This window comes from Hyla sarda, chromosome 4, assembly GCF_029499605.1.
Source record: "Hyla sarda isolate aHylSar1 chromosome 4, aHylSar1.hap1, whole genome shotgun sequence".
NCBI classification, from domain to species: domain Eukaryota; kingdom Metazoa; phylum Chordata; class Amphibia; order Anura; family Hylidae; genus Hyla; species Hyla sarda.
Genome location: NC_079192.1, coordinates 136438431 through 137549770, shown reverse-complemented (window position 1 = coordinate 137549770; position 1111340 = coordinate 136438431). Strand labels below are relative to the sequence as shown.

The 1111340-nt window shown below is 43.8% G+C and overlaps 4 protein-coding genes across 18 annotated transcripts; 1 reads left to right on the top strand and 3 right to left on the bottom strand.

Annotated features, from left to right (window-relative positions):
• Window positions 1–13067: 13067 nt before the first annotated feature.
• On the bottom strand, window positions 13068–111959 carry SHC4 (SHC adaptor protein 4). Of its 3 annotated transcripts, XM_056572260.1 has the most exons (12): window positions 110938–111959; window positions 63701–63771; window positions 56117–56180; window positions 50216–50335; window positions 44461–44514; window positions 37874–37925; window positions 33516–33633; window positions 21176–21344; window positions 19209–19269; window positions 16838–16978; window positions 14201–14433; window positions 13068–13430 (listed from the first exon to the last, which is right to left on the bottom strand). In XM_056572260.1, exons 1-12 carry the CDS (start codon window positions 111484–111486, stop codon window positions 13284–13286), a joined length of 1779 nt encoding a protein of 592 aa, XP_056428235.1. In that variant the 5' UTR covers window positions 111487–111959; the 3' UTR covers window positions 13068–13283. The 3 variants fall into 3 exon arrangements, with proteins under 3 accessions (XP_056428235.1, XP_056428236.1, XP_056428238.1); XM_056572261.1 differs by lacking the exon at window positions 16838–16978; XM_056572263.1 differs by lacking the exon at window positions 13068–13430 and having other exon boundaries at window positions 14209–14433; window positions 16827–16978.
• A 29754-nt stretch (window positions 111960–141713) lies between these two features.
• Window positions 141714–226884, bottom strand: SECISBP2L (SECIS binding protein 2 like). 2 transcript variants are annotated; one of them, XM_056572259.1, is made up of 18 exons: window positions 226660–226884; window positions 195589–195767; window positions 192793–193117; window positions 188855–188990; window positions 188544–188773; window positions 188283–188307; window positions 181510–181625; window positions 180473–180607; window positions 179681–179761; window positions 161487–161654; window positions 155177–155318; window positions 151458–151627; window positions 148287–148419; window positions 148008–148170; window positions 147401–147621; window positions 146733–146887; window positions 145854–146073; window positions 141714–145690 (listed from the first exon to the last, which is right to left on the bottom strand). In XM_056572259.1, exons 1-18 carry the CDS (start codon window positions 226675–226677, stop codon window positions 145179–145181), a joined length of 3129 nt encoding a protein of 1042 aa, XP_056428234.1. In that variant the 5' UTR covers window positions 226678–226884; the 3' UTR covers window positions 141714–145178. The 2 variants fall into 2 exon arrangements, with proteins under 2 accessions (XP_056428234.1, XP_056428233.1); XM_056572258.1 differs by having other exon boundaries at window positions 188855–188993; window positions 226660–226883.
• A 58883-nt stretch (window positions 226885–285767) lies between these two features.
• On the bottom strand, window positions 285768–344076 carry COPS2 (COP9 signalosome subunit 2). 5 transcript variants are annotated; one of them, XM_056572236.1, is made up of 14 exons: window positions 343875–344076; window positions 328298–328411; window positions 326406–326483; window positions 321444–321569; window positions 317674–317718; window positions 317437–317526; window positions 317264–317341; window positions 316547–316721; window positions 312293–312471; window positions 312161–312213; window positions 308011–308108; window positions 307560–307642; window positions 288328–288386; window positions 285768–286752 (listed from the first exon to the last, which is right to left on the bottom strand). In XM_056572236.1, the coding sequence occupies exons 1-14, from the start codon at window positions 343926–343928 to the stop codon at window positions 286608–286610; spliced, it is 1377 nt and encodes a 458-aa protein (XP_056428211.1). In that variant the 5' UTR covers window positions 343929–344076; the 3' UTR covers window positions 285768–286607. The 5 variants fall into 5 exon arrangements, with proteins under 5 accessions (XP_056428211.1, XP_056428213.1, XP_056428212.1 ...); XM_056572238.1 differs by having other exon boundaries at window positions 317437–317511; XM_056572237.1 differs by lacking the exon at window positions 343875–344076 and adding an exon at window positions 343168–343224.
• On the top strand, window positions 344047–970410 carry GALK2 (galactokinase 2). 8 transcript variants are annotated; one of them, XM_056572229.1, is made up of 12 exons: window positions 387917–388038; window positions 388189–388352; window positions 460022–460110; window positions 474088–474211; window positions 524016–524106; window positions 570426–570572; window positions 727126–727224; window positions 769667–769819; window positions 844563–844773; window positions 911592–911793; window positions 957844–957917; window positions 969988–970167. In XM_056572229.1, the coding sequence occupies exons 1-12, from the start codon at window positions 388000–388002 to the stop codon at window positions 970014–970016; spliced, it is 1422 nt and encodes a 473-aa protein (XP_056428204.1). In that variant the 5' UTR covers window positions 387917–387999; the 3' UTR covers window positions 970017–970167. The 8 variants fall into 8 exon arrangements, with proteins under 8 accessions (XP_056428209.1, XP_056428206.1, XP_056428204.1 ...); XM_056572234.1 differs by lacking the exons at window positions 387917–388038; window positions 388189–388352; window positions 957844–957917 and adding exons at window positions 344047–344088; window positions 348755–348843 and having other exon boundaries at window positions 969988–970410; XM_056572231.1 differs by lacking the exons at window positions 387917–388038; window positions 957844–957917 and adding an exon at window positions 348768–348843 and having other exon boundaries at window positions 969988–970410.
• The last annotated feature ends 140930 nt before the right edge of the window (window positions 970411–1111340 follow it).

Below are 1111340 nucleotides of genomic sequence, written 5' to 3'. Positions count from 1 at the left end.
TGATATTTGCATCCTTTCTTGGTAAAAAATCTAAAAATTTCATGAAAATTTTGAAAATTTAGCATTTTTCTAACTTTGAAAGTCTCTGCTTGAAAGGAAAATGGATATTCCACATAAATTACATATTGATTAACATATACAATATGTCTACTTTGTGTTTGCATTAAAAAATTGACAAGTTTTTTACTTTTGGAAGACACCAGAGGGCTTCAAAGTTCCGCAGCAATTTTCAAATTTTTCTCAAGATTTTCAAAATCGTAATTTTTCAGGGCCCAGTTCAGGTTGGAAGTGGATTTTAAGGATCTTCATATTAGAAATACCCCATAAATGACCCCATTATAAAAACTGCACCCCCCAAAGTATTCAAAATGACATTCAGTAAGTGTTTTAACCCTTTAGGTGTTTCACAGGAATAGCAGCAAAGTGAAGGAGAAAATTCTAAATCTTCATTTTTTACACTCGCATTTTCTTGTAGACCCAATTTTTTAATTTTTACAAGGGGTAAAAGGAGAGAAATCACCCTAAAATTTGTAACCCAATTTCTCTCGAGTAAGTAAACACCTCATATGCGTATGTAAAATGTTCGGTGGGCGCAGTAGAGGGCTCAGAAGGGAAGGAGCGACAATGGGATTTTGGAGAGTGAGTTTTTCTGAAAGGGTTTTTGGGGGGCATGTCCCATTTAGGAAGCCCCTATGGTGCCAGAACAGTGGACCCCCCCACATGTGACCCCATTTTGGAAACTATACCCCTCATGGAATTTAATAAGGGGTGCAGTGAGTATTTACACCCCACTGGCGTTTGACAGATATTTGAAACGGTGGACTGTGCAAATCAAAAATTTTATTTTTCATTTTCACAGACCACTGTTCCAAAAATCTGTCATACACCAGTGGGGTGTAAATGCTCACTGCACCCCTTATTACATTCCGTGAGGGGTGTAGTTTCCAAAATGGGGTCACATATGGATATTTATTGTTTTGCGTTTGTCAGAACTGCTGTAACAATCAGCCACCCCTGTGCAAATCGCCTCAAATGTACATGGGGCACTCTCCCTTCTGGGCCTTGTTGTGCGCCCTCAGAGCACTTTGCACCCACATATGGGGTATCTCCGTACTCAGGAGAAATTGCGTTACAAATTTAGAGGGTCTTTTTTCCCTTTTACCTCTTGTGAAAATGAAAAGTATAGGGCAACACCAGCATGTCAGTGTAAAAAATTTATTTTTTTACACTAACATGCTGGTGTAGACCCCAACTTCACCTTTTCATAAGGGGTTAAAGAAGAAAAAGCCCCCCAAAATTTGTAAGGCAATTTCTCCCGAGTACGGCGATACCCCATATGTGTCCCAAAACTGTTGCCTTGAAATACGACAGGGCTCCAAAGTGAGAGAGCGCCATGCGCATTTGAGGCCTGAATTAGGGATTTGCATAGGGGTGGACATAGGGGTATTCTACGCCAGTGATTCCCAAACAGGGTGCCTCCAGCTGTTGCAAAACTCCCAGCATGCCTGGACAGTCAATGGCTGTCCGGCAATACTGGGAGTTATTATTTTGCAACAGCTGGAGGCTCCGTTTTGGAAACAGTAGCGTACCAGACGTTTTTCATTTTTTGGGGGGAGGGGGGCTGTGTAGGGGTATGTGTATATGTAGTGTTTTTTACTTTTTATTTTAGGTTAGTGTCAGTGTAGTGTAGTGTTTTTAGGGTACAGTCACATGGGCAGAGGTTCACAGCAAGTTTGCCGCTGGAAGTTTGAGCTGCAGCGCAAAATTTGCGCCATCTCAAACTTCCAGCACTCACTGTAAACCTCCGCCCATGTGAGTGTACCCTGTACATTCACATTGGGGGGAGGGGGCAAACATCCAGCTGTTGCAAACTCCGAGCATGCCCTTTGGCTGTCCGTGCATGCTGGGAGTTGTAGTTTTGCAACAGCTGGAGGAACACTGGTTTGGAAACACTAAGTTAAGTAATAAACTTTCAAGTGTTTTGCAACCAAACTTAGTGTTTCCAAACCAGTGTGCCTCCAGCTGTTGCAAAACTACAACTCCCAGCATGCATGGTCTGTCAGTGCATGCTGGGAGTTATAGTTTTGCAACAATTGCAACAGCTGGAGGCACTGAGGTAGGAAACGGACAATGTTTCCCAACTAGTGTGCCTCCAGATGTTGCAAAACTACAACTCCCAGCATGCCCAGACTGCCAAGGCATGCTGGAAGTTGTAGTTCGGCAATATCTGAAGGATCAGATGTTGCCGAACTACAACTTCCAGCATGCTTAGGCAGTCTGGGCATGCTGGGAGTTGTAGTTTTGCAACATCTGGAGGTCCACAGTTTGGAGACCACTGTATAATGGTCTCCAATCTGTGCTCTTCCAGATGTTAGAGAACTACAACTCCCAGCATGCCTGGACAGACTGAGCATGCTGAGATTTGTAGTTTTGCAACATCTGGAAGAGCACAGATTGGAGACCATTATACAGTGGTCTCCAAACTGTGGACCTCCAGATGTTGCAAAACTACAACTCCCAGCATGCCCAGAAAGCCAAAGGCTGTCTGGGCATGCTGGGAGTTGCAGTTTTGAAACTCTCAGAGGCAGCAGTGAGATCGCTTTACGGCGATCTCACTGCTGCCAATGAAGATGCCGCACTGCTGCCGGAAACTCACCTCCGGGACGCAGCGCAGCCGGGACCGCCTGGAGGACGTCGGGACCGCACGGAGGACGCCGGGTCCGCTCGGGACACCGCTCCGACGGGTAAGTGACGCCGGGGGACGGGTAAGGGACACTTAGCAGAGCGGTGACACACCGCACTGCTAAGTATTCTGATAGCGAAACGCTGCTATCAGCTAGTCAGATTTGACCAGCTGATAGCAGCGATCGCTGGGGGGGGTGGGGGACGAAACCCCCCGTGGTCGCACGGTAAGATGGCTGGCTATCAGTGATAGCCACCATCTTTCCGGGCGCTGCGGGATGCCGCGAGTAGCGGCAGTAATGTCCATGACGTACCTGTATGTCATGGGTCGGGAACACCTTGCCACCCATGACGTACAGGTATGTCATAGGTCGGGAAGGGGTTAATAACACTTAGGACTTTGATCTGTCTAATAGGAGACTTGTGTATCTTTCCAACGGTTTAAACTTAAGCAGTTTCTCTTTGTCCTCCCTACAGGGTCCATGATAAATTCATGGATAACTTACTGCCCCCCTTGTTTCCTTCGCCTCATCCACACACTGGAAAATTCAGTTGCAGCAAAGTCCCATTGTTTTCTACGAGATAGTTCGGCGCTGTGCACGTGGCGGAATTTCACTGCAAAAACATCTACCGCCGGAATTCCTATTCAAGCCTCCTTAGAAAAAATTGCCATGTCATTTCTTTATGTGGAATCTGCTCGTACGGTGTCCATATTAGGACATCATCAGGCGTCAGACAAACCTCAGACAAACCTCCCTCAGCTCTCAGCCAAACCTCCGTCACACCTCAGACAAACCTCCATCACACATCAGCCAAACCTCCGTCACACCTCAGACGAACCTCCATCACACCTCAGACAAACCTCTGTCACACCTCAGAGAAACCACTGTCACACCTCAGACAAACCTCCGTCACACCTCAGACAAACCTCCATCACACTTCAGACAAACATCCGTCACACCTCAGACAAACCTCCGTCACACTTCAGACAAACATCCGTCACACCTCAGACAAACATCCGTCACACCTCAGACAAACCTCCATCACACTTCAGACAAACCTCCGTCACACCTCAGACAAACCTCCGTCAGACCTCCATCAAAAGTTTACCTCCATTCGTAGAAAACTGAGAGCGCATGTGCAGCACTCCGCTGACAGTGTAGGCCTAAAGTAGGCAGCGTTAGGAGCGTAGCGATAGTGTAGCCCTGCACATGCGCAGTTGTCTGTACCGCTCAGAGCACATGGTCTGCTTTCCTCCACTACGCAGTTAGCATAGGGAGGCTGTAAAACTTAAACGGACGTTCTATTGACGTCTGAGGCATGACAGAGGTTTGGCTAAGAGAGGCTTGTCTGAGGCATGACCAATGTTTGTCTGAGGCATGACGGAGGTTTGGCTGAGGGCTGAGGTAGATTTATCTGAGGTGTGACGGAGGTTTGGCTGAGGTAGGTTTGTCTGAGGTGTGACGGAGTTTTGGCTGAGGTAGGATTGTCTGAGGAGTGACAGGTTTGTCTGACGCCTGATGATATCCTAATATGGACACTGTATGCTTGGAAATGTATTGCTGTCTATGGAGACAACGCATTTCCGAGCAGTCCTAGCGCAGGCGCTGTCGGTGCCTGAGACCTGCATAATGTCCTCCTGGAAATGTTCTGCTGTGTCAACATATCTTAAGGCTGTGAAAAAGCTACCTGCGAGTAGCGAAACAATTGTTGCTGAGCATTTCCACCTGCAAATAATCCGCTTGTCCGGAACCTGTGTGCCGAGTGCTCTTTTCGTCTTTATTCGAATTGTTGCAAGCTGTCCTGTTTCCACTGTGAGCACCGGGGGGTCAGTGCCATGAACATCCGGAGGTTTTTTGCTGTGAGTCCTTGGGGGATGAAGTGTTAAGCAGTGGCGGCTGCGTTTTTTTTACTGGGGTCAACATATCTTAAGGTTACGTTCAGTTGGTCAGGATTTGCACTAGGAAAATTAATTGTGGACTTTGAAGGTTATCCATAGGTGGTGCTCAATGTGCCGTTACCAGGTTAGATGTGGGTACAAAGAGTGGTATATATTGCGCTAACTTTAGAAAGTTGGGTAGTTGTGCTGGCCATAACAAAGATAAACCCATACCAGACAGTGGAAATAATAAAATGGAATATAAATAATAAGCGCAGACAATGCATTTCACAGCTACAGTGGGGATCAAAAGTTTGGGCATCCCAGGTAAAAATTTGTATTAATGTGCATGAAGAAGCCAAGGAAAGATGGAAAAATCTCCAAAAGGCATCAAATTACAGATTAGACATTTCTATAATATGTCAACAAAAGTTAGATTTTATTTCCATCATTTACACTTTCAAAATAACAGAAAACAAAAAAATGGCGTCTGCAAACGTTTGGGCACCCTGCAGAGTTAATATCTTGTACTGCCCCCTTTGGCAAGTATCACAGCCTGTAAACGCTTTTTGTAGCCATCCAAGAGTCTTTCAATTCTTGTTTGAGGTATCTTTGCCCATTCTTCCTCATAAAAGTCTTCCAGTTATTTGAGATTTCTGGGCTGTCTGTCATGCTCTTACGCTATGCGCTCCTGCCTCACATGCTGGCCGTGAGTGCATGGTCCCCTTACCTTCTGCTGCCGACGGGGCTGGAACTCGCATTGCGGGACACACCCGCATGCGAGCCCCAGTCCGTCACTCTCCGGGTGTTTCCCCTGCCTCTGCTTCCGCCTCTCTGCTCCGGCGCGAGTGACCCCGTCCCTTAGGGCGTGCGCCCGCTGGAGCTTTAAGATTTAAAGGGCCAGTAAGCTCATTAGTGTAACCACCTGTGTCTTGTTGATAAATTCCTCCACCCTCCTCAGTTCTCTGCCGGATCTTTGTTGCCTTGTGCGCTAGAGAAAGCGTTCCTTTGTATTGCCTTGCCATGTACCAGATCTCCTGCTCTTGTGACCTTGACCTTGCTTCTCTGCCGCCTGCCTACTGAACTTCTGCTAAGTCCCGACTACGCTACTGTGCCACCTGCCCTGACCTACAGCTATCCTGACTACGAGTTGTCTCATCCCTTCTGTGCTTTGCATCTCCTCAGCCGCCTGTGTGGTCGAGCCGTTGCCGGGGGTTACGACCTGGGTGTCGCCTGCAGCAGCAAGCCCATCCTGCTTTGCGGCGGGCTCTGGTGAAGACCAGCGGCACCTTAGACTCCGTTCCCTGGCACGGTCCGAGTCATCTGCCACACGGGTCCAGCGGATCCACATCCACCGGAGTTCCTGTCTTCAGAAACGTGAGTGTTACACACGCACTGCTCTTTTAAGGTCTATCCATAGATTTTCAATTATGTTGAGGTCAGGAGATTGTGAAGGCCATGGCAAAACCTTCAGTTTACGCCTCTTGATGTAATCACCCATGGATTTCGAGGTGTGTTTAGGATCATTATCCATTTGTAGAAGCCATCCTCTCTTTAAGTTCAGCTTTTTCACAGATGGCATCAAGTAAGCATCCAAAATTTGCTGAAATTTTATTGAATCCATTTTTCCTTCTACTCGTGAGATCTTCCCTGTGCCATTGGCTGCAATACAACACCAAAGCATGATTGATCCACCCCAATGCTTAACAGTTGGACAGAGGTTCTTTTCATTAAATTCTGTTCCCCTTCTTCTCCAAACGTACCTTTGCTCATTCCGGCCAAAAAGTTACATTTTAACCTCATCGGTCCACAGAACTTGTTTCCAAAATGTATCAGGCTTATCTATATGTTCATTTGCAAAGTTCAAACGCCGATTTTTGTGGTGAGGACGTAGAAGAGGTTTTCTTCAGATGACTCTTCCATGAAGAACATATTTTTCAAGTATCTCTTTACAGTGGAATAGTGTACCACAACTCCAGTGTCTGCCAGATCTTTCTGGAGGGATAGTGCAATCAAAAGTGGGTTTTGAATTGTTTTTCTCACAATCCTGCGAGCTGTTCTGTCTGATATTTTCTTGGTCTTCCAGATCTTGCTTTAACTTCCACTGTTCCTGATGACTGCCATTTCTTAATTACATTCCGAACAGAGGATATTGACATATGAAAAAGTTTTGCTATCTTCTTATAGCCTTCTCCAGCTTTGTGAGCGTCAACTATTTTCAGTTTCAGATTTCCAGACAACTGCTTAGAAGAACCCATGGTGCTGATTGTTGTGGCAAGGTCAGATGAGTCTGGGCATTTAAAACCTTTGAGATTGACATCACCTGGTCTTCCCAGGTGATGATTGAGAACAATCCATGACACTGGCAGGTCTCAGCTTTGCAAAGGGGGCAGTGCATGTTATAAATTCTGCAGGTTGCCCAAACTTTTGCAGATGCCATTTTTTTGTTTTTTGTTATTTTGAAAGTGTAAATGATGGAAATAAATCTAACTTTTGTTGACATATTACAAACATGTCTAATCTGTAATTTGATGCCTTTTGGAGATTTTTCCATCTTTCCTTGGCTTCTTTATGCACATTAATACAAATTTTTACCTGGGGTGCCCAAACTTTTGATCCCCACTGTATTCTTCCCTCTTTGCCAGGGCCTACTGAAGAGGTGATAATCCCTGTAAAATGCATTGTATGTGCTTACGGAAAAGAAAATGTATGCTCTTTTCTGTGAATTCTGTGGGTGCCCTCCAGCTTTATTAAAGTTCAGTAGAGCACATCTGTGGCTTTTCAGAATGGCCTCTGTGCAATATTAACCTGCTTTGGTTGAAAAGAAAACTGTGCACAATCACTGTTCCACTCATGAGAACGAGGCACACTACACACTGTTCATGTGCATTGTCAAAAAAGTGCTCGTGGACCAGATTTAGACTGGTGCAGTAAAATCTCCCTTAGGGGACACCTCCCAATAGCAGACAGTTTTTAAATCCCCGGCAGAGTCCCATAAGACCTAATGTGTTTGCACCCTCCGAATAGGGGACATTCAATAGCAGACAGTTTTTAATTCCCCGGCAGAGTCCCATAAGACCTAATGTGTTTGCACCCTCCGAATAGGGGACATTCCCAATAGTGGTCTTGGACACTCCACCCCCCCCCCCCCCCCCGCAGAAGCCACAGCACAGAAGCAGAAGACCACTGTTTAAACAGTGGTCTCCTGCTTTTGTATGTCCACCGGCCACATCATTCATTGAGTTTACACAGAAGGTAATAAAGGGGAAATTAAATGGCACAGGGGATCAAGGGGAAATGATGTGGCACAGGGGGTAAGGGGGGTAATTTGGCACAAGCACGGGGGGAATAAGGTGGCACAGGGTATAAAGGGGGGATGAAATTATACCGGGGAGGGATAAGGGGTGATTAAACGGCACTGGGAGATTCTACTGTAATACTGCTTTTTATCATGTTTTATAGGTAATTCCACTCTGGAATGAGTACAGGACAGTATTCTATCATTAAGAAAGATTTTTGAGCCTTTTTCCCCAATAGGGGACACTTTTTTATTCCCTGTAAATGGCCGCTATTGGGAGATTCTACTGTATCTGGAATCTACACCTACATCCTGACAGAGCCCACAACACTTTCCACTTCTTCTGTTTTACCAAAACTTTCATTGTACTCATTTTTACTGATTTCACCATGTGTCTGCTCTCTTAGAAGTGATCTGCATTATTTTGCACTACACCTATTTTAAAACATATATAATAATAATAATAATTTTATTTATATAGCGCCTACAGATTCTGCAGAGCTTACAATTATGGGGTACAAACAAAGACAAGTATCAGACATAATATTACACAATAACTATTCAAACAAGAGGTGTGGGGATATGTTGAGGATATGTTGAGGCCAATTAGAGACTGTTGTAGGCCTGTCTGAAGAGATGTGTTTTCAGGCCACGTTTGAAACTATGGATGTTGTTGTTGAGTCTGAGGGATTGAGGTATAGCATTCCAGAGAATCGGTGCAGCACGAGTGAAGTCTTGGAGACGGGAGTGAGAAGTTCGGATTATAGAAGATGTTAGTGTGAGATCATTAGCAGATCGGAGAGAACGTGTAGGATGGTAGACAGAGATGAGAGAGGAGATGTAGGGAGGTGCAGCATTGTGGAGAGCTTTGTGTGTGAGACTGAGGATTTTGTTCTGTATTCTGGACTGAATTGGTAACCAGTGTAGTGACTGGCACAGGGAGGAGGCGTCGGTGTAGCGGCTGGAGAGGAAGATGAGTCTGGAGGAGAGAGGAGAGAGTTTGGAGAAAGGAAGGCCTATTAGTAAAGAGTTACAGTAGTTGAGGCGGGAGTGAATCAAAGCAATAATGAGAGTTTTAGCAGTTTCAGTAGTGAGAAACGGGCGGATTCTGGAAATGTTTTTGAGATGCAGGTGACAAGAACGTGAAAGGGACTGAATATGGGGAGTGAAAGACAGATCAGAGTCAAGTATAACTCCAAGACAGCGAGCCTGCTGCCCGGGAGTTATGGTAGTACCACATACCGAGATGGAAATGTCAGGGTTAGGTACAGTATCAGTTGATGGAGAAAAAACAAGAAGTTCTGTTTTCGAAAGATTTAGTTTCAGATATAAAGAGGACGTGATGTCTGAAACAGCAGAGAGACAGTCACTGGTATTCTGTAGGAGTGCAGGGGTGATGTTGGAGGAAGAGGTATAGAGTTGGGTGTCATCAGCATAGAGGTGGTACTGGAAACCAAATCTACTGATTGTTTTTCCAATGGGGGATGTGTAGAGTGAAAAGAGTAAAGGACCCAGGACCGATCCCTGGGGAACCCAGACAGTGCTGATTTGTTTTCTATATGTCATCAAGTAAAATATAAAAAGACAAGTTTTAAGTAGAGAAATTTAATATTTATTTAAAATAATTATGTTTTATGAAACAAGAAAGAGTACAGTTTTTTCACATTGTTATTTCTTATATGGAATGTATTAGATGGAACAGACAAAAATAATTTCTTTAAAAAAAAACCTATTTATATTGTTTGAAAAAAATAAAATAAACATCCTGTTTTCTATACTACAATGGCTTGCTATCAGATATTAGTTTAAAAAATTTGAAGGAGAACTCCAGAATATAAAAATTGTCCTCCATACTGCCGTCAGAAAAGAAAATGAAGATGTACATACCTTCCTTCGCTCCCCCGGGGCCTCCGGTAACAAGCTCCAGTCTCCGCTGCGATCCTCTTCCTGGTTGCCGGTGTCATACTAAACTCAGCCAATCACCGAAAAGGAGACACAGGGCCGAAAACGTGACACTGCCGCTCAGGCTATCGCCGGCCGAGTCAGGACTTTGCTGCAGCCGGTGATTGGCAGTGCAGTATCACTCGCCGACCACCCGCAACCAGGAAGAGGATCACGGCGGACACCGGAGACGGTTACCGGAGGCCCTGGGGGAGCGAAGGAAGGTATGTACATCTTTATTTTTTTACTGCCGGCAGTATGTAGGACAATTTTTATATTCTGGAGTTCTCCTTTAAAGGGTATTCCAGTCTTACCGAGTGATGTCATACCTGTGTGTGTGTGTGTGTATGTGTGTGTGTGTGTATATATATATATATATATATATATATATATACACATATATATCATCACTTTCTGATAAGTGCGGTCAAACCACAGCGATCACTACCGATCACAAGAATTAAGAGGTGTGCATTTAAGTGAATGCATCTGAGGATCTGTCAAATTTAAATCACTGCCTAGGGCCTGTGCTGCACAACGTCAAATCGCATCATAGCCTACCACTGTTTTTGGTCCGGGTGAAAAACCGTATATGGTTTTTCTAACATGGGAGTCAGTGGGAACCGTAGAGAACCATATGTGTGTATGGTTCCATTCGGTTTTCACCATACGGTTTTTGACTTTGCACAGTTTTTTTCGTGGAATTTTAATCAAACAACTAAAACTTTATTCATAATGGAGTGAAAAGTTAAAAACGTATACTTTTTTTCTTAGAAAAATGGATGCAACTGGACATCATTTTTAAACCGTATATACGGTTTTCAACCGTATACTGGTTCAACTGTATTGCAAAAACGTGGTGTGAACCCAGCCTAAGAAGCGCAACCAAAATATTAGTGTCACTTACTGTCAAAAGACTTTATTACAGTTGGGATTAGGCTGTAAAAGAAAAAAAAAAACATGGAATTTGTATTGAGGTCAATGGTGGCAAAGCCCATCAGAGATGGATTTTTTACAGCTGTCGCGTTGAAGTTGCGATATGTTGCACAGCAGCCCTATTCACTTATATTAAGTGCAATATTGCAGTGAGACACTGTAATCTAAGTATAGTGTGACCAAAGTAGCTTCATAGCCTTGACGTATCTGCAGGCAGCATCTCATACAGTATGTAGGGTATTTGTATCTAAGATACATCATGACTTCATATTAAAGGAGTAGTGCAGCAAAAAATAACTTATCCCCTATCCAAAGATAGGGGATAATTTATAGATCGCGGGGGGTCAGAGCACTGGGACCCCCCGCAATCTCCTGAATGGGGCCCGGCAATCTGCCAGAAGTGGCCATTCCGACCCTTGCAGGAAGCTGCGGCTGACACACCCCATGTCAGCCAGCGCTTCGTGTGAGGGTTGGCACGCCCCCTTCCAGAAAACTGCCGGGGCCTTGTTAAGGAGATTGCGGGGTGTCCCAGAGCTCGGATCCCTCGCGATCTATAACTTATCCCCTAAGTTATAAGTTATTTTTTGCCGCACTACTCCTTTAAGATCTGTTAATACTTGCATTGCTTGTAAGTGCATGTAGTTATTATAATTGAGCATTTATAGAGTTGGCACTTTCCTTTTTCCTGTTCTGAGAATACGTGTCTTGGGTACCCTCAAACTATAGGCAATTTCATAGAAACCCAGTTAGCATATGACCTTATTCCGACTTGGATATGTAGGTCAGTATTTAGCATCAGTCGTTAAAAGCCAATGCAAAATATTTATAATCTGATACAAATCAGTGACCAAAATAGGCAAGCAATAAGGCTCCCTATGGAAGTCTACATAGATATCCATGGTGAAAATGCTACTGCGGTTTAATTCATACCTGTAATCCTATTGCATATAAAAATATGTGATATCAGTTATTGAACGTATGTTTTATGCATAGAATCCAGACTGCTAAAATTACTTAATATACTTGCAATGTAAATGTTATTATTACTCTAATATTACATCATCCTTTATCACAGATGCTATTAATATACTGTATTTCCCTTAAAAAAAAAAAGTCGAAGAGAAACAAAGGAAGTTTTATAATGATCCATATAGGTGTCTATTTACAGTAGAAAAGAAAGATTTTACTGTTAGTAAAAATATAATGTTACTAAAATTTCATGTTGAACTCATTAGATGTATATACATGCCAACTTAATTGTTTTTCCATTATTTCAATTTAATATGAGCCATATTATACAACTTCCTATAGTATCATAAAGCTTTGCACAGTATACTGAGATTTGTAGAGATGATTGTAATATATACAAAAAAATATACCCTGCTAAGAATATTCCTTCCAAGGCACATACCGCTTGTTTTGGCTGGCTCTGATGTACTATGTGGGGGTTTGTGCTTTCAAGTATTATTTGCCTGTATATTTTTATACAGAAATTTGCTATTTCTACAGCAGTTGTAGAAAAAAAAACTCTTCCTGAATGTATTTCACATCTACATTAAAAAGAGTGGCCTATAGAGACCTAATGTATTATTAACTGTGTCTCCTTGTAATTGATTTACCGTATTTTTTGCCGTATAAGACGCACTTTTTCTTCCCCAAAACTGGGGGGGAAAAGTTGGTGCGTCTTATACGGCAAATACACATTAAAACCCTATCCTATCGCGGCGATCCTTGCGGTCATCAACGGCCGGGACCCGCGGCTAATACAGGACATCACCAATCGCGGTGATGCCCTGTATTAACCCTTCAGACGCGGCGATCAAAGCTAACCGCCGCGTCTGAAGCGAAAGTGACACTAACCCGGCTGCTCAGTCGGGGTGTCCGGGACTGCCGCGGTGAAATCACAGCGTCCCAAAAAGCTTACAGGACACCGGGAGGGACCTTACCTGCCTCTTTGGTGTCTGCTCCGTGCCAGGATCCCCTGCATGGCCAGCACTCTCCTTCGTCGTCATCACGTCGTTGCGCACCCTGTCCCTTCATCCAATAGGAGCGGCGTGCATAGCAACGTGATGGCGGCGACGGAGAGCGAGGATATCGGGCAGCAGAGACGTTCCGGAGCGACGGGGACACCCCGGGGACGCGGCAACAGCGATGGAGGGCGACATCCAGGGCAGTGGTGATGGGTCCGGAGCGGCGGGGACACGTGAGTATTACCTCCTATACCAGTGGTCTTCAACCTGCGGACCTCCAGATGTTGCAAAACTACAACTCCTGGCATGCCCGGACAGCCAACGGCTGTCCGGGCATGCTGGGAGTTGTAGTTTTGCAACATCTGGATGTCCGCAGGTTGAAGATCACTGTCTTATACTTTACATTGTATTTGGTTCAGAATCTTTTTTTTCTATACTTTCCTCCTTTAAAAGTGGGTGCGTCTTATATACCGGAGCGTCTTATATGGCGAAAAATACAGTAGGTCCTTAAGTTGTGTTTACATGTGAAAAAATGTGTTCAAATAGTTCATTTGCAGGCAATATAAATGCAGTCCATTTAATCCTGAAGAGTATCAACTTCTTGCCTCCTCACTGGCTGCCTCAGACTGAGCTCACTTCCAGATGAAGTTATAGGTAACTCATTCTCCACATGGTATTTTATTAGGTGGCTCACATTGTCAAAAGCACGATCTTTAGTTCTCACCTGTTGAAGAAAGAAAATGTTTCAATTACATGATAAATTTACAGATATTAATACTGTCTATATATGGTTAAGAATATGAAGCAGGCAATACCACTGCGTAAGCCACAATTTCTGGCAATACGTGTCGAGCCTACTAACCTCCCCTCTTGCCTATGGAACGTTTAAAAGGAGATAACTATCATGCTTCGATCACACTGACATTTTGTCAGAAATAACAATATTTCTAAACATCTACTTATTTACTTGAGGTCATTGTTAAAGGGGTACTGTGCTGCTCACCGTTCCGAACGCTGGAGTCGGGAGCTCGTGATGTCATAGCCCCGCCCCTCATGATGTCACGCCCCACCCCCTCAATGCAAGTCTATGGGAGGGGGCGTGACAGCCATCACACCCCCTCCCATAGACTTGCATTGAGGGGGCTGGTTTTCCTATCCTTACTGTTCAGTCTTTTTAGCCAAAAGTGGGTCCAAAACACAACAACAGGTGAATATTTATTCATTACGGTTTTTGTCTGTGTTGGTTTTACTGACCAAAAAATGAGAACCAAATACTGACCAAAATATTAGATGGAAACCCAGCCTTTTACTGTAAATGGAGCGTTTTGCTGATCACAGCAGGGGGCAGCCATGTTAAATTCAGCATGCATTATCTTTGCAAGAGCAGAAACTAGTGCAGGACACATTTTAAAAGAATTCTGTTTGACATAATGTCCACTGTCCCTTTATGGAAACAGAATAAAAGATTGAAAACAAAACCAAGCGAACACCTACTTTTCCCTCTGGATCCACCAGCAGGAGATGTTTTGGGTGTCCACCATGAAGTCCGCTCAGTACATATTGACCAATTGATGTTGTGCTTTCTCGGACTAAAAAGTCTCCGTCATGAATAAGTAAGCTTTCTGCAAGCTTTCGATTCATCTTGCCGTGATACCATACTTCTCTCTGCATGGAGCTGCTGATGAGCATTTTGCTAGTCTGACAAAGCTCCCCAGGATTTTGAATTTCTATCAAAATGGAAAAAAAAAAAACAATTTGTATATTTCTAATATTGATGCATAAACTTACATTGGAGTTTAACTTAATCAGTATAATCAGCCCAATTGCTCTATATGTGTGACATGAGATGCTCAACCATTGAAAAAAATTATAATTGGGTATTAATCAATTTAAAGCATCCCCCCCCCCCAAAAAAAAAATGTTGCTCAGGAAGTAATCCCATCAGGAAAAGGATCTGACACTCCAACTAAGATTTAAAAAAATCTATTTAATCCATAACATATAAAAGTTATCCTTGCGGATTTCAATATTAAAAACACTGACACGTTTTGTTAACCTTTTTCAAGGTGCTTTGTTGCTTTTACCTAAAGCTATGAATAAATACACTTTCTGGGGGGGGGAACTACTTCTGATCATTAAAGGGGTATTCCAGGAAAAAACTTTTTTTATATATATCAACTGGCTCCGGAAAGTTAAACAGATTTGTAAATTACTTCTATTAAAAAATCTTCATCCTTTCAGTACTTATTAGCTTCTGAAGTTAAGGTTGTTCTTTTCTGTCTAAGTGCTCTCTGATGACACGTGTCTCGGGAAACGCCTGGTTTAGAAGCAAATCCCCATAGCAAACCTCTTCTAAACTGGGCGTTTCCTGAGACAGGTGTCATCAGCTAGCACTTAGACAGAAAAGAACAACCTTAACTTCAGTACTGAAAGGATTAAGATTTATTTAATAGAAGTAATTTACAAATCTGTTTAACTTTCTGAAGCCAGTTGATATATAAAAAAAAGTTTTTTCCTGGAATACCCCTTTAAACCACCTGCGTGAACACATAAACCCTGTTTAACCCTAAATGATCAGTAACCTAATGCATGACATAGAACCACATACAAAGTCAAAAGATATGTACATAAATATAAATAAATAACCTAATAGGTATCATGATCATGGACTTATAGCATGATACCTATTAATTAGGTTATTTATTCATATTTATATATTATGCATCCAAAATATTCAGAACATTTTACAACAAATTTTACAAAGAAAATAGGTGTTTGCCCGCACATTTATTGAGAAAATTTATATTTTCTTCCAAGTTTTTTTCAAACCTGAATAGAAATACATAAAATCACTGCAATAATTAAGACCTTCGGGAATTCGTGTCTGTAATTTTAGGATCCAGTATGCCTCCCTTGCATGGAGTTTTTTTTATTTTTTAATCAAGTCCCCACCTCGCTTTGGTTTATATACTCGCTCTATTACCACTACTTGCATGGAGGCAACCTCCCTAAAGTGTTTCAATGCACCTTGAAAAAGGTTAACGAAACGCGTCAGTGTTTTTAATATTGACATCCGCGTGGATAACTTTTGTATGTTATGGACTAAATAGATTTTTACCTCAGTTGGTGTGCTGGATCCTTTTCCTGACAGTATTACTTTCTTCCGGCCCGCTTGTGTTTATCATTCAGCATGGGGGGCTGTGTTTGGTTGTTCCATGCACCTACAAACATTAGACCTGCCTGGGATGAACGATTCCTTAAACAAACAGTGAGCTGTATCAGACACTTTTTACTCATTCTGACCCTGTATGTCTAATTTTTATGCCTCTATCACCTATATTTATACCTCTTTTCATTAGCTCATAATGTTAGAAATCCTCTCAGTGGAGGGGGCATGTCCCTCCCTTGTGGTGGGTGGAGGCGATTGGTGTGTCTGCTGATGCAGGACTGGTTTGTGTCCCAGTAGGTATGGGGACCCCTAGTGGCGGTATTTTCAGGTGCTGTTTTCTATATTAAATATTTAAAAATATTATCAAAAGGTCTTACAAAAGGTCTTCAATTTTCATCAGTGACAACATTTAATTTTTTTGGTGATCTGACAGTGACCATTTAAAGTTGAACTCCCACCAGGTCTACAGATAAAGCATTGAGTGGTGCAGTCCAAGCTAGGCAGTACAGTCACCGAGGCCGTCGTACAACGCTCAGTGAGTTCCATGCACAAGTCCTAATAATAAGCTCATGCACACAGCTCATAAATATGAAGCTAGGCTACACAGTGACTTTGGTTGTTTGACCTTTTAACTTTATGCAATAATATCACAATATAATGTAGCACTGACTAGTATCTTCTTTGAGATGAGCAACCAATAGAAGTTCTGCTATTCTCTGATGCTGCAATGGCTGGTAGGAGGCATGTTGTACATTACACGATGTAGCTTGCATTATTTAACTACTGAATAACAGGCAGAAAAAAGAGTATGTAACCTTTCTGAAATACCTTGTAAGCTATGATTAAAGGTCAGTTAGTGTTATAGGTAATAAAACCTCACTAAATATTTATATAAGGCATGACACAATGTAAAAAAAAAAAAATCAGAAATAGAAAAGCAAACTTAAGCACTTTTTGCATACTTGATTTTACACAAGTTTTCCCGGAAATCTGAATTTTATCTTGATTTTCAGTTTTTGGCACTGTGTTCATATAACATGGATCATCCAAAATGTCTCTGTCACACAGAATATCTTGCATGTGTTCGTTCTGAGCAGTTAGACCTGAACATACAAGATTTTGGTTTTATTTCATTAGTAACTAAAATAAGGTAATTGCATACCTTTATGTGAAATACTATCATATAAAGACTATATGAAACATATGGAAGCATATAGAGGAAGTCGGTGCAGCTGATCTGGTGCCATGCTCCTTCCCAATGAAAGATTATAAATGTACATTATTAGCAGGAAAAAAAAGGGAGGTTATTGACTAAACTGTTATTTTGCCTATTATTCTTCTAGAGGTTGGATAAGGAGAATAGTGCCAGATCATTCTGAAAATCTACATACAATCTTCATTAGGATTTTTAGTTTCTAATTTGGTAAATGTAAGGCTCTGTTTACCAAACTGTCTCTATTTCAATGTTTTTGATAGGAGATTACAAGGAGTGTAACTATAGGGGGTGCAGAGGCAGCAGTCGCACCACGGCCCTGGTACCTAAGAGAGTCCAAAGCACATTTTCCTTTTAGAGACCAGTATTATCAATGGCACATTGTTAGGCTAAGTTCACATCAGTGTTTTTCTCCACTTAACTCAAAACAACGGAGACGGAAACCAGACAGACCACATTCAAAGTCAATGGGACCAGTTGGTGCCTGTTTTGCGACGGATGATCCAGCTCCATACTTTGACTCTGTAATGAACTCCCCAACGGAGCTTTGACTCAGATGTGAACTTATCCTTACACTTTAAAGTAAAACTGATCTTAAAGGGAAACTGACAGGCTGTTCACCTGCACTAAACCCAATATAATGGGTTATAGTGCGGTTAAACAGTATTAAAGGGGTTATCCAGGAATAGAAAAACAGAGCTTATTTCTTTTAAAAACGCTCCCTGTCTGTCTCTAGGTTGAGTGTGGTTCTGCAGCTCAGTTCCATTAAAGTGAATAGAGCCAAGTTGTAATACCTGACACAACCTGGGGACAGACGTGGAGCTGTTTATGAAAGAAATTACCTCTGTTTTTTTATTCCTAGATAACCCCTTTAAAAAGCGTTGTCACTTACTTTAGTTTTTGAATATTTGCAGAGTTAGGCCTGTTTCATCTCCCCCTTACTATTTCGCTGCTGTGTGAATGGAGGCGGGGAGCCGGCTTGCTTGCCTCCTCAATATTCCCCGCTCTGCCCACCCCTGTGATGTATATGCAAATATCTCTCTCTCACGTCACTAGGATGTGAGAGCCTGCCTGCTAGTGAGCGCAGGGCTGCCTAGCTACATCGGACACATGCATTACAAAGGCTAGGCAGAACGCTGGATTCTGAGGAGGCAGGGGAGCATAACATTGCGCACAGCAGCACTCCACCATTTAAAGAAAGTGACCACTCTTTTTAATGCTGGTCACACATACTATAACCCAGTATATTGGGCTTAGTGCAGGTGAACAGCCTGTCAGTTACCCTTTAAATTCCATTGTCTTAGGGTCGTTTACACATACCAGCTGTAGCAGCTGTATGCTCACATATGTATTATTTTTAAGTTCCTAATTTGAACCTTTTTTTCTGGCGTTTATGGGCAAAAACCTTATATAACTTGTATTTTTGTTTGAATTTTTGGCCCATAAATAGCCAATGAAAATGGCAGCCCAAAAATCGGTTGCAAATAGTGGCTGTTTTTCAGCCTCAAAATGAAGTTCAAACAATGATGTCCAAACATAGATTTAATGTATTTTTTAGGTTCATAGGTTAAAAAATGCAACATGATTTAGGCATTTTTAAAGACATTAAAGGTGTACTCCAGTGAAAAACTATTTTTTCATATTAACTGGCTCCAGAAATTTTAACAGATTTGTAAATTACTTCTATAATTTTTTATACTATCAGTACTTATCAGCTGCTGAAGTTGAGTTGTTCTTTTCGGTCTGACAACAGTTCTCTCTTCTGACACCTCTGTCTGTCTCAGGAACTGTCCAGAGTAGGAGCAAATCTCCATAGCAAGCCTCTCCTGCTCTGGACAGTTCCTGAGACATACAGAGGTGTCAGCAGAGAACACTGTTGTCAGAAAGAAAAGAACAACTCAACTTCAGCAGCTGATAAATACTGGTAGGGTTAAGATTTTTTAATAGAAGTAATTTACAAATCTGTTTAACTTTCTGGAGCCAGTTCTGAAAGAAAAAATGTTTTTTAATCTATAGGCTTCTCAAAAAGAAAAAAATAAGAAAACAAGAAATCTTATATATTGGACAAGTAGGGCCAGAGAGTGAGCAATATAGTATAAAATATAATAAACACCTCATACCTACTGTCTTCTGGTTCTCTAAGCAGTTTTCATATATGTTGGCACTTTTGGGACAACCCACCTATGATTAAAAAAAACACACACCAAATATACATAAATGAAGACATAAAATTTATGGCAGACATTATTTCATTAAGCTTGTCACCCGTCCGCACATCTTCCGCCGGCCCTGCACCACTACAACTCCCAGCATGTCCTTACTGCAAGGGCATGCTGGGAGTTGTAGTCGTGTGACACAGGCGGCAGGAGATGTGTGAGCGGGTAAAAGGCTTCCCTGACTTGCCTGACCAGCCTGCAGACTACAACTCCCAGCTTGCCCTTACAGTGAGGACATGCTGGGAGTTGTAAAAGGTGCAGGCGAGTGACAATAAATGTACTAACCTATTTTCAGTGTTTTTTTCCTCTCATTTCAGATCCATGTATCCGTGGACTTCTTCAGATTCGGTGGACTACTACAATGACCATTTATTTTTTATTTTTATGTTAATAAAATGGTTAACAATGGCTTGTGGGGGGTGTTTTTTTTTTTTTTTTAAATAAAAGTTGTTTTAAATGTGTTGTGTTTTTTAAATTTTTTTAATTTAATTGATAGGCTTAGTAGTGAAAGCTGTCGTATAGACGGAATCCATTACTAAGCCGGGACTTATCGTTAGCCACAAAAACAGTTAGCGCTAACCCCCAATTATTACCCCGGTACCCACCACCCCAGGGGTGCCGGGAACAGCCGGTACCAACAGGGCGGAGTGTCAAATATGGCGCTCCTGGGCCTAGGTGGTAACAGGCTGGCATTATTTAGGCTGGGGAGGGCCTTTAACAATGGTCCTCACCCACCCTGGTAACATCAGGCTGTTACTGCTTAGTTGGTATCTGGCTGAGAATGAAAATAGGGGGAACCCTATGCGTTTTTTTGTTTTTTAAAATATTTTATTATTTATGAAAAAACTTGTGAGGTCCCCCCTATTTTTGTTCTCAGCCAGATACCAACCAAGCAGCAACAGCCTGATGTTTCCAGGGTGGGCGAGGACCATTGTTACTGACCCTCCCCACCTTAAATAATGCCAGCCTGTTACCGCCAAGGCCCAGGAGCACCATTTTTGATGCTACAGGCCTGTTGGTACCGACTCTTCCCAGCACCCTTGTGGTGGTGGGTACCGGGGAAATAATTGGGGGTTAGCGCTAGCTGTTTTTGGGGCTAACGCCAAGCCCGGATTAGTAATGGATTCCATCAATAAGACGGCTTCCACTACTAAGCCTGTAAATTAAAAAAAAACACATTTATAAAACTTTTATTTAAAAAAAAAAAAAACATTCCCCCACAAGCCCTCGGTAACCATTTTATTAATATTAAACAAAAAAATGCTGGTCATCGTAGTCCACCGAATCTGAAGTAGTCCACAGGATACACGGATCTGAAATGAAAAGAAAAAAAATGGGTTAGTACATTTAGGGGTGAAAGTGGTAAAAAAAATATTTTATAAACACAGACATTTTATAAATAAATATATATATATATATATATATATATATTCACACATTTTTTTCACAGCTGCGACTTGAGGTGGGATTACAAATTGTTGTTCTAAAGTCATTTATTGATTTTTGCTTATGTGTGCTAAAAAAATGCTATTTAAAAGTGATTTATTGTCTTTTGCTTATGTAAGACAAATTTAAGAACCTCCTTTGATAGTTAAATATGTTACACATAAGCAAAACCAAAGCAAGAAAAAAATGCCTACAGAACTCGCTTACCAAAGCAACGATGACAAATGTGAATGTGAATTCATGTTTCCACTTAGAGAACTGGAAAACGTGCTGCTGGTAGATACTTAGGGCCGATATATGCAGAGGTACATGTATATATGCATTTTAATCCTGGACAACCCTGTTAACAGCATCATAGAACCTATATATACATACAAACAAGTAAAATATAAATTAAAACTTTGCTTAAATTTTATTGGACCTACTTTAGGGTCATTCTTATCACCACCAGGTCTTGAGCTTGTGATTTCCACTTTTATTCTTCTGTCAAGTAAACCACCAACAGGGGGCTCTTTTCCTGGCACCTCATTATAGTATCCATGGCCTTCTTTTCTTTCTGTTTTCTCCACTACATTATTAGTGCTTAATACTTCACTAAACATAAAATATACACACAACCATATCAGTATTCCTATACAGTAATGCATGACAAAAAGGCAACATCCATATACACTTTGCAAAAGGTTAATTATAAAACATTGTATACCTAAATTATGCAATAAAGCTTCATACATGCAGTTACACACATGATGACATCCTCCAAGGCTACTCCTCTCAATGATCCAGGAGCAATTTAGTGAAGAACAATGCTATTTCCAGCATGACATAAGGTAAAAGTGGTAACTACAAGGTTCAGTAAGCAAAACATTGAAGTTCTGGGTCCATGTCCAGGAAACTCCCCAGATCTCAATCCCATTGGGAACGTTTGCTTAATCCTCAAAAAGCAAAAAACAAAGAAATTTCTATAAACTCCAAGCACTGAATAGGTAAGAATGGGTTATTATCAGTCAGGATTTGGCCCAGAAGCTGATATACAGCATACCAGGGTACATTGCTAAAGTCTTAAAAAAGAAGGGTCAACAGAGTAAATATTGAGTCTTTGCACAACCCCTTAATGGGGTACTCTGCCCCTAGACATCTTATCCCCTATCCAAAGGATAGGGAATAAGATGTCTGATCGTGGGGGTCCCGCCGCTGGGACCTCCGTGATCTCTGTTGTGGCACCCCAGTCATCCGGTGCATGGAGCGAACTTTGCTCAGTGCCGGATAACTAGCAATGCAGCGCCTGAGGCTCGTGACGTCAGTACCATGTGCCTCCCATATACTTGTGTGGTGTCTGGGGTGTTGCAACGGTGTAACAGGGTCCGGTGGTATTTACCCTGTGGGGAAAGTGTTATTAACCCTTTATTTGTCGTGATGCCAGGGTGCGGTTGTTTTCTGTAGAAGGCCCTGCGGACAACCGGCCCAAAAACGGCAGGAAATAATGGAATGTCCACAGCAGGAATTACGAGATAACTGGAACTTTTACTTAAACTCCTTATGGAACAGTCTTTACAATTATGCAGTTTCTCTAGAGGCAACAGGGATGCAGGATACCTCGCAGGCTTGCTTGGACTTGTAGTACTGAGATTGATGCAGGCCACTGTGCTACTAATTATATGCTTGAGTTGAATAGTAGTCACTAGGAATTGTAGATAGAGCTTGGTAACTTTTTAGTGGCTGCAGGTTCCTTAGGCTTTGGCCTAGTTACAATTGTGCAGTATATGCTGTTATGTACATGATGAGGAGCAGGAACCAAGAGAGAAGTGAGCGAATTTAGAGACTACAGCCCCTTATATACTAAGGAGGCTGGACTACAGCCCATTGGTTGCCAAGCCTGTAGGGCCTGAACCCAGGGAACTCTGGGTACATCACATGACAGTATTACATGACCCAGGAAGGTCCTATACATTTGTACAACTTTATATAGAATAGACAATATGTACAATACATTTACAATGCATTCATATAAGGTGTAGCTGATAAGAAAGGGGGGGGGGGGAGTCCTGCAGGAGAGCCCTATGGACTGTAGGGACTCTTCCTGAGGGGACTTAGGATAGGAACAAGACAAGGTCCTGTACCGGGACACCACATTTGCATTGAGGGGGTGTGACTTGACATCATGAGGGGGTGTGGCTGTGACCCTGAACAGTGTTATCTGTGATCCATTTGTATTAGTGCTGGGCGGTATGACCAAAAATGCATTACATGGTATTTTTGTAAGTTTTGGCGGTTCCACGGTATTTAATGGTATTCCCCCCCCCCCTCCGAACTAATCTGATTCTCTACCCCCCCCTCATTCATTTAAAGGCCGCGGCACTTTAAATGAACGAGTTGCAGACCACCGTGCTTTAAATGAACAAGTTGCGGGCCGCTGTCGCTTTAAATGATTAAGTTGCAGGCCGCGGCGCTTTAAATGAACAAGTTGCAGGCCGCTGGCGCTTTAAATGATTACGTCGCGGGACGCGGCACTTTAAATGAACGAGTTGCGGGCCGCCAGCGCTGGAAATGACTAAGTTGTGAGCCGGAATCTGTCACCTCCCCCTGCAAGCGCTAAAAGCCAGGCTTTTAGCGCTTGCAGAGGGATGTGACAGCTTCCGGCTCGCAACGTAATCATTTCCAGTGCCGCGGCCCGCAACTTAATCATTTAAAGTGTCGGTGGCCCACAACTCGTTCATTTAAAGCGCCGCGGCCCGAAACCTAATCCTTTAAAGCGCCGCAGCCCACAACTTAATAATTTAAAGCGCCGGCGGCCAGCATGTCATTCATTTAAAGCGCCGGCATCCCGCATCTCATTCATTTAAAGCACCAGCGACTCACAGGAGGACGGGGAGAACATATTATTAGTTCCCCGATGTGGGGACAGCCGCTGCGGCTGTCGAGGGGGTACAAGGTCACAGTGACGTACATGTACATGGCATGTCCTCTAGGGGATAAACTTGATGTATTTGTCAACAAAAGTTTATAATGTACTTCAGTATACCATCAAAAAATCTGACTAAAAGATCTAAAAACATTGAAGCAGCACAATTTGTGTAAGTCTCAAAATTTGTGGCCACAACTGTAGGTAAGGCTCTGTTCACACTGCATTTGCAAGGCGTGGTATATATCAAGAGATATGCTTTACATGGAAGCCTCCAATGTATTTCACTGTACAGGCATAAAATAGCAAATATCACCCATTGGCTCCTATTATTATCTTGGTACCAAAAGTATACAAAATTATAGGGCATTATGGATATGTACTGCAAGTTTATCCAGACCATACAGTTAATGTAGTGAAAAAACTCTTTGTGAACTTATCCTAAGAGAGCATTACATGTCTCAACATTCTGCAGTGTATTAGCAATGCTCCATGCAGATTTAAGGAACTTTGCTTTTGCTGTGTTCTATAAAATGTCCACAAGCTAGTAATGCATACACATGGGACCAGAAGAACGTGTCTCTGCATCATTGGAATTCATTGTAGTTAAACTACTAAATGCTAAAGATAGCTAAACAGATAGTTGAGGTTTAATAGTCAGTTTACAACAGAACAATTCCTGAAATTTTGATGGAAAGCATCTAGATAAAATAGTTTTCTTTTACAACGGATAAGATAGTGGCCTACAACAAAGAGGTTGAAGACCTGTCTAGAAAGACGTTGGGAGGTAAATGGATTTCAGTGACGTTGGGAGAAAGTATGAAAAATATTGTTATAGAGAATGCATTTGATCAGCGGAGATCACTGCTGGCGGTTTGCTCTTTTACCATTACATTTATATATTATTTTATCACATATTTTCTTCCCGGGTTACGATGTCAATGTCATTTTTTTGTTAATTGCCACATCTGGAATGTTTCATGTAAACCTCTTATCATCTTCCATTACAGCATACTGTAGTCTCCGAGGATTTCTCAGTTTCTCCACTATTCTCCTTGGAAGATAAAGTCTTTTTTATGTGATAAAATGAAAACATGGCTTATTTTAATTGGCAAAGGCTCTGAAACCTCTCAGAGAAGCACTCAGCGGAAACGTCTGTACTTCATTTCCTAGAACCGCAAGGGGAGAAAGACCATTTCCTTTCTCTTAACTTGTGGATGTTTTCAATTTGTTACAATACTGATATAGGTTATACTGTTAATTTGCTTTCATGAAATATGTGAAAAATGTAACAGTCATACATGAAAACTATGGTATAATGTTATTTTTTCCCCAAACTTTAAAAATATTGTTTTTAACCTTGGGAAAAAAATGGTGATCTGCACCTAAATGCTTGTAAATACAATTTATTTCTAAAGAATTTATAGATTTTCTTGAAATGAAAAACATAAGTTCAAGGCATGGACTCTACAAGATCTCTGAAGGAGTCATGGGGTATCTGGCACGAAGACATTACTAAAAGATCTGTATGTTATGAGGTGCAGTCTCCATAGATCAGATTTGATTTTCAAGCACATTCCACATATCTTTAATTGGTTTGAGATCTGAAGGTTTCGTGGCCAAGTCAACACCACTGCCATGTAGGGGTGTAATTGAAGGGGTGTAATCATATAGGTAAGTACCGTAGTACATGTCACAGTAAAATCCACATGAATGCCAGGATTCAAGATTTCCCAGCAGAACATTGCCTCAAGCAGCTTCCCTTTCTCCCATACTGCATGCTGGTGCCATCTCTTCCCAGGTAAGTGTCACAACCAGCCACGATGTTAAAAAAGTGATTAATCAGATCACTTTTTTCTATTGCCTCAGTCCAGTTATGATGCTCACATGCCCATTAAACACCCTTATGGCATATGACCAGCTCTGCAGCCCCATACATAGTAATCTATGGTGCAATATGTGTTCGGACACCTTCTGTCATAGCAAGCATTAACTTTTTCAGCAATTTGTTCAATAGTTGCTAATAGTATATTGGACCACACATGCTAGCTGTCTATACCCACATGTATAAATAAGTCTTGGGTGCTCATGAATCTGTTGCCGGCTCACTGTCTGTCCTTTAATGGATCACTTTTGGTAGGCATGAATCACCGTATACCAGGAACATCGAACAAAACTATACATTTTGTAGATGCTCTGACTCTCTTTGTTCTTTGTCAGAGTCTTTCAGATTTTTCCGGATTTCAGCATATCAGCTTCAGGAACTGACGACTCCCGTGCTCGGTATGTCCCCACCACTACTAAGGGGGAGAATTTCTCTTGTAACTGACTACACAATATATACAGTAATAACTTTACAAATGGAGTGGGGGGGGGGGGTGTTAAAGAGTGCCTGTCACCAAACTAAACTCTTAACATATTATTCCTTATGTAATTATAAGACAGTTTGCTCTTTACTTGCTATTAAAATTCTCAACCTTTATATTTTTAATGTGATTGAAAAAACGGCAACTAGGTGGCTCTGTTCTATTCCCTGTGCAAGTTAAACAGTTTGGTCTCCTTCCGGCCTGGCAGGAGACCAAATTCAAGAAGTACGTGAAGTGCATGGCGAGCCACAGCTCTCACAGGCTTCAGTGATGTCACACCTGCTGGGGAACGCCCACTTTCTCCTACTGAGAGCTCACACAATGTGAGCAAGGGGAAAGATATGATACAGAGTTTTTTAAAGCTGAGAAAAAAGGGCAGGAGGGGTGTTAGGAGTAGTTAGGGAATATAATCTGAGTTAGTTTAGAAAATATGGTTTGATGACAGGTACTCTTTAAACACTGAAATGGCTATTTCACTATCTCTCTTGAGAAGGGTGTTATGGGCCAGGGAACATCTATTTGGATGGGTACGAATTCCAATTGATCAGTTTGTTAAGGACTGACTTTTTTTATGGCTCTTTGTTGCCATGTTACAGGAGAAAGTAGTTTTATTGTAGCTGTCTAATATAGCTTATATTAGAGGGGGTCATTTAGGTGTGCTGTGGCTGCAACGCATGTATATGGTCGTGGCCATCCATGGGGAATAAAAAAAAAAGAAAAAGAAAAAAATAAAGATGACAAACCAATTATATTATTTTATATTTTTCCCCATAACATAACCACTCATGGAATAAGAAAACCCCTACACTACACTACACAAAATAAAAAGTAAAACAGTACATATACCCTAACACAGTCCGTCCGTCCCCCCCCCCCCCCCAATAAAAAAAAAAAAGTCTTGTACGGCCCTGTTTTCAAAACGGAGCCTCCAGCTGTTGAAAAACAACAACTCCCAGTATTGTCGGACAGCCACTGACTGTTAAGGCATGCTGGGAGTTTTGCAACAGCTGTAGACACTCCATTTGGGGAACACTGCCGTAGGGTATTTTGGTAACAGATGCAAATCCCCAAAACAGGCCTCAAATGCGCATGGCGCTCTCTCGCTTTGGAGCCCTGTCATATTTCAAGGCAACAGTTTAGTGCCATATATGGGGTATTTTCGTACTCGGGAGAAATTGTGTTACAAATTTTGGGGGTATTTTTCTCCTATTACCCCTTATGAAAAGGTAAAGTTGGGGTCTACACCAGCATGTTATTTTTTTTAATTTTTTACCCTAACATGCTGGTGTTGCCCCATACTTTTAATTTTCACAAGCGGTAAAAGGAAAAAAAGTTGTACCGCAATTTCTCCTGATTACGGAACTACCCCATGTGTGGGTGTAAAGTGATCTGCAGGCACACAGCATGGCTCAGAAGTGAGAGCACATCATGTATATTTTAGGTCTAAATTGGTGATTTGCACAGAGGTGGCTGATTTTACAGTGGTTCCCACATGTGACCCCATATTGGAAACTACACCCCTCACGGAATGTAAAAAGTTGTATAGTGAGCCTTAACACCCCACAGGTGTTTGACGAATTTTGGATGTGAAAATGAAAAAAAAAAAATTTTCACAAAAATGCTGGTGTTACCCTACATTTTTCATTTTCACAAGGGATAATAGGAAAAAAGCCCCACATAATTTGTAGCCCCTTCTGAGTAAGAACATACCCCATATGTGGATGTAAAGTGCTCTGCGGGTGAACTACAATGCTTAGAAGAGAAGGAGCGCCATTGGACTTTTGGAGAGAGAATGTGTCCGAAATTGAAGGCCATGTGTGTTTACAAAGCCTCCATAGTGCCAGAACAATGGAAACCCCCCCCCCACATGTGACCCCATTTTGGAAAATACACCCCTCACAGAATTTAATAAGGGGTGCAGTGAGCATTTACACCCCACAGGTGTCTGACAGATTTTTGGAACAGTGGTTCATGAAAATGAAAAATTACATTTTTAATTTGCACAGCCCACTGATCCAATGACCTGTAAAACGCCAGTGGGGTGTAAATTCTCACTGCACCCCTTATTAAATTCTGTGAAGGGTGTAGTTTCCAAAATGGGGTCACATGTGGGGAGGTCCACTGTTCTGGCACCACGGGGGGGCTTTGTAAACGCACATGGCCCCTGACTTCTATTTCAACCAAATTCTCTCTCCAAAAGCTCAATGGCGCTCCTTCTCTTCTGAGCATTGTAGTTCACCTGCAGAGCACTTTACATCCACATATTTTGGGAGGCTTTTTCTACTATTACCCCTTGTGAAAATGAAAAATTTGGGGTAACATCAGCATTTTAGTGAAAAAAAAAACTAATTTTTCATTTTCACATACAACTTTAGCGGAAATTTGTCAAGGTTAAGATTAAGGTTCACTGTACCCCTTGTTACATTCCTTGAGGGGTTTAGTTTACAAAATAGTATGCCATGTGGTTTGCTGTTCTGGCACCATTAGGGCTTCCTAAAAGCGACATGCCCCCTAAAAACCATTTCAGTTAAATTTGCTTTCCAAAAGCCAAATGTGACTTTCTCTTCTGAGCATTGTAGTTCGCCCGCAGTGGACTTGACGTCCACACATGGGGTATTTCTATACTCAGAAGAGATGGGGGTTACAAATTTTGGGGGGCATTTTCTCCTATTAGCCCTTGTAAAAATGTAAAATTTGGGGGAAAATTCATTTACACATCCGACTTTAACGAAAAGTCGTCAAACACCTGTGGGGTGTTAAAGGGGTTGTGCGCTGCCCTGCAGTTCGGAGCTCCGCTCACAGCATCCGGAAGTTCATTACTCCGAACGCTGTGTGCGGGCCTCCGTGTTCGCGGCCGCCGGGCGTGACGTCACGCCCGGCCCCTCGTGATGTCACACCCGCCCCCTCTACCAAAGTCTATGGGAAGAGGGCGTGGCAGAGGTCGCACCCCCTTCGCATAGACTTTCGTTGAGGGGGCGGGCGAGACATCACGAGGGGGCAGGCGAGACGTCGCGAGGGGCGGGGCGTGACGTCACGCCCGGCGGCTGCGAACACGGAAGCCCGCACACAGCGTTCGGAGTAATGAACTTCCGGACGCTGTGAGCGGAGCTCTAAACTGCAGGGCAGTGCACAACCCCTTTAAGGCTCACTGTACCCCTTGTTACATTCCTTAAAGGGGTACTCCACCCCTAGACATCTTATCCCCTATCCAAAGGATAGGGGATAAGATGTCAGATCGCCGGGGTCCCGCTACTGGGGACCCCGTGGATCGCTGCTGCAGCACCCCGCTATCATTACTGCGCAGAGCGAGATCGCTCTGCACGTAATGACGGGCAATTCAGGGGCCAGAGCATCGTTACATCACGGCTCCGCCCCTCAGGATGTCACGGCCCGCCCCATCAATACAAGTCTATGGGAGGGGGCGTGGCCCCCTGCCATAGACTTGCATTAAGGGGGCAGGCCGTGATGTCATGAGGGGCGGAGCCATGACGTCACGCTGCTCCGGCCCCTGTATCGCCCGTCATTACGTGCAGAGCGAACTCGCTCTGTGCAGTAATGATAGCGTGGTGCTGCAGCAGCGATCCCCGGGGTCCCCAGCAGCGAGACCGCGGCGATCTAACGTCTTATCCCCTATCCTTTGGATAGGGGATAAGATGCCAGGGGCGGAGTACCCCTTTAAGGGGTGTAGTTTCCAAAATAGTATGTCATCTTGTTTTTTTTGTTTTTTTTGCTGCTCTGGCACCATGGGAGCTTCCTAAATGTGACATGCCTCCCAAAAACCATTTCAGAAAAACTCTCCAAAATCCCATTGTCGCTCCTTCCCTTCTGAGCCATCTACTGCGCCCGCCGAACACTTTACATACACATGATTTATTTCCTTACTCAAGAGACATTGAGTTACACATTTCTTTTGGGGGGGGTTCCTCCCTTTACCCCTTGTAAAATTTCAAAAACTGGGTCTACAAGAACATTCGAGTGTAAAAATTAAGATTTTGAATTTTCTCCTTCATTTTGCTGCTATTCCTGTGAAACACCAAAAGGGTTAACACACTTTCTGAATGTCATATTGAATACTTTGAGGGGTGACACTTTTTTTTATAATGGGGTCATTTATGGGGTATTTCTAATATTAAGGCCCTTCAAATCCACTTCAAAACTATACTGGTCCCTGAAAAATTCAGATTTAGAAAATGTTATGAAAAATTTGAAAATTGCTGCTGAACTTTGAAGCCCTCTGATGTCTTCCAAAAGTAAAAACATGTCAACTTTATGATGGAAATATAAAGTAGACATATTGTATATGTGAATCAATATATCATTTATTTGGAATGTCTATTTTCCTTATAAGCAGAGAGTTTCAAAGTTAAAAATGTTTTCAAATTTTTCATAAAATTTTGGAATTTTTCACCAAGAAATGATGCAAGTATCGATGAAATTTTACCACTAACATAAAGTAGAATATGTCACGCAAAAACAGTCTCAGAATGAAAAGTAAAAGCATCCCAGAGTTATTAGAGTGACAGTGGTCAGATGTGCACAAAATGTCTGGGTCCTTAAGGTAAAAAATGCCTGGGTCCTTAAGGTAAAAAAAGGGGTTAAGAATTATGCTCTGTATGTTTATTAAGTGGTAAAAGCGTATGCAATGTGCTAGTATGAAGAATACTACATTGACATTGCTGAATGTGTTATAATATTACAAATAATTACAAAAAATAACAAATGGAGCAACCAGACCCTGGTGACATGATTGATGCTATACATAATCCCGGATGATACTAATAACTATAGTATCTGCAGTTGCTAATGTGGTCTCCCGGTACCGTACGTTGTACTGTACCTAGTGTGGTAAGTCCCCAAAGTCAGAGTCCCTGCGTACCGGTAGGATCCTTCTAGTGGGATAACCCCTTGTCGCCTTTTCCTTCTTTAATTTTATGTGTTTGGTGTATATTACTTGTATATAATTTATATATATGTATAGCACTTCCAGGACCTTAGGTTACATGACTACTAAGCCTACTGTTAGGCAGTGGCGTTGCGACCCGGGTGCGGCCCGCACCGGGTGACACCAACCTAATGGGGTGACACCAAGACGCTCCGCAGCAACCACCATCCCTCCCCATCTGTGCCCGACCGGCCCCCCATCCGTCAGCACCCCCGCCTTCACCTGCGCTGTGTGTGTGGTGCGCCCGTCCGTTTGTGGTAGTATTATATTCAGAGGGCGCAGTTTGTGGTAGTATTATATTCAGAGGGCGCAGTGGGTGGTAATATTATATTCAGAGGGTACAGTATGTGGTAGTATTATATTCAGTGGGTACAGTGTGGGGTGGTATTATATTCAGGGGTACAGTATGTGGCAGATTTATATTCAGAGGGTACAGTATGTGGCAGATTTATGTTCAGAGGGCACAGTGTGTGGTAGTATTATATTCAGAGGGCGCAGTGGGTGGTAGTATTATATTCAGAGGGTACAGTATGTGGTAGTATTATATTCAGAGGGTACAGTATGTGGTAGTATTATATTCAGTGGGTACAGTGTGTGGTGGTATTATATTCAGGGGTACAGTATGTGGCAGATTTATATTCAGAGTGTACAGTATGTGTTGGTATTATATTCAGAATGTACAGTGTGTGGTAGTATTATATTCAGTGGGTACGGTGTATGGAAGGTTTATAATCAAAGAGTATAGTGTATAGTAGTATTATATTTAGAGGATACAGTGTCTGGCAGGTTTATAATAATAATTGTTTTCATATAGAGGATGAGAATGCGCTGACATAGTGAGGAGCTATCTGGGCGTCACATTCTGCAGAGAGAAGTTTTAGCTAGAACAAGTCCTGGCGGTATGTACCATCTGAATTGGATAAGGAAAGACTATAGAGAAGACGTCACCGTAGTAACTGATATCATTGTACATTCTCCTCTCTATGTCCTATCAGAGCTGTAGTCGCTTGTCAGTTCTACAGTTAGGTCAGTGAAACTACAACTCCCAGCATAACCTCATCACTGCTCAAAGGGGTACTCTACTGGAAAACATTTTTTTTAATCAACTGGTGCTACAAAGTTAAACAGATTTGTAAATTACTTCTATTTAAAAATCTTAATCCTTCCAGTACTTATTAGCTGCTGTATAAGCGATTCACAGGAAGTTATTTTCTTTTTTAATTTATTTTCTGTCTGACCACAGTGCTCTGTGCTGACACCTCTGTCCATGTCAAGAACTGTCCATAGTAGGAGCAAATCCCCATAGCAAACCTATCCTGCTCTGGACAGTTCCTGACATGGACAGAGGTGTCAGCAAATAGCACTGTGGTCAGACTGGAAAGAACTACACAACTTCCTGTGGAGCATACACCAGCTAATAAGTACTGTAAGGATTAAGATTTTAAATAGAAGTAATTTAAAAATCTGTTTAACTTTCTGGCACCAGTTGATATAAAAGTAAATGTTTTCCAGTGGAGTACCCCTTTAAGTAATTCTGGGAGCTGTATATTTAAATGGTGAAAACTTCTTTAACACTTTCCCATTCTGTGGCAACTGGTATATCTGATTATTATACTGGAATTTCTCACAATGCGCTACAACAGTGGTGTCTGTCACAACAGGCTAAAAACTTACTGGGGGGAGGGGGTAGGTATGGGGGTGACATCATTTTCTACCACACCGAGTGACACCAACCCTAGCAACACCACTGCTGTTAGGTCAAGCTTAAGGACCTTTCAGGTCACGTGAGTGGGTCACATGATGTACCACAATGCTTTGTGAAAGGACTGACAGTTGGTGGAACCAATAAGCTATGAGTCTGCCCCTTGCCATATAAGGGCGCTGTTATCCAATCTTTGCTCTCTTGTATCCTGGATCTGAAAGCGAGCAGACCTGCTAATATAGCTACAAGACAAATCTAGGCCTGAAGCCTGCTAACTTCAGCTGAATACAAAACCGTGAGTTCAGCTAAACTCAATCCTAAATTTACGTGACTACTGAACCTAAAACCAAACCCTAAATTCAGCGGAAGAGCGTAAAGCAAGCGTCAGAGCTTATTCCCTACAAGGTCCCAACCAACTGTGAGAAACTTTAAGTCTGGTCCTCTGTAAAGACTGTTACTACTGTTACTACTGTTAACCTGCATAAGAAGTTGCAGTAAAGTTATTCCCAGTTTACTAAACCTCCGGTTGTGGACAATCCTTTATTCCTCCCTATCGTTCCTTGGACGGGTGGCGGTAGGATATACATATATAGAGGAAGAACCCGCACCCTGGCGTCACAACAGTTAAGGGTTAATTCAACACCCTTTCATCACTGCACAGCTACACCCTTCCTACCCTACATCCCCACAAGCTCACCACACTAACAGCTGGTAGGATGGATGGATGGATAGATGGATGGATGGATAGATGGATGGATGGAAGAGCCACACGTGGTTCCTGAGCCATGCACTGTAAAGCTTTAACCTACATACCACAAAAAAAGGTTTGATATTATTGTAACTTGCATATTACCTCTCTTCTATGAGGGATGGACTCTTCAAAAACTGTTTGAAACGGAGTTCAAATGCCTGTCCTATTGTATTGATGACCTCTTGAGCTTTGCTGTTTGGACATTCCAAAATGTGACAAGCTACAAAAAATGTAACACAAATAGTTATAAATTACCTCAGCATTACATTTCTCTTGCTAATAGTTTTATTTAATACCTAAATTATTTTTCGTGTGTAATATAAAATAATATATAAAAGATAGTTTATCAAAAATAGACAAGCCACAGAGCCCCAATTAACAGTGCCAGACATATAGCCCCTATTATGGTGTCAGCCACAGGGCCCCAATTAACAGTGCCAGAAATATAGCCCCTATTATGGTGTCAGCCACAGGGCCCCAAATAACACTGCCAGACACAGAGCCCCATATAACAGTGCCAGACATAGAGCCCCCATAACAGTGCCAGCCACAGAACCCACATAACAGTGCCAAACATAGAGCCCCCATAACAGTACCAGTCACAGAACCCACATAACAGTGCCAAACATAGAGCCCCCATAACAGTGCCAGCCACAGAACCCTCATAACAGTACCAGCCACAGAACCCCCATAACAGTGCCAGACATAGAGCCCCCTTAACAGTGCCAGACATAGAGCCCCTTAACAGTGCCAGCCACAGAACCCCCATAACAGTGCCAGACATAGAGCCCCTTAACAGTGCCAGACATAGAGCCCCCTTAACAGTGCCAGGAACACAACCCCAATAACAGTGCCAGCCACAGAAACCCCATAACAGTGCCAGACATAGAGCTCCTATTATAGAGTCAGCCACAGGGCACCACATAACTGTGCAAGTTTTAGAGCTACATATAACTAGTACCAGCCATAGAACCCACCATAATAGTGCCAACCAAAGATCTCTCATTACAATGCCTGTCATAGACCTCCATAACTAGACATAGTCTGCAATAATAGTGACAGCCATAATAGTGACAGCCATAATAGTGACAGCCAGAGAGCTCCTCACAACTGACAACCACAACAATCCCCATACAGTGCCAGAGCCACAGCAATACACTTTATACAAAAACATTAGAGTTATTCCCCTGTCCGTGGACACTTATAAAACTGTCAAGAAAGAAGTAATATTGCGGATATTTATCAAAACCTGTGTAGAGGAAAACTGGAGCAGTTTCCCATAGCAACCAACCGGATTGCTTATTTCAGTCCTTTTAAAAAGTTAAAGGAGCAATTTGTTTAGTTGTTGTGGGCAACTGCACCATTCTTCCTTTACTAAGGTTTTGATTAATCTCCCCCATATGTGCCCAAAACAAACAATACATTTGTCTCATACCATGTACTCTACTCTTTGGTACAATTTCCAGTAGAATTTGAGAGTATTTTGTTAATGAATCTTTTCATTTGTGTCTGAATATTTTTTTTTATGGAAAACTTTCTATTTTTTTATAACTGTGAATCTGCTGTTACACCTTTGACCATTAGATGTCAGTGTTTCTCAAGTTTTCTTTCTATGTTTCAGGGCACTGGCGCACACACCCATATGCATGGAGCCTGTACTGCAGAGCACAAAGTCTGTACAGCTGCATAATACAATGTCATGTGGCCTCTGTCATAGATAGATACATTACATTGCTGTGTTGCTACAGAAACACCAACTCGTCCATTTGGTCAATTTTTTTTCTTTTTACCTTAGAGTGTGTTTGTGTTTATCCCAGGCATGCTTACATTCACTTACTGTGGATTCATCAACCACAACTGCTAAAAGTTTGTTCTAAGCACATACTACTCTATCTGATCTTCCCCTATCTAATGTAAGATTGTTCCTCCTTGTTTGTGTTTAGTTGCTTTTTATACTCTATATTGCTTTTATACTGTTTTATACTCTCTTTTCTGTCTGTCCGCGGTCCTCTCTGTTGACACCTCTGTCCATGTCAGGAACTGTCCAAGAAGGATATGTTTTCTATGGGGATTTGCTCCTACTCTGGACAGTTCCTAAAATACACAGAGGTGTCAGCAGAGAGCACCGTGGACAGACAGAAAAGAAATTCAAAAAGAAAAGAACTTTCTCTGTACTATACAGCAGTTGATAAGTACTGGAAGGATTAAGATTTTTATATAGAAGTAATTTACAAATCTGCATAACTTTCTTGCACCAGTTGATTTAAATCTATAACACCAACATTGATAAATGCACCCCCCCCCATGTGCAGAGGCCACTTCTAACAACAACCTCTTAGTTGTACTGCTATTGTATTTATATCAGAAAACAAACATACCACGTATGAGGTTACGCTTGTTTCACACTAAGCAGAGTATATTTATCGTAAGCACAAGAATGGGTCCCGATGTGTGTCATATTGGCATAGGTTGTATCTGTCAAGGTTTTCTGGAAGGAATAGCACAGACATTCACACTAATCCATTAAAGGAATACGCCAGTGGAGAAAAGGTTATTTACTTATTTATTTTTAAATCAACTGGTGCCAAAAAGTTTTATAAATTACTTCTATATAAAAAAATGTATCCTTCCAGTACTTATTAGCTGCTGTATGCTACAGGAAGTTGTATTTCTTTCTGGAGTTTTTTTCAGTCTGACCACAGTGCTCTCTGCTGACACCTCTGTCCATGTCAGGAACTGTCCAGATTACAGACAAATCCCCATAGCAAACCTCTCCTGCTCTGAACAGTTCCTGATACAGACAAAGGTGTCAGCAGAGAGCACTGCGGTGAGACTGAAAAGAAATTCAAAAATAAAAGAACTTCCCGTGGAGAATACAGCAGCTGATAAGTACCGGAAGGATTAAGGTTTTTTTTTTTTAATAGAAGTAATTTACAAATCTGTTTAACTTTCTGGCACCAGTTGATTTGAAAAAAAAATCTTTTACTGGAGTACCCCTTTAAGCTGGCATCCATTGTTACATAGGAGGTCTGCACCAGGGACTTCCCTTGATGTATACATCCAACAGACACTGCTAATGCAGTGTAAAACCAGCCGTACTTTATAATACCTATTTGTCTGGATAGACAACATAATGTTCCTTATAAAGGAACCACGGCTGTTGGTAACTGAACAATAAAACAACTCTTATTCTCTTTTCCTGTATCACTGTGTCTCTGCAAAATCAGATTTCCTGTAGGATATTGGATACTCTGTCTTAGCTTCATTGTGACTTATCCATGACTAATGCAGGCCATATAATCACAGAGAAATGTCCTGTATTCATCATTTCTGCCAAAGACTGTACCGCACATGGAATGGAATACCACATAACAATATCACATCATGTTAGGCCAATGAACAATTCATTCAGTTGCACCAGTCTGTAGGTAAATTGAATTAGAGGGGTTATCCCGGAAAAACCACATTGATATATATATATATATATATATATATATATATATAAATCAACTGGCTCCAGAAAGTTAAACAGATTTGTAAATTACTTCTATTAAAAAACCTTAATCCTTTCATTACTTATGAGCTGCTGGAGTTCAGTTGTTCTTTGCTGTCTAAGTGCTCTCTGATGACACGTGTCTCGGGAACTGTCCAGAGTAGAAGCAAATCCCCATTCAAACCTCTTCTACTCTGTGCAGTTCCCGAGGCAAGCAGAGATGTCAGCAGAGAGCACTATGGCCAGACAGAAAAGAACAACTCAACTTCGGCAGCTGATAATTATTGGAAGGATTAAGATTTTTAATAGAAGTAATTTACAAATCTGTTTAACTTTCTGGAGCCAGTTGATATAAAAAAAATTAAAAAATAAGTATTTTCCTGGAATACTCCTTTAAATGTGTTTTGCATGCTCAGTCCTTGCCTAATGCTCATCTATTCCAGCCATTGCATCACTGAGTCATTTATCCGGTGTGGTACTATCGAAGGGGTACACCACAGAATTTTTTTTTTTTATATATTTCCATTAACGAAAATAAAATGAACAAATTTCAATTCACCTTCTGATGCTCCCCTGGTGTGCCAATATCGCTCTCCTGTCTGAAACATTAGGCCCCAGAATACGGAAGGGTGGGGCCCAGAAGACAGGAGTGGGATATCGGCACACCGGGCTAGCGTTGGGAGGTGAGTTAAAGTCTATTATTTTTATTTTTGCAGCCGAACAGAATGAAAAAATAAAATTCAGTGGAGTATCCCTTTAAGGGATGTATGCAAGGGGTGCGGAGTTGCATGGATATGGTTGGATACTGTAGTAGAGAAAAGAGCAGTGCCCTGCAGTACACATTTACCAAGGACACAAAAGTAAAGAAAGTCAATACAACTTGCTGACACATGTTCATTGTGAAGACCTAAGACACTGTGACTGTTTAAAAAAGAAAGAACCTGAAGACACATAATGTAGGTCATACCTCTTTGGTTTACTGGATCCTTAGCTACATATGCAACATAATCAGTTGTGTCCTGAAAAAATGAGAACATTTTCACCATTAAAAATCCATAGACATATAAGTGTAATTGTGAATTCACACATGGAAGATTTGTTGCAGAACTACCTGTGACTGTCTTATTTATCTGATTGGGGCTGGCAAAAATACATGTGCTTGCTGCCAAAACATCCCTATTGATATGAATGGAATTGGTTTTCGGTTGCAGAAATTTCTGCTGTATGTAAATTCACCTTTAGGCTAGGTTTCCACTGCCACGGCTTTTTCCTGCGTTTTGGCAGTTTTTCTGGCATTTTTCCTGGTGTGTAGAAACAGACAGTTTTGTCCCCTGTGGCAGTTTTCTCACTGTCTTCAGGTACCACTCAGTGGGTCGGATGCTGAGCGCCCGATCCACAGAGTGTAAGGAGATGAGGAGTGATGTATAGCATCAATACTCACCTCCCCCGGCAGTATAGTATACAGGGGGCATAGTGTACCCGTGTATACTGTACAGGAGCCGGGAATCCCATCACTATACTGACAGGACTCCCTGCTCCCATAGCCCCTTTGGGCGGTATTCAGGATATACAGCTATCTATAGTGTATACAGAAGACATCCACTTACCTCCCTTGCTCCTATCCCGGCCGGGTCTGTTTAGATCCGCCCCTTAGTGAACCTCCAATTAGTGCAAAACTACAACTTCCAGTATGCCCAGAAAGCCTTTTCCTGTCTTGGCATGCTGGGAGTTGTAGTTTAGCAACAGCTGGAGTCTCCTTGGCAGAAGGGTCTGTTCACATTATACAAAACGGACAATGTGAACAGAGCCTCAGACCCTTACCAGCCTGGCTCCCGTCTGTAGCTCTGCCCCTAATGACATCATCACTAGGGGGCGGAGCCACACAGGCCCAGCCGGGACTGGAGAGAAGTAAGACTTCCGTCTTCTGTATACACTATATACAGCCATCTATAGATATCTGTATATATTATATACTGCCCAAAGGGTTAACCTACACTGTCCAGCAGTGTAAGTTAACACTTTCCTTGCTGGGCTGGCACATAGTGTACAGCTCAGAAAGGGGTTAAGTGAGCCAGCAATGTGTATACTTTAAACACATTGCAGGCTCACTGTAAGTTCTTGCTGGGCAGTAGATATAGGACGTATATCTACTGCTCAGCATCAGCTGTTCTCCCGACTCTGTAGCCATGAGCACAGCTGAGTCCCGACATTCACATCAGGGGGATCGCAGTGGGTGTCAGGAGGAGTGACATCCGCTGTGATCTGTCGCTTACTGCAGGTACTACTGCTCCCAACATGGAACACACTCTGCACACTCTGCTCCATGTTGGGAGCTGTAGTACCTGCATTAATAGACAGATCGCAGCGAGTGTCACTCCTGACACCCACTGCGATCCTCCTGTATAATGTATAGATGGCTGCTCTTCTATGGTCCCCTGGGTATATATACACCTATTCATATTTCCCTCAGAGAGCTGTTAGTGACTGGAACCATCTGGCCAATCACAGCTCTCTGCCGGAAATATGAATAGGTGTATATATACGGCAGTGCAGGGGACCATAGAAGAGTGGCTGCCACATCTATACATTATACAGAAGGATCGCAATGGACCTGGGGCGATCTTTCAATTAGTAGATGTACTACTACTCCCATCATGGAACAGTGTGTTCCATGCTTGGAGTAGTAGTACTACCTTAAAAATGTAAAAAAAGAAAGTAAAAAACACACACACACACACACTACATTTTTATTATTGTCGGCTACATTTTTAGTGTCTTGCCCACCCACATAAATTGATCCCTGTTTAAAAATGTATTAAAATTTTGTTATAAAAAGAAAAATTTTGTTAAATACAATTTTTCCATCACTACTGTATCTTTTTTATTATTTTTTAATGGTACCTCACGAAATTTTTATAAAAAAGGTATCTCCATCATTTTTTTGGATTGCTAAAGTCCAAAAGAGAATAAAAACCGCCTGCAAAAACGAAATAAATAAATGAAACCCAGATGTCGTTTTTCTTGGCATTTTTATTCACTCCCATAGACTTCTATGGGAGGAAAACACTAAGATTTTCCCGAAAAAACGTCAGTCACAACAAGAGGTCGTTTTTTAAAAACTGCCAAGGAGCCCAAAAACACCAAAAGGATTAAAAAAAATAAAACCCACATGTCGTTTTTCTTGGCATTTTTTTTCACTCCCATAGACTTCTATGGGAGGAAAACACCAAGATTTTCACGAAAAAACGTCAGTCACAACAAGAGGTCGTTTTTTCAAAACTCCCAAGGAGCCCAAAAACGCCAAAAGGATTTAAAAAAAAAAAAAACAAACTGAAAAATGTGGATATGTTATTTTGCAGTTTCCTATTGACTTGCAGCTAACATCTGGCTGCAGCGTTTTTTCACAAAAAAAAAACGCCATGCGGCAGAATGGGCGTTTTTATTGGCGTGGAAGAAGTGGAAACCTAGCCTTAGAGGGCCACTAACCCTATAGCACAGAGAATAAGATTGCTAATGTCTTTCCCTTACATGCATATAGATCTATCAGGAGGTTACCAAAATATTGTGATCATTGGGGCAGGTGCCATTCTGGACACTTCGGGGGGGAATTCATCTAGAGTACTGTAGGTCAATGTCTTTTTACCCTATTAATTTGTGTGGAGGAAACTGTGTACCTGCGCCAAATGTATTACATGGGACAGGACATGTGATCAATATGGTGCTGATCACTTTTCTTCAGTACTCTACTTTGTATGAGACTTTAATAATACTGTCCATAGACAGTTTTGTAAGTCAGTGCTTGTGTACATTTGCACCTCAGTTAGCGCAGTTGTTCTAAAATATGCGCCAAATTGAAAAGTCATACATCATAAATTCCTGCATTATATCATCTGAAGTCACAACTTGGGATGTTCTCTTGGAGAAACCCGCCAAGTGAAAAGTCCCAAAATTTGGCACCAAAAATTAGCAAAAAAAAAATGGGGAAAAACGATTCATAAATTTCCCCCTATAAGCAGGAATTTATCTTTCTTTGCCCCAGTGTTGAGTTGCAAAAATGTGCAATTTTGCACAGCTTGCACATGTATTTTACAACTCTGCACTGGCGCAGAAATGATACATTTCCCCCATGTTAGAATAATTACCACTGATTTCTGACGCATAGAGTGATTAAATAACATTTCGTTTTGGAATGAAAATGGAAGGTTGAAATACTTTTACCAACCTTTCTATAACAGATTTTTACCTGAATAAGTAAAATATTATAATATAATAAATTATACATTAATGGGGTTTATTAAAGTGAAATAATGTATTAAATTCTGATAATACACAAAGGAGGGAATTTATCAAGATCTGCATCTGGCGTATGTCTGTAAAAAGGTACAAAAAATGTTCTTTTTTACCAGTCTGTACCACCCCGCTCGCTGAATTTACTACAGCATACAAATGTCTTATAGAAGAAAGTATTCAGCACAACACAGCTAGAAACATCTATATGGGACTTGTAAGGGTTAAGCCATGACTCTCAGATGAAGCAGTACACTTGTATAGTCATCTCTGTATATAACAGAGGTGCTTTTTCCACAATAATGTAGTAGCGAGTCAGCAGGATCCCAAGTAAATAGAGAGTAATGGGCAGTGCTCACCAGACTTCTGCAGATACACAAGTGCAATTATAGAAACAACAACAATGTGATAAACGTATATAAACATACTTCAGTACAAGTTACAGCCATTGGCCCTCATTTACTATTGCAAACCCGACATGTTTTGTCGCGTTGTGCGCCAGATTCTGTCGCAGTGAGCCAAATTTGCGCCAGAATTGAAAAACCCCAGACTAACTCTCCATTTTGCTAAGAAAACCCGGAAAAGGGGCGTGGTCGCTGGGAAAGGGGCGTGGTCTCCAAAAAGGGGTGTGTTCATGACATTTTCACAAAAAGCCAACATATTTACTAAGGTTTCCACATAAAATGTGGTGGATTTGAGCTGAGGAAAACCAGACAGATCAGAGCATGTGTAAAAAAAGCAAAGTGTAGGGAAAGTGGAAAATGTAGGGAAACCTTAGTAAATACTGTGGAAAATAAATTGTAGGGAATTAAAACCCACAAAGAAACCTACACTCCACTCTTAGTAAATGAGGGCCATTGTGTGCAATCCTTGCACTTCATCAGACCATCCCATATTGCACACCTCACCAGGTATGAACTGTGACACATGCAGTGGTGGGCGCATATGTTTCTAAATACACATAAAACACAGGGATTATTAACAAACTGAAGACATACCGTTACCCAATTATAGAAAAACTCTATAGTCTAACCTTTCTTAAGACTTAAGTTACCTTATGCATTAGATCTTAATGGGGTACTGAAGGGAAGTTAAGAAAAATAAAAATGTGGTTTTGGCAGCTCCTTAGGCCCCTGATGTCTCCTAAATACCTTTTTCTTGTTTGCAGCACAGACTACTACTCCCAGAAGTCAGTGCAACTCTGTGTAATAGCTGCCAGACAACTGCTTTCACTATCTATGTGCATGCTTACACTGCAGCTCACACACACACTGTACATGTCTTTTCTTTCAGACTATCCCTCCTCCAGCAATAAATCTTGCTGTGCTCTGAATAGCAGAAGTCAGTGATTAGATATTCAGCAGAAAAACAGCAGCTATGTGCTCAGTTGTGACTAAGAATCTTCACTGCTTTTCTCTCACAGCTCACAAGCTCCTCACACAGGGAGGGGAGGCGTGACTGTACAGCTAGAGCTCTAAACCAGACAGAAATCAGGTGGTGTTGTCCTGAAGGGTGGGGGCTAGTCTAAGTGAGGGGTTTACACCAAGACAAGGTGGATTTGAGAATTATATTTTTCTCTAATTTCCTGCCTGTAAGTGACAGCTGAAAGAGGGAAACTGCTGTATATAGCTAATGAATGATATTTAGAGAAATACATGTTGGTGAGGGGGAAAGGATGGGCTATGGGTTTAGTTCCCTGGAGTTCCCCTTTAAAATCCACCATGCTTTAGCTTGCAGGCGTTGAGATTGAAAGTGTATACAAGCATTCCCCACCAGAAGGGAGTATACAGTATCAGAAATCTCTTGATGTCTACCAACAAAAGTAGGAGCTATATTGAAATCATAGGCGATTCTCTGACCTTCATGCGTGGGGTATAATCATACTATGTTCCTGCCCTGGTTAATCGTTTCTGTTGGCATCCCGCTGTAAACGAGATGCCGACATATAATGTTAGGGTGCATTCACACGGGCGTATTTGTCAGCGGATCTGCAGCTGTGGATCCGCTGACAAAGGCCCCTAAAGTGCTGCCCTCTTTGTTCCTGCTAATAGCGGCAATCCGCCGCTACCAGCAGACACACTGCGATGTGCGAGTTACCCTGCAGTGTACTCGCACACGGCCGCTCTCTGTGTAGCTCAGGGAGCCCGGGGAGCGGCCGCAATGTGTGGGATGTGCGGATACACTGCGACTCGCACTTCACAGTGTGTCTGCTGATAGCGGCGGATTTCCGCTATTAGCAGGCACAAAGAGGGCAGCACTTTAGGGGCCTTTGTCAGCGCATCCGCAGCTGCGGATCCGCTGACAAATACGCCCGTGTGAATGCACCCTTTTTGCTGCAGATCTGCTCAGATTTGCTGCTGCAGATTTTGCTGCCCATTGAAGTCAATAGCCAGCAAAATATGCTGAAGCAGATCAGCAGCAGAAAATACGCAAGTGTAGGAGCAGCAGACCCCCTTAATTTCTATGGCTGAATGAAGTCACCTAGTGACTCCAATCGGGATGTATGCACTATTTAAAAAATGCAACAGCTCCCGCTTAAAATACTGGATATGCCCCGAACGGAGTCACTAGGGGTGACTCCATCTAGCTATACAAGTGAATGGGGTCTGCTGCTCCCATTAATAATATACGATTAAGGACAGGAATGTAGTGTGATTATACCCTTAATAGCAATATTTTCCAGTTCAATAAAGTTTCGAGGCTTGAGCTTGTATTTTTACCAACTTTTTAGTAGTCACAGTGGGACTGCAGTGTGAGCTTCCAGCTGCAGCCGGGTAGCTCTGTGTGTCTGCTCGTGGTGGCGGATTTCCCGCCATAGAAATCTGTCACAACATGCGGACACGCAGAGCTACCCGGCCGCAGCCAGGAGCTCATTCTGCATTCCCTCTGTGACTGCTGATGCGTAACATGCACTGAAGCTGTGTGTATATACGTTTACCACGTTGTTGCTGTATCTTTGATTACACCTTTAAAAAAAAAAGTGTTTTATCTGCAGAAGTCTGGAGCCCATTTCTTTCTTACTTTGGACAATTACTACAGTTTACACCTACTAGATTTCTGAGGTTGTCGTGCTGGGTAGCCTCAAATGATCCTAAATTTATCAAGAGGCATGTGATCTTACACTGGTGGGCGTGATTGGTAAATTTCCTGCATATTATATAAACAGCCTTAGAAATACATTTTCAGCTGAGTAGCAGTCGTCATACATTGAAGTTACTGTAGTAATAATTGAAACTCATATAAGTTGAGGAAGAAGTAAATACTTACTGGATCTCCACCAGAAGCAAATGATATTGACTGCATGTGGTGATTTGCAACTACCTAGGAAATAAATAAAATTTACACAGAAAAAGTGATAAACTACAGCTATAAGCTTAGTATTTTACAATAGCACATGTACTACACAGGTCCAAATTTAACAACAGCACAAATGGGGACAAACACTTTTTGTTGAACTATTCTGTATCTTGAATCTTCTCAACATGTTTTCCGCTGTACATATACTAAATATTTGAAGACCTAATCCAGGGCATTAGACTTTCCCTTTTAATGCCAACACTAATTGTGGATTTAAGGTGTTGTCTGGTGAAAGCTATCTGACCAATGGGACCCCCCATGATCTCTGCATCTATCTGCACCAATGGGACCCCCCATGATCTCTGCATCTATCTGCACCAATGGGACCCCCCATGATTAGCGAGACCCCAACTCTCAGTAATAGCGCGTGATATAAATGACATGCATCTCTGGTGCTCCCATACAAATGAAAAGAGCCCATGTCATTTACATCACGTGCTATTACTGAGAGCCGGGGTCCCACTACTGAGATCGCGGAGGGTCCTAGTGGTCAGATCCGATCAGATATTTAACCCCTATCCTGTTGATAGGGATAAGATAGTTTTTACCAGACAACCTCTTTAAGTAAGTGAAAAGTCACCTTCCTTTATAAGTAATCCATGCTTTGGCTTAAAGGGGTATTCCAGTGCAAAAAATTTTTTTCATATCAACTGGCTCCAGAAAGTTAAACAGATTTGTAAATTACTTCTATTAAAAAATCTTTATCCTTCCACTACTTAACAGCTGCTGAAGTTGAGTTGTTCTTTTCTGTTGGACCACAGCGCTCTCTGCGGACACCTCTGTCTGTCTCAGGAACTGTCCAGAGTAGGAGCAAATCCCCATACAGACAGAGGTGTCAGCAGAGAGCACTGTTGTCAGACATAAAAGAACAACTCAACTTCAGCAGCTGATAAGTACTGGAATCATTAAGATTTTTTAATAGTAGTAATTTACACATCTGTTTAACTTTCTGGAGCCAGTTGATATGAAAAAAAATGTTTTCCACTGGAATATTCCTTAAAAAAAAAAAAAAAAATACAAAATAAAAATTACACAAGTAAAAGTGCTTTGAGGTGGGTTTTACAGATGGCATTTTTCTGAAAGATTTTTCCACAAAAATAACATGCGTGGAATTTTTTCTGAAAAAAATCAGCATTGAGATGTTAGCAAAATATTTGTTATCGAAAGATTTTTGTTTATGGTTTTTTCCCTCCATTTTTTGTCATTTTTTGTCAGTAGCAGCTTTACAAAAAGGATCATGCTCTATCTTGTGTTTTTTCACCTAGTTTATGGTGTTTTTTTTCTCTCATAACTTAACACGACAACCCAGGGCCTTAGCCCGGGGCACAAAATCCCTTATTAAAATATAACTTTTATTAATTTATAATAATAAATGTGACTTCTGATCTTAAAAGAACACAATACAGCTCCAGATATCAAAGATCAATTTGGATACACCCACTAATATAACAGTATTGGGGTCTGCAGTCCCCCTTATTAGGATGTCTGTTTTGTTGATTAAAACCAATGATTTGCCCCCTCTACTAGTTTGGGGGCAAATCATATGGGGACAAAAACTGCATCATGCGGCACAAAAATGCATTTTTGTGGTTTTAAGCCCAAAAAATACGTTGCAAAAATTTAAGTCTTAGGGTATGTTCACACAACAGAATGTCCCTGCAGAATTTCTCAGGAATATTCTGCACAGACATTCTGCTGTAGCCATTGAATTCAATGGGATGTTGCTGCACTATTCACATGGTGGAATTTCTGCAGCAGATGTTTCTTCTGCCAAAAACCTATTTCCGGTGTCCACAAAAAGAATAGACTTATCTATTCCTTTTGCGGATTTTGCTCAGAAATGCATTACCTTTTATAAGATTATTTAAATGTGCAGAATCCATGGAATTATCTTCAAATGTACACCATCATTGGGCTGGCTTAAAAAAAAATACTTTCAACAACGTTTTGCATGTCAACTGCGAACTTGTGGCTAATTTCTTATATTGTGAGCACCTTTTTTGACAAATTAGGCGCAAGGACACAAAAAAAAAAGTGAATGAAATCACCAAACCATGTATAAAAGCAGCCACACCAGCGTTGATAAATTCCCCCCTAAAAACTGGAGTGATTTGTCCATAACAACCAATCATAGCTCAGCTTTCATATCTTATCAAACTCTAGTAAAATAAAAGCTGAGCTGTGATTAGTTGGCATAGGCACAATGTCCCAGTTTTTTTCTTTCTTCCGACAGATTGATGGGGTCATTGACCAGTGTTTTAGTACGTGTATCTTTTTTGTTCTTATTTTATTTGTATTTTTTTTTCCATTTTAAATGGATAATTCTTTGAGCATGTGTTCAAGGACTTCCATTGAAGAATGTAAAAAGGCACAAAAATACAACTCTCATTTGCTAATATATTTTTAGTCAGGAAAAAAAACTCCACTAAGAGAAAAGTATTGTAGATATAGCATTTTAGATTTTCCTAGAGACTCCCAGCCAACATTTAGCCACAGAATTTTTTTTGTAAAATACTGTTTTTACGAAATGTGTGAAACCACTCTTAGGGTGCATTCACACGGGCAGATTTATTTTTCAAACCTGCAGTGGATCTCCCGCTGCGAGTTTGAAAAGGGGCAGGGCCTTCGTGCGCTACCCACAGCAGATATTCGCCAGCGGAATCTCCGCTGTTGAAAATCCACTGCAGACCCTATTGACTTCAATGGGGTCTTTGGCAGATTTTCAACAGCTAAGATTCCGCTGGCGTAAATCTGCTGCAGGTAGCGCACAAACCCCGCCCCTTTCCAAACTCACAGCGGGAGATCAGCTAAGGGTTCGGGAAAAAAATCTGCGTGTGTGAAAGAGCCCTTAGCATGACTTCTAAATAAATTTCTCTAAGGAGCCCTGTGTTGCATAACAATAGTGTGTTGTGTTTCTCTTTTTGTGTTACATAATAGTCCAAAGCCTATAACACAGCTGACCTGTAGGGGGAGTTTTTCCAGTGGGAATGTACCCTTAGGGCAGGGTCACACAGGGAGCATCTGCAGTGTGAAATACGCTGCAGATGCTCCCCTAATCTATCAATCCTTGTGCAGAGCAACAGCGAAGCAGATGCCAATAACAACCAATCAGATCCCAGCTTTCATTTGCAAAATCTGAAATCTGATTGGTTGCTTTGGGCATCTGCTCTTCTGTTATCTACAAATGGTTTGATAAATCTCCCCCTTAGTATTTTTAGAATATATACAGAGGCAGACTGACCAGCCAGTCTGATCGGACATCGTCTGAGGGCCCGGCCGGGTTAAGGGCCTGTCGCCACTACTGAGGATCCTGAGCAGACAGTGCTGCCCTCTCCTGTATGCGCGATACACGCACATACTGGAGAAGGCGTCCCCCTCTGTCTGAGCCGCATCTGCAGCTTACACAGAGGAGACGTGACCTCCGCCCCCACGCAGCACGCATTACAGGTGCAGATGACATCACTCATCGGAGTCTGTGGAGGGGAGAAGGTGTGGGATATCAGGTGTGGGATATCAGGTGAGCATCACTTTTTTTTATTTTGTAACCCTGCCTATACCTATGGGAAAGGCAGGGGGGGGGGGGAACTCTGCCTATACTTATAGGGAAAGGGGGGAAACTCTGCCTATACTTATAACTTATGAGGAAAGGGGGGGGAACTCTGCATATACTTATGGGGAAAGGGGGGGGACTCTGCCTATACTTATGGGGAAAGGGGGGGACTCTGCCTATACCTATGGAGAAAGTGGGGGGACTCTGCCTATACTTATGGGGAAAGGGGGGGACTCTGCCTATACCTATGGGGAAAGGGGGGGAACTCTGCCTATACCTATGGGGAAGAGGGGTGGGTGGGTAACTCTGCCTATACTTATGAGGAAAGGGGGAGGGGGGGTAACTCTACCTATACCTATGGGGAAAGGGGGGGAACTCTGCTTATACCTATGGGGAAGGGGGAGGTAACTCTGCCTATACTTATGGGGAAGAGGGGGGTGGGTAACTCTGCCTATACTTATGGGGAAAGGGGGAGGGTGGGGGTAACTCTGCCTATACCTATGGGGAAAGGGGGGGACTCTGCCTATACCTATGGGGAAGGGGGGGTAACTCTGCCTATACTTATGGGGAAAGGGGAGGGGATAACTCTGCCTATACCTCTGAGGAAAGGGGGGTAACTCTGCCTATACTTATGGGGAAAGGGGGAGGAGGGTAACTGCCTATACCTCTGAGGAAAGGGGAGGGGAGTCTGCCTATACCTATAGGGAAGGGGGGGGAGGAACTCTGCCCATACCTATGAGAAGGGGGGGGGTAACTCTGCCTATACTTATGGGGAAAGGGGGAGAGGGGTTAACTCTGCCTATACCTATGGGGAACGGGTAACCCTGTCTATAACTATGGGGAAAGGGGGTGTAACTCTGCCTATAGCTACGGGGAAAGGGGAGGGGCTCTGCTGCCGATACCTAAGGAGAAAGGGGGGTTAACTCTGTTCCTATACCTATGGGGAAGGGGGTTTAATTCTGCTGCCTATACCTATGGGGAAAGGTGGGGGGCTAACTCTGCTGCCTATACCTACATGGAATGGGAGGGGTAAACTCTGCTGTCTATACCTACAGGGAAGGGGGAGTTAACTCTGTTGCCTATACCTACAGGGAAGGGGGGTTAACTCTGCTGCCTATAGCTACGGGGAAGGGGGGGGCTACCTAACTTTATACCTGGATGCCTAACTACTTACCTATATACCAGGCTATCTAACTACCTACATTGCCAGATACCTAACATACCTGGCCTTCATACATGGCTGCCTTGCGAACCCCCCTACCTACCTGGCTTGTCACCTACCTACATATCTGGCTTCCTGATCTACCTACCTCGCTACCTGTTTACCTGGCTACCTACCTACCTGCCCTTTTACTGTGCAGGACACTAAGGAGGGCATTATTACAGTTTGTGGGCATATAAATGGAAAGATTATGTAGAGGAGGGGAGGGCACTGGAAAAATGCAGAGTCTGACGTGTTTGTCCTGCAGATGTTAAGAGATCCACATGGTGGTCTTATCAGGACGGAGAAGGAAAGGAAAGAGGACGCCGCTGATCAGAAAAGATGTAATTGTGAGTCCCAAAACTTAACTGTAATCACTTATATGGTATCCACATCCTGTGTGCAGCTGATATCTACCGCCATATGGTCCTGTATATAATCACTTATATTGTATACAGATCCTTTATAGTATACTGGTCTGTGTATAGTGGTTTTATTCAGTACAGTATGGCGGTATTATCCAGTTATTGAGTGGTGGTATATATTTACTCCTTGTATACCAGTATTATTGGGCATGGAAATTTACCTACGTTAAAGTGTTTCTCACATATATACATTTTAGTTTATTGTGTGTGTGGGATTTGGGAGGAATAGGGGCGTGGCAGAAAATTGACGAGCTGCAGAGCCTTGCAAGGGCCCTTGCCTTTTTTGGTACGGGGGCCCCGAGTGTTGTCAGTCCGCCCCTGAACATATATGGTATCGAAAATCTGCTGCCGAGAGCCTGTCGCAGTTCAAACTCACATCAGGAAACACACTGCTTTTTTTGCAAATAAATCTGCTCATGTGAACAGACCCTAATACTATAACTGCATGTATTTTTGCACATATTCATATGCTGTGTCTTCCATACATACCTGCTGGGTGTCAATATCTGTTAGCATAAGGCTGTTGGTGGAGATGGTCAACTTGACGTTTATCCCAGAAAATTGTAGATTGCTCTTACCCAATATGGAGGAAAGCAATTTTACCGGAGGCTGAAGATAAAAGAAAGGAAGTCATTCATATGCATGTCATATTACAGTAACACGGACCATAAGCTGCCTATAGGTAAGCTTAATATTAAGCATTTTATCTTGGAGAGAAACTTCCTGCCTTATTTGTCATAACTAAAAAATCAAGTATTAAAAAAAAAAAAAATTATATATATATATATATATATATATATATATATAGCTAGAATTAAAAAAAGTACTGCAGCCTAACATAACCTATCCCCTATACACAGGATAGAGAATAAGTGTCTGATAGTGGGGGATTCGAATGCTGGGACCTCCCGCAACCTCCTGTAAAAGGCCACGGCTCTCCCCGAGCAGAAGGCATGTCGGCCACAACATGACGTTGGGGCCAACATGCCCCCTCCATATATCTCTATGGGAGAGGCAAAGATGCAGTGTACATGCATCCCCACCTCTCCCATGAATGGAGAGGACGTGTTTGTCGACCTCTTAGTGAGGTCGACGACATGAGCATTGGCAGTGCAGAGCAGAGCCGCGGCAATGCCGGATCCTCGTACGGGAAATCCTGCAAAAAGGGAATAAGTGTCTAGGGCTGCAATACTCCTTTAAATAATTGATTTTCAAAAATAAAATAATTAGATGTTCTTGGCTTTCCACAGCTAAATCCCTATGGGAAAGACCAGACAATTAGGGTTTCAGGCTGATTGATAAATATGGACCATTATGTCAGTATATAGTAATCTGTGATAGTAAACTGTATGTTACAAAGTTTGTTTACAGCTTTCTTATTTAACCACTTCCACACTATGGGGGAGATTTATCAAAACCTTTGCAGAAAAAAAGTTGACCAGTTGCCCATAGCAACCAATCAGATCGCTTCTTACATTTATCAGAGGCCTTTTCACAAATGAAAGAATCGATCCGATTGGTTGCTATGCACAACTGATCAACTTTGCCTCTGCACAGGTCTTAATAAATCTCCCCCTGATTCTTTATAATCCTACCTGACCAGATATGATTTCTGCTTTTTAGTACATGCAGATTTGTAAGCTATAAAGCGCCTCCGCGTGTTAGGTTATTCAAAGATGCATCAGGCTTTATTTTTATTTTATACATGTTTTTTTGTGAGATTGTGGGAATTTGTAAAGAATAAAACATAAGTCTTTATATTTATCTTTTTATTTTTTATTATTGTTATTATTATTATTATTAATATTATTAAAAGCACAAAGTGATGCTAAAATAATGTTTTAAATTGCATCCCTTTTCTATTATGCTCACCATTACTATATGGAAGTGTGGTGTCCCAGCACCAATGGCTGTCCTGTGGCTTCGGACTGCTTCAGGCAGCTTGGCAGCACAAGGTGTTGGGCCCACCATAGACTCACTGTTACACTAATTAAGTTGTCACTTTATTGAAGAATAATATATTTTTATGATTAATTCCCTTATTATTTGTATATATTATTAATGTGTTACTGTACCCTGTGAGAGAGTAGTGAACCCCATGTGACCCTGCCTGCCAATGGGAACCCCTAAAGTCTCTCCTATGTAGTGTAGTGGGGGGAGGAGTTGCCCCAGTCTTAGAGTCTAGTTTAGTCTGAGCCACAGTGAGGTTCAGGTGTGTTGTGCTGTGTGCTCTGACAGAAGGGCTAGCCCAAATCTATTCTTCCGTATGGTGGAAGTTCATGACTCGGCGGAGAAGGCTTCAATACCTTGACAGGACCCTACCTACCAGGATTCATCTACCCGTCTTACAAGTCAGTTTTAATCCGTTTGGTGAAAGCAACCTAAGTTTCAGATAAGCAACAGGGCTCCCAAGGGGTTATGCTGCACTCTCTCACCCAAAACAAAGGTCCATGTAATACCATCTGCACCCAGCTCAGTAAAGACAGTTTCCGTATCCTGAGGTTGGTGTGCTCAGACCATCTATAGGGTAACGGTGCCCTGGCATCACAAAGTGATCAGGTATTTCTACTAACACCCCCGTGGCACCACAGAAGGTTATATTGGGGGTGGGACTAGTGGCGCATTTTGGGTCTTTTTTTTATTTTCTTATATTTATTTTTTATTTTGTTCTTTTATTTTTTTCCTCTTGTATAGGTTTATTTTTTTAATTTACATTTTTTGCCCTCCCTTTAAGTTTTTTTTTGTTTTGTTACAAGAAAATACATGTATTTTTGCTTTTTTCTCTTGTAACTGGGGCTGGTAATCTAGCATTGTCTGCAGAGTTGATGAGTCTGCTAAGACCCAGCAGCTCCTGCAGATACCCAGCATTTGTGATCACATGGTCGCCTGACTGGGAAGGAGGAGATATTGCTTCCTACAGAGCTATTTACACAGGGCTAATTGAGTATACAGTTCACGGGAAGGCAAGGACAATAATTTACTACCTTCTCTCTGTAGAGTCTGTCTGACAGGCGGCCCTCTGCTCCAGCAGCAGCACCATCTTTGTGCGGTTACATCACTATGCACGGCCGTTTTAAACCAGTTAATTGCCATCCATCTGGATGTATAAAGTCCACAGGTGGTAAGCAAGTGGTTAAGCATCTCATACAAAACGGGGAACATTTATCATTGGCTTTAGACTGTTTTAATGTTCTAAGTGTCCCTGCAAATTTTGCAATTGCGTTTTTTGCACAATTTCTTTGCGCAATTTTTGGTAGAACATCTTTCAAAGTTTTCTACTGTTTAGTGCACTGTACACCCCCTTTTGCAGTGGAGCTGTATTTATTCTTTGCCCAAAATAAATTTAGAAGGTTTTTTTTTTGAGCAAATCTTATTTTTTTTTCGCAAGTGTACGACAGCTAACAGGACACGTACAAATGTATCAGATGCCAGAGCACAAAGCTTAAAGGAGTAGTCCAGTGGTGATTCAGTGGTGAGCAACTTATCCCCTATCCTAAGGATAGGGGATAAGTTGCAGATCGCGGGGGGTCCGACCCCTGGGGCCCCCCGCGATCTCCTGTACGGAGCCCCGACAGCCCGCTGGAAGGGGGCGTGTCGACCTCCGCACGAGGCGGCGGCCGACACGCCCCCTCAATACAACTCTATGGCAGAGCCGAAGCGCTGCCTTCGGCAATCTCCGGCTCTGCCATAGAGATGTATTGAGGGGGCGTGTCGGCCGCCGCCTCGTGCGGGGGTCGACACCCGCTATCTTGGCGGAGAGCCGGGGCCCCGTACAGAGAGATCGCAGGGGGCCCCAGCGGTCGGACCCCCCGCGATCTCAAACTTATCCCCTATCCTTAGGATAGGGGATAAGTTTTTCACCACTGGACTACCCCTTTAAACCTAGCTCTGTGGCTCACTGGTTTCTAGAATTGGGCAGAATTTGTCAAGTCTGTGCACCATTTTGGTAAATTTTAAGAAACTGTGTAAAAAATACACCAAGCAAACAGGGGTAAGTCTCTACTTCCTCACAGCAACATCAATAAATGTTCCTCAATAAGTATATTTTATGACGTAGAACATACCAGGGATCACTGAGACTTATTAGCGGTATTCCCTATCATTTGGCAATTTACTTCATTATGAAACCAGACAAATTTCTTGGATGGTGAATTATATGCCAATTTACTAATTTAAAGACTGCGCACTTCCCTATAAAAATTCCTTCCTTGCTCTGGTCATGTAGAGGATAACACTGCTGAAACCACTGCGAACAAAGAAGCCTTTGAGAACTGCCTGGAGATCACATGTATGAGATATTATATGATTCATTCCTTGCTGGTTTTATAGGACTTATACCTTTGTTAATCAACCAGTAAATTTATATTTCAAACTATCAGCGCATAAAGGCTCTTTCATCTGGTATATGTACAAAACTTTTGTAAACTTGCTTGATGAAGGGGCCCCTGAGCACCAAAGGTTTGACCAGTAAAGGTATCACTCCTATAATACTTTTTTCTTTCTTGACACAAAAGCAATTAAAGGAAAACTGTCAGCTTTCTTCCCCCGCGCTAATCAGTTACCGTGCCCGAATCCGACGCGCCATTTGGCCGTAATCTTCTATTTTCAGTATATGCTAATGAGGTGCTAACTGGCACTGACCAGGCTAACTGGCACTCTGACCTCAGTGCCGCTGGCCGCAGCACCGCCCAGCTCATCAATATTCCTCCCCTTTCTCTTCATTACAGAGCAGGGAGAAGAGGGAGAGGCAGAGGGAGGGGAGGAATATTGATGAGCTGGGCGGTGCTGCAGCCAGCGGCACTGAGGTCAGAGTGCCAGTTAGCACCTCATTTGCATATACAGAAAATAGAAGATTATGGCCGAACGGCGGATCCGGGCACGGTAAAGATCAAACTCATCAGAGTCCCCCCGCACTACAAGCCAGTACCGCTGGTTAGTGCGGGGGAAGAAAGCTGACAGTTTTCCTTTAACATTAGTAAATTGTGACTGCATCCATCCAAGCGTGTTTGAAAAAGCACAAAAACGTTTTTGTTCCCCTATAATAAAAAATTAAGTTTTTCAACCATCAAACATATAAAAAGCAGGTAATTCCCATATATAGCTTTGCATTATGTAATCAATATTCACCTTCAGAAAATAATAATCATGTCTTATACATCAAATATTCTTCAGAAGTCATAAATAAACCACACAAATCCACATAACTAATTTTCTTATGAATTAAAAACTGGGAAAGCCACAACTACCCATGCGCCTGTGCCTCGTGGCACTTGCTGAGCCTGCACCCAGATGACTGCAGCATCTAAAATTAAAAAAAAAAGCATTCCTGGCAGCTCAGCGGAGCTTATCGGGACCACCGCGGAGAAACCGTGGTGTCTCGATCAGCTGAGAGGATGCTGGGAGGGCCCTTACCTGTTTTACCTGTCTCTTTGCCATCCAATTTGTCCCTCAATGCTCCAGGCAGCCTCAGCCTGAATGCTAACAGCATTTACAGAGATGCCTTATAGCTGCCACATAGGCTACAAAAATAAACAATAGTCTGAAGCTGACACTTGACTTCTGTGGGAGAGTTTTATAGGCATGCTCTGTGAAAAATAACCCTCACCTACTGTGAATGGTGGATCCTGTCTTATGTGTAGATTGGTATTACCTTCCACTGTAATCCTGACTGTGATTATAAGAAAGAGAACACTGAAGAGGTTCCTCTATAGAATATGAAGTGTCAGCTTGTTCTTAGTAAAATGGCAACAACATTTTTTTTTTGTTTTCTAATAAACTCATTAATACAGAGACCAACATTTTTGGAGAATCTAGCAATTTGTTTTTAATAATCAATGCCAAAATATAGCAAAATTTCCCATGGGCTTAGTAGAGACACATTTTGTCCATAGTATGGTTGCAAGTTCTGGTCCAATTGTGTGGGTCGGATGACCAAAAACCGACAGCTGGCAGGCCCGGACTTGCAACTGTAATACAGGCACAAAAGTGCATACATATTATGCTTCTATGAAAATGGCCCAGGATAAGAACTCTCCCAATGTTAGCCCTAAACATAGTAAACAAGGACAGAATTTGCTACACGTGCTACAGATCAGTTATAGTACAGAACCTTTTGCAGCTTGTTATAATATATTATGAGGCAGTTTAAATAAAATGCCACAAGCTTTGCTCGGATTGTCAGTTTTTACACAGTGCTAGAGTGTATTCTGTGTCAATATTAAAGGTTAGTCATACAGAGTTCTCATAATGAGAACTACCAATTTTTTTTTTTTTACTTTTATTTTTCCAAAAATATGTGACCATTTGTTTACTAATGGTCAATTTATAAGACAACATATAACAGTAGGTTGCCATGTGGTCAAATAATATTATGTACAAACGGATAATTACCCTTCGTTTCTTGGCAGCTCCTTTTGCACAAGGGACAGCCTCACAGAGTCGACTTATTGCTTCCCTGTAGAAAATTATAGACAATATACATTAGATTGCCTTTGTTTTCCAAAATAAACTTTGTAAAATCAGAGGCATATGCATTTACAGTATAGGCTTATAGATAGATGGGTATGTATTATGGATCTGTAATAAAAACATGTGTTTGAGATCCCCATGAATAGTAATGTGGAAGCCATGGTCAAACATGTCTTCCCATCTCCCGCTTGCCTTATTATCCTATGAGAAGTTGTTTTTACCATTCAAATCTGACTTATTACAATTGATGGCCTATCCACCAGATAGGCTATGAATATACGGACGGTGGTGGTCTGACAACCCCACTATTCAGAGGCCACAACGCTTGTGCGAGCATGGCAGGGTCGTTGATGTTTTCCGCTCGCCTTTGCACACACTGTACTTTTATTTGCAGCGGTGCAAGGGACTGCAACATTATCTGATTCAGGTAGACGAGTGATGGTAAACACTGAGGCAAGCATTGTGGAGTTTAGGCCACCAAAACTCAGAAAACCCCTTTAACAGATTCCTTAAAGGGGTATTCCAGTGCTAAATTATTTATTTACATTATAAGGGATAAAATTCTGATCGTGAGAAGCCTGACCTCTGGGATCCTCTATGATCTTGAGAATTAGGACCCAACTGTTTCTGCTGAATGGAGAAGTAGGTCACCACGTGCAACCAGCTGCTCCATTAATTCTCTATGAAGCCTCAGGAGATAGCCTAGTTCTGTGCTCAGCTAATTTCAGCGGCTCTATAGAGAATGAGTGGAACGCATGCCGACCTGCTGTGTTCAACGGAAAGGAGTCCAACCTATGGATAGCGGATACAGTTTTATCGCTGTAATATATCTTTAATACACTACTGCAAATAGCTATAGACATTTAGAGACCTGCTTCCACATGTACAGAGCTTGTCATCACTCATATCAGTCCTTGTCCATATTAGGGCTTGTAACCTAAATTCCAAATTAACATCGGTATGTTTGTGAAGTTTTGGAGGAATACAGGCTTCCTGGGGGAAACCCAGACAAACATGGAAAAAACTCTGTTTTGGCTGATAATGATCATTGTCATGGTCTATTTTGTGTGGCAAAAAAGTTGTTTTATCGTGTTTGCTCGTCTTTGAACTGTATGCAGAATGATTTCTACAACACTGATGTTCTAAATATTCAGATGATATGTTCTCACAGTACCCAAGGACATGTCCAATTTCCCAGCCATGGCAAGTTAACCAACACTCAGATCTTATTTCTAATATTTTGTTCCCATGCCTTAAGTTTGCAAGAGAAACTAATAATAAATTGACTTCTATGATATCCAGTTGAATAGGGGGAATGGTGTGTGTCAAACCAGGGATGACTAACTGGATAATTTAACTGAAATAGCTGAATGTTACTGGAAAATCTTGTTTTGTATTTTCCTTTATCATGGTTTTACATACACATCCATTTTTTATCTTTTTTTTTTTTTGCCCACTCAGTAATCACAATTACACTAGCCTTCTTTGTTCATTGTAACTTCTTGAGAACAGAGGGATGATATAAGAGGTAGAAAATTCTATTGGAAAAAAATTGCTTTTAAGCAGAAAAAAAGCATAGCTTGTCACTGAACAAAAAGCTATATTGTTTGAAATAAAACGGAAACATCTTATGTGAACAAAGATAGTTATTCAGCAAAAATCTGTCCAACGTAAAATGTAATGTTACTAAAAAGACATTATTGTCTAGTTCTGGAAATGAGTATGGGGTAAATCGTGTCTCTGATCAAATTGCTTCAGTGCTTCATTTATTCTAGCCTGGTTCGTGCAAGTGCAAGAGTGGTGTAAAATTTAGGAACAATCACTGTAAATTAGGCAATTTTTAGGTCAGAAGAATATTGTGTAACTTGAGGGGGATGACAAGTATAAGACTTCAAGACTTCAAGGGATACATTCAAGTCACAAAATGAGTGTTTACAGTATATTCAAACATAAATATACTGACATCAGTTACATTTGATTTCTGTTCTCTGTATGAATTTGATATATAGCTAATAGATTTATCAATAGTGTCCAATCATGTATAAACTAACCATAATGGTCCACAATATTATTGTTGCACATTGCTATAAATACACAAAATTAATTTGGCAAACAGTGTACTCTATGTTCATTACACTCATTGCTTCCTTACAGGGGTATTCCAGAAAAATAAGTGTTCAAATCGCCTGGTGATAGAAAGTGATACATATTTGCAAACTGGTTTATTCTTAAAAAGCCTTCCAGTACTGCTGTACTACTACCTTCAACTGCTGTATGTCCTGAAGGAAGCCATGTAGTCTTTGTGGTCAGACACGATGCTCTCTGCTGCCACCTCTGTCCATGTCAGGACCTGTAGAGAGCAGGAGAGGTTTGCTATGGGGATTTGTTCATGCTCTGGACAGTTCTTGATGTGGTCAGAGGTGGTCGCAGGGAGCACCGTGTCTGATTGGAAAGACTACATAACTTTCTCTAGAGCAGTGTTTCACAACCATTTTCGGCTTGGGGAACCCCTGGTAAAAAAAAAACATTTCCGCGGTTAACCCCTACCGAAGTTGACGAGCAAAAGAAAAAAAAGGGAAACGGCCACAATGCACAATATCTATTTACCTGTGGGTATGTAGATTACAGTGGTGCTTTATACAGCAACTCACAAGTGACGTCTTCTAAAATCTGCATCGTTCACTTCTCTTCTCCATCTGGTCCGGCCCATTATCACGATTTCTTCCAGCCACAATACTTCTCCGTTAAACCTGCAAAACAAACCTATTAGGCTCCGCACTTTTCAAGCATCAGCCTCCAGGTTCTCATTTTACAAGTGAGGAGGAATACAGGGGTGTATAGGTGTAAAGGGGTAACAGGGGTGCAGAAAGGTGTACATCGGTGACAGGTGTGTAGAGGGGTGTACATGGGTAACAGAAGGGTGTAGAGGAGTGTAGAGGGGTGTACATGGTTGACAGATGGGTGTACATGGGTGACAGAGGGGTGTTGGGGGTGTAGAGGAGTGTACATGGGTGACAGGGGTGTTGGGGGTGTCGAGGAGTTTACATGGGTGACCGAGGGGTGTACATGGTTGACCAAGGGGTGTACATGGGTAACAGAAGGGTGTTAGGGGTTTATAGGAGTGTACATGAGTGACAGAGGGGTGTACATGGGTGACGAGGATTGTTGGGGGTGTACATGGGTTAAGAGGGGTGTTGGGGGTGCACATGGGTGATGAGGGGTGATGAGGGGTGTTGGGGGCGTACATGGGTGACTGAGGGGGTGTACATGGGTGACTGAGGGGTGTAGAAGAGTGTACATGGGTGACAGGGGGGTGTAGGGGGTGAAAGAGGGGTGGACAGGAGTGACAAGGTAGTAACAGAGGGGTGGACAAGGGTGACAAAGGGACAGCGGGTTAAATAGTGGGGATTGAACATTGGTGATAGGGGGGGTAGATTGGGGGGTGGTCAGAGGGGTGGTGAACATGGGTGACAGGGACAGACAAGGTGGACATTGATGACAAGAAAGTGGAAAAGGGTGAAAGGGGGTAATAGAGGGGTGACAAAGGGGGGTGGACAGGGGTGGCAGAGGAGAGAGGGTGCATTACCTTAATTAAGATGAGCTGAACCATCCTTCTGCGGGGGGGGGGGGGGCAGGAAGAATCAGTGGGCCGAGAAGAATCTGGGGGGCCGGGAACATAGTCCGCGGGGGGGATGTGCTGTGGCAACATAGTCCGGGGGGCTACTCATCCGTGTGAGTCACTCATGGCGCCGCAGGGGGGAGGGGGACGCTGTGTGTGCAGTGTGCACGTACATGCAAAGTGCACGCAGGCTTCCCTTCCCCTCAGCGCCGCCGTGATTCACAGGCCGGGGCGGAAGATTTCAAAAAATAAATAAATAAAAAATTACCTGCTGGAGCCCGCGGAACCCCTGGCGGTTCTCAACGGAACACCCGGTAGGAAGTAACTGTTCTAGAGCATACAACAACTGATAAGTACTGGAACGTGTGAGATTTTTTACGTAAATGTATATTTCTGGCACCAGCTGATTTGAATTTTTTTTCTCCAGAGTACCCCTTTAATTTACATCATATAGGCTTAATGCCATATATCACAAGTGATTATTGACCAAACAGGCAGATATCACCCTGTGTAATAAAGCCAGCAATCAACTGATGAATAAGCAAAGGGTTTGTCTCGCTAGAAAATACTCATTCATAATTCGCACATCTCCCCAGGAAATAGGGAACGTGCGGAGGTCAAATGATGGAAGCATTATTGTTGAGACTTGTAATAGGCTCTTTAAACAAGCAGTGGTCTACAAGATCAACACATGTCATGGGGCCCTTATATATAAGCCAAATGTGTCAGTTCAATCCAATCAAATTCTAGCATTCATTCCTTCAATGCATAGCCTAAGTTCACATAATGATCTGCCATTGCATTAGGCAGAAACTTGTCCTAAATGTATGCTTAGGTATAACAAATATGACATAGTTGCATATGTCTATCATTGATTCCTATAAAAAAAAATATGCATATTTTTTTTTTCATACAGCTGAATTAAAAAGCATACTTAGATTTGTATTTTGAATATTGTATTTTTCAATGCAATTGATGTAATGGTTTACAACATATAAACGGCAATTATATGCCAATAGGCAGTTTTCCCAGAAACATTTTGAATAAAACTGAATATAGAGGAAGTGACTGGTTAGCTCTGGCAAATGCTCTGCCTTTTATGTACTATTTTTTATGCATAAAGTCAAATGGTGGACTGTCTGAAAACACATTTTAGAACAGTTGTTTCATCTAAAATTCCCTCTTTAAGAAGTTTGAAGTATCAGATACTTTAAGTGTCAAAAAGGGACATTTTCTGACATAATTATACAAATAAATTGACCACTTGTTTTGCATTATATCTACATGTATCTTTGAACGGAAACCAGTACTGCAAGTTACTGGTATATACAGGTATATACACATAAAAACAAGAAACTTCTGAAGGGATCTTGAGTTCACATGAAAACCTTGTGACAGAAGACTGACGACATGATGAGGGTGATCAGTGAACTGAAATGTGTTAGGGCAATCTGCCTGTTCTGCATTACATAAACATAAAGGCAGTCAACAAAACACTCTTGTTTTTCAGAGGATTCAGTGATATTCCAGAGGTCAGAATAAGCACCAACATTGGTAAGGCTAGGTTCAAATCTGCATTTGAGGCTCACTTTGGACTTCCATTGCAAATTCCTTTCACTGCAGAAAAATGGAGGCAGACGGTCTGTTGCACAATGGATACCATGGGTCTCATTGACTTTAGTAGGGTCTGTCTCTGGTGTCCATTTATTTTGGAGGATTTGACCTGACAAAAAATACAGCTTGCAGCGTTTTTTGTCCGTCAGATCCTGCTAAATAAACAGAATATGCAAGGGCCCCACCAAACAGAGCTCTAATACAGAAGCGAACATAGCTTAATTCTATTTGTTTTACTTCCAGAAAAATTGACAACAAAACATACCATCATTTTGATGGATACTTGCCCTGTATGTCCTTTGTATACCACTATTATTACCTATATATTTCGTTCGTCTTTGTAAATGGATTCTTTAGGGTTACAGAAAAGGGAGACCTGCTGGAAGGTCTCCAAAAGCAAGAGAGTTTCAAGCAGGACAAAAAGGGCGGCAGCGGTTATCTCTATTATCTTTATTTTCTGCTAAGGCTCAGCTTGTACATACGGAAGGGTTCGGTAAGTTGCCCCTTCCTGTGCTCGTAGTTGATGCCTCACAGCCCTTGGAGCTGGGTGAGATTGAAGGTACTTTTAATTAAATTTCCATAATTATTATTCATACCTGTGATTTAGTTATGGGTTCATATATCATTGGCTGGGTAATTCTTTTTGCATTTATCTTTCTTTGTTTTATGTTTGGTGATTTGTTTCATTTTTAATATATCAGTAAAAGTTTTGTTTTACTCTATGACTTTTCCCTGTGACTTGCCTTCAGTACAGTCTGCTGTCATGTGGTTTACTTTGAACTAGGTTCAAAGAAATATACAATCAGCTGTCATGAGACAGTAGTTTAAAGCAGTGATCTCCAACCTGTGGCTCAGGGCATACTGGAATAATACCGGGAGTATTTTTGGTATGTCCCAAGGAAACTGCAGGAAGGGGCAACACATGTGGGATTCCACGTGGTTATGATTGATACAGGGAGGCATTGATTCAACCACACAATGCTTATTTATATGGATCATCTGTTATGTTAAAAGGGTTTACTGTGACTAAAAAACTGCCAACAGATAGGGATCGGGTTAAAATATTTTCTGCCTCTCCAGAACCAGCATTACTCCTTTGTCCCATATATTTTGTATGTAATTGCAGCCAGGTATAGGGCTCAGCTATCTCTTCTTGCATGTACAGCACATTTCTAAGGCTAGTCTGAGCGATTTTCTGGCTTCATGAAAAACCTGTCCGGGAAGGTTATACCCACCCCTCTGCTTTCTCCTATTACAGAGCTGCCTCTGCCTCCTGCACCTGACTCCTGATGCCAGTAATTGACTGCCGTGTCTTCAGCACAGTGTATGGTGATGGAATGGTAGTGAAATTTCTTCTACCATCCTCTGTCACTCCGTAAACTGTTCATGAAACAGGAAATCTCCTTTAAGCTAGCCATGTCCATGGTTCCATCTTATCATTGAATGGCCCTGAATTTTAACATTACCACCCATATGGGATTAGCTTATTATGCCTTTTGTGATAACCGGTATCTATTAATTCACAACATTTTTTGTTCTTTCTAGGATCTTTAGACTTGCAAGAGCTAAAAAGCTCTTAAATGAGAACGCCAACCAATTGAAATTACCTTTATATAGTTCACATGCTAAAGTTAAATAACTTTGCAATGTACAAGTGCAATGTACAAGTGTAATCTTTGCTGAGCACATACCCTGTGTCTCTCAGCTTTTCCTCCAGGCAATAAGACCAGTAGTTTTTAGCGCACATAATGACTGCCAGGCACCAGTTTGCTGGGTTTGGCCGCCATTTTGGGCCCAACACGTCACTTTCAAGGTGACATTTCCTTCTCCTTAGGTAACCCGAGTGCACTTCAGTGTTCAGTGTGTTATTGTCCCTGATTGGCTGAGACGCACTCATCTCCCTCATATAAATTCACTACTCCTCTAACCATGTGAACTACTTAGCTCTATCAAGGTAGCCTTCTCCAAGCAGCTCCCACAGGAAACAAGTGTACAGGCTGATGGTTTGTGTAGTTTTTTTGCAAATGGATTTTTCTAAGGTTTTTCCCGGGGGTGGGGGATGCGTTGTGAAGTCAAACAGTACATATCTTATTAAAGTTTTTTATTTTTACCACTTGGGCTTGATACCTCCTTTAAAATACCACTACTTTACAGTACAAAAAGGGAAATAATAGCAACATGAAAGAAAAAGACATGATTATCTTTGCTTGATAAAGAGAACTATGTTATCATAATGATAATGAAAAAATGGAACTATGGGAAATCAACTCTACCTTGTAACTTGTGTTCTTGTGCCAAAATCAAGAGACCTCATGGACTGCAAAACTTCAATACAACCCATGTACTGCAAAACACAAAGACAGGTTAATCGAATATAGGATCATTCACATTATTCTAATGGTACAAACAGGGTTAATACAGGTTTTGCTGTAAATCTCTTTATTAGTTTATTTTTTTCTTACCATCACAAACGAAAAGAAAGAGATGCAAAATGTACAGTGTCACTGTGATACAATAGTAATATAGTATTTCTTAATTAGTTGTGTTATCTTTTAAGTAATATACATATATTTTTAAACAAATACAAAGGAATGGGATGGAGTAATAAATGGATAAAAATATGACTTTATTAATAATTCATTACATATTAAAAACAAAAAAAGACATCATAAAAAGGGAGAAAACAACTTGTGGTGGAAAAGAGGGCGTCACTCCAGGACGAAGGACAACCCGAAACGTACGTTGGGGTGGCGTCTCTCCAGCGGTCCCTCTTGTATTTGCACCTTGATTCTATTTATTGGTATATATACTGTCTCTAGGCACTTTATAGTTGTTGAGGTATATCCTCTATGGGATTGTGCAATAGAATGAGCAGTAGTACAACTTATGAAATGTATTTAATACTATAGTTTACATTGTGGACTTTCTGGAGTGACGCCCTCTTTTCCACCACAAGTTGTTTTCTCCCTTTTTATGATGTCTTTTTTTGTTTTTAATATGTAATGAATTATTAATAAAGTCATATTTTTATCCATTTATTACTCCATCCCATTCCTTTGTATTTGTTCTTAGTATAAGGAGTGTATAGTAGGGCCATATGTAACAACACTATATATAGGTATCATAGATCCCTAATTATAATAATATATAGTATATTGTGCCATAATTTTGGTTATATATATATTTAAACATAGATAATACATAATTGTGTGCCTTGAATAATTGGGCAACACATTTGATGCCATATAATCAAGACAATGTTTAACTTTAGCCTTTTGGTTAAGGAAAATGCCTCTATTCCCACTTAGCATTAAATACCAGTCTTTAAATTGAGATGTATTACAAATGCCTGATCAATCTATTAGCTGACACAAGCCAGATTTCTTTCTATGATAATTTAACAGTGTAATAACATTGTACACATGTAACATCTTGTTAGCTTGGTGTTTATATGATTCCCGTTCACAGCCCATTAAGTGGCAGTGACTGTGTAATCCTTCTAAACTGGCTGCACTTGCCTGACCTACAGGCATAAACCACACCATGTCCTCATCATATACTTCTCATTTCATTTCAGTATTGGGTCCACCAGTTTGCAGTCATGTGATGAGTAGTGCACTAACTAACATTTCTAAGAACTTACTTCATACAAGATAATAAGCTAAATTATGATACTGGTCATGAGTCAATTTTATTTTTGTATCTCCTGAGGAAAAAAATATATTTTGTGTGGGGTTATTAATTACAAAAAATAAAAAATTGTGTTATACATTTTATTAACCTGGCTATTTCTGGCACTTCCATAGACAATGAATATAGCAGTGGTCAGGTCTGCAAAATGTACTGTTCAGGGGACCCATTCTCAAGTTTGCGGAGTTGTTCAAGCAGACAGACCTCCTTAGGTCAGACAAATCCCCTCTATGCTATATATGGGGAATATTTGTTTCTGGGGGTAAAACCTCTCTCTGCTATGTTGCTCTGAACATACAGCCAAGAGCAGTTCAGTGTGTGATCGGCTATGATTGGCTGAGGCTGCACACATCTCCCTCAGTTCTCGGCAGTGAACTCTACAGTATGCTCAGCTCTGCCCAGCAGCTTGCAAATCTAGCTGAAATATTCAGCACTATATTCAGCACTATGCACTGATGGCATCATGACTTTACAGTCTGGCTCAGCTTAAAGTGAAAGGGAGCTGAAATATTCAGCTCTGTACACTATATACACTGTGCTGAGGTCCCACCTTCATTTCCTGACTTTTGCCTGGCCAGGCTGCTACAGGATACAATCTGCAAGCAGGACTTCAGGCTGGACCAGATGAAGGACCCCTGGTGGCTGAACTTTTAGGGGGTTAATTAAATTTTATACATAAATAAATCACATAAAGTTACAAAATTACAAGAACTATAATAGAAAATGAATTCAAATATTAAATATTCATTTTTATTACTAATAACAAGTACCATTTAAACATTGTGTACCAGTACTGATGTATTTTTTTTACCCTTCTGGGGTACTGGCCGAGCCTGTTTTATACTTGTATAAAAGCCACTTTGAAGGCCTATTAACATGATCATTCTTTTAGCTGAATTTCGCACAGTCTGCATCGCCATCAATGGTGATGGCACATATCCACGCAGTAATAGCACAGATGGCTTTTGATGGCACCTGCTGCAGACAAAACCTCCACCCAAAATATCTTAGAGTGAAGATTCCATGGTGTGAATAAGCTCCATTCATTAACCTGATGCAAAAGAAACCTTCATTTTTTCTAAAGACATTCCTGTCTGTAGCAGCCCACAATTTTCATATACAACACCACTGCAAATAAAGGAAACAGTGGCTGGCTTTCAAAGGCAGGAACATAATGGGTGTCATGGCACCAAATTTCCTCCTGCTTAGTGCCTTGAAATGGTCTGTGCAAAGATAGGGGAGTGTAATGAAGGTGTCACCTGTGTATAGAATGAGGATACTGTGCAAGTGGAGCAGAGCTAGTTTGCTGTGTGTGTGCCCTCATGTAACTACTACTCCCAACACTTTGTAACAGTTTGGTCACAATATCCTAGATTGCAGGAAGTATGAAACAACTTTTCTAGCTTTTCTAAGTCCAATGATACATCTCCTTACAAACTCTGTGCATTATAGAGGCATGTTTAGCAGTCAACAATCTCTCACCAAGAGGTACAATACCCCCAAAGTAGCCTCTGAGACCCTATTTATATATGAATATAGGAAACTGGAGGAAGCACTTTTATGCACTCCCATGGCAGGAACCAGTGTCTACTCAGACCACACCAATATCAATTTACCTACCTGCCCAAGACATAAGTGCATGCCGAGATTTGCAGCAATTCATCATTGCTATCTGGGTACATTCATTTTTACATCAATGAGTGTGTGCATATACTGCCTGTGTGTGTGTGTTTGTTATTTACATCAATTATTTAGGTAAATGAGAAAAATATAATTTGCATAATAATTTGGAACAGGGTGTGTGTATGTATATATGTATATACACACCCTGTTCCAAATTATTATGCAAATGATATTTTTCTAATTTACCTAAATAATTGATGTAAATAACAGTCAGCATCATTCTCATATAATTGAAGATTTTCCTAATATTTTGACGGAAAATTTAGATTTTATAAAGACAGGAGGCGAGTATCAGATGCATATTCCTTCTTTATTTTGCCCAATAGCAGAAAGAAATGCAAGTGTTAACAATATAAAAAGAAAAAATGCTGGTAACTAGGTAGCTAGCAACCATAGTGACTCCCCTTTCTCTCCTCCACCAATGACCATACACAGGGAGTCCTATATAAACTGGCTGCAGCTCCTCCTCCTCCTCTTTCTTTATCTCAGGCAGCCTCTTTACTGGAACAGATCATCACTTCTCGGGCACTGGGAGATTTCCCCAACCAGGAACCGAGCTAACCGCGTGGATCTCCAAACTATCCACCGGAACTTCCATCAACATCAACGTGGTGAGTCCGTCGGGACATCGCAGGTTCGATGGATAGCAATGTTACTAACGAGTAACTCCAACTGTAAAACCGACGTGTAAGATAAAATCTTCAATAGCCTGAAAAAGAGAGAAGAATACCATAGAATAGGGTAGGGTACAATGGGAGGGATGATACTCGCCTCCTGTCTTTATAAAATCTAAATTTTCCGTCAAAATATTAGGAAAATCTTCAATTTTATCACAGACAGGAGGCTCGTATCAGATGCATGTTCAAAGCAATAATAATACAAAGCAATACAATCACAATACTGACATAGACACATGCTGAGTAGGTCTAAAGTAGAAGGTCTTAAAGACATCTTCAGACGACCAATCGGCCGCCTTCAGAATGTCAGCAAGCGAGCCTCCAGACTGAAAAGTCTTGGTCGCCATAGCACTCCTAGTGGAGTGGGCGAGAAAGACGGACACATCGATCCCCGCCAGCGTCATCGTCTGTTTCACCCACCGTGCTAGCGTAGGGGATGAAACAGGTAAGTGCGGAGAACAAAACGAAATCAACAGTTGCGCATCGCGCCCCGTACGAAACGGTACGGTCCGATTCTCGTAGGATCGGAGACAACGTACCACACACAATCTTGGATGAGACGGAAAACACGGGTAAAAAACCGAACGCAGATCGGTCTTCGTCCGACGGCAGACCGAAAACCTAACTCCATCCGGGACAAATTGTCTCCTGGACACGTCCAAGGCGCGCACATCGGATATACGTTTTATCGAAATTAAACACAGCAACATGGTCAACTTGAAGGAGAGGTGTTTCAATGATAGCTGATCATTGTCGTCCCACTCCTCAAACATCCGTAAAACGAGAGAAACGTCCCAAGTCGACTGATAACGAGGGGAAGGCGGTCTCCTAAACCGAATCCCCCTCATGAGGCGACAGATCACGGGATGTTGACCGATCAGCAAACCATCCACCAGGGAATGGTGCGCAGAAATGGCCGACCTGTACACATTGATAGTGCGATAGGCCTTACCCGTTTCGAAAGAATCCGATAAAAAATTTATGACCTCAGCTAGAGGGCGCGAACGGGATCCAAATCCCGTCGTGTGCACCAACGTAGCCAAAGTCCCCAGGCAGATCGATAAGCCGATCTGGTACCCGGCGCCCATGCTTCGTTAATGAGGTTGCTAGCCGTCTGCGAAATACGTCCCCCAAGTGACGATGACCCGAAATCAGCCACGCCAACAGTGGCAACTGATCGAGAAGAATCAAGGGGTGTGATTCTCCTTTCGGGCCCTTCAACAATGAAGGGAGGTTCGGACATAGTCTCGGTACGTCCATGGCCAAACCCAGAATCTGCGGAAACCACGATTGGGTCGGCCACCAAGGGGTGATCAATACCAAAGTCGCTTCCTGATTCTCCGTCTGCCACAGTACTCTTGGGATCATTGCGAAAGGCGGAAAGGCATAAAGTATCCCTTGAGGCCAATGCTGAAGAAACGCGTCCGTAGCTGCGGCCTCTGGGTCCGGACGCCAACTGAAAAATATCTCCAATTGGCGATTGAGGCGAGAGGCAAACAAATCCACGGCCAACGGCCCCCACAAAGACTGTATCGACTGGAACACCGCCGGATCCAGCATCCAGTCGCTGGAATCCCTGAGGTATCTGGAATTCCAATCCGCAATGGAGTTGGAAATCCCGGGTAGGTATTCCGCCTTCAACACAATGTTCCGTTGAAGACAGAAATCCCAGAACTCCGTCGCCAAATCCGCGAGGATTTTCGACTTCGTCCCGCCCAGTCGATTGATATACTGCACCGCCGCTACGTTGTCCATACGCAGCAGGATGCAACAATCGGATCTGTGGGATGCAAAACTCCGGAGCGCGAACGATCCCGCTAGGAGTTCCAGGCAATTGATATGCAACTGCGCCTCCGACCCTGACCATTTGCCTCCCGTGGAGGAAGTCCCGCAACGAGCGCCCCAGCCGGAAAGACTGGCGTCCGATTCCATCACAAGGTCTGGTTTGGAATTGAAGATGGTCTTCCCATTCCAATCCTGGACGTGTTGGAGCCACCAGAGGAGTTCCTCCTTGGCTTCCAGAGATATCGGAACCTCGTCCGAGTACGATAGGCCCTCCTGCAAATGTCTGATTTTTAGACGTTGCAGGGCCCGGTAGTGTAAAGGCGCCGGAAATATCGCCTGGACTGATGCTGACAGCAGTCCGACAATCCGTGCGATAGCCTTCAAGGATACCCTCGTCCTGCGGAGGATACTCCGAATCTCCTTGCGTATCGTGGTCAACTTCTTGACCGGAAGACTTAGAGTGGCGGACTGAGTATCCACCAGAAAGCCCAAAAACTCCAAGTTCCTCGCCGGTGACAACACCGACTTCTTCCTGTTGACCAAAAAACCCAAATCCATGAGGAGCGAAATCGTCCACTGGACATGCCGCCTGGCCAGCACGCATGTAGGAGCCATGATCAAAATGTCGTCGAGGTAGACGATTAACCGAACACCTCGACTCCGGAGGACCGCCATGGCCGGTCTCAGCAATTTGGTGAAACACCACGGAGCCGAGGAGAGGCCAAACGGGAGGCATGTGAACTCCCATTTGCGATCTTCCCAACAAAACTGCAGGTATCGAGTGCATGAGGGATGGATTGGTACCGTAAGGTACGCATCCTTCAGATCTACCTTTGCCAGCCAGTCGCCCGGCTGCAGCAGGTCTCTGAGCAGATGTATACCTTCCATTTTGAAATGGCGGTAGACAACGCAGTCGTTGAGATAGCGCAGGTTTATCACGGGTCGGTGTCCGCCGTCTTTCTTTTTGACCAGGAAGACGTTGCTGACAAAACCCGGAGTGTTCCAAGGCACTTCCCTGATGGCACGCTTTTGGTTTAGCTCCAACAGTTCCGCGTGGACCAGATCCCTGTCCGCGTCTGTAAATTGAATGGCCCTTGGCCAATGGGTCTGTACAGGATTGCATGTGAATTCTATGCAGTAACCCGACACAACCTGTAGCACCCACGGGTCTGAAGTGATCCGGGACCAAGCGTGGAAAAAATACATCAGACGGCCCCCTACCGGTACATCCGGTAGTGGGGTAGAAAGTCTCACCTGTGCCTCTGGTTCTGGGGAAACCACGTGTGGAACCTCGGGTCCTCCATGGACGACCTCTGGTCGGGAAGAACGGGGTAGCCGGTTGCATAGGTGGGGCGGGTGTATAGTGTTGTCTGTCTAGTGTGAAGTGGACAGATCCTCTATGGTAGGGTCGGTAATACGAACCGCGGCTGGAAGGGCGACCCCTACCCCTTCCAGCCTTGTTGAAAACCTTCCCCTGAGAAGACTTTTTCAGAGAGGACTGGGCCTTGTCGAGGCTGGAGAACAGCCCGACAAATTTATTAATGTTTTTTATGAAGGATTCGCCAAAGAGCAGTCCTTCTGCACTCGGGCCCGGCTCGTCAGAGGCCAGATGGGTCAGTTGAGGGTCCAAGCGCATTAAGATAGACCTGCGGCGTTCCGCCGACATGGCCGTGTTGGCGTTGCCGAGCAGGCAGATTGCCCGCAACGCCCACCCCCTTAGGATCTCTGCATTTACAGGGGCGTCAGAAGCCACCGCCTGTTCGGACATGTCCAAGATCTTTGTCAATGGACCCAGAATGTCCAGGAGTTTGTCCTGCACCCCTTTGAAGGACTTATCAATCCCCTTCTTGGGGTTCTTCCCGGATTTGAGGAGATATCTGACCAGGATGGGGTCCAGATCGGGGGTCTTCGCAACACTATTGCCAATAGATGGCCTTGGGCATTCCGCCCTCAATTTGCTGCGGTTTGCGCGATCCAACGATCTGCGTAACCAGGTCTCAATGTACTTAGACACTTGGGGGGAAGGTGTCCACTCCCCGGATCTAGGATGAGTAATATCATCCGGGCTAAAAAAGGGAACACCCAATGAGTCCACCGGGGTTCCGGAGGGTTCTGCCTGGGGAGCAGGGGCAGAGGAAGGGCCCGCCTCCTCCTCCAGGCTCTCGTCGTCCTCACTCCAATCCGTGCCCTGATGATCTGACGTCATGTCAGAATCGTCTTCCGACAACTCTACGAAAGAGTTAGGTTTAACTCGTTTGGAGACATGAGAAGCCCGACTATTGATGTAATCCCCGTGGGCTGGGGGTCTGATAACCGCAACATGTTTTTCCTCAGGCGGTACTGAGGTCTTAGAATGTGAATCACCGTCTCCTTCAGTTGACAAGGCAACGGGACGGGTAAGTATGTCCAAACAATGTCGTCTCTTCCGGCTGGACTTACCGGGTCTTAAAAGTCTGGGCGCCTGGGCCGAAGCATGGGGCACAGAGGGCGGGACAGAAATCACCGTCGTCTCCTCCTGGCGAGGCGTAGCCAGCGCCAGGGAGACAGAGCGGGATATATTAGCGTTGACTGCTGACATAGCAGACGCAATGGCTGAGTGCATTGATTTGGTGAGTTGCTGTAGCAAGTCAGAGGAGGGGACCTCTGCCTCTAAAATGGGGGTTGGTGCACCATCCAGAGGGGTAGGCACATTATGCACAGACATAGTGAGTTGTAGTATATGGAGAATACGGGGCTGTGAAGACAAAAAGGGGGGTAACAGGGACTGTTAATTGGTGTAATTGAAGTATAGTAGTGTATTATACTTTATATATATATAAATAAAAAGTAGTTATAACCTTATATATATATATCTATATATATATATATATATCTAAGAACCATATACATATATGTATATATACAGATATATACCTACAGACTTGGATGTATAATATGTGTGTACAATCCTGTCTATTTCGCGCAGACAGGTGTTGTACGATAAGCTCCGCCCCCGGCAGTGGTGCGGAGGCAAAGGGATTTGAGAGGACTAGGGCCAGTAGTAAGGGCGCCTATGTCCGCGCCCTCAGCGAGACGTGCGCTTCCGAGAAGCGCACGACCCGGAGAATCGCGAGACCGCCGTGCTACTGCAGCCGAACGGGCACTCAAAACCCGTTCTGCGCTGCAGTCAGAGCGGGAGTCGTCTCCACTCCTTCCACTCCCCTGTCTCCGCGAGAGCCGCGCGTCAGCGACACGCCCCAATTAGAGCGAGCGAGACGCGCGCTCTGACTCTCGCGAGAACAGCGGCGAAGAAGAAGCGCCGACGTGGGGGAAAAATGGCGCAGGCCCAACGGGAGGTAACGGCAAGCTGAAAGCCGTACCAGAAGGGAGACAGGTAACCGAAATATGGAAATGAGGGAACAGGTATTAAAAGGGAACGCAGAGGGGGCCCGGTGTCTACAGTACCGACACCAGGCAGGACAGAATAGTATAGATATACGGAAATATGAAAGTTAGTGGTGAAAAAAAAATCCTAATGGAAATTCAATATCTGTAGAGGTCAAGATATATGGGAGACCGCAAGAAGCGGTCCTATATAGTTAGAAATACAGAATGAATCACAATTAGAGTACTTATCTGGTATGCACACTGCTACTGAGCAGAAAGAAAGAGGAGGAGGAGGAGCTGCAGCCAGTTTATATAGGACTCCCTGTGTATGGTCATTGGTGGAGGAGAGAAAGGGGAGTCACTATGGTTGCTAGGTACCTAGTTACCAGCATTTTTTCTTTTTATATTGTTAACACTTGCATTTCTTTCTGCTATTGGGCAAAATAAAGAAGGAATATGCATCTGATACGAGCCTCCTGTCTGTGATAAAATCAATTATTGAGTACAATTCAAATTGTATTGAACAAACCTCCTAATGATAACAGTATTTTTTTTAAACATAAAAAACTTACAATGCACTGTTCCAAAATATTACGCACAGTAAGTTTCAAAACACTTTATAGGTTGTAAAGAACTGAAAATTGTAATTTTTTGTGTTTGCAGCCTATTTACTGAAATCAAAAGCTATTTCAATCAAACTTTTTAAACATTTTAACAGTCACGTTACATTTTAACATACGACACCTTATTGATAGCCGCTTCACAAGTCTTGCATCCATTGAACTTGTGAGTTTTTGGACTGTGAGTTTTTTTCAGAATAGCCTCCCAGAGCTGTTGTTTGGATGTACACTGCCTCCCACCCTCATAGATCTTTTGCTTGAGGATGCTCCAGAGGTTCTCAATAGGATTGAGGTCAGGGGAGGATGGAGGCCACACCATGATTTTCTCTCCTTTTATCACCATAGCAGCCATTGATGCAGAGGTATTCTTTGCAGCATGACATGGTGCATTGTCATGTATGAAGATGATTTTATTATGGAAAGCACAGTTCTTCCTTCTGTACCAGGGAAGAAAGTGGTCAGTCAGAAGCTCCACATACTTTGCAGAGGTCATCTTTACACCTTCAGGGACCCTAAAGGGGCCAACCAGCTCTCTTCCCATGATTCCGGCCCAAAACATGACTCCACCACTGCTTTGCTGATGTTTCAGCCTTGTTGAAACAGGGTGGCCATCCTTCAACCATCCACTACTCCATCCATCTGGACCATCCAGGGTTGCACAGCATTCATCAGTGAACAGGACTGTTTGAAAATTAGTCTTCATGTATTTTTCTGCCCAATGCAGCCATTTCTGCTTCTGAGCATTGGTTAGTGGTGGCTGAATAGAAGGTTTATGCACAGTTGCAAGACTCTAGAGGACTCTATACCTTGATGTCCGTGGGGCTCCAGAGGCACCAGCAGCTTCAAATATCTGTTTGCTGCTATGTAATGGTATTTTACCAGCTGCTCTCTTGATCTGATGCATGGATCAGGCAGAAATCTTCCTCAATGTGCCTTTATCTGCACAAACCCGTCTGTGCTCTGAATCAGCCACAAATCTCTTAATACAGTAGAATCTCCCAATAGCGGACACTCTTGAAAAAGTGTCTGCTATTGAGAGATGTCCCTTATTGGGAAAAATGCTAAAAAATCTTTCTAAATGACGGAATACTGTCCTGTACTCAATGCAGTGTGTATTACCTATAAAACAGGAAGAATAGCAATATTACAGTAGTATCTCCCTGTGCCATTTAACCACCCCTTAACTCTCCCCCTGTATAATATCATCCCCTTTTATACCCTGTGCCACCTTATTCCCCGTGCCTTGTGCAAAATTATCCCCCCCTTACCACGTGCCACATAATTTCCCCTTGAATCTCTGTGCTATTTCATTCCCCCTTTATTGCCCTCTGTGTAAATTCATCATCCCCTTCTTTATGAAGTGGCACAGTGGTATAAAGGGGAATGAAATGGCACAGGGAGGGAAGAAATGGCACAGAGGGTGGTAAAGAGGGGTGGTGAATTTGTACAGAGGGTAATAAAGGGGGAATGAAATAGCACAGGGGGTAATAAAGGAGGGGTGATTTGGCACAGGGGAAATAATGTGGCACGGGGGGATAAGGGAAGGGGGGTGGATGATGTGGCTGGTGGACGTACAGGAGCAGGAGACCACTGTTTAAACAGCAGTCTTCTGTTTCTGTGCTGGGGCTTCTGCAGGGGGGTGAAGCGGGAGCCTGGGACCCTTATTGGGGTATTGGTTGTACCCCAGACGGTGGCCCTGTGTACAAGGTAGGGCCAGCACATAAGTCTGGTTGTTCCCTATTTGGAGTGACTCTGCCGGGGAATTAAAAACTGTCTGCTATTGGGAGGTGTCCCCTAAGGGAGATTTTGCTGTAGTGCGAATATCACGCTAAATTTTTGGAGAAATATCTAATGTTTTCATACCTTGTCCAAGGCATTGAACTATTTCACTCTATTTGGCAGCAGAGACATCTTTTTTCTTCCCCATATAGCTTGAAAATGAGGCTCTGCTTAATAATGTGGAACACCCACCTTCAGTAGTTTTTCCTTAAATTGGGTTCAACTGGCAATCTAAATATCACGTGTCTGAAAAAGTTTTCAGTGATCAAAAAAGCCCTGAGACACGATGCCATCCATGAGTTAACCTGAAAAACTAACTATTTAATCTGTGTGACACTTAAATAGAATTTGCATAATAATTTGGAACAGGGTGTATGTATAGTATATCTCAGAAAAGTGAGTTACATCCCTCACATTTTTTTAATAATTTGATCATATCTTTTTATGTGAAAACACTGAAGACATAACATTCTGCTACAATGTAAAGTAGTGAGTGCACAGCCTGTATAACAGTGTTTAACCCCTTAAGGACTGAGCCCTTTTTCACCTTAAGGACTCGGCCATTTTTTGCAATTCTGACCACTGTCACTTTAAACATTAATAACGCTGGAATGCTTTTAGTTATCATTCTGATTCCGAGATTGTTTTTTCGTGATATATTCTACTTTAACATAGTTGTAAAATTTTGTGGTAACTTGCATCCTTTCTTGGTGAAAAATCCAAAAATTTGATGAAAAATTTGAAAATTTAGCATTTTTTTTAACTTTGAAGCTCTCTGCTTGTAATGAAAATGGATATTCCAAAAAAGATAATTTTTATTCACATATGCAATATGTCTACTTTATGTTTGCATCATAAAATTGACATGTTTTTACTTTTGGAAGACACCAGAGGGCTTCAAAGTTCAGCAGCAATTTTCCAATTTTTCACAAAATTTTGAAACTCGCTTTTATTCAGGGACCAGTTCAGGTTTGAAGTGGATTTGAAGGCTCTTCATATTAGAAATACCCCCTAAATTACCCCATTATAAAAACTGCACCCCCCAAAGTATTCAAAATGACATTCAGTCAGCGTTTTAACCCTTTAGGTGTTTCACAGGAATAGCAGAAAAGTGAAGGAGAAAATTCACAATCTTCATTTTTTACACTCGCATGTTCTTGTAGACCCAATTTTTGAATTTTTGCAAGGGGTAAGAGGGAGAACATTTTTACTTGTATTTGAAACCCAATTTTTCTCGAGTAAGCACATACATCATATGTCTATGTTAATTGTTCGGCGGGCGCAGTAGAGGGCTCAGAAGGGAAGGAGCGACAGATGGTTTTTGGGGGGCATGTCACCTTTAGGAAGCCCCTATGGTGCCAGAACAGCAAAAAAAACACATGGCATACCATTTTGGAAACTAGACCCCTCGGGGAACATAACAAGGGGTAAAGTAAACCTTAATACCCCACAGGTGATTCACGACTTTTGCATATGTAAAAAAAAAAAAAAAAATTCCCTAGAATGCTTGGTTTCCCAAAAGTTTTACATTTTTAAAAAGGGTAATAGCAGAAAATACCCCCCAAAATTTGAAACCCAATTTCTCCTGATTCAGAAAACACCCCATATGGTGGTGAAAAGTGCTCTGCTGGTGCACTACAGGTCTCAGAAGAGAAGGAGTCACATTTGGCTTTTTTGAAGGAAATTTTGCTCTGGGGGCATGCCGCATTTAGGAAGCCCCTATGGTGCCAGGACAGCAAAAAAAAAAACCCACATGGCATACCATTTTGGAAACTAGACCCCTTGGGGAACGTAACAAGGGGTAAAGTGAACCTTAATACCCCACAGGGGTTTCACAACTTTTGCATATGTAAAAAAAAAAATGTTACCTAAAATGCTTGGTTTCCCCAAAAATTTACATTTTTACAAAGGGTTAAAGCAGAAAATACCCCCCAAAATTTGAAGCCCAATTTCTCCCGATTCAGAAAACACCCCATATTGGGGGTGAAAAGTGCTCTGCTGGCGCAGAGCTCAATATCAGAATTACTCAGAGGAGAATACAGGCCGATCTTTTATTTACAGATGAAGCGTTGTGCCTGGAATTGAAATACAGATCCTTTTAATTCTTAAGTAATTGAAGGACTTGAGACCAATATACAAAACCGTTTTATAAAAATGGCAATTTCGGACCTAACTACATAGAAAACCCTCCCACATCTCATAGGGTTTCTCTGTAATGAATATAATGAAAAACAAATATTTTTGATCACTTTTTATATCATAAATAAACGAATAAAAAGCGATTAAAAAGTCTGATCAATGCAAAAATGATACCGATAAAAACTTCAGAACACGGCACAAAAAATTAGCCCTCATACTGGCCCGTAGGTGGAAAAATAAAAAAGTTACAGGGGTCAGAAGATGACAATTTTAAACATATAAATTTTTCTGCATGTAGTTATGATTTTTTTTTCAGAAGTACGACAAAATCAAACCTATATAAGTAGGGTATCATTTTAATTGTAACTTTACCGAAAAATGCACTGCATAGAAACGGAAGCCCCCTAAATTTTCAAAATGACATATTTTCTCCAATTTTGTCGCACAATGAATTGTTTTTCCCATTTCGCTGTAGATTTTTTTGTAAAATGACTATTGTCACTGCAAAGTAGAATTGGTGGCGCAAAAAATAAGCCATCATATGGAATTTTATGTACAAAATTGAAAGCGTTATGATTTTTAGAAGGTGATGAGGAAAAGATGAAAATAGAAAAATGCTGAGTCCTTAAGGGGTTAATGTAGTCTTAGGTCCCTATTACATGGGGCAGTTATCAGCTAAACAGGCTAATACTTAGCCCTGTGTAACAGGCTCCACCTATTGGTAGGTTAAAAATGATCATTCATCTCCTGATAACCGAGCTGTGTAATAGGTTTGTTAAACGAGCACCAATCATCATGATCAGCGTTCACATCGGGCAGCCGTCAGCTTTTAGAATACCACCCTTAATGCCCCTTTACTTAATAACAATACATTTGGGAACTTCTGGTTACATATTGATAATGCACCAGTGCTAAAAAGGTCAATAAGGTATCTGTCAGGTGACCTCCAACTTATACCTACAGCAAATTTCACAGTTGCATCCATCAGTCATAGGGTCCCATATTAAGAATATGTATACCGCACATGATCCTGCTCTATGGAATAGCATAGACATCTGTGCTATTTCATCCAGCCAATAAACATGAACCCAGATGGTAGCCACCTGAACAGATGGCAAAATTACACTATGTAGGCCTCTGTGGGATTACTGGGTTCAAAGTGAGAGCACCATGCGCATTTGAGGCCTAAATTAGGGATTGCATAGGGGTGGACATAGCGGTATTCTACGCCAGTGATTCACAAACAGAGTGCATCCAGCTGTTGTAAAACTCCCAGCATGCCTAGACAGTCAGTGGCTGTCTGGTAATACTGGGAGTAATTGTTTTGCAACAGCTGGAGGCTCTGTTTTGGAAACCGTGGTGTACCAGACGTTTTTCATTTTTATTGGGGAGGGGAGGGGGGGCTGTGTAGGGGTATGTGTATATGTAGTGTTTTTTACTTTTTATTTTATTTTTTGTTAGTGTAGTGTTTTTAGGGTACAGTCGCACGGGTGGGGGTTCACAGTAGTTTCTCGCTGGCAGTTTGAGCTGCGGCAGAAAATTTGCCACAGCTCAAACTTGCAGCCGGATACTTACTGTAAACCTCCGCCCATGTGAGTGTACCCTGTACATTCACATTGGGGGGGGGGGGGACATCCAGCTGTTGCAAAACCACAACTCCCAGCATGTACGGTCAATCAGTGCATGCTGGGAGTTGCAGTTTTGCAACAGCTGGAGGCACACTGGTTGTGAAACACCAAGTTTGGTAACAAACTCAGTGTTTTGCAACCAGTGTGCCTTCAGCTGTTGCAAAAGCTACAACCCCCAGCATGTACGGACAGCGGAAGGGCATGCTGGGTCTTGTAGTTATGCAACAGCTGGAGGCATACTACTTTGGCTGGGGATGCTGGGGATTGTAGTTATGCAACAGCTGGAGACACACTGGTTTGCTACTTAACTCAGTGTGCCTTCAGCTGTTGCAAAACTACAACTCTCAGCAGTCACCGACAGCCAACGGGCATGCTGGGAGTTGTAGTCATGCAACCAGCAGATGCACCACTACAACTCCCAGCATGCACTTTAGCTGTTTGTGCAAGCTGGGAGTTGTAGTTGCACAACAGCTGAAGGTACACTTTTCCATAGAAAAAATGTGCCTCCAGCTGTTGCAAAACTATAAGTCCCAGCATGCCCATAAGGGCATGCTGGGAGTTGTGGTGGTCTGCCTCCTGCTGTTGCATAACTACAGCTCCCAGCATGCCCTTTTTGCATGCTGGGAGCTGTTGCTAAGCAACAGCAGGAGGCTGTCACTCACCACCAACGATCCACGCCGCAGGTCAGTCCCTCAGCGTCGCCGCTCCTGGGGCCCCGATCCCAACATTGACGCCGGGATCGGGGTCCCCATCTCCCAGGGTGCACGTCCCGCACCCGCTCACGTCCTCCGGAAGAGGGGCGGAGCGGGTTGCGGGAGTGACACCCGCAGCAGGCGCCCTGATTGGTCGGCCGGGAAACCGGCCGACGAATCAGGGCGATCGTGAGGTGGCACCAGTGCCACCTCACCCCTGCTGGCTATGGCTGTTCGGGGCCGTCAGAGATGGCCCCGAACAGCCTGTAATTCCGGGTCACCGGGTCACTGGAGACCCGATTGACCCGGAATCTGCCACAGATCGCTGGACTGATTTGTCATCATGACCCCCCTGGGCGATATGCCGCGATGCCTGCTGAACTATTTCAGCAGGCATCGGGCACCGGCTCCCCTCCAGCTAGCGGCAGGGGGCCGGGATTTCACAGGATGTACTCAAACGTCCTGAGTCCTTAAGGACTCGGAAAAGGGGACGTTTGAGTACGTCCTGCATCCTTAAGGGGTTAATGTTGCTGTCACTTAAAAGTAACATCACACAGCCATTAATGTCTAATCCTTGACAACAAAAGTGAGTACACCCCTGCATGGTGGACAAAACCATACAGCAGTTTTACAGGACAGATTCAATTTAAAACAGGCCTCGCCATGGTCGTCAATAGAAGTTGAGTGCACATGCTTAGCGTCATATCCAGAGGTTGTCTTTGGAAATACACTGCCAGTATAAATGCTGCCAGTAATGCTGCAGAGGTTGAAGGGGTGTGGGATCAGCCTGTCAGTCCTCAGGCCATACACTACACACTGCATGAAAGGGGTTATCCAGTGGAAGAGATCTTTGGCCATTGCACAGTGTGTATATATATATATATATATATATATATATATATATATATATATACATATATATATATATATATATACATACATAAACTTTACTTACCTCCAGCATTCCAACAGTGCCTCCGGTGTCCGGTTCTGGTCCCCGAGGTAGAACCATGGTCCAATGAGACCATGAAAAACCTATTTTGTTCAGATGGTGTCAAGCTTGTGTGGAAGAAACCTGGTGAGGAGGACAAAGACAAGTGTGTCTTGCCTAAAATTAAGCATTGTGGTGGAAAGTCATGGTCTGGACCTGCAAGTTTGCTGCTGGCACTGGGGAGCTACAGTTCATTGAGGGAACCATGAATGCCAACATGTACCGTGACAATGGTATCTTCAAATTGATTTGGATAAATTAGTTAGTTCTTGAAGATGATGTATAGGAAGCGGGGGAAATAAGCAAATTATTTGATTGACCAAGGGTCAAATGTGATAGCTTGACAGTGGCACCCTAATGAAGGCGCCCTGCTACATTGTTGGAAAGGGTTAGAAGAGCAAGACAAAGACTGTCAACTTGACCTCCAAATTCCTGAGAGCTGGAAAACAAGTCCAATCAATAGAGGACCCACCCTACAACCTAAACTTATTGGAGGAGATTTATCAAAACCTGTCCAGAGGAAAAGTTGCTGATTTGCCCTTAGCAACCAATCAGATCGCTTCCTTCATTTTTGAAAAGGCCCATGACACCTGAAAGAAGCGATCTGATTGGTTGCTATGGACAACTGAGCAACTTTTTCTCTGGACAGGTTTTCATAAATCTCCCCCATAAAGACTTAAAGGATCTGATACTAACAACTTAATGCCATATAAAGGATCTGGTACTAACAACTTAATGCCATATACCAGAAGGCCATATATATCAGAGGTCTTGTTATATTAGGCAAGTTGTATGGCTGAACTTTGAGTGAGTAATATATGTTTTGTAAGCAAGCAGCTGGTAAAATGGTGGCTGAGATATGTATCACTGAGGCTTCTTGCCTCAGTGACTTAAAGGGGTACTCCGCCCCTGGCATCTTATCCCCTATCCAAAGGATAGGTGATAAGATGTTAGATCGCCACGGTCCCACTGCTAGGGACCCTGGGGATCGCCGCTGTGTTACCCCACCATCATTACTGCACAGAGTGAGTTCGCTCTGTGCGTAATGACGGGCGATACAGGGGCCAGAGCAGCCTGACGTCATGGCTCCGCCCCTCATGACATCACGGCCCGTCCCTTTAATGCAAGTCTATGGCAGGTGACGACCACCACGCAACCTTCTCATAGACTTGTATTGACGGGGGCGGGCCGTGACGTCATGAGGGGCAGAGGCATGACATAACGATGTATTGCCCCTGTATTGCCCGTCATTACGTGCAGAGCGATCTCGCTCTGCGCAGTAATGATGGTGGGGTGCTGCAGCAGCGATCCCCAGGGTCCCCAGCAGCGGGACCCCGGCGATCTGACATCGTATCCCCTATCCTTTGGATAGGGGATAAAATGTCTAGGGGCGGAGTACCCCTTTAAGACTGGAGTTTGGGTCCAGGTTTTGGGAGTAACTGAAGGTTTTGGACATAGTCCCTCCTATACTCCAGTTCTGTAGTGTGTTGCAGTCCTAAACCTGATCAAACAGGTGTGTAAGCTCTGCCAGAGAGCAGTTGCTCTGAAGCAGATAAGCTTGTCTGTTGGATACTGATAGGGTGCGCTCACATGGTAAAAGAATGTGTGGAATGTCTGCGCAGAAAATACAGGTGGACATTCAGCACATTTAAATAATCCAGTGGGTGCTAGGACCGCTCAGAAAATCGCCATCTCAAAGGCAGCAACGCATTTCAGAGCAAAATCTGCAAAAAGAACAGACTAGTCTATTTTTTTTTTTACAGATCCTGGAATCAGGATTTTCGCAGCAGATGTTCCACCATGTGCACAGTGCTGCAGAATCCCATTCAAATCAGCAAAATGTCCATGAAGAATATTCGGACAAAATTCTGCATGGACATTCCGCTGTGTGAACTTATCCATACACTGCATGAAAAAGACTGACTTTGGGACTGAACCTGGCAAAGTTTTGGGTGAGATGCCCAGACGTTTATGTAAAGGTAAACTTATTGCTGGATGTGGGGTTTAAAATAAACCCAGGACTACTGAACTGTGGCACCTGTCTGTTTGGGTCTGTTTGATTGCATGGTCTCATTTTAAAAAGTTATGTTCTACAATACATATATTCTTTATGGGAAATAGCTTATGGGAGTATGACCTTATTTTTTTTCTTGGGAAGCCATTGTTTGGATTTTTAGTTACTTTTACATCCTATACTGCTCAACCAGAAAATCTGCAGGTCTAGCGCAGATCTTCATTATGTATTCTCACTACGTTGCACACAGCAATGCTCTTAGCCAGCACCTCTCCCCTGTCATTGATAAAATGAAATATTCGGAGGAGTAGGTGAGTCATGCACTGAGATCATATGATGATGAGTAAGTGTTCACTTGCCTCTGTGGCCTGTGCGTGGGAAGCTACTCTAAACTACGATGAGAAAATCAATATCAGAATTACTCAGAGGAGAATACAGGCCGATGTTATCTTTTATTTACAGATGAAGCGTTGTGCCTGGAATTGAAATACAGATCCTTTTAATTCTTAAGTAATTGAAGGACTTGAGACCAATATACAAAACCGTTTTATAAAAATGGCAATTTCGGACCTAACTACATAGAAAACCCTCCCACATCTCATAGGGTTTCTCTGTAATGAATATAATGAAAAACAAATATTTTTGATCACTTTTTATATCATAAAAAAACGAATAAAAAGCGATCAAAAAGTCTGATCAATGCAAAAATGATACCGATAAAAACTTCAGAACACAGCACAAAAAATGAGCCCTCGTAATGGCCCGTACGTGGAAAAATAAAAAAGTTACAGGGGTCAGAAGATGACAATTTTAAACATATAAATTTTCCTGCATGTAGTTATGATTTTTCTTTCAGAAGTGCGACAAAATCAAACTTATATAAGTAGGGTATCATGTTAATTGTATGGACCTACAGAATAAAGATAAGGTGTCAACTTTACCGAAAAATGCACTGCGTAGAAACGGAAGCCCCCTAAATTTCCAAAATGACATTTTTTCTTCAATTTTGTCGCACAATGATTTTTTTTTTTCCATTTCGCTGTAGATTTTTTTGTAAAATGACTAATGTCACTGCAAAGTAGATTTGGTGACGCAAAAAATAAGCCATAATATGGATTTTTATGTACAAAATTGATGAGGAAAAGATGAAAATAGAAAAAACGCTGAGTCCTTAAGGGGTTAATGTAGTCTTAGGTCCCTATTACATGGGGCAGTATCAGCTAAACAGGCTAATACTTAGCCCTGTGTAACAGGCTCCACCTATTGGTAGGTTAAAAATGATCATTCATCTCCTGATAACCGAGCTGTGTAATAGGTTTGTTAAACGAGCACCAATCATCATGATCAGCGTTCACATCGGGCAGCCGTCAGCTTTTAGAATACCACCCTTAATGCCCCTTTACTTAATAACAATACATTTGGGAACTTCTGGTTACATATTGATAATGCACCAGTGCTAAAAAGGTCAATAAGGTATCTGTCAGGTGACCTCCAACTTATACCTACAGCAAATTTCACAGTTGCATCCATCAGTCATAGGGTCCCATATTAAGAATATGTATACCGCACATGATCCTGCTCTATGGAATGGCATAGACATCTGTGCTATTTCATCCAGCCAATAAACATGAACCCAGATGGTAGCCACCTGAACAGATGGCAAAATTACACTATGTAGGCCTCTGTGGGATTACTGGGTTCATTAGATATGTTTACCCTACATGGCGGGAGATTTTCAGATACAAACAGCAAATATTCATGTGATATAAAAAGAGCTTTACTTGTAAAAGTTTTCCATTTAGTTAGAGGGCAGGACTTTCCAAACCGGGTGCCACAACATATTAGTATGTCGACGGGAAAAGGCAGCTGGCACCATGTCCACTTTAACCTCTTCAGGACAAAGGGCGTATGCATACACCCTGCGTCCCGACTCCTTAAAGGGGTACTCCGGTGAAAACCTTTTTTCTTTTAAATCAACTGGTGGCAGAAAGTTAAACATATTTGTAAATTATACAATGAAAAAGAGGTAGCGTGCACTCACCACAGGTAAACAGCTGCAGGCCCAAGGTCCGGGATCACCACGGCATAGACAAAGACGGTAAGGGGCGCTCAGAGGCTACGCCGGCTGTTTCGGACGTAGGAACGTCCTTCTTCCGGCCTCCTTTGTAAATTACTTCTATTAAAAAATCTTAATCCTTCCTGTACTTATTAGTTGCTGAATACTAAAGAGGAAATTCTTTTCTTTTTAGAATGCTCTCTGATGACATTACGAACACAGTTCTCTCTGCTCATGTTATTATAATAATAATAACACTTTATTTATTGTTGTCCTTAGTGGGATTTGAACCCAAGTCCCCAGTACTACAAGGCAGCAGTGCTAACCACTGAGCCACCATGCTGCCCTTAGCATACATCTGCTATGCATGGTTGCTAAAATGGACAGAGATGTCAGCAGAGAGCACTGTGCTCGTGATGTCATCAATGTTCCAAAAATAAAGGAATTTCCTCTGTAGCATTCAGCAGCTAATAAGTACTGGAAGGATTAAGATTTTTTAATAGAAGTAATTTACTAGGTACCCTTGTTGGTACTATCTACCAAAGGTACATAAGAGCTTGGAGGCTCCCCCCCCCCCCTCCCCGGACGCCCTATAGTGTCCGGGGTGGGGTCTATCCCCGAGCCCTTATCAAAATACATAGATTACCTTTTGAGACCCCTTCTGAAAGACGTCCCAGCTTTAGTTAAAGATACTAATGAATTTCTTTCTGTTCTAAATACTATGAAATGGCAGGAGGGTTGTATTTTAGCCTCTATCGACATAGAATCCCTATACACAAATATTCCTCAGAACTTAAGTGTACAGTGGATTAGGAAATTATTAATCAAATCTGGTAAAAGTAGTCAATGCATTGATTTTATATGTGATGCTTTGCTTTTTGTTCTAGAGAATAACGCTTTCTTGTTCGATGACACATGGTACAAGCAGATTGGTGGAGTGGCTATGGGTACTCCGGTAGCTTGCACGCTCGCCAATCTGCTTGTAGCCTGTTTTGAGAAGACATTTGTCTTTTCGGTAATAAATCCATTTCTGGGCCACATAGAGGGACACGTCCGCTTTGTGGACGACATCTTCATTATGTGGTCCAGTACTGAAGATGATTTTGAAAATCAAAAAGACCCTGTGCTGTCTAATTACAGTAAATAAATGCCCCTAGTTACTTTTAAGCATGCTAAGAATTTAAGAGATGTATTCACCAGAAGCAAATTCTCCTTAAACAAACAAGACCCGAACTGGCTAAAATCTAGCGGTCCTAAAGGTAATTACAAGTGTGGGTCATGCAAATGGTGTCCCTCTTTGATCTGCGACAAGAATATTAGAATCGGAGGCATAGACATTAAATGTAGGGATCTTTTTTTGTTGTAAGACGAAGTTTGTGGTGTATGGTCTGGTGTGCGATTGTGGCCGATTTTACATCGGCAGCACTACCAGCCCAATGCACCACAGATTTCGGGAACATTTATACTCTTTAAAATCTTAAAAAGGCTCACCAAGAGTGATCGACCATGTGCTCAATACACATACGGGTAACCCAAAATCTTTAAGATTCTTCGGTATAGAAAGAATTGACAGCATAGACGGTTCTGACAGACGCAAGTTGCTGGTTCAAGCCGAGGCCCGATGGATAATGCGTACGAACGCACAAGGAGACCTCGGCTTGAACGATAAACTTTATTTAAGTATATTTCTTTGACTATATGATTGCCACGGTATTGCTAATCCTGGTTGATTTATGTTTTTAAAAGTTTTTTAATGTTTTGTAATTTTGCACTTGCACTTATATGTAACTACAGAAATGACCGCCCACGGGTGGAGCCTCACAGGTATTTACCTGGAGAGCCCTCAGTGGACGAGATGGTCTGACGAAGTGCGGAAGCACGATACAGCTGTGACCAGTCTACCGGATTTTCCGGCGTTCCTGTCTCCCTGCACCTGTATGTCCTAACTGCACTTTAAGAAATAAAGAAGTTTGCCGATACCTGGACGTGGTGAGTGCCGCTCATTTCACATTCTTCTACACGTCTAATTTACAAATATGTTTAAGTCTCTGCCACCAGTTGATTTAAAAGAAAAAACGTTTTCACTGGAGTACCCCTTTAAGGATGGAGGGCGTATGCATATGCCCGTGGGAATTCCGGCCCACGCCACTAGCCGGTCGGAGACCAGACCGGGATGCCTGCTGAAATCATGAGACACCCCCCCCCCCCATGTTGGCGATCGCAGGAAATCGCTGGTCAATTCAGACCAGTGATTTTCCGCGATTCCATTTCACGCCCCTCACCGGGTGGGGACCGGACCGGGATGCCTGCGGAAATCTTTCAGCAGCCATCCCTTCTTATCACCGGAGGGGGCCCTGAGATCCCCTCATACAGGCGATCGCTGCAGTCCACCGGTCTGCGGCGCTTCAGGGTCACGTAGGTCACATGTGACCCCATGACCCAATAAGGATGATGATCGGTGGTGTAACAGACACCACCAATCATCATCCATACAGTACTGGGGGGCGGCACTGTTGCCATCCCCCAGTTCAGCAATGCTTGGGTGGCCGCAGTGACCACACCAATCACTGCAGTATGGGGAGAGGGGGGAGGTGGTATCATGAGCACGATGCTCCGTTCTGCCCACCATTTTCCTCAGAGCCGGTGTGCAGGACGGAGCCTTCTTGTCTCCATCTCCCCCTCATAGTGAAAAAAGTGCCCCCTTTCTGTGGCTCCTTGGCACAGAAAGCAGTCAGGGAAAGCTTTAGATTAGGTAGGGACAGTTAGGAGTTAAGATTTTTTTTTTTGCCGCGTACTATCCTTAGGTGTCTGCGGGTCCGTAGCACCTTTAGCTGCGTGACCCCGGCCCTACTGGGTCGCTGCAGTCTGCAGCCAGCGTTTTCTCTTTGGCACAGACCATTTTTTTTTTTTTGCTTAACGTGTGGCTGGACCCTCTTAGCTATAAAAGAGCGGTCCGCCACCGTTAGCTAAAGCCCACCCACGTTGTTTTTTTGAGGTGCAGGCACTTTTTCGGGTTATAGCGGCTTTATTATTAAATTTTTTTGCACCTATAGTTGGTCCGTGCCACCAGTAGCAGGCCTGTGCTGTGTGGACAGACAGTACCTCTGTGTGCGGTCTGCCCCACTGCTGTCAGTGATTTATCACTCATCAGGGGGTTTTTTTTGGTTCAGGCGGGTGCTTTTTTTTCGGGGTTAAGCGTTTTATTATTTTATTTTTCGGGTATTTTGTGTGGGGGTCTGTGTATGTGCCACCAGCCGCTGTTCTGGGCTGAGTGGCCGGACCCCCCACTGACTTCTGCGCTCCCTGCCGCCACCAAGCGCTAATCAGTGCGCACACCACTGATTAGGTACACACTTTTTTTGGGCGCAGGCCTTTTTTTGCGCTAGAAGTCCTTTAAAAAAAAAAAAAGTTTCCCCTTTTATTTTATATTTTTTCTGTTAGGGCGGGTTTAGTTAGTTAGGTTAGGGCGGGTTAGGGAGGTATTAGCACACCACACCACACGCAGCACATGCACAAATAAAGTTTTCCCCCCCACATATACACACTTCACATTAGACTAGGGAAATGGCCCGCAGGGCGCTTTAGGCAGAGGAGGCATATGCCATACTTGCCTCCGACTCTGAAAGCATCTCAGAGGATGAGGAAGACCCCACCTTCCTTATTTCCTCGTCCTCCTCATCATTTAGTTCTGATGATGAGCCACCAAGGCGGCGGAGTCGCCGCCAAGCGAGTAGGCAAACCTCCTCTGCTCCTGACCCTGTGCCCCATGCTAGTATGAGTCCCCCTGGCGCTCATACTAGTCAAGCCCCCTGGCCAAGTTCACTGGTGCCCTGTACCGGAGAACTTGTCTGGAAACAGCCAGCGGACCACGAGCCCGTGATTCCTGAGTTTGTTAGCGACTCAGGAATCAAGATTGACATTGTCAGGTTCACTGAAATGGACTATTTCAGGTTTTTTTTCAGTGTTGACTTTGTCAATCTAATGGTTGTGCAGACGAATCTGTACGCCCAACAGTTCGTCGCCACACACCCGGGCTCACTCTTGGCTAGGCCCAATGGCTGGTTCCCAGTCGATACAGCCGAAATGAGGACATTTTGGGGCCTCGTGCTGCATATGGGCCTGGTCAAGAAACCCAGTGTCAGGCAATATTGGAGTGGGGACATCCTTTACGAGACCCCGCTCTACAATATGGCCATGGCACGTACCCAGTTCAAGACCATTCGGAAATGTTTGCATTATGCTGATAATGCGGCATGTCCCCCTCGATCTGATCCCGCGTATGACCGCCTGTATAAAAACAGGCCGGTCATCAATCACTTCGGGGCCAAATTTTGGGAGGCCTATGTCCCTGGAAGGGAGGTCACTATTGATGAGTCTCTCATCAGCTTTAAGGGGAGACTCAGCTTCCAGCAATACATCCCTACCAAGCGAGCGCAGTATGGCGTGAAGATGTATAAACTTTTCGAGAGTACCTCAGGGTACACTTGCAAGTTTATGGTGTATGAGGGACGAGATTCCCGTATTGAATCCCCAGAATGTCCCCCCACTCTGGGTGTTAGCGGGAAAATCGTTTGGGGCCTTTTGCACCCATTGCTATATAAAGGTTACCACCTTTACGTGGATAACTTTTACACTAGTATCCTCTCTTCACATCCCTCGCTGCCAGATCCACGCTTACTTGTGGGACAGTCTGGAAGAATCAAGGAGGCCTTCCTTCCTATCCCCAGCAGACTCCTATCCCCCGGGGTGAGTCCCGTGCCCTTACCCATGAAAACCTGTTGCTGGTCAGGTATAAGGACAAGAGAGATGTCCTTATGCTCACCACAATTCATGGGAATGGCAGCACCCCTGTCCCTGTGCGAGGTACCGTGGGACCGGTCCTCAAGCCCGATTGTATTCTGGACTACAATCGGTATATGGGGGGGAGTTGATCTTTCTGATCAAGTCCTGAAGCCATATAAGGCCATGCGGAAAACAAAGGTATGGTACAAAAAAGTTGCGGTCTACATGGTACAGGTTGCGATGTACAACTCTGTACAACACGGGGACATACCTGCAGTTTCAAGTGGAAGTTCTAAAGGCCCTCATGTTTGGTGACCGCCAAAGAGCGGGTCAGAGCACCTCTGGAACTGTGGGCCCCCGGATTGTCCCCGGCCAACACTTTCCAGGTGAGATCCCCCACACTGGAAAGAAGGGACGATCCCAGAAAAAATGCAGAGTGTGTCATAAGAGGGGGATTCGGAAGGACACCACCACTCAGTGCGACACTTGCCTCAATCATCCGGGCCTCTGCTTTAAAAACTGCTTCAGGGAGTATCACACTTCCATGGAGTACTACATTTTTTATCCTTTCACCTGATATTCATTCCCCAGAATTCGACTCCAATGTACCAGTCCAGAGTACATCGTCTTCCAAATTTTAAAAACCAAAACACCCCCCCCCCCCTAAAAAAAAAAAGAAAAAAACCTCTTTCCCAATACCCCTGATATCTTAACAGGTAACAGGTTAGGAACGGCTACACACATCACATTCCCAGAATGATGACTCAGAGCATAGGGTTTGGGGCGGGCATCATTTTTACTTTCGGCTATACTCTGGGTCATCATTCTGGGAATTGGCATATCAGTATTAAAATTGCAATGTTCATCCCCCCCACATAGTACACTTCATCCATTCCTGGAAAATAAATTTAGGGAACACCCATCTGTTCCAAATCTCCACTTCACCTCTATACACCTTCCCTAGGGGGTGTACTGTTTGTAATAGGCTCACATGTGGGTGTTCCTTTCTCGGATTTTCCTCTGAATGTATGTAACTGTTAGGTCCGTAACAAACATCAACCTCAAATGCGAAGAGTTCTCCCTCATGAGCTCTGTCGTATTTCCAGGCGACAATTCGGAGTCACATGTTAGTTGTTCCCAGAAAGATGAAGCAGAGTATAGGTTGAAAATTGCAATTTTCAAAAGCTACCCTTCATCCATTCCTGGAAAATAAATTTAGGAAACACCCATGCATTCAAAATGTCCTCTTTACGCCTATACCCATTCCTTACGGTGGGTACTTTCTGTAATGGTGTCACATGTGGGTGTTTCATTTTTTTATTTTCCTCTGAATGTATGTAACAGTCAGCTACTGATATGCCATAGGCCTCAAATCAAACAGACCTCTATGACTTCTGAGCCGTGTTGTGCGCCCGCCCAGCACGTTACCCCATATGTGGATGTATTTCCATAGTCAGGAGAAAAAGTCCTCAAAAATTTTTAACCCAATATCTCCAATTACCCCTTTTGAAAATGTAAAAAATTGGGCAACCCCAGCATTTTACAGCCCACTTTTCAAAAAAAACCTGTGAGGTATAAGTACTCACTGTACCCCTTGTTACCTTCCTTGAGGGGTGTAGTTTCAAAATTGTGGTCACTTGCCGTTTTTTTTTTTTTTTACTTTTACGTCAGAACCTCAACCATTGCAGTGCAAAGCACCACTTTAGGCCTCAAATCTCATCGGTGCTGTCTCACTCCTAAGCCCTGTTTTGCACCCGCATAGTGCTTTACCGCCATATATGGGGTATATTCTTATTCTGGAAAAATTGGGCAACAAATTTTGTGGAGCTTTTTTTCTCTTACTACGTATCCATACGCCCCCGTTTCCAAGTCCTTAAAGACACAGGGCGTATGGATACGCCCTGCGCATTTCCGACCCCAGCCGCTAGCTGGAGCGGAGCCGGTGCCGGATGCCTGCTGAAATCGTTCAGCAGGCATCCCGGCATATCGCCCAGGGGGGTCATTATGTCCCCCCATATCGGCGATGGCCGCAGATCGCTGGACAATTCAGTCCAGCGATCTGCGGCGGATACCGGGTCAATCGGGTCTCCAGTGACCTGGTCACACGGAATTACTGGCTGATCGGGCCATAGCCGGCACTGGTGCCACCTCACGATCGCCCTGATTCGTCGGCCACTTTCCCGGCCGACCAATCAGGGCGCCTGCTGCGGGTGTCACTCCCGCAACCCGCTCCGCCCCTCTTCCGCCCCTCCAGCTGTTGCATAACTACAAGTCCCAGCATGCCCTTCCGCTGTCCGTACATGCTGGGGGTTGTAGCTTTTGCAACAGCTGAAGGCACACTGGTTTCAAAACACTGAGTTTGTTTCCAACTCTGTGTTTCACAACCAGTGTGCCTCCAGCTGTTGCAAAACTACAACTCCCAGCATGCACTAATAGACCGTACATGCTGGGAGTTGTAGTTTTGCAACAGCTGGAGGTATTTCCCCCCCCAATGTGAACGTACAGGGTACACTCACATGGGCGGAGGTTTACAGTAAGTATCCGACTGCAAGTTTGAGCTGTGGCAAATTTTCTGCCGCAGCTCAAACTGCCAGCGAAAAACTACTGTGAACCCCCGCCCGTGCGACTGTACCCTGAAAACACTACACTAACATAAAATAAAATGAAAAGTAAAAAACACTACATATACACATACCCCTACACAGCCCCCCTCCCCAATAAAAATGAAAAACGTCTGGTACGCCACTGTTTCCAAAACGGAGCCTCCAGCTGTTGAAAAACAACTACTCCCAGTATTGCCAGATAGCCACTGACTGTCCAGGCATGCTGGGGGTTTTACAACAGCTGGAGGCACCCTGTTTGGGAATCACTGGCGTAGAATACCCCTATGTCCACCCCTATGCAAATCCCTAATTTAGGCCTCAAATGCGCATGGCGCTCTCACTTTGGAGCACTGTCGTATTTCAAGGCAACAGTTTAGGGTCACATATGCGGTATCGCCGTACTCGGGAGAAATTGTGTTACAAATTTTGGGGGGTATTTTCTGCTTTTACCCTTTTTAAAAATGTAAAATTTTTGGTAAACCAAGCATTTTAGGTTAAAAAAATTTTTTTTTTACATATGCAAAAGTTGTGAAACCCCTGTGGGGTATTAATGTTCACTTTACCCCTTGTTACGTTCCCCAAGGGGTCTAGTTTCCAAAATGTTATGCCATGTGGGTTTTTTTTGCTCTCTTGGCACCATAGGGGCTTCCTAAATGCGGCATGCCCCCAGAGCAAAATTTCCTTCAAAAAAGCCAAATGTGACTCCTTCTCTTCTGAGACCTGTAGTGCGCCAGCAGAGCACTTTTCACCCCCATATGGGGTGTTTTCTGAATCGGGAGAAATTGAACTTCAAATTTTGGGGGGTATTTTCTGCTATTACCCTTTTTAAAAATGTAAATTTTTTGGGAAAACAAGCATTTTAGGTAACATTTTTTTTTTTTTTTTACATTTGCAAAAGTCATGAAACACCTGTGGGGTATTAAGGCTCACTTAATTCCTTGTTATGTTCCTCAAGGGGTCTAGTTTCCAAAATGGTATGCCATGTGTTTGTTTGTTTTTTGCTGTTTTGGCACCCTAGGGGCTTCCTAAAGGTGACATGCCCCCCAAAAACCATTTCAGAAAAATGTTCTCTCCAAAATCCCCTTGTCGCTCCTTCCCTTCTGAGCCCTCTACTGCGCCCGCCAAACACTTTACATAGACATATGAGGTATGTGCTTACTCGAGAGAAATTGGGTTACAAATACAAGTAAAAATTTTCTCCTTTTCCCCCTTGCAAAAATTCAAAAATTGGGTCTACAAGAACATGCGAGTGTTAAAAATGAAGATTTGGAATTTTCTCCTTCACTTTGCTGCTATTCCTGTGAAACAGCTAAAGGGTTAAATCACTAACTGAATGTCATTTTGAATACTTTGGGGGTGTAGTTTTTATAATAGGGTCATTTATGGGGTATTTCTAATATGAAGACCCTTCAAATCCACTTCAAAACTGAACTGGTCCCTGAAAAATATTGAATTTGAAAATTTCATGAAAAACTGGAAAATTGCTGCTGAACTTTGAAGCCCTCTGATGTCTTCCAAAAGTAAAAACATGTCAACTTTATGATGGAAACATAAAGTAGACATATTGTATATGTGAACCAAAATGTAATTGGAATCTCCATTTTCCTTACAAGCAGAGAGCTTCAAAATTAGAAAAATGCTAAACTTTCAATTCTTTCATCAAATTTTGGGATTTTTCACCAAGAAAGGATGCAAGTTACCACAAAATTTTACCACTATGTTAAAGTAGAATATGTCATGAAAAAACAATCTCGGAATCAGAATGATAAGTAAAAGCATCCCAGAGTTATTAATGTTTAAAGTGACAGTGGTCAGATGTTCAAAAAATGCTCTGGTCCTTAAGGTGAAAAAGGGCTCGGTCCTTAAGTGGTTAAACCAAAAAAAATGTTGTTGATACCAGCAATTTAGTATTAAAAATCTAATTTTTCACTTTTACGGCCCACTGTTCAAAAAACCTGTGAAGTGTAAGTACTCAAAGTAACATTGTTACGTTCCTGGAGGGGTCTAGTTTCCAAAATGGTATCACATGTGGGGGGGGGGGGGGGTTTCTGCTGTTCTGGCTCCATGGGAGGTTTGAAAATGCACATGACCCCCGACTTCAATTTTTAGCAAAATTCTCTCTTCAAAAGACCAATGGCACTCCTTGAGTTCTGAGACCTGTAGTGCGCCAGCAGAGCACTTAACTTCCACATATGGGGCATTTTCTTAATTGGGAGAAATTGGGCTTCAAATATTGTGGTCCATTTTCTCCAATTACCCCTTGTGAAAATTAAAACTTTGGGGTAACACCATCAATTTAGTGTTAAAAATCTAATTTTCCATTTTCACGTCCAACTTCAACGCAAATTCGTCAAACACCTGTGAGGTGTTAAGGCTCACTATACCCCTTGTTACATTCCTTGAGGGGTGTAGTTTCCAAAATAGTATGCCATGTGTTTTTTTTTTCTTTTGCTGTTCTGGGGGCTTCCTAAATGTTCTGGGGGCTTCCTAAATGCAACATGGCCCCCAAAAACCATGACAGCAAAATTCATTTTCAAAAATCTCACAGTTGCTCTTTCCCTCTTGAGTCATGTTGTGAGCCCGCAGAGCACTTTATGTCAACATATTAGGTATTTCCATACTCGAGAGAAATTGGTCTACAAATTTTTTTTTTCACCTAATACCACTTTTAAAAATGTAAAAAAAAAAAATGGGGCCACAAGAACATGTTAGTGTAAAAAATGCAGATTTTGATTTTACTCCTCCACTTTGCTGCTATTCTTGTGAAACACTTAAAGGGTTAACACACTTTCTGAATGTCGTTTTGTATACTTTGAAAGGTGTAGTTTCTATAATTGGGTAATTTATGGGGTATTTCTCACAGAAAGGCCCCTCAAATCCACTTCAAACTTAAAGGGGTAATCCAGGCAAAACCTTTTTTTATATATATCAACTGGCTCCGTAAAAACAGATTTGTAAATTACTTCTATCAAAAAATCTTAATCCTTCCAATAGTTATTAGCTTCTGAAGTTTTCTGTCTAACTGCTCAATGATGATGTCAAGTCCCGGGAGCTGTGCATGATGGGAGAATATCCCCATAGGAACTGCACAGCTACCGGGACGTGAGTCATCAGAGAGCAGTTAGACAAATCTGTTTAACTTTCCGGAGCCAGTTGATATATAAAAAAAAAGTTTTGGCCTGGAATACCCCTTTAACTTGTCCCTGAAAAATTTTGATTTAGAAATTTTCATGAAAATTTTGAAAATTGCTCCTATACTTTGAAGCCCTCTGATGTCTTCCAAAAGTAAAAACATGTCAACTTTATGATGCCAAACTACAGTAGACATATTGTATTTGGGAATCAATATAAAATTTATTTGGAATATCCATTTTCCTTACAAGCAGAGAGTTTCAAAGTTAGAAAAATGCTAAATTTTCCTGAAATTTTGGGATTTTCCACCAAGAAAGGATGCAAGTAACCATGAAAATTTACCATTATGTTAAAGTAGAATATGTCACGAAAAAACTATCTCAGAATCAGAATAATCGATTAAAACATCCCAGAGTTATTAATGCATAAAGTGACAGTGGTCAGAATAGCAAAAAAGGGCTCCGTCCTTAAGGTGAAAATGAGCTGCGTCCTTAAGGGGTTAAATCAGTGAACTGTGGTGACTTGCAGGACTGACAAATGCTGGCCCGATGCCGGGTCTAGGAGCTACCCAGGATGACGTCACTTGTCAGACCTACCATGACACCAAGCCTCCACCTGGGCCTTCAGAAGTGCTCTGAGAGACAAAGACCAGGTAAGAATGCAGGGTAGCGTTGGGTACTTGTTTCTCTATATTTGACATCTGCACTATAATGCCAGTGGATTTATCCATCTGGTTGCTCACTTCTGTGTAACCTCTATTTATTCTTACCAGATAGACAAGTGTGAATGGACATATTTAAAGGGGTTGCCAAGTTAGCCCCCGAGTTGAAATAGGATTATCTGTCTGGTATCTGTCATTTGTAATAGGAAAAGGTCAAAGGTCGGCATAACTTGGCCTACATTTATTGGTTGTAACATAGATATGTTAAACACTGGAGGTGTTCTCACTAAAACTTTTGAGTACGCATTAAAAGGTTACGTTTTAGAAAGACTCCCCCCACCTTAGTCACTTTTTTGATTAGGTATTTTTATCTTGGTATAATTTTGGGTGTTTATACACTATATTGTTTAGGTCTTTATGCTGGACCCTTATTAACAGCAGTATCTTTTTATTGTTTATTGATTGATATTTCAGTGATGACCAGTTTCATCACAGGGTCACCTAATCTAGCTGAGAAAGGGCTTCTCTACAACCTAGGTATACTCCACTAGGTATACTGCTACTTTGAAAGTAGCCTTACGAGACTTAGTCTCTTTTCAAACAATATACATTAACCTTATGGGAAATTCAGGCTTTTGAAAATTACATTAAACACAATATAGTCCCGAGGGGACTAAGGATACCCACACTTCCGGCTCCCAGGCTACGCACTCCAGCAATGCTAAAAAAAAAGTGGGAGGCGGAGGCGACTAGCACATCATTGAAATTTTTACAAATACTACTAGAAGAAGAAAAATCTAATTTATCTTTGGCAGAAGCTAGGCTTAAAGAACAGAGAGAAATTGTGCTCAAGTTCAAGGACGACCCAGAATTTACAGCTAAAGAAACACAGGCGAAGGGAACTATTGAGAGGTTTCAATACTATTTAAAAGAAAGAAAACATACTTAATTTATTAGGGACTTACAAGAATTTAGAGAAAATAGGGCCTACTCGGTGTTAAAGAAACAAAATCCTCGAGATAAGGAAACAGAGATCTCTTCCTCTGATACAGAAGGAGGTGAGAGCGATCGATCTCCGAGCAGGGGAGGTAGAGGGAGGGGCTACAACAACTATAGAGGCAGAAGGAATAGAGGAGGGGGGCATAACCATGGTGATACTAACAGGAACCAATATAACAACCTAGAATAGGTTGCTGGCAATTCCTCCTCCTCAGAGCCCTCCACCTTTTTTTTGGGACCAGAGAACCCTATCCCCTGCGACCGAAGGAAGGTGCAAAAGATAAGTCCAACTAAAGATGAGGGAAACCTTAGGGTTGTTAATCTGTCATGTGTGTCTTTGAGTGATGCACAGGTTAGGGTCCTGGTCGAGATTTATCATATGTTCCCACCACAACGTTTGATGCCTTTACATAGACCAAGGATCTTCGCCTGTTCATCAGGAAGCTTAAATGGCAAACATTCTTTAAACAAAAAGACAGAAGAGAAGCTCTAGAATTAGGTATAGGAGTCAATGAACTCCCGGCCGTAAGAGATCTGCCGACTCTACTTGGAGATATTGAGAACCCTCAAGATGAGGGCCCCTTCACTTCCCTCAAAATGAAAAGTAAGGCTTTTCCATCAGTATCTGAAACCTCTTGTCTAGATGTGTTCCTTGAGCTTACTGTCCAGGATATCAGAAAACGTTCCATAGCCCCCTCCCCCAACTTGGTGATGAGACTGTACCTCTCATATCTTGAGAGACGTGCATTGAAAGAACTTCAGGACAATAAGGATCTCATCATCAAGTCGGCGGATAAAGGTGAGAATATAGTTTTAATGGACCTTTCACAGTACACATTAATGTGCCGAAAAATCTTAGATGATAGATCAACTCATGAAATTCTCTCAAGTGAGCCCACTTTGCAGTACAAACAGGAACTCTCGGTCCTTGTCATGCAGGCAAAAAAAGATAAACTTCTTAGTGACAATGAGTGTGAATTCCTGATCCCCAAATCACCGGTCATGGCGACATTTTATGCCCTGCCTAAAATCCATAAAGGGACATCCCCCTTGAAGGGGTGCCCCATTGTCTCAGGAATTGGCAGCCTGGGACAAAATGTTGGGGTATATATTGACAAGGTTTTACGAGAATTTGTGCTCTCACTCCCGTCGTACACAAGGGACACCGTGGACCTATTGCAGAAATTAGAGGGGATCATGGTTGATAGTAACACTCTTCTCACCAGCATAGATGTAGAGGCACTTTACTCTTCTATACCCCATGACATGGGACTGAAGGCAGTGGCATACTAGCTTTCTTTTAGAGGCACACATATGAAGGCACATAACGAGTTCATTCTAAGAATTTTGGAGTTTATTTTAACTTTTTTACTTCTTATTAGATGGTAAAATCTTCCACCAGCGGCTATGGAGAGCCCGTGTGCCCCCACATATGCCAATCTACTCCTGGGCTGGTGGGAGGCCACCATCGTTTTTAACCCTCCGAGAGAACACTTTAGTGAACAAGCCCTTTTATGGGCTAGATATATAGATGACATTTTCATTCTCTGGCGGGGTTCCAAATCCACCTTTGAGCACTTTCTGTCCTCTCTGAACCAAAATCATATTGGTCTACATTTTACATATGAGGTTAATTTTACTCAATCACCCTTTCTTTATATCATGATTAGGAGAGATGAGAATGGTTATCTGTGTACATCAATACACAGAAAACCGACAGCAACAAGAGTTGCCACCTGGGTCCCCTGAAAAGGGGATTCCGTGGGGGCAATATCTCTGCCTCAGGAGGAACTGCTCGAGGCGTGACAAATTCGTGAAGGAGGCAAGAAATTTGAGGACACGTTTTACAGATAGGGGATAACCTAATCATGTACTTAGTTCTGCATATGGACAAGCCCTTGATACTCCGAGAGAGACCCCCAAAGCCCACAATGTCACTGTAAATCCCACTCGTATAATAGGCACTTTTGATCAACGTTCCCCAACAGGTGAGGGAAATTTGTAGTAAATATTGGAATATATTAAAAATGGACTCTGACATTGGAGAAACTCTACCAGATATACCACTTATTACATACAGACATGGGCATAATATAGGAGATATGCTAATGCAGAGCCATTTGGGCCCGAATACGACATCAAGGGAGACCTGGTTAGGGCGGATCTCCAGAACCCTTGGGAACTACCCATGTGGACGGTGCAAGGCATGTACACACCTCCCCAAAACAGATCATTTTAGGGATTATACAAGTGGGCAATGCATCAAGATACGTCAATTCATTAATCGCAATACAAGATTTGTAATATACATGGCGACTTGTGAATGTGGGATGAGATATATTGGCAAGACTACTCGACGAATCTTCAAAAAAAAGAATATTAGAACATCTTGGAGATATTAGGCATAACTGAGACACCCCATTAGCCAGACATATTAATGCAGCTCATGCAGGAAATTATAGTAAATTACAGTTTACGGGGATAGAGAGTCTTATTCCATCCATTAGAGGAGGAGATGTGGACTGTTTATTACTCCAGAGGGAGAGCCGTTGGATATACAAACTGAACACGGTAGCTCCCTCTGGACTGAATGAACAGCTACATTTTGCATGTTTTTTTATAATGTTATTCCCTCTTGCCCCCTCTCCTCCCTTTCCCCTATCTACTCAACATTACGGCTGGCCACCGCCTCTACTGTCCTCTAATGGTGACGGTTAGGCAGATAGTGGGAGTAGTAGCTGACTCCCCAAGTTAGGGTCACCTCACTAGGATAGGGCCTACTAGGGATATAGGAGGTTAGAGAGCGGGACCGCCCTTTTTAGGGCTGACCATCCTGCTTAGGTTGAGGGTAATGAGTGACACTAGGGTATAACAGGTTCACTAGGCCCTGCTATTCATCCTCCCTCCTCCCCACTAGGCCATAAGCCCCATTAGGACATAGAGAGTGGGGCCAGCAGGTATTTGAGGGGCATCTACTCTCCTCATTATCATCTCAGGCTTATTCCCTTGTATATCTTATATATTAGGAAGCTATGTTCATCAGTGAGGATTTATGCCCCTTTCTCCATAGCCCTCTCTCCCCTCCTTTCTATGTTTTTGTCTATACAAGATATATGATTAAATATCTATTGGTGAAGAATCTGCTTGTCATGCCTCGAGCATTGTAGAATACATATTATAGTTTTAATGCCTATCATGTTGTCTAAACACAGCATTATAGATGAGGAATTGCGCAGTCAGTGACCGGCTGGGGCTGAACAGCGGCGGAGTGTACCTCTTTAAAAATATAGGTGCACCCTACCCGATCCCTGACTGCGCTGTGAGGTAATAATTACACCACATCTATGGTTAAGAACAGAACTCTTCATACAGTATGAGAAGCAGCTAGAATATACCAGAGACTAGTCAGTTATCAGTCTGACAGACTCTAAGAAGCCCCATGCTGTTACACTCTGCATCAGCGCCGTTAATCACGCCCCTTTGTTCATCCGACCGGCTGACAGTATGTGCTGTGTCTGAATTATCTGGCCAATCCCCTTTACTGATGTCAGACTGGGGCGCGGCCCTTCTGACACAGCACGGCAGCCGGCGGATATAACGTCAGAGGTCAGAGACATGTGTTGTCAGCGCAGTGAAGCAGTCAGTCACGGCTCCCTGCCATTACAGGTATGCACTGCACCTTATTCCAATGCCGGACATCTCAATTGTGAGTATACCACTGTGCGGTACCCCTGAGCCCCTCTCTTTCCTTACAGGGAATACAATAAACAGAGATGGGGATTATATATTTCTATTATAGATTTTTTTTAGGTTGCCCTATTCCCCCAATGGATACAGTGAGTAGGACACCAAAGTTATGGGGCCGCATTTTTCTTTTTTCAGGAGCACAATATGGATGCATATACTGTGTATGTATTTCTCTTCACAGGTTCCTGGAGTGGAAAGGCGAGATGTCATTATCTACAGGGGTCTGATATAATGCTGTCGTGATATCAATGGCTGCTACCCCTGACATGCCGCAGACTTTCCCTTCCTTATATAAAAATATTTTTTCAATGGTTGCATTTTGTGCTGTGGTTGCACAAATTCTGTATAATATCTGAGTAAACATCCACATTATATCTATTTATGGATCGTGTATGAGTTACCCCTGAGGACGCCGGGCAACCGTGGCAGAAATGCGTTGGGTACTTGTTTCTCTATATATGACATCTCCACTAAAATGCCAGTGGATTTATCCATCTGGTTGCTTCCCTCTGTGTAACCTCTATTTATACTTACCAGACAGACAAGTGTGAAGGGACATATTTAAAGGGGTTGCCAAGTTAGCCCCCGAGTTGATCTACTTTGGTCCATGCACATATCCTTCAGTTATCAGTAGGATTATCTGTCTGATATCTGTAATTTGTAATAGGAAAAGGTCAAAGGTCGGCGTAACGAGGCCTACATTTGTTGTTTGTAACATAGATATGTTCAACACTGGAGGTGTTCTCACAAACTTTTAATTGAGTACGCATTAAAGGTTACGTTTTAGAAAGTCTCCCCCCACCTTTTCACTTTTTTGATTTTGTATTTTTATCTTGGTATCATTTTGGGAGTTTACACACTATGGCCCTCATTTACTTAGAAAATCGGGTTGAAAGTCTATCTTGCTTTCTTACCTGACTCCTTTTTTCCCCTGGTATTTATTATTATGTCGCATCCTGTTTGTCGCACTGGGTTTTGTTGGTTTTGGTTTCCAACTCCTCTGAGTTATCGGGAAAGAATCCACAACAATTCAACAAATTCGGGTTGGAAACCTTTATAAATACGTGGGAAAGCTCAGAAATGTCGGGTTACGCCCCTTTTTCGCGTTTGGGAGAATCCACATCAGATCCGTCGGGAAAAAATTTCGCATTGTGTCGCAGACTGGTGCACGATGTCTGCGACATGGCGCAGACAAAGATGCGACAAAAAAACCCGACAAAACAAGTCGGGTTTAGAATAGTAAATGAGGGCCTATATTGTTTAGGTCTTCCTGCTGGACCCTTATTAAACAGCAGTATCTCTTTATTGAAGAATGCAGGGTATTAAGGAGTGGAGGAAATTATGTGGCACATGGGGGTAGTCAAAAGGGAGGGGGACATGGCACAGGAGGAAATGAAGAGGGAATGGAATAGCACAGATTGGGTGATGAAGGGGGAATGAAATGGAGAAGGGGTAAAAAAAGGGAGGGGATGAAATGGTACAGGGGGGTGATGAAGGGGGGATGGTATGGCACAAGTGGTGATGTAGGGGGAGATAAAATGGCAGCAACCATATTTGTAATGCTGATAGTGGATACTGATATCACGTCATGCATCATAGGACACACAATGTGATATGTGCAATTGGTGGTACAGAGAGCGACGTGTCCGCCCAACTATGCATGTCTCAAAAGGGTGTCATTATCTGCAGAATTTAAAAAAAATTTTTTAGATGGAAGAGTAGCATGCAGTGCTATACTTGCAATTAAAAATACTAGAACATGACAGAATGCAAACAAATCCTATGAGAAGTAATATGGTACTGTGAGATTCATTGGTATCCTTTTGAAACAGATCTATCATAGCTTTTATGGCTCCATTATAAACAAAAGCCATGACACTGGCCATACAGTCTAGTGGTATAATGTGGACTGTAGTAATACTTACAGCAAAGTGTGAAAGGTAAGAAATACATGAACATCCATGCAAAGAGCACATATTTTTCAGCATTACCAATTACACTAGTTTGTACAGTCATGTGCATTAGGTTACAATGAACGCAACATCAATGTATTTTCTTATTAATTTCATAATGAAATGGACAAGTACACTGCTGTACCAGACTGAGCCTAGGAAAGAAAATATCTGAATCACTGATGAGATTGAACCATGCATGAGTCACCCATGTTAATTCAACTTCCGACAAGGTCGGTCTGTTTTGTATTTAATGGTAAAGATAAGTGCCAGGAAGATCTGGTATCCATACCGTATCTCAGTGACTCATACTTGCTCCACACTTTAATATGCAGCATTTCATCCTGTGTTAAATCCATTGTCTAATTCACTTAGACATTTAGTTGGTCTAAATTAGACCATTGAAAAATAACTGTGAAATTAGGTTCTTGCACAATTTACAGCAGGTATCATTCAGTAGGTGCATTTGGGTAACCAAGTAAGAGCAATGATATTTCATGAACAGAGCTTGTCCAAAGCACATGATGTTTCTTTGAACTCAAGTTAGGTTCACATATGTGTACAGTGACCCCCCCGACTTACGATGGCCCCGACATACAATCATTTCAACAAACGAAATCAGCGGTAGATATCAGCTGTACACAGGATGCATATACCATATAAGTGATAACAGTTACATTTTGGGACTCACAATTACGTCTTTTCTGATCAGCGGCGTCCTCTTTCCTTTTCTTCTCCGTCCGGATAAGACCGCCATGTGGATCTCTTAACATCTGCAGGAAAAACATGTCAGACTCTGCATATTTTCGGTGCCCTCCCCTCCTCTACACAATCTTCCCATCTATAGGCCCACAAACTGTAATAATGCCCTCCTTGGTGTCCTGCACAGTAAAAGGGCAGGTAGGTAGGTAGCCAGGTAACCCCCTCTTTCCCATAGGTATATGCAGAGTTACACCCCCCCTCTCTTTCCCATAGGTATATGCAGAGCTACGCTAAACTACGCTCCTCTTTCCCATGGGTATATGCAGAGTTACACCCTTCCCTCTTCCCCATAGGTATATGCAGAGCTAAACCCCCCCACCCCCTCTTCCCCATAGGTATATGCAGAGCTACACCCCCCCCTCTTTCCCATAGGTATATGCAGAGCTACACCCCCCCCCCCCTCTTTCCCATAGGTATATCTAGGGCTGGGCGGTATACCGGTTCATACCGAATACCAAATTTTTTGGGCTGCCCAATATGGATTTTTCCCATACTGCAATATCGGTTGGGCCCCTCCCCCTTGGGAATGTATTATCAGCCTAGCACAGCGCTGTCCCCACATTGGGGAACTAATCCTATGTTACCCGCCAGCACTGTTCTGCTCCCCCCAATTAATGATCAGCCCAGCTGGGTACTACTCACATATGTCAAGCACTGCCCTCCTCCTCTTTGTTGGGGGCCACCGGGCACTGGAACTCTATACTGTACGCCAGTGGTCTCCAACCTGCCGCCCCCCTCCGCCCCCCCCCCTTGGTACACCACTGATGCTGGGTATACCCGGCGCTGCGGAATGTGAGGGTTATGAAGTGAGCTATCAGCAGCCAGGACCTGTGGCTAATGCCAGACATCGCTGTTCCGGCAGATGTTCGGCATTAACTCTTTAGACGCGGTGATTAAAGTTGAAATAATTCGGGTTGTTTGGATGCCCGTAGACTTTACCCTTAGCGGCCTCATTACTATAGGATCGTAAAAAGTAGATCTATGTTACCCCAAATTTAATGCGAGCGAAGCCGCGGGCAAAAGCTAGTTGATAATAATAAAACAATAATACAATAACGTGTTTAACGCTGACCATCATTAGTGTTGAATGTCTGGCTACTGATAGTACATGTACACCCTGGTGCGTAAAGTCCCAGACGGAAACAAATTCTGTAGCATTCTGAGGGTGCAAATGAAGACAAAAATCTGACATTAAAATATAACACACAAATTATTCAAACAAGAGGAGTGAGGGCTCTGCTCGCAAGAGCTTACAATCTTTGAACCAAAGAGGTGAAGCATTTAATGGCCCCATAACTAAGGCAGTACAATAAAAGCTGCCCATGACACTTCTATGTGTAATTTGATGACTTAACCTTCATAATTACACTGAGACACTAATTTTATAGGAATGTTTAATAAGAAAACTACTAGGGATAGAAAATAACTAAGGATAGAACCTTTTAGACAGGTTACAACTTACAATGAGAAAAGAAAATAATTGTACAAATGATACGTATGTGCACTACAGTCACCCTATAAACATTTCCGCATATATATATATATATATATATATATATACACAGCAACAGAAGAATGCAGAAGCACACTGCCAGCGCAAAGATATAGATGAAACATGAATATGCAGTTAAAACATGGAGAGCTATACAGCTATGGTGTAATAGATGCAAATGTGAAACTATGAAATAGTGAGGCACTTAGCTCGCAAATTTGTCTCCGCCGGCGGTCAAATAGCTTGGACCGTCCCACCGCGATAAGGTGGCCTCATTGGGACGGACCCTACACTGTGAATATGCCTCTGTGTGAACAGTTCAGTAAGCATGGCAGGGTCTGGAACATCCAAGACACCTTATATACACACCTGATAGAGGTGGGTGGGGTGCAAGGCCAACATGGAGGTAGCCACTCCCCTGTATGTGCAATACAGACAAAGAATAAGTAAGCCAGCACTTTAGTTGATACCAAACTATTATATGGACCTGGCCTACAGGTGCACGCTACTAGGCTAGATATACAGCAACAGAAGAATGCAGCAGCACACTGCAAGCACAAGGATATAGGTGAAACATGAATATGCAGTTAAAACATGGAGAGCTATACAGCTATGGTGTAATAGATGCAAATGTGAAACTATGAAATAGTGAGGCACTTAGCTTGCGGTGGGACGAGTGAGGCACCTTATCGCGGTGGGACGTTCCAAGCTATTTGACCGCCGGCGGAGACAAATTTGCGAGCTAAGTGCCTCACTATTTCATAGTTTCAAATTTGCATCTATTACACCATAGCTGTATAGCTCTCCATGTTTTAACTGCATATTCATGTTTCATCTATATCTTTGTGCTGGCAGTGTGCTTCTGCATTCTTCTGTTGCTGTATATCTAGCCTAGTAGCGTGCACCTGCAGGCCAGGTCCATATAATAGTTTGGTATCAACTAAAGTGCTGGCTGACTTATTCTTTGTCTGTATATGTATATATATATATATATCTGTTGTTTTACATTAAATCCCATTAACGATATCTCCACCTATAAAACAAAACTTAGATGTGAATGGGTAATCACTGGTCATTTTCTACAAGGCTTATTATTACATTTATCTGTATTTCAGTGGGAAAAGCATTAACTCCCTAGAGGACACAAGGTGAAAATGTACACCTTGCGCCCATGCCTGCTCTATGAAGAGCACTCAGGAGCTGAGATTGCTTCATAGTTGGCTGGTTAACGCTGCTATCAGCAGCCAGGACATCAAGGTAATGTCAGACATTAACCCATTAGACACTGTGAACAAAGTTGATCATGACATCTAAAATTAGCGTAATTGATTGTCGGTAGCTCGCTGGAGCTTATCATTACCACTGCGGCAAAATCATGTGGTCCTGATCAGCTGAGAGGGCAGCAGAGGGTCCCTACCTGCCTCTGATTTGTCCAATCAGTGCTCGGTAGCCGGAAATAATGGAGCGCAGATAACACTGATTAATGCTGTGCTATGACACAGCATTGTTCATTGTTAACAATAGAAAGATTTAATGTAATAGTCTCCTATGGGGACTGAAAAACAGTAAATAAAATGTTAACAAAATTTTTTTTTAAAAGTGAATAAGTCCCCATCTCTAATAAAAGATAAAATCACCCCTCTTTCCCCATTTTTTAAATAAAATGATGTAAACAAAAATAAACGTGATATCGCCACATGCGTTAATGTCTTAAACCATGCGGCCAATGGCTTAAACATAAAAAATAAGTTTTTAGTCACTTCTTATATCAGAATTTTTTTTTAGATAAAAATTGATCAAAGGGTACCATCAAAACAAAAATACCAATAAAAACTACAGATCACGGCGCAAAAAATAAGCCCTCATACAGCCCCATATACGGGAAAAATAAAAGTGTTATATGGGTCAGAAGAGGACCATTTTAATTAGATTAATTTGTATACAAAAAGTTATCATTTTCTTTTAAAATGGTAAATAAAACAGAACCTACAGTAGGGAGAACGTTTTAGCATTTTTTCCTAATTACAAAGCATTAGAGGTCTGAAATTTGTATCATAGATACTCTTCAACTGTGAGAGATGGAATCTAAAACAAAAATTCAGAAAAATCACAAAAATGTATTTGCATTTTCTTGGGTGACATAAGTATTTGGTTATCTACCAACAAGTAAGAGTTATTTTTTCTTTAAGAAGCCCTCCTGTTCTCCACTCATTACCTGTATTATCTGCACCTGTTTGAACTAGTTACCTGTATAAAAGACACCTGTCCACACAGTCAAACCGACTCCAACCTCTCCACAATGGCCAAAACCAGAGAACTGTGTAAGGACATCAGGAATAAAATTGTCGACCTACACAAGGTAGACCTACACAGGACAATAGGCAAGCAGCTTGTTGAGAAGGCAACAACTGTCGGCACAACTATTAGAACATAGAAGAAGTTCAAGATAACGGTCAATGTCTCTCAGTATGGGGCTTCATGCAAGATCTCACCTCGTGGGGCATCAATGATCATGAGGAAGGTGAGGTTGATCAGCCCAGAACTACACGGCAGGATCTGGTCAATGACCTAAAGAGAGCTGGGACCACAGTCTCCAAGAAAATCATTAGTAACACACCATGCCGTCATGGATTAAAATCCTGCAACGCATGCAAGGACCTCCTGCTCAAGCGAGCGCATGTCAAGGACCGTCTGAAGTTTGCCAATTACCATCTGAATGATCCAGAGGAGGAATGGGAGAAGGTCATGTGGACTGATGAGACAAAAATAAAGCTTTTTGGTCAAAACTCCACTTGCCGAGGAAAAAGAACCCACAAAGAAAACTACACTCCACACTTAGTAAATCAGGGCCAAGGTGTAATTTTTAATGAGAAATGCACTGTGTAGAAAAGGAAACTCCCAAAATTTAAAAAATAGGGTTTTGTTTATCAGTTTTACCCCACAAATATATATATATATATATATATATATATATATATATATATATATATTTATTTTTTTTCACTGTAGATTTCAAGGTAAAAAGAGTAATGTCTTTTCAAAGTATTGGCGGTACAAAAAACATGGTCTCGTATTGTTCTCTAGGTTGAAAATTTTAACCATTATGGCTATTGGTTGTGCTGATGGTGTTTCATCACCAATATGTACGACTAACACCTCTTCAGGCTGGCTGCAGAAAACCATGAAGGTCTAGCATAGTAACCACTGTCTAAAAAAATATTTACTGTATTATGAAATATAACCACCAGTTATATAATTTAGCAGCTTAAGGGAAGCATGTCTTACTGTTAATGCTACGGATCTCGTCCCAAGTGAAGTCAGCTATGGGTCTGGGTCCAAGCGAAGTCACTGTGGCCAAGACCCCAGAGCTGTTAGGGACAATTTGTAGACCTACACAAGGCTAGAAGGGGGCTAAAGACAATTGCCAACCAGATGGTTAGAAGTTTATAACAGTTGGTGCAAATGGAAGAAAAACAAAATTAACTGTAACTCTCCCTCAGTCAGGGGCTTCATGCAAGAGCTTTCCTCATGGAGTTTCAATGATCATAAGAACAGAACTACAAGGAAGGATCTCAAGGCAGCTGGGACCATAATCACCAAGAAAACAATTGGTAATACACTATGCCGTGACCAACTGAAATCCTGCAGTGCCCACAAGGTCCCCCTGCTCAAGAAAGCACATGTACAGGCTCATCTGAAGTTTGCCAATGAACATCTGAATCATTCAGATGCTGGAAAGTGAGCTGTACAGCATTACAGTGAAATGTGACAATGGTATATAGAAAAGACAGTAGCAGCCCAGTCGCCTTTCCCCCAAAAATGACCCTTGCATTGACCATAGTGCATGCTTACAAATCTCCCCCCTACAAAGAACAGGGCCTGGAGATGTTCATTGTGTTTATATCCATAAGTAGTACTGCTGTATAGATCTATATGCTTTAAAAACAGACCAAGCAAGATGACTGCCCCTTTAATAATGTACTGCAGATAAAATTTAAACAAATGACAAAAAATAAAAACAGATTAGTAAATCAGAACATGTTTAAGTACCCAGCTCTAATCTGCAAAAAGAAAAACAAAAATTAGGTGATACGTTCACTTTAACCTTTTCATTGCTCTAGCCCAATAAATATATAGACAATAGGACCTTCTTTTCTCTGTTCTGCATATTTCCATTGATGGAACCAGAAATGGACCTTCCCAATTGATTAAATGGTCTGACACAGTAAACAAGCAGCAAGCTTTGTTCAAAGAGCCTTTACACGGCTTAAGTGTTGGGCAGGGAGGGCAGCATGACTGATGGCTCGATCGTTCATGCTGCCTTTTGCTGCAAGCAGCTGTTGGCTGCACATTCCCTATTACATGGGGAGATGTTTGGCCAAAGGCAATTGGTTTATTTGACAGGTCAAAACAACCAGATCAGCCAATGAACGAGTGCTTCTGATCGCTTGCCCTATTACACAGGAAGGTATCCGCTGGTTTGGTCGATCAACACCTTATGTAATAGGGCTCTACCTTTTACTGCACTAGACCTTGATGCTGTTAAATACTATATTGTAAACTCTTTAGATCAATGCCCTCAATCCTATCGTCCTATTGTTTGAACTGAAATTAGTTTGCTACTATGTAATGTCCATTATAGACTGGGTTAACACAAAGTATTCTGGCCAGCAATTTAGCCAAAACCAAGAGTGGATCCAAAACACATAAAAAGGTACAAATCTTTCCATTAAAGGTCTCCATTGTGTCAGTTCCACTCCAGGTTTTGGTAAAAGATTTGCATCAAAATACTGACAAATACGGTGTGTGAACCCAGCCTTCGTCTATTATGTATGTTAAAATTAATTTAACTGTTGTCCTGTATTGTCCAGCTTAGCTATAACCGTGAAGAGGTTCTTAACTACCCAATCACTAGCTACCAAGCTTTAAAAGAACATTGCTCAGTACACAGTATTACTAGCCTTACATGTTATACTCATGGTCTGGTATGGGGCCTAAAAGTTTAAAACTAGAGGTCTAGTAATATTGGGGTTTGTGGTCTAGTTTGATATTGTAGAGGGTTGAACTGGGGTCTAATCATTAAGTGGCTAGGGGTTTTGTATAGGTAACCACAAGAAACTGTAGCTAACCATAAGGAATAGCTTATTAATCACTACTTATAGCCAACTAGTATCCATTGTGGGATTGATTTTATTCAATATATAGTGATCCTGAACATTTTATATGCACATGTATTTATTTAATGTATGAACTGATTTATTTTACAATACATTCTGACTTTAGTGGCACACAAGGGCCCTGGCACCACTGTTGTTTAAATTTTATTACCTAAATAAAATATTTTCCTGAATATCCGATACCTTAAGCCCCAGATTCTTATTTCATAATCTGTGTTTGGTATAGGGTGTGATAATTTACGGGTTGGAGGTATATGCTTAAAAGGTTTAAGAGATACATATAATCAGACAATCGTCTGATTATATGTATCTCTAATGGGGTCTGATAATTTAGAGGTCTAAGGAAACCGAGTTTAACGGCATACTTTTACACTTCTCGGCAGAAATGTGTGTCTATGGAGCTAGTGAATGTTCATACTAGGGCGTGTAGATTCTGAATTTTGCTTTAGGGTCAAGCTTTTTCTAGTTGCATCCCTGTATGTATGTAAATAAACATAGTCTTAGTACATGGGGACTGAATTTCAACATGCACAATATAAAAGTGCTCTGGTACACCTATTTGTAAAAGTATGCAGCCATTTAATTTATGCAGCTTTTCAAAAATATATCCTCCCATAACATTTAGTCTTTGATAAGCAATGCTGGCGATGCTTTACACAGTACTTTATAGGAAATCTGTAGGTCTCTGCAGGATGGGCAGAGCAACTAACATTAGTGATAAGTCATCTAATAACTCACACCTCAATGACACAGACGGATTTGTAGGACAATATATAAACCATATCTTTAACACCAAGCATGATATTGTAAGCCTTACCGTCATTCTCAAGTTTGAGTGTGAAGGTGTTGATGGGTATAAACTTTTTCACACCAACCTTATTAAAGAATTTATTGGTCTTCTGCAATTCATGCGAGTGCTGTGAAGCAAGGTTAGTCACAGAGCAGAGCCGAGCTATATTTTTAAACCTGAATTCACCATTATAGTATATTGCTATACAACTGTGGTGGCTCATAACTGTATATAGGCAGGCATTTTATATATTCTGTACTGACCACTATTCAAATCGTATGTAGGTTACTTACCTTCACGCAGTAGGAGAAGACTGGTCCCATATTGACATGCTGTATATAGCTGTTCTGATCAGGTGAAGACTTCTCACTTTCTGCACAGTCCTCTTGGGGTTTTGCATTCAAGTCCACATCCTGTCTTACTTGAGAAGAACTCATGTAGCTGTTGAAAGTGTTCTCTGCAGCTGTGGGGCTATTTGGAGCAGTGTGGGTATCTGTCAATTTTAATCTAGGCACTTCTTTAGTCCCCAGGGAGAACTGCCTCAGTCTCATCAGGCTGGCAGAGCTAGACAGCTTAAAATGAGGCATTTTGGGTATAAAGGTGCATAGTGTATTTGTCCTGTCCTGTGTTACCAAGGTGAGGTCTTCGACTGGTAAAAAGGAAGTAACATTTGCATGCGAACTGGCGCAAGCTTTGGCATTTAAAGATGGGTTCGATGAACATTCTTCTGTAGTTATAGAATCATTCCTGAATCTGCTGTACTTAGCCCTTTGAAGCATTACTGGGTATTTACAAAGGAACTGATGAAGAACTTGTCCACCGTGCTGAGTATGTTCTTTCATAGTCTAATAATAATAATAATACTCACAGACATTTTATAGAAGACACTACAGTCAGTTCTCAGTCCACCTGGAGATTTGTCTTTTTGCAGCATTATTCCACAACATTCCAAAATGAATAGAAATGTATGTGGAAACTGAACCACAACTGACCTCTGGTACATGCAGCTAAAGATCCATGTGTCTAAACAGATACAATAACTAGTTACAGTCCAAGGTGTGTAGCATATCCATGCAATTCAGCTGTCAATGTGTAAAGAAATTAGAATCCAGTGAAGAAGCCTGGTAGCTGCAATGCAAGAGCGAGCTTCTTTTGCAGAAAGTGAGGCAGCAGGAAAGTCCATATATCCTGTGTGATGAGCCCTCCTTAATCCCATGCATAAACCATGTCACGCTCACATCATCCTGGAGTTAAGGATGTTGGGGGCGTTGCAGGTTTTCATGAATGAACTCCACTGAATGAAATGCTCCCTAGGTTTGCACGCTAGCAATCTGTGAATGAAGCCAGGAATGGTTGGAATTGACTCACAATCCCGAGGGTGCTCAGCTCACATCCAATAGGAAAAAGGCAGGATGACTCACACAGCACAAAAACACTAAGCTACTAGTTACAGCTCGGGTGCTTGTGCTGACAATGTGATGGACATCAATGAATAAGATAGATTGAAGAAAAGAAATGCATTAATGGATAGTACATAGATAGGTAAATATATATTACTTAACTCTTAAGGGACTGTGGTATTCATGAATAAACACAATATCACAGTGAGTTGTGCCAAAAATAGATAGACATGTTTTTACATAGTGCTGACTACCAGGGGCATAGCTAGACTTCATAGAGCCCCATAGTAAGATTGTATCTTAGCACCTAATGACAAGAAACTGAAACAACAGTAAAAGGGCTCGTTCACAAGGCTGTCTGCCCCCGTTTTTATGCCTACTATAAATCCGTTTGATCATTTTTCAAATGGGTTGGAAACGGCTGTAAAATAATCCCATTGATGTCAATGGGATTTTTTTTACAATCCTTTATCACCCGTTTGCTTCCTGTTCCGTTTTTTTTTTGATGGGGGGTAAAATACGGTACATGCAGTATTTTTCCTCCCATAAAAAATTATGGAATAGAAACAGATATTATAAATTTAACATTGAAGTATATGGCAGACGGATGAGCCTTTAATGTAATCCGTTTGCACCCGGTTTATAATATCCGACATTACTTCTGAGCATGCTCAGAAGAGGTGAAATCAGCAGACTCCTGCAGTGTTGTGGGACTACTACTACTCCCATCATGGAACAGACTTATTTCCAGTAGTAGTTCCCCTAGCTGCAGCAGTCTGTGGGTGGCTGGGCAGACTACATTAGTGCTTGTACTACTACCCTCATCATGGAAGAGTCTGTTCCATGTTGGGGGTAGTAGTATAGGGGCTGAGGGATTGATCGCACCAGGTGTCACTTCTGAAAGTAAAAACACTCTATACATTGCAGGGGAGCGGAGCATGCCGCCCACTTTCCCTGCAATGTATCGTGTGTTTTTACTTTCATTTTTCAAATCCTCCGCCGGGAGCCCTGAATGGCCAGCACCGAGGAGCCATTCATGGCTCCCGGCTAGGTTTTTTTAAATTAAGATTGTGAGTGCGCAGCGGGGGCCATATGTATATTAAAAGCGCTGGGGGGGGGGCAAGAATGATAGTGCTACGGGGGGGGCAGACATATAGTGCTATATATCTGCCATGCATTTATAAACATATACCCCCGTAGTGTATTTATAATGTGCCCCCCTCTTGCAGCCCATTTATTGTCACACCCCAAAAGGACCAAGATTTGTATGTTTATTCTTTTTGTATGTTACATTTATTAGTAAGACTTTTTTACACAGTCACTGCTAATAATATAACAGCATTAGCTATTGGGTTATCATTATTCATACCACTTGTTAAAGGAATATTTAGCCTAGAAATGAATTGCTATCCTACCTGAATCAGATGACCTATATACCATTAACTATCAATAGCATATCCTGCAAATATTTAGAGTTTAGAATCCCTATTGGTATTTACAGATCATCTTCCCTATCCACTGTAGCTAGCCTCCTCCCACATTTTTAATTAATAGGAAAGTCGTTCTGTGGATGATTACTCCTCCTAAGACTCAAGATGTATCATGTATTTACCTAGTGGCACCATGTTTTGTCAGACCTCACGTTGGGTTCTTATGGAGTTACCTATTTTATATAGGTCTGCACCAGTGGGGTAACAATAAATTTGGGGGCCCCCCTGCCAGATTTTTTGAGGAGGCCCCTAAGCTCCTCCCCCACAAGATATGCCATGCCCACGCCAATATACCCCACCCATCACAAATTACTCCGCCCATACTGATATGTACTGCCATAGGCATTTTCTATGGACTTATGAAGAGGATCTGTAGGTAATTCTTACATTTGTTTTTGCCCCCGAGCAGCAGCGAAGCGGCACATAATTCTCGGTAAGGGGCCCACGAGCGGCAGCACAGTGCAGCGCCAGCGGCACACACAGGGCTGTCTTTAATTTTGATTGGATCCTGGGAAAGCAATTTTTTTTGGGCCCCCGGTCCCCCACCCCCACCTCCATCCCACACACACTCGGGATCAGTACAGGATCAGTAATGTAATATATGTACACAGTGACCTCACCAGCAGAATAGTGAGTGCAGCTCATGAGTATAATACAGGATATAACTCAGGATCACTACAGGATAAGTAATGTAATGTATGTACACAGTGACCTCACCAGCAGAATAGTGAGTGCAGCTCTGGAGTATAATACAGGATATAATCAGGATCAGTACAGGATAAGTAATGTAATGTATGTACACAGTGACCTCACCAGCAGAATAGTGAGTACAGCTCTGGAGTGTAATACAGGATATAATCAGGATCAGTACAGGATAAGTAATATATGTACACAGTGATCTCACCAGCAGAATAGTGAGTACATCTCTGGAGTATAATACAGGATATAAGTCAGGATCAGTACAGGATAAGTAATGTAATGTATGTACACAGTGATCTCACCAGCAGAATAGTGAGTACAGCTCTGGAGTATAATACAGGATATAACTCAGGATCAGTACAGGACAAGTAATGTAATGTATGTCCACAGTGACCTCACCAGCAGAATAGTGAGTGCAGCTCTGGAATATAATACAGGATATAACTCAGGATCAGTACAGGATAAGTAATGTAATGTATATACACAGTGACCTCACCAGCAGAATAGTGAGTGCAGCTCTGAAGTATAATACAGGATATAACTCAGTACATAAGTAATGTAAAGTGACCCTATAATCATCGCAATAGTGACATCTTATACAATGTGTGGCACCGATTGTGCAAAATCTAACTATTGCGATAAATGAAGGCTCACGTTACATTACTTATGGTGGAAGCAGCAGGTCACTCACCTAGTCTCCTAAGGAAACTTTGAGATTCGACTGTTGTGAGGCTCCTCAGGTTCTGTTATATGAATGGCGGCTCTGGAGTATAATACAGGATATAACTCAGGATCAGTACAGGATAAGTAATGTAATGTATGTGTTAGGACTCGGCAGGCTGGATGTGGATCCTCTGTGTCAGAGAGGGATTGGCGTGGACCGTACCGGTGGACCGGTTCTAAGTTGCTACTGGTATTCACCAGAGCCCGCCGCAAAGCGGGATGGTCTTGCAGCTGCGGTAGCAACCAGGTCATATCCACCGGTAACGGCTCAACCTCTCTGACTGCTGAGACAGGGGCGGTACAGAAGGACAAGGCAAAAGCAAGGTCGGACGTAGCAGAAGGTCAGGGCAGGCAGCAAGGGTCGTTGTCAGGGGCAACAGCAGAAGGTCTAGAACACAGGCTCGGGACATACACAAAACGCTTTCACTGGCACAAGGCAACAAGATCCGGCAATACTGGGAAGGGGAAGTGAAGTTATATAGGCGTGAAGCAGGTGGGAGCTAATTACAGTGATTGGGCCAGGCACCAATCAGTGGTGCACTGGCCCTTTAAATCTTAGAGAGCTGCCGCGTGCGCCAGAACGTGACAGCCGGGGACCGGGACAGGTAAGTAGCTTGGGATGCGATTCACGAGAGGGCGCGTCCCGCTATGCGAATCGCATCCCCGTCGGCAGTGTCAGTGCAGCGCTCCCGGTCAGCGGGTCTGACCGGGGCGCTGCAGAGAGGAGAACGCTGCGAGCGCTCCGGGGAGGAGCAGGGACCCGGAGCGCTCGGCGTAACAGTACCCCCCCCCCTTAGGTCTCCCCCTCTTTTTGTCTGCTTGTCCCCTCAAATGAGACGAGAACATTGGGGGCGACTCTTGAGTTTCCTTCCGGAAAAAAGAGAAGTCCTGGGTAGCTACATCAGCGGCAGGCAATCCAGAAGAAGTGGGAATGGGGAGGGGGGGCAGAGGGTGAAGCTTGCCACGGGGCAGAGTGTTACCAGGAAGGGGGCTATGAGGAGGCAAAATCCCAGCTTGCTTTTTGCCGAAAATATCCTGGTAAGCTTTGGGAGGGACCGGTATGGGTGGGACCTCAGGAGTTGGACAAGTGGGAGCAGATGTGAGGCATCGTTTGTGACAAGCAGGACCCCAATTCTTGATCTCCCCGGTGGTCCAGTCAAGGGTAGGAGAATGACGTTGGAGCCATGGCAGACCAAGGAGGACTTCAGAGGTGCAGTTGGGCAGAACAAAAAATTAAATTTTCTCGTGATGCAGTCCAATGCTCATAAGCAGGGGTTCTGTGTGGTAACGCAAAGTGCAGTCCAATTTTACTCCGTTGACCGAAGAAATGTAGAGCGGCTTGACGAGACGGGTCACTGGGATGCAGAACCTATTAACAAAAGAGGCCAGAATAAAATTTCCAGCAGAACCAGAGTCCAAGAAGGCCACGGCTGAGAAGGAGGAGTTGGCAGAAGGAGAAATCCGCACAGGCACAGTGAGACGTGGAGAAGCAGAATTCACACCAAGAGACGCCACTCCCGTATGAACAGGGTGCGTGCGTGCGTTTCCCAGACGCGGAGGACGAATAGGACAGTCCACTAGGAAATGTTCGGTACTAGCGCAGTACAGGCATAAGTTTTTATCTCTGCGACGAGACCTCTCTTCATGGGTCAGGCAAGACCGATCCACTTGCATAGCCTCCTCGGTGGGAGGCACAGGGGTAGATTGCAAAGGATACTGGGAGAGAGGTGCCCAGAGATCAAGGTCCTTTTCCTGGCGGAGCTCCTGGTGTCTTTCAGAAAAACACTTGTCGATGCAGGTGGCCAAAAGGATAAGTTCAGACAGGTTAGCTGGAATTTCTCATGCGGCCAGTACATCTTTGATGTTGCTGGATAAGCCTTTTTTAAAGGGCGCGCAGAGGGCCTCGTTGTTCCAAGATAATTCAGAGGCGAGGGTACGAAATTGGATGGCGTATTCGCCTACAGAAGAATTTCCTTGGACCAGGTTCAGCAAGGCGGTTTCGGCAGAGGAGGCCAGGGCTGGCTCCTCAAAGACACTACGGACTTCAGCGAAGAAGGACTGGACAGTGGCTGTGGCAGGATCATTGCGGTCCCAGAGCGGTGTGGCCCAAGACAAGGCCTTTCCAGACAGAAGACTAACTACGAAAGCCACCTTAGACCATTCTGTAGGAAATTGGTCCGACAACATCTCCAAATGTAGGGAACATTGAGACAGGAAACCACGGCAGAGTCTAGAGTCCCCATCAAATTTGTCCGGCAGGGACAAGCGGAGGCTAGGAGCGGGCACTCGCTGCGGAGGAGGTGCAGGAGCTGACGGAGGAGATGGTTGCTGCTGAAGCTGTGGCAGAAGTTGCTGTAGCATGGCGGTCAACTGTGACAGCTGCTGTCCTTGTTGGGCGATTTGTTGGGATTGCTGGGCGACCACCGTGGGTAGGTCAGCGAGACTTGGCAGCGGCACCTCAGCGGGATCCATGGCCGGATCTACTGTTAGGATTCGGCAGGCTGGAGGTGGATCCTCTGTGTCAGAGAGGGATTGGCGTGGACCGTACCGGTGGACCGGTTCTAAGTTGCTACTGGTATTCACCAGAGCCCGCCGCAAAGCGGGATGGTCTTGCAGCGGTGGTAGCAACCAGGTCGTATCCACCGGAAATGGCTCAACCTCTCTGACTGCTGAGACAGGGGCGGTACAGAAGGACAAGGCAAAAGCAAGGTCGGACGTAGCAGAAGGTCAGGGCAGGCAGCAAGGGTCGTAGTCAGGGGCAACAGCAGAAGGTCTAGAACACAGGCTTGGGAGATACACAAAACGCTTTCACTGGCACAAGGCAACAAGATCCGGCAATACTGGGAAGGGGAAGTGAGGTTATATAGGCGTGGAGCAGGTGGGAGCTAATTACAGTGATTGGGCCAGGCACCAATCAGTGGTGCACTGGCCCTTTAAATCTTAGAGAGCTGGCGCGCGTGCGCCCTAGGGAGCGGAGCCGCGCGCGCCAGAATGTGACAGCCGGGGACCGGGACAGGCAAGTAGCTTGGGATGCGATTCGCGAGCGGGCGCGTCCCGCTGTGCGAATCGCATCCCCGTCGGCAGTGTCAGTGCAGCGCACCCGGTCAGCGGGTCTGACCGGGGCGCTGCAGAGAGGAGAACGCCGCAAGCACTCCGGGGAGGAGCAGGGACCCGGAGCGCTCAGCGTAACAGTATGTACACAGTGACCTCACCAGCAGAATAGTGAGTACAGCTCTGGAGTATAATACAGGATATAACTCAGGATCAGTACAGGATCAGTAATGTAATGTATGTACACAGTGACCTCACCAGCAGAATAGTGAGTACAGCTCTGGAGTGTAATACAGGATATAACTCAGGATCAGTACAGGATAAGTAATGTAATGTATGTAGATGGGGACTCCACCAGCAGAATAGTGAGTACAGCTCTGTAGTATAATACAGGATATAACTCAGGATCAGTACAGGATAAGTAATGTAATGTATGTACACAGTGACCTCACCAGCAGAATAGTGAGTACAGCTCTGGAGTATAATACAGGATACAGAAACGCTGGGTTAGGCCCTAAGGCAGTTTTTGCCAACCCGGGTGCCTCCAGCTGTTGCAAAACTACCGGTGGGCGCTCATCTCCCACGCTCTCCTCTCAGCCGGCACCACGTCACGTGTTCACTGAAGTGATGATGCAGCCGCATGGGCCGCATGCCGAAGGCTGGGAGGTGCCTGCGGGGGGAGGCCGGTATTAGTGGAGTGGCAATGGGGGCCCTGATCCTGTGGCGGCCGGGTCGGGGGCCCCCTTCTTCACTGGGCGCACGGGGGCCTGGAGCAGGTGCTCCAAAGGCTTTGGACCAAAGCGCCAGTGATAATCCGGGGCCCCCCCGCACCGCCACTGGTCTGCACACCAAGGACACTGGTTGGAACCAGCAGGGCATGGCATAGCAGTGGACCTTAAAAGCACAATTAGGTCTTACTTTTGCCTCAGGTTGTTAATGAACTTGTTATCCTAGAAACCCCGCAAAGCTACAACCAACAAGAGTTCATCCATGCATTTTAAAAGACATAATCTCACTTGGACACTCTGCAACCCACTGCTGCCATTCTATTTACTGCTGCTGGGGTCCAGTAGACAACTGAGGTAACTACGATGCTCAAAAAAATATAGGGAACACTAAGATAACACATCCTAGATCTGAATGAATGAATGAACTAATGGTATGAAATACTTTCGTCTTTACATAGTTGAATGTGCTGACAACAAAATCACACAAAAATTATCAATGGAAATCAAATTTATCAACCCATGGAGGTCTGGATATGGAGTCACACTCAAAATCAAAGTGGAAAACCACACTACAGGCTGATCCAACTTTGATGTAATGTCCTTAAAACAAGTCAAAGTGAGGCTCAGTAGTGTGTCTTGCATTAGGAGGAACCCAGGGCCAACCGCACCAGCATATGGTCTCACAAGAGGTCAGAGGATCTCATCTTGGTACCTAATGGAAGCACATGGAAGGCTGTGCGGCCCCCCCAAAGAAATGCCACCCCACACCATTACTGACCCACCGCCAAACCGGTCATGCTGGAGGATGTTGCAGGCAGCAGAACGTTCTCCACGGTGTCTCCAGACTTTGTCACGACTGTCACATGTGCTCAGTGTGAACCTGCTTTCATCTGTGAAGAGCACAGTGACGAATTTGCCAATCTACCTGAGCCACTTGTGTGGGTTGTAGACTCAGACTCTGTCTCATGCTACCACTAGAGTGATAGCACCGCCAGCATTCAAAAAGTGACCAAAACATCAGCCAGGAAGCATAGGAAATGAGAAGAGGTCTGTGGTCACCACCTGCAGAACCACTCACTTATTGGGGGTGTATTGCTAATTGCCTATAATTTCCACCTGTTGTCTGTACCATTTGCACAACAGCATGCGAAATTGATTGTCAATCAGTGCTGCTTCCTGAGTGAACAGTGTGATTTGACAGAAGTGTGATTGACTTAGAGTTACATTGTGTTGTTTAAGTGTTCCCTTTATTTTTTTGAGTAGTGTATTTTATTAATACTTTCTATCTTAATTCCTTGGCAGCATCCTTTTGCTCCTCTAGGATTTCATGAGACCATAAAAACTGTTGGATGGTCAACAACCAGTGTAGAAAACACTATGAACTTTGTCAACAGCAGTTTACCTTTCATCACTTTAATGCTGCCTGACCTCAAAGTCATTGGGGCAGTCCCATGTAGTTTCTACAGTGATTGTTTCCTTAATTCAATACAGGGAGAGATTTATTAATCAAAACTAATAAGGAAAGGAAAAGCCACCAGTGATGATGTGGTTGGGGTAGCATGTAAATTATGACATGTTTCCTTTAAAAAGAGACCTACATGATTTCCTTACTTGAAAGGCTCTGACATGATCCATGTATCCTCTATTTGCCTTCTTGGCTTCCTTCTGAAGAGTCTCATTAATTTCTAATAATAATTTTTTTCCCCTTAGTGCTAATGGCAGCACAACTGGGGTATTACTGCCCCTCTGAACAATTAGGACAAGTGATTAATGATTTTACAATAAATGAAGAAAATAAATCCCCTGATTTCCCCCCCCCCCACCCATAAAGGGAACTCCTCTCTGACTGCTGAGATAGGCGCGGTACAAGGGTTTAGACAAGAGCAGGGTCGGACGTAGCAGAAGGTCAGGGCAGGCAGCAGTTCTCTGAAGTTCAAAGACATTAGGCTCTCTTAATGGGACCACATATCTTGTACGGGAAGGTCCTCTAGATGGGCACCACAACCTAGAAAAAGTGCGTCTGTGGTCAACAGAATCCAGACTGGCTGAATCGAGGACCTCCAATATTTCAGATGCTCCCACCATATGAGGGAGCGATGGACTTGTAGAGATAGGTTGCAGCTTTATTGACCCATTGTCATCCGACAGAGTAAGAGCCATCCGAGATTTTAATAGCCAAGTCTAGATAAGGGACAATTTCCAGGCCTTCTAGTCTACAACTGCCACTGCAGCCTTGGTGAAGGTATGAGGTGCAGAAGAGATCCCAAAGTTAAGGGCAGCAAACTGAAGGAGTCTTCTGTTGCCACCAAGGGAGATAGCCACATGCAGGTACTTTTTGTGGGTCGGTAGATGGGTACATTAAGGTAAGCGTCTTTCAGGTCTATGGAGACGATCATATCTTCGGGTCAGAGGACGTTTATCACTTAACGGATGTTCTCCATACTGAATATCTCTTTCACAATGTACTTGTTTAAAGGAAAACTGTCAGCCAGTTCACCCACACTAAACCCAATATAATGGGTGATAGTGTGGGTGAAATGGAGTCCAACGAGGGGTAACTTACTTTAAAGAAATGAAGAGAGTCCAGCTCACCTCCCGTGTCGTGCTGTGCACGGACCGGTGCCCGGCCAGGTGCCCCGGATACTGGAAATGAAGAAGGAGTCCAGCACTGCAGTGAAGGCAGCTTTATTAAGTGAGGAGCAAGCAATAAAAGCACACTAGTCAGACATGTTTCAAGCGCGAACGCTCTTCCCCGGTGACTGAGGAAGAGCGTTCGCGCTTGAAACATGTCTGCAGTGCTGGACTCCTTCTTCATTTCCAGTAACTTACTTTAGTTTGTGCCCTAGCCACTGAGTTCGACCCCGATAAAATTCTGTTTGCCCGACATCCATATTTCTTTGGGTCCCGAAGGAAGGGGCCTAAGCCCGCCCCCGTGGTTTGCATATGCATTTTCTTCACATGCCCCTGGAGCGCAGCACTGTCTGCAGAGCGCATGCGCTTGAAGACTTTATGCAGCTCTCACGTCCTGATGACGTAAGAGCTGTGCGTTCCCGGAGAAGTTGGGAGTAGCGAGGGCCCGGCACATACGTAGTTACACTGCGGGCTTAGGCCCCGTCCTCCACGACACAAAGAAATATGGCTGCCGGGGGACTGCCTTCAAAGTGATACTACACAGAGGACAAACAACTTTAATCGGGGGAGAACTCAGCGGCCAGGGCACACCATAAAGTAAGTGACCCCCTCGTTGGGTTTAGTGTGGGTGAACTTGCTGACAGTTTTCCTTTAAGTAGTGAAGATCTATTCTAGCATGCACAAGTCTCCCTTCACTTTGGGTACTAGGGAGACTGCTGAAAAAACTCCAGATCCTAGTTCTTCTAGAGGAACTTTTCCCAAAGTTCTCTTCTGAATATAGGCGTGGATGGATTCCTACAAAATTTCTTGTCTCTTGTGGGAGAGTATTCTTGTCTTGGGAGGAGAAAGGGTAACAAAATGTATTTTGCAGCCTGATCAGACCACATCTAGCACCCAGGTCGGTATGGACCTCTCCCAAGCCTTCAGAAAAAAAAGTAAGACGACCTCCCACAGGGAGGTCTGTAAGAGGAGGAAGGGATAGCGAAGCACTTTCCAGCAGCAAGAATCTGCATTCAAAAATCCTGTTTCTTAACTTTTGAGCCCTTGGAGAAACCAGCTCCTCTCCTTTGCATCCCCTGACGCCACTGGGATCTAGAAGGACCTTGGGACCTAAACCCGCTGAACTGTACTCCGTCTAGAAGCCTTCTGGGGGAGGGATTTCTTTTTATTAGAAAGACCCTTCATTGTTCTGTACACCTCACTGCTGCACTGCTGAACACTGACAACTTGCCAAGTTCATAAGATAATGCGCACAGTATTGGAGATGTATTTGGAGATGTTGTCAGCCTTCCAAGGCTTTAACCAAAGGGGTTCTCTTGCAGAGAATGAAAGAGCCATAGACTTGAAGGCTAGTGTTGTTGTTGAGCAGCATCCGACATCTGAGCAGTTTTAAATTGTGCCAAGATATCTCTTGGAACCCCCGAATCTACATCTGACTGGATAAGAGAGTCAGGTTCGAAGGAAGTAAGCTACTTCCGAAGAAGCTATCGTCATTGTAATGGAGAAAGGAGCGGAAACATAATTCCCAAGGGAACATTCTGCCCATCTGTCCATGGCATCTTGAGGTGAGAATCCATCCTTCATAGGTAATACGTTCCTCTTAGCCATGTTTACCTTTGGTGGAGGTCCCTAAGGCCACTGTTGGTCTTCTTTAAGTGGACACATGGTTTTAAACAGCTTGGTTATAACCGGACCTTTTCTAGAGGTTTCCATTCTATCTCCATCAACTTAGTGAGGGAGTCATCTGCTTCGAAGGCCCTAGGCCCCTTAGAGGTGGATTCTGGAGCTTCCTTAGGATCAATATACTGGTTACTCAGCACCTAATTCTGACCATGTACATCAAATTTTTATGCCTCAATCACCTATATCTATATATGTATATCTAAAACTCAAAGTGTGTGTGTGTGTATGTGTGTATGTTCCAGCATCACGTCCAAACAGCTGAAGACATTAACATGAAACTTGACACACATGTTACTTTTATGTCAACAACAAACATAGGATAGGTGATTTAACCCTTACTCACCCCTATTTGCCAGGGTCGGGGTTTTTATTTAAAGTCCTATACAAGTCTATGGGAAATATATATTCCAGCATAACTTCCAAACGGCTGGAGATATTTTGATAATACTTGGGTCACATGTTACTTATATGTCCACTTAAAATATAGGATAGTTAATTTAATCCTTAACTACTCCCATTTGTGAGGGTCGGGGTTGTTGTTTAAAGTCCCATGCAAATCAAAGGGAAATGTATGTTCCCACATAACTTCCGTACGGCTGAAGATATTTCAATAATACCTGGTACACATATTACTTATATGTCAAATAAAAAGATATGATAGTTAAATTAACCCTTATCTACACCCTTATATAAAAGATGGGTTTTTGTTTCAAGTATATGAGACTTCCAGTACCTTACTCCACAAGCTCCGCTCTTCATCTCCTTGTGAATGTGTCACACCCCATCTCACAAAGATATGCCCACATTTTAAGCCCCATCCCTTTTATTCTCTACCCTTTTTGTGCATCGGTATGGCTTGCAAATCAAGCTCAGTCCCACAGAGCCATGCCCCCTTCTATTTCCAGCTTACAGTATCTTCATCACAAATCAGTCCCACTTGAGGACAGGATATGAGGATGGGACATAAGTACGGGATATTAGGTCGGGATATGAGGAAAGGATAGAAGGTTAAGATAGGAGGATGGATAATGAGGTCGAGAAAGGAGGTTAGGATATGAGGTTGAGATATGAGGACGGGATAGGAGGACGGGATAGGAGGTCGAGATAGGAGGTCGAGATAGGAGGTCGGGATAGGAGGACAGGATATGAGGTCGAGATAGGAGGACGGGACAGGAGGACGGGACAGGAAGACGGGATATGAGGATGGGATATGAGGATGGGATATGAAGTTGGGATATGAGGATGGGATATGGGGTTGGGATATGACAACAATATATGAGGATGGGATATGAAGTCAAAAGCTTCCTCCTTTGTTATTCCCCCCCCCCCCCCCCAACAAAGATTAGGAATGAAAAACCAGGCAACGCCGGGTACTCAGCTAGTTCATTATAAAAACACCTCTTTTCATTAGCTCAAAGTGTTAGAAATCCTCTCAGGGGAAGGAGGCGTGTCCCTTCTTGTGGTGGTGGGAGGTGATTGATCTTTCTGCTCATGCAGCCTTGTCCAGAAGTTATCTCTTGCCCATGACTCATGAACAAGCCTGATGTTGCTGCAGGACTGGTTAGTACAGTAAGTATGGGGACCCCTATTGGTAGAATTTTCAAAAGCTTGGATATTGGGTTCACAATCCGGAGAATCCCTGCACGATAGGCAGCGGCTGTAAGGATAGGAATCCTCAAGTGGAGTTTCACATCCTACACAGGCAGAATGATTTTGTTTGGCAGTGGACTTATACCCTACAGGAGCTGGGTTCTTGGGTACGTGATGAAATTTGAAATAGCTTATGGATCAAGTGAGTACTATATGTTTAATACGAAAAAAGAGATGGCCTGCATAGAACCTACCGGGAATACAGGAAAAGTAACTTGTGATACAATACAGCAGTATGCAGCACAGGACTCAAAACGCAGCAATAGCAACCAAGAGGCAGGCTATGAGCTCAGCCAGGTTTAACCCCTTAACGACCATGAGCGTATATTTACGCTCGTGGCCGGATCCCCATTTTGTGAAGCGCGCTCAGGAGCTGAGCACGCTTCATTACCCAGCAGGTCCTAGGTATGCAACTAGTGTTGAGCACGAATATTTGAATAACAAATATTCTTTCTTTTTATTTTTTTTTTCACAGTACATATCACAATGATGTAAATAAAAAGTGATAATCCCTCCCTGCTTCCAGCTTGTGGTCCAAAGAAGGCAAATATGCAAATGCCGGGACTTCCAAAGGACACTGATCCCTCCCTTCATTTAGCTTGTGGGCCAATGAAAAGGATGCAAATACAGTTGTCAGAGGTTAGCAACGTCCCTAGCAACCAATAGGAAAGTAGTTAGTTGAAAGATAAAATCGTGCATGCGCATTTTGCGTATTTTATTACGAATTTTGCATGGGAAAAAGTGAATGAATATGCTAAATTCGCTAATATAGGACGAATATTTATCAAAATATTAGCAAAATATCACGAATTCGAATATGGCCTATGCCGCTCATTAATATCAGCAACCAGGACCCGCGGCTAATACCGGGTATTAACCCTTTAGGCACCGTAATCAAAGTTGATCACAGCATCTAAAATGGGACAAAAGTAGCGCCGGTTAGCTCAGTGGGCTGTTTAGGACCGCCGCGGTGAAATTGTGGCGTCCCGAACAGCTGAGAGGACAGCGGGAGTATTACCTTTCTCCCGGCTATCCGATCGGCACTATAAAAATATATTGTTAATTAAACCGCCTGGTAAATGGCGTGCCCATAAAAAAAAAAATTCCCAAGTCCAAAATACCGTATTTTTGGTCACTTTTTTATACAATCAAAAAGTCCAATCAAAACAAAAATGGTTGCGATAGATGGATTACTTACCGGTAATCTCTTTTTCGAGAACCCATGACATCACCCCTGGAGAGGACCTCCCACCGTGGGACAGGAAACCTGGATGAATTTTGACCTCCTCCTCTCCACCCACAGATCAATTATAAAGTACTCCTATGGAGCAAGAGGTAGAACAGCATGCACAGAAAAAACACAAAATATGCAAAAAAAAATTATCCGAGGGGTGCTGTCATGGGTTCTTCAAAAACAGATTACCGGTAAGTAATCCATCTTTACCTTATCACCCATGACAGCACCCCTGGAGACTAGAATAGAAATAACTAGGGGGGGGGGGCAGCAGCCTAAAGAACCTTGCGACCGAAACTTAGATCGGCAACTGGTTCCAGGTGCAACCTGTAGTGTTTCAGAAAAGTTTGGCTAGATGACCAGGTTGCTGGCCTACAAATTTGGTCTATGGAAGTGTCAGCCTTTTCTGCCCAAGATGCTGCAACTGCTCTTGTGGAGTGGGCTTTAAATTAAGAAGGGGGTCCTGATTTTTGGTCTCATAAGCCATGCTATTAGCAAGTTTAATCCACCTACTAATAGGGGATCTAGTGGCAGCTTTACCCCTATTAGGGCCAGAAAACTGTAAAAGAATGTTTTCAGACAAACGAAAACTTTTAGTTGAATCTATATAAGTGATTAAACACCTTCTTACGTCCAAATTATGAAAACATTTTTCTTGATCATTAGCAGGATTATCACAGAAAGAAGGGAGAATGACGTCCTGATTTTGATCAAAATCAGACACCAACTTAGGTAAGAAGTGTGGTAATGTTCTCATTACAACTCTATCCTCAAGAATGTTTGTATAAAGAGTAAAGGCTGAAAGGGCATGTCATTTCCCCACACTTCTTGCTGTGGTAATGACCAAGAGAAAAGCAAGTTTAATTGTTAAAACTTTAATGGGAACAGATTCCAAAGGCACAAATGGAGGAGCCATGAGGGCATCTAGAACTAAAGTAAGATCCCATGGAGGGATTAAGGATCTAGTTGAAGGACGGAATCTGGAAGCTCCTACCAAGAATCTTTTAATAAGAGGCTGGTCAGCCAATTTATAATTTAAAAAGGAGCTTAGAGCAGAGATTTGAACTTTGAGAGTATTGGGACTGAGGCCTAACTCTAATCATCTCTGTAGAAAACTGAGAATAACAGGGATATTAGGGTTCACCTAGGGGATCCACTCCATCACCTGCAAAATTAAGAAAAGATTTCCAAGATCTAAGGTAGATTTTTAAAGTTACTTCCTCCCTTCTTGCAAGTAAGGTGCTAATTACCCCATCAGTAAAGCCTCTCCTTCTGAGGATTAGCCTTTCAGCATCTAGGCCGTGAGATGTAGATGCTGGGATGGAGGATGCAGAACTGGACCCTGCGAGAGGAGATCTTCCATGGTTGGCACACTGACAGAGTCCTCAGAAGGGTAAACCAGGGTCTCCTGGACCAGAAGGGAGCAATGAGCAAGACTTGGGCATGGTCCTGTTGAATCTTCCTTAGGACTGCTGGGATTAGGCGGAAGGGAGAAAAAGCATACCCTATTCCCCTTGTCCAGGACTGAGAGAAAGCATCCATTGCAGATGGATGATCCAGAGGATTTAGATAGTAGAACTTAGGAAGCTCTTTGTTTAGTTTTGAAGCAAATAGATGTACTGAGAAGGTTCCAAATCTGTTATTTATCATGCCAAAGACCTCCAGATTCAGTGACCATTCTGACTGGCTCATCTTGTTTCTGCTGAGAAAGTCTGCTAAGGGGTTCTCTTTGCCCTTCAGGTGTACTGCCCGAATGGATAACCCACGGGTCTCTGCCCAGAGAAAGATCTGAGACATCAGGTCCATAAGTTGTTTGGACCTTGTTCCCCCCCCCTGCTTGTTGAGGTATGCCACTGTGGTTGTGTTGTCTGTATAGATTAAGACATCCTTCCCCCTTACTTGGTGTGGCAGGCAAAGAAGTGCCTGAAAGACTGCTGAGAGTTCTTTGTAATTTGAGGAGGAAGAAATCAGATGTTGATTCCACTTAAGAAGACTGCGATCCACATGAGCTCCCCAGCCCCAAGGACTGGCATCTGTGAGGAGGGAAACCAGGGAACTCCTTTGGAAAGATTTTGCAGGTTTAGCTACCACCTGAGGGAGTCTCGCTTTGGAAGATAGAAGGAACCTTGGGTCCAAGGACGATCTTTCCCCATTCCAATTGGATAGGATGTCTAGCTGTAGCTCTCTTGACCTGAACTGGGCCTACCTTACTGCAGGGATTGCTGCTGTCATGAGACCCAAGACTGACATTGTCTCTCTGAAAGAAGGAGTATGGGATAGAAACAGATTTAGTACCTTCTCTTGGAGCGATACCTGTTTCACTGGCGGCAGGGTTGACATTTTAGAAGTTGAGTTTAGGGATATTCCTAAAAACTTACAGGTCCTGGAGGGAACAAGATAGGATTTTTTTCAGGTTCAGGTTCCCACCTAGGAATTTGAGGATTGAACTTATAGACTGTATTTTTTGGGTAAGCAGATCTTCTGAACTTGCCACAATAAAATCGTCCAGATATGGGACTATAAGCATGTCCTTTGTCCTGATAAAGGCAACTGTCTCCGCCATCACTTTTGTAAACACTCTGGGTGCTTGAGATACCCCAAAGGGTAGAGCTGTATACTGAAGGTGGACCCACTTCCCCTCTAAGAACACTGCCACTCTGAGGAACTTTTGATGTGAGGAATGGATTGGGATGTGATAGTAAGCATCCTCTAAATCGATTGATGCCATCACACAGTTTGGGAATAGAAGGCTGATAGATTCGACTTGATTGATTCCATGCAGAATTTTTTGTAGGTTAGGAACTTGTTCAGGGCCTTGAGATTGATGATTACCCTGAATGCTCCATGAAGGGGAGAGTAAAACCCCTGCTTCTCTTCTAATTGGGGAACTGGGACAAGAACTCTCTTTTGCAAGAGGGACTTGACCTCCAGATACATCGCTGATTGTTTCAGCGGATCGGTCATTACTCCAGTAGGGAAAAATCTGTCCGGGGAAAATGCTTTGAACTCCAGTAAGAATCCTGAGGAGATGGTATTTAGGACCCAGGGTATTTAGAACACCCCTACCTCTCCCTGGCACTCTAAATTTTTTATTTTGGTTCCCTTGAAAGGAGCGCTTACCTCTGCCTCTACCCCTAAGGGAAAATTCGGACTGTTTGGGGGAGAACAGGAAATCCCTTCTTTTCAATCAGAGGCTTTAAGGAGAATATCGTCTAAAGGAGACCCAAAGAGAAGGTCACCTGCACAAGAGATATCACAGAGTTTAGACTTAGATGTGACATCCCCTTTCCAAGTTCTAAGACAGACAGCTCTCCTGGCTGAATTTGACAAGCTGCGGACCTAGCAGAGGATTTAACAAGATCCACAACGGAATTCGCTAAGAAGTCAGCAGCTTTGGAAATCACAGGAAAGGAATCAAAAATTTCCTGCCTAGGAGTTTTATTCTCTATATGAGATTTAAGTTGTGCTAACCATACCCTTAGGGACCTAGATACACATACTGAGGCTCTAAGAGAACCTGCTGCTACTTCCCAGGTTTTTTTTATTGAATAAATCGGCTTTCCTATCCATAGGATTGGAGAGGGGGCAGAGATCTTCAAAAGGTAAAGCAATTTTTTTTTTGAAATTTTTGCCACAGGAGCATCAATAAGGGGGGCTCTATCCCAATTTTTTGTGACTTCTTCCTGAAAAGGATATTTTCTCTTTAGATGTTTAGTCAGTTAAGAAATTTTGTCTGGCTGACAACTCCTTATCAATGAGGGCTTTTACTTTGTTATGGAGAAATGGAGACTAAAAGTGCGCCTATCTTTAGGACCTAGACCCTCATAGAGTGCATCCTCGGCTGACAAAGGCTCTTTACTTTCCTCCATATTCATGGTAATACCGATAGCCTTAATAAGTTGCTCTGTATCCTCACGAGTAATCCAGGATATGGAATCTGAATCTTCAATTTCTTCATCAGAAGACAAGACCTCCCCTTCTTCCCCTATAATGGATTCATGAGAGGGGGAATTGGGACAAAGGAGTAGGAAGGGCGGCCGGATCCTTCTGGTTTGTTAGACCTAAGCCCTGCAAAGAACTCTTAAGTTTATCCTCAATCATCTTTTTTGATGGTTAGCGCTAATGAAGAGGATTCCTGGGCAACTAAGGCGTCTACACAGGATGGACAGATAGCTCTCTTATAAGAGCAATCCAGTGCTGTGGAGTCAGAGTCGAGGAGTCAGAGTTGGACGAAATTTTGGGTACCTGGAGTCAGCAAACAACCCACCAACTCAGACTAAATTTAGATTGGAATAAAAAAAAAGCAAGTTTAAAGGTCCCAATTCACAAAAAGTTATAATTAATGACTTCTCTACTGTAAGAATAAAGACCAATGCATGCAGTGCCTCAAGTAACCGCAAAACAAACACGTTAAGTGACCGTGAAGAAGCATGCTTTTCATGTGCTTCACTATATGGCACGCAACGCACAATTAGGAGCGGTAATACTTGTACTTTACATAGTGTTGTGTTCTGCTGTTACAGGGAACCCATGGGTAACCTAGCCTCTCACTGATAAGGGATTAAGTAAATATGTTTTTTGCAGGACTATGAGTGAAAGGAATGGAGGGTCAATAGTTCAAGACTGAAGCTGTAAACCATTGGAAAAAACTGCTGTCATTCAGCTAAGGCTATAAAAACTTGTAAACTCTGATTGTTAGCTTAAACTTTAAACATGACTGGGATTCTACTAGGGAAATCATGTTTTATAATAAATGTACCTTCCTGGATCCTCGCCCTATCTTCAGCAGCAGATCAGCACACAAAAAGGAGAAGGTAGCAGCTTCTGACCAACTACCTCTCTCTGCTAGAAGAGCTTAGAAGAACTTGATGGAATAGCTTCTTGGATTCAACTGTAAGTGTTTATAAATACATTCGCATATTAATACAGAGGAGTCCGAGTCGAGGAGTCGGAGGTACAAAAAACTGCTGAGTCGGAACATTTATCTACCGACTCCACAGCCCTGGAGCAATCTAGCGGGTTTCTGCATTGCACACATTCTTTATTATGAGTTTTAGATGACACTTTCCTAGGGGCCTCAATAGAGCTTTTATCTACCTACAATAAAGCACATGATAACCCCAATTAGCCAATAAAGAGGAAATATAGAAAGGTCTTACCCAAGGAAGCTGTAGTACCGGGCTGGAGCTCTTGGATTTAGCACGTCCACCTTCTTTCCCAGGATCAGGCATGCTGGAGAAGGTGTTCGGTTCTGGCAAAACCGGAATTCAGGAACCAACTCAGGATACACTGCAGTATAGAATACCGCACGGGTGCAGGAGCTGGCTGCTGCAGTCGGTGGGATCTCCGGACGCAGGAGATGCGACAGACGCCCGGCTTCGGAATTCACGTCTCTTTTAAACTTTTGCGCGCATGCCACCTGCGCGTCCGCCGGAAGCAACGCATCCCCCAGGATCACTGGGCCTGACGTCATCAGTGTGCCGCATCCCTTTCGCATGCACGTGCACACACGCGGAGGACGTGCAGAGACGGGAGCGCTGATCACCCGACCCGCGGACTCCAGTGTCCCCCGAAGGAAACACAGCAGTCTTGCCAGCAGCTCCCAGGGAGACTTACGCCGGCTGGGAAACCCCTCACAACCTGAGGCAACCGGGGGCCCCGCAGCTCAAGATACTGAGAAAAAGAGGTCAAAATATACTTCCAGGCCTCCTATCCGTAGGACAGGAAACCTAAACTGAGGGAGGAGGTCCAAATTTATCCAGGTTTACTGTCCCATGGTGGGAGGTCCTCTCCAGGGGTGCATGGGTGCTGTCATGGATGATAGGGTAAACAAACGTCATATTACAGCGCAAAAAATGAGCCCTCATACATCCCCGTATGCAGAAAATCGGCACTTCGCGATTTCACGAATATCGTTTCTCATGACAAATATTTTTTTTTCTTTTTTTCACAGTACACATCACAATGATGTAAATAAAAAGTGATCATCCTTCCCTGGTTCCAGCTTGTGGTCCAAAGAAGGCAAATATGTGAATGCGAATTTAATGCGAAAATTATGGGAATATGGGCACTTCCAAAAGGACACTGATCCCTCCCTTCTTTTAGCTTGTGGGCCAATGAGAAGGATGCAAATACAGTTGTCAGAGGTTAGCAACATCCCAAGCAACCAATAGTAAAGTAGTTAGTTGAAAGATAAAATCGCGCATGCGCATTTTGCTAATTTTATAACGAATTTTGCATGGGAAAAAAGTGACCGAATATGCGAAATTTGCTAATATAGGCCGAATATTCGTCCAAATATTCACGAAATATCGCAAATTCGAATATGGCCTATGCCGCTCATTACTATCAGCAACCAGGACCCACGGATAATACCGGATATCGCCGATGTGGCTGATGTCCGGTATTAACCCTTTAGACACCGTGATCAAAGTTGATCACGGCATCTAAAACAGGAGAAAAGTAGCGGCGGTTAGCTCAGTGGGCTGTTTGGGACTGCCGCCGTGAAATCGCGGCATCCCCAACAGCTGAGAGGACAGCGGGAGTATTACCTTTCTCCTGGCTATCTGATCGGCATTGAGCAATTGACAGCCGATAACACTGATCAATGCAATTCTATGGCATAACATTGATCAGTCTATTAAATCAGTGTAATGCATGTTATAGTCCCCTATGGGGGCTATAACATTGCAAAAAAAAAAGTGTAAAAAAGAGTTAATAAATGGGATTTAACCCCTTCCCTAATAAAAGTTTTAATCACACCTTTTCCCATAAATAAAAATGTAAATAAAAATAATATAAACATATGTGGTATCGCTGCGTGTGTAAATGTCCAAACTATAAAAATATATTGTTAATTAAACCGCCTGGTAAATGGCTTGCCCGTAAAAAAAAATTCCCAAGTCCAAAATACTGTATTTTTGGTCACTTTTTATATCAAATTTTTTTTTATAAAAAGTGATCAAAAAGTCCAATCAAAACAAAAATAGTAGTGATAAAAACATCATATTACAGCGCAAAAAATTAGCCCTCATACATCCCAGTATGCAGAAACATTTAAGTTATAGGGGTCAGAAGAGGACATTTTTAAATGTATTAATTTTGGTGCATGCAGTTATGATTTTTTTACCAAAAATTAAAAAAAATCAAACCTATATAAGTAGGGTATTAATTTAATCATATGGACCTACAGAATAAAGAGATGTCTTTTTTACAAAGAAGTGCATAGAAACAGAAGCCCCCAAAAGTAAAAGAATTTGCATATTTTTTTCAATTTTGTCCCACAAATATTTATTTTCGCCATAGATTTGGTGGTAAAATTATTGATGCCATTATAAAGTAAAATTGGTGGCGCAAAAAAAAAAAAATAAAAAGAAAAAATAAAAAAGCCCTCATATCGGTCTCTAGGTGCAAAATTGAAAGCTTTATGATTTTTAAAAGGTGATGAGAAAAAAACTAAAGTGGAAAAATGGAAAAACCTTGCGTCCTTAAGGGGTTGAATAACACTAGCTCTGGCTCTAAGAAACAGAAACTCTCCCTCCAACCTGCAGCCAGTTAGGAATTCAGTGAACTAAGTGATACTTCATGAGCACAACCTTACTAATTTGTAACTGTAATTTTGCAATTACATGCAAACTTCATACTTACCTTTAGTGAGGAAGCATATTTTAGCCATCGCAAGATTCTAGCCCATACTATATTCTGTATGCAATTATTAAAAGATAAATATCATGAAGAAAAACATATCCCCTATCCGAACGGCTCTCCCATAGAGCTTTATGGAGGGGGGGTGCCCGGTCTCCGCTGCGGGTGGGGGTCGTGACGTGCTCCTGTGCTGTAGAACCAGAGCTCCAAACAGGAGTTCGCAGGGGGCCCCAGTGCTTGGACCTCCCACAATCTAAAACTATCCCCTATCCTTTGGATAGGGGATAAGTTTTTCTTAATGTACTTATCCTTTAAATTATCTATAGGTCATGGTATTTCTCCACCCTGTTTCAACTGTGTCCTTTTGTGTTTGTTTTTTATTGAGTACTTGGTGATAGGAGTACCTGTAAGGTGAAAGTGTACCTGTTGCCCGAAAGAACCTAAAAATCAAAGGTCTGCGGGGTTTTGGAGTATGTGGTTTATGACAAAATTTGACTTACCGTATATACTCGAGTATAAGCCGAGTTCTTCAGCACGATTTTCCGTGCTGAAAACACCCCACTCGGCTTATACTCGAGTGAACTCTCCGCCCTCAGTGGTCTTCAACCTGCGGACCTCCAGATGTTTCAAAACTACAACTCCCAGCAAGCCCGGGCAGCCATCGGCTGTCCGGGCTTGCTGGGAGTTGTAGTTTTGAAACCTCTGGAGGTCCGCAGGTTGAAGACCACTGCGGCCTTCAACATCATCCAGACCCCCCACCCCCTTTAGTTTTGTACTCACCTCTGCTCGGCGGGACGTTAGGGTGCGCTGGTCCGGTGCTGCAGGACTGTCCGGTGGGGAGGTCGTCCGGTGGGATAGTGGTTCCGGGCTGTCCATCTTCACCGGGGGGGCCTCTTCTCCGCGCTTCGGCCTCGGAATAATCACGTTGCCTTGACGACGACGCACAGGGACGTTCATTAGCAACGTACCTCTGCATCGTCGTCAAGAAAACGCCTCTATTCCGGGCCCGAAGCGCGGAGAAGAGACCCCCGGTGAAGATGGACAGCCCGGAACGACTATCCCACCGGACGACCTCCCCACCGGACAGTCCTGCAGCACAGATGGCCCGGACCAGCGCACCCTAACGTCCCGCCGAGCGGAGGGGAGTACAAAACAAAAGGGGGTGAGTGGGGGGGGGGGGCCTGGATGATGTCGAAGGCCGCAGTGGTCTTCAACCTGCGGACCTCCAGAGGTTTCAAAACTACAACTCCCAGCAAGCCCGGTCAGCCGATGGGAGTTGTAGTTTTGAAACATCTGGAGGTCCGCAGGTTGAAGACCACTGTATCAGACATTGACAAGCGGTGATGATGAAGGGGGGGGGGGGGGGGCTGATGACATGTGGTGATGATGACAAGGGGATGATGAAGGGGGGTGTGGGATGATGAAGGGGGGGTGTGGGATGATGACAAGGGGATGATGAAGGGGGGTGTGGGATGATGACAAGGGGATGATGATGAAGGGGGGATGATGATGAGGGTGTTAATGACGGGGGTCTGGATGATGACAGGGGGGGATGATGTATTTCCCAGCCTAGGCTTATACTCGAGTCAATAACTTTTCCTGGGATTTTGGGGTGAAATTAGGGGCCTCGGCTTATATTCGGGTCGGCTTATACTCTATTATATACGGTACCTGTAATTTTGCTTTCCACAAGAAGCCATAAGAACCAGGCCCCTAGGAGTCCAAAAAGCAACAACATTACTCTTACTTGGTCCTCCATGGTTATCTTAAGAACTCTGAGAACCTGGGTTAAAGAAGGAAATATAGAGTGTTCACTACTAGTGGATGTTATGCTGGATGAGAACCCTCTTACCCAACAATTTTTCCTTTTAGCAAAAAGATCTACTTGAGGAGTTCCCCACAGTCATTATTTAAAGATTGCTTGAATGTTGAGGCACCATTCACCATGTGGAAGACTGATTCTGCTTAGGTAGTCTTTTTTAATGTTTTGCACCTGTTTTAAATATTAGATGTAGGGACATAGCTTTACATACAGAAATGCCTTGGAGACCACTGCCCCAGAGTATGGGTCCATTGACTCAGAACCTTAAATTTGTGAGGAGGGGAAATTTGTACCAGAAGTAGTAAGGGAACAAAATAGCCATATTTCTCTCATGGGGAAGACACCTATGTTACATTTTGTGAGAATATATGCAAAGTGATGTAAATGCCAAATAGAAGGGCACAACAATTAAGGCTGAACCATTTTAAAATTAAAAGAAAACAGCTATTCTTATGTACTTCTCAAACTTTGGATTGTAGGGGTACATAAAAGGTTGGACTATTTTAACTAGGGATGCACCGATATATCGGCGGCCGATACATATCGGCCGAAAATTGCTATTTTGGGGAAATGCCGAAACAACAAAAAATTTGCCGATAATGACCCACCTCCCCTGCCCGCCCACAGCACAAGTTACAAACACTGCCAGTGCCAGAGGCGTAGCGTGGCGGGTGCAGGGGGGGGGGGCGGCCGCCGTGGGCGCAACATCTGGGGGGGCGCGCTCTCCGGGATAGGAATACTTCTTTTTATGTGCCTGGGCCGGCTCCCGTGTGTGGCTGTAGGCGGGGGCCGGCCAGAGCATTTAAAAACTAATACTGTATACTAAAAACCAGGGGGCCTCCAGCTGTTGTGAAACTACAACTGCCAGCATGCCCGGACCGGCAAAGGCTGTCCGGGCATGCTGGGAGTTGTAGTTTCACAACAGCTGGAGGCCCCCTGGTTTTTAGTATACAGTATTAGTTTTTATATGCTCTGGTCGGCCCCCGCCTGCAGCCACACACGGGAGTCGGCCCGGGCACTTAAAAAGAAGTATTCCTATCCTGGACATCCCTGTGTCCCGAAAAATCTTTTGGGGACATAAGGATGTCCGCCGGTCACTCACCATTCCCCAGCCAGCGTGTGTCCTCCTTCGGTCCTCCGCCTCTATGGTTGTACGCACGGCACGGCACGTTCCGTGCGTACAACCATAGAGACGCAGGAGGACCGCAGGATCTTCGCAGGAGAACGCGTGCTGGCCGGGGCCTGGTAAGTGACCGGCGGCGCGTCATCTTCTTCAGTGTTCCGGTCACCGCTCCTCCGGTCCCGGCACCTGGGCAGCAGTACAGACATACAGCCTCCAGCCATACACTGTATATGGCTGGAAGCTGTATGTCTGTGGGGTGGGGGGAAGCTGCCTACTATTGTGGGGGAACTGCTGACCTAATGTGGGTGGGAGCTGCCTACAAATGTGGGGGGAGCTGCCTAATATTGTTGTGGGGAGCTGCCTAATATTGTGGGGGAACTGCCTACTATTGTAGGGAACCTGCCTACTATTGTGGGGGAAATGCTGACCTAATGTGGGGGAGCTGCCTACTATTCTGGGGGAACTGCTACTAATGTGGGGGAGCTGCCTACTATTGTGGGGGAGCTGCCTACTACTGTGGGGGAGCTGCCTATTAATGTGGGGGAACTCCCGACCTAATGTGGGGGAGCTGGCAATCTAATGTGGGGGAATCTAATCTAATGAGCAGAGCGCTGCATTTTACCAGAAGACGGGGAGAAGTCATTTTCGGTTTCGGTATAGGACGGACAATTTTTTTTATTTCGGTTTCGTTTCGGTTCTGAAATTTCCATTTTGGTGCACCTCTAATTTTAACTATATTGATACCATAAAACAATCTGCCAAGAGAAAGTTTAGAATTGAATGTATAGTCTCTGTGTTTAAAAAATCTGTCTTTTTTTATTTTTATTTTTTTACTGGGAACAACCACCAAACCTTCAAAAATAAGGACCGGTATGGACTTGGCTTAGATTCCTCTAAGTTTATTGTCATCCTTGCTGCCTTTAAAACCTGGTCCATATTTTCTGAAGTAAACACTGGTGTCCCGGAATTGTATTTATCTGAAGAAGAATCTTTAATTCTAGAACTGCTAACCTATAGTAACCCTTCGGTAGAATCTGAATAAGAAGAAACACAGATTGATGAGGTGGAGCCCCGCTTTGCACACCTTCTTACATTATAAAAGAATAACACACTTCCTGCTTAACAAATGAAAAGAGCAATGGGGATTCCTCAACAAAAATCTTTACACAGCTACTGCAGGTCAGCTTTTTATAATAAGGATGTAGCAAATTTTACAATGTGAAAAGTTTTTTTTTGTACCACTTTCCTGGGTAAATCCCCACGCTAGAATAAACATACTAACCTCAACCTGCAGGGGACAATAGGATAACAAAAGAACACTCGTCCACCAAGCCATTCAGCTTTCCTGGTCCCCTTGCATTCACGAGCCAGACATAGCACCTCCAGCCTATTTAAATTATCCTCTGAACCATAAACTACATAGCCTCTGGCATCTGACATTACAAGGCCTTGCATGCCCTACTTTCTTTCCGTACTACAGTGAAAATGAAGCAAGTACATTCACTGAAAAAAGGGAGACTGAACATGTAGCATACGGGTTGCTTTTTTTTTTTTTTTTTTTACGGTACAAATAAAGAAATGTTGATCAATAAATTTCTTGAAAGGATATGATAGGAGAGCAGTAAAGAGAAAAAAAATTCTTAGAAAAAGACGTAAAATGAAAAGGAAAAGAAACAAAATAAAGAGGATGTCACATATATAGCTACAAATGATATAGAGCTGCACGTTTAATAAATACAATGATAAAATATTGGGGCTTTTTAAGGGCAGACTCTAAATAGCTTCTAAATGCCAGGTTTGATTGGTTAAAGGGGTTACCCATCAGGGTTTCTTTTTTTTTTTTTTTTTTTTTTAAGATAAGCCCATTGTGTGGCATATAACAAAATAAACCTTTACTTATCTCCAGCACTCCCTCCTGTGTCCTGCTCCAGTCCCCCCCCCCCCCCCCCCTAGTGATCATGGGAACAGAGCAGGACACCAGAGGCACTGCATGAGTTTTGGGGGTAAGTGAAGCTTTATTTTGTTGTATCCAATACAATGACCTTACCTTTGAAACTCCCACCCGCTGGATAACCCCTTTAAATGACTGGATCAGAGAAAACGTCAATGCCAGCCAGGGACCACAGCTGTCAGCTTAAGATAGCAGCCGGCAGCTGCAAAGTATGGAGCGGGCCCATACATTAACACCCTTATTGTCATGTATGGGCAGGGAAGAGTGAAGCCCTGAACTCACCCGCTCCCACATGCCCTGCCTAATTGCGTACCCGCCCTAGGCGACGGGTCCACAACCACGGTGAGTGTCCCTGCCTGCATAAGTGCAGGGAGTAAGATGTCAACAAAATAAACTAAACGATACAGACGGAGCCACTGTAAGGAATCACACACACACAAAAAAAAAAAACGCTGTGTAACTTAGGGGGATATTGTCTATACTTTGCAATATCTGGTTTCCAAATGGCAAAAACCATGTGAAGGCAATATCAATGAAGTAGCACATCACTACTTCATTCATGTGATCGGCTGGTGTTGCAGCAGTAATTTTCCCACTCATCAGACATTGATGGTATATTATAACCACATGCCACAAAATGTTTGTTCTTAGACAATAATGGATGAATAATTTGAGCACACATTCATTTACATTTCCCATGCATTACAAGTCAATAAAATAATGAAAAGACATATCTAAAATTAATCATTTATTAGGCAAGGGGGAAATTTCACTAGTATTTACATAGTGCAAAAAGCTGTTATTACTCCAAAATAAACAATAAAAATATAATTATCCTTCATACAGAAAAAAACCTTCATATTTTATTAGGAAAATGTGTTCCCATGTAAGGATTACATATAATTGTTTCCTTTTCATTAGGAGAAAGATATTAACAAGTACAAGGATACAAGCTATAAAGACTGGGAGGGGGAAAAAAGGACAGAACACTCAGAAAAAAAAAAATCTTCTGGCCTATATGTATAAAAGGAGATTATATTTAAAAAAAAAAATTATCTTCAGAAAGCAAAAACAAGACAAGTACAATTATAACATTTTGCTCTCACAACTTTTAGCTAAGCATGCCAAAACATTTTTACCAAATTTGAAAATCAAAGACGTAGTTGGCACTGTCAAGGGTGTTGCAGGCTTACTGTACCTTGTATAGTAATTCTTAAACATGTGTATGTGGTTCAACAAACACACTGGTGCAGATTCATCAATGGTGTTACAGTGGAGGCTTTTGAGTATATGTAAAATGATCATTAAATTGTGTCATTTTTACAGTGTCACTAAGCTTATGATCCCTCTGCTGAATACTAAGAGCTATTAAATAGGCACAAGTTCTGTACAGCGTCTGACCAGTTGTACATCTCTGTTACACACAAAAAACAAATAATTTAGATTAATTTACCTTAACAGATTCATATTAGGTGCTGCTCACCTCCGTATTTAAGCATACACTAAGATCCTCAGTTGCAGATTCTATCATTTTTGATGGGGAAAAATATAGCTGTGTTACAATGAATGTCACAATACAGAGTCTTTCCGAAAGGAGTTTCTAGTTTTGTTCCTTTTCAAGACATGCAAGCTCTGGAATGCCCAGTCAATATAGCTTACTTTCCATTAAGGATTGTACTGGATTAGAAAAACATGGCACATCTGTCCACAGGTTGTATCTTTTACTACAGCTGGGCTCCTTTGAATGGAACACAATGGAGCTGCAAACTGCAATACAACACACAACTTGTTAACAGGTATGGCACTGTTTTTGGAAGAAAGCAACAAAATCGCTGTATTACTAGCCTGTTTTTCTATTAATTCATTTTCACAGTTTTGCAAAAGCTGTAATTTCCGCAGCTGTCAGAGTGCTGTCTTAATGTGTTGCGATTTTTCAATAAAAATATTTATTTTTATATATTTATAAAAATGATTATATATATCTATTATAATTAGGAAGGGGTTTCTGGAACAAATTTTTTTAGTGTAAATAATACATACAGGGTTTATAGCTTGCAACCCCCCAGACACGTAGGCCTGTAGGGGTGAAACCAGAAGCTGTCGGTATAAGTTGCAAGTATGCCAGCAGTGGGCTGTCGCATTTTGTATGGTTTCCATATAATTAAGATGCATACACAGCAGAATACAGCAAGGGATAGCGGGCTACCTGCAAACATGATCACAGCACTGGCACCCAGAAAAAAAACATAGCTGCAAAGGTGTTTATATCTACTGATCATTTATGACTGACATCTGTAGCCAATAGGCCACACCTTCACCTTATACCTGTCATATCCCTTCTTTAATTAAATCTTTAAAAGGGGATTTCCAGCCTTATTGGTGATTGCTGCTTGGCTCCATTAAAGTGAATGGGACGGGGCTGCAGTACTACACACGACCTGTGGATGTTAGTTCTGTCTTTGCATAAAAAGGAAGCTGGGTTTTCTAACTCTGGACAACCCCTTTAAAGGGGTACTCCACTGCCCCAGCCTTCAGAACATTGCGTTCCGAACGCTGGGTGTGGGCGTCGTGACGTCACAGCCACGCCCCTCATGGCATCACGCCGTTCCCCCTCAATGCAAGTCTATGGGAGGGGGCGTGGCCGTCACCACGCCCCTCCCATAGACTTACATTGGGGGGGGGCGTGGCGAGACATCATGAGGCTGCGACCCCTGCAGCCCACACCCAGCGTTCGGAACACAATGTTCAGAAGGCTGGGGCAATGGAGTACCCTTTTAAATATACCTCCTCTGCCATAGGCCAGTTTTACAGTTGACACACACTGAAAAACCTGCACCAACATTTTTTGAGAAACACGAGTGGCTGAGCCAGCGCTTAAATTGGGTACAATAAAAAGCCAGCTACATCTGTACATAAAATACATTGCAAGATTTCATATAGGTAAACAATACCAGTAACACTTAAATGAACAAGGGATTAAAGTAAGCTTTACTTCACTGAAGTTGCCCTTAATACACACTGGTAACAAACTGTGAGAGACTTATGTAATGTTACATTTACAATAACACACATTATATACAGACTCATCCTTTTTCACAATCCCAAGTTTAAACTTTTAAGAAGTGCTTCATCAATATTATATGGCATGCCACCCAATGCCGACTATAATGGAAGGGACAGATGATAGCACAAAACAAATACTTAGAATTAATTCACTATATACATAAAGTATATAGATGGTTCATCAGGTTAAAAAAAAAAAAAAAAAAAGCCTGATAACTGGACTAATGCATTTGTTACAGAAACAATATAGAGATACTTTAGAAAAAGTATTTTTCATATACTACTAATTTAATCAAGGTTATATACAGTACTGCCTTATCATCTATCTTCCTGCTGTTCTCCACTGAAGACTGCCCTTAGCACCGGGTTGTACCAGTCCGATATCTGCACAAAAGCCACCCAGTAACACTTGAAATTAAAATTAGCAAGCAGCTTTATACACTTGACTTCAGAAATCATAAATATCGTCTATCCTTTTCTAACTCAGCACAGCAGTAAGAGACTTAACGGAAACAATTTAGCAAAATTAAGTTCTGAGACAGGTGTATCTACAAACCAAAATGACCATTGGCCAAGAAATGTTACAGAATAGGGCTACCCCTAATCTTTCCCTATCCAGGTCAAGTTCCTCTGACAGCAGGAAGGGTTTCCTGCAGCCCTCCATATAACAAAGTAGCTATATAGTGGGGAGTTTTATAGTGAAGTTTAAATATGTTCTCCAGGATTAGAAAAACATGATTGCTTCCTTCCACAAATAGCACCACACCTGTCCAGCCGTTGTATCTGGTATTGAAGCTGGGCTTAGTTAAAGTGAGTAGAGCTAAGCTGCAATATGTGGTGTGGTTTTTGGAAGAAAATAACCATGAATCTCTAATACTGGACAACTTCTTTAACTTGCAGTTGCACATCTTTAACAAATATGTTGGATAAAGAGGAAATAGCCCTTTTAAATCTATTCCCTTTGACTTGCATTGCACATAGTCATAAATTCTTTCCTTTTTCAAGATAAAGACATTTGGTTGAAAGCGAACTGTGAAAATATTCTCTAGCTAAGCATTGTCACCCATCAGGATCAAGAATTAGTTGAACATGTAGACAAGTTTAATGAAAGCTGCATGTTCTTTTTAAAACTCTGTCATTTCCATAGGCAGGGCCAACTCTTGAAATCTAAAGGCTAAGGTCCATCATGTATCACTAATTATTAAGATGACATCACTCCTTAACCTTTGCACTTTCAGGAATTTCTTTTTTAAACTAGTAAAAATATGTTTGTCCATAGAACTGTACAATGTTGCCAACTTCCCAGGCAACTAAGAATGCTTACAATCAAGAAACTTACATTAATCTTAAAAAGTTTAAATAAAATACAGTTATGAATGTATGAAATTACAAGAACTATCAAAAAGACTGTCAGTAAAATCATCTACTGATATCCTAAATGCATGTGTTATGTAATGCCCCTTTGATGGGCAACAGATATTTCATCCACTAAGCATGGTTTGGAAAAGTTACCCCCTAATGCTGACATTTACACAATAGGAAAAATAGAAATCATGTAACCCCAGGTCTTGATTGTGTCACAATGACCATTTAGACATATTTTAGTAAATATGGCTGTTAAAACATAGTACTTGAATTGGTGTCTAATGCCAATATATGTAATATTCAGTCCTTGACTGAGGGGTAAAACAATATGCCATCATCTTAAAATGATGTTTATTTAAAATCATTCAGTAGGGTAATAAATAGACTCCATGTAGCCTGGTGGGCTGTAGCCCAATAGATTCCTTGCTAATGCAGTAAACCTTTTCCACTAGTAAAGATAATGCTGTAAGATTACCTGCAGTATAAATGGACATAGTTGGATAGATGCCTCACTAACGGACACATGTGACGCTGAGGCATCTGTTCATACTTTGGTCCTTCATGGCACACAGCAGTAATCTGACCCTTACCTGTTCTATCAAAAGTGCTAGCTAGCAGCCAAGTACATGGCCACCAAACTGCCACCAAATTTTGGGCAGAAAAGTCAAGCTATGTGATACCAAAATCTGTTTACCCATAAAACAGAAAACCAGTAAGTGGGAAAAGCAGTGGACCATGTACATAGGGTTCTATGTCCAGAGTAGCCTGTACGTATGAGCTTATACAGAGAACAGGGGGGAGATTTATCAAAACATGTGCAGAGAAAGAGTGGTGCAGTTTCCCCATAAAGGCAAATCAGATTTAGTCTTTAATTTATAAAAAAAAAAGCATCTAAAAATGAAGCAATTTGATTAGTTGCTATGGGCAACTGCACCACTCTGCTTGTACAAACGATGAATAAACCTACCCACAATCTTTTTCTTATGCAGCTACTTAAGAACTTAGAGCATTTCTTGAGCTGTCGCTGAAGCCATATTTAATAAAATTTAAAGAACAAATGTAATGCTACACACCCTAACTGTTAGTCTTTGACAGTAGACAAAAGTCATGCAGTATCAAACAGAAAATCACATTTTATCAGGTTACAATTTGTGTGTATGTTTGTAAAAAGAGACAAATATTTTGGTTGCCATTGCACATCCCCAAACCTATTGTGCTATGAAGCTCATCCATAGTTTGGTCCGTGATTGGTGCAATTAACCTCCCTTCATGTGTATTTTTGGGTTTCATAAAATTCTTTCAGACATGTGCATGGCTGAGAACTGGATCAGGATGATATGATTTTCAGACATCAATATTTTACAAATTAAAGGGTAAAAAAGGACAACTCCTTAAAACAGAACACAAAAAAAAATTCCAAAAGTGTGAAATGCTATATTAATAGATATATACAATAAATTAATATTCAGTGTGTACAAACAAAGGAAACATTCTGAAATGTTTTTGTCAAGGACAATATTAAATTCATTGTGTCCTACTGCACAGATATTTGCACACCTCCACAAAGATTCCAACACTGTCAAGTCAGAGGATGATACAGTCTCAAACTAAGAGTATATGGACTGAGAGCTACCCAACAAACTATCAGGAATAATAGACCATGTATTTCTCCCAAGAATTGACTGTAAATTATTTGGTTATAAATATGAAATAGGTGCTGTGAATGGAAACACATCTCTCAAATGTACGCACTCAAATGTAAACTTGGCTAATTTAAGATGAAAAATGAATACAAAAGTTTCGTTTGTAAAATAGATTCCATTAAACCAGAAGTAATCAAGGGGATATCCAGCACGCCCGATGCCAACAATTATCTACAGGTATCTTACCATATGGAAAGACCATTGTTTCGCTTTTTTACCGTTTGTGTTCATACCCAATCTTGATGGAAGGAAAAAGCTTGGCAGTCTGGAAAAACGCCCTCTAGTGCTGAAGTGAGAGCACCAGCTCAGCTGAACATTTAACAATAAAACATAATTTGCAGGAAATCAGATACAGGGTGAACATTAATACAGTGCAAAACATTGAGATGAACTAGGAATGGGAATGGCTGCAACTCTCCCAAAAGCAAAGTTCTGTGGGTGGACCGATTCCTGAGTTCAATTTACATAAGAGGAGATAGAGCTCTCTTTTATAAAGACCTTGCACCACCTTGTGTATGTGCCCCATTTCCGACTTACTATTCTTCTATCCCTTCCTTTGAATCCACAATTTGTTCTAGATATTTTCCACTGTATCTTCTTCACTTTGTTCAATGTTATCTTCCTCTGGACTGTTCACAAGCTGCAGAGTTTCCATAGTTCGCTGGGTTTCGGATACCCAAGACTCTATTCTGCTGACTGAAATGGGTTCCTGGTGATAGTCATCATCATCTTCCTCCTCATCGTCATCTTTGTCCAGCATTTCTGGCACCAGAGTACTTGTTGTGCTTGTCATGGAGGAATTGAGGACATCTCTGCCACTCCCATCCCATGATCCAGTTTCTGTACTCTGCTGAGAAGCCCATTCCAGATTGTCATCTGGTTTTGCCTCTTCTTTGTCAACTGGCACCATCTTGCCAGGTTTAGTTATTGAGGTAGTGCTACCAGGACCCTTAAGTGGTTTGTTAACATTTTTTTCAGACTGTGCATTAATTGTGTGTTGAGATGCAGTTGTTTGTACAGAAGAATCTTCATTTTCTGATGCTTCAAGTCCATCAGACGTTTCTACCATACTTCTCCAATTTGTTTCTACAAAAATAAAATACATACATTGAGATATCTGCCAAGTATTATTGCTTCTTAAACTCAGTGATATCATTCAGCAACTATGTATACAAGAAATGGTCAAAAATAAGCATGCCAGAGCTAAAATTTACATAAAAGCTACCAAATACCACATGTGTAAACTTACCATAATCCTTCTCATTAACTTCTGAGATAGGTTCAGAAATTACGCTGCAGAATGAAATTGCGCTGGCAGCAGAAGGGTTACGGGAATGTCCCATATGATGTGGGACCTTTTTAACATTCTTCAAAGCTTCTTCAGCTTGTTCCTGCTCCATTGATGACACCATATCTTTGTATGCTTTTCTAGCTTCTTCCGTCAGAGAGACCAGGTTATTAAATAAATTCTGGAGGGAAAAAAAACCAAGACGATGAGGAGTAGTAGAGGTACACAAAGAGAATGGCTGCGAAAGAACAAAGATATACTGGCTCAGATGTATGTGCCTCAAAGAGTTGGTCTTTGGAGAGGTTTTACTAAATTAAGATATAATGCACAGCAAGATTCATGTACAAAACAAATAGTGCAAACATTTAAAAAAATAAAAAATAAATGAGGTATCTGGGATAGCAAGACATATTTAGTATCCGAATAAGCCCAGCCAAGAAAATAAATGATTGTCACCTTCTAAGTGTTAACTAGGCTGGGTTTACACATAGCTAGTGTGCCGCACAGCCATCTATAGCAGAGCAAAATATATTGTACTGTGCACAGATGTGGTTTTGCAATGCGGTTTTCGGCTACACTGTTCTTCCATGTAAAACATGTTCATGGTTCAGCTGTGCAAACTGTACAGCTAATAACCACATAGCAGAACTGCAGCAACTTGCATTAAAATGTGTGTGGTTTTGATACGTGGTAACTGCCTGTGCAATATATATATGACCACTACATGTGGACCCAGCTATAGTAAGTATGGCTACATATTTTAATAATATACTGAGATAGTGATCAATTTTGACTAAAAAAGAAGAAAAAAATTTATATTTTCTGTCTTTTTTTACTTACCTCAGCACCACAGTAGCTAAAGATACCCACAACACTGACTGGCACTAGTTTGTTTACACAACGCCCCAAAGCTTTTCGTCCAAGGGCAAAAACAAATGGAATTTCTTGCTCTCTTGCCATGGCTATTACATTATAGAGTGCCTCATCCAATCCACCTGGTTAAAACCAAAACAGATCCTTTATCTATTAGAAGTCCTAAATGAGAATTGTTCTAAAAATATAATACATATACTGTACAAAATTAGAAACAAGGGCAGGTTTACTGATAGTACATGTTATTTGAATTCAAGGAAACACAATATTGTTTTTATGGCCTCTCCCTAGCACAGGCCATTAATGTTTGATTAGTGGGGGTCTCACCCTTCCAAAGAGGGCAGCTGTGTCTAGTATTGTAGCCGAGTCCCATTCAGCTGAATAGGATTGTACTTGAGTACCACGCATAGCCACGCTTGTATGTACTTAACTGTGCCTGTGAAATTATAAAAGGGCTTCATAACAGCATTGTAGCCCGTTCATTCCGCTGATAATTTGGGACACAATGGCGTATCCAAAGGATAGACATTCCTGTAAACCCTACTAAAAGTGTTATGCATATCCTGCAGCTAACATTAATGATAACAGTGAAAAACATTAATATTCCTAAAAACAGACTTTAAAGCACAACAAACCTTTAGACTGAATTTTCTCACAGTTGGGAGAAATAATGACACACTTTATTTTATTTAATTTCATGTGCTTGGTGACTTCTCGCAATCCCATCACAAGTCTCCTCTTTGACTTGGCTTTGATAGGGTCTTTCTGGTATACGCGTTCTTGGAAGCTAACCAGTTCTTGTAGTAATACAGTCACACATTCATCAATTTCTTTACTTAATACTTGATTGCAGTATCTGTATGGAAAAAAATAGCACAGATGTCTTAATAAAATAAATAAAATAAAAAAATCTGTTGATACTCAAAGTGCAAGAAACCGGTGCAAAATAATAATATTATTTACAGGCACTGCATTTATATAAATATATTTGTATACAAGATGTCCACAAATGTTCCATGTGCATGTTCTTGAGGTTTACACCTGTCGACAGAGTAAACTCACAGTTTAACGTTGACAGTGGTCAGACTTTAACCTATTCTCCTATGGGCACTGCTCACAGGCAGAACTTAGTTGCAATACCAGGCAAAACTGAACAAATGCTATTTTACCTGCTATTATGTATGTATTGCGATAATTCTAATAAAAATAATAAATCAAAATAAAGGATATTTCTCCACTTACTCTCTAAACCTTTTGCTGTGAATTTTGGTGATGGCAGACGAGGCCATAGGACTACCAATGCCAGAACTTGCTGGTGATCCCTGAGATACAGGCGTCATGCAGTAGGGAGAGTTCTGACTTGCCGGAGACAGGGAAGTATCACTGGGTGCACTGAGACCAGCTTCTAAATAGGGAAAAAAAGTAAAACTATTAAAAAAGAGCAGTTACAAATAGGATCTCTTACAAACAAGGCATCCTGTGTAGTAAGAAAGACACTTAGATGCTACTGTTATGACTTACCATCTTGAGATGCCAGCTCCTCAGACTGATCATCAGCAAAACTTAAAGGAATTTCCTTTTGCTCATCGGAACCCAGCACATTGGGATCCACTGTTAAACGTCCTTTCTTTTCTTCTCTTTCTTTTAGAATTATCTAATAGACATAAAATTGCCATGAACCAGTCATTATTATAAAGTGTTACAAACCCAATACAAATTAATAATCTTCCAGAATATGCTGTTCATAATTTAACACCTTAAAGGAGTTCTCTAAGCTAAAACTTCTATCCCCCGCTGTGCCCGGGCTGTAAAACTATACATAATAAACTTTCACTTACCTGCCTACGATCCCCCATTGTTTCGATATCGCCGTCCCGTTCTCCGGTCCCGGATTTTTTCAGGGACCAGTTCAGCTTTGAAGTGGATTTGAGGGGTCTTCATATTAGAAATACCCCATAAATGACTCCATTATAAAAACTGCACCCCCAAAAGTATTCAAAATTACATTCTGAAAGTTTGTTAACCCTTTAGGTGTTTCACAGGAATAGCAGCAGAGTGAAGGAGAAAATTCATATTCTCCATTTTTTACACTTGCATGTTCTTGTAGAACCAGTTTTTGAATTTTTACAAGGGGTAAAAAGGAGAAAAAGCCCCACAAAATGTGTAAACCAATTTCTCTCGAGTAAGGAAATACCTCATGTGTGAATGTCAAGTGCTCTGTGGGCGCAGTAGAGGGCTCAGAAGGGAAGGAGCAACAATGGGATTTTGGAGAGTGAGTTTTTCTGAAATGGTTTTTGGGGGGCATGTCCCATTTAGGAAGCCCCTATGGTTCCAGAACAGCAAAAAACCCACATGGCATATTATTTTGGAAACTACACCCTTCAAGGAACGTAACAAGGGGTACAATGAGCCTTAACACCCCACAGGTGTTTGACTACTTTTTGTTAAAGTTGGATGTGTAAATTAATTTTATTTTTAATAAAATGCTGGGTGTCCCCCAAATTTTAAATTTTAACAAGGGGTAATAGAAGAAAATGCCCCCCAAAATTTATAATCCCATCTCTTCTGAGTATAAAAAAAACAAACAAAAAAAAAAAAAAAACATGTGTGGATGTCAAGTGCACTGCGGGCGCACTACAATGCTCATAATGGAAGGAGTCACATTTAGTTTTTGAAAAGCAAATTTTGCTGAAATGGTTTTTGGGGGGCATATCCCATTTAGGAAGCCCCTATGGTGCCAGAATAGCTAAAAAAAATAAAAAATAAACACATGGCATACTATTTTGGAAGCTACACCCCTCAAGGAACGTAACAAGGGGTACAGGGAGCCTTAACACAACACAGGTGTTTGCCGAATTTCCGCTAAAGTTGGACGTGAAAATGAAAAATTAGATTTTTTTCACTAAAATGCTGGTGTTACCCCAAATTTTTCATTTTGACAAGGGGTAATAAGAAAAAGCTTCCCAAAATTTGTAACCCCATTACAAATTTGTATGGAAATAGCTCTGTTGGCGCACTACAATACTCAGAAGAAAAGGAGCACCATTGAGCTTTTGGTGAGAGAATTTGTTTGAAATGGAAGTTGGGGGCCATGAGCATTTAAAAAGCCCCCGTGGTGCCAGAACAGTGGACCCCCCCACATGTGACCCCATTTTAGAAACCACACACCTCACAGAATTTAATAAGGGGTGCAGTGAGCATTTATCCCCCACTGTGTCTGACAGATCTTTGGAACAGTGGGCTGTGCAAATGGAAAATTACATTTTTCATTTTCACGGACCCCTGTTACAAAAACCTGTCAGACACCTGTTGGGTGTAAATGCTCACTGCACCCCTTATTACATTCCGTGAGGGGTGTAGTTTCCAAAATGGGGTCACGTGGGGGGGAGGGTCCATTGTTCTGGCACCATTGGGGCTTTTTAAACACACATGGCCTTCAATTTCAGACACATTCTCTCTCCAAAAGCCCAATGGTGCTCTCTCCAAAAGCCTTCAGCTGTTGCAAAACTACAACTCCCAGCATGCACTGACAGACCATAGTAGTTATGCAACAGTTGGAGGCACATTGGTTGCAAAACACAGAGTTTGTTACTTAACTCAGTGTTTCGCAACCAGTGTGGCTCCAGCTGTTACAAAACTACAACTCCCAGCATGTACAATCTATCAGTGCATGCTGGGAGTTGTAGTTTGCAACAGCTGGAGGCACACTGGTTGCACAACACTGAGTTAGGTAACATCAGCTGTTGAAAAACTACAACCCTCAGCATGCACTTGCAGCCGAAGGGCATGCATTGACTTGTAGTTATGCAACAGCTGGAGGCACACTACCGCAACTCCCAGCATGCCCTTTGGAAATTTGTGCGTGCTGGGGGTTGTAGTTATGCAATTGCTGGAGGTACACTTTTTCATAGAAAAAAATGTGCCTCCAGCTGTTGCATAACTACAACCCCCAGCATGCACAAACTACCAAAGGGCATGCTGGGAGTTGTAATAGTGCCTTCTGCTGTTGCATAACAACAACTCCCAGCATGCCCTTTTGTGATAAGCAGGAGGCAAGACTTACCTCCTGCTGCTGCGCACATGCAGGATCCTCCTGTCACCGCTCCAGGGGCCCCGATCCCGCCACCGATGCCGGGGATCGGGGCCCCCAGTGCAGTTAAACACTCCCGGCACCCGCTCTCACCCTCCGGAATAGGGCGGAGCAGGGGCCGTTAGGGACACCCCCACAGTAGGCGTCCTGATTCTTCGGCCGGTAATTACCAACGAATCAGGACAATCGTGAGGTGGCACCAGTGCCACCTCACTTCTGCTGCAATACGGTGATAGGTGCCTTTTTTACCAGGGCACTTGTGGTGATCGCCGACATGGGGGAGGGGGAAAGGGGGGATGTGGTCAGGACCCTCCAAGGGGTTTGCACGGGGTGCCTGCTGAAAGATTTCAGCAGGCATCCCGGTCAGGTCCCCGTCCGATGAGCGTACCTATACGCCCGTGGTCCTTAAGGGGTCAAAGAATATTCCATCTGGCCAGTGTACTCCACTTCACAATAACTGTTTCTATTACATTTTATAAGTAGCCTGTCTGGTTGTTGCACAAAGTGAAATATGTTCTTTATGAGCAAATCAAGCCACAGCAAGAGAATTGCTAGATCACTGTAAATTTTTACAACCCATGACTCATCTATTACCTACTCACCTTTTTTAGTGGAGTTGGACGTTTTAATTTTGGAAGCTCTTTTTCTTTTCCCCTTTTTATCCGGGGTGCAGTGGAGTCCAAGGGGTTATGGGAAGCTACTAAAGTCTGACTCTTTGTGAAGAGATTTCTGTTTGTGTGCTCTTTGGTGTGAAATGGGACAGTACTGCCAACTAAAATTAAAAACATTTGTTTGAATTGAAAAGATATAAAGCATTATTGTCAGACACAATTAAATATCATAACATGGACAATTCTCACTTTATATATTGATTTTATATTGTAAAGACGACCAAAACAATGCTGACAGGCCCAAACAGAGGTTGGCAAGAGGAGTCAAACCATATCTGTAGTCTCGGTTATGTACCTTGCATGACTGGGATAAGAGTTTATGAAGCTCCTGGTTACTGTCAAGTGTCTAGGAGGCAAGCTCTTCTTATTAGGTCCCTGAGAGTATTCCTGATCCGGCCTCTCAGATATGACTGATAGCGTTAGCATTCTCCTGACTGAAAGCTAGAACTATCCTGGCACTTGCGGTGGTTGGGGGCTTAAAAAAACATTTATCTGGGTCATGCAGACTGAGGCTATAGGTATGGTTGGACTCTCATTCCCCAATTCTCTAGGCCTGTCAGAAGTTTTACTAGTTTAACATTGCTATCGGGTCCACTTTAAAAACGCAGTTGATATATTAGCAGCACAACAGATATATTTAACCCCTTAACGACCAAGGACGTGTATTCACATCCTAGTGCAGTTAACAGTGTATGTCGCGGGCTCCCGACGTGAGCCCGCGCCATACCGCCTGGCCCTCAGCTGAGGACTGGAGTTAAATAGCAGACATGCAGCGATCTTCTATTAACTACGGATGTCCCAATACCATTTTTTTAAGACCGAGTACGAGTACCGATACTTTAATTCTAGTACTCGCCGATACCAAGTACGCGTACTTATATTTTAAAGGGAATCTGACAACAGGGTGACCTGGTTTCTGGCGCTGTTTACTGTATGATATGTGGGTCCTTGTTGTGTACAATGGAGGCGGCTGCTGTAGTATACGCAAAGATTTCTCTCTTCTCCATTGGACAGAACAGGGAATTTGCATTGGTGGAGAGACCAATGACCACATGGTGAGCAGCGGTAGAAACCGGGTCACCTGCACTATCTACCGATAAATTCAAGTTAGTGCAGGTGACTCTGCTGTAAGATTGTCTTGATTAGTAGGTAGTATCCCCTTGCAGACATTAGCTGCAGCCCCCTTGTAGACAGCAGCCCCCCCCTGTAGACAGCAGCTCCCCTGTAGACATAAGAAGCAGCCCCCCTGTAGACCACAGCCCCCCTTTAGACAGTGGGCCCCCATTTAAACAGCAGCAGGCCCACCCCCTTTAGTAACCAGCAGGGCCCCCTCCCCTTTAGACAGCAGCAGGCCCCCCCGTTTAGACAGAAGGCCCCCCCCCTCTTTAGACAGCAGCAGGGCCCCCCCCCTTTAGACAGCAGCAGGCCCCCCCCTTTAGACAGCAGCAGGGCCCCCCGTTTAGACAGCAGCAGGGCCCCCCGATTTAGACAGCAGCAGGGCCCCCCCATTTAGACAGCAGCAGCAGGGCCCCCCCTTTTAGACAGCAGCAGGGCCCCCCCTTTTAGACAGCAGCAGCAGGGCCCCCCCTTTTAGACAGCAGCAGCAGGGCCCCCCCTTTTAGACAGCAGCAGCAGGGCCCCCCCTTTTAGACAGCAGCAGCAGGGCCCCCCATTTTAGACAGCAGCAGCAGGGCCCCCCCGGTAGACATTAGTAGAAGCCCCCCTCCTTGCAGGCAGCTCACCTCCTCTGTCGGGTGCTGCCACTCTGCTGCCCCGTTCTCCCGTCCGCATCATGTCGTCCTATGGAGGAGGATGTGACATATACGTCACTCTGCTTCCTCCGTAGCGTTACGCTGGGCGCAGGGGAGAAGGCGGAGTGACGGGTGTGTCACATGCTCCTCCATAGGACGACATGATGCTGACCGGAGGATGAAAGAACGGGGCAGTGGAGCGGCACCAGGTATCGGGCATGGTATTGGGGACATTAAAAGAGTCCCCGATACCATGCAAATGGCTAGTATCGGCCCCGATACCGATACCAGTATCGGGACATCCCTACTACTAACCCTTTAGATTGCCGCTGTCCAAGCTGACAGCGGCATCTAAAGGGACCTTTAAACACTCCCTGGTGGTCCAGTGGGGTGAATCACCCCCCGCAGTGCGATCGTGGGGGGGGTGATCCACTGCTGAGGTAGCCGGAGGGCTTACCTCTCCTGTAATCCGGTCCGTGGCTCCTAGATTGATAAAGCCTGGCAGGACCAGGCTTTATCAATCAAGTGCAGAGCACACAGATCAATGTAATTATATGGAACTACATGTAATTCTATGGACTAATAAAGTGTAAAAAAAATAAAAAAAAAATAAATAAATAAAAAGGTAATAAAAGTAAAAAAAAAACACATTAACCCCTTCCTTATTAAAAGTTTAACTCCCCCCTTTTCCCAAATTCCATATAAAAATATAAAAACAACATGAAAATAAACATATGTGGTATCGCCGCGTGCGTAAATGTCCAAACTATAAAAATATAACATTAATTAAACCACACGGTCAACGTATCGTGACGTCACGCCCCGCCCCCTTAACCTCTTAAGGGTGCAGGGCGTACAGGTACGCCCTGCGTCCTTAAGAGGTCAAGGGGGTGGGACGTGACATCACGATACGTTGACCATGCGGTTTAATTAATGTTATTGACCGTGCGGCGATATCCCATGTTTATTTTCCCATAAAAAAAGAAAACTGTAAATAAAAATAAACATGTGGTATTGCCTCATGCGTAAATGTCCAAACTATAAAAATATATTGTTAATTAAACTGCACGGTCAATGGTGTACGCGCAAAAAAATTCAAAAGTCCAAAATAGCATAATTTTGGTCAGAAAAAACTTCAGAACACGGCGCAAAAAATTTGCCCTCATACCGACAAAATTTAACAAGTACCACAAACTCAAACCTATATAAGTAGGGTATAATTTTAACCGTATGGACTTACAGAATAAAGATAAGGTGTCATTTTTACCAAAAAATGCTCTACGTATAAACGGAAGCCACCAAAAGTAACAAAAAAATTTTTTTTCTTAAATTGTCGCACAATTATTTTTTTTCCCGTTTCGCCATGGATTTTTGGGTAAAATGACTAATGTGACTGCAAAGTAGAATTGGTGGCACAAAAAAAAAGCCATCATATGGAATTTTATATGATTTTTAGAAGGTTATGAGAAAAAAATGAAAATGTAAAAACTGAAAAACGCTGAGTCCTTAAGGGGTTAAAGCAGGTCTATGGGGGGGGGGGCCCCCTCCCATAGACTTGCATTAGGGGGGGTGGGGGTGGGGCCGTGACGTCAAGATCCTTCGGCCCCTGCATCAATAGTCATCAGGCACGGAGCGAAGCTAAAGGAATCAGCTGGGGGCTGTCAGGTATGATGCGGGCTTGAGTCGGGAGCCCGCATCATGCCCCGTTAACGGCACATGGACGAGTATACATGTTCATGATCGTTAACAGGTTAAAAACATTTTTTTTTATCCCCTGGATCAGCGTGACTGACAGCACATAAAGGAAGTCAATTATTGTAATACCAGTATATTATAAATTAACAATATCCCTTAAAGCCTTGGATAAATAGTGGCAAGTGAATACAGAAGAAAATATACCTGTGTATGATAAAGGTCTGGTGTTGGTAATCTGCCGGGCTTTCATTGCTTGTTGCTGTCTCTCCAGCTCTGCTAACATGTCTCCTAAGTCTAGCTGTACTGGAGTCTTGCTTTTCTTACCAGATGCTTTAGATAATGCTTCCTGTAAAGCAAACGCATGCCACAAATTAAGTGATATAATATTATTTAGGTTTGTACAAAGTAATTCTGGATCAGAATAGAAGAGGCAAAATATTACTACCACAGTTAAACTCAGGCACAGAACAAAGCTTTTATGGCAGCCCTTACAGGTCTGTAATATAGAGTCAGACCTCTTTCATATGCTGCAATATGGCTTCTCCAAATGGCACCTTATTTCCCCAAAAAACATAGTTTTTTAGGAGAAAATAAGGAGATTTTTATGCTTACCGTAAATCTCTTTCTCGAAGGATCCATGGGGGACACAGACCATGGGGTGTATGCTGCTGTCTCTAGGAGGCTTGACACTATGGAAACAGAAAAGTCGGCTCCTCCCAATAGGATATACCCACCTCCAGGCCACTGAGCTAATCAGTTTTAGTCCCAGAGCAGTAAGAGAAAACCGACAGGTCAAAGGAAAAACCACGAACTGTCCAAGCACCAGAAGAAAAAATAACTGAACACATCCTCGGACAGATAACCAAAGGGTGGGAGCTGTGTCCCCAAATGGATCCTTCGAGAAAGAGATTTTACTTTAAGCATAAAAATCTCCTTTTCTCTATCAGCTCCATTGGGGGACACAGACCATGGGACGTACCAAAGCCGTCCCTTGGGTGGGCAGAGAAACAGTCAGGCAGTCGGCTGTACCACTGCCGCCTGAAGCACCTTATGGCCCAGACTTGAGAAAGTGTGAAAAGACGACCAGGTGGCCATTTATAGACCTGCGAGTCTGAGGCCTTATTTCGGAGGGCCCATAATGCCCCAACAGAATGGGTGGAATGAGCCAAAACACTGAAGGGTGGGATCTTCCCCTTGCAGCGGTAAGCTTCCGAAATAGCAGATCAGATCCAATGAGAAATGGTGGCCTTGGAAGCAGGCTGTCCCTTACGACGACCTTCCGTAAGAATGAAAAAGGAATCGCACTGACGAAAGGAAGAGGTGACAGAGAGATAGGTCATAACAGCCTACACTACATCTAGTTTGTGGAGAGAACGCTCACTGGGATGAGAAGGAGTGGGACAAAAGGACGGGAGGACGATGTCCTCATTGAGATGAAAAGACGAAACGACCTTGGGTGAAAAGGATGGATCTGGTCGGAAAACAACCTTGTCCTGGTGAACGACCAGAAAAGGAGAACGGCAGGAAAGAGCTGGAGGTAATAGCAATAAGGAACGCCACCTTCCAGGAAAGGAGGCTAAGAGGAATATCCCTGAGGGGTTCAAAAGGAGCGCCTTGTAGGGCACCCAGAACCAGATTCAAGTCCCAAGGGGGAAAAGGGGACCTATAAGGAGGGACAGCATGTGCCACACCTTGGATGAAGGTCCGGACATGAGAATTGGATGCCAGAGGACACTGAAAAAGAATAGAAAAAGGGCCGAAACTTGACCCTTAAGGGAGCCGAGAGCCAGCCCTTGTTCCAACCCCGACTGCAAAAAAGAGAGAGGACGGGAAAAGGAAAACGTAACAGGAGAAAAAGCCTGAACTTCGCAAAAACAAAAATAAGACCGCAAGGTACGGTGGTAAATTTTTGCAGAGGAGGACTTGCGAGCCTTGAGCATGGTGTGAATAACTTGGGAAGAGAAACCGCGGGCCCTTAGAACCGCGGTCTCAACCGCCACACCGTTAAGTGCAGCGACTGTAAACTGGGGTGGCAGAGTGGACCCTGCAATAGAAGGTCTGGACGAAGTGGAAGACGCAACAGAACGTCGTCCAGGAGCCTGACCGCGTCGGCATACCACGTCCTTCGGGGCCAGTCTGGGGCACGAGAATGGCGGGGATGCCCTCTGCTTTGAACTTCCTCAGGATCCTGGGAAGGAGAGGAAGGGGAGGGAACAGATAGCGCAGGGCAAAGCCCGACCGCGGAATCACCAGGGCATCCACGGATAGAGCCAGGGGGTCCCGGGACTTCGACACAAACTGGGGAATCTTCCAGTTGTGTTGAGAAGCGAAGAGGTCCACGTCTGGAGTTCCGCCCAGAGGAGAATCTTGGTCACCTCGGCCATGGCTGCTGAGCTGCGAGTGCCGTCCTGCCGATTGATGTACGTCACAGCCGTGGTGTTGTCCGACTGGACACTTACAGGGCGGCCCAGAAGAAGGGACTCCCAATGAAGCAGACAAAGATGGATTGCCCGCAGTTCCAAGATGTTTATGGGGAGAAGGGCTTCTCGGGGAGACCAGAAGCCCTGAACCGTCCGGTCCTTGAAAACGCCTCCCCAACCCGACAGACTGGCATCTGTTGTGACAACTTGCCAGTGAAGGGGAAGGAATGAGCGCCCCTGAAGAAGCAGGGGAGAGCGGAGCCACCAGAGAAGAGACTGACGAGACCGCCAAGAGAGAACAATCTTGCGGTTGAGACACAGAGGAGACCTGTCCCACCGGGAGAGAACCACCAGTTGAAGAGGGCGGTAATAGAACTGGGCAAAGGGCACAGCCTCCATAGCCGCCACCATCCGACCCAGGACTTCCTTGCAAAGACGGATGGAGACTGGAGCCCGTGTCCGAATGGAGCGGACTCCTGACAAGAGAGTCAGTCGCTTGTCCGGCGGAAGGTGAATCCGGGCAGCGGCCTTGTCGAACTGGAGCCCCAAGACGACCAGAGACTGGGTGGGGGAAAGGACGGACTTGTCCCGGTTGACCATTCACCCGAAACGAGATAAGGCCTGGAGGGTGAGATCCACATTCTCCAGATTCTGGGCTCTGGTAGGAGCCTTGATGAGGAGGTCGTCCAAGTAAGGAATCACTGAGAAACCCCTCGACCGTAGCAGGGCTATCACGGGCGCCAGGATCTTGATAAAGACCCGTGGAGCAGTGGCCAGACCGAAGGGGAGAGCCACAAATTGAAAATGACTTTCAGGAACAGCAAAGCGGAGGTACCGCTGATGTACGAGGAATATTGTAACGTGGAGGTAGGCATCCATGATGTCCACCGAGGTAAGAAATTCCCCTTGATCCATGGACGCCACCACTGAACGGAGAGATTCAACTCGGAAACGGCGGATCAGAAGATGTTGGTTGAGACGCTTGGGAGCCAAGATTGGCCGAACAGAACCGCCTTTCTTGGGTACCACAAAAAGGTTTGAATAGAAACCCCGAAAACAATCCCTGGAAGGAACCGGACAATGACTCCCTGGATGAGAAGGGACCGGAGTGCCCCCCGAAATTCCTTTGCTAGCAAAGGAGATCGGGGGGCCCGGGACAGAAAAAAAAAAAAATAAAAAATCGATCCCTCAGAAGGGAAGCAAATTCGATTCGGTATCCGTTGGATACCACGTCCCTGACACAGGAGTCCTGAATGTGCGCGGTCCAGACATCTCGGAAGAATAAGAGACGACCTCCCACCCGAGAAAAATCTGCAGGTGGGGGCGTCCTTTCATGCAGAAGTAGGTTTGCGGGTGCCCGATTTGGCCACACAACGGCAGGAACGGTTGTCCAACTTCCGAGAGGGGCGCGCCCGGAAGGAGGGAACCTTTTTGTCCCGCGAAAGCGCCTGCCCAGACCCTTTATTGGGAGCAAAAGTCCGAAAGGAACGAAAAGAAGAGGACTTCCTACGGGAAGTAGTGCGAGCCTTATTCTGAGGCAATAAGGAACTCTTGCCGCCCGTCGCCTCTGAGATGATCTCATCAAGGAGTTTGCCAAAATGGAAGCTCGGTGAGAGACTTCTTGGAAGCGGAATCCGCGTCCCAAGCTTTGAGCCACATGGAGCGATGGAGGGCCACCAGGTTACCAGTGGCAGCACAACGGTCTGACTGCATGGAAGCAGAACATAGAAAGTCTCCAGCTTTGGAGCATTGGAGAGCTAGTTCAGCCAGTTCCTCCGGGGGGGGGGGGGGAATACCCTGAGTTGGGAACACCAAACTGAAAGGGCCTTCGACACCCAAGCAGAGGCGAAGGCAGGAAGCAGGGAGGAACATGCTGCTTCAAAAGGCAAACTTTGCCAAGGTCTCCACATTCTTGTCTGACGGATCCTTGAAGGCAGCCGCATCCGCCAGTGGCAGCGTAGTAGCCTTGGAGAGGCAGGAGAGGTCCACCGGTGGGGGGGGGGGAAAGGGTACCGCGCTTGAACCTTCTTCGATTCCTGAAACCTCTTGTCAGGATGCCTACAGGCAGATTCCACAGGGGCATCAAATTCAGCGTGAGAGCTGAACACCTTGGCTGCTGGTCGGTCACGATGAAAGAATACTTCTGGAGGTATGTCCCAAGATCCTGGGTCCTCTAGATGAAAGGTGTCTCTTATGGCCGAAACCAATGAGTTCACCGTGTCAGCTATATCAGTCAGATGCTGATTCGGAAACCTCGTCCACAAGTTCTCCAGGTGAATGGGACCATGTTGAGGCGGCCCTGGATCAGTGAGAGACTGACCTGGTACGCGGTTCTGGAGAGCCAGAGTGGCGACTGCGGGAGCATCCTCTGGAGGAGTGATGCTTGTGACAAGATGAAGCAGCAGGGCGAGACCTATGAAGGAAGCGCCCATGCCTACCCGAAGACCCAGAGGATGAGTCAGAGGATACACCCCTATTACGCCTGCGAGAATAGGGAGAAGGGGAGCTGGTCCCTCTGGAGGGCCGACGGAGGGTGGACCTCTCCAAGGCAGTCACCAGCATAGACTGGGAGAGGGAAGAAACCCAGGCTGGAGGGATGGCCGAACCCACCGGGTCTGGAAGAGCATCCGGTGTAGAATTAGCAGGGGGTCTGGGGGAGCAGTGGTGCAGGCAGAACAAGTGGGTTCAGCAGAACGAGACATTTTCGTGTTACAGCTATTACAGGTGTAATAAGTAACTAAGGACCCAGCTATCTGTTTAGAGGGAGGAACAGTTCTGGGCACGGACAAAGTAATAAAAAAGAACAGTCTCACCCAAGTCTGTGTCCCTCAGGCTGCTGCTGTGAGGAGAACTCCGGCAGAGAGAAGGAGAGAAAATGCTGGACCAATGGCCAGAGGGGGCGTGCTAGCTACAAGGGCACTGTTGATTGGCCCTGCAACCCCATGCGCGCGCACAGCGCTGATTGGAGGTTATTCGCGCGCTTATAAAAAGCTTCGGCGGCCCTGGATGGGCGGAGCTAAAGCGCACCGGACCGCCAAAGTAATTATAGCCCGGTCCATAATGTCGCCCGCTCCCGGCCCCGAGCGCACATGCGAACGCATTTGCTCCTCGGAGGAACGGAGCAGGCGAAACACCGCCGCCAGTCACACTGCCAAAACGAAAGTAAAAAGGCGCCGTGCGGCCGGGCCGGAGGAACGCCCACAGTAATAGAGAGATACGCCGCGGCTGCAGAAAGCACCCGCGCTAATACCGTGCACCACATACACACTGTGCCCACATATATATGTGCCAATGCTCAGCCCCAGAAATATAGACTTTTCCCCCATAGAAGGTAGAAAGGAGGGAAAAATCCCTCCTGGCCAGTCCCATTAACCCCCATACAAAAAGGTGGCCCACAAACTTGGTGTCTCCAGATGTTGAGAATCCAGCACCTTAGGGAAAAGGGAAATATATTCACCTTAGTCTGAAAAACTTAACTCATGAAGTCTTCAGTTTTGTCACCTGCATTATGCCGGGCTGCAACAGTGAGAAGGGAAAAGTGGGGGACCCGGACCCATGAGGTACAACCCCAGGCGCTGACCGTTAGCGAGAGGAGGTTGACAGTACATCCACGATGCATGTGCCCCCTCAATTGCAAATGGGGAAACAGTGAACGCTATGTTCCCGAGTTCCCACCTGAAAACAGGAAAGAAAAGGGAATAAAAAATCTAAGACATCCCTAAGCTAGGAAAAAAAAAAATATGAGACCTGGCCTAGGGGACCCAGACCAGTGTCTACCTCTTTAGACACTAAGCTAAAACTGATTAGCTCAGTGGCCTGGAGGTGGGTATATAACGCTGGGAGGAGCTGACTTTTCTGTTGCACTAGTGTCAAGCCTCCTAGAAAGCACCGCATGGTCTGTGTCCCCCAATGGGGCTGATAGAGAAAGAAGGGTAATACATTATATGTTAGAAAAGGAAACTTTTTCCCCTCACACATTCCTTATGGAATTTGTGAGATAAATGCATAAGAAATTAAGGGTCCATTAATTTCTATTCTGGCCGCAGTAATAACAGGTAAATGAGCCCTTAAAGTGAGAGGAATGACTGACAAACCTGGAGCTTTTTCTGTTCCATGCTTATTTCAGAATATTCCTGGGCAGTGGCCAAAGCAGCAGCAAGAGCTTTCTTCTTCTGACTTTTTGCACGTTTTGGTACTGAAGTGGTAATGGGGATTGGAGTCTGAACAATGTTAATTGGGGAGTTTTCAGGTAAATCATCCAACTGCAAATATAAAATATGAGAAATATAAAAAAGAGAAGGTCAAAAAATTTACTTTATTTATTGGTACACAATGACTGTTTAGTGCTCTAAGCATCTCTCTACAGCAAATGGTTTTCTTGAAAAACAAACATTAGCGGGGTAGTTAGGGTATTTCAGAACTTGGGTTTTATCAGACACTGTACGAATGCTAAAAAGTTATCTGGCCTTTGTTGCTCGTACCCCTTAGTTTGCACTGGGTTCTTGTGTCTTAAGAGAATGTCTACTTATATAATGTATTGAAGTCCTTTACCCAGCTTTCGACCATTCATGCTGTTTCTGGGATGCCAATAAGTACAGCCGAAAACCATCCCTACGCAGAGGGAGATGTAACAAACATGAAACCAGGAACAATTATTATCAGTATGCAATGGAAGAGTAGACAAATCCTCAAGGGGGTTACAAGAAAAAGGCACAATGTAAATTGTCATTGGCCTAATAGGGGGAGATCAAAGAGCAGAGAAGCAAGGAGGGTAGATGTGAGGGAAGACAAAGAGGTCGGGGAGGGGGAAGGAATCTTTAGACAAGGACAACACACAGCAGACATACCACAGCAGCAACATACAAGACTCCAAAAAGGGGGTGGAGGTGGGAGGTCCCCCAACAACCCAGGCACGGAGGTTCAAGAACGCAGCAGGGCGCCTTCCTCTCATTAGGGTTAGGCTAGGTTCACACTACGGAATTTCCGCCTGCAATTCTGCTTTGAAATTGCAGGCTGAAATTCCGCTTGCTAAAATGTATAGTGTAGTGAATTTGTGAAGCGGAATTTGTGAACGGAAAATCCGCTTGGAAATTTCCGCCTGAAGAATGGCGTTGCTCTTTCTTCAGGCGGAAATACTCACGGAACACGTTGCAGTCCTAGTGCCGACTGATTCCGAAATTTTCTGCCCGGAGATTCCGTAGTCTGAACCTAGCCTTATAGGTTAAACTTGATGGACTCTGGTATTTTTTTTAACCTTATGAACTATGTTACTATGATATTCAGGAATTTTCTGCAAAAACCCTCTACAAATTTGGGTTTTGAAATCTTAGAGCCACAGGGGGCTTGTGTCCATCCTCTACTCTCATCTAATTCATGCCAAAAATTGCATGAAGGACATTTTAGTGGTGTATTCAGTGGCTAATAATAAACCTATCATCATAATGATATCATTAATACACCTGTATTCCGAAAGGCCAATCTTCATCTGACCTCTGCCACAGCTGTCATGCCCCTAGGACTAACTTATGGGACTGACTTATGACTTCCTGTCCCTATAGCTTCTCCTTTTAGAAAGGTTTATATGGAAAGAAAAAACTGACAGTGGTGGCACTATCTTTGTGCAGTCACCAAGGGCAACACAATAACAGTTTCCACTTTGCAAAATGCCCTACGTACCTGGATGTGTTGGGCTCAGATTTAAACAACTTTTTGCATATAACAGGAGTAGTTGCGTGGCAGCCAGGACCCGATTCCGTAGATGTATGGAGTTTGCAGAGAAGACTTTGTTACATTGGAAGGCTCGAACGGAGAGGTAAAAACGGGGTTTTCCTAAGGATGCACACCTCCACGGTAGGTTAAAACCACAGACATGTGACTTGATAAAGAGAGCTACGCTCTCAAAACGCGTCGTCTATATGTCATTAAAGTGGTACTCCGGTGGAAAGCATTTTATTTTTAAATCAACTGGTGCCAAAAATGGAAAACAGATGTGTAAATTTATTCTATTAAAAAATCGTAATCCTTCCAGTACTTATTAGTTGCTGAATACTACAGAGGAAATTATTTTCTTTTTGGATTTCTTTTCTGTCTGAATAACAGTGCTCTCTGCTGACACCTCTATCCATTTCAGGAACTTTCCAGAGCACCATGTGTTTGCTATGCTATGGGGATTTTCTCCTGTTCTGGACAGCTCCTGGCCTGGACAGCTCCTGACCTAGACAGCTCCTGACCTGGACAGAGGTGTCAGTAGAGAACACTGTGGACAGACAGAAAAAAGAAATCCAAAAAGAAAAGAATTTCCTCTGTAGTATTCAGCAACTAATAAGTACTGGAAGGATTAAGATTTTTTAATAGAAGTAATTTACAAATATGTTTAACTTTCTGGCACTAGTTGATTAAAAAAAAAAAAAAAGTTTTCCACCGGAGTACCCCTTAACGACGCAGGACGTATATTTACGTCCTGCGCCGGCTCCCGCGATATGAAGCGGGATCGCGCCGCGATCCCGCATCATATCGCTTCGGTCCCGGCGCTAATCAACGGCCGGGACCCGCGGCTAATACCACACATTGCCGATCGCGGCGATGTGTGGTATTAACCCTTTAGAAGCGGCGGTCAAAGCTGACCGCCGCTTCTAAAGTGAAACTGAAAGTATCCCGGCTGCTCAGTCCCCAACAGCTGATCGGACACCGGGAGGGCCCTTACCTGCCTCCTCGGTGTCCGATCGACGAATGACTGCTCCGTGCCTGAGATCCAGGCAGGAGCAGTCAAGCGCCGATAATGCTGATCACAGGCGTGTTAATACACGCCTGTGATCTGTGTAAGAGATCAGTGTGTGCAGTGTTATAGGTCCCTATGGGACCTATAACACTGCAAAAAAAAAAGTAAAAAAAAAGTGTTAATAAAGGTCATTTAACCCCTTCCCCGAAAGTGCAAAAACGGAAAAACCCTGAGTCCTTAAGGGGTTAAGGACTCAGGGTTTTTCCGTTTTTGCACTTTCGTTTTTTCCTCCTTACCTTTTAAAAATCATAACCCTTTCAATTTTCCACCTAAAAATCCATATTATGGCTTATTTTATGCATCGCCAATTCTACTTTGCAGTGCCATTAGTCATTTTACCCAAAAATGCACGGCGAAACGGAAAAAAAAATCATTGTGCGACAAAATCGAAATAAAAACGCCATTTTGTAACTTTTGGGGGCTTCCGTTTCTACGCAGTGCATATTTCGGTAAAAATTACACCTTATCATTATTCTGTAGGTCCACACGGTTAAAATGATACCCTACTAATATAGGTTTGATTTTGTCGCACTTCTGGAAAAAATCATAACTACATGCAGGAAAATTTAGACGTTTAAAAATGTCATCTTCTGACCCCTATAACTTTTTTATTTTTCCACGTACAGGGCGTTATGAGGACTCATTTTTTGCGCCGTGATCTGAAGTTTTTATCGGTATGATTTTTGTTTTGATCGGACACATATGTTTATTTTTTTTTTTTTACTTTTTTTTTTTTTTTATGGGAAAAGGGTGGTGATTCAAACTTTTATTAGGGAAGGGGTTAAATGACCTTTATTAACACTTTTTTTTTACATTTTTTTTTGCAGTGTTATAGGTCCCATAGGGACCTATAACACTGCACACACTGATCTCCTCTGCTGATCACTGGCGTGTATTAACACGTATTATCGGCGCTTGACTGCTCCTACCTGGATCTCAGGCACGGAGCAGTCATTCGTCGATCGGACACCGAGGAGGCAGGTAAGGGCCCTCCCGGTGTCCGGTCAGCTGTTCGGGACGCCGCGATTTCACTGCGGCGGTCCCGAACAGCCCGACTGAGCAGCCGGGTCACTTTCAGTTTCACTTTAGAAGCGGCGGTCAGCGTTGACCGCCGCTTCTAAAGGGTTAATACCGCACATCGCCACGATCGGCGATGTGTGGTATTAGCCGCGGGTCCCAGCCGTTGATGAGCGCCGGGACCGACGCGATATGATGCAGGATCGCGGCGCGATCCCGCTTCATATCGTGGGAGCCGGCGCAGGACGTAAATATACGTCCTGCGTCGTTAAGGAGTTAAAGTAGTTTTATTATTTTACTATTGATGTCCGTGGTTTTAAACTACCATAGCGGTATGCGTCCTTAGGAAAACCCTTTACCTCTCCGTTTCGAGCCTTCCAATGTGCCTTGCTCCTGACACATTGTTCAGTGAACTCTGTAAGACATCTAATAACCCTACAATGCCTTGAGTTTTGCTTATGGAGTAGGTTTCATACAACACCTGATTAACCCCTTAAGGACCAATGCAAATAAACCTGTACGCCCCTGAAAGACCAGGCCTGTTTTTTCAAATCTGGGAAGTCTGTCTTTATTAGAGAATAACTCTGGTAAAGTTTTGCCAATCACGATAATTCTGACATTGTTTTTTTGTCACAAGTTGTCCTTCATGTACATAGTAAAAGTAAGCCGATATCATTTGTAGTTTTTTTTTACAATGCAAAAAATCATGAAATTTTTACAAAAAATTACGATTTTCTGCTATTTTAACACTAATTGGTTGCATATATTTATACTTACTGACCAAATAGTTCATGAAACTTATACTTTCAGATGTCTACTTTATTTTGACGTAATTTTTTAGTTTTTAATTAACATTTTAAATTAGTTAGAACCCTAACAATTTAACTTGAAATTTTGAAAATTTAGAAAATTTGAAAAGTAAATTTTTTTTATGTGCTATGCAAGGTTTGCAGAAATTAAAAGGTAGTAGAACATAGGAACACCCCCCCCAAATGAACCCATTTTAAAAACTAGAGCCCTCAAGGTATTCGCTAGGGGGTACAGTGAGTATTTTAACACCATCGTTTTTGGGCAGGAATTATTACAAAGTCAGTGTTAAAAATTCGAAAATTGCAATTTTTCACAAATGCATCATTTGGGGGGGCATATTTTTTGTACATCACTTCTGATATTGAAAGAAATGCATCCTATATTTTATTTAGCTGCTTGTCCCATGTTCGGAAATACCCCCGCTTTGGCCATATATGGTTCCTTGGCCGCGTGGTAGGACTCAGAAGGAGAGGAGCGCCATTTGGCTTTCAGGGCAGAACAGTACCCCCACCCCCACAAGTGACCCCATTTATATACCGCACCCCTACAAGTTATTGGCTGGTCGGCTGGCAGTATAACGCGTCTGTCTGTGACAGTTAAGGCTCCTGATGAATATATCCGCCATGTTGTGGGAATAAGCACCCGCTCATGGCGAATATATCCATCACTGCTGCGGCTGGGTAGCTCAGTGTGTCCGCTCATGACTGCTGGTGGAAAATCCGCCGCTATGAGTGGACGCACAAAGCTACCCAGCCACAGCAGCGAGCTCATTACCGTGACTGCTGCATAATGTGTAGGATCACGTGGCGGACATCCGCAGCATATTACATGCTGCGGATGTCCGCCAATGCGATCCTACACATTATGCTTTTTTTTTTATTAGATTCATTTAATAAATGTATATTTAATATATATTTTTTTTTACACTTTTATTACATTTTTATTTATTTTTACACTTTTATTTTATTTATTTATTTATTTTTACACTTTTTAATGCTTTGGAATACTTAGTATTCCAAAGCATTGCAGTTATATGCTGCCTGCCAGTTTTCACTAGCAGGCAGCATATTTCACTGGCAGGCAATACCCAGGGCAGACCTGGGGGTCTTTGTAGGACCCCCGGCAGCCCAGGTATGCAGCAGCACCCCGCGATCGCGATGCGGGGTGCTGCAGGAGAGACAGAGGGAGCCCCCTCCCTCTGTCAGAACTCCTTACAGTGCGCGGTCACTTCTGACCGCGGCTGTAGGGGTTAAACTGTCGGGAGTGAAGTGAACTTCACTCCCGGCAGTGCGGCCACACACAGCACCCCGCAATCGCGATGCGGGGTGCTGCAGAGGAGACAGAGGGAGCCCCCTCCCTCTGTCAGAACTCCTTACAGCCGCGGTCACTTCTGACCGCGGCTGTAAGGGTTAAACTGCCGGGAGTGAAGTGAACTTCACTCCCGGCAGTGCGGCAGGTCCCGGCCAGCCGCGGACACACACAGCACCCCGCGATCGCGATGCGGGGTGCTGCAGGAGTGACAGAGGGAGCTCCCTCCCTCTGTCATAACACTTACAGCCCGCGGTCACTTCCGACCGCGGCTGTAAGGGTTAAAACTGCCGGGACCGAAGTTTACTTCGGTCCTGGCAGTGCAGCAGGGTCCCGGCTGTGTGATACAGCCGAGTCCCTGCCGCGATCTCGTGGGTGCACTGGGCAGCACCCACGAGAATAACGGACGAGTATAGACGTCCAGGTGCGGGAACGCCCGCCAACCTGGACGTCTATACTCGTCCGTGGTCGTTATCGGGTTAAAAATGTTTCTCTACTTTACCCTTGATCTTATATATGTACTGGGTATGTTCATAGTGTTGGTTTAGGTGTAATTCACGTACTGTTTCTTTCATATCTGTTAATGTTCTCTGGTCTATCATATGAACACAATTTACATTTTAACCCCTTAAGGACCCGGCCATTTTTTGTACATCTGACCACTGTTCTGGCACTAACGGAGCTTTGTAAACACACATAGCCTACAATTTTTTACATATTCTCTCTCCAAAATCCCAATGGCACGCATTCTCTTCTGAGCATTGTAGTGCGCCCGCAGAGCACTTTACATCTAGATATGGGGTATGTTCTTAGTACAAATTTTGGGGGGATTTTTCCTATTCTCCCTTGTGAAAATGAAAAATATAGGGTAGCACCAGCAATTTAGTGAAAAAAAAAATTCTTTTAATTTTCCCATCCAACTTTAACGAAAATTCGTCAAACACCTGTGGGGTGTTAAGGCTCACTATACCCCTTGTTACATTCCGTGAGGGGTGAAGTTTCCAAAATGGTCACATGTGGGTATTTATTGTTTTGCGTTTATGTCAGAACCGCTGTAAAATCAGCCACCCCTGTGCAAATCACCAATTTAGGCCTCAAATGTACATGGTGCGCTCTCTCTCCTGAGCCATGTTGTGTGCCCTCAGAGCATTTTACACCCACATACGGGGCATTTCCGTACTAAGGAGAAATTGCGTTACAAATTTTGGGGGGCTTTTTTTTTTTTTTACCGCTTGTGAAAATTAAAAGTATGGGCCAACACCAGATTGTTAGTGTAAAAAAAGTAGATTTTTGTTTACTTACCGTAAAATCTCTTTCTCGAAGGATCCATTGGGGGACACAGACCGTGGGTGTATGCTGGTATGCTGCTGTGTCTAGGAGGTGTGACACTATGGTAATAAAAAAAAAGTCGGCTCCTCCCAGCAGGATATAGCCGCCTTCAGGCTCTGAAATAATCAGTTTAAGTTCCAGAGCAATAGGAGGAGACCAACATGTCAAAGAAAAACCCAAAACTGTACGAGAACCAGAAGAAAAAAACATAACTGAACACACCCTCGGACAGAGAACCAAAGGAAAATCCCAAAAAGGGGGGGAGATGTGTCCCTCAATGGATCCTTCGAGAAAGAGATTTTACGGTAAGTAAACAAAAATCTCCTTTTCTCTATCGACTCCATTGGGGGACACAGACCGTGGGACGTACCAAAGCCGTCCCTTGGGTGGGCAGATAAGCAGTCAGGCAGACAGCCAATCCACTGCCGCCTGCAACACTTTACGACCCAGACTAGCATTAGCCGATGCAAAAGTATGAACTCGGTAAAACCTCAAGAAAGTGTGCAAAGACGACCAGATAGCCGCCTTGCAAATCTGCGAGGCCGAGGCTCTATTCTGGAGAGCCGAGGATTCCCCAACAGAACGGGTAGAATGAGCCACAACCCTGAAAGGAGGAATCTTCCCCTTACAGCGATAGGCTTCCGAAATGGCGGACCGAATCCACCGAGAAATAGTGGCCTTGAAAGCAGGATTTCCCTCGCGACGACCTTCCGTAAGGACGAAAAAGGAATCACACTGACGAAATGAAGAAGTGATGGAGAGATCAGACCGAACAGCCCGAACTACATCCAGCTTGTGTAGTAAGCGCTCCTTAGGATGAGAAGGAGCAGGACAAAAGGACGGGAGGACAATGTCCTCATTGAGATGAAAGGCCGAGACCACCTTAGGCAAAATAGGAAGGATCTGGCCGGAAAACAACCTTGTCCTGGTGGATCACCAGAAACGGAGAACGGAAGGAAAGAGCTGCCAGACACCCTCCGGATGGAGGGGATCGCCCCAAGAAACGCCACTTTCCAAGAAAGGAGGTGGAGAGACACCTCTCTATGGGGCTCAAAAGGTGCACCCTGGAGGGCACTCAGAACCAAATTCAAGTCTCAAGGGGGAGAGGGTGACCGATAAGAAGGAACAGCATGCGCCACTCCTTGAAGAAAGGTCCGGACATGAGAATTAGAGGCCAGGGGCTGCTGGAAAAGAACAGTAAGGGTCGAAACCTGACCTTTAAGTGAACTGAGAGACAATCCCAGTTCCAACCCCGACTGCAAAAAGGAGAGAAGACAGAGAACCGAGAAGGTTACCGGGGAGAAGTCTTGAGCTTCACACCAACGAAAATAAGACCTACCAACTACGGACCTACCAACTACGGTGGTAAATTCTTGCGGAGGAGGGCATACGAGCCTTGAGCATGGTGTGAATGACTTGGGAAGAGAACCCACGGGCCCTAAAAACCGCGGTCTCAACCGCCACGCCATCAAATGCAGCGACTGTAAATTGGGGTGGCAAAGAGGACCCTGAGAGAGCAGGTCCGGGTGGAGCGGAAGGCGCAGTGGAGCATCGTCCAAGAGCCTGACTACATCGGAGTACCACGACCTTCGGGGCCAATCTGGAGCTACCAGAATGGCAGGGACGTCCTCTGCCTTGAGCTTCCTCAGCACCCTGGGAAGGAGCGGGCCTGGGAAAGAGGGAACAGATAGGGTAGGGCAATGAATCACTAGGGTATCCACGGCCAGAGCCTGAGGGTCCCGGGACTTGGACACAAAAGGAAGGATCTTCCGATTGTGCCGGGACGCGAAGAGGTCTACGTCCAGAATGCCCCAGAGGTCACAGAGCTGCACGAAGACCTCCGGATGTAGAGACCACTCGCCGGGGTCTGGTGAGGACTGACTGAGGAAGTCCACTTCCCAGTTGAGCACTTCCTGAATGTGAATCGCCGAAATGGCCAGAACCTTTCTCTCCGCCCAGGTGAGAATCTTGGTCATCTCGGCTGCCGAGCTGCGAGTGCCGCCCTGTCGATTTAAGTACGCCACGGCCGTGGCGTTGTCCGACTGAACGCGGACAGGACGGGACTGAAGACGGGACTCCCAATGAAGAAGACAAAGAAGAATTGCCCGTAATTCCAATATGCTTATCGGAAGAAGGGTCTCCTGGGGAGACCAGAGTCCCAGAACCGTCCAATCTCTGAACACGCCGCCCCAGCCCGACAGGCTGGCAACAGTTTCAACAACCTGCCAGTGAAGGGGAAGAAACGACCGCCCTTGGAGAAGAAGGGGGGAGCGGAGCCACCAGAGCAGAGACTGACGGACCCTGCGAGGGAGAACAATCTGACGATCGAGGGACAGAGGAGACCTGTTCCATCGAGAGAGAATCGCCAGTTGAAGGGGGCGGTAATGAAACTGGGCAAAGGGTACGGCCTCCATAGTTGCCACAATCCGACCCAGGACTTCCATACAAGTGCGGATGGAGACTGAGACCTGGGTCCGAAGGGAGCGGACCCCCGACTGAAGCGCCAGACATTTGTCCGGTGGAAGACAAATTTGGGCAGAGGCCGAGTCAAATCGAAGTCCCAGGAAGATTAGAGGCTGGGTAGGACGGAGGAATGACTTGTCCCGGTTGACCATCCACCCGAAGCGAGTCAGAGTGTGGAGAGTGACGTCCAGATTCTCCAGAGTCTGGGCTCTGGTTGGAGCCTTGAGGAGAAGGTCGTCCAGATAGGGTATGACCGAGATTCCCCTCGACCATAACAGGCCCATCACTGGCGCAAGGATCTTTGTAAAGACCCGAGAAGCCGTGGCTAGACCAAAGGGGGGCTACGAATTGAAAGTGCCCCTCCGGAACCGCAAAGCGGAGGTACCGATGATGGCCTGGAAATATTGGCACATGGAGGTAGGCATCCTTGATGTCCACCGATGAAAGGAACTCCCCTTGTTCCAGGGACGCCACCACCGAATGGAGAAATTCCATTCGGAAGTGGCAGGTAAGAAGGTGACGGTTGAGACGCTTGAGGTCTAGGATTGGTCGCACAGAACCGTCCTTCTTGGGGACCACAAAAAGATTTGAATAGAAACCCCGAAAAACTGTTCCTCTGGAAGAACGGGAACGATAACCCCCTGGAGAAGCAGAGATTGGAGAGCCGCTCGAAATTGCTTCGCCAGAGGAGGAGACCGGGGGGCCCGGAATCGAAAAAAGAGATCCCTCGGAAGGGAGGCAAATTCGATTCGGTAACCGTTGGACACCACGTCCCTGACCCGACAGTCCTGAATGTGTGAGGTCCAGGTGTTTTGAAAAAGCAAAAGACGACGAGAAGAAACCGCGGGTGGGGGCCTCACTTCATGCATAAGTGGGTTTGCGGTGGCCTGATTTGGGCGCAAAACGGCCGGACCGGTTGGAGGGAGCCTTCTTGTCCCGCGAGGGTGCCTGCCCGGACCCTTTTCTGGAGCCAGAGGTCCGAAAGGAAAAGGACTTTCTTTGGGAAGTAGGGCGAGCCTTATTTTGAGGTAACAAGGAACTCTTACCTCCCATTGCCTCAGAGATAATCTCATCAAGGCGTTTGCCAAAAAGACGGCCACACGTAAAGGGAAGCTCAGTGAGAGACCTTTTGGAAGCGGCATCCGCATTCCAAGCTTTAAGCCACATAGAGCGGCGGAGAGCCGCTAGGTGACCCACAGCAAAGGCAGAACAACGCGCTGACTGCATGGAAGCTGCGCACAGAAAGTCCCCAGCTTTAGAGCATTGGAGAGCCAGAGCAGATAGATCCTCTGGGGGGGATTCTGCTAAGATATCCTGATGGAGCTTTTGGTACCACTCCGACAGGGCCTTGGACACCCATGTCGAGGTGAAGATGGGAAGAAGAGAAGAGCCACCTTCTTGTCCGTGGGATCCTTGAAGGCAGCGGCATCTGCCAGAGGCAGTGTAGTCGCCTTAGAGATCCGGGAGATTAGTGGATCCACTGAGGGAGGGGAAACCACCTTAGTGACAAAGTCCTTGTCAAATGGATAACGTTCTTGAATCGTCTTGATTACCGGGAACCTCTTGTCTGGATGTTTTCATGCAGATTCCAGAATGTCGTCAAAGTCAGCGTGAGAGCTGAACCTTTGAGGTGCTGACTTAGCACGATGAAAGGATACTCTTGGATTGACATCCAAAGATCCTGGGTCCTCTAGGTGAAAGGTGTCTCTTATGGCTGTCACCAATGAGTTAACCGTTGCAATGGAGTCCGAACGGTCCTCTGAGTCAGATGCCGGCTCGGAAGCCTCGTCCACCAGAGGCAGTCCTGGAGCGGGGCGCCCCTGATTGGGTACGCGGCTCTGGCGTGGCAGAGCGGCGACTCCGAGAACGTCCTCTGGAGGAGTGACGTTTGTGCCCAGATGACAGGGGGGGGGGGGGGGGGACCCATGAGGGGAACGCTCACGTCTATCTGAAGACTCAATGGAAGAGTCAGACGAGACCCCCTTAGTACGTTTGTGAGAGCGTGAAGTATGTGGAGACGAGGAGCGGGCCCTCTCAGAGGCCCTGCGCAGGGAAGACCCCTTCAAGGCGGACACCGCTTCCCGGGAGGCCTCAGCCACTGAACGGGAGACTTGGGTCAAGTCAGCCATATACTGGGTCAGGGAAGAAACCCAGGCTGGTAGAGAGGCTTCGCGCCTCTGAGAGCTCCCAGCCCTGTGGGCGGAGCTATAGACTGCCGAAAAGAACTGTAATGGCGCCCGCTCCTTGTCCTGAGCGCACATGTCAGCAGCATATGCGCTCGGGGGAATAGAGCGGGCGGCCTATACGGCGGCAGAGACTGCCGGAGAAAGTGAAAGTAAGCAGGCGCTGAAAGCGCCCGGCCCATACCAGCCGCATATAAAGCAATGCTGGCTAAGTGAAAGCAAGCCGGCGCTGAGAGAGCCCGGCCCGTATCAGCGCTGCGGCTGACAGCCGCACATAAGGCGCTGTGGACATAGTCGCACTAAACACCCACCGACACACATACAGTGAAGTGCCCTATATATTACATGCCCCCTCAGGTGCCACTGCTCCCCCAGAATAAAAGTGCAGCCCCTGTATAAGCCAGCCCCATAACCTGAAAGGTGGGCCAAAAACAGGGGTCTCCAGAGGTTGCAAGTCCGTACCTATGGAGAAAGGGGGGGGGGGGGGGGGGGAGTACTTACCTCAGTCAGAAGAACTTACCTAGTGAAGTCTTCAGTCAGCTTTAGTTACCTGCATCAAGCCTGGCTGCTATGCGTGAGCGAGGCGAACAGGGAAATAGGGGAACCCGGACGCATGAGGTATCAACCCAGGCGCTGACCGTTGGCGAGGGGGGGGTGAACAGCGCATATACGCAATGTCTGTGCCCCCTTACTCGCAATGGGGAAACAGGGACCGGAGTACCTGAGTCCCCACCTGAAAAAAGAAAAGAAAAAGGAATAAAAAACTAACGCGTCTCTATAATAGGAAAACAAAAAAATCAGAAGACCTGGTCTGGAGAACTCCAGACCATGTCCACCTCCTTCAGACACTAAGCTTAAACCGATTAGCTCAGAGCCTGAAGGCGGGTATATACCGCTGGGAGGAGCCGACATTTTTTTTATTACCATAGTGTCACACCTCCTAGAGACAGCAGCATACCAGCATACACCCACGGTCTGTGTCCCCCAATGGAGCAGATAGAGAAAAATAAAAAAAAATTTTACACTAACATGCTGGTGTAGACCCCATCTTTACCTTTTCATAAGGGGTAAAAGAAGAAAAAGACCCTCAAAATTTGTAACGCAATTTCTCCCGAGTACGGAAATACCCCATATGTGGCCCTAAACTATTTTCTTGAAATACTACAGGGCTCCAAAGCGAGAGAGCGCCATGCGCATTTGAGGCCTATTTTAGGGATTTGCATCCGCCAGCAAAATACCCTACGCCAATGTTTCCCAAACAGGGTGTCTCCAGCTGTTGCAAAACTCCCAGCATGCCTGGACAGTCAGTGGCTGTCCGGCAATACTAGGAGCTGTTTTTCAACAGCTGGAGGCTCCGTTTTAGAAACAGCGCCGTACAAGATGTTTATTTTTTCTTTATTGGGGGGGAGGGGGACTGTGTAGGGGTATATGTAGTGTTTTACTTTTTAATTTTATGTAGTGTAGTGTACTGTTTTTAGTATACATTCACATGGGCAGGTTTACAGTGAGTTTCTCGCTGGGAGTTTGAGCTGCGGAAAATTTGCAGCATCTCAAACTTGCAGCAGAAAACTCGCAGTAACTACCCTGTACATTCACATCCAGGGGGGGGGGGGGGGAGGCAAACCTCCAGCTGTTGCAAAACTACAACTCCCAGCATGCACTGACAGACCATACATGCTGGGAGTTGTAGTTGGAACTCCAGCTGCTGCAAAACTACAACACCTAGCTTGCCCTTTGGCTGCGCATGCTGAAAGTTGTCCCTAAGCAACAGCAGGAGGTGAACAGGCCTCAACTCCTGTTGTATCCTGCCGCCTGCACCGCCGGGACCACCGCAGCTACCACCACCACTCCTGAGGGGACCCCTGCCGGACCAGGGAAAGGTAGGAGACCCCCGCCGGCCCCAATGGCTGCCATGATCGCCACCCAGCAGGACAGTGATTGATCGGTCGTGCCACCTCACTCCTGCTGGGTAAGGGTGAATGGGTCTGAATTGACATGGGGGGGGTCTTAGAACCCCCTGGGCATTTGCATGGGATGCCTGCTGATAGATATCAGCAGTCATCCCAGTCTGGTCCCCGCCCGGCGCACGGAGGGGACCGGAAATCCCACGGGGGTACAGGTAAGCCCTGGGTCTTTAAGTACCAGGAAGCCAGGGCGTACCCATACGCCCTGGGTCCTTAACCCCTTAAGGACCCGGGGTTTTTCCGTTTTTGCGCTTCTGCTTTTTTCCTCCTTACCTTTAAAAAATCATAACTCTTTAAATTTTGCACCTAAAAATCCATATGATGGCTTATTTTTTGCGCCACCAATTCTACTTTGTAAGGACATCAGTCATTTTACCCAAAAATCTACGATGAAACGGAAAAAAAAAATCATTGTGCGACAAAATTGAAGAAAAAAACCCATTTTGTAAGTTTTGGGGGCTTCCGTTTCTACGCAGTACATTTTTCGGTAAAAATTACATCTTATTTTCATTCTGTAGGTCCATATGGTTAAAATGATACCCTACTTATATAGGTTTGATTTTGTATTACTTCTGGAAAAAATCATAACTACATGCAGGAAAATGTATACGTTTAAAAAGGTCATCTTCTGACCCCTATAACAGTTTTATTTTTCCGCATACGGGCCGGTATGAGGGCTCATTTTTTGTGCTGTGATTTGAAGTTTTTATCGGTACCATTTTTATATTGATCAGACTTTTTGACTTTTATAAAAAGTTACCAAAAGTATGCTATTTTGGACTTTGGAATTTTTCGCACGTACACCATTGACCGGGCGGTTTAATTAATGATATATATTTTTATAGTTCGGACATTTCCGCACGCAGCGATACCACATGTTTATTTACACTGTTTTTCTTTCTAAATGGGAAAAGGTGATTCTTACTTTTATTAGAGAAAGGTTTTTTTTTGCAATGTTATAGCCCCTCAGCGGCTACAACACTGTACACACTGATCATCTACACAGATCACTGCCATGCATTAACATGGCAATGATCAGTGCTATCGGTGGTCGATTGCAAAAGCCTGGATTTCAGGCTTGGAGCAATCAATAGCCGATCAGACGTGCCGGAGGCAGGCAACGGACCCTCTGTTCGCGTTCGAGCTGATCAGGACATCACGATTTAACCGCGATTGTCCCGATGAGCCACCGGGAGTGTAATTTTGTAACTTTAGATGCGGCGATCAACTTTGAACGCTGCGCCTAAAGGGTTAATAGTGCGCGGCACAACGATCGGTGCCATATGCTATTAGCCCAGGGTCCCGGCTTTCATTAGCTGCCAGGACTGACCCGCTATGACACGGAGTCACAGCGTGACCGCGTGTTATAAACCGGGACTGGGTGCAGGGCGTACAGGTAGGCCCTGCGTCCTTAAAGGGGTTATCCAGGAAAATACTTTTTTTTTATATCTCAACTGGCTCCAGAAAGTTAAACAGATTTGTAAATTACTTCTATTAAAAAATCTTAATCCTTTCAGTACTTATGAGCTTCTGAAATTAGGGTTGTTCTTTTCTGTCTAAGTGCTCTCTGATGACACGTGTCTCCGGAATCACCCAGTTTAGAAGCAAATCCCCATAGCAAACCTCTTCTAAACTGGGCGTTTCCCGAGACAGGTGTCATCAGCTAGCACTTAGACAGAAAAGAACAACCTTAACTTCAGAAGCTCATAAGTACTGAAAGGATTAAGATTTTTTTAATAGAAGTAATTTACAAATCTGTTTAACTTTCTGGAGCCAGTTGATATATAAAAATATGTTTTTTACTGGATAACCCCTTTAACCCCTTAACGACGCAGGACGTATATTTACGTCCTGCGCCGGCTCCCGCCATATGAAGCGGGGTCGCGCTGCGACCCCGCATCACATCACGTCGGTCCCGGCGCTCATCAACGGCTGGGCCCCGCGGCTAATACCACACATCGCCGATCACGGCAATGTGCGGTATTAACCCTTTAGAAGCGGCGGTCAAAGCTGACCACCGCTTCTAAAGCGAAAGTATCCCGGCTAGTCAGTCGGGCTGTTCGGGACCGCCGCGGTGAAATCGCGGCGTCCCGAACAGCTTACAGGACACCGGGAGGGCACTTACCTGCCTCCACGGTGTCCGATCGACGAATGACTGCTCCGCGCCCGAGATCCAGGAAAGGAGCAGTCAAGCGCCGATAACACTGATCACAGGTGTGTTAATACATGCCAGTGATCTGTGTAAAAGATCAGTGTGTGCAGTGTTATAGGTCCCTATGGGACCTACAACACTGGAAAAAAAAAAGTTTAAAAAAAAAGTTTAAAAAAAAGTGTTAATAAAGGTCATTTAACCCCTTCCCTAATAAAAGTTTGAATCACCCCCCTTTTCCCATAAAAAAAATAACAGTGTAAATAAAAAAAAAATTAAACAAACATATGTGGTATCGCCGCGTGCGTAAATGTCCGAACTATAAAAATATATCATTAATTAAACCACACGGTCAATGGCGTACGTGCAAAAAAAAAGCGTATTTTTGGTCACTTTTTATACCATTAAAAAATGAATAAAAAGTGATCAAAAAGTCAGATCAAAACAAAAATCATACCGATAAAAACTTGAGATCACGGCGCAAAAAATTAGTCCTCATATCGCCCTGTACATGGAAAAATAAAAAAGTTATAGGGGTCAGAAGATGACATTTTTAAATGTATACATTTTCCTGCATGTAGTTATGATTTTTTCCAGAAGTACTACAAAATCAAACCTATATAAGTAGGGTATCATTTTAACCGTATGGACCTACAGAATAATGATAAGGTGTCATTTTTACCGAAATATGCACTGCGTAGAAACAGAAGCCCCCAAAAGTTACAAAATGGCGTATTTTCTTAGATTTTGTCGCACAATAATTTTTTTTCCCGTTTCGTCGTGAATTTTTGGATAAAATGACTAATGTCACTGCAAAGTAGAATTGGTGACACAAAAAAATAAGCCATAATATGGATTTTTAGGTGGAAAATTGAAAGGGTTATGATTTTTAAAAGGTAAGGAGGAAAAAACGAAAGTGCAAAAACTGAAAAACCCTGAGTCCTTAACCCCTTAAGGACTCAGCCCATTTTGGCCTTAAGGACTCAGACAAATTTCATTTTTACGTTTTCATTTTTTCCTCCTCGCCTTCTAAAAATCATAACTCTTTTATATTTTCATCCACACACTAGTATGAGGGCTTGTTTTTTGCGCGACCAGTTGTCCTTTGTAATGACATCACTCATTATATCATAAAATGTATGGCGCAACCAAAAAACACTTTTTGTGGGGAAATTAAAACGAAAAACGCAATTTTGCTAATTTTGGAAGGTTTTGTTTTCACGCCGTACAATTTATGGTAAAAATGACATGTGTTCTTTATTCTGAGGATCAATACCATTAAAATGATACCCATTATTACATACTTTTATATTATTGTTGCGCTTAAAAAAAATCACAAACTTTTTAACCAAATTAGTACGTTTATAATCCCTTTATTTTGATGACCTCTAACTTTTTTATTTTTCCGTATAAGTGGCGGTATGGGGGCTAATTTTTTGCGCCATGATCTGTACTTTTTTTTGATACCACATTTGCATATAAAAAACTTTTAATACATTTTTTATAATTTTTTTTTTAATAAAATGTATTAAAAAAAAGAAGGAATTTGGGACTTTTTTTTTTTCGTTCACGCCGTTCACCGTACGGGATCATTAACATTTTATTTTAATAGTTCGGACATTTACGCACGCGGCGATACCAAATATGTCTATAAAAAAAAATTTTTACGCTTTTTGGGGGTAAAATAGGAAAAAACGGACGTTTTACTTTTTTATTGGGGGAGGGGATTTTTCACTTTTTTTTACTTTTACATTTTTTTACATTTTTTTTTACACTTGAATAGTCCCCATAGGGGACTATTCATAGCAATACCATGATTGCTAATACTGATCTGTTCTATGTATAGGACATAGAACAGATCAGTATTATCGGTCATCTCCTGCTCTGGTCTGCTCGATCACAGACCAGAGCAGGAGACGCCGGGAGCCGGACGGAGGAAGGACAGGGGACCTCCGTCCGGCGTTCTGAATGATCGGATCCCCGCAGCAGCACTGCGGGCGATCCGATCGTTCATTTAAATCGCGAACTGCCGCAGATGCCGGGATCTGTATTGATCCCGGCACCTGAGGGGTTAATGGCGGACGCCCGCGAGATCGCGGGCGTCGGCCATTGCCGGCGGGTCCCTGGCCGCGATCAGCAGCCGGGATCAGCCGCGCATGACACTCCGATGCCCGCGGTTATGCACAGGACGTAAATGTACGTCCTGGTGCGTTAAGTACCACCTCACCAGGACGTACATTTACGTCCTGCGTCCTTAAGGGGTTAAGAGGTTAAAACTTCCACCTACCACTTTTGCTGCCATCTTTGGTTGTGTTTCATTTCTTGTAGCCCCAGAGCTGCTATTCAATTCTGGAAACTCATCTTCATCCTTAAATTATAAAGACATGTAAAATAGAAATCAACAGATATAAAAAAGAAAAAAAAAAAAAAAAAAACATAGAAGCGCAGACACAATTCTACTGTACTGTATAAAATACTAAGATCAGTCAATAAATGAGTAGTCGCTTTTCGTCAGCTGAACGCTGGGATTGTGTGGCACTAAAAATAATTGTTGATTGGTGACATCTCCCTGCATGAACACAGGGTGTGCAAATGACAATTATGTAAATGAAAGGTTGTAAAAACAATTCAGGTATCATTTGTGCTGTGTTTAAGGCTACTGTAATGCGTGCCAATCTACTAAGATGTCATCAGCTCATCTAATGGGATCCTTAAGATCATCTTAGAGATGAGAACAATTTGCCCCAGTAGAAGTTACAGAATAGCTTGAAGATATTTCAAGTAGCCTGGATGTTTTTCTGTTGTATATTGAGTGATACTACTGGCTCTACTGTGAAGATACCGCTCATCTATTTGACAAGCAACAAGCTTTAAAAGGGAGTGCGTCAGCAGTTCTGAACCATGAAAAACTGCTGAGAGGTCTATACAGATATCAAGGAAGAGAGTATAACAGTACCTTCTGTTTTGGTGCCAAGGCAAGTGCCCAGGAGAATAGTTTAAAAGTTGGTGACAGATTTCCTTTACTACAAAACCTTATTATATCAACATCGGAGTGGACAAGGCTGTCATAATACCCTACCTCAAAATACAGCTGCTCTTGGCTTAGATCAGATCTGCTTATCTGTGCTGTGGTCCCAGTTTTACTATCCTGCTTCCTTTGAATATTCTGTCGTCTTTCAGATGAAGTGCTCTGCCCTCTCATACGGTATCCAAGCTATGGTTAAAACAGAAAAAAATTGCCTTAAAAACAGCATTACTTTTGATATTGGATTACGTGTGTTTTCTGGGCATTTAACATTAATGGTCTATTCATAGGATTGGCCAAGAATTTCTCGAAGTGATAAACCCGCTGATCAGCTGCCGTTCATTGTATAGTGGTGGATAGCCCATCAATGTTAAATACCCAGCAACCCTCTCAAATACACTTAAGCTTTTTTTTTTCTATTATCCTTTTTTCTATTTTAACAAGAAAAACATGGCTCTGCCCAAGGCAACTAAATGTTGCAAGGAGAGCTGCATAGAAAATGTTCTCTTTAAAACCAGTATTCATGTTCTAGAATGTTTCCCATCTTTATAGACTTGCTGATATGGGTCATAAGTTCTGCAAGAGCTTTCCTTTAGATCAGTATTGAAAAGTTGAGGCATGACATGACTCAGAGGTTTAAAAAACACATCAGTCTTAAAGGGTACCTCTCATCAAAAAAACTTTTGATATATTATAGATTAATGTATGCAGAATACCTTCACAATTGCATGTTATTAAAAAATATGCTTCTTTCTATTTCATTTTCCACTTTGAAGAAATGACCACTAGGGGTCTCCCTACCAGTCCTGGCAGCAAGCATTTCAGACTCATGCTGGAGTCCTAAACACTACGAGCTGCCAGTCTGCTTTGTTCACAGCCTGTTTGGCTGTGAACAAAGCAGGCAGGCAGCTCTGAGTGTTTAGGACTCCAGCATGAGTCAGAAATGCTTGCTGCCAGGACTGATCGGGAAAAATACAATAGAAAGAAGCATATTTTTCATTAACATGCTATTGGAAAGTTATTCAACATACATTAATCTAAAATATATCAAAAGTTTATTTGATGAGAGGTACCCTTTAAGATTACATTACCTGAGAATTATTATGTAATTCAGCTTGTCTTCCACCTCTTGAGAAAGCTTGATTCTTTTCATTCCAAGGTCTTTTCTGAGTAGCCTGGGAGGCTACATTGGCCCAGCCTCCTCCAGCTATTAACAGAGACATAACAGTCAGATGTCTTTCTATATTTAGCCCATACAAGTTATTATAAAGATACAGATTACAGTGTATAACAAACCGTTGTTTAAAGAGAATAGTCACCTTAAAACATATTTTCATATACAGCAGGTGAAATTAGTGTTAAACGTGTCAACATTTTTTCTTTAAATATATTTTCAAAGGTACTATTGACATGAAATTTTTGCCCCATTCTTCCACATTTTTAAGGTTCTGTGGCCTCTTCTATGAATCATGATAGTTAGTTTTTTCCATAGATTTTCACTGGGATTTAAGTCAGGTGATTGGCTGGGCCATTCTAGCAGTTTTATTCATTCCATGGCTGTGTGTTTGGGATCAGTGCCTTGCTGAAATGTCCACCCTTGTTTCGTCTTTATCATCCTGGTAAATGGCAGCAGATTTGTCAAAAAATGTCTTAGCTAATTTGCCAATTCACCCTTCTTGGTTTTGGTCAGACACATATCCCCTAGCCTTTTGATAGGGGACACATTTTCCTAAACTAGACTACTCCTTTCATTGCTGATATTATTTGCTTTGGTTTATTTGTATGCGTGGATTACTTGGGTTGTTAACATCTGGTGAAAATTTTGTGTAAATATATTTACTAAGAAAAATGGTGATGTGTTTAATACTTAATTTACCTGCAGTATTATACTAGTCTAGTAGCCAAACATACTGTGTTATGTTCATTTTGCTTACAGTTGACCTTTTCCCAGTTGAAGTGAACATTTTTGCAAAACTTTCAACCAATATGGCTGCACTTCCTGTTGTGAGTTTTGAATTAACTTCTTTAAAAAATACATCTTACTGACATTTTGGAACGTGTCTAATCTACACTAAAACTAATATTCACCATTAGTTGGCTGAGGAGCTAATTCAAAAGTGACAGCCAACCTAGCAATTTCTTATCAATCCTGCAAAAATGCCGCCATAACAGAACAGAAAAAAAAAGTAGATTTTTATGCTTACCATAAAATCTCTTTCTCGGAGTATCCATTGGGGGATACAGAAACCGTGGGTATATGCTGTTGCCACTAGGCAACAAAATAAAGTCAGCCTCTCCGAGCAGGATATACCCCGCCTACAGACTCTGAGCTATCAGTTTAGTCCCAAAGCAGTAGGAGAGGACAGTCAGGGAATGAAAAAACAGCAACTGTCCGAGGAAACCACAGACAAAAAAAAATAACTGAACCAACCCTCGGCCAGGCAACCAAACCAAGGACACCAGAACAAATGGGTGTGAGCTGTGTCCCCCAATGATCCTCCGAGAAAGAGATTTTACGGTAAAAATAAAAATCTCTCATTTAGCTCCATTGGGGGACACAGAAACCGTCGGACGTACAAAGTAGTCACCAGAGTGGGAGAAAACTCAAGCAACTCAGTTGGAAGGCTGGGCCACAGCTGCCTGCAACACCTTGCGACTCAAACCAGCATCAGCGGACGCAAAGGTATGCGCCTGGTAAAATTTTGTATACGAGGGCAAGGTCGACCAGGTGGCCGCCTTACAGACTTGCAAGGCCTTTGTGGAGAGCCCAGGAGGCCCAGACAGAACGAGTGGAATGAGCTGAGACCCGGAAAGGAGGAGTCTTCCCCTTGCAGCAGTAAGCTTCCGAGATGGCAGAACAGATCCACCTCAAAATGGTCGTCTTCGAAGCAGGAAATCCCTTACGATGACCCTCCATAAGCAGAAAGAAAGAGTCAAACTGGTGAAAGGATGAAGCAACCGAAAGGTAAATCCCAACGGCCCGTACCACATCAAGACCATGAAGCAAATGTTCCCTGGGATGGGACGCAGCTGGACAAAAGGACGGAAGGACGATATCCTCATTTAGGTGAAAGGCGGAGACCACCTTAGGCAAAAAGGAAAGGACCAGACGGAAATAAACTTTGTCCTGGTGTAAAACTAGGTAGGGGGAACAGCAGGAGAGAGCCGCCAGCTCCGAAACTCTCCTAAGGCAGGTGACTGCAATGAGGAAGGCCACCTTCCAGGAAAGGATAAGAAGAGAAACATCCCGGAGAGGTTGGATGGGAGTACCTTGCAAGGCACTGAGAACCAGATTCAGGTCCCACGGGTGAGCAGGGGATCTGTATGGCAGAGTCGCATGGGCAACACCTTGCAGAAAGGTGCAGATGTGAGGGTCGGACGTCAGGGGACACTGAAAGAGAATGGAGAGAGCCGGCCCCTGACCTTTAAGGGAACCAAGAGCCAAGCGTTGTTCCAGCCCAGACCCTAAAAAGGAAAGAATGCGTGGAAGAGAGAACACAACTGGGGAGAAGGGATGAGATTCCCACCATCAAAAGTAGGACCGCCAAGTACAGTGCTAAATCTTTGCAGAGGAAGGTTTATGCGCCCTGATCATTGTGCGGATTACCTGAGGAGAGAACCCTCTGGCCCTCAGAACCGCGGTCTCAATCACCACGCCGTCAAATGCAGCGACAGTAAATTGAGGTGGCAAAGTGAGAGAGCAAGTCGGGATGAAGCGAGGAACTTTCTGGTTGTAGCGGGATGGGAAGAGATCTACGTCCGGAGTGCCCCAGAGGTTGCAGATCTCCGTAAACACTTCTGGATGAAGAGACCACTCGCCGGGGTTGGCCGAGGAGTGACTGAAGAAGTCCGCCTCCCAATTTTCCACCCCCGGAATGTGAATTGCTGAGATAGAGGGAACCCTGAGTTCTACCCAGAGAAGGATCCTGGAGACCTCAGCCATGCAAGTGCAGCCCTGGCGATTGATATATGCCACAGCCGTGGAGTTGTCCGACTGGACACGAATAGGACAGTCCTGAAGGAGGCGCTCCCAATGGAAGAGGCAAAAGGTAAATTGCCTGAAGTTCCAGGATGTTGATGGGGAGGAGAGCTTCCTGGGAGGACCAACAGCCCTGGACAGTCTGATCCCTGAAGACTCCTCCCCCAACCACTGAGACTGACATCCGTTGTGATGACCTGCCAGTGGGGGGGCATAAAAGATCGCCTCTGTCTAAGAATAGGAGATCGAAGCTACCACAGGAGGGACTGGCGAGTACTGGGGGGGGGGGGGGGGAATAATCCTGCGATCGAGGGATAGCGGAGACTAGGCAGGGACAGAAAAGAAATTTGAAGAGGTCAACAATGAAACTGGGAGAAAGGAGCGGCTTCCATGGACGCCATCATCAGACAAAGGACCTCCATGCAGAACCGAATGGAAACTGGTACCGGACGTCGAAGAAGACGAACTCCTGATGACAGAGCAAGTCACTTGTCCGTCGGGAGCCGAATCCGGGCGTTCGCCGTGTTGAACTGGAGTCCCAAGAAGTTCAAAGACTGGGTGGGAATCAGGTTGGACTTATCCTGATTGACCACCCAGCCGAAACAAGACAAGGTTTGAAGAGTGAGATGGAGACTCTCCTGATTCTGGGCCCTGGTTGGAGCCCTCACCAGGAGGTTGTCCAGGTAGGGGATCACGGACACACTCCGGGCTCGCAGGAGGGGGATCACTGCCGCCAGGACCTTGGTGAAGACCCTTGGGGCCTTGGCCAGGCCAAAAGGAAGGGCAACAACCTGAAAAATGGCCCTCCGGAACTGGGAAACGGAGATAGCGCTGATGCGCCAGAAAAATGGGGATGTGAAGGTAAGCATCTCGGATATCCACCGAGGAAAGAAACTTCCCTTGATCCATGGATGCCAACACAGAACAGAGAGACTCCATACGGAAATGACGCAGGAGTAGGTGGCGATTGAGGAGCTTCAGATCCAGGATCGGGCAGACGGAACCACTTTTTTGGGGGACAACAAAACAGGTTGTAATAAAACCTGAAAAACACTCCTTGGAAGGAACTGGGACGATTACTCCTTGAGCGAGAAGGGTCTGAAGCATGACACGAAAAGCCACCGCTAAGGAAGGAGAGTGAGGAGGGTGGGATCGAAAAAAGCGATCCGTCGGAAATGACATCTCGGACCCAAGAGTCCTGCACGTGGGCAGACCAGACTTCCCAGAACAGGGACAAACAACTTCCCACACGAAAAAAAGAATGTTCGGTCGGGGGCATCCCTTCAGGCGGAGGGAGGCTTACAGGTGCCTGACTTGGCCGGATCCGACTTCCAGGAGGGACGGGCCTTGAAGGAAGGAGCCTTCTTATCCTGTAAGGGGGCTGGTCTGGTTGCCCGACCAGAGCTAAAAGACCAAAAGGGCTGAAAGGAGTTTGACTTTCTGCGGGAATCGGAAGGAGAGACCTGTTCTGCGGCAATAAGGAGCTCTTATCTCCTGTAGCCTCGGAGATAATCTCATCCAGGCATTTCCCAAAGAGACGGGTCCCAGAGAAAGGAAGCTCAGTGAGAGATTTCTTTGAAGCGGCATCAGCGTCCCAGGCCTTGAGCCACATGGAGCAACGAATCGCCACCAGGTTACCTGTGGCAAAAGACGTACAATGGGCACACTGCAGAGAAGCAGAGCACAAATAGTCTCCTGTATTGGAGAGTTGGAGTGCAAGATCCGCCAAAAATTCCTAAGGGGCCCCGGACAAAATGCCATGGCGGAGCTGGGAAGCCCAGACAGAAAGGGCTTTTGACACCCAAGCAGAAACAAAGGCAGGAAGCAAAGATGAACCTGCCACCTCAAAAGTGGAATTTGGCCAGATTTTCAATCCTCTTGTCTGCCGGGTCCATAAAGAACGCTGCATCCGCCAAAGGTAGAGTAGTCGCATTCGACAGACGGGAAACTGGAGGATCCACAGCCGGTGGAGACATCCATTTTACAATAAAGTCCTGGGCAAAGGAAAACTGTGCCCAAACCTTCTTAATCCCTTGAAAGCGTTTGTCTGGATGCTTCCATGCTGTTTCCAGTAAGGTGTCAAATTCAGCATGAGAGCTGAATACCTTAGGGAGAGCGACGGGAGAGGTGAAAGGAAATTTCTGGAGCTGGGTCCGAAGTTCCAGGGTCCCCTAGGTGAAAGGCGTCCCTGATGGCTGAAACCAAGTTGTCTACCATGTCAGACATGCTGGCTCGGTCCTCTGTATCATAGGCAGAACCTGATGCCTCATCTTACAGCTTCCCAGAAGAGTGGTCTAGCACGCAGACCTGGAGACCTAGGACGGCGACCAGGAGAGTGACCCTTAGAGCAGAGGCACTTCCGGGGGGCAAGGGAGGAAGAGCGAGACCTATGAGGAGAGCGCCTGTCCCAAGCACCGGATTCCAGAGAGGATCCAGAGGAAAACACCCTAGGGCGCTTGTGAGATCACCCGAAATAAGGACCAGGGAAGGTGAGCGAGCCTCTCTGGAAGTCTGGCGTAAGGAAGACCTCTCCAGTACAGTCACCACAGAACGGGAAACCCGCACCAGATCTGAAATCGACAGAGAGAGAGAGAGAGAGAGAGGAAACGCATTCCAGGGGGGGGGGGGGGGGAAGAGATAAGCGGAGCCCGCAGGTTCCAGCGAAACGTCCTGAGAAGAACCAGGAGGGCCTGGGCGCGCAGTGGTGCAAGCAGGATAGGTGGGTACAGCAGAACCACCAGCCATTTTAGTTTTGCAGCCCACACAAGTGTAATAAGTGACCAGGGCCGCAGTGACCTGTCCAGATGGGGGGGTGGGGCGGGGGCGGTGGGGTCTGGGTTCGGACATAGGTGTAAGCAAAAAGGAAGACAGCAAAAAGAAAAATGGAGCTGTCTTATCCAGTGTCTATGTCCCTCAGATGGAGAGGAGAAGCTGGCTGTGGTGTGAAGAGCCAGCCCTTGGTGCAGAGAGAGAGAAGGGGGGGGGGGGGGTAGACCAGCCTGAGCCTTATTGGCCAGAATTGACCCCTGCAAGCCGAGAGTCAGAGCTAAGTGCCAAGACCCCCTGTGCTCCGGTCCCTTCACCTGGAATGCGAGCTGAGAGAAGAAAAAAAAACGCTGGCCGAAAAGTAAATGCCGGCCGTGCACGCATAGCGCAGTTCCGGAGTATAGGGCTGTAAGAATGTCCCAGTGAAAAAACACAGACACAATGCTCCCTGTACCACTGTTTCCACAGGTTTCAGGATGGCCAAACAGGAACTGTCCCCAGAATGAATAATAAGGAGTGGGCACAAAACGGGGGGCTACAGAGGTTGAGAATCCTAAATAAAAGATAGATTCCTAAAAAAAAAAAAAGGATGGAAAGGGCGACAAGGGGTTGGGTTGACAGAGCATAACGTGATGCCTGTGCGCCTTCTTTGCAAATCGGGGAAAAGTGAGCGCTATGCTCCTGAACCCCACCTAAAAATCTACATACACGTCCCTAAACTATAAAAAAAATAATAATAATAATAATAATAATAATAATAAAAAGACCCGTTCTGGAAAACTCCAGACCTGTGTCTGCCTCCTACAGACACTAAGCTAAAACTGAGAGCTCAGAGTATGTAAGCGGAGTACATCCTGCTGGGAGGGTCTGATTTTCTTTTGTTGCCTAGTGTCAGCCTCCAAGTGTCAGCAGAATATACCCCACGGTTTCTGTGTCCCCCAATGGAGCCGAATGAGAAAAATTCTAATTCCAATGACTAAACATTGGCTTGTGTTTTTGCTACTGGTGTACTAATGTAGGACGCGTTTCTGGAGACAATGGGTTTTATTAGAGTAAATCTAGAACACCAATGAAAACTACTGCATAGCTTGTGTGAAACTAAGAAAATTGTAGCATTACCTGTACATACAGCTGGTTCTGGAACCTGGAAAAAGACAAAATAATTAAAAAACTAGAACAAATAAATATATTTTTTTTTTTTGCATGTGATAGTATCAGTCTATAGATTTACAGTAGGATGGGTAAAAGCTCGGAGTTATGGGTACACTTTAAACTATACAAATAACAGCAAATCAGCATCTAAAATTAGAAAAAACTATTTATTGTGGTTAAAGAACAGATAAAAATAAGACATATTGTAAGATATTTAATAAAACCTACATTGACGGCAGAGGCTGTACAGTCTGTGTGCCTAGAACACATTGCAGCAGCTTGGCAGTGTTTTGGACTGCAGTAACCACTGTCACTATCAATATCTGCTTCACTTGCTCCCTGTTCACTGGAGGACTCTGCGGCAGGATGAGAAGACCGTCTTCGTCTTGTCTTTGTTTTCCAGGGAGTTGAACCCATGCTTTCAGATAGCGATTTGTTGGCTATTTCATTTGGAAAATCTGAAAAATGAAGGAGGGACAGTTTAAAATGATGAAACGAGGCATCAGCTATAACAATTCAGCGGTAAAAGAAATAGCTACCTGTTTGCTGACAAGCATCCACCAAAAGCACAATTTTGGAGCGAGTGTCTGGGCCTGCTGCACATGTTTCTTTCTGTACTGCCACACTTTTCATAGGCGGTCTCTTGCATTTTATCTGTGTTATTAGTTGCTGGGGCTGCTTTAAATTGAAAATAATTTTTGAAATATTAGATTCTACTAAGTTATTCATAAAACTGGCAAACAATCTCGATTACAAGCTGTATTAACAGATTTCCATGCATATAGTGTTTAAGTTCCATTAAATAAAATATTTATACAACCACTCATCAAAATAACTAGCCAACTAATAGAAAAAAATCAAGATGCTAAGTAATGGTAACAGACACAAACAAATATTAGAAATATTATAAAATACAGAACTAGCAAAACAAAAGTTCATAAGAGAAAAAGATCAAATGACTTCAATCTGTTGGATGGTTTCACATGTGATTAAACACATTGTCAGATGGGGCTAAGGCTGTGTTCTTATGCTGCGATTAATGCGGTATTTAGCTGCATTAGTCACAGTGCCAGGTAGTTTAAAGTCCCTTCACAACCATACCTTTAGATTTGTAAGTTTGCTGCAAGTGCCCACAGGGCAACGCTAATCACCTCCAGTCCCCAGCATTTCCATGCAAGGAAGGAGGCATGGAAAGAAATGCTGGGCGCTTGAGGCTTTTGGGTCCACCCTGGGTGCACTTATATGAGAAATGCAAATTGCTTGGCTCACAAATCTAAAAAGGTATGTCTGTGAGGGGTCTTTATCTCCTACCTGGCACTGCGATTACTTGCATGTGATTAGATTAATTTAAAAAACAAAAAAGAGACAAATCTCTATTAGATTAGAGTTTGTAAAAACAGCAAGGGCCGATGGTTGAATGTTTTGAAGTAGCTGTAGTGACATGTTATGTATAACAAAGGAGACTTGTATCTGTAACTAAAACAATGGAGAGCTCCTGGAAAGTTTTACACTAGTAATGAGGAAGTGACATACCATTACATATTCACCTTACTATCAGTGCACTTGACAGCAATTACATTTATTTAGCATTACAGTAGTTGTCTGTTGTAATTGCATGTAAAAAGAATGTCAATCCTATCAAATAGGATATATTTTTATACATATGGTGGGGGGGGGGGGGGATTTATCAGAACCTTTGTAAAGGAAGAGTGGTGCAGTTGTCCATAGCAGCCAATCATATTACTTCTTTCATTTTTTAACAGCCTTTTAAAAAAATAAAATAAAAAGGCAATCTCCACAAGCTCTGCACAATGCCTGACCTTCCTACATCTCGCATCTCTCATCTCTGTCTACCATCCTACACCTGCTCTCCCCTCTGCTATTGATCTAACACTAACATATTTTACTCCCGTCTCCAAGACTTTGCTTGTGCTGCACCAGTTCTCTGGAATGCTATACCTCAATCCCTCAGACTCAACCACAACCATCCACAGTATTAAATGTGCTCTAAAGACACATCTCTTCAAGCAGGCCTATAACATCCCCTAATTGGTTTTCACTACTACCACGTTGCCCTTTTTGAGATCTCTGTGTCTTGGAGATATCAAAATTATATTGACAGTCTCCCCCTATTCTCTAGGCACTATAGACATTCAGAGATTAACTAGTGATTGGTTCACTCTCCTGTATGTAACCTTTCCTATTTATAAAATATGGCTGGACCTTTGTATCAATAAAAGCACTTTATGCCTTTTGTCTCCCCTCATTCCTCGTAGTCTGTAAGTTCTCAAGAGCAGGGCCCTCACTCCTCCTGTTTGAATGGTTAGTGTGTAATATTGTTATGTTAGTGTTAGATCAATAGCAGAGCGGAGAGCAGGTGTAGGATGGTAGACAGAGATGATACTTGTCTTTATTTTTACCCCAAAAATTGTTAAGTGCTGCGGAATCTGTTGGCACTATATAAATAAAATTATTTTTATTATTGGTTGCTATGGGCAACTGCACCTCTCTTCTTCACAGGTTTGATAAATCTCCTCCATGGTGCTCTGACATTTTTACACATACAAAACACTAACTGTGTTATGGATAAATAATGCATTGTTTTGGACTACTCCTCTTTACATGCCATAATAACTGTCTCCTATAAAATACAGCAAGATGCAGTTAGGATATTTCTGTGATAAAAAGAATTTTAAAGAAATCTCTTTCTCAAAGCCTTCATTGGGGGACACCGATACTACTGCTCTTGCCACTAGGAGCTGCTGACACTAGAAAAAAAAAAAGTAGGCTCCTCCCTGGCAGGATATAACCGCCTACTGGAAGTGAGGTAATCAGTTTTGTCACAAAGCAGTAGGAAAAGCAGACAAAAAAAATATGTCCGGAGGACCCTAGAAAAGAATATTTGATAAAAACCCAAGAACCGGAAAAGGTCATACGGACAAGAAATGAAGAAATGGGTGGGTGCGGTGTCCCCTAATAAAGGCTACGAGAAAGATTTTACGGCGAGTACAAAAAATGTCCTTTTCTCTGTCACTCTTCATTGGGGACACCGATACTGATGAACATACAAAAGCAGTCCCTGGGGTGGGAAAGAACCAGAGGGAGGGAGTCAGTCCGGAGACTGAACCAATGTCTGCCGTAAAGCTCACGGACAAGACCCTGGGCCAAAAGGCAACCGAGGCCTGGAACTGAGTGTCCAGCAGTTCCCTCTGGCCATGGAGATGGACTAGGACGCCAAAGGAAGGGACCGTGCTCTAAACCAATAGGCCACATAGAGAGACAAGAAAGGGGAGCTTCGAAGTAACGATGGGCCGTAACCAACCTGGAAGGAGGTAGAAAACCAACTCCAAGAAGGACAGAACCAGACAGAGGGAGAGCCCGGCTGACAAACAAAAAAGTAAAAGGGAATGACAAGAGAACCCCATACAGAGAACCAACCGAAACCAGAGAACATGGCGAGAAAATGCCAGGGAGACTTGGGGATGTCCAAGTCAAGGTGAAGACCAGAAACTTCTGGAAAAAGAGCAAGAGAGACGGGAACTGTCTCCAGAGAGGCATGGTGCAGAAGATCGAAGACCTGAACCAAAGGTCCAAAAAACCACTGTTCCAGAGCCACGGCGCGAACACGTGGGGCAGCACCGGAGGAGCTGAAGAGCAGTGACAAGGGGGGGCTGCAGCCGCAGAAAGTACAGGGAACCTCCCTGAGACAGTAACAGCCACCGCAACTACCGTCCTATAGACGGGCGAGTCTACTGGTGGGAAATTCAGACCCCTTTTAAGAACGGGAATGGGGGAAATCTAGACCCCTTTTAAGATCAGGACCATGGCCCCTGAAATTGCCCCATTGAAGACTGGCGTATCCTCAAAACACAAGCGCCAGTCCACAAACTGACTGCGTTAACAGAGACCCCGGGAGAATATTAACCCCTTAAGTCCTGCCACAGGCCCTGCCAGAAAGGGGGGGGGTACATACTCACCCACGGACTCCATCTTCATATACTCACCCAGGCGAACACTATGGCCATGCTGCATCATGCCAGGCTGCCATAGCGAGGCTAGCAGGGGCAATGGGGGACCCAGGGTACAACCTCCAGGTGCTGGCCGTTGGCGATAAGGGGTTGACGGCCCATACTCTATGTTCTGTGCCCCTTTGTCGCATGTGGGAGATCAGGTAGCACCATGCTCTTGTCACCCAACCTAGAAAAATAACAAAAGGAAAAAGAACCTAACTAGATGTACTTAACTAGAAAATAATAAAATAATAGACCAGGTCTGGGGAGCTCCCAGACCTGTGTTTTGTCTCCTACTGACACTAGCTAAAACTGATTACCTCACTTCCCGTGGGCGGGTATATCCTGACTGGAAGGAGCCGACTTTTTTCCTCGTGTCAGCGCCTCCTAGCAGCAAGAGCATATACCCATCAGTATCGGTGTCCCCCAATGAAGAGCGACCAAGAAACAATGATATATATATGTACCTTGTGGCCAATGGGTAGTCTGGTTGCATTTCGGCTCCTCTGGCTGGGTAACACATTAACTTGTGATTGTGGGTTTGTGCGGTCATTGCAATCAATAGAAATCGCATTGATAGTATTGGCTGCCTGAAGAGGTGCGTTGTAGGAAGTGGGAAAAGGATGGTAGAATCCCATGACTTGAGCACATGGTGCCGGCATTAACTGGTAGTACATATACTCCGTGGATACAGGTGGCTGGGCTGGTACAATAGGATATGCAAGGTAAGGTCCCGGAGGATTTGAGCTTGACTGCTGCCATCTAATATCATTTATATACAGAGGGAATTGTCTAAAACAACAAAGAAGGACAATGATTATAAGCAGTGCATTGTTAAAAACAATATTATTTACTGCATCTAAACTGACAATTTTATGCAAGATTCCACATACAATGCACTTGCTTGCCTGGTAAAATATTTGTTGCTTTACCAATGCATCAAGACAATTTCAGCCATGTCTATAAATATTGCACAGTATATGTTAGAAAAAGGTGTTGTGAATTGATGCTGATAACTGGTATCTTCTCAATTAAAAGACAATATTCACATCCATTTTTTTGCACCATCTTCATGTTTTTATTCATTGTAGTGCAAGATGTAAAAAAGTAGATTAGATTAGTTCAGAGACAGTTGTCCTAGGTTTTAGGTTTAGCTATAGTATGAGATCATAGGGCTTGGGTAGGCCTGCTGGGCCATAGTGAAACTGAAGCCGCTTAGTGTGCAAGCAATATGGGTGTAGCTTACTACTGGTGTGGTTTACTGTGGGTGGGGTTTGTGTGAGTGTGTGCTTTGGGGGGAAGCAATATTTGGAGTTTTCTATTTTATATATATAATATATATTATATTAAATTGATATTGTCCCCACTTTAGGGACCTTACAGCTAACACAATTTGGACAGCCATTAATGTATTTGTTTAGCATGAAGAACCATTTTAATTCAGAGCAGACCTGCATAATACTGACCCCAGTATCACCCCTGCAAAAAACGGACCCCAGAATTAGATGACCGCAAAACTACAACTTTCGCATAATCTGGATCAAAGAATCAGACAACAGTATCATCCCCAACCACTACCTGCTGAGGGTGCATGATGCGCAGGGCTAAGTGTGGAGCTTGTGACTTAGTGACCCCCGTTGATCTCATTGCACGAGAACCAGATACTGATATAGAAGTGGCGCTTGATGAGCAGAGACTGAGTTTAGGGTGATTGCAATTCTGGCTTTCCACCATTGCTCCATCTATGGCACTGAGTGCAGCCTGTCTGGCTACCAGCACCCACTCATCTCACAACTATGTGACTACAGAGCTTCTGTAGTGGTGGTGGTGAGGGGTGTACGAGTTGATAACTGCACTGTTTCACTAAGCACATAACCATAAGTCCTAGCTGAGCCTAAACTCTAGACTTCTAGGGCCTAGACTAGTCAGTCTTAGAGGTCTAGAGCCGAGGCTCAGCTCGGATTTCTGGTCACGCGCTTAGTGATACCCCACAGTTATCATCTCCCATCCCTCGGTAGTGCTCCTGGCTGCAGCACTACAGACCTCACTTGCCACTCAAATGCACCCTATGTGCCACTCATGGTGACCCCTGCCACTGGGGGATATAGACCATTGCCTTTATGGGACACTCATATTGTATGAATGGTATGCTTGGGCTTTGTTCAGATCTCTTTACTCTACACATTGGAGGTCTACATTTTGGAAGCACTCCAAAAGTAGAGCCCTACGCAGGAGTGTATTTCTAATTCTGCTGAATTTTTGACTATTACTGCCAGCCTCTACAATGGGGTGTGTTCCACTCCAGCCAATCCTGCAACGTGTGTTCCGCTCCTGCAACATGCGTGTCCAACCCAGCCCACTCTCGCAAACATTTAGTCACAGCTCTTGCCCAAATGTTAGAGCTATGCCAAATGTGTAGAATAACAAGCTGAGCACTGGGAGGAAGGGTTAGGATGTGATTCTGATCCTTCATCCCAGCACTCGGCCAGCAGACCCTCTCCCAGTGCGCTGTCACATATGACTGGCTAGCGGGCACCTCTGAATGTCACAGCTTAGTGTTGCACAAAAGGGAAAACCACCGGGACTTTTGAAGGTCAGGGTGGCTTTTCTCTTCTAAAGATGCTGTATGCAATTTGCAGAGTGCACAGGATTAGTGGGACCAGGCCACCCACAACAGATTGAATACAGCTGCACTAGAGTGTATTTTATTGGGTGCTACGGAATCCCAATCCTGTTGCAGTCCTCTGTTTCAAAGTGTACACAGGTCCGTATGCATCCAGTGCATAACAAAATAATGCCCTTTTGGTATCCACTGGGCAGTATATTAGAAAGTGTAGTATTCTAATTTTTATATTTCTATTTTCTCTTCCTCTTCAGTGGCTGCCTTCTGTTGCATGTATGTGTCTGGAGTTGAGCAGAGTCAAATAGGTTTGACTTAACATTTAGAAACACTACCCTATTCCATGTGATATACATACTTATACTATAAAATTACACTGAAGGCAAGAAGATAGCAAACATAAAGCCTTGGAAGTACACTCCTGTAATGTTACCATGACAAAGTAAATGTCACCAAATCTAAATTGATGTATACTAGTATAATATTTACAGAGAGCAGGAAGCAAAGTTCATTTAAGAGATACAATACTTTAGGTGACATACAGAGAACTGTAGCTTCTATTTATAGCCAGTAAGTGCTGTAAAATCAAAACTGCAGGAAAACATTTGATGAAGTTGATTTATCTCAGGAGTAGGCAGATTACCTATTAGACTGGTTTTCCTGTACAAAGGGGTAGCAGGTTATGAGATAGCTTGGAATGGGAGTTGGTTCCAGTCCACCAACATTTCCACCATCACCAGGAAGAGTCATTGGGATTGTGATGGCCTCAGCCCCCTTCTTCTGGGGAACAAACGGCTCCACCTCAGCAGACAGCTTTCCATTCTAGAAAAAAGAGAAAAAAAAACATTTGTTTAAACCTAGTCAGTCTTAAAACTGAAAATACAAAGAAGCATATTCTGACTTAAAATGTAAAACAAAATGTAAAGCCCCTAGTTTCCAGTGATCAGACAGCGAACAAATCAGAGCATAAAGGCATGAAAGCTGATCCTTAAAAGGGAATTTGTCGCCTAAATTTTTCTTTCCTGAGGGGGGTAGTCACTTTGCCTGAGCTTTACAGCAGGACTCATGGACCATAGACAACACCTTTCCCATTCAAATGTATTGGAGATGTTACTAGGCATTCTCTGTGACCTTGCCAAATGTAAGTCTATAGGCATGGGGGATGTTATATCTGCAGTGAATGGTGGTGCATCCAGTGTTATCTATACACTGGTGTCACCTTTCACTGTACACTTGTCTGTGCTGAGAAGGCATTACTGGTAAATGATCTGTGCAGAACAAAAAGTCTCAGCTTAGTTATAGCCCTAGTGGCTAAAATGAAAACTGCAAAATCTCAGGATTATTATAAAATATAGACAATGAAAATTAGAGAAAAAAAATTATATATATATATATATATATATATATATATATATATATATATATAAAAAGCAAAATCATCGGTAGTTGCAGTATCTTGTAATACCTTTATTATTGGACTAACAAGATTTTGTAGAGACAAGCTTTCGGGATTCCTCCCTTTATCAAGTCATAAGGATTTCTGAGCTCACAAGGAGAAAACACAGGTTCTCTCTCACAAAATGTGCAGGGGTTAAAACAACATGTGGAAAATGGACATTAAGTTGGGCCATAAATTGTATAGCTATAGGACGATTGATACAGATAAGGATGAGGGGGGGGGGGGAGTAGAGGTGAGAATGGTGATTATGCTGGACAGAGGAGAAAGGACAATTTTACTACAGGACCATAGACTGAAGATAAGACTTAGACAGGGGAGGGGGAGCAGGGGTGCAATGGTGTTAGAGCAGGGAGAGGGAAGACAGTTTAGCATAGGTTATAGGAAATTATGATAATGGGATAAGAAGCTTAAATCCACATTAAGTCCTCTGTTCTTAGAGTCATTAAAAACTATCATTTTGGCTTCAAATGTCTTTCTTTCCTGGGTGTTCTTGAAGTTTCCTTTCAGGATCTTGATTTTGAGGTCCTGTAGGGAGTGACCTGTTTGGGTGAAATGGTGTCCAACTGGGGTGCAATAGTCCTTTTCTCTATGGTTGTTGATGGACGATCTGTGGAGGTTCATCCTTTTATTGAGTGGCTGGCTGGTCTCACCAATGTAACATCCCAGGTCACACTTGGTGCATTGTATCATGTAGACTACATGCTCTGTGGTGCAGGAGTATTGTCCCTTGATGTTGTATGTCTTGTTGTTGTGGGAGGCCTCAGAATTTGTGCAGATGTGTTGACAGAGTTTACAGCGCGGTTTGGTGCAGGGTTTGGTCCCATTGTCTGTATCCAATGTTTCTGTGGGTAGTTTCCTATTGACCAGCTTTTGTTTTAAGTTGCGTGGTTGTCTGAAGGCCAAGATGGGTGGGTCAGGAAAGATTTGTTTTAACACCTCATCTTCTGCTAGGATTGGCTGCAGGTCCTTGATGATTTTGCGCATTTCCTCAAGGGTGGGATTGTATGTGGTTACCAGTGGTATGCGTGATGAGGTTTGTTTCTCTCTGTATTGCAGCAGGTGTTCACATGGTGTTTGAAGAGCAGAGTGGATTTTCTTCTGGATGGTCCTTGGTTTGTAACCTTTTTGTTTAAATTTCTCAGCTAGCGTTTGTAGATGTGTGTCTCTGTCATCAGGGTTGGAGCAGATGCGGTGGTACCTGATGGCTTGGCTGTATATGATGCCTTTCTTGGTGTGGGACAGATGGGAACTTGAATTGTGGATCTGTGGGTTTTCTGTATACAGATGTCTGTATTGTGTCCTTGTTTATAGTTACAGTGGTGTCCAGAAAGTTTACACTTTCTGTCGAGAAGTCCATTTTGAGTTTGATGGATGGATTAAATGTGTTGAAGGCATCATGAAATTGTTTGAGTTTATCTTCTCCTTCAGTCCAAACAATGAAAATATCATCAATGTATCTGTAGGGTTTGTGAATTTTGGTATTCAGGAATCGCTCTTCAAGGTCAGCCATGAACAGATTGGCATATTGTGGTGCCATCCTGGTCCCCATAGCAGTTCCAATCATCTGTAGGTAAATTTCACTGTTGAAGCTGAAGTAGTTGTGTGTGAGAATGAATTCTATAAGTTTGGTGATGATCTGAGGGCTGTATTTCTGGTTGTGGGTCTGGGAGGAGAGGAACAGTGCGCAGGCCTCAATTCCATCTCTGTGTGGGATGTTACTATACAGAGATTCTGCATATATATATATATATATATATATATATATACACATACACACACATATATATATATCTATCTCACACACACAGTCATGGCCGTAAATGTTGGCACCCCTGAAAGGTTTCAAGAAAATTAAGTATTTCTCACAGAAAACGATTGCAGTAACACATGTTTTGCTATACACATGTTTACTCCCTTTGTGTGTATTGGAACTAAACCAAAAAAGGGAGGGAAAAAAAAAGCAAACTGGACATAATGTCACACCAAACTCCAAAAAATGGGCTGGACAAAATTATTGGCAACCTTTCAAAATTGTGGAAAAATGAGATTGTTTCAAGCAGGTGATGATCCTTTAAACTCATCTGAGGGAAGTAACAGGTGTGGGCAATATAAAAATCCCAACTGAAAGCAGGTAAAAAGGAGAGAAGTTCACTTATTCTTTGCATTGTGTGTCTGTGTGTGCCAAACTAAGCATGGACAACAGAAAGAGAAGAAGAGAACTGTCTGAGGACTTGAGAACCAAAATTGTGAAAAAATATCAACAATCTCAAGTTACATGTCCATCTCCAAAGATCTAGATTTGCCTTTGTCCACAGTGCGCAACATTATCAAGAAGTTTGCAACCCATGGCACTGTAGCTAATCTCCCTGGGAGTGGACGGAAGAGAAAAATTGATGAAAGGTGTCAACGCAGGATAGTCCGGATGGTGGATAAGCAGCCCCAAACAAGTTCCAAAGATATTCAAGCTTTCCTGCAGGCTCAGGGAACATCAGTGTCAGTATAAACTATCCATCGACATTTAAATGAAACGCTATGGCAGGAGACCCAGGAGGACCCCTCGGCTGACACAGAGACATAAAAAAGCAAGACTTCATTTTGCCAAAATGAACTTGAGTAAGCCAAAATCCTTCTGGGAAAACGTCTTGTGGAAGGATGAGACCAAGATAGAGCTTTTTGGTAAAGTACATCATTCTACTGTTTACCGAAAACGGAATGAGGCCTACAAAGGAAAGAACACAGTATCTACAGTGAAATATGGTAAAGGTTCAATGATGTTTTGGGGTTGTTTTCCTGCCTCTGAGGATTACCAATGGATTTTGGTTCGCACTGTACATCCCAGTGTCAGAAAGCTGGGTTTGAGTCCGAGATCTTGGGTCTTCCAGCAGGACAATGACCCCAAACATACGTCAAAAAGCACCCAGAAATGGATGGCAACAAAGCGCTGGAGAGTTCTGAAGTGGCCAGCAATGAGTCAAGATCTAAATCCCATTGAACACCTGTGGAGAGATCTTAAAATTGTTGTTGGGAAAAGGCACCCTTCCAATAAGAGAGACCTGGAGCAGTTTGCAAAGGAAGAGTGGTCTAACATTCCGGCTGAGAGGTGTAAGAAGCTGATTTCAGTTATTTTTTCCAAAGGGTGTACAACCAAATATTAAGTTAAGGGTGCCAATAATTTTGTCCAGACCATTTTTAAAGTTTGGTGTGACATTATGTCCAATTAGCTTTTTTTCCCTCCTTTTTTGATTTAGTTCCAATACACACAAAGGGAATAAACATGTGTATAGCAAAACATGTTACCGCAATGCTTTTCTGTGAGAAATACTTCATTTACAGCCATGACTATATTTCTATAGTTATGATAATATCTTAAGGTAAATAGGTCATTTTTTGATGACATAGTCCCTTTAAGTAAAACTATACTTAATTTACATGGAATGAATTAACAACATAATGGTTGGGAATGCTCAGCTGAGTGACAGCTTTAGACAATGGAGAACATAGTATTGATAAATAAAAATAAAACTGTTATTCTGAGTACGAGCTTGTAAAGCATGGAGGATATCGCAGGTATTAAAAATGGCATTAAGACGACTACTAGATGACCTTCTGTTGGCAAAAAGGAACATATTTACCAAATATGTGCCAAAGCAAAGAGTGAAAACGCGGTGCAAGTTTAACATTTTATTTTGGCAAGACCTCGTTCACACTGCAAGCACTAGTAGTAGCCGTTTGCATCTGAACCATTTTAGGGTTCGATTGGCTCAAAAAAAAAAAATATACTAAAATGCTAATCGGATCATTAACAAGCCGGATGTGCTCACAGAAACCTGAATTTTTAAAACAATTTGACACTGTACGATATAAGAGGTATGACCAGTAGTAGGCTATGCTAAGATCTAAAGTCTTCATCTCCATATGCCAGCAAAAAAACAGTCCCAAAAAGTTATCATAAGAGGTCCCCTATAATGTCTCTGTGCCATGAGTATTTTTTTTTAACCATTTACATATTTTCTGATTTGAAGTGTAGGTATTTTTAACAGCAGATATTTCAAGGTCCACGTATAATCCATAATTACACATCCTGAACACACCTATTATTTCTATTAACAAGATTAACTCCATGACATCACTGTAATCCATTAAAAGGATAAAAATAGACTTTCTAAGCTAGCCCTGGGTGTATCAAATAGGAGGTAAATAGCACGTGCTAGGCCGGTTGTCTATGTACTTTAGGCTATCTGCTGGACGTAATGTGCAACAATGATCCGTCATTACACAAAGTTCATGTTAAAGGAGATATTATCAAGGAAAAAGTCAATTGCAAGAAAGATAAGGATATTCCACAGATTTGTAAGGTATTGTACACTAAAATTATGTGGAGTTTGTTGTACACCCCTCTGGCCACAAAAGAATCAGAATTTTAAATACATTCTGGCACAAAATGAGGACCATCACCTTCCTCACTCTCTGTGCCACACATCTCAGTGCATGCTAACAATACCCAAGAACACTGGCGAGAACACTGGTGTATGTACTTAGTTGGTGTAGTTGGACAAAACCATGGCCAAAGGCCACCACATAAGGCAGATGCAACTTCGTAAATACCCCTGCAACACAGTCCGCCCCCTTCAGTCAGGGCAAAAGCTATCAGGCAGTGTTGAAACATGGCCAGGAGTTTGGGGGGGTAATAGTACTTTTTTTTTTTCTATTGCTTATATAGAGCAGCACAGGCGATTATTACAGGGGGTTATCCAACATAAGGTGACTATAGTAATTAAGGGTCATACAGTAATGGACATGCTTACCAAGGATCTGTGCTTGTGTTGGTGGTAAACGGCTGTGTCCTGTGTCGATCCTTTGTTTCAATGTGGGATGTGACACCCCCCCACCACCACCACTATTACAGCACAGCACAACCTGAAACACAAGCTTTGAATCTGTGTGATGATGAAAGCATGCACATGTGCGGCGGTAACATCAGGGAGCTGGCTTTTCACATAACAGACAAAGCAGCCAAGCCCCCATTTTAACACTCAACGTGATGTATTGTCTCGGGTAGCACAGCAAGCTGGAAAGGTCCGAGACACTCATTTTGTTGCTAACGGCAACAGGTACGTCAAGTATATTAGCAAATTATGTTCAGTCTTGATGTATTTTCTTAATCAAAGAAATATTGCCATGAGGTAAAAGGGATTCGACTTATAATCACAACCAAGGCATTTTATAAAGATCTAAAGTATTTAGGCTGTATTCAAATGTTGCATTCTTGCTGCATTTTTGTAAACAAGTTTTGTACAATTTTGGGAAAACCACAGCAAAAAGGCAACATGTGAACACAGCCTCATAGGAGGTTTATGACTAATATATCCGGAACCAATAGAGAATCACAGCAGTAGCAGCATACAGATTGAGCTGGGTAGGAAAGGGTCTGTAAGCAGCAAGAGATCTGATAGGTGATGATGTAATCCTGTAGTTCAAAGAAAGTCAATTGACCCAGGACAGAACAATTTCTCTGACACGTCAAAGGGAACCTGTCACTAACGAGTGGTGACACATAATTGAGGTTAATATCATGTATCCTACCATGCCAGGATGTCTGCTGGCACATCTATAAAAGTGGAGAATTTTTTTCATAAATGTCACACACAGTATGAAAATGAGGCTTGAGTAGTAAGTTCGCCACGTGGCTGCTAAAATAGTAATGGCATCCCGAGCTGTAATCATGCCTATCCAGGTATGACTGAGCAGCACAGGCAGGACCTGGTGTCAGTGCTCACAGCTAGGCTGTCAAATATGTCTGGATAGGTGTGATTAGAGCCTAAATAGGCATGATCATCGCCCAGGGTGCTGTGACTACTTAAAGCGTACCCGTCAGATCCAACAACAACAAAAATCCTTTTTAATATATCACTCCTGACCATGTACATCTAATTTGTATGTGTCTAGCACCTTTATTTTTTTATTACACTTTTTAATTTAGCTCACTAGTCTGAATTCCTCTCAAAGGGAGGGGGCTTGGCCTCACTGTGCAGGTCTCCGCCCCCTCCCTTAGTATGCTGTCTGCTCACATCTACCCTAGCATTAGCAAAACTACAACTCCCAGTTTGTCCTCACTCACAGTAGCGGGACACAAGATGACAGTGGGAGGATTTTTCCTCCAGCTGTGAGCCCATTGCTCACAGCTGTCAATCAAGGAAGTGTGTCCATGACATAAGTGATGACGCATGGACACAGCAGGACTAGTATGTGTTCAAGCAGGCAGGGGGGCAGTTGTTTGACTGGCTTTTTCAGTATGAAAAACTGAAAATTTTCTAATGAAAGCAATTTCAAAACATATTGGTACTGCACGCTTTACAACATATCAAAAGTTTTTGTAATTGACAGTGCCCATTTAAGCCTCTTTTACATACTGCATATGACACTTATAAAAGTAGTTTTTTTCCACATTTATAGATGTGCTAGCAGATATCCTGGCATGGAAGGACACACACTCAATTACCTGATGCCTCTTGTTATATAGGGTAAAACCTAGTGCCGGGTTCCTTTTAAACAATAATTTTCTGTGGGTCAGGCTGGTGATTATTCAGTACTTAAATAAAACAGACAGTGCTGTAGGACTGCTGATGGTCTAGTGATACAGGGGGAGATTCATCAAAACGTGTGCAGATAAAAAGTTGCCCATAGCAACCAATCAGGTGGATTCTTTCATTTTTAAAAAGGCCTCTAAAAAATGAAAGAAGCAATCCGATTGGTTGCTATGGGCAACTAGTCAACTTTTCCTAAGCACAGGTTTTGATGAATCTCCCCCACAGTGTTCATCATATGGGCAAAAAAATATAACAGATAATGCAGCATTTACTTTGGAGATGAGACGCAATACAAGACTCTGGACAAGAGCACCAATGTTTTCAATACCCGCTGACCCTAAAAATATTCTAAATAAATACTAAATGCGGAAACCGCATTGCCTCACGTGTTTTTATTGCCTGTGTACAACCAATACTACAAGTTTATCTTTGTACTCATACTTAAAGCATACCTATCATTTTAGGTAACTTTCAAGATATGCTGTTGTTGTGTACATGAGAAATAGCACTGTATCTGGCCCCCTCTTTATGGAGGTTTTCACCAGATTATTGCACTGTACACTTCATCTCTAATTTTCAGTTGTTCCTGAGCTAGTGGATGTAGACCATCCTCTATAATGGCTCCCATACACTGCACACACAGAGAAGGGTATCCTGCTACCTTATATGTCTGTAGCCCACCCGAAGAACAGCAGAAGCATAGAGGACAATAAAGAGTAGCACCAAGTAGTGTAAGCTGTCAGATGAGAACTAATACTACAGATTCTCACAGTCTGTGTGATTGACTGCCTCTCGCTCTCTCCAGCCACAACCTCATCCTCTCCCTCTTCCCTTGTCCCCTCTCCATAGACTTGTATGCGAAGTTGTAGTTGTAACCCAATACAGTACTTCAGTGAGCTTATATACAGACCCCAATATATATATTATATATAATAATATTTTTTTTTTATTAAACTGTTGATAAACTGTTCATGAAAGGATCCTGATAAATACAGAAACTGACATTTTCTGTAAGATACATTGCCAGGTTCCTTATATTCACTTGTACTAATGATGTATGCAAAGTACACAGTGACTTAACTAGACTGTTTAGGAAATGCATTGTTTATTATGGGTTACATCGCGCACAAACTGCATGGCCACTCGGTTTTAAGTTGTTTTAATTCTGTCTATGAAGTATTTTCTTTGCTATATTTAACAACATTTGTACATTATGAATATATTTAAGAGTGCAGGATTTTCTATTGTTTACCAGTTTTCTTCTCTTTTTGCATACAGGTGTCATAGCGTAATTGATTTGTTCAAAGAAAATGAGTTCCTGATCTCTGGACTTTCAGTGGCCTTTCATTGTATAGTATTAATTAATGCTACATTTATATTTCTGCTGGAAACAATCCATTTGTTGACAGATACATCAACAAGGGGAAATTCTATACTAGAATTTTTTTTGGGCTGCATTGTATTTTGGGAAGTTGTTTTCTCCTCAGGGGTGTGGAAATTTAATAAAAAACTACTTGTCCACGGGACTAAAATGGAGCAAAATCTACTTGTCCCTCATGACGATCCACTTGTCCGGGCCAATTTTCGCTTTTACGCTCTCGTTTTTTCCTCCTCGCCCTATAATAGTCATAACTATCTACTATAATCATACCTTTTAATTTTTCAATAACATATTCTCCGAACCAAATATATATATATATATATATATTAAGGGAAGTGAAATTGAAATAGTAAAAGATAATTTAGAAGATTTGGTGTTTTTCTTTTCTGCGCCATTTACCTTGTGGTTGAGGTAACGTGTTAGTTTTATACTTTAGGCGCCTGATTACAGCAATACCAGATTTGTATCGTTTACGTCATGTTTTACTAATTCTGGACTTTTTCTAATTTTTTTAATTGCCATTTTTTAACCCCTGTAGCTTTATTTTTTTCCGCATACCAGGCTGTATGAGGGCTAATTTTTTGCGCCATAATCTGTTTTTTGTATCGGTACCATTTTGGTATTGATCTGACTTTTTAATCGCTTTTTAACTTTTTTTTCTGGGATATTATAAAAATTGCAATTCTGTGGTTTGGTATTTTTTTAGATTTACCGTACGGGATACATAATGTTATATTTTCATAGGTTGTACAATTACGCACGAAGCGATACCAAATGTTTATTTTTATTATGTTTGCATGTTTTTATATAGGAAAAGGGGGTGATTTGAACTTTTAACATGGAAGGGGTTAATGCAGCGTTCTTCAAACTGTGGCCCTCCAGATGTTGCAAAACTACAACTCCCAGCATGCCCGGACAGCCAACAGCTGTCCTGGCATGCTGGGAATTGTAGTTTTGTAACATCTGAAGGGGCACAGTTTGAAGACCACTAGGTTAATGTGTCTTTCAAACTTTTATTAAAACTTTTTTATTTTATTTTATTTATTTATTTTTTACACTTTATTACACTTATAGTAGGAATCATTAGATTCCTCAGACAGATGAATAGAGTTCTATTGAACTCTATTAATCTGTGTGCTCTGTGATCCATTGATAGAGCCTGGTCCAGCCAGGATCTATCAATGACAGAGCTGGGACTGGAGGAAGCAGAGGTAAGTCCTCCGGCTACCTCTATAGTGGATCGCCCCCCTGCGATCGCGCTGCGGGGGGGGCGATCCACCCCACTAGCCCACCAGGGATTATTCACATGTCCCTTTAGACGCCGCTGTCAGCTTTGACAGCGGCGATCTAAAGGATTAATAGCCAGCCGCGGCGATCGCCGCATGCTGGCTATTAGCGGCGGCCCCCGGCTACTGAGAACAGCCGGGGGCTGCAGAGTATGGAGCGCGCAGGAATCCCGAGCCCGCTCCATACATACTGCAGAGCGCCGCAAGCATCTCCCTGTGCAGACATGCCTCCTCCCCTCAGCTCTCCAAAGCTACAGCTGGGGGGAGTGAAGGCAGAGGTCGCAGGTCTGCACGGGGAGCAAGAAGCCACGCCCCCTCATCTCCCCCCGCACGTCTGCAGAGCAGGGGAGAGAAGACAAACACACAGCTTCTCATCTCCCCTGCTCTGCTTCGGAGGACACAGGCTGCAGAGTATGGAGCGGACAGGAGTTGGCAGCCCGCTCCATACAGACTGCAGATCCGCCGCACTTGTCAGGTCCGGCCCTGCTTGCCCGAAGCCGGGCTAAGGGCCGGACAAATTCACCTGCCCGGCTCCCAAAACTGCTAGTCCCGGGCGTCGGGCGATAGAAATTCCACATCCCTGCTCCTATATCAGATACAACTACAGTGGCAAATGTAAAGGATGCAATTGCCAGAATGCTAATTACAAGACCAAATTATAGAAATTACCCATTAATGAAAAGTTAATTATTTCAGCTCTGAATCCTAAAGAAATTTTAATGTAGATCTGTATGAGCTGTAGACTTGATGTAACTATGGATAAGTTTCAAGTGCATAGAATGCAGTTACCTAATTTGTATGTAGATTTTATATATCAGACATCTTCTAGGGACTATAGCTTGGACCACCCCTAATGCCTTACTAGAGAGCAGATGGACATTTTGGAGGGTTGTTTCAGCCTCTATGAGACAGAAGGGAGAGGATATTCAGCACCACCATTAATGTCCATTCATATGAATTAATGCAGTACATTGCTCTAACATAGGGGAGAACTGAGCAGGACCCCTCCCCCCTCCCTACCCTATAGACCATGAAATGACCTAAAAAAAGAGTATATTGGAGGAAATGGTCTTTGAACATGTTCCAATGTCTTTATCTGTGTCTGTTTTCCATACCTTTCCTGTGCTGGAATACTTACTGCTAACAAATCAATGACCAACCTTTATTCATGTGTAATTGTTTAGATTAGTAGATTTTGTTATTTTTGTAGTTCTAGAAACATGCTGCTGAAACAATAATTGTGACTTTCCACCAGAAATAATACATCTGTCACTAACTCCAGAACGGAGTTGTAAGGTCAAAAAGTACCATTCATAGATAGGAAAAACTACACAATGTACAATATGAATAATATGAAAATACAAGAAAGAGAACAATGGGATTAATGTATCTGAAAATATGTGAAAAACTAAAGCTGTCCTTTCTAAACGGAAACTGACAAAGGAAATAAAGATGAAGCCTTACATAGAAACATTTGGGAGGGGGCTAAAATGCTAATTAATGCAACTTCATTTGGTCCCTATGAGGAAAAAAGAAGTTGCAAAGTGATCTTGCGAATGTTGCAAAACACCAGTCTTTAATAGCTATAAAGCTGCTTATGGCTTTTTTTTCAAATGGAACTACAGAAATCGCTGAGATTTGATATTTATTATCTGTGTCTTAAACTGGCCATACAAATTATATACAGGTCAGGTGACCCTGCCAATGGCAGCAGGAGCAGCATACATTGTAATGTTGGGGCTTTCCAATTTGTTGGGAGAGAATAGGATTGTTGGATTTTAAGAGCCAACCCCTTTGATTTAAAGGGGTAGTCCAGTGGTGAAAAACTTATCCCCTATCCTAAGGATAGGGGATAAGTTTGAGATCGCGGGGGGTCCGACCGCTGGGGCCCCCTGCGATCTCTCTGTACGGGGCCCCGGCTCTCCGCCGAGATAGCGGGTGTCGACCCCCGCACGAGGCGGCGGCCGACACGCCCCCTCAATACATCTCTATGGCAGAGCCGGAGATTGCCGAAGGCAGCGCTTCGGCTCTGCCATAGGGTTGTATTGAGGGGGCGTGTCGGCCGCCGCCTCGTGCGGAGGTCGACACGCCCCCTTCCAGCGGGCTGTCGGGGCTCCGTACAGGAGATCGCGGGGGGCCCCAGGGGTCGGACCCCCCGCGATCTGCAACTTATCCCCTATCCTTAGGATAGGGGATAAGTTGCTCACCACTGAATCACCACTGGACTACTCCTTTAAAGGAGTTAAGCTGCCACCAGTGGTGTCTGGCAGTAGCTTTACCCCTGCCTGGTCAGCCCAAAAAGTGTTCTGCTGACAGCTACCTAATATGTAAGATTAGCTTCATTGTTATTGTGTAGCATAACCTTAACTTGTGTAAAAGGAAATCAGTGGAGACCTGGCAGTCCACTCCCAAAGAAGAGATCATATTTCCAAGAATGCAAAACTGTGCAACCTATTTTGTAAGGCTGCTTTCACACTATGAAAAGTATCCGTCATATAACACCCCTTATAAAATAGCAGGCGATCACGGGGTTAAACCGCCATTAGAAATTCTTTAACATACGTTAGAAAATCCCATTATAGTCTATGGGATTTTTCGAATAGCTGTTTTAGCCCGAGATCTCCCATTATTAATAACAGGCGTTATTTTGTGACGGGCGACTGAACGGAAGAAATAGTGCGTGCACTATTTTTCCCGTTACTATCTCCCGTCATAAAATAACGCCCGTTACGAATAACGGGAGATCTCGGGCTAAAACAGCTATTAGAAAAATCCCATAGACTATAATGGGATTTTCTAACGTATGTTAAAGAATTTCTAATGGCGGTTTAACCCCGTGATCGCCTGCTATTTTATAAGGGGTGTTATATAACGGATACTTTTCATAGTGTGTAAGCAGCGTAAGTGAACTTAAAGGGGTTCTCCGGTGTTTACACATCTTTTCCCCTATCCAAAGGATTGGGGATAACATGCCTGATCGCATGAGTCCCGCCGCTGGGGACCCCGGGGATCATGAACGCGGCACCCCGTGCGTTCGCTCCGGGACTGATCACAGGCGACCACCGGGCCAGCGGCGTGTGACGTCACGCCCCCGCCCCCGTGTGATGTCACGCTCCGCCCCTCAATGCAAGCCTACGGGGACTGATTACAAACGGGGTGCCGCGTGCATGATCCCGGGTGTCCCCAGCTGCGGAACTCCCGCGATCAGGCATCTTATCCCCTATCCTTTGGATAGGGGAAAAGATGTGTAAGCACCGGAGAACCCCTTTAAACGTACCTGAGAAAAACCATCTCTTCTAGGATAAAAATTAAACAAAGATATGTTTCTATAAGACAACTCATAAATCCTCAGATCCCAAAAACACCACCAAACAAGAAAATTAAGACGCCATGGCACTATTTAATACTATCCTCTTCAGCTTCATTTAAAGGTTCACTAGCCCAATTTATGCTTAAAGGGGTACTCCACTGCCCTGCTTCCGGAGCTCCGCTCCTCAGCATCCGGAAGTTTATTGTTCCGAACGCTGTGTGCGGGCTTCCGTGTTCAGGGCCGCCCCTCGTGACGTCACGCCCGCCCCCTCAATGAAAGTCTATGAAAGACCCTCTTGCTGTATTGCCCATGCAAAGAATATACTGTAGGTGAATGTATGGTCAAGAATGGACTTCTAGCATTTCATAGAGTTTAAAGGAGTTTACTATATATATATATATATATATATATATATATATATATATATATATATATATAGACACACACATACAAAATTATATATATATATATATATATATATATATATATATATATATATATATATATACACACACACACATACACACACACACACACACAATATATATCTCTATCTATCTAGATATCTATCTACAGCAACAGGAGAATACAGCAGCACACTGCTAGCACAAAGATATAGATAAAACATGAGTATATAGATGAAACATGAGTATATAGATAAAACATGAAAAGCTATACAGCTGTAGTGCAACAAATGAAAATATGATATCATATTTTCATTTGTTGCACTACAGCTGTATAGCTTTTCATGTTTTATCTATATACTCATGTTTCATCTACATACTCATGTTTTATCTATATCTTTGTGCTAGCAGTGTGCTGCTGTATTCTCCTGTTGCTGTATATTTAGCCCAGCAGCTTGCACCTGTAAGCCAGGTCCATATAATAGTTTGGAATCAATAGTGCTGGCCAACTTATTCTTTGGTTGTATCTATCTATCTATCTATCTATCTATCTATCTATCTAGTCATTGCCGTAAATGTTGGCACCCCGGAATTTTTTCAAGAAAATGAAGTATTTCTCACAGAAAAGGATTGCAGTAACACGTTTTGCTATACACATGTTTATTCCCTTTGTGTGTATTGGAACTAAACCAAAAAAAGAGGAAAAAAAGCTAATTGGACATAAATGTCACACCAAACTCCAAAAATGGGCTGGACAAAATTATTGGCATCCTTAACTTAATATTTGGTTGCACACCCTTTGGAAAAAAATAACTGAAATCAGTGGCTCCTTATAACCATCAATAAGCTTCTTACACCTCTCAGCCGGAATGTTGGACCACTCTTCCTTTACAAACTGCTCCAGTTCTCTCTTATTGGAAGGGCGCCTTTTCCCAACAGCAATTTTAAGATCTCTCCACAGGTGTTCAATGGGATTTAGATCTGGACTCCTTGCCGGCCACTTCAGAACTCACCAGCGCTTTGTTGCCATCCATTTCTGGGTGCTTTCTGACGTATGTTTGGGGTCATTGTCCTGCTGGAAGACTCAAAATCTTGGACACAAACCCAGCTTTCTGACACTGGGCTGCACAGTGTAACCCAAAATCCGTTGGTAATCCTCAGATTTCATGATGCCTTGTACACATTCAAGGCACCCAGAGTCACAGGCAGCAAAAAACCCCAAAACATAATTGAACCTCCACCATATTTCACTGTAGGTACTGTGTTCTTTTCTTTGTAGGCCTCATTCTGTTTTCGGTAAACAGTAGAATGATGTGCTTTAACAAAAAGCTCTATCTTGGTCTCATCTGTCCACAAGAAGTTTTCCCAGAAGGATTTTGGCTTACGCAAGTTCATTTTGGCAAAATGTAGTCTTGCTTTTTTATGTCCCTGTGTCAGCCGAGGGGTCCTCCTGGGTCTCCTGCCATAGAGTTTCATTTCATTTAAAGGACGACAGATAGTTCACATTTACACTGATGCTCCCTGAGCCTGCAGGACAGCTTGAATATCATTGGAACTGGTTTGGGGCTGCTTATCCACCATCCAAATATAGATAAGGAGAAGCGCTCCTAGTGTGATAACGTAATGTAAAAAGGAGATGGAAAAAGCAAAAATGCTCACCGAGTATAGTTGTACTACAGCCAAGTATAACTATGGTGTAAACATGGGATAACCCTTAACGGGCGAAGATCGGCAGCCGCTCCTGGCAACACAGGTGAAGCACTCAGACGGATCCCTCCAAGGAACAGCACAGGATAAAAGCGGCGCACAAGACTTCAAAGGTAAAATTATTTATTTACTCGGCATGCAACGCGTTTCACTGGACAATCAGCTTCATCAGGCCTTATGAAGCTGGTTGTCCAGCGAAACGCGTTGCATGCCGGGTAAATAAATCATTTTACCTTTGAAGTCTTGTGCGCCGGAGTTATCCACCATCCAGACTATCCTGCGTTTACATCTTTCATAATTTTTCTCTTTCGTCCACGCCCAGGGAGATTAGCTACAGTGCCATGGGTTGCAAACTTCTTGATAATGTTGCGCACTGTGGACAAAGGCAAATCTAGATCTCTGGAGATGGACTTGTAACCTTGAGAATGTTGATATTTTTCCACACCCAGACACACAATGCAAAGACTAAGTGAACTTCTCTCCTTTTTATCTGCTTTCTGGTGTGATTTTTTTATGTTGCCCACACCTGTTACTTGCCCAAGGTGAGTTTAAATGAGAATCAGATGCTTGAAACAATCTTATTTTCCCACAATTTTGAAAGGTGCCAAAAATTATGTCCAGCCCATTTTTGGAATTTGGTGTGACATTATGTCCAATTTGCTTTATTACCTCCCTTTTTTGGTTTAGTTCCAATACACACAAAGGGAATAAACATGTGTTACTGCAATATTTTTCTGTGAGAAATACTTCATTCTTTTTGAAAAATTTCAGGGGTGCCAACAGCCATGACTGTATATATAGATATACAATGAGTGTCTACAAACATAACTGAAACCTAGAAAAGGCATAACATGTACAGGCTATGCCCCAATGCACCTACAAAAGCAACTTAGCAGTAGATTTTTACTTAAAGGGAACCAATCGTTAGTTTTATGCTGCCCAAGCCACAGGGAGCTTAAAATAGGTGTATACATTGCAATTGCGAGACACTATACAGGGATGTGGAAATTCTATCGCCCGACGCCCTGGACAAGTAGTTTTGGGCGCCGGGCAGGTGAATTGTTTATAGATTTAGCCCTGTATCGGGCTAGCAGGGACAGACAGACTTTCCCCTTATTTTTCTATACTGCCGGTGTGAGGCGCAGGAGCGGATGCAAGTCTGCACCTCACACCGGCGCTCAGAGTGTATGGAGGGGGCGGCGGCGGCCCCCAGCTGACCGCAGAGCCCGAGGTCGCACGTTCGCATTACATAACTGAGCCACGCCCCCTTATCTAATCCTCCCGGAGGATGGAGGACGCAGCTACACATAACACAAGAAGACAGGGGGAGAGAAAGGATGTCCACAGCTCGGCACACAGCTCATGTATGATGTGTGTATAATGTCTATGTGTGTATGTAATGTATGATGTGTGTATGATGTCTGTCTATGTGTGATGTGTATGTAATGTATGATGTGTGTATAATGTCTGTGTGTGATGTGTATGTAATGTATGTGTGTATGATGTCTGTCTATGTGTGATGTGTATGTAATCTATGATGTGTGTATGATGTCTGTCTGTGTGTGATGTGTATGTAATGTATACTGTGTGTATGATGTCTGTCTGTGTGATGTGTATGTAATGGATAATGTGTGTATGATGTCTATGTGTGATGTATGTATGTGATGAATGATGTGTGTATGATGTCTATGTGTGATGTGTATGTGATGTATGATGTGGGGTGGGCAGCGGTGTATGTATGATGTGTGTATGATGTATGCCTGTGTGATGTGTATGTAATGGATAATGTGTGTATGATGTCTAAGTGTGATGTTTATGTAATGTATGATGTGTGTATGATGTCTGTCTGTGTGATGTGTGTATGTATGTGATGTATGATGTGGGGTGGGCAGCGGTGTATGTATGATGTGTGTGTGTGTATATGTATAGTGTGAGTGTATGTGTGATGTCTGTATGTAATATATGATGTGGGGGGGCAGTGGCGGGTGTATGTATGATGTGTGCATATGTATGGTGTATATGTATGGTGTGAGTGTATATGTGTATGATGTATCTGTGACGTGTGTATGTAATGTATGATGTGGGGGGGGGGGGGGCACTGCCGCCGCCAGTTGTGCCATCTAATTTTATTTATTTTTAGTGGTTTCTGGCCACCCACATTAAATTGCACCCGCAAACATGCCCGAACCAAAACTACAACTCCCAGCATGTTGCACCATAACCTAAACTGTAGAACTATAAAGTGTAACATGCTGAGAGTTGTAGTTTTGGTTCGGGTCAGCTGCAGAGCCATAGGCTGCATCAGGGCATGCTGGGAGTTGTAGTTACTAACTGCAATTCACAGTATTCCCTGACACAGACTATGGCTCTGCAGCTGACACAAACCAAAACTACAACTCCCAGCATGTTACACAATAACCTTAACTGTACTATACAGTGCAACACCCACACAACCATAGGCTGTATCAGGGCATGCTGGGAGTTGTAGTTATCTAGTAACTAAATGCAACTTGCAGCATTTTCTGACACAAAATGCAGCACATAAACTGGAGAAGCAGAACCCCCCCCCCCCCCCCCCCCCCCCCAGTAACACATAAGTCCCTATTGAGACTGAAAAATAGTGATTAAAATATTTTAAAAAGTGCGTATACATGTGAATAAGCCCCTTTCCTAATAGAAGTTTCCAATTTTCTTTAAATAGATATAATGTACAAAAATAAACATAAGTGGTATCGCTGCATGTGGAAATGTCCTGGCTATTAAAATATAATGTTAATTAAACCGTACGGTGAATGGTGTAAATGTAAAAAAAATTATCCAGAATTGCTCATTTTTGGTCACTTCATATTAGAAATTTTTTATTTTGATAAAAACGTTACATCTAGACTTTTCTGGGCTTGGCTCGGGTGTAAAAGGAGCTGAACCTCTCCCGCCACTAATACCCTGGCATACTGCGATCACCGTGGCCGCTATTAAACCCTTAGATCACCTCTGTCTAAGTTGACAGCAGGGTCTAAAGGATCTTATATCCATCCCTGGTGGTCTAGTGGGGGGGAATCTTACTATTTTGGTTGAAATTATTTTATCTACCAGGACAAGTGGATTTTCTTGAGGGACAAGTAGATTGTGTTCCGCTTTAGTCCCTTGGACAAGTAGTTTTTTTTTTTTTTTTTCACACCCCTGACTATATATTACTCTGAGACGCTCAAGCAGCTTGAGTGACATGCTCTATCTATTCACTGGTAGGTGTCATGCTGCCCGTGGCATAAAATTATGACAGGTTCCCCTTAAATTTTACTATCTTTTCTGTAGTCATTCCATCTGTTCCTAGTTTTATGCGAATATACTGTACATTCAGTGGTTTAGAAAGAAGTGGGCACAAATGTAAGAGAGGATCTGACTATTCAGGGTTAGTTGGCCGTCTGTTACCATGGTGATGCATACATATGCATAAGAGCTGTAGAAACAAGACATATTTATTTTAACTCCTTGTAAAGTTGGTTAATGCTTCATTTCAGATGGATTGGGACAGTAAAACAAATGCAGTTTAAGGCTTCTTTTACACTACCGTCATGTTCCTGCATTTTGACAGCCGATTTTCTGCTGAAAGAGGTAATGAAAACAGACAAAATAGCTGAACATAACAGATGACCAATGTCTATTAGTTTAATGGGCATTCTTTATCACCTGTTATTTCATTCATTACAGTCCGTCATTTTTATGTCCGTTATTTTATGTCCATGTTCTGAGCATGCGCAGTACAAATAACGGATCATAACGGACATTAAAATAATGGGCATTAACTGATGTCAATTGTGAACATCTGTCACCCATAGACTTCAATGTTAAAACTTTAGCATCAGTTAATCCAACGTTATTTTTTAAAGGACAAATATTACTGCATGCACCGTCTTTTGTGCCGTCAAAAATAAAGGCCGTTAGTCATAACGGGACATAACTGGTGCTGCAGGATGGTCAAAAAATCCCATTGACATGAATGGGATATTTTGACGGCCGTATTAGGGATTTTTAGACGGGAGTTCATGACGGGAGATTTTGCAGGGTGACAACAGTAGTGTGAAAGGGGCTTTAACCCCTTAACGACGCAGGACGTATATTTACGTCCTGCGCCGGCTCCAGCGATATGAAGCAGGATCGCGCCGCGATCCTGCATCATATCGCTTCGGTCCCGGCGCTCATCAACGGCCGGGACCCGCGGCTAATACCACACATCGTCGATCGCGGCGATGTGCGGTATTAACCCTTTAGAAGCGGCGGTCAAAGCTGACCGCCGCTTCTAAAGTGAAACTGAAAGTATCCCGGCTGCTCAGTCGGGCTGTTCGGGACCGCCGCGGTGAAATCGCGGCGTCCCGAACAGCTGATAGGACACCGGGAGGGCCTTTACCTGCCTCCTCGGTGTCCGATCGTCGAATGACTGCTCCGTGCCTGAGATCCAGGCAGGAGCAGTCAAGCGCCGATAATGCTGATCACAGGCGTGTTAATACACGCCAGTGATCAGCATAGGAGATCAGTGTGTGCAGTGTTATAGGTCCCTATGGGACCTATAACACTGCAAAAAAAATGTTTAAAAAAAAGTGTTAATAAAGGTCATTTAACCACTTCCCTAATAAAAGTTTGAATCACCCCCCTTTTCCCATAAAAAAAATAAAACAGTGTAAAAAAATAAATAAATAAACATATGTGGTATCGCCGCGTGCGTAAATGTCCGAACTATAAAAATATATCATTAATTAAACCACACGGTCAATGGCGTACGCGCAAAAAAATTCCAAAGTCCAAAAAAGCGTATTTTGGTCACTTTTTATACCATTAAAAAAAATTTATAAAAAGTGATCAAAAAGTCCGATCAAAACAAAAATCATACCGATAAAAACTTCAGATCACGGCGCAAAAAATGAGTCCTCATATCGCCCTGTACGTGGAAAAATAAAAACGTTATAGGGGTCAGAAGATTACATTTTTAAACGTTTACATTTTCCTGCATGTGCGACAAAATCAAACCTATATAAGTAGGGTATCATTTTAACCGTATGGACCTACAGAATAATGATAAGGTGTAATTTTTACCGAAATATGCACTGCGTAGAAACGGAAGCCCCCAAAAGTTACAAAATGGCGTTTTTATTTCGATTTTGTCGCACAATGATTTTTTTTTTCCATTTCGCCGTGCATTTTTGGGTAAAATGACTAATGTCACTGCAAAGTAGAATTGGTGATGCAAAAAATAAGCCATAATATGGATTTTTAGGTGGAAAATTGAAAGGGTTACGATTTTTAAAAGGTAAGGAGGAAAAAACGAAAGTGCAAAAACGGAAAAACTCTGAGTCCTTAAGGGGTTAAAAAGGTGGATGTAGCTATGACATATCAAATTTCAATGATTGTATTTTTTTATTCTTCACATTTCAAACTGAATAACTGGATTAGTTTGCTTTGGAACACTTCCACTTATACGTTCGTCTCTTCCTCCTAGGACAATATTATGAAGAGCTAGAGTCCTAAAGGGTTTTGCCCCAGGATGTAATGTTCAGAAGGCATCAGCACAGACTCCAGCATCCAAAAAATCTTCTGCACGGTTTACTTCAGTGCCAATCTCTTTACCACTATTATGTATTTATTTTATTAGGTTTATTGAGAATAATAACTAATGAATAATAACTAATTTCTTATGTCCATATCTAAACTTTCTCTGTTGCGGAAGGGATCCATAGACCAGCAATCTTACTGCCAATGTAGAGTACCTACCCCTACCTACATCTGTGCCCTCAAGCTGTATTATACAGTGAATGTATTCAAGTTCTATGTGCACTGAAAGACATAGAGCAGTATAAACTCATCTGTAGGGTAGGGTTATATATTGTGCATTCACAGTCCTTAGAAGTACATAGAACATTAGATACTAGCAATTTAGCTCTCTTAGTAACTTCGTTTATAATCTTTGTTTATATAGTTAAAGGGGTTATCCAGGAAAAAAAACTTTTTTTTATATATCAACTGGCTCCAGAAAGTTAAACAGATTTGTAAATTACTTCTATTAAAAAATCTTAATCCTTTCAGTACTTAAAGCTGCTGAAGTTGAGTTGTTCTTTTCTATCTAAGTACTCTCTGATGACATGTGTCTCGGGAACCGCCCAGTTTAGAATCAAATCCCCATAGCTAACCTCTTCTACTCTGTGCAGTTCCCGAGACAAGCAGAGGTGTCAGCAGAGAGCACTGTTGCCAGACAGAAAGCAACAACTCAACTTCAGCAGCTGATAATTATTGAAAGGATTAAGATTTTATAATAAAAGTGCTTAAAAAAATCTGTTTAACTTTCTGGAGCCAGTTGATATAAGAAAAAAAAGTTTTTCCTGGAATACCCCTTTAAGAAACTCAACAGCACTTTACAACTAGGGATGTTTCTGCGTTGTTTTTAATGATAGGTTTATTTTCATTTTCTTTCGTTGTCCTACATAATAGACAACATACTTACACAGATAGGAGTAAAGCATTTATAGCTGTTTTTCTCAATGGTCTATGGACTTCTACTATGACAGTCGCTGTAAATGAACCCCAGCCTTTGTCTTTTGTGTAGCTACTAGGCAGATAGCTGCACACAGAAGATGTCACTAGCAGGAACAGGCTGGTAAGCTGCCCCCTGGACAGGGTACTGTATATATTTAGATAAAAAAAATGCTTTTGTCTATTGTTATTTACATTCAAACGGGTGTCAGTAAATGTAGAGCATTGTATGACCCACCTCGCAAACACCACAGTACAGAGAGGCACAGTTTAGCAGCAAATCCTTTGGATCCATAGTCAATGGTAACATGGCAAAACACAGTTGATACAAGGCACGTGTCCGTCAGTGTAAATCAATTACCTTCAATGGAACATAAAATTCTATTTAAAGCCATTCAGTATAATACACTTCCTTATGTGACCTAAGTTAAAGGAATGCAGGCCATGTAGTCTGACCAGAACCCGGCATGTTCTGAGAAACATCCTGCTGCTGCTCAAACCAGCACAACCACCTAGAGTGAAACGCTACGGGAACCGCGATGAACCCTAAAATGTTACATATGCAAATTGTGTGGAAATGAGGCCAGCAGTTCCATCTGCCATACAGATCTCCCAGCAAGGATGACAGGTACTGCTGAGCATTTCTAGAGATTTATGTCAGAGCAAATTATTCCTGGGACGATTATTTAGTAGATCATTACATGGCAAACAGTTTGTTATTCGAGGAAATGTCACGTGAAACTTATGGTGGTTTACGTCATGTCCTATGTCAGCAAAGTGTAACAGCCAAGGTGAACGTTTACCATCATTTTCTTACATTCACAATTTTTGGCATATACTTCCAAGTTTCTAAGACAGTGTTTCCCAACCAGGGTGCCTCCAGCTGTTGCGAAACTACAACTCCCAGCATGCCCGGACAGCCTTTGGCTGTCCGGGCATGCTGGGAGTTGTAGTTTTGCAACAGCTGGAGGCACCCTGGTTGGGAAACACTGACCTAAGACATCATTTAGGCATCCATGTGCCACATATTTTTCTGCTGAGATCTATAAAAGTTCTTGTAGCCCATGCACTAAAATAAAAACAAGTGTGTAACCAGCTCCTAAAGTCTACCACATGGGTCTTCAACCTAGGGCTGGGCGGTATACCGGTTCATACCGAATACCAACATTTTTGGGCTGCACAATATGAATTTTTCCTCATACCGCAATACCGGTTTGGCCCCTCCCCCTTGGGAATGAATTATCAGCCCAGCACTGCGCTGTCCCCACATCGGGGAACTAATCACATGTTACCCGCGAGCACTGTTCTGCTCCGCCCACCAAATCCTGTTACCCGCGAGCACTGTTCTGCTCCGCCCACCAAATCCTGTTACCCGCGAGCGCTGTTCTGCTCCCCCCACCAAATCCTGTTACCCGCGAGCGCTGTTCTGCTCCCCCCACCAAATCCTGTTACCCGCGAGCGCTGTTCTGCTCCCCCCACCAAATCCTGTTACCCGCGAGCGCTGTTCTGCTCCCCCCACCAAATCCTGTTACCCGCGAGCGCTGTTCTGCTCTCCCCCACCAAATCATGTTACCCGCGAGCGCTGTTCTGCTCTCCCCCACCAAATCATGTTACCCGCGAGCGCTGTTCTGCTCCCCCCACCAAATCATGTTACCCGCGAGCGCTGTTCTGCTCTCCCCCACCAAATCATGTTACCCGCGAGCGCTGTTCTGCTCTCCCCCACCAAATCATGTTACCCGCGAGCGCTGTTCTGCTCTCCCCCACCAAATCATGTTACCCGCGAGCGCTGTTCTGCTCTCCCCCACCAAATCATGTTACCCGCGAGCGCTGTTCTGCTCTCCCCCACCAAATCATGTTACCCGCGAGCGCTGTTCTGCTCCCCCCACCAAATCATGTTACCCGCGAGCGCTGTTCTGCTCTCCCCCACCAAATCATGTTACCCGCGAGCGCTGTTCTGCTCCCCCCACCAAATCATGTTACCCGCGAGCGCTGTTCTGCTCTCCCCCACCAAATCATGTTACCCGCGAGCGCTGTTCTGCTCTCCCCCACCAAATCATGTTACCCGCGAGCGCTGTTCTGCTCTCCCCCACCAAATCATGTTACCCGCGAGCGCTGTTCTGCTCTCCCCCACCAAATCATGTTACCCGCGAGCGCTGTTCTGCTCTTCCCCACCAAATCATGTTACCCGCGAGCGCTGTTCTGCTCTCCCCCACCAAATCATGTTACCCGCGAGCGCTGTTCTGCTCTCCCCCACCAAATCATGTTACCCGCGAGCGCTGTTCTGCTCCCCCCACCAAATCATGTTACCCGCGAGCGCTGTTCTGCTCCCCCCACCAAATCATCTTACCCGCGAGCGCTGTTCTGCTCCCACCCACCAAATCATGTTACCCGTGAGCGCTGTTCTGCTCCCCCCACCAAATCATGTTACCTGCGAGCGCTGTTCTGCTCCCCCCACCAAATCATGTTACCTGCGAGCGCTGTTCTGCTCCCCCCACCAAATCATGTTACCCGCGAGCGCTGTTCTGCTCCCCCCACCAAATCATGTTACCCGCCAGCGCTGTTCTGCTCCCCCCACCAAATCATGTTACCCGCCAGCGCTGTTCTGCTCCCCCCACCAAATCATGTTACCCGCCAGCGCTGTTCTGCTCCCCCCCTCCCAATTAATTAGCAGCCCAGCAGGGCACTACTCACATATGTCACCTGCAAGCACTGCACTCTTATCTTTTGCAGCACAGGCATAGGGATACAGCGAACAGCAGTGGTCTCAAACCTGCAGACCTCCAGGTGTTGCAAATCTACAAGTCCAAGCATGTTGGGAGTTGTAGCTTTGCAACAGCTGGAGGTCCGCAGGTTTGAGACCACTGGCGTACAGTGAGTTCCAGCGCCGGCGGCCCTCAACAAAGAGGAGGAGGGCAGTACTTGCGAGTGGCATATGTGAGTAGTACCCAGCTGGGCTGATAATTAATTGGGGGGGGGGAGCAGAACAGCGCTGGCGGGTAACATGATTTGGTGTGGGGGAGCAGAACAGAACTTTCGGGTAACATGATTTGGTGGGGGGGGACCAGAACAGCGCTCGCGGGTCACATGATTTGGGGGGGGGGGTGAAAGAAATACCGTGATACACATATTTGGTCATACCGCCCTGCTCTACTTCAACCTGTAGATCTTTGGCTTCTACTAAAATACAACATGAGCTGTTGCAGTGTCACAGGTTAGGCTATGGTCACATCTGTGCCGGACCTATGTCACAATCTGTTTAAGCAGCAAAACCTGAGTGGACAAAAAAGATGCAAATTGTCATTTTTTCTGGCCAAATCCTGCTAAATAAATGGGCACTAGACAAAAAACAAACTGACCTGATTAAAGTCAATGGGAGCCATTAGCAATCGTTGTGCAACGGCCCATCAGGCTCTGTCTAGCCCCAATGGGAGCATCAAACACAGATATGGACAAAGCCTTAGATATCACTGATCACCATTATCTTGCCGATCAGTGATTAATGAAAAGCTGTCCAGAGGGAAAGTTGCTTAGTTGCCCATAGCAACCAGATCACTTCTTTCCTTTTTAAAAAGGCCTGTGACAAAGAAAGAAGTGATCTGATTGGTTGCTATGGACAATTCAGCAACTTTTCTCCTTGTCAGCTTTTCATAAATCTCACCAAATTCTTCTACTCCCCAGCTCGCCATACACATCACATTGTGGGAGATTTATCAAAACCTGTCCAGAGGAAAAGTTGATGAGTTGCCCATAGCAACCAATCAGATCGCTACTTTCATTTTTGAAAAGACCTCTGAAGAATGAAAGAAGCGATCTGATTGGTTGCTATGGGCAACTCAGCAACTTCTCCTCTGGACAGATTTTGATAAATCTCCCACATTAAGATTATTACCTGTCACTAATGTTTAGAATAGATTTTGAAACAGTTAACTGCTGTTCTGTATATACACTGCTCAAAAAGATAAAAGGGAACACTAACACATCCTAGATCTAATGAATGAACTAATCGTATGGAATACTTTCGTCTTTACATAGTTGAATGTGCTGACAACAAAATCACACAAAAATTATCAATGGAAATCAAATTTATCAACCCATGGAGGTCTGGATCTGGAGTCACACTCAAAATCAAAGTGGAAAACCACACTACAGGCTGATCCAACTTTGATGTAATGTCCTTAAAACAAGCCAAAATGAGGCTCAGAAGTGTGTGTGTGTGTGTGTGTGTGTGTGTGTGTGGCCTTCACGTGCCCGTATTACCTCCCTACAATGCCTGGGCATGCTCCTGATGAGGTGGTGGATGGTCTCCTGAGGGATGTTCTCCCAGACCTGGACTAAAGAACCCGCCAACTCCTGGACAGTCTGTGGTGCAACGTGGCGTTGGTGGATGGAGCAAGACATGATGTCCCAGATGTGCTCAATCGGATTCAGGTCTGGGGAACGGGCGGCCAGTCTATAGCATCAATGCCTTCCTCTTGCAGGAACTGCTGACACACTCCAGCCACATGAGGTCTAGCATTGTCTTGCATTAGGAGGAACCCAGGGCCAACCGCACCAGCATATGGTCTCACAAGGTGTCTGAGGATCTCATCTCAGTACCTAATGGCAGTAAGGCTACCTCTGGCAAGCATATAGAGGGCTGTGCAGCCCCCCCAAAGAAATGTCACCCCACACTAAACTGGTCATGCTGGAGGATATTGCAGGCAGCAGAACGTTCTCAACAGCGTCTCCAGACTCTGTCACGTCTGTCACATGTGCTCAGTGTGAACCTGCTTTCATCTGTGAAGAGCACAGGGTGCAAGTGGCAAGTTTGCCAATCTTGGTGTTCTCTGGGAAATGCCAAACGTTCTGCACAGTGTTGGGCTGCAAGCACTACCCCCACCTGTGGACATCGGGCCCTCATACCACCCTCATGGAGTCTGTTTCTTACCGTTTGAGTGGACACATGCACATTTGTGGCTTGCTGGAGGTCATTTTGCAGGGCTCTGGCAGTGCTTCTCCTGCTCTTCCTTGCACAAAGGCAGAGGTAGCGGTCCTGCTGCTGGGTTGTTGCCCTCCTATGCCCTCCTCCACATCTCCTGATGTACTGGCCTGTCTCCTGGTTGTGCCTCCATGCTCTGGACACTACGCTGACAGACACAGCAAACCTTCTTGCCACAGCTCACATTGATGTACCATCCTGGATGAGCTGCACTATCTTAGGCACTTTTGGTGGGTTGTAGACTCCGTCTCATGCTACCACTAGAGTTAAAGCACCGCCAGCATTCAAAAGTGACCAAAACATCAGCCAGGAAGCATAGGAAGTGAGAAGTGGTCTGTGGTCACCACCTGTAGAACCACTCCTTTATTGGGGGTGTCTTGCTAATTGCCTATAATTTCCACCTGTTGTCTGTTCCATTTGCACAACAGCATGTGAAATTGATTGTCAATCAGTGTTGCTTCCTGAGTGGACAGTGTGATTTCACATTAGTGTGATTGACTTGGAGTTACATTGTGTTGTGTAAGTGTTTCCTTTAGTTTTGAGCAGTGTATTACACCTAGGTATCAGCCATTACTGAATGATCGTATGACTGACAGCAAGTTGTTCATGATAAAAAAAAAAGATTTTGTTATTTCTTAATCTACTAACATCAAAATATCTGTAATGTTGATCAAATCTGTTTTTAATACAGATGGAGCATTGACAGGACATTCAAATTCTCTGCTGATCTAACGTGTACGGTTAAAGTCAAGTTTACGTAGAGAAGCTTTTGAATATTTTTTTTTTTTAAGTCAACAAGGTAAGAGCACAAGTAAAAAATACAAAATCAGTGACAATTACATAGACGTTATTTCCATGTCTGCACTATGGAGGAATACTTGGCATACCATAACTATATACACAAAATACCAGTGGTCTGCCAATGATGGCTCACCAGCTGTGGCAAAACTACTACTCCCACCAAGTTCTGGTAGCATCAGTAGTTGTAGTGTAATAATCCACTGATTGGAGATCAGTCTTATTCACAATATAAAAACTCCAGATAAACAAAGGAATTGTTGGTGCATTGAGCATAAGTGAATAACCAGGCTGTGCAACATTCCTGTTACATGTGAGCGAGCAGCCCCAGGCTCACCGGGTGACATACGTCCAATGATATGTCATCCTCATCTGACAGGAGGCATAAGACAATATAAGAAACAAATGTCGCCGGCCACTAGTAGGGAAGAGGCACAGTATTACATCCAAAAGACTTACAGATACTTTCTGATTGGACACAAAGACCTCACAACCTGCGATCATCACAGCACAGAACTAGAATTTATCCCTCAGACCCTAATGTCAGCCATCTCACACAGAGGAATAGGGAGATAGGAGGAGGCAGGGGCCCATAGTCATCTCACACAGAGGAATAGGGAGATAGGAGGAGGCAGGGGCCCATAGTCATCTCACACAGAGGAATAGGGAGATAGGAGGGGGCAGGGGCCCCATAGTCATCTCACACAGAGGAATAGGGAGATAGGAGGAGGCAGGGGCCCCATAGTCATCTCACACAGAGGAATAGGGAGATAGGAGGAGGCAGGGGCCCATAGTCATCTCACACAGAGGAATAGGGAGATAGGAGGAGGCAGGGGCCCATAGTCATCTCACACAGAGGAATGGGGAGATAGGAGGAGGCAGGGGCCCATAGTCATCTCACACAGAGGAATAGGGAGATAGGAGGAGGCAGGGGCCCATAGTCATCTCACACAGAGGAATGGGGAGATAGGAGGAGGCAGGGGCCCATAGTCATCTCACACAGAGGAATAGGGAGATAGGAGGAGGCAGGGGCCCATAGCCATCTCACACAGAGGAATGGGGAGATAGGAGGAGGCAGGGGCCCCATAGTCATCTCACACAGAGGAATAGGGAGATAGGAGGAGGCAGGGGCCCATAGTCATCTCACACAGAGGAATAGGTAGATAGGAGGAGGCAGGGGCCCCATAGCCATCTCACACAGAGGAATAGGGAGATAGGAGGAGGCAGGGGCCCATAGTCATCTCACACAGAGGAATAGGGAGATAGGAGGAGGCAGGGGCCCATAGCCATCTCACACAGAGGAATGGGGAGATAGGAGGAGGCAGGGGCCCATAGCCATCTCACACAGAGGAATGGGGAGATAGGAGGAGGCAGGGGCCCCATAGTCATCTCACACAGAGGAATAGGTAGATAGGAGGAGGCAGGAACCCACAGTCATCTCACACAGAGGAATAGGGAGATAGGAGGGGGCAGGGCCCCATAGTCATCTCACACAGAGGAATAGGGAGATAGGAGGGGGCAGGGGCCCCATAGTCATCTCACACAGAGGAATAGGGAGATAGGAGGAGGCAGGGGCCCCATAGTCATCTCACCACAGAGGAATGGGGAGATAGGAGGAGGCAGGGGCCCCATAGTCATCTCACCACAGAGGAATGGGGAGATAGGAGGAGGCAGGGGCCCCATAGTCATCTCACCACAGAGGAATAGGGAGATAGGAGGAGGCAGGGGCCCCATAGTCATCTCACCACAGAGGAATAGGGAGATAGGAGGAGGCAGGGGCCCCATAGTCATCTCACCACAGAGGAATAGGGAGATAGGAGGAGGCAGGGGCCCCATAGTCATCTCACCACAGAGGAATAGGGAGATAGGAGGAGGCAGGGGCCCATAGTCATATCACACAGAGGAATAGGGAGATAGGAGGAGGCAGGGGCCCCATAGTTAGCTCACACAGAGGAATAGGGAGGTAGGAGGAGGCAGGGGCCCCATAGTCATCTCACACAGAGGAATGGGGAGATAGGAGGAGGCAGGGGCCCCATAGTCATCTCACCACAGAGGAATAGGGAGCTAGGAGGAGGCAGGGGCCCCATAGTCATCTCACCACAGAGGAATAGGGAGATAGGAGGAGGCAGGGGCCCATAGTCACATCACACAGAGGGGGCAGAGACTGGTTAGATAGCCGTCTAGTGTAATAAGGAGGCACTAGACTGTAGTGTAATAAGGAGGCTGTAGTGTAATAAGGAGGCAGCAGGTTGTAGTGTAATATGGTGGCTGTAGTGTAATAAGGAGGCAGCAGCCTGTAGTGTAATATGGAGGCTGTAGTGTAATAAGGAGGCTGTAGAGTAATAAGGAGGCAGCAGCCTGTAGTGTAATAAGGAGGCTGTAGTGTAATAAGGAGGCAGCAGCATGTAGTGTAATAAGGAGGCAGCAGCCTGTAGTGTAATAAGGAGGCTGTAGTGTAATAAGGAGGCACCAGCCTGTAGTGTAATAAGGAGGCTGTAGTGTAATAAGGAGGCAGCAGCCTGTAGTGTAATAAGGAGGCTGTAGTGTAATAAGGAGGCAGCAGGCTGTAGTGTAATAAGGAGGCTGTAGTGTAATAAGGAGGCAGCAGGCTGTAGTGTAATAAGGAGGCTGTAGTGTAATAAGGAGGCTGTAGTGTAATAAGGAGGCAGCAGGCTTTAGTGTAATAAGGAGGCTGTAGTGTAATAAGAAGGCTGTAGAGTAATAAGAAGGCTGTAGAGTAATAAAGGAGGCAGAAGGCTGTAGTGTAATAAGGAGGCTGTAGAGTAATAAGGAGGCAGCAGGCTGTAGTGTAATAAGGAGGCTGTAGAGTAATAAGGAGGCACCAGCCTGTAGTGTAATAAGGAGGCTGTAGTGTAATAAGGAGGCTGTAGTGTAATAAGGAGGCTGTAGCGTAATAAGGAGGCTGTAGTGTAATATGGAGGCTGTAGTGTAATAAGGAGGCTGTAGTGTAATAAGGAGTCTGTAGTGTAATAAGGAGGCTGTAGTGTAATATGGAGGCTGTAGAGTAATAAGGAGGCTGTAGTGTAATATGGAGGCTGTAGTGTAATATGGAGGCTGTAGAGTAATAAGGAGGCTGTAGTGTAATAAGGAGGCTGTAGTGTAATAAGGAGGCAGCAGGCTGTAGTGTAATAAGGAGGCTGTAGTGTAATAAGGAGGCTGTAGTGTAATAAGGAGGCTGTAGTGTAATAAAAAGGCTGTAGTGTAATAAGGAGGCTGTAGTGTAATAAGGAGGCTGTAGTGTAATAAGGAGGCAGTCTTGTATACCTGCTCGTTGATCTCCATGGTTGCTGGGCCTCACTATAAGGAGCGGCCTGGTAGCGAGTTCCTTCAGTTCTCTGTATACTCGGCCTATGAGGGGCAGATATCGGTAGCGGCTTCTCCCATCTTATTCCTGCCAGTGTCCCTTCTTACTGTACCGGGTTTGTTGCTCCCTCTGCTCGGCCTCAGTCCACACCCCACCCGGGCCGCCCAGCTACGTAACACCCGCCGAACCCGCGGCTCTGGGCGGAGCACAGAGTTCTGTGACAGGCAGTCAGCTGCTACGGAAGCCGCCAGTGTCCCCATTCAGCCGAACGCGGAGGCGCTGTCATTAGGAGTGTCACGTATACCGCTGAGCTCCACTTCATGTGACCCGCGCCTGTGGCCCCCATAGTAGCCGCGCACATTGGATGTTTGTCATGTGCTCATAATCTAATGTCAGTGATCTCCTATAGATTCTTCCTGCTGAGGGAGCCCGAGCTAAAGGGCTTTTAATGTAAATGAAGTTTAATCACGATATTACGTAAAATTCTGCATTTTTCATGTAGGGTTCATACCCGATATATACCAAATCACTTAAAGGCCTGAATATAGTTATAGCTAGCGACTATATGGTGAATTTATTAGTTTTACCCTGGTTTTTGGGGTGTTGATTTGTCGCACAATTTGTCACAGTTACTAAATTTATATAGCTATGGTTATGAATTTATCATGGGGAGACTTTTCACACATACATCAATTTGTCCTAAAGCTAAACCAGGCCTAAGGCTGGGTTCACACCACGTTTTGTACTTACGGTTCCCATATACGGCTGGCCGTATGCGGTTTCCCGACCGTAGGCAAAAACGCGGTCGACCAAGTCAGCTCATAGACATGCATTAAATACGGTTACCCTATACGGCTGAGTGCGGGTGCTGCAATTAAGCCCTAACCCCCCACCCCCTCCTCCCAGCCGTATATGGGAACCGTAAGTACAAAACGTGGTGTAAACCCAGCCTAACCTGGCTTACAAAACGGATTGTGGACAGAATTTGTAAAAAGTGGCACATTTTGGGGTGCAATGGGTTTATTTAAATGGGCACTGTCAGATACAAAAACTTTTGATATGTTGTTAAGTATGTCAAACCAATAGATCGTCTAGGCTGGATCGTAAATCAGGAAAAGTCTCATCTCTTTCCATCCACCAGAGGATCCTTTCTTGGCTACATCATAGATACGACTCAAATGACTCTATTCCTATTGCAGGAGAGGAAGGACCGTCTGTTAGCAGCAGTGAGGCATATACGCAGACTTCGCCAGGTCTCAATAAAAACCCTTATGAAAGTTCTGGGTCTAATGTCCTCCTCAATAGAGGCTGTTCCTTGGGCCCTCTGGAACTTGAGACCTCGACAGACAGAAGTTCTCGGTCAGTGGAACCGATCTCTTACCAGCCTAGACACCAAGATGACACCAGGCTCCCTAACCTAGTCGACACGCCTACAAGACGGCAAGCAATTACAGGAACCAGATTGGATCAATCTTACCACAGATGCTTCAGGCATCGGTTGGGGACTTCACATGCTTCAAAGATGAGTTCAAGGAACTTGGAAGCAGGCAGAAAGGATGATGTCATCCAATGCCAAAGAATTAAGGACGATCTATCTAGCCCTATGTCACTTTGCCCCCTGTCTCAAGGGCAGAGCAGTAAAGGTCAGTTCTGACAACATAGCATCCGTATATTACATCAACAAACAGGGAGGCACCAAATCTCAAAAAGATCATGTCTTGGAGGGAGAACTGGGTGTCAAGGATATCAGCAATTCATATACGGGGCACACACAATGAGCTAGCAGACTGTCTGTCCAGAAATATAGTACTGCCAGGGGAATGGTCTCTGGACCCGTTAATCTTCCAACAACTGACAGAAATGTGGGGCATGCCGCAGGTTGACCTGATGGCCACAAGGGACAACACAAAACTCAAGAGATTCTGCTCCCTATATCCTATATGGCGGTCGATGCCATGACCATTTCTTGGAAATTCCTTTTAGCATATGTGTTCCCTCCTGTGCCCATGATTCCGAAAGTATTGAGGAAAATCAAACAGGATCAGGCCTCGATAATCGTAATAATGCCATTTTGTCCCAAAAGATCCTGGTTTCTCCTGCTCATGATGATGAGTCAGGGGCTATATTGGACTCTTCCCCTCAAGAGGAATTTAGTGACGCAAGGAACACGGTTGTGTCACAGTCTCAGATCTTTCAAGCTGACAGCTTGGAGGTTGATCGCACGCTTCTGATGGCCAAGGGCTATTCAGAAAGAGTCTTGAACACTTTAGCCTGCTGAAGGAGTAAGGCTACTAACCGGTCTTATGCAAGAATCAGAAGAATTTTTCACACATGGTGTCAGTACAAAGGTATCGATCTCTCCACCCCATCTAATCCTGAAATTTTAGAATTTCTTCAAGATGTTTTTGACAAAGGGCTGTCACCAAGTACACTCATAGTACAAATGTAAGCCCTTTCTGCTGTACTTCAAAAGAGACTTTTACTTATTCCTGAATTCAAAGCCTTTATTAGAGCAGTTTCTCTTCTACGACCCAGTATCCTGAGACCTGTTTCTCTGTGGGATTTACCTTTAGTCCTGGAGAAACTCTCTCACTATCCATTTGAGACAGCTTTCTTACTAGCCATAACTTCTGCTAAGAGGGTAGGTGAGTTACAGGCCCTCTCTTCTAGAGAGCCTTATAGTGTCTTTCTCGAGGACAAGGCCCTATTGAGATTTCTCCCTACCTTTCTACCCAAGTGTGCTTCTTTTCAGAACACAAACCAAGTCATTGCTTTACCTGCGCTTCCTGATGAGGAAAACCAACTACTTAGAAATTTAGATGTGGTCCGCTGTCTGAGAACCTACCTTAATCGGACCTCTACCTTTCGGAAAGAAGAAAATCTTTTTATTTTATTTCAGGGTTCATCCAGAGGCAAGAAAGCCTCTAAGCCTACCATATCTAGATGGATATGTAGTTGCATAAATTTTTGTTATACTTTGGACGGATTAGACCCTCCAGCTTTTACTAAGGCCCACTCTATAAGATTAGTGGGGTCTTCTTGGGCTGAAAATGTTCAGTTCCCATTGAACAAATATCTTTATCTGCTACCTGGTCTACTCCAGTTACATTTTTTCTTTACTATAGGATGGAGACCAGACTTTCTTCTCAGCCGAGTTTTGCAAACTCTGTTATTAATACCTCTAAGCATTGAGGCCCTCCCTATTGGGTTTTCTCTTTGCTATATCCCCACATTGTATACACCTACACTTGCTATCCCTCACCAATAACCACAATCAAATAGTATCAAAAAGACATCTTTATTATAACAAAATAGAATTACAAAAATACACAATAGTAGAAAAAGACGCAACCCCTAACCCCTAAAAAACACACACCCCAAAATAGCATGGGAATCCCGGGCCGATCACTCACACAATATGACAGTATGCAACATGACCTAATTGTTATACCTCCATATGTCTATATAGGAATGCTAGTATCAATATAATATAATATGTACAATCACCGGCATCATGACACATTAATTTGCATTACCTGTTCCTTGCAAACTATCAGCGGCCATCTGGGGACTCCCGTGCACCCTCAACGGACGTCTGTTTCGTGGGCTAACCCACTTCGTCAGGAGGTAGTTTACCCATACTCACCGGGATATTTATACCTAAAGCCCGCTCAATGGTGCATGCCCGGATCTCCGGGCCTGAAGTCATCAGGCTTCCGCCGGCATGTAAACATGACGATTTCCGCCCTTAACTGACACTCTAGGTCAGGACTTCCGCCCAGACGATCAGCGCATGCGCACCGGGCTAAGATATTGGTAAGATCACCAATTTAAATACTATCTCATATATTATGAATATAACTCGGTCCCCAAATAGCCTTGATATACATTACAATACACATTATCAGTATATAAGGTTCTGAGAACATCTATATTGACATTAATATTATATTACATTTTCCACATACCGTAAATCCTTATACATGGTACATTATGCATCATACTCCTTTACATAACTTTATACGGTAACAAAATTGTCTTAATCAAATACCAAAATTATCTAAGCATAATTATAGCTATTGTAGTGCTAATAGTGTTTGTTTTTTTCATATACATGAATACATATTATATATCTCTATACCTTTGTGCCCAATGGTGTACTATTATAAACCTACAATTAATAATCTCCTCTAACATTGCACAATCAGTGATTAAAAATTGGTATTAACCGTGTCTAATAATAATTATTAAATTATTAAATTGATATGGCAAGGTTGTTACAACAGAAGGAAACTAAATGGATTATGTGGTTAAACACCATGTCCCCGGAAGGATTAAATGAGAGCCTGAGTTTCAGTTCATTCTTATGAGGGTATATTTGTTTTTAGAATTGATTTTAATCTATGATTTGTATGTTTATAGATAACATCCCAGAGGTAACTCACCGTGAAATTGTATCTAGCCGATTTATGTGTTGGAGAAGTGGATCCCCTTAAAGTAAAGAAGATAGAAAATGAAAAAATGAGGAAGAAATGAAGATTAAGAAGAGAACAATTGTATATAGACAAAGATGATATATATAAATTTGATAATTGTTGATCATTATGGGTACTATATGTGTGACTTAATATTGTATGGAAGTGTTTGGTGAATGAGGCTAATGTGGGGGAGTGTATGTGGTGTGTTGGGATGTGTGAATGTGAGGTTAGGTTGGTGTGGTGGGGCGTGTGTGGGGGGTGGTGAATTATAATTTAAAATGGGGGGGGTCACAGTTGGTTATTATTATTATTATTATCATTATAATGATGTTTTTTGGACACAGGTATATGATTGGGGTTGGTAGTAGGGTGTTAGGGATTAAGGGCTGTGGGTGGGGGGAGGTGGGATGGTTAACCTCATCACTGCATATGTCACCTTATATTTTAATAATTATTATTAGACACGGTTAATACCAATTTTTAATCACTGATTGTGCAATGTTAGAGGAGATTATTAATTGTAGGTTTATAATAGTACACCATTGGGCACAAAGGTATAGAGATATATAATAATGTATATGAAAAAAACAAACACTATTAGCACTACAATAGCTATAATTATGCTTAGATAATTTTGGTATTTGATTAAGACAATTTTGTTATAAAGTTATGTAAAGGAGTATGATGCATAATGTACCATGTATAAGGATTTATGTGGAAAATGTAATATAATATTAATGTCAATATAGATGTTCTCAGAACCTTATATATTGATAATGTGTATTGTAATGTATATCACGGCTATTTGGGGACCGAGTTATATTCATAATATATGAGATAGTATTTAAATTGGTGATCTTACCAATATCTTAGCCCGGTGCGCATGCGCTGATCGTCTGGGCGGAAGTCCTGACCTAAAGTGTCAGTTAAGGCCGGAAACCGTCATGTTTACATGCCGGCGGAAGCCTGATGACGCCGCTGGTCCTGACTTCCGGCCCGGAGATCTGGCCCGGAGAGCGGGCTTTAGGTATAAATATCCCGGTGAGTATGGGTAAACTACCTCCTGACGAAGTGGGTTAGCCCACGAAACAGACGTCCGTTGAGGGTGCACGGGAGTCCCCAGATGGCCGCTGATAGTTTGCAAGGAACAGGTAATGCAAATTAATGTGTCATGATGCCGGTGATTGTACATATTATATTATATTGATACTAGCATTCCTATATAGACATATGGAGGTATAACAATTAGGTCATGTTGCATACTGTCATATTGTGTGAGTGATCGGCCCGGGATTCCCATGCTATTTTGGGGTGTGTGTTTTTTAGGGGTTAGGGGTTGCGTCTTTTTCTACTATTGTGTATTTTTGTAATTCTATTTTGTTATAATAAAGATGTCTTTTTGATACTACTTGATTGTGGTTATTGGTGAGGTATAGCAAGTGTAGGTGTATATAGAAACTGTTGTTTATTGCTATCTGCATGATATTTGACTGTCCAATAGGAGAGTGTAGGTGTTATATATCCCCACATTGGCCTGCTGAGGCAGACGCTAGAGAAGATGTGATTTGATTGATAATCTGTTTTCCCTTAGTCTCCTCAGCAGCACAAGTCTACCCCCCTATTTTTCTTTATAATTACTCTGTTGGCATGTGTAAGTACGCCCATTATATGGGCTATGTGGGAGGTGCCATGTGTGACACCCCATATTGTGCGGCTGAGGAGACTAAGGGAAAACAGATTATCAATGGTTCCAGCGACTCACAACTCTCTGTGGGAAATATGAATAGTTGTATGTATACTTCAGTGCAGGGGACCATAGAAGAGCAGCCGCATGTATACATTATACAGGAGGATCACAGCGGGTGTCAGGAGTGACACTCCCTGTGATCTGTCTATTAATGCAGGTACTACAGCTCCCTGCATGGAGCAGAGTGTTCTCCATGTTGGGAGCAGTAGTACCTGCAGTTAAGCACAGATTATCCTTCATCCCTGAAATGCGGAGCGGCTTTCTCCTGCGCTCGCATTTCTGCTCTGCACTCCAGCTGGCCACTCACTCATTCATATTTCCCACTGAGAGCAGGGATTGGCTGTCACCATCCGGCCAATCCCCACACTGGGCGGAAAATAAGAATGAGTGATGTGACTTTCTATTCAGATCACTGGCCAGCCGGAGTATAGTGCAGAGATGCGAGCCGCTCCGCATCTCTGCTATATTATGGATGATCGCATCGGGTATCAGGAGTGACACTCGGGGCAATCTATCTAGTAGTACAGGAACTACTACTCCCATCATGGAACAGTGTGTTCCATGCTGGGAGTAGTAGTATTACCAAATAAAATATAAAAAATAAAGAAAAAAAAGTGAAAAGCACACACGCACTACATTTTTATTATTGTCGGCTAAACTTTCAGTGCCCTGCCCGCCCACATAAATTGATCCCTGTTTAAAAATGTATAAAAAATTAAGTTAGAAAAAATATACATTTCCTTATAATACACTTTTTCCATCACTATTGCATCCTTTTTTTTTCTTTTTTTTTTTGGTACTTAATAAATTTTTAAAAAACACCAAAGGGGAAAAGAAAGACATTTTTTTCTGGCGTTTTTTTTGACACAAAAAAAAATAAAAACGCAGGAAAAAAAAAACAAGTGGAAATTTAGCCTAAGGAAATCCTGAAAACATGACCTGTTGGGGGTACTTGAGGACCGTGCTTGAGAAACACTGTTGTTGTGCATGAAGCGGCTGTTCCCCTAATAAAGACACCTGTTTATTACGCTGTGCAAAGTGCCACAAATTTCTTCTTCTACTTCAGCAGAATTAAAGGAGAACTCCAGAATACAAAAATTGTCCTCCATACTACCGGCAGTAAAAAAATAAATAGATACATACATCCTTCGCTCCCCCGGTGCCTCCGGTAACCTGCTCCGGTCTCTGCCATGATCCTCTTCCTGGATCCCGGCGAGTCATACTGCCAATCACCGGCCCGCAGCGAAGTCCCGACGGCAGTGTGAGAACGCTTCAAGACACACAATTCTTCACTTCACCGGCACCTGCTGCCAGGGCCGAAAACGTCACACTGCCGCTCAGCCTATCGCCGGCCGAGTCGGGACTTCTCTGTGGCCGGTGATTGGCTGAGTGCGGTATGACTCGATGACCACGGCAACCAGGAAGAGGATCGCGGCAGAGACTGGAGCGGGTTACCGGAGGCACCGGGGGAGCGAAGGAAGGTATGTATCTTTTTTTTTTTATATACTGCTGGCAGAATGGGGGGCAATTTTTGTATTCTGGAGTTCTCCTTTAAGTTATCATATATTCAAGATATGAACTGTGGCTTGCTGAGCACCATACTACAATCCTACTTTGGTCCACTTTTGTAGGAGAAGTGCATATTTCACATTGAGAGAACTTCAGTTGATAACGTAATAAGATGAATCAGTGGATGACAACTATGCAAAATTACTACATACATTGTAAGGGGTATTCTAGTAAAAAAAAAGTAAAAAAAAGAGGTTGCCGGGGCTTAGGAAAAAAAAAATTAGATACCTATCCAGATCAGCTGTTGCTAGTCCACTCAGCCAAACACTGGCCACAGCAGTGTCAGGTCTTGGCCACTGAATGGCTGAGCGAGCAGGGCATGCTCCAATATGTTGTCTTAGAAGCAGGGAGAAAAAACAAGCAGCAGGGGACCAGAAGGAGCTGCTGCGGGTGGACCAACACAGGTAAGTATCACTTTTTTTTTTTTTTTTAAAGCATACCTGTAAGATCCCACAAAAAAAAAAATTAAGAATTAATATGTTACTCAGTACCTAATCCTGACCATGTACATCTCATTTTTATGCCTCTAACACCTATATTTAATATAAAAATTACCTCTTTTCATTAGCTCACAGTGTTAGAAATCCTCTCAGAGAAAGGGGACATGTCTGCTCTTGTAGCCGTGTCCATGACTCATGGACAAACCTGATGCTACTGCAGGACTGGTTAGTATCCCAGCAGGTATGGGCACCTCTATGGGTGTAATTTTCAGGAGCCGTTTTCTTTATTAAATATAAAAAAAAAAATTAAATAACCATATTACAAAAAGTCTTTAATTTTCATCAATAACCACACATAAAAAGTTTTCAGATCTGATAGTGCCCATTTAACCATAGCTCTAGCAACATATGAAAACTTTTTTCCTTTTATACTGGAATGCATTTTTAGAGTAGGGTTACATGTGCCCTATTTTGCTGCATATTTTCCTACCATTGAAATTAATGGGTAGCAAAATCAGCTGCAAAAAATACGGATTGTGTGCAAGCAAAAGCTCTTTCACAACCTTATTATCTTATGTAATCTGTCCACTGGAGCGTGTTGGGGACATGCCAAAGCAAGTTCATAAAAAGCTAATATTTTAATTATTTCAAATATGAGAAAAATGTGAATTTTTATGTACAACCACTATATATAGCCACTTCAACCCCTATGGTTTACTGATCCACTATGAAGTGGACAAAAGCACTCCATGTTCCATTTTCGTTTATAGTATTTTTAAGTTATTATCCAGTTTTGCCAGAATAGTTCACATTCAGTAATATGGATGTCTATTTCACCAGATGAATCAACATTCATGGAAATCCTTTTAGTGATCCACTAGAGCAGTGTTTTCCAAACAGTGTGTCTCCAGCTGTTGCAAAAACTACAACTCCCAGCATGCCCGGACAGCCAAAGGCTGTCCGGGCATGCTGGGAGTTGTAGTTTTGCAACAGCTGGAGAAACACTGTTTGGAAAACACTGCACTAGAGCCTAGGTGGCTTGGCTTCTGTTAATTAGTCTGTATCAGTAGTTTGCATCAGCATTCTTTCTGAAACCAAGAATGGAAACAACACAAAAATTATAATGGAATTATAAATTGTACTTCTGTGTGTTGAGCCCACTCGTATAATTGCCTTACAAATACTTATACAAATTCTGACCCCAATACTCCTATGTTAGGCTGGGTTCACACTATGATTTGACAATACAGTTACAGGATCTGGCTGGGGGGAGTAAAATCCTGGCGCTCCTGTGTCCAACCTGGACCCGGCCCGCATCTCATTCATTTGATACGGGTTTTCTTTCCCCCCAGCCGGATCCGGTGACCGTATCGTCAATTCGTAGTTTGAACCCAGCCTTAAAATAGCCTATAAAACACTAGTATAAAAACATTAGCTAAAGCTGGCCATAGGCTTTTATAACCTGATATACTTTGTGTTTCTTTTCCTTATGCTATTCATATTTGGGGGGGAAAACTCTACAGTAAACTATATATTATATTATATATAATATAACTATTTTTGTTGACCTCCACAGGTTACAATCCTGTACATTTCTTACCTTTGAAAGTGTATAACAATAATACCTAGCCCACACAATCCCCTGGAACTTAAAAGCATCAGCAGGACATATCACACTATTCTTACAGTTTGTTACAATATATCAGTGTAGGTAAGAAGTCATTGTCACATCAGTCCAGAGTCCAGGCTATTTAGTTCACATTAGATTGCCTAGGGTGGATACAATTGGATATACTACTCTGCAGAGAAGAGAACTAGGTTTGAATAGCTTTTCTGTCCCCAGATGTAACTCTAAGGCCATGTTCACACAGCTAAAAATATGTTGAATGTCCGCCGGAAAATAATGGTGGACATTCCGCACATTTGCTTGATTTGGCGGCACTAGGACCACTTGGAGATGCGCAGTCTCCATTGACGGCAATGCATTCCAGATCGGAATCCGCAGAAACATGTTAAAGGTTAAATGTTTCTGCTGAAGCTGGAATTGGGATTTCTGAGGCAGAAACATCTACTGCAAAAATTCTGCTGTGTGCACAGTACAGTAAAATCCCCATTGAAATCAATGGGACTCTGCTGCAGCTGAATTCCACTCAGAAAATCAGCCGTGTGAGCCTAAGGCTGGATTCACACCCTGGAATTTCTGGGCAGAATTTCTTCCGGAGATGAAGCCGGCGGCACTAGGACCACGCGGACTGCATTGCCATCCCCATAGACTGTAATGCATTTCTGGGTGGATCTTTTGGGAGACCTGCTCAGAAATGCATTGACATCTATGGGGATAGCAATGCAGTCCACGTGGTCCTAGCGCCACCGGCTTGATCTCTGGCAAAAATTCTGCCCAGAGATTCCACAGTGTAAACCCAGCCTAAGGGTGCATTCCCACGTGGCGTATTTTGCTGCGTATTTGGTGCTGCGTATTTTCCTACCCATTGACTTCAACAGAGATAAAATAAAATACGCAACAGCAAATACGCTGTGTGGGAATGTACCCTAAGGGTGCGTTCCCACCTGGCGTATAAGCAGCTTATTTCACGCTGCGCAAAATTTGCGGCAGTAGTGGGAAATATGCTGCGTATTGCTTGCACACTCTACACACAGTGCTTTCCGGCGGCAGCCCTATGTGTGCAGTGAGTTTTGGAGGCTGAGCCACGCGTCACAGTCACACCAGCACACGGTCCCGCCTCCAAAACTCACTACACGCATAGGGCTGCCGCCGGAAAGCCCTGTGTGTATAGTGAGCGAGGAATACGCAACGTATTTCCCACTACTGCCGCAAATTTTGCGCAGCGTGAAATATGCTGCGTATAGGCCAGGTAGGATTGCACCCTAAGGGTCTATTCACACAGCAGAATTTCCGCTTGTGGAATTCTGCCTCAAATTAAAGCCCAATAGTCTTCTATGGGATTCCACACTTCTGCATTTCCGCATGCGGAATTTCTGCATTAATTCCGCTCGAATTCCATGAAAAATCCGCATAAGCCAGAAACCACCCAAGGAGCAGAAGCGGAACTGGGGTGGAAATTCTGCCCGTATGAATAGACCCTAAGGCTAGGTTCACACTACAGAATTTCCGCCTGCAATTCCGCTTTGAAATTGCAGGCAGAAATTCCGCTTACTAAAATGTATAGTATAGTGAATGGGTTTCCGTTCACACTTTGGAATTTGTGAAGCGGAATTTGTGAAAATTTGTGCCTGAAGAATGTCGTTGCTCATTCTTCAGGCGGAAATACTTGCGGAACAAATTGCAGTCTATTGGAGACTGCAGTGTCCCCGTGGTTCTAGTGCCGACTGTTTCAGTCTGCACTGGCCGCACTCGAAATCTTCAGGCGGAAATTCTCTGCCCGGAGATTCCGCAGTGTGAACGTAGCCTAAGGGTGCTTTCACACGTGCGTAGTTTTTGCTGCAGATCTGCTGCTGAAGATTTTGCTGCCCATTGACTTTCATGGGTAAATAAATCTGCTGAAGCAAATCTGCAGCAGATCTGCAGCAGAAAATATGCATGTGTGAACGCACCCTAAGGGTGCATTCACACAGGCGTATTTGTCAGTGGATCCGCAGCTGCAGATCCACTGACAAAGGCCCCTAAAGTGCTGCCCTCTTTGTGCCTGCTAATAGCGGCATCCGCCACTACCAGCAGACACACTGCGATGTGCGAGTTACCCTGCAGTGTACTCGCACACGGCCGCTCTCTGTGTAGCTCAGGGAGCCGGGGCAGCGGCCGCAATGTGCGAATACACTGCGACTCGCACTTCACAGTGTGTCTGCTGGTAGCGGCGGATTGCCACTATTAGCAGGCACAAAGAGGGTAGCATTTTAGGGGCCTTTGTCAGCGGATCCGCAACTGCGTATCCGCTGACAAATACGCCCGTGTGAACGCACCCTAAGGGTCTATTCACACGGCAGAATTTCCTCAAGCAGAATTCCGCTTGAGGAATTCCTCCTCAAATGAAAGCCCAATATACTTCTATAGGAATCCACTCTCCCATTTACACTTCTGCAGAATTTCTCTTTGGATTCCACACCAATTCCGCACCAATTCCGCACAAAATCCACACAAGTGGAATTGTTGCAGATGAGGAGAAATTCTGCTGTGTGAAAAGACCTTATGGCCCCAATTCTGCAGAAGTGTGAATGGGAGTGTGGACTCCTATAGAAGTGTATTGGGCTTTTATTTGACATTAAAATTAGAAATTCCGCTTAAGGAAATGTTGCCATGTGAATAGGGCCTTAGAGTTCAGGAGCTATCCTCCCATCATGGTTTTGCTGTCTTTGCGGTCTGTTGCTTATATATGGTTAATACCAAAAAGAAATGTATACACATACATGGTGACCAGCAAAAACATGATGTGAATGGTGCTTTATTCAATGTAAGTTGTATACCTGGAAGAAAATCAGGCCTTTTGTTTCTAGTATTGTGACTTATTATTGTTTTTTTTTCCATCATAAGACTGACGTATAGGACGTACAACCCGACCTATGAATAACCTTCCTACTTGATATCAAGTCAACTGTACTAAAATATAACATAACTTTTTTTTCCCTAATCCTTCTAGGCTGTGGTATATCTAAAGCAAACACTTTTTCTTGAAATATTTTAATAAACGTCACAATGAGTGTGGGATCTGTATGTAGAACTCTAGATCTAAAGCCCTTTGTTTTAGCTTTCAAAACAAATACTCCATTGTGCAAGAGTACAGATGGAGTATGAAGGAATGCATTAACTTGTTTAAAGTTCTATGCCAAACGCAACCTCTGTTCTCTGACATTTTGTAGGACTTTTTGTGGTAAACAAAAATGTCACTTTTATGCAGGGAAATGGCACATGTATATTGTTTATTTAAATACTAAAAATAACGGAAATTTTACATTTCAAATCTTTTTTTCTGGCCGCAATAGAATGTGATCTTGCTGAAACTTGCAACTTCCAGTTTCTTCCAATTCTATGTATTGGGATAAAGTTTCCATCAAACAGATGATTTAGAACATAACATCTCTAGTAAACTTTTTTTTTTTTTTTTTTTTAAACACTTAGGCTAAGTTTCCACTTTTTTTTCCCCTGCGTTTTTCTTGTGTGAAGAAAAATGCCGGAAAAAACGCCTGTGCAATTTCTTGTATTTGGCGTTTTTTTCTGTCGTTTTTGCATTTGAGTGGAAATTGCATTTCTGGCCCCTTTGGCATTTTTTTCAAAATTTGTTGGGTACCTAAAAAAAAAAAAAAAAAAAAAAAAAGGATGCATGGAAAAAAAATATGTTTAACAAAATATGAATGAGTGAGTGGCCGGCCGGAGTACAGAGCAGAGTTGCGAGCGCAGGTGAAAGCCGCTCCCCATCACAGGGATGAAGGACGATCGCAGCGGGTGTCAGGAGTGACACCTGCTGTGATCTGTCCTTAACTGCAGGTAATACTGCTCCCAACATGGAGCACACTCTGCTCTATGCTGGGAGCTGTAGTACCTGCATTAATAGACACTCCTGACACCCGCTGGGATCCTCCTGTATAATGTATAGATGCAGCCAGCCACTCTTCTATGGTCCCTTGAGCTGCTGTATATATACACCTATTCATATTTCCCGAGATCTGTGATTGGCCAGATGGTTCCAGCCAATCACAACTCTCTGTGGGAAATATGAATAGGTGTATATATACGGCAGTGCAGGGGACCATAGAAGAGCGGCCGGCCGCATCTATACATTATACAGGAGGATCGCAACGGACCCGGGGCGATCTGTCAATTAGTACAAGTACTACTACTCCCATAATGGAACAGTGTGTTCCATGCTGGGATTAGTAGTACTACCTTAAAAATATAAAAAGGGAAAAACACACACACACTACATTTTTTTTTTCAAACTGTTTATTTATAAACTTTTTCACATTTTTTCCATACAAAGTGAAAAGCAAGAGATATTCAAGTATAAAATACAGGGGTAAAATTAAAACAACAAAAACAAAAGGGATATGACATACATAACAATGTTGCATCACTGTAGATTAAATTCAAAGACATGAAGATGCATATATCAGTAGTAGGCCCTTTTATTATTGTCGGCTACATTTTTAGTGCCCTGCCCACCCACATAAATTGATCCCTGTTTAAAAATTAATTCAAATTAATTATAAAAAGATACATTTCGTTAAATACTATTTTTTCCATGACTACTGAATCTTTTTTAATATTTTTTTTTAATGGTACTCTACAAAATTTTATTAAAAAAAGGTATCTCCATCACTTTTTTGGATCGCTAAAGTCCAAAAAAGAATAAAAAACGCAAAAACATCATAGTTAAAACCCACATGGCGTTTTTCTTGGCGTTTTTTTTTACTCTTATAGACTCCTATGGGAGAAAAACGCCACAAATTCAGGGGGAAAAAACGTCATCGGCTCAACATGCTGCGACTTTGCAAAACTGCCAAGGAGCTGAAAAACACCAAAAAGAGTAAAAAAAAATGCCAAAAAGGATTTTAAAAAAATGGCAAACTTTTTTTTACTTGATTTACAGCTTACTTCTGGCCACATTGGGGCAGTTTTGACGTTTTTTGGGGGGCAACGCCCCCCCCCCCCCCCCAAAAAAAATAAAAAAAAAAAAATAAAAAGAAAAAGTGGAAAATTTGCCAAAGGCTGGGTTCAGATTTTGTTATCACTGGCCTCGGACCATGCAAACATTGCCGTCCCGATAGACATGATGTATTGCATGCAGTTTTCTGCCAAAATAATGACACTTAATTCTGTCAGAGAATAATTTTAAGTAATGAAAAGCTCCACTGCTGAAATTCCATTGTTTGCACTGTGCAGGGAATTTCTCAATGACAGCAATAGAACTGTGCTGCATTGGAATTATCAAGCAGAATTTCAAGGCTGTATTCCGCTTGGAAATTCATTAGTGTGAACCCAGTGTTTGCTCATCCAATAGATATCTCTTCTACTAACCTTATACACATAAATGTTCAGCTCAGCAGCTTACCTTCACAAAAACAAATGGGGCAGGCAGCTAAAAACATGCTCCACCCTTCTTTCTCTGATAGATGATTTGGAAATCCTTCATTAGAGAGTATGCCAATCTTACCAATATTGGCAGGAATGGCTAAATTTTCACCTATGTATATGGGGGGCCTTTAAATAGGTTTCTACATTGAAGATTTGGAGGAGCAAACAGAGGAACGAATGTCAGTAAGTCAGAGTGTGGAAAGGCAATAATGTGGTTTCCATGCCAGTCTTAAAGGGAACCTGTCATTTTATGCAGCATAAGGCAATGTAACGTGGCAGATGTTTCAAAGAGGCAGCAGAGACTGAAAAGAATAACTAATGGCCCACTGGAAACAGTAGGTCTGCTTAACTCCCTTTGGCATTCAAGATGGCTGAGCTTCTTGTGATTGCACAGCGGGGATGCGATAAGCCCACTGGGACCTCAGGTTTTACTATTGTTGTGATCAGCATTGATCATGGCATCTATAGGGTTAATGGTGGACATCAGCGTAATCACTGATGTCCACCATTAACGGTGAGTCCTCGGCTGCTTATAGCTATGTAGCGAGTGCAGCTCCTGCGCTCATTTCATAGTCGCACTGTGAATGGATGGCACTGTGCACTGTGACATTCATTCCTCTGTTTGCTCCTCCAACTCTACAATGTAGAAACAGTTATGAATACTATATCTCCACACTTTATAAAAGGTTTCCTCTCTGAGGAATGGCTGACTGACTGTGTACAGAATGGTCCTCAACAAATGGCTGACAAAAAAATGTCATGGAGATTAACATATGTAAGCTGCTACAATGTAGAAACCACACCATAACAGTGAATACTGTGTATACTGTTTTTTATAATGTGTTGTTAGAGAAGTCATCCAAAGCATATGTGGGGCGTTTTTGATATTTTGGCAAGTATGATTTTCAGTATACAATAGAGCACAGGAGTAGGACTTGCTGTTGTAGCTGTGTCATGGTTAAGGGACACCCACCATTTCATTCTTTAAGTTTTGCAAATTCAGCCATTAATTTCACAGCTCCAGGCTATATAACTCCATCCATATTTACCATTTTCCCACTTCCCTCCCTATTTTGATATCCTAGAAATGCGAGTGAAGAAGAGCTTTGTTTCCAACACAATAAGCCATTATCTTCTTCAAATGCAGTGTTGTATTTATGTAGCTTTTATGTAAATATACAATTTATATTACTTATATAAATTGCATTTTCTCTAATGTACCAATAAAATTTTAATACATTTTTAATTTTTTTCTATATCTATACATGCCATTTGAAATACTTCCAATCTATACATGTGTTTTGCTATGTTATAAGCCTCTTTTTACACCATCTCTATACAGGGTAGGAGACAATAGCTTCCTGCATCACAACAATGTCAGCACCCTTTACATACCAGAGAATTGGGAATTTTCCTAGCCTTGATGCAGGAAAATATAGAGGCGAGTATTATGCTAATTACTTTCTTTTACTACTGCAGCAGCAACCAATCAAGTAACAGAAAAAGAGAAAAAAATTATGCATATGCAAATGAAGGATAGAATGTTGTCCAATCAGCAGGCAGCACAGTCCATAAAACCACTGGTCCTCAACTGTGACATCCTCTTTCTTGATGCGAACTATATCCTTGAAGAAACTGGTATAACATCATAAGGAAAAGGTCCGGAACATACTGACGAAGTCATAGAACAAAACTCCAGAATTTAAACTGAAATATATACAAAATAGGCATGGGTTATTAGGGTGGGATAATACTCGCCTCTTGTCTTTATTTCTATATATATATATATATCGATATTTTCCTGCACCAAGGCTAGGAAAATCCCCAATTTTATCACAAGACAAGAGACTCCTATTATACAAGTTCAAAACTGAAATAAAATACATAATAAATCATATAATATCATATCATGAAAAACACAATGAGGGACATTTATCAATTTTGCTTATGTATTTTTTTTTTTTGTAATTTTTTCCTTACTTTTTTTTTGCTTATGTGTGACTTATTTATCAACTGGTTTCAGCCTGTTGATAATTTTCTTTCACGTAGGCAATTTTTCCTTTTTTACTTTGGTAGTAGCTTTTTCTGCTCCATGTTTGAGCTGGAGTAAATTTAGTCAATTTTTAACCCTGTTGCGACTTTTTTTTTGCGCAGTTGCGACTGTTGCAGTTAATAAATACCTGACTACCCGTAGTCCATTTTAAAATTATTACTACGTAGTTAATTTTTGGAAAACTTGCTTTTCTCGCTTTCCTGTCAAAATGTCGCACGAAAAATCGCGTATTATGAGGAAAAGACGGATAAAAGAAGGATAAAATACATTACGTAAGCCAGTCTTGGTGCATCTAAAAATAGAAAAATGCACACCATGAGGAGAGAAAATATGATGAGAAATATCCAAAGCCTTAACATCTGAACCGTAAGTTTGATGGATAAATGTTTTAAAGATAAACAATCATTGTCTGGGCAAGAAGAGAAGAAATTAAGAAGATTGTGGACATACTAAGTAGAATGATACTAGGGAGTAGGGGGTCCTTTAAAACGAATTCCTCGTAACAATTTACAAATAAGAAGATGTTTACCTATAGGTAAGGAATTAAGAGGTTCGTGATAGAAAGAAATGGATGAACGGTAAACATTGATAGTACGATATGCTTTTCCTGAATCAAAAGATTCAGATAAAAAGTTGAAAATATGATTTAAGGGTGCATGTATGGGATCTAGATCCCATTCCAAGCACCAATGACACCAGAATTTCCATGCGGAATGATAAGCCTTTCTTGTACCTGGAGCCCAGGCTTCTGATAAGATGTTATGAGCTGATTGTGAAGAAACAAAAAAACAAAAATAGGAGAGCGGGCAGGATCGATATTCATATACAGCCAATTTCATGCATCAATGGAGCAATCCTACTTACTTCGGCGAGAGGGGTTTTTTCGTCCTTAAACCCCCCTCAATCCGGCCGGCCTATGAACGTGTTCGTCTTTCACCACGCCAACCAGGTACTTTACACACCGTTGTTCATTCGCTCCTTTTTTCGGATCCGCCCGAAAATATCTTTACAGTCACTGCAATGCACTAGGCTTCATTCAAAAGAATAATAAAAGCAGCAATTGTGTTAGGAATAGGTATCCCTAAGGAAGGGGAATTTTCTCCTCGCAACGTGTCGGATTGTATGTATTAATAAATAAATTATTCTTTTGAATGAAGCCTAGTGCATTGCAGTGACTGTAAAGATATTTTTGGGCGGATCTGAAAAAAGGAGCGAATGAACAACGGTGTGTAAAGTACCTGGTTGGCGTGGTGAAAGACGAACACGTTCACAGGCTGGCCGGATTGAGGGGGGTTTAAGGAAGAAAAAACCCCTCTCACCGAAGTAAGTAGGATTGCTCCATTGATACATGAAATTGGCTGTATATGAATATCGATCCTGTCCGCTCTCCTATTTTTAATTTTTTGTTTGTTTCTTCATTATATTATTCGGAGTGACAAATCACTTGCCGAGCAGGATTGATGCGGAGAAAGGACTGATATGAGAGATCACTGTTTGTATCTACGGGTTTTCTAAAGTGTCTGAGTGGTTTGAGAAACCACTCACCAAGTGTAAGTGTGAACTTCATTCATTCAAAAGTGTTTTGCTAACTGAAGGATCTGTACACCGCTCCCAAAAAAAGTTTTTTCTTTTACGTACTCTCTACATATGAGCTGATTGTGAAAGTTCAAAATCAGATCTTTCTGTCCCAATATGAACCAGGCTACTAGAGAGAGAAGTCCCAATTGAACAAGAGGATGAGGGAATCCCGATGGATTGAGGAGAATGGAATGAGACAATGGAAGAATTCTGGGAAAATCGATTGTCATGCTCAGGATGTGAGGAAACCACATCTGAATTGGCCACCATGGTGTGAGAAGACCAAGGACGATTTCTTAGCTTTCACATGTAATAGGACTCCAGAATGAGAGTGAAGGGAGGGAAGGCATACAGGATCTCTGAGAAAGTCTGAAGAAAAGCATCAGCACCTAGGGCTTCAGGATTCGGGCGCCAGCTGAAAAACCGAGGTAGTTGGTGATTCAAGCGGGATGCGAAAATATTCAGATACAGAGGTCCCTAAAGTAAATTGATATGTTGGAAGATCTCCCGATCAAACATCCAGTCGCTCGAATCAACAAGATAGCGGGAATTCCAATCTGCTAAGAGATATTCCACTTTGAGGATGATATCTCTGTCTAAACAAAAATGTCAGAATTTCTTTGCTGATATATTGTCTATCCTTAATAAAATAGAATGAGACCTGTCCTTCGTGAAACTCTTGAGAGCGGAGGAGGCTGATAATAATTCCAAGCAGTTGATATAGAGGAGAAATTCCTCTATGGATCATTTGTCTCCTGTGGAGAAAGTGCTGCATCTTTCACCCCATCCAAGGAGGCTTGCATCCGATTCTATAGATTCTAGATCTGGCATGACATTGAAGATTGTTTTTCCATTCCATATCTGAACATGTTCTAGCCACCAAAGGAGTTCTTGTCTGGCTTCTAAAGTTAAGGCTATTTCGTCTGAATAACCCAGCCCATTTTTCAAATGTAAGGTTTTCAGAAGTTGAAGAGCCCAGTAATGCAAAGGGGCTGGAAGTATGTCTTGAATTGAAGCGGATAACAGTCCGACTATTCGTGCAATGGTCCGTAAGGATATAAGGGATTTGCTTCTGCAAAGTAAATTTCTCTGCAAATTGTTTTTAACTTTCTTGGTGGAAGATTTAAAATGGCCGATTTAGTGTTGACCATGAATTCTAGAAATTCTGCTTCCCGAGATGGGGTAAGAATAGCCACCAAAGGAGTTTAAATCTACTTTTTGTAATTGATTACAAAACCTAGATTGGTTAGGAGGGAAATAGTCCATTGCATGTGGCTGTGAATGAGAGACCAGGAATCTTCCATAATGAGGATGCCGTCTAAATAAATAATTAGATGGACACCTCGAGATGAGAAACAACCAGTTTCAACAATTTTGTGAAACACCATGGAGCGGAAGACAGACCAAAGAGAAGGCTTTAAGAATTGCCATTTGATGTTGTCCCACACAAATTGGAGATAAGGCTGAGAATCGGGGTGCGTCTTTTAAATCTACTTTGACTAACCAATCTCCTTGCCACAATAGATCTCTCAACAGATGGATACCCTCCATTTTGAAATGTTGGTATCTCACAAACTCATTTAGGTATCTTAGGTGACTGGGCGGTGACCTCAGTCTTTCTTCTTCACCAGAAACAGGTTGCTTATAAAACCTAGAATGTGAAAAGGTATTTGACTGATTGCATTTTTGGAACATAGTTCCTTTATTTCTGACGCAATGAGATCTTTGTCTTGGTCTGAAAATGCATGGGATGAAGAAGTTCCCATTGAATTGGAAGAGTGTAAAACTGATATCCTATGACAGTGTTCAACACCCATGAATCTGATGTTATGATAGACCAATTTTGGAAAAAAAATGGGTTAGTCTGTCCCCTAGAGGAATCTGGAATGGTAGAGGGAAAAAGAGACTTACCTGAAGAAGGGCGAGATCTGGGGTATCCTCTTTGACCTCTAGCCCTCTACGGGTGACCTCTAGGCAGGAAGAAGGGTGTTGGTTAATGAAAGACAAGTGGTTGAGGGGGGAAGTAGTAAGATGAAGAGCCTCTGTAGGATCCTCGATCCATGGATTGGCAGCTGGGAAAGCGGCTCCTGACTCTCCTGGCCTTGCCAAAAACCTTCGCATTAAAAACCTTCTTCATGGAGGATTGTGCTTTCTCCAGTGAAGAAAACAGATCAAGATATTTACAACACAAATAGAAAAACATAGCCGCACATCCACCATTTGTATTTTGATCTACTTGCTTCTCAGCATAATTTCAAAAAATAACAGGTTGTTAGTATACATTTTGATAAAAAAAAAGTACAAGCCCACTCGCCACGTCAAGGCCACCTAGTCAGAGTGGGTCCCTAACCTGACACTGGCATAGCGCCGGGCGGCGACCACTGCATCCAAGACACCATGCCTCCACTGATGTCCGACCAAGCCCCTGGCTCTGGGCTACACCACCCCATAAACTAAGCATCAAACAAACAATGGCCGCCACTGAGCACCACACCAGTGTGAACACCTACCATGTGCTCCCTACCACTAACAACCTGTCAGTTTTTGAAATTATGCTGAGAAGCAAGTAGATCAAAATACAAATGGTGGATGTGCAGCTATCTTTCTCTATTTTTGTTGTACATTTGTAGCCTCTCCTTCCTTCCATGGCCAGCACTCCACTCTACCCATTCGGCCCAGGTGTTTTTAATTAGCAGGAGACTACAAAAGGGTTTCCTCCTAAAATTCTCCCAACTTTCTGGCAGGGAGCACATGGTAGGTTTCACTCTGGTGTGGTGTTCTGTAGCAGCCATTGTTTCTGTGATGCTTTGTCTGTGGGGTGGTCTGGCCCAGAGCCAGGGACTTGGTCGAGCAACAGTGGGGCTGCCTTGCCACTGGGTCATTCCCCCTGGTGGGCTTGGTGTCTTGGAGGCAGTGGTCACCACCCGGCGCTACGCCAGTGTCAGGTTAGGGACCCACTCTGACTAGGTGGCCTTGACGTGGTAAGTGGGCTTGTACTTTTTGAGCAAAATGTATACTAACAACCTGGTATTTTTTGAAACTTTGCTGAGAAGCAAGTTGATCAAAATATAAGTGGTGGATGTGCGGCTAGGTTTCTCTATTTTTGTTGTACATTTGTAGCCTCTCCTTCCTTCCATGGCCAGCACTCCCCTCCACCCATTTGGCCCAGGCATTTATAATTAGCAATAGACTGCATAAGGGTTTCCTCCTAACATTCTCCCAGCCCTCTGGCAGGGAGCAAATGGTAGGTTTCACACTGGTGTGGTGCTCTGTGGCGGCTATTGTTTCTGTGATGCTTTGTCTGTGGTGTGGCCCAGAGCCAGGGGCTTGGTCGGGCAGCAGTGGGGCTGCCTGGCCACTGGGTCATTCCTCGGTTGGCTGTGGCTTGGTGTCTTGGAGGCAGTGGTCACCGCCCGACGCTATGCCAGTGTCAGGTTAGGGACCCATTCTGACTAGGTGGCCTTGATGTGGAAAGTGGGCTTGTACTTTATGATCAAAATGTATACCAACAACCTGTTAGTTTTTGAAATTATGCTGAGAAGCAAATAAATCAAAATACAAATGGTGGATGTGCGGCTATGTTTTTCTATTTATGTTAGACCAACATATTTATTTAGCTCTTTAATAAAAGATTCTCCAAACAAGAAACTCTCAGTGGAAATGGAGGGTTCTGATTGAGCTATATTGACTAGTTGAGGGTCAAGCCTGAGCAAAACTGATCTTCTGCATTCACAATTAAGAACTGCATTTGTATTGCCCAATAAACAAAATGCCCTTTGAGTCCATCCACTCAGGACTTGAATATTCAAAGGGGTCTCAGGAGAGATGGACTCTTCGGTCATGTCAAGAATTTTAGTAATAGGGCCTAAAATGTCAAGAAGTTTATCTTGAATAGACCAAAATGAACGGTCGATGCCCTTTTTTGGGTTACACTTAATAGAGTACAAAACGCTTTTAGTGCTCTGCTCACCCTAACTCAGGGGTCCTCAAACTACGGCCCACGGGCCACATGCGGCCCGCCCCTGCCTGGGACATCCCTGTGTCCCGAAAGATGTTTTTGGGACACAGGGATGCGCTCTCGGAGACCCCGCATTTACTTTAAAAACACAGGGGCCGCCGGGAAGGTGGCACACGCAGGGACATCACTGACGCCGTGCGTGCGCCCATAGCAATGGAGCGGGGAGGAGCGGGGCAGCGATGAGGACGTGCGCTGGCCAGCTAGGTAAGTGTTACCAGCGGCATGTCAGCTTCGGTGCTCCGACCACCGCTCCTTCGGTCCGGGACTTACTGCTATGTCCGGACGGGAGGAGCGGTGGTCGGAGCACTGAAGTGGGGGCAGAACACAGGCATACAGCCTCCAGCCATACACTGTATGGCTGGAGGCTGTATGTCTGTGGGGGAACATACTGCAACTAATGTGGGGGAACATACTGCACCTAATTTGGGGGATCTCTACTGCACCTAATGTGGGGGAACATGCTGCACCTAATGTGGGGGAACATGCTGCACCTAATTTGGGGGATCTATACTGCACCTAATGTGGGGAGCTATACTGCACCTAATGTGGGGGAACTGTACTGCACCTAATGTGGGGGAACTGTACTGCACCTAATGTGGGGGAACTATACTACACCTAATGTGGGGGAACATGCTGCACCTAATGTGGGGAGCTATACTGCACCTAATTTGGGGGGTTAATACTGCACCTAATGTGGGGGTACATGCTGCACCTAATGGGAGCTATACTGCCCCTAATGTGGGGGAACATTATACTGCACCTAATGTGGGGAGCTATACTGCACCTAATGTGGGGGAACATTATACTGCACCTAATGTGAGGGAACATTATACTGCACCTAATGTGGGGGAACATTATACTGCACATAATGTGGGGAGCTATACTGCACCAAATTTGGGGAATCTATACTGCACCTAATGTGGGGGAACATTATACTGCACCTAATGTGGGGAGCTATACTGCACCAAATTTGGGGATCTATACTGCACCTAATGTGGGGGAACATGCTGCACCTAATGTGGGGAGCTATACTGCACCTCATTTGGGGGATCTATACTGCACCTAATGTGGGAAGCTATACTGCACCTAATGTGGGGGAACATTATACTGCACCTAATGAGGGGAGCAATACTGCACCTAATTTGGGGGAGCTATACTGCACCTAATTTGGGGAAGCTATACTGCACCTAATTTGGGGGATCTATACTGAACCTAATGTGGGGGAACATGCTGCACCTAATGTGGGGAGCTATACTGCACCTAATTTGGGGGATATATACTGCACCTAATGTGGGGGAACATTATACTGCACCTAATGTGGGGGAACATTATACTGCACCTAATGTGGGGGAACATTATACTGCACCCAATGTGGGGGAACATTATACTGCACCTAATGTGGGGAAATTGTACTGCACCTTATGTGGGGGGACTATACTGCACCTAATGTGGGGGAACTGTACTGCACCTAATGTGGGGGAATTGTACTGCACCTAATGTGGGGTAATTGTACTGCACCTAATGTGGGGTAATTGTACTGCACCTAATGTGGGGGAATTGTACTGCACCTAATGTGGGGGAATTGTACTGCACCTAATGTGGGGGAATTGTACTGCACCTAATGTGGGGGAATTGTACTGCACCTAATGTGGGGGAATTGTACTGCACCTAATGTGGGGGAACTGTACTGCCAACCCTAATGTGGGGGAACTGTACTGCCAACCCTAATGTGGGGGAACTGTACTGCCAACCCTAATGTGTGGGAACTACAACCTAATGTGGGGGGATCTATACTGCCAACCTAATGTGGGGGGGGGGGGGGGGACTGTGCTGCGTACTTAAAGTGGTAGTCCACTAATAAGATATATAAGTGTGCATAGGAATTTGTTCATGTTTTGATATCTATAGTCCGGCCCTCCAACGGTCTGAGGGACCGTGAACTGGCCCCCCGTTTAAAAAGTTTGAGGACCCCTGCCCTAACTGGAGGTGAATCGCTGCTGTAAAAATGCTTTTCTGTGCTACACACACGGCTGTCTGTCCCTCTCTCTCTCTCTGTAATAGAACGCTGATGCAGCAAGATGGCTGTAGATTATATAGGGCTGTGACATCACAGGGGTGGCTGGCTGCTGATTGGCTGCATGCTACATGTGATTCAGGGTCATCCCGCCTACCCTTGTTCCCACCTACCCAGGATTCTTTGCCCCATGTCCTCACGTGTGGATCCACCATTTTAGATGCCCTGGAGTCTGGACCGCACTAAATGGAGTTTAAAGGGGTACTCCGGTGCTCAGACATCTTATCCCCAGCTATCACACCCCCTCCCGTAGGCTTGTATTGAGGAGTGGAGCGTGATGTCACACGGGGAAGGAGGCGTGACATCACATGCCGTCGGCCCTGTGGTCGCCGGTAATCAGACGCGGAGCGAACACGCTCTGGGGACTGATTACAAACGGGGTGCCGCGTGCAAGATCACGGGGGTCCCCAGCGGCGGGACTCCCGCGATCAGGCATCCTATCTAAGCACCGGAGTACCCCTTCAATGAAGCGATCGTTACGAATCACATTTTTCCTGAAATTTGTAACGAATTCGGATTCGTCAGATTCAATTTGCTCATCCCTAGTAAGGATACTGTGAAATTATATACCGATATATATATATATATATATATATATATGGGAGGCTGAACAAGAAAGCAGCAAATGCGGCACAGAAGTCCTGTCAGACGCGCTGCTGTGAGTGACAGGAGGGCGGCTGTGAAGAGAAGGGGAGGGAAAAGAGTACGCAACTGACAACCAGTTGCTAAAAGAAGTGCATCATCACAGAGGACCCGGGGCAGCGCTCAAGACCTGCTGGGAACAACGCTGAATGGTAAAGGGGGGAGGGGGGGGAGGGAACGAAATAGGGGAATGGAGTAGTGAATAATAAGGATCACTATATATAGAAGCAGATAAAGTATATATTGCATAAATGCGCGAAAAACTGGAAATGAAGAATATACAGATATACAGAAAAGATGTATATAAGGAATTATTAAAATATATATAAAACGAGATGAACGTAAATGAAAGAAATAAGATATATATGATATATATGAAATACTGTCAGCAAAAAGAAAGAGGATATCACAGTTGAGACAAGCGGTTTTATGGACTGGGCTGCCTATGCATACCCATATGCATACATTTTTTCTCTTCTAATGTTACTTGATTGGTTGCTGTTGCAGTAGTAAAAGAAAGTAATTTGCACAATACAATGGTCCCTCAATGGTCCCTACGATGGTAATTTGTTCCAAATGAACTATTGTTAGTTGAAACCATTGTATGCTGAGGGATCCGTGCAATGTTAAGTATAGGAAGTTATACTCACCTGTCTCTGCCGCTCCGGACCGTCACCGTTGCCCTGGATGTCGCCCTCCATTGCTGTCGCCGCGTCCCCGGGGTGTCCCCGCCGCTCCGGACCGTCTCTGCTGCCTCGAATCGTCGCTGAACACGCGGCTCCTATTTGATGACGGGATGGCGTGCACAACGACGTGATGACGAAGAAGGAGAGCAAGGGTGATGAAGGGGATCCTGAAGAGAATGGTCCGGAGCGCCAGGGACAGGTGAGTTATCATCACTGGACCACACGGGGCACCGTAAACGGCTATCCAGTGGCAGCTGAAGCAGTCTGCGCTGCCGGATAGCCGTTTATGCGATGGCCCCGACATACAAAAGCATTGTATGTTGATGCTGCCTTCAACATGTGATGGCCTCTGAGAGGCCATCGTATGTTGAAATTATCGTATGTCGGGGCCATCGTAGGTCGGAGGGGGGTCACTGTACTCGCCTCTTGTCTTGTGATAAAATCACACATTTTAGGTTAAGTTTACCACAAAGTAGAAAAGTTTAATCTGTAATTATTAAAGAAGAATCTATTTATGGGACAAACAATTCCAGCCAGGTCAAAAAAGAGCTGTATGACACCTCAGTGTACAAATGTAAAAAATCAGTTCAGAAAATTTTAAATCTGTGCCAAAAGTCAACTGCATAATATGTAAAGATTTTGAGGCAGGATTTTACTGTAAAATAATTCCCAAAATTATTTGCTAAATTATACATAATATATGCAAATATTCTGGTGGTATTTTAATTTAATATCCGTTGCATGTATTTTTTGTAGATTCTTTGGTTTAGATAATATGGGTAAAGTCATACCTTGTAGACTTCTTACAAAGTTGTCTTTAGAATGACTAAATATGTCTAAGCTTTTTGATTATGACGCATTTTACTTTCAATAATCTGCTCTTTCAAAGGGGTACTCCGCCGGAAAACATCTTATCCCCTATCTCTGTCTTATCCCCTATCACCCCAGTCTTCCGATGCACGGAGCGTACTCCGCTCTGTGCCGGATGACTGATGACTACAGGCACCACGCCCCCTCCACAGACATGAATGGAGGGGGCGTGGTGTGTCGTCATGAACACGAAAGCTCCAAACTTTCGAGCTCCGGATGCCGCTGCTGCCGGCCCGGAGATCATGGGAGTCCCCAGCGGAGTGATTAGAATATATATCAATATATTCAAAATATTCGTGAAATCACGAAGTGCCAATATTCGTGGTAAACATTTGCATTTCGCATATTCGCGCTCCACACTAAGTAAATAATATTTTGAAATTTTACGTATATCTGCATATATGCAATATTGCAAGGCAATAAAGGCTGATATTTTACAAGGCTTTGAATATATGGAGATACGTATTTTGCATTTTTATGTTTCCTTTGTAATTGCTTATGAAAGGCTGACTAATATATGCAGTTTTGCAATTTTATGTATTCTTTTTTTTTAAATAAGGGGAAAAAAATCACTAATTTCTCTAATTTTCCCTGGTTAATGTATTTTGATAAAAAACATAACCTAATTGGAAAAAATCTAAATAGGTTCTCGTAATCAAAGTTCCGTCATTTTGACAAATCGCCTTACATACAACTGTGCCCTGTAGGTCCATAATTCAAAAAGTAACACATTTGCATATTGGTTCACATTTACTAATGCTGGTATATTTTACACCCAAGTGAAGAGGGAGTTGGCAATATCTATGCCAAATTAAAAGGTACATGCCTCTGAAATAGCTGAAAAAGTTATACACATGTTACGAGTTATAATTTGCACAATACATTTGCCCCATATTCCCTTACTTTAGTTAAAGGAGATCTGCAGCCGTAGACACATCCCCTATCCCCAGTATAGGAGATAGTGTCTGAACGCTGGGACCCCCCCCCCATCTCCTGTACGGGCTCCAGCTCTGCCGCGGCTCTCCCGTGCAGTTGTGTCAGCCAGGGCCATGAAGCTATGGCCGACATGGCCCCTTCATGTATCTCTATGGGAGAAACGGAAATGCAGCGTTCATGCATCCTCGCCTCTCCCATAGAGCTGTATTGAGGGGATGTGTCGTCTACCTCGGTGAGTTCGACGACATGCGCATTAGCCGCAATAATGCCGGGTCCCCTTATGGGAGATCGCAGGGGGTCCCATCTCAAAGGTGGTGCAGGTGAACAGTTTTTCTACACCTTTAGTTTGTGATGTAGAGAATGTGTGTGTGCACCAAATGTATTAAATGGTTGCATGGCATGTGATAAATATGGGGCTAGTACACATTTTTTTTTTTATGAAATTACACTTCAGTATACCACTGTGTATGGTTCCTTCTCTGTGACTTTATAACCCATTGTGCCAAAATGTGCAACTTTTTAAATGGGCCTATTTTGTAAATCAGGTCAGGGCTGGTGAAGATTTCTGACGAATTGAGGGCTTTGCAAGGATAGGGGATAAGTTTCTGATAGCGAGGGGTCCGACCGATGGGACCCCCGTGATCTCCCAAATGGGGCCCCTCCACGCCCTCACTCCATACAGCTCTATAGGAGAGGCAGGGAGGTACGAACACTACCTTGTGCAGGAGATCACGGGAGGTCCCAGTGGTCAGACCCCCTGAGATCAGACACTTATCCCCTATCCTGTGGATAGGGGATAAGTTTTGTTCGCTGCAGATGTCCTTTAAAGTCCTCTTACTTTTTATATATTTATTTTATTCTTTATGTGAAAACTTTGGAGGGAGCCCACAACCAGGACCTGGCTCCTCAACATACAGGAAAAAATACAGATACACCATAGAAAGTGCAGAGGAAAAATAAAAAATACAAACAGTTAAATAAGGTGGATAAGAAGCTATAGAACCATATCTAAAATCACAGCAGTTCAAAGTGGCACAACCTCCAAAGAACAACTGAGAAGATACGAGCCTCCATTACCGACTCCTCCCACAGTATTTTCAAATAGGTAGACCAGAAAGACACATAATACCAACAAAAGGAGGAAAAAGACGAACAGTAGAGACACAAGCTAAGACAAAGGGGGAGAGAGGAAGGGGGATGGGAGGAAAATGAATGATGGAGAGGGGGGCAGGGAAGAAGAGAAAGGAAGGGTGGAGTTAGGGAAAGAGTGAATGGTCGGGGTGGGGGGGATTGGGGGACTTGGTTGGCAGGTCAGGTGTAATACAACCCTTTTAAGATAAGTGAATATAGTATAGATTCAGGAAGGACATGCACATATGCACATTTTATTATATTTTTCATTGAAGGGGTTATTACTCCACCGGGTAGCTGTAAACTTTAAATTTTAGGATAGCTTTAAAGGAGTACTCCACTGGCCAGCGTTCGTAACATCTAGTTCCAAATGCTGTGCCTGCACAGTGGGGGGTCAGCCCTGCCCCCTCGTGACATCATCCTTTATGAAAGTCTATGGGAGGGGGTGTGTCAGCCATCATGCCCCCTCCCATAGACTTGCATTGAGGGGGCGGGTGTGACATCACAAGGGGGCGGGGCCCACCTCTGTAACGCACACAGTGTTCAGAACTAAATGTTCTGATCACTGGCCAGTGGAGTACCCCTTTAAGGGTTTAGAAATTGTTTAGATATTTCCTATAATCCTGTGTTTACTATTATGCTTCCCCCCCCCCCCCTTCCAGTACTTAGATACCTAAATAATCTGAGGTTTAGTCACAAAGTTCTGATGGTTACCTTTGTAAGGTTTTTATTAAACAAATATATACAAGGTTTCTTAACCCCTTAAGGACTCAGCCCATTTTGGCCTTAAGGACTCAGACAATTTAATTTTTACGTTTTCATTTTTTCCTCCTCGCCTTCTAAAAATCATAACTCTTTTATATTTTCATCCACAGACTAGTATGAGGGCTTGTTTTTTGCGCGACCAGTTGTCCTTTGTAATGACATAACTCATTATATCATAAAATGTATGGCGCAACCAAAAAACACTATTTTTGTGGGGAAATTAAAACGAAAAATGCAATTTTGCTAATTTTGGAAGGTTTCGTTTTCACGCCGTACAATTTATGGTAAAAATTACGTGTGTTCTTTATTATGAGGGTCAATACGATTAAAATGATACCCATTATTACATACTTTTCTATTATTGTTGCGCTTTAAAAAAATCACAAACTTTTTAACCAAATTAGTACGTTTATAATCCCTTTATTTTGATGACCTCTAACTTTTTTATTTTTCCGTATAAGCGGCGGTATGGGGGCTCATTTTTTGCGCCATGATCTGTACTTTTTTTTGACACCACATTTGCATATAAAAAACTTTTAATACATTTTTTATATTTTTTTTTAATAAAATGTATAAAAAAAGTAGGAATTTTTGACTTTTTTTTTTTTTTCGTTCACGCCGTTCACCGTACGGGATCATTAACATTTTATTTTAATAGTTTGGACATTTACACACACGGCGATACCAAATATGTCTATAAAAAATAAAATTTACGCTTTTTGGGGGTAAAATAGGAAAAAACGGACGTTTTACTTTTTTATTGGGGGAGGGGATTTTTCACTTTTACTTTTAAATTTTTTTAAATTTTTTTTTTACACTTGAATAGTCCCCATAGGGGACTATTCATAGCAATACCATGATTGCTAATACTGATCTGTTCTATGTATAGGACATAGAACAGATCAGTGTTATCGGCTATCTTCTGTTCTGGTCTGCTCGATCACAGACCAGAGCAGGAGACGCCGGAAGCCGGACGGAGGAAGGTGAGTGGACCTCCGTGCGGCGTTCTGAATGATCGGATCCCCCCAGCAGCGCTGCGGGCGATCCGATCATTCATTGAAATCGCGCACTGCCGCAGATGCCGGGATCTGTATTGATCCCGACACCTGAGGGGTTAATGGCGGACGCCCGCGAGATCGCGGGCGTCGGCCATTGCCGGCGGGTCCCTGGCTGCGATCAGCAGCCGGGATCAGCCGCGCATGACACGGGCATCGCTCCGATGCCCGCGGTTATGCACAGGACGTAAATGTACGTCCTGGTGCGTTAAGTACCACCGCACCAGGACGTACATTTATGTCCTGCATCCTTAAGGGGTTAAAGAGACAGGTACCCATACTAAATGGCCACAGTGGCAAATCCACATAAAAATAAGAACTATTTGATACAAATTTAATTATCCAAGTGGCAGTGGATCTTTCGCATGATCAGTCTTTTAATCAATGTGGCAAATCAGACAGCAGCAATTTTAATGAGAAGTTGATAGGTCTGGTTTCTCCTGCTGATCATTCAGGAAACCACGTTTATGAACCCAAACATGGTGCTCATTCATTTGACAGTAGTTTTTAAACGGATTAGAGGAGGAGCAGGCCAATAGCAAGCCAGAAGCTAGTAATTGCTTTCTTGCTCCCCAGATAACGCCTTTATTTGTAATACAGGAATGTTTAAAGTTTATCAGTTTTTTGACCCTTATAAAACACATATAGCTCCATGTGATAATTGAATAAAGAATATTAATCTCCATATATAGTAGCTGGGGAGATTATATATGTTTAAGTATATAGTATTATAGTTTAATGTAAGAATGAGGCCTATAATAAATCTGTAAAGACTAGGGATGTCCAATATTGAACATTTACTTGTGCAAATGTCCCCGATACCTAATCCAATACCTGACGAAGGGACCTCTGCCGGCAGGTAACACAGAGATGCCCTGTGCACACTACCGAACTATGCAGTGCACATTATTGCCAGGACCTGTGGTTAATGCCGAACATCACCAATCGTGAGCTGGTTGGTAATGTAACTGTGCGGGAAAACCTTGGTAATAGCGACCACAATATAGTTACTTTTGACTTAAAATGTAGAAAACAAAGACAGACAGGGAAGGCAAAAACATATAACTTTAAAAAGGCAAATTTACCTGGGCTGAGATCTGCACTACAGGACATAGACTGGGGAGAGGTGTTGTCAAATACTGATACAGAAGGTAAATGGGACATCTTTAAATCAACTCTAAATAACTATACAGCTAAATATATACGAAAGGGGAACAAATATAAACGCTTAAAACTAAATCCTACATGGCTGACAAATGATGTTAAAAGAGCAATAAACAACAAAAAAATAGCCTTCAAAAAATACAAATCTGATGGGTCAGCTATAACATTTAAACAGTACAAGGAGCTTAATAAAATCTGAAAAATGTAATAAAAACGGCAAAAATTCTAAATGAGAGACAGGTGGCCAAAGAAAGCAAAGCTAATCCTAAATATTTTTTAAGAGATATAAATACAAAAAAACCAAGGACAGAGCATGTAGGACCCCTTAATAATGATAATGGGGAGGTTGTCACGGACGATCAAGAGAAGGCGGAGCTACTGAATGGGTTCTTTAGTTCTGTATATACTATGAAAGAAGGAGTAGTTGACATTGGACAGGTCAGTGCTGGTAACACATCATGTAATGTACTGAACTGGCGTAATGTAGAAATGGTACAAGGTAAGTTAAGTAAAGTAAATGTAAGCAAATCTCCAGGACCGGATGGACTACACCCAAGAGTTCTTAGAGAGGTAAGTTCAGTAATATCTGTACCCTTGTTAATGATATTTAGAGATTCTCTGGTGTCTGGTATTGTGCAAAGGGACTGGCGCAAGGCGAATGTGGTACCAATCTTCAAGATGGGCTCTAGGTCTTCCCCAGGAAACTATAGACCGGTAAGTTTAACGTGCATTGTGAGTAAATTGTTTGAAGGACTTATAAGGGATTACATACAGGAATACATAGGGGATAATTGTATTATAAGTGATAGCCAGCATGGGTTTACTAAGGATAGAAGTTGTCAAACCAATCTAATTTGCTTTTATGAAGATGTGAGTAGAAGCCTTGACAGAGGAATGGCTGTGGATATAGTGTTTCTGGATTTTGCTAAAGCATTTGATACTGTCCCTCATAGTCGTCTGACAGGTAAGTTAAGGTCTTTGGGCTTGGAAACTTTAGTTTGTAACTGGATTGAACACTGGCTCATGGATCGTACCCAGAGAGTGGTGGTCAATAATTCGTACTCTGATTGGTCCACGGTTATTAGTGGTGTACCCCAAGGTTCTGTACTGGGCCCGCTGTTGTTTAATTTATTTATCAATGATATAGAGGATGGTATTAACAGCCCTGTTTCTATCTTTGCAGATGACACCAAGCTTTGTAGCACAGTACAGTCTATAGAGGATGTGCATAAGTCACAAGATGACTTGGATAGACTAAGTGTCTGGGCATCCACTTGGCAAATGAGGTTTAATGTGGATAAATGTAAAGTTATGCATCTGGGTACAAATAACATGCATGCATCGTATGTCTTAGGGGGGATTAAACTGGCAGAGTCACTGGTAGAGAAGGATCTGGGTGTATGTTACGCCGAGCGCTCCGGGTCCCCGCTCCTCCCCGGAGCGCTCGCTTCACTCTCCCCGCGGCAGCGCTCCGGTCACGTCCTCTGACCCGGGGCGCTGCGATTCCGCTGCCAGCCGGGATGCGATTCGCGATGCGGGTAGCGCCCGCTCGCGATGCGCACCCCGGCTCCCCTACCTGACTCGCTCTCCGTCTGTTCTGTCCCGGCGCGCGCGGCCCCGCTCCCTAGGGCGCGCGCGCGCCGGGTCTCTGCGATTTAAAGGGCCACTGCGCCGCTGATTGGCGCAGTGGTTCCAATTAGTGTGTTCACCTGTGCACTTCCCTATATCACCTCACTTCCCCTGCACTCCCTTGCCGGATCTTGTTGCCTTAGTGCCAGTGAAAGCGTTCCTTGTGTGTTCCTTGCCTGTGTTTCCAGACCTTCTGCCGTTGCCCCTGACTACGATCCTTGCTGCCTGCCCCGACCTTCTGCTACGTCCGACCTTGCTTTTGCCTACTCCCTTGTACCGCGCCTATCTTCAGCAGCCAGAGAGGTGAGCCGTTGCTAGTGGATACGACCTGGTCACTACCGCCGCAGCAAGACCATCCCGCTTTGCGGCGGGCTCTGGTGAAAACCAGTAGTGGCTTAGAACCGGTCCACTAGCACGGTCCACGCCAATCCCTCTCTGGCACAGAGGATCCACTACCTGCCAGCCGGCATCGTGACAGTAGATCCGGCCATGGATCCCGCTGAAGTTCCTCTGCCAGTTGTCGCTGACCTCACCACGGTGGTCGCCCAGCAGTCACAACAGATAGCGCAACAAGGCCAACAGCTGTCTCAACTGACCGTTATGCTACAACAGTTACTACCACAGCTTCAGCAGTCATCTCCTCCGCCAGCTCCTGCACCTCCTCCGCAGCGAGTGGCCGCTCCTGGGATACGCTTATCCTTGCCGGATAAATTTGATGGGGACTCTAAGTTTTGCCGTGGCTTTCTTTCCCAATGTTCCCTGCATCTGGAGATGATGTCGGACCTGTTTCCCACTGAAAGGTCTAAGGTGGCTTTCGTAGTCAGCCTTCTGTCCGGAAAAGCCCTGTCATGGGCCACACCGCTCTGGGACCGCAATGACCCCGTCACTGCCTCTGTACACTCCTTCTTCTCGGAAATCCGAAGTGTCTTTGAGGAACCTGCCCGAGCCTCTTCTGCTGAGACTGCCCTGTTGAACCTGGTCCAGGGTAATTCTTCCGTTGGCGAGTATGCCGTACAATTCCGTACTCTTGCTTCAGAATTGTCCTGGAATAATGAGGCCCTCTGCGCGACCTTCAAAAAAGGCCTATCCAGCAACATTAAAGATGTTCTGGCCGCACGAGAAATTCCTGCTAATCTACATGAACTTATTCACCTAGCCACTCGCATTGACATGCGTTTTTCCGAAAGGCGTCAGGAACTCCGCCAAGATATGGACTCTGTTCGCACGAGGCGTTTCTTCTCCTCGGCTCCTCTCTCCTCTGGTCCCCTGCAATCTGTTCCTGTGCCTCCCGCCGTGGAGGCTATGCAGGTCGACCGGTCTCGCCTGACACCTCAAGAGAGGACACGACGCCGTATGGAGAACCTCTGCCTGTACTGTGCTAGTACCGAACACTTCCTGAGAGATTGTCCTATCCGTCCTCCCCGCCTGGAAAGACGTACGCTGACTCCGCACAAAGGTGAGACAGTCCTTGATGTCTACTCTGCTTCTCCACGTCTTACTGTGCCTGTGCGGATGTCTGCCTCTGCCTTCTCCTTCTCTACAGTGGCCTTCTTGGACTCTGGATCTGCAGGAAATTTTATTTTGGCCTCTCTCGTCAACAGGTTCAACATCCCGGTGACCAGTCTCGCCAGACCCCTCTACATCAATTGTGTAAATAATGAAAGATTGGACTGTTCCATACGTTTCCGCACGGAGCCCCTTCTTATGAGCATCGGATCTCATCATGAGAGGATTGAACTTTTGGTCCTCCCCAATTGCACCTCGGAAATTCTCCTTGGACTTCCCTGGCTTCAACTTCATTCCCCTACCCTGGATTGGTCCACTGGGGAGATCAAGAGTTGGGGGTCCTCTTGTTCCAAGAACTGTCTAAAACCGGTTCCCAGTAACCCTTGCCGTAACTCTGTGGTTCCTCCAGTAACCGGTCTCCCTAAGGCCTATATGGACTTCGCGGATGTTTTCTGCAAAAAACAAGCTGAGACTCTACCTCCTCACAGGCCTTATGATTGCCCTATCGACCTCCTCCCGGGCACTACTCCACCCCGGGGCAGAATTTATCCTCTCTCTGCTCCAGAGACTCTTGCCATGTCCGAATACGTCCAGGAGAATCTAAAAAAGGGCTTTATCCGTAAATCCTCCTCTCCTGCCGGAGCCGGATTTTTCTTTGTGTCCAAAAAAGATGGCTCCCTACGTCCTTGCATTGACTACCGCGGTCTTAATAAAATCACGGTTAAGAACCGCTACCCCTTACCCCTCATCTCTGAACTCTTTGATCGCCTCCAAGGTGCCCACATCTTCACTAAATTGGACTTAAGAGGCGCCTATAACCTCATCCGCATCAGAGAGGGGGACGAGTGGAAAACGGCATTTAACACCAGAGATGGACACTTTGAGTATCTGGTCATGCCCTTTGGACTGTGCAACGCCCCTGCCGTCTTCCAAGACTTTGTCAATGAAATTTTTCGTGATCTGTTATACTCCTGTGTTGTTGTATATCTGGACGATATCCTAATTTTTTCTGCCAATCTAGAAGAACACCGCCAGCATGTCCGTATGGTTCTTCAGAGACTTCGTGACAACCAACTCTATGCCAAAATTGAGAAATGTCTGTTTGAATGCCAATCTCTTCCTTTTCTAGGATATTTGGTCTCTGGCCAGGGACTACAGATGGATCCAGACAAACTCTCTGCCGTCTTAGATTGGCCACGCCCCTCCGGACTCCGTGCTATCCAACGCTTTTTGGGGTTCGCCAATTATTACAGGCAATTTATTCCACATTTTTCTACCATTGTGGCTCCTATCGTGGCTTTAACCAAAAAAAATGCTGATCCCAAGTCCTGGCCTCCTCAAGCAGAAGACGCCTTTAAGCGACTCAAGTCTGCCTTTTCTTCGGCTCCCGTCCTCTCCAGACCTGACCCTTCCAAACCCTTCCTATTGGAGGTTGATGCCTCCTCAGTGGGAGCTGGAGCTGTTCTTCTACAAAAAAATTCTTCCGGGCATGCTGTCACTTGTGGTTTTTTCTCTAGGACCTTCTCTCCAGCGGAGAGGAACTACTCCATCGGGGATCGAGAGCTTCTAGCCATTAAATTAGCACTTGAGGAATGGAGGCATCTGCTGGAGGGATCAAGTTCTCCTGTTATTATCTACACCGACCACAAGAACCTCTCCTACCTCCAGTCTGCCCAACGGCTGAATCCTCGCCATCAGGCAGACTCCTCCAGGAAAGACCTTTGTTTCTCCTCGCCAACGCCTCGGAATCCTCAAATGGGGTCACTCCTCCCATCTCGCAGGTCATGCGGGTATCAAGAAATCTGTGCAACTCATCTCCCGCTTCTATTGGTGGCCGACTCTGGAGACGGATGTTGTGGACTTTGTGCGAGCCTGCACTATCTGTGCCCGGGATAAGACTCCTCGCCAGAAGCCCGCTGGTTTTCTTCATCCTCTGCCTGTCCCCGAACAGCCTTGGTCTCTGATTGGTATGGATTTTATTACTGATTTACCCCCTTCCCGTGGCAACACTGTTATTTGGGTGGTCGTTGATCGATTCTCCAAAATGGCACATTTCATCCCTCTTCCTGGTCTTCCTTCTGCGCCTCAGTTGGCTAAACAATTTTTTGTACACATTTTTCGTCTTCACGGGTTGCCTACGCAGATTGTCTCGGATAGAGGCGTCCAATTCGTGTCTAAATTCTGGAGGGCTCTCTGTAAACAACTCAAGATTAAATTAAATTTTTCTTCTGCATATCATCCCCAGTCCAATGGACAAGTAGAAAGGATTAACCAGATCTTGGGTGATTATTTGCGACATTTTGTTTCCTCCCGCCAGGATGACTGGGCAGATCTCCTCCCATGGGCCGAATTCTCGTATAACTTCAGGGTCTCTGAGTCTTCCTCCAAATCCCCATTTTTCGTGGTGTACGGCCGTCACCCTCTTCCCCCCCTCCCTACTCCCTTGCCCTCTGGTCTGCCCGCTGTGGATGAAATTTCTCGTGACCTTTCCATCATATGGAGAGAGACCCAAAATTCTCTCTTACAGGCTTCATCACGCATGAAGAAGTTCGCGGATAAGAAAAGAAGAGCTCCCCCCGTTTTTTCCCCTGGAGACAAGGTATGGCTCTCCGCTAAATATGTCCGCTTCCGTGTCCCTAGCTACAAGTTGGGACCACGCTATCTTGGTCCTTTCAAAATTTTGTGTCAAATTAATCCTGTCTCTTATAAACTTCTTCTTCCTCCCTCTCTTCGTATCCCTAATGCCTTTCACGTCTCTCTTCTCAAACCACTCATCCTCAACCGTTTTTCTCCCAAATCTGTTCCTCCCTCTCCTGTTTCCGGCTCCTCGGACATCTTCTCGGTCAAAGAAATTTTAGCTGCCAAAAAGGTCAGAGGGAAAAATTTTTTTTTAGTGGACTGGGAGGGTTGTGGCCCTGAAGAGAGATCCTGGGAACCTGAGGACAACATCCTAGACAAAAGTCTGCTCCTCAGGTTCTCAGGCTCTAAGAAGAGGGGGAGACCCAAGGGGGGGGTACTGTTACGCCGAGCGCTCCGGGTCCCCGCTCCTCCCCGGAGCGCTCGCTTCACTCTCCCCGCGGCAGCGCTCCGGTCACGTCCTCTGACCCGGGGCGCTGCGATTCCGCTGCCAGCCGGGATGCGATTCGCGATGCGGGTAGCGCCCGCTCGCGATGCGCACCCCGGCTCCCCTACCTGACTCGCTCTCCGTCTGTTCTGTCCCGGCGCGCGCGGCCCCGCTCCCTAGGGCGCGCGCGCGCCGGGTCTCTGCGATTTAAAGGGCCACTGCGCCGCTGATTGGCGCAGTGGTTCCAATTAGTGTGTTCACCTGTGCACTTCCCTATATCACCTCACTTCCCCTGCACTCCCTTGCCGGATCTTGTTGCCTTAGTGCCAGTGAAAGCGTTCCTTGTGTGTTCCTTGCCTGTGTTTCCAGACCTTCTGCCGTTGCCCCTGACTACGATCCTTGCTGCCTGCCCCGACCTTCTGCTACGTCCGACCTTGCTTTTGCCTACTCCCTTGTACCGCGCCTATCTTCAGCAGCCAGAGAGGTGAGCCGTTGCTAGTGGATACGACCTGGTCACTACCGCCGCAGCAAGACCATCCCGCTTTGCGGCGGGCTCTGGTGAAAACCAGTAGTGGCTTAGAACCGGTCCACTAGCACGGTCCACGCCAATCCCTCTCTGGCACAGAGGATCCACTACCTGCCAGCCGGCATCGTGACAGTGTACTTGTAGATCACAGACTTCAGAATAGCATGCAATGTCAGGCTGCTGCTTCCAAGGCCGGCAGGATATTGTCATGTATAAAAAGAGGCATGGACTCAAGGGACAGGGACATAATACTCCCCCTTTATAAAGCATTGGTACGGCCTCACCTGGAATATGCTGTTCAGTTTTGGTTGCCTGTCCATAAAAGGGACACTGCGGAGCTGGAAAGGGTGCAGAGACATGCGACTAAAATAATATGGGGCATGGAAAATTTTAGCTACGAGGAACGATTAAAGGAGTTACAATTGTTTAGTCTTGAGAAGAGACGTTTAAGGGGGGATATGATAAACGTATATAAGTATATAAATGGCCCATACAAAAAATATGGAGAAAAATTGTTCCAGGTTAAACCCCCCCCCCCCCCAAAGGACGAGGGGGCACTCCCTCCATCTGGAGAGGAAAAGGTTTAGTCTAAAGGGGCGACACGCCTTCTTTACCATAAGAACTGTGAATTTATGGAACAGTCTACCTCAGGAACTGGTCACAGCAGGAACAATTAAATAGCTTTAAAACAGGGTTAGATACATTCCTGGAACAAAATAACATTAATGCTTATGTAGAATTATAAAACTACATCCCTTCCCCTTATCCTCTTACACCCTTCCCTTCAATTCCCTGGTTGAACTTGATGGACGTATGTCTTTTTTTTAACCAAACTAACTATGTAACTATGTAACCCTTTAGAAAGTCCTGAAATTAACTGCCAGTTAGCTCATAGATGCTAAATCGAGATCACTGCGGTGAAATCGCAGTATCCTGATCAGCTGAGAGGATGGCCGGAAGTCCCTAACCGTGCTCCCTGCCATTCAATCGTTGCTCCCATACTGCAGCCAGCAATGACAGGCAGTAGTAAAGGAGCACAGATAACACTGATCAATGCTATGCTATAACATAGCATTGATCAGTGTGTATGCAATCTACAGATTGTATGCAATAATCCCCTATGGGAACTAAACATTTTTTTAAAAAGTGTGTAAATAATAATAATAACAATAAATGTGAATTAACCCCTTCACAATTTAAAAAAAAAAAAATATATACAGTCCCAAAGCAATTGTAACACTCACGTTTCTGAAGACGGGAACTATGGTGTATGTGGATCCGCTGGACCTGTGTGGCAGATGACTCCGTCCGTGCCAGGGAGCGGAGCTGCAGGCGACACCCAGGTCGCAACCCCCGGCAACGGCTCAACCACACAGGCGGCTGAGGAGAAGCGAAGCACAGAAGGGATGAGACAACTCGTAGTCAGGATAGCTGTAGGTCAGGGCAGGTGGCACAGTAGCGTAGTCGGGACGTAGCAGAAGTTCAGTAGGCAGGCGGCAGAGAAGCAAGGTCAAGGTCACAAGAGCAGGAGATCTGGTACACGGCAAGGCAATACAAAGGAATGCTTTCTCTAGGGCACAAGGCAACAAATATCCGGCAGAGAACTGAGGAGGGTGGAGGAATTTATCAACAAGACACAGGTGGTTACACTAATGAGCGTACTGGCCCTTTAAATCTTAAAGCTCCGGCGCGCACGCCCTGAGGGACGGGGACACATGCGCCGGAGCATAGAGGCGGAAGCAGAGACAGGGGAAACACCCGGAGAGTGACGGACTGGAGCTCGTATGCAGGTGCGTCCCGCAATGCGAGTCCCAGCCCCGTCGGCAGCAGAAGGTAAGGGGACCATGTGCTCACGGCCAGCGTGTGAGGCAGGAGCGCATAGCGTAACAGCAATGCAGCACTACTAATCCAATTCAATTCAAGAGATGGTGCCAGCGTCCCACAGGACTTGATCAGAGTCCATCCACAGATAAGAACCAAAAACAGGCACAGCACTCCAACTAAACAAGGTGATTTAATAGCCATTTTCAAGCATGGTTTATATATATATATATATATATATATATATATATATATATGCCTTTGCTGTAATAAAAAATTTTTTTAGGTATTGGCAAGTAAAAAAAAAATATTGGTACACTTACTTTAAAAAATGGGATTTAGACATCCCTAACATCCCTAGTAAAGACTGCTTTAAACAGTTATAGTGACCTTGATAAAATTTGTGATACTATGTGGCCACTGTGGTTTTTAAATTGTTTGTTCAATGGCTGCACATATTTTCAAGTACACAGCTAAGTGTAAATAAAACTGCTGTTTATCAGCAAATAACGTAAACTATTCTGGTTTTCAGCCATGTAGATGCTGCCACCTATGCTTTACCAATTTAGAAATGAAATCCTCTAGATTTATTCAACATTTGTTGAGCACCAACTTTAATATGTACACGGTTTAGTAATGGATGCTGCAAGGTGTTCGTTCAGACAGGTGGGTCTCCAACTCAAGAGCTTGGTTGAGGCAAATACCTGTACCAATCCATAAGGACACAAGTAGCAAAGAGAGCAAGATTGTGAACATTGTAAGGTTGCGTTTCTACTTGGCAGTATTTTGGGAAAAAGTAGTTTTTTTGGACTTGCCGTAAAATCTCTTTCTCAGAGCTTCTATTGGAAGACACAGGACCATGTGTATATGCTGCTTGCCACTAGGAGGCTGACACTAGGAAAAAAACTAAAGAAAGTCGGCTCCTCCCGGTAGGATATACGCCCCCTCCTGACTCTGAGCAACTCAGTTTAGTCCCAAAGCAGAAGGAGCACCGACCAAGAGAGAACACAAACGCAGACAAGAAGGGAACCGACCACAAAAAACACCCCCGCACCACAGGGGCGGAAACTGGCTGGTCACAAACAAACCAATGGGTGGGTGCTGTGTCCCCCAATAGAAGCTCAGGGAAAGAGATTTTACGGTAAGTCCAAAAATCTACTTTTCTCGAGCACTTCATTGGGGGACGGGTGGAGTGAGCCATCACTCAAAAGGGGGACACCTGACCCTTGCAGCGATACGCCTCCAAAATGGCGGAGCGTATCCACCGGGAAAAAGTAGCCTTTGAGGCCCTTGCGCCGCCCATTGGGGAGCACAAACAGGGAGTCACACCGCCGGAAGGAGGAACTGACCAACAAATAGGTCCGAACTGCCCGAACCAAGTCAAGCTTGTGAAGCTGGCACTCCCGCAAATGAAAAGGCGATGGGTAGAAAAAAGGCAACACGATCTCCTCGTTAAAGTGAAAGGAAGTCCCAACCTTGGGTTGAAAAGAAGGCACTGGACGTAGAATCACCTTGTCCTGGTTGATCACCAAAAAAGGGGGACGGCAAGAGAGGGCAGCCAATTCAGACACTCTGCAAATGGACGTGACTGCAACAAGGAAGGTCACCTTTCAGGAAAGCAAACGAAGATAAACCCTGAAGGATGTCCAAAACAAAGTTAAGGTCCCAAGGCGCACTGGGAGACCGGAATGGAGGGACCTCGTGAGCCACGCCCTACAAAAAAAGAGTCAACGTGAAGGTCGGACGCAAGAGGGCGCTGGAAAAGGTCAGAAAGCGCCGACACCTACTCCTTGATGGAACTGAGGGCAAGGTGCGTTTCCAGCCCCAATTGCAAAAAGGACAAGAAATTCGGCAGAGAAAATGAGGTGGGAGAGAGCTTCACACCAGCAGAAATAGGCCCGCCGGGTACGGTGGTAATCTCTGGCGGATGAGGGTTTCCGGGCACGGAGCCTAGTCCGGCTCACGTGGGGAGAAAATCCCCGAGCCCTCAAAGCCGCGGTTTCAACCGCCACGCTGTCAGACGCAGCAGAAGTCAATTGGGGTGGCAGAGGGGCCCATTGGGAGAGGAGGTCAGGATGATCTGGAAGACAAAAGGGAACATCTGCCACGAGACTGACCACGTCCGCGTACCACACTCGATTAGGCCAGTCCGGAGCCACCAGAATCGCCGAGACGCCCTCTGCCTTGAGCTTCTGAACAACCCTGGGAAGCAACGGAAGCGGCGGAAAGAGGTAGGGGAGAGCAAAGGGGGATCCAAGGGACCACAAGAGCATCCACCGCCAGTGCCAGTGCGATCCCATAACCTGGACACGAAGCAAGGCACTTTCCTGTTCTGGCGTGACACGAACAGATCCACATCTGGAGTCCCCCAGCGGTTACAGATTTGATCGAAGACCTCCGGGTTTAGGGACCACTTGCCCGGATCTGCGGTGGAACGACTTAGGAAGTCCGCCTCCCAATTGTCGATCCCGGGAATGTGCACTGCCGATATGGCTGGAACATGATGTTCCGCAGAGAAGAGGATCTTCGACACCTCCCTCATGACCGCTGAGCTGCGGGTGCCGCCCTGGCGATTGATGTATGCCACAGCGGTGGCATTTTCCGTCTGCACCCGGACTGGAAGGCCCTGAAGCAGGCGACTCCAGTGAAGAAGGCACAAGAAGATTGCCCGGAGCTCCAGGATGTTGATGGGGAGACCGGACTCTGATGGAGACCAACGGCACTGGATAGTTTTGGTCCCAAAAGAAACCTCCCCAGCCGAGGAGACTCGCGTCCGTGGTCAGGACATGCCGATGGAGAGGCAAGAAGGAGCAACCCTCCCGGAGGAGAGGGGACCAAAGCCACCAAAGGAGGGAGCGGTAAACTCAGGGTGAGAGCTGGATCCTGCAGTGGAGAGACAAGGAGGATTTGTCCCACTGAGATAGGATGGCCCACTGGAGAGGACGGTACCCAAATTGGGCAAAAAGGACAGCTTCCATGGAGGCCACCATCTTGCCCAGAACTGACATGCAGGTGCGGACGGGAGTCAGACCCTGCCGCCGAAGTAAGCGAATCCCCGACAAGAGCTTCCGGAGCTTGTCCTCCGGAAGCGAGAGGCGAGCTGCTGCTGTGTCGAAGGGGATCCCGAGAAACATTAGGGATTGGGACGGAGACAGGTGGGATTTTGCGCTGTTGATGATCCAACCGAAACTGGAGAGGGTCTGTAGCATGATGTTGAGGCTGACCCGATTCTCTTCCGGTGAGGGCATCTTGATGAGTAGGTCGTCCAGATAGGGGAGAACCGAGACATCCCGGGAGTGGAGGAGAGCCACCACCGCCGCCAGCATCTTGGTGAAGACCAAAAGACCGGTCGCCAGCCCGAATAGCAGGGTGACAAATTGAAAATGACCTGCAGGAACAGTGAATCTGAGAAAATGTTGGTGGATGTAAGGAGATCTGATCTTATCTAGGTACCCCTGGTACCAAACTTCCGGTGGTTAGCTTGATTTAAGTCTTTATCTGGATCCAGGAGAATGAATCTACCAGAAATAACACGTAACAACAGTTTGTCCGGTCAAATTCATTCTACTTTATTTAGCAGTATGAAAGCACATATTAAGGGGGGGGGGGGGGGGGGGTTGCACCCCTCCTGCCATCAGGTATAATCTCTAGCCTATAATATTAGGTATACAGAGGTTTCTTGAAGAGTTCATGGAAGAGACAGATAATTGTAAAAAGACATAACACTTTGTAGAATAGGAAGTCCTAATATGGTTAATTAACCTTTGCGGCTACATTCCTAGCAAAGAGATAACATGAAATGCTGAATGGAAAAGACACTGTGTGATGGATACATACATACTATACGGTTCTCCTTTTTTTACCTTCCATTCTCTGTACAGTTTTAGGTATTGCATGTATCTACTGGGTGTAGTATCTTCATTAGCCAATGAGGGCGTGGCCTGGTAAAATGTGGCCGTGGCATTGATGACTCCCTTTCCTAGCAACCTCCTAATACATGGCACATAGCGAAAATGCAGCAATAACTATAATGTATGTATATGCTATATAACTATAATGATTACAAGAATGAGAATACCTAATTGTGTTAATGCATGTTTCCAGTTAGTAAACCATCCAAAATATTGATCCCAGGGATTTGTAATACCTGAGTTCTTTTTTTTAGTTCGGCAGACAGGTCCTCTAATTTTTGTATTGCAATAGTTACTTTGCCATTGGGACCATTGTTGCTAGGTATGAAGGTGCAGCATGATGTAGGATCCACAAGCACTTTGCACACCCCACCTTTTTTTTGCCAGAATCATATTTAAGACCATTCTGTTCTGAAATGTCATAATTGAATCAGCTTGGAGCTGCTCTGCAACACCTCGTAATGCATCCCTCGTGTAGTTTACAACCCTTTGTTGATTATAGTAAATGTAATTAATCCAGTCTACATTTTTGTTCACAGTGATTATAGGAAGGATAGATTCAAAGCCCGCAGCTACTTGATTCCTGGCTTTGAACTCATCAGGGACCCCTCTTGGGACCCCTATTGTGTCTATGTATACATGTGGATCGAAGCTACCTGCAGGTGTTGACCTCTTTATCCTTTTTGTGGCAGAGTTTACGTGTTCTCCCCCTTCTGTGAATATGTGAATGTTAATAATGGCTTTAGCTAGAGCACACTCTCCTTTCCACTTGCCCTCTAGCTTGAACCTCATTTTACCATCGCCACAGATCCAGTAAATGTCACCTATTGAAAAAACTTGGTTCTGAGTGAGTGACACTTCTACAGAGCTATAACTAGCACAATATCCCTTTGTAAAGTTCTTTCTATTGACACCTTCCTTTTCTCCCCTATAGCATGTGTAATTCCCTGGGTATATGTGTATACCTGCCCCTGAGTGTGGGGTCTCTGTTAGCAAAGGGTATTTCATTTTCCAGGTTCCACAATCAGTGTCATTACTAGAAATATTCTTGAAAAGATTTAAAAAACATTTTTCTATATTTGAGGGAAGCGTGAATGGCACCGTACCCAAATGTGGTTTCGCATTCCCGCAAATATAACAATTACTTTTATTGATAGAAGCTACTGTGTATTTCATCCATTCTACCCAGAGATTGGCATCTGAGAATCCTGTTTCCATTGCTAAAGTGTCCTCATATGTTGGATCAGATACCGCTCTTTTATTCTTCACCTCAGTGTCACTACATGTCAGAAAAGTCAATAAGATTGTTATCGGTATGATTTGAGGTGTCATTCTTGTCAATTAACTGCCAGAACTCATGGAGACCTTCGCTTAGTTGGGGATCAGGGCTGTCTGCCCCCATTTGTACCCCTTCTTCGCCTAGTTGGGGGTCAGGGCTGTCTGCCCCCATTTGTACCTCTTTTCCCCCTTTTTCAAGGTCAAGGCTGTCTGCCTCCGTTAGTACCTCTCTTTTCTTTAACAACTTGATCCTTGTGGCGTGGATCCAGGTGGGTGACTGCTCAGTGAGGACCTCTGTTCTGGTGATGGCGACTACCTTGGTGGGTTGTCCGTAGATGAAGCTCCCAGGCTTCTTTCCCTTCTGGAGGGCCTTGACAATCACCTGGTCTCCTACCCGGAATGGGCGAGTTGGTTCCTGTGGAAGAGAGGGAGATTTACAAGCAACTTTTTCTTCAGTTTTACTGAGGACCTTGATCAGATTAATAACATACTCATCTCTGATCAGGTCCAAATCCCCTTCCTGTATCACTAGGGGGTGCTGTGCCCAGGGTGTAGGGAAGGGCCTACCCATTAAAATTTCAAACGGTGACAACCCTAGCTTCTTATGAGGTGTCATTCTCATCTCTGCAAGTATTATGGGCAGGATTTGTTTCCATTTTTCGAATGTTCCAGCAGTGGCCTTCCTAAGTTTGTCTTTCACTGTTCTGTTCATCCGTTCCACGACCCCTGAACTCTCTGGGTGATATGGAATATGGAATTTCCACTCCACCTGTAACAGCTTTGAGGTAAAGGCTGGCCCACGGTCTGATTCAATGACCAGAGGACAGCCCCACCTTGGGACTATCTGTTGGGTCAGAATTTTGGCTGTAGTTTTAGCATCCTCTGATTTTGTGGGGAAGACTTCTGGCCATCTGGAGAACATGTCCACTATCACTAATGCATATTCCTGTTTCCCTTTTGTTTTAGGTATATGCATGTAAACCACCTGCAAGTGAGTGAATGGTGTAGTGGGGTAGTCATGGTGTTGGTGAGGAATCATCAATGGGTTGTTTCTCAAACATGTGATGCATCTGTGTACTGTGTATGTAGTCTGTGACTAACTGCTTGGCATCAGTGATGTGGAAACATCAGTAGAGAGACTCAACGCTGTGAAGGGAAAAGCATGTGAAGCAGCGTGAGGAATGTAGGATTAGCAGTGCTGAAACTGTATGAAAATGTGCAATGAAGACAGATGCGCTGTGTTTTGGTATGCACGGCTTCCCCTCTATGCAGATCAATCCTGTTTTTGGATTTTTCTGCAAAATTGGATAGCACCAATCTTTGTGCTGACATGTGCTGTGTATGTACACCTTTGAGTAAGCCTACAACATCATGTGTGGTGTGCAGGAAGGTCAAGTGTCCCAGGGTAATAGGCGTTGTCAGTTCTACCATCATTGCACAGGCTGCAAGGGAACGCAGACATGCCGGCATCCCCTGTACAGAGGTGGGCATCACCTTTGAGAAAAATGCACAAGGACGTAACTTGCCTTCATGTTCTGGTGTCAGTACACCCGCCATGGTTTTACAATTTTGGCGTGCAAACATGCGAAAAGGCATTTTATAATCAGGGAGGCCAAGCCCCGGACTCAACATGAGCGAACATTTCAAATAATCAAATGCATCATACATTCCAGGAGACCATTTTACCAAATCTGGACTCTGTTCTAGAGTGGCTTGCCTCAGAACATTGTCATAGTAGGAGCAATCAGGGATCCATTGCCTACAGTAGTTTATCATACCAAGGAAGGAAAGCATTTATTTCTTGGTGTGCAGGGTGACCAGGCCCGCAATAGACTTGACCCTTTCTGTACTGATTCTCCTTTCTCCCTTGGTGAGGACAAACCCTAAATATTTCACCTGCGTTTTACACCATTGCATTTTCTTAAGTGCCACTTTGTGACCACATCCTGATAACCATCCGCTGACATGCTACATAACAACAAATCATCAACATATTGCAGCAGCACAGAACCTTCGGGGGGGGAAGGGGTACCATGGTTTTAATGTGGCTTGGAGGACTATGCTGTACACAACAGGTGAATCAGCATATCCCTGGGGCATTCTGCACCAGATCAGATGACGTCCGTCAAAGGAAAAAGCAAAAAGTGGTCTGGTCGCCTTATCAACTGGGATAGAGAAGAAGGCATTCTTAAGATCTATTGCACTGAAATAGACAGTGTCTGCAGGAATGGCAGAAAAGTGAATTGACATCTGGGACAATAGGAGCACATCCATATGATACACACTATTGTCACCGTCTCTGGGGAATGGATCTGCAGCATCCATTACCTCAGTCCAGCCTGCTAAATCGTCTACCCATGGATTGATCAGGTAATAGTTTTTTGGACTAACACGGTCTACATAACATTTGCAAGTTTCCCCTGGCTCTGGTTTAGGGTACTCAGTTTTAGAGCTTTTTGCTCCCATGTTAGTATGTTTGGTTTTGGAGTGTGATCATACAATCACTGTCAGGACTGGCTGTACTGAACCGTGAAGGCTCCGACAATTCTTGTCAACTGATCAGTGGACTTGTGTCTTAATGTTTGCTCACTCTCCAAAAACTCCTATCGACTAGTGCTGTTTTGAGCCGCCACTTGCGTTCACCGGTCTCTGGGTCAACAGATTCTCTTCTAGCCAGAGGGGTGGGGCATCTTGCAGCTCTCCACAACGCATGCAATTTTACACAGTCAATGATGTTAGTACAAAAAAATCACAGTGAGATTTGACCGTACACTTACCACCCGGTCAATGTCTCACACAAACAAATGATCTTATCACTTCAAAAATTTCTTATTATTACAAATTACATAAATATATAATAGTTAAATCAAGCTTGTAACCTTCTGTTCCCCGAACAGCTTCTTTTAGTTTTAAGTGCACTTATCTCTGACTAAGGTGATATGGGGCTCCCGGAGCACTTCTTATAATCACCTATGACTCCCTGAGCCTTTGTCTATTGTGTCCCAGACACAGCAACCTCCGGAAGTTTCTCAGTAAATGGTTCTACTTACTTGGATCGAGACGCTGTCAGTGCCCTCGGATCAGACAGAGGAAACAGATATCCCTCATACGGATCCGGGGATGACTTTCTCGACCCCGGAACAAGCTCCCAGATTGTAAGAAGATCTGAACTTATCTAGATGAATCTACCAGAAAAAACACGTAACAACAGTTTGTCCGGTCAAATTCATTCTACTTTATTTAGCAGTATGAAAGCACATATTAAGGGCGGGGGGGGGGGGGGGGGTTGCACCCCTCCTGCCATCAGGTATAATCTCTAGCCTATAATATTCGGTATAAGGAGGTTTCTGGAAGAGTTCATGGAAAAGACAGATAATTGTAAAAAGACATAACACTTTGTAGAATAGGAAGTCCTAATATGTTTAATTAACCTTCGCGGCTACATTCCTAGCAAAGACATAACATGAAATGCTGAATGGAAAAGACCCTGTGTGATGGATACATACATACAATACAGTAACCCCTTCAGTGGACCTGGAAGATAAGGATGTGTAGGTAGGCATCCTATATGTCCACGGAGGAGAGGAACTCCCCTGGATCTATGGAGGAGACTACGGACCTTAGGGATTCCATCCGGAAAAGCCGAAGCTGCACATGACAGTTCAAGAGTTTCAAATCGAGAATGGGACGAACTGTGCCATCCTTCTTGGGCACTACAAAGAGATTGGAGCCGAAGCCCAAAAAGCTGCCACAAGAGCGGGAGATCGAGGAGGGCAGGACTGGAAAAAACGATCCTGGGGAAGAGAAGAGAATTATATTCGATAGCCCTGGGAAACGACCGCTCGAACCCAAGCATCCTAAACTTGCACCAGCCAAACATCCCGAAAGAGGGATAGGCGACCCCCCCAATCGAGGGGAAGACTCAGATGGGGGCGCATCCTCAGGCAGTGGGAGGCTTGCGAGTCCCCAGATTTGGAAGAGGGGTGGTTGGATGGAACGATTTCCAGGAGGAGCGAGCCTTGAAAGATGGAGCCCAGAGGCAGTACAGCGAGCTGACTCCAAGGTCTCCAAGGAGGCCGAGGAGAGGTAGTCCCTCGCAGTAGTGATTTGCTGCGCTATAACTGCCAAATCACCGGGTGATGCACCTGTCAAAATCCCCTGGCGGGCCTTGGGTACCCAATCGGAGGCAAAAGCTGGTGACAAAGTCGAGTCTGCCACCTCAAAGGCGAATTTTGCCAAATTTTCAATGTGCTTATCTGAGGGATCTTTAAAGGGGTACTCCGGTGCTTACACATCTTATCCCCTATCCAAAGGATAGGGGATAAGATGCCTGATCGCGGGAGTCTCGCAGCTGGGGACGCCCGTGATCATGCACGTGGCACCCTGTTTGTAATCAGTCCCCGGAGCGTGTTCGCTCCGGGTCTGATTGCGGTCGACCACAAGGCCGGCGGTGTGTGACGTCACGCCTCCGCCCCTAAATGCAAGCCTATGGGAGCCTCTCGTAGGCTTGCATTGAGGGGCGGAACGCGTGCATGATCACGGGCGTCCCCAGCTGTGGGACTCCCGCGATCAGGCATCTTATCCCCTATCCTTTGGCTAGGGGATAAGATGTGTAAGCACCGGAGAACCCCTTTAAAGGAAGCTGCGTCAGCCAGTGGCCGGGTGGTGTATTTAGACAGCTGTGATACAGGAAGGTCCACCATAGGAGAAGACCACTTTGTAACCAGGTCATGAGAAAATGGAAAAATAGCCCGGAGCTTATTGGTCCCGTGGAAGCGCTTATCTGGATGCTTCCAAGCCACCTCTAACAGCTCATCAAATTCAGTGTGTGGACTGAAAACTTAGGGCGACGGAAGGAGACTTCAGGGGCTGCGCCTGAAGTTCCAGGGTCCTGTAGATGGAAGGTGTCCCTGACTGCAGACACCAGACTGTCCACCATATCTGACATGTAGGAAGTCTCTTCCAACTCAGGAGGGAGGAGGATCCGAATCCGAGTCCACCAGCTCCCCTGGGGACTGGAAGCGCACCGTAGGAGTTCTAGAACGGGTGGAGGTGGACTGGGAGTGGGGCATGGAGACCGGGAGCGGACACTGGGCGACCGATTGCGGCGGCGCCTGGTGGAGGGAGAACGGGAGGACCCCACACAACCTGACTCAGGTGAGGAAGTGTAGGAAAGGCAAGCTGGACGGCCATGGGAGGGCTATAGGGAATGATGGGAGGGGGGTCTCACTGATGTCTCCCAAGGCAGAAACTACCTCCTGGAAAAACCCTGGCTAAATCAGAGATCATCTGAGAGCAAGACAAGACGCACTCAGAAGCAGGCTCTGACCTTCTACCATCTGGAGGACCCTCCTACACGGTAGCCAGGGGAGGACTGGGTCACAGGGACACACAGGTGGGCTCAGAGGAACCGCCTGGCCTTTTGAGTTTCCAACCTGAGCAAGAATAGTAAGTGACCAGCGCAGGAACCGCTTGCAGGGGAGGGGGTTGGGTCTGGGATTAGACATGAAAAAAAAGAGGGCCCTATTAAGTCAGGCAACCAGACAGACAAGGAGTGATCTCACCCTGGTTCCTGTGTCCATAGAGAAGCAGGTCCCACAGGTGCAGCTGGAGCAGACTGCAGTAGGAAGACTGGCAGAGATGTGGAGATGAGCAGCCGAGCAGGGCTGGTATGCGTCCAGGTCCACGCTGGGTCAGTAGCAGAGGAGAGGCAAGCTGACCCCATGCAGCGCGTGCAAACGCCAGAAGTGGGCAGAGCCCTGACCCCCAGAGCATATTCTATTCTCATAGGAGAAGAGGGGGGAAAAGAAAACCCAGACCCCCTGCAGCACTGAAAGGCCACTGAAAGCGAGGGGAGGAGCTCCCAGAATGCAAGCAGGCGACGCTGCACCTAAAAGTGGGCAGAGCTAACTGTTGGCAGCTGACTAGGCCCGAGCTGCGGGCTCAATTAGTGACCCTTTTCGCCGGCCCAGACCGGAAAATGAGCGGGTGCGCAGAGGGAGAGGCCACAGTGCAGCTCTGAAGGAGACATCTGTGGGGAAAGGAGAAGCCGCGGCGCCGGGCCACTGGCAGGCCTGAGCCATGGAATACTGTGCCCCTAGCTCGCAGGTGGGGGATCAGGTAGCGCCATGCTCCTGTCGCCCCATGCTAGAGAAAACAAAAAAGTGAAACAAAATCTAACTAGAAACTGAAACTAGGAAGAAAAAAAAAATGAAAGAAATAAGACCTGGAGAACTGACACTAAGCTAAAAACTGAGTTGCTCAGAGTCAGGAGGCGGGTATATCCTGCCGGGAGCAGACTACTTTCTTTTGCCTAGTGTCAGCCTCCTAGCAGCAAGCAGCATATACCCATGGTCCTGTGTCCCCAAATTAAGTGCTCGAGAAACTGCAACAGCAGTTTTTGAGCCAGCACCTGAAGAGGATCTAGTAGGAAGGGGGAAGTATGATTCCTCTCTTTATATTCCCCATTCTTTTTGAATCCACTTCTAGTTTTGGTTCAAATACAGAAGTGGCAGTTTTCAAAAAGAAAAAAAATGCTGTGTGACACTAGCCTAAAGGTTTTAATGAGTGATGTGGGAAGAGAGCTAAGAGTGGGTCACTAACAAGGGAATTGGTGAGCCCTTAGAGTTGACTTAGCTGAGACTTGAGGATACCTAAACCAATGCAACCTTTTCTTTACAGCATGCTACAGTATGTACAGAAACATGAATAAACATTATATGCAAAAGTTAAAACATTTCAAGAACAAAGCTTGCATTATCACATACCCACAATGATCCACTTTGAAACACCTTAGCAAATGTACCCGTGTGTGTGCAGTTAAAATTATCTAAAGTAACTCTGTGGAGGCAGTTCTGTTCCTAATAGATCAGTTTAGTGCGGTAAGCTATTATTAATTATAGTTAAAACTATGGTTTTGCCATTATGTTTGGCTGAAGATACTAAGACTAAGCTAAGGATGAGGTACATCTTTGTATGGACATCAGATTCCCTAACCTACTTAGGAATTAGATTGACCCCGTCTGTACCTCTATCTGTAAGAGCTAACATGGAAGCACTAAAAATACAATTAAAAATAAACATTAGCAAATTACTCTAGGATTCCAATCTCATGGGATGGGGCGCATAGCGGTGGTTAAAATGTTTTTACTACCCAAGATAATATACATATTTCGGAACCTACCAATCAAATTCCTGGGAGCAGCTATCAGACATTTACAATCAATTCTTATGAAATAGGGCAAAATAAGCCTAGATCATCATCTAAGATCCTATATTTACCTGTTAGGCTCCTTTCACACTATATTATTGTTCCGTTTAGGAACTTCCGTCAGAAGTTCCGTCACTATATCTGGGAAAACCGGCCGTTACAAAACCACTGACGGCCGCGACTAAATCGCATTGCAGCCTATGGGGTTTTGTTACTGCCCGTTTGCACCCATATATGCCCATAATTCATTACGGACGTTCTACAGTGACTGACATCGTGGCGGAAAAATTACTGCATGCAGTAATTTTTCCGCCACAATGTCCCATCACTATATAACATCCATAAGGAATTATGGGCATATACGGGTGCGAACGGGCAGTTACAAAACCCCATAGGCTGCAATGAGATTTAGTCGCGGCCGTCAGCAGTTTTGTTACGGCCGGTTTTCCCCGATATAGTGACGGAATTTCTGACGGAACTTCCTAAACGGAATAATATAGTGTGAAAGGAGCCTTAAAGAAGGAAGGTTAGGGTGCTCCGACTTGCTAGTCTATTACCGAGCAGCTCTGCTCACCCAGGTACAAAAAAATATGGCACAATGATACAACTGCACCTTGGGTATCGTTAGAAGCGAGTGGGGCACCATCTCCCAGATTGAGTCTATAGGTGGCGACTACTTGGTAGAACACCTACTGACAATAGCTCAAATTTGACAACGAGTATGGCTATTTGCGTCAGCACATCACGTTCTCAGTCCCCTCAGATATAATGATATTTCCCCACATGGAAGTGATCCAGTGCCTATTGTCAGCTACAGACCTTACTGGGTGGATTAAGAGAGGTATCAATAAGGGATCGACCGATATCGATAATCTGCGACCTTTCAGGCCGATAATTTATACCGATATTCCGGTATAAGTTATCGGCTATTACACTCCCCCCCCCCCCCCCCCCACCGCAGATCAATAATTTAAAGCGGGCGCTTTAAATCAATGAACTGCAGCGGCTTTTGCGGGGCCAGAGACCACCGCCCGCTTCTCTCCCCCTGCCTGTCCTGAGGTCCTCCCTAGTCCAACCACCATCACTGCCCCATTGCCTCCCCCATCCCTGGTTTTATAATTACCTGTTCTCGGGGCCCGGGGTCCACGCTACTTCTGGCTCCAGAGTCGTCCTGAGCTGTCACTGTGCACACTGACTGTGACGTCGCGTTGAGGACGTCACTCGTCATTGCGCAGCGCACAGGACGCCGCAGGAGCCAGAAGTAGCGCGGACCCCAGGCCCCGAGAACAGGCAATTATAAAAAAAAAAACGGGGATAGGGGAGGCAATGGGGCAGCGGCAGAGACGGTGGTCTCTGGCCAGGGAGGGGGGGGAGTCATTATCGGCAAGGTAATTGCCGATACTGATATTGTCCAAAATCGTGATTATCGGCCGATAATATCGGCCAAACCGATAATCGGTCGATCCCTAGTATCAATACTTAAGGGGACATCAGTGGAGAAAATATTTTATTAACATTTGAAGATATTTGTAAAAAGTTTAATATACCATCTAAAGACTTTTTTAAATATTTGCAGCTACGCCATTGTATTTTCGCCCTAAAGTGGAGGTAAGATGGTTTTGTCATTGGGTATGGTAACTACTTCCTAAAGTCTCAAACTACTAAAGTACCTAGCCTGAGTCAACTAATAATGTCCCTTAAGCAGATATGTGCCATGGAAAGCTTAAGATTGGACAAATTAGGAAATACTAAAATATTAGTAGAATAGTTGGGGAAAAAAAATTAAAGGACGTTGAGTAGACTAATCAAAGTAAGGTCTGATCAAGAGCACATAGATGGGGAGGAGTTTATAGGAGAAGAGAAGGGCAGTATGGATAGGCTAGTTCGGTGAGAATAAAGAAACTTAGAAATACAGGTATTAGGGAAGGAAGTTATATTCAGAATAGGTAGAGAATGGAGTATGAGTGTTGTAGGATGGGGGGTTTGTTGATTTCCTTGAGTGAGTTTCTTTGTTTTATGTTTTTTCCATATGCACGTTTATACCTTATATATCTTGTGTATGTTAATTGAATAAATCAAAGAGAATTTAAAGAGTAACTGTGGGCACTATTGAGTTTGTTTCATTGAATTGCAAGCTGCCCACTACCTTTATTTCAATATAGTACAGAAGATAAGTAGACAAGAATCACTGCAACAAAAAGGATGCAGTAGTGATGGGAAAAAATATATTTAACAAAATTAATATTTTTTTTATTAAAACAATTTTAATTCATTTTTAAACAGGGATCAATTAATGTGGGCGGGCAGGGAACTAAAAATGTAGCCGACAATATTAAATATTAAGTGTGTGTGTGTTTTTCACTTTTTTTTTCTTATATTTTTTACGTAGTACTACTACTCCCAGCATGGAACACACTGTTCCTGTACTAATAGACAGATTGCCCCAGGTGTCACTCGACACCTGATGCGATCGTCCATAATATAGCAGAGATGCAGAGCGGCTCTATACCGCGCTCGCATCTCTGAACTATACTCCGGGCCGGCCAGTGATGTCAATAGAAATTCACATCACTCATTCATATTTTCCGCCCAGAGTGGGGATTGGCCAGATGGTGGCAGCCAATCCCCGGTCTGAGCGGGAAATATGAATGAGTGAGTGGCTGGCTGGAGGGCAGAGCAGAGATGTGAGCGCAGGAGAAAGCCGCTCCACTTCTCAAGGATGAAGAATGATTGCAGCGTGTCTCAGGAGTGAGACCCGCTGTGATCTGTCCTTAACTGCAGGTACTACTACTCCCAAAATTGAGCAGAGTGTGCTCCATGTTGGGAGCAGTAGTCCCTGCCGTTAAGGACAGATCACAGCGGGTCTCACTCCTGACACCCGCTGTGATCCACTTGTATAATGTATAGATGCTGGCGGCCGGACTTCTATGGTCCCATGATGTATATATACACCTATTCAAATTTTCCACAGAGAGCTGTGAGTGGCTGGAACCATCTGGCCAATCACAGCACTCTGCAGGAAATATGAATAGGTGTATATATACGGCAGTGCTGGGGACCATAGAAGCGCAGTCGGTTGCCCACATCTATACATTATAAAGGAGGATCACAGCGGGTTTCAGGAGCGACACCCACTGTGATCTGTCAATTAGTACAGGTACTACTACTCCCATCATGGTACAGTGTGTTCCATCCTGGGAGTAGTAGTACTATCTAAAAAATGTAAAAAAAAATAAAAATAAGAAAAAGTAAAAAAAAACACAGAATACATTTTTATTATTGTTGGCTACATTTTTAGTGCCCTGCCCTCCCGGTTTAAAAATTATATAACATTTTTTATATAAAAAGATACACTTCATTAAATACAATTTTTTCCATCACTACTGTATCTTTTTTAACCCCTTGCCGCAGAACGATGGGTATACCCCCCTTTCCCATAAAAAAAAAAACTAAATAAAAAACATACATATGTGGTATCACCGTGTGCATAAATGTCCGAACTATAAAAACATATTGTTAATTAAACTGCACAGTCAATGGCGTACGCGAAAAAAATTCCACAGTCCAAAATAGCGTATTTTTGGTCACTTTTTAGAACATTAAAAAAATGAATAAAAAGCGATCAAGAAGTCCGATCAAAACTAAAATGGTACCGATAAAAACTTCAGATCACGGCTATTATTGCTCTATTAAATTTTATTAAAAAAAAAGGTATCTCCATCTCTTTCTTGGATCTCTAAAGTCCAAAAAAAGAATAAAAACCCGCCTGCAAAGACACTAGTTAAAACCCACATGGCGTTTTGCTTCGTTTTTTTTTTTTTACTCCCATAGACTTCTATGGGAGAAAAACGGCAAGATTTCAGGGGGGAAAAAAACACCATAGGCTCAACATGCTGCGACTTTGCAAACCCGCTAAAGAGTGAAAAAACGCCAAAAGGATTAAAAAAAAAAATAAACGCCAAACTGAAAAACGCAAAGTGGAAAAATGATTTTACGATTTCTCATTGATTTACAGCTAACATCTGGCCATGGGGGTCGTTTTGGCATTTATGTGGGAAAAAACACAAAAAACCAAGTGGAAACTTAGCCTGAGTAATTCACACTGAGTAATTCAAGAGGAATTTACTCGAGTAATTCCTCTTGAATTCTCTAATCCATATTAATGCACATCTCCTCTGCCCATTTACTTTAATGTTATTTCTGCTGTCCTGTTCACACTGCGGGATTCCGTTCCGACGCTGAATTCCGTTCCGCTTGAAGAAAGAACATGCTCATTCTTCAAGCGGAATCCGCGAGCAGAATCCAATAGAAGTCAATGGTAAAAAAAAATTCTGCCCGACATTGTTTTCAAGCAGAATTCAAGCGGAATTCAAGCGGAATTCAGAAAAGTAGATTAAATAGCCTCCTTCATTCCTCTTCATTTCCGCATGGAAATTCTGCTTGAATTCCGCTTGATGGAGAAAGCAACAATTTCCTGACCAAAATTATTCCTCGTGAATTCCTCAGTGTGAACGCACCCTTAGAGAATTACTGCTTAAATAACTTGTCCCCCCCCCCCCCCCCCAAACAGTGGATTACAGGCTGTCTATGTATCTGTCGAAAGAAACTTATAACCAATAAAGTCCTGTGATAACCGCAGAATCAAATAATGAATTAAGCAGACAGGTCCTCACTCTGTAGTATGAAAGGGAGAATGTGATTCAGGTTTCTAGACTGAGTAACCAGGTGGCAGCTCCACTGTATGTGTAACTTGGAAAACAATTTCCTGTTAAGTCATTAGAATGAGAGGTCTGCTGCACAACCAACTGAGCTTTGAAATGAAAGGCTTTAGAAAGATTGCATACATAAGGTCTTAAAGGGGTACTCTGGTGAAAAAAATATCTTATCCCCTATCCAAAGGATAGGATCTCTGGGCCGGCAGAGTTGGCGTCCGGAACACGGAAGCTTGGAGCTTCTATGTTCTTGACGTCACGCCACGTTCACACACCCTTCTTTCATGTCTATGGGAGGGGGCGTGACGGCTTGTAAGTAGCCGTCACGCCTCCTCCCATAGACATGAATGGAGGGGGAGTGGCGGCTGTAGTCTAAAATCATCCGCTACAGAGTGAATGTTCGCTCCGTGCACGGATGACCAAGGTGCCATGCTGGAGATCGCAGGGGTACCCAGCGGCAGTACCCCCGTTATAAGACATCTTATCCCCTATCCTTCTAATAGGGGATAAGATGTTTTTCACCAGAGTACCGCTTTAAGGGGGTACTCTATGGAAGGGTGAACACACACACAAGAGAGACAGAGAGAGAAACACAGAAAGAGACAAGTCTGTATGTAAGAGATCTCATCCCAGGGCTTTATACACATTTAAACTGCTCACTTTATCATGCCTCCCAGAATACAGCTGCAGTTTAGGTTGTGCACAGAGACATGGAAGTGCAAGCTCTCCTTTACTGTGTGTGCAGTGTATGCGAGACACAATAGACAGACTCCACCCACCAGCTCTGGGAGAACTAAAAATTACAGATAAAACCTAAAGTTTAAAAAAAAAATGCATCAAAAGTTTCACCTGCGCTATTCTATAAAGAACAAAAAACATTTCAATTAATCAATGTGCTCAATGTGATAGGTTAGTCTGAACTAAAACCTCCCAAAACGCCTGTATAAAAACAAAGTAATATCATGGTGTGCAGCCACAGCTTCCATTCTAACATTAGATTTTTCATTCCATTGTGACAACCTGGACCACTATTTAGCACACATTTGATTCCACCAAGCATTGTGTATGGTCTGCAAAAACAGATGAATTCTTTCAAAAGTAATTGTAAAGTTCTTACTGCATTTTGTGTGACTAGGACAACAATACAAATTGGACACAGGTAAGAAATAAATATTTCTCATTTATTCAGCTTCAACTTGGTTTACTTTATCAATTATATTGAAGAGAAATGAAGCTGTATTTTGTGTTAAATGATAAGTACCATTAACACCCTACTTCAAAAAACATTGCAAACAATTTATCCTGCATGTATTGCCAACTAAGTGTAAATGTGTTGAGTTCCAAAGCAAGAAACAAATTCTTACACAAATTCTTTTCCGAGCTGAGGTGTTTATTTGCTGCTCAAAACCTGTGACGGTGTGCCACCTCCTAAGTGTCATCTATATTTAAATTTAAATATATATATATATATATATATATATATATATATTTCTATATGCAGCCAGCAGATCAGTTTATTCAAGGAAGTTTTGAAAGAATACACATTTCAAGTTATTGCAGGTAATTTTACATATTTTCTTTTTTTTTTGTTTTCATTCTTTAAGGTAAAACATCTTTATACTGAACCAACTGTAATGCGTCAGTGTAGATTTAAAATCGTGACAAAATCTTCGCTCGGGACATGATTTGCCTTTGGCAAACTTTACTAGAATGTTACACTTTACAGGGCAAGATGACAATACAGCATAGATCCTGTGATATTTTGGTTATCTTCTGGAGGTTAAAGCTGTTTTAGTTTATTCTCTTGGGAAAAATGCAGCAGCAAAAACACATACCAGCTGATCAGAAAGCACTTCCTTTTGTTATTTTTTTTCAGGGCACACACACCAACCGACAGTAGTTCACCTTTATATCAATCCAAAGTCCTTTTTAAAGGGTTACATGACTGTACTGTTGCCTTTAAGTACTTGTTTTGCTATTATGTAAAAGCTTGTTCTCTGTTAAGCAAGCTTGCTGACTACGGCCTGGTTGAGAGAATTCAACTGATTGGTCCATTTATCTAGAGCAGTGTATCGTGCTCCGCCTCGCTTTTGATGGTCTAGTTCCAGGAGTTGGTTAACTTGATCAATCCGCCCGTGAATAGTGCTTTAGAGTTGGACAAAAAAAAAACAGAAAACAAAAAGGAAAATTTATTAAGAATCATCATATATAGCCCAGAAAATTGGCAGTACAGTGTCACAGGCGGACTTTCCAACCAAATAAAATAACTCTCTCTAATAGTTCTGTACCCTTGGGAGTATGAAATAAATAGATTTTTGGGGGGATTTTCATATTTATGGCTTTAAAGCCTTATTCCTATCTCAGACCATTATAAATTTAATCGGTAAGCTGTAGCCCTGAAGAATTATTACAGAAACACAACACTTCTATGAGAGTAAAGAAAATGGCGTAGAACTGCTTGACTGTTTACAAAAACACTACCACTCCAATCTGACAAGACAGGAAAAAGCCTGTTCTAGACGTAGGTACAGGTCCCATAGGTGGGAACAGCATCTACTTATGACATATTCTAAATGCCTGAGATGTGAATACCCCTTCAAGCACAAGTTTATGTTTTAGCATGGTCTTTCCAATAACATTTGACATTCATTCAGGTTCTGTTTTGGTTATCAGTAGCATTAAAGGGTACTCCGGTGGAAACCTTTTTTTTTTTTTATTTATTTATTTATTTATTTTTAAATCAACTGGTGCCACAAAGTTAAACAGATTTGAAAATTACTTCTATTAAAAAAAAAATCTTAATCCTTCCAGTACTTATTAGCTGCTGAATACTACAGAGGAAATTATTTTCTTTTTGGAACACAGTGCTCTCTGCTGACATCATGACCATAGTGCTCTTTGCTGACATCTCTGTCCATTTTAGGAACTGTCCAGAGCAGCATATGTTTTCTATGGGGATTTTTTCCTACTCTGGACAGTTCTTAAAATGGACAGATATGTCAGCAGAGGGCACTGTGCTTGTGATGTCAGCAGAGAGCTCTGTGTTCCAAAAAGAAAATAATTTCCTCTGTAGTATTCAGCAGCTAATAAGTACTGGAAGGATTAAGATTTTTAATAGAAGTAATTTACAAAGCTGTTTAACGTTCTGGCACCAGTTGATTAAAAAATAAGTTTTCCACCGGAGTACCCCTTTAAAAGTCAGCTTTATTAGCTGCATACACCATTGCACAGCTATTAGGGTGAAGGAGGCAACCTTTACCTTTTCTCACCTTCATGCCCCTCCTTGATCAACATAGAGGACTCAGCAACACAGAGGGCGAGCAAGGGGGCATGCCAGGCTGTGGCACTTGAGCAGCTAGGCCCTGCCTCCTTGACATTTGGCTGAGAAATCAAAAGGCACTTTTATAAAAGTTTGCCAACCACCATAAGCTTGAGGAAAGGTATAGTTTGCTTTTATACCTTAACAGTTATCCAATGTTGTCTGCAGCTCTTAGGAGAAAACAGATTCCCTTTAAGGCCTTGAGCACAATGAGTATTTTGATGTGGATTCTTATGAACATTTAGCATTGAAATTTCCATACTAAAACAGTCTTACATTTGATTCTTAAAGTCATTAAAAATCTTTGCCTTTTTCCTGTTAGGCCATGTTCCCACAATTTAAAAATTACATAATATGAATGATTTTTAAAACATATGAGAGAGGGATAAACCATTACATACTTATCCAGTATGCACTGCACCAGCAAACTCTCAACATCCGCTACATCTATGTTAAGCTCCTGGAGAAGAAGGAAATTAAAAATGTTAAGAAAAGTCAGCCATGGTCTCTTTTGAATGAGCTTAATCATAATTGCAGAATCTGTATAGAGATTAAAAGGAAAACTGTCAGCCTGTTAACCCACACTAAAGCCAATACACTGGGTTACAGTGTGGGTGAACAGGAGACCGATGAATAGTCAATGAGTTAAATACGCACCTGTAGTCCGGAGCAGTGTCCCTGCGATGATCCTCTTCTACGCCTGCTGAATTGCGCACAGGAGGCAGGCCCTCGGGGTGAATTTGAATATTCACTGGTGCTGGTCACGTGAGCGCTCAGCAGGCGCAAGCACTCATGTGACCAGCGCCAATCAATATTCAAATTCACTCACCTCATGTGCGCAATTCAGCAGGGATAGAAGACGATCATCGGAGAGAGACAGCTCCATACTACAGGTACGTATTTAACTCATTGACCCCCTCATCGGTTTCTTGTTCACCCACACTGAAACCCAGTGTATTGGGTTTAGTGTGGGTGAACAAGATGACCGTTTTCCATTAACTAGTAGTGGCCAAATTATAATAAGTTATTACACTAGAAAATACAAGGTTTACAGCACAATCATGAGTTAATCAACTATTAACTGTAAATGACTTATCTGTTTGTTCTAAAATCTAAGTTCGAGCAAGATATGGTTTTAAAGGTGAACTCCAGCCAAATTAAATTAACTTTATATAGTTGCTTACTTTAAAGTTATATAACTTTGTAATGTACAAGAGTAACAAGTGTAATCTTTTCTGAGCACATACCCTGTTTTTTCTCAGCTTTTCCTCTAGGTAGAAAGCCCAGTAGTTCTTAGTACACATGCAGACTAACAGGCACTACTTTGCTAGATTCGGCGGCCATTTTGGGCCCAACGCGTCACTTGGGAACATTACACTCCCTTCTCCTCAGCTCAGGGCGCTTGAGTGTGCAGTGTGTGAGGGCTGTGATTGGCTACGGCACACACGTCCCTCAATTATATTCCCTGCTTCTCTAAGCATGTGACCTGCTCATCTCTCAAGGCGGCTCTACCTGCAGCTTACACAGAAAACAAGCACAGGGGGTGATGGTTTGTGCAGCTTTCTGCAGCTCTTAGCTGGTCTTTAAAGGCTGTTTATGTGGGTCTGACTTTGAAGTCAGCTTGGATGCCTTGTGACTTTATGATGAGCATATATAACTTAAGGTTTTAATGTTTACCACTCATCTGGATAGCTCCTATAAAAAAATTTTGGCATGAGGCTCAGGAAACTGCAAGTGAACATGGAATGTAGGTATTTGCAAAAGGGTACTACAGTGGATACATGTATTGGCAAAAGGTTAAGGAAGGGCAACAGGGGATTAAACTAGTTTTAACCAGATCTACATATAGTAAAAGTAAAGTTGTGTAAACTACTACATTTTTAGTAAAATGAATCTTCTAACTTCATATCACATTTATACTGTAACCACCCAACATCATGCTTGTATAAATAAAGAAGAAGCTGAGGGATAGAGTGTCCTTTCTCAGACTTAATTTACACGTACTGTGATGTGTCTGTGCAGGCCAGTGACACCTGTTGTAACTGATCTGAAGTCTTAGGCTAGGTTCAGACTACGGAATCTCCGGGCAGAAAATTTCTGCCCGGAGATTCAGAGTGCAGGGAGGCATGCAGCACATGACTGGAATCTGGTATATATCTGGTTTATTTGGTTATTGTACATGGCCATATTTTTATGCAACTGCATTGCTGTTTTGTATATAGAGATGAGCGAATCAAAGCTGACGAACCCGAATTCGTTACAAATTTCATTAAAATTAGATTTGCAACGAATGCGAATATGGCCGCGATTCTATGGCGCAAACCCTTCATTAAACTCCAGTTAGTGCCGTCCAGGCTCCAGGGCATCTAAAATGGCGGATCCACATGTCAGTACATGGGGCAAGGAACGCTGGGAAGGCATAAAAGGCAAGGCGGGAAGGAAGGTAGGCGAGATGACCCTGAATCACATGCAGGATGCAGCCTTTCAGCAGCCAGTCACCCCTGTCATGTCACAGCCCTATATAATCGGCAGCCATATTGCGGCTTGTCACTTCATTTATTACACTGCAGAGAGATAGGACGGACAGCCTGTGTGTGTGTGTTACACAGAAAAGCTTATTACAGCAACGTTTCACCTCCTAGTCACATCAGCGTTCTGCCGACAGAGAGCAGAGCTTTTTTTTCACTGAAAAGGATTTTTACTGAAGCCAATAACCTCCCAGTCACTTTCTACAGCATTGCATTACAGAGAGGGGCAGTGATCTGTCTGTTGCCTTATACATTTCAACAAGCTGCCTCAGCTCAACTCAACGAGGCAGGAATAATTTTTCAGCGCAATTCTGTGTCTTTGTTCCACAACAAATCGGCTGGTTATACTAGTCTGTAGTCGGTATAATACCCAGCAGTCCATTCCTAATAGTCTGTGACAGAGTGCAATTTTTGGTTTAGTACAAAGCGACTGTGTACTGCTGGTGTTGTGCAAAATACGTCTTTTTAAGCGAACTGTAGTGCATACCTATATATAAGTAGTGTACTATTTTGTACCTGATAATCTGTCAAGGGCCTATATCCTGTGAAAGGACAGCCAAAAGTAATCACTGGCTGGTGTATTACTCCAATAATTTTTGAAGAGTACAGTAGCGCATTTTTTCTGCACTCATAAGTGCATACTACATACCTACATCTATGTGGTGTACTATTTTATACCTGTTAATCTGTCAAGGGCCTAGATACTGTGAAATTCCGGGCAAAAGTAATCACCGGCTGGTGTTTTACTCCAATAAGTTTTTTTTAAGCATACGGTAGCACATTTTTACTGCCCTCTTTGTTCCACATATGCTGGCTATACTAGTCTGTAGACAGTATAATACATACCCAGCAGTCCATTACTAATGGTCTGTGAGAGTGCAATTTTGGGTTTAGTACACAGCGACTGTGTACTGCTGGTGTTTTACTAAATTACCTATTTTTAAGTATACTGTAGCGCATTTTTCTGCACTCATAAGTGCATACCACATACCTACATCTAAGAAGTGTACTATTTTGTACCTGTTGATCTGTCAAGGGCCTAGATACTGTGAAAGGCTAGCCAAAAGTGCACATCTGCTGCTGTTCTAGACAAATACAGTTTTAAGCGTAGTGAAGCATATTGTACTCCCCTCATATACGCACTAAGTATGTCAGGCAGAGAAGTGCCAGGACATGCACAGAGGAGTGGCAGAGGCCTAAAATCATCAGGCAGAGGTCGCAGCAGACTAGGGGCGAGTGGCAGCAGGAGTCGCAACGAGAGGCTTGAGCTCCTGGTACAAGCTAGCGGTCGTGTCTCGACCAGCAACCCATCTGCAGTCATCGATTGGTTTAAAACATGGTCATCCACTTCATCACAAGTGATACCTGATACCCCCAGTCAACAGTCGGTGGGTTCCTCAGACACAACCCTCAGTTGGCATGGCCCGGGAGCAGTCCCCGTCCTCCCATTTCCTCTGTCCTATGCTATTCCCTCCCCTTAAGAAGTATCTTATGCTGTGGGTTCAGCTCCATTATTCAGTGAGGACGATCTAATAGAGGACAGTCAGCAGCTACTGCCCAGCCAAGAAGTGGAGAAGACATCGGCCACTTCCTCCGCTAGGCAGACAAGTAGTGATGAGGAAAGCGTCATGAGAGGCGGTGTTGCCAGGGTTCAGGGTCCTGAAGCAGACACTGTTGAGGAACCTGAGGAAGACATCAGTAACGTACAGACACTTGATGATGAAGCCGATCGCAATTGGGAGCCGGGTGCAGAAGGAGGGGGGGGGGGGGGGCGTCGTCGTCGTGGTCATCAGGAGAATAGAGTTGCAGATTGCCCGTGAGGCAGCAGCTGAGCCAGCAAGGTGGTAGTATGGTTGGCAGTCAGAATGGTGGCAGAAGTGGAAATTCTGGAGCCAAACGTGCCCGGGGTATACCACCTGCTTCGCGACAGCCTACCTTTCCGGGAGGTAGTGGAACAGGGGTTCCTGGAGATGGCAGCAGTAGCAGTCAAATAGTGTGGACTGTTTGTGGGAAAATCAGCTACTCGGCGGTGTGGCAGTTTTTAATCAAGCATCCGGAGGAGGTTCACATAGCCACATGCAAGATAAGTCAGCAGAAGGTGAAGCGTGGCCAGGGTCCCAATGTTGGCACCACGACCCTGCATCAACCTATGCTTCGCCACCATAAAGTGGCCTGGGAGAAACATGGCTCCGATATAGTGGTCCAGCCTGCTGCATCACCCAGTGGCATGCCGCTCCCTCTTTCAGCCAGCCAATGCTCCACCACCTCAGTCAAAGGGAGCTGTGTGTCATACCCTCCTTCTGTCGCTCCAGATGCTCCAGCTTCTCCTACTTTTAGGTCAGCCATTCTGCCAACAATCCATAGGCAAAGCCATGTCCAAGAGACAACAGTATGTGCCCACTCATCCAACGGCACAGAAGCTGAATGTGCTCCTGTCCAAGTTGCTTGTGCTGCAGTCCCTACCTCTTCAAGTGGTGGATTTTGCACCTTTCAGAGAACTGATTGCTTGTGCTGAGCCGAGGTGGAGAGTGCCAACCCGTCATTTCTATGCAAAGAAGGCAGTACCAGCTCTGCACAATTTTGTGGAAGAGAAGGTGGACCAGTCCTTGAGCCTGTCGGCGTGTACCTAAGTGCACAGCAGCGCCGACGTCTGGAGCTGTAACTATGGTCAGGGACAATACATGTCCTTTACGGCTCCTGTGACAGTGTGCGACTCCGCCTCCTCATCCTTAGTGTCCTCAGCCTCCACTGCCCAGACATATGTCAGTGGCCCTTCAGCATACCATGTGTGCAGGGCACAGTGGTGTCAAGCTGTTCTTCACATGGTTTGCCTTGGCGAACAGTATCACAGGGGAGGAACTGCTAAAGGTCATTTGTAAAGAAATCGGAGTATGGCTTACTCCACGAAAACTGGAAATGGGAACCATGGTGACGGACTACGGGAAAAACATCTTGCATGCGCTGCGACTGGGAAGGCTGAGCCATGCGCCCTGCATGGCACATGTGTTCAATCTGCCTGTCAAGCGGTTCCTGAAGTGTTCCCCCCATTTGCAAGACATCCTAACAATGGGAAGGAAACTTTGCATGCATTTCAGTCAGTCACTCGTACACCGCAAAGCACACCCTCCTTGAGTTGCAGCATCAGAACAGTATCCCCCAACATAGTCTGAATTGTGACGTTGCCACACGTTGGAATGCCACCCTCCATATGTTGGACCGACTGTACGAACAGAGAAAAGCTTTTACTGATTTCTTGATGATCCAAGCGGATAAAGGTACTCCCCTGTGTAACTTGAGCTCCACAGAGGGTTATGAGCAAGGCGAGTCAGAGGACCCAGACACACTGTGGCAGTATGCAGTAGAGATGGAGGCACTTGCACAAATGGAACGATGCATGCTCACTTGCTTGCGTAGTGACAGCCGAATTGTCACAATTCGGCAGCGGGATGACTTCTGGATCTCCACCTTATTGGTCCCCCACTACCGCCACAAAATAGGGGCCTTTTTTACACCTACTTAGAGGGAGGGCAAACTGACCTACTACAGAGGCATCCTATGTAGTCAGTTGGCCGATGCCTATCGGCACCATCGTCAATCTTTTCGCAGGTCTGAATCGGGGGGCTCCCTGCGCTCACCTTCCATTGCCATGGCTGCTGGGGAGGGGTGGGGTGGCAGGCGCAGTACCAGCTCCATTAGCAGCAGCCTGAGTCTACAGTTGCTGATTAGTACCTTTCTTTACCCGCATAGTGAAGCAACTCAGCAGCAGGTAGACCTGGAGCAGGACCTAAAGGAGCAGATGCTGGCATACCTTGACATGACCCTGCCAACACACTTTGAAGATCCGCTGGATTTTTGAGCAGCCAAACTTGATTTGTGGCCGCAACTAGCAGAGTTTGCCCTGGAAAAGCTGTCCTGCCTGGCCAGTAGTGTACCATCAGAGCGGGCATTTAGTGCGGCAGGGGCCATAGTCACCCCAGGGGTGTGGAAATTTTATAAAAAACTACTTGTCCACGGGACTAAAATGGAGCAAAATCTACTTGTCCCTCATGACGATCCACTTGTCCGGGCCAATTTTCGCCTTTACGCTTTGATTTTTTCCTCCTCGCCCTGTAATAGCCATAACTACCTACTATAATGGCACCTTTTAATTTTTCAATAACATATTCTCTGAAACAAAAAAAATAATATATATACATATTAAGGGAAGTGAAATTGAAATAGTAAAAGATAATTTAGCAGATTTGGTGGTTTTCTTTTCTGCGCCATTTACCTTGTGGTTGAGGTAACATGTTAGTTTTATACTTTAGGCCGCCTGGTTACAGCAATACCAGATTTGTATCGTTTACGTCATGTTTTACTAATTCAGAACTTTTTCAAATTTTTTTAATTGACATTTTTTTAACCCCTGTAGCTTTATTTTTTTTCTGCATACCAGGCTGTATGAGAGCTAATTTTTTGCGCCATAATCAGTTTTTTGTATCGGTACCATTTTGGTATTGATATGACTTATTAATCGCTTTTTAACTTTTTTTTCTGGGATATTATAAAAATTGCAATTCTGTGGTTTGGTATTTTTTTACATTTACCGTACGGGATACATAATGTTATATTTTAATAGGTTGTACAATTACGCACAAAGCAATACCAAATATGTTTATTTTTATTATGTTTGCATGTTTTTATATAGGAAAAGGGGGTGATTTGAACTTTTAACATGGAAGGGGTTAAAGGGAACCAATCATCAGACTTTACCCTATATAACTCTTGGCAAAGCGTTATATAGGGTAAAATCTTTATTTTCACCATTCCCGGGGGATGCTCCTGCCCCCAGGGATGGTGAAGATATGAAGTTATAAACTAGTCACCGCCGCCGTAAGTAGTCACCTGGGCGGGGAGCTCTTCTCATCTACTCCCGTTCTTCGGCCGGCAGCGACGCCCCCTCCGCTTGATTGATGGGCCACGTCATCGTTCCGCTCACTGAACAGACGGAGCAGAGTAATGACGCGGCCCATAAATCAAGCGGAGGGGGCGTCGCTGCCGGCCGAAGAACGGGAGTAGGGGAGAAGAGCTCCCGCCCAGGTGACTACTTACGGCGGTGGAGGTGACTAGTTTATAACTTCACATCTTCACCATCCCTGGGGGCAGAAGCGTCCCCCGGGAATGGTGAAAATAAAGATTTTACCCTTTATAACGCTTTGCAAAGCGTTATATAGGTTAAAATCTGATGATTGGTTCCCTTTAATGCAGCGGTCTTCAAACTGTGACCCTCCAGATGTTGCAAAACTACAACTCCTAGCATGCCCGGACAGCCAACGGCTGTCCTGGCATGCTGGGAATTGTAGTTTTGTAACATCTGGAGGGGCACAGTTTGAAGACCACTGGGTTAATGTGTGTCTTTCAAACTTTTATTAAAACTTTTTTTTTCTTTTTACACTTTATTACACTTATAGTAGGAATCATTAGATTCCTCGTACAGATGAATAGAGTTCTATTGAACTCTATTAATCTGTGTGCTCTGTGATCCATTGATAGAGCCTGGTCCAGCCAGGATCTATCAATGACCGAGCCGGGACAGGAGGAAGCAGAGGTAAGCCCTCCGGCTACCTCCATAGTGGATCGCCCCCCTGCCATCGCGCTGCAGGGGGGCGATCCACCCCACTAGCCCACCAGGGAGCACTCACATCTCCCTTTAGACGCCGCTGTCATCTTTGACAGCGGCGATCTAAAGGGTTAATAGCCAGCCGCATGCTGGCTACTAGCGGCGGCCCCCGGCTACTGAGAACAGCCGGGGGCTGCAGATTATGGAGCGGGCAGGAATCCCTAGCCCGCTCCATACTCCCCTGTGAGCGCCGCATACAGTCTCCCCGTGCAGACGTGCGGGGAGCGAAGGCAGAGGACACCCCCCCCCCCCCCCCCCGCACGTGAGAGGGGAGAGAAGACAAATACACAGCTTCTCATCTCCCCTGCTCTGCTTCAGAGGACACAGGCTGCAGAGTATGGAGCGGGCAGGAGTTGGCAGCCCGCTCCATACAGACTGCAGATTGCGCCGCACTTGTCAGGTCCGGCCCTGCTTGCCCGTAGCCGGGCTAAGGGCCGGACAAATTCACCTGCCCGGCGCCCAAAACTGCTAGTCCCGGGCCTCGGGCGATAGGAATTCCACATCCCTGCACCCTAAGGAGAACTCATCTGTCCACAAAAAATGTGGAGAGACTTACCTTAGTTAAGGTAAATCAGGCATGGATCAGCCAGGATTCCCCCCCACCCACCCACACCAATGCCTGATGTATCAGAGTAAATTGACCATGGTGCCACACCAACACTTCACAAATATGGATAGTACCAAACAGATGAAAGCACTGCTCCCCAGTTACAAACATTCCTCCGTATCAGACCTTTTTTCACCCACCTTCGTCACTGGGTACTGGTTTTGCCACCCACCACACCACTATCACCGGGTCACTTTCAGTACACCTGATGCTGTTGCTGCCACCTCCAGGCTGTGCCACTCAGCCCCTATATGGTTTCCTCATGCTGTCACAAACTCTAGGCTGTGCCATTCAGTCACTATATGGTCTTCTCATGCTTCAGCCACATCCAGGCTGTGCCATTCCACCACTATATGGTGTCCTCATGCTGCCACAAACTCCAGGCTGTGCCATTTAGCCACTATATGGTCTCTTCATGCTTCAGCCACCTCGAGGCTGTGCCATTCAGATACTATATGGTCTCCTCATGCTGCCACAAACCCCATGCAGTCATTCAGCCACTATATGGTCTCTCCTCATGCTTCAGCCACCTCCACGCTGTGTCAAACAGACACTATATGGTCTCTTCATGCTGCCACAAACTCCAGGCGGTCATTTAGCCACTATATGGTCTCCTCATACTGATGCCACCTCCAATCTCTGTCATTGTGCTGCCATGTGACTCCTTGTTAAATTTGGTCCTTTGTGCCCACACGCCGGGGCCCGGTACACTAAAACTTGGGAGTGTTAGCTAAAATTTCTATTTTAAAATCCTAAATTTCAATGGTCTCCTCATGCTTATGCCAACTCCAGGCTGTGCCATTCAGCCACTATATGGTCTCCTCATGCTTCAGCCACCTCCAGGCTGTGTCATTCAGCCAATATATGGTTTAAGGATGCTGCTGGGCCTGGGACATTACCTACAAATATTTTATGGTAGCACTAGATAACATAATTCTTCAAATTCAATTTTAAAATTAATCTTTTAATCTTAGGGTTTGTCTGCTCCAGGCTGTGTCATTCTGCAACTATATGGTTTAGTGATGCTGCTGGGCCTGGAACATTACCTTAAATTCCAATCCCAGGCTGTGTCATTCTGCCAGATTATGGTCTCCCCATGCTGCATCCACCTTTAGGCTCTGTCATTGTGCCACCATGTGGCTACTTGTTAGATTGGGTTTTGTAGTCATACAGTTTAGTTCATAGTAAACACCGGGACATTAAACTTTGGAATCTAATATAAATCTTAAATTAAAAAAAAATCTATGTAATCTTTTCATTAGCTTAGCATGAATTAGGGGAATTTTTTTTAGTCAATATTACACAGTATATTGCACTAGCCCAAAGACCAAAACCAAAACTGCAGCACCAATTGCACCTGCCCTAATCGGGTAATAAAACACAGTGAATTGATAGTTGATGGATACAAACACACAATTCACTGTTTTATTACCCGATTAGGGCAGGTGCAATTGGTGCTGCAGTTTTAGTTTTGATCTTTGGGCTAGTGCAATATACTGTGCAACATTGACTAGAAAAAAATCTCCCCCCCCCCCTTTACTATTTTTTATGACATCTCGTGTCTGCCCACCCATGTTTTTTAATTTGTCCTGTGTGTTTATATATTTATGGGTATTTGGTTTGGGATATACTTTCTATGATTATATTTAATAAAATTTAATTTATTATGAATTGTTTCTGTGAATTTCTATTGGCCAGTTTTCTGGGTGTTTTCGTTTCACTGCATGGATAATCCCTAATATAGTTGGAGGTTTTTGTTCCTATATTTATCCGTTGTCTAAGTCCACTTTCAGCCTTCCTTTGTATTCAACTGCCATTCTATCCTAATGTTCTCTGCATAAACCCAGGAACCTAGCAGTGACTTAATGCTATACTCCATGAATGATGGTGGCACAACATAGCGGTGACTAATGGGAAATACCACACAGTGCTTTACAACCATTGTGCTTACAAACAAATATTTAAAGCATAAGCTACTGTTTTCTTAAAGGGGAACTCCAGTACTTAGAGTACTGCAGCCATAGAACACTTATCCTCTATCTGCAGGATAGAGTAGAAGTGTCTGCAGTGGCATTGCTAGGGCTGGTGTCACCCGGTGGGGTAGAAAATGGTGTCATCCCCCCCCAAGCAATAATTTTTTTTAGCCATATAACAAGAAATATGTTGAAAGGTATTAGTAGTAGAGAGGGAAGTGCTTATGGGTGTATAGGGAGAGGTATTCACAGTAGAGAGGAAAATGCTCACGTCGCTTTACTGAGCACTGGCGAGAGCATACTTGGAGTATTGTGCGCAGTACAATAGATTTTTCACTTCACAGAGCTCTTTATCTATATTTAGGTCAGTGGTTGATTTTCAATAATTGGGTTCTCTGTGTGATCTACATATTACATACACACAATTGGCAAGTAAGGGGAAAGCAGCTCCCAGTAAGATCTAAGTACTGGTAAGGGTATGCTGGGAGTTTTTGTTTCATCCATAATCACTGCAGAACTTACAAGTGACTATAGCTCTGATGGGAAATAGTGAGCCGAGTACACAATGGTATCAGTGATTACAGGTGACATCTCTATAGTGAGGAGAATACACAATGATATCAGTGACTACGGGTGACGTCTTCTCTACAGAACAGGCTTTCCTTATCGAATTCAGTTGGCACATACCACCGGGACTTGTTCCGGCTGAATTTTCACTCTGTAGAACTTGAGTAGAACCCAGATGGCTCCTCATTGTGTCAGTGGATTCTGAGCCTCTATATGAAAACAATAATTAATATAACCCAATACTGTCAATGGATGGTGAGCACCATCATTATCCATCCCCCCTGGGACTCAACGTCCACTCTAGCACCCCTGTGACTCATTGGTGTCAGCTAGCAACCTCTAGCGTCCTCTAGCTCTCCCCCACCCCCATCTTCAGATCTCCGATGGGATGGTGCTGCCACTAGATGATGGGGGTGCTACTACAGGGAGGATGATCCTGCCGATGGATGTGCTACTGCCAGGGGGGGGGGGGGGGGGCAGTAGCACCCCCATTATCCATCGGCAGCACCATCCTCCTGAATGATGGGGGTGCTACTGTCAGGAGGATGATCCTGCCGATGGATAATGATGCTGCTACTGCCCCCCTCCCCCCCCACATGGCAGTAGCACATCCATCGGCAGGATTATCCTCCCGGTAGCACCCCATAATCCAGTGGCAGCCCCATCCCATCTGAGATCTGAAGATGGGGGTGGGGGGGGAGCTAGAGGACGCTAGAGGTTGCTAGCTGACACCAATAAGTCACAGGGGTGCTAGAGTGGACGTTGAGTCCCAGGGGGGATGGAGGGGGGACTTTGCTAGCCACGTAACGCCGGGAAGCTAGGGACAGGGGGGCACTTAGCATCAGGCCGGTGTCCCCCCGTGCGGCCCACACCCCGGTCGCTACACCACTGAGTGTCTGATCAAGGGGGTCTGACCGCCGGGACCCCCTACGACCTCCCGTACGGGGGACCCAGACATTCCGCGGCTCTGCGTGGCTAATGCTGGGGTTGTTGACCTCATTAAGAGGTCGACAGACAAGCTCCCTCTATTCAGCTTTATAGGAGAGGCAAGGATGCATGAACATAGAGATACATGAAGGGGGCTTGAAAGCCACCGCGTCATGCTGCGGCCAACATGCCTCATGCATGGGGAGAGCTGCGGCAGACCTAGGGCTTCGTACAGGAGATGGATCAGACACTTATCCCCTATCCTGCAGATAGGGGATAAGCGTTCTATTGCTGCAGCACTCCTTTAACAACTAATCCCCTATCCATAGGCTTCTGATCACAGGGGGGTCTGACTGCTGGGAACCCCCACAACCTTCTATTCGGCACCTGACACGCCCCCCCCTCTATGCATCTCTATGGAAGAGCTATAGATACAGTGCCCGGGTATTTCCTGCTCTTCCACAGAGATGCATGGAGGGGCACATCAACCACCGCTTCATGCGGTGGTTGACGCTGATCCATGCATGGGGAGAGCTGAGGCAGTGGCCAGGAGATCATAGGGGGTCAGACCCCCTGCAATCTGACACTTATCCCCCAGTGAATAGGGGATAAGTTGTTAAATACCAGTGTTCCTTTTACCACTAGCATATTTTAGGGGAGAAGTAGTACTTTTTAATATCACCATTTTGGGGCTTCATATATCTTATTATTTGTTAATCTTTTTTGCTGGTCAAATAAAACAAATGCAATTTTGGCATAAATTTTTTTTGCACTTTAAATGTACGCTGCTCACTGTAAGGTCAAAATATCATCATAGCTTTATTCTGTGGGTCAGTATGTTTACAGCAATACCAAATTTATATAGGTTTTTTTTTTTTTTTTTCTTTTTTTAACTACATTACCAGAATAGAAATATAAAAAAAAAAATTACAATTAGTGTTGTCACATTGCAAGATCCATAACTTAAAAAAAAATTGTGGGTATGTCATGGCTCATTTTTTTTATGGGAAAAACAGGTACTTTTTATTGGTAACATTTTGAAATACATATGACTTTCAGTGTCAGAGATAAATACTAAAATAAGTGAATTGTTTAGGTTGTTACCATTTGTGAATAATTTTTCTTCATGTTTTATGTATAAACAGGGATATAAAAAGGTAAAGCAACCTTTTTTTTTTTGGGGGGGGGGGGGGGGGGAGTCTGTTTATTAAATTTGATTTTATGTTTTTTGTTAAAAAAAAAAAAAAAAAAAAAGGTCACTAGTCCCACAAGGTGACTGACAGAACTCCAGATTGCTGGTATAATACGATGCACTAGTTCTATAGTGCAGTGTATTAAGCCTCTCGGCATAATGCAATATACCCAGCCTTGATGTACACAAACATCCATGGCAAGCCTGGGGGGCTTTAACAATGCCCCCTGTTGCCATGGAAACCAGATTGCAGGAGCCTGGGGCTGCTGCAGGTAAGTGGCCCTCTTTACATGCTGCATTCATGATTTGCCTGCGGCATGTGAAAGGTTGAATTAACCGGCGTGCAGGTTTCTCAGCTACAGGTAGTTACAGCAGGAGCCCAGCTATCCTACTGACAGCAGAGCTCCTGCGATTCCTGCATGGGAGAACCGTGCTGCCTTATTTTAGCCCAGCTGTGAAAACACGGCACGCTGGAATAAGGATCCTTAATGATCACTGTATCAAGGCGTATCTGTGGTCAATTACTATGGTTAATTACTATGGTGTGTACATAGTGTTTTTATGAATTAGTATATAGTTTATGTATTGGGATAGAGAAGGATCTATGGTCAAAAATCGACAATTGCATACAGTGATGAAACAAAATACAGTCATGATCCTCTTCCCATGTAAACCACATATATTCCTGACAACTATATTTGCTTGGATTGTCCCTGCTCTCCATATTTTCCAGCTCCTATAAGGTTTTACACTGTATATACAAAGTGCACCTGTATAAAAGAAACCTGGGAGTCAGAATATATTACTTTATTTTAGTAAATCAAATCGTACACATTTTATAGTGTCCTGGGGGCCAACATCATATTTAATGTTACAGTATTCCCTGTAGATTTGTATTTAGGCAAAGCCAGAATGTTTAATGTTTTCTCTACATACTTTATAATGTTACTTACTGTAAAAGAGGATTACAACACAACTGTGCACACAAACCTTGGTCACACCTACCAACAACAAAGCATTTCTAGTCGAGAAAAAAATTCTAGATAAGATATAAATGTCAAGCACATGACTGCCTGAACATAAGGCTAAAAGTAAGATAACTGAAGCTATGTTCTAACATTGAGCTATATAAACCATATCTTTTATTTGCATGTGCTGTAATAACAGGGGAGAAGTTTTTATATCTTCTCCACCGATTTATTGATTCATTTTATGAAAAATTCCTGTATGCTTAACAATTCAGTATGTAAATCCCCAGCTATTCAAGAACCCATCATGTGTCTAAAAAATCTCTGTTGATGTAAAGCTAGCCATAGAGTTTAGCTAGTGATCAACCACATGATCAACATGCCCTCTCACCTATAATGGAACACCCTCGGAGCATCCATACAAAGTGAAAGGTCTACTGTCAGCTTTATTTGCTCAACTTGTTAGATAGCTGTTCGGGTATAAAAGCAAACTGCACGTTTCCTGGAGCTGGTAGTGGTTGCCTAACTTCTAAGATTGCAATGACTGACGATCAAAGCCCTATACCTCAGTCAAGGAGGGGCTTGGAAGGGGGGGGGGGGCAAGCAAGGCGGTGAAGTAGCAAACCTCTTTAGTCGTGCACTCCTCCCTGTTCGTAGGTTTTTAAATTGATAGTGGATCCTGCACGTCACCCAGTCAGAGGTCATAAGCTCAATCTGTTCACTATCACCATCCACATATTTTTATTCATTTATATATAGTTCTAGTTTATTCCACTTTGCGCTACAGTGCATTCATAACCCACACCTCTTTCTCTCTTTATAGGGGCTAAAATACACAGTGGAATACACAAACTCCACGTAGATGTTGCCACAGTAGTGCAGTAGTGCTGACCACTAACATATGTTCACATGTACTGTACACTCTGTGGATTTGATGCTGTGTGAATAAGTAAATAGCTGAACATAGCATCAAATCTGCAGCAACAAATATGCTGTGTAAACAGTACATGGGAACATACCCTTAAAGCAACAACTGGATTTTAAGTTTTAAAATGCTCAAGAATTAATAATAAATTATTCCTATCTTTGAATCATATCCCCCTATGCACAGAATAGGTAATATCTATGATTGTGGAGGCCAGACTGTTGGGGACTCACACCCACCGATCACAAGATCCTGTGCCATTCCATTAAAACTTAGAGGACCTCTAAAGAAAGCAGAGCACAATTTCTTCTTTTTTATTTCCTTGTTCTACAAAGAAACAACATCAAGCCTGCAACTAAAGTGTCCTTGTTAGAACCGGTGTTATGTCTGAGCTATCATAGGGAGATAGATCATGTGTACCAAAAGTACTTCCCCAAACTAGATTTACTACTACTACTTCATGAAACATTCGCTCATGTGGGTTTCCCACAGGTTTCGTTCCATCTTTCTGATCTAATGCAGCACAGCCAATAATTAAAATGCATGCGCTCAACAAGAAATCCTCATCTGACATTGAGCTTCTAACTATAAGAAGTGTACCACGAGACAGTGCTCAGAGGTTGAACTCTGAATGCTCCAGAATAAGGTCATGTGTTCTCAATTTACATAAATTATATTAATTTAAAGAATGTGACTAAATTAGCTTGATGAGAAACAGGATATGAATGATAAAAATTTAATTACACAGTGAATGTTATATTTACAAGTCCACACAACAGATTACTACATACAAAATGTAGGTCTACATTACGCCAAAGGGTACAAGGAATTATACATTTCCTGGCAATCAGTAGCTTTTTTAAAATTTATATAGAAGTCTGTATTCTATTGGTAAAAAGCTCTCTTGATATGTTTGATCTTGTGCCAACACTTTATTAGGAGAATACAGAAGCCACTGTACAGTATAGAAAAACTAATAAATCACTACTGCAATAAACCTTACACGTGAGATGGGTTTAAAGGTTTAAAAGAAAGCAAAAAGGCTGCTCACTGTACTGTATAGAAAGAAAAGAAGAAAAATGCATTGAAATCACTCCTGGAAAATCCTGACCTGGTTATAATGAAGTGCTGATAATGAGGGGGGGATTGCACTCCAAGATCGAGAGAGCAATTTGAAAGAAGCCCATCGGATATGAGAGTTCAGAAATGTAAAAGCCCCTTTAAGGTCCAATGGACTAGACAACCGTAAAAACAGTAATAAGGATCAAAGTAATGCAAAAACATTTAAACACAATATTATAAATACCTACTCTGTTTTACATAACACTGGCTGAAATGTTCTAAACAAACATTGGGAAATTTTCCTCCAAGACCCTATCTTGAACGAAAAAGACCTCTTGTCACTTACAGGAGGGCAAAAACTTAAAAAATGCACTAGCCCCTAGTCCGCTGAAGGACAGGTTACCATCACGAGTAAACCACCTGGTGTCTTCAGATGCAACAAAAATACCTGCAAGTGCTGCATTAAGATCAAGAATGGGGCCACCAGCTACACTAGCAATGTTACAGGTGAATCTTTTTCTATTAAAAGCAGGATAGACTGTTACACCACCCATGTTATTTATTTGCTGTAATGCACCAGCAAGATGCAATGTGTGTGACGTACTATCCAAAAGTTGCGCACTAGAATGAATAAACACAGATCCAACTGGCTTTATGTATCAGTGTATCAAGGCACGCCACACTAGCACACAATAAGAACTTCTCCGTTTTTACCTGGATAGCCATAGAACATATACCTCAAGATGTATATAACAGATTTGACAGGTTACAACAGAGAATCCTTTTGCATTTATAAGATTAACTGTCTGAACCTGTGTGGGATGAACAAAGTGGCTGATATTATTTGTTAATATCACTTAATATGCAAGATCCATTACTTAATATGCAAGATCCATAACTTTAAAAAAAATTTGGTATATTAAGACACTTCACAGATTTTTATGGTTTTCCTTGTATTACAACTATCCTTGTATTCTAACTACCTGTTTTATAGCCATATTCTCCCCCGTAAGGGTTTTATTGAGAATTTCCATTTTTTACGGTTTAAGGATTGCAATTAGGGTTCATCAATTTTAAGATGCTGCTTTTATAATTGCCCCCCCCCCCCCTTATTATCAGAAGTATTCATATATCTCATTGCACAGCACCAGCTAACATTTATACTTAACCTCTTGTCTATTGTTTTGCTTTCCCTTACGATGCTGTGCTATATTATCTATATTTTGGATTCACGATTATATGCCTTTTTAGTGCTCCTGGCATTACATACTTATCTACTCCCACTGCGGGTCGCGCACTGTTTGACTGCACATTTAACTTTTGTATGTCGATTTGCCCGGAGCGCAATGGTTTTAGTCATTATTAGTATATTTATGAGTTAGCGCAGTAGTTCTCTGCTCTGTGCTTTGCACGCATGCGCTCCCGCTCGTACTCCCGGAACAGAGCTCCGGTTTGTTTTAACTGTCTGTTATTGCAAATTCTATATGTAACTATCTGTATATTGACACTTGTTTTAATATTGTATCCACTTATAATTTTATGTGTATAATATGCCATGAGTGTCAATATTTTTTCCTGTCACGCCCTGTGGAGGTCGCCCTGTGGAGGTCGTCCACTTGGCACCAGTTTTAGATGCATAAATGGCTGCACCTGTATTATGTGAGTATGCTAAGCTTACACATCTGAAGAAGAGGCTCTAATGCCTCGAAAGGAGTTATGTCTGGTAAATAAAGGTATTGATCATACTGATCACCCTGTAACCGACTGGTGGTTTGCGCAACAGACCCGGCCTTTATCTTCTTATGGACCATCTGTACTGTATAGGGCACTTACAAAATGCCAGTGCAACATTCTCCAGTCCGACAGTTCCTTACATATGTGCATTATATTATGGAGCATTGCTGCACAATTTAAGCTGTAAATAAAGCACTGGGCGAGATCACACTTACAGCTGACAGTTTTGTTTTTTTTGATGGATTTTTAGGCATTCTTCTCTAATTAAGTACCGTATTTATCGGCGTATAACACGCACTTTTTAGGCTAAAATTTTTAGCCTAAAGTCTGTGTGCGTGTTATACGCCGATACACCCCCAGGAAAGGCAGGGGGAGAGAGGCCGTCGCTGCCCGCTTCTCTCCCCCTGCCTTTCCTGGGGTCTAGAGCGCTGCTGTCGGCCCTTTTCACCCCCTGGTTATCGGCGCCGCTGCCCGTTCTGTCCTCCTGACTATCGGTGCCGGCGCCGATAGCCAGGGAGAGAGAAGCGGCGCCGACAGCCAGGGGGAGAGAAGGGGCAGCGGCACCCATTGCCGGCGCCGCTGCCCCGTTGCCTCCCCCCATCCCCGGTGGCATAATTACCTGAGTCGGGTCCGCGCTGCTCCAGGCCTCCGTCGTGCGTCCCCGGCGTCATTGCTATGCGCTGAACGGCGCGGCGCATGACGTCAGAGCGCCGCGCCGTGCATAGCAACGACGCTGGGGACGCACGACGGAGGCCTGGAGCAGCGCGGACCCGACTCAGGTAATTATGCCACCGGGGATGGGGGGAGGCAACGGGGCAGCGGCGCCGGCAATGGGTGCACCTGCCCCTTCTCTCCCCCTGGCTGTCGGCGCCGCTGCCTGTTCTGTCCCCCTGACTATCGGTGCCGGCGCCGATAGCCAGGGGGGACAGAACGGGCAGCGGCGCCGATAACCATGGGGTGAAAAGGGCCGACAGCAGCGCTCTAGACCCCAGGAAAGGCAGGGGGAGAGAAGCGGGCAGCGACGGCCTCTCTCCCCCTGCCTTTCCTGGGGGTATATCGGGGTATACACGCACACACACGCACCCTCATTTTATCATGGATATTTGGGTAAAAAACTTTTTTTACCCAAATATCCTTGGTAAAATGAGGGTGCGTGTTATAGGCCGGTGCGTGGTATACCCCGATAAATACGGTATATTACAATTTTTGTAATACTATGATTTATGCAAAGGTTATTTTTTGAAAGTTAACTACCATTTACAAAATAAAATAAATATGGAAATATTTAACTAAAATATTTCTAGTTAAGAAATTGGCAACATAATTATTGGTTATAAACTATCAGGGGTTTAGCACAAGCAAGACAAAATATGATGTGATAAATCTTAAATATGATAACACATAAGCTTAATCTTTTGGCACAAACTTAGACTTATTGTAATAGTACACAAATTTGCCATTTTTGTGATGCAGAACAATTACCATACTAACCTTCGAAATGAAAGGAATATGTATTCTTGTATAAGGCTTAATTAACTTTATAAGCACTTGTGTTCTGATGTTTCGTAAAAGCTCTAAAAAAAAATAAAAGTTAAGAATTAATACCTTCAAATGAAAGCAATGTTAAATATGTATGCAAAATAGAGTTAAGAAATTACTTATGTATTTTCATTTTTTCATATGTTTTGTTACTAATGATACATATCTGTGTGTTTAATATGTAAACATTAAAGAGGTAAAATACTGAAATCATACAGGTTATCAAATGGATGTAAATTGGTCGAAACAATAGTGAGCATTTGGGATCATTACTAGGGTGTATTTCTAAATTCAGGATAGCACTCATACGCCCCAGTCGCATTTGAGTTTTCCTCTAAATAAAGTATTAGCAAAACAGGCCTAACTATGAGAATAGCAACTGTAAGATATAAGCGACATTCACCTTCGATGTGCTCCCTTATAAAGGGGTCGTCCATGATGTTGCTGTGATTTGTTTTCAGAATTTTCTCAAACTCAGTGATGTCATTATTTTGATAGGCACTGAATAAAAAAAGGACAAAATAGTCAGTATTTCTTTTAAAAACACACATTAAAATCTACAACAAAGATTCATATAGCTCTTTCCAAATGTTTTACCATTCACAGCAGTATTTGCACAGGACTTATCACTCTCATTTAGTTGCCAATTCATCAGATATCTATTGTAACAGAAGTCTAGCTAAGGCTGGGTTCACACTACGTTTTCTCCCATACGGGAGCGCATACGGCAGGGGGGAGCTAAAAGCTCGCGCTCCCGTATGTCATTCATTTCAATGAGCCGACCGGAGTGAAACGTTCGGTCCGGTCGGCTCATTTTTGCGCCGTATGCGCTTTTACAACCGGACCTAAAACTGTGGTCAACCACGGTTTTAGGTCCGGTTGTAAAAGCGCATACGGCGCAAAAATGAGCCGACCGGACCGAACGTTTCACTCCGGTCGGCTCATTGAAATGAATGACATATGGGAGCGCATACGGTGACATACGGGAGCGCAAGCTTTTAGCTCCCCCCTGCCGTATGCGCTCCCGTATGGGAGAAAACGTAGTGTGAACCCAGCCTGACTCACCTTTTCTTAGATATCCCCCAGAGATCCCACAATGCTATATTCTGACATGTCAACTTATTATGAATAAATCAAATCAAAACTACATTAGAACACAATTTCATTAGAATGTTCTAAGACATGCCTAAACATGCATTTTAAAGCAAGGTTAAAGCAAATTTTGGAACTGCTGTTTTTGTCGTTACAATACGAAAAAGAAAGTAAACCATACATAAAAACGTGCATAGTTTAGGAGCGCCATACTGCATCTTTTGTAAAAGGAGACAAATTCGTAGTGTTTTAGCCATAGTAACCTTAAAGGAAAACTGTAGTGGTTTATATCCTTCGGATAGGGGATAAGTTATAGATTGGGGGGTCCGACCACTAGGACCCCCCCACAAACTCCTGTACGGGCCCCCGCATGATGTGGCGCATGGGGGCATGTCGGCCGGCGCCGCGTCATGCTGGAGACAGACACGCCCCCTTCCTGCTCACTTCTGGGGCACCATACAGGAGATCACGGGGGGCCCCAGCAGTCAGTCCACCACCACCTATAACTTATCCCCTATCCGAAGGATATATACTACTACAGTTTTCCTTTAAAACGTAAGTCCTAATATGGGAGCCCACACGAAATTCAGCTTCAGGCCACACATGGAGGTCCAGTTGCCATGGCAACCATACCACGCAGATGAACAAGAAACGTGCATGGAAGTTTGCAGAGCGCGGAACGGTTGCCTCAGCAACTGTACTGCTCAGCGTGGCCTGCGTCTCCCTGCGCTGGGGCTGAGGAACGTGCAGGCTCACAACTTTATGATTGCGATTTAAGGTTATCATTGCTTTTTATGTATCATAGATTTGTGTTAGGTCACTGATTGAGGAATACGATTCTGCACACTTAGGCTAATGCACACACATTTTTTTTCTTTTTCTACACTTTTTTTCAAGTTTATTTTTTAGAATTTTTTAGAATTTTTTGGGCTACAGCAAAAGCTATATAGCTGTTTACAAAGCAGGCTTTAAGGATTTTCATGCCCCAAAATATGTACCCAGACAAAACAGACATTTCTGACATGTAAATGGAAGAAAATAAGTCCCTTGTGGTTCTTTTTTTAGATGTAAAGGGCCCCAAAAATCTGTGCATACAGAATAATGGTACAGATCTCTTCAATTGTTACACAAACTTACCTAGCTAATAGTGACTTGGGATTAGTGTTACAGTACAGGCTAGAGCCAAGTCTAAAGATCCTAGGTCCCTAACATTGTACCTCAAAAAAAAGAGTAACCCTTGCTCCAGCCACAATATTCAGTTGTGTTCTAAAGAGGTTAGGCTGAATATTTTACAGTGGAACCATTACCAACCATGCAGCCCCCATTCAATTTGCAGTCCACAAAGAGTTGGCTAACCTGTGGAAACCCTTGTGTTAGAGTGACCAGCATGACCACAACTGTGACTGGCATAGGACCAGAGTCCCAACCATTCTCCCTTAAGCAATATCTGTGCTTGTGACGCACATATATGGTAAACTTTCTTCACAAAATAGTGGTACAGATCTCTCCTATTGTTACACAATAGATTAATAAATTAAGACAGAAATCTTAAGGTATTTCATTGTCAATGCTGAAATTCAGTCCCCTTTTTGTTTTATTGGAGAGTGCAGAAAAAAATAAAAATAAAAAAAATTAAAAAAAAAGAGATAGCGCTATATAGTGCTGATAATCAGGGATAACAAGGGGGGGAGGGGTAGCACAGGAGACCTGATGAAGGAGGGAGCCCCTCCGAAACGCGCTGTCTGCACCTGTAATATACTTTTTATGAATTATAATAAAAAGTACCACTACTGTACACCTGACTCCCGTGTCATCACGCCAGTGTAGCGCTACCTGCCGAAGTCGGATTTTTCCACTGGAAGGAAAGGGAACCCCTGCCGGGATTTCCACCTATCCACATCTGTTCTCCTGCCTTTTTGTTGTTTTATATCACTATATGAGGAACCCAGTTTTAAATGTAAAATTTTTTATATATATTTGCCTAGTAAAGTGCCTGGTCTCTGAGACCAAGCGCTCGTGTGCAAAGTGGTTAGGCAGACTCTGCTCAATGACATCTTCAGCCTGTGCCTTAGGTAAAGGCATAGTCTGTGAAATCAGTTTGATAGTAATGCTTTCCTATGTCCTACAAGGAGAAGAGGTAGGATTACTCCAGAGGAAAGAAAATATTTTCAAATAAACTGTTAACAGAAAGTTATAGAGATTTGCAATTTACTTTTATTTTAACTTTTTAAGGCTTTCAGTGTTTATCAGCTGCTTTATCAGCTAAAAGTTGCTTAGTCTTCAAAGTAATACACAATGCTCTCTGCTGCCACCTCTGTCCATGTCGGGAACTGCCCAGAGCAGAAGAGAATTGCTCCTGCTTTGGACAGTTACTGAAACAGACCAAACCACTGTGGGGGAGATTCATCAAGACCTGTGCAGAGGACCATCTGCCTATATCTGATTGGTTGCTATGGGCAACTGGTCGAGTTTTCCATCTGTACAGGTCTTGATGAATCTCCTCCTGTATCTGACTGAAATAACTGCACAACTTCCTCCAGGACATAAATCAGCTGATCGTAGTGGAAGGCTTCATATTTTTAAATGTCAAGCTATATAGATATGCAAATCCCTTCTGTCACCAGTTGATTTAAAGCGTACCCGTATGATCCAACAAAAATTAATTTTTTAAAAATATCACTCAGTACCTAATCTTGACCATATACACCTAATTTTTATGTGTCTAGCACCTTTATTTTTTTATTACACTTTTAATTTAGCTCACTAGTCTGAATTCCTCTCACAGGGAGGGGGCGTGGCCTTACTATGCAGGTCTCCGCCCCCTCCCTCAGTATGCTGTCTGCTAACATCTCCCCTAGCATTACGAAAACTACAACTCCCAGCTTGTCCTCACTGACAGTAGTGGGACACAAGCTGACAGTGGGAGGATTTTTCCTCCAGCTGTGAGCCCTGCGCTTACAGCTGTCAATCAAGGAAATGGGTCCATGACATAGGTGATGATGCATGGACACAGCAGGACTAGTATGTGTCCAAGCAGGCAGGGGGGGGGGGGGGGTGGGGTAGAAGTTGATTGACTGGCTTTTTCAGTATGAAATACTGAAAATTATCTAGAGAAAGCAATTGTAAAACCTGCAGTTCTGCACGCTTTACAACATATCAAAAGTTTTTGTATCTGACAGCGCCCATTTAAGTCCTCCGGATTATGCTTATCTTTTACTCATGTGGGACATAGGGGAAGGTATGAATGTCCCTGTTGAATCACATGACCCAAACACACTGAAAATAAATAAATACATTTTGGGTGGTAATGAATAACAAGAACGGGTAAAAAAATTCACATGTATATCAATAAGCATAAATGCTGTGTATAAATGTAATAATTTTCAACGGAGTGCTTCTTTAATAACTTTGTGATGCATATGAACAGTTTTATCGGTAACCACATGCAAGCAATAGCTTACCTTACTAAATTTGTCATTGCTAGTATTTCAGGATCATTTTTGTAAGGTTTAGCCTAAAGAAAAGAAAAACATTTTATAACCAAGAAACATCAAAATTTTACATGTTCAAACAGCATACAGATAGTGTTATACCTCCTGAGAGTCAAATGGGTTTATACCAGACTTCATGAGCATGTTTGCCAGGACTAGGTATTTCAGACATGTTGTTCTTCTCGGGCTTCCAGATTCATCATAATTTTTAAATGCTTCAAAGAAATCTGTGTGGGCTTTTTCAAACTCTCCTTCTCTTAGGTGCATCTTTCCTCCACATTCTGCAAGAGACAATATAGTTTGCATTTATTCATGTAAAGGCCTTGAGATAATGCATGTACAATAACTAGCCATACATGCAAAATTCTGGTCATAGGACTGTGCACTTTTCTCTACAGCCTGCCATTGAGTCATCTCAACAATTGCAAAGAGACCTAATAAAGTAAGACTCCTCTAAAGAGGGAAGAAAGCAGTCTGCTCTTCTGTTCCTGAGGGGTATTCCAGCAAAAAAACTTAAAGGGGGTTATCTAGCTTAGAATATCGTATCCCCTATCCAAAGGATAGGGGGAAAAGTGTCAAATAGCAGGAGATTGAAGCAGTGGGACCTCCCGCGATTTGACACTTATCCCCTATCTCTTGGATACTCCTTTAACCCCATCCACAAAATAGGGGATAAGTGTCTGATCATAGGGGTGCCACCCTCTGGGGCCTCGACTCTCCCCGCTGAATGGCACAGTGGGTCGGCGCACACACATCATTCACTCTCTAAGGAACCACTAGACATAGCCTAGAGCCATTTCCAGCAACTCCATGAAGAATTAAGAGTGGCACGGCATACATGTCGACCTACTACTCCATTTTGCAGGGAGAGTGGGGTTCCCATTCTCATGATTGCTGGTGTCCCACAGGTTGGGCCACCTAAAATCAGACACTTATCCCCTATCCTGTTGATAGGGGATAACATTTTTATCACTGGAAAAACCCATTAATGTAAAATACATGGCATGTGCATCAATACACCTCGCAACTAACTGTTCAATCATTTGATGCACATCCACTCAAGCCTTCCTATTCTTTTTCTTTATTAGGGTGTGTATGCCTTCTATACATTTCACAGTTATTGTGCAATAAAACAAATACGCAGTGAAAGCCACAAATTCCTAGATTACACTTTTCATCATGCAGTCACTTGTTTCCATCATACAGATAACACTACAATGCGTTATTAGACAAAACATCCTTGTGACATATTGATAAGTTTTACAGTGAAATTTACACAACACAAAACAAACAACTAAATCAATGTGGGTGTGTACTGAAAGAGGCTAGTAAGACACTCTATATATATTTTTATCTATATCTAGTATGTTTACCCAATTACATAAAATGTCACCAAGTGTCAAACCCACCAATACAGTTAAAGGGGTTTTCCAATTTTGATGCAAGGGCTCCCTGACCACCCTTTAACCTGCTTTTGGCTGCTGAAGGTGGTCAGGAAGCCAAGCACAACTAGGCGTAGCTGTATTATGCAATTTGCTTAATAGGTTTATCCAGCAAAACCTTTGCTGCTCCCCCTGTGCTGCTGGTATTTATCTCCTGTCCTCTGGTGTGGTCTTATTTCTGCTTTAGGGATCCGACATGTAACACTGCAGGACAGCTAACTGTATACCGCAGCGATGTCCAGACTCAGCCAGCAAGTGGCAGTGTGATGTATTGAGCCCGGGCCTGGTGGTCTTCCTGGTGCTCTGCGCCAGTTACATCACAATGCCGCAATGCCGAAGACCACACTGAAGGACGGGAAAGCAGCAGAACGCAAGTTACATTTTATTACATGAGCACTTAAAGGGTACCTGTCATCAACAAAAACTATTGGGGGGGGGGGTTAGTTTTTACGTAGTGCACTTTATGGTTTATCTTTTTTCTTTAGATCAATGCGATTAAAACAATACCCAATTTATATAATTTGTCTATTACTGTACAACTTAAAAAATTGCTAACTTTTTATTTTAACAAAATTGGTATGCATAAAATTGTTCTTTTCTGATTCCTATAACTTCTTTATTTTTCTGTATACAGGGTTGTATGAGCTAATTTTTTGGTGCTGTGATCTGCAGTTTTTATCAGTATCATTTTTGTTTTGATGGGACTTTATCAATTTTAATTAATGTTTTAATGATCTATGATGTGATTAAAAATCTGTATTTTTGGTTTCGTTTTTTACGTTTATGCCGCATACCTTTCGGGATCATAAACATTATAATTTAATAGTTTGGACAATTACGTACCCAGCGATACCAAATACGCTCGCTTCAAACCCAATTAAGGCATCAGGGCATACAGGTACGCCCTTGGCCCTTAACGACGCAGGACGTAAATATACGTCCTGGTGAGGTGGTATTAACGCACCAGGACGTACATTTACGTCCTAAGCATAACCGCGGGCATCGGATCGATGCCCGGATCATGCGTGGCAGGTCCCGGCTGTTAATCGCAGCCAGGGACCCGCCGGTAATGGGGGACACCCGCGATCCTGCGGATGTCCGCCATTAACCCCTCAGATGCCGTCATCAATACCGATCACAGCATCTGCAGGATCGCGGTCACTTAATTGGATGATCGGATCGCCCGCAGCGCTGCCGCGGCAATCTGATCATCCTGCACGGCAGCCGGAGGTCCCCTCACCTGCCTCCGCTGTCTTCCGGGAGTCTTCTGCTCTGATCTGTCTTCCCGCAGACCAGAGGAGAAGATGACCGATAACCCTGATCAGTGCTGTGTCCTATACATAGCACTGAACAGGATTAGCAATCGAATGATTGCCATAAATAGTCCCCTGTGGGGACTATTAAAGTGTAAAAATAAAAAAATAAAGTGAAAAACCCCCTCCCCCAATAAAAACCTAAATTGCCCCATTTTCCCTATTTCACCCCCAAAAAGTGTTAACATTTTTTTTTTATGTTAATGATACCGTACGGTGAACGGCGTGAACGTAAAAAAAAAAAAAAAGTCCAAAATAGCTGCTTTTTTTATAACCTTTTATTCCCAAAAAAATTTATAAAAAATGTATTAAAAGTTGTATATAAGCAAATATAGTATCAATAAAAAGTACAGATCACGGCGCAAAAAATGAGCCCTCATACCGCCGCTTATATGGAAAAATGAAAGTTATAGGTCTTCAAAATAGGGGGATCTTAAACGTACTAATTTGGTTAAAAAGTTTGTATTTTTTTTTTTTTAAGAGCAACAGTAATAGAAAAGTATGTTATCACGGGTATCACTTTAATCGTATTGACCCAAAGAATAAAGAACACATGTCACTTTTACCGTAAATTGTACGGCGTGAAAACAAAACCTTCCAAAATTAGCAAAATTGCGGTTTTGTTTTTAATTTCCCCACACAAATAGTATTTTTTTGGTTGCATTTCTTTTTGGATTTCTCTTTAGTATACAGCCCCAAAAAGTACTGGAAGGATTAAGATTTTTTTAATAGAAGTGATTTACAAATCTGTTTAACTTTCTGGCACCAGTTGATTAAAAAAAAAAAAAAAAAAAAGTTTTCCACGGGAGTGCCCCTTTAAGTACAAAGACACAAGGGCATAACTGTACGCCGGATGTTCTGAACGGGTTAAGAGGTTAAATTGCAGCAGCCCTACCATAATGGGTGAATAAAATATTTAGCCGGATAACCCCTTTTACTCTGGGATTTGCAGTAAACGGCCTAGCTCACAGTGAAATGCTGTTTATTCAGCTACCATTAACGTCAGTGGGAGTTATGCAAATTGGGTAGAAAATATCACTGCTGGCAGATGCAATCATCCCTAATACACAGGTGGGAATAGCCCTTTAAAAAGGTATTCATTTAAGGAAGTATCTTTAGTAAAGGCTGCTTATGGTATTGCAGCTCAGTTTCACTCACTAGAATAGGCCTGCACAGCAGTGAGCTGTAGTACCAGGCATAGCGATATTAAATGTACATAGCTTTAAATGGTAAACTGTTAAGGAGATGCAGCATTGGGATGAGTATTGTATTTATAGGAAGAACGTTCCCCTAGCTACTTTTCACCCCTCATCAGTGACAGCCTCAATATATCTTCCTTTACACACAGAAAGTTCAATCACTGCTGAAAGCGAAATAAGAGCGCCAGGCTCATGTCCACAGTAGACTCCTGGCTACAGGTCCAACTTATTTCTTAGCAGCAATGACATGAACACCACATCATATTTTTGTGCTATTTGGAACAGCAGCCAAGGTAACCAATCTTGATAATGTGCTGCCCTAAAATCAAATAGTCTGATTACAAATACGCTTTAAAAGGGAACTGAAATAAAATGTCCGAAGAATCTGTGTTTTTAGCTTACCTCTGATCACTCCCATAATAAGAGGGTGAGGGATGGCCGATTTGATGTGCAAGGACTGCTCGTATAGTGCTTTAAGTTTCTTGTTGTTTTTCTGAGCTGTGTACATTTGGATTTCCAAAGCATAGATTTCCAGTAGCTGTGTTCCCTTCTTCAGATCATCCTCCCCATCATCAGTCTAAATTAACAGGGAGTATAGTATAATACTGTTGCACCAAGTCATTTTCAGAAATGCTGACATTTTTGAGTGGTATATCTTTAAGTGGTATTCCCAACATCAAAGTTATTTCATATCCACAGGTTGGGGATAACAAATTGGACAGTGAGGATTCGCCCAATACAGAGAAGAAAAATTGCCCCCTGGACAAACTGGGCACAATGCGCATGCAAAATCATTCTCCATGTGGCTTCTGAACGTTGCCAAGCTCAGCATTCAGCAATGTTCGAAGCACTATAGAGAGTAAGCAACGGGTATTATATTCCCCTGAGGACACTGTCAAATAACTTCAAATGAATGTCCTCTTTGCTATTGTGCAGGCCAGTCGATAATAACTGGAAGTGGCTTCTCACCAGCACTGGACACAATAGGTGGATGGTTGAATATGGAACAAGAAATTATCAGGATTGGACACATAATAAGTATGTATCAGCATAGGACACCTCAAATGGAAATATTACAATAAAAAACTACAATGGCATTAGAAACCATAGACTAATTACCTGACAAGACTGGTGTAGCTGACGTAGGATTTTCTGTAGTTTTCCATACTCCTCACGTTCCAGGTACAGTTTACCGAGCTGCAAGTATAAAGCTCTTGATAAGTTCAAGCATGAAATATTACCTAGCATGCTGGTAACAAACTGTGACTAACAAAAACAAAGTGACATCTTACCTTTGTGTTTGTTTTGAACCATAACCGATCATTTTTTGCATCTTTTAGAGCTTCAAGTGTTGTTTCATAAAACTCCTGCAAAAGGTCCATCTTGGGAAAAAGCACAAGAAAAAGAAAAACCCCACAAAAAGTCAATGCATTGTTGCCACAGACTTATTTATTATATTACTGCCAAAATCATTTAATTGACAACTGCTGCATGTTTGTTCTGGAAATCACTGTGCGTATAAGTTTCACCTGATCATTTTGTTCTTGAGAAAGAGAAGTCTCCACTGGAGTTGTCTGGAAGTGGCTTCTCCCATTCCCATGGAAAACACATGTAAGATCAGCCGAGCATGTATGTGAATATGAGGGTGAAGGAGAGAAAAAGCTGTCAGCCAAATGAGCTACTTAAAGTATATGGCCAGCTTAAAGGGAATCATTATCCCTACAGAACATGTTTTACTATATAAATTATCCAGAATTTGTTAAGATAACCATTGCATAATAAGAAACAGCCAGTAGGTTTTCAAACAGGTGGTGCCAGGGTAGAGGCATGTCTTCCCAAAGAGAGAGGGAGTCTCTCTTACTGGCTATAATGGGGTATCCAGGTTGTTTAAAAAGGGAACAAAATGATATAAAATAACAAACCAATATTATCTCTCTCATCCTGTGCCAATATCCAGTTCAAGCTCCGGATTGCACCCTGGTTGTCCTTTTGGAGTGGACAACACATGACTACTTTCAGCCAATCAGCAGCTGTCATGTGCTGTAATCCTGGCATAACAGCAGTCATATGTTTTCCTCTCCAAAAGGAAGAACCCAAGAATCCCTTTGATTATCAAAAAACACACACAACCCAAACAAAACTTTTTAATATTTTCCAAAACTGAAAATAACCGAATACAAATTTAAAATCACCCCCTTTAGTTTTTTCTAATTTATGCACTCCAAAACAAATACATGTATGGAAAAGTCTGAACTATTAAAATGTTATTGATCCCACGCAATAAATTGCAAAAGCGGAAAAAAATTAATAAAAAAAAAATATATATATACACACACACACACACACACACACACACACACCGGTATATATATTTATATAAACCTTTTGCAAAAATTACAACACAACCCCCCACAAAAAGAAGAAAAATGCATAAAAAAAACGACAAAAGTTCCACCGACACCAATGGTACATCTAAAAGTACAGTTAATGGCGCAAAAAAAAAAAAAAAAACAGCATACGGCTCTATTAACATGGTGGCTCATTGGTTAGCACTGTTGCCTTGCTTGGGGTCCCAGGTTTAAATCCCAAGGAGGACATCTGCAAGGAGTTTGTATGGGTACCCTCCCGGTACTTTGGTCAACTATCTCCAAAAACATACTAATAATAGGTACATTTATATTACAAGCCCTGTTGGGGACACAGGCCAATTTAACCACTTAAGGACTCAGCCCATTTGGGCCTTAAGGACTCAGACAATTTTATTTTTACGTTTTCGTTTTTTCCAGTTCGCCTTCAAAAAATCATAACTCTTATATTTTCCTCCACAGACTAGTATGAGGGCTTGTTTTTTGCGTGACAAGTTGTCCGTTGTAATGCCATCACTCACTTTACCATTAAATGTATGGTGCAACCAGAAAAAAACTATTTGTGTGGGGAAATTAAAAAGAAAACTGCAATGTTGCAAATTTTGGAAGGTTTAGTTTTCACGCCGTACAATTTACAGTAACAATGACGTGTGTTCTTTATTCTTTGGGTCAATACGATTAAAATGATACCCATGACAACATACTTTTCTATTACTGTTGCGCTTAAAAAAAATTTGCAAACTGTTTAACCAAATTAGTACGTTTAAAATCCCCCTATTTTGAAGACCTATAACTTTTTCATTTTTCCGTATTAGCGGTGGTATGAGGGCTCATTTTTTGCGCCGTGATCTGTACTTTTTATTGATACCATTTGCTTATATAAAACTTTTAATACTTTTTTTAATAAATTTTTTTTGGAATAAAATGTTATAAAAAAGCAGCTATTTTGGATTTTTTTTTATGTTCACATATGTTCGTATGGTATCATTAACATTTTAAATAGTTGGGATATTTACGCACGCGGCGATACCAAATATGTATATAAAATATATATATTTTTACACTTTTTGGGGGTGAAATAGGGAAAATGGGACAATTTACGTTTTTATTGGGGGAGGGGGTTTTTCAAATGTTTTTAACTTTTTTTTTTTTGTACTTTTTTTTCTTTTACTTTTACACTTTAATAGTCTCCATAGGGGACTATTTATTGCAATCGATTGCTAATACTGTTCAGTGCTATGCATAGGACATAGCACTGATCAGTATTATTGGTGATCTTCTGCTCTGGTCTGCTCGATCGCAGATCAGAGCAGAAGACCTGTGGAAGGCAGAGGAAGCAGGTGAGGGGACTTACGGCTGTCATGCTGAATGAACGGATCGCCGCGGCAGAGCTGCGGAGGCGATCCGATCATCCATTCAAAGTACCGCGATGCTGCAGATGCCGTGATATGTATTGATCACAGCATCTGAGGGGGTTAATGGTAGACATTCGCGTGATCGCGATGTCCACCATCCCGGCGGGTCCCTGGCTGCTATCAGCAGCCGGGACCTGCTGCGCATGACGCGAGCATGGTGCGTTAAAGGGGTTATTCAGGAAAAAACTTTTTTTTTTGATATATCAACTAGCTCCAGAAAGTTAAACAGATTTGTAAATGAGTTCTATTAAAAAATCTTAATCCTTTCAGTACTTATGAGCTTCTGAAGTTAAGGTTGTTCTTTTCTGTCTAAGTGCTCTCTGATGACACGTGTCTCGGGAACCGCCCAGTTTAGAAGAGGTTTGCTATGGGGATTTGCTTCTAAACTGGGCGGTTCCCGAGACACGTGTCATCAGACAGCACTTAGACAGAAAAGAACAACCTTAACTTCAGAAGCTCATAAGTACTGAAAGGATTAATATTTTTTAATAGAAGTCATTTACAAATCTGTTTAACTTTCTGGAGCCAGTTTATATATATATAAAAAAAAAAGTTTTTTCCTGGATAAACCCTTTAAGTACCAGTTCACCAGGATGTACATTTACGCCCTGCGTCGTTAAGGGGTTAAGTGATGACAAGCTATACTGGTGCTATATAAATAAAGGAATTATTTTTATTAGGTGGTCAAATAATTTTTTCTTTAAAGTAAAAAAAACAAAAAAAAACATTTAAGTAGTAAATATGACAAAAAAATTATTAATTGGGTATTGCTGTTATTGTACTGACATGCAGAATAAAAATAACATTGGTTTTACTCCAAAGAAAATGGTGTAAAAATAAATTCCCTAAAAATTTGCAGAACTGCTGCTGTTTTTTTTCCTTAAAATTTCAGCCTAGAAATATATATGTATATATTTTTGTTTCACGGTACATTTAAATGGTAAAATTATGTACACTTCGCCCTGCAAAAAACAAGCCTTACTATGACTCCGCATGTTTAAAAAATTAAAGAAACATGCCAAAAATATAATTGACAGGTAAAAGGGTTAACATTTCTGCCATATATTTTGTTAGACTGACAAATTGACTATGTATGGCCAACTACCAGTGTTCGCAAATATAAAAAGCATTGCAAAAGGAAACATTTGCACTGACCTAAAGACATAAATTAAAGAGGTTATCCAGCATTGAGGCCCTTGCGATCAGACACTTATCCCCTATCCCGTAGATAGGGGATAGATTTTAAAGATTTTAAAGTAGTGGACTAGCCTTTTAAGGAGATTTCTGGTTACTTGAAAGTGCATAAAAGCATACTTTTTTTTATGGCACACAAATGTCCTTAGATCTTCTTAGATGGATTAAATGGCATTTTTGAAGACTATAATCATTGTAAGATATAAATACAGCTCCAATAATAACATATACATTTATGGGGTATTTCAAAAGCTTCTGACAAGGGTGAGCCTGTTACAAACTGGTACCGTTCTACTTTATAATAACCATCTAAACAAGTCAGACCTGCTTTGAAGTGGAGATGTAGTCCAGGATAGAATTGATAGATTTCTCAGAATAATTTCTGGTGACAGCGCTGCGTATGTAGGTTAAGAGTTGCTTATACCTATTCATCATTTCCGGATAATTACCCTGTGAAAAAAGACAAAAAATATATTAATAGAAAGTTCTCTAAATGTATTGTTATAAGTATAGGTTAGAGATGAGCGAAGTTACAGTGATTCGATTCCTCAGAAACTTCTCGGCTCAGCAGTTGCTGACTTTAGCTACGGTGGGCTGGAAAAGGTGGATACAGTATTTGGAGGGGGGGGGGGGGGGTCACTATTTTACATAAGAATTTTTAAGCCAGAACTACGAGTGTAACCGTCAAAGAAATAGTTTACATTTATCCCGGTGATACCCATTATTACATGTAATCTTTCGATGCTATATGCATAGCTCAGGTCAGTATAATTGGTGCTCTACTTATTCTTAAAGCAACAATTTGACAGGATGGAGGAGGGCAAGTGACCTCTGGCTGTCATCCCAGATGATTGGGACTGCCTTTAGCAGCCAGTTCTCACAGTCTCTGAAGCGAGCGCAGACAAGTAGACCAGTAGCACAAAACTGGGTTAAGTTGCAAATGATCAATTGTAAGGCCCTTTATATTTCCATTTCTTTTTGCATTCACTCCTGGCTTTGGTTCAGAAAACTGCATGTGTGAATTGAGCCTTATTTGGCTGTGCAGGACCCATTAAAAGAGAAATGTTTTCCTTTTCTCTAGCACTCATTTTCACATAGCCTGGAGCTCAAGGGCACACCAAGAGCATCAGGTAAATAAGGATTTAAGGGATTACAGATACACCTACGGCAAATCTTAGCCAGCTGCTTCAAACCATCCTCACGTGATTACGCTGCAAATATTTGCATATTTCTCACAGACTTAACTTCTATTGTTCTGAAAAACAGAGGGGGTTTATACCTGTGCCTAAGATTCAAAGCATACCTGTAACGTATTATTCACTTTTAGGAAAAATTACTATGGTGTATTTTTATAAGTTACCTTTATTTTTAATTTGTCACATAAATACTTTAAAGTCCCTGCAGCTCTCAACTTTACATTAGGAGACAGAGCACACATCTCCAGCAAGAGACCCAGTGCCACAAAATGACATTACGCTGCACGTCCCTCGCGCTGGAGAGGTGTGCTATATCTCCTAATACACAGGTTGGGAGCAGGGACAAGAGCACCTCTGTTCAGGAGATGCACGATTAGAGAGAATGGGGCTGCAGAAGACGTTGTGTCACTAAATCATCCCTTATACTTATTAAAATGCTTTAAAGAAATGTGTTACCCCTTTAATGGTAAGCATATTAAAAGATTTACTATTTTTTGTCATTTAGGCTGCCTGCCACCAATTTTAGTATTCCAGAGGCTACAAAAGTAACACAAAAGCTTCATTCTTTCTAATACACTGACCAAATGTCCCCCTTAACCCCTTAAGGACCAGGACAATTTTATTTTTGCATTTTCGTTTTTTCCTCCTCGCCTTTTAAAAATCATAACTCTTTTATATTTCCATCCATAGACCCATATAAGGGCTTTTTTTTTTGCATCAGCAATTTTACTTTGTTATGACATCACTTATTTTACCATAAAATGTACGGCACAACCAAAAAAATATTTATGAGGGAAAATTGAAAAGAAAACCGCAATTTACCATTTTTGAAGGTTTTGTTTTCACGCTTCACTTTACGGTAAAAATTACATGTTTTCTTTATTCTGTGGGTCAATACGATTAAAATGATACCCATGTTATATGCTTTTCTATAAAAAAAAATCTCAAACTATTTTAACAAAATTAGTATTTTGAAATTGCCCTATTTTGACCACCTATAGCTTTCAAATTTTTTCATTCTGTATAGGTGAACACCGGAGCACATACCGCTCCCCGCCGCGCAGCCCGCAACTCTCCCCCCCGCCGCTCAACTCACTCCCCCTTCCCCTTAATTCACCCAGAGTACCCCCTCCCCGCCGCGCAGCCCGCAACCCCCCCGACCCCGCCGCTCAACCCACTCCCCACTCAGTTCACCTATTCAGTGTCCCTCCAGGCTTCCCCACTACAACTCCCAGGGCATGCTGGGAGTTGTAGTGGGGAAACTGGAGGCATACTGTATAGGTGAACAGTATACATAATACTTGAACATATACATAATACATGTATACATAATACAGTGAACATAATACTTTACCTTGTCCCCGAGCCTGTGCGCGTCCTCTTCCTTCAAAGCGCTCGCTCCCGCCTGCCTGTCTGATTGACAGGCGGGAGCGAGCACAGCAGTGATTGAATTTCGACTCGTTGCCAGGCTTCAACGAGTCAGAATTCATTAGTGACGTCACTGCTGAATGCATTCGGCCACAAGGAGGGCGACCCCTAGTGGCCGAATTTAAAAGTGATTCTAAACTGTTTTAAAATCACTTTTTTTTTTTATTAAACTATATTAGAGATATGTTGTAGTACTTGAGTACTACAACATATACATTTTTTTGTTTTCATGACAGTGCCCATTTAACTAGTTCCCATAGGGGACTATTTATAGCAATCATTTGATTGCTAATACTGTTCAGTGTTATGCATAGAGCATAGCACTGATCAGTGTTATCGGTCATCTTCTGCTCTGGTCTGCTCGATCTCAGACCAGAGAAGAAGACCCCAGGAGACAGCCGGAGCCAAATTAAGGGACTTCTGGCTGCCATGCTGGATGATCGGATCCCCGCGGCAGTATTGTTCACGGCATATGAGGGGTAAATGGCGGACATTTGTGCGATCGTGGATGTCCGCCATTATTGGCGGGTCCCTGGCTGCTGATAGCTGCTGGGACCTGCCGCGGTCATGGCGGCACGTAAATATACGTCATGGTGCATTAAGTACCACGGCAGCATGACGTACATTTACATCCATTGTCGTTAAGCGGTTAATAGTTCCCTTATATTTATAACAATCACTTGATTGCTAATACTGTTCAGTGCTATGCATAGGGTATAGCACTGATCAGTGTTATCGGCTACCTTCTGCTCTGGTCTGTTTGATCTCAGATCGATTATTATATCGATCTCAGACCATTATGGGTGATCGAATCTCCGCAGCAGATCCGATCATCCATTTAAAGTACTGCACTGCCGCAGATGCCGTGACCTGTATTGATCACTGCATCTGAGGTGTTAATGGCGGACATCCGCGCATGACCTGCAGCGCATGACAGAGTAAATGTACGTCATGGTGCGTTAAGTACCACCACACTATGACGTACATTTACGTCCATTGTTGTTAAAGGGGTACTCCAGTGGAGAACTTCTTATTTATTTATTTTTAAATCAACTGCTGCCAGAAAGTTAAACATATTTGTAAATTACTCTTATTTAAAAATCTTAATTCTTCTAGTACTTATCAGGTGCTGTATACTACAGAGGAAGTTCTTTTCTTTTTGAATTTCTTTTCTGTCTGACCATGTGCTCTCTGCTGACACCTCTGTCCATGTCAGGAACTGTCCAGAGTAGAAACAAATCCCCATTGCAAACCAGAAAAGAAATTCAAAAAGAAAAGAACTTCCTCTGTAGTATACAACAGCTGATAAGTACTGGAAGGGCTAATATTTTTAAACAGAATTTACAAATTTTATGGCACCAGTTGATTTAAAAAAAAAAAAAAAATTTCCACTGGAGTATCCCTTTAAAGTGGTTGTCTCACAAGAGCCCCTGTCCCAAGTGCCTGAACTTAAAGACAATTTAAGAGGGCAACTCGAAGCCTAAGAATGCGCCAAGTTTATCAAAATGGCTCAGGATGTTTAATACATCTGGTGCATCTATTGGCTGCCTAGTGTCAATTTTGACGCCTTGTTGCATTTTAAGCTATGTCAGATTTTTACAATACGATACAATACTGTATTGTATTATTCTTATTGTTACACATCCACACAGTCTATCTGGTGTAGGATTCTATTGTGGCACTTGTAGTCCGCTGCAGGCATCCTCCATTGTATGCATTTTTATGCTGGGGATCGCCCCTAGCAACGTACTACAAGGGCAGGATCTGCTCCCCCAGTATAAATGCACAACCGCATTTGGGGTTGAGCACCTCCAGCCATTTGAGACCACGTCTTTTGTTGTTTGTATGACAGATTTTTACCAAAGCCACAACACTATTTTTGGAAGCAGCAGAAAAAGTGTTTAAAACACATAATTAATGGGGTGCTTAGTATGTGTACCAGTTTTCTGGTGCAAACTGTGCTGGAATTCTTGTGTATTTCCATCAATAAATCTACCCTATTGAGTCCATGTATGTGAATGGCTGCCATCTCACAACACATTTGCTCTGCTGCAGCCTAAAAGAAGATTCTCCAGATGCTGTTGAGGCACTAACAGCAGATTCTTATTTTAAATGGAACAACTTTGTGAGACAACCTATTTTGGATTATTAAAGGAGAATATAATTATGCCCATTGTCTCACACAGCTCAGAAAGATGATCACACATCGGGGGACCAGAGCAAGAAACTGGAGGCATCGTAGGAGCATTGGAGGTACGTAGATGTTGTTTTTTTTTTTTTTTTTTAAATCCCACACAATGGCCATAGTTAGAAATAAAATCCTCCCGCCTGAATTCTCCTTTAATGAAAATAACACACCGTAAAATAGACAAAATCAGTATGAAAATCTGTCAGTAAAAGTTTTTATGTATTTTTAATGATGTGTTATTCCTCAATAAGAAACTGATGAACTCCTATAGGAGATTCCTGAAATGATGACAAAATTGTTCATCCATATTTTCTATCATTGACAAGTCAAGAATAATACTGCAACAGCTCAACAACCCATAATATAAAGGCCCGGTAGAATCCACCAGCGTTATCTTTTTAATGATACAAGAAATGTAACAAAATAAATAAAAATTAAAAGTCATAAGATGCAATAGTGCTGAGGAACGTTTACCAGCTTGAAGTTTATTTTGATCATCTGTTTCAATGCTTTGAATCCCCATTCTCCTTTTTCACCTTCAAGTTCCAAAACCTAAAACACATTAAAAAAATATACAGTTTAGAAACACTAGTTTAACCAAACAGTGCAAAGGAAACTTTGTTTACAAAAACTACATACAAAACTCTTGTAAAAGATTTATCAAGCTGTCTCATAGTAAGAGTCTCTTTGTTGCCCCCAGCAACCAATAAGAGTACATTTTTTATGCCTCATGGTCTTATTGGCTGCCATGGGCATCACGTAGACTCTTTGCGACAGCTCGATAAGTCTCCCCGTATGTGTTATTAAACCCTGGACATATCAGACTTGTCCAGGGTGGCAGACTAAAAGGTTCCTACAATACCCAGTGTATACACTGTATATTATGGCCAAATAACCTTTGCAAAATGTTATGAATGAATAATCTCTACACTTCTATGACTGTATTAAAGGGGAGAAGCATTTAAAAGATTCTAAATTTAAGGTAAGGACCTGGTGGGTTCACACTACATTTTTGCGCCCGTCTTACTTTTTCTTTAACAATGCTATTGTGCGCGCCAAAAAAAAAACTGTATACATTTTTATATAATGTAAGGCAATAGGAAACCGGTTCTGCTTTATGCACCAGTTTTTAGCATCCATTATAGGTATAACTTTAATTTACTTTTCAAGTGTATAGAACATATTTGTGAATAAAAAATAAATAAAAAATGCAGTGAGAAACCACCCTAATATAAAACTGAAGTTTACTAATTAAAAAGATGAAAAACAAAACAAAAAAAAGTGTTTCACCTAGTTGATAGGGAAGGGGGCTCTGCAATGATTTTCTCAGCTTCGCTGAATAGGAAGAAGGTCCTAATAAGAGGGGATTCTGTACTGTAGGCACTTATTTGGGCTGGTGCTGTGTCTGCATTTCATATACTGAAGACAGACTCACCAGCAACCTCTACCCTGGTTTATATATATTCATGTCCAATGCCTGCCAACAGTTGTACCAAAAGGAGTTTAAAAAAAAAATATATGTTTTTTACAGCCTGCCTGTACATTTAAGAAAACAAAAGCCACCAAAACACACACACACACACACACACACACCAGAAGGGGGTTAATACCTTCTATGTCATGTGCCAAAGAATTAGCTATGTAAAGCTTAATCTTCATTTGTATACAACTAAGAAAGGGGGGATTATTGAAAACATGTGGAGTTAAATCCCAGTTCCATTATATGTCTCCCCTATAGAAATAAAAATATCTACAAGTGATCATATCCAGCATCACACAGCACTAACTTCTGGTCCTCAAAGTTTTCTTATTTATACTCCTACTATTGACATCCAGCATCTCTGTACAGCTCTGTGATTGGCTAAGCAGGAAATAATTGGAAGACAAAAAACTAGGAGTGCAGCAGGGACCAGAAGGTCTGACAGCTGCAGTGTCATGGGGGCAGGTGAGTTTAGTATGCCGGCTTTTGATATTTTAACGCACAGGTAGATACTAAACATCATATTATATTCTCTTGGAAAGCCCCATTAACTCTCTAGAAAATAAAGTTCTATCTGATCAAATATAAAAGTAATGTCACTGGTACTTATCCCTTTAGCGTAAATCATCTAACATGTGTAAGAGTATAGCAAGGAGCCAAATTTCACGCAAAACTTGAAAATGAAGGTGTGATTGTCCAAGTTCTTTTTACCTGACCTCCAGCCAACCCCCACCCCCCATACCAACACTGCCTGGTCCTGCTACTCAGCACTTCCTGATCTCAGTCTGAACACAAGTAAGCTCCTGCTAAGCCAATGAGTGGGCCCAGAGGTGACTGCATCAACCACTGAAAAACTGTACAGAATGGAAGTAAACTTTTCACTCACCTTCTGAAAACTGCTGAGTGCAGCTTTCGGATCATCCTCCTTCAAAGCTTTGGAGTTATAGTATTGATTTTCCAAATCAACATTGGGTTCAGAGTTGCTGTCTTCTGAGTATTCCTGTGCGTACAAAAGCAGATGAAATTTTTTTTTATAAATACTAATATGCTAAGGCAATTTTACCAATACTGTTGTCGGATGCATTAACTTAGAGTACAAAAGGAGGCAAATTTATCAAGTTTGTTTGTGGCATATGAAAATTGGTGCCACTTTCTGGGCATGTTAGGCAAACTTTATGCCAACTGATGGCAGCTGCACATGTACTCCAGATATTTGTTGCCCAAAAAACACGACTATGGGTAGAGATGGGAAAGCCTGGGGGGAAAAAATCGACTAAGGAATATGTTCTTTTATAATGATAAACAACATGTTTAGGACATGGTATTCTAACTATAACATTCAGCTTCAGAAACAAGCAACAAATCTTGGAATACAATTTACTTGCTAAACTTAATTTTTCTTCTTCATAAGTCAATCTCCCTGCCCCCATGATAATACCCCCACCTTCAGCAACCCCCCCCCCCCCCCCGCCTTTATTTTTATAATTTTTATATTTTTTTTTAAACCTACTTTTATGTTTGTATTCTCTGCTCTCAGTGAGCTCTGCAGCTCCATGGCAGGTACGGCGCCATCCAAAGACCTGCTGGAGTACACTTCTGCCCTCCCTCATCTATGCACAGCACTCGTTCTTGCCTTCTTGATTGACAGGCAAGAGAGCGCAGCACTGAGCTGAGGAGGTCCCACCTGCAATTCCAGATTTTTGTCCCTGCGGGGCCACTTCAAGAGACAATCCTGCAGCGTCAGGGGACAGGATTGTGAACAGGTTAGAAGGAGGACCCCTAGTGGCTGGACATCTATGACCGATTTTATATATGGTAGTTACTATATATCGACAAATCTATGACAATAGATTAGGGTTCAAATAATAGGTTCCATTTAAAGATGAGCAATAAGCATCTCTGTCACTAGGGGCGCTGCAGGGAAAAAAGGTTTCAGTTTAGTTAGTGGCTGGGCGCCATCTTGTTGTTGTTACAGCAGTTGATTGTTTCTGTCCTTTCAGCACAGCCTTAATTGACATTTTTCTATCTGATGCCTATCACTTGTTCTTCCCCATCACATGCATATTAGAGTTTGACTGACTAGTAAATTGTTTTTTTTTTCTTTTCCTCCTCTCAGTATAATGGAAAGGATTTTACATTTCTAAATCTACTCAATTTAAAAGTTTTCAAAAAATGTAAACATTTTCAGCCTCTAGCCAGATCTCCTTTTTATAGGAATCAGGAGATGTGTCTGGAGGCTGAAAAAATTGACATTTTTGGAAAAATTTTAAATTGAGTAGATTTACAAATGTAAAATCCTTTCAATTTTACTGAGAGGAGGAAAAGAAATAACAATTTACTAGTCAATCAAACTAATATGCATGTGATGGGGGAAGAACAAGTGATAGGCATTAGATAGATAAATGTCAATTAAGGCTGTGCTGAAAGGACAGAAACCATCAACTGCTGTAACAACAACAAGATGGCGCCCAGCCACTTTCTGGCTGCAGCATCATCTTTGTCCCAGATGAAGCAAGGAAATGAGGGCGGAACAAGCACTCTTCTGTGCTCAGTCCTGTCCTATTAGACTTTAGAGGAGGGGGTTACTGCAGGTAGCCTGCAGTGATTGAATGAAGAGACCCAGCAAAGCACAGAAGACTCAGGGAGGAAATGAACGCATGTTAAGTGAGGGTGAGCGTGCTCAGTACTTGTCTTGGACACGTCCCTTCCTGAGCAGTGGATGTCGGAATGAGTGAGCAGCGGAGAAGAGGGATTTAGGAGCAGAATACAGAAGCTAGACTCAAAAAAAGACATGTAAAGCATCTCATGACCTCCTGAGTGACCTATATAATCATTATGACAGGTAAACTTTAGGCTTCTTTCACACTGCCGTTCAGACACAGCAGTGTGACATCAGTCGGGGAAGCCGGGGAGAATAGCGGGAGGAAAAATACATCATGCAATGTTTTTTCCTCCCGCTACTCCCGTTGAAAAACAATGGCAACAGGCGGACCCCATAATAGTAAGTGTTAAGCCTAATTGGCTTTATTTGTGGGAGTGGCGTGGGGTATATAACCACCCCTCTCCCACATCTGGGGGCGTGTGTTACGTTGGCGGTAGTTCTCTAGTAGTCTACCGTGTTAGTGCATACGTCCCCCCCAGAGTGTCGTTGGTAGTGTGTAGCGGTTCTATACCCCGTCCTCGCAGAGGTTTTTTAGGTAAGTGCCAGTGTGGCTCCATGTCGCTCAGCCCGGGTTCGTAGTCCTGGGGCAGGCTCACCCCCAGCTGGGTCGCTTGCCTCCTCGCGCTCCCCTAGGCTTATGGTTCTCTGTCGTCATGGTTCTGTTGTTTTCCTCCCCATCCCGTGCCCCCCCCCCGTCGCTCACCTGGCCCGCCCGGTTCCCGGTCCCGGGGAGTGGGGTTGCGCCTGCTGCCGGGCTCGGGACCCCGTCCCACGCTCTGGATCGCGGCCGCGGGGCTGCAGTGGGCGGGGTCTCCGTTCGCCCCGGTGGTCGGCGTCGCTCCATGGTCGCTTCTCCTCTCCAGTCCTGGGGGTGAGAGGGCGCCTGCTCGCCAGGCCCGGGGCCCGCTTCAGCCGGCGCCGCGAGGCGGCCTGGGGGCGGGAGTTCGCCAGCCCGGCGACCCGCGTCATCACCTGGCGCCGTGCCGCCACGAGAGAGGGGGGGCGCCTGCTCTCCGGACCCGGGGCTCCGTTCCTGCGCCCAGATCTGCGGCGTCGACTGCAGGGCCACAGGGGCGGGGCTACGCCATCGCGGGGGGTGGCGCCACTCACCAGCGTCACACCATCCCTGCCAATGGGGGCTGGCCAGGACGTTCGCCGGGTGCCGTCCCACAGCCGGGTCCCGGGCGCTCTCCCCTTCGCTGGATCCCGGGCTGTCGGGGCGTGGGCGCCGGCATCACCCAGGTTCGGCCGCCATCTCTCACACTGGTTTCCCCCCCCCCCCCTCACACTGGCCAAAAAAAAAAAAATTATAATAATAATAATATGGAAATAAAGAAGGGGATAAAAGGGGGAGACCAGGGGGCGGGGTTTGGTCACCCATCCCATACCCTGCGGTCAGGCACATGCTGTCCCTCAACATTAATGGCTCAAATATTTGTCTTACCCTTCAGGTTCCATTGTTGATCCTAAGCCCCACAAGTGGCTTCGCCTTTCAGCTTTCAGCTCAAGGTATATAAAAAAAATAAAAAAAATAAACGCATATACTGATTTCACTTGTTTTTCACATAGCCATCAGTTCTTACTTCCGCACGGCATTCAAGTCATCCTGGCCAACACATTTCACGCACCGGACCCGCCGCTGACGCGGCCCGGAGCCTCGGGCGGCCGACCTCCCCCCGTACCGCCTAGGCCCGTTCGCGTCAGTGGGGGCCTTAGTGTAGCCCGTTGTTCCTGACTTGCTTAAGCGCAACGCAACTCGACACACACGAACACTGGGTCATTCGTTAACTGACACACCCCAGAAAAAAAAAAGGGGTAAAACTCACTCTTAGCCCACCACGTCACGCACTCATCACGTCAGGCACTTAGCTGCCACCCCCTTTTTTCGCTTATTTGTTGTCTGTCTCTGTGTATCCCCAGAGCCGGGTTATGCCTAAGCAGGCTCCCTCTATTCCCATAACTCAGGATACAGCAGGTCAGTGTTGAAGACACCAGCTAGGGTTGTTGAGGTACCATCTCGGTTTCTCACTAGCACCTAACTTTGTCTACCGGCACCCGTTACTGGCCCGGACAGGTTCCGACGCGGCATGTCGCAACCATCTGACATTGAGGACACCCTCTCTGTCCCCGAGACCACAGCAAGAGCTTCGGACCGGGGCAGCGTGTCATCCTACCGTACCTGGACAGTCCCCAAACTGATGCAGGAGCTCAGGAGGAGGGGCACCCCCTTTCCGGCCTCAGCTAAGAAAGGGGAGCTGTTCAACCTGCTGGGCACAGACACAGATGCTGGACCAAGCATCCAGTGCTTCACTTTCACAGCTCCACACCATGATGAGCCAGGTGCTCACATCGTGTCCGGGCTCCAGGCTAGACTGGAGGACATGGAACGCGCCAAGGTCACGGACACAGCCCCAGGCTCCGCTGTTCCCGTGGCTTCTACCTCTCAGGCTCCGCCTACAGGTATGCACCAGTCTCCCCCCGAATATTACACCTGCACACTTTATCCCGGCAGCAATTAAAAAAGACATTCTGGAGGGAAAGAATGTCAACTTGGCTCTTCTGCTGATAGCCACCACGGACATCAATGACACCAAAACCGTTGCCTGTGGCGATCTCGCTGTCACCTTCAAAAGCAAAGATGCCAGGCTCAACAGGAAAATAACAATTAACGAGTTTGTCATAGCCTTTGGGCTATTCAGAGACGTCATTTGCTCAGTTAGTCCCAGTCGCAGGGAGGAACTCTATTTGTACCTCCACAAGATCGCGCAAATGGCGTACAAACACGGAGGGTCCACCTTCTACGAGTACCATAAATCTTTTGCGGCTAAAGCAGCTGCTTCTTTCGAGCAATTCAACTATACGACCAACTGGGGAGCCATTGACACCAAACTTTACTGCGAGCATTTCGCAGGGCTAAAAGCCCCCTCTAGCAGCTGGTGCGGGGTCACCACACACACCACTAATTGGTGCCCCCTGAGCAAAGACCAGGCGGAAACAAGCACCAACAGGAGCCAGAATATCTCCATAGGCCCCAGTCAGAGGAACTCTCCTGCGCTAGACAGGCTAGGTAGGCAGGTCAGGTTTCTGGGCAAGACTCAGATATGTAATAATTTCAATCTCTCTGCGTGCACCTACAGCAACTGCAAGCTTCTCCATGTGTGTTTTCTCTGTTACCAGGCCCACCCCAGCTCCATCTGTTCTCAAAAGGGTACCCAGGCGTGACTAGGCGTGGTGCGGGTTGACGCCCTGGCCCGCATTCTAGCCAGTCACCCTGATCCCTGCTGGGTCAGATGGCTAGTTGGGGGGGTTTCGTGAAGGCTTTCACACGGAGTTGGTCGCGTTGCCTCAAAGCACGCATGAATGCCTTAACCTACAGTCATCGCTCGCCGAACCCTCGGTGGGGTCAGAACTACTACAAACCGAACTTCTGAAAGGCTTCATTATGTACCCCCTTTTCTTGCTGGAAGGTTAGCCCGTTGGGGCTAGCCACTGGGAAGTTTTCCAATAAAAGAAGGTTAATCTATGACCTCTCCGCGCCTTACTCTTCTAACATCCCCAGCATCAATGCACTGATCCATTCCGATCAGTTCAGCATGAAATATTCCACCATCGATCAAGCCATAGAGGCCATACTACAGCTGGGCAGGGGCACGTGGCTCTCCAAAGCTGATGTTACCGACGCCTTTAAACTTTTCCCCATCAAGCAAGACCTGTGGCAGTGGCATGGGGTGAAATGGGCAGGCAAGTATTACTTTGCCACTAAACTCACCTTTGGAGCCAAAAGTAGTCCCTGGCTTTTTGACCAACTAGCCACGGCCTTACAACATGTTTCAGACTGTCAATACACCATTCACTATCTGGACGACTTCCTGTTGCTGGAACACCCTGGTCACAGTCCCTCCAATCTCAGGTCACTGTTGGGGCTGTTCTAGGAAGTTGGGGTCCCAATCGCACCCCATAAGACCGAATGCCCGTCCACTCAACTCACTTTTTTAGGTATCATCTTAGACACCGAAAAAATGCAAGCCAGTCTTCCCCAGGAGAAACTGGCTAGGATCAGTGAGGTTATCCAGAAAATTACCAAATGCCACACAGTATCCAGGGTGGAGCTCCAAAGCCTCCTAGGCATGATGGCCTTTGCAATGCGGATCATACCGCAAGGTAGGTCATTTATATCCAGACTCCTGGACTTACTTCCTTCAGTTTCCGGGCAGAGGCATGTCATACGAATCAACAGTGAGGCAATGTCAGACCTGGTCATGTGGGGTCACTTCCTGAGGAACTGGAACGGGATCTTGTTCTTTGTCCCCTCAGCCACGGAAAGGTCCCCCACCGTGGTTTCCGACACTTCAGCCGTCGGTTTCGCCGCTCTCCATGGTACACATTGGCTGGCCAGTCCCTGGCCACAGGACATACTGCTTATCCCGAATTTTCACGAAACTTCGGCCTTATTCGAGATCTACCCAATAGTGGCAGCCCCTGCCGTATGGGGTGGTTCGTGGGTCAACTCCACTGTCCGCTTCAGATGCGACAACATGGCCACAGTAGATATCTTGAGGAAAGGGCGTTCCAGGTCCCCGCATATCATGCGTTTTGTTAGAAAGTTTGTCTTGATCGCTCTTCAGCATAATTTTCATTTTTGTATTGAGCACATTGAGGGTGCCAAAAACACAGCAGCAGACGCTCTGTCACGAGGTAACATGAAGCTGTTTTTTCAGGTACACCCAGAAGCAGACATCGTCGGGGTCCCAGTTCCCTCAACACAGTATCTTCAGATAGACTAGCAGACTTCATCACGGTGGCAAATTCTTTAATCAGACAGTCCCTTGCACCCAGCACCACACGGGCATATGACGCAGCTCTAGCCTCTTTTTCCGCGTTCATGCACAAACAAGGTCTCCCTGCCACAATTTCGGTGCGCTCCTCTCTTACTTATGTTGGTTTCTGCCACTCTTCTCTTCACCTCTCCTACAACACCATCAAGCTTCACTTAGCAGGGTTACAACACCATAGATCCCTCTCACATCCCGACGCACTTTCTCTACTATCCACTAACCCTATCAAGGCGGCACTCAAGGGCATTCTTGTCCTGTCACGTCCCAAGCCACCCTCCCGTGCACCAGTCACTGGCGACCTTTTCCGATCCATGTCCTCACTCCTAGACACTCACCCGTTTGGTCCCAGACTCAGTACCGTTATCAAAGCAGAGATCTACTTGGCCTTCTACGGGTTCTTGAGGCCGGGGGAGTTCACACGCTGCGGTCGAGGGTCACAGGGTCTTCTCCTGAGCCAATTATCACCGCACGGGGCAGGGTTAGCACTTGCTCTGTCTTCCACCAAAACCTGTAGATGGGGAGCCACCATACGCTATTTTCCTACTTTTCACCAATGGTGTCCGGTTCTGGCCCTCACACAACTCCTTTCCACGTTCCCTGGACGGCCAGCAGACAGCCCTCTTCTGCCGGTTAATGGGTCAGCACTCTCCTCTTCCCAGTTCACCAAACACGTGCGATCCCTTGTCAGAATCCTGGGACACGAGCCTAGTTGCATTTCAGGTCACTCATTTAGGATCGGAGCAGCCTCAGCAGCATCTAAACATAATGCCCCTGCACATATCATCAAGAAGTTGGGGCGCTGGAATTCTGGCTGCTTCGAGCGCTACGTCCCTGACCCGTCCACCGAGATGGCGGGGGTATTCAAAGTGTTGGCTCTGTAAATTCAATAAAACTTAGTTGTACCCTACCTCCGACTCTTTGCCCTCTATCAGGCGTACCCACGGTCATTTGGGCACACCTCATCCGCTAGTTTTCCTCTTAGGTCCTCTGGATGGTCTCCGGTTTTCAGGTCGGTAAGTACGGTCAGTATTATACAGTTTGTATAGGTCCCACTCCAGGCTCTTCGCGCCATGACCACAAATGGGATTTGTCAGGACCTGTTGTTTACCGATGTGCCCCGTCAAAAAGGACGTCTGTTAAGGCACATAAAAATAAAAAAAAATGTGCCTGACAGATGTTCTCCGACGGGGCACAATGTCAGTGTGAAAGGCGCCTTAAAGGGGCACTGTCAGCAGAAAAGATTTCTGACATGTCCTAGAGCAGTGTTTTCAACCAGTGTTTCCAACTAGCTGTTGCAAAACTACAGACAGCCAAAGAGCGACCAAGACAAACTTATAATGCAAGTCTATTATTTTGTTTCAGCTAAGGGCACAGAGAGAGCAGTGCTTGTTATAGCAATCGGTTGTGGTTAAAACACCCAGACCCCAAATTATCAAAACTTTTGACATGACAAAGTTTTTCAAGTGACAGATTCACTTTAAAAGTTGTCCGTATACTTTTGGAAAAATTAAAATAGGTTTTTCTTGAGGATTAAAAGGATCATATTTTTGATCATCAATAGTTATATGGTCCATAAAAGGACAACTGATGCTAGTTCTTTTCTGGGGTGATGAAACAGATTTTTAATAAATAATAGTAGAAAGATGTGTGTTAATGCCCGATGTGCCCTGCCTATAAGCTTACCGGGGAAGGAGGATCATCCTTTCTTTTTTGCAAAGCCAAAGAATATTAAAATAATGTACTTATCTACCTTTTCTGCCTATTACTCTTATATATATATATATCGTATTTTTGTTTTTGCACATTAAAGTTTGCTTGTATATTTCACTCTAAAACTTAGCTTTTACTTGAGTATACAGTATAACTTGTCCATGCTGCATGTTCACTTCTGGAGTGCAATTGGTACCAGCAAGTACATTGTTTGTGGTGTTAGGACTTATAATCCATATACAGTAAAATCTCCCTTAGCGGACACCAACCAATAGTGGACACCTTCCAGTAGCGGACAGTTTTGAATTCCCCGGCAGAGTCCCATAAGATGTAATGTACTTGCAACCTCTGAATAGGGGACATACCCAATAGCGTACGCGGACAAACCCAATAGGGGACAACACTCCAATAGGGGACAACCAGGCTTAAGTGCTCTACAATGCACAGGGCTGCCATCAGGGGGTACAGCAAAGACATCAGTAAGGGGCACAGCCTGCCAGTGGGCCCTAGCACCCGCTGCACCCCCCTGCAGCAGCCTCAGCACAGAAGTAGAAGACTGCTGTTTAAACAGCGGTCTCCTTCTTCTGTACGTCCGTCGGCCACATCATTCATCCACCCCCTGATCTCCCCCATGCCACTTTATTTCCCCCGTGCCAAATCATCCCCCCCCCCTTTATTACCCCTGTGCCACATCATTTCTCCTTGATCCTCTGTGCTACTTCATTCCCCTATATGCAAATTAATCACCCCCTCTTTACCACCCCTGTGCCATTTTATCCCACCTGTGACATTTCATCCCCCTTTATCCCCCTGTGCCAAATCATCTCCCTCATCCCTGGCACAGATGGGATCAAGAGGAAATAATGTGGCACAGGGGGTAAGGGGGGATGATTTGGCACAAGGGGAATAAAGTGGCACAGGGTATAAAGGGGGGATGAAATGGAACAAACGGTTGATAAGGGATGATTCTACTGCGATATTGCTTATTTATTTTTATTTTTTTTAGGTAATATTACTTGTCTGTCATTTGGGATGATTTTGAGCCTTTTTCCCCCCCAATAGGGGACATCTCAATAGAGGAGACTTTTTTTATTCCCTGTGAGTGTCCACTATTGGAAGATTCTACTGCATTTAAAAATGATAAGCTTTCAGGGTATGTGGACTGTTTGGGGTATGTGCTGAGCTCTATCCTCTGGGACACTGAACTGTGAAGTAGGGTTTACCCATTAGGCCCTGTTCACGTGAGGTTTTAAAGGATTACCATTATTACAAAAAAACTTTTGAAATGTTTCCCACACATGTAAAAAGTCTTGATCACAGCAGGTCTCAGCCTTGAGACCCCCTGAGATCACTAGTTATTAGCTGGGGAAGAAAGTGGTAGTGCACATCTCTCCCTTGTTATCAGACAACTCTGACATTTTCTTTGTACAAGTCTATGCAGACTTGTACAGAAAATAGGTCAGATGTGAAGTTGGCCAATGACTGAACAGTGCTGCTGCTGCTGCTTGCTTTTCCAGCTTTTATCTAGCAATCACAACAGGTCTTAGGACATGTTAAAAGCTTTTTATACTGACAGTAACCCTTTAAAAGCTTTTTATGGCATATCTGTTTAACGGGTCTCTGTGGGTGACAGATGCCACTGCAGGCATCTATTTAACCCCTACAACGACACAGGACGTAAATGTACGTCCTGGTGATGTGGTACTTAACGCACCAGGACGTACATCTATGTCCTGAGCATAACCGCGGGCATCGGAGCAATGCCGGCATCATGCGCGGCAGGTCCCGGCTGTGGATCGCAGCCAGGGTCCCGCCGATAATGGCGGACACCCGCGATCCCACAAATGTCTGCCATTAACCCCTCAGATGCCGTCATCAATACAGATCACGGCATCTGCAGCATCGCGGTCACTTAACAGGATGATCGGATCGCCCAAAGCGCTGCCGCGGCGATCCGATCATCCAGCACGGCAGATTGAGGTCCCCTCACCTGGCTCCGCTGCTTTCCGGGAGTCTTCTGCTCTGATCTGCCTTCCCGCAGACCAGAGCAGAAGATGACCGATAACCCTGATCAGTGCTATGTCCTATACATAGCACTGAACAGCATTAGCAATCGAATGTAAAAAAAAAAAAAAGTCCAAAATAGCTGCTTTTTTATAACATTTTATTCCAAAATTTTTTTATAAAAAATGTAATGAAAGTTTTTTATAAGCAAATATGGTATTAATAAAAATTACAGACCACGGCGCAAAAAATGAGCCCTCATACCACCGCTTATACGGAAAAATGAAAAAGTTATAGGTCTGCAAAATAGGGGGATTTTAAACATACTAATTTGGTTAAAAAGTTTGCGATTTTTTTTAAGCGTAACAGTAATAGAAAAGTGTATAATCATGGGTATCATTTTAATCTTATTGACCCAGAGAATAAAGAACACGTCATGTTTCCATAAATTGTACGGCCCTCATATTAGTCTGTGGATGAAAATATAAAAGAGTTATGATTTTTTGAAGGGGAGGAGGAAAAAACGGAAACATAAAAATAAAATTGTCTTAGTCCTTAAGGTCCAAATGGGCTGAGTCCTTAAGGGGTTAATGCATCTGTCACTCAAAGGATATAAGTGAACCTGTTTAAAGAGGCTCTTTTCTGTTCCAGCAAGACTGTACCCTAAAGGCATGGTTGTGTGAAGACCCACACAAAGCACTGATCTCAACTCTAAGATAAACTAAAAACAGAGATGGTGAGCCAGGCCATCCGGTCCAACATCATTGTCTGACTTCATAAATGCTCTTTGGCACAAATTTGCACAGACATACTACAAAATCTTGTTAAAAGCTCTTTCCAGAGGAATGGAGGTTGTTATAACTGCAAAGGTGGGACAAACTCCATATTACTATTCATAATTTTGGAATGAGATGTCTAAATAGCTTACATGACTGTATTAAGGATTTCTAAAGTAACAACTCTCCAATAGATTTTTATTAAAGGAACCATTCCCTTATACTAAGACACAATTCAATAATTACTTACGATATAGATAGATAGACTTAATACAAATCTATGGGAGGGTGCGTGATATAGACTTGTATTAAGGCGTGCCCCGTCATCACGCACAGAGCAAGTGTGCTCTGTAGTGATGACGGCGGGGTGGCGCTGCAGAGATGGCGGGGGTCCCCAGCGATCAGACATCTTTGGATAGGGGATAAGATGTCTGGGGCAGAGTACCCCTTTCAAAGGGAATCTGTTAGCTCTTTCTCATGCGCAGAACTACAGATATGGGCAGAAAGCTAATAAGTTGATAAAAACAATGATATCCAGCTGATGGATTGTGAATTTTTAAAATCATGTTTTTCTTCAAAGGCCATGCTGAGCTTTGCACACCTACTCCCTTCTCCCCATCTCCCTGTCATGCATGATTGAAGTACAGGGCTCAATTCTGGAAGCAAAGCAGGGAGGGTTGGGGAGGGAGGAGTCTTGCATGCAACAGCTATACACCGCCTGTATGACACGTGAGCTTGAAAAGAAAACATGATTTTACATGTTTTCGGTCAGCCAACATGGCGGCCAGATGTCCCCTCACCTGCTCCGTTTCTTCTTCTCTGGTCTGACATCGAGCAGACAAGGGAAGAATATTGCAGATAGTGATCAGTGCTGATATGCCTATGCATACTACTGAACAGTACTAGAAATATAATGATTGCTATAAATAGTTCCCCATGGGGACATAAAGAGTATTAAAAAAAAATTGTGAAAAAGCCCCTCCCCGCAATAAAAATGTAAATAACCCTTTTTCCCATTTAACCCACAAAAAGCATAAAAATTTAAAAACATATTTGGTATTGCCAAGTGCGTAAATGTCCAAGCTATGAAAATATAATGTATATATAATGTAAAAATAAAAAGTAAAAAATTTTTGGTCACCTTACAAAAAAAAATTTACAAAATGAGATCAAATACTCACATATACGCAGGATGTACCAAAAAGAACTAAAGATCCTTGCGCAAAAAATAAGCCCTCACACAGGCCCTTATACGGAAACATGAGAAAGTTATAGGTGGTCAAAATAGGGCAATTTCAAACATACTTATTTTGAGGTTGTTTTTTTTTAAAAAGCAGTACAATAATAGAAGTATGTAAACATGGGTATCATTTTATTCGTATTGACCCACAGAAGTGTACAGCGTAGAAATGAAACCCTCCAAAAAATTCACTTTACAGCATTTCAGAGTATTTCTGGGTATAAAGTTTACGAGTTGGCTCTCTGCCAATGCTCCCTGGCTCACCAGCCTTGACTGAAAGTTGTCTCCCTTTACAGACCTGTCAGTCAAGCCCAGTGGGTAAGAAAGCAGTGCCAGCTTCCTTGACTCTATATCAAGTTTCTTGCTCAACTTTAAAATTAATAGGGTAGTCTTATTTCTTACCAGGTTTGAATGTCCTCCAGGCAGTATGTGAAAGTTAAAAAAAAAAAAGTTTCAAAATCTCCCCAACCACATGGCAATACCCTGCAAGTAGTTCCAGGCGCATTCTTCCTCCTGGGTTAGTCACGGTGCTCTGGGCTGTAACCAAGCCTAACGGGCATAACTGACAGCTTGGGCATGGCCTGCATCAGCACTCTGCTCCCTGAGCAGAGCGGGGACATCAGTGGTGCCTAGTAAAAGTTGTTACAGCCCAGAGCAATGTCAGGATGAAGAACATGCCTGGGACTACTTACGGGGCATTACCATGCAGTACAGAAGTCTTTAAAACCCATTTTCACCTACGGCCTGGAGGACACAGTAAATTTTATGTTTGTCCACCATTTATATAGGGTAAAATCATCAGGTCTCTTTAAAGCGTTTCAAACATGTCAAAAGTTTAGACGGCACCGGGTCTCAGCCCTAAAATCGGCTTAGAGTACGAGTTACAACCCTGTGAAGTGCACGGTAACACAGCTCAATCACAGGATGGCTGAAAGATCTGTCTGATGCGCTTCATAGACTATAACAGAATGTACATCAGTTTGTTCGGCTGCCAAATACTGTACCTGGCTATAACTCACAATGGGCCTCGGGATGGAGACCTGGTGCAATATAAACTCTTGAAATGTCTGGAGAGAATATCAAAAGTTTGTCGTAAATGACGGTAATGCTAAGTTACAGCCAGGAGCAGTGCGCACTCACTCCCGGCTGTCAATCAAATGAAAATGCATAAGTCTTGGTGTGAAAAGGCCATATCTGTCACCTGGCTATAACTCATGATCATAACTTTTGACAAGTCTGGACAACACGTCAACACTTGTTTTAAATGATGGTAAGGCTGCATTTACACCATGATCTGACCTTCCGATGCACAGGTACGATTTCGGAAGCTCAAAACGCCTGAAATCGTATCTGTGCATGGATAGGTACGGACAGATACTGAGCCATTAAAGGGGTACTCCGGTGAAAACCTTTTTTCTTTTAAATCAACTGGTGCCAGAAAGTTAAACAGATTTGTAAATTACTTCTATTAAAAAATCGTAATCCTTCCTGTACTTATTAGCTGCTGAATACTACAGAGGAAATTATTTTCTTTTTGGAATTCTCTCTGATGACCTCATGAGCACAGTGCTCTTTGCTGACGTCATTATAATAATAACTCTTTATTTATTGTTGTCCTTAGTGGGATTTGAACCCAAGGCCCCAGCACTGCAAGGCAGCAGTGCTAACCATTGAACCACCATGCTGCCCTTAGCATACATCTGCTATGCACGGTTGCTAAAATGGACAGAGATGTCAGCAGAGAGCACTGTGGTCGTGATGCCATCAGTGTTCCAAAAAGAAAGGAATTTCCTCTGTAGCATTAAGCAGCTAATAGGTACTGGAAGGATTAAGATTTTTTAATTGAAGTAATTTACAAATATGTTTAACTTTCTGGCACCAGTTGATTTAAAAGAAAAAAGGTTTTCACCGGAGTACCCCTTTAACTATTATGGGGCTGCGGACCCGATCATAGTCAGCAAGTGACTACAATCTGGTCATTTTCTTAGGGAATCTGATTTTTGACTCAGACTGAAAATTGTGGCAGACCACGATTTTCAGTCCGAGTCAAAAATCGGATCCCCTGAGAAAATGACCAGATTGTAATCACTAGCTGACTATGATCGGGTCCGCAGCCCCATAATAGTTAATGGCTCCCCTTACTCCCCTGCTTTCTCAATATTCCCCGCCCCTGTCAAAATATGCTAATGTCTTCACTCTCACGTGACTAGGATATGAGAGCCTGCCAACACGTGAGGTACCGCTGCCTCGCTACACCCAGAAAATAAGTGAAGTGAGGCAGCGTTGACTTTGCTCTGCTAACGCATCGGCAGTGATGTTAAAATGTTCATGGCATGAGCAGGCAGGACGGGGAATATTGAGGCAGGGAGTACGGCGAGCCGTCTCCCCGCCTCCATTGCACAACAGCAATAGGAGGTACTTAACACTTTTAATGCTGTTCACCCAAACTATAACCCAGCTCTTTAAAACATAGAGCATTGTAGAGCGGGTGTATGTTTGGGCATTACATGGTGATACGCTATACTCAACTGTTCTGTCCAGCACCACATCTTTGGTCCTCCCCCGCGCCATTGTTTATGTGGCCAAAGCATTGATGTGCCGTATGCCCTGCAGCCAATCACTGGCCATGTCAGTAGTGGACATTAGACTACTATGGCCAGTGATTGGCTGCAGGGTATACAGTCCTGTCATTGTTCTTGCCATGTAAACAGAGGTGGCAGGCAGGGCCGGAGCAGTGGCAATGGACATTGTCTGCAGTGTGTGAACGTATTGAGGCCAAACAATTTAAAGGGGAGCGAATTGTGAAGCTGTCAGTTTATGAAGACACATATACTGAGGTGTCCTAGTGAAGCACACTACAACCCACTTAGCCTAAAGCGGCTGCCTCCAGAGAACAATAGCCGCATGTGACTGTAGCGGCTGTAGGTAGGGGAGATGTCAGGACAGGGGGCGGCCAATACACCGAGGCCTACTGGAGCAGGGGCACCGAGCACACGGAATTCTGACCCCGCCATCCCCGGGGCACACAGGCCTCCATGTGACTGGGGATCACTGCCCGGTGCTCATTATATCTCGGCTGCCATCTGAGAGAGCCAGCCTGCAAGGGAGAGATTCCTGCTCACTGTCCCGCCAACAGAGTTTCCATCCGGCCGGACAGCTTAGTTAACGCGGGAAGGCAGCCGCCATTCCGGGTCGCAACGAGGAGGCCAATCACATGCCCAATGCTAAAAACTTACCAGATCATAATCTTCTTCATCATCGCACATGAAGTCATCCTCCATGTCAGACATCTTGACCGGGGAACTGGAGCCAATGGCCTCCCAGGATTCTTTGCGCTTGCCGGAATTATTTCCTCACCCGGAACTAATTGTTCTAGACTTACTGTTTACAAGGGAAGATCATAACTGTTACACGTAGGCAGATCGGAAGCGGAGCTGATGTGTGGTGGGGGTGAGCTTAGCAACCGGCGTAGCAACGGGGTGTAGGCAATTCCAGGGGGCGGGGCTTAGAGTGAATTAATTTGCTTGTGCTTGTAGTGCTCTCTGACAGACTATTCTTCATGTAAGACAGTTCGGATCTGTAGAAAGCTTTTACTAGAGATGGAAAGACAATACAAAAGCTGCATTAAAAATGCTTTAAAAGTACAATGCCAAGTTTGGATTGTATTTAACATGACAGTGTGGGCCAGTGTTTCCCAACCAGGGTGCTTCCAGCTGTTTCAAAACTACAACTCTTGTTTCAAAACCAGGGTGCCTCCAGCTGTTGCAAAACTACAACTCTTGTTTCAAAACCAGGGTGCCTCCAGCTGTTGCAAAACTACAACTCTTGTTTCAAAACCAGGGTGCCTCCAGCTGTTGCAAAACTACAACTCCCAGCATGTCCGGACAGCCTTCGGCTGTCCGGGCATGCTGGGAGTTGTAGTTTTGCAACAGCTGGAGGCACCCTGGTTGGGAAACACTGGTATGGGCGATAGGGGATTTATCAAAAGCGTTTGCAGAGGAAAAGATGTGCAGTTGCTCATAGCAAACAATCTGATTTGTTGCTATGGGTAACTGCACCATTCTTCCTCTACACAAGTTTTAACTAAAGGAGAGATCCAGTGCGGAAAAACTTATCCCCTATCCTAAGGATTGGGGATAAGTTTCAGATCTGACCGCTGGGGCCCCCGCCATCTCCTGTACGGGGCCCCGGCAGCCCGCGGGAAGGGGGCATGTTGACCAAGGCACAAAGCAGCGGCTGAGACGCCCCACCAATAGAACTCTATGGCAGAGCCGAAGCGCTGCCTTCGGAAATCTCCGAGCCGGGGCCCCGTACAGGAGATCACAGGGGGCCCCAGTGCTCAAACCCCCCGCGATCTGAAACTTATCCCCTATCCTTAGGATAGGGGATAAGTTTTTCAGCACTGGACTACCCCTTTAATCTCCTAGGTACCCCCTTTCCACATCAAGAGCGTCAAAAAGGGATTCTATGAAATACCATAGAAACAAATATCCCGCAGTCAGCAGAAACTGAAGCTAAATTGAGATTATCTATAACATCCACTGTTCTGTATTTACCAAGACTGGAGCATGTCATGCCACTTGGAGACAGGTGAAACGATTTACACCAAATTTGGTAAAAGGTGCACACATTTCTGACACTGAGGAACAAATGAATCGAGGGCGTTTCACAAAATGTTTTTTTCAAATAAGAATGCAAATTTACCAATGTAAGGCTGGGTTCACATCACGTTTTTACCAATATGGGACCGCATACGGCTGGGGGGAGCTAAAACCTTGCGCTCCCGTATCCCTGCCGTATGTAGCCCAAATGTAATTCATTTCAATGAGCCGGCCGGAGTGAAGCGCTGACTCTGGTCGGCTCATTTTTGCCCCGTATGCGGTTTTCTCACCGCACCTAAAATCGTAGTCGACCACGGTTTGAGGTGCGGTGGAAAATCGCATACGGGGCAAAAATGAGCCGACCAGAGTCAGCGCTTCACTCCGGCCGGCTCATTGAAATGAATTACATACAGGCGGCATACGGCAGAGATACGGGAGCGCAAGGTTTTAGCTCCCCCCAGCCGTATGCGGTTTCGTATTGGTAAAAACGTGATGTGAACTCAGCCTAAGACCAGTTTCAGACAAGCATTATATGGCCACATTCCTCAATATTGTGACCACAAGTTCCAGTCCTACCGCATCAAGGCAAGGTTCACGATATGTTTTTAGAGCATATTTCTTCATATATTACATGTCAATGTGCCCAAAAATGTCTTAAATGCGCATACCATTATTTTAAATGGGAATATCTTGAATCCTAACATATTTCAAGCACCTTTGGATAAGTAACATGTCAGTTATCCCTTACAGAAAAAATGGTCATAGATAAGCCCCATTTCATGGGACATATCACAGAAAGGAACTTATAAATTGGGGATACAAATCAAGACAAGTATCAAACATTACAATATTACACAATATACAAACAGGAGAAGTGAGAGCCCTGCTTGTGAGAGCTTAGAAACTATGAGGCATTGGGATGAGACATAGGGGGAGATTTATCAAAACCTGTCAACTGGCTCCGGAAAGTTAAACAGATTTGTAAATTACTTCTATTAAAAAATCTTAATCCTTCCAATAGTTATTAGCTTCTGAAGTTTTCTAACAGCTTAATGATGATGTCACGTCCCGGGAGCTGTGCATGATGGGAGAATATCCCCATAGGAGCTGGACAGCTCCCGGGATGTGAGTCATCAGAAAGCAGTTAGACAGAAAACAGCAACTCAACTTCAGAAGCTAATAACTATTGGAAGGATTAAGATTTTTTAATAAAAGTAATTTACAAATCTGTTTAACTTTCCGGAGCCAGTTGATATTTAAAAAAGTTTTGGCCTGCAATACCCCTTTAACTCCTTAAGGACGCAGGACGTATATTTACGTCCTCCGCCGACTCCCGCGATATGCCGCGGGGTCACAAGGTGTCCCGGCATCATATCGGGTCGGTCCCGGCGGCTATCAACGTCCGGGACCTGCGGCTAATACAGGACATCACCGATCGCGGTGATGCCCTGTATTAACCCTTCAGACGCGGCGATCAAAGTTGACCGCCGCGTCTGAAGTGAAAGTATCCCGGCTGCTCAGTCGGGCTGTTCGGGACCACCGCGGTGAAATCGCGGCGTCCCGAACAGCTTACAGGACACCGGGAGGGCCTTTACCTGCCTCCTCGATGTCCGATCGACGAATGACTGCTCCGTGCCTGAGATCCAGGCAGGAGCAGTCAAGCGCCGATAACACTGATCACAGGTGTGTTAATACACGCCAGTGATCAGCATGGGAGATCAGTATGTGCAGTGTTCTAGGTCCCTATGGGACCTAGAACACTGCAAAAAAAAGTAAAAAAAGTGTTAATAAAGGTCATTTAACCCCTTCCCCCCCTTTTCCCATAAAAAAATAAAACAGTGTAAATAAAAAAAAAATATATATGTGGTATCGCCACGTGCGTAAATGTCCGAACTATAAAAATATATCATTAATTAAACCGCACGGTCAATGGCGTACGTGCAAAAAAATTCCAAAGTCCAAAAAAGCGTATTTTTGGTCACTTTTTAATACCATTAAAAAATGAATAAAAAGTGATCAAAAAGTCCGATCAAAACAAAAATCATACCGATAAAAACTTCAGATCACGGCGCTAAAAATTAGTCCTCATACCGCCCTGTACGTAGAAAAATTAAAAAGTTATAGGGGTCAGAAGATGACATTTTTAAACGTATAAATTTTCCTGCACGTAGTTATGATTTTTTCCAGAAGTACGACAAAATCAAACCTATATAAATAGGGTACCATTTTAACCGTGTGGACCTACAGAATAATTATAAGGTGTAATTTTTAACGAAAAATGTACTGCGTAGAAACGGAAGCCCCCAAAATTTACAAAATGGCGTTTTTTCTTCGATTTTGTCGCACAATGATTTTTTTTTCCGTTTCGCTGTGAATTTTTTGGGTAAAATGAATAATGTCACTGCAAAGTAGCATTGGTGACACAAAAAATAAGCCATAATATGGATTTTTAGGTGGAAAATTGAAAGGGTTATGATTTTTAAAAGGTAAGGATGAAAAAACGAAAGTGCAAAAACTGAAAAACCCTGAGTCCTTAAGGGGTTAAGACATCTTATCCCCTATTCAAAGGATAGGGGATAAGATATCTGATCGCGGGGCTCCTGCCGCTAGGGGGACCCCCGCAATCTCTCATGCAGCACCCTCCTGTCTCAGCTGCATGCATTGAGGGGGCGGGACGTGATGTCACAAGGGGGCGGAGTCGTGACGTCACGATTCTTCGGCCCTGTGGTCGTGAGGCTTCAGACACGGAGCCTCCAGTGCTGCGTGCAGCTGAGATAGGTGGGTGCTGCATGAGAGATTGCGGGGGCAGTGTCGTAGCGACCGGGGTGCAGGGGTTGCATGCCTCCAGCTTGATGGGGTGACACCACGATGCTCCATGCCCCCCTGTCCCCAGCTGCCCGGCATTATGCGGGCTGTCAAAGTGCCCCCCCCAGAACTCATCAGTGTCCACTAGCACCCTCTCTCCCCGTGGGACTCATTAGCTCCCCCCCTGTCCTCAGATCTCAGATGCGCTGCCCAGGGGTGTCACCCCTTATGTACCTGTTTGCCGACAAGCAAACATCCGCTGAAGATGTCCCGTCACGGGATTGCAACGGGACGTCATGCTTGACGGCACTGACGTGATTAGCACTGCCGGCAAAGGAAGCAAGGAAGTGTGGCATGCACCAGACTCTGATAAGCTACTGCCAGGGAGAAAGGGGATGCTGGGGGGCTCTAGGCTTTTTTTTTTGGGGGGGGGGGGTCTGCTGAGATAAATGATGATAAGGGGTGTCATTACCGGGGAGGGGTTAGTTTGCTGCCAGGAGGATGGTCCTGCCGCTGGATGGTGTGGGTGCTACTGCCAGGGGTGGCCAGTAGCACCCTCATCATCTATTGGCATGATCATCCTTCTGGCAGTAGCACCCCTATCATCCAGGAGGATGGTGCTGCTGATGGATGATGGGGGTTCTACTGCCAGGGGGGGCAGTATTGGGTAATATCATCATTGGCTTATATTAATTATTGTTTTCATATAGAGGCTCAGAATCCACTGACACAATGAGGAGCCATCTGGGTTGTACTCAAGTTCTACAGAGTGAAAATTTTGCTAGAACAAGTCCCGGTGGTATGTACCAACTGAATTAGATAAGGAAAGCTTGTACTGTAGTGGAGACATCACCTGTAGTCACTGATATCATTGTGTATTCTCCTCACTATAGAGAACACGTCACCTATAATCACTGATATCATTGTGTATTCTCCTCACTATAGAGAAGACGTCACCTATAATCACTGATATCATTGTGTATTCTCCTCACTATAGAGAAGATGTCACCTATAATCACTGATATCATTGTGTATTCTCCGCACTATAGAGAAGATGTCACCTGTAGTCACTGATATCATTGTGTATTCTCCTCACTATAGAGAAGACGTCACCTATTATCACTGATGTAATTGTGTATTCTCCTCACTATAGAGAAGACGTGACCTGTAATCACTGATATCATTGTGTATTCTCCTCACTATAGAGAGGACGTCACCTATAATCACTGATATCATTGTGTATTCTCCTCGCTATAGAGAAGACGTCACCTATAATCACTGATATTGTGTATTCTCCTCACTATAAAGAAGATGTCACATGTGGTCACTGATATCATTGTGTATTCTCCTCACTATAGAGAAGACGTTACCTGTAATCACTGATATCATTGTGTATTCTACTCACTATAGAGAAGATGTCCCCTGTAATCACTGATATCATTGTGTATTCCACTCACTATAGAGAAGATGTCACCTATAGTCACTGATATCATTGTGTATTCTCCTCACTATAGAGAAGACATTACCTGTAATCACTGATATCATTGTGTATTCTACTCACTATAGAGAAGACGTCACCTGTAGTCACTGATATCATTGTGTATTCTCCTGTCTATAGAGAAGAGGTCACCTGTAATCAGGACCAAAAAGAAAAATGAGGCGGCTCAACCTAATAATAAACAGGGTGCTACTTAGTGATGAGAAAGAACAATCCAAGAAATAGAAGAAGACCTCACTGAAATTTTGTAGCATACCAAAAGATTATCAATGTCAATTTTAGTAGAGAAAAAAAGAATGACAAAGACAAAAACAAATTGCACACATGGTAGTTCATCAATTAATTACATAAACCACATTAAAACCATAAAAAAAAATCTGGCTCACTAAAACCAGTACACAACCTAGGGGCGGGGCCATGAACCCCCTCACCTAAACTGACACCGTCCTCAAATGTTATAAATGAATGTGATAATAAGTATACCAACCATTATTCCAGTCTAAGTATAGACATGCAGTACAATAAATACTATAATTCATAAAGTGAAAGATAATATACAATATATGGTATAAAATGCCTGATGTCTATGCAAATAACAAAGCAACAAAGTAATAGCAAGTCACAATCATGAAAGGTACAGCTAAAGACAGTAAGCTAATACTTGCATATCCTACTATCCCATATCAAAAGCGAGCGTCCAAGACCGGACTGGAGCTGGTATACGTAATGCAAAATAAAGGAGGACGGGGTCACTAGGAACCCCACGCGTTCTGTTGCCTAAATGGCAACTTTCTCAGGGGGTTTGTGCTAAAGTGGGCATGGAATGTTAATATATATATATGTGGTCATTAATTAGACATACCCTGCAGTTGTGAGTAAGATGGTATCCATGTGCTGTAGTGTGGCCAAACGCCATTCTCCCTTCCGTCTGCTCGGTGTCGCTGTCGCTCACCCGGATATGATGCTCAACGTGCGCTCAAATGTAACGCACGGTGAGACGCATCGTTATCTATGCGCATAAGCGCATATGCAATAATGCAGTCAGTTAGAGCTCAACAGGACGCACGGTAAGGTGCCCCACCATCCATGCGCATGCGCACAAGAGGAAATGATGCGCGCATGCGCATGGAACACGAGAAATGTCCCCCGGCATCCCAGTGGAGCGCACCTGATGGAAGGCACAATGAAACGCATAGCTATTCATGCGCATGCGCACAAAAGTATGCGCACGCGCAAAGAGTAAATAGAACAATCCTAGTGGAATTATGCGTTGTCGCTATAATACTTCACCTATATTAATGAATATACAACTTTTACATCACAAAATACCAGTTTAATATGCAGATTGCTCATAGATATGTTCATACTATTTCTATACTGCTACTAAACTATAAACCTATAAATAAACATTATGGCCCCTACTGGTGTATTAATATTATTTTTAGAATTGATTAATTTCAATCTTAATTTTATCCAGTACACTTTTTATCAGATTCACATATGGTTTATTGTTTATCTTTTCCTGGACACTACATATCACTGAATTACACATATCCCTCACATGCTAGTTACTCACTTCTCATAACAGACACCCTTCCCACACGTGTTTTCACTTGTTTTTCACGCGGTAGGACGACATTAATCGAATTATATGAGGTCCTGTAACAACAATTGGATTCATAATCAGACTCATTCCCACTGTGATGTACTCATTTGTCTATAGTAATCCTCCTCTTCTATTCTGATCTTTAGATAATTTGTTCATTCTCTACATTAATTTTTCACGCATGACTTACCTTGAATTCGTCTTCTGTGTAGAAATATGCAGCCCACTGCTACTGACATACATAATTTCCGTTCTTCTTTTTCACAAATTTTTCTTCTTTCTTTTGTTTTCTTTTCACTGGGTGATATTGACCTCTCTTTTCACATTTTTCCTTTTTTTAATATAATGTTAAGGTAATTGTATAAGTATTCCAATTAATCAATGAATCATGAATTGAATATAGAGTGGCTGTATAAGTTTTGGTTTCTATGGGTATTCTGTTGCTATGGGTTACCGTACACTAATAAGGATATTATGTACTTAGGATGCTGCACAACAACTACTATATAGCTTTGATGACTTGAGATAGTGACCGCCAGTTAGGAGATATTAATTCTGACTGCTAGTTAGGAGACATTAATTTTGACAATAATATCGAGTCACATATTATGCATTTGTATCCATGTATTCGCAAGAGATCAAATTGGTTGCTAGGGGTTACCACTTATTTTTAAGAGTCTGAACATGATAATGAATTTGAATAAGGTGTGCTAATGCATATGGTTAAACATGGTATTTTTAACCTCTGAGTACTGATAGGTATACTTTATGATATGAATGATGTATTGGGAGTAGACTCCTTATGGATGCTAACTTTAGGTTACTATAGGATAATTATATATACTTCTTTGATCTTTCACTATATATTTGGGATTTAGCAATAATGCACATATCATGTAAGTTATTTAGATCTATATGTGTGTCATGGCTATATAGAGTCTTTTTTGCAATAGATAGGTTGCTAGGGGTTATTACAACTATTGGGTTGTTTACTATTAATTAGGGTTTATTACTAGGTATCTAAAATATTTATTGAATGGCATGGAAATATAGATATTGTGGTTCTGTTACTATTGAGTCTATATCGATCTGATTTAGTCTTTTGAAATCAAGCACCTGGACATATTCATAAGTGATCTTCATGTATCTACAGTGGGGATCAAAAATGTGGGCACCCCAAGTAAAAATTTGTATTAATGTGCATAAAGAAGCCAAGAAAAGATGGAAAAGCTCAAAAAGGCATCAAATTACAGATTAGACATTCTTATAATATGTCAACAAAAGTTAGATTTTATTTCCATCATTTACACTTTCAAAATAACAGAAAACAAAAAATGGTGTCTGCAAAAGTTTGGGCACCCTGCAGAATTTATAGCATGCACTGCCCCCTTTGCAAAGCTGAGACCTGCCAGTGTCATGGATTGCTCTCAATCATCATCTGGAAAGATCAGGTGATGTAAATCTCAAAGGTTTCAAATGCCCAGACTCATCTGACCTTGCCCCAACAATCAGCACCATGGGTTCTTCTAAGCAGTTGTCTAGAAATCTGAAACTGAAAATAGTTGACGCTCACAAATCTGGAGAAGGCTATAAGAAGATAGCAAAATGTTTTCAGATGTCAATATCCTCTGTTCAGAATGTAATTAAGAAATGGCAGTCATCAGGAACAGTGGAAGTTAAAGCAAGATCTGGAAGACCAAGAAAAATATCAGACAGAACAGCTCGCAGGATTGTGAGAAAAACAATTCAAAACCCACATTTGACTGCACAATCCCTCCAGAAAGATCTGGCAGACACTGGAGTTGTGGTACACTATTCCACTATAAAGAGATACTTGTACAAATATGGTCTTCATGGAAGAGTCATCAGAAGAAAACCTCTTCTACGTCCTCACCACAAAAATCAGCATTTGAACTTTGCAAATGAACATATAGACAAGCCTGATGCATTTTAGAAACAAGTTCTGTGGACCGATGAGGTTAAAATTGAACTTTTTGTTTTGTCTGCTTCTGTCTTCGATGTCTGCTAATTTAAGTTGGATGGCTGATATTTCACATTTAGAATTGTCATGATCGTCAGCTAGATTATTTTGCGCTGAGGCAAATTCTTTCATTTTGGATTCAATATTTGAGACTTTTGTGTTCAGAACATTAATTTGTTTTGTGGTGGGTTCCAACAATTTTTGTATATCTTGCAAGAATGATCATCTCAGTAATTGCATGGATTCTTTAATAAATTGCTCCGATGCTATATCGGTCGAAGATGGTAAGCTATCAAAGGGGTCCAATTCTGTTTGACTATTAGGTGAGATTGAGTTAGTCTCTAGTTCAGTTTCTGCCTCTTTTCTAGGTTTTTGTTTCATCTGACTTTTTGTAGGAGTTGATGCTGCTGATGACATGTCGTTTTCAGGTTCTTGTGAATTTTCAGGAATATACAATGAAGAGAATCAGTTATTTGAATTTTTATTTCTCGAAGATGTCCCCGTGTTGAAGTGTAGAGGTTTGTGTTTCTGAGGTATCTCCTGTCGGGGGTATAAAGCAAAGAGCTTTATACACAAAAATAAGAATCAAAGAAAAATTATAAATATGATTGATCGTACGAGGTGGACATAAAACACCTCAAAAAGAGTTCTAGGATAGGTAATTATGTTGTGCAATCAGTAAAACAGGGTACAACCGTCTATGCAAAATATATATAAATGATTTAATATACAATAAATTAAAATACAATCAAACTAATCAATAAAAAACCCAATAAACACAGTGGCATGCAATACATAAATTAAGCCACAAGATGGCTCTACCACAACAAAACTGTCTCTACAACCTTAAAACACAAGGGGGCAACAGAGCCACCCTGAATACGGCAGGAAGAATATAATTGGCAATCAAATATACCCAAGGAAATAATAATGATATTATATACACAACTCTTTGCTCTGCTCAACTATGACCAATTTTCAGATATCCGGTAATATAGTATCCCAAATTACTTGGCTTGATATCAACTCCCCAGAATATGGATTCCAGGGCAGAGATTTTTCCTCTGACTCAAATAAGATACTTATTCAGTAATATGCATTTTTACTGAATCGTTTTAATGTTGACAGAGCACCTTTAACATTACACATCCACAATAAAGCAGAAATTACTAAATATCAAGCCAGTTAATTATAATCCTACTACAGGTAATCAAACTTATACTTTACCGGATATCTGGGCTTAGTAGGTTCAGGAATGCAGGCAATATCCAGGGTCTCTAGGAAGGTAAGTTCTTTGGGTCAAGTATGGTCCCTCTAATGTGGTGTCTCCAGGTGTGTGTCTGTGATAGCCTCCCTGGTGTCTCTCAGGTGTTTCCAGGTGTGTTTTCCCCTTTTTTCCTTCTCAGCCCCCTCAGGTTTTTAAATATTTCTTTATCTAAAGCCCACCCTTCTCAAATATGATATTATCCAATGATGTCTGGTGTGTGTGTGTAACGAGAGCAGGGCCAGTCACCTGTCATCACAGCTAAACATTAATTTACTATAATTTTGTTAGATCACCTGTATACACATACCCAGACAATGTCATTGATACTTCTCGGGCATCTCAAATAGATGGCCAGAGATACAGATAAATAGAATGCAATTACAACCTATTGTCAAACACACACACACTGTTACGCCGAGCGCTCCGGGTCCCCGCTCCTCCCCGGAGCGCTCGCTACACTCTCGCTACTGCAGCGCTCCGGTCAGATCCACTGACCCGGTGCGCTGCGATACCGCCTCCAGCCGGGATGCGATTCGCGATGCGGGTGGCGCCCGCTCGCGATGCGCACCCCGGCTCCCGTACCTGACTCGCTCTCCGTCGGTCCTGTCCCGGCGCGCGCGGCCCCGCTCCCTAGGGCGCGCGCGCGCCGGGTCTCTGCGATTTAAAGGGCCACTGCGCCGCTGATTGGCGCAAGTGGTTCTAATTAGTGTGTTCACCTGTGCACTCCCTATGTATACCTCACTTCCCCTGCACTCCCTCGCCGGATCTTGTTGCCATTGTGCCAGTGAAAGCGTTTCCTTGTGTGTTCCTAGCCTGTGTTCCAGACCTCCTGCCGTTGCCCCTGACTACGATCCTTGCTGCCTGCCCCGACCTTCTGCTACGTCCGACCTTGCTTCTGTCTACTCCCTTGTACCGCGTCTATCTTCAGCAGTCAGAGAGGTTGAGCCGTTGCTAGTGGATACGACCTGGTCACTACCGCCGCAGCAAGACCATCCCGCTTTGCGGCGGGCTCTGGTGAAAACCAGTAGTGACTTAGAACCGGTCCACTAGCACGGTCCACGCCAATCCCTCTCTGGCACAGAGGATCCACCTCCTGCCAGCCGGCATCGTGACAGTAGATCTGGCCATGGATCCCGCTGAAGTCCCTCTGCCAGTTGTCGCCGACCTCACCACGGTGGTCGCCCAGCAGTCACAACAGATAGCGCAACAAGGCCACCAGCTGTCTCAACTGACCGTGATGCTACAGCAGCTACTACCACAGCTTCAGCAATCATCTCCTCCGCCAGCTCCTGCACCTCCTCCGCAGCGAGTGGCCGCTTCAGGCCTACGACTATCCTTGCCGGATAAATTTGATGGGGACTCTAAATTTTGCCGTGGCTTTCTTTCTCAATGTTCCCTGCACTTGGAGATGATGTCGGACCAGTTTCCTACTGAAAGGTCTAAGGTGGCTTTCGTAGTCAGCCTTCTGTCTGGAAAAGCTCTGTCATGGGCCACACCGCTCTGGGACCGCAATGACCCCGTCACTGCCTCTGTACACTCCTTCTTCTCGGAAATTCGAAGTGTCTTTGAGGAACCTGCCCGAGCCTCTTCTGCTGAGACTGCCCTGTTGAACCTGGTCCAGGGTAATTCTTCCGTTGGCGAGTACGCCGTACAATTCCGTACTCTTGCTTCTGAACTATCCTGGAATAATGAGGCCCTCTGCGCGACCTTTAAAAAAGGCCTATCCAGCAACATTAAAGATGTTCTGGCCGCACGAGAAATCCCTGCTAACCTACATGAACTCATTCATCTAGCCACTCGCATTGACATGCGTTTTTCCGAAAGGCGTCAGGAGCTCCGCCAGGATATGGACTTTGTTCGCACGAGGCGTTTTTTCTCCCCGGCTCCTCTCTCCTCTGGTCCCCTGCAATCCGTTCCTGTGCCTCCCGCCGTGGAGGCTATGCAGGTCGACCGGTCTCGCCTGACACCTCAAGAGAGGACACGACGCCGCATGGAGAATCTCTGCCTGTACTGTGCCGGTACCGAACACTTCCTGAAGGATTGTCCTATCCGTCCTCCCCGCCTGGAAAGACGTACGCTGACTCCGCACAAAGGTGAGACAGTCCTTGAGGTCAACTCTGCTTCTCCACGTCTTACTGTGCCTGTGCGGATATCTGCCTCTACCTTCTCCTTCTCTACTATGGCCTTCTTGGATTCCGGATCTGCAGGAAATTTTATTTTGGCCTCTCTCATCAACAGGTTCAACATCCCGGTGACCAGTCTCGCCAGACCCCTCTACATCAATTGTGTTAACAATGAAAGATTGGACTGTACCATACGTTTCCGCACGGAGCCCCTCCTAATGTGCATCGGACCTCATCACGAGAAAATTGAGTTTTTGGTCCTCCCCAATTGCACTTCCGAAATTCTCCTCGGACTACCCTGGCTTCAACACCATTCCCCAACCCTGGATTGGTCCACTGGGGAGATCAAGAGTTGGGGTTCCTCTTGTTTCAAGGACTGCCTTAAACCGGTTCCCAGTTCTCCTTGCCGTGACCCTGTGGTTCCCCCTGTAACCGGTCTCCCTAAGGCCTATATGGACTTTGCGGATGTTTTTTGCAAAAAACAAGCTGAGACTCTACCTCCTCACAGGCCTTATGACTGTCCTATTGACCTCCTCCCGGGCACTACTCCACCCCGGGGCAGAATTTATCCTCTCTCTGCCCCAGAGACTCTTGCTATGTCTGAGTACATCCAGGAAAATTTAAAAAAGGGCTTTATCCGCAAATCCTCCTCTCCTGCCGGAGCCGGATTTTTCTTTGTGTCCAAAAAAGATGGCTCCCTACGTCCTTGCATTGACTACCGCGGTCTTAATAAAATCACGGTAAAGAACCGCTACCCCCTACCTCTCATCTCTGAACTCTTTGATCGCCTCCAAGGTGCCCACATCTTTACCAAACTGGACTTAAGAGGTGCTTATAATCTCATCCGCATCAGAGAGGGGGATGAATGGAAAACGGCATTTAACACTAGAGATGGACACTTTGAGTATCTGGTCATGCCCTTTGGCCTGTGCAACGCCCCTGCCGTCTTCCAAGACTTTGTTAATGAAATTTTTCGTGATCTCTTATATTCCTGTGTTGTTGTGTATCTGGACGATATCCTGATTTTTTCTGCCAACCTAGAAGAACACCGCCAGCATGTCCGCATGGTTCTTCAGAGACTTCGTGACAATCAACTTTATGCCAAAATGGAGAAATGTCTGTTTGAATGTCAATCTCTTCCTTTCCTAGGATACTTGGTCTCTGGCCAGGGACTACAAATGGATCCAGACAAACTCTCTGCCGTCTTAGATTGGCCACGCCCCTCCGGACTCCGTGCTATCCAACGTTTTTTGGGGTTCGCCAATTATTACAGACAATTTATTCCACATTTTTCTACCATTGTGGCTCCTATCGTGGCTTTAACCAAAAAGAATGCCAATCCTAAGTCATGGCCTCCTCAAGCGGAAGACGCCTTTAAACAGCTCAAGTCTGCCTTTTCTTCGGCTCCCGTGCTCTCCAGACCTGACCCATCTAAACCCTTCCTATTGGAGGTTGATGCCTCCTCAGTAGGAGCTGGAGCGGTCCTTCTACAAAAAAATTCTTCCGGGCATGCTGTTACTTGTGGTTTTTTTTCTAGGACCTTATCTCCGGCGGAGAGGAACTACTCCATCGGGGATCGAGAGCTACTAGCCATTAAATTAGCACTTGAGGAATGGAGGCATCTGCTGGAGGGATCAAGATTTCCAGTTATTATTTACACCGATCACAAGAACCTCTCCTATCTCCAGTCTGCCCAACGGCTGAATCCTCGCCAGGCCAGGTGGTCTCTGTTCTTTGCCCGATTTAATTTTGAAATTCACTTTCGGCCTGCCGATAAGAACATTAGGGCCGATGCTCTCTCTCGTTCCTCGGATGCCTCGGAAGTAGAGCTCTCTCCGCAACACATCATTCCTCCTGACTGCCTGATCTCCACTTCTCCAGCCTCCATCAGGCAAACTCCTCCAGGGAAGACCTTCGTCTCTCCACGCCAACGCCTCGGAATCCTCAAATGGGGTCACTCCTCCCATCTCGCAGGTCATGCGGGCATCAAGAAATCCGTGCAACTCATCTCTCGTTTCTATTGGTGGCCGACTCTGGAGACGGATGTTGTGGATTTTGTGCGAGCCTGCACTGTCTGTGCCCGGGATAAGACTCCTCGCCAGAAGCCCGCTGGTCTTCTTCATCCTCTGCCTGTCCCCGAACAGCCTTGGTCTCTGATTGGTATGGACTTTATTACAGACTTACCCCCATCCCGTGGCAACACTGTTGTTTGGGTGGTCGTTGATCGATTCTCCAAGATGGCACATTTCATCCCTCTTCCTGGTCTTCCTTCAGCGCCTCAGTTGTCAAAACAATTTTTTGTACACATTTTTCGTCTTCACGGGTTGCCCACGCAGATCGTCTCGGACAGAGGCGTCCAATTCGTGTCAAAATTCTGGAGGGCTCTCTGTAAACAACTCAAGATTAAATTAAACTTTTCTTCTGCCTATCATCCTCAATCCAATGGGCAAGTAGAAAGAATTAACCAGGTCCTGGGTGATTATTTACGGCATTTTGTTTCCTCCCGCCAGGATGACTGGGCAGATCTTCTACCATGGGCCGAATTCTCGTATAACTTCAGAGTCTCTGAATCTTCCTCCAAATCCCCATTTTTCGTGGTGTACGGCCGTCACCCTCTTCCCCCCCTCCCTACTCCCTTGCCCTCTGGTTTGCCCGCTGTGGATGAAATATCTCGTGATCTTTCCACCATATGGAAAGAGACCCAAAATTCTCTCTTACAGGCTTCATCACGCATGAAGAAGTTTGCTGATAAGAAAAGAAGAGCTCCCCCCATTTTTTCTCCTGGAGACAAGGTATGGCTCTCCGCTAAATATGTCCGCTTCCGTGTCCCTTGCTACAAATTGGGACCACGCTATCTTGGTCCTTTCAAAATTTTGTGCCAGATTAATCCTGTCTCTTACAAAACTTCTTCTTCCTCCTTCTCTTCGTATTCCTAATGCCTTTCACGTTTCTCTTCTTAAACCACTCATCATCAACCGTTTCTCTCCCAAACTTGTTTCTCCCACTCCTGTTTCCGGCTCCTCGGACATCTTCTCCGTAAAGGAGATACTGGCCTCCAAGAAGGTCAGAGGGAAAACTTTTTTTTTGGTCGATTGGGAGGGTTGTGGTCCTGAAGAGAGATCCTGGGAACCTGAGGACAATATCCTAGACAAAAGTCTGCTCCTCAGGTTCTCAGGCTCTAAGAAGAGGGGGAGACCCAAGGGGGGGGGGTACTGTTACGCCGAGCGCTCCGGGTCCCCGCTCCTCCCCGGAGCGCTCGCTACACTCTCGCTACTGCAGCGCTCCGGTCAGATCCACTGACCCGGTGCGCTGCGATACCGCCTCCAGCCGGGATGCGATTCGCGATGCGGGTGGCGCCCGCTCGCGATGCGCACCCCGGCTCCCGTACCTGACTCGCTCTCCGTCGGTCCTGTCCCGGCGCGCGCGGCCCCGCTCCCTAGGGCGCGCGCGCGCCGGGTCTCTGCGATTTAAAGGGCCACTGCGCCGCTGATTGGCGCAAGTGGTTCTAATTAGTGTGTTCGCCTGTGCACTCCCTATGTATACCTCACTTCCCCTGCACTCCCTCGCCGGATCTTGTTGCCATTGTGCCAGTGAAAGCGTTTCCTTGTGTGTTCCTAGCCTGTGTTCCAGACCTCCTGCCGTTGCCCCCGACTACGATCCTTGCTGCCTGCCCCGACCTTCTGCTACGTCCGACCTTGCTTCTGTCTACTCCCTTGTACCGCGTCTATCTTCAGCAGTCAGAGAGGTTGAGCCGTTGCTAGTGGATACGACCTGGTCACTACCGCCGCAGCAAGACCATCCCGCTTTGCGGCGGGCTCTGGTGAAAACCAGTAGTGACTTAGAACCGGTCCACTAGCACGGTCCACGCCAATCCCTCTCTGGCACAGAGGATCCACCTCCTGCCAGCCGGCATCGTGACACACACACACCTGTGTATAGGGTAGACCCCCCATTGGAGTAAAAGTGACAGACAATGAGTTTCCCTCTCAGGCTTTGATTATTTCACGCATTCCATTCTGTATGTGTTTATCTCAAACTTCCTGACCTTGTGAAAGTTCATTAAGTTGAATCATTTTGATTCAATATGGACGCTTTGTCATGTTGTATTTCATATCATAACCTCCGATTATATTGGTATCAAATAGCCCGACACTCCAAGGCTTTGCTGTCTCTCTTTAACCCGATAACGACCATGGACGAGTATAGATGTCCAGGTTGACGGCCGTTCCCGCACCTGGACGTCTATACTCGTTCATTATTCTCGTGGGTGCTGCCCAGTGCACCCACGAGATCGCGGCAGGGACTCGGCTGTATCACACAGCCGGGACCCTGCTGCACTGCCAGGACCAAAGTAAACTTCGGTCCCGGCAGTTTTAACCCTTACAGCCGCAGTCGCGGGCTGTAAGTGTTATGACAGAGGGAAGGGGCTCCCTCTGTCTCCTCTGCAGCACCCTGCATCGCGATCGTGGGGTGCTGTGTGTAATACGCGGCTGGCCGGGGCCTGCCGCACTGCCGGGAGGGAAGTTCACATCACTCCCGACAGTTTAACCCTTACAGCCATGGTCAGAAGTGACCGCGCGCTGTAAGGAGTTCTGAAAGAGGGAGGGGGCTCCCTCTGTCTCCTCTGCAGCACCCCGCATCGTGGTCGCGGGGTGCTTTGTGTGGCCGCGGCTGGCCGGGACCTGCTGCACTGCCGGGAGTGAAGTTCACTTCACTCCCGACAGTTTAACCCTTACAGCCGTGGTCAGAAGTGACCGCGCACTGTAAGGAGTTCTGACAGAGTGTGGGGGCTCCCTCTGTCTCCTCTGCAGCACCCCGCATCGCGATCGCGGGGTGCTGTGTGTGGCCGCGGCTGGCCGGGACCTGCCGCACTGCCGGGAGTGAAGTTCACTTCACTCCTGACAGTTTAACCCTTACAGCTGCCGTCAGAAGTGACCGTGCGCTGTAAGGAGTTCTGACAGTGGGAGGGGGCTCCCTCTGTCTCTACTGCAGCACCCTGGAGCATCGCGGGGTGCTGCTGCATACCTGGGCAGCCGGGGGTCCTACAAAGACCCCCAGGTCTGCCCTGGGTATTGCCTGAAAGGACGTGCCAGAGGCACGTCCTAAAATGCTGCCTGCTAGTGAAAACTGGCAGGCAGCATATAACTGCAATGCTTTGGAATACTAAGTATTCCAAAGCATTAAAAAGTGTAAAAATAAATAAATAAATAAAATAAAAGTGTAAAAATAAATAAAAATGTAATAAAAGTGTAAAAAAATAAAAATAAAATATATTAAAAATACATTTATTAAATTAATCTAATAAAAAAAAATGCATACTGTGTAGGATCGCATTGGCGGACATCCGCAGCATGTAATATGCTGCGGATGTCCACCATGTGATCCTACACATTATGCAGCAGTCACGGTAATGAGCTCGATGCTGCGGCTGAGTAGCTTCGTGTGTCCACTCATAGCGGCCCGCCAGCAGTCATGAGCGGACACACTGAGCTACCCAGCCGAAGCAGTGATGGATATATTCGCCATGAGCGGGTTCTTATTCCCACAACATGGCGGATATATCCATCAGGAGCCTTAACTGTCACAGACAGACGCGTTATACTTTGCATTGGTCCTTAAGGGGTTAAGTAGTTCTGAGATGTTTTTTTGATTTCTTGTACTCTTCCTTGGTGTGCTATAAGACAGTTAACAGACAAGCGATTCTGTATTCTACAACGGCTCTTATTAGACTTTCAATGTTTCACTTATTTCTTTGCAGTATTCGAATTTTGATATTTAAAATGAGACTGATGGAGGAGTACTATATGTAGTATTTAGTTCAGATGCAGTTATTCAGTCTTTGTCGGTTACAGCGTCCTCTGTACCCAATAGTCTTGGTATGTGTAGTGCACAACCTGATAGTGATGAATTATTGTGACACTACTAACACTTTCTTTTATAGTACACAGATCAGTGATATCTATTTGCCGTAGCAACAGTGGATTTTGTTTCTTATAGTGCACGAGGTGACAGTATGAATACTTTTGTTGTGAGAGTAGTAGCAGAAACTGTCTCTTGTGTTATACAGTTTAAATAGGAATATTTACTGTTCCACAGCACAGGACGTTAGTTAAGAATTGTTATAGCAGCGATTTCCAATTCTTATCCTGCACAGGCCAATAATAATAATAATAGTCTGTTGTTGTTGCAGCAGCAGAATTCTCTGTTTATAGCATACACTTCGGCACCAATAGATCTCTGCTATAATTTTATAATGCACCACTTATAGGACTCAATTTCTGAACAATAGCAGTAATCTGTTATATTGGTTTTATATCTTATATTGTGTCTAGCAGTACATATAATGTTCTGCAGAGCAAGGACTCCAGGGCTCCAAACTTATATGGTGATTTCTGTTTATTGGGCTCTGGGTGTATAAGGCACCAAGCTTTCTTAGTTTCGTTTATGTGTGCCACTTACTGGTAGTTGCAGACTATTGAAATCTGAGCCTCCCGATAATCTGTTGTATTTCAACCCTGAGCGCTGTGAGGAGCTGTTGCTGTGGCATCTTAACTTTTTCAGTGAGCTGTACTTTTCATTGATATAATTTTTCCGATACGTGCTACCTTTTGATCTTTTTTATTCCGCCATTTTTTTACCAAAATAGGCGCATTTTGCAAATTTTTTGAATTTTTTTTTACGGTGTTCACCTGCAGGATAATTTACATATAGTTTTATAGTACACGTCATTACGGACGTGGCAATACCTATTATGTATATGATTTGTGTTTTTGATCTTTTTTGGTAATAATACAGGGCTTTTTTTGGGAAAGGGGCATTTTTTTATTTATTTTTTCACACTTCATACTTTTATTGAAGAACTTTTTATTTGATTTTTTACACTTTTTACAGGTTATACTATGCTGCAATACATTTTTACTGCAGCACAGTATGACCTGATCACGGCACCTAGGGGGTTAATGCTGCCGGGACCGGCGCGATCGCGGCTCTGGCAGCTGAGGCGGGACTCCGGCTGTGATTAACAGCCGGGTGCCCTCCCCGATCTCCTGCGCTGCCCGCGGCAGTGCAGGAGATTGATATGACGTGTGCATACGTCCAATTGCGAGAACGTGTCGGATGATTGGACGTATGCATACGTCCTATAGCAGGAATGGGTTAAAATTGTCATCTTCTGGCCCACATACGAGGCTATATTAGGGTTTAATTTTTGCGCCATGATCTGTAGTTTTTATCTGTACCATTTTTGTTTTCATGGGACTTTTTGAATGTTTTTTATTAATTTTGTTATGGTATATGAAGTGACCAAAATGCACAGTGGCAACAGATGGAGGCACAAAATGGGTCAGGTCACTGGTGGATCCACAGCGTAAAATACGCTGCTGATCCGTTACATGTGACCCTACCCTAAGGCTAAGATTTTACTTGCAGCAAGATGTTGGAAGGGAATCAATAGTTTTTCTGTTTTGGGAAAGCTGGTTTCCCATAAACACAGCATACTAAGACTATGGCATTTTTTTGCCAGCAAAATGCCATAGTTTTAGCATCTATGTAGGAAAGTAGTGATGCGTAGCATCACTACTCACCTCTGCCAGCAGTACAGTATCCAGTGCTGTCTACTGTCCCTGCTTGTAGCGGGACTGAGTTGTGCCAGCAGATATACAGCTGTGGGTGCAGCTCATGCTGGGCAGAAGGTAAACACTGTATATCTCCTGTTCAGCTAGATTAAACAGTCAACCAACGATCGCTGTTTTACTGTACTAACCTCTTGCTGGGCTGAGCGCTAGTTGTAGTTTTGCAACAGCTTGAGACTCCCTGTTTCGGAAACACTGCCAAAAAGGGTCTTTTCACATTATACATTTTTTTTACAAGCCTTTTCAAAACAAAAAGGCATGCTAAAAAAGCAAAATGTGAACAGTGCCTCTCTTACCAACCCTCATTCCTGTCTGTAGCTCCACCTCTACTGACATCATCACTAGAGGCAGGGCTACACCAGACCACAAAGTGAACTTCTGCTCACTGTATACAGTATTAAGCCATCCATATAGATGGCTGTATACTGTATATCTGTATATGCACCCAAGGAGGCAGTTTAGCAGTGCTAGTTAACTCTTTCCTTGCCGGGCACATGCATAGTGGTCAGAACAGCAAGGGATTCCAACGATCTACATTACTGTATGTTCTTGCTGGGCAAAAGATATAAAATGTTAACTCCTACACAGCATGAACTGTACCTTCAGCTGAATAGCTGCAGGCACAGTTGTGGACAGGTGTGGCGCTTAGAAAAAATATTGTTCTGTTTTTCTATTCCTGAATAACTTTAGGCTAAGTTTTACGTTTTTTTTTTGCAGTTTTTTTTTTTTGTGTGAAAAAAATGCCAGAAAAACACCAGTGCAATTTCCTGCGTCTGACGTTTTAGCATTTCTGGCATTTTTGGCCCCTTTGGCGTTCTTTTCAAAATTTGCTGGGTACAAAAAAAAAAAAAAAGGATGCAGTGGGGATGGGAAAAAATGTATTTAACAAAATTTTTATTTTTGATAACGAAATTTTAATTAACCCCTTAAGGACCGGGGTTTTTTGCGTTTTTGCACTTTCGTTTTTTGCTCCTTGCCTTTTAAAATTAGGGATCGACCGATTATCGGTATGGCTGATATTATCGGCCGATAATCACGATTTTGGTCATTATGGGTATCGGCAATTATCTTGCCGATAAGCCGATAATGCCCCGCCCCCACACCACGACCGCCCCCCCCCCCGACCCGTTGCACCGCACCGCGACCGCCCCCCCGACCCGCTGCACCGCGACCGCCCCCCCGCGTCGCACCCCCCACCGCGTCGCACCCCCCACCGGAGCCCACGCTACTTCTTGCTCCTGCTGCGTCCTGCGTTACGCTGTGCGTAATGACAAGTGACGTGACGTGCTGCGCGCTATTAGCGGTGGGTCCTGGCTTCACTATGACGCCGGGCCCGCCATGATATGATGCGGGGTCACCGTGGGACCCCGCGTTATATCACGGGAGTGGGACCAAGGACGTACTCATACGTCCTTGGTCCTTAAGGGGTTAAAGGGGTACTGCTGAATACTACAGAGGAAATTATTTTCTTTTTGGAACACAGTGCTCTCTGCTGACATCATGAGCACAGTGCTCTCTGCTGACATCTCTGTCCAATTTAGGAACTAACCAGAGCAGCATATGTTTGCTATGGGGATTTTCTCCTTCTCTGGACTACTCTTCTCCAAAAAGAAAATAATTTCCTCTGTAGTATTCAGAAGCTAACAAGTACTGGAAGGATTAAGACTTTTTTAATAGAAGCAATTTACAAATCTGTTTAACTTTCTAGCACCAGTTGATTTAAAAAAAAAAGGTTTCCACTGGAGTACCCCTTTAAGGACTTAGCCCTTTTTCACCTTAAGGACTGAGCCCTTTTTTGCAATTCCGACCACTGTCACTTTATGCATTAATAACTCTGGGAAGCTTTTACCGATTATTCTGATTCCGAGATTGTTTTTTTCGTGACATATTCTACTTTAACATAGTGGTAAATTTTCAGTGTTACTTGCATGCTTTCTTGGTAAAAAAAAATCCCCAAATTTCATGAAAATTTTGCATTTTTCTAACTTTGAAACTCTCTGCTTGTAAGCAAAATGGATATTCCAAATATATTTGATTCACCAATACAATATGTCTACTTTATGTTTGCATAATAAAGTTGACTTGTTTATACTTTTGGAAGACACCAGAGGGCTTCAAAGTTCAGCAGCAATTTTCCAATTTTTCACAAAATTTTCAAAATCAGAATTTTTCAGGGACCAGTTCAGTTTTGAAGTGGATTTGAGGGGCCTTCATATTAGAAATACCAAATAAATGACACCATTATAAAAACTGCACCCGTAAAAGTATTCAAAATTATATTCAGTAAGTGTATTAACCATTTAGGTGTTTCACAAGAATAGCAGCAAAGTGAAGGAGAAAATTCAAAATCTTAATTTTTTTACACATGCATGTTCTTGTAGACCCAGTTTTTTAATTTTTACAAGGGGTAATAGGAGAAAAAGGCCCCCCAAATTTTTGTAACCCAATTTCTCTTGAGTAAGGAAATACCTCATATGTGTATGTCAAGTGCCCTGTGGGGGCACTAGAAGGCTCAGAAGGGAAGGAGTGACAATGGAATTTTGGAGAGTGAGTTTTTCTGAAATGGTTTTTGAGGGGCATGTCACATTTAGGAAGCCCCTATGGTGCCAGAACAGCAACCCCCCCCCCCCACATGGCATACTATTTTGGAAACTACACCCCTCAAGGAACGTAACAAGGGGTACAGTGAGCCTCAACACTCCACAGGTGTTTGACGACTTTTCGTTAAAGTCGGATGTGTAAATGAAAAAAAAATGTTTTCACTAAAATGCAGTTTTTTCCCCCTAATTTTACATGTTTACAAGGGGTAATAGGAGAAAATTAGTAACCCCATATCTTCTGAGTATGAAAATACCCCATGTGTGGACGTCAAGTGCTCTGCTGGCGCAATACAATGCTCAGAAGAGAAGGAGCGCCATTGAGCTTTTGGAGAGATAATTTGGTTGGAATAGAAGTCGGGGGCCATGTGCGTTTACAAAGCCCCCCATGGTGCCAGAACAGTGGACCCCCACCCACATGTGACCCCATTTTGGAAACTACACTACATTTAATAAGGGGTGCAGTGAGTATTTACACACCACTGGCGTTTGACAGATCTTTGGAACAGTGGGCTGTGCAAATGAAAAATGGAACCACTGTTCCAAAAATCTGTCAGACACCTGTGGGGCGTAAATGCTCACTGCACCCCTTATTACATTACGTAAGGGGTGTAGTTTCCAAAATGGGGTCACATTTGTGGGGGGGGGTCCATTGTTCTGGCATTATGGGGGCTTTGTAAACACACGTGACAAATTTTCTCTTCAAAAGCCCAATGGCGCTCCTTCTCTTCTGAGCATTGTAGTTCGCCAGCAGAGCACTTTATGTCCACATATAGGGTATGTTCTTACTCAGAACAAATGGGGTTACAAATTTTGGGGGGGATTTTTTTCCTTTTTTCCCTTGTAAAATTTAGGGTAACACCAACATTTTACTAAAAAAAAATATTTTTTTTATTTTCCCATCCAACTTTAACGAAAATTCGTCAAACACATGTGGGGTGTTAAGGCTCACTATACCCCTTGTAACGTTCCATGAGGGGTTTAGTTTCCAAAATGGGGTCACATGTGGGTATAAATTTTTTTGCATTTATGTCAGAACCGCAGTAAAATAAGCCACCCCTGTGCAAATCACCAATTTAGACCTCAAATGTACATAGTGCGCTCTCACTCCTGAGCCTTGTTGTGCGCCCGCAGAGCATTTTACGCCCACATCTGGGGTATTTCTGTACTCAGGAGAAATTGCGTTACAAATTTTGGGGGTCTTTGTTTCCTTTTACCTCATGTGAAAATAAAAAGTATGGGGCAACACCAGCATGTTAGTGTAATTTTGTAAAATTTTTTACACTAACAGGCTGGTGTAGACCCCAACTTTTCCTGTTCATAAGGGGTAAAAGGAGAAAAAGCCCTCCAAAATTTGTAGTGCAACTTCTCCCAGTACAGAAATACCCCATATGTGGCCCTAAACTGGGATCTGAACTGAAAGAGCGCCATGCGCATTTGAGTACTAAATTAGGGGTTGCATAGGGGTGAACCTAGGGGTATTCTACGCCAGTGATTCCCAAACAGGATGCCTCCAGCTGTTGCTAAACTCCCAGCATGCCTGGAAGGGCTCCGAACTGAGAGAGCGCCATGCACATTTGAGGACTAAATTAGGGATTGCATAGGGTTCACCCCTATGCAATCCCTAATTTAGTCCTCAAATGTGCATGGCGCTCTCTCAGTTCGGAGCCCTTCCAGGCATGCTGGGAGTTTAGCAACAGCTGGAGGCATTCTACGCCAGTGATTCCCAAACAGGGTGCCTACAGCTGTTGTTAAACTCCCAGCATGCATGGACAGTCAGTGGCTGTCCGGAAATGCTGGGAGTTGTTGTTTTGCACCAGCTGGAGGCTCCGTTTTGGAAATACTGCCATACGATATGTTTTTTATTTTTATTGGGGGGGACAGTGTAAGGGGGTGTATATGTAGTGTTTTACCCTTTATTATGTGTTAGTGTAGTGTAGTGTTTTTAGGGTACATTCACATTGGCGGGTTAAGGTGAGTGTCCGGCTAGGAGTTTGCGCTGCTGCGGAAAATTTGCCGCAGCTCAAACGTGAACAGGAAACTCACTGTAAACCCGCCCGTGTAAATGTACCCTGTACATTCACATGGGGGGGGGGGGGGGGTCAAACCTCCAGCTGTTGCAAAACTAAAACACCCAGCATGTACTGACAGACCGTGCATGCTGGGAGTTGTACTTTTGCAACAGCTGGAGGCACACTGGTTGGAAAACCTTCAGTTAGGTTCTGTTACCTAACTCAGTATTTTTCAACCAGTGTGCCTGAAGCTGTTGCAAAACTACAACTCCCAGCATGTATTGAGAGATGTAGTTATGTAGGGCATGCTGGGAGATGTAGTTATGCAACAGTTGGAGGTATGCAACTATAACTCCCAGCATGCCGAGACAGCTGTTTGGGCATGCTGGGTGTTGTAGTTTTGCAAGATCTGAAGGGCCACAGTCTGAGACCATTGCACAGTGATCTCAAAACTGTGGCCCTCCAGATGTTACAAAACTACAAATCCCAGCATGCCCAGACAGCAAACTGCTGTGTGGGCATGCTGGGAGTTGTGGTTTTGCAATATCTAGATGGCCACAGTTTAGAGACCACTGCACAGGGATCTCCAAACTGTACCCCTCTAAATCTTGGAAATTACAAATCCCAGCATGCCCAAACGGCTGTCTGGGTATGCTGGTAGTTGTAGTTTTGCAACATCTGGAGGGCTACAGTTTAGAGACGACTGTATAGTGGTCTTCAAACTGTAGCCCTCAAAGATGTTGCTAGGCAACTACTCACCGGCTCCCGTAGTGTGTACCAGGGAGCCGCACCAGGCAGCCGTACTTCATCGCCGCCTGCCACCGCCGATCGCAGGTAAGGGACCTCCCCCACCGGTCATGCTACAGTTCCCCCCTTCTGCCCGGATTACCGTTGGTGGGCAGAACTTGGAAACCGAACTTTAACTCCTCTGCCCCCGATCTGCTATTGGTCAATCTTCTGACCGACCAATAGCAGGGATAGGAGGGGTGGCACCCCTGCCACCTAACTCCTATCCCTTCAGGGGGACCGGGGGTGTCTTGGACACCTCCGATCCCCCTTATTTTCTGGGTCACCGGAGACCCGTATGACCCGGAATCGCCAAAAATTCAGACCGGCGATCACCGACATGGGGGGGGGGGGGATCTCAGGACCCCCCTGGGCATATGCACGGGATGCCTACTGATAGATATCAACAGTTATCCCAGTCCGGTCCTGAATTCCCACGGGCGTACCCATACGCCCTACGTGCTTAAAGACTCAGGAGGTTAATGTTTTTATAAAGTGTGCGTATTTCACTTTTTTTTTCATTTTTTTAGGTAGTACTACTACTCCCAGCATGGAAAAGACTGTTCCATGATGGTAGTAGTAACTGTACTAATAGACATATCGCCCCGGGTGTCACTCCTGAAACCTGATGCTATCATCCATAATATAGCAGAGATGCGGAGCGGCTCTATACTGCGCTCGCATCAATTCATATCACTGGCCGGCCGGAGTATAGTGCAGATGTCAGGATCCGGGCTGGCGGATGGTGAGGACACTGGAGGTTTATCCTCTGTGCCAGAGAGGTGATGGCGTGGGCCGTACCAGGGGAACGGAGTCTAAGGGGTTACTGGTATTCACCAGAGCCCGCCGCAAAGCGGGATGGACTTGCTGCGGCAGGTAACCCCCAGGTCGTTCCACCCGGTAGCGACTCAACCCCTCTGGCGGCTGAGATGGCGCGGTACAAAAGACGTAGCAGAAGGTCAGGGCAGGCGGCAAGGTTCGTAGTCAGAGGCAACAGCAAAGGTTCTGGAAACACAAGCAATGGGCACACAGGGAAACGCATTCTCAAGGCACTAGGCAACAAGATCCGACAAGGACAGGAAGGGGGAGTGAGTTTTTATGTGTAAAACAGTAATTGGGCCTGGCACCAATTAATGGTGCACTGGCCCTTTAAATTTAAGAGAACCGGCGTGCGCCCTAGAGAGCGGGGCCACACGCGCCGGGCAGACACAGAAGGCAGAGGGAGGTAAGTGGAACGGGATGCGACCCGCGGGCGGACTTGTGCCGCCACGCTGATCGCATCCCACCGACGGCACTGTAGCAGCGCTCCCAGTCAGAGGGACAGACCGGGGCGCTGCAGGAGGACATACGCCGTGAGCACTCCGGGATGGATGCGGGACCCGGAGCGCTTGGCGTTACAGCAGAGATGCGAGCACTGTACAGAGCCACTCCGCATCTCTGCAAAAGATAGGACGATTGCTTTGGGTGTCAGGAGTGACACCCACTGTGATCTGTCCTTAACTACAGGTACTACTCCCAACATGGAGCACACTCTGCTCCATGCTGGGAGCTGTAGTACCTGCAATAATAGACAGATCACAGAGAGTGTAACTTCTGACACCTGTTGCAATCCGTCTATTAACCCTTAAGGACCGGGGGGGGTTTCTGTTTTTGCATTTTCATTTTTCCTCCTTACTTTAAAAAATCATAACTCTTACAATTTTGCACCTAAAAATCCATATAATGGCTTATTTTTTGTGCCACCAATTTTACTTTGTAATGACATCAATCATTTTACCCAAAAATGTACCGCGAAACAGAAAAAAAACTCATTGCCAGACAAAATAGAAAAAAAAACACCATTTTGTAAGTTTTGTGGGCTTTCGTTTCTACGCAGTAAATTTTTCGGTAAAAATGACACATTCTCTTTACTCTGTAGGTCCATACGATTAAAATGATATCCTACTTATGTAAATTTGATTTTGTCGTACTTCTAGAAAAAATCATAACTACATACAGGAAAATGTATACGTTTAAAATTGTCATCTTCTGACCCCTATAACTTTTTTTATTTTTCCGCGTACGGGCCGTATGAGGGCTAATTTTTTGCGCCATGATCTGATGTTTTTAACAGTACCATTTTTCATTGATAGGACTTATTGATGGCTTTTTATTCATTTTTCATTAAATAAAAAGTGACCAAAAATGCACTATTTTGGACTTTTTTGCGTGTACGCTATTGACCGTGCGGTTTAATTAACAATATATTTTTATAATGTGGCGATACGACATATGTTTATTATTATTTACACAGTTTTGGTTTTTTTTAAGGGAAAAGGGGGGTGATTCAAACTTTTATTGGGGAAGGGGTTAAATAATCTTTATTCACTTTTTTTTGCGGTGTTATAGCTCTCATAGGGAGCTATAACACTGCACACACTGATCTTTTACATTGTTCAATGATTTCTTATAGGAAACCATTGATCAATGATTCTGCCGCTTGACTGCTCATGCCTGGATCTCAGGCACTGAGCAGTCATTCAGCGATCGGACAGCATGGAGGCTGGTAGGGACCCTCCGGCTGTCCTGTAAGCTGTTCGGGATGCTGCGGTTTTTATCGTGGCAATCCTGAACAGCTCCCTGAGCTAACTGGCATTAGTATACTTTCACTTTAGACGCCGCATCTAAAGTGTTAATAGCGCGCAGCACCGCGATCAGTGTCACGCGCTATTAGCCACACGTCCCGGCCTTGGCCCCGCGTTATAGAACGGGAGCAGACTTATGACGTACCGGTACGTCATGGGTCCTGTAGGGGTTAATGTAGGTATTACAGCTTCCAGCATTGAGCAGAGTGTGCTCCATCTTGGGAATAGTAGTAACTGCAGTTAAGGAAAGATCACAGCGGGTGTCAGGAGTGACACCCGCTGTGATCCTCCTGTATAATGTATAGATGCAGCCGGCCGCTCTTCTATGGTCCCCTGCACTGACATATATATACACCTATTCATATTTCCCACAGAGAGTTGTGATTGGCTGGAACCATCTGGTCAATCACAGCTCTCTGCGGGAAATATGGATAGGTGTATGTATATATATATATATATATATATATATATATATATATATATATAAGGCAGTGTAGGGGACCATTGAAGAGTGGCCGGCCGCATCTATAAATTATACAGTAGAATCGCAACGGACCCAGGGTGATCTGTCAATTAGCACAGGTACTACTACTCCCATCATGGAACAGTATGTTCCATGCTGGGAGTAGTAGTACTACCTAAAAAATTTTAAAAATAAAGAAAAAGTGAAAAACAGAATTGCAGAACATGAGTGCCGTCTATTCATTCCTACCTCAATGGATTACTACATATGTATGCAAGTGGACTGAGCACCACACACGAGGTACGCTGGGAGCTTTATTAGGCTGGGATCACACCACGTTTTTCAAATACGGTAACCGTACAGGGTTTTCCGCAAAAAAACGTATACGACCGGATCCGAAACCGTATGCATAGAGAATGCATTGTACGGTTGCATCCGTTTTGCCTCGGATACGGTTTTGCCGATTTTTCAACCGTAGGCAAAAACGCTGTCGACCACGTTTTTGCCTCCGGTTGGAAAACCGTATGCGAACCGTATGCGGTTCTTTTAACATTGTTGTCTATGAGAACCGTACACAGAATTTCAGAATACGGTTGCACACGGTTTTTCTAATCCGTTTTTGGAGTTGACACATGTGCAGATTGGAATTTCAATAGAACAATAGTAACTTTATTAAATTGCTTGAAAACTAATTCCAACAAAATAGCAAAACCGTTGGCAAAAACGGATGCAAACGGATAGAACCGTACGGGGAAAAACCGTATACATTTTAATTTGGAGTCATACGGTTGTATACGGTTGCATACGGTTTTTGCCATACGTTTTTTAGCGGAAAACCGTATACGGTAACCTTATTTGAAAAATGTGGTGTGAACCCAGCCATAGCTGTGATGCACATACAGGAACCTGGTGGCTGGACGTTGTTTGAGGGGTCTGAATTTTGAATAACGGTGCCAGCTTTACTCTTGTTGCTACATTTTTATTATTGTTGGCTACATTTTTAGTGCCCTGCCCGCCCACATAAATTGATCCCTGTTTAAAAAATGTATAAAAATGTTGTTATAAAAAAAGATACATTTTTAATAAATACAATTTTTTCCATTACTATTGTATCTTTTTATTATTATAATTTTTTTTATGGTACCCTACAAAATTTTATTAAAAAAGGTATCTGGTGCCCGAAAGTTAAACAGATTTGTAAATTACTTCTGTTAACCCCTTAAGGACGCAGGACGTACTCAAACGGCCACTTTTCCGAGTCCTTAAGGACTCAGGACGTTTGAGTACGTCCTGTCAAATCCCGGCCCCCGCCGGAGCCGGATGCCTGCTGAAATCGATTCAGCAGGCATCCCGGCATATCGCCTAGGGGGGTCATGATGACCCCCCATGTCGGTGATCGCAGCGCATCGCTTGCCAATATAGTGCAAAAAAATCAAATTTTTCACTTTTACGGCCCACTGTTCAAAAAACCTGTGAGGTGTAAGTACTCACTGTAACACTGTTATGTTCCCCAAGGGGTCTAGTTTCCAAAATAGTATGCCATGTGGTTGTTTTTTTTTGCTGTCCTGGCACCATAGGGGCTTCCTAAATGCGGCATGCCCCAAGAGCAAAATTTGCTTCCAAAAAGCCAAATGTGGCTGTTCCTCTTCTGAGACCAGTAGTGCACCAGCAGAGCACTTTTCACCCCCATATGGGGTGTTTTCTGAATCGGGAGAAATTGGGCTTCAAATTTTGTGGGGTATTTTCTGCTTTAACCCTTTGTAAAAATGTGAAATTTTGGGAAACCAAGCATTTTAGGTAATTTTTTTTTTTAACATATGCAAAAGTCGTGAAACCCCTGTGGGATATTAAGGTTCACTTTACCACTTGTTACGTACCCCAAGGGGTCTAGTTTTCAAAATGGTATGCCATGTGTTTTTTTTTTTTTTGCTGTCTTGGCACCATAGGGGCTTCCTAAATGTGGCATGCCCCCAGAACAAAATTTGCTTCCAAAAAGCCAAATGTGGCTATTCCTCTTCTGAGACCTGTAGTGCGCCAGCAGAGCACTTCTCAACCCCATATGGGGTGTTTTCTGAATCAGGAGAAATTGGGCTTCAAATTTTGTGGGTTATTTTCTGCTTTAACCCTTTGTAAAAATGTGACATTTTTGGGAAACCAAGCATTTTAGGTAAACAAATTTTTTTTTTAACATATGCAAAAGTCGTGAAACCCATGTGGGATATTAAGGTTCACTTTACCACTTGTTACGTTCCCCAAGGGGTCTAGTTTCCAAAATGGTATGCAATGTGTTTTTTTTTTTTTTGCTGTCTTGGCACCATAGGGGCTTCCTAAATGTGGCATGCCCCCAGAGCAAAATTTGCTTCCAAAAAGCCAAATGTGGCTATTCCTCTTCTGAGACCTGTAGTGCGCCAGCAGAGCACTTTTCACCCCCATATGGGGTGTTTTCTGAAGCGGGAGAAATTGGGCTTCAAATTTTGGGGGGTATTTTCTGCTTTAACCCTTTGTAAAAATGTGAAATTTTGGGGAAACCAAGCATTTTAGGTAAAAATTATTTTTTTTTTTACATATGCAAAAGTCGTGAAACCCTTGTGGGGTATGCAGGTTCACTTTACCCCTTGTTACATTCCCCAAGGGGTCTAGTTTCCAAAATGGTATGCCTTGTGTTTTTTTTTCTGTCCTGGAACTATAGGGGCTTCCTAAATGCGGCATGCCCTTAGAGCAAAATTTGCTTCCAAAAATCCAAATGTGACTACTCCTCTTCTGAGACTTGTAGTGCGCCAGCAGAGCACTTTTCACCCCCATATGGGGTGTTTTCTGAATCGGGAGAAATTGGGCTTCAAATTTTGGGGGGTATTTTCTGCTTTAACCCTTTGTAAAAATGTGAAATTTTGGGGAAACCAAGCATTTTAGGTAACATTTTTTTTTGTTACATATGCAAAGGTCGTGAAACCCTTGTGGGGTATTAAGGTTCACTTTACCACTTGTTACGTTCCCCAAGGGGTCTAGTTTCCAAAATGGTATGCAAATTGTTTTTTTTTTTGCTGTCTTGGCACCATAGGGGCTTCCTAAATGTGGCATGCCCCCAGAGCAAAATTTGCTTCCAAAAAGCCAAATGTGGCTATTCCTCTTCTGAGACCTGTAGTGCGCCAGCAGAGCACTTTTCACCCCCATATGGGGTGTTTTCTGAATCGGGAGAAATTGGGCTTCAAATTTTGGGGGGTATTTTCTGCTTTAACCCTTTGTAAAAATGTGAAATTTGGGGGAAACCAAGCATTTTAGGTAAAAAAATTTTTTTTTTTACATATGCAAAAGTCGTGAAACCCTTGTGGGGTATGAAGGTTCACTTTACCCCTTGTTACATTCCCCAAGGGGTCTAGTTTCCAAAATGGTATGCCTTGTGTTTTTTTTTCTGTCCTGGCACTATAGGGGCTTCCTAAATGCGGCATGCCCTTAGAGCAAAATTTGCTTCCAAAAAGCCAAATGTGACTACTCCTCTTCCGAGACCTGTAGTGCGCCAGCAGAGCACTTTTCACCCCCATATGGGGTGTTTTCTGAATCGGGAGAAATTGGGCTTCAAATTTTGGGGGGGTATTTTCTGCTTTAACCCTTTGTAAAAATGTGAAATTTTGGGGAAACCAAGCATTTTAGGTAACATTTTTTTTTTTAACATATGCAAAAGTCGTGAAACCCTTTTGGGGTATTAAGGTTCACTTTACCCCTTGTTACGTTCCCCAAGGGGTCTAGTTTCCAAAATGGTATGCCATGTGTTTTTGTTTTTTTTTTGCTGTCCTGGCACCATAGGGGCTTCCAAATGCAGCACGCCTCCAGAGCAAAATTTGCTTCCAAAAAGCCAAATGTGACTACTTCCCTTCTGAGACCTGTAGTGCGCCAGCAGAGCACTTTTCACCCCCATATGGGGTGCTTTCTGAATTGGGAGAAATTGGGCTTCAAATTTTGGGGGGTATTTTGTGCTTGGACCCTTTGTAAAAATGTAAAATTTTTGGGAAACCAAGCATTTTAGGTATTTTTTTTTTTATTTTTTTTTACATTTGCAAAAGTCATGAAACACCTGTGGGGTATTAAGGCTCACTTAATTCCTTGTTACGTTCCTCAAGGGGTCTAGTTTCCAAAATGGTATGCCATGTGTTTTTTTTTGCTGTTTTGACACCCTAGAGGCTTCCTAAAGGTGACATGCCCCCCAAAAACCATTTCAGAAAAATGTTCTCTCCAAAATCCCCCTGTCGCTCCTTCCCTTCTGAGCCCTCTACTGCGCCCGCCGAACACTTTACATAGACAAATGAGGTATGTGCTTACTCGAGAAAAATTGGGCTACAAATACAAGTAAAAATGTTCTCCTTTTACCACATTCAAAAATTGGGTCTACAAGAACATGCGAGTGTAAAAAATGAAGATTTTGAATTTTCTCCTTCACTTTGCTGCTATTTCTGTGAAACACCTAAAGGGTTAAAACACTGACTGAATGTCATTTTGAATACTTTGGGGCGTGCAGTTTTTATAATGGGGTCATTTGTGGGTATTTCTAATATGAAGACCCTTCAAATCCTCTTCAAATCTGAACTGGTCCCTGAAAAATATTGAGTTTGAAAATTTTGTGAAAAATTTGAAAATTGCTGCTGAACTTTGAAGCCCTCTGGTGTATTCCAAAAGTAAAAATTCATAAATTTTATGATGCAAACATAAAGTAGACATATTGTATATGTGAACCAAAAAAAAATTTATTTTGAATATCCATTTTCCTTACAAGCAGAGAGCTTCAAAGTTAGAAAAATGCAAAATTTTAAATTTTTTCATCAAATGTTGGGATATTTCACCAAGAAAGGGTGCAAGTTACCATAAAATGTTACCACTAAGTTAAAGTAGAATATGTCACGAAAAAACAGTCTCAGAATCAGAATGATAAGTAAAAGCATTCCAGAGTTATTAATGTTTAAAGTGACAGTGGTCAGAATTGCAAAAAACGGCGAAAAAGGGCTCAGTCCTTAAGGAGTTAAAAGATCTTAATCCTTACAGTACTTATTAGCTGGTAAATACTGAGGAGGAAATACGTTTCTTTTTGGAACACAGTGCTCTCTTCTGAGATCATGACCACGGTGCTCTCTGCTGACATCTCTGTCCATTTTAGAAACTGTCCAGAGCAGCATATGTTTGCTATGGGGATTTTCTCCTACTCTGGACAGTACTTAAAATGGACAGAGATGTCAGCAGAGAGCACTGTGGTCATGATGTCAGCAGAGAGCACTGTGGTCATGATGTCAGCAGAGAGCACTGTGTTCCAAAAAGAAACGCATTTTCTCTGTAGTATTCAGCAGCTAATAAGTCATTAAAGGAATACGATTTTCTAACCCCTTAAGGACTTAGCCCTTTTTCACCTTAAAGGGGTACTCTGTTGAAAACCTTTTATCTTTTAAATCAACTGGTGGCAGAAAGTTAAACATATTTGTAAATTACTTCTATTAAAAAAATCTTAATCCTTCCTGTACTTATTAGCTGCTGAATACTACAGAGGAAATTCTTTTCTTTTTGGAATGCTCTCTGATGACATCACGAGCACAGTTCTCTCTGCTGACATTATTATAATAATAATGCTTTATTTATTGTTGTCCGTGGTGGGATTTGAACCCAAGTCCCCAGCACTGTAAGGCAGCAGTGCTAACCACTGAGCCACCATGCTGCCCTTAGTGTACATCTGCTATGCATGGTTGCTAAAATGGACAGAGATGTCAGCAGAGAGCACTGTGCTCGTGATGTCATCAGTGTTCCAAAAAGAAAGGAATTTCCTCTGTAGCATTCAGCAGTTAATAAGTACTGGAAGGATTAAGATTTTTTAATAGAAGTAATTTACAAATATGTTTAACTTTCTGCCACCAGTTGATTTAAAAGAAAAAAGGTTTTCACCAGAGTACCCCTTTAAGGACTCAGACCTTTTTTGCAATTCTGACCATTATCACTTTATGCATTAATAACTCTGGGATGCTTTTACAGATTATTCTGATTCCGAGTTTTTTCGTGACATATTCTACTTTAACACAGTGGTAAATTTTCGTTGTTACTTGCATCTTTTCTTGGTGAAAAATGTCATGAAAATTTAGAAAATTTAGCATTTTTCTAACTTTGAAACTCTCTGCTTGTAAGGAAAATGGATATTCCAAATAAATTATATATTGATTCACAAATACAATATGTCTACTTTATATTTGCATCATAAAGTTGACATGTTTCTACTTTTGGAAGACATCAGAGGGCTTCAAAGTTAAGCAGCAATTTTCCAATTTTTCACAAAATTTTCAAAATCAGAATTTTTCAAGAACTAGTTCAGTTTTGAAGTGGATTTGAGGGGTCTTCATATTATAAATACCCCATAAATGACCCCATTATAAAAACCGCACCCCCAAAGTATTCAAAATGACATTCAGAAAGTGTGTTAACCGTTTAGGTGTTTCATAGGAATAGCAGCAAAATGAAGGAGAAAATTCAAAATCTTAATTTTTTTATACTCTCATGTTCTTGTAGACCCAGTTTTTGAAATTTTACAAGGGATAAAAGGAGAAAAAGTCCCCCAAAATGTTTAACCTAATTTCTCTCGAGTAAGGAAATACCTCATATGTAGATGTCAAGTGCTCTGCGTGTGCACTACAAGGCTTAGAAGAGAGTTTTTCTGAAATGGTTTTTGGTGGGCATGTCACATTTAGGAAGCCCCTATGGTGCCAGAACAGAAAAAAACAAAAACAACAGGGCATACTATTTTGGAAACTACACCCCTCAAGGAACGTAATAAGGGGTCCAGTGAGCCTTAGTACCCCACAGGTGTTTGACGACTTTTCGTTAAAGTTTGATGTGTAAATGAATTTATTTATTTTTTCACAAAAATTCGAGTTTTCACCCAAATTTTACATTTTTGCAAGGGGTTATAGGAGAAAATGCCACCCAAAATTTGTAACCCCATCTCTTCTGAGAATGGAAATAACCCATGTGTGGATGTCAAGTGCACTGCGGGCGCACCACAATGCTCAGAAGAGAAAAAGTTACATTTGGCTTTTGTTAAGCAAATTTTGGTGAAATCGTTTTTGGGGGGCATGTCACATTAATGAAGCCCCTATGGTGCCAGAACAGCAAAAAAAAACATGGGATTCCCTCAAGGAATGTAACAAGGGGTACAATGAGCCTTAACACCCCACAGGTGTTTGACAAATTTCTGCTAAAGTTGGACAGGAAAATAAATTTTTTTATTTTTTTCACTAAAATGCTGATGTTACCCCAAATTTTTCATTTTCACAAGGGGTAATTGTAGAAAAAGCCTCCCAAAATGTGTAACCGCATACCTGATATGTGGATGTTAAGTGCTCTGCGGGTGAACTACAATGCTCAGAAGAGAAGGAGCCCCATTGAGCGTTTGGTGAGAGAATTTGGTTGGAATAGAAGTCAGGGGCCATGTGCATTTACAAATCTCCCCCCCCCCCCCCGTGGTGCCAGAACAGTGGACCCCCCCACATGTGACCCCATTTTGGAAACTACACCCCTTACAGAATTTAATAAGGGGTGCAGTGAACATTTACACCCTACTGGCGTTTGACAGATCTTTGGAACAGTGGGCTGTGCAAATGAAAAATTCAACTTTTCATTTTCACGGACCACTGTTCCAAAAATCTTTCAGACGCCAGTGGGGTGTAAATGCTCACTGTACCCCTAATTACATTACGTAAGGGGTATAGTTTCCAAAATGGGGTCACATGTGGGGGAGGGGGGTCCACTGTTCTGGCACTATGGGGGCTTTGTAAACACATATGGCCTTCAATTTCAAACACGTTCTCTCTCCAAAATCCCAATGGCGCTCCTTCTCTTCTGAGCATTGTAGTGCACCTGCAGAGCACTTAACATCCACATATGGGGTATGTTCTTACTCAGAAGAAATGGGGCTACAAATTTTTTTTCATTTTCACATCCACCCCCGTGCAAATCACCAATTTAGACCTCAAACGTACATGGTGTGCTCTCACTCCTGAGCCTTGTCGTGTGCCCACAGAACATTTTACACCCACATATAGGGTATTTCCGTATTCAGGAGAAATTGCGTTACAAATTTTGGGGGTCTTTTTTTTTCCTTTTAACACTTGTGAAAATTAAAAGTATGCGGCAAATTTTTTTTTTACACTAACATGCTGGTGTAGACCTTTTCATAAGGGGTAAAAGGAGAAAAAGCCCCCCAAAATTTGTAACACAATTTCTCCCAAGTACGGAGGTACACCACATGTGGCCTTAAACTGTTTCTTTGAAATACGACAGGGCTCCAAAGCGAGAGAGCGCCATGTGCATTTGAGGCCTAAATTGGGGATTTGAATCTGCCACAAAAATACCCCACGGCAGTGTTTCCCAAACAGGGTGTCTCCAGCTGTTGCAAAACTCCCAGCATGCCTGGACAGTCAGTGGCTGGAGGCTCTGTCTTGGAAACAGTGCCGTACAAGACTTTTTTTTTTATTGGGGGGGGGAGACTGTGTAGGGGTATGTGTATATGTAGTGTTTTACTTTTTATTTTGTGTAGGTGTAGTGTAGTGTTTTTAGGAAACATTCACACGGTTGGGTTTACAGTGAGTTTGAGCTGGGAGTTTGAGCTACGGCTGAAAATTTGCCGCATCTCAAACTTGCAGCAGAAAACTTGCTGTAAACCCACCCGTGTTAATGTACCCTGTACATTCACATGGGGGGGGGGGGGGGGGGGGGGGCAAACCTCCAGCTGTCGCAAAACTACAACTCCCAGCACGCACTGACAGACCATATATGCTGAGAGTTGTAGTTATGCAACAGCTGGAGGCACATTGGTTGCGAAACACTGAGCGTTTGTTACTTAACTCAGTGTTTCGCAACCAGTGTGCCTCCAGCTGTTGAAAAACATATACACACTTTTTATTATTGCCGACTACATTTTTAGGTCCTCGCCCACATAAATTGATCCCTGTTTTAAAAATTTATAAAAATTTTGTTATAAAAAACATACTTTTCTTTAGATACAATTTTTTCCTTCACTACTGTATCTCTTTTTTATTTTTTTTAATGGCACCCTACAAAATTTTATTAAAAAAGGTATCTTCATCACTTTTTTGGATTGCTAAAGTCCAAAAAAGAATAAAAACCGCCTGCAAAAACACCAAAGTTAAAACCCACATACCGTTTTTCTTGGCGTTTTTTTTACTCCCATAGACTTCTATGGGAGAAAAACGCCACGATTTTGACAAAAAAATCACCAGTGGCTCAACAAGCAGCGATTTTGGAAAACCACCAAGGAGCTGAAAAAAGCCAAAAAAGAGTGAAAAAACGCCAAAGTGAAAAACACCAAGTGGCATAAGAATTTAGTGATTTCCCATTGATTTACAGCTAACATCTGGCCACAGCGTTTTTTGGCCGAAAAAACGCAATGCGGCAGAGTTGGCGTTTTTCTTGGCGTTCCCCCCCCCCCCCCCCAAAAAAAAAAAAAAAACGAGTAGAAACTTAGTCTAAGGGCTCATTCACATAGGCGGATTTGATTGCGAACTCACAGCGTGTTTCATGCTGCAAGTTTGAATGGGTATGGATTCTCCGCAGCAGATTTCTTAACAGTGGAAAGTTTGTGATCAAATCCATCTGTGTGAACACGCCCTAAGGGTACGTTCACATGAGCGGATTTTCGCAGCGTATTTTGGTGTGGATCCGCTGGTGAAGGCCCGCTCTATGCTGTCTTTACATGTGCCTGCTCATAGCGGCAATACGCCGCTACGAGCAGACACACTGCGATGTGTGAGTCGCAGTATACTCGCACATCGCGGGAGCTCTCTGCCTAGCTCAGAGCAGGGAGAGCGGCCGCGATGTGCGAGTACGCTGCGCACATCGCTGCAGGGTGTCTGCTCCTCGCGGCTTATTGCCGCTACGAGCAGGCACATGTAAAGACAGCATAGAATAGGCCTTCACCAGTGGATCAGCAGCCTAAAATATGCTGTAAATCCGCTCATGTGAATGTACCCTAAGGGTGCGTTCACACACTCAAAACTAGCAGCATGTTTCCCTCTGCAGGAAATCCACTTCGAGTTATGCTATCATTCATTATATAGGTCCGCTGGGAGTCTGCACATCTGCCACTACTGCAGAGGGTGTATACACACACAAACCGACTCCTCTGTGAATCTGAAGTTGTGGATTTTACAAGGTAATCAAAAATACATAGGAATTGCCTTGTAAAATCCACACTTGCAGAATTGCAATTACAGATTTTACAACTTCAAGTCCTCAGCAAATCTTGTGTTTGTGAATGCACCCTGGGTTTAAGATCAACTCCTTGTTTTGGCCACACTTTTGAGCTATTGTGTATCATAGAGTACTGTAGCACTGTGTCCAGTAGTGTACTGTAGCTGTTGTGTCCGGTAGTTTACTGTAGCTTTTGTGTCCCGTAGCGTACTAGAGTTTTTGTGTCTTGTAGCGTACTGTAGCTATTGTGTCCTGTAGCATACTGTAGCTATTGTGTCCTGTAGCGTACTGTGGATATTGTGTCCTGTAGCGTACTTTAGCTATTGTGTTGTATAGCCTATTGTTGCTTATGTGTCTTGTAGCTGTACTGCAGCTACTGTGTCCCATTGCCTAATGCAGCTTTTGTGTACCATAGTTTACTGCAGCTATTGTGTCCTGTAGCGTACTTTAGCTATTGTCTCTTGTAGCTGTACTGCAGCTAGTGTCCCATAGCTTACTGCAGCTATTGTGACCGTAACGTATTGTAGCTGTTGTGTCTTGTAGTTTAGTGCAGCTATTGTGTCCTGTAGTTTATTGTAGCAAGTGTTCTGTAGCGTACTGCAACTAGTGTCCCAAAGTGTACTGTAGCTATTGTGTCCTGTAGCATACTAGAGCTAATGTGTATGCAGCTAGCGTCAGGTAGCATCTGTAACTTGGAGCCCCAGATCGAGGGAGATTATCAGTGGTCTTGTATGTCTTCCATTTTCTAATAATTGCTCCCACAGTTGATTTCTTCACACCAAGCTGCTTGCCTATTGCAGATTCAGTCTTCCCAGCCTGGTGCTGGTCTACAATTTTGTTTCTGGTGTCCTTCTACAGCTCTTTGGTCTTGGTCATAGCGGAGTTTGGAGTGTGACTGTTTGAGGTTGTGGACAGGTGTCTTTTAAACTGATGACAAGTTCAAACAGGAGCCATTAATACAGGTATTGAGTGGGGGACAGAGGAGACTCTTAACCCCTTAACGACGCAGGACGTATATTTACGTCCTGCGCCGGCTCCCGCGATATGAAGCGGGATCGCGCCGCGATCCCGCATCATATCGCGTCGGTCCCGGCGCTCATAAACGGCCGGGACCCGCGGCTAATACCACACATCGCTGATCGTGGCGATGTGTGGTATTAACCCTTTAGAAGCGGCGGTCAAAGCTGACCGCCGCTTCTAAAGCGAAAATGACCCGGCTGCTCAGTCGGGCTGTTCGGGACCGCCGTGGTGAAATCGCGGCGTCCCGAACAGCTGGCAGGACACCGGGAGGGCCCTTACCTGCCTCCTCGGTGTCCGATCGGCGAATGACTGCTCCGTGCCTGAGATCCAGGCAGGAGCAGTCAAGCACCGATAACACTGATCACAGATGTGTTAATACACACCTGTGATCAGGATGAGAGATCAGTGTGTGCAGTGTTATAGGTCCCTATGGGACCTATAACACTGCAAAAAAAAAGTAAAAAAAAAAAGTGTTAATAAAGGTCATTTAACCCCTTCCCTAATAAAAGTTTGAATCACCCCCCTTTTCCCATAAAAAAAATAAAACAGTGTAAAAAATAAAATAAAAATAAACATATGTGGTATCGCCGCGTGCGTAAATGTCCGAACTATAAAAATATATCATTAATTAAACTGTACGGTCAAAAGCGCATTTTTGGTCACTTTTTATACCATTAAAAAATGAATAAAAAGTGATCAAAAAGTCAGATCAAAACAAAAATCATACCGATAAAAACTTCAGATCACTGTGCAAAAAATGAGTCCTCATACCGCCCTGTACGTGGAAAAATAAAAAAGTTATAGGGGTCAGAAGATGACATTTTTAAACGTATAAATTTTCCTGCATGTAGTTATGATTTTTTCCAGAAGTGCGACAAAATCAAACCTATATAAGTAGGGTATCATTTTAACCGTATGGACCTACAGAATAATGATAAGGTGTAATTTTTACCGAAATATGCACTGTGTAGAAACGGAAGCCCCCAAAATTACAAAATGGCATTTTTTCTTCGATTTTGGTGCACAATGATTTTTTTTTCCGTTTCGCCGTGCATTTTTGGGTAAAATGACTAATGTCACTGCAAAGTAGAATTGGCGACGCAAAAAATAAGCCATAATATGGATTTTTAGGTGGAAAATTGAAAGGGTTACGATTTTTAAAAGGTAAGGAGGAAAAAACGAAAGTGCAAAAACGGAAAAACCCTGAGTCCTTAAGGGGTTAAAGAGGAAGTTACAGGTCGGTGAGAGCCAGAAATCTTGCTTGTTTGTAGGTGACCAAATACTTATTTTCCACCATAATTTGCAAATAAACTCTTTAAAAATCAGACAATGTGATTTTATGGATTTTTTTTTTCTCATTCTGTCTCTCATAGTTGAGGTATACGTATGATGAAAATTACGGGCCTCTCATCTTTTTAAGTGGGAGAACTTGCACAATTGGTGGATAACTAAATACTCCCCCCCACTGTAGGTGGGGGCAATGTGAGGGGACATGGCTAGGGGCAATGTGAGGGGATATGTCTGGGGGCAATGTGAGGGGATATGTCTGGGGGCAATGTGAAGGGATATAGCTGGGGGAATGTCAGGGAATATGGGGCAATGGCAGGGGGTATGGTTGGGAGCAATGTGATGGGATATGGGGGCAATGTCAGGAAATATGGAGGCAATTTGAGGAGACCTGCTCTATGGGGGCACTATTACTATGTAAAACAATACACATAGATAGTTTGAATAGAGGTGAAGATTGTGCTAGAATGAGGAGTCTGGCAGATTCTGTGAAGATGAGTTATGGCTGGAGAATTCATGATGGCCCGGGCCAGATGAATAAGAAAAGTGACTTTAATCAGAGAAGATGTCATCTGTGAGTCCTTACATGTAGCTGTAATCCCTTATATACGGTCTACAGTGCCTGTGTAGAGCTGATATATACCACTACTGTATATGGTCACTGTATGTGGGAATATTGATCTCTGTATAGTAGATTATTTAGTAATAGTATAGTGAAAAAAAAAAAAAGAATGCAACCACCATGGAGTGGCGAAATTAGCTTTTGTCTACGCTGGCAAAAATCCTTGCACCAGCCCTTTTGGCATCACTTTTTACATTATGACGAGGGATGGTGCACAGTGGACCTCATTCACCATGGAGGAGATTTATCAAGCTCCATAGTAGATTTTTTTTTTTTTACATAAAAAAGTTGCACATACTTACGCACATTTTTGCTTATTCCAAAGCACATTTCTGAAATCTGCTCACGTAGTAATTTTTTTTTCTTTTACCTTGCAGTGGTCATTTATTTATCAAATACGATAATCGCTATTTATGAAGAAAAAAAGTTGCATCTCCATTTAAAAGTCGCATATGTATTCCAGGTCCGACCCGGCTTACAGAAAGTGCATACGTCTGCAGATAAGGACATTAACACCCACTTTAACAAAGAAAAAAAATAATTATATAACTAATAACTATTAATTTTAAGGATGAAAATACACACTGCACGCCTTGATAATTTTAGGACACGTACATGCTGGCGTACCCACAACATTTTTAAATTAATGTTGTGTTAAAATAGAATACGGCACAAAATAATTGTGTCATTTTTATAGACTACATAAATAACCTATATGTGGCACTAACAATTTTCTTTAAAAAAAAATAAACATCCATAGTAAGGCTAGGTTCACATCATGTTTTCTCCCATAGCTGAAACCTCGCGCTCCTGTATGCCTTCGTATGCGCTCCCATATGTAATTCATTTCAATGAGCCGGCCGGAGTGAAACGTTCGGTCAGCTCATTTTTGCGCTGTATGCGCTTTTACAACCGGACCTAAAACCATGGTTGATCACAGTTTTAGGTCCGGTGAAAAAGCCCATACAGCGCAAAAATGAGCTGACCGGACCAAATGTTTCACTCCGGCCGGCTCATTGAAATGAATTATATATGGGAGAGCATACGAAGGCATACAGGAGCGCGAGGTTTCAGCTATGGGAGAAAACGTGATGTAAACCCAGCCTAATACAGCTTCATGTACATTTTGGGGTGGGTAACGTACCAAGCTTTTTTTTTTTTTTTTTTTTAATCTTGTGGCTTCACTATTGTTTATGTGCCTCTTAGTGCTGCGCTGTCTTCCTTCCTGACATAAACTCCGGCCTCAGCGCAGCGACGGAAGACTCCGCCCACCGTCACAAAATACGGGCTCAAAATGAAACAAAAAAAGCCTCCAGTATGGAGTACGGATATTCATGATGCGGCATAGTATGTTTTTAATATTTTTTAATTTCTGAGGAGGGTTGATGGGTAGTTGGAGTGCAGCTATTTAGTGCCAGGCTATCCAGTCAGAGTGTCATCCGATGCGGAACGACCTCCCCATCACTCTCTAGCAACGCTACTGGTAATAAAGGGTAGATAAAGAACTTCGGCTATTAACATAAGGGAAAACTTTTCTGCTTTAAGAATTGCTTTTGTAAGCGGGTTTCCCGGGTTTTGCTTACATGTGATTTATTTATCAAGGTCGTGTGACTATTTCATAAATAGGTCGCGTGTAAGGCTGCATTCACACTTCGTTTTTATGTAACAGGTGCCTGATCCGGCTGAGGGAGGGGCAAACCGGGCTCTCCCGTACCCCAGCCGGACCAGAACTGAAATCCATTTACTTTAATGAGCCGACCGGAGTCAAACGGTGACTCCAGTCGTCTCATTTTTGACCCGTATCCGGTTTTGTGACCGGACCTAAAACCGTAGTATACTACGGTTTTAGGTCAGGTAAGGAAGAAGTCACCGGTTGACTTCGGTCGGCTCATTAAAGTAAATAGATTTTAGCGCTGGTCCGGCTGGGGTACGGTAGAGACCGGTTTGCCCCTCCCCCAGCTGGATCCGACACCCATAATGTAAAGACTGAGCAAAAGTAAGTTAAAAAGAAAATTGTCATATAAAAGTCATACATTTGAAAAGAATGATAAATCTCCTGCAATATTGTTATACATTAAGTTTTGCATCATGGTATTTGGAATCTCCCCCCCCAAAAAAAAAATAGTAGACAGAGTTTGAGACAGAGTTTCCTGACAGAAGCACAGAGGTGAATGTGAACAGGACATTTACCACAGGAACAATCGTGTTATGCAGTGCCATGTCCAGCCTGACATTTCACTTCGGCAGGTAACATGCATAGTTTAGTGTCACGATAGAGCGGTATGAGGTGATTTCCTGTCAGTGATTTGGGCGGGAGCCTACACGTTATGTATGCATATTTGTCATGTAGCTGTGTACAGCCGCAGCCTCCCGTCCTCATACTGCTAGTGTATCCAGAAACAGGATTTCCGTGAGGTGTCTGGATCCGGAAGACGCGGTCGGGTGATTATCAGACAGTCCAGCACAGCTGACACAACACCGGGCAGCGCTCTCATCCCCGCTAACATGGCCGCCTCTGCTCCGCCACCGACCTTCCACATCCCGTTCACCGGCAATGACAGGTGAGACTGCGCCAGTGGGGGGCGTTGTTGTAGCATCGGTTGTGTCTCTGTTGAGCAGTGTTTCCCAACCAGGGTGCCTCCATCTAATGCAAAACTACAACTCCCAGCATGCCCGGACAGCCTTTGGCTGTCCGGGCATACTGGGAGTTGTAGTTTTGCAACAGCTGGAGGCACCCTGGTTGGGAAACACAGCTGTAGAGGATGCTGTACTGTACCACAGTGCACGTCTCACAGGGAATTTATCATGTGACCTGTTGAGACTAGCAACTTGGTGAACTATAAGTCCCAGCAATCTCTTGCAGTTGTGCATGCATGGTATGCTGATCTTCCCTATGACACCACAGGCATCTGTTTTTACAGTGTAATTCCACCATAACAGTTATCAATATTATTACTATGTCATTATTTAGGGTTTTTACAAGTACCCTGTGTCCACCAGGTAATGAAATTGTATGCTAGATATACACTGGACCACTGGGACCTGCACTGGTCAGAAGGATGAGAGTTGAGCTGAGAAAAATTAGTGCAGGTCCTTTTTTTTTGTTTTTTCACTGCTCAACTGCTGTAAAATACCGCACACCTGACACCCCTATTCAGGTCAATGGGATCCGGCGGTGTGAACTGGCTCTGACCTGTTTGGCACAAAAAAATAAAAATAAAATAGAGCACAAAAGCACCCTGAACTGCACAACGGTGTGATTGTGAACCTAGCCTCAGGTGGCAACAGCATCCAGCAGAATGAATGGAGAGATGGCAATGCTTGTGTGTCATTTGCTTTGTGGGCTTTAGGATCTGTTACCACACATACATTCTACATATGCCTAAAATTTCTGTTTCCAAAAAAATAAATAAAAAGCCCAAAATGTATATAATTTTAAAGGGTATCTCTCATCAAATAAACTTTTGATATATTTTAGATTAATGAATGTTGAATAACTTCCCAATAGCATGTTAATGAAAAATATGCTTCTTTCTATTGTATTTTTCCCGATCAGTCCTGTCAGCAAGCATTTCTGACTCATGCTGGAGTCCTAAACACTCAGAGCTGCCAGCCTGCTTTGTTCACAGCCAAACAGGCTGTGAACAAAGCAGGCTGGCAGCTCTGAGTGTTCTCCTTTGTGAACAAAGCAGACTGGCACCTCGTAGTGTTTAGGACTCCAGCATGAGTCTGAAATGCTTGCTGCCAGGACTGGTAGGGAGACCCCTAGTGGTCATTTCTTCAAAATGGAAAATTAAATTGAAAGAAGCATATTTTTTAATAACATGCAATTGTAAAGTTATTTTGCATACATTAATCTATAATATATCAAAAGTTTTTTTGATGAGAGGTACCCTTTAAGTGAAAAAAAAAATTGTATACTGTTTTAGTGGGACATAAATGTGTGGTAAGCAGTTGTAAGGCAATGTATAGGAGATATAGGGGGAGATTTATAAACATGAGCAGTTGACAAGTTGCCCATAGCAGCTGCTTTACTTTTCCTCTGCACAGGTTTTGATAAATCTCCCCATAGTACTCTACTTTTAACTACAGTGGCTCCTATCAAGTCTATAGATATACCAAGGAATATGTTTTAATACCTTTTAACTGACCAGGACCAAGGGCGTACAAGTACTTCCTGACATCCTGGTATTTTTTTGGTGACCAAGGGCGTACCTGTACGGTAAAAGGTAAAAAATAATAAATTAAAAAAAAAAAAAGTTAATGAAAGTGAATTAACCCCTTCCCTATTAAAAGTTTAAATCACCCCCCCCCCTTTTCCCATTTTATAAATAAAATAATCTAATAAAAAATAATCATGTGCGTAAATGTCCAAACTATTAACTTATAAGGTTAGCTAAACCACACGGTTGATGGCATATACGTAAAAAAAAATAAAAATAAAATACCAAAGCCCAAAATTGCATTTTTTGGGTTTTGCAGTAGATTTTGTTATTAAATAATTGATGTCATTACAAAGTATATTTTGGTGGAGCAAAAAACAAGCCCCTGGTTCTGTAGGTGCAAAATTGAAAGCGTTATGATTTTTAAAAGGGGAGGAGGAAAATACAAAAGTGCAAAAACGAAAATTGGCCAGGATCTTAACCCCTTAAGGACCAGGCCATTTTATACCTTAAGGACCGGAGCGTTTTTTGCAATTCTGACCACTGTCACTTTAAACATTAATAACTCTGGAATGCTTTTAGTTATCATTCTGATTCCGAGATTGTTTTTTCGTGACATATTCTACTTTAACTTAGTGGTAAAATTTTATGGTAACTTGCATCCTTTCTTGGTGAAAAATCCCAAAATTTTATGAAAAAAATGAAAATTTTGCATTTTTCTAACTTTGAAGCTCTCTGCTTGTAAGGAAAATGGATATTCAAAATATATATTTTTTGGGTTCACATATACAATATGTCTGCATAATAAAATTTATGAGTTTTTACTTTTGGAAGACACCATAGGGCTTCAAAGTTCAGCAGCAATTTTGAAATTTTTCACAAAATTTTCAAACTCACTATTTTTCAGGGACAGGTTCAGTTTTGAAGTGGATTTGAAGGGTCTTCATATTAGAAATACCCCATAAAAGACCCCATTATAAAAACTACACCCCCTAAAGTATTCAAAAAAACATTCAGTAAGTGTATTAACCCTTTAGGTGTTTCACAGGAATAGCAGCAAAGTGAAGGAGAAAATTCAAAATCTTCATTTTTTACACTTGCATGTTCTTGTAGACTCAATTTTTTAATTTTTGCAAGGGGTAAAAAGGAGAAAATTTTTACTTGTATTTGAAACCCAATTTCTCTTGAGTAAGGACATACCTCATATGTCTGTTAATTGTTCGGCGGGCGCAGTAGAGGGCTCAGAAGGGAAGGAGCGACAAATGGTTTTTGGGGGGCATGCCGCATTTAGGAAGCCCCTATGGTGCCAGGACAGCAAAAAAAAACACATGGCATACCATTTTGGAAACTAGACCCCTCAGGGAACGTAACAAGGGGTAAAGTGAACCTTAATACCCTACAGGTGATTCACGACTTTTGCATATGTAAAAAAAATATATATATTTTTTTTACCTAAAATGCTTGGTTTCCCAAAAATGTTACATTTTTAAAAAGGGTAATAGCAGAAAATACCCCCCAAAATTTGAAGCCCAATTTCTCCCGATTCAGAAAACACCCCATATGGGGGTGAAAAGTGCTCTGCTGGCGCACTACAGGTCTCAGAAGAGAAGGAGTCACATTTGGCTTTTTGAAAGCGAATTTTGCTCTGGGGGCATGCCGCATTTAGGAAGCCCCTATGGTGCCAGGACAGCAAAAAAAAAAACACATGGCATACCATTTTGGAAACTAGACCCCTCGGGGAACGTAACAAGGGGTAATTTGAACCTTAATACCCTACAGGTGTTTCACGACTTTTGCATATGTAAAAAAAAATATATTTTTTTTACCTAAAATGCTTGTTTTCCCAAAAATTTTTCATTTTTTAAAAGGGTAATAGCAGAAAATACCCCCCAAAATTTGAAGCCCAATTTCTCCCGAGTACGGCGATACCCCATATGTGACCCTAAACTGTTGCCTTGAAATACGACAGGGCTCCAAAGTGAGAGCGCCATGCGCATTTGAGGCCTAAATTAGGGACTTGCATAGGGGTGGACATAGGGGTATTCTACGCCAGTGATTCCCAAACAGGGTGCCTCCAGCTGTTGTAAAACTCCCAGCATGCCTAGACAGTCAGTGGCTATCTGGCAATACTGGGAGTAGTTGTTTTGCAACAGCTGGAGGCTCCGTTTTGGAAACAGTGGCGTACCAGACGTTTTTCATTTTTATTGGGGAGGGGAGGGGGGCTGTGTAGGGGTATGTGTATATGTAGTGTTTTTTACTTTTTATTTTATTGTGTGTTAGTGTAGTGTAGTGTTTTTAGGGTACAGTCACACGGGCGGGGGTTCACAGTAGTTTCTCGCTGGCAGTTTGAGCTGCGGCAGAAATTTTGCCGCACCTCAAACTTGCAGCCGGATACTTACTGTAATCCTCCGCCCATGTGAGTGTACCCTGTACGTTCACATTGGGGGGGAGGACATCCAGCTGTTGCAAAACTACAACTCCCAGCATGTACGGTCTATCAGTGCATGCTGGGAGTTGCAGTTTTGCAACAGCTGGAGGCACACTGGTTGTGAAACACCGAGTTTGGTAACAAACTCAGTGTTTTGCAACCAGTGTGCCTTCAGCTGTTGCAAAAGCTACAACCCCCAGCATGTACGGACAGCGGAAGGGCATGCTGGGTGTTGTAGTTATGCAACAGCTGGAGGCATACTACTTTGGCTGGGGATGCTGGGGATTGTAGTTATGCAACAGCTGGAGACACACTGGTTTGCTACTTAACTCAGTGTGCCTTCAGCTGTTGCAAAACTACAACTCTCAGCAGTCACCGACAGCCAACGGGCATGCTGGGAGTTGTAGTTATGCAACCACCAGATGCACCACTACAACTCCCAGCATGCACTTTAGCTGATTGTGCAAGCTGGGAGTTGTAGTTACACAACAGCTGAAGGTACACTTTTTCCATAGAAAGAATGTGCCTCCAGCTGTTGCAAAACTACAAGTCCCAGCATGCCCATAAGGGCATGCTGGGAGTTGTGGTGGTCTGCCTCCTGCTGTTGCATAACTACAGCTCCCAGCATGCCCTTTTTGCATGCTGGGAGCTGTTGCTAAGCAACAGCAGGAGGCTGTCACTCACCTCCAACGATCCTCGCTGCACCAGGTAAGTCCCTCGTCGTCTCCGCCGCCGCCGCTGCTCCTGGGGCCCCGATCCCAACAGGGGCGCAGGGGATCGGGGTCCCCAGCACCCGGGGTGCACGTCCCGCACCCGCTCACGTCCTCCGGAAGAGGGGCGGAGCGGGTTGCGGGAGTGACACCCGCAGCAGGCGCCCTGATTGGTCGGCCGGTAATCCGGCCGACGAATCAGGGCGATCGTGAGGTGGCACCAGTGCCACCTCACCCCTGCAGGCTCTGGCTGTTCGGCCAATAATTCCGGGTCACCGGGTCACTGGAGACCCGATTGACCCGGAATCTGCCGCAGATCGCTGGACTGAATTGTCCAGCGATCTGCGGCCATCGCCGACATGGGGGGTCATAATGACCCCCCCTGGGCGATATGCCCCGATGCCTGCTGAACGATTTCAGCAGGCATCGGGCACCGGCTCCGCTCCAGATGGTTGCGGGGGGCCGGTAAAACACATGACGTTCTCATACGTCATGTGTCCTTAAGGACTCTGAAATGGAGACGTATGAGAACGTCATGTGTCCTTAAGGGGTTAAAGGACATCTGCAGCCTAAATACACTTATCCCCTATCCACAGGATAGGAGATAAGTGTTTGATCACAGGAGGTCCGAATGCTGGGACCCCCTCGATCTCCTGCGCTGGGCCACGGCTCTGCCGCATGACGTTGCGGCCAACACGCCTCCTACATGTAGTACTATGGGAGAGGCAGGGATGCAACGTTCGTGCATCCCCGCCTCCCCCATAGAGCTGTATGTGGAGGGGGCGTACCGTCGACGCTACGCACATTAGCCGCAGCACAGTGCGGCAATGCCGGGGACCCATTCGGGAGATCAAATACTGTGGATAGGGGGATAAGTGTATTTAGGCTGCAGATGTCCTTAAAGGTTTAAATGGGCTTGGTCCTTAAGGGATTATAGGCCTTATTCACATGGGCGGATTATATTGCGTGTTAACATGTTTCCAGCTGCGGGTATGAATATGAATTTTAAGTCAATGGGGTATGCATCAGATTTTCCACAGCAGAAATTCTGAGAGGCAGTGCAGATTATAACTCGCTATAAAATATATGAGCCCTGAGCCGTTCACACTAATGCCATGTTCACACACCGGAATTTCCATGCTGGATTCTGTATTGAGTTCGGCACAGAAATTCTGCTGCAGCAGAGTCCCATTGAATTCAACGGGATTCTGCTGCTCTATGCACGCAGCGGAATTTCAGTTCCAGATGTTTCAAGCATGGAAATTCCATTTTTCATGTCCTCACAGAGAATGAACACATTTATTCTTTGGGCGGAGACTGCATGGAATGCATAGCCTTCTATTAGATGGCACATTCCTGTGTGGTCCTAGCGCCGGTATATTATGCTGGTGCCCCACAGTGTCCGGGATGTCCGCATGGAGATCATCCTTTTGGACATTCCGACGTGTGAACATAGCTTTACAGGATCTGCTGCGTATTTTCTTAAAAATATTGCTTGTCTGCTTTGAATTGAATTTACCCCTCTTTTCAGAAACTACGGGTGGACGTTCTGCACTTATACTTGATTCAGTCTCATTAAAGGAAAACTGTCAGCCTGTTAACCCACACTAAACTGGGTTATAGTGTGGGTGAATAGGAGTCCAATGAGGGGTCACATACTTAAATATGTCTAGTAGGTCCTGAGATCTGTCCCCCAGAAGATCCTCTGCAAAATTCAGTGAAGCACACACGGGTGGTGGGGCTCAGCCCACTTAATTTACATATTCATTTTCTGTGACTCCACATCCTAGTGAAGTGGAGTAACAGAAAAAAAATATGTATATTGAGGGGGCATAGCCCTGCCCCCTGTGTGCAATTCACTAAATTCAGCAGAGGATCCTGTGGGGGAAACACGGTATCTCAGGACCTATTGGACATATTTAAGTAAGTGACCCCTGGTTGGACTCCTGTTTACCCACACTATAACCAAGTGTATTGGGTTTAGTGTGGGTGAACAGGCTGACAGTTTTCCTGTAAGACCGCTCTGCAGAAATTCTGCTGTGTGCACAGTGCAGCAGAATCCTATTGAAATTGATAGGATTCTAAGAGGTATATTCCTGCGGAATCCTACTCATAAATTGCGCCTTGCAAACATGACCTTACACTGGAAATTCTGATGCAGAGATGTGACGAGTGCTAAGGGTGCATTCACATCACAATTTTGCAGTGTATGTTTTCAATTTGAAAACCAAATGCAACCATTTCTGTACTTTTTTTTTTTTACACTTTACTTTGCAGCAGTCCAGAACTTCTGCAGTGCTGCGGTACTACTACTACTCCCATCATGGAAAATACTCTTTTCCTTGATAGGAGTAGTAGTTCCCGGAGCTGTGTGATAACTATCACGCCCCCTCCCGTAGGCTTGCATTGAGGGGCGGAGCGTGACGTCACACAGGGGCGGAGGCGTGATGTCACACGCCACCGGCCCTGTTGTCGCCCGTAATCAGACCCGGAGCAAACGCGCTCCGGGGATTGATTACAAACGGGGTGCCGCGTGCATGATCCCGGGGGTCCCCAGCTGCGGGACTCTCGCGATCAGGCATCTTATCCCCTATCCTTTGGATAGAGGATAAGATGTGTAAGCAGCAGAGAACCCCTTTAAGGATGCAGGGCATATGGGTACGCCCCCCGTTCACAAGTCCTTAACCCCTTAAGGACGCAGGACGTAAATGTACGTCCTGGTGAGGTGGTACTTAACGCACCAAGACGTACATTTATGTCCTAAGCATAACCGCGGGCATCGGAGCGATGCCCGTGTCATGCGCGGCTGATCCCGGCTGCTGATCGCAGCCAGGGACCCGCCGGCAATGGCCGACGCCCGCGATCTCGCGGGCGTCCGCCATTAACCCCTCAGGTGCCGGGATCAATACAGATCCCGGCATCTGCGGCAGTTCGCCATTTAAATGGACGATCGGATCGCCCGCAGCGCTGCTGCGGGGATCCGATCATTCATAATGCCGCACGGAGGTCCCCTCTCCTTCCTCCGTCCGGCTCCCGGCGTCTCCTGCTCTGGTCTGTGATCGAGCAGACCAGAGCAGAAGATGACCGATAATACTGATCTGTTCTATGTCCTATACATAGAACAGATCAGTATTAGCAATCATGGTATTGCTATGAATAGTCCCCTATGGGGACTATTCAAGTGTAAAAAAAAAATGTAAAAGTAAAAGTAAAAAAAAAGTGAAAAATCCCCTCCCCCAATAAAAAAGTAAAACGTCCGTTTTTTCCTATTTTACCCCCAAAAAGCGTAAAAAACATTTTTTATAGACATATTTGGTATCGCCGCGTGCGTAAATGTCCGAACTATTAAAATAAAATGTTAATGATCCCGTACGGTGAACGGCGTGAACGAAAAAAAATAAAAAATGTCCAAAATTCCTACTTTTTTAATACATTTTATAAAAAAAAAAATTATAAATGTATTAAAAGTTTTTTATATGCAAATGTGGTATCAAAAAAAAGTACAGATCATGGCGCAAAAAATGAGCCCCCATACCGCCACTTATACGGAAAAATAAAAAAGTTAGAGGTCATCAAAATAAAGGGATTATAAACGTACTAATTTGGTTAAAAAGTTTGTGATTTTTTTTAAGCGCAACAATAATATAAAAGTATATAATAATGGGTATCATTTTAATCGTATTGACCCTCAGAATAAAGAACACACGTCATTTTTACCATAAATTGTACGGCGTGAAAACAAAACCTTCCAAAATTAGCAAAATTGCGTTTTTCGTTTTAATTTCCCCACAAAAATAGTGTTTTTTGGTTGCGCCATACATTTTATGATATAATGAGTGATGTCATTACAAAGGACAACTGGTCGCGCAAAAAACAAGCCCTCATACTAGTCTGTGGATGAAAATATAAAAGAGTTTTTAGAAGGCGAGGAGGAAAAAATGAAAACGTAAAAATTAAATTGTCTGAGTCCTTAAGGCCAAAATGGGCTGAGTCCTTAAGGGGTTAAAGGGGTATTCCAGGAAAATCCTTTTTATTTTATTTCATTTTATTTATTTTTTTTATTCATCAACTGGCTCCAGAAAGTTAAACAGATTTGTAAATTACCGTATTTTTCGCCGTATAAGACGCACTTTTTCTTCCCCAAAACGTGGGGGGAAAAGTTGGTGCGTCTTATATGGCGAATATACGCCCGAGGCTGCTGCGGGCGAGAGCGGGAAGTCAGCGGTAAGTACAGAGGCTGCGGCGGTGCGGTACAGCGCTGACTACCCGCTCCCCACCCGCAGCAGCCTCGTGAGTCATGAGACCGCCGGTGAATTTTTCACCTCACACCGGCTAGGTTTATTGCCCTATGCCTGGAACATACAGTTCCGGGTGCCGGGCAAGTGAATTACTAATAACTGTATACTAAAAACCAGGGGGCCTCCAGCTGTTCTGAAACTACAACTACCAGCATGCCCGGACCGGCAAAGGCTGTCTGGGCATGCTGGTAGTTGTAGTTTCACAACAGCTGGAGGCCCCCTGGTTTTTAATATACAGTATTAGTTTTTACCTGCTCTGGCCGGCCCCCGCCTGCAGCCGCACACAGGAGCCGGCCCGGGCACATAAAATCATAGGTTTTCCTATGCCGGACATCCCTATGTCCCGAAAAATCTTTTCGGGACATAAGGATGTCCGCGGGTCACTCACCGTTCCCCGGCCGATGCGCGTCCTCCTCCGGTCCTCCTGCGGTCTTCCTGCGATCCTCCGCCTCTCTATGGTTGTACGCACGGGACCTCAGTGACGTCCCGTGCGTACAACCATAGAGGCATCGGAGGAAGACGCACGCCGACCGGGGCCTGGTGAGTGACCGGCGGTGTGTAATCTTCAGCATTCCGGTCACCGCTCCTTCGGTCCCGGGACTGCTGCTATGGTCCATAGGCCATAGCAGTAGATGTGACACTGGGCCAGAGGAGCAGTGACCGGATCACTGTGGGGGCAGCACACAGAGATACAGCCTCCAGCCATACACTGTATATGGCTGGAAGCTGTATGTCTGTGGGGGGGGGAGCTGCCTACTATTGCGGGGGAACTATACTGCCAACCATTGTGGGGGAACTATACTGCCAACCATTGTGGGGGAACTATACTGCCAACCATTGTGGGGGAACTATACTGCCAACCATTGTGGGGGAACTATACTGCCAACCATTGTGGGGGAACTATACTGCCAACCATTGTGGGGGAACTATACTGCCAACCATTGTGGAGGGTGGGGAGCTGCCTACCATTTTGGAGGGGGGGGGAGCTGCCTACCATTGTGGGGGAACTATACTGCCAACTATTGTGGGGGGGAGCTGCCAGTGCCTACCATTGTGGGGGAACTATACTGCCAACTATTGTGGGGGAACTATACAGCCAACTATTGTGGGGGAACTATACTGCCAACCATTGTGGGGGGGAGGGGGGAGGAGCTGCCTACCATTGTGGGGGAACTATACTGCCAACTATTGTGGGGGAACTATACTGCCAATCATTGTGGTGGGGAGGGGGAAGGAGCTGCCTACTGTTGTGGGGGAACTATACTGCCAACTATTGTGGGGGGAGGAGCTGCCTACCATTGTGGGGGAACTATACTGCCAACTATTGTGGGGGAACTATACTGCCAACTATTGTGGGGGAACTATACTGATATAAAATATTTTACTACAGTATTTGGTTCAGAATCTTTTTTTCTAGATTTTCCTCCTTTAAAATTGGGTGCGTCTTATATGCCGGAGCGTCTTATATGGCGAAAAATACGGTACTTCTATTAAAAAAAAATGTATCCTTCCAATAATTATCAGCTGCTGAAGTGGAGTTGTTCTTTTCTGTCTGGCAACATGCTCTCTGTTGACATCCCTGCTTGTCTCGGGAACTGCATAGAGTAGACACGTGTCATCAGAGAGCACTTAGACAGAAAAGAACAACTCAACTTCAGCAGCCCATAAGTACTGAAAGGATTAAGATTTTTTTTAATAGAAGTAATTTACAAATCTGTTTAACTTTCTGGAGCCAGTCGATAGATAGAAATCTATCTATCTATCTATCTATGTGTGTGTGTGTGTGTGTTTTTTTTTTACTGGATAACCCCTTAAAGGATTCAGCAGGCATCCTGTGGAAATGCCTGGTGGGGGTGGGGGGGGGGGGTGGGGGGGGGAGGGTCCTGAGATGTCCCCATGTCGGCGATCGCTGCAAATCGCCGATCAATTCAGATCAGCGACTTGCGGCAATTCCGGGCTGATCGGGTCTCTGGTGAACTGATCACCCGAAAAATAGGAATGATCGGAGCTGTCAGAGACAGCCCCGATCATCCTAAAGGATAGGAGCGAGGTGGCAGGGGTGCCACCTCCTCCTATCCCCTGCCATTGGTCGGTTTGCACTGACCGACCAAAGGCAGTTGGGGGCGGGGGGATTAAAGTTTATTTCCCCCACTCTGCCCGGCCCTGGATGTCCGGGCAGAGTGGGGGAAGATGGCGGCGGGTGCCGGAGCACATCAGGATGGCGAGGGCGGCAGCGGAGACAGTGGTGGAGGCAGCAGTACAGATCAGTGGTAATTGATCTTTACTGCTGCCTTCTAGGAGTTGCCAAACTACAACTCCCAGTTTGCCCAGACTGCCAAAGGCTGTCTTGGCATGCTGGCAGTTGTAGTTTTGCAACATCTGGAGGGCCACAGTTTGAAGACCACTATACAGTGGTGCCCAAGCTGTAGCCCTCCCAGATGTTGCAAAACTACAACTCCAAGCATGCTCAGACTGCCCAGGCATGCTGGGAGTTGTTGTTTGGCAACATCTGGCCCTTCAGATGGTGTCCAAACTGTTCTCCTCCAGTTGTTGCAAAACTACAAATGCCAACATGACCGTTGGCAGTCTGGGCATGCTGGAAGCTGTAGTTTTTGCAACAGCTGGAGGCACACAGGTTGGGAAACACAAACTCTGTGTTTTGCAACCAGTTTGCCTCCAATTGTTGCATAACTACAACCCCCAGCATGCACGGACAGCCAAAGGGCATGCTGGGATTGTTAGTAGTATTCCTCGAGCCATTGCATAGCTACAAGTCCCAGCATGCCCTTCAGCTGTCACTGCATACTGAGAGTTGTAGTTTTTGCAACAGCTAAAGGCACACTGATTGCAAAACACAGTTTGTTACCTAACTCAGTGTTTCGCAACCAGTGTGCCTCCAGCTGTTGAAAACTAAAACTGCCAGAATGCCCTTTAGCTGTCCGTACGTGCTGGGAGTTGTACGTTTGCAACAGCTGGAGGCACACTGGTTGCGAAACTTTGAGTTAAGTAACAAACTCTCAGTATTTTGCAACCAGTGTGCCTCCAACTGTTGCATAACTACAACACCCAGCATGCGCGGACAGCCAATTGGCATGCTGGGAGTTGTAGTTTTGGAACAGCTGGAGGTTTGCGCCCCCCCCCCCCCCCATCTGAATGGGTTTACAGTGAGTTACTCGCTGCAAGTTTGAGATGCAGCAAATTTTTCGCTGCAGCTCAAACTCCCTAAAAACACTACACTACACAAAATAAAAAGTAAAGCACTACATATACACGTACCCACTACCCCCCCCCCCCCCCCCCCCCCCAAATAAAAATGAGAAATGTCTGGTATGGCACGGTTTCTAGAACAGAGCCTCCAGCTATTGCAAAACAAGAACTCCCAGTATTGCCGGACAGTCATTGACTATCCAGGCATGCTGGGAGTTTTGCCACAGCTGGAGGCACTCTGTTTGGGAAACACTGCCGTAGGCTAATTTTGGTATCGGAGGCAAGTGTAATTGTTGCAACCGGGTCCGTCCCTATGCAAATCCCTAATTTAGGCCTCAAATGCGCATGGCGCTCTCTCACTTCGGAGCCCTGTTGTATTTCAAGGCAACAGTTTAGTGCCACATATGGGGTATTTTCGTACTCTGGAGGAATTGCCTAACAAATTTTGGGGCACTTTTTCTCCTTTTACCCCTTATGAAAAGGTAAAGTTGGGGTCTACTCCAGCATGTTATTGTAAAAATTTTTATTTTTTACACTAACATGCTGGTGTTGCCCCATACACTTTCACAAGAAGTAAAAGGAAAAAAAAAAGACCCCCAAAATTTGTAACACAATTTCTTCTGAGTACGGAAACACCCAATATGTGGTCGTAAAATGCTCTGCGACCGCACAGCAGGGCTCAAGAGTGAGAGCGCCATGTACATTTGAGGTGATTTGCACAGGGGTGGCTGATCGTTACAGCAGTTCTGAGATAAATACAAAAAAACACCCACATGTGACCCTATTTTGGAAACTACACCCCTCACGGAATGTAATAAGGGATATAGTGAGCCTTAAAGGGGTACTCCGGTGAAAAAGTTTTTTCTTTTAAATCAACTGGTGCCAGAAAGTTAAACATATTTGTAAATTACTTCTATTAAAAAATCTTAATCCTTCCAGTACTTATTAGCTGCTGAATGCTACAGAGAAATTCCTTTCTTTTTGGAACACTGATGACATCACGAGCACAGTGCTCTCTGCTGACATCTCTGTCCATTTTAGCAACCATGCATAGCAGATGCATAGCAGATGTATGCTAAGTGCAGCATGGTGGCTCAGTGGTTAGCACTGCTGCCTTGCAGTGCTAGGGCCTTGGGTTCAAATCCCACTAAAGACAACAATAAATAAAGACTTCTTCTTCTTCTTCTTATTATTATTATTATAATAACGTCAGCAAAGAGCACCGTGCTCGTGATGTCATCATAGAGCATTCCAAAAAGAAAAGAATTTCCTCTGTAGTATTCAGCAGCTAATAAGTACAGGAAGGATTAAGATTTTTTTAATAGAAGTAATTTACAAATCTGTTTAACTTTCCGGAGCCAGTTGATTTAAAAGAAAAAAGGTTTTCACCGGAGTACCCCTTTAACACCCCACAGGTGTTTGGAGAATTGTCGTTAAAGTTGGACGTGAAAATGATTATTATTATTTTTTTTCACTAAAATGCTGGTGTTATCCCAAATTTTTCATTTTCACAAGGGGTAATAGGAAAAAAGCCCCCCATTTCTTCTGAGTATGGAAATACCCCATAAGTGGATGTACAGTGCTCTGTGGCGCACTACAATGCTCAGAGAAGGACCACCATTGGGCTTTTTGGAGAGGGAATGTGTCTGGAATTGAAGGCCATGTGCGTTTACAAAGCCCCATGGTGCCAGAACAATGGACCCCCCCCACATGTGACCCCATTTTGGAAACTACACCCCTCACAGAATTTAACAAGGGGTGCAGTGAGCATTTATGCCCCACAGGTGTCTGACAGATTTTTTGAACAGTGGTCCATGAAAATGAAAAATGTTATTTTTTATTTGCACAGACCACTGTTCCAAAGGTCTGTCAAACACCAGTGGGGTGAAAATGCTCACTGCACCCCTTCTTACATTCCGTGAGCGGTGTAGTTTACAATATGGGGTCACATGTGGGGGGGGGGGGGGAGTCCACGATTCTGGCACCACGGGGGGCTTTGTAAATGCACATGGCCCCCGACTTCCATTCCAAACAAATTCTCTCTCCAAAAGTCCAATGGCGCTTCTTCTTTTCTGAGCATTGTAGTGTGGCAGCAGAGCACTTTACATCCACATATGGGGTATTTCCATACTCAGAAGAAACGGGGTAAAACATTTTGGAAATAAAACATTTTTGTGAAAAAAATCGAAGTTTTCATTTTCACGTTCACTTTAGCAGAAATTTGTTCAACACCTGTGGGTTTTTAAGGCTCACTGTATCCCTTGTTATGTGACTTGAGGTGTGTAGTTTCCCAAATAGTATGCCATGTGTGGTGTTTATTTTTTATTTTTTTGCTGTTCTGGCACATAGGGGCTTCCTAAATGGGACATGCCCCCCAAAAATAATTTCTGCTAAATTTGCTTTCAAAAAGCCAAATGTGGCTCCTTCTCTTCTGAGCATTGTAGTACGCCAGCAGAGCACTTGATGTCCACACATGGGGTATTTCCATACTCAGAAGAAATGGGGTTACAAATTTTGGGGGCATTTTCTCCTATCACCCCTTGTAAAAATGTAAAATTTGGAAAGAAAACAGCACTAGTGAAAAAAAATTTCATTTACACATCCAAGGTTAATGAAAAGTCATTAAACACCTGTGGGGTGTTAAGGCTCACTGTACCCCTTGTTACGTTCCTTGAGGGGTGTAGTTTCCAAAATAGTATGCATTGTGTTTTATTTTTTATTTTTTTATTATTATTATTATTATTATTATTATTTTTTTTTTTTGCTATTGTGGCATCATAGGGGCTTCCTAAATGTGACATGCCCCCTAAAAACCATTTCAGAAAAAATCCTATTGTTGCTCCTTCCATTCTGAGCCCTCTAGTGCACCCACAGAGCAATTAACATCCACATATTAGGTATTTCCTTACTAATTAATTGTAATTGCGTTACACATTTTAGGGTGATTCCCCCCCCCCTTTTACCCTTTGTAAAAATTCAAAAACTGGGTCTACAAAAACATGCCAGTGTAAAAAATGAAGATTTTGAATTTTCGCTTTCACATTGTTGCTATTCCTTTGAAACACGGATGGGTTTACACACTTTCTGAATGTCATTTTAAATACTTTGAGAGGTGCAGTTTTTATGATGGGGTAATTTAGGGGGTATTTCTAATAAGAAGGCCCTTCAAATCCCCTTCAAAACTGAACTGGTCCCTGAAGAAAAATTCTAATTTTGAAAGTTTTGTGAAAAATTGGAAAATTGCTGCTGAACTTTGAAGCCCTCTGATGTCTTCCAAAAGTAAAAACATGTCAACTTTATGATGGAAATATAAAGTAGACATATTGTATTTGTGAATCAATATATAATTTGGGATGGCCATTTTCCTTATAAGCAGAGAGTTTCAAAGTAAAAAAAATGCTAAATTTAAAAATTTTTCTTCAAATTTTGGAATTTTTTTTTTTACCAAGAAATGATTCAAGTATCAAAAAATTTTACCACTATTTTAACGTAGAATATGTTAAAAAAAATCTAGTAATGAAATTCATAAGTAAAAGCATCCTAGAGTTATTAATGCTTAAAGTGACAGTGGTCAGATGTGCAAAAAATGCCCGGGTCTTTAAGGGGAAAATGAGCTGAGCCCTTAAGGGGTTAAATACCCCGCCGGAAGCATGAATGGCCGGCACCTAAAGGCCATTCACGGCCTTCGGCAGGAAAAAAGAGGTCCTACAAGTACAAAGCTGTAAATCAAAAACAGAAAACAGCAATCATAGAGGAACTATCCGCCATGCATGCTACCACTAATATTTGCAGGCTTTCATGACCCCAAAAAATGCTTTTGATCAAAGCCACTGACGGTCGGATAGGCGTGGCGCGAGGTACGCGATGCCGCGCCACGCCCACCCCCTGTATGTCAGTGCTGGGACCGCTGTATAATTGACACATAGGTTCCAGCGCATGCGCCCTTCATCTAATCTAATGTGCGCGCCGCTGTGTGTCATCCAACAAGCGCTCGCTCCCGCTGCCGTCTTCCTCCTCAGTGTGCCTGTGCAGTGCTAGCTGGAGATTAGCTGAAGGGCACATGGACTGTGACCTGTGTGTCAATCACACAGCGGTCCCAACGCTGACATACAGGGGGTGGGCGTGGCGTGGCATCTCGTACCTCGCGCCATGCCTATCCGACAGTCAGTGGCTTTAATCAAAAGCATTTTTTGGGGTCATGAAAGCCTGCAAATATTAGTTAAAAACCTTGCTATTCCCACCACCTGCACACAGTACAAAGGCTGTGTGCATATTATTACACCCAGATTTCATGACAGCTGCACTTTAAAACTAACTAGTACAGCTTGTGGGCAAGGGGGAGTATCAGCAATGCTGACAGGAAGTAAAATATCACATGACTGTGCTATGAATGTCCCTTATGTTAAAATTCGGAATAGCAAAACATGTTTTTAGCTTACAAATCATTTGAACAGTCAGTCTTTTACTTATTTGCCTTTCACATCTTCTAAGTAAACTCAAACAGGCAAAAAATATATTAGTTTGCTGGACTGGATACATTTAGCAGTCAAAAATTGGATTGAATTTGATAATGTGTAAGGCTGGGGAAAACAGGACATTTGTGCCTCTCTAATTTTATGCCCCAGAAATTAGGAAATGTATTAATATTTTATGAACGGTACGCACTTATCCTCTTTTCCCATCTAGTTTAGAAGAATAGGAATTGCCCAGGTAAATTTCTACAGATGTGGGGTACGTGGTGCTCCTCACACAATGCACGCGGTTTTTGTATCAAGGGGCCTCGCCTCGAAATTATGTTGCTATGCACTAAACACTTTATTATTATTTTTTTTCTCCCAGACATGTCGGCGTCTGCCCGGTGTATGTCCGATTGTACGTCTATATATGTCTTATGTATGTATTCTCTATGTCCTCTTCTTTCTCGATGGTGTACGTAATACTAGGTTCACCTTCGGGTGGGCCGACGTTTATGACAGTATTTGCAACCTGTTCTTTGTTTTTGTGTTCTCTTTTATTTGGGAGTTACTAATGTGATTGCTCGAGTAACACACACGGTTTCATTCTGTCGCTTATATTCTCCATGCCAATATTAGTTCACAAGTGCCTTACACCTGCCTGGTCTTGCACATTGTATTTATTGCTTGTTAGACCGTGTGGCCATTGTTGTTCACTCTTCAATAAAACAAATAAAAAAATATATATTTTATGAACGGTATTTCCAATCTCCAAAAGTTATACCTTTTTATTCAAAAGATTCGGAAAACAAGCTTACATATCAGAAGTTTTGATTGATGGGGTATGGTGTTGATACCCCCACACAACCACTAAAAAAAGATTGGCAGCAGCACTTAGGGCCTATGACATATCAGTAGCTGATGGTTACATACATTCACAGGGAAAAAAAAATATGGTTTAAAATTTGAAAGACCATGTACTGTGGACAGGTACATTGTGGTCAATGTGGTAAGTGGATTATACATTTTCTACTCCATGGAAGTGTGGCACTCCTTGAAGCAATCTTTCGTGCAGAGGCCCGGATGATCAGGGTGGTGTCTTTCCTTATCCCCCTCCTGCGGCACTTTCATTTCTTCTGGGAACGTCCCTTCTTCCCAGAGTGGGGGATCTCACCTGGAAAGTGGCCTGGAACGATTTGGGCACCTACAGTTCCAGAGGTACTCAGACCAGCTCTTTCCCAGTCACCAAAGATAAGGGCCTTGAGGACTTCCTCTTGGAACTGAAGGAATGACCCTGTGTTGCCTGCATACTGGGACAGTACAAAAGAGGTGTACATGGCAACCTGTACCATGTAGACCGCAACTTTTTTGGACCATGTCTGGGTTTTCCTCATGGAGTTCTATGGCTTGAGGACTTGATCAGAGAGATCAACCCCCCCCCCCCCCATATACTGATTGTACACCACAATACAATCAGGCTTGAGCATCGGTGTTGCGGTACCTCGCACAGGGACAAGGTGCTGCTGTTATGATGAATTTTAGTCAGCATAAGGACTTGTCTTAATACCTGACCAGCGGCAGGTTTTCACTGGTAAGGGCCTTGCTCTCACTGTTGGGGATAGGTGTCTGTAGGGGATAGGTAGGGAGCCCTCTTTGGTTCTTCCGCACAGTCCCACAAGCGACCGTGAATCTTGCGATGAGGGATTTGAAAAGAGGGATACTGGTATAAAAGTTATCCACGTAAAGGGGGTAACCCTTATCCAGCAGTGGGTGCAAAAGGTCTCACACGAGTTTCCCTCTAACACCCAGAGTGGGGGGACTTTCAGGGGGTTCTCGTACACGCTAAACTTTTAAGTGTACCCTGAGGTAATCTCACAGAGTTTATAGAGTTTTACACCATACCCCACCCGCTTAGTGGGGAAATATTGGCGGAAGATGAGTCTCCCTTTAACCCCTTAAGGACCCTTGACGTACGCGTACGTCATGACAACCTGGTACTTAAGAACCCATGACGCACGCGTACATCATGGAGGATTCCGGCCCCTGCCGCGTGCCGGGCTGGGATCGGACCGGGATGCCTGCTGAAATCGTTCAGCAGGCATCCCGTGCAAACGCCCAGGGGGGGTCGTCAGACCCCCCCCCCCCACGTCGGCGATCGCGGCAAATCACAAGTGAATTCACACTTGTGATTTGCGCGATTCCGGGTCATTATGGGTCTATGGTGACCCGGAATATAAGGGGGATCGCGGTTGTCTAAGACACCCACGATCCCCCTGTAGTGATAGGAGTGAGGTAGCAGAGGTGCCACCCCTCCTATCTCTGCTATTGGTGGTCTAGACGTGACCAACAATAGCAGATCGGGGGCGGGGGGTTAATTTTCGTTTTCCCCATCCTGCCCACCCACAATAGGCGGGGCAGGACGGGGACCGGCGCCGAAGATCCACTTACCGATCCAGGCTGGCGACGGAGGCTGCGGGCGACTGAGATCGACGGGTGGCGATGATCGGCGGGCGACGCTGGATCCGACGGAAGCTGGTGAGTTGCCTAGCAACATCCGGAGGGTACAGTTTGAGACCATTATACAGTGGTCTCTAACTGTAGCCCTCCAGATGTTGCAGAACTATAACTCCCAGCATGCCCAGACAGCTGTTTACTGTCACGGCATGCTGGAATTTGTAGTTTTGCAACTTCTGGAGGACCACAGTTTGGAGATAACTTTGCAGTGTTCTCTAAAACTGTAGCCCTCCAGATGTTGCAAAACTGCAAATCCCAGCATGTCCAAACAGCAAACAGCTGTCTCGGCATGCTGGGAGTTGTAGTTGCGTACCTCCAGCTATTGCATAACTACATGCCCTTCAGCGATCAGTACATGCTGGGAGTTGTACTTTTGCAACAGCTGGAGACAAACTGGTTGAAAAACCTTCAGTTAGGTTCTGTTACCTAACTCAGTATTTTCCAACCAAACAGAAGGTTTTCCAACCAGTTTGTCTCCAGCTGTTGCAAAAGTACAACTCCCAGCATGCACGGTCTGTCAGTACATGCTGGGAGTTGTAGGTTTGAAACAGCTGGAGGTTTGCTCCCCCATGTGAACGTACAGGGTACATTTACACAGGCAGGCTTACAGTAAGTTTCCTGCTTCAAGTTTGGGTTGCAGCAAATTTTTCACCGCAGCGCAAACTCCTAGCGGGAAACTCACCGTAACACGCCAGTGCGAATGTACCCTAAAAACACTACACTAACACAAAATAAAGGGTAAAACACTACATATACACCTCTTACATTGTCCCTCCCCCCCCCCCCCCCCAATAAAAATGAAAACATATTGTATGGCAATCTCCATACTCGGGAGAAATTGCACTACAAATTTTTGGGGGCTTTTTCTCCTTTTACCCCTTATGAAAAGGAAAAGTTGGGGTCTACACCAGCTTGTTAGTGTAAAAAAATAAAAAAATTTACACTAACATGCTGGTGTTGCCCCATACTTTTTATTTTCACAAGCGTTAAAAGGAAAAAAAGACCCCCAAAATTTGTAACGCAATTTCTCCTGAGTACGGAAATACCCATATGTAGGCGTTAAGTGCTCTGCGGGTGCACAACAAGGCTCAGGAGTGAGAGTACACCATGTACATTTGAGGTCTAAATTGGTGATTTGCAAAGGGGTGGCCGATTTTACAGTGGTTCTGACATAAACGCAAAAAAATAAATACTCACATGTGACCCCATTTTGGAAACTACACCCCTCACAAAATGTAATAAGGGTACAGTGAGCATTTACACCCCACAGGTGTCTGGCAGATTTTTGCAACAGTGGTCCGTGAAAATGAAAAATTTTATTTTTGCACAGCCCACTGTTCCAAAGATCTGTCAGATGCCAGTGAGGTGTAAATACTCATATTAAATTCTGTTAGGGATGTAGTTTCCAAAATAGGATCACGTGTGTGTGTGTGTGTGTGTGTGTGTATGGGGGGGGGGTCCACTGTTCTGGCACCACGGGGGGCTTTGTAAACGCACATGGCCCCTGACTTCCATTCCAAACTATTTTTTCCCCAAAAGCTCAATGGCGCTCCTTCTCTTCTGAGCATTGTAGTTCGCCCGCAGAGCACTTGACGTCCACACATGCGGTATTTCCATATTTAGAAGAGATGGGGTTTCAAATTTTGGGGGGCATTTTCTCCTATTACCCCTTGTATAAATTTTAAATTTGAGGGAAAACTAGCATTTTAGTGAAAAAAATATATAATTTTCACATCCAACTTTAACGAAAAGTCGTCTAACACCTGTGGAGTGTTAAGGCTCACTGGACCCCTTGTTACGCACCTTGAGGGGTGTAGTCTCCAAAATAGTATGCCCTGTGTTTTTTTTTGCTGTTCTGGCACCATAGGGGCTTCCGAAATGTGACATGCCCCCCAAAAACCATTTCAGAAAAACTCACTCTCCAAAATCCCACTGTCGCTCCTTCCCTTTTTAGCCCTCTACTGTGCCCGTCGAACACTTGACATACACATATGAGGTATTTTCTTACTCGAGAGAAATTGGGTAACACATTTTAGGAAGATTTTTCTCCTTTTACCCCTTGTAAAAATTTAATAACTGGGTCTACATGAACATGCCAGTGTAAAAAATGAAGATTTTGAATTTTCTCCTTCAATTTGCTGCTATTCCTGTGAAACACCTAAAGGGTTAACAAACCTTTTGAATGTCATTTTGAATACTTTGAGGGGTGCAGTTTTTATAATGGGGTCATTTGTAGGGAATCAAGAAAGTCCAGCTCACCTCCCGTATTGTGCTATGCACGGACCGGTGCCCGGCCAGGCGTCCCGGATACTGGAAAATGAAGGAGAAGTCCAGCACTGCAGTGAAGGCAGCTTTATTGAGTGAGAAGCACACAATAAAAACACACTAGTCAGACATGTTTCAAGCGCGAACGCTCTTCCTCTGTGTTTTTATTGTGTGCTTCTCACTCAATAAAGCTGCCTTCACTGCAGTGCTGGACTTCTCTTTCATTTTCCAGGGTCATTTGTAGGGTATTTCTAATAAGAAGGCACTTCAAAACTGAACTGGTGCCTGAAAAATTTCGATTTTGAAAATTTTGTAAAAAATTGGAAAATTGCTGCTATACTTTGAAGCCCTCTGATGTCTTCCAAAAGTAAAAACATGTCAACTTTATGATGCAAACATAAAGTAGACATATTGTATTTGTGAATCAATATATAATTTATTTGGAATATTCATTTTCCTTATATGCAGATAGCTTCAAAGTAAAAAAAAAAATGCCAAATTTTCAATTTTTTCATTAAATTTTGGAATTTTTCACCAAGAAATGATGCAAGTATCGACAAAATTTTACCACTAACATAAAGTAGAATATGTCACTAAAAAAACAATCTCGGAATCAGAATGAAAGGTAAAAGCATCCCAGAGTTATTGTTTAAAGTGACAGTGGTCAGATGTGCAAAAAAATGGCCGTGTCCTAGAGTGAAAATTGGCTGGGTCCTTAAGGGGTTAAAGCTAATGAGAGACTCGTCAATAAATCCCCTTGGGGTACATAGGCCTCCAAAAATTTGGCCCTGAAGGGATCGATGACCAGCCTGAGTTTGTACAAGCGGTAATATGTAGCATCACTTTGGGGGACATGCTGCATTATCAGCGTAATGCAGGCATTTCCGAATGGCCTTAAAACATCCCCATGTCATGGTCATACTGTAGAGTGGGGTCTGGTGGAGGACGTCCCCACTCCAGTATTGCCTGACACTAGGTTTTTTGACTAGGCCCATGTGCAGCACGAGGCCCCAAAGCATCCTCATCTCGGCTGCAATGAGTGGGGTCCATCCATTGGGCCTAGCAAAAAGGGACTCCTGGTGCTGGGAGACAAACTGTTTTGCTAACAGGTTTGTCTGCTGCACCATCAGATTGTCAAAGTCGTCAATGAAGAAAAAAACCTAAAAATTCCATTTCAGTGAATCCGACAATGTCAGTCTGGATTCCAGAGTCGCCAACAAACTCTGGAATCACAGGCTGATGATTCTCTGGGGCACTCTGTACAAGTTCACTGGTAGGGGACACAGGCAAACTTGTCTGGTGGATTGGACAACTAGTACGGGCACCATGGTCGCTTGTATCAGTATGGGGCACTGGGTCAATTTAATGGGGGGGTTTGTGGCCTTGACTGGCGGTGGCGGCGCTGATGCCGTCTGAGGGTCTCATCATCACTAGAGGAAGACAACAGGAAAGTGGTGTCTTCCTCATACTCACTTCATGCTTCCTCATGAAAAAATAAAAAAATAAGAGGTCTGCGATCCAAAAAAGTGGGGGGCAAACCGCTGAACCCTAAAGTAGGGCCCAAGTCACGCACCTAAAGGTGCTACAGACCCTCGGACAAATACCATGGGGGGTATCTGCAATTTTTTTTTTTTTAATTTTTTTTTTTACTTGTTTCTTCAACCTTTCTCTGCCTTACCTAAATTTGTCCCTATACGAACAAGCGCCGGATGGCACACACAGTGCCCAATTGGACAAGGATGGGAAAAGGAGGAGTCTTCTCCACACAGCGGACAGAGCAGAACCATGGGAGATTAACCCTCCCACTTCAATCTGTCTGACCAATAACAGCGCTCCTGGAGGTGGCATCAACACCACCTCCCAACTAGGTACAGAGGGTGATTAGTGGTGTGTATTACACCACTGATTACCCTCCTTTTCCGGGTCATCGGGTCACCAGAGTCCCAAATGTCCCGAATTCGCTGGTCATATTTGATCGCAGCGATTGCTGCCATCGCGTTCCGATCACCGCCAGGTGCGCGGCAGTGACTGGAAAACTGGAGGGCATACAGGTAGGCCCCTGGTTAAGTACCAGGACGCAAGGTTGTACCCGTATGCCCTTCATCCTGGAGGGGTTAAGGCTGAATGGATATATTTTTGCTTCTGTATTATGACTACAAGTCCTGGCCTGGCTGCAGGTCTGACATCAGACCCCAGTTGTTCTGGGACTTTTGCCCTTATAAATAGTAAAGCACTACATATACACACACCCTTACACAGATGACCCCCCCCCCCCCAAATAAAAATTAAAAACTTCTCATACAACACTGTTTCCAAAACAGAACCCCCAGCTTTTGCAAAACAACTCCAAGCATTGCCGGACAGCCACTGACTGTCCAAGCATGCTGGGAGTTTTGCAACAGCTGGAGGCACACTGTTTGGGAAACGCTTGCGTAGGGTATTTTTGGTGGCGGAGGTGTAATGCTTGTATCTGGGTCCACCCCTATGCAAATCCTCTCACTCCGGAGCCTTGTATTTCAAGACAACAGTTTAGTGCCACATATGGGGTATTTACGTACTTGGGAGAAATTGCGTTACACATTTTGGGGAGCTTTTTCTCCTTTTACACTTAATTGAAAGGAAAAGTTGGGGGCTACACCAGCATGTTGGTGTAAAAAAACTAATATGCTGGTGTTGCCCCATACTTTTTCATTTCACAAGAGTTAAAAGGAAAAAAAATAGACTCCCAAAATTTGTAACACAATTTCTCTTACAATAACCCATATGTGGACGTAAAGTGCTCACTCATGAGTTTCCTGCTAGCACCTGGCGGCTTCTTTTTCAAGTAGTGCTGCTTTCATCTTCAACTATTTAACTAAGGCTGCATTCACACCACGTTTTATATAGTTCCCGTATCAGGTTTTTGATGAAAAACGGATACCTCAAAACCGTACTAAACTGTATCAAAATGAATGTACAATTTTAACCTCTATACCGTTAAAAAATCATATACGGTTTGAAAAATTATGTCTGGTTGCATAAGTTTTTAACTTTTCACTCCATTATGAATAAAGTTTCACTTGTTTGATTGAAATTCCAAGAAACAAACTGTGCAAAGTCAAAGGCCGTATTGTGCAAACCGGATGGAACCGTACGCACATACGGTTCCCATTGACTCCCATGTTAAAAAAAAAAAAAAAAAAAAAATACGGTTTTTCACCCGTACCAAAAACCGTGGTACGATATGGTTTTGGGTACGGGAAATAACCGGACAAAACCATACAAGACGCAAAACTGATGCAACTGGATGCGTCATTTGGCATACGGTTTTCAATGGAGAGTCCATGCATATGGTTTTCAATACGGTTCCATACGTTTTTCAAATTGAAAATGTATATGGAAACTATTGCAAAAACGTGGTGTGAATGCCCCCTAAAACACTGAAAGATTCAGAAATTTAGGCTGTGAAACAGTCTCCATGACTGAGATAACTGGAAAGGTATTAAAGGGGAACTCTGGTACTTGTATCCCCTATTCACAGGTTAAGGGATAAGTGTCTGATCGCTAAGGTGAGCGGTTGATGGGGTCGTGAGGGTTGTCTGACCGCTGGGAAACTCTGTGATCTTGTGCCCGAGGCCCCTGCTCTCCCCCATATACCGCGCAAAGCAGTGGTCGACATACCCCCTTCACGCATCTCTATGGGAAAATAAACAATCGCTGTGTCTGGCTGTCCCATAGAGATGCATGAAGAAAATGTGTCAAGTAGTGCTCCATGCAGTGGCTGACACAGCTCCGTGCACTGAGCGGTGCCCTCTCCATGCGTGGGTAGAGCCATGGCGCCGGGCAGGAGATTGTGGTCATATTCCCCCCCCCAACAATCAGACACTTATTCCCTATCCTGTGGATAACTTGTTAAGAACCTGAGTTCCCCTTTAGGGTGCGTTCACATGCTATTACTAGCAGCGGGTTTCCCGCTGCGGGAATCCCACAGGGAGTTATGCTACAATTGTGTCAGATTTGCGGACTGTCCACGGACCCATTCAAATGAATGTTGGCGTAACTCGCAGCGGGTTTCCCTCAGTGGGAAACCCGCTGCTAGTTACTAGCATGTGAACGCACCCTAAAGGTGGATTTTGCGGATATGGAACGTGGTGGTGGTCTCTAAATACTTTCAAGGGAAAAGTCGGAAGCTGCTGAGTTTTAAGTCCTGTTAAACAGGGAAATACATTTTTAGCATGATATACTACCCCCAGGTACATAGTTGCTGAAGAGGGATGGTGTGGAGGCATAGGGATGCTGCAGTGGCCCAGTGGAGAGGGCAGTGGGGATGAAGCCCTTGCAGAGTCTCAGCCATCCACAAGTAAACCAAAGTCAGAGAAATGATGGTCCATCAGTGGTAATTCATGACTGGGGAGACTGTATTCCAGGCTGCTCAAAGAGAAGTTCTAGGTAATAAGGAAACATCTGGCCTTACTTTGTGGTAGGCCTCAGAGAAGTAATTGTCAATCTGTCTCTAGTACCTGTCTTAAAAGAAGTCCACGACATGCAGGGGGTAACTGGTCTAGCTTTCACAATAGCTTCAACACAATGGATTTATCAAAACCTGTGCAGAGGCAAAGTTGCCCATAGCAACCAATCAGATTGCTTCTTTCATTAAAAAAATAAAAAAGCCTCAAAGATAAAAGAAGGCATCTGAATGGTTGCTATGGGCAACTGGTCAACTTTTTCTCTGCACAGGATTCGATATAACTCCCCATATATTATCTATGTTTTGCTTCTATGCTGCGGTATAGACTAATATTAGAGAATATTGTAGAGCTTCTTGTGTGTGCCTTGTGCTTGCCAGTTTAAACTGATGGCAGAAATAGCTGTTGTCCCTTCTGTATGGCTGCCTTTGGATACACTTTTGACCTAAAGTATTCAATTTCTTTTGTTTGTATAGAAAGATGCATTTAAATATGCTGACACTGAAACATTTACTGTGAAGCCATAGCACCATCTAGTGGATTCCAGATGTATTTTTAGCTGTGTATAGAAAAAAGTTTTGGCATTTACCTTGGAGTAATTGCTTTTTAACAAATATGTTAGTGTCAGTTTGATCTCAAGTATCATGTCAATTTGCTTCTTCTGTGTTGAAGAAGTAATTGTTTAGCCCAGACCTCGACAAATACCAGGTCGCCATGGTGACTAATAATTTGGCGCTGGCGCCTCCGATCTCATCAGCCCTTCTTATACAGTTGTCACAGCATCTTCTGTGCCATCCTTAAAGGGAACCCATCAGGTGCCCTTAGTGCTATCTGCCCTCTCCTGTACCTTTTTTAAGATGTTCGAACACTGTGCCCATAAGATTTTTCAGGTGACACAAGTTTTTAAAAACACTTTCATGCTGTATTCAAACCTGTAGTATCCTGTGTATATTTGATGCATAGGATGTGAAGCTTCAGATTTTAAGCTGCAAGTTTAAATGTAAACTAAATGACTGAACACAGCTTCAAATCTGCAGCATCAAATCCTGTGCATTAAAGGGAAGCAATCATCAGATTTTACCCTATATAACGCTTGACAAAGCATTATATAGGGTAAATTCTTTATCCTCCCCATCCCCAGGGGATGCCCCTGCCCTCAGGGATGGGGAAGATATGAAGTTATAAACTAGTCTCTGCCGGCCCCGCAAGGGGAGCTCCTCTTACCAGGTCCCGTTACTTCAGCCAGCAGCAATGCCCCCTCGGCCCTAAACTGTTTCCTTGAAATACCACAGGGCTCCAAAGCGATAGAGTGCCATGTGCATTTGAGGCCTAAATTGGGGATTTGAATCCACCAGAAAAATACCCCACGGCAGTGTTTCACAAACAGGGTGTCTCCAGCTGTTGCAAAACTCCCAGCATGCCTGGACAGTCAGTGGCTGTCCGGCAATACTGGGAGTTGTTGTTTTTCAACAGCTGGAGGCTCCGTTTTTGAAACAGTGCCGTACAAGACGTTTTTATTGGGGGGGGGGGGAGACTTTGTAGGGGTATGTGTATATGTAGTGATTTACTTTTTATTTTGTGTAAGTGTGGTGTAGTGTTTTTAGGGTACATTCACATGGTTGGGTTTGCAGTGAGTTTGAACTGGGAGTTTGAGCTGCGGCGGATAATTTGCTGCGTCTCATACTTGCAGCAGAAAACTTGCTGTAAACCCACCCGTGGGAATGTACGCTGTACATTCACATGGGGGGGGGGGGGGACCTCCAGCTGTTGCAAAACTACAACTCCCAGCATGTACTGTGCAACAGCTGGAGGCACATTGGTTGCGAAACACTGAGCGTTTGTTACTTTACTCAGTGTTTCGCAACCAGTGTGCCTCCAGCTGTTGAAAAACTACAACTCTCAGCATGTACAGTCTCTCAGTGCATGCTGGGAGTTGTATTTTGTCAACAGCTGGAGGCACACTGGTTGCAAAACACTGAGTTAGGTAGCAAACTCAGTTTCACAACCAATGTGTCTTCAGCTGTTGCAAAACTGCAACAATCAGCATGCATTGACAGTCAAAGGGCATGCTGAGAGTTGTAGTTTTTCAACAGCTGAATGCACACTTTTTCACATAAATAATATTTTTTTGGTTGCTCCATACATGGGCCTGGTCCTTAAGGGGTTAAATAACATCCCAGTACAGATCCCTGAGGTACCCCACTGGTAACAAGACCTTGCTCTGAATATACTCCATTGACTACAACCCTGTGTTTTCTGTCGTTCAGCCACTGCTTAATCCACTTAACAATATGGGAGTCCAAGCTCAATGACTGTAGTTTATTGATAAGTCTTCTATGTGGGATAGTGTCAAAAGCCTTACTAAAATCTAGATATGCAATGTCTACTGCCCCTCCACCATTTATTATTTTAGTCACCCAGTCAAAAAATCAATAAGATTAGTTTCACATCTCCCTGAAGTAAACCCATGTTGTGTTTTTTTTTTATCTTGCAATCCATGAAATTCCACTTGTTAGCTTGGAAAACTGCCACTGGTTGACCCCTAAATCCCTTTCCTCAGATACTGAGGTAAGGACTACATCACATAGTCTATACACTGCCTGAGGGTTTTTGCATCCCAGGTGCATTATCTTGAACTTATCCACATTAAACTTTAGCTGCCAGAAATTTGACCATTCCCTCCAGGAATGTCAACCGTGTTACAAATCTTTGTGTCATCAGCGAAAAGACCAATACCTTACCATTGAAATCTTCTGTAATATCACTAGTCACCAAACAAAAAAATCAATAAGATTAGTTTGACATAATCTCCCCATGTTGTTTTTCATCATGCTATCTATATATATATATATATATATATATATATATATATATTATTTTTTTTTTTCTTGTAAGGTTCTTTTCACACAGCTTGTATGGACTACAATTGAAGAGTATGTCTGCGTAATGAAAAAGTGTCTCTAAATTCTGTAATGTACCAATAGGTTTATGTTAGCCAATTTGATGGCATAAGGCTATGTTCACTCATAGATTTATGGTCTGGTTTTTTTTAGGTACTTGCCATGAGATTTAATCAGGTGTCTTACCGTTGAGCCAACATCATAAAGCTTTAACTGCTTAACCCCTTAATGACGCAGGACGTAAATATACGTCACGTTGTGGTGGTACTTAACACACCAGGACGTACATTTACGTCCTGTACATGACCCCGAGCATCAGTCTGTTGCTCGCATTATGCGTGGCAGGTCCCAGCTGCCGGGGACCAGCTGGTAACGGCGCACATCAGCAATCGCGCTGATGTGTGCCATTAACCTCTCAGATGTCGTGATCAATACAGATCACAGCATCTGCGGCAGGTTGGTCACTAAAATGAATGATTGGCTCGCCGGCAGCGCTGCCGCGGGGATCCGATCATCCAGCATGGCTGGATCTTCTGACCTTCGGCTCTGGTCTGAGATCGAGCAGACTAGAGCAGAAGATGACCGATAACACTGGTCAGTGCTCTGCCCTATGCATAGCACTGAACAGTATTAGCCCTCAAGTGATTGCTATAGATAGTTACCTATGGGGATTATTAAAGCGTAAAAATAAAGGTAAAAAAAATTCTCGTATGGTGAAAGGCGTGAACGTAAAAAAAAAAAAAAAAGTCCAAAATTTATGCTTTTTTGTAACATTTTATAAAAAATGTATTAAAAGTTTTATATATGCAAATGTTGTATCAATAAAAAGTACATATCACGGCGCAAAAAATTAGCTGCTTATATGGAAAAATGAAAAAGTTGTAGGTCAGCAAAATAGAGGGATTTTAAATGTACTAATTTTGGTTAAAAAGTTTTTAAAGCAGTACCATAATAAAGTATGTAATCATGGGTATCATTTTAATCGTATTGACCCACAGAATAAAGAAAACACATCATTTTTACCGTAAATTGTACAGCGTGAAAACGAAACCTTCCAAAATTAGCAAAATTGCGTTTTTCTTTTAAATTTCCCCACACAAATAGTATTTTATGTTAAAATGAGTGATGTTATAACAAAGGACAACTGGACGTGCAAAAAACAAGCCCTCATACTTGTCTGTGGATGAAAATATAAGAGTTATGATTTTTAGTAGGCGAGGAGAAAAATATACAAAAAAATATAAAATTTGCTGAGTCCTTAACCTCCTGGGGATGCAGGGCATATGCATACGCCCTGCATCTCTGATCCTTAACCCCTGAAGGACCATGGACGTACACGTATGTTTAAGCACCCTGGTGGTTTCGATCCCTGCAGCGCGCCGGGATTTGGTGAGCAGTAGTCACCGATATCGATCAGCAGTCACCCCACGCAAATGCCCAGGGGGGTCATCAGACCCCCCCCCCACGTCGGCAATCGGCGCAAATCGCAAGTGAATTCACATTTGCGATTTGCGCGATTACGGGTCTATGGTGACCCGGAATATAAGGGGGATCGCGGTTGTCCAAGACACCCACGATCCCCCTGAAGGGACAGGAGTGAGGTGGCAGGGGTGCCACCCCTCCTATCCCTGCTATTGGCCGTATAAACGCGACGACCAATAGCAAATTAGGGGCGGGGGGGGGGTTAACTTTAGTTTTCCCTGTTCTGCCCACCCACAATAGGTGGGGCAGGACAGGGAAATGAAGGGGACCGGAACTGGAGTCCATTTTACCCTGCGGGCGACGATCGGTGTCTGAGATCGGCGGGCGGCGATGTCGTGCAGCTGGCTCCCTGGATCCGACGGAAGCCGGTAATTTGCCTAACAACATCTGGAGGGATGCAGTTTTAGACCACTATACAACAGCATGCTGGGAGTTGTAGTTGCGATCCCTCCAGCTGTTGCATAACTACATCTCCCAGCATGCCCTTCGGTGATCAGTACATGCTGGGAGTTGTAGTTTTGCAATAGCTGGAGGCACACTGGTTGGAAAATACTGAGTTAGGGAACAGAACCTAACTGAAGGTTTTCCAACCAGTTTGCCTCCAGCTGTTGCAAAAGTACAACTCCCAGCATGCACGGTCTGTCAGTGCATGCTGGGAGTTGTAGTTTTGAAATAGCTGGAGGTTTGCCCCCCCCATGTGAATGTACAGGGTACATTCACACGGGCAGGTTTACAGTAAGTTTCCTGCCTCAAGTATGAGCTGCGGCAAACTCCTAGCAGGAAACTCTCTGTAAACCTCCGCCAGTGCGAATGTACCCTAAAAACACTACACTACACTAACACATAATAAAGGGTAAAACACTACATGTACACCCCCTTACACTGCCCCCCCCCCCAATAAAAATGAAAAACGTATTGTACGGCAGTGTTTCCAAAACGGAGCTGCCAGCTGTTGCAAAACAACAACTCCCAGTGTTTCTGGACAGCCACTGACTGTCCAGGCATGCTGGGAGTTTAGCAACAGCTGGAGACACCCTGTTTGGGAATCATTGGTGTAGAATACCCCTATGTCCACCCTTATGCAATCCCTAATTCAGTCCTCAAATGCGCATGGCGCTCTCTCACTTCAGAGCCCTGTCGTATTTCAAGGAAACAGTTTAGGGCCACATATGGGGTATTTCCGTACTCGGGAGAAATTGCACTACAAATTTTGGGGGGCTTTTTCTCCTTTTACCCCTTATGAAAAGGAAAAGTTAGGGTCTACACCAGCCTGTTAATGTAAAAAATATGTTTCACACTAACATGCTGGTGTTGCCCTTTACTTTTTATTTTCACAAGAGGTAAAAGGAAAAAAAAAATTTGTAACGCAATTTCTCCTGAGTACGGAAATACCCCATATGTGGGCGTAAAATACTCTGCGGACGCACAACAAGGCTCAGGAGTGAGAGCGCACCATGTACATTTGAGGCCTAAATTGGTGATTTGCACAGGGGTGGCTGATTTTGCAGCGGTACTGACATAAACGCAAAAAAATAAATACCCACATGTGACCCTATTTTGGAAACTACACCCCTCATGTAATGTAATAAGGGGTACAGTGAGCATTTACACCCCACAGGTGTCTGACAGATTTTTGGAACATTGATCCTTGAAAATGAAAAATTTAATTTTTCATTTGCTCAGCCCACTGTTCCAAAGATCTGTCAAATGCCAGTGGGGTGTAAATGCTCACTGTACCCCTTATTAAATTCTGAGAGGGGTGTAGTTTCCAAAATGGGGTCACATGTGGGGGATCCACTATTCCGGCACCACGAGGGGCTTTGTAAACGCACATGGCCCCTGACTTCCATTCCATTCATTCACTCTTTAAAAGCTCAGTGGCGCTCCTCCTCTTCTGAGCATTGTAGTTCGCCCGGAGAGAACTTGACGTCCACACATGGGGTATGTCCATACTCAGAAGAAATGGGGTTACAAATTTTTCATTTATACAACCAACTTCAACAAAAAGTCGTGAAATATCTGTGAGGTGTTAAGGCTCACTGGACCCCTTGTTACGTTCCTTGAGGGGTGTAGTTTCCAAAATAGTATGCCTTGTGGGTATTCTTGCTGTTCTGGCACCATAGGGGCTTCCTAAATGCGACATGCCCCCCAAACACAATTTCAGAAAAACTCACTCTCCAAAATCCCACTGTCGCTCCTTCCCTTCTGAGCCCTCTACTGCGCCCGCCGAACATTTGACATACACATATGAGGTATTTCCTTACTCGAGAAATTGGGTTACAAATTTTGAGAAGATTTTTCTCCTTTTACCCCTTGTAAAAATGCAAAAACTGGATCTACAAGAACATGCAAGTGTAAAAAATGAAGATTTTGAATTTTCTCCTTCACTTTGCTGCTATTCCTGTGAAACACCTAAAGGGTTAACACACTTAATGTCATTTTGAATACTTTGAAGGGTGCAGTTTTTATAATTGAGTCATTTATGGGGTATTTCTAATAAGAAAGCCCTTCAAATCCACTTCAAACCTGAACTGGTCCGTGAAAAATTCAGATTTTTTAAATTTTGTGAAAAATTGGAAAATTGCTGCTGAACTTTGAAGCCCTCTGATGTCTTCCAAAAGTAAAAACATGTCAACTTTATGATGCAAACATAAAGTAGACATATTGTATATGTGAATCAATATATACGTAATTTATTTGGAATGTCTATTTTCCTTACAAGCAGAGAGCTTCAAAGTAAGAAAAATGCTAAATTTTCAATTTTTTCATCAAATTTTTCACCAATTTTTCACCAAGAAATGATGCAAGTATCGACAAAATTTTTACCACTAACATAAAGTAGAATATGTCATGAAAAAACTTTCTCGGAATCAGAATGAAAGGTAAAAGCATCCCAGAGTTATTAATGCTGAAAGTGAAAGTGGTCAGATGCTCTGGTCCTACAGTGAAAAATGGCCTGGTCTTTAAGGGGTTAAGGACTTAGGGTGTACCTGTACGCCCTGATCCCGTTTGAGTTTAAACCGTTCTCACCAGCAGAGAACGGGTTAATCCTGGCGAGTCCCGGTTTGTACGGGCAGCCTGGACCCCCGGCCGATCAATATAATATTTTATATACATATTTGGTATCGCCGTGCGGTAAATATCCCAACTATTAAAATAAAGTGTTAATGATACTGTACGGTGAATGGCGTGAAGGTAAAAAAAAAAAGTCCAAAGCTGCTTTTTTTTTTTTTTATATAACATTTGATTCCAAAAATTTTTTTATAAAAAACTTTAAACGTACTAATTTGGTTAAACAATTTGCGATTTATTTTAAGCGCAACAATAATAGAAGAGTATGTTATCAAGGGTATAATTTTAATCGCATTGACCCAAAGGCTAAAGAACACATAATTTTTCCCGTAAATTGTACGGCGTGAAAACGAAACCTTCCAAAATTTGCTAAATTGCGGTTTTCTTGAAATTTCCCCACACAAATGGTATTTTTTTGGTTGCGTAATACATTTTATGGTAAAATGATTGATGGCATTACAACGGACAACTGGTCGCGCAAAAAACAAGCCCTCATACTAGTCTGTGGATGAAAATATAAAAGAGTTATGATTTTTTTTGAAGGCGAGGAGGAAAAAACGAAAACTTAAAAATAAAAATTGTCCTTAAGGCCCAAATGGGCTGAGTCCTTAAGGGGTTAAGGTGAAAATAGGCATTAACCCCTTAAGGACCCATGACGTACCGGTACGTCATGAGTCTGCTCCCGTTCTATAACGCGGTGCCACGGCCTCTAACATCAGCCGGGACTCGTGGCTAATAGCCCGTAATTAACCCTTTAGACGCGGCGTTCAAAGTTGAGCGCCTCGTCTAAAGTGAAAGTAAACCTAATGCCGGTTAGCTCATGAAGCTGTTCGGGATCGCCGCAATGAAATTGCAGCATCCCGAACAGCTTACAGAACAGCCGGAGGTTCCCTTCCTGCCTCCTTGCTGTCCGATCGCTGAATGACTGCTCAGTGCCTGAGATCCAGGTATGAGCAGTCAAGCGCAGAATCATTGATCAATGGTTTCCTATGAACATATTTGGTATTGCTGTGTGCGTAAATGTCCAAACTCTAAAAATGTAATGTTAATAATCACGTACAGTGCTGCTTTTTTGTCGCATTTTATAAAAAAAAAAAATGTTATAAAAAATTATCTAAAAGTTTTTATACATGCAAATGTGGTATCAATAAAAAGTACAGATGACGGCGCAAAATATGAGCCCTCATACCACCCTGTGTATGGAAAAATTAAAAAGTTATAGGTGGTCAAAATAGAGTGATTTTTATTTTTTATTTTTTTTTAACTGGTTCAAAAATATAAAAGTATCTAGCCATGGTTATCATTTTAATGGTATTGACCCACAGAATTAAGAACACAGGTCATTTTTACCATCAAGTGTACAGTGTGAAAAAAAAACCTCCAAAATGTGCAAAATTGTGGTTTTCATTTACATTTCCTCCCTAAAAAATTTTTGGGGCCGTTTGCCCTACATTTTATGGTAAAATGAGAGGTTTCATTACAAAGTACAATTGGTCACGCAAAAAACAAGCCCTTATATGGGTCTGTAGATGGAAATATAAATGTTATGGATTTATGGATCAACTGGTGCCAGAAAGTTAAACAGATATGTAAATTACTTCTATGAAAAAATCTTAATCCTTCCAGTACTTATTAACTGCTGAATACTACAGAGGAAATTATTTTCTTTTTTGGAACACAGAGCTCTCTGCTGACATCATGACCACAGTGCTCTCTGCTGACACCTCTATCCATTTTAAGAACTGTCCAGAGTAGGAGAAAATCCCCATATAAAACATATGCTGCTCTGGACAGTTCCTAAAATGGACAGAGATGTCAGCAGAGAGCACAGTGTTCCAAAAAGAAACTCATTTCCTCTGTAGTATTCAGCAGCTAATAAGATTTTTTAATAGAAGTAATTTACAAACCTGTTTAACTTTCTGGCACCAGTTGATTAAAAAAAAAAAAAGTTTCCACCGGAGTACCCCTTTAACCCCTTGGGGACTGAGCCCATTTTGATCCTGAGGACCAGAGCATTTTTTGCAATTCTGACCACTGTCACTTTATGCATTAATAACTCTGGGATGCTTTTACCTATTATACTGATTCCGAGATTCTTTTTTCGTGACGTATTCTACTTTATGTTAGTGGTAAATTTTCGTTGATACTTCATTTCTTGGTGAAAAATTACAAAATTTCATGAAAAATTTTAAAATGTTGCATTTTTATAACTTTGAAACTCTCTGCTTCTAAGGAACAGACATACCAAATAAATGATATATTGATTCACATATGCAATATGTCTACTTTATGTTGGTATCATAAAGTTGCCATGTTTTTACTTTTTAAAGACATCAGAGGGCTTCAAAGTTCAGCAGCAATTTTCCAATTTTTCAAGTAACTTTCAAAATCTGAATTTTTCAGGGACCAGTTCAGTTTGTGAATTTTGAGAGTCTTTATGTTAGAAATACCCCATAATGGACCCCATTATGAAAACTGCACCCCTCAAAGTATTCAAAATGACATTCAGAAAGTTTGTTGACCCTTTAGGTATTCCACAGGAATAGCAGCAAAGTGGAGGCGAAAATTCAAAATCTTAAATTTTTTACACTAACATGTTCTTGTAGACCCATATTTTTTATTTTTACAAGGGGTAAATGGAGAAAAAGACCCCAAAAATATGTAACCTAATTTCTCTTGAGTAAGGAAATACCTCATATTTGGATGTAAAGTGCTTTGTGGGTGCACTAGAGGGCTCAGAAGAGAAGGAGCGAAATGTTTTTTGGGGGGGCATGTCACATTTAGGAAGCCCCTATGGTGTCAGAACAGTGAAAAACACCCCACATGGTATACTATTTGGGAAACTACACCCTCAAGGACAAGTAACAAGTGGTACAGTGAGCCTTAACACCCCCACAGGTGTTTGATGGCTTTGGGTTTAATTTGGATGTGAAAATGAATTTTTTTTATTTTTTTACTAAAATGCTGATGTTACCCCAAATTTTTCATTTTCACAAGGGGTAATAGGTGAAAATGTCCCCCCAAATTTTAAATCCCCTTTCTCTGAAGTAAGGAAATACCTCATATATGGATGTAAAGTGATCTGCGGGTGCATTAGAGGGCTCAAAAGGGAGGGAGTGACATTGGGCTTTTGGAAAGCGAGTTTTGCTGAAATGGTTTTTGGGGGCATGTCACATTTACGAAGCCCTCATGGTGCCAGAACAGCAAAAAACACCATGGCACACTATTTGGGAAACTACACTCCTCAAGGAATGTAACAAGAGGTACAGTGACCCCACTGACAGATCTTTGTAACAGTGGGCTGTGCAAATTAAAAATTACATTTTTCATTTTCACGGACCACTGTTTCAAAAATCTGTCAGTCACCTGTGGGGTGTTAAGGCTCACTTTACCCCTTGTTACGTTACATGAGGGGTGTAGTTTCCAAAATGGGGTCACATGTGGGTATTTTTTTTTTTTTGCGTCTCTGTCAGAAACGCTGTAACCAGCAGCCACTCCTGTGCAAATCACCAGTATAGGCCTCAAATATACATGGTGCTCTCACTCCTGTGCCTTGTTGTGCGCCCGCAGAGCATTTTACGCCCCACATATGGGGTATTTCCGTACTTGGGAGAAATTGTGTTACAATTTTTGGGGGTCTTTATTTCCTTTTACCTCTTATGAAAATGAAAAGTTTGGGGCAACAGCAGCATGTTAGTATAGAAATTTAATTCTTTAACACTAACAGGCTGGTGTAGACCCACAATTTTACCATTTCATAATGGGTAAAAGCCCCCCAAAATGTGTTGCAAAACTTCTCCCGAGTATGGGGATACTCCATATGTGATCCCAAACTATTGCCTTGAAATAAGATAGGGCTCTGAAGTGAGAGAGCACCATGCACATTTGAAGCCTAAATTATTGTATTTATAGGGGTGTTACCCGGATGCAAGCGTTTCACTTGCCTCCTTCACCAAAAAAACTGTATGTCCGTTTTCCCTAAGCAGGGTGCTTCCAGCTGTTGCAAAACTCACCACATGCCTGGACAGTCAATTGCTGTCCGGCAATACTGGGAGATGTTATTTTGGAGGCTTCGTTTTGGAAAATGACTTTTTACATTATCATTGGGGGTGGGGGGTCAACAGTGTAAGGGTGTAGTGTATATGTTGTGTTTTACTTAGGGGAGGTGTAGTGTAGTGTAGTATAGCATTTTTAGGGTACGTTCACATATACATTGAGTTTCCCGCTGCAGCGGAAAATTTTACGCATCTCAAACTTGAAGCGGGAATCTTGCTGTAAACCCCTGCCCGTGTGAATTGACCCTGTACAATGGTGTGTGTGGGGGGGGGGCAAAACTACAACTCCCAGCATGCACTGACAGACTGTCCATGCTGGCAGTTGTAGTTATGCAACAGCTAGAGGCACACTGGTTTGGATTGGGAAACACTGAGTTAGGGAACAGACTACTGCAGTGTTTCCGCACCACTGTCTGTTTCCTAACTCGGTGTTTCCCAACCCATGTGCCTCCAGCTGAAGGGCTAGATGTTGCCGAACTACAACTCCCAGCATGCCTGGACAGTCTCGGCATGCTGTGAATTGACATCTGGAGCGCTACAGTTTGGAAACCACTGTATAGTAAATGCATGTAAATACATAACCATTAAAATATATAATAATGCATCATTATACAGCACATCTATGTGTATAGAAAAGTGAGAAAAATAATAATAATAATCCAAATTATATCCTTCACCAATTAACAAAAATAATGAGGAAGATAAAGGATAAAATATAAACTTATGGAACACCTCAGGTGAGGTGTTCCATAAGTTTATAAAGTTTATATTTTATCCTTCTTTATCTTCCTCATTATTTTTGTTAATTGGTGAAGGATATAATTTGGATTATTATTATTATTATTTTTCTCACTTTTCTATACACATAGATCACGCTGGTAAGAACAAATATTCACCCTTCCTATCCCGCCGCCCCCCCCCCCCCCCACCTAAAAGGGAGACAGATCACAGCAGACATAAAATTAGTAGCAGTAGGAGGTATTCCCTCAGAGCAACGGAGCACCAACTACAAGACGCCCACTACATGTCCCGTACCTTTTAAAAAGAAAAGCCGTACCATATAAAAGAAATAATAAAGATATCCTTTGTCTCTAATAACATATGGTAAGCAGTACGTGAGACATCGACCCCCAGAGGTTGTGTTCCCTCCCTTTCGGGACCAATACTCAGCTATCGGGTAGTTGCAAGGCTCCTAAGGAACCCCTCAAGGATTCTACATTATACCAAACGGTATGTCTAAAAGGGCGCACTATATCACCTATCCCCGGGGAGTCGAAATGGGACACTATGAACGATTTCCATTTCTTAAAAAATCTTTTGGTGACTGTATTGAGATGGCGTTCAGCATCTAACCTATCTATGTTCATAAAGACCTTCAATTGAGCCACCAATAAGGACATGTCCGGGGTCAATGGCTCCAACCACTTGAGGAATAAACATCAGAGAGCCACCAGAAGTACAATGTGAACAATACCTGATAGCTTTGGGCCTTCTCCCCCCTCCCCCTCTGGTGGGCGAGATTGGTGAAAAAGTAGGGTCTGGGGCGTAAAAGGTAGGGAAAGATTCCAATGATCTCGGACATATGAGCATACCAAGCGCCAGTAAGCCGCCGACTGAGCACATTCCCACACCCCATGATATAGATTCGTGAAAGGGGTGGTACACTTTGGGAAACTAGTGATCCTGTCTGGGAAGGAGGGTGTAAGGCGAATATTAAAACCGTATAACGCTGCATGGGACAATTTAAAATATGTCTCCCTCCACCTCTCATTAATAACGTGTTTCCTTATTGAGTCCCATCCTGCCAGAATCGTGTTGTGTATGCCCTCGTCCCCTGTCCACCTTTCCCAAGTAGTAAAGATTTTTTTTGAATCCCGCTTATAGAAGCGGGCACGAAAAGCTAAGTAAAGAGCTGAGATGGATGTTTTCCGTGGCTCAGAGCCAATGACATTATCTAGTGTATGGGTCAAAGACTCAATGGTAAGATCCCTCAACCTTGATGAACAAAAGGAGAAAATCTGGTTGGCATAGAAGAGGTGAGAAGGAGGAAGTCGGAATGTATGTATAATAGCAGCTGGAGAGAGCCATCTTCTAGAATCTCCGTTCATAAGGCTTCCCGCCGTCTTCACACCCCTGTCCTCCCAGAGGCAAAAGCACGGAGAGGAGTCCCACTGTGGAAACTCAGGATGGCCTTTAAAGGGCATCCTCTTCGAAAGGAGAAACGGAAGACGAAATAGCTTCCGGATCTCCTTCCAGGAGACTATAGTATCCCTGAGCAATATCGAGTTTTTAATTTAAGGTGGCAATTTGGTATAGGATGTGTGTAGCAGTGCAGAAAGAGTCCATGGTGCCGCCATTGCCTCCTCCACCAGTACATTAGAGAAATAGTTTGAACCCTGAAGCCAGTCTATGACATGGCGGAAGAGACACGCCAGATTATAACCCCGAACGTTGGGGAAGTTAACCCCCCCCCCCCCATCCATTTTGTGCAACATGAGTTTCTACAGCGCAATTCTTGGCCGCTTACCCTGCCATAAAAATTTGGTGGAAGCCGAGGTAAGATGACGAATATCATCATGTTTCAGAAGGAGGGGCAGTGTTTGTAGTGGGTATAACAACCGGGGAAAACTAATCATTTTAATCAAATGACCCCTTCCCAGGAGAGAAAGAGGCAAGTTTTCCCATCTACGCAATTCCGTTACAATTTTTTTGAAGAGGGGGGGGTAACTCAAAGAGTACAGGGTATCTGGCGTGCGTCCAATGTTAATACCTAGATAGGTTATATAGGAGGTACTGACTGCAACTCCTAACTCCCCTGCCGTGTTCAACCACCTGGGGGCCGAGGTCCCCAAGGGCAACAGGACACTTTTAGATGCATTAATTTTGTAACCCGTAAAACGTCCCACCATAGTTAGAAAGGCCAGAATCTTAGGAACATCCCTCTATGGTTCACCAAGATAGTGAAGCACATCATCGGCAAACATGGACAATTTAAGTGTACCGGAGCCCACCTTAATGCCGCTGAATAGATCTCCAGTGCTTAGGGACCGTGCTAGAGGTTCTATTGCCAGATCAAACAATAACTGGGATAAGGGACACCCCTGTCTCGTGCCCCTCAGTAGCTGAATGGGTTGGGAAAGGAAACCCGGGGTGTACACCCTAGCTGTGAGACCCTCATATAAGCCCGACAGAAAGGTACGAAAGTTGCCTGTTATCCCAAACTTGTCTAGGACCATGCGCAGCCAGTCCCACCAGACATTATCAAATGCTTTTTCAGCGTCTAGAGTGAGCAATGCAGGGTGGGAGGATGTCTGCGCCTGGTCCCGAACACTATCCATGGCCGCCAGTACTTTTCTTATATTGGTGACTGCCGATCTAGATTTGACAAAACCCACCTGGTGATCCCCAATTAGATTTGGGAGATAACGCGCCAACCTGTCTGCCAGTATTTTAGATAATATCTTGATATCTTGGTTTATAAGTGAGATCGGTCTATACGACCCTGGCTCCAGGGGGTCTTTTCCCGGCTTGGGAAGAACTTTGATGTATGCCAGCTTAGCCACCTGGGACAAACAGCCCGAACGCAGGACCTCGTTAAAGTAAGCTACTAATGAGGGGGTGACCTTTTCCTGGAGAGTCTTGTAAAACTCTCCAGAGTATCCATCTGGTCCAGGGCTTTACCGTTCGCCAAACCCTTGATGACCTCCCCCACCTCCTCAACCGTCACCACTGCATTAAGGTCCTGGCGCTGCTCCTCCGTTAAGGACGGTAGAGTCAGGCTGTTGAGAAAACTGATACCTTCACTCCCCACTGATGGAGACGATAAGTAGAGGTCGGAATAAAAGGAACCCAGTACAGTGGTGACTTCCTGAGGGCTCCGTCGAATGTGACCCTGGGCATCCCGTAAAGCTATAACCGGTGTTTGTGCATGTGCCCCTTTAGCTAGCCTTGCCAGTAGGCGGCCCGCCTTATTTCCATGCTTAAAGAATTCGACATCTACATGAGAGTGATGAATGCGTTCCCTTCTATCTAACCATAATTCATATGAGGAACGCGCATCCTGCCAACGGAGTTTATTAGATGGAGTGGGGTCATCGACAAATCGGGCGTAAGTAGTGGAAAGGGCGGCACTGGCGGCAGCATATCCCTCCTGAGTTTTGCGTTTAAGAGAAGAACAGTAAGCCATTAGCTTACCCCTTATGACCACTTTTGCCGTTTCCCAATATAATGTAGGGTTGTCAGTGTGTACTGAGTTTTCGGCCTCGAATTCCAGCCACCAACCTTTCAGGAGGTCATGGAAAGACTCATCTTTAGCGAGATATGATGGAAATCGCCAAAGATAGTCGGAGCCTTTGGGGCTAGATGGCTGCAATTCCAGGAGTAATGGGGAATGATCAGAAATGACCATGTCCTGAATGTCAACAGCTAATAAACGGGGGCACAGGGTTGCACTAATCAGGAAGTAATCAATACGGGACCACGAGTTGTGTGCATGGGAAAAATGGGTATACTCACGGCCATCCGGGTGGAGATGGCGCCATGCATCTTGTAGCCCAGTGTGAGTGAGAAAAGGGGGAAGGACGGTGTCGCTCAGTCGGACGGCTACCGGCGGGGCAGCTGCGCTTCTCCTGTCCACAAGTGGATCCACCACTGAGTTGAAATTTCCTCCCACTATATTAAAAGGCCCAGTCGAACGGTTAACAGTACCTGTGAGAGAGTCAAAGAAAGAGGCATTGTCGCCATTAGGGGCATATACATTATAAATGTTATATGTGTGTTCAAGGTGTTCCAGTTGAATGTGAGATAAGCGTCCCTCCGAGTCATGGACATGAGAGAGAAGACGGTATGGGAACAACTTGTGGATCAATGTCAAAACCCCTGATCTACCTTCCACTGCTGGAGAACCTACAACTCTATCCACCCACATCTTTTGCATTCTATGGAAGTCACTCTCCTGGAGGTGAGTTTCCTGCAGAAGGACAATATCCGGCCGTAGCCGTTTTAGGAAGCGGAGGATAGACATGCGTTTCTGCGGGGATCTCAATCTTTTGACATTCCACGATATTCTCCTACACATACCGTCATATATACTCCGAGTAGCACCACAAGGGATAGAGGGGAGGCCTCAGATCCAGACAAAAGCATAAAGAAGGGACAAGGGGGACAGGGGGAGAAATCGTACATAGGAAGGGAGACACACCTGGGAGCACCCCAGAGCAGACAAAGGCCAGGCCATACATTTAGAAGTAGGAGACTTATGTCGGGGGGCAGTTGAGCAGAAAACAGTACAAGGACACTGACTAACAGGACATCAGTAAGTGCACTATCAAACAAAAAAAGAAAAACAGAACGGAGAACATAAATAACAGGAAGAAACCCGTAGAAAAAAGGCGCTCGTGATGTTCCTAGAGCGACCCACATATGGGTAGGGGACTTCACCTTTTTCAGACACATGAGGAGACAAGGATCCCCCACCTCACCCCGCACTGAACACTAGAAATAATAAATCGCCCAGTAACAGAGATGGATTGTATCGTAAAACTGAGGAACCCCCCTTAAATATAATATGCATACCACACACCTAGATGTAAGTACGCTAAACCATGAACAATAGAAGGAGTGTAAATTCTGAAGTGGTGCAAAAGGTATGCGATTAACTTGCAAGGCACATAAAATCAGTTCTTCAGCTAAACATTCAGCAGGATCAATTTCAGAGAAGAGGCACAATCCCCAATACTAGAAAAGATACCATCAAATATTAACGTTAAGAAAAACCCCAAAGGACATAGCTCAGTCTGGGGAGGAAGATCGCCCACTACGACTCTTGCTCCGTCTGCTCGCCGACTTTCTCCTCTTCCTGGCATCTCCCGACGATCTTGTGGAGTCTTCCCTCCGGCGGTGAAGGCAGGAGATCGGTGCCTTGCGTTCCCTAGGTGAGGGAGGGCGTCCAGGGGGTGAATGAGACGAACGAGCGGCACCCACCAACAGCTCCTGTAGAGCCGCCTCAGCTGCAGCCGGTGTCTGGAAAATCTTGAAAGTTCCATCGGAGATAAAAACTTTTAATGTAGCCGGGTATTGTAGCTGGAATCGTTTCTTTGCCTTGTATAATTCCGTGCAGACTTTGCCATACGCTCTGCGTTTTTTTGTCACTTCAGTGGAGAAGTCCTCAAAAATCAACAACTTTTTGTTATGGAAAGTCAGAGGAGTAGCTCGTCTGCGGAAGGCTCTCAGGAGTTCAACAAAAGTTCTGCAGGTCTGACTGTGGAAAAGATTCACTGATCCGTCTGGAACGGTTCTCCAGATCCTCTAATTTCTCACTGACGTAGCACAGGTCTGTTTCTGTTTGTCGCAATTTAGTGGCCAGGCCACTGTTCTCATCTTCCAGAGCCACAATCCTTTGCTCAGCCTCTCCTATTCGCCCCGCTTGAGTCGATAGGTCGGCCTGAATCTGGGTCAGCGTGGCGCGCATGGTATTTTCCAGCGTGGCCTGGATTGTAGGGGTGATTAACTTAACAAGAGCAGCCGGCAAGGACTGAAGATTCATGGTAGCCGGTAAGGCGACCTCCGCTCCCTGATCCGCAATGGGTGAGGGGGAGTGAGAAAGTGCTAGAGGCTGGCTCACCTCCGGCTGTGTGAAGAGAGCTTGGCTGTCGGACACTTCCATAGCTACACCGGGCAAGCAAGGTGCAGCAGCGGCCACAGGTGTAGAAGCAGCGGTGGGGGTACCAAGACCTGAGGAGATATGCCTTTGTACTCCTTTATGCACAAAACGGTCCATATGGGGACTGGTTGTAATCGCAGTATCAGGCCCAATTGGATAATGTGTACAAGCTTGTTATGCCCTTCCAAGTATATTAGGTGTGTAGTGATATAGAGGTGATGATCACTCCAGGTAGAAGGATACAGTCACTGTTCGACCTCTCCCCTGGATAACTGTAACAAGTCCAGAAAAGATATGCCTCCAATACTTTGTGGGACTGTAGTGAGGAGGCCCGGTGCGGTGAATAAAGCAGAAGCTGTTCCGTTAATAGGAAGAGTAGGGCTACCACCTGTCACTCTCCCCCGCTATTTCGCTGACTGTCCTCTATTTAGTGGCTGCGTGTGGAGCGATCCGTCCCCTCCCTCCCCAAAGCTGCTTGACCTGTCAGGTATGTGGCTCACACTCCGGTGCTGAGGAAATCCTGCGAGTGGAGAGACACAGCCGTGCCTCAGTGTTGAGAGAGCTTCCCTTCCGTGGGAGCACGAGGCCTGACGTCCTTGCGGGGCAGTGAAGCGGCCGAGAAGCCAAGATGGCGGTGAGTCAGAGCCGCCTGAGGCCGCGGGCATGGATGCGGCTAATTACTGGAGTCCCGCCGGAGCCGACACCTCTCTGTCCTCTCCCCTCGAGGCAGCCGAGCACTATGGGGGGGATTCAGGTATGTGGCGAGGCCTATTGCAAGCCGGTACTGTGCGGGTATGGGGCGTGAGGTGAGGAGCTCAGTCTCCCTGCTCCTCACATGTCCGCGCCGGAACCGGAAGTAGCATCATTTTTATCTATATATACAGCAGTCTGTTGGTGGTATCAGTAATATATTTTAATAAAGATACAATAAAAGTTATATCTTAATAGGGTATTGGTTATATAGTAAGCTAGTGTTGCACATACCCACACATATGGTATTATTTGTAAAACTTCCAATCTGAATTATTTAACAATAATGGTGAGATGATGATCTGCTGCTTTTTGCTCTACTCATTCTGTATTGTATACAAATAGTAAATAATTCCTCTTGGTTCATTACCTAACAATTAGCAAGCTGATGCCAGTGCTTTCCTTCTTTCACAATTTATCTGTGATTCAATTTGTCTACTTTTATTTTCCCTCTGTCGTAACTTGATTTCTACATTGCTCAAGCTGGTAAGTCTTTTTTGGCACTTAAACTACACAGTCTTTCTGAATGACGTAAATAGTAGATTCTTCTAAAATCATTCTGGGGCAACATTCTGCTCAATAACAGTATAATGATATCTTTTGTACCCAACCACAGCATTTTAATTACTGTTTTGCAGTTTGCTCGCAGCAGTTGGCAGTCTGACGCTGCAGTTAAATAGAAGAAAGTGATATTTCAGATTGGCTGCAATTCCCTCTAAACTATTCCCTGTAACCCAAGTCTTAATTTGCCAGCCAGACTATGCCTTGTAACATGCACTGAAATTAAATCTAAAACCTGATTCTAAAGAACCAGGCGGGTACAGATTGTTGTGGAAATAAACACATTCAGAGATGATTAAATGGCATTTGGCACAGATCAAGAGTAAAAGCTTGTTAAGGACTATTACATTGTTTAGATTGGAGTTTTGAAGTGAAAATACATTGTTTAATATAAAGCTGTCAATCTGATCTACCTATCTCATTCCTTACTTGGCACGTATGAAAAGGCTAGGAAAATGATACAAATTATATACTGTGTCTACTTCTACAAATAATTTTTTCTAGTACCACTTGTAGTAAGGTTCTTAAGGTGATCATGTCCTCCAACATCCTTCATTTACATGACCAGTAATGCCCACAAATAGTGAATCATTCCCACAGTTGGACAAATGTTGCCACAAAATATCGTAAGGGTATGTTCACATTGGTGCATTTATGTTAGGATTCGGCAGGCTGGAGGTGGATCCTCTGTGTCAGCGAGGGATTGGCGTGGACCGTACCGGTGGACCAGTTCTAAGTTGCTACTGGTATTCACCAGAGCCCGCCGCAAAGCGGGATGGTCTTGCTGCGGCGGTAGCAACCAGGTCGTATCCACCGCTAACGGCTCAACCTCACTGACTGCTGAGAGTGGTGTGGGACAGGAGGACTAGACAGGCGAGGTCAGACGTAGCAGAAGGTCAAGGCAGGCGGCAAGGTTCGTAGTCAAGGGTAACGGCAGAAGGTCTGGTAAGGCAATCACAGAAACTCTTTCACTAGGCACAAGGCAACAATATCCGGCAATGCAGGGAAGGGGAAGTGAGGTAATATAGGCCTCTGGAGCAGGTGAACTAATTACACTGATTGGGCCAGGCACCAATTAGCGGTGCACTGGCCCTTTAAATCTTAGAGAGCTGGCGCGCGTGCGCCCTAGAGAGCAGAGCCGCGCGCCAGGAGGTGACAGCCGGGGACCGGGACAGGTAAGTAGATTGGGATGCGATCCGCAAGAGGGCGCGTCCCACTATACGGATCTCATCCCCGCCGGCAGTGTCAGGGCAGCACTCCCGGTCAGCGGGTCTGACCGGGGCGCTGCGGAGAGGAGAATGCTGCGAGCGCTTCGTCGAGGAGCAGGGACCCGGAGCGCTCGGTGTAACAATATAGAAGCATATTTGCAGCAAGTTTTGCTGCTGCGAATTTAAAGCTGCAACGGGTTCCTCAACTTAAACTCACAGTGTGAAACTTGCTCCAGGCTTGCTTTTAAATGCACCCATGTGCATGTACTCTTAATGTTACAGCAGGAGATGAGCGAATCGAAGCAGACGAACCCGAATTTGTTACGAATTTCAGGATTTATTTGATTCACAACGAATGTGAATATCGCTGCGATTCTGAATTGATCATAATAACGCAGTGTTCCACTGCCAACTGCTGGTCATATCAGCGTCGTGGACAGAGAGCAGTGCTTGTTCTCACGGAGAAGGATTTTTACGCCAGCCATTACCCTCCCAGTCACTTAATTCAGCATTTTATCAGAGAGGGGCAGATAGCTTTTCGTTGCCTCATACATATCAACAAGCTGCCTTAACTTCATGAACCTTAGGAGGCACAGGAATGATTTTTCAGCGCAATTCTGTTTATTTTCCCCACAAGAAATCATCTGCTGCTTATACTAGTCTGTAGACAGTATAATAATCAGCAGTTCACACCATTGTTAATCTTCTGTGACAGATTGCAATTTGGGGTTTAATACACATTTTTTTTTTTTGTGGTGCTGCACTGTTGTGTCCTGCTGCTGTGCAAAAATACGTTTTTAATCGGACTGTAGGGCATTTTTCTGCCCTCATACGTGCATACCACATACCTACATCAAAGCAGTCTGCTATTTTGTATCTGTAAATCTGTAACCAGTCTAGATACTGTGAAAGTCCAAGCAATAGTACTCACCGGCTGGTGTTTTGCAAAGATGCAGAGTTTTTAGGGGTATTATAGCACATTTTTCTGCCCTCATCAGTGTATACCACAAACGTACATCTAAATAGTGTACCATTTTTTACCTTTTAATCTGTCAAGGGCCTACAAACTGTGAAGTCCATGCAAAAGTAATCACTGGCTGTTGTTTTATGAAAATACGTTTTCCAAGTGTACTGTAGCGCATTTTTTTGCCCTTATACGTGCATACCACATACCTGCATCTATGAAGTGTACCATTTTGTACCTGTTAATCTGTCAAGGGCCTACATACTGTGAAAGGACAGCCAAAAGTATTCACAGGCTGGTGTTTTACAAAAATACAGAGTTTTTAGGCGTATTGTAGAACATTTTTCTTCCCTAATCAGTGCATACCGCGTACCTACATCTCAGTAGTGTACTATTTTGTACTTGTTAATCTGTCAAGGGCCTAGATACTGTGAAAGGACAGCCAATAGTACACACCTGCTGCTGTTCTACACAAATACTGTTTTAAGTTAAGTGAAGTGTATTGTACTCCCCTCATATACGCAATAAGTATGTCAGGAAGAGTATTGCCAGGACGTGCACAGAGGAGTTGCAGAGGCCTAAATTCTACAGGTGCAGGCAGAGGTCGCAGCAGAGTAGGGCTGTATGGCAGCCGGAGTCGTAGCTAGAGGTCTGAGCTCCTGGTGTCAGCTAGCAGTCGTGTCGCGACCAGCAACACAGCTGCCGTGATTGATCGATCATCCACTTCATCTCAAGTGACATCCTACACCCCCAGTCAACAGTCGGTGGGTTCCTCACACTCACCCCTCAGTTGGCATTGCCCTCATTCTGCTGCTGCCACCTCCAGGCTCTGTCATTGTACCACAATATGGTCTTCTGATGCTGCCACCTCCAGGCTCTCTCATTCTGCTTCTCTATGGGCTCCTCATGCTAATGCTACCACCTCCAGGCACTGTCATTGTGCTGCCATATGGTCTTCTCATGCTGATGCTGCCACCTCCAGGCTCTCTAATTGTGCTGCACTATGGTCTCCTCATGCTGATGCTACCACCTCCAGGCTCTCTCATTGTGCTGCTATGGATACTGCACAACAATTAAGATGCTGGTCCGCAGTTTCAGAATTTTCTTGCATTAGGGTCACTTTCAGGATTCCTGATTGCCACCTCCAGGCTGTGCCATTCAGCCACTATGGTATCCTCATGCTTCAGCCACCTCCAGGCTGTGCCATTCAGACACTATATTGGCTCCTTATGCTTTCCCCACATCCAGGCTGTGTCATTCAGCCAATATATTTGTTTTCTGATGCTGCTGGGACTGTCTTGGATATTACCTACAATTTTTTATGCTAGCACTAGCAAACATACATGCTCAATAAAGATTTCAACATTGATCTTTTAATGTTAGGGGTTGTGAAGCCCTCCTATGTACACATCCTGCTGCCTGATCCAGGCTGTGTGTTTCAGGAACTACTTGACTTACTGATGCTGCTGGGCCTGTGCCTAAAATGTTTTGAGTGTTAGCACTAGCTAACATGCATGTTCTATACAGATTTCAATATTCACCTTTTAATGTAAGGGGTCATTAACCCCTTAAGGACCGGGGTTTTTTCCTTTTTTGCATTTTTGTTTTTTGCCCCTTGCCTTTAAAAAATCATAACTCTTTCAATTTTGCACCTAAAAATCCATATGCTTATTTTTTGCGCCACCAATTCTACTTTGTAATGACGTCAGTCATTTTGCCCAAAAATCTACGGTTAAACGGAAAAAAAATCATTGTGCGACAAAATTGAAGAAGAAAACGCTGTTTTGTAATTTTGGGGGCTTCCATTTCTACGTAGTCCATTTTTCGGTAAAAATGACACCTTATCTTTATTCTGTAGGTCCATACAATTAAAATGATTTTGTCGTACTTCTGGAAAAAATCATAACTACATGCAGGAAAATTAATATGTTTAAAATTGTCATCTTCTGACCCCTATAACTTTTTTTATTTTTCCGTGTATGGGGCGGTATGAGGGCTCATTTTTTGCGCCGTGATCTGAAGTTTTTAACGGTACCATTTTTGCATTGATAGGACTTATTGGTCGCTTTTTATTCATTTTTAAATGATCTAAAAAGTGGCCAAAAATGCACTATTTTGGACTTTGGATTTTTTTTGCGCGCACGCCATTGACCGAGCGGTTTAATTAATGATATATTTTTATAATTCGGACATTTTCGCACGCGGTGATACCATATATGTTTATTTTTTTTATTTACACTGTGTTTTTTTTTATGGGAAAAGGGGGGTGATTCAAACTTTTAATAGGGGAGGGGTTAAATGATATTCATTCACTTTTTTTTCACTTTTTTTTTTTTGCAGTGTTATAGCTCCCATAGGGACCTATAACACTGCACACACTGATCTTTATCATTGATCACTGGTTTCTCATAGGAAACCAGTGATCGATGATTCTGCCGCATGACTGCTCATGCCTGGATCTCGGGCACTGAGCAGTCATTTGGCGATCGCACAGCGAGGAGGCAGGTAGGGGCCCTCCCGCTGTCCTGTAAGCTGTTCGGGATACCGCGATTTCGCCGCGGCTATCCCGAACAGCCACTGAGTTAACCGGCAACTTTCACTTTTGCTTTTAGCCACGCTCAGCTCTGAGCGCGCGGCTAAAGGGTTAATAGCGCGCGGTGCCGCGGTGCCCGCTTCACTATGACGCCGGGCCCACCGTGATATGATGCGGGTTACCGTGTAACCCCGCGTTATATCACCGGAGCAGGACCAAGGACGTACCAGTACGTCCTTGGTCCTTAAGGGGTTAAGAGCTCTTGTGTACTTCTGCTGCTGCCTGATCCAGGCTATGTGTTTCAGCAACTATATGGTTTAGTGATGCTGCTGGGCCTGTGCCTAAAAATTTTTGGTGTTAGCTAACATACATCTTCTATACAGATTTCAACATTAACATTAATGTTAGGGGTTGTGAAGCCCTCTTGTAAACTCATGCTGATGCCTGCTGTGTGTTTCTGGAACTACTTGGCTTAGTGATACTGCAGGGCATGGGTCTTACATTTTTGGATGTTAGCCCTAGCTTACATACATGCTTAATTGAGATTTCAACATTGATCTTTCAATCTTAGGGGTTATGAAACCCTCTTGTGCTCTCCTGCTGCTGACTGCTCCTTTCTATGGCATTCAGCAACTACATGATTTAGTGATGCTGTTGGGCCTAGGACATTACCTATATATGTTTATGGTAGCACTAGGTATAATACATCAATGGAAATTTCAAAATTCATCTTTTATTCTGAGAGATTGTGAGGCCCTATTGTCTCCTCATCTGCCGCTAACTCCAGGCTGTGCCATTCAGACACTTCATGGTCTCCTCATGTTTCAGCCACCTCCAGGCTGTGTCATTCAGCCACTATATGGTCTCCATATATTGACTCTGTATTGTAGGAAACATGTGGCTCTCCTTGAGTTACTCTCCCAGCATTATTCCCATGTTGATACCAGACCAGTAATAAAAGGAATATTGCCAAGGACTAGCAGAAACAGGGAACTGTGGATACTAGGGATCGAACGATATCTATTTTTTTTTTTTTTTTTTTTTTTTTTTTTTTTTTAAGGGCCGATACCGATAATCTGTTAACTTTCAGGCCGATAGCAGATAACTTATACCGATATTCCGGTATAAGTTATCGGCTATTTCAACCCCCCCGGCGTGGCAGAAGCCGTTGCAGATCAATGATTTAAAGCGGGTTCTTTAAATCAATGAAATGCAGCGGCTTTCCCTGGGCCAGAGACCGCTGCCGCCAGCTTCTCTCCCCCTGCCTGTCCTGAGTCTAACCACCACAGTTGCCCCATCGCCTCCCCCCCACATCCTCTGCCCACATACTGCTGCCGTCCCATCGCCTCCCCCCATCCCCGGTGTTATAATTACCTGTTCCTGGGGTCCGCGATACTTCTGGCTCCGTCTGCGTTCTGCGCTGTCTAAGCAACAGTATTGCGGACCCCAGGAACAGGTAATTATAACACCGGGGATGGGGGGAGGCGATGGGGCGGCGGCAGTATGTGGTCAGAGGATGGGGCAGCGGCGGTGGTATGTGGGCAGAGGATGGGGGGAGGCAATGGGGCAGCGGCGGCGGTATGTGGACAGAGGATGGGGAGGCAATGAGGCAGCGGCGGCGACGGTCGTCTCTGGCCGGGGGGTGGGGCATTATCGGCATATCGGCAAGGTAATTGCCGATACCGATTATGTCCAAAATCATGATTATCAGACGATAATATCGGCCAAACCGATAATCTGTCGATCCCTAGTGGATACTGACCACCGGCTGTTGTAATTGACTGACTATCCCAGGTGGTAGATTTACCATTTTGAAGTTCTCAGTTCCAGTAGGCTTTAAGTTTTTCTTTCTTTGTTGTGGTTCTTCAGTTGCAGAATTAAGTTGTATCATGTTTTCCTGTTCCTCCGGTGAGCAAATGTCACTGGAACACACAATTCTCATATTGTCGTCTAATGAAGGATCCTTTTCTTCAGAGATCGTATCTATCATTTTATTATTTTGAATGTCAGGTGGCATTCTGACAATTTCTGATTATAAAGGAATTTTGTAATCTGGAACACAGGTAAAAATAAGTATTTTTAAGCATACTGTAGCAAATTTTTTCTGCCCGCAGTGCATACTAAGTAGTATACTATTTTCTACCTGTTAATCTGTCAATAGTCTATATACTTTTAAAGGACAGCCAATAGTACACACCTGCTGCTGTTTTAGACAAATACTGTGTCATTCAGCCAATATATGGTTTACTGATGCTGCTGGGCCTGGGAATAAATATTTTTTGTTATAGTAGCACTAGCTACCCAAAATCTTCGGTTTAAATTTCAAACTTCGGTTTAAATTTCAAACGTCTTTTTTTCTTAGGGATTGTGAAGCCCTGGGGTCTCCTCATGCCTCAGCCAACTCCACCTCCAGGCTCTGTCATTGGGCTGGCATGTGACATGGGACTCCTGGTTAGATTAGTTGCTTTGTACCTACACGCCGGGGCCCGGGACACTAAAACTTGGGAGTTAAAAGTTCCATTTCAAAATCCTCCATTTCAGTTTCAAAATCTTAGATTTCTATTTAAGATTCTTGTATTTCAATGGTCTCCTCTTGATCAGCCACCTTCAGGCTGTACCATCCAGACACTACATGGGCTCCCTATGCTTTCCCCATCTCCAGGCTGTGTCATTCAGCCAATATATCATTTTCTAATGCTACTGGGACTGGCATATTAACTCCAAATATGTTCTGTTAGTACTAGCTAACATAAATGCTTAATTGAGATTTCAAGCTTGATCTTTCAATGTAAGGGGTTAGGAAACCCTCTTGGGTACTGCTGATGCCTGCTCCTGACTGCTCCTGTGTCTTTCAGGAATTACTTGGCTTACTGATGCTTCTGGGCTTGGGCCTTACATTTTTGGATGTTTAGTACTAGCTAAATACATGCTTTATAGAAATTTCAACATTGATCTTTCAATTTAAGGGGTTATGAAACCCTCTGGTGTACTGCTGATGCCTGCTCCTGACTGTGTGTTTCAGGAACTAATTGGCTTATTGATGCTTCTGGGCTTGGGGCTTAAATTTTTGGATGATAGCACTAGCTAACATGCATCTTCAATAGAGATTTCAACATTTACCTTTTAATGTTAGGGGTTGTGAATCCCTCTTGTGTACTCATGCTGCTGCCTGCTCCTGTATGTGTCATATAGCAACTACATGGTTTAGTGATGCTGCTGAGCCTAGGACACTACCTATATATGTTTATGGTAGCACTAGGTACCATACATCTTCAATTGAAATTTCAAAATTCATCTTTTATTATTAGAGATTGTGAGGTCCTATTGTCTCCTCATCTGCTGCCAACTCCAGGCTGTGCCATTCAGACACTATATGGTCTCCTTATGCTTCAGCAAACTGCAGGCTGTGCCATTCGGGCAATATATGGTTTTTCTGATGCTGCTGGGACTGGGTCTGGGAATAAAAATGTTGTCATGGTAGCACTAGCTACCCAAAATCTTCGGTTTGAATTTCAGAATTCATCTTATAATTGTGATTGTGAAGGCCTAGTGTCTACTCATGCTGCGGTCAACTCCTGGATGTGCCAATCTGCCACTATATGGTCTTCTCATGCTGCCAACACCTCCACGCTGTATCATTCAGCCACTATATGGTCTCCTCATTCTGCCAACACCTCCACGCTGTGTCATTCAGCCACTATATGGTCTCCTCATTCTGCCAACACCTCCACGCTGTGTCATTCAGCTACTATATGGTCTCCTCATACTAATGCCACCTCCAGGCTCTGTCATTGTGCCACTCTGCGGTAGTGATTCTAAAAGCGATGACTGTAATCTGCATGTTATTCTGAATAACTGTATTATTTCACTACCCCAGCACACTCCATATGCATGTTAGAACACAGCAAAGTGTTCTACATCCCTATTGAGGCTCTATGTAGGCCAGAAATAGCCGTTTTTAATATAGATTCTCCACGAATAAATTTGGCGAATCGGCCAAATCACATTTTTCAAAGGTTCGCTCATCTCTAGTTACAGCCAAAGCACCCTCATAATAGTAACAGCATTTCAAAACCGCAATAGCATTTAATGATAATGACGCCTTTTTATTTATTTTTTATTTTTTTTTACACTGGAAGGCAATGGCAACAGGACTAACCTTCTTTTTTTTTCTTTTTTCTAGTATGCCTCAACTGACCTCAACTGTATTACAGATGCTGTATGTCAGAAAAGATGTGATCTTTGCTTTTTTTTTTATAAAAGGGATTGAAGCTGTAGCTTACTTTTATACTTTGAATATGTTTCTTTATAGTGTCAGTGTTTTTACAGCAACAGTAACATAGTCTTTGGCAGTATTCATGCTGTTAAAAACATTGTAACCCCGATGGAAACCTGACAGACCTTATTACAAACCAAAGTTAGTGGGATTCTTCAATATTTATGTCCGTTATAGTTGTAATGGCTTAACCCCTTAAGGACTCAGCGTTTTTCCGTTTTTTGCATTTTAATTTTTTCCTCATCACCTTCTAAAAATCATAACGCTTTCAATTTTGCACCTAAAAATCCATATGATGGCTTATTTTTTGCGCCACCAATTTTACCAAAAAATCCACGGCGAAACGAAAAACAAAATCATTGCACGACAAAATTGAAGAAAAAATTTCATTTTGTAACTTTTAGGGGCTTCCATTTCAACGCAGTGCATTTTTTAGTCAAAATTACACCTTGTCTTTATTCTGTAGGTCCATACAGTTAAAATGATACCCTACCTATATAGGTTTGATTTTGTCGCACTTCTGGAAAAAATCATAACTACATGCAGGAAAATTTATACGTTTCAAATTGTCATTTTCTGACCCCTGTAACTATTTTATGTTGATCAGACTTTTGGATCGCTTTTTATTCATTTTTTTATGATAGAAAAAGTGACCAAAAATACGCTATTTTTTTGCGAGTACATCATTGACCGTGCGGTTTAATTAATGATATAATTTTATAGTTCGGACATTTACGCATGCGGCGATACCACATATGTTAATTTTTATTTTTATTAACACAGTTTTTTTTTTTATGGGAAAAGGGGGGTGATTCAAACTTTTATTAGGGAAGGGGTTGAATGACCTTTGTTAACTTTTTTTTTCCACTTTTTTTTTTTTTGCAGTGCTATAGCTCCCATAGGGACCTTTAAGCACTGCACACACTGATCTCCTATGCTGATCCCTGCAAAGCCATACCTTTGCACAGATCAATCAGATAGGGGCTTGATTGCTCAAGCCTGTAGCAATCAATCGACGATTGGACGCTGCGGAGAGAGGTAAGGAGACCTCCGCCTGCGTCCCAGCTGATCGCAATAAAATCGCGATGTTCCGATGTCCCGATCAGCCCGACTGAGCTGCCGGGAAGAGTTTACTTTTTGTTCTCAGACGCGGCGGTTGACTTTGATCGCCGCATCTGAAGGGTTAACAGCGCCCGGCACAACGATCGGTGCCGCACGCTGTTAGCCCAGGGTCCCAGCTATCGTTAGCAGCCGTCACTCACCTGGTGTGATGCGGGGTCACGGCGTGACCTCGTTTTTCACACCGGGACCGGGCTCAAGACCTACAGGTACGCCCTGAGTTCTTAAAAGGTTAATGTAACAAAAGCCATGTTGCTAGTGTGAAAAAGGCTTCGGACGGGTGCTGCCACAATATTTCCTGAAAACGCCATATACTTCTTCAGTAGTTCTGATTGCAGATAAAATGTATACAGCCCAATAAAATATTTCGGGGGCTTTTCCACCTGTGTCATATTTAGCACACAAACTGTCTTTACCTACATTACATAATTGTCTGAATAACAAACAAGTTTTTATTATACAAATGTTGAGAGTCGGTTTATTGTGGTGCAGCCATGGGGTGGGTTCCTCAATTTACCTACAGACGTAGGTTAAATGGTTGGTACCTTTCATAAGGGTATCTTATGAAGCAAGGTGGCCCTTGCTTCATAAGATACTGTTTCAGCTGTCTCAGGATTTAGGGGGGCCTTCTCCAGACTGCATGTTTCGGCTTCTTCCACATATATTAAATAGGATTCAAATCAGGGCTTTAAGGAGATATATCATGGGGAAAAACAAATCGCCTATCCAGAGCTGTAACTAGCTCCTTTAGCTCTTAGGCAAGCCCAGTGCAGTCCTCTTTCTTACCTGCAGCATGTTTTGGGCCTGGAGTTACATTGTTGCCCAGTGTGTCATACTGCTGCTGAGCCAACCACTGACCATAGTGATGTCCTGCCTCAGCCAGCTAAGCAGCAGCATGACACACTAGGGCCTGATGTCACTCTGGGCACAAGCGTCACACAGCAGCTCAGGAAGAGGATTGCACCCGGGGACCAGAGCAGGGCACAGCAGGAGTGCTAGAAGTGAGTACAGGCTTATTTTTTTATTTTATTTTTTTATATATACTTGTAGAATTGACATTCCTACCTGCCTCCGGCTTATCCGATCAGCCCCTAAATGTAAATAATCCCCCCTTTTCCCATTTAAAAAAATTAAATAAAATAATGTAAACAAAAATAAACATGTGGTGTTGCCTCATGCGTAAATGTCCGAACTATTAAAAGATAAGTTTCATTAAATAAACCACACGGTCAGTGGTGTAAATATAAAAAAATGCCAGTCCAGAATTGATGATTTTTGGTCACTTTATATAACATAAAAAAATTTATAAAACATGTTTAAAAAAATCCCATAAAGACAAAAATAGTAAAGCTAAAAACTACAGATCATGGCTCAAAAAGTGAGCCCTTGCACATCCCTGTATATGGAAAAGTAGAATAGTTATAGGGGTCAGAAGAGGACAATTTTAGGCATACTGATTTTCATACAAAATGTTATAATTTTTCAAACCTAGTAAAATAAAACAAAACCTATATAAAAATTGGCTATCGTTGTAATTATATGAACCTATAGAGTAAAGATAAGGTGTTATATTTTTAAACCGAAAGCCCCAAAACTTACAAAATTGTTTATTTAATTTTTATTTCGCTCTTTAAGTAATACAATTTTAGTTTCACTGTAGATTTTGTGGTATAATGAGTGATTTCATTACAAAGTATAATTGGTGGCGCAAATAACTTTTCTTCCATTATGCACAGACTGCCAGCATCTAAAACAACAAACGGTAATCACCTGCAGCAGCTTTCTTGGTGCCCCTTAACACCACTTCAGTCCTCCACTGTCTTCTTCCTGGTTGCCACTGGTCAACATGTCACAGTTAATCGCTGGCTGCAGTGATGTCCCGCCAAGTCCGGTGATAAGTTGAGCGTCAATGTGATGCATTTAGCCTCGGCACCAGACAGCAGCGATGGACTGTAGTGGTGATGCCAGGACACCAAAAGAGCAACGCCAGGTAAGGCTGGGTTCACACCACGTTTTTGCAATTCTGTTCCCGTATACGTTTTCAAATTGGAAACCGTATGGAACCATATTTAAAACCATATGCATTGACTCTCCATTGAAAGCCGTATGCCCAACGTTGCATCCGGTTTTGTCATTTTTTTTTTTTCTGTACTCAAAACTGTAGCCTACCACTGTCTTTGGTCCGGGTGAAAAACCATATTGAAATCATATACGTTTAGTTTTTTTTAACATGGGAGTCAATGGGAACAGTACAGAACCGTATGTCCGTACGGTTCCATCCAGTTTGCACCATACGGTTTTTGACTTTGCACATGCACAGTGCACACCGAAAAAAAATTTTTGTCTTGGATTTTCAATCAGACAAGTGAAACATTATGGCGTGAAAAGTTAAATACGTTTTTTTTTCTTTAAAAAACTGATGCGACCAGGCATCATTTTTCAGATCGTATACGGTTTTCAACCATATACGGGTTAAAATTTGTACACACGTTTTGATACTGATTAGTTTGGTTTTAGGGAAAACGTTTTTCATCATAAACCTGATACGGGAACTGTATTGCAAAAACGTTGTGTGAACCCAGCTTAAGTCCAGTTTGTTGTTATATATAATTTCAGCCAGGGCATAATGGCTAAAAAAAGATCTGGATGACACATCTACTTTAAGGGGTTAGGCCCTAAGTGCTAATGCAGGTTAGGAAAATGTATCCCCCCCCCTCCCCCCCCAAAACTTTTATCCCCCATTCTTTGGATTAGGGATCCATTTTCCTAACCCGAAGTACCCCTTTAACCTACGCCCTTGCATTCTGGTACTTTAAGACCAAGAGTGTACCTGTACGCCCTGGTCTCGTTAGCTGTGTTTGAAGCCTGCTCACAAGCTTAGCATGCTAAAACCACCCCTGAGTCCCGACTGCTATCGGTAGCCAGGACCCAGGGTTAATGCCGGGCACAGCTAATCGGGCAGATGCCCAGCATTAACCTTTTAGATGCTGCGATCTAAGTTGATTGCGGCGTCTAGAACAAAAGTAAGTCTCCCGGCAGCTCAGCGGAGCTGATTGGGACCATCGCGGTGAAATAGCAATGTCCCGATCAGCTGAGAGGATGGCTGGAGGGCCCTTACTTGCCTCCTCGCCGCCCCCGATCGGTCTTTTGCTGTCTACAGCCAGCCATGCAGGCTTGAGCAGCAGAGCACCGATAACGCTGATCAATGCTATGCTATGGCATAGCATTGATCAGTATATGCAATCAAATGATTGCATGTTATAACACCCTATGGGGGCAAAAAAAAAATAATTGGTGTGGAAAAAAGTTAATAAATGTGAATTAACTACTACTGGGGTAGCGAGGCGTGAATGCACAGACTTAACATGGGTAAAATACTATTATATGCACAGGGATGTGGAATTCCTATCGCCGGACGCCCGGGACATGCAGTTTTGGGCACCGGGCAGGTGAAATTGTCCGGCCCTTAGCCCGGCTTCGGGCAAGCAGGGACCTAACAAGCGTGGTGGCGATCTGCAGTCTGTATGGAGCGGGCACCCGACTCCTGCCCGCTCCATACTCTGCAGCCCCCAGCTGTAAAAAACCTGTGTCCTCAGAAGCAGAGCAGGGGAGATGAGAAGCTGTGTATTTGTCTTCTCAACTCTGCTCTGCAGACGTGCGGGGGGAGATGAGGGGGCGTGGCTTCTTTCTCCCCGTGCAGACCTGCGTCCTCTGCCTTCTCTCCCCCCAGCTGTAGCTTCGGAGAGCTGAGGGGAGGAGGCACGTCTGCACGGGGAGATGCATGCGGCGCTCACGAGAGTATGGAGCGGGCTCTGGTCTCCTGCCCGCTCCATACTCTGCAGCCCCCGGCTGTTCTCAGTAGCCGGGGGCCGCCACTAATAGCCAGCATGCGGCGATCGCCGTGGCTGGCTATTAACCCTTTAGATCGCCGCTGTCAAAGCTGACAGCGGCGTCTAAAGGGACATGTGAATGCTCCCTGGTGGGCTAGTAGAGTGTCTGTGGTGTCTGTGGCTTTGTCATTGATAGAGCCTGGCTGGACCAGGCTCTATCAATGGATCACAGAGCACACAGATTAATAGAGTTCAATAGAACTCTATTCATCTGTCTGAGGAATCTAATGATTCCTCATAAGTGTAATGAAGTGTACAAAAAAAAAAAAGTTTTAGTAAAAGTTTGAAAGACACACATCAACCCAGTGGTCTTCAAACTGTGGCCCTCCAAATGTTACAAAACTACAATTCCCAGCATGCCAGGACAGCTGTTGGCTGTCCGGGCATGCTGGGAGTTGTAGTTTTGCAACATCTGGAGGGCCACAGTTTGAAGACAGCTGTATTAACCCCTTCCATGTTAAAGGTTCAAATCACCCCCTTTTCCTATATAAAAACATGCAAACATAATAAAAATAAACATATTTGGTATCGCTTCGTGCGTAATTGTACAACCTATTAAAATATAACATTATGTATGGTAAATGTAAAAAAAATACCAAACCACAGATTTGCAATTTTTATAATATCCCAGAAAAAAAAGTTAAAAAGCGATTAAAAAGTCAGATCAATACCAAAATGGTACCGATACAAAAAAAAAAAAAAGATTATAGCGCAAAAAATGAGCCATCATACAGCCTGGTATGCAGGAAAAAAATAAAGCTACAGGGGTTAAAAAATGTCAATTAAAAAAATTTGAAAAAGTTCAGAATTAGTAAAACATGACGTAAACGATACAAATCTGGTATCGCTGTAATCAGGCGACCTTAAGTATAAAACTAACATGTTACCTCAACCACAAGGTAAATGGCGTAGAAAAGAAAACCACCAAATCTGCTAAATTATCTTTTACTTTTTCAATTTCACTTCCCTTAAAGGAGTAGTCCAGTGGTGATTCAGTGGTGAGCAACTTATCCCCTATCCTAAGGATAGGGGATAAGTTGCAGATCGCGGGGGGTCCGACCGTTGGGGCCCCCCGAGATCTCCTGTATGGAGCCCCGACAGCCGGCGGGAAGGGGGCGTGTCGACCTCCGCACGAGGCGGCAGCCGACACGCCCCCTCAATACAACTCTATGGCAGAGCCGAAGCGCTGCCTTCGGCAATCTCCGGCTCTGCCATAGAGATGTATTGAGGGGGCGTGTCGGCCGCCGCTTCGTGCGGGGGTCGACACCCGCTATCTCGGCGGAGAGCCGGGGCCCCGTACAGAGAGATCGCAGGGGGCCCCAGCGGTCGGACCCCCCGCGATCTCAAACTTATCCCCTATCCTTAGGATAGGGGATAAGTTTTTCACCACTGGACTACCCCTTTAATATGTATATTTTTTTTTTTTTGGTTCAGAGAATATGTTATTAAAAAATTAAAAGGTATCATTATAGTAGGTAGTTATGGCTATTATAGGGCGAGGAGGAAAAAAATTAGAGCGTAAAAGCGAAAATTGTCCGGGACAAGTGGATCATCATGAGGGACAAGTAGATTTTGCTCCATTTTAGTCCCGTGGACAAGTAGTTTTTTTATAAAATTTCCACACCCCTGATGCATGACACCCTTAATGTGTGGTAATATTATACATGGGACCACATCCTGTTTATGCTGGACTTGTTAGGGATATTAACTAGCTGAGGTAACCTACAAGCATTGAGTCACAACAATAGCAATATCTCCCGGCTGTATATAACAGCACTGTTAAACTGTATGTAATTATTTGTGATCGCCTATGTTGCATATAAGGTATTGTATGCATATCACCTAATTGTGTCTGTGCAATACTGCTCCGGTAATAGTAATAGTGGGTAATAATTCCTGCCTGTAATATTTTCTTAAGCGTTGTTTTTGTATTTTAAACAGCAATGTTGGTGAATGTAGTTATTATTTTTTTAAGTAATAAAATAAAATCTACATAAATTGGGCATCCTTGTGACCATATGCACCTACAGAATAAAGATAAGGTGTAATTTTTACCGAAAAGTGCACTGTGTAGAAACGGAAGCCCCCAAAAGTTACAAAATGGCATTTTTATTTCACCCCACAAATGAGGTTTTCATTTTTTTTTGTTTCGCCGCAGATTGTTGTAAAATAAGTGATGTCATTACAAAGTACAATTGGTGATGCAAAAACAAGCCCTTAAAGGGGTCTGCAGGTGCAAAATTTAAAGTGTTATGATTTTTAGAAGAGAGGAAAAAGAAAAAAGACAGGTGCGCTCCTAGTGCAGTATTATTAACTTTAAATTGGCCCCAAAAAGGTAAATTCAGGCTTACCAGAAAGGGTTGTGCTAAGAGCACAACACCTCTGCAGGCATGTAGACTCGCTTAGTTGAAGAGGTCAGCTGCTCCAGAGTCCCTTTTGGGTGACAGATGTCGGACCCAAAAATAGTAGTGGAGATTCAAAGTATTGCGTACCAGCAATAAAATCGGGACTTCATCCTGGCGCTTCCCCTCAGATGTAGAGATCACGGAACAACCGGTTGGTTATAACGTGGTTCATTTAATGGGTGCAACATAAAAAGTTTCGAGTCCTTGGATGAACTCTTCATCAGGCATAATACAAACAGTCACAATGTGATTTTAAAAAGACCGGGAGGATAATACTACCGGGTCAAAGGTTACTAAACATCGTACATTAGAAGAATTCAGAATTATATAAATATACATATACACCAAACAAAAACATACAACCACATTTGTGAGGGTTAATAAATATTATAAAATAATAAAATTGCAAGAACCTATAAAATTCATCACACGCCACTTGCTAAAAAATGGGGAAAGAATCACATACCTAGGAGGTTGAATACTTCAATGGTACCGAAACCGCTGTATAATCGGTGTAAAAAGGAACTTTCAGCAGCGCTGGAGGTACTTGTTTTCAAGACCATGCCGCAAACAACAACCCAGGGAAGCGATCCAAAACGAGGCCATGACCGGTCGTGACCGTATCATCACAATGAATGGTCTCAAATCGAGGCTATGACCGGCCGTGAACTTGTTGGCCTATTTACTGTGGCAACATACTGACGTCATATCTAGAGGAGATCCCAATGCGATCGGGATAACTCCTCATAGGGAGTATGGTAAGTGATTTTTCGTGTTTTTACGAGGATTCGTTCCCGGTCCTAGGAATTTTTATTGAACTTAACGGGTAGATGAAAATTCTAAAAATTACTTAATAAGAAAAAATAAAAAATTGAGCTTTTTCTATGCAAATAGAGAAATGGACCGATAGTATGTATTTTTTTAAAAAAGTATTGACTGCAAGTAATGTTGCTACAGTGGTTGATATTGATAATAAAAATGACCACCAAGGATTTTATATGATGTTACCTTGATGCTGTTGGGGATAATGTTATAAAATAGTTTCAAACATCTCATTGAGACCTCTGGGCGAGATGGTACAAAGCTTGTACATCCAATACACTTCTTTTTTTCTTTAGTAAATCAAACCGATTGGTAACTTCCTCAGGAATATGGTCTATAGGAGTGACCCTATAGATATTACTCTGTTCCGGATGAATCAGTGTGCAGTGTTTGGAGACTCCATGTAGAAGGAATTTATTTCTAATATTTTGTCTATGTTTATTCAATCTGTTCCTTAGAGGTTGGATGGTCCTGCCAACATACTGCAGCCCACAAACACATTCCAACAGGTAAATCACATATGAGGACTGACAGGATAATCTATGTTTGAGTAAAAACTTTTATCCTGTACTGTTGGACAAAAAAAATCAAGTTTTCTATTATGTATCTCCTTACAGCATAAGCAACGCTTCATATTACAGCTGTAGGAACCAGGGGGTAGTTTATTATTCTTCTGTGTGTATTTGTGCTGTTTTATTACGCTAGGTACTAAAATATTTTTCAAAGTGGGAGCTCTGCGATAAGTGACAGGTGGTTTGATAGGCAAGATCGATTTCAAGGCAGAGTCACTCTGCAAGATATGCCAATGCTTGTTGAGTATGACTTTGATGTCTTTTGCAGATCTAGAGAAAGTTGTAATAACATTTTATTTCAGTTTTTCATCTTTCTCTTTGATTGGTGCAGTTTTCAGGCAATCACTTTGTTTTAGATTATTTGTCCTGATGTACGTATCCTTGATCATGGCCTCAGGATACTCTTTAAAACGATCAGAGAGAATTTTTGCTTGACTATAAAAGGTACTGTCCGAGGTACAATTCTTCCTTATGCGTTTATATTGCCCATAAGGCACATTTTTAAGCCATGGTTTGTGATGGCCACTGTTATACTCTAAATAACTGTTAACATCCACTGATTTGAAATAAGTGGATGTAACAAAATTTGTTCCATCGTGTCCAATGCATAAATCCAGGAAGGTGATTTCTTTTTCACTGTGTTCTAGCGTAAACTGAACTCCCCACTGGTTGGAATTCAATTATTTTAGAAAGTTATTTATAGATACTTCAGACCCTCTCCACAGGAAGAAGAGGTCATCTATATATCTTTTGAAGAAAACCGTATTGGAGGAGAAATTAAGGTTATTTTTAATATGTACCTCTTCAAACACCCCCATAAATAAATTGGTCCTAGATGGCGAACGGAGGTGCAACCTTAGACCCCATCGCTGTGCCATGTTGCTGATGGAAGTTAAGTTAAATAAAAATTCCTAGGACCGGGAACGTATCCTCGTAAAAACACGAAAAATCACTTACCATACTCATTATGAGGAGTTATCCCGATCGCATTGAGATCTCCTCAAGAAATGACGTCAGTATGTTGCCACAGTAACTAGGCCAACAAGTTCACGGCCGGTCATAGCCTCGATTTGAGACCATTCATTGTGATGATACGGTCACGACTGGTCATGGCCTCGTTTTGGATCGCTTCCCCGGGTTGTTTTTTGCGGCATGGTCTTGAAAACAAGTACCTCCAGCGCTGCTGAAAGTTCCTTTTTACACTGATTATAGAGCGGTTTCAGTACCATTGAAGTATTCAACCTCCTAGGTATGCGATTCTTTCCCCATTTTTTAGCAAGTGGCGTGTGATGAATTTTATAGGTTCTTGCAATTTTATTATTTTATCATTTTTATTAACCCTCACAAATGTTTTATAAAGTACCTACATATAGGTTGTATGTTTTTGTTTGGTGTATATGTATATTTATATAATTCTGAATTCTTCTAATGTACGATGTTTAGTGACCTTTGTCCCGGTAGTATTATCCTCCCGATCTTTTTAAAATCACATTGTGACTGTTTGTATTATGCCTGATGAAGAGTTCATCCAAGGACTCGAAACTTTTTATGTTGCACCCAATAAATGAACCACGTTATAACCAACCAGTTGTTCCGTGATCTCTACATCTGAGGGGAAGTGCCTGGATGAAGTCCCGATTTTATTGCTGGTACGCAATACTGTGAATCTCCATGATTTTTAGAAGGGGAGGAGGAAAAAATGAAAGTGGAAAAACAAAAACTGGCCTGGTCCTTAAGGCCAAAATTAACTTAGTCCTCAAGGGATTAAGGATGCAGTAATTAGGTAGGAAGGTGGTTGGGGGGGGGGGGGGGTGATTAGGTATGTGGAGCCTGGCACTGGGGTGTTATTGGGGTAGGCATGTGGCGGGGAGGTAGGTAGGTGGGGGTTTAGTTAGGTAGGGGGGGGGGGGACACAGGCTGGTGGGGAGTGTAGGCCACTGTGGAGATCCTAGGTTACCTGTATGGTGGCACTGGTAGGTGATTGCAAGAGGCCTGTCGCTGCATGCAACATTCAGCAGCAGCACAGGCAGTCAGACAGGCGCTGGTTTGCGAGCTGTTTGTGCATGCGCTTCCCACATGCGCTCCTCTCTTCCTGTCGGAAACCACGTCGCACGTCATCGCTGAGGTGATGGCTCGCTCTACTTCCAGGCAGCCACTGCAGTACCCTTAAATGGCAGCACCTTGCAGTGGCTGCCTGGGAGGTGAGCCTGAGTCGCCTCATGGCAGCTATGGCTCTGTACCTATCCAACGGAGGGAAGGAGGAGGAGGGAGCGTGTCGCCCTGCTAGTAAGGGAGACTCTGGGGCCCTGTACAGGAGATTGCAAGGGGTCCCTGCAGTCGGACCCCCCCCTTTGGATAGGCGACAAGTTTTCCCCATGATACTTCTCCTTCGAAGAAAGTCGCTTCAGAATAGTCCAATGTTTTGCTTTTAATGGGATACTCCTGTGGAAAACTTTTTTTTTTTTTTATTTATTTTAAACAGACTTGTAAATTACTTCTATTAAAAAATCTTAATTCTTCCAGTACTTTTTAGGGGCTGTATACTACAGAAGAAGAAATGCTTTTCTATTTTGGATTTCTCTTCTGTCACAACCACAGTGCTCTCTGCTGACCTCTACTGTCCATTTAAGCAAACATATGCTGATTGATTTATGCAGTTGATTTAAAAAAATAAAAAAAAAAAAAAATTTTTTTTTTTTTTTTTTCTTTTAGCTCTGTGTTATGTCATTATCCTGTTGGAGGACCCATGAGCTATGGCTGAGACGAAGCTTCCTGACACGGACTCCAGACACTTGCTCCGGAATTCCTTCATAGTCTTGAGACTTCATTGTACCCTTTACAGATTCAAAATGTCCCATGGCAAAGGCAGCAAAGCAGCCCAAAACCCAACAGAGCCTCCTCAATGCTTCACAGTAGTAGGTGCAGTATTTTTTTCTTTTGTATGCTTAATTTTGGCATCTGGGTTGCAATATGGAACATAAAAATAAGAAAGCACTCTGTGCCGTTAGTCCGGTCAGACAATGTGGGCCAGTAACACATACACAATTTGTACTGCTCACCTGACAGTGTTGCGCTTTGAGCACAACACCATGTAGTGCATCGACACACCTTTCCTGTGTGTCAGCAGATTCTCAGGGATCAGCGTCTGGTATGCAGTCTTTAAGATTTCCGGAATACCACCATCGGTAGAGTCTTCACACGTGGAAAGGGAACCGGGGGTTGGGGGGGAAATAGAAAAGGGGAGTGAGATATATAATAATTAGCTACATGGATGGACTTGAGTAGAAAATAATAATAAAAAAAAAAAATTTATTAATGTACACAGATGTCCGTTTATTTATTTTCTACCAAAGTCCGTCTCACTTCCCAGGAGCATCTTCATTTAGCGCCATTTTCTATTTCACCCCACCCCCGATTCTCTTTCCATGTGTGAAGGCTCTACCGGTGGTGGTAGTCACATGAGCTCTGTGTTTGCAGATACGAAAATAAAGCATACTAAGAAAAGAACACTGCACCTATTGTGAAGCATGGAGGAGGCTTGGTTATGTTTTGGGGCTGCTTGCTGCATCTGGCACAGGGTGTCTTTAAACATTTGTGGAGGGAGCTGAAACATGCAATCTGAAGGCACCTTTCAAACCTTAGACAGCTGGAGCGGTATCTTATGAGGAGTGGGCCAAGATAACTGTAGACAGTGCAGAAGTTTCATTTGACTGCCTCAAAAGATTTGTGCAACAAAATATTAAGTTCAGGGGACCATCGCTTGTCTGGACCAGTTTATTTTGTTTTTTAAAATGATTCTGTTGAACCACAATTCAAAATTCTATTAAGTTTTTATTAATTGTTGCTTTTGTCAGTTTCATGTTATTTAAAGGGGTATTCCAGGATTCTTTTATTTTTATTTGACTGTTACAGGGGCTGTAAAGTTAATGTAGTTCCTCATATAGTGTCTGTATCTGTGTTTGAGAGTGGTTTTGCAATTCATATGTGATTTTTGCCCCAAGGTTTATTATTAACAGCATACAAAATGTCTGTTGTCTCATGTTTTCCCAGGTTGCAGTGCAGCCCGAGACATTACATCCCTAGTCAGGTGTTAAGAGGGAGCCTGTCTTTGCTTCAGTGGGTGAAGCCACAGCTGGGTGGGCGGGAGATCATTCTGCAAGTATTGTAGTTTTGCAACAGCTGAAGGCACCCTGGGTAGAAAACACTAGTCTATTGCATTGAAAGGAGCACAGGTGTGTTTCAATGGGTGGAGTGGCTGATGTGTTGGAGGGAGAAAATTGACTTCACACTTACAAACAAGGAATCATGGGACTTGTAGTTAAAGGGAAAGAACTCCAACAGGAAATAGCCAATTCACAAAAAGATAGCTACAGCTTTATGGTTGACTCAGAACATATCTGTTTAGCTCAAAGATAAGCACGGATCCATCCTAAGCATGTCCATTACTGTCTGGCAGGTAAATACTAAAATCACCTTATGGCGGATAACCCCTTTTAAGGAAGCATTTTGGGTTTTCCTGTATTGAGCAAAAAGGGGCCAACAACTTTGTCCATGTCTGTATGACAGGGGTCTCAAACTGGTGGCCCTCCAGATGTTGCAAAACTTCAACTCCCAGCATGCCCAACATTCGTTAGCTGCAGCCAAAGGCAGTCTGGTATGTTCAGTCATGCTGGGAGTTGAAGTTTTGAAACATCTGGAGGGCCACCAGTTTGAGACTCCTGTTGTATGATATTATGCAAGTTGCTGTCCTCCTTATTCTAATTTTTTCTCCCTAGCTTGTGGGAACAATGTCTATCACATTACCCAAATTTTAATGTAACTAAAAGAGAAAATCTAAATTGTAACTTGCTTCTAATATGCCATTTTATCCTTCATGTATACACAATGGGGGATATTTATCACATCCAAGGAAAAGGCGGATATCCATCCCCCAATAGAGAAATAAAATCCAACTTTAATGAAAAAATATTAAAAGCATACAGGTGAAAAAAAATATATGAATGTAACAAAAAGCAAATTCACAATCGAAACACCAACGTGTTTCGACTCGACAAGTCTTACTCATGGCACATACTTCGGACACAATGTCCGGTATAAATACACCGGTATCAGACACGTGACATGCCATCATAACCTATACGTCCCTCTGATGATGTCATGCTTCTGGGCGGAGGAAACAAAGGCTGACTACCAATAGAATTGCAAATGAAAATCGAACAGGTGAAAAAATATATATGCATCCTTTCATAAATCCCAACATGTAATTGCAAGGCCATATCCAATGCCAAAACACATAAAAAATATATGCAGTTTGATCCAAACCTGAGAAGCCACACATCTCAGTAAATATAAGACAGATCATTTCTGTGATTAAAACCAGAGGGATAGCGGCTCTCCAGGTTAAGTATCCAAAATGCCTCAAGTTTGAACACTTGTTTGTTCCAATCCCCTCCTCTTCGGGGTGACCGCACCTTTTCTATACCGGATATATTTCGTAGTGGTATAGTTCCTGAGTGTACCTCCATGACATGCTTCGTGAACCCTGACAATGATCTAGTTGCACTTTTATCAGTATTTGGTAGATACATATGTTCTTGAATTCTGGTTTTAAAGGTTTACTCCGGTGCTTACACATCTTATCCCCTATCCAAAGGATAGGGGATAAGATGCCTGATCGCGGTAGTCCCGCCGCTGGGGACCCCCGTGATCTTGCACGCGGCACCCCGTTTGTAACCAGTCCCCGGAGCGTGTTCGCTCCGGGTCTGATTACCGGCGACCACAGGGCCGGTGGCGTGTGACGTCACTTCTCCGCCCCCGTGTGATGTCACGCTCCAACCCTCAATGCAAGCCCATGGGAGGGGGCGTTATAGCTGTCACGCCCCCTCCCATAGGCTTGAATTGAGGGGCGGAGCGTGACGTCACACGGGGTGGAGGCGTGACGTCACACGCCGCCGGCCCTGTGGTCGGTTGTAATCCGACCCGGAGCGAACACGCTCCGGGGACTGATTATAAACGGGGTGCCGCGTGCAAGATCACGGGGGTACCCAGCGGCGGGACTCCCGTGATCAGGCATCTTATCCCCTATCCTTTGGATAGGGTATAACATGTCTAAGCACCGGAGAACCCCTTTAATACCAAATTATATCGCAAGTCATGCTCAGGGAATAGCCTGCTTCATGCCAATAGCTGTCACCCCCAACACGTATTGGGAAATTTGGCTATTGGCAAATTTGTTCGTGCCAGAAGGGCATGTTCTGATGATGCATCTTATGTAGCAGCATGGAAGGATATCAGAAAAAGATTGCATGCCAGGGGGTATGGGTCACATTTGATAGGAAGAGCTGAGGGCATCGTGAACTCTAAACATGATGAAAATGATAAACAAAATTAACGATCTATTCCTACTTTTTCTACCACTTTCTCAAGACAGTTTAATAATATTCGTGATATAATTAACAAACATTTACCCCTTCTGAGAGCCAAATATTGGATAAAGGCATAATAATTATTCCCCAGAGAGCACACACATTACAGAACCTGTAATGTCACCTAGTGAATTTCATAATTCAAATGCAAGTGACACTTGGCTCTCTACAAGGAGAAATGATAAATGTGGAACCTGTAAATACATGACAAATTCTACCATATTTTCTTCTCGTATAACAGGTCAACAATTTAATAAAAAGATTTATAAATTGTCAATCATCACACGTAATATGTTAAATAAAAAGAAAATGGCAGCAGCACACTTGGTCAACAAAATGGAGGCTCTTTGCGCACTTTTTGATCAAAACGTGTCCTCCCCATCCACCACGCGGAAGTGGCTTCATATCAGATGGGACCAAGTGTGCTGCTGCCATTTTTTTTTTTTTTTTACACTTGTATTGTACTTTCCACAACAGCGTGCCTTGTATTGGGTATGGGTGCTGGCTACATTTTAGTTTTTTTTGTATTTGCTGTGCAATTTGGGGGGAGTGGCTCCCTCTCTAGCCATGCATCCCCTCCCCTATCTCACAGGAGGTGGTTTGGATTGATAGTGGATCCAACATGTCACCCAGTCAGAGGCTGTATGCCCAGCAGTGGTGAGTGAGTGTTAGGGGCCCATCCGATATGAGGCCACCTCCGCTTGGTGGATGGGGGGACATGTTTTGATCAAGAAGTGCGCTTAGAGCCTCTATTTTTTTGGCCAAGTGTGCTGCTGCCATTTTTCTTTTTTTACATGTTTTGTACATGCACCCGTGTATTGGGTATAGGTGCTGGCTACATTTTTGTTTTTTTGTATTTGCATCATATGTAATATACACCATTATTTACCATGAGTGCAATCTACAATTTGTAGGTTGCACTACAAGAAAACTTAAAACCAAAATTCAAGAACATATGTACCTACCAAATACTGATAGAAGTGCAACTACATCGTTGTCAGGGTTCACAATGCATGTCATGGAGGTACACTCAGGAATTATACCACTACGCCATGTATCCGGTATAGAAAAGGTGCGGCCACCCCAAAGAGGAGGGGATTGGAACAAACAAGTGTTCAAACTTGAGGCATTTTGGATACGTAACCTGGGGAGCCGCTATCCCTTTGGTTTGAATCGCAGAAATGATCTGTCTTATATTTACTGAGATGTGTGGCTTCTCAGGTTTGGATCAAACTGCATATATTTTTAATGTGTTTTGGCATTGGGTATGGCTTTGAAATTACGTGTTGGGATTTATGAAAGGATGCATATATATATTTTCACCTGTTTGCTCTTCATTTGCAATTCTATTGGTAGTCAGCCTATGTTTCCTCTGCCCAGAAGCATGACATCAACAGAGGGGCGTATAGGTTATGATGGCGTGTCTCGTGTCTGATACCGGTGTATTTATACTGGACATTGTGTCCGAAGTATGTGCCATGAGTAAGACTTGTTAACGAGTCGAAACGCGTTGGCGTTTCATTTGTGCTTTTGCTTTTTGTTACATTAAATTTTTTTTTCCACCTGTACGCTTTTAATATTTTTTCATTAATGTTGGATTTTATTAATCTATTGGGAGATGGATATCTGCTTTTTCCTTGGAGTTCCTACACCTGGAGACCCGGCTCTAGTGATTTCCTCTGAGCTTACTAACTCTAACCCACACTGCTGCTGCCGAAATACTCAATCTATACAGGAGGGGTGAGCTGGTTTATGTTTTGCCTTATTTTATATCCAAGATTTATCAAAACCTGTGTAAAGGAAGAGTGGGGCAGTTGTCAATGGCAACCAGTTAGAATAATTCCTTCATTTTTAAAGAGACCTGTGAAAAATGAAAGACGTGATCTGCTTCGTTGCTATGGTCAACTGCACCACTTTTCCTCTACACGTTTTGATAAATCTCCCCAAATATGTGTGTGTGTGTGTGTATACAAAGATGTATATATGGATTTAGCAATATTTATATTTTCTTTCATTTTAAATCTGAAATGTTTACTTTTCTGAATATACAGGTTGCTGAAGCTGAAGGAAATGTTTATTTCTAAATTTGGCAGTGAACCCCTGTTCTACGCACGGGCTCCGGGACGGGTCAACTTAATAGGTAAGCTATATGAGAGTACAAATTACAATTATGTGATCAATGTGCTGGAGCATATGTGGGTCTATGAGGGGCATTCATCAATCCTTCTCTCCTTTTTATCGCATTGTTTTTGAACTTACCGCGCCCAATTAATCAAATGTGGTAAGCTATTTGATGAATTTACTGGCTCCTACGCCCACGATATCCATTTAGACTGCTTTCCAGGGCTGATGTTACATTGCGTGAGTTTCCGTTTAAATCGCGGCACTGCAACTTTTTTGCGACTTTCAGAGAAAAGTCGGAGATAATGAATTTGTGCCCACTGCATAAAACCAGTCTAAAACACTGCGCATGGTAGTTCACTTTCAGATACGATTTATAGCAAAAGTCGCAGGGGACGTGGCTGAGACTTTTTGTGCAACAATGGGCGGGAAGGCCCTTACCTTCCTCCTCACTTTCCGATCTGTTATCATCTGCTGTCTCCAGCTTCCACAGGCTTGAGCAGCAGAGCACCGATAACACTGATAAATGCTGAGCTAAAACCTAATAAAAGTTTGAATCACCCCCTTTTCCTATATATTTTTTTAACCCCTTAAAGGGTACCTCTCATCAAAAAAAACTTTTGATATATTATAGATTAATGTATGCAGAATAACTTTCCAATTGCATGTTGTTAAAAAAATATGCTTCTTTCTATTTAATTTTCCACTTTGAAAAAATGACCACTAGGGGTCTCCCTACCAGTCCTTTTTTATAGATTTCAGACTCATGCTGGAGTCCTAAATCTCAGACTGCAGCCGGGACACAGACAAACTAAGTACTGCTCCCTGCCAGGGAGTTTGTCTTTGTCCCGGCTGCAGTCTGAGATTTAGGACTCCAGCATGAGTCTGAAATCTATAAAAAAGGACTGGTAGGGAGACCCCTAGTGGTCATTTTTTCAAAGTGGAAAATTAAATAGAAAGGAGCATATTTTTTAATAACATGCAATTGGAAAGTTATTCTGCATACATTAATCTATAATGTATCAAAAGTTTTTTTAATGAAAGGTACCCTTTAAGGACGCAGCTCATTTTCACCTTAACGCCTTAAAGACCAAGCGTTCTGTTTTTTCCTCCTTACATTTTAAATAACCCTTTCAATTTTGCACCTAAAAATCCATATGATGCCTTATTTTTTGCACCACCAATTCTACTTTGTAACGACATCAGTCATTTTACCCAAAAATCTACGGCGAAACGGGAAAAAAATCATTGTGCAACAAAATTTTGGGGGCTTCCGTTTCTACGCGGTACAAGGACACCTTATCTTTATTCTGTAGGTTCATACAATAAATGATACCCTACCTATACAGGTTCGATTTTGTTGTACTTTTGGAAACCATCATAACTACATGCACGAAAATTAATACATTTAAAATTGTCCTTTTCTGACCCCTGTAACATTTTTTTTTCTGCATATGGGACTATATGAGGGCTCATATTTTGCACCATGAAGTTTTATTTAGTACCATTTTTGTTTTGATCAGACTTTTTGCTCGCTTTTTATTAATTTTCTTTTTTATGGCATAAAAAGTGACCAATAATACCCTATTTTGGACTTTGGAATTTTTTTCCGTGCACACCATTGACCGTGCGGTTTAATTTATGATATATTTTTATAGTTTGGACACTTACGCATGCGGCGATAGCACATGTTTATTTTTATTATCTTTTTATATGGAATTTTGGAAAAGAGGAGTGTTTTAAACTTTTAATAAAGAAGGGGTTAATGTGTGTTTTTTTTATTTTTGTTATTTTACTTTTATTAAACTTTTCTTTTTTTACACTTCATTAGTCCCCTTAGGGGGACTTTTAGTAGGAATCAATGAGGTTCCATAGAACCACATTTATCTGTGTGATCTCCACTCGATTGATAAAGCCTGGTCCTGCCAGGTTTTATCAATGCGAGTGTCGGGACCTGCACGGAAGAAGAGGTAAGCCCTCCTGCTACCTCCACAGTGGATTGACCCCCCCCCCCCCCGATCGTGCAGCGGGGGGTTCCGCCCCACTGGACCACCAGACAGCGGCGATCTAAAGGGTTAATAGCTGGCCGCGGCGATCGCTGCATGTCTGCTATTAACGCCGGCAATCAGCTACATGAATCAGCTGAGGGACGGAAGGTATGACCTGGGCTCGAGTCGGGAGCCTGCGTCATACCCGGTTAACGGCACATGGACGAGTATACATGTCTATGGTCGTTAATCAGTTAAGGACAGAGCCCTTTTTTGCAAATCTGACCATTGTCACTTTAAGCATTAATAACGCTAGGATCCTTTTACTTTTCATTCTGATTCCGAGATTGTTTTTTCATGACATATTCTACTTTATGTTAGTGGTAAATTTTAGGCGATACTTGCATAATTTTTTGGTGAAAATTTCCCAAATTTTATGAAAAGGTTAAAAATGTTGCATTTTTTTTTGTCACTTTGAAACTCTCTGCTTATAAGGAAAATGGACTTCCCAAATAAATTAAATTATATATTGATTCACATATACAATGTTATAAAGTTGACATGTTTTTTACTTTTGGAACACATCAGAGGGCTTCAAAGTTCAGCAGCAATTTTTCCCAAAATTTTCAAAATCTGAATTTTTCAGGGATCAGTTTAGCTTTGAAGTACCGTATTTATCGGCGTATAACGCACTTTTTAGGCTAAAATTTTTAGCCTAAAGTCTATGTGCATGTTATACGCCAATACACCCCCAGGAAAGGCAGGGGCAGAGAGGTCGTCGCTGCCCGCTTCTCTCCCCCTGCCTTTACTGGGGTCTAGAGCCCTGCTGCCGGCCCTTCTCTCCCCCTGGCTATCGGCGCTGCTGCCCGTTCTGTCCCCCTGACTATCGGTGCCGGCGCCCCATTGCCTGCGCCGATAGCCAGGGGGAGAGAAGCGGCGCCGACAGCCAGGGGGAGAGAAGGGGCAGCGGCACCCATTGCCGGCGCCGCTGCCCCATTGCCTCCCCCCATCCCCGGTGGCATAATTACCTGTTGCCGGGGTCGGGTCCGCGCTGCTTCAGGCCTCCGGCGTGCGTCCCCTGCATTGTTGCTATGCACTGCACGGCGCGGCGCACTGACGTCATGCGCCGTGCTGCGCATAGCAACGACGCAGGGGACGCACGCCGGAGGCCTGAAGCAGCGCGGACCCGACCCCGGCAACAGGTAACTATGCCACCGGGGATGGGGGGAGGCAATGGGGCACCGGCACCGATAGTCAGGGGGGACAGAACGGGCAGCGGCGCCGATAGCCGGGGGAGAGAAGGGCCGGCAGCAGGGCTCTAGACCCCAGGAAAGGCAGGGGGAGAGAAGCGGGCAGCGACGGCCTCTCTCCCCCTGCCTTTCCTGGGGGTGTATCGGGGTATACACGCGCACACACGCACCCTTATTTTACCATGGATATTTGGGTAAAAAACTTTTTTTTACCCAAATATCCTTGGTAAAATGAGGGTGTGTGTTATAGGCCGGTGCGTGGTATACCCCGATAAATACGGTAGATTTGGGGGCCTTCATATTAGAAATACCCCATAAATGACCCCTTTATAAAAACGGCACCCCTCAAAGTATTCAAAATGATATGCAGTAAGTGTTAACACTTTAGGTGTTTCACAGGTATAGCAGCAAAGTGAAGGAGAAAATTCTAAATCTTAATTTTTTTCACTTGCATGTTCTTGTAGACCCAGTATTTGAATTTTTACAAGGGGTAAAAGGAGAAAACTCTTCCTAAAATTTGTAACCCAATTTCTCTCGAGTAAGGAAATATCTCATATCTGTATGTCAAGTGCTCTGTGGGTGCACTAGAGGGCTCAGACGGGAAGGAGCGACACTGGGATTTAGGAGAGTGAGTTTTTCTGAAATGGTTTTTGGGGGGCATGTCAACAGGTGTTTGTGTAAATGAGTTTTTTTCACCAAAAATTTTTTCATTTTTAAAAGGGGTAATAGAAGAAAATGTCCTCCAAAATTTGTAACCCCATTTCTTCTGAGTATGGAAATACCCCATGTGTGGACGTCAAGTGCACTGCGGGCGCACTACAATGCTCAGAAGAGGAGGAGTCACATTTGGCTTTTGCAAAGAAAATTTTGCTGAAATGGTTTTTTGGGGGGCATGTCACATTTAGGAAGCCCCTCTAGTGTCAGAACAGCAAAAACAAAAACCACATGGCATACTATTTTGGAAACTGCACCCTTCAAGGAATGTAACAGTGTACAGTGAGCTTAAATCAGTTAAAGACCCAGGGCTTACGGGTACATCCTGACTCTCTGGTACCTAAGGACCCAGGATGTACCTGCACGCCCGTGGGAATTTCGGTCCCCACCGGGCGGGAACCTGACCGGGGTGACTGCTAATATCGATTAGCAGGCACCCCTCGCAAATGTCCAGGGGGGTCACCAGAATTCACACCGGCGATTTGCGGCCATTCCAGGTCATACGGGTCTCCGGTGACCCAGAAAATAAGGGGGATCGGTGTTGTCCAAGACACTCCCGATCCCCCTGAAGGGATAGGAGTGAGGTGGCATGGGTGCCACCCCTCCTATCCCTGCTATTGGTCATCTAGAAGCAACGACCATTAACAGATCGGGGGCGGTGGGGTTAACTTTCGGTTTCCCAGTTCTGTCCACCCACAATAGGCTGGGCAGAACGGGGAAATCAACGAGGACTGGTGCCGAAAGTTCACTTACACATTGGCGGTGGCAGCGGGCGGTGATTGTCGGCAGAAGAGGACGGCGATGCGGCTCCCTTGATCCTAGGGAAGCTGGTGAGTTGCCTAGCAACATCTGGAGGGCTGCAGTTTGAGTGGTCTATACCACTATACAGTGGTCTCTAAACTGTAGCCCTCCGGATGTTGCAAAACTACAACTCCCAGAATGCCCAGACAGCGGTTTGCTGTGTGGGCATGCTGGGATTTGCAGTTTTGCAACAGCTGGAGGGCTACAGTTTGGAGATCACTGTGCAGTGGTCTCAAAACTGCAAATCCCAGAATGCCCAAACAGCAAACGGCTGTGTCGGCATGCTGGGAGTTGTAGTTGCGTACGTCGCATAACTATATCTCCCAGCATGCCCGTTGGCAGTCAGTACATGCTGGGAGTTGTAGTTTTGCAACAGCTGGAGGCACACTGGTTGGAAAATACTGAGTTAGGTAACAGAACCTAACTGAAGGTTTTCCAACCAGTGTATCTCCAGCTGTTGCAAAAGTACAACTCCCAGCATGCACGGTCTGTCAGTACTTGTGTGGAGTTGTAGTTCTGAAACAGCTGGAGGTTTGCCGACTCCTCCTCCCATGTTAATGTACAGGGTACATTCACACGGGCGGGTTTACAGTAAGTTCCCTGCTTGAAGTTTGAGCTGCGGCAAATTTTTCGCCGCAGCGCAAACTCCTAGCGGGAAACTCAGTGTAAACCCGCCAGTGCAAATGTACACTAAAAACACAACAATACACTACACTACACACAATAAAGGGTAAAACACTACATATACACATCCTTATACTGTCCCCCCCAATAAAAATGAAAAACGTATTGTACGGCAGTTTTTCCAAAACGGAGCTTCCAACTGTTGAGAAACAACAACTCCCAGCATTTCCGGACAGCCACTGACTGTCCAGGCATGCTGGGAGTTTAGAAACAGCTGGAGGGACCCTGTTTGGGAATCACTGCTGTAGAATACCCCTATGTCCACCCCTATGCAATCCCTAATTTAGTCCTTATATGCGCATGGCGCTCTCACTTTGTAGCCCTGTCTTATTTCAAGGAAACAGTTTAGGGCCACATATGGGGTATTTCCGTACTCGGGAGAAATTGCACTACAAATTTTGTGGGGCTTTTTCTCCTTTTACCCCTTATGAAAAGGAAAAGTTTGGGTCTACACCAGCCTGTTAGTGTATAAAATTAAAAAAAATTACGTTAACATGCTGGCGCTGCCCCATACTTTTTATTTTCACATGAGTTAAAAGGATAAAAAGACCCCCAAAATTTGTAACGCAATTTCTCTTGAGTACGGAAATACTCCATGTGTGGGCGTAAAATGCTCTGCGGGAACACAACAAGGCTCAGGAGTGAGAGCGCAGTATGTACATTTGAGGCCCAAATTGGTGATTTGCACAGGGGTGGCTGATTTTCAGCGGTACTGACAAAAACGCAAAAAAATAAATACTCGGATGTGACCCCATTTTGGAAACTACACCACTCACGGAACGTAACAAGGGGTATAGTGAGCCTTAACACCCCACAGGTGTTTGATGAATTTTCATTGAGGTTGGATGGGAAAATGAAAAAAAATTTCACTAAAATGCTGGTGTTACAATACATTTCATTTTCACAAGGGAAAATAGGAAAAAAGCCCCCCAAAATTTGTAACCCCATTTCTTCTGAGTAAGAACATACCCCATATGTGGATGTAAAGTGCACACTACAATGCTCAGAAGAGAAGGAGCGCCATTGGGCTTTTGCTTTTGCTTACAAAGCCGCCATAGTGCCAGAACAATGGACCCCCCACATGTGACCCCATTTTGGAAACTACACCCCTCATTTAATGTAGTAAGGGGTACAGTGAGCATTTACACCCCACTGGTGTCTCACAGTTTTTTGGAAAAGTGGGGGACACAGACCTTGGGTATATGCTGTTGTTGCTAGGAGACTTGACACTATGGAAACCAAAAAGTCTGCTCTTCCCAGCAGTATATACCTGCCTACAGAACCAGAGGTAATCCGTTTTAACTTAATGTCTGCAGAAGATGGACACTGGTCTGGGGTTTTCCCCAGACCTGGTCTAACTTTTTTTTATTTTTCTAGATTAGGGACGTTTAGTTTCTTATTTCCTTTTATTTTCCTGTTTTCAGGTGGGGTCTCAGGAACATAGCGTTTCACTGTTTCCCCATTTGCGATTGAGGGGGCACAGACATCATGGATGTACTGTCAACCCCCTCTCGCCAACGGCCAGCACTGGGGTTGTGCCCCTTGGGTTCGGGTCCCCCACTTTTCCCTACTCGTCTCGCTTTTCAAGCCCGGCATGATGCAGGTGACTAAAAGCTGGCTGAAGACTTCATTAGGTAAGTTCTTCTGACTAAGGTGAGTATATTCCCCCCCCCCTTTTTCTTAGGTACTGGACTCTCAACAGCTGGAGACACCCTTTTTTCTAAAAGGGTTTATGGGACTGGCCAGGGGGGGTTCTTCCCTCCCTTTTTACTCTATGGAGGAAAGTTTTTATTGGGGTTTGAGCACTGGCATTTATATATTGCGGGCATGTGTGTGTTTGGTGCACAGCATGTATGAGGCGGCTGTTCCCTGCAGCCGCGGCGTATCTGTTCGGCGGGCGGGCGCTTCCTCAGCGCGGCCGCATAGAAGTTTCTACTTTCGTTTTCGGCAGTGTTCTGCAGACGGCGTTCGCCCGCTCCGTTCCCCCGAGACGCATATGCGTTCACAAGGTGCGCTCGGGGCCGGGAGCAGGCGCCATCATTATCTGAGTTATTATTTCTTTCAGGAAGGCGCGAATCCCCTCCAATCAGCGCTGTGTGTGTGCAGGGGGTTTGCAGAGCCAATCAAAAGCCCTTCTCCCCATCAACATGCCGAGACTAGGGCAATTCTATCTTTGCTTGCTACTTCGGGAAATTCCCTTCTGTGCGGAACTCAAGTTTCTCAGCCGGTCCTCAGCCATCCAAAGCAAGTGGTCCCTACATCCGGAGGTGTTTGCAGTGACCTGCAACCTCTAGGGCGCTCCAGGCGTGGACCTCTACTCGTCCCGGCCACAACTGCAGCGTTCCTCTCTCTTCGTCGGGCTTTGCCCTACCTTATCTGTTTCTTAGTCGGGCCTGGCCCTACCTTATCTGTTTCCTCCCCTTCCTCACATTCCAAAGTCCTGAGGAAACTCACAGCAGAGGGCATTCCCGCCATTCTCGTGGCCCAGACTGGCTCCGGCGAGCGTGGTACGTCGTCGCGGTCAGGCTCCTAACGACGTACCGCTGTACCTTCCCGCTCGCCCAGACCTCCTTTCTCAGGTCCCCTGCGCCACCCCTATTTACCGTCTCAGCTTTTGACGGCGTGGAGGTTGAGACCGCGGTTTCTCTTCCCAAGTCGTTCGAACCATTCTTAGGGCTCGCAAGCCTTCCTCTGCGAAGATTTACCACCATACCTGGTGGTCTTATTTTCATTGGTGTGAATCTCAGCCTTTTTTCTCTGGTTGTGGTTTTCCTTCCCTGACCCCTTTTCCCTTTCCAGTCAGGGTTGGCCCAAGGGTTTGCTCTCAGCTCCCTTTAGGGTCGAAATTCGGCCCATTTCATTCCTTTTCAACGTCCTCTGGCGTTCAATTCTCATGTCCAGACCTGCCTCAGGGAGTGGCACACACTGCCCCTCCTTCTTGGTCTCCTTCTCCCCCTTGGGACTTAAACTTGGTCTTAGGTGCCCTGCAAGGCGCTCCTTTTGAACCTCTCAGGGACATTCCTCTTCGCCTCCTTCCCTGGAAGGTGGCGTTCCTTATTACTCTTACCTCTGTTAGGTGCGTGTCAAAGCTGGCAGTTTTCTCCTGCCATTCTTCCTTCCTGGTTGTATACCAGGACAAGTTGTTTTCCGTCCAGGACAGTCTTTTTTACCTGAGATGGTTTCGACTTTTTCATCTCAATGAGGACATCGTCCTGCCGTATTTTTGTCCGGCCCCTTCTCATCCCAGGGAGTTTGCTCCACAAACTGGTTGTGGAGAGGGCTGTTCGGACTTATCTCTCAGTCACTTCCTTTCGGCAGTGTGACTCCTTTTTTTTGTTTTTCCGGAAGGTCGTCGTACAGGATGACCTGCTTCTACGGCCACCATTTTTTGGTTGATCCGGTCTGCTTACCGCTGCAAGGGGAAGATTCCCCCTTCGGGGTTTTGGCTCACTCCGCCCGTTTTTCGGGGCATTCTAGGCCTTTTCACTTTGTGGCTTCGGCCTTGCGGTTCTGTAAAGCGACAATGTGGCCGTCTTTGCTCTCGTTCACAAGGTTCTACCAGATTCATACTTTTGCATCAGCTGATGCTTCTCTGGGCCGTATGGGTTGCAGGCGGCGGTGGTCCGGCCGTTCACCTGACTGATTCCTTACCCACCCAAGGGACGGCTTTGGTACGTCCCAAGGTCTGTGTCCCCCAATGGAGCCGATAGAGACAAGGAGATTTTTGTTCTTACCGTAAAATCCTTTTCTCGGAGGATCCATTGGGGGACACAGCTCCCGCCCTTTCTTTGGTGTTCCTGTGTTTGGTTACCTGTCCGAGGGTGTGTTCAGTTATTTTTTGTTCTGGTTGCCTCGGACTGGTCTTGGTTCTCTGCCTCTCGGTCATCTCCTACTGCTTGGTGACTAAACTGATTACCTCAGGCTCTGTAGGCGGGTATATCCTGCTGGGAGGAGCCGACTTTTTGGTTTCCATAGTGTCAAGTCTCCTAGCAAAAACAGCATATACCCAAGGTCTGTGTCCCCCAATGGATCCGCCGAGAAAAGGATTGCACGGTAAGAACAAATATCCTTTTTAATTTGCACAGCCCACTGTTCCAAAGATCTGTCAAATGCCAGTGAGATGTAAATACTCACTGCACCCCTTATTAAATTCTGTTAGGGGTGTAGTTTACAAAATGAAGTCACATGTGGGGGGGTCCACTGTTCTGGCACCATGGGGGGCTTTGTAAACGTACATGGCCCCTGACTTCCATTCCAAACAAATTATCTTTCCAAAAGCTCAATGGCGCTCCTCCTCTTCTGAGCATTGTAGTTTGCCCGCAGAGCACTTGATGTCCACATATGGGGTATTTCCATACTCAGAAGAAATGGGGTTACAAATTTTGGGGGTCATTTTCTCCTATTACCCCTTGTAAAAATGTAAAATTTGGGGAAAAAACAGCATTTTCGTGAAATTTTCATTTACACATCCAACTTTAACAAAAAGTTGTCAAACACCTGTGAGGTGTTAAGGCTCACTGTACCCCTTGTTACGTTCCTTGAGGGGTGTAGTTTCAATAGTATGCCATGTGGTTTTTTTTTGCTGTTCTAGCACCATAGGGGCTTCCTAAATGCGACATTCCCCCCAAAAACCATTTCAGCAAAATTTGCTTTCCTAAAGCCAAATGTGACGCCTTCTGTTCTGAGCATTGTAGTGCGCCAGCAGAGCACTTGACGTCTACACATGGGGTATTTCCATACTAGGAAGAGATGGGTTTACAAATTTTGGGGGTCATTTTCTCCTATTATTCCTTGTGAAATTGTAAAATTTTAGAGAAAAACTAGCTTTGCAGTAAAAAAAAAAAAATTATCATTTACACATACAACTTTAACGAAAAGTCGTCAAACACCTGTTAGGTGTTAAGGCTCACTGTACCCCTTGTTACGTTCCTTGAGGGGTGTAGTTTCCAAAATATTATGCCATGTGTTTTTTTTTCTTTTTCTGTTCTGGCACCATAGGGGCTTCTAAAATGGGACATGCCCCAAAAACCATTTCAGAAAAACTCACTCTCCAAAATCCCACTGTCGCTCCTTCTCTTCTGAGCCCTCTAGTGCACCCACAGAGCACTTGACATAGGTAAGGTATTTCCTTACTCTAGAGAAATTGGGTTACAAATTTTAGGAAGATTTCTCTCCTTTTACCCCTTGTAAAAATTCAAAAACTGGGTCTACAAGAACACGCCAGTGTAAAAAATGAAGATTTTGAATTTTTTCCTTCAATTTGCTGCTATTCCTGTAAAATACCTAAAGGGTTAACAAACCTTTTGAATGTCATTTTGAATTCTTTGAGGGGTGTGTTTTTATAATGGGGTCATTTATGGGGTATTTCTAATAAGAAGACTCTTCAAATCCACTTCAGAACTGAACTGGTCCCTGAAAAATGTCGATTTAGAAAAAATTTTTGCTATACTTTTAAGCCCTCTTGATGTCTTCCAAAAGTAAAAACATGTCAACTTTATGATGCCAACATAAATTAGACATATTGTATATGTGAATCAATATATATCATTTATTTGGAATATTAATTTTCCTTATAAGCAGAGAGCTTCAAAGTAAAAAAAAAAATGCAAAATTTAAAAACATTTTCAGCAAATTTTGTAATTTTTCACTAAGAAATTATGCAAGTATCGACAAAATTTTACCACTAACATAAAGTTGAATATGTCACGAAAAAACAATCTCTGAATCAGAATGTAAGGTAAAAGCATCCCAGAGTTATTAATGCCTAAACTGACAGTGGTCAGATGTGCAAAAAATGGCCGGGTCCTACATTGAAAATTGCTGGGTCCTTAAGGGGTTAACACCCCACAGGTGTTTGACGACTTTTCTTTAAAGTTGGATGTGTAAATGAAAAAATAAGTTTTCTCTAAAATGCTGTTCCAATTGGTAATAGAAGAAATGGGGTTACACCTTTTGGGGGGCATTTACTCCCTTTGTAAAAATGTGTGAGCCGGAATACAACTCAACAGCTACAGAGGCAAAAGAAGAAGGACAGTCTGGTAGGTATAAGTTGCTATAGTAAGTATAGCTACAACATAATATAAAAGGGACCCCATTACAAAAAGCCCAATATAACAACCAAATAAAGTGGGGAGAAGGAGTAAACACAATGACCAACAGTGCAAAAGTGCTATGTAAATATAAGGTGTCTCAGTAACTCAAGATATGGAGCCATACAGAAAAACAACCTGTCCAGCACAAGTACCAGTGTATGAATATAAGTATAATTATCAAGTGGACCAAATAACTGTGTGTGCCAGACCTCTATCACCCAACGTTTCACCACTTATGGCTTCTTCCAGGGCGTAATCTAGGTGGGTTGGTGGCTGCATTATATATATGAAGTAAGCCAATCAAAAGCTTAAGACAAGTCATGGGGTCAAACAAAATATAATTAGCTGGCCAAGGCACCTGTGATAACTCATGATCCGTACCTGAGTAGGAGGAGCGGGTACCGTCACATGCTGTGGTGTGGGGAACAGCGCAGCCGCACTATGCAAACAAAACGCTGTGCATAGTATGCGCATGCGTATCGTTAATAGGACGTCCCTCTGACAGTGAAAAACACAATCAGGGCGTCAGAACTATGTTCGACGTCAGGGTCATATGTACTCCGCTCAAGTCTTCATGACTTCGTGAGCTCTGCGTCACTTCCGGTTGCCGTCAGGGGTCAAATGACCTAGACGTCGCACGTAGTTCTGACGCCCTGATGGTGTTTTTCACTCTCGGAGGGACGTCCTATAAACCATACGAATGCGCATACTATGCTCAGCATTGCATTTGCATAGTGCAGCTGTGCTGTTCACCACACCACCGCATGTGACAGTACCCGTTCCTCCTACTCGGGTACGGATCATGAGTTATCATAGGCGCCTGCTAATTATACCTTGTTTGACCCCATGAATTGTCTTAAGCTTTTGATTGGCTTACTTCATATATATAATTCAGCCACCCACCCACCTAGATTACGCCCCGGAAGAAGCCTTACGTGGTTAAATGTTGGGTGATAGAGGTCTGGCACACACAGTTATTTGGTCCACTTGGTAATTATACTTCTATTCATACACTGGTACTTGTGCTGGGCAGGTTGTTTTTCTGTATGGCTCCATATCTTGAGTTACTGGGACACCTTATATTTACATAGCACTTTTGCACTGTGGGTAATTTTTTACTCCTTCTCCCCACTTTATTTGGTTGTTATATTGGGCTTTTTGTTGTGGTGTCCCTTTTACATTATGTTGTACCTATACTTACTATAGCAACCAGACTGTCCTTCTTTTGCCTCCTTGGCTGCTGAGTTGTATTCTGGCTCACATACATATATATACATTTTTAAAGTTATTTTAAATGTATGTTTTCTTTGCATTCATGTTAATAAAAATGTTGGATATTTTTTTGAAAATTGATCTGCATACACTGTTCTTTCCTGTTTATACTCTTGTAAAAATGGTAAATTTGGGGGAAAAATGCATTTTAGTGAGAAATTTTTTTTTTTCATTTAATTTACACGTCCGACTTGGGAGGTGTTATGGCTCACTGTACCCCTTGTTACGTGTCATGAGGGGTGTAGTTTCCACATATTATGCCATGTGTTTTTTTTTTTTCCTGTTCTGGCACCATAGGGGCTTCCTAAATGTGACATGCCCCCCAAAAACCATTTCAGCAAAATTCACTCTCCAAAATCCCATTGTCGCTTCTGAGCCCTCTAGTGTACTTTACGTTCACATATGAGATATTTCCTTACTCAAGAGAAATTGGGTTACACATTTTGATGCAGGGGCTTTTCTCCTTTTTACCTCTTGTAAAAATTCCAAAACTGGGTCTATAAGAACATGTTAGTGTAAAAAATTTAGACTTTGAAGCCCTTTGATGTCTTCAAAAAGTAAAAACATGTAAACTTTATGATGCAACCATAAAGTAGACATATTATATATGTGAATCAATATATAATTTATTTGGGATGTCTATTTTCCTTACACTGTGGAAAAAGATATGTTTTTTTTTGAGTGCGCTACTGTATCTCGGCGGGAGTCAAATGAAACAGAGATATGAGCCAGCACTTACGCAGGACTACCTTTTATTGAAAAAAGAAGTCATAAAGTAAAACAGGACAAGGCGTTTCTCAGGTCCACAAATACAATCTTGTGTAGTCCTGGCCGAGATTCCTTTGACTCCCGCCGAGAAACCGTATCGCTCTCAAAACCCCTCCCATCTTTTTGTACTCTCCACATTGCCTTCGTTGTCTGTCTCCCTCGGGAACACGGAAAAAAGGGGTGAGAGCAGCAGACTGTTGTTATCTTATCCCTGACCACATGAATGAGGCACTACTGAATTTTTTGTACATTAACTCAAGGTCAGTGCGTCAGTAGAATATATCACAATAAAACTATTTTGGAATCAAATTCATAAGTAAAACCAGTGGTTAGATGTGCAAAAAATGCTCTGGTCCTTAAGGTGAAAATGGGCTTGGTCCTTAAGGGGTTAATGTTGGCAAATCTAGACTTCTTATTTGTGTTACAGGGGAGCACATTGACTACTGTGGATATGCAGTTCTTCCAATGGCTGTTGAGCAAGATATTCTAGCAGCTGTTCAACCTTTTGACTCTCATATTCTGCACCTATGCAATACAAATCCAACTTATTTGTAAGTATTTTTCCTGCCATTATTACGTTTTTGAAACTTGAAATTCTCTATAATCTAAATTTTAACCTTCTTAACAACCTATCTGCAAAACATGTATAACAATTTTATATTCCATTATTTATATGATTTCTGGGAGCTATTGTGCCAACTTTTCTGACAGGTTCAAATTTAAAAGAAACATATTTTGTCACATGGTCCTAACCATCAGTTATATTAAAAATAAAAAAGCAAAATGAGCATTCATATTTTGTTTTTCCTGCAGACATTATTTTTATCTGAAAATTGCTTTGTTGAAATAAGATGTGGATCATAGTTTACAAATAATGTCCAATATGTCACTTTTTTCTAAACCACAATATTCTTATCCATGTTTTTTTTTCTTCTTTACTTGCAAGTAAACAAGAGGGATAGTTCACCCTACTTATATGTTTGGATTAATACTCTGTGCCCTTGTTTGCCATTATATGTGTTTTGTGAAATAGGGAGTAATTGAAAATGATTAGAACATCTATGTAGATCAACTTTTGACATGTTGTCTAGACCAAAGTTTTGAGTGAATTCCTGAGATCTACTGTGAGCGCAAGTTACAGTGGGGTGAATTGTGTGGCAGCGTGCACCTCACTTTGCAGCTGTCTCTCAAACTCAACTGTTTCACAGTCAATTCAGACCGGTGATCTGCAGCGACTCCGGGTCATATGGGTCTCCGGTGACCCGAAAATAAGGGGGGTCGGGGCTGCCCCCCCCCCCCCCCCGATAGAAATGAAAAACGTATCGTCCGGCAGTGTTTCCAAAACAGAGCCTCCAACTTTTGCAGAACCACAACTGCCAGCATTTCCGGACAGCCGCTGACTGTCCAGGCATGCTGGGAGTTTAGCAACAGCTGGAGGCACCCTGTTTGGGAATCACTGGCATAGAATCCCCTATGTCCACCCCTATGCAATCTCTTATTTAGTCCACAAATGTGCATGGCGCTCTCTCACTTCGGAGCCCTGTCTTATTTCAAGAAAACAGTTTAGGGCCACATATGGGGTATTTCCGTACTCTGGAGTAATTGCGTTGCAAATTTTGGGGGGCTTTTTTTTTCCTTTTACCTCTTATGAAAAGGAAAAGTTGGGGTCTACACCAGCCTGTTAGTGTACAAAAAAAATTAAAAATGTTACATTATCATTCTGGTGTTGCCCCATACTTTTTATTTTCACAAGAATAAAATGGAAAAGAAGACTGCCAAAATTTGTAACACAATTTCTCCTGAGCATGGAAATACCCCATATGTGGGCCTAAAATGCTCTGCGGGCGCACAACAAGGCTCAGGAGTGAGAGCGCACTATGTACATTTGAGGCTTAAATTGGTCATTTGCACAGGGGTGGCTGATTTTTGAGCAGTTCTGACATAAAAATAAATACCCACATGTGACCCATTTTTGGAAATTACACCCCTCATGGAACGTAACAAGGGGTATAGTGTGCCTTAACACCCCACAGGTGTTTGACGAATTTTTGTTAAACTTGGATGGGAAAATGAGAAAAAAAATGTTTTTTACTAAAATGCTAGTGTTACCCTAAATTTTTCATTTTTACAAGGGAAAATAAGAAAAAAGCCCCACACAAATTGTAAGAAAATACCCCGTATGTGGATGTAAAGTGCTCTGCGGGCGAACTACAATGCTCAAAAGAGAGGGAACGCCATTGGGCTTTTGGCGAGAAACTTGCCACGTGTGTTTACAAAGCCCCCATAGTGCCAGAACAATGGACACCCCCCCCCCCCCCAGCATGTGACCCCATTTTGGAAACTACACCCTTCACGGAATGTAATAAAGGGTACAGTGAGTATTTAAGCCCCACAGATGTCTGACAGATTTTTGGAACAGTGGTCTGTGAAAATGAAAAATGCAATTTTTCATTTGCTCAGTCCACTGTTCCAAAGATCTGTCAAACGCCAGTGGGGTGTGAATGCTCACGGAGAAAAGTAGATACCAAAAACGCCCAGAGTGGGGAGGAGTTTATATACAACAAATCACCAAATCCCAGTCACCAAAAGGTGACTGGGTATAAAACCCCAAACAAAATATTCCCCTTCTTATTTTAGTGCAAATATTAAAACATTGCTTTTATTCAATATAATTAAAAGGTCCAAAAAGGTGTAGTAAAAACACCAGCACAGTGGAGTAACGGTAAATATATTAACGTCTGCAGTACGTTTTGTAAGGGGACCAAGGCTGAAGTTAAAATCACAGAACTATGTCTCCATTACATGTTTCTAGGTACCAACCATGTCTTCAGGGGCTATGAGACATATGACCATGTACAGAGAAAGGAGGCTCTTTTTATAACATTCTGGGATCCTCCCCTTGATTAATCAACCAATCCTATTCGGTCTTAGATGGATGTGAGCCAATATCGCCAATGGGAGCTTACCTTATAACCGAGTCACTATGTCAGACAATTGTATCCGGACCAGGATTATGATCAGCGCAAGGCGCGGTATATCTGTGCACTTCCTGTTAAAGATCATGTGATATTTATGTAGTTCCACGCATGCGCACACACTCATATGCCGCGCCGTCATATCTTCTATGGTGCAGACCTCTCGCGCATGCGCGTCAACTTAGAAATGATCCAGACCAGACCATAACAATGCACTTATCACGGCATTTAGAAGAGGTTAAGCTACATGCTCAACCATTAATGAAGATGCCGCATAGTAAATAAATCAAGGTCTCAGCATCACCAATATCACATTGTTTGTTTCTTATTTATTAGATGGTAACTTAATATTGGTAATATGTCTAATATTTTAACCCCCATTAGTTAAATAAAAGGCAAGTATTAAAGACATAGTAAATCTGGTTTGTAGTTTCCATTAATTCTTTTTATAGAGAAATTAGGCATCACATTTAATTGTTTTAGACAGTCAGATTGTATTTATACTGACCAAGGGGGGGAAAAACTCAGTTGAATATATGGTTGTGTTCACAACTGAGAACCCCATGAATGATGATAGGAATAATTAGCATTTTTACGCACAACAGCAACCTGTGCTCCACATTATATGCTGTTTCATACCTCAATATATATTTTTAAATTACATATACAATTATTCTTATCTCCCGAAAAAAAGGAATTACATTTTTATTTTTATATACAAGCATCCAATGTGTGCACACGGGCAATCAGACCACTTATTATTATCACATTTCATTAGCTTTAGAAATAAAGAAAATTGTTGGATCAATAACAACACCGGATAGAAATAAAAAAACAACCTAAATGAAGGCTCCAAAAGAGAATCCTTCATTTAAACCATAGGGACTTCTGGTACATAATTTATATATCCATTTGGACTCTTCTTGTAATAAAAGTCTGTCCAGATTACCCTTACGTTGGCCAAGACTTTTTTGGCATACACCCCAAAGTTCGATGTCAAACATGTTGGTACTCTGTATCATCCTCATATGTCTTGCAAGTGGTGTATCACTTTTAGTTTGAATAGTACTCAGATGTTTCTAGATTCTCCTTTTGAAGTGTCTGTAAGGTGGAGCGTGACAGCTGCCTCGTCTGACCACTTGATTGGTTCTATAGTAGAGGAGGTAGAGAGGGACAGCAGAGACCTATCTATCAGAAACATGTCTATGCTAGTAGGAGTTATGTACTGTAGAAAGGAAGGTGTAGCAATGGTATGTAGTGTGGTGGACCCTCCAGATATCATTCATATCTTCCTCAAAGAAAAGAGAAGCTAGAGTTGAAGAAGGATAGCGGGAAGTGGAAGTAGAGTCTAGGGTGGAATCTGCGATGGTGTTAAAGTCCCCACAAATGAGTAAAGATCCCCAAGGGGAGCGGCGGGCCACCCTCAACACCTTTTTCAAATATCTAATTTTTTTCGGGGGGTTCACCGTACATTTTATGGTAAAATGAGAGGTTTCATTACAAAGTACAATTGGTCACGCAAAAAACAAGCCCTTATATGGGTCTGTAGATGGAAATATAAAAGAGTTATGGATTTTAGAAGGCCAGGAGGAAAAACAAAAACGCTAAAATTAAATTGGCCTGGTCCTTAAGGTGAAAATGGGCTTGGTCATTGTCACGTACCGGAAAAGAGTGAGTAGACTAAAAGAACACAAAACCCAGCAGAATATCTACTCTAATCTTCTACCTCTAAGCTGCCACCATGGTACGTTCACTCTTGGCTCCCCTGAGCACGCTCTGTTCCCTTATGAGCCAGTGAGCCAGCTTAAACACACACTGTGTGTAGGTCCCCGTGTCTTCCCTGCACACGTGACCTCGGCTGTGACAGTAAAGGGGTACGCTGTTTCCACACTCACTTTCACTCACACTTATCACAATAGGCCCTAAAAATTAGTTACAAACACCCCAAAACCAGTCTACACGCCCACACACAAATACGCTGCCACCATCTATCAGTAGGCCGATAGAACGCCTCCAATCATGCACAGATTCTCACACTATGCACTCTGACACCAAAACTATGGTAACGGCATGAGCCACACATACACTTATACATCTATATAAGGCTATAGGGCTATAGTTTCGTTAGAGAATACAAGGCTACGCATTAAAGTTATGGCTTTAATGTACATAAAAGGTACAGTACTTAGTTACAAAAATGGTTAAAGAAATAGACATACAAAATGTGCAAAACAGTTATATAAAATAAAAGGGGATAAAAATCAGAAAAGTTCCATACTTAACGTTGTGGAGTAAAGTCCTAATCCGTCCTGGGGCCAAGGAATAAAATAAAGGCACAAGTCCATTCAGAATGGGCCCCAAACGTGTAACAACTAGATGGGATGGGCCCACCACTTTTATGGGTGCAGCAGGGGAGTTCTCCAGCTTCTTCTTAGATCAGCCCACATCATCCCGCCTCCCAACCTCCTCTCAAACACAGATTGAAAAACATATTTCTAAAACTGGGACATATTTCACTATAGGTAACATGTAAACCGTTTGTTTACCAACTGGCAGGATATGCGCGATTAACCCAATCAGCAAACAAGCTGTCTTGAGGCTCCTCACAGCTAGGTGTCAAGGGATATGTAACGTAACCACCAACAGAATACAAAACAGTACAGGGGGTATACAGACAAAGGAAAATAATCAGAGGATATATCCATTTCAAACAGGGTCCCAGACAGCCAGGAGCCAGATATTATCCACCATATTTTCCTAAAAATGATATCCTCATATATATTCACTACAGTCATTAAGGGGTTAAAGATCTCGCCTCTCTCCACAGTTGTGACCATTTATATGGGGTGTTGAGCCCATTCACATTTAATCTCAATATAGATATGACTATCTTGGAAAGTAAGAAATGTCTGCAAATACATATAGCATGCTTAGTAACATGGGGGGACAGGACACACCTCCCAGCCAGCATGTGCCTGTCCTATTATCATAGTATTTGCTCCGTAAACCTTGAATAGTGACATTGTGATGAACATAAACCAAACTAAATAACATAAACAACCACATGACAGTGACATTAACACACATGGATGGCTGTAGCCAGACACCATCCATCACTGAGTTGGGGTAGAGTCCACTCTAAGGCTAAGGGGAACAGGCAACACACCAGTGCCCGTCAACCAGAGCTGTAAGAAGAAATGTCACTGTTTAATTCAAACCACTTCCCAATCTTTGGGAGCTCGGTCCGCTCTGAAAGCTTTGAGAGAGTCATCTAGATCCGCTAGTGCAATGTTCCTGGTGGTCAGAAGACATTCTCCCTCTGGTAAGGACCTTATAACATGAATTTTTCCATCCTTCTTGACCAGGAGACGGGTGGGGAAACTCCAACGATACGGTACTTTAGCCGACCTGAGAGCAGAGACGAACGGAGTGAGAGCCCGCCTTGCTTGGAGTGTCACAGCTGACAGATCTGCATATAAGGAAACTCGATGATATGGTGCAGGCAGTCCATTTTTGCATCTGGCAAGTTCCAGAAGTTGTTCATTAATGTGGTAGAAGTGCACCCGAGCCAAGATGTCTCTTGGGACTGTGTCGTCCAGGTGTTTCGGTCTTGGAACTCGATGAGCCCTGTCCACAACCAACTCTTGAGGTGTGCAAGTGGGCAGTACCGTTTTTTTTATTTTTTTTTATATATTTTTATTAAACAATTTCTGAAAATAACAATAAAGAAAACATGAAACAATTAAGCAACATAGTAGTGTGGACACTTCGCAGAGCGACAAGAAACAGTCATAGTTCCCCATCAAAGTCCGTGAGATAAAGACGTGCACGTACTCATCTCGAGCCCCATCCCACCCATAAGCCACAGAGTCCCATACATGTGCACCAGCCAACAAAGAAAGGTAAGGTAAAGAGTCCACAATTTCTCCAGTTATGACACTCAGTAGCAAGTGACCCAGAAACCCTCAAAAGCAAAGAGCTGCAGTGACGGGCTCGTTCGGGAGGCGCAGCGCACCCAGGGTATCATGTAGGGATGCCATGTTATACTACTCCGTCAAGCAGAATGGCCTGAAAAGATCCCTAATCTCAGATTTTGAGTAGTGGTTGACTATAAAAGATTTCCATTTAGCAAAGAATTTCTTAGTGCCTGTAGTCTTATGGCGTTCTGTGTCTAGTCTGTCTATCCCACAATATAGTTTTAGCTGAGAGACCAGAAAGGAAATATCAGGGGGTGTACGAGATATCCAGGAGTGAAACAGGCATCTAAGCGCTATATGTAAAACAATGTGAATGATTGACGGAACCCTGGGTGGGACCGAGCCCCCCGGCTCCGCCTCAGGAGGTCTTAGCTGGTGGAATAGGACAGCCTGAGGTGTCAGAGGAACAACTATATCCCAGTGTGTCCGTATATGATCAAGTACAGAGATCCAATAAGTATTAGTCATCGGGCACGTCCAGACTCCATGCTACATGTTTGATAGAGGTTGAGAGCAATTTGGGCAAGCCGTGATTCTGTCAGGGAAGTGTGGGGTGGGTAAGATATTGAAACCATATAGAGCCTTGTGTGCTAATTTAAAGTAGGTCTCACGTCAGCGTTCATTAATTATGCAGTTACGTACAGTGAGCCAGCCCTGGAGAATGCATTGTGAAATGTTCTCGTCTGGTATCCACGTTCGCCATGCATCGAAAAGAGAGTCCAGATCCACTTTCAGGAAACGGTCCCTCAACGCCCGATACAGGTCGGAGATGGATGTCCTACGAGGTGTCGTGCTCAGAATACCATCAAATGCGTCAGTTGGGGCCTCCCTGTTAAGATCCCGCAATCTCCCATGGCAAAAGGAAAGAATCTGGTTGACCGCCATTGTGTGTAAGGAGGGAAGGTCAAAGCGATCCATGATCGCCCTGGTAGAGCACCATTTCCTAGCAGAGACATCCATGAGATCTCCCAATACAAGAAGACCCCTGTCCCGCCATAAAGATTGTCTAGGAAAACCAATGTCTCCGGGGAGTTTCGGGTGATCAGTAAGGGGCATGTGTTTGGAGAGGAAGGGCAACTGGAATAACTTTCAAATTTCTTTCCATGTAACTATCGTGTCACGGAGTAATGTAGAGCGTTTGACTTGGGGTGGTAAGAGGGAATATGAGGTGTGCAAAAACGCTGTTAGGTTCCACGGTGCCGCCATTGCTTTTTCTAGGGGAACATTATCATAGTATGAGGAGCCATGGATCCAATCCACGATGTAACGGAAAAGACAGACTAGATTATACCCTCTAATATTTGGGAAATTTAGACCTCCCACCAGTTTGCCGAGCATTAATTTTTGTAAAGCTATACGGGGTCGCTTGCCCGCCTATGTAAAAGAAGTAAAAGCCGAATTCAGTGAACGAACATCAGCATGTTTCAATAGTAAAGGCAGAGTTTGTAATGGATAGAGTAAGTGGGAGAAGCTCACCATTTTTATGAGGTGACAACGACCCAGGAACGATAATGGAAGATTATGCCATTTATGCAGCTCTGTACGAATTTTAGAGAATAAAGGGGGATAATTTAAAGAGTATAATGAATCCGAGGTTGTGCCTATATGTATGCCTAGATAGGTGATTGCTGTGGTCGCAACCTTGAGACCCAAGTGAGCTATGTCTGGAAGCCATTGCGGGGGGGACCTACCTATAGGTAACAGTTCGGTTTTATCTATGTTAATTTTATAACCCGAGAAAGCCCCGTAAGACTGCAAGTCCTCAAGTAGGGTAGGTAACGCCGTCGTGGGATTGCTGAGAAAAATGAACACATCATCAGCAAACATTGCTAATTTGACCGTTTCCAACCCCACTGGTAACCCGCAATATGCTGAGGAAAGTAAAATGGGCTGAGCCAGAGGCTCCAACACCAGATCGAAAAGGAGTGGTGACAGGGGACAGCCTTGTCTGGTCCCCTTGAAAAGAGTGAAGGGAGAAGACAAGATCCCTGGCGTGTGTATCCTGGCCCTAGGGGAAGAGTATATACCCTATAAATAAGTCCAGAATGCCCCTGTGATACCAAATCTGTCCAGCACCAAATCAAGCCACGCCCAATTAACATTGTCAAAAGCCTTTTTGGCATCTAGTGACAAAAGGGCCGGTTGAGTCATGGGCGTGGGTTGATGCCTGGTGGACACTAGAGTAGTACATGAAGTCGCGGGAATCCGGATTTCTCATGTGCCAGATATCCCGTCTCTTTCAGGAAGGCTGGGAGGACCCTGTCTTGTGACCTGACTACCAGTGCCGAGTTTGCGGCGTTCCTTCTGTCGACTAACGTGTCATGCACCGGATTGAGATCGCCACCTATAACCATGAGATGAGCCCTCACCCCCTGAAGAGACCGTGACAGGGTGTGGAAAAACTTAGTATTTGTATCATTAGGGGCGTAGACATTGTGAATACTATATTGTTCCCCCCGGTGATCCAGAAGTAGATGGGAGACCCTCCCTTCATCATCTGCCACATGGGAGAGAAAATTATAAGAGAAAGCTTTGTATACAAGAGTAAGGACCCCCGCCCTACCCTCCAGAGCTGGCGAACCGTATACTTGACCCACCCATTGTTGTTGCATGCGGGCAAAGTCTCCTAGGGACAAGTGGGTTTCCTGCAATAATGCGATATTAGGTTTAAGGCGTTTGAGATGTCGTAGGACCATACGACGCTTGTGAGGGGATTTAAGCCCTTTCACATTCCAGGTAACTATGGTGATCATAATGTACATATGTATCCAGGGAAATAAGCCTGAGAGAGTGTGAGTAAATGTGGGCACTGGCGAAGAACAGGATGAAATTTGTGTTAAGACATTTGGAGTGAGGTGCGTAGGAGATGGCATGTGAGGTAGAGTAAGGCGTGGAGAGCGGGAGGGGAAGCATCTTGGACTGAGATGGTAAGGTGGCTATGTCCCACACTAGGTAACATATATACTTGAAGGGCACAGAAAGACAGTGATATAAGTGAATGAGAGTTAAACCAAAAACAATCATAACATAAAATAACCCCTCGGGTTGCAATAGGAGGCTAGCCCTCCCCGAGACTTGGGAACGGGACTCCCTTTTTTCGCACATATAAGGTTCCCCAAGGCTAAGGCCCTCCACCCGCCCCCGGCTGATGGAAGTTCCTATAGTGCACAGAGAGAATGAAAGATAAATTTGACAATAACTATGAATGCAATTGCTGAGATATGGACTATAAGAGCAATACCCCCATAGGTAAAGATATTAGCACGTTATCAAACAAATGAACAAACAAACAGAAAGGATACTACCGTAATGTCGCAGCTGGGAGAATCAGTCCGGTGAAGGGGACCGATCATAGCTGCCCCTCCGTCTCGGTGAACACTGTCTCTTGCGGCGATCTCTCTGCGGTGACCCTTGGCGATCTTGTGTGCGGGTCTGGGAACGTCGGTCCAGTAGTGGCGAGCGGGATCGCACCGCCGTGTTGCCTCTGTGACGTGGTGTACGTTGAGATGAGGAATCCATAGAGCCCAGGGCAGCAGTGGCTGCAGCCGGGGTAGAGTACGTAGAAATAGTCCCATCCTCTTCATATACATCCATCCATATAAACATCCATTTATACAATTGTCACATCCGCTTCAGTGTCGCAGGATACTGTAGTTGGAACTTGCGATGGGCATGATACAGGGAGGTGCACACTGAACTTTTGCCACTTCAACAGAGTAGTCCTCAAAAAGCAAGAGTTTCATGCCCTTGATAATGAGAGGCTGAGAGCATCTCCTGTAGGCCCTTAGTAAGTCCACCTTGTCATTAAAGTCCATAAGTTTAAATATGACCTGGCACGGTCTCGCAGTCAAAGCTTGGGAAGAGCCATGTTGCCTTTCTGGAGTAGGGCCAATGTGATTGGCCTGTTCCACACGCACAGAACGACTGCAGCTTTGGAAAAGCAATGTCCTCTTTCACTCCAACCATACGTAAATTATTGCGTCAAGAACGATTTTCAAGATCCTCCAATTTTTCACTCATTCTGATCAAGTATACCTCTGCACTGCGTACTTTAGATTACAAAACAGCATCCACATCTTCCCTAGCCTGGACTCTGTGTTCCACTTAATCCAGTCTCGTTGCATGAGACGTTACTTCGGGTTATAGTTGCTGGAGAGAATTGCGCACTATGTCCTCGAGTATTTTTTTGCACATTAGGACCAATGCGTTTGGCCACTGGCAGCTGAAAGAGAACATAGCTGCTGTGGTGAGAAGGGTGCCTCAGGCTGTGGAGCTGTGGGCTGGGGTGCTGATGTAAGGGAGGTGGGGGCTGGAGCTGAGACACTGCAGGCTGCGTTGGCTGCAGCAGAAGAAGAAGGCCCCTTACTTTCCGGGGGGGGGTAACAGTGTGGGGGGTCTTGCAGGGACCTGCCGGGACCGAAGCCTGTACCCCTTCCAGCGTGTGCTGGCTGCCAGGGTGAGCAGGGGCCTCTGGCAGCACGGGCACCATCTTTGGGTTCGTGGGCAGCTGCGCCGGCCAGGGCTGTGAGGAGGAGAGCGGCAGCTGCGCTGTCCGTTGCAGGTACCGCTCCATTCACCGGTGGCTTACCCGATGTCCCTGGGTGGAGCGGACTCCGATGTGACCCTCTGCGCTGGGAAAAATAACAGGTAAGTGCCGGCAGCAGGGAGGAGGTTCGCCTCTTCCCTGCTTACATGTGCGCGCCGGATCCGGAAGTCCAGCAGTACCGTTTTGAGGAGGGAATGAACATATTCCTCTTAGCTTGATGTTGTTGCAGCGACTGCAGTCTTCCAAGTCTGCCCCTTTGATCTGTAAGGCTAGGTTCAGACTACGGAATCTCCGGGCAGAAATCTTCTGCCCGGAGATTCCGAGTGCGGCCAGCGTCTGCTGAATCAGTCGGTGCTAGGACCGCTCGGACGCTGCAATCTCCAATAGACTGCAATGTGTTCCGCATGGATTTCCGCCTGAAGAAAGAGCACCGCCTTTCTTCAGGCGGAAATTTCTAAGCAGATTTTCAAAGCGGATTTTCCGCTTCACAAATTCCGAAGTGTGAATTTGTGAACGGAAACCCATTCACTACACTAGACATTTTAGAAAGCGGAATTTCTGAAGAAAATTTTACGACTGAATTTCTGTCGGAAATTCCGTAGTCTGAACCTAGCCTAAGGCTGCAATAGCATCTTCAGCCTCATAGTGATGGTCTAAGAGGGAGTTATGCAATTCTAAAAAGTCCCCAAATTTTATTTTCCAGGTGATCTATTCTACCTCCCAGGTCACACATTTCCTTTTGCATGGGCTGCACGAGAGTATGAATGTCCTGAAGGAAGGTGGTGCACAGGAGTAATAACATATCTTTCGTTGCTGAGTCAGTCAATGACTGGTTTGACACAGGCAGTGAAGCTAGTAAGTCATAGCCATCATCTGTAGTGAGCGTGAGGGGATAACTTCCTACAACCTGTTGTTGCAGCGTTGGTGATAGCTGCAGTCTCTTCCTGGCAGGGCTGGGTTCGGCTGAGGCTGTGGACGAGCGGCCTGCAAGTCCTGGCGAAGAGCAGGTGCTGCGTTATTCCGGGCACAGTTCCTGACCTCGTCCGGCCAGTTCCCGCCCTCTAGCGTGATTGGCTGCTAAGTGTCCTGTGACCACATGCATAGTGACGAGTCCGTGTTTATTGTGACTGCTGGGAGACTCCAGCATATACCTATCGCGGAGATCTCTTTAGTAACTGGCACATGTTTCTATCTGGTTCCTAACAGATGCAGTATCACACCAGAGCCTCGCTGTCAGCTACTACTGCTGGGGTGCGGTAGTAAAGGCTGTTGTAATAGATGCTTTCATTCATTTTCATGTGTTCATTTTCTGTACTGAATTTTAATGCTACATGCTGTACAAAGTCTGTTACGCAGGCGGTATGGTCACTTTAAGTAATGATGACTAGTATCATACATACACTATAAATTGTCACACTTTTTTATGCTGTAATCATTGATACATAATACACGCTTCATAGCTGTATCGTACATGTGCTCATAGTTACCGCACTTAATCTCATAGTTTCTGTAAAAAATAGTACCCCATGTCGTACATATGCTAGTACCATTTATACCATACACATGCTAGTAGTTGTTTATGGCCCACACGTTGTACCATCTATACTGTACATATGCTAGTCGTTGTTCTACTACCATGGTTTCACGGTATTTATGCTAGTAGTTGGTAGCTGTAAAAAAGCTGGTACTATTTATACTGTACATACACTAGTAGTTTACCGTAGTAGTTATGTCGTACATACGCTAGTAGTTGGTCACTGCACATACGCTTGTACTATTTACACTGTACGTACGCAAGTACCAATTGTACTGTGTTTACGCTAGTAGTTATCACTGTAGTAGTCATGGTACATACACTAGTAATTGATTACTGCATAGGCCTGTACCATTTATATAGTATATATGCTAGTACTGTTTATACTGTGCATACGCTAGTGGTTGTTTACTATAGTAGTTGTCATGTTGTACAAATGCTAGTAGTTGGTTACTGCACACACGCTTGTACCAAGCATGCGCTTGTACCTTTTACACTCTTTTTTTACACTAGTGGTTTGCTTGGTTCACTGTTGTAGTTATACTGTTCACACGCTGGTAGTTGCTTGCTGCGCATATGTTAGTGCACGCTTGTATTTCTTTACACTGAACATACGTTTGTAGAAGGTTACAGTACTTGCACTTTTAGCGTCTTGTGATTCATAACGTTTCCAGTAAGTAGCAACTACGGCACAGTATTTTACACTACAAACATGCCATAGCGTTATTATTGTGACTACATAGCATTTCTCTCCAGTCATGCTGCATAGTCTTGCAGCACTTATACAGTTAATGCATTAGGTCTAGCATTGAAGTGATACAGTGCATTTCATGCATGTTGTTCATAGTTTTAAAATTTGTGCATATATGCGTGGCGTTTCTGGTTTACGTTGCTCACATGATTACATTTATGCTGTACAGGCTACCATAGCTCTCACGCCTGCGCATATCTTTGTATACGGTATATTCATTCACATCATTCACATGTTCTCACGCACATATAGGCTTACAGGCCATGTCTGCATACGGGACATACACTATAGCATTTATACGGTTATCATTCGGTGCAAATTGCATTGCTTTTATTCCGGGCATGCATACAATTTAATACTATACTATAAGTTATGATAGATTTGTTTATACATATTGCGCAGTCATAAACAGTTGTATATGGTACTTAGGTTCTTAGCTTACATATCACTCATAAGTCCACGATTATTTACTGTGCATGGACAATTTTATACACCAACATCGACACCAGCATACTTTTGACACTTGTATAACATCCATACGTCTAATAGCATCCTTACACGACTATAGTCGTCACCTCACATATATGTCAGACACGTTGAAATCACATATGTTTATAGGTGGGTTATTATGTCCGTTAGTTTCAGTAGAAGTTATGACATTTACTACTAGTACAGCGGAGTCTTTCGTTCATCAGCAACACCAATCACATCACGTATGCTATCGAGTCAGTCTCATTCATGCTAGGATTGGACCAGTACTACGCAAAGATTAGTTTACCTCGCATGTAAAAGTTCATATCACGTGCATGCTGCTTTGCCGTTATACCGGCATTCGCTCCTGTAGCTGTTTGGTCACTTTAGTTAGTTTGATAGTTGTACCACATTTAGTCACGAAGTCACCACTACGGTCACATATTAGCACTTGTATCTTAAAAGGTTATATTCAGCCTCTACCGTTTAATCCTTTTGTCCATAGGGCACACAATATGTTAGTGTTGTAGACACGCTTTCTGTAAAAAATTACATCATGACATATTGGTTGTCTTCTCAACATATCTGCCACATTTTCAGGGGATTGCACTGCACAGTTATTACTGACATGTCTTCAGAGCTACACCGTCGTGACACATAGGCTGTTGTTTTACCTTCATATGCACATGCGTTGTTACTGACACATTTTCAGGGCAACAACATCACAACACTTAGGGGGATACACTGCACAGTTTTTGTTACTCACACATCTTGAGAACACTAACATCATGACACCTAGGCGGTTGTATACCCATTATACCTGCCACGTCTGCAGGGGATGCACTGCGTAACGGTTTTTACTGACACATCTTCAGAGCAATAACATTACAACACATAGGTGGTTGTTTACCTGTTATGTCTGCTATGTCTGCAGGGGGAGGCAACACACAGATTGTTACTGACACGTCTTAAGAACAATAACATTTAGACTCATAAGGGGTTGTTTTCCCATTATGCCTGCAGGGGAGGCACCACACAGGTTATTGGTACTGATACATCTTCAGAACAATAACATTTCGACTCATAAGAGGTTGTTTTCCCATTATGGCCGGAGGAAGCACGATCATCGTGCGAAACGGAGCTTGGTCGCCATTCTGTGTCCCCCCACTACCCCCTTCCCATGTAATACATTTGTGAGTATGAAATAAAAGAAGATTTACTCAGCTGGCTGCGGTGAGTTGCCGATTATTTTCCTGCTTCTTTGTTATGTTTTCCCATTATGCCTGCCATGTCTTCAGGGGGGTGCTCTGTGTAGCTGTTGTTACGGACATATCTTCAGAGTAATAGCATTATGACACATAGGTGGTTGTTTTTCCTGTTATGCCTGCCACGTCTGCATGGGGAGGCTTCACGCAGGTTACCGTTACTGACACCGCTTCAGAGCAATAACTTTACGATACATGGATGGTTGTTCATTCCAAAGGTCAGTTGGGTAGTGGTGGTTGTGTCTCATCTTGCTAACAGTTCTATTTTTGCCACGAAATAGCTGAAGCTGAGTGGCATTAGTCCTGACATGTTATTTGTTTCACCCTTGCCCTGATGTATTAGGCAAAGTGTCTCCATCCCTCTGGATGTATAGGCGGGACGTTAAGGGTTCTTGAGTGGGGGCTGGTGTATATATTGCCCCTGCCTCTTACTGGACGGGCGTTCGTAACGTTTGCGGTACCCTCCCAACCCTCCCCTTTTTTTCTTCATTCATCTATTACAGGGTATGCCCACTAAAGGCATGCCCTCCGTCAAGGTCATTGGGCACAAATCTGACCGTTATGTTAAGTTTAAATGTCCTACTAAACAGGTAGGTATGTACCATTGTAATCCGAGCTTGAATGTGTAGCCCCGATCACAAATGGGAATCAATATGTAATTTATTTGGGATGTCCATTTTCCTTATAAGCAGATAGTTTCAAAGTAAAAAAAAATGCAACGTATTTTCAAATTTTTCATAAAATTTTGGAACTTTTCACCAAGAAATGATGCAAGTATCGACAAAATTTTACCACTAACATAAAGTAGAATATGTCAAGAAATGCAATCTCTGAATCGGAATGAAAAGAAAAAGCATCCCAGAGTTATTAAGGCTTAACCCCTTAACGATGCAGGACGTAAATGTACGTCCTGGTGAGGTGGTACTTAACGCACCAGGATGTACATTAACGTCCTATACTTAACCGCGAGAATCGGAGCAGCCAGGGACCTGCCGATAATGGCCAACAGCCGTGATACAGATCACGTCATCTGCAGAAGTGCGGCACTTAATGTGGACGATCGCACCACCCGCAGTGCTGCCACGGCGATCCGATCCGTCTCTCGACGTCCGTCTCTCTGCGTCTTCTGCTCTTGTCTGAGATCAAGCAGACCAGAGCAGAAGATGGCCGATAACACTGATCAGTGCTATACCCTGTGCATAGCACTGAACAGTATTAGCAATCAAATGATTGCTATAAATAGTTCCCTATGGGCACTATTAAAGTTTAAAAATAAAAGTAAGAAAAATGTGAAAAATCCCCTCCCCCAATAAAAATTTTAATTGTCAGTTTTTCCCCATTTTACCCCCAAATTTTTTTAAAAATAAACATATTTGGTATCGCCACGTGCGTAAATATGCAAACTATTAAAATTAAAAGTATTAAAAGTTTTATATATATATGCAAATGTGGTATCTAAAAAAGTTACAGATCGTGGTGCAAAAAATGAGCCCTCATACCACCGCTTATATGGAAAAATGACAAAGTTATAGGTCAGCAAAATGAGGGATTTTAAACGCACTAATTTGGTTAAAAAGTTTGCAATTCTTTTTAAGCGGTATAATAGTAGAAAAGTATGTAATCATGGGTATCATTTTAATTATACTGACCCACAGAATAAAGAAAACATGTCTATTTTACAGTAAAGTGTACAGCATGAAAACGAAACCTTCCAAAATTTGAAAAATTGTGGTTTTCATATCAATTTCCCCACACAAATAGTTTTTTTTTTGTTGCACCATACATCTTATGGTAAATGAGGAATGTCATTACAAAGGACAACTGGTTGCGCAAAAAACAAGCCCTCATACTAGTCTGTGGATGGAAATATGGAGTTATGATTTTTAAAGGGAAGGAGGAAAAAATGGAAACGTAAAAATAAAATTGAGACTGTTTTTGTACTTCCGTTATTTCCTTCTTACCTTTTAAAAATCATAACCCTTTCAATTTTGCACCTAAAAATCCACATGAGGGCTTATTTTTTGCGCCACCAATTCTACTTTGTAATGACATCAGTCATTTTACCCAAAAATCTACGGCGAAACGAGTTGGTATGAGGGCTCATTTTTTGCGCCATGATCTGAAGTTTTAATTTGTTTTGATCTGACTTTTTGATCGCTTTTTTTTCCTTTTTTTAATGGTAGAAAAAGTGACCAAAAAATACGCTATTTTGGACTTTGGAAATTTTTTGCGTGTACGCCATTGACAGTGCAGTTTAATTAACAATATATTTTTATGGTTCGGACATTTAGGCACTACGCAATACCACATGTTTATTTTTATTATGTTTATATGTTTTTTATATGAAATTTAGGAAAAGGGGATGATCTAAACTGGACCACCAGGGATGGAATAAAGGCACCTTTAGATGCCACTGTCAGCTTTGACAGAGGCGATCTAAAGGGTTTATAGCCGGCCGCAGTGATCGCCGCATGTCTGCTATTAACGCCAGCCTCCAGCTACAGGAATCAGCTGGGGGCTAGCCGTTATGACGCAGACTCGAGTTGGGAGCTCGCGTCATACCCCATTAACGGCCATTGGACTTGTATACACATCCATGGTCCTTAAGAGGTTAAGGCCCAAATGGTCTGAGTAGTTAAGGGGTTAAAGTAACTGTGGTCAAAAGTGCAAAAAATGCCTGGGTCCTTTTAAAGGGGTACTCCGGTGCTTAGACATCTTATCCCCTATCCAAGGAATAGGGGATAAGATGCCTGATCGCAGGGGTCCCGCCGCTGGGGACCCCTGTGATCTTGCACACAGCACCCCAGTAAAAATCAGTCCACGGAGCATGTTCGCTCCGGGTCTGATTACCGGCGACCACAGGGCCGGCGGCATGTGACGTCACGCCTCCGTCCCCGTGTGACGTCACGCTCCGCCCCTCAATGCAAGCCTATGGGAGGGGGCGTGACAGCCGTGACGCCCCCTCCCATAGGCTTGCATTGAGGGGCGGAGCGTGATGTCACACGGGGGCGGAGGCGTGACGTCACACGCCACCGGCCCTGTGGTCGCCAGTAATCAGACGGGGACTGATTTTTACTGGGGTGCTGCGTGCAAGATCACGGGGGTCCCCAGGCATCTTATCCATTATCCTTTGTATAGGGGATAAGATGTCTAAGCGCCGGAGTACCCTTTTTAGGTGAAAAAGGACTGGGTCCTTAACGCCCAGGCCCATTTTGGCCTTAAGGACCAGAGCGTTTGTTGCACATCTGACCACTGTCAAATTAAGCATTAAAGGGGTTATCCAGGAAAAAACTTTTTATATATATATATATATATATATATATATATATATATATATATATATATATATATATGAACTGGCTCCTGAAAGTTAAACAGATTAGTAAATTACTTCTATTAAAAAATCTTAATCCTTTCAGTACTTATGAGCTTCTGAAGTTAAGGTTGTTCTTTTCTGTCTAAGTGCTCTCTGATTACACGTGTCTCGGAAAACGCCCAGTTTAGAAGCAAATCCCCATAACAAACCTCTTCTAAACTGGGCGTTTCCCGAGACACGTGTCATCAGAGAGCACTTAGACAGAAAAGAACAACCTTAACTTCAGAAGCTCATAAGTACTGAAAGGATTAAGATTTTTTAATAGAAGTAATTTACTAATCTGTTTAATTTTCAGGAGCCAGTTGATATATAAAAAATTTTTTTTTCCTGGAATACCCCTTTAATAACTCTGGGATGCTTTTACCTTTCTTTCTGATTCAGAGATAGTTTTTTCGTGACATATTCTCCTTTTATGTTAGTGGTGAAATTTAATCGATACTTGCATAATTTCTTGGTGAAAAATTCCAAAATTTGATGAAAAAATAGAAAAATTAGCATTTTTCGAACTTTGAAGCTCTCTACTTGTAGTGAAAACAGTACCTTTTAGAAAAAGACAAAAAGAGAGGGACCGCGCCTCGTGTTTTACCCAAGACAATGGGGTGGGACTGAAGGAGTGGCTGGATTGCACCAGCCTTGCGGATGGCCGCTCACCTTACTGAAGTAAAAATGCGCTTATGACCCCTGAATCGAGGTATAGTGGTAGTAGTTAAGATGGAGGTGAACTGCGAAGCCAGAAGGGTCACAGGGATGAAGAGTCCAGTCCTGTTAAGTGTAATGGATAATGGAAAAAATTGACCCATGCATCAGGCGCTGTTTGGATTTCCAATATAAATAAGATCCAGATCCAAATGTAGCATTAGAGGTACTTTGTTTATTTAGCACACCAATGATGTGTTTCGGAGGTGGCACCCTCCTTCCTCAGATTGGCATGATGTCAATCTGAGGAAGGAGGGTGCCACCTCCGAAACGCGTCATTGGTCATGGTACTTTAACCCGTACAGGACCCAGAGCGTATGGATACGCCCTGACACCTGGGTCTTGAGGACCCAGGGCGTACCTGTACGCCTGTGGGAATTCCGGTCCCTGCCACGCGCCGGTTAGCTGGCCATTAGCTGGGTTCAGGCAGCGGTCAGAGCTGCAAGAGGAGCCAGGGAACCCCCTCTGCACCCATCGGATCACCTCAGGAGACCCGAAGATCCCGTAGATCAGGGACTGAATCCACCAGAGGGAAAGGTAGGGAAATCCATGTAATAAAGTAAAAAAAAAAAAAAAGTTTTAAACCCCCCCCCCCCTGACCCCCTAATAGGGCTCAAGAGTACGCCACATTTTTCTTTAGCGTGACCCGGGCCCTATTAGGGGGTCAGGGTGCTGTGATTTGCCCCCCCTTTTTTTGTGGGGCCGCAGCGTGTTCCCCCCCCCATATAACGGTGAGTGATTACTAATCACACACCGTTATACATAGTTACACCAAGCACTCACTACACACTCTGCAGCCCCACACACACACACCCCTCCACCTCGAGGTGATCCCATCTATGACCGGCTTCACAAAGTGAGGCCGGTCATCGATCACTTTTGGGGCCAAATTTTTGGAGGCCTACGTACCGCTTAGGTAGCTCTCGGTTGATGAATCTCTTATCAGTTTTAACCCCTTAAGGACCAAGGGCGTACAGGTACGCCTTTGCTCCCTGATACTTAAGGACCAAGGGCGTACCTGTACGCCCGTGGGAATTTCGGTCCCCGCCGCGCGCCGGGCGGGGATCGCGCCGGGGTGACTGCTGATATCTATCAGCAGGCACCCCACGCAAATGCCCAGGGGGGTCATTAGACCCCCCCATGTCGGCGATCAGCGCAAATCGCAAGTGAATTCACACTTGCGATTTGCGCCGATTCCGGGTCATACGGGTCTATGGTGACCCGGTGACCCGGAATAGAAGGGGGATCGCGGGTGTCCTAGACACCCACGATCCCCCTGTAGCGATAGGAGTGAGGTGGCAGGGTTGCCACCCCTCCTATCTCTGCTATTGGTGGTCTAGACGCGACCACCAATAGCAGATCGGGGGCGGAGGGGTTTACTTTCGGTTTCCCCGTCCTGCCCACCCACAATAGGCGGGGCAGGACGGGGAAACCGACAGGAACCGGCGCCGAAGATCCACTTACCCATCGGCGACGGCAGCGGCGACTATCAGCGGCGGCAGCGGGCGACGATCGGCGGAAGAAGAGGACCGCGACGCAGCTCCCTGGATCCAACGGAAGCCGGTGAGTTACTTAGTAACCCTCCAGATGTTGCAAAACTACAACTCCCAGCATGCCCAGAGAGCTGTTTAGGCTTGCTGGGAGTTGCAGTTTTGCAACAGCTGGAGGTCTACAGTTTGAGACCACTGCAAAGTGATCTCTATACTGTGCACCTCCAGATCTTGCAAAACTACAGCTCCCAGCTTGCCCAGACAGCAGTATGCTGGGAGTTGTAGTTTTGCAACATCTGGCGGTCCACAGTTTGGAGACCACTATGCAGTGGTCTCTAAACTATAGCTCTACAGATGTTGCAAAACTGCAACTCCCAGCAAGCCTAAACAGCAAACGGCTGTCTCAGCATGCTGGGAGTTGTAGTTGCAATCCCTCCAGCTGTTGCACAACTACATCTCCCAGCGCCTTTCGGCGATCAGTACATGCTGGGAGTTGAAGTTTTGCAACAGCTGGAGGCACACTGGTTGGAAAATACTGAGTTAGGTAACAGAACCTAACTGAAGGTTTTCCAACCAGTGTGCCTCCAGCTGTTGCAAAAGTACAACTCCCAGCATGCACGGTCTGTCAGTACATGCTGGGAGTTGTAGTTTTGAAACAGCTGGAGGTTTGCCCCCCCATGTGAACGTACAGGGTACATTCACACTGGCGGGTTTACAGTAAGTTTTCTGCTTCAAGTTTGGGCTGTGGCAAATTTTTCACCGCAGCGCAAACTCCTAGCGGTAAATTCACTGTAAACCCGCCAGTGTGAATGTACCCTAAAAACACTACACTACACTTACACATAATAAAGAGTAAAACACAACATATACACCCCCTTACACTGTCCCCCTAATAAAAAATAAAAAACGTATTGTACGGCAGTGTTTCCAAAACAGAGCCTCCAGCTGTTGCAAAACAACAACTCCCAGCATTTCCGGACAGCCACTGACTGTCCAGGCATGCTGGGAGTTTTGCAACAGCTGGAGGCACCCTGTTTGGGAATCACTGGCGTAGAATACCCCTATGTCCACCCCTGTGCAATCTCTAATTTAGTCCTCAAATGCGCATGGCGCTCTCTCACTTCGGAGCCCTGTCGTATTTCAAGGAAACAGTTTAGTGCCACATATGGGGTATCTCCGTACTCGGGAGAAATTGCGTTACTAATTTTGGGGGCTTTTTTTCCTTTTACCCCTTATGAAAAAGAAAAGTTGGGGTCTACACCAGCCTGTTAGTGTAAAAAAAATTTTTTTTTTACACTAACATGCTGGTGTTGTCCTTTACTTTTTATTTTCACGGGAGGTAAAAGGAAAAAAAGACCCCCAAAATTTGTAACGCAATTTCTCCTGAGTACGGAGATACCCCATATGTGGGCGTAAAATGCTCTGCGGACGCACAACAAGGCTCAGGAGTGAGAGCGCACCATGTACATTTGAGGCCTAAATTGGTGATTTGCACAGGGGTGGCTGATTTTACAGTGGTTCTGACATAAACATAAAACAATAAATACAGACATGTGACCCCATTTTGGAAACGACACCCCTCACGGAATGTAACAAGGGGTATAGTGAGCCTGAACACCCCACAGGTGTTTGACAAATTTTCATTAAAGTTGGATGGGAAAATGAAAAAAAAAAAATTTTTTTCACTAAAATGCTGGTGTCACCCTAAATTTTTCATTTTCACAAGGGAAAATAAAAAAAAGCCCCCCAAAATTTGTAACCCAATTTCTTCTGAGTAAGCGCATACCCCATATGTGGATGTAAAGTGCTCTATGGGTGCACTACAATGCTCAGAAGAGAAGGAGAACCATTGGGATTTTGAAGAGATAATTTGTCCGGAATTGAAGGCCACTTGTGTTTACAAAGCCCCCATGGTACCAGAACAATGGACCCCCCCCCATATGTGACCCCATTTTGGAAACTACACCCCTCATATAATATAATAAGGGGCGCAGTGAGCATTTACGCCCCACAGGTGTCTGACAGATTTTTGGAACAGTGATCCGTGAAAATGAAAAATGTAATTTTCCATTTGCACAGCCCACTGTCCCAAAGATCTGTCAAACGCCAGTGGGGTGTAAATGCTCACTGCACCACTTATTAAATTCTGTGAGGGGTGTAGTTTCCAAAATGAGGTCACATGTGGGGGGGGGGGGGGGGGTCCACTGTTCTGGCACCACGGGGGGCTTTGTAAATGCACATGGCCCCTGACTACCATTCCAAACGAATTCTCTTTCCAAAAGCTCAATGGTGCTCCTCCTCTTCTGAGCATTGTAGTTCGCCCGTAGTGCACTTCAGGTCCACTTATGGGGTACCTCCATACTCAGAAGAGATGGGGTTACAAATTTTGGGGGGTATTTTCTGCTATTAACCCTTGCAAAAATGTGAAATTTGGGGGGAAACACACATTTTAGTGAAATTTTTTTTAATTTTTTTTATATATGCAAAAGTCGTGAAACACCTGTGGGATATTAAGGCTCACTTTATTCCTTGTTACGTTCCCCAAGGGGTCTAGTTTCCAAAATGGTATGCCATGTGGGTTATTTTTGCTGTTCTGGCACCATAGGGGCTTCCTAAATGCAACATGCCCCCCAAAAACCATTTCTGAAAAACGTACTCTCCAAAATCCCCTTGTCGCTCCTTCGCTTCTGAGCCCTCTACTGCGCCCGCCGAACACTTTACATAGACATATGAGGTATGTGCTTACTCGAGAGAAATTGGGCTACAAATATAAGTATACATTTTCTCCTTTTACCCCTTGTAAAAATTCAAAAATTGGGTTTACAAGAACATGCGAGTGTAAAAAATAAAGATTGTGAATTTTCTCCTTCACTTTGCTGCTATTCCTGTGAAACACCTAAAGGGTTAAAACACTGTCATTTTGAATACTTTGGGGGGTGTAGTTTTTATAATGGGGTCATTTGTGGGGTATTTCTCATATGAAGACCCTTCAAATCCACTTCAAACCTGAACTGGTCTCTGAAAAAAAGCGAGGTTCAAAATTTTGTGAAAAATTGGAAAAGTGCTGCTGAACTTTGAAGCCCTCTGGTGTCTTCCAAAAGTAAAAACACGTCAATTTTATGATGCAAACATAAAGTAGACATATTGGAAATGTGAATAAAATAAAAAAATATTTTGAATATCCATTTTCCTTACAAGCAGAGAGCGTCAAAGTTAGAAAAATGCAAAATTTTCAAATTTTTCATCAAATTTTGGGATTTTTCACCAAGAAAGGATGCAAGTTGCCACAAAATGTTACCACTATATTAAAGTAGAATATGTCACGAAAAAACAATCTCGGAATCAGATTGATAACTAAAAGCATTCCAGAGTTATTAATGTTTAAAGTGACAGTGATCAGATGTGCAAAAAACGCTCTGGTCCTAAGGTGTAAAATGGCCTGGTCCTTAAGGGGTTAAGGGGAGACTCATCTTCCGCCAGTATACTCCCTCGAAGCGGGCACGGTATGGCTTGAAGCTCTATAAACTTTGTGAGAGTACCTCCGGGTACACCTATAAGTTTAGAGTGTATGAGGGACGAGATTCCCGTATTGAACCCTCAGATTGTTCCCCCACTCTGGGTGTTAGCGGGAAAATCGTTTGGGACCTTATGCACCCATTGCTGGATAAGGGTTACCACGTGTACGTGGACAACTTTTATACCAGCATCCCTCTCTTAGCATCCCTTGCCGCCAGTTCTCCGTCCGCTTGTGGGACCGTGCGGATCTGAATTTGATTCAGACACCTATTCCTAAGGGTGAGTCCCGTGCCCTTACCTATGAAAACCTGTTGCTGGTCAAGTATAAGGATAAGAGGGATGTCCTTATGCTGACCACTATTCATGGTAACGGCAGCTCACCTGTCCCTGTGCGAGGTACCAAAACAACGGTCCTCAAGCCTGAGTGTATTCTGGACTACAATCAGTAATGGGGGGAGTTGATCTTTCTGATCAAGTCCTCAAGCCATACATGGCCGTGCGGAAAACGCGTGTATGGTACGAAAATGTTGCGGTCTACATGGTACAGATTGCCATGTACAACTCTTTTTGTACTGAACCGGAACGCTGGCAACACAGGGGACATACCTCCAGTTCCAAGAAGAAATCCTAAAGGGCCTGATCTTTGCTGACTGGGAAAGAGCAGGCTAGACTTCCCAAGAAACTGGAGTTATAGGTGCCAGGATCGTCCCAGGCCAACACTTTCCAGGTGAAGTCCCCCACACAGGAAAGAAGGGACGATCCCAGAAAAAATGCATAATGTGTCACAGGAGGGGAATTCGGAAGGACACCACCACTCAATGTGACACTTGCCCCAATCATCCATTCGGAAGGACACCACCACTCAATGTGGCACTTGCCCTGATCATCCGGGCCTCTGCATTAAGGTTTGCTTCAGGGAGTATCACACTTCCATGGAGTACAAAATTTTCCCTCTTCATTTTATTTTCCATAATTTGACCCCAATGTACCAAGTCCAGAGTACATTCCAAATTTTAACCCCATAAAATCACTAAATTGCCCAAAAATTTTTTTTTATAAAAAAACAAAAAAAAAAAACAACAAAAAAAAAACTGATAAGATCTCTGGGGGTATTAAAAAAAAAAGATGGGTCACTGAGTCACTATCATCGGGGACTTTTTGTGTTGCCTCAAATACGCAGCGCTCTCTCTCCACTTGAGCGGGGTGCGCATTAGAGGCAACAGGTTAGGGACGGCCACACACATCACATTCCCAGAATGATGATTCAGAGCATAGGGTTTGGGGTGGACATATTTTTTAGTTTTGGCTATGATCTGGGTCATCATTCTGGGAACATAACCTGTTAAATCCTTTTATGTCCCACTGTTCCCCTTGTTAGTTATTATTGTACCCCATGTAATGCCCCTTGAGGGGGGTCCCACTGTTCTGGCTCCATAGGCAGCTGTCTAGAAGCTCCAGGCCCCTGACTGCCCTCCTGTTCCTCCGTGACCAGTGAGCAGAGCCGATCTACTCCCAGATATGAGGTATGTCCTTACTCCAAAGAAATGTATTTACAAATGTGTTTTTTTTTTTTTTTTTTGCTGTTCTGGCACTAAATGGGACATGCCCCCCCATTTCAGCAAAATGTGACTCCTTCTCTTCTGAGCATTGTAATGCGCCAGCAGAGTCCTTGACGTCCACACATGGGGTATTTCCATACTCAGAAGAGATGGGGTTACACATTTTGGGGGACGTTTTTTCCTATTACACCTTGTAAAAATGTAAAATTTTAGGAAAAAAAAGCATTTTTGTTAAAAAACAAAAAACAAAAATAATTTACACATCCAAAGTTGTCAAACACTCGTGGGGTGTTAAGGCTCACTGTACCCCTTGTTACGTTCCTTGAGGGGTGTAGTTTTCAAAAAAGTATGCCATATGTTTTTTTTTTTTTGCTGTTCTGGCACCATAGGGGCTTCCTAAATGCGACATATCCCCCCATCTCTGCATAATTTGCAAATGTGACTCCTTCCCTTCTGAGCATTGTAATGCGCCTGCAGTGCACTTGATGTCCACACATGCTCAGAAGAGATAGGGTTACAAATTTTAGGGGGCATTTTCTCCTATTACCCGTTGTAAAAAAGAAAAATTTGGGGTGAAACCTGCATTTTAGTAAAAAAAAAAAAAAAAATGTCCTTTACACATCCAAATTTAACGATAAGTCATGAAACACTTGTGGGGTGTTAAGGCTCTCTGGACCCCTTGTTACGTTCCTTGAGGGGTCTAGTTTCCAAAATAGTATGCCATGCGTTTTATTTTATTTTTTTGCTGTTCTGGCACCATAGGGGTTTCCTAAATGCAACATGCCCTCCAAAAACAATTTCAGAAAAACTCACTCTCCGAAATCCCTCTGTCGCTCCTTCCCTTCTGAGCCCTCTAGTTCACCGGCCGAATACTTGACATACACATATGAGGTATTTCCTTACTCGAGAGAAATTGGGTTACACATTTTAGGAAGATTTCTCTCCTTTTACCCCTTGTAAAAATTCAAAAACTGGGTCTACAAGAACATGCCAGTGTAAAAAATTAAGATTTTGAGTTTTCTCCTTCAATTTGCTGCTATCCCTGTGAAACACATAAAGGGTTAACAAACCTTTTAAATGTCATTTTGAATACTTTGAGGGGTGCAGTTTTTATAATGGGGTCATTTGTGGGGCATTTCTAATAAAAAAAGGCCCTTTAAATCAACTTCAAAACAGAACTGGTCCCTGAAAAATTTTCATTTTGAAAATTTTGTGAAAAATTGGAAAATTGCTGCTATACTTTGAAGCCCTCTGATGTCTTCCAAAAGTATAAACATGTCAACTTTATGATTCAATCATACAGTAGACATGTTGTAAATGTGAATCAATATATAATGTATTTGGAATATTCATTTTCCTTATAAGCAGAGAGCTTCAAAGTAAAAAAAAAATGCTACATTTTCAATTTTTTCATCAAATTTTTGAATTTTTCACCAAGAAACTATGCAAGTATCGACAAAATTTTACCACTAACATAAAGTAGAATATGCCACGAAAAAACTGTCTCGGAATCAAAATGAAAGGTAAAAGCATCCCAGAGTTATTAATGCTTAAAGTGACAGTGGTCAGATGTGAAAAAAATGGCTGAGTCCTACAGTGAAAATTGGCTGTTGAAAATTGAAAATTTAACATTTTCAAAATTGGAATTTTTCATGGACCAGTTCAGGTTTGAAGTGGATTTGAAGGGCCTACTTATTAGAAATACCCCATAAATGACCCCATTATAAAAACTGCACCCCTCAAAGTATTCAAAATTACATTCAGTAAGTGTGTTAACCCTTTAGGTGTTTGACAGGAATAGCAGCAAAGTGAAGGAGAAAATTCAAAATCTTCATTTTTTACATTCGCATGTCCTTGTAGACCCAGTTTTTGAATTTTTACAAGGGGTAAAAGGAGAAAAATCCTCTCAAAATTTGTAACACAATTACTTTCAAGTAAGGAAATACCTCATGTGTATGTCAAGTGCTCGGCGGGCGCAGTAGAGGGCTCAGAAGGGAAGGAGCGACAATGGGATTTTGGAGAGTGAGTTTTTCTGAAATTGTTTTTGGGGGGCCTGTCACATTTAGGAAGCCCCTATGGTGCCAGAACAATAGAAAACCCCCCACATGGCATATCATTTTGGAAACTACACCCCTCAAGGCACGTAACAAGGGGTCCAGTGAGTTTTTTTTTTTTTTTTTAAATCAACTGGTGCCAGAAAGTTAAACAGATTTGTAAATTACTTCTATTAAAAAAAATCTTGATCCTTCCTATACTTATTAGCTGCTGAATACTACAGCGGAAATTATTTTCTCTTTTGAAACACAAAACTGTCTGCTGACATCTCGAGCACAGTGCTCTCTGCTGACATCTCTGTCCATTTTATGAACTGTTCAGAACAGCATATGTTTGCTATGGGGATTTCCTTTTACCCTGGAAAGTTCCTAAAATGGACAGAGATGTCAGCAGAGAGCACTGTGCTCATGATGTCAGCAGACAGCTCTGTGTTTCAAACGGAAAAGAATTTCCACTGTAGTTTTCAGCAGCTAATAAGTACAGGAAGGATTAAGATTTTTTAATAGAAGTCATTTACAAATCTGTTTAACTTTCTGGCACCAGTTGATTTAAAAAACAAACAAAAAAAAAAACAAAGGGTAATGGGAGAAAATCCCCCCCCCAAAAAAAAAAATTTGTAACCCCATCTCTTCTGAGTATGAAAATACCCCATGTTAGGACGTAAAATGCTCTGCGAGCGAACTACAATGCTCAGAAGAGAAGGAGTCACATTTGGCTTTTTGACAGCAAATTTTGTTGAATCGGTTTTTGGGGGGCATGTCACATTTAGGCAGCCTCTATGGTGCCAAAACAGCAGAAAACCCCCCACATGGCATACTTTTTTGGAAACTACACCACAGGGAGCCTTAACACCTCACAGTTGTTTGACGACTTTTTGTTAAAGTTGGATGTGTAAATTAAGAAAAAAAATTTTGTTCACTAAAATGCAGTTTTTTCCCCAAGTTTTATATTTTTACAAGGGGTAATAGGAGTAAATTTTCTCTTCAAAAGCTCAATGGCGCTCCTTCTCTTCTGAGCATTGTAGTTCGCCCGGAGAGCACTTTACATCCACATATAGGTTGTGTTCTTACTCAGAAGGAATGAGGTTAGAAATTTTGGGGGCTTTTATCCTTTTTTCCCTTGTGAAATTGAAAAATTTAGGGTAACACCAGCATTTTAGTAAAAAAATTTTTTCTTTCCCATCCAACTTTAACGAAAATTTGTCAAACACCTGTGAGGTGTTAAGGCTCACTATACCCCTTGTTACATTCCACGAGGGGTGTAGTTTCCAAAATGGGGTCACATGTGGGTATTTATTTCTTTGTGTTTATAGTTAGTATGGTTGAAAAAAGACATACGTCCATCAAGTCCAACCAGGGAATTGAAGGGAAGGGTGTAAGAGGATAAGGGAAAGGGATGTAGTTTTATAATTCTGCATAAGCATTAATGTTATTTTGTTCCAGGAATGTATCTAACCCTGTTTTAAAGCTGTTAATTGTTCCTGCTGTGACCAGTTCCTGAGGTAGACCGTTCCATAAATTCACAGTCCTCACAGTAAAGAAGGTGTGTCGCCCCTTTAGACTAAACCTTTTCTTCTCCAGACGGAGGGAGTGCCCCCTCGTCCTTTGGGGGGGTTTAACCTGGAACAGTTTTTCTCCATATTTTTTGTATGGGCCATTTATATACTTATATACGTTTATCATATCCCCCCTTAAACGTCTCTTCTCAAGACTAAACAATTGTAACTCCTTTAATCGCTCCTCATAGCTAAGATGTTCCATGCCCCATATTAGTTTAGTCGCGCGTCTCTGCACCCTTTCCAACTCCGCAGTATCCCTTTTATGAACAGGCGACCAAAACTGAACAGCATATTCCAGGTGAGGCCGTACCAATGCTTTATAAAGGGGGAGTATTATGTCCCTGTCCCTTGAGTCTATGCCTCTTTTGATACATGACAATATCCTGCCGGCTTTGGAAGCAGCAGCCTGACATTGCATGCTATTCTGTAGTCTGTGATCTACAAGTACACCCAGATCCTTCTCTACCAGTGACTCTGCCAGTTTAATCCCCCCTAAGACATACGACACATGCAGGTTATTAGTACTCAGATGCATAACTTTACATTTATCCACATTGAACCTCATTTGCCAAGTGGATGCCCAGACACTTAGTCTATCCAAGTCATCTTGTAACCTATGCACATCCTCTATAGACTGTACCGTGCTACAAAGCTTGGTGTCATCTGGAAAGATAGAAACAGAGCTGTTAATACCATCCTCTATATCATTGATAAATTAAATTAAACAGCAGCGGGCCCAGTAATGAACCTTGGGGTACACCACTAAAAACCGGGGACCAATCAGAATACGAATCATTGACCACCACTCTCTGGGTACGATCCATGAGCCAGTGTTCAATCCAGTTACAAATTAAAGTTTCCAAGCCCAAAGACCTTAACTTACCTGTCAGACGTCTGTGAGGGACAGTATCAAACGCTTTGGCAAAATCAAGAAACACTATATCCACAGCCATTCCTCTGTCATGGCTTCTACTCACCTCTTCATAAAAGCAAATTAGATTGGTTTGACAACTTCTATCCTTAGTAAAAACCCATGCTGGCTATCACTTATAATACTATTATCCCCTGTGTATTCCTGTAGGTAATCCCTTATAAGTCCTTCAAACAATTTACCCACAATGCACGTTAGACTTACCGGTCTATAATTGCCTGGCGAAGACCTAGAGCCCTTCTTGAAGATTGGTACCACATTCGCCTTGCGCCAGTCCCTTGGCACAATACCAGACACCAGAGAATCTCTAAATATCATGAACAAGGGTACAGATATTACTGAACTTACCTCTCTAAGAACTCTTGGGTGTAGTCCATCTGGCCCTGGAGATTTGCTTACATTTACTTTACTTAACTTACCTTGTACCATCTCTACATTAAGCCAGTTCAATACATTATATGATGTGTTACCAGCACTGACCTGGCCAATGTCAGCTCCTTTTTCCATAGTGTATACAGAACTAAAGAACCCATTCAGTAGCTCCGGCTTCTCTTGATTGCCCGTGACAACCTCCCCATTATCATTATTAAGGGGTCCTACATGCTCTGTCCTTGGTTTTGTAAAATCAGCCACCCCTGTGCAAATCACCAATTTAGGCCTCAAATGTACATAGTGCGCTCTCACTCCTGAGCCTTGTTGTGCGTCCGCAGAACATTTTACGCTCACATATGGGGTATTTCTGTACTCAGGAGAAATTGCATTACAAATTTTGGGGGTCTTTTTTCCTTTTACCTCTTGTGAAAATAAAAAGTGTGGGGCAACACCAGCATGTTAGTGTAAAATGTTTTATTTTGTTACAGTAACAGGCTGATGTAGCTCCCATTTTTTCCTTTTCATAAGGGGTAAAAGGAGAAAAAGCCCCCCAAAATTTGTATTTCAATTTCTCCCAAGTACGGAGATACCCCAAATGTGGCCCTAAACTGTTTCCTTGAAATACGACAGGGCTCCGAAGTGAGAGAGCGCCATGCGCATTTGAGGACAAAATTAGGGATTGCATAGAGGTGGACATATGGGTATTCTTTGCCAGTGATTCCCAAACAGGTTGCCTTCAGCTGTTGCTAAACTCCTAGCATGCCTGGACAGTCAGTGGACATTTTTCATTTTTATTGGGGGGGGGGGGGGGGGGGGCAGTGTAAGGGGGTGTATATGTAGTGTTTTACTCTTTTTTTTTTTTTTTTTTTTTTTTTTTTTTTTTTTTTTTTTTTGTTAGTGTATTGTTTTTAGGGTACATTCGCACTAGCAGGTTACGGTGAGTTTCCCACTATGAGTTTGCGCTGCAGCGAAAAATTTGCCGCAGCTCAAACTTCAAGCAGGAAACTTACTGTAAACCTGGCCGTGTGAATGTACCCTGTACATTCACATGGGGGGACATATCCCCAGTTTCAAAACTACAACTCCCAGCATGTACTGACAGACCGAGACAGCTGTTTGGGCATGCTGGGATTTGCAGTTTTGCAACATTTGGAGGGCTACAGTTAAGAGACCACTGTATAGCGGTCTCAAACTGTAGCCCTCCAGATATTGCTAGGCAACTCACCGGCTTCCCTAGGATCCAGGGAGCCGTGTCGCCGTCCTCTTCTGATGCCAATCGTAGCCCGCTGCCGCATCCGATGGGTAAGTGGACTTCGGCGCCAGTCCCTGTCAGTCTCCCCGTTCTGCCCGCCTATTGTGGGTGGGCAGAACGGGGAAACCAAAAGTTAACCCTCCCGCCCCTGATCTGCTATTGGTTGTCGCTTCTAGACAACCAATAGCAGGGATAGGAGGGGTGGCACATTTTCGGCGATCGCCCACATGGGGGCTCTGATGACCCCCTGGGCATTTGCACGGGGTGTCTGCTGATCGATATCAGCAGTCGCCCCGGTCCAGTCCCCTCCCGGCACGCGGCAGGGACTGAAATTCCCCATGACGTACGCGTACATCCTTGGTCCTTTAAAGGGGTACTCTGGTGAAAACCTTTTTTCTTTTAAATCAACTGGTGGCAGAAAGTTAAACATATTTGTAAATTACTTCTATTAAAAAATCTAGGCAGCAGTGCTAACCACTGAGCCACCATGCTGCCCTTAGCATACATCTGCTATGCATGGTTGCTAAAATGGACAGAGATGTCAGCAGAGAGCACTGTGCTCGTGATGTCATCAGTGTTCCAAAAATAAAGGAATTTCCTCTGTAGCATTCAGCAGCTAATAAGAACTGTAAGGATTAAGATTTTTTTAATAGAAGTAATTTACAAATATGTTTAACCCCTTAACGACGCAGGACGTATATTTACGTCCTGCGTCGGATCCCGCGATATGAAGCGGGGGTCGCGCTGCGACCCCGCATCACATCGCGTCTGTCCCGGCGCTCATCAACGGCCGGGACCCGCGGCTAATACCACACATCGCCGATCGCGGCAATGTGCGGTATTAACCCTTTAGAAGCGGAGGTCTAAGCTGACCGCCGCTTCTAAAGCGAAAGGGAAAGTATCCCGGCTAGTCAGTCGGGCTGTTCGGGACCGCCGCGGGGAAATTGCGGTGTCCCGAACAGCTTACAGGACACCGGGAGGGCCCTTACCTGCCTCCTCGGTGTCCGTTCGACGAATGACTGCTCCGTGCCTGAGATCCAGGCAGGAGCAGTCAAGCGCCGATAACACTGATCACAGGCGTGTTAATACACGCCAGTGATCAGCATAAGAGATCAGTGTGTGCAGTGTTATAGGTCCCTATGGGACCTATAACACTGCAAAAAAAAGTTTAAAAAAAATGTTAATAAAGGTCATTTAACCCCTTCCCTAATAAAAGTTTGAATCACCCCACTTTTCCCATAAAAAAAATAAAACAGTGTAAATAAAAAAAATAAAATAAACATATGTGGTATTGCTGCGTGCGTAAATGTCCGAACTATAAAAATATATCATTAATTAAACCGCACGGTCAATGGCGTACGCGCAAAAAAAATCCAAAGTCCAAAAAAGCGTATTTTGGGCACTTTCTATACCATTAAAAAATGAATAAAAAGTGATCAAAAAGTCTGATCAAAACAAAAATCGCAAAATAATAGATATTGGTGCAAAAAATGAGCCCTCATACCGCCCTGTACGTGGAAAAATAAAAAAGTTATAGGGGTCAGAAGATGACATTTTTAAATGTATACATTTTCCTGCATGTAGTTATGATTTTTTCCAGAAGTACGACAATATCCAACCTATATAAGTAGGGTATCATTTTAACTGTATGGACCTACAGAATAATGATAAGGTGTCATTTTTACTGAAATATGCACTGCGTAGAAACGGAAGCCCCCAAATGTTACAAAATGGCGTTTTTTCTTCGATTTTGTCACGCAATGATTTTTTTTTTCCGTTTCGCAGTGAATTTTTGGGTAAAATGACTAATGTCACTGGAAAGTAGAATTGGTGACACAAAAAATAAGCCATAATATGGATTTTTAGGTGGAAAATTGAGAGGGTTATGATTTTTAAAAGCTAAGGAGGAAAAAACGAAAGTGCAAAAACGGAAAAACCCTGAGTCCTTAAGGGGTTAACTTTGTGCCACCAGTTGATTTAAAAGAAAAAAGGTTTTCACCGGAGTACCCCTTTAAGTTCCAAGGAGCTAGGACATAAGCGTACGTCCTTGGTCCTTATGTGGTTAAGGGGTTAAATAAAGACTTTAAAAAGAGGAAGTAAACTTTCTTTAAAGTTACATAAAACAACCACAATACTTGTGAAAAAGTGGGCTATTGATAGTTTAAATTAAACTAGAACTCTTTGGTGATGCTTGCCAGTGTTCTCTTTTTAGATGACAAAAATAAAAATATAAAGAAGTGCACACTACATACTGTTGAACAACATGAGATACATAATGTTGTAGGGCTTCCTCATGAGGCTCTGATAGTTTTACAGGAATAATGATGTCAGGGGACTATCACAGTATTTTTAAGTGAATTATGCTTGAACATGTAAGAAAACTGGCTTTTAGTTGAATAAAATGGGTCTTATAGCAGAATAAAGACCAAAAGCGCATTTCCAAAAGTACACAGAAATGGGTAAGAAGAAGAAAAAAAAGGACTGCAATGGTTCTTCGTAGAAAGATAAAATTTTATATTGTGAAAAGGATCCACGCAAACATTAGCGTTTGTAGAGGGAACTGTGGTGGAAGAAACTACCAGCAGTCAGGTGCAAGAAGCTCACAGATAAATTTTGAGACTGTCATTGCCAGGTCGTGCAACCATATAACTCTGGTCTGTGCAGAATTTTCTGGTAGATTTCCGCACAGACATTCCACTATGTGAACATACCCTAAAAGGGAAAGCATCTTTGTGACTGAATCATTGAGTCTATTTCTCCTCTTAAAACGTTAGAGTTTTTTTAGCTGACCCTTCTGCAGAAACTGTCCAAAAATTAATAAATAGTGCCCGTCACAGTATCCCCAAAAATGATAGTGGCACTTAAACAGCTCTCAGTGCACTCTAAAACAATGTTCAATTCAAAAGAAAAAAATATCGTTCCACCATCAGTGACTTCAAATATTGTATTGTCACACAGAGGCTCACAAATTCAAGAGCTGTGCTCAGTGCATTCAAAGTAACATTTTGCCTACCATTATAAAAATGGCAATTTACTCAGGTCTATTTCCAGGCTGTGAAAGTAATGTATCTCTGTATGATAATTTAAAGTCTGTAATATGGGAAGGCGCATGTACGGGACTGGGTTAAGTGTTCGCACTTCATGTGAGCTCCGTGCCGGCCATCTGCTTATAGCCTCATTCAGCGTGTTAATGGCTCCACAGCGCCAGACTTCATTCCCACAGCCTTCTCACCTGTCCGGCAAGAAGAAGAAATCTGGAGGGGATTCTCAATTGCTTTCCCAGACAATCCTAGAGATCTTAGAGCAGCTGTAACTGTTAGGGAGATCTGTGGGCTGTAATGATTAGGGCATTGGTGGAAAGGCACTGAATGTGGCTGTAATTGTTACAGTCATGGCCGTAAATGTTGGTACCCCTGAATTTTTTTCAAGAAAATGAAGTATTTCTCACAGAAAAGGATTGCAGTAACACACATTTTGCTATACACATGTTTTTGCTATACACATGTCTTGCTATACACATGTTTATTCCCTTTGTATGTATTGTAATTAAATCATTATTGGACAAAATGTAACACCACACTCCACAAATGGGCTAGACAAAATTATTGGCACCCTTAATATAATATTTGGTTGCACACCCTTTGGAAAAAATAACTGAAATCATTTGCTTCCTATAACCATCAATAAGCTTCTTACACCTCTCAGCCGGAATGTTGGACCACTCTTCCTTTGCAAACTGCTCCAGGTCTTTCTTATTGGAACAATCAATAGCAGAGCGAAAAAGATCCTTTGGATGGCGCTGCTGGTTCCAATGGTGTAGGTAACAAACTGTAGCCAGAGATGCAGGTAGTACAAAACACTGGACAGTTTATTGGATAAACCATAAAACAATAAATTGAGAGGATTACACGTTTCGGGGGAGCCTCCCCCTTCTTCAGATCAGTATATCAACAGTTAGAAACATTCAGGTATATATATATACAGGAGAAAATGGGCGCCAAAAGGGCACTGGGAGGAGCTACAAACAGGTAAGTTACATAAAAGATAGTAGGTACGGTTACAAAACATAATAAATAATAAGTGTACAAAGATGTATTATTGACAAGATCTCTAGTACATATGAAAATATACAAATATACAAAATGGATAAGCAGTATTAAAGATAGAAAAATCCGTAGCTAATGTCAGCATCCGGTGTCCAGATGCGCATGCTGAGAGCTACAGTGCTGTCAGTAAACACTGTAGCCAAGTGAGCGATCGCGATCCCCAGCAGAGTGTGTGGTTGCTAGGGACGCGTCGCTCAGGGGCGGGTGACACGTTACCGGCTGTGAAGGAGTGTGCAAGAGCGATCCCCAGCATAATGTGTGGTTGCTAGGGACGCGTCGCACAGGGGCGGGTGCCACGTTACCGGCTGTGAAGGAGTGAGCGATCGCGATCCCCAGCAGGGCATGTGGTTGCTAGGGACGCGTCGCACGGGGGACGGGTACCACATGACCAGCTTTGTGCAGTGGTGCGTGCAGCAGGGAGGTGTGCATGTATCTGTGCTGCTGGAGGTTGCGATGTGCTGTCAAGGGGACAGATGTTTGGCGATGCTTGACTCGCTCTGCTTAGTGCGGCACAGAGGTATAATACATGTAGGGGTACAGTATGAATGTATATATAGCCCACCGTTTTGGCGCATGTAAGATATAGGATGGATATATGGAGGAGGTTATCGGGTGGAAGAAGAGGCGTGTCACAATATATGACAGTTGTTAATGAATAAAAACACCATGGAAAAAAAGGAAACATCGTATCTATGTATGCATATTTATCAGGAGTTGGGATGTAAACTGTGGATCAGTTAAAATAAACCAAGATAAGAGTAGAGTACACTGGTATTAAGTACATGAAAAACTATGTAAGGCGGTAAAAGGTCATTATTGGTATATAATAAAACTATGTGAGCAAAATAAACACTACCAGGTAAAATGCAATCTTCAAGTGTGATTGCAAGAATGTGGAGATGGCTAGATATGTAAAAATGTAAAGATACAGACATGTATAAAGAATGAAAGCATGACAGATGTAAAAAAACGACTTTCATATTAGATCTGTCGAGAAGGGTGTCCAGGAAGTGTATCTCCCATTGACCGCAATGAAAATAGGGCATGCAGACATCTCCTGCCACCACGGCCGAACTGAGGGTTTGGGGGGTGGGTTAATATTGAAGTGGTGTGGTGATGTGAGTGGGGGGATGCTCTACACTCACATCACCACTGTCGCTGTGGTGTACTGTCCCTGTTATATTCAAGATCTCTGTGCATTGCTGAATTCCTATTATTTGGCACATCCTCTTTAGATTCTGTTAAGATTGCTAAAACTCTGCAATCATATGTTCCAATTTGATGTTAAATTATGAATGATTAAATAATTGCATGTACCGATGTGTTGTGTTTTCCTTTATGTTCATAGTAGTTGTCTTATTACATTATTGTTAGCATTTTACAGACCACAGCTAGTGTACATTCAGGTGCCCTAAGACTAACCCCCGGCATATGGAGGATGAGCTAGTTTTTTGCTAATATTATCTTAATCCACAGAGTGCATAAATTCCAGTAATGTTCCAATTTAGTCCATTGGTTTTCTCTAAACATCTCTTAATAGAGAGGGCTTTTTGATTCAATAGGATGAGATAAGTGGAACGCTTAGTTAACATGGTCCAGATTTCCAGACATTCTTAAAATCCAACATTTACAGCATTGTCATACTGTGCTGATTGTGTTAGACAGGAATATATCTTGCTTAATGAATTAGGACACACAATGTCAAATCCTGATTTTAGATTGAAAAATAATCAGATGTAAGTATGTAGGAAAGAAATTTATTTGTTCTTTTCTTTTTATAAACTAATAACGAAATACCCACATTGCCCAGTCTTTCTACCTAAACCTTGTGGCAGACAGAAGGGAATGCAGTGCTTAATTTTTTTGCTTTTGATGGAGGAATTTCACATCTTTAGAATAGTCAATAACCAATAAAATAAATTCAATGCCATTTCTAGGGGCGGACTGACAACACTCAGGGCCCCTGGACCAAATAAAGAAAGGGCCCCCTGCAAGACTCTGCCCCTGACCACACCTCAACCATGCCCCTGTCCCACCCAAATCCCTCCTCATGCCCCACCCCTACACAAAAAAAAAAAATATATATATATATATATATATATTGTGAGGTTAAAGGTATCGTGGCGGATGAGCGACATGTGCCACCAAAGCTCCTGTCTTTGGTGAAGTAAGAGCTGGTATTCATTCAGTGTCTCTGCTGCGATGCAGACTGACACTATGGCCGTAGTATGGCTGGAAGGCCAATCCGGGATGGCTCTTACTGGGAATGACCATGTGCAGGGTGGGGGTCATTCCCCACAATCCAGGCCGCCTTTTGTTTGCCTTAAAGGCAACCTGTTTCACCAGCTTAGGGGATTTGCTAGTTGCAACTCACACTGCCAGAGAGCTGAGAGTGGAGTTCTTCCCTATGTTTGCTCCAAGGTTGGAAGCTGGTGAGCAGCCTGCCTGGAGGCCTGGAAAAGACTTGCTTGATGCAGCATGGCATGGTCTGAGGTGTGAACTAACACCTAACAAATACAGGTGGACTTTTTGTTACGTTTTCCTTTGTTCTGCATTTAAAGACTGTTTGCTGTGTGACAAGTGTGAATAAAACACATTTGGAAAATACTGCTTCCTTGCCTCTATACTGCAACCGCACCTATTTGTAAGAGCGAGTCATCACAAAATACACACATACAAGCACACACACACACACACACACACACACATATATATATATATATATATATATATATATATATATATATATATAATATGTATGTGAGTATAAAAACATGTTAACGTAGGTAAGATAATTTTCCATGACCAATAGTACCGGTATAAAAGGAGGAAAATATATACCATCCCACAATGACTGGATAATACCACCATACTGTACTGAATAAAACCACTATACATAGGCTAGTATTCCCATACAGTGCTTATATGACGGTAGATACCAGCTATACACAGTATACACAGTTCTGTATACCATATAAGTGATTTTATACAGGACCAGGGCTGCCATCAGAAATGTTGAGGCCCCTTACACAGCTCAAGGCCTGCCCCTCTCCTGCTCGCTATTACCATTATCTATGAAAAAGTATTTAAAAACACAGGACCAGAAATATTATCACCATACATATTACCATCATACTGTTACTGACCAAATCCTGTATACAGAGACCGATATTACCAATAATACCAGTATACAAGGAGGAATATTATTACCATTCACATTACCATCATACTGTTACTGACAAAATCCTGGATACTGAGACCAATGTTACCAATAATACCAGTATACAAGTGAGAATAATACTTCCACACCATGACCACTATCATTACCACTGCATAGTGACTGTATAAAAACCACTGAATATAAACCAATATCTCCCCCCCTCTGATACACACAGGCACTTCAGACTGTTTAAAGGGGTACTCCACTGCCCCAGCATTCGCAACATTTAGTTCCGATCGCTGGTTGCGGGCTGCGGATTCATGATGTCACGGCCATGCCCCTGGTGACATCATACAATGCCCCTCAATGCAAGTCTATGGGAGGGGGCGTGGCAGAGTGTTGTGTCGTCACAATGGAGAATGGTCGTGACGTCACGACCCTCGCAGCCCGCACTCAGCGTTCGGAACTAAATGTTCTGAATGCTGGGGCAGTGGAGTACCCCTTTAACCCCTTAAGGACCAAGGACGTACCGGTACGTCCTTGGTCCTGCTCCCGTGATATAATGCAGGGTTTCACGGTAACCCCGCATCATATCACGGCGGGCCCGGCGTCATAGTGAAGCCGGGACCCGCCGCTAATAGCGCGCAGCGCCGCGCGCTGTTAACCCTTTAGCCGCGCCCTCAGAGCTGAGCCGCGCGGCTAAAAGCGAAAGTGAAACCAAGCCGGTTAACTCAGTGGGCTGTTCGGGATAGCCGCAGCGAAATCGCGGCATCCCGAACAGCTTACAGGACAGCGGGAGGGCCCCTACCTGCCTCCTCGCTGTCCGATTGCCGAATGACTGCTCAGTGCCTGAGATCCAGGCATGAGCAGTCATGCGGCAGAATCATCGATCACTGGTTTCCTTTGAGAAACCAGTGATCAATGATAAAGATCAGTGTGTGCAGTGTTATAGGTCCCTATGGGAGCTATAACACTGCAAAAAAAAAAAGTGAATGAATATCATTTAACCCCTCCCCTATTAAAAGTTTGAATCACCCCCCTTTTCCCATAAAAAAAAAAAACACAGTGTAAATAAAAATAAACATATATGGTATCACCGCGTGCGGAAATGTCCGAATTATAAAAATATATCATTAATTAAACCGCTCGGTCAATGGCGTGTGCTCAAAACAATTCCAAAGTCCAAAATAGTGCATTTTTGGTCACTTTTTATATAATTTAAAAATGAATAAAAAGTCCTATCAATGCAAAAATGGTACCGTTAAAAACTTCAGATCACGGAAAAATAAAAAAGTTATAGGGGTCAGAAGATGACATTTTTAAACGTATTAATTTTCCTGCATGTAGTTATGATTTTTTTCCAGAAGTATGACAAAATCAAACCTATATAAGTAGGGTATCATTTTAATCGTATGGACCTACAGAATAAAGATAAGGTGTCATTTTTACCGAAAAATGTACTACGTAGAAACGGAAGCCCCCAAAAGTTACAAAATGGTGTTTTTTTTTTTCAATTTTGTCGCACAATGATTTTTTTTTTGCCGTTTCACCGTAGATTTTTGGGCAAAATGACTGACGTCATTACAAAGTAGAATTGGTGGCGCAAAAAATAAGCAATCATATGGATTTTTAGGTGCAAAATTGAAAGTTATGATTTTTTAAAGGCAAGGAGCAAAAAACGAAAATGCAAAAACGGAAAAAACCCCGGTCCTTAAGGGGTTAAGTGATTACAGTGTACAGTGTACATTTACTGACTCACAGGAAGAGTCTTCTTGAAGCCGTTCTTTTTCCTTTTCTTCTCTGTCTTGCTCAGACCACCGTGAAGTCTTCTTCCAACCATCACTCGTATTCACAGAATCTTCCAGACAACTAACACATTCCTCTCTTATTGGAGGAATTTCATACCTACCTACTAGGGGCACTATCTAATAGGGGAGGGGAACTTACCTACCCACCACCAAATCCCCCTACCCTTTCCCCAACACACATATTTACTCCTTGGGAATTCCGCAGTGTGAACATACCCTTACTCTCTGGCTGCAGAGATTGTTTGTATCGAGAAAGGTATACCAAGTTTAATCTAAAAATTTCCAGCTGTTCAAAGGTAATGCTGGGAAATACATAAGTATCTTACATAAGTTAGTACACACTGCACATTTTTTAATACATTTTTAATATATGTTTTCATGTGACAACACTTAAGAAAGACACCCTGCTACAATGTAAAGTCATTTAATGTCTTAACCTTGGCAACAAAAGTGGGCCCACATTGTCAATATTTTGTGTGACCACCATTATTTTACAGCACTGCCTTAAAGGGGTACTCCGATGAAAACCTTTTTTCTTTTAAATCAACTGGTGGCAGAAAGTTAAACATATTTGTAAATTACTTCTATTAAAAAATCTTAATCCTTCCTGTACTTATTAGCTTCTGAATACTACAGAGGAAATTATTTTCTTTTTGGAATGCTCTCTGATGACATCACGAGCACAGTTCTCTCTGCTGACGTTATTATAATAATAATAATAAGGCTTTATTTATTGTTGTCCTTAAACCCAAGTCCCCAGCACTGCAAGGCAGCAGTGCTAACCACTGAGCCACCATGCTGCCCTTAGCATACATCTGCTATGCATGGTTGCTAAAATGGACAGAGATGTCAGCAGCGAGCACTGTGCTCATGATGTCATCAGTGTTCCAAAAATAAAGGAATTTCCTCTGTAGTATTCAGCAGCTAATAAGTACTGGAAGGATTAAGATTTTTTAATAGAAGTAATTTACAAATCTGTTTAACTTTCTGCCACCAGTTGATTTAAAAGAAAAAAGGTTTTCACCAGAGTACCCCTTTAAGCCTCTTGGGCATGAACTTCATTGCCAGAGCTTCATAGGTTGCTTCTGAAGTCCTCTTCCACTCATTCATGATGACATCATGGAGCTAGTGGATGTTAGAGACCTTGAATGCCCCACAAATGCTCATTAGAGTTTGTCTGGAAACCTGCTTGGCCAGGCCATAACCTTTACCCTTAGTATCTTTAGGAAGGCAGTGGTAATCTTGGAGGTGTGCTTAGGGTTGTTATCTTGCTGGAATACTGCCCTGCAGCCCACTATTTGATGAGAGGGAATCATGCTGTGCTGTAACCTCTTAAGGACTCAGGTTTTTTTCCATTTTTGCACTTACGTTTTTTCCTCCTCACCTTCTAAAAATTTGTTTTTTTCCACCAACAGACCCATAGGAGCGCTTGTTTTATGCACTACCAATTTTACTTTGTCATTTTTTATAATTCTGTTTCAACGCAGTACACTTTTTTTGGGCAAAAATTACACCTTATCCTTAAAATGATACCCACGTTATATAGGTTTTACTACGTCTTACTTCTGTTAAAAAATTATAACTTTATTCATGAAAATGTGTCTATTTAATATTGTCCTCTTCTGACCCCTATAACTTCTTTTTATTTTTCAACAAACGTTGATGTGTGAGGGCTAATTATTTGCGCTGTGATCTTTAGTTTTTTTATCAGTACCATTTTTGTTTTGATTGGACACTTTTGATCGCTTTTTATAGTTTTCTTTACACAATTTTGGGCTTTGGTATTTTTTTACGTATACGCCATTGACCGTAGTCCAGACATTTATGCACGCGGCAATACCACATATGTTTATTTTTGTTTACATATATTTTTTTTTTTTAAATGAGAAAAGGGGGTGATTCAAACTTTTACTAGGGAACAGGTTAATTCACATTAACTTATTTTATTTATTTATTTTTTTTACACCATTTTATAGTCCCCTATAGTCCTTGGATTGCATACACTGTTCAGTGCTATGCCATAGCATAGCATTGATCAGTGTTATCGGTGCTCGAGTGCTTCTGGCTGCTGAGACTGCCTGGAGCAACCTAGCAATGATCGGACGGTGAGGAGGCAGCAGAGGGCCCTCCCGCTGTCCTCTCAGTTGATCTGGACATCACGGTTTTTCCACAGTGGTTACGATCAGCTCCGTTGTGTTGCCTGAAATGGATTTTTAAAATTTTAGATGCCGTGATCAACTATGACCGCAGCATCTAAGGGGTTAATGCAAGGCATCACCGTGATCGGTGATATACGGCAGTAGACACGGGTCCTTGCTGCTGATAGCTGCCGGGACCACCTATGAGGCAGAGTCAGCTCGTGAGCCCGCGTAATAGCAGGTGAGCGTGATCAGGGCGTACAGGTACGCCCTGGGTGTTTTAGGGGTTAATATGTCACAGTACATGTTGGCATTCATGGTTCCCTTGATGATCTGTAGCTCCCCAGTACCATCAGCCCTAATGCAGCCCCAGAGCATCCCACCACCATACTTGGACACACTTATCTTTGTACTCCTCACCTATTTGCCACCAAAGACGCTTGACACCATCTGAGCCAAATAAGTTTGTCTTGGTCTCATTGGACCACAGTACCTGTACATGGTTCCAGTAATTCATGTCCTTAGTGTACATGTCTTCAGCAAACTGATTGCGGCATTTTGTGTGCATCATCTTTAGAAGAGGCTTCCTACTAGGATGACAGCCATGCAAACAAATTTGATGCAGTGTGCAGCATATGCACTGAGCTCTGACAGGCTGACCTCCTACCTACTACCCCTTTCACCTCTGCAGCAATATTGACAGCACAGATACATATATTTCCTAAAGACAGCCTTTGGATATGGCGCAGAACATGTGCACTAAACTTCTATTATCAACCATGAGGAGGCCAGTTCTGAGTTGAACCTGTCCTGTATGGTCTTGAACACTGTGCTGCAGCTCAGTTTCAGGGTCTCAGCAACCTTCTTATAGACTAGACCAGTGATGGCGAACCTATGGCACGTGTGCCACAGGGGGCACGCCAAGCCCCCTCTGTGGGCATGCAGCCATGGTTTGCCAGGCGGGGCAAACCGGGACATCCCTGTGTCCCGAAAGATCTTTTCGGGACACAAGGATGTGCGGTTACCTTTCTGCGGCCCTGCGTTATCTTTAAAAACCCAGGGGCCTCCGGGAGGCAGTGCACGTAGGGACATCACTGACTTCCCGTGCATGCGCCCATAGGAAGGGAGGAGCAGAGCATAGAGGAAGAGGACGTGCAGGCATGGTAAGATACCTGCACGTCATCTTCAGTGCTCCGACCACAGCTCCTCTGGTCCCGGGACCTACTGCTATAACAGATCATGACCCCTGACCGGAGGAGCGGTGGATGGAGCACTGTGAGGCAGTACACAGACATACAGCCTCCAGCCATACACTGTACATGGCTGAAGGCTGTATGTCTGTGGGGAAACTATACTGCAAACCTAATGTGGGGGAACTACAACCTAATGTGGAGGAACTATACTGCCTACCTTATGTGGGGGAACTACCACATAATGTGGGGGAACTATACTGCCAACCTAATGTGGGGGAACTATACTGCTATCCTAATGTGGTGGAACATACTGCCAACCTAATGTGAGAGAACATACTGCCAACCTAATGTGGGGGAACTGCAACCTGATGTGGGGGGAACATACTGCCAACATAATGTGGGGGAATTATACTGCCTACCTAATGTGGGGGAACATACTGCCTACCTAAGTTGTTTTTTTCTAAACTTAAACCTCAGTATTCTGATTTAATTGCTGTGCTGACACTTTGACGGAAAAAAAGTTAGCGTGCATTACGGTTTGGGTACTCGGGCTCAAAATGGTTCGCCATCACTGGTCTAGACCATCTTGATGTGGAACAACAATTAATTTTTAGAGAGAGAGGTATTTGTGAGTGTATACCTTTTAAAAATGTTACATGGTTGCATGGTTGTCAGATATACAAATTCCTTACTGCATTGTTTGTATAGACTGCACAGCAAGTTGTGTATGCTTTACAACAGCGGAAATGGAAAGAAACCAACTGACAGAGAAATGTCATAGATTTTTACAGCCTCCAGAGAGTATAGATTACCCCCCCCCCACCCAAAGACATCGTGAAGATGATGCATATAGCGTCTTATCTGTGTATACATTTTTGCTTTGCTTTTTCATCTGGGCCTCCAGTAGTACCATAGAACTGTCCTTAAAGGGGAACTTCGGTGGAAAAATGTTTAATATTTTCAAATCGATTGGTGCATGAAAATTAAACATATTTGTAACTCACTTCTATTCAAAAATATACTATCAGCTGTTGTATACTACAGATAAACTACAGAGAAATTTGTGAAGTTCTTTTCTGTCTGACAGCAGTGCTCTCTACTGACACCTCTGTCCGTATCAGGAACTGTCCAAAGCAGGAGAGGTTTTCTATGGGGATATGATTCAAATCTGGACAGTTCCTGACACGAACAGGGGTGTCAGCAGAGAGCACTGTTGTCAGACATAAAAATTTTTTTTTTATAGATGTACCGTATTTATCGGCGTATAACACGCACTTTTTAGGCTAAAATTTTCAGCCTAAAGTCCATGTGCGTGTTATATGCCGATACAGCCCCAGGAAAGGCAGGGGGAGAGAGGCCGTCGCTGCCCGCTTCTCTCCCCCTGCCTTTCCTGGGGTCTAGAGCGCTGCTGCCGGCCTTTCTCTCCCCCTTGCTATCGGCGCCGCTGCCCGTACTGTCCCCCTGACTATCGGTGCCGGCGCCCCATTGCCGGCGCCGATAGCCAGGGGGAGAGAAGCGGCGCCGATAGCCAGGGGGAGAGAAAGGGCACCGGCACCCATTGCCGGCGCCGTTGCCCCGTTGCCTCCCCCCATCCCCGGTGGCATAATTACCTGGGTCGGGTCCGCGCTGCTGCAGTCCTCCGGCGTGCGTCCGTGGCGTCGTTGCTATGCGCTGCACGGCGCAGCGCATGACGTCAGTGCGCTGCGCCGTGCATAGCAACGACGCAGGGGACGCACGCCGGAGGCCTACAGCAGCGCGGACCAGACGCAGGTAATTATGCCACCGGGGATGGGGGGAGGCAACGGGGCAGCGGCACTGGCAATGGGTGCCGCTGCCTCTTCTCTCCCCCTGGCTGTCGGCGCCGCTTCTCTCCCCCTGGCTATAGGCGCCGGCACCGATAGTCAGGGGGACAGAACGGGCAGCGGCGCCGATAGCCAGGGGGAGAGAAGGGCCGGCAGCAGGGCTCTAGACCCCAGGAAAGGCAGGGGGAGAGAAGGGGGCAGCGACGGCCTCTCTCCCCCTGCCTTTCCTGGGGGTATATCGGGGTATACACGCGCACACACGCACCCTCATTTTACCATGGATATTTGGGTAAAAAACTTTTTTTACCCAAATATCCTTGGTAAAATGAGGGTGCGTGTTATAGGCCGGTGCGTGGTATACCCCGATAAATACATAGTTACATAGTTACATTGTTAGTATGGTTGAAAAAAGACATACGTCCATCAAGTCCAACCAGGGGATTGAAGGGAAGGATGTAAGGGGATAAGGGAAAGGGATGTAGTTTTATAATTCTGCATAAGCATTAATGTTATTTTGTTCCAGGAATGTATCTAACCCTGCTTTAAAGCTGTTAATTGTTCCTGCTGTGATACGGTAATTTACAAATCTGTTTAACTTTCAGGAACCAGTTGATTTGAAAACATTTGTTTTCTACTTGTTTCCACCGGAGTTCCCCCTTTAACTTATACACTTTCTTGTGGTAATGAAATGACTCATTATCATTATCAATGTTTATCTGTGGCAATCTATACAGCTAAGCTTTCAAACGCGTTATGGAAAACACATGAAGTGTTAGCCATTGTGTCTGCTCTAGTGGCCAGTATGAAACCTGGAATACTAATAGGTCTTTATGTGGCCATTCAACATAAACAACTGTACAAAATATCTGTTTTTATTATTATTATTATTATTTTTTTTTTTTATGTTTTCAGTTTCTGATACATCATTACTGCACTACTCTACTATAGTTTACACTGTCTTTTAAAGATTGTGCCACTGCCTCATTAATAGTTTGTACTACATTTGCTTACTAAAAGGGTTATTGTAGTGTTGGGGCTGCATGCTCTCTAAAGAATGTGGTATTGCTTCACGTCAATATTACTTTCTAATCCCTTAAGGACTGAGCGTTTTTCCGTTTTTGCCCTTAAGTTTTTTCCTCCTTACCTTTTAAAAATCATAACCCTTTCAATTTTGCACCTAAAAATCCATATGATGGCTTATTTTTTTGCGCCACCAATTCTACTTTGTAACAAATCAGTAATTTTACCCAAAAATCTATGGCGAAAAATCATTGTGCAACAAAATTTAAGAAAAAACGCCATTTTGTAAGTTTGGGGGCTTCCGTTTCCACGCAGTAAATTTTTCTGTAAAAATGACACCTTCTCTTTATTCTGTAGTTCTATACAATTGAAATGATACTCTACTTATATAGGTTTGATTTTGTCGTACTTCTGGAAAAAATCATAACTTCATGCACGAAAATTTATAAGTTTAAAACTGTAATTTTCTGACCCCTATAACTTATTTATTTTTCCGCATACGGGGCGGTATGAGGGCAATATTTTTGTGTCGTGATCTGAGGTTTTTATCGGTATGAGTTTTGTTTTGATGGGACTTTTTGATCGCTTTTTATTTTTATATGGTATAAAAAGTGACCAAAAATACACTATTTTGGACTCTGGAATTTTTTTACGCATACGCCATTGACCGTGCGGTTAACTATATAATTTTTATAGTTCAGATGTTTACGCATGCGGCGATACCCCATATGTTAATTTTTATTTACACAGTTATTTTTTTTTTTTGGGGAAAACGGGGGCGATTCAAACTTCTATTATGGGAGGGGTTAAATCATCATTTTTTTTTTTTTTTTACAATTTTATAGCCCCCATAGGGGACTATAACATGCATTACACTGATTTATTACACTGATCAATGCTATGCCATCATTAGGCAGTCATTAGGCGGTCGGATGCCTAGGAGGCAGGTACGGAACCCTCCTCATGCGTCTTAGCTGATCGGGACACCGGTGGTCCTGATCAGCCCAACTGAGCTGCCAAGAAGCTTTTGGTTTCACTTTATAGGCGGCGAACAACTTTGATCGCCGCGTCCAAAGAGTTAATGCCGGACATCTGCCTGAGCATTAGCCACGGGTCCTGGCTGCTGATAGCAGCTGGGACCATGCGGGTATGATGCGAGCTCAGCTCCTGAGCTCGCTTCATAATCCTGCTGTGCCGAAGCGCCGTTTATAAACGGTGTTCTGCGGCAAGGGGTTAAAGAAGGAAGCATGTTGCAGTGTTGGTTGGGCATAATATTTAACTTTTTTATTTATTTAATATAACTTTTTTTAAAGAAATAACTTTAATATGGTCTAAGCAATTGTGAACACCCCAATTAAAACAGACATCAGTCTGTGTAGATTCATTATTCATTGTGTGGTTTGTAGGTCTTCTTAATCTACTGAGGTATTCCTCACTGCTGCTGTGCTTACTGTTGCTATTGTTCCCCACTCCATTGTAATTTATTTTTGTGTCCTTCCTCTGCTACCCCTGTCCTCCAGCACCTTCCTCCTGCTGGGACCTCTTCTACTCTATAAGAGGCCAGAAGCCAATACATGCTCTAAAGCACATTATTGCTCTAAAATTCTGCTTTTCTATCCAATGACCTTTCGCTAAAGGCAATTCTAGGAACTTTATTCCATCTTTCCTCTAACTATAAGGTTTCTAAGATCCTGTTTTGTGCAAAGGTGTTTAACAGTTTCATTCACTTAGTTGTTGACCTGGTTTGTTTCCTAAACTCAACCGATTGTCTGCTTTCTTCCATGCCCTCCTGACCATCCTAAGTATTTGACAGCACTTTACCTGCCCTTACATCTGCTTGTGACCACACTACTGTCTTTTTTCTTGGCATTGCACACTCCCGTGGAAAAGTATTTATTTTATTTTTTTAAACTAACTGGTGCCAGAAAGTTAAAAAGATTTGTAAATTGCGTCTGTTTAAAAATCTTAATCCTTCCAGTACTTATCAGTTTCTGTATGCTCCAAAAGAAAGAAGTTCTTTTCTTTCTGATTTTCTTTTCTATCTGACCACAGTGCTCTCTGCTGCACCTCTGTCCATGTCAGGAACTGTCCAGAGCAGGAGGAAATCACTATAGCAAACCTCACCTGCTCTGGACAGTTCCTGACATAAACAGAGGTGTCAGCCGAGAGCACTGTGGTCAGACAAAAAATAACAACTGAACTTTCTCTGTGATATATAGCAACTGTTAAGTACAGGAAGGATTAAAGTTTTTAAATAGAAACAATTTCCAAATCTGTTTAACTTTCTAGCACCAGTTGATTTAAAAAATGTTTTTCCCACCGGAGTACCCCTTTAAGTTTAATGCCCTGGGGGCAGCAGAGTCCATATATTGCATAGGGGTTAAAGGGTAAAAATTGGGACCCCTTAAGCTCCATTGCTCAGTCTCGTCCTAACCAAATCCATTGCAGTCCAGATGATGGCTTTTTACTTATTCTGTGCAAGTATAATATGTAAATTTTTCTATGTAACTCACTATTTAAATTTTTCACAAATCTTGAAAAAAGTTACTAACAATATAAACACCAGTATGTGAAATCCTTATTTATGTCAACAGAATTTTGAAAGCTGGTGTTTAGTTAGAACACAGCCAAACATTCTGTGGTTTTCTATTTTCACAAACATAATAATGTGTCTCTAGTTTAGTTTATAAATGTCTTCCTGCTAGAAAATATATTTGTCCTGACTGTTTTACCCTATTTCACAAGCATGTGGCAGCAGAGAGCTATAAAAAACAAATTTTGATAACTTTTTCTTCTCTTTACAGGGACTTTTCATTAAGTCTTAATGACATTGAGATTAATAAGACAAAACCTTTGTGGCACAGTTACTTTCTGTGTGGGCTGAAAGGAATTCAGGTAAATACCAGTATGAATGGTGCTTTATCGATTATAGCTACTTGTGTTGAGAGGTCTGCAGCTCATTTTCGTTGAGAGAATAATGAAAAAGTCTACTGTTTGGGTATGTTCATATGAATAGCTAACCGTACAAGCATACTGTATGTACACTAGTAACTGTTATGGATATGGAATGAGTTAATGACATTCTAGTAAACTCGGTTCTGTAGAGGCATCCTGCTTTAATAATGAGCAGACCTTGTGCAAGCCCATCTGTGACATGTGCATGGGTAAACTCATTAAAAGCAATTGTCAGCCAGCATCCTATGATTCAACAATACAAATGACATCATGCCTAATAAGAAAATACACCGATTAAATAACTGGAAAACAGAGAGATAATTTAGAACTTAAGTTCATGCAAATCTGGACTTGACATTCTGTGCTTGTTTTTGCAAAAGGGGCTCAAAAGCCCTGTAACATTCCTTTGATTGAAGATGACCGCTGGCAGATAAATTGCTGCAGCCGCCATCTATCAAAGTGATATGAGTTCTGTATATCCTGCACGGTTTTCTGGCAATGATTTTCCAAGAATATATGATTGATTAGCATTTGCATTAATAATAATATGCTTTGAAGAGGTATTTCCATCATGTTATAGAAAATAAAATGCATGTTAAATAATCTTCCCTACAAAACAGTAGTATGCTAAAGTAATCTCCATTACAGTTTTGTATTTTCTTTTATCTAAATTTTTAAGTGTCATCAGAACTTTTTTTAGACACATTTGCATAATTTTTTTTAAATTACTTTCCCGAATGTCTAAGTAAGCAACTTTCTAAATAGACCTATTGGGGAGAAAAAAAATCCTACCATTTACCCTACTGCTCAAAAAAAAAAAAAAAAAAAAGGGCTTTGTGCTCCATGTTTAAGTTATATTCATAGAAACATAGAGGCCCTCATTTACTATTCTAAACCCGACCTCTTTTGTCGGGTTTTTTTGGCGCATCTTTGTCTGCGCCATGTCGCAGACATCGTGCGCCAGTCTGCGACACTATGCAACATTTTTTCCCGACGGACCCGATATGGATTCTCCCAAACCCGAAAAAGGGGCGTAACCCGACATTTCTGAGCTTTCCCACGTATTTATTAAGGTTTCCAACCCGAATTTGTTGAATTGTTGTGGATTTTTTCCCGACAGCTCAGAGGAGTTGGAAACCAAAACCTACAAAACCCACGTGCGACAAACAGGATGCGACATAATAATAAATACCAGGGGAAAAAAGCAATCGGGTAAGAAAGCAAGATAGACTTACAACCCGATTTTCTTAGTAAATGAGGGCCAGAATGTAATTAGAATGTAATAAGAACCATTTGGCCCATCTAGTCTGCCCAATAATCTGAATCCTATCAATAGTCCCTGGCCCTATCTTATATGAAGGATAGCCTTATGCTTATCCCATGTATGTTTAAACTCCTTCACTGTATTTGCAGCGACCACTTCTGCAGGAAGGCTATTCCATGCATCCACTACTCTCTCAGTAAAGTAAAACTTCCTGATATTACTTTTAAATTTTTGCCCCTCTAATTTAAAACTATGTCCTCTTGTGGTAGTTTTTCTTCTTTTAACTATGCTCTCCTCCTTTACTGTGTTGATTCCCTTTTTGTATTTAAAAGTTTCTATCATATCCCCTCTGTCTCTTCTTTCTTCCAAGCTATACATGTTAAGGTCCTTTAACCTTTCCTGGTAAGTTTTATCCTGCAATCCATGTATTAGTTTAGTAGCTCTTCTCTGAACTCTCTAGAGTATCTATATCCTTCTGGAGATACGGCCTCCAGTACTGCGCACAATACTCCAGGCCTCACTAGTGTTCTGTACAGCGGCATGAGCACTTCTCTCTTTCTACTGCTTATACCTCTCCCTATACATCCAAGCATTCTGCTAGCATTTCCTGCTGCTCTATTACATTGTCTTCCTACCTTTAAGTCTTCTGAAATAATTACTCCTAAATCTCTTTCCTCAGATACTGAGGTCAGGACTGTGTCAAATATTCTATATTCTGCCTGAAGGTTTTTACGCTCCAGGTTCATTATCTGGCACTTGTCCACATTAAATTTCAGTTGCCAGAGTTCTGACCATTCTTCTAGTTTTCCTAAATCCGTGTCCATTTGACGTATCCCTCCAGGAACATCAACCCTGTTACATATCTTTGTGTCATCAGCAAAAAGACACACCTTACCATCGAGACCTTTTGCAATATTACTGAAGATATTAAAGAGGCACTATCATTGTAAAAAAATTTTCATATATTGCACAACTCATTATAATATGACATTTCACAATATACAGCAGTAAATTTTTTTTTTTTTTTTTATTTTCACTGGAAATTCAAGCTCAAAATAGCCACCACTAGGGGTCGCCTGTTTTTTTAGCCAGACAGACTAGTCTAGATTTTACAGCATACTGGATATCGGTATCCAGTATAGGAGATTTCTATTGTGTATGCAAAACTACAGATAAAGGATGTGTGGACATGCTGGGAGCTGTAGTTTTAAAACAGCTGGAGGCAACACTGCTCTAAAACCGTTATTTACAAACATTGTAGCTTCAGTTGTTACTAAACTACAACTCCCAGCATGCTGAAATAGTCAAAGCTTTCTCGGACTCCTGAATGACAAAGAAGTTGATCAGACATTCAGGAGTCTGTGAAAGATGAATGACACCCATAGTGACAGCTATGCTGATTAGCATCCAGCTTTACTAGGAGAAGATAAAACAGATAGAACATGTATTCATAAAAATGCTGTACTTTTACTTAAAAAAAATCCTTGCACTAATTATATAAAGATCTATTCTTATATTTATACATTTTATCCTGTTATGAATTCACCATAATGTCTTCTGATTACTGCAGGCAAGCTCCAAGTATCTTCCTCTGACACATGACACAGCATAAAACCAGAGAGGAAAGGGTTACAGAGTAGAGAGTACTGATTGGCTGACTGATCAAGGATTGCTCCTGTTAGGGAGACAGACAGACACGCCCCCTCCAGCCTGCACAATGGAAAAGTAACTCCCCAGCAGATACATGCTTATATCTCTGGATATATAGGTCCGAGACACATAAAAATTATATGCACATGATCAGGATTGGGTCCTGAGTAACATATCACTTTTTTTATTTTTTTCTTTGCACTATGACGGGTACGCTTTAAACAATATTGGTCCCAGTACAGATCCCTGAGGTACCCCACTGGTAACAAGACCTTGCTCTGAATATACTCCATATCTGTCTTCTGACACTGTCTGTCACACTTTCACACGTTTGTGTAACAAAAAGGCAACAACAGTTGGCAGAAAATGTTCTATAGTGCACTGTTGGTTCTGTAAGATCTGTAGTGTATAGCCACTTTTAGCTTCTCTGCTAAAAATATTGTATAGGTAAATATACTTAGGTTTGATGATGGAGGGAATGTAGAGCTCTTTGTTTATATAAAAAAAACTGACATTTATTGTATTCTTCTTGACAACATGGCAGGCAGTACATAAGACAATAATTTTTCATATATATAACAGTCCTTAGTATAAGTTAGGGTTACATAGGCTTGTGTTTTTAATCTCATCTCACCGACTGGGACTTCCTTCTCAAAGGCTTAGTTACTTCATTCAGCTTCCATTCTATTTCAAGATTCTTCTGTCTCAGCTTCTCATAGCCTTCATTCTCCTTCTTCTTCCATTTTCCATTCGTCCATGCATTCCTGTCTCCCATCATGAACTCAAGTTTAACTTATACTAATAATTATGTGTGTGTATTATAATTGAGGGTGTCTTCTTTATAAGGGTATGTTCACACTGAGGGTTTGGAGAGAAATTTCCACAAGTAATTCTGCTCGCTTATTCCTCTCCAAATCATTTAGCAGTGAAAAACCCATAGCATGTAATGAAAATTCTGCTCCTCAGTTCACATTGAGGAATTTCCGCTAGCGGAATTCTGTCACTGAATTCCATTTCGCATGAAGAATGAACATGTTCTTTCTTCATGCGGAATTCGCTTTGTAACTCATATTGAACCATGTAATGTAAAAATTATTTTCAGGCCGCCACACTTCCGGGCGGAATTCCCACGGAAATTGCGCGGAATTCCGTCAAAAATTTTTTACAATGTCTCCTATGCTGCGCTGAACTCCGCACTGATTTCTGTGTGGAATTCGCACGGAATTCCGCGCAGATTCCGCACAAATTCCGAGCGGATTTGTTCAGCGCAAATTCCGCTCATATATTTGTCAGTGTGAGCGTACCCTAAATGCAGGTGTACAAACAACAACAAAAAACGTGGTCTCAAATGGCTGGAGGTGCTCAACCCCAAATGCAGATCCTGCCCTTGTAGTCCGTTGCTAGGGGCGATCCCCAGCATAAAAATGCATGCAATGGAGGATGCCTGCAGCGGACTACAAGTGCCACAATAGAATCCTACACAAGTGTGGATGTGTAACAATTAGAATACTAATACAGAAATTTAGGTGCACTACTGTGGTAGATGTATACAATGACATTGGCTAATCCCTCAACACTGATGTTAAAATTGAGACATTCGCCAGTGTATCCTTATATGAAGGACACACCAGAGCCAAGGTTTCTCAGATGGCACGGGACCTAACGCTAACCTACCTGTGCGTAATAAGCAAAAACCAGGGGCCAGTGGGCAATTACAGCAGCACTAGGTCGACATGCAGCCTGCTCCCAGTTCCCTCCAGCGTGACTAAGCACACATACAATGGAAGGGGGGAGGGAGGCTACAAGCCCCACCCAAGTTGGCTGATATAGGTGCATGGCCTCACAGGTGCAACCCTAATGCTGCCTGGAAAATGTTCAAGGAATATTAAAATATGGAGTTTACACACCTCCACGTATAAATTTACAAACAACAACAAAAAACGTGGTCTCAAATGGCTGGAGGTGCTCAACCCCAAATGCAGTTGTGCATATATACTGGGGGAGCAGATCCTGCCCTTGCAGTCCGTTGCTAGGGGCGATCCCCAGCATAAAAATGCATACAATGGAGGATGCCTGCAGCGGATTCTATTGTGGCACTTGTAGTCCGCTGCAGGCATCCTCCATTGTATGCATTTTTATGCTGGGGATCGCCCCTAGCAACAGACTTCAAGGGCAGGATCTGCTCCCCCAGTATATATGCACAACTGCATTTGGAGTTGAGCACCTCCAGCCATTTGAGACCACGTTTTTTGTTGTTGTTTGTAAATTTATACGTGGAGGTGTGTAAACTCCATATTTTAATATTCCTTGAACATTTTCCAGGCAGCATTAGGGTTGCACCTGTGAGGCCATGCACCTATATCAGCCAACTTGGGTGGGGCTTGTAGCCTCCCTCCCCCTTCCATTGTATGTGTGCTTAGTCACGCTGGAGGGAACTGGGAGCAGGCTGCATGTCGACCTAGTGCTGCTGTAATTGCCCACTGGCCCCTGGTTTTTGCTTATTACGCACAGGTAGGTTAGCGTTAGGTCCCGTGCCATCTGAGAAACCTTGGCGTTGGTGTGCGGGCTCTGGTGTGTCCTTCATATAAGGATACACTGGCGAATGTCTCAATTTTAACATCAGTGTTGAGGGATTAGCCAATGTCATTGTATACATCTACCACAGTAGTGCACCTAAATTTCTGTATTAGTATCCTAAATGCAGGTGTGTTTATCCTAATTGAGGATGTGTCTCTTAATATTGAGTGTTCTTAATTATACTTATATGGTTCAATATGAGTGCGATTAGTCTCCCTTGTGGGCTGGCAATCTATACATTACATCGTTGGTGTATTCTTCCCTGATTGGATACTCCATGTGCATGTCTGGTTTCGTTCTGCAACCATTATCCCCCCCCCCCCCCCCCCACACACACACACACACACACACACACACACTCACACACTACGGGCATACTGAAATAGTATTGTACTATGTCAATAGATTCTAAATATTTGAATATATAAATCCAGCACTATACATTGTATCTCAATGACTACCTGTAACCTTGAGAATGATATGTATTGAAAAATATAACACTGCATAATATTTAACATTCTCCCAACAGTGAGTGTGTAAGGGAACAGCAGACTGTATTTATATTGCATGCAAAATCTAGTTAAAAAGGCTTGTGGTGCCTGCTGCAGAGGCCATGTTCACACTGAGAATTTCCAGACAGAAAATTTCCATCCGGAGATTCCGAGTGCGGGCAGCGCCAACTGATATCAGTAAAAAACTTTGGCCCAATATGTTCTTAAAGGGATCACCTTAATTTTATTTATTTTTACTGATCAGATACAAATACTGAAACATGTTTCTCAACTGTTTCTGATTTATAAAGTTTTTTTTTTTCAATTTTTTGAATATTATAGGGGGCAGCCATCTTGCCTGAGCTGCTTTAACATCATTTAGAGATATGCTTAACAGCAAGTCCCATGGACAACAATAGGCTAAAGCTGTCCCGTTGGCATGATTGGGAAAGGTGTCTAGCTATGCTGTGTTGCCTTTAAAGTCCTTTTTCTAGAGGATGGAGGAGGCTGATCTGTGAGCAACAACTATGATGTGCACCGCTTTTAGCTATTTAATCGTGTCACCATTCAATGTAATCCTGTCTGTTGAAAAGGAGGGCACTGCTGAGAAGTGATTTGTACAGAACATGAAGTCTCAGCTTAGTTTTATGCCTAGTGACCATAATGGAAACTGCACAATTTTATGATTATTTTAATATATAGTTAGGTAAAGTACCGTATTTATCGGGGTATACCACGCACCGGCCTATAACACGCACCCTCATTTTACCAAGGATATTTGGGTAAAAAAAGTTTTTTACCCAAATATCCATGATAAAATGAGGGTGCGTGTGTGCGCGTGTATACCCCGATATACCCCCAGGAAAGGCAGGGGGAGAGAGGCCGTCGCTGCCCGCTTCTCTCCCCCTGCCTTTCCTGGGGTCTAGAGCGCTGCTGTCGGCCCTTTTCACCCCCTGGTTATCGGTGCCGCTGCCCGTTCTGTCCCCCTGACTATCGGTGCCGGTGCCGATAGCCAGGGGGAGAGAAGCGGCGCCGACAGCCAGGGGGAGAGAAGGGGCAGGTGCACCCATTGCCGGCGCCGCTGCCCCGTTGCCTCCCCCCATCCCCGGTGGCATAATTACCTGAGACGGGTCCGCGCTGCTCCAGGCCTCCGTCGTGCGTCCCCAGCGTCGTTGCTATGCACGGCGCCGCGCTCTGACGTCATGCGCCGCGCCGTTCAGCGCATAGCAATGACGCCGGGGACGCACGACGGAGGCCTGGAGCAGCGCGGACCCGACTCAGGTAATTATGCCACCGGGGATGGGGGGAGGCAACGGGGCAGCGGCGCCGGCAATGGGTGCCGCTGTCCCTTCTCTCCCCCTGGCTGTCGGCGCCGCTTCTCTCTCCCTGGCTATCGGCGCCGGCACCGATAGTCAGGGGGACAGAACGGGCAGCGGCGCCGATAACCAGGGGGTGAAAAGGGCCGACAGCAGCGCTCTAACCCCAGGAAAGGCAGGGGGAGAGAAGCGGGCAGCGACTGCCTCTCTCCCCCTGCCTTTCCTGGGGGTGTATCGGCGTATAACACGCACACAGACTTTAGGCTAAAAATTTTAGCCTAAAAAGTGCGTGTTATACGCCGATAAATACAGTAAAATCGAAATAAACATCAACAAAAATTCTTTAAAAATATGGTTCACATGAAACCTTGATTAAAACAATAGATAATGTTCTGATTACCCCTTATCTTTAACCTCTTAAGGACGCAGGGTTTACCTGTAAGCCCTGCACCCACTCCCCTTCTGACGTGGGCTCAGGAGCTAAGCCCGCGTCATAGCGGAGTGGTCCCAGACATGACCGATCGCTGTAATGCCCGCCATTAACCCCTTAGACGCCACAATCAAGGTTGATTGCGGCGTCTAAAATAGAAAAAAATCAATCCCTGCAGCTCAGTGGAGCAGATCAGCTGAGAGGACTTCGGGAGGGCCCTTACCTTGCCTCCTCGTCATCAGAATGGGACAAAAAAATGGTGTTTAAAAAAAAGTTCATAAATGTGAATCACCCCCCTTTCCCCATTAAAAGAAATATGTAAATAAAAATAAACATGTGGTATTGCTGTGTGTAAATGTCCAAACTATAAAAATATAACGTTAATTAAACCGCATGGTCAATGGCATATACAAAAAAATACCAAAGTCCAAAATTGTGTATTTTTGGTCATTTTTGTATACCCTAAAAAAAATTATAAAAAGCGATCAAAAAGTCCCATCAGAACAAAAATGGTACCAATAAAAACCACAGATCAAGGTGCAAAAAATGAGCCCTCACATCCCTGTATATGGAAAAATAAAAAAGTTATAAGGGTCAGAAGAGGATGATTTTAAATGGACTAATTTTCGTTCACAAAGTTATAATTTTTTAACAGAAGTAATACAAAATCAAACCTATATAACTTTAGTATCATTTAAATCACATGGACCTACAGAATAAGTTGTAATTTTAAAGTGCACTGCATGGAAATGTAAACCTCTAAATATTTTTTTGGTTTTGCAGCAGATTTTGTGTTGAAATGACTGAATTCATTACAAAGTAAAATTGTTAGTGCTTAAAAAAAAAATCCCTCATATAGGTCTGTTGGTGGAAAACTGAAATAGTTATTATTTAAAACCCTGAGTACTTAAACAAGAACTCCAGAATATCAAAATTGTCGCCCATAGTGACGGCAGTAAAAAAATAAAGATGTACATACCTTCCTCCGCTCCCCCGGGGCCTCTGATAATCGGCTCCGGACTCCGCCACGATCCACTTCCTGGTTGCCGGTGGTCGGATGAATCCTACTGCGCTCAGCCAATCACCGGCCGCAGCGAAGTCAGACTCAGCCGGCGATAGGCTGAGCGGCAGTGTGAAAACGCTTCAGGACACAAAATTCTTCACTACACTGGCACCTGCGGCCAGGGCCGAAAACTTAGCCTGTCGCCGGCCGAGTCGGGACTTCACTGCGGCCGGTGATTGGCTGAGCGCAGTAAGACTCTCCGACCACCAGGCCCCGGGGGAGCGGCGGAAGGTATGTACATCTTTATTTTTTTACTGCCGGAACTATGGGCGACAATTTTTATATTCCGGAGTTCTCCTTTAAGGGGGTTAAAGAGGCATTCCAAAGAAAAAAAGTCATATCAACTGATGCCAGAAAGTTACACAAAACTCATACCTTTCAGTACTTATCAGCTGTATTATTTTAACCTCTTAAGGATGGAGGGCGTACCTGTACACCCTACGCCCGGTTCCGGTGTCTAAAACGGGGTCGGTCCCGACTGCTATTCATACCCGGGACCCTGGGCTAACAGCGCACGGCACAGATCGTTGTGACGCGCGCTATTAACCCTTCAGACGCGGCGATCAAAGTTGACAGCCGCGTCTGAAAGTGATAGTAAATGCATCTCGGCAGCTCAGTCGGGCTGATCGGGACATCGCTATAAAATCGCGATGTCCCGATCAGCTAGGACACGAGCGGAGGTCCCCTTACCTTTCTCCGATTCGTGCAATCTGGGTTTGATTGCTCCAAGCCTGAGCTACAGGCTTTAGCAATCAAGCCCCTATCTCGCTGATCCATGCAAAGCTTATGGCTTTGCAGGGATCAGCATAAGAGATCAGTGTGTGCAGTGCTATAGCTCCCTATGGGAGCTATAGCACTGCAAAAACAAAGTGAAAAAAAAAGTTAACAAAGGTCATTTAACCCCTTCCCTAATAAAAGTTTGAATCACCCCCCTTTTTCCCATAAAAAAGCAAACTGTGTAAATAAAAATAAACATATGTGGTATCGCCACATGCGTAAATGTCCAAACTATAAAAATATATAATTAATTCAATCGCACGGTCAATGGTTTACGTGCAAAAAAATTCCAAATTCCAAAATAGCGTATTTTTGGTCACTTTTTATATCATGAAAAAATTAATAAAAAGCGATCAAAAAGTCCGATCGATACAAAAAAAATGAGTCCTCATACTGGCCCGTGCGCGGAAAAATAAAAAAATTATAGGGGGTAGAAGATGAGAATTTTTAACATATACATTTTCCTGCATGTAGTTATGATTTTTTTTCGAAGTACGACAATATCCAACCTATATAAGTAGGGTATCATTTTAACCGTATGGACCTACAGAATAAAGAGAAGGTGTCATTTTTACCAAACAATGCACTGCGTGGAAACTGAAGCCCCCAAAAGTTACAAAATTTATTTTTTTCTTCAATTTTGTCGCACAATGAATTTTTTTCCCGTTTCGCCGTGGATTGTTGGGTAAAATGACTGTCACTGCAAAGAAGAATTGGTGGCACAAAAAATAAGCCATTATATGGAATTTTATGTGCAAAATTGAAAGAGTTATGATTTTTAGAAGGTGATGAGGAAAAAAAGAAAATGCAAAAGCGGAAAAACCTTACGTCCTTTACAGGTTAAAGAGTAAGTCAATGTAGCCCATACAGTCAGACACAGTGCTCTCTGCTGCCACCTCTGTCGTTGTCAGTAACTGTCCAGAGCAGGAGAGGGTCGCTATGGGGGAATTACTCCTGCTCTGGACAGTATACAGTATTATGCAGTTTTCCATAAGCATTTTTAAAGTGCTAGTTTAGTTTAGTGGACCAGCTATATGTGAATTATTGACCCCCAGCTGTCATCTGTTCAATAATTAATATTAAGTGTTCTATTATTATGCACTCTCTCATAGCAGCTAGGCATATAATAGCGAAACATTGGAAATCCGAAAGATTACCGACACTTGAAGAAATTAAAAGAGAAGTTAACTTTTAATTGCTGGCATAAATACAAAATCTCGAGCGCCATGAATTCGGATGTGTTGTTCTTAGCTAAATGGGATGTGTGGTTACACAGCCCTTACAATACAGTCCAGAGTTAGGGATTTTGTTAATACATTGAGAAACTCACATTAAAACAAGCTCATGAAACAAACAGCCTTCCTCCCGCTTTTAGGTGATAGGACTCTTCCCCTCTATACGAACTCAATACAGATTTGCTACACACCATGTCATTACAAAGCGGGAGTATTGTTAGTATTGTTGTTCTTGTTACATTTATTACTATATGTTGATGTATTTGGCACCTCATGTATGACTTATGAATGTACTCTAGGTAATAGGTGAATATTTCAAAATATGTCAAAAAGCTGTAACTTCGGTATTTACATGTGTTACTTGCTGACATGTTCATATGTGTCCTGCCTGTTTTTGGTTTCTTTCTTCTAAATACAATAAAAATATTGTTATAAAAAAAGAAAAAAAAAAGTGTTCTGAGGAGCAACGTGTGTGGGGAAGATTACAGAAGAACAGGGGGGAAAAGTAGGAATAGGTATTTGTAGATGGGTTAAGAGGAAAGGCATGGGGGGGGGGGAGGCTTGGTGCCGAAGGAGATTGCCGCATAGCTTGTCGGCTTCCGCTCCCTGAGGCCTTCTATGAGCTATTATATGCAGTAACCCGCTTCTAATCAATGGGGAGGCACACCCGCAGGCGATCAAAAACTCCTGTTGGCCCTCATGCTGCTTCCTCCCCAGGATCCATCACCCATTACCTGAGGACCACTACTGCTCCAGTCCCGGACCTCCCACCGGCTGCCGAGGATTTAGTGAGGTGCCTCCGCTCCCGGTCAGTAGGTGCTGCAATCCCGTGGGTTGCGTGCACACCTCAACCCCCCCCACCTAACTCGCTGGCTGCTTTGTTTCGGGGCCGTCAGTAGCAGCTCTCTGACCCATCTGTTCGGGGTCCCCAGGCCTCTGCCTCCATTTAAGCACAGCCATCAACTTTTACAGGGCTCTTCTCTGTCCCAGCAAGCCCTGCGACCCCTGGGACACCAGCCTGTGCACTGGACTCCCCTGCTGGCCTTCTTGGACCTCCAGTGAGTGGCCCTTCTGGGACTTTATTAGAGGGGATTGCTGGCCCAGACAGTCCTCCTCCTCAGTATACAGATAGCACCTTGCCTGCATCATCCCTGGGCTGCATCCCGCCATCTTAGGCAGCCCTGGTAAAAGGGGACAGTGTCACTAGGAACGCTACTCCTACTGGTGCTCAGGGGTCTGCATTAACCTCTGCACTAACCCCTGCCTTGATTACTGAGGCTCTGGACGCTCCCTTGTTGCCTGTAGCAGGGGATGGAGATTGGGCTGTGCCCCCCTGTCCTTTCCACCCCTGGGGAGTGCCCTGAGACCTACCATCACCTGGTCTCTGAAACCTCAATGTCTTATGGTGACCTCCAGGCACTCTATGGGGGCCCCCCCGCTCTTCCCCACAGAGGTGTCCTGCCGATGTAATACTCCCACCGGAGACCACCATGCCTGGGGCTGAAAAATCTGGGTGGGACGCTGACCCTGGCTTGGATTGCTCGGGTGTACCGGCCTCATTGCCTTTTCCTCCTAATTGGGGTCAGCTTCTCTCACAAATCCCTACTAAAGAAGACTTTTGCTTCCTTATTTCTGAAGTCAAGGACACGTGCAGAGCCAAAATTTCCTCACTTCGCCAAGACCTTCAGCATGTGTCCAATAGGGTTGAGGGGCTTGAGGAGGAACAGGACACCACCAGGGCCTACATTGCACGCCTTCAGTCTACCATTGCTTCTCAGATTGATTTTCTCAGTAACCTTCATGACCATGTGGAAGATCTAGATAATCGGGGTCGATGCAATAACATCCGGATCCGTGGTCTCCATGAGGCGACCCAGGCGGAGGACCTTCCTGCTATGCTAGAAGCAATATTCAATATGATTCTGGGTGAGCCCCCATCTCATCTGATCAAATTGGAACGTACACACTGGGCCCTCCATCCTAAACCGTCTAATGGTCCCCCTACAGATGTCATCTGCTGTCTTACTGATTTTCAGGTGAAGGAGGAGATAATGGCTAAGGCCCGATCCCTGTGACAGTTTGACTTTGGTGCTCCAGTGCAGCTATACCAGGACTTGTCTTGGGTGACCTTTATGGAAGTGACGGATGCTCCATCCCCTCCTGGCCGTCCCCCGCTCTCACCAGATACCTTACAGGTGGTCCTTCCCATTTGCTCTACACGCCCACAAAGATGGATGCTCTGCTGTTCGGCATACTTACTCTGACCTTCCGGCCTTCTATTCTGCCCTGGACCTACCTGTTCCCCAACTGATTGACTGGGGTCTCTCTCCTCCGCCTCCCCTTCTTCCCCCTGTGGGGCAGCTTGTTCGGGCTAAATGCCCTGTTCTTGGCCGGAGGATGGCCTCCCAGGGTCAGCGGAGCCCTGCTTCTGCCCCACCTTGAGGATCTCTTCCGTGGAATGCTGTGACTGTCCTTTATTCGCCCTCCCGGGGCAGTGATGATCAGCTACCTCTCCATTGGATTCGCATATTAATACCTTGTTACTGTTATCTTTGCTAATTTGGTGCTTATTTGGTCACTGTTTCTTTGAATGCTTCATTGGTGTAGCCTCGGGGAGAGACCTCCTTGTTTTTGGTGGTTTCTTTTTGGTGCGTTCCTCTGTTTCCTTCTTTGGGGCTATAGCAGTGGTTGTGTCCTGGATAAGTTGCCTGTACGCTTTGATCTCCCCTTGCTCTTTGGCCTCCACTTTGACCACTCAGTCACTGGTTTGTTTTTTGATGTGTTGTCTTTCCGTGTTGTCCTCTTTGTTGATGTTCGTCATTTTTTTGTCTGGTCTCCTGGTGTGTCTTTCTTGTATTTTCCCTTCTTTTTTTTTTTTTCTAATTTTTCTCTAGGTGCTTCAGATTTGCATGGTCGCAACTTGATCTCTTTGGGCTGGTGGTGCTTCCCATTATCATGAATGGCTCCTTTGATGCTTTGAGTGAGTATATTGCTAATTCTGCTATGTTTTTTTAACTTTGACTCCTAATGGCTGTGTGTCTCCTTGAATGTCAAGGGTCTTAACTCTCCCTTGAAACGACGCCTTCTTCAGCGGGAGCTGGTAATGCAGCGTGCTGATATCGTATACCTTCAGGAGACACACTTCAACCATTCGGGCTCCTTTCAATTCCTTCATCACTTATATCCCCAGGTCTTTCTGGCGTCCGCTCCTCGGAAGGTTGCTAGGGTAGCTATCCTTATCTTTCGCACCTGTCCTCTGCTGGTCTCCTCCTCTTATGCTGATCCCCTGTGTCGCTTTATTTTTGAGGGTTCTCTGGGTGTAAACAGCTTCTTTTGTGTAATTTCTATGCCCCTACCTCCTCTCAAATCCCTTTTTGCAATGGGTCCTTGCTCACCTCCACCGGTACCCACCCGCAGCGTGGCTCCTAGGGGGAGATTTTAATCTAGTTTTTTCTTCCACTATGGACAGTCACTCCACGTAAGCCGCCTCCTCCCTCCCCTGTCCAGTTACGCTTTTCTTCTGTCTTTCGGCGCTTGGTTCATGCCTCCTCTCTCTATGATCTCTGCCGTATTAACCACCCTACTGATTATTCTTTTAACTTCTACTCTCACCCTCATAAACTTCATACCCGCATAGACTATTTCTTTGGTAATCTCCCTATGGTTCATATGCTTTCAGGTGCTTCCTTGGACCCTATCTCGTGGTCGGATCATAGCCCGGTTCTTCTTCCTTTCTCCCTATTTACTTCCTACTCTAGACACTGCCATTGGCACCTCAATGATTCCCTACTTACATTTCCATCTTCCCAGGACTCGATACTGCAGTGCATAACTGACTATTTTGCTACTAATGATGGATCTGTGTCCTCCCAAGCTGTTCTGTGGGAAGCTCATAAATCTGTGGTACGAGGCCATTGTATTGCATTGGGCTCTAGACTAAAACGTGACTCTGCGGCTCGCACTCGAGAACTTCGAAAACAGATCTCTGAACTTGAGGCTCTTTTGATTACTTCCCCCCCCCCCCCCCCCCTTCTTGGTGCTGAGGCGACTGGTTGTTGCTCTGTCCCAATTGGCTGATTTTGCTCTGCGGAAGGTGGAACGTCATTTGCTTTATGCTAAGCAGCGCTTTTATGGAAAAGGTAACAAAGCTCACACTATGCTAGCTAGATGCTTAAGGGATCATGCGGCCGCCCAGTCTCCCTCTGCTTTGAGGGACTCTTCCGGGGTACTTCACAATCATCTTGATAAGATTTCCCAACTCTTCTTTGATTATTACTCCAAGCTTTATTCCCTCCCTTCTCAACTTCCGTCTGGCCCGGCAGAACGTGCTGCAGTGTTGGTCTCCTACTTCTCCCGATGCAGTCTGCCGACTCTCTCGGAGTCTGATCGTGAAGTGCTAAATGCTCCTATTACTTTGGAGGAACTGTCTGAAGTGCTTAAGACTCTCCCTGTGGGGCGCTCTCCTGGTCCAGATGGTTTCACCTATTTGTACTACAAGGCTTGTTCCCCTTTTCAATTCTTTCAAGGGTGGGGAGGAAATCTGCGGTCTTTATTGCACTTACTTATCTCTTTGATCCCTAAGCTACATAAAGATCGTCACGATTGCTCCAGCTTTAGGACCATTCCTCTCCTTAAAGGAGTACTCCGGCGCACACTTTTTTCCCGTCCGGGCTGCAAAATAAAAGAAAACACACTTTCTCTTACCTGCCAACGAGCCCCCGGAGCTCCGGTACACTCCGGTACAGGTGTTCGGTCCCCGGGCTGTATTCTTCTTACTTCCTGTTAGCCCGGCACGTCACACGGAGCTTTAGCCTATCACCGGTCGCAGCGTTGTTCCGCCTCGGCCGGTGATAGGCTGAAGCTCCGTGTGACATTCCGGGCTAACAGGAAGAAAGAAGAATAAAGCCCGGGGACCGAACACCTGTACCAGAGTGTACTGGAGCTCCGGGGGCTCATTGGCAAGTAAGAGAAAGTGTGTTTTCTTTTATTTTGCAGCCTATACGGGATAAAAGGAAAATAGTGCGCGCCGGAGTACTCCTTTAACTCAGATTTCAAGCTTTTTTTGAAAGTTTTAGCGGCACGCCTATCCTGTTTTCTTTCCTCCCTTTTGCATAAGGATCAGGTGGGGTTTATTCCCTGTCGCCAGGGAGGTGATAATATAAGGAGAGTAGTGGGCCTTATAGATCTACTCAATCGGAGGTCCGAGCAGGCTTTGATTTTGAGCCTGGATGCTGAAAAGGTCTTTGATAGGCTTGGTTGGCCTTTTCTTTTTCTTACCCTTCAACAATTTGGCATTATGGGAAATTTTCTAACGGCACTGTGGGGTCTCTACTCTTCTCCTACTGCTTCTCTCAAACATCCTCATACTTCTTCCTCCTCTTTTCCTCTCTTTAATGGCACTCTGCAGGGTTGCCCTCTTTCCCACTGATCTTTGCTTTGTGTATTGAACCTCTAAACATCTCTGGGGTATCCATTCGTGATAGGGAATTTAAGATATGCCTCTCTCACTAAGCCTCTAGTATCCCTTCCTAACCTTTTCATTCCTATGGGGAGGTTTTGGGGTATAAATTAAATCTTTCCAAGTCTGAGGCACTGCTCCTGAATCTCTCTCTGTCTCTGTCTTCCCTTCTACAAACTAACTTCTCCTTTAAATTGTCGCCTTCTGCACTAAAATACCTGGGGGTGCTGTTATCTCCTTCTTACTCATCCCTCTATTCTACTAATTTTCCCTCTCTTTCGTGACTTGAGGGCTCTTATGGAGAAGTGGCAATCCCAGTATATTAATTTTTTCGGTCGTATAGCGGCGGTTAAGATGACCATCCTCCCTAAATTGCTTTATTACTTTGAGATCCTACCTGTGAGAATAACTCTTTCTGCTCTTCGCTCCTTTCAATCTGCTATTTTTTTTATTTATCTGGGATGCTAAATGGCATCTACTCCCATTGTCAGTCATGTTAGCTAGCAAATCTAGCGGGGGTTTAGGAGTACCTGTCACCAAATACTACTGTGCTTCCCATTTACGTAATTTGGTAGCATGATCCATATATCATGCCTATAGTCGGTGGATGGAGTTGGAAAAGCTATGGCTTGCTCCGGTCACCCGATTGCTCTCTTGTGTAGCTTTTCTTCCCCCTATGCTTCCTTAGGTCCGTTATTGGGTACCATGTCCTTTTCCCGTTATGTTTAGGAATATTGCTCTTGGAAGTTTAACCTTTACTCTTCTTTCTCTCCCCTTCAATCTTTTCTTTATCACCCTGCTTTTCCCTCTGGCTTGATTTCAGGGATGATGGGGCTCTAGGGGTCTATTTTGCTGGGCGGATGTGGTTGACCCTCTCTCTCGTACTCTCCTGTCCTTTGAGCAATTGTCCTCGTGTAAGAATCTCCCCCCGACTGAGGAACTTCACTACCAACAGCTTTGCCACTATCTGTCCTCTAAACGGGGGTCTCTGGCTGTGTCCTTGCCCAATGGTTTTGAACGACTGTGTCGGAGTGGACCTCAGGCAAAGGGACTTCTTTCTGCTTTCTACTCTATCCTCGTTCTTTCCCTAGATGGTGAGGCCCCGTCCCATCACTATATGCAGCGTTGGGAAGACGCCCTTCACACCACTATTACTTTACCCCAGTGGTAGGTGGTTTGGGATCGAGTCTCTAAAGCATCTATCTGTACAGCCTATAAGGAGACCTAATTTAAAATGCTAATGTTATGGTACCATACTCCGGAGCTCCTGAATGAGCTAAACCCGACTGTACCTCCCCAATGCTGGCATTATGGGGTGGGTCTGGGTACTGTTTTTCATATATTTTGGTAATGTCCCCTCATTGAGGGTTTCTGGAGAGTAGTTCAGAGGTTGCGCTCTGCAGTTCTGGATGTTTCTGTTCCCCTTGATCCCCCTTATCTATCTATTACACCTTCATTAAGGGGCCTATCAAAGAAGCCATTTAAGCTTTCTATGCATATAGAGGGGAATTTATCAAAGCAGGTAGTTTGCCCATTGTCACTTTGCAGTTGTATTGAATTTATCATAGCGACTGTCTCCTAAAAAGTCACATTGTCCATAAAAATACTGCACATGAAAGCAAACTTTTTCCTTGCTTTCTGATGGCTCTTACCTAAGCATTTCCAGGTTTCCATTGTGTGTTCTCTTTTGTGTCCGGGAGCCTTTCCCTTACCTCTTGAGGTTTTTGTCTGCCTTGAATACTTCACAATACCTTTAAAATAGAAGCGCTGCGATGGGGAAAGATATATAGAATCGCTGGGAGGTGGGGGTGAGGGGTTAATATGTCTGGCCCTCAAAGCACCTCTATAAATCTTGCCCCTCTGCTGCGCTATATGTCTTGCTCCCCGCAGCGCATATATATATATTGCCCCCCGCAGCACATATATATATAAATCTATATATATATTGCCCCCCCTGCAGCGCATATAGCTATCATAAACCCCCGCAGTACTATGAATAAAAAATATTCGATTAGAAGCGCATACTTGTCTTTTATAGCGCTGCAGCAGCATACGTACTTAGAAGCACTGTGGGGGCCAGATAACGCTATATGTCTGGCCCCCAGAGTGCTTCTATAATCATATGCCACTGCACTATGAATGACAAGTATTCTATCAGCAGCTCATCGCGCTGGACGGCTTCCCGGACAGATGTGCTGCTTTTAGAATACTTTTCATTCATAGCGCTGCAAAGGCATATAATTATAGAAGCGCTGTGGGGGCAAGACATATGGATATATGTCTGACCCCCGCAGCGCATCTATGTACAGATGCTGCTGCAGCGCTATGAATGACAAGTATTCTTTCAGCAGCGCATTGTGCCGGACAGCTTTCCAGCCAGATGTGCTGCTGTTAGAATACTTTTCATTCATAGCGCGGCAGTGGCTGTGGGGGGCAGACATATAGCTTTATAAGGCCCCCACAGAACAGTAAAAAAAAAACCACATGGCACACTATTTTGGAGACTACACCCCTCAAGGAACGTAACAAGGGGTAAATTGAGTCTTTATACCCCCCAGGTGATTGACAAACTTTCGCTAAAGTGGGATGTGAAAGTGAAAAATTTGATTTTTAACAATAAAATGCTGGTGTTACCCCAAACTTTTCACAAGGGGTAATAGGAGAAAATACCCCCCAAAATTTGTAACCCCATTTCTCTCGAGTAAGCTAATACCTCCTATGTGGATGTTAGGTGCTCTGTGGGTGCACTAGAGGGCTCAGAAGGGAAGGAGCGACATTGGGCTTTTGGAGAGCAAATTTTGCTGAAATGTTTTTGCTGAGAATGTCGCATTTACGAAGCCCCTGTGATGCCAGAACAGTAAAAAAAAAACAACAAAAAAAAAACACATGGCATCTATTCTGGAAACTACACCCCTCAAGGAATGTAACAAGGGGTACAGTGAGCCTTAACACCCCACAGGTGATTGACAAACTTTTGTTAAAGTGGGACGTAAAAATTAAATAAAAATGTCAATAAAATGCTGGTGTTACCCCAAATTTTTCATTTTCACAAGGGGTAATAGGAGAAAAAGCCCCCGAAAAATGTATAACCCCATCTCTTCTGAGTATGGAAATACCTCAAGGGGATATAAAGTGCTTTGCAAGCGAACTACAATGCTCAGAAGAGAAGGAGCATCATTGAGCTTTTGGTGAGAGAATTTGGTTGGAATAGAAGTCGGGGGTTATGTGCGTTTACAAAGCCCCGGTGGTGCCAGAACAGTGGACCCTCCCCCCCCCCCCACATTTGACCCCATTTTGGAAACTACACCCCTCATGGAATGTAATAAGGGGTGCAATGAGCATTTACACCCCACTGGCTTTAGACAGATCTTTGGAACAGTGGGCTGTGCAAATGAACAATAACATTTTTGATTTCGGACGACTGTTCTAAAAATCGGTCAGACACCAGTGGCGTGTAAATGCTTACTGCACCCCTTTTTACATTACGTGAGGGGTTTAGTTTCCAAAATGGGGTCACATGTGGGGGGGGGGGGGGGCGTCAACTGTTCTGGCACCATGGGGGCTTTATAAACACACATGGCCTTCAATTCCAGCCTAATTCTCTCTCCAAAAGCCCAATGGTGCTCCTTCTCTTCTGAGCATTGTAGTTCGCCCGCAGAGCACTCAACATCCACATATGAGGTATTTCTTTACTCAGAAGAAATGGGGTTACAAATTTTGGGGGCTTTTTTTCCTATTACCCCTTGTGAAAAGGAAAAATTTGGGGTAACACCAGCATTTCAGGAAAATAACTAATTTTTTATTTTCACGTTCAACTTTAACTAAAATTTGTCAAGACCTGTGGGGTGTTAAGGCTCACTACACCCCTTGTTACGTTCCTTGAGGGGTGTAGTTTCCAAAATGGGGTCACATGTTGGAGTTATTTTTTTTGCGTTTGTCAGAACTGCTGTAACGATCAGCCACCTCTGTGCAAATCACCAATTTAGACCTCAAATGTACATGGCACACTCTCACTCCTGAGCCCTGTTATGCATTCGCAGAGCATTTTATGTCCACATAAGGGGTATTTCCATACTCGGAAGAAATTGTGTTACAAATTTTGGGGGTCTTTTTCTCCTTTTACCTCTTGTCAAAATGAAAAGTATCGGGCAACACCAGCATGTTAGTGTAAAAAAATAATGTTTTTACACTAACATGCTGGTGTAGCCCCTAATTTTTCTTTAAATTGTTGCAAAACAGAATGCACTCCCAGACCGTACATGCTGGGAGTTGTAGTTTTGCAACAGCTGTAGGCACACTGGTGGGGAGCCACTGAGTTAGGAAACGGACGCTAGCTTATTGATTACAACCCGTCTGCCTCCAGCTGTTGCAAAGCTACAACTCCCAGCATGTACAGTCTTTCAGTGCATTCTCTGAATTGTAGTTTTGCAACAGCTGGAGGCACACGGGTTGGAATCACTGAGTTAGAAAACAGACTCTAGCTCAGTGTTTCCCAACCAGTGTGCCTACTGCTGTTGCAAAAATACAACTCCCAGCATGCAATCACAGCTGAAAGACATGCTAGGAGTTGTAGTTATGCAACAACTGGGAAGAACAGTTTGGAGACCGCTAAGCAGTGGCCTCCAAACTGTAGACCTCCAGATGTTGCAAAACTACAACTCCAAGCATGCCCAGACTGTCGTGGCATGCTGGGAATTGTAGTTCAGCAACATCACTACAACACTCAGCATGTTTAACTCTCTGGGCATGCTGGGAATTGTAGCTCTGCAACATCTGAAGGGCCAGATGTTACAGAACTACAACTCTCAGCATGCCTGGACTGTCTGGGCATGATGAGAGTTGTAGTTTTGCAACATCTGGAAACCACAGTTTGGAGACCACTGCACAGTGGTCTCCAATCTGTGGCCCTCCAGATGTTGCAAAACTACAACTCCCAGCATGCTGGTAGTTGTAGTTTTATAACCTCTAGCAGGCCACAGTGAAGATCACTCACCAAAGAGGATCCTCACTGTCGCCCGCAGTCTCCGCCGCAGCTCTTCATGTGCCTGCTGCTGCTTCTGGCCTGCCTGCCGCCGCTGCCCCTGCCCTGTTCCAGTACTCCCTGCTCTGCCTGGACTTCTATGGGTGGGTAGAGCGGGGGATCGAAACTTTAACCCCCCCGGCCCCCTCCTGCCATTGGTCGGGCAGTCAGTCCTGACTGACCAATGGCAGGGGATAGGAGAAGGTATCATCCCTATTTTCCGGGCTATCGGGTCATCAGAGACCCGATCAGCCCGGAATCGCCACGAATCGCCAATCTTAATTGATCGGCGATTTGCGGCGATCGCCGACATGGGGGTCTCATAACCCCCCCTAGGCGATGTCGCAGGATGCATGCTGATAGATATCAGCAGTCATCCCGGTCCAATAACTGCCCGGGGAGCGCAGGTGATCAGAAATGCAGAGGGTGTACAGGTACGCCCTCTGTCCTTAAGTTCAGCGACGCAAGGGCGTATCCATACGCCCTCCATCCCCAACAGGTTAATAACTTCTAATCGCATCGGGTCTCAGAAGTGGAACCCCGTGCGATCAATCCCTGAGCCCCTGTATTACAACACCCATCATGGAAAAGAGTCTGTTCCATGATGGGGGTTGTAGTACAAACACTAATGTAGCCTCCCTAGTCACCGTCGGATTTCCACAGCCGGGGAATTTCTACTCCCATCATGGAAACAAGTCTGTTCCATGATGGGAGTAGTAGTAATCCCTCAGCACTGCAGGAGTCTGCTGATGTCACCTCTTCTGAGCATGCTCAGAAGTAATAACTGATATTATAAACCAGGTGCAAATGGATGACATAAAGGCTCATCCGTTTGCCATAGACTTCAATGTTAAAAATAACGGCCGTTAATTTACCCATCTCTTGTGATGGAAGAAAAATTAGTGCATGTGCCGTTTTTTCTTCCGTCACAAATAGCGTCTGTTAGTCATGACAGGCTATAACGGGTCATAACAGATAATCAAAAAATCCTATAGACTTGAATGGGATTTTGTAATGGCCGTTTAACATGGCTTTTCTAACAAACGGATCTTTTAACGGAACAACTTTATAGTGTGAAAGGGGCCTTAGTCTAGTGTACATCACTGTGTTTATTAGACATGGCTCTATGTTATTTATACTTGCCGTCTATAAACAAGGTCAGAGTGTCACTGTTTCTGCAAACAGCCACGTGTTTCATATTGGTTCACATTGGTTTCTTACTCCTTGTCTACCATTACTCCATAGTCTAAACAAGGTGCAGTTACCAATAGCAACAAATCTGATAGCTTCTTTAAATTTTCAAAGACCTTTATAAAAATAAAAAAACAATCTGGTTGCTATTGGTCCACACTTTCTCTATACAGGTTTTCATTTATCTCCCATATATTGTATAAAGGTACATTTTTTCATCTTGTAGTTCTTATATGCTTTTACTGTATAATAGTTCTGTAAAATAAAAATTATTTTATTTTTAGTTCAGTGTATTGTACACCATTGAATATCACTCTTATAAGCAAAGAAAATAATGTAACCCATTCTCCAGATAAGTCTCTTTCTGCTTAAGTGCTATGTACCCAGCAAGAATGGTAAATCCTACAGTCATAGATGTTGGAGGCTATATACTTGATAGATACCTGAGAGAGGAAGTTCTGTAAATAGAAAGTTGGTACTATTAAAAAAAACTCACTGTACTGGTGCATCCGTGATGTCCTTCTAGTTTCTGCCTTGTACGCAGCTTCATGCAGGTTTAGATAGGAGTAGGAAAATACTCATGGAAAACTTCCCGTTGTCTCTGGATAGGATGAGTTCTTGGAGCAATGTCTGTGATGGATGAGCAAGCCTTTCTCATTGGCATCCTTGTGGGAACAATGCGCGCCAACCATGTGTGTTGTGAAATCTGTGTGGCAGTGTTTGGATCTGGCAATTGGAAACAGGTAACTAAATAGGTAGCAGATGTGGTGGTCACTTCTCACTGTTGCTTTTAGACATGCTTTGGAGCATCCATAGGTGGCTTCTTTAGTGAGTGCAATAGTATAGGCGGAGAGAATTTGGTCCGTATATATGGGTTTCCCATTTATATTTTATTAGTTTTAAAATGAACTAGTGGTAAAATGGGAGCTTTTCCTCTTGGTGAAGTTTAGAAGAATGAGCAACATCTGGTACTCTGCTAGTACATTATATATCTTTTACTTCTCAAGGCAGGCATATGCAATCTCTACACAGTAGCTTTGTTACAAGACTATTTCTCCACAGGAGTGTTATGCAAAGATTTTTTCCTTGAAAATATAAAATTTCTCTCCACAGGAGCAGTTGTATCTAAAAACAGGACTTAACAACGGCCGTCCTCTGCGTGATCTGTAGTTTTTATCAGCGCCCTTTTTGTTGATGGGATCCATTTGTGTAATTTTTTTTCTGGTGTATGAAGTGACCAAACATGATTACACGGTGATACCACATACATTTATTTTTGTTTATATTGCTTTACTTAATTAATGGGAAAGGGGTGAGGATTGATTTGAACTTTTATTTGGGGAAGGGTTTATTCTCCTCTATAAACCTTTTTCTCCCACAACTTTTAGTTTCCATAGGGGCTTCTTAACACCACAGCATTGAAGTTTCCATAGGGGCTTATTAACACCACAGCATTGATCCGTGTTATTGGTGCTCTATTACTACATATTGCTGAGGCTGCCTGCCGAAATGGAGCGCCGATCAGATGAAATAGGTCCTCTGAGCTGAGCAGGACCCTGCAATTTTGCCGTTTTGGTCCCGATAAGGTCCTTTTGAGCTTTTGGCAACTGATTTTCAGCACTTAGACGATGCAATCAATTTCAATAACTTTGAAATTGTTTTTAAAAAGTGCATGGTTTTGTTATATTAACCATTCAGAGTAGTGATAAGGTGATTGTAGTGCTCTTAGGCTGCATTCACATCTCGTTTTTACATTACGGGTGCCGGATCCGGCTGGGGGAAGGGCAAACTGGGCTCTCCTGTACCCCAGCCGGACCAGCGCTGAACTCCATTTATTTTAATGAGCCGACCGGAGTCAACTGGTGACTCCGGTCGGCTAATTTTTGACCCGTATGCGGTTTCCTGACCAGGCCTAAAACAGTAGTAAACCATTAAAATAAATGAAGTTCAGCGCTGGTCTGAGTGGGGTATGGGAGAGCCTGGTTTGCCCCTCCCCCAGCCGGATCAGGCACACGTAGAGTAAAAGCGAGATGTGAATGCAGCCTTACTGCTGGCACTGAACGTTTGTGTCCCCTCCATGGAGTACAGCTATATCTCATTGTCTTAAATTTCAGGAGGCAGGACCAAAGCTTTCTGACACCAGTACTCACATCTGGACTCCCTCTCTCTTACTTCTCTGGCCCATCACAGGACAGAATTATCCTCTATGCTATGCCATTATGTAGTGTTGGAGAAAGTGCACTGGACTGAATAAGCTGGCACTGTGCGGGGAAATAATTTACATTACATTACAATACTATATATGGCATGTGATAGGAGGAAAAGGTGATTATAGATGCAATGGGCTTGCAAGGTACTATGTGAGCAGAAAAGCCCTGGTCTAAGCAGTAAACTACTGCTGATAAAGACTAAACAGCAGCAGAGAGGTTCACAGCAAGGAAGAGAGCTATATCCTATAAAAGGCTCTGATCGAAGTAGTCAACTGTTAGTAATGAGGATGGCAAGCTAAATGAAGCAGAGGGGGGAGAGGAAATTACATTCAGATGGAAGCATTGTGTGCATAGTAAGAACACAATTATTTTCATAAGGGACAGTGACCCAAAACTATATGGGTGGTTAGAAATCAGAGGGAATCTTTGATTTATGTTTCAAGCACAGTGTGGCCCTCTGGAGGAAGCCGACAAGCTCTCCTGTACATAACTCGAGCTAAGCCCCACACCCCTTTTTTTTTTCTTCTTGTTCTCTCTGCTGCTAGAGACATCTATTTGCCTAGTTGCTTTCTAATATATTAGTAAAATACCTAATTTACTTAATTAGTAATATACTTACAAAAATGACTCATTGCTTAATGCCTAATACAAACTGAAGTCCAGATCCAAAGACCCAAATAGTATTGGTGTTTGGTGAGAAGTCCCATTGGTGTCCAGTATATTTTGCAGTTAGTAAATTATTGTTAATGTGTTTATTAAATCAGCAACTGTAAAGTTTATAGCAAAAATCATTTTGTTTTTGTTTTTTTCTATTTGCCTGTAGAGTCTGAAGTTCTGCAACTGAACCTTATAAAAATAGCCACCCTAAACATAACTATAAAAACTGCAGATCTAGCACGATTGCATGTTTAACACAAACACGGCTTAAGGGGATCAGCTGTTGTATACTAGATACTGAGGTTTTAAGATAACACATATGAAGCAGGTGGGCTTTATCCTACAATGTTTGAGATATCAGGGACAGTAAAGCTGTACTCCCAAGGCATGGCATTTACATAAGCTGTAACATTAGACATGTTTCTGAAAATAGTACAAACTTCAAATGGCATTCCTGTAATGGCTGTGGAATATAGATTGTTCTTTTATGCAACTTTGTGTTAAACTGCTGATGGTGCTTAGGTTAAAAGTGCTAAAGTACTGCATAAATAAGCATTATAGGCATAAAACTAATTATCGCTCTTGTTAACGGAGTACATAAACATTATTAAGCACTATATGGTTTCTTGCAGATAACTATATTTTGAATGCATTTCACATAGATTCCTTGTATAACACCCATAGATTCCTGTTACATACACTATTAGAGTTTAGAAAATAGCAGTGGGGTTAAAAGACCAAACACAACCTGCGGACAGGTGTGGTGCGGTTTGTTTGTTTTTCTATTACTGGATAACACCTTTAACCCTTTTAATGATGTAGCCTTGTTTTGGCCTTATTGACCCGGCAAATTTTCATGTTTGCATTTTGTTTTAGTTTTTTTGAATCAGATATTTTTTATTGAAGTTTTAAACAGTTTTTTTTTTTTTTTTTTTTTACAAACAGTTCACATACAATAAATACTCCCTCATACCTTATACACACAACCACAAACAATCCAACAAAGCCAAGAAAGGTAGAAAGAGAAGGCAGGGATGGAAAACAGCAAAGCCACATCCACAGAACCTCAACATTCAAGCCATTCACACTACGTCCAGTACAGTCTGAGGGCATACAAGCATTTAAGAATCAGTCGTCAGGGGGTCAAAATGGCGTACCCAGGGTCCCCAAATACCATCAAATTTCCTTTCAACCTTACGCTTGATATATATGAATTTTGTTTTTTAACTCCTTGCCTTTTAAAATCCATGCTTTACATTTTTTACTTGATGACTTGTTGTATGCAGGACCAACTGTACTTTGTAATGACTTTATTCATTTTACCACAAATTGAATGGCGAGGCACCACATTTTTTGTGTTGTGAAATTACATTTTTTTTTTTTTAAAGTGGCGTGGGGGGGGGGGGCTGGGTTAGTCTCTACGCAGTGCACTTTACAGTTAATGACATGTTATCTTTGTTCTGTAGGTCCATACAATTAAAAAAATACCCAATTTGTGTAGGTTTTTTGTTTTATTTTCTACTTTAAAAAAAGATTTGAACTTTTTGTAAGAAAATTGAGAAAATAGTATGCTTTAAAATAAATGGTCTTTTTCTTACCCCTATATATGTCTTCAGATTTTTCATAAACAAGGCTGTATGATGACTCATTTTCTTGCAACATGATCTGTACTTTTTATTGTACCATTTTTGTTTTGATGGGAATTTTTTAACCTTTTAACCCCTTAAGGACTCAGGGTTTTAACCTTTTTGCACTTTCGTTTTTTCCTCCTTACCTTTTAAAAATCATAACCCTTTCAATTTTCCACCTAAAAATCCATATTATGACTTATTTTTTGCGTCACAAATTCTACTTTGCAGTGACATCAGTCATTTTACCCAAAAATTCACGACGAAACTGAAAAAAAAATCATTGTGCGACAAAATCTAAGAAAAAACGCCATTTTGTAACTTTTGGGGGCTTCCGTTTCTACGCAGTGCATATTTCTGTAAAAATGACACCTTATCATTATTCTATAGGTCCATACGGTTAAAATGATACCCTACTTATATAGGTTTGATTTTGTCGTACTTCTGCAAAAAATCATAACTACATGTCGGTGATCGCAGAAAATCGCATGTCATTTCAGACATGCGATTATCTGCTATTCCGGGCTGATAGGGTCTCTGGTGACCCGATCACCCGGAAAATAGGGATGATCGGAGCTGTCAGTGACAGCCCTGATCATCCTGAGGGATAGGAGCGAGGTCGCAGTGCTGCGATCTCCTCCTATCCCCTGCCATTGGTCAGAACTGATTCTGACCAATGGCAGGGCAGGACAGTGGGTTGCCATGGCAACCCCCGTTCTGCCCACCCCTGGATGTTGAGGGGAACGTGGGGAGAAGATGGAGGCCGGTACCTGGAGGAGAAGATGCCTGCGGACCCCCGATCGTCGCTGGAGACTGCTGGATCCTGGCTCAGGTAGGGAAACTATGTTGGGGGGGGGGGGGGAATGAAAGAGAAAGTAAAGTGATCTTTACTGTGGCAACCACTCGGAAGGCCAAACTGCATCTCCTGGCATGCCCAGACAGTCAAAGGCTGTCTGGGCATGCTGGGAGTTGTAGTTCTGCAACACCTGGAGGGTCACAGTTTGGAGACCACTGTTACAGTGGTGCCCTAACGGTAGCCCTCCAGATGTTGCAAAACTACACCTCTCAGCATACCTAGACTGCCCACACATGCTGGGAATTGTAGTTCTGTAACATCTGTCCCTTCAGAGTTTGCAATTTTCTTGAAATTTTTGAAAATTGCTGCTCTACTTTGAAGCCCTCTAATTTTTTCAAAAAACAAAAATATGTCCATATTATGATGCCAACATAAAGTGCACATATTGTATTTGTGAATAAAAATAAAATGTATTGGGAATATCCATTTTCCTTACAAGTAGAGAGCTTCAAAGTTAGAAAAATGCAACATTTTCTAAATTTTCATGAAATTTTGGGATTTTTCACCAAAAAAGGATGCAAGTAACGCCGAAAATTTACCACCAAAATAAAGTAGAATATGTCACGAAAAAACTTTCTCAGAATCAGAATATTCGGTAAAAGCGTTTTTGAGTTATTAATTCGTAAAGCGACGGTGGTCAGAATTGCAAAAAAGGACTCAGTCCTTAAAGGAGTAGTCCGAAGCTAACCTTTTATAGGGGAATTGTAGCATGAGGCAAAGTTATATAGCATTCTAATATACTCATGTTTTCCATATGGTCTTCTTCCCGGTCTTCTCCTCGCTTTTCTCTCCGTCCTGAAGCTGGGTCTTCTGATGATGCTCGACCTGTATTTCTAAGTCAATTAGAAGTCAATTCAGACCGGCGATTTTCAATGATTCCGTTCCCCACTGTTTGCGGGCGGGGATCGGAGCCAGATGCCTGCTGAATTCATTCAGCAGGCAATCCCGGCAGAGTGCCGAGGGGGATCCAGAGAATCCAGATCGCCGGTAAATACTAACTGGCGGTCTGCAGCGGTTCTGGGTCACGTGTGACCTGATGAACCGGATAATGATGATGATCGGTGGTGTATACACCACCAATCCTCATCCATACAGTACTGGGGGGGCGGCACTGTTGCCACCCCCTAGTACAGCAGTGATTGGGCGGCCGTAGTGACAGCACCAATCACTGTAGTATGGGGAAGGGGGGTGGTGGGATCAGGTGCTCCGCTCTGCCCACCGTTTCCTAATGATCTGGTGAGCCCCGTACGGTCATCTCCCACCATAGTTGTTAAAAAAAAAAAAAAAAAAAAAAGTGCCCCCTTTTTGTCGCCCCTTGGCACAGAAAGCAGTCATGGAAAGCATTAGATTAGGTAGGGACAGTTAGGGGTAAAAAAAAAAAAAAAAAAAAGCTTTTTTTAAAATGTTATAAAAATGTTATTTGTTAGTCGCCAACATGTGGTACCGTCTGTAGGTGTCCGCGGGTCCAAAGCACCTTTAGCTGTGTGACCCCGGCCCTTCGGGGTCCCTGCGGTCTGCCCTCAGCTTTTTTGGGGGGGCAAACCTTTTTTTTTTTGCTAAATGTGTGGCGGGCCCTCTTAGCTATAAAAGAGCAGTCTGCCACCGTTAGGTAAAGCCCACACGCCGCTAAAGTCCCGTAGTAATGGTCAGCGTTTTTTTTTGTGGTGAAGGCGCTTTTTTAGGGATTAAAGCGTCTTTTTCATTTTTTGCACCTATAGGCGGTCCATGCCACCAGTAGCAGGCCTGTGCTATGTGGACGGACCGTACCTGTGTGTGCGCGGCCTGCCCCACCGCTGTCAGTGATTTATCACTGATCAGCGTGTTTTTTTTTTTTGTTCAGGCGGGTGCTTTTTTTCGGGTTTTAATCTTTTTTTATTTATTTTCTTTTTCTTTTTTTTGTGTGGGGGTTTGTGTACGTGCCACCAGCCACTGTTCTGGGCTGAGTGGCCAGACCCCCCAATGACTTCTGTGCCCCCTGCCGCCACCAAGCACTAATCAGTGTTCACACCACTGATTAGGGAAACGCTTTTCTTTGGTTTAATTTTATTTTATATTTTTGTTCTTAGGGCGGGTTAGTTAGATTAGGGCGGGTTAGGGTAGGAAGTATCGCACCACACCACATGCAGCACACATACCATAAAGTTTCCCCCCACATATATACACTTCACCCACCATTAGAGTAGGGAAATGGCCCGCAGGACATTTTCAGCAGAGGAGGCATATGCCTTACTCAGTCTCTGAAAGCACCACAGAGGACAAGGAAGACTCCACCTTCCTTATTTCCTCGTCCTCCTCATCATCTTCTGATGATGAGCCACCAAGGCGGTGGAGACGCTGCCATGCAAGGCCGCAAACCTCCTCCCTCCTCTCCTGACCCTGTGTCCTATGCTAGTCCCCCTGGCGCTCATACTAGTCGAGCCCCCCCAAGTTTACTGGTGCTTGGTACCGGTGAACTTGTCTGGACTCAGCCAGCGGACCACAAGCCCGTGATTCCTGAGTTTGTTGGCGACTCAGGAATCAAGATTGACATTGTCGGGTTCACTGAAATGGACTAAAACGCCCAACAGTTCTTCGCCGCAAACCCGGGCTCATTTTTAGCTAGACCCAATGAGTGATGAGTGATTCCCAGTCAATGCAGCTGAAATGAGAACATTTAAGGGCCTCGTGCTGTATATGGGTCTAGTTAAAAAACCCAGTGTAAGGCAATACTGGAGTGGGGACATCCTTTACCAGACCCCGCTATACAGTATGGCCATGGCACATTCCCGGTTCGATGCCATTCAGAAATGTTTGCATTATGCTGATAATGCGGCAAGTCCCCCCCCCCCCCCCCCCGAACTGATCCTGCATATGACCACCTGTATAAAATCAGGCCGTTCATCAATCACTTTGGGGCCAAATTTTGGGAGTCCCTGGGCGGGAGGTCACTATTGATTAGTCTCTCATAAGCTTTAAGGGGAGACTCAGCTTCCGGCAATACATCACAACCAAGCGAGCGCAGTATGGCGTGAAGATGTATAAACTTTGTGAGAGTACCTCAGGGTACACTTGCAAGTTTATGATGTATGAGGGACAAGATTCCCGTTGAACCCCCAGAATGTCCCCCCACTCTGTGTGTTAGCGGGAAAATCATTTGGGGCCATTTGTACCCAGTGCTAGATAAAGGTTACCACCTTTACGTGGTTAACTTTTATACTAGTATCCCTCTCTTCACATCCCTCTCCGCCAGATCCACGGTGGGACAGTCGGGAAGAATCAAAGAGGCCTTCCGCCCCATCCCTTACATGCTCCTATCCCCCGGGGAGAGTCCCGTGCCTTTTCCCATGAAAACAAGTTGCTGGTCAGGTATAAGGACAAGAGGGATGTCCTTATGCTCACCACAATTCATGGGAACGGCAGCACCCCTGTCCCTGTGCGAGGTACCGCAGGACCGGTCCTCGGCCCGATTGTATTCTGGACAACCATCGGTACATGGGGGGAGTTGATATTTCTAATCAAGTCCTCAAGCCATATGATGCAGTGCGGAAAAAAAACGGACATGGTACAAAAAAGCTGCCATCTACATGAAACAGGTTGCCATATAGAACTCTTTTGTACTGTCCCAGTACGCTGGCAACACAGGGACATTCCTGAAGTTTCAAGAGGTAGTTCTAAAGGCCCTCATCTTTGGTGGCCGCCAAGGATTGGGTCAGAGCACCTGTGGAACTGTGGTTCCTCGGATCGTCCCCGGCCGACATTTTCTAGGTGAGGTCCCCCACACTGGAAAGAAAGGACGATCCCATTAAAAAATGTATCCGGGCCTCTGCATTTAAAACTACTTCAGGGAGTATCACACTTCCATGAAGCACAACATTTTTAATCCTTTTATCTAATTGTAATTCCCCAGAATTCGACTTAAGTGTACCAGTCCAGCGTACATTGTCTTCCAAATTTTAAGACCAAAACCCCCCCTAAAAAAAAATCCCAAAACCTCTTTCCCAATAACCCTGATATTTCCCCCCCCCAAAAAAATGGGTCATGGGACACAGTCAACAGCATTGGGGGTTTGCAGTTGCCTCAAATGCGCAGCGCTCTCTCCCCACTTAACCCCTTAAGGGCACAGCGTTTTTCCGCTTTTGCATTTTCCTTTTTTCCTAATCACCTTCTAAAAATCATAACGCTTTCAATTTTGCACCTAAAAATCCATATGATGGCTTATTTTTTGCGCCACCAATTCTACTTTGCAGTGACATTAGTCATTTTACCAAAAATTCCATGGCAAAAAGGAAAAAAAAAATAATTGTGCGACAAAATTGAAGCAAAAATGTCATTTTGTAACTTTTGGGGCCTTCCGTTTCTACGGAGTGCATTTTTCGGTAAAAATAACACCTTATCTTTATTCTGTAGGTCCATACGGTTAGAATGATATCCTACTTATATAGGTTTGATATTGTCGTCCTTCGGAAAAAAAACATAACTACATGCAGGAAAATTTATATGTTAAAAATTCTCATCTTCTAACCCCTATAACTTTTTATTTTTCCACGTACGGGCCGGTATGAGGACTCATTTTTTGTGCCGTGTTCTGAAGTTTTTATTGGTACCATCGTTGTATTGATCGGACTTTATGATCACTTTTTATTCATTTTTTCATTTTATAAAAAGTGACCAAAAATACACTATTTTGGACTTTGGATTTTTTTTGCGCTCACGCCATTGACCTTGCAATTTAATTAATGATATATTTTTATAGTTCGGACACGGCGATACCACATATCTTTATTTTTATTTACACAAGTTTTTTTATGGGAAAAGGGGGGTGATTCAAACTTTTAATAGGGAAGGGGTTAAATGACCTTTGTTTAACTTTTTTTATCACTTTTGTTTGCAGTGTTATAGCTCCCATAGGGACCTATAACACTGCACACACTGATCTCCTATGCTGATCCCTGCAAAGCCATAGCTTTGCAGGAATCAGTCAGATAGGGGCTTGATTGCTCAAGCCTATAGCTCAGGCTTGGAGCAATCAATTGACGATCGGACGCTGTGGAGAGAGGTAAGGAGACCTCCGCCTGCGTCCCAGCTGATTGGAATATCGTGATTTTATCGCGATGTCCCGATCAGCCCGACTGAGTTGCCGGGAACCGTTTACTTTTGTTTTCAGACGCGGCGGTCAACATTGATCGCCGCGTCTGAAGGGTTAACAGTGCGCAGCACAACGATCGATGCTGCTCGCTGTTAGCCCAGGGTCCCGGCTATCGTTAACAGCCGGGACCGACCCGGTGGGATGCGGGGTCACGGCGTGACCCTGTTTTTCACACCGGGAACGGGCTTAGGGTGTACAGGTACGCCCTAAGTCCTTAAGAGGTTAAGAGGGGTGTGCATTTGAGGTAACAGGTTAGGGGCCGCCACACACATCACATTCCCAGAATGATGATTCAGAGTATAGGGTTTGGGGCGGGCATCATTTTTACTTTCGGCTATACTCTGGGTCATCTGATAATTGGCATATCAGTATTAAAATTGCAATTTTCATCCCCCCCTCTCCCCCCCCCCCCCCTCCAATAGTACGCTTCATCCATTCCTGGAAAATAAATTTAGGGAACACCCGTCTGTTCCAAATCTCCACTTTACCCTTATACAACTTCCCTAGGCGGTGTACTGTTTGTAATAGGCTCACATGTGGGTTTTCCTTTCTTGTATTTTCCTCTGAATGTATGTAACTGTTAGGTCTGTAAGAAACATCAGCCTCAAATGCGAAGAGTTCTCCCTCATGAGCTCTGTCGTATTTCCAGGCATCAATTCGGAGTCACATGTTAGTTGTTCCCAGAAAGATGAAGCAGAGCATAGGTTGAAAATTGCAATTTTCAAAAGCAACGCTTCATCCATTCCTGGAAAATAAATTTAGGAAACACCTGTGCGTTCAAAATGTCCTCTTTACCCCTATACCCATTCCTTAGGATGGGTACTTTCTGTAATGTTGTCACATATGGATGTTTAATTTTTGTATTTTCCTCTGAATGTATGTAACTGTCAGCTACTGATATGCCATAGGCCACAAATACAAAGTGACCTCTATGACTTCTGAGCCTTGTTGTGCACCCAACCAGCAGCACATTACCCGATATGTGGATGTGTTTCCATAGTCAGGAGAAAAAGCTCTCCAAAATTTGTAACCCTATTTCTCCAATTACCCACTGTGAAAATGTTAAAAATTGGGTAACCCCTGCATTTTAGTGTAAAAAAATCTTAATTTTTCATTTTACGGCCCACTGTTAAAAAATACCTGTGAGGTATAAGTACTCACTGTACCCCTTGTTACCTTACTTGAGGGGTGTAGTTTCAAAATTGTGGTCACTTGCCAGGGTTTTTTGTAGATTTTTATGTTAGAACCTCAATCATTGCAGTGCAAAGGCCTCAAATCTAATCAGTGCTGTCTTACTCCTAAGCCCTGTTTTGCACCCGCATAGTGCTTTACCGCCATGTATGGGGTATATCCTTATTCTGGAGAAATTGGGCTACATATTTTGTGGAGCATTTTTTCTCTTACTACTTTCGAACATAAAAATGTTTTGGTCAATACCAGCAATTTAGTATTAAAAATCTAAATTTTTACTTTTATGCCCCACTGTTCAAAAAACCTGTGAGGTGTAAGTACTCACTGTAACCCATGTTACGTTCCAGGAGGAGTCTAGTTTCCAAAATGGTGTCACATGTGGGGGGTTTCTGCTGTTCTGGCATCATGGGAGGTTTGAAAATGCACATGGCCCCCGACTTCAATTTCAGCAAAATTCTCTACAAAAGACCAATGGTGCTCCTTCTGTTCTGAGACCTGTAGTGCGCCAGCAGAGCACTAAACATTCACATATGTTGCATTTTTTTTAATTGTGAGAAATTGGCCTTCAAATTTTGTGGTCCATTTTCTCCTGTTATACCTTGTGAAAATAAAAGATTTGGAGTAACACCATCATTTTAATGTTAAAAATCTAATTTTCCATTTTCACATCCAACTTCAACACAAAGTTTTTTTTTTTTTTCTGTTCTGGCACCCTGGGGACTTTCTAAATGCATTGCCCCACAGAAAGGCCCCTCAAATGGTCCCTGAAAAGTTCTGATATTAACATTTTCGTGAAAATTTTGAAAATTGCTGCTATGCTTTGAAGCCCTCTAATGTTCAACTTTCTGATGCCAACATAAAGTAGACATATTGTATTTGTGAATCAATATAAAATATATTTGGAATTTACATTTTCCTTTCTAGCAGAGAGTTTCAAAGTTAGAAAAATGCTAAATTTTAAACATTTTCATGTAGTAAATTTGAGTAGCCATATTAGTCCAGTAATGCAGATGCAAATAAAAAAATGTTGCAGTATCTTGTAATACCTTTTTTATTGGACTAACAGAATTTTGTAGAGACAAGCTTTCGGGATTCCTCTCTTTATCAAGTCCTGCACCTATATCTGCACCAAGATGAAAGCCACCAACAACAAGAAGACATATAACATTAGGGGACTATACTCCTGCACATCCCCAAATGTGGTCTACATGATACAATGCACCAAGTGTGACATGGGATGCTACATTGGTGAAACCAGCCAGAAACTCAGCGAAAGGATGAATCTACACAGACATTCAAACAACCACCATAAAGAAAATGACTACTGCACCCCAGTTGGACATCATTTTACCCAAACAGGCCCCTCCATACATGACCTCACAATCAGGATACTGAGAGGGAATTTCAAAAAGACACAAGAGGAAAGACATTTGAAGACATTCAATGTGGATTTGAGCTTCTTATCTCATTATCAAAATTTCTTATAACCTGTACTGTACTGTACTGGATTCTCTTTTGCATCTCACTTTGTCCTGTTTAATTATCAGTCTCTCCCTGCTCCCCCTCCCTCCCCCTTTTTCTCATCCTTATCTATTTAGTCTTGTTCCTGTAGCAGGACAATTTATGGCCCATCTTAGTGTGAATTCTCCACATGTATTGTCTTAACCCCTGCATATTTGTGAGATGTAACCTGTGTCTTCTGCTTGTGAGCTTAGATTTGCTTTGGACTTGATAAAGGGAGGACTCCCGAAAGCTTGTCCAATAAAAAAGGTATTACAAAAATTTTCATGAAATTTGGGGATTTTTCACCAAGAAAGGATGCAAGTAATGACAAAAATGTAACACTATGTTAAAGTAGAATTTGTCACGAAAAAAACTATCTCTGAATCAGAATAATCGGTAAAAGTGTCCCAGAGTTATTAATGCATAAAGTGACAGTGGTCAGAATTACAAAAGAGGGCTCAGTCCTTTAAAGGGGTATTCCAGGCCAAAACTTGTTTTTTATATATCAACTGGCTCCGGAAAGTTAAACAGATTTGTAAATTACTTCTATTAAAAAATCTTAATCCTTCCAATAGTTATTAGCTTCTGAAGTTGAGTTGTTGTTTTCTGTCTAACTGCTCTCTGATGACTCACGTCCCGGGAGCTGTGCAGTTCCTATGGGGATATTCTCCTATCATGCACAGCTCCCGGGACGTGACATCATCATTGGGCAGTTAGACAGAAAACTTCAGAAGCTAATAACTATTGGAAGGATTAAGATTTTTTAAGAGAAGTAATTTACAAATCTGTTTTTCCGGAGCCAGTTGATATATATATAAAAAAAAAGGTTTTGCCTGGAATACCCTTTTAACCCCGACAAGACCCATGACGTAACGTTACGTCCCGACACCTTGGGTCTTAAGGACCAGGGACGTACATTTACGTCATGGGCAGTTATAGTCCCCGCCGGGCAGGGATCGGAGCGGGATGCCTGCTGAAATCATTTAGCAGGCATCCCGTGCAAATGCCCAGGGGGGTCATCAGACCCCCCCGTGTCGGCGATCGCGGCAAATCGCAAGTGAATTCACACTTGCGATTTCGGGTCATTACGGGTCTATAGTGACCCGGAATGTAAGGGGGATCGCGGGTGTCTAGGACACCCAGGATCCCCCTGAAGCGATAGGAGTGAGGTGGCAGGGTTGCCACCCCTCCTATCCCTGCTATTGGTGGTCTAGACGCGACCACCAATAGCAGATCGCTGGCGGGGGGGTTTACTTTTGTTTTCCCCGTCCTGCCCTCCCACCATAGGCGGGGCGGGGGGGGGGAAACGACGGGGACCGGCGCCAAAGACCCACTTACCGATCCGGGCAGGCGACGGAGGCTGCGGGCGACGATGACGTGCGGTTGGATCCGACGGAAGCCAGTGAGTTGCCTAGCAACATCTGGAGGGTACAGTTTGAGACCATTATACAGTGGTCTCTAACTGTAGCCCTCCAGATGTTGCAAAACTACAACTCCCAGCATGCCCAGACAGCTGTTTGGGCATGCTGGAATATGTAGTTTTGCAACAGCTGGAGGGCTACAGTTCGAGACCACTATATAGTGGTCCCTAAAGTGTAGCCCTCCAGATCTTGCAAAACTACAACTCCTAGCATGCCCAAACAACTGTTTGCTGTCAGGGCATGCTGGGAATTGTAGTTTTGCAACAGCTGGAGGACCACAGTTTGGAGATCACTTTGCAGTGTTCTCTAAAACTGCCCTCCAGATGTTGCAAAACTGCAAATCCCAGCATGTCCAAACAGCAATCAGCTGTCTCGGCATGCTGGGAGTTGTAGTTGCGTACCTCCAGCTATTGCATAACTACATCTCCCAGCATGCCCTTCGGCGATCAGTACATGCTGGGAGTTGTAGTTTTGCAACAGCTGGAGGCACACTGGTTAGAAAATACTGAGTTAGGTAACAGAACCTAACTGAAGGTTTTCCAACCAGTGTGTCTCCAGCTGTTGCAAAAGTACAACTCCCAGCATACACGGTCTGTCAGTACATGCTGGGAGTTGTAGTTTTGAAACAGCTGGAGGTTTGCCCCCCATGTGAACGTACAGGGTACATTCACACGGGCAGGCTTACAGTAAGTTTCCTGCTTCAAGTTTTGGCTGCGGCAAATTTTTTGCCGCAGCTCAAACTCCTAGCGAGAAACTCACCGTAACACGTTAGTGCGAATGTACCCTCAAAACACTACACTACACTAACACATAATAAAGGGTAAAACACTACATATATACCCCCTTACACTGTCCCCCCCAATAGAAATGAAAAACGTATTGTATGGCAGTGTTTCCAAAACGGAGCCTCCAGCTGTTGCAAAACAACAACTCCCAGCATTTACGGACAGCCACTCATTGTCCAGGCATGCTGGGAGGAGTTTAGCAACAGCTGGAGGCACCCTGTTTGGGAATCACTGACATAGAATACCCCTATGTCCACCCCTATGCAATCCCTAAATTAGTCCTCAAATGCGCATGGCGCTCTCTCAATTTGGAGCCCTGTCGTATTTCAAGGAAACAGTTTAGGGCCACATATGGGGTATCTCCATACTCGGTAGAAATTGCACTTCAAATTTTGGGGGGCTTTTTCTCCTTTTACCCCTTATGAAAAGGAAAAGTTAGGGCTACACCAGCTTGTTAGTGTAAAAAAAAAAAAAAAAAAAAATTACACTAACATGCTGGTGTTGCCCTTTACTTTTTATTTTCACAAGCGTTAAAAGGAAAAAAAAGACCCCCAAAATTTGTAACGCAATTTCTCCTGAGTACATAAATACCCCATGAATTTGGCCATGTGCATTTCCAAAGCCCCCCCCGTGGTGCCAGAACAGTGGACCCCCCCACATGTGACCCCATTTTTAAAACTACACCCCTCACGGAAGGTAATAAGGGGTGCAGGGAGAATTTACACCCCACTGGCATTTGACGGATCTTTGGAACAGTGGGCTGTGTAAATTAAAAATTTTATTTTTCATTTTCACAGACCCCTGTTTCAAAGATCTGTCAGACACCTGTGAGGTGTAAATGCTCACTGTACCCCTTGTTACATTCCGTGAGGGGTGTAGTTTCCAAAATGGGGTCACATGTGGGTATTTATTGTTTTGCACTTATGTCAGAACCGCTGTAAAATCAGCCACCCCTGTGCAAATCACCAATTTAGACCTCAAATTTACATGGTGCACTCTCCCTTCTGAGCCTTGTTGTGCGTCCCCAGAACACTTTGCGCCCACATATGGGGTATCTCCGTCCTCAGGAGAAATTGCGTTAGAAATTTTGGAGGCTTTTTTTCTTTTACCGCTTGTGAAATTTTAAAGTATGGGGCAACACCAGTATGTTAGTGTACAAAAATGTTTGTTTTTTTACACTAACATGCTGGTGTAGACCCCAACTTTACCTTTTCATAAGGGGTAAAAGGAGAAAAAGCCCCCCAAAATTTGTTAGGCAATTTCTCCCGAGTACGGAAATACCCCATATGTGGCCCTAAACTGTTTCCTTGAAATACGACAGGGCTCCAAAGTGAGAGCGCCATGCGCATTTGAGGCCTAAATTAGGGATTTGCATAGGGGTGGACATAGGGGTATTCTACACCAGTGATTCTCAAACAGGGTGCCTCCAGCTGTTGCTAAACTCCCAGCATGCTTGGACAGTCAATGGCTGTCCGGAAATGCTGTGAGTTTTTGTTTTGCAACAGCTGGAGGCTCCGTTTTGGAAACACTGCTTTAGGATACTTGTAGTGTACGTGTGTATATGTAGTGTTTTACTCTTTATTTTATGTTAGTGTAGTGTAGTGTTTTTAGGTTACATTCACACTGACGGCGGATTACACTGAGTCTCCCGCTAGGAGTTTGAGCTGCGGCTGCTGCAGCTCAAACTTGAAGCAGGGAATTCACTGTAATCCGCCGCCAGTGTGAATGTAACCTGTACATTCACATGGGAGGGGAGGGGGGGGGGGGGGGGGGGAAACTCCCAGCATGCATTGACAGAACGTGCATGCTGGGAGTTGTAGTTTTGCAACAGCTGGAGGCACACTGGTTGGAAAATACTGAGTTAGGTAATAGAACCTATTACCTAACTCTGTATTTCCCAACCAGTGTGCCTCCAGCTGTTGCAGAACTACAACTCTCAGCATGTACTGATTGCCAAAGGGAATGCTGGGAGATGTAGTTATGCAACAGCTGGAGGCACGCAAGTACAACTCTCAGCATGCCGAGACAGCCATTTGCTGTTCCTGAATGCTGGGAGTTGTAGTTTTGCAAGATTTAGAGGGGTTCAGGCTGGAGATCACTGACAGTGGTCTCTAAACTGTGGCCCTCCAGATGTTGCAAAACTACAAATCTCAGCATGCTAAGACAGCAAACTGCTGTCTGGGCATGCTTGGAGTTGTAGTTTTGTAATATCTGGAGGGCTACAGTTTAGAGACCACTGTCAGTGATCTCCAGCCTGAACCCCTCTAAATCTTGCAAAACTACAACTCCCAGCATGCCTACACAGCAAACAGCTGTCAAGGCATGGTGGGAGTTGTAGTTTTGCAACATCTGGAGGGCGACAGTTTAGAGACCACTCTCTAAACTGTCGCCCTGCAGATGTTGCTAGGCAACAGACTCCCGGACACGCGGCGTCATACTCACCTCCACCGCCGCCGTGATCACAGCCTCCGCCGGGTAAGTGACCGCCGCTGCCGCCGCCGCCACTGCTACACAATTCCCCCCGCTGTGCCCGGACACCGATGGGTGGGCATAGCGGGGGGAACCGAACTTTAACCCCCCCGCCCCCAGTCTGCTATTGGTCGGCCGCTCCGCCGATCAATAGCAGGGATAGGAGGGGTGGCAACCCTGCCACCTCACTCCTATCTCTTCAAGGGGGATCGAGGGTGTCTTGGACACCCCCGATCCCCCTTATTTTATCGCGGCGCCGCCGTTGATGGGCAGGGGGAGAGCGCTCCCCCTGCAAACACCGTAGATGCCGTGATCAGAACTGATCACGGCATCTATGGGGTTAATCCTGCCGGGACCGACGCGATCGCGGCCCCGGCAGCTGCGGTGGGACTCCGGCTGTGATTGACAGCTGAGTCCCACCCGCGATCTCCTGCGCTGCCCGCGTCAGAGCAGGAGATCGCTTGGACATATGCATACGTCCATTTGCGCGAACGTGTAATTCGCCTGGACGTATTCATACGTCCAATAGCGGGAAGGGGTTAAAGCCCAGGGTGCCAGGACGTTCTAGTACGTCCTGGGTCCTTAAGGGGTTAAGGACGCAGATAATTTAATTTTTACGTTTTCGTTTTTTCCCCCTCGCCTTCAAAAAATCATAACTCTTTTTTATATTTTCATCCACAGACTAGTAGGAGGGCTTGTTTTTTCCACGACCAGTTGTCCGTTGTGATGCCACTTTACCAATAAATGTATGGTACAACCAAAAAAATACTATTTGTGTGGTGAAATTAAAAAGAAAACCGCAATTTTGCTAATTTTGCAAGGTTTTGTTTTCGCGCCGTACAATTTACTGTAAAAATGACGTGTTCTTTATTCTTTGGGTCAATATGATTAAAATGATACCCATGATAACATACTTTTCTATTACTGTTGCGCTTAAAAAAAAAAAATCGCAAACTTTTTAACCAAATTAGTGCGTTTAACCCCTTAAGGACTCAGGGTTTTTCCGTTTTTGCACTTTTGTTTTTTCCTCCTTACCTTTTAAAAATCATAACCCTTTCAATTTTCCACCTAAAAATCCATATTATGGCTTATTTTTTGCGTCGCCAATTCTACTTTGCAGTGACATTAGTCATTTTACCCAAAAATGCACAGCGAAACGGAAAAAAAAATCATTGTGCGACAAAATCGAAAAAAAAACGCCATTTTGTAACTTTTGGGGGCTTTCGTTTCTACGCAGTGCATATTTCGGTAAAAATTACACCTTATCATTATTCTGTAGGTCCATACGGTTAAAATGATACCCTACTTATATAGGTTTGATTTTGTCACACTTCTGGAAAAAATCATAACTACATGCAGGAAAATTTATACGTTTAAAAATGTCATCTTCTGACCCCTATAACTTTTTTATTTTTCCACGTATGGGGTGGTATGAGGACTCATTTTTTGCGCCGTGATCTGAAGTTTTTATCGGTATGATTTTTGTTTTGATCGGACTTTTTGATCACTTTTTATTCATTTTTTAATGATATAAAAAGTGACCAAAATACGCTTTTTTGGACTTTGGAATTTTTTTGCGCGTACGCCATTGACCGTACGGCTTAATTAATGATATATTTTTATAGTTCGGACATTTACGCACGCGGCGATACCACATATGTTTATTTTTTATTTTTTTTACACTGTTTTATTTTTTTTATGGGAAAAGGGGGGTGATTCAAACTTTTATTAGGGAAGGGGTTAAATGACCTTTATTAACACTTTTTTTTTACATTTTTTTTGCAGTGTTATAGGTCCCATAGGGACCTATAACACTGCACACACTGATCTCTAATGCTGATCACTGGCGTGCATTAACACGCCTGTGATCAGCATTATCGGCGCTTGACTGCTCCTGCCTGGATCTCAGGCACGGAGCAGTCATTCGTCGATCGGACACCGGGGAGGCAGGTAAGAGCCCTCCCGGTGTCCGATCAGCTGTTCGGGACGCCGCGATTTCACCGCGGCGGTCCCGAACAGCCCGACTGAGCAGCCGGGTCACTTTCACTTTCACTTTAGAAGCGGCGGTCAGCTTTGACCGCCGCTTCTAAAGGGTTAATACCGCACATCGCCGCGATCGGCGATGTGTGGTATTAGCCGCGGGTCCCGGCCGTTGATTAGCGCCGGGACCGACGCGATATGATGCGGGATCGCGGCGCGATCCCGCTTCATATCGCGGGAGCCGGCGCAGGACGTAAATATACGTCCTGCGTCGTTAAGGGGTTAAAATCCCCCTATTTTGAAGACTTATAACTTTTTCATTTTTCCGTATAAGAGGCTAATTTTTTGTGCCGTGATCTGTACTTTTTATTGATGCCATATTTGCTTATATAGAACTTTTAATCCATTTTTTAGAAAAAAAATTGTAAATAAAATGTTATAAAAAAGCATCTATTTTGGACTTTTTTTTTTTTTTTTTTTCCATTCACCGTACGGTATCAGTAACATTTTATTTTAATAGTTCATATATTTACGCATGCGGCAATACCAAATATGTATATCAAATATGTTTTTTTTTACATTTTTTTGGGGGGTGAAATAGGGTTTTTATTGGGGGAGGTGGTTTTTCACATTTTTGTACTTAATTTTTTTACTTTTATTTTTACACTTTAATAGTCTCCATAGGGGAGTATTTTTAGCAATCACTCGATTGCTAACACTGTTCAGTGCTATGTATAGGACACAGCACTGATCTGCATTGTCGGTCATCTTCTGCTCTGGTCTGTGGGAAGGCAGACCAGAGCAGAAGACGCTGGAGGGCAGCGGAGCAGGGTGAGGGGACCTTTGTCTGCCGTGCTGGATGATCGGATCGCCGTGGCAGCGCTGCGGGCAATCCGATCATCCATTTTAGTGACCGCGATGCTGCAGATGCCGTGATCTGTATTGATCACGGAATCTGAGGGGTTAATGGCGGACATCCGCGGGATTGCGCATGTCTGCCATTACGGGTGGGTCCCTGGCTGCGACCAGCAGCCAGGACCTGCCGTGCCTGATCCGGACATCGCTCCGATGCTCGCCGTTATGCTTAGTATGTAAATGTACGTCCTGGTGCATTAAGTACCACCTCACCAGGACGTACATTTACAGCACTCGTCGTTAAGGGTTTAAACATATTCCCAGTGGTTGTTCTTGTTTCCACAAACACTTTACTGAAAGAGCTACAACTGGGTGAGGAAATAATTTTCTGTTACAGAGTGTATTACGAACATATTTACACACTGTGGGATCATAAGTTTTCTTGTATTTTATATGTTTGCTCTTTAGAAATGTAATTTTATGTGCTCTATTTTTCTGCCAATAAAATAAAAAGATATTTAAAAAAAAAGGCTGTATTCACTTGTTGGTAGACGTGGACATAGCCATACTCACTAGCATAATTGTGGAGGCATTGTATTTCTCCATCTTGCATGAGACAGGGATAATAGCCTCCTGAGATGGGAAAGGGGTATAACTAAGGAGCAGTATCGCCACCTCAGTAGAAATTTTTTCAGAAAGGAGGAATACCTCAGAAACGCCTGTGATTTTAATCCAGTTTTAGAAAAACTGCTGATTGATTTTTTTCATATAAAAACCACACCTGTCCTAAGGTTGTGTGTGTGTGTGTGTGTGTGGTATTGCTGCTTAGTTCCATTGAAGTAAAAGGAGCCGGCCGGCTGCTTACATGACAGTGCACTCAGGCTATCACCGGCCGAGGCGGGACATCACTGCGGCCAGTGATACGCTGACGGCTCTGTGACGTTCCCGTCCCCAGGAAGCAGAATGAAGATTGCAGCGGAGAACAGTGAGGCTGATACCAGAGCAACGGGGGAACATAGGAAGGGGAGTCAAAGTTTATTTTTGCAGCCCAGGCACAGGAATTTGTAAAATTCATCAGTATCGATGTCCTTTATTAATCATTTCCAGCACCACGGCACACAACTCATTCATTTAAAGCCCTGGCGGCTCACAAGAGGACGGGGGTAGCAGCGCCCGCGGGTCACATATCATTAATTCCCCGATGGGAGGGTACAGCTTAGCACTGCGGCTGATAATTCATTGGGGGGGGTTTAACCCCTTAAGGACCAAGGACGTACAGGTACGTCCTTGGTCCTGCTCTCCTGATATAACGCGGGGTTACACAGTAACCCCGCTTCATATCACGGCGGGCCCGGCGTCATAGTGGAGCCGGGACCCGCCTCTAATAGCGTGCAGCGCCAATCGCGGCGCCGCGCGCTATTAACCCTTTAACCGCGCGCTCAGAGCTGGGCCGTGCGGCTAAAACCGAAAGCGAAAGTTGCCGGCTAGCTCAGTGGGCTGTTCGGGATTGCCGCGGCGAAATCGCAGCATCCCGAACAGCTTACAGGACAGCGAGAGGGCCCCTACCTGCCTCCTCGCTGTGCGATCGCCGAATGACTGCTCAGTGCCTGAGATCCAGGCATGAGCAGTCATGCGGCAGAATCGTAGGAAACCAGTGATCAATGATAAAGATCAGTGTGTGCAGTGTTATATGTCCCTATGGGAGCTATAACACTGCAAAAAAAAAGTGAATAAAGATCATTTAACTCCTCCCCTATTAAAAGTTTGAATAATCCCCCTTTTCCTATAAAAAAAAAAACACAGTGTAAATAAAAATAAACATTATGGTATCGCCGCGTGCGGAAATGTCCAAATTATAAAAATATATCATTAATTAAACCGCTCGGTCAATGGCGTGCGCGCAAAAAAATTCCAATGTCCAAAATAGTGCATTTTTGGTCACTTTTTATATCATTTAAAAATAAATAAAAAGCGATCAATAAGTCCTATCAATGCAAAAATGGTACTGTTAAAAACTTCAGATCATGGCGCAAAAAATGAGCCCTCATACCGCCCCATATACGGAAAAATAAAAAAGTTATAGGGGTCAGAAGATGACCATTTTAAATATATTAAGTTTCCTGCATGTGGTTATGATTTTTTCCACAAGTTCGACAAAATCAAACCTATATAAGTAGGGTATCATTTTAATCGTATGGACCTACAGAATAAAGATAAGGTGTCATTTTTACCGAAAAATGTACTACGTAGAAAAGGAAGCCCCCAAAAGTTAAAAAATCTCGTGTTTTTTTCAATTTTGTCGCACAATGATTTTTTTTCCGTTTCACCGTAGATTTTTGGGCAAAATGACTGGCGTCATTACAAAGTAGAATTGGTGGCGCAAAAAATAAGCAATCATATGGATTTTTAGGTGCAAAATTGAAAGAGTTATGATTTTTTTAAATGCAAGGAGCAAAAAACAAAAATGCAAAAACGGAAAAACCCACGGTCCTTAAGGGGTTAAAGAAGCAGAGCAGCGCCCGCGGGTCACTTATGATTAGTTCCCCAATGTGGGGGCCGCCGCTGTGGCTGATAATTCATTCATTCGAAGAGGGGGAGGGGCCTGAACTGTTTTGAGGTATATGGAAAAATTAATATCGTACAGAAAAAACAAACCGGTATTCGGTATGAACCGGTATATTGCCCAGCACTAGGAGAAAGGATAGATTTCTGTGTTGGGTTACATGTTTTCTCCACATTTTTGGGGTATACCTATACCGCCATACCATATTTGTTATTACCACTACAGACATTTTATGTGAATACGGGTTTTAAAATCTGCATAAAAGTGTGTCAATTTATGCTGCAGATTTAGTGCAGTTTTTCCTCATTGACTTCAATGGTCAAATTCTGTTCAGAAACAAAGAGAAGGGTTGACTACAAGCAAGTGAGCTCAATATACATAGAAGTTGTCTAGAATATGCTAGACAATCAGGTGTTTAAGGAGGAGGAGGAGGAGGAGGGGGGTGGGGTGTTTTTGCTGTACAGTTTTTTATTTTTTTTAAAGATCTGTTAAGAACATATATCTTATGCATGCATAACATAATTATCTTTTTTACATTTTTAAGGAACACTTCAATCTGGGCATACCAAAAGGAATGAATTGCTTAGTTGATGGGACCATACCACCAAGTTCTGGCTTATCAAGTTCAAGTGCCTTGGTGTGTTGTGCAGGACTAGCAACTCTAACTGCTAATGGGAAATCATTTTCCAAGGTAATGCCTAATCCATGTCAATTGTTCAAGAAAGTCTATTTAATGAGTATACTACACAAATGTAAATTGTGCCAGTAAATAGTTGTAAATAATAGCTTATAATAAATGTGTTAAAAAAAAAACACAACTTTTTTTTAGCTTAAAGTGAAAAAGACTAGCATGGCAAATAAATGGTTGAAATGCTCTTACATGGTAATGCTCATTAAAACAAATTTTTGCTATTGCACTCCTTGGTAAATACATTTTTTTTCTAATATAATATTTTTTTTTTAAACAAAGTTTTCTATGTTTTATTTGTGCTTAAAAAAGCTAAAGAGCACATTTTCCCCCATCTCATACGCAGCCCAAACACAGGAAGTGCAGCCTGGAGTGCTGGGGGGGGGGGGGGTGGTATCCAGCCTCATCCAATCATGGCTCTTCTCACACTTAACTGCCATATGCTGTTGGTTGGACACACCCCCCCCCCCCCCCTCAGCACTCCAGGCTGCACTTCCTGTGTTTGGGCTTCGGTCCAAAGTCTGTGTATGAGATGGAGGGAAAATGTGCTCTTGAGCATTTTTAACTCCTTAAGGACTCAGGGTTTTTCAGTTTTTGCACTTTCGTTTTTTCCTCCTTACCTTTTAGAAATCATAACCCTTTCAATTTTCCACCTAAACATCCATATTATGGCTTATTTTTTGCGCCACCAATTCTACTTTGCAGTGACATTAGTCATTTTACCCAAAAATTCACGGCAAAACAGAAAAAAAATCATTGTGCGACAAAATCGAAGAAAAAACTCCATTTTGTAAATTTTGGGGGCTTCCGTTTCTACGCAGTGCATATTTCGGTAAAAATGACACCTTATCATTATTCTGTAGGTCCATAGGGTTAAAATGATACCCTACTTATATAGGTTTGATTTTGTAGTACTTCTGGAAAAAATCATAACTACATGCAGGAAAATGTATACGTTTAAAAATGTCTTCTGACCCCCTATAACTTTTTTATTTTTCCACGTACAGGGCGGTATGAGGACAAATTTTTTTGTGCCGTGATCTGAAGTTTTTATCGGTACGATTTTTGTTTTGATCGGACTTTTTGATCACTTTTTCTTCATTTTTTAATGATATAAAAAGTGACCAAAAATATGCTTTTATGGACTTTGGAATTTTTTTGCGCGTACGCCATTGACCTTGCGGTTTTATTAATGATATATTTTTATAGTTCGAACATTTACACACGCGGTGATACCACATATGTTTATTTTTATTTACACTGTTTTATTTTTTTTATGGGAAATGGGGGGTGATTCAACCTTTTATTAGGGAAGGGGTTAAATGACCTTTATTAACCCATAGGGACCTATAACACTGCACACACTGATCTCTCATGCTGATCACTGGCGTGTATTAACACGCCTGTGATCAGTGTTATCGGCGCTTGACTGCTCCTGCCTGGATCTCAGGCACAGAGCAGTCAATTGTTGGTTGGACTCCGAGGAGGCAGGTAAGGGCCCTCCCGGTGTCCTGTAAGCTGTTCGGGACGCCGCGATTTCACCACGGCGGTCCCAAACAGCCCGACTGAGCAGCCGGGATACTTTCACTTTTACTTCAGACTCGGCGGTCAGCTTTGATCGCCGCGTCTGAAGGGTTAATTCAGGGCATCACCGCGATCGGTGGTGTCCTGTATTAGCCGCGGGTCCCGGACGTTGATAGCCGCCGGGACCGACCCGATATGTCGCGGGGACACCGCGTAACCCCGCAGCATAACGCGGGAGCCAGTGGAGGACGTAAATAAAGGTCCTGCGTCGTTAAGGAGTTAAGCACAAAATTCATTTTTTTTATACAAAGTATATTAGAAATATTTTTCATTTACCATAAGGAGTGCAATAGCAAAAATTTTTTTAATGAGAGTGACCATTTAAGACTATTTTCACTCTTTCTTTAGCTGATTAACATGAAAATACTGTGGCAAAACATATGCACCTTTTTCATGCAGTAAAAACCTAGCTTAAATGTCAAACTAAAAGTAGCAACAGTACCCCATATTAATTTTTTTAATTTTTTTTTCATAATTGATAAAATAATCACATTAAAGCAGTACTCCAGTGTTTAAAAACGTATCCCTATTCCACAGGATAGTGAATAAGTGTTTAATTGTGGCTGTTCTGACCACTAGGACATCTCACAATCTCCAGAACAGCACCCGACTGTCCCTATGCATGGAGCCCAGAGTCAACTGGCCCCCTTCATTCATCTCTATTGGAGTGCCGGAGATACACAAGTAGAGCACTTTGGTGCTCCCAGAGATGCAGATGTTTTAACCTTAAAGGGGTTATCCAGGAAAAAACTTTTTTTATATATCAACTGGCTCCAGAAAGTTAAACAGATTTGTAAATTACTTCTATTAAATTTTTTTAATCCTTTCAGTACTTATGAGCTTCTGAAGTTAAGGTTGTTCTTTTCTGTCTAAGTGCTCTCTGATGACACCTGTCTCGGGAACCGCCCAGTTTAGAAGAGGTTTGCTATGGGTATTTGCTTCTAAACTGGGCGGTTCCCGAGACAGGTGTCATCAGAGAGCACTTAGACAGAAAAGAACAACCTTAACTTCAGAAGCTCACAAGTACTGAAAGGATTATGATTTTTTAATAGAAGTAATTTACAAATCTGTTTTAACTTTCTGGAGCCAGTTGATATATATAAAAAAAAAGTTTTTTGAGGGCGCATGCGCGCGGCTTACCGGAAGAGACGTGGGTGATGTAAGCTCCGCGCCAGTCTCACCTATCTAAGCCCTAATTAGCGCCCTATAGGCTCCACACGCTGTGGTTTCAGTGCGAACTCGACCTGGCCCAGGAGGCAGCGGTCACGAAATAAGAACCTCTCTCAGCGTCTCTCTCAGTCCATTCCGGACTTTTTCAGAGCCTCCCCGAAACCCAATATGGCGGCGGCGGCAGCCTCCCTACACCGCTCTGATATGGCGTCTGATGAAGAAGGGGAGCCGGACCTGGTGCAGATGTCCCCGGCAGATATGTTCCGCCAGATCAAGCAAATGTTCCAGTCGGAGCTCAGAAAAGCTGTCTCAGACTTCACAGCACAGCTTCAAGATCTGAGTCAGAGAGTCTCCGACAATGAAAACAAGTTGGACGACTTAGCAGAGGCCACGGAGTCTGACCGCCGGGAAATCGATCTGCATACAGCCAAGCTTGACACTATCGAACTCAAACTTGAAGACCTAGAGAACCGCTCCCGCAGAGCCAATATTCGCATTCGGGGACTACCTGAGTCGGAGACTAACCTGAAATCTGCGGTCGACGCGATGTTCCAGGCCCTACTGCCGCAATATGAGCCCGAGCTTCTCCGTATGGACCGTGTCCACAGAGCCCTGGGTCGCCCGAGGTCCTCTGAGATGCCGAGGGACGTGGTCCTCCATCTGCATTACCCGGAGGTGAGAGATCCCCTGCTCTTTGCCGCCCGCAACCTGACAGCGCTACCTGGCATGCCCGCTGAAGTGCGCCTCTACTCGGATTTATCCCCGTCCACGCTGGAAAGGCGCAGGACATTTTGCCACATCACGCTAGCCCTGGTCCGGGAGGGGGTGAAGTATAAATGGGGATTTCCATTTTCTCATCTGCCAACTTAAGGGACGCCCCTACCAATTTCGCTCCCTGTCTGAGGCCCAAACTGCCCTCACTAAAGAGGGTATCCCCTGGACTGCCCCGGAACAGCCTCCTGCAACAGACTTGCCTCTGAGGGGCCCCCGACCCACCAAGTCCTGGACCAGTGTTCCCTCGACCCAGCGTAAATCACAGCGGTGCCTGGGGATGGCCCCTGAAGGTTGACTTACCGATACCCGTGACCCCCTCTCATCTGGCGTCCTGAAGCCACCGATCCTGGAAGGGCTGGTGTGACTGGACTGATGTGACCTTCGTTTCCTTCAAGAGATGGAAGTAAGCGGAGCCGCTATATTATACGGCTTCGCTTTCCAGTTTGACTTTTTTCTGTTTGTTCAGTGTTTAGTTCGTGGTTTGATGTTGTTAATTTTTGTTTGTCAGTGGGTCCATGTGTTCTATGGTGGTTTTGTCTTTGCGTGTCTGTCCCGTCTCCGCATTGCCTGGTCTTTTGTCTTATGTGTAAGATAATTTCCCATAATGTCAGGGGATTTAATTCCCCCCCCAAACGGAGGAAAGCTTTCATAGATTATAGATGCTACCGCCCTGATATAATTTGCATTCAGGAGACTCACTTCTCTCAGTCCTCCTGCCCTAGCTTCCTCCACTCCCAGTACTCCCGGTTTTATGTCTCATCTTTTGTCTCCAAAAGCAGGGGGGTACTGATTTTTTTGAAAAATACGTTGCCATTCGAGGTGACCCGCGTTCATACGGACTCCGAAGGCAGGTATGTCTTGCTGTTGGGCACCCTGTATGGTAAGCAGATCTGTTTACTTAACTCTTATGCTCCTAACTCTTCTCCTATTTCATTCTTTCTTTCTCTCTGCTCTTTACTCCTATCATACTCTTATGATGTTCTGGTGTGGGCGGGAGATTTTAATTTCGTCTACGATGGCGTCCTGGACAAGTCCTCCTTTAGTTTCTTAGGTAGGTCTAGAGCGTTGCAGAAAAGGTTGGTTTCGGCCTTCCATTCACTTCAACTTGCTGATGCATGGAGGGAGCATAATGGTCAGGCGAAGGGGTATTCTTACTATTCATCCTCCCAGAAAAATTACACTCGCATAGACTGGCTACTTCTCAACACCTCTTCTCTGCCGTGCCTTCTGTACGCAAGACACATTGCCTCTCCCTGGTCTGACCATGAGATGGTATGTGTAGAGCTGGATCTTATAGGTGGTCCTACCACACCCTTTACCTGGAGACTTAACAAGTCTATGCTGACTAACCTGACAGTTAATCGTTCTCTTACAGCGGATCTCACATCCTACTTTTCCACCAATGCTACTCCAAAACCCAACCCGATCTGGGTGTGGTCTGCCCACAAGGCCTTCATTAGGGGAAGGCTCATATCGCTAGCCTCATACATGAAAAGAGGTCGCTCCCACCTTCAACATACGCTACACAACAAGCTCTCTCGGCTCACCCTGGCTCACCAGCGTGCCCCCTTTCTTTATCTCCACAATGCTATCCGGGATACCAGATTGCGACTGGATGCTGTCCTGTCCACCAGAGTGGAAAAAGCGCTTAGGTGGACTAAGGCCACATACTACCGCTACACCAATAAGCCGGATATTTTGCTTGCCAATATGCTCCGCAGCAAACAACGGCTTAATTATGTTCACACCATACACTTGCATCCTGGTTCCCGGTCTTCCCACCCTGACAAGATTTACCAGACTTTTCACTCTTACTACTCTAGACTTTATTCTATCCCTGACCAGTCGCCTACCTTTGCTCCCCGTCTGAACTCTTTTCTTGACTCTACCTCCCTCCCTTCTCTCACTGACCCCGAGAGGAATCTCCTTAATTCTCCGATCTCATACGAAGACGTATCAGATACGATTGCATCTCTGAAATTGGGAAAAGCCCCTGGCCCAGATGGGCTGTCTGCAATGTATTATAAGAAATTCTCTCCTATTCTAGTTCCCCATCTAGTTAACCTTTATAATAACCTTTTCAAGGCTCCCTCTTTGCCCCCTGAGTACTTGGATGCCCTTATAACGGTGATCCCCAAACCCCAGAAGGACCCATCCCTGGTATCTAATTACCGCCCAATCTCCTTAATTAATTTGGATACGAAGATCTTAACGTCTATCCTGGCACGCAGACTGAACACTATATTGCCCCGTGTTATTCACGCTGACCAAGTGGGCTTTATACCGGGGAGACAGGCGGCGGACAATATTAGAAAGGTGCTGGGGGTTGTACATTGGGCCTCCTCCACTTCTACTCCTGTTATGCTATTGGCCTTAGACATAGAAAAGGCCTTCGACTCAGTTTTCTGGCCATACCTTTGGGGGGGTCCTCTCTAAAATGGGGTTCACTGGGCCGTTTGTACACCTTCTGCACCTGCTATACTCCAACCCTACGGCTTTTCTCAAACTCCCTACCTCTTCCCCTTCCCCGATTATAATTAAGAGGGGCACTCGCCAGGGATGCCCGTTGTCCCCTGCTCTTTTTGCTCTGGCGATGGAGCCCCTGGCGAGATCCCTACGAGCCTCCCCCACTGTGCTGGGGGTTACGATTAAGGACTCCATCCATAAACTTTGTTTGTTTGCCAACGACCTTCTTCTCTCCCTGACACACCCCCTATCATCTTTACCTAACCTGTTTCGCCTACTCACAGACTTCTCGACTTGCTCGGGCCTCCGGATTAGTCCATCTAAGTCTGAAACACTCTATATACACGTTCCTCTCCATACGCAAAAGTTGATTTCCCTTAACTTTAACTTTCCCCCTCCAATGCCTACCCTGTCTTATTTAGGTGTTCGTATAACCCCGGCGGTTGCTTCCCTCTATGGTGCGAACTGCCCGCCCCTATATAAGTCTATCCGACATGATATCCGCACTTGGGACAGGCCATACTTATCATGGATCGGAAGAGTAAACACGGTTAAAATGGTCATTCTGCCTAAACTACTATACCTGTTTCGCACTCTTCCAGTCCCGGTCTCGACGGCGGATCTCAAGTCCCTCCAGTCCGATGTCTTTAGATTTATATGGAAATCCAAGACCCCCCGCATAGCACGTAATGTAATGTACCTTCATAAGCGTTTAGGTGGTATGTCCGTCCCCAACTTCCAAAAATACTATTATGCTGCCAGACTAGGACAGATGGCCTGGTTCCTGGCGGATGGTGATACCCCCATTTGGGTTCACCTCGAATCCTCTCTCATCTCTCCCCACTCCTTCTCTTCCCTAATGTGGTCTACTCAACCTGTTGCTAAATACGTCCCTTACTCTGCTCTTCTCACTCTTCATTCCCTTTCCCTTTGGCGACTGGTCCGCTTTCGCTTTCACTTACAATCTTGCCCTCCTCCCCTCCTACCCATCCTCTGTAACCCTTTTTTTCCACCTGGTCTAGCTCATTCCTCATTCCGTTGGTGGTCTTCACAGTCCCTGACTACTGCTCATCAATTCCATACTCGTGGGGTTCTGATGACAAAAGATGTGTTTACTCTACAATTTCATCCCCCGCCCTCTGAACTCTTTCGAATGCACCAGATCTTTTCCTTCCTACACTCTAATTTTCCTGCACGCACCATACCACAGTTGACTAGGTTTGAACGTCTTATGCTATATAGTCCTCCTAGACGAGGACTTCTAGCCATAATATATGGTTTGCTAAATTCTCCCCCACCCGACACTAAACTGTCGTTCATGCTTCAGTGGGAGGCTGATTTCCATATGGAGATGTCTCTAGAGGAATGGAGGGAGTGCTGCGATACCTTGAGTAGAGGGAGCTGACAAGTGTCTCTTACTGAGACGTCACTGAAAATATTACATAGGACGTATTATGTTCCCACGAGAATACATTCCATTTTCCCCAGTGCTTCTCCCTTATTTTTTAGAGGTTGTGCAGATGGGGGAACCATGCTTCATATGTGGTGGACCTGTCCTCTCGCTAAAGCTTTCTGGACATCTGTTTTTTCTATTCTTCGCTCTGTTCTCTCTTTTCGCTGTCCCCTCCAACCTGCTTTTTGTCTCCTCGGCAGACGGCCGCGCAGGATGCCCAACAGCCAGTTTAGATTAGCGCAATTCATACTGCTGGCTGCGCGGATTCATATAGCAACATGCTGGAAGAGCCCAGTCCTGTCTATTGATAGAGTAGTTGATAGAGTTAATGATATTCTGATCTTTGAAAAAATTAACGCGGTTCGCGCCGACATGATGGCCTCCCACGAGAGGGTTTGGTCTCCTTGGATGTCATCCTCCTATTGCCCGTAGATTCGCCATACCTTATCTCTAACTTAATTACTGACAACACCCTTTCTGTTTTATTACCCTGCTGTCTGTTTACGTCCACACATGCTTGACCCATGGACTTGTTTATTCTACGATTTCCTTTTGTTCATTTGATTTTGCCTTTTTGTTGATTCGGGCTGCGTCCCGATACTTTTGCCTTACTTTGGTATTGCTACCTTCTTGCCTAATACAATAAAATTGGTTGATTTGACACAAAAAAAAAGTTTTTTCCTGGATAACCCCTTTAAGCTACCTGAACCATTCTAAAGAACATTGGGGGTCCCAGCAATCAGACCCTCACGATTATACACTCATCACAATACTCATCTGTGGAGTATCCAGTATGTATCTTTTTACCTGTAAGGATTTAAATTTTACTCTTGGACCTGCATTCACAACAGTCTTTTACATTTTCATGTATTCATTGGATGTATCTAAATTGAAGTTTTGTATTCTGGATCCTGTTGGTTCCAATTTACTTGTCATAAAAAGTTTGTTCTACTTTTTCTTTCCTCTAACACCATTGTTTTGCTGTGAGCTGCTGAATGTTTTGGCAGCTGTTAACGAGTGATTTAATAGTCGGACAGCTTTTTAAAAGTAATTTTTTTCCAAATCTTGAGTGGTTCAAAGTCATTTAAAAGCTTAAACAGAACTGAAGGTCCCAACCCAGTTTTGGAAAAAAAAAGGGTATAGGAAACCAATTAAGTCTTTTCCCACATTAGGCCATGTTCACACAGTGTATTTCTGGCTTCTTTCAATTGTTAAAAATGTGTCTGTATGCTCTAAGTAAGTCTATAGGAAAGTAGTTTTTTTCTGCACACAATTGCCCTGTGGATTGTAGTTTTCTCAGTTGTTTCTTTCTTAGTTGTTTATTTTTCCACAGTACAGTTTGCACTTTTCCCCAATTTATTTTTTCTTAATACATGCTCTGAGCTGTGGGGTTTTCCAGAGCTCAAATCCACATTTTTTTACCCTGGTGGCCACACCCCTTTTTTCAGGTTTTCTAAGTAAAATGGAGAGTTGGTCAGGTTTTCGAATTTTTGGCGTAGATTTTGGCGCAGACACAAGTTCTGGTGCAAAGCCCGACAAAACAGGTCAGGTTTACAATAGAATAACAGGAACAATATGTACAGTACAGGATAACTAATGTAATCTATGTAGACCGTAACCTCACTAGCAGAATAGTGAGTACAGCTCTGGAGTATAATACAGGATATAAATAGAGATTTTCCTAGCTTGTGACGGAAAATATAAGTTATATGAAGACAGGAGGCGAGTATCTTATGCATTAATCTTTCTTTATTAATGCCCATAGCAGAATATTCACTATTCAATTAAACGTAATGGAGAAAAAACTTCAAAACTACAACTCCCAGCAGTCCTTGGGGCACAATAGCCACTCCTATCCCTGTAGCCCCTATATAAGGACTGCCCCTTCATCTAACTTCCTCTTTCTTCATGCGAAACACCGCCGCACTGGACTAGAGATGATAACCGATCAGCACTGCAATCTTCCGACGTCGCAGCCAGCCGGCCCGATATCTTGGGTGTCGAAGATCCACCGGCAAACTCCAACTGTGTCTCAACAGAGACCCTAGGTAAGAAAAGACGATTTGGACCAACAGGTCATCCGTACACCGGACACCAACAGCGATCGGTAATCTCATTCGCCTGCTGCACAGTAACCGGAATGGTCTTCCAACCGGCCCTAGACCCTTAGGACCTCAGGGCGCAGCCTCGCTCCAACGGGAGCCGAAGGACTCTAACTTCTGGAGACAGATGTCGTCCCAACGGGGACCAAGGAACCCGAACATTAGTTCGAACGTATCAACCGCCAACCTGGATCCACCATCTTCGTTCAGTAACCTGAGAATAGAACAAAAGACACGTAATAGGGTGGGTAGGGAGGGAAGATACTCGCCTCCTGTCTTCATATAACTTATATTTTCCGTCACAAGCTAGGAAAATCTCTATTTATATATCAGACAGGAGGCTCATATCTTATGCAAGTTCAAAGCTAACAAAACTAGCTAAGTTACATGCGACAACATAACCTGACAAGCCCTATAAAACAGACATGGAGACATGTTCCTCCGGTCTGAAGTAGAAATGGCGAAAAGTGGTTTCGGAAGACCAGTCGGCTGCCATTAATAGATCAGAAAGGGAACCCCCTGAGGTGACCACCTTAGTAGCCATAGCGCCCCTGGATGAATGGGCTCCAAACAGGGATATGTCTATGCCCGCCATCTCCATGGCAGAACGTACCCAGCGTGCTTAAGTAGCGGAAGTGACCGGGTGATGGGGTTTGACGTAAGAAACCAGCAGTTGAGAGGAATCCGTAGATCGCAAATCTGCAGTCCGCGATTCGTATGCCTGCAGGCAACGGACAACGCAGATCAGAGGATGCGCAGGGAAAATGGGTAAAAAACTGATTGGATACCCGTCTTGGTTCTACGGACCACAGCAAACTTGACCCCCTGAGGCGAGAATTGTCGCCTAGAGATGTCCAATGCCCTCACGTCCGAGACACGCTTGATAGAAACCAAGCATAAGAGGACAGTTAGTTTATACGATAACAGCTTCAAAGGGAGATTGCTATTATCTTCCCATGTGGAAAACATATCAAGTAACCTGGAAACATCCCAGGTCGCCTGGCCGCGGGGGACGCTTACATTTAATGCCGCGCAAAAGCCTACAGACAAGCGGATGTTTGCCAACCGGCAAAGAGTCCACTGGGCAATGATAAGCTGAAATAGCCGACCGGTACACATTGATGGAGCTAAAAGATTTGCCAGATTCAAAAGAATCTGCCAAATAGTTGACCACTACCGACACAGGTGCATGTACGGGATCAACCTGCCGTTGATCACACCAACGAACCCAGAGTCTCCAGGCTGATCGATATGCCGATCTAGTCCCGGGGGCCCAGGCCAAGGCGAGGAGATCCCTAGCCGATCTTGAAAGGTCGTTATCCTCGTCCGGGACCCCGAAACCAACCACGCTAGGAGAGTTAGGCTCCCCTCCACTACTAGCGGGTGGAGACCCTTGGTCGGATTGGTGAGGAGTTGCGGGAAGTGAGGGAGAAGCCTGGGGTAATCCACGGTCATCCCCAGGAGGAGAGGAAACCACGGCTGTGTCGGCCACCAGGGTGTGATCAGCACAACCGTCGCCCTCAGGTTCGCAGTATGTAGGAGAACCCGGGGTATTAACTGGAACGGGGGAAACGCATAATGTGTTCCCTCCGGCCAAGGTTGGCGGAGAGCGTCTACCGCAGACGCTTCCGGATCCGGCCTCCAGCTGAAAAAACATGGCAGTTGATGGTTGAGGCGAGAAGCGAAGAGGTCCACGCATAACGGACCCCAAAGCTGTCTCAACCGCAGAAAAACGGACCGATTCAAACGCCAGTCGCTGGAATCGAGGAGGTAGCGGGAATTCCAATCGGCTACCGAATTGGAGACCCCTGGGATATACTCCGCTATCGGAACAATGTCGCGGGCTAGGCAGAAGTGCCAAAAATCTTTCGCGAGAACCGCAAGGATTCTGGATCTGGTGCCCCCCAAGCGGTTGATGTACTGAACCGCCGCTACGTTGTCCATGCGTAGTAATACACAGCAATTGGACGCATGTGGAAGAAAACTCCTGACGGCAAAGAACGCCGCTAGAAGTTCCAAGGCATTGATATGCATGGAAGTTTCCGAGACGGACCATGTCCCTCCTGTGGAATCCGCTCCACAACGGGCTCCCCAGCCCTGACGACTCGCGTTCGACTCTATGATGACATCTGGGCTGGAGTTGAAAATGGTCTTGCCGTTCCATTCGACGGCATGACGAAGCCACCAGTGCAATTCTTCGGTGGCCGCCTGACAGAGGGGAACCTCGTCTGCATATCTGAGGCCCTGCCTCAGGTGCATGATCTTGAGCCTCTGAAGGGCTCTGTAGTGCAATGGGGCTGGAAATATAGCCTGGATGGAGGCTGCCAGAAGACCCACTAGGCGTGCCAGGATCCGTAAGGATAAGCAACCCTTGCGCAAGATCGACCTGATTTCTTTGCGAATCAGGGCTAGTTTGGCCTTGGGAAGACTGAGGACGGCATGATTGGTGTCTACCAAAAAACCCAGAAACTCCATCTCTTGGGCCGGGGTTAGAACCGATTTTTCTCGGTTGACTATGAACCCTAGGTCGTGCAATAGCGATAACGTCCACTCCATGTGGAGAGATGCCAAAGCTTTGGAGCTGGCCATGATAAGGAGGTCGTCTAGATAAATGATCAGACGTACCCCTCTGCTCCTCAGGGACGCCACCACTGGTTTCATGAGTTTGGTGAAACACCATGGGGCGGAGGATAGGCCGAACGGGAGGCAAGTAAATTGCCACATTCGGTCTTTCCAGAGAAAACGGAGAAAGGGTTGAGACTCTGGGTGTATAGGGACGGTGAGATAGGCGTCCTTTAAATCCACCTTCACGAGCCAATCTCCGGAATGAAGGAGATCCCGAAGGAAATGAATCCCTTCCATTTTGAAATGTCGATAAGTGACATGCTGGTTGAGGTCTTGAAGGTTTATCACTGGACGGTAACCGCCCCCTTTTTTCTTTACTAAGAAGAGATTGCTTACAAAACCTGGAGAGGAGTGGACTACCTCCCGGATTGCCTGTTTGGCCAGGAGATCCCTTATTTCGTTGTCTATTAGAGCAACGTTTTGGTTCGAGAACCTGATAGGGGTCGGCATCATGCCCATCGTCGGCAAGGATTGGAGTTCGATGACGAACCCCGCTATCGTATTTAGGATCCACGCGTCTGCCGTAATCGCTGACCAAGCGTGGGTAAAATACCTCAGACGTCCCCCCACTGGTATACGAGAGTGTGGAATATAGAGTGTACTCACCGGTATAGGGTCTAGATCTGGGGTAACCACGTCCACCACGTCCGCGCCAGGGCCTGCCACGGGGTGGGAAGAATGGCGCCGGCTGTGCCACTGGCATGGTGTAGGAGGGAGGAGCCTGATGGTATTGTGACTGAGCAGATTGTCTGTCTGCCGTGTGGCCGATAGGTAGGAGCGCGGCCGGCAGATCGGCCTTTACCTCTGCCGGCCCAGGGAAAAATTTTATTGGTCCCAGACTTTTTTAGGGACGACTGGGCCTTATCTAAGCTAGTGAAAAGCCCGACAAATTTGTTTGTCTTTCACTAAGCTATCGCCAAACAGCAACCCCTCCGCAGAAGGACCAGGCTTGGTCTCAGCTAAATGGGACAATTGTGGATCAAGGCGCATGAGGATAGAGCGCCTTCTCTCTATTGAGCAGGTGGTGTTGGCGCTGCCCGCTAGGCAAATAGCCCTTTGTGCCCATCCGCGGAGTTGACGGAGATCAACAGGTTTGTCCGTCGCTGCCGCCTGCTCAGACAGGTTTACAATTTTTGTAAGGGGACCAATCAAGTCCAGAATACGTTCCTGGATGGTCCGAAATGAGTGTTCAATCCCCTTTTTGGGGAATTTACCTGATTTCATGAGGTACTTTGATAAGACCGGGTCCACCTCCGGGGTATTAACCACCTTATGTGGTACAAAGGGTCTGGGGCACTCTGCCCTTAATTTATTGCGGCTCGTCTTGTCCAAGGACTTACGTGCCCAAAATTCCACGTATTGCGATACGTGGGGAAGTGGGGTCCAGTCACCAGATCTCGGGTGGGAGATCGCGTCAGGGTGGAAGAACGGTTCACCTAGTGCGTCTAGGATAATCTCGTCCTGCGTAGCGGGGTTTGCGTTGGTATCAAACGCAGTGTCCCCAACATCCTCGTCCATTGCTTCAGACTCATCATCGTCAGCTTCATCTGAATGAGCAGACGAATCCTCATCTGAGGAATCTATGAACGAATTGGGTTTGGACCGTCTAGCGGACCTTTGCCTCTTCCCTTTTAACTCCCCGAGGCCCAGGGGTTGAGTGGAGTCTGAGGGATGTTGGGGTTGGCAGGTCGGGGTAGGAGCTGCCTGGAACATATTATTTTCTTCCCCTGTCGGGGAGTCGGATGCCGCCAAGACATGCTTCCTTTTCTGGGAAGCTTTGCCTTTTTTGAGAGGCGGTTCACCGCCCTGAGGTGGTGGGGCTGACATCATGTGGGTTGAGGATTGAGACCCAGAAGGTACCATGGCAGAAGCTAGGGCCGCTTGTACCGATTTATTAATAAGGTCCTGGATTTGGCTGGCAGTCATAAACTGTGCCGAGTCTAGGGGAAAGCCATCCCCTCTAGGGGGAGCAGATGTGGGCTCCTCAGCCATGATGTAGCTATTTAGACTAAAATATATAGGTGGGTAAGTCTAAAGTAAGTTTATCTAATCAGGGGATACAGAATAAATTCTGTCTCCCAGAACCTAATAGCAAGAACTAAGTAAAGACCTGATAGCAGATTACAGGCTCCGTCCTCCACACCGCTAGCGCTGTACTGGCGCTGCGCTGGGAGGGGAGATCGAGAGCCTCTGCACTCAGGGACGAAGTCTCACGAGACTACGTCCCTTAGGGCTATGATTGGAGGACGCAGGAGCGCCCTCCAATGACTAAATGTAAAGGCACGCCCACTCTTCAAGCGCAGGCCGTGGAGAGAGAGCGGTCTGCGTTGAAGGACACGCCCCTCGCCCGCGCGCGCGAAAAGAGGATGAAGGAGAAGCAGAAAATGTCGGCGCCAGGTAAATGGCGACCACTGAAGGAAGAAGGGAAAAAACGGGAAGGGAACCAGAGGGGAGTAGTCAGTAAAGCACCGGAATTCTCCGGTAAAAGAAGTAGGAATGAAGGTGAAAGAGCGGGCAAGTTATAGACAGAAATATATATACATATATATAACCTATAAACAAAAGTGAACCAGCGTAATAGTTCCAACATACGCTGAACCAGTCTATATATATATATATATATATATATATAAGTAAGAATAAGCTATAATAGTAAAACACTGTAAGGAACACTTATCTGTATGCTGCTATGAGCAGAAAGAAAGAGGAAGTTAGATGAAGGGGCAGTCCTTATATAGGGGCTACAGGGATAGGAGTGGCTATTGTGCCCCAAGGACTGCTGGGAGTTGTAGTTTTGAAGTTTTTTCTCCATTACGTTTAATTGAATAGTGAATATTCTGCTATGGGCATTAATAAAGAAAGATTAATGCATAAGATATGAGCCTCCTGTCTGATATATAACTCAGGATCAGTACATGACAAGGAATGTTATGTACACAGTAGTCCCCCTGTATTACCTACATACACACACTTTGTATAGATACACACTCACACATGCACTTTATATATTCAGAGTACTAACACATACACAGAAATATGCACACATACATATATATACACACACACACACATATGTTTAGACACATATATACATGTAGGGACACTTGCTTTTTTCCAAAAATCCTCCTGTCACCATATTCTTTGCAGGCCTTTCCTTTGCTTGCAGTCACAGGCAGCACTGAGCTCTGTCCCTGCCCCTCTCCCCAGGGCCGGACTGGGGAGAAAAACTACCCCGGGAAATAACTGCATACCAGCTCCACATGTCAAAGGGCGCATCTGCAACGTACATGACAAACGTCTGGTAAATCAAATACCAAGCTTTTACTACACAGGTTCTAAGCACTGCAGCCTGCAAGGAACGACTGGTATTTGATTTGTCAGGCTTCCATTCCATCGTATTATGGACTTGATGCTGTGCCCTGCCCACCAGCCAGGCCAGCCTGCAAAAACTTTACGGGCTTGTAGCCAGGGGTGTAACTAGTATCACATGGGTCCCAGGGAAAATTTTCCAACATCCATTCTCTCCTCTATACAATCTCCTCATCTATGGTCCTTCAAATTGTAACAATACACCCCTCACCCAAAGGGGTATGTAAGTAGGCTAAGTAAATTCCTTATTAAGTATGTCTCCCTCAGCAGTTCGGTAGTCCACTCAGATTACCCCCCCCCCCCCCCAGTAGGCAGGTAGTCCCCCTCAGATTAGCCCCCAATAGGCAGATAGTCCCCTCAGATTAGCTTCCTTCCCCTCCGGTAGGTAGTGAGGTTAGGCCCCCTCTGTATTAGGTGAGGCCACTCTATTCTAAGCTGAGGTGGGGCTCAGGTGACAGAAACAGCAGGGGGTTAATTTTTTTTTAACAGGTTCTGAAGTAGTCCCCCTCAGATTAGTCCCCCAATAAGCAGGTAGTCCCCTCAGATTAGCTTCCTCCCCCTCCAGCAGGCAATGAGGTTAGGCCCTCTGTAAGCAGTTAGCTCCCTCGTCCCTTCAACTTACCCTGTAGCTACTTTAGCTTCAGCACATCACACTTTAACCAGCATGAGGATGATCAGGGATGGCACAAGAATTTTTGCCACCCTAGGCTAAACCACATTTTAACACCAGGCTGGCATATGTATGTGTAATCACACACATACTACCACAGGGTAATGATACATAACCATATGTAATAACTCCAGCCTATCATACCGTCTTATTTACACATATAGCACCACCAGTAACTCTGTTAAACATATTATAATGAAACTAATAACAGCCCACTGACAGGACAACAGGAACTTTTACTGTTACTTTTACTCTGTCATCTTCTGCTACCGGGTACCAGATCAGGTATTAGGGAAATTTTGGGTGGGCTTGGATGTGCAGATACAGGCTCCTTGCTGGGGACACATGGGTCACTAGGTATGCCCCTGAGTGTGTACATATTTAATAATGTATACTGTTATTGTTTATATATATATTCACACACAAACAGTATACTGTTACTGTATACACCCAACATATATTCACACACACAGACACACACTATAACAGGGGGATATTCAGGTGACATCCGGTAAAGGTCCGAGCTGAATTCCAAGGCCTGGTTCACATCTAGCGGCCTCCGTGCCATGAAGGAAAGAGCAAATGAGCATCTGAAGTGTGGAGGATGTATGACCTGAGTACTGCCATACACTGTACCCCTGAATATAATACTGCCACACACTGTACCCCTGAATATAATACTGTCACACACTGTACCCTCTGAATATAATACTGCCACACAATGTATCCTCTGAATATAATACCGGCAAACACTGTGCCCCTGAATATAATACTGCCATACACTGTACCCTCTGAATATAATAATGCCACACACTGGGCCCCTGGTATATCGCTGCTACACACTGGGCCCCTGGTATATTACTGCCACACACTGGACCCCTGGTATATCACTGCAACACACTGGGCCCCTGGTATATCACTGCCACACACTGGGCCCCTCGTATATTACTGCCACACACTATGCCCCCTAAATAGAATACTGCCACACACTGCACGCCCTGAATATAATACTGCCACACACTGAGCCCCTGGTATATAACCCCTACAAACTGTACCTCTGAATATAATCCTGCCAAACACTGGGCCCCTGGTATATTACTACCACACACTGTACCCCTGAATATAATACTAGCACACACTGTGCCCCTGAATATAAAACTGCCACACACTGCACACCTGGTATATTACTGCCACACACTGTACCCCGAATATATTACTGCCACCCACCGTGCCCCAGAAAATAATTCTGCCACACACTGTACTCCCTGAATATAATACTGCCACACACTGGGCCCCTGGTATATTACTGCCACATACTATGCCCCTGGTATATTACTGCCCCAAACTATTCACCTGCAATATTACTGTCAAACACAGTAGTAGTAGATCCCTAGGTTGTGGTCTACAGGCTAGTCACCAGGTGGCAGTGAGGCACAGCAGCAATTACAGAACCAAAGAGTAGTCTAAGGGAGTCATGGGAACAAACCATAGTCAGGCCAGAAGTCAAAACCAATATGTAGAAGAGTTGACAATTCAAAGGGCAAGGCAACTAAAATTCAGGCAACAGCAGGTAAAGAGGCAATTAACTTAGGTCTGTAACAGGCTAGAAGTAGTAAAGAAACAGTGAATGAAAGAGAGATATCTGCTGTGCGGAGTGAATGCGTGAAGCTGGAGTGACATGTGTGAGCATTTACATTTGCACATAGAGGGTAGATTAGGGGTAGATTGGTCAAAGGTGCTTAAATCTTAGTTTTGGACTCTATTCTGAGCTTGCTCTGTCTGACTGTTGCTTTGGAAGACAGGCAGTTGAAAGAGAGTTGTAAAACAGAGTTTGAAAGCAGGAGTTTGAGATTGCTGTGAGTGTTACTTTCCTTACACTGTAGAGACTTTAAACTCACAAGGTCTACTGAGAATTTAATTCTAATAGTTACTGTGTTAATGTGTTTTTAGCTGTTAATATGTGAAATCCCCATAACTAGATGGCCTCCATGTTGGAAAACGCTGTCCGGTGTACATCTTGCACAATGTATGCAATCCTTGAACAGCAGTTTGAGGATGCATATTGTTGTGCGAGATGTGTGTGCGTTGTTCATTTGGAAGCCCAGATCCTGGATCTAGAGGAGCAACTGCCAACACTGAGACGCATTGACAACTTGGAGAGGAGTCTCCTGCTCACTGAGCAAGTACTCTCTGGGGTAGAAGTGGGGGAGGATAGTCGGACGGAGGTGCAGGACAGGCAGGCAGTTAGCTGGGTTACAGTTAGAAAACTGGGTAGAGGGAAAAGTGTCAGGGAAGCTAGTCCTGATCTGGCACACCTCAACAAGTTTGCCCGGTTTGCAGATGAGGGGGATGCCATTTCAGAGCTAGCAGTACTGCAGCAAGATACTGCCTCTGACTGCCAGGGGGGTGTGTGCTCCGGGAATGAGGAGTGCAGGGCAGGACAGACAGGTACTGGTAGTGGGGGACTCAATTATTAGGGGGACAGACAGGGCGTTCTGTCACAAAGACCGGGATCACCGAACAGTGTGTTGTCTTCCTGTTGCTCGAGTTCGGCACATCGCGGATCAGGTTGACAGGTTGCTGGGTGGGGCTGAAGAGGACCCAGTGGTCATGGTACATATTGGCACCAATGACAAAGTAAGGGGTAGGTGGAGTGTCCTTAAAAATGATTGCAGGGACTTAGGCCACAAGCTTAAGGCAAGGACCTCCAAGGTAATATTTTCTGAAATATTTCTTGTACCACGAGCCACACCAGAAAGAGAGGCAGCAGGAGATTAGGGAGGTAAACGAGTGGTTTAGAAGCTGATTTAGGAAGGAGGGGTTTGGGTTCATGGAGAACTGGGCCAAGTTCGCTGTCAGATACCGGCTCTACCGTAGGGACAGGCTGCACCTCAATGGGGAGGGTGCAGCAGTGCTTGGGGAGAAGATGGCTAGAAGAGTGGAGGACTGTTTAAATTGGGGACTGGGGGGGAGGGAACCTACAACATAGAGGGGGAAGGTAGTGTAGATAGAGAGGGGGGACTTATTAATGTATATGGGGTGGAGCGGAGGGAGGGGTTAGAATAGTTAATAGGGATAGGCTTCATAGGAAAAAAAAATACACCATTGAATTGCATGTTGAGTAATGCCAGACATCTGTCCAATAAAACTGAGGAACTGGAGTTGATAATGTCTGAGGAGAATTATGACATAGTGGGTATAACAGTGACTTGGTTGGACGATAGCTGTGACTGGGTGGTCAACATACAGGGTTATAATCTATTCAGGAAGGATTGGACAAAATGGAAAGGGGGGGGATTTGTCTTTATGTAAAGTCCAGTCTGAAGGCCGCACTGTGGGAGGATATACGGGAGGGAAACTATTATGTGGAGTCAATATGGGTAGAAATATATGGAGATAAAAAAAAAATTCTGATAGGGGTTTGCTATAAGCCACCAAAAACAACGGAAGAGTCAGAAGATCAATTACTGAGGCAAATAAAGAATGATGTGATAATAATGGGGGACTTTAACTATCCTGATATAAACTGGGAGACTTAGACCTGTGAATCTCATAAAGGAAATAGGTTTCAGACTATAGCTAAAGACAATTATCTGTCCTAAATGGTGCAGGACCCAACCAGAGGGGGCGCCCTACTAGACTTAATATTTACCAACGGACCTGACAGAGTAATTCATGTGCAAGTAGAAGGGCACCTAGGAAATAACTTCTTCAATAAGGGAATCTTGCGAGGGACCACAAAATCAATGAACTTTATGAAGACAAAGTTTGATCAACTTAGAGAAGCAATATAAAATGGAATAATGTCCTCAAAAACAAGAATACTGACAGTAAATGGGAGACTTTTAAGAATATTTTAAATTCTCACTGTAAGAGGTATATATCTTATGGGAATAAAAGGGTCAGGAATAAAAGAAAAACAATATGGATGAATAAAAATGTTAAAGGGGAACTCCAGGATGGGATAGTGTAAAAATAAGTTTAATTCGTATAGTAGCTAATCCACTCACCAATCGTCTGCACTTTGTTTCGCCAAAATTGGTCCAGCGATTCTCCCGCAACCCGCACTGAAAGTTTCGGTTACCTCCTGGTTCATGGACTCCATCTCCCATGATCCCTCACGTCGGCTTCCTGCTGTCTGCTCACCGCCCTCCTGCCCTTGCTCACTCCCCTAATCCCAACATGTATGCCCACTCCCACAAAGATGGGAACAACTAGGCCCAGTTACGTCCTCACTGTCCCAATGCAATCCCCTCCCTATTCTTTGCTATGTGAATGGTGCAGATGCAGAGCTCCATTTCACAGCCAGAGGCTTGCGGCGCTTACTTCACACACTACGCATACATGTGGTGCGATCCCTGTTTTGGCCACTGCTCTTTCTCTGACATCATTGAAGTGACCACACTGCAGCGCAATTGGCCGGCATAGAAAGAGGGGACCGCGGCACGCACAGCCAATCACAGATGAGCAGGGATGAATATTCAATAGGTGGGAGTGCATGAAAACCGGGAGGTCAGGGAGAAAAAACACGCGGAGCATGCCGGGTAAGGAAGGGATTCGACCACAAGATGGCCTCCGCAATAGAAACTAATAGTGGTCGAAAAACTGAGTTACTGAGCACCTATTGAACATCCGGTAGGAAGACAAAATGCAGGGGAGAAGACGAGCGCTGCAATATTGACAACGTAAGTGCATTACTAACTTATAAAACTTTTTCATAGGCAGATAAATTACCCTAATTTTTGTATCCCGGAGGTCTCCTTTAAGGGGGCAATAAATGACAAAAATAAAGCATTTAAACTACTTAAACAGGACGGCAGTGAAGAAGCATTAAAACGCTATAGAGAAAAATGTAAAATATGTAAAAAAAAAATAAAAAAAAAGATAAGACACAAAAATAGAGACAGAAAGACTCATTGCCAAAGAGAGTAAAACTAACCCCAAGATGTTCTTTAACTTTATAAATAGCAAAAAGGTCAAAAATAAAAGTGCGGGCCCTTTAAAAAATGATGAGGAAGAAATTATAGACAGGTATCAGAAAAAATCTAATATATTAAACAAATTCTTCTCCACTGTAGTCACTGAGGAAAATGAAATGCCAGGTGAAATACAGCAAGATAAGGTAAACTCCCCAGTACAGGTCACCTGTCTAACCTAGGAAGAAGTACAGTGCCGCCTACAAAAAATCTAAGTAGACAAATCACCAGGTCACCAGCATTCACCCCCGTGTTCTAAAGGAATTAAGTAATTTAATAGACAGACCCCTATTTTAAAATTCAGGGACTCTATAGTAACAGGGACTATTCCCCAGGTCTGTGGCGAGGCAAATGTGGTGCCAATATTTAAAAAGGGGTCAAAAGGTGATCCTGGGAATTATAGACCTGTTAGTTTAATCTCCGTTGTAGGTAAATTGTTTGAGGGTTTTCTAAGAGATGCTATTTTGGAGTATCTTGATAAAAATAAATGTATGGCTCCATATCAGCATGGCTTTATGAGGGATCGGTCCTGTCAAACTAAGCTGATCAGCTTTTATGAGGAGGTGAGCTCCAGACTGGACCAAGGGGAATCGCTGGATGTCGTATATCTGGATTTTTCCAAAGCATTTGATACGGTGCCACATAAAAGAATGGTGCATAAAATGAGAAGGATTGGGCTGGGGTAGAATGTGTGTAAGTAGGTATGTAACTGTCTCAGTGATAGGAAACAGAGGTTGGTTATTAATGGTACTTATTCTGATTGGGTGACTGTTACTAGTGGGGTACCACAGGGGTCAGTCTTGGGTCCTGTTCTATTTAATATATTCAATAATGACCTTGTAGAGGGGTTGAATAGTAAAGTTGCAATCTTTATAGATGACACTAAACTCTGTAAAGTGGTAAACACTATATAGGACAGTGCACTATTACAAATGGATCTGGATAGGTTGTAGGTTTGGGCTGGGATGTGGCAGATGAGGTTAAACACTGATAAATGTAAGGTAATGCACATGGGGAGGAAAAATCCAGCCTGGGATTATGTATTAACCCCTTCACGACGAGCGACGTACATGTACGGCGCCGCGAAGTGTCACTTGGCGCGCGGCGACGTACATGTACGTCGCGGGGTTCCGGGAGCGCCGCGTCACCGGTAGCGGTGATCAGACCGGGATGGCTGCTGTTATCTAACAGCAGGCATCCTGGCACATCGCCGAGGGGGGTCCTGAGACCCCCCCATGACCGCGATGCGCGCAAATCGCAGGTCAATTCAGACCTGCGATCTGCGCGATTCCGGGTCATACGGGTCACTGGTGACCCGGTGACCCGGAAAATAAGAGAGATCGGGGGTGTCCGAGACACCCTCGATCCCCCTAAAGGGATAGGAGTTTGGTGGCAGGGGTGCCACCCCTCCTATCCCTGCTATTGGTCGGCCGAGCGACCGACCGATAGCATACCGGGGGAGGGGGGTTAAAGTTCGGTTCCCCCGCCTTGCCCACCTGTCGGTGTCCGGGCAAAACGGGGGAACCGTCCAGGGGCGCCGAAGGTCCCTACCTGGATCCCGGATCCCCGTTCGCGATCCTCCCCCACGTGCGGCGGCGGCAGCAATACTTCCGGGTCCTGCTAGGTGAGTTGTTGCCTAGCAACGTCCGGAGGGCCACCGTTTACAGTGGTCTCTAATCTGTGGCCCTCCAGATGTTGCAAAACTACAACTCCCATCATGCCCAGACAGCTGTTTGCTGTCTGGTCATGCTGGGACTTGTAGTTTTGCAATATTTAGAGGGATTCAGGTTGTAGATCACTAAGTGGTCTCAAACTGTAGCCCTCCAGATGTTGCAAAACTACAACTCTCAGCATGCCCAGACAGCAAACTGCTGTCTGGGCATGCTGCGAGTTGAAGTTTTTCAACATCTGGAGGGCCACAGTTTTGAGACCACTGGACAGTGATTTACAACCTGAACCCCTCTAAATCTTGCAAAACTACAACTCCCAGCATTCAGGAACAGCATAAGGCTGTCTTGGCATGCTGGGAGTTGTACTTGCATGCCTCCAGCCATTGCATAACTACATCTCCCAGCATGCCCTTCTGCAATCAGTACATGCTGGGAGTTGTAGTTTTGCAACAACTGGAGGCACACTGGTTGGAAAATACTGAGTTAGGTCATAGAACCTAACTCAAGGTTTTCCAGCCAGTGTGCCTCCAGCTGTTGCAAAACTACAACTCCCAGCATGCATGGTCTGTCAGTGCATGCTGGGAGTTGTAGTTTTGACCCCCCTCCCGTGTGAATGTACAGGCTACATTCACACTGGCGGCAGATTACAGTGAGTCTAGTTTCCAAAATGGTATGCCATGTGTTTTTTTTTTTGCTGTTCTGGCACCATAGGGGCTTCCTAAATGCGACATGCCCCCCAAAAACCATTTCAGAAAAACGTACTCTCTAAAATCCCCTTGTCGCTCCTTCCCTTCTGAGCCCTCTACTGCGCCCGCCGAACACTTTACATGGACATATGAGGTATGTGCTTACTCAAGAGAAATTGGGCTACAAATATAAGTATACCTTTTCTCCTTTTACCCCTTGTAAAAATTCAAAAATTGGGTCTACAAGAAAATGCCAGTGTAAAAATGAAGATTTTGAATTTTCTCCTTCACTTTGCTGCTTTTCCTGTGAAACACCTAAAGGGTTAAAACATTTACTGAATGTCATTTTGAATACTTTGGGGGGTGCAGTTTTTATAATGGGGTCATTTATGGGGTATTTCTAATATGAAGACCCTTGTGAAAATTTTGTGAAGAATTGGAAAATTGCTGCTGAACTTTGAAGCCCTCTGGTGTCTTCCAAAAGTAAAAACTCGTTTTTATAATGGGGTCATTTATGGGGTATTTCTAATATGAAGACCCTTGTGAAAATTTTGTGAAAAATTGGAAAATTGCTGCTGAACTTTGAAGCCCTCTGGTGTCTTCCAAAAGTAAAAACTAGTCAATTTTATGATGCAATCATAAAGTAGACATATTATATATGCGAGTCCAAAAAAACAATTTTTGGAATATCCATTTACCTTACAAGCAGAGAGCTTCAAAGTTAGAAAAATGCAAAATTTTTCATCAAATTTTGGGATTTTTCACCAAGAAAGGATGCAAGTATCCATAAAAATTTACCACTACGTTAAAGTAGAATATGTCAAAATGGGCTCCGTCCTTAAGGAGTTAAATGGGAGCACACTTGGGACGACTGATGTGGAAAAGGATTTAGTAGTAAATTTAGCTGTAGTGACCAGTGTCGGGCAGCTGCTGCCAAGGCAAATAAAATCATGGGGTGCATCAATAGGGGCGTAGATGCCCACGACAAGGAAATAATTCTACCGCTGTACAAATCACTAGTCAAACCACACATACTGTGTACAGTACTGGGCACAGAATACTGTGTACCGTACTGGACACCAGTGTACAAGAAAGATACAATGGAGCTGGAGAGGTTTCAAAGACGGGCAACCAGGGTAAAGGGAGGACTACACTACCCAGAAAGATTATCGTAATTAGCGTTATTTAGTTTAGAAAAAAGAAAGCCTAGGGGAGACCTAATAACTATGTATTTTTCAGTAAGGAAGTAGCAAAAATGAGGCGACACTCACCACGCATTCTTTATAAACACATTCACACGCCGCATCTCTATCTCCTTAAGGACGCAGCCCTTTTTCACCTTAAGGACTTGGCTCTTTTTCACAATTCTGACCACCGTCGCTTTATGCATTAATAACTCTAAAACGCTTTTACCGAATATTCTGATTCTGAGATTGGTTTTTTCGTGACATATTCTACTTTATTTTGGTGGTAAATTTTCGTTGTTACTTGCATCCTTTTTTGGTGAAAAATCCCAAAATTTCATGAAAATTTTGAAAATTTAGCATTTCTCTAACTTTGAAGCTCTTTGCTTGTAAGGAAAATGGATATTCCAAATGAATTAAATTTTTACTCACAAATACAATATGTCCACTTTATGTTGGCATCATAAAATGGACATATTTTTACTTTTTGAAAAAATGAGAGAGCAGCAATTTTCAAAAATGTCATGAAAATTGCAAAATCTGAAGGGACAGATATTACAGAACTACAACTCCCAACATGCCTGGGCAGTCTAGTTTTGCTGAGAGTTGTAGTTTGGCAACATCTGGAGAGCTACCATTTGGGCACCACTGTAACAGTGATCTCCAAACTGACCCTCCAGATGTTGCAAAACTACAACTCCCATGCTGGGAGTTCCAGTTTGGCACCCACTAGGAAGGGCAGCAGTGAATGTCGCTTACTGCCTCCTTCCTCCCCCCCCCCCCCCCCCCACCGTCGTTTCCCTACCTGCGCAGTGATCTCCGCTGTCTCCAGCGACGATCGGCGATCCCCACCCCACGCATCTTCTTTGCAGGTACCGGCCTCCATCTTCTCCCCCCGTTCTGCCCAACATCCAGGGGTGGGCAGAATGGGGGTTGCCATGGCAACCCACTGTCCTGCACTGCCATTGGTCAGAATCAGTTCTGACCAATGGCAGGGGATAGGAGGAGATTGCAGCACTGCGACCTCGCTCCTAAAATCGCATGTCTGAATTGACATGCAATTTTCTGCGATCGCCGACATGGGGGGGGGGGGGTCTCTGGACCCCCCTCGGCGATGTGCCGGGATGCCTGCTGAATGATTTCACCAGGCATCCCGGTCCGGCCCCCAACCGGCTAGCGGCGGGGACCGTAATTCCCACGGGCGTATGCATACGCCCCACGTCCTTAAGGACTCGGCATGCAGCGCGTATGCATATGCCCGGCGTCCTGAAGAGGCTAGTCATAGAGGCGGCGTGACACAGTCGCTAGGCAACCTGATGCAAGGCAAGATCATGTGACAGTGGAGGGAGTCATGTGAACAACATTACAAAATCAAGGACTAGCAATAATAAAGTACATAGAATAAAGCACGAATCTATACATAATTTACAGAAAAGACCTGTACTCATTACTGTCATTAAGCCCGATGCTGCCCGTTGCATTTAGCCATGCAATCCATCGGGCTTCTTTCTGAAGGAGGGCACTATGGCGGTCACCTCCATTGTAGAATTGGGTAACCTTTTCAAGCCCTAAGAATTTCAAATCAGTAGTTGATCCACCGTGTTATCATGTGGGCAATAAACCTAGGAGCTCCAGAGCCGTTCCGAATAAAGCGGACATGCTCTCGGAACTGGACCTGGAGCTGCCTAATGGTCTTGCCCATGTAGAATCTACTGCAGAGGAGTGCATAAACAACAAAGGTAGATCTGCACGTTATAAGTCAGAGAGAGTGTGGCTGAAACCCCCTAAATTTACACTGTCACTTCTGTACATATGTGCGCAAAGAGGGCAAGAACGATATGGACGGTTGCCTGTTAGTGTGTCTGGACAGCCAATTAGTGGCTATTTTTGAATGACCTTTACTTAACCTCTTAATCTGGTCACCAATGGTTATGTTTTTGCAGAAAGTAATGAGGGGGGGATTTTTAACAACTTCCTGAACATCAGGGTCGGCCTCCAGCATGAGCCAATTGCGCCGCGAAGCGTTGGCTACTGTTTGGTTCATATTGGAGTTTGCCAGAGAAAATATAAATCTTTTAGGGGGGACTTCTTGTATTTTTTTTTAGGGTATAAAAGTTGAATCCTATCCATGGCCTTAACCCTAGCCAGACTAGATTCAATGATTTTGAGAGGGTACTTTCTTGTTATAAGACGTCGTTTTAATTCTTGAGCCTGGATATCAAAAATATGGTCTTCACGATTGTTGCAACACAGCCTTAGGAACTGGGAATATGGGATACTGTGTTTTACATGCTGAGCGTGGGAACTCTGAGTGTGAAGCAAAGCATTCTTAGCAATAGGTTTTCGAAAGCCTTCAGTAGTGAGAATGCCTTGAACAACTTTAAGCTTAAAATCTAAAAAATCGAGTTCTTCACCTCCGAATACAGCAGTTAAAAACATATTTTCCCTGTTGATATTATTGAGATATGTCACACACAAAATAATCGTTCTCTGAGGAGTCCCAAACTACCAGAATGTCAGCTACATAGCGAACAAACAATTTTATATGTTTGCAGAAGGGGTTAGAGGGGGAAAAGACATACCTACGTTCAAGGACGGCGAGAAACAAATTGGCGTAAGTGCAGGAGACCGGCGTGCCCATGGCCGTTCCAGTCTCCTGCCTGTACCAGCTCTCGCTGTCCTTGAATGCATTGTGGGTCAAGATGAAAAGAAGGGACTCACAAATGAAATCAATGAAATCTTCACCTTTTGTCAGTCTCGGTAAGGAATTCACGGACAGCCTGGCGGACTTCCACTGGCGAGACGATAAGTGTTGCACCAGTGGAAGTCGCTGAGCGTTGTGAATAGGGCACCAGTGTCCTTGATGTAGGTAGGGGTAGAAGGTAGGAGGGGCTTCGAAAGCCACTCTTAGGTATTGCGAAAGATACTCTGTCGCAGAGCTGATCCCGGCCACTATGGGGCGGCCGGGGGGTTGGCTCTGCGACTTATGTACCTTGGGCAAAAAGTACCATCTAGGATGACAGGGGGCCCTTGGAAGGAGTTTTTCAACAGTTTTAGTGGAAATAACTCCTTTCTCACACTGTACTCGAAGGAGGGTTCGAAGTTTGTTTAAAGTTTTAGGAGTTGGATCTAATGAAAAGGGCATATAGGTGGCGGGGTCACCCAGGAGACATTGTTTTTCGGTGTCATAAGCTGAGGTTGACATTACGGCTGTGCCAACAGCTTTATCAGGTCTTGACGCCAGCCACTTTAAAGCACGATATTCACCTGAGGTAAGATTACCTTTCACTTGGGGGTAGATTAGGGCTTTAACATCCCTTGATACTGCTCTGACGAATAGGTCAACTGGACTACCCAGCAAAGTAGGAGGGGAAAACCTAAAGGGGTTACCACCCTTGAAAGGCAAAACTTCGACTTACATGAAATTCGGGGAAGGAGAAGTAGTATCTCTATCACTAGCTAGCTCGCATAGGGTATGTAAAACTTCTCTATCTGTCGGAGTTGGATCCAGAATAGGAGAAAAGCCAAGCGGACCAACTCTGGCAGGGATTTCACCCTCCTTCAAAGTATCATTGGATTTAACTATGTTTAAATATATAATGGGCAGTATGGAGATCTCTCCATGGTCTATTTATACCCAGGACTGTATCTATAACAAGGTGCTATCCTCTACTTCTTGAGGAAAGAAGGTTTCTACACCAGCACAGATGGGGATTCTTTACTGTAAACTATGGAATCTGTGGAATTTTCTCCCGGAGGAGGTTACATGGTGAACTCTGTAAAAGAGTTCAAAAGAGGTCTGGATGCATTTTTGGAGAATATCATCATCACTGGTTATGTATACTAGATGTTTTGGGGCAGAACATTGATCCAGGAATTTATTCTGACTGTCATATTGGAGTCGGGAAGGAATTTTTACCTCTAGTATGAGGGTTTTTTGCCTTCCTCTGGATCAACTCAGTAGGCACTCATTAGGGTTATAGGTTGAACTTGATGGACTCTGGTCTTTTTTCAACCATATGAACTATGTAACGAATAAAAAAAAAAAAATAGCTGGGTAGGTCATAGATGGTATCATTAGTAGCAGGCCCAGGAGTAAGCATTTTCAGTGTCAGAATTATACCTATAATGTTTAATACATTTAATACGTTTAATACATTTAACTAATATAGCCATACAGTTACCAAATGATACCAGTATACAAGGGATAATTATCACCATTCATATTAAAATCATACTGTTGCTGACCAAATGTGAGTATACTGAGACCAACATCCCAATAATCAAATAAAAGGGACAACTAATACCACTCCACTATCTGTAATGCCCCACGGGTGTGGACCCACTGTGGTGGCTAGACAGGCAGAATGGGTATGATATAGGTGTTTATTTACAAAGTGAATACAGAGTCCAAGGTATAAGGCAATGAACAGGCAGGGATCAACAACACAGGATAAGCAGGCAGACAGGATCAGGAACTCAGGTTCAGGGACCTTAACAATACAGGAATAAACAACCTTGCTGAGGTATCGCAACAGGTGTGGCTTCTTTATATAGGGAGTACCTTGCATCGATTGGAGCAGGAACTACTAGGGAGTGGACGTGACAAAAACTCTGCCAGTTCCCGTACACAACCCCTAGTCGCCAAAGTGAAAATTGCAGCAAGAGACACATCAGAGCAGGAAGTCCAGGAAATACAGCAAACACATGGCACAAGAATGTTGCCCGCCGCTGGTAAGAACCAGGACACATGGTACGCTGATGGTTGCCAACCAGCAGCGTTATAATATTACTCTGTTGCTAAATAAAAACCTCTACACACAGACAAATATTCCCCTATACTGTGAACATATAGGGTAGTTTCATTCAGGGACTCACAGGTGAGGTCTTCTCTGATCAGGGTTGGCATTTATTCCTTTCTTTTTCATTCAGTCCATACCACCATGGCAACTTTTTTCAGCCATGATTAATCTTTGCAAAACAAACATTTAAAGCACCATACTTTTCCAGCACCTTCTCCACCTTTATAAAACCTCCCCATCTTATCGCCCTACAAACAGTAATAGGGACCTCTTTGTGCCTCCACATAGTCACGCTTTCCCTTTGTGCCCCTATTTATGTTAGGATCCATCTTTGTGCTTTTGTCTGTTTTAGGCTTCTGCTTTGTGCTCCTATCTGTATTACTTGTTCCACTGTTCCCCTATTAAATTATCTCTATCCCTCTAATAAACTGCCACTGAAGACCTTTTGCCCCAAATTAACTGTGCTTATGCTGCCCTAATAAACGGTGCAATTGTGCCCCCAATGAACTGTACCACTGTCCCCCCTATTGATCTGTGCCACAATCCCACTAATTCATTGTTTCCATACTTGTGGCTCTTTAGCTGTTGCAAAACTACAATTTCCATCATAGTCAGACAGCATGGCATGATCAGCATTGCAGTTTTAAACCATGATCAGCATTGCAGGTTGGGGAACTTGGCCCTGAATAAACTGATCCACTGAGAATACTTGCCTTTCCCAGCTCTTGCACTGCTCTGGCCTCCTCTAGTAAGGCCTGGCTAAAGCAGAATCATGAGTGCAGCACTATTCTAACTGCCACATCATATAGGAAGTGCTGATTAGCCAGGAAAGGATTTAAGTATTTCCTTGCTCCAGCCACCACTTGCATTTTCTATTGTGTCAATCGACTAATATAATTGAGTCCAGGGAGAGTGGATTCCCTGAGCCAGCTGAAGGGGATGAAGGCCCCAAGGCGCACACCACTGGTGCCCTCTCTTTAATCCGAATCACTGGTTCCAGTTCACCGGGTGGGCCAATGTTTTTGCCACTGGGGTGGACAGTGCTCGCTTAGGCCAGTCTGACACTGAGTATTCTGTTGCAAGGCAACAGATCATAACAAAAAGAAAAGAAAGGAAAACATTATTTTGCTTCAGCAGTAGGGCTTTGTAACGCAGCAAGAAAAGAACAACCTAAAATCCTAGGTAGTTATGCAACACTAAAGGTACATGCATTAGTTTGAGAGGTGTTCAGATTTGTATTTTCAAAAAGCCCAAACATAGTAAGCTGAGTAAAATATAATCACCCTTTATACACATGCTACTGAGTGCACAAATTTTAGTAGCAAAGAATCAACAACTTTGTATTGTTGACTTGCTTCATAGAGAAGTAGAGAAGAATGGCAAATGTGATTGGATTTCTGGGCACATAAGGGTTCCTATTTGCATAACAGAGGAGGTCACTAGTTTTTTTTTTCTATGTATGTATTTATTCATTTATGATTTAGGCAATCATTTTTTTATCTTAAAGGGTTCTGTAATTATGTCACTCTAGTGGGATCTATAGGATTCTGCTGTAATCTATAATTCTGTGGGGAAAACTCACTACGAAGTGTTGAACATAGAAAATAAAGTGTTCCACAGTCAAATTAAAACCAGTAGGCTGTCTGTATAATGCACAGATATTCAGGTCCCACCAGAAATGAGAGAGCCTAGCCAATAGATAAGGGTCCTGAAAGGTGAATTCCCTCAATTCACCCAGAATTTCTTAAATTGCAACTATGCTTCTGAAAAAACTTTGGACTTGTCAGAGCTGACCGCTTCTGCCCCTTCTTTTAGCAAGTTTTAGCAAAACTTCAGAATTTTAACTCAGGTTATAGTCCCTAACTACTCCTAACACCCCTCCTGCCCCTATAAAATTTTCAGAGCTTTTAAAAGCTCTGTATCATACCTTTCCCCTTGCTCACATTGGATGAGCTCCCAGCAGGAGAAAGTAGGCATTCCCCAGCTGGTGCGATGTCACTGAAGCCTGCAAGAGCTGTGCCTCGCCATGCCCTGCAAGCTTTTCCAGAGTTTGGACTTCTGCAAGTCCAAGTGGAGACCAAACACACTGTTTGTCTTGCATCAGGGAACAGAACAGAGCCAGCTTGTGGCCATTTTCACTAACATTAAAAACATAAAGGTTGAGAATTTTAACAGCAAGTAAATAGTAAAGTGTCTTATAATAACATAAGGAACAATATATTAAAAGGTTAGTTTGGTGACAGGAGCTCTTTAAGAACGGATCATTGTTATAAATATATATATTTCCCTAACCCTGGAGAAACCTCCACCTGTGGCCTAATTAATGAGGTAGCAGAAAGGAGAAGTTTGTTTAAAAGGAAAGGAAACCGAATAGTTGGTGTTCTCCCCAGAAGACAGTAAGCTGTGATTAGGGTGAGGAACACACAGCAGTTTGAACAGTGAGTAGAAGGTTGCAGGAGGCATAAGTTTAACTGGCCGAAAAAAGCCCACCAGTGGATAGTCAGGGCATGCTGGATTGTTTATTAGTGACTAGACTGTCTAGGGTTTTGTTTGTTCCTGTCTTATGTTTTTATTTATGCTGCAACCTGTCTAATAAAGCTGGCAAGGGGCCGGACTCGTACTGTTGTTTGCCTGCTGATTGAAGTGGAAACGTGTTCTGTGGCTTTGTCAAGGACGATCCCAGAACTATCCCCAGGGAGAAATCCTTACAATTGGTTGAGGATGTGGGCAGCACGTTGCTAAGAGCAACCATCGGTCGAGTTGCAGTGAAGTTGTTGCAAGCAGCAACCAACTGTGGATGTTGCAAATAGGACAAGCCCAGCTGTGGAGTACAAGAATAGGACTGAACCTGTGGTGAAAGCGTTGCTAGGGGCAACAGATCTCATCAAGCGAGTTAGCGCTCTCTCAGTTAAGGAGACAGGTGGACGGGCAACCTGTGCAGCACAACAGCAGTAATCCGCGTTTGTTTTGCAAAGATGGGTCGACATCTAAATGCCGTTGCTAGGAGTAACAGGCATGGACAGCAACCTATCGTCACTAAGAAGGATGCTATGGTGAGCATCTTGATGATATTGGCTGCAGTTCAGCAAGAGGACGTCTTCGCACCTGATGATCCTCTGGTCAGGAGCCAAGAAAAGATGGACGTGAGGACCAGTGAGTTACTGGTGGGTGGCATCCTGCTGTACGTAGAACTGGACTGTCCCCAGTCTGTATCCAGAGTCATGCCGGACATAATACAGTTTGTGAAGATTCGACCAAAATCTGGTAACTGTTCTAATTGACTTTGAAACCTGTTATGGGACAGTGAGCCATGTTATGGAGGTGTGTTCCGAGCTTGAGATAGAGATTATACAGGGCAGAGACTTCCCATATTTTTGTCAGTTGTGGTATGGGGAGAGTGTGTCAGAGAAATCACACACAAAGGGTCCTGAGGTAATGGTGGGTGGTGTGTCACTACTTGACTGTGTGAACTGTCCTGTAAATTTTGAACCTATTCAATGTGATAATGTTTTTTGTCAAAAATGCATGCCTATGTGTTCTGAAGTAATGTGTACTGCTGCCAACTCTGACGAGACAAAAGAAAACCTATGTGAGCTGGTAGTAGTTGGTAAAAAGATGATTGCTTTGCTAGAGCCTAGAGGTATTATAAGTCTGGTGAAGCTGGACCCTGTCATAGTGTCTATACAGGCAGATATTTGGGGTTGTAAAACTGTTAGTGTCTGTATTTCTACTCCCGATGGTACTGTGAGTCACAAGTTTGCAATAGAGCCCTCCTTGGAGTTTGATGTAGTACTGGGGACGGATTTTCAATTTTTTCAGCAGTTATGGGAAGACTGTCAGGTGACTAGAGCAGTTACACCTGATGGGCTCACAACACTTGAATTGCACCACACACTTGTTGAGAGTTACTCAGCAGAGGCTGAGGATAGGGAGTGTCCGGAGTCACTAGATATGTCAGACAAGGGTCTGCCAGACTACTGGGAGAGCTGAAGATGAGCCCAAAGTGGGGCTAGAATTGTGTGGTTATCTGGACGAGGTGACCGGAAAAGAAGCTACAGAGATGTCTGTGGAAAATGCAGAAGTACTAAAGAGAGTACATGTGGAGTTGGGTGCTGCGCTTACTGTCATAGACAGCGTCCTGAGTGAAGGAGATGTGATGTCTGGACCAGAGATGGATCGTGACCAGGAAGGTCGAACCACTGGGCCAGATGATGTTGTTGCAGACCCAGGAGCTCTTGACATTTCTGCGAGTGAGCGGAGAGACGGTGGTGAAGTGAAAGAGAAGTCTGCCAGAGAGCATAGAAACAGTCCAGAGAGACTGTCCAGGGACTACCCTGAAGCCCGAGGGGCCATATCCTTGCAAAGCGGACAAAAACCCTTAAAGGAGAAGAGTTGGAACAAGTTGGCTTGAAAGAGCAGGAAGCAAAACTTCAGCTGCAGAAAAATTAGTTTGCGGCTCTGCAGAATGAACTGTTCCGCTCCCAGGATCTTGTGACCAGCATGGAGAGAGAATTGGAGAGTCTGGCCAAGCAGGTCTCATTCAAAGATGAAGAAGTGAATGTCCTGTGTGAGGCATATCTAGCTCTACAAAGTGATCACAAGGCTTGGTTGGTAGCCATGGAAGAGCTAGAGAAGGAGAAAGTAGTAATGGCTCATAAGGTGCAGAAAGAAACGCACCTCAAGTCTCACACAGCTTCCATGGATTCACTGGGAACGCAGCTCTCTGAACAAGAAGCTCAGCTAAAAGTCTATGACCAGAAAGTGTCCACGATGGCGCAGCTGAGTAAAGACAATGAGCAGATGAGAGAACAAGCATACTCTCATACTAACTGGAGAACTACCCTCACCCAGTAAAATATATGACACTTGTAACCTGTCTCCTCACAGTTCACACCGTCACTTGGGCCACGCACAGCTCCGGCTGTGTGCTTCCCACAACAGCGCCCATGTCTCCCACTTACAGTGGCTTGCTGTTTCCTAGGGAGAGCCCAGATCACACTGAATCTCTTCCTTTTGAAGACCTCCCCTCTCTGCTGCCTGATTACTTAGGCCCCAGGTGAAGGATTCTCCAAAGTGCGTTAAGGAAATGCACCCTTTCCTTGCGACTTTATCACAATATATACACTCAGATTTATCAAATCTGTGAGAGAAAAAATAGTTCCACAGCAACTAATCACAGCTCTGCTAATGAGCTCTGGTAAAGTGAAAGCTGAGCTGTGATTGGTTGCTGTGGGAAAATCACTCTATTTTTTCTCTCACACAGTCTGATAAATCTGGGCCATAATGTTTATGATTTAGAACAATTTCTGAGTAATAAGCAGTGTAAAACCTGAAATGACTCCTAGGAAAGACAATGGCCCTGATCTACTAAGAGTGGAGTGGAGTATTTTGTGGGTTTTAATTCCCTACAATATTTTTTCCACAGTATTTACTAAGATTGCCCTACATGTTTTTTTACACATGCGTGCTCTGAGCTCAAATCCACCACATTGTTTGTGGAAACCTTAGTAAATATGTTATTGTGAAAATGTCGGGGACACTACCTTTTTTTTTTGTGACCAAACCTCCTTTTCCCAAAGGCCACGCACCTTTTTCGGGTTTTCTCCGTAAAATGGAGAGTTGGTCTGGGTTTTTTTTTTCTTGCGCAATGGGACAAGTCTCTCAATGCGCCAAAATCTGGTGCACAACCAAACACATGTCTGGTTCACAATTGTAAATAAGGGCCAGTGAGTATCCTGTTACCCAACCCCCATAGGCTGATTGACAACTCTCCTTGCATTTAGTGTGTGTGTGTGTGTGTATATGTATATATATGTATGTGTATATATATGTATGTATATATATATATATATATATATATATATATATATATATATATATATGCAGAGAATCAGCAGCACTCATAGGATACGTGAATATTGTGTGGCTTTATTCACCAAAACATCAGAAGTTGCGACGTTTCAGCCGTCTCCCACGGCCTTTGTCAAGCAGTGATTTGTATATAGTGCAGGGTATAAATAGCGTTAAGGTGTGATACAATCAATGAAGTAATATGTTTACAAACAAGTAGCAGAAAAACACAGTGACAGAATGATCATAAGAGAACAGGCAAGACATAAACAACACATATACATCGTATGTCTGTCACATATGAAATAAAACAATCCATGCAAAAAAATGATGCTGTACACATAAAGTCCATATTATTATTACAGTGATATTAGTGATAGGTGTACCTTCCTGACAGGAGGGGTCTCGGCACATGGGACGCACATCAGGGCTTGTGGTGACGCTGAACGGGACACGATGCAATGGCGTTTGCATTGTTTCCGGGCTGGGCCGGAAATTACGTTGGTAAACATTAATGCACGTGGAGCCACTTGCTCATGCGTCCTCCTGTGCCGTCGGGACGTGCGCCATCTTAGACCCTGGCAACCCTTACTTGCGAGTAACATTACAAGCTCCTGTATGGCCATTCACTGGTTGTACCAGCACATCGTGGGGCTGGGGACGTACCCATCGTGACGAGCGGTTGTCACAGAATGGAAACCGTTCTTCTTGACTCACCCGATCTTGTGCCAATCCCGGTGGCTGCTTATCCGGGTGACAACATACCGGTCTGCTCACTTGCTCGGGTCTTACAGGCGTCTACTTGCCAATCTTTGTTACTGGCTGTACGCTTGTTTGATTAAGGATCAAAGGGTGCTCGGATTCCCAGATGTGTGACATTGTGACTGTATGAAAATATAACAATCTCTTGACAGCTTTTCCCATGTCCTGTGTGTTTCTTCATGTGCCTTACTCCACCTCCACCTATGGAAAGTAAAAAAACATGATTACACACACATTAAAAGTACTCGATCTTACAGCAGGGTTTACAGAGGCATCCTGTTGCATATATTACATCAGAGAAAGGGTACATTATCAAGGGTTACAAATTTTATGACTGATTTTATACTCCATATTGAGTCCTGCAGGTTTCAGGGAATTTAAGGTGTAAATCCACTTCTTTTCAGAAGACTCACATGGTCCCCACCTTTTTTGAGCGGAGGGATGTGGTCTATCAACATGAACCGTACGTCTTTTTCAGTGTGTCCAAATTCATCTAAATGTTTTGCAACTGGGAGATCTTGTCTCTTTTTTTTCTAATTGTATACCTGTGATGGTTTATTCTTGTTTTAAAAACCCAAGACGTGTCTCCTTCATAGAGGAGTCTGCTCCTGCTGCCAGGAGGGGACTAGCAGTCATCATACGGCCACCCAGGTCATTCATCCCACATCAAGAACGGTATCCTAGGGTCTGCGTGAGTCCGGTCCGGTGGGGACCACATCTTATTTTCTACACTGTCAGTTATTGTATCACAGCTGCATATCTATGTTTATTTTCTTTCCTACATTTGTATCCCTTGATGAACCCGGTATTACTCCTACTATCTATTTTGGAGGGGGGAAACATGTTGGGATTAATTACATTATATTTGTGTATATTGACACAGTTGATTCTCTGTAGGATTTTGTGCATTAATGGGGGAAGTTTTGAGCCCTATAACATTTATCTGAGCTCTTCTTCACCTATACTTATTACCAATTAGTTTGTACTTTGAGGACCATTTATCTTATTACTAAACACTATTAAAAGTTAAGTTTTAAGCGAGCTAACTATTTCCCTTCTGTGAAATGCTGTACTATATAGCAATGATTCACAAAAGGGGTGCCTCTATCTGTTGCAAAACTACAACTCCCAGCATGCCCAAAAAGTCAAAGTCCATCTGTGCATGCGTGCGAATTGAAGTTTTAAAGTTTTTAAACAACCGAAGGCACCCTTTTTGGGAAACACTGCTACATAGTGTGTGTGTATATATATATATATATATATATATATATATATATATATATAAATAGTCATGGCCATAAATGTTGGCACCCTTGAAATTTTTCTAGAAAATGAAGTATTTCTCACAGGATTGCAGTAACACATGTTTTGCTATACACATGTTTATTCCCTTTGTGTGTATTGGTAATAAACCAAAAAAGGGAGGGAAAAAAAGAAAAGTGGACATAATGTCACACCAAACTCCAAAAATGGGCTGGACAAAATTATCGACACCCTTCCAAAATTGTGGAAAATTTTTCAACCATGCGATGCTTCTTTAACCCCTTAAGGACCGGGGTTTTTTCCGTTTTTGCATTTTCGTTTTTTGCTCCTTGCCTTTAAAAAATCATAACTCTTTGAATTTTGCACCTAAAAATCCATATGATGGCTTATTTTTTGCGCCACCGATTCTACTTTGTAATGACGTCAGTCATTTTGCCCAAAAGTCTACGGTGAAACGGAAAAAAAAATCATTGTGCGACAAAATTGAAAAAAAAAAACGCAGTTTTGTAACTTTTGGGGTCTTCCGTTTCTACTTAGTAAATTTTTCGGTAAAAATGACACCTTCTCATTATTCTGTAGGTCCATACGATTAAAATGATCCCCTACTTATATAGGTTTGATTTTGTCGGACTTCTGGAAAAAATCATAACTACATGCAGGAAAATTAATACATTTAAAATTGTCATCATCTTACCCCTATAACTTTTTTATTTTTCCGTATATGGGGCGGTATGAGGGCTCATTTTTTGCGCCGTGATCTGAAGTTTTTAACGGTACCATTTTTGCATTGATAGGACTTATTGATCGTGAAAAAGTTACCAAAAATGCACTATTTTGGACTTTGGAATTTTTTTGCGCGCACGCCATTGACCGAGCGGTTTAATTAATTATATATTTTTATAATTCGGACATTTCCGCACCCGGTGATACCATATATGTTTATTTTTATTTACACTTTTTTTTTTATTGGAAAAGGAGGATGATTCAAACTTTTAATAGGGGAGGTTAAATGATCTTTATTCACTTTTTTTTTGCAGTGTTATAGGTCCCATAGGGACCTATAACACTGCACACACTGATCTCCTATGCTGATCACTGGTTTCTCATAAGAAACCAGTGATCAACGATTCTGCCGCATGACTGCTCAGGCCTGGATCTCAGGCACTGAGCAGTCATTCGGCGATCGGACAGCGAGGAGGCAGGTAGGGGCCCTCCCGCTGTCCTGTCAGCTGTTCGGGATGCCGCGATTAGCCACGGCTATCCCGAACAGCCCGACTGAGCTAGCCGGCCACTTTCGGTTTCACTTTTAGCCGCGCGGCTCAGCTCTGAGCGCGCGGCTAAAGGGTTAATAGCGCGCGGCGCCGCGATCGGCGCTGCACGCTATTAGAAGCGGGTCCCGGCTTAACTATGACGCCGGGCCCGCCGTGATATGACGCGGGGTTACTGTGTAACCCCGCGTTATATCAGGAGAGCAGGACCAAGGGCGTACCTGTACGCCCTTGGTCCTTAAGGGGTTAAACTCACCTGGGGCAAGTAACAGGTGTGGGCAATATAAAAATCACACCTGAAAACAGATAAAAAGGAGAGAAGTTCACTTAGTCTTTGCATTGTGTGTCTGTGTGTACCACACTAAGCATGGACAACAGAAAGAGAAGAGAACTGTCTGAGGACTTGAGAACCAAAATTTTGGGGAAAAAAATCAGCAATCTCAAGGTTACAAGTCCATCTCCTGAGATCTAGATTTGCCTTTGTCCACAGTGCACAAGATTATCAAGAAGTTTGCAACCCATGGCACTGTAGCTAATCGCCCTGGGCATAGATGGAAGAGAAAAATTGATGAACGGTGTAAACGCAGGATAGTCCGGATGGTAGATAATCAGCCCCAAGTTCCAAAGATATTCAAGCTGTTCTGCAGGCTCAGGGAGCATCAGTGTCGGCGCGAACTATCCGTCGACATTTACCGTATATACTCGAGTTTAAGCCGACCCGAATATAAGCCGAGGCCCCTAATTTCACCCCAAAAACCCAGGAAAAGTTATTGACTCGACTATAAGCCTAGGGTGGGAAATACATCATCCCCCCTGTCATCATCCAGACCCCCGTCATTAACAACCTCATCATCATCACCCTGTCATCATCCCCCTTCATCATCACCGCCTGTCATCATCCCACCCCCCCCCCTTCATCATCACCACCTGTCATCATCCCCTTATCATCCCACACACCCCCTTCATCGGGCGTGTTTGCGTGCATCCGTGGGGCTCTTGGTCGGCGGGTGAGTATGAAGGGGGTGGGATTCTGGTGGTGTAGTATAGTACGGGTGGCCAGAAACCACTAAAAATAAATAAAATTAGATAGCACAACTGGCAGCAGCACTTGTCAGTCCGCCCCAGTACGAAACATACATGCATACTCATATCATACATACACATATACATACACCGGCCACTGCCCCCTATATTATACATTACGTACATACATCATACATACATCTGCCGCTGCCCCCCCATCATACATTACATACACATCACACACATCATACACATACACACATCCACTCACACCATAAATATACACCATACATATGCTGCCTCCTATATCATACATTACATACACACATCACACATACACAGACACATACACACATCATATATACACATGACACATACACCATACATATGCACACATTATACATACACCCGCCACTGATACCCCCCTAATCATACATTACATACATATACAACCACCCTTCCCGCCGCCTGCATGCTCAGCCTCCTCACCTGAGCCGGTGTGAGGTGAAATCCCCAGCCCGTGCAGTGGAGTCTCCTTCACACACGTCCTCTCCCCGCTCTGTATTTTACCCTGTGAATACTTGAAACCTCCCTGTGATATATTAGTTCCTGTGTAGACAGAGCAGGGGGAAGGGAGAGGCTGTGTGTGGGGGAGGGAGGAGCTGTGTACGTCCTCATTCTCCCCCCTGTCTTCCTGTGTTATGCAGAGCTGCGCTCTCCATCCTCCGGGAGGGGGGATGAGGGGGTGTGGCTTAATCATCTCCTGCAGACGTGCAACCTCAGGTTCTGTCCCCGCTCCTGAGATTCCCTCACACCAGCTGGGGGGCTCTGAGCAGCGGCCCCCGGATACTGAAATCAGCTGGGGGCCGCTGCCCCCTCCATACACCCTAAGCGCCGGCGTGAGGTGCAGACTTGCACTCACACCGGCAGTAAAGAAAAATAAGGGGGAAGTCTTTCTGTCCCTGCTAGCCTGATACAGGGCTAAATCTATAAAAAAAAATCACCTGCCCGACGCCCAAAACTACTTGTCCCGGGTGTCGGGGCGATAGGATTTCCACATCCCTGAAATGTGTTCAATGTGCTGCCCATTGTGTTGGATTGTCAATGCAACCCTCTTCTCCCACTCTTCACACACTGATAGCAACACCGCAGGAGAAATGCTAGCACAGGCTTCCAGTATCCGTAGTTTCAGGTGCTGCATATCTTGTATCTTCACAGCATAGACAATTGCCTTCAGATAACCCCAAAGATAAAAGTCTAAGGGGGTCAGATCGGGAGACCTTGGGGGCCATTCAACTGGCCCACGATGACCAATCCACTTTCCAGGAAACTGCTCATCTAGGAAAGCTCGGACCTGACACCCATAATGTGGTGGTGCACCATCTTGCTGGAAAAACTCAGGGAACGTGCCAGCTTCAGTGCATAAAGAGGGAAACACATCATCATGTAGCAATTTCGCATATCCAGTGACCTTGAGGTTTCCATTGATGAAGAATGACCCCACTATCTTTGTACCCTATATACCACACCATACCATCAATTTTTGTTTTCCAACAGTCTTGGAGGGATCCATCCAATGTGGGTTAGTGTCAGACCAATAGCGGTGGTTTTGTTTGTTAACTTAACCATTCACATAAAAGTTTGCCTCATCGCTGAACAAAATCTTCTGCGTAAACTGAGGGTCCTGTTCCAATTTTAGTTTTGCCCATTCTGCAGCACCTGAAACTAAGGCTACTGGAAGCCTGTGCTAGCATTTCTCCTGCGGTGTTGCCATCAGTGTGTGAAGAGTGGGAGAAGAAGGTTGCATTGACAATCCAACACAATGGGCAGCACATTGAACACATTTTATAAGTGGTCAGAAACTTGTAAATAACTCATGAAAGAATAAAGTAACGTTAAAACCAAGCACATCATTGTTTTTCTTGTGAAATTCCCAATAAGTTTGATGTGTCACATGACCCTCTTCCTATTGAAAAAACAAAAGTTGGATTCAAAATGGCCATTCCCATTTTATTAAGGTGTGTCCATATAGATGGCCCACCCTGTGTGTATATATGTGTAGGTTATTTATATATATATATATATATATATATATATATATATATATATATATATATTTATATATATAATTTATACATTACATATACACACATATATATTTGAATAAAAATACATATACACGTATGTATTTCTCTATCGGCTCCATTGGGGGACACAGACTCTGGGTATATGCTGCTGTCTCTAGGAGGTTGACACTATGGTAACCAAAAAGTTGGCTCCTCCCAGCAGGATATACCCGCCTCCAGGCCACTGAGCAATTCAGTTTTTGCTTAGTGTCTTAAGGAGGTGGACATGGTCTGGTTTTCTCCAGACCAAGTCTCATATCTTTTTTATTTTATTAGTTTAGGGACTGTGTTAGTTCTTTATTCCTTTTTATTTCTGTTTTCAGGTGGGGACTCAGGAACACAATGTTCACTGTTTCCCCATTGCATGAGGTGGCAGGCATCTTGGATGTACTGTTAACCCCCTCTCGCCAACGGTTGTACCTCATGGGTCTGGGTCCCCTACCTCCCTGTTCACGTTGCTATGAGCTTGACTTGGCGCAGGTGAAAATGCTGACTGAAGACTACAGTCTGAAGACTTCCTTAGGTAAGTTCTTCAGCATAGGTGAGTATCTTTTTCTCCCTAGGTCTTGCAACAGCTGGAGACCCTTTGTTTTTTTGGCCCTATCCTACAGAGGCTGGACTGGCCGGGGGGGGATACTTTTCCCTGCAGGGGGAGTAATTTTTTTTATTATATGGGGGGCAGTGGAGCTTGGGGCAGTGTTTTGTCTGTACGGGCACTTAATTATGAGGCGTGTTTGTTAATGTACACGCCGCAGGCTGCGGGCGGCTTGCGCCTTTCACTTTCACTTCGGCAGCCACGGCACTTCATCCGTTCCCGGGCGCACAGGACTCACTACAGGCGGCGTGTGCGCCCGGGGTTCGGAGCGGGTGCCATTACAGGAGTCCCGCAGTATATCTGCATCGGCCCGACGAACGTTAGCTCCGCCCACCTGGCTGCATAAGCACCTCAGCAGCGTGAAAAGGGCCACCAATCAGCGCTGTGCGCGCGTTGGGGCTGTGCAGGGGCCAATCACAGAGCTCCTGGCTCTGACCCGGCCTCTTCCTCCTATTGGCTGGCTGGCGTTTTTTTTCTCTCTCCCTCAGCACGGTGCAGAGTTCTCCTCACAGCAGCTGCCTCGGGACACAGACTCTGGGTGAGACTGTTCATTTTTTACCTATGTCCATGCCCAGAACTGTTCCTCCCTCCAAGCAGATTCCGGGAACATTAGTTACCCATTACGCTTGTAAAAGCTGCTCTGCAAAAATGTCAGGTTCTGCTAAACCCTTTTGTCCGGCCTGCTCCACTGCTCCCCCAGACCCCCCTGCTATTTCTAACCCAGGTGCCCCTTCAGACATGGTGGGTTCGGCTGCCCCTCCAGCCTGGGTTTTCTCCCTCTCCCAGTCTATATCCGACTTGGCACAGGTCTCCCGTTCTGTGGTGACTGCCTTGGAGAGATCTACCCTTCACCGGCCCTCTAGAAGGCCCCGTTCCCCTTCACCTTGCGCTTCCCATAAGCGTAATAGGGGTGTCTCCTCTGACTCTTCCCAGGAGTCTACTGGTAGGCACGGGCGTTCCTCTCGCAGGTCTCGCCCGACCACTGCTTTAGGCCACACGCATCACTCTTCTAGAGGACGTTCCCATGGTCGCCGCTCTGGCTCTCCGGAACCTCGTACCATGTCGGAGTCCCCCTCTTCCAGGACCGCCTCCACTCGTTTGCACTCTCCTGGAGAGCTAGCGGCCGAGGGTTCCGATTCGGCATCCGATTCGGACGACAGTTAACTCATTGGTTATGGCCATAAGACACCTTTAACCTAGATGACCCAGGAACTTTGGACACAGCTCCAGAAGTATCCTTTCATCGTGCCCGTCCGGCACCCAAAGTGTTCAGCTCTCACGCTGAATTTTAGGCCATTCTAGAATCTGCCTGGATGCACCCTGAGAAGAAGTTTCAGGGACTGAAGAGAGTCCAAGCGCGATATCCTTTCGCCAAGGACCTTGTTTCCAAAGTGACTTCCTCTCCGTCGGTGGATCCTCCCGTTTCCCTCCTCTCTAAAGCTACTACTTTGCCGCTGGCGGATGCAGCAGCTTTTAAGGATCCTGCAGACAAAAAGGTTGAGCTATTGTGAAGTATGCCTTTGAAGCAGTGGGTTCTTCCCTGCTTCCTGCCTTCGCCTCCACCTGTGTGTCTAAGGCCCTCACGGTGTGGCAGTCCCAACTCCGTCAGGGCATTCTTTCAGGTTCTCCTCTGGAAGAACTGTCTGCTCTGACCCTTCAATGTTCCAAAGCTGGAGATTTCCTGTGTTCTGCTTCCTTGCACTCAGCGCTGCCTTTGCCACCGGTAATTTAGTGGCCCTCCGTCGTTCCATTTGGATTAAAACTTGGAACGCGGATGCTGCATCTAAGAAGTCTCTCACCGAGATTTCTTTTACTGGTTCCCGTCTTTTTGGCACGCGCCTGGATGAGATTATCTCTGAGGCGACAGGGGGCAAGAGCTCTTTATTACCTCAAAACAAATATAGCACTTCTTCCCGTAGGAAGTCTTCTTCCTCTGGGTCCTTTCGGACGTCTGGCCCCTCTAAAGGGTCCAACCAGGCGCCTCCACGGGACAAGAAGGTTCCCTTTTTCAAGACCCATCCATCGTGGAAGTCGGACACCAACCGGCCCGACCGTTTTGCGGCCAAAGCGGGCAACCACAAGCCCACTGTTACGCCGAGCGCTCCGGGTCCCCGCTCCTCCCCGGAGCTCTCGCAACTTCCTCGCTACTGCAGCGCCCCGGTCAGATCTACTGACCGGGTGCGCTGCGATACCGCCCCCAGCCGGGATGCGATTCGCGATGCGGGTGGCGCCCGCTCGCGATGCGCACCCCGGCTCCCGTACCTGACTCGCTCTCCGTTGGTCCTGTCCCGGCGCGCGCGGCCCCGCTCCCTAGGGCGCGCGCGCGCCGGGTCTCTGCGATTTAAAGGGCCACTGCGCCGCTGATTGGCGCAGTGGGTCTAATCAGTCATTCACCTGTGCACTTCCCTATTTAACCTCACTTCCCCTTCCCTTCCCCTTCCCTTCCTTGCCGGATCTTGTTGCCATCGTGCCAGTGAAAGCGTTCCCTTGTGTGTTCCTAGCCTGTGTTCCAGACCTCCTGCCGTTGCCCCTGACTACGATCCTTGCTGCCTGCCCCGACCTTCTGCTACGTCCGACCTTGCTCTTGTCTACTCCCTTGTACCGCGCCTATCTTCAGCAGTCAGAGAGGTTGAGCCGTTGCTAGTGGATACGACCTGGTTACTACCGCCGCTGCAAGACCATCCCGCTTTGCGGCGGGCTCTGGTGAAAACCAGTAGTAACTTAGAACCGGTCCACTAGCACGGTCCACGCCAATCCCTCTCTGGCACAGAGGATCCACCTCCTGCCAGCCGAATCGTGACACCCACTTCTGCATGAAGGGACGCCCCCACCCGCAGCCTTTTTTCGGGTGGGAAGGCGACTCTTGTTTTTCCGGGACGTTTGGACCACGCACATTCAGGTCTCCTGGGTCAGGGACGTGGTGTCCTACGGATACCGGATAGTATTTGCCTCCCTTCCAAATGATCGTTTTTTCCAGTCCCATGCTCCCCGATCTCCCTCGCTTGTGAGGGGATTTCGGGAGGCTCTTCAGTCCCTTCTTGTCCAGGGTATTATTATTCCAGTTCCTTCAAGGGAGCGCTTTCGGGGTTTTTATTCCAATCTTTTCGTGGTTCCCAAGAAAAACGGCTCTGTGCGGCCAATCCTGGATCTCAAACGTCTCAACAAACATCTTATCCGCCATTTCCGAATGGAATCTCTCCGTTCGGTGGTAGCATCTATGGATCAAGGGGAGTTCCTTTCCTTGGTGGACATCAAGGATGCCTACCTCCATGTTCCAATTTTTCCCGGACACCAGCGGTGTGTTCCGGAAGATCATTATCAATTTGTGGCTCTCCCCTTCGGTCTGGCCACAGCGCCACAAGTCTTTACCAAGATTCTGGTGCCTGTGGTAGCTCTGTTACGGTCAAGAGGGGTCTCGGTGATACCCTACTTGGACGACCTTCTCATCAAAGCCCCCACCAGAGCCCAGGCTCTGGAGAATGTGAGCCTCACTCTTCAGACCTTATGTCGCTTCGGGTGGATGGTCAACCGAGACAAGTCAGTTCTCTCCCCCACCCAGTCTCTGGTCTTCTTGGGGCTTCAGTTCGACTCTGTCTCGGCTCGGATTCGCCTTCCGCCGGACAAACGTCTGGCCCTCTTGTCGGGAGTCCGCTCCCTCCGGACGCCATCCCCGGTCTCCATCTGTACTTGCATGGAAGTCCTGGGTCGGATGGTGGCAGCCATGGAGGCCGTACCCCTTGCCCAGTTTCATTACCGTCCTCTTCAGCTGGCGATTCTTGCACGATGGGACAGGTCCCCTCTCTCTCAATCGCAGGATTCTTCTTCCGCTCCGGGCTCGGCGGTCTCTGCATCGGTGGCTCCGCTCCCCTCTTCTTCTTCAGGGGTGTTCCTTCCTCCCCCTCCACTGGGAGGTGGTCACGACGGACGCCAGCCTGTCGGGATGGGGGGTGTTTTCAGGAATCAGACGGTTCAGGGCCTCTGGCCTCCCCAAGTAGCCCTTCTTTCCATAAACTTTCTGGAACTGAGGGCGATTTTATCTATGTCTGAAGCATTGGGATTCCCTGCTTCTGGGTCACCCTGTCCGTATCCAGTCGGAAAATGCCACGGCTGTGGCATAGATCAATCGGCAGGGCGGCACTTGCAGCTCAGCGGCCATGTCCGAGGTGTCAAAGATCCTCCTCTGGGCGGAAGGAGTGGTTCCAGCAATTTCGGTGATTCACATTCCGGGAGTTCTCAATTGGGAAGCGGATTTCCTCAGTCGGTCCTCAGCCGACCTCGGTGAGTGGTCACTTCTTCCGGAGGTGTTGACGCAGTTCTGCGACCTCTGGGGGACCCCGGACGTGGATCTCTTTGCGTCTGGACACAACCGGAAAGTTCAAAAGTTTGTGTCAAAGACAAGGGACCCACTGGCTCTAGCCGCGGATGTCTTAGTAAATCCGTGGTCTGGCTGTGTCCTGCCCTACCTGTTCCCTCTTCTCCCTCTCCTTCCCAGGGTTCTGAGGAAGCTCAAGGCTCCAGACTGGCCTCGAAGGGCATGGTACCCCGACGTGGTCTGGCTTCTGGACGACGTTCCGTTCCGCCTTCCTCTTCGTCCAGACCTATTGTCACAGGGTCCCCTTTGCCACCCCAATTTACAGTCGCTGCATTTGACGGCGTAGCGGTTGAGAGAGTGGTTCTAAGGGCCTGCGGCTTCTCTTCCCAGGTAATTCGCACCATGCTTAGGGCTCGCAAGCCCTCCCTTAGGGAGGTTCCCCTTCGCCTCCTTTCCTGGAAAGTGGCTTTTCTTATAGCTATTGCCTCCATTAGGAGAGTTTCTGAACTGGCAGCTCTCTCCTGCCATTCCCCTTTCCTGATAATTCATCAGGACAAGGTTGTTTTCTGACCTAGATCCATCTTTCTTGCCTTAAGTCGTTTCGGCCTTTCATCTCAACAAGGACATCGTCCTTCTGTCCTTTTGTCCCGCTCCTTCTCATCCCAGGGAGCGCCTGCTTCTCAAATTGGATGTGGTTCGAGCGGTTCGGACTTATCTTTCCATCACTTCTTCCTTTCGTCAGCGCGATTCTTTTTTCGTTCTTACGGAAGGCCGTCAGAAGGGACAGCCTGCTTTTAAGGCCACCATTTCTCGGTGGATCCGATGTGCTATTTCGAAAGCTTACCGCTACAAGGGAACCTTTCAGGGTTCTGGCTCATTCCACCCGCTCTGTGGGAGCATCCTGGGCTCTCCGAAACAAGGCCTCGGCCTCGCCAGTCTGTAAAGCGGCCACTTTATCGTCTTTACACACTTTTTCAAAATTCTATCAGGTTCATACCTTCGCATCGGCTGATGCTAGTCTGGGCCGTAAGGTGTTGCAGGCGGCGGTGGTACAGCCGACTGCCTGACCTTTTTGATTCTCAGCCCACCCAAGGGACGGCTTTGATACGTCCCAGAGTCTGTGTCCCCCAATGGAGCCGATAGAGAAAAGGAGATTTTTTAGACTTACCGTAAAATCTCTTTCTCGAAGGATCCATTGGGGGACACAGCTCCTGCCCCCTTTTTTTTTCCTGGGGTTCCTTTTCGGTTATCTGTCCGAGGGAGTGTTCAGTTATTGTTTCTTCGGGTTCTCGGACAGTTCATGTTTTTTTTCCTTTGACCTGTCGGTCTCCTCCTATTGCTCTGAGACGAAACTGAATTGCTCAGTGGCCTGGAGACGGGTATATCCTGCTGGGAGGAGCCGACTTTTTATTTACCATAGTGTCAACCTCCTAGAGACAGCAGCATATACCCAAAGTCTGTGTCCCCCAATGTATCCTTCGAGACAGAGATTTTACGGTAAGTCTAAAAAATCTCCTTTTTTTTTTCATACAAGTGTGTTAGCTTTTATATATAAATATAAAAATATTTTTATATATAATCAGTGTTTTCCAACCAGTGTGCCTCCAGCTGTTGCAAAACTAAAACTCCCAGCAGGCCTAGGCAACCAGAGGCTGTCCGGGCATGCTGGGAGTTGTAGTTTTGCAACTACTGGAGGGCTACAGTTTGGAAACCACTGTGCAATGGTCTACAAACTATGCCCCTGCAGATGTTGCGCAACTACATCTCCCAGCATTTCCAAGACAGTTCATGCATGTTTGGAGTTGTAGTTCTGCAACATTTTCCTCTTCACATGTTGCCGAACTACAACTCCCAGCATGCCTGTACAGTGTGAACATGCTGGGAGTTGTAGTATTGCAACATTTGGAGGGCAAAAGTTTGGTGAGCACTACACAGTGCTTTTAAAACCTTGCACCTCCATCTGTTGCATAAATAAAACTGTCAGCATACACTTCAGCTGCCAGTGCATGCTGGGAGTTTTAGTTTTGCAACATCTGGAGGGCAACAGTTTGGAGACCATTGTGCAGTGATCTACAGGATGTACTCCACCAGATGTTGCAAAACTACAATTTCCAGCATGCTCAAAGTCCAGGCATGCTAGGAGTTGTAGTTCGGCAACATCTGGCCCTTCACATGTTGCCAAACTACAACTCCCAGCATGCCTGGACAATCTGGGCATGCTGGGAATTGCAGTTTTGCAAGATCTGAAGAGGCACAGTTTGGAGATCACTAGAGTGTGGTTTCCAAAATGAGCCCTTCCAGCTGTTGCATAACTACAACTCTAATCATGCCCTTCGGCAAATAAAAATTAGGGGCATAGTTCCCCCACATTAGAGGCATAGTTCCCCCACATTAGGGGCATAGTTCCCCCACATTAGGGGCATAGTTCCCCCACATTAGGGGCATAGTTTCCCCACATTAGGTAGCATAGTTTCCCCACATTAGGTAGCATAGTCCCCCACATTAGGTAGCATAGATTCTGCACATTAGGAGCATAGGTCTCCGGCAGTTCACTCATTTACTGCGCCGCAGGGGGGATGCTGGGGCACGGGTCACGACACCAGCCCGGCACAGCTTCCGCATTCTTCCCCTCTGGCAGGGCACTCACTGGGCCACAGGGGGGAGGGGGACGCATGGGGGGAAGCATGCACGCACAGCACACACAAACTTCCCTCCCCCTGCAGCGCCGGGGAGGGAAATTTAAAATAAAAATCCTGCGGCACCTCTAGCACCCCAGTGTGCTGTGGGACCCTGGTTGGGGATCACTGATGTACACAATAACATACAGTAACATGTTTATGCGTTAATAATTTGTTTTATTGTAGCTGCTTCAAATATGATTAAAATAGCAATGTATTTACTTTTTTTTACTTGATATAACAAAGTTAGGGAACTTTGAAGAAATCTATTTGTTTTCTGTGGAAAACTAGTTTAAAATTAGTTAGAAGTAGAGAGAAGTCCAGTATTACACAGATATGTCTAGTCCCAGGAGGGCTCTAATGTTACTTTAACCTAGTTTTTTTGTCCAATAATATTGTATCGCCTGATCTTACAAAAGGCTTTGAATAAGCAAATGCAGTAAATGAATATGCTCCTCTTTTTCCATTGTGAATTAGCTTAATCTTTGTCATCCACATCATGTAATAGTGCCCATCAGTTACCATAAAGGAGTTTTATTTTGAAATGTTGTTGTGTCTCTAGATGATCCTTAAATTATTTGTTTTTTTGTTGCCATAAGTGAGGATGCCCTTTCAGGGATCATTGTTTGATTGCAGGCAATCTAACCATCAAAGAACAAGTAAAAATGCACATTTCCTGTACTCATATATGATTTTAAAAAAAGGCTGTAATTGTAGTTTTCTTTTCTATTCTCAGCTTGGTAATGAACTCTGGATTGCTAAAACAGATCTCAGCAGTTCTTTTTTGATTGCTGAAATGTCTGCTATGCCAGACATTTACACACGGTTTGCTATTCGATACGCTGTTGAAAAAATCTGTCTTGATTAAAATATTTAAATTTTTTGTTTTGGACAACAATGCAATAAGTTCATAAGAAAATGTAAAAATGTCAGTGGCACCGTAATTTCCCCCAGCTGTAGACTCTATGATTTGCAGCTCTGGGGAAAGCAGAGGCACCAGTTGGAATCGGGGAGTTCTGATTCCAGAGGCTACGAGGGGATAGTAGTGTAAAACAACCCATTTCACTGGACAACCCCTTTGAACCTCTTAAGGATGCAGGAGATATATGTGCCTCCTGCATCCGCTTCTACGACATGAATCGAGCTCAGCTCCTGATCAGGACACCAACAACAAAATTGCAGGCTTCCGATCAGCTGAGAGGACAGAGGGAGTCTCTTACCTTTCTCCTTGCTGCCCGATCGGCATTACGATGCTCCAGGAAGCCATGGCAGCCTAGAGCAATGAAGTGCGGATAACACTAATCAGTGTTGTTCCATGGAGCAGCATTGTTCAGTGTTTGCAATCTAAAGATTGCAAGTAATAGTCCCTTATGGGGATTAAAAAATAGTGAAAAAATGTATGCATAGGCATAGCACTGATTAGTGTTATCCACAATCAAAAAAGATTGCAGGTGCCGGCCATCTTTAATGATTGGACCACCGCATTTTCACTGCAAGCAGTCCAATCAGTTACTTCAGATGCTGTGATTGGTATTGATCACGGCATCTAAATGGTAATGGCGAGCATCAGCACGATCGCTGATAGCAGCCACAACCCGCAGGCTATGTCAGTGCAACTCCTGCGCGCGCTTCACAGCCGGGACGAGACTCAGGACTTACAAGTACTTCCTGGTGCTCCAAGTACCAGGCGGCCAGGGCGTACAATTACGCCCTGCGTCCTCAAGTCGTTTATTCCCTTAATGACGCATTTTTTTCTCCTTGCCTTTTTAAAATCCATAACTTTTCATAAAATGTCCATCAATAGGGCTTGTTGATTGAATGACTTATTGTACTTTGCAATGACATCACTCATTTTACCACAAAATGTATGGTGAACCCAAAATAATTTTTTGTGGGACAAAATTGAAAAACAAACAAAAAAAAAAAACATGCTATTATGTTTCTTTTAGGGGGTTGTGTTTCTACGTAATGCTCTATTTGGTAAAAATGACATATAATCTTTATTCTGTAGGTCCATACGATTCTGACAATACCCAATTTATATCGGTATTGTTTTATTTTGCTAGTGTAAAAAATATAACTTTTGATAAGAAAATTAGTAAGCTTAAAAGTGTCTTCTGACCCCTATAACTTTTTTATTTTTCTGTAAACTGGGATGTATGAGGGCTCATTTTTTGCACCATGATCTGTTGTTTTTATGGTAATTCTTTGTTTATTAAAGAATTTTAAACATACAAGAATAAACAGCATGTACCATTAGAATAATGGCCAACAAAACTGTAGGACATAAGATAAGGCACAAGGTCCATACCATCGAGGGCCATATGGAGTAATAATCATAAACAATAAAGAACTAAAGAGCCCAACCCAGGACCCAAAAAAACAGAAAGTCAATCAGGAAGGTACAAGAAAAGGAAGTAGCCAAATGCAGGTAAGGCAAGAAAGAAAGAAAGAAAGAAAGAAAGAAGAGAGGAAAGGAAAAAGAGGGAACAAACCCGGAGACGAGGACAGGGTAAGACAGACAAGGGATAAGACGAGGACTAAGACAAACAGGGGAGACAATAGGAGAGAAAGAAGGGAAGAGGGAGGATGGGTAGGAGATTATTATAACCATCGCGAAAAATCTGAGAACACGACCCTGGGAGGCCGAATTAAGGGATAAAATGTAGGACGATCGGGGTCTAGGGTGGAGAGCACGAGAGAGCAATGCACCACTTATCAACATACTCTTAGTAACCCCTGTGGGCAATCTCTCTGAGACCCAAGGATTTCTGATCAAGACAACTGAGCAATTTCTGGCGAGTGATGGAAATTTGAGACTGCGTCAGAGCAGAAAAAGAACGTTTATTAAGCGACTCGAGCAGCCAATTCTGAAAAAAGACTGCTCAGGGTGGCAGAATTGGCTTTCTTAAGACATGCTCCATTCGCCAAAAATATTCCCCGTACTGTACATTTAAAGGGGTACTACCGTGCTGACAACTTATCCCCTATCTAAAGAAAAGGGGATAAGTTTCCTGATCGCGTGGGGTCCCGCCGCTGGGGACCCACGCGATCTTGCACACAGCACCCCGCTCTCATCAGGCCCCGGAGCGAACATCGCTGCGGGTCTGATGACTGCAGATCACGGGGCCGGAGTATCGTGACGTCACGGCTCTGCCCCCTCAATGTAAGTCTATGGCAGGGGCCGAGACAACTGTCTCGCCCCCTGCCATAGACTTGCATTGAGTGACGGAGCGTGACATCACACGGGGGCGGAGCTGTGACGTCACGATCACCGGCCCCTGTCATCAGACCCGGAGCGGATGTTCACTCCGGGGCCTGATGAGAGTGAGGTGCTGCGTGCCAGATCGCGGGGGTCCCCAGTGGCGGGACCCCGCACGATCAGGCAACTTATCCCCTATCCTTTAGATAGGGGATAAGTTGTCAGCATGGTAGTACCCCTTTAAGAGCTTCCCACTTAGTAGGGGCAGGAGTGCTATCAAGATCATGATTGGCAATACATTCTGCAATAGCCGCTTGTACTTCAGCCTTACATAGGACGTCTCGGAGAAGGTTATCACTGAGTCCCCAAGAAAAGGGCCGAGGAGAAAGGGGTGGGGGGCAAAATGAAATTTATCAACAGAGTCTATGGAAAATCTCAGGGAAAGAGAAAGTAGAGGATGACTGACAAAGATCATATCTAATCTACTGTAGGATCTGTGGGCAGGAGAAAAATAAGTGTATGATGATCTGTTTTTTTTAACGGTACCATTTTTTTTAAAATAGGCTTTAAATAGGCTTTTTGATCACTGATTTTTTTCTGCTATATGGAGTGACCAAAAATGCGCAATTCTGGACTTTGTTTTTTCCCGTTTTATATTTTATTCAGACATTTACACATGCAGCGATACCACATATTATTATTTTTTTTTACATTTATTTATTAAATAAGAGAAAAGAGGGGTGATTTTAACTTTTATTGGGGGTTGGGGTTATACACATTCATTGCTTTTTTTTTTTTTTTTTCTTCACATTTTCTTTTTTAGTCCCTATAGGGGCTAATACATGGAATCTCTTGATTCATAACACTGATCAATTTTATGCTATTACACAGCATCGATCAGGTGTTATCTGCAGTCTTGAGTTGCCGGCTTTAGGTCCCGCGATCAAAGCTGAAGGGTTTATAGCCTTGAAGTAGTGTTCACCGCTGCAGGCTATTAGCTGTGGCCCCTGGCTGATGATTCCAGCCCGGGGCCGCGGAATACGGAGCAGGAGGTTGTCACATTCCCACTCCATAGCTGCTCCCCCCTTCCCAGGACGTATGCATACCTCCTGGGGAGGGAAGAGATTAAAAAAATTATGTAAAGGAAAATAAACATAAACATGCATAAATGTCAGAACCAGTAAAGTATAACATTAATAGAACTGCACAGTCAATGGTGTAAGTGTAAAAAAGTCCAGAATGACATTTTCTTGGTCACGTCATATAACAGAATTTTTTTTATAAAAAACAAAAAGTCCCATCAAAGCAAAAATAGTAACAATAAAAAATGCAGTTCACAACATAAAAAATTTGCCCTCGTACAGCCCCTTATACGGAAACCTGAAAGAGCGGTCAGAAGAGGAACATCTTAAGCATACAAATTCTCATACAAAAAGTTATATATATTTTTTATAAGTAGTAAATTAAAACTCAACCTGTTGGGGACGAAGGGCGTATGCATACGCCCTTGCGTCCTGGTACTTAAGGACGAAGGGCGTATCCATACGCCCGTGGGAATTTCGGTCCCCGCCGGGCGGGCACCGGACCGGGGTGACTGCTGATATCTATCAGCAGGCACCCCGTGCAAATGCCCAGGGGGGTCATTAGACCCCCCATGTCGGCGATCGGCGCAAATCGCAAGTGAATTCACACTTGTGATTTGCGCCGATTCCGGGTCTATGGTGACCCGGAATATAAGGGGGATCGCGGGTGTCTAAGACACCCATGATCCCCCTGAACCGATAGGAGTGAGGTGGCACGAGTGCCACCCCTCCTATCCCTGCTATTGGTGGTCTAGACGCGACCACCAATAACAGATCGGGGGCGGGGGGTTAAATTTTGTTTTCCCCGTCCTGCCCACCCACAATAGGCGGGCCAGAATGGGGAAAATGAAGAGAAGCGACGCCGAAGATCACTTACCCGTCCGGAGGCAGCGGAGTGACAATGATCGGCGGGTGGCGACGGAGATCTGCAGGCGGCGTGCGGCAGAAGAGGACGGCTCCCTGGATGTGACGGAAGCCGGTGAGTTGCCTAGCAACATCTAGAGGGCTACATCTGAGACCACTATAGTGGTCTCTAGACTGTAGCCCTCCAGATGTTGCAAAACTACAACTCCCAGCATGCCCACACAGCTGTTTGCTGTCTGGGCATGCTGGGAGTTGTAGTTTTGCAACAGCTGGAGGCACACTGGTTGGAAAATACTGTTAGGTATTTTCCAACCAGTGTGCCTCCAGCTGTTGCAAAACTACAACTCCCAGCATGCACCGTCTGTCAGTACATGCTGGGAGTTGTAATTTTGAAACAGCTGGAGGTTCCCCCCCCCCCCATGTGAACGTACAGGGTACATTCACACGGGCGGGTTTACAGTAAGTTTCCTGCAGCGCAAATTCCTAGCGGGAAACTCACCGTAACCCGCCAGTGCGAATGTACGTTAAAAACACTACACTAAACTAACACCTAATAATGAGTAAAACACTACATATACACCCCCTTACACTGTCCCCCCCAATAAAAATGAAAAACGTATTGTACGGTAGTGTTTCCAAAACGGAGCCTCCAGCTGTTGCAAAACAACAACTCCACGCATTTCTGGACTGCCACTGACTGTCCAGGCATGCTGGGAGTTTAGCAACAGCTGGAGGCACCCTGTTTGGGAATCACTGGCGTAGAATACCCCTATGCAATCCCTAATTTAGTCCTCAAGTGCGCATGGTGCTCTCTCACTTCGGAGCCCTGTCGTATTTCAAGGAAACAGTTTAGGGCCACATATGGGGTATTTCCGTACTCGAGAGAAATTGCACTACAAATTTTGGGGGCTTTTTCTCCTTTTACCCCTTATGAAAAGGAAAGGTTGGGGTCTACACCAGCCTGTTAGTGTAAAAAAAAATATTTTACACTAACATGCTGGTGTTGCCCTTTACTTTTTATTTTCACAAGAGGTAAAAGGAAAAAAAGACCCCCAAAATTTGTAAGGCAATTTCTCCTGAGTACAGAAATACCCCATATGTGGGCGTAAAATGCTCTGCGAGCGCACAACAAGGCTCAGGAGTGAGAGTGCACTATGTACATTTGAGGCCTAAATTGGTGATTTGCGCAGGGGTGGCTGATTTTACAGCGGTTCTGACATAAACCCAAAAAAATAAATACCCACATGTGACCCCATTTTGGAAACTGTTTTTTCATTTACACATCCGACTTTAACAAAAAGTTGTCAAACACCTGTGGGGTGTTAAGGCTCACCGTACCCCTTCATGTTCCTTGAGGGGTGTAGTTTCCATAATAGTGTGCAATGTGGGGGGGGGGGGGGGGGGGGTTTGCTGTCCTGGCACCATAGGGGCTTCCTAAATGGGACATGCCCCCCAAATACCATTTCAGAAAAACTCACTCTCCAAAATCCCCTTGTCGCTCCTTCCCTTCTGAGCCCTCTAGTGCACCCACCGAACTCTTGACATACACATATGAGGTATTTACTTACTCCAGAGAAATTGGGTTACAAATTTTGAGAGGATTATTTTCCTTTTACCCCTTGTAAAAATTCAAAAACTGGGTCTACAAGAACATGCAAGTGTAAAAAATGAAGATTTTGAATTTTCTCCTTCACTTTGCTGCTATTCCTGTGAAACACCTAAAGGGTTAACACATTTACTGAATGTCATTTTGAATACTTTGAGGGGTGCAGTTTTTTATAATGGGGTAATTTATGGGGTATTTCTAACCAAAAGACCCTTCAAATCCACTTCAAACCTGAACTGGTCCCTGAAAAATTACGATTTTGAAAATGTTGCGAAAAATTGGAAAATTGCTGCTGAACTTTGAAGCCCTCTGATGTCTTCCAAAAGAAAAAACATGTCCACTTTATGATGGAAACATAAAGTAGACATATTGTATATGTGAATCAATATATAATTTATTTGGAATGTCTATTTTCCTTACAAGCAGAGAGCTTCAAAGTTAGAAAAATGCTAAATTTTCTAATTTTTCATGAAATGTTTGAATTTTTCACCAAGAAATGATGCAAGTATCGACGAAAATTTACCACTAACATAAAGTAGAATATGTCACGAAAAAACATTCTCGGATTCAAATTTATAAGTAAAAGCATCCCAGAGTTATTAATGCTTAAAGTGACAGTGGTCAGATTTGCAAAAAATGCTCCCGTCCTTAGGGTCATAATGGGCTCCGTCCCCAAGGGGTTAAACAGGCACTGTCAGTCAGATACAATAACTTTTGATATGTTATAAAGCATGCAAAAACAATATGTTTTGCAATTGCTTTCATCAGAAACTTTTTTGTATTTCATACTGAAAAAGCCAATTAGAAAAGTGGCCACTAGGGGTCCCCCTGCCTCCTGGGACACATACCAGTCCTGCAGTGTCCAGTGGTCATCGACAAGTCATGGACACCATGAGCAATTGACAGGGCTGCAGGCAGGTCCAGAGCCGCTGTGCTTGCTCCTGGCCCTCTGTGAGTCAGAGCAGAGTGAGATTCTGTTAAGGAGAAAAAAGAGAAAAGACAGATACTGGCGCCTAGTGCATTACCCTTGGTAACAGGATGCACTGCACTGCTGTCCTGGATGCGGATAAGTAGAAGCTTGAAAGAAAACCCTTGTAGAATGGCGCTGCGGCTCCCTCAGAAAGATAAGAATGGACCAGATTATTGTTAACCCCTTGGGGACGGTGCCCATTAGTACCCTAAGGACGGGAGCATTTTTTTGCAAATCTGACCACTGTCACTTTATGCATTAATAACTCTGGGATGCTTTTACTTATAAATTTGATTCTGAGATTGTTTTTTCGTGACATATTCTACTTTATGTTAGTGGTAAATTTTCGTCGATACTTGCATCATTTCTTGGTAAAAAATTAAAAAATTTGATGAAAAATTTGAAAATTTAGCATTTTTCTAACTTTGATGCTCTCTGCTTGTAAGGAAAATAGACATTCCAAATAAATTATATATTGATTCACATATACAATATGTCTACTTTATGTTTCCATCATAAAATTGACATGTTTTTACTTTTGGAAGACATCAGAGGGCTTCAAAGTTCAGCGGCAAATTTCCAATTTTTTGCAAAAATTTCAAAATCGGAATTTTTTAGGGACCAGTTCAGGTTTGAAGTGGATTTGAAGGGTCTTGTGGTTAGAAATACCCCACAAATGACCCCATTATAAAAACTGCACCCCTCAAAGTATTCAAAATGACATTCAGTAAGTGTGTTAACCCTTTAGGTGTTTCACAGGAATAGCAGCAAAGTGAAGGAGAAAATTCAAAATCTTCATTTTTTACACTTGCATGTTCTTGTAGACCCAGTTTTTTATTTTTTACAAGGGGTAAAAGGAAAAAAGTCCTCTCAAAATTAGTTACCCAATTTCTCTCGAGTAAGAAAATACCTCATATGTGTATGTCAAGTGTTCGGCGGGCGCAGTAGAGGGCTCAGAAGGGAAGGAGCAACAATGGGATTTTGGAGAGTGAGTTTTTCTGAAATGGTTTTTGGGGGGCATGTCCCATTTTGGAAGCCCCTATGGTGCCAGGACAGCAAACCCCCCCCCCCCCCAGCCCACATCGCACACTATTATGGAAACTACACCCCTCAAGGAACGTCACAAGGGGTACGGTGAGCCTTAACACCCCACAGGTGTTTGACAACTTTTTGTTAAAGTTGGATGTGTAAATGAATAAAAAAAAAATATTTTCACTAAAATGAAGGTTTTTCCCCAAATTTTACTTTTTTACAAGGGGTAATAGGAGAAAATGCCCCCCAAAATTTGTAACCCCATTTCTTCCGAGTATGGAAATACCCCATGTTTGGACGTCAAGTGTACTGCGAGCGAACTACAATGCTCAGAAGAGGAGCGCCATTGAGCTTTAAGAGAGATAATTTGTTTGAAATGGAGGTCGGGGGCCATGTGCATTTACAAAGCCCCCCGTGGTGCCAGAACAGTGGACCCCCCATGCGCATTTGAGGACTAAATTAGGGATTGCATAGGGGTGGACATAGGGGTATTCTACGCCAGTGATTCCCAAACAGGGTGCCTCCAGCTGTTGCTAAACTCCCAGAATGCCTGGACAGTCAGTGGCTGTCCAGAAATGCGTGGAGTTGTTGTTTTGCAACAGCTGGAGGCTCAGATTTGGAAACACTGCCGTACAATATGTTTTTCATTTTTATTGGAGGGGACAGTGTAAGGGGGTGTATATGTTGTGTTTTACTCATTATTAGGTGTTAGTGTAGTGTAGTGTTTTTAGGGTAGAGTTTCCTGCTAGGAATTTGCGCTGTGGCGAAAAATTTGCCGTAGCTCATACTTGAAGCAGGAAACATACTGTAACCCCGCTCATGTGAATGTACCCTGTACGTTCACATGGGGGGCAAACCTCCAGCTGTTTCAAAACTACAACTCTCAGCATGTACAACCGTGCATGCTGGGAGTTGTACTTTTGCAACAGCTGGAGGCACACTGGTTGGAAAACCTTCAGTTAGGTTCTGTTACCTAACTCAGTATTTTCCAACCAGTGTGCCTCCAGCTGTTGCAAAACTACAATTCCCAGCATGTACTGATCACAGAAGGGCATGCTGGAAGATATAGTTATGCAACAGCTGGAGGTATGCAACTACAACTCCCAGCATGCCGAGACAGCTGTTTGCTGTTTGGGCATGCTGCGATTTGCAGTTTTGCAACATCTGGAGTGCTACAATTTAGAGACCACTGAACAGTGATCTCCAAACTGTGGACCTCCAGATGTTGCAAAACTACAACTCCCAGCTTGCCCAGACAGCAAACAGCTGTGTGGGCATGCTAGGAGTTGTAGTTTTGCAACATCTAGAGAGCAGTATGGAGATCACTGTGCAGTGGTCTCTAAACTGTAGACCTCCAGCTGTTGCAAAACTACAAATTCCAGCATGCCCACACAGCAAACAGCTGTCTGGGCATGCTGGGAGTTGGAGTTTTGCAACATCTGGAGGGCTACAGTCTAGAGACCACTATAGTGGTCTCAGACTGTAGCCCTCTAGATGTTGCTAGGCAACTCACCGTCTTCCGTCGCATCCAGGGAGCCGTCCTATTCTGCCGCACACCGATCGCCGTCACTCCGCAGCCTCCGGACGGGTAAGTGGACGTCGGCGCCTGGTCTTCGCTTTCCCCGTTCTGCCCGGCCTATTGTGGGTGGGCAGGACGGGGGAAAACGAAAGTAAAGCCCTCCCGCCCCAGATCTGCTATTGGTGGTCACGTCTAGACCTCCAATAGCAGGGATAGGAGGGGTGGCACCCCTGCCACCTCACTCCTATGCCTTCAGGGGGATCGTGGGTGTCTTGGACAACCGGGATCCCCCTTATATTTCGGGTCACCATAGCCCATAATGACCTGGAATCGGCACAAATCGCAAGTGTGAATTCACTTGCGATTTGCACCGATCGCCAACATTGGGGGGTCTAATGACACCCCTGGGCATTTGCACGGAGTGCCTTCTGATAGATATCAGCAGTCACCCCAGTCCGGTGCCCGCCCGGCGCGCAGCGGTGACCGAAATTCCCACGGGCGTATGGATACGCCCTTCGTCCCCAACAGGTTAAAAGGTTCACAGTGGAACCGTTTTATTAAATATAGAAAATAAGAAAACATGAGATGACTCGTTTCGGGACGTGCCTTCCCTTCCTCAAATCAGATTCTGATCTGAGGAAGGGAGGGCACCTCCCAAAATGCCTTCATCTCATGTTTTTTATTTTCTATATTTAACCCCTTAACGACCAAGGACGTATATTTAAATCCTTGGCCGGCTCCCGCGATATGTCATATCGTGTCATATCTGGTCGGTGTATCTGAAGCCAGGGCTTATAGCGCGCAGCAGTGATCGCGGTGCTGCGCGCTATTAACCCTTCAAATTTGAACGCCGCTTCTAAAACGAAAGTAAAAGCTTCCCGGCTACTCAGTGGGGCTGATCGGGATCACCGCAGTGAAAATGCGGTTTCCCAATCAGCTAGGACGCGAGCGGAGGTTCTCTGACCTTTTTTTCCGGCGCGTCCCTTCAGCGATTGATTGCTCCAAGCCTGAGATGCAGGCTTGAGCAATCGAATGCCGGTAACACTGATCAATGTAAAGCTATGGCTTTGCAATGAACAGGGTAAAAGATCAGTGTGTGCAGTGTTAAAGCCCCCTATGGGAGCTATAACACTGCAACAAAAAAAAGTGTAAAAAAAAAAGTTGATAAATGTCATTTAACCCTTTCGCTAATAAAAGTCCAAATTACCCCCCTTTTCCCATAAAAAAAACATGTAAATAAAAATAAATATAAACATATGTGGTATCACCGCGTGCGTAATTGTCTGAACTATAAAAATATATAATTAACTAAACCTCTCGGTCAATGGCATACGTGCAAAAAAATTCCAAAGTCCAAAATAACATATTTTTGGTCACTTTTTATATCATGAAAAAAATGAATAAAAAGCGATGAAAAAGTCCAATCAATACAAAACGTTACCGCTAAATGGTACATATACATTTTCCTGCATCTAGTTATGATTTTTTCCAGAAGTACGACAAAATCAAACCCAAATAAGTATGGTATCATTTTAATCGTATGGACCTACAGAATAAAGATAAGGTGTCATTTTTACTAAAAAATGTACTGCATAGAAATGGAATCCCCCAAAATTACAAAATGGTGTTTTTTCTTCAATTTCGTCGCACAATGATTTTTTTTTTTTCCGTTTCGCTGTAGATTTTTGGTTAAAATGACTGATGTCACTGTAAAGTAGAACTGATGGCACAAAAAATAAGCCATCATATGGATTTTTGGGTGCAAAATTGAAAGGGTTATGATTTTTAAAATGTGAGGCAGAAAAAACGAAAGAGTAAAAATGGAAAAACCCGTTGTCCTTAAGGGGTTAATAAAACTGTTCCACTGTGAACCTTTTAACAATTATCTGGTCCATTTTCATCTTTCTGAGGGAGCCGCAGCACCATTCTACAAGGGTTTTCTTTCAAGCTTCTCCTCAGAGCAGAGTGAGGGAGGGGGAGGAGTTATCACAGTGAGGAGAAGAGAGGAACACACTCCATGCCTCTGCATGGACAGGAACCTCACTGAGCAATGATGGCAAGTAAATAAAGGTAATTATGAGAGAAATATAGGTCATAAACACATAAAAATTAGATGCACTTGATCTGGATAAGGTACTGAGCAACATATAACAGTTTTAAGACAGACAGTGGTCTGACAGGTATGCTTTAACCCCTTAAGGACCCAGCCAAATTTCAGTGTAGGACACGGTCATTTTTTTCACATCTGACCACTGTAACTTTAAACATTAATAACTCTGGGATGCTTTTACCTTTCATTCTGATTCCGAGATTGTTTTTTCGTGACACATTCTACTTTATGTTAGTGGTAAAATTTTGTCGATACTAGCATCATTTCTTGGTGAAAAATTCCAAAATTTTATGAAAAAATTGAAAATTTTGCATTTTTTTTTTTAACTTTGAAGCTCTCTGCTTATAAGGAAAATGAATATTCCAAATAAATTATATATTGATTCACATATACAATATGTCTACTTTATATTTTCATCATAAAGTTGACATCTTTTTACTTTTGGAAGACATCAGAGGGCTTCAAAGTATAGCAGCAATTTTCCAATTTTTCACAAAAGTTTCAAAATTGAAATTTTTCAGGGACCAGTTCTGTTTTGAAGTGGATTTGAAAGGTCTTATTGGAAATATCCCATAAATGACCCCATTATAAAAACTGCACCCCTCAAAGTATTCAAAATGACATTCAAAAGGTTTGTTAACCCTTTAGGTGTTTCACAGGAATAGCAGCAAAGTGAAGGAGAAAATTCAAAATCTTCATTTTTTAAACTGGTATGTTCTTGTAGACCCAGTTTTTGAATTTTTACAAGGGGTAAAAGTAGAGAAATCTTCCTAAAATGTGTAACCCAATTTCTCTCGAGTAAGGAAATACCTCATATGTGTATGTCAAGTGTTCGGCTGGCGCAGTAGAGGGCTCAGAAGGGAATGAGCAACAGTGGGATTTTGGAGAGTGAGTTTTTCTGAAATTGTTTTTGGGGGGCATGTCACATTTAGGAAGCCCCTATGGTGCCAGAACAGCAACAAAAACCCCACATGGCATACTATTTTGAAAACTAGACCCCTCAAGGCACGTAACAAGGGGTACGGTGAGTCTTAACACACCACAGGTGTTTCACAACTTTTTGTTAAAGTTGGATGTGTAAATGATTTTTTTTTCACTAAAATGCTAGTTTTCCCCCAAATTTTCAATTTTTACAAGGGATAATAGGAAAGAATGCCCCCCAAAATTTGTAACCCCATCTCTTCCGAGTATGGAAATACCTCATATGTGCACGTAAAGTGCTCTGTTGGAGTCACATTTGGCTTTTGCAAAATAAATTTTACTGAAATGTTTTTTGGGGGCATGTCCCATTTAGGAAGTCCCTATGGTGCCAGGACAGCAAAAAAAAAACAAAAAAAAAAAAAAAAACCCCACATGGCATACTATTTTGGAAACTACACCCCTCAAGGAACGTAACAAGGGGTACAGTGAGCCTTAACACCCCCCAGGTGTTTGACGACTTTGGATGTGTAAATTATTTTTTATTCTTATTTTCCACTAAAATGCAGTTTTTTCCCAAAATTTAAATTTTTACAAGGGGTAATAAGAGAAATGCCCCCCAAAATGTGTGACCCCATCTTTTCTGAGTATGGAAATACCCCATGTGTGGACGTCAAGTGCACTGCGGGCGCACTACAATGCTCAGAAGAGAAGGAGTCACATTTGCAAATTTTGCTGAAATGGGGGGGGGGCATGTCGCATTTAGGAAGCCCCTGTGGTGCCTGGACAGCAAAAAAAAAAAAACACATGACATACTATTTTAGAAACTACATCCCTCAAGGAACAGAACAAGGGGTACAGTGAGTCTTAACACCCCACAGGTGTTTGATAAATATTCATGAAGTGGGTTGTAAAAATGAAAAATTTGATTTTTTTACACTAAAATGCTGTGGTTACCCCCAAATTTTCACAAGTGGTAAAAGGATAAAATGTCATTGTAAATGTGTAAATACATTTCTTTGGAGTAAGGACATACCTCATATCTTGTCGTAAACAGCATGCACACCGATCTCAGAGGTGCCGGAGATCAGCCAGGGTCCTTGAACTGTGTATTTCTCCTATGGAGCCAGAACAGTGAGACCCCCCCTCAAGGGGCATTACATGGGGTAAATAACTGGGGTACACTAAATAACTAAAATGGGGTACAGTGGAACATAAAATTATAAATTATGTTCCCAGAATGATGACCCAGAGCATAGCCAAAACTAAAAAATATGCCTACCCCAAACCCTATGATCTGAATCCTCATTCTGGGAATGTGATCTGTGTGGCCGTCCCTAACTAGTTGCCTCAAATGCGCACCCCGCCCAGGTGGAGAGAAAGCGCTGCGCATTTGAGGCAACATAAAAAGTCCCCGATGATAGTGACTAAGTGACCCATGACCCATTTTTTTGTAAAAAAAAATAAAAAATACCCCCAGAGGTCTTGTCTTTTTTTTTTTTTTTTTTCCAGATGAAACATTATTTTGGCCAATTTAGTGATTTATGGGGTTAAAACTTGGAATGTACTCTGGACTTGGTACATTGGGGTCAAATTATGGAAAATTAAAATGAGAAGGGAAAATTTAGTACTCCATGGAAGTGTGATACTCCCTGAAGCAATCCTTAATGCAGAGGCCCGGATGATCGGGGCCAGTGTCACATTGAGTGGTGGTGTCCTTCCGAATCCCCCTCTTGTAACACACTCTGCATCTTTTCTGGGTTCGTCCCTTCTTTCCAGTGTGGGAGACTTCACCTGGAAAGTGTTGGCCTGGGACGATCCTGGCACCTATAACTCCAGTTTCTTCGGAACTCCGGCCTGCTCTTTCCCGGTCGCCAAAGATCAGGACCTTTAGGACTTCTTCTTGGAACTGGAGGAATGTCCCTGTGTTGCCAGCATGCTGGGACAGTACAAAAGAGTTGTACATGGCAACCTGTACCAAGTAGACCGCAACATTTTTATACCATACCCGTGTTTTGCGCATGGCCATGTATGGCTTGAGGACTTGATCAGAAAGATCAACTCCCCCCATATACCGATTGTAGTCCAGAATACAATCGGGCTTGAGGACCGGTGTTGTGGGTCGCACAGGGACAGGTGAGCTGCCGTTGCCATGGATAGTGGTCAGCATAAGGAAATCCCTCTTATACTTGACCAACAACAGGTTTTCATGGGCAAGGGCACAGGACTCACCCTTGGGAATAGGTGTCTGGATCAAATTTCGAGGGAGGCCTCTCTGGTTCCTCCGCACGGTCCCACAAGCGGACGTCGATCTGGCGGCAAGGGATGTGAAGAGAGGGATGCTGGTATAAAAGTTGTCCACGTACACGTGGTAACCCTCATCCAGCAATGGGTGCACAAGCTCCCAAATGAGTTTCCCGCTAACACCCAGAGTGGGGGAACAATCTGGGGGTTCAATACGGGAATCTCGTCCCTCATACACTCTAAACTTATAAGTGTACCCGGAGGTACTCTCACAAAGTTTATAGAGCTTCATGGGGAGTATGTACTGTGTATGATTGGTGTAACTTTAAACTGTATGGGGGGGGGGAGCGCTGCGGCCCCAAAAAAATGGGGGGCCAAATGCAGCGCCCAGAACCCCTAATAGAGCCCGGGTCACACTGAAAAATTGCGACGGACCCTTGGGGACCTATTAGGGGGTCAGGGGGGGGGGGACATTTTCTTTTACTTTTTTTTTACTTTTATTTCACTTTTTACCCTACCTTTCCCTGGATTGTATTCTTTCCCTGATCTATGGGGGGCTTCTTATCTTCTGTGGGGGCTCCAATCTCAGCAGAGGGGGTCCCGGTCTTCCTCCAGCAGCTCTGACCGCTGACTGAACCCAGCCAGCCACGGGAGCTGCAGGAGGATGCGGTTAACCCCTCCCCTGCCGGGGGTGACGAAATCGCCACCTCCTCATAGATACAGGAGGTGATCGGTGACCCGCATCACCGGAATCGCAGCGATTCACAAGTGTGAATTCGCTTGCGTTTTTTTTGCGTTCACAGACATGGGGGGGTCTAATGACCCCCCTTGGCGTTTGCAGGGGATGCCTGCTGAATGATTTCAGCAGGCATCCTGGTCCGATCGGCGCCCGGCGGGGACTGGAATTGTCCATGACGTACATCATGGGTCCTTAAGTACCAGGGTGTCATGACGTACGCGTTCGTCAAGGGTCCTTAAAGGGTTAACCTATATAAGTTGGGTATTGTTTTAATTGTATGGACCTACAGAATAACGTATAACGTTAAGGTGTCATTTTTACTGACAAGTGCACTCTGTAGAAGTGGAAGCCCCCAAAAGTTGCAAAATGGTGTGTGTATGTGTGTGTGTGGTGGGGGGGGGGGGGGGGGGGTGGCGTTATTAAAAAAAGTGAAGTGAAGAAACAGAGCATAGTGAGGGCTGAAGAGAAAATGGAGGTAGGAAGAAAGAGGGGACCGAGCATAATCATGCAGGACCACTGCTGCTGAGCTTGTTCTGTGCACACAGGAGTCTACCCTGCATTACCAGGTTCAGCCATCATACAGACTAGGACTAGTGGCCTCACTGCTACTGAACATTGTGACAGAGCGGGGGAGGGGCTGCAGCACTGTCGGGAGTGAGCAGTGAGCAGACAGCCCGGTCAGGAGCAGGAGATAATGTGGAAGGATTGTAAGAATAACCAGGGGCAGGCCAGGCTTACTGTGAGAGCAGGCAGCATGGACCCTCTGCACAAAACTTCTATGTCTATCTGTTCTTACCTGTACAGACACGCTGCTCCACTGTGAGAAGATGAGTTGTGAGAACTAGATGTCACATGATCTGTGATGTTTCGTACTCTTTGCTATGCAGAGTGGGAGATGGAAAGAGGAAACATCTCTAGATGCAGAGAAGACAACCGCAGCAATTTTTCAAGAAAATTTCAAAATCGGAATTTTTCAGTTCAGTTTTGAAGTATTCAAAATGACATTCAGAAAGTTTGTTAACCCTTTAGGTGTTTCAAAGGAATAGCAGCAAAATGAAGGAGAAAATTCAAAATCTTCATTTTTTTTTACACTCGCATGTTCTTGCAGAGCCACTTTTTGAATTTTTTACAAGGAGTTATAGGAGTGAACCCCTTCCCCCCCCCCCCCCGAAAAAAAATATGTAACCCCATTTCTCTCGAGTAAGGAATTACCTCATATGTGGATGAAAAAATATGTGGCTGAAAAGAGCGACAATGGGATTTTGGAGAATAAATTTAGCTGAAATGGTTTTTGGGGGGCATGTCACATTTAGGAAGCCCCTATGGTGCCAGAACAGCAAAAAAAAACAAAAAAACATATGGCATACTATTTTGGAAACTACACCCCTCAAGGAACGTAAAAAGGGGTACAGTGAGCCTTTTACACCCCACGGGTGTTTGACGACTTTTCGTTAAAGTCGGATGTCTTAAATGCTGGTTTTTCCCATATTTTTCATTTTTACAAGGGGTAATAGGAGAATATACCCCCAACATTTGTAACCCCATTTCTTCTGAGTATGGAAATACCCCATGTGTGGACATCAAGTGCTCTTCTGCCGCACTACAATGCTCAGAAGAGAAGGAGCGCCTTTGGGCTTTTGCAGAGAGAATTTGTTTGGAATGAAAGTCGGGGGCCATGAGCATTTACAAAGCCCCCCCCGTGGTGCCAGAACAGTGGACCCCCCCACATGTGACCCCATTTTGTAAACAACACCCCTCACAGAATTTAATAAGGGATGCTTTGAGCATTTACACCCCACTGGCATTTGACAGATCTTTGGAACAGTGGGCTGTGCAAATGAAAAATAAAAAATTTTCATTTTCACGGACTACTTTTCCAAAAATCACCTGTGGGGCGTAAATGCTCACTGTAACCCTGAGGGGTGAGGGGTGTAATTTCCAAAATGGGGTCGTGTGTGTGTGTGTGTGTGGGCGGGGGGGGGGGGCTCCATTGTCCTGGCACTATGGGCATCAATTCCGGACAAGTTTTCTATCCAAAAGCCCAATGGCGCTCCTTCTCTTCTGAGTATTGTATTTTGCCTGCAGAGCACTTTACATCCACATATGGGGTATGTTCTTACTCAGTAGAAATGGGGTTACAAATTTTGTGGGGCTTCTTTTTTTCCTATTTTCCCTTGTGAAAATGAAAAATTTAGGGCAACACCAGCATTTTAGGTAACAAAGTTTTTTTTTTCATTTTCCCATCCAACTTTAACGAAAATTCGTCAATCACCTGTGGGGTGTTAAGGCTCACTATACCCCTTGTTACGTTCCGTGAGGGGTGTAGTTTCCAAAATGGGGTCACACGTGGGTATTTATTTTTTTGTGTTTGTCAGAGCCGCTGTAACCAGCAGCCACCCCTTGCAAATCCCCAATTCAGGCCTCAAATATACATTGAGCTCTCACTCCTGAGCCTTGTTGTGCGTCCGCAGAGCATATTTTACACCCACATAATGGAGTATCTCCATTGCGATACAAATTTTGGGGGTCTTTTTTCCTTTTAACTCTAGAGCAAATAAAGTATGGGGCAACACCAGCATGTTAGTGTATAAAAATGTTTAAAAAAATACACTAACAGTCTGGTGTAGACCACAACTTTTCCTTTTCATAAGGGGTAAAAGGAGAAAAAGCCCCCCCCAAAATTTGTAGTGCAATTGCTCCTGAGTACAGAAATACCCCTTATGTGGCCCTAAACTGTTTCCTTGAAATACGACAGGGCTCCAAAGTGAGAGAGCACCATGCGCATTTGAGGACTAAATTAGGGATTGCACAGGGGTGGACATAGGGGTGTTGTACGCCAGTGATTCCCAAACAGGGTGCCTCCAGCTGTTGCTAAACTCCCAGCATTCCTGGACAGTCTCCATTTTGGAAACACTGACGTATGATACGTTTTTTCATTTTTATTGGGGGGACCGTGTAAGGGGGTATATATGTAGTGTTTACCCTTTATTATGTGTTAGCGGATTGTTGTTTTTTTAGGGTACATTCACACAGGCAGGGGTTTACGTTGAGTTAAGGTGAGCTATGCTAGGAGTTTGAGCTGCGGCGGAAAATTTGCCACAGCTCAAACTTGAAGCAGGAAACTCACTGTAAACCTGCCCATGTGAATGTACCCTGTACATTCACATGGGGGATCAAACCTCCAGCTGTTGCAAAACTACAACTCCCAGCATGCACTGACAGACTGTGCATGCTGGGAGTTGTAATTTGGAAACAGCTGGAGGCACACTGGTTGGAAAACCTTCAGTTAGGTTCTGTTACCTAACTCAGTATTTCCCAACCAGTGTCCCTCCACCTGTTGCAAAACTTAAACTCCCAGCATGTACTGATCGCCGATGGGCATGCTGGGAGATGTAGTTATACAACAGCTGGGAGGTACGCAACTACAACTCCAAGCATGCCGTTTGCTGTTTGTGCATTCTTGGAGTTGTAGGTTTGCAATGTTTAGAGGGCCACGGTTTAGAAACCACCGCACAGTGATCTCCAAACTGTGGCCCTCCAGATTTTGCAAAACTCCAAATCCCAGCATTCCCAAACAGCTGTCTGGGCATGCTTGGAGTTGTAATTTTGCTTCATCTAGAGGGCTACAGTTTGAGACATCTATACAGTGGTCTCTAAACTGTAGCCCTCCAGATGTTGCTAGGCAATTCACCGGCTTCCGTAGTCTGCAGCAGGGAGCACGTCATCGCTGATCGTCGCCAGCTGCCGCCGCCGATGGGAAGTAACCTCTGGCGCCGGTCACTGTCGGTTCCCTCGTTCTGCCCTGACTACTGTGGGTGGGCAGAACGGGGGAACCTAACTTTAACCCTCCCGCCCCCAATATGCTATTGGTCGGTCGCTTCTGACCGACCAATAGCAGGGATAGGAGGGGTGGCACCCCTGCCACCTCACTCCTATCACCCCCCCCCCCCCCCCCCCCCGTTTGACCCGGAATCGCCGCAGATCGCAGGTTTGAATAGACCGGCGATTTGCGGCGATCGCCGACATGGGGGGGGTCTCAGGACCCCCCTCGGCGATGTGCCGGGATGCCTGCTGAATGTAATTCCCACGGACGTACCCATGCGCTCTAAGTCCTTATGGACGCTAGAACGTTGGCATATGGATGCAAGCCCAGTCCTTAAGGGTTTAAAGGGGAGGGGTACTTCACCCCAGACATCTTATCCCCTATCCAAATGATAGGGAATAAGTTGTCTTATTGCTGGGGTCACGCCGCTTGGGATCCCCCCCCTGATCTCTGCAGCGCAACCCCGCCGTCATCACTACAGAGCACAAAGGCTCTGTACGTGATGACGGGACGATGCAGGGGACAGAGCATCATGACTTTACGGCTCCGCCCCCCCCGTGAAATCACGCCCCAACCACTCAATACAAGTCTGTGGGAGGGGGCGTGGCGATCGTCACTGCTCCATCCTCTGCATCGCTCCATCATCACACACAGAGCCAGTTTGCTCTGTAGTGATGACTGCAGGGTGCTGCTGCAGAGATTGCTGGGGTCCCCAGCGGCAGGAACCCCGCGATCAGACATCTTATCCCCTACCCTTTGAATAGCGGATAAGATGTGTGGGGCGGAATACTCCTTTAAGGGCCAGGCCAATTTTCGTTTTTGCACTTTTGCTTTTTCCTCCTATTTTAAAAATCATACAACTTTAAATTTTGCACCTACAGAGCCGTATAAGGGCTTGTTTTTTGCGTCACCAATTGTACTTTGTATTGATGTCAATCAATTCATAACAAAATATACGGCAAAACCACAAAATATACACTGCTCACAAAAAAATAGAGGGAACATTTAAACAACACAATGTAACTCCAAGTCAATCACACTTCTTTGAAATCACACTGTCCACTCAGGAAGCAACACTGATTGACAATCAATTTCACATGCTGTTGTGCAAATGGAACAGATAACAGGTGGAAATTATAGGCAATTAGCAAGAGACCCCAATAAAGGAGTGGTTCTGCAGGTGGTGACCACAGACCACTTCTCAGTTCCTATGCTTCCTGGCTGAGGTTATGGTCACTTTTGAATGCTGGCAGTGCTTTAACTCTAGTGGTAGTATGAGTCTACAACCCACACAAGTGGCTCAGGTAGTGCAGCTCATCCAGGATAGCACTTCAATGCAAGCTGTGGCAAGAAGGTTTGCTGTGTCTGTCAGCGTAGTGTCCAGAGCATGGAGGCACTACCAGGAGGCAGGCCAGTACATCAGGAGACGTGGAGGAGGCCGTAGGAGGGCAACAACCCAGCAGCAGGACCGCTACCTCTGCCTTTGTGCAAGGAGGAGCAGGAGGAGCACTGCAAGAGCCCTGCAAAATGACCTCCAGCAAACCACAAATGTGCATGTGTCCACTCAAACGGTCAGAAACAGACTCCATGAGGGTAGTATGAGGGCCCGATGTCCACAGGTGGTGGTTTTGCTTACAGCCCAACACCGTGCAGGATGTTTGGCATTTGCCAGAGATGGGCAAATTCGCCACTGGCGCCCTGTGCTCTGAGTACATGTGACAGACGTGACAGAGTCTGGAGACACCGTGGAGAACATTCTGCTGCCGGCAACATCCTTCAGCATGACCGGTTTGGCGGGGGGTCAGTATTGGTGTGGCGTGGCATTTCTTTGGGGGGGGGGGGCCGCACAGCCCTCCATTTGCTTGCCAGAGGTAGCCTGACTGCATTAGGTACTGAGATGAGATCCTTAGACCACTTGTGAGACAATATGCTGGTGCGGTTTGCCCTGGATTCCTACAAATGCAAGACAATGCTAGCCCTCATGTGGCTGGAGTGTGTCAGCAGTTCCTGCAAGAGGAACGCATTGAATCCGATTGAGCACATCTGGGACATCATGTTTCACTCCATCCACCAACGCCACATTGCACCACAGACAGTCCAGGAGTTGGCGGATGCTTTAGGCTAGGTCTAGGAGGACATCCTTCATCAAGCCACCCGTCGCCTCCTCAAGAGCATGCCCAGGCATTGTAGGGAGGTCATACGGGCACGTGGAGGCCACACACACTACTGAGCCTCGTTTTGACTTGTTTTAAGGACATTACATGAAAGTTGGATCAGCCTGTAGTGTGCTTTTCCACTTTGATTTTGAGTGTGACTCCATATGCAGACCTCTATGCGTTGATAAATTTGATTTCCATTGATAATTTTTGTGTGATTTTGTTGTCAGCACATTCAACTATGTGAAGATGAAAGTATTTCATATGATTAGTTCATTCGTTCAGATCTAGGACGTGTTATCTTAGTGTTCCCTTTAATTTTTTTGAGCAGTGTATATTTGTGGGGTGAAACTGAAAAAAATAAAACACAGTTTTGTAACTTTTGGGGGCTTCCGTTTCTATGCAGTGCACTTTTCAGTAAAAATGACACCTTATGACACATCTTTCTTTTTTAGGTCCATTCCGTTACAAGAATACCCAATTTATGTAGGTTTAATTTTATTTAACTACATGCACCAAAATTTGTATAAAAAATTGTCATCCTCTGACCCCTATAACTTTATTTCCGCATACAGGGCTATATGAGGGCTACGTTTTTTGAGGCGTGGTCTGTAGTTTTCATCGGTACCATTTTTATTTTGATGAAGTGATCAAAAATACACAGTTTTGGACTTTGGTGTATTTATGCCCAACATTGACCGTTTTTAATACATTGTGTTTTTTTTTTTTTTAATGGGAAAAGGGGGTAATTAAAATTTTTATTAGGGAAGGGTTTAATTCACATTTATTTTTAAGTTTTTTTTACACTTATTTTTATTTATTAAGTTTTTTTTAGTCCTCATCCGGGGCAATAATATGCAATCTGTGGATTGCATACACTGTTTAATGCTATGCCATGCAATGCATTAAAAAGAAAATGTAAACAAATATAAACATGTGGTACCTCCACGTGCGTAAATTTTCGAACTATAAAAATATAACATTAATTAAACCACACGGTCAAAGGTGTACTTGTAAAAAAAAATCCAAAATTGCATATTTCTGGTCACTTTGTATAACCTAAAACATTTTTTTAAAAGATATCAAAAAGTCCCATCAAAAAAAAATGGTACCAATAAAAACTTCAGATCATGGCGCAAAAAATTTGCCCTCATAAGTCCCTGTATGCTGAAAATTTTAAAAAAAGTTATAGGGTCAGAACAGGAGCATGTAGTTAAAAAAAAATTTACGTAGAAAAATAAAATAAAACCTATACAAATTAGGTATGCTTGGGACCGTGTGGACCTACAGAATAAAGATAAAGTGCCAATTTAAACGAAGTGCACTGCGTAGAATCGAAATCCCCCCAAAGTTGCAAAATGGTGTCATTTTCAATGTTGCCCCATAAATTTTTTTTTTCTGGTTTCGCCGTAGATTTTGTGGTGAAACTGTTGCTAGCATAACAAAGTAAAATTGTTGACACAAAAAACAAGCCTTCATATTGGTCTTTAGGTAGAAAACTGAAAGTGCTATGATTTTTAGAAGTGAGGAGGAAAACATGTAAGTTCAAAAATGAGAAATGCTGTGGTTCTGAAGGGGTTAAATCAAACTGGAAACAAGGTGGCAGATGTTTACATATTTGGTATACCATGCCATCTGTAAAGGCCTCTTCCACATGCTGTGCATATGTGCTGTGTGACCTCCATGCAGTACAGACATAAGAGCACTGCAAGTTTTCTAACCTACCAACCACACTGGTAAGAATCGCTCAGCTTCTGAATCAGACATAACTGAGAAAGTGGTTTAAGTTGGAGGCCTGGCGGAAATCTGCAGCCAAAACCACATAACCTCGGCTTGTTCTCCTTGTGCTTGTTGACTTTATTAACCCTCATAGTTCCATTACTGTATCCAATGGGTTCATTTCTATGTCTCAGAAAGATTTGTGTAAATGCAAGCCTGCGACCTGATACTTGTTTAAACTAAAGTGGGCTTTGAGTCTGAGTTATTTGTGTAAGCCTGCCAAAAAATTGATTGATTTTCTTCTAGCCTGAATCTTAAAACAACATATAGAGTTAGTAGAGTGCAAACAATGTTGTCATTGCATTAGATAAAGGTAAAATAAATTATTAAGCAGAACTCTGAGCTTAGCTACCCACTTCTTACTTTGGTCTACAGATGTCTATATTGTCTGCAGCTACTTTGGCTGTTATGGGGTTTAGCCAAAAAAAGTGTGACTACCCTATATTTGCTGGTTGCTTAAATGACTTTGATACTGTAAGCTGTTGTTTTTATGTCTCTGTGTCAGCAGTTGGGTTGTCCTGGGTCTCCTGCCATAGCGATTCATTTCATTTAAATGTCGACAGATAGTTTGCGCTGACACTGATGCTCCCTGAGCCTGCAGGACAGCTTGAATATATTTGGAACTTGTTTGGGGCTGCTTATCCACCATCCGGACTATACTAAGTTGACACTGTTCATCAGTTTTTCCTCTTCTGTCCATGCCCAGGGAGATTAGCTACAGTGCCATGGGTTGCAAACGTCTTCATAATGTAGCGCACTGTGGACAAAGGAAAATCTAGATCTCTGGAGATGAACTTGTAACCTTGAGATTGTTGATATTTTTCTACAATTGTGGTTCTCAAGTCCTCAGACAGTTCTCTTCTCCTCTTTCTGTTGTCCATGCTTATTGTGGCACACACAGACACACAATGCAAAGACTAAGTGAATTTTTCTCCTTTTTATCTGCTTTCAGGTGGGATTTTTATATTGCCCACACCTGTTACTTGCCCCATGTGAGTTTAAAGGACCATCACATGCTTGAAACAATCTTATTTTTCCACAATTTTGAAAGGGTACCAATAATTTTGTCCAGACCAGTTTTGAAGTTTGGTGTGACACTATGCCCAATTAGCTTTTTGGTTTAGTTCCAATGCACACAAAGGGAATAAACGTGTATAACAAAACATGTGTTGCTGCAATCCTTTTATGTTATAAATACTTAATTTGCTTGAAAAATTTCAGGAATGCCAACATTTACGGCCATGACTGTATATACTATTTTGTTGCCCAGATATACATTGAGAAGCTTAAACTCAGATTTAACCTGTTAAGGACGTCCTGGTACTTAAGGACCAAGGGCATACCTGTATGCCCTGAATCCTTAAGCAGCTTTAAAGCGAGCCTGGGAGCATTGCTGACTTCAGAACAGTGAGTGTCGTCTACTGTCAGTAGCTGGACACTCACTGCTAATGACAGGCAGCAGCGATCCCGCTGCAGCCGGTCATTAACCCTTTAAACACAGTGATCAATGCCAATCACGGTGTCTGAAGTGAAAGTGAAACCTCTACGGTAACTCAGAGGGACTCACGGAACCCCTGCAATGTGATCGTGTGGGTTCCGTGAGGTAAAATGGCAGAGGAGGGTCCCCTTGCCTGCCTTTCACTGCCGATCACCGATTCATTAATTTAGCCTACAGATCACGGCACAAAAAATGAGCCTTATACATCCCCATATACGGAAAAATAAAAAAATGTTTATAGGGGTCAGAAAATGACAATTTTATGCATATGAATTTTGTTTAAAAAAGTTAGCATTTTTTTAAAGTAGTACAATAATTCAATTGAAGCATAGGGGAGTGCTATCCACCCATTGTCTTTTTCATATCCATGTGAATTGAAGCTGTTTGTAAAATATTGCAGTGAGCATTGCCTTCCCCCTGGATCAGGTTACTTCAGCACCTCTGAATGCCTCACCTGAGTAGGTGAAGTTATGTCCGGTTTTGTATAGTGCAGTGCCAGACGGACTTTGTCTTTTTACTTGCACAATAATAGAAAAACTGTATAAATTGGGTATCATTTTAATCGTATTGGCCTGCGGAATAAAGATAATGGCCCAGATTTATCAAACTATGTGAGAGAAAACATTTAGTGATTTTCCCACAGCAACCAATCACAGCGTGTCATTGTTACCATAAAGTGCATAAAAATGAAACCCCCTCAGTTTTCTTAAATTTCCGCCCGCAAATATAATTTTTTACAGTTTCATGGTACATCTTATGGTAAAATGAAAGATATAATTAACCCCTTCCCGCTATAGGACGTATGCATACGTCCAATCATCCGACACGTTCGCGCAATTCGACGTATGCATACGTCATAGCGATCTCTCCAGAAATTTTCCAGTTTTTCACAAAAAATGCTGCATGTGTCAACAAAAATGCACCACTTATATAAAGTACAATATGTCACGAAAAAACTATCTCAGAATCGCTCTGCTCAGAAAAAGTGTTCTGAAGTTATTACCATTTAAAGAGATACATGTCAAATTTAAAAAAAAGAGCCTGGTCATTGAGGTAAAATATGGGTCCATCCTTAAGGGGTTAAAAAACAATTTGTGGTGCAAAAAATATCTTGTATAAGTCTGTAGTCTGTAGGGGAAAAAATATGGTCCTTAAGGCCAAAATGGGCCTTGTCCTTAACCTCTTGAGGACAAAGGGTGTACCTGTACTCCCTTGTCCCGCTCACTTTCTATGACACTTGCTAATGCCGGTCATCACCGATCACGATGATGTCCGGCATTAACCCCTTTGACGCCACGATCAAAGTTGAGTGTGGCCTCTCAAATGTTAAAGCGTACCTGTCAGATCCAACAAAAACTTTTTCTTTAGTATATCACTCAGTACCTCCTCACCATGTACATCTGTCTTTTATGTGTCTAGCACCTTTATTTTCTTTTTTTATTACTCTTTTAATTAAGCTCACTAATCTGAATTCCTCTCAAAGGGAGGGGGCGTGGCCTCACTGTCCAGGTCTCTGCGCCCTCCCTCAGTATGCTGTCTTCTCACATCTCCCCTAGCATTAGCAAAACTACAACTCCCAGCTTGTCCTTACTGACAGTGGAGGATTTTTCCTCCAGCTGTGAGCCCTGCGCTCACAGCTGTCAATCAAGGAAGTGGGTCCATGGCATAGGTGATGAGGCATGGACACAGCAGGACTAGTATGTGTCCAAGCAGGCAGGGGGGCAGTTGTTTTACTGGCTTTTTCAGTATATAATACGGAAATGTTTGTAAAGAAACCAATTGCAAAACCTATTGGTTTTGCATGCTTTACAACATATCAAAAGTTTTTGTATCTGACAGTGCCCATTTAAACACTTCCCGCTACTCAGTGGTGTTGATAGAGACCACCGCAGTGTCCCGATTAGCTGAGGTCGGCAGAAGACCCCTTATCTGCCTCCTCGCTGTCCAATCAATGATCTGATGCTCCAGCCAGCCATGGCAGGCTGGAGCAGCAGAGCACTGACAACAATGATCAATGTTATGCTATGCCATAGCTATGAACAGTGTATGCAATCTGAAGATTGCATGTAATAGACCCGTATGAGGACTAAAATTGTGTAAAAAAAATAAAATATAAAATAAAGTTTAATTTTTTTTTTAAATAAAAGTGAACTAACCCCTTCCCTAATAAAAGTTTGAATCACCTCCCTTTTCCCATAAAAAAATAAATAATAAATTCTGTAAACAAAAATAAACACATACATATTTTTCGTTTATACATGAAAAAAATATACCAAAGTCCAGAAATGCCTATTATTGGTCACTTTGTATACCCTACAAAAATGTATAAAAAATGCCATTAAATTAAAAATGATACCGATAAAAACAGATCACAGCACAAAGAATTAGCCCTCTTACATCCCCATATACAGAAAATAAAAAGTTATAGGGGTTGGAAGAGGACATTTGTAAACATGCTAATTTCCATACAAAAAGTAATATACTGTTAGAAGTAAAACAAAATCAAACAATATGAAACCGATATAAGTTGGGTATCATTTTAATCGTATGGACCTACAGAATAAATATAAGGTTATTTTTACCAAAAAGTTCACTACGTGAAATTGAAAGCCCCCAAAAGTTAAAAAATGACTTTTTTTTCGCCCCTCACAGATATATGTATATATATATATATATATTTGTTTTGCCATAGATTTGGTAGATTTGGTGCTGAAATGATTGTCATTACAAAGTAAAATTGGTGGCACAAAAAACAAGTCTTCATATGGGTCTGTGTTAGAAATGTCAGAATCAAGAAAACAATTCTTATCTACCATGGAGAAATTATCATGCCAGGCTTTTATATAAAAAAGGGATTATTTATTAACTAATAAGTGAATATGGCACTTATACATACATAGATATACTATATCTTATTACAATAATTAGTTTATGTACTATGTAGGAGTTTTCTTAGGAATGGTAGAGGTTAATGTCAGGATAATCCCATCTCAGGCCTAGTGAGTCCATACAAAATAATGGATTCATCTTGCTTCCTTATTTAAGATAGCCGCCTCTTTCTCCCTTCTGGTCAGTTGTTCTAGCGTCTTCATCCACGCCTCCTCCAGGTTGGCCTGGTCTCCTGAGCTTCCTTCCTCCGTGCACTCCTGTTGGCTTTCTCTGAAACCACTTATGCTCAGATGATGGGTGTGTTTATCCTAATTCAGGATGTATTCCCTATCTATAAATATATATATATGGTTTACCATGTGGGTTGGTTGAATATGCATTAACTTATGGGTGTATGTATTATGTACTCGTTCCTGATTGGAAATGACCAACCATCCACATATGGCCTTGTTCTTCTTCACACTACATGTGTACTTGAAATAGAATGGCAATATGTCATAGATTCCATATCTATGTATACTATTCTGTGATATTCTTGAAACAGCTGCTGGTGAGCTTGTTATTTCAACATGTGGTTACCATAACTTTGATACATATATATTCAACGATATAATGATGAATAAATACATCTCATGATATTTTACAGTCTGTAGGTGGAAAATTAAGAGTTATGATTTTTAGAAGGGAAGGAGGAAAAAACAAAAGTGCAAAAAATGAAAAATGGGGGTTAAGGGTTGATAAAAAAACAGGTTGTTTGATCGAAAAGCATGAACAACATCCAACGTCAATCTACTAAAGCTTAACTTTTACTGGGATTATTTAATAAATTAAAGTGCAACTGTCACCTAGAATAGGCTTGTGAAGCAGCGCACATACCTGTATAGATAAATCGGGCATACCTGTATAAATAAATCAGACTGCTTTATACTTACAAATAATGCCTTTAGTAATTCCTCAAGGAGTATGGTCCAAGGTTGAAGAGGTAGGGCACTGGGTTTGTTCTGCACCAAAGTCGCAACAACTTTCTTCAGCTACGTCGCACAGATGATTGACATGTAGAATCCATCTGCCCTCGGCGGCCCTGTGTACTTATGCATGCACGGATAAAATATAGGCATACCTAGAATAGGCACTTTGTGTGCAGCAGTCTATTCCAGATGACAGTTGCACTAACTAGGTGTTAAGACTGCAGGAAATGTCTGTCTGGCCTCAGCTTCACCTGGCAAAATAATCTGGTGCTGGTTGTAGCACCCAGGGCAATCATCTAGTTAGGAAGTGTTCTAAAAGTTATAATCCTCTATTTCTGTGCTGTTTTGGAGGTCTGGTATAATGTATTTATACTCCTTACTCAAACTTCTGGTGGCTGCTGACAGTAAGAGGAAGATGACTTCCAAGCCCTAGCATTGGATCATGGCTAAGTAGATATGTTATTTAGTTTTTGTTTTTTTTCAATTTGTGGTCTGTAGGGGGACTGTGTCTGAATTTGTGTTAGGGGAAGGGGGTAACAGGAACACTCCTGTCAGAGTGTTACTTTATTGTCTTAAAAACCTCAGGACTATGAAACCGTACAAGTATGGAATGGTAAGTTTGACAAAGTTTGCAAATAAGTCATTCAGTGCTGACAACTCACTCTTAGCAAACTATTGATCCAGCATCATAACTATATACCATTACACAGTATCTACAGTGGGGGGGGGGGGGGGGGGGGGGGGGGGGAGTATTTAGTCAGCCACCAATAGTGCAAGTTCTCCCACTTAAAAAGATTAGAGAGGCCTGTAATTTTCATCATAGGTATACCTCAACTATGAGAGACATAATGAGAAAAAAAATCCATAAAATCACATTGTCTGATTTTTAACCAATTAAGGACCAAGGACGTACCAGTACGTCCTGAGTCCTTTCCCTTTCTATAACGCGGGGCCATGACGCAATAAATCGCGGTGCCGCGCACTATTAACCCTTTAGACGCAGCATTCAAAGTTGAACGCCGTGTCTAAAGTGAAAGTAAATCACTGCCGGTTAGCTCAGGGGGCTGTTCGGGATGTTCGTGGCGAAATCGTGGCATCCCGATCAGCTGTGGGATATGAGGAGAGTCTCCTACCTTGCCTCCTGGTGTCCGATCGCCGAATCACTGCTCAGTGCCTGAGATCCAGGCATGAGCAGTCAAGCGGCAGAATCATTGAACACTGGTTTCCTATGAGAAACCAGTGATCAATGTATGGGAGCTATAACATTGCAAAAAAAAAAAAGTTAATAAAGATCATTTAACACCTCCCCTAATAAAAGTTTGAATCACCCCCCTTTTCCCATTAAAAAAAAAAACTGTGTAAATAAAAATAAACATATGTGGTATTGCCGCGTGCGGAAATGTCCGAATTATAAAAATATATCCTTAATTAAACTGCACAGTCAATGGCGTACGCACAAAAAAATTCCAAAGTCCAAAATATTGTATTTTTGGTCACTTTTTATATCATGAAAAAATGAATAAAAAGCGATCAACAATTCCGATCAATACAAAAATGGTACCGCTAAAAACTTCAGATCACAACGCAAAAAATGGGCCCTCATACTGCCCCATATGCAGGGGTCAGAAGATGACCATTTTAAACGTATATATTTTTCTGCATGTAGTTATTTTTTTCAGAAGTACGACAAAATCCAACCTATATAAGTAGGGTATCATTTTAATCGTATGGACATACAGAAACAAGAGAATGTGTCAATTTTACCAAAAAATGTACTGCATAGAAACAGAAGCCCCAAAAGTTACAAAATAGCATTTTAAAAATTTTTTGTCTCACAATGATTTTTTTTTCCGTTTCGCGGTAGATTTTTGGGTAAAATGACTGATGTCATTATAAAGTAGAATTGGTGGCACAAAAAAATAAGCCATAATATGGATTTTTAGGTGCAAAATTGAAAGAGTTATGATTTTTTTAAGGTAAGGAGGGAAAAATTAAAGTGCAAAAACTGAAAAACCCCTCTTCCTTAACGGGTTAAAGAATTTATTTGCAAATTAGGTGGAAAATAAGTATTTGTTCAATAACAAAAGTTCATCTCAATACGAATAAGGTTTTCACACACTTTAGCTGTTATTTTGGCCCATTAATGCTCACTGTACCCCTTATTACAATATGTGAGGGTGTAGTTTCCAAAATGGGGTCACATGTGGGGGGGGGGGGGGGTGTCCACTGTTCTGGCACTATGGGGGCTTTGTAAACACACATGGCCTTCAATTTCGGACACATTCTCTTGCCAAAAGCCCAATGGCGTTCCTTCTCTTCTGAGCATTGTAGTTCGCCCGCAGAGAACTTTACATCCACATATGGGGTATGTTCTTACTCAGAAGAAATGGGGTTACACATTTTTAGGGTCTTTTTTCCTATTCTCCCTTGTGAAAATGAAAAATGTATGGTAACACCAGCATTTTAGTAAAAAAAATTTTTTTTTTCATTTTCACATCCAACAAAAATTTGTCAAACACCTGTGTTTGTGTTAAGGCTCACTCTTGTTACGTTCTGTGAGGGTTGTAGTTTCCAAAATGGGGTCACATCTGGGTATTTATTGTTTTGCGTTTATGTCAGAACTGCTGTAAAATCGGCCACACCTGTGCAAATCACCAATTTAGACCTCAAATGTACATGGCATGCTCTCACTCCTGAGCCATGTTGTGCGGCAACAGAGCACTTTACGTCCACATATGGGGTATTTCTGTACTTAGGAGAAATTGCATTACAAATTGTGGGGGTCTTTTTTTCCTTTTACCGCTTGTGAAAATTAAAGGTATGGGGCAACACCAGCATGTTAGTGTAAAAATTATTATTTTTTTACACTAACATGCTGGTGTAGACCCCAACTTGACCTTTTCATAAGGGGTAAAAGGAGAAAAAGCCCCCCCAAAATTTGTAACGCAATTTCTCCCGAGTACTGAGATACCCCATATGTGGCCCTAAACTGTTTCCTTGAAATACGACAGGGCTCTGAAGTGAGAGAGCGCCATGCGCATTTGAGGCCTAAATTGGGGATTTGAATCCACCACAAAAATACCCTACGGTAGTATTTGCCAAGCAGGGTGTCTCCAGCTGTTGCAAAACTCCAAGAATGCCTGGACAGTTGGTTGCTGTCCGGCAGTACTGGGAGTTATTGTTTTTTAACAGCTGGAGGCTCCGTTTTGGAAACCGTGCCGTACAAGACGTTTTTTTTTTTCCCATTGAGGGGGGGGGGGGGGGACGGACTGTGTATGTGTATATGTAGTGTTTTACTTTTTATTTGGTGTAGGTGTAGTGTAGTGTTTTTAGGGTACAATCACATGGGCAAGTTTACAATGAGTTTCTCGCTGGGAGTTTGTGCTGCGGCGGAAAATTTGCCGCATCTCAAACTTGCAGCTGAAAACTTGCTGTAAATCCGCCCGTGGAATGTACCCTGTACATTTACATGAAAGGGGGAAAACCTCCAGCTGTTGCAAAACTACAACTTCCAGCATGTACTGGCATACATGCTGGGAGGTACATTGGTTGCGAAACACTGACAGTTTGTTACTTAACTCAGTGTTTCGCAACCAGTGTGCCTCCAGCTGTTGCAAAACTAGAACTCCCAGCATGTACAGTCTCTCAGTGCATACTGGGAGTTGTAGTTTTGCAACAGCTGGAGGCACAGTGGTTGCAAAACACTGAGTTAGGTAACAAACTGTTTCACAACCAATGTGTCTCCTGCTGTTTCAAAACTGCAACATTCAGCATGCATTGACAGTCGAAGGACATGCTGAGAGTTGTAGTTTTGCAACAGCTGGAGGCACACTGCTACAACTCCCAGCATGCCATTTGGTAGTCTGAGCATGTTGGGACTTGTAGTTATGCAACAGCTGGATGCACACTTTTTCATAGGAAAAAATGTGCCTCCAGCTGTTGCATAACTACAATCCTGAGCATGCGCAGACTACCAAAGGGCATGCTGGGAGTTGTAGTTGGAACTCCAGCTGTTGCAAAACTACAAATCCCAGCATGCCCTTTGCATGCCAAGAGTTGTTGCTAAGCAACAGCAGGAGATAAACAGGCCTCACCTCCTGCTGTATCCTGCCGCAGGGACCGACGCCGCTGCTTTCACTGATCTTGCTGCTCCTGTTGCCGCCACTGCACCAGAGGGGACCCCCGCCTGCCCCGATCACCACCATGATCGCCATCCCGATCACCGCCCAGCAGGGTCATGATTGGTCGGTCATTCAGACCGATCAATCACGGAATCGTGAGGCGGCACCCGTGCCACCTCCCTCCTGCTGGGTAAGGGTGAATGGGGCTGTCTCGGACAGCCCCACTCACCCTATTTTTCCGGGTCAACAGAGACCCGGAATAGCCGCAAATCGTCAGTCTGAATTGACCCCAGGGGTTTGCATGGGGTGCCTGCTGATAGATATCAGCAGTCACCCCGGTCCCCACCCGGTGAGTGGCGTGGACCGGAATTCCCACGGATGTACCTGTACGCCCTGCATCCTTAAGGACTCAGGATGCAGGGCGTATGCATACGCCCTGCGTCCTGAAGAGGTTAAGGAGGGGGACACGTCTGGCACTGCATGATTTGAGTCCCTGGCGGCGTAGTCACTCCGTGTGGTTTGGCGATTTTTGCTCACCGTTCTTGTGATCATTTTGACACCACGAGGTGAGATCTTGCTTGGAGCCCCAGCTCGAGGGAGATTATCCATGATATTTTATGCCTTACATTTTTTTTTAAATTGCTTCCACAGTTGATTTCTTCACACCAAGCTGCTTGCCTATTGCAGGTTCAGTCTTCCCAGCCTGGTGTAGGTCTCCAATTTTGGCTCTTGTGACCTTCAACAGCTCTTTGGTCTTATCCATAGTGGAGTTTGGAGTGTGACTATTTGAGGTTGTGGACAAGTGTCTTTTATACTAATAACTAGCTGAGAACCCGGCGTTGCCCGGTTTTTCCTTCCTAATCCTTGTTGGGGAGGAATATAAACAAAGGAGGAAGCTTTTGACTTCATATGCAGTCCTAATATATTGTTGTCATATCCCAACCCCACATCCCGACCTCCTATCCCCTCCTCCTATCTCGACCTCCTGTCCCGACCTTCTATACCGTCCTCCTGTCCCGGCCTCCTGTCCCGGCCTCCTGTCCCGGCCTCCTGTCCCGACCTCCTGTCCCGACCTCCTGTCCCGACCTCCTGTCCCGACCTCCTATCCCGACCTCCTATCCCGACCTCCTATCCCGACCTCCTATCCCGACCTCCTATCCCGACCTCCTATCCCGACCTCCTACCCCGACCTCCTTTCTTGACCTCCTTTCTTGACCTCCTATCTCAACCTCCTATCCTGTCCTCCTTTCCTGTCCTCCTTTCCTGTCCTCCTTTCCCGTCCTCCTTTCCCGTCCTCATATTTCGACCTGCTATCCTGACCTCCTATCCAGACCTCCTATCCCGTCCTCCTATACCAACATCATATCCCGTCCTCCTATCCCGTCCTCCTATCCCGTCCTCCTATCTTGACCTCCTATCCCGGCCTCCTATCACGACCTCCTATCACGACCTCCTATCACGGCCTCCTATCACGGCCTCCTATCACGACCTCCTATCCCGACCTCCTATCCCGACCTCCTATCCCGACCTCCTATCCTGACCTCCTTTCTTGACCTCCTATCTCAACCTCCTATCCTGTCCTCCTATCCTGTCCTCCTTTCCCGTCCACCTTTCCCGTCCTCCTTTCCCGTCCTCATATTTCGACCTGCTATCCTGACCTCCTATCCAGACCTCCTATCCCGTCCTCCTATACCAACATCATATCCCGTCCTCCTATCCCGTCCTCCTATCCCGTCCTCCTATCTTGACCTCCTATCCCGGCCTCCTATCTTGACCTCCTATCTTGACCTCCTATCTTGACCTCCTATCCCGGCCTCCTATCCCGACCTCCTATCCCGACCTCCTATCCCGACCTCCTATCCCGACCTCCTATCCCGACCTCCTATCCCGACCTCCTATCTCGACCTCCTATCCTGTCCTCCTATCCTGTCCTCCTATCCTGTCCTCCTTTCCCGTCCTCCTTTCCCGTCCTCCTTTCCCGTCCTCATATTTCGACCTGCTATCCTGACCTCCTATCCAGACCTCCTATCCCGTCCTCCTATACCAACATCATATCCCGTCCTCCTATCCCGTCCTCCTATCCCGTCCTCCTATCCCGTCCTCCTATCTTGACCTCCTATCCCGGCCTCCTATCCCGGCCTCCTATCCCGGCCTCCTATCCCGGCCTCCTATCACGACCTTCTATCCCGACCTCCTATCCCGACCTCCTATCCTGACCTCCTTTCTTGACCTCCTATCTCAACCTCCTATCCTGTCCTCCTATCCTGTCCTCCTTTCCCGTCCTCATATTTCGACCTGCTATCTCGACCTCCTATCCCATCCTCCTATCTCGACCTCCTATCCTGACCTCCTATCCCGTCCTCCTATGCCAACATCATATCCCGTCCTCCTATCCCGTCCTCCTATCACGACCTCCTATCACGACCTCCTATCACGACCTCCTATCCCGACCTCCTATCACGACCTCCCATCCCGAACCATAATATGTGTACCAAGCATTGAAATAGCTACAGCCGTACGGAAATTATATGGGAAAATACATTTCCCATTGATTTGCATGGGACTTTAAACAAAAACCCCGATCCTCACAGATGGGGGTAGTTAAGGGTTAAATTAACTATCCTATATTTTAAGTGGACATATAAGTAACATGTGACCAAGTATTATCGAAATATCTCCCGCCGTTTGGAAGTTATGCGGTAATATATATTTCCCATTGACTTACATGGGACTTTAAACATAAGCCCCGCCCCTGGCAAATGGGGGTGAGTAAGGGTTAAATCTCCTATCCTATGTTTTATGTTGACAAATAAGTAACATGTGTGCCAAGTTTCATGTTAATATCTTTAGCCGTTTGAAAGTTTTTGTGGAACATACACACACACACACACACACACACACAAACGTTGAGTGTTATACATATATATATAGACTAGTTCAAACAGGTGCCATTAACCCCTTAACGACCACGGACGTAAATGTACGTCCTGGTTTGGCGGGATTTCCCGCACCAGGACGTACATTTATGTCCTGTGTATGACCGCGAGCATCGGAAGGGTGCTTGCGTCATACACTGCAGGTTCCGGCTGCTAGCAGCAGCCGGGGACCCGCCCGTAATGGCAGACATTCCGCGATCGCACGGATGTCCGCCATTAACCCCTCCGATGCCGTGATCAATACAGATCACGGCATCTGCGGCATTGCGGCACTTTGATTGAATGATCGGATAGCCCGCAGCGCTGCTGTGGCGATCCGATCATCCAGCACGGCAGCCGGAGGTCCCCTCACCTGGTTCCGGCCGTCTCCTGGGGTCTTCTGCTCAGGTCTGCGATCGAGCAGACCAGAGGAGAAGATCACCGATAATACTGAGCAGTGCCGTGTCCTATGCATAGCACTGAACAGTATTAGCAATCAAAGGATTGTAATAGATCGTCCCCTATGGCGACATAAAAAGTGTAAAAAAAAAAAAAAAAAAAAAAAAGTTGAAATATGTAAAAATTAAAAGTAAAAAAAAAAGTGAAAAATCCCCTCCCCCAATAAAAATAAAAATAAAAATTGTCCGTTTTTCCCATTTTACCCCCAAAAAGCATAAAAATTCTTTTTTTTAATACACATATTTGGTATTTGGTAATTAAAGTCCACAAATGCTGCTTTTTTGTCACATTTTATTTTAAAAAAATTAATAAAAAATGATCTAAAAGTTTTATACATGCAAATGTGGTATCTAAAAAAAGTACAGATGACGGCGCAAGAAATGAGCCCTCATACCACCCTATATACGGAAAAATGAAAAAGTTATAGGTGGTCAAAATAGGGCGATTTTAGATTACTGATTTTGTACAAAAAGTTTTATATTTTTTTTTAAGCGGTAAAAAAATATAAAAGTATCTAGCCATGGGTATCATTTTAATCGTATTGACCCACAGAATAAAGAACACATGTCATTTTTACCGTAAAGGGTACAGCGTGAAAACAAAACCCTCCAAAAGGTTTTCATTTAAATTTCCTCCTTAAAAAAATTATTTTTTGGGTTTGCCGTACATTTTATGGTAAAATGAGAGGTTTCATTATAAAGTACAATTGGTCACGCAAAAAACAAGCCCTTATATGGGTCTGTACATGGAAATATAAAGGAGTTATGGATTTTAGAAGGCGAGGAGGAAAAAACAAAAACGCAAAAATAAAATTGGCCTTGTCGTTGAGGTGAAAATGGGCTTGGTCATTAAGGGGTTAATACAGGTAACGAGTGGAGGACAGAGGAGACTCCTACTTAAGAAGTTACAGGTCTTTGAGAGCCAGAAATCTTGCTTGTTTGAAGGTGACCAAATACTTATTTTCCACCATAATCTGCAAATAAATTCTTCATGGGGGAGATTTAAAACCTGTGCAGAGGAAAAATTGACTAGTTGCCCATAGCAACCAATCAGATCGCTTCTTTCATTTTGCACTGGCCCTTTTAAAAATGAAAGAAGCGATCTGATTGGTTGCTATGGGCGACTGGGCAACTTTTCCTCTGCACAGGTTTTGAAAAATCTCCCCCTATGTGATTTCATAGATTTCTTTTCTCTCTCATAGTTGAGGTATACCTATGATAAAAATTACAGGCCTCTCATCAAGTGGGAGAACTTGCACAATTGATGGCTGACTAAATACGTTTTTGCCCCACTGTAATTGTTAGCTGCATAAGTGTGAACTTTACGCAGAAGACATAAACAGGTTCTGGGTGGTCCAAGTTGGTTTTGTCATAGCTATGCACAAACTCATTCATCAAGTTAATATTACAAGCTTTTCTTCAATCTATATGTAAGGGTATTTCATTATTGATTGCTTTCATTCTATGTTTTATATTGAAAAACAAAAGTGCTGTCAACTCGTTATACATTACATTTCATCATTAGAAGTGTAAAGATATAGGTGAGGCATTTCTTTCTGCTTTCAATTTAAGGAGCTTCTGTAAGCAGCTTTTAAAGATATTATCAAAAAAGTATTCTGATATATATACTAAGACATACTTACAGCAAAGCCTTACAGTTCAATAAGCCACAAATAATTTACTTGTGACTATGTTTAATCTCTTTTACAATATACATTTTACTTGTGGACATAAAAGGATGGTAATCTCCTTTTTTTTGTGTTTAGCAAATATAACCAGCATAAAAAAGACCAAATATAGAACAGGCTCATATTTTTTTTTTAACAGTATCCTGACATATAATGTGGTTTATAGCCAAAATATTATGTGAATAGTCTATTAAAGTTTTTTCCAAAAGGATAAAATATAAACAGGGGGAGAATAGGTTAAAAAAAAAAAAAACTCTACTCTTCTCATTATGCTTTTCAGTCTGCAAACTTGCCTTTCAAAAACAGCAATCTGCCATCTCCAGAGCTGTGTTGAAACAGAATAGTAAAGGGAACATCAGAAGTGGAAACACCTTTGGAAGAGGAGTTGGGGCTTTCACTGTAAGCCAGGAAGAAAAGCATTAGATAGCAGTGCGGGAAACCTGTCCAACTTAAAATGAGTTTTCTGCAAAAACACAATAGAGACTTCTTCTTTTTGTAACAGAGATAGTATATGACTACGTTTACATGGGGAATTAACCCCTTAAGGACCCAGCCATTTTACACCTAAGGAGCAGAGCGTTTTTTGAACATCTGACCACTGTCACTTTAAACATTAATATCTCTGGAATGCTTTTACATATCATTCTGATTCCAAGATAGTTTTTTGTGACATATTCTACTTTAACATAGTGGTAATTTTTTTGCGGTAAATTGCATCCTTTCTTGGTGAAAATTCCAAAATTTGATGAAAAAATTGAAAATGTTGCATTTGTCTATCTTTGAAGCTCTCTGCTTGTAAGAAAAATGGATATTCCAAATACATTTTATTTTTATTCACAAATACAATATGTCTACTTTATGTTTGCATCATAAAATTGACATGTTTTTACTTTTGGAAGACACCAGAGGGCTTCAAAGTTCAGCAGCAATTTTCAAATTTTTCACAGAATGTTCAAACTCACTATTTTTCAATGACCAGTTCAGTTTTGAAGTGGATTTGAAGGGTCTTCATATTAGAAATACCCCATAAATGACCCCATTATAAAAACTGCACCCTCCAAAGTATTCTAAATGACATTCATTAAGTGTTTTAACCCTTTACATGTTTCACAGGAATAGCAGCAAAGTGAAGGAGAAAATTCAAAATCTTCATTTTTTACACTCGCATGTTCTAGTAGACCCAAATTTTGAATTTTTGCAAGGGGTAAAAAGGAGAACATTTTTACTGGTATTTGAAACCCAATTTCTCTTGAGTAAGCACATACCTCATATGTCTATGTAAAGTGTTCGGCGGGCGCAGTAGAGGGCTCAGAAGGGGAGGAGCGACATGGTTTTTGGGGGGCATGTCACCTTTAGGAAGCCCCTATGGTGCCAGAACAGCAAAAAAAAAAAACACATGGCATACCATTTTTGAAACTAGACCCCTCGGGGAACATAACAAGGGGTAAAGTAAACCTTAATACCCCACAGGTGTTTCATGACTTCATGATATGTTAAAAAAAAAAAAAAAAATATAAGAATTTTTCACTAAAATGTTGGTTTTCCCCAAAATTTCACATTTTTTAAAGGGTTAATAGCAGAAAAGACCCCTCAAAATTTGTAACCCCATCTCTTCTGAGTATGGAGGTACCCCATAAGTGGACCTGAAGTGCACTGCGGACGAACTACAATGCTCAGAAGAGGAGTCATATTTGGCTTTTTGAGAGCAAATTTTGCTCGGGGGGCATGTTGCATTTAGGAAGCCCCTATGGTGCCAGGACAGCAAAAAAAAACAAAAAAAAAAAACACATGGCATACAATTTTTAAAACTAGACCCCTTGAGGAACGTAACAAGGGATTAAGTGAGCCTTAATACCCCACAGGTGTTTCACGACTTTTGCATATGTAAAAAATATATATATTTTTTCTCACTAAAATGTGGGTTTCCCCCCAAATTTCACATTTTTGCAAGGGTTAATAGCAGAAAAGACCCCCCAAAATTTGTAACCCCATCTCTTCTTAGTATGGAGGTACCCCATAAGTGGACCTGAAGTGCACTGCGGGCGAACTACAATGCTCAGAAGAGAAGGCGTTATATTTGGGTTTTTGAGAGCAAATTTTGCTCGGGGGGCATGTCGCATTTAGGAAGCCCCTATGGGGCTAGGACAGCAAAAAAAAAAAACACATGGCATATCATTTTGGAAACTAGATCCCTCACAGAATGTAATGAGGGGTACAGTGAGCATTTACCCCGCACTGATGTCTGACAGATCTTTGGAACAGTGGGCTGTGCAAAATTTTTCATTTTCACGGACCACTGTTCCAAAGATCCGTCAGACACCTGTGGGGTGTAAATTCTCACTGCATCCCTTATTACATTCCATGAGGGGTGTAGTTTCCAAAATGGGGTCACATGTGGGTGTGTTTTTTTGTGTGTTTGTCAGAACCGCTGTAACAGTCAGCCACCCCTGTGCAAATCACCTCAAATGTACATGGCGCACTCTCCCTTCTGGGCCTTGTTGTGCGCCCCCAGAGCACTTTGCGCCCACATATGGGGTATCTCCGTACTCTGGAGAAATTGCGTTACAAATTTTGGGGGACCATTTTCTCTTTTACCTCTTGTGAAAATGAAAAGTATAGGGCAATACCAGCATGTTAGTGTACAAAAATGTTTTTTTTTACACTAACATGCTGGTGTAGCCCCCAACTTTTCCTTTTCATAAGGGGTAAAAGGAGAAAAAGCCCACCAAAATTTGTTAGGCATATGTGGCCTTAAACTGTTGCCTTGAAATACGACAGGGCTCCAAAGTGACAGGGCTCAAATTTGAAGCGGGGAACTCACTGTAATCTGCCGCCAGTGTGAATGTAGCCTGTACATTCACATGGGAGGGGGGTCAAAACTACAACTCCCAGCATGCACTGACAGACCATGCTTGCTGGGAGTTGTAGTTTTGCAACAGCTGGAGGCACACTGGTTGGAAAATACGGAGTTAGGTCATAGAACCTAACTCTGTATTTTCCAACCAGTGTGCCTCCAGCTGTTGCAAAACTACAACTCCCAGCATGTACTGATTGCGGAAGGGCATGCTGGAAGATGTAGTTATGCAATGGCTGGAGGCACACAAGTACAACTCCGAGCATGCCAAGACAGCCTTATGCTGTTCCTGAATGCTGGGAGTTGTAGTTTTGCAAGATTTAGAGGGGTTCAGGTTGTAAATCACTGTCCAGTGGTCTCAAAACTGTGGCCCACCAGATGTTGCAAAACTACAACTCGCAGCATGCCCAGACAGCAAACTGCTGTCTGGGCATGCTGAGAGTTGTAGTTTTGCAACATCTGGAGGGCTACAGTTTGAGACCACTTAGTTATCTACAACTTGAACCCCTCTAAATATTGCAAAACTACAAGTCCCAGCATGCACAAGTCCCAGCATGCCCAGACAGCAAACAGCTGTCTGGGCATGCTGGGAGTTGTAGTTTTGCAACATCTGGAGGGCCACGGTTTAGAGACCACTGTAAACTGTGGCCCTCCGGATGTTGCTAGGCAACAACTCACCTAGCAGGACCCGGAAGTATTGCTGCCGCCGCCGCCGCATGTGGGGGATCCCCGCATGGAGGATCGCGCTCGGGGATCCGGGATCCAGGTAAGGGACCTTCGGCGCCGACCTTCCCTGGACAGTTCTCCCGTTTTGCCCGGACACCGGGCAAAACGCCCCCTCCCCCGGTCTGCTATCGGTCGGTCGCTCGGCCGACCAATAGCAGGGATAAGAGGGGTGGCACCCCTGCCACCAAACTCCTATCCCTTCAGGGGGATCGAGGGTGTCTCGGACAACCCCGATCCCTCTTATTTTCCGGGTCACCAGTGACCCGTATGACCCGGAATCGCGCAGATCGCAGGTCTGAATTGACCTGCGATTTGCGCCCATCGCGGTCATGGGGGGGTCTCAGGACCCCGCTCGGCGATGTGCCGGGATGCCTGATGTTAGATAACAGCAGTCACCCCAGCCCGATCACCACTACCGGTGACGCGGCGCTCCCGGTACCCAGCGACGTACAAGTGACACTTCACGGCGCCGTACATGTACGCCGCTCGTCGTGAAGGGGTTAAAGGGGTACTCCGGTGAAAAACATTTATTTATTTTTTTTAAATCAACTGGTGCCAGTAGTTAAACAGATTTGTAAATTACTTCTATTAAAAAATCTTAATCCTTCCTGTACTTATTAGCTGCTGAATACTACAGCGGAAATTCTTTTCTTTTTGAAACACAGCTATCTGCTGACATCATGATCACAGTGCTCTCTGCTGACATCTCTGTCCATTTTAGGAACTGTCCAGAACAGCATATGTTTGCTATGGGGATTTCCTTTTACTCTGAATAGTTCCTAAAATGGACAGAGATGTCAGCAGAGAGCACTGTGCTCATGTCAGCAGACAGCTCTGTGTTTCAAAAAGTAAAGAATTTCCGCTGTAGTATTCAGCAGCTAATAAGTACAGGAAGGATTAAGATTTTTTAATAGAAGTAATTTACAAATCTGTTTAACTTTCTGGCACCAGTTGATTTAAAAAAAAATAAATAAGTTTTGCACCGGAGTACCCCTTTAAGCCCCTTGAATTTGTATGTGAAGATATCAAAAGTAGAAATATAGCGGAAGGAGTTCAATGGCAACCCATCTGAGGTCTAGGACATAGGGAGAGTGAAAAGGGAGGGAAGGAGAAGAAGAAGGAACAAAGAAACACAAGGAATGCAGTAGTAGAGTGTTAAATAGCACAACAAAATGCAGAGTACCAGAATAGGTAATACAATTAATCGTATCCTGGTAGCTAAAGTCCAGGGATTATCATTCTGAGCTGCTGTACAGCTTCTCACCACACTTAAATGGGCACTCTCATTAACTCCTTGGGGACGGAGCCCATTATAACCCTAAGGACGGGAGCATTTTTTGCAATTCTGACCACTGTCACTTTAAGCATTAATAACTCTGGGATGCTTTTACTTTTCATTTTGATTCCGAGATTGTTTTTTCGTGACATATTCTACTTTATGTTAGTGGTAAATTTTTGTCGATACTTGCATCGTTTCTTGGTGAAAAATTCCAAAATTTGATGAAAAAATTGAAAATTTAGCATTTTTCTAACTTTGAAGCTCTCTGCTTGTAAGGAAAATACACATTCTAAATAAATAATATTTTGATTCACGTATACAATATGTCTACTTTATGTTTGCATCATAAAGTTGACATGTTTTTACTTTTGGAAGACATCAGAGGGCTTAAAAGTTCAGAAGCAATTTTCCAATTTTTCACAAAATTTTCAAAATCTGAATTTTTTAGGGGCCAGTTCAGTTTTGAAGTGGATTTGAAGGGCCTTCATATTAGAAATACCCCATAAATAACCCCATTATAAAAACTGCACCCCTCAAAGTATTCAAAATGACATTCAGTAAGTTTGTTAACCCTTTAGGTGTTTCACAGGAATAGCAGCAAAGTGAAGGAGAAAATTCAAAATCTAAATTTTTTACACTCGCATGTTCTTGTAGACCCAGTTTTTGAAATTTTACAAGGGGTAAAAGGAGAAAAAGCCCCCCAAAATTTGTAACCCAATTTCTCTCAAGTATGGAAATACCTCATATGTGTATGTCAAGTGTTCGGCGGGCGCAGTAGAGGGCTCAGAAGGGAAGGAGCGACAATGGGATTTTGGAGAGTGAGTTTTGCTGAAATGGTTTTTGGGGGCATGTTGCATTTAGGAAGCCCCTATGGTGCCAGAACAGCAAAAAAAAAAAAACACATGGCATACTATTTTGGAAACTACACCCCTCAAGGCACGTAACAAGGGGTTCGGTGAGCCTTAACACCCCACAGGTGTTAGACGACTTTTCGTTATATTCGGATGTGTAAATGAAAAAAAAAAATTTCACTAAAGTGCAGGTTTTTCCCCCAAATTTACCATTTCTACAAAGGGTAATGGGAGAAAATTCCCCCCAAACTTTGTAACGCAATTTCTCCCGAGTACGGAGATACCCCATGTGTGGCCCTAAACTGTTGCCTTGAAATACGACAGGGCTCTGAAGTGAGAGAGCGCAATGCGCATTTGAGGCCTGAATAAGGAATTTGCAGTAGAGGTGGACCTGGTTACAAGGATGGGGCTTGTCTCCACCAAAATCCTACAGCAGTGTCTCCCACAGGGTGCCTCCAGCTGTTGCAAGACTCCCAGCCTGCCAGGAAAGTCTATGGCTGTCCGGCAACACTGGGAGTTGTGGTTTTGCCACAGCTGGAGGCGCCGTTTAGGAAACACTGCCGTATGAGACGTTTTTCATTTTTATTGGGGGGGGGGGGGGGGTGACGTGTAAGGGGTGTATGTGTAGTGTTTTACTTTTTATTATTTGTTAGTGTAGTGTAGTGTTTTTAGGGTACATTCACACAGGCAGGGGTTCACAGTAAGTTTACTTGAAACCCACTGTAAACCCGCCCGTGTGAATGTACCCTGTACATTCACATGAGGGGGGGGGGGGGCTCCCCAAACCTTCAGCTGTGACAAAATGACAACTCCCAGAATGCACTGACAGACCGTACATGCTGGGAGTTGTAGTTTTACAACAGCTGTAGGCACACTGGTGGGGAACCACTGAGTTAGAAAATAGACTCTAGCTCAGTGATTCCAACCCATGTGCCTCCAGCTGTTGCAAGACTACAACTCCCAGCATGTACGGTCTGTCAGTGCACTCTGGGAGTTGTAGTTTTGCAACAGCTGGAGGCACACGGGTTGGAATCACTGAGTTAGATAACAGACTCTAGCTCAGGGTTTCCCAACAAGTGTGCCTACAGCTGTTGCAAAACTACAATTCCCAGCACGGCCAGACAATCAGGGATGCTGGGCGTGTAGTTCTGCAATATCTGGCCCTTCAGATGTTGCAGAACTACAACTCCCACCATGCCTGGACAGTCTGGGCATGCTAGGAGTTGTATTTATGCAACAACTGGGGAAGAACAGTGGCCTCCAAACTGTAGCCCTCCAGATGTTGCAAAACTACAACTCCAAGCATGCCCAGACTGTCCAGGCATGCTGGGAGTTGTAGTTCTGCAACATCTGAAGGGCCAGATATTGCAGAACTACACGCCCAGCATCCCTGACTGTCTGGCCGTGCTGGGAATTGTAGTTTTGCAACAGCTGTAGGCACACTGGTTGGGAAACACTGAGCTAGAGTCTGTTTTCTAACTCAGTGGTTCCCCACCAGTGTGCCTAATGTCTGTTTCCTAACTCAGTGATTCCAACCCGTGTGCCTCCAGCTGTTACAAAACTACAACTCCCAGAGTGCACTGACTGACCGTGCATGCTGGGAGTTGTAGTCTTGCAACAGCTGTAGGCACATGGGTTGGAATCACTGAGCTAGAGTCTGTTTTCTAACTCAGTGGTTCCCCACCAGTGTGCCTACATCTGGAGGGCTACAGTTTGGAGACCACCATATAGTGGTCTCCAAACTGTGCAACTTCAGATGTTGCAAAACTACAACTCCCAGCATGCCCAGACAGTCAGTGCATGCTGGGAGTTGTAGTTTTGCAACATCTGGAGGACCACAGTTTAGAGACCACTACACAGTGGTCTCCAAACTGTGACCCTCCAGATGTTGCAAAACTACAACTCCCAGCATGCCCAGACAGCCTTTGGCTGTCTGGGCATGCTGGGAGTTGTAGTTTTGCAGCTTTTAGAAGGCCACAGGGAAGATCACTTACCACGATCTTCACTGCAGCCTTCTCAGCCGAACTTTCCGGCCGCCGCTCCTCCTGCTCGCGCCGCTTGTTCCTGCTGCCGCTGATGCCGGTCCGGGTAAGCCGCCAGTGTTCCCCCCCCGCTCTGTACCGACTTCGATCGGTGCGCAGGGGATTGGAGGGGGTGGCAACATTGCCACCTCGCTCCTATGCTTTAGGCTGGTCGGAGCTGTCTCTGACAGCTCCGATCAGTCTTATTTTCCGGGAGATCGGGTCACCAGTGACCCGATTTACCCGGATCGCGGCAAATCGCAGGTCTGAATTGACCTGCGATTCGCTGCGATCGCCGATATGGGGGGGATCTCAGGACCCCCCTAGGCATTGCCACGGGATGCCTGCTGATAGATATCAGCAGGCATCCCGGTCCGATCACCGCCCGGCGAGCGGCAGTGATCGGAAATACGGAAGGCGTATGGATACGCCCTCCGTCCTTAAGTGATGGGACGCGAGGGCGTATGCATATGCCCTTCGTCCCCAAGGAGTTAAAACTAATTTATGCTATTGCACTCCTTATGGTAAATAAAAAATATTTCTAATATACTTTATTTAAAAAAAATTACGTTTTCTATGTTTTATTTGTGCTTAAAAAAGCTCAAGAGCACATTTTCCCTCAACTCCTACACAGACTTTGGACCAAAGTCCGAACACAGGAAGTGCCGCCTGGAGTGCTGAGGGGGGAGGGGGGGGGGTGTCCAGCCAGCAGCATATGGCAGTTATGTGTGAGAGGAGCTATGATTGGATGAGGCTGGAACCCCCCCCCCCCCCCCCTCTCAGCACTCCAGGCGGCACTTCCTGTGTTTGGACTTTGGTCCAAAGTCTGTGTATGAGTTGGGGGAAAATGTGCTTTTGAGCTTTTTTAAGCACAAGTAAAACATAGAAAACTTCATTTTTTTAAAACAATGTATATTAGAATTTTTTTTCATTTACCATAAGGAGTGCAATAGCAAAAATTAGTTTTAATGAGAGTGACCCTTTAATTATCATAAAAGCAGATAACACATTATAGAACACCCATATGCTAAGTACAACAATATAGGAAACATGGTACAATGAATGCAAGGCAGAAAGGTAAAGTGCGAGTGCACCTGTATAAAAACAAAAAGGTAAATAAGAGTCTAAGTCCCAATGTAATGCAATGCAGCAAGTACAAAAGACTGTTTGAGAAGCCGGTAATAAGTCCAATAGTTCAAAATCCAGATATTGAGCACCATAAAGGAGGGGGGGCAGGAGATTGGAGTCTGACAATCCAAGCAAATGCAAGATATATATATACATATATATATTTATTTATTGCAAGGAAAGACAAATTAGGATTGATCATATCATCAAGGGGTCGAATACATAAATGGACGCCACTCTCCATGAGCCATAGGTAAATCAAGGGTGAGTGTAACAGGAAAAGATTCTCATACCGGGCATAGAGTAAATAGAGGTGCACTCACTACAAATTGGGCAGAGATGGGTATAACTAGATCACCTGGCTGGCAAGCACAGCAGCAGAGCCATTGTGATAACATAGTGAAGGAAGGCTCAACTAATAACGAAGCAAACCTTGGGGTAGTAAAGATCACAAAGCATCTGAGGTACTTGGCTCAAGAGCAAGCTTCCGGGTTTTTGGAGATATGTCTTTTCCTTTGTAGTCCAAAATATGAGCTTAGTGGATGGAAGACTATAACAGGCATCCATTATGGAATATCAATTGGCTGCAGACCCACAGTGTCCCAAGCATGTCACAGGTCATTTGGAGTGCAAATAACAATCTGTTTGCCTTTTTTGGTGATTAAGAGGCCAAATGGAAATAACCAAGAAAAAGGTCATTTCAGCTTTCTTAGTTTCTGCAGAAGGGGTTGCTGCATTTGATATTTAGCTAAAATTGTTGCTGCAATGTCCTGGAACAGCTAAATTGGGACATTTTTAATTATTAGACTATCACAGTCTCTGTTGGCCTTGATAATTGTACCAGTGTCAACATAGCTGAGTAGGCTGCAAATAACATTTCTAGGATAATCTTACAGCTTAGGTTTGGGCGCAACACTGGTTGATCCACTTGACATTCAAAGTGGCATCCCAATTCTCTCCCAGAAGTGATGCAAAAAAACTTCTGAGCAATAGATGGCAGTACTTTATCAGCATAACATTTAGAGATTCCATTGATCCTAATGTTTTTTTCTGCTGCACCAGTTTTCTTAGTCCTCCAGCATAGTGAAGGCCCTTTTTAGCTGCATTACCTAGTGCAACAGTTGAAGAGCAGCATAGTTGCAGAATGAGATGGTAGCAGTGACCATCTGTTTCATGTGTTCCACCCAATGTCCTTCAAGGTATGTGTCAGGTTTCTGCACTGTGTTGCTGAAAAGGGACTTGAACATAAGGTGACAATCAGTGGCATCTTGGTCTCCAGCAAGCTCTAACAGGCTATCCACCTAAGAGTCCTCTGCCTGCTGGGGTTCACTAGAAGACTCTGGTAGTATATCTTGGCCATGCACACTGTCTTCTGATTGCCATCATAGGAATTTCTCCAGCTCTGGTTTGCCTTTCTACATTTTAGTGGTGACAGGGGTATCCCTAGACCTGTCCTTCTCAATCTTACCCATTTTATTGCCGTTCATTCGTCAAAAAAAAAAAAACAGGACAGACTCCACCCAATTTATCAAATATCTTGTGGTTCTTCCATAAATTTCCAGATGAGAAAAACCCTTGAATGTCAAAAGTAAAGTTATGGATATGCCACAATATACACTGCTCAGAAAAATAAAGGGAACACTTAACCTCCCTAGCGGTATGATTCCGTCTGGAAATTTGTACCAAAAGCGGTACAATTTTTTGCATTGAAATTCCACATCTCCCCCCCGTCACATTCCCCCTCCCTTGTCACATTTCCCCACCCCCCATATCACATTCTCCCCCTCCTTGTCACATTCCCCCCCTGTCACATTCCCCCCCCTTGTTGCATTCTCCCCCCCTGTCACATTCATCCCCCCCCTGTCACACTCTCCCCCCCCCCCCCGTCACATTCATCCGCCCTGTCACATTCCCCCCTTGTTACATTCTCCCCCCCTTGTTACATTCTCCCCCCTCCATGTTACATTCCACTCCCCCCCCTGTCACATCCCCCCTTTGTCACATTCCTCCCCCCTTGTCACATCCCCCCTTTGTCACATTCCCCCCTTTGTCACATTCCCCCCTATGTCACATTCCCCCCCCCTTGTCACATTCCCCCCCCCCCCCCTTGTTACATTCTCCCCTGTGTCACATTCCCCCCTCTGTCACCTTGTCTTGTCCTGCAGCAGAATACACTAGGTTTGCCGGGCAGATTTCAAACCTAGTGTATTTGCTGCAGAACAAGCCCTTTCCCCTTCAGCCAATCACAGGCTTTACACCACTGCGGCCTGTGATTGGCTGAAAAGGGAAAGGTCCTGTAAGATGAATAGAGCAGTGACCAGAGCGCACGGAGGGGAACAACATCTGCAGGGACCGGGATTAGGTGAGCAAAAGGTTTTTTTATTTTCTTCCTTTTTACTTTTACACTTAGTTCAGGGTTTTTCTACCAGGGGGGCCTCCAGCTGTTGTGAAACTACTGCTCCCAGCATGCCCGGACAGCCTTTGGCTGTCCGGGCATGCTGAGAGTTGTAGTTTTGCAACATCTGGAGGCCCCCTGGTTGAGAAACACTGACTTTTAGTATATGTCTTTACCTGCTCTGGCCGGCCCCCACCACGGGAGCCGACCCGAGCAGATAATCACATATTTTCCCGGGGGCTGCATCACTACATCGCAAAAAGCAAAAATTGCGATTCGATTGCTTTTGCGATATACTGTGCAGCCCGCACAGCAATTCTGCAATTCTACCCCGAGCGTGACTCGGGGTTACCGCTTCTAGCAGCGAAAATTAACCCCGAGTCACGCTCGGGAATACCGCTAGGCTGGTTAAACAACACAATGTAACTCCAAGTCAATCACACTTCTGTGAAATCGCACTGTCCACTCAGGAAGCAACACTGATTGACAATCAATTTCACATGCTGTTGTGCAAATGGAACGGACAATAGGTGGAAAGTATAGGCGATTTGCAAGACACCACCAATAAAGGAGTGGTTCTGCAGGTGGTGACCACTGACCACTTCTCAGTTCCTATACTTCCTGGCTGATGTTTTGTTCACTTTTAAATGCTGGCGGTGCTTTCACTCCAGTGGTAGCATGAGAGGGAGTCTACAACCTATATAAGTGTCTCAGGTAGTGCAGCTCATCCAGGATGGCACATCAATGCGAGCTGTGGCAAGAAGGTTTGCTGTGTCTATTAGCAAAGGAGACAGGCCAGTACATCAGGAGACTAAGAGGAGGCCGTAGGAGGGCAACAACCCATCAGCAGGGCCGCTACCTCTGCCTTTGTGCAATGAGGAGCACTGCCAGTGCCCTGCAAAATGCCCTCCAGCAGGCCACAAATGTGCATGTGTCCACTCAAACGGTCAGAAACGGACTCCATGAGGGAGGTACGAGGGCCCGACGTCCACAGGTAGGGGTTGTGCTTACAACCCAACACTGTGCAGGATCTTTGGCATTTTCCAGAGAACACCAAGATTGGCAAATTCGCCACTGGCACCCTGTGCTCTTCACAGAGGAAAGCAGGTTCACACTGAGCACGTATGACAGACATCACAGAGTCTGGAGACGCCGTGGAGAACATTCTGCTGCCTGCAACATCCTCCAGCATGACTGGTTTGTTGGTGGGTCTGTATTGGTGTGGGGTGGCATTTCTTTGGGGGAGCCGCACAGCCCTCCATGTGCTTGCCAGAGGTAGCCTGACTGCCATTAGGTACCAAGATGAGATCCTCAGACCCCTTGTGAGACGATATACTGGTGCGGTTGGCCCTGGATTCCTCCTAATGCAAGACAATGCTAGACCTCATGTGGCTGGAGTGTGTCAGCAGTTCCTGCAAGAGGAAGGCATTGATGTTATGGAATGGCCCGCCTGTTCCCCAGACCTGAATCTAATTGAGCACATCTGGGACATCGTCTCGCTCCATCCACCTACGCCACGTTACACCACAGACTTTCCAGGAGTTGGCAGATGCTTTAGTCCAGGTCTGGGAGGACATCCCTCAGGAGACCATCCAACACCTCATCAGGAGCATGCCCAGGCATTGTAGGGAGGTCATACAGGCACGTGGAGGCCACACACACTTTGGTTTTCCACTTTGATTTTGAATGTGTCTCCATATCCAGACCTCCATGGGTTGATAAATTTGATTTCCATTGATCATTTTTGTGTGATTTTGTTGTCAGCACATTCAACTATACAAAGACGAAAGTATTTCATATGATTAGTTCATTCATTGAGATCTAGGATGTGTTATCTTAGTGTTCCAGGGATGTGGAAATTATATCGCCTGACGCCCGGGACATGCAGTTCTGGGAGCCGGGCAGGTGAATTCTTCAAGCATTTAGCCCTGCTTTGGGCAGGCAAGGCTAAATGCCTGAGGAATTCACATATAACGGGGCAATCATTCTTGCCCTATCACTGAACTCCTATAGACTGCAGCTGTATTCTGCAGCCTATAGCAAGCTGCGCGGGACATCTGTGTCCCTGCATGGCGGCGTGCGATGATGTCACTCATCGCGCGCACCCCCATCCGGACTGAGGATGCGGTCCAGTAACATAACCGCTGAGCCCCTGAGCATAACGGAGCGCACATGGGGGCGGAGGACAGATAGCAGGGGATCAGAAAGGGGAGGGGACTTGGTAAATAAGTGAATAATGTGGTACAGGAGAGGGGGTATACACACAAAAAGCATGCAAAAATTGCACACCTATGGGAGAAAGAATTTCAGTATTTATGTAATTTTAAATAATATATGTATAATAAATGGTGCCCCCAAAAAATTCTGGCTACCTAAAATGGTTATATGACCATGAATAAATTAAGTATCCCACTAATGTATGTGCAAGGGCCTCTGTTTATAGACTCCAAATCAATGCAATATTACCCAAACAAAAGGAGCTTTTTGACACAAATATGAGTACAAAATATATATAAATCTTTATTATTGCACAACAGCAAGATATTTAATAAAATACATTTAACCCCTTAAGGACCAGGCCATTTTATACCTTAAGGACCGGAGCGTTTTTTGCAATTCTGACCACTGTCACTTTAAACATTAATAACTCTGGAATGCTTTTAGTTATCATTCTGATTCTGAGATTGTTTTTTCGTCACATATTCTACTTTAACTTAGTGGTAAAATTTTATGGTAACTTGCATCCTTTCTTGGTGAAAAATCCCCAAATTTGATGAAAAATTTGAAAATTTTGCATTTTTCTAACTTTGAAGCTCTCTGCTTGTAAGGAAAATGGATATTCAAAATATATTTTTTTTGGGTTCACATATACAATATGTCTACTTTATGTTTGCATCATAAAATTTATGAGTTTTTACTTTTGGAAGAAACCAGAGGGCTTCAAAGTTCAGCAGCAATTTTCAAATTTTTCACAAAATTTTCAAACTCACTATTTTTCAGGGACCAGTTCAGGTTTGAAGTGGATTTGAAGGGTCTTCATATTAGAAATACCCCATAAAAACCCCATTATAAAAACTACACCCCCCAAAGTATTCAAAATGACATTCAGTAAGTGTATTAACCCTTTAGGTGTTTCACAGGAATAGCAGCAAAGTGAAGGAGAAAATTCAAAATCTTCATTTTTTACACTCGCATGTTCTTGTAGACCCAATTTTTGAATTTTTGCAAGGGGTAAAAAGGAGAAAATTTTTACTTGTATTTGAAACCCAATTTCTCTCGAGTAAGCACATACCTCATATGTCTATGTTAACTGTTAGGCGGGCGCAGTAGAGGGCTCAGAAGGGAAGGAGCGACAAATGGTTTTTGGGGGGCATGCCGCATTTAGGAAGCCCCTATGGTGCCAGGACAGCAAAAAAAAAAAAACATATGGCATACCATTTTGGAAACTAGACCCCTCAGGGAACGTAACAAGGGGTAAAGTGAACCTTAATACTCTACAGGTGATTCACGACTTTTGCATATGTAAAAAAAATATATATATTTTTTACCTAAAATGCTTGGTTTCCCAAAAATTTTACATTTTTAAAAAGGGTAATAGCAGAAAATACCCCCCAAAATTTGAAGCCCAATTTCTCCCGATACAGAAAACACCTCGCATGGGGGTGAAAAGTGCTCTGCTGGCGCACTACAGATCTCAGAAGAGAAGGAGTCACATTTGGCTTTTTGAAAGCAAATTTTGCTCTGGGGACATGCCGCATTTAGGAAGCCCCTATGGTGCCAGAACATCAAAAGAAAAACACATGGCATACCATTTTGGAAACTAGACCCCTCGGGGAATGTAACAAGGGGTAACGTGAACCTTAATGCCCTACAGGTGTTTCACGACTTTTGCATATGTAAAAAAAAATAATAATAATTTTTACCTAAAATGCTTGTTTTCCCAAAATGTTTACGTTTTTAAAAAGGGTAATAGCGGAAAATACCCCCCAAAATTTGAAGCCCAATTTCTCCCGATTCAGAAAACACCCCATATGGGGGTGAAAAGTGCTCTGCTGGCGCACTACAGGTCTCAGAAGAGAAGGAGTAACATTTGGCTGTTACGCCGAGCGCTCCGGGTCCCCGCTCCTCCCCGGAGCGCTCGCCACATCCTCGCTACTGCAGCGCCCCGGTCAGATCCACTGACCGGGTGCGCTGCGATACCGCCTCCAGCCGGGATGCGATTCGCGATGCGGGTGGCGCCCGCTCGCGATGCGCACCCCGGCTCCCGTACCTGACTCGCTCTCCGTCGGTCCTGTCCCGGCGCGCGCGGCCTCGCTCCCTAGGGCGCGCGCGCGCCGGGTCTCTGCGATTTAAAGGGCCACTGCGCCACTGATTGGCGCAGTTGTTCTAATTAGTGTGTTCACCTGTGCACTCCCTATGTATACCTCACTTCCCCTGCACTCCCTCGCTGGATCTTGTTGCCATCGTGCCAGTGACAGCGTTTCCCAGTGTGTTCCTAGCCTGTGTTCCAGACCTCCTGCCGTTGCCCCTGACTACGATCCTTGCTGCCTGCCCCGACCTTCTGCTACGTCCGACCTTGCTCTTGTCTACTCCCTTGTACCGCGTCTATCTTCAGCAGTCAGAGAGGTTGAGCCGTTGCTAGTGGATACGACCTGGTTACTACCGCCGCTGCAAGACCATCCCGCTTTGCGGCGGGCTCTGGTGAATACCAGTAGTAACTTAGAACCGGTCCACTAGCACGGTCCACGCCAATCCCTCTCTGGCACAGAGGATCCACCGCCTGCCAGCCGAATCGTGACAGTAGATCCGGCCATGGATCCCGCTGAAGTTCCACTGCCAGTTGTCGCCGACCTCACCACGGTGGTCGCCCAGCAGTCGCAACAGATAGCGCAACAAGGCCATCAGCTGTCTCAACTGACCGTGATGCTTTAGCAGCTACTACCACAGCTCCAGCAATCATCTCCTCCGCCAGCTCCTGCACCTCCTCCGCAGCGAGTGGCCGCTTCCGGCTTACGACTATCCTTGCCGGATAAATTTGATGGGGACTCTAAGTTTTGCCGTGGCTTTCTTTCGCAATGTTCCCTGCACTTGGAGATGATGTCGGACCAGTTTCCTACTGAAAGGTCTAAGGTGGCTTTCGTAGTCAGCCTTCTGTCTGGGAAAGCTCTGTCATGGGCCACACCGCTCTGGGACCGCAATGACCCCGTCACTGCCTCTGTACACTCCTTCTTCTCGGAAATTCGAAGTGTCTTTGAGGAACCTGCCCGAGCCTCTTCGGCTGAGACTGCCCTGCTGAACCTGGTCCAGGGTAATTCTTCCGTTGTCGAGTACGCCATCCAATTCCGTACTCTTGCTTCCGAATTATCCTGGAATAATGAGGCCCTCTGCGCGACCTTTAAAAAAGGCCTATCCAGCAACATTAAAGATGTTCTGGCCGCACGAGAAATTCCTGCTAACCTGCATGAACTCATTCATCTAGCCACTCGCATTGACATGCGTTTTTCCGAAAGGCGTCAGGAGCTCCGCCAGAATATGGACTTTGTTCGCACGAGGCGTTTTTTCTCCCCGGCTCCTCTCTCCTCTGGTCCTCTGCAATCCGTTCCTGTGCCTCCCGCCGTGGAGGCTATGCAAGTTGACCCGTCTCGCTTGACACCTCAAGAGAGGACACGACGCCGCATGGAGAATCTTTGCCTGTACTGTGCCGGTACCGAACACTTCCTGAAGGATAGTCCTATCCGTCCTCCCCGCCTGGAAAGACGTACGCTGACTCCGCACAAAGGTGAGACAGTTCTTGATGTCAACTCTGCTTCTCCACGCCTTACTGTGCCTGTGCGGATATCTGCCTCTACCTTCTCCTTCTCCACTAAGGCCTTCTTGGATTCCGGATCTGCAGGAAATTTTATTTTGGCCTCTCTCATCAACAGGTTCAACATCCCAGTGACCAGTCTCGCCAGACCCCTCTACATCAATTGTGTTAACAATGAAAGATTGGACTGTGCTGTGCGTTACCGCACGGAACCCCTCCTAATGTGCATCGGACCTCATCACGAAAAAATTGAGTTTTTGGTCCTCTCCAATTGCACTTCCGAAATTCTCCTTGGACTACCGTGGCTTCAACGCCATTCCCCAACCCTTGATTGGTCCACAGGAGAGATCAAGAGCTGGGGTACTTCTTGTTTCAAGGACTGTCTTAAACCGGTTTCCAGAACTCCCTGCCGTGACCCTGTGGGTCCCCCTGTAACCGGTCTCCCTAAGGCTTATATGGACTATGCAGACGTATTTTGCAAAAAACAAGCTGAGACTTTACCTCCTCACAGGCCTTATGACTGTCCTATTGACCTCCTCCCGGGCACTACTCCACCCCGGGGCAGAATTTATCCTCTGTCCGCCCCAGAGACTCTTGCTATGTCTGAATACATCCAGGAAAATTTAAAAAAGGGGTTTATCCGCAAATCCTCCTCTCCTGCCGGAGCTGGATTTTTCTTTGTGTCCAAAAAAGATGGCTCCCTACGTCCTTGCATTGATTACCGCGGACTTAATAAAATCACGGTAAAGAACCGCTACCCCCTACCTCTTATCTCTGAACTCTTTGATCGTCTTCAAGGTGCCCACATCTTTACCAAACTGGACTTAAGAGGTGCTTATAATCTCATCCGCATCAGGGAGGGGGACGAATGGAAAACTGCATTTAACACCAGAGATGGACACTTTGAGTATCTAGTCATGCCCTTTGGCCTGTGCAACGCCCCTGCCGTCTTCCAAGACTTTGTTAATGAAATTTTTCGTGATCTCTTATATTCCTGTATTGTTGTGTATCTGGACGATATTCTGATTTTTTCTGCCAACTTAGAAGAACATCGCCAGCATGTCCGCATGGTTCTTCAGAGACTTCGAGACAATCAACTTTATGCCAAAATGGAGAAATGTCTGTTTGAATGTCAATCTCTTCCTTTCCTAGGATACTTGGTCTCTGGCCAGGGACTACAAATGGACCCAGATAAACTCTCTGCCGTCTTAGATTGGCCACGCCCCTCCGGACTCCGTGCTATCCAACGTTTTTTGGGGTTCGCCAATTATTACAGACAATTTATTCCACATTTTTCCACTATTGTGGCTCCTATCGTGGCTTTAACAAAGAAGAATGCCAATCCTAAGTCCTGGTCTCCTCAAGCGGAAGACGCATTTAAACGGCTCAAGTCTGCCTTTTCTTCTGCTCCCGTGCTCTCCAGACCTGACCCATCTAAACCCTTCCTATTGGAGGTTGATGCCTCCTCTGTGGGAGCTGGAGCGGTCCTTCTACAAAAAAATTCTTCCGGGCATGCTGTTACTTGTGGTTTTTTTTCTAGGACCTTCTCTCCGGCGGAGAGGAACTACTCCATCGGGGATCGAGAACTACTGGCCATTAAATTGGCACTTGAGGAATGGAGGCATCTGCTGGAGGGATCAAAATTTCCAGTTATCATTTACACTGACCACAAAAATCTATCCTATCTCCAGTCTGCCCAACGGCTGAATCCTCGCCAGGCCAGGTGGTCTTTGTTCTTTGCCCGTTTTAACTTTGAAATTCATTTTCGCCCTGCCGACAAGAACATTAGGGCCGATGCTCTCTCTCGTTCCTCGGATGCTTCGGAAGTAGAGGTCTCTCCGCAACACATCATTCCTCCTGACTGTCTGATCTCCACTTCTCCAGCCTCCATCAGGCAAACTCCTCCAGGGAAGACCTTCGTTTCTCCACGCCAACGTCTCGGGATTCTCAAATGGGGTCACTCCTCCCACCTCGCTGGCCATGCGGGCATCAAAAAGTCTTTGCAACTCATCTCTCGCTTCTATTGGTGGCCGACTTTGGAGACGGATGTTGTTGATTTTGTGCGGGCCTGTACTGTCTGTGCCCGGGATAAGACTCCTCGCCAGAAGCCTGCTGGTCTCCTTCATCCTCTGCCTGTCCCCGAACAGCCTTGGTCTCTGATTGGTATGGACTTTATTACAGACTTACCCCCATCCCGTGGCAACACTGTTGTTTGGGTGGTCGTTGATCGATTTTCCAAGATGGCACATTTTATTCCTCTTCCTGGTCTTCCTTCAGCGCCTCAGTTGGCAAAACAATTTTTTGTACACATTTTTCGTCTTCACGGTTTGCCCACGCAGATCGTCTCGGATAGAGGCGTCCAATTCGTGTCAAAATTCTGGAGGGCTCTCTGTAAACAACTCAAGATTAAATTAAACTTCTCTTCTGCTTATCATCCTCAATCCAATGGGCAAGTAGAAAGAATTAACCAGGTCCTGGGTGACTATTTACGGCATTTTGTTTCCTCCCGCCAGGATGACTGGGCAGATCTTCTACCATGGGCCGAATTCTCGTACAACTTCAGAGTCTCTGAATCTTCTTCTAAATCCCCATTTTTCGTGGTGTACGGCCGTCACCCTCTTCCCCCCCTCCCTACTCCCTTGCCCTCTGGTTCGCCCGCTGTGGATGAAGTGACTCGTGATCTTTCCACCATATGGAAAGAGACCCAAAATTCTCTTTTACAGGCTTCATCTCGCATGAAAAAGTTTGCCGATAAGAAAAGAAGAGCTCCCCCCATTTTTTCTCCCGGAGACAAGGTATGGCTCTCCGCTAAATATGTCCGCTTCCGTGTCCCCAGCTACAAACTGGGACCACGCTATCTTGGTCCTTTCAAAATCTTGTGCCAAATTAATCCTGTCTCTTACAAACTTCTTCTTCCTCCTTCTCTTCGTATTCCTAATGCCTTTCATGTCTCTCTTCTTAAACCACTCATCATCAACCGTTTCTCTCCCAAACTTGTTTCTCCCACTCCTGTTTCCGGTACCTCTGACATTTTCTCCGTAAAGGAGATACTGGCCTCCAAGACGGTCAGAGGAAAAAAAAATTTCTTGGTCGATTGGGAGGGCTGTGGTCCTGAAGAGAGATCCTGGGAACCTGAGGACAACATCCTAGACAAAAGTCTGGTCCTCAGGTTCTCAGGCTCTAAGAAGAGGGGGAGACCCAAGGGGGGGGGTACTGTTACGCCGAGCGCTCCGGGTCCCCGCTCCTCCCCGGAGCGCTCGCCACATCCTCGCTACTGCAGCGCCCCGGTCAGATCCACTGACCGGGTGCGCTGCGATACCGCCTCCAGCCGGGATGCGATTCGCGATGCGGGTGGCGCCCGCTCGCGATGCGCACCCCGGCTCCCGTACCTGACTCGCTCTCCGTCGGACCTGTCCCGGCGCGCGCGGCCTCGCTCCCTAGGGCGCGCGCGCCGGGTCTCTGCGATTTAAAGGGCCACTGCGCCACTGATTGGCGCAGTTGTTCTAATTAGTGTGTTCACCTGTGCACTCCCTATGTATACCTCACTTCCCCTGCACTCCCTCGCCGGATCTTGTTGCCATCGTGCCAGTGAAAGCGTTTCCCAGTGTGTTCCTAGCCTGTGTTCCAGACCTCCTGCCGTTGCCCCTGACTACGATCCTTGCTGCCTGCCCCGACCTTCTGCTACGTCCGACCTTGCTCTTGTCTACTCCCTTGTACCGCGCCTATCTTCAGCAGTCAGAGAGGTTGAGCCGTTGCTAGTGGATACGACCTGGTTACTACCGCCGCTGCAAGACCATCCCGCTTTGCGGCGGGCTCTGGTGAATACCAGTAGTAACTTAGAACCGGTCCACTAGCACGGTCCACGCCAATCCCTCTCTGGCACAGAGGATCCACCTCCTGCCAGCCGAACCGTGACATTGGCTTTTTGAAAGCAAATTTTGCTCTGGGGGCATGCCGCATTTAGGAAGCCCCTATGGTGCCAAAACAGCAAAAAAAAAAACACATGGCATACCATTTTGGAAACTAGACCCCTTTTTACCTAAAATGCTTGGTTTCCCATAATTTTTACAATTTTAAAAAGGGTAATAGCAGAAAATACCCCCCAAAATTTGAAGCCCAATTTCTCCAGATTCAGAAAACACCCCATATGGGGGTGAAAAGTGCTCTGCTGGCGCGCTAGAGGTCTCAGAAGAGAAGGAGTCACATTTGGCTTTTTGAAAGCGAATTTTGCTCTGGGGGCATGTCGCATTTAGGAAGCCCCTATGGTGCCAGGACAGCAAAAAAAAAACACATGGCATACCATTTTGGAAACTAGACCCCTCGGGAAACGTAACAAGGGGTAATTTGAACCTTAATACCCTACAGGTGTTTCACGACTTTTGCATATGTAAAAAAATATATATTTTTTTTACCTAAAATGCTTGTTTTCCCAAAAATTTTACATTTTTTAAAAGGGTAATAGCAGAAAATACCCCCCAAAATTTGTTAGGCAATTTCTCCCGAGTACGGCAATACCCCATATGTGGCCCTAAACTGTTGCCTTGAAATATGACAGGGCTCCAAAGTGAGAGAGCGCCATGCGCATTTGAGGCCTAAATTAGGGACTTGCATAGGGGTATTCTACGCCAGTGATTCCCAAACAGGGTGCCTCCAGCTGTTTTAAAACTCCCAGCATGCCTAGACAGTCAACGGCTATCTGGCAATACTGGGAGTAGTTGTTTTGCAACAGCTGGAGGCTCCGTTTTGGAAACAGTGGCGTACCAGACGTTTTTCATTTTTATTGGGGAGGGGGTTGTATAGGGGTATGTGTAGTGTTTTTTACTTTTTATTTTATTTTGTGTTAGTGTAGTGTAGTGTTTTTAGGGTACAGTCACACGGGCGGGGGGTTCACAGTAGTTTCTCGCTGGCAGTTTGAGCTGCGGCAGAAAATTTGACGCAGCTCAAACTTGCAGCCGGATAATTACTGTAATCCTCCGCCCATGTGAGTGTACCCTGTACGTTCACATTGGAGGGGGGGGGGGGGGGACATCCAGCTGTTGCAAAACTACAACTCCCAGCATGTACGGTCTATCAGTGCATGCTGGGAGTTGTAGTTTTGCAACCGCTGGAGGCTTCGTTTTGGAAACAGTGGCGTACCAAATTTTTTCATTTTTATTGGGGAGGGGGGCTGTGTAGGGATATGTGTATATGTAGTGTTTTTCACTTTTTATTTTATTTTGTGTTAGTGTAGTGTAGTGTTTTTAGGGTACAGTCGCACGGGCGGGGGGTTCACAGTAGTTTCTCACTGGCAGTTTGAGCTGCGGCAGAAATTGTGCCGCACCTCAAACTTGCAGACGGATACTTACTGTAATCCTCCGCCCATGTGAGTGTACCCTGTACATTCACATTGGGGGGGGGGGGGGGGACATCCAGCTGTTGCAAAACTACAACTCCCAGCATGTACGGTCTATCAGTGCATGCTGGGAGTTTTAGTTTTGCAACAGCTGGAGGCACACTGGTTGTGAAACACCGAGTTTGGTAACCAACTCAGTGTTTTGCAACCAGTGTGCCTTCAGCTGTTGCAAAAGCTACAACCCACAGCATGTACGGACAGCGGAAGGGCATGCTGGGTGTTGTAATTATGCAACAGCTGGAGGCATACTACTTTGGCTGGGGATGCTGGGGATTGTAGTTATGCAACAGCTGGAGACACACTGGTTTGCTACTTAACTCAGTGTGCCTTCAGCTGTTGCAAAACTACAACTCTCAGCAGTCACCGACAGCCAACGGGCATGCTGGGAGTTGTAGTTATGCAACCACCAGATGCACCACTACAACTCCCAGCATGCACTTTAGCTGATTGTGCAAGCTGGGAGTTGTAGTTATACAACAGCTGAAGGTACACTTTTCCATAGAAAGAATGTTCCTCCAGCTGTTGCAAAATACAAGTCCCAGCATGCCCATAAGGGAATGCTGGGAGTTGTGGTGGTCTGCCTCCTGCTGTTGCATAACTACAGCTCCCAGCATGCCCTTTTTGCATGCTGGGAGCTGTTGCTAAGCAACAGCAGGAGGCTGTCACTCACCTCCAACGATCCAGCCGCAAAGGTCAGTCCCTCGTTGTCGCCGTCGCCGTCTCTGCTCCTGGGGCCCCGATCCCAACAGGGGCGCCGGGGATCGGGGTCCCCAGCACCCGGGGTGCACGTCCCGCACCCGCTCACGTCCTCCGGAAGAGGGGCGGAGCGGGTTGCAGGAGTGACACCCGCAGCAGGTGCCCTGAATCAGGGCGATCGTGAGGTGGCACCAGTGCCACCTCACCCTTGCTGGGTCTGGCTGTTCGGGGCCGTCTCTGACGGCCCCGATCAGCCAATATTTCCGGGTCACCGGGTCACTGGAGACCCGATTGACCCGGAATCCGCCGCAGATCGCTGGACTGAATTGTCCAGCGATGTGCGGCCATCGCCGACATTGGGGGTCATAATGACCCCCCTGGGCGATATGCCCCGATGCCTGCTGAACGATTTCAGCAGGCATCGGGCACCGGCTCCGCTCCAGATGGTTGCGGGGGGCCGGTAAAACACATGACGTTCATACGTCATGTGTCCTTAAGGGGTTCAAATGACAGGGAGAAATACACAACAAAATGACGGCAGCCTGGGACTATGATGTATACAATGTAGACCAAGTGGGACTTTGTACAAAGAAGAAATGGGCATAATACTTATATGTAAACATATAGCAGTGATATGTACAAAAATTCACAAATTCCAGCAGCAATATAACTATAAGTATATAACAGTAGTCAGTGCAATACTTATTTCAACTTGCTAGCAAAGTTGACAAAAAATAAAGTGCCGAATGCAAACTATAATGCCAGGAGTGCTGCTGCCTATTTGAGCCCATACATAATTAAGTATGGTGCAGTAGATACCAAGCACGTAGAGCTTAGAGAGTCAGGAAGTCCCAGGATGCCGCCACCCCAACACGTGTTTCGGTCCTAAGACCTTCGTCCAGGGGGGAGGGGGGGGGAGGGGGGGGGAGGGGGTATAATGGCACAGGGAGCATGGGGGGGGGGGGAATATATGAAAATATGATGGCACAGGGAGCATGGGGGGGATATTATGGCACAGGGAGCATTGGAGAGGGGGAGGAGGAGAATATAAGGGCACAGGTGGCCCTACCTGATAAAGGGACATACCTACCCACTTAAAGGAATACTGTAGTGCAAAATGTTATCCCCTATCCAGTGATTGATCGCGGGGAGTCTGACTGCTGGGGACCCCCTGCAATCTCATGTACTGGGCCCCGGCAGTCGACATGAAGGGAGTGTCCCCAGCATGAAGCAGCAGCTTAAATGCCCCCATCTATGTATCTTTATAGGATACATGGGGGGGAGGGGAGAGTTGGCATCCCAGTGGTCGGACCCCCTCCTGATCTATGACTTATGCCCTATCTTTCGGATTGGGGATAAGTTATTTTGCACTGCAGTATTCCTTTAATGGGGTGGACTTACTTATCAGGGGCCCTATTCACCTAATGGGGTTATATACTGGTCTACCTATTAAGTTTTTTTTATTTAGGGCCGGTTCACACTACGTTAGTAGTGTACTGGTGCCGGATCCGGTTGGGAGGGTGAATGAGCCGACCGGAGTCCATCGCTGACTCCGGTCGGCTCATTTGTCCCCCATATATGGCTCTCTAACCGGACCTAAAACCTCGGTATACCACAGTTTTAGATTCGGTGGGAAAACCGTACACGGGGCAAAAATGAGCCGACCGGAGTCAGCGTTTGACTCCGGTCAACTCATTGAAATGAATGGGATTCGGGCTAGATCTTGCTGGGGTACTGGAGCGGATGGTTTTCGCTCCTCTCAACCAGATCCGGCATCCGTACACTACAAACTTAGTGTGAACCCACCCTAATAAAGATCTTATTTACAGACTATTTTGGTATATTGGTATATACTGGCAAAGTACCCTAAATTCTCCATACTCAACCAAAAAATTGTGCTCTATGTTGCCTTTTCTGTACATGATATTCAGTATAAGACCTTCTAATGGGTGTGAAATTAAATGAAAATTAGTTTTTACTGTAAAAAGGCAGGAATCATTTTTATTTTTAATGTGGAAAAGTTTGCCAACTAAGAGAGTTTTCGTAAATATATCTTTTTGTATGTTATATCTGTTTGCGTTATTTCAGATACATCGATTTCATTAACGTTTAGAACCGAAAATTGAAATCTCTTTCCTGGAATATTTATTACAATTAGTTAATTCCTAACACTGTGTACCTTCCAATCTTGTTAAAACCTTGGAGCATGGGAGAACATAGTTGTTCCTTGACTGAGTGTACACAACCTGTTCTAGATATAGACCCCTCAGGTAAATTGTGAAATCTGGACTTTTTTCAATGTCCCAGGGGCCCCTTAAGCTTTGAACCCTGTTCTGTAGGTGGCAGTTGAGGTAATTATTTTGCAAGGTTAAATTTGTTTTCATAAAATAATGCAATAACATAACTACATTTTGCAAGGGCAGAATTTCCCCTCTTTCAAAGTGTTCATTATGAAGACTTCATACAGTTCTGTTAATGCCAGGCAGAAAATCTTATGTTCATATGAACGTGTTTGGTTTATGATGAAAGTAACATTTGATCAAAGGTGTTTCTTTTTTAATATACCTATCTTAAAACCGTTTTCTACTATCAACTTATTTTGCCATTCAATAATAATAGGCCTGTAAACTGGTCAGCTGATTGTTTTATGACTGTCTGAATCAGTCTTTAACCTTGGACAGATTTCAATTTTCAACAAATAAATTGTATATAAAAATCTGCATAGTTTACCAACATATTTTATGTAGCAATTATTTATGGGTTTCAAGATCTCTTCTTGCTGTCAAGACAACCCGCCCCCCCCCTCCCCCCAAGACGACCACTGTCTTGCTAAAGTGATTGACTGGCCAAGCATATCTTAGACCTAAACCTTATTTAACATCTGTGGCGTATCCACAAGCGTTCATTTTTAAAGTAATTTTTTTCCCTTAGTCCTAACCGCAGCACAAGTGGGGTGTTTCTGCCCCTGTGAAGCAGGCAGGGTGGTGGAACTTTTAATTCTTCCCAAGTATTTAAAATAAATTACACCCCCTATATAAGGCCCCCTCCCTAAGGCCATGTTGCTTAATAACAAGAAGAAAATAAATAAGGGCGGGAAATTTGTGTGCTGCTGTTAGGACTAAGGGAAAACAAATTTACATTAAAAATTAAAGCGTACCTGTCATAGTGCAAAAAAAGAAAACAAATCGATATGTTACTCAGTATCCAATCCTGATAATGTGCATATCATTTTTATTTGTCTCGGACCTATATATCCAGAGATATAAGCATTTATATGCTGGTCAGTAACTTTTTCATTGTGCTGGCTGGCGGGGCGTGTCTGTCTGTCTCCTTCACAGAGATGACTCATCTGCTCTGATTCTCAGGAGCGAGCCTGGGCAGTAAGCCAACTCTACTCTGTAACCCTTTCCTCTCTGGTTTCATACTGTACATGTTACACAGAGGAAGATGCTTGTAGCTTGCCTGCAGTATTCCCAGGGCCGGTTTTAGGTTTAGCGTGGCCCTAGGCAAAATCAAAAGAGGGGCCCCAAAAGTCGTAATAGTGCACTAACCAGATTTGCACATTTTGCCATAAAAATATCTAAAAAGCAATTGAAAAGTCCCATCAAAACAAAAATAGTACCGATAAAAACTACAAATCAAAGCGCAAAAAATGACCCTCATACATCCCCATATACAGAAAAATAAGAGTTACAGGGATCGGAATAGTACAATTTTATATTTTTGTATAGTTCCCCCACATTAGGTTTGCAGTATAGTTCCCCCACATTAGGTTGGCTGTATAGTTCTCCCCCCACATTAGGTTGTCAGTATAATTCCCCCACATTAGGTTGCCAGTATAGCTTTCCAAGATTAGGTTGGCAGTATAGTTCCCCCCACATTAGGTTGTAGTTCCCCCACATTAGGTTGTAGTTCCCCCACATTAGGTTGGCAGTATAGTTCCCCCACATTAGGTAGACAGTATAGTTCCCCCCACATTAGGTAGACAGTATAGTTCCCCCCACATTAGGTAGACAGTATAGTTCCCCCACATTAGGTAGACAGTATAGTTCCCCCACATTAGGTAGACAGTATAGTTCCCCCACATTAGGTAGACAGTATAGTCCCCCCACATTAGGTTGGCAGTATAGTTCCCCCCACATTAGGTAGGCAGTATAGTTCCCCACATTAGGTTCAGTATAGTTCCCCCACATTAGGTGGAGTATAGTTCTTCACATTAGGTGCAGTATAGTTCACCCACATTAGGTGCAGTATAGTTCCCCCACATTAGGTGACTGCAGAGCATTGCACAGACAAGGGTGCAATGCTCTGCAAATACCCCCACCTGTATAGGAATGTTCATACACACACTGCTATACACATGGGGGGGGGGGGGGAGGGAGGGGTGTATGTGCAGAGCATTGCACCGTTGTCTGTAAAACTGAGGCTGAGGCTTTATCTTTTTGTGAACTGGCTATTTCCTGTTGGAGTTTATTCCCTTAATCTACAAATCCTATGATTCCTTGTTTTTAAGTGTAAGGTCACTTTTCTCCCTCCCATACATCAGCCACCCCACCCAACACACCTGTGATCCCTTCAATGCAATAGACCAGTGTTTTCTGACCAGGGTCCCTCCAGCTGTTGCAAAACTACAATTCTTGCAGAATGATCTCCCTCCCACCCAGAGGACATTCCACCCATGGAAGCAAAGACAGGCTCCCTCTGATCATCTGACTAGTGATGTAATGTCTCGGGCCGCACTGCAACCTGGGAAAATCTGGGAAGATGACACTCATTTTGTATGATGTTAAAAATAAAGAATTTCGAGACCACCATGAAACACAGTGTAGTTCATAACATAGAATCTCTTCCTTACTCTACAGCCCCTGCAGCATAGTCAAATAAAAAAACAATAAACTGGAATACCCATTTTAATCCATATTTGACAATATTCTTAGACATGCCTGAAAAAATGTACTATACACAGAAAAAATGAACTTTTTTTTTTTTTTTTTTTTTAATCAATTGGTGCCAGAAAGTTAAACAGATTTGTAAATTACTTCTATTGCTGAATACTATAGAGGAAATTCTTTTCTTTTTGGAACACTGAGCTCTCTGCTGACATCATTACCACAGTGCTCTCTGCTGACATATCTGTCCATTTTAAGAACTATACCCATTGAAAACATATGCTGCTCTGGACAGTTCCTAAAATGGACAGAGATGTCAGCAGAGAGCACTGTGGTCATGATGTGAGCAAAGAGCACTGTGTTCCAAAAAGAAAATAATTTCCTCTATAGTATTCAGCAGCTAATAAGTACTGGAAGGATTAAGATTTTTTCATAGAAGTAATTTACAAATCTGTTTAACTTTCTGGCACCAGTTGATTTAAAAAAAAAAAAAAAAAGTTTTGCACCGGAGTACCCCTTTAACCCCTTAACTACGCAGGACGTATATTTACATCCTGCGCTGGCTCCCGCTGCGACCCCGCATCACATTGCGTCGGTCCCGGCGCTCATCAACAGCCGGGAACCGCGGCTAATACCACACATCGCCGATCGCGGCAATGTGCAGTATTAAACCTTTAGAAGCGGCGGTCAAAGCTGACCGCCGCTTCTAAAGTGAAAGTGAAAGTATCACGGCTAGTCAGTCGGGCTGTTCGGGACCACCGCGGGGAAATCACGGCATCCCGAACAGCTTACAGGACACCGGGAGTGCCCTTACCTGCCTTCTCTGTGTCCGATCGACGAATGACTGCTCCGTGCCTGAGATCCAGGCAGGAGCAGTCAAGCGCCGATAACACTGATCACAGGCGTGTTAAAACATGCCAGTGATCTGTGTAAGAGATCAGTGTGTGCAGTGTTATAGGTCCCTATAAGCAGCCGGCAGGGGAGGGGTTAAACGGCATCCTCTGCAAAGCTGACCTTTAGATGGGTTCAGTCAGCGGTCAGAGCTGCAAGAGGAGCCAGGGACCCCCCCTCTGCACCCACCGATCCGCCTCAGGAGACCCGAAGATCCCCTAGATCAGGGACTAAATCCACCAGAGGGAACGGTAGGGAAATCCATGTAATAAAGTAAAAAAAAAAGTTAAAAAAATAAACCCGACCCCCTAATAGGGCTCAAGAGTACGCCACATTATTTTTTAGCGTGACCCGGGCCCTATTAGGGGTTCAGGGCGCTGCGATTTGCCCCCTTTATTTTTTGACCGCAGCGTTTTTTTTATTTTTCACGACTTTTTGTTAAAAAAATTTTTTTCACAAAAATGCTAGTTTTCCCCCAAATTTTACATTTTTACAAGGGGTAATAGTAGAAAATGCCCCCAAAAATGTGTAACCCCATCTCTTCTATTACCCCTTGTAAAAATGTAAAATTTGGGGGGAAACTAGCATGCCCCCCAAAACCATTTCAGCAAAATTTGATCTGCAAAAGCCAAATATGTGTCACGATTCGGCTGGCAGGAGGTGGATCCTCTGTGCCAGAGAGGGATTGGCGTGGACCGTGCTAGTGGACCGGTTCTAAGTTACTACTGGTATTCACCAGAGCCCGCCGCAAAGCGGGATGGTCTTGCAGCGGCGGTAGTAACCAGGTCGTATCCACTAGCAACGGCTCAACCTCTCTGACTGCTGAAGATAGGCGCGGTACAAGGGAGTAGACAAGAGCAAGGTCGGACGTAGCAGAAGGTCGGGGCAGGCAGCAAGGATCGTAGTCAGGGGCAACGGCAGGAGGTCTGGAACACAGGCTAGGAACACACTGGGAAACGCTGTCACTGGCACGATGGCAACAAGATCCGGCGAGGGAGTGCAGGGGAAGTGAGGTATACATAGGGAGTGCACAGGTGAACACACTAATTAGAACAACTGCGCCAATCAGTGGCGCAGTGGCCCTTTAAATCGCAGAGACCCGGCGCGCGCGCCCTAGGGAGCGAGGCCGCGCGCGCCGGGACAGGACCGACGGAGAGCGAGTCAGGTACGGGAGCCGGGGTGCGCATCGCGAGCGGGCGCCACCCGCATCGCGAATCGCATCCCGGCTGGGGGCGGTATCGCAGCGCACCCGGTCAGTAGGTCTGACCGGGGCGCTGCAGTAGCGAGGATGTTGCGAGCGCTCCGGGGAGGAGCGGGGACCCGGAGCGCTCGGCGTAACAGTACCCCCCCCCCTTGGGTCTCCCCCTCTTCTTGGAGCCTGAGAACCTGAGGACCAGACTTTTGTCTAGGATGTTGTCCTCAGGTTCCCAGGATCTCTCTTCAGGACCACAGCCCTCCCAATCAACCAAAAATTTTTTTTTCCCTCTGACCGTCTTGGAGGCCAGTATCTCCTTCACGGAGAAGATGTCAGAAGAACCGGAAACAGGAGTGGGAGAAACAAGTTTGGGAGAGAAACGGTTGATGATGAGTGGTTTAAGGAGAGAGACATGAAAGGCATTGGGAATACGAAGAGAAGGAGGAAGAAGAAGTTTGTAAGAGACAGGATTGATTTGGCACAAGATTTTGAAAGGACCCAGATAGCGTGGTCCCAGTTTGTAACTGGGGACACAGAAGCGGACATATTTAGCGGAGAGCCATACCTTGTCTCCGGGAGCAAAAATGGGGGAAGCTCTTCTTTTCTTATCGGCAAACTTTTTCATGCGAGAAGAAGCCTGTAAAAGAGAATTTTGGGTCTCTTTCCATATGGTGGAAAGATCACGAGTCACTTCATCCACAGCGGGCAAACCAGAGGGCAAGGGAGTAGGGAGGGGGGGAAGAGGGTGACGGCCGTACACCACGAAAAATGGGGATTTAGCAGAAGATTCAGAGACTCTGAAGTTGTACGAGAATTCGGCCCATGGTAGAAGATCTGCCCAGTCATCCTGGCGGGAGGAAACAAAATGCCGTAAATAGTCACCCAGGACCTGGTTAATTCTTTCTACTTGCCCATTGGATTGAGGATGATAAGCAGAAGAGAAGTTTAATTTAATCTTGAATTGTTTACAGAGAGCCCTCCAGAATTTTGACACGAATTGGACGCCTCTATCCGAGACGATCTGCGTGGGCAAACCGTGAAGACGAAAAATGTGTTCAAAAAATTGTTTTGCCAACTGAGGCACTGAAGGAAGACCAGGAAGAGGAATAAAATGTGCCATCTTGGAAAATCGATCAACGACCACCCAAACAACAGTGTTGCCACGGGATGGGGGTAAGTCTGTAATAAAGTCCATACCAATCAGAGACCAAGGCTGTTCGGGGACAGGCAGAGGATGAAGGAGACCAGCAGGCTTCTGGCGAGGAGTCTTATCCCGGGCACAGACAGTACAAGCCCGCACAAAATCAACAACATCCGTCTCCAGAGTCGGCCACCAATAGAAACGAGAGATGAGTTGCAAGGACTTTTTGATGCCCGCATGGCCTGCGAGGTGGGAGGAGTGACCCCATTTGAGAATCCCGAGACGTTGGCGTGGAGAAACGAAGGTCTTCCCTGGAGGAGTTTGCCTGATGGAGACTGGAGAAGTGGAGATCAGACAGTCAGGAGGAATGATGTGTTGCGGAGAGACCTCTACTTCCGAGGCATCCGAGGAACGAGAGAGAGCATCGGCCCTAATGTTCTTGTCGGCAGGGCGAAAATGAATTTCAAAGTTAAAACGGGCAAAGAACAACGACCACCTGGCCTGGCGAGGATTCAGCCGTTGGGCAGACTGGAGATAGGAGAGATTCTTGTGATCGGTGTAAATGATAACTGGAAATTTTGATCCCTCCAGCAGATGCCTCCATTCCTCAAGTGCCAATTTAATGGCCAGTAGTTCTCGATCCCCGATGGAGTAGTTCCTCTCCGCCGGAGAGAAGGTCCTAGAAAAAAAACCACAAGTAACAGCATGCCCGGAAGAATTTTTTTGTAGAAGGACCGCTCCAGCTCCCACTGAGGAGGCATCAACCTCCAATAGGAAGGGTTTAGATGGGTCAGGTCTGGAGAGCACGGGAGCAGAAGAAAAGGCAGACTTGAGCCGTTTAAATGCGTCTTCCGCTTGGGGAGACCAGGACTTAGGATTGGCATTCTTCTTTGTTAAAGCCACGATAGGAGCCACAATAGTGGAAAAATGTGGAATAAATTGTCTGTAATAATTGGCGAACCCCAAAAAACGTTGGATAGCACGGAGTCCGGAGGGGCGTGGCCAATCTAAGACGGCAGAGAGTTTATCTGGGTCCATTTGTAGTCCCTGGCCAGAGACCAAGTATCCTAGGAAAGGAAGAGATTGACATTCAAACAGACATTTCTCCATTTTGGCATAAAGTTGATTGTCTCGAAGTCTCTGAAGAACCATGCGGACATGCTGGCGATGTTCTTCTAAGTTGGCAGAAAAAATCTGAATATCGTCCAGATACACAACAACACAGGAATATAAGAGATCACGAAAAATTTCATTAACAAAGTCTTGGAAGACGGCAGGGGCGTTGCACAGGCCAAAGGGCATGACTAGATACTCAAAGTGTCCATCTCTGGTGTTAAATGCAGTTTTCCATTCGTCCCCCTCCCTGATGCGGATGAGATTATAAGCACCTCTTAAGTCCAGTTTGGTAAAGATGTGGGCACCTTGAAGGCGATCAAAGAGTTCTGAGATAAGAGGTAGGGGGTAGCGGTTCTTTACCGTGATTTTATTAAGTCCGCGGTAATCAATGCAAGGACGTAGGGAGCCATCTTTTTTGGACACAAAGAAAAATCCAGCTCCGGCCGGAGAGGAGGATTTGCGGATAAACCCCTTTTTTAAATTTTCCTGGATGTATTCAGACATAACAAGAGTCTCTGGGGCGGACAGAGGATAAATTCTGCCCCGGGGTGGAGTAGTGCCCGGGAGGAGGTCAATAGGACAGTCATAAGGTCTGTGAGGAGGTAAAGTCTCAGCTTGTTTTTTGCAAAATACGTCAGCATAGTCCATATAAGCCTTAGGGAGACCGGTTACAGGGGGACCCACAGGGTCACGGCAGGGAGTACTGGGAACCGGTTTAAGACAGTCCTTGAAACAAGAAGTACCCCAGCTCTTGATCTCTCCTGTGGACCAATCAAGGGTTGGGGAATGGCGTTGAAGCCACGGTAGTCCAAGGAGAATTTCGGAAGTGCAATTGGAGAGGACCAAAAACTAAATTTTTTCGTGATGAGGTCCGATGCACATTAGGAGGGGCTCCGTGCGGTAACGCACGGTACAGTCCAATCTTTTATTGTTAACACAATTGATGTAGAGGGGTCTGGCGAGACTGGTCACCGGGATTTTGAACCTGTTGATGAGAGAGGCCAAAATAAAATTTCCTGCAGATCCGGAATCCAAGAAGGCCATAGTAGAGAAGGAGAAGGTAGAGGCAGATATCCGCACAGGCACAGTAAGGCGTGGAGAAGCAGAGTTGACATCAAGAACTGTCTCACCTTTGTGCGGAGTCAGCGTACGTCTTTCCAGGCGGGGAGGACGGATAGGACAATCCTTCAGGAAGTGTTCGGTACCGGCACAGTACAGGCAAAGATTCTCCATGCGGCGTCGTGTCCTCTCTTGAGGTGTCAAGCGAGACGGGTCAACTTGCATAGCCTCCACGGCGGGAGGCACAGGAACGGATTGCAGAGGACCAGAGGAGAGAGGAGCCGGGGAGAAAAAACGCCTCGTGCGAACAAAGTCCATATCCTGGCGGAGCTCCTGACGCCTTTCGGAAAAATGCATGTCAATGCGAGTGGCTAGATGAATGAGTTCATGCAGGTTAGCAGGAATTTCTCGTGCGGCCAGAACATCTTTAATGTTGCTGGATAGGCCTTTTTTAAAGGTCGCGCAGAGGGCCTCATTATTCGAGGATAATTCGGAAGCAAGAGTACGGAATTGGATGGCGTACTCGCCAACGGAAGAATTACCCTGGACCAGGTTCAGCAGGGCAGTCTCAGCAGAAGAGGCTCGGGCAGGTTCCTCAAAGACACTTCGAATTTCCGAGAAGAAGGAGTGTACAGAGGCAGTGACGGGGTCATTGCGGTCCCAGAGCGGTGTGGCCCATGACAGAGCTTTCCCAGACAGAAGGCTGACTACGAAAGCCACCTTAGACCTTTCAGTAGGAAACTGGTCCGACATCATCTCCAAGTGCAGGGAACATTGCGAAAGAAAGCCACGGCAAAACTTAGAGTCCCCATCAAATTTATCCGGCAAGGATAGTCGTAGGCCGGAAGCGGCCACTCGCTGCGGAGGAGGTGCAGGAGCTGGCGGAGGAGATGATTGCTGGAGCTGTGGTAGTAGCTGCTGTAGCATCACGGTCAGTTGAGACAGCTGGTGGCCTTGTTGCGCTATCTGTTGCGACTGCTGGGCGACCACCGTGGTGAGGTCGGCGACAACTGGCAGTGGAACTTCAGCGGGATCCATGGCCGGATCTACTGTCACGATTCGGCTGGCAGGAGGTGGATCCTCTGTGCCAGAGAGGGATTGGCGTGGACCCTGCTAGTGGACCGGTTCTAAGTTACTACTGGTATTCACCAGAGCCCGCCGCAAAGCGGGATGGTCTTGCAGCGGCGGTAGTAACCAGGTCGTATCCACTAGCAACGGCTCAACCTCTCTGACTGCTGAAGATAGGCGCGGTACAAGGGAGTAGACAAGAGCAAGGTCGGACGTAGCAGAAGGTCGGGGCAGGCAGCAAGGATCGTAGTCAGGGGCAACGGCAGGAGGTCTGGAACACAGGCTAGGAACACACTAGGAAACGCTTTCACTAGCACAATGACAACAAGATCCGGCGAGGGAGTGCAGGGGAAGTGAGGTATACATAGGGAGTGCACAGGTGAACACACTAATTAGACCAACTGCGCCAATCAGTGGCGCAGTGGCCCTTTAAATCGCAGAGACCCGGCGCGCGCGCGCCCTAGGGAGCGGGGCCGCGCGCGCCGGGACAGGACCGACGGAGAGCGAGTCAGGTACGGGAGCCGGGGTGCGCATCGCGAGCGGGCGCCACCCGCATCGCGAATCGCATCCCGGCTGGGGGCGGTATCGCAGCGCACCCGGTCAGTAGGTCTGACCGGGGCGCTGCAGTAGCGAGGATGTTGCGAGCGCTCCGGGGAGGAGCGGGGACCCGGAGCGCTCGGCGTAACAATATGTCTCTCTTCTGAGCATTGTAGTGCGTCCGCAGTGCACTTGATTTCCACATATGTGGTGTTTCCATACTCAGAAGAGATGGGGTTACAAATTTCGGGGGGAATTTTCTCCTATTAACCCTTGTAAAAATTTGGGGGAAAACTAGCATTTTAGTGGGAAAAAAAAATCATTTACACATCCAAATTTAGCGAAAAGTCGTGCAACCTCTGTGGGGTGTTACGGCTCACTTGACCCCTTGTTACGTTCCTTGAGGGGTGTAGTTTCCAAAATAGTATGCAATGTGGGTATTTTTTTTGCTGTTCTGGCACTATAGGGGCTTCCTAAATGCAACATGCCCCCCAAAAACCATTTCACAAAAACTCACCAAAATCCCTCTGTCGCTCCTTCCCTTCTGAGCCCTCTAGTGCACCCGCCGAACACTTTACATACACATATAAGGTATTTCCTTACTCGAGAGAAATTGGGTTACACATTTTAGTAAGATTTCTCTCCTTTTACCCTTTGTAAAAATTCAAAAAATGGGTCTACAAGAACATGCGAGTGTAAAAAATGAAGATTTTGAATTTTCTCCTTCAATTTGCTGCTATTCCTGTGAAACACCTAAAGGGTTAACAAACCTTTTGAATGTCATTTTGAATACTTTGAGGGGTGCAGTTTTTATAATGGGGTCAATTGTGTGGCATTTCTAATATGAAGGCCCTTCAAATCCACTTCAAAACAGAACTGGTCCCTGAAAAATTTCGATTTAGAAAATTTTTTGAAAAATTGGAAAATTGCTGCTATACTTTGAAGCCCTCTGATGTCTTCCAAAAGTAAAAACATGTCAACTTTATTATGCAATTAACCCTTTAGACGCCACGTTCAAAGTTGATCGCCGCTTCTAAAGTGAAACTAAAACTTTGCCGGTTAGCTCAGGGAGCTGTTCGGGATCGCCGCGGTGAAATCGCGGCATCCCGAACTGCTTACAGGACAGCCGGAGGGTCCCTACCTGCCTCCTTGCTGTCCGATCGCAGAATGACTACTCAGTGCCTGAGATCCAGGCATGAGCAGTCAATCGATCAGAATCATCCATCAGTGGTTTCCTATGAGAAACCATTGAACGATGTAAAGGATCAGTGTGTGCAGTGTTATAGCCCCCTATGAGAGCTATAACGCTGCAAAAAAAAATGTGCAAAAAAATTTCCGATTAAAAAAAAACATATGTGGTATTGCCGCATGCGGAAGTGTCCGAATTATAAAATGTCATTAATTAAACCACACGGTCAATGGCGTACGTGCAAAAAAATTCCAAAGCCCAAATTTGTTTATTTTTGGTCACTTTTTATATCATGAAAAAATGAATAAAAAGCGAGACATTGCTTGAGGTCTTATGTTGCATGGCACTACAATGATGAGCTTTTCAAATTGATGTCCAGAACCTTCAAAGGTTTGCGCCCAATCTACGATTTGCTGGAAAACCAAACCCCTCTCCACATACGCTCCCTATAAGTCTTGGGAAAAAGACCTATCTAGACATATTACAGATCATGACTGGAGCAGAGTGAGCAGGTAGGCAAGAAGAGCCTTACCCTCGGTGCCACATTTGGAAGCCTTCTTTAAATCTAGATTAAGGTGGTACCTGACCCCAGATAGATTGCAGGTTATATATCTGGGATGATCCTCAGAGTGCTGGAGAGGGTGTGGAGCTAAGGGCACATTGATACACACCTTATGGTCCTGCCCTAGATTGAGTGGCTTTTGGATGGAAGTTGGGACAATGCTGAGCGATATCATTGGCTACAACATATTATCTCCTTCTTTGGTTTTATTATTACGTGACATACACCTGATACCACCTACACTTAGATGCATATCGATTAAAATACTGGTGCTGGCAAAATTAGTAATTACCGGTCATTGGAAATCTGTTGTGCTACCTACCATAAATGAGCTCATCTCATTGTTGAATTTTTCATATCAATGCGAAAAGGCAGTCTTCCTAAACACAGGAAATACCTCCTGTACGGAAAAAATTTGGGAGCCTTGGGTACGCTCTTGCTTTTCCCAACTTCCTACATAAAGTGGTGTAGGGTTATATGTGTGTGTAAACAAAGGAATTACCTTCCTTAAGTTGCTTCTTTGACGGCAAAGATGGATTGTTATACTATACCATAATATTGTTGTATACTACTATAAGTGCTGACTCACGCACACGTTTATTACTTACAAATTTATTGCATAGCATCTAATCCCATACCTGTCTCACCCGTTTCCCCTTCCTTCTCCTTATCACCCCTGCCAGGTGCACTTTCGTCTTCCTTCTACCTCCCTTATCCACCTGCTACTCCCCAATGTATTTTACTCTTTGGTTATGATATACTTTGTTGTTATATGTCATGTTTAACCAGTCTCTTTCTTGGCTGTACAATGCTTTATGAGAACAATGGTTCCTTAACAGGGGAGCTTGAAAATGGATTTTATGAATATCATACTTTTTATCATACATGTCTCTTCTCTTTAGCATTCACTCTGCAATTGATAGCTTTGCTTGTACCATATTCTCATGTATTTCTGAGTTTGTGATTCTTTACTAATCCTGAACTGTTACTTAACTTTTTTGTTGAACTTTGAAAAAATTATTAATAAAAAACCATTGAAACAGAAAAGACAGGTTTGTCAAAACTTTCTGCAAAAATTCAGCTAGAAACCTTGCAAAAAAAAAAAAACCCTAAATAAAATCAATCTTTTCTTGGTCTTGGGGATTGGGGAATACTTGGTCTTGGTGTTTTAATTTCCAATGCAGATAGAACAGTTGAGGAACAATTCTGTCAGAGAGAGGAAATCGTAAGCCAACATATGAATAGTCAGTCTTTGATTGTACTTTTGACTATTAAATCCAGATACACATAACTCCAAATTACCCATCGGGTTTTCCCTGGGATATTGTACAAATTTTCTCAAATTCCCATTCAGGCTGGATGCCCTCCTGGGACTAACTTCCCAAACTCAGGGACCCTAGTAGTTAAAATGTAACTTTTATTAAGTTTATTTACAATATTTCAAAATTAGTGAGAAAACAAAGATATATATATATCTTAGTTTTCTCACTAATTTGGAAATATTTTAAATAAACTTATTAAAAGTTAAATTTTAACTACTAGGGTCCCTGAGTTTGGGAAGTTAGTCCCAGGAGGGCATCCAGCCTGAATAGGAATTTGAGAAAATGTATTAAATACAGATACAGACACACAAGATTCAGCAGATCAGGAAGGTAAAATTATTTAATATCACAATCTTCATTATTTTTTTTTTTTCTTGATGGATGAACCCATGATACTTTGCCTTATCACTACATTGGTAGGCAAACTTTCTAACATGAAAACATGTATGTTATAGGGAGCTGTCAAAATTGATTGTTTAACTTGCGGTAATATTTATCTCTAGTCTGTGGTCATCTTTCTTAAATGTATTGTTTCTTATGAATAAGCACTAATTAATTGTGGTCTCCCGGTACAGGACATGTCCTGTCCCTTTTGTCTGGAGTCCCCTCAGCCAGAGTCCCTCCATGCTAATGATATTCTATGAGAGAAAACAAAAGAGCAGAGCTCCTCATAGGGCAATATTGTATATACCAGCAGTATCGTGGAGGTGAGCGTCAGTGTCTAATAATGGAACCTTGCTCACTTTGTTCTGTTGTGTATGATGACACTACAGCAATACACGTATAAATCAAAATTCCAGTGGTGGTGCAGCTTCCTGGATTCGGCAGCAGGGATCCTGACCGAAGTAGCAATTGAAGATAATGGAGTGAAAATCCCAGGTTAATGCAGCGCGATCCACCATTCAGGAGACTTATTCTTGGGTGAAGTATAAATTTATTAGCCAATTGGCTAATACATTTATACTTCACCCAAGAAATAAGTCTCCTTAATGGTGCATCGCGCTGCATTAACCTGGGATTGTCACTCCATTATCTCCTCCATGCTAATGGGCTCTCCTGGAGGGCTAACCCCTAGTCGCCTCTTAATATATCATATTTAATGTATATATTTATATATGTAATTAATCTAGGATAGCTATGTATAGGACCTTAGAGGTCACGTGCCTGTAATTTATGTTATGCCATAAGTTCAAGGACCTTTGGGTCATGTGATATACCCAGAGTTCCAGAGTTCATAACTGACAGGTTCTGGAATATCAAGCAGCACTAATCTCAGCACAAATCATCAATTCAAGCTAGGCCTAAAGCCTTATCTTCCGCAGCCACTAAACCGTGAGTCATCCAGCTCAAAACTACTAAAATCCTGTGACTACTGCAACTAAATTATCAAACCAGTAGCACAGTGGCTAGCAAATCAAAGTTCATTGTACTTAGAAGTCCCAGCAAACCTGTGAGGAACCTGAACTACGGTCCTCTATACAAAGACTGTTTTGTTTCCTGCAGTTGCATAAAATATGTAGTAACGTTTATTCCGGTTTTCATCAAATATCTCCTGTGGACATTCAATTATTTCTCCCTACCATTTCTGGGACGGTTGGCGGCAGGACCATTACTCTAAGGAAACCGTATCCTGGCATCACAACAACATAGGGTTAATACCAACATACCCTACACTATTACCTGCACCGCCTAGACACCACATAATGCTTTCTGGAAGACATATAGAAGAATGTTTTTTTGTTTTATAACTTAATTAACAATTTGAGTAGAGTTTTGTGTGCCTGTTGTTTCTGCAAATATTGTCATATAAGTCCACTACCACCACAGTCATCATCATCATGACCTTCCTCCTATTACAAGCCAGCCACATTGTTGTAGAGGTCTGTATTTGATAGGTGTGTGTGTGTGTGGGGGGGGGGGGGGCTCTTATCTGGGGTTTCTAAATTTTTAGGGGTCTGCATGTATATAGAAATAAATATTGCATTCCCTCCTAGTAGTTGCTCAAAGAGGAATCCCAATTCTCTTAATACTTGTAGAATAAACTTGGCACTCAGAATATGATGCAAAAAAGTTTTGTGACAGTCCTTAGCCCCTTAACCCCTTAAAGGGGTACTCAGCCCCTAGACATCTTATCCCCTATCCAAAGGATAAGATGTCAGATCGCCGCGGTCCCGCTGCTGGGGAGCTCCGGGATCCCCGCTGCTGCACTGCGCTATCTTTACAGCACAGAGCGAGCTCGCTCTGCACGTAATGACTGGCAGTACAGGGGCCGGAGCATCGTTACGTCACGGCTCCGCCCCTCGTGATGTCACGGCCCACCCCTTTCAAAACAAGTCTATGGGAGGGGGCGTGGCGGTCATCACGCCCCCTGCCATAGACTTGCATTAAGGGGACGGGCTGTGATGTCATAAGGGCCGGGGCCATGATGTAACGCTGCTCCGTCCCCTGTATCACCCGTCATTACGCACAGAGCAAACTCGCAGCCCAGCAGCGGGACTGCGGCGATCTGACATCTTATCCACTATCTTTTGGATAGGGGATAAGATGTCTAGGGGCGGAGTACCCCTTTAAGGACCCAGCCAATTTTCACTGTAGGACACAGCCATTTTTTGCACATCTGACCACTGTCACTTTAAACATTAATAACTCTGGGATGCTTTTACCTTTCATTCTGATTCCGAGATAGTTTTTTCGTGACATATTCTACTTTATGTTAGTGGTAAAATTTTGTCGATACTTGCATAATTTCTTGGTGAAAAATTCAAAAATGTCATGAAAAAATTGAAAATTTTGCATTTTTGAAGCTCTCTGCTTATAAGGAAAATGAATATTCCAAATAAATTATATATTGATTCACATATACAGTATGTCTACTTTATGTTTCCATCATAAAGATGACATGTTTTTACTTTTGGAAGACATCAGAGGGCTTCAAAGTATAGCAGCAATTTTCCAATTTTTCACAAAATTTTCAAAATCGACATTTTTCAGGGACCAGTTCAGTTTTGAAGTGGATTTGAAGGGCCTTGTTATTAGAAATAACCCACAAAAATTGTTTGGAATGAAAGTCAGGGGCCATGTGCGTTTACAAAGCCCCCCGTGGTGCCAGAACAGTGGACCCCCCCACATGTGACCCTATTTTGGAAACTGCACCCCTCACAGAATTTAATAAGGGGGTGCAGTGAGTATCTACACCCCACTGGTGTTTGACAAATCTTTGGAACAGTAGGCTGTGCAAATGAAAAATTAAATTTTTCATTTTCACGGACCACTGTTCCAAAAATCTGCCAGACACCTGTGGGGCGTAAATGTTCACTGTACCCCTTATTACATTACGTGAGGGGTGTAGTTTCCAAAATGGGATCACATGTGGGTATTTATTTTTTTGCTTTTATGTCAGAACCGCTGTAAAATCGGCCACCCTGTGCAAATCACCAATTTAGGCCTCAAATGTACATGGTGTGCTCTCATTCCTGAGCCTTGTTTTGCGTCCGCAGAGCATTTTACGCCCACATATGGGATATTTCTGTACTCAGGAGAAATTGCGTTACAAATTTTGGGGATCTTTTTTTCCTTTTAACGCTTGTCAAAGTGAAAGTATGGTGCAACACCAGCATGTTAGTGTAAAATTTTTAATTTTTTTACACTAACAAGCTGGTGTAGCCCACAACTTTTCCTTTTCATAAGGGGTAAAGGGAGAAAAAGCCCCCCAAAATTCATAGTGCATTTTCTCCCGAGTACGGAAATACCCCATTTGTGCCCCTAAACTGTTTCCTTGAAATACGACAGGGCTCCGAAGTCAGAGAGCTCCATGCGCATTTGAGGACTAAATTAGGGATTGCATAGGGGTGGACATAGGGGTATTCTACACCAGTGATTCCCAAACAGGGTGCCTCCAGCTGTTGCTAATTTCCCAGCATGCCTGGACAGTCAGTGGCTGTCCGGAAATGCTGGAAGTTGTTGTTTTGCAACAGCTGGAGGCTCCGTTTTGGAAACACTGCCATACAATACGTTTTTTATTTTTATTGGGGGGGAGACAGTGTAAGGGGGTGTATATGTAGTGTTTTACTCTTTATTATGTGTTAGTGTAGTGTTTTTAGGGTACATTCGCACTGGCGTGTTACGGTGAGTTTCCCGCTAGGAGTTTGCGCTGCGGTGAAAAATTTGCCGCAGCCCAAACTTGAAGCAGGAAACATACTGTAAACCTGCCCGTGTGAATGTACCCTGTACGTTCACATTGGGGGGGGGGGGGGGGGGGCAAACCTCCAGCTGTTTCAAAACTACAACTTCCAGCATATACTGACAGACCGTGCATGCTGGGAGTTGTACTTTTGCAACAGCTGGAGACACACTGGTTGGAAAACCTTAAGTTAGGTTCTGTTACCTAACTCAGTATTTTCCAACCAGTCTGCCTCCAGCTGTTGCAAAACTACAACTCCCAGCATGTACTGATCGCCGAAGGGCATGCTGGGAGATGTAGTCATGCAATAGCTGGAGGTACGCAACTACAACTCCCAGCATGCCGAGACAGCCGTTTGCTGTTTGGGCATGCTGGGATTTGCAGTTTTGCAACACCTGGAGAGCTACAGTTTTAGAGAACACTGCAAAGTGATCTCCAAACTGTGGTCCTCCAGCTGTTGCAAAACTACAAATCCCAGCATGCCCAGACAGCAAACAGTTGTTTCGTCATGCTAGGAGTTGTAGTTTTGCAAGATCTGGAGGGCTACAGTTTAGGGACCACTATATAGTGGTCCCAAACTGTAGCCCTCCAGATGTTGCTAGGCAACTCACCGGCTTTCGTCGGATCCAGCCGCACGTCATCGCCGCCCGTCGATCTCCGTCGCCCGCCCGGATGGGTAAGTGGATCTTCGGCGCCGGTCCACGTCGTTTCCCCATCCGGAAAGGAAAGTTAACCGCCCCCGATCTGCTATTGGTGGTTGCGTCTAGACCACCAATAGCAGGGATGGGAGGGGTGGCACCCCTGCCACCTCACTCCTATCGCTTCAGGGGGATCCCGGGTGTCTTAGACAACCGCGATCCCCCTTATATTCCGGTTCACCTGGTTACTATAGACCCGTAATGACCCGGAATCGCGCAAATCGCAAGTGTGAATTCACTTTCGATTTGCCGCGATCGCCGATATGGGGGGGGTCTGATGACCCCCCCTGGACGTTTGCACGGGATGCCTGCTGAACGATTTCAGCAGGCATCCCGGTCAGATACCCGCCCGGCGCGCGGCAGGGGCCAGAATTCTCCATGACGTACGCGTAAGTCCTGGGTTCTTAAGTACCAGGGTGTCATGACGTACGCGTACGTCAGGGGTCCTTAAGGGGTTAAGGACTCAAGGTTTTTCTGTTTTTTGCACGTTCGTGTATTCACATTCTAAAAAAATCGTAACTTTTCAATTTAGCACCTACAGACCCATATGAAGGCTTATTTTTTGCACCACCAATTGTACTTTATAATCATTTACCACAAAATTTAGGGCGAAACTAGAAAAAAAATATTTGTGGGGCAAAATTGGAAGAAAAAAAAAACATTTTGGAAGTTTTGGGAGCTTCCGATTCTAAGCAGTGCACTTTTTGGTAAATATGACACCATGGCTGGCATTTTTCATTGTAGGTGTAAATGAAGCATTTTTCTACACCTTTTTTTGTGTGCTTGTAATGTGTTGGAGCACCACATTTATCAAATGGCTACAGCATTTGATACATTTTGTGCAGGTAAACATTTTCTGAAATTCCTCTATTCACATGCACCAAAAAGCTAAGCTAAGGCTGGGTTCACACTACGATTTGTAACTACGATTCCCGCATACGGCTGGGAGGAGGGGGGGGGACGGGGCTTAATTGCGGCGCTCGCACTCAGTCGTATAGGGTAACCGTAGTTAATGCATGCCTATGAGCCGACCAGAGTGAACTGCAGCCTCCAGTCGGCTGCTTTTTCGGCCGTATGCAGTTTCCCAACCGCAGGCAAAAACGTGGTCGACCACGTGGAATTTCTCATGGAAATTCCACGTGGATTCTACTTGCTGCAGAATTCTATTAATGAGTGGGCTTCTGCTGCTCAGTTCCCTCTTCGGTAGTGTAATGGTAATTGGACATGTTTGATTTTCCAGTGGAATCTGCCAGAGAAGCCTGGCACTATACTGCAGTTAAAGGGACGGCGCCGATTCTGGAGGAGGCTGCTGTAAGTGAATTCTACCCAAAATTTCATGGTGGAAATTCTGTAGGGTGAAGAGGCCCTTTTAATAGAGCTAATGGGTATTGCAACAGCAACAAATTTTAATAAGAAAAGAGCATTAGTAACAGCATTATATACAGTGGGGATCCTAAGTTTGGGCACCCCAGGTAAAAATTTGTATTCATGTGCATAAAGAAGCTAAAAAAAGATGGAAAAATCTCCAAAAGACATCAAAGTACAGATTAGACATTCTTATAATATGTCAACAAAAGTTAGATTTTATTTCCATCATTTACATTTTCAAAATAACAGAAAACAAAAAAATGGCATCTGCAAAAGTTTGGGCACCCTGCAGAGTTAAAGGGGTTAGCCACCATAAGGTGATTTTAGTGTGTACCTGGCACACAGTAATGGACATGCTTAGGAAGGATCTGTGCTTGTCTTGGGGCTAAATGCAGATTACCATAACACTGTGGCTAGCTTTTTGTGAACTTGTATTTCCTGTTTGACTTTTCTTTTTTTGACTACAAATCCCACAGTTCCATTTTCCTCCCTCCCACACATCAGCCACCCTACCCATAGAAACATAAATGAGCTGCAGACCTGTGGTTTTCAATCAAGGTGCCTACAGCTGTTGCATTAGTTGCAGATTGATCTCTCTCCCACCAAGCGATCCCTCCACCCATTGAAGCAGACAGGCTCCCTGTCATCAGCTGACTAATGAGTCAGGTCTCAGCCGCATTGCAACCTGAAAAAAAATCTGAGATAACAGTCATTTTGTATGCTGGTAAAAATAAATATTGAAAATCACTTAAGGACCCTTGACGTACGTGTACATCATAGAGAATTTCGTCCCCCGCCGAGCGGGGATCGGACCGGGATGCCTGCTGAAATCATTCAGCAGGCATCCCCCCCCCCCATGTCGGCGAGGAATTCACACTTGCGATTTGCGCGATTACGGGTCTATGGTGACTCGGAATATAAGGGGGATCGCAGTTGTCTAAGACACCTACGATCCCCCTGAAGGGATAGGAGGGAGGTGGCAGGGATGCAACCCCTCCTATCCCTCCTATTGGTCGCCAGAAGCGACGACCAATAGCAGATCGGGGGGGGGGGGTTAAACTTTCGTTTTCCCCGTTCTGCTCACCCACAATAGGTGGGGCAGGACGGGGAAACCCGACAGGGACCGACGCCTAAGGTCACTTACCCGTCCGGAGGCTGCGGGCGACAGAGATCGGCGGGCGTCGACGTTGTGCGGCTGGATCCTACGGAAGCCGGTGAGTTGTCTAGCAAAATCTGGAGGGTACAGTTTGAGACCACTATACAGTGCTCTCTAACTGTAGCCCTCCAGATGTTGCAAAACTACAACTCTCAGCATGCCCAGACAGCTGTTTGGGCATGCTGGAATATGTAGTTTTGCAACAGCTGGAGGGCTGCAGTTTGAGACCACTATACAGTGGTCTCTAAACTGTATCCCTCCAGATCTTGCAAAACTACAACTCCTAGCATGCCCCATGCTGGGGTTTGTAGTTTTGCAACATCTGGAGGGTCACAGTTTGGAGATCACTGTGCAGTGGTCTCTAAACTATAGCCCTCCAGATGTTGCAAACTGCAAATCCCAGCATGCCCAAACAGCTGTCTCGGCATGCTGGGAGTTGTAGTTGCGTAGCTTCAGGTTTTGCATAACTATATCTATATCTATTTGCAACAGCTGGAGGCACACTGGTTGGTAAATACTGAGTTAGGTAACAGAATCTAACTGAAGGTTTTCCAACCAGTGTGCCTCCAGCTGTTGCAAAAGTACAACTCCCAGCATGCGTGGTCTGTCAGTACATGGTGGGAGATGTAGTTTTGAAACAGCTGGAGGTTTGCCCCCCCCCATGTGAACGTACAGGGTACATTCACACAGGCAGGTTTAGAGTAAGTTTCCTGCTTCAAGCTTTGGCTGCGGCAAATTTTTCGTCGCAGGGCAAACTCCTAGAGGGAAACTCACTGTAACACGCCAGTGCGAATGTACCCTAAAAACACTACACTAACACAAAATAAAGGATAAAACACTACATATACACCCCTTACACTGTCGCCCCACCAATAAAAATGTAAAACTTATTGTATGGCAGTGTTTCCAAAACGGAGCCTCCAGCTGTTGCAAAACAACAACTCCCAGCATTTCTGGACAGCCACTGATTTTCCAGGCATGCTGGGAGTTTAGCAACAGCTGGAGGCACCCTGTTTGGGTATCACTGGCATAGAATACCCCTATGTCCACCCCTATGCAATCCCTAATTAAGTCCTCAAATGCGCATGGCGCTCTCTCACTTCGGAACCCTGTCGTATTTCAAGGAAACAGTTTAGGGCCACATATGGGGTATTTCCGTACTCGGGAGAAATTGTACTACAAATTTTGGGGGGCTTTTACTCCTTTTACCCCTTATGAAAAGGAAAAGTTGGGGGCTACACCAGCTTGTTAGTGTAAAAAAATAAAACATTTTACACTAACATGCTGGTGTTGCCCCATACTTTTATTTTCACAAGCATTAAAAGGAAAAAAAGACCCCCACAATTTGTAACGCATTTTCTACTGAGTATGGAAATACCCCATTTGTGGGCGTAAAATGCTCTGCGGGTGCACAACAAGGCTCAGGAGTGAGAGTGCACTATGTACATTTGAGGCCTAAATTGGTGATTTGCACAGGGGTGGCTGATTTTACAGCGGTTCTGACAAAAACGCATAAAAAGAAATACCCACATGTGACCCCATTTTGGAAACTACACACCTCACGGAACGTAATAAGTGGTATAGTGAGCCTGAACACCCCACAGGTGTTTAATGAAAATTCTTCAAAGTTGGGTGGAAAAATGGGAAAATAGGAAAAAAGCCTCCCAAAACTTGTAACCCCATTTCTTTTGAGTAAGAACATACCCCATATGTGGATGTAAAGTGCTCTGCGGGCTAACTACAATGCTCAGAAGAGAAGGAGCGCCATTGGGCTTTTGAAGAGAAAATTTGTTCAGAATTGAAGGCCACGTGTGTTTACAAAGCCCCCATAGTGCCAGAACAATCGACACCCCCCCACGTGACCCCATTTTGGAAACGAAACCCCTCACGTAATGTAATAAGGGGTACAGTGAGCATTTACGCCCCACTGGTGTCTGACAGATTTTTGGAACAGTGGTCCGTGAAAATGAAAAATTTAATTTTTCATTTGCACAGCCCACTGTTCCAAAGATCTGTCAAACGCCAGTGGGGTGTAAATACTCACTGCACACCTTATTAAATTCTGTGAGGGGTCTAGTTTCCAAACTAGGGTCACATGTGGGGGGGTCCACTGTTCTGGCACCACAGAGGACTTTGTAAATGCACATGGCCCCTGACTTCCATTCCCAAAAAATTTTCTCCCAAAAGCTCAATGGCTCTCCTTCTCTTCTGAGCATTGTAATGCGCCAGCAGAGCACTTGAAGTCCACACATGGGGAATTTCCATACTCAGAAGAGATGGGGTTACACATTTTGGGGGGCATTTTCTCCTATTATCCCTTGTAAAAATGTTACATTTTATGGAAAACTAGCATTTTAGTAAAAAAAAAAATAAAAAAAATAATTTACAAATCCAAGTTTAATGAAAAGTCGTCAAACACCTGTGGGGTGTTAAGGCTCACTGGACCCCTTGTTACGTGCCTTGAGGGGTGTAGTTTCCAAAAACCATTTCAGAAAAACTCACTCTCCAAAATCCCATTGTCGCTCCTTCCCTTCTGAGCCCTCTACTGCGCTCGCCGAACACTTGACATACACATATGAGGTATTTTCTTACTCAAGAGAAATTGGGTTACGCATTTTAGGAAGATTTCTCTCCTTTTACCCCTTGTAAAAATTCAAAAACTGGGTCTACAAGAACATGCCAGCGTAAAAAATGAAGATTTTGAATTTTCTCCTTCAATTTGCTTCTATTCCTGTTTGTGTTAACAAACCTTTTGAATACTTAGGGGGTGTAGTTTTTATAATCGGGTCATTTGTGGGGTATTTCTAATATGAAGGCCCTTGAAATCCACTACAAAACAGAACTGGTCCCTGAAAAATTTCGATTTTGAAAATGTTGTGAAAAATTGGAAAATTGCTGCTATACTTTGAAGCCCTCTGATGTCGTCCAAAAGTAAAAACATGTCAACTTTATGATGGAAACATAAAGTAGACATATTGTATATGTGAATCAATATATAGTTTTGTTTGGAATATTCATTTTCCTTATAAGCAGAGAGCTTCAAAGTTTTAAAAAAAATGCAAAATTTTCATCAAATATTGGAATTTTTCACCAAGAAATGATGCTAGTATCGACAAAATTTTACCACTAACATAAAGTAGAATATGTCACGAAAAAACAATCTCGGAATCAGAATGAAAGGTAAAAGCATCCCAGAGTTATTAATGTTTAAAATGACAGTGGTCAGATGTGCAAAAAATTGCCGGGTCCTAAAGTGAAAATTGTCTGGGTCCTTAAAGGGTAAAGAATTGTGAGAAAACAGTCACACACAGCTACAGACACTATATTATGAACTACACTAAATTTACAGCCCCAGTAGCATGGTCAAATAAAAAAAAAAATCCTAGAATACCGCTTTAATATCTTGTACTGCCCCCTTTGGCAAGTATCACAATTGTAAACGCTTTTTGTAGCCATCCAAGAGTCTCTCAATTCTTGTTTGAGGTATCTTTGCCCATTCTTCCTTACAAAAGTCTTCCAGTTCTTTGAGATTTCTGGGCTGTCTTTCACGCACTGCTCTTTTTAAGGTCTATCCATAGATTTTCAATTATGTTGAAGTCAAGAGATTGTGAAGGCCATGGCAAAATCTTCAGTTTACGCCTCTTGATGTAATCCCCCATGGATTTCGAGGTGTTTTAACGATCATTATTCATTTATAGAAGCCATCCTCTCTTTAACTTCAGCTTTTTTTTACAGATGGCATCAAGTTAGCATCCAAATTTTGCTGATATTTTATTGAATCAATTTTTCCTTCTACTCGTGAGATGTTCCCTGTGCCACTGGCTGCACTACAACCCAAAAGCATGATTGATCCACCCCCACGCTTAACAGTTGGACAGAGGTTCTTTTCATTAAATTCTGTTCCCCTTCTTCTCCAAACGTACACTTGCTCATTCCTGCCAAAAAGTTCAATTTTAACCTCATCGGTCCACAGAACGTGTTTCCAAAATGCATTAGGCTTGTCTATATGTTCATTTTCAAAGTTTAAACGCTGATTTTGTGGTGAGGACGTAGAAGAGGTTTTCTTCTGATGACTCTTCCATGAAGACCATATTTGTACAAGTATCTCTTTATAGTGGAATAGTGTACCAAAACTCCAGTGTCTGCCAGATCTTTCTGGAGGGGTTGTGCAGTCAAACGTGGGTTTTGAATTGTTTTTCTCACAATCCTGCGAGCTGTTATGTCTGATATTTTTCTTGGTCTTCCAGATCTTGCTTTAACTTCCACTGTTCCTGATGACTGCCATTTCTTAATTACTTTCCGAACAGAGGATATTGACATCTGAAAACGTTTTGCTATCTTCTTATAGCCTTCTCCAGCTTTGTGAGCGTCAACTATTTTCAGTTTCAGATTTCTAGACAACTGCTTAGAAGAACCCATGGTGCTGATTGTTGGGACCAAGACCAACTGGCTATTAAGCATGCTCAGGTCCTGAGAACGCTTCATAGACCAAAAAGTTAAACAGATTTGTAAATTACTTCTGTTTAAAACTCTTAATCCTTCCAGTACTTATCAGCTGCTGTATGCAGCATGAACAAATCCTCATAACAAACCTCTCCTGCTCTGGGCAGTTCCTGACAAGGACAGAGGTTCTAGCAGAGAACACTGTGGTCAGACAGAAAAGAACTATACAACTTCCTCTGGAGCATACAGTGGCTCAAGAGTACTGGAAGGATTAACATTTTTATACAGAAGTAATTCACAAATCTGTTTAACTTTCTGGCCCCATTAGATTAGAAAATCACTTTTTTTTTCCACCAGAGTCTCCTTTAAAGAACATATTGTTGCTTTCTTTGGTATTTGTCCTCTTTTGCATCTCATTTTTATGTACCTGGAAAATGTATTCATGGCTCATTAGTAAAATCTCTACATTTTTTTTAAAAGCATAAAAAAAGTTTTATTTTTAGTAAATATCTTTTATGATCAAAGGTTGTCCCATAGCTGCACATGGTAAACTTTTTTCCCCCCATTTTGTAATGATTGATTATCCATAACCCAGGAGAATACATACTACTTAGCACATGAAAGTGGCTTATTGTTAAGAGGTTATTTATATTCCCAATTACACCATCTATTTGTATATTTCCAAAGCATATATATGAAAGGTATTATGAATGTTGTAATCTTTGTTGCTGGACTCCCACATTTGCAATGTTATGGTCAACAAGAGTGTAAGAATGTAAAATGTTTTAGTCTGTAACATGATTAATAATGGCAATGTCTGCTTTCGGCTGCTTTGTCCATGTACATGTTTGTTGAACCTGTACCAACTTTTCAAATCCAAATCCACACATAATGACAGACATTTAAAAAAAAAAAAAAGCTTTTTGTATAAATTAGAGTCCTTATTTTTTTGCAAACTCTTTATTAAAGTAAAGTAATAAATAACACGTCATATAAATTCATATGGAAAAAAAAAATATATATATATATATAATATGATTCATAGAAGCCAATATTAAACATCTACATGCTGACTTGAATGGTGTAGCCTACACAACCAGTCTGTGACATGTCTGAAATTAGCTGCAAAACTAAAATACTGGATATTTGGTAGGCTTAAGGGGTTTTGCCTTAAAGGGAAACTGACAGTAGGGTCACCCACACTAACCTGAATATACAGGTAGCTAGTGTAGGGCAAGCATGTCAAACTCAAAGGCTAACATGGGCCAAAAAAAAACAAGGTTTAAGTTATGTGGGCCGCATAAAAAAATAAATAAAAAAAACATGTCCTCCCTGCACAACACCCCATGTCCCATTTGCACAACATCTCATGCCCCCCTGCACAAGACCCCATGCCCACCCTACACAAGACCCCATGCCCCCCTGCACAACACCTCATGACCCCCTTGACAAGACCCCATGATCCCCCTTCACAAAACCCCATGCCCCTTTTGTACAACACTTCATGCCCCCTTTGCACAAGACCCCATGCCCCCTGCACAATACCCTGCTCCCCTACACAAGACTGTGCAGTATAGTTCCCCCCCCCCCCCTATTAGGTGGAGTATAGTTCCCCCACATTAGGTGCAGTATAGTTCCCCCACATTAGGTGCAGTATAGCTCCCCCACATTAGGTGCAGTACAGATCCCCCACATTAGGTTGGCAGTATAGTTCCCCCACATTAGGTTGGCAGTATAGTTCCCCCACATTAGGTGCACTATAGTTCCCCACATTAGGTGCAGTATAGCTCTCCACATTAGGTGCAGTATAGTTCCTTCACATTAGGTGCAATATAATTCCCCACATTAGGTGTAGCATAGTTCCCCCAAATTAGATGCAGTATAGCTCTCCACATTAGGTTGGCAGTATAGTTCCCCACATTAGGTGCAGTATAGGTCCCCCACATTAGGTGCCATATAGTTCCCCACATTAGGTGCAGTATAGTTCCCCCACATTAGGTGCAGTATAGTTCCCCCACATTAGGTGCAGTATAGTTCCCCCACATTAGGTGCAGTATAGCTCTCCACATTGGGTGCCATATAGTTCCCCACATTAGGTGCAGTATAGTTCTCCACATTAGATGCAGTATAGTTCCCCACATTAGGTGCAGTATAGTTGCCCACATTAGGTGCAGTATGTTCCCCCACAGACATACAGCCTCCAGCCATATACAGTGTATGGCTGGAGGCTGTATGTCTGTGTACTGCCCCACTTCAGTGTTCCGACCACCGCTCCGGGGTCATGATCTACTGCTATGGCCTATAGACCATAGCATTAGGTCCTGGGACCGGAGGAGTGGTTGTAGGAACACTGAAGATGACGTACAACATACAGGTAACTTGGCAGTATAGTTCCCCACATTAGGTTGGCAGTATAGTTCCCCACATTAGGTGCTGTACAGTGCCCCCACATTAGGTTGGCAGTATAATTCCCAACAATAGGTGCAGTACAGTTCCCCCACATTAGGTTGGCAGTATAGTTCCCCCTCATTAGGTTGGCAGTATGTTCCCCCATATTAGGTTGGCAGTATAGTTCCCCAGATTAGGTGCAGTAGAGTTCCCCCACATTAGGTGCAGTAGAGTTCCCCCACATTAGGTGCAGTAAAGTTCCCCCACAGACATACAGCCTTCAGCCATATACAGTGTATAGCTGGAGGCTGTATGCCTGTTTACTGCCCCACTTCAGTGTTCCGGCCACCACTCCTCCGGTCCAGAATCACGATCTACTGCTATGGCCTATGTGCCATAGCAGTAGGTCCTGGGACCGGAGGAGCAGTGGTCGGAACAGCGAAGATGACGTGCTGGTGAGTTGTGACTTATTATATCCGTGCGTCCTCCTCACTGCTCCACTCTGCTCTTCTCCTATGGGCGCACACACGGGACGTCAGTGACGTCCCTGCGTGCGCTACCTTCCGGCAGCCCCTGCATTCTTAAAGTTAATGCGGGGCTGCAGAGGGGTAACCAGGGCATCCTTGTGTGCTGAAAAGATTTTTCAGGACACAGGGATGCTGGGCCGCAAAGATATTCATTGTGGGCCGCGTGTTTGACACCCATGGTATAGGGGAACCTTTTCTTAGACTTCTTACTGAGTGAACATTGGTACAGGGATATTCATCTTGTTGCTAATATGGTATTTTCTTATGGGCACTGGAGGCGGGCTGATGCTTTAAGTTCAACACTTTTATCTGCCCGTCTCCATTGCACATAATAAAACTATATAAACCATATAAGCAACCAGACGAATTTCTCCTGAACAATTGCACCGATTTTCTCCCGGTAAGAAACGTCAGAAACAGGGTCACCATCATCATCTACCTGTATATTCAGGTTATCACGTATTCACAGGATAGATAAGTGCCTGATTGTTGGTATCTGATTGCTGGGACCACCACTAAAAATGTGCACTGCTGCTCCAGTAACTCTTTAAGAATACCAAAGATAAGCTAACTGTCTCTTGCAATACAGTAGAGTTAATGGAGCTATTTGGCTTTTCACTTGCAGTCCTATAGAGTTTAAATGGAGAGACAGTGCTATTCCTTCCCTACTTTTCCATTCAAACAGGGGCACTCAGGACCCCTGTTCTTCTAACAGTTGGCCCCCACAGATCAGACACTGTCATCTATTTTTTTTTTTTTTTAGATAGGTGGGAAAACCTCTTTAATGTCATAGAGTATCATAGGTGTAGAAGCTTAAATAGTAATTTGCTACCCCATTGTAGCTGGTATGTTTGGATTTCTGAATAAATTTATTAATAACAAAAAATGCCTGCTTAAAAGGATTGTCCCATTAGTGTAACACCCCTGAAAATTCCTCCCTCGATAGGCCTTCTAGGACCTCTGGTCATCTACTTGGATGCTAATGGTGCAGCAGTGCAGGAGAGGAAATGTGGCATCAAATGGATGAACTTGACATTCTGTTAGTCACAACCTTTATTCAAGTTTCATATGCTTTTATTATTTTTTTTTTATATTTTACATCTCACCAAAAATAAATGTTATACATTTATAGTACTGGATGTTATAGATATGGGAGTACTATATATGCATAGGTTATTAGGGTTTAAGGGATACTCCGGTGGAAAACTTTTTTTTTCTTTTTTTTTTTAAATCAACTGGTGCCAGAAAGTTAAACAGATTTGTAAATTAGAAAGCAAGAGAGTACTCAGTCCTCAGTCTCCCACCTGTACAAACAGGTATGTGATGGAGGAATGGATTCACTAGACAATAATTATAAAATTTATTTATACAAAATATAACCAATCCACAAACCGCAGGGCCCTACGGATGTGTAATGGGATTACAATAAAATATTCAATAATGACTTCTGCCCGTATTCAATCATGCAAAGATTCAATTTGAATAATACAAATAATTAGCGATAATCTACTAATGACAAGAAAAAAGAATAACTAAGATAAAAAAAGATTTTATCTATAAGAATGTCCTGAAAGAAAAAATATTTTGGTGGCCGTCCTGTAACAAAAAAGAATGATGTGGCAAAAATCTGGATATCGTATATCAATTTCATAAATAGCTTGTGACAGTTCCGTAGACAATTTATATCCAAGGATAAATTATAAACGTTTTTAATCCTAGAAAGGAAAAATATAATATTTCTCCTGTGCGGTAATAGTATTAAACTGTATGTTTTCTGGTACGATGAAGTATATAATCGTCTCCGCTATTAATCCTGAAAAGGAAAACGTTCTCGGCACTGTATGCCACTCACCACCCTTAAAGTTCGGGTTCCCGGTATCTAGAAGTTCAGTCCGTACGCTGGAGGCTGGAGAGGTACCGTGTCTCGATGCAGCTGCTGCTCACAGCGCGTTCCTCGGTAATCCCCGGTGGCGTGTGATGTCACGGGTCAGCTGATTTCAGTCAGCTGACCTCTAGAGCCGGTGTGAGCCGTATACAGGCAGATAGATAGAGGCTCCAAGGGTGGTTTCAATGATGATACAATTTAGCGGGGATTCGTACACAGAGTTTAGAAGGTCATGCTGGGACTTATAGTCCGTACCGCTGAGTGGAGATAGATAGTCTCTTATTACTGTCACAGCTGTAACAATAGATGTTCCATCAAAAGACATCCAGATAATGTCCCAAAAATTTCCAAATAATTAATCCATATAAATCGCAGGTAAAATGCAAAATATGAATAGAGCAGTAGTCCAAAAAACTTCAGATCTCAAAACAAAAAACCAAACGCGTTTCGGGGTGTCAAAAGGAATAAAATATTAAGAATATTAAAATACCCCTTCCTCAGTGGTGTCTAGATCAGTCTGAAGCTCTGGTCTTTATATATATATATATTCCTCATGATTAACACCTGGCATGTCCCTAAAGGATCTACAAATACTGGGATGGACTTCATTCACATGGAGACATGGATAGTTTCAGTGGTTGCTAGGAGCAACAGTTCTTATGTTTACTGATAAAATTTACATCAGTATTACCAAAAATAGAAAATATATGAAAATAATGATAAAATAAATGAAAAATAATGAAAAAATAAATGTAAATAAAAATAAAAACAAATAAAATTAATTAAATATTCTTCTATATGGCTTGGATGCTGATCTAGAGGGGAAAAAAACAGGACGATCATTCTGTGCTAAGTTCATGCATATAGTCACAGGGCGTGGGGACCGGGCAGAGGATAGCCCCGGGTACCAGCGACGGGGCCAGCCTCTGCACGGAATCCACGCCCTATAAAAAAAACGAAGAGTTCCAGATTTGAATTAAGGCCCCTTGGTTCCAAACTTTCAAATTCAAAAATCTTCTGGCTCTCCGCCTTGGACATTCTCACCATGTGGCTACCACCTCGCCAATCCTGTTTAATCTGTTGAATTCCTGTAAATATTAGCCCTGAAGGGTCCCTATTATGACATGTTGAAAAGTGACTGGACAAAGGATGTTTAAGGCAACCTTTTCTAATATTATATATGTGTTCTGATGTTCTAATTCTGAGGGATCTTTTTGTTCGTCCCACATATTGTTTGTAACAGTTGCATTGCAACACATAAATGACTCCCTTAGTATTACAAGTTATCAATTCTGGGATTTTCCAACTATATGAATTAACTGTAGAATGTACTTCTACAGTTTTTTTCGGACCATGTGTGGTACGACAATTTGGACAACTTCCACAGCGTACAAAACCCTTAGTTGTCAACCAGGTTTGGGATGTTTTTTGATTACTCAAATTTCTCACCGTTGGAGCTATAGTGATCCCCAAGTTTGGGGCCTTTGTGTAGATCGCAGGGGGATTTTGAGGTAATATACTACCAATACTTTTATCATTTTGTGCTAGATAGCAATGCTTTTTCAGTATTTGTTCTACTGTTTTATGGTCGATGTTATAGGGTAGGACTATTTTCGGTTGTTGTTACCATATCCCTATTTCTTTAGCATGATTTTCAAAAAAGGTATTTCTATATAATTTATTCACCTCCCCCAGGGATTTCTCTATTATTTGTATGGGATATTGTTTTTCTATGAATTGTGAAGTTAAATTCTTAGCTTCTTCTTGAAACTGTGTTTCCAGAGTGCAATTTCGTTTTAAGCGTCTAAATTGGCCCTTGGGGACATTTATCAGCCACCTGGGAAGATGGCAACTGTTGAATTGTATGTAGCTGTTCTTGGCAGTTGGTTTCACAAATATTTTGCACTGTAATTTATTGAATGTAGCATAAATTTCTAAATCCATAATCTTTTCTCCGTTTATCGTAGAAGTAAACTTTAGATTATGATTGTTCACATTTAGACCTTTTATGAACTCTTTCAGATCAGACTGAGCACCCCGCAAAACTAAAAATACACCATCTATATATCTTTTCCAGAGCACCAGGTTTGCGCCGAGCTTGGGACTGATGGTATCTTGTTCCCATGCTGCCATAAAGAGGTTGGCGTAGCTCGGCGCAAACCTGGTGCCCATGGCCGTACCTGTCTGCTGTAAATAATAATGATGAGTAAGGATAAAATGGATTGCTGATGTAATATATGTGATTTGCTCTGGTTTAATATTACCCTTTTCCAAAAATCTGGTAACTGCTTGGATCCCCAACTGATGATCAATGATGGTGTATAATGAACTTACGTCTAAAGTTGTGAATATATGTTCTGATGTCCAAGTGAGTTGTTCAACAATACTGATTATCTGAGTGGTGTCTTTTAAATAATGGTATGTTTGTTGGACAAATGGCTGTAAAAAACAATCCACGTATTGTGATAAATTAGATGTCAATGACCCAATACCGGAAACTATCGGCCTACCTGGAGGGTGAAAATAATCCTTGTGAACTTTGGGCAAACAATAAAATACAGGCAAACGTTCGGGGGTGCTCTGTATGAAACTGGATTCTTTTTCATTAATCACTCCAACTGCCAGAGCTTCTTTACATAAATTCGTCAGTTCTTCACTAAACTTCAATGTGGGGTCTGCTTCTAATTTCTTATACGCTGTGGGGTCTACTAACTGTCTCAGGCATTCTCTAATATAGTCCTCAGAATTTTGGATCACCGCCGCCCCGCCTTTATCCGCGGGACGAATGGTGATCTCTAAATTGGTTCTAAGTTCTTGAATAGCTTGTTTTTCTTTTAGACTAATATTATAGGTTCTTCTATTTTTCCCTTTCAATTGTCTCAAATCATTCTCTACGGATTTTTTGAAGGATGTAAAATCTGGACCCATTTCAGATTTGGGGTAAAACCAGGACTTAGGTTGACATTCAGTATGTCGTAGCCTAAAGTCTATGTGCGTGTTATAAGCCAATAAGCCGCTGCAGTTCATTGATTTAAAGCGGGCGCTTTAATTCAATGAACTGCAGCGGCTTTGCAGGTGCAGAGACAGCCAGCGCTGCCGGCTTCTCTGCCCCTGCCTGCCCTGGGGTCTAGAGCCCTGCTGCCGGCCCTTCTCACCCCCTAGCTATCGGCGCCGCTGCCCGTTCTCTCCCCCTGACTATCGGTGCCGGCGCCCCATTGCTGGCGCCGATAGCCAGGGGGAGAGAAGCGGCGCCGGCAATGGGGCAGCGGCGCCGACAGACAGGGGGAGAGAAGGGGCAGCGGCACCCATTGCCGGCGCCGCTGCCCCGTTGCCTCCCCCCATCCCCGGTTGAATAATTACCTGTTGCCGGGGTCGGGTCCACGCTGCTTCAAGCCTCCGGTGTGCGTCCCCTGCATCGTTGCTATGCGCTGCACGGCGCTGCGCATGACGTCCGTGCGCTGCGCCGTGCAGTGCATAGCACTGACGCAGGGGACACACACCGGAGGCCTGAAGCAGCGTGGACCCCGGCAACAGGTAATTATGCAACCGGGGATGGGGGGAGGCAACGGGGCAGCGGCGCCGGCAATGGGTGCCGCTGCCCCTTCTCTCCCCCTGGCTGTCGGCGCCGCTGCCCCATTGCCGGCGCCGCTTCTCTCCCCCTGGCTATCAGCGCCGGCACCGATAGTCAGGGGGAGAGAACGGGCAGTGGTGCAGATAGCCAGTGGGAGAGAAGCGGCGGCAGCAGGGCTCTAGACCCCAGGAAAGGCAGGGGGAGAGAAGCCGGCAGAGACGGCCTCTCTCCCCCTGCCTTTCCTGGGGGTGTGTTGGGGTATTCACGCACGCACACACACGCACCCTCATTTTACCATGGATATTTGGGTAAAAAACATTTTTTACCCAAAATATCCTTGGTAAAATAAGGGTGCGTGTTATAGGCCGGTGCGTGGTATACCTCGATAAATACGGTATATATTCTGAATCAGATGTTCTTTGTTCTAAAGGGTGTTTTAAAAAATATTTTTTCAAGCATAGATTGCGGATGAATTTCTCAACCCCAATATATGTGTCAAATTTTTTCAATGTACAATCAGATGCAAATATTAATCCCTTCTTTAAAACAGATTCCTGTGCCTGAGTGAGTGTGTGACTACTAATATTTATTATATTTGAGGTGGTTGTGTCTTTCCGATTTTCTGTGGTGGTGGGTGGTTGTTTCTTTCGTCCATGTCTCCTACGTATCCTCTTTTTTTGGGGGTTATCTGATGAATTAGCTGGAGATCTGAATTGATCTTCAGTTGTGGGAGTGGGAAAGGGTTGCGTATTGGTGAGGTTTGTTGTGTAGTCCTGTGTGAATTGTGTGAACCCCATGTGTATGTGTTCTGTCTGTGTCTGTTGTCCCAATGGTTGTGATTGTAATAATTCTGACGAGGTGAGTGGTATTGATTCCTGTGGTATCTCTGGGGTGATTGGTGATATGTGCGATCCTGTTGATAATTGCGATAATAATGTTGATTTGGATGGTATTCCTTGTCGTGTCTTTGTTTGTAATACGGTCTCCTCTGTGTTTGATTCGGGGAATCCCGATAGTGATTCCGTGGTTGGCCCTGTGGGTGACCTTATGACAGGTGAATTGCATGTCTCTGATTTAGATTTGAATTTACTTGTGGCGGGGTCGATGTTGTTGACCGTCCCCAAAAAATTGTCCGCTAAGGGTGCATATCTATTTTATAACGGAATTGTATTTGGATCACTAATATTTACATTGGTTTTAGTGTATTGTTTGGAAGTCTGCCAAATCATTTTTTTTGTTTTCCTATTTATGATCTCAGACTCCATCTTGTCTAGATTCATACATATTGATTCCTGAAATCTGATATATTCATAATTCTTACTAAATTTCTCCAAGTCCTGCTTAACCTGTTGGGGACGAAGGGCATATGCATACGCCCTTTCGTCCTGGTACCTGGCCGGGCCGGGGTGACTGCTGATATCTATCAGCAGGCACCCGTGCAAATGCCCAGGGGGGTCATTAGACCCCCCATGTCGGCGATCGGCGCAAATCAAATTTGAATTCAAATTTGCGCCGATTACGGGTCATTACGGGTCTATGGTGACCCGGTGACCCGGTATAGAAGGGGGATCGCGGTTGTCTAAGACAACTACGATCCCCCTAAAGCGATAGGAGGGAGGTGGCAGGGGTGCCACCCCTCCTATCTCTGCTATTGGTGGTCACAATAGGCGGGGCAGGATGGGGAAAATGACGGGGACCGAACGCCGAAGGTCCACTTACCCCTCCGCAGGCTGCGGGCGACGGGGATCGGTGGGCGGCGACGGAGATAGACGCGGGCGGCGTGCGGCAGAAGAGGACGGCTTCCTGGATCCTACGGAAGCCGATAAGTTGCCTAGCAACATCTGAAGGGCTACAGTCGGAGACTGTAACCCTCCAGATGTTGCAAAACTACAACTTACAGCATGCCCAGACAGCTGTTTGCTGTTTAGGCATGCTGAAATATGTAGTTTTGCAACAGCTTGAGGGCTGCAGTTTGAGACCACTATATAGTGGTCTCTAAACTGTATCCCTCCAGATCTTGCAAAACTACAACTCCTAGCATGCTCAAAACAGCTCTTTGCTGTCTGGATATGCTGGAATTTGTAGTTTTGCAACATCTGAAGGGTCACAGTTTGGAAATCACTGGGCAGTGGTCTATAAACTGTAGCTCTCCAGATGTTGCAAAACTGCAAATCCCAGCATGCTGAAACAGCAAACAGCTGTCTCACCATGCTGGGAGTTGTAGTTGCGTAACCTCCAGCTGTTGCATAACTACATCTCCCAGCATGCCCTTCGGCGATTAATACATGCTGGGAGTTGTAGTTTTGCAACAGCTGGAGGCACACTGGTTGGAAAATACTGTTAGGTAACAGAACCTAACTGAAGGTTTTCCAACCAGTGTGCCTCCAGCTGTTGCAAAACTACAACTCCCAGCATGCATGGTATGTCAGTACATGCTGGTAGTTGTAGTTTTGCAATAGCTGATGGCACACTGGTTGGAAAATACTGTTAGGTAACAGAACCTAACTGAAGGTTTTCCAACCAGTGTGCCTCCAGCTGTTGCAAAAGTACAACTCCCAGCATGCACTGTCAGTGCATGCTGTGAGTTGTGGTTTTGAAACAGCTGGAGGTTTGTCCCCCCATGTGAACGTACAGGGTACATTCACACGGGCAGGTTTACAGTCAGTTTCCTGCTTCAAGTTTGGTCTGCGGCAAATTTTTCGCCGCAGCGCAAACTCCTAGTGGGAAACTCACCGTAACACGCCAGTGCGAATGTACCCTAAAAACACTACACTACACTAACACATAATAAAGAGTAAAACACTACATATACACCCCCTTACACTGTCCCCCCCCCCCAATAAAAATGAAAAACGTATTGTACGGCAGGGTTTCCAAAACGGAGCCTCCAGCTGTTGCAAAACAACTCCCAGCATTTCTGGACAGCCACTGACTGTCCAGGCATTCTAGGAGTTAAGCAACAGCTGGAGGCACCCTGTTTGGGAATCACTGGCGTAGAATACCCCTATGTCCACCCCTATGCAATTCCTAATTTAGTCCTCAGATGCGCATGGCGTTCTCTCACTTCAGAGCCCTGTCGTATTTCAAGGAAACAGTTTAGGGCCACATATGGGGTATTTCCGTAATCGGGAGAAATTGCACTACACATTTTGGGGGGCTTTTTCTCCTTTTACCCCTTATGAAAAGGAAAAGTTGGGGGTTACACCAGCCTGTTAGTGTAAAAAAAAAAATATGTTTACACTAACATGCTGGTGTTGCCCCATACTTTTTATTTTCACAAGCAGTAAAAGGAAAAAAAGCCCCCCAAAATTAGTAACGCAATTTCTCCTGAGTACAGAAATACCCCATATGTGGGCGTAAAACACTCTGCGGGCTCACAACAAGGCTCAGGAGTGAGAGCGCACCATGTACATTTGAGGCCTAAATTGGTGATTTGCACAGGGGTGGCTGATTTTACAGTGGTTCTGACATAAACGCAAAAACATAAATACCCACATGTGACCCCATTTTGAAAACTACACCCCCCACGGAACGCAACAAGGGGTATAGGGAGCCTGAACACCCCACAGGTGTTTGACGAATTTTCATTAAAGTTGGATGGGAAAATGAAAAAAAAATTTCACTAAAATGCTGGTGTTACCCTAAATTTTTCATTTTCACAAGGGAAAATAGGAAAAAAGCCCCCCAAAATTTGTAACCCCATTTCCTCTGAGTAAGAACATACCCCAAATGTGGATGTAAAGTGCTCGGCTGGCGCACTACAATGCTCAGAAGAGAAGGAGCGCCATTGGGATTTTGAAGAGAAAATGTGTCCGGAATTGAAGGCCACATAAGTTTACAAAGCCCCCATAGTGCCAGAACAAAGCCCCCCCCCCCCCCCCCCCACATGTGACCCCATTTTGGAAACTACACCCCTCGTGTAATGTAATAAGGGGTACAGTGAGCTTCCTAATTGTGACATGCCCCCCAAAAACCATTTCAGCAAAATTCACTCTCCAAAATCCCATTGTTGCTCCTTCCCTTTTGAGCCCTCTACTGCGCCCCACAAACACTTGACATACACATATGAGGTATTTCCTTACTCGAGATAAATTGGGTTACAAATTATGGAGGCTTTTTCACCTATTACGACTTGTAAAAATTCAAAAACTGGGTCTACAAGAACATGTGAGTGTAAAAAATGAAGATATTGAATTTTCTCCTTCACTTTGCTGCTATTCCTATGAAACACCTAAAGGGTTAACAAACTTACTGAATGTCATTTTGGATACTTTGAGGGGTGCAGTTTTTATAATTGGGTCATTTGTGGGGTATTTCTGACAGGAAGGCCCTTCACATCCACTTCAAACCTGAACTGGTCCCTGAAAATTTTCGATTTTGAAAATTTTGTGAAAAATTGGAAAATTGCTGCTGAACTTTTAAGCCCTCTGATGTCTTCCAAAAGTAAAAACATATCAACTTTATGATGCAAATATAAAGTAGACATATTGTATTTGTGAATCAATATATAATTTATTTGGAATGTCTATTTTCCTTGCAAGCAGAGAGCTTTAAAGTTAGAAAAATGCTAAATTTTCAAATTTTTCATCAAATTTTTTAATTTTTCGCCAAGAAATGATGCAAGTATCGACAAATATTTACCACTACCATAGAGTAGAATATGTCACGAAATAACAATCTCGGAATCAAATTTATAAGTAAAAGCATCCCAGAGTTATTAATGCTTAAAGTGACAGTGGTCAGATTTGCAAAAAATGCTCCTGTCCTTAGGGTTATAATAGGCTCCGTCCCCAAGGGGTTAATCCCCTCTATTTAACCATCCAACTCCTGTATCAATTGTTGTCTCCTTTCTATCACTAGTTTGACCAAGTTTTTGGATTGTTCCCTCAAAAAATCCTCCCATTTTTGGTTGAACTCAGGATTGTCCAAGTCTCCTGCTGGAGTTTTGGACAATAATAAGTCCTTCGGGATTACATTTACATCTAATAGATGTGACAAACTTCTAACCTCCCACTGTTTTCTCAGTCTTTTAGATAACATATTTTCTAATTTTTTTAAAGTTTGTGTCAAATTTACATCAGGTGTCATTGTAGTATTGGATTTTAGATCCCTATCATATATAAATGCATCTATTGGTAATTTATTTTTCTCTGAGTGAGTCCAGATGTCCATCACTTTATTGGAGCACTAATCACACTTTGGTGAAAAAGTAGTTAAAAAATAGTATCGATTGTGTGCAGCTCACAAAAAACGAGGGACGAGGTTAACTGAGATGCTTTCATCTGACCGGTCCTCACGCCCTGTGACTATATGCATGAACTTAGCACAGAATGATCGTCCTGTTTTTTCCCCCTCTAGATCAGCATCCAAGCCATATAGAAGAATATTTTATTAATTTCATTTGTTTTTGTTTTTATTTTTATTTACATTCATTTTTTCATTATTTATTTTTCATTTATTTTATCATTATTTTCATATACCGTTTTTATCGGGGTATACCACGCACCGGCCTATAACACGCACCCTCATTTTACCAAGGATATTTGGGTAAAAAAAGTTTTTTACCCAAATATCCATGGTAAAATGAGGGTGCATGTGTGCGCGTGTATACCCCGATACATCCCCAGGAAAGGCAGGGGAAGAGAGGCCGTCGCTGCCCGCTTCTCTCCCCCTGCCTTCCCTGGGGTCTAGAGCCCTGCTGCCGGCCCTTCTCTCCCCCTGGCTATCGGCGCCGCTGCCCGTTCTGTCCCCCTGACTATCGGTACTAAGCGGCGCCGACAGCCAGGGGGAGAGAAGGGGCAGCGGCACCCATTGCCGGCGCCGCTGCCCCGTTGCCTCCCCCCATCCCCGCATAATTACCTGACATAATTACCTGAGTCGGGTCCGCGCTGCTGCAGGCCTCCGGCGTGCGTCCCCTGCATCGTTGCTATGCACGGCCCGGCGCACTGACGTCATGCGCCGCGCCGTGCAGCGCATAGCAACGATGAAGGTGACGCACGCCGGAGGCCTGCTGCAGCGCCGACCCGACTCAGGTAATTATGCCACCGGGGATGGGGGGAGGCAACGGGGCAGCGGCGCTGGCAATCGGCGCCGCTGCCCCTTCTCTCCCCCTGGCTATCGGCGCTGGCAGTGGGGCGCCGGTACCGATGGTCAGGGGGACAGAACAGGCAGCGGCGCCGATAGCCAGGGGGTGAGAAGGGCCGGCAGCAGCGCTCTAGACCCCAGGGAAGGCAGGGGGAGAGAAGCGGGCAGCGACGGCCTCTCTCCCCCTGCCTTTCCTGGGGCGGTATCGGCGTATAACACGCACATAGACTTTAGGCTAAAATTTTTAGCCTAAAAAGTGCGTGTTATACGCCGATAAATACAGTATTTTCTATTTTTGGTAATACTGATGTAAATTTTATCAGTAAACGTAAGAACTGTTGCTCCTAGCAACCACTGAAACTATCCATGTCTCCATGTGAATAAAGTCCATCCCAGTATTTGTAGATCCTTTAGGGACATGCCAGGTGTTAATCATGAGGAATATATATATATAAAGACCAGAGCTTCAGACTGATCTAGACACCACTGAAGAAGGGGTATTTTAATATTCTTAATATTTTATTCCTTTTGACACCCCGAAACGCGTTTGGTTTTTTGTTTTGAGATCTGAAGTTTTTTGGACTACTGCTCTATTCATATTTTGCATTTTACCTGCGATTTATATGGATTAATTATTTGGACATTTTTGGGACATTATCTGGATGTCTTTTGATGGAACATCTATTGTTACAGCTGTGACAGTAATAAGAGACTATCTCCACTCAGCGGTACGGACTATAAGTCCCAGCATGACCTTCTAAACTCTGTGTACGAATCCCCGCTAATTTGTATCATCATTGAAACCACCCTTGGAGCCTCTATCTACCTGCCTGTATACGGCTCACACCGGCTCTAGAGGTCAGCTGACTGAAATCAGCTGACCCGTGACATCACACGCCACCGGGGATTACCGAGGAACGCGCTGTGAGCAGCGGCTGCATTGAGACCCGGTATCTCTCCAGCCTCCAGCGTACGGACTGAACTTCTAGATACCGGGACCCCGAACTTTAAGGGTAGTGAGTGGCACACAGTGCCGAGAACGTTTTCCTTTTCAGGATTAATAGCGGAGACGATTATATACTTCATCGTACCAGAAAACATACAGTTTAATACTATTACCGCACAGGAGAAATATTATATTTTTCCTTTCTAGGATTAAAAACTGTTATAATGTATCCTTGGATATAAATTGTCTACGGAACTGTCACAAGCTATATGAAATTTATATACGATATCCAGAGTTTTGCCACATCATTCTTTTTTTGTTACAGGACGGCCACCAAAATATTTTTTCTTTCAGGACATTCTTATAGATAAAATCTTTATCTTTTTTATTCTTTCTTTCTTGTCATTAGTAGATTATCGCTTACGGCATTATTTGTATTATTCAAATTGAATATTTGCATGATTGAATACGGGCAGAAGTCATTATTGAATATTTTATTGTAATCCCATTACACATCCGTAAGGCCCTGCGGTTTGTGGATTGGTTATATTTTGTACTAATAAATTTTATGATTATTGTCTAGTGAATCCATTCCTCCATCACATACCTGTTTTTACAGGTGGGAGACTGAGGACTGAGTACTCTCTTGCTTTCTATATTTATACCATTTTTGCTTTTCTGGTGAAAAAGCATCTAAGTTAACCTCGTCCCCTGTTTTTTATGAGCTGCACACAATCGATACTATTTTAGATTTGTAAATTGCTTCTATTAAAAAAAAATATTAATCCTTCCAATACTTATTAGCTTCTGAATACTACAGAGGAAATTATTTTCTTTTTGGAAAACAGTGCTCTCTGCTGACATCACGAGCACAGGGCTCTACTGACATCTCTGTCCATTTTAGGAACTGTCCAGGCCAGCATATGGGGATTTTCTCTGGACAGTTCTTAAAATGGACAGAGATGTCAGCAGAGAGCACTGAGCTCGTGATGTCAGCAGAGAGCTCTGTGTTCCAAAAAGAAATGAACATCTTCTGTAGTATTCAGCAGCTAAAAAGTACTGGAAGGATTAAGATTTTTTTAATAGAAGTAATTTAAAAATCTGTTTAACTTTCTGGCACCAGTTGATTTAAAAAATATTTTTTCCACCAGAGTATCCCTTTAATGCAATTATTTATAAAACTGTTTCAAGTGTATTGAAAACTTTTTTTTCCCCCCCATTTATTACTTAAAGGGGTACTCCGGTGGAAATAATTTTCTTTTTTTTAATCAACTGGTACCAGAAAGTTGAACAGGTTTGTGAATTAAAATAAAAAACAGTTTGCGCTGAGAGGTACTTAACTGTGTCCTTCTCAGCACAAACTGTTGTTTATCATTTTAGTGCTCTATTTCAAACATCTCAAACATCTTATCCCCTATCGAAAGGATAGGGGGTAAGATGTCTGATCGCGGGGGGCCCGCCCCTGGGACCCCCCACGATCTCCCTGCAGCAGCCCACATTCTCTGCGTAGCTGTGTCTGAAATTTCAGAAACCTCCGGGCTTCCGAGACGGGGACGTGACGTAATGCCATGCCCCCTCCATTCATGTCTCTGGGAGGGGGCGTTGCGGCCGTTATGGCCCCTCCCATAGAAATGAATGGAGGGGACGTGGCGTGACGTCACGTCCCCGTCTCGGAAGCCCGGAGGTTTCCGAAACTTCAGACGCAGGGAGATCGCGGGGGGTCCTAGCGACGACCCCCCCCCCATGATCAGACATCTTATCCCCTATCCTTTCGTTAGGGGATAAGATGGTTTTGCCTGGAATACCCCTTTAATAATACCACAATACAGGGATCGGTACTCACGGTTGTGCAGCAGATTGGGCACCAGTATTCCCTATTCCTAATGCAGCGCTGGTGACAACAATCCAGATTTGTACATTACTTCTAATTAAAAATCTTAATCTGTCCAGTACTTCAGCTGCTGTATGATCCACAGGAAGTTCTTTTCTTTTCTGTATGACCACAGTGCTCTCTGCTAACACCTCTGTCCATGTCAGAAACTGTCCAGAGCAGGAGAAAATCCCCATAGGAAACCTATCCTTCTCTGGACAGTTCCTGACATGGACAGAGGTGTCAGCAGAGAGCACTGTGGTCAAAAAGAAAATGTCTTCTGTAGCCTACAGCAGCTGATAAGTACTGGAAGTATTAACATTTTTAAATAGATGTAATTTACAAATCTGTTCAACTTTCTGGGACCAGTTGATAAAAAAAAATTTTTCCACCCGAGTACCACTTTAATTTTTTAATCAATATTAATTACAGCATCTAAGCAGTCAAGTGTCAGAGATCTGAGATTTGTCAAGTCCTGGCCATTTCAGAGACTGCCTGATGTCTGCCTTCATCATGTGGAAACTAGCGGTAGTTATTTGTGATTGATATATTTGACATATTACTTTTCATATTAGAAATAAGAAAGTTAATATTTATTATTTTGCAACACAACAGCATGGCTGAATGCCTACCTCTTTTGCTGTATACACTGACCTGTGTGGTAACCACATTAACCAGCTATAAACCTCTGCAGGGGCCGCAGGGACCACATGTCATGTCAGACAAAGTATGATTAAGTTTGCATAATAGATTCAGAATCCAAATTTCACTTTTTGGCAAGGACCAAGTAATTATTAGCTTTTGTGTCAGGCTTTGTGCTTAAAAGTAGCTGCTTCTTGCACATCACTTGGCTTGGCAATTGGACAGAAACCACAACGTGTGGGTGGAGGTTCCGGACTAAATGTCCTGTGCACTCTGTCTTCTATTGTATAAAAGGAACTGTTATGTCATACAGTATTTCTTTTTTTTGTGTGTTGTCCATGTTATTTTAAATCACTGAACATGCAAACCATTATTTCTATGGAAATTTCTATATTTTTTGTAATTGTGTTAGTCTTTCACAAAATCCTTTATTTGATTAGTTACTACATTATCATTTCATAGTCATGTAAGAATTTTCAGCCAGAATTATGAGCTGTGATTATCCTATCATACCTCGTACACAATATTGAATGTGTATTAAAATGGAAGTTGGTCACAAGAAATTGTATTAAAGGAAATAACGTTTAATAGGTACCAGAAGAACTATGATGTAGAACATTCATATGTTGTATTGTCATAAAAATATAGCTCAGCAAAATCTTAATGACCATTGAATTGTCTTTGTTTTTTAGGTGGAACTTGCAGAAACATGTACAAAATGTGAGCGTTATATTGGCACAGAAGGTGGTGGAATGGACCAGTCAATCTCATTCCTTGCTGAGGAAGGAACTGTAAGTGGCACAGAATTAAATATCCCCTACTGACATTTTCTTTATATAGTATGTAATAAATATATAATCTAGTAAATAGTTCATCTTTTATTTTAATAGCAAACTATGATAGAATAAATACATTTGAAGGCTAGGGTCATAAAATGTGTATACACACCGTATTTCCCGTTGCACAGCGAAAAAATATGCTGTGTATTCTCCTATGAACAAACACACAGGTCTTCCCTGCAGCAGCTGTGTGTGCATTGAGGTTTGAAGGCAGGCCCTTTGCATTACAGTCACATCGGCGCGATCGCCCCGCCTCCAAACCTTACTGCACACACAGGGCTGCCGTGAAGCTCTGTGTGTTTCCTCATAGGAGATTATGCAGTGTATTTCCTGCTGTGCAGCAGAGTTTGCGCAGTGGGAAATATGCTGCATATGCCTACCTACCTTAAGAGTGTTTAAAAGAAAGAACTATCTGTTGCCCAAAGCAACCAATCAGGGCTCAGCTTTTATTTCTTAAATTGCTCTGGTAAAAAAAAAAAAAAAAAAAAAAGAACTGAGTACTGATTGCTATAGACAACAAAAAGTTTTTCTTTCAGCTACAGGTTGCTTATGTGCCCTGCCACTCCCTTCATTCTCTATGGAAGCTGCGGAGACAGCGGAGTACAGTGCTTTTTCTTTACAAGATGCACCAACCCCTTGAAATAAAGATAGCCAGTTAAGAAGAAGTTGATAGACCCTTTTATTTATCAAACTAAGCTGTCAGTAAGTTTTCATGGAAGCAGTGGAGTACCTTTATGACTAGAATGAGGTTTAATAGAAAAAATGATGTGTTACATAAAACATAAATAAATACACATTAGCACTTTTTCCATTAGTAGGGCAGTATCTACTATGTAGACAAGCTAAATATTTGTTAATGGCTGAAAAACTTACAATTGTAAATAACAGGAGATCCTAATGTGACTCAGGAACGTTTGTATCCAAGGCTGTTAGTAGCCGTGGCACTCCGATTCCAGAGGACCCGTCACCACTCATGACTTGTAATTCTTACATTCTTATGTACAATCTCTGCTCGTCCTACTGCCTTTTTGTACTGCCTTATACTTGTTAACATTAAAATATTGTTCTAAAAAAAAAAATTCCTCTTATTTCTTCTAGAAACTTATGGCTACATTGACAGCTGGGTGATAACATTTGGAGGTGAGGTGTGTACCTACACACACACACAGACACTGACAGTCTGACTCTGTAGACATACACCCCTTTAACAAGGGAAATAACACCCAGTGGTCAATGTATCCATAAATATGCAGGAGAAATAAGAGGAAGGGCACATTGCAGAGTTGTAAGAAAAGATGAGCCAAATTTGCTGTTGCTTGAGGTATAAAAATGTAGCTTCTGCCAAACACACTATGGTGCACAGAGCAAAACCACCAGAAAGAAAGGTTTGGATGTCAGGATATACCAAGCTCTACCCGGGACCATGGAGTGGTTAAGCAGAATCTTTATTCCATTTAAAAGTCCAACATCAGTTTCGGAACAATGCTGGTTCCTTCTTCAGGTACAATAAAATTGAAATAAACGCACAATGTTAAAAATACATGGCTGGGTACAATTATATGGATATGTCAGCGAGAGGGGTTGATTTACAAGGTTACCATTAAAATCTGGAGATGGAGTACAGAAGTGTTACATTCCCCAAGGATCAAGGTTAGACTCAGGTTTAAAATACAGGGAAAATATTTTTTTTATCTTTTTTTATCCACAACATCATTGAGGAATGGCATCAATGGCCTGCAGGCCAATGCCGTCAGATGAACCCTGATGCACCATGGTAATGTGTCTAGAAACACTTTGCTTTAAAAAGTGTTTTAGCAATATTGAAGCAGTGTTTATTCATGCAGGTCTGTACCATCTGCACGGTGCTGCCCACATATTGAACCCCGCAAGTGAGCATATACACTACAAATTCTGTAGCACAATTAGCAAAGAACTTCACGTTAAATACTTCAGTCGAAAAGGACTTAAAAACTGCAGGATTATCCAATTTGATCCATTTACAGCATAAACAATTTCTGACATTACATGGAAAAGTGGCTAATCGAAGGTTAATCCCATGTGTCACTAAACCGAAATTCTTCTCTCTAATATCAAAGAGAGAAATAGACAAAACGCGCTTCCTTGTGCGGGATCACCAAACATGAAATGGAGAATTCTTGGAGAGAGAAAATGTGCTCACCTGGACAGGTTGTGCAATATCAGGCACAACACTTACAAAGGCTCATCAGAACAAAGGTGGAGCTGCTACGGCTTCCCACACTGAAAACATTGGTGTAACATGCAGATAAAGGATAGAAGGTGAAAATGGAGAGTGGTGTCCGTGCTGCTAGAAGGTTAGATGGAATCAGCATACATCTGAAATCATCGGTATTTTAAGAAGTACTTTAATTATGTTCACACTATGTGAACATAATTAAAGTACTTCTTAAATACCGATGACTTCAGATGTATGCTGATTCCATCTAACCTTCTAGCAGTGCGGACACCACTTCCCATTTTCACCTTCTTTCCTTTCTCTCTCTAATATCAGGGAGTCGGCTGGGTGCAAGACATTAGCAATAATGAAATGTCTTGTGCATTCGTTAACAATACCTTTGAATATATCTTATCCTCGTCTATGTCTCCTGTCTCCACTACTATTTTAGAATCCATCAGTATGGATTGTGATATTCATTCTAATGATTATTATTTTCCCCAACAGTCAGAGGTTAGTTTTTTAGACTCCCCCAATGCCCATGTGAACATTGTCACACACCCACCCCCACTGATATTTTTGAAACCTCAGCAAACCATAACACAATTTTTTCCATACCTACATCAACCACCTCAATTTCAGTTAGCACAAATATCACTATAAGGAAAAAGAAAAATAGGAGACGGGGAAAAAGACAAATAAAAAAACTAAGACATCTGAGAGAAGGCGCAAGGAACAAAATATTGAAAGAGAAAAATTTCAAATTTATCATATTTATTGGAAGAAAAGGAGATTGCCCTTTTATCTAAGGGCCTCTAGTTTTGTCCCACTAATTTACCTGACCCTTTTGATTTATTTTTTAGATCTTAATGAATTCACTCGTAAACTCACATTGACCCGTTTTTTTTAGTATTGAACAAAAAACATTTCCCTGTGTCAGTTTTCTTTAAAATCCTTTTTTGAGGACCCACTGGAGGGCAAGTCTGGTGGGCATCGTCTATTAAAGGGTACCTCTCATCAAATATACTTTTGATATATTTTAGATTAATGAATGTTGAATAACTTTCCAATAGCATGTTAATGAAAAATATGCTTCTTTCTATTGTATTTTTCCCGATCAGTCCTGTCAGCAAGCATTTCTGACTCATGCTGGAGTCCTAAACACTCAGAGCTGCCAGCCTGCTTTGTTCACAGCCAAACAGGCTGTGAACAAAGCAGGCTGGCAGCTCTGAGTGTTCTCCTTTGTGAACAAAGCAGACTGGCAGCTCGTAGTGTTTAGGACTCCAGCATGAGTCTGAAATGCTTGCTGCCAGGACTGGTAGGGAGACCCCTAGTGGTCATTTCTTCAAAGTGGAAAATTAAATAGAAAGAAGCATATTTTTAATAACATACAATTGTAAAGTTATTCAGCATACATTAATCTATAATATATCAAAAGTTTTTTTGATGAGAGGTACCCTTTAAGTCATGCACGCGCAAGTAAACACGGCTGGTACTGTGAAACTGCATATAAAACTGCCAATGTGTCATTTAATCAGTTATGGTTTTTTTTTATCGCTCCACCACGACGAACCATAGGGCCTCACAATTGAAAAGATTAAAGAGATTTTTTTACATTTTTATTGAAGATTTTGAATAGATTAACACATTTAATTTAATGTGCCTGCAGCATGAGGAGATCACATGGTGGCACAATGACACAGCCTGGAAGTGCAGCAGTCTGACGAGACCATGGGGCATCACAATTGAAAAGATAACAGAGATTTATTTTTAAATTTAAATTGAAGATTTTTAATAGATTATCAAGTTTAATTTAATGTCAAGAAGAAAGAAGGAAACGTGTGCCCAGCAGCCGCTAGTATCAGACGGCTCCCCGCCACTGCTGGTAGGAGCACTGCACTGAGAACCATTTGCCGGAAGCAAGTACATCCTAACAGTACCTATGGACTTTACAGGGCTATATTCTGATGATTATCAACTCTGTTGCCTAGGAGTCTGTGTCCTGAAATTATGTATGGGGTACACTATGTATCGAGTGTACTCCTTCTTTGAGTAATCATGGTTCTTAGTTTACAAATATCTTTTTAATTGTAATAGTTCTAGTGCTTGGTGGGCTTAGAACAAATAGCCTTCATACCAGGATCTTTTGCTCCAAAAATAGTCCCCTGATGACACCACACTATTGTGGCAGAAACACGTTGGGTCTACACTACTAGCATTAGATTGGAATTATTCTTGATAAATCCACATTGACATGTGGTAATCTTTTGACATATTATTTGGTGTTGGATATAGTTTTGAGCACTTTTTTTGATTACTCTGGTGGCTTTTAAACTATAATTAATAAAAGCTAAGTCTTATGGAGTTCCCCTCCGATCAGCACAATTTTTGTTGTTGATTTTCTTAGTCTGAATATGCGGGAATAACCAGGTCACATGCAGGCCGTGTAATTATTATATGCAAATTTCTATAAACGTAGATTCAGCTCACCACTCCAGTGTGCAACGTGACTGAAAGATGGATCCATTTTTGGAGAGCAAGGCAGACAAACAGCAGGCCATATCCCGGACTTATAGTGAGAAGAGGGCAGAAAGCAGGAGCCTCCAGTTGCTCCAAAACAATGATACGATTAAAACTTCATCTTTATTCCATACATGTTAAAAGCAATAGGATATCCAACGTGAATATTAAAACAAAGTAAACGCCGACACATTTCGAGCCAGATATGGCTCTTAGTTGTGGCAACATGTTCACAGGCATATGCCCCTTATGTAACATAGTAACATAGAAAGATATCTCAAGTTCAACCTATATCCCCAATGAGTCCATACTGAGTTTATCCAGAGGAAGGCAAAAGCCCCTCATACTAGAGGTAAAAATTCCTTCCCGACTCAAAATATGGCAGTCAGAATAAATCCCTGGATCAACGTTCTGTCCCTATACATTTAATATACATAACCAGCAATGTTCTTACTCTCCAAAAATGCATCCAAACCCCTTTTAAATTATTTTTTACAGAGTTCACCATGACCACCTCCTCCGGGAGAGAATTCCACAGTCTCACTGCTCTTACAGTAAAGAACCCCCGTCTGTGCTGGTATAGAAACCTTCTTTCTTCTACACATAGAGGATGCCCCTTGGTATAATAGATCATGGGAAAGATCTCTGTACTGTCCCCTGATATATTTATACATAGTTATTAGGTCTCCCCTAAGCCTTCTTTTTTCTAAACTAAATAACCCTAATTCTGATAATCTTTCTGGGTACTGTAGTCCTCCCCTGTCCAGCTGCACTGTATCTTTCTTGTACACTGGTGCCCAGTACTGTACACAGTATTCTATGTGTGGTTTGACTAGTGATTTGTACAGCGGTAGAATTATTTCCTTGTCGTGGGCATCTATGCCCCTATTGATGCACCCCATGATTTTATTTGCCTTCGCAGCAGCTGCCCGACACTGGTCACTACAGCTAAATTTACTACTCAATCCTTTTCCACGTCAGACGTCCTAAGTGTGCTCCCATTTAAATCATAATCCCAGGCTGGATTTTTCCTCCCCATGTACAATACCTTACATTTATCAGTGTTGAACCTCATCTGCCACTTCCCAGCCCAGCTGAGCAATGAAAGTTCTGTCACAGAGGCAAGGTGGTAACAGATATCAAATGGTTCTGTGCGGGGGAATAGTAAACTCCTGTTGCGTGAATGAAAGATGGTAATCCGGTAATAGAAGAATAAATCTGGTAATCCGGTATAACCAATATGTACTAATCCTAGGGATTGAAGATAGTTCCCAAATTGATTTTAGACAAATAAAAGTCTCTCCAAGGCTTAAAATTTAGTACCGCAGTGGTCTAAAAGTATAAACAAAATAAATTTAAAAAAAACAAACACGTTTTGGGGTATATAGCCGAAGATGAACTGTTCTAACCCCTTCCTCAGTGGTAAATAATGTAATAAAATAGTGAATATCCTGTTAGCTATATATGGTCTGGAAGTCTAGCACCTGTAGGTTTGCCCTTTTAAAAAAAAATGTTTTTATTGTTTACCCAAAACTCACAAAGACCTTTACCACCCACTCGGCAGACCTATTGTTTCTGGTATTGGTTCTATCACTTCTAATTGTCACACTATGTTGATCGTTTTCTCCAACCTTTTGTTAAACAGACTGATTATTATTTAAAGGACACTACTCACATTATTACTTTATTGGAACAATTCACATGGTCACCGGATTATATTTTAGCCACTTTAGATGTTAATTCATTATACACTGTTATAGAACACAAATCTGGGATTTCAGCGGTTGGTAGATTTTAAAGGAAGGGCAATATTTAATCGGAACAGATTAATTACATCACAGCGGCAATAGAATACATTCTCACGCACATTTATTTTTATTTTGAAGGCAATTATTATTAACAGTTAACCGATTCGCCGAGTTATGCCAATCTCTTCATGGCATCGTGGGAGGAAGATAACATCACCCACATACTCGGCGCGAGCCTGGTGCTTTGGAAACGCTACATTGACGATATTAATTTGATTTGGGGGGGTGCCCAGTGTGAACTTGAAAAATTCATCATTCAATTGAATTCCAATAACCAAAATTAGAAATTTACCTCTACAATAAGTAGAGAAAAAATAGAGAAAACATAGAATTTTTAGATTTGGAGATATTCCCTATTGAAACCAAAATTCACTGTAAAGCCTACACGAAACCTACTGCAAAAAACTGTTTCATAAAATTTAATAGCTGCCACTTACCTAGGTGGTTAATCAATGTTCCAAAAGGCCAGTTTAGAAGACTCAAACGTAACTGTACATTAGATCCATATCTTCAGGAGGAAGCCAAACATTTGACCCAGCAATTTTTGGATAAACAATATCCTCTGAGCATCCTCGAAAAATCCCTTGATCAGGTCAACAGACTCGATCGAGGATCTTTCTTTGAGGAGAGAGAGCCAAGACCCCAGAAAATATGGATCAACAAATAAAAATCATCCTTCCATTTAATAGGGAATACAAGAAAGTAGAGCAAATAATCTTTAAACACCGGCATCTGATTCAAGAAGATAGGTCCATAGGAAATTTAGTACCATCCAAACCCCAAATTGTCTATAGGCGGGCTCCCAATTTGGGGATTACTGTAGCCCCTACCATTAAATCTCCCCAGAAGCAAGATTCCTCCCAGACTTGGTTATCCACTAACATTTTTTTGGGATGTGGATCCTGCTCTAGCTGCCAATTGTCAGGAGGTCCCAAAAAAGTTAAAGAAATTCAGTCTACAGTTAATTAATTTAAATGGAAAATTCCAGAACCCCAAGGGGTCGTTTATGTTCTGCAATGCAGTTGCCCAAAGCAATATATAGGCAGGACTAAGCGACTCCTTGAGGTCAGGATTTCGGAACATGTCTATAACATTAAAACAGGTTGTTTAAAACATCCTTTATCTTATCTAACCACTTCTCTCAATTTCATAACATAGATCCCTCAGGGTTGTTTTTTGCAGGTATCATGGTCATTAAGAAAGATTGGCGGAGGGTGGGGGGGGGGGGTCTCTTTTGGTTCATATGTCCAAGGCTGAAAGCCAAAAAATCTTTGAATTTGATAGTATGGAACCCAGAGGGCTCAATTCCAATCCATAACTTTTTGGGTTCCTGTAGGTGCCTCTCTCTATAGCAATTTTTATTTTCATTTTTATTTTTTTAATCTTTATTTTTATTTTATTTTTTATATTTATTATTTATTTTTTATTTTTTCATTTTTATTTTTACCATTATTTTTATATTTATATTTTTATTGTTGTCTTTATTTTTGTTTGGATTTTACCATTCTCATTTATTCCGATTTGTCATGTATTTTTGACTATTTATTTATTTTTCATTATTATTATTAACTTTTTCTTATATCTCCTTTATCTATTGTGATCGCCCATAGACACATGTTCCATGTTTTACAATTCACTTAATCCATCCCATATCTTGTGACAAACTTGATATAAGCTACAGGTTCTGGACTTCCAGACCATATATAGCTAACAGGATAATCACTATTTTATTACATTATTTACCACTGAGGAAGGGGTTAGAACGGTTCATGTTTGGCTAAATATCCCGAAACGCATTTGGTGTTTTTATTTATTTTCTTTATATCTTTAGACCACTGCAGTCCTAAGTTTTAAGCCTTGGAGAGACTTTTATTTGTCTAAAATCAATTTGGGAACTATATTCAATCCCTAGGATTATTGCATATTGGCTATACCGGATTACCGGATTTATTCTTCTATTACTGGATTACCAGACTTATCCTTCCATTAGAAGGTACCGTACCACACGGATCTGTCTATGTAGAGGGCATTCCATTTGCTGTTATCCACTAAGCATTATCTATATCACTGCATTGGCTTTACCGGACCATCGGACTTACTATTTAGTGACTATATCACAGGGATCCATCTGTGCGGAGGACATTCCATTTGCCGCTATTCACACAAGCATCCAAGTATTCTGCAATCATTGCATTATTATGAAGCAGGCTGCATCCATCTGACCAGCTGATTGCCAGACACGTGACCATCCACCCGCTACGTCAGACGCCGGGAGCTTGCGGCGGCTGTTGCACTTGCCGGTGCTCCAGCCGTTCTTAGCTAGAGCAAGAAAAACATCGGTACCGGGTCCAGCGCGGAGTGGGTGAGTGGCACGCAAGTGCCTGTGTCTTCCCCTTACAGGAATTACTTCGGCACAGCAGGTCCTTTTCAGCCAGGCTTCCAACTTTCATTCTCGCAACAGGAGTTTACTATTCCCCAGCACAGAACCATTTGATACCTCTTGAGAAAGGGAAACCGAAACGATCATAGGGGTCGGGGCTCTGCTGCTTATGATGGGTAAGGTAACTCTCTTTGTCTGATTGAACCTTTAGCGCACTTGCAGTCTGCATGCATCCATGGATAGTGTCTGAGTACTATTATATTATATATATTCAACATTGTGCAGTAATTTTGTGACAATTATCACTAGTCCATATACATATGCACTTTCGGCATTTTCTGTATACTCGGGCATTTTATCTAATGTATACCGCACTATTGGCATTTTGGTAGGAGTAATTTATGGCATGGAGTGCAGCCTTCAAAAGGAACTGAGAGTATACATCTAGACTTATTACTTGTCATAACATTTTATTATCCCATCATAGCTGTCAGTAACCCCATTTTCTGTACTATTACTTGACCTCAATTCCACTTCCAATTATTTTTATGCATCTTTTCACATTGTTTTTTAATATGATACAATAAAACCAGATTTTATTCGTTAAGGTGTTGTATGAACTCTTCTTTTTCTCTGTATACATGATTTTGTGAGTTCCCCTGTATTCATGCAGGAATTAGTGTACCCCCGAATGTATGCCAGCAAGGCAAGGGGTTATCACATGCATTATTTGCTGGAACCTGTATTAATTTAACCCCTTAAGGACCGAGCCCTTTTTCACCTTAAGGACCGGAGCGTTTTTTGCAATTTTGACCACTGTCACTTTAAACATTTATAACTCTGGAATGCTTGGAGTTATCATTCTGATTCCGAGATAGTTTTTTCGTGACATATTCTACTTTAACTTAGTGGTAAAATTTTATGGTAACTTGCATCCTTTCTTGGTGAAAAATCCCCAAATTTGATGAAAAAAATGAAAATTTTGCATTTTTCTAACTTTGAAGCTCTCTGCTTGTAAGGAAAATGGATATTCAAAATAATTTTTTTTTGGGTTCACATATACAATATGTCTACTTTATGTTTGCATCATAAAATTTATGAGTTTTTACTTTTGGAAGACACCAGAGGGCTTCAAAGTTCATTAGCAATTTTGAAATTTTTCACAAAATTTTCAAACTCGCTATTTTTCATGGACCAGTTCAGGTTTGAAGTGGATTTGAAGGGTCTTCATATTAGAAATACCCCATAAAAGACCCCATTATAAAAACTACACCCCCCAAAGTATTCAAAATGACATTCAGTAAGTGTATTACCCCTTTAGGTGTTTCACAGGAATAGCAGCAAAGTGAAGGAGAAAATTCAAAATCTTCATTTTTTACACTCGCATGTTCTTGTAGACCCAATTTTTGAATTTTTGCAAGGGGTAAAAAGGAGAAAATTTTTACTTGTATTTGAAACCCAATTTCTCTCGAGTAAGCACATACCTCATATGTCTATGTTAATTGTTCGGCGGGCGCAGTAGAGGGCTCAGAAGGGAAGGAGCGTCAAATGGTTTTTGGGGGGCATGTCACCTTTAGGAAGCCCCTATGGTGCCAGGACAGCAAAAAAACACACATGGCATACCATTTTGGAAACTAGACCCCTCAGGGAACGTAACAAGGGGTAAAGTGAACCTTAATACCCCACAGGTGTTTCACGACTTTTGCATATGTAAAAAAATATATTTTTTTTTTACCTAAAATGCTTGATTTCCCAAAAATTTTACATTTTTAAAAAGTGTAATAGCAGAAAATACCCCCCAAAATTTGAAGCCCAATTTCTCCCGATTCAGAAAACACCCCATATGGGGTGAAAATTGCTCTGCTGGCGCACTACAGGTCTCAGAAGAGAAGGAGTCACATTTGGCTTTTTGAAAGCAAATTTTGCTCTGGGGGCATGCCGCATTTAGGAAGCCCCTATGGTGCCAGGACAGCAAAAAAACACACATGGCATACCATTTTGGAAACTAGACCCCTCAGGGAACGTAACAAGGGGTAAGGTGAACCCTAATACCCCACAGGTGTTTCACGACTTTTGCATGTGTAAAAAAAAATATTTTTTACCTAAAATGCTTGGTTTCCCAAAAATGTTACATTTTTAAAACGTGTAATAGCAGAAAATACCCCCCAAAATTTGAAGCCCAATTTCTCCCGATTCAGAAAACACCCCATATGGGGTGAAAATTGCTCTGCTGGCACACTACAGGTCTCAGAAGAGAAGGAGTCACATTTGGCTTTTTGAAAGCAAATTTTGCTATGGGGGCATGCCGCATTTAGGAAGCCCCTATGGTGCCAGGACAGCAAAAAAAAAAAAAAAACACATGGCATACCATTTTGGAAACTAGACCCCTCGGGGAACGTAACAAGGGGTTAAGTGAACCTTTATACCCCACAGGTGTTTCATGACTTTTGTATATGTAAAAAAAAATTTTTTTTTTACCTAAAATGCTTGTTTTCCCAAAAATTTTACATTTTTAAAGAGGGTAATAGCAGAAAATATCCCCCAAAATTTGAAGCCCAATTTCTCCCGAGTACGGCGATACCCCATATGTGTCCCTAAACTGTTGCCTTGGAATACGACAGGGCTCCAAAGTGAGAGCGCCATGCGCATTTGAGGCCTAAATTAGGGATTGCATAGGGGTGGACATAGGGGAATTCTACGCTAGTGATTCCCAAACAGGGTGCCTCCAGCTGTTGTAAAACTCCCAGCATGCCTGGACAGTCAGTGGCTATCTGGCAATACTGGGAGTAGTTGTTTTGCAACAGCTGAAGGCTCCGTTCTGCAAACAGTGGCGTACCAGACGTTTTTCATTTTTATTGGGGAGGGGAGGGGGGCTGTGTAGGGGTATGTATATGTAGTGTTTTTACTTTTTATTTTATTTTGTGGTAGTGTAGTGTAGTGTTTTTAGGGTACAGTCACATGGGCGGGGGTTCACAGTAGTTTCTCGCTGGCAGTTTGAGCAGCGGCAGAAAATTTGCTGCAGCTCAAACTTGCAGCCGGATACTTACTGTAATCCTCCGCCCATGTGAGTGTACCCTGTACGTTCACATTGGGGGGGGGACATTGGGGGGGGGGAACATCCAGCTGTTGCAAAACTACAACTCCCAGCATGTACGGTCTATCAGTGAAACAGTGGTAACAAACTCAGTATTTTGCAACCAGTATGCCTTCAGCTGTTGCAAAAGCTACAACCCCCAGCATGTACAGACAGCGGAAGGGCATGCTGGGTCTTGTAGTTATGCAACAGCCGGAGGCATACTACATTGGCTGGGGATGCTGGGGATTGTAGTTATGCAACAGCTGGAGACACACTGGTTTACTACTTAACTCAGTGTGCCTTCAGCTGTTGCAAAACTACAACTCTCAGCAGTCACCGACAGCCAACGGGCATGCTGGGAGTTGTAGTTATGCAACCACCAGATGCACCACTACAACTCCCAGCATGCACTTTAGCTGATTGTGCAAGCTGGGAGTTGTAGTTACACAACAGCTGAAGGTACACTTTTCCATAGAAAGAATGTGCCTCCAGCTGTTGCAAAACTACAAGTCCCAGCATGCCCATAAGGGCATGCTGGGAGTTGTGGTGGTCTGCCTCCTGCTGTTGCATAACTACAGCTCCCAGCATGCCCTTGTTGCATGCTGGGAGCTGTTGCTAAGCAGCAGCAGGAGGCTGTCACTCACCTCCAACGATCCACACTGCAGGACTGTCCCTCGCCGCCGCCGTCGCTCCTGGGGCCCCGATCCCAACATGGGCGCCGGGGATCGGGGTCCCCAGCACCCGGGGTCGTCTTCCCGCTCACGTCCTCCGGAAGAGGGGCGGAGCGGGTTGCGGGAGTGACACCCGCAGCAGGCGCCCTGATTGGTCGGCCGGTAATCCGGCCGACGAATCAGGGCGATCGTGAGGTGGCACCAGTGCCACCTCACTCCTGCAGGCTCTGGCTGTTCGGGGCCGTCTCTGACGGCCCCGATCAGCCAGTAATTCCGGGTCATCGGGTCACTGGAGACCCGATTGACCCGGAATCCGCCGCAGATCGCTGGACTGAATTGTCCAGCGATCTGCAGCAATCGCCGACATGGGGGGACATAATGACCCTCCCTTGGCGATATGCCGGGATGCCTGCTGAACGATTTCAGCAGGCATCCGGCCCCGGCTCCCCTCCGGCTAGCGGTGGGGGCCGGAAATGCTCAGGGCGTATCCATAGGCCCTCGGTCCTTAAGGACTTGGAAACGGGGGCGTATGGATACGCCCTATGTCCTTAAGGGGTTAAAACGGCATAGTTGCCAAGAGACATATAGTCATATTGCTACATTTCATATTGCTACATTTCATATTATTGCTACATATTATACTGTATAGTATTTCTAGTGTTTCTATGACCGATCATTGTGAAATCTTTATATGGCAATACTATTTACTCCCCGAGGCATGTACTGGTGATAGAATTTTATACCAATTTGCGCTTATTATATCGCACTGCCATAGGACCCTGCGGCTGTAATTTTTTTAACTTTTATTGGAATTTATTATTTTTCTTGACATTAAATTATACACTATTACCATATTGGTTTGGAAGTCTATTATTCTTTTCCAGTTGAACCATCCATCCTACACTCGTTCTTTAAGTCATACAGCTGAGGACTGAGTAATCCATTTTTTATATATCCATTTTTTCAGTAATTCTCTTTTTGAGTGTGAGAATATCTCAGTTAAAGGGGTATTCCAGGCAAAACCTTTTTTTTATATAAATCAACTGGCTCCGGAAAGTTAAACAGATTTGTAAATTCAAATAAAACTAGGTGGGGGTACTCAATCTATCTAAATAGTGCATTGTCCGAGAAATTAGCCTAAAATGGTATCCTCAAACCACTGGAGAAAATAATATAAAGCAGAAAGTATTGGCTGGTTCTCAAGGACTGGGTAAAAATAAATAAATAAATGATAAAATAAAATAAATAGGTAATGGATGTGATGAGTGTATTGTATGGTGTGTGTGTCAGTAAAGTATTGTGTAGATGTGAAGGAAAACGGTGTTGGTTGGTGTTGGTGTGTTGTAACAAATGAATCCAGGGGATATATAAATACTAGTGTGTTGCAATAAATCATGTGCTTGTTACGCCGAGCGCTCCGGGTCCCCGCTCCTCCCCGGAGCGCTCGCTACACTCTCGCTACTGCAGCGCTCCAGTCAGATCCACTGACCCGGTGCGCTGCGATACCGCCTCCAGCCGGGATGCGCGCGCGCGCGCCGGGTCTCTGCGATTTAAAGGGCCACTGCGCCACTGATTGGCGCAGTTGTTCTAATTAGTGTGTTCACCTGTGCACTCCCTATGTATACCTCACTTCCCCTGCACTCCCTTGCCGGATCTTGTTGCCATTGTGCCAGTGAAAGCGTTTCCTTGTGTGTTCCTAGCCTGTGTTCCAGACCTCCTGCCGTTGCCCCTGACTACGATCCTTGCTGCCTGCCCCGACCTTCTGCTACGTCCGACCTTGCTTCTGTCTACTCCCTTGTACCGCGCCTATCTTCAGCAGTCAGAGAGGTTGAGCCGTTGCTAGTGGATACGACCTGGTCACTACCGCCGCAGCAAGACCATCCCGCTTTGCGGCGGGCTCTGGTGAAAACCAGTAGTGACTTAGAACCGGTCCACTAGCACGGTCCACGCCAATCCCTCTCTGGCACAGAGGATCCACCTCCTGCCAGCCGGCATCGTGACAGTAGATCCGGCCATGGATCCCGCTGAAGTCCCTCTGCCAGTTGTCGCCGACCTCACCACGGTGGTCGCCCAACAGTCACAACTGACCGTGATGCTACAGCAGCTACTACCACAGCTTCAGCAATCATCTCCTCCGCCAGCTCCTGCACCTCCTCCGCAGCGAGTGGCCGCTTCAGGCCTACGACTATCCTTGCCGGATAAATTTGATGGGGACTCTAAATTTTGCCGTGGCTTTCTTTCTCAATGTTCCCTGCACTTGGAGATGATGTCGGACCAGTTTCCTACTGAAAGGTCTAAGGTGGCTTTCGTAGTCAGCCTTCTGTCTGGAAAAGCTCTGTCATGGGCCACACCGCTCTGGGACCGCAATGACCCCGTCACTGCCTCTGTACACTCCTTCTTCTCGGAAATTCGAAGTGTCTATGAGGAACCTGCCCGAGCCTCTTCTGCTGAGACTGCCCTGTTGAACCTGGTCCAGGGTAATTCTTCCGTTGGCGAGTACGCCGTACAATTCCGTACTCTTGCTTCTGAACTATCCTGGAATAATGAGGCCCTCTGCGCGACCTTTAAAAAAGGCCTATCCAGCAACATTAAAGATGTTCTGGCCGCACGAGAAATCCCTGCTAACCTACATGAACTCATTCATCTAGCCACTCGCATTGACATGCGTTTTTCCGAAAGGCGTCAGGAGCTCCGCCAGGATATGGACTTTGTTCGCACGAGGCGTTTTTTCTCCCCGGCTCCTCTCTCCTCTGGTCCCCTGCAATCCGTTCCTGTGCCTCCCGCCGTGGAGGCTATGCAGGTCGACCGGTCTCGCCTGACACCTCAAGAGAGGACACGACGCCGCATGGAGAATCTCTGCCTGTACTGTGCCGGTACCGAACACTTCCTGAAGGATTGTCCTATCCGTCCTCCCCGCCTGGAAAGACGTACGCTGACTCCGCACAAAGGTGAGACAGTCCTTCATGTCAACTCTGCTTCTCCACGTCTTACTGTGCCTGTGCGGATATCTGCCTCTACCTTCTCCTTCTCTACTATGGCCTTCTTGGATTCCGGATCTGCAGGAAATTTTATTTTGGCCTCTCTCATCAACAGGTTCAACATCCCGGTGACCAGTCTCGCCAGACCCCTCTACATCAATTGTGTTAACAATGAAAGATTGGACTGTACCATACGTTTCCACACGGAGCCCCTCCTAATGTGCATCGGACCTCATCACGAGAAAATTGAGTTTTTGGTCCTCCCCAATTGCACTTCCGAAATTCTCCTCGGACTACCCTGGCTTCAACACCATTCCCCAACCCTGGATTGGTCCACTGGGGAAATCAAGAGTTGGGGTTCCTCTTGTTTCAAGGACTGCCTTAAACCGGTTCCCAGTTCTCCTTGCCGTGACCCTGTGGTTCCTCCTGTAACCGGTCTCCCTAAGGCCTATATGGACTTTGCGGATGTTTTTTGCAAAAAATAAGCTGAGACTCTACCTCCTCACAGGCCTTATGACTGTCCTATTGACCTCCTCCCGGGCACTACTCCACCCCGGGGCAGAATTTATCCTCTCTCTGCCCCAGAGACTCTTGCTATGTCTGAGTACATCCAGGAAAATTTAAAAAAGGGCTTTATCCGCAAATCCTCCTCTCCTGCCGGAGCCGGATTTTTCTTTGTGTCCAAAAAAGATGGCTCCCTACGTCCTTGCATTGACTACCGCGGTCTTAATAAAATCACGGTAAAGAACCGCTACCCCCTACCTCTCATCTCTGAACTCTTTGATCGCCTCCAAGGTGCCCACATCTTTACCAAACTGGACTTAAGAGGTGCTTATAATCTCATCCGCATCAGAGAGGGGGATGAATGGAAAACGGCATTTAACACTAGAGATGGACACTTTGAGTATCTGGTCATGCCCTTTGGCCTGTGCAACGCCCCTGCCGTCTTCCAAGACTTTGTTAATGAAATTTTTCGTGATCTCTTATATTCCTGTGTTGTTGTGTATCTGGACGATATCCTGATTTTTTCTGCCAACCTAGAAGAACACCGCCAGCATGTCCGCATGGTTCTTCAGAGACTTCGTGACAATTCACTTTATGCCAAAATGGAGAAATGTCTGTTTGAATGTCAATCTCTTCCTTTCCTAGGATACTTGGTCTCTGGCCAGGGACTACAAATGGATCCAGACAAACTCTCTGCCGTCTTAGATTGGCCACGCCCCTCCGGACTCCGTGCTATCCAACGTTTTTTGGGGTTCGCCAATTATTACAGACAATTTATTCCACATTTTTCTACCATTGTGGCTCCTATCGTGGCTTTAACCAAAAAGAATGCCAATCCTAAGTCATGGCCTCCTCAAGCGGAAGACGCCTTTAAACAGCTCAAGTCTGCCTTTTCTTCGGCTCCCGTGCTCTCCAGACCTGACCCATCTAAACCCTTCCTATTGGAGGTTGATGCCTCCTCAGTAGGAGCTGGAGCGGTCCTTCTACAAAAAAATTCTTCCGGGCATGCTGTTACTTGTGGTTTTTTTTCTAGGACCTTCTCTCCGGCGGAGAGGAACTACTCCATCGGGGATCGAGAGCTACTAGCCATTAAATTAGCACTTGAGGAATGGAGGCATCTGCTGGAGGGATCAAGATTTCCAGTTATTATTTACACCGATCACAAGAACCTCTCCTATCTCCAGTCTGCCCAACGGCTGAATCCTCGCCAGGCCAGGTGGTCTCTGTTCTTTGCCCGATTTAATTTTGAAATTCACTTTCGGCCTGCCGATAAGAACATTAGGGCCGATGCTCTCTCTCGTTCCTCGGATGCCTCGGAAGTAGAGCTCTCTCCGCAACACATCATTCCTCCTGACTGCTTGATCTCCACTTCTCCAGCCTCCATCAGGCAAACTCCTCCAGGGAAGACCTTCGTCTCTCCACGCCAACGCCTCGGAATCCTCAAATGGGGTCACTCCTCCCATCTCGCAGGTCATGCGGGCATCAAGAAATCCGTGCAACTCATCTCTCGTTTCTATTGGTGGCCGACTCTGGAGACGGATGTTGTGGATTTTATGCGAGCCTGCACTGTCTGTGCCCGGGATAAGACTCCTCGCCAGAAGCCCGCTGGTCTTCTTCATCCTCTGCCTGTCCCCGAACAGCCTTGGTCTCTGATTGGTATGGACTTTATTACAGACTTACCCCCATTCCGTGGCAACACTGTTGTTTGGGTGGTCGTTGATCGATTCTCCAAGATGGCACATTTCATCCCTCTTCCTGGTCTCCCTTCAGCGCCTCAGTTGGCAAAACAATTTTTTGTACACATTTTTCGTCTTCACGGGTTGCCCACGCAGATCGTCTCGGACAGAGGCGTCCAATTCGTGTCAAAATTCTGGAGGGCTCTCTGTAAACAACTCAAGATTAAATTAAACTTTTCTTCTGCCTATCATCCTCAATCCAATGGGCAAGTAGAAAGAATTAACCAGGTCCTGGGTGATTATTTACGGCATTTTGTTTCCTCCCGCCAGGATGACTGGGCAGATCTTCTACCATGGGCCGAATTCTCGTATAACTTCAGAGTCTCTGAATCTTCCTCCAAATCCCCATTTTTCGTGGTGTACGGCCGTCACCCTCTTCCCCCCCTCCCTACTCCCTTGCCCTCTGGTTTGCCCGCTGTGGATGAAATATCTCGTGATCTTTCCACCATATAGAAAGAGACCCAAAATTCTCTCTTACAGGCTTCATCACGCATGAAGAAGTTTGCTGATAAGAAAAGAAGAGCTCCCCCCATTTTTTCTCCTGGAGACAAGGTATGGCTCTCCGCTAAATATGTCCGCTTCCGTGTCCCTAGCTACAAATTGGGACCACGCTATCTTGGTCCTTTCAAAATTTTGTGCCAGATTAATCCTGTCTCTTACAAACTTCTTCTTCCTCCTTCTCTTCGTATTCCTAATGCCTTTCACGTTTCTCTTCTTAAACCACTCATCATCAACCGTTTCTCTCCCAAACTTGTTTCTCCCACTCCTGTTTCCGGCTCCTCGGACATCTTCTCCGTAAAGGAGATACTGGCCTCCAAGAAGGTCAGAGGGAAAACTTTTTTTTTGGTCGATTGGGAGGGTTGTGGTCCTGAAGAGAGATCCTGGGAACCTGAGGACAATATCCTAGACAAAAGTCTGCTCCTCAGGTTCTCAGGCTCTAAGAAGAGGGGGAGACCCAAGGGGGGGGGGTACTGTTACGCCGAGCGCTCCGGGTCCCCGCTCCTCCCCGGAGCGCTCGCTACACTCTCGCTACTGCAGCGCTCCGGTCAGATCCACTGACCCGGAGCGCTGCGATACCGCCTCCAGCCGGGATGCGATTCGCGATGCGGGTGGCGCCCGCTCGCGATGCGCACCCCGGCTCCCGTACCTGACTCGCTCTCCGTCGGTCCTGTCCCGGCGCGCGCGGCTCCGCTCCCTAGGGCGCGCGCGCGCGCGCCGGGTCTCTGCGATTTAAAGGGCCACTGCGCCACTGATTGGCGCAGTTGTTCTAATTAGTGTGTTCACCTGTGCACTCCCTATGTATACCTCACTTCCCCTGCACTCCCTCGCCGGATCTTGTTGCCATTGTGCCAGTGAAAGCGTTTCCTTGTGTGTTCCTAGCCTGTGTTCCAGACCTCCTGCCGTTGCCCCTGACTACGATCCTTGCTGCCTGCCCCGACCTTCTGCTACGTCCGACCTTGCTTCTGTCTACTCCCTTGTACCGCGCCTATCTTCAGCAGTCAGAGAGGTTGAGCCGTTGCTAGTGGATACGACCTGGTCACTACCGCCGCAGCAAGACCATCCCGCTTTGCGGCGGGCTCTGGTGAAAACCAGTAGTGACTTAGAACCGGTCCACTAGCACGGTCCACGCCAATCCCTCTCTGGCACAGAGGATCCACCTCCTGCCAGCCGGCATCGTGACAGTGCTGACCATGTCCAAAGTATAACAATATTTATTAGATACAATTCATATACATAACACTATAAAACAAGTGCTGGATCCTAGCACTACCTTACAGTACTTAGAGTAAAGGTTAGACAAAAACTCTTCAAATAATTTGTCATAAAAGTAAAAATAAAAAATTGATGGACATAGCTCGAACAGTCGCAGGGGTATGAGGAACAAATGGAAAATGTAAGTTGGGTGGTGGGAGCGCCTGTAGTGCACTTGCAGGCGCTGGAGTACCACAGTTTTTTGCCCACTCCTATTTAGTCACTGTAAAAGTTCCTCATTGATGGTGAAACAGATATAAAGGTGCCGGACAAGCTGATACAATGTCTTAGATGTAATACAGTAGATGATGGACGGCTCGGCGGCCGTCTGGAGGTACAGCACGGCGGCTGTGTAGCGAAGTAAACGGCACGGCGACCGTGAAATGAGTAAAGTCCCGCTGGTACAAAGTACCTCTTACCCTGTGCTGGAGGATATGGCAGTCCTCCCCTTCCTCTGCAGAGAGTTCCTAACAGTCTCGGCCGGGTCTGCCTTTCAGTAGTCCGATCGCCCAGGTCAGTTTAGCACTCCGTCAGGGATCGGGTAGGTGGCTTGCGGGACCGCGCTCAAAGCTGTGGACGTGGAGTAATGAGCGCCGGTGGTGCGTGCAGCAGTGGTGGCGGTGATGTCCTTGTTGTTGTCCACAATGTGTCCGATACCTTTAGTGAGACTGATGGTGATGTCCAATTGCTATTGTAGCTGGATCAAACGCGTTTTGGTCCGCCTGTGACCTTCTTCAGTGATCAAACTGATCACTGAAGAAGGTCCCAGGCGGACCGAAACGCGTTTGGTCCAGCCATTCCTGTCTGCAGAGATGGCTGCCAAATATATAGGGCTGTGACAGAATAGGGCTGGCTGGCTGCTGCAAGGATGCATGCCACATGTGATTCAGGGTGATGCCGCCTACCCGCCTTCCCAGAGTTCCTTGCCCCATGTCCTCCAACGTGTAGCCGCCATTTTAGATCCCCTGGCCTGGACCGCAATAAATGAAGTTTAATGAAGGCAAAAACCAAAACCGTAACCTGCGATTTCAGAATAAGGTGTATCCGGCGCTTGGGACCCCCTCTTCAAATCTGATCTGACGAAGAGGGGGTCCTGCTCCTCGAAACGCGTCATCCTTTGGTACCTGTCTGTGAATGTTTGTGCTGTTTTATGGAATAAAGAAGTTTTCCTTTGAAATTTACCTTGGACTCTTCTCCCTCTGTGACCGAGAGAAGTAACCCACTAACCGAGCACGAGCACCGGATACCCCTTATTCTGAAATTGCAGGTTACGTTTTTTCCTTTATTTTTTTTTGCCTTCCATTGTCCAGACCGTCCAGGAGCTTGCCTGGGACGGAGTGGTGCCGGCAGCACTCCTGGCCCCCCGACACGAGGATATCTGCCACTGCCTTGGTGCAAAGTGCTTCATGGTGTTGTACTCACAGTGCAACACTACAAGGTGAGCAGTATCAATATATCTCTCCATTAAGTCCTATTGCCAAGGATATTGCGCCTCGTATCTCTGCTTCTTTTTCATATTGATCTCCAAACAGCTGTCTGGGCATGCTGGGAGTTGTAGTTTTGCAACATCTGGAGGGCTACATTGTAGGGGCCACCGTATAGTGGTCTCAAACTGTAGCCCTCCAGATGTTGCTAGGGAACTCACCGGCTTCCGTGGCATCCAGGGAGCCGTCCTCTTCTGCCGCACGACATGCCGCCCGCCGATCACCGCAGCCTCCACCGATGGGTGATCTTCGGCGCTCGGTCCCCTTCCGTTTCCCGTCCTACTCCGCCTATTGTGGGTGGGCAGAACGGGGAAAACAAAAGTTAACCCCACCGCCCCCGATCTGCTATTGGTTGTCGTTTTTGATGACCAATAGGAGGGGTGGCACCCCTGCCACCTCACTCCTATCCCTTCAGGGGGATCGTAGGTGTCATGGACAACCGCGATCCCCCTTACATTCCGGGTCACCATATACCCGTATGACCCGGAATAGGCGCAAATCGCAAGTGTGAATTCACATGGGATTTACGCCGATCGCCGACATGGGGGGGGGGGGGCTCTAATGATATTGATATCAGCAGTCACCCCAGTCCGGTCCCCACCCAGCGCTCGGCGGGGACCGAAATTCCCACGGACGTACATGTACATCCTGGGTCTTTAAGAGCCAGGGTGTCAGGACGTACCGGTACTCCCAGGGTCCTGAACAGGTTAAGTCCACAACCAACATGTAGCCCATCCACGAAAGAGTCTCAGGACAGCCATAGGCTAACAGAAGAGTCTGACGTTTTTTTTGTCAGACGCCATGACTCTTCAATCCTACAAAACAAATTTATGGTCTCACCGAACTCCACCCTTGTTAGTGTCACAGAGGATTTCCAGTGCCGAGAGAGAACCACTATGGCGGCGACTGTGATAGCACTGTCTATTATCCCTGCACTGTGATGTCACTATGCATATTAACCCTTTAGTGTGATATCCCTTTGCACATTTACCCTGTATTGTACAGGGATAATACACAGTGATGTCACAGTACAGACATAATACACAGTGTCACAGTACAGGAATAATATACACTGTGACGTCACAGTACATAGATAATTCACACAGGAATGTCACAGTACAGGGATAATACACAGTGATGTCACAGTACAGGGATAATACACAGTGATGTCACAGTACAGGGATAATACACACAGTGATGTCACAGTACAGGGATAATACACACAGTGATGTCACAGTACAGGTATAATATCCACAGTGATGTCACAGTACAGGGATAATACGCACAGTGATGTCACTGTACAGGGTTATTGTACACACTGATGTCACATCATAAGTCAGAAGCTTTATGCTAAGAAAAAATGGGACGAGCATGGCGCCCCCTATGTCTTGTGATCAATAAAACAAAATTGGTAACAGGAACTGCTCACTTTAGGGTGTTGTTTTCCGAGCACAACACCGACATCAGCCTTTAAATATGTGCTCAAGGGAAGCCAGCAGCAGCAGCCCATGTCCGTCCATATACAGGGTCCTGGGGCGGTGTTTTTCAGTGTAGATGTCTACACGCTTGGTGAGGCTGTAAGACTCACCGCAGATGTCAGTTACCCAGGGAGTAGTAGATCCGTAATACCACAATAGTCTGGAACAGGTCATGTAGTGGATCTGCTGGACCTGTGTGGTAGATGACGCAGGCCGCGCCAGGGAGCGGAGTCTAAGCGCGCTGCCAGGCGGGTTGGACTTGCTGTGGCAGGTGACACCCAGGTCGCTACCCCTGGCACGACTCGACCACACATGCGGCTGAGGAGAAGCGTGGTACCAAAGGAATAGGCAGGACGTAGTCAGACAGGCTAGAGGTCAGGACAGGCGGCACAGGAGCGTAGTCAGTAGGGTCAAGGTCAATAGGCTGACGGCTAGAAACACGGTTGGGTTACGGAATACAAAGGTCTGGGACATGGCAAGGAATTAAAAGGTCTGCTTTCTCTTAGGCGCAAGGCAAACAAATATCCGGCAGGGGTACTAGGGAAGAGCAAAAACTTATAACCAAGGTACAGGAGCGAACACTAATTACGGGCGCACTGGCCCTTTAAATTTCAAAGCTCCGGCGCGCGCTAAGAGGTGGGGGCGCGCGCATCAGAGCTGAGGGACAGAGGCTGGGAACGGAGGTGAGTGACGGGCTGGGACTCGCATGTGGGCACGTCCTGCAATGCAAATCCCAGCCCCGCCGTGAGCTGACACACAGGGGAAGATGCGCTCACGGCTGGTATGTCCGGCCGGGGCGCATCTCGTTACAGTACCCGCCCCCCCTTTGGTCTCCCCCTCTTCTTGTGGGACAAACATTTTTTGAGATTACTGTCCAAGATGTTTTCCTCTGTCTCCCGGGACCTCTCCTCAGGACCAAAACCCCTCCAATCGACCCAAAAAATTTTTTTTGCCACGTACCATTTTAGAGGCCAGGATCTCTTTAACTTGAAAAATATCTAAGGTACCGGAGACAGGAGTTGGAACGGAATTTTTTTTTTGGGGGGGGAATAACGGTTGATAACCAGAGGTTTGAGGAGAGAAACATGAAAGGAGTTAGGAATGCATAGAGAAGGTGGCAAGCAGAGTTTGTATGAAACTGGGTAGATTTTTTGTAATACCTTGAACGGACCCAGGAAACGAGGACCAAATTTGTAACTTGGGATTTTAAACCGGATGAATTTAGAAGAGAACCAAACTTTATCACCAGGAGAGAAGGATGGGGGGAGATCTTCTTTTCTTGTCTGCTTGAGTCTTCCTTCGGCAGGAGGCCAGAGATAAATATTGCCGAGTCAGTCGCCAAATGGAGGAGAAATCTCTGACAAGTTCATCTACAGCAGGGAGACTGGAAGAGACTGGGACCGGAAGAGGAAACCGGGGATGATGACCAAAAACAATAAAAAATGGAGATGTCTTTGTGGACTCAGAGTCCTTCTGATTGTAGGAAAATTTGGCCCAGGGAAGAATATCCACCCAGTCGTCTTGACGAGCAGAAACAAAATGGCGTAAATAAGTCTCTAAAATTTGATTTACCCTTTCCACCTGGCCATTGGACTGGGGGTGGTAGGCAGAGGAGAAATCCAAACTGATGCCAAGACAGGAACAGAGGGCTCGCCAGAATTCGGACACAAACTGTACTCCACCATCTGAGACGATGTTTACTGGAAGACCATGAAGACGGAAGACATGAAGTAAGAAGTGCTTAACCAGTTGTGGAGCTGATGGGAGCCCGGGGAGAGGAATGAAATGAGCCATTTTAGAAAACCGGTCTACCACAACTTAGATGACTGTGCTATTATGTGATGGTGGAAGGTCGGTACTAAAATCCATAGCGATGTGAGTCCATGGAATCTCAGGGATGGGCAATGGCTGCAAAAGTCCTGCAGGTCTCTGTCAAGAGGTCTTGTCTCGAGCACAAGTGGCACAGTAACGCACAAATTCAGAGACCTCGTGTTCCAGACGCGGCCACCAATAGTGTCAGGACATTAGAAGCACTAGGCTGCTGTAGAGGATCGGCTGGAGCTGCAGAAATCAGACGATCAGGAGGGATAATATGTCTTGGAGTAGGATCCAAACCCACAACATCAGACGATCTGGAGAGGGCATTGTCTCTGATATTCTTATTGGCTGGACGGAAATTAATCGAGAGAACAAAGACCACCTTGCCTGATGAGGGTTCAAACATTGGGCTGACTGAAGGTACAGAAGATTCTTGTGATCAGAATAAATACCGATCGGATGAGGAGATCCTTCCAACAGATGTTGTCACTCCTCCAAGTCGAGTTTTATAGCAAGCAGTTCACGGTCTCCGATGGAGTAATTTCTCTCCGCTGGCGAGAAGGTTTTAGAAAAGAACCCACAGGTCACAGTTTTACCCTTGGCACTTTTCTGGATGAGAACGGCGCCTGCTCCAATGGAGGAAGCATCAACCTCCAAGGAAAAAGGTTTTCCCGGATCCAGTCTTGATAGCTTGGTAGCTGAAGCAAAGGCAGACTTTAAGCTGGAGAAAGCTACCTTGGCCTCAGGAGGCCACAACTTAGGGTTAGCAGCCTTTTTGGTGAGAGCTACAATGGGAGCGACCACAGAAGTAAAATGTGGGATGAACTGACGATAGTAGTTTACAAATCCCAGGAAACTATGAATAGCCCGCAGACCGTTAGGGCGAGGCCAATCTAAAACTGAAGACCATTTTACAGTATCCATTTGCAGTCTTTTATGAGAGACAATGTATCCTAGAAAAGGAAGACTGGATTTCTCAAAAAGGCATTTCTCCAGTTTGGCATAGAGATGATTCCTCCGAAGGCGTCGTAGGACCAGACGAACATGAGTACGATGCTCCTCCAAGTTGGAAGAATAAATCAGTATGTTATCAAGATAAATGACTACACAGGTATAGAGAAGGTCGAGGAAGATATCATTGACGAATTCCTTAAAAACAGCTGGAGTATTGCAGAGGCCAAAAGGCATCACAAGGTACTCAAAATGTCCATCACGGGTGTTGAAAGACTTTTTCCATTCGTCTCCCTCTTGAATTCAAATCAGATTGTAGCCACCACCTAAATCCAATTTGGAGAAGACTTTGGCCCCCTGAAGTTGATCAAAAAAGTTCTGAGATCAGAGGAAGAGGATAATGATTCTTGACCGTGATCTTGTTGAGACCTCTGTAATCAATACAAGGACGGAGAGAACCATCCTTTTTGCTCACAAAGAAGAACACGGCTCCGCCCGGTGAAGGGGATTTCCCGATAAATCCTTTTTGGAGGTTCTCTTGGATTTATTCTTGCATGGTTTGAGTCTCTGGGACTGATAAAGGATAGATTCTACCACGAGGTGGCATAGTCCCGGTCAGTAAATCAATCGGGCAGTCGTAAGGACGATGTGGAAGCAAAGCCTCTGCCTGTCTTTCGCAAAAGTCATCAGAAAATCTTGATAAGGGGTAGGCAGACCAGGCATGGGAGAATTAGAAGAAAGAATTTTAGGCTGGACCGACTCTAGACAACGATTTTGGCAGCATTGTCCCCAGCGAATGACCTCTCTGGATTTCCAGTAAAGCTGCGGGGAATGGAGTTGGAGCCAAGGAAGGCCGAGAAGTATCTGGGAAGTACAATTTGGTAGCACAAAGAATTCAATCCTCTCCTTATGTGAGACTCCCACCTGCAAAAAAAGAGACTCCGTGCGATATAGCACTCTACAGTCCAGATTTTGTCCAGTGACGGAAGAGATGAACAGTGGCTTGGCAAGGCGGGTAATAGAAAGGCGGTATTCATGCACGAGAGAGACATCAATAAAATTGCCAGCAGAACCCGAGTCCAAAAATGCTGTAGCGAAGAAAGAAGTCTGGGCAGAAACGTGGACTTTTACGGAGATATTCAAACGAGAAGAGGCGATGCACACACCCAAAGAGGAACCTTCTACATATCCTGGGTTCGGACGTTTTCCTGGATTCTGAGAAGGGGAAGGACTGTCTTTGAGGAAGTGCTCTGGGCTGGCACAGTATAGACACAAATTCTTGCTGCAACATCGGGATCTTTCCTCCAGAGTGAGAAGAGTATGATACTTTGGTATAGCCTTTTCGGTAAGTCCACTTTCCTTTTGGAGCTCCTCCTGTCTTTCGGAAAAACGCACATCAATGCGTGCGGCCAAATGGATCAGCTCACACAGGTTAGTTGGAGAATCTCGTGCAGCAAGAGCGTCCTTTGTACTACTAGAAAGTCCTTTTTTTAAATATAGCACACAAGGCCTCGTTCCATGCCAATTCTGAAGCAAGGATACGAAACTGGACTGCATAGTCTCCCACAGAGGAAGTCCCTTCACTTAGATTAAGAAGAGCCGACTCGGCAGAGGAGACACGTGCGGGTTCTTCAAAAACACTGCGGAATTCAGCCAGAAAAGCTGTGAAGTTGGATGTAATTGGATCGCCACGATCCCAGAGCGGAGTAGCCCAGGCCAGGGCCTTTCCAGACAAGAGGCTGATCACAAAGGCCACCATAGCACGCTCTGTAGGAAACTGATCCGCCATGAGCTCCAAGTGCAAGGAGCACTGCATCACAAAGCATCTACATCTACATCGTGGGAAGGGGAAGACAAAGCTTTGAAGCTGAAGGAACTGCAGGGACTGGTGGAGACTGCTGCTGCATAGACAGAAGTAGCTGCGCCATGGCGGACAGTTGATTTAATTGCTGCGCCTGATGGGCCAACTGTTGCGACTGACGGACCACTTCGGAGGAGAGATTCAAATCCTTAGGCAGGGGTACCTCAGCGGGATCCATGGCCGTATCTTACTGTAAGACTCACCGCAGAGGGCAGGTACCCAGGGAGTAGTAGATCCGTAATACCACGATAGTCTGGAACAGGTGATGTAGTGGATCCGCTGGACCTGTGTGGTCGAGTCGTGCCAGGGGTCATCTGCCACACAGGTCCAGCGGATCCACTACATCACCTGTTCCAGACTATCGTGGTATGAGTAGAAGCGTGGTACCAAAGGAATAGGCAGGACATAGTCAGACAGGGTAGAGGTCAGGACAGGCGGCACAGGAGTGTAGTCAGTAGGGTAGCAGAAGGTCAATAGGCTGGCGGTTCGAAACACAGTCAGGTCACGGAATGCAAAGGTCTGATACATGGCAAGGAATTACAAGGACTGCTTGCTTAGGCGCAAGGCAAACAAAGATCCGGCAGGGGTACTAGGGAGGAGTAAAAACTTATAACCAAGGTACAGGTGCAAACACTAATTACGGACGCACTGGCCCTTTAAATTTCAAAGCTCCGGCGCACGCTAGGAGGTGGGGGCGCGCGCGCGTAGGAGCTTAGGGACAGAGGCCGGGGACGGAGGTGAGTGACGGGCTGGGACGGGCGCATCCCGCATTGCGAATCCCAGCCCTGCTGGGAGCTGACACACCGGGGAAGATGCGCTCACGGCCGGTATGTCCGGCCGGGGCGCATCTCGTTACAGAGGCAGGAAGAAAACTACACTTGCCTGGTGCTTGCTGAATGGTAGAGCGAGGTAGTAATCAATACTAGACTCCAAAGTAATGAACAAGCAGCGTTTATTTCTTATACAGCTAACCCTACAGATGATCATCTGTCAGAAAGTAATGATGGTACAAAAATAAAGTGTTACCGATAAAAACTAAAGATCATGGAACAAAAAATTACCTTGAAACTGCCCAGTATATAAAAAAAAATTATAAAGATTTTGCCTGAAAAGTTATAATTTTTTTTAAGCAGTACAATAAGAGAAAAGCGTGTAACCATGGGAATCCACATAGTAAAGAGAAAAGGTCAGTTTAATCATAAAGGGAAGGGCACAGCACAAAAAGGAACACCCCCCCCCCCCCAAAAAAAAATAAAAAATAAAAAAAAAAAGCAAAATTGTGGTTTCCTTTTTTATTTCTCCCCAGTTATGTTTTTATTGCTACCCCATTACATTTTAACCCCTTCCCGCAGAATGTCATATATAAACGCCGGGTTGTGCAGTGCGTTCGCGCATCCCGGCGTTTATAAATGACATTCAGTTAACCCGGCGATGCGCAGCATCGCACGGGTTAACTGGCAGAAGTCCCGCTGTTTCCAGCAGGGGACAACTTCTGCTTCACCCCCAGGACCATCAATTGATGGTCCTGGTCAGCGATCACTGTGATTGGTCCCTGTGGACCAATCACAGTGATCTGGGGTGAAAGTTCAGATCCCCCGCACTGCCCGCCCCTGGAAGTCGGGCAGAACGGGGGACGAAGGCTGCAGGGGCTCGCGGGGACCTGCAGCATAGGGGGGAACACGTGGGGACCGGCGGACTTACCTGATCCAGCGGCGGGACCGAGGAGCAGCGCGGGACCGGCCACGTGGACGAGCAGCGACGGGTAAGTATGTGGTCCTCAGAGGCAGCAGTGAAGATCTTCACTGCTGCTTCTAGGAGTGTGAAAACTACAACTCCCAGCATGCCTAGACAGCCTTTGGCTGTCTGGGCATGCTGGGAGTTGTAGTTTTGCAACATCTGGAGGGCCCCAGTTTGGAGACCATTGTATAATGGTCTCCAATCTGTGCTCTTCCAGCTGTTGCAAAACTACAACTCCCAGCATGCACTGACTGTCCAGGCATGCTGGGAGTTTTAGTTCAGCAACATCTGGCCCTTCAGATGTTGCCGAACTACAACTCCCAGCATGCCCTTCAGCTGTCTGGGCATGCTGGGAGTTGTAGTTTTGCAACAGCTGGAGACACACTGGTTGGGAAACATTGTTTCTAACTCAGTGTTTCCTAACCTGTGTGCCTCCAGCTGTTGCAAAACTATAACTCCCAGCATGCACTAAAAGACCATGCATGCTGGGAGTTGTAGTTTTGCAACATCTGGAGGGCCCCAGTTTGGAGACCATTGTATAATGGTCTCCAATCTGTGCTCTTCCAGCTGTTGCAAAACTACAACTCCCAGTATGCACTGACTGTCCAGGCATGCTGGGAGTTTTAGTTCAGCAACATCTGGCCCTTCAGATGTTGCCGAACTACAACTCCCAGCATGCCCTTCAGCTGTCTGGGCATGCTGGGAGTTGTAGTTTTGCAACAACTGGAGACACACTGGTTGGGAAACATTGTCTATTTCTAACTCAGTGTTCCCTAACCTGTGTGCCTCCAGCTGTTGCAAAACTATGACTCCCAGCATGCACTAACAGACCATGCATGCTGGGAGTTGTGGTTTTGCAACAGCTGATGCCCCCCCCCCCCCCCCCGCCCCGCCACCCCCGTGAATGTACAGGGTACATTCACATGGGCGAGGCTTTTACAGTGGGTTTCTCGCATCTTGAGATGCAGCAAATTTTGCGCTGGGAAACTCGCTGTAATCCCCCGCCCATGTGACTGTACCCTAAAAACACTACACTACACTAACACAAAATAAAATAAAAAGTTAAAAACACTACATATACACATACCCTTACACAGCCCCCCTCCCCCAATAAGAACGTCCGGTACACCACTGTTTCCAAAGCAGAGCCTCCAGCTGTTGAAAAACAACAACTCCCAGTATTGTCGGACAGCCGTTGACTGTCCAGGCATGCTGGGAGTTTTGCAACAGCTGGAGGCACCCTGTTTGGGAATCACTGGCGTAGAATACCCCAATGTCCACCCCTATGCAAATCCCAAATTTAGGCCTCAAATGCACATGGCGCTCTCACTTTGGAGCCCTGTCGTATTTCAGGGCAACAGTTTAGGGCGACATATGGGGTATCGCTGAACTCGGGAGAAATTGCGTTACAAGGTTTGGGGGGCTTTTTCTTCTTTAACCCTTCATGAAAAGGAAATGTTGGGGTCTACACCAGAATGTTAGTGTAAAATTTTTTTATTTTTTACACTAACATGCTGATGTTGCCCTATACTTTACATTTTCACAAGAGGTAAAAGGGAAAAAAGCCCCCAAAATTTGTAACGCAATTTCTCCCGACTACAGAGATACCCCATATGTGAGCGCAAAGTGCTCTGGGGGCGCACAACAAGGCCCAGAAGGGAGAGCGCACCATGTACATTTGAGGTGATTTGCACAGGGGTGGCTGATTGTTACAGCAGTTTTGACAAACGCAAAAAAAACAAAACCCCACATGTGACCCCATTTCGGAAACGACACCCCTCACGGAATGTAATGAGGGGTGCAGTGAGAATTTACCCCCCACAGGTGTCTGACGGATCTTTGGAACAGTGGTCCATGAAAATGAAAACTTGTACAGCCCACTGTTCCAAAGATCTGTCAGACACCAGTGGGGGGCAAATGCTCACTGTACCCCTTGTTACGTTCCTCAAGGGGTCTAGTTTCCAAAATGGTATGCCATGTGTGTTTTTTTTTTTGCTGTTCTGGCACCTTAGGGGCTTCCTAAATGCGACATGCTCCCCGAGCAAAATTTGCTCTCAAAAAGCCAAATCTGACTCCTTCTCTTCTGAGCATTGTAGTTCGCCCATAGTGCACTTCAGGTCAACTTATGGGGTACCTCCATACTCAGAAGAGATGCGGTTACAAATTTTGGGGGGTATTTTCTGCTATTAACACTTGCAAAAAGGTGAAATTAGGGGGGAAACACACATTTTAGTGGAAATATTTTTTTTTTTTTTACATATGCAAAAGTCATGAAACACCTGTGGGGTAATAAGGCTCACTTTATTCCTTATTACATTCCTCAAGGGGTCTAGTTTCCAAAATGGTATGCCATGTGAGTATTTTTTGCTGTTCTGGCACCATAGGGGCTTCCTAAATGCGACATGCCCCCCGAGCAAAATTTGCTCTCAAAAAGCCAAATATGACTCCTTCTCTTCTGAGCATTGTAGTTCACCCATAGTGCACTTCAGGTCAACTTATGGGGTACCTCCATACTCAGAAGAGAAGGGGTTACAAATATTGGGGGGTATTTCCTGCTATTGACCCTTGGAAAAATGTGAAATTTGGGGGGAAACACACATTTTAGTGAAAAAAATTTTTTTTTTTTTACATATGCAAAAGTCGTGAAACACCTGTGGGGTATTAAGGCTCACTTTATTCCTTGTTGCGTACCTCAAGGGGTCTAGTTTCCAAAATGGTATGCCATGTGAGGGTTTTTTGCTGTTCTGGCACCATAAGGGCTTCCTAAATGCAACATGCCCCCAAAAACCATTTCAGAAAAACTTACTCTCCAAAATCCCCTTATCGCTCTTTCCCTTCTGAGCCCTCTACTGCGCCCGCCGAACACTTTACATAGACATATGAGGTATGTGCTTACTCAAGAGAAATTGGGCTACAAATATAAGTATACATTTTCTCCTTTTACCCCTTGTAAAAATTTAAAAATTGGGTCTACAAGAACATGCGAGTGTAAAAAATGAAGATTGTGAATTTTCTCCTTCACTTTGCTTCTATTCCTGTGAAACACCTAAAGGGTTAAAATGATGACTGAATGTCATTTTGAATACTTTGGGGGGTGCAGTTTTTATAATAGGGTCTTTTGTGGGGTATTTCTAATAAGAAGACCCTTCAAATCCACTTCAAACCTGAACTGGTCCCTGAAAAATTGTGAGTTTGAAAATTTTGTGAAAAATTGGAAAATTGCTGCTGAACTTTGAAGCCCTCTGGTGTCTTCCAAAAGTAAAAACATGTCAATTTTATGATGTAGACATATTGTATATGTGAATAAAAAAATTTTTTATTTGTAATATACATTTTCCTTACAAGCAGAGAGCTTCAAAGTTAGAAAAATGCAAAATTTTCAAATTTTTCATCAAATTTTAGGATTTTTCACAAGGAAAGGATGCAAGTTACCACAAAAATTTACCACCATGTTAAAGTAGAATATGTCACGAAAAAACAATCTCAGAATCAGAATGATAACTAAAAGCATTCCAGAGTTATTAATGTTTAAAGTGACAGTGGTCAGATGTGCAAAAAACGCTCTGGTCCTTAAGGCCAAAATGGGCTTGGTCCTGAAGGGGTTAATGTGATATAAAAGGTGTCACTACAAAGTAGAATTTGTTCAGCAAAAAAATAAGCCATTATATGGGTTTTGAGTGGAAAAGTTAGAGAGTTACTGCTTTTAGAAGGCAAGGAGGAGAAAAAGGAAAATTCAAAAATGGAAATTGGCCTGTGTCCATAAAGGGTTCAACTTGGGATACCCCCCCCCCCCCCAAATCAATTCAAATGGCCCCTTCACACACTGTTCCCCTATATACTAATCTGTATACCCCCTATATACAGCTCCCTGTTTTAGACTTAGTGTGGCAAAATTGTAAGTGGCGTCCCAAAACCAGAAATATTGCACTAATCAGAATTGTGCATTTTTGGTCACTTCATGTACCATAAAAAGATTTATAAAAGGTTATCAAAAAGTCCCATCAAAACAAAAATGATCTTTGTAATGGTATGGATCAGTGTTTTCCAACCATTGTGTTGAAAGCTTTTGCTGCAAAACTACTACTCCCAGCATGCCCAGAAAGGCTTTGGCTGTCTGGGCATGCTGGTTGCTGTAGTTTTGCAGCAGCTGGCGACACACTGATACTGATTGTATATATAACATATGTATGTAACACATGTGCATTCGCAGCCTGTGCTTCCTGGTGACTGCAGTCTTCCACATTTGCGCAAAATAGCGGAATTTTTGCCGTGATTTTAACACTATTTTGCTCAAAACATTGCAAAGTGCAATAATATTCCAATAGGGCATCTACAGGCAGGTGCTGCGAAGGGGCTTGGGGCTACAGCCCCCTTAGATGCCTATGTGCACATCCCTGGTGGACAGTCCCACCAAGTATGCAAGTAGGTCACCTGATTAGAGATCCTGTTTGGAACATCTCATGAACACGTTGTGGAAACCGGTACAATCTAGATAGCACCATAAAGTTATTCTCCAGAATACTGGAAGAGATAGAAGCTTTATGAGTCAGTAGACACATGCTAGAAACCTCCCTGGTGGTGAACACATGGTAAAGCTCAGATTACCACTTAAGGACATACATGGGCTTGACTGAAAGCTCAACTGAACCTCACAGTATTCCGTAAATAAGAGAAATGGTATGAGGAGGTAGTGAGGGGTCTGTGTAACTGAGTTTAAGGCTGCAGAAAGGAGTAGAAACATCTAAGTTTCTCGTATGTGAACAACTCACTAGGTGGCGCCGATAAGAACAACACCAAAAGGGGTCAGGGTTGACCCAGATATGACATCTTAAAGTCAGGGTTGTGACCAAGCAGGGCTTGCATATCTACATCATTTGGATAGAAGGGGTTACTAAACAAAGGAGCAAGTGGGCCTGGGTGGAAGTAAAATGTCACAGGGATGCGATAATGGAGTCCCAGATGGGTAGGAAAACATGATAAAGGTAGGGGAGAGATGCAATAGAAGAGCAAGAGGGGGTGATAACCATGGAATGGCAGCAGGGTGGAGAAGGGAAATACCTTTCTCAAGACTCACCCATTCTTTTGTAGTGGAATGATAACAGAGATTAAGGATACGTGAGCAGACCATAGCTCTATAGTACATACAAAAGTTGGGAAAGCTCTCCTTACTCCGGATCAACACTTGAAGACTAGAGCCACCAGGGGACAGATCAAAATATGTCACCAGAGACCGAATCCCAGAGAGGAAAGAGGCAGGGATGCAAATAGGGAGAGTCTGCATAAAAAAAAGGAGCCAGGCATCCTAACAGCAGCCATCTTACTAAACCATAAGAGAGTAAGAGGTATTAAGGTCCTGTTCAATTACTTGTAAGTTAGCCGCAAAAAGACCATTAAGGTCAGCAACTATGTTAATCCCCAAATATCAAAGAGAGTTATGCTGGGTCATTGGGATGAATCCATGCAAAGGTCTCAGGTGGCATGGAGACATTAAGAAGCTCAGACTTATGGGTGTTAACCTTTAAGTGACTAAGATCCTCATATTCAGCAAATACTGCCAAAATTACCAAAGGGAAATGCATGGGGACATGATATATAAAAGCAGGTCATCTGCGTACAAGGATAACTTATAAGAACAGGAGTGAAGGGAAAGACCAGGAAAAGATGTGTTCTGTCTCAAAGCCACTGTCAGGTATTCCATGGCAATCATGTAAAGGAATAAGGACACCCTGTCTGGTCCCCTTATGGATAGGTAAAGGGGAGGAAACCAATGACTCTAAACTGAGCTGTAGCTCCTTTGTATAAAACATTGTGACCATGAAACCTTTGACCCATACCCAAGTGGTCCAAGGCCAAAATATCACCTCACCCTATCAAATACCTTTTCGGAATTAATAGGCCATGAGACCTGGTGGTGGCCATGAGAGAGAACAATTTTTGTGTGCTGTCCCTAGCTACCCTGCCAGAGACAAAGCCAACCTGATCGGCAGTTCAGCAGTTGCTGTCTCGTATTTGAAATCTGGTCGTGCGTAGCATCTAAATAAGTAGGATTTTTTGGCGAGGCCAAGGTTTCAAAAAGGGATCATAATGTCAGGGCATTGGCTGTATTAGACGAGACCCATGAGCAATAAATACCCCAAAGACCGTGTATTTCAAAGCCTCCCACTGAAGAGGCAACCTGGTAGGATCAGATTGGTGTATCTTGATAAAATCTGAAAAAGTGTGATGGACCACTAATAAACACAATTGATCCCTGAGCAAATGTTCATTCAGCCTCCAGGAGAAAGGACGGGGCTCACCCCTAGAGAAATAAAACCTAGCTAGTACTGGAACATGATATATCCAGACAATGGAGTCTATGGAGGATCAAGGGGACATAGAAAAGAGAAAATGACTAACAAAGATCATGTCAAGATGGCCATGAGTTGTGTGATGGGGAGAAGTAAGTGTAGTCCTTGACCACTCGCCACAGGTCTACAAGGTGACGGTCATGAAGTACTATTCTCAGTCTACGGAGAGCATAGGGAAAGGACCAAAAAGAAGTTAAAAAGAAAAAAGAAAAAAAGGAAAGAGAGAGAAAGGACAGAAGTAGAACCAACAAAGAAAAGGGCCGAAAAACCTGCATCAAAAATCCCATTAGAGGGCTGTAAACCAACCAACTGTCAACCCAGAGTAGGGGCAATACAAGCCAACTACAGAGGTTATAAAAAAAAAAAAAATGAAAACATCAGCCCCCAAGCTGACAAGAGCAGAAAAAAAAAAGCTAAAGCAACCCACGTATGAGCATAAAGCAATCTAATATTTAAACATCCAGCAGAACAGCAGTTAAACTCGATGGGTAGAGGTCTCAGGCTGAAAGCACAGCCGTTCCTCAGCAACCATCCAGTCGGGGACTAAGCCAGGTCCAGAGGCTAACAGTAGTCCCACATAACCCAGGCAAGTGCCAACAGAAGAGCCACCCAGAAGTGGCATCAGGTAAAGGGTGAGGAGGATCCAGGAGACATAGGGAAACCTGCCAGAGCCATCATCGGGAGTTCTAGGACAGTTATAAACTTTGTCAGGTCGCCCAGGTGGCAAAAAACAAGGGTCTTACCCTTGAAGTGAACCACTAGCTGAAAGGAGAAACCCCACCTGAAAGGCATCTCCCTCTCACAAAGCGGCACCAAGAGGGACTTTAGAGCGCAATGTAATTGCAAGGTACGTCTAGCAAGATCAGGCAGCAGGGAGACTGACATTCCATCTAGCTTAACAAGTTCATCATCTCTATCGGCTGTCATGACTGTCATGTCTTTTTCCTTGAAAAAGTGTATAAGGCACATAACATTGCGCAATATCAGGGGCCTAGAGCCGAAGGAGGCATTCATCCAGTCCAGCTCATTGGCAAAAGGTTTCTCAGAACCCAGTAGGACGGCAAAGATTTTCTGAGCAGTCAGATCAAGGTCAGGAGGCGCACAGATTCAGGGGTGCCACGGAGCTGCAAATTATTGCGCCTATGGAGATGTCCTTTTGCATGTAAAGGTGGTCAGAGATTTTGACAAAGTGTTCCTGCTGCACTATTTGGTGAAAATCCAGCCTGTCCTTTAACTCCTCCTGTTGTTTGTCTAGCTCCTCAATTTAATAGCAGCTGCACAAGGCTTGTATCCATTGAACTTGTGAGTTTTTGGACAGTTTCTGGTTGAATTTGTTTGAAAGATGTCAGAATAGCCTCCCAGGACTTCTGTTTGGATGTAAACTGCCTCCCACCCTCATAGATGTTTTGCTTGAGGATGCTCCAAAGGTTCTCAATAGGATTGAGGTCAGGGAAGGATGGAGGCCACACCATTAATTTATCTCCTTTTTACCCTATAGCAGCCATTGATGAAGAGGAATTCTTTGCAGCATGAGATGGTGCATTGTCATTCATGAAGATGATTTTATTACGGAAAGTATAGTTCTTCCTTCTGTACCTGGGAAGAAAGTGGTCAGTGAGAAACTCCACATACTTTTCAGGGGCCATCTTTACCCCTTCGGGGACCCTAAAAGGACCGACCAGCTCCTGCCCAAAACACGACTCCACCACCGCCTTGCTGATGTCGCAGCCTTGTTTGAACAGGGTGACCGTCCACCAACTATCCACTACTCTGTCCATCCAGACCATCCAGGGTTGCAAGGCATTAATCAGTTAACAGGACTGTTTGAAAATTAGTCTTCATGTATTTTTCTGCCCAATGCAGCCATTTCTGCTTGTGAGCATTTGTTAGTGGTGGCCGAATAGAAGATTTATGCACAGTTGCAAGACTCTGGAGGACTCTACACATTGATGTCCCTTGGACTACAGAGGCACCAGCAGCTTCAAATATCTGTTTACTGCTATGTGATGGTATTTTAGCAGTTGCTCTCTTGATCTGATGCATGGATCTGGCAGAAATCTTCCTCAATGTGCCTTTATCTGCACAAACCCGTCTGTGCTCTGAATCAGCCACAAATCTCTTCATGATCACACTTAAGTTTTCATGAAATATCTAATGTTTTCATACCTCGTCCAAGGCATTGAACTATTTCACTCTTTTCAGCAGCAGAGAGATCCCTTTTCTTCCCCATATTGCTTGAAAATGGTGCTCTGCTTAATAATGTTGAACATCCACCTTTAGTAGTTCTTCCTTAAATTGGGCTCACCCGATAATCTAATTATCACAGGCGACCGAGATTGTTTTCTGTGATCAAAAGTGCCCTGAGACACATTGCCATCCATGAGTTAAAGGGGTACTCCGGTGAAAACCTTTTTTCTTTTAAATCAACTGGTGGCAGAAAGTTAAACATATTTGTAAATTACTTCTATTAAAAAATCTTAATCCTTCCAGTACTTATTAGCTGCTGAATGCTACAGAGGAAATTCCTTTCTTTTTGGAACACTGATGACATCACGAGCACAGTGCTCTCTGCTGACATCTCTGTCCATTTTAGCAACCATGCATAGCAGATGTATGCTAAGGGTAGCATGGTGGCTCAGTGGTAAGCAATCCTGCCTTGCAGTGCTGGGGACTTGGGTTCAAATCCCACTAAGGACAACAATAAATAAAGTGTTATTATTATTATTATAATAATGTCAGCAGAGAGAACTGTGCTCGTGATGTCATCAGAGAGCATTCCAAAAAGAAAATAATTTCCTCTGTAGTATTCAGCAGCTAATAAGTACAGGAAGTATTAAGATTTTTTAATAGAAGTAATTTACTAATATGTTTAACTTTCTGCCACCAGTTGATTTAAAAGAAAAAAGGTTTTCACCGGAGTACCCCTTTAAACTGAAAAACAAAGTATTTCATCTTTGACACTGTTATGGTTGGCTGCTGGTTAGGCCTTAAAATGTGAGTGACTGCCGCTGTATACTGCTGAGTGTAATATCGCCCTATTTTGACCACCTATAACTTTTAAATTTTTCCGTATATAGGGCGGTATGAGGGTTCAGTTTTTGCGCCATCATCTGTACTTTTTATTGATACCATATTTGCATATATAAAACTTTTAGATACATTTTTTATAAATTATTTTGGGAATAAAATTTGACAAAAGCAGCATTTTTGGACTTTTTTTTATTTTTCACATTCACGCTGTTCACCGTATGGGATCATTAACATTATATTTTAATAGTTTGGACATTTATGCATGCGGCGATACCAAATATGTTTATAAAAAAAAGTTTACGCTTTTTGGGGGTAAAATGGGAAAAACTGACAATTTTCATTTTTATTGGGGGAGGGTATTTTTCACCTTTTTTTTTATTTACTTTTTGTCTTTACATTTGTGGTGAGGCACCGGTGTTATGGCGGGACCACGGGGCGTAGCGGGGCCAGATGGTATTAACCCCTGGGGCAAGATGTTGTTAACCCCTAGGGCAAGATGTTGTTAACCCCTAGTGTTCGTGATGGCAGGATGTGGTTGTTTGGTGTAGGCTACTGCTGACAACCAACCCAAAATGGCATATAGTAAATGAGAGTCCAAAGCAGGGTTTTGATGCAACTGGAACTTTACTGAAGAAGGCAGTATAACAGTCTTTACAAATAACTTCCACAGAGGTGACCAGGACACAGGGAACCTCTCAGGCTTGCTTGGACTTGTAGTTGCTATAATAATGATGCAGGCCACTGTACTACTGTTATGACTTTGGTAGGGACAGTAGAAATTGACTTGTACTCACATATTTGATGTGGCTGCAGACTTATAGGCTTTGGCCTAGATATGCTGGACTTTACTTGTACAAGACTTGTGCTTGCTTTTGGGTCCAGGAGATAAGAGACAAGAGAGAGAATGTGGAGACTGCAGCCCTTTATATATCAAGCGGCTGGACTAAAGCCCTTTGGTAGCTGGTTTCCTGGTTACCTGTGCCCATGGAACTCTGGGTATCATGTGATCACATACCACATGACATATCACATGACCTTAGGAAGATCCTATACAGAGTAAACGTCCTAACAACCTTCATATATTACTTACATTCACTGTACAATACATATAATATATGTACATACTTAATATACAAGTCAATACCATATAATGACTTTTATGGTTCTGTACCGGGACACCACACATTTTTCAACTTTTTTTCACTTTTTATGTCCCCATAGGGGACTATCTATAGCAATCATTTGATTGCTAATACTGTTCAGTGCCATGCATCGGGCATAGCACTGATCAGTATTATTGGTGATCTTCTGCTCGATCTCAGACTAGAGCAGGAGACGCCGGGAGATGCCGGCAGGTAAGGGGACCTCCGTCCGCCATTACAGATGATCGGATCCCCGCGGCAGCGCTGTGGGTGATCCGATCATCTATTTTAACATGCACACTGCAGCAGATGCCGTGATCTGTACTGATCATGGCATCTGAGGGGTTAATGTCAGCCATTACCGGCGTCTCCCCGGCTGCTGCTAGCAGCCGGAACCTGCTGTGTACGACGCGAGCACTGCTCCAATGCTCACGGTCATACACAGGACATAAATGTACGTTCTGGTGAGCTAAGTACCACCTCACCAGGACGTACATTTATGTCCGTGGTCGTTAAGGGGTTAAGGACATGTATCACAAATGAATGGTGCTGAAGAGTACTACTGTGCGCACATGGCTGTACAGTTGCAGTATGGCTATGAAGCGAGCACTGGAGACTCATCACTAATGACAGATATCAGAAAATACACTGAGGGCCATCTTTAACTTTTTAGAAGCAGTAATCAAAGCTGAACATTGCATTAATGAAGAAAGTGGAAGTGTCAGTACGATTGCAGTGTCCAGTGGGTACAAATGGTAGCCTTTAGTTTATTACCATCCTCCGGCACACAGGAATGCTGCCAGAATTAGTACCGATAAAAACTTCATATTGTGGTGCAAAAATTAGCCCTCATACAGCCCCAAATACGAAAAAAATTAAAAGGAATAGGGGTTAGAATAACATTTTTAAAGGGAACCTGTCATCAGTATCACTTGCATTAACCTGTTGTACAGGCTTGTAGTGTGGGTGACACTGGTAACAATGATACTGACCTATTACCTATAAAGGCTGTTTGTCCAGAATTTTTGTTGCCAACCTGTGGAGGGTGTAATAACAATTCTCATATTTTGTTATTTATAAAACTTGCTCACAAGCGCTTTGTAGTCCTCCACACGTTTATCAGAAGCCTTTCAAAAATTGGCTTTTTCCACTATAATTATGATATATTCTTGGTTGGCTGTGAGCTTTATTCCCAGTGGAGAGATAAAAAAACAGCACATTACAGTGGTCACACTACATTTATAGTTATTGGTAATGATGGAATATCAGACCATTTCAAGTGCAGTTTGGTTGTGTAGCAGGGCTGTCATCTGAAGCACATAAAATTAAACGCTTAACGACGCAGGACGTAAATGTACGTCCTGGTGCAGTGGTACTTAACGCACCAGACGTACATTTACGTCCTATACATTACCGCGAGCATTGGAGCGATGCTCGGGTTATGCATGATAGGTACTGGCTGCTGATAGCAGCCAGGGACCCGCCGGTAATGGGCGACATCTGCGATCGCATGGATGTCCGCCATTAACCCCTCAGAGGCCGTGATCAATACAGATCACGGCATCTGCAGCACTGCGGTCACTAAAATAGATGATCATCCAGAACGGCAGACTGAGGTCCCCTCACCTGCCTCTGCTGCCTTCCACGGGTCTTCTGCTCTGGTCTGAGATCGAGCAGACCAGAGCAGAAGATAGCCGATAATACTGATCAGTGATATGTCCTATGCATAGCACTGAACAGTCCCTATGGGGACTATTAAAGTGTAAAATTAAAAGTAAAAAAAAAATTAAAAAAACGGGAAAAATCCCCTCCCCCAATAAAAATGTAAATTGTCCCACTTTCCCCATTTCACCCCCAAAAAGTGTAAAAGATAAAAATAATTTCATAAACATATTTAGTGTTGACGCGTGCGTCAATATCAGAACTGTTAAAATATGATGTTAATGATACCGTACGGTGAACGTAAAAAAAAAAAAAAAGGCCAAAATTGCTGTTTTTTTAGAACATTTTATTCCCCCAATTATTTAAATGTATTTAATGTATTTAAAGTTTTATTTATGCATATATGGTATCAATAAAAAGTACAGATCACGGCGCAATAAATTAGCCCTCATACCGCTGCTTATACAGAAAAATGAAAAAGTTATAGGTCTTCAAAATAGAAGGATTTTAAGTGTACTAATTTTGTTAAAAAGTTTGCGTTTTTTTTTTTTTAAGCGCAGCAGTAACAGAAGAGTATGTAATCATGGATATCATTTTAATTGTATTGGCCCAAAGAATGAAGAACAAACATCATTTTTACCGTAAATTGTACGGTGAAAACAAAACCTTACAAAATTTGCAAAATTGGGGTTTTCTTTTTAACTTCCCCACACAAATAGTATTTTTTTGGTTGCGCCATACATTTTATGGTAAAGTGAGTGATGGCATTACAACGGACAACTGGTCACACAAAAAACAAGCCCTCATACTAGTCTGTGGATGAAAATATGACAGTTATGATTTTTTGAAGGCGAGGAGGAAAAAACGAAAACGTAAAAATAAAATTGTCCTTGAGTCCTTAATGGGTTACATTTTTTGAGTCTCCAGATCCTGAGTCTCCAAATCCCATGATAAAGTACAGACATTTGTCTTTTTTTGCCTCCATCTGGCCGGTATATCACCAGCAAAATGGGATGAAATGGCATAATAATCCCCAACCATAGGCCTCAATTAAACAGATAGGAAAGATTAGATTCCCAAATTTTGAAGAAAAAAGTATACTACCCAGATGTTCAAATGTTAATTGATGATATTATGTATTGTGGGGTAGAATTTCATTGATAATTATTGTAATTTAATTACCTTTTAAAATACATCAATTGTTTGTATTGTGTAGCCATTAGACTGTGGCTATTTTAAAACATTAAATTTGTATTTTTTAACAGGCAAAGTTGATAGAATTTGGCCCTCTGAGAGCAACTGATGTAAAACTTCCACAAGGAGCTGTTTTTGTGATTGCCAATAGTTGTGTTGAAATGAATAAGGCTGCAACAGCTCATTTCAACATAAGAGTTGTGGAGTGTCGTCTTGCCACCAAGGTATAGTTTCTACCATAAGCAAATTTTTTGAATTATTGAAAAATTGAGCCACAAATAACCTTAAATTCAGATTTTTTTTAACATAATTAAGAGCTGTAAATGTATATGATGTGCTTAGGCTCCTTTCACACTATATGTTGCTCTGTTTTAAAGACCCGTTATAATGTCCTGTTAAGAAAACCCTTAAAAACGTCCGTTACAAAATCCCGTTCAAGTCTATGGGATTTTTTGATTATCCGTTATCACCCGTTATGAATAACGGATGTTATTTGTGACGGGAGAAAAAAAAGTTACATGCACTAATTTTTCTCCTGTCACAAATAACGTCCGTTGTTCATAACTGGTGATAACGGATAATCAAAAAAAGTTTAACGCCCATTTTTAAGGGTTTTCTTAACAGGACATTATAATGGGTCTTTAAAACATATATCGTGTGAAAGGAGCCTAACTAAATCTGATTATACCCTGCAGTGAATTACTTACCACTCCATTACACAATCAGAACCATCTGTTATGCATTAGACATTTTGCATATGCGAAAGCAAAGGAAAATTCCTCTTTTAAAACCAAAATGATTTTTCTAGTATGTGAAAATTTACGACATTTTGAAAATGATGTAATGTAGAATTACACTGCATGTTTTTTGTGTGGTCTACTTTAGGAATCCTGCTCTTTATGAAACCCTAAGGGTAGGGTCACACACAGCACATGCACAGAGTACTTCACACAGTGAGAAATCTGCTGGGCAGCGGGAAATGCACTGCGTATGCGCTGTTAGCAAACAAAAGGCTTTCCCCACCACAGTCCTGTGTGTGCAATAAGGTTTGGAGGTGGGCTGCATGTCAAAGTTACGCCAGGCTGTTTGGCCCGCCTCTGTATCTTACTACACACATAGGGCTGCAGAATGGAAAGCCCTGTGTGACTGCTCATAGTGCATGCACAGCGTATTTCAGTACAGAATCATGTGCAGGGTTTAAAGCTGCAGATTTTATGCTGCACAGTTCAATTTAAACTAAATGACTGAACACAGCTTCAAATTATATGCATCAAATATGTGCAGGATTCTGTACGTGTAAATAGACCCTAAGGGTGTATTCACATGTACAGTATCCTGTTCATATTTATTTAGTCATTTAGTTTACATTGAAATCTGCAGCCTCAAATACTGCACATCAAATGTGCACTTTAGGTGTGAATAGACCCTAATGGTCTATTCACATGTACAGTATTCTGCACTGATTTGATGCTCAGGATTTTCTGATACAGATTTCAATGTAAACTGAATGGCTGAACACAGCTTGAAATCCTGTGCATCAAATCTGCGCATCAAATCTGCGCAGAATACTGTACATGTGAATAGACCCTAAAGGGGTATTTCAGGAAGTATGTTTTTATAATTGTGCTGAGGCAGGTGCTAAAACGGCAAAAAAAATGTAAACATCCTTGTTCCCCGGTCTCCCAACTGCATATGAGTGGTCAATTTCACGAGCAACTTCAAAAGCTTTGCGATAGCAGTGGCAAGTGCGGGGGTTGAGAAAGGTAAATAATGTGTTTATCCTAAGCACCTGCCTGAGCAGAATACCCATTTAAAGCCATGTTTTTTCAACTTGTCATCTGCCTTGTATGTAATAGCTCATGAAGGTTGTAAAGGTTAAAAGACATATGTACAGGGTGGGCCATTTATATGGATACACCTTAAAGGGGTATTCCAGGCAAAACCTTTTTTTATATATATCAACTGGCTCCGGAAAGTTAAACAGATTTGTAAATTACTTCTATTAAAAAATCTTAATCCTTCCAATAGTTATTAGCTTCTGAAGTTTTCTGTCTAACTACTCAATGATGATGTCGCATGCTGGGAGAATATACCCATAGGAACTGCACAGCTCCCGGGACATGAGTCATCAGAGAGTTAGACAGAAAACTTCAGAAGCTAATAACTATTGGAAGGATTAAGATTTTTTAATAGAAGTAATTTACAAATCTGTTTAACTTTCTGGAGCCAGTTGATATATAAAAAAAAGTTTTGGCCTGGAATACCCCTTTAATAAAATGGGAATGGTTGCTGATATTAACTTCCTGTTTGTGGCTTATTAGTATATGTGAGGGGGGAAACTTTTCAAGATGGGTGGTGACCATGACGGCTATTTTGAATCCAACTTTTGTTTTTTCAATATGAAGAGGGTCATGTGACACATCAAACTTATTGGGAATTTCACAAGAAAAACAATGATGTGCTTGGTTTTAACGTAACTATCTCTTTCATGAGATATTTACAAGTTTATGACCACTTATAAAATGTAAAATAGAAGGGGATTGGAGAGGCTCTTACCAATCTGTTAACCCGCGGCCTGAGCTGCCCAAATGACAGCTACACCCACGGTGTCTAGCAAAAATACAATAGATAAAGAAATTGGGGCTCGAAGGTCTGTGAATATTTGATATAAAATGTATTTATTTGTAAAATTGATTTATTAATGTACAATTGATAGTAAAAATGATATTAATTAGTTGTAAATATTATAGTGGTCTGTGACCTACAGGACCCTTGTAGGTCAGCTAGACCACAGATAGTGTAATATAAAATCAGTGTATATGTAATTGAATAAATCAATATAAAAACAATAATATAAATACAATGGTATAAGTTAGTATAAAGTGTCCACAATAATACATGTGACTTCAGAATTGTACTCCTGGTATAATTAAATGTAGTCCGAGTGAATGCACTCTTCTCTTATTGCATGTAATAAATATTGGTGCAGATTCTGACAAATACCGATATACTGTAATCCAAGTGTGGGTATAGATCATCAAAGTACTTTCTTTTTATATGCAGAGCACAACAGCACAAGTTGCAATTGTATCCAACTTATAGTAGTTTGTATCAACTTTCAAGGTAAGTGTAAAATGAGCTTTCATCATGCAAAAAAATCGATCCTGGCTCCTAGGCAGAGAGCCAGCTGCAGGAGACTCAGCCGTCTCACAGTGTAGCAGCAATAAGTGTAATAGACAGTCACGGATCGATGTGCAAATGTTTAAGATCGAATTTTTACCTTGATTAGATGTGTGCTGGTCTCTGTGCGATCTTGGCTCTAGCACAGAGGGCCCACTCCTGGAGATTCGGCCGTCTCTGATTTGGCAGTGATGGTATTGGGCTAGTTTTGTGTGGACTGCAGCTGTTCTGTAGGTAATGACCAAGCTGTGTCCTAGTAATAGGTGCTACATGCCTGTCCAGTGAAAGAAACAGGAGTAGTGATGATCCTTGGTACTTTGTCTATGAGAGGTGAAATTGGATATTGTGGCACTTGTAGTAGTAGTTATGGCTGGACGCGTTCTTCAGTAGCTAAAAGTAATGGTTTAGTTTTAGCTCATAGACAAAGTACCAAGGATCATCACTACTCCTGTTTCCTTCATTGGACAGGCACATAGCACCTATTACTACGACACAGCTTGGTCGTTACCTACAGAACAGCTGCAGTCCACACAAAAGGAGCCCACTACCATCACTGCCAAATCGGAGATGGCCGAGTCTCCAGGAGTGGGCCCTCTTTGCTAGAGCCGGGATCACACAGAGCCCAGCACACATCTAATCAGGGTACAAATTCTATCTTAAAGGGGTAATCCCACCCTAGACAAGATGTCTGATTGCGGGGGTCCCGCCGCTGGGGACCCCTGCATGATTGATTGCGGCACCCACCTGTGTTCTCACCCGAACCGCTGGAGGGTCTGAGTCGCAACTCCGGGAAATGAAGTCCGTGACGTCAGGACTCTGCCCCCGTGTGACGTCACGCGCGTCCCTTCAATGCAAGTCTTTGAGAGGGGGCGTGGTAGTGGTAGTTAAGGCTGGACGCGTTTCAGGTCCTTAAGGAGGACCTGAAATGCATCCATCCTTAACTACCACTACAAGTGCCACAATATCCAATTTTACCTCTCATAGACAATGTACCAAGGATCATCACTACTCCTGTTTCCTTCATTGGACAGGCATGTAGCACCTATTACTAGGACACAGCTTGGTCGTTACCTACAGAACAGCTGCAGTCCACACAAAAGGAGCCCAATACCATCACTGCCAAATCGGAGACGGCCAAGTCTCCAGGAGTGGGCCCTCTGTGCTAGAGCCGGGATCGCACAGAGACGAGCACACATCTAATCAAGGTGCAAATTCTATCTTAAACATTTGCACGTTGATCCGTGACTGTCCATTACACTTATTGCTGCTAAACTGTGAGACGGCTGAGTCTCCTGGAGCTGGCTCTCTGCCTAGGAGCCAGGATCGATTTTTTGCATGAATGAAAGCTCATTTTACACTTACCTTGAAAGTTGATGCAAACTACTATAAGTTGGATACAATTGCAACTTGTGCTGTTGCGCTCTGCATATAAAAAAAAAGTACTTTGCTGAACTATACCCTTGGATTACAGTATATAGCGGTATTTGTCAGAATCTGCACCAATATTTATTACATGCAATGAGAGAAGAGTGCATTCACTCGGACTACAATTAATTATACCAGGAGCACAATTCTGAAGTCACTTGTATTATTGTGGACACTTTATACTAATTTATACCATTGTATGTATATTTTTGTTTTTATATTGTTTTATTCAATTACATACAGTATTTTTTGTCATATAAGATGCTCCGACATATAATACGCACTTAATTTTATAGGATAAAAATCTAGAAAATAAAGAATCTGAACCAAATACAATGTAAAGTATAGGACAGTGATCTTCAACCTGTGGACCTTCAGATGTTGCAAAACTACAACTCCCAGCATGCCGTTGGCTGTCCGGACATGCTGAGAGTTGTAGTTTTACAACATCTGTAGGTCCGCAGGTTGAAGACCACTGGTATAGGAGGTAGTACTCACGTGTCCCTCGCCGCTCCGAACGCGTCATTGCTCGTCACTGCTGCCCTGGATGTCGCCCTCCATCGCTGTCGCCGTGTACCCGTCGTTCCGGGAATGTCTCAGCTGCTCGCTATCCTCGCTCTTCGTCCATGCCTTGACGTCGCTACGCACGCCGCTCTTATTGGATGACGGGCCGTAGAATGAAATTTGCCATAGAATGAAATGCTCCACCTCCATCACATCCTATTGGCTCACACTTGTCATGTGACATATTTAACCGTCACGCATCGATGCGCACGGCAGCTGCACGGAGCTCTCATGGCCTCTGTGGCCCGACTTTTACTGTTTTATTGTCACCCGCCAGGCACGCTCGATCGCCAGCGCTATCGGGATGCCTATGCTTGATAGCGCTGTCATCTGCTTGCCTCCCCGCCCGCTGCTCTACTCCCCGTCCCCTGCTAACGCTCAGGGAATGGGGAACAGAAAGTAGAGCAGCGAGCGCAGCACTACGCAAGTAGCGTAGGTAGGTAGATTAGTGTAGGAGGTTGTAATTTAGCATAGTTTAGGACTACAACTCCCAGCATGCCTAGACAGCTAAAGGCTGCCCAGGCACACTGCGAGTTGTAGTTTAGCTTAGATTAGACAGCAAAAGGACAGTAGTGAGCGCAGCGTAGTCTTAGAGTAGTTAGCGTAGTGTAGTGTTAGTCCAGTTCTAGCATAGTTGGTGTAGTTGTACACGGGTGTAGTGTAGCTAACTTAGTTTTACAGGCAGATGAAGTGTAGTTTAGAGAGTTTAGCTTAGCTTAGTCATAAAGTGAAGGGGCTACAACTCCCAGCATTCCCAGAGAGCCAAAGGCCGTCCGGGCAGGATGGAAGTTGTAGTTTTGCAAAAGTAGCAGAGGCAGTTGCGCTCTGCTACGTTAATGCAGTATACGGCCACCTGTATAGATGGCTGGATACGGTGATCAGAAGGCCACTTACCCCCCTCCATTCCTGCTCCGTCACTGGACTTGTCGCAATGCAGGAAGATGACGGAGCTTGAACGGGGGTGGTAAGTTAGGCTCTCTAGGTACTAACCCATTTTTTTTGCTTTTTCTTCTCGTTTCAGATACGTGAATGCGGAGGACTACCTCGGAATCGGTGGACTACGACAATGACCTGCAGTTTTTTCTTTTCTTTTAATAAAATGGTTAACGAGGGCTGTAGGGGAATGTTTTTCCTAATAAAAATGTTTTAACTTGTGTGTGCTTTTTTTCTTTGTTATTACTTTACAGGCTTAGTAGTGGAAGCCGTTGTGTAGACGGAGTACATTACTAAGTTGAGGCTTTGCGTTAGCCCCAAAAACCGCTAGCACTAACCCCCAATTATTACCCCGGTACCCAACGCCACAGGGGAACCGGGAAGAGCCAATACCAACAGGCCTAGAGTGCCAAATATGGTGCTCTTGGGCCTAGGCGGTAACAGGCTGGCCTTATGTAGGCTGGGGAGGGCCAGTGACAATGGTCCCCGCCCACCCTGGTAACGTCAGGCTGTTGCTGTTTTTTTGGTATTTGGCTGAAAATGAAAAGACGGGGAACCACACGTTTTTTTTTTTCCAATGAACTCCTAATGGACATCGTCTACACAACGGTTTCCACTACTAAGCCTGTAAAGTAATAACAAAGAAAAAAAGCACACACAAGTTAAAAAATTTTTATTAGTAAAAACACTCCCCCACAGCCCTCGTTAACCATTTTATTAAAAGAAAAGAAAAAACTGCAGGTCATCGTCGTAGTCCACCGATTCCGATGTAGTCCACCGCTATCACGTATCTGAAACGAGAAGAAAAAGCAAAAAAAATGGGTTAGTACCTGGAGAGCCTAACTTACCCCCCCCCCCCCCCCCCCCCCCCCCCCCCCCCCCCAGTTCCAGCTCCCTCATCTTCCTGCATTACTACAAGTCCAGTGACGGAGCAGGAACGGAGGTGGGTAAGTGGCCTTCTGATCACCGTATCCAGCCATCTATACAGGTGGCCGTATACTGCATTAATGTAGCAGAGCGCAACTGCCTCTGCTACTTTTGCAAAACTACAACTTCCATCCTGCCCGGGACGGCCTTTGGCTCTCTGGGCATGCTGGGAGTTGTAGCCCCTTCACTTTATGACTAAGCTAAGCTACACCCCAGTTAAGGTCCCTCCCGGTGTCCTGTAAGCTGTTCGGGACACCGCGATTTCACTGCGGCGGTCCCGAACAGCCTGACTGAACAGCCGGGTTAGTGTTATCTTCACTTCAGACGCAGCGGTCCGCTTTGATCGCCGCGTCTGAAGTATTAATACAGGGCATCACCGCGAACGGTCATGTCCTGTATTAGCCGCGGGTCCAGGCCGTTGATGGCCGCAGGGACCGCCGCGATAGGACAGGTATTTGCCGTATAAGACGCACCAACTTTTCCCCCCCAGTTTTGGGGAAGAAAAAGTGCGTCTTATACGGCGAAAAATATGGTATACACTGATTTTATCTTACACGATCTGTGGTCTAGCTGACCTACAAGGGCCCTGTAGGTAACAGACCGCTATAATATTTACTACTTATTAATATCATTTTTACTATCAATTGTACATTAATAAATCAATTTTACAAATAAATTAATTTTATATCAAATATTCAGACCTTCGAGCCCCAATGTGCTGCCCATTATGTTGGATTGTCAATGCAACCCTCTTCTCCCACTCTTCACACACTGATAGCAACACCGCAGGAGAAATGCTAGCAAAGGCTTCCAGTATCCGTAGTTTCAGGTGCTGCACATATCGTATCTTCACAGCATAGACAATTGCCTTCAGATGACCCCAAAGATAAAAGTCTAAGGGAGTCAGATCGGGAGACCTTGGGGACCATTCAACTGGCCCACGACGACCAATCCACTTTCCAGGAAACTGTTCATCCAAGAATGCTCGGACCTGACACCCATAATGTGGTGGTGCACCATCTTGCTGGAAAAACTCAGGGAACGTGCCAGCTTCAGTGCATAAAGAGGGAAACACATCATCATGTAGCAATTTCACATATCCAGTGGCCTTGAGGTTTCCATTGATGAAGAATGGCCCCACTATCTTTGTACCCCATATACCACACCATACCATCAATTTCCATCAATACCATCACACCATAGCATCACCTGAAACTACGGATACTGGAAGCTTGTGCTAAGTGTGTGAAGAGTGGGAGAAGAGGGTTGAATAAAGTTACATTAAAACCAAGCACATCATTGTTTTTCTTGTGAAATTCCCAATAAGTTTGATGTGACCCTCTTCCTATTGAAAAAACAAAAGTTGGATTCAAAATGGCCGACTTCAAAATGGCCACCATGGTCACCACCCATCTTGAAAAGTTTCCCCCCTTACATATACTAATGTGCCACAAACAGGAAGTTAATATCACCAACCATTCCCATTTTATTAAGGTGTATCCACATAAATGGCCCACCCAGTAGATCATTCTTTAAAGGGGTATTCCATGAAAAAAAAAAAAAAAAAAATTATATATATATATATATATATATATATATATATTATATATCTATATCTCAACTGGCTCCAGAAAGTTAATCAGATTTGTAAATTGCTTCTATTAAAAAATCTTAATCCTTCAGCAGCTCATAAGTACTGTTGAAAGGATTAAGATTTTTTAATAGAAGAAATTTACAAATCTGTTTAACTTTCTGGGGCCAGATGATAAAGGGAGGAATCCCGAAAGCTTGTCTCTACATAATCTTGTTAGTCCAATAAAAAAGGTATTACAAGATACTGCAACTACCGATGATTTTGCTTTTTGCATCACTGAACTAATACGGCTACTCCTAACTTATATATATATATATATATATATATATATATAAATTTTTCCTGGATAACCCCTTTAAGTTTGATATCATGAGTAAAGGATGTTAATAAATGCTTCATGTCATCACACAGACTACCCAAGCGTATATATATTTTTTCAGATGGAATTGCTTAGGTCACTTTGATCTCAATACTGTTTTTGGACACAGTAAACACAATTTTCGATTGTTTGAAAAACGTTTGCTGTTTTTATGAGGACAGGAAACCAAATGTATGTAGCATACACATAGACTTTGCAGCGTTTCTAAGAAATGTCACAAGCTGGTAATTTGGCCGTGTAAACATATTACATTATATTTGAGTATAATCAAAGGTAAATTATGTATTTTTTATTTAGTCATGTTGTAAATGTATAATATTTATCCATGGGTTAAGAGGGAGATTTACATGTGTTGAAGCTTTTACTTACTATTCTTTTATTTGTAACTTTATTTTTACCATAGAAGAAACACATTGCTTGTTTCTACTGGGAAACAGCTGAGCAAGAATTTAATCACTATGCTATATTGTTGTGCCTTTATTCTACAGTGTGTACACTGATCCTATTTAGTTACTCCTGTAATTGAAACAATTATAGTTTTTTTCAAAGCTTATCAAAAGGATTTACCGTTAAGTGCATGGTGTATTTATAATGTTTGGTTTTTATGCATTTTTCAGTGCTACAGTTTTTCCTTTTTGAGCTCAATGGGGGAGGGTTGCAGCAAAAGTGATAGTTATGGCATGGCGTTTTTTTTTACATGAACTTTCGTTTGAGGATGCCCCTAGCTGCTCAATAAGGTTTAGGTCTGGAGACAATCTTGGCCAGTAAATAAACTTTAGCTTTTATAGCAAGGCAGTTGGCATCTTGTTTACTTCAGGTTGATATCTATGATGAACAACAAAAAACGTGGTCTCAAATGGCTGGAGGTGCTCAACCCCAAATGCGGTTGTGCATTTATACTGGGGGAGCAGATCCTGCCCTTGTAGTCCGTTGCTAGGGGCAATCCCCAGCATAAAAATGCATACAATGGAGGATGCCTGCAGCGGACTACAAGTGCCACAATAGAATCCTACACCAGATAAACGGTGTGGATGTGTAACAATAAGAATAATACAATACAGGAATGTGGGGGCACTACTGTGGTAGATGTATACAATGACATTGGCTATCCCTCAACACTGATGTTAAAATTGAGACATTCGCCAGTGTATCCTTATATGAAGGACACACCAGAGCCCGCACACCAACGCCAAGGTTTATCAAAATGGCGCGGGACCTACGCTAATCCTACCTATGCTTGATAAGCAAAACAGTGGCCAGTGGGCAATTACGGCAGCATTCGGTCAACTCACAGCTTCCTCCCAGATACCCTCCAGCGTGACTGAGCACACATGCGATGGGAGGAGGGAGGCAAGTTGCAAGCCCCACCTGAGTTGGCTAATGTGGGTGCATAGCCTCACAGGTGCTACCTTAATGCTGCCTTGAAGATATTCAAGGCGGATTAGTTTTGGAGTTTACACACCTCCAAGTATAACATTTAAACAAACAACAAAAAATGTGGTCTCAAATGGCTGGAGGTGCTCAACCCCAAATGCAGTTGTGCTTTTATACTGGGGGAGCAGATCCTGCCCTTGTAGTCCGTTGCTAGGGGCGATCCCCAGCATAAAAATGCATACAATGGAGGATGCCTTCAGCGGACTACAAGTGCCACAATAGAATCCTACACCAGATAAACGGTGGGGATGTGTAACAATCCATGATGATCACATAGGTGCAGGGCTAATTGTAGTTACATTATATGTACAGTGTATATGTACAGTCACCCTTTGATTGCCAATGATTTCAGGATGATTTTTATATTTTTGACATACACACATAAATCCAGAATTATTAATTTAACAAATTAAAATGAATTCAACTGATAGATCACAAATATAACTGGCTTAGAGAAATGGCACAGGCTTACTGTCAACACTGACAGTTTGGCACATAGCATACACAAAGATACTATTGTCACAGGCTAACACATAGTATTTTCTACATACATTATGATAATAATGATTTTAAAATAATAGTTTTTAATGCCTTATTTACAGCAAAAATTTTCCACAGGTTAAAAGACGCAAATTCTTTCCATCCCGAAGCACCGGCTCAAATGCACAGTGTATCATCAGCGGCAGTCGGCTTTCAAATACTGCAGTCCAACTGTTGAAACCAGTGATCATGCCGCCCTCAGCAGTTTAACCCTAATAGAGGTCATGGTCAGTACTGACTGCTGCATCTATAGGATTGATCCCACAATGTGACTGTGGGAGTTCCAAGGGCTCTCATGGCAGCTGGAGGCCGTACCACGGCCTCTATGTTTGCTACCTATGGAAGGTTTTAAAGGGGTACTCCATTGGAAACATCCTATCCCCCCCCTCCATTCACTTCTATGGGAGGAGGCATGACAGCCAGGTACTAGCCGTCACGCAGCCCCCCTCCCCGATAGACATAAATGGAGTGGGCGTGGCGTGACGTCACAAAGTGAAAGATGCAAGCTTCTGTGTTCCGGCCGCTGCCGGGCGATCTAACATCTTATCCCTTATCCTTTGCATAGGGGATAAGATGTTTTCAATGGAGTACCCCTTTAAGGCCCTGCCATTGGGTACCACAGTCAAACTGTTAGTGTAATACTGACCGGTATAGTTCACAGCAGTACAGATAAACTGCTGTGTTCTATACTAGCGATCAGTTGATCGGAGCCTTAAAGGGGTACTCCGGTGGAAAACTTTTTATTTTTTTATTTTTATGAACTGGTGCCATAAAGGTAAACAGATTTGTAAATTACTTCTATTAAAAAATCTTAATCCTTTCAGTACTTTTTAGCAGCTGTTTGCTACAGAGGAAAATCTTTATTTTTTTAATTTATTTTTTGTGTTGTCCACAGTGCTCTCTGCTGACACCCGATGCCCTTATCAGGAACTGTCCAGAGCAGGAGAAAATCCCCATAGCAAACCTATGCTGCTCTGGATAGTTCCTGATACAGGCATCAGGTGTCAGCAAAGAGCACTGTGGACAACACAAAAAAGAAATTCAAAATGTAAAGATTTCCTCTGTAGCATACAGCTGCTAAAAAGTACTAAAAGGATTAAGATTTTTTAATAGAAGTAATTCACAAATCTGTTTACCTTTCTGGCACCAGTTAATTTAAAAATAAAAGTTTTCCATCGAAGTACCCCTTTGACCCCTTAAGGACCATGGACGTACGCGTACGTCTAAGCATCCTGGTAGTTAAGGACCAAGGACGTACGCGTACGTCCGTGGGAATTTCGGTCCCGGCCGGGCGGGGACCGGACCGAGGTGACTGCTGATATCAATCAGCAGTCACCCCGTGCAAATGCCCAGGGGGGTCATCAGACCCCCCCGTGTCGGTGATCGGCGCAAATCGCAAGTGAATTCACACTTGCAATTTGTGCGATTCCGGGTCATTACGGGTCTATGGTGACCCAGTGACCCGGAATATAAGGGGGATCGCGGGTGTCTAAGACACCCACAATCCCCCTGAAGAGATAGGAGTGAGGTGGCAGGGGTGCCAACCCTCTTATCCCTGCTATTGGTGGTCTAGACGCGACCACCAATAGCAGATCGGGGGCGGGGGGGTTAACTTTTGTTTTCCCCATCCTGCCTACCCACAATAGGCGGGGCAGAACGGGGAAACCACAGAGGACCGGCGCCGGAGTCCACTTACCGATCTGCGGAGGCTGCGGGCGACCATCGGTGTTGGAGATCGGCGGGTGGCGATGTCGTGCAGCAGGCTCCCTGGATCCGACGGAAGCCGGTAAGTTGCCTAGCAACTTCTGGAGGGCCGCAGTCTGAGACCACTATATAGTGGTCTCTATACTGTAGCACTCCAGATGTTGCAAAACTACAACTCCCAGCATGTCCAGACAGCTGTTTGGGCATGCTGGGAGTTGTAGTTTTGCAACAGCTGGAGGGCTACAGTTTGAGACCACTATATGGTAGTCTCTGAACTATAGCCCTCCAGATCTTGCAAAACTACAACTCCTAGCATGCCCACACAACTGTTTGCTGTCTGAACAAGCTGGGATTTGTAGTTTTGCAGCATCTGGAGGGCCACAGTTTGCAGTGGTCTCTATACTGTAGCTCTCCAGATGTTGCAAAACTACAAATCCCAGCATGCTGGGAGTTGTAGTTGTGATCCCTCCAGCTGTTGCATAACTATATCTCCCAGCATGCCCTCCGGTGATCAGTACATGCTGGGAGTTGTAGTTTTGCAACAGCTGGAGGCACACTGGTTGGAAAATATTGAGTTAGATAACATAACCTAACTGAAGGTTTTCCAACCAGTGTGCCTCCAGCTGTTGCAAAAGTACAACTCCCAGCCTGCATGGTCTGTCAGTACATGCTGAGAGTTGTAGTTTTGAAACAGCTGGAGGTTTGCCCCCCCCCCATGTGAACGTACAGGGTACATTCACACAGGCAGACTTACAGTAAGTTTTCTGCTTCAAGTATGAGCTGCGGCAAATTTTTCGCCGCAGCGCAAACTCCTAGCAGAGAACTCGCTGTAAACCTCCGCCAGTGCGAATGTACCCTAAAAACACTACACTACACTAACACATAATAAAGGGTTAAACACTACATATACATCCCCTTACACTCTCCCCCCCAATAAAAATTAAGAACGGATTGTACGGCAGTGTTTCAAAAATGGAGCCTCGAGCTGTTGCAAAACATCAACTCCCAGCATTTCCGGACAGCCACTGACTGTCCAGGCATGCTGGGAGTTTAGCAACAGCTGGAGGCACCCTGTTTGGGAATCACTGTCGTAGAATACCCCTGTGTCCACCCCTATGCAATCCCTAATTTAGTCCTCAAATGCGCATGGCGCTCTCTTACTTCGGAGCCCTGTCATATTTCAAGGAAACAGTTTAGGGCCACATGTGGGGTATCTCCGTACTCGGGAGAAATTACACTACACATTTTGGGGGGCTTTTTGTTCTTTTACCCCTTATGAAAAGGAAAAACATTTTTACACTAACATGCTGGTGTTGCCCTTTACTTTTTATTTTCACAAGAGGTAAAAGGGAAAAAAAATTAAAAAAAATTTGCAATTTCTCCTGAGTACAGAAATACCCCAGATGTGGGCGTAAAATGATCTGCGGGTGCATAACAAGGCTCAAGAGTGAGAGTTCACATGTACATTTGAAGCCTAAATTGGTGATTTGCACAGGGGTGGCTAATTTTACAGCGGTTCTGACATAAGAGCAAAAAAATAAATACCGACATGTGACCCCATTTTGGAAACTACACCCCTCACGGAATGTAACAAGGGGTATAGTGAGCCTTAACACCTCACAGGTGTTTGAAAATTTTTCGTTAAAGTTGGATGGGAAAATGAAATTTTTTTTTTTTTTTCACTAAAATGCTGGTTTTGCCCTAAATTTTTCATTTTCACAAGGGAAAATAGGAAAAAAAAGCCCCCCAAAATTTGTAACCCCATTTCTTCTGAGAAAGAAAATACCCCAAATGTGGATGCAAAGTGCTCAGCAGGCGAACTGCAATGCTCAGAAGAGAGGGAGCGCCATTGGGATTTTGAAGAGAAAATGTGTCCGGAATTGAAGGCCACGTGTGTTTACAAAGCCCCCATAGTGCCAGAACAATGGACCCCCCCACATGTGACCCCATTTTGGAAACTACACCCATCACGTAATGTAATAAGAGGTACAGTGAGCAATTACACCCCACAGGTGTCTGACAGATTTTTGGAATAGTGGTCCGTGAAAATGAAAAATGTAATTTTTCATTTGCTCAGCCCACTGTTCCAAAGATCTGTCAAATGCCAGTGTGGTGTAAATACTCACTGCACCCCTTATTAAATTTTGTGAGGGGTGCAGTTTCAAAATGGGGTCACATGTGGGGGGTCCACTGTTCTGGCACCACGGGGGACTTAGTAAACGCACATGGCCCCCTGACTACCATTCCAAACAAATTCACTCTTCAAAAGCTCAATGGCGCTCCTCCTCGTCTGAGCATTGTAGTTCAACCACAGGGCACTTGACGTCCACACATGGGGTATTTCCATACTCAGAAGAAATGGGGTTACAAATTTTGTGAGTATTTTCTGCTATTAACCCTTGCAAAAATGTGAAATTTGGGGGGAAACACACATTTTAGTGAAAACATTTTTTATTTTTTTTTTACATATGCAAAAGTCGTGAAACCCTTGTGGGGTATTAAGGCTCACTTTATTCCTTGTTACGTTCCTCAAAGGGTCTAGTTTCCAAAATGGTATGCCATGTGCTTTTTTTTTTTGCTGTTCTGGCACCATATGGGTTTCCTAAATGCGACATGCCCCCCGGCCAAAATTTGTTCTCAAAAAGTCAAATATGACTCCTTCTCTTCTGAGCATTATAGTTCGCCCGTAGTGCACTTCAGGTCAACTTATGGGGTACCTCCATACTCAGAAGAGATGGGGTTACAAATTTTGGGGGGGTATTTTCTGCTGTTAACCCTTGCAAAAATGTTTTTTCTTTACATATGCAAAAGTCGTGAAACCCCTATGGGGTATTAAGGCTCACTTTATTCCTTGTTACGTTCCTCAAAGGGTCTAGTTTCCAAAATGGTATGCCAAGTGTTTTTTTTTTTTTTTGCTGTTCTGGCACCATAGGGGCTTCCTAAATGCAACATGCCCCCCAAAAACCATTTCAGAAAAACGTACTCTCCAAAATCCCCTTGTCGCTCCTTCGCTTCTGAGCCCTCTACTGGGCCCGCCGAACACTTTAGATAGACATATGAGGTATGTGCTTACTCGAGAGAAATTGGGCTACAAATGCAAGTATACATTTTCTCCTTTTACCCCTTGTAAAAATTCAAAAATTGGGTCTACAAGAACATGCAAGTGTAAAAAATTAAGATTGTGAATTTTCTCCTCCACTTAACTGCTATTCCTGTGAAACACCTAAAGGGTTAAAACGCTGACTGAATGTCATTTTGAATACTTTGGGGGGTGCAGTTTTTATAATGGGGTCTTTTATGGGGTATTTCTAATACGAAGACCCTTCAAGTCCACTTCAAACCTGAACTGATCCCTGAAAAATAGTGAGTTTGAAAATGTTGTGAAAAATTGGAAAATTGCTGCTGAACTTTGAAGCCCTCTGGTGTCTTCCAAAAGTAAAAACGTATCTACTTTATGTTTGCATCATAAAATTGACATGTTGGAAATGTGAATAAAAAAATAATTATTTGGAATATCCATTTTCCTTACAAGCAGATAGCTTCAAAGTTAGAAAAATGCAACATTTTAAATTTTTTCATCAATTTTGGGATTTATCACCAAAAAAGGATGCAAGTTACCACAAAAATTTACCACCATGTTTAAGTAGAATATGTCACGAAAAAACAGTCTCGGAATCAGAATGATAACTAAAAGCATTCCAGAATTATTAATGTTTAAAGTGATAGTGGTCAGATGTTCAAAAAACGCTCTGGTCCTAAGGTGTAAAATGGCCTGGTCCTTAAGGGGTTAAGTCTTCTAAGGGAACAAAAAAAGATAAAATAAAATGTTTTAAAAGATGTAATAATAAAGAAAAAAATAATTCGCTCCTTTTCCAGCAAAGCTCCATATTATCACAAAGTGAAAAGAACCCATGCATAATACGTATACCATATATACTCGAGTATAAGCCGAGTTTTTCAGCACGATTTTTCGTGCTGAAAAAACCCCCCTCGGCTTATACTCGAGTGAACTCTCCACCCACAGTGGTCTTCAACCTGCGGACCTCCAGAGGTTTCAAAACTACAACTCCCAGCAAGCCCGGGCAGCCATCGGCTGTCCGAGCTTGCTGGGAGTTGTAGTTTTGAAACCTCCGGAGGTCCGCAGGTTGAAGACCACTGCGGCCTTCGACATCATCCAGCCCCCTCTCATCCCCTTTAGTTCTGTACAGTACTCGCCTCCGCTCGGCGCTGGTCCGGTGCTGCAGGACTGTCCGGAGAGGAGGTCGTCCGGTGGGATAGTGGTTCCGGGCTGCTATCTTCACCGGGGAGGCCTCTTCTAAGCGCTTCGGGCCCGGCCCCAGAATAGTCACGTTGCCTTGACAACGACGCAGAGGTACGTTCATTGCCAACGTACTTCTGCGTCATCGTCAAGGCAACGCCTCTATTCTGGGCCCGAAGCGCGGAAAAGAGGCGCCCCCAGTGAAGATAGCAGCCCGGAACCACTATCCCACCGGACGACCTACTCACTGGACAGCCCTGCAGCACCGGACCAGCGCCGAGCGGAGGCGAGTACTGTACAGAACTAAAGGGGGTGAGAGGGGGCTGGATGATGTCGAAGGCCGCAGTGGTCTTCAACCTGCGGACCTCCGTAGGTTTCAAAACTACAACTCCCAGCAAGCCCGGACAGCCGATGGCTGCCCGGGCTTGCTGGGAGTTGTAGTTTTGAGACCTCTGGAGGTCCGCAGGTTATAGACCACTGAGGGCGGATAATGACAAGAGGATGATGAAGGGGGGTGTGGGATGATGACAAGAGGATAATGAAGGGGGGGTGGGGATGATGACAAGGGGATGATGAAGGGGGGGGTGTGTGGGATGATTACAAGGGGATGATGAAGGGGGGTGGGGATGATGACAAGGGGATGATGAAGGGGGGGGTGGGATGATGACAAGGGGATGATGAAGGGGGGGTGGGATGATGACAAGGGGATGATGACAGGTGATGAGGATGAGGGTCTGGAGGATGACAGGTGGTGATGATGATGAGGATGTTAATGACGGGTCTGGATGATGACAGGGGGGGATGATGTATTTCCCACCCTAGGCTTATACTCGAATCAATAACTTTTCCTGGGATTTTGGGTTGAAATTAGGGGTCTCGGCTTATACTCGGGTCGGCTTATACTCGAGTATATACGGTATCTGCGATCATAGCAAAGTGTATTATAAAACTTTAATGTTTATCCCTCATTGTGAAAAAAAAAGAAAGAATTGCTAGTTTTGGACACTACTGTAGCAGCATAAAAATTTATCTAAAAAATGTAACCAATAAAAAGTACAGCGTATCCTGCAAAACATAAGCCCTCAGACAACTCGGTAGCCCGCAAAATAAAACAAGTTTCATAATATGGCAACACAATAAAAGGGATTTATTTATTCATTTGTGCAAAGGTAGAAAAACATTAACTACATATATTGTGTATCGCCATAACCGTACTGACCCACAGAATAAATAAAACATGTAATTTATAATGCATGCTGAATGCCATGAATAAAAACAATGACAGAATTATTATTTTTTTATCTTTCCTTCCAAAGAAATGTAATAAAAACTGATGAAAAAGTCATAATACCCCATAACAGTGAAAATTTACAAAAAACACAGGTCATCTCAGCATCAAACAGCAGCTTATCACCATATATTGGGTACTACCGTAACAAATTTTGGGACTAATTCTACTGTTTTCTTTTGGGGTCAAAAGCTCACTACCCCTCTATTTAAATTCCTTTAGTGGTTTAGTTTTCTAAAATGGGGTTGTTGATATTGTTTTTGTACCTTAGCTCTTTGGCTAACCCAATTTGTTGCCTGAAAAACAAGCGAATTAGATGAAGGCCCCAAAATCCACAGGGATCTTTCTAAAAACTGCAGATTTGGGGCAATAACTATTTGAATTATTCTGTTAACACCAGCTGTCATACAGAAACAAATTGATTAAAGTTGAAAATTTGTGAAAAAGTTAATTCCTGCTAACCACCCAAAGTGTTAACAAATCCAGGTGCAGTTTTTTAAATGGGGTGATATAAGGGAATTTCTAGCATCCAGGCCTCTCAAACCCACTTCAGAAATGAATTTTTATGAATATTTGCTGCCAAACTTCTAAGCCCTCTAAAGTCCTAAAAGGACATTTGCCAAATGATGCTAACGTAGTAGGCATATTGTTAATGTAAATTATCAGCACATTCACATGGGGCTATCTTTCTTAACCCCTTTAGGACACATTTTGCTCATTTTGGCCTTGAGGACACAGCCAATTTTCATTTCTACGTTTTCGTTTTTTCCTCCTTGCCTTTTAAGATTTGTAACGCCTTTGTTTTTCTCTCCACAGATCCATATAAGAGCTTGTTTATTGTAGGACCAATTGTACCTTATAGTAACGTGTGGCAGGGACGTGCACAGACATTTTGGATGATATGGGCTCAAGTAAAAAAAAAAAGAGAACTTTTCATTATTAATAAAAATGTTAGTGAAAACCTTACATATGTTAACCCCTTAAGGACCAGGCCATTTTACACCTTAGGACCAGAGCGTTTTTTGAACATCTGACCACTGTCACTTCAAACATTAATAACTCTGGAATGCTTTTACTTATTCCGAGACTGTTTTTTCATGACCTATTCTACTTTAACATGGTGGTACATTTTTGTGGTAACTTGCATCCTTTCTTGGTGAAAAATCCCAAATTTGATGAAAAAATTTAAAATTTATTTTTTTTTCTAACTTTGAAGCTCTCTGCTTGTAAGGAAAATGGATATTCCAAATATTTTTTTTTATTCACATTTCCAATATGTTTACTTTATGTTTGCATCATAAAATTTACATATTTTTACTTTTGGAAGACACCAGAGGGCTTCAAAGTTCAGCAGCAATTTTCCAAGTTTTCACAACATTTTCAAACTCACTATTTTCCAGGGACCAGTTCAGGTTTGAAGTGGATTTGAAGGGTCTTCATATTAGAAATACCCCATAAAAGTCCCCATTATAAAAACTGCACCCCCCAAAGTATTCAAAATGGCATTCAGTCAGCATTTTAACCCTTTAGGTGTTTCACAGGAATAGCAGCAAAGTGAAGGAGAAAATTCACAATCTTCATTTTTACACTTGCATGTTCTTGTAGACCCAATTTTTGAATTTTTACAAGGGGTAAAAGGAGAAAATTTATACTTGTATGTGTAACCCAATTTCTCTCGAGTAAGCACATACCTCATAAGTCTATGTAAATTGTTCAGCAGGCGCAGTAGAGGGCTCAGAAGTGAAGAAGCGACAAGGGGATTTTGGAGAGTACGTTTTTCTGAAATGGTTTTTGGGGGGCATGTTGCATTTAGGAAGCCCCTATGGTGCCAGAACAGCAAAAAAAAACCATGGCATACCATTTTGGAAAACTAGACCCCTTGAGGAACGTAACAAGGAAGAAAGTGAGCCTTAATACCCCATAGGGGTTTCACAACTTTTGCATATGTAAAAAAAAAAAAAAAAAATTCATGTGTGTTTCCCCCCAAATTTCACATTTTTGCAAGGGTTAATAGCAGAAAATACCCCCCCCCCCCCCAAAAAAAAATTTGTAACCCCATCTCTTCTGAGTATGGAGGTACCCCATAAGTTGACCTGAAGTGCACTATGGGCGAACTACAATGCTCAGAAGAGAAGGAGTCATATTTGGCTTTTTAAGAGCAAATTTTGGTCGGGGGGCATGTCGCATTTAGGAAGCCCCTATGGTGCCAGGACAGCAAAAAAAAAAAAAAAAAAACACATGGCATACTATTTCGGAAACTACATACCTCAAGGAACATAACAAGGGGTACAGTGAGTCTTAACACCCCACAGGTGTTTGATAAATATTCATGAAGTGGAATGTGAAAATGAAAAATTGGATTTTTTTACACTAAAATGCTGGGGTCACCCCAAATTTTTCATTTTCACAAGTGGTAAAAGGAGAAAATGTCACCGTAAGTTTGTAAATACATTTCTTTGGAGTAAGGACATACCTCAAGTCTGGGCATAAACAGCTTGCACACTGGTCTGAGAGGAGCAGGTCGCATTCAGGGGCCTTGAGCTTCTGCGTTGCGGCCTATGGAGCCAGAACAGTTGGACCCCCACTCAACGGGCATTACATGGGGTAAATAACTGGGGTACACTAAATAACTAAAATGGGGTACAGTGGGACATAAAATTATAAAACAGGTTATGTTCCCAGAATGATGACCCAGAGCATAGCCAAAACTAAAAAATATGCCCGCCCCAAACCCTATGCTCTGAATCATCATTCTGGGAATGTGACGTGTGTGGCCGTCCCTAACCTGTTGCCTCAAATGCGCACCCCACTCAGGTGGAGAGAGAGCGCTGCGCATTTGAGGCAACAAAAAAAGTCCCCGATGATAGTGACTCAATGACCCATGACCCAGAGAAAAAAATACCTCCAGAGGTCTTATCAGTTTTTTTTTTATTTTAGATGAGTTTTTGGGGGGCAATTTAGTGGTTTTATGGTGTTAAAATTTGGAATGTACTCTGGACTTGGTACATTGGGGTCAAATTATGGAAAATTAAAATGAAAAGGGAAAATTTAATACTGCATGGAAGTGTGATACTCCCTGAAGCAGTTTTTAATGCAGAGGCCCGGATGATCGGGGCAAGTGTCACATTGAGTGGTAGTGTCCTTTCGAATCCCCCACACTCTGCATTTTATCTGGGATCGTCCCTTCTTTCCAGTGTGGGGGACTTCACCTGGAAAGTGTTGGCCTGGGACGATCCTGGCACCTATAACTCCAGTTCCTTGGGAAGTCTGGCCTGCTCTTTCCCGGTCGCCAAAGATCAGGACCTTTAGGACTTCTTCTTGGAACTGGAGGAATGTCCCTGTGTTGCCAGCGTACTGGGACAGTACACAAGCGTTGTACATGGCAACCTGTACCATGTAGACCGCAACTTTTTTGTAGTATACCCGTGTTTTCCGCATGGCCATGTATTGCTTGAGGACTTGTTTAGAAAGATCAACTCCCCCCATATACCGATTGTAGTCCAGAATACAATCGGGCTTGAGGACCGGTCTTGTGGTACCTCGCACAGGGACAGGTGAGCTGCCGTTACCATGAATAGTGGTCAGCATAAGGACATTCCTCTTATCCTTATACCTGACCAGAAACAGGTTTTCATGGGTAAGGGCACGGGACTCACCCTTGGGCATAGGTGTCTGCAGAAAATTTAGAGGGAGGAGGAGGTGGATCTGGCGGCAAGGGATGTGAACAGAGGCATGCTGGTATAAAAGTTGTCCACGTACACATGGTAACCCTGCAATGGGTGCACAAGCTCCCAAACAATTTTCCCGCTAACACCCAGAGTGGGGGAACAATCTGGGGGTTCAATACGGGAATCTCGTCCCTAATACACTCTAAACTTGAGATTGTACCCGGACGTACTCTCACAAAGTTTATAGAGCTTCATGCCATACCGCGCCCGCTTCGAGGGAATATACTGGCGGAAGATGAGTCTCCCCTTAAAACTGATAAGAGACTCATCGACCGAGAGCTCCCTGAGGGGTACATAGGCCTCCAAAAATTTGGCCCCAAAGTGATCGATGACCGGCCTCACTTTGTAAAGTCGGTCATGGGCGAGATCACCTCGGAGTGGCCTCGAACCGCCTCCGTGCCATGACCATACTGTAAAGCGGGGTCTGGTAGAAGATGTCCCTGCTCCAGTACTGTCTGACACTAAGTTTTTTGACCAGGCCCATATGCAGCAAGAGGCCCCAAAATGTCCTCATCTGTGCTGCATCAATGGCGTACCATTCATTGAGCCTGGCCAAAACGGAATCAGGGTGGTGGGCGATGAACTGCCTGGCGTACAGATTCGTCTGCTCCACCATGTGATTGACAAAACGGTCACTGAAAAAATAACTGAAATAGTCAATTTCAGTGAGTCCAGAATTGTTAATACGGATTCCGGAGTCGCCAACAAACTCCGGAACCCGTGGCTGATAAGCCTCTGGGGGTCTCCAGACAGGTTCACCGGAAGGGGGCTCCAGTAAAATCGCCTGGGGGGTTGGACTCCTAGTACGAGCAGCATCACCACTCGCACTAGTGCCGGCCACTGGGCCACTATCCAGGGAGGGTGAGTTGCCTCACCCGCCGCTGTATAGGTGACTCATCATTAGTACTAGATGATGAGGAGGACGATGAAGAACACAGGAATGTAGGATCTTCATCGTCCTCATTGACAGATTCGGAGTCGGAGACAACAAAAGCGTATGCCTCCGCTGCCTTTTTTCTACGGTGTGGGGGGGGGGGGGTTGGTGGTGGGTGTGTGTGGGGGGGGGGGGGGGTCAGTATGTAGTGTGTCTGATTGGTGTAACTGTAACTGTATGGGGGGAAAAATAGCACTGCCGCCAAAAATTTTAAAAATGGGGGGGGGGGCCAAATGCAGCACCCTGAACCCCTAATAGGGCCCGGGTCACACTAAAAAAATAGTGGCGGACCCTTTAGGTCCTATTAGGGGGTCGGGGGGGGGGGGGTGGGGGAGTTTAACTTTTTTTTACACTTTTTTTTAATTTTACTGGTTAACCCTACCTATCCCTGGGGCTGTACTCTCTCCCTGCTCAATGGGGGGTCTACCTCTGTGAGGGGCTCCGATCTTCACAGAGGGGGGGTCCCTGGCTCCTTCTCGCAGCTCTGGCCGCTGAATGAACTCAGGGAGCAAGCAGAGCCGCGAGAAGGGGCCGTTAACCCCTCCCCTGCCGGCTGCTATTGGCCAATAGCAGCGATCCTGAGGGGGGGGGGGGTTGACGAAATCGCCACCTCCCCATAGATATAGAGGGTGATAAGGGGTGTATCCAACACCCCCGATCACCTTGTATATCCGGAATAGCCGAAAATCGCAAGTTTGAATTCACTTGCGATTTTCGGCAATCGCCTACATCGGGGGGTCTGATGACCCCCCTGGGCATTGTCGTAAGGTGCCTGCTGATCGATATCAGCAGTCACCCCGGTCCTGTCCCCGCCCAGCGCGCGGCAGGGACCGAAATTCCCATGGGCGTACAGGTATGCCCTTGGTCCTGAAGTACCATGGAGTAAAGGCGTACCTGTACGCCCTTGGTCCTTAAGGGGTTAAAGGGGAACTACAGTACAGAACATCTTTTCCGCTATCCACAAAATAAATAAGTGCAGGATCCTATTTAGTTGACATGACAACTGGAGGTCCCTTACCTCAGAAATTGTGTTGTGGTAAAGAGGAACTCCAGAACATCTTATCCCCTATCCACAGCGTTGATGTATCTCCGGCTCTCCCATAGAGATACATGGAGGGTGTGTGTTGACCAGCCGCTTGGTGCGGTGGTCAACAGTAATCCGTGCATGGAACGGAGGTCGTTCTGCACATGCAGATAGCCAGGGTGCCGGGCAGGAGGTTGTGAGGGGTCCCAGTGGTTGACCATCCTGTGGATAGGGGGATAAGATGTTCTGTACCACAACACAATTTCACAAGAGTTCTCCTTTACCACAACACAATTCCTGAGGTAAGGGACCTCTGGTTGTCATGTCAGCTGAATAGGACCCTGCATCACCCCACATAGGTCCCAATCAGCTCCCCAAAACCCACCAGCGCCAGTAATTTGCACTTTTACATGAAGAAATCAACTTTGACCACACCATCTAAAAGGCACATCTAAAGGCAGCATGTAGCAGGCCTTGAGCGGCGGATCCGAAACATAAAATACGCTGTGGATCCGCCAGTGTGAACGTACCGTTAATGGGTAAAAGGGGTGTTTTTTTTATATTATAAAAATATATTAAAAAAACTTTTTTAAAGTTTTTTTGAAAGGAGGTGGTGATTTACATTTATAATTTTTTTCCAATTTTTTTTCTCACTTTTTTTAGTCCTCATAGGGGACTTTTACATGCAATCTGTAGATTGCATACACTGATCAATGATATGCCATAGCATAGCAGTAAACAGTGTTATCGGTGCTCCTTTACTAATGACTGCCATGGTTGTCAGCAGTAAAGGAGCAACAATTGGATGAATGGAGCACAGTAAGGGACCTCTGGCCATCCCCACAACTGTTCGGGACACCGTAATTTCACCTCAGTAATCCCAATCAGCATCCCTGCGCTAACCGGCAGTTAAACATAGAAACATAGATCGGCAGATAAGAACCATTTGGCCCATCTAGTCTGCCCAATAATCTGAATCCTATCAATAGTCCCTGGCCCTATCTTATATGAAGCAGCGACCACTTCTGCAGGAAGGCTACTCCATGCATCCACTACTCTCATAGTAAAATAATTCTTCCTGATATTACTTTTAAACCTTTGCCCCTCTAATTTAAAACTGTGTCTTCTTGTAGTAGTTTTTCTTCTTTTAAATATGCTCTCCTACTTTACCGTGTTGATTCCCTTTATGTATTTAAAAGTTTCTACCATAACCCCTTTGTCTCTTCTTTCTTTAAAGCTATACATGTTAAGGTCCTTTAACCTTTCCTGGTAAGTTTTATCCTGCAATCCATGTACTAGTTTAGTAGCTCTTCTCTGAACTCTCTAGAGTATCTATATCCTTTTTGAGATATGGCCTCCAGTACTGTGCACAATATTCCAAGTGAGTCCTCACCAGTGCTCTGTACAGCGTCATGAGCACTTCTCTCTTTCTACTGCTTATACCTCTCCCTATACATCCAAGCATTCTGCTAGCATTTCCTGCTGCTCTATTACATTGTCTTCCTACCTTTAAGTCTTCTGAAATAACTACTCCTAAATACCTTTCCTCAGATACTGAGGTCAGGACTGTGTCAAATATTCTATATTCTGCCCAAAGGTTTTTTACGGACCAGGTGCATTATCTTGCACTTATCCACATTAAATTTCAGTTGCCAGTTCTGACTATTCTTCTAGTTTGCCTAAATCCTTTTCCATTTGGCGTATCCCTCCAGGAACATCAACCCTGTTACATATCTTTGTGTCATCAGCAAAAAGACATACCTTACCATCGAGACCTTTTGCGATATCACTAATGAAGATATTAATCAAAATTGGTCCCAGTACAGATCCCTGAGGTACCCCACCGGTAACAAGACCTTGCTTTGAATATACTCCTTTGACTAAAACCCTCTGTTGTCTGTCTCAGCCACTACCTAATCCATTCAATAATATGGGAGTCCAAGCTCAGTGACTGTAGTTTATTGTTAAGTCTTCTATGTGGGACAGTGTCAAAAGCCTTACTAAAATCTAGATATGCAACGTCTACTGCCCCTCCGCCATCTATTATTTTTGTCACCCAGTCAAAAAAATCTATAAGATTTGTTTGACATGATCTCCCTGAAGTAAACCCGTGTTGTTTTTCATCTTGCAATCCATGGGATTTTAGATGTTCCACAATCCTATCCTTTAGTAGGGTTTCCATTAATTTCCCCACTATTGATGTTAGACTTACTGGCCTATAGTTGCTTGATTTCTCCCTACTACCTTTCTTGTGAATGGACACAACATTTGCTAATTTTCAATCTTCCGGAACGACTCCTTTTACCAGTGATTGGTTAAATGGGCACTGTCATGAAGTAAAAAAATTGATATGTTGTAGTACTTAAGTACTACAACATATCTCTAATATACTTTAATTAAAAAAAGTGATTTTAAACAAGTTTAAAATCACTTTTAAATTCGGCCACTAGGGGTCGCCCTCCTAGTGGCCGAATGCATTCAGCAGTGACGTCACTACTGGATTTCGACTCATTTCAGCCTGGCAATGAGTCGAAATCCAGGCACTGCTGTGCTCGCTCCCGCCTGTCAATCAAACAGGCGAGAGCAAGCACACTGATAACTGGGGCTACGCGCATTGGCCAGCTCCACTGGCCTCGCGCGCGGCCCCGCCCGCCCCCGTTACCCTGTCCGGAGGCAGCGCTCGCACTCATTGCTGCGCTGATCCTCCGGATGGGTAAGTTATTTAGAATAGCTACCATTATTGTAATCGGTCCCGGGTCTCGGCAGTATTATCGTGCACGGCAGGCCGGCGATGCTCCTCTACTCCTCCTCCCTGGATAGCACATGCACAGGTAAACAGGGAGGAGGAGACCCCGGAGCTGCCTGCCGTGCTATTGGCAGATCATCTATGCGCGCTCCCGACAGAAGCGCTGCATAGACGATCTGAGGGCGGAAGCAAGCGCCCAGCAAGGCATCAGTGACGTTGCGCTTGCTGGGACGCGCTGCTTCCTGCCCTGCTTTATAGAGCAGATTTAGAAGCACTAAATCTGCTCTATTAAAGCGATTTAATTTTTTTTAAAGCCAGGTTGGGGGTTAGGGCTAGATTACTAATAGGTAGGGACAGATTATATTATATATTATTTGGTGGGAGCTACACTTTAAATAAATCTGTTAACGGTTTTGCTAGCTCACCACTAAGCTCTTTTATTAATTTTGGGTGTATCCCATCAGGCCCCTGTGACTTGTTTGTCTTATTTTTAGACAGCAAACGTAGAACCTCTTCCTCTGTAAAGACACATGCATCAAACGATTCATTAGTCTTCCTCCCTAATGGAGGTCCTTTTCCTCTGTAAAAACTGAACAGAAGTATTAATTAAGGCAGTCGGCTAGCCCTTTATTCTCTTTCTACATATCTTCCTTCCTTTGTTTTTAATTTACTTTTTTCATTTATATATCTGAAGAATGTCTTATACCCTTTTTTCACAGACTGAGCTAGTTTTTATTCTGCCTGTGCTGTAGAAGTTCTTATAACTTGCTTGGCCTCTTTCTGCCTAGTCTTGTAGATTTCCCTATCTTCATTGCTCTGGGTAGTTTTATAATTACTAAATGCTAGCTTTTTGTTTTTTATGATTTTGGACACACCACAGTGGTTTCTTTCTTTTTCTTCTTTTACTGGCAAGTCTAATGCAATTTTCTGTTGCCTTCAATGATGCGTCTTTTAAATAGTCCCATTTCACCTCGACTCCATGTAATCTGTTCCAGTCTGATAGGGACTCATTTATGACTATCAATCTCATTTTTGAAAAGTCTGTTTTTCTAAAATCTAAAACTTTTGTTTTTGTGTGGTGTGACTCATTCACTGTTCTTATATTAAACCACACTGACTGGTGATCACTAGATCCCAAGCTTTCACCTACAATAACATCAAATACCAAATCCCCATTTGTGAATACCAAATCCAGAATGGCCTCCGTCCGGGTTGGCTCCTCAATCACTTGCAGTAGAGATAATCCCAGTAGGGAATTTAGAATATCTGTACACCTAGCAGAACTAGCTATTTTGGTTTTCTAGTTTATATCCGAAAGATTGAAGTCTCCCATGATGATAACTTCTTTCATTTTCATTTAACTATTTTTTCAACTCCTTGATCATCTAATTTTCTAACCATCTAAGTTGATCATCTAATTTTTTAACTTTGCCAGGTGGTCTATATATCACACCTACATGAGTTAATGTCTGATTACCAAACTGCAACGTAACCCAAACTGACTCTATGTTTGCCTCACTAACTTGTATTAGGTTATATTTTATGCTATCTTTAACATACAGGGCCACTCCTCCTCCTTTCTGGCCTTCTCTGTCTCTTCTATATAAAGAATATCCTGGTATGGCTATGTCCCAGTCTTTACTTTTATTAAACCATGACTCCAGGACTTTTAGACACTGCAATCAACTTTGATTGCAGCATCTAAAGGGTTAATGCAAGTCCCAGCTATGACGCGAGCTCAGCTGCTGAGCGCACTGCATAGCTCGGGAGCGGAGGCTGCAGGCGGCTTACAACACCTCTGTGATACCTGCCAGCGGGACTCCCGCCGGCAGGTATTGAATCAGGTATCGGGGACATTTGTACAAGTACAACTACTTGTGCAAATGTCCAGTATCCGTACCGATACCAGTATCGGGACATCCTAATAAATTATTCCTCCAAATGTCTGCTGCAACTTAACTGTCTCTGACTGCAGGCTCTCTCCATGTATATGACTGCTGGCTCTCTGCCTGTATATGACTGCAGGCAAGTAAGGGCCCTCCCACCATCCTCTCAGCTCATCAGGAACTCACAATTTTTTCCCAGTGCTCCCTGAGCTAGCTAGGAAGTAAATTTACCACATTTGGAATCCGCAATCAAAGGGTTAATGCTGGATGTCGTACCGATTGGCAATGTCTGTTATTTTTATTGAAAGCACTTTTGTGTACATATAACATTTTTGCCACTTTTTATTCTGTTTTTTTCTGGGATGTGAAAATCAGCAAGTTTGTACTTAAGTTTTTTTTATGATAACGCCATTGACCTTAATATTATATTTTAATAGTCTGGACATTTTAGCATGCAGCGATACCACACATGGCATAGCACTGATCTGTGTTATCTGGGATCAGTTTGTATAGTCTGCCAAAAGGAAGGCCATTCAAATGGATGCTTAAAGAGCTGCATGGAGGAGGTAAGAAGAGCTCCGGTTACCATCTTGACTCATCAGACCCCCACAATTTTGCTACTTGTGGTCCAATGAGTCACCCTACGCCCTGCAGGTACTTTAACCCCTTAAGGACACAGGTCTTTTTCCGATTTGCCCTTCCTTTTTTTCCACCTCACCTTCTAAAAATCATAACGCTTTAAATTTTCCACCTACAGACCCATATGAGGGCTTGTTTTTGGCACCACCAATTGTACTTTGCAATGACATCAATCATTTTATTACAAAATATAAGGCAAAACCAAAAAAAATAAAAATTTTTGTAACTTCTGGGGCCTTCCGATTCTACACATAGCAATTTTCGGTAAATATTACACATTGGCCCTCATTTAGTAAGAGTGGAGTGTAGGTTTCTTTGTGGGTTTTAATCCCCTACAATTTATTTTCCTTGGTATTTACTAAGGTTTCCCTACATTTTCCACTTTCCCTACATTTTGCTTTTTTTACACATGCTCTGATCTGTCTGGTTTTCCTCAGCTCAAATCCACCACATTTTATGTGCAAATCTTAGTAAATATGTTGTTTTTTTTGTGAAAATGCCGGGAACACACCCCTTTTTGGAGACCACACCCCCTTTTCCCAGCGGACACGCACCTATTTCGGGTTTTCATCGCAAAATGGAGAGTTAGTCAGGGTTTTTTCAATTCTGGCGCAAACTCTGGCGCAGACAGAATTTCTGGCGCACAACCCGACAAAACATGTCGGGTTTGCAATAGTAAATGAGGGCCATTATCTTTATTCTGGAGGTCCATACTGTTACGATACCCAAATTATATAGGTTTTATTTTGTTTTAAAAAATGTAATAAAAATGTAAATGTCCCTTTGTGACCCCTATAACTTTTTTTTTTTTTTTCATATATAGGGATGTGTGAGAGCTCATTTTTTTTGCGCCGTAATCTGTAGTTTTTATCAGTCCACAGGTCGGGTCCGTGTCATAAATTGGAGATGCCTGCTGCTATCAGCAGCTGACATCTGCCTGTAATGATGGACATCGGAGATTGCTCCGATGTCAGTCATTGACCATACCTGGCAGCCCCCTGCTAAGCCGCTGTCGGCTGTTAACCCTTTAGGTCGCTGCTCTCAAAGCTGACAGCGCTGTCTAAAGGAACATGTAAATGCTCCCTGGTGGTCCAGTGGGGGTGGATCGCCCCCCACAGCGCAATTGTGGGGAGAGGGGTGGGGCAATCTACTGTGGTGGTAGCCAGAGGGCTTACCTCTCCTTCCCTGGCTACCGTTGCTCTTCATTTGATTGAACCTGGCTGAGGCAGGCTCATCCAAATGAGCACAGATCAATGGATTTTTATGGACCTCCATTGGTCTGTATTCCCCATACAGACCAATGGAGGTCCATAAAAATCCATTGATCTGTGCTCATTTTTTAAACTTTTAATTAACTTTTTTTTACACTTTATTAGTCCCTTAGGAGACATTTAGGAGGAATCATTAGATTTCCCCATCTAATGATTCCTCCTAAATATCTCCTAAGGGACTAATAAAGTGTAAAAAAAAAAGTTAAATAAAAGTTTAAAAAAACATCCATTTACCCCTTTCATATTAAAAGTTTAAATCACCCTCCTTTTTGCCATATTCCATATGAAAAAATAAGAAAAACATATTTGGTATCGCCGCATGCGTAATTGTCCAAACTATTAAATTATTATATCTCTAATCATGCACTGTGAACAGCGTAAACTCAAAAAAATTTAAAACGCAAATCTGCTGATATTGGTCACATCTCATCCCCCAAAAAAGTAATAAAATGTTACAAAAACTACAGTCATGGCCATAAATGTTGGCACCCTTGACATTTTTCAAGAAAATTAAGTATTTCTCACAGAAAAGTATTGCAGTAACATGTTTTGCTATACACATATTTATTCCCTTTGTGTGTATTGGAACTAAAAAAGTAAATTGGACATAATGTCACACCAAACTCCAAAAATGGCTGAACATAATTATTGGCACCCTATTGGCACAACTTAATATTTGGTTGCACACCCTTTGGAAAAAATAACTGAAAACAGAAGCTTCCTATAACCATCAATAAGCTTCTTACACCTCTAAGCCAGAATGTTGGACCACTCTTCCTTTGCAAACTGCTCCAGGTCTCTCTTATTGGAAGGGCACCTTTTCCCAACAGCAATTTTAAGATCTCTCCACAGGTTTTCAATGGGATTTAGATCTGGACTCATTGCTGGCCACTTCAGAACTCTCCAGCACTTTGTTGCCATCCATTTCTGGGTGCTTTTTGACGTATGTTTGGGGTCATTGTCTTGCTGGAAGACCCAAGATCTCGGACGCAAACCCAGCTTTCTGACACTGGACTGTACAGTGCGACCCAAAATCTTTTGGTAATCCTCAGATTTCATGATGCCTTGCACACATTCAAGGCACCCAGTGCCAGAGGAAGCAAAACAACCCCAAAACATCATTGAACCTCCACCATATTTCACTGTAGGTATTGTGTTTTTTTCTTTGTAGGTCTCATTCCGTTTCTGGTAAACAGTAAAAAGATGTACTTTACCAAAAAGCTCTATCTTGGTCTCATGTGTCCACAAGACATTTTCCCAGAAGGATTGTGGCTTACTCTAGTTCATTTTGGCAGAATGTAGTCTTGCTTTTTTATGTCTCTGTGTCAGCAGTGGGGTCCTCCTGGGTCTCCTGCCATAGGGTTTAATTTCATTTAAATATTGAAGGATAGTTCACGCTGACACTGATGCTCCCTGAGCCTGCAGGACAGCATGAATATCTTTAGAACTTTTTTTGGGGCTGCTTATCCACCATCCGGACTATCCTGCATTGTCATCAATTTTTCTCTTCCATCCACGCCTAGGGAGATTAGCTACAGTGCCATGGGTTGCAAACTTCTTGATAATGTTGCGCACTGTGGGCAAAGGCAAATCTAGATCTCTGGAGATGAACTTGTAACCTTTAGATTGTTGATATTTTTCCACAATTTTGGCTCTCAAGTCCTCAGACAGTTCTCTTCTCTTTCTTTTATCCATGCTTAGTGTGGCACACAGACACACAATGCGAAGACTAAGTGAACTTATATCCTTTTTATCTGCTTTCAGGTGTGGTTTTTATATTGCCCACACCTGTTACATACCCCAGGTGAGTTTAAAAGAGCATCACTTGCTTGAAACTATCTTATTTTCCACTATTTTGAAAGGGGGACCATTATTTTTTCCAGACCATTTTTGGAGTTTTGTGTGACATTATGTTCAATTTACTTTTTTTCCCCTTCCTTTTTTGTTTCAGTTCCAATACAAACAAAGGGAATAATCATGTGTATAGCAAAACGCGATAACAACCAAAAGGACCAATGGGTGGAGGGTTAATTATCACAATCCTATTTACAATTGATCACTAAGTGATCACTAGAACCCTAAATTTACCACCCACTAAATTAATTATGAAACCTAAAATGTAACTTTTATTGCCAACTCATTTAAAATTATCAGTGTATATGTCTCCAGTTAATTGCTGCACTATCACATCTACTGCATGTATCCACATGCTAGTACCATATCAATTTATTGCCTCGGCTGCAGTCCGATTGGCAACTCTGACTAGGAGCACACTGTAGTTAAAAACGATCTCACATTGCCCCCCCCCCCCCCCCCCGACGTTTCACCACAAGCAGTGGCTTTATCAAGGCTAAAGTGTCAATGGCATGTGATAGAGCTCCCTTTGGGGTTTTATAACCTCCTATTAGTGATGTCATCCACAGGAAATGACTTCACAGTTCTTTTTCCCATTTGATTGGTCCACTGATTTTAATTGATAGAAATCTAGCCACATGAGAGTTGTCAGATAATGATGTAATCTTTTGCTAATGTAATCTGATGTACATAAATAAATAATAACATATGGGATATAATATGATCCCTTGTTCAATTATGTAAATATACCCAGATAAGAACTTAAGATGCACTTGAGGATGATCATTCATTTATACTTACCTTATTCGGTTTATAAGCATTAAGTAACCTGGTGACATAAAGTATGTCTGTGCAGCCTTGCTATACTACAATCATTAGTATACAGACTATAGACTAAGTGTTCGCGCAGCCTAGTCTGCGCATCTTGGTAAAAACCTAACATCTCGCGCAGCATAGTCTGCGCATCCATGTCACGTCCGCTCCATCGAATGAGAGCGGAGTACGTCACATAGACCGCAATCAATCAGCGGCTATGTAAACAAACCAACGCGTGCGCACAAACGTACTAGATCTATCCAGGAGTGTAAGTGCCGGCGCAGTTTTATCGGCGCATCTACATCACACTGGGGACGTCCACTCAGGAAACAGTACGTCACGGTATGTAAATACAGAGTTACGCCTGCGCACATGAACAATTGCTCCTTGCGGAGTATAAGTATTAGCGCAGCTGTATCGGCGCATATATGTGGATGCAATTTTTGTCCAATCAGATAGATAGTAGGTGATTATTGTGGAACGATTGGATAGAGGGCTAGAGGCGGAACTTAGCAAAAGATTACATCATTATCCGACAACCCTCATTTGGCTAGATTTCTATCAATTAAAATCAGTGGACCAATCAGATGGGAAAAAGAACTGTGAACTCATTTCCTGTGGAGGACATCACTAATAGGAGGTTATAAATCCCCAAACGGAGCTTTATCACATGCCATTGACCCTTTAGCCCTTGATAAAGCCACTGCTTGTGGTGAAACGTGGGGGGGGGGGGGGCTATGATAGATCGTTTTTAACTACAGTGTGCTCCTAGTCAGAGTTGCCAATCGGACTGCAGCCGAGGCAATAAAATTATGGATATGGTACTAGCATGTGGATACATGCAGTAGATGTGATAGTGTAGCAATTAACTGGAGACATATACACTGATAATTTTAAATGAGTTGGCAATAAAAGTAAAATTTTAGGTTTCATAATTAATTTAGTGGGTGGTAAATTTAGGGTTCTAGTGATCAATTAGTGATCAATTGTTAATAGGATTATAGCAAAACGTGTGCACAATCCTGTTGTCAATAATCATGTGTATAGCAAAACACAGCAATCCTTTTCTGTCAGAAATACTTTATTTTCTAGAAAAATATCAGGGGTGCCAACATTTACGGCCATGACTGTATATTAAAAAAGGGGGTGGGGCAATGCATTTTCGGTTTCGGTTTTCAGCCAAACACAGCATAAATTTTCGGTTTCGGACCAAAATTTCCCTTTTGGTGGATCTCTGATTTATATATACATTTTTTTTTATGGGAAAAGGGGAGTGATTCAAACTTTTATTAGGGAAGGGGGTTAAATCACATTTATTAACTTTTTTTTTTTTTACACTATATTTTTTGTCCCCATAGGGGACTATTACATGCAATCATTAGATTGCATACACTGTTCAATGCTATGCCATAGCATTAATCAGTGTTACCGATACTCCATTGCTCCAGCCTGCCAGGACTGACGGTAGCCTTGGAGAACCGAATGGACGCTGAGGAGGTAGGTTAGGGCCCTGTTGCTTTCCTCTCAGCTGATTGGGACATCGCGATTTCCCCGCAATGATCACAACCAGTTCCACCGAGCTACCAACAGTGTATTTTTGGCATTTTTGATGCCGCAATCAACTTTGTTCACAGCTTCTAAAGGGTTAATGCCAGGTATCTGCCTGATTGCCGGTGTCCGGCATTAGCCACGGGCTGGACTGAAGGGATATGAAGCGAGCTCAACTCCTGAGCTCACTTCATCGTACTGCTGCATGGTATATATACAGAGCAGGTCGTTAAAGGGGTAATCTGCCCCTAGACAGCTTATTCCCTATCCAAAGGATAGGGGATAAGATGTCTGATCGCGGGGGTCCGGCCTCTGTGACCCACCGCGATCTCTGAGCAGTACCCGGCATTCTGAACATTATGTTCATATTGCTTGGTACGAGCAGCCGAGGTCATGACATCACGTCTTGCCCCTTTGTGACTTCACGCCACGCCTCCTCCACTCATGTTCATTCATACTGCACAGAGTTTGTGGGGGGTCCCAGAGGCCAGACCCCCACGATCAGACCTCTTATCCCCTATCTTTTGGATAGGGTATAAGATGTCTAGGGGCGGAGTACCCTGTTAAACACCGATATCAATATTAATCACAGAATCTGAAGGTTTAATTATGGATATCAGCATGATCGCTCATGTCTGCCATAATGCATGGATTTCCGTCAGCAGGCTTGTTCCGATCACTGTCAGTAGATGAGATGACCATGGAACCCTACGATGTACACATATGTCGCTGTGTGCTAAGTGCCAGGGCACAGCGACTTACTTATTCATTGTATGTCCTCTAGGGGTTAAAAACACTGTATGTCAAATTAATTTAAAAAAAATGCTATTCTTTTACAAATGTTTGCTGAGGTATCGACCAAAGTTTGCAGCGAACATAAAGTACAATGAGGGAGATTTATCTATGCTTTTAGAGCATTTTTTCGTCTGTTTTGGCACAGTTCGGGTGCAAGCAGCATATTTAGCGACTTTTATGCATCTTTTGTTAAGACAGTTTCGCTCTTTTTTGCCTTCCCGTAGAACTTTTTCTTTTTGACTATGCAGTGGTACATATTTATAATATGCGACTTTTGTCAAAAGTCGCTATTTTGTGCGCAAAGGTACTTTTTTAGGCACAAAGCTGAAGTCACAAGCTCCCGGCCCCGGCTCCAGAATTCGGAACTGTTTGTTCCAAACACTGAGCAGCAGAGTACTCCTTTAACATCTTGTTGACTACAGCGTCCCACTCCCCTTCTATGACACGCGCTCAGGAGCTGAGCGCGGGTCATAGCTGGGTGGTCCAAGAGAACTTGACGTCCACACATAGGGTATCTCCATACTCAGAAGAGATGGGGTTACAAATTTTGGGGGGCATTTTGTCCTATTATCCCTTGTAAAAATTTTAAATTTGAGAGAAAACTAACACCTTAGTGAACAAAAAAAAATCAATTACACATCCAACTTTAAAGAAAAGTCGTCAAACACCTGTGCAGTGTTAAGGCTCACTGGACCCCTTGTTACATGCCTTGAGGTGTGTAGTTTCCAAAATAGTACGCCATGTGTTTTTTTTTTTTTTTTTGCTGTCCTGGCACCATAGGGGCTTCCTAAATGGGACATGCCCCCCAAAAACCATTTCAGCAAATTTTGCTTTTCAAAAGCCAAATGTGACTCCTTTTCTTCTGAGCATTGTAGTTTGTCAGCAGAGCACTTGATGTCCACACATGGGGTATTTCCATACTCAGAAGAGATGGGGTTACAAATTTTGGAGGGCATTTTGTCCTATTATCCCTTGTAAAAAAAAAATTTGAGGGAAAACTAGCATTATAGTGAAAATAAAAATTTTACACATCCAACTTTAACGAAAAGTCGTCAAACACCTGTGCGGTGTTAAGGCTCACTGTACCCCTTGTTACGTGCTTGAGGGGTGTAGTTTCCAAAATGGTATGCCATGTTTTTTTTTTTGCGGTTCTGGCACCATAGGGGCTTCCTAAATGTGACATGCCCCCCAAAAACCATTTCAGAAAAACTCACTCTCCAAAATCCCACCGTCGCTCCTTCCCTTCTGAGCCCTCTACTGCGCCCGCCGAACACTTTACATACACATATGAGGTATTTCCTTACTCGAGAGAAATCGGGTTACACATTTTAGTAAGATTTCTCTCCTTTTACCCCTTGTAATAAATTCAATAACTGCGTCTACAAGAACATGCCAGTGTAAAAAATGAAGATTTTGAATTTTCTCCTTCAATTTGCTGCTATTCCTGTGAAACACCTAAAGAGTTAACAAAGTTTTGAATTTCATTTTGAATACTTTGAGGGGTGCAGTTTTTATAATGGGGTCATTTGTGGGGTATTTCTAATATGAAGGCCCTTCAAATTCACTTCAAAACAGAACTGGTCCCTGAAAAATTTTGATTTTGAAAATTCTGTGGAAAATTGCTGCTATACTTTGAAGCCCTCTGATGTCTTCCAAAAGTAAAAACATGTCATCTTTATGATGGAAACATAAAGTAGACCTATTGTATATGTGAATCAATATATAATTTATTTGGAATATTAATTTTTCTCATAAGCAGAGAGCTTTAAAATAAAAAAAATAAAAACAAAATTTTCAATTTTTTCATCAGATTTTGGAATTTTCACCAAGAAATGATGCAAGTATCGACAAAATTATACCAATAACATAAAATATTTAGGTGTTCATCAAATAGTGTGTCTTCTTTTTCTTTTTTGTGTTTAAGTGTTGGTTAGATGCACTTGGTTGCACCCTCTGGCATTTAGTGCTGAGCCCACCTGTGTTGGTGTGTTTATAAAGTAGAATATGTCATGAAAAAACATTCCCGGAATCAGGATGAAAGGTAAAAGCATCCCAGAGTTATTAATGTTTAAAGTGACAGTGGTCAGATGTGCAAAAAATGGCCACTGTCACTTTAAGCATTAATAACTATAGAATGCTTTTACTTTTCATTCTGATTCAGAGAGAGTTTTTTTTTTGTGACATATTCTACTTTATGTTAGTGGTAAAATTTCGTCAATACTTGCATCATTTCTTGGTGAAAAATTCCAAAATTTGATGAAAAATTTGAAAATTTAGCATTTTTTTACTTTGAAACTCTCTGCTTATAAGGAAAATAGACATCCCAAATAAATTATATGTTCATTCACATATAAAATATGTCTTCTTTATGATTGCATGTCTTTACTTTTGGAAGACATCAGAGGACTTCATAGTATATAAGCAATTTTCCAATTTTTCACAAAATTTTCAAAATCAGAATTTTTCAGGGACCAGTTCAGCTTTGAAGTGGATTTGGGGGGCCTTCATATTAGAAATACCCCACAAATGACCCCATTATAAAAACTGCACCCCTCAAAGTATTCAAAATGACATTCAAAACTTTGTTAACTCTTAAGGTGTTTCACAGGAATAGCAGCAAATTGAAGGAGAAAATTCAAAATCTTCATTTTTTACACTGGCATGTTCTTGTAGACCCAGTTATTGAATTTATTACAAGGGGTAAAAGGAGAGAAATCTTACTAAAATGTGTAACCCGATTTCTCTCTAGTAAGGAAATACCTCATATGTGCATGTAAAGTGTTCGGCGGGCGCAGTAGAGGGCTCAGAAGGGAAGGAGCGACAGTGGGATTTTGGAGAGTGAGTTTTTCTGAAATGTTTTTTGGGGGTTCATGTCTCATTTAGGAAGCCCCTATGGTGCCAGAGCAGCCAGAAAACCCCCACATGGCATATTATTTTGGAAACTACACCCCTCAGGGAACATAACAAGGGATCCAGTGAGCCTTAACACCCCACAGGTGTTTGACGACTTTTCGTTAAAGTTGGACGTGTAAATGAGCATTTTTGGTTTTTGTTTTCACTAAAATGCTGTTCCCTCCCCCCCCCCCCCCAAATTTAGCATTTTTGCAAGGAGTAATAGGAGAAAATGTCCCCAAAATTTGTAACGCCATCTCTTCTGAGAATGGAAATACCCCATGTGTGGACGTCAAGTGCACTGCGGGCACACTACAATGCTGAGAAGAGAAGGAGTCACATTTGGCTTTTGGAAAGCAAATTTTGCTGAAATGGTTTTTGGCGGGCATTTCACATTTAGGAAGCCCCTAAACAGCAAAAAAAAAATTAAAAAAACAATGGCATACTATTTTGGAAACTACACCCCTCCAAAAAAAAATGTGACCCCATTTTGGAAACTACACCCCCCACAGAATTTAATAAGGGTTGCAGTGAGCATTTACACCCCACTGACGTTTGACAGATCTTTGGAACAGTGGGCTGTCCAAATGAAAAATAAAATTTTTCATTTTCACGGACCCTTTCCCAAAAATCTGTCAGACACCTGTGGGGCGTAAATGCTCACTGTACCGCTTATTGCATTCCATGAGGGGTGTAGTTTCAAAAATGGGGTCACGTGTGGGGGAGGGGTCATTGTTCTGGCACTATGGGGGCTTTGTAAACACACATGGCCTTCAATTCCGGACAAATTTTCTCTTCAAAATCCCTATAGCGATCCTTCTCTTCTGAGCCCTGTAGTTCGCTAGCAGAGCACTTTACATCCACTTATGGGGTATGTTCTTTCTCAGAAGAAATGGGGTTACAAATTTTGGGGGGCTTTTTTCCTATTTTCCCTTGTAAAAATGAAAAATTTAGGGTAACACCAGCATTTTAGCAAAAAACATTTTTTTTTTCATTTTCCCATCCAACCTTAATGAAAATTCGTCGAACACCTGTGGGGTGTTCAGGCTCACTATACCCCATGTTACGTTCCGTGAGAGGTGTAGTTTCCAAAATGGGGTCACAAGTGGGTTTATGTCAGAACCGCTGTAAAATCTGCCACCCCTGTGCAAATTACCACTTTAGGCCTCAAATGTACATAGTGCGCTCTCACTCCTGAGCCTTGTTGTGCGCCCACAGAGGATTTTACGCCCTCATATGGGGTATTTCCGTACTCAGGAGAAATTGCGTCACAAATTTTGGGGGTCTTTTTTCCTTTTAACGCTTGTGAAAATAAAAAGTATGGGACAACACATGCATGTTAGTTTAGAAAAAAATTTTTTTACACTAACCGGCTGATGTAGACTTAAACCTTTCCTTTTCATAAGGGGTAAAAGGAGAAAAAGCTCCCAAAATTTGTAACTCAATTTTTCCCGAGTGCGGAAATACCCCATATGTGGCCCTAAACTGTTTCCTTGAAATACGACAGGGCTCCGAAGTGAGAGAGCACCATGCGCATTTGAGGACTAAAATAGGGATTGCATAGGGGTGGACATAGGGATATTCCACGCCAGTGATTCCCAAACAGGGTGCCTCCAGCTGTTGCTAAACTCCCAGCATGCCTGGACAGTCGGTGGCTGTCCAGAAATGCTGGGAGTTGTTGTTTTGCAACAGCTGGAGGATCCGTTTTGGAAACACTGCCGTACGATATGTTTTTTATTTTTATTGGGGGGGGACAGTGTAAGGGCGTATATATGTAGTGTTTTACCCTTTATTATGTGTTAGTGTAGTGTAGTGTTTTTAGGGTACATTCTCAGTGATTGGTTTACAGTGAATTTCCCGTTAGGAGTTTGCGCCACGGCAGAAAATTTGAAGCAGCTCAAACTTGAAGTAGGAAACTTACTGTAAACCTGCCCGTGTGAATGGACCCTGTACATTCACATGGGGGGGGCAAACCTCCAGCTGTTACAAAACTACTTTTGCAACAGCTGGAGGCAAACTGGTTGGAAAACCTTCAGTTAGGTCCTGTTACCTAACTCAGTATTTTCCAACAAGGGTTCCTCCAGCTGTTGCAAAACTACAACTCTCAGATGTAGTTATGCAACAGCTGGAGGTATGTAACTACAACTCCCAGCATGCCGAGACAGCTGTTTGGGCATGCTGGAATTTGCAGTTTTGCAACATCTGGAGGGCTACAGTTTAGAGACCACTGCTCAGTGATCTCCAAACTGTGGCCCTCCAGATGTTGCATAACTACAAATCCCAGCATGCCCAGACAGCAAACTGCTGTGTGGGCATGCTGGGAGTTGTAGTTTTGCAAGATCTGGAGGGCCACAGTTTAGAGACCACTGAATAGTGATCTCCAAACTGTAGCCCTCTAAATCTTGCAAAACTACAAATCCCAGCATGCCCAAACGGCTGTCTGGGCATGTTAGGAGTTGTAGTTTAGCAACATCTGAAGGGCTACAGTTTAGAGACCACTGTTGCCCCCCTCCCCCATATGTTGCTAGGCAACTACTCACCGGCTTCCGTAGTCTTTACCAGAGAGCCGCACGTCATCGCCGCCCGCCGCCACTGGTCAGGTAAGGGACCTCCACTGCCTCCGCTGGATTACCGTCAGTGGGCAGAACAGGGGTAGCGAACCTTAACCCCCCCCGCCCCCGATCTGCTATTGGTCGTCGCTTCTTGACGACCAATAGCAAGGATAGGAGGGGTGTCACCCCTGCCACCTAACTCCTATCCCTTCAGTGGAACCGATTCCCCTATCCCCGATTCCCTTGATTTTCCGCATCACTGGACACCAGTATTATCCGGATCCGCCAAAAATCGCCGGTCTGAACTGACCTTCGATTTCCCGGTATCGACGACATGGGGGGGGGGTCTCAGGACCCCCTGGGCGTATGCACGGGATGCCTGCTGATAGATATCAGCAGTTATCTTGGTCCGGTCCCCGATCGGCTAGCGGCGGGGACCGGAATACCCACGGGTGTATCCATATGCCCTATGTCCTTAAGGACTCAGAATGCAGGGCATATGCATACGCCCTGCGTCCTGAAGAGGTTAATAATATTCTTCGGATAAAATATATGTACCCAATAATTTTTTTTTTTTAAATCAAACAAAAGTTAAGGTGTGCAAAAACCACCATGTGCCACCTACACCACCAAATATTGATGTGATGCTAAGACCTCTAAAAGGTGGGAGGGAACAACATATGATTCATTGGTGGGGGTAGAAACTTCCCCTGTAAGGCCCTACTCTCGCATTATTAATTCCCTTCTTGGCAAGTGTTAGTAAACCTCTCCCTATTTCTACCTACAAACGCTGCCATTTCCCAGGGTTTTTAGGTGGAAATAGGAAGAGGTTCCCGTGTGGTCCCACCCTTTTTAAGACAAGTAACACTTTCCTCCAAAAGGTGGAAGGGAACAACGTATTGTCCATTGTAACAGGTGTAAGTAAAAAATTCCCCTGTAACGCCCTACTCTCGCCCTATTAATCCCCTTCTTGGCAAGAGTTACTCACCCTAAAAAGGGAGGCCCCACACAGGAAACTCTCCCTATTTCCACCTAACAACCCTGGGAAATGGCAGTGTTTGTAGGTGGCAATTCGGAGAGGTTCCTGTTTGGGGTCTCCCTTTTTAGGGCAAGTAACACTTGCCAAGAAGGGAATTAATAATGCGAGAGTAGGGCCTTACAGGGGAAGATTTTACACCCACCGGTTACAATGAACCATAGTTACATAGTTACATAGTTAGTATGGTTGAAAAAAGACATACGTCCATCAAGTCCAACCAGGGGATTGAAGGGAAGGATGTAAGGGGATAAGGGAAAGGGATGTAGTTTTATAATTCTGCATAAGCATTAATGTTATTTTGTTCCAGGAATGTATCTAACCCTGCTTTAAAGCTGTTAATTGTTCCTGCTGTGACCAGTTCCTGAGGTAGACCGTTCCATAAATTCACAGTCCTCACGGTAAAGAAGGACCAACCATATGTTGTTCCCTTCCACCTTTTTAGAGTTCTTTGCATCACATCAATACTTGGTGGTGTAGATCGCACATAGTGTTTTTTGCACACTTTTCCTTTTGTTTGGTTTCAAAATAATTTTGGGTACGTATATATTTTATCCTAAGAAAAGTTTGTTTTAGCTAATGCATATCCTCAATACTTACTTGTGGTCTTATGTGGAGGAATGTCTGTAACTGGGAAGCAGCACCTTAAATATATTTTGTACTATCCATATTTGTGAATTATTGGTGTGGCACCATGGTAAATCTATTCTAATGCATCAGGCATTGGTGGGTGGAAATCCTGGCTGATCCATGCCTGATTTATCTTGACATAAGTCAGTCTCGCCACATTTTTCATGGACAGATGAGTTCTCTTTGGGGGTTACTATGGCCCCCGCTGCACTAAACACGCACTCTGATGGCACACTACTGGCTGGGCAGGACAGCTTTTCCGGGGCAAGTTCTGCTAGTTGCAGCCACAAATCAAGTTTGGCTGCCCAGAAGTCTAGCGGATCTTCAAGGTGTGTTGGCGTGGTCATGTCAAGGTATGCCTCTACCTGCTGGCTCAGGTCCTGCTCAAGGTCTACCTGCTGCTGATGTGTTGCTTCACTATACAGATGAAGAAAGCTACTCATCAGCCACTGTAGACTCCGGCTGCTGCTGATGGAGCTTGTACTGCTCCTGCCACCCCTCCCCAACAGCCATGGCAGTCAGATCTGCGAGAGGATGGATGATGGCGCAGATAGGCATTAGCCAACTGACCATGTAGAATGTCTCTGTAGTAGGTCAGTTTGTCCTTCCTCTCAGTGGGTGTAAAAAAGGCCCCCATTTTGTGCCAGTAATGAAGTTCCAATAAGGTCATCCCGCTGCCGAATGGTAACAATTCGGCGGTCACTACTCAAGCAATTGAGCATGCATCGTGCTACGTGTGCAAGTGACTCGGAGGGACTCCCTGCCTCCATCTCCACTGCATGCTGCCACGGTGGGTCTGGGTCCTCTGTCTCGCCTTTCTCATAACCCTCTAGCTCCTCTGGCTGCTTCTGCTCCTCCTTTCCTGTCAGATGACTAGAAAAACTGCCCATTTCACGAAACCTAAACTGTGCTCCCCTGTGCCCCTTCTCCTCCAGTTCAGCCCCCACAGGGCTCATGTGGCCATGAGATGTAGGTGCCATGTCTCCAGTGCCCTGACCAGCCATCATTTTAAACACATGTTGTAGGACATGAAGCAGTGGAATGACGTCGTTCATCCCGTAATCCTGGTGACTGACTAATAATTTGGCTTCCTCATAGGGCCTGAGCAAACTGCAGGCGTCACGATTAAGTTGCCACTGGTTGACATTGAAGTTACACAGGGGAGTCCCCCTATCTGCTTGGATCATCAAGAAATCGGTGATTGCTTTTCTTTGTTCGTATAGTCGGTCCAACATATGGAGGGTGGAATTCGGGTGGAAACGTCACAAATCAGACTATGTTGGGGGATACCATCCTGATGCTGCAAGGAGGGTGTGCTTTGCGGTGTACGAGTGGCTGACATGCATTAAAAATTTCATTCACATTGTTAGGATGTCTTGCAGATTGGGGGAACACTCCAGGAACCGCTTGACAACCAGATTGAACATGTGTGCCATGCAGGGTGCAAGGCTCAGGCTTCCTTGTTGCAGCGCAGACAAGAGGTTCTTCCCGGTGTCAGTTACCATGGTTCCCTTTTCCAGTTTTTGTGGTGTAAACCATAAATTCCATTTCTTGATGAATGACTTTTAGCAATTCCTCCACTGTATGACTCCAAGGAAAACAATGTGAAGAACAGCATGACACCGCCGTGCCCTGTACACATGGTATGCTAGAGGGGCACTGAGACTTGTCCATGCAGTGGAGGCTGAGGACACAGTGGAGGATCAGGAGGCGGAGGCGCACACTGTCACAGGACCAATGGTCTGAGAGCGTGGAGGCGGAATCGGCGTGCCCTGTCCAAGTTGCTGTTGTGGCTGTGCAGGAACCACATTAATCCAGTTGGACGTAAATGACATGTATTGTCCATGACTGTAGTTACAGCTCCACACATCGGCGCTGCTGTGCACTTTGGTACACACCAACAGGCTCAAGAACTGGCCCACCTTCTGTTCCACAAAATTTTGCAAAGAAATGACAGCTTGGGACTCTCCACCTTGGCTAGGTACAAGCCATCAGTTCTCTAAAAGGTACCGAGTCCACCACTTGAAAAAGGAGTGACTGCAGCACCAGCAACTTGGACAGGAGCACATTCAGCTTCTGCGTCGTTGGATGAGTGAGCACATACTGTTGTCTCTTGGACATGGCTTCGCCAATGCATTGCTTGTGGGATGACTGACTCGAAGTAGGAAGAGCAGGAGCATCTGGAGCAACATAAGATGGGTATGACGCCTAGCTCCCTTCGGCTGAGGTGGTGGAGCCTTGAGTGGCTGAAACAGGGAGCGGCGTGCCACTGGGTGATGCAGCAGGCTGGACCACCACATCAGAGCCACGGTGACGCTGCATATGTTGACGCAGGGCCGTGGTGCCAACATTTGGACCCTGGCCACGCTTCACCTTCTGCCGACACATCTTGCATGTGGCCATGTTAACCTCCTCCGGATGCTTGATGAAAAACTGCCACACCACCAAGTAGCTGATTTTCCCACCAACAGTCCGCACTGATTGACTGCTTCTGCCGCCGACTGCGGGAACCCCTGTTTCACTTCCTTCCGGGAAGGTTGGCTGCCGAGAAGCAGGTGGTCTACCCTGGGCATATTTGGCTCCAGACTTTCCACTTCTGCCATCATGCTGACTGCCAACCATGCTACCACCTTGCTGGCTCAGATACTGCCTTATTGGCAACCTGCAACCCTCTTCTCCTGATGATGATGAAGCCCTTTCTGCACCTGGCTCCCAAGTGCGATCGGCTTCATCATCATCCAGTTGTGTATGCTCGTCACTGAAGTCCTCCTCAGGTTCCTCAACAGTGTCTGCTTCTGGAGCCTGAACGCTCGCAACACCAACTCCCACGCCACTCTCCTCATCACTACTTGCCCGCCTAGCGGAGGAAGCAGCAGATGTCTCTTCCACTTCTTAGCTTGGCAGTAGCTGCTGACTGTCCTCTAGGAAATTGTCCTCACAATATAGGGGAGCTGAACCCACAGCATGAGATACTTCTGTGGGGGAGGAAGCAGCATAGGACAGAGGCAATGGAAGGACAGTGACTGCTCTCTGGCCATACCAACTGAGGGTTGTGTCTGAGGAACCCACCGACTGTTGACTGGGGTTGTCAGATGTCACTTGTGATGAAGTGGATGACTGCGTTAACCAATCAATGACGGCAGATGGGTTGCTGGTCGAGACATGACCGCTAGCTTATACTGGGAGTTCTGACCTCTGGCTGTGACTCCTGCTGCCACTCGCCCTTAATCTGCTGCGACCTCTGCAAGCGCCTGATGAATTTAGGCCTCTGCCACTCCTCTGTGCACGTCCCGGCACTTCTCTGCCTGCCATACTGCGTATATGAGGGGAGGACGATACGCTTAAAACAGTATTTGTCTACAACAGCAGCAGGTGTGTACTTTTGGCTGGCCTTTAACAGTAACTAGGCCCTTAAGACTTTAACAGGAACAAAATGGTACACCACCTATGTACGCACAAGTTGCACTTAACCCCTTAACGACGCAGGACGTATATTTACGTCCTGCGCTGGCTCCCGCGATATGAAGCGGGATTGCGCCGCGATCCCGCATCATATCGCATCGGTCCCGGCGCTAATCAACGGCCGGGACCCGCGGCTAATACCACACATCGCCGATCGTGTCGATGTGCGGTATTAACCCTTTAGAAGCGGCGGTCAAAGCTGACCGCCGCTTCTAAAGTGAAACTGAAAGTGACCCGGCTGCTCAGTCGGGCTGTTCGGGACCGCCGCGGTGAAATCGCGGCGTCCCGAACAGCTGATCGGACACCGGGAGGGCCCTTACCTGCCTCCCCGGTGTCCGATCGACGAATGACTGCTCCGTGCCTGAGATCCAGGCAGGAGCAGTCAAGCGCCGATAATGCTGATCACAGGCGTGTTAATACACGCCAGTGATCAGCATAGGAGATCAGTGTGTGCAGTGTTATAGGTCCCTATGGGACCTATAACACTGCAAAAAAAAAAAAAAAAAAGTGTTAATAAAGGTCATTTAACCCCTTCCCTAATAAAAGTTTGAATCACCCCCCTTTTCCCATAAAAAAAATAAAACAGTGTAAAAAAAATAAAAAATAAACATATGTGGTATCGCCGCGTGCGTAAATGTCCGAACTATAAAAAATATCATTAATTAAGCCGTATGGTCAATGGCGTACGCACAAAAAAATTCCAAAAAAGCGTATTTTGGTCACTTTTTATACCATTAAGAAATGAAATGAAAATGAAAAAGTGATCAAAAAGTCCGATCAAAACAAAAATCATACCAATAAAAACTTCAGATCACGGCGCAAAAAATGAGTCCTCATACCGTGCCGTACGTGGAAAAATAAAAAAGTTATAGGGATCAGAAGATGACATTTTTAAACGTATACATTTTCCTGCATGCAGAGTTATGATTTTTTCCAGAAGTGCGACAAAATCAAACCTATATAAGTAGGGTATCATTTTAACCGTATGGACCTACAGAATAATAAGGTGTAATTTTTACCGAAATATGCACTGCGTAGAAACGGAAGCCCCCAAAAGTTACAAAATGGCGTTTTTTTATTTTTATTTTGTCGCACAATGATTTTTTTTCCGTTTCGCCGTGCATTTTTGGGTAAAATGACTAATGTCACTGCAAAGTAGAATTGGCAACGCAAAAAATAAGCCATAATATGGATTTTTAGGTGGAAAATTGAAAGGGTTATGATTTTTAAAAGGTAAGGAGGAAAAAACGAAAGTGCAAAAATGGAAAAACCCTGAGTCCTTAAGGGGACCTATATCACTGCACACACTGATCTCCTATGCTGATCACTGGCGTGTATTAACACGCCTGTGATCAGCATTATCGGCGCTTGACTGCTCCTGCCTGGATCTCAGGCACGGAGCAGTCATTCGTCGATCGGACACCGAGGAGGCAGGTAAGGGCCCTCCCGGTGTCCGATCAGCTGTTAGGGACGCCGCGATTTCACCGCGGCGGTCCCGAACAGCCCGACTGAGCAGCCGGGATACTTTCAGTTTCACTTTAGAAGCGGCGGTCAGCTTTGACCGCCGCTTCTAAAGGGTTAATACCGCACATCGCCGCGATCGGCGATGTGTGGTATTAGCCGCGGGTCCCGGCCGTTTATGAGCGCCGGGACCGAAGCGATATGATGCAGGATCGCGGCGCGATCCCGCTTCATATCGCGGGAGCCGGCGCAGGACGTAAATATACGTCCTGCGTCGTTAAGGGGTTAATAGAGGACAATACGCTCCGCTACTCAACCAGTATTAGGCACTAATAACAGGTGATTGTGCCTTTTAGTGCTCTGCTCACCCTAACTGGCTTGCTACTATTAGCTTTTCAGTTGTTGTACACACCAGTGCTTCAGCACACAGTCGCTGTGTACTACACTCCCTTCCCTATCAGTGCTTCTAGGCTGGATTTTGGCTTAAGGTGAATCGCTGCTGTAAAAATGCTTTTCTGTGCAACACACACTGCTCTCTGTCACTCTCTCTCTCTGCAATAGAACGCTGATGTGAGTGGCCACAAGATGGCTGCCGAATATATAGGGCTGTGACATCACAGAGGTAGCTGGCTGCTGATAGGCTGCATGTGATTCAGGGTCATCCCACCAACCCTTGTTCCCGCCTTCCCAGCATTCATTGCCCCATGTCCTGACATGTGGAGCCGCCATCTTAGATGCCCTTGAGCCTGGACCGCACTAAATTGAGTCTAATTAAGCGATTTGTGTGATCGAATCGAGGCAATATTCGCATTTGTTGCAGAGTGAATTTTTCCTGAAATTCATAACAAATTCGGTTTCGTCAGATTCGATTTGCTCCGCTCATCCCTAATTAAAGAAAACACTTGAATAATAAGAAAATAGTCTTCTCATGTCGTTATTAAAACATTAATCAATAAAACTTGATAGAGATAATAAAAAACATGACATTTCAACAGTATAAACATGATCCTTAAAAACATAAAAACGTTTGAAAAGCTGTAATGTTAGTCACTTGTTAAGAATATGTGTCTTTGAGGGGAGTTTTAATGTTGTTTGATGTTCGGTCTTCAAGATGTTTGCACTAAACACTGTAATTATTATCCCCTTAAGGACGCAGGGTTTTTCCTTTTTGCATTTTTATTTTTTCCTCATCACCTTCTAAAAATTATAACGCTTTCAATTTTGCCCATAAAATTCCATATGATGGCTTATTTTTTGCACCATCAATTCTACTTTGCAATGACATTAGTTATTTTACCCAAAAATTCACGGCGAAACGTAAAAAAAATTCATTGTGCGACAAAATTGAAGAAAAAATGCCATTTTGTAACTTTTGGGGGCTTCCGTTTCTACGCAGTGCATTTTTTGGTAAAAATATTACCTTATCTTTATTCTGTAGGTCCATACGGTTAAAATGATACCCTACTTATATAGGTTGGATATTGTCGTACTTCGGAAAAAAATCATAACTACATGCAGGAAAATGTATATGTTAAAAATTCTCATCTTCTAACCCCTATAACTTTTTTTTTATTTTTCCCGGGTCGGTGTGACGACTCATTTTTTGTGCCGTGTTCTGAAGTTGTTTTTTTTTCAAACTTTATTTAAGGTTTTTCCAAATTATTACAAACAAGCTCCAAGAAAGGAGCCAAAATCAAAAGCATAGAATATAGAAGAAATAAAAAAAATTAAAACAGAAACATAGTCCCTGATAAGACACATAGTAACGTACAGGATCAGTAGGTATGTAACACGGAATCCTAATTGGATCAGAAAGTAAGAAGCGCTATACTGACTCATATAGCAGTATGGGACGAAACCCCGGGGGTCTCTGCATCCAGGGCCTCTATCCAGTGTTTCAGGAGGTCAACACGTCCTCTCGACGTACCACAACGCTTAGCTATCAAGGACTCAAGGGTGAGATTATGTTGTACCACAGTCAGTATAGCAGAGAGACTCGGCACCTCAGTAGATTTCCAACCACGGGCAATGGAGGTTCATGTAACCGTCAAGACATGGTATAGGATGAGAGCTGAGTTAGAGGGGATCTGGTCAAGGGTCAGAAATAATACAGCAACCTCTGGGCCCCACAGGAAGGGACAACCTAACAAGTTATCTAGCAGAGTCTTAACCCTTGTCCACAGAGGGCGGATCAGGTCACAAGTCCACCATATATGCATAAGCGTACCGGGCTCTCTTAAACACCTCCAGCATACATGGGAGACCTACTGGTAAATTTTAGCTAGGCGCACCGGGGTATAATACCACCTATAGAGAAGTTTTCTAGAAGCTTCAAAATGATTAGCACATTTAGAATGTTTTTTTTATGTAAGTCAAAGACAAAACTCCATTGCTCCGCGGAAAAGATAAGTGCCAAATCCTCCTCCCACCTGAACTGGAATAAGTGGCGAACTGGGGTGTCAAGGCTGAGTAACGCAGCATATGAGACAGTGATGCCTCGTGTAAAAGACTCTTTTTTTGTGGAAATGGCTCTCATAAAGTGTACGATGTGATGTGCTAGGCCATGTGAGGGATTGTATAAAGTGTCGAAGTCTAAGATACTTGTAGAAATCTCTGTTGGATATAGAATAAGAGGACACAATGTCCGTAAATGGTCTAAGTCCATCTGGACCCCAAATACTCCCCACTGTGAGAACACCCGCTGCAATCCAAGATCGAAAATCAAAGTCCACTAGGTGTTCACCAACCGCTGCCATAGGAATATCAACTAGTCTGGGCGGGCATAGTCGTTGAATCCCCGCCAGCCTACTCCACAGCCTAACAGCTGCTGCAACAGTAGAATAGGGGGAGGAAGGAGCAGAGGAAGGAGCAAAGCGAAGGGACCACATAAAATTATGGAGAGATGAGGTTTCTAAGAGCTCTGCCTCTATATCCACCCAGTGAGGGGAATCATTCTGCCACCACCGTCTCTTCAGTTGGTCCAAAAGGACCGCATGATAATAGACCTTCAGGTTGGGAACACCCATACCCCCCTCCCCAGTTGGTCTGTACAGCACTTGGGCACTTACCCGCAATCTTCCACTAGCCCAAATAAAGTGTAGGAGCAATTTTTGAAGTTGGGCTATATATGAAGCAGGTATGACAACTGGGATATTTCTAAAGAAATACAAGATTTTTGGAAGCAGCATCATCTTAGCTGCCGCTACGCGTCCCGCCCAGGAGACCGGGAGCAGTGAGTAGTTATCGATTTCCTTAGCTATCTGGGAATGTAAAGTAGTAAAATTAGTAGGGACCATTTTAGCAGGCGACGAGGTAAGGGCTATACCCAGATAAGGGATGTGATCTACCGCCCACATAAAGGGAAATCTATTCTGTAGATTATACCGTAGACTAGAGGGGATATGTATAGGTAACACACTAGACTTAGATGGATTTATTTTGTAATATCTCGCCAAGCTAAAATCATGTATATTTCGCATGACAGCAGTCAGTGAGCTCTGCGGATCAGAAAGACAAATCAAGACATGTTCGGCAAATAATCCGATACGATGCTCAGAGGACCCAATCCTAACACCCCTAATCCCTGCCGATTCTCTGTGTTGGGCAAAGGGCTCCATTACCAGGGTAAAAATCAGGGGGGGCAGTGGACACCCCTGCCTGGTACCGTTGCTAAGTGTAAATCTGTTGGAAAGACTTCCATTAGTGTAGACCCTCGCAGACGGCGAGGTATATAGGGCCAGAACAGTGGTCCGAAGTCCGGGGGGAAAACCAAATCTACCCAACACCTCCCTGAAGTAACCCCAATGTACCCGATCGAACGCCTTCTCCGCATCCAAGGAGAGGAGCAGAGAAGGCGTCCGATCAGCGTTGGCCTTAGCAATAACATCAAGGAATCTCCTAGTACTATCCAGGGTCTGGCGTCCCCTGACAAAACCCACTTGGTCCTTAAAGATCAACAAGGGCAAGACAGTATTCAAACGGGCAGCAAGGACCATGGCATAGAGCTTGATATCGCTATTAAGAAGCGATATCTGCCTAAAATTGTCTAGAGGCTTCCCTGGTTTGGGGATCATAACAACCAAGGCTTCCAACATTTCAGCCGGAGGGGAACCCTGTTGAGCAATAGCATTAAAAGTTCTAGTGAGAAAGGGAGCCACCAGGGGACCGAACCTCTTATAGAACTTGTTGGTAATACCATCAGGGCCCGGGGATTTCAAAGATTTCAAGGTCTTAATAGCAGAAAGTACCTCCTCTACAGAAAAAGGAGAGTTGAGTTCCGCAGCTTGAGCAGAGGTAAGAGAGGGAAGAGAAACAGAAGTCAAATAGGAGGAAATAGTTTCAGCTGTAGGCTGTGGAGTATGACCATCTTTGTGGAGATTATATAATTTCTCATAAAAGTCAGCAAAACAGTTGGCAATACCCCTTGGGTCAGCTATTCTAGCACCGTCCTCCCTCGTAATGAAGGGGATCCTAGCCCTAGAGTCTCTTTTGCGTAGTTGTTTTGCTAGTAAGGAACTCGCCTTATTCCCCTGCCAATAGCAGGTCATCTTCAAGCGCTGTAGTGCTATTTCGTATGTGTGCAGTGATAGGGAGTGCAACTTGGCCTGAATATGAGAGATTTCGAGTGCTAAATCAGGAGAGTGGGAGTGTTTGTTACGTCTATGGAGATCAGCCAACTTCTGTCTAAGCTCAAGAGTCTGAGATTGCCTGACCTTCCTGTCATGCGCAGTTTGACTGATGAAGTGGCCTCTAATGGTGGCTTTGAATGAACACCAAAGCACAGGGTCTGAGGTGTCACCCGTGTCTTTAATCTGAAAGTGCACAGGAATCATACACTCAATAGCCTCTGAATATTCTGGATTATGTAGGATTATGTAGCCTCCATATCTGAGCTGGATGTTGCTGGTAAGACTCTCTAAGCGTTAAACTAATGGGTGAATGATCCGACCATTCTATAGGTAAAATATGGGTGTCAACAATGAGAGGTAATAATGAGTAGGGATGTAAGAAAAAATCGATTCTCGCGATAATCGCGATTTTTCATTTGCCGATACAGAATCGATTCAAAATATTTTTGAATCGATTCTTTTAGGGATGTGGAATTTTTAATAAAACGCACTTTATCTTACCTGCCAACGAGCCCGCGGAGCTCCGGTACAGGTGTTCGGTCCCCGGGCTGTATTCTTCTTACTTCCTGTTAGTCCGGCACGTCACATGGAGCTTCAGCCTATCACTGGCCGCAGCGATGTCCCGCCTCCGCTGGTGATAGGCTGAAGCTCCATGTGACGTGCCGGACTAACAGGAAGTAAGAAGAATACAGCCCGGGGACCGAACACCTGTACCGGAGCTCCGCGGGCTCGTTGGCAGGTAAGATAAAGTGCGTTTTATTTTATTTTGCAGCCCGGAAAAAAAGTGTGCACCGGAGTACTAGATCGCCGCTGTCAAAGCTGACAGCGGCGTCTATTGGGATCTATGAATGCTCCCAGGTGGGCGATATATCGCGATGTATCGTCACCTAGACGGTATCGCGATATATCGCGATATATCGAATCGCCACACTGGTATCGCGATTCGAATCGAATCGCCAAATTCTTGGCGATTCACACCCCTAATAATGAGTGAGATACCAAAGTGTAGTCTATTCGGGTATATATACTGTGAACATGTGAGTAGAAGGAAAAATCCTTTTCAGTGGGATGGGATAAACTCCATGCATCATATAGACCAAATTGGTTAGTAATTGTGAAAAAACCCGTAGGTTCTGTATGCGGCCTAACGGAACAGTGGGCCACATAGACATGTTGAAATCACCTAGTACAATTACATGACCTTGCGCTATAGCACCTATTTTATGGAGAACCGTTTTAAGAAATGAACATTGCTTCCTATTTGGTGCATAAATAGCGGTGATGGTATATAAAACATTATTAAGCGAGCATACTAGGATAACATAGCGGCCCTCTGAGCTTACTTCAGTTTTTAACACATTAAGAGCCACATTATCTCTGAAGGCAACAAGGACACCCCCTTTCTTATCGACAGCATGTGAGTGGAACATGTGGAGGTACCTTTTATAAGAAAAACGAGCAGCATCTTGCGCATTCAGATGCGATTCTTGGATGCAAAAAACGTCAGCATTTAAACGTCTTGCCACCCTCCAAGCCAGTGATCTTTTGAAAGGGGAATTAAGCCCCTTTATAATAACGGAGACTAACTTAATTCCCATCTTGTAATAATGTCAACATATTTAGCAGAGTACTCAATCCCACATTGAGATGCAGCGTTAACTTGTAAGGCATCTATACAGGGATCCCACACCCATCTCCCTGACACGCACAGAAAACCACCGATCCATGAGAGTCTAGAAAAAGGGACAAACATAACATACAAACAGATAAGACAAACCAACAAGCAACAAAACAAATCAGCATCTTGTTTAGCAATAAAGACCATGTGGTGGGCCCTAAGGGGGAGCACTTATTCAATACACCCGCAGTTAGGCCATAAGTAATATATCAGTATAAGAAGATACCCTCTCTGATAAAAACAATAAAGAAAACATAATGTGAAGCAAATCACTAGTCCTCACGGAAAAGTAACATATAACCTAACAGTCCCGTTCAATCAGAGAATGTCCGACCTAGAAAGGGAAAAGGCAAAAACAGTAGAACACCCAATTGATTTATCATAAAAACATCATTTGTTGGTCTTGCGTTTCTGACCGGTCACAACGCTCCATTCCTCTTCAACTCTGGCCACCGGGGGAGACGAAGGGGATCTAGGAGTCGGTGTTGGGCTAGAGAGGTTCCACTCCGCACACAGCCTCTCCACGTCCTCCGGAGTAGAGGCAACATGTTTGCTGCCATTTTTGGTGACAATCATCTTGATGGGGAATCCCCGTTTATATGGGATGCCCTTATCTCTCAGCACCTTTGCTCCCACACCAAACTCCCTGCGTCTTGCTAGTGTGGCCGCAGACAAGTCAGCATAAATTTGTAAATCCACAAATCTCCCCGGGAGCAGCATTCATCAACTGGTCTTTAACGTGGAAAAAGTGAAGGCGGAGTATCACATCCCTTGGTACAGTGGCGGGTAAGGATTTGGGCTTCGGGAGCCGGTGGACTCTGTCCGTAAGAAGATCCAGTGTGGAGGCCTGAGGCAGCAGTAAGGTAAAATAGTCCGTCAGGAAGGAATTCAGGTCCTTTGTTTTAACGGATTCAGGCACACCTCTAATTCTGACATTATTGCGGCGCGACCGGTCTTCCATGTCAGCAATTTTCAGTCGTAGCGCCGCCACTTCGTCCTCCAAGCTATTAGTCAGGTCCACCACCTCATTATGGGAGGAGGTGAGTTCTGCCATCTTGGTCTCAATGTGTGCGGTGCGATGGCCCAGGGAGGAGATTTCATGCTGAATGCTGGAAACTGCAGAGCCTAAGTCTGTTTGTATAGCTGCCTTCAGTTCAGCTAACAATCCCCTCATGGTATTCTCAGTAAGAGGGGCAGCGCAGCGGGGGATCCCACAAGGTCAATGGCAGACTGACCTCCAGCTCCCGTGGGCACAGGGGACTTAGGGGAGAAGTGCACCTGGTGAGTCTTAGACGCAGAGGGAGACCACCCCTTCTGCAAGTCAGAAGGTAGCCCCGGAGAAGTACCTTGCTTGCTGCACAGCTTGGAGGAAGATGAGGCAGGAGACGTGCTTCTCGTAGCAGGGAATGCAGAGCCACACGGAGCAGGCATGGATCCGGGGTGTGGAGGAGACGTGGCCGCGCCATCTTGTGAGACCTCCGCTGCCGGGAAGAAGGCTGTGAGCTTCAGCGGGCTCTTCTTGCCTCTCTTGCGGGTCATCATTGGGAGGACCAAGTGATCAGATATCGCTATAGATAACTTGTAGAGGGTCTGCGAGGGTAACTTTGCTCAATAGCCGCTTTATGGCCTCAGCAGAAGTGGAGCGCAGGAGTTATGCGACCGCTGCCATGCACTGCCGGACACGCCCACGTGTTCTGAAGTTTTTATCCGTACCATTTTTGTATTGATCAGACTTTTTGATCGCTTTTTATTCATTTTTTCATGATATAAAAAGTGACCAAAAATACACTATTTTGGATTTTGGAATTTTTTTGCGCGCACGCCATTGACCGTGCGATTTAATTAACTATATATTTTTATAGTTCGGACATTTTCGCACGCGGCGATACCACATATGTTTATTTTTATTTACACAGTTTTTTTTATGGGAAAAGGGGGGTGATTCAAACTTTTATTAGGGAAGGGGTTAAAGGACCTTTGTTAACTTTTTTTCCCACCTTTTTTTTTTTTTTTTTGCAGTGCTATAGCTCCAATAGGGAGCTATAGCACTGCACACACTGATCTCCTATGCTATAGCACTGCACACACTGATCTCCTATGCTGATCCCTGCAAAGCCATAGCTTTGCATGGATCAGTCAGATAGGGGCTCGATTGCTCAAGCCTGTAGCTCAGGCTTGGAGCAATCAATCGACAATCGGACACCGCGGAGACAGGTAAGGAGACCTCCGCCTGCATCCCAGCTGATCAGAAACATCGCGTTTACTTTCGCTTTCAGACACGGCGGTCAACTTTGATTGCCGCGTTTCAAGGGTTAACAGAGCGCGGCACAACGATCTATGCCGCGCGCTGTAAGCCCAGGGTCCCGGGTATGATTAGCAGCCGGGACCGACCCGGTGTGATGCGGGGTCACGTACAGGTACACCCTACATCCTTAAGGAGTTATACCACAATGTGCTTGCTAACATGAGTTTAAAATGGTTGGGCATGAAGCACTGGTCTTACTGGGGCTTCTTTATTACAAACGTTACACATAACTCCATGTGCTTATAACAACTTTTAAGATGTTAAGGAAGATGTGCCTCAAAGGCTTACAGTTTTTCATTCCTTTTTTTTCCTCTAACCTTCCTCCAATTTAATAGTTTCAACAGGTATTTAAAGAATAACTGTAGCCAACTCAAAAAAATGAGATATGAAAAAGCTTAGGTGCCTTGATGAAACACTTTTTTATAAAAAAAAATTAATCTGCCCTTCTGTTCCTGAACAATTGGGGTTTATAGTTTGTCTGACAATTCATGGAATCAGTCAGATGGGTATGAACTTAATTATAAAGTACAACTGTCACCTCCATATGAGTTATGGAGATGTAAGCACCATCAGTTAGGGCAGAGATCAAACATACCATAAGTGTGCTTCCCTAGAATGCAGCTTGTAAAATTCACAGTTGTTTTGTATTTCTGCCCAACAGTCGGAGTTCTTGCCTACACTCACAGTGGCACATCTCCTCCCTGCCCTGACCTGCTTCCAGCATAGAGCCCTGTATGACAATCATGCTGGTCCTGCGTGAGTGACGTACAGGGCTCCATGCTGGGTGCGGGTCAACGTGGGGGAGGGGTTAAAGGACCTTTTGTTAACTTTTTTTTTCACTTTTTTTTTTGCAGTGCTATAGCTCCAATAGGGAGCTATAGCACTGCACACACTGATCTCCTATGCTGATCCCTGCAAAGCCATAGCTTTGCATGGATCAGTCAGATAGGGGTTCGATTGCTCAGGCTTGGAGCAATCAATCGACGATCGGACGCCGCGGAGACAGGTAAGGAGACCTCCGTCTGCATTCCAGCTGATCGGAACATCGCGTTTACTTTCGCTTTCAGACACGGCGGTCAACTTTGATCGCCTCATTTGAAGGGTTAACAGCGCACGGCATAGATCGTTGTGCCGTGCGCTGTTAGCCCAGGGTCCCGGGTATGATTAGCAGCCGGGACCAACCCGGTGTGATGCGGGGTCACGGCGTGACCCCGTTTTAAACACCTGGACCGGGCGTAGGGCGTACAGGGCTCCATGCTGGGTGCGGGTCAACGTGGGGGAGAAGGCGTGCTGCTGTGAGAGGCAACCAGTCCTCCGACTGTTGGGCAAAAGTGCAAAACAGCCATGATGTAATTTTACAAGCTGCAGGCTAAGGAAGCAAAGGTATTGTATGTTTTATCTGCACCTCTGTACCTTGTATGAAGGTGACAGTTGCACTTTAATGAGAGAAGTGAATATCAGGTGATGGCCGGGATTATACAGTCAGAGGGTGTGAATATTGTGCATTAAGGGACATGTATGCCTAATACACACTTCCAGACTGTGTAATCCCGCCCATCACCTGATATTCACTCCCATTGTTAAAATTAAGTTCACACCTATCTTTTATATTTTAATAAGATTAATAATTATCACTAGAATGTGCTGTCACTTTTTGGTCTGTGAGGGTCCAACTGTTGGAACAATGACAACAAAGAGGTCACAACTCTGATGTATCAATGTGTTCACTATAAAAAATGTATCCTCCATAGCAGCACTGTTCGCCATCAGCTATGCAAAGAATGACAGCATTCACTCATTCACTTGAAAGGAACTGTGCTGCAATTCCCTGTGCTATGGGTGGAATAACCTATATAATGAGATATGAGAATAACAATATATGTACTACTTATATCCAGTAAATACATTCAAAGTCCTATCATGTCTTGCATATTCCAAGAAAAGTTGTTAATGTTAGCCGCCTCTTGCCCTTTCTTGGCCAAGATGGAGGTGTTAGTGTCAGGCCAATTAGCCTTGGCACTGTCGCTTATTCCTCCCAGTTGCAAGATATTTAAACTGCTGTACTCATGGTCGTGGTTTATCCCATCTTCAGTGTTCCTTTTCAGTGTTCTAGAGCATTGGTACTATCTCCCAGTTGGGGGAATCTGCTTTGTCCGCAGATTGAAGTCTAGCGCAATAATTTGTTTGGCTTTTGCGTATAACCAGGTTACTGAAGGGTCTCACCAAAGCATGAAATCATAATAATAAAGCAACTGTCATGTGCTCAAAAATGGAGTGCCTAATACTTAATTTTTATTCACAAATTATTAATATAAAATAAATCCAAAGAATATGTGCCTGTGTGAACAATCACCAATAAATTATATTGTGAAGGTCATCAAGTCATTATTATTAGTAACCACACAGGTAGAGCTCTGCTGGGATAGCATTTCTTTTACTGGACACCAGATGGGACCGCTCTTTTTCCCTACAGGAATATTAGGGATAGTGCATTTCCTTTCAGCGGAATCCTAATTTATGGATAAACCTGTATGATGCTACTATAAAAACGGCCAATGTATATGCGGTTCTAAGTACTTGTTTGTGGTCATGTTATTGGATACATCATTGTAATTACCTCTCTGATGACGCCGCTCTACAAAGTGCAGTAGAAATGCGTCAGCGGTTTACTTGATAACACGGGTGAGCTGGCAGGGCCCAGCAGAGCTCTGCCTGTGTGGTTACTAATTGTGATGATTTGATGACCTTCACAATATAATTGCTTTATTATTATAATATATTGTCCACAGATTGCCCAAGTAAGTAGGGACATTGGCTGGGGCGAGACCCAGGTCTGAACTGCTCTCTAGCCTTGACACGACAAAAGAACTATGGACATTACCTGAGGGATGCCCAGGTTATGATCTACGCAAATATAACTCAGATAAGAACGTAATCGGGATCAAGATAGGAGTCAGATTAAGAAAGAGATGCCAAGTAGCTAATTAATTTTGCTGCGCGAGAGTGGACTAAATAATATAACTATTAGTTTGTAGAAAAGGGATGTCAGATAGTAGATGTAATTCCCCTTAAAATAAAGTCCTCAGTGGGCACAGGTTGCCACGACAACCCTCTGTAGTAGGAAGCAGGGGGTTCAAGCAATTGTACATCACTGTAAAAATGAGGTATGAGTTAATTAGCAACCTAATATTTCTGGAGACAGGAGAACTACAGCTGCCAGCTAGAAACCACTGGTGTAACAGGGAGAACTAATTGAGTGCAATAAAGTCTCGCAATATGGGAAAAAACTGGCATGGTGTGGGGTTTGTAATTCTACTGCAATAAATGACACCATCTGAAATAGGCCTCTGGTTGGCTTTCCCACAATATTTGACAGAATTGTCTGATTTGGGGTGCTGAAAGGGAGCAGTACAAAGTACAGCTGAAGAAATAAGTATTGAACAAGTCACTAAATATATTTCCAAAGGTACTATTGACATAAAATGTTCACCAGATGTTGGTAACAACCTGAGTAATCCATGCAAAGAAACCAAAACAAATAAGTTCAGAAATAAAGTTATGTGTAATAATATGTAAGTACACAGGGAAAAAGTATAGAACACTCTTAGGCTGGGTTCACACCACGTTTTGTTAAATACGGTTCCCGTATACGGCTGGGAGGAGGGGGGCAGGGCTTAATCGCCGCGCCCGCACTCAGCCGTATTCGGCATGTATATATATATATATATATATATATATATATATATATATATATACCGCGTTTTTGCCTACGGTCGGGAAACCGCATACGGCCGAAAACGAAGCCGACCGGAGGCTGCGGTTCACTCCAGTCGGCTCATAGACATGCATTAAATACAGTTGCCGAATACGGCTGAGTGCGGGCGCCGCGATTAAGCCCCGCCCCCTCCTCCCAGCCGTATACGGGAACCGTATTTAACAAAACGTGGTGTGAACCCAGCCTTACTGCACTTAATGATATTTATTTAATACTTTTGTACAATTATATGAAGTTTGTCAGTACCATTTGCTGAAAAGCAACCCCACACCATGATGCTCCCAACTCCTTACTTTGCAGTTAATATGGTGTTTTTTAGGCTGATGTGCATTTCTCCTCCAAACATTGTGTGTATTATAGCTTTCAAACAGTTAATTTTTGCTCTCATCCGACCACACTATATTCTTCAATATGCTTTTAATTTGGCATATAAGGGGTACTCCCCTGGAAAAAAAAATTTTTTTAAATCAACTGGTGCCAGAAAGTTAAACAGATTTGTAAATTACAATGATTTAGTAAGCGCTAAATGGGGCTTTAAAATAGTTGTCAAATTGGTTAAATACATGTACAAAAATGAAGCAAAAAATGCATACCTATATACAGATGTGATAGGTAGCTAAGCTGACATTGGCCAAAGTGAATAAATGGAGGTCTGATAAAAAATGGCTGCAGGAAAAAAAATAAGTATTAATATGGTGGATGTTTTAAGGCAATTTAAATAAATGTATATAAACTACCTGTAAATTATACTTGTACAATAGCATATATATTAATAGTTGTTTGATGAATAAAAAACGATGATATACTGCGGTATATAGCTGAAACACTAACTGGTAAGAACAAAAAGGTGTCTGTTAGTGCATACAGATACTGGTAGGTTGAGTGATGTTCACTTTGTCCAATATACTATACTTGCGGTTTTGATGCAGCTTTTCATACGGTGCTGGTATTCCGGTTGTAGATTGAGATGCCTGTGTCCAGAGTCGTGAGGGTAAAATGGGAGAACGCCCCGGCCGGTGGCGTCTCGACCGTACTTCACTCACTTCGCGGTCAGTCCGGTGATCTTGGACGGTCAGTGGGGACGTCACTACTGGTGCCTCGGAGGTCCACAATGCTAACCTACGCGTTTCGGAAACTTCGATACGGTTTCCTTCATCGGGGTGTTCTCTGCGGACACCTTTGTCCATTTTAGGAACTGTCCAGAGTAGGAGAAAATCCCCATAGAAAACCTATCCTGCTTTGGGCAGTTCCTAAAATGAAAGGTGTTAGCAGAGAGCACTGTGGTCAGGCAGAAAGGAAAGTAAAAAAGAAAAGAACTTCATGTAGCTCATAACAGCAGCTGATAAGTACTGGAAGGATTAAGATTTTTTAATAGAAGTAATTTACAAATATGTTTAACTTTCTGGAACCAGTTGATTAAAAAAAAAAGTTTTCCAATGGAGTACCCCTTTAATTATCCCCTTAACCTCTTAAGGACATGGGGCGTATGCATACGCCCGTGGGAATTCCGGTCCCCGCCGCTAGCCGGTTGGGGACCGGACCGGGATGACTGCTGATATCTATCAGCAGGCATCCCCTGCATATGCCCAGGGGGGTCCTGAGACCCCCCCCATGCCGGCGATTTTCGGCGGATCCGGGTCATACCGGTGTCCGGTGACCCAGAAAATCAGGGGGATCGGGGGTGTCCAAGACACCCCCGGTCCCCCTAAAGGGACAGGAGTTAGGTGGCAGGGGTGCCACCCCTCCTATCTCTGCTATTGGTCGTCAAGACGCGACGACCAATAGCAGATCGGGGGCGGGGGGATTAAAGTTTGGTTCCCCCGTCCTGCCCACCGACGGTATTCCGGGCAGAACAGGGGAACTGTAGCGTGACCGGTGGCGGTGGAGGTCCCTTACCTGATCGGCAGGCGGCGATGACGTGCGGCTCCCTCGTGGCTCCCTGGTGATGACAACGGATGCCGGTGAGTAGTTGCCTAGCAAAATCTGGGGGGGGGGCTAAACTTTGGAGACCACATACAGTGCTCTCTAAACTGTAGCCCCCCCCCCAGATGTTGCAAATCTACAACTCCCAGCATGCTCAGACAGCCGTTTGGGCATGCAGGGATTTATAGTTTTGCAAGATTTAGAGGGCTGCAGTTTGGAGATGACTTTGCAGTGGTCTATGAACAGTAAGCCTCCAGATGTTGCAAAACTACAACTCTCAGCATGCCCACACAGCAGTTTGCTGTCTGGTCATGCTGTGATTTGTAGTTTTGCAACATCTGGAGGGGCACAGTTTGGAGATCACGCTGCAGTGGTCTCTGAACTGTGGGCCTGCAGATGTTGCAAAAGTGTAAATCCTAGCATTCCCAAACAGCAAACAGCTGTCTCGCCATGCTGGGAGTTGTAGTTGCGCACCTTGAACTGTTGCATAACTACATCTCCCAGCATGCACTTCGGTGATCAGTACATGCTGGGAGTTGTAGTTTTGCAACAGCTGGAGGCACCTTGGTTGGAAAATACTGAGTTAGGTAACAGAACCTAATTGAAGGTTTTCCAACCAGTGTGCCTCCAGCTGTTGCAAAAGTACAACTCCCAGCATGCACGTTCTGTCAGTACATGCTGGGAGTTGTAGTTTTGCAACAGCTGGAGGTTTGCCCCCCATGTGAACGTACAGGGTACATTCACACAGGTAGGTTTATAGTAAGTTTCCTGCTTCAAGTTTGCGCTGGGCTGCCGCAGCGCAAACTCCTAGCGGTAAACTCACTGTAAACCTGCGCCAGTGTGAATATACCCTAAAAACACTCCACTACACTACACTAGCACAAAATAAAGGGTAAAACACTACATGTACACCCCCTTACACTGTCTTCCCCCCCCCCCCCCTCAAATAAAAATAAAAAACATTTTATGGCAGTGTTTCCAAAACGGAGTCTCCAGCTGTTGCAAAACAACAACTCCCAGCATTTCCGGACAGCCACGGACTGTCCAGGCATGCTGGGAGTTTAGCAACAGCTGGAGGCACCCTGTTTGGGAATCACTGGCGTAGAATACCCCTATGTCCACCCCTATGCAATCGCTAATTTAGTCCTCAAATGCGCATGGCACTTTCACTTCGGAGCCCTGTTGTATTTCAAGGAAACAGTTTAGGGCCACATATGGGGTATCTCCGTACTCGGGAGAAATTGCACTACAAATATTAGGGGGCTTTTTCTCCTTTTACCCCTTATGAAAAGGAAAAGTTGGGGTCTACATCAGCCGGTTAGTGTAAAAAAATTTTTTTTTTACACTAACATGCTGGTGTTGGCCCATACTTTTTATTTTCACAAGAGGTAAAAGGAAAAAAAATACCCCCAAAATTTGTGACGCATTTTCTCCTGAGTACGGAAATACCCCATATGTGCTCGTAAAATGCTCTGCGGATGCGCAACAAGGTTCAGGAGTGAGCGCGCACTATGTACATTTGAGGCCTAAATTGGTGATTTGTACAGGGGTGGCTGATTTTACAGCGGTTCTGACATAAACGCAAAAAAATAAATACCCACGTGACCCCATTTTGGAAACTACACCCCTCACGGAATGTAATAAGGGGTGATGTGAGCATTTACCACCCAAAGGTGTCTGACAGATTTTTGGAACAGTGGTTTGTGAAAATGAAAAATGTAATTTTTCTGGCACCACAAGGGGCTTTGTAAATGCACAAGGCCCCCAACTTCTATTCCAACCAAATTCTCTCTCCATAATCTCAATGGCGCTCCTTCTCTTCTGAGCATTGTAGTTCACCAGCAGAGCACTTGACGTCCACACATGGGGTATTTCCATACTCAGAAGAAATGGGGTTACAAACTTTGGGGGGCATTTTCTCCTATTACCCCTTGTAGAAATGTAAAATTTGGGGGAAAACCAGCATTTTAGTGAAAAATATTTTTTTATTTACACGTCCAACTTTAACGAAAAGTCGTCAAACACCTGTGGGGTGTTAAGGCTCACTGTACCCCTTGTCACGTTCCCTGAGGAGTGTAGTTTCCAAAATAGTATGCCATGTGGGGGTTTTCTTGCTGTTCTGGCACCATAGGGGCTTCCTAAATGTGACATGCCCCCCAAAAACCATTTCAGAAAAACTCACTCTCCAAAATCCCATTGTCGCTCCTTCCCTTCTGAGCCCTCTACTGCGCCCGCCGAACACTTGACATACACATATGAGGTATTTCCTTACTCGAGTGAAATTGGGTTACAAATTTTAGCAAGATTTTTCTCATTTGTAAAAATTCTAAAACTGGGTCTACAAGAACATGCGAGTGTAATAAATGAAGATTTTGAATTTTCTCCTTCACTTTGCTGCTATTCCTGTGAATCACCTAAAGGGTTAACACACTTACTGAATGTCATTTTGAATACTTTGAGGGGTGCAGTTTTTATAATGGGGTCATTTGTGGGGTATTTCTAATTTGAAGGCCCCTCAAATCCACTTCAAAACTGAACTGGTCCCTGAAAAATTCAGATTTTGAAAATTTTGTGAAAATTTGGAAAATTGCTGCTATACTTTGAAGCCCTCTGATGTCTTCCAAAAGTAAAAATATGTCAACGTTATGATGCAATCATAAAGTAGACATATTGTACATGTGAATCAATATAAAATGTATTTGGGATGTCCATTTTCCTTATAAGCAGAGAGTTTCAAAGTTTGGGAATTTGGGAATTTTTCACCAAGAAATGATGCAAGTATCGACGAAATTTTACCACTAACATAAAGTAGAATATGTCCCAAAAAGCTATCTCGGAATCAGAATGAAAAGTAAAAGCATCCCAGAGTTATTAATGCTTAAAGTGACAGTGGTCAGATTTGCAAAAAAGGCCTGCGTCCTTAAGGTGAAAATGAGCTGCGTCCTTAAGGGGTTAAGGACCAGGCCAATTTTCACTGTAGGACCAGAGCGTTTTTTGCACATCTGACCACTGTCACTTTAAGCATTAATAACTCTGGAATGCTTTTACCTTCCATTCTGATTCCGAGATTGTTTTTTTAGTGATATATTCTACTATATGTTAGTGGTAAAATTTGGTCGATACTTGCATCATTTCTTGGTGAAAAATGTCTTGTAAGGAAAATAGACATTCCAAATAAATTATATTTTGATTCACAAACACAATATGTCTACTTTATGTTTGCTTCATAAAGTTGTGGAAAAAGAAGGTCCTAGCACTCACCAAATGATGCAATAAATCAAATTTATTTGTTGTAGTTCATCTTAACAGGACTTGTTTCGGCGATGTATGCCTTCCTCTGCTGTCTAACCTAAACCACTGCAAGTGGCGGCTAAAAAGCACGAGGAGGCGCCCGCTAAGTGACATCACTCACCAGTCGGCACACGGGGAGTGACGTCATGTCGTCATAGCAACCAGGGTAAACAAAAAACAGTGTAAATAAACAGTAGCAGTATACGGTATGTATCTTTACATAGTAATCAACACTGTGCCCCCTCCTGGCAAAGAAATAGTCAATCTAGAGATTGCAAGGGGATCGCTGGTAGTCCTAATATATATGAATACAGTCTCTGGGCAGCGGAGTGCTCTCCTGGCAAGGAGAGTTAGCAATGCCGCCGCCAGTTTCCTTGTCTCAAAGGCGTAGCCCCACATTAAGTCAATAGTTGTGCAATAGCCTTAACCTAGATATCAATTTTGATATTGAACACTACTTCTGTCTGACAATATGACCCCTGTTTATGACTTGCTTAAGATGTTGCAGTTATATGTTACAATACTGCTGATACAATATATGTTCCCCATTAGGATCTTGCTGTTATTGTGCTCCCTCTGATCTCACCCCACTATTCTGTTTCTTACCCCATAATCTTGGGGACCCAGTATTGATACTGGACATCATCCCCATATACACTCCCACATGACCCCTTGAGTGGATTGGATACCGTTGCAAGTTCAGCGCTTAAAGCGCACCTCGGACATTACCACTGACAAGCGCGATCGGGAGTTACAGATTGAGGGTGGGCCCATTGCCAGGTACCTGCAACGCTTCCACGGGACCTATTGTATGAGGACTCTGAGCTCGCCACAACCTCATACCTAGTATCGGAACTTATGACAATTAAAAGACATTGCTGCAGACCATATCGGAGGATTGACTTAATGCGGGGCTCCGCCTTTGAGACAAGGAAACTGGCGGCGGCATTGCTAACTCTCCTTGCCGGAAGAGCGCTCCGCTGCCCAGAGACTGTATTCATATCTATTAAGACTACCAGCGATCCCCTTGCAATCTCTAGATTGACTGTTTCTTTGCCAGGAGGGGGCACAGTGTTGATTACTATGTAAGGATACATACCGTATACTATTACTGTTTATTTACACAGTCTGTTTGTTTACCCTGGTTGCTATGACGACCTGACATCAATACCCGTGTGCCGACCGGTGAGTGACGTCACTTAGCGGGCGCCTCCTCATGCTTTTTAGCCGGCACTTGCAGTGGTTTAGGTTAGACAGCAGAGGAAGGCATACATCGCCGAAACGCGTCCTGTTAAGATGAACTACAACAAATACATTTGATTTATTGCATCATTTGGTGAGTGCTGGGACCTTCTTTTTCCACACCTGGTTACCTCATCCATGCGCACCACCCGTTGACGAAGTCCCGACAACTATCTACATTATTGCTTCATAAAGTTGACATATTTTTACTTTTGGTAGACATCAGAGGGCTTCAAAGTTCAGCAGCAATTTTCCAATTTTTCACAAAATTTTCAAAATCAGAATTTTTCATGGACTAGTTCAGGTTTGAAGTGGATTTGAAGGGCCTTCATATTAGAAACACCCCACAAATGACCCCATTATAAAAACTGGACCCTAAAAAGTATTCAATATGACATTCAGTAAGTGTGTTAACCCTTTAGGTGTTTCACAGGAATAACAGCAAAATAAAGGGGAAAATTCAAAATCTTCCTTTTTTACACTCACATGTTCTTGTAGACCCAGTTTTTGAATTTTTACAAGAGGTAAAAGGAGACCAATCCTCACAAAATTTGTAACCCAATTTCTCTTGAGTAAGGAAATACCTCATATGTGTATGTCAAGTGTTCGGCGGGCGCTGTAGAGGGCTCAGAAGGGAAGGGGCGACAATGGGATTTTGGAGAGTGAGTTTTTCTGAAATGGTTTTTGGGGGGCATGTCACATTTAGGAAGCCCCTATGGTGCCAGAACAGCAGAAAACCCCCCACATGGCATACCATTTTGGAAACTACACCCCTCAAGCATGTAACAAGGGGTCCAGTGAGCCTTAACACCCCACAGGTGTTTGATGACTTTTCGTTAGTCGAATATGTAAATGAAAAAAAATGGCACTAATGTGCAGTATTTTCCCAAATTTACCATTTTTATAAAGGGTAATGGGAAACAATGCCCCCCAAAACTTGTAACCCCTTCTCTTCTGAGTATGTAAATACCCCATGTTAGGACGTAAAATGCTCTGCGGGCGAACTACAATGCTCAGAAGAGTGGGAGCGCAATTAAGCTTTTGGAAAGGGAATTTGTTTGGAATGGATGTCAGGGGCCAAGTGCATTTACAAAGCCCCCTGTGGTACCAGAACAGTGGATTCCCCACATGTGACCCCATTTTGGAAACTACACCCCTCACAGAATTTAATAAGGGGTGCAGTGAGTATTTACACTCCACTGGCCTTTGACAGATCTTTGGAACATTGGGCTGAGCAAATGAAAAATAAAAATTTTCGTTTTCACGGACCACTGTTCCAAAAATCTGTCAGACACCTGTGTGGCGTAAATGCTCACTGTACCCCTTATTACATTATGTGAGAGGTGTAGTTTCCAAAATGGGGTCACATGTGGGAGGGGTCCATTGTTCTGGCACTATGGGGGCTTTGTAAACACACATGGCCTTCAATTCTGGACAAATTTTCTCTTCAAAATACCAATGGCGCTCCTTCTCTTCTGAGCATTGTAGTTCACCCGTAGAGCACTTTACATCCACATATGGGGTATTTATATACTCAGAAGAAATGGGGTTACAAATTTTGGTGGGCTTTTTTCCTATTTTCCCTTGTGAAAATGAAAAATGTAGGGTAACACCAGCATTTTAATGACATTTTTTAATTTTTTTTATTTTCTCATCCAACTTTAATGAAAATTCATGAAACACCTGTGGGGTATTAAAGTTTATTATACCCCTTGTTACATTCCATGTAACATGGGGTCACGTGGGTATTTATTTTTTTGCGTTTATGTCAGAACCGCTGTAAAATCAGCCACCCCTGTGCAAATCACCAATTTAGGCCTCAAATGTACATAGTGTGTTCTCACTCCTGAGCCTTGTTATGCGCCCGCAGAGCATTTTACACCCACATATGGGGTATTTCTGTGTTCAGGAGAAATTGTGTTACACATTTTGGGGGTCTTTTTTTCCCTTTACCTCTTGTGAAAATAAAAATTTAAAGGCAACACCAGCATGTTAGTGTAAAAATTTTTTTTTTTACACGAACAGGCTGGTGTAGACCCCAACCTCTCCTTTTCATAAGGGGTAAAAGGAGAAAAAGCCCCCCAAAATTTGTAGTGCAATTTCTCCCGAGTACGGAAATACCCCAAATACCTCCAGCTGTTTCAAAACTACAACTCCATTCTGCTGCCATTCAGAGCACATCATGATTTATTGCTGGGGGGAAGGATAGTCTGAAAGAAAAGACCTGTACAGTGTGTATTCAACTACACAGCATCCACACAGATAGTGAAAGCAATTGGCTGGCAGCCATTACACAGAGCTGCACTGACTTCTAAGAGTTGTAGTCTGTGCTGCAAGTAAGGAAAAATAATATTTAGGAGACATCAGGTGCCACAGGAGCTGCCACTACATGGATAACTACCGGGGACACAGAACAGATATTTTGGTGGCTTTGGGGCATTTTTATTTTTATTAACTTCCCCGGAGCACCCCTTTAAGGTTATGTTATCACTCTAATGGTAAGGTCACACGTATTGCATCCGCAGCATATTTGAAGCTGCGGATGTGTTACTGACCGTCCCTAGAGTGGGCCTTCTGCATTGCCCATGTGTCCTGCGTTGTCTGCTCATAGCAGCAGTCTGCAGGACACACGGGCATGGACACACAGGCTCACTCTAGGCACGGTCAGTAGTGCATCTTCAGTGTCAAATACACTGTGTATGCACTACGTGTGACCCTACCAATAGAATGCATGCAGCTACAACAATCCTAAATAGTAACGCTGAATACAGTGTTGAAACTAACATTGAACATATAAAAACTCACCCAAAAGGTTTAAGTAACAAAATTATTTTGACTATCATCATGGAAATGTAGAAACCCTTTTCCCACATTTTTAGCACTAAATATTATCTCCTTATAGTGCTATATTAAAGTGAACTTGTAACACTGAAAATGCAGTCCAATCCGCAGCCATCATGTTATCAAGCAGGAGGAACTAAGCAGATTAATATGTATTTTTGTGGGAAAAGTTCCAGCAGTCCTATTCATAGATTGATAGCTCTTTGTATATAAATGAGAATATGAGGTAGTCACCTAGAAGGCCCACCCACTTGACTACTTAGACTGAAACAGAGCAGAGAACAGAGGTTTACATGAAACTTTTTCCTCAATCTTTATATCTTTATATCAATCTGCTCAGCTCCTTCTTCTCCATAACATGCTGTCTGCAGTGGACTGCACTTTCAAAGTGTCAGGTTTACTTTATGGGCTTGTTCACACTGCAGACATTCTTCTGGTGAAAATTAGACAATAATGGAAAAACTACGTAAATTGGATATCATTTTAAACGTATTGACCCACAAAATAAAGAGAACATGTCGTTTAAATCATAAAGAGCACTGTGTTAAAATAAAAAGAAACTAAAGTTGCTAAATTGTGATTTTTCTTTTCAATGACCGCCCGCCCCCCTCAACCTCCACACACACAAAATAATGGGAAAAATCCCTTAGCGGACACCTCCCAATAGCGGACAGTTCTTAATTCCCTGGCAGAGTACCATAAGACTTAATGTATTTGCACCCTCCGAATAGGGGACATTCCCAATAGCTGAAGCGGACACACCCGAAAGGGGACAATAGGGGACAAAACACTCCTATTAGGGGACAACCAGGCTTATGTGCTGGCCCTACCTTGTACACAGGGCCACTGTCAGGGGGTACAGCAAATCCCCTAGTAAGGGGCCCAGGCTCCTGCCGCACCCCCCTGCAGAAGCCCCAGCACAGAAGCAGAAGACCAATGTTTAAACAGTGGTCTCCTGCTTTTGTATGTCCGCCGGCCACATCATTCACCCCCCTCCCCCCGATCCTCCCTGTACCACTTTATTCCCCCTGTGCCAAATCACCCCCCCTTTTATTACCCCCTGTGCCACATTATTTCCTCTAGATTCCCTCCCCCTACCCCAGTGCCATTTCATTCCCCCTTTTTTACCCTGTGTAAATTCATCATCTCCTCTTTACCACCCCCTGTGCCACTTTATTCCCCCTTTATCCCCCTGTGCTACTTCAGAAAGAGGGGAGGGGGATGAATTTACATAGAGGGTAATAAAGGGGGAATTAAATGGCACAGAGAGCGTGGATCAAGGGGAATTGAGGTGGCACAGAGGGTAAGGGGGGATAATTTGGCACAAGGCATGGGGAAATAAGATGGCACAGGATATAAAGGGAGGATGAAATGATACAGGGGAGAAATAAGGGGAGATTACCATTTATACTTGAGTATAAGCAGAGTTTTTCAGCACAATTTTTAGTGCTGAAAACGCCCCCCTCGGCTTATACTCGAGTGAACAAAAAACCGCTTCTAGCTTAGCTGTGAGGTGATGGGCCAGGCCATCCATCTTCGACCATCTATGCTGCATGGACCGTCCGGTGGGGATGGTTTAGTCGTTCCGGGCTGTTCATCTTCACCGGGAGGCCCTCTTCTCCACTCCGGGCTGGCCCCGAACTAGTGACGCTGCATTGACGCCACCGCGCAGGGACGTCAAAGATGTCTGCTGCGCACGGACGTCCCTGTGCTTCGTTGTCAACGCAACGTCACTAGTCCATGGCCAGCCCAGAGTGGAGAAGAGGGCCTCCCGGTGAATATGGACAGCCCCGAACGACTAACCCTCCCCACCAGAGGGTCCCTGCAGAATAGATGGCCGACGATGGATGGCCCGGACCAGCTCACCCTTCCACAGCTGGGGAGGTGAGTAGAAAACAAAAGGGGGGGGTCTGGATGATGATGAAGGGATTGACAGGCGGTGATGATGAAGGAGGGGATGATGACAAGGGGGATGATGATGACGAGGTGGATGATGACGGGGTCTGGGTTATGACGGGAGGCTAATGACATGGGGAGATTATGTATTTCCCACCATAGGCTTATAGTCGAGTCAATAACGTTTCCTAGGTTTTTGGGGGGAAATTAGGGGCCTCGGCTTATATTCGGAACAGCTAATACTCGAGTATATACAGTAAACGACACTTGGAGATTCTACTGTAATATTGCTTTTTATCATGTTTTATAGGTATACTTACACTCAAGAGTGAGTACAATAAGGGACATCTCTCAATAGCGGACACTTTTTTTCCTTGTGAGTGTCCGCTATTGGGAGATTCTACTGTAATATTGTTTTATTTCACTGTACATTTTATGGTAAAATGAAAGGTGCCATTAGAAAGTACAATTGGGCACACAAAATCAAACATTTATATATTGTAGGTCTGTAGAAAAGAGTTTTGGCTTGTAACCCCTTAAGGACACTGCCTGTTTTTACTTTAATGACACAGGCCAATTTTTTTTAATTAAGTGGTAATACCTCTGACACGCTTTTACTTAGCGACGCGATTCTGAGATAGTTTTTTTGCGAGATATTGTACTTTATATTAGTGGTAAATCTTTGTTGACCACTAAGCTATTGTGAAACACTGAAATTGTTTTTTTTTTTATGGCATTCGCTGTATGGTAAAAATGATATTATTTTTATTCTGTGAGTCGGTACGATCATGGCGATAACTAATTTATATAGCTTTTTTATGTTCATTTACCTTTTCTAAACAAAATCCATGAGCTGTATTTTTTGTTGTTATAATTTTTGCGATTTATGCAATCTTTTGACCTTTTTTTATTCCATGTTTTTGACCAAAATTAGCATTTTTTTTCTTTTTAAATGATGTTAACCGTATAGGATAAATACGGACGTGGCAATACCTATAAGGGTGGGTTCACACCACGATTTTCTATACAGTTTTTGGATACGTTTTAAAAAAAAAAAAACGTATGCAACTGTACAGAAAACCGTGCCCATAAACTTTCCATTCAAAACCGTATGCACCATAATGCATACGGTTGTCTCCGTTTTTCACACCACACGGTTTTTTACTTTTTTTTTTCTGGACAGAAAACCGTGGTCTACCACGGTTTTTGGTCCAGGTGAAAAACTGTATTGACCCGTATACGTTTTTTTTTTTAACATGGGAGTCAATGGGAACCGTACAGAACTGTACGGTTCCATCCAGTTTTTACCATACGGTTTTTGACTTTGCACAGTTTTTTTTCTTGGAATTTCAATCAAACAAGTGAAACTTTATTCATAATGGAGTGAAAAGTTCAAAACGTATGCGTTTTTTTCCTTAAAAAACGGATGCAACCGGACATCACTTTTCAAACCGTATACGGTTTTCAACCGTATACAGATAAAACTTTGTACACACGTTTTGATACAGTTTAGTCAGGTTTTGAGGAATCGTTTTTTTTTTTATCAAAAACCTGAAAAAAAAACTGTATTGCAAAAACGTGGTGTGAACCCACCTTAATATAGGGTTTTAATGGGAAAGGGGCATTTATTTATTTATTTATTCTTACACTTTATTTATTAAAATAAAAATTGGCTGTGTTCTCAAGGTCAAAATGTGCAGTGTCATCAATGTCACCCACACTAACCTCTTGGAAGAGGCTTGCGGGTGACACGGAAGATAACCTATCCCCGATCTGTGGTACTGTTAGCCCGCTATCCTGCATATTCTGCATAGTGGCAGGCTTGGTGCACAGGCAGCACGGCAGGAGCTGCTGCTACTTCACTCAGCTGCACGCAGGCTTTAGGAAGTAGCAGCTGTGACGTCAGCGTGCTTCTAGAGCACCGCCTGTGTACCAAGCCTACCACTCGTTCCAAGGGGATGGATGGCAAACAGGACAACAGATCTGGAATAGGAAAGTATGATTATCACCAGTGTCATCTGCTCTATCAGCCTGTACCAAGAAGTTGTGGTAAAGTGGAAAAAAACAGACCGCAAGGACGGCGCCTTATGTATTACCGTCAACGAGGAGAAATTACCCTAGTTTTCGGGCACCCGACGCATCTAGTGGATGGCCACTTACCTCAAATAGATAGAAAACACATGTATAACCCCAAGCGTCAGTCGGGGTACCACTAAGTCAGGGGGCTGCTGAAGCTGGGAGGTCAGAGAAGGCAGAGATAAACCATTCAAACCCAGGCACTGTGGACTCTTTACTATAGAAGTGGAGTGAGGCACATATATTACATAAAAGTCTGTGGTAGGACCATTTTATTAAGGCACAAAATAAAAATAACAAACAGTAGATGACTCGTTTTGAGGGGAAACACCCTCTTCCTCAGATCAATATCGATCAATGTTGATCTGAGGAAGAGGGTGTTTACCTCGAAACGCGTCATCTGCTGTTTGTTATTTTTATTTTATTGCTTAATAAAATGGTCCTACCACGGACTTTTATTTAAATGGGCACTCTCATTCAAATTTGCTATTGCACTCCTTGTGGTTAATAATAAAGGTTTCTAATATACTTTGTTTAAAGAAAGACATCTTTTGCACAGACTTGCTCGCCTGGCAGAAGTCCAAACAGAGGAAATGCAGTCTGGAGTGCTGAGGGGGGGGGGGGGGCGGGAGTGAAGCCTTATCCAGTCATAGCTTATCTCACACTTAACTGCCATTTGCTGTTGGTTGCAGAGTAAGGGAGGAAGTTCTCCCCTGTATGGCTTCAGATGATGTCACACCTGTTGGGTAACTCCCCTTCCCAGTCTGTGAACATGAACCTGAGGCTGAGCAGAAAATACAGACCAATATCAAGGTAGAAAACTAAAAAATAATAAAAAATAAGGCAGGGGGTGGTTTATCGTGATTGGAGCAATGAACTGGGAGGATTATAAAATGTATCAAGTTAATGAGCGGTACTCTTTAATACATCTGCTTCACTCCACTTCTATGGTCAAGAGTCCACAGTGCCTGGGTTTGAATGGTAATTTTTCCATCTTCCCTTGCATGTACCAACAGGTGACACCGATAACAGATTCCCTTTAAGGGGTTAACTGTCTTTGAATGTGTATCTGACCAGGTTATTATTGTTTTCCTAATATTTACTGTCCTAACAGGATCATTTAATGTGTTAAAAACCATCATAGTTAACTCCTCTATTCAACATGAGATGTGAGATGGACAAATTGCAAGAATGCTTGGAAGCAGGAAGATTACCGGTATGGGGATTTAAAGGGAACCTGTGAGGAGTTTTGTGTTGCCAAAACAGGCAATATAAAACAGAGAATGACTCTTTTTATCAAGGTTTAGAGAAATCATAGTTTTAAAACTATTCAGAAATGGGGCATAGAGTCCATGGCATGGTCCCTGGCTGCTTTCCATTGTTAGCAGCAGGGTGGGGAGAAACCAGAAGGTCTATTCATGGCTGGTTGTAAAACGGTCAATGCCCATATATAATCAATAATATAAAATTATGCATGTAGCTTTTAAGAGTAAATAAATAGTAATAGCCTTTTGTCTGTTTCATACTTCACAGGGTGTTACAACGTTTAGGTACTTGGCATAGGGATTCTAGTTACAGTTTATAGAAGTGCATTTAGATAAAATAGACCTGTGTTTTTCAAACAAAGTTGCCATTTATTACATAAAAATATATTATTCAAAACAAAATTATTGACAATGTTTTATGTAGTTTCGAGTGTAGCATGGCTGTTGTAACATATTGTTAGTGTAATTCATTAAATGAATTAGTTTAATCTGGAATGCTGATTTATTTTATCCTTTAGACAAATGTCTTGATGTTTTTGTATTATAGATTCTAGCAAAATCTAAAGGACTAGACTGGAAAAACCTGATGAAACTAGGAGATGTCCAAAGCAGACTTGGGGTCACTGTTGGAGACATGTTGGCTATTGTTGAACAGGTCTTACATCCTGAGTCCTATACACGGGAAGAAGTATGTGAGACGTTGGGAGTAAGTTTAGAAGATCTTTGTGCCTCAGTCTTAAGTCAAAACACACAAGACGGTAAGAAATGAATTATGATGCTATATATCACATCACATTAAATTAAACAGTTAATAAAATATAAGAACTGTGGGAAATGTATGAAGACTGGCATAACTTAGGGTCCTTTTAGACTGATTGATGGAGACCAGGAACGAGTGATGATCGATGCTTGCTTGCTGAGCCCCTACAAGGCTCAATCAATCAAGTGGCTGGGCCACATGAACGATCACTGGATCGTTCTTGTGGCCCAATAATAAATGACTTTAGTGATAATTTAAATGGGTGCACAAAAGATGTGATCAGCCAGCAAACAAGTTTGCTTGTTGTGATCTGATTGCTGGACCTTTTACATGACCTGATTATCAGGGCCAAACATTCCTTGGAAAGCTCATTTGCCTAATAATCACCGATGTAATGTCTTTCTTAAATTATGTTAAAGGGAACCTTTCAGCTGCAATTCACATTCCAAACTGCTGACAATGGTAAATAACTGTTAAGACAATGAGACACATGGTCCCTTTAATATCTGTCTCTGCTTTTTTTTTTTTTTCTGGCACCAAGTGTCAAAGAGGCATTCCCAAGCACTTGAAGTGCTGAGGTCTGGAATGCCTCCTCACTCTCTGTGCTTGATTAGCAGCCAAGACTCTGCTTCCAGCTGACTGTCATGCATGTATAGAAATGGGAGGATTGGAGGCAGGTGGAGCCAGGAGGGGCTTGGGAATGACTCATTGACACTTAGCACCATAGAATAAAAGCATTTTTTTATGTTATGAAAGCACAGAAAAATAATTGAAAGGAAACATGTGCCTCCTTACCCTAACCATTATCTAACAGTGTAAGCAGTTAGGAGCATGAAATGCAGCTGACAGATTCCCTTTAAATCCGTCTGGCCGTGGAGGCTATTTTCCTCCCACTAAGACCCATCCACTTTTTGGAAGTTGCATGGTTATGTAAAAAATGTAAACTATGTAAAAATTCCTTTAGTTTGTATTATTTAACTACAAATACAGATGTGGATAAAATTGTTGGAATCGTTGTTGGAATCGTTCTGTTAAAGACAGAAAACACACAATGCTTCCGGAAATTACATGAACCTGACAAAAGAAGTAATAAATTAAAACTGTGACTTCAGTTGCATATATTATTCAGAAGATTATTGCCCATGGGATTGAAGGCAACCTCCCTGGATTTGGCCATATGGGGACATTAAAGGAGTTATCCAAGAAAAAACTTTTTTTATATATATCAACTGGCTCCAGAAAGTTAAACAGATTTGTAAATTACTTCTATTAAAAAATCTTAATCCTTTCAGTACTGAGTAATGAGCTTCTGAAGTTTAGGGGGCGAATCGAGTCCCCATCGCACAGCCCCTGCATTGTCTGTAAATAATGTCATTAAAACTAAAAAACATTATTTACAGACAATGCAGGGGCTGTGTGATGGGGACTCGATTCGCCCCCAGTTATGCTAATTTGGTCATGGGGCGTTTCGAGTCCTCCTATATCACACAGTCCCCTGTTTTTAATCGGTATGTCGCCTTTTATAGGCGATACATTGATGACCTGTTCATTATTTGGACAGGCTCTTCTTCTCAAGCACATGATTTTGTTGACACTCTTAATTTGAACACTTGGGGTCTAAAATTTACCATTCACTGCTCTTCTTCCTCTATTGACTTTCTTGATCTTCAACTCAGAAAGGATTCGGATGGCCGTATAAAAACAAAAACATTTTTTAAACCAGTCGACATAAATAGCCTATTGGATTTCAATAGTTCCCATTATCCCCAGTGGATCCGTAATGTGCCCTATGGGCAATATTTGCGTATCAGAAAAAATTGTACATCTAATTCTGACTTTTTGGAACAATCACGTATTTTACAGAATCGTTTTAGAGAGAAAAACTATCCAAAATCGATTCTAAATAAAGCTTTCAATCAGGCTAAGGGACAACGACAAGAGGATTTGATAATTGATAAAATTAATGCGAATGATATTAAGAAAGAAATTATAAATCTCACAATCAATAAATGTCAAATTGATTGTAAAAATAGTAAAAAATCCAATAAGAATTATAGTCACAATTTCGTTACCAATTTTAATTGCGCAGCACCCAAGATAAAAACAATATTTAATAAATATTGGTACATATTAAAAGGTGATCCGATACTTAAAGATATATTACCTGACCACCCAGGTGTCACATTCCGCAGATCACAAAATCTGCGTAATTTGGTGGCCCCCAGTGACGGTCTTAAGAATAATCGTTTTGTTACATCTAATCGTGTAGGACAGGATAATGGCACCATCCCCTGTGGAAAAATGAGATGTAAATGCTGCATCATGATAGAAAAAGGTGACAATTTTGTTTGTAATATTTCGAAAAATGTATTTCGGATTAAGGGAACGCATGATTGCGAAAGCAGCTATGCGGTTTACCTTTTATCTTGTATTTGCGGTTTGCAGTATGTGGGCTGCACTGTTCAGACAGTGCGGTCCCGCATGAATAAACATCGTTCTAATGTGGGAAGACAATTCATGCTACACAGTGTCTCACGACACATATGTCAAATACACTCCGGGAATTTTGACTGTCTTAAATTAAAAATCATTGAAGTCATACCATCTATTATAAAAAATCGTTTTCAAAGGCTAATTAATAGAGAATCATATTGGATTTTTTCACTTGGTTTCCTTTTTCCCTGGCGGTTTAAATGAGATGATTGAGAACGCTGTGTGACTTGACTTGCCTTCTATTACCATATCATATTATAAATATATTACAAATTTATCGACATATTTTATATTTTATGTATATACATATCCAATTTTTCTAGTTGGGTATGTGAGATATATATAATTTTCTTATCTATTTATTTTCATATATTTTTTGTATTTTACTATTTTTTATATGTGTGTTTTATGGGCTCCTGCCTATTGCTTTTATTCCAGCAATGTGCGGGTTAACTGTTGTGTATAAATACCCTATGTGTCTCCACCCTCAACATGCCTGATGAAGCTGGTTATCCAGCGAAACGCGTTGCATGCCGGGTAAATAAACCATTTTACCTTTGAAGTCCTGTGCGCTGCCTCTATCCTGGTTTGTTCCCTGGAGGGATCCGCTTTATTTCTTCGCCTGTGTGTCCAGGAGCAGCTGCCGCTCTTCGCCCGTTGCAGGGTCACTTCACGCCTTCACCATAGTTGTACTTGGTCGCAGTACAACTATACTTGGTGAGCAAGTTTTTTTGTCTATTATCTTTTCTTTGACATTACGCTATCACACTAGGAGCGCTCTCCTTGTCTGTCTATTGCAGTTTAGAAGAGGTTTGCTATGGGAATTTGCTTCTAAACTGGGCGTTTCCCGAGACACATGTCATCAGAGATTACTTAGACAGAAAAGAACAACCTTAACTTCAGAAGCTCATAAGTACTGAAAGGATTAAGATTTTTTAATAGAAGTAATTTACAAATCTGTTTAACTTTCTGGAACCAGTTGATATATAAAAAAAAGTTTTTTCCTGGAATACCCCTTTAATGGCAAATGAAAGAGAAATATAATACAAATGGTAACCGAAAAGCACAGAACAACTTCCAAAGACATAAGAGGTGAACTCCCAGGTCAAGGTAAATCAGTGTCAGCTCCAGTGGCGTTGTTAAAGCGCAACTGTCATGGATATTGTACCCCCCAGACTAATACCATGATAGTATAGATGATGACACTTGTAATGCAGCTATACTTTTGGCTGCTCTTTATCACATGTTATCGGCAGGAAAATAGTTTTATCGTGCGGTCAGCAACTGTCGGATAGGTGTGGCTGGGGATTGTAATGCCCCACCTCCACCACGCCTATCCCCTGTAAGTGAGCGTTGGGACCACTGTGTGGTTGACACACAGGTCCCCACCCGATGTCCATGATATGCGGGCGGCGTGACTCCACTGAGCCTATACATTACATATTGGCCCTTATTTACTAAGAGTGTTATGTAGGTTTCTTTGTGGGTTTTAATTCCCAACAATTTATTTTCCACAGTATTTACTAAGCTTTCCCTACAGTTTCCACTTTCCCTACACTTTGCTTTTTTTTACACATGCTCTGACCTGTAGGGTTTTCCTCGGCTGAAATCCACCACATTTTCTGTGGAGACTTTAGTAAATATGTTGGGATTTTGTGAAAATGTCGGGAAGACAGCCTTTTTCTGTGACCACGCCCCCTTTTCCCGACGCTCACGCCCCTTTTTTGGGTTTTCTTAGCAAAATGGAGAGTTAGTTGGGGTTTTTTCAATTCAAGCTCAATTTCATACGCAAATTCAGGCGCAGACCGAATTTCAGGCGCATATTCTGGCGCAGACAGAATTTCAGGCGCAATGCGCCTGAAACTGGTGCACAACCTGACAAAACATGTCGGGTTTACAATAGTAAATGAGGGCCATTATGTGCACCTTGTGCCCGTACTCCTCTTCTTTCTTCTCTTGTTGCCGGAGACGCGCTGCTTCTGCTTTCACTAGAGGCAGAGAGAAAGCGCTCACTCCTGTTCTCTGCCACCAGCTCAGTGCGCCTATGCAGTGCTAGAGGCAGGGCGCGAGCTCTCTTCCTCTAGTGAAAGCAGAAGCAGCGCGTCTCCAGGACCAGGAGAAGAAAGAAGAGGAGTACGGGCACTATATATCATAAAGGTGCACATAAAATGTATAGGCTCAGTGGAGTCACGCCGGACCGCACATCATGGACATCGGGGGTGGGGACCTGTGTGTCAATCACAAAGTGGTCCCAGTGCTCACTTACAGGGGATAGGCGTGGTGGAGGTGGGGCATTACGATCCCCAGCCACGCCTATCCGACAGTTGCTGACCGCACGCTAAAACTATTTTCCTGCTGATAACATGGGATAAAGAGCAGCCAAAAGTTTAGCTGCATTACAAGTGTCACCATCTATACTATCATGTTATTAGTCTTGGGGGTACAATATCCATGACAATTGCGCTTTAAAGGGGGGTGCGGACAGCTCTTCTTCCTCCTTTGCTGATCAGCAGCGTTCCCTGTACTGCAAGGGTCATGTGAAATAATAACATCACATGATCAGAAGAGCTGCTGATACTGGAGCTCAGCAGTGCAGAAAGCCTTCTGAGGCAGGTGAACAGGGGGGAATTCTGTGTGCCCCCCACACACACAATCCTCTTCCCTCCCAGCTTCATCACTGCTCATCCTCGAGCTTCATCCCTGCTCAACCCCCCCAGCTTCATCCGTGCTCACCCCTCCCTCCCAGCTTCATCCCTGCTCACCCCCCCCCCCTCCCAGCTTCATCCCTGATCACCCCCCTCCCAGCTTCATCCCTGATCACCCCCCCTCCCAGCTTCATCCCTACTCACCCCCTCACTCTCAGCTTCATCCCTGCTCACCCCCTCACTCTCAGCTTCATCCCCGCTCACCCCCTCACTCTCAGCTTCATCCCTGCTCACCCCCTCCCTTCCAGCTTCATCCCTGCTCACCTCCCCTCCCAGCTTCATCCCTGCTAACCCCCCCTCCCAGCTTCATCCCTACTCCCAGCTTCATCCCTGCTCACCCCTCCCTCCCAGCTTCATCCCTGCTCACTCCTCCCTCCCAGCTTCATCCCTGCTCACCCCTCCCTCCCAGCTTCATCCCTGCTCACCCTCTCCCTCCCAGCTTCATTTCTGCTCAACCCCTCCCTCCGTGCTTCATCCCTTCTCACCTTCTCCCTCCCAGCTTCATCCCTACTCACCCCCTCCCTCCCAGCTTCATCCCTGCTCACCTCCCTCCCAGCTTCATTCCTGCTCACCCCCCCTCCCTCCCAGCTTCATCCCTGCTCACCCCCCCTCCCTCCCAGCTTCATCCCTGCTCACCCCCCTCCCTCCCAGCTTCATCCCTGCTCAAACCCCCTCCCTCCCAGCTTCATCCCTGCTCACCCCCCCCTCCCTCCCAGCTTCATCCCTGCTCACCCCCCCTCCCTCCCAGCTTCATCCCTGCTCACCCCCTCCCTCCCAGCTTCATCCCTGCTCACCCCCCTCCCTCCCAGCTTCATTCCTGCTCAACCCCCCTCCCTCCCAGCTTCATCCCTGCTCACTCCAACTCCCTCTCAGCTTCATCCCTGCTCACCCCACTCCCTCTCAGCTTCATCTCTGCTCACCCCTCTTTATCCGTGCTCACCCCCTCCCTCCCACCTTCATCCCTGCTCATCCGCCCTCCCAGCACCATCCCTGCCCACATACTCCCGACCCAACTGCCGACCACCAGGGTTTAAACAGAGCATGAACTCCCAGACCAGGCCACAGCTTTCCAAGGCTCCTGAATAAACAATTTGACCGTGTAGCAGGAGATGTCGGCGCTGGATGAAGGAACCAGGAGGAGTGCAGCATAAAATCAAGCTGGGTTTAATAGATGCAACGCGTTTCGCTGCGCATGCGCAGCTTCATCAGGCATGACAAGGTTGGGTTCACAAGAAGTATAAATACTTACAAGTTTTAACCCTTTATGTTACATAAAATTGTACATATCAAAAAGTATAACAATCACAATATAAACATCGCATAAAATACATATCACTTTTCTTATCATATGTTAAACAACAATTAAAACATTATAACATTAATGCTATAAATAAAATGTCACAAATCACTGTATATGTACATAGAAATGGTTTGTAAGCGGTTAATATCCTCCAAGTACATCAACCGGGAACTTCGCCAATCTATTCCAAGAACCTAGATCTCAAGGCGAGGTCACGGAGTGTGAATGGTGGGCTTAAAAAAGGCAATTCGCAGAAATTGCACCTCTAATGAGGATTTTGAAATTCAAGCTAAAATCCTAAAAACTCGATTTAAACAGAAACGATATCCGAACTCTCTACTCTCTAAAGCATATTCTAGGGTAAAAACCAAAAAACAATTAGATCTAGTCGTCCCTAAAATTTAATTAGAACCTGAAACACCAGTTCAAATTCAATTTTATTACAAATTACAACTCAGAAGCCCCTAACATTAAAAAAATTCTCCCAAAAAATTGGACAATAATAAAAAGGAATCCTATCCTAAAACAACTAGTTCCTAAAACTCCAAATGTAACATATAGACATTCCAAAAATCTAAGTAACCTTTTGGCCCCCAGTAGATTTAGAGAAGAGGGTTTCATTAAAAACACTATTACACATAAATCTGAATGTTTTCCATGCAATAAGAATCGATGCTTATGTTGCCACTGGATCAACAAAACTGATGCCTTTTCATCTTACCGGCGTGGGATAGATCGTTTCCCTTTCCCTATGGGCCTGACCTGCTGATCCCGCACATGGAACGCCTTCTGCTTTCCTTTTAGATCAAGGCTCCTGAATGGCAAAGATATGTTAGTACTAAGCAGATAATGTGCCATTTGGGAGCCTGAGAAAGTCATGTGTGACAGTCAGACACTTAAATGACTCATGGCTCTTTAATAATTATCTGACTGTCACACACAGCTTTCCAGGTATCCTGAATGACAAAGCTTTGTGTGACAGCCAGACTCTGTAAAAAATACAGGGCTATGAGTCATTATTACAGGGTCTGACTGTCACAAACAGCTTTCCTAGGCCTCTGAGTGACACATGAAGTACTTAGTACTGAAACATTACTGGCCATTCAAAAACCTGGGAAAGCTGTGTGTGACAGCTATACCCTGTAATGGCCAATAGTCTAGTAATTATTACAGGGTCTGACTGTCACACACAGCTTACCCAGGCCCTTAACACCTTAAAGCATACCTGTCATATTGCCCAAAAAAAAAGTGATATGTTACTCAGTACCTAATTCCGATCATGTACATATCATTTTTATGTGTCTTGGACCTATAAATCCTTAACAAATAGCATTTATATCTTGCTCACTTGCTTTGTGTTTTTGCCTTGTGGAGGGGGCGTGTCAGTCTCTCTCCCTCACTGTGATGACTCATCTGCTCTGAGTCTGGGAGCAGCCTGGCAGTCTGCAAATAACTGCACAGTAGTTTTTATGCATACATTTTCTATCTGTTCCTAGTAAAGCTGGATGCTAATCAACATAGTTGTCACTATGTGTGTCATTCAGCTTTCACAGACTCCTGAATGTCTGATTAGCTTCTTTGTCATTCATGAGTAAGAGAAAGCTTTGGCTGTACAAGTATACTGGGAGTTGTAGTTTTGCAACAGCTGGAGCTGCAGTTTTTATAAAGCACTGTGTTAGAGTATTGTTGCCTTTAGCTGTTGCAAAACTACATCTCCCAGCATGCTCACACATCCTTTGTCTGTAGTTTTTCAAGAGCCAGGCACACAGCTGGAGAATACAGACCTTTAAAACAAAGTTTTACAAAGATTAGACATGGCGATCAAAGTTAATCACCGCGTCTAAAGTGAAAGCTTCCTGGCAGCTCAGTCGGGCTGATCGGGACCACCGCGGTTAAACCGTGATGTCCCGATCAGCTAGGATGCACGAGGAGGGTCGCTTACCTGCCTCCTCCCCGTCCGTTACCCGATTGACTGCTCCGTGCCTGAGATCCAGGCAGGAGCAGTCAATTGGCGATAACACTGATCAATGCAAAAAAAAAATTATAATAATAAATGAAAAAAATTGTTAATAAAGATGATTAAACCCCTCCCCTAATAAAAGCTTGAATCACCCCCTTTTTCCCATAAAAAATACTGTAAATAAAAGTAAACATATGTGGTATCGCCGCATGCGCAAATGTCCGAACTATAAAAACATATTGTTAATTAACCCCTTAAGGACTGAGCCCTTTTTCACCTTAACGACTTAAGGATTTTTTGCAATTCTGACCACTGTCACTTTAAACATTAATAACTCTGGAATGCTTTTAGTTATCAATCTGATTCCGAGACTGTTTTTTCGTGACATATTCTACTTTAACATAGTGGTAAAATTTTGTGGTAACTTGCATCCTTTCTTGGTGAAAAATCCCAAAATTTGATGAAAAATTTGAAAATTTTGCATTTTTCTAACTTTGAAGCTCTCTGCTTGTAAGGAAAATGGATATTCAAAATATATATATATTTTTTTATTCACATATACAATATGTCTACTTTATGTTTGCATCATAAAATTGATGAGTTTTTACTTTTGGAAGACACCAGAGGGCTTCAAAGTTCAGCAGCAATTTTCCAATTTTTCACAAAATTTTGAAACTCGCTTTTTTTCAGGGACCAGTTCAGGTTTGAAGTGGATTTGAAGGGTCTTCATATTAGAAATACCCCATAAAAGACCCCATTATAAAAACTGCACCCCCCCCCCCCAAAGTATTCAAAATGACATTGTCAGCGTTTTAACCCTTTAGGTGTTTCACAGGAATAGCAGCAAAGTGAAGGAGAAAATTCACAATCTTCATTTTTTACACTCGCATGTTTTTGTAGACCCAATTTTTGAATTTTTGCAAGGGGTAAAAAGGAGAAAATTTTTACTTGTATTTGAAACCCAATTTTTTTCGAGTAAGCACATACCTCATATGTCTATGTTAATTGTTCGGCGGGCGCAGTAGAGGGCTCAGAAGGGAAGGAGCGACAAATGGTTTTTGGGGGGCATGTCACATTTAGGATGCCCCTATGGTGCCAGGACAGCAAAAAAAACCACATGGCATACCATTTTGGAAACTAGACCCCTTGGGGAACGTAACAAGGGGTAAAGTGAACCTTAATACCCCACAGGTGATTCACGACTTTTGCATATGTAAAAAAAAAAAAAATATTTACCTAAAATGCTTGGTTTCCCAAAAAAATTACATTTTTACAAAGGGTTAAAGCAGAAAATACCCCCCAAAATTTGAAGCCCAATTTCTCCCGATTCATAAAACGCCCCATATGGGGGTGAAAAGTGCTCTGCTGGCGCACTACAGGTCTCAGAAGAGAAGGAGTCACCTTTGGCTTTTTGAAAGCAAATTTTGCTCTGGGGGCATGCCGCATTTAGGAAGCCCCTATGGTGCCAGGACAGCAAAAAAAAAACACATGGCATCACATTTTGGAAACTAGACCCCTCGGGGAACGCAACAAGGGGTTAAGTGAACCTTAATACCCCACAGGTGTTTCACGACTTTTGCATATGTAAAAAAAAAATTTTTATTTACCTAAAATGCCTCTTTTCCCAAAAAATTTACATTTTTAAAAAGGGTAAAAGCAGAAAATACCCCCCAAAATTTGTAACACAATTTCTCCCGAGTACGGCGATACCCCATATGTGACCATAAACTGTTGCCTTGAAATACGACAGGGCTCCAAAGTGAGAGCGCCATGCGCATTTGAGGCCTAAATTAGGGACTTGCATAGGGGTGGACATAGGGGTATTCTACGCCAGTGATTCCCAAACAGGGTGCCTCCAGCTGTTGTAAAACTCCCAGCATGCCTAGACAGTCAGTGGCTATCTGGCAATACTGGGAGTTGTTGTTTTGCAACAGCTGGAGGCTCCGTTTTGGAAACAGTGGCGTACCAGACCTTTTTCATTTTTATTGGGGAGGGGGGCTGTGTAGGGGTTTGTGTATATGTAGTGTTTTTTACTTTTTATTTTATTGTGTGTTAGTGTAGTGTAGTGTTTTTAGGGTACATTCACACGGGTGGTGGTTCACAGTAGTTTCTCGCTGGCAGTTTGAGCTGCGGCAGAAAATTTGCCGCAGCTCAAACTTGCAGCTGGATACTTACTGTAATCCTCCGCCCATGTGAGTGTACCCTGTACGTTCACATTGGGGGGGGGGGGACATCCAGCTGTTGCAAAACTACAACTCCCAGCATATACGGTCTATCAGTGCATGCTGGGAGTTGTAGTTTTGCAACCGCTGGAGGCTCCATTTTGGAAACAGTGGCGTACCAGACGTTTTTCATTTTTATTGGGGAGGGGAGGGGGGTTGTATAGGGGTATGTGTATACGTAGTGTTTTTTACTTTTTATTGTGTGTTAGTGTAGTGTTTTTAGGGTACAGTTGCACGGGCGGGGGTTCACAGTAGTTTCTCGCTGGCAGTTTAAGATGTGGCAGAAAATTTGCCGCAGCTCAAACTTGCAGCCGGATACTTGCTGTAATCCTCCGCCCATGTGAGTGTACCCTGTACGTTCACATTGGGGGGGGGGGGGGAAAGAAACAACCAGCTGTTGCAAAACTACAACTCCCAGCATGTACGGTCTATCAGTGCATGCTGGGAGTTGTATTTTTGCAACAGCTGGAGGCACACTGGTTGTGAAACACCGAGTTTGGTAACAAACTCAGTGTTTTGCAACCAGTGTGCCTTCAGCTGAGTACGTCCTGCGTCCTTAAGGGGTTAAACTGTGTCAGTGGCGTACACGCAAATAAATAAACCATAAATAGCTATCAAAAAGTCTGATCAAAACAAAAATGGTACCGAGGAAAACTTCAGATCACTGAGCAAAAAATTAGCCCTCATTCTGCCCCGTACGTGGAAAAACAAAAAACTTATAGGGGGTCATAAAAATTTTAAACATATTCATTTTCATGCATGTAGTTAGGATTTTTTCCAGAAGTACGACAAAATCAATCCTATGTAAGTATGGTATCATTTTAATCATATGGATCTACAGAATAAAAGTAAGGTGTAGATTTTTGGGTTAAATGACTGATGTCATTATAAAGTAGAATTGGTGGCACAAAAAATAAGCCATCATATGGATTTTTGGGTGCAAAATTGAAAGGGTTATTATTGTTAAAAGGTGAGGAGGAAAAAACGAAAGTGCAAGAACGGAAGAACGCTATGTCCTTAATGGGCTAACCCCTTAACGACGAGTGCCGTAAATGTACGGCGCTGCTAAGTGTCACTTCGCGTACAACGCCGTACATTTACGGCGCTGTGTTTCCGGACGTGGTGGTCGGAACCTGATGACTGCTGATATCTATCAGAAGCCATCCTGGCATATCACCCAGGGGGGTCCTAAGACCCCCTTGTCGGCGATCGCCGTGATTCGCCGGTCATTTCTGACCAGCGAATCACGGCTTTTACGGGCTGATCGGGTCTCTGGTGACCTGATAGCCCGGAAAATAGGGATGATCGGAGCAGTCACAGACAGCTCCGATCATCCTAAAGGATAGGAGCGAGGTTCAGGCCGATTGGCGAATCTCAGGGCGGGAGGGGGGGGGGCTGCTGTCAAGGTTGAGATCCCCGCTTTGCCCGCTCTGGAAGTCCGGGCAGAGCAGGGCAAAGATGGCGGCAGCGCTTACCGGCGGGAGACGGCGGCAGACAACGGGGGACCTGCGGCAGCAGAATGCAGTAGTGAAAATCTGGTAAGTGATCTTCACTGCTGCATTGTAGTTTCACAACTACAACTCCCAGCATGCCCAGATAGCCAAAGGATGTCTGGGCATGCTGGAAGTTGTAGTTTTGCAACATCTGGAGGGCTACAGTTTGGAGACCACTATATAGAGGTCTCCAAGCTATGCACTTCAAGAAGTTGCAAAACTACAACTCCCAGCATGCTAAGACTGTCCAGGCATGCTGAGCGTTGTAGTTCGGCAACATCTGAATCTGAGCATGCTGGGAGTTGTAGTTGCGTACGTCCAGCTGTTGCAGAGCTACATCTCCCAGCATGCCCTTCGGCGATCAGTACATGATGGGAGTTGAAGTTTTGCAACAGCTGGAGGCACACTGGTTGGAAAATACTGAGTTAGGTAACAGAACCTAACTGAAGGTTTTCCAACCAGTGTGCTTGCAGCTGTTGCAAAAGTACACCTCCCAGCATGCACGGTCTGTCAGTATATGCTGGGAGTTGTAGTTTTGAAACAGCTGGAGGTTTGCTCCCCCCCCCCCCCCCCCCCCATGTGAATGTACAGGGTAGATTCACATGGGCGAGTTTACAGTGAGTTTTCTGCTTCAAGTTTAGGCTGTGGCAAATTTTTTGCTGCAGAGCAAACTCCTAATGGGAAACTCACTGCAAACCCACCAGTGTGAATGTACCCTAAAAACACTACATTAACACATAATAAATGGTAAAACGTATTGTACGGCAGTGTGTCCAAAACTGAGCCTCCAGCTGTTGCAAAACAACAACTCCCAGCATTTCCGGACAGCCACTGACTGTCTAGGCATGCTGGGAGTTTAGCAACAGCTGTAGGCACCCTGTTTGGGAATCACTGGTGTAGAATACCCCTATGTCCACCCCTATGCAGTCCCTAATGTAGCCCTCAAATGCGCATGGCGCTCTCTAACTTCGGAGCCCTGTCGTATTTCAAGAAAACAGTTTAGGGCCACATATGGGAGAATTTCCTTACTCGGGAGAAATTGCACTACAAATTTCTCCTTTTACGCCTTATGAAAAGGAAAAGTTGGGGGTTACACCAGCCCGTTAGTGTAAAATAAGTACGGAAATACCCCATATGGGGGCGTAAAATGCTCTGCGGATGTACAACAAGGTTCAGGAGTGCGAGTGCACCATGTACATTTGAGGCCTAAATCGGTGATTTGCACAGGGGTGGATGATTTTACAGCGGTTTGGACATAAACGCAAAAAAATTAATTCCCCCATGTGACCATTTTGGAAACTTCACCCCTCCCTCATGGAATGTAACAAGGGGTATAGTGAGCCTTAACACCACACAGGTGTTTGAAGAATTTTCATTAAAGTTGGGTGGGAAAATGAAAAAAAAAATTCACTAAAATGCTGGTGTTATTCTAAATTTTTCATTTTCACAAGGGAAAAAAAAGTAAAAAATACCCCATATGTGGATGTAAAGGGCTCTGCTGGCGAACTAAAGGTTGGGCCATTTATATGGATACACCTTAATAAAATGGGAATGGTGATATTAACTTCATGTTTATGGCACATTAGTATATGTGAAGGGGTCAATTTTTCAAGATGGGTGGGGACCATGGCGGCATTTTTGAAGTCGGCCATTTTGAATCCAACTTTAGTTTTTTCAATAGGAAGAGGGTTGTGTGACACATCAAACTTATTGGGAATTTCACAAGAAAAACAATGATGTGCTTGGTTTTAATGTAACTTTATTCATTCATGAGTTATTTACAAGTTTCTGACCACTTATAAAATGTGTTCAATGTGCTGCCCATTGTGTTGGATTGTCAATGCAACACTCTTCTCTGACTCTTCACACACTGATAGCAACACCGCAGGAGAAATGCTAGCACAGGCTTCCAGTATCCGTAGTTTCAGGTGCTGAACATCTCGTATCTTCACAGCATAGACAATTGCCTTCAGATGACCCCAAAGATATAAGTCCAAGGGGGTCAGATCGGGAGACCTTGGGGCCATTCAACTGGCCCACAACGACCAATCCACTTTCCAGGAAACTGTTCATCTAGGAATACTCGGACCTGGCACGTTCCCTGAGTTTTTCAGGCAAGATGGTGCACCACCACATTATGGGTGTAACAAATTTTTTTTTTTTTTGGGGGGGGGGCATTTTCTCCCATTACCCTTTGTAAGAATGGTAAGTTTGGGGGAAAAAACTGCACTTTAGTGAAAAAAATATTTTTTTCATTTATACATCCGACTTTAACGAAAAGTCGGCAAACACCTGTCGGGTGTTAAGGCTCATTGGACTCCTTGTTAAGTGGCTTGAGCGGTGTAGTTTCCAAAATGGTATGCCATGTGGGGGTTTTCTGCTGTTCTGGCACCATAGGGGCTTCCTAAATGTGACATGCCCCCAAAAACCATTTCAGCAAAATTCACTCTCCAAAATCCCATTGTTCTGAGCCCTCTACTGCGCCCGCCGAGCACTTGACATACACATAGGAGGTATTTCCTTACTCGAGAGAAATTGGGTTACAAATTTTGGGGGGCTTTTTCTCCTATTACCCCTTGTAAAAATTCAAAAACTGGGTCTACAAGAACATGCAAGTGTAAAAAATTTAGATTTTGAATTTTCTCCTTCACTTTGCTGCTATTCCTGTGAAACACCTAGGGTTAACACACTTACTGAATGTCATTTTGGATTCTTTGAGGGGTGCAGTTTTTATGATGGGGTCATTTGTGGGGTATTTCTAATATGAAGGCCCTTCAAATCCACTTCAAACCTGAACTGGACCCTGAAAAATTCCGATTTTGAATTTTTTTTTACAAATTGGAAAATTGCTGCTGAACTTTGAAGCCCTCTGATGTTTTCCAAAAGTAAAAACATGTCAACTTTATGATGAAAATATAAAGTAGACATTGTATTTGTGAATCAATATATAATTTATTTGGAATATCTGTTTTCCTTACAAGCAGAGAGCTTCAAAGTTAGAAAAAAGCTAAATTTTCATTTTTTCATCACATTTTGGAATTTTCACCAAGAAATGATCGTCTGAAAGTATCGACCGAAATTTACCACTAACATGAAGTAGAATATGTCACGAAAAAATAATCTCGGAATCAGAATAAAAAGTAAAAGCATCCCAGAGTTATTAATGCTTAAAGTGACAGTGGTCAGATGTGCACAAAATGGACGAGTCCTTAAGGTGAAAATGTCCTGGGTCCTTAAGGGGTTAACTTTCTGGCACCAGCTGATTTAAAAAAAATGTTTTTCAGTGGAGTACCTAGTGCTGGGCGGTATGACCAAAAATGCATATCATGGTATTTTTGCAAGTGAAGACAGTTCCACAGTATTTAAAGGTATTTCTCCCTCCTGCCCCCCAATCATATATGACCCCCAGGCGCTGCTATATTTCTCTAAACCCCCCCCCCCTCCTCCAGGCCACTGGCGCTTTAAATGAATGAAATGTGACCGTGGTGCTTTAACATGAATGAAATGTGGGCCGTGGCGCTTTAAAATTAATGAAATGCGGGCCGCCGATGCTTTAAAATGAATGAATTGTGGTCCGCGGCGCTTTAAAATGAATGAACCGCTCCCGAAGTTTTCCGAAGCTAGAGCGGGAAGGAGCGAGGGCAGAGCCCGAGGTCGCACGTCTGCATGAGATAATTGAGCCACACCCCCTTATCTCCCCCTCCCGGAGGATGGAGGGCGCTGCTCTGCATTAGACAAGAAGACACAGCAGGGGTAGAGAGAGGGTTTGAAAAATCCACCTCACACCAGCGGCCTGCATCTCATTAATTTAAAGTGCCGCGGCCCGCATCTCATTAATGTAAAGCGTTGGCTGCTCGCAACTTAATCATTTAAAGCACCGCGGCTGCAAACTCATTCATTTAAAGCACCGCCACAACTCATCTGCTTCATTCATTCGAGTTGGGGGAGGGGCCTGATCGGTATGGGGAAAATTCATATCATTCAAAGAAAAAATGTTGGTATTCGGTATGAACCGGTATACCGCCCATCAGTAGGAGTACCCTTTTAAGGACTCAATTTTTTGCACTTACTTTTTTCTTCTCCTCACCTTTTAAAAATCATAACCCTTTCAGTTTTTTACCAACAGACCTATATGAGGGCTTGTTTTATGTGCTATTAATTTTACTTTGTAATACCATCAATCACCACACAATCTATGAAATAACAAAAAAATATATTTGTGGGACAAAATTGAAAGAAAAACCTCGCCATTTTGTAATTATTAAGTGGCTTCCGTTTCTACGCAGTGCCTTTTTCGGTAAAATTGACACGTTCTCTTTATCCTGTTGGTCCATATGATTAAAACTGCTACTGAACTTATATAGGTTTGATTTTGTTTTACTTTTGTAAAAAAATTATAACTTTGTGCAAGAAAATTAGTACATTTAAAATTGTCCTCTTCTGACTCCTATAACTTTTTTATTTTTCTGTATACGGGGATGTGTGAGGGCTCATTTTTTGCGTGATCTGTAGTTTTTATGGGTACCATTTGTATTTTGATGGGACTTTTTGATCGCATTTTATATTTTTTTAAGGTATACAAAATGACCAAAAATATGCAATTCTGGACTTTATTTGTTTACATACACGCCATTGACCGTTTATTTTTTTTTTCTTAAAGAGGAAAAGGAGGGTGATTTAAACTTTCATTAGGGAAGGGGTTAAGTCAAATTTTTTTAACACCATTTTGTAGTCCCCATATGGGACTATTGCATGCAATATTTGGATAGCAGACACTGTTCAATGCTATGCCATATCAGTGTTATCAGTGCTCGATTGCTCCAGGCTGCTGAGGCCTCCTGGAGCATCAGTGCGCCGATCAGAGGGTGAGGAAGCAGGTAAGGGCCCTCTCAGCTGATCTTGACACTGCGGTTTTGCCACGGTGGTACCGATTAGCTCCGCTAGGCTGCCGGGAATGAATTTCTTAAATTTTAGACACCGCGATCAACTTTGATTGTGGCGTCTAAGGGGTTAATGCCGGGTATCACCGCAATCAGTGATGTCCAGCATTAAAAACGGGTCCCAGCAGCTTGCGAGCCCATGTCATAGCAGGGGAGTGGGTTCAGGGCGTACAGGTACGCACTGCATCCTTCACAGGTTAAATGGCCAGAAATAAGACAAATATTAATACTCTAGAAGTACAACTTTGAGCTACAAAGGGGGAGATTTACCAAAACCTGTGCAGAGATAAAGTGGTAAAGTTTCCCATAGCAACCAACCAGATTGCGTCTTTCCTTTTTAGAGGCCTTTAAAAAAAATTAAAGAAGCAATCTGGTTGCTATGGCCAACTGCACCACTTTTTCTCTGCACATGTTTTGATAAATCTGTCATTTATGTTTTCTTAAGGAGAGGTTTGTCTTCTGTTCACATTAAAGGGGTACTCCAGTGGAATTTTTTTTTTAAACCTACTGGTGCCAGAAAGTTAAACAGATTTTTAAATTGCTTCTATTAAAAAAATCTCAATCCTTCCAGTACTTATTCGCTGCTGAATACTACAGAGCAAATTATTTTCTTTTTTGGAACACAGAGCTCTCTGCTGAATCACGCACACAGTGCTCTCTGCTGACATCTCTGTGGATTTTAAGAACTGTCCAGAGTAGGAGAAAATCCCCATAGCAAACATATGCTGCTCTGGACAGTTCCTAAAATGGACAGAGATGTCAGTAGAGAGCACTGTGCTCGTGATGTCAGCAGAGAACACTGTGATCCAAAAAGAAAATAATTTCCTCTGTAGTATTCAGCAGCTAATAAGTACTGGAAGGATTAAGACTTTTAATAGAAGTAATTTACAAATCTGAATTCGGGTAGAAAACAGACATGGTGCACATCTACAATCTTGTATAATGATCTGATTGCTTCTCAGCATAATATCAAAAACTAACAGGTTGTTAGTATACATTTTTGATCAAAAAGTACAAGCCCACTCGCCAGTGTGCACTTCTACAATCTTGTATAATGATCTGATTGCTTCTCAGCATAATATCAAAAACTAACAGCAAGTACAAGCCCACTCGCCACGTCAAGGCCACCTATTTAGAGTGGGTCCCTAACATCCCTAGCATAAAATGGCGCAGCACTGGGCGGCGACCACCACTGCCACGACACCAGTGCCCACGTTGGGAACAACCCACTGGCACTGGTGGTAATTTACCAATCTGTTTAACTTTCTGGCACCAGTTGATTAAAAAAACATTTTTCCCCACCGGAGTACCCCTTTAATGTTCCTAAATTTTGTAATACATGTTAAGTAGAGATGTGTAAACTTTTGAAAACTTTAACTTGCCGGGCTCACAAAATGTTCGGTTCTGGTTGAACTAGTTTGTTGCGAATTAGTAATGAAATAATCTCACTTTTTGGGAGTAACAACAGGTTTTGAGTCTGGCAAGTGAAGAAGACGGCATGGATTTTTTTAAAGCATTCAAAAAATTTTCCCTTTTTGGGATTCGCAAGAGGTTTTGAGTCTGATAAATAAAGAAGACGGCGTGGCTCTTCTAAGTGTTCCAAAAATTATCCCTTTTTGGGAGCAGAAACAGGTTTAAGTCTGCCAAGTGAAGAAGAGAGTATGGATTTTTTCAAGAAAATTAATTGAAATGGAAATTGGTGTCCCAATATAGTGAAGAAGAATTAGCTTTTACAAGCAAAGCTGAAAAAATTTGACCTCTCTTGCCAACGTGTTTCGCCTTTTTGGATACACAGGCTCATCAGGGAATGAGAGGATACCACATATATACAAACAAGACAAATATTAATATAATACATCAACAGACCAATACTTAAATGATGAAATAGATAGATAGTATAGAATAAGTCAATGGGTAAGTAGGTGTCTCAGCTGTTCAGAAAAGATGTTGGTCACAGTCAGTGTGGTGTCAGTATACACAGAAAAAGTGTGATACAATATGAAAACAATGAAGATCACACTATTATTCCTCAATAGATAATTTTTTTAATAAAGATCTGATTCCACTTCCCAGAGGATATTTCATAAATGCACAATCAATAGGACTATGGTGAATAAGATAGTAGATAGACCCAGTAGATAAGATGTATAAATGGATCAAAGAAGCACGAGAAGCCCATGGGAGACCAGAGCCTGGGGTATTAACCAACTGAAACACCACACTTATTGATAGATCACTTGAGACCAATATATATATACTCATATCACTGAAGATCACTTCAGCTGATAAGATCCGGCATATGGATAGAGATAGGGGGGGGAGAGGCAGCCCAAAATAAGCCCTAGATCGCTTATTCTATGATGGAATGATGCCTGCTGCCACAGTACCACCGATGCTTGTTGCCGGTAGGCGGTGTTTCGGGGCTTACCGGCAACAAGCATCATGTACACAGGAGCATTTCCTAACTCATTAAAAGAGAGTGGAAGAACCCTGACAGAAAAGTTTTTCTGCCTAGAGCCCTAATAAGAAAGTATCCATTTGAGTCTACGAAATTGACTAGGAAAAAACACCTAAGATTGATGCTGCAATTGCCAAAATCTCAAAGAAGGGAGCCTTACCCTTTGAATATTTAGGTAAACTTAAGGACCCTATGCACAAGAAGTAAGAAGGGTTCCTTAAAGAATCCTGGGAGGCATCTATCGCCGCTTTTAAGCCTAATTTGTCAGCAACTTTTGTGGCAAGGTCCATGCTGCTTTGGATTGATCAGCTAGCGGTTAGTGTTCAGAACAATGTCCCTCATGACTAACTTCTTAATGCTTTGCCTTTAATTTAAAAATCTGCAGCATTTTTAGCAGATGCCTCCTCTGATGCTCTCAGATTGTCAGCCAGGTCAGCAGCTTTCACCAATTCAGCCCGTTGGGCGCTTTGGTTGAAAAAACTGGACGAGGGATGTGGGATCGAAAAATAAATTGTGCACCCTTCCTTGTCAGGGTCATTTTCTTTTTGGTTCTGTCCTGAGGGTTATCCATGAGAAAGCTGGAGGTAAAAAAAACATCCTTTCCAGCCATTCAGTCTTTCAAACCCAATAGGGTCTTCCGACCTAATAAGAGATTTAGGAGTTAGGAACAAGATAAAGGGGAGTCTTTGAGATTTCCCAAAAAGACAAAAGATTACCTGTTCTACCAGTCCGCCAATAATTCTAAAAAAAAAAAAAAACAGTCGGCAATGATGTTCTGTGGCGAGTGGGAGGCAGATTGGGGAATTTTGGGAAAAAATATCAAACAGCAGTTGGGTTCTCCATACCATCAGAAACGGCTTACATCTAGAATTCTCCAGTCTGCTCCCCTCTCTCCTACTAGTAACAAAATATCAGTCAGGTCTGGATTGTCAGTCAGCCCTGGAGTAGGAGGTTTAGTCTTTAAAGGGGTTATCCAGGAAAAAACTTTTTTATTTATTTATCAACTGGCTCCAGAAAGGTAAACAGATTTGTAAATGACTTCTATTAAAAAAATCTTAATCCTTTCAATACTTATGAGCTGCTGAAGTTGGGTTTTTCTTTTCTGTCTAAGTGCTCTCTGATTACTCCTGTCTTGGAGACTGTCCAGAGTAGAAGCAAATCCACATAGCAAACCTCTTCTACTCTGTGCAGTTCCCAAGACAAGCAGAGATGTCAGTAGAGAGCACTGTTGCCAGACAGAAAAGAACAACTCAACTTCAGCAGCTGATAATTATTGGAAGGATTAAGATTTTTAAGTAAAAGTAATTTACAAATCTTAGAGAATAAAAAAGATCACTAGCGCTGGATGGGTCTGGTATGATGTGTGATTGTACTGCTGCTTTACTATAAATGTGCTCCCCTATGGATGCACACTGTGTAGAAAGTAATATACTGAAAAATAATTGAATAGTAAGCGCTGTATTATACACACAAGTTACAAACTGACCTTTAAATAGTATGGTTGCTGATAAAAATCGGTGGTTGCGGTGTAAGTGTAATGATTCCACAGCAGTAATGTATCCAGACGAAGGAAGCCGAGACTTCCGAAATGTACGTCGATAGCCTTGTGGACTGCTGAGGATACCATAGTGACGTCACTCACAACACACTCAGTCGGAACCTTAACCTGATCGTAGCGTGCGTGCAAGTTGGTAGAGGCGCCACAGGCCGGGGCGTGCTCCCACTGCAATCCACGCTCCTTCCTAGAGACCGGACCCTTCATGAAGTAACACTCTGGGAAACAACATTAAAAGAAGTAACCCGCTACATCCGGGAGTCAATTCAGTAAGAACCACTTGCAACCTCTGGAACACCACTTCAGGTAGCCCACGTATCTGCAGAGCGGCACCTCCTTCACTGCAATACACAGCGATCGCGCTGTAACAGCATTGCTGTGGGATCATTACTGCTGTGGGATCATTACACTTACACCGCAACCACCGATTTTTATCAGCAACCATACTATTTACAGGTCAGTTTGTAACTTGTGTGTATAATACAGCGCTTACTATTCAATTATTTTTCAGTAATTTACAAATCTGTTAAACTTTCTGGTGCCAGTTGATATACATTTTTTTTCCCTGGAATACCCCTTTAATTCAAAAAGAAGTCTTAGTCCCAGTCCCTTGGGAAGAAAGAGGAAAGGGATTTTATTCCTCCTTATTCTTAAAAAAAAAAAAAAACTTACAATGCCATCATCAACATCAAACCTCTGAACAAATTTCTGGTATATTACAAATTTTAAATGGAGACTGTATAATCAACCATAAATCTACTAACAAAAGACTGTTACCTATTATCATTAGACCTAAAAGACTCTGACCTACATGTGCCTATTCATTTAGATTTCCAAAAATATCTAAGAATAGCAGTGATTGTAAATTCAGAGATTGTACATCTACAATTTCGTGCACTTCCCTTCGGTATTTCGGTGGCACCAAGGGTAGTCATGAAAATAATTTCAGAAATGGCAGCTCATGTCAGAGAAGGTGCTGGCACCTTCGTTCCATATTTGGATGACTTTCTTCTGGAGTCATTTAGTAAAGGAAGTAAATTATTTTCTGGTCCACACTCTACACATTCTCGAGAGATTGGGATGGATCGTTAATCGCCAAGAAAAAATTGTAAAAATACAACTCAGTAAAAGAAATTCTGCAGCTCTGCACAATATCCATCAGAAGGGGAATGTTTTTGCCTTTTCACAGCTGCCATCCAAGCAGTCCCTTGGGCACAGTTCCATTCCAGGGCCTACAGCTAGCAGCCTGGGACTTGGCGGCCTGTGACAGATCAGGGAGAGAGCTAGACAGTCCAATAAATCAGAAATCAGAAAATGCCCTATCCTCGCTCCACTGGATGCTAACAAAAAATCTGTCAAGGGGGTTAGAGTGGAAAATAGGATCCAGTTTTCCTTACCACAGATGCCAGTCTTTACAGTTGGAGAGCACATGTGCTGAAGCAGTAGTGAATTGTCAGGGTACCACAAGAAGCCAAAATCTGATGGCTATTGCTACTCAAATTTTTTCCTTTGCAGAAAAACACCTGTTGTCCATCTCAGCAGTACATCTAAAGGGCTGCTTGAACGAAAGGGCGGATTATCTCAGCCGCCACAAACTGCGCCAAGGAGAATGGAGATTGAATCCAGACATCTTCGAGAAAACATGATTATGGGGAGTTCCTCAAGTAGACCTGTGCGCCACAATGCAAAATCGTCAAGTAAGGGCCTATTGTTCCTTAAACACAGTGTGCACACAAGTGGGGCTGGGACCTAGCTTATGCATTTCCTCCCATACAGCTAATTCTGAGGGTTAGCAACAAAATCAGGGAGAACAAAGCTTTTGTAATCCTTTCTGGCCTCGGAGAGCCTGGTTCTCTGCCCTAAGAGCCCTATCCTAGTCCAACCCGTGGGTACTTCCAGAAATCAAAGACTTACTATCTTGGGCCGATTGTCCACCCGCAAGGCAAGAATCTCCATCTGACTGCCTGGCCCTTTTAAAGGTTGATTTTGAGAAATAGAGGTCTCTCGGATGCCTTTATTTCTACCTTGCAAGCTAGTAGAAAACCTCTAACATCAAATATTTATTTTAGGGTTTGGAAGGCTTGCTTTAAGTTCTTAAACAAACGACTTACAGACCTCATCACTCCAGACATTCCTAGTATTCTAGGCTTCTTGCAGAAGGGCCTAGAAAGAGGTTTAAAAGCAGCCATACTTAAAGAGAAGGTGTCAGTCTTAGGGGCCCTATTTAACCAGAAAATCACTGATCACCCGTGGATCTTGATATTTTTTAGGGTAGTAAAGAGATTGATTATCTGGAATTTTCCTATAGTACCATCCTGAGATTTGTCCTCAGTACTAAATTATTTTATGTCAGACCCATTTGAAGCCCTAAGTTCTATCCCTCTTAGGAACTTAGTTTTCAAGACTGTACTATTCCGGCTTATCTGCCTAAAGTACTTTCCTGGTATCATTTGTCTCAACACATAGTTCTAGCATCCTTCTGTTTGAATCCTTCTAATGATAAGGAAAAGCTTTTTCATACCCTAGATGTTAGGAAGTACATCTTAGAGTATTGAGAGGAAATCAAACCATTTAGAAAATCCACTTCTCTTTTTGCTAAATTTTCTGTTTCAAACAAGGGGGCAAAAGCTAGTAGGGATCCCCTTGCTAGGTGGATTTGAAAGTCCGTAGCACTAGCTCATGTGTCTTCAGGGCTTACTCCCCATTCAGGTCTTAGGGCCAGTGGGACATTACAGGGGGGATGTTGGAAATTCTTCTTCTGCTATTTATTATGACTGTTAAATTTTACAGGCTGTTGTCCCACCCTAGGTTTCTTTTTTGATCTTTCTCTCAGGTTGTGCTGTCTTGGCAATTGGGAAAGCCAGTAATAACTCACTGGTAATTCGGTTCCCCCGAGCTATGACACCGTTGGGGCATTCCCATCTATGTTCTTCGGAGTTATATTTGCTTTATTACAGTGGTGTTGGGTTCACCCTTTGTAACTATTTAATTTCTTTCATTGGTTATTGTTATATGGATATGTTTTGTATGTATGTTATGCTAATCAGTAACGACGGCTCTTCTAGTCTCGGAGAGGAGGGCTTTTCCTTTTATCCTCCAAATATCCTGTCCCTAGGGTGGTGCTGTCATAGCTAGGAGAAACAGAATTACCGTTGAGTAACTGCCGGCTTTCATTGCCTCCCCCCCCCCCCCCCTGCTTTCTGAGCACAAACTTTAAAAATTAAAACTCTAACTCCTCTAATGTTATAGCACATCTAGATGTATGATTATACTCAATGAATCCCATAACTGATGTGTGTGTTATCTTATGAGTGCTCATGAAATGTGTTAAACATTAATGTTTCTAAATAATGCGACATGCACATTTATTAATGCAGCACGCCCTGTTCTGAACACTCTAGTGAGATAAATGCAAAGAGATAATTAGAATATGCTACACTGTTCTCATTTTCATGTGTACCCTAGGACATTGCCCACCCCCAGCACTAGTCTCCCCTCAAAACATATTTCATCAAGATTGGGAATTACCGACTTTATACTTTAACACAGATTTTCTTTCTTTTAATCAAGGCCAGCCACTTAATTTTGATATCTTGAGCATGCTGTTTTATAAAGATTACAAAAGATTTTCTGATCTTCTGGTTGCTGTTAAAGAACCATTCCCTTTGCCAATATATAACGTGCCGAGCTGAGTGAGCCATAAAGTTTTTTAAGGTAATCTGGCCAACACAGAATTGTTTTACCAAAGGGTGGTCTAGGAATCAGTCTTTGGCAGAGCTTTCACAATTAAATTGAAAACATACGTGTTTGTACTTCATTCTTTGGGTTACTACTGTTCAATGGTGATTTACAAGAGTGTGTGAGCTATGGAAATCTCTCACGCGATTCTGCATACATCCTAAATGGATGCACATTTTCAAATCTACTTTTCTTCCTATCACGTCATCATTGGAAGTATGGTAAAGCAGAACTCAGCCTTTAAACAAAAGTCATAGGATTACATTAGTCTCTGGAGTTTCTAATATGCTCTCTAGTGTGTTTTCATATTATCCAATTTACCATTGATAGGCACATTATTGTGCTTTAGAGCATAACTGACAGAGCATGTCTAGAGTTTTATCATGTTCTACAGCACCACATCACAGAAAAATGTAAGCAGTATATAGCATGTTATGTTTTTGACAAACTAGGGATGCCAACAGATTAATTTGTTCGTCTCTGTTTGATCAAATATACTGAAGTCTTAAATTTAGACTTGTGTGTAGTATGAACATGCTGGTAGGCACCGATAATACAATTGTTAACTGGACAATGGTTAATTAAATGCATTGGGGATGTCTTCTAAATATGATGTAAAGTAAGTGACAACTCCATAAACCAAGATGTGGCACCCAAAGAGTTAATAATTTTACTTCTGAAATTCTTGGAAACCTTTAGGTAAATTGAATGACCTAGTCTTGAATTTATCCTTTTGCCAAATTCAAGAATAGAAATATAAGCAAACTATGCACATAAGTTTATAAATTGTCAGGAAAATGGCAAACAATCTCTCAGAGAGGAATAGATTTCCAGGACATACTGGAATCCTTGGAGGACATATTGCAAACTTAGTATGAGTTTTGCACCACTTTTTACCCAGTTTTTGCCAAATATTTGTTATATTGTTACATATGTGTGTGTGTGTTTTCAATGTTATATATTGCTTTTTTAAACTTGCCATCGCAAAGTAGTTCTATAAGTATTTTCAAACTTTACTTTTAACTGCAGTCATGTTTGGCTTTGCTGCTTTGCAGTACAATCACTATACCCCACATGTTTATGTCACATTTTTATGGGAAATGCCCAGTTCAAACGTGGTGTGTTTTACCGTGTTTTGCATAATTGCTGAAAATTTTATGGTTCCTCAACAGTACTGCAAGTAAAACGCAATGCGATAGTAGCCTAATAGCCGTTACTCTGGGTCCAACCTTCTGTTCTGACACGATGACCTCACTCCTGGAAGGCAAACAAGGTCTTATGTGCCTCCTTCGAAGACTGATAAACCCGGACTGATAGCCTTTATGTGCCAGGCAGCTGCATTCTTAGTCTATTAAGGTTACTGAGGCTATAAAAACAGGTTATTCTGCTTGTAGGTAAATTGGTATAGCATACTTAGAATATATTTATGTTTATTTCTAGATGTCTAATGCCTCTGCTTACCTAAAAGAAGCATAGGAGCAATTATAGAGGCTGTAAACTTTGTAAAGTGCATTTACCAGATGATATGCCACAAGATTTTTGTGATGCCTGTTCTGCTCCAATGTGCTTTTGCTGACCGTCCTAAAGAACCTAGGCGCTGTATCAGTTGTCTGCACAGACGCCCGGAGGATTGTTAAACTAATTTCTACCATGTATGAAGCCCGCCTAAGCTGGCTTGGGTAAGGCATATATGGAGGAAGATGGGTGAACCACGAAAAGCTGAGCGCTCTAGTGAAAAACATTTCTTCTTACTCTTCTGAGACAAGCTAATCAGATTCTGATTTTGATTCTGGTAGCGTAACAGAGGACTTTTATTTTTAAAGAAAGAATCTACAGAGAAACTAACAAAGCAGGTAAAAAAAAAAAGAACATTGTGCCCAAGAAAGATGAACAGATGCTGCAAGATGGAAATTCTGTTTAACTTTCCGAAGAAGAAATCTAAAGTTCTGCCAGGCCATCAGTCCTAAAGTCCTAAGGTCAATCATGGGCAAAGAGTGGAAAAAGCCAGATAAACATCTTGATCTTGGTTCTGGATAGCCTATAAGCTGGATCCAGCGGAGTCAAAAAAATCTTTCTTCCCAGAGATCACATATTAATTAGCAGCTTTAAATAAGACAGTTCTATCATCTGTATCTAGAGCCACGGGGCTCTGGTTGAGCCATATATCGAATGGCATACAAGAAGGAGCGGACAGCAGGCAGTGGGGGACTGGTAGTTGCTGTAGTAGCCAGCGGACAGCAGGCAGTAGTGGACTGGTGGGAGTTGTCATAGCCAATGGACAGGACAGCAGGCAATGGTAGACTGGTGGGAGTTGTAGTAGCCAGTGGACTGCAGGTAGTGGTGGACTACTGATACTTTTTGCCAGGCCTTGTGATGCTACCCCATGCTCTTATGTAGATCTGTAATTCCTAAACTTGGACCCTGGCTGTGCCATACTTTTTCTTTGCATAGACTGCACTTTGAGTGGTAGAAAAGATAGAAAAGAATTTCCACATAACAGGATACCGTAAGGAGATAGGTACACACCACCCAGCTGGATGGCTTTTTTCTTAAGCCTGCAGACGCAGCAACATCACAGTCACCTGCTCCTGAGCTGATCAGACCAACAAGCCTGCTGACATCACCATCAAACTCCTCATCATTCCCACCACTCCTCTCAATATAAACATCTGGTTCATGATCATGGGCTCCCTGCTCCACCTCAGCATACCATAACTAGTCTTACTAGTGCTATCCTCGGCCACTGCTTCTATCTCTACTACCTCTGCAGCACAATCCAAAGGCTGACATTGCACCTCCTTTTTATTTACTTGGCCTCCACATACAGTCATGGCCGTAAATGTTGGAACCCCTGAAATTTTTCAAGAAAATTAAGTATTTCTCACAGAAAAGGATTACAGTAACACATGTTTTGCTATACACATATGTTTATTCCCTTTGTGTGTATTGGAACTAAACCAAAAAAGTGAGGAAAAAAAGCTGATTGGACATAATGTCACACCAAACTTCAAAAATGGGCTGGACAAAATTATTGGCACCCTTAACTTAATATTTGGTTGCACACCCTTTGGAAATCAGTCGCTTCCTACAACCATCAATAACCTTCTTACTCCACTCAGACTGAATGTTGGACCACTCTTCCTTTGCAAAGTGCTCCAGGTCTCTCTTATTGGAAGGGTGCCTTTTCCCAACAGCAATTTTAAGATCTCTCCACAGGTGTTCAATGGGATTTAGATCAGGACTAATTGCTGGTCACTTCAGAACTCTCCAGCGTTTTGTTGACATCCATTTCTGGGTGCTATTTCACATATGTTTGGGGTCATTGTCCTGCTGGAAGACCCAAGATCTTGGACGCTAACCCAGCTTTCTGACACTGGGCTGTACAGTGTGATCCAAAATCCGTTGGTAATCCTCAGATTTCATGATGCCTTTCACAGATTCCATGCACCCAGTGCCAGAGGCAGCAAAACAACCCCAAAGCATCATTGAACCTCCACCATATTTCACTGTAGGTACTGTGTTCTTTTCTTTATAGGCCTCATTCCATTTTCAATCAGTAGAATGATGTGCTTTACCGAAAAGCTCTATCTTGGTCTCATCTGTCCACAAGGCATTTTCCAAGAAGGATTTTGGGTTACTCAAGTTCATTTTGGCAAAATGTAGTCTTGCTTTTATATGTTTCTGTGTAAGCAGTGGGGTCCTGCTGGGTCTCCTGCCATAGCGTTTCATTTAAATGTCGACGAATAGTTCATGCTGATCCTGATGCTCCCTGAGCCTAGGGGAATAAACACGTGTATAGCAGAACATGTTCTTACTGCAATTCTTTTCTGTGAGAAATGCTTCATTTTCTTGAAAAATTTCAGGGGTGCTAACATTTACGCCATGACTGTAGCATCACATACTTAGGGGCTTAAATTTCATATGACCTCTTTCAATTATTCTCCCTAAATTTTTCAACCTTGCTTGTGTGATTCTGTATGGATCTTGCATCCTATCATTGGGAGTTGCAACAGGATTGGTAATGGTGTCTCAAAATAGTGAAGAAATAGTAAATAGTAAAGCGATAGCTTTTGTGAACAAACTTGTAAATAGTGAAGAAAAAAAATAGCTTTTGTAAATATTGAAAAGTATCATTAAAAATCTCCCTTTTTCAGAGTTGTAACAGGATTGTGACTGTGTTTCAGCCCCTCACATTTTGTTGGACTTTTTTTTTGGTTTGCCTCAGGCCACCTGGTAATTGTTTTGGTATTGCCTTGCCTTTGGCTTCTTTAGCGTGATTCTCCTGGTCTCTTGCCTTTTTTTTTCTTCTTTTCTTTTTCTTCACTCTTTCTTCCTTTCTTTTCTACTTGGCTATGCCCTCCTGTTGCCTGGCTGGTCGTCTGTTCAAGTTGCTGCTTTCTCTTCTGTGTGGTTTGTTGACGTTGTTTTTCCACATTAACGTAGCTCCTATTTTGTTCTAGGGCTGGGCATTTTTCTTTGTCAGTGTTATTTGTTATAATACCATGATAAGGTACTTTATGAGGTTCGTAAGTTAGGTTTTTTCTCGTTTTTTATTTTTGTACAGGTTAGGGCAACAGAAATACCAGCCTCCTTGATCTCCCACACATGACAAAGGCGCACTGTGCATAAAAGCATGTGCTGTTGTCCACTTATCGCCAATGGAGAGAATGGTAGTACCTTGGGTCCAGATCCCCCACTCGCCCCTGCGTGCCTTGCTACTGAGGTTTGGCGTATTGCAGTGCGGCTTTTAGCTGGCTTTGTGGTGAGTATACAGAACAACCTGTAGATGAGTATGTGGTTTTACCCCTCCACTGAGGTAAGTATATTCCCTTCCGTTGAGGGTTCCCTGGGACTAGAGGGGCTCGGGACCGTAGGAGTTCATTTTATTAATCTTTATGGAAGGGCTGGTTGTGCTTTTTAGTGTCTCCCTTATCATTCCTTTCCCTTTCCTTCTGCACTCACTGTAGGGGCTCAAAGACCTTCCTGAATCTAATTTCCGGAGCTCCCTCACTGCGGTGGCGGACAGCCATCTTTTCTCTGCGGAGCCTGTATGCACATAGACTTCGCACTGGTTTTTAAAGTCTTTCTGTGGACGGCAGTTTAACTTTTACTTTCTGCTGCTTGTGTTCAGCCGTACCACTGGATGTGTTAGTGATATGATCTGTTGCTGCGGCACTTTTTAGGGTCACCGTGCCCCTCCCCTCCAAAACTATAGGGACTTAGTGAGTGCTCCAGAGGTCACAGCAGACCAATGGAGCCTCTGCCTCCTCCTCCTCCTGACACTGTCACAGTCTATCTCTCATTTTGCCTGAATCTCTCATGCTATGGTTTCCACCCTGGAGCAATCTGCCCCGCTGCTGCCTTCTCAAGTTGAGTCAGTGAAATCTCCAGTAAGGGTTGTCTGACGGCCTTGCGGTAAGTGCCCCAGAGTTATCTCTTCGGAGTCTTCTGCAGGATCCTCTGCACAAGTCGCCTCTTTGCCACACCGTGCACAGTCGCCAACCTACCAGTCCCTTCTGTTTGTCCTAGGTCACCTAGAGTCCATTCTCTGTCTCCTTTGACCTGCTCCCATTTTAAACTTTCCACCTCCCAGTCCAGGGCGCCAAGGGCTAGGTCGCCTGCGTTCGCTTACGGTCCCCTGCTTTGGATGCAGAGGAATCTTCATGCATGACTGACATCATAGACAGCCTAGTCACGGCTATCGGGGACACTGAGACTTTGGACTCCGTTTTGGAAGTCTCATTCCACCGCTCTCGCCGGCCTCCTGAGATTTTCAGATCTCACTCTGAGTTTGACGAGCTTCTGGGAGTTGCTTAGAACTAAGTGGCTACATGCTCTCTTTCAAAATGCTCAGTACCTAATTTCAAGGTTGACCTCTCTACCCTCAGTTGATCCCCCAGTGTCCCGCTTATCTCAATCCACCACTCTTCCTCTGGTGGATGCGGCCTCCAAAAAGGATCTGTCTGATAGGTGCCTTCTTCCAAATTTTGCCTCTACTTCGGTTGCCAAGGCACTTTCAGCTTGGACCACTCGGCTTTGTCAGGCAGATCTTCCCCGATGAAATGGCTGATTTGGCGCAACAAGTGACCAACATAGAACTTATTTGCACAGCATCCCTTGACTCTGCCAGATGTTTTGCTACAGCTACCAGCAATCTGTTCACCATACGTCTGTCTATTTGGCGGAAGGCCTAGAACGCTTATTCTGCTTCCAAGCTTTCCTTGATAGACCTCCTTTAAGGGTGATCGCCTTTTTGGCAAACGTTTGGACGAAATCATCTATGAGGCCAATGGCGGCAAAAGTTTTCTCTTGCCCCAAAATCACGCCCAGTGCTCTGGCCCTAAACGTAAGGGTACTTCCTTTTGTTCTTTTTGGTCCTCTCCACCAGGCCGTATGGACAAGCCAGCTACCTCCCAGGGCAGGAGGGCTCCCATCCTTCAAGTCTCACACCTCTTGGAAGTCTGGTTCCAAGTCTGAACATTTTGCTTCCAAGCCCGGAATGCCGTCCTCTACCTGAAGGGAGGCCCCCGCCCAGGTTGCTTCCTCGGGTGGGTTACCGGCATCTTCTTTTTCGGTGCAGGACTTTTGGGTTAGAGACGTCGTTTCACAGGGTTACAGCATAGAGTTTTATTCTATTCCCCGCAATAGTTTCTTTTGGTACCACACCCCGTGGTCTCCCGACTTTGCTTTGGTCTTCCAGTCTGCCCTACGTTTTCTGCTGCTTCAGGGCGTCATAGTTCCTCCTCCTCTGAAGTGTTTATCTGGTTAATATTCAAATCTTTTGTGGTACCGAAGAAGAATGGTATCTTCCACTCCATCCTCAATCTTAAACGTCTCAACCGCCAATTGTACCTGCAACATTTTCATATGGAAACCCTGTGGACAGTCATTGCTTCTATAAAGCCGGGTGAGTTAATTTCATCTGTGGATATTCAGGTCGCATGCCAATGGATCCGGGCCATTCTTTACTGTCTCTATCATTGGCAGTTTCTTCTCCTCAGCCTTCCTGTCCGTGATCAGACAAGCAATGCCACAATGGTGGTGTACAACCACCAAGTTGGCACGCCCACTTTCTTCCTCCAGGATCTATTATTGTACTTGGAATAACCACAATCCACCTCCAAAAATGGAACTTCAGGCGCTGAGGGACCAGATGGTAGTATAAGCAAACAGCTTTATTCCCAGCATGCAACGCGTTTCGCGCATCTGCGCTTCATCAGGTCGATAAAACTGATCAGTGCTATGTCCTATGCATAGCACTGAACAGTATTAGCAATCAAATCATTGCTATAGATAGTCCCCTATGGGGACATAAAAAGTGTAAAAAAAGTTGAAAAATGTAAAAATAAAAAGTAAAAAAAAGTGAAAAATCCCCTCCCCAATAAAAATGAAAATTGTCAGTTTTTCCCATTTTACTCCCAAAAAGCTTAACATTTTTTTTTTATATTGCCGCATGTGTAAATGTCCGAACTATCAAAATATAATGTTAATGATCCTGTACGTTGAACGGTGTAAACATAAAAAAATAAAAAAAGTCCAAAAATGCTGCTTTTTTGTCACATTTTATTCCAAAAACATTTATAAAAAATGATATAAAAGTTTTGTATATGCAAATGTGGTATCAATAAAAAGTAAAGATGACGGCGCAAAAAATTTGCTCTCATACCGCCCTATATACGTAAAAATTAAAAAGTTATATGTGGTCAAAATAGGGCGATTTTAGATTTTTTTTAAGCGGTACAAAAATATAAAAGTATCTAGCCATGGGTATCATTTTAATCGTATTGACCCACAGAATAAAGAACACATGTCATTTTTAACGTAAATTGTACAGTGTGAAAACGAAACCCTCCAAAATGTGCACAATTGTGGTTTTCATTTAAATTTCATCCCTAAAAAAATATTTTTTGGGGTTTGCCGTACATTTTATGGTAAAATGAGAGGTTTCATTACAAACGAAAACGCTAAAATAAAATTGGCCTGGTCCTCAAGGTGAAAATGGGCTTGGTCCTTAAGGGGTTAAACGGGACTGCTGGGACCTATGGTCCTCCAACTTGTATATCCAAGTTAATAGATAATTCCAACAGCTTGCATGAATCAAAGCCATCTAGTAGCAGCTAGAGAATAGTTTGCAATGGTTTTCAACTCCTTCTCAAGGTAATGAATGGAAATACTCCGAGGTAACAATCTGCTTCAGGAACTTCCTAGTTTATATTCATAGCAGAATGTAATGATAGCCCATAAATTCAGGCAGAGGACAAACTGGAAGCGTTTCAGTTTTAAACAACTTTTTCAATAGCTTTTTCCCATCCCAGAGAATGCTTTGGGACGTCGCATGGTCCTATGTCCCCTAATAAGGAGACCGAGAAAAGAGGATTTTTTTGTAAATTCAAGTAGAGATAACAGACATGGTCGCACATCTACATTTTGTATTTTGAAAGGGCCCTGTGTAGCTGCCTGCTACTTTAAATAGGGTTAGGTATATTGGGGCTGCTCTGCCAGTGGATCATTCCCCCTGTGAGCACTGCTGTTGCGGCGGTGGTGGTTGCCGCCCAATGCTACGCCATTTTATGCTGGGGACATTGGGGATCCACTCAAAATAGGTGGCCTTGATGTGGCGAGTGGGCTTGTACGTTTTAATCAAAATGTATACTGACAACTTCTTAGTTCTTGAATTTATGCTGAGACGCAATCAGATCAAAATACAATATGTAGATGTGCGACCATGTCTGTTTTCTCTACTTGAATTCACATTAGAATTTTTTTATACTCCCCATAAAATCCCTTTCTCATTACCTTTATTGGAGGGGACATCTCACCCCCCCATTTACGGTTGCCTTATCAGGTTTTTCGCTACCTGTTAGCTGTTTTCTTTTTTCCGAAAATTTTGTTTCAGACATCCTTTCTGTTTGTTGGCTTCTCCTACTGCATTGAGACACAACTACTTAGCTCAGTGCCAGTGGGCGAGTATATCCTGCCAGGGAGGAGCCAACATTTTTACCATAGTGTCAGTCTCCTAGTGGCAGAGCATATACTAAGGTCCTGTGTCCCCCAATGAAGGCTACGAGAAAGGAATTTTACGGTGAGTACAACTGAGTAATAGGTGCCTCAAGCTCCATACTTTGATCCATTGTCAATCTAGAAATAATAACACTAAGTCCAATTAGGAGCCTCTTCTGCTTTTTGTCCCACCTCTGAAGTGTAGATTTTTGCGAAGTATGAAACAAATTATTTTTAAATAATTCTTCTTTTGAAAATCCTACAATTTTTGGCTACTAAAATTATTAGAGAGTATACATAAAGAAAGTTGATGAAGCACTCACCATAGACCTTGTAGAAAATTTCAAGCTTTTATTCGTAGTTAAAACAGATAAACCAACAGAGACAGGTACACAGGGAGCTGGGAGCGTTCACGGTGGCAGCAACATGTTTCACACACTGTGGTGCTTCGTCTGGCCCGTACTGGCGTCAATGCGTCAAGGTGACGTTCATATGGTATTTCAGGTCGGGCGTATAACAACAATAAAAAAAGAGGTAGTGGGGGGCTCACACTATGTGCTGTATACCGAGTTACTGTGATACACGTATCCCTATGTGTCAAAGAAGAGATAAATTTATAAAATATAGGATACAGACCTCTAGGTGTAAAGATATGAAAATGTAAAATCAGTGTGTGTGTGTGAAGTTAGTGTAGTGTATATAGCTTAGTAAATTATAGGACTAGTTGCATAAATGATATATAATAATTATTATATTTGTAATATTATATATTAATAAATAAATATTATATATCATTTATGCAACTAGTCCTATAATTTCCTAATCTATATACACTACACTAACTTCACACACACACACACACACACACAGATTTTACATCTTTATATCTGTACACCTAGACGTCTGTATCCTATATTTTATTAATGTAGAACAACAATAAACTGCAAATTACATGCATGTGCAAATGTCCATAAAAACAGTACCTATTTACATACACAACGTATTGGTTAATGTCGCCAATATTAAAAGAAATGCCTTCCTTTCTGAGGGACAAGGGAGAGCTCATTAAATTCTTGGAAGAATTTGATTGGAAAGAGGAATACTCTCTGGCTTTTATAGATGTAGAAAGCCTGTATATCTGCATCCCTCATGATTCAGACATACAGGCAGTGGAGGAGTGCTTGCAGTATACAAATAAATCAGAAGAATTTTTGGCATTCTTTTGTGAATCACTCAGATTTATTCTGTCCAACAAATGGTATGTGCAAAAGCAGGGGACCGCAGTGGGGACCCCTGTATCATGTGTTTATGCTAATGTATCTTTGGCTATATTCGAAAGCAGCTACATCTTCACTTCCAGGAATCCCTACGTTAAACATATTAAGTTATTTTGGGGATTTGTTGACAATATTTTTGTAATACAGGATGGATGTGAAGATGAGTTCGCAAGATTTGTGGACTATTTGAATTCAGCTAACAACGTTAATATGATGTTGACTTATCAGTTTGGGGATAAACAACTTGAATTTCTAGATGTTCTAGTAATAGCCTCAGAGAATACATTAATTGCTACCCTATCCCCACAAAAAACAGTATTACTTATAGCCAGTTTGTTAAAGGGGTTATCCAGGAATAGAAAAGCACAGCTACTTTCTTTCAAAAACAGCTCCCGTCTGTCTCCAGGTTGGTTGTTGTTCTGCAGCATAGTTCCATTGAAGTGAATGGAGCCACGTTGTAATACCACACCCAAGACACCTGGAGACAGACATGGAGCTGTTTTTGAAAGAAATTAGCTGTGTTTTTCTATTCCTGAATAACCCCTTTAAAAGGGGCTGCCACGCCCCCTCCCATAGACTTGCATTGAGGAGGTGGGGCATGATGTCACAAGGGGGCAGGGCCATGACATTACGATACGGTCCCTGTATCGTGAGTCATCAGGACAAAGCGATCTTCGCTCCATGCGGCTGATGACAAGCGCGTGCTACAGAAGAGATTGCTGGGGTCCCCAGCGGTGGGACCCCCGCAATCAGACATCTTTTCCCTTATGCTTTGGACAGTGGGATAAGATGTCTAGGGGCAGACTAGCCCTTTAACTGTCTCAACTACCATTAGAGAGGGATTTAGATTTGTATTTTATATGTTTAACAGGACCCAGTAATATCAAATTTCAAAATTCTAAGTCTATTCTAGATGCTGAATTATAGGATGCACTAAAACAGGAATTAACATTGATATAATACAATTGCTAATCTCCCTTCTGAATTTCACCAGTTGAGATGACCAATTTCCCACCAGTCTCATTCCACTTAATTTATCATTTTGCTTTTCTAAAACACAGTTAACATTGCCATTAAAGTATAAATGATAACAATTGTTATCTTTTATTAATTTGGATAGTTGGTAAAGAATATCCAAGAGAGGGGATATAAAAGGAGACAAAAAACACTTATATTGTCCAGAACACTATACCAAAGTATAACTTGCCTTTATGTCTATAGCTTTTTTTTCTATCAAGGAGAAATTAAAAAGGTCTTCCCATCTCAACTAACATAGTGAAACTATATTTTCAATATTTTATAAATATGTTCATTTAGTTAATTTGCCCCCTTCTTCTTTCCTTTCCTTGTTAACAGCTTGTTTCCTAGGTTACAGACCACCACAAGTGAGCTAAACTCCCACAATACACACACCCCAGCCTGACAATATATGTGTATGTAGTAGGGCTTCACGATATATCGCAAAAGCAATCGAATCGCGATTTTTGCTTTTTGCAAAATAGCGATGCAGCCCCCCGGGAAAACATGCGATTATCTGCTCAGGCTGGCTCCCGTGGCGGGTAAAAACTAATTTAAAATACTAAAAGTCAGAGTCCCAACCAGGGGGCCTCCAGTTGTTGCAAAACTACAACTCTTAGCATGCCCATACCGGCAAAGGCTGTCCGGGCATGCTGGGAGTAGTAGTTTCACAACAGCTGGAGGCACCCTGTTAGAAAAACACTGAGCTAAGGGCGCAGGGAGAAAAAAAACAAAAAAAACTTCTGCTCACCTAGTCCCGGTCCCTGCAGATTCGTCTCCGTGTGCTCCGGAGTTTCCTCTCTTCTTAGTACAGGCAATAGGACCTTTCCCTTTTCAGCTAATCACTGGCCGCCGTGGTGTCACGTGTCAAACCAGTGATTGGCTGATGGGGAAAGGTCTTGTACTGCAGCAATACACTAGGTTTCCCGGGTCCAGCGGAAGATTTGAAATCCACCTGGGAAACCCAGTGTATAGCTGCTGTACAAGAATACAAGACTGTGATGATAACATTACCCACGATTGAAAGGCGTGACACCTTTCTGACTTTGGGTTGGGGATATAGCTCATGCAAGTATTCAATTTCCAGCTGCCCGACTTCTTGATGACGGGAGCAGGTACCCAATGCCGAGATGCTGATGCCTAGGCGCCTATGCGTAATGAGTGGCCTGATATGACTGATGGATCACTACCCAATGCTTTAACCAAGCTGCGAAAATATGTCTAACAAATTGTGCCGTAGTGAGGGCGGCCCCTCTAAATAGCAACATCGGTTTTATTCACACCATGACATGACGCTGATGTAGCTGCCCTGATGCGTAGATAGGGATTTAATATAATGGACGGATCATTACCTATGGATATAATGAGGATACGTACATGTCTGACAAATGACGTAGTGGTGAGTGCCGCCCCCTTAACCTGTTGGGGACAAGGGCGAATGAATACACCCTTGTGTCCTGGTTCTTAAGGACCGGGGTGACTGCTGACATCTATCAGCAGGCACCCCGTGCAAATGCCCAGGGGGGTCATTAGACCCCCCCCCCATGTCGGCGATCGGTACAAACCGCAAGTGAATTCACAATTCAGGTTTGCGCCGATTCCTGGTCATTACGGGGCTATGGTGACCCGTTGACCCGGAATAGAAGGGGGATCGCAGTTGTCTAAGACAACTATGATCCCCCTGAAGTGATATGAGTGACGTGGCAGGGGTGCCACCCCTCCTATCCCTGATATTGGTGGTCTAGACGCGACCACCAATAGCAAATCGGGGGCGGAGGCGTTTACTTTAGTTTTCCCCATCCTGCCCACCCACAATAGGCGGGGCAGAACCAGGAAACGAAGGGGACCGAACGCCGAAGGTCCACTTACCCCTCCGGAGGCTGAGGGCGACGGTGATCGGCGGGCGGCGACGGAGATCGGTGTGGCAGAAGAAAACTGCTCCCTGGATCCTATGGAAGCTGGTAAGTTGCCTAGCAACATCTGGAGGGCTACAGTCTGAGACTGTAGCCCTCCAGCTGTTGCAAAACTACAACTCCCAGCATGCCCAGACAGCTGTTTGGGCATGCTGGAATATGTAGTTTTGCAACAGCTGGAGGACTGCAGTTTGAGACCACTATATAGTGGTCTCTAAACTGTATCCCTTCAGATCTTGCAAAACTACAACTCCTAGCATGCTCAAACAGCTCTTTGCTGTCTGGGCATGCTGGGATTTGTAGTTTTGCAACATCTGGAGGGTCACAGTTTGGAGATCACTGGGCAGTGGTCTATAAACTGTAGCCCTCCAGATGTTGCAAAACTGCAAATCCCAGCATGCCCAAACAGCAAACAGCTGTCTCACCATGCTGGGAGTTGAAGTTGCGTAACCTCCAGCTGTTGCATAACTACATCTCCCAGCATGCCCTTCGGCGATTAGTACATGCTGGGAGTTGTAGTTTTGCAACAGCTGGAGGCACACTGGTTGGAAAATTCTGAGTTAGGTAACAGAATCTAAATGAAGGTTTTCCAACTAGTGTGCCTCCAGCTGTTGCAAAAGAACAACTTCCAGCATGCACGGTATGTCAAGACATGCTGGGAGTTGTAGTTTTGCAACAACTGGAGGCACACTGGTTGGAAAATACTAAGTTGGGTAACAGAACCTAACTGAAGGTTTTCCAACCAGTGTGCCTCCAGCTGTTGCAAAAGTACAACTTCCAGCATGCACTGTCTGTCAGTGCATGCTGGGCGTTGTGGTTTAGAAACAGCTGGAGGTTTGCCCCCCCATGTGAACGTACAGGGTACATTCACACGGCAGGTTTACAGTAAGTTTCCTGCTTCAAGTTTGGTCTGCGGCAAATTTTTCGCCGCAGCTTAAACTCCTAGCGGGAAACTCACCGTAACACGCCAGTGCGAATGTACCCTAAAAACACTACACTACACTAACACATAATAAAGGGTAAAACACTACATATACACCCCCTTACACTGTCCCCCCCCCCCCCCAATAAAAATGAAAAACGTATTGTACCGCAGTGTTTCCAAAACGGAGCCTCCAGCTGTTGCAAAACAACAACTCCCAGCATTTCTGGACAGCCACTGACTGTCCAGGCATGCTAGGAGTTAATCAACAGCTGGAGGCACCCTGTTTGGGATTCACTGGCATAGAATACCCCTATGTCCACCCCTATGCAATTCCTCATTTAGTCTTCAAATGTGCATGGCGCTCTCTCATTTTGGAGCCCTGTTGTATTTCAAGGAAACAGTTTAGGGCCCATATGGGGTAATCGGGAGAAATTGCACTACAAATTTTGGGGTCTTTTTCTCCTTTTACCCCTTATGAAAAGGAAAAGTTGGGGGCTACACCAGCCTGTTAGTGTAAAAAAAAAAAAAAAAAAATGTTTACACTAACATACTTTTTATTTTCAGAAAAAAAGCCCCCCAAAATTAGTAACGCAATTTCTCCTGAGTACGGAAATACCCCATATGTGGGCGTAAAATACTCTGCGGACGCACAACAAGGCTCAGGAGTGAGGGCGCACCATGTACATTTGAGGCCTAAATTGGTGATTTGCACAGGGGTGGCTGATTTTACAGTGGTTCTGACATAAACGCAAAAACATAAATACCCACATGTGACCCCATTTTGGAAACTGCACCCCCCACAGAATGTAACAAGGGGTATAGTGAGTCTGAACACCCCACAGGTGTTTGACGAATTTTCATTAAATTTGGATGGGAAAATGAAAAAAAAAAAAGTTTTCACATTTCGCTGGTGTTACCCTAAATTTTTCATTTTCACAAGGGAAAATAGGGAAAAAGCCCCCCCAAATTTGTAACCCCATTTCCTCTGAGTAAGAACATACCCCATATGTGGATGTAAAGTGCTCAGCGGGCACACTACAATGCTCAGAAGAGCAGGAGCGCCATTGGGAACAATGGACCCCCACACATGTGACCCCATTTTGGAAACTACACCCCTCATGTAGTGTATTAAGGGGTACAGTGAGCATTTATGCCCCTCATGTGTCTGACAGATTTTTGGAACAGTGGTCCGTGAAAATGAAAAATTTTATTTTTCATTTGCACAGTCCACTGTTCTAAAGATCTGTCAAACGCCAGTGGGGTGTAAATACTCACTGCACCCCTTATTAAATTCTGTGAGGGGTGTAATTTCCAAAATGGGGTCACATGTGGGGGGGTCCACTGTTCTGGCACCACAGGGGGCTTTGTAAATGCACAAGGCCCCTGACTACCATTCCAAACGAATTATCTTTCCAAAAGCTCAATGGCGCTCCTCCTCTTCTGAGCATTGTATTTCGCCCGCAGAGCATTTTACGTTCTAACATGGGGTATTTCCATACTCAGAAGAGATGGGGTTACAATTTTTGGGGGGCATTCTCTCCCATAACCCTTTGTAAAAATGGTAAATTTGGGGAAGAAACTGCACTTTAGTGAAAACATTTTTTTTTTTATTTACACATCCGATTTTAACGAAAAGTCATCAAACACCTGCGTGGTGTTAAGGCTCACTGGACCCATTGTTACGTGCCTTGAGGAGTTTCCAAAATGGTATGCCATGTGGGGTTTTCTGCTGTTCTGGCACCATAGGGGCTTCCTAAATGTGACATGCCACCTCAGAAACCATTTCAGCAAAATTCACTCCAAAATCCTATTGTTGCTCCTTCCCTTCTGAGCCCTCTATTGCACGCGCCGAACACTTGACATACACATATGAGGTATTTCCTTACTCGAGAGAAATTGGGTTATACATTTTTCGGGGCTTTTTCTCCTATTACCACTTGTAAAAATTCAAAAACTGGGTCTACCAGAACATGCGAGTTTAAAAAATGAAGCTTTTGAATTTTCTCCTTCACTTTGCTGCTATTCCTGTGAAACACCTAAAGGGTTAACAAACTTACTGAATGTCATTTTGGATACTTTGAGGGGTGCAGTTTTTTATAATTGGGTCATTTGCGGGGTATTTCTAATAGGAAGGCCCTTCAAATCCACTTCAAACCTGAACTGGTCCCTGAAAAATTCCAATTTTGAAAATGTTGTGAAAAATTGGAAAATTGCTGCTGAACTTTGAAGCCCTCTGATGTCTTCCAAAAGTAAAAACATGTCAACTTCATGATGCAAATATAAAGTAGACATTGTATTTGTGAATCAATATATAATTTATTTGGAATGTCTATTTTCCTTACAAGCAGTGAGCTTCAAAGTTAGAAGAATGCAAAATTTTCAAATTTTTCATCAAATTTTGGAATTTTTCACCAAGAAATGATGCAAGTATCGACAAAAATTTACCACTACCATAAATTAGAATATGTCATGGAAATAAAATCCCGGAATCAAATTTATAAGTAAAAGCATCCCAGAGTTATTAATGCTTAAAGTGACAGTGGTCAGGTTTGCAAAAAATGCTCCCTTCCTTAGGGTCATAATGGGCTCCGTCCCCAAGGGGTTAAACCACAACCGTGGCTGATCCCCGTGTGATCCTTAACGTGCGGAAAGCAAAGCTTGCAACACTCGAACTGGGCGCCACTTGTGGGACGAGGAAAATGCCATATGATAACATCCTGACCGGGCAATGACATTTTGCTGCTATACAATTTCAATGTAATTTAATTATCTGCGTCCCAACAAACCTGATGTAACTTCGACCACACACCTGCATGAAAACTCCCCAGGCCTTAGGAAACCATAACAACCTTAGAATAGAGCGGCCTTTAACATTGAGCTGTCCTGATACCCAAATGGGAAATTATGTAACGCGTCTGCTAACCGTCTGACCAAGCCAGTTGACAGAGGCTAACAACAAGAGGGCTTATGAGCCTCCCTCTTTGAAAGCTCTTCAGAGCAGCATTGGTGGCGTGAGATGCAAACAAAGTCACCTTGTCAGGGGAAGACAATGTGATAAGATGCTAGATGCCTGACAGATATACTTTGAGAGTATTATGAGCTCGATGCAGTGAAGAGTGGCAAACACCAAAGAAAGCAAGTAGGAATGAAATGGTATGTGGGCCATCCTCTGGGTATCTATTGTAAAATTTTGTGTAAGTATTCCCGACTGTGGTGTACACTGCGTGTTGGAGGCTCTCCGTGACCTGTAGACCTGAAAAGTCTCAACAAAAACAAACCATATTCCCGTATGCACAACCCCAAGTGCTAAATAACATGTATACACAAATTGCTAACTTGTCGCCAACCTAAAACCTGACCTTCTGCTACGTCCGACCTTGCTTTTGTCTACTCCCTTGTACCGCGCTTATCTCAGCAGTCAGAGAGGTTGAGCCGTTGCCGATGGATACGACCTGGTTGCTACCGCCGCTGCAAGACCATCCCGCTTTGCGGCGGGCTCTGGTGAAAACCAGTAGCAACTTAGAACCGGTCCACCGACACGGTCCACGCCAATCCCTCTCTGGCACAGAGGATCCACCTCCAGCCAGCCGAATCGTGACAACCACGTCTATAAAGCACTGATATGAAGCGAGACACAAATTTTTATAACCTACTTCACACCAGTGCACCATGCATGCGTATGCCCGGGACAACTGACTGTATTCCCCAAACAGCTATATAAACGTATGCACATATCTGATCAAATAAGCACTTATACAGAACTATCTATGTGAGCATGTACATGAAACGAAGGATGCAAGAGTAAAGATGTGTGCAAAGAATAAAATGTATGGCTGGAACTAACTATATGAGCGTATGCACCGAACAACAATGTGAGCGTGTGGGCGGAACAAACTGTTCGTGCATATGCACAAAGCAATACTGTCCGAGCGTGTGGTCAGAGCAGAATATAAGGGCATGTGACCAGGAGAAACTACAACTGTATGTACGGACCTCACAATATAGGCGTATGCACAGAACAAACTATATGGTGTATGAACAGAACAAAGTATATGGGCGAATGTGCAGAACAAACTATATGACTGTACAGCCTGAATATATATATATATATATATATATATACTAGCTGAGCACCCGGCGTTGCCCGGTTTTCCTTCCTAATCCTTGTTGAGGAGGAAAATAAACAATGGAGGAAGCTTTTGACTTCATATCCCGTCCTCATATATTGTTGTCATATCCCAACCCCACATCCCGACCTCCTGTCCCGTCCTCCCATCCCGTCCTCCTATCCTGACCCGTACCTCCTATCCTGTCCTCCTATCTCGACCTCCTGTCCGAACTCCTATTCTGTCCTCCTATCCTGTCCTCCCATCCCGTCCTCCTATCCTGACCCGTACGTCCTATCCCGTCTTCCTATCTCGACCTCCTGTCCCAACCTCCTATCCCGTCCTCCTATCCCGTCCTCCTATCCCGTCCTCCTATCCCGTCCTCCTATCCCGTCCTCCTATCCCGACCTCCTATCCCGTCCTCCTATGTCGACCTCCTATCTCGACCTCCTATCTCGACCTCCTATCTCGACCACCTATCTCGACCTCCTATCCCGACCTCCTATCCCGACCTCCTATCCCGACCTCCTATCCCGACCTCCTATCCCGACCTCCTATCCCGTCCTCCTATCCCGTCCTCATATCTCGACCTCCTATCCTGTCCTCCTATCCCGTCCTCCTATCTCGACCTCCTGTCCGACCTCCTATTCTGTCCTCCCATCCCGTCCTCCTATCCTGACCCGTACGTCCTATCCCGTCCTCCTATCTCGATCTCCTGTCCCAACCTCCTATCCCGTCCTCCTATCCTGTCCTCCTATCCCCACCTCCTATCCTGTCCTCCAATCCCGACCTCCTATCCCGACCTCCAATCCCGTCCTCCTATCTCGACCTCCTATCTCTACCTCCTATCTCTACCTCCTATCTCGACCTCCTATCTTGACCTCCTATCCCGACCTCCTATCCCGACCTCCTATCCCGACCTCCTATCCCGACCTCCTATCCCGACCTCCTATCCCGTCCTCCTATCCCGTCCTCCTATCCCGTCCTCCTATCCCGTCCTCATATCTCGACCTCCTATCCTGTCCTCCTATCCTGTCCTCCTATCCCGTCCTCATATCCCGTCCTCCTATCCCGACCTCCTACCTGACCGCCTATCCCGTCCTCATATCCCAACCTGTAATATGTGTACCAGGTATTGAAATATCTCCAGCCGTAAGGAAGTTATGTGGGAACATACATTTCCCATTGATTTGCATGGGACTTTAAACAAAAACCCCGACCTTCACAAATGGGGGTAGTTAAGGGTTAAATTAACTGTCCTATATTTTAAGTGGACATATAAGTAACATGTGACCAAGTATTATCGAAATATCTCCAGCCGTTTGAAAGTTATGCTGTAACATTATAATTCCCATTGACTTGCATGGGACTTTAAATATAAGCCCCGCCCCTGGCTGATGGGGGTGAGTAAGGGTTAAATCACCTAGCCTATGTTTGTTGTTGACATATAAGTAACATGTGTGCCAAGTTTCATGTTAATATCTTTAGCCGTTTGAAAGTTTTTGTGGAACATACACACATACATACACACACACGTTGAGTTTTATATATATAGACAAGCTGAGTACCCGGCATTGCCCGGTTTTTCCTTCCTAATCCTTGTTGGGGAGGAAAATAAACAAAGGAGGAAGCTTTTGACTTCATATTCCGTCATCATATATTGTTGTCATATCCCGACCTCCTATCCCGTCATCGTATCCCGTCCTCCTTTCCTGTCCTCCTTTCCCGTCCTTCTTTCCCGTCCTCCTATCCCGTCCTCCTATCCCGTCCTCCTATCCCGTCCTCCTTTCCCTTCCTCCTTTTCCGTCCTCCTTTCCCGTCCTCCTTTCCCGTCCTCCTATCCCGTCCTCCTATCCTGTCCTCCTATCCCGTCCTCATATCTCGACCTCCTTTCCCGTTCTCCTTTCCCGACCTCCTATCTCGTTCTCCTATCCCGTTCTCCTATCCCGTCCTCCTATCACGACCTCCTATCCCGTCCTCCTATCTCGACCTCCTATCCCGTCTTCCTATCACGACCTCCTATCCCGTCCTCCTATCCCGACCTCCAATCCCGTCCTCCTATCTCGACCTATCCCGTCATCCTACCTCAACCTCCTATCCCGACCTCCTATCCTGACCTCCTATCCCGTCCTCCTATCCCGTCCTCCTATCTCGACCTCCTATCTTGACCTCCTATCTTGACCTCCTATCCCGACCTCCTATGTTGACCTCCTATCCCGACCTTCTATCCCGACCTCCTATCCCGGTCCTCCTATCCCGGTCCTCCTTTCCCGTCCTCCTATCTCGGCCTCCTATCCCGTCCTCCTATCCCGCCCTCCTATCCCGCCCTCCTATCCCGTCCTTCTATCTCGACCTCCTTTCCCGTCCTCCTTTCCCGTCCTCCTTTCCCGTCGTCCTATCCCGTCCTCCTATCCCGTCCTCCTATCCAGTCCTCCTATCCAGTCCATCTATCCCGTCCTCCTATCCCGTTCTCCTATCCCGTCCTCCTATCCCGTCCTCCTATCCCGTCCTCCTATCACGACCTCCTATCACGACCTCCTATCAAGACCTCCTATCCCGTCCTCCTATCTCGACCTCCTATCCTGTCCTCCTATCTCGACCTCCTATCCCGTCCTCCTATCTCGACCTCCTATCCCGTCCTCCTATCCCGTCCTCCTATCCCGTCCTCCTATCTTGAACTCCTATCTTGACCTCCTATCTTGACCTCCTATCCGGTCCTCTTATCCCGGTCCTCTTATCCCGGTCCTCTTATCCCGGTCCTCTTATCCCGGTCCTCTTATCCCGGTCCTCCTATCCCGGTCCTCCTATCCCGTCCTCCTATCCCGTCCTCCTATCCAGTCCTCCTATCCAGTCCATCTATCCCGTCCTCCTATCCCGTCCTCCTATCCCGTTCTCCTATCCCGTTCTCCTATCCCGTTCTCCTATCCCGTCCTCCTATCCCGTCCTCCTATCACGACCTCCTATCACGACCTCCTATCAAGACCTCCTATCCCGTCCTCCTATCTCGACCTCCTATCCTGTCCTCCTATCTCGACCTCCTATCCCGTCCTCCTATCCCGTCCTCCTATCCCGTCCTCCTATCCCGTCCTCCTATCTTGAACTCCTATCTTGACCTCCTATCTTGACCTCCTATCCGGTCCTCTTATCCCGGTCCTCTTATCCCGGTCCTCTTATCCCGGTCCTCCTATCCCGGTCCTCCTATCCCGTCTTCCTATCCCAACCTCCTATCCCGACGCGTAATATGTGTACCAGTTATTGAAATTTCTCCAGCTGTACGGAAGTTATGTGGGAACATACATTTCCCATTGATTTGCATGGGACTTTAAACAAAAACCCCGACCCTCACAAATGGGGGTAGTTAAGGGTTAAATTAACTATCCTATATTTTAAGTGGATATATAAGTAACATGTGACTAAGTATTATCGAAATATCTCCAGCTGTTTGGAAGTTATGCAGTAACATATATTTCCCATAGACTTTTATGGGACTTTAAACAAAAACCCCGACCCTGGCAAATGGGGGCGAGTAAGGGTTAAATTACCTATCCTATGTTTGTTGTTGACATATAAGTAACATGTGTGCCAAGTTTCATGTTAATATCTTTAGCCTTTTGAACGTGATTGTGGAACATACATACATACACACACACACACACACATTAAGGGAGATTTATCAAAACCTGTGCAAAGGAAAAGTTGCCCAGTTGCCAATAGTAACCAATCAGATTGCTTCTTTTTAAAAGGGCCTGTGCAAAATGAAAGAAGCGATCTGATTGGTTGGTATGGGCAACTGGGCAACTTTTCCTCTGCACAGGTTTTGATAAATTTCCCCCTTTGAGTTTTATAGATATAGATAAGATCTATACATACCTTGGTCAATAACAACTTGGACACCTATGTAGTTTTAACCCCCCACAGAATGACTTATATAAACGTCATGTTATGCAGGTAGTTTGCGCATCATGATGTTTATATAAGTCATTCAGTTAACACGGCAATGCGCGGCATTGCACAGGTTAACAGGCTGAAGTCCCTCTGTCACCAGTGGAAGACAAGTTCTGTCTGATATCCCAGAACCATCTGTGATTGGTCCTGGTCAGAGTGCTCTGTGATTGGTCCCTGTGGACCAATCACAGTGTCTCAGCTTCTTTGTTACAGTAATGTCGGCTCTGAAGCGCCCACTTATGTCTGAGTAACGATCTGGGCCGGTGTTAGTGTAGTAGAAGAAAGAAGATATACATTGTATAAAAGCTTTTATAAAAGCTAAAGCTGTGGTGCCCTTACCCCTGCTGCTGTCGACCATCCATCCCTAGTGCTGTTGCCTGTGGATCTGACAGGCTACAGTGAAGAGCTACATTGTGACTGTTAGCTTTTATAAAAGCTAAAGAAAAAGTTCTAAAAAAGAGTTGTGGTGCCCCTTACCCCTGCTGCTGTCGTCCATCTTTCCATCGTTTCATCCCTAGTGCTGTAGCGAGGCTGCAGTGAAGCACTTCTTCCCATTCATTCATTCGTTCAGCTGCTGTAGCCTGTGTAGCCAGAGTTAGTGTAGCAGAAGAAAGAAGATACAGTTTATAAAAACTTTTATTAAAGCTAAAGAAAAAGTTATAAAAAAGAGCTGTAGTGTCCCTTACCCCTGTTGCTGTCCTCCATCCATCCATCTCTAGTGCTGTAGCGAGGCTGCAGTGAAGCGCTTCTTCCCATTCATTCACTCACCAGCTGCTGTAGCCTGTGTAGCCGGAGTTAGTGTAACAGAAGAAAGAAGATACAGTTCATAAAAGCTTTTATAAAAGCTAAAGAAAAAGTTATAAAAAAGAGCTGTGGTGCCCCTTACCTCTGCTGCTGTCATCCATCCATCTATCCCTAATGCTGTAGCGAGGCTGCAGTGAAGCGCTTCTTCCCAGGGGCAGACAAATCACATGTGCAGCATGTTCAGCTGCACAGGGGCCGCCACTACACATGGGCCCTCAGGCACTGGCCAAGGGCCCCCTTGAGAGAGAGGTGCAGCTGGTGAGGATCCAGGACAGTTGTCCCGATCCCCACTCAGAAAAGCGCTATTTTTATTTTTTTTTACAATCCCTGCACTGCTCCTGCTCCGGTATCATTAGGGAGACAGGCAGTAGCGCAGGGATGAAGGTATCTGATTCATGGCTCCGCCCCCAGCACAGGAAGAGGACGGAGGCTGAGAGCTGACAGGCCTCCCAGGAGCACAGCGGCTGTGAGGGGAAGTTATGTCCCCTGTCCTGCCTCTCTTCTCACTAGCAGTATACCTGGGGCTGGGGGGGTAGCAGCCCAGAGGGGTCACTTTCCCTGCTCCGGTGTCCACAGGTCACCTACAGGTCACATTACAAGAAAAATTTTTGGGAAAAATTGCGTTTTTCCGAAATCACGGTAAAACTGCGCCATTTTTGCCGCGATTTTTCAAAAAATTGTTCTTGTAATGTGACCTGTAGGTGACCTGTGGACCTCGGAGGAGGGAAAGTGACCCCACTGGGACACACTGCTTGTTTATTTATCATTAATCCATTAAGGCAGTGTTTCCCAACCAGGAGCCTCCAGCTGTTGCAAAACTACAACTTCTGGACAGCTAAAGACTGTCTGGGCATTGCTGGGAGTTGTAGTTTTGCAACAGCTGGAGGCACACTGGTTGGTAAACACTGAGATAGATGGACTGGGCATAGATCAGTGTCTACCTACCATGGTGCCTCCAGCTGTTGCAAAACTACAGTCCAGGCATGCTGGGAGTTGTAGTTTTGCAACAGCTGGAGACACCCTGGTTGGAAAACACTATCTATCTACCTATCAATCTATCCATCCCACAGGGTGCCTCCAGCTGTTGCAAAACTACAACTCCCAGCATACCTCAACAGCCAAAGGCCCAGGAGTTGTAGGCCCAGGAGATAGATAGATTGACTGGGCATAGATCAGTGTTTACCTACCATGGTGCCTCCAGCTGTTGCAAAACTACAGTCCAGGCATGCTGGGAGTTGTAGTTTTGCAACATCTGGAGGCACCCTGGTTGGTAAAAAGATATCCATGTCCTATCTATCATCTATCTATCTATCTATCTATCTACTGTATCTATCTTATAGCTATCTATCGCCTATCTATCATCTATCTATCCATCTAATATCTTTCTATCTATCCATCCATCCATCTCATATCTATCTCATATCCATCTCATATCTATCTGTCTATCTCATATCTATCTATCTTTCTAAGTATCTATATCCATCTCATATCTATCAATCATCTATCTATCTCATATCTATTTCATATCCATCTATCTATGTATCTATCTAATATATATCTATCTATTTCATATCTTTCTATCTCATATCTATCCATTTATCTATCTATCTCATATCTATCTATCTATCTCATATCTATCTAATATCTATCTCATATCTATCTATCTATCTGATATCTATCTATCGCTCTCATATCTATCTCATATCTATCTATCTCATTTCTATCTATCTCATATCTATCTATCTCATATCTATCTATCGCATATCTATGTATGTATCTATCTATCTCATATCTAGCTATCTGTCTCATCTATCGATCTATCTATCTATCTATCTCATAGATAGATATGAGATAGGAGGGGGGGGGGGGGGGGGGCAGGCACGTTCTTTGCACAGGGGCCATATGCTGTCTGTGTCCGCCCCTGCTTCTTCCCATTCATTCATTCACTTGTGGTGCCCCTTACCCCTGCTGCTGTCGTCCATCTTTCCATCGTTTCATCCCTAGTGCTGTAGCGAGGCTGCAGTGAAGCACTTCTTCCCATTCATTCATTCGTTCAGCTGCTGTAGCCTGTGTAGCCGGAGTTAGTGTAGCAGAAGAAAGAAGATACAGTTTATAAAAGCTTTTATAAAAGCTAAATAAAAAGTTATAAAAAAGAGCTATGTTGCCCCTTACCCCTGCTGCTGTCCTCCATCCATCCATCCCTCCCTAATGCTGTAGCGAGGCTGCAGTGAAGCACTTGTTCCCATTCGTTCATTCATTCACCAGCTGCTGTAGCCTGTGTGCACAGGCTACAGTGAAGAAATCGAAGTCTTTCACTGACAATAACAGTGACAGTGAAGAACAAATAATAAAAATTTCTGTCAGTGCCCCTGAAGTGTCTGTCACCCTTTCATCCCGTCACCACCTCGTACAACTTCATACTACCTAGTCCGACATTGATTTGCGACAGTTTGCCGCTGTGTTTTCATTTCTAGTGGTACTAAAGTTTAGCTTTTTGTTTGTTTTTCAGTTAGTTAAAAAAAAAAAAAAATTGAAAAAAGTAAAAAAAAAAAAAAAAAAAAAAAGATATATAATATTACAGTGGTAGTGATTTGTCACTGATTTGTGACAGTAGTGACAGTTTGCTGTATTTTTTTTCTATACTGGCCTCACCGCCAGCTTAATTCTAGGGATCTGTTCAGGACAGCCGTGACAGTTCGCCACTGTTTTGTTGTTTGTTGTGCAGTTGCATCTTGTTTTTTTTTCCATTAAAAAAAATTAATAAATAAAAATACAAAATATATAGTACTAGTGTTGGTACATAAGAGACACTTCGCCACACTTTTTTTCTAAACTAAAAGTGTCTTCTGAAAATATGTCAAGGAGTCACACGTACAACATTGAGGAGGCATATGCCTTCTTGGCATCTTCCTCGTGTTCAGACAGCAAAGAGTTCCTCGTCTTCTACCAATTCTGATGAGAAACCTCCTCCCCACTGTCCCAGGCATAGTATTGAGCCAAGTCCTAGTACCAGTACTGACCATGGTCCTAGCACCATTTCTGAGTGTGCTCCGGCTTCTAGCTTTATACCCCATTTGCCTGAATTTGTGGCCACTGCAGTTATTCGTGTTAACACCACAGGGTTAAAAGAAGCAGATTTTTTTCAGCTCTTCTTTTCAGAAGAGTTGATTAGCATGATAGTGGAGGAAAGCAGCAGGTATGGTGAACAATTTATTGCGGCACATCCACAGGGATATCATGCCAGGCCTTTCCAGTGGACACCAACCAATCCACTGGAGTAAGAAAAAAAATAATTCCGCCTTTTCGCTAAATATGGGCACAATTAAAAAAACACAATTCGCTCTTATTGGAGTAATGATATGATTTACCATATTCCATTGTACCGTGCTGTCATGCCAAGGGCTCGGTTTGAAGTCCTCCACAAATTCTTACATTATGCTAATAATAAAAACTGCCCACCCCCCCAGTGATCCCAATTTTGATTGTATATATAAAATGCGGCCCCTTGTCAACCATTTTAACCGAAAATTGTCTGAAATGTAATCCCTTGAAAAAGAAATTGCTGTGAACGAGTCTCTTTTGCACTTCAAGGGAAGGTTGCACTCTAGGCAATACCTGCCTAACAAACGGGCCAGGTATGGGGTAAAACTTTATAAATTGTGTGAGAGTGCAACAGGCTACACACACAAATTGAGTCTATGAGGGAAAAGACTCAACAATAGAGCCCCCAGAGTTTCCCCCTGTACTAAAAACAACGGGAAAAATAGTATGGGATATAGTTCACCCCCGGCTAGATCAAGGGTATAATATCTACCTTGACAATTTTTATACTAGTGTACTTCAATGCCTGTTTGTCAAGGGTACTATAACTATTGGTACTATGGCCTGTGGTACCATTAGGTGAAACCAAAGAGATCTTCCCAAAAATGTAGTATGGCAAAAAATGAAGAAAGGGGAAAGCAAGGCTGTGTACAAGGATAACATGATGCTTGTCAAGTACAGGGACAAGCATGATGTCCTTGTACTAACCACCATACACCCAAACAGATCCACCCCTATCCAAGTCCGTGGGACCACAGATAGAGCACCTAAACCTATGTGTATCCAGGACTATAATAAGTTCATGAGAGGAGTAGATCTGTCTGATCAGGTCTTGCAGCCGTACACTGCCCTTCGCAAAACACTGGCCTGGTATAAGAAATTGGCACTGCATCTCCTCCAAATTGCTGTGTTTAATTCTTTTGTGCTGTACAAACGTGCAGGAAATACAGGGACATTCCTGCAATTTCAGGGAAATGTTATCAAGGCCTTTCATTTTGGGGATCAGGAAGGGGAGGGAAGCAGAGCCAAAGGATCGGAGAGCAGAATAGTACCGGGGAAACATTTTCCTGGGGTAGTTCCCCATAGAGAATCGGGGAGTAGGCAACAGAAGAGGTGTTGGGTATTCTACAAACATGGCATTAGAAAAGAGACATGTCCATACAAGCTCGGTCTGTGCTTTCAAAACTGTGTTTGTGTTTTAAAATTTATCACATGTCTTTTGATATCTGAATTTGTAACCTTTAATTATTTTAACAAGTACTTTGGATAACCCTAAACGCACCCTTGGAATTACATTATTACTTATTAGTGAGCAATTCAGTAATTTCCCCTTTTTTCTCCATTACATTTTATTTCCAAAAATCAAATTGGCAAATCCCTAACAAAACAAAAAATTCATATTATACCCCTAGATCAATACTTTGTCCGATGTAGTTTTTTATTTTCACCATCTTGCTAAACCACTAACAAAGCTAAAAGTACCGTATTTATCGGCGTATAACACGCATTTTTTAGGCTAAAATTTTTAGCCTAAAGTCTATGTACGTGTTATACGCCGATAAGCCACTGCAGTTCAATGATTTAAAGCAGGCGCTTTAAATCAATGGACTGCAGCGGCTTTGCAGGTGCAGTGACAGCCAGCGCTGCTGGCTTCTCTGCCCCTGCCTGTCCTGGGGTCTAGAGCCCTGCTGCCGGCCCTTCTCTCCCCCGGCTATCGGCGCCGCTCCCCGTTCTCTCCCCCTGACTATCGGTGCCGGCGCCCCATTGCCGGCGCCAATAGCCAGGGGGAGAGAAGCGGCACCGGCAATGGGGCAGCGGCGCCGACAGTCAGGGGGAGAGAAGGGGCAGTGGCACCCATTGCTGGTGCCGCTGCCCCTTCTCTCCCCCTGGCTGTCGGCGCCGCTGCCCCATTGCCGGCGCCGCTTCTCTCCCCCTGGCTATCGGCGCCGGCAATGGGGCGCCGGCACCGATAGTCAGGGGGAGAGAACGGGCAGCGGCGCCGATAGCCTCCCCCCATCCCCGGTTGCATAATTACCTGTTGCCGGGGTCGGGTCCGCGCTGCTTCAGGCCTCCGGTGTGCGTCCCTTGCGTCGTTGCTATGCGCTGCACGGCCGTGCAGTGCATAGCAACGACGCAGGGGATGCACGCCGGAGGCCTGAAGCAGCGCGGACCCGACCCCGGCAACAGGTAATTATGCAACCGGGAATGGGGGGAGGCAACGGGGCAGCGGCGCCGGCAATGGGTGCCGCTGCCCCTTCTCTCCCCCTGGCTATCGGCGCCGGCAATGGGGCGCTGGCACCGATAGTCAGGGGGAGAGAACGGGCAGCGGCGCCGATAGCCAGTGGGAGAGAAGCGGCGGCAGCAGGGCTCTAGACCCCAGGAAAGGCAGGGGGAGAGAAGCGGGCAGCGACGGCCTCTCTCCCCCTGCCTTTCCTGGGGGTGTATCGGGGTATACACGTGCACACACACACGCACCCTCATTTTACCATGGATATTTGGGTAAAAAAAAATTTTTACCCAAATATCCTTGGTAAAATGAGGGTGCGTGTTATAGGCTGGTGCGTGGTATACCCCGATAAATACGGTAATTCTCATTATACCCCTAGATAAATACTTTGGCCAGTGTAGTTTTATATTTTCACTACCTTGCTAAACCCTTAACAAAGCTAAAAGTAATTCTCATTATACCACTAGATGAATACTTTGGCAGGTGTAGTTTCATATTTTTGTCAAAGTGAAAACAATTGGTGCTAAAAGTGCAAAATATGCATCCAAATAGTTCTACAAATTTTCCTCAAACATCTAAAGGGTCAAAAACAGCTTGCCACACCCCTAAATGGATTCTGTATGGAGTGTAGTTTCCAAAATGGAGTGCAAAGTGAGGGGTTCATGCTGTTCTGGCACCATGGGGGCTTCCTAAATGCCACATGCCCCTCCAAAAACCATTTCAGCAAAATTCTCTCTCCAAAAGCCAAATTTTAATCCTTCCTTTCTGAGCCCTGTAGTTCACCAGCAGAGCATTTTACGTCCTCATATGGGATATTTCCTTACTTGAGAGAAATAAGGCTACAAATTTTGGGGTGATTTTTCTCCTATTACCCCTTGTGAAAATACTAAATTTGGGGTAACGCCAGCAATTTAGTGTAAAAAAAAAACACTTTTTTTTTCCATTTAAACCTCAAACTTTAACGAAATGTTGTGGCCAACTGTACCCCTTATTACATTCCTTGAGGGGTGTAGTTTCCAAAATGGAGTGCCATGTTGGGTGTTCCCACTGTTCTGGCACCATGAGGGCTTCCTAAATGCGACATGCCCCCCAAAAACCATTTCAGCTAAATTTTCTCTCTAAAAGCCAAATTGTGCTCCTTCCCTTCTGAGACCTGTAGTTCGCCTGCAGCAAATTTTACATCCTCATATGAGGTATTTCCATACTTGCAAGAAATGGGGTTACAATTTTTGTGGGGCTTTTCCTTTTGTTATCCCTTGTAAAAATGAGAAAAAATGGGGCTACAATAACATGTTAGTGATATAAATGTAGATTTTTCCTCCACTTTGCAGATATTCCTGTGAAACACCTAAAGGGTTAACAAACTTACTGAATGTCATTTTAAATACTTTGAGGTGTAAAGTTTTCATAATGGGTTAATCTATGGGGGGATTTATAACTTATAGGCCCTCAAATGCACTTCAGAACTGAACTGGTCCCTGAAAACTTCAGATTTTGAAATTTTCATGAAAATCTTGAAAATTGCTGCTTACTTTCAAAACCCTCTAATGTCTACAAGAAGTAAAAACATGTCAACTTCATGATGCCAACATAAAGTAGACATATTGTATATGTGAATCAATATATCATTTATTTGGTATGTCCATTTTCCTTACAAGCAGAGAGTTTCAAAGTTAGAAAAATGCTACATTTTCAAATTTTTCATGAAATTATGGATTTTTTTCACAAGAAATTAGGCAAGAATTGATTAAAATTTACCACCAACATAGAGTATGTCACAAAAAAATTGTCTCAGAATCGGTATAATGTGTAAAAGCATTCCAGAGTTATTAATGCATAAAGTGACACAGGTCAACGTTGCAAAAAATGGCTCGGTCCTTAAGGCCAAAATTACCTCGGTCCTCAAGGGGTTAAGAATGGAAGGGGCTGCCTCTCTCTGCCCATTGGCACCCCTTTTTTTAAATTCCAGAGTGTTAAGTTTTGCTATGGAAGCTTAGGGCCAAACAAAGACACCCACGACTGTCATGGACATGAACCTTAAGCTAGCCATACACCGTACACTGGCAATGGAAACATAAACTTCCAAAAAAACAAGCCCTCATGTATGTCAACAGAAAAATGTAAGTGTTTTGGATCTTAAAATGCTGTACCAGAAAAATTATACAATATTTAAATAGTGCAGTTAAAAATTACAGTGGTCCCTCAACATATGATATTAATTGGTTCCAGGAGAACCATCATATGTTGAAACCATCATATGTCGAGTACATATGTCTATGTAAAAATGGTAATTGGTTCTGGGGCCTTGGAACCATTGTATGTTGAATACATATCTCTATGGGAAACTGCCAATTGGTTCTGGGAGGACCATTGTATGTGGAGTGTATGGGGAGTGTTTAACAAACCAGGGTGCCTCCAGCTGTTGCACAACTACAACTCCCAGCATGCATGTACAGCCATTGACTGTCTGGGCATGCTGGGAGTTATAGTTATAGTATAGTTATAGTAACAGCAGGAGGCACACTGATAGGGAAACATTGATGTATGGGGTGTATAGTGTGTATATGTATTGTATGTGATGTGTGACATCACATACAGTACTGTACAGTTCTTTAACCTCTTCAGGACATAGGGCGTATGGATACGCCCTGCATCCCGAGTCCTTAAGGACCGAGGGTGTATCCATACGCCCGTGGGAATTCCGGCCCCCACCGCTAGCCGGTTGGGGACCGGAGCCGGATGCCTGCTGAAATCGTTCAGCAGGCATCCCGGCATATCGCCCAGGGGGGTCATTATGCCCCCCCATGTCGGCGATCACCGCAGATCGCTGGACAATTCAGTCCAGCGATCTGCGGCGATTCCGGGTCAATCGGGTCTCCAGTGACCTGATGACCCGGAATTACTGGCTGTTCGGGGCCGTCTCTGACGGCTCCGAACAGCCAGAGCCTGTAGGGGTGAGGTGGCACTGGTACCACCTCACGATCGCCCTGATTCGTCGGCCGGATTACCGGCCGACCAATCAGGGCGCCTGCTGCGGGTGTCACTCCCGCACCCGCTCCGCCCCTCTTCTGGAGGACGTGAGCGGGTGCGGGACGTGCACCCCGGGTGCTGGGGACCCCGATCCCCGGCGCCCCTGTTGGGATCGGGGCCCCAGGAGCAGCTGCGGCGGCGGAGACGACGAGGGACTGACCTGCAGCGTCTGGATCGTTGGAGGTGAGTGACAGCCTCCTGCTGTTGCTTAGCAACAGCTCCCAGCATGCAAAAAGGGCATGCTGGGAGCTGTAGTTATGCAACAGCAGGAGGCAGACCACCACAACTCCCAGCATTCCCTTATGGGCATGCCGGGACTTATGGTTTTGCAACAGCTGGAGGCACATTCTTTCTATGGAAAAGTGTACCTTCAGCTGTTGTATAACTACAACTCCAAGCTTGCACAAACAGCTAAAGTGCATGCTGGGAGTTGTAGTGGTGCATCTGCTGGTTGCATAACTACAACTCCCAGCATGCCCGTTGGCTGTCGGTGACTGCTGAGAGTTGTAGTTTTGCAACAGCTGAAGGCACACTGGTTGTGAAACTCAGTTTTTTTTTACCTAACTCAGTGTTTCACGACCGGTGTGCCTCCAGCTGTTGCAAACTACAACTCTCAGCAGTCACCGTACACCATGCACCGTACATGCTGGGAGTTGTAGTTTTGCAACAGCTGGAGGCACACTGGTTGTGAAACACTGAGTTAGGTCACAAACTCAGTGATACATAACCAGTGTGCCTGCAGTTGTTGCAAAACTGCAACTCTCAGCAGTCACCGACAGCCAACGGGCATGCTGGGAGTTGTAGTTATGCAACAGCTGGATGCCCCCCCCAATGTGAACGTACAGGGTACACTCACATGGGCGGAGGATTACAGTAAGTATCTGGCTGCAAATTTGAGCTGCCGCAAACTTTCTGCTGCAGCTCAAATTGCCAGCGAGAAACTACTGTGAACCCCCGCCCGTGCGACTGTACCCTAAAAACACTACACTACACTAACACAAAAAATTAAATAAAAAGTAAAAAAACACTACATATACACATACCCCTACACAGCCCCCCTCCCCTCCCCAATAAAAATGAAAAACGTCTGGTACGCCACTGTTTCCAGAACGGAGCCTCCAGCTGTTGCAAAACAACTCCCAGTATTGTCGGACAGCCGTTGACTGTCCAGGCATGCTGGGAGTTTTTCAACAGCTGGAGGCACCCTGTTTGGGAATCACTGGCGTAGAATACCCCTATGTCCACCCCTATGCAATCCCTAATTTAGGCCTCAAATGCGCATGGCGCTCTCACTTTGGAGCCCTGTCGTATTTCAAGGCAACAGTTTAGGGTCACATATGGGGTATTGCCGTACTCGGGAGAAATTGTGTTACAAATTTTGGGGGGTATTTTCTTCTTTTACCCTTTTTAAAAATGTAAAATATTTGGGAAAACAAGCATTTTAGGTAAAAAAAATTTTTTGCAAAAGTCGTGAAACACCTGTGGGGTATAAAGGTTCACTTAACCCCTTGTTACGTTCCCCGAGGGGTCTAGTTTCCAAAATGGTATGCCATGTGGGGGGTTTTTGCTGTCCTGGCACCATAGGGGCTTCCTAAATGCGGCATGCCCCCAGAGAAAAATTTGCGTTCAAAAAGCCAAATGTGACTCCTTCTCTTCCGAGACCTGTAGTGCGCCAGCAGAGCACTTCTCACCCCCATATGGGGTGTTTTCTGAATCGGGAGAAATTGGGCTTCAAATTTTTAGGGGTATTTTCTGCTATTACCCTTTTTAAAAATAAAAAAATTTTGGGAAAACAAGCATTTTAGGTAAAAATTTTTTTTTTTTTTTTACATTTGCAAAAGTCGTGAAACACCTGTGGGGTATTAAGGTTCACTTTATCCCATGTTACATTCCCCGAGGGGTCTAGTTTCCAAAATGGTATGCCATGTGGGTTTTTTTTGCTGTTCTGGCACCATAAGGGCTTCCTAAAGGTAACATGCCCCCCAATAACCATTTCAGAAAAACGTACTCTCCAAAATCCCCTTGTCGCTCCTTCCCTTCTGAGCCCTCTACTGCGCCCGCCGAACACTTTACATAGACATATGAGGTATGTCCTTACTCGAGAGAAATTGGGCTACAAATACAAGTAAAAATTTTGTACTTTTACCCCTTGTAAAAATTCAAAAATTGGGTCTACAAGAACATGTGAGTGTAAAAAATTAAGATTGTGAATTTTCTCCTTCACTTTGCTGCTATTCGTGTGAAACACCTAAAGGGTTAAAACGCTGACTGAATGTCATTTTGAATAGTTTGGGGGGTGTAGTTTTTATAATGGGGTCATTTATAGGGTATTTCTAATATGAAGACCCTTCAAATCCACTTCAAACCTGAACTGGTCCCTGAAAAATACTGAGTTTGAAAATTTTGTGAAAAATCGGAAAATTGCTGCTGACCGTTGAAGCCCTCTGGGGTCTTCCAAAAGTAAAAACACGTAAATTTTATGATGCAAACATAAAGTAGACATATTGTATATGTGAACCAAAAAAAAATGTATTCGTAATATCCATTTTCCTTACAAGCAGAGAGCTTCAAAGTTAGAAAAATGCAAAATTTTCTAATTTTTCATCAAATTTACGGATTTTTCACCAAGAAAGGATGCAAGTATCGACAAAAATTTACCACTATGTTAAAGTAGAATATGTCACGAAAAAACAATCTCGGAATCAGAATGATAACTAAAAGCATCCCAGAGTTATTAATGTTTAAAGTGACAGTGGTCAGATGTGCAAAAAACGCTCCGGTCCTTAAGGCCAAAATGGGCTCCGTCCTGAAGGGGTTAAATACCTTCAGGGGGGACAGAATGTCCTCCATTACGATCCTGCCGACTACAGCTCTATAGGAAAGGAAGGGGAGCAGCTCATTGGATGCCTGCAGCAAGATGCTGCAGGCTATTGGCTATGGCTGCACTGGGGGGGGGGGGGGGCGGGGCTTACACAGAGCTCACAGTGGAAGCCTGCATGAGTTAGCAGGACAGCATGTGAGTAACAGGAGGCAGAACGGGGCACACGGGGCACATTAAACAACTATCTGTCAGTTGCTGAAGTTGTCAGCGCTGTCAGATAGCTGTTTGTACGATGGCCCCGACACACAGCAGCATCATATGTCGATGCTGCCTTCAACATACGATGGGCTCTGAGAGGCCATCATATGTTGAAATGATCATATGTCGGGGCCATCATAAGTCGTGGAGGTCACAGAATATACAAATACAAGCCCCTATACAGCTATGCCAGAGGAAAAATATAAAACCTTTTTGGGAGTGTGGAAATGGAAAAGCTATAAAAAATTAAAAAAAATCTCTTTGGTGAAATAAAGTCTGATCACTTTTTTGAATACAAGTAGTTATTTAATGCATAATTATTATATTGTGTATATTCAATAGGATTTTGAATATCAAAAAAGAAAAAAATTATAAGATGGTGTTTACTTCACAGTACTACATGTGATAGGAGGCTCAGCGGTTGGGATAATCAGAAACATATGCAACTCTGTGGAGTTTTTTTCAACTTTCAGTCTGTAATTTTTGTTAAAGACACTTCAGCATAATTGATTTCTGCAGCTATTTCCTCTTCATCCCCAAAGACATTTTTCTCTGTATGTATGGCTTTGTAGCCTAGATATGCCCCCCCCCCCCCCTCCTTTTATGTAGCAGCCTGCAAACACCACCTATCTTGTTCATTGTGGTCCCTTTTATTATCAAAGCTGCCAGAGATGAATCACGGCTTATAACTCTTTAATTAATCTAAGAAATAAGTGGCTTGTTTTATAGAAGTTATTTTTAAAACTACATTTGCATAATATGTTATACTGAAAACCATCGTTGAAAAAAAGGCAAACAGTTGTTCTTCAGCCAATTAAATTTAACGTTATTTTTTTCAAGTTTAATTTATTTATTTAGATCTTTAAAGTTCACTTTTAAAGAGTTTTCCTATAAAGAGCAGTCATCATCCGAGTTATATTTAACCCCTTGGGGACGGAGGGTTTTCCAGTTTTTGCACTTTCGTTTTTTTCCTCCTAACATTTTAAAAATCATAACCCTTTCAATTTTGCACCCAAAAATCCATATGTGGCTTATTTTTTGCGCCACCAATTCTACTTTGTAATGCCATCAGTCATTTTACCCAAAAATCTACGGCGAAACGGAAAAAAAAAATCATTGTGCGACAAAATTGAAAAAAAAAATTCCATTTTGTAATTTTTGGGGGCTTCCATTTCTACACAGTCCATTTTTCGGTAAAAATTATACCTTATCTTTATTCTGTATGATTAAAATGATACCCTACTTATATAGGTTTGATTTTGCTGTACTTCTTGAAAAAATCATAACTACATGCAGGAAAATTTATACGTTTAAAAAACCATCATTGAAAAAAAGGCAAACAGTTGTTCTTCAGCCAATTAGATTTAACGTTATTTTTTTCAAGTTTAATTTATTTATTTAGATCTTTAAAGTTCACTTTTAAAGAGGTTTCCTATAAAGAGCAGTCATCATCCGAGTTATATTTAACCCCTTGGGGATGTAGGGTTTTTCAGTTTTTGCACTTTCGTTTTTTTCCTCCTAACATTTTAAAAATCATAACCCTTTCAATTTTGCACCCAAAAATCCATATGTGGCTTATTTTTTGCGCCACCAATTCTACTTTGTAATGCCATCAGTCATTTTACCCAAAAATCTGCGGTGAAACGGAAAAAAAAATCATTGTGCGACAAAATTTTAAAAAAAAATTCCATTTTGTAATTTTTGGGGGCTTCCATTTCTACACAGTCCATTTTTCGGTAAAAATTATACCTTATATTTATTCTGTATGATTAAAATGATACCCTACTTATATAGGTTTGATTTTGCTGTACTTCTTGAAAAAATCATAACTACATGCAGGAAAATTTATACGTTTAAAAAACCATCATTGAAAAAAAGGCAAACAGTTGTTCTTCAGCCAATTAGATTTAACGTTATTTTTTTCAAGTTTAATTTATTTATTTAGATCTTTAAAGTTCACTTTTAAAGAGGTTTCCTATAAAGAGCAGTCATCATCCGAGTTATATTTAACCCCTTGGGGATGTAGGGTTTTTCAGTTTTTGCACTTTCGTTTTTTTCCTCCTAACATTTTAAAAATCATAACCCTTTCAATTTTGCACCCAAAAATCCATATGTGGCTTATTTTTTGCGCCACCAATTCTACTTTGTAATGCCATCAGTCATTTTACCCAAAAATCTGCGGTGAAACGGAAAAAAAAATCATTGTGCGACAAAATTTAAAAAAAAAATTCCATTTTGTAATTTTTGGGGGCTTCCATTTCTACACAGTCCATTTTTCGGTAAAAATTATACCTTATCTTTATTCTGTATGATTAAAATGATACCCTACTTATATAGGTTTGATTTTGCTGTACTTCTTGAAAAAATCATAACTACATGCAGGAAAATTTATACGTTTAAAAAACCATCATTGAAAAAAAGGCAAACAGTTGTTCTTCAGCCAATTAGATTTAACGTTATTTTTTTCAAGTTTAATTTATTTATTTAGATCTTTAAAGTTCACTTTTAAAGAGGTTTCCTATAAAGAGCAGTCATCATCCGAGTTATATTTAACCCCTTGGGGATGTAGGGTTTTTCAGTTTTTGCACTTTCGTTTTTTTCCTCCTAACATTTTAAAAATCATAACCCTTTCAATTTTGCACCCAAAAATCCATATGTGGCTTATTTTTTGCGCCACCAATTCTACTTTGTAATGCCATCAGTCATTTTACCCAAAAATCTACGGCGAAACGGAAAAAAAAATCATTGTGCGACAAAATTGAAAAAAAAAATTCCATTTTGTAATTTTTGGGGGCTTCCATTTCTACACAGTCCATTTTTCGGTAAAAATTATACCTTTTCTTTATTCTGTACGATTAAAATGATACCCTACTTATATAGGTTTGATTTTGTCGTACTTCTGGAAAAAATCATAACTACACGCAGGAAAATTTATACGTTTAAAATAGTCATCTTCTGACCCCTATAACTTTTTTTTATTTTTCTGCGCATAAAAAGTCACCAAAAATACGCTATTTTGGACTTTGGAATTTTTTTGCATGTACGCCATTTATCATGCGGTTTAATTTATGATATATTTTTATAATTCGGACATTTCCACACACGGCAATACCACATATGTTTATTTTTATTTACACAGGTTTTTTTTTAATTGTGAAAAGGGGGTGATTCAAACTTTTATTAGGGAAGGGGTTAAATGATCTTTATTCACTTTTTTTTCCACTTTTTTTTGCAGTGTTATAGCTCCCATAGGGGGCTATAAAACGGCAAACACTGATATTTTACACTGTTCAATGGTTTCTCATAGGAAACCATTGATCAATGATTCTACTGCTTGACTGCTCATGCCTGGATCTCAGGCAGTGAGCAGTCATTCGGCGATCGGACAGTGAGGAGGCAGGTAGGGACCCTTCAGCTGTCCTGTATGCTGTTCGGGATTTCACAGCGGTGATCCCGAACAGCTCCCTGAGCTAACCGGCAGTGCTTTACTTTCACTTTAGACGCGGCATTCAACTTTGAACGACGCGTCTAAAGGGTTAATAGCGCGCGGCACCGTGATCAATGCTGCGTGCTATTAGCTACGGGTCCTGGCCGTTGTTAGAGGTCGGGCCCGACCCGCTATGACGCGGGGCCATGGCGTGGCCCTGTGTTATAGACAGGGAGCAGGCTGAGGGCATATAGGTACGCCCTCCGTCCCCAAGGAGTTACTTAATCAGGACAACCCTTTCATTGGACCATGTTTCATCACCCTGAACTGTTGCACCGTTGCTACAGTACATTGCTCTATTTGCACCCCAACAAAGATAGTCTGTATGCAGAGTTTCTATACTTTTACTACATTCCCGCACCCTCAATGCAAGTCTATGGGAGGGGGCGTGATGGCCGTCACAACCCTTCCCATAGACTTGCATTGAGGGGGCAGAGCATGACGTCCTGATGGGGTGGGGCTATGATGTCACAAGCTCCAGGCTCCAGCATTCGGAACAGTTTGTTCCAAACGCTGAGCAGCGGAGTACTCTTTTAAGTGGTCTTGCAACACTTAATTACAGATTAGTTTTACAAGGTTATACAACTTTATTAGTTTTCTTTTACAAATCTAGTCAAGCATGTGATATTGGAACAATCTGTGTATTATATGCTGTTATCACTGCAGTCTTCTTCTCAGTTTACATTGATAAATACAGTATATGTAATAAGAAAAATACACTTATATAGTCTTTTACTAGAAAACGGAATTAACATTTCACGTGGGGTTTAAATACAGAATTGTTACCATTACTTTTGAACAAATGATGGACCATGGGTATAGCAAGATACACTCTTTGACAATGGTGCCAGGCAACAGTTGTTGGTAGAAGCAGAATATGCTTTGAATTATGGCAGTAGTCTATGTAAATATAAATTATCATATTTTCTCTTCTTCATTTTGGTGAAAGGTGGTAAGTTTACAAATAAATGGATTTAGGTAGCTGACAAAAACTGTTACTATCTGTCATTTAAAAAAAATAATTGACATGTCACACAGACATGTCAAAAGTTTTCATCAGTTCGGGTCTCGGTGCTGGGACCCAAAACGATCAGGAGAATGAGCAGCAGTACCATGCTTCACTCTCAGGCTCACAGCAATCTCTGTCTAGTTTTTTTTCTGGAAGGCTCCATAGAGTTATAGCTCTTTTCCATGCTCATTCTCCTGATCATTGGGGGAACGCAGTTCTGAGACCGATCAAACTTATAACATGTCTTTGTGACATGTCAAAAGGGTTTTTAACTGACAGGCACACTTTACATAATTGTTTGATATACATTTTTATATGTGACCCATGCCAGCTCTGACTTCAGAGGGAAAGAATGGTGGGACATATTCTTGTTTAAGAGTCACATATCCCAATATAAAATCATGTACTATATCTCCACAAAGCTAATTAGCTTAAAGTGAATTTTAGGCCTAACCTACCCTGTTCACTATGATACATTATAAAGACCAAATTATTGAAACACCAATTTTAAATATTGATTTCAGGTATTTTAGTAAGTCCCATTGCCACATTCGAATAAAATCAAATACCTAGCAATGGGCTTGTTGCATCATAGCATGGGATGGCCAAGCAGCTGCACTTAAAGGGGTTATCCACTATAAGGTGATTTTAGTACGTACCTGGCAGACAGTAATGGACATGCTTAGGAAGGATCTGCTCTTGTCTTGGGGCTAAATGGCTATGTCTCATGAGATTACCATAACACTGTGGTTAGCTTTTAGTGCACTGGTATTTCCTGTTTGACTTTTCTTTTTTTGACTACAAATCCCATAATTCCATTTTCCTCCCTCCCACACATCAGCCACCCCACCCATTGAAAGAGACAACAGTTATTTTGTATGCTCATAAAAATAAATATTGGAGTGAAAATCACAGAAGAATTGTGAGAAAACCGTCACACACAGGTAGAGACACTATATTATGAACTACACTAACTGTACAGCCCCTGTAGCATAGTCAAATAAAAAAAAATCGTGGAATGCCCCTTTAATAAACCATACCTTGCCAAGCAAAGCACCAAGTGTTAGGTGGACTAGTGTAAAGCACACTGCCTCTAAACTTTGGGGCAGTAGAGATTTGTGCTCTGGAATTGCCAAATCACAGTCTGATGGATGAGTCTGAGTTTGGAAAGTGCCGGTAAATATTACCTCACTGACTAAATTGTGCCAGCTGTAAAGTTTGGTAGAGAATAGAAAAGTTTTTCAGGGGAAAGGACTAGGACAATTAGTTCAAATGAAGGGACATCTTCCGCATATTAATCCATAAAGGCATAGTTGAGTGTGTTTGTTGTGGAAGAACCTGACTGGTCCCCACACAGAACCCTGATCTCAACCTCCTCAAACATCTATATATATATATAAAACTCAATGTGTGTGTATGTATGTATGTGTGTATGTTCCAGCATCATGTCCAAAGGGCTAAAGATATTAACATGAAACTTGGCACACATGTTACTTATATGTCAACAACAAACATAGGATAGGTGATTTAACCCTTACCCACCCCCATTTGCCAGGGGCAGGGTTTATGTTTAAAGTCCTATACAAGTCAATGGGAAATATATGTTACTGCATAACTTCCAAACGGCTGGAGATATTTCGATAATACATGTTACTTATATGTCCACTTAAAATATAGGATAGTTAATTTAACCCTTAACTACCCCCATTTGTGAGGGTCGGGGTTTAAAGTCCCATGCAAATCAATGGGAAATGTATTTTCCCACATAACTTCCGTACGGCTGGAGATATTTCAATACCTGGTACACATATTACTGGTCGGGATATGAGGACGGGATAGGAGGACGGGATAGGCGGACGGGATAGGAGGACTGGGATAGGAGGACTGGGATAGGAGGACTGGGATAGGAGGTCGGGATAGGAGGTCGAGATATGAGGACGGGATAGGAGGTCGAGATAGGAGGTCAGGATAGGAGGTCGAGATAGGAGGACGGGATATGAGGACGACATAGGAGGTCGAGATATGAGGTCAGGATAGGAGGTCGGGATAGGAGGACGGGATAGGAGGTCGAGATAGGAGGACGGGATAGGAGGTCGGGAAAGGAGGTCAGGATAGGTCGAGATAGGAGGACGGGATAGGAGGTCGACATGGGAGGTCGACATAGGAGGTCGAGATAGGAGGACGGGATGTGAGGTTGGGATATGAGGTTGGGATAGGAGGTCGGGATAGGAGGTCGGGATAGGAGGTCGGGATAGGAGGTTGGGATATGAGGACGGGATATGGGGTTGGGATATGACAACAATATATGCGGACAGGATATGAAGTCAAAAGCTTCCTCTTTTGTTTATTTTCCTCCCCAACAAGGATTAGGAAGGAAAAACCGGGCAACGCCGGGTACTCAGCTAGTCTTTGGAATAAAAATAGTGAGTGTAAGCCAGGCCTTCCTGTCCAAGATCAGTATCTTATCTCACAAATGCTTTTCTCAGACATATTCCAAAATCCTATAGAATATCTTACCAAAAGAGTTAAAGTGGTTATTACTGCAAAAATGGGACTAACCCCAAATTAATGCATATGAATTTATAATGTGATGTCCTATAAACTCTTGTAGTTGTAATGTGTAGGTGTCCTAATATTATCCATATAGTGTATTCTTATTAATAATACTCTCTTAGCAAACCTATCCTATTAAGGTGTAGTTATTGTATAGTTAATTGGGCAGTTTCATAAGTATTAATAGACATGTTAACAAACAAATATAGGTTAGTTCTCACCCTTACTTTTCTGTATTTTTCATTGTTTTTCACTTTAGTGTCCATCTTCAAACTGTACCAGAGAGCTAAGCACGTGTACAGTGAAGCCGCAAGAGTTCTGGCTTTTAAGAAAGTTTGTGATGAGGCACCTGCCAATGCTGTACAGCTGCTTGGAGACCTCATGAACCAGAGCCATGTGAGCTGCAGAGACATGTACGAATGCAGCTGCACTGAACTGGATCAGCTGGTGGACATCTGTCTGTAAGTTTTGACAACTACTCTGAAAAAAAGCTTTTGGCTTCCTGTTTGATTAGATGATGCAGTAATGACAATAGTTACCACAATTTCAACCCCTTTGGGGCCACAATTAGATTCTGACTATATATTTTTGGGCAGGTCACTTTAGTGTTGTAGAGTACTCATCGAGAGCATATGGTTAAATGTTAGAGAGCTATATTCTTTGAGGTTAACTACAATTTAAATCTTTTTAGCACATGTTCTTTCTGTAAAACACATGCAATTATGGATATATTTCAGTTTAATTTATATATAATTGATAATAGTTTCTATGAGTTTATACATTTTATTGTGTTAAAGGGGTATTCCAGGAAAAAACTTTTTTTTATATATCAACTGGCTCCAGAAAGTTAAACAGATTTGTGAATTACTTCTATTAAAAAATCTTAATCCTTTCAGTACTTATGAGCTTCTGAAGTTAAGGTTGTTCTTTTCTGTCTAAGTGCTCTCTGATGACACCTGTCTCGGGAAATGCCCAGTTTAGAAGCAAATCCCAATAGCAAACCTCTTCTAAACTGGGCGTTTCCCAAGACACGTGTCATCAGAGAGCACTTAGACAGGAAAGAACAACCTTAACTTCAGAAGCTCTTAAGTACTGAAAGGATTAAGATTTTTTAATAGAAGTAATTTACAAATCTGTTTAACTTTCTGGAGCCAGTTGATATATATAAAAAAACTTTTTCCTGGTATTCTAGTAAAGATTTTAAATGTATAACAAAACAACATGAATATTGAAGAAAAAAAAACATCAGACAGGAAAAGTACATCAAGAAGTACAGGATTACGGAAAAAATTTAAGAAGCAGCCAGATTAATACACAGAAATGAATATCAGGCTACCTTTCACTTAAGATATATCAAACCTATCAGTACATACATAAAAAAGTGTAACACCCACATAGCATTGTAGGACATATGCAAGGTTTTGGTGGTTTAGCAACCAAGATTTCCGTACAAAGACAGAGGCAGAATGGTACAGCCGAAAACAAAGCACACCGGCACCACCGCGCCCCAATGTTTTCATACCAATGTGTGGGTGAGATGGACACTAGACAAATCTTCTTTGTCCACTGAATTAAGTTTAGTAAAGAAAGTCACCGGGGGAAGCAGGAGGAGTTCCTGTACAAGAGTCATGGTAGGATATCCATTTTGAGAGTATTTATTCTTCCAAACCAAGAGAGACCTTTTTTATCATAAGAAGAAAAATCTTTTAGGGAGTGACCCAATGAAGCCTAATAATACGGCGCCCATTTCGAAGTATATCGACTGGCTGTTGCACCCGTTGCTAAGGGAGATACCCAGCCTCGTTAAAGACACCAACGAATTTCTCCTTACCTGGGAGGGTTTTAATTGGAAAGATAATCGCATGTTAGTGTCTCTCGACATTGATAGTCTTTATACGAGCATCCCCCAGAACAATGGAGTGGAGGCCATCAGAGAGTTTTTGAAATCTTCTGATAGGTCCATTAATTACATCGATTTTGTGTGCGAGGCACTAAATTAAATTTTGTCATGCAATTCTTTCAAGTTTGGGGAAAAATGGTTTGTTCAAACCTGGAGGAGTTGCTATGGGCTTGTACTGTAGCTATCCTGTATATCGCAATGTTTGAAAAACTTCATATTTTTTGTGAAACTAATCCATACTTGAAATTTATTGCATGTTATGGACGGTTTGTCGATGATATTTTCATTGTGTGGACAGGTACCGAAAATGATTTTTAACATTTGTTTCTCACTGAATTCCAATAACCAACTGAAGCTGAGATTTACATCTAAGATAGGTCCACTGGAACTGGTGTTTTTGGACATGCTCATGGTGATAGAAGATGGTAATCTTGTGACAAAAGGATATAGAAAACCCACAGCATGTAATTCCTTACTTCACTTTAAAAGCTATCACCTCGAGCATGTGAAATCTTCAGTCCCCTATGGACAATATTTGCGTCTGAAGCAAATAAATAGTAAAGAGAGCGAATATAAAAAACAGGCTCTAGAATTAAAAAAAGACTTAAAGGAGTACTCCGCCCCTAGACATCTTATCCCCTACCCAAAGGATAGGGGATAAGATGTCAGATTGCCGCGGTCCCGCTGCTGGGGAGCCCCGGGATCCCCGCTGCGGCACCGCGCTATCATTACAGCAAAGAGCGAGTTCGCTCTGTGCGTAATGACAGGCGATACAGGGGACGGAGCAGCGTGACGTCATGGCTCCGCCCCTCATCATGGCTCCGCCCCTCGGCCCGTCCCCTTAATGCAAGTCTATGGCAGGGGGCATGACGACCGCCACGCCCCTCCCATAGACTTGTATTGAAAGGGGCGGACCGTGATGTCACGAGGGGCGGAGCCGTGACGTAACGATGCTCCGGCCCCTGTGCTGCCCGTCATTTCGTGCAGAGCGATCCCGGGGCTCCCCAGCAGCGGGACTGCGGCGATCTGACATCTTATCCCCTATCCTTTGGATAGGGGATAAGATGTCTAGGGGCGGAGTACCCCTTTAAAATAAGAGGCTACCCAATCCCAGTTTTGGATAAAGCAATGAAGAGAGCAAACAAACAAGATAGAAAAAAACTACTGAGAGGGAGAAAAAATTGAAAAAACAATACTCGCCACTGCAATTTCAATCAAATAACTCTAAACACCTTAGTAAATTCCTTTTGTTTTTCTTTTTCCATTCAAAATCCATCTATAAAAATTGGTTTCTAATTCAAAACGATGTTGATCTAATGAACTATGCACAATCCAAACCATTGATAGCATATTAAAAATGAAAAAATCTTAAAAATGTTCTAGGTAGAAGTAGTCTCAAGACTAATTCTAATGAGAATTGGTTAAAAAGAACTATTACTCCGGGAATGCAAAGGTGCGGTTCTTGCAATTGGTGCGGTTTGCATTCCTGGAAAAAAATTTTACTATTGGGAGGCGTCCCGATTGTTTGGCATGATACAATCTGCTGTAGAACAAAATACTTAGTGTATGCAATAATTTGCCCTTGTAAAAGATTGTCCATTCTATAAAAACGAAAAAAGGGTCACCAAGATTAATCACTTATATCTTAGAAGACCAAGCAGGAAACATAAAAAATATCAAATTCCTAGGAATTGAAGTGGTTCCTGCAAAAGAAGGTGTGAACAGACACAAAGAGCTTCTTCAGTGCAAAGCAAGGTGGATCATTCAGACCGATGTTCGGGGAAACCTAGGTCTGAATGACCGCCTTAATATGAATTTGCTTGTGTAAACCTCTGCTTAGCTTTTTTACATTCTTATTATATATTTTTTATATTTTTCTTAGTTGAGGTTATTTCTGCACATCTAGTCTTTAAACAAGAGGTTTATGGTGTGAAAAGAAAAGAAACATTGTTTTTAATACTTTTATACAGACCCGACTATATTTGAGAGTTTGTAATGAATATTATGCCCGCTGTTTAGTAGTGCAGTGTTGATATACCTCCCCCTCTGACGTGACAAGTGTGAGTAGGTATTTACCTGGCCTCTCACGTCAGAGGAGGTGTGACCTGAAGTATATATCACAGCATATTATTTTCCCTTCTATTAAAATATATAACATTTATTGATATGGATTAAAAAGCAATAATATCCCATATCTATAGTGTGTAAATACGTGACCATAAAACCACCACCACTTTGATTCAAGGATTACTGATACCACACTAATAACTTCAGCGCAGATATTCAATTCTGTACCTTACTTGGTCAAAAAAAGATGATATGACTGATATTTACAGAAGTTGTGGTTCACACCTAATCATCAATGTTCCCCATGTGATGTTTTGTAAGAAAAATAATAGAAAGATCCTACTTTAAAATAGTTTCGACATGTTTCCCCCTATGATACTGGGGTTTCTCAAGGAACACAAATAGTTAAAGGGGTACTCCGCCCCTAGACATCTTATCCCCTATCCAAAGGATAGGGGATAAGATGTCAGATCGCCGGGGTCCCGCTGCTGGGGACCCCGGGGATCGCTGCTGCAGATCGCTCTGCACGTAATGACGGGCAATACAGGGGCCGGAGAATCGTCACTTCATGGCTCTGCCCCTCGTGACGTAACGGCCCACCCCCGTCAATACCAGTCTGTGGGAGGAGGCGTGGCGATCGTCACACCCCCTGCCATAGACTTGCATTAAGGGGACGGGCCGTGATGTCATGAGGGGCGGAGCCATGATGTCACGCTGCTTCGGCCCCTGTATCGCCCGTCATTACGTACAGAGCGAACTCGCTCTGTGCTGTAATGATGGCGGGATGCCGCAGCGGCGATCCCCGGGGTCCCCAGCAGCGGGACCGCGGCGATCTAACATCTTGTTTAACCTCTTCAGGACATTGGGCGTATGGATACGCCCTGCATTCCGAGTCCTTAAGGACCGAGGGCGTATCCATATGCCCGTGGGAATTCCGGTCCCCACCGCTAGCCGGTTGGGGACCGGAGCCGGATGCCTGCTGAAATCGTTAAGCAGGCATCGCGGCATATCGCCCAGGGGGGTCATTATGCCCCCCCCATGTCAGCGATGGCCGCAGATTGCTGGACAATTCAGCCCAGCGATCTGCGGTGATTCCGGGTCAATCGGGTCTCCAGTGACTCTGACTGCCCCGAACAGCCATAGCCAGCAGGGGTGAGGTGGCTTTGGTGCCACCTCACGATCGCCCTGATTCGTCGGCCGGTTTACCGGCTGACCAATCAGGGCACCTGCTGCGGGTGTCACTCCCGCAACCCGCTCCGCCCCTCTTCCGGAGGACGTGAGCGGGTACGGGAAGAAGACCCCGGGAGCTGGGGACCCCGATCCCCAGCGTCAATGTTGGGATCGGGGCCCCAGGAGCGGCGAGGGACTGACCTGTGTCCCGGAGCAGCAGTAGGAGGTGAGTGACAGCCTCCTGCTGTTGCTTAGCAACAGCTCCCAGCATGCAAAAAGGGCATGCTGGGAGCTGTAGTTATGCAACAGCAGGAGGCAGACCACCACAACTCCCAGCATTCCCTTATGGGCATGCTGGGACTTATAGTTATGCAACAGCTGGAGACACATTTTTAGGTCACAAACTCAGTGATACATAACCAGTGTGCCTACAGCTGTTGCAAAACTAAAACTCTCAGCATGTACAGTCTGTCAGCGCATGCTGGGAGTTGTAGTTTTGCAACAGCTGGATGTTCCCCCCCAATGTGAACGTACAGGGTACACTCACATGGGCGGAGGTTTACAGTAAGTATCTGGCTGCAAGTTTGAGCTGCGGCAAATCTTCTGCCGCAGCTCAAACTGCCAGCGAGAAACTACTGTGAACCCCCGCCCGTGTGACTATACCCTAAAAACACTACACTACACCAACCCAAAATAAAATGAAAAGTAAAAAACACTACATATACACATACTCCTACACATGCCCCCCTCCCCTCCCCAATAAAAATGAAAAACGTCTGGTACGCCACTGTTTCCAAAACGGAGCCTCCAGCTGTTGCAAAACAACTACTCCCAGTATTTCCGGACAGCCAATGACTGTCCAGGCATGCTGGGAGTTTAACAACAGCTGGAGGCACCCTGTTTGGGAATCACTGGTGTAGAATTCCCCTATGTCCACCCCTATGCAAGTCCCTAATTCAGGCCTCAAATGCGCATGGCGCTCTCACTTCGGAGCCCTGTTAGGGTCACATATGGGGTATCGCTGTACTCGGGAGAAATTGTGTTACAAATTTTGGGGGCTATTTTCTGCTTTTACCCTTTTTAAAAAGGTAAATTTTTTGGGAAAACAAGCATTTTAGGTAAAAATATATATATATTTTTTTTACATATGCAAAAGTCGTGAAACACCTGTGGGGTATAAAGGTTCACTTAACCCCTTGTTACGTTCCCTGAGGGGTCTAGTTTCCAAAATAGTATGCCATGTGTTTTTTTTTTTTGCTGTCCTGGCACCATAGGGGCTTCCTAAATGCGGCATGCCCCCAGAGCAAAATTTGCTTCCAAAAAGCCAAATGTGACTACTCCTCTTCTGAGACTTGTAGTGCGCCAGCAGAGCACTTTTCACCCCCATATGGGGTGTTTTCTGAATCGGGAGAAATTGGTCTTCAAATTTTGAGGGGTATTTTCTGCTATTACCCTTTTTAAAAATGTAAAATTTTTGGGAAAACAAGCATTTTAGGTGCAACATGCCCCCCCCAAAACCATTTCAGAAAAATGTTCTCTCCAAAATCCCCTTGTCGCCTCTTCCCTTCTGAGCCCTCTACTGCGCCCGCCGAACACTTTACATAGACATATGACATATGTGCTTACTCGAGAGAAATTGGGCCACAAATACAAGTAAAAATGTTCTCCTTTTACCACTTGCAAAAAATCTAAAATTGGATCTACAAGAACATGTGAGTGTAAAAAATGAAGATTTAGAATTTTCTCCTTTACTTTGCTGCTATTCCTGTGAAACACCTAAAGGGTTAAAACACTGACTTAATGTCATTTTGATGCAAACATAAAGTAGACATATTGTATATGTGAATCAGAAAAAATGTATTCGTAATATACATTTTGCTTACAAGCAGAAAGCTTCAAAGTTAGAAAAATTTTCAAATTTTTCATCAAATTTACGGATTTTTCACCAAGAAAGGATGCAAGTTACCACAAAAATTTACTACTATGTTAAAGTAGAATATGTCACGAAAAACATTCTCGGAATCAGAATGATAACTAAAAGCATTCCAGAGTAAGTAATGTTTAACCCCTTAACGACGCAGGACGTATATTTACGTCCTGCGCCGGCTCCCGCGATATGAAGCAGGATCGCGCCGCGATCCCGCATCATATCGCGTCGGTCTCGGCGCTCATCAACGGCCGGGACCCGCGGCTAATACCACACATCGCCGATCGCGGCGATGTGCGGTATTAACCCTTTAGAAGCGGCGGTCAAAGCTGACCGCCGGTTCTAAAGTGAAAGTGACCCGGCTGCTCAGTCGGGCTGTTCGGGACCGCCGCGGTGCCGCCGCGTCCCGAACAGCTTGCAGGACACCGGGAAGGCCCTTACCTGCCTCCTCGGTGTCCGATCGGCGAATGACTGCTCCGTGCCTGAGATCTAGGCAGGAGCAGTCAAGCGCCGATAACACTGATCACAGGCATGTTAATACACGCCTGTGATCTGTGTAAAAGATCAGTGTGTGCAGTGTTATAGGTCCCTATGGGACCTATAACACTGCAAAAAAAAGTGTTAATAAAGGTCATTTAACCCCTTCCCTAATAAAAGTTTGAATCACCCCCCTTTTCCCATAAAAAAAATAAAACAGTGTAAAAAAATAATTAAATAAACATATGTGGTATCGCCGCGTGCGTAAATGTCCGAACTATATAAATCGATCATTAATTAAACCGCATGGTCAATGGCGTACGCGCAAAAAAATTCCAAAGTCAAAAAAAGCGCATTTTTGGTCATTTTATATACCATTAAAAAATGAATAAAACGTGATCAAAAAGTATGATCAAAACAAAAATCATACCGATAAAAACTTCAGATCACGGCGCAAAAAATGAGTCCTCATACCACCCTGTATGTGGAAAAATAAAAAGTTATAGGGGTCAGAAGATGACATTTTTAAACGTATAAATTTTCCTGCATGTAGTTATGTTTTTTTCCAGAAGTGCGACAAAATCAAACCTATATAAGTAGGATATAATTTTAATCATACCGTATGGACCTACAGAATAAAAAGGTGTAATTTTTACCGAAATATGCACTGCGTACAAACGGAAGCCCCCAAAAGTTACAAAATGGCGTTTTTTCTTTGATTTTGTCGCACAATGATTTCTTTTTTCCATTTCGCCGTGCATTTTTGGGTAAAATTGCTAATGTCACTGCAAAGTAGAATTGGCGACGCAAAAATAAGCCATAATATGGATTTTTAGGTGGAAAATTGAAAGGGTTATGATTTTTAAAAGGTAAGAAGGAAAAAACGAAAGTGCAAAAACTGAAAAACCCTGAGTCCTTAAGGGGTTAAAGTGACAGTGGTCAGATGTGCAAAAAACGCTCTGGTCCTTAAGGCCAAAATGGGCTTGGTCCTTAAGGGTTTAATGTCCCCGATACGATGCCCGATACCTGCTGCCGCTCCACTGCCCTGTTCTCCTGTCCTCCGGGCCGCATCATGTCGTCCTATGGAGGAGCATGTGACACACACGTCACTCTGCCTTCTCCCCTGCGCCAAGCGTAACACTACGAAGGAAGCAGAGTGACGTGTATGTCACATGCTCCTCCATAGGACGACATGATGCGGACTGGAGGACGGGAGAACGAGGCAGTGGAGCGGCAGCACCCCACAGAGGAGGTGAGCTGCCTGCAAGGAGGGGGGCTTCTACTTATGTCTACCGGGGGGGGGCCCTGCTGCTGTTTAAATGGGGGGGCCCTGCTGCTGTGTAAAGGGGGGGCCCTGCTGCTGTCTAAAGGGGGGGCCCTGCTGCTGTCTAAAGGGGGGGCCCTGCTGCTGTCTAAAGGGGGGGGCCCTGCTGCTGTCTAAAGGGGTAGCCCTGCTGCTGTCTAAAGGGGTAGCCCTGCTGCTGTCTAAAGAGGGAGCCCTTCTGCCGTCTAAAGGGGGGGGCCCTGCTGCTGTCTAAAGGGGGGGCCCTGCTGCTGTCTAAAGGGGGGGCTGCTGCTGTCTAAAGGAGGGGGGGCGGCCCAGCTATTGTCTAAAGGGGGGGCTGCTGCTGTCTAAAGGGGGGCCCTGCTGCTGTTTAAATGGGGGCCCACTGTCTAAAGGGGGGCTGTGGTCTACAGGGGGCTGCTACTTATGTCTACAGGGGGGCTGCTACTTATGTCTACAGGGGGGCTGCTGTCTTCAAGGGGGCTGCTGCTAATGTCTGCAGGGGGATACTGCCTACTATTAAAGACACTCTTACAGCAAGTTAGTCACCTGCACTAACTTGAATTTACATGTAGATAGTGCAAGTGACCCTCTTTCTACCGATGCTCACCATGTGATCATTGTTCTCTCCTCCAATGCAAATTCCCTGTTCTGTCCAATGGAGAAGAGAGAAATCTTTGCGTACACTACAGCAGCCACCTCCATTGTACACAACAAGGAACCACATATCATACGGTAAGCAGCGTCAGAAACCGGGTCATCCTGCTGTCAGATTCCCTTTAAAATAGAAGTACTCGTACAGTAACCCCCCGACCTACGATGGCCCCAACATATGATAAAATGGACATACGATGGCCTCTCAGAGGCCATCGCATGTCAATGTCAGCATCGACATACGATGCTTTTATATGTCGTGGCCATCGCATTAACTGCTATCCGACAGCGCAAAATGCTTAAACTGCTGTCGGATAGCAGTTTAAGCATCCCTGGCAGGTTCGCTTACCTATTCCCGCTGCTCCGGGTCCACTTCGCGATCCTCCGGTGTCTTGCGCATCTTCTCCAGGGTCCGGGCCTTGCTTTCCGGCGTCGTTATTACGTCACTACGCACGCTGCGCCGGCGCAGCAGCGTAATAACGTCACCAGAAAGCGAGGCCCAGACCCTGCAGAAGATGCGCAAGACACCGGAGGATCGCGAAGAAGACACCGGGGCAGCGGGACAGCATCGGGAGCCCCTGGGACAGCTTCGGGAGCAGTGAGGACCTGGTCCGGAGCGACGGGGACAGGTGAGTACAGCTTCCTATACTTTACATTGCACGGATCCCTCAACATACGATGGATTCGACAAACGATGGGTCGTTTGGAACGAATTACCATCGTATGTTGAGGGACCACTGTACTTGGTATCGGCGAGTATTAGAATTAAAGTATCGGTACTCGTACTTGGTCTTAAAAAAAATGTTATCGGGACATCCCTAGTTTTAACGTAACTTTATTCTTTCATGAGTTATTTACAAGTTTCTGACCAGTTATAAAATGTGTTCAATGTGCTGCCCATTGTGTTGGATTGTCAATGCCACCCTCTTCTCCCACTCTTCACACACTGATAGCAACACCGCAGGAGAAATGCTAGCACAGGCTTCCAGTATCCGTAGTTTCAGGTGCTGCACATCTCGTATCTTCACAGAATAGACAATTGCCTTCAGATGACCCCAATGATAAAAGTCTAAGGGGGTCAGATCGGGAGACCTTGGGGGCCATTCAACTGGCCCACGACGACCAATCCACTTTCCAGGAAACTGTTCATCGGACCTAGCACGTTCCCTGAGTTTTTCCAGAAAGATGGTGCACCACCACATTATGGGTGTCAGGACCGAGCATTCCTAGATGAACAGTTTCCTGGAAAGTGGATTTGTCGTTGTGGGCCAGTTGAATGGCCCCCAAGGTCTCCCGATCTGACCCCCTTAGACATCTTTGGGATCATCTGAAGGCAATTGTCTATGCTATGAAGATACGAGATGTGCAGCACCTTAAACTACGCATACTGGAAGCCTGTGCTAGCATTTCTCCTGTGGTGTTGCTATCAGTGTGTGAATAGTGGGAAAAGAGGGTTGCATTGACAATCTAACACAATGGGCCGCACAATGAACACATTTAATAAGTGGTCAGAAACTTGTAAATAACTCATGATAGAATAAAGTCACGTTAAAACCAGTAACATCATTGTTTTTCTTGTGAAATTCCCAATAAGTTTGATGTATCACATGACCCTCTTCCTATTGAAAAAACAAAAGTTGGATTCAAAATGGCCGACTTGTATGTGTCCTGCATCTGTATACTGATCCGAGGAAGGGGGTGCCTCCCTCAAAACAAGTCAACCTTGTTTATTGTTTTTTATTCCAAATAAAACCTATCCAGTGTTTGTATACCTGCATCTCTGGTTCTGGTTTGTTACACTCCTCTTGGAGGAACTAGCAGTACCTTTTCAGGGGTCGTTTTTCCTCTCCACTTCATTCTCTCACCCACTACAATCAGGATTGGTTTAACCCACTCCTGGGACCCCGCATAGCAGCTGTTCTGGCATCTTCTGTAAACCCCACTTGGTGGGTTAAATGCAAGTTTTCCACTTGCTCCAGGTGAGCTAACTGTGCCCCACTTATGTTTTACATATTCTTTTTTACTTTTTTATTAAGTTTTTCAGTAATTTCAACAACAAAGGGCTACAATGAAATGGCAAGGTTGGGGGGGGGGGGAATACCCCACAAGGCAAGGAGTCTTGCTAACAACACATAACGGTATACATTATCAAAGCTAAAATATAACAGGAACACAGAACCCATAAATTTCTAGGTCCTTAAATAGAGACAAAGAACACTGCAGCACTCCGAAGTTAGATAGCAAAATCTTGAAAAAATGTATTCCATCATAGGTGCAAAGGCAACGTTTCGGCTGCAGGCATGCCGAAACGTTGCCTTTGTACCTATGGTGGAATAAATTTTTTCAAGATTTTGCTATCTAACTTCGGAGTGCTGCAGTGTTCTTTGTCTCTACCTGAAGTCTGGAGATCTGCAACCAAGGTCCCCCACTGAACTGCACCCACCACAGGCTCATTTCGTTTTTTGGTGTGCTGCTTTTTTTTTTAGGTCCTTAAATACCTATTTAAGGTAGGGGGAAGAGAAAGACAGGGAGAAAACACGTTTACAGAAAGAGAGGAAAAAAGAAAGAAGGAAGAAAAGAGGATAGATCCAGAAAGAGTACACAGGTCAGGGAGTCTGCCTATTGGTAAATCTGCCCCACGGGTCCCACACCGAGAGAAACTGTCAGATCTCTCGGATTCTAGCAATCATTTCACCTGCAGACTGGGGGGGGGGGGGGGGATGTCTGTTTCCAGTGCTTAGCAATCAGAGTCATACATAAAGAATATAAACGGCCGCTTGGCCAAGACTCTAGTAGATAAATGTAACAGAAATACCAATGGATCCAAGGGTACCACCACTTCTAGGACACTTTGTAGCAATCGCTGGACCGATTGCCAGAATGAAGTGATCAGTGGACAGGACTAAAATATGTGGAATATATCCCGTAAACCCTCTCTGCATCTCCAAAACTGTGGGGGAATGTCAGGGTTCAATTTATTTAGCAGGACCCAAGTGTGGTAGGAGAGAGTTGGGATTAATAGGTGCTAGCCATAGTTTTTCCAACTCCATCCATTTACTGAAGGCCTGGTAGGTCGACCTTGCAGCAAGGTGACGTAAATGCGTCGCCTAGTATTATTTGACGTCTGGCACTCCCAACCCCGCCTAAAGACGGCTCGCCATCATTACAGACATGGGGAGTCTATGCCTTTTAGCATCCACCATTAAGGTTTTAAGTGTTAATACACAAGGGCCTCCATGTCAGTCTCTTTTTTTTTTTTTTCTTATACCAGTGTGTACCATTACAGACATGCAGAGGGAACTTATTGGTGCCGATAATTCTTACCCTAGCCATGGGGTTTAAGTAGAGGGACATAACATTGTGTACAATTGGAGGTCCAAGGCCTATTTGTTTTAAAGTAAACAGAAGGAAGGATTAATGCACCTGTTCAGAGGCCTTCTCCACAATAACTGCAAGGAGGCAGAGGGGCCTTAACTGCCTTTTAGCTGGAAGACATCAAGTAAAGCGTTTATGGGTCACAGGCCTCTCAGCCTTTAACAAATACTACTTGGACTGTATGAATAAACTGAGCTAACAGTGTAGCCAAACTGTTCGCTAGCGTTCAGCTTGACCTCCACATTGATTATAGAGATGGGTCTGTAATTTGTTAAGATGGGAGGATCCTTCCCAGATTTCGGCAAGACACTGGTATGTGCCCCTAATAATTGAATTGTAAACGAGAAGGCCTCCAACAATGAATTAAAAACCTTGTTGAGTATAGGGGTAAGTTGGACCCCAAAATATTTATAAAAAGCAGGGATGAATCTCTTGGGTCCTGGTCTTTTGCCAGCAGGGGTATCATTTATAACTGCACTAACTTCTGGGTCAGTCCTCTCTAGTCCTCTCTAATCCCTCTATTTCTTTCAGAGCCAGGTAAACTGGCTTCAACTATTGTATAGAAGAGTAATATGAGCGCAAAAGTCGAAAATTACCTCAGTTATGTGTGTGTTGCTACCACCCCCACATTTAATTTACTGTCAAAGTTTGAGCCTTACCTAGGATGCAGCAGACTGAATAAGGGTTGACTGCATGATGTGTATACAGTATCTGTCATGGTTCCGTAAATTAGGTAGGCCCCCGGTTGATTTTAGTAGCTGGGGGCTTCCGCTTATAGGCGGCATATGTCATTCACTGTGGCTGTCTATGGGTTTTGGGGAGACCATAACAAAAATGGAAATAATGAATTTGACTGAAAGATATTGGAGCACTTTATCATTAAATATACCTGAAGATTCACTTTCCTCTAGAAGTTTAAACAGTTATTTTTGATGGGATACAAACATAGTTTTATCTGCCAATAAGCAAGAAGTTCACTGGACTTAAATGCCGCAAGCAGCTGTGACCAAACCCCCCCCCCCCCCCCCGTCCATGCAATTCTATGGAATAGCCAGAGATACACTAGTGCTGTATCTTCGGCTCTTCTATAGAGATGCATGGAGGGGGGGCAGTCGGCCACAGCTTCCTGCCATGGTCCACACACTTCATTCATGCAGAGAGCCATGTAGTCGGGCGGAAGATTTTGGTGGGTGATCCCATCAGTCGGATAGCTCCTTTTGGACTTACTTTAAACTTGTTGCTTGGCTTGTACTCCTGCTGACCAGTGTTGGTGTTCAGCACATATATTTGGTGTTACTGCAAGTACATATTGAGGGACATTTATCAATGTTTGCTTATGTATTCTTTTTTTTAGTAATTTTTTCCTTACTTTTTTTTTGCTTATGTGCGACGTATTTATCAACTGCTTTCAGCCTGTTGATAATTTTCTTTCACGTAAGCAATTTTTCCTTGTTTACTTTGGTAGTAGCTTTTTCTGCTCCATGTTTGAGCTGGAGTAAATTTAGTCAATTTTTAACGCTGTTGCGACTTTTTTTTGCGCAGTTGCGACTGTCGCAGTTAATAAATACCTGACTACCCGTAGTCCATTTTAAAATTATTACTACATAGTAAATTTTAGGAAAACTTGCTTTTCTCGCTTTCCAGTCAAAATGTCGCACGAAAAATCGTGTAGTCGCAGTTGCGACAATTTTGCGACAATTATAGTAAAGAAAACCTGACTAAACCCGTTGATAAATGTCCATAATTGTGATTATGCCACGCTTGGGATATGTCCACAATGTCTTGAGTGCAACCACCCAAAAGCCATGACAGAGACAGTATGTTTGCACAAATGTTTGGTGTGGCTACTACACAGAACCCCCAGCAAGTGGAATATAAAGATTTACTGCACCTTCTGAAAAGGTATAAATTATGCCCCATCTTGTTATTTTAACTTATTCCGAACCCTTATAGATTAAAAAAAAAATGTCAGATCCTCACAAACACCATTTCTTTTCTGATTTTTCCAATGTTTCTGCTGATTTATCTGACACTAATTATACCAATGTCACTTATATTGATAATACAAATGGGATGTCTGATTTTCAGGAGCAAGTGCCACAAACTGCTTTGTTAGATATTTTTAGAAAAAGCATAAGTAAGGACTATTTTCCAGTTCAGGAGTCCAACCTTAAAGGGGTACTCGGTTGAAAACATTTTTCTTTTAAATCAACTGGTGGCAGACAGTTAAACATATTTGTAAATTACTTCTATTAAAAAATCTTAATCCTTCCTGTACTTATTAGCTGCTGAATACTACAGAGGAAATTATTTTCTTTTTGGAATGCTCTCTGATGACATCACGACCACAGCTCTCTCTGCTGATGTTATTATAATAATAATAATAAAAAAGCTTTATTTATTGTTGTCCTTAGTGGGATTTGAACCCAAGTCCCCAGCACTGCAAGGCAGCAGTGCTAACCACTAGGCCACTATGCTGACCTTAGCATACATCTGCTATGCATGGTTACTAAAATGGACAGAGATATCAGCAGAGAGCACTGTGTTTGTGATGTCATCAGTGTTTCAAAAAGAAAGGAATGTGCTCTGTAGCATTCAGCAGCTAATAAGTACTGGAAGGATTAAGATTTTTTAATAGAAGTAATCTACAAATATGTTTAACTTTCTGCCACCAATTGATTTAAAAGAAAAAAGGTTTTCACCGGAGTACCCCTTTAAAGATCTTATCCCCTGGTGTTGTGTGATAATTGGAGCACAGGTGTCCTGGAATGTTCAAGGGTGTTGATCCAGACTCTGTCCAGGAAAATTAAAGGGGTATTCTGGGCAAAAACATCTTATCCCCTATCCAAAGGATAGGGGATAAGATGTCTGATCGCGGGGGGCCCACTGCTGGGACCCCCCGCGATCTCCCTGCAGCACCCGCATTCTATGCGGGGGTTCGTCTCTAGTTCCAGAAACCTCCGGGTTTCCGGGACTGGGGATGTGACGTCACGCCACGCCCCCTCCATTCATATGTTTGGGAGGGGGAGTGACGGCCATCACGCCCCCTCCCATAGACATAAATGGAGGGGCGCAGCATTACGTCACATCTCCAATCCCGCAAACTCGGAGGTTTCCGAAACTAAAGACGCAGCCCCGCATAGAATGCGGTTTTTGTAGGGAGATCGCGGGGGGTCCCAGCAGTGGCCCCCGCGATCAGACATCTTATTCCCTATCCTTTGGTTAGGGGATAAGATGTTTTTGCCCGGAATACCCCTTTAAAGGAACGGGATCAGGTAAGTATCGTTGTCATCAGTGTCATCTCCACTCCCTGTCTGAACTGACAGTTTTTGCAGGTGAAACTGATGACGGATTTCCTTTAAATATATTCGGCAATTCTAGTCTTGAGCTTTCTGAAAGTACAGCCTACATACATGATGTTATATTGTGCGAAAATAATTTGGTATTTGAAATGATCAGTACCACAGCTAATGAAGAAACAAATTGCTTATTTTCAGAGGAACAAGATGTTTGGGTTTTTCTTTTTTCTCTTAGCAAACTTGCAAGTAAAGCATCTATATCCTGCATCTGCATTGAGCCACTTTCAAAACAATGTCAGCCTTCTTCCAGAATCTTACCCAAAATATTTTCTGTATATAAAATGGACAAATACTTAAAGTGGCAAAAAACATTCTACTTTTTTTGTCCATAATGAGGAAGATGATATTTTGTATTTTTCCTATTTCAGAAATGTTATTATTTTTTTAATCAAATAGTTTCTATAAATGTTTTCACTAATTTTAAAACAAACAATAGAAACACATCAATGGCCCTGTGGAAGTTCCTTGATAGATGGGATTAGGATTTCTAGCATGTGTTAGGTAATCTGCCCCCAAGTTTGATATAAAAAGTCCACCAGTAGTCCCCATTCTAGATGTTTCTACCTATCCCCTCAATTGTTGCAGCTGAGAGGCTAGGGAATACAGTAGGGGGTACGGCGAATCTAGGTCCCTTTGTAATGTTTCTAACTTACTCAAATTGCCTCACCTCCCCAGACCAATTGACAAAAAAAAAAAAACACTAAACCCTACTAAAGAAATGTCTTGCAATCCAAACAGGCGAGTTCTGCTAGATGTACAAGAGCTGAGGCATCAGGACCATTTTAGCTAAATTAGCCCTCTGCACTACCACCAGAGGTAGTTTACCCTAAACAAAGACCTTTTGGGCAAATCTATCCAATAAGGGAAGGAGGTGAGACGAGACATAGTCTTGAACAGCTAGGGTTACCTGTATACCCAAATACTTAAAAGTAGAAACCACTTGTAACTAAAATTCCTGGGTTTGAGACAGGACTGGTTAAGGGTCCAGGGGTATAAGTACTGAGAGTAGAAGCCAAAGTTTGTAATGAGGTGCCCAACGCCCAGCAAACGGGCTATGTCCCCAAGGCACAACAGCATATTGTCCGAATATTGAGTGCTGCTCTCTCCTCTAACCCACCATACTTGAATCCCACCATGGATGGAGGGGACCGAATTAAGCAGCCAAGGACTTGATGGTGAGAAGAGAAACAGGGACAGATGACACCCTTGATGAGTACCATACTGAAGCGGAGACATGGGGAGAAGTCGCCAATCAACCCTCACCCGAGTCCCTATAAAAGATTATCAGCAGCATCAAGAAAAAATATGGACCATGCCATGGCACCTTCCTAACGACAGGAACAGACGACAGAGGTTATCCACTGTAGTGTTCCCTAGCATAAATCCGGATTGATCCCCATGAATCAAATCACCTTCCCCAGTTTATTGCAAAGGACTATTGCCAGTAACTTAATGTCAGAGCAAGAAAAGAAATGGAACAATAAGTACTAGCAAGGAGAGGGTCTTTCCCAGGTTTCGCAAGAAAACCAATAATGGCTTGCAGCATAGACTGGGGAAGGCAAACCCCTCACCGGCCGCAAGAGAAACATGCAGCAAATGTGGTACTGCCTGATGATGATTATGCATTTCACAAAGTAGCCCATCCACATCAGGTACCTTTCCATTAGAGGCATCCTTGAGGGCAATTTTCAATTCCTCTAGAATGAGGAGGGAATCCAGCATTTCCTGCTGGTCCGAAGTCAGGGAAGGCTGGGGAACAGCACTCAAGTAGGCATAAAGTTCTAACTCAGAGAAGACAGTCTGCTGTCTATTAAAAAATTCTGCATGATATCAAGAATTTCCCTGTCCTCAGTAACTTCTGCACCAGAAAAGTCCAAAAGACAACCAATATATACGGATTGCCCTATTGAGCTCTAGCAATAGAGGCAAGTAGCTTGCCAATACTTTCCCCACTATTTCACAACAAATTTCTTATTTTCCATAACTTGTCTAAAACAGCCCTGTAATCTGCCTCCCTTTCTCCCCTGCACACGACTTTTGGGTACTAATATCCCAAATCAGTAATCCCTGAAAAAACACTTTACAAGAGTCCCAGATCACTGACATAGAAACAGTACCAATATTAACAGTTCAGAAGTGGTCAGTACTTATAACCAGCAGGGATTGAGGGGCCATAGGGGCCTAGGACTCCCCCACATCTGCAGCTAGTTTAAACTGCACTCATAGAGTAGAGTGGCCTGTAAGGCTGCTTGCTAAATACTGAACTCTGATCACACACCCAAGCATTCTAGCATTGCCCACTGTCGACTCGTTAGATTGCGATGCCTCCATAAATCTCTAATGCCAAAATTAACCCCAGTAGGTCATGAAGGAGGTGGGGTCCCAGCTCTCCAGGGTACCAAAATTATTGAAATCTCCACAGATTAACACCGGCGCCTCCGAAATGGTAGCTATAATGGAAAAAAACACATTGAAATATTGCATCATTATAGGTAGGAGGAATATAGAAAACTACTAACTATTTTGCTTTATTGGTATTGTACCCCTTATGCTTTTCTAACCCCTGAGGAAGTTTGGTCTGATGATATATAATAGGCCACAACAGAAATGAGTTGGGTGTATAATAAGGGTTTTTTGTTTGTTTGTTTGTTTGTTGCATATTTTTTGACTGATTTATTATATATACCATGGCTAGGCACTATCTTGTTCTATGATAAAAGAACAGGACGCATATTATTTTTACCATTGTCATTTATGGTTTTGGTGATTATACTTTTTGACGTTTTTACCTGTTTTGTGACTGGGTGATTTACGGCACCTATTTTTTTTCTTTATATTTGTTGATCCGCTGGGTGACTTTTCTACTTGGTTTCTACATATGCCTTAACTACTAAAAGGTAAAAGAAAAAAAGGTTCAACACTTCACAATAAATGCAAACAATGCAACCATCTGAGTCAGTAGCGGAATGCATTGGGCAGAAGGTGAGAGCCTAAGAGGCTGACCCTCTACAGTAGGACCTAAATGTGGAATGGTATGAGTGACCCACCCAGGCCCTATGCACGAACGAGGAGCTTTCCCCTATTGGAAGTAGCAAAGTCCTCCACACCTGTCTCTGATGCTGGATAGGAATCTAAAGGCATAGGTGACAGGCAATTGTTTCTGCCTCTAGTAACAGACACAGCAAGACGATAGGAAGTGGCTGTGTGCAGAATAGATGGATAGAGAAAGTTTGTGTACCTACAAGCTGTGCAACCTGTACTCCATAGGATCTGAACTGTCCATAAAAAAGCCTAAATCATTTTCATCTCAGCAGCAGTATTCTGCTTAGTGTAACTCCTTCCTTGCTCTGCTGCTGTTGTTTGTCCATAGTGCTTCTTCCTGTATCAAATATTCTCCTCTCTTTACTCTTCAGGATAATCTTGTAGAAGCACACAACAATGTATTAGAACACTTGTTTTAAAAACAATTCTTAATCCAGTTTCTGAGTCCTTAAGGACTGAAGGGTGTACCTGTATGCCCTGATCCCGCTAACACGGTTTAAACCGTTCTCACGAGCAGAGAGCAGGTTAAACCCTGTGGGTCCTGGTTGCTACGGGCAACCAGGACCCACGACTGATTGCGGCATCTATACTGAGTAAAACTATTCCAGCAGCTCAGCGTAGCTGATCGGGACTATCGCAACAGAATCACGATGTCCCGATCAGCTTACTGGACGACAGGAGGGTCCTCACCTGCCTCCTCCTCGTCCGATCGGCGTTCTACTGCTACATGCCGCAGCAGGCTAGAGCAGCAGAGCGCCGGTAACACTGATCAATGCTATGCTATGGCATAGCATTGAACAGTGTATACAATCAAAAGATTGCATTGTATAGCCCAAAAAAAAAAGGAAAGTGTTAAAAAATAAATAAAAAAGTAAGAGAATAAATGTGAATAAGCCCCCCCCTAATAAAAACTTAAATCACCCCCGCTTTTCCTATTTTTTAAAATAATGTAATAAAAAAATTCATATGTTGTACTGCCGCATGTGTAAATGTCCAGACTATTAAAATATAAGGTTTGCAAAACCGCACGGTCGATGGCGTACTCATAAAAAAATACCAAAGTCCAAAATTGTTAATATTTGGTCACTTCATATACCATAAAAATATTAATAAAAAACGATCAAAAAGTCCCATCAAAACAAAAATGGTACCTATAAAAACTACAGACCACGGCGCAGAATATACGCCCTCATATAGCCCCATACATGGAAAAATAAAATAGTTATAGGGGTCAGAATATGACAATTTTAAACATACTAATTTTGGTGCATGTAACCTTATGGACCTACAGAATAAAGATAATGTTTCATTTTCTACTGAAAAGTGCACTAAGTAGAAACGGAAGCCCTAAAAATTAGCAAAATGGCTTTTTTTCTTTTCATTTCACGCCACAACAAAAAAAAAATTCTCCGCAGATTGTTATAAAATAAGTAATGTCATTAAAAAATACAGTTGGTGACAGAAAAAACAAGCCCTTATATGGCTCTGTAGGTGCAAAATTGAACGTGTCATGATTTTTAGTAAATGAAGAGGGAAAAACTAAAGTGCAAAAACGAAGATAGTTTGAGTCCTTAACCCCTTCAGGACCCATGACGTACATGTACTTCATGGGACCCCGGTACTTAAGGACCCATGACGTACATGTACGTCATGGTATATTCCGTTCCCTGCCGCGGCGCCCGGCAGAGATCGGAATGGCATGACTGCTGAAATCGTTCAGCAGGCATGCCATGCAAAAGCTAAAGGGGGTCCTGGGACCCCCACATGTCGGCGATCGCAGCAGAGCACTCGAGAATTCATGCGAGCGATCTGCTGTGATTCCGGTCATTCGGGTCACTTGCGACCCGATGACCTGGAAAATGAAAGTGATCAGCGGTGTACGATACACCGCCAATCACCTTCGGTTGCTGTCACCGCCCCAGCAATGCTGCTATTGGCCGGCGATCGTCCGGCCAATAGCAGCGCGGCAGAGGAGGGGTTAACGGTCCCCTCAAGCAGCTCTGCCCGCTCGCTGAGTTCAGTCAGCGGGCAGAGGTGCCAGAAGAGGACCGGGACCCCCCCCCCTCTGTGCTACAGAGCCCCCTCATCCACGGCGATTGCCCCCCTAGTGCAGGGACAGTGTTCTTTCAGGGAAAGGTAGGTGTAAAATAAAAGTGAAAGTATAAAATAAAAGTGAAAGTATGAAAAAATAAATCCCCCCCCCACCTGACCCCCTAATAGGCCCCTAGGGTCCTGTGATCAGTGTCACCAGGGACCTATTAGGGGTTCAGGGCACTGCGTGCGCCACCCCTTTTTTTTGGCCGCAGCGTTTTTTTCCCCCCCATTATAACGGTGTGTGAGGGATAATCACACACCGTTATATAAAGTAGTACACCAAGCACCACACTACATGCTTCCCCTGGCTTCACTGATCTAGACTTTTTAAAGTTTTTTTTCAGTGACAGCCTGGTCAATCACATGGTGGAACAAATGAACTTGTATGCCCAGCAGTTCATTGCCCACCACCCCGATTCGTTTTTTGGCCAGGTCCAATGAATGGCGCGCCATTGATGCAGCGGAAATGAGGACATTTTGGGGCCTCTCGCTGCATATTGGCCTGGTCAAAAAACCAAGTGCTCGTCATTACTGGAGCGGGGACGTCCTCTATCAGACCCCGCTTTACAGTATGGCGATGACATGGAAGCGGTTCAAGGCCATTCGGAAATGCCTGCATTATGCAGATAATGCGGCATGTCCGCCCCGAGGTGATCCCACCTATGACCGGCTTTACAAAGTGAGGCCGGTCATCGATCACTTTGGGGCCAAATTTTTGGAGGCCTACGTACCGCTCAGGGACCTCTCGGTAGATGAGTCTCTCATCAGTTTTAAGGGGAGACTCATCTTCCGCCATTATATTCCCTCGAAGCGGGCGCGGTATGGCGTGAAACTCTACAAACTCTGCGAGAGTGCCTCCGGGTACACTTGGAAGTTTAGAGTATATGAGGGATGAGATTCTCGTATTGAACCCCCAGAATGTCCCCCCACTCTGGGTGTTAGCGGGAAACTCGTTTGTGACCTTATGCACCCATTGCTGGATAAGGGTTTCCACGTGTATGTGGATAACTTTTATACCAGCATCCCTCTGTTCAAATCCCTTTCCGCCAGATCAACGTCCGCTTGTAGGACTGTGCGGAGGAAACAGAGAGGCCTCCCTCTAAATTTGGTCCAGACGCCTATCCCCAAGGGTGAGTCCCGTGCCCTGACCCATGATAACCTGTTGTTGGTGAAGTATAAGGATAAGAGAGATGTCCTTATACTCACCACTATTCATGGGAATGGCAGCACCCCTGTCCCTGTGCGAGGTACCGTGGGACCGGTCCTCAAGCCCGATTGTATTCTGGACTAAAATCGGTATATGGGGGGAGTTGATCTCTCAGATCAAGTCCTCAAGCCATATAACGCCATGCGGAAAACACGGGCATGGTACAAAAAAGTTACGGTCTACTTGGTACAGGTTGCCATGTACAACGCTTTTGTACTATCCCAGTACGCTGGCAACACAGGGACATTCCTCCAGTACCAAGAAGAAGTCCTAAGGTTCCTGATCTTTGCTGACCGGGAAAGATCAGGCCTGACTTCCCAAGGGTCTGGAGTTATAGGCACCAGGATTGTCCCTGACCAGCGCTTTCCAGGTGAGGTGTTTTCCATAATTTGACCAATGTACCAAGTCCAGAGTACATTCAAAATGAATGCTCTGGGTCATCATTCTGGGAACATATCCTGTTTTATTATTATTTATAATTTTCTGGCCCACTGTACCCCATATTACGGGCCTCTGTACCCCACCTGTCTACCCCAGTTACGGCCCGTTGTCCCCCAAGTGTTCCCCTATTTTAGGGCTCAGTGCTCCCCCATTAACAGTCCTTGAGGGGGGGTCCCACATCCTGGCTCCATATGAACCTCAAGGCCCCTGACTGACCTCACGCTATAACAAGACCTGGTGTGCACCCGCCGAGCTGCTGTCATAAAAAAATAAGGTGTGTCCTTACTCCAAAGAAATGTATTTACAAATTGTGGGGGGTCTTTTCTGCTATTAACCCTTGTACAACATTTTTGGGAAAACCAACATTTAAATGAAAAAACTTTTTTTTTTTACATATGCAAAAGCCGTAAAACCCTTGTGGGGTATTATGGCTTACTTTATTCCTTGTTATGTTCCCCAAGGGGTCTAGTTTCCAAAATAGTATGCCATGTTGGGTGTTGTTTTTTTTTTTTGCTGTCCTGTCACCATAGGGGCTTCCATAATGCAACATGTCTTCCCCCCCCCCCCCATTTCTGCAAAGTTGGCAAATGTGACTCCTCTTCTGTGCATTTGACGTCCACTTATGGGGTACTTTCATACTCAGAAGAGATGGGGTTACAAATTTTGGGGGGTATTTTCTGCTATTAACCCTTGCAAAAATGTGAAATTTGGGGGGAAACACACATTTTAGTGAAAACTTTTTTTTTTCTTTACATATGCAAAGGTCGTGAAACCCCTGTGGGGTATTAAGGCTCACTTTATTCCTTGTTACGTTCCTCAAGGGGTCTAGTTTCCAAAATGGTATGCGATGTGTTTTTTTTTTTTTTTTGCTGTCCTGGCACCATAGGGGCTTCCTAAATGCGACATGCCCCCCGAGCAAAATTTGCTCTCAAAAAGCCAAATATGACTCCTTCTCTTCTGAGCATTGTAGTTCGCCCATAGTGCACTTCAGGTCAACTTATGGGGTACTTCCATACTCAGAAGAGATGGGGTTACAAATTTTGGGGGGTATTTTCTGCTATTAACCCTTGCAAAAATGTGAAATTTGGGGGGGAAACACACATTTTAGTGAAAACATTATTTTTTTTTTTTTTTACATATCCAAATGTCGTGAAACACCTGTGGGGTATTAAGGTTCACTTTATTCCTTGTTACGTTCCTCAAGGGGTCTAGTTTCCAAAATGGTATGCCATGTGTTTCTTTTTTACTGTTCTGGCTCCATAGGGGCTTCCTAAATGCAACATGCCCCCGAAAAACCATTTCAGAAAAACGTACTCTCCAAAATCCCCTTGTCGCTCCTTCCCTTCTGAGCCCTCTACTGCGCCAGCCGAACAATTTACATAGACATATGAGGTATATGCTAAACTCGAGAGAAATTGGGCTACAAATATAAGTATGAATTTTCTCCTTTTACCCCTTGTAAAAATTCAAAAATTGGGTCTACAAGAACATGCAAGTGTAAAAAATGAAAATTGTGAATTTTCTCCTTCAGTTTGCTGCTATTCCTGTGAAACACCTAAAGGGTTAAAATGCTGACTGAATGTCATTTTGAAGGGGGTGCAGTTTTTATAATGGGGGTCATTTGTGGGGTATTTCTAATATGAAGACCCTTCAAATCCACTTCAAACCTGAACTGGTCCCTGAAAAATAGTGAGTTTGAAAATTTTGTGAAAAATTGGAAAATTGCTGCTGAACTTTGAAGCCCTCTGGTGTCTTCCAAAAGTAAAAACATGTCAATTTTATGATGCAAACATAAAGTGGACATATTGTATATGTGAATAAAAAAATTATTTGGAATATTCATTTTCCTTACAAGCAGAGAGCTTCAAAGTTAGAAAGATGCAAAATTTTCAAATTTTTCATCAAATTTGGGGATTTTTCACCAAGAAGGAATGCAAGTTACCACAAAATTTTACCACTATGTTAAAGTAGAATATGTCACGAAAAAACAGTCTGGGAATCAGAATGACAAGTAAAAGCATCCCTGAGTTATTAATGTTCAAAGTGACAGTGGTCAGATATTCAAAAAATGGCCGGGTCCTAAGGTGTAAAATGGCTGGGTCCTTAACCCCTTAAGGACTCAGGGTTTTTCCGTTTTTGCACTTTCGTTTTTGCCTCCTTACCTTTAAAAATCATAACCCTTTCAATTTGCCACCTAAAAATCCATATTATGGCTTATTTTTTGCGTCGCCAATTCTACTTTGCAGTAACATTAGTCATTTTACCCAAAAATGCACAGCGAAACGGAAAAAAAAATCATTGTGCGACAAAATCGGAAAAAAACGCCATTTTGTAATTTTTGGGGGCTTCCGTTTCTACGCAGTGCATATTTCAGTAAAAATTACACCTTATCATTATTCTGTAGGTCCATACGGTTAAAATGATACCCTACTTATATAGGTTTGATTTTGTCGCACTTCTGGAAAAAATCATAACTACATGCAGGAAAATTTATACGTTTAAAAATGTCATATGCGGTATGAGGACTCATTTTTTGCGCCGTGATCTGAAGTTTTTATCGGTATGATTTTTGTTTTGATCGGACTTTTTGATCACTTTTTATTCATTTTTAATGTTATAAAAAGTGACCAAAATACGCTTTTTTGGACTTTTGAATTTTTTTGCGCGTACGCCATTGACCGTACGGCTTAATTAATGATTTATATATTTTATAGTTCGGACATTTACGCACGCGGCGAGACCACATATGTTTATTTATTTATTTTTTTACACTGTTTTATTTTTTTATGGGAAAAGGGGGGTGATTCAAACTTTTATTAGGGAAGGGGTTAAATGACCTTTATTAACACTTTTTTTTTACTTTTTTTTGCAGTGTTATAGGTCCCATAGGGACCTATAACACTGCATACACTGATCTCTCATCCTGATCACAGGCAGCATTATCGGCGCTTGACTGCTCCTGCCTGGATCTCAAGCATGGAGCAGTCATTCGTCGATCGGACACCAAGGAGGCAGGTAAGAGCCCTCCCGGTGTCTGATCAGCTGTTCGGGACGCCGCGATTTAACCGCGGCGGTCCCGAACAGCCCGACTGAGCAGCCGGGATACTTTCAGTTTCACTTTAGAAGCGGCGGTCAGCTTTGACCGCCGCTTCTAAAGGGTTAGTACCACACATTGCCGCGATCGGCGATGTGTGGTATTAGCCGCGGGTCCCGGCCGTTAATTAGCGCTGGGACCGACGCGATATGATGCGGGATCGCGGCGCGATCCCGCTTCATATCGCGGGAGCCGGCGCAGGACGTAAATATACGTCCTGCGTCGTTAAGGGGTTAAGGTGAAAATGGGCTTAGTCCTTAAGGGGTTAAAGCAGTACTCTGATGGAAAATACATATATATATATTATTTTTTTTTTTTTCAAATCAACTGATGCTAGAAAGTTAAACATATTTGTATTTTGCTTCTATTAAAAAATCTTAATCCTTCCAATACTTATCAGGTGCTGTATGCCCCAGAGAAAGTTATTTTCAGTTTGACCACAGTGCTCTCTGCTGACACCTCTATCTTTGTCAGGAACTGTCCAGAGAAGGAGATGTTTGCTATGGGGATTTGCTTCTACTCTGGACAGTTCCTGACATGGACAGAAGTGTCAGCAGAGAGTACTGTTGTCAGACTGAAAAGAACTTCACAACTTCCTCTGGAGCATACAGCAGCTAATTAGTACTGGAAGGATTAAGATTTTTAAATGGAAGTAATTTACAAACCTGTTTAACTTTCTAACAACAGTTGATTTGAAAGAAATTGTTTCCCACCGGAGTACCCATTTAACCCTCTATATTTATGTGAAAAAGGCAAAAACATTATGCAGGCCAAATGCAATTGTATAGCAATTGATTTATTAGCAAGGTATTGATTCATCAGTTATATGCTGGTCCACAACTGAAATTATATTTCTTCCTTGCATAGCGAGCAGAACGAGTGGAGCAAATTTATTTACAACTAGCTGAGTACCCGGCGCTGCCCGGTTTTTCCTACCTAATCCTTGTGGGGGAGGAAAAGCAACAAAGGAGGAAGCTTTTGTCCTCATATCCCATCCTTAAATTCTGACCCCACATGCCCTCCTCATATCCTGACCCCAAATCCCCTCCTCATATTCCGACCACATATCCTGTCCCTATATCCTATCCTCATATTCCGACCTCATATTTTTTACTCATATCTTCACCTCATATCCCCTTCTCATATCCCAACCTCATATTCCGTCCTCCTATCCCAACCTCATATTAGTCCTCATATCTAATCCCCATTTCTAATCCACAGGTGGGGTTGAGTTGTGATGAAGATATTGTAAGCTGAAAATATAAGGGTGTGGCTTAAAAGGTGGGCATGTCTTTGCAAGATGAGGCATGGAATGCGGGTAGGGTGTGGCTTGCCAGCCGGACTGACACATTCACCAGGAGATGCAGAGGGGAGCTTGTGGAGTAAGGCACCAGAAGTTCTATATACTTGCATGGGACTTGAAACAAAAACCCCATCCTTTACATATGGGGGTAGGTTAGGGTTTAATTATATATTTTTATTTGACATATATATTTTATTTTTGAGTAACATGTGACCTAGTATTATCAAAATATCTCCAACAGTACAGAAGTTATGCTGAAACATTCATTTTCCATTGATTTGCATTGGACTTTAAACAAAAACCCCAACTCTCGCAAATTAGGGTAGGTTAGGGTTGAATTAACTATCCTATATTTTTAGTGGACCTATAAGTAACATGTGACTGAGTATTATCAAAATTTCTCCAGCTGTTTGGAAGTTATGCAGCAACATATATTCCCATAAACTTGTATGGGACTTTAAATAAAAACACCGACTGGCAAATGGGGGTGGGTAAGGGTTAAATTACTTATCCTATGTTTGTTGTTGACTTATAAGTAACATGTGAACCAAGTTTTATGTTATTATCATTAGCCGTTTGGAAGTGATGCTGGAACATACACATATACATTCACACATTGAGTTATATATATATATATATATATATATATATATATATATATATATACTAGCTGAGCTCCTGGCATTGCCTGTTTTTTCCTTCCTAATTCTTGTTGGGGAGGAAAATCAACAAAGGAGGAAGCTTTTGACTTCATATCCCGTCCTCATGTATTGTTGTCATGTCCCAACCCCATATCCCGACCTCATATCCGGTCCTCATATCCGGTCCTCATATCCCGTCATCATATCTCGACCTTATATCTCGACCTCCTATCCCGACCTCCTATCCCGACTTCCTATCCCGACTTCCTATCCCGACCTCCTATCCTGATCTCCTATCCTGTCCTCATATTCCGTCCTCATATCTCAACCTCATAGCCCATCCTCATATCCCGACCTCCTATCTGGACCTCATTTCCTGTCTTCCTATCCCGTCCTCATATCCCGTCTTCATGTCCCACCCTCATATACCGTCCTTATATCCCATCCTTATGTCCCATCCTCATATCCTGTCCTCAGGTGGGACTGATTTGTGATGAAGATATTGTAAGCTGAAAATAGGAGACGTGGCTTTGTGGGACTGGGTCTGATTTGCAAGCCAGACTGATGCACAAAAAGGGTAGATAATAAAAGGGGTGTGACTTAAAATGTGGGCATGTGTTTGTGAGATGGGGTGTGGCTTGCAAGTCGGATTGACACATTCACCAGGAGATGCAGAGCGGAGCTTGTGGAGTAAGGTATTCGAAGTCCCATATACTTAAATTAGACTTGAAGCAAAAACCCATCTTTTATATAAGGTTGTAGGTAAGGGTTAATTTAACTATCATATCTTTTTATTTGACATATAAGTAATATGTGTACCAGGCATTATTGAAATATCTCCAGCCATACCAAAGTTATGTAGGAACATACATTTCCCATTGATTGCATGGGACTTTAAACAAAAACCCCAACCCTCACAAATGGGGGCAGTTAAGGGTTAAATTAACTATCCTCTATTTTAAGTGGACATATAAGTAACATGTGACCAAGTATTATGGAAATATCTCCAGCCGTTTGGAAGTTATGCAGTAACATATATTTCCCATAGACTTGTATCGGACTTTAAACATAAACCCCGCCCTTGGCAAATGGGGGTGAGTAAGGGTTAAATCACCTATCCTATATTTGTTGTTGACATATAAGTAACATGTGTGCCAAGTTTCATGTTAATATCTTTAGCCGTTTGGACGTATGCTGGAACACACACACGTTTTAGATGGATAGATTTTATGAAAAAATATTGACTGTAATTTAAAAAGTATTGTTTTAAATCATTTAAACCCTAGCTTCCTGCTGCAGTTGATTCAAGTGGGCAGTAACAATTTGTGATTGATACATTTCCAAAGATAAAAAATTATGGGGGGAGATTTATCCAAACATGTCCATAGGAGTTGCCCATAGCAACCAATCAGATCACTTCTTTCATTTTTCAGAGGCCATTTTTTCAGAAATGAAAGAAGCGATCTGATTCGTTCCTATGGGCAACTCAGCAGGTTTTCCTCTAGACAGGTTTTGATAAATCTCCCCATACATGTTTATGGTTCACCAGAATTCTTATCTTGCACTTGTTTCCTTTCAAATAAGTTCATGGATATCAGCTGTTTATGAATTCCTCTACCTACAAATAAAATAAAAAATAATGCTGACATGCTTTCATTTTACATTACACATAAATTGTCACTACTTTACAATACATTCCTGGTATATACTTAAAAAATTGACCTTTTTTTTCTAAATATATCAGACAAAAAATGTTTTTTCTTCTATCTTGATTGACAATCCTTAGGGTACAAGTTCTATTTATGATCTACAGGAGTGAATGGAACACAAAGCTGGTGTAACACCCAGTCCTCTTCTCTTTTTCTTCCAGCACAGTTGTGCTCCTGGCCAAACCACTGTGCAAGTAACTGCAATGAGCTATATTTACTTGAACGGGACCATGCTGCAGTTCATAGTCAGGTGACAGGGAACCTTAGGCTAAGTTTCTACTTGGTTTTTTGTCCTGCGCTTTTTTTGTTTGAAAAAAAACGCCTTAAAAAACGCCAGTGCAATTTCTTGCGTCTGGTGTTTTTTCATTTGTGTGGAAATTGCATTTTTGGCACCTTTTGTTTTTTTTTTTTTGGTACCCAATATTTGTTGGGTACCATAAAAAAAAGGATGCAGTAGTGATGGAAAAAAAATAATTTTTTTAATTTTTTATAACTAAATTTTAATTAATTTTTAATAAAGTGTGTGTTTTTACTTTTTTTTTTCTATATTTTTTAAGTTTTTTAGGTAGTAATACTACTCCCAGCATGGAACAGACTGTTCCATGATGGGAGTAGTAGTACCGTACTAATAGACATATCGCCCCGGGTGTCAGTCGTTACACCCGATGTGATCGTCCATAATATAGCAGAGATGCGGAGCGGCTCTATACAGCGCTCGCATCTCTGCTTTGCACTCCGGCCAGTGATGTTAATAGATCATCACTCATTCATATTTTCCGCCCAGAGTGGGGATTGGCCTGATGGTTGCAGCCAATCACTTCTCTCAGAGGGAAATATGAATGAGTGAGTGGCCGGCTGGAGTATAGTGCAGAGATGCGAGCGCTGTATAGAGCTGCTCTGCATCTCTGCTATAGACAGGACGATCGCAGTGGGTGTCAGTAGTGATACCTGCTGTGATCTGTTCTCCATGATGGGAGCTGTAGTACCTGTTTTAATAGACAGATAGCAGTGAGTGTATTTTCTAACACCTGTTGCAATCTGTCTATTAATGCAGGTACTACAGCTCCCAGCATGGAGCAGAGTGTGCTCCATGTTGGAAGTAGTAGTACTTGCAGTTAACCCCTTAACGACGCAGGACGTATATTTACGTCCTGCGCCGGCTCCCGCGATATGAAGCGGGATCGCGCCGCGATCCTGCATCATATCGCGTCGGTCCCGGTGCTCATCAACGGCCGGGACCCGCGGCTAATACCACACATTGCCGATCGCGGCGATGTGCGGTATTAACCCTTTAGAAGCGGCGGTCAAAGCTGACCGCCGCTTCTAAAGTGAAACTGAAAGTGACCCGGCTGCTCAGTCAGGCTGTTCGGGACCGCCGCGGTGAAATCGCGGCGTCCCGAACAGCTGACCGGACACCGGGAGGGCCCTTACCTGCATTCTCTGTGTCCGATGGACGAATGACTGCTCCGTGCCTGAGATCCAGGCAGGAGCAGTCAAGCGCCGATAATGCTGATCACAGGCGTGTTAATACACGCCAGTGATCAGCATAGGAGATCAGTGTGTGCAGTGTTATAGGTCCCTATGGGAGCTATAACACTGCAAAAAAAATTTTTTTTAAAAGTGTTAATAAAGGTCATTTAACCCCTTCCCTAATAAAAGTTTGAATTACCCCCCTTTTCCCATAAAAAAAATAAAACAGTGTAAAAAAATAAATAAATAAACATATGTGGTATCGCCGCGTGCGTAAATGTCCGAACTATAAAAATATATCATGAATTAAACCGCACGGTCAATGGCGTACGCGCAAAAAAATTCCAAAGTCCAAAAAAGCGTATTTTGGTCACTTTTTATACCGTTAAAAAAAATGAATAAAAAGTGATCAAAAAGTCCGATCAAAACAAAAATCATACCGATAAAAACTTCAGATCACGGCGCAAAAAATGAGTCCTCATACCGCCCTGTACATGGAAAAATAAAAAAGTTATAGGGGTCAGAAGATTACATTTTTAAACCGCACGGTCCATGGCGTACGCGCAAAAAAATTCCAAAGTCCAAAAAAGCGTATTTTGGTTACTTTTTATACCGTTAAAAAAAATGAATAAAAAGTGATCAAAAAGTCCGATCAAAACAAAAATCATACCGATAAAAACTTCAGATCACGGCGCAAAAAATGAGTCCTCATACCGCCCTGTACATGGAAAAATAAAAAAGTTATAGGGGTCAGAAGATTACATTTTTAAACGTATAAATTTTCCTGCATGTAGTTATGATTTTTTCCAGAAGTGTGACAAAATCAAACCTATATAAGTAGGGTATCATTTTAACCGTATGGACCTACAGAATAATGATAAGGTGTCATTTTTACCGAAATATGCACTGCGTAGAAACGGAAGCCCCCAAAAGTTACAAAATGACGTTTTTTTTTCGATTTTGTCGCACAATGATTTTTTTTTCCGTTTCGCTGTGCATTTTTGGGTAAAATGACTAATGTCACTGCAAAGTAGAATTGGCGACGCAAAAAATAAGCCATAATATGGATTTTTAGGTGGAAAATTGAAAGGGTTATGATTTTTAAAAGGTAAGGAGGAAAAAACAAAAGTGCAAAAACGGAAAAACCCTGAGTCCTTAAGGGGTTAAGGAAAGATCACAGCGGATGTCACTTATGACACCCGTTGTGAACCTCCTGTATAATGTATAGATGCGGGCGGCCGCTCTTCTATGGTCTCCTTCACTGTCGTATATATATACACATATTCATATTTCCCACAGAGAGCTGTGATTGGCTGGAACCATCTGGCCAATCACAGCTCTCCCAGCTGTTCCATGCTGGGAGTAGTAGTAGTACTACCTAAAAAAAATGTAAAAAAATAAAGAAAAGGAAGTGAAAAACACACACACTACATTTGTATTATTGCTGGCTACATTTTTAGGTCCCTGCCCGCACACACACATTGATCCTTGTTTAAAAATTAATAAAAATTTTGTAATAAAAAAGATACATTTCGTTAGATACAAATTTTTCCATCACTACTGTATCTTTTTTATAATTTTTTTTTTAAATTGTACCCTACGAAATTTTATTAAAAAAGGTATCTCCATAACTTTTTTGGATCGCTAAAGTCCAAAAGAGAATTAAAACCGCCTGAAAAAACGCCAAAGTTAAAACCCAAATGGCGTTTTTCTTGGTGTGTTTTTACTCCCATAGACTTCTATGGGAGAAAAACACCACGATTTCAGGGAAAAAAACACCAGTAGCTCAACATGCTGCGATTTTGCAAAACCGCCAAGGAGCTGAAAAACGCCAAAAAAGAGTGAAAAAACGCCAAAAGGATATAAAAAAAAAAAGCCAAAGTGAAAAAGGCCAAGTGGAATAAGAATTTAGCAATTTCTCATTGATTTACAGCTAACATCTGGCCGCAGCGTATTTTGGCCGAAAAAATGCCATGTGGCAGAATTGGCATTTTTCTTTAAACGTCAAGTAGAAACTTAGGCTTAGTGTGAAGAGAAAATACAAGGAAAGAGGATGCAGTGCTACACCAGCATTGTAGCAACTCATTCTGATGATCATTGGGAGTCTCAGTGTTTGGACCCTTAATTAGTGTAAAGTGATGTCATATCCCAGTGAGATTGAAATACTCCATTTACCATTTAGTGAGCAGAAATATACTCTTTCTGCATTACATATTAAGGCAGGGTATAAAACACAATACGAAGGAAGTTAACTAACAGATTAAAAAAGAGCTAATTTTCTCAAGGGAATGAAACTATAGTACTGCACCAAATATCTCTCTGGCAAACTAATGACAAATTATTCTAAAAACTGGAAGGCCAAACCACTGGGGGACAAAGTAAGCTGAAACTCTATACCAGGCACCACCCTTTCATACAAACACAAAGTCTATAAGTGATGTTAACTAGAAAACTTCCCTGAAATTGTGTAGCATTCTCAAAAAATCATTACAAAGTGTTTAAGTTAAACAAAGAGAATTAGGATTGCCAGGGGAGTCAAAACAAATGAAAATTAATGCCAGGGGTGGTTCTCAACATACCAGAGCTGACTCTAAAGTATGTTCCTGAAGTTATTGTACCTGATAAATTTAAAGAAATGAATTTATTATAGAAATAAGTAACCATGTTAAAAAAAACAAAAAATTTTGATTCAGGCAAAATAATGAGGGCAAGAATATGAGAGCAGTCCAAACTGCATCTAATTTCTAAACAACAAGAAGGTAGTACGCAGAATCTCACCATAGTAGCCAGAATTACTGGAAGTTAGACCAGCATAAGCCCCGTCTCTTGCGGCTAGTCCTGTCTCATGCCCCTGCGCTACTTTTCAAAGCAAAACTTCTAAGGAATGTTTTATGTAAATACCACTGATGGCATAAGATAGTTACATCTTAAAGCGTACCCGTCAGATCCAACAAAAACATTTTTTTAAATATATCACTCAGTACCTAATCCTGACCATGTACATCTAATTTTTATGTGTTTAACACCTTTATTTATTTTTTATTACACTTTTAATTTAGGTAACTAGTCTAAATTCCTGTCAAAGGGAGGGGAGGGGGCGGCCTCACTGTGCAGGTCTCCGCCCCTTTCCTCAGTATGCTGTCTGCTCACATGTCACCTAGCATTAGCAAAACTGCAACTCCCAGCTTGTCCTCACTGACAGTAGAGAGACAAAAGCTGACAGTGGGAGGATTTTTCCTTCAGCTGTGAGCCCTGTGCTCACAGCTGTCAATCAAGGAAGTGGGTCCATGACATAGGTGATGACGCATGGACACAGCAGGACTAGTATGTGTCCAAGCAGGCAGGGAGGCAGTTGTGGGCCTGGATTTTTCAGTATGGAATACTGAAAATTTTCTAATGAAGGCAATTGCAAAACCTAATGGTTTTGCATTCTTTACAACTTATTGAAAGTTTTTGTATCTGACAGTGCCCATTTAAGGATCCCTAATATAAATCAAGTTCCTTTTATTAGCAAAGGTAATCATAGCAAAACAATTTAATTATATAATACACAGATTTTTATCAGTCATGACCTCACCCTTAATATAAAAAAGTTTTATACACACAAACAGACTGGCAAAGTGTATTAAAGTGTATTAAGTGTGTTTAGTAATCCTAGTCAGTTGCATAGGAAGAGTCCCTGTATAGACATAGTTCCTCTTGTCCATGAAAAATGTTTGAAAAATTCCAGCGAGACAAAGTTCTTTTTTAAAATGGAGTTGGGGTGTTTTAAAGAAAACTGAAACAAACCATAGTCCCTTGCCCAGATGGCTTCTGTTCCCCTCTGCACCCTGCTTCCTCCAACATATTTGTGGACATTTAGCAAAACATGTGCAGAGGAAAAGCTGACCAGTTGCCCATAACAACCAATCAGCCTGGTTTGTTTGCATCTTACAGAGGCCTTTTCAAAAATGAAATCTAATTGGTTGCTATGGGCAACCAGTCAACTTTTCCTCTGTACAGGTTTTGATAAATCTCCCTCATCGACCCTGCAGAAAATTACTGAGGCTGAGCAGGGTCAGCTCTGTGGCCAAAACCAGTGTTAACCTAAAAGGTATTAACATGATGATTTTGTACTAATTATTTAGCTTTTATATCGCTGCATGTTTTCTGGTTTTATATTAAGCTTAATCACAGAAGAAATCAAATAGACTTTGCACCTCAATTTGTCATCATTTTTAAAATATTAGTTTGGAGTCAGTGAATGGGTATACTGTTACACATGTACTCACTACAAGCATATATTTAGATTATCAAAACAGGGGCATAACTAGGGGGGGGGGGGGGTACAGAGGTAGCAGTTGCATCAGGCCCTGATGCCTAAGAAAGCCCAAATACTACTCTGCCCCATAAGAAAATACCTGTGTTTTAAATGTTGCACAGTAAACACTGGGCCCTGTAAAAGATTTTGTAATGGAGCCCTGAAGCTACAAGTTATTCTTCTGGATGGAAACCTTTTCATACCTGTTCTAATCCAACAAGCAGATTTAGCTGTATCTAGTCTGGGCCGGCGCTTGCTTAAGGCAGCCAAGGCAGCTGCCTTAAGGCGCTATGCCAAGGGAGCAGAAAAATCTGGACAGCATTGGGGGATTCGACTGTGAACCAGTGTTTTGAAGATTTGTGCGCCCTGAAGAATCCTGCATGCGCTCCACCCAGCAGCTCTCAGGGCACTTAAATCTTCAGAACACCGGCAGCCAGGGGCAGACTGATAGGTCCACTGCTGCCAGCACTTTCATTTTTATTTTTTTTAAACTTTATCCGGGCCAGAGAGAGAGCCCACAGTGGTGGATTAGGCCACTGTCACTTTAAGGGAACAAATCTGCTGCGCGCAGGCACGTCTGCTTTAGTGCTCCCTGAGGTCAGCTGTTTTGGGGGAGCGGAGCAGGAGAAGTGCTTGTTCTGTGGGTAATACTTGCTGCTGATTGGAGCAGGTTATCAGAGGTTCCTCCCTGGTCTTTATGGTATTGTCATGGCAGATCTGCTGTCACAGACTCACCATATGAAGAGCCTGGGATCCTGACCAGCAAGTTCCTGGCGTGTTCCTGCTGCAGGAAGCGGAGGATAGTATGCTGGGCCTGAAAGAGGTATGTGGCTGGCCCTATGTTACTGCCCCCACCACCTACTGGAACTATCCCACAACTTCCCCTCCCTGTGTACCTCCTACCCTCTTCTCTATCACCAACTGCCCCATACCCCTCATTCCCTGCGAGACCCCATCCCTGTACCCTTAGCCCACCTGCCATTTCTACGTAGTGCACTTTCATTCATTCATCAAGACCTGTGCTGAGGACAAGTTTGACAGTTGCCCATAGCAACCAATCAGATAACTTCTTTTATTTTTCAGAGGCCTTTTTCAAAATTAGCAATCTGGTTGCTATGGGCAGCTGGTTATCTTTTCCTCTGCACAATTTTTGATGAATCTCCTCCATTATTTTTATACTATTAAAACGATACCCAATTTATATAGGTTTTATTTTATTTTAATACATTAAAAAAATTATAACTTTTTGTATAAAAAAATAAGTCTGCTTAAAATCATCCTCCTCTGACCCCTTTAACTTTTTATTTTCCCATATATGGGAATGTGTAAGACTCATTTGTTAGACTGTGATCTGTTGCTTTTATCGGTTCCATTTTGTTTTGATGGGACTTTTTCATCCCTTTATTGCAAATTTTTTTATGGTATATGAAGTGATCAGAAATACGCAATCCTGGACTTATTTTTTACTTTTACACCATTGATCGTGCGGTTTAAGTAACATTATTTGCCCTACATATTCTTTTTTTTTTTGTTTGGTAGTACATTATATGATAAAAAATAGTGTGTCAATGAAAATTAAAAACTTGTTCTACAAAAAATAAGCCCTAATACAACTTTTTTCAGTGAAAAAATTAAAAAGGTAAGGGTCTTAGTAGGTGAGGAGGATGAAAACTTAAGACAAAAATCTAAATTTGAGTGGTCATGAATGCTTTGTTATTTTTAGTAAAATACATTTTGTTTATATGACTGTGCAGCCTGGTTTGGTAAATTCTCTATTTTCTCTTTTAGTATAATTTGTTGGTGGATCTTTATTTTATGAGAGAACAGTGACAACCTCCTGTGTCTTTTGGGATGACTGAAACATAATACTTGTACTTTTAGAGGTTTCAAAATGCCATAGTGATTCACTTTGACATTTAAGGCTGTGCACGTCATGCTTATATAGCGGGTGTTCTAATTTAGGATTAGGCAAACATGAAATCTCCCTCTGTGATTTGGCAACTATTCCAAGTCTATCTGCCATCTAGTGGTTGCTGGGAGCTGTAGTTCAGTGTCAAGCTACAAGAAATATGAGTCTACTTTCTTAAGGTTGCTTCCACCTGAGAAGCATATGCACTAGGTAGGACAGGGGTACCCAACTATTCTTAGTGAGGGTCCGCTTAGCCAGGTTTGCCACTGGTAAAGGTCCGAGCAAAGCGCTGAGGCCTGGTTCACACCTAGTGGCCGCAGTGCCATGAAGAAAATAGGTAAAATGACTTAAGTCTGGAGGATGTAAAACCTACTGCTTCCTGTATTTTCTGAATACTGCCAGAGGCTACCCCTGAATATAATACTGCCACACACTTTACCCCTGAAAATAATACTGCCGCATACTGTACCCCTGAATAAAATACTGCCGCATAATTTACCCCTGAATAAAATACTGCCGCATTGTATATCCCTGAATATAATAGTGTCACACGCTGTACCCATGAAAATACTGCCACATGCTTTACCCCAAAATATAATACTGCCACATGATGTACCCCTGAATATAATACTGCCACACACTTTGCCCCTGAAAATAATACTGCCGCATACTGTACCCCTGAATAAAATACTGCCGCATACTTTACCCCTGAATAAAATACTGCCGCATTGTATATCCCTAAATATAATACTGTCACATGTTGTACCCCTGAAAATACTGCCACATGCTTTACCCCAGAATATAATACTGCCACATGATGTACCCCTGAATATAATACTGCCACACACTTTGCCCCTGAATATATTACTGCCTAACACTGTACCCCCTGAATATAATACTGCCACACACTGTGCCCCTGAATATAATACTGCCACATACTATACTTTTTCAATAAAGCGAAAGGGAACCTTATATTGAAGATATGATTAAAACTTCACTTTTAATAGTAGCTAATAAAATAAGCAAAAAAACAAACAAACAAAACATCTAGTGCACAAAATATTTACGGACCGCCACCATTAATAAGAGATATCGCTAGTAGAAGCTCAAATATCTGCTATTGGGCAGTCCTTGAAAAATGAAGGAGTACTGTAGTCGTAGGGCTACTAAGTATAAATAGTCACTAGATCACTTCTGCTGATCTTCCTTCAACAAAGGTGCATGTTACCATAATTCATATGCATAAAGTGCGTATTCCAGCATTAATAGTGGTTGTCATAGTGCAGTAGTGACTCTGCTAGTCGGTATATCCCAGTAGTACAAAGCCTTGATAGCAGCATACATAGGCAGCAATAGATAGCACATATCTTAGCAGCATACCATCATAACACTCCGTTCTGCAGCAATTAGTATTGCACTTTCCAGCATAGCAGCAGAAATCCTGGTAGCAGCGTCCACAAGCAGCAATAGATAGCACATATCTTAGCAGCATACCGTCATTGTACTTAATTCTGCAACAGTAGGTATTGCACTTTCCAACATAGCAGCAGAGATATATAGCAGCAGAATATAGCGTTGGCACCAAAGCGAAATTAATATCATTGCACTTAGCCCTTCAGTTGTGCAGCAGTTATATATTGCACTTAATTCAGTAGCTGCAGATAACTTGTAGTAAGCAGCAGTACAAGCTATTGGTTCCAACATCCATCCATAGTCATTGCACTTAGCCCTATGTGCTGCAGCTGTCCTTCATCTAATCCAATAACAAATGCATTAATAAAGCAGCATAGTTACATATCTAAACATGTCCAGAGCAGGGGTCCTACGCGTTTACTTTGCCATCAATCATCAGGGACCGGCGTCTTGGCTCTTTATTATAGTTTAATCCATGTGCTCATTTTTCTATGTGCGACTCTGGTGGCGGCCGTACACAGAATATCTCGTTCGCGCTGTTTTTTAAGCTAGTTAGCCCCTCCCCCTACATCACATGACTCCCTCAGTCTGGGTCATACGCGTCACAGCCGCGCCCCTGACCCATCCCGAGGATCTGAGATATCACGCTGCAGAGGGAGGAGGTGTGTGACGTCAGGTTGCGCTTCACGCCTCGTTCTGACTTAGGAAACTATAGACACCAGTGGTTTGCGTTTCAGATCTCGATATTGATGCCGATCGGGACCGTCTTCTCAAACAGGTATATATTAACCATATGTGTACTTCAACACTCTAGTTCTTTGCAAGTGACATCTAGAAATATAATTTGTAACTAATTGCAAGACAATTGAGTATTAATGAATTAGTTTTTCACATTTAAATTGTTGTTTTTATCCATGAGTGTCTGCTGCCCTCGTCATCTTAGTCTCAGTCAGATATAGTAGTTATTAGTAAGCCTAGAGACAAGAAAGGGGAGGTGTTATATAAAACAGGCATATGAGATGAAGTAATTAAGCCCTTTTGGCTTAACAGTATCTAATCTAAAGGTCCTTTCTGCCTCCCTCTGGAGGAGAGTTTTGTCCCAATTTCCTCCTCTGGGTGATTGTGGGACAACATCTATCACTTGTACCTTCAGATTGGCTGGGCTACAATCATGGTGTGTAGCAAAATGGTTTCCTACCGGGGTGTCCCTCGCGTGTATAATGTCCCCCACATGTTACTGAATTCTTTTCTTTAGGGGTCTAAATGTCTTGCCTATATAATTTTTTGGACACATACATGTAAGCATATACACGACACCCTTAGTATTGCAATTGGCAAATGATCTCATTTCAATTTCCTGTGTAGCACTAGTACTCGAGAAGGTCTTACTTTTCTTGATGTATGGGCAAACAGAACATTTGCCACATGGGTAGGTACCTTTAATATTAGATGTAAGCCATTCACTTGATCTGACCGGTGACAGATAACTGTGTGTCAGTCTATCCTTCAGATTTTGACCTCTCCGATAGGTTATCTGAGGGTTTTCCGACAGAATATCCGTCAACCTATCATCAGTTTTTAGAATATCCCAGTGAGATCTAAAGATGTTCTGAACCTCTCTCCACTTGTCATCATAGGTCCCTATGATTCTAATGGTGTCATTTTGGTCAGTCCTTGTCCTAGGTGTCAGGAGATTCGTCCTATTCGTGCTTAGTGCCCTATGATATGCCTTTTTCAGCACTTTATTAGGGTATCCCCTGTTTCTTAATCTTATTCTTAGTTCTGATGCTTTTGTCTCGAATTCTGAGATTGTGGAGCAGTTTCTCCGCATTCTGAGATATTGTCCGGTCGGAATGCCCCTCTTCAGCGGGAGAGGATGACAACTATCCCACTGAAGAAGGGCATTCGTCGCAGTCTCCTTTCTATGTACCGTAGTAAGGACCTGGCTATCCTCCGCCACCCAAATCTTCAGGTCAAGGAACACCAGCTCCCCTCTACTACAGGTAGATGTAAACCGCAGGCCCAATTCATTTCGGTTGAGGGAGCTAACAAACTCGTTAAACATGTCCTCTGTTGATGTCCATATGAGGAGGACATCATCTATGAACCTGACCCACATAGCAATGTGGTCAGTCCATTGGGACAAAACTCTCCTCCAGAGGGAGGCAGAATGGACCTTTAGATTAGATACTGTTAAGCCAAAAGGGCTTAATGACTTCATCTCATATCCCTGTTTTATATAACACCTCCCCTTTCTTGTCTCTAGGCTTACTAATAACTACTATATCTGACTTAGACTAAGATGACGAGGGCAGCAGACACTCATGGATAAAAACAACAATTTAAATGTGAAAAACAAATTCATTAATACTCAATTGTCTTGCAATTAGTTACAAATTAATCTCTAGATGTCACTTGCAAAGAACTAGAGTGTTGAAGTACACATATGGTTAATATATACCTGTTTGAGAAGACGGTCCCGATCGGCATCAATATCGAGATCTGAAACGCAAACCACTGGTGTCTATAGTTTCCTAAGTCAGAACGAGGCGTGAAGCGCAACCTGACGTCACACACCTCCTCCCTCTGCTGCGTGATATCTCAGATCCTCGGGATGGGTCAGGGGCGCGGCTATGACGCGTATGACCCAGACTGAGGGAGTCATGTGATGTAGGGGGAGGAGCTAACTAGCTTAAAAAACAGCGCGAACGAGATATTCTGTGTACGGCCGCCACCAGAGTCGCACATAGAAAAATGAGCACATGGATTAAACTATAATAAAGAGCCAAGACGCCAGTCCCTGATGATTGATGGTAAAGGAAACGCGTAGGACCCCTGCTCTGGACATGTTTAGATATGTAACTATGCTGCTTTATTAATGCATTTGTTATTGGATTAGATGAAGGACAGCTGCAGCACATAGGGCTAAGTGCAATGACTATGGATGGATGTTGGAACCAATAGCTTGTACTGCTGCTTACTACAAGTTATCTGCAGCTACTGAATTAAGTGCAATATATAACTGCTGCACAACTGAAGGGCTAAGTGCAATGATATTAATTTCGCTTTGGTGCCAACGCTATATTCTGCTGCTATATATCTCTGCTGCTATGTTGGAAAGTGCAATACCTACTGTTGCAGAATTAAGTACAATGACGGTATGCTGCTAAGATATGTGCTATCTATTGCTGCTTGTGGACGCTGCTACCAGTATTTCTGCTGCTATGCTGGAAAGTGCAATACTAATTGCTGCAGAACGGAGTGTTATGATGGTATGCTGCTAAGATATGTGCTATCTATTGCTGCCTATGTATGCTGCTATCAAGGCTTTGTACTACTGGGATATACTGACTAGCAGAGTCACTACTGCACTATGACAACCACTATTAATGCTGGAATACGCACTTTATGCATATGAATTATGGTAACATGCACCTTTGTTGAAGGAAGATCAGCAGAAGTGATCTAGTGACTATTTATACTTAGTAGCCCTACGACTACAGTACTCCTTCATTTTTCAAGGACTGCCCAATAGCAGATATTTGAGCTTCTACTAGCGATATCTCTTATTAATGGTGGCGGTCCGTAAATATTTTGTGCACTAGATGTTTTGTTTGTTTGTTTTTTTGCTTATTTTATTAGCTACTATTAAAAGTGAAGTTTTAATCATATCTTCAATATAAGGTTCCCTTTCGCTTTATTGAAAAAAAAATTTTGGGAGACCTAAACCTCTAGCTAGAAGCTATATCGAGTATACGCCACATACTATACCACTGAATATATTACTGAAGCACACTGTGCCCCTGCTATATTACTTTCACATGCTAAGCCCCTGAATATATTACTGCCACAGGCTAGGCCCCTTAATATATCACTGCCACAGGCTACACCCCTGAATATATTACTGCCACACACTGTAGCCCCTGAATATATTACTTCCACAAGCTAAGCCCCTGAATATATTACTGCCGCACACTGTGACCCTGAATATATTACTGCCGCACGCTGTGCCCCTGGTATTTTACTGCCACATGCTATACCCCGTATATATTACTGCCGCACACTTAGCCCCTGGTATATTACTGCCACATGCTATGCCCCTAATATATTACAGCCACACGCTGTGCCCCTGGTATATTACTGCCACACGCTGTGCCCCTGGTATATTACTGACACACGCTGTGCCCCTGGTATAATTCTGCCACTTGGTATGCCCCTGGTATATTACTGCCACACAATATGTCCCCAAATATAATTTTAACAAACACTGTGCCATGTACCGACTAATTGTACCATAAAACAATGAATGATGCCACTGTGCCCTCTCAATGAATGATGCCACCGTGCCCAAAGAAAAAATGTCACTGTGCCCCCAGAACAAATGATGTCACAGCGCCTCAAGAATAAATGATGTCACTGTGCCTCCAGAACAAATGATGTCACTGTGCCTCCAGAGCAAATGATGTCACTGTGCCCCCCAGAATAAATGATGACACTGTCCCTCCAGAATAAATGATGACACTGTCCCTCCAGAATAAATGACACTGTGCCCCTAGAATAAATGACACTGTACCCCCAGAATTATTGATGCCACTGTGTCACTGTGACTCTTCAGCTGCCGCAAATTACAACTCCTATCATGCACAGACGGTCATAATGGGAGTTGTAGTTCTGTAACAGCTGGACAGTCACAGGTGGGGAAATGACTGTTCAACTGACAATTTAGGCTCCCCGTCCCAGGTCCCGTACTGCTCCACTGCTCTTTGGTAATTTGACTTTGGTAATTGAAACAATAATGGCCCCAAGTTACTAGATAGCTGTCAATTAAAACTATGGATAGGACAATAAAATACCTTCTAGAATACCTTCTAGATCCTTATCCAACATATGTGATAAAATATTGGTTGTTCTCTGTGTGTAAAGATAGCTGTGTGTAAAATTTGGTACAGAATTAAGAAATTGGGAAGGTTGCGAAAGCATACGGGTAGACCAAAATAAATGTCAAACCATCAGGATAGAAAACTTAAAGTAATATTCCTTGAAAATAGAAAAAATACAAATGAAAAACAAATGGGCCAAAACAGGAGTCCGTATTTGTGACTGAGCTGTAAGAAATTAGCTGAAGAATTTGGAATTTACATATTAAAAAGCCAAAATGAAAATCAGCAATAACACCTGCAGGGAACAAAACAAGGTTAGAGGGTTCTGAAATAAAGTGACCATGGATGAAGACAATAAAAGAGCAGGAACCAGCGCTGGAAGGATAAAAACACAGGAATGGATAAGCACATATAGCAACACGCGGGGATGGCAGTAACGCGTTTCAGTTCATGTGACCTGAAATGCATCACTGCCATCCTCGCGTGTCGGTATATGTGCTTATCCAGTCCTTATCCAGCCCTTTTAACCTCCAATAAATCTTAAGACATTCCAGCGCTGGTTCCTGCTCTTTTGTCTGTTTCCTGTGGCGATTACTGTGCGCTTGGGACAAGTGAAGCTGACATCTACTCTTTGTTGTCTTGACCATGGATGAAGCTTGAATGAAAGGGATATTCAGCGATTAATCTCCAATCTGCACTTGACAATAATATGATGGAACTTTTTCCTGGTTTGTTTTCTAATTAAACATTTAAAGATGACTGGTTGAAGAATACACATTTATCCATGTGATATGGGTTGCATGTCAGGTAAAAGATTATGGAGCCAGTAACCATTACAACAACAGTCAGTGCACAAGTGTATATAGAAATGTGGACACTTTGTTCATAGCAGCGATAGAAAATAAGAAACAAAAAAGAGAAAAAGACAGTAAAAAGTATTGCACACAATAATAAATAAGTTGACAAGAAAACATCTAAAATCTATTATTATTGATAGAGAATAGGCTTGGTGATGATGAATACATTTTTCAGGATGATAATACATCTTGCCATAGATTAAAGGGGTACTCCAGTGGAAAACTTTTTTTTTTTTTTTTTTTATCAACTGGTGCCAGAAAGTTAAACAGATTTGTAAATTATTTCTATTAAAAAGTATTTACCCTTCCAGTACTTTATGGCAGCTTTAAGCTACAGAGGAAATTCTTTTCTCTTTGAAATTTTTTTTTGTCTTGTCAACAGTGCTCTCTGCTGACACCTGATGCCGGTATCAGGAACTGTCCAGAGCAGGAGAAAATCCCCATAGCAAACCTATACTGCTCTGGACAGTTCCTGACACGGACAGAGGTGTCAGCAGAGAGCACTGTGGACAAGAAAAAAAAGAAATTAAAAAAGAAAAGAATTTCCTCCTCTGTAGCATACAGCTACTAATAGGTACTGTAAGGATAAAGATTTTTTAATAGAAGTAATTTACAAATCTGGACAATAGGATGTGTAGCTCACTTAAAGATAAAGGTAAGGAGAGTGTTCGAGGTTAAAGGTGATGCCTTCACCCAATCAGGCCTAGTCAAAAAATGGGAAAATATATGTATATACCAGTCCTCAAGAACACTAGGGATGTGTAGAATAGAGAGGAAAGAAAATAGTGGATCTAATAAGGATTTATTAATATATGTATATATGTAAGTAAATGCAAATACATCACCAATCACTCTGCAGGGCCCTTGCAGGAATGAATTGGTAATAATCAATATATAAATAAAAATGCTAATGAAAATGCAGATAAAAATGCAGATAAAAATAATATAGCAGAAATGCACCAATGTCCACTACGGTGGTTAGCAACGTGTCTTTTTTGGTTAGTAGTCACTCTTGGTCACAGTTAAGTCCAAGGATATCCAATTAAAAGAGTCACAGTTCAGTAATCAACTCCTATGATACTGTAGCCAAATATAGCAATAGTGGCGATAATAGCAGCAGTTGTAGCAATTATGGCAATAGTTTGTAGAGTATCGGTGCACAGCACCACTCACCCTCCTTCTCGGCTGTTAGCGATCCCGGCAAGCAATGATGTTCACAGGTAGCGATTTCGGCAGACCGCGATGTCCTGTAGGTGATAAAAGCTGTTTGTATTGCCAGTCTGGATCGTAGCCTAGGTGAGTGGTTCTCCGGTAGGCTGTAAGTATCCTGGGCTGGCACGGGGAGGCGTCCGGCCTAGGGAGAACGTGTCCAGGAACTCTGCCGTCCGGGGCTGTGAATGGAGATCTGGGAGCAGCTGCGTGTCTGAATGATGCGCTAGCTGCGCGCGTGTTGCAGTGGTCCCAGTTCTGTGAGCATCCAGCAGTTGCTAGCCAAAATGTGTGGATATAGTCTCTTTAGAAGTGGCATAAGGTGCTTTTGCAAGTCAGACGCGTTTCAAGGCCTGCGGGCCTTTTCTTCAGTGACAGTAAGGACTTACTGTCACTGAAGAAAAGGCCCGCAGACCTTGAAACGCGTCTGACTTGCAAAAGCACCTTATACCACTTCTAAAGAGACTATATCCACACATTTTGGCTAGCAACTGCTGGATGCTCACAGAACTGGGACCACTGCAACACGCGCGCAGCTAGCGCATCATTCAGACACGCAGCTGCTCCCAGATCTCCATTCACAGCCCTGGACGGCAGAGTTCCTGGACACGTTCTCCCTAGGCCGGACGCCTCCCCGTGCCAGCCCAGGATACTTACAGCCTACCGGAGAACCACTCACCTAGGCTACGATCCAGACTGGCAATACAAACAGCTTTTATCACCTACAGGACATCGCGGTCTGCCGAAATCGCTACCTGTGAACATCATTGCTTGCCGGTATCGCTAACAGCCGAGAAGGAGGGTGAGTGGTGCTGTGCACCGATACTCTACAAACTATTGCCATAATTGCTACAACTGCTGCTATTATCGCCACTATTGCTATATTTGGCTACAGTATCATAGGAGTTGATTACTGAACTGTGACTCTTTTAATTGGATATCCTTGGACTTAACTGTGACCAAGAGTGACTACTAACCAAAAAAGACACGTTGCTAACCACCGTAGTGGACATTGGTGCATTTCTGCTATATTATTTTTATCTGCATTTTTATCTGCATTTTCATTAGCATTTTTATTTATATATTGATTATTACCAATTCATTCCTGCAAGGGCCCTGCAGAGTGATTGGTGATCTATTTGCATTTACTTACATATATACATATATTAATAAATCCTTATTAGATCCACTATTTTCTTTCCTCTTTATTCTACACATCCCTAGTGTTCTTGAGGACTGGTATATACATATATTTTGCCATTAATTTACAAATCTGTTTAACATTCTGACACCAGTTGATTTAAAAAAAAATGTTTTCCACCGGAGTACCCCTTTAACCCCTTAAGGACACATGACGTTCTCATACGTCTCCATTTCCGAGTCCTTAAGGACACATGACGTATGAGAACGTCATGTGTTTTACCGGCCCCCCGCAACCATCTGGAGCGGAGCCGGTCCCCGATGCCTGCTGAAATCGTTCAGCAGGCATCGGGGCATATCGCCCAGGGGGGTCATTATGACCCCCCATGTCGGCGATGGCCGCAGATCGCTGGACAATTCAGTCCAGCGATCGGCGGCGGATTCCGGGTCAATCGGGTCTCCAGTGACCCGGTGACCCGGAATTATTGGCTGATCGGGGCCGTCAGAGACGGCCCCGAACAGCCAGAGCCAGCAGGGGTGAGGTGGCACTGGTGCCACCTCACGATCGCCCTGATTCGTCGGCCGGATTACCGGCCGACCAATCAGGGCGCCTGCTGCGGGTGTCACTCCCGCAACCCGCTCCGCCCCTCTTCCGGAGGACGTGAGCGGGTGCGGGACGTGCACCCCGGGTGCTGGGGACCCCGATCCCCGGCGCCCCTGTTGGGATCGGGGCCCCAGGAGCAGCGGCGGCGGCGGGACTGACCTGTGCGGCGAGGATCGTTGGAGGTGAGTGACAGCCTCCTGCTGTTGCTTAGCAACAGCTCCCAGCATGCAAAAAGGGCATGCTGGGAGCTGTAGTTATGCAACAGCAGGAGGCAGACCACCACAACTCCCAGCATTCCCTTATGGGCATGCTGGGACTTGTAGTTTTGCAACAGCTGGAGGCACATTCTTTCTATGGAAAAGTGTACCTTCAGCTGTTGTGTAACTACAACTCCCAGCTTGCACAATCAGCTAAAGTGCATGCTGGGAATTGTAGTGGTGCATCTGGTGGTTGCATAACTACAACTCCCAGCATGCCCGTTGGCTGTCGGTGACTGCTGAGAGTTGTAGTTTTGCAACAGCTGAAGGCACACTGAGTTAAGTAGCAAACCAGTGTGTCTCCAGCTGTTGCATAACTACAATCCCCAGCATCCCCAGCCAAAGTAGTATGCCTCCAGCTGTTGCATAACTACAAGACCCAGCATGCCCTTCCGCTGCCCGTACATGCTGGGGGTTGTAGCTTTTGCAACAGCTGAAGGCACACTGGTTGCAAAACACTGAGTTTGTTACCAAACTCGGTGTTTCACAACCAGTGTGCCTCCAGCTGTTGCAAAACTACAACTCCCAGCATGCACTGATAGACCGTACAAGCTGGGAGTTGTAGTTTTGCAACAGCTGGATGTCCCCCCCCCCCCCCCCCATGTGAATGTACAGGGTACACTCACATGGGCGTAGGATTACAGTAAGTATCGGGCTGCAAGTTTGAGGTGCGGCAAAATTTCTGCCGCAGCTCAAACTGCCAGCGAGAAACTACTGTGAACCCCCCGCCCGTGCGACTGTACCCTAAAAACACTACACTAACACACAATAAAAAGTAAAAAACACTACATATACACATACCCCTATACAACCCCCCTCCCCTCCCCAATAAAAATGAAAAACGTCTGGTACGCCACTGTTTCCAAAACGGAGCCTCCAGCTATTGCAAAACAACTACTCCCAGTATTGCCAGATAGCCGTTGACTGTCTAGGCATGCTGGGAGTTTTACAACAGCTGGAGGCACCCTGTTTGGGAATCACTGGCGTAGAATACCCCTATGTCCACCCCTATGCAAGTCCCTAATTTAGGCCTCAAATGCGCATGGCGCTCTCACTTTGGAGCCCTGTCGTATTTCAAGGCAACAGTTTAGGGTCACATATGGGGTATCGCCATACTCGGGAGAAATTGCCTAACAAATTCGGGGGCGGGGGGGGGGGTATTTATTGCTATTACCCTTTTTAAAAATGTAAAATTTTTGGGAAAACAAGCATTTTAGGTAAAAAAAATATATATTTTTTTACATATGCAAAAGTCGTGAAACACCTGTAGGGTATTAAGGTTCAAACTACCCCTTGTTATGTTCCCCGAGGGGTCTAGTTTCCAAAATGGTATGCCATGTGTTTTTTTTTTTTTTTGCTGTCCTGGCACCATAGGGGCTTCCTAAATGCGGCATGCCCCCAGAGCAAAATTCGCTTTCAAAAAGCCAAATGTGACTCCTTCTCTTATGAGACCTGTAGTGCGCCAGCAGAGCACTTTTCACCCCCATATATGGGGTGTTTTCTGAATCGGGAGAAATTGGGCTTCAAATTTTGGGGGGTATTTTCTGCTATTACCCTTTTTAAAAATGTAAACATTTTGGGAAAACAAGCATTTTAGGTAAAAAAAATTTTTTTTTTTTTACATATGCAAAAGTCGTGAAACACCTGTAGGGCATTAAGGTTCACATTACCCCTTGTTACGTTCCCCGAGGGGTCTAGTTTCCAAAATGGTATGCCATATGTTTTTTTTGCTGTTCTGGCACCATAGGGGCTTCTTAAATGCGGCATGCCCCCAGCGCAAAATTTCCTTCAAAAAAGCCAAATGTGACTCCTTCTCTTCTGAGACCTGTAGTGCGCCAGCAGAGCACTTTTCACCCCCATGCAAGGTGTTTTCTGTATCGGGAGAAATTGGGCTTCAAATTTTGGGGGGTATTTTCTGCTATTACCCTTTTTAAAAATGTAAAATTTTTGGGAAACCAAGCATTTTAGGTAAAAAATATATATATTTTTTTTACATATGCAAAAGTCGTGAATCACCTGTAGGGTATTAAGGTTCACTTTACCCCTTTTTACGTTCCCTGAGGGGTCTAGTTTCCAAAATGGTATGCCATGTGTTTTTTTTTTTTTTTGCTGTCCTGGCACCATAGGGGCTTCCTAAATGCGGCATGCCCCCCAAAAACCATTTGACACTCCTTCCCTTCTGAGCCCTCTACTGCGCCCGCCGAACAATTAACATAGACATATGAGGTATGTCCTTACTCGAGAGAAATTGGGTTTCAAATACAAGTAAAAATTTTCTCCTTTTTACCCCTTGCAAAAATTCAAAAATTGGGTCTACAAGAACATGCAAGTGTAAAAAATGAAGATTTTGAATTTTCTCCTTCACTTTGCTGCTATTCCTGTGAAACACCTAAAGGGTTAAAGCACTTATTGAATGTCATTTTGAATACTTTGGGGGGTGTAGTTTTTATAATGGGGTCTTTTATGGGGTATTTCTAATATGAAGACCCTTCAAATCCACTTCAAACCTGAACTGGTCCCTGAAAAATAGCGAGTTTGAAAATTTTGTGAAAAATCGGAAAATTGCTTCTGAACTTTGAAGCCCTCTGGTGTCTTCCAAAAGTAAAAACTCATAAATTTTATGATGCAAACATAAAGTAGACATATTGTATATGTGAACCCAAAAAAATATATTTTGAATATCCATTTTCCTTACAAGCAGAGAGCTTCAAAGTTAGAAAAATGCAAAATTTTCATTTTTTTCATCAAATTTTGGGATTTTTCACCAAGAAAGGATGCAAGTTACCATAAAATTTTACCACTAAGTTAAAGTAGAATATGTCACGAAAAAAAAATCTCGTAATCAGAATGATAACTAAAAGCATTCCAGAGTTATTAATGTTTAAAGTGATAGTGGTCAGAATTGCAAAAAACGCTCCGGTCCTTAAGGTGTAAAATGGCCTGGTCCTTAAGGGGTTAAAGCTTTTCCTCAGGAAAGGCATATTAATTAATTGATTTAGTTGTCAAACAGTCTGTATTTCAATCCAATTGACAGTTTATAGCAGAAAGGAAAGGAATGGGTCAATAACAAGGTTTCATCCTGTAAAGCTGATCTCTTTTGCTTTTCAGAAAAGTGGTAACCAGCTTAATATAGATATTTAGCACTATAGAATTTCACAACTGAAAGGATTTAGGCCACCATAAAAAATGTTAATTGTTATTTTTATGTTAATGATTTTATTATTTACTTTCCTCCACACTGACGAATTCCATAATTTATCACATTTACTGATTCTATAAATCTTTTTTTCACCTTATCTAAAATTCCCACTTCTCCCATGAAGGGTTCCTGATCGCATCCAATAAGACCCAGTAAGCACACCTTAGGTGTTATATTCAATGTTACCCCGTAAACAGTCGTAATAAGCCGTATCACATCATTCCAATATGCATGTAAGACAGGGCAGGCCCACATCATATGCAGCAAATGAGCCTCCAACTCACCGCACCTGGGGCAAGCAGAGTCAGGCCGAACATCAATGTTATGTAAGAACAGTGGGGTTTTATACACCCTATGCAAAAAGAACAGTTGTGATAGTCTATTAGACTCTGACAAAGACGGGGTTAAAGAAAGCACCATAGACCACTCCTCATCACTCAACCCACTAAGATCCCTCTCCCACTTAGCGCAGACAGTCAAGGGGAAACGTTCATGGTAGAAGCTTAACAACTCACCATAAAGCCTATAAATAATACCTGCAGACTCCCTTTTCGTAACCACGGATTCTAGGACCCTGTTAGACTGTACCTCCATCAGCCGCAGACGATTTTGAGTTTCATACACATGATGGAGTTGCAAGTATCGGTAAAATGAAGAGCGCGGTAAAGCAAACTCCTCCTGCAAATCCTCAAAAGATCTAACTACCCCCTGTACAGCTAGCTGCCCCTGTTCACACAATCCCCTCCTCTCCCAATAACCAGCATCCGCAAAGGAGTAGAAAACCTGCAAGCCCGGGTTATGCCACAGTGGTGTATGTGATAAAAAAAATTCGTAAGACCCATTACCTTACGCGTATGGCCCCAGAGCTTGTAGAGGAGCAAGGTAGTGGGAGAAGAGTCCGGAGGTCTGGTCAGGGTTCCAATTTCAAGAATATGTAGTGGCACTCTCTCTCCATGTTTAGCCATAAATAAACAACCCATAGGCCCCAATAAAGATGTCTTTGCCCACCCTCTTTACTGATGATATACAAACAAGGAGAGCGCTCCTAGTGTGATAACGTAATGTGTAGAGGAGATGAAAAAACAAGTAAAATTGCTCACCAAGTATAGTTGTACTGCGACCAAGTACAACTATGGTGAAAGCGTGGAATAACCCTTCAACGGGCGAAGAACGGCAGCCGCTCCTGGCAACACAGGTGAAGCACTCAGACGGATCCCTCCAAGGAACAGCCCAGGATAAAGGCAGCGCACAAGACTTCAAAGGTAAAATGGTTTATTGACTCGGCATGCAACGCGTTTCGCTGGATGACCAGCTTCATCAGGCATCTTTACTGATGAAGTTGCAAGGCGATAAAATACAGCCAGGGATTAGGTAACGCCAGCCCACCCGAAGATTTTGCCCTTTGTAATGTTTCAAGTTTGATCCTAGCAGACCCTCCCCCCCCCCCCCCACCCGCCCATAATACCAACTGTCTAAAAAGTTGCTGTATTCTGTGAAAGTAAGTCATTGCTATCCACACAGGAGAGTTCTGCAGTACATATAGCAACTGTGGTATAAGGACCATTCTTGTTAGATTAGTCTGGCCAACCGCCGAAATCGGCAATTTACACCAGACAGCCACCTTTTGGGAACTCCTGTCCAGCAGGGGTGTCAGGTTCCGGGGTATAAAATCATGCAAAAATGGTGTGATGTTAACACCTAAGTATCTAAATCCCTTAACCACCTGTATATTAGAGAGGGCTATCTGAGGAATATCAGGCAGAGCATCTAGGGGCATCAGAACAGACTTGTCCCAATTGATAAGCAGGCCAGAGTAGGTACCAAACTCTGAAATAATCGACATAGCAGGGGACAGGGACCTAGCAGTATCACACAGAAATAGTAACATGTCATCTGCGTAAAGCGCCACTCTCTCATCAATGGAACCGTAGCGGAATCCAATCAGATCAGGTGAGGCTCGCAGGAGACAAGCCAACTGCTCTATGGCTAGCGCAAAGAGCAGAGGCGACAGGGGACACCCGTAGACGGGCAGTCGGGCTCAGGTAGAGAAGTTTAACATAAGTAAGAAATCTAGGTCGGAACCCCATGGCCCCCATTACCTTCCACAGATAATTCCATTCGACGCTATCAAATGCTTTGGCAGTGTCCAATGAAAAAATCGATCTTGCTCCTGCTCCCTCCTGAGTCATCTGCAAGTTAAGGTACACTCTCCTAATATTATCAACCGTAGACTTACCCGGCATAAAACCTGTCTGATTACCATGGACCAGAGACAACACGACCCCAGCCAATCTGTTAGCGAGTACCCAGGCCAGCAGCTTCACATCGGCACACAATAATGAGATCGGTCTGTAAGAACCCGCACATAACGGATCCTTTCCAGGTTTTGGTAAAAGTACTACAATGGCCTCCATCATGGACTGAGGTAAAGAGCCACCTAAGGCTGCCGACTCGACCACTCGCAACAACTGGGGTAGGAGTATCCCAGAGAATTTTTTATATACCTCACTCGGAAGGCCATCTGGACCCGGGGCTTTTTCATTAGCTGCATCTTTTAGAGCTTGTTCCAGTTCCTCCAGAGAGATGGGTGAGTCCAGCCTGTCCCTCTGCTCCGGAGAAAGGGAAGGAAGTGATGCCCTGCTCACTTAGTCCGCCAAGGCCTCCCCAGTACAAGAGACCTTGGTAGAGCATGCATCTTTATAAAAATCCACCATCACACCCATAATATCCTCATCCGCTCTCCCCCGGCCATCCCTTAAACAGCCAATATAGGCAACTCCCTGCTGGGCTCGAGCAATGGAAGCCAATAATTTACCCGTACTCTCACCACACTCAAAGTAGCACTGCTTAGTGAAAAACCTTTTATGTTCCGCCGTTTCCTCTACATATTTAGTATAGTCACTCTGCGCCCGTAGCCACACATCCTTCATCCCAGAGGTAGGGTCCAAAACATAGCCAGCTTCAGCTTTAGTAACAGACAGTCTCAGCTTCTCACCCCTCTCTCTAGTAAAAGACTTGTGAATACTCATGTCCCGAATAAATAAGCCACGTAGGAACGCGAGTCCCAAACCACTGAGACCAAAGCCGAACCATCATTAAGGGTGATATAGTCCCCGAGTTCTACGCCGACAATTTCGGCAGTAGTCAGCAATTGCAACCAGAACGGGTTCAGTCTCAATAGAGGGTGCACCCCTCAAGCGCTCCCTATTAAGTCAAGTCGTAAACAAATTGGGGAATGATCCAACAACCCTCTGGCCAAATATTCAACTTCTCTAACCAGGCTACCCATATCCCCATCCCCAACGGCCATGTCTATCCTGGACAAGGTACCATGTGTAGACGAGTAACAGGAGAACTGTTTAACACTGGGATTATGAAGACGCCACAGATCAAATAGGTCTACTTCCATTAACAACTTGGCAAAACCAGTAGGTCTAGAGGAGGGAGGGGCTTGAGATCCCCAAAACTTATCTTTAGAAGCATCTAATACATGGTTAAAGTCACCACACATAAGCACAGGTGCCACTGGAAGTCCCGATACTATGGTGAGAATACGCTGCATTACATCACCACTATAAGGGGGAGGGATATATACACCAACTATAATAAGCATTCGGTGAGACACTTCACATAACATGCATACAAATCTGCCATCAGGGTCGATGCTAGAGGAGATGGTCTTAAACGGAATAGATTTATGAACTAATATACTAACCCCTCTAGCATGAGAAGAGAAGGTAGAGTGATAAGAGTGTCCAACCCAAGCCCTTTGTAGGACCGAGGTGTTGTCCGCTGTCAGATGAGTTTCCGTAAGGCAGAGTATGGCAGGATGAAAGTGTCTCACCGAATTAAATACTGCATAGAGCTTTGCCACATCCCCTAACATTCCATCCTATTAAATTAAAAACCGCCATCCGGGACATTTGAGCATAAAAGGGCGAGAATGGCACCACTCACACCGAGAGAGACCAACTGTAAACGCACAGTAAAGCTACAGACATAGCATACAGCAGAATAGGGAGAGATGGAAAACAAAACAAACAAACACCCCAGAACAAAGTACAAAGACAGCCACACAAGTCGCCGCGTCACTCGGCACCCAGGGGCGCTAGTATACCCACACCACTCACAACCAGTCTTACTCAGGTAATATAACAGGAGATCCTCAGCAGAGTGAGAGCATACAGCAGGCATACAAACAGCCAACCAAACACGATTGAATATGCATACGTTTCACTCCTGCAATGAAAACATGTCAAAGATACCCTAAACAGTAACCACTTTGACAACATCCCTTCCATAGTGCAACAGTCCTCGCCCCCCCCCCACCCCCCCTAAGAAGTCCCACAGTAAATAACAATAGCCAGACAGTAAAGTTCGATAGTGACCCCTCTATGCGACTAGAAGTGTAACAACTATATCAAATATTAGCAATCACCATCATTACACTATAAGTATGATCAGAAAACAGAAATCCAACATTGAAATGACAAGGCAACCCCACCTATGTAAGTTAGACAATATTAGCAATATTAAGCAGGTCCACCGTTACCGGAGATATATCCCTCCCGTAAGCCAATTTAAACTAAAACATAAAAATGCAAAATAATGGGTCAATAAAGTCATGTATAAGCGACTGCAATCCACACTCCAGTCTCATGAGTGCACGTACGAACAGATCAGTCCGGTTCAGGTCCTGGGGAACCACCACGGGCCCTCCGGTGTAGTTGTGACTCATGAGCATCCAACCACCTCACAGCAGCATCAACCCCCTCAAAGAAGTGAGTGGTGCCTAAGGCAACCACCCTCAATCTGTCAGGATACAGCATGGAATATTGTACATCCAGGGTCCGCAGTCTCTTCTTAACATCCAGAAAGGAGGAACATTTCTTTTGCACCTCTGCTGAGAAGTCTGGGAAGAAGGAGATGACACAACTGTCCACAGTCACAGGTTGTTTTTCTCTAGCTAGCCGGAGTATCAAATCTCTATCACGGTAATGAAGAAGTTTCACCAGCATAGATCTGGGTGGGCCACCAGTGGGGAACGGCCGTGTAGGAACCCTATGGGCTCTTTCCACCGCAAATAAGGGGGTCAGATTATCAGCTCCAAACACATCTTTAAGCCATGTTTCCATGTACTCTGTTGGAGAGCGTCCATCACACTTTTCAGGCAGTTCCACAATATGCACATTGTTGCAACGCAGACGATTTTCCAGATCATCCGCTTTAGCTTTGAGCATAGCAATATCCTGACTATGTCTAGTAGAGTCCCAGACTAAAGGAACAACAACATCCTCCACATCACTAATCCTTCCTTCCACAGCAGAGGTACGATCAGTCACTTTTTGCAGATCATGTCTCATTAGGGATATATCAGTCTGTACAGTGCCCACCTGAGCAGTTAACAGAGGGAGGGTAGTATTGCATCGTTGAATTTCCGCAAACACAGCAGCCAAGGTGGGCTCACCCTGAGGTCTATGAGGCGTGGCAGCCACCACGCCAGAGTGGGCAGGGGAAGTGCTAGGCAAGGACACCAGAGAGTCCGCAGCAGCGTCCAGAGTACTGTTCACACAGTCCTCAAGAGGATCCGGGGGAGTCCCCATTTTGTCAATGGGCAGGGGGGCCTCCCTGCGGATAGGGGAGTCAGGGGATGACTGTCTCAGTGCAAATCTCTCCAGTTTAGCCACCACTTCTTGCTGTAGCGCCACTGTATTTCTAGATGTAGTAGCCCCACTGGCCACCTGCTGCAAAGTACCCTGTCCCTCTTTATTCCTCCTCCCCATATTGGGGTCCGAGTAATGTAGTAGAAAGGATGTACAACACACAGTTAGGAGGGACACAGGCAGCACCCCAGCAATGATGAAAACAGTAAAGTCCAGTATTATCCAGATAGTAGAGCTGGCACTGATGGGGCCGGGGGAGAGGGGGGAGGGAGAAGAGGAGCAAGCAGAGTAGGATTACATATGGGGGGAGATATGTCAGCACCCCCAAATATATCTGCAGCAGTACACAGGCCTTAGCAGTATGTTAAGGTGTTAAAAGCTGAAGGTGTCCCCCAAAGCACAGCAGCTCCCCCTCAGCAACCTGCCTGAGGCTCCTCACCCCACAGCAAGAAGGTCGTCCAGGCGTTCAGAGCCCTGGCTCCAAGGGCATCCCACTTCCTCCGTGCCCTTAATAGAGGATTCTCCCCAGCAGGGTCAGGCACTTACTGAAATCAGTGTAGGGACTCTGTCAGGAACCCCCGAGGGCTCCACAGAGCGCCGGCCGCTGCGTCCTTCTCTTCAAGATGGCGACCGCACCTCCACAGGGCCACACTCCCACCTGCGCCACCGGAGCTCAAGGTCCCCGACGGCTCCTGCGGACTCTGCGCAGGCTCCCCCGCCGGCAGCCGGAGGCAGAAGGCCAGGAGGATCACCACAGGACGGCCACTGGAACCAGGCCGCAACCGAGGAGGGGACTGCCTCCAACTCCCGCCACAGGTCCCCCGCCGCTCCCGGACACCGGACCCACCAGCGATTGAGCGACGAGTCAGGTAGAAGACTACTTCAGATCCCTAGGGAGCACAGCAGCACGCAGGCAGTACGGGCGCAGGTCACTGGAGGTCGCAGGTTTCAGGGCCCAGGACACCCTCGGCAACAGGGCACTCCCAGGATCCTCCGGACGGTCAAATAGCGGCACAGCCAGGACCCTCAGAGCATCAGGGGTCCTGCAGGACCAGAAAGGGCCATCAGAAAGGCAGGATGGTAGGGATAAAAACAGGATTTTGTAAAGGATGGCAGGAGCACCGCAGGCACACGTCCGCTCAGGCCGCCATTCCGCCCATTGAAATATAATGTTATTTATCCTGCATGGTGAATGACATAAAAATGCCAGATTATTATTTCATCACCTCACATCAGAAAATAAATGTAATAATAAGTGTTCAAAAAGTCAAATCTACCCCATGGTGGTATCAGTGAAACTACCGATCACTACACAAAAAGCAAGCCCCCACATAGCTCCACAAACGGAAAAGTAAAAAAGTTCTAGTGGTCAGAACCTGAACATGCAATGCAATTTTTTTCCTTTTTTATTAATGTATGTTTTAATACATTCGCGGACAAAAGTTAACATATCAGTTACTGCACATTGAATGTATTTTTAATACAGTCGCGAACAAAAGTTACTGCACATTGAATGGTATTAAAAAAAATAATTCAAAGTACAGTTGGATTTGTTATTGTCTATTTACTTTCTACACTGTGTAACTGAACAATTTTGGTTTAATAAGTGTTCTAAGTGTGGCCTATTTTTTCTTTATTTTTTTTTTTTTCAAAATCTTTTATAAGAAGATTGTAAGAAGAAAAAAAAAGAAAAAAAAAGGTACAGTTGTCCTAACAAGCACATATGGTTCTATCAATGGAAAAGTAATATAGTTATGGCCCTAAGAAGGCCAGGAGGAAATAATAGAAAAGCAAAAATAAAACATTTTCCCGGTCATTAATAGGTTAAAAACTAGTATTACTCGGTCAATTATGTGAAAAATTTGCTAAAAATGTATATTTATGTTCACTAGGTTTTGTTAAGAGTGTTTACTACTCACTAGATTGTAAAGCAATTGTGGTCAAACAATAGATTTGTGTGTGTTCTTTATAAATGTAAATAAAAAATAAAAATTGTAATTTCCTTTTAGGAAATCTGGTGCTATTGGATCTCGGCTGACTGGTGCTGGATGGGGTGGCTGTACTGTTTCCATGGTCCCAGTTGACAAGCTCAATGTGTTTCTAACCAACGTACAAGAAATGTATTACAAAACTGATGCCCGTCGATCAGCACTGCAAAAACAGAGCCTTTTTGTTACAAAGCCGGGAAGTGGAGCTATGGTAATTGTGGAGAAAAAATGAGCAGTCTGTAGTAGGTTTCATAGGATTCTGCTGTAGTGAAATATATATGCATGGTAGACATAACTAAGTAATGTTAAAAAAGTAGCTCTTAAAATATAGGGCAATGGAGACCTGCGAACTGAAGATTACCATACAGACAATGATTAATAGCATATTTTTGCAAACCTCACTGTAATAAAACTGGAAATAAAGAATTACTTTCAAAATAATATTTTATTGTTTGACTGTTCAACAATAAATCATATAATGGAAGTTGGCTTAAGCAAAAAGACTTTAAAGCATTACTAAAGTCTTCTAAGCGGTTGGTTCACATTCGCTGTCAGCATCAAGAACATATTGTATGGTCAAATCCTTTTTCCTGAACAGTTTACTGGAAAACTGCATCTTTTGCTATTCAAAAGGAGAAAGAACAAAAAGTTTAGGAAGTAAGTTGATAGCATGTAACATAAGACTTAAAAGAAAAAGTACAACACATTGATATAGCCATAAAATACAGTAATATGTAAGCATTAACCTGTTTCATCTAAATGTCCATATAAGTAGCACATCAGGGATGAATTGTGTGTGAGTACCAGGTGATTAAGAAGATTTGTTCCTTGGCATCTTTGCTTTGCAGTAAAAGAGCACTAGCAGAGCTAGTCTTTTTATAGTGAACAACAAGGATGCCTTTATGGTGATGGCTACCTTTCAAAAAAAAATGTTATATTGATAAGACCTTGGAGACTGAATGCGTATATGGTAACAGCAAAGAATTCAGTGTAGTATAATCGTGCAGGGTTGCAGTTTTATACTTGCCTCCATTTGTTATCTATTTTGTGGTAATGAACATCTTTAAGGTTGGCCAGAAATCAATCCTTGAATCAGTGTGTTATGCCAGCACTTGCTAAAGATGAAATCTCTGCCCGGGCGGAGATTACATTGTTTAAATCAGGCCTTAAAGCATACCTGTCATAGTGCAAAAAAATGAAAAAAGTGATATGTTACTCAGGACCCAATCCTGATCATGTGCATATAATTTTTATGTGTCTCGGACCTATATATCCAGAGATATAAGCATTTATCTGCTGGTGAGTTACTTTTTCATTGTGCAGGCTGGAGGGGGCGTGTCAGTCTGTCTCCCTCACAGGAGCAAGCCTGTGCAGTCAGCCAATCAGTACTCTCTACTCTGTAACCCTTTCCTCTCTGGTTTTATGCTGTGTCATGTGTCAGAGGAAGATACTTGGAGATTGCCTGCAGCAATAAGAAGACATTATGGTGAATTCATAACATGATAAAATGTATAAATATAAGAATAGATCTTTATAAAATTAGTGCAAGGATTTTTTTGATAAAAGTACAGCATTTTTATGAATACATGTTCTATCTGTTTTAAAACTACAGCTCCCAGCATGTCCACACATCCTTTATCTGTAGTTTTGCATACACAATAGAATTTTAAGCTTGAATTTCAGGTCAAAATGTAAAAAATTTTTAACAGGTGTATATTGTGAAATGTCATATTATAATGGGTCCTGCAATATATGAAAAGTTTTTAACAATGACAGTGCCTCTTTAAGATAATTTGTCTTAAATATAAGGGCTCATTCACACTACAGAAATTCTGCCTGGGGAGATTCAATTTGTAGCAGGTGCCAGCAAAAAATTCTGGGGTCCAGAATTTGCACAGCTAAAGACAATGGGAGGCTGATGCACAGTATTTTCCACAGCAAAACTCTAGAGCTGAATTCTGGTCAGAAAATAGGTAGTGTGAATGGGCCCTTGTCGCTTTTTTTTTTTTATCAATTAAGATTTTATTGGTTAAACATGAATACAAACAAACCTCGTCAGAGGTCAAGCAATATAAACAAAAGGATTTCGCATCATAACAAATGTGAGCAATTATCACATGGGGGTAACAAAGCAATACCAATAATAATGCACTTCTAGTAGGGGGAAGAGCACCCAGAGCCGGGAACACTGCCAATAGTTAGGGGATGAAGGGGGTATGGGAAGGGGGGGCAAAAGGGGGGAGGGAGAGAAGGATGCTGGATAGAAATACAGGAAAGTCACCCGTAGTGATATTAGGAGGGCAATACCCATTCTTACGAACAGTACAGAAATAAATAAATAAATAACAGCGTTCCTATCCCATAAAGAGAGGGCTCAGTGATTAAAGCTGACATGAATATGAGGGTATAAAGATATAGGGGCACATAGAGATGGGAAGCCTCAGACAACTCCCTGGCGGCCAACAAACCTCAGCCAGGGCTCCCAGGTGCGCAGGAAGATGTCATGGGATCTGTCAGATCTGCTGGACATCTCTTCAAATCTGCACAACTGGTGTACTTTTAGATATCCATTCAGTGATAGTCGGGGGGTTCTGGCTATGCCATTTCAGTGGAATCAATGATTTAGCTGCTGCCAATAGATGTGCAAGTAAGGCATCTTTATAAGGGCGGAAATGTTGGGATGGCCATCCTAGGAGCACCATAGCGAGGTCAAGAGTGATCGGTTTGGAGAGAAAAGAGTTAATGGACACCTCCAGGTCCCTCCAGAAAGGTTCAATGATGGGGCAGGCCCACCAGATGTGCGTGAAGCTTCCCACTTGCGTCCCACAACGCCAACAGGAGCTAGAGGGAGATAAACCTTGGGCCTGCAGAAACTCAGGCGTCCTGTACCACCTGGCCAACAGCTTAAAGTGGGACTCTCTCAGACGTATGCATCTAGAATAGCCTTGAGAGTGAGACAGAATGTATTCAGTCTCCGAATGCCCAGCTCCTTTTCCCAAGAGGCTATATAGCCCGGTTGGGAAGAGTGTGTCGGTTCAGAACACAACTTCCTCGCAAAAGACAGTTTATGGGAATTTTGAGGAGGAGTGACTAAAAAGGGTTTCAAAGTCTGTCAAGCCTCTCAAAGCACCCACCTTGGACAGAAACCGTGTACAACAGAGTTTCATGTGTCGGATATGCAAGAAAGACAAACGAGTAGTAGGGAGAAAGGATTGTAACTGGTAGCCTGTCGGAACCCCTCCTCCCTGAAGCAGCTGATTGACAGGAATATGAGAGAGCTTAGCCCAAATAGGGGAATATGTTGGGAAAGCACAATTCACGATCTCAGGGATCAATGCGGAAGGTAACAGGGGTGATATATGAGGAGACAGTGTAGAAGAGAGAGAGGACCAGACATGAAAGATGCTCGGGAACAGGAGAGATGAGTCCCAGTGGGAGTAACGCCTCCTTCCAGTTAGCCAAAGACGCTGAAGAAAATGAGGACCAAATGCCCACTGGGACCATGCTAGTTCAGAGTTGGAGTCCGTAAAAGCGGATACAGTAGAAGGGGAAGAGCAAGTAAACCATCTACGAAGCTGAATGGCTCTGTAGAGTGAATGTATGTCAGGTATGCCTATACCGCCTCTGCTCGCTGGCCTGGTTAGAAAAGTATGTGCCATCCTAGGTTTTTTGTAGCGCCATAGATATAAGGAAAACATCCTTCGTATAGAAGAAAAGAAGGATGTGGGAAGGGCAGTAGGGATCATTTGAAGCTTATACAATATTTTAGGGACCACATACGTCTGTAGAACATTGCTCCTCCCAGTCCATGAAATCAGAGTGTTATCATAGTCCTTGAGAAGGAGTTGTATGTCAGTAGGTAACGTCTGCATACAGGGATGGGATGAATTAAGTAATATGTACCCCTAGGTATTTTAGCGAGGTCTTCCCCCACTGGAATGGGGACAGATGGGAAAGTGTAGTAATACGGTCTGCTGGAAGAGTGACACTAAGCAACTCCGATTTGGAGATATTAACTTTAAAGTTTGAGAGAAGGCCAAATTCTTCAAACAGTGACACCAGGCAAGGCAAATCCGACTCGGGTTTGGTAAGAAGGAAGAGTAAGTCATCCACAAAAGCCAAAACCTTCAGCTCACCAGACTGGGTGTGAGTCCCTCGAATAGAAGGATGTTGTCTCTCCCTCTGGAGTAGGGTTTCCATTACCAGTACAAAAAGGGTTGGAGAGAGCGGACAGCCCTGCCAGGTGCCATTTGTGATGTGGAATGAAGGGGAGATAGAGTCGTTAACCAATAGCGAAGTGTAAGGGCGGGTGTACAGGGAGAAAATTGCGTCAATGAACTGGGTGGGGAAACCAAATTTCTGGAGGACCACTGTCATAAACGACCATTTGACTCTATCGAAGGCCTTCTCGGCATCAACACCGAGAAGAACCAACGGGGAGCGGGTCTGGTGAGATCTATGGATGGGGGCTAAGAGTCAAAAGATATTGGCTCTGCCCTCTCTGCCTGGCACAAAGCCTGACTGCTCCGTGGCAGTGAGATGAGGGAGAAACTTCTTGATCCTGTTGGAAAGAAGTTTGGCCCAAATCTTCAAATCCAGATTCAGTAGCGATATAGATCTATAGCTTCCGCAATCAGACAGATTTTTCCCCTCCTTAGCTATTCGTGTAATGTGCGCTTCTAGAGCCTGAGCATGGAGTGGGGAGCCCTGCATTAACGAGGAGCAGGAGTCTGTGAGATGTGGAAGAAGGGTCTCCAGAAATGTCTTGTAATATGTTAGCGGAAGCCAATCCGGGCCAGGGCTCTTCCCAGGCAGGATGACACCACCCTGCCGGAGATATAGGGGCTAGCAAAGACTGTATCATGGAGGGCTCCAGGGACAGCAGGGCAAGAGCATGCAGGAAGCTATCCCGAAGGATGTCCACGGGTGGGCCATCTCCCCCCCCCCCCCTCGTCAGAGTAAGATTGAAGGTTATAAATAGTACCATTGGCATCCCTGATCTCATGTATGTTGTTGCTTCGCTCTGGCTTTTTTAAGAAGGGATGACATGAGCCTTCCTTCCTTATCCCCATGTGCTTATATTCTGTGCCTGTAGTGTAAATAAGCCCTGGAGAACCTGTCCTGTAAGTGTGTGAGCAATTGCTCCCTTAAAGTTTTGAGCTCTGTCAAAGTCTCTAGTAATCGTGAGTGTTTGTGGGTCCTCTCCAAGGCTGAAATGTTAGTCAAGAGATCGTCAATGGCCTTTCTGGATTCCTTTTTTAATTTCGTACCCCGAGAGATTAAGATTCCCCTCATGTAATCCTTATGGGCCTCCCCAATTATGGGAGCTGAAGGGCCAGAGCCCTTATTGACAGAAAAGTAAATATCTAAATATGTCTTTAAGTCGGCCAGTGCCAGGGGATGATCAAGGATCCTCTCATTTAGTCTCCAAGAAGGAGAAGAAGAAGAAGAGACAGGCAAAAGAGATAGAGTTAGAGAGATAGGTGCGTGATCTGAGACCATGATCGTGTCAATACCTGCAGATCGCAGAGCCTGCAATAAAGAGGAATGGATCAGCAAGTAATCCAGCTGCTGGTAGGTATCATGAACAGAAGAGTATTACATGTAGTATCGGATGGAGAGGTTCAGAAAGTGCCAGGAATCTACAAGGGATAAATCAGAAAATTTAGAGTGTAGACGAGACAATGAACGTTGTGAGAGATTAGAAGAGGAGGAGGAAGAGTCTTCACAGGGGTGCAAAGCGACATTTAGGTCAGAACCCAGGATGATCGGACCTCGGCAAAGGCCTTTAGGTCCGACAAGGTGGATATGAGCCATGGCACCTGGGCGTGATTCGGGGAATAAATATTAGTCAGGGTATATGTAGAGTTATAAAGTTGGATACGCAGGAACAAAGCCCTGCCTTCAGAATCTGAGTACTGTTGAGTAATTTTTGCAGGTAGGGATCGATGGATTGCAATAGAGACTCCCTTCGACGCAGAGGTGCCATGGCATGAGTGGAACCACTGGGAGTACTGTTTAGTAGGGAGTTTAGGTATTTTATCCTGCTTGAAGTGGGTCTCCTGCAATAGCACAATAGAGGCCTTGGTTCTTCTTAGGAGAGTAAAGACATGTCTGCGCTTCTCCGGGGTATTTAAACCTCTAACTTTAAAAGATACTATAGTCAAATCCGACATTAGGAAAATGGGGGGGGGGAGTCGAGGGGATAGGAGTGTACAAGCAGGAGTGGGGAAGGGGGGGAGAGAGCAAGTTCAATGAGAGCTTAGGAGCTGAAAAGGAGAAAGGGTGGGGGGTGGGAGAAAGGGAAGAGGGAGGGGCAGTGGGGAGTGAGGTCAGAGAGGGGAGAGAAGAGGGAAAAGAAGGAGATGCAAGGAAAAGGACTAAGAGGTGAGGGAAAGGGGAAGAGAGTAGGGAAAACCACTGGAGTCTCGGTCACCTATGACACCCAGAAAACTCAGGAACCGGCAGGGAACTGTATAGGGGGGGTTAGTTTATACCAACACTTCCTGGACTGTGAGCACGCGGACATCACCTCTGCGGTTAAAATGGTCAAAAAAGTATCAATACAGCTAGTCTGATGACACCAGTGAGAACAGAGGAGGGGGGAGGGAGGAAGGGGGCTGAGGAAAAGTGAGAAAAACATGAGGAAATAAAAAGTAGGAAGGGTAAACTAGCACCATCTTGCCTCAAAGAAGGAGCAGAAAGGGAGGCAGAAATGGCATTACCATGAGGCACAGTCAATTAGAGAGGTATGAAGTATCACAGGAAAGTAACCACACAGTCATATAAAGTATACAAACTGACGTAAAACAGCTGATCCGTGGATCCTCAGCGATTTATTTTCTTGAGCGTAGCTGACCAGCAGCGTCCACATGAGTTATTCCGTGAGTCACTGGCACAGAGATAGGGGGGGGGACAGATTGCATTGGGGCCAGGGGAGGCCATGAACCGCAAGGAACATGGTCAAAGTCTGCAGTCCAGGGTGAGGGGGGGGGGGGGCTTGGCGACTGCAGGATGGTGCAGTAAGGGGAAAACAATGTGCGCAGCCACAGTCACAATCGACAGTTCACGACAATGCAGGGGAGGATGGTGGAGACGTTGACATAGCACATGAGGATCGCAACAGGGCTTCCAGTCTGGGTCACCAATCTCAGTGGCTGGGATTTCAATAGAGATGGGGGGGGGGGAGGAAGACGGGGGGTGGAGGGGAAGGGAGGGGGTTTTGAAAGTGTCCAGGGCAATCAGCCAAAGGCATCGAGGTGATCGAGAGGATTAGGGAGAGTAAAGTCTCCGTTGTGCGAGACAGGGGCAACCAGTAACTGAGAACTTAAAACTGCCAAATCTGGTTTCCTCAACGATGGGAACGAACACACAACCAGAAACTTCGGAAGTCCCACCGGTGAGGTGACATGGCACGCTTGTGTAGAAGGCAGAGCCGAGGGTCGGGAATCAAGCCCCTCAGGGATGAGATGTGTTCTCCTTTAGCGGTGTATACTTCCGCTTGCCTGCCTTGGTGCGGGAAACGAGGGTCCATTCATCCAGTTTTGGCAACGGGGGTAGGAGCTTCAGGTCTGCAACCGGCAACCAGGACAGTATCTCCATGAGCTGTATGCCCAGTGCGGGCCACACCGAGGCTAGGTCCCACCGGTTACCGTGAGATATGGACAGTCCAAACGGGAACAATCAGGCGTATTTGAGGCTTATGCTCCTCAGCTGCTCCAGGAGCGGGCGCAGCAGGTGCCTCTTGGCGAGGGTGGTCTGGGCGATATCCTGGTACAATGCGATGTCGGCATCTCCGTAGGTGATAGGCCTCTTCTCTCTTGCAGCTTGTTAAATGCCAGCGGTATCAACATAGGAGAGGAGACCACAAATAACATCTCTCGGAGGGTCGGAGGGCTTCAGTTTCGTGCGCAGAGCTCTATTACAATAGACTTGGCGCGGTCCCGACCTAGTAAGCCGTAGAAAATGTCACTGGCGACTTTCGGGAGAGCTTCAGATGACATGGTCAATTCTGATCACAGTATCTGCGGCATTAATCGAGTTTGGGATGATTTATCAGACCACCCCACGCGAGACCAGAGAAAAGGATTGCCAATATTGCTGATCATTTCTATGCATAGCAGTGATCAATAATTGCAATCTGATGATTGCTATAGATAATCTTCTATGGGGACATAAAAAGTAAAATTAGGGAAAACATTTTTTCTAAATGTGAATAAGCCCCTCCCCCAATAAAAAAAAATCTCCCCAATAGAAAACATATAAGGTATCACCACGTTTTGGAAAAATTATTGTTATAGAGGTCAGAAAAAAGCAATTTACAACATACTAAAAAGTAGTACAGTAATAGTAAAGCATGTAAACATGAGTATCATTTTAATTATACAAAAAACTAACCCAAAAAGTTGCACAATTGCATCTTTCTTTTCAATTTATCCAGAAAATAATAATTGTTTGTGACATACATTTTAGGGTAAAATGAAAGGTGTCCTTACAAAGTACAATTGATTACATATGGATCTGTGGATGAAAAAATAATAGAGTTATGGCTCTTAAAAAGGGGAGGAGGAAAAAACAAACACAAAAATAAAACTGTCTGTTTCCTTTAGGCCTAAATGGGCTGTGCCTTTAAGGGGTTAAAGGAGTTGTCCCATGAATTAAAGTGTTTCTCATTTACTTCTTTTTATAAAAAATAAAGATATTACTATGTATCATTATATGTAACAAAAAAAAGTATGGTGAAAGACCAAATCAACCTTTTGTCTTCTTGTGCTGTCCCCTGCTGGCCGACTGTAAGCTATTTAGATCCATCCTTGTAGTGATTGGCACTCGTTCTACCTGTGTATGAAACAGGGAGAGCGAGTGCTATTCACAGCCTATGGTCAGACCGCAGGGGACCAAAGTCTGTGCTTTTGAGCAGACGGAATGTGGTCTGGACCAGAAGGGATACCCCTAGTGGCCAGATTTATAAGGTTCCAGTACTTTTTAGCGGCTGTATGCTACAGAGGAAATTCTTTTCATTTTGAATTTCTTTTTGTCATGTCCACAGTGCTCTCTGCTGACACCTCTGTCCGTATGAGGAACTTTCCAGAGCAGCATAGGTTTGCAATGGGGATTTTCTCCTGCTCTGAACAGTTCCGGGCATCAGATACGGGCATCAGATGCCAGCAGAGAGCACTGTGAAGAAGACAAAAAAGAAATTCAAAAAGAAAAGAATTTCCTCTGTAGCATACAACTGCTAAAATGTACTTTTTTCTGGAAGGGTAAAGATTTTTTAATAGAAGTAATTTACAAATCTTTTAAACTTTCTGGCACCTGTTGATTTAAAAAAAAAAATAATAATAAAGTTTTCCACCGGAATACCCCTTTTACCCCCTTAACGACTCAGCCAATTTTCATTGTAGGACCCGGCCATTTCTTCCACATCTGACCACTGTCACTTTAAGCATTAATAACTCTGGGATGCTTTAACCTTTCATTCTTATTCCGAGACTGTTTTTTCGTGACATATTCTACTTCATGTTAGTGGTAAATTTTCGTTGATACTTGATAATTTCTTGGTGAAAAATTCCAAAATTTGATGAAAAAATTTAAAATTTAGCATTTTTCTAACTTTGAAGCTCTCTGCTTGTAAGTAAAATAGACATAACAAATAAATTATATATTGATTCACATATAAAATATGTCTACTTTATGTTGGTTTTATAAAGTTGACATGTTTTTATTTTTTGAAGACATCAGAGGGCTTCAAAGTTCAGCAGCAATTTTCCAATTATTCACAAATTTTTCAAAATCGGAATTTTTCAGTTTTGAAGTGGATTTGAAGGGCCTTCATATTAGAAATACCCCACAAATGACCCCATTATAAAAACTGCACCGATCAACGTATTCAAAATGACATTCAGTAAGTGTGTTAACCCTTTAAGTGTTTCACAGGAATAGCAGCAAAGTGAAGGAGAAAATTCTAAATCTTCAATTTTTACACTTACATGTTCTTGTAGACCCAGTTTTTGAATTTATGAAAGGGATAATAGGAGAAAAAGTCCCCCAAAATTGTAACCCAATTTCTCTTCAGCAAGGAAATACCTCATATGTGTATGTCAAGTGTTTGGCGGGTGCAGTAGAGGGCTCAGAAGGAAAGGAGCAACAATGGGATTTTGGAGAGTGAATTTTGCTGAAATGGTTTTTGGGGGGCATGTCGCATTTAGGAAGCCCCTATGGTGCCAGAACAGCAGAAAAAAAACCACGGCATACCATTTTGGAAACTACACCCCTCAAGGCACGTAACAAGGGGTCCAGTAAGCCATAACACCTCACACGTGTTTGACGACTTTTCGTTAAAAACGGATGTGTAAATGAAAAAAAAACATTTTTTTTCACTAAAATGCAGTTTTTTCCCCAAATTTTACATTTTTACAATGGGTAATAGGGGAAAATGACGCATAAAATTTGTAACCCCATTTCTTCTGAGTATGGAAATACCCCATGTGTGGACGTCAAGTGCTCTGCTGGTGCACTACAATGCTCAGAAGAGAAGGAGCGCCATTGAGCTTTTGGAGAGGGAATTTGTTTGGAATGGAAGTCAGGGGCCATGTGCGTTTACAAAGCCCGCCGTGGTGCCAGAACAGTGGAACCCCCACATGTGACCCCATTTTGGAAACTACACCCCTCACATAATTTAGTAAGTGGTGCAGTGAGTATTTACACCCCACTGGCCTTTGACAGATCTTTGGAACTGGGCTGTGCAAATGAAAAATGTAATTTTTCATTTTCACGGACCACTGTTTCAAAAATCTGTCAGACACCTGTGGGGCGTAAATGCTCACTGCACCCCTTGTTACATTACGTGGGGGGTGTAATTTCCAAAATGGGGTCACATGTGGGGGGGTCCATTGTTCTGGCACTATGGGGGCTTTTAGGTGTCAAAAAAATGGTCAAAAAAATATCAAAAAGTGGTCAAAAGATGAGCCCAGGGGTGTACCATCCCCAAAACAAGATGAACCTGATACTCTAACAGCATCTAGTATAGATCACAAAATCTCTGAGGAGGGGCGTATAGGTATGCAGATGAGATGTAGATATCTAACAGATTACTCCAGACAGAAGCAATCTCTCTAACATTGATTGGTTAGATATTAGGAAAAAGGGGAGAGTGCCCACTTACTGCTAGAATGCCCACTCCTCTGTCCCTGCCTTTTGAGGGACCCACCTCCTTAACAGGGTGGCCTCAACCACGGTGCCGGACCCTACTCTAAGTGAGGGAGAAAAAATAAAATAAAAAGGCAGTAGACAGCAGGATAGATAGGACGTACACTCCGGGGCTCAAAATGTGACCAAAAACAAAAATGGTGCTCAAAATAGTGTAAATGAAAAAAGAATACACATCGAGCCAAGACAAAAGAAAAGGTTTTGTCCCAAAATTCCTACGCGTTTCACATGCCTGGTAGCTGCAGGATCATCAGGGAACAACACTTGGCACAAAATTTGTTAAAATAAAAACCAATCTAGATGTAACACTATTAGTCAAACCGTTATAATAAATATTCTCAGACCGGCTCAGCAAAAGTAACGCTAATATGATATATATTTAGCTGGTCACATGTAGACTCTATAAATTAGAGCAGTTGCATGATAGTGATCAAACACCTCACCTCATATAGGTGCTCCTCTCCAATTGGTACACCAACTGACAATATCTTAGCTCAACTGTAGTGGTCGGGTGTATCAATAAGTAGCAGGGGCCATTATCCAACCACTACAAGATAAGTGGAGGGATATATGATCTAAACATCACACCAAAGATGCTTAAATTACTGATAGCTATGGCCTTCAATTACACTTCAAGTGTCGATAAACAAGGGTATATACTTAAACAGCCAATATATAAAAATAAGCAAAGATTCCGTGGTGTGTAATGGCACACACACGGTGGATACTTATACGTCCCCGATGGTATGCAAACCCCAAAATAGATGGGTCAACAGTCGGTGTATAGGGATGGTCCTGGAGGAGTCCCAATGTTGCCGTTTAGCCCGGTGGCATGATGCAAGCTGACAAAACTTCAGCCACCGGGGATCTTTTAAACCCTTCGGGTTACCTGCTTTCCGGTGATGTCAAACGCCCGCGGGTTACCTGCTTTCCGGTGATGTCAAACGCCGTATGGGAGGAAGTGCACCTGCCCGGAACCGGATATGCGTCATGCGTGCGCTTCAGAGTGAAACGCAAAAGCGCCCTTAAGACATGCGCATTTCCACTTTATGTCCATGCGTTTCAATGTGATGCATGCGTACCATATACCGGAAACATCCAGAGATACTGGAAAGGTGATACATGCGTATCACCCATGCGTTCCAATCACCGGAAGTACCCATAAGAGAGGCTCATAATAATAACCACAGAGTTTAAAAGTGTTAAGGATCGTATTGTTGGGTAAAATGCATAAAGTTAGGTGATAATGTGAATGAGCAACTATAATAAAGGCTTAAAGAATTTTAGATATATTGTTAGTAGAGCCATGAACCAAAGATGCCTAGTAAATATATAAGGCAGTAACCGCTGGCCAATACTAGACTTATTATTAGATTATATTATGATAGTTAAAGGCATAGAGCAACATTAACATGCGGGTCCCTACGCACTACCACCCATAAGGACCATCATTCCATAATAAGAATAGGGGTGGGTTTTAGTGATATTATAAGGAGCTGTCACAAGTAGATAATAGCAATGAAGAATAGATATATACAAAGTAGCCAGAATAAAAAAGACATTACATTTTGAAGCAGAGATTTTCATTAAGGCCTCCAGGGGAAACCGTCCCCAATCTATAAATCCACTGGGTTTCCTTCGGTAATAATCTTTGGTCCAAGTTACCACCCCTTATGTTAGGACGAACCACCTCTAATACTTGAAAAGTAAGAGCACGTGGGAATGAAGCATGTGAGGTCCACATATGATTTGATAGGGGCTTGTCCCTTTTATGATTAATGTCACCGATATGTTCTAAAATTCGGCGTCGCAACTCCCTCTTGGTTTTTCCCACATACAAAAAGGGACATGGGCACTGGCAAACGTAGATGACCCCGCAAGTTTTACAATTAGGGAAGTCCCGACTCGTATATCTACGTCCATCGTGTGGGCCTGTGAGATATTTTGCTACTTTGATGTAATCGCATCCCTTACAGATCCCACATCGGTATGTACCATTAACTTTGCGATCAAGCCAAGTGCCCTTAGGTGGTAGAGGTGACAGATGACTGTGTATTAATCTGTCACACAGATTCCTACCCCGTCTGTAAGTTATTTGGGCGCGTTCATCCACCAAATCCGCTATTGATGTATCCGACGTTAAGATAGGCCAGAATTGCGTGATGATCTGGCGGATAGAGTTAGCCGCTGTATCGTATATGCCAATTATTCTTAAGCAATCGTTCTCTTTCTTGGGTTTAGGAACCAGCAGGGTATCCCGGTCCCTCAGGTTGGCCTCATTAAAGGCCTGTCTAAGGATCCTATCAGGGTAACCCCGTTCCCTAAACCTCTGCCTTAATTTATTGGATTCTGATCTGAACGATTCCTGGCTCGAACAGTTACGTCTCATGCGGAGATATTGGGCTTTAGGGATGCCGCGTTTAAGGGGGACCGGGTGATGGCTCTCCCATTGGAGAAAGCTGTTATCTGCAGTGGGTTTTCTATAAACACAGGTGTCTAGATGTCCAAAGGAGTTCTTCTCCAAGACAACATCCAGAAAACACAGAGTTTTTGTGGATTTCATACGTGAAGTACAGACCCAACTGATTAACATTAAGGTCATGTACGAAGGATATGAATTCGTCCCTCTGTCCAGTCCAAATAATGATCACATCGTCAATGTACCTTCCCCAGAAGGCCATTGACGATTGATATTTTTCAAAAGAATCACTGAATACAACTGATCTCTCCCACCAGCCCAGATAGATGTTAGCGTATGTGGGCGCTGCTGGACTGCCCATGGCAGTCCCTCTGAGCTGGTGGAAGATCTGTGTATTAAAAATAAAATAATTTCTGGTCAAAACAAAATTCAGTAATTTCAATATGAAGTTATGTGCTCTGAGATGTATGCTCCGACTGGATAAGAAGGATTCTACAGCCTCCATACCCTTATCATGGGGTATGGAGCTGTACAGGGCCTCAACATCTATCGAGCATAGCCAAGCTTCATCATTAAGAGTGACGTCTTCCAACTTGAGTAAAAGGTCCGTTGTGTCCCTGATGTATGAGGGAAGAGATATTACAAATGGGCGTAGGACTTGGTCCAAGTAAACTCCTGCGTTTTGGGTGAGGTTATTTATGCCTGAAACTATAGGACGGCATTTTAGTGGAGAGAGACCCTTGCGTATTTTTGGGAGACCATAAAAGGTGGCAAGAGTAGGATGTAATGGATACAAAAATTCATATTCTTTACCATCAATCAATTCCAAACTAAGAGCCTTGTCAAGCAGTTGTTTAAGTTCTTTTTGGAAAGTAAGTGTGGGATCCCTTTCAATAATACTGTATTCAGTCCTGTCTTTGAGGGCATTTTTACACATACTGACATAGTCCGAGAATTCCATAATGACCAAATTACCGCCCTTGTCGGACGATTTTATTACTATTGTTTTGTCCTTCTCGAGTACTTCAAGGGCAAGTAATTCCTCCCTAGTAAGATTTGTGACTGGTTGGTGGTCACTTTTTATGGTCTCCTCTATAGCTTTTGTGGTTACTCTCAAGAAAGTGCCAAGGCTGTCATCGTCACTAATTGGAGGCATCCTCGTGCTACGTGCATGACATGTTGAAAAGGGACCCTTCTCTGGTTCTCTGTCGTTGTCTTCTAGCAAGGAGACCAGGACCTGTACATCAGTAAATTCTTCTGGCGTGAGGCCATGTTCCATACCTATTCTTTTATCCCGCATTTTAAAAAACTTTTTCCATCTAAGAGATCTGGCGAAGAGGTGGAGGTCACGTACCCAGCCGAAGGCATCAGGTCGATTTGTAGGTGTAAAAGACATGCCTTTCTTCAAAAGAGAGAGTTCAGATGTAGTGAACTCTCTCTTAGAAAGATTAATAATTTGTTTATCATCACCAGTTATAGCATTGGGTAAAGTCCCATCCACCAGGGAAGATGTTATCCCTGATTTTGGGTGGGTAGGGTGCCTCTCTCCAAAAAAGAAGGAGCTGAGGAGGGACACATAGGAGGAAGAGGTGCGGCTGTGCTGGTTTGTGCTGGCTGGGGTGCAGAGGAGGAGCCATAATAGGAGGATCCATATGTTGAGTTTTTGTTCCTGCCCCGTCCCCTGCCTCTGCCCCTGCCAGTATAGTTGTATCTGTTCTGCCATCCTCCCCTCCCTCTATAGCTGGTACCGTAGGGTGATCTAGAACGAGAACCCCTGTTGGATTCCTGATCCGAATTTTCCATATCGGAGGAAGATACCTCCGTGTCGGTACCCCTTCGTCCACCACTACCAAGAAAAGAGTAAGCTCTATTTTCTTTAAATTCTGTCAGATCCCTAACGTATTGCTTATGTTTTCTGTCTTTTAAGATATATTTGAATTTTTCAACCTTATTTTGCAATTCAAGTTCTTTTTTTTTGCAAAGTCTGGATCTGTTTTTAAAGTAAGTGCAATGTCAATCGACTCCTTTAGTCTCTGTGTAGTGGTGGTCAAAGTTCTTTTTTCCTCTTCCAACAAGAGGTTCATAAAACAAAGGGAGCAAATAGTTGCTTCTTGTTCCCACTTTACCATCAATTCTGGGGTACGTGATCTCTCGGCAGGGACTACATTGATCCTTAACCCCTTTGGTACGATGTTATCAGAGATATAGCTTTCCAAGGAGCGTACTTCCCACCAAGTTTTAATATTATCTCTATAGTGGTTTGCTAGGTCTTTAAAAACTGAGTTTAGGGTAGGTATCTCCTTACTCCTAAGGTTAATATCTTTATCATAGAATACCTCTCTCGCCTCTTCAGCCCAACTATCCACATTAATGCGGCTAGACAAAAAATTTGCCCTTTACAGAATCCCCAAGCAAGAAAAATGACAATGACTTCAAATGGAAAGATATAATTACTGGCCAGCAGCCGTTAGTGCTTCAACTCCTACAAGGACAGCTAGGTTATTATTCCCAGTAGACTCTGGGATAAAAAAAGGAAAAATATTATCACCGATCTCAAAACACGCAAATCTACGTATTCAGAGGATTATAGAACATGTAATCACCGAAACAATTCCTCCTGATCTACCAAATCACAATGTAAAACATAGCCTTTAATAATATCAATTAAAATGGTCTTAAAATAAACGAAAGACCACAAGAAGTATTTATATAGTAAGAAAAATAATATGGTGATATCACACCATAAAAAGTCAAAAGGTGTCAAAAAAATGGTCAAAAAAATATCAAAAAGTGGTCAAAAGATGAGCCCGGGGGTGTACCATCCCCAAAACAAGATGAACCTGCTACTCTAACAGCATCTAGTATAGATCACAAAATCTCTGAGGAGGGGCATAAAATGCGGGATAAAAGAATAGGTATGGAACATGGCCTCACCCCAGAAGAATTTACTGATGTACAGGTCCTGGTCTCCTTGCTAGAAGACAACGACAGAGAACCAGAGAAGGGTCCCTTTTCAACATGTCATGCACGTAGCACGAGGATGCCTCCAATTAGTGACGATGACAGCATTGGCACTTTCTTGAGAGTAACCACAAAAGCTATAGAGGAGACCATAAAAAGTGACCACCAACCAGTCACAAATCTTACTAGGGAGGAATTACTTGCTCTTGAAGTACTCGAGAAGGACAAAACAATAGTAATAAAATCGTCCGACAAGGGCGGTAATTTGGTCATTATGGAATTCTCGGACTATGTCAGTATGTGTAAAAATGCCCTCAAAGACAGGACTGAATACAGTATTATTGAAAGGGATCCCACACTTACTTTCCAAAAAGAACTTAAACAACTGCTTGACGAGGCTCTTAGTTTGGCATTGATTGATGGTAAAGAATATGAATTTTTGTATCCATTACATCCTACTCTTGCCACCTTTTATGGTCTCCCAAAAATACGCAAGGGTCTCTCTCCACTAAAATGCCGTCCTATAGTTTCAGGCTTAAATAACCTCACCCAAAACGCAGGAGTTTACTTGGACCAAGTCCTACGCCCATTTGTAATATCTCTTCCCTCATACATCAGGGACACAACGGACCTTTTACTCAAGTTGGAAGACGTCACTCTTGATGATGAAGCTTGACTATGCTCGATAGATGTTGAGGCCCTGTACAGCTACATACTCCATGATAAGGGTATGGAGGCTGTAGAATCCTTCTTATCCAGTCGGAGCATACATCTCAGAGCACATAACAACTTCATATTGAAATTACTGAATTTTGTTTTGACCAGAAATTATTTCATTTTTAATACACAGATCTTCCACCAGCTCAGAGGGACTGCCATGGGCAGTCCAGCAGCGCCCACATACGCTAACATCTATCTGGGCTGGTGGGAGATCAGTTGTATTCAGTGATTCTTTTGAAAAATATCAATCGTCAATGGCCTTCTGGGGAAGGTACATTGACGATGTGATCATTATTTGGACTGGACAGAGGGACGAATTCATATCCTTTGTACATGACCTTAATGTTAATCAGTTGGGTCTGTACTTCACGTATGAAATCGCCAAAAACTCTTTGTGTTTTCTGGATGTTGTCTTGGAGAAGAACTCCTTTGGACATCTAGACACCTGTGTTTATAGAAAACCCACTGCAGGTAACAGCTTTCTCCAATGGGAGAGCCATCACCCGGTCCCCCTTAAACGCGGCATCCCTAAAGCCCAATATCTCCGCATGAGACGTAACTGTTTGAGCCAGGAATCGTTCAGATCAGAATCCAATAAATTAAGGCAGAGGTTTAGGGAACGGGGTTACCCTGATAGGATCCTTAGACAGGCCTTTAATGAGGCCAACCTGAGGGACCGGGGTACCCTGCTGGTTCCTAAACCCAAGAAAGAGAACGATTGCTTAAGAATAATTGGCACATACGATACAGTGGCTAACTCTATCCGCCAGATCATCACGCAATTCTGGCCTATCTTAACGTCTGATACATCAATAGCGGATTTGGTGGATGAACGCGCCCAAATAACTTACAGACGGGGTAGGAATCTGTGTGACAGATTAATACACAGTCATCTGTCACCTCCACCACCTAAGGGCACTTGGCTTGATCGCAAAGTTAATGGTACATACCGATGTGGGACCTGTAAGGGATCCGATTACATCAAAGTAGCAAAATATCTCACAGGCCCACACGATGGACGTAGGAACTTCGCTAATTGTAAAACTTGCGGGGTCATCTACGTTTGCCAGTGCCCATGTCCCCTTTTGTATGTGGGAAAAACCAAGAGGGAGTTGCGACGCCGAATTTTAGAACATATCGGTGACATTAATCATAAAAGGGACAAGCCCCTATCAAATCATATGTGGACCTCACATGCTTCATCCCCACGTGCTCTTACTTTTCAAGTATTAGAGGTGGTTCGTCCTAACATAAGGGGTGGTAACTTGGACCAAAGATTATTACAGAAGGAAACCCAGTGGATTTATAGATTGGGGACGGTTTCCCCTGGAGGCCTTAATGAAAATCTCTGCTTCACATCATTCATTAAATAACTCCTCCCCCTGGAAAATGTAATGTCTTTTTTATTCTGGCCGCTTTGTATATATCTATATACATATATCTATTCTTCATTGCTATTATCTACTTGTGACAACTCCTTATAATATCACTAAAATCCACCCCTATTCTTATTATGGAATGATGGTCCTTATGGGTGGTAATGCGTAGGGACCCGCATGTTAATGTTGCTTTATGCCTTTAACTATCATAATATAATCTAATAATAAGTCTAGTATTGGCCAGCGGTTACTGCCTTATATATTTACTAGGCATCTTTGGTTTATGGCTCTACTAACAATATATCTAAAATTCTTTAAGCCTTTATTATAGTTGCTCATTCACATTATCACCTAACTTTATGCATCTTACCCAACAATACGATCCTTAACACTTTTAAACTCTGTGGTTATTACTATAAGCCTCTCTTATGGGTACTTCCGGTGATTGGAACGCATGGGTGATACGCATGTATCACCTGTCCAGTATCTCTGGATGTTTCCGGTATATGGCAAGCATGCATCACATTGAAACGCATGGACATAAAGTGGAGATGCGCATGTCTTAAGGGCGCTTTTGCGTTTCACTCTGAAGCGCACGCATGACGCATATCCGGTTCCGGGCAGGTGCACTTCCTCCCATACGGCGTTTGACATCACCGGAAAGCAGGTAACCCGCGGTCGTTTGACATCACCGGAAAGCAGGTAACCCGCAGGGTTTAAAAGATCCCCGGTGGCTGAAGTTTTGTCAGCTTGCATCATGCTACCGGGCTAAACGGCAACATTGGGGCTCCTCCAGGACCATCCCTATACACCGACTGTTGACCCATCTATTTCTGGATTTGCATACCATCGGGGACGTATAAGTATCCACCGTGTGTGTGCCATTACACACCACGGCATCTTTGCTTATTTTTATATATTGGCTGTTTATGTATATACCCTTGTTTATCGACACTTGAAGTGTAATTGAAGGCCATAGCTATCAGTAATTTAAGCATCTTTGGTGTGATGTTTAGATCATATATCCCTCCACTTATCTTGTAGTGGTTGGATAATGGCCCCTGCTACTTATTGATACACCCGACCACTACAGTTGTAGCCAGAGAGCTAAGATATTGTCAGTTGGTGTACCAATTGGAGAGGAGCACCTATATGAGGTGAGGTGTTTGATCACTATCATGCAACTGTTCTAATTTATAGAGTCTACATGTGACCAACTAAATATATATCATATTAGCATTACTTTTGCTGAGCCGGTCTGAGAATATCTATTATAACGGTTTGACTAATGGTGTTACATCTAGATTGGTATTTATTTTAACTTTGTGCCAAGTGTTGTTCCCTGATGATCCTGCAGCTACCAGGCAGGTGAAACGCGTAGGGATTTTGGGACAAAACCTTTTCTTTTGTCTTTGCTTGATGTGTATTCTTTTTTCATTTACACTATTTTGAGCACCATTTTTGTTTTTGGTCACATTTTGAGCCCCGGAGTGTACGTCCTATCTATCCTGCTGTCTACTGCCTTTTTATTTTATTTTTTCTCCCTCACTTAGAGTAGGGTCCGGCACCGTGGTTGAGGCCACCCTGTTAAGGAGGTGGGTCCCTCAAAAGGCAGGGACAGAGGAGTGGGCATTCTAGCAGTAGGTGGGCACTCTCCCCTTTTTCCTAATATCTAACCAATCAATGTTAGAGAGATTGCTTCTGTATGGAGTAATCTGTTAGATATCTACATCTCATCTGCATACCTATACGCCCCTCCTCAGAGATTTTGTGATCTATACTAGATGCTGTTAGAGTATCCGGTTCATCTTGTTTTGGGGATGGTACACCCCCGGGCTCATCTTTTGACCACTTTTTGATATTTTTTTGACCATTTTTTTGACACCTTTTGACTTTTTTTGGTGTGATATCACCATATTATTATTTTTCTTACTATATAAATTATTCTTGTGGTCTTTTGTTTATTTTAAGACCATTTTAATTGATATTATTAAAGGCTATGTTTTACATTGTGATTTGGTAGATCAGGAGGAATTGTTTCGGTGATTACATGTTCTTTAATCCTCATGACATTCATTAAGATGGTACTCTGAACACGTAGATTTACGTGTTTTGAGATTGGTGATAATGCTATGGGGGCTTTGTAAACATACGTGGCCTTCAATTCTGGACAAATTTTCTCTTCAAAAGCCCAATAGCACTCCCTCTCTTCTGCACATTCTAGTACGCTCACAGAGCACTTTACATCTACATATGGGATGGGGTTACAAATTTTGGGGGGCTTTTTCCCAATTTTCCCGTGTGAAAATGAAAAATTTAGGGTAACACCAGCATTTTAGTGAAAACATTTTGTTTTTCATTTTCCCATCTAACTTTAATGAAAATTCGTCAAACACCTTTGGGGTGTTAAGGCTCACTATATCCCTTGTTACTTTCCTTGAGGGGTGTAGTTTCAAAAATGGGGTCACATGTGGGTATTTATTTTTTTGTGTGTACGTCAGAACCGCTGTAAAATCAGCCGCCCTTGTGCAAATCACCAATTTAGGCCTCAAATCTACATGGTGCGCTCTCACTCCTGGGCCTTGTTGTGTGTGCGAAGAGCATTTTACGCCCACATATGGGGTATTTCCGTACAAATTTTGGGGGGCTTTTTTTGCTTTTACCGCTTGTGAAAATAAAAAGTATGGGGCAACACCAGCATGTTAGTGTAATTTATTTTTATTTTTTTACACTAACAGGCTGGTGTAGCCCCCAACTTTTCCTTTTCATAAGGGGTAAAGGGAGAAAAAGCCCCCCAAAATTTGAAGTGCAATTTCTCCCGAGTATGGAAATGCCCCATATGTGGCCCTAAACTCTTTCCTTGAAATACGACAGGGCTCCGAAGTGAGAGAGCGCCATAATCATTTGAAGACTAAATTAGGGATTGCATAGGGGTGGACATAGGGGTATTCTATGCCAGTGATTCCCAAACAGCGTGCCTCAAGCTGTTGCTAAACTCCCAGCATGCCTGAACAGTCAGTAGCTGTCTGGAAATGCAGGGAGTTGTTGTTTTGCAAAAGCTGGAGGCTCCGTTTTGGAAACACTGCCGTACGATACGTTTTTTAATTTTTATTGAGGGTGGGACAGTGTAAGGGGGTGTATATCTTGTGTTTTACCCTTTATTATGTGGTAGTGTAATGTAGTGTTTTTAGGGTACATTCGTACTGGCGGGTTACGGTGAGTTTCTCGCTAGGAGTTTGCGCTGTGGCGAACAATTTGCAGCAGCTAAAACTTGAAGCAGGAAACTCCCTGTTAACTCGCCCGTGTGAATGTACCCTGTACATTCACATGGGGGAGGGAAAACCTCCAGCTGTTTCAAAACTACAACTCCCAGCATGTACTGACAGACCATGCATGCTGGGTGTTGTACCTTTGCAACAGCTGGAGGCACACTGGTTGGAAAACCTTCAGTTAGATTCTGTTACCTAACTCTGTATTTTCCAACCAGTGTGCCTCCAGCTGTTGCAAAACTACAACTCCCAGCATGTACTGATCGCCGAAGGGCATGCTGGGAGATGTAGTTATGCAACAGCTAGAGGTACGCAACTACAACTCCCGGCATGCCGAGACAGACGTTTGCTGTTCGTGCATGCTGGGAATTGTAGTTTTGCAAGATCTAGAGGGCCACAGTTTAGAGACCATCGCACAGTGATCTCCAAACTGTAGCCCTCCAGTTGTTGCTAGGCAACAACTCACCGGCTTCCGTAGGATCACCGTACCAGGGAGCCGCACGTCATCTCCGTTCTCTGCTGATCGCCGCCGGTAAGTGACCTCTGGCGCCGGTCACATCACGGTTCCCCTGCTCTGCCTGGACTACTACTATCTCTACTATTGGTCTGTCAGAAGCGACCGACCAATAGCAGATCGGGGGGGGGGGGGTTCACCCCTGCCACCTAACTCCTATCCCTTCAGGGGGATCGTGGGTGTCTTGTACAGCCCCGATTCCCCTTACTCTCCGGGTTACCGGAGACCCGTATGACCCAGAATCCTCGCAGATCGCCGGTCTAAATTTACCGCCGACATGGTTGGGGGGTCTCAGAACCCCCCCAGGAGTTTGCACAAGGTGCCTGATGAACGATTTCAGCAGGCATCCCGGTCCGGTTTACGCCCAATGAGCGGCGGGGACCAGAATTCCCAAGGGTGTACCAGGGTGTCAGGGCGTACCTGTACGCCCTCTTTCCCTAAGTGGTTAAGGACACAGCCCTTTTTGGCCTTAAGGACACAGCCAATTTTATTTTTTTAAATTGCCCTATTTTGACCACCTATAACTTTATAATTTTTCCGTATACAAGGCAGTATGAGGGCACATTTTTGCGCCGTGATCAATAGTTTTTTTTTTTACCACTTTTGCGTATATCTGAGTATTTGATCGTATTTTATCATTTTTTGGGGGACTTTCTTTTTTTTACGTTTACGCCGTTCACCATATGGAATCATTCACATTATATTTTGATAGTTCAGACATTTACGCATGCAGCATTTATGCTTTTTAGGGGTAGAATGGGAACATATATTGGAACGTAAATGTACATCCTGGTGTGTTAAAGGGGGTACTCCCGTGGAAAACATTTTTATTTTTTTTATCATCTGGTGCTAAATAGTTATACAGATTTGTAAGTTACTTCTATTTAAAAATTCCAGTACTTATCAGCTGTTAAATGCTCCACAGGAAGTTCTCTTCTTTCTGAATTTCCTTTCTGTCTGACCACAGTGCTCTCTGCTGACACCTCTGTCCATTTTATGAACTGTCCAGAGCAGGAGAGGTTTTCTATGGAGATTTGCTCCTACTCCGAACAGTTCCTGACATGGACAGAGGTGTCAGCAGAGAGTACTGTGGTCAGACAGAAAGGAAAATAAAAAAGAAAATCATTTCCTCTGGAACATACAGCCACTGATAAGTACTGAAAGGGATAAGATTTTTAAATAGAAGCAATTTACAAATCTGGCTAACTTTCTGGCACCAGTTGATAAAAAAAAAAAAATGTTTTCCAGTGGAGTACCCCTTTAAAGAGGTACTCCGCTGCTCAGCGTTTGGAACAAACTCCCATAGACTTGCATTGAGGGGGCAGGCTAATGACGTCACAAGCTCCCAGTGCTGGCTCCAGCGTTCGGAACAGTTTGTTCCAAATGCTGAGCAGCGGTGTACCACTTTAAGTACCAGAGCATCAGGACATACATTTACATCATATGTCCTTAAGGGGTTAACTACAGTGCCCATTTAAGTTCTTGTCATCTAGTACGATTGCATTAATTCATTTTCAGTTAGCAAAGGGAAACCACCTACTTTAACTTCTTTCTTTGTACTGTGTATAGCTATAATGACACTGTTCAAAGTAGGTACAAAGTAATTTCCCTGAATATAGATATATAAAGTAGTGAATAGCTTGTTGTTTCCTAGATATTAGTAATTTCAGCCTTAGCCTTTTTCTTCCTGCTACATATTTATGGTATAATAAAGTTCAAATCATTTTCTTTAGACTATAATTAGAATGTTTAGACACCTCTAAGCTCTGTAGCTTTAACATATGCACGTTTACTGTGGCTGCCGTGTCCAATGTTAGCAGAAAGGTGGATCTTTTATCCCATACATATCACACATTGATTCTAAATTCTTTTCTCAGTGGAAATATAATATCTAATGATTGGTGCAATAGTTAATACCATGTTGCAAGATCTCTTTTGGTGTGAGTGCATCATAAATTGTTCAAGGCAATCATTGGGGTATAGAATCATGGTAATTTGTGTCAGTGTTTTTAATGTATACCACATGGCATCCAACTGTTTAAAGACATATTTTAACGTAACACTTTCAAAAGGTGTATGTAATTATTCTGTTCAGAGGATGAAAAATATTAACATTCAGTTTGTGATGTAAGTATGAAAACAACATTATTATTTTTTTTAGCATGTAGTATAGTAGCCAATGTAAATTTCTATTTAATGTGCAGTGTTTACTTAGTTCTCTTTTCTTCTCTAAGGGTACTTATTTGCATATTCTGGGTAAGTTTGGTTATGATTAATTATACTTTGTGTATTTATACATTGAAGCATACCGTACTTCCTTTATTTTTCTTATTTTATGCATTTCTCATGCTAATTGTTATTAGACTTGATAGACACATTATACACCAGACAGTATAATTTCCATACTTAATCCAACACAATCATTGAAAGCATGTTGTCATGCTGTGCTAGAGCCACCAAAGCAGAACACAATAAACATGTGTGGACCTAGCAGTTGCTTTTCACCATTTAATCCCATATGTGTGCACGTACATACTTCAGATGCTTTAATACTATAGCATGTTTAGGCGTTTTCCTCCCTCATCCTTTGTAGAAGTGTATTTATTTTGTAATTCCGACATATCTTTTGCCCACAAAGCATTCCTGTCATCAGCGTTACGTGTCTGCTACACATAAAACGCTTGGTTCGTTTTCATATTCTCAAGGCTGACCTGCTGGTCTCTTTACAAAACTACTTCTTATTTTAAACGAATTGTGAACCCAGACAAGATGTAGACGGTGTTGACAAGCAGTATAATGCTAAATAAGCCACATAATTCATTCATCTAAAAGATCCTTATTTTTTGATTAACTTTCCAAAGATACAGCCTATATTTATACATCCTTGTTGTCTTAGCACTTGCATGCATCTCTTTAGCTCAAGTTCTCCTTTACATAGTAATATTTACCGTATTTATCGGCGTATAACACGCACTTTTTAGGCTAAAATTTTTAGCCTAAAGTCTATGTGCGTGTTATACGCCGATACCGCCCCAGGAAAGGCAGGGGGAAAGAGGCCGTCGCTGCCCGCTTCTCTCCCCCTGCCTTCCCTGGGGTCTAGAGCCCTGCTGCCGGCCCTTCTCACCCCCTGGCTATCGGCGCCGCTGCCCGTTCTGTCCCCCTGACTATCGGTACCGGCGCCGATAGCCAGGGGGAGAGAAGGGGCAGCGGCACCCATTGCTGGCGCCGCTGCCCCGTTGCCTCCCCCCATCCCCGGTGGCATAATTACCTGAGTCGGGTCCGCGCTGCTGCAGGCCTCCGGCGTGCGTCCCCTTCGTCGTTGCTATGCGCTGCACGGCGCATGACGTCAGTGCGCCGTGCATAGCAACGACGCAGGGGACGCACGCCGGAGGCCTGCAGCAGCGCAGACCCGACCCAGGTAATTATGCCACCGGGGATGGGGGGAGGCAACGGGGCAGCGGCGCCGGCAATGGGTGCCGCTGCCCCTTCTCTCCCCCTGGCTGTCGGCGCCGCTTCTCTCCCCTTGGCTATCGGCGCCGGCAGTGGGGCGCCGGTACCGATAGTCAGGGGGACAGAACGGGCAGCGGCGCCGATAGCCAGGGGGAGAGAAGGGCCGGCAGCAGGGCTCTAGACCCCAGGGAAGGCAGGGGGAGAGAAGCGGGCAGCGACGGCCTCTCTCCCCCTGCCTTTCCTGGGGGTGTATCGGGGTATACAAGCGCACACACGCACCCTCATTTTACCATGGATATTTGGGTAAAAAACTTTTTTTACCCAAATATTCTTGGTAAAATGAGGGTGCGTGTTATAGGCCGGTGCGTGATATACCCCGATAAATACGGTAGCTATTTGTTAGAAATATATGCCATTTTCTTTTTCTCAAGTACCTCAGTCATGGAGGTTATCTTTTTTTATATAACTAATGCCATGTTTATATCCCTTTAGTAATGTATGCTTCATTTGTATGCAGGACTGCAATCAGGGCCGGCTTTAGACTTAAGGTGGCCCTGGGCAAAATTAAAAGTGGGGCCCCAAAAGCCGAACAAGTCAGTCACATTTAGTTAATTCAGGACGTAGCATGCCAAGCATGTTCAACCTTTTAAGGACGCAGGGCAAACCTGTATGACCTGCGCCCGCTCCCCTGCTATGACCCAGGCTCACATGCTGACCCCCCCCCCCATCATATCTGGGTGGTCCCTGCGGCTATCAGCTGCCAGGACCCATGTCTAATGTTGTACATTACTGATCGCTGTGATGCCCAGCATTAACCCCTTAGATGTGGCAATCAAAGTGGATCACCACGTCTAACATGAAAGTAAAACTGTTCCCGGCAGCTCAGTCAGGCTGTTCAGGAACGCCACAGTGAAATCGGCTGGATCAGCAGAGTGCCGATAACACTGAACTATGCTATGGAATAGCATTGAACAGTGTATGCAATCAGAAGATTGCATGTAATAGTTCACTATGGGGACAAAATGGTGAAAAAATGTAAAAAAAAAAAAAAAAAGTTAATAAATGTGATTTAACCCCTTCCCTAATAAAAGTTTGAATCAACCCCCCCCTTTTTTTCCCCTAGAAAAAAAAAGTGTAAACAAAAATAAACATATGTGGTATTGCCACGTGTGTCAATGTCCGAACTATAAAAATATAATGTTAATTAAACCTCACAGTCAATGGCGTATACGTAAAAAAAAAATAAAGTCCAAAATTCAAAATTTCATGTTTTTGGTAATTTTCTATACCCTAGAAAAATGTAGAAAAAGTGATCAATAGTCCCATCAAAACAAAAATTGTACCAATAAAAACTACAGACCACAGTGCAAAAAATAAGCCCTCATCGATCCCCATATACGGAAAAATATAAAAGTTATAGGGGTCAGAAGATGCCAATTTTGAACATACTTATTTTGGTGCATGTTGTTGTATTTTATTTTTAAAAAATAAAATAAAACCTACATAAATTGGGTATCCTTGTAACCATATGGATTTAGAGAATAAATGTGTCACTTTTACCGAAAAGAGTACTGCGTAGAAAAGGAAACCACTAAAAACTACAAAATGGGAATTTTTTTCCCTGCAAATAATTTTATTTTGGTTTCTTCATAGATTTTGTGGTGAAATGACTGATTTCATTACAAAGTAAAATTGGTAGTGCATAAAACAAGCCCTCGTATGGGTCTGTAGGTGGAAAACTGAAAGCGTTATGGTTTTTAGAAGTGAGGAGGAAAAACCAGAAGTGGAAAAACACTGAGTCCTGAAAGGGTTAAAAGATCAGGAGCACAAGCCACAAAGCATATGTCCCTGTAGACACACAATATTTGCTAGCCACACACAATACTGCTATATTGTTCCTAAATAAAAACTATGATACATAGACCAATATTCTAACATACAGTAACATTATAGTGGTAGATACCAGCTATATGCTGGCACACTGCAGACCAAATAAGGCTGGGTTCACATATATCAGGCATCCGGCACAGTTTACCTCTGGGGTGCACTGGAAGGAAACTGATGCTTGACAAAAGCTTTTAACAACTATTTTTGGTCACAATTTATTTTATAAGAGTATTATTAAAAGTTAAGTTTTAGGGAAGTCTCCCTGCAAAGGGATCTTGTGCCCTGGCCTCTCCTTTGCCCCGGGCTTTATTAATTAATCCCAATCAGGATGCCCCCAGCTATTGCAAAACTACAAATCCCAGCATGCCCTAACAGCCTATACAACTTGCACCCTGGCTGGGAAACACTGATAACGATAAGATATTAAATGTTAGCGCCATGCGGTTTTGCCACCGCTGCGATATTTGCTGCACTAGGGTTGGGCCTTAGGTAGGCCTAGTGACAGATGCACCACTGTATATCACATATATAAAAAAAAACTATACATATACACATGCGTACATACAACACATACATACTCAATCACACATAAATCATACATGTGTATATCCATACATGCATCACACACACATCAGCAGTGTACAGCACACTATACACAAATACATGTAAAACAAATAAACTGTTTACATCACACATGTACATCTGCACAGTACATCTACTTACCTTCATTGAAAGCTAGTGCATTAAATACTTCAGGAGCTGCTAGATATTCATGCTTCCTGGTGCCTTCAGACTATTTCCCCCATCGTCGGCCGACAGGCAGCTAAACTGTGCGACAGCAGCAGGAGAAGGAAACGGGGGAAGGAGGGTGGGGTGGGGGGTGTTGAAGGAGCCTCTCACTGCCAGCACTATGTAAATGAACTCTGCAGAGAGGCTCAATCCTGGATGCTGCTGGCTACAAGGCTATACTGCTTCCCCCAGCTACAAGCACTCTAGCAGCCGCAGGGGGCACTCTGGGGGCCCAGCTTGCCATGCCCTAACGCCGGCCCTGACTGCAATCATTCAATAGAGGTCAAAAATGGATGATACCAAGGAATGTGAGAACACTCTAAACTAAACTGGCACAAAACACTCTAAACTACCCTACTGCACAAAAATGTGTAGAGCAAAGTTTCCCCCAGGTTTGTAGCACCCTTTCATCAGAGATTTGGGTGTTTATACATCAATTGCAGGGCATTTTTTATACTAGTATCCTCAATTTACCAATTTAGTAGCTTCTCCAACATGATTACAGCTGTTTAGCCTGTTATGGCATCACCTTTACTTTGCTGGGTGTGAATGTGACTAGTCCAAACCCTGGTCCGTTAACCCCTTAGACCAATTTGACCTTAAGCACCTGGCCAATTTATGTTTTTTCATTTTCGTTTTTTCCTCCTCCCCTTCTAAAAAGCTTAAGGCTTTCAATTTTGCACCCACAGACCCATATAAGGGCATGTTTTTTGCATCAACAATTGTACTTTGTAATGATATCACTTATTTTATAACATAATCTGAGGCGAAAAAACAAACTTTTATTTGTGAGGTGAAAAAAAAAATGTGTAAATTTTGGGGGCTTCCCTTTCTACGTAGTGCATTTCTCGGTTAAAGTGACACCTTATATTTATTCTGTAGGTCCATACGGTTACAAGGATACCCAGTTTATGTAGGTTTTATTTTATTTTACTACTTAAAAAAATTAGTATGTTTAAAATTGTCATCTTCTGACTCTATAAATTTTGAATTTTTTCGCATACAGGGCTATATCGGGCTCAGTTTTTGCGCTGTGGCCTGTAGTTTTTTTTATCAGTACCATTTTTATGTTGATGGGACTTTTTTATGGTATATGAAGTGACCAAAATCACAATTTTGGACTTTGGTACTTTTTTTTCCCCTTACGTCCTAACCAGTAGCACAGATGGGGTATTCCACCCCCCGCGAACTGGTAGGACAGATGGAAGTTTTATTGAACCTAATTAAACAATCAGTAAAGACACACCCACAACCCCCTGTATAAGTAAGAGGGTCATCCTCTGCTCCATTGTGTTTTTTTCTGTCCTCCCGGACAGTGGGACAGATGGTGACCCCCTTACTCCTGTTATATGAGTAGGAGGGGGGGGGGTTTCTTACTTGCAAATTTGGGCATAGTTTGCGCCCATCTGCTTCTATTCCTCGGAGCCGCGACTCCAATCGCGGCCCCGGCCGGAAGTGCGTCAGCGGCGTCTGACGTCACTTCCTGTTTCTCTCTTCGCTCCCGGCTCGGTTTTTTGCGCCGTTTTTGCTAATAATGCGGCGAAACCGAGCGAGGAGCCTCTTCCATAACCCTCTAACTAATAGGGTTCCTTTTTTTCTCCTGTTTTTTTTTAAGACAGGATTTCTTTATCTGTAACTCCGCCTTGTGGGCGGAGTCTTGTTTTGGCGCCAGCCAGGAGGATATTTAAACTCCCCCTAGGCTGTCATTCAGCCTCCTAGAGCGCAGAGCTGTTGGTACTTCCACAGTCCTGCCTTTTTGAGTCTAGTAGTGCATCCTTGCGGATACTACTGTTTCCCTATCTCTCTATCTTACCTGGTCTCTTGCTGAGAACTTTGGGTATTTTAATTATATTTTAGCTAGCCGCAATTTTTTTCTTGCCGCTACATTATCTAATCCTCCTCTCATATTTACCTAGATATGTCGACCGAGGGCTCAGGGGATCGTGAAGGCTTGGCAAAAAGATCCGCCAAGCGCAAGCACCTCTCTTGCCATGACTGCAATACTCCCCTTGAGGATAATTATGAATTTTCCAGGTGCCCTCCTTGTAGGGCTAAGTCTCTACCTTCCCACCAGACTGAACCTACAGTCCAAGATATGTATGTGTGGGTCTCCTCTAACATGTCGGCTATGCAAGCCTCTATTGAGGAGCTGAAACACGTTGTCTCTCAGAAACGCGCCAGACCTTCTTCACCTCCCAGAATGGAGACGTCTGTGGATCAGGAGAGAGAAGATTCCAAGTCCTCCTCTTCGGATGAGGAGATCGCTGCCTCCTATTTCTTTCCGCTGGAAAAGACCCAGCGTCTTCTGAGATCCATCCGGTCGGGGGACCAGGATGTTGATCCCGGGGAAGCCTCTACCTCCGCCTCTAAGGGACCTAGGGTCTTTAAAGTGGATGATACCCTTCTGTCCGTGCTTAGAACGGAATGGAAAAAAACAGAAAAGGGTCCGGTCTTAACTAAAAGATTTAAGACCATGTTTCCTATACAGGAATCTCAGCTTTCCTCCTGGGGCCCTGTCCCTAAGGTTGACATGGCAGTTGCCAAACTGTCCAAGAGGACAGTGGTCCCTGCTGAGGATGGGTCTTCCTTGCAGGATCCAATGGATCGGAAGGCTGACTGTGCCATGAGGCGCTCCTACTCCACTGCTTCTGCGTCTGCATCAGTGGCGATAGCTTGCTCTGAGGTAGCAAACTTTTTGAAGACCCGTCTTTCTAACATCCAGTCGGATTTGGACCAGGGGGTTCCTAGAGATGAAATTCTTTCATCCTTCAAGACGTCCAATCTGGCCGTTGATTTTTTGTGCGATGCTTCCACCCAGCATCTTAAATTGGCCTCCAAGTCTATGGCCCTGGCTTCCGCTGGACGACGTCCTCTATGGTTAAAACCTTGGAAGGTTGACAACTCTTCCAAGAACACCTTATGTGCTATGCCTTACGAACCCGGCATTCTTTTCGGAGCTGAGCTGGACCGCATTATGGAGGGACTTTCTGACAAGAAAGGCAAGTCCCTTCCTTATTCCTCCTTTCGTGGTCGAGGGCGGCGTTCTGAGGGCGGATCAGCCCCCCAGCCTGAGCCTCAGAGAGACTGGGGTAATCAACGCCGGGGCGGAAAACGCTCCCGTGGCCCCAAAGACAACAGAAAGCTCTGACTGCGGGCTTCTACGAAGCTCTGGGTTCCTTGCCGAGGTGACCTTTCCAGTTTCCCATCCTGCCCCCCAGATTCCAGTTGGTGGTCGTCTTCACCACTTTTCAAGCGCCTGGTCCCTCCACATTCAGGATCCTTGGGTCCTGAGATTAATCTCGGATGGTTATTCGATAGACCTCGAATCAATTCCCCCATCCAATTATGTGGAGACAAGAGTTCTTTCACCAATCAAACAGGGGGCGCTAGAAACCTACATTCTGGAATACATCCAGAAGAATGCCTTAGAGGAAGTTCCTCTTGCAGAGCGAGGGTCAGGAATTTATTCTCCAGTCTTCCTAGTTCCCAAGGTAACAGGAGACTGGCGGATGATTATAGATCTGAGATATCTCAATCAGTATGTGAAGCACAAACGCTTTCGTATGGAAACTATTCAATCTGTGGTCAACCTCATCTCGCCAGGGGATTACCTGGCTACTCTGGATCTAAAGGATGCTTACCTTCATATTCCTATTCATCCGGTATCCAGAAAGTATCTAAGGATCGCAGTTCGGGTAGGGGGAGTTCTAAAACACCTCCAGTTTGTAGCCCTCCCGTTTGGAATTTCTTCGGCCCCACACACATTTATCAAAGTGGTGGTAGCGGTAGTTGCTGCTCTAAGGCTCCAGGGGCTCAGCATCGTTCCCTACCTAGACGATTGGCTCCTCAGAGCTCCTTCTTCTGCGATCCTGTCCCAACATCTGCAACTAGCAGTATCCTTCCTTCACCAGTTAGAGTGGATAGTCAATTGGGCCAAATCCAATTTCCTCCCAACGACCTCAGTGAGGTTCCTCGGCTTCATAGTCGACTCAATCTCCATGACACTTTACCTCTCTCCCGAGAGGAAATCTCGGGTTCAGGAATCGGCCCTTTTTCTCTCTGTACCCCGGAGAGTTTCCATTCGCACTCTCATGCGGATGTTGGGACTTATGTCCGCTACCGTGGATGCAGTTCCTTGGGCTCTTTGGCATCTACGCCCTCTTCAATCAGAGGTGCTCGCCACTTGGAATCTCAGGCCCTCGGGCCTAAACAAGTGCCACTCCCTGTCTTATCGAGTCCGGTCCTCTCTCAGATGGTGGTCTCACCTCGAGGACGGCAAGTCAATGATCCAACCCCCTTGGATCATACTTACTACCGACGCGTCCCTTGTAGGTTGGGGAGCGCATCTCTTGGATCTGTTAGTGCGGGGATCTTGGTCTCCTCAGGAGAGAGGGTTAACCTCCAATCTCCTCGAGATTCGAGCCATCAGTTTAGCACTCCTCCACTTTGCTTCTCTTCTTCAAGGGAAAGCAGTAAAGATCCAATCCGACAGCATGACGGCTGTATTGTACATCAACAAGCAGGGAGGCACTCGATCACAAAGCCTCCTCAGAGAGGTGGGTCTGATCTTGGATTGGGCAGAGAGGAACCTAACCCACCTGTCGGCAGTTCACATTCGGGGATCTCTCAATGTGATCGCCGACCGCCTGAGCAGAGGACTTTCAACTGGAGAATGGTCTCTCCATCCAGAGATGTTCAAACAAATAACACTCAGGTGGGGTATGCCAGAAATAGATCTTATGGCAACAAGGTTCAACACCAAAGTGGTGAGATTTTGTTCCCTGTACAGGGAAGACAACCCAGTAGCAATCGATGCTCTCTCAATCCCATGGAGGTTCAGGCTGGCCTACATCTTCCCTCCAATTTCCTTGATCCCAAGGGTATTGATGAAAATCAGGCAGGACCAAGCCTCTGTCATAGCCATAATTCCATTTTGGCCCAAGAGAGCTTGGTTTACCCAACTCTTGCAAATGAGTCGGGGACAATTCTGGAGGCTTCCCCCAGAGCAAGCACTAGTGTCGGGGGACACTCACAGCTGCTCAAATCTTCAAATATTCAACCTGACAGCCTGGAGGTTGACCAGTCCCTTCCACATCTAGAAGGGCTTTCTAGTGCGGTCTTGAATACCCTCTCGCATTCCAGAGCGGAGTCCACTAACAGAGCCTATAAAAGAATTTGGACAACTTTTCAGTCTTGGTGCTCCAAGAAACAACTACCTGGACAGAATCCAGCTGTTGCCACAATCCTCAACTTTCTCCAGGAGGGATTAGACAAGAATCTATCTCCTTCCACACTCAGAGTTCAGGTATCAGCCATCTCTGCCTTTCTCAATAAACCATTGTCTCAAGACCCACTAGTCAAAATATTCTTGAGGGGATCCTCAAGGTTAAAACCTACAATTATACAACCTGTCCCAGCATGGGACTTATCGATGGTGCTCAAGGGGTTAGCATCTCCCCCCTTTGAGCCCTTGGAGGAGGTGGACATGAAGTTTGTTACCATTAAAATAACTTTTTTACTGGCAATCACTTCAGCCAAAAGGATTGGGGAACTTCAAGCGCTCTCGGCACTTGAACCATATACTAAATTTTTGCCGGATCGAGTGTTACTCAGATTCATGCCATCCTTTATACCTAAAGTTCCATCATTCCAAAATATAAATCAAGTTATATCCCTGCCAGTATTTTCTCCTCCTCCATCCTCCAATGAAGATAGGGCTCTTCATTGCCTAGATATCTCGAGATGTCTCCAGATCTATATAAGAAGATCTTTGGAGTTTCGGAAGGATGAAAATCTGCTAATTCTCTTTTCAGGACCCAAGAGAGGTCTTAAAGCTTCAAAGCCCTCCATCAGTAGATGGGTAAAAGATGCCATTCGTATTGCCATGGTATCCCAAGGTAAGGAGCCTCCTGAGTTTGTAAAAGCTCATTCCACCAGGTCTGTATCTACCTCCTTTGCGGAAAGGAGTCTTGTTCCCTTGGAACATATATGCAAAGCTGCTTCCTGGAGTTCACTCTCCACATTTATCACCCACTACAGACTTGACAGTAGATTGGCCGATTTTTCCTCATTTGGACGGACAGTATTATCTGCCGTCAGGCATGAGAGCCCTCCCTCATAGGGTTTCTGCTTGCCATTTCCCCATCTGTGCTACTGGTTAGGACGTAAGGGAATCGTTAATTTCTAACGATAATTTGTTTTCCCTTAGTCCTAACAGTAGCACAACTTTCCCTCCCTAGTTAAGTTATTTTCTTCTATTATTTGCCTTTAGTTCTTCTTGTTACTACACAATGGAGCAGAGGATGACCCTCTTACTTATACAGGGGGTTGTGGGTGTGTCTTTACTGATTGTTTAATTAGGTTCAATAAAACTTCCATCTGTCCTACCAGTTCGCGGGGGGTGGAATACCCCATCTGTGCTACTGTTAGGACTAAGGGAAAACAAATTATCGTTCGAAATTAACGATTTTTTTACATATACGCCATCGACCGTGCAGTTTAGCTAACCTTGTATTTTAATAGTTCGGACATTTACGCACGCGGCGGTACCACATGATTGTTTTTAATTTTTTATTACATTGTTTTATTTAAAAAATGGGAAAAGGGGGGGGAGGATTCAAACTTATTAGGAAGATGTTAATTCACTTTCATTAACTTTTTTAACACTTTATTTATTTCTTTTTTTTTGTCCCCATAGGGACTATACCATGAAATCTTTTGATTGCATATATTGTTCAATGCCATCAAATAGCATAGCATTGATCAGTGTTATTGGTGCTCTGCTGCTCCAGCCTGCAGAGCCTGACTGGAGCATCAGGGGACCGATAGGACGGCGAGGAGGCAGGTTAGGGCACAGATTTTAGTTGCATTTAATGCTGATTTCGGCATTTAGCTGGTGAAACCTACTGGAGAGGGTTTCTGAAGATGTCTCGCTCCAGCAGGGCAAAGAAACAACCAGATTCGCAACCCATGTCACAGTCTATCCCCGAATTATTCCAGGCGGCTACTGTGCTGGCTCATGAGGCAGGCTCTGATAAGGAGGAGCCTGCTGCCTCAGCTTCTCTCGCCTGCAGCGATGTTTAGCTCCATATAATGGCTCTTCAGGAATGAGCTTTCTAAAGTAGTTGCTGACTTCATGTCTCAAATTCAAGCCCTGGGACAGCGGGTCACAGTTAATGAAACTAAAGTGGATGAGATTGCTGATGCGGTTGACCTTGACTGTAAGGACCTGTATGCTTATGCGGTTAAACTGGAGGTTAAAGGTTTGCTTTGACAAGTGACCAATCGAAAACCCACTGTGACTGCTTTATTTCAGGCTCTACTGCTGAATGTTGACCCTGAATTGTTCAGGATGGATCATATACATCACGCCTTTACTAAACCCTGCAATCCTGAAGTCCCCCATGACGTCATTCTCAAACTCCATTATGCGGAGGTGAGGGATCAACTTCCGGCTGTGGCCTGCAATCTGGCCTGCCTGAGAAGTACAGCACTTTGTATCAATAGATCAAGGAGTCACTTAGAAAATGTATCACAGCCCTGTCAAGACCCTTGTAAACAAATAATAATTAAAACTTAATATCTATTGTTATGCATTAAAATGTAAAATTTCAACAAATTGTGATACACACTCGTGATCACCCAAATAAATCAAATAATAATAACGAAGTATTGGACCACAGATCTATAATGCCCGATTTAACAGGTATCAGATAGAGTTAATGACAACTAATATGAGCATCAGTCTGCCTCACTCCTAAAGGCTGTATGGGATATCGATAGCGGCGCCTGATATGCGCCCCGGTCCACTGTTGGTCCGCACCGGAAGGTGTTGGACATTATAGCACATTCAAATGCCTCCTCGATACCTGTTATGGCTGTTGCACGGGTAATAAAGAATGCATTTGATAGTGTCTCCTGGCATTATCTCTTTGCAGTACTTAATCGCATGTGCTTCTCTGGTCCTTTTGTGCACATATTGGGCCTGTTGTACTTGAACCCTGTGGCATTTCTCAAAATGTATGACAGCTGCTCCTCGTCCCATTCCTATCTCCCGAGGTACTCGCCAGGGGTGTCTGCTTTCTCCAGTACTTTTTGCGTTGGCGATGGAACCCTTGGTGACCCTTATCAAGGCGGATCCTAATGTAAAGGAGGTTGCCATTGGAGCAGCAGAATATAAATTAAACTGGTTTGCTGATGACTTGTTGCTTACTTTGACTTTACTTACAAATTTGTTTCGCTTGCTCTGGGTTGGGGGTCAATAACTCCAAATCTGAGGTCCTGTACTGTGGAGTTCCTCTCATGTTTGTAAATTAGTTAATCTGAACTTTGATTTTCAGACTGTCCTATCTGTGTATTTTTATCACGGACCAGGTTAGTTCCTATCCTGGCCTGTTCCGGTCAATTCAGACCAACCTCAAGTCCTGGGACCTCTCCTATATATTTTGGAATGCGAGGGTTAATGCAGTAAAAATGGTGGTGTTAACTCGTCTTCTTTATTTGTTCCACACCATCCCAATTCCTTTTATAAAGCGGGACCTACTCTGCCTCCAGGCTGATATTTTTCACTTCATCTGGTGTGGTAAACGTGTGCAATACCATAAACGCTTAGGAGGGTCGTCTGTCCCTCACTTAATGAGGTACGAGTTGAATCAGGTTAATGCGGGAGCGCCCTTGTGGGTCTGGCTTGAGTCAGATTTGATTTCCTCTACTTTTTGCCGGCATTGATGGGGTCTGCTTCAGCAGTAGCTCATCTGGTGCCTTCTTCCGCTTTTATTGTCTTGTATGCTTTATCTCTTTGGAGGCAGATGCGTTTCTGCTTTCTTCTCCAGTCTCTTCCCTCAACTCTTCTTCCTTTATTTTTTAACCCTCTTTTTACTCCCAGTCTTTATTCTTCTTTCTCATGGTGGGTGACCCATTTCCTAACAATGGTTGCTGACAAGAAATTAATGACTTATGAGCCCTTTGTGTCCCGCTTCTGCCCCCCATTCTCAGAGGCATTACGGAGTCGCCAGGTTTTTCTTTTTTTGCACAGTCTTTTTCCGATACAGGTGCATTCACACTGAGGAATTCATGAGGAATAATTTCGGTCAGGAAATTGTTGCCTTCTGTCATTTTATCCATCCAGCAAAATTCGAGTGGAATTCAACCGGAATTCAAGTGGAATTTCCATGCGGAAATGAAGAGGAATGAAGGAGGAGGCTATTTAATCTACTTTTCTGAATTCCTCTTGAATTCCGCTCAAATTCCGCTTGAATTCCGCTCGAATTCCACTTAAATTCCACTTGAAAATGATGTCGGGCAGAATTTTTCTTTACCTTTGACTTCTATTGGATTCCCCTTGTGGATTCCCCTGGAAGAATGAACATGTTCTTTCTTCAAGCGGAATGAATTCAGCGTCGGAATTCCGCTAACAGAATTTCCGCAGTGTGAACAGGACAGTAGAGAAAACATTAAAGTCAATGGGCAGAGGAGATGTGCATTAATTTGGAGAGGAGAATTCAAGAGGAATTACTCGAGTATATTTCTCTTGAATTACTCAGTGTAAACGCACCCTACTTGTTTTAAAGCAGCTCCACATTTTTCTCCCCTTGTCCCTGGATTTATGTCCATTCTATATGCCCATTTAAATACCCCCCCCCCCTCCTTGAAAGGACAAGAAGCTGCCTTTTATGATTTTCATCTTTCCAGGCATGCCTGTTGTGAATTCTTGAGCAAAGGGAGTTGGCTGGTATCGCTTATTGAGACCTCAGTGAAAATTCTACATAGAGCTTATGTTCCCTCTCGCCTCCATATAATGTTCCCGATTTCCTCTCTGCTTTGCTTTTGAGGATGTCTATAGGTGGGTACTATGCATCCTATCTGGTGGGGTTGTCCCACAGCTCATACCTTTTGGGAACGTGTGGTGGCCCTCTTGCAGGAAGTCACCTTCTTTTCTTGCCCATTCACCCCGGCCTTTTGCATTCTTAGTGATAAACCACCCGTATGCCATTTAGGATTTTTTAACTTTCTAATTTTATTTTACTGGCCGCCCATATACATATAGCCTCTAAGTGTAAACAATGGGATCTTTCTTTTGATGCAGTAGTAACCAGAGTTAATAGTATTCTCCTTTCGGTGAAACTTTCTGCCTTGAGTGAAGATGAAGTCGATGGTTTTTGGAGGGTGTGGGACCCTTGGCTGTCCTCTTCCCATTGCCCTGATTTGGACAATGCCTTATCATTGTATTGATTTATGCTTTCTGATGTTTTTACCTGATTCTGTGGCTGGCTGTTGGTCATACTTGTTGTTTCTTTTTTGTTATATTATTGCATGTATTCTATTGTCCAGGTTGTTCCTGGGTTTTGTTTTGTACGCTGCGTTGTTAGTCTCGAACTCCAACCACCACCCCCTCAGAAGGTTTATAAAAAGTCAGGTAGCTTGGGAAGTACAATAAGAAGTCAGAGCCCCTGGGGCCTGATGGCAGGAGCTCAGATGACTGCACAGCAGGAGACTGACCATGAAATAGTCAACGCGGGACCAGGAGCCATGAACATGTGACAAGTGTATGTACTCACGGTCATCTTGGTGGAGGTGACGCCAAGCCTCCTGCAAACCTATCAGTGTCAGGAAAGGGGGGAGCACTTTGTCGCTCTGGGGGTGACCATTGGCGGCATAGAGGAGCTTTTACTTTTCATAAGGGGATCTAAAACGGAGTTCATATCCCCACCCATAATCGCCAACGGCTCAGCAGTGCATTGAATAGTGTCTGCTGAGGAAGTGAAAAAAGAATGATTTTATAACAAGGCAGGAGACTCACATTATGCTAAAATCTTTATTTACTGAATTGATAGCAGCAAACAAAGAGTTAATAAACAGTTAACAAGAGAAAAAAAGTTGAGTCCAAGTGAATATAAGGACCACTCAGGTGAAGCCCCTCCTCTTTCTTTGCTGCTAATGGTTAAGATAAAAAAAGTTGAAGCAGTACATTAAGTCCAGTATTCAATCAGTAATGGTACAGTCCAGGTGAATATAAGGACCACTCAGGTGAAGCCCCTCCTCTTTCTTTGCTGCTTATGGTTAAGATAAGTACAGTATTTTCGCTCTTTCTGTGTGTGTGTGTGTGTATGTATATATATATATATATATATCATTCTCAAATTCTCGAAATTTTCAAAATTTCATCCCTATTTTCCATAGTATTCTTTATCTTTTAACATATAAAATTTATCTTTTTTCTCTTATATATGGTATTTTTCGCCGTATAAGACGCACCTTTTCTTCCCCAAAACTGGGGGGGGGGGGATGGGGAAAGTTGGTGCGTCTTATACAGCGAATATACGCCCGAGGCTGCTGCGGGCGAGAGCGGGAAGTCAGCGGTAAGTACAGGGGCTGCGGCGGTGCGGTACAGTGCTGACTCCCCGCCCGCAGCAGCCTCATGACCGCCGGTGAATTTTTCACCTCACACCGGCTATGTTTATTGCCCTACGCCTGGAACATACAGTTCCGGGCGCCGGGCAGGTGAATTACTAATAACTGGATACTAAAAACCAGGGTGCCTCCAGCTGTTGTGAAACTACAACTACCAGCATGCCCGGACCAGCAAAGGCTGTCCGGGCATGATGGTAGTTGTAGTTTCACAACAGCTGGAGGCCCCCTGGTTTTTAGTATACATGAATTTTTACCTGCTCTGGCCAGCCTCCGCCTGCAGCCGCACAAGGAGCCAGCCCGGGCAGATAGGTTTTCCTATGCCGGACATCCCTGTGTCCCGAAAAATCTTTTAGGGACATAAGGATGTCCGGGGGTCACTAACCATTCCCCGGCCGATGCGTCTCCTCTCCGGTCCTCCTGCGATCCTCCGCCTCTCTATGGTTGTACGCACGGGACCTCAGTGACGTCCCGTGCGTACAACCATAGAGGCGCAGGAGGACCGGAGGAAGACACGCGCTGGCCGGGGCCTGGTGAGTGACCGGTGGCGCATAATCTTCAGTGTTCCGGTCACCGCTCCTCCGGTCCCGGCACCTACTGCTATGGTCCATAGGCCATAACAGTAGATTGTGACACCGGGCCAGAGGAGCGATGACCGGAACACTGTGGGGGCAACACACAGACATACAGCCTCCAGCCGTACACTGTATATGGCTGGAAGCTGTATGTCTGTGGGTAGGGGGCTGGGGGGGGGGGGGACTATACTGACAACTATTGTGGGGGGAGCTGCCTACCATTGTGGGGGAACTATACTGCCAACTATTGTGGGGGAACTATACTGCCAACTATTGTGGGGGAACTATACTGCCAACCATTGTGGGGGGGGGGGGCTGTTAACCATTGTGGGGGAACTATACTGCAAACTATTGTGGGGGAACTATACTGCCAACCATTGTGGGGGGGGGAGCTGCCTACCATTGTGGGGGAAATATACTGCCAACTATTGTGGGGGGAACTATACTGCCAACTTTTGTGGGGGAGCTATACTGATCTAAAATATTTTACTACAGTATTTGGTTCAGAATCTTTTTTTTCTAGATTTTCCTCCTTTAAAATTGGGTGCGTCTTATATGGCGAAAAATACGGTATTCTATATATTTCTATTCTTAACTTTCTTTTCTTATATTTTTCTCTGTTACTGCATTTTTACAATGAATTGTCCCATTGAACATTTACCTCAGGCACAGCTCTGTGGTGTCCCTGCTTCCTGCATTTGGGCTGCTGATCAGCTACATGCGCTCAAATCACCTCAGAAATGGTCATCCATTTTGCTGTCACATCACTGATTCTCCTGCTAGCTGGTTTCCTCACAGCTATGTGGTGTCCCTGCTTCCTGGGCTTGAGCTGGTGATCGGCTCCACGCTCAAATCACCTCAGACACAGGCATCCGTTTTCCTGGCACATCACTGATTCTCCTGTCAGTTGGTTACCTCACAGCTTCGACAAACAGAGCTTTCAGTCAGTGTTTAGCTCCATTAAAAGACTGCTGCCATCTAGTGTTCATTTCAGATAACTACATTCAATATATGATAGTAATTCATTTTGTTCAGATTCCTTTTTCTTCAATTCATACTACTAATGTCATGAATTTAATAATGAATATATTAATAGCTGAAATCAATAAATAATACATTAATTTACTAATAAATAAATTATATTAATAAATAAATTATAAATAAGACTAATACATTAATAATTATTATTAAAATTAATTCATATTTATTCCTAGCCTATTAATTATATACACATATTTTACCATTTCTACACAATTCTAATTTATCCTTAATTTATTATATTATTTCCTATATTGTCTCTCATAAATACGGTATATTTTTCTAATCATACATGGAGAACGAGGAAACAACTAAAATGTCTGACACACATAATTTTGATATTCTAGATGAAAATCTCTTACAGCCTATGATGGACCAGTCAGTCAATAAATCTGTACAGACAGCAATTCATTCCGCTATGTCTTCCATACATGATGTAATTGCTAAATCCATAGCTTCAGTAATGAACTGTAATACATTAAATGGTTCTCCTCAAACCTGTCCAGCCACACTCTTTGAGTTGTTTTGGTCCGCAGAGCACTCCACCTCTCATATGGCGGGTGGATTTATACAGGGCAAAGCTACCCAAAAATGACATCACCTCATTACCGATCCTTCTGCTGCCAAATAAAAGGGAATGGCATCACAAACAGGGGTTTAGGTTTCTATGAAGGCTTTATCTAAAGCTCAGTTCAAGAGGTCTCTAAGTTACCTCATAAACCCTTGGCCCCAGAGGAAGTATACCATAAGTGGGCATCTAAGGCCTCTTCCCAGAGAAAGCCTACATCCTTCCCTACTAGGCTCTCATAGACCCTCGGCCCCAGAAGAAGTATACCATAAGCAGGTATCTAAGGCCTCTTCCCAGAGAAAACCTACCTCCTTCCCTACCTCACCTGATCATTCCTCCTCTGATGAGGCTGATATTTCGAACCCAGGTGATGACTCACAATATGAGGACATTTCTGAGGAAGGAGATGATATATTGAATAACGAATCCTGTGGTCCTGTCATTCTGGATAGATCGAGGAATCCATACTTTGACCCAGGTGAGATTAAACACACACGGCCGGGGGAATGGATTCCCCATCCACAAGTTTCAAAGTTTGTTAGCCTGTGAGTTAAAAAACCTCTTGACAAAACAGCCAGGAACAAATTAAAATTGGAGTGCCCTGGATCCTATTGATCTATCTACTCTTAAAGGTTGGGCACAATGTGCTTTATGCATGTTTGGAAATGCCAATGCCTCTTTATGTATAGAGCAGAAGCGATCCACTCTAATGAAACTGGATCCACAATTAATCCATTTGGCATCTTCAGACTCTACCTCATCTGCTGATGATTATCTATTTGGGGACTCATACATTGAAGAGATAAACAAATACGACAGACAACCATACAGAGGCCTTCCCCCACCTAATCAGATAACTTCTTTTTACCACAGGTTTCTTATTAACCAACCCCCTTCTTTCCAAGCAAAGGCCATCCAGGAGGCCATAGAGGCTTCCCACGATCGAGACCCCCTACAGGTAAGTATTCCTCTATATTCTTCTCAAATGCCCATAGGAGGGAGAATAGCAAATTTTTTCCATGTCTGGTCCACGATAACTTCAGACACTTGGATTTTGAACTCGGTTCAAGGATATCGAATAGAGTTTATTTGTCCCACTGTTCAAACTCAAGAACCTTAACTATTGATATTTTAACCTGTTGGGGACGAAGGGCGTATGCATACGACCTTGCGTCCTGGTACTTAAGGATGAAGGGCGTATCCATACGCCCGTGGGAATTTCGGTCCCCGCCGCGCGCCGGGCGGGACCGGACCGGGGTGCCTGCTGATATCTATCAGCAGGCACCCCATGCAAATGCCCAGGGGTGTCATTAGACCCCCCCCCCCAAGTTGGCAATCGGCGCAAATCGCAAGTGAATTCACACTTGCGATTTGCGCTGATTCCGGGTCATTAAGGGTCTATGGTGACCCGGAATAGAAGGGGGATCGCGGTTGTCTAAGACAACTACGATCCCCCTACAGCGATAGGAGTGATGTAGCAGGGGTGTCACCCCTCCTATCTCTGCTATTGGTGGTCTAGATCAGGGGCGGAGGGGTTTACTTTCGTTTTCCCCGTCCTGCCCACCCACAATAGGTGGGGCAGGACGGGGAAAATGACGGGGACCGAACGCCGAAGATCCACTTACCCCTCCGGAGGCTGCGGGCGGCGGTGATCGGCGCGCGGCGAAGGAGATCAGCGCGGGCGGTGTGCGGCAGAAGAGGACTGCTCCCTGGATCCTACGGAAGCCGGTAAGTTGCCTAGCAACATCTGGAGGGCTACAGTCTGAGACTGTAGCCCTCCAGATGTTGCAAAACTACAACTCCCAGCATGCCCAGACAGCTGTTTGCTGCTTGGGCATGCTGGAATATGTAGTTTTTACAACAGCTGGAGGGCTGCAGTTTGAGACCACTATATAGTGGTCTCTAAACTGTATCCCTCCAGATCTTGCAAAACTACAACTCCTAGCATGCTCAAACAGCTCTTTACTGTCTGGACATGCTGGGATTTGTAGTTTTGCAACATCTGAAGGGTCACAGTTTGGAAATCACTGGGCAGTGGTCTATAAACTGTAGCTCTCAGCATGCTGAAACAGCAAACAGCTGTCTCACCATGCTGGGAGTTGTAGTTGCGTAACCTCCAGCTGTTGCATAACTACATCTCCCAGCATGCCCTTTGGCGATTAGTACATGCTGGGAGTTGTAGTTTTGCAACAGCTGGAGCCACACTGGTTGTAAAATACTGTTAGGTAAAATAACCTAATTGCAGGTTTTCCAACTAGTGTGCCTCCAGCTGTTGCAAAAGTACAACTCCCAGCATGCACGGTATGTCAGTACATGCTGGGAGTTGTAGTTTTGCAACAACTGGAGGCACACTGGTTGGAAAATACTGTTAGGTAACAGAACCTAACTGAAGGTTTTCCAACCAGTGTGCCTCCAGCTGTTGCAAAAGTACAACTCCCAGCATGCACTGTCAGTGCATGCTGGGAGTTGTGGTTTTGAAACAGCTGGAGGTTTGTCCCCCCATGTGAACGTACAGGGTACATTCACACAGGCAGGTTTACAGTAAGTTTCCTGCTTCAAGTTTGGTCTGCGGCAAATTTTTCGCCTCAGCGCAAACTCCTAGCGGGAAACTCACCGTAACACGCCAGTGTGAATGTACCCTAAAAACACTACACTAACACATAATAAAGAGTAAAACACTACATATACATCCCCTTACACTGTCCCCCCCCCCCCCCCCCCCCAATAAAAATGAAAAACGTATTGTACGGCAGGGTTTCCAAAACGGAGCCTCCAGCTGTTGCAAAACAACAACTCCCAGCATTTCTGGACAGCCACTGACTGTCCAGGCATTCTAGGAGTTAAGCAACAGCTGTAGGCACCCTGTTTGGGAATCACTGGCATAGAATACCCCTATGTCCACCTTATGCAATTCCTAATTTAGTCCTAAAATGTGCATGGCGCTCTCTCACTTCAGAGCCCTGTCGTATTTCAAGGAAACAGTTTAGAGCCACATATGGGGTATTTCCGTAATCGGGAGAAATTGCACTACAAATTTTGGGGGGCTTTTTCTCCTTTTACCCCTTATGAAAAGGAAAAGTTGGGGGTTACACCAGCCTGTTAGTGTAAAAAAAAAATGTTTACAATAACATGCTGGTGTTACCCCATACTTTTTATTTTCACAAGCAGTAAAAGGAAAAAAAGCCCCCCAAAATTAGTAACGCAATTTCTCCTGAGTACGGAAATACCCCATATGTGGGCATAAAATGCTCTGCGGGCGCACAACAAGGCTCAGGAGGGAGAGCGCACCATGTATATTTGAGGCCTAAATTCGTGATTTGCACAGGGGTGGCTGATTTTACAGTGGTTCTGACATAAACGCAAAAACATAAATACCCACATGTGACCCATTTTGGAAACTACACCCCCCACCGAACGTAACAAGGGGTATAGTGAGCATTTACACCCCACAGGTGTTTGACGAATTTTCATTAAATTTGGATGGGAAAATGAAAAAAAAAATGTTTTCACTAAAATGCTGGTGTTACCCTAAATTTTTCATTTTCACAAGGGAAAATAGGAAAAAATCCCCCCAAAATTTGTAACCCCATTTCCTCTGAGTAAGAACATACCACATATGTGGGTGTAAAGTGCTCGGCGGGCGCACTACAATGCTCAGAAGAGACGGAGCGCCATTGGGATTTTGAAGAGAAAATGTGTCCGGAATTGAAGGCCATATGAGTTTACAAAGCCCCCATAGTGCCAGAACAATAGACCCCCCCCCCCACATGTGACCCCATTTTGGAAACTACACCCCTCATGTAATGTAATAAGGGATACAGTGAGCATTTACGCCCCACATGTGTCTGACAGATTTTTGGAACAGTGGTCCGTGAAAATGAAAAATTTTATTTTTCATTTGCACAGTCCACTGTTCCAAAGAACTGTTAAACGCCAGTGGGGTGTAAATACTCACTGCACCCCTTATTAAATTCTGTGAGGGGTGTAGTTTCCAAAATGGGGTCACATGTGGGGGGGTCCACTGTTCTGGCACCACAGAGGGCTTTGTAAACGCACATGGCCCATGACTACCATTCCAAACGAATTCTCTTTCCAAAAGCTCAATGGCGCTCCTCCTCTTCTGAGCATTGTATTTCGCCCGCAGAGCATTTTACGTCCTAACATGGGGTATTTCCATACTCAGAAGAGATGGGGTTACAAATTTTGGGGGGCATTCTCTCCCATAACCCTTTGTAAAAAGGGTAAATTTGGGGAAGAAACTGCACTTTAGAGAAAACATTTTTTTTTTCATTTACACATCGGATTTTAACGAAAAGTCGTCAAACTCCTACATGGTGTTAACGCTCACTGGACCCCTTCTTACATGCCTTGAGGGGTGTAGTTTCCAAAATGGTACGCCATGTGGGGTTTTCTGCTGTTCTGGCACCATAGGGGCTTCCTAAGTGTGACATGCCCCCCAAAAACCATTTCAGCAAAATTCACTCTCCAAAATCCCATTGTTGCTCCTTCCCTTCTGAGCCCTCTACTGCGCCCGCCGAACACTTGACATACACATGAGGTATTTCCTTACTCAAGAGAAATTGGGTTACAAATTTTTGGAGGCTTTTTCTCCTATTACCACTTGTAAAAATTCAAAAACTGGGTCTACAAGAACATGCGAGTGTAAAAAATGAAGATTTAGAATTTTCTCCTTCACTTTGCTGCTATTCCTGTGAAACACCTAAAGGGTTAACAAACTTACTGAATGTCATTTTGGATACTTTGAGGGGTGCAGTTTTTATAATTGGGTCATTTGTGGGGTATTTCTAATAGCCTGAATAGCCTGAACTGGTCCCTGAAAAATTTTGATTTTGAAAATTTTGTGAAAAATTGGAAAATTGCTGCTGAAATTTGAAGCCCTCTGATGTCTTCCAAAAGTAAAAACATGTCAATTTTATGATGCAAATATAAAGTAGACATATTGTATTTGTGAATCAATATATAATTTATTTGGAATGTCTATTTTCCTTACAAGCAGAGAGCTTCAAAGTTATAAAAATTCAAAATTTTTCATCAAATTTTGGAATTTTTCACCAAGAAATTATGCAAGTATCGACAAAAATTTACCACTACCATAAAATAGAATATGTCACGAAAAAACAATCTTGGAATCAAATTTATAAGTAAAAGCATCCCAGAGTTATTAATGCTTAAAGTGACAGTGGTCAGATTTGCAAAAAATGCTCCCGTCCTTAGGGTTATAATGGGCTCCATCCCCAAGGGGTTAAAAATCAGATCACAACCTTGTTCAAATAGAAATCAAGGAACTAGGTTCCAAAGGTACCATAATTTCAGTACCCTTCAATACTCCAGATTTCCTGAGCAATTTATTCTTGGTGAAAAAGAAAGACAGACCAGTCATCAACTTAAATATTTTAAACAATTTTGTATTTTACATTCATTTCAAGATGATGGAATACATCTTTTATGGAATCTATTATTACAAAACAAATATGCCTATCTCATGGTGCCTATGCACTCTACCATACCTCCAGTTTTTATGGGAAGGTCAAAGTGGCAATTCACCAGCCTGCCAATCGGTCAATCCTCAGCCCCTTGGTGCTTCACAAAATTATTGAAACCAATAATCGCTATTTTGAGGGCTGGAAGAGTTCGCCTTATAATATATCTGGACGATATTCTCATCATGGCAGATTCTTTAAATCTCATTAATCTTCACATACATTGGACACTAAACTTATTTTCTAATCTCGGATTTCTAATCAATCTTGAGAAGTCAGTTCTTGAACCTTCAACAGAAGGCACATTTTTAGGATTCTTGGTCAATACTCAATCAGCCATACTTAAGAAATGTAAAATTAATTTTGAGTTCAATATGATCCCTTTTGAACAAACAATTGGTGTTTATAGGAGCCATTGCTCGTATTGTAGGATTTCTTTCAAGCAATCTTCCGAGCACCTCTTCTCTATAGGGCCCTTTAAGGCCTCAAGGCTCAACATTTGAGAAATGGCTTGGGTTATTTAGATGAGATATCCCTTACTTTGGACACCAAAGAAGTTCTATGGTGGTTTCATCATATTTAGACTTGGAACGGCAAAGCCAACTTCAGTTCAGGTCCGGATATGATCATAGAATCGAATGCCAGTCGTCTGGGTTGGGGTGCTTGCAGCTGTTTCCTTTCCACAGTAGGGAAATTGTCAGAATAAGATTCCCTTCTTCATATCAACTGTTTAGAACTTTTGGCGGGTTCTTTTGCCCTCAAGAGTGTCGTCAAAGACAAGTCTCATTGTTGTATTCTACTGCGGATGGACAACATTCCTGTGATACAATATGTCAATTGACTGGGAGGTACTAAATCGAAAATGTTAGCTAATATCGCAAAATATTGTTGCCACTTTTTGTCTGAATTAAAACATTATTTTGAAAGCATGATACCTCCCAGGTTTGTCCAACTCCATAGCGGACTGGAACTCTCGTTTCCTAATCTACAACAGCGATTGGAGACTAGATCCGTTTTCAATCAACTCAATTCTCTCTGGGGTCCCCTTCATCTAGACTTCTTCATGAGTCTTCAGTTGGTGTCCTGACCCAGAATCTCTGGGCACAGATACATTACTTCAACTTTGGCCATCAGAGACCCTTTATGCATTTCCACCATTTGCATTAATTCTGAGAATTCTCCTATTAACCAAACGCGTGGGCTCCAGATACCAGATCAACTTACAGATAAGCCTGGAAAATTTGGTCTAATTGGTGCATACAACAAGATTTGGATCCCATACATGCATCTATAACTCAAGTCATCAATTTCCTTTAATATTCTTTTGATGCAGGTAAAGCTTAGCGTACCCAATATAACAAGTAGATCACATGGCGGCACAATGACAGAGCCTTGAGGTGGCAGCAGCCTGACGAGACCATAGGGCCTCACAAATGAAAAGATTAAAGATATTTTTTTAAATTGAAGATTTTAAATAGATTAACATAAGTTTTATTTAATGTGCCAGCAGCATGAGGAGACCACATTGCCATGGTGTGTCTGGGTCCTCGCCTTTGTCTTCCTCATCACCCTGTAGCTCCACAGGCTGCTCCTGCTCCTCCTCTCCTGTCAGATGACTAGAAAAACCACCCATTTTGTGAAACCTTGCCTGTGTTTCACTGTCCCCACTGACCCTCCTCCTCCTCTTCCAGTTCAGCTATATCATCAGATATAGGTGCCATGTCTCCAGTGCCCTGACCATCCATCTGTTGTAGGAAATAAAGCAGTAGAATGACATTGTTCATTCCGTAATCCTGGCGAATGACTAATAATGTGGCTTCCTCAAAGGGCCTGAGCAAACAGCAGGTGTCACATATGACCTGCCACTGGTTGACATTGAAGTTACACAGGGGAGTCCCCCTATCCGCTTGGATCATCAAGAAATCGTTAATGGCTTTTCTCTGTTCGTATAGTCAGTCCAACATATGGAGGGTGGAATTCCAATGGGTGGAAACGTTGCATGTCAGACTATGTTGTAGGATGCCATTCTGACGCTGCAGCTCAAGGAGGTTGTGCTCTGCGGTGTACAAGAGGCTGAAGTGTATGCAAAGTTTCCTTCCCATTGTTGGGATGTCTTGCAGATAGGGGGGGGGGAACACTTCAGGAACCGCTTAACAACCAGATTGAACATGTGTGCCATGCCGAAGCGCCTCGGCGCGTAAACGGCCCGTCGCTGAACTTCATACCCCTGCGTCCTTTCCACCTGTCTCCCCTGCATGTAACCTGTTATGAACTTTCATAATAAAGAAGCCTCTGACAGAAGCATACCTGGTGAGTGCTCCACTACTTTCGTCTTTGTATTGGATGTTTTCTGCTCTCTCGTGGTTAATACCGAGGTGATGTCAGGTGTGGCTTTCTAAGAACTGTGTGAAGTCTGAGCGTGGTGTTCCTGATTACCGTACAGCTCAGGGGAAGTTGCTTAGACATACACCTTTACTTGCAAGCAGACAAGATGTTCTTCCCATTGTCGGTCACCATGGTTCCCAATTTTTAGTTTTCATGGAGTAAGCCTTGATTCGATTTCTTGATGAATCACTTTTAGCAGTTCCTCCCCTGCCAAGGCAAACCATGTGAAGAACAGCGTGACATTGTATGCTAGAAGGGACACTGAGACTTGTAGTGGAGGCTGAGGACATGGTGGAGGATAAGAAGGCATAGTCGCACACTGTCGCAGGACCAATGGCCTGAGGGCATGGAGGTGGAAGCGGCGTGACCTGTCCAAGTTGCTGCTGTGGTTGTGCAGGAACCACATTCACCCAATGGGCCGTAAAGGACATGTATTGTCCCTGACCATAGTTACAGCTCCACATGCCGGTGCTGCCGTGCACTTTGGTACACACCGACAGGCTCAAGGATTGGCCCACCTTCTGTTCCACATAATTGTGCAGGGCTGGTACTGACTTTTTTGCAAAGAAATGACAGCTCTGGACTCTCCACCTTGGCTCGGCACAAGCCATCAGTTCTCTAAAAGGTGCAGAGTCCTCCACTTGAAAAGGGAGGGTCTGCAGCACCAGCAACTTGGACAGGAGCACATTCAGCTTCTGCGCCGTTGGATGAGTGGGCGCATACTGCTGTCTCTTGGACATGGCTTTGCTGATGGATTGCTGGCAGAATAACTGATTCGAAGTAGGAGTAGCTGGAACATCTGGAATGACAGAAGATGGGTATGACAGACAGCTCCCTTCAGCTGAGATAGTGGAGCCTTGGCTGGCTGAAACAGGGAGCATTGTGCCACTGGTTGATGTAGCAAGCTGGACCACCGCATCGGAGCCACAATTCTCCCAGGCCGTTTTATTGTGACGCTGCATATGTTGACGCAGTGCCGTGGTGCCAACATTGGGACCCTGGCCATGCATCATCTTCTGCCGACACATCTTGCATGTGGCCATGTTAACCTCCTCCGGATGCTTGATGAAAAACTGCCACACCACCGGGTAGCTAATTTTCCCCCCAACAGTCCGCACCTACTGACTGCTACTGCTGCCGACTCCAGGAACCCCTGTTCTACTCCCTCCCGGGAAGGTAGGCTGCTGCAAAGCAGGTGGTCTACGGCGGGCACGTTTTGCTCCAGACTTCCCACTTCTGCCACCATGCTGACTCCCAACTATGCTACCACCCTGCTGGCTCAGCTGCTGTATCACGGGCAACCTGCAACCCTCTACTCCTGATGATGATGAAGCCCCGCTCCCAAGTGCGGTCGGCTTCATCATCATCGAGTTGTGTCTGCATGTCGCTGATGTCCTCCTCAGGTTCCTCATCAATGTGTGCTTCAGGAGCCTGAACGCTTGCAACACCACCTCCTACACCACTATCCTCATCACTACGTACCCGCCTAGCGGAGGAAGATGCAGATGTCTGCTCCACTTCCTGGCTGGGCAGTGTGTTCTAGTAGATCGTCCTCACTAAAGAGTGGAGCTGAACCCACAGCATACGATATTTCTCTGGGGGAGGGAACAGCATAGGACAAAGGCAATTGGAGGACAGGGACTGCTCCCGGGCCATGCCAACTGAGGGTTGTGTCTGAGGAACCCACCGACTGTTGACTGGGGGTGTCAGATGTCACTTGCGATTAAGTGGATGACCGAGTTAACCAATCAATGATGGCAGATGGGTTGCTGGTCGAGACATGACTGCTAGCTGATACCGGGAGCTCAGGCCTCTCGCTGTGACTCCTGCTGCCATTCGCCCCTAGTCTGCTGCGACTTCTTCCTGTGCCTGATGAATTTAGGCATCTGCCACTCCTCTGTGCACGTTCTGGCACTTCTCTGCCTGACATACTTATACAGCTGAGTGCGTATATGTTACATTTATGAGAGGAGGACAATATGCTCCACTACGCTTAAAACTGTATTTGGCTACAAAAACAGGTGTGTAGTTGTGGCTGGCCTTTCAAGTGAACTAGACCCTTATGACTTTAACAGGAACAAAATCATACACCACATAGGTGTACGTACAGTTTACACTTATGAGGTGAGGACAACATGCTCCACTACGCGTAAAACTGTATTAGACTGCAGAAACAAGTTTGTAGCTTTGGCTGGCCTTTCACAGTAACTAGGCCCAAATTAGTTTAACAGGAAAAATGTAAAGGACACCACGTAGGTGTACGTACCGTTTACACTTATGAGAGGAGGACAATACAAACTGTATTAGGCTACAAAAACAAGTGTGTAGTTTTAGCTGGCCTTTCACAGTAACTAGTCCCAAATTAGTTTAGCAGGAAAACAAACGGACACCACGTAGGTGTACGTACAGTTTACACTTATGAGAGGTAGACAATATGCTCCGCTTAAAACTGTATTAGGCTACAAAAACAAGTGTGTAGCTTTGGCTGGCCTTTTACAGTAAACTAGGCCCAAATTAGTTTAACCTGTTAATGACCATGGACGTGTATACTCGTCCATGCGCCGTTAACGGGGTAGGGCGCGGACTCCCGACTCATCATACCGGCCGGCCCCCAGCTTATCCCTGTCGCTGGGGGCCGGCGTTAATAGCCAACATGCGGCGATCGCCGTGGCTGGCTATTAACCCTTTAGATCGCTGCTGTCAAAGCTGACAGGAGCGTCTAAAGGTGCCTTCATCCCGTCCCTGGTGGTCCAGTAGGGTTACCTCTCCTTCCATACCACCTCCTGTGCTGAGAACTAGGCTTTATCAATCGAGCGCAGAACACACAGATCAATGTGGTTTCATGGAACCACATTGATCTGTATGAGGAATCAAATGATTCCCCCGGAAAGTCCACTAAGGGGACTAAAAGTGTAAAAAAAAAATAAAAGTTTATAAACACACACATTAAGCCCTTCCTCAATAAAAGTTTAAATCACCCCCCCCCCTTTTCCCAAATTCCATATAAAAAATATATAAACATAATAAAAGTAAACATATGTGGTATCGCCGCATGCATAAATGTCCAAACTATAAAAATATATTGTTAATTAAACCGCACGGTCAATGGGGTACGCGTAAAAAAATTCCAAAGTCCAAAATAGCGTATTTTTGGTCACTTTTTATACCATAAAAAAATTAATAAAAAGCAATCATAAAGTCTGATCAAAACAAACTTGGTACCAATAAAAACTTCAGATCACATAATCAAATATATGTATTAATTATGTATAAATGTATAATTCGTGCATGTAGTTATGATTTTTTCCAGAAGTTAGACAAAATCAAAGAATATATATATTTAGGGTATCAATTTAATTGTATGGATCTACAGAATAAAGAAAAAGTGTAATTTTTACCGAAAAATTTACTGCATAGAAACGGAAACCCCCAAAATTTAAAAACAAATAAACTATAAACATAACAAAACATCAAAACCCTGCAATAGCGCTGTGCCCAGCATGGAATAAAGACTACTACTAATTGAGTGAAGGAGCTCACTTTGTTTTAGGTACAGTCATGGCTGCAAATGTTGGCATCCCTGAAATTTTTCAAGAAAATGAAGTATTTCTCAAAGAAAAAGATTGCAGTAACAAAGCAATTTTAAGATCCCTCCACAGGTGTTCAATGGGATTTAGATCTGCACTCATTGCTGGCCACTTCAGAACTCTTCAGTGCTTTGTTGCCATCCATTTCTGGGTGCTTTTTAATGTATGTTTGGTGTCATTGTCCGGCTGGAAGTCCCAAGATCTCGAACACAAACCCAGCTTTCTGACATTGGGCTGTAAAGTGTGACCCAAAATCCGTTGTTAATCCTCGCATTTCATGATGCCTTGCACACATTCAAGGCACCCAGTGCCAGAGGCAGCAAAACAACCCAAAACATCATTGAACCTCCACCATATTTCACTCTAGGTACTGTGTTCTTTTCTTTGTAGGCGTCATTCTGTTTTTTGTAAACAGTAAAATTATGTGCTTTACCAAAAAGCTGTCCACAAGATGTTTTCCCAGAAGGATTTTGGCTTACACAAGTTTATTTTTGCAAAATGTAGTCTTGCTGTTCTATGTCTCTGTGTCAGCAGTGGGGTCCTCCTGGGTCTCCTGCCTTAGCGTTTCATTTCATTTAAATGGCGACGGACAGTTTGCACTGACACTGATACTCCCTGAGCCTACAGGACAGTTTGAATATGTTTGGAACTTGTTTGGGGTAGCTTGTTTGTTGTTCAATGGGTGGGGTGGCTGATGTGTGGGAGGCAGGAAAATTGAATTCTGGGATATGTAGTAAAAAACTTCAAAAGGAAATACTGAGGTTCACAAATACACAGCTTTATGGTAATCTCACAACACAGTCATTTAACCCAAAGACAAGTGCATATCCTTCCTAAGTATGTCCATTACTGTCTGGCAGGTAGGTGCTAAAATCACCTTATGGTGAATAACCCCTTTAACGGGGTCAGAATAAACCAATTTCAAACATACTAATTAGAGATGAGCGAACTTTTCAAAAATTCGGTTTGGCCGATTCGCCGAATAAAAAAAAAAAATGTGTTTAGATCCAAATTTATTTGCAGCGAATCTATATTATAAACGGCTATTTCTGCCCCACAGAGAGCTTCAATAGGGGTATAGAACACTTTCCTGTGTTCTAACATGCATATGGAGAGTGCTGGGGTAGTGAAATAATACTGTTATTGTCAGGATTCGGCAAGCTGGAGGTGGATCCTCTGTGTCAGAGAGGGATTGGCGTGGACCGTGTCGGTGGACCGGTTCTAAGTTGCTACTGGTTTTCGCCAGAGCCCGCCGCAAAGCAGGATGGACTTGCAGCGGCGGTAGCAACCAGGTCGTATCCACCGGCAACGGCTCAACCTCTCTGACTGCTGAGATAGGCGCGGTACAAGGGAGTAGACAAGAGCAGAGTCGGACGTAGCAGAAGGTCAGGGCAGGCAGCAAAGATCGTAGTCAGGGGCAACGGCAGGAGGTCTGGAACACAGGCTAGGAACACACAAGGAAACGCTTTCACTGGCACAATGGCAACAAGATCCGGCAAGGAAGTGCAGGGGAAGTGCGGTATTATTGGGAAGTGCACAGGTGAAGATACTGATTAAAACCCATGCGCCAATCGGTGGCGCACCGGCCCTTTAAATCGCAAAGACCCGGCGCGCGCGCGCCGACACAGCACAGACGAGGAACGAGTCTGGTAAGCGGGTCGGGATGCGCACCGCGAGCGGGCACGTCCCGCATCGCGAATCGCATCCCGGCTGGGGACATAATCGCAGCGCACCCGGTCAGCGTGTCTGACCGGGGCGCTGCAAGCAGGAGAACGCCGTGAGCGCTCCGGGGAGGAGCGGGGACCCGGAGCACTCGGCATAACAGTTATTCAGAATAACATGCAGATTACCGGCATCACTTTTAGAATGACTGCCGAAGAGCGGCACAATGACAGAGCTTGGAGGGGGCATCAGTATGAGGAGACCATATAGTGGCTGAATGACACAGCCTGGAGGTTTTGGCATCATGAGGAGACCATATAGTGGTTGAATGACACAGCGTGGAGGGTGTGGCAGCATGAGGAGACCATATAGTGGCTGAATGACACAGCCTGGAGGTGTTGGCAGCATGAGGAGACCATATAGTGGTGGAATGACACAGCTTGGATAAGGCTGAAGCATGAGGACACAATATAGTGGCTGAATGACACAGCCTGGAGGTGTTGGCAGCATGAGGAGACCATGCAGTGGCTGATTGACACAGCGTGGAGGTGTTGGCTGCATGAGGAGATCATATAGTGGCTGAATGACACAGCGTGGAGGGGGTGGCAGCATGAGGAGACCATATAGTGGCTGAATGACACAGTGTGGAGGTGTTGCCAGCATGAGGAGACCGTATAGTGGCTGAATGACACAGTGTGGAGGTGTTGGCAGCATGAGGAGACCATATAGTGGCTGAATGACACAGCTTGGATGAGGCTGAAGCATGAGGACACCATATAGTGGCTGAATGACACAGCATGGAGGTGTTGGCAGCATGAAGAGACCATATAGTGGCTGAATGCTACAGCTTGGATGAGGCTGATGCATGAGGATACCATCTAGTGGCTGAATGACACGGCGTGGAGGTGTTGGCAGCATGAGGAGACCATATAATGGCTGAATGGCACAGACAGGAGTTGGCAGCAGCATGAGTAGACACTAGGCCTTCACAATCACTAAGATTAAAAGCTGAATTCAGAAATTTAAACCGAAGATTTTCGATAGCTAATGCTACCTACCATAACAAAATTTTTATTCACAGACCCGGGCCCAGAAGCGGCATCAGTAAACCATATATTGCCTGAATGATACAGCCTGGAGTTGGCAGAAGCATGAGGAGACCATTGAAATGTATAATTTTTTTTATTTAAATTTAAGATTTTGACCTTTAAATTGACCATTTTGAAATTGAACTTTTAACTCCCAAGTTTTAGTGTCCTGGACCCCGGCGTGTGGGTTCAAAAGGCCAAATCCAACAAGCCCCCACAGGGCTAATGTGGCCGTGAGATGTAGGCACAACGTCTCCATTGCCCTGACCAGCCATTGTTTCCAACATGTGAAGAACAGCGTGACACTGCCGTGCCCTGCACACATGGTATGCTGAAGGGCCACTGAGACTTGTCCGGGCAGTGGAGGCTGAGGACACAATGGAGCGGAGTCGCACACTGTCACAGGACCAACGGGCTGAAAGAGTGGAGCAGGAAGCAGCATGAATACACAAGAGGGGTTTACAACCCCTAAAATTAAAAGGTGAATGTTGAAATCTCTATTAAAGATGCATGTTAGGTAGTGTTACCATCCAAAAATTTAAGGCCCAAGCCCAGAAGCAACAGTAAGCCAAGTAGTTCCTGAAAGACACAGTCAGGAAAAGGCATCAGCAGTACACAAGAGGATTTCGTAACTCCTAAGATTGAAAGATCAATGTTGAAATCTCCATTAAGCATGTATGTAAGCTAGTGCAAAACATCCAAAAATGTAAGGCCCAAGCACAGAAGCATCAATAAGCCAAGTAGTTCCTGAAACACACAGTCAGGAGCAGGCATCAGCAGTGCCCAATAGGGTTTCATAACCCTTTACATTGAAAGATCAAAGTTGAAATTTCTATTAAGCATGTATTTAGCTCATGCTAAACATCCAAAAATTTAAGGCCCAGGCCCAGAAGCATCAGTAAGCCAAGTAATTCCTGAAAGACACAGGAGCAGTCTGGAGCAGGCATCAGCAGTACAACAGAGGGTTTCATATCCCCTTACATTGAAAAATCAATCTTGAAATTTCTATTAAGCATGTATTTAGCTTTTGCTTAACATCCTAAAATGTAAGGCCCAGAAGCATCAGTAAGCCAAATAAATTGTGAAAGACACAGGAGCAGGCATCAGCAGTACACCCAAGGGTTTCATAACCCCTTACATTGAAAGATCAATCTTGAAATCTCAATTAAGCATTTATATTAGCTAGTTCTACCAGAGCATATTAGGAGTTAATATACCAGTCCCAGTAGCATCAGAAATATACCATATAGTGGCTGAATGGCACAGCCTGGAGGTGGCATCAGGAGTCCTGAAAGTGACCCTAATGCTAGGAATTTCTGAAACTGGGGACCAGCGCCTTAATTAGGTTTTGCAGTATCCATGGCATCACACTGAGAGAGCCTGGAGGTGGTAGCATCAGCATGAGGAGACCATAGAGCAGCACAATTATAGAGCCTGGAGGTATCAGCATGAGGAGACCATAGAGCAGCAAAATTATAGAGCCTGGAAGTGGCAGCATCAGCATGAGGAGACCATATGGCGGCACAATGAGAGTGCCTGGAGGTGGTAGCATCAGCATGAGAAGACCATATGGTGGCACAACGACAGAGCCTGGAGGTGGTAGCATCAGCATGAGGAGACCATATGGTGGCACAATGACAGCATGGAAGTGGTAGCATTAGCATGAGGAGACCATAGAGCAGCATAATGAGAGAGCCTGGAGGTGGTAGCATCAGCATGAGGAGACCATATTGCGGTACAATGACCGAGTCTGGAGGTGGTAACAACAGCATGAGGACACCATAGAGCAAGATTAAACTAAATTGCACTCTGTCACAGAGTGTTAAGAATGGTGTGAACTGGTTTTTATACCGTCTACAGACTAGTATAAGCAGCAGATGATTTCTTGTGGAAAAAATACACAAAATTGCACTGGAAAATCATTCCTGCCTCCTGTGATACGGTTCATGAAGTTTAGGCAGTTTCTTCATATAAATGAGACCACGAAAAGCTATCTGCCCCTCTGATAAAATGCTGAATGAAGTGACTGGGAGCTTAATGGCTAGCGTCAAAATCCTTCTCAGCGACAACCAGCACTGCACTTCTCTCTGTCCACAACGCCGATGTAACTAGCAGTTGGCAGAGGAATGCTGCGGTACAATCAATTCAGCGTCTCTGTGTAACACACACAGACATGCAGTCCGTCCTATCTCTGCAGTGTATATGGCATGAAATAAGCAGCCGCAAAATGGCTGCCGATTATATAGGGCTGTGACATCACAGGGGTCAATGAAAGCTGATAGGCTGCATCCTTCATGTGATTCAGGGTAATCACGCCTACCTCGCTTCCCGCCTTGCATTCCTGCCTTCCCAGCATCCCCTGCCCCATGTAATGACATGTGGATCTGCCATTTTAGGTGTCCTGGAGCATGGAACGCTGTAAAATGGAGTTTAATGAAGCGATTCACGCGATAGAATAGCGGCGATATTCGCATTCGTTACAAATCGAATAAATCCTGAAATTCGTAATGAATTCGGGTTTGTCTGCTTCGATGCATTCATCTCTAATACTAATAACAGAAAAGCATGTAACCATGGGTATCATATTAATTGTATTGACCCACATTGAATGAAGAGAATGTCAGTTTTACCATAAAAAGCACTGCGGAAAAACAAAATCATCCAAAAGTTGCAAATTTTTGTTTTTGTTTTAAATTTCCCCACATAAATTTGGTTGTGCCATACATTTTATGGTTAAATAAAATCTGTCATTACAAAGTACAATTGGTCATGCAAGAAAACAAGCACTCATATCGTTTGAAGATGGAGAAATAAGAGTTATAGCTCTTAGAAGGCGAGGAGGAAAAAGCAAAAATTAAAGAAAGTATCATGAGCAAAAACGTATTCTCTATCCGATCTAAAACTTATCCCCTAAAGTTTTTGTGCATGACATATCTCCTTTAACCCCTTCAGGACCAAGCCCATTTTGGCCTTAAGGACCAGAGCGTTTTTTGCACATCTGACCACTGTCACTTTAAACATTAATAACTCTGGAATGCTTTTAGTTATCATTCTGATTCCGAGTTTTTTCGTGACATATTCTACTTTAACTTAGTGGTAAAATTTTATGGTAACTTGCATCCTTTCCTTGTGAAAAATCCTAAAATTTGATGAAAAATTTGAAAATTTTGCATTTTTCTAACTTTGAAGCTCTCTGCTTGTAAGGAAAATGTATATTACAAATAAAAAAAAATTTTATTCACATATACAATATGTCTACTTTATGTCTGCATCATAAAAGTGACAAGTTTTTACTTTTGGAAGACACCAGAGGGCTTCAAAGTTCAGCAGCAATTTTCCAATTTTTCACAAAATTTTCAAACTCACTATTTTTCAGGGACCAGTTCAGGTTTGAAGTGGATTTGAAGGGTCTTCATATTAGAAATACCCCACAAAAGACCCCATTATAAAAACTACACCCCCCAAAGTATTCAAAATGACATTCAGTCATCATTTTAACCCTTTAGGTGTTTCACAGGAATAGAAGCAAAGTGAAGGAGAAAATTCACAATCTTCATTTATTACACTCGCATGTTCTTGTAGACCCAATTTTTGAATTTTTACAAGGGGTAAAAGGAGAAAATGTATACTTATATTTGTAGCCCAATTTCTCTTGAGTAAGCACATACCTCATATGTCTATGTAAAGTGTTCGGCGGGCGCAGTAGAGGGCTCAGAAGGGAAAGAGCGACAAGGGGATTTTGGAGAGTACGTTTTTCTGAAATGGTTTTTGGGGAGCATGTTGCATTTAGGAAGCCCCTATGGTGCCAGAACAGCAAAAAACCCTCACATGGCATACCATTTTGGAAACTAGACCCCTTGAGGAATGTAATAAGGAATAAAGTGAGCCTTATTACCCCACAGGTGTTTCACGACTTTTGCATATGTAAAAAAAAATAAAAAATTTCCACTAAAATGTGTGTTTCCCCCCAAATTTCACATTTTTGCAAGGGTTAATAGCAGGAAATACCCCCCAATATTTGTAACCCCTTCTCTTCTGAGTATGGAGGTACCCCATAAGTTGACCTGAAGTGCACTATGGGCGAACTACAATGCTCAGAAGAGAAGGAGTCATATTTGGCCTTTTTAGAGCAAATTTTGCTCGGGGGGCATATCGCATTTAGGAAGCCCCTCTGGTGCCAGAACAGCAAAAAAAACAAAAACAAATGGCATACCATTTTGGAAACGAGACCCCTTGAGGAACGTAACAAGGGGTACAGTGAGCATTTGCCCCCCCACTGGTGTCTGATAGATCTTTGGAACAGTGGGCTGTACAAGTTTTCATTTTCACGGACCACTGTTCCAAAGATCCGTCAGACACCTGTGGGGGGTAAATTCTCACTGCACCCCTCATTACATTCCGTGAGGGGTGTCGTTTCCGAAATGGGGTCACATGTGGGGTTTTGTTTTTTTTGCGTTTGTCAAAACCGCTGTAACAATCAGCCACCCCTGTGCAAATCACCTCAAATGTACATGGTGCGCTCTCCCTTCTGGGCCTTGTTGTGCGCCCCCAGAGCACTTTGCGCTCACATATGGGGTATCTCTGTAGTCGGGAGAAATTGCGTTACAAATTTTTTTCCCTTTTACCTCTTGTGAAAATGTAAAGTATAGGGCAACATCAGCATGTTAGTGTAAAAAATTAAATTTTTTTACACTAACATTCTGGTTTAGACCCCAACATTTCCTTTTCATGAAGGGCTAAAGAAGAAAAAGCCCCCCAAACCTTATAACGTAATTTCTCCCGAGTACAGCGATACCCCATATGTCACCCTAAACTGTTGCCTTGAAATACGACAGGGCTCCAAAGTGAGAGCGCCGTGCGCATTTGAGGCCTAAATTAGGGATTTGCATAGGGGTGGACATAGGGGTATTCTATGCCAGTGATTCCCAAACAGGGTGCCTCCAGCTGTTGCAAAACTCCCAGCATGCGTGGACAGTCAACGGCTGTCCGGCAATACTGGGAGTTGTTGTTTTTCAACAGCTTGAGGCTCTGCTTTGGAAACAGTGGCGTACCGGACGTTCTTATTGGGGGAGGGGGGCTGTGTAGGGATATGTGTATATGTAGTGTTTTTAACTTTTTATTTTATTTTGTGGTAGTGTAGTGTAGTGTTTTTAGGGTACAGTCACATGGGCGGGGGATTACAGCGAGTTTCCCGGCGCAAAATTTGCTGCATCTCAAAATGCGAGAAACCCACTGTAAAAGCCTCGCCCATGTGAATGTACCCTGTACATTCACAGGGGGGGGGGGGGGGGTGCACCAGCTGTTGCAAAACCACAACTCCCAGCATGCATGGTCTGTTAGTGCATGCTGGGAGTTATAGTTTTGCAACAGCTGGAGGCACACAGGTTAGGAAACACTGAGTTAGAAACAGACAATGTTTCCCAACCAGTGTGTCTCCAGTTGTTGCAAAACTACAACTCCCAGCATGCCCAGACAGCTGAAGGGCATACTGGGAGTTGTAGTTCGGCAACATCTGAAGGGCCAGATGTTGCTGAACTAAAACTCCCAGCATGCCTGGACAGTCAGTGCATACTGGGAGTTGTAGTTTTGCAACAGCTGGAAGAGCACAGATTGGAGACCATTATACAATGGTCTCCAAACTGGGGCCCTCCAGATGTTGCAAAACTACAACTCCCAGCATGCATGGTCTGTTAGTGCATGCTGGGAGTTATAGTTTTGCAACAGCTGGAGGCACACAGGTTAGGAAACACTGAGTTAGAAACAATGTTTCCCAATTAGTGTGTCTCCAGTTGTTGCAAAACTACAACTCCCAGCATGCCCAGACAGCTGAAGGGCATGCTGGGAGTTGTAGTTCGGCAACATCTGAAGGGCCAGATGTTGCTGAACTAAAACTCCCAGCATGCCTGGACAGTCAGTGCATGCTGGGAGTTGTAGTTTTGCAACAGCTGGAAGAGCACAGATTGGAGACCATTATACAATGGTCTCCAAACTGGGGCCCTCCAGATGTTGCAAAACTACAACTCCCAGAATGCCCAGACAGCCAAAGGTTGTCTAGGCATGCTGGGAGTTGTAGTTTTCAGACTCCTAGAAGCAGCAGTGAAGATCTTCACTGCTGCTTCTGAGGACCATGTACTTACCTGCCGGTCCCGTCGCTGCTCGTCCACGTGGCCGGTCCTGCCGCTGCTCCTCGGTCCCGCCAGGTAAGGCCGCCGGTCCCCTGATGTTCCCCTCCTATGCCGCAGGTCCCCGCGAGCCCCCGCAGCCATCGTCCCCCGTTCTGCCCGACTTCCAGGGGCGGGCAGTGCGGGGGATCTGAACTTTCACCCCAGATCACTGTGATTGGTCCACAGGGACCAATCACAGTGATCGCTGACCAGGACCATCAATGGATGGTCCTGGGGGTGAAGCAGAAGTTGTCCCCTGCTGGAAACAGCGGGACTTCTGCCAGTTAACCCGTGCGATGCTGCGCATCGCCGGGTTAACTGAATGTCATTTATAAACGCCGGGATGCGCGAACGCACTGCACAACCCGGCGTTTATATATGACATTCTGCGGGAAGGGGTTAAGCTGGCTTAAGGACTGAGGGTTTTTCCATTTTTGCACTTTTTGTTTTTTTTCCTCCTTACCTTTAAAAATCATAATTCTTTCAATTTTGCACCTAAAAATCCACATGATGGCTTATTTTTTGCACCACCAATTCTACTTTGTAGTGACATAAGTCATTTTACCCAAAAATCTACGGAGAAATGGGAAAAAAAATCATTGTGCAACAAAAGTGAAGAAAAAACGCTTCACTTCTACGCAGTACATCTTTCGATAAAAATGTCACCTTCTCTGTAGGTCCATACAATTAAATGATACCCTACTCATATAGGTTTGATTTTGTCGTACTTCTGGGAAAAATCATAACTACGTGCACGAAAATGTATACGTTTAATATTGTCATCTTCTGAGCCCTATAACTTTTTTATTTTTCCGTGCGTATGCCATTGACCGTGAGGTTTAATTAATGATATATTTTTAAAATTCGTACATTTGCACACGTGGCGATACCACATATTTTTTTTAATGAGAAAAAGGGGGGGGGTGATTCAAACTTTTATTAGGGAAGGGGTTAAATGATCTTTATTAACTTTTTTTGCGGTGTTATAGCCTCCTCTGGTGGCTATAATACTGCACTAACTGATCTTTTACATCGATCTTTGTTATCTCATAGGATAACATTGATCAATGACTCTGCCGCTTGACTGCTGATGCCTGGATCTCAGGCACTGAGCAGTCATTGGGCAATCGGCGACGCAGGAGGATGTTTAGGATCTTCCTTGTGTCTTCCAGCTCTTCGGGACTCCGCGATTTCGCTGTGGCGGTCTCGAACAGCCCGCTGAGCTAGCCGGGAGCAGTTTACTTTCACTTTCAACTTTGAACGCCACGTCTAAAGGGTTAATAGTACACGGCACCACAATCAGTGCCGTGTGCTATTAGCCACGGGTCCCGGCCGTTATTAGAGGCTGGGCCAGAACCGCTATGGCCCTGTGTTATAGAAAGGGAGCGGACTCAGGGCGTACAGGTATGCCCTGCGTCCTTAAGGGGTTAAAGACCAAATGGCCTGAGTCCTTAACACCTTGAGGACGCAGGGCATATATGTAACTGCTCCAGGTCTTTAGAGAGCTCCGGAGCTAAGCTGGTGTCATAGTGGGATGGTCCTGGCTGCTATCAGCTGCAGGGACCCATGGCTAATGCTGGACATTTCTGATCAAAGTTGATTGCCGCATCTAAAATGCAAAAAATGTAATCCCGGAAGGTCAGAATGCTGATCAGGACACTCACGGTAAATTTCACGGGGTCCTGATCAACTGAGAGGATGAGCGGACGTCCCTATCTACCTGCTTCTGTGCAGTCCAGTCAGCACTCCAGTGCTGCAGGAAGCCAATTGCAGGCTGTAGCAATGGAGTGCCGGTAACACTGGTCAATGCTGTACTATGGGGACTAAACAATAGTGAATAAAAAGTAAAAAAAATTAAATAGACCCCTTCCCTATTGAAAGTATGAATCACCCCCTTTTCCCATTTTTTAAAATAAAATAATGTAAACAAAAATAAACATAAGTGGTACTGCCATGTGCGTCCAAAAATTAAGATATAATGTTAATTAAACCCGCATGTTCCAGAACTGCATATTTTTGGTCACTCCATAAAAAGCCATCAAAACAAAAATGGTTCCAATAAAAACTACAAATCACTGTGCAAAAAATGAGCCCTCATATATCCCCATATGGAAAATTTAACTCCTTAAGGACGCAGGGCGTACCTGTATGCCCTAAGTCCGCTTCCTTTCTATAACGCAGGGCCACAGCGCTATTAACCCTTTAGACGCGGCATTCAAAGTTGATCGCTGCATTTAAAATGAAACTAAACTGCTGCCAGTTAGCTCAGGGGGCTGGTCAGGATCGCCACAGAGAAATCACGGCGTCCCAAACAGCTGTTGGACATGAGGAGGGTCCCCTTACCTGCCACCTGGTGTCCGATCGACGAATGACTGCTCAGTGCCGGAGATCCAGGCACGAGCAGTCAAGCTGCAGAATCATTGATCTATGTTATCCTATGGGATAACAAAGATCAATGTAAAAGATCAGTGTGTGCAGTGTTATAGCCCCCTATGGGAGCTATAACATTGCAAAAAAAAAGTGAATAAAGATCAATTAACCCCTTTCCTAATAAGAATTTTAATCACCCCCCCCCTTTTTTCCTTAAAAAAAAAAAAAAACTGTGTAAATAAAAATAAACATATGTGATATCGCTGCCTGCAGAAATCTCCGAATTATAAAAATATATCATTAATTAAACCGCACGGACAATGGTGTTCACGCAAAAAAAAATCCAATGTCCAAAATAGCCTATTTTTGGTCACTTTTTATATAATGAAAAAAAATGAATAAAAATGAATCAAAAATTCTGATCAATACAAAAACCGCTGAAAACTTCAGATCACGGTGCAACAAATGAGCGCTCATACCGCCCTGTACACGTAAAAATTAAAAAGTTATAGGGGTCAGAAGATGACAATGACCTACAGAATAAAGATAAGGGCCCTCATTTATCAAAAAAGTCGGGTTGTTTTTTCTTGGGGCTTTTAACCCGACAATCTTTTTCCCTATCAATTTATTAATTTGTCGTAAGTATTGTCGCTGTTGGATTTTTTTGGGCGCAGTCCAAAAATTTGGGAAATCTCGAACACTTTTTCCCACTGCTTGAAGTAGTGGGGAAAAAACAACACTGAAACCCTAAAATTCGGGTCGGGTTTCTTAATAAATCAGTGGGAAACCAAGGTTTTGGTCGGGAAACGCCCCTTTTTAGGCTTTCAAAATTCCCAAGTCGGGTTCGTAGGAAAGGCTTGTCGCAGTTTGTCGCACGATGTCTGCGCCTTGTCGCAGACATCTTGCGCCCCAAAAAAAAAACGACAAAAACTGTCAGGTTTCCAATGATAAATGAGGGCCAAGGTGTATCTTTTACTGAAAAATGCACTGCGTAGAAACAGAAGCCCCCTAAAGTTACAAAATGGCGTTTTCTCAATTTTGTCGCAAAATGATTTTTTTCCCCATTTCGCCATAGATTTTTGGGTAAAATGACTGATGTCATTAAAAAGTAGAATGACGCAAAAAAAAAGCCATCATATAACTTTTTAGGTGCAAAATTGAAAGGGTTATTATTTTTAAAAGGTAAGGAGGAAAAAACGAAAGTGGAAAAACACTCAGTCCTTAAGGGGTTGAAGAGTTATAGATGTCAGAAGAGGACAATTTTAAAGGGGTACTCTGGTGGGAAACACATTTTTTGTAATCAACTAAACAGGAAAATTTTTACAGATTTGTAAATTACTTCTATTTAAAAATCTTAAACCTTCCAGTACTTATCAGCTGCTGCATGCTGCAGAGGAAGTTGTATAGTTTTTCTGTCTGACCACAATGCTTTCTGCTGATACCGCTGTCTATGTCAGGAGCTGTCTAGAGCAGGAGAGATTTGCTATGGGGATTTTCTCCTACTCTAGACAGTTTCTGACATGGACAGAGGTGTCCATGTGGAAACATAGAAACATAGAATATGTCGGCAGATAAAAACCATTTGGCCTATCTAGTCTGCCCAATAATCTGAATCCTATCAATAGTCCCTGGCCCTATCTTATATGAAGGATAACCTATCCCATGCTATCCCATGCATGCTTAAACTCCTTCACTGTATTTGCAGCGACCCCTTCTGCAGGAAGGCTATTCCATGTATCCAATACTCTCTCAGTAAAAGTAATACTTCCTGATATTACTTTTAAACCTTTGCTACTCTAATTTAAAACTATTTCCTCTTGTGGTAGTTTATCTTCTTTTAAATATGGTCTCCTCCTTTTCCGTGTTGATTCCCTTTATGTATTTAAAAGTGTCTACCATATCCCCTCTGTCTCTTCTTTCTTCCAAGCTATACATGTTAAGGTCCTTTAACCTTTCCTGGTAAGTTTTATCTTGCAATCCATGTACTAGTTTAGTATCTCTTCTCTGAACTCTCTCTAGAGTATCTATATCCTTCTGGAGATACGGCCTCCATGCGCTCAATACTCCAAGTGAGGCCTCACCAGTGTTCTGTACAGCGGCATGAGCACTTCCCTCTTTCTACTGCTTATACCTCTCCCTATACACCCAAGCATTCTGCTAGCTTTTCTTGCTGCTCTATTATATTACTGTCACGATGCCGGCTGGCAGGAGGTGGATCCTCTGTGCCAGAGAGGGATTGGCGTGGACCGTGCTAGTGGACCGGTTCTAAGTCACTACTGGTTTTCACCAGAGCCCGCCGCAAAGCGGGATGGTCTTGCTGCGGCGGTAGTGACCAGGTCGTATCCACTAGCAACGGCTCAACCTCTCTGACTGCTGAAGATAGGCGCGGTACAAGGGAGTAGACAGAAGCAAGGTCGGACGTAGCAGAAGGTCGGGGCAGGCAGCAAGGATCGTAGTCAATAAGGTAATAGCAGGAGGTCAAGTACACAGTATGGACAAACACAGTAACGCTTTCACTAGGCTCAAAGGCAACAAGATCCGGCAGGGGAGTGCAGGGGCAGAGATCAGATATAGTCTGGGAGCAGGTGGAAGCCAATTAAGCTAATTGGGCCAGGCACCAATCATTGGTGCACTGGCCCTTTAAGTCTCAGGGAGCTGGCGCGCGCGCGCCCTAGAGAGCGGAGCCGCGCGCGCCAGCACATGACAGCAGGGGACGGGAACGGGTAAGTGACCTGGGATGCGATTCGCGAGCGGGCGCGTCCCGCTGTGCGAATCGCATCCCCGACGGCCATGACAGTGCAGCGCTCCCGGTCAGCGGGACCGACCGGGGCGCTGCGGAGAGAGAGACGCCGTACGCGCTCCGGGGAGGAGCGGGGACCCGGAGCGCTAGGCGTAACAATTGTCTTCCTACCTTTAAGTCTTCTGAAATAATTACTCCTAAATCCTTTTCCTCAGATACTGATGTCAGGACTGCGTCAAATATTCTATATTTTTCCCGAGGGTTTTTACGCCCCAGGTGCATTATCTTGCACTTATCCACATTAAATTTCAGTTCCCAGAGTTCTGACCATTCTTCTAGTTTGCCTAAATCCTTTTCCATTTGGCGTATCCCTCCAGGAACATCAACCCTGTTACATATCTTTGTGTCAACAGCAAAAAGACACAACTTACCATTGAGACCTTTTGCAATATCACTAATGAAGATATTCATCAAAATTGGTCCCAGTACAGATCCCTGAGGTACCCCACTGGTAACAAGACCTTGCTCTGAATATACTCCATTGACTACAACCCTCTGTTGTCTGTCACTCAGCCACTAGATGGGAGTCGAAGTTCAATGACTGTAGTTTATTGATAAGTTTTCTATGTGTGACAGTGTCAAAAGCCTTACTAAAATCTGGATATGTGATGTCTACTGCCCCTCCACCATCTATTACTTTGTTCACCCAGTCAAAAACATCAATAAGATTTGTTTGACATGAACTCCCTGAAGTAAACCCATGTTGTTTTTCATCTTGCAATCCATGGGATTTTAGATGTTCCATAATCCTATCCTTTAGTAGGTTTTCCATTCATTTCCCCACTATTGATGTCAGACTTACTGGCCTATAGTTGCTTGATTCCTCCCTACTGCCTTTCTTGTGAATGGGCACGACATTTGCTAATTTCTAATCTGCCGGGACGACTCGTGTTACCAGTGATTGGTTAAATAAATCTGTTAACGGTTTTGCTAGCTCACAACTAAGCTCTTTTAATAATTTTGGGTGTATCCCATCAGGCCCCTGTGACTTGTTTGTCTTCACTTTAGACAGCAAACGTAGAACCTCTCCCTCTGTAAAGACACATGCATCAAACGATTCATTAGTCTTCCTCCCTAATGGAGGTCCTTTTCCTTCTTTTTCTTCTGTAAAAACTGAACAGAAGTATTCATTAAGGCAGTCGGCTAGCCCTTTATTCTCTTATACATACCTTCCTTTCTTTGTTTTTAATTTAGTTATTCCTTGTTTTAATTTCCCTTTTTTCATTTATATATCTGAAGAATGTGTCATATCCTTTTTTTTCACAGACTGAGCTAGTTTTTCATCTGCCTGCGCTTTAGAATTTCTTATAACTTGCTTGGCCTCTTTCTGCCTAGTCTTGTAGATTTCCCTATCTTCATTGCTCTGGGTTGTTTTATAATTACTAAATGCTATCTTTTGTTTTTTTATGATTTTGGCCACTTCTGCTGAGTACCACAGTGGTTTCTTTCTTTTTCTGCTTTTACTGACAAGTCTAATGCAGTTTTCTGTTGCCTTCAATAATACGTCCTTCAAGTAGTCCCATTTCTCCTGGACTCCATGTAATCCATTCCAGTCTGATAGGCACTCATTTATGACTAATCTCATTTTTGTGTTTGTTTTGTTTTAAGTCTGTTTTTCTAAAATCTAAAACTTTTGTTTTTGTATGGTGTGACTTCTTTACTGTTCTTATATTAAACCTTACTGACTGATCACTAGATCCCAAGCTTTTGCCTACAATAACATCATATACCGAATCCCCATTAGTGAATACCAAATCCAAAATTGCCTCCCTCCGGGTTGGCTCCTCTACCACTTGTTGTAGCGATAATCCCAGTAGGGAATTTAGAATATCTGTTCTCCTGGCAGAACTAGCTAGTTTTGTTTTCCAGTTTATATCTGGAAGATTGAAGTCTCGCATAATGATAACTTCTCCTTTCATTGTATTTTAGCTATTTCTTCAAGTAGTAGATCATTTAATTCTTTAACTTGGCTAGGTGGTCTATATATCACACCTACACAAGTTACTGTCCAATTACCAAACTGCAACATAACCCAAACTTACTCTATGTTGGCCTCGCTAACGTCTATTAGGTTAGATTTTATGATATCTTTCACATATAGTGCCACTCCTCCTTTTTACCTTCTCTTTCTCGTCTGTATAAAGAGTACCCTGGTATGGATATGTCCCAGTCATTACTTTCATTAAACCATGTATCGGTAACAGCCACTAAATCTACATTCTCATATACCATTATTGACCCAAGTTCAAGAACTATCTAGAGTAGGAGCAAATCCCCATAGCAAATCTCTCCTGCTCTGGACAGTTCCTGACATAAACAGCGGTATCACAGATTTTTTTCTAAATCAACTGGTGCCAGAAAGTTAAAGGGGTATTCCAGGCCAAAACTTTTTTTTTTTATATATCAACTGGCTCCGGAAAGTTAAACAGATTTGTAAATTACTTCTATTAAAAAATCTTAATCCTTCCAATAGTTATTAGCTTCTGAAGTTGAGTTGCTGTTTTCTGTCTAACTGCTTTCTGATGACTCACGTCCCAGGAGCTGTACAGCTCCTATGGGGATATTCTCCCATCATGCACAGCTCCCGGAACGTGACATCATCATTGAGCAGTTAGACAGTAAACTTGGAAGGATTAAGATTTTTTAATAGAAGTAATTTACAAATCTGTTTAACTTTCCGGAGCCAGTTGATATATAAAAAAAAGTTTTTGCCTGGAATACCCCTTTAAACACATTTGTAAATTACAAACAGGAAAGTCCAGCACACGGTGTCCAATGCTATTAGGTTTATTAGGCATAAGAATCTGGATGCAGGATACAGAACAACAGCCTATGCGTTTCGGGCGTTAACCCTTAATCATGGCATGAGAAACATTCAAATTTCAAACATTTTATAACACATTTATTGGTCATGTGATTTTGTTTCAGGTAAAATACAAAATGCGGGATGGATTCTTAAACACATGGTAAAACAGACTTACTTCCACATTCCAAAACTGGATTACAAGCTATTGCAATGGGGTCTGACTTCCATTCGGGACAGAACAATAAGGGGGGAACAATAGACCACAACTGGACTTGGAAGCTACTATTTCAAAGTGAGATCGTTCTTATAAAATTTTTTTTGCAAAGATCAAACCAGATAAAAAACATGTTTGGATCTATTTCCAGGATTCAATATGTAAGGATAAAATCCTGACGTAGATTTAAACCATTTGGTTGTCTAGTCCCCAAAAGAAAAATTCAAAATGATTCCCTATTCAAAAGGGTGCGTCTGTGATCTCCTCCTCGTATAGGTCTCTTCACTCTCTCTATCCCTGTCACCCTAAGGGAATTTGTATTACCTTGATGCTGTTCCCTAAAATGTGTCATCAGAGCTGAAACATTAAACTGATTCTTTATGCAGTCTGATACGTGTCTTCTAATTCTAACTTTGTGGTGTTGTTGTACAACCCACATATTGACACCTGCATGTGTCACAGGAAGCCAGATAAACAACGTACTTTGAATTACAATTAATATACTCTTTTATATTGTACACTTTATTATCGTTGTAAGATCTGAAATCCCTAGACACATGCATGTATTTACATGTTAGAAACGTATTGTGACCGCACTTCCAGTTTCCTGGAGTATGAAGCCACGTAGTATTCAAATTCAATTTGTTTGAAAATAAACTGGGGGACAGTTTATTTCCCAAAGAGGGACCTTTTTTTAGATACCATTTTAAAACCCTGTGATAGAACTCCTTCCAAAATAGGGTCTTGATGTAATATAGGAAGGTATTTCCTCATTATGTGACCGGTCTTACCAAATTGTCTGCTGTACTTAGTAATAAAATATGGAACATTATTATCTGATTTTTTTTAATCACTTTTCTTGGTAGTATCAGTCACAATGAGTTGTTGTCTATTCAGACTGTCTGCTCTCATCTTAGCTGTAAGGAGGTTGCTATCCGAAAAACTTCATTCTTTCAATCAATTATGTAATTTTTTGGATTCCACCTTATTTCTTCTGTACGTGTGCAATTGCGGCGCAGTCGGCACCACTCGCCATATGGAATATTTTCTACCACATGGTGAGGGTGACATGATGTCGCCTGCAATATTGTATTTCCTGCTACTTCTTCATGATTAGGTGATGAAATAATCCGTGTACCCTCGTGTGAAAACCTGACGTCTAAAAACTGTATACTGTCCCCCAGTTTATTTTCAAACAAATCGAATGGACAAAGGTGTCAGCAGAGAGCACTCTTGTTAAACAGAAAAGAAATTCTAAAAGAAAAGTACTTCCTGTGGAGCATAATGCAGCTGATAAGTACTGGAAAGATTAAGATTTTTAAACAGAAGTAATTTACAAATCAGGTACCTGACCGGAAGAAGCATCTGTCTATGACGCGAAACTAGTTGTCCAGCGGTACGCCCCCTGCACCGAGAGCGGCGTCTCTCGCTCCCCGCACATGCATGCTTTTCACCGAGTGTCCTATACCTGCATAATAAAGAAGAACTTTTAACGTTCAAGTGGGTGAGTGCAGCGTTATTTTCTATCCTTGCATAGCATTGCAATATATATTGTCCTGTGATCTTGAAAATGCCAGCACCTCCACCTTTTAAATAGGACCAGCATTGCTTGCCTGTACTCCACCTGGGATTCATAAGTGGACTGTCATTTAACACGTGCAGTGCCTAGTTGAATATCTCTTTCTACTTGCTGCAATTTACAAATCTGTTTAACTTTCTGGCACCAGCTGATTTAGATTTTTTTTTTCAGTGGAGTACCTCTTATAGAACTAGATTAAAATACATTAAATAGAAGTAATTTACAAATCTTTTTAACTTTGTGGCACCAGTTAATTTAAAAAAAATCTGTTTTCCACCAGAGCACCCCTTTAACAAATTTTTGTACAAAATTTTATAATTCTTCTTAAAGTAGTAAAACAAAATAAAACCTATATAAATTGAGTATCGTCATAATCGTATGGACCTACAGAATAAAGATGTCTAATTTCTACTGAAAAGTGCACTGCGTCGAAACTGAAGCCCCCAAAAGTTCCACTAACTTTTTGAAAATGCTGCTTACCAGTGCTGCAATTTTTCTTGCTTATGACACTTGCTTAAGACACAGATGTGCTTGGTTGTTCAGGGATGCAAATAACTTGGGAAACATTTTAAGCAAATCTTAAATTTAGCAAAAAAAAAATATTTTGCTCGTTTATAACTTTTTGTTGTATGAGAAACCAACTATGTGATCTACCTATAATGAATCTGCTCTGCTATTTGCAACTCATGACATTATCTTAATTAATTTACCAAGTTACCATAAGTTACTTGGTACTTTAAGTTAGCAAAGGGTGTACAATATTTTTTTCTCTGAATTTCTCTTTAAGACTATAATGTAATATAACCTTATCATTGACGGATGCCTCAGATTGAAAAAGATATTAAGCAGTCCCTCTGTGTTATGTATTGTATTTCTGGCCAGTAGCTAAACTGACACATTCTGCACATCTGTAAACAGTTTAGCTGATCACATTGCCTGAGTCAGATTCTCAGTTATATTTATTTTATAGCATAACTAGTGGCTTGTCCAAGACTGGTGTTACTCTGGCCTTGGTTAACAATCTTTGTTTATACTCTTAATCTCATTTGAAAAAGTTCTGTACCATTCCTAAATGAAGACATAATGTCACAGTATGATACAGCTGTTTCTGGTTGCTTACAGCACAGGGATATCCACTGTACAGACAATCCAAACTACACACTTTGTTAGAAAATCCGATGGATGTGCCACGCGGCTTTAGGAAGGTCCCATTGAAACCTAATTTGGGAAGTTACATTACAAAACTCATAACTTCAAAATGAAATACAGCTGCTGGAGTCCGCTTTCGTTAACCTGTTTTCCATGACTGCTGAAAAATGGTCACAAAAGTCTGTGGAGGGTCTCACTTTTTTTCTAGCTAACAAAAAAAATCTATTTAATTAGGTCCTACAAGGAATTAGCCCATGAGGGTTGTGGACTGTAGGCTTCTGTGTGAGAAAAAGGACTACCAGACAGATACAGGAGCCTTACAGCTATCCTGAACATGTTATTTGTGATTGTCTAAAGATGAAAAGAGTATAAAAGATTTTGTTTACAATTCTATACCTGTGATTATTGACACACATATCTAACCACAGAAAAGTGCATACTGTCCAAAATTTGCATGTATTACACAGTACTGACAATCCTTCATGGTCAATTTGTCAGAAAATGTAATAAGTATAAGTTATTCTTTCTACATCACCATGGAGAAAAGCTGAAAACATGTTTAGGGGCCTTTAAGTCAATGGAAGATCACATTTTCAATATTCCCTCCATCGGGGAATAATTGGTCCTCTTTAACCCCTTAAAGGGGTACTCCGCCCCTAGACATCTTATCCCCTATCCAAAGGATAGGGGATAAGATGTCAGATCGCCGGGGTCCCGCTGCTGGGGACCCCTGGGATCGCTGCTGCAGCTCCCCGCTATCATTACTGCGCAGAGCGAGATCGCTCTGCACGTAATGACGGGCAATACAGGGGCCGGAGCATCGTTACGTCACGGCTCCGCCCCTCGGGACGTCATGGCCGCCCCCGTCAATACAAGTCTATGGGAGGGGGCGTGGCAGTCGTTACGCCCCCCTGCCATAGACTTGCATTAAGGGGACGGGCTGTGATGTCATGAGGGGCGGAGCCATGATGTCACGCTGCTCCGGCCCCTGTATCGCTCCGTCATTACGCACAGAGCGAACTCGCTCTGTGCTGTAATGATAGCGCGATGCTGCAGCGGCGATCCCCGGGGTCCCCAGTAGTATCCTTTGGATAGGGGATAAGATGCCAAGGGCGGAGTACCCCTTTAAGGACAGAGCCATTTTTTTGCAAATCTGACCACCTTCAGTTTATACATTAATAACTTTGAGTTGGTTTTACTTATGAACTTGATTCAGAGAGAGTTTTTTTCGTGACATCTTCTACTTTAAGTTAGTGGTACGTTTTTGTCAACACTTACATAATTTCTTTGTGAAAAATTAAAAAATGTCATAAAAAATTTGAAAATTAAGCATTTTTCTAACTTTGAAACTTTCTGCTTCTAAGGAAAATGGAATTTCCAAATAAATTATATATTGATTCACATATACAATATGTCTACTTTATATTGTAAAGTTGACATGTTTTTACTTTTTGGAGACATTACAGGGCTTCAAGTTTAGCAGCAATTTTCCAATTTTTCATGAAAAATTAAAAATCTGATTTTTTCAGGGGCCAGTTCAGTTTGAAGTGGCTTTGAGCGGCCTTTCTCTGAGAAATACCCCATAAATGACCCCTTTATAGAAACTGCACCCCTCAAAGTATTTAAAATGACATTCAGAAAATGTGTTAGTCCTTTAGGTGTTTCACAGGAATAGCAGCAAAATGGAGAAGAAAACTCAAAATCTCAATTTCTCTATCGGCTCCATTGGGGGACACAGACCGTGGGTGTATGCTGCTGTCTCTAGGAGGTGTGACTCTATGGTAATAAAAAAAAAAAGTTGTCTCCTCCCAGCAGGATATACCCGCCTCCAGGCCCTGAGCTAATCAGTTTTAGCTTTGTGTCTTGCAGGAGGTGGACATGGGCTGGAATTCTCCAGACCAGGTCTTCTGATTTATTGTTTTCCTAGTATAGGGACGTGTTAGTTTTTTATTCCTTTTTTTTCTTGTTTTCAGGTGGGGACTCAGGGACTCCGGTTCCCTGTTTCCCCATTGCGAGTAAGGGGGCACAGACATTGCGTATATGCGCTGTTCACCCCCCCTCGCCAACGGTCAGCGCCTGGGTTGGTACCTCATGGGTCCGGGTCCCCCTATTCCCCTGCTCGCCTCGCTCGCGCATAGCAGCTAGGCGTGATGCAGGTGACAAAAAAGCTGACTGAAGACTTCATGGAAGACTCCATTAGGTAAGTTCTTCTGACTGAGGTAGGTACATTTCCCTTTTCTCCCTTAGGTGCGGACTTGCAACACCTGGAGACCCTCAGTTTTTGGCCCACCTTTTCAGGTTTATGGGGCTGGCTTATACTGGGGCTTGACTTTTATTCTGGGGCAAACAGTGGCATCTTAGGGGGCATGCATTCTCTTCTTACACTGTGTGAATGTGTTTTTACTGCTTCACTGTGTGTGTGTGTGTGTGTGTGTGTGGTGTTTACTGTGCGGCTATGACCGCGGCACCTTATATGCGGCTGACAGCCGTGGCGCTCGTTCTGGCCGGGCGCTCTGAGCGCCGGCTTACGTTCCTTTTCTCCGGCAGCCGCTGCCGGCATTTGGGCCGCCCGCTCACTTCCCCCCGAGCGCATATGCGGCTGACATGTGCGCTCGGGACAAGGAGCGGGTGCCATTACAGCTTCTTCTACGCTCTTCTCATAGCTCCGCCCCCAGGGCTGTCGGAGCTCCCTAGAGGCGCGAAGCGGCCTCCAATCAGCGCCATGGGCACGAATTTCAGTAGGGGCCAATCAGTTAGTGCCTCTGCCTCCGGCACGCCCCTCTCTGGCTTTTGGCTGGCCTGTTTTACACTCTAGCTGCACGGAGCCGAGTTCTCCTCACTGCAGCAGCCAGGGGACACAGACTAGGGTGAGAAAGTTCCTGTTTTTTTCTCAATATGTCCATACCCAGAGCTGTTCCTCCCTCTAAACAGAAAACTGGAATGTCGGTGTCTTATTTTGTCTGTAATGTAAGCACTGTAATGCTAAGATGCCTGTCTCTACTGAGCCCACTTGCTCTGCCTGCTCCACTGCTCCCCCAGACCCCCTGGTACCCCCGGATGCCCTTTTGGTTCCGGTGGATTCAGCCGCCCCTCCAGCCTGGGTTTCTTCTCTGACCCAGTATATGGCTGAATTGACTCAAGTCTGCCGTTCGGTGGCTGAGGCCTCCCGGGAAGTGGCGTTAGCCTTGAAGGGGTCTGCCCTGAGCCGGCCCTCTCTGGGGGCCCGCTCCTCTTCCCCACATACTTCACACTCACACAAGCGTACTGGGGGTGCCTCGTCCAACTCTTCCATTGAGTCTTCAGATAGGCATTGGCGCTCCCCCCGTTGGTCCCGCCCCCCCTGTCATCTGGTCACTAACGTCACTCCTCCAGAGGACGTTCTCAGAGTCGGCGCTCTGCCACGCCAGAGCCGCGTACCCCGTCAGGGTCACCACCCTCCAGGACTGCCTCCACTCGTTCACATTCTCCTGGTGAACTGGCTGATGAGGTTTCCGAATCGACATCTGACTCGTTGGTTGCAGCCATGAGAGACACCTTTCACTTAAGAGGACCCAGGATCTTCGGATGTAACTCCTGAAGTATCCTTTCATCGTGCTAAGTCAGCACCTCAAAGGTTCAGCTCTCACGCTGACTTTGACGCCATTCTGGAATCTGCATGGAAACATCCAGACAAGAGGTTCCCGGGAATAAAGACGATTCAAGAACGTTATCCATTTGACAAGGATCTTGTCACTAAGGTGCTTTCCCCTCCTTCAGTGGATCCACCAATCTCCCGAATCTCTAAGACTACTACACTGCCACTGGCAGATGCGGCTGCCTTCAAGGATTCCACGGACAAGAAGGTGGAGTCCTTAGCGAAGTTTGCCTCTGAGAATTGACAGGAGGAAATATATAATCGAAAAATAATTATATAACCAGTCCTCAAAAAGTAGTGAAAAAAAGAAAGAAAAGGAAAAAAGAAAGAGAAAAGCACAAGGGATAATAGTGATAGTGATTTAGAGTTAAAAATGTACAGTAATATGTGAGGGAAATAAAAAATGAAAAAATAAAGGTGAGTATGAAGGTTCACAATATCAAGAAAGAGTGGATAAGTGCAGAGTAATAATCAGAAAAATTGGGGGTAATGAAAATATTAATAGTTATTAAACATCAAAAATAATTTATGTAAATAATAATGCCTGCAAAAGATGATAATCTTAAACAATCATATGCATTTATTAAATAATAAAATAATAATTAATGCCTGGGCAGGGCCCTTGCTCAGGCATGCAATCTAAATATTCAAATATAATGATTTAAGAAGTGCCAACTATCTCAAAATATAAAAATTAAAAATAGTCCTTTATAGCCGAAAAAATCTTATAAAATAAATTTGTATAAATAGCAACAGTATTGAATATATTGTCCAGCGATCGGAGAGTCTGTGTACTCCAGTGATACTCCAATGTGAAACAGTCACCTTAAACTGTAGCAAATGTTTCAATATTTCATTTCATTGAGCTTCTTTTAATCTAATCAGGCTACTGAAGAATGCGACATTACGTCGTTAAAACGCGTCTAGCCTTGTTTTATATTTATCAGTCATCTCTATCTCAATCTCGTTTAATACCTTTATCAGCCGATACCGCCTAGACAGTGCTGTAGGACCCGGACTAGTGGACCACTGTGAATTAGCGCGCTATTCACACACCACGAGGACGCCGGGCAGCCGCTGCCGATTTCTCTACAGACCGGCCACTGAGCTGTGCAAAGCACGATACTCCTGCTTGTTTGCATATCTATGCTACGATCTATAATCCAGCGCTCTACATCAATGCAATCAGGATTATTACATCTTTCGAACTACGGCACTAAAAGTACCTCCCTACCCATGCCAGGGTGGTGATTGATTTGATCCGTGCGGGCACTGGGCTCCCACAGTCCCCGGAGCCTGCAACTCTGGAGACATTCAGCTGCCGACCATCACGGTGAATAAAACCACAAGGTACTGTGCCTGATTTCATATAAGCAACTGTAACTATATTTTGCTACTAATACTGCTATCCTACAAACACTTGTTGTGGGACTCAAGTGGATAACAGTGATTAATTACATTATATCTTCTGAATGAAATATTGAAACATTTGCTACAGTTTAAGGTGACTGTGTTTCACATTGGAGGATCACTGGAGTACACAGACTCTCCAATCGCTGGACAATATATTCAATACTGTTGCTATTTATACAAATTTATTTTATAAGATTTTTTCGGCTATAAAGGACTATTTTTAATTTTTATATTTTGAGATAGTTGGCACTTCTTAAATCATTATATTTGAATATTTAGATCGCATGCCTGAGCAAGGGCCCTGCCCAGGCATTAATTATTATTTTATTATTTAATAAATGCATATGATTGCTTAAGATTATCATCTTTTGCAGGCATTCTTATTATTTACATATATTATTTTTTGATGTTTAACCCCTTAAGGACACATGACGTTCTCATACGTCTCCATTTCCGAGTCCTTAAGGACACATGACGTATGAGAACGTCATGTGTTTTACCGGCCCCCCGCAACCATCTGGAGCGGAGCCGGTCCCCGATGCCTGCTGAAATCGTTCAGCAGGCATCGGGGCATATCGCCCAGGGGGGTCATTATGACCCCCCATGTCGGCGATGGCCGCAGATCGCTGAACAATTCAGTCCAGCGATCTGCGGCGGATTCCGGGTCAATCGGGTCTCCAGTGACCCGGTGACCCGGAATTATTGGCTGATCGGGGCCGTCAGAGACGGCCCCGATCAGCCAGAGCCAGCAGGGGTGAGGTGGCACTGGTGCCACCTCACGATCGCCCTGATTCGTCGGCCGGATTACCGGCCGACCAATCAGGGCGCCTGCTGCGGGTGTCACTCCCGCAACCCGCTCCGCCCCTCTTCCGGAGGACGTGAGCGGGTGCGGGAAGATGACCCCCGGTGCTGGGGACCCCGATCCCCGGCGTCCCTGTTGGGATCGGGGCCCCAGGAGCAGCGGCGGCGGCGGAGACGACGAGGGACTGACCTGTGCGGCGAGGATCGTTGGAGGTGAGTGACAGCCTCCTGCTGTTGCTTAGCAACAGCTCCCAGCATGCAAAAAGGGCATGCTGGGAGCTGTAGTTATGCAACAGCAGGAGGCAGACCACCACAACTCCCAGCATGCCCTTATGGGCATGCTGGGACTTGTAGTTTTGCAACAGCTGGAGGCACATTCTTTCTATGGAAAAGTGTACCTTCAGCTGTTGTGTAACTACAACTCCCAGCTTGCACAATCAGCTAAAGTGCATGCTGGGAGTTGTAGTGGTGCATCTGGTGGTTGCATAACTACAACTCCCAGCATGCCCGTTGGCTGTCGGTGACTGCTGAGAGTTGTAGTTTTGCAACAGCTGAAGGCACACTGAGTTAAGTAGTAAACCAGTGTGTCTCCAGCTGTTGCATAACTACAATCCCCAGCATCCCCAGCCAAAGTAGTATGCCTCCAGCTGTTGCATAACTACAACACCCAGCATGCCCTTCCGCTGTCCGTACATGCTGGGGGTTGTAGCTTTTGCAACAGCTGAAGGCACACTGGTTGCAAAACACTGAGTTTGTTACCAAACTCGGTGTTTCACAACCAGTGTGCCTCCAGCTGTTGCAAAACTACAACTCCCAGCATGCACTGATAGACCGTACATGCTGGGAGTTGTAGTTTTGCAACAGCTGGATGTTCCCCCCCCCCCCCAATGTGAATGTACAGGGTACACTCACATGGGCGGAGGATTACAGTTAGTATCCGGCTGCAAGTTTGAGGTACGGCAAAATTTCTGCCGCAGCTCAAACTGCCAGCGAGAAACTACTGTGAACCCCCCGCCCGTGCGACTGTACCCTAAAAACACTACACTAACACACAATAAAATAAAAAGTAAAAAACACTACATATACACATACCCCTACACAGCCCCCCTCCCCTCCCCAATAAAAATGAAAAACGTCTGGTACGCCACTGTTTCCAGAACGGAGCCTCCAGCGGTTGCAAAACTACAACTCCCAGCATGCACTGATAGACCGTACATGCTGGGAGTTGTAGTTTTGCAACAGCTGGATGTTCCCCCCCCCCTATGTGAACGTACAGGGTACACTCACATGGGCGGAGGATTACAGTAAGTATCCGGCTGCAAGTTTGAGCTGCGTCAAATTTTCTGCCGTAGCTCAAACTGCCAGCGAGAAACTACTGTGAACCCCCCGCCCGTGCGACTGTACCCTAAAAACACTACACTACACTACCACAAAATAAAATAAAAAGTAAAAAACACTACATATACACATACCCCTATACAACCCCCCTCCCCAATAAAAATGAAAAACGTCTGGTACGCCACTGTTTCCAAAACGGAGCCTCCAGCTGTTGCAAAACAACTACTCCCAGTATTGCCAGATAGCCGTTGACTGTCCAGGCATGCTGGGAGTTTTACAACAGCTGGAGGCACCCTGTTTGGGAATCACTGGCGTAGAATACCCCTATGTCCACCCCTATGCAAGTCCCTAATTTAGGCCTCAAATGCGCATGGCGCTCTCACTTTGGAGCCCTGTCGTATTTCAAGGCAACAGTTTAGGGCCACATATGGGGTATCGCCGTACTCGGGAGAAATTGGGCTTCAAATTTTGGGGGGTATTTTCTGCTATTACCCTTTTAAAAAATGTAAAATTTTGGGGAAAACAAGCATTTTAGGTAAAAAAAATATATATTTTTTTACATATGCAAAAGTCGTGAAACACCTGTAGGGTATTAAGGTTCAAATTACCCCTTGTTACGTTCCCCGAGGGGTCTAGTTTCCAAAATAGTATGCCATGTGTTTTTTTTTTTGCTGTCCTGGCACCATAGGGGCTTCCTAAATGCGGCATGCCCCCAGAGCAAAATTCGCTTTCAAAAAGCCAAATGTGACTCCTTCTCTTCTGAGACCTGTAGTGCGCCAGCAGAGCACTTTTCACACCCATATGGGGTGTTTTCTGAATCGGGAGAAATTGGGCTTCAAATTTTGGGGGGTATTTTCTGCTATTACCCTTTTTAAAATTGTAAAAATTTTGGGAAACCAAGCATTTTAGGTAAAAAAAATATATATTTTTTTACATATGCAAAAGTCGTGAAACACCTGTAGGGTATTAAGGTTCACATTACCCCTTGTTACGTTCCCCGAGGGGTCTAGTTTCCAAAATGGTATGCCATGTGTTTTTTTTTTGCTGTCCTGGCACCATAGGGGCTTCCTAAATGCGGCATGCCCCCAGAGCAAAATTCACTTTCAAAAAGCCAAATGTGACTCCTTCTCTTCTGAGACCTGTAGTGCGCCAGCAGAGCACTTTTCACACCCATATGGGGTGTTTTCTGAATCGGGAGAAATTGGGCTTCAAATTTTGGGGGGTATTTTCTGCTATTACCCTTTTTAAAATTGTAAAAATTTTGGGAAACCAAGCATTTTAGGTAAAAAAAATATATATTTTTTTACATATGCAAAAGTCGTGAAACACCTGTAGCGTATTAAGGTTCACATTACCCCTTGTTACGTTCCCCGAGGGGTCTAGTTTCCAAAATGGTATGCCATGTGGTTTTTTTTTTCTGTTCTGGCACCATAGGGGCTTCCTAAATGCGGCATGCCCCCAGAGCAAAATTTGCTTTCAAAAAGCCAAATGTGACTCCTTCTCTTCTGAGACCTGTAGTGCACCAGCAGAGCACTTTTCACCCCCATGCGAGGTGTTTTCTGTATCGGGAGAAATTGGGCTTCAAATTTTGGGGGGTATTTTCTGCTATTACCCTTTTTAAAAATGTAAAATTTTTGGGAAACCAAGCATTTTAGGTAAAAAAAATATATATTTTTTTTACATATGCAAAAGTCGTGAAATACCTGTAGGGTATTAAGGTTCACTTTACCCCTTGTTACGTTCCCTGAGGGGTCTAGTTTCCAAAATGGTATGCCATGTGTTTTTTTTTTTGCTGTCCTGGCACCAAAGGGGCTTCCTAAATGCAGCATGCCCCCCAAAAACCATTTGTCGCTCCTTCCCTTCTGAGCCCTCTACTGTGCCCGCCGAACAATTAACATAGACATATGAGGTATGTCCTTACTCGAGAGAAATTGGGTTTCAAATACAAGTAAAAATTTTTTCCTTTTTATCCCTTGCAAAAATTCAAAAATTGAGTCTACAAGAACATGCGAGTGTAAAAAATGAAGATTTTGAATTTTCTCCTTCACTTTGCTGCTATTCCTGTGAAACACCTAAAGGGTTAATACACTTACTGAATGTTTTTTTGAATACTTTAGGGGGTGTAGTTTTTATAATGGGGTCTTTTATGGGGTATTTCTAATATGAAGACCCTTCAAATCCACTTCAAAACTGAACTGGTCCCTGAAAAATAGTGAGTTTGAAAATTTTGTGAAAAATTTCAAAATTGCTACTGAACTTTGAAGCCCTATGGTGTCTTCCAAAAGTAAAAACTCATAAATTTTATGATGCAAACATAAAGTAGACATATTGTATATGTGAACCCCAAAAAAATATATTTTGAATATCCATTTTCCTTACAAGCAGAGAGCTTCAAAGTTAGAAAAATGCAAAATTTTCATTTTTTTCATCAAATTTTGGGATTTTTCACCAAGAAAGGATGCAAGTTACCATAAAATTTTACCATTAAGTTAAAGTAGAATATGTCACGAAAAAACAATCTCGGAATCAGAATGATAACTAAAAGCATTCCAGAGTTATTAATGTTTAAAGTGACAGTGGTCAGAATTGCAAAAAACGCTCCGGTCCTTAAGGTATAAAATGGCCTGGTCCTTAAGGGGTTAATAACTATTAATATTTTCATTACCCCCAATTTTTCTGATTATTACTCTGCACTTATCCACTCTTTTTTGATATTGTGAACCTTCATACTCCTTTATTTTTTCATTTTTTATTTCACTCACATATTACTGTACATTTTTAACTCTAAATCACTATCACTATTATCCCTTGTGCTTTTCTCTTTCTCTTTTTTCCTTTTCTTTCTTTTTTTCACTACTTTTTGAGGACTGGTTATATAATTATTTTCGATTATATATTTCCTCCTGTTGATTACTGGGTCTTTTGGGGTTTTTCAGACCTACCAGTTAACCTCGGAGTAGATGGTTGATTGAGCTGCACTGTCTCTTTGTCATTTTTTGCACAAACAGAATTGAAATCACTATTGTGTTTCTTAGTCAGGTGTCGAGAAACACTATGTAAGAGAAATCCGTGAACTGTATTGTTCCGGTGTTTATTAAGACGTTCTCTAAAGCATCTGATCGTCCTCCCTACGTACTGCAAGCCACATGGGCATTGCAGGAGATAGATAACATATTGCGATCCACAATTAAGCAGGGATTTAATAGGGAAGGTTTCCCCTGTAGCAGTGGAAGTAAAGGTTTTACATTTGTGCGAGATAACTGCACAACACTTACGTGTTATACCACAGCGGAAGCTCCCTGTGGTATCAAGAAAACTAGATGAACGTGTAGTGTGTGGTTTCAATTTGCTTGGCGCTATTAAATTACGTAAGGTGCGAACCCTCCGGAATGTGATCGGAAGTTGAGGTGGAAGAAAACTGCTAAGATGGGGATCTGCGCATAAAATGGACCAGTGTTTGGTTAGAATCTTCCGACTCTCTTGATGTTCTCTGCTGTAGGTGGTTATAAAATTAGCGGAACGGTCGGTATTACTAGAAGCTGATGGGTCTATTTTTGGGAGCAAACATTCTGCTTCGTCAAGAGAAAGGGCTCTATTGTAGGAGGATTGCACAAGGGAACAGGGATAGCCTTTGGCTTTAAATCTAGTTTTTAGGATGTTACTCTGGGAGATAAAATCTCTTTCCCTTGTACAATTTCTCCTTATTCTCTTGAACTACCCATAGGGTACATTGACCAACCATTTTTTTAAATGGCCGCTATCTAAATTCAAGTAGCTGTTGCTATCAACTGGCTTAAAATATGTTTTTGTGTGAATGGAAACATCATCATGGGAAACTAGTACATCTAGAAACTCAGCATGATTATCATAGACAGACTGTGTAACTTGTAGTGACAAGTCGTTGTAGTTTAGATGTGACAAGAACTCATCTAGCTTCGATCTGTCTCCTTTCCAAACTATAAATATATCATCGATATATCTTCGATAATACATACAGTTTGGAAAGAAAGGGTGAGTATACACAAATTGCTCTTCAAACAAACCCACAAAGAGATTTGCAAAGCTAGGGGCTACTTTCGATCCCATAGAGGTTCCAGTATGTTGCATGTATAATTGACCTAAGAATTCAAAATAATTGTGTGTCAAGATGAAATTCAACCCCTGAAGAATGAAATCTACCTGATCTGCAGGTATGCTGGAATCATTGGAAATAAAATGTGCAACGGCTTTAACTCCTGCTTGATGTTCAATCACAGTGTATAAGGATGAAATATCCATTGTTACTAGAAGGTAGTCAGTAGCCCGTGGAACTTCTAAGATAGATTTAATAAATTCTGTCGTGTCTTTTAAATATGATTTAAGAATGGTCACATGTGGCTGTAAAAGTAAATCAATATAGTGTGCAAGATTAGAAGACAAAGAATTAATACCAGAAATAATAGGTCTACCGGGAGGCTTTATGATATTTTTATGTATTTTGGGCAGATAATAAAATAACGGTAGGGCCGGTTCGTCGATCAGTATGAAGTCCCTCTCAGATTTGGAGAGGATACCCTGAGAGACCCCAGAGTCACACATGGTGCTGAATGGGAACTGAGACTTGTCCGTGCAGTGGAGGCTGAGGAGTCGGAGTCGCACATTTTCACAGGACAAACGGCCTGAGAGCATGGAGGCAGAAGCGGGGTGACCTGTCCAAGCTGCTATTGTGGCTGTGGAGGAACCACATTCACCCAGTGGACCGTAGTTACAGATCCACAAGTCAGCGCTGCCGTGCACTTTGGTACAAACCGACAGGCTCAAGAACTGGCCCACCTACTGTTCCACAAAATTGTGCAGGGCTGGTACTGACTTTTTCGCAAAGAAATGATGGCTTGGACTCTCCACCTCGGCTCGGCACAAGCCATCAGTTCTCTGAAAGGTTCAGAGTGCACCACTTGAAAAGGGAGGGACTGCAGCACCAGCAACTTGGATAGGAGCACATTCAGCTTCTGTGCCGTTGGATGAGTGGGCGCATACTGCTGTCTCTTGGACATGGCTTCGCTGATGGATTGCTGGCAGAATGACTGACTTGAAGTAGGAGGAGCAGAAGCATCTGGAGCGACAGAAGATGTGTATGACAGACAGCTCCCTTCTGCTGAGGTGGTGGAGCCTTGGCTGACTGAAACAGGGAGCAGCATGTTACTGGGAGATGCAGCAGGCTGGACCACCGCATCGGAGCCACGGTTCTCCCAGGCCGCTTTATGGTTACGCTGCATATGTTGACACAGGGCCGTGGTGCCAACATTGAGACCCTGCCCACGCTTCACCTTCTGCTGACACATCTTGCATGTGGCCAGGTTAAAGGGGTATTCCAGGCAAAAACTTTTTTTGTATACATCAACTGGCTCCGGAAAGTTAAACAGATTTGTAAATTACTTCTATTAAAAAATCTTAATCCTTCCAAAAGTTATTAGCTTCTGAAGTTTTCTGTCTAACTGCTCAATGATGATGTCACGTCCCGGGAGCTGTGCATGATGGGAGAATATCCCCATAGGAGCTGGACCGCTTCCGGGACGTGAGTCATCAGAAAGCAGTTAGACAGAAAACAGCAACTCAACTTCAGAAGCTAATAACTATTGGAAGGATTAAGATTTTTTTAATAGAAGTAATTTACAAATCTGTTTAACTTTCCGGAGCCAGTTGATATTTAAAAAAAGTTTTGGCCTGGAATACCCCTTTAACATCCTCCGGATTCTTGATAAAATACTGCCACACCACTAAGTAGATGATTCCCCCCCCCCCCCAACAGGCCGCACTGATTGACTGCTACTACCTCCTGGAACCCCTGTACCACTACCTCCCTGTAAGGTAGGCTGCTGCAAAGCAGGTGGTCTACGCTGGGCACATTTGGCTCCAGACTTCCCACTTCTGCCACCATGCTGACTGCCAACCATGCTACCACCTTGCTGGCTCAGCTGCTGCCTCACGAGCAACCTGCAACCCTTTTCTCCTGAAGATGATGAAGCCTCTTCTGCACCCGGCTCCCAAGTGCGATCGGCTTCATCATCATCGAGTTGTGTTTGCACGTCACTGATGTCTTCCTCAGGTTCCTCAACAGTGTCTGCTGCAGGAGCCTTAATGCTCACAACACCCCCTCCCACGCCACTCTCTTCATCACTACTTGCCCGCCTAGCGGAGGAAGCAGCGGATGTCTCCTCCATTTGTTGGCTGGGCAGTAACTGCTGACTGTTCTCTAGCAGATCGTCCTCACTAAATAGAGGGGCTGAACCCACAACATACTTCTGTGGGGGAGGGAACAGCATAGGATAGAGGCAATGCAAGGACAGGGACTGCTCCCGGGCCATGCCAACTGAGGGTTGCATCTGAGGAACCCACAGACTGTTGACTGGGGGTGTCAGATGTCACTTGTGATGAAGTGGATGACCAAGTTAACTAATCAATGAGGGCAGATGGGTTGCTGGTCGAGACACGACCGTTGCTGATATAGGGAGCTCAGGCCTCTCGCTGTGACTCCTGCTTCCACTCGCCCCTAGTCTGCTGCGATCTCTGCCTGATGAATTTTGGCCTCTGCCACTCCTCTGTGCCCGAATTAGTTTCACAGGAAAATTTAAAGGACACCGCGCAGGTGTACATACAGTTTACACTGATGAGAAAAGGACTATTCACTCCACTACGCTTAAAACTGTATTAGACTACAGAAACAATTGTGTAGCTTTGGCTGGCCTTTCACAGTAAAAAGGCCCAAATGGATTTAACAGAAAAATATATAAAGAACACCACGTAGGTGTACATACAGTTTAAAATGATGAGAGGAGGACTATGCGGTCCACTACAATCTGTATAAGACTACAAAAACAAGTGTGTAGCTTTGGCTGGCCTTTCACAGTAACTAGGCCCAAATTAGTTTTACAGGAAAAAAAAACGTACACAACCTATGTACGCACAGGTTACACTTATGAGAAGATAATACGCTCCGCTACACAACCTGTATTAGGCACTGTAATCAGGTGACTATGGCTTTTCGTACTCACCCTAACTCGCCCCTGTTAGCTTTAGAGTTGTTGTACACCCAACTGCAGCACTACAGAATCGCTGTGTAGTAGAGCCCAGTACAGTATTATTAGGCACTAATAGCAGGTGACAATGGCTTTTAGTGCTCAGCCTAACTGACCCCTATGAGCTTTAGAGTTGATGTACACCCCACTGCAGCAGTACGAAATCGCTGTGTAGTAGAGCCCTGTACAGTATTATTATGCACTAATATTAGGTGACAATGTCTTTTAGTGCTCAACCTAACTGGCCCCTGTTAGCTTTAGAGTTGTTGTACATCCAACTGCAGCAGTACAGAATCACTGTGTAGTAGAGCCCAGTACAATATTATTATGCACTAATAACAGGTGACAATGGCTTTTAGTGCTTAGCCTAACTGGCCCCTATAAGCTTTAGAATTTCTGTACACCCCACTGCAGCTCTAGAGTCGCTGTGTATTAGACCCAAAAGTTTACTTTTTCTCTCCCTTCCCTGTCAGTGCTTTTCTGCAGTGATTTGGGCTTGTGCTGAATTGCTCCTGTCAAGCTGTTTTTCTGTGCAACTATCTCTCCCTGAAATAAAAAGCTGGAATGGCTGGCTGTAAGATGGCTGCCGATTATATAGGGCTGTGACATCACAGGGGTGGCTGGCTGCTGATAGGCTGCATGTGATTCAGGGTAATCCCAGAGTTCCTTGCCCCATGTCCTCACATGTGGATCAACCATTTTAGATGGTGCCTGGACCGCACTAAATGGAGTTTAATGAAGTGATTCATTTAATGGAATTGCGGCGATATTCGGATTCATTACGAATCAAATTTTTCCTGAAATTTGTAACTAATTCGGAATTGTTAAATTTGATTTGCTCATCCCTATTTTAGATAATTGTCATGCTGAAAGACCCAGCCAAGTTTCATCTTCAATGCCCTTGCTGATGGAAGGAGGTTTTCACTCAAAATCTCACGATACATGGCCCCATTTATTCTTTCCTTTACACAGATCAGTCGTCCTGGTCCCTTTGCAGAAAAACAGCCCAAATCATGTTTCCACCCCCATGCTTCACAGTAGCTATCTTTGGATGCAACTCGGCATTCTTTTTCCTTACCAAAAAGTTATTTGATTTCATTTGACCATATGACATTCTCCCAGATGGGCTGGGCATGTACTGGCTTAAGCAGGGGGACATGTCTGGCACTGCAAGATTTGAATCCCTGGTGGCATAGTATGTTACTGATGGTAGCCTTTGTTACTTTGGTCCCCCCCCCCATGTGGTTTTGGAAATTTGGCTCACCGTTCTTGTGATCATTTTGACACCACGGGGTGAGATCTTGCGTGGAACCCCAGATTGAGGGAGATTATCAGTGGTCTTCTATGTCTTCCATTTTCTAATAATTGCTCCCACAGTTTATTTTTCACACCAAGCTGCTTGCCTATTGCAGATTCAGTCTTCCCAGCCTTGTGCAGGTCTACAATTTTGTTTCTGGTGTCCTTCGACAGCTCTTTGGTCTTGGCCATAATGGAGTTTGGAGTTTGACAGTTTGAGGTTGTGGATTGATAACAAATTCAAACAGGTGCCATTAATACAGGTAACGAGTGGAGGACAGAGGAGACTCTTAAAGAAGAAGTTACAGGTCTGTAAGAGCCAGAAATCTTGCTTGTTTGTAGGTGACCAAATACTTATTTTCCACCATAATTTGCAAATAAATTCTTTAAAAATCAGACAATGTGATTTTATGGATTTTTTTTTACTCAATAGGTATTTCGTAATAGTTGAGGTTTACCTATGATGAAAATTACAGGCCACTCATCTTTTTAAGTGGGAGAACTTGCACAATTGGTGGCTGACTAAATACTTTTTGGCGCCACTGTATACAGATAAAAATACACTTTACGCAATGCTACAAAAAGACCCCCATATCTATCCTATCATTCAGCACCACCAATTCTTGGGCATTTGTTCTCAAGATCCAGCGTGCTTTTAATTCTCATTATAGGGGTTCTCCACTGGAAAAAAAAATTTTTAAATCAACTAGTAGTGCCAGAAAGTTAAACAGATGTATAAATTACTTCTATATAAAAATCTTAATCCTTTTGGTACTTAGCTGCTGTAGGCTCCAGAGAAATTTATTTTATTTCTGACCACAGTGCTCTCTGCTGACACCTCTGTCCATGTCAGGAACTGTCCAGAGCAGGAGCAAAGTTCCATAGCAAACCTATCCTGCTCTGGACAATTCCTGATATGGACAGAGGTGTCAGCAAAGAGCACTGTGGTCAGACAGAAAAGAAATTCAAAAATAAATGTTTTTAAATAGAAGTAATTTATAGATCTGTTTAACTTTCTGGAGCCAGTTGATTTAAAAATATTTTTTAAATCTAAGTTTTCTCACTGTCTCGGCCATCTTTCACTATCACCTTTGGATATCCATGGATTTTAAAACATTGGTGTTACTATTATGTTTTTTGCCTATGTTTTCTACAGACATGGGGAACCTTTCCCCGATTTGATCAACAATCATGTTCCTTAAACTTTGTGTTGAACTGAAAATTAGCTGTGGCAGGTTTTTAAAGTAGGTGGTAAAAAATCTGCCACAGCTAATTAATAGTCTTAAGACAAGACAGCTATGAACAAATATATGAATGGACAGTACAGAGATCCATCTAGTGATCTTTTATACTTAGGCCACTAATTATGACAATGTGGCATCCTCTACATCTAGAGGTAAAAAGGTTTCACCATCATCAAAGACAGGGATTATTTACTGTAAGAGCAGTGAGACTAAGGAACTCTGCAACATGATGTTGTGATGTCTGAATCAATAAACAAGTTCAAGGGGGGCCTGGATGCAGGGGTGTACCTAGAGCATTTGACACCCGGGGCAGACCCTTTGTTTGGCAAAGGGGCGGATCCAACGTTTGCCCTCATCCCCCCAACCCAAGAAAGTAAGAAAACACACACAACCTTTTTTCAATGTTTTCAATAATATTTATTGCACAAATGCAGGAGTTTTGCAGAAGGGGGCCAGAACAGGGGTTTTGCAGAAGGGGGCCAGAACAGGGGTTCTGTAGAAAGGGGCTGGCGAAAAACTTCTAGAAAACTCCTGCCCTGCCCCTGTCTACAAATCCCTAGTATTCTCCCTTCTAGAAAACCCTTGCCCTTTCTTTCCCCTTAAAAAAAAACCCTGCACCCCTATTCCATAAATCTCAGCTCCGGCAACCCCCACACATAAAAACCCTGCACCCACCCTACACATCAAATCCATACCCCCTCCCCTTCATATAAAAACCCTGCACTGCCATCACATAAAGTTCATACACCCCTACACATAAAAACCTGCACACCCCCTTACAGGGCCAACATTAGGGTGGTACAACCCATACACCTGTATGGGGCCGGGAGCTTTTTTTTTTTTTTCCGGATTGTCAGTGAGTGACTGCGACTGTCACTCACTGACCGCTGGGGGCCCGCCAGACTATGACCGGGCATTAAGAGTCACGGCAGGGCTGGACAGGCCAGGGGCTGATGGGAGTTGACGTGCCCCGCTAAGGCACGCACGTCTACTCCAGTCACCTGACCTGTCCCTGCGTGATCTCCAGTCCAGACGATCCTCCCCGTGCACAGGAGCAGCAGCAGCCTCTGCTGCACCGATCCCCGGCAGCCAGCAGGGTAGGTGAACTTGCGGGGGGCAGGGGGGTTTGTAATAGTTATGAGAGGTGCGGGGGGAGAGGTGCTTGGGGTGTTATGGGGGTGATGATAGATGCAGGGGGGGTGATGAGAGGTGCAGGGGGGGTGATGAGAGGTGCAGGGGGGGTGATGAAAGGTGCAAGGGGGGGTGATGAGAGGTGCAGAGGGGGTGATGAAAGGTGCAAGTGGGGGAGGGTGATGAGAGGTGCAGGGGGGGTGATGAGAGGTGCAGGGGGGGTGATGAGAGGTGCAAGGGGGGGTGATGAGAGGTACAAGGGGGGGTGATGAGAGGTGCAGAGGGGGTGATGAGAGGTGCAAGTGGGGGGGGGTGATGAGAGGTGCAAGTGGGGGGGGTGATGAGAGGTGCAGGGGGGTGATGAGAGGTGCAGGGGGGGTGATGAGAGGTGCAGGGGGGTGATGAGAGGTGAGGGGGGATGATGAGAGGTGCGGGGGGGGGGATGAGAGGTGCGGGGGGGTGATGAGAGGTGCGGGGGGGGTGATGAGAGGTGCGGGGGGGGTGATGAGAGGTGCGGGGGGGGTGATGAGAGGTGCGGGGGGGGGGGTGATGAGAGGTGCGAGGTGCGGGGGGTGATGAGAGGTGCAGAGGGGTGTTATGGGGGTGATGCGAGGTGCAGGGGGTGTTATGGGGATGATGTGAGGTGCAGGGGGTGTTATGGGGTGAAGAGAGGTACAGGGGGTGTTATGGGGTTGTTGAGAGGTGCAGGGGGTTATGGGGGTGATGAGAGGTGTAGGGGGTGTTCTGGGAGTGATGAGGAGAGGTGCGGGGGTTATAGTAATGATGAGGAGAGGTTTGGCGGGGGTGATGAGGACACAGAGCATAAGAGGGGGTGTATATCTATATATGATGTGTATGCATGTATGGCAGTTTTATATTCAGGGTACAGTGTATGGCAGTATTATATTCGGTGAATACAGTGTTGGGCAGGATTATATTTAGTGGGTACAGTGTATAGCAGTATTATATTTAGTGGGTATAGTGTATAGCAGTATCATATTCAGGTTACAGTGTGTGGCAGTATTATATTTAGTGGGTACAGTGTATAGCAGAATTATATTCAGGGTACAGTGTATTATATTCAGTGGATACAGTGTGTGGTAGTATTATATTCAGGGTACAGTGTGTGGCAGTATTATATTCAGGGTACAGTGTATGGCAGTTTTATATTCAGGGTACAGTGTATAGCAGTATTATATTCAGGGTACAGTGTATGGCAGTATTATATTCAGGTTAAAGTGTGTGGCAGTATTGTATTCAGTGGATACAGTGTGTGGCAGTATTATATTCAGTGGATACAGTGTGTGGCAGTATTATATTCAGGGTACAGTGTATAGCAGTATTATATTCAGGGTACAGTGTATGGCTGTATTATATTCAAAGGGTACAGTGTGTGGCAGAATTATATTTAGTGGGTACAGTGTGTGGCAGTATTATATTTAGTGGGTACAGTGTATAGCAGTATTATATTCAGGGTACAGTGTGGGGCAGTATTATATTCAGGATACAGTGTGTGGCAGTATTGTATTCAGGATACAGTGTGTGGCAGTATTATATTCAGGGTACAGTGTGTGGCAGGATTATATTCAGGGTACAGTGTGTGGCAGGATTATATTTAGTGGGTACAGTGTATAGCAGTATTCAGGGTACATTGTGTGGCAGGATTATATTTAGTGGGTACAGTGTATGGCAGTATAATATTCAGGGTACAGTGTGGGGCAGTATTTTATTTAGGGTACACTTTCTGGCAAGGTTATAATGATTACTGTCTTCATGCAGAGGATGAGGATCTGCTGACAGTGAGGAGCCAATGATGTCTGGATGTCAGACTCTGCAGGGAAGATGGAGCTGGAGGAAGACCTGGTCTCTGGACCAGATGAAGAAGAAAAGATATCAGAGAAGATATCACTCAAGTCAGAAGATGTCACTCAGGTCACTGATATCATCGTGTATTCTCCTGACTGTCCCATCAGAGCTGTAGTCACTTGTAAGTTCTGCAGTGATGATGGGTAAAACTGTGCCCAATCTGTGTCTCTCCAGCTGTTACAAAACTACAACTCCCATAATGCCTGAGGCTCTCCAGACATGATGGGAGTTTTAGCTTTCCAACAGCTGGAGAACCACTTCAACTGAGGTTATCGGTGGGGGTCTCAACAGTCGGACCCCCACCAAAAAAATGGGCTGCTTATTCTTAAATGCCCGTGCGGTGCTGTATAACACTGTGCTATTAAAGGAGTTTTCTGGTAAAAAATTAGTTATCCCCGTATCCAAGGATAGGGGATAAGTTATAGATCACAGGGGGGTCCAAGTGCTGCGCTTGGACCCCCTGCGATCTCCTGCATGGGACCCCAGCAGTTTGCTGGAAGCTGACGTTTGTACCCCGCAGGAAGCCGCGGCTGGCACACCCCCTCCATGTATCTCTAAGGGGTTGCGGGTAAGGCACGCCCCCCTTCCAGCCGAGATAGCAAGGGGCCCAATGCTCTGACCCTGCGCGATCTATAACTTATCTCCTATCCTTTTTTACCAGGCAACTCCTTTAATAGCACAGTGTTATACAGCACCACACTCTGCTCTAATCTAATTTGAAATATATATGTCTAGAAAATAAAATAAAAATGGCGGGCAGGCCCTGGGAGGGGGGGGGTGGGGTGGAGCGACCCAGGCCTTGAGCTGTGTAAGGGGCCCCGAACACCCTGAACACCCTAGTTAATTGGAATTCCCGGCACCCCCCTTAATAAAATAAACCCCTGCATACCCCCTTAATAAAATAAACCACCATTATGTCTTTTCTGATCAGTGGCATCCTCTTTCCTTCCCTTTTCCGTCCTGATAAGACCGCCATGTGGATCTCTTAGCATCTGCAGGACAAACATGTCAGACTCTGCATTTTTCCAGTGCCCTCCCCGCCTCTACAAAATCTTTCCATCTATAGGCCCACAAACTGTAATAATGCCCTCCTTGGTGTCCTGCACAGTAAAAGGGTAGGTATATAGCCAGGTAACTAGGTAGGTAGATCAGGAAGCCAGATATGTAGGTAGGTGACAATCCAGGTAGGTAGAGGGCTAGCTAGGTATTTAGGCAGCCATGTATGAAGGCCAGGTATGTACATAGTTAGGTAGCTGGGTATGTAGGTAGTTAGTTAGCCTGGTATGTAGGTAAGTAGTTAGGCATCCAGGTATAAAGTTAGGTAGTCCCCCCTTCCCTGTACGTATAGGCAGCAGAGTTAACCCCCCTTCCCTGCAGGTATAGCAACAGAGTTAACCCCCCCTTCCCTGTAGGTATAGGCAGCAGAGTTAACCCCCCCTTCCCCAAATGTATAAGTAGCAGAGTTAGCCCCCACCCTTCCCCATAGGTATAGGCAGCAGACTTAACCCCCCCCCCTTCCCAATAGGTATAGGAACAGAGTTAACCCCCTTTCTCCTTAGGGATCAGCAGCAGAGTCCTCCCCCCTTTCCCCGTAGGTATAGATGTAGTTAAAAAAAAACATTCCCCATGGGTATAGGCAGAGTTAAACCCCCTTTTCCTCATAGATATAGGCAGAGTTACTTGCCCCCCTGTTCCCCGTAGGTATAGGCAGAGTTTCCGCTCCCCCCTCTTCCCCATTGGTATGGGCAGAGTTACCACCCCCCTTTTTCCCAATAGCTATAGGCAGAGTTGCCCCCCCACTTTCTCCATAGGTATAGGCAGAGTTACCCCCCCCCCCTTCCTCCCCTTTCCCCATACATATAGGCAGAATTACCCCCCCTCCCCTCTTCCCCATAGGTATAGGCAGCGTTACCCACCCCCCTCTTCCCATAGGTATAGACAGTTACCCCCCCCCTTTCCCCATAGGTATAGGCAGAGTTACCCCCCCCTTTCCTCCTCTTTTCCCATAGGTATAGGCAGAGACACCATCCCCCTTCATCCCCATAGGTATAGGCAGAGTTACCCCCCCTTCCCCATAGGTATAGGCAGAGTTACCCACCCTCTTCCCCATAGGTATACGCAGAGTTACTCCCCTACCCCTTTCCCCATAAGTATAGGCAGAGTCACCCCCCCTTCCCCATAGGTATAGGCAGAGTTACCCACCCCCCTCTTCCCCATAGGTATAGGCAGTTACCCCCCCTTTCCCCATAGGTATAGGCAGAGTCCCCCCCTTTCCCCACAGGTATAGGCAGAGTTCCCCCCTTTCCCCATAGGTATAGGTAGAGTTTCCCCCCCTCCCCCTTTCCCCATAAGTATAGGCAGAGTTGCCCACCCCTCTTCCCCATAGGTATAGGAAGAGTTACCCCCCCCCCCCCATCTTCTCCATAGGTATAGGCAGAGTTTAAAAAAAAAAAAAATTATGCTCACCTGATGTCCCACACAGCGATCCCTTCAGCAGCAGGTGCCCGCGTGTTCTCCCCTCCACAGTACAGGCGCCAATGGGTGATGTTATCGGCGCCTGTACTGCGTGCTGTGTGGGGGCGAAGGTCACGTCTCCTCTGTGTAAGCTGCAGATGAGGCTCAGACAGAGGGGACGCCTTCTCCTGTATGTGGGTGTATCCCACATACCGGAGAAGGCAGCACTGTCCGCTGGGGAACTGCAATGAGTGTCCCAGATCCTCAGTAGCGGTAGCGGTGGGCCCTTAACCCGGCCGGGCCCTCGGACGATGTCCGAATCGGACTGGCCAGTCAGTATGCCCCTGGATGGGGGGGGGGGGGGGTGACTCTGTCATGGCACCCCCTTGAGAGTGGCACTAGGGGCAGATTGCCCCCCCCCCTTGGTACGCCACTGCGTTTTTCTTGAAAAATATAATATTACAAGTTAGGGATAGTAGATTTATGTGGATAGAACGTTAATCCAGGGGCTTGTTCTGGAGTTGGGAAGGAATTTTTCCTCATGCCTCTTCAGCCTCATGTGCCTTCCATTTGGATCAACACAGTAGGGTTTTAGGCAAACTTGATGGACTCTTTTCTTTTTTTTTACCTCATAAGCTATGTAACTATATGTCATAGATATAAGGTCCTTTTGTAGCGTTGCGTAAAGTGTATTTTTATTTGTATATGTGTCTTTAATTAATTTTCTGAGTTTGCCACCTCCACAGTGATGTCCCTGGGAAGGTGTGCTTTGATATGGGAATGCAATGTGAGAAACAGGGTCAGTTGAATTGCTGGATACCGCAAAACATCTGTCACCTATCAGTAATGATTACACTGGCATCTGTGTTCATGTTTTGCCTGCACAAAATCTGAATAAAGTTTGAAGATTTGAATGGATTTGTAAGTGCCACTGTCATTTCTTGTGTTTGCTAATTGAATGTTGGACTGTTAATTTCAAACAGTAGAGCGCCACCAATCCAGTCATTGTGAGGCAACCCCATCATGCTTGTGGTATAGCAGCAAGGGAGAGGTGTGCAATGCCTACCAGCTTTCTCTATATGTGAATCGTGTGTTACTTTTTTTAAAAGAATTATCACTTGCAAAGATTAATCAACTCTATAATAAATAATGTGATAAATAGAGGCAACCGGGCACAGTCCAACCTCAAACAGTTACAAGTTGAACTGTAAAAAGCTCCTAGTGGTGCAGTTCGATGAATACAGTCCAAATCAGAGTAATAGCAAGAAAGATAGATCGCTGCACTCACCCTCTAGATAAAAGAATGTAGCTTTATTTCAATGGGCCTGATGATGCGCCGCTGTGTGTGAAACGGCCACAGTCGCCCGCCCGGTGAGACGCTCCTGCCTGTTTGTTTACTTGCTCTGCTCTGCAGAATATTGGATTTTAATAGTTTGGATATGAAATAAAGCGATCTATCTTTCTTGCAATTTCTATAATAAATAATACCTTCTGTATATGAACACAATAATGTAAAATTAGCAATTTTCTACACCTGGCCATTGACAATAATGCGCTGTTTACGTAAAATATAGAAAATATTTCACGTACCAGATTCTTCAAAAGGAGTGTGCTGTTCAACTTTACACCACTTGAAAGATTTTGTTTTATTCTATAAAGGATATACAGAAGAGCAATTACATTAATGCACCATCTTACATCTTTATTTCCTTTTCACTCATCCCTGCTTTCAGGAATCAATTTATAGGGGAGAAGTTTTAGATCGAGTTTGGTACCCCGGCAGACCCCAGGAAGGAAGTGTGTCAACCCCTGCATAAAGTGGCGACGCGCCCCCCTATGTGTCTTTATGGGAAAGCCAGAGATACAGCATTTGGGTATCTCTGGTTCTCCCATAGAGATGCATGGAGGGGGCATGTTGGCTGTTACTTCATGCAGTGGCAGGTTTATTTTTATTTTTAAACTGTCACATCACTTTTTACATCAAGACTTACTTCTTAATTGTGTGCTTCATGTCACGTTCTGGTGCTGGATTTCAGACAGTTCTTTTTGGGTTTCTGCTTCTAACCTAAGAATAAAACGAAATCCTATATATATATATATATATATATATATATATGTCTGCAATATCGAGTAGACGGGAAGGGCACTAGGCACTGCAAGCTGTTAGTGTAGTCATGGATAGTGATGTCGCGAACATAAAATTTTCGGTTTGCGAACTGCGAATGCGAACTTCCGTAAAAGTTTGCGAACCGGGCGAACCGCCATTGACTTCAATGGGCAGCAAATTTTAAAACCCACAGGGACTCTTTCTGGCCACAATAGTGATTTAAAAGTTTTTTCAAGGGAACTAACACCTGGACTGTGGTGTGCCAGAGTGGGATCCATGGCAAAACTCCCATGGAAAATTACATAATTGATGCAGAGTCTGGTGTTAATCCACAAAGGGCATAAATCACCTAACATTCCTAAATGGTTTGGAATAACGTGCTTTAGCCCCCTTTAGGCAGCACATAGTTAGATTCCCCCCTTTAGACAGCACATAAATTCCCCCATATTAGGCAGCACATAGTTAGAGCCTTCCTTTAGGCAGCACATAGAGCCCCCTTTAGGCAGCACATAGTTAGATCCCCCCTTTAGACAGCACATAAATTCCCCCATATTAGGCAGCACATAGTTAGAGCCTCCCCCAAGGCCCCAGTGCTGCAAGTCAGCAGTGCTAACCTCTGAGCCACCATGCTACCCTTACCATACATCTAATATGCACGGTTGCTAAAATGGACAGAGATGTCAGCAGAGAGTACCAGAAAAATTAGGCATGTACACATGGCTCAACAATTTGGTATTGTTGCAGCCACAGCTGTAGCAGTGCCCAGAAAAATTGCGGCAGCATAAAACGTGCAGCACCAGAGGCCAGAAAAATTAGGCATGTACACATGGCTGAAAAATAAGAACAAGCGCATATCCAAGATTCCTGAAGACTCTATAATGCAGGACGGAGAAACAGACAAAGAAATTATTTTCTAAATAACATTTTTCATCAACTAAAGAAACAGAGTTCATCCCTCTCTGTATTTTATTTTTGAAAATTTAAGTTTAAAAATCACACGCAACAAGCGTTCCTTGGTGTAATGGTTAGTACTCTGGAAAATTCAAGTTTAAACTATCAGAAAGTCCAGAAGACTCTATGATGCAGGACGGTGAAAATCACAGAGAAATCCTTTTCAAAATAAAATGTTTCATCAAATCAAGATGAAAGCAGCGGCCAGAAAAATTGCACCAGCAGAAAAAGTGCAGCACCAGAGGTCAGAAAAATTAGGCATGTACACATGGCTGAAATATAAGAACAAGTGCATATCCAAAGGTCCAGAAGAATCTATGATGCAGGACGGTGAAAATCACAGAAATCCTTTTCAAAATAAAAATTTTCATCAAATCAAGATGAAAGCAGCGGCCAGAAAAATTGCAGCAGCAGAAAAAGTGCAGCACCAAAGGCCAGAAAAATTAGGCATGTACACATGGCTGAAATATAAGAACAAGCGCATATCCAAGAGTCCAGAAGACTCTATAATGCAGGACGGAGAAACAGACAAAGAAATTATTTTCTAAATAAAATTTTTCATCAAATAAAGAAACAGAGTTCTTCCATCTCTGTATTTTACTTTTGAAAATTTAAGTTAAAACATTCCTTTGTGTAATGGTTAGTACTCTTGAAAATTCAAGTTTAAATTATCATAAAGTCCAGAAGACTCTATAATGCAGGACGGTGGTGCGGTGTGACTCTCCGCTTTGAGGCAAGGCAACCCCAAGATGGCGTGACACTGCCGTACGTATCCGGGATGTGGAATAGCACCTGGGGAGCTGGGGGGGGGGTGCCGGTGATGTAGAGCAAGACGCAGCAGTGGAAGAGGACTCGGCCGAGGAGGTTATGGAAGAGGATGGAGTAGAGGAGGTGGCAGCAGGCCTGCCTGCAAGTCGTGGCGGTGTCACCAACTCCTCTGCAGAGCCACGCATTCCATGCTTTGCAGCCATCACCAGGTTTACCCAATGCGCAGTGTAGGTGATATACCTATATACCTGCCCTGACTATGCTTTGCAGACCAGGTATCAGTTGTCAGGTGGACCCTTGCCCCTACACTGTGTGCCAGACATGCCATAATTTCCTTTTGAACAATGGAGTAAAGGTTGGGCATTGCCTTTTGCGCAAAAAAATTTCGGCCAGGTACCTTCCACTGCGGTGTCCCAATGGCTACAATTTTTTTTAAAGGCCTCAGACTCCACCAGCTTGTATGGTAAAAGCTGGCGGGCTAGCAGTTCCGACAAGCCAGCTGTCAGATGCCGGGCTAGAGGGTGACTTTGAGACATTGACTTCTTGCGCTCAAACATCTCCTTGACAGACACCTGATTGTGGGCAGATGAGCAGGAACTGCTCAAGGCGAGAGACGGAGAGGCGGATGGTTGAGAGGGGGCAAGGAGGGCAGCAGGGGTTTACCTGGCTGAAGATGCTGGACCAGGAGGAGGATGGCGGCTTTGACTTTGTGTGCTGCTTGTACTGACGTGTTGATCCCATAGGTGTTTGTGATGTGACATCATGTGCCTTCGCAAAGCAGTTGTGCCTGTGTGGGTGTTGGACTTCCCACGACTCAGTTTCTTCTGGCACAGGTTGCAAATGGTCTTGCTGTTGTCAGAGGCTGACACACGAAAAAAATGCCACACTGCTGAGCTCTGCGATGACGGCATTCTGGTGGTGGCATCAGCATGCGTTGATTGGTGTCCTGTCTGGCTGACCCCGGGCGCCGATGCCTGCTGTCTGACTGTGCCAATAGCTCCTTGCGACGACCTCCCCCTGCTTCCAACTCATCTCCTCCTCTTTGTCTCCCCATCTGAACATTCCCCCTCTTCTCCTCTTCTAGCGAGCACCCACGTGGCATCCACGGACACATCGTCATCATCAACACCTTCACCGCTATCTGACACCTCAAGAAAGGAAGCAGCAGCGGGTACAACATCATCATCACACCGTACGTCCATGTGTGTAATGCTGCCTGACTGAGACATATCCCTGTTAACTACATCCTCTGGCAATAATGGTTGCGCATCACTCATGTCTTCAAACTGATGTGTAAATAACTCCTCTGACTGATCAAGTAAAGCTGCTGTGGTGCTAGTGTTGGTGGTGGCGGCAGGCGCACAAGTGGTAGCATGAGAGGTGCCCGAAGCTAAGTTAGAGGAGGAGAAGGATGGTGCGTCAAGGTTCCGAGCGGAAGCTGTAGTAGATTGGGTGTCTTGTGATAGCCAGTCAACTAAGTCCTCAGAACTTTGGGGGTTCAGGGTACGTGGCCTCTGAACACTGGCCATTCTAGGGCCAAAGTTGAATCCCAGCACCAAGACGGCCCCTGCAGGGTAGCCTTCCTCTGCCTGTAATTTTTTTGGTTAAATTTGCACACCAAATGTGATTTGCACTAGGGTGACACAATTTGCCCTGCAGCCAAGAAAACTGGTAACTTTGACGTGAACTAACAGTGACGCCTGGTTTTATTTAACAGCCAAAAAAGGTATTTTTTTTTTAAATTTGCACAACTGTCACACCTAATGTGGTTTGCACTAGGGTGACACAATTTGCCCTGCAGGCAAAAAAAAAACTGGCAACTGTGACGTGAACTGACAGTGACGACTGGTTTTATTTAACAGCCAAAAAAGGTTTTTTTTTTTAATTTGCACAACTGTCACACCAAATGTGATTTGCACTAGGGTGACACAATTTGACCTGCAGGCAAAAAAACTGGTAAATTTGACGTGAACTGACAGTGACGACTGGTTTTATTTAACAGCCAAAAAAGGTATTTTTTTTTTAATTTGCACAACTGTCACACCAAAGTGATTTGCACTAGTGTGACAATGAGCAAAAAAGCTTGCCAGCGGAGTTCCCCTTTTAAGCAGTGGTCCCCAACCAGGGTGCCTCCAGCTGTTGCAAAACACACGGACTGATATATTTCAGCCCTTTGAATACTGTAGTAGTTAGTTGCTTTAAAGAAAAAAAGCTTGCCAGCGGAGTTCCCCTTTTATGCAGTGGTCCCCAACCAGGGTGCCTCCAGCTGTTGCAAAACACACGGACTGATATATTTCAGCCCTTTGAATACTGTAGTAGTTAGTTGCTTTAAAGAAAAGAAGCTTGCCAGCGGAGTTCCCCTTTTAAGCAGTGGTCCCCAACCAGGGTGCCTCCAGCTGTTGCAAAACACACAGACTGATATCTTTCAGCCCTTTGAATACTGTAGTAGTTAGTTGCTTGAAGGAACTTAAGTTTTATACTGGAGTACCCCTTTTAACCAGCGGTTCCCTCCCAACCAGGGTGCCTCCAGCTGTTGTAAGACACACGGACTGATATCTTTCAGCCCTTTGAATACTGTAGTAGTTAGTTGCTTGAAGGAACTTAAGTTTTATACTGGAGTACCCCTTTTAACCAGCGGTTCTCTCCCAACCAGGGTCCCTCCAGCTGTTGCAAGACACAAGGGCTTTTTTGGGTGCTGTCCTTAAAGCAGATGTTACACTAGTGCTTTAGAAGTAAACTGGACCCTGAATACACCACCTAGCAGCAACCTAGCTATCGCTTTCCCTATACAGCAGGAGCAGCTTCTCTGACCCTCCGCTTCCTAAGCCTGCAGCATGCTGAATGAGGCTAAAATGGCGTCCGTGCAAGAGGTAGGAGGGTCTGGAAGGGAGGGACTGCTGCTGATTGGCTGTAATGTGTCTGCTGACTCTGACTCACAGGGTCAAAGTTTACTGCAATGTTAAAGTATAGGGGGCGGATCGAACTTGACATATGTTCGCCCGGCGATGCGAACGCGACATCTCTAGTCATGGACATCTAGGGTAGGTCTTGCTAGCTTCTGTGTGGGGTGCGACTTCTTAAGCAAACAATCATAAATATGAACAATGTCAGATAGATTCGAGAAATGCACTCACCACACCTAGAGGTTTGCTGTATAACGCAGGTCTCTTTATTGAAGTCCCGGCTTGATACGGTATGCAACTTCAGCTGCTAGACAAGGATACAGCGGGGAGGACGGGAGTGGGTGCACCCAATCCTGTCCTCCCTGCTGTATCCTTGTCTAGCAGCTGAAGTTGTATACCGTATCAAGCCGGGACTTCAATGAAGAGACCTGCGTTATACAGCAAACCTCTAGGTGTGGTGAGTGCATTTCTCGAATCTATCTGACATAGTTCATATATATATATATATATGCTAGCTGAGTACCCAGCGTTGCCCGGTTTTTCCTTCCTAATCCTTGTTGGGGAGGAAAATCAACAAAGGAGGAAGCTTGTGACTTCATATCCCATCCTCATATATTGTTGTCATATCCCAACCCCATATTCCATCCCCATATCCTGTCCTCTTATCTCAACCTGATATCCGATCCTCATATCCCACCCTCATATCCTGCCCTCATATCCCGACCTCATATCCTGACCTCATATCCCGACCTCCTACCCCGTCATCCTAACTCAACCTTATATCCTGTCCTCATATCCCGACCTCATATCCTGTCCTCATATTGCAACCTCCTATCCCGTCCTCCTATCTCGACCTCATATCCCGTCCTCATATCCCGACCTCCTATCTCGACCTCATATTCTGTCCTCATATCCTGACCTCCTATCTCGACCTCATATCCCGTCCTCATATCCTGTCCTCATAGCCCGCCTCCATATCCCATCCCCAAATCCCGACCTCATATCCTGTCCTCATATCCCGTCCTTATGTCCAATCCTGTATCCTGTCCTCAGGTGGTACTGATTTGTGATGAAGATATTGTAAGCTGAAAATAAAAGGAGATGTGGCTTTGTGGGACTGGGCGTGATTTTCAAGCCAGACTGATGCACAGAAAGGGTAGATAATAAAAGGGGTGGGCGTGTCTTTGTGATATGGGGTGTGGCTTGCAAGTCGGATTGACACATTCACCAGGAGATGCAGAGCGGAGCTTGTGGCGTAAGGTACTGGAAGTCCCATATACTTGCATGGGTCTTGAAACTAAAACCCATCTTTTAAATAAGGGTGTAGGTAAGGGTTAATTTAACTATCATATATTTTTGTTTGACATATAAGTAATATGTGTACCAGGTATTATTGAAATATCTTCAGCTGTACGGAAGTTATGTGGGAACATACATTTCCCATTGATTTGCATGGGACTTTAAACAAAAACCCCAACCCTCACAAATGGGGTAGTTAAGGTTAAATTAACTATCCTATATTTTAAGCGGACATATAAGTAACATGTGACCAAGTATTATCGAAATATCTCCAGCCGTTTGGAAGTTATGCAGTAACATATATTTCCCATAGACTTGTATCAAACTTTAAACAAAAACCCAGACCCTGGCAAATGAGGATGGTTAAGGGTTAAATTACCTATCTTATGTTTAAATAACACGTGTCCCAAATTTCAAGTTAATATCTTTAGCCGTTTGGACGTGATGCTGGAACATACACACACACATTGAGTTATATATATATGCTAGTTAAATATTATTAAAACCAACTGTGTGTTGGTCACATGACCAGTATTAAAAAGAATGGCAGGAAGTTTTTGAATGTGTACAGCTATCAAAAACATACAGCGCTGACCTTTTTACACATACAAAACAAATGTCATCGTAGTAAAAATCTATACATAATTAACACACCTTTGACTGCAACCACCATTGAAAAAGCTAAAAGTACTTATATTTCATATTCCCGTTGCAAGGTCTTTCTGAGATTCTGAGTTTCTTTAATGATGTCTTCATAGGTTTGACCAACAGGCGTAATATAATCAAGTCAAGGAACTATTACTTCATTTTTACCTTTCTAACAGTTTGACCTGAAACTACCTGCTGACCTACTACAAATCACTGTACTGTCTTTATATGTAGGGTTACAGGATATCTCCCCCATCCCCTTTGTTTCTCCCTGTCTCCTCTTTGGTAATTTCCTATAGAAAGGCATCTGGAGTATTTTTCTTTACTACAGTAAAGTGACACAATCACAAGCCACTGTAGTCAGGAACATCACAAGAAGTCAGTAATGATAAGTGCTGTAATTCATAAAGGGACACAGTTTCTTTTATCTTCTAAAGCACTTTGCAATTTTATAACATAAGGTTTCGGAAGTGACTCAGTATGCCAGATACTGATCTAATTAAGTAAAATATACATTATATGACATGTGGAATGTTTTCTCGCAATGTTAGTACTTCAGTTTCTCCTTAAATTAAGAAAGACCATTAACTAGGAAAAAGCATTCATGATTAAGGAAATAATATACATAACAGAGAAAAGCAAAGGCAGCAATCCAAACAGATGCTGAGAGTATTTATTATACATCAATACTACTAAATGCCTAATGAAATAAATAAACAGTAGATAAGCAAAAATGTCCAGATTGAAGGCCCACGGCATTATTTAATTTTCTTCTCTCAATTTCCTTTTCAGTATACAACAGAAACATTTTGGTTGAAAGCAGAAGAGAATATAATGTATGTTGGCAAGTGCTGGCAGGCAGTGATGTTTAACACAATTTGCACGGTTGCAGGCATATTGACTTATGCATCACAGCAAGCATAGCTGCATTACAACTGTTGAATGAACTATTGAGAGGTACAGATTGATGCCAGCACAGGTTGATCTCATTATGGAGCATTTTCCAGCAGTTAAATGAATAAATTGATATAATTTGATTTCATTTTATACCACGTCCCTGTTAAGAACTACAGCATATTTCTAAATGTAAAAAATGTGTCTTCCTTGGTATAAGGTTACAATGATAATCATATGGTGATGTGAACTGGTAGCAAATTTTATGTTACTTAAGGAACGCAGTTTTGAGGTTAGATAGCAATGATTTGTAATTACAGAAAATAGGAATAGTAATTCAAAAGTCTGAAAGATGCAACTAGTGCAATGACAAAGAGCAAAGAAATTGCCTGGACATCCACATCAGCGATAGTCAAAAATCATTACTCGGCAGTCCTGATCCCTTTGCTCTTTAATTGCTTTTCCATTCGCTACACAATTCTTATACAGCTTCACGTATTACTTGTCCCTTCCACCAAACCGAGCCACTAACACATTTAATAGTGCCTGGCCAATGCATGCATCCTGCTTTTAACCCACAGGTCTGCATTCATCTCCTGAGCTTCCCTGTCACACAGTGGTATAGTTGTTGCCAATCATAAAGAGCATGGAAAAAAAGGGTGGGCATGTTCCAGTGGTTTAAATGAGTACTCGGGCGCGCACTTTTTTCCTTTTATCCCGTCCGGGCTGCAAAATAAAAGAAAACACACTTTCTCTTACCTGCCAACGAGCCCCCAGAGCTCCGGTACAGGTGTTCGGTCCCCGGGCTGTATTCTTCTTACTTTCTGTTAGCCTGGCACGTCACACGGAGCTTCAGCCTATCACTGGCCGCAGCAATGTCTCGCCTCGGCTGGTGATAGGCTGAAGCTCCGTGTGACGTGCCGGGCTAACAGGAAGTAAGAAGAATAAAGCCCGGGGACCGAACACCTGTACCAGAGTGTACTGGAGCTCCGGGGGCTCGTTGGCAAGTAAGAGAAAGTGTGTTTTCTTTTATTTTGCAGCCCGGACGGGATAAAAGGAAAAAAGTGCGCGCCGGAGTACTCCTTTAAGGATGAACTGCCATGTGCTAAACTAAATATTTACTTTTTTGAGTTTGTGAAATCCCATAGTTGACCCTGTGGTAAGGCAATGTTACGAGGACCCAAATATGACATGTGTAATAAAGCTTGTGAACTACAGGGTTGACACATTTACTGTTGCTTAGTAAATAGGCAAGGATTATTCGTGGGTTTATATGTAGCTGCTGATGGAAGATTCTACTTGTCATACAAATCCATGCTACTATTACATGTGCATTCCTCCCTATTAGACTTGGACATGACCATTTCAATTGCTGGATGATTCCTTGCCTAATTCTCACTATGAATGATACTCAACATGCATTATTCCATTTGATTTAGTTTTTCCTATATGCCTGCTTTATCCTAGACAATTTGAACACAACAGTCTGGAAAGTACACCTCATGCAACACATAGAAGCACAAGCTTACAGCTTCAGCTACAGATATACTCCAATGGACCATTGTGTGATTTATAACTTAGCAAACTTTATGTATCCTTGTAAAGTTGTTAACAAATCCACAATGGTACATATTAGGTACTGTTAGATACATGTGCAATGGCTTAATATCTAGTTTGTAATGGTATATTTATATTATAGAAACACAGATGTAAAGAAAGGAATACATTTGAAATTAACTATACATGTACAGAAATAAAGGTGTATTTATACTGCTAATCAGTTGAAAATTAATAAAATATCAAAAGAAGGGAGTCATGTCTGCTAAATCACCTCGCGGTATCAAAAATACATCAAAGACATGTGTACACAACAACATATTGCAACCATAAGGAAAAGCAGGAAGAAGGGGCAATAAACAGGATTAACGGACAACATGAATAAAAGTGCAAAGTAAGTAATAAGTATTCTATCAGGTAACAGAGCAGTTTTTTATTGCTGTTTAAGGGGGTATCCCTGTGGAAAACAATTTTTTTTTAAATCAACTGTGCCCAGAAATTTAAATCGATTTGTAAATGACCTCTATTTAAAAAATCTTATTCCTTCCAATACTTATGAGCTGCTGTATGCTCCACAGGATGTTGTATAGTTCTTTTCAGTCTGACCACATTGCTCTCTGCTTTCACCTCTGTCAATGTCAGGAACTGTCCAGAGCAGGAGAGGTTTGCTATAGGGATTTGCTTGTACAGTTCCTGACACAGACAGAGGTGTCAGCAAAGAGCAATGTGGTCAGACTGAAAAGAATTATACAACTTCCTCTGGCGCATACAGCAGTTCATAAGTACTAGAAGGATTAAGATTTTTAAACAGAAGTCATTTACAAATCTGTTTAACCCCTTAAGGACGCAGGACGTACTCAAACGGCCCCTTTTCCGAGTCCTTAAGGACTCAGGACGTTTGAGTACGTCCTGTCAAATCCCGGCCCCCGCCGCTAGCTGGAGGGGAGCCGGTGCCCGATGCCTGCTGAAATCGTTCAGCAGGCATCGGGGCATATCGCCCAGGGGGGTCATTATGCCCCCCCATGTCGGCGATGGCCGCAGATCGCTGGACAATTCAGTCCAGCGATCTGCGGCAGATTCCGGGTCAATCGGATCTCCAGTGACCCGGTGACCCGGAATTACAGGCTGTTCGGGGCCGTCTCCGACGGCCCCGAACAGCCAGAGCCTGCAGGGGTGAGGTGGCACTGGTGCCACCTCACGATCGCCCTGATTCGTCGGCCGGATTACCGGCCGACCAATCAGGGCGCCTGCTGCGGGTGTCACTCCCGCAACCCGCTCCGCCCCTCTTCCGGAGGACGTGAGCGGGTGGGGGACGTGCACCCCGGGAGCTGGGGACCCCGATCCCCGGCGTCAATGTTGGGATCGGGGCCCCAGGAGCGACGGCCGCGGCGGCAACGACGAGGGACTGACCTGTGCGGCGAGGATCGTTGGAGGTGAGTGACAGCCTCCTGCTGTTGCTTAGCAACAGCTCCCAGCATGCAAAAAGGGCATGCTGGGACTTGTAGTTTTGCAACAGCTGGAGGCACATTTTTTCTATGGAAAAGTGTACCTTCAGCTGTTGTGTAACTACAACTCCCAGCTTGCACCAACAGCTAAAGTGCATGCTGGGAGTTGTAGTAGTGCATCTGCTGGTTGCATAACTACAACTCCCAGCATGCCCGTTGGCTGTCGGTGACTGCTGGGAGTTGTAGTTTTGCAACAGCTGAAGGCACACTGAGTTATGTAGCAAACCAGTGTGTCTCCAGCTGTTGCATAACTACAGTCCCCAGCATCCCCAGCCAAAGTAGTATGCCTCCAGCTGTTGCATAACTACAAGACCCAGCATGCCCTTCCGCTGTCCGTACATGCTGGGGGTTGTAGCTTTTGCAAGAGCTGAAGGCACACTGGTTGCAAAACACTGAGTTTGTTACCAAACTCTGTTTCACAACCAGTGTGCCTCCAGCTGTTGCAAAACTACAACTCCCAGCATGCACTGATAGACCGTACATGCTGGGAGTTGTAGTTTTGCAACAGCTGAATGTCCCCCCCCCCCCCCCAATGTGAACGTACAGGGTACACTCACATGGGCGGAGGATTACAGCAAGTATCCGGCTGCAAGTTTGAGCTGCGGCAAATTTTGCCGCAGCTCAAACTGCCAGCGAGAAACTACTGTGAACCCCCCGCCCGTGCGACTGTACCCTAAAAACACTACACTAACACACAATAAAAAGTAAAAAACACTACGTATACACATACCCCTATACAACCCCCCTCCCCAATAAAAATGAAAAACGCTTGGTACGCCACTGTCTCCAAAACGGAGCCTCCAGCGGTTGCAAAACTACAACTCCCAGCATGCACTGATAGACCGTACATGCTGGGAGTTGTAGTTTTGCAACAGCTGGATGTCCCCCCCCCCCCCAATGTGAACGTACAGGGTACACTCACATGGGCGGAGGATTACAGTAAGTATCCGGCTGCAAGTTTGAGCTGCGGCTCAAACTGCTAGCGTGAAACTACTGTGAACCCCCGCCCGTGTGACTGTACCCTAAAAACACTACACTACACTAACACACAATAAAATAAAAAGTAAAAAACACTACATATACACATACCCCTACACAGCCCCCCCAATAAAAATGTCTGGTACGCCACTGTTTCCAAAACGGAGCCTCCAGCTGTTGCAAAACAACTACTCCCAGTATTGCCAGATAGCCACTGACTGTCCAGGCATGCTGGGAGTTTTACAACAGCTGGAGGCACCCTGTTTGGGAATCACTGGCGTAGAATACCCCTATATCCACCCCTATGCAAGTCCCTAATTTAGGCCTCAAATGCGCATGGCGCTCTCACTTTGGAGCCCTGTCGTATTTCAAGGCAACAGTTAAGGGTCACATATGGGGTATCGCCGTACTCGGGAGAAATTGTGTTACAAATTTTGGGGGGTATTTTCTGCTTTTACCCTTTTTAAAAATGTAAAATTTTTGGAAAAAGAGGCATTTTAGGTAAACATTTTTTTATTTTTTTTTACATATGCAAAAGTCGTGAAACACCTGTGGGGTATTAAGGTTCACTTAACCCCTTGTTACATTCCCCGAGGGGTCTGGTTTCCAAAATGGTATGCCATGTGTTTTTTTTTTTTGCTGTCCTGGCACCATAGGGGCTTCCTAAATGCGGCATGCCCCCAGAGCAAAATTTGCTTTCAAAAAGCCAAATGTGACTCCTTCTCTTCTGAGACCTGTAGTGCGCCAGCAGAGCACTTTTCGCCCCCATATGGAGCGTTTTCTGAATCGGGAGAAATTGGGCTTCAAATTTTGGGGGGTATTTTCTGCTTTAACCCTTTGTATAAATGTAAATTTTTTGGGAAACCAAGCATTTTAGGTAAATTTTTTTTTTTTTTTACATATGCAAAAGTTGTGAAACCCCTGTGGGGTATTAAGGTTCACTTTACCCCTTGTTACGTTCCCCAAGGGGTCTAGTTTCCAAAATGGTATGCCATGTGGGATTTTTTGCTGTCCTGGCACCATAGGGGCTTCCTAAATGTGGCATGCCCCCAGAGCAAAATTTCCTTCAAAAAAGCCAAATGTGACTCCTTCTCTTCTGAGACCTGTAGTGCGCCAGCAGAGCCCTTTTCACCCCCATATGGGGTGTTTTCTGAATCGGGTGAAATTGGACTTCAAATTTTGGGGGGTATTTTCTTCTTTAACCCTTTGTAAAAATGTAAATTTTTTGGGAAACCAAGCATTTTAGGTAAATATTTTTTTTTTTTTTTTACATATGCAAAAGTTGTGAAACCCCTTTGGGGTATTAAGGTTCACTTTACCCCTTTTTACGTTCCCCAAGGGGTCTAGTTTCCAAAATGGTATGCCATGTGGGGATTTTTGCTGTCCTGGCACCATAGGGGCTTCCTAAATGCGGCATGCCCCCAGAGCAAAATTTCCTTCAAAAAAGCCAAATGTGACTCCTTCTCTTCTGAGACCTGTAGTGCGCCAGCAGAGCACTTTTCACCCCCATATGGGGTGTTTTCTGAATCGGGAGAAATTGGGCTTCAAATTTTGAGGGGTATTTTCTGCTATTACCCTTTTTAAAAATGTAAAACTTTTGGGAAACCAAGCATTTTAGGGAATTTTTTTTTTTTTTTAACGTATGCAAAAGTCGTGAATCACCTGTGGGGTATTAAGGTTTACTTTACCCCTTGTTATGTTCCCCGAGGGGTCTAGTTTCCAAAATGGTATGCCATGTGTTTTTTTTGCTGTTCTGGCACCATAGGGGCTTCCTAAATGTGACATGCCCCCCAAAAACCATTTGTCGCTCCTTCCCTTCTGAGCCCTCTACTGCGCCCGCCGAACAATTAACATAGACATATGAGGTATGTGCTTACTCGAGAGAAATTGGGTTTCAAATACAAGTAAAAATTTTCTCCTTTTCACCCCTTGCAAAAATTAAAAAATTGGGTCTACAAAAACATGCGAGTGTAAAAAATGAAGATTGTGAATTTTCTCCTTCACTTTGCTGCTATTCCTGTGAAACACCTAAAGGGTTAAAACGCTGACTGAATGTCATTTTGAATACTTTGGGGGGGTGCAGTTTTTATAATGGGGTCTTTTATGGGGTATTTCTAATATGAAGACCCTTCAAATCCACTTCAAACCTGAACTGGTGTCTTCCAAAAGTAAAAACACGTCAATTTTATGATGCAAACATAAAGTAGACATATTGTATATGTGAATAAAAAAAAAAAATTTTAATATCCATTTTCCTTACAAGCAGGGAGCTTCAAAGTTCGAAAAATGCAAAATTTTCAAATTTTTCATCAAATTTGGGGATTTTTCACCAAGAAAGGATGCAAGTTACCACAAAATTTTACCACTATGTTTAAGTAGAATATGTCACGAAAAAACAGTCTCGGAATCAGATTGATAACTAAAAGCATTCCAGAGTGAAGCATTCCAGTCCTTAAGGTGAAAAAGGGCTCAGTCCTTAACCCCTTAAGGACGCAGGACGTAAATGTACATCCTGGTGAGGTGGTACTTAACGCACCAGGACGTACATTTACGTCCTAAGCATAACCGCGGGCATCGGAGCGATGCCCGTGTCATGCGCGGCTGATCCCGGCTGCTGATCGCAGCCAGGGACCCGCCGGCAATGGCCGACGCCCGCGATCTCGCGGGCGTCCGCCATTAACCCCTCAGGTGCCGGGATCAATACAGATCCCGGCATCTGCGGCAGTTCGCGATTAAAATGAACGATCGGATCGCCCGCAGCGCTGCTGCGGGGATCCGATCATTCATAACGCCGCACGGAGGTCCCCTCACCTTCCTCCGTGCGGCTCCCGGCGTCTCCTGCTCTGGTCTGTGATTGAGCAGACCAGAGCAGAAGATAGCCGATAACACTGATCTGTTCTATGTCCTATACATAGAACAGATCAGTATTAGCAATCATGGTATTGCTATGAATAGTCCCCTATGGGGACTATTCAAGTGTAAAAAAAATGTAAAAAAATGTAAAAGTAAAAGTAAAAAAAAAGTGAAAAATCCCCTCCCCCAATAAAAAAGTTAAACGTCCGTTTTTTCCTATTTTACCCCCAAAAAGCGTAAAAAACATTTTTTATAGACATATTTGGTATCGCCGCGTGCGTAAATGTCCGAACTATTAAAATAAAATGTTAATGATCCCGTACGGTGAACGGCGTGAACGAAAAAAAATTTTTAAAGTCCAAAATTCCTACATTTTTTAATACATTTTATTTAAAAAAAAATTATAAAAAATGTATTAAAAGTTTTTTATATGCAAATGTGGTATCAAAAAAAAGTACAGATCATGGCGCAAAAAATGAGCCCCCATACCGCCGCTTATACGGAAAAATAAAAAAGTTATAGGTCATCAAAATAAAGGGATTATAAACGTACTAATTTGGTTAAAAAGTTTGTGATTTTTTTTAAGCGCAACAATAATATAAAAGTATATAATAATGGGTATCATTTTAATCGTATTGACCCTCAGAATAAAGAACACACGTCATTTTTACCATAAATTGTACGGCGTGAAAACGAAACCTTCCAAAATTAGCAAAATTGCGTTTTTCGTTTTAATTTCCCCACAAAAATAGTGTTTTTTGGTTGCGCCATACATTTTATGATATAATGAGTGATGTCATTACAAAGGACAACTGGTCGCGCAAAAAACAAGCCCTCATACTAGTCTGTGGATGAAAATATAAAAGAGTTATGATTTTTAGAAGGCGAGGAGGAAAAAATGAAAACGTAAAAATTTAATTGTCTGAGTCCTTAAGGCCAAAATGGGCTGAGTCCTTAAGGGGTTAAGGGGTTAACTATCTGGAACCAGTTGATTAAAAAAAAAAAATAATAATAATGTTTTCCACCGGAGTACCTCTTTAACCCCTTCACGACGAACGACGTACATGTACGGCGCCGCGAAGTGTCACTTGGCGCGCGGCGACGTACATGTACGTCGCGGGGTTCCGGGAGCGCCGCGTCACCGGTAGAGGTGATCGGACCGGGATGACTGCTGTTATCTAACAGCAGGCATCCCGGCACATCGCCGAGGGGGGTCCTGAGACCCCCCCCATGACCACGATGCGCGCAAATCGCAAGTCAATTCAGACCTGCGATCTGCGCGATTCCGGGTCATACGGGTCACTGGTGACCCGGTGACCCAGAAAATAAGAGGGATCGTAGGTGTCCGAGACACCCTATATCCCCCTTAAGGGATAGGAGTTTGGTGGCAGGGTTGCCACCCCTCCTATCCCTGCTATTGGTCGGCCGGGGGTTAAAGTTCGGTTCCCCCGCTTTGCCCACCTATCGGTGTCCAGGCAAAACGGGGGAACCGTCCAGGGAGGGTCGGCGCCGAAGGTCCCTACATGGATCCCGGATCGCGATCCTCCATGCGGGGATCCCCCACGTGCGGCGGCGGCGGCTTCCGGGTCCTGCTAGGTGAGTTGTTGCCTAGCAACATCCGGAGGGCCACAGTTTACAGTGGTCTCTAAACCGTGGCCCTCCAGATGTTGCAAAACTACAACTCCCAGCATGCCCAGACAGCTGTTTGCTGTCTGGGCATGCTGGGACTTGTAGTTTTGCAATATTTAGAGGGGTTCAGGTTGTAGATCACTAAGTGGTCTCAAACTGTAGCCCTCCAGATGTTGCAAAACTACAACTCTCAGCATGGCCAGACAGCAGTTTGCTGGCTGGGCATGCTGAGAGTTGTAGTTTTGCAACATCTGGAGGGCCACGGTTTTGAGACCACTGGACAGTGATTTACAACTTGAACCCCTCTAAATCTTGCAAAACTACAACTCCCAGCATTCAGGAACAGCATAAGGCTGTCTTGGCATGCTGGGAGTTGTACTTGCGTGCCTCCAGCCATTGAATAACTACATCTCCCAGCATGCCCTTCCGCAATCAGTACATGCTGGGAGTTGCAGTTTTGCAACAGTTGGAGGCACACTGGTTGGAAAATACTGAGTTAGGTCATAGAACCTAACTCAAGGTTTTCCAGCCAGTGTGCCTCCAGCTGTTGCAAAACTACAACTCCCAGCATGCATGGTCTGTCAGTGCATGCTGGGAGCTGTAGTTTTGACCCCCCTCCCGTGTGAATGTACAGGCTACATTCACACTGGCGGCAGATTACAGTGAGTTCCCCGCTGCAAATTTGAGATGCGGCAAATTTTCCGCCGCAGCTCAAACTCCTAGCGGGAGACTCAGTGTAATCCGCCGCCAGTGTGAATGTAACCTAAAAACACTACACTACACTAACATAAAATAAAGAGTAAAACACTACATATACACACGTACACTGCCCCCCCACCCCCCTTCTCCAATAAAAATTAAAAACGTATTGTACGGCAGTGTTTCTAAGATGGAGCCTCAAGCTGTTGCAAAACAAAAACTCCCAGCATTTCTGGACAGCAATTGACTGTCCAAGCATGCTGGGAGTTTAGCAACAGCTGGAGGCGCCCTGTTTGGGAATCACTGGCGTAGAATACCCCTATGTCCACCCCTATGCAAGTCCCTAATTCATGCCTCAAATGCACATGGCGCTCTCACTTTGGAGCCCTGTCGTATTTCAAGGCAACAGAATAGGGTCACATATGGGGTATCGCCGAACTCGGGAGAAATTGCCTAACAAATTTTTGGGGGCTTTTTCTCCTTTTACCCCTTATGAAAAGGAACAGTTGGGGTCTACACCAGCATGTTAGTGTAAAAAAATAAAAAATGTTGCACTAACATGCTGGTGTTGCCCTATACTTTTCATTTTCACAAGAGGTAAAAGGGAAAAACGCCCCCCAAAATTTGTAACACAATTTCTCCCGAGTACGGAGATACCCCATATGTGGGCGCAAAGTGCTCTGGGGGCGCACAACAAGGCCCAGAAGGGAGAGTGCGCCATGTACATTTGAGGTGATTTGCACAGAGGTGGCTGATTGTTACAGCGGTTCTGACAAACGCAAAAAAAAAAAAAACACACCCACATGTGACCCCATTTCGGAAACTACACCCCTCACGGAATGTAATGAGGGATGCAGTGAGAATTTACACCCCACAGGTGTCTGACGGATCTTTGGAACAGTGGTCCGTGAAAATGAAAAATGTTGCACAGCCCACTGTTCCAAAGATCTGTCAGACACCAGTGGGGGGGTAAATGCTCACTGTACCCCTCATTACATTCTGTGAGGGGTCTAGTTTCCAAAATGGTATGCCATGTGGGGGTTATTTTGCTGTTCTGGCACCATAGGGGCTTCCTAAATGCGACATGCCCCCCGAGCAAAATTTGCTCTCAAAAAGCCAAATATGACGCCTTCCCTTCTGAGCATTCTAGTTCGCCCGTAGTGCACTTCAGGTCCACTTATGGGGTACCTCCATACTCAGAAGAGATGGGGTTACAAATTTTGGGGGGTCTTTTCTGCTATTAACCCTTGCAAAAATGTGAAATTTGGGGGCGAAACCCACATTTTAGTGAAATTATTATTTTTTTTTTTACATATGCAAAAGTCGTGAAACACCTGTGGGGTATTAAGGCTCACTTAATTCCTTGTTACGTTCCTCAAGGGGTCTAGTTTCCAAAATAGTATGCCATGTGTTTTTTTTTTGCTGTTCTGGCACCATAGGGGCTTCCTAAAGGGGACATGCCCCCCAAAAACCATTTCAGAAAAACGTACTCTCTAAAATCCCCTTGTCGCTCCTTCGCTTCTGAGCCCTCTACTGTGCCCGCCGAACACTTTACATAGACATATGAGGTATGTGCTTACTCGAGAGAAATTGGGCTACAAATATAAGTATACATTTTCTCCTTTTACCCCTTGTAAAAATTCAAAAATTGGGTCTACAAGAACATGCGAGTGTAAAAAATTAAGATTTTGAATTTTCTCCTTCACTTTGCTGCTTTTCCTGTGAAACACCTAAAGGGTTAAAACATTTACTGAATGTCATTTTGAATACTTCTGGGGGTGCAGTTTTTATAATGTGGTCATTTATGGGGTATTTCTAATATGAAGACCCTTCAAATCCACTTCAAACCTGAACTGGTCCCTGAAAAATTGCGAGTTTGAAAATTTTGTGAAAAATTGGAAAATTGCTGCTGAACTTTGAAGCCCTCTGGTGTCTTCCAAAAGTAAAAACTTATCACTTTTATGATGCAAACATAAAGTAGACATATTGTATATGTGAATCCCAAAAAAAAATATTTGGAATATCCATTTTCCTTACAAGCAGAGAGCTTCAAAGTTAGAAAAATGAAAATTTTTTAATTTTTTCATCAAATTTTGGAATTTTTCACCAAGAAAGGATGCAAGTTACCACAAAATTTTACCACTAAGTTAAAGTAGAATATGTCACGAAAAAACAATCTCAGAATCAGAATGATAACTAAAAGCATTCCAGAGTTATTAATGTTTAAAGTGACAGTGGTCAGATTTGCAAAAAAGGGCTTCGTCCTAGAGGTGAAAATGGGCTCCGTCCTTAAGGGGCTAATACCAAGATACAAATGAATATTGCCTAGATACAAACCAATATTAGGTTTTAGATTTGTGAGGGACACTAGGAAATGGTAAAAAGTCATGGTTCACCATGCCAGAGAGGGTTTACACAGATATCAGGCATATTTAGGAGAAGGGTAGTGAGGACAAGGGTAGTATTTGAAAATGTAACCAGTCTACAGTGTGGGCAATAGCTTTCTTAGCTTAGTATACAACTTTAGTAAAGAAGGTTTGAGTATAGCTGAATTCTGTGTAGTCATGGTCTGAAAACACTGAGTAAGTTGGAGAAAATATGCCCCTCTCATCAGACTGAAAAGAGCATGCCAGAAATTTCAGGACCAAGTCCGGAACACCTCAAGGGACAGAGGAAACATACCCAAAGCATGTGAGATTTGGAAAGTTCCTCATCCAAAAATCAAAAGGAGAACATATTGTTTGTAGTGCATTTAAATGTTCTACTATACGCTTGAATGTAACACAAAAAAACTTTTACAAACTATACTGCGTGTGAATGCCCCCTTAAGCTTCATTATTACCATGGAGGTGAAGATGAGTGTACTGTATGTCAGTAGGGTTGAGCGAATGGAATCTGACGAATCCGAATTTGTTACGGAGTTCATTTCGCCACCATTGCTTTCATTCACCCCCCCCACCCCTGCTTCCATTCACACCCCCAGCCACCCTGCCACTGCTTCCATTCACCCCTCAGCCACCCACTGCTTCCATTCACCCTGCAGCCACACATCCACCCCTGCCACTGATTCCATTCACCCGCAGCCACACAACCACCCACCACTGCTTCCATTCAAACCTCCACTGCCCCTGCTTCCATTCAAACCCCCTGCTTCCATTCAAACCCCCACCCCATTTACATTCAAACCCCCCACTTCTGCCCCTGCTCACATTCAAACCCCTTCCCCCCTTCCCTTGTGCCCGTTTTCATTAAAAATCCTACTTCCATTGTTCACCCCCTTCTCCTGCCCCTGCTTCCATTCACCCCCTGCTCCTCCCCCATCTTCCATTCACCCCCCGTGCTCCTGCCCCGCTTCCATTCACCTCACTGCTCCTGCCCCTCCTTCCATTCACCCCCCTGCTCCTGCCTTCATTCATCCCCCTGCTCCTGCTTCCATTCATCCCCCTGCTCCTTCTGCTATTCACCCCACCGCTCCTGCCCCTGCTGCCATTCACCCCACGCTCTTGCTTCCATTCACCCCACCGCTCCTGCCCCTGCTTCCATTCACCCCGCCGCTCTTGCCCCTGTTTCCATTCACTCCGCCGCTCCGGCCCCTGCTTCCATTCACCCCACTGCTCCTGTCCATGCTTCCATTCACCCCACTGCTCCTGCCCCTGCTTCCATTCACCCCACCGCTCTTGCTTCCATTCACCCCACCGCTTCTGCCCCTGCTTCCATTCACCCCACTGCTCCTGCCCCGCTTTTATTCACCCCGCTGCTCCTGCTTCCATTCACTACACCGCTCTTGCCCCCGCTTCCATTCACCCCCCTGCTTCCATTCACCCCCCTCCTTCCATTAAAAACCCCCCTGCTTCTGCCCCTGCTTTTATTCAAAGCCCCCGCCCCTGGCTCTGCCCCTGCTTTCATTCAAACCCCCTGCTTCTGCCCCTGCCTTCATTCAACCCCCCTGCTTCTGCACCTGCTTTCATTCAAACCCCCCGCTTTCATTCAAACCCAAGTCCCCTGCCCGCTTTCATTCAAACCCCCCTGCTTTCATTCAAACAACCCCCCCTCCGCTTCTGTCGCTGCCCCTGCTTACAATTTAATCCTCTTCCCTTGTGCCGTTTTCATCAAAAATCCCCGCTCCCCAATGCCTCACCTGTGCGCTGTAAGGTATGCGGGATGCTGGGGAAGCACCGTCGCTGTAGTGACGTGGATGCTTCCTCGCCCGGCTTCCCAATGTAGCATCCTCTCTGGCAGAAGCGTTCCGCTGACACTTCCGTAAGGAGGCAAATTCTAATAAAAAATAAATAAAGAAAAGTTTTCCCCTCCGGAGCCCGTGGCTGGGAATTGATTGAATCACTGGCCTAAATGCTGTGAAAGGCCAGGCAAAGGTACTCACAGGCTGGTGTTGTACACACATACTTTTTAAAGGGTACTAGAGTGCTTTGTCCTCCTATCATAAGTACTGCATACCACATATGTACATCTAAGTGGTGTACTATTTTGTTCCTGTTAATGTCTTAAGGGCCTAGAAACTGTGCAAGGCAAGACAAAAGTACACACCTGCTGGTGTTGTAGACAAATACTGTTTTAAGCGTAGTGGAGCGTATTGTACTCACTTCATATACGCACTAAGTATGTCAGGCAGAGAAGTGCCAGGACATGCACAGAGGAGTGGCAGAGGCCTAAAATCATCAGGCAGAGGTCGCAGCAGACTAGGGGAGAGTGGCAGCAGGAGTCACAGCGAGAGGCCTGAGCTCCCGGTATCTGCTAGTGGTTTTGTCTCGACTAGCAACCCATCTGCTGTCATCGATTGGTTAACACATTCATCCACTTCATCACAAGTGACATATAACACCCCCAAACAACAGTCGGTGGGTTCCTCAGACACAACCCTCAATTGGCATGGCCCGGGAGCAGTCCATGTCCTCCCATTGCCTCTGTCCTATTCTGTTCCCTCCCCCACAGAAGTATCTTATGCTGTGGGTTCAGCTCCACTATTAAGTGAGGACAATCTAGAGGACAGTCAGCAGCTACTGCCCAGCCAGAAAGTAGAGTAGACATCCACCACTTTCTCTGCTAGGCGGGCAAATAGTGATGAGGAGACTGGCGTAGGAGGTGGTGTTGGGAGCGTTCAGGCTCCTGAAGCAGACACTGTTGTGGAACCTAAGAAGGACATCAGTAACGTGCAGACACAACTCGATGATGATGAAGCCGATCGCACTTGGGAGCTGGGTGCAGAAGGGGCTTCATCATCAGGAGAAGAGGTTGCAGGTTGCCCGTGAGGCAGCAGCTGAGCCAGCAAGGTGGTAGCATGGTTGGCAGTCAGCATGGTGGCAGAAGTGGAAAGCCTGGAGCCAAACGTGCCTGAAGGTAGAACACCTGCTTCGTGGCAGCCTACCTTCCCGGGAGGTAGTGGATCAGGGGTTCCTGGAATCAGCTGTAGTAGCAGTCAATCAGTGCGGACTGTTGGTGGGAAAATCAGCTACTCAGTGGTGTGGCAGTTTTTCATCAAGCATCTGGAGGAGGTTAACATGGCCACATGCAAGATGTGACGGCAGAAGGTGAAGCAGGGCCAGGGTCCCAGTGTTGGCACCACGGCCCTGCATCAACCTATGCAGCATCACCATAAAGCGTCCTGGGAGAACCGTAGCTCCGATGTGGTGGTCCAGCATGCTGCATCACCCAGTGGCATGCCGCTCCCTGATTCAGCCAGCCAGGGCTCCACCACCTCAGCCAAAATGAGCTGTGTATCATACCCATCTTCTGTCTCTCCAGATGCTCCTGCTCCTCCAAATTCGAGTCACCCATTCTGCCAGCAATCCAACGGCGAAGCCATGTCCAAGAGACAACAGTATGCGCCCACTCATCCAACGGCGCAGAAGCAGAATGTGCTCCGGTCCAAGTTGCTAGTGCTGCAGTCCCTCCCTTTTCTAGTGGTGGACTCTGCACCTTTCAGAGAACTGATGGCTTATGCCAAGCCGAGATGGAGAGTCCCAAGCTGTCATTTCTTTGTGAAGAAGGTAGGACCAGCCCTGCGCAATTTTGTGGAACAGGAGGTGGGCCAGTCCTTAAGCCTGTCAGTGTGTACCAAAGTGCACGGCAGCGCCGACGTGTGCATGTCCTTTACGGCCCACTGGGTGAATGTGGTTCCTGCACAACAGCAACTTGGACAGGTCACAACACTTCCGCCTCCACGCTCTCAGGCAGTTGGTCCTGTGACAGTGTGCGACTCTGACTCCTCATCCTCCACCGTCTCCTCAGCCTCCACTGCACGGACAAGTCTCAGTGGCCCTCCAGCATACCACGTGTGTAGGGCACGGCGGTGTCACGCTGTTCTTTACATGGTTTGACTTGGTGAACGGAATCGAATCATGGCTTACTCCACGAAAACTGGAAATGGGAACCATGGTGACAGACAAAGGGAAGAACATCTTGTCTGCGCTGCGACAAGGAAGCCTGAGCCATGCGCTCTGCATGGCACACATGTTCAATCTGGTTGTCAAGCAGTTCCTGAAGTGTTCTCCCCATCAGCAAGACATCCTAATAATTGGAAGGAAACTTTTCATGCACTTCAGCCACTCATACACCTCAAAACACACGCTCCTTGAGCTGCAGCGTCAGTACGGCATCCCCCAACATAGTCTAATTTGCGACGTTTTCACACGTTGGAATTCCCCCCTCCATATGTTGGACCAACCATACGAACAGAGAAAAGCCATCACCGATTTTTTGATGATCCAAGCTGATACGGGTACTCCCCTGTGTAACTTGAATGTGAACCAGTGGCAGCTCATACGTGACACCTGCCATTTGCCCGGGCCCTTTGAGGAAGCCACATTATTACGGGATGAACAACATAATTCCACTGCTTCATCTACTACAACACATGTTGGAAACAATGGCTTGTCAGAGCACTGGAGATGTGGCGCCTACATCTCACGGCCACATGGGGGAGGGGCACAATGGAGCACAGTTAAGGTTTCGTGAGATGGGCGGCTTTCTAGTCATCTGACAGGAGAGGAGGAGCAGGAGGAGCTAGAGGGTTATGAGGAAGGCGAGACACAGGACGCAGATACACCGTGGCAGTATGAAGTGGAGATGGAGGCAGGGAGTCCCTCCGAGTCATTTGCACAAATGGCATGATGCATGCTCAATTGCTTGCATAATAACTGCCGAACTGTCACCATTCGGCAGTGGGATGACTTTTGGTTCTCCACCTTATTGTACCCCTCGCTACCGGCACAAAATGGGGCCTTTTTCACATCCACTGAGAGGGAGGACAAACTGACCTACTACAGAGACACCCTACGTAGTCAGTTGGCCAATGCCTATCTGCACCATCGTCCATCCTCTTGCAGGTCTGACTTGGGGGTGCCTCTGAGCTCACCTTCCACTGCCATGACTGCTGGGGAGGGGTGGGGTGGCAGGAGCAGTACCAGCTCCATCAGCAGCAGCCTGAGTCTAAAGTCGCTGATGAGTAGCTTTCTTCACCCGCATAGTGAAGCAACTCATCAGCAGCAGGTAGAACTGGAGCAGGACCTGAACCAACAGGTGATGGCATACTTTCACATGACCATGCCAACACACCTTGAATATCCCCTGGACTTCTGGGCAGCCAAACTTGATTTGTGGCCGCAGAGTTTGCCCTGGAAAAGCTGTCCTGCCCGGCCAGTAGTGTGCCATCAAAGCAGGTGTTTAGTGTGGCGGGGGCAATGGTAACCCCAAGGAGAACTCATCCGTCCACGAAAAATGTGGAGAGACTGACCTTTGTGAAGATGAATCAGGCATGGATTAGCCAGGATTTCCACCCACCAATGCCTGATGCATGAGAGTAGATTGACCATGTGCCACACCAACACTTCACACATATGGATAGTGCAAAACATGTTTAAGATGCTACTCCACAGTTACAGACATTCCTTGCCATCAGACCACAAGTAAGTATTGAGGATATGCATTAGCTAAAACTTAACTTCTCTTAGGATAAAATATATGTACTCAAATTTTTTTTTTAAATCAAGCAAAAGGAAAGGTGTGCAAAAAACACCACGTGCCACCTACAAGTATTGATGTGATGCAAAGACCTCTAAAAGGTATAAGGAAACAACGTATGGTCCATTGTAACCGGTGGGGGTAAAAAATTCTCCTGTAAGGCCCTAAGCTCACACAGAAACCTCTCCCTATTTCCCCCTACAAACACTGCAATTTCCCTGGGTTTTTAGGTGGAAATAGAGTTTCCTGTGTGGGGCCGCCCTTTTTAGGGTGAGTAACACTTGCCAAGAAGGGAATTAATAGGGTGAGAGTAGGGCCTTACAGGGGAAGTTTTTACCCCCACCGGTTACAATGGACCAGACGTTGTTCCCTTCCACCTTTTAGAGGTCTTTGCATCACATCAGTACTTGGTGGTGTAGCTGGCACATGGTGTTTTTTGCACACCTTTCCTTTTGTTTGATTTAAAAAAAAAATGTGGATCCATATATTTTATCTTAAGCATATTATTAAAAGTTAAAGTTTTACGTAATGCATATTCTCAATACTTACTTGTGCACACTAAGGGGAGATTTATCAAAACCTATGCAGAGGAAAAGTTGCCCAGTTGCCCATAGCAACCAATCCGACCGCTTCTTTCATTTTGCAGAGGCCTTGTTAAAAATGAAATAAGCGAGCTGATTGGTTGCTATGGACAACTGGGCAACTTTTCCTTTGGACAGGTTTTGATAAATCTCCCCCTAACACTTTTACAAAAGAGACCGTTTTTTGCCTACCTGCCTCAGCTACTATTCTGCCACCTGCCTGATGCCACACATATGATGCCAAGTTTTCCTTTTTTTCACCCACCTTCATCACTGGGTACTGGTATTGCCACCCACCGCCCCACTATGTCACTGGGTCACTTTCAGGACTCCTGATGCTGCTGCTGCCACCTCCATGCTGTCTTATTCTGCCACCATATGTTCTCCTCATGCTGCTGTCAACTCCAGGCTGTGTCATTCAGCCACTATATGCTGCCACCAACTCCACGCTGTGTCATTCAGGCACTATATGATCTCCTCATGCTACTGGGACATTACCTAAAAAATTTTTATGGTAGCACTAGCTACCATAAATCTTCAATTAAAATTCGAAAATGTATCTTTTAATCTTAGCTATTGTGAGGCCCTATGGTGTCCTCATGCTGCTGCCACCTCCAGGCTGTGTCATTGTTCCACCATTTGGTCTCCTTATGTTGCTGGCACCTTAGATTAAACTTAAAAAATGTTCATGTATCTAAAATCTTCAATTTAAAATTTACAAAATAGTTTTAATCTTTTCTATTGTGAGGCCCTATGGTCTTTTCGGGCTGCTGTCACCTCTAGGCTCTGTCACTGTGCCGCCATGTGACTCCTTGTTAGATTGGGTTTTGTGGTCATACAGTATTAGTTCAAAGTAAACACCGGGAAATTAAACTTGGGAATCTAATATAAATCTTAAATTTAAATTTAAAAATATTGATGTAATCTTTTAAAGACTGAGGCCCTATGGTCGTCAACACCATATATTACCTGTGGAATTACCACAAGAATCCAATGAAAGAGCTTTGAGCGATATCAGTGAATCAAAACTGATTAAATTAAACATTAGCACTTTCACAGTCAGGGGGGGATGCTGAGACAGGGGCTTGAACAGGTGGTATCTGGCCTGGCAGAGGTCCGCCAGCTCAATGCTCACCAGAATGGGTACTCAAAAAATTTTAATAAATTAAAATTAAATTACATAAAAAAATCTCTTTATTCTCTTAAATTTTGAAGCCATATGGTCTCCTTGCTGCCACATCCAGACGCTCTGCGGCTGTGATTCTAATTGTGATGGCTGTAATCTTCATGTCATACTGAATAACAGTATTATTTCACTAACACAGCACACTCCCTATGCGTGTTAGGACAAGGCAAAGTGTTCTACACCCCTATTGAGGCTATACTGTCTCCTAATGCTTCCGCCACCTCCATGCTGTGTCATTCAGCCACTGTATGTTCTCCTCATGCTACCGCCACCTCCACGATGTGTCATTCAGCCATTATATGTTCTCCACATGTTGCCGCAAACTCCCAGGCTATGTCATTCAGCCACTATATGCTGCCTCCAACTCCAGGCTGTGTCATTCAGCCACTATATGGTCTCCTCATGCTGCCGCCACCTCCACGCTGTGTCATTCAGCAACTATATGTTCCTCCTCATGCTGCCGCCACCTCCATGCTGGGTCATTCAGCCACTAAAGGGTCTCCTCATACTGCAGCAAACTACAGGCTGTGTCATTCAGCCACTATATGCTGCTGCCAACTCCAGGCTGTGTCATTCAGCCACTATGTGGTCTCCTCATGCTGCCGCCAACTCCAGGCTGTGTCATTCAGCCACTATATGTTATATCAGTGTCATACTGAATAACAGTATTATTTTACTAACCCAGCACACACCCTATCCGTGTTACATCAAGGCAAAGTGTTCGACACCCCCTATTGAGGCTCTCTGTAGGCCAGAAATAGACTTTTTTAGTAGCGATTCCCTGCAAATAAATTCAGACGGAACCACATTTTTTGGGAAAATCGGCTAAATTGAATTTTTCAAAAAATTCGATCATCTCTATATGTCAGTATAACTTTTTTCAAAGTTAAATTCAATTGACCTGAATCCATCATAACACTGTGATTCCATAAATAATTTACATCAATTGTAACATCACAAGGGATATTATTGGTAGATTTAGGCTATGTTCACAAGGCAGAATTTCCTATTAAAATCCTCATAGAAATTCTGCATGTGTTTATAGCCTTATGAACTTCAATGAGATTCCGCAGTCCACTTTGCAGAATGTTCGGTGCGAATGTTCTGCAGCTATAATTCCGCAAAAAATATGTCATGTCTTATGTTTTTGCATAATTCAGCAGCAGAAGCCAGGTGAAGTCAAGTCTTCTCTCCACTAAAGGCAGATAGCCTCTGTCGATTCATGTGGAAATTATGCATAAATTCAGCAGAAACTCTGCATAAATGCGGAATTCCGGCCAAATATATGCGGCCACGGGATTCCGCATCAATGCAGAATTTCTGCCATTTGCATATAGCCCTAGGGTTGTGTTAAAACCTCAATAATAAAAAGATGTCTTTATAATGTGATGAGGGGAAAAAATGCTTGATATTAAGGTAGATGTCACAAGTATGCATCCCAGCTTCATTCATTGTTTTTGGAACCTGTCCGAGATAGCTTAGTACAGCTACTGCCATAGACAGTGACAGGAGACTCATTCTTATTCTTGAAATTGTTGAGGTTCTAGCAGTCAGACATTCCACAATCATATACATATCCCCTTGCTTGTGAATAGATAAGTCTTACTCATGGAAAAATCCACTTAAAGGGGTTATCAAGGAATCAAAAAACAGACCTAATTTATTTCAAAGACCGCACCCTGTCTGTCTCCATTTTGGGTGTGTTATTAAAAATTGGCTCCATTCACTTCAATGGGACTGAGCTGCAGAACCACACCCAACTTGGAGACAGACAGGAAGCAGTCTTTGAAAGAAATTACCTCCGTTTTTCAATTCCTGGATAACCCCTTTAAGGCCTACAGTAGGCTGGTTATAAGTATTTAAGGCCACTTTTACACCACCGTATTCTGATCACTATTTTGTATCTTTTGCTCATATTGTCTTAACATGCTGCATCACCATCTGTCTACATTCGAGCTAAAAAAAAAATTAAAAAAAATGTGGTTATGAAACTGTGACCTGATCGTCAGAAACCAAAACTTTATGAATTTTTGACCACCGCCGGAACCCTATTAATTAGTTGCGATGCAAACAAATTACACAAACCTTTGGCCACGTAATGTGTCTTGCAGCCAAAGCAGCCATGTAAAAATAGCCTTAAAGGGGTACTCCGGTGAAAAACATTTATTTTTTTAAATCTACTAGTGACATAAAGTTATACAGATTTGTAAATGACTTCTATTTAAAAATCCTAATCCTTGCAGTACTTATCATATGCTGTATACTACAGAGGAAGTTCTGTTCTTTTTGAATTTCTTTTTTGTCTGACCACAGTGCTCTCTGCTGACACCTCTGTCCATGTCATGAACTGCCCAGAGCAGGAACAAATCCCCATAGCAAACCTATGCTACTCTGGACAGTTCCTGACATGGACAGATGTATCAGCAGAGAGCACAGTGGTCAGACAGAAAATAAATTCAAAAAGAAAAGAACTTCCTCTGTAGTTTACAGCAGCTGATAAGTACTGGAAGGATTAAGATTTTTAAAAAATAATTAATTTCCAAATCTGTATAACTTTCTGTCACCAGTTGATTTTAACAAAATTGCTTTCCACCGGAGTACCCCTCTAAGCATAAATTTGCTTGTAAAAAAAAAAGTTTAAAATATAATTTTAAACTCCTCCAGCTCCCCTCCCCCCCCCCTCAAAAAAAAAAGAAAAAAAAAAGGAGGGGACTCTATAGCAAACTGCAAAAGAGGGGTATGCGCTACATTTATTATTTATTTTAGATACTTGTCAAGGCTACCTTAGCAGGTTTAAAAGATGAATAATTGGTTTTACCCTTTTTTTGTGTTAATGGGTGAAAAGCTGTGCACATCATTTAACAAAATGCAGCACACGTTTGCATACATCATTTACACTCTTTTAAGAAAACAACTTAAATGCAGTGAGGCATGGTTAGCTTAAAGGGCTATTCCAGGCAAAAACTTTTTTTTATATATCAACTGGCTCCGGAAAGTTAAACAGATTTGTAAATTACTGCTATTAAAAAATCTTAATCCTTCCAATAGGTATTAGCTTCTGAAGTTTGCTGTCTAACTGCTCAATGATGATGTCGCGTCCCGGGAGCTATGCATGATGGGAGAATATCCCCATAGGAGCTGGACAGCACCCGGGATGTGAGTCATCAGAAAGCAGTTAGACAGAAAACAGCAACTCAACTTCAGAAGCTAATAACTATTGGAAGGATTAAGATTTTTTAATAGAAGTAATTTACAAATCTGTTTAACTTTCCGGAGCCAGTTGATATATATATATAAAAAAACTTTTTGGCCTGGAATACCCCCTTAACCCCTTAAGGACGCCGGACGTATATGTACTTCCTGGTGCGGTGGTACTTAACGCACCAGGACGTACATTTACGTCCTGTGCATAACCGCGGGCATCGGAGCGATGCCCGTGTCATGCGCGGCTGATCCTGGCTGCTGATCGCAGCCAGGGACCCGCTGGCAATGGCCGATGCCCGCGATCTCGCGGGCGTCCGCCATTAACCCCTCAGGTGCCGGGATCAATACAGATCCCGGCATCTGCGGCAGTGCGCGATTTGAATGAATGATCGGATCGTCCGCAGCGCTGCTGCGGGGATCCGATCATTCAGAACGCCGCACGGAGGTCCCCTCTCCTTCCTCCGTCCGGCTCCCGGCGTCTCCTGCTCTGGTCTGTGATCGAGCAGACCAGAGCAGAAGATAGCAGATAACACTGATCTGTTCTATGTCCTATACATAGAACAGATCAGTATTAGCAATCATGGTATTGCTATGAATAGTCCCCTATGGGGACTATTCAAGTGTAAAAAAAAATGTCAAAAAATGTAAAAGTAAAAGTAAAAAAAAGGGAAAAATCCCCTCCCCCAATAAAAAAGTAAAACGTCCGTTTTTTCCTATTTTACCCCCAAAAAGTGTAAAAAATAAATTTTATAGACATATTTGGTATCGCCGTGTGCGTAAATGTCCGAACTATTAAAATAAAATGTTAATGATCCCGTACGGTGAACGGCGTGAACGAAAAAAAAAAAAGTCCAAAATTGCTACTTTTTTAATACATTTTATAAAAAAAAATTATAAAAAATTTATTAAAAGTTTTTTATATGCAAATGTGGTATAAAAAAAAGTACAGATCATGGCGCAAAAAATGAGCCCCCATACCGCCGCTTATACGGAAAAATAAAAAAGTTAGAGGTCATCAAAATAAAGGGATTATAAACGTACTAATTTGGTTAAAAAGTTTGTGACTTTTTTTAAGCGCAACAATAATATAAAAGTATGTAATAATGGGTATCATTTTAATCGTATTGAACCTCAGAATACAGAACACACGTCATTTTTACCATAAATTGTACGGCGTGAAAACGAAACCTTCCAAAATTAGCAAAATTGCGTTTTTCGTTTTAATTTCCCCACAAAAAGTGTTTTTTGATTGCGCCATACATTTTATGATATAATGAGTGATGTCATTACAAAGGACAACTGGTCGCGCAAAAAACAAGCCCTCATACTAGTCTGTGGATGAAAATATAAAAGAATTATGATTTTTAGAAGGCGAGGAGGAAAAAATGAAAACATAAAAATTAAATTGTCTGAGTCCTTAAGGGGTTAAGGACTCAGCCCATTTTGGCCTTAAGGACTCAGACAATTTAATTTTTACGTTTTCATTTTTTCCTCCTCGCCTTCTAAAAATCATAACTCTTTTATATTTTCATCCACAGACTAGTATGAGGGCTTGTTTTTTGCGCGACCAGTTGTCCTTTGTAATGACATCTTATTTATCTTAATTGCATATAAAAAACTTTTAATCCATTTTTATAATTTTTTTTAATAAAATGTATTTAAAAAGTAGCAATTTTGGACTTTTTTTTTTTTCGTTCACGCCGTTCACCGTTCGGGATCATTAACATTTTATTTTAATAGTTCGGACATTTACGCACGCGGTGATACCAAATATGTCTATAAAATTAATTTTTTACGCTTTTTGGGGGTAAAATAGGAAAAAACGGACGTTTTACTTTTTTATTAGGGGAGGGGATTTTTTTTTACTTTTTTTTTACTTTTACATTTTTTTATATTTTTTTTTACACTTGAATAGTCCCCATAGGGGACTATTCATAGCAATACCATGATTGCTAATACTGATCTGTTCTATGTATAGGACATAGAACAGATCAGTGTTATCGGTCATCTTCTGCTCTGGTCTGCTCGATCTCAGACCAGAGCAGTAGACGCCGGGAGCCGGAAGGAGGAAGGTGAGGGGACCTCCGTGCGGCGTTCTTAATGATCGGATCCCCGCAGCAGCGCTGCGGGCGATCCGATCATTCATTGATATCGCGCACTGCCGATTGATCCCGGCACCTGAGGGGTTAATGGCGAGATCGCGGGCGTCGGCCATTACCGACGGGTCCCTGGCTGCGATCAGCAGCCGGGATCAGCCGCGCATGACACGGGCATCGCTCCAATGCCCGCGGTTATGCACACGACGTAAATGTACGTCCTGGTGCGTTAAGTACCACCGCACCAGGACGTACATTTACGTCCTGCGTCCTTAAGGGGTTAATGCAGTGGATGGTGATTTATCAACTGCTATTTTTTTAAATTGTTGCAAAATGTATGCACAAATAGTTACATTTTTTGCACAACTTCACACCAGTCCGAAGTGCACTTACAAATATGTCTAAGCTACTTTCTGAAGAACGTTTACCTCTTTGATAAATGAAGGGGAAGTACACATTATGTAGACCTAAGCAAACTGGGGTAAAAAGATCTTGATTTACCCATATTCAAGGTCTGTTTAACCCCTTAACGACAGTGGACGTAAATATCCATTGCTGGCTCCCGCTATATGAAGCATGCTCCCTTTATATGAAGCATGCTCCTGCTGCTATCAGCAACTGGGACCCATGGTTAATGGCGGACATTGCCGCTTGGGCCAATGCCCAGCATTAACCTTTTAAACACCACAATCACAGTTGATCACTGTGTCTAATGCGGGAAAATACTGAAGTAGCTCAGTGGAGCTAATGGGGACACTCGCAGCATAATTGCGAGGTCTCGATCAGGACCTCTGAGAGGATGACAGGAAGGCCCTTACCCCCCTCCTCGCAGTCCAATCAGCGCTCCAAAGCTCCAGGAAGCCATGGCAGGCTGGAGCAATGAAGCGCCGATAACACTGATCAATGCAGTTCTATGGAGCAAAATTGCATGTAATAGTCCCTCATGGGGACTAAAAAAAAAAAAAAAAAGTGTAAAAAAAGGATAATAAATGTAAGTAAGCCCCCTCCCATTTTTTAAATAAAATAATGCAAACAAAAATAAGCATAAACATATGTGGTATCTCAGCAAGCGTAAATGTCCGAACTATTAAAATATGAAGTTAGTTAAACTGCACATTTGTAGTCACTTCATATGCAATAAAAATTTTTTATAAGTGCTTAAAAAGTACCAATAAAACAAAAATAGTACCTATAAAAACTATAGACTTTCATTGAGGGGGTGGGGCATGACATGAGGGGGCGGGGCTATGACATCACGAGCTCCCGGCCTCAGCTCAAGTGTTCGGAACAGTTTGTTCAGAGCAGTGAGTGTCATCTACTATCAGTAGCCAAACACTCAGCGATCAACACTCAGTGCTCAGCGATTCTGCCACTGCTGGTCATTTAACCCTTTAGACGCCGTGATCAATGCCATCACGGCATCTAAAGTGAAAATAAGAGTTGCCTGTAGCTCAGTGGAGCTCACTGAACCCCGAGCTAGAACCCTGTGCTAAAATGGTGGAGGAGGGTCATCTTACCTGCCTCCTGCTGCCGATCAAAGATCCAATGATGCAGCTTGGTTTAGCTAGGCTATATCAGTGGATCACTGATCATACTGGGTAATGCTATATCATATGCATAGCATTATACAGTGAATGCAATTTAATGGTTGCATATAAAAGTCCCCTATGGCAACTTAAAGGAAATATGTCACCTGCACTAACCTGTCGGTACCGACATGTAGTGCAGGTGACACTGATGAGAATGGTACTTACCTTGTCCTGTCCATGCAGGGGATTTCCGGTAATCTCCTCCGTTAGCTTCAGCTCCGGCCTGGCTTGGGGCATGGGCGGAGATTAGTAACGTCACCGCTGCTGTTCTCTAGCAGTGGGAACCAGCAGAGGTGACATAATTAAGCTCCACCCATGCCCGAAGCTGCTTTCTGCTGGCTCCTGCTGCTGAAGAATAGCAGTGGTGATGTCGCTAAGCTCTGACTGAGCCCAAAGCCGGGCCGGAGCTGAAGTTAATGGACGGGTTTACAGGAGATCCCCTGCACGGACCGTAACAATGTAAGTACCGTTGTCATCAGTGTCACCTGCATGAACAAATGTCTTCAAAAAATGATATAACCTCCCCCCACCGAATAAAAAATCTGCCTTATTTTCCCATTTTACAATAAAAAATTGACATATTTGGTATTGCCGCATGAGTAACTGTCTAAGCTATTAAAATATAATGCTTATGATCCTGAACGGTAACCAGCATTAAACGTTGCAACATACCAAACACCTAAAATACAGATTTTTTATCACATCATATATCAGAAAATAAAATTAATAAAAAGCGATCAAAAAGTCCCATCAAAACAGAAATGGTACCAATAAAAACTACAGATCACATCGCAAAACATGAGCCCTCATACATCCCTGTATACCGAAAAATAAAAAGTCATAGGAGTCAAAATAGGACACTTTTATGCATAGCAATTTTGTCAAAAAAAAGTTTGCAGATTTTTTTTTTATTTAGTACAATAATAAAAAAAAGTTATAAATTGGGTATCATCTTAATTGCATTGACCTGCAGAATAAAGATAATGTATCATAATTACCATAAAAGGTGCTGCATAAAAACCAAACCCCCCAAAAGTTGCAAAATAACAGTTTCCTTACAAATTTTGGCTCGCAAGTAAAAAAAAATTTGGTTTTGCGGTGCATTTTATGGTAAAATGAAAGCACAATTGGTAGTGTAAACAAGCCCTCACTCATGTGGGTCTGTAGGTGGTAAAATAAAAGAGTTATGGGTTTTAAAAGGGAAGGAGGAAAAAACAAAATCACAAAAATTTTAATTGTCCTTAAGGCCAAAATGGGTCATGTCCTTAACCCATTAGGGACTCAGCCAATTTTCACCTTCAGGACTTTTTTGCAATTCTGACCACTGTCACTTTATGCATTAATAACTCTTAGATGCGTTTACCTTTTTATTCTGATTCCGAGATTGTTTTTGTGTGACATATTCTGCTTTAACATAGTGGTAAATTTTTGTTGTTACTTGCATCCTTTCTTGGTGAAAAATCCCCAAATTTCATGAAAATTTTGAAAATTTTGCATTTTTCTAGGAAAATGCATATTCCAAGTAAATAATATATTGATTCACAAATACAATGTGGGATATTTATCAAAGATGTCTATGTCCCGCATCAATATAGACCAAACTACTGGAGTGTTTGGCTAGTCTATTGTGCACCTAATTTATCAAAAGGCGCATGGCTCTTGATAAATTCTGTGCACAGACTTCGGGATTTATGCTTTAGACTGTATTTAAACCTGCTCCAGCATGGTCTGACATTTTGTCGTACTTTCAGCCGATGCGACTAAATTCAGCGCCAATGCATAAATTCATAAATTGCATAAATTCAGCACCAATGCATTTTTCTGTCTAAAATTGACTAGAATGCACTAAAATAGACTAGAATGCATCATGCTCTAAAAATCCTCTAAAGCAAAAGTCGCAGAAACGTCGCACATATTTACACTGCGACTTTCTGTGCGACAAATTTAGACAGGAAAAAACTGTCTAAATCCTTTGATAAATATCCCCCAATATGTCTACTTTATATTGGCATCATAAAGTTGACATGTTTTTACTTCAAAATATAGCAGCAATTTTCAAAATTTTCACAAAAATTTCAAAATCTGAATTTTTCAGGGACCAATTAAGTTTGAAGTGGATTTGAGGTGCCTTTCTGTGAGAAATACCCCGTAAATGACCCCATTATACAAACTAAACCCTATGACATTCAAAATGACATTCAGTAAGTTAGTTAACCCTTTAGGTGTTTCACAAGAATAGCAGCAAAGTGGAGGAGAAAAATCTAAATCTGCATTTTTTACACTAACATGTTATTGTAGCCCCATTGTTTTCATTTTTAAAAGTTGTATAAGGAGAAAAAGCCCTCCAAAATTTGTAGCCCAATACTCTTGAGTATGGAAATACCTCATATGTTGACATAAAGTGCTCTGTGGGCTCACAACATGGCTCAAGAAAGAAAGAGCAACTGTGGGATTTTTTTAAACAAATTTAGCTGTCATGGTTTTTGGGGGCCATGTTGCATTGAGGAAGCCAGGTGCATGATCAGCAAAAAAAAAAATACACATGGCCTACTATTTTGGAAACTACACCCCTCAAGGAATGTAACAAGGGGTATAGTGAGCCTTAACACCTCACAGGTGTTTGACGACTTTGCATTGAAGTTGGACGTGAAAATGGAAAATTTGATTTTTACCTCTAAAATGATGGTGTTACCTCAAATTTTTCTTTTTCAGAAGGGCTAATAGGAGACAATGGACCCCACAATTTGAAGCCCAATTTCTCCCGATTAAGAAAACGCCCCATATGTGGATGTTAAGTGCTCTGCTGGTGTACTACAGGTCTCAGAACAGAAGGAGCGCCATTGAACTTTTGGAGACAGAATTTTGCTGAAATTGGAGTCGGGGGCCATGTGCATTTACAAACCTCCCATGGTGCCAGAACAGCAGCAACCCCCCCCCCCCCCCCCACATGTGACATCATTTTGGAAACTAGACCCAGGAAAGTAACAAGTGTTACAGTGAGTATTTACACCTCACAGGTTTTTTGAACAGTGGGCCGTAAAAGTGAAAAATTTGCTTTTTAACACTTAAATGATGGTGTTACTCAAAATGTTTCATTTTCACATGGTGTAATAGGAGAAAATGGACCCCAAAATTTGAAGCCCAATTTCTCCCAATTGAGAAAACTCCCCATATGTGGACGTTAAGTGCTCTGCTGGGGCACTACAGTCTCAGAACAGAAGGAGAGTCATTGGACTTTTGGAGAGAGAATTTTGCTGAAATTGAAGTCGGGGCCCCATGTGCATTCACAAACCTCCCATGATGCCAGAACAGCTGAAATCCCCCACATGTGAGACCATTTTGGAAACTACACCCCTTCAGGAACATAACAAGGGTTACAGTGAGTACTTACACCTCACAGGTTTTTTGAACAGTGGGCCATAAAAGTGAAAAATTAGATTTTTTGCACTATATTGATAGTGTTACCCCAAATGTTTCATTTTCACATGGCTTAATAGGGAAAAAGGCCCCCAAAATGTGCAGTGCAATTTCGCCTGAAAGAAGATACCCCATATGTGGATGTAAAGTTCTCTGCAGGCGCACTGCAATGCTCAGACTAGAAAGAGCATTGGGCTTTTGGAGTAAAAAGTTTATTGGAATTGAAGTCGGGGGCCATGTGCGTTTACATAGCCCCCATTGTGCAAAAACAGCAGTAACCCCACACATGTGACACCATTTTAGGAACTACACCCCTCAAGGAACGTAACAAGGGTTATAGTGAGTACTTACACCTCACATGTTTTTTGAACAGTGGGCCGTAAAAATGATAGAATAGATTTTTTTAGTTTCAGAAGTAGTAAGGGAAAAAATCTCCACAAAATTTGTAGCCCAATTTCTCCAGAATAAGGAAATACCCCATACAAGGCGGAAAAGCACTATGCGGGTGCAAAACAGGACTTAGGAGTGAGACAGCACAGATGAGTTTTGAGGCCTAAAGTTGTGCTTTACACTGCAATGGTTGAGGTTCTGACATAAAATTTTAAAAATTTAAAATTAAAAACCCCGGCAAGTGACCACAATTTTGAAACTACATTCCTCAAGGAAGGTAACAAGGGGTACAGTGAGTACTTACACCTCACAAGTTTTTTGAACAGTGGGCCGAAAATTAAAAAATTTGACACAAGGGGTAATGGGAGAAATTGGGTTATAAAGTTTGGAGGGCTTTTTCTCCTGACTATGGAAATACATCCACATATGGGGTAACGTGCTGGGCGGTCATACAACAAGGCTCAGAAGTCATAGAGGTCTGTTTGCATTTGATGCCTATGGCATATCAGTAGCTGACGGTTACATACATTCAGTGGAAAATACAAAAATGAAACACCCACATGTGACAACATTACAGAAAGTGAATTCAGGTAGAAGAAACAGACATGGTCGCACATCTACAATCTTGTATAATGATCTTTGCTTCTCAGCATAATTTCAAAAACTAACAGGTTGTTAGTATACGTTTTGATCAAAAAGTACAAAGCCCACTCGCCACGTCAAGGCCGCCTATTTAGAGTGGGTCCCTAACGTCCCTAGCATAAAATGGCGTAGCACTGGGCGGCGACCACCACCGCCGTGACACCAGTGCCCTCAGGGGGAACGACCCACTGGCAGAGTGGCCCCAATGCCACTCAAACCAGTCTATGGGTCGCACCTCCCCACAGACACGGCGCCACGGCAGCAACGGACCCCGCATAGCACCACACCAGTGTGAACAGGGTGCAACAGCTCACTTACCATGCTCTCCCAGTCAGACTGGGAGGCTGCTAGGAAAGAAATGGCCCTTGTGTAGCTAACTACTACTTATATAGGGTTGGGCTGAGGGGGTGGGGAAGAGTGCAGACACATGTTCAAACAAAAAAAAACCTTACAGAAAGTACCCACCCTGAGGAATGGGTATAGGGTAAGAGAGGACATTTTCAACACACGGGTGTTTCCTAAGTTTATTTGCCAGGAATGGATGAAGGGTAGCTTTTGAAAATTGCAATTTTCAACCTATGCTCTGCTTCATCATTCTGTGAACAACTAATATGTGACTCTGAATTGTTGCCTGGAAATACGTCAAAGCTCATGAACAAGAACTTGTCGCATTTGAGGCCGATGTTTCTTACAGACCTAACTGACAGTTACATACATTCATATATACAAGAAAGGAACACCCACATGTGAGCCTATTACAAACAGTACACCCCCTAGGGAAGGTGTATATGGGTGAAGTGGAGATTTGGAACAGACGGGTGTTCCCTAAATTTATTTTCCAGGAATAGATGAAGTGTAGTTTGAGGGAAATGAAAATTGCAATTTTAGTACTGATATGCCAATTATATTCCCAGAATGATGACCCAGAGTATAGCCGAAAGTAAAAATGATGCCTGCCCCAAGCCCTATGCTCTGAATCATCATTCTGGGAATGTGATGTGTGTGGCCGTCCCTATTCTGTTATCTCAAATGCACATTGGAGTATATTTCTGGGGAATTAAAATCAGGGAAAAGGATAACAATTTAGTGCTCCATGGAAGTGTGATACTCCCTGAAGCAATCCTTAATTCAGAGGCCCGGATGATCGGGGCAAGTGTCGCATTGAGTGGTGGTGTCCTTACGAATCCCCCTCTGGCGACACATTCTGCATTTTTTTCTGGGATCGTCTCTTCTTTCCAGTGTGGGGGACCTCACCTGGAGAGTGTTGGCCAGGGACGATCCGGGGAACCAAAGTTCCAGAGGTGCTCTAACCCGCTCATCGGCGGTCACCAAAGATGAGGGCCTTTAGAATTTTCTCTTGGAACTCCAGGAATGTCTCTGTGTTGCCAGTGTGCTGGGACAGTACAAAAGAGTTATACTTAGCAACCTGTACCATGTAGACCGCAACTTTTTTGTACCATGTCTGTGTTTTGCGCATGGCATTATATGGCTTGAGGACTTGATCAGAAAGATCAACTCCCCCCCATATACCTATTGTAGTCCAGAATACAATCGGGCTTGAGGACCGGTCCCACGGTACCTCGCACAGAGACAGGGGTGCTGCATTAGGACATCCCTCTTGTCCTTATACTGGACTAGCAACAGGTTTTCATGGGTAAGGGCATGGGACTCACCCCGTGGCATAGGAGTCTGCAAGGGATAAGAAGGAAGGCCTCTTTGATTCTTCCGGACTGTCTCACAAGCGACCGTGGATCTGGAGGCGAGGGATGTGAAGAGAGAGATACTAGTGTAAAAGTTATCCACGTAAAGGTGGTAACCTTTATCTAGCAATGGGTGCAAAAGGCCCCAAACGATTTTCCCGCTAACACCCAGAGTGGGGGGAAATTCTGGGGGTTTAAAACAGGAATCTCGTCCCTCATACACTATAAACTTGCAAGTGTACCCTGAGGTACTCTCGCAAAGTTTATACATCTTCACGCCATACCACACTCGATTGATTGGGATGTATTGCTGGAAGCTGAGTCTCCCCTTAAAGCTGATGAGAGACTCATCAATAGTGACCTCCCTTCTAGGCACATAGGCCTCCCAAAATTTGGCCCCAAAGTGATTGATGACCGTCCTGATTTTATACAGTCGGTCATACGCGAGATGAGTTTGGGGGGGACATGCCGCGTTATCAGCATAATGCAAACATTTCCGGATGGCCGTGAACCGGGTACGGGTCATGGACATACTGTAGAGCGGGGTCTAGTAGAGCAGTGTTTCCCAACCCAGTCCTCAAGGCACACCAACATTCCGGGTTTTTTCAGTTACTCCATTGGAATAGAACAGGGAAAAATTAAAATCCTGGACTGTTGGTGTGCCTTGATGACTGGGTTGGGAAACACTGTGGTAGAGGATGTCCCCACTCCAGTACTGCCTGAACTTTGGCTTTTTAACTAGGCCAATATGCAGCACGAGGCCCCAAAAGGTCCTCATTTCGGCTGCATCAACTGGGAACCAGCCACCGGGCCTAGCTAAAAAGAAACCGTGGTTTACGGTGACGAACTGTTGGGTGTACAGGTTCGTCTGGTCAAACAACAGATTGACAAAGTCGTCACTGAAAAAAAAATTGAAATACTCCATTTCAGTGAACCCGACGATGTCAATCTTGATTCCAGAGTCGCCAACAAACTCAATCCAGACAAGTTCAAGAGTACCAGGGACCAGTAAAGTTGGCTGGGGGGCTTGACTAGTATGAGCACCAGGTTGACTCATACTAGCATGGGGCACAGGGTCAGGAGCAGAGGAGGTTCGTGGCCTCGCATGGCAGTGTCTCTGCCACCTTGGTGGCTCATCATCAGAAGATGATGAGGAGGACGCGGAAGAAATAAGGAAGCTGGGGTCTTCCTCGTCCTCTGTGGCGCCTTCAGTGTCGGAGGCAAGTATGGCATATGCCTCCTCCGCTGAAAACACGCTGTGATCAAAAAGTCCACTAAAAACTTCAGATCACGGCGCAAAAAATGAGCCCGTGTACATCCCCGTATAAAAAAGTTATAGGGGCCAGAAGAGGACATTTTTTAATGTATAAAATTTTGTGCATTTATTTATGATTTTTTCCAGAAGTAAGACAAAATCAATCCTATATAAGTAGGGTATCATTTTAATCATATGGACTTACAGAATAAAGAGAAGGTATCATTTCTACTGGAAAAAAAAGGCTATCATATGTGTCTGTAGGTGCAAAATTGAAAGGGTATGATTTTTAAAAGTGAGGAGGAAAAAAAGAAACTGCAAAAACGGAAAAACCTCAAGGGGTTAAAAAGGTTCCCCATTTTGGGTGTTTGGCCAGAGGCATGGAAAGTGCTGCAAATGCCCCTTCACCTTCCTCCTTTAAGGTACTATACCTATTGTGGACTTTTTCCACCAATTTTTCAAAATGTTTGTAATCTATTTGTTTGAGTAACAGTAACAAATTATAAATGAAAGACATATCTGAAGGAAAGACTGACACTTCTCCTCTTTTCAAATTCTTTCTTGGCTTTGTATTAAATGATTGCAAATAAAAACCTGAATGTGTGAACACACCCTTTGGCCACACGTTTTTTACAGATGAAACTCATGCTCCTAAAATATTTTGCCTATAAGAGCTGCGAAACAAAAGCCACATTGATAGACAGCAGTAATTTAGAGTAAAAACTGGTGGCACATGTGAATACTCCCAAAGTAATTGCTTACAGTTGGTTTTTTTTTTTCCGTAAGCGAGAACCACAGGTGTACATGTGTAGTGTGTAGTAGAAATTAAACTGCAAAACAATTAAAGGTGTCAAATGAGGTTCTGCTCATTGCTCAGAATACTTATCTCTTTAATGAAGTCAAATGTCAAACAGCTGCACAACAAAACCTGAAGCTATCATGTGGAAGCACTTTGCTGTGTAACAAATTTTCAGATCTTGAAATTGCTAGAGGGAACACGAAAGTTAATCTTTATTTAAAATCATTCTAAGTAAAGCGGACTCACTGGAAACGATTACACCAGTTAGAAAGGATAACTGCAATTAAGGAAACCCTAAGTTCCGAAACACATTTGGTTAATGATTAAACTGAAGAGGTTTTGGTAATAGTGGTTTAAATGACAATTAAAAGGTAAAATATTAACTTAGGGCAAATTATAAACTCTGCTCTTTTTATTTATTTTTTATTTAGTCAAAGCATTTTTTAACTAGGTCCAAAATGTAACATGTAGAACAATTAACATTTCAACCCAAAAATAAAATCAAGAAGTATGGAGACCATGAGATAAACAGATTATAAATGCCATTTGAAAACTTCAAAACAGCTACAGTGTCTGCTCACTGTGTCTGTTAAGGTTTTTATACTTGTAATTAGTAGTTTGCACTAAATTGCATAGAAATTATTTGTAATAAATGTATATACGTGTTTACTTGAGAAAGGAGGGCTCTACACTGATCAGATCCACTTAGAAAGCCCCTAATAAAAAATAAAAAAAATTCTTAAGATTAGTACACCCAGTAAGGATGATCAATTTTTTGGTGTGCAAAGTAATGGGGGAAGATTAATTGAAACCTGCGCATAAATGTTGGCCAGTATCCCATAGCAACCTTAGAAAAATAAAAGAAGCAATCTGATTGGTTGCTATGGGCAACTAGTGAACTTTTACTCTGCACAGGCTTTGATTAATCTCCCCATAAGGTTCTTACAAATGACCATAGTCCAAATCTGTATGTAAAGGTCCTGACTTCACACATAACATGTTGTGTACAGCAATATGTACCTTTTTCCCATGGAAGGCATAGAGACATATTTATACTAAGCTGCTCATGCTTGTCCTCTCTAATGGTGGTCTATCTAAGTTGTCCAGAGCCTGTTTGCCATGTGTGCATGCCCCAATATAACCACTGTTCTTCTGAGAGCTTGGACAGAATGGCTTACATGGCTCAAAATTTGTTGAAACAACCATCCTGCTTCTCTCAGTTCAGCTATGTGCCCCCTCTCAAACTGGGCAAAATGGGTGAGATTTAGCAAAACCTGTCCAGAGGAAAAGTTGCTCATCAGCAATCAGATTGCTTATTTTATTTTTGAAAAGGCCTCTAAAAAAAAATAAAAGAAGCAATCTTATTGGTTGCTATGGGCAGCTCAGCAACTTTTCCTCTGGCCAGGTTTTAGTAAATCTCCTGCAATGAGTTTAAATGTGTCTTAAAAGCATGTTTAGTAGTCTAGCATATCACACCAAGAAGTACACTACCCAAAAGTATCCTCCGAGAGACTTAATTACGGCATGGGGGAATAACTTTTACACCTTCAGGGTCTAATTAGATTACACCTATTATCCTTTACATATATGTCAGAGACATAATTTCATGCAGAGTTTTGCAGCAATCTAACATTTCTAGTGTCTGTCTATATACCAATTCCAAGTATATAAATGGAAAGTGACAAACCAGGGCCATATAAAAAAAAAAATGGATGAGAACCATACAGGACCCTCTAATAGGAGAATAGATAAAAAAGGGGATGATAATGCTCATGGCTTTAAGATAAAGGCAATAAATGTATCCCATCGTGTGTTAATTGAGGCCAAGAAGGAGCTGGTTATAAAGCAATGCACTGAGTATAATGTACTGTGAGGCTTACTGATACTGTGAGGCTTTTTTTGTCACCCTGCTCTGTCTAATTATGGAGTTCCGTCCCCGCCTATGGCTAGCTACGGTGGAGTATGTAACAATAAATGTCACTGCCCCTTTTCCACACTCTGGGCTTAAGCGAGTAGTGCGGATACTG

Coding starts and splice junctions, on each gene's coding strand:
- SHC4 (XM_056572260.1), bottom strand. CDS start 111,486: ATGAAAGAACATACTCAGCACGGTGGACAAGTTCTTCATCAGTTCCTT. Junction 50,336..56,116: donor GAGCTGCCAAGAAACGAAGG/GTAATTATCCGT, acceptor TTTTATCTTCAG/CCTCCGGTAAAATTGCTTTC. Junction 14,434..16,837: donor GAAAACTTGTGTAAAATCAA/GTATGCAAAAAG, acceptor CCATTTTGATAG/AAATTCAAAATCCTGGGGAG.
- SECISBP2L (XM_056572258.1), bottom strand. Junction 179,762..180,472: donor AAGAGCAGCTGTATTTTGAG/GTAGGGTATTAT, acceptor TTATAATTTAAG/GATGAAGATGAGTTTCCAGA. Junction 161,655..179,680: donor CAAAGATGGCAGCAAAAGTG/GTAGGTGGAAGT, acceptor TTATATTTGCAG/TTGGATGATTTACCTGAAAA.
- COPS2 (XM_056572236.1), bottom strand. CDS start 343,928: ATGTCTGACATGGAGGATGACTTCATGTGCGATGATGAAGAAGATTAT. Junction 328,412..343,874: donor ATGAAGAAGATTATGATCTG/GTAAGTTTTTAG, acceptor TTGTACGCACAG/GAATACTCAGAAGACAGCAA. Junction 317,719..321,443: donor ACATCTCCACTTCAAAGCAG/GTCTGACTTGTT, acceptor AGCCACTTCCAG/ACAACTCCAGTGGAGACTTC.
- GALK2 (XM_056572227.1), top strand. CDS start 388,000: ATGCAGTGCCATGTCCAGCCTGACATTTCACTTCGGCAG. Junction 474,212..524,015: donor AATACAAATCCAACTTATTT/GTAAGTATTTTT, acceptor TTCTCTTTACAG/GGACTTTTCATTAAGTCTTA. Junction 570,573..727,125: donor ATGGGAAATCATTTTCCAAG/GTAATGCCTAAT, acceptor TTTGTTTTTTAG/GTGGAACTTGCAGAAACATG.